Genomic DNA, 1,142,669 nt, shown 5'->3' with positions numbered 1-1,142,669 from the left:
TTTTAACTTTTAAGTTCATGGGTACAAGTGCAGGTTTGTTACATAGGTGAACTCGTGTCATGGGGGTTTGTTGTACAGATTATTTTTATCACCCAGGTATTAAGCCTAGTACCCATCAGTTATTTTTCCTGATCCTCTCTTTTCTCCCACCCTACACCCTCCAGTAGGTCCCAGTGTGTGTTGTTCCCCTCTGAGTGCCCATGTGTTCTCATGATCTAGCTCCCAGTTACAAGTGAGAACACGCAGTATTTGGTTTTCTGTTCCTGTGCTAGTTTGCTAAGGATAATAGCGTTCAGCTCCATCCATGTCCCTTCAAAGAAGATAAGCTCATTCTTTTTAAAGGTTGCATAGTATTCCATGGTGTGTTTGTACCAATTTTTCTTTATCCAGTCTATCATTGATGGGCATTTAGGTTGATTCCAGGTCTTTGCTACTGTGAATATTGCTGCAGTGAACATATGCATGCATGTGTCTTTACAATTGCTTCCTTGCAATTCTTTAGTTTTATCACCCAGGATAAATCCCTGAACAATATAATTTACCTGTGCCTGTTCTTTAATTTATTTCATATGCCTTTTAGTTTCATATGTCTCTTTGTTTATAGGTTTTCTCTCCCTCACCCCCCACTCTTACCCCTTTCTATTTGTTAAAGGAAATTTGATCCATCAAGTTTCCCACAGGCCATTACTAGTTTGTTCTTGTTTTTGTCTTTGCATCCTCTTGGTATAGTGCAAAATATCTCTCTGTCCTCTGTATTTCCTATAAACAGGTACCTGTGTGTAAAGGCAAGATCAGATTCAGGTTTGGTTTTGTGGGGGCAGAACTTTAGAAGTATGTTCTTCCATCAAGAGGCTCATAATGTCTAGTTGTCTCCCTCTGTCGAAAATCTGTAAATAAAGGAAAAAATCAATCATTAATCCTGACTTTCTATAGGAACTCTTCCACTAGGTAATGAAATAGTAGACCAAAAGAAGTGCCTCTTCAGAGAAGTCTTCCAGCTAATAAATGAAAAAATAAATGATAAAACTAGATATCATTATTTTTCAACCCTCAATCCATCATTAATGAATGAATCATTATATTTCAATGAAATTCAGAGAATAGGAGGGGCTCAGGTCTCCTCAGCTCCCATTCAGTAACAAAGTAATATCAAAGGAGGGAAGTGACAGTCCAAAGTCACTTGGGTTAGAGAAGAGAGTCAACAAATCCCAGAGCTCTGGGTCCCATATACAGACTTTGTGTACAGACCAATTTCATGGTATTTACAGCTGTTGTCTCTTGTCTCCTCTCTCCATATTCAGGGATATATGCTCATACACTGTAAGAGATTGTCTCCAAAGGTGCCCCCTCAGCCCCCAATGAATAATGCCTCTCAGTACTTATGTCTTTATATAGTCACACACACACATACACACACACACACACACTCATGAGCATGCACATACACTTACTCACACACTGAATCCAGGCTGGCTCTGTAACCAATAAAATGTGGTGGAAGAGACACTGCATCACTTCCAAGTCTAGGCATAAGAAGCCTTGCAACTTCAACCCTGTTATCTGGGAACACTCATTCTGTGGGAAACCTGGACTATGTCAGAAATCTGACTATGCTGGGACTGCCACGCTGTGAGGAAGCCCAAGCTTAGCCATGTGGAGAGGCTGCATGGAAAACTGCCTAACCAACTCCTGGCTGTTTCAGTTCTACAACCCAGGAGGTAAGTATGTAAGTGAAAACATTTTAGGTGTTTTTGACCTGACTGATGCCATGTGGAGAAAAAAACAGGGAACCCAGCTGATAGAACCAAGGGTTCTCGATATATGGCCCCAGTCAAGCTTTCCCCACCATCTCCAACCATTTGAGCTACTCCAGTTAAGACCTGATACAACTTAGAGCAGGGACAAGCCATCTCTGCCATACCCTGCCCAAATTCCTGACTCACAGAATTGTGAGCATAATAAAAAGTTTGTTGCCTTATGCCATTGTTTTGACATGACCTGTTACAGCAATAACCAAACATACACAGAGTTTATATTCATATGCATAAATTAGATGCCTTCTGCTATCACAGGACATAAGAACCTCTTGAAAAAAGAAATCCATTGATTCCCCTTTGGACAAGCTTCAAAATGTCAGAGACCAGGTCTCTTGTTAACTCACCCTTGTATTCCCCAGCCCCCGTGCAGCCATCTGGTCCCATTTTAATCTCTAAAATCACTCTGGGTTGAATGACCTTTGGGTGTCCTAGTCTCTCATCATTTATATTTTTTCATTTATCTCTTCTCTACCTGCCTTGGGTAATTTTAAGTTCCTTAGGGATAGGGATACTATCATATTTTTATTATGGAATATTTCACATGAACTAAAATATATAATGTGTATGTAAAGTATATGCATTATAATGAAACAAACACCATAAATCTACTTGGTGCTAACTTGAAAAATAAAACATGAACAACAGGGAGCTTTCCTTTGAAGTTCTCTAGTGCCCCTGATGGCAGACATCATCTTTCCACAGAGGGATCCACTTTCTTAAACTTTATGTTAACATTTCCTTCCTTTTCTTTATAGTTCTGCAACAGATGTACGTATTTCTAAAAAACATTTGACTTAGTTTTGCATTCCTTTGAATTTTATAGAAATAATATTACAGTGTATTAATTCTTCAGCAATTTGCTTTTCTATTCAACATTATATTTCTGATTGTACTCTCCATTAAAATGTGTAGCATTACTTTCTCTGCTGTATAGTATTTCAGTATACGAATACACTATTCTGTAATGTTGTTTGTATTGTTTCCAGACTTTTTGCTATTAAACAATACTGTTATGGACATTGTTGAGTATATCTCCTGGTGTAAGTACTTCTCCAAGAGAACCCATTTGTCACTGTTGTTTCTTTAGTGTCTTGCACAATGCCTGACATTATAGGCATTCAATGAAATATTGAATGAGTGAATGAGTAACTATGTTCAAGTTTTCCTTATTCTTGCATATTTTCTTTTCTGATCTATTTATTGCTGAGAGAAATATGTTAAAATATCCTACTATTCTGGGGATTTTACAGTTCTGTTAATTTTTATTTTACATAACTCAGAGATATATTATTAAGTATAAGTGGATTAGAAATATGTCCTCCTAGTGAACTAAAACTTTTATTATTATATAAGAATTATCAATCTCTAGAAATAGTTTCTTGATCATGGTATATTTTGTGTGACATTAGTGTTATTAAACCAGTTTTCTTTTGTTACTATTTGCCTGTTATAGCTTTTAGTATTATTTATTCTCAAACTTCTGCTGTCTTCTTCTTTTTCTTTATAATAGTATATTTTGGGGTTTTTCCTCTAGTCTGGTAATCTATGTCTTTTAAACAGTTTAGTGTACTAACATTTACTGTGATTACAAATGTATTTGGATTTATTTCTACCATTTTTTTTCCTTGCTATTAATCCTGTTTCTCCTTTGTGCATGATTGTGTGTATGTGTGTTTCTTCTCTTTTGGGGCCTCATTTCCAATTCATCAAAATTTTAGCTTGTTTACTATCAAACTTTGCAAAAGGCATTCTGGCACCAACCCCACCCCAGGGCCAACCCATGTCCACTGATACATAGAGGATATATTTTCCCCTTTACCCAGAATCAAGGTTAGGCTGAGACAGGCAAGTTTTCTTGCATCTTGCCTCTGCAGGAGGGTTTTTCTTGGTTTACTTTTTACTGAGAGTGTAGCCCTTTGTGGATCATATCTTCATATGGAGTGGAGAAAAGATACCACTCCAACTCTCTCCAGGCTTGGTGCCTTGTCTCCTTCCATGTCTGTGGCTACAGATGCCCCCAGACAGCCAGTAACATCAGTGCTTATTCATTCCCACTCTCACTTCATCCCTGGTCTCTGAAAACTTTCTTCATTTTTTTACAAGGCCATCCATGCATTTAAAATTATGTCTCTTACATTTTATCTATCATTTTAGTTGTGTGGTAATAGAAGGGTTTCAGATTTTCCAATCTCCCAATTTACCAGAATAGAAATCTCTTTTTCTAACTCCTTTAAAGACAACAAATTGTCACATACAACATATGGCAGGCAAACGACCAAGATTATTCTCCTTTTTTAAAAAGAATAAGAGGTCAGATATTATTCAAACTAATGTATCTTGGGGATAATATTGCTCCAGAGGTTCACCAATAAACACTTAGAAGAAAATGGCGTCATCCAGAAATGATTCCACGAAGGTACATTCCTAGGAGAATTTTCTTCTTGGAACAGCAACAAAGACTTGCAACCAAATATTAGGGAGAGATTTCTCTATACCTCATTTGTAATTAATGAAAGCACTCCATTGAAGATCAATGTATTGTTAACAATGGTTACACAAGTTTAAAGTTTCATGAAGATCACTGTTTACAAAGCACTTTTATTATACTTATCTTGTACCCCTTTTGACAGATGTTCCGAAAGACCCCTGGATTAGGAGCTATGGGCAGGAGTGCTAGGGCAGCTTCCACAGAGTCAGAAGACCCAGCACCAACAACAATAACAAACCTTTTTTGAAGACGCTTTTGACAAGCCACCTAAAATCCAAAAACCTCTGCTTTCTCCCTTTCCTGGTTTAGCTTCATTATACTGAAATCTATTAGGACACAGGTTCTTTCCAGTCACTGCCTTTTGCTAAATTCAGAGTTCCTACAGTCCTCACCTTCCAGTAAGCACATTTTACCATAGATTCAACCCAAGTCCATCAAAGTTTGTATATAGTACCCTCCCTTCCCCATTAATAGCCGGTCTCCCAGGCTCTTAAAGCAGAAGTGGATTATGAGAAGACAGTCAAACAGTGAACAATCTGAAACTCTCCCATTCCCCTCATGTCCCCACCCAATGTAGGACCTCTCAAACAATAAGCTCTCCACAGTCTCAGGACATCGCTAGTGCAGAAACTGTGGCTTTGTTGGATGAAACTCTAGCTCTAAGCAGACTGATCCTAGGCACTAAGAAGACTGATCCTAGGCACCTGGCCATCAATGGCCCCCAATGTTGTTCTTTTTGAGCAGGACAAATATAGAAAAGCAGAGTTTGGGTCCCATTGCTATTTCTAGGATTGCCAAGAATAACCCATTGTCATGCTCCGTAGTCCACATTGTGTGAGATCTTTATTCTTTCAATGCTCTGATTCTTGACATTAAAAATGAGAGACATTGATTTGTCTTTCCTTATGCAAAATCTGCCGTTCTTCTGGCTCTTCCCCCACATAGTACCTCAGAACATTTTTGGCCTTTTCTCTGACATCCTGACATTGTAACCACAGAACCACTTCGATGTGGTTCAACTTTGTCAGTAACAAAATAATGAGCTGTTTCTTAGTGCAATGGACTCCCAGGTTGCAGGTCACATAACCTGAGCTTACCCAGATGAACCAGCATGCCCAATTTGTGACCCCAGAGCCAGCCAGAATAACAAAGTCAACCACAGGTGGAACCTAAGTGCTTGGATTGAGGAACAGGGACCAAATTAAGAATCAAGGGGTGCTCTGTTTCGTTGCAGTACAGACCCAAAAGCCAAGGACTCAGCATCACCTCTTTGCATAAACCAATTTAGATCATGCCTCATTGCATTTTCCTATCTCTCTCATTGTTACTCTCTGCTTTTAAAATATGCCCCTAGACCGCAGCTCGGGGAGACAGTGTTGAATGTTGCCTCCTGTCTCCTTGCCAGTTTACTTGCAATAAAGCTTTTTCCTTTCTCAAAAGCTGATCCTATAGTATTGACTTCTATGCACATGGATAGCAAAACCATTCCTCAGTAACAACATGACCCAGAACATTCCAAGGCATGATTATAATCACCTAACATTTCAATATTGATGTTCAGTATTTATTCACTCTCAAAACATGTCACAGTTCCAGTTTCAATCAGAACACAAGTATTGCAAAAAAATTGAGGCTCTTAGAAAATGTAGCAAACCAAGATCATTTACATATATAAGATAGCTTAGGCTCAGAGTAGGTACTTACTCCAGGTCTCACATCCCCAGAGTTACAGGGCGAGGACACAAACTCAGGCCATCTCTACCCAAATCCACTGACTTTGCCACTAGTCCATACTAGCTCATATTGGGTAGCTCAGTTCTTCAGAATAACTCCATCTTATGGGGAAAACTGATAATATAAAAAAGTCAAGTCTTTACCATGATGCCATAGCTGGGGTGAGCATCAAATTTATCAAAACAATGGAGAGAATGAGGGAAAGAGAAAGGGGAAAGGGAGTCTCTTTGTGAAGTGATTCTTGTTTCTGATTCATATTCTTTATGGAGTTTTTCACCTTTTAGACCTCCTGTTAATCTGAATTAGAGTTCTGTGCCACCCTGTCCTGGTCCCACACACAAACACACACTTGAATAGTCTAAGGGTAATGTGTCCTAAGAAGGCCAGAGAAGTCACTCAGTAGGGATGCTCCATCCCAATGGATGCAGCTCTCTGTCCTGAAGTGCATGGGGGAGAAACATAAGTCAACAGCTGGGGACTCTATCCAGATAAAGCCACAACCCAGATGAGAAGAGGCCAGATAAACAAGGCTGCCCAGTGCTCGGCCTCCTCTCTGGGCAAGGTGGCCTAGGGTCAGAGAGCAAAACATGTACCTGTCCCCAGGGCTGGTATGTTTTGTTTTGTTTTTTTAATCATTTAGGCAATGGATTAAGCAACAGGGACCAAATTAAGAATCAAGGGGTGCTCTGTTTCGTTGCGGTACAGACCCAAAAGCCAAAGACTCAGCATCGCCTTCATCAAGAATCTGGCTCCTTTAATTAGACTGAGCTATGGACCAAGGGCCAGGAATTCAACTCTCAGCCCCATCCTACCACTGTGGTGTGACTCACTTGACCACAATGTCTTTTCCTCTTGCCTCCCTTCCCCACTGCCTCGCTCATAGGTGATAGAAAGTCTGCCTATCGGCCTTCCTCAGAGGGCCTCAATCAGGCATATGATAAAAATAACAGCAACACCCCCTTTCTCTGCAGGATCACCATGGCAGCTGGGACCCTGTACTCATATCCTGAAAACCTGAGGGCCTTCAAGGTGTTCATTGCTACTCAGTACAGCGAGTCTCAGGTCCACGTGCTCTCCGCACCACCCCACTCCCATTTTGGCCAAACCAACAACACTCCTGAATTTCTCTGCAAATTTCTTGCCGGCAAGTTTCCAGTATTTGAGGGTGATGATGGATTCTGTGTGTTTGAGAGCAACGCCATTGGCTACTATGAGGAGCTGCAGGGAAGTACTCCAGCGGCAACAGCCCAAGTGGTGCAGTGGGTGAGCTTTGCTGACAGCGATACAGTGCCAGTACCTGGGTGTTCCTCACCGTGGGCATCATGCAGCATAACAAAAAGGCCACTGAGAGTGCAAAGGAGGAGGTGAGGTGAATTCTGGGGCTGCTGCATGCTCACTTGAAGATGAGGACTTTTCTGGTGGGTGAACAAGTGCCACTGGCTGATATCACAGTTGTCCGCATGCTGTCGTAGCTCTATAAGCAGGTCCTGGAGGCTTCTTTCCACCAGGCCTTCCCCAATACCAACCGCTGGTTCCTCACCTGCATTAACCAGCCCCAATTCCACGTTGTTTGCGGGGAAGTGAATCTGTGTGACAACATGGCCCAGTTTGATGCTAAAAAGTTTGCAGAGAGCCACCCTAAACAGGACACCCCATGGAAAAGGAAGTGTTCACAGGAAGGGAAGCAGAAGCCCCAGGCTGAGCAGAAAGAGGGTAAAAAGGCAGCTGCCCCTGCTTCTGAGGAGGAGATGGATGAATGTGAGCAGGTGCTGGCTGCTGAGCCCAAGGCCAAGGACCCCTTCACTTACCATCCAAGAGTACCTTTGTGTTGGATAAATTTCAGTGCAGGTACTCTAAGGAGGACACACTCTCTGTGGTGCTGCCATATTTTTGGGAGCAGTTCAATAAGGACAGCTGGTTCCTGTGGTTCTCAGAGTATCACTTCCTTGAAGAACTCACCCAGATCTTCATGAGTTGCAATCTCATCACTGGAATATTCCAGTGACTGGCCAAGCTGTGGAAGAATGTTTTTGTCAGTGTCTTCTTTGGAACCAACAACAGCAGCTCTGAGTCTGGGTCTTCCAGGGCCAGGAGCTTCCCTTTTCGCTGAGTCCAGATTGGCTGGTGAGACTACAAGTCATATACATAATGGAAACGGGATCCTGGCAGCAAGGAGACCCAGGCACTGGTTCGAGAGTACTTTTACTGGGAGGGGGCCTTCTAGCATGTGGGCCAAGCCTTCAGTCAGGGCAAAATCATCAAGTGAGCAACTCTTGCCATTGCCTACCTGCCTGCACCTGCCCTTCAGGGAGATGGGGGTCATTAAAGGAAACTGAATACTGAAAAAAAAAAAACAGCAAACATAAACTAGCATTTATAAATACCTACTATGTGTCATATTCTTCACATATATGATTTTTATCTGCCAACAACTCTGTGAGGTAGTGATTATTCTCATTGTCCAGATAAGAAAACTAAGGCTCAAGGAGTTAGACAACTTGCCTCAGGTCAGCAGCCGGTAAGAAGTAAGACTTCAATTGGAACCCAGGTAATATCTGGCTCTAAAACTGTGCTGGTTGCACTATGTCATGGTGCACTCACTGTTGCTCTCACCTTCATCACAACAGTTTCTTTCCCCAGGGAAGAGCAGTGGCCCTGTTGGAAGAATGATTACACTTTCTCCTTCCTTTCTTTTTTTTTTTTTTTTTTACCCATTCACTGCACCACCTCTCTCCAGTGGACTTTTAATGTTGGAATCTGGAGATTCAGACCCAATGTATTAGTCTGTTTTCACACGGCTATAAAGAAATGCCCATGACTGGGTAATTTATAAAGGAAAGAGATTTAATTGACTCACAGTTCCACATGGCTGGGGAGACCTCAGAAAACTTACAATCATGGCAGAAGGTGAAGGGGAAGCAAGCACCTTCTTCACAAGGCAGCAGCAGAGAAAAGAATGAAGGAGGAACTTCCAAACACTTACAAAAGCACCAGATCCCCTAAGAACTCACTCACTATCATGAGAACAGCATGGGGGATACCACCCCCACGATCCAGTCACCTCCGTCCCTTGACATGTGGGAATTACAATTCGGGATGAGATTTGGGTGGGGACAAAAAGCCAAACCATATCATCCAAATTTGGGGAGTCATGCCCATTAGTCCCTCATTAATTTCACTGCGAGTTTGGGAAACCATGTGACTATTTTTCAGGTGATTCCCCCCATTCTTTTGAGAAACACAGATTGTACAGAATAATCTGTATATCAAACCCTTGTAACATAAAATTTACCTATATAGCAAACCTGAGCATGTATCCTCAAACCTAAAAGTTTAAAAATAATAATAAATAAAATTCATAATCATCATCATTACCATGAATTAAAATTTACCAAGTATGCTTAAATCCATGAATTCATAATGATTTTTAGTGAGACACTGGGAAAATGTGCACTTTGGATATTCAATAATATTAAGGAATCTCCAGTTTATACACAAAGATGAAGAAAAAAGACTAAGGAATCTAGGAGTAATTATGGTACTTGAGATGTTTCTAAAAGAGTCCTTATATTTCAGAAATATATACAGTCAATACTCATTATTTATGACTCTGTATTTGCAAATTTGCCTACTTGCTAAAGTTTATTTGTCCCCTCAAAATCAATATTCCCAGTGTTTTCATGTCATTTGTGGACATGCACAAAACAGCAAAATATTTGAGTTGCCCAATGTGCATGTTACCAGCCCAGAATGAACAAGGGGAACGCTCTGCCTTCTTTTTTCAGCTCACATAAATGTAAACAAGTGTCCTCTTTGTGGTGTATTTAATGCCATATGTTTCCATCTTGGTGCTTTTTGTTGGTGATTTTGCTGTTTAAAATGGCCCCTGGCCAGGGCCTGTAATCCCAGCACTTTGGGAGGCCCAGGCAGGTGGATCACCTGAAGTCAGGAGTTCGAGACCAGTCTGGCCAACATGGCGAAACCCTGTCTCTACTAAAAATACAAAAAATATTAGCCAGGCCTGGTGGTAGCCATCTGTAATCCCAGCTGATCAGAAGGCTGAGGCAGGAGAATCACTTGAACCCAGGAGGCAGAGTTTGCAGTGAGCCGAGATCGCGCCACTACACTCCAGCCTGGGCAACAGAGCAAGACTTCATCTAAAGGAAACAAAAACAAAAACAAAAAACAAACGGCCCCCCAGCATAGTGTTGAAGTGGTGTCTCATGTTCCTAAGAGCAAGGAGGCTGTGATGTGCCTTCTGTGTATTAGAGAGGCTTTGTTCAGGTATGAATTATAGTCCTGTTGGCTGTGAGTTCATTGTTAACGACTCAACAATATATACTAAATAAGGTGTCTTTAAACAAAAACACACATTAAACAAGGTAATGTATTGACTGATTAGTAAAATGTGACCAGAAGTTCACAAGAATCTAATCCTGTATTTCCCCTGATTCAGTGTATGCAGCGACTTTATAAAGCATAACTACCCCAAATAACAAGAATAGACTTTGCTAAAATAGTTATAAAATATATGGCAAGGAGGGGCGGAGGGGAATACTATGTAAAGTGAATAAAATATTTTTGCTGGCCTGGATCTGGCCTTCAGGACCCGAATATTTTGTCTCTGGTCTACTTCATTCTCCTTAACTACTAATGTACAGTGTAGAATCTTTTCAAATTTGTTTCAATCATTTCCCTATTGATAGACATTTAGATTCTTTCCAGGTTTTCACTATTATGATCCGTGCTGAGTGCACATCTGTACATGAGCAAAAGTTTCTCTTGAGAAGACATGGAGAAGTGTAATTGCTGAATCACAGGGTACGCACATTTTACATTTTAATAGACACTGCCAAATTGCCTTCAAAGTGGCTGTACCAATTAAATACTCCCACCAGCAGTGTGCGCAAGTCTGGGTTTCCCACTCTCTTGCCAACACTTAATTCCACAAATATTTTTGGTATCTGAATCCTCTGTGTGAGAGACACTAATGAGGTTCTGGGGGTGGAGAGGAGGCAAAACAGGATATAAGCTACATGAGACATGGCATTGCAGACCCAAAGACAAGATACTCAGACTCTCCAGAGATTTCCCAAAGACTCACAGAACAGTATGGTGGAAATAAAAAGCAAGCAACAGATTTTCAAATCTTATCTAGCGGCCCACTTACCTCAAACAATAAGCCATAAAATTTAACTAATTCACTTTAGACTGCTAAATGTGCTAAGATATGACTGTTAGGTTTAGCTGAAGACTGTGATAATTTAATTTTCAAAATAAATCACATTTTTCCTTATTATACATGGATATGTATTTGCCTGTGTATTTCCAAAACAAGGCTTAAAACATGCATGCCATTTAACTAAGCAATTCTTTTCTGTATATACCCTAGATAAATTATTTGAAAAATTTGTAAAAGCTTAAGTGTAATGATGTTCATTCATAGCATTGTTTACTATCCTCCAAAATATGAACTGCCTACCAATCCAAATATGTCAAACAAGTATAAATAGTTAATCCAATAAAATGTTAAATAAATTTAACTATTCCAACCATCATGAAATGATTTATTGATTGTCATGGAAAGATATTTAGAAAGTAGTATTGTTTTAAAAAAACTATTAATGTGTATGCAATTTTTTTATTCACTCACCAAATATATACTGAGCACTCATAATGTGTCAGGCACTGTACTAGGCTCAGGGGACAAAATCATAACACTTTCAAGCAAAGTCCTGCCTTCAGGGAGGTAATCTGTATTTTTTTCCTTTTGTTTGCTTTGTGGACTACATAGACAGGCTTCTCCAGCCGGATGAGCAAATTACTTTTTTTTTAATTACGCTCTTTGTGATTTCACAAGTGCTGATGGAGTGCTTCTAATTCTTACACCATGTATGACTGGAAGCTCCATTTGTTTAAAATGTCTCCTTTCTAACATCGTAGTACTTAGACTAGCGGGAAGAGGGTTTATTTCATTCACAGAATGAGCAGAGCAGACTTCCCTCTCCCAGTACCGTTCTCTGAGGAAAGACATCTAGAATAGTGAAAATACCATGGCTGAGGGGTCAAACAGTCCAGGCTCTGAGCCTTCTTCAGCACCTGACTTCACATCATCCAGCTTCAGTGTGGCCACCTATAAAATGAGCACTATAGATTTCATGTCAAATGAAGTCACAACCATACAGTGCTAAGACAATGACTGACATACAGCTAGGAACTCTGTAGATACTAGTTTTTCTCTCACCTTCTGTTTTTCTTGCCAAAGATTGGTCTCTTCTACAGAAATCACTCATATGAAAAGAAGTAAGATGCAGGACTTCAGCTGGGATATTTGTTTTCTATTTGTCTCATGACATTGAAAAAAAAGAGTGGTCTGGTTTACACACAGATTCTTTGAATATTTCACCAATATTGTTTGATAGTTAGCAAGTGATCAGATTCTACACAATTAGACATCAGCACATGCATGCAGACATGTGTCTGTCTTTATCTACTTCCAAAACACAGAACCTTCATCCCTGCTTCTGATTTCTCTCCATTGTATACCACTAGAGTGTGTGGGAAAAGTGGAATGGGAGTGTACAGAGGAGGACATAAAAGGGATCCATAGTCACATGAATCAGGACTGGCCAATCAGAGTGTGATGGTTAATACTGAGTGTCAACTTGATCAGACTGAAGTATGTAAAGTATTGATCCTGGGTGTATCTGTGCAGGTGTTGCCAAAGGAGATTAACATTTGAGTCAGTGGGCTGGGAAAGGCAGACCCACCCTTAATCTGGGTGGGCACCATCTAATCAGCTGCCAGCACAGCTAGAATATAAAGCAGGCAGAAAAACGTGAAAAGACAAGACTGGGCTAGCCTCCCAGCCTACATCTTTTTCCCTTGCTGGATGCTTCCTGCCCTTGAACATCAGACTCCAAGTTCTTCAGTTCTGGGACTCGACCTGGCTCTCCTTGCTCTTCAGCTTGCAGATGGCCTATTGTGGGACCTTGTGATCGTGTGAGTTAATACTTAATAAACTCATATATATATAATAGTTTTGTCCCTCTAGAAAAACCTGACTAGTACACAAAGTATTCCATCCACCTGGCCTCGATGATGGGCTTAGAGGCGTGCAAGTCAGTCCAGTGGTTTGCAATTTTAAGATATCCTAGGACAAAAACAAGTTCTCCTCTTTCTGCTAGGGTAGTTTAGTTTGAAGACTTTAAGCCTGGAACTGCTGAGATCCACTGTGTTGACAGAGACCACCTGAGAAGAAAGCACAATCAAGTGATGGGAAGACCTGATCATCCTAAAGATATTGCTTGAGTCCTCTGGGTCCAGTCCTACCTGAAGCCAAAGCTATGCCTGGACTCCAATTATATGTACTTTTGCTTTTGCTCTCACGCTCTCTCTCTCTCTCTCTCTCTCTCTCCCTCTCTCCCTCTCTCCCTCTCTCTTTCTCCCTCTCTCTCTCTGTTGAGCCCCTGCTCCACCACAAAGAAAGATCCTGAAATAAGGACTGATAGGCAAAGAGTTTATTTGAGAAGTAATATTAGAAAACACCAGTAAGGTAATTAGAAAGTGAGGGCAAGAGAAGGCAGCCAGTAAAGGGTGCATCATTGAGCAAATAACTCCTAAAGAGCAACTTGGGGCCAGGTGCAGTGGCTCATGCCTGTAATCCCAGCACTTTGGGAGGCTGAGGCAGACGATTACTTGAGGCCAGGAGTTTGAGACCAGCCTGGCCAACATGGTAAAACCCCATCTCTTCTAAAAATACAAAGATTAACTGGGGGTGGTGGCGGGCACCTGTAATCCCAGCTACTCGGGAGGCCGAGGCAGGGGAATTGCTTGAACCCAGCAGGTGGAGGTTGCAGTGAGCTGAGATAGCACCATTGTGCTCCAGCCTGGGTGACAGATCAAGACTCTGTCTCTAAATAAATAAATAAATAAATATTAATTAATTAATTAGTAAAAGGCAACTTAGACTCATTCCCTCTCGGGAACTCTGGGAGACCTTGTGGAGGACACATCTCAGAGCCACACCATCCAAGAGGCAAAGGAGCTGGGGTATTCATCCCCCTCTCCTACCTATCCATATGTCAGGCTCTTTCCAGGGCTCATTGGTACCCTTCATTTTTGGACCCACTGTGAGAACAGACAAAGCAGACTCCTCAGGCAGAGTTGCAGGGGCTGGCAGTCAGTAGTCAAACTGGTGTGCACAGCATCAAGGAGGAATGGATGGGATATGTTTGCTTTGTATTGTTTGGGGTTTTTTTGTAGGACTTGGATGACTAAACTAGGCTTTCTGCCATTTTCAAAGGAAAAGCATCCTGATTAATATTAATATATGTAAAACTTCCACTCAATGAGAGGTCGTCCTATTTAACCCTAGAATGTTTCTGGGATAAAATATCCCTGGATTACTTCCTAAATCTACTCCCATCCCAGATATGACACCATCGTGGTACAGGAAAAACCTCCACCAATATCTTTTGTGCCCTGCACCCACACTGATCACAGCCAGCTTGATCATCATTGAGACCCCCTAGACTGGTAGAAGCAGCCAACCCTGAAGCTTTCCAACGTCAGTGGGTACTCCAGGAAACCAGCATCACCTTTATAGCTCCCTGCTCCATTTAATGTCCTGTGACCCAGTCACTGCTCTAAGCTAGGGTAACCACCCGCAGTAACCACAGTGGGCTACCAGCATGCTCAGAGGGCTCTTGGTAGCTGCCCAGAGCTCATATCTTCAACATGCCTCAGAAGAGGCAGAAACCTCCTGCCAAGGGAGCCAGGGAAACACTGGCCCCCAATCCTCCTATGGCAAAGGTCTGAGGGGGAGGGGCCAGGAATCCAAGCTGTAGCCATAACAATTCTCTCTCTCCCACCAGAGAAGGATGCCTGGGACAGAGGGAGGATGTGCAGTACATGTGTCGTCTCCTACAAGTTTGCTGCAAGGTGATAAATATCTTTTGTTTCTATTGTGAATGAGATCTTTCTTTTCCATTATTTTTTTCTAAGTGGCTACTGTTGGAAATAGGAAAGCTATTGATTTTTGTACATTTATTTTGTAACTTGCTGCCTTACTGAACTCTCATTATTTCTAATAGTTTTTCAGGTCAATTCTCCCAAAGGAAAAAAAAAGTTTAGGCGATGTGACAAAACTCATAAAAATGCATGAAATCAGCCACCACCATTCAATTTGTTCTAAGATGTGTATAAAATCAAGGTAGAAATAAAATTCCACCTGTGCTACATGCAAACCATCTGTTCCCACCCACCCCACTGTCCTCCACCGAAAGGCTACTCCCCTGTGTTGAGAGGAAAGTCTTTGAGATCCAAACACAGAAAAGTCCTTTGCTGGAGTCAAATGGCCAAACTTCCCCCGTTCCTAGACTGTCAGGACCAGAGTGGATTCCCAAGCTGTGAGGAGAAGTCCAGGACAGAGGCTAGCTCTCTAAAACCTGACCCAGCGTGCTATCCATCACTCCAGCCACCTGCAGGCATCCAGTCACCCACTCTACCAGAAGTCTTCAAGCCTAACTGAGCACCTACTGTGTGCCAGGTTTGGGAATGCAAGAATACAAAAGGTCTAGTCCCTTCTTCAGACAACTTTCAAACACAGAACCTTCCCACAGATGTGCCAAATTTTGTTTTATCGGAATAAGCCTAGACAGTCTTCGATATACCCTTTATTATTGACTTTTCTTTGTGGGATGTGGCAACACAGTCAACACTCTACCCAGACACCCTCCAATTCCTTTTACAGTTGCTGCGTGTTGCTCTCCTGGCCTCTGTGGGATCTTGTTTCTGCTGCCTGCACCTGCAACTCCTGTTAGAGGACTGCCCTCAGGTGGCTAGAGCTAGTTTGCCCACACCTGCAGAGATTGGAAATGCCTGGGAGCCAACATCCCCGCAAGGCAGCCCCAGGCCAGTGATTGACAGATGCAGGTGCGTCAGATTCCAAGATGTAACTCACACTTCAGAGCTCCCCTGAAGGATCAGGAGGAAGCTACCCCTGCAGGACTTCACTCTATCTCTCCCCCCGCCCTGCCTCGACTCCCTTACCAATCTCCCAAGGAGCGCTTCCTCAATGCATCACTTTCTCATAAGTCTTCCTCTCAGGAAGACACAGAGCAAACCTCTGACCTCCATTACTATAGTTTTCCAACTGTCAGGTCAGCATAATTAGAAAGTCTCCTGAGAAAAAGATTAGAGTTCTATTATGAGTTAAATTGTGTTCCCCCAAAATTCATATGTTAAAGTCCTAATCCCTCAATGTGATTATATTTGGAGACAGAGCCCATAAGGAAGTAATTAAGGCAAGGTGGGGTCACAAGGAAGGGACCCCGATCCAATAGGATTAGTGTTCTTATAAGGAAAGACACCAACAGCTCACATGCTGGCTTGTGTTCTCTCTCTCTCTCTCTTTCTCTCTGTCTCTCTCTCTCTCTCTCTGCATGCACAAAGAAGAGGCCATGTGAGGAAGGACACAGCAAGATGGTGTCCACCTACAAGCCAAGAGAAAAGGCCACAGGATGAAACCTACATTGCCAGTACCTTGATCATGGGCTTTTGGCCTCCATAGTTGTGAGAAATAAATGTCAGTTGTTTAAGCCATCCAGTCGATGAATTTTATATGGCAGCCCAAGCTAATACAGATTCCTTCACCTGCTCTATGGCTTGGATCCTGGAAGAGCCTCCTCAGTTTTATTCAAGTCACCAAGATCTTGTTCCACAAAATAAAATTCCTGTGGCTCTGAGGACAAGTCTGCCTCACCCTATGAAAGATAAAATAAAATTGAAGCCATAGACCAGATGTTGGCAAACTTTTCCTGTAAAGGGCCAGGTAGTAAATATCTTAGGCTATGCAGGTACATGGTCTCTGTGGTAACTACTCAATTCTGCATTGTAGTGCAAAAGCAGCCACAGACCTGATTTGTAAATGAATGAGTGTGGCTGGGTTCCAATAAAACTTTATTTAGAAAAGCAGACCTCTGAGGCCTGTAGGTATGTTGAGCTGTGAACATGGGTCTCTGTTCTACAGGAGGGGTTTGCTAAAGTTGTCAAAAACAAGGCCTGCTTTAAGAGAAACCAAGTGAAATTCAGAAAATGATAGAAGGGTAAAAACTGAAGATTATACTTGGTGATACTGTATAAAAATAAGTACAACACACCCAAATACAGGATGATAGTTTGGTGACAAACAGAGATATCATTTGTCAGATTGCTTATGCCTGTATAGGAGGGGATATGATAGTCTGCACAGCTTAAGCATATGAACTGACAAAATATGGTGTGAAGGTTGGCCTGACACATTATGCTACAGCATATTGTACTGGCTTGCTGCTGGCCTGCAGGCTTCTCAGTAAGTCTGGCATGGTCAAGATTTATGAAGGCCAAGTGGAGGTGACCAGAGATGAACACAACGTGGAAAACATTGATGGTCAGCTGGGTGATTTTACCTGCTATTTGAAGGCAGGCCTTGCCAGAACCACCACTAGTAATAAAGTTATGGGGGCTCTGAAGGGGGCTGTGAATGGAGGCCTCTCCATCTCTCACAGTACACAATAACAGATTCCCTGCTTATGATTCTGAAAGCAAGGCATTTAATGCAGAAGTACATAGGAAGCACATCATGGGTCAGAATGTTGCAGATTACATGCATTACCTAATGGAAGAAGCTGAAGATCTTACAAGAAACAGTTTTCTCAATACATAAAGAACAGCATAACTCCATACATGATGGAGGAGATGTGTAAGAAAGCCCACGTTGCTATATGAGAGAATCCAGGTTATGAAAAGAAGCCCAAGAAAGAAGCTAAAGAGAAAAGGTGGAATCGTCCCAAAACGTCTCTTGCCCAGAAGAAACACTGGGTAGCTCAAAAGAAGGCAAGCTTCATCAGAGCTTGAGAACAGGCTGCTGAGAGCTAAACCGAGAAATTTTCTATGAGAATTTTTCAGATAAAGACAATAAATTTATTGACTAAGCTGCTAAAAGAGAAAAAGAAGGAAAGAAAAGCAGACTTCTCCAGGCAATTGTTTCCTGACCCCTACTACAAACTCTTTGACTTGGAAGGGAGTTGAGCAAACCTCAAATCCACCCCAGATTGTGAAGACAAGGACAAGCGCAGATGGTGGATGGGACTCCCCAGGGTCTCCCAGGGAGTTCATGGCAGTCAGACTAGAAATGGATACCTCTTCTCCTCGTTTCTCTTCTGTTGTTCAGAACTAAAGCTTAAGCAGGTGGGGCTGAATCGTAAAGGCTTCTGTGAATGTTGGTAATAGAGGGTGAAATGATGCTGCAGGAGGGGAAGGGAAGGACAAAAGTCAGCAAAAAGCCAGGTATTGAGACAGCCATCACCTGAGGATCTGCCTCCCAATGGGCAAGTCTGCCCCTCAACGACTATGAGGCAGTGATGATACTGACCCCTGAACTCCAGAACCCCATTGTTCTTCAAAGGAAGATGCAAGGCTGGCCCCTCCCCCAGCTGCTGAAGACCATGCTGAGGGGCCCAAGGGAAGAGGAGGCCAGTGGCTGAGCATTGTAGAGCAGTGGGTAAGGAGGGACGTTTGGTCTGCACCAACAATGTGACTGTAACGCTCACTTGCACAAGTGTGACTCAATTCATGCTCTCACGAAACTGTGCTTTAGGCATGAAGCTGGGGGCCTATTTTGAGACATCAGCTGCACAAACTTTAACCTGTGGCTTTATACTGAGAGAGGTAGTGTAGGGCTTGCAGCCTCTGGTCCCAGGAGAAGATAAAGGAGACTCGAGCAGTTGTCAGAACCTATGGTGCTCTCTCTCTCTCTCTCGTTACCTCTCGCTCTGTCTTGCTCTCTGTCTCCATTTGTTGCCACAGACCACCGGGCTCAGATGAGAGTCTCTCAACAGATGCAGGGAAGAGAGCAGCTGTTCACGGCAGTGGCCCTCCTAGTGCCTTGAGACTCCTCACAGCCCCACAAGGTTCCTTTGGGCCCTCTCAGAAGTCTGGCCACCCAGTATGAAAATCTCCCAAGTCAGAGCCTCAAGTTTTAAAGAAAGAAATTTACAGATGTGCAAAGAGAAAAGAAAAGGGGCCGTTTGGTCCCTAGCAGAGGACCGATTTTATTTGGAATTGTTTGACCAAGGAAACATGAACCAAACATACCACCAAGGAAAACATACTGCCAAGGAAAAATGAACCAAACATACCACCAGCACCCTAGAAACAGACTTTTTAAAATCTTCGTATCAACAAGATTTCGGCCTTCAATCATCTCAAATTAAATGGAACCTAAGCAGCAGGAGTGACTGTAGATATGTAGGGGAAAGAAAGGAGACGGGGAAAAAAAGCTTTGCATCACGTGACTTTTATGCTGCAGAAACTTAATGAGAAACACACCACATTTCCAGAACCCTCTTTCTAGTCAGGGCTCCCGCTGAGATAAAAGGTCACAAGAAGAGAAGGAGGGAGAGGGAGGGAGCGCCGGCGTGGAGCAGGGAGGCACTTTTACTGCAAAGTCGGGCCCAAATTTCATACAAGCTGCTATCGGGTCTGATAGTCTAGACTGATTATCTTCTTTGAATGCCAGATGTGAAGGGCTTGCATAAAAGAACTGCAAACATTACCCATTTAAAAACAAATCGACCCAAGCTGCATTCACTGCGCAAAGGAGAACTTTCCATCCCAGACTCTGCAGAGAGAGCCAAGCATCCGGGCCAGGAGACCTGGCCTAGGCGGTGCGTCCCGCTGCTGCCCCCTGCAGGCCATGAGCCTCAGGCTGGCCAGAAAGCAAGTCAAGTCCGGGGGCCAATGGCTCAGCCAGGCCTCTGCTCATCAGTGGAGGCTTTTTCTGTCCATCCAGCTCAGGGTGGCAGGAGAATGCTCCTCTACAAGGTGCCAGGCTATAGCTGGAAGACTGAGCTGGGCCTGGGCCTCAGCGTTACACACATTGTCCCGTTCAACCATTAACCCTGCAAGGTAGAGACGTCAATCCCTTTCACAGGTGAAAAATTGAGAAGTTAAGAGATTTACCCATTGGATGCAACTGGCTTATCCAGTTTTGGTATTGGACACTGGTGCTCCTTCCGTGGCCCTATGTGCGGTTGGCCGTCAACACCAAGATCCTCTCCTCAGGGAAGATGGAATGATAGAACTGCAGCTCCAATACCCAAACTGGACCATACCAGCCCGGAAGACACCCGGCCCATAGGGCCAAGCTAGGAGTAGGGCGGCAGGAGGTATCTTCCCATCCCTCAAGCTGGGTGTGGTCCTGGATTAGGGGTCTTTACCCCTGCTGGGCAGTTAGGAGAGGCTTCTTGATCCCAGGCCTCTGCAGAGTACCAGGCCCTGAGCCAGGGCTCGGGAAAATTTGTAGAGCGAGAAACATCCTGATCACACTATGGCCTCTGGAATCTCCTGACGGCCCTGCATTTCTCCACCAGCCCTGGCCGCTTTGGGTTGTGTCTCCGCACACAGGGACTGACTCTGTAAACACCATGCCAACATAACCTCTGACCAGGCACTTCCGATTTGGCTGCAGCTACAACTCAGTGCCAGACACTCAGGATCAGTGACCTTCAGAGGGGGCTGGGCTTGCAAGGGCCTTCCAAGTGATCCGTGTTTAATCTAGTGTGAAGGACCTCCAGCCTTGCTGCTTCAGGCAAGGCCAGCGCTCCTCTGGGCCCTCTGGCCTGCCTAGTCCTGGCTGTCACAGGAACGACCAGACACTCCTGAGGGCGTTTGGTTTTCTGCCAGGGTTGTTAGTTTAAGACTCTGTGGTGTACCTTTGGGTTTTCCTTCCTTTTCTGAACCCTCCTAAGTGGCCCACTTACCTCTCAAGCAAGGCAAAGCTGCTTTGCTGTCTTCCACCTCTGGAGTTTTTTTGTTTTTTGTTTTTTGTTTTTAAGACAGAATCTCATTCTGTCACCCAGGCTGGAGTGCAGTGGTGCAACCTCAGCTCACTGCAACCTCTGCCTCCCAGGTTCAAGAGATTCTCCTGCCTCAGTCTCCCAAGTAGCTGGGATTATAGGCATGTGCCACCATGCCCAGCTAATTTTTGTATTTTTAGTAGAGACGGGGTTTCACCATATTAGTCAGGCTGGTCTTGAACTCCTGACCTCAGGTGATCCACCCGCCTCGGCCTCCCAAAGTTCTGAGATTACAGGTGTGAGCCATCGTGCCCAGTCCCACCTCTGTGATTTTGCACAAGCTGCTCCCCTGCCTGGAAATTCTTCTACCCCTTCTTCATGTGGCTGACTCGGACTTGTCAGACAACTCTTGCAACTTCCTCCCTCTCCTGCATGCCCCTGCTCTGAGCTCCCACCTCACCCCCACCTGTGTATTCCTATGACATTTACTTCCCCACGCAGTTGTTCACCACTGTCCTGTCTTCCCACATAGAGTCAGGTGTAACACGCTCAGCAAAGATTTGGCTGATTCCCCGATTGCTTTTCATCTGCACATGACCACCCCTGTCTTCAGGGACCCAAACTTGCTGCATTGGAAACTGGGACTTGAGACCTGTCTACAGGTCTAAATACTTGCCTTTGGGTTTGTTCTGGGAGGAGAAGTTCCCTTCTGGCCCCACTCCCTCCCCTGGGTGGCCAAGGAAAGGAGCCAACTGTATCATTCCAGTGTGATTTGGCCAGAGGTGCCGATGGGGCCCAGGGGTGGGGTGACAGGCCCAAGGAGGTGTCACTGAGCTATGGATCCAGGTCCACCCTGGCCTGTCTGACCCACTAGAGCTTCCTCCTCCTGGAAGGGTTGGCAGAGGTTATTCCTGTATGTAGCTGGGAGCTACAGGAGGGCTCCTCACAGAGCTGCAGTTGCTTTTGTTTCCCCCTGGAACAGCTGCCTGGAGAATCTGGCTCAGAGAAGTTTGTCTATCATTCTTGAGTAAACCATAAGGACAGCAGAACAATGTGTCAGTCATTTACACCTCAATGAAAACAAATGAATAAGATCCAGTCTTTGAATCCCAGATCTTAGGACCAAAGGGGACCTTAACAACCAATGCCCTTTCTGTCTAGCTGGCTTCCTTCTTTTCATTCAGTGCTGGTGCTATAGCTTGATACATTTATAAAACATACCTCCTGCCCCTCCCCCTTTGCACAGCCCCCTACTATTCTCATCAATTTAGAATTTGAGCACTAACCATGAACCTTGTAAAAACAGGCATCCCTTCATGAAATTACAAAAAATGAAAAAGCCCCAGGTCCAATGCCATTTGCTCCCTGCCCAGCTCCTGGATGAAGCTCTGTGACCTGGGAGGCTCCTGAACACCCTTTGGCCCTTTGACAGGAGAAGGGAGGGAGGGTGCATCACGAGCTTCCTTTCTGGCCCAAGGTTGGAGGTGATGACCCTCAGGCAATGAGAAGGCTGCTACCATGAAGAAAAGTGTCTTGCATTTTCTAATTCACCATGCCTAGTGTGACTTCAACCAACAGCACCCAAATGGATCAATGACAACTATATCCTGGAGGTGTCCCTATGCTTAACAGAAGGTTAATGGTGCTTAGGAGTGGAGGGACCCCTTACTTTTTCCTCATCCCTGCAAAGGCAACACCCACCCTCCCTGCAGCAGGACACACAGAGAGTAGGGCTCACCCATTCTGCTCTCCCAGCTCCCCTCAATCTTCCTCCTCTCTTCTGCTCCATCCCAGAAGAGAGAAGTAGATGGGGCGTGGAGAACAGCTGGGCCCAAGCAAGGGCCTTGAGGCTGGAGGCGAATACAAAGGGAGGTGAGAACCACAGGGAGAACTACTTTTAAGCCTCCATCTGGTAACAAATGAAAATGTGGAAAGTAAGGCACATGGATTTCCATTGCAGCAACGTGTCTTTGAGCAGGAGAGGCCATCTGTGGGTAGTAGTGAGGCCCCTGATTTCAAAGTTTGAAGCAACGAACCTGCATTTCAAGCCCCCTTTGCCATAAACTAGCCTGCAAGAGATATAGAAGCACCTGCCTTACAGGATATGGGAAGATTTCTGAATGACAAACTACTTAGAACCATGCCTCGCACATGAAAAATGCTGTCTAGGAGGAGGAGGAGGAGGCATAAATAGCACAACAGAGGACTTGGCACCGTAAGTGGAGCCGCAATAAGCATATAGAGCACTTCCCAGTTTGCAAAGCCCTCTTGGTTCTGTTCTTACATGTGTTGCTCACAGCAGCCCTACAAGGCACAAGCTGTCCCCACATCACAACATGAAAACACTGACATTGTGAAATGACAAGAGATTTGCTAGTCATTCACATGGATTTCCCAATGGATATCAAAACAGGGCACCAGGAAAGGAGAAAAAGAGAATAGGTCTGATGAGCCCAAGCAGAATTTTGCCACGAGGAAATTTAGAAAGATGCTTCCTTGCCAGTTGGCATCATGCATGTTTTGGGGTCTTGTAGGGCCAGTGTTGTGTTTTACACATGTGGGAAAAAGGTGAGGTACCATAATCATTTCAAAGTCCAAATACAGCTGTTTGTGTACCCCCACAGATAAATGCAGGCAAAGCAAAGGTAAGAACCCAGGCTCCTAATTCCAGCTTCCCTGATGGTTTCAGGGCACAGAGACCTCATGGAGCCAACAATGACATTCAGCCCAGGATTTGCAAATGGACCTAGGCAGATCTTAGCAGGCCTGCAAGTGGGATTGTCATCCTGCTTGTGTCCAAGGCCTCCTGCCTCCATCCTGGTTTCTGTTAGAGATGTGAGCACAGTCACCTACCCTCTGTGCTAATGCAGCCTCTGCCAAACCCTTAAACTGAGGGCTTATGCCTGCATCTGAGCTCCACCTAGTGGCAGATGTTGGGCATGGCATCCAAGTATGCGTTTCCTTTCAGGACCACCCCCCTCCATTTAGAGTCGTATAGTGTAAAATAGACACTTTTGACTCAGCACATCTGTAACCTGGACCCTTTGTGACCATATTCATATAACCTTCCCTTTGCTGGTCCCTTAGCTTTATGTATGCTGGGCAGCCTGAAGGCATTAACCTGGCCAATTGTAAACCTAGCCAGAGATTGTGTGAGCATCCTTCCTACTCCCCTTAAAGCCTTCAGCTCTATGATGTTCCAAAGGCGTGATTTGGGCTGACCTAGCAGCCACATGGCATAATGGAAAGAATACAAAAGTAGGGATCCAAAGACATGAGTTCTAATTCCACCATCTCAACTAGAGAGCTGGATGGACTTGGATAAGTCATCCAAGTGCCCCAAATCCACTTTCCCATCAGTAAAACTGGGATAACAATACCCATCATTGACATCACATGTTGTGACATATGTGCTAAACTGACACGTGATACTTCTCAGCAAGAAGCCAGCATATAATTCAAGAGAGTTTCTACACATTTTTAAGAAATGGGTAGCAATCCGTGTGCCCGGTTCTTCCTTGCCTTTGCACATGCTGGTTTCTCTGCCAGACGTGCCCTTATCCCCACTCCTCCCAGCTAACTCCTCCCTCATGCACTAGGGTGAAAGTCTTCCCTCATCCTACTTCACCTTGCCTCTGGGCTCCCTTAATATACTGTTAGGGGGTTCATCACCCTTTGTTGTACTCATTTGCTTCTTGTGTCTTTCCCCAACTAAACTGCATCCTCTTGGAGGGCAAGGAGTGTGTCTTGTTCACTCTTGTATCACTGCTGCCCAGCACGAAGCCCAATATATGGTAGGCTTTCAATCCTCCTTTGTGTGGAATGACTTAAAAAGTGAACTAAATAAACAAGCGGTACTGCAGGCTCCTGAAGGTTCCTCCTATGTATTCTTTCAGAGTCCTACTTGTTTTAGATCTGCAGTTCACCTGGAATTGAGTTTGGTGTATGTGTGAGGCAGAGATAAAGACAGACTTTTTATATTTAGATATACAATACACCCAACACTGTTGTTTTAAAAAAACAACCTGGTCAGTCACAGTGGCTCACACCTGTAATCCCAGCATTTTGGGAGGCCAAGGCGGGCCGATCACCCGAGCTCAGGAGTTTGAGACCAGCCTGACCAACATGGAGAAACCCCATCTCTACTATAAATACAAAATAAGCTGAGTGTGGTAGTGTGCGCCTGTAATCCCAGCTACTTGTGAGACTGAGGCAGGAGAATAGCTTGAACCCGAGAGGCGGAGGTTGCAATGAGCCAAGATAGCGCCATTCCACTCCACCCTGGGCAACAAGAGCAAAACTCCATCTCAAAAAAATAAATAAAATAAATAATACAACCTTTCACCACTATACTGTAGTGTCACCTTTGTCATAAATCAGGTGGCTATATAGGTGTTTTTCTGGTTTCTGGACTACCTGTTCTGTCCCATTGGTCAGTTCATCATCCTGCCTCCTAAGGCAAAGACCCTGCTACAGGCCAGGTGTGGTGGCTCACACCTGTAATCCCAGCACTTTGGGAGACCGAGGCGGGTGGATCACAAGGTCAGGAGATTGAGACCATCCTGGCTAACACGGTGAAACCCCGTCTCTACTTAAAAAAAATACAAAAACATTAGCCAGGTGTGGTGGCAGGTGCCTGTAGTCCCAGCTACTCGGGAGGCTGAGGCAGGAGAATGGTGTGAACCCGGGAGGCAGAGCTTGCAGTGAGTAGAGATCACGCCACTGCACTCCAGCCTGGGCGACAGAGCGAGACTCCGCCTCAAAAAAAAAAAAAGACCCTCCTACATATTTACCCTGTGCAAATAAATAACAAAATGTAAGCCAATAACAACTTGATGCAACACCATGCCCACTTGAAAGCCCTGAGCTGTGGCAGTCGAAGGAGGTAAGCTCCAGGCTGTAAGCGGAGGCTACAGGTGAGTAGGAAGCCTAGGGTCCAAACCAGGAGATGGCTATCAAGGAATAGAAGGTTGCAGCCAGCTCTGAGAATCTGTACACCTCATAGGAATGAACAAGGGGTGGACTGTCAGTTTAACAAGCAGAAAGGCAAGCAGAAAGGCAAGTTGGGGAACCAAGTCAGGGGAAGCTCAGGCATTGCCTTAAATTCCTGACAGGAACCAAGGGAATTGTGCACCGCCCTGGGCTGAATTCACTGGCCATTACTGCTATGGTATCTGGTTCTTACCCCTACAGGCAGCTCTTAGGGAAGATCTGCTGAGTAGCTCAAGGTATCAGGAGGCTTCTGACAGCTGGGGCTTGGAAAACTGCAGAGAATCAGGAAGAGAGAGATGCTGAGAAAGCCTCAATTTCTGTGTACCTTCATTGGGAAACTCAGGTAAGTGAAGAGGTCCCAGGTGGGGACTATGAGGATCTCTGTGGCACCTGGCCCTCCTAAAGGACCAGCTGTCACTCAGCATCAGACAAGTATTGCCACATAGAAATGAGGCCCAGGGTTGTCAGCTCTTTCAGTTTTCCAAGAGAAGCTGCAAATCCAAACTTATATGCACAATTTTTAAGTACCGGTAGCTAATCTTTTAAAGTTGTAAACACTGTGAGCTATAAAACCCATCTACAGATCATATCTAACCATATCTGATTTAGTATCTAATTGGTATCTTTGAAACCAATGGAGGGAGAAACAAATTCTGGTATTCTTAAGTCCTGGGTGAACCTACAGTGTTGTTCAGATATCAGGAGGAGAGTGTGGAAGAGGTGTCCACTAGAACCTAAGAAAATTTACTGTGAAAATGACTGAGAAGAAAAAAAAATGTGGTCCCCTGCTGGGTTACTTTTCTGAGTATAATTGCATTTTAATAATCTGGGACTGATTCCGGAGGTAATAATTGACTGGTTCTCACATTGGGTTTGTGTTGATTATTTTGGAAAATGTGTCAAAGCTTATTTTATTTTCCAATCTTGTACTACTGTAATGAAAATTCATTACCAACAGAGCTTTCTGAACTGGAAATGAAGAAATTGAAAATACGCATCTGCGTATAAGCAGGCATGCTAAATAAATAAATTCTTTTTACATGAGCTATCTGGCTCATTTTGATGAAAAATGAATAAGGGAATATTTCAACCTTAGAAATAGAACAAAAACACTATGGAAACAGTAGGTAAATGAAACAATATTATTTTAAGGATCATTTAGGACAACTACAGTGTAGAAGGAAAGGCATTAGGTTTAGAATCTTAAGATCTGGGTTGAGTCAAGATTCTGCCCTTTAGGGTAAATCACTTTACCTCTAGAGGATGGAATTATATTTCCCTGCCCCACTGGAGTCCTTTGTCCTTTGTCCACAAAAGTGAGCAAAGTGAATATGTCACTACCAGGTGAAACTTTGAGAGCTTGTGCAATCTTTGCTATGCTTTTTTTTCCTTTTGCCACTGTATCAGCAATGTGGTGCACACTCTGTTAGCCAGAGTTCTACAATGAAAACAACAAAGATACGGAACAGAATTCCAGACCAACCCATGATGGACGTATATATGGGCAAGAAATAAGCCTTTGTTGTTTTAAACCACTGAAATACGGAGAGATGTTTGTTACTGCAGCATAGCCCAGCCCATTTCAACTGGTAATTGTCTGTAAGCTTCAGATTCCTTATGTTAAAATGAAATTTGCAAACACCTACCTTAAGGCATAGTAGTACATGTTATTTCACTTAGCAATCAGTATACTAATTTACTCATTTTTCCATTTCATTTTTCATTTTATATATGAGGTATATAGTAAATATCTCATGTTTTCTATTCCCCATTTTATATTTTACATGCAATAATATGTTGATGCGTTCCTTACATTATGTTTCTTTAAGTCAGGAATCCTGTCTTTTCATCTGTGTATCTCAAATAACAAGGACCAAAAAACTTAAGCTAACAAACAAGCTGTATTTCTCTTGGAAGAAAAACAAATTTTGAACAGGTTGCATAATGGGTTAAAACAGGTTTATTCCTCATTAGTCATCAAGTAAATGCAAATTAAAAACCACAATGTGATAATTCCATGCCAGTTGGAATGGAAAATCAAAAAGACTGGCAACACAAAATGTTGTTGCGGACGTGGAGCAAGTGGAACTCTCATACACTGCTGGTAGGAGTATAAAAATATACACCCACGTGAACAAGAGTTTGGCAGTTCCTTCAAAAGTTAAATATACACTTACTATATGATCTAGTCATTCCACTCTTAGATATTTATCCAAGATAGTTAAAAATGCGTGCCCACTGTTTTAACCTATTGCTGTGTAACATTACCACAAACTTAACAGCTTTAAAAAGCTGCATTTATTGGCTCACAGTTTCTGTGGGCCAGGAGTCTGGGCCTGGCTTAGCTGGGTCCTCCTCATTAGCACCTCTCATAAAACTGCCAACAAGGTGCCAACCAGGGCTCAGGTCTCATCAGAGGCTCAACTAGGGAAGGAACCACTTCCAAGCTCATATAGTTGTTGGCAGGATTTGGTTTCCTGCAGACTCTCAACTGAGGGCCTCAATTTCTCACTGGCTGTTGATCAGAGGTCACCCCTGGCTCCGTGTCATGTAGGTGTCTCCATAGGGAAGCTTATTTCATAGAAGCCAGCAAAAGAGTCAACAGCACCTGCTAACAGGATGAAAGATACAGTCATATGTGACATAATCATGGAAATGACATCCCATCACCTTTACCACATTCTGTTAGTTAGAAGGAGTCACAAGTCCCACCCACACTCAAGAGAGGTGACTGCACAGGGTCAAGAACAACAGGAGACAGGGATCACTGGGAGACATTTTAGAGACTTCTGCCACACTCACATAAAGACCTGCACACAGATGTTCATAGCAACTTTACTCAAAATAGTCCAAAACTGAAAACAATTTAAATGCCCATCAACAGGTGAACAGATAAACAAATTACCTGACACATAATGGAATACTACTCAGCATAATAGGGAATGGACTATACATACACACAACAGCATGAATAAATCTCACAGACATAATAATAAGTAAAAAAAGAGTCAGATACAAGAGCACTCATACTGCATTTATACAATATTCAAGAACAGGCAAAACCTCTCTATGGTGATAAATATCAGAACAGTGGCTGCCTCTGAGGGGTGAGTATTGACTGGAAGGGAACAGGAGGGAGCATTCTGAGGTGATGGAAATGATCTATGATCTTGTTTTGGTGATGGTATATGACTGTATACAATTGTCAAGACTCATCAAATTCTTAAAATGTGCATTTCATTGTCTGCTAATCATATTTCAATAATTATATAACTCTCTTGCCATTATAGAAGAGTTTTTTTTCTTACGAATATTTATTCTGGTCATCAGCTAGAATAATTCTCATTTTTAAATTTTCACTTCTATTGAAAGGACTATGATACAATCCATAACAGCACAGGGAAAAATGTTGGCACAACAAAACATTCTTGAAGATATTTTGCAATATAATCTATAGACCTTTTTGACTATTATTGAAAAATAATAGCCAAGGGGGAGGGCTGTGCTCAACAATGGCTCCAAAAGTGTAAGGCTGTTTCTACTATTATTATTACTGTTGCTACTCTATTTATTATTAAATACAGAGCATAGACAGCATTTCAAGTTGGTATGGGCTTTTGCACCCAAAGCAAAATACATCATTCAAGACACCATAAGAAAGATATCCTAAGCTCATCTTCCTGCTACAGAAAGAGACAGCATTTGGCAGGGGCTGGACAGAGTCCAATCACTGAATGGCCCAACCGCAGCGCGGAACCGCAGCCCAGCTTGAAGGGCCAGATGCAAAGGGAAGACCAAAATGAAAGCTATCAACAGAATAAAAGAACACACAGGCAGGAAAACAGCAGGAGGGCTGCAGAAATAGAGGCAAGCACAGGGAAATATACCAAGAACATGAAATGTGCTGTTACTGATTTGCATGCGGGTTGGGTCAATACACACTTTTTTTTGGAATAGAAAACTAAAATGGGGAAAAAATGTTTTTAATGAACAAAAAAGATGATATGCAGGCATATTCATGGTAACCTGGGAATGAGACCAATCTCTTGTAGTCAAAATCTAATACCAACAAAAAGAAAAATTGGGTATATGAATAAAGATGCATTTTAAACAAAGAGAAGAAAGGGTATTTGGGGTTGAGAGATATTACGTACCTTAAGGCAGGCTAGTTGAATCTTTAAGCATAATAAATACACATAACTCCTTATAAACGTTTCTTAACATGCGTAGTTCAGGGGGCTGAAAACCCAGGACTAAAAGACAAAAGCAGTGGAAAACAGGGTATTTTTCCATCCAAGGTCCTTGATGTTGTCATTTATTCCACATACATTTATCAAGCCCCAAGTGCTGTGACAGCATCCTCCCTCCTCCCTCATTCTCTGTGCCTTGCCCTTCCCCAGAACCCCACTAAGGGTTCATAAATTCTCTCCTCCCACTCCTCACTCCTCTGCCACAAGCAGGCTCCCACCCCTCTGCCTATTCCTGACTCAGCCTGGGACACAACTTTCAACACCCACATTAGACTGAAAACCAGAATGTGCCACAGCATTTGTGCTGATTTCTTTCAGGTATAACAATTTAGGGTCTTTGTAGACCCCTCATCTTTTAGAGTTACCTACTGAAATATTTATAAACAGAATGATATGATGTCTGAAATTTGCTTCAAAATCATATTGAGGAATATTACATACCAATAAAATATTACAACTACGTGGAAGAATCTCACATGTTGAATAAAGAAACTAGACTCCAGGCGGAGTGTGGTGGCTCACACCTGTAATCCCAGCACTTTGGGGGGCCAAGGCGGGTTGATCACCTGAGGTCAGGAGTTCGAGACCAGCCTGACCAACATGGAGAAACCCCGTCTCCACTAAAAATACAAAATTAGCTGGGCGTGGTGGCAGATGCCTGTAATCCCAGCTACTTGGGAGGCTGAGGCGGGAAAATCACTTGAACCCGGGAGGTGGAGGTTGCAGTAAGCTGAGATCGCACCATTGCACTCCAGCCTGGGCTACAAGACCAAAACTCCGTCTCAAAAAAAAAAAAAGAAACTAAACTCCAAAAAGAGTACATACTGTATGATTCCCTTTATATGAAGGTCAAAAACAGGCAAAACCAACCTTTCGAGATACAAGTTAGAATAGCGGTTACCTCGCAGGGGAAGGTAGTGAGAGAAATCAGAACAGTGGCTGCCTGTAGGTAATGGGTAGTGATTGGAAGGAAACAGGAGAGAACCTTCTGAAGTGATGAAAATTTTCTATATATCTTGTTTTGGTGGTGGTGCATGGTATATACAATTGTCAAAATTCATCAAATGCTCGAGATATGTGCATTTCATTGTATGTTAATTATATTTGAATAAAAACTAAGTTTGGTCTCTTGCCATTCTAGTAGATTGTTTTTTGCTTTTTTGTTTTGCTTGAAGAACACTTATTTTGACCATCAGTTTTCTTTATGATAATGCTGTGGAAACTCTCCTTATACATAAATCTCTGTATAAGCCCATAAACATTAATTCTCTTTCCAAGTAAACAGATGAATGAAAATAACTGTACTGCTACTTGGCTGTGAGAATAATTCCATCCTGGAGCCACAGGTGCTTAGAAAAGCCCAGGAGAACTTTGTCACTGATCGACCATCCGATTTGAGGTCTTCTTTCTGAATTAACACTTTTTCATATGATGTATGTCAGGGGACATGCAGAACCAATGAATATAAAACAAATGATTTCTTTAGAATGAAGTAAATGTACCACATGTAAGCAGCCAGAGAAAGCCCAATCCCAGCCATCCCCACAAAGCCAGGGACCTCTCTGCCCTTAATCGCCAGGCAATGGAGGAGCACAGGGTGGGTGTGGCCTGTGCATTTCCTTTACTAGTCAAGATTGGTTGCAAACAAGGAAAGCCCCTCCTCAGGAAAGAACTTCTGCCTTGGAAACCAAGCACATTTTGAAAATAAGCATTCAGTAACTCCGTACAGAAATAAAGGCTTTTCCCTGTCCTGAGATTAATGGTGGATTGCCTGATGGTCACACAGTCAAGGTTTATCTGGCTCTGAGTAGCAGGAGAATGTAACCTGAGGACTTACCAGGTTCAGTCTCAGCCTGAATTTATTCTTTCTTTTCTTGGGGTTGCTCATAGCCCTGTTTAAAAATATTTGCAGCTTTCACCTGACGGGTTGGTTTGTCAATCTACTGAAGAACTAGTCGGAAGTTTGCTGGCATTCTGCAACTATTTTACGCGCCAAGGATAATTTAGTAGAATTGTAAAAGTTGATTCAGTTTCTGTCTCATGCTCCGCTCATTATACAGATATATATACCTATATAGATATATCTATATATCTATGTATTATCTATATTTTAAAATTAGGGTGATAATTCAGCCAAGAATAGGTGAAAGTTTGTGAGGAACAGGATATTCACATACACCCTAACTATTGCCCACAAAAGTGCTCATTAATTACAAAAGAAAAAAATAGTAATTTAGCAGTGCAGAAACCTGATGGACACCACCTTATCCATTCTTGTCATGGCTAATGGGACAGTCTCACAGCGTATGTTTCATGGTATAATACACTGAGAAGGACACAATATTATTTCTAGGATATTCTGTCCAAAACATATAACTTGAATTCAAAGATAAGAAAACATCAGACAAACCTAGGTTAAAGAATACAGAGTCATGAAGAACAAAGAAAGGCTGAGAAAGTGCTCCAAATTAGAGACTAAAGAGATATGAAAGCTAAATGCAATGTGTGTCCTGGCTTAGAAATAAAAATAGCTATACAGGATATTCATGGGACAACCGGCAAAACTGGAATATAGACAGTCAATTGGAAAATAGTATTGGATCAATGTTAAATTTCCTAAATTTGATAACTATGTTGAGGTTACATAAATAAGAAAATGTTATTGCTCTTTGGATATAGTCATGGAAATATTTAGGGGTGAAGGGGTGAAGGGACATGATGTCTGCAACTTACTCTCAAACCATTCAGAAAAAAAGAGAAAAAAAAGCTGTGTGTGCGTGTGCGTGTGCGTGTGTGTGTGTGTGTGTGTGTGTGTGTGGAGAAAGAGAGAGAGACACCAAGCTACGGAAATTGTTAATAATTGGTGAACTAGGTGTGGTGGCTAATGCCTATAATTCCAGCACTTTGGGAGGCTGACAGGGGAGGATTGCCTGAGCTCAGGAGTTCAAGAGCAGCCTGGGCAACATAGCAAGAACCATCTCTACCAAAAAAAAAAAAAAATTGTTAAAAAAAATTCAAGCCAGCAACAGTGTGTTAAAAGAAAAAATTAACAATAATAATGATTCGTGGCTGAGCGTGGTGGCTTATGCCTTGGGAGGCCAAGGCCGGCAGATCACATGAGGACAGAAGTTCAAAGCCAGCCTAGACAGCATGGTGAAGCCCTGTATCTACTAAAAATACAAAAAATTAGCCAGGCGTGGTAGCGCACACCTGCAGTCCCAGCTACTCAGGAGGCTGAGGCACAAGAATCACTTGAACCCAGAGACAGAGGTTGCAGTGAGCCAGGATTGCACCACTGCACTCTAGCCTAGGTGACAAAGCAAGACTCTGTCTCAAAAATGATAACAATAATAATAATAATAATAATAATGATGATGATGATTGGTGAATCTGTGTGAATCTTTTTTCAAACAAGGTGAAAATGAGGGTGGAGAGATAAACAGGGTTTAATCCCCTCTCTGGATTACTAGTGTAAACCAGAAATAAGCCTCTCAACTGACTGTATGGACCCCCCTCTTGGCCACTGGGACCCCAAAGAAACCTGAAAAACTGGTTCAGGCCATGATGAGAAGGGTGGTGGGAGGTCAGACATGTCTTATTGTACCTGCCTTCCTTTGGAGTTTAGACACAACTGACCAGCACTAACATTAAAACGGAGATCTTAAAACTGGCAAAATAGATTCCTTGTAGCGGTAAGATACCAAATTCCAATCTGACTCTGGTGTAGTATCAGATGACAGATAACAGGCTTGAAGGAAATCACAGTATTTTACACCAAAATATATTTCTTTGACATATTCTGAAATGGCCCTGCAAAGCTGTCTCTTATGAGAGAAATTTGTTTTCAGTGGAGAATCTCTTTCCCTTACTAGGTATTTTCCAGAGAGTTTGACACCTTTTAAGGTCTGATAAGAGACATTCACCATCTATTCTCTCTGAAGCCTGCTACCTGGAGGCTTCATCTCCGTGGCAAGAACCCTGGCTTCCACAACCTCCTTATCTAAACTCAAGCATTTCTTTATGCTGAATTCAACTCTTCAGGCAGGGCTTAACTCTTTCAACCATATGGCCAATCGAGAAGTCTTTAAATCCACCTATGACCTGGAAACCCCCTACACCCTCTACCCTTGCTTGGAGATGTCCTGCCTTTCTGGCCCAAACTAATGCGTAACTTACATATATTGATTTATGTCTTTACCTGTAACTTCTGTCTCCCTAAAATGTGTAAAACAAAGCTGTAACCCAACCACCCTGGCCACACATTCTCAGGACCTCCTGAGGCTGTGTCATGGGCCGCGGTCCTTAACCTTGGCAAAATAAACCTCTAAATTGATTGAGACCTGTCTCAGATACTTATTGGTTTACACTAGCATACCAGCAAAGTCAGACGACCTCTCAGTTGGTTCCTGAGGAATAAATTGAACTCTATTTTGGAATAGAAATAAATTGAACTATGTTTGGGGTCTATGCGTGTCCAGCTAGATGAGTTGAAATGACTCAAAATGTCTGTTTCCATGATTGACCTGTGTTCTCTCACATGACAATTGTCAATATAGGAATGAAAGATAAAAAGACAATTTTCTCGAAACCTGGGTCACGTCAAATAAAGTTGTAAACAATGCCTAATTTTGCCCCTTTCCCCACTAATAAGGAAAGACCAACCTAGCTGATTCTCACATTATGTCCCTCCCTTATGCTAATAACAAACATTTACCTGCCAATATACAAGTCTATACAATATACGAGTTTAATTTTTAAGATTTTTTTTGCTGTATGTCCTTAAAGTAACTCTATAATTATGGGAGCAGTTTCTTCAATTTATAAAGGAATATCTGTAGAAATTATTTATCTGTATTTTAATTTACAGTGAGAGCTGTTTTACAATTTGTAGTTCATGAGCCTCTGTATATTTACTGTTTAATCTTCTGGTGACATTAAGCTGCAGCTTGAATTATGATAAACGCAATAACTATTTATACAAAGATGTTTTAGTAATTTACTTATTTAAAAAGCACGTGTTGAAACCCTTAAATATGAAACTGCTCTTGCAAAATTATGACAGTAAGAGAAATCCGACAGTAGACTTCATCTTGCTTCTAACCTCCAACTTGTCCTTGGTCATTCCTGGGTGTAGACCAAGCTGACTTTGGGAGAAATTGAGTTTATAGTTTAACCTTAAAGCAAGGATAATAACAGCCCTTCCCAAAACTAAACTGCCTCTGTAAAACTAATGAAAGTCCACAAGGTTAGAATTATGAGAAAGGCCTGAATTCTGCTAACATATAGGCTTAAACCATAACCAACTGCTGTTCCAGAATTCACAAGATTTGTGATTTTCCCAATTGCTTCTGTAGATAACATCCCTGGTGTAGAACCCATAATTGGTTTTTTGAGATGTTTGCAGACTGACCCCACCCAGGCTTGTGACTCATTACTCAGCTGGTCCTGTGGCCCCACTCAGAGACAAACTCAGCACACAAGGACCATTTTCCACACCCTGTGATTTCATCCCAAACCAATCAGCATTCCCCATTCCCTAGTCCCCTGCCCACCAAACTATCCTTGGAAACCCCTAACCCCTGAGCCTTTGGAGAGATTGATTTTCATTAATAACTTCATCTCCATGTGGCATGGCCTGTCTTGTGTCAATTAAGCTCTTACTTTACTGCAGTGCCCTGGTTTCAGTGAAATGATTTTGTCTGTGTGGTGGGCAGGAAGAACCTGTCAAGCAATTACAAATTTGAGGGCCCATCTAGGATCCACCTTTGTGGGTGGGTGCCTGCTCATGGTTTGTTAACCTTCTACTGGTATGATGGACCTGAAGGTGAGCTCTGGTGGCCACTTATTTCTCTTGCAGTGAAGGCCATCTCTGCTGCTCTCCCTATCAATAAGGTGATGTTGACCATGGTGCTTGAGCCTAATTGCAATACAATAAAGAACTAGTTCCTGGAAAGATGTCTTTTTTTTCTTTTTTTTTTTTTCCTTTTTTGAGACAGAGTCTCGGTCTGTCACCCAGGCTGGAGTGCAGAGGCTTGATCTCGGCTCACTGCAACCTCCAACTCACGAGTTCAAGCAATTCTCATGCCTCAGCCTCCCAAGTAGCTGGGGTTACAGGTGTGTGCCACCACACCTGGCTAATTTTTGTATTTTTAGTAGAGATGGGGTTTTGCCATGTTGGCCAGGCTGGTCTCGAACTCCTGGCCTCAAGTGATCTGCCTGCCTCAGCCTCCCATAATGTTAGGATTACAGGCATGAGCCACCACTCTACACCCTAGAAAGATGTTTTTAAACTGGTCTGGTGAGTGTTCTAAGCCCAGCTAGCATCTCTTTCCTTCTCCCAATTAGTCCGGCTCCTATGGGAGTCTCAGTTTTTTAGGATGGGTCTCAGTTCAACGCCTTCAGGGGTCTTGGTTCAGCACCTATGGAGGGCTTCAGTTTGGCTCCTGTGAGGTCTCAGTTTGGCTCCTTCCAAGGTCTTAGCTGACTCTCCCTAAATAGTAGGATGAACCTCAGTTTGGGAAGATTTCTCCCCATTTAGACAGAGAATAGGAGGTTAGATTGGAAGAATCCTCTTCTGGTCTGGAATCTTGGTTTGGAAGGCTTTTTTGTTTGTCTTTACCTTGCTGTGCATGTTTGTATGTGTGGAAAGGATTCCCCATGGAAACTGCTGACAGAAGTCCAGCAGGCTTTCCTAGTTTGTCTGATCAGTCACATTCAGTGAGCCCTGAAGGAAGCTCAACAGGCATAACTCACAGTGACCGTCCACTCTTCTATCTTACCTGGAGGCCACCCATTGATACTCCTGGTCAGAGGTCATCCCATCTCACTTAGTGGATCAAAGACAGCAGGAGCCAACAGGGGCAAGTTTGAGCCTTGCCAGGTTGATACTTGGGTGCTGAGTAGGGTGACTGGTGTCTGTGTTTTGTCACGTATATTTTGTTTTGGCCTGAATGGAAAATGTTAATTCACTTCCCCATGCAGCCAGGTGGGCTGCATCATGCAAAACTGAGAGGCTTTTCCCTATGTTTCCATGAACAGAAAAAGATGATTTTCTTTTGTAATGCAGCTTGGCCCCCACTGCTACAGTATAGCAAACAGGGTCATCAAAACCACTCGGAGAAAGGGAACCCAGAAACCTGGCAAGTTGGCAAAAGGGTAAGGATTTCTTACAGTCAGGCTTCTGACTTCTCTCTCTCTGTGCAAACTGGCTGAGTGAATGGTAAAAATCACCGCTTGTCTCCTCTGCAAAGTTTTGATTAATGGGAAAAAGGATTTGTGTGACAAATCTTAGGTTGTAGCAAACCTGGTGTACTTTCTGCTATAAATTTGTTCTTCTGTGTTATTCTGTCATAAAGAGGGGTACTATGGGATAAAACGCTGCTGTAGGTCCCTTATAAGCCCTCTCTTCAAGCTAGCTCTGAAGACTGGTCAGTTACAAACTTTGCTTCGGGTCCCTGAAACAAAAACCAGATGAGGTTTCCCTTTCGTCTTGTTTTATGTCCTTGAGAGCTTGACTTTGCAACCGTGTGAGAGTATTCTCTCTTTGTCTCTACCATCTGGAAGGTAGAAATTTTCAGGTTCATGTCAGGCAGCCAGTCTGAAGTTACCGAGTGTCTGAAATGTGTCAGTACACTCTTCATCCCAAATGTGTCAAGCACTTAGGTGAGTTTTGTCTTAAAAGGCCCCATCCTATGAGGCTTTCGTCATTTTCATGCGCATCCATGTGAAGAGACCACCAAACAGGCTTTGTGTGAGCAACCAACATGGCTGTTTATTTCACCTGGGTGCAGGCGGGCAGAGTCCAAAAAGAGAGTCAGCAAAGGGAGATAGGGGTGGGGCCGTTTTATAGGATTTGGGTAGGTAAAGGAAAAAGGGGGGTGTTCTCTGGCAGGCAGGAGTGGGGGATCACAAGGTACTGAGTGGGGGAGCTTTTGAGCCAGGATGAGCCAGGAGAAGGAATTTCACAAGACAATGTCATCAGTTAAGGCAGGAACAGGCCATTTTCACTTCTTTTGTGGTGGAATGTCATCAGTTAAGGCAGGAACCAGGGATCTGGATGTGTACGTGCAGGTCACAGGGGATATGATGGCTTAGCTTGGGCTCAGCGGCCTGACATTCCTGTCTTCTTATATTAATAAGAAAAATAAAATGAAATAGTGGTAAAGTGTTAGGATGGTGAAAATTTTGGGGGGTGGTATGGAGAGATAATGGGTGATGTTTCTCAGGGCTGCTTCAAGCAGGATTAGGGGCAGCGTGGGAACCTACAGTGGGAGAGATTAAGCTGAAGGAAGATTTTGTGGTAAGGGGTGATATCGTGGGGTTGTTATAAGGAACATTTGTAATTCAGAATTATTGGTGATGACCTGGATACAGTTTTGTACGAATTGAAAAACTAAATGGAATAAGAGAAGGAGAAAAACAGGTATAAGAGGTCTAAGAATTGGGACGATTCAGGACATCTGATTAGAGAGTGCCTAAGAAGATTCAGCATAGTCCTGTCAGCAAAGATTATTTATTTACTTCAAGAGTTAAGAGTGGCAGTTTGGGGATAGCACCAGGAGATATCAGCTGTGATGGCTTGGAGAAACAGTGTAAACCGGCAGTGTAAACAAGAGCAGGGCATGTATGAGTAGTTGAGAACGGTGAATAGGAGTATGACTAGACAGAAGATAGTAGGGATGACAAGTTTTTTGGGGGCACAGTCTAAGTTAGTCTGGTGTCTGCAATGAGACTGGGGCCTAATAAAAAGGAGCATCTATATAGGAGCTCAAATGGGCTGTATTTTGTAGCATTCTGAGGACAGGTCTGACTTCTGAGAAGGGAAAGTGGTAAAAGTATTGTCCAGTCCTTTTTAAGTTGGTGGCTGAGCTTGGTGAGGTGTGTTTTTAAAAGACCTTTAGTCCGTTCTACTTTTCCTGAAGACGGAGGACTGTAAGGGATATAAAGGTTTCACTGAATACTAAGAGCCTCAAAAACTGCTTGGCTGATTTGACTAATAAAGGCTGGTCTGTTATCAGACTGTATAGAGGTGGGAAGGCTAAACTGAGGAATTATGTCTGACAGAAAGAAGTGACTGCGGTGGCCTTCTCAGACCTTGTAGGAAAGGACTCTACTTATCCAGTGAAAGTGTCTACCTAGACTAAGAGGTATTTTAGTTATCTGACTCGCATGTTGAGTAAAGCTAATTTGCCAGTCCTGGGTGGGGGCAAATCCTTGAGCTTGATGTGTAGGGAAGGGAGGGAGCCTGAATAATCCCTGAGGAGTAGCAGAATAGCAGATGGAACAACGAGAAGTTATTTCCTTGAGGATAGATGTCCACGATGGAAAGGAAATGAGAGGTTCTAAGAGGCGGGCTAGCGGCTTGTACTATAGCATAGCCTGCCTTTGCTGGTGTGTGGCGATTAGGCCTGGTGGAACTGCCATCAATAAATCAAGCGTGATCAGGGTGAGGAACAGGAAAGAAGGAAATACGGAGAAATGGGGTGAATGTCAGGTGGATCAGAGAGATGCAGTCATGAGGGTCAGGTGTGGTATCCAGAATAATGTGGGAGGCCGGATTGAAGTCTGGGCCAGGAACTATGGTAATTGTGGGACTTAACAAAGAGTGAGTACAGCTGAAGGAGCCGGGGAGCAGAAAGTATATGCATCAGGTATGAGGAAGAAAATAGATTTTGGAAGTTATAAGAAATGTAGAGAGTAAGTTGAGCATAGTTTGTGATTTTGAGGGCCTCTAAAAGTATTAGGGCGGCAGCAGCCACTGCACGGAGACATGATGGCTAGGCTAAAACAGTAAGGTCAAGTTGTTTGGACAGAAAGGCTACAGGGTGTGGTCCTGGCTCTTGTGTAAGAATTCTGACCGCACTAACCATGCCTAGGAAGGAAAGGAGTTGTTGTTTTGTAAGGGATTGAGGTTTGGGAGATTAATCGGACACGATCAGCAGGAAAAGCACGTGTGTTTTTATGAGAATTATGCTGAGATAGGTAACAGATGAGGATGAAATTTGGGCTAGACTGAAGTAATGGGGGCTGTCTGTGAAGCTTTGCGGCAGTACAGCCCACGTAATTTGCTGAGCCTAATGGGTGTCAGGGTCAGTCTAAGTGAAAGCAAAGAGAGGCTGGGAAGAGGGGTGCAAGGGAATAGTGAAAAAAGCATCTTTAAGATCGAGAACGGAATAGTGAGTTGTGGAGGAAGGTATTGAGGACAAAAGAGTGTACGGGTTGGGCACCACAGGATGGATGGCAAAACAATTTGGTTGATAAGGTGCAGATCCTGAACTAATCTGTAAGACTTGTCCGGTTTTTAGACAGGTAAAATGGGGGAATTGTAAGGAGAGTTTATAGGTTTTAGAAGCCCATGCTGTAGCAGGCGAGTGATAACAGGCTTTAATCCTTTTAAAGCGTGCTGTGGGATGGGATATTGGCATTGAGCGGGGTAAGGGTAATTAGGTTTTAATGGGATGGTAATGGGCATGTGATGGGTTGCCAGGGAAGGAGTAGAGATGTCCCATACTTGTGGGTTAAGGTGGGGGGATACGAGAGGAAGACGCGAAGGAGGCTTTGGGTTGGGGAGAAGTGCAGCAATGAGATGCGGCTGTAGTCCAGGAATAGTCAGGGAAGCAGATAATTTGGTTAAAATATCTCAGCCTAATAAGGGAACTGGGCAGGTGGGGATAACTAAAAAAGAGTGCATAAAAGAGTGTTGTCCAAGTTGGCACCAGAGTTGGGGAGTTTTCAGGGATTTAGAAGCCTGGCCGTCAATACCCACAACAGTTATGGAGGCAAGGGAAACAGGCCCTTGAAAAGAAGGTAATGTGGAGTGGGTGCCCTCCATATTGACTAAGGGGATGGACTTACCTTCCACTGTGAGAGTTACCCAAAGCTCGGCGTCCATGATGGTCTAGGGGGCTTCCGAGGTGATCGGGCAGCGTCAATCTTCAGCCGCTGAGCCAAGAAGATCTGGGAAGGACTCAGAGAGCCTTGGGCCAGAGTTCCAGGGGCTCTGGGAGTGGCTGCCAGGTGAGTTGGACAGTCCGATTTCCAGTGGGGTCCCGCACAGATGGGACGCGGCTTAGGAGGAATCCTGGGCAGCAGGCATTCCTTGGCCTGGTAGCCAGATTTCTGACACTTGTAGCAAGCTCCTGGGGGAGGAGGTTCTGGCCGCTGTGGTTCAGGCGTTTGGAAGTTCTTGTGTGCTGGAGATGTGGCTGGGGTTTTTCTCACAGTGGAGGCAAGGAATTGCAACTTTTTTCTATTATTGTACACCTTGAAGGCAAGGTTAATTAAATCCTGTTGTGGGGTTTGAGGGCTGGAATTTAATTTTTGGAGTTTTATTTAATGTCGGGAGCAGATTAGGTAATAAAATGTATTTTGAGAATAAGACGGCCTTTTGACCTTTTAGGGTCTAGGGCTGTAAAGTGTCTCAGGGTTGCTGCCAAACGAGCCATGAACTGGTCTGAGTTTTTCATATTTGATGAAAGAGCCTAAATGCTCACTGATTTGGGAGAGGTCTGATAAAGAAAAAGGAGCATTAACCTTGACTATACCTTTAGCTTCAGCCACCTTTTTAAGAGGAAATTGCTGGGCAGGTGGGGGAGGGCTACTCACGGAATGAAACTGTAAACCAGACCGGGTGTGAGGAGGGGAGGTGATAAAAGGATTATAGGGTGGAGGAGCGGAGGCTGAGGAAGAATTGGGACCTAGCTCGGCCTGGCGAGGAGCAGGTTGGGGAGGAGGGGAGAGGTCAGATGGGTCTGTAGAAAAGGAAGATTAGAAAGACTCAGTGACGCTTGGGGTTGGGACTGAGGGGACAGGCGGGAGGGAAAGAAGGAAGATTTGGGACGAGTTGCATTGGGCACAGAGACTAGGGAGGGACCGATGTGTAAAAGAATGCCTGGATGTCAGGCACCTCAGACCATTTGCCCATTTTATGACAAGAATTATTTAGATCTTGTAGGATGGAAAAATTGAAAGTGCCATTTTCCGGTTATTTGGAACTACTGTCGAGTTTGTATTGGAGTCAAGCGGCATTGCAGAAGAAAATCAGATGCTTAGATTTTAGGTCAGGTGAGAGTTGAAGAGGTTTTAAGTTCTTAAGAACACAGGCTAAGGGAGAAGAAGGAGGAATGGGCAAGGTGGAAGCTTGCCCATAGTGAAGGAGGCAAGCCCAGAGAAAACAGTAGAGACACAGAGAAAGGGTGGGGTATTCTTGCCCTCCAGAAAAGCAGAGAAGGGGTTGGGGCACAGAGATACGACATCAGGGTGTGGAAATAAGGGATCGGGGTACAGAGATATAAGAGGTTGGGGCATGGAAATAAGGGATTGGGGCACAGAGATATAAGAGGTTGGGGTGCAGAAATAAGGGATCGGGGCACAGAGATATAAGAGGTTGGGGTGTGGAAATAAGGGATCAGGGCACAGAGATATAAGGGGTTGTGGTACTTGACCCTCCCCTAGAAAAGCAGGACTTGCTGCTAAGGGTGAAGGAGAAGGGGTTGGGGGTTTCTTGCCCCCCAGAAAGACAGAGAAGGGGTAGAGACATGGAGAGAAGGGGTTGGGGTACTTGCCCCTCCCACAGAAAAGCGGGACTTGCCGCTAAGGGTGAAGGACTAAAGCAGGCGTCCCTGCGTGGTCTGACACCTCTGAAACATGGGTGAATAATCAGAGAGGCGTCCCTGCAATGATTAAACACCAAGGGAAGTCTGCCTTCCCAGTCCGTGACTGGTGCCGGAGTTCTGGGTCCATGGATAAAATGTGTCTCCTTTGTCTCTACCAGAAAATGAAAGGAATTGAAATTAAGAGAAGGGAGAGATTAAGTGTGGCACCAAGACTGAAAGGAGAAAGAGGTTGAGGGATAGTGAGGGAGGTTGGAGAAGAGAGTAAAAAGAGGCCTCTTACCAGATTTGAAATTGGTGAGATGTTCCTTGGGCTGGTCGGTCTGAGGACCTGAGGTCGTAGGTGGACATTTCTCATGGAGCAAAGAGCAGGAGGACAGGGGATTGATCTCCCAAGGGAGGTCCCCCGATCTGAGTCACTGCACCAAATTTCATGCGCGTCTGTGTGAAGAGACCACCAAACAGGCCTTGTGTGAGCAACATGGCTGTTTATTTCACCTGGGTGCAGGCAGGCTGAGTCCGAAAAGAGTCAGCAAAGGGAGATAGGGGTGGGGCCGTTTTATAGGATTTGGGTAGGTAAAGGAAAAAGGGGTGTTGTTCTCTGGCAGGCAGGAGTGGGGGGTCACAAGGTACTCAGTGGAGGAGCTTTTGAGCTGGGATGAGCCAGGAAAAGGAATTTCACATGACAATGTCATCAGTTAAGGCAGGAACAGGCCATTTTCACTTCTTTTGTGGTGGAATGTCATCAGTTAAGGCAGGAACCGGCGATCTGGATGTGTACGTGCAGGTCACAGGGGATATGATGGCTTGGCTTGGGCTCAGAAGTCTGACAGTCATCTTTTACTGTCTTAAGTCCATTTCTGAGAGTGAATTCTTGGGGACCATAGACATGTCTCCTCTCCCCCATCTGTAGAAACACTTCTTGCTTATGTGGTAAAATCTGGGAAAGTTACCATCTGGTTTAACTGGCTTTTGGACTGAGACGCTATTGGAATTAAGTATGCCATTTTTTAAAACGGATTTTACAGAACTTTTACTTGCAACATTTTTTTAAAGGTTTGAATTAAAAGAAGGACACATGATAAAGCCATGGCTAGTCTTAGAAAATTCTCTTGAGCAGTTAAAATCCTCTGAAGCTTGAAAATGACTGCTCTAGACTCCTTCTGGGAAAGAAGATGATAGTCGCCTCATGCTGTAGTTCAGTAGCTAAGCCATTTCCCTTTCAAAATGGTGGCCTGGATTCAATTCCTGGCTTAGGGAATGAGTTCTTTCTGGTTTAATACTTGTGGGAATGGCCCGGCACGGTGGCTCATGCCTGTAATCCTAGTACTTTGGGAGGCCAAGGTGGGCGGATTGCCTGAGGTCAGGAATTGGAGACCAGTCTGGCCAACATGGTGAAACCCTGTCTCTACTAAAAATACAAAAAAAAATAGCCAGTTGTAGTGACGTGCGCCTGTAGTCCCAGCTACTCAGGAGGCTCTGAGGCAGGGGAATTGCTTGAACCAGGGAGGTGGAGGTTGCAGTGAGCCGAGATTGCACCACTGCACTCCAGCCTGGGCAACAGAGCGAGACTCTGTCTCAAAAAAAAAAAAAATATGGGACTTTCGCTGTTTACTGATTCTTTTTCCCTCCATGGACAGCTTCTGATTTTCTATCTTGAGTTTTCCTTTCTCCAAGATACCTTAGTGGTGATTCTAGATCTTGTAAAAACCACTTGTCATCTCTTTGGAAACACTTCATGTGTCCACAGATAAATCATAACCTTAGTTAAGGATTTTGGGTTCACTTGGGAAAATACCTTTGGGGAACAAAAATAAAGCTTAAAAGCCAGAGGTGTTGGCTGTTTGTCCTGGCTAGAGTCTGGTAATAAGATATTTAAAACGATTTTTTTAAAAGAGCTCTATGGTTAAAAGTCAACTTAATTAAAAGTGGATATCCAAACTATGCATATATTCAAAAGGCCTTTATGCTTTTTTCTCTTCTTGGGTCTTGTTTTTAGAGAAAAAAAAAGTTTTTTTCATCTCAGTCAACTGAATTGTGTCTCCATTTACTTTTGTCTGTCTTGTTGCCACCCTCAACGCCTGCATGAGAAGACCTAAGGTAATTCCAGAGAGCCTGGGACTTTTTGGGAGAAACAGAGGAGATGCTACAGACCCCATTTTGGAAAAAACCTGTCTTCCTCATGGAATCCCAAAAAGTGTAAGCAGACAGATCCCTCTCAAAATCTAAGGCCCTGCTCTGTTTTTCATTGCGTTACCTGGCCTTTTTGACTTTTGGGGCATCAGAAGTTACTTTGCATTATGAAAGGGTTGTTAGCCTTGGTGTGTAATAGCTAGGTAGAAAGTATACTTTTAGGGATGGCTAATGTAATGGCAGTTGCTTACAGTGAGTGGATATTACTACAGGGCGATGCCGGTTCTTTGGGTAAGAAAATCATGCTCTTGGGCACCTGGTAGGTAAGGATTGGGGATGGGCTGATTACAGAATGTGCTGGTTGGCTTTGGGTTGCTCACAGGCCTCAAGAGAATATCGTTGCAGTGACATGCATGGTAAAAGCATTGCACTGTCTCATCCCATAGCGGTTTCCTCTTTTGGGGGACCCAGGATCCAATGTAAAAATGAGATCCTTGAGTTTGGAGGATCTGTTTTGCCTTCCAGCTACTCCTGTTTATTAGGCCCTAGAAACTGCATGCTTTCTTGGGCCCATTCCTTAAAACGTTCCACCCTAAAGCCACTAATCCAATTTATAAACTTAAATCTTTACAGAAATACTCCATGTATAAAGAAAGGTCTTTGCTTTTCCTGGCATTCTTAGCTGGACTTTTACACCATTTTCCGTGATTTGAGTAAAACATAAATTCTGTATCTTGTTTCACCTTGTCCCTTTAAGAATGCAAATTTACAGGCCAGGCGCAGTGGCTCACACCTGTAATCCCAGCACTTTGGGAGGCCGAGGTGGACGGATCACCTGAGGTCGGGAGTTTGAGACCAGCCTGACCAACATGGAGAAACCCCATCTCTACTAAAAATACAAAATTAGCCGGGCGTAGTGGCGCATGCCTGTAATCCCAGCTACTTGGGAGGCTGAGGCAGGAGAATCGCTTGAACCTGGGAGGCGGAGATTGCGGTGAGCCGAGATCGTGCCATTGCACTCCAGCCTGGTCAACAAGAGCAAAACTCTGTCTCAAAAAAAAAAAAAAAAAATGCAAATTTACAATTGCCTCTCTAAGAATTATTTAGGGCAAGGAACAGGTAATCAAGAGACTGACCGTATAAAAAAGGAAGAGAAACTTAAAAACTGGCAAATGAAGAATCTTATAATGCTACCAGATCTACTTCTGTCTTTGTATTCACATGTGTCAGGTGTGTGATGTTTCACTACCAAAATATATAAAAGAGCTCTAATTAATTGGCTTAAAGAAAAATAAGCACTTAGGCTGGGAGCAGTGGCTCACGCCTATAATCCTGGCACTTTGGGAGGACAAGGCAGGAGGATTGCTTGAGCCCCAAAGTTCGAGACCAGCCTTGTTGATGGCTGTTGTGAAACCTCAATTCTTGTCTTCTGAGTTTAAAAGAATTTAAACAACAGGCACATGACAAAGGAGATGCAGCACAGAGCAATGTATAGCAAAGGAGAAAGAATACTCTGAAAGTTAGGTGCAGAATAAACAGTACAACCTGAGAGAGGGTTCAGAGTAGGCTGCTCATGAGGCTAAGACGGCATTGGCTGTTACTGGGGAAACTCCCTTTATAGGAGTCTTACGTGATTATTCAGAAGGGGGTGGGAAGAGGTGTTACCAACAAGCATGTTCTGGACGGTCCTCTCGACACACATGTGCAGTAGTTGTATATGCTTGTTCATACATCACATGTCTCATTAGATCTTAAGTCTCCACCCAGGGGTGTGTTTTTTACTATCATAATGAACAAAGGGTCAGTCTGAGGTCAGGTAAAATCAACATGCTCTCTACAGGGGCAATTCCCTACTAGAGATAGCTATACTTGAATAAGCGTGGTCATCACGGTTGCTGCATCCTGAGGACATAGTTACTTCCTTGACTAACTATCCTGCCTCGCCTGGGCAACATTGTGTGAACTTGTCTCAAAAAAAAATAAATTTAACATGAACAGACACTTTTCAAAAGAAGATATACATGTAGCCAACAATCATATGAAAAAAAAAACTAAACATCACTGATAATTAGAGAAATGCAAATCAAAACCACAATGAGATACCATCTCACATGAGTCAGAATGGCTATTATTAAAAAGTCAAAAAATAACAGAGACTGGCAAAGTTGTGGAGAAAAAGGAATGTTGGTGGGGGTGTAAATTAGTTCAACCATTAGTATACACTGTTGGTGGGGGTGTAAATTAGTTCAACCATTGTGGAAGACAGTGTGGCGATTCATCAAAGTGCTAAAGACAGAAATACCATTCAACAGCAATCCCATTTCTGGGTTTATACTCAAAGGAATATAAATCCTTCCATTATAAAGACACATGCATGTGTATGTTCATTGCAACACTATTCACAATAATGAGGACATGGAATCCACCTAAATGCCCAACAATGATAGACTCGATAAAGAAAATGTGGTACATATACACCATAGAATACTATGTAGCCATAAAAAAGAATGAGATCATGTTCTTTGCAGGCACATGGATGGAGCTGAAGGCCGTTATCCTTAGCAAACTAACACAGGAACAGAAAACCGAATACCACATGTTCTCACTTATAAGTGGGAGCTAAATGATGAGAACACATGGACACATAGAGGGGAACAACACACACTTGAGCCTATCAGGGGTTGGAGGGTGGGAAAAGGGAGAGGATCAGGAAAAATAAGTAATGGGTACTAGGCTCACTACCTGGATGATAAAATAATCTGTACAACAAACCCCCATGACACAAGTTCACCTATGTAACAAACCTGCACATGTACCCCTGAGCTTAAAATAAAAGTTAAAAAATAAAAATAAGAATACATTTTGGCCAGGCATAGTGGCTCATGCCTGTAATCCATCACTTTGGGAGGCTGAAGCAGGCGGATCACTTGAGGCCAGGAGTTCGAGACCAGCCTGAGCAACATGGCAAACCTCCATCTCTACTAAAAATACCAAAAAAAAATTTTTTTAAATAAAAAATAAATATTTTTAAAATTAGCTAGGCACAGTGGTGCATGCCTGTAGTCCCAGCTACTCAGGAGGCTGAGTGAGGTGAGAGGATCACTTGAGCTCAGGAGGTCAAAGCTGCAGTGAGCCATAATCATGCCCTTGCACTCCAGCCTGGGTGACAGAGAGAGACTCTGTCTCAAAAAAACAAAAAACAAAAACAAAAAAAAGAAAAGAAAAAAAAGCACTTAAATCAAATATTTTGCCAGAAAAATAGAATCTTTAATCACTTTATAATCTTTGGTAAATATGGTTTTAAAAATTATTGGTAAAATAAAATAAAAATATTTTCAGAATTTAGACAATTGGTTTGAATTAGGCAGATCACATATGGTGTTTGCTATAAGTTTTAAGGTCATAAACTGCTTTTATGACTTTTTTTAATAATTGTTTGACTTTTCTGTTTTACAGCCATTAAATTTTAGATAAGGCCTGTAGACATGGAGTTAGCCATGTCCCCTGGCTATGCTGGGAAGAGTCAGACGTGTCTGCAGCTCTATCCTTATCCTGGGCTCTGCAATCTGATACATGGTTAAACTTGCTTATATTTCAGGTTCCTCACCAAAAATAAAAGTTTGCTAAGAGTTTACACTGTAACATATGTAATTGAGACTACTGAGAAATAGTTTTACATGCAAGGCATATAAGGAAAGTAGAATGTGTTTTCATAAAAGATTATAAGAAGACATGGTTTTTATAAGAAGTATGGTTTTTATTAAAGAGAAAGTAATTTTTTCTAGTTTAGAACTTTTAAGGATTATCTTAAGTTAAAAAAATTATAGGACAAAACTGAAAGGCTAAGCAAGTTGTAAAAGATTTGTAAAACATCGATCTCGTAAAGGAAGTTCTATGTGTTTAAGCAAGTTGGCTAACATTTGAAAAAACTTATTTAGTTTTTCTATAAATTAAACATTAAAATAAAAAGCACACTGATGCAGGGCTAGAATCTGGGCCCATGTGTCAGAATAACAGGGTTACCTTGGAACATTGGTCTGTTCTTTGATAGAAAATTATAATGAATTATAGAGGGTTTATGGAAATCTTGCCATATGGTCAAATTGATTAAGAATGATTTTATAAGGTTTTATTAAAAATTAGGTTTAACATTAATAATACAACGAAAAGGTAGAATTTGGTTTTCTCTTTTGAACAAGATTTTCACATAATATTGAGAGATGATGAAAGATTTTTCTTTACCTTTTAAATAAACTGCAGGAAAAAAAGGGAAAAAGAGGGGAAAGAAAAGAGACAGCCTCAGTTGAGCTCATATTGTCTTTACTGGGTCTTATTTGGAACGCTGAGTCTCCCTTCTACCAACAAGTAAAGGTTTTTGCACTTTAAAATTTTTTTAGTTATCACTTCAGCTAAATAAATGACCTATAATCCTATTTTGGGGTATCAAGTGTTTTAAACCTTTGATATTTGACACACTTTCCAAAACCAAATGCTAAAGTAAGTCTTTTTTGAGGGTCCCCTAAAGTCCGAAAGAGACATAATCACCTTTGGCATACTAAAACCATACAGAAAACATTGACAAATATAAAACAGTGTTTAAATTTATTTAGGTTATATTTATATAAATATATTATCAGTATGTGTTCCAAAATTATTTAAGCTTCCTATAATTCTAATATGTCTCCGTATACGTTATCAATAATATTTATAATTGTTACATTCAATTGTTTGTGTGCCACAGAGGTGACCAGATTTCCTTGTTGATTGTGTCTTTAACCATTGCTTTCCTGAGATATTTGTCACAGATAATTACTATCTTGATTGATCCTTTTAAAAAGGTGGTTTGTGACTGGGCATGGGGGCTCACACTTGTAATCCCAGCACTTTGGGAGGCCAAGGCAGGAGGATCACTTGAAGCCAGGAGTTTGAGACCAGCCTGGCCAACAAAGTAAGACCCCATCTCTACAAAAATTAGCCAGAGATGGTGGCATGCATTCATATTCTCAGCTATTTGGGAGGCTGAGGTGGGAGGATCACTTGAGCCCAGGAGTTTGAGGTTGCAGTGAGCTAAGGTCACACCACCACACTCCAGCTGGGGAGACAGAACCAGAACCTGTCTCTAAAAAATAAAATAAGTAAAAGGTGGTTTGCCTTTTAAAAGATACTCTTGGCTGCAGATTTCTGATAACTTTGGAAACTATGCCATTAAAGTAGAGGGAAAAACTTCCAGGACTCTCACAGGAGAGCTGATGTGTTCATCAATATCAAGCAGAACAGGAGTTAATTGCATGAACTGAACTAATAGAAGACTGAAATAATCTTGTTATGACTTTTTGCTTGAAATGTGGCTGATTCTTTGTGTTTTGTTTTTAAGAGTCAAAAAATTTCTTGTCTTTTGAGCTATTTACATCTTTTAACAATTGAGTAATGTACACTCCTGTGAGCGAACTTTAAAGCATATTTCTCTCTACCTGATTTCTCTAGAATTTGGAAGCTATTTCTGAGTATTCTTAGCTTATGGTAATATTGTTATTTGTATAATTTCAATAAGGATCTGTTTTCTTTTGTAACAGGACACAATTGGAGACGCTGGCTGTTTTACCATTGCTTTGGCTGGAATGACATGTTTTCAGACTGTTTTGAGAAACTGAAGTTGATCTAATAGAGCCAGTAAAAACTCTTTGGAAAAACTGGCCTCATACTTTATCCTTTACAGGGTTTCTAAACTGTGGTAGATAAAGAACGTCACTCTTTTTTTTTTAACCTTTTATTTTGAAATAATTTTAGCCACACAAAAAAGTTGAAAAATAGTACAAAAATCCTGTATGTATCCAGATTCCCCAAATGTTAACTCTTTTTTTTTTTTTTTTTTTTTGAGACGGAGTCTCGCTCTGCTGCCCAGGCTGGAGTGCAGTGGCGTGATCTTGGCTCACTGCAAGCTCTGCCTCCTGGGTTCACACCATTCTCCTGCCTCAGCCTCCCAAGAAGTTGGGACTACAGGTGCCCCGCCACCACACCTGGCTATTTTTAGTAGAGATGGGGTTTCACTGTGTTAGCCAGGATGGTCTTTATTTCCTGACCTCGTGATCCGCCCACCTCGGCCTCCCAAAGTGCTGGGATTACAGGCATGAGCCACCACCGCACCTGGCCAAATGTTAACTTCTTATATAACCATATTACAATTATCGAAACAAGGAAATTACCATTAATACAGAACTATCTAACCTACAAACTTTATTCAAATTTTTACCAATTGTTCTTTTTGTCATCTAGAATCTAAGTTTAGGATGTTCTTATGTACTTTTTGTCATCTAGAATCCAAATTTAGGATCACACATTGAATTTAGTTGTCATGTCTCCTCAATCTCCTTTAATCTGGAACAATTCCTTCGCCTTTCATGACCATGAAAGAATGTTGCTTTCTGACAGGCCTAGGAACCCCAAGTTATTTTGGGATCTCAAGAAGAGAAGAACTCACTCAATTTGTAAAGGTATCTGCAGGCACAGATAAATAGTTGGCTGGGCTCAAGAGGCTTTTTAAAAGATTTAATCTGAGCTTCCTTATGAAATAAATTCCAGGAAAGCCTTTTATTAAAAACAAAAGAGCCTATATAGCAAATATTTATTCTTGCTGCTCAGTATACAAATAATTGAGCCAAGTATTATAAAACTAAAACTTATTTTGCAAATAAATTGGTCCTATTATGATTTGTCTCAGGTAGAAATGGAAAATTGGAGAGAGAAAAATTATGTTTCAGAAAAACTATAGTTTGCCTGTTATTAGATTCCAACCTTGTCCATTGTTTTTGAGTCACTGCTAATGACCCCAATATCTGATTGGTTCTCAGGGTCATTCACCTGGATCTCTCAAGGCTTCAGGTCAGTTCTACAGGGATTCCTGAAGCTAAGACTATCATTCCTTAAGTTGGGCTCATTATTTATCTTATAGTCTGTGATTCACTTAAGTGCTGTGTGGATAAGAGTACTAATGTTTTTGTTATGAAGACCTTGGTATCCCAACCCAGGGACCTGTGAATACACGCAAACAACTGCTAGATGGTTTCAATTCTCCTACCCTATGGGCAACCCTACCCCAACTATTCCCCTGTCAACAGGAAGAAAAGCAGTCATTGCCCTTTTCCCATCCCCATCTCCATAGCTCACACCTCAGGATTGATATGTACTAAAACTCAAGGAAGAGATTGAAACCACCTTTTTTTTTTTTTTTTTTTTGAGACGGAGACTCGCTCTTTCACCCAGGCTGGAGTGCAGTGGCGCTATCTTGGCTCACTGCAAGCTCCGCCTCCTGGGTTCACGCCATTCTCCTGCCTCAGCCTCCCGAGTAGCTGGGACTACAGGCGCCCGCCACCGCGCCTGGCTAATTTTTTGTATTTTTGGTAGAGACGGAGTTTAACCGAAACCACCTTTGCAAAATTATGACAGAAGATAAATCTGACATAGTCGATTCCACCTTGTTTCTAATCTCCAAGCTATACTTGGTCATTCCTGCATGTAGACCAGCTGACTTTGGGAGAACTCATAGTTTAACTTTAAAGCAAGGATGAATAGCCCTTCCCAAAACTAAACTGCCTTTGTATAATTAGTGAAAATCCACAAGTTTAGGATTAGAGAGGGGCCTGAATTCTGTTAAGATGTAGGCTTAGTTAAATGATAACCAGCCATTGTTCAAGAGGTCACAAGATTTGTGGCTTCTTCAACTGCTTATAGATAATATCACTATTATAGAACCTAAGATTAGTTTTAGATATAACATCACTATTGTAGAACCTAACATTGGTTTTTTGAAATGTTGTTCAGACTGACCCCACCTGGACTCATGACCCATGACTCAACTGGTCCTATGGCCCCACCCAGAGACAGACTCAGCACCTCAGCAAGGACCATTTTCCACACCCCTATGATTTCATCCCCAAACAATCAGCATTCCCCATTCCCTAGTCCCCAGTCCACCAAACTATCCTTGAAAACCTCTAATCTATGAACCTTCAGGGAGATTTATTTGAATAATAACTTTCTCTCCTGCATGGCATGGCCCACCTCATGTCAATTAAACTCTTACTTTATTGCAGTGCCATATGGTCTCAGTGAATTGGTTTTGTCTGTGCAGCAGGCAGGAAGAACCTCCCTGGTGATTACAAATATGCCAAGTACTCTGTTAGTTATTTGGAAATCAGATAGCTGTATAAATTAGACATGTCAGCCAATCATAAATTATTTACTTGTTTCTTTTTTTTTTTTTTTTTTTTTTTTGAGACAGAGTCTCACTCCTGTTGGCCAGGCTGGATTGCAGTGGCACAAACTTGGCTCACTGCAACCTTCACCTCCTGGGTTCAAGCAATTCTCCTGCCTCAGCCTCCCCAGTAGCTGGGATTACAGGCTCCCACCACCACGCCTGGCTAATTTATTATAGTTTTAGTAGAGACAGCGTTTTACTATGTTGGCCAGGCTGGTCAGGAACTCCTGACCTCAGGTGATCCACCTGCCTCAGCATCCCAAAGTGCTGGGATTACAGGTATGAGCCACCACGCCCGGCCTACTTGTTTCTTATAATAAAAATCCCACGATGACTAAGGTTCAAATGAGAACCAACAGTTGATATCCCTTGTCATCATCCTTCAGCACCAAGATCATAGCAATCAATCTTGTTCTTCACTTTGGGTTTCCACATGAAGCTATAATTCAAGACATAAAGAAAAGTCCAGGCTGGGCATGGTGGTTCACGCCTGTAATCTTAACACTTTGGGAGGCTGAGGTGGGTGGATCACTTGAAGTCAGGAGTTCGAGACCAGCCTGGCCAACATGGCAACCCCATCAAAACCCCATCTCTACTAAAATACAAAAATTAGCCAGGCATGGTGGTGTGCACCTGTAGTTCCAGCTACTTGGGAGGCTGAGACAGGAGAATTGCTTGAACCTGGGCAGCGGAGGTTGCAGTGAGCCAAGATCACGCCACTGCACTCTAACCTGGGTGACAGAGCGAGACTCCCTCAGAAAGAAAGAAAGAGAGAGAGAGGGAGAGAGAAAGAGAGAAAGGAGGAAAGAAGGAAAGAAAAGTCCAGCAGCCCACACCAATGAACTAGTCTTGAATAATCCATGGTGAAGATAACAAGCTATCTAGCCAGCTCTTGGTGTCTGAATACCATCCCATACCAGAGCTCCTCAGAGAAATCATTGATTCCAGGGCTGAGACAGGAAGTATCAACTAAGTGTAGGACATCATATTGCATCAGCAAGCACAAAAATGCTCAAATACCAGTTGGAGGAGGGCCAAAGGACACAGGAGCCAGAATGAAAGGGCTCCTAGAAGCCAAATTTAAGACAACTCAAGAATAAGAATAATGGTCAGGCATGGTGGCTTATGCATGTAATCCCAACACTTTGGGAAGCTGAGGTGGGTGGATCACTTGAGGTCAGGAGTTTGAGATCAGACCTGGTCAACATGGTGAAACCCCATCTCTACTAAAAATACAAAAATTAGCTGGGTGTGGTGGCATGCGCCTCTAATTCTAGCTACTCAGGAGACTGAGGCAGGAGAATCACTTGAACTGGGAGGTGGAGGTTACAGTGAGCCAAGATGGCACCACTGCACTCCAGTCTGGGTGACACAATAAGACTCTGTCTCAAAAAAAAAAAAAAAAAAAAGGAATAAGAATAATGACTGAAATTGGTTATAACACATTGAATAATAACTTTTTAAGAACATGAGTCCAGGGCCGGGTGTCGTGTCTCATGCTTGTAATTCCAGCATTTTGGGAGGCCAAGGCAGTAGAGGAACACAGGAACAAAAAAGACATAAGACATATAGGCAACAAATGGCAAAGTTGCAGATGTAAATCCTACCATATCAGTAATTACATTAAGTTTAAATGAAGTAGGCCTTATAAGGCATAGACTAGCAAAATAGATTTTTTAAATAATCAAACTATATGCTGTCTTAAAAGACACAATTTAGAATCAAAGTCACAATTAAACTAAAAATAAAATCATGACAAAAAGATATGCTATACACACAGTAACCATCAGAGAGCTGAAGTAGTTGTATTATATCGACAAAAGAGACTTCTAGACAAAAAAAAAGTTACCTGAGACAGAAAGATGTTTTGTAACAGTTAAAAAAAAACTCAATTTGGCATGGAGAAATAATAATTATAAGCATAGATGCACCTAATAATAGAGCCCCAAAATACATGAAACTAAAATTAAAAGAATTGAATTGTAAAAGAGACAACTCAGTAATATAGTTGGAGACTTCAATACTCCATTCTCAATAATTGATAAAGGCCAGGTACAGTGTCTCAAACCTGTAATTCCAGTGCTTTGGAGGCCAAGGTGGGAGGATCAGTTGAGGCTAGAAGTTAAAGACCAGTTTGGGCAACAGAGTGAGACCCCATCTCTACAAAAAGAATTTTTTTTTAAAAAATCTCTATTTAACAAGTAAGCAAGTTACACTAGTAAAATGGTGCTATCGTGTACTTTTTATTTTCTCCATCCTTCACTCATTATTCGAGCCACAGCAAACTTCCTTCAGTATTTCAAATGAGCCATGTACCTGACTATTCCAGGACATTTGCGTTTTTCCCTCAGCCCCTCCTCTTTACTCACAATACCCCATACCTTTCCTTCAAGTGCTTACCAAAATTATCATAACTTGCTCAATTATCTGTTGTACTGTCTCCCTCAAAAGATTATAAGGTCCAAGAGGGGATGACTTGTTTATCACGATATCTTAGTCCTAGCGCAATGCCTAGCACATAGTAGGCACCCAATAAGTATTGTTAAGAGAATGAATTAATTTGTTTAGTGGGTTCACCAATGTGTCATCAACTATCGCATATCTCATTATTGTTAGAAAAGCACACTTAATTTAGAATAAATTTGTCTTCAAAGAACAGTTATCATTTTTTCTGTTTGTTTGTTTGTTTGTTTTTTGAGACAGGATCTCGCTCTGTTGCTCAGGCTGGAGTGCAGAGGCATGATCTCGGCTCACTGCAACCTCTGCCTCCCAAGTTCAAGCAATGATCCTGCCTCAGCCTCCCAAGTAGCTGAGATTACAGGCGCGCACCACCACGCATCTAATTTTTGTATTTTTTAGTAGAGACAGGGTTTCACCGTGTTGGCCAGGCTGGTCAGAACTCCTGACCTCAAGTGATCCATCTGCCTAGGCCTCCCCAAGTGCTGGAATCACAGGCATGAGCCACCATGCCAGCCAATCATCATTTTTTTGTTGTTTTGTTTTGTGTTTGTTTGTTTTTTGAGACAGTCTCACCGCGACACCCAGGCTACAGTGCAATGGCACGATCTTGGCTCACTGCAACCTCCGCTTCCCTTGTTCAAGTGATTCTCCTGCCTCAGCCTTCCGAGTAGATGGAATTACAGGTGCCCGCCACCATGTCCGGCTAATTTTTGTATTTTTAGTAGAGACGGGGTTTCACCATGTTGGTCAGGCTGGTCTCAAACTCTTGACCTCAAGTGATCTGCCTACCTCAGCCTCCCAAAGTGCTGGGATTACAGGCATGAGCCATCGCACCGGCCCATAATCATTTTAGATTCAAGTCTGCTGATGTTCCCTGAAGGTTTCTGCCAGCCTGTTTCTCAGTATCTTTGTAATGAAGGTTTGCCGGGAGGTAGAAAATCAGGCAGAATGAGCATGCACTCATTTGCAGGGAAAATATATTGTAAAGAGCAGAAAGAGTAAATCAGGCAGAAAGCATCTTGAAAAGGTTCATCTGATGGGTCTTACTGCAGCATCTGGCATACATGGATGTGGCAGGGCAATTTAAAAAGTGACTTACGGTTCGTTTGCTTGATTTTGCTGCTGCCAACCATCAAGGAGTGAGTTATTTTTGTTTCCTCTACCAGGAGAGTAGCCAGTATCTCGGGTACTAAAATCTGGATTTTTCTCTTTTCATGGGAGCAGTTAAAAAGTGTTTGTGTTTCAAAAAAGGGTGAGTTCATGTCCTTTGTAGGGTCATGGATGAAGCTGAAAATCATCATTCTGAGCAAACTATCACAAGGACAGAAAACCAAACACCGCATGTTCTCACTCATAAGTGGGAATTGAACAATGAGAACACTTGGACACAGGGTGGGGAACATCACACACCGGGGCCTGTCGTGGGGTGGGGGGAGGGGGGAGGGATAGCATTAGGAGATATACCTAATGTAAATGACTAGTTAATGGGTGCAGCACACCAACATGGCACATGTATACATATGTAACAAACCTGCACGTTGCGCACATGTACCCTAGAACTTAAAGTATAATAATAATAATAAGTGTTTATGTTTCTTAAAAAAAAGAAAGAATGAAAGAAAAAGAAAAAAAGAAGAAAGAGAGAGGGAGGGAGGGAGAGAAGGAGGGAAAGAAACTGCACATTGGAATCTACTGACATGAAAATAATCCCTAAAAACAGGCATTTTCTGTTAAAAGCCTAAGTTTATTGAGGGAATTAACTAGCCTGGAGAGAGGATTCAATGCAGGCCTTGTGTTTTTCTGTTTGAGAAGGGGAATCTAGAATGGGATTATTCCCTCAAGACTCGAGAGAGCAGTGGGAGGAGTGGAGACATGAGTCATGAATGTTCAGAAGGTCTGAGGTGGCCAGGCCTCCAGATGTGTCTGCCCACTAATCCTTGGAAGGACTGAGCATGCCCTGCAGTGTGGCATTTCTGTGAATAGGATCTAGTAATCTGTATTTAAGAAACCCTCCAGAGAATTCTTAAGCATTTTCAAGTTTGAGAATCACTGGCCTATAGTATGATCCCCATTGGGCTTTTTAAAAATTGTATATGTGTTCATGTATGTATGAACATACATACATTTATTTCAAAAATCACATATGCATATGGAAAATGACCTAAATAATGTGCACCCTGTTCACAATAACATCTGGATGAAGGATTTAGATGGCAAAAAGTACTAGTTTCTTTTTTTTTTTTTTTACTTTATATTTATTTTATGTTGATTTTATCTTTTAAAGATGTTTCCAAAAGAAAATATAAGGTGTAGTGTGATCCGGGCTCCACTTCTCGGAGATTATCTGGGCTCTGTCTGCCCTCTGTCATTTTGTCTGGCTCACCTCAGGCTCACAAGATGAATGCAACAGCTCTGAATACCACATTCAGACGTGACAATACCGAAAGGCCACTTCCTCAGTGTCTCTTTTGTAAGAGTAAAAAATTTACTCCTTCAAGCTCCTAAGAAGCCCTCCCTTGTGTGTTATTGGCTAGAATTGCAGCACATTGCTGTGCCCTAGCTGGTCAGGAAGGGGTACAGAAACAGCATAATTGACTTGGAGCAAGCAATGTCTACCCTCTGGAGATGCACCTTGCTGTGCATGGCTAATGGAGGGAGGGAATGCTGAACGAAACCCAGACAGAAGGAAGAAAGCGACTGGATGTTTTGTAGACAACCAACTGTAGCTGCCACATGTGTTTACACTGCTCTTCATAGAGGTAGTTATCCATTTTAGCTAGAATCAGTTAAGTTCCTGTTGCAATTATTGAGGATTTAGCTGTTTTACATCTCACTATACTCCCATTCTCCCAACATTATTACTCTCATTCTCTCAATATTATTATATCCATAAATTTTGGTTGTAATGAAATGCAGCATTTACATTATCATGGCTGCATAAATATTACTTTCTAAACTAAGTAGTGCTTTCTAATTACATTTTTTCTCACTCAACTTTGTTTTTCCTGTAGTTCACAGTAGCCTGAATTCTTTTTGTAATTTGCTTTGTTTTTTATGACCCTTTTCTCCCACAGACCTGTCAAACAGTATTTTCCCCAACACTTAAGCACCTCAAGCAATCTATCAATTCCCCCCACCTTTTTTTCTCCAGAATATCTCCCTCTCACAACCTCTTATTGTTCTATTAGAATCTTGATTGGTTGCTGCCTAACCCTAGTATACAATTGTACGAGAGAAGGAGAATCATTCTCTCCTTCTTCTGTGCTGGATACCCAATTTCCTGGATCCCCTAAATCTTTTTATTATTTCCTCATTTTTCTGAAACACACATATTCTTATAACATGATGGTTAAATTATTTAGTGCCTGAATGCTTAAAATATCTTTATAATATTTTTTTGTTTTGGAAAAATTTCAAATTTATAGAAGAGCTGTTAAGAATAAGAATATACATGAAACACTTGTTACCCTTTACCCAGACTCACTTATTAATATTTTACTCAATTTTCTTCAGCATTTTCTTTTTCTTCCTTTCTTTCTCTCTTGTGGATGGGTGAATGAATATGTGATACAAGATTAGATAGACAAATAATCATTTTTTTCTAAAATATTTAAGGATAAGTTACATAGGCCGGGCGTGGTGGCTCATGCCTGTAATCCCAGCACTTAGGTAGGCTGAGGCGGGCAGATAACCTGAGGTCAGGAGTTTGAGACCAGCCTGACCAACATGGTGAAACTCCATCTCTACTAAAAATACAAAATTAGCCAGGTATGGTGGCGCATGCCTGTAATCTCAGTTACTCGGGAGGCTGAGGCAGGAGAATCACTTGAACCCGGGAGGTGGAGGTTGCGGTGAGCCGAGATCATGCCATTGCACTCCAGCCTGGGCAAAAAGAGCAAAACTCCATCTCAAAAAAAAAAAAAAAAAGTTACATACACCATGGCCCTTTTTCTATAAACACTTCAGTGTATATATAATATTTCTATGGAATAAAATATTATCCAAATAACCATAACACAGTTATCAACTTTAGTAAATTTAACATTGATCCAATGTTTTTATATATTGTCTAGATTCTAATGTTGTAAATTGGCCCAACAATGTCTGTTTTAGCAGTTTATTTCTCCTCTAGTAGAAGATTCAGTCAGATCAAGCATTGCATTTAGTTGACATGTCTCTTTAGTCACCCATAATCTGGAATCTTTTCTCAATCTTTGTCTTTTACACCAATTAACACTTTTTAAAGAATACGGAAACTCCTTTTGTAATATAACGTACTCTATTTTGGGCTTATCTGGTGCATCCTTGTGGTTAGATCCAGATATTTGTCTCTGGTTAGAAAATTCATTCAAGTGATGTGCCTTTTTCAGATCATCACATATGGAGATCACAATTTCTACATACTTCTCATTGGTGGTGTTAATTTTTTGTGTCCAGTCAAGATGTTGTACAATCTCTAGATGCTTACTGTGCTTTCTCTTGCAACTAATAAGCTTTCCATGGGTAGATATTTAAGACTATACAAATATTCTCCTCCTCATTAAATTTCCCTCTAGATTCAGCATCCATTAATGATTGTTACCTGAACCAATCTTTACTATAATGCTTGCAATATGATTATTTTTCTAACTCCAGCATTGTCAGTACATTTATCAGTCAGTGCGTGGCATTCTGCTCACATAAATTTACTTTCGATGGATATTTGACTATGGGTGTAATTCTAGGTTGAAAATAATTTTCTTTAGGATTTTGAAGGCGATCCTTCACTATCTTTCAGCATCCCATGTTGCTATTGAGAAGCCTGATGCCATTCTGAATCCAATTTCCTGATGTGTAATCTTTTCTTTATCTTTGGTGTTCTGACATCGTACAATAATGGATTGGGATTTTTTAATTTTTTGCCCTTTTTTCCTGGAGTGCTTCTTCTCAGTTTTTCATCCTCCTCCTCCTCCACCAATTTGAACTGGTTGTTGCCTAAGACAGGCGCACAATTGTCTTCCTGTTCCTTCACTTTTCTATGAATATTTGATCCTCCATTTCCTGGACACAAAGCTTTTCTCTTCTTTGGTTTATTCCCTAATTTTGCTAAACCACATGTTCTATAGTACTATATCTCAAGCAATTTGTTAATAGAAAAAAGTTGCTAAATGATACACTAAAACTAATATAGAATCACTGTACATAGTTGTACCTGGCATAACTGTCTCCAGTGCCCCTGGAACAACAGCATCTATGTAACTTTTTAAAAGGTACAAATTAGCAGAATATTGTGCACATCTCCCAATTAACAAGTAAGCTATGTTTAATGGATGCAGGAGATGTGAGTCTCCTGGCTCACATCTGCAATCCCAGCACTTTGGTAAGCCGAAGCTGGAGGCCAGGAGTTCGAGACCAGCCTAGGCAACACAGCAAGAACTCATCTCACCGGTCGTGGTGGCTCACACCTGTAATCCTAGCACTTTGGGAGGCCGAGGCAGGCAGATCATTTGAGGTCAGGAGTTTGAAACCAGCCTGGCCAACAGGGTGAAACTCCATCTCTACTAAAAATACAAAAAAATTAGCCAGGCATGGTGGCAGGTGCGTAATCCCAGCTATTTCGGAGTCTGAAGCAGGAGAATCGCTTGAACCCAGGAGGTGGAGGTTGTAGTGAGCCGAGATCGTGCCACTGCACTCCAGCCTGGGTGACAGAGGGTGACACAGGGAGACTCCATCTCAAAAAAAAAAAAAAAAAAAAAGAAAAAGAAAAAGAAAAAAGAATCCATCTCTATAAAAATTAAAAAATTAGCCAGGTGTGGTGACGGACACCTGGAGTCCCAGCTACTAGGGAGGCTGAGGTAGGAGGATTGCTTGAGACCAAGAGGCCTAGGAAGCAGTGAGCCATGACTGGGCCATTGCACTCCAGCCTGGGTGACAGAGTAAGACCCTGTCTCAAAAATAAATACATAAAGCAATATTATATATTTCTTATGAACTCTGGGAAAATAACAGAGGGAAACAGGGAGAACAACAAAAGGGATCTCCACCTTAATTGAAATATTTTCCTTCCTTCCTCCCTTCACTTTAATTTAAATATTTCTCTTCCTTCCTTCCTCCCTCCCTCCGTCCTTCTTTTTCTTTCTTCTCTATTTCTCTCTTTTTTTGAGACAGGGTCTCACTCTGTCACCCAGGCTGGAGTGCAGTGGTGCAATCACAGGTTGCTGCAATCACTGCCTTCTGTGCTCAGGTGATACTCCTGCCTCAGCCTCCTGAGTAGCTGGGATTACAGGCATGTGTCACCACAACTGGCTAATTTTTTCATTTTTTGTAGAGACAGGTTGTCACCATGTTACCCAGGCTGGTCTCCAACTCCTGGGCTCAAGTGATCTACCTGCCTCAGCCTCTCAAAGTGCTGCATTTACAGGCATGAGCCGCCAGACCTGGCCCTATTTCTTTTATTAAAAAAAAAAAATCCTTGGAAATGAACTTTTAAAAATCATGACTGTATCATCATGTATGTACAAGTTGTTTCTCAAAGTATTTAAAAGAGATTCAAAGGCTGGGTACGGTGTCTCATGCTTGTAATCCCAGCCCTTTGGGAGGCCAAGGAAGGAAGAGCACTTGAGCCCAGGAGTTTGAGACCAGCCTGGGTAACATGGTGACAACCTGTCTCTACAAAAAATGAAAAAATTAGCCAGTTGTGGTGGCACATGCCTGTAATCCCAGCTACTCAGGAGGCTGAGGCAGGAGTATCACCTGAGCCCAGAAGGCAGTGATTGCAGCAATCTGCGATTGCACCACTGCACTCCAGCCTGGGTGACAAAGCGAGATCCTGTCTCTAAATAAATTAATGAGATTCAAAATGGAAATATCCTAAATGTTCAATAATGAGACTGCTTACGTAAAGAGTATAAGTCCATGGAATGTAATATGATGCATCCATTAAACATATTATAGCTTGTTAATTGGGACATGTGCATGATATTCTGCTGAGAAACAGAAACGTACAATAGAATATGCAATTTATAATTTGTGTATGTGTACATATGTGTGTTCACCAAATATTAAAAGTGGTGGAATTCAGGCCTAGGTACTTTTCTAGGTAAGTTTTTTGCTCTAAGCACATATTTCTTTTATAGTTAGAAAACATTTATTTATTTATTTCGGTTAATTTAGAAAGTTTATTTTGCAAAGATTGAGGATGTGCCCGTGACATAGCCTCAGGAAATCCTGATATGTGCCCAAGGTGGTCAGGGCACAGCTTGGTTTTATATATTTAGGGAGAGACATGAGACATCAATCAATATATGTAAGAAGTACATTGGGTCGGTCTGGAGAGGCGGAACAACTTGAAGAAAAGGCAGGAAGCCTTGAAGCACCGAGAGAGCTTCCAGGTCAGCTAGGTGATACACAAAGGGTTACATTCTTTAGAGTTTCTGATTACTCTTTCCAAAGGAGGCAGATCAGATATGCATCTATCTCAGTGAGCAGAGGAGTAACTTTGAACAGAAGGCAGGTTTGCCCTAAGCAGTTCCCTGCTTGAGTAGAAAACAATTCTTTAATTTTTTTTTTTTTTTCTTGAGACGGAGTCTCGCTCTGTCGCCCAGGCTGGAGTGCTGTGCTGCAATCTCTACTCACTGCAAGCTCCACCTCCCGGGTTCACGCCATTCTCCTGGCTCAGCCTCCTGTGTAGCTGGGACTACAGGTGCCCGCCACCATGACCGGCTAGTTTTTTTTGGATTTTTAGTAAAGACGGGGTTTCACCGTGTTAGCCAGGATGGTCTCGGTCTCCTGACCTCGTGATCCACCCGCCTCAGCCTCCCAAAGTGCTGGGATTACAGGCGTGAGCCACCACGCCAGGCAATTCTTTAAATTTAAAAGGTGCTTATATAGCCTGGCGCGGTGGCTCACGCCTGTAATCCCAGCACTTTGGGAGGCCCAGGCGGGTGGATCACACGAGGTTGGGAGTTCCAGACTAGCCTGACCAACATGGAGAAACCCCGTCTCTACTAAAAATACAAAATTAGCCAGACATGGTGGCACATGCCTGTAATCCCAGCTACTCAGGAGGCTAAGGCAGGAGACTCGTTTGAACCCAGGAGGCAGAGGTTGCGGTGAGCTGAGATCATGCCATTGCACTCCAGCCTGGGCAACAAGGGCAAAAACTCCGTCTCAAAAAAAAAAAAAAAAAAAAAAAAAAAAGCTGCTTATATAATCAAGAGATTAAAAATGGACAATCTGTGCAAGTGATATAGACATCCCTTCTAGGTTGTTTATAAAACAATTAAGCACTTTGTTTATGGAAAATGAGAGATCTGAAAAGTACAAGAAAATTGCTCTGTCCCCAGCTCACAGCAGCTGTGAAGAGAACCTCCCTTCTCAGTAACAGGCACAATTTGTCTTCAGATTTCTGCTGCCTATATATTTGACACTCATTATTTACACCTCTACAATCTAATGGACATCACTCCTTCCATAATTAACCAGTTTGATAGTTACTGAAGAACAAATTACAATTGACCTGCTAAGACTACCTGCAAAAACAGAAATAAAAACAAAAAAAATACCCTATTTCATGTAAGTAATTACTTGATACACTGAAAACTGCTGTTATAACTTGAGACTGTTACTGTTAGAAAGTTAGCATCAGGGCTGAGTGTGCACATTAATATACTTTAACTTTGTCCCCAACCACTGCAACCATTAGCAAGGTCATTTACTCTCTCCGGAGCCTCATTTCTTTCTATACAAACCTGAAATGTAAAAGTCTAACCTTTCAATGCCCTGTGCTTAAATGTCAAATGGGGAATAGTACCAGGAAGGTATATCTTTTTATCATTATTAAAATCCAAGGTGTCCTTGTGGAAGCAGCAAAATGGAGTAGATTGAAACTTTTGGGCCAATTGAAATTTCCTATAACACCACAAATCCATTGAAACAAATAAGTAGATCAGTGGAAATGAAATCGTAACACTTGTTGCTGATTCATTTAAGAGAAAGATATGAGCTAGCCTTACAACTGGGTTTCATGTAATACAACTGTCAAATGCCCTGTAGTCCCAGTTACTTGGGAGGCTGAGGGAGGAGGATCGCTTGACCCCAGAGTTCAAACCGTTTGGGCAACATAGAAAACTTTGTCTCTTAAAAACAAATTGTCAAAAGTTTTCTTTATGAAAGATATTAAATCATCAGGCTTTTGAAATGATATGATTTTTAGATTAAGACAAGTTATGTAACTTCTTTCTGGACAACCATGAAATAAGATATTATTACTGATAAGCTTCATAGCAATGTTAAAAGACCACATTTTGAAAAATACAGGCATATCTTGGAGATATTGCAGGTTTGCTTCCAGACAACTGTAATAAAATGTTTAACACAATAAAGGGAGTCACACAATTATTTTTATTTTCCAGTACCTATAAAAGTTATGTTTAATCTATACTATAGTCTATTAAGTTTGCAATAGCATTATATCTGACAATGTACATACTTTAATTTAAAAATATTTTATTGCTAAAAGATGCTAACGATAATCTAAGTCTTCAGTGAGTCTTTGTTGCTGGAAGACAGTCTTGCTTCACTGTTGATGGCTGCTGAATGATCGGTGTGGTGGTTGCTGAAGGTTAGTGTGGCTCTAGAGATTTCTTTAAATGAGACAACAAGGAAGGCTGCAACATCAACTGACTCTTCCTTTTCAAAAGATTTATCTGTAGCACGTGTTGCTGTTGGATAGCCTTTTACCCACAGTGGAACATTCTTCAAAATTGAAGTCAATCCTCTCAAACTCTGCTGCTGTTTTATCAACTAAGTTTATGTAATATTCTAAGTCTTTTGTTGTCATTTCAACAATGGTCACAGGATCTTCACCAGGAGTAGTTTCCATCTCAAGAAACCACTTTTGTGGCTCTTATATTAGAAGCAACTCCTCATTTGTTCACGTTTTATCATGAGATTGCAGCAATTCAGTCACATATTCAGGTTCCACTTCTAAGTCTAGTTATCTTGCTATTTCCACCACATCTGCAGTTACTTCGTCCACTGAAGTCTTGAACCCCTCAAAATCATCCATCAGGGTTGAGGTCAATGTCTTCTGAACTCCTGTTAATGTTGATATTTTGACCTTCTCCCATGAATCACAAATGTCCTTAATGGCATCTAGAATGATGAATCCTTTCCAGAAGGTTTTCAAGTTACTTTGTACAGAAGAACCACTATGGCAGCCACAGCCTTACAAAATGTATTCCTTAAATAATACTTGAAAGTCAAAATTACTCCTTGAACCATGGAGTAATGGATCCTGCAGAATGGATGTTGTTTAGCAGACATAAAAACATTAATCTCTTTGTACATCTCCATCAGAACTCTTGGGTGACCAGACGCATTATCAACGAGCAGTAATATTTGGAACAAAATTTTTTTTTTTTTTTGAGACAGTCTCACTCTGTTACCCAGGCTGAAGCACAGTGGTGCAACCTCAGCTCACTGCAACCTCTGCCTCCGGATTCAAGCAATTCTCCTGCCTCAGCCTCCCAAGTAGCTGGGGTTACAGGCACACACCACCACATCCAGCTAATTTTTGTATTTTTAGTAGAGATAGGGTTTCTCCATGTTGGTCAGGCTGGTCTCAAACTCCTGACCTCAAGTGATCCACCTGCCTTGGCCTCCCAAAGTGCTGGGATTACAAGTGTGAGCCACCACACCTGACAGAATTCTTTTTTCCTAATATTTAGTAGGTCTCAACAGTGGGCTTAAAATATTCAGTAATCCATGCTGTAAACAGATGTGCTGTCATCCAGGCTTTGATCTTCCATTTCTAGAGCACAGGCAGAGTGGATTTAGCATAATTCTTATGGGCCCTAGGATTTTCTGAACGGTAAATGAACATTGGCTTCAACTTAAAGTTACCAGCTGCATGAACCCCTAACAAGAGAGACGAGCTGTCCTTTGACGCTTTTAAGCCAGGGATTAACTTCTCTTCTCCACGGAAGTCCTAGATGGTTTCTTCTTCCAAAAGAAGGCTGTTTGGAATACACTGAAAATCTCATGGTGTAGCAACTTCATCAATTAACTTAGCTAGATCTGGATAAATTGCTACAGCTTCTACACCAGCACTTGCTGCTTCACCTTGCACTTTTATGATAAGATGACTTCTTAAACCTCATGAACCAACCTCTGCTAGCTTCAAACTTTCCTGCAGCTTCCTCACTTCTCTCAGCCTTCATACAATGGAAGTTATGGCCTTGCTCTGCATTAGTTTTGGCTTAAGGGAATTTGTGGTTGGTTTGATCCAGACCCCTAAAACTTTCTCCACATCAGTAATAATGCTGTTTCACTTTTTTCAGTTTCATTCTGTCACACAGGCTAGAGTGCAGTGGCACAATCATAGCTCACTGCAGTCTCGAACTCCCTGGCTAAAGAGATCCTCTCACTTCAGCCTCCCAAGTAGATTGGACTACAGGCATGCACAACCACACCCAGCTAAATTTTTAATTTTTTGTAGAGACAGGGGTCTCACTTTGTGGCCCAAGCTGGTCTCGGACTCCTGGCTTCAGGGGATCCTCCCACTTTGGCTCCCCGAAGTGCTGGGATTCTAGGTGTCAGCCACTGCACCCGGCCACTTTATTATCGTTCATGTGTTCCCTGGAAAAGTACTTTTCATTTCCTTCAAGAACTTTTCTTTTGCATTCACAACTTGACTGTTTGGCAGAAGCAGTCTAGCTTTTGGCCTATCTCAGCTGTTGACATTAGCCTTCCTCACTAAGCTTAATCATTTCTAGCTTTTGATTTAAAGTGAGAGGCATGTGACTTTTTCACTTAAACACTTAAAGGTGTTTGTAAGGTTATCAATTGGTCTAATTTCAATACTGTTGTGTCTGAGAGAATAGTGAGGTCTGAGGAGAGGGAGAGAGATGGGGAACCATCAGTTAGTGGAGTAATCAGAACACACACACACACACATCAACTAAGCTCACTGTCTTACATGGATGCAGTCTGTGGCACCCCAAAAGAATTACAATAGAAACATAAAAGATCACTAATCACCAAAACACATATAATGAAAAGTTTGAAATATTTTAAGTTTCTGTGTAAGACACAGAAAAATGAAGTGAGCACATGCTGTTGAAAAAAAATGGCACTGATAGTCTTGCTCAACACAGGCCTGCCACAAACCTTCAGTTTGTAAAAAATGCAATATCCGCAAGACACAATAAAACAAACTGCAATAAAATGAGGTATGCCTGTACTTTGATAATCATTAATTCATTATATTTTAGAAGCAAACATCTGTTTTACAACAAGAAATAGGTGGCAAAGGTGGAGGGTGCTGGACGATTGGCAGGCAGCACTTGGGACTGGATTCCTGGGATGAGACAGAATGAGAGCAGTAGCAGAATAAAGGAGACAGGATAGAGACAGAACTACCTTTTATATTTTCTCAGCTGTGCCACTAATGCTTACCTCTCTATGCTTTCTTTATAATTTTGTATAAAATATGTATATTTCTAAACAGTACATTATTTTAGATTTTTTAAAATTTCAGCAAATCATGTTACAGGCCAGGTGCAGTGGCTCACGCCTGTAATCCCAACACTTTGGGAGACCGAGGTGGGTGGATCACTTGAGGCTGTCAGGAGCTCAAGACCAGCCTGGCCAACATGGTGAAACCCTGTCTCTACTAAAAATTAAAAAAGTAGCTGGGCGTGGTGGCACACACTACTCAGGAGGCTGAGGCAAGAGAATCACTTGAACCCGGGAGGTGTAGGTTGCAGTGAGCCAAGATTGCACCACTGCACTCCAGCCTGAGCAACAGAGCAAGATTCCATCTTTAAAAATAATAATAATACTATTACAGTCTGGGGGTTTTTTTTGTTTCAACTTGGGTTTGGGGAGTTTGTTTTTTGCTTTGTTCTGTGTTTGATGATCATTGTATATAATATCTGGTAGCATAAAACCCCCCATCTTGTTCTTCAAAACTAGGTTAGCTACTCTGTGTCCTTTGCCTCTCTATACACACACCCCTCTGGAATTTTTATATTGTTTTTAATTTATGAATTGATAAAAATTGAAATCTTGATGAAACTAATCTTTCCTACCCATGAATATAGTGCATCCTTCTGTCATTTAGGTAACCTTCAATGCCTATAATGGGTATCTGATATTTTACAGCTGCTCAACATATTCTGAAAATCCCTTCCCCATTTTCAGACTTCTTCATACTATGACTCTCTTCCCAGGCAGAATCCAAAACCTGTATTTCCCAGAAGCCCCTGCAACTTGGACATACATATATAACCAACTCCCACCGAGCAGGTACACCCTGGCTGAAGACAGAAGACCCTACCAAAATGATTGTAGGGGTATTTTTACTACAGAATGTGAAACGACCTTCCTGGTGGTCCAGTCTCTTCAATGGGGGGTGGCAGTCCAGTAGCAGGCACCAGCAGCTGCTGAGTTTCCACTGGAACCACTTGGTTCTGTGGTTGGTCATTTTTCCTGGCTTCTGCCTATGTGGCATCCCAGCTTAGCTCCTCTTAGATATTTTGTAAGCTAATTAATAGTATGGAGCAAATCTAAGGTGGATTCTTCAGTCTACTGCTGATCACTGACACAGAATGAGGAACCAGAAGTGGGTTACTGAGTGTGACAGAACCTTAAAACACTGGCACTGTTTAGTGGAAGTGACTGAGAATACGGTGGTGAAGAATCAGATACGGCAAGCTGAAAAGTAGATGGGCGAAACGAGGTGGCCACAGCCCCTCCGAACTCAAGTTGGCTCCATATGTTCTCATTCTAGCACGGGGCTGAAGGTGCAGCCACTTTCTGGAGCTTGCTGTTCTCTCGCAGAAGGCAGAAACATAACTATCAGCTGAGCATGAGAACTGAGAGGGATGCTTTGGAAGTTACAGAAGAGAGGAAGTATAAAGTAGTGGCCTAGGAAAGCAGGGGAGTTAAGTGGACTCCAAAAATTGTAGTATGACCATCAGGAAACATTAAGGGCCTCCATGAAGTTACTGGTCATGAATTTAAAGTGACAGTTCAGCCTGGTAATATGCTTTCTCCTGATCATTTTTGGTGCAGGAACAGAGAAGGCAAAGAACTGCATTTAGTCAGAGATGAGGTTTTGCCAAGCGAGCATGACAAAGCAAGAGAAGGGCAAGGGAGTTAACGGAGACTGTAAGGCAATTATTTTAAGAATTTACCATAGAGTTTATGCTGGGTAAAGGAGGAGGGGTGGGCATTTTCTGTTTGAAGCATATCTCTCAAAGTATGGTCCATGCTAAAGATCTGGCCATCACCACAGATAGCCAAAATCAGAATTTGTGCAAGAGAGAAAACTCTTCTTTTTACAAGCACACTATGTAATTCAGGCACATGGTAAAGTTTAAAAACCAAGAATGTAAAGGTTTTGCTATTAATTGCTATAGAGAAACATGTAGATAGCAACATCAGCAAAAAAAAAAAAAAAAAAAAAAAAAATGTATGGACCCTTCCATCAATGCTTAGGACTTACTGTTTACATTAATGCCAATAAATGCATAATTCAAGTTCTTTTTCCAGTAACTACTTCACACAGTCCTCTGAATAGTTGTAAAGGATCCTCATCAAGGCCACTTCCAAGAGCAACCCCAAATTCCACTTCACTAACCTACCTAGCCACTGACCCACTACACAGCTCCCTTTATTTCTTAAAAAAAAAAAATTTTGGAGGCTTATTCAGATTCCCCTCGAGTTGGCTTTACACCATTATTTTTATTTCTTTAGTAATTAAATTCATATTTACAATTCATAAATATGAAATAAAATATAGAAGCCAGTGCTCACAAAGAAAAAAAACCAGAGTGCTCATCAAGAAAAATCTGCACAACAGATTCAACAAAGATGAATGCCTTTGTGTATATTTACTTAGGAAATAAAAGTTAAAAGAAACATCTAGCTATCAAGAGCAAAACTAAAGAAAAAAAACTTCACGTTTAAAGACATGATTACTCTCACTGCCATCAACATACTTTTTTTTTTTACTGTTTATTTCACATTATCTTTTTCACAGATGTATGAGATTCTCAAAGATCTGTGCCAAGGGCAACATAACTTCAACTGTATTAATACCCCACCTAGCCATGGGCCCACTAAACAATCTCCATTAATCTCTACAGTCCATTGTTGGAAGCTTATTCCAATTCTCTACCAGTAGCCACAGGTCTTGTATGTTTCTCCCAGGCTGCTTATCTCTAATCATAATGGCCTAATACAGGGATATCCTCTTTTCCAAACTTTCCTAACACCAAAGTGTTCTACCACCAGCAACCCCACGATGCAGATACAGCCACTGTTGTTCAAGCCTGAAAGGGACCAATGCAAAGGTTAAGTATTTCCATTTTCTACCCAGAAGAGATTATGTAAACACGGTCTTTAAATGTATATAGATTGTAATGGAGTTTATGTTGAAACAGCTGTTAACACATGTAAGGTGATGAAAAAAATACAAATGAAACTCAAATTAGGTTGGAGGCTGGGCACAGTGGCTCACTCCTGTAATCCCAGCACTTTGGGGAGCCAAGGCAGGCGGATCACTTGAGGTCAGGTGTTTGAGACCAGCCTGGCCAAGATGGCGAAACCCCATCTCTTCTAAAAATACAGAAATTAGCTGGGCGTGGTGAGGCGTGCCTGTAATCCCAGCTATTCGAGAGTCTGAAGGAGGAGAATCGCTTGAACCCAGGAGGGGGAGGTTGCAGTGAGCCAAGATCACACCACCGCACTCTAGCCTGGGTGACAGAGCAAGACCCTTTCTCAAAAAAATATATAAAATTAGGCTGGAGATTTGCTAGGCATAAGAGCCGTAAGACTGCCAAGATAAAGCTCATGAGGAGTGAGAAGAAGGGGTGAGAATAACTGGGGAAGGTTTCACAGTGGGAGTAAGACCCTGGAAGACACGCACTATTTGGGCAGATGAAGAAGGTATTCCAGATGTAGGCAGCAGCATGAACAAATCCCCAGAGGTAGGAATGAGCACAGCATGTGGAAAGGTCAGTGAAGGCACAGCCACGGCTGAAGCAGAACAGGATCCCTGGAGAAGAACAGGAGGTATGGCTGGAGAGGGGCACTGGGGACTGACCAGGGATGGCCCAAGGACCTTGACTGGCTTCTTCTCCACAGGGTGCAATTTCTGATGCTGAACAAAACTTCCATACCATTTGAAGGCTTTCCCACACACCTTACATTCATAAGGCTTCTCCCCAGTGTGAACTCTCTGATGCTGAATGGAGGCTATTTTCTGGGTGAAGGCTTTGCCACACTCCTTACATTGATAAGGTTTCTCCCCAGTATGAATTCTCTGATGGACAATAAAAAGTGACCTACAACCGAAAGCTTTCCAACATTCCTTACATTTATAGAGTTTCTCTCCCGTGTGTAATCTCTGATGCTGCAGGTATGCCGCACTCCTACGGAAAGCCTTTCCACACTCTTTACATTCATAGGGTTTCTCTCCAGTGTGGATCCTCTGATGTTGAGTCAAGGCTGTGTTGGAACTCAAACCTTTGCCACACTCCTTACATTCATAGGGCCCTTCTCCAATGTGGTTTTTCTCATGTACAATACAATCATAGCTGGACTTGAAAGCTTTGCCACACTCCTTACACTTAAAGGGCTTTTCCCCAGTATGACTCATCTGATGCCGAATAAGCTTTGAGTTATATCGGAAGATTTTCCCACATTCTTTACATTCATAGAACTTCATTCCACCTCGAAGTATCAGATTTGGATTTAGATTGAAAGTCTGCTTCAGTGCCTTCCTTTTAAAATCAAAGTGCTGAGAAACGTTCCTGAGAAGTCCTCCTACTGGCATTCTGCGCAACTCTGTTTCTTCAGAGGCTTCCTGCTTTATAACTAGCCCTTCATTTTTGATCCAGGACTCACCACCTGACCAAAGAAACCACAAGTGTTCCTAGTTACAAAACTGGAAGAAAAGTAGGATCCAGTGTTCCTAATTTTCTCTTGTAGAATGTAATTTTTAAAGATACCTGTGAAATGGTTATATACAAGCATCTATAAAGGAGGATGACAGAGACAAAGAAAAATAATGACAGGCCAGGTGTGGTGGCTCATGCCTGTAATGTTGGCACTTTGGGAGGCTGAGGCAGGCGGATGGCTTGAGCTCAGGAGTTCGAGACCAGACTGGGCAACATGGTGAAATCCCATCTCCACAAAAAAATACAAAAATTAGCCGGGCATGGTGGCGCACCCCTGTGGTCCTAGCTACTAGGGAGGCTGAGGTGGGAGGATCACTTAAGCCCGGGAGGCAGAGGTTGCAGTGAGTGGAGATCATGCCACTGCACTTCAGCCTGGGCAGCGGAGCTAGACCCTGTCTCAAAAAAATAGAAAAATAATGACATAGAATTGGAGAAGTAAAGACACAGAAATGGAACAGGAAAGATAGCCAGGAAGTGCTCCCCACAAGGAAGGCTGGAAAATTGAACTAAGGTAGGTGATGGGAAGAAGGAGAATCAAGAATGAGAAGGAAAGAAGGCAGGAGGGACAAAAAAGAAAAAAGAAGGAGAGAATAAGAAAGAACAGTGAGAAATGTGAAAAATGTTTAAAGAGAGACAGAAACCCAGAAGAGGAGAAAGGAATGAGAGACTGGGAAGAATAGAGAAGCAGCTCCAGCACTACAAGAGGTCTTGCAGACTGAGAAACACAAACCAGGAAAAAACTAGATCCCAAAGCCCTACCTGTAACCCAGGCAATCACCCCAAATTCTAAACAATGTCCTAATTATCCTATATTTAAATATCCCACAAAATATTCAGGGATACAAGATGATTAGTTTCAGAAAGTCAGCTGGAACAGAAGTTGGATCAGAGAGCTGTAAGCCACTGTGGTACCTGTGCTAAAGGAACCACTATATACAAAAGCATAAATGTGTGAGAAGGCTTGAAAATTTTCTTCTGAAGAAACGGAAACGCAAGTAAACAAAACCTTCCAGGACTGGTAAGCCATCTCAGGGAAATTTTAGGTGGTGTGTGTGTGCACATGTGCGTGTGTGCATGTGTTTGTGTGTATGCATGTGTGTGCGTAGGGGGCTATGATGGGAGAATATTCCTAGCCCTTTCCTCTATAGTCCCATCTATGGTAAATATAATGTAGATCTAAAGATTATGGCAAATGAAACTCTTAAGTGATTTAGATACTAAAAAGGCAAATTAAAGCCATTCTTTTCAGGGCTGAAGGCCTAAAGTAAAATTTATAGCTATAGCACAAATAAATCAGTTTGGCCCCAAAAAATCATATTTTCCTTAAATTTGGCTGAAACCCCACTTCTTTGCAATGAAAAATGGCATACAATTAAAACTCTTCCACCAGTAAGTAAGAAAGAAGTGGTTTAGGAGCTACTGGGTCACAGCTTTTCTGCCTTGGAGGATAGCCACATGAATGTGCAGACAGCGTGAGGCCATGTACTCCCAGAGGTGGTCTTTCAAAGCTCAGGGTCAGAACTCAGTGTGAGGTCAGAGAGTACAGTGAGTATCGACTTATAAATAACTGGGAGATTTGTACCCTGCAGCATAAGAAACACTTCTTACCTAGTAAACCAGGAAGGCAAAACAAGAAACTTAACCACTGGATTCTCATACTCACCTTGACTGATGCCTCTCAGAATCTCGGTGTCCCAGGGATCTGGGCCCCATGGTGCTTCCCCTCTCTCCAGGTGGGAGATCAGAGCAGGTTTGGGGAATGGAAACGCTACTTCATGAAGAAAAGAGAAAGACAAATTGAGGGGAGACGTCCCGAGCTATTCCTGGGATCTTTCTCAGCCCACCCTCCATCAGGCTACTTGGGAGAGAAATTGAACACCAGCAGACCAAGTGAGAGTTCTGACAAGGAAGTCCAAACTGTGCTCCACGATAAAGCCAAGGAGGTATGATTCTCCTCAGAAAGAAACTGCATTCTGGCCCTGACTCAGAAGAAGGCAAACTCCCTCAGGAAAAATGTACCTACTGCTCCCCTGGGAGAACCTTCCACAAAGGGAGGGCCAACATCCCCAGAAAACTGGATGGACAAAGGAACAAAGGGCTCACTTAGGGTGCCAGAAAGAATGCTTTCCCTCAGGGCCCAGGACCACACTGTTCCTGGAGTATAAGGAAGTCTAATTTCAAAACCAAAGAGAAGCCAGGCACAGTGGCACACGCCTATAGTCCCAGCTACTTGGGAGGCTGAAACAGGAGAATTGCTTGAGCCCAGGAGTTTGAGGCTGCAGTGAGCCATGGCTATGCCACTGCCCTCCAGCCTAGGTGACAGAGCGAGACTCTGTCTCAAAACAAACAAACAAACAAAAAACAAAGAGAACCAAGGATTTCCCTACCCAGTATTTCTGGAGGCTGGTGATTGCAAAACTCTCCTCTGAAGTCATCAAACCCAAGGGCTACTAGAATCCCCAAAACATCTGAGGAAGATAGCAAACTGTTACAAAGGACCACAGAGGGAGGCCTTACCCAGAGAAGCCACATTTGCATAATTCTCCAGCATCACCTCCCCGTACAGGGCCCTCTGCGCAGGGTCGAGGCTGGCCCATTGATTCTGGGTGAAGTAAACAGCCACATCCTCAAAGGTCACTGACTCCTGAAACAACAGGTTCCTGCTCAATCTCTGAGTGAGAAGTAGAAGGAAGGGAGCAGCTTGAGCTTCAGGGAAGGGATAAACCTGCCTGCATCCACAACTCTGAGCCCCATGTAAGGTCTGCTCAACAAGAACACCCACCACCACAGCCAGGGGCGAGCCCTCAGCCAGTAGTTCCACTTTCAAATGGGGAGCCCCAACACTCTCCCATCTACCCAGCTCTGGAGCCCGTAACTGCTGCTGATTCTTACAGCCTGGCATCCAGGCTGGGATTACAGGCATGTGTGAAAAACTAGCAAACAATGTTTTGGAGAAAACAACTGAAAACAAAATGAGGGGGAATTAAACTATATTTTAAAAGGATAACACATTAAGAAAATGAGAAGACATGCTAAAGTCTGGGAGAAAATATTTGCTGAAGACATATCTGATAAAGCACTATTATCCAAAATGTACAAAGAACTCTTTATGAACAAGCCAATTAAGAAACAGGCAAAAGACCTCAACAGACACCTCAACAAAGCAAATATACAGATAGCAAATAGGCATATGAAACTACGCTCAAGATTATATGTCATTAGGGAATTGCAATAAAAACAGTGAGACACCACTACATACCTATTAGAAAGGCCAAAATCCAAAACACTGACAACACCAAATGCTGGCCAGGATGTGAAACAACAGAACTCTCATTCACTGCTGGTGCTAATGAATGCGAAATGGGACAGCCACTTTGGAAGACAGTTCGTCAATTTCTTACAAACTAAACACACTCTTACCATACAACCCAGCAGTCATGCTCCTTGGTGCTTAACTAAATTTAGGAGTTGGAAACTTATGTCCACATAAAAACCTGTACATGGACATTTACAGGGGCTTTTATTCATCATCGCCAAAACTTGGAAGCAACCGAGATGTCCTTCAGTAGGTGAATGGATAAGCTGTAGTATATATAGACAATGGAATATTATTCAGCACTAAAACAAAATGATCTATCAAGCCATGAAAAGACACAGAGGAAACGAAATGCATTACCACTAAATGAAAGAAGTCAATCTGAAAATGCTATGTACTGTGTGATTCTGGCTATATGACATTTTGGAACTGGCAAAACTATGAAGAGAATACAAAAATCAATTGATGGTTGTCAATTGGGACGGGACTAAGGGGAAAGTAAGGATGGATAAGAGGAGCATAAGGTATTTTTAGGGCAGTGAAACTATTCTGCTTATATAATACTATAATAGTGGATATGTGTCATCCATCAAGAGTGAACCCTAATGTAAACTATCAACTTTGGATGACAATGATGTGTCAGTGTAGGTTCACTCCTTGTCACAAATGTGTTACTCTGGTGTGGAATATTAATATTGAAGAAGGTTGTGTGTTTTGTGGTGGCAGGAGATAAATGGGAACTCTTGCTCTCTGCCCAATTTTGTTATCAACTAAAACTGCTCTAAAAAACTATTTTAAGTACCAGTGTTAAGTCGTTTCAGGGTAAGTTATTTCTCAATCAAACCACATATGCTGTTTAGGACATATCAGAGAATAAGGAAAGAAAAAAAGCATTTCCATTCTTTTAAAGACACTGACATTTTACTGTGCTGATACCAGACTTGTATTTGAACTTCTATCAGAACTTGTATATACATGTGTAGGGGCAGGGAATATATGGGAAATCTCTGTACCTTCCATTTAATTTTGCTGTGAACCTAAAACTGCTCCAGAAAATAAAAACTACAAATAAATTAATTACATTAAAAAGTAAAATGCAGCCTGGCCAACATGGTGAAACCCCATCTCTACTAAAAATACAAAAATAAGCCCAGCATGGTGGTGTGCACCTGTAATCCCAGCTACTCAGGAGGCTGAGGTAGGAGAATTGCTTGAATCCGGGAGGTGGAGGTTGCAGTGAGCTGAGATCATGCCACTGCACTCCAGCCTGGGTGGCAGAGTGAGACTCTGTCTCAAAAAAAAAAAAATTTAAAAATGGACAACACTTGCCAGGCACAGTGGCTCACGCCTGTAATCCCAACACTTTGGGAGGCCGAGGCAGGCGGATCACCTGAGGTCGGGAGTTCGAGATCAGCTGACCAACATGGAGAACCCCCGTCTCTACTAAAAATACAAAAATTAGCCGGACATGGTGGCGGGCACCTGTAATTCCATCTACTCGGGAGGCTGAGGCAGGAGAATCACTTGAACAAGGGAAGTGGAGGTTGCAGTGAGCGAAGATCGCACCATTGCACTCTAGCCTGGGTGTTGCAGTGAGACTCCATCTCAAACAAACAAACAAACAAACAAACAAAAAACAGGTGCATGCCTGTAATCCCAGCTACTTGGGAGGCTAAGGCAGGAGAATTGCCTGAACCTGGGAGGTGGAGGTTGCGGTGAGCCGAGATAGCGCCATTGCACTCAAGCCTGGACAACAAAGGCGAAACTCCGTCTCAAAAACAAAAAAAATAAAAGGACAACACTTAATATCTTCTTAATTGACCAACACCTTTCTACCGTCAATTTGCCACTAAGGGCTAGGAAAATCTTTTTAATATGTAAATCCAACCATGTCATCCCCCTGCTTAAAATTCTTCAGTGCCTTCCCAATGAACCAGTACAGAAACCACTGTCCTCACCATGACCTATAATACAGGTATCTATTTCTTCCATCTCATATTGAACCACTTTCTCTGACCCCTTCCAGTTTCTAGAGTACATCCAGCTTTCTCTGCAACTTCAGAGTCCTTGCATCTAGCATTTAGAAAATGTATATTAAAGCAACAATACTAGTCTCTCTGGGATACATACAATACAATTTGTGGGCAATCTCTCCAATAAAGAATTTCTGATTTCAAGCTAGTGCGGTGGCTCATGCCTATAATCCCAGCACTTTGGGAAGCCGAAGCGGGTGGATCACCTGAGCTCAGGAGTTCAAGACCAGCCTGGCCAACGTGGTGTAAACCCCGTCTCTACTAAAAATACAAAAATTAGCCACACGTGGCGGTGCACACCTGTAATCCCAGCTACTTAGGAGGCTGAGGTATGGGAATCACTTGAACCCAGGAGGCAGAAGCTGCAGTGAGCCGAGATCATAGTGCCACTACACTCCAGCTTGGGCGACAGAGTGAGACTCTGTCTCACAAAAAATGAGTCTGATTTCAGTAGGTGACTTTCATTTCTAGAACACGATCTGGATTTCCACATTCAGAAAGAATTTCTTGGTATAGGTCCCCTTTCTTCCATTTAAATCTATACATCCAAACTCACCACTCTCTATACACAAAACTTTCATTTCCCCAGCACATATTTACATCTGCCATAGCCCTGGAGATAGATACAAAGGGGAAAACACAGCTTGGCCAAGTTAGGCCTTCCTCATCCTTTCCTGATTATCTGATAGCTAATGTGAGTAAAAAAACATAAACAAACAAACAAAAACACTGAAAGAAGCTCAGCTCACCTGAGGCCAAGTTGTTTGGAGCATGGCGGATGTCCCCTGGCTTCATGCACTGTCTTCTGGGTTTGGACAAGCAAGATCCTCAAGAGCTAAGAGAAAAAGAGCCATGAGTGCTAAGGACCCTGTCGTCCACCACCTACAGCAACCTATGGCCCTCCCAGTTTCCACATTTCCAGCACTGGATGCACGGAGATTCTACTAGGACTCCCTCTAATTGTTCTCACGCTGATAGCCCCAAACTTCTTATGAATTGTTCTGCCTAGTCTTCAGGACAATCTTCCACCTGCCTGCTCAGTCCGAAGAGCTTTTTTTGAGCCCATTCGTACGGGTAAACTGAGGGACCCAAGAGCCCTGTCCCTATTGTGTTGGGTCTCTACAAACGTAAAGAGTCTTTACAGAATGCTTACAGGGACGATGACGTGGACCCAAAAGAAAGAACCTCAGGAGAAGAGGGACTGGGGTGGCTGAATGCGGATTAAGGGTAAAATACTCAGCGTCCCAGTGGGTGATGCTGACCGCAGACCCCACCCAACCGTGATCTTAACACTCCACCCAAGAAAACAGGCAACCCCAAACATCAGAAACGTCAGTACCGGGAGCCAGAGGCTGTCAGGGCAAGTTCTTTAGGGCAGAAAAGAGGATCAGGCCTCGGTGGCAAAGGGCTGGACACGGGCTCTAGAAGCCCGAGCAGCCACCTTGGCGGCTTCGGCGAGGCCCAGATGCCCACGGTCCGGGTGAAGGAGGGGCGGGCCGCCATTGGGACCAAGTTCAGGGGTAGTGGGGGCTGACGAGCCGCCAGGGGCAGCGAGGAAGCCGGCACCGGGCGGACCTGGCACGTAGAACTCGCTGAAACCCACGCTCTGCAGAACGCCGAGGAGCTGGTCACTAACTAAAGGCCGAGCCGGAAGGGCGAGTGCACGCCCAGGGTCCCTCTAGGCCCCCGGAGGCCGCCATCTCGGTCGCCCCGTGGCCAGACCCGCCCCGCCTTTCATGGCTGGCCCCGCCCTGCGGAAGAGGCGAGGTTGCGGCGACCGGCTGGGCTGAGAGGCCGGCGGCGGGCGTGGAACGGTGGCGCTCTAAGCCCGGCTTTCTCCGGCAGCCGTCGGCATCGCCTCTGGCTGGAGTGTCACGGACTGATACAGCCTGGCTCTACCAAGACCTCGCCCTCTAGGCACAAGTGGGCCCCCAGTTCACGGGCTGCGCCTCAGCTGTTGGCCGCCTTGGCCCCGTGGCTCACCTGAAGCCTGGGCCGTGCAGGTGAAGGGAGAATGGCGCCTGCTTTGTCATCTCTAAGAGGCCCAAGCCCAGGATCTTGCTTGGGTCCTCAGCTGGGCAGTCCTCAGGGAAACCATGGTTTCCACTCGCCGTTTTAGCCCTCTCCCTTCCAAGGACCTAGATGTGCGTAGAACCTTTTAGGACAGATTCATTTAACAACCAAAACACCCGTGGCTATATACAGTTGCTAGGCATCCTGTATACACAGGACATGTCCTATATTAAATGATCTTGTCCTGTGTTGACTTTGGGAGGACACCCTAAATGTCTTATATTTAGCTTTTTCCAATAAATTACAAAAACTCGTAGTTACAGCTATTTTTCTGCTCAGTAACTGGCACTTAAATAAAATGTTAACACCAGCTGAAATATATATATCTCATACTTCCATAAATAATGATCTGGACAGACCTTTATGGTCTGTTCTGTTAGTTGGACTGCAGGAAGAAAAAACAGTGAAGAGGGGAGGCTGCTAATTAAAAGAACTTATTTTTCATATTCAGGAAAGGAAAAGACTGTTTTTTGACCAAAGTCCCAAGTCACTAACAAGTACTTGCCATTAATTTACATAATTTTAGATCAGTACACGTACTCTGAAAATCAACCAGTACACAACAGCCTCACTCCAAGCTTCTGAACATGAGCCAGTCAGTGATAAACACTTCCCGAAGCCAGCCAGTGGCAGCTCTACCCAGCTCATTGGCAAGTACCTCACTACTGTGCCCTTCCTTCTGGACAGGAGCCTTTCTCCAGTATCAAAGTGGTTGCTAAGATGGACAGACTTTGTTTTTTTGTTGTTTTTTTTTTTTGCTTGTTTTTTGTTTGTTTGTTTGTTTGAGACGGAGTCTCGCTCTGTCGCCCAGGCTGGAGTGCAATGGCGCAATCTCGGCTCACTGCAAGCTCTGCCTTCTGGGTTCACGCCATTCTCCTTCCTCAGCCTCCCGAGTAGCTGGAACTACAGGCACCCACCACCACGCCCAGCTAATCTTTTGTATTTTTAGTAGAGACGGGGTTTCACCGTGTTAGCCAGGATGGTGTCGATCTCCTGACCTTGTGATCCGTGCGCCTCGGCCTCCCAAAGTGCTGGGGATTACAGGCGTGAGCCACCGCGCCCGGCCCAGACTTTGTTTTACTTTAATCACGCTGATAACTTCTCCTGAACACAGTTCCAGATACCAGGCTCCTCACCACCAAGCATTTCCATGCTATAAAGGGGAATTGGTCTCCCACCACTAAAAGATAAAAAATGATCCTGGATATCTAGATATATTGCTTTATTACAGGGGTCCCACTTCTTGGATTTGTTATTCCTTTCTTAAGAATTAGACTGACTTATGAAGTCCTATTATGGAGAGTATCTTAGGTATCTACTGCTGCATAACAAATCACCCTAAAACCTTATGGCTGAAAACAGAACACACTTATTATCTCTTAAAGTTTCTATGAATCAGTGAACATAGTCAGTCAGTCCTAAAAAGAGAAAAAGGAAAAAAAAAAAAGGTTCTGTGGATGAGGAATTCGGGAGTGGCTTGGCTGGATGGTACTGGCTTGGGATCTCTCATGAGGGTCTAGTCAGGTGTCACCTGGGACTGCAGTCACTTGAAAGTTGGACTGAGGCTGGGGATTTGCCTCAAAGGTAACTCACTCACATGGTTGGCACATAGATGCCAGCTATTAGTGTGAAACTTCCCTTCCTGCGCCAGGTGCAGTGGCTCAGACCTGTAATCCCAGCAGTTTGGGAGGCCAAGGCAGGCAGATCACCTGAGGTCAGGAGTTTGAGGCCACCCTGGCCAACATGGCGAAACCCTGTCTCTACTAAAAATACAAAAATTAGCTGGGCGTGGTGGCGGGCACCTGTAACCCCAGCTACTTGGGAGGCTGAGGTAGGAGAATCACTTGAACCCAGGAGGCGGAGGTTGCAGTGAGCCAAGATCCCGCCACTGCACTCCAGCCCGGGATATAGAGCAAGACTGTCTCAAAAAAAAAAAAGAAAAGAAAAGAAAAAGAAGCCTCCCTTCGCACACCGGGTATCTGTACGTGGCTGAGTATCCTCACAACACAGGAGCAGACTTCCACTTCCATCTCAGGTGAGTAACCCAAGAGGTCAAGGCAGAAGTGGCAATATCATTTATGTCCTAGCTTTGGAAGTCACACTCTGTCATTTCCTCAATATACTATCATCACAGGCCAGTCATGATTCAGTGTTGGATACACAAGGGTGTGAATGCCAGAATGAGAATCACTGGGGACCATTTTGGGAGCTGGCTAAACACATTTTTTACCTACCACAGAAACAGTCCTTTCTATAATCTATAGTACTTTTATTGTAACATTTATGAAGCACAATTGTTTTAAATAGATAAATTAGATTTCCAAGAATAGCATTAGAACATATATTTATACACTGCCCCTTCTCTAAGCCTATCAAAAAGAGTATCTACCATGAATCTAGAGAAATGGACACACATATATTGGTGTACATACATGTACACATTTTTACACCACAAACTCTAGAGTATCAGACAGTTATTACAATTAGTTCTAATTTGAATTAACTAGAGGGAACAAGATTGGACATGTAACTCCTCCATTTGGTATTATGGTGCAGAGAGAAGAGATGAAAGTTTTGGTAGGCAAGACTAAGTGCCTAAAATCCCCAGGTTGGAACCATGACAGGAATCATGAGCAGTCGGAGGAGAAAATTGGGACCATGCTACAAGAGGCCCATTCTTTTCCAGAACAGCCTCAACAGAAGCAAACTATAGGCAGTGCTGCCTAGAGGAAGCTAAAGGGCAAAAGTGAACCAAAAGATATGGGAAACTTCAGACTTTGCAATTGTGAGTCGGTTCACGTAACAGCAAAATTAAACTCTCTGGAGCTGAATGTCTCTCACCTGATCAATGCCAGAGAGATTAGCTCTCCCTAAAAACACACTATCCCCACCCACTAGCCACTACAATAAGGCAAGAAATAAAAAAGCATCCAGAATTTGAAAGGAAGAAGTAAAACTGTTATTTGCAAACACGATTCTCAATGTTAGAAAATCCTATGGAATCTATAAAACGTTACTAGAACCAATAAGTGAGTTGTGCAAGGTTGAAGGATATGCGGTTAATATATAAAAACCAATTATATTTCTATATGTCAGCAAAAACTGGAAATTTACTGTGTATTATTACAAGTATCATAAGTTATTAAGTACTTATACATGAAAAAGATGAAATTTTTAGATGCATCTGAGGAAAAGTGTGAAAGATCTGCACAGTAAAAATTACAAAACATTGCTGAAGGAAATTAATAAATATCTAAATAAATGGGGGGCTCTACCATGTCCATGGGTCAAAAGACTCTGTATATTTGTCAATTCTCCATAAATTGGTCATTATATTCAATGCAATCCCAATCAAACTCCCAGGAGGTGTTTTGTAGAAAGTGAAAAACTGATTCTAAAATTCATATGGAAATGCAAAGGACCTCTAATGGCCAAAACACCTCAACAAAGAACAAAGTTAGAGAACTAACACTATATGACTTCAACACTTATTAGATTTCAACACTTATTAGATAACTATAATAATAAAGGCAGTGCCTTAATGGCATCAAGACAGACAAACAGATCAATGGAACAGTATCTAGAAATAGACCCACACATATATGGACTTCTGCTTCACAACAATGGTACAAAGGCAATTCAGTGGGGGAACTTTTTTCAAAAAATGGTGTTACAGGCCAGGCAATAGTGGCACAGACTTGTAGTCCCAGCTACTCAGGAGGCTGAGGCAGGAGGATCACTTGAGACCAGGAATTCAAGGGTACAGTACACTGTAATCATGCCTGTGAATAGCACTGCACTTCAGCTTGTGCAACATAGTGAGACCCATCTCTTAAAAAAGAAAAAAATGGTGCTACAATAGGATACTTATATGAAGAAAAAGAAAAAAACTTGGATCCATGCCTCAGACAAAAATTAACTCAATAGATGATAGAATTAAATGTAAAACCTAAAACTATAAAACTTCTGGCCAGGTGTGATGGCTCACACCTGTAATCCCAGCACTTTGGGAGGCCGAGGTGGGCAGATCACTTAAGGTCAGGATTTCGAGACCAGCCTGGCCAACATGGCAAAACCCCATCTCTACTAAAAATACAAAAATTAGCTGGGCATGGTGGCACATGCCTGTAATCCCAGCTACTCAGGAGGCTGAGGCTGGAGAATCGTTTGAACTTAGGAGGTGGAGGTTGCAGTGAGCAACCTCCGAAGCTGCACTCATTGAGATCCTGCCACTGCACTCAAGCCTGGGCAACAGAGTGAGACTCTGTCAAAAAAAAAAAAAAACACACAAAAACTATAAAACTTCTAAAGGGAAAACTTTAGGAAAAAAATCTTTGCAAATGTGGGTACAGCAAAGATGTCTTAGATTTGACACTGAAACCATGATCCATTAAAAAAACAGGCTAGACACAGTGGCTCACGCCTATAATTCCAGCACTTTGGGAGGTCAAGGCAAGAGGCTCGCTTGAGCCCAGGAGTTCAAGACCAGCCTGTGCAACATAGTGAGACCTCATCTCTATTTAAAAATAAAAAACTGATAAATTGGATTTCATGCATATTAATGTCTTCTGCTCTTTAAAAGACACTGTCATGATGTGCACCTGTAATCCCAGCTACTCGGGAGGATGAGGTGGGAGGATCACTTGAACCTGGGAGGCAAAGGTTGCAGTAAGCCAAGATGGTGGTACTGCACTCCAGCCTGGGTAACAGAGTGAGACCCCATCTCAAAAAAAAAAAAAAAAAAAAGACACCATTGTGAGAATGAAAAGGCAAACCACAGGCTAGAAGAAAATATTTAAAAATCACATATCTGAAAAAGACTTGTATCCACAATAAATAATGACCTCTCAAAGATTAATAAAACAAAAACAACACAATAAAAACATGGGCAAAAAATATGAGCAGACACTTCATCAAATAAGTTATATGGAACACAAATAAGCACAATAGTCATTAGAGAAATGCAAATTAAAACCACAATGGGATAGCATTAAACAATTAGAATAGCTAAAATTTTAAAAACTGACATCAAGTGTAGGCATAGATGTATTGGAAGTACAACTGTCATACAATGCAAGTGGAAATGTACAATGGCACAACCTCTTTCGTAAAACAGTTTTGAAGATTCTCAAAATGTTAAATAGGGTATGGTGGTGCACACCTGTAGTCCCAGCTACTATGAGTAGGACAGGGGGACTGAGGCAGGAGGATACCCTGAGCCCAGGAGTTTGAGTCCAGCCTGAACAACAAAGCAAGACCTGCCCCCCACCAACCTCTAAAAAATAAAAACATAATAAAAATTTTAAACGTTTAATCTATACCAATCTACCTAATGACCTAGCCATTCCACTCCTGGTATCAAGATAAATGAAAGCATATATTCTTACAAAGATGTGGACACAAATGTTCATAGCAGCTTTATTTGTAATAGCCAAAAACTGAAAACAACCCAAATGGCCATCAACAGGTCAATGAATAAACAAATTATGGCATATCCATACAGTGGAATACGACTCAGCAATAAAAAGGCATGAACTATTGATATATATGCAACAACATGGGTGAATCTCAAAGTAATTATGCTGAGTGAAAGACACCAGACCAAAAAATAAAGGAAAATTAATCCAAGTGACAGAAAGCAAACCAGTGGTTGCCTGTGAAGGGCCAAGAGGAAGGGATTATGGAGGGGTACAAGCAAAGTTTTGGGGTGGTGGCTGATTATTATCTTGAAATGTGATAATTGTTTCACTAGTATATTGATAAGTCAAAACTTACCAATAGGATTATAATAATAGGTAAAAATTTTTTTTTTTTTTTTGAGACGGAGTCTCAATCTGTCGCCCAGGCTGGAGTGCAGTGGCATGATCTTGGCTCACTGCAACCTCTGCCTCCCCGGGCTCCTGCCTCAGCCTCCCAAGTAGCTGGGACTACAGGCGCATGTCACCCCACGCCCAGCTAATTTTTTGTACTTTTAGTAGAGACAGGGTTTCAGTGTGTTAGCCAGGATGGTCTTGATCTCCTGACCTTGTGATCTGCCCACCTCAGCCTCCCAAAGTGCTGGGATTACAGGCATGAGCCACTGTGCCCGGCCAATAATAGGTAATACTTTTATTATATGTAGTCACTGTTTGAAACACTTCTACAAATATTAATGCATTTAATCCCCAACACAAACCTATGAGGTAGATTAACTGTCATCCTCATTTTACAGATAAGGAAACTAGTGCAGTTTTTGTAACTTAACCAAGGACAAACACCTGGACTCAAACCAAAGTCTGCCTGGCTCTGTATTATTAATCACTACTCTCTGCTTCCTGCAACGGGCAAAATCAAGCTGGCTGCCAGAGGGGATGCTAAAACCTAACACATTTACATCTTCCCTCATTTCCACAAGTAACAGCAATAATGGTAGGTTCTTCCATGATCATAAAAAATAACTAGATGGAATTGCAAGAAAATGCTGCCTGTTTTGAGGTCACTTGAAACAGCAATAAGAATAAATTTAAGACAAATGGTGCCTTGCACCTGACTCAAAGAGTATATACATCCTGACTTTTGCAAAGGCACAGAGTACAACTGTCTAGTGAAGACAAACTGAAGAATAAGTAGGGTGGGTGGACACTGAACCTGAGATAGGTCTCTGGAAGTTTGCACCCTACTAGGAATGTCTTCCAAGATGCATTTGGCTCCACATGGGCAGGGCCCATTTTTGAATTTAGGAGACTTCTGACATACGGACTGCAATAGGGAATCCATATATCTGTCTTTTTATTTACTGGTTTACTCCTTGTGTAGTGTTGCACATATGAGAAAGGATGCATGGGAGATAAAGATTTCAGATTTAAAGGGTCTGAAATGCCTTTATTCTATACTTATACTTCGGAGTATAGAATTGCAGGGGAAAACATTTTCCATAAGAAGTCTGAAGGCATACACATTGTCATCTGACTTTGAAGGTTGCTGTTGAAAAATCTAATGCCATTTTCATTTTTTACTGTTTTTGAGACAAAGTCTCACTCTGTCGCCCAGGCTGGAGTGCAGTGGTGCGATCTCAGCTCACTGCAACCTCTGCCTCAGGGATTCAAGTGATTCTCCTGCCTCAGCCTCTCTAGTAGCTGGGATTACAGGCTTGCGCCACCATGCCTGGCTAATTTTTGTATTTTTTTTTTTCAGGAGAGACGGGGTTTCACCATATTGGGCAGGCTGGTCTCGAACTCCTGACCTCATGATCCACCCGCCTCGGCCTCCCAAAGTGCTGGGATTACAGGCACGAGCCACCGCGCCTGGCCCCACTTTCATTTCTGATCTTTTGTTTTCTCTCTCTAGAAACTTTTTAGGGTCTCATTTTTTCTCCATGATCCTCTTATTCAAACTTGGTGTTTTCATAATTCACAGCAATTTTCCTTAATGTAGGTTTCCCTTGAATCCATCCTGCTGGGCACCCAGCATGTCCTTTAAATCTGGAAACTTACATTTCCTTTTATGTTTCTAAGTTTGTTTGTTTGTTTGTTTGTTTTTTGGTCTTCTCTAACCATAAAGAGACTTCATGTTGGGGAAACAGGTTCAAAAAACTTAAAGAAGAGTTCATGATGAAAGCCAAGTGTCTAACCAGGAAGGACAGCGAGGACACTGATAAAAAGCATGAAAATAAAGAGAAAAAAGGAGAGGCACAGTGGGCCTAACTATGGATAGCCCTATGCTTGGACAGGTGTCTTCTGAGTGTGTAGTTTCTGATGCAGAATGAATCTTCCACACCAGCTGAAGGTTTTACCACACACTTTACACTCATAAGGTTTCTCGCCAGTGTGAACTCGCTGGTGCTGAATCAGGGTTATTTTCTGATTGAATGCCTTCCCACACTCCTTACATTCAAAGGGCTTCTCCCCAGTGTGAATTCGCTGATGCTGAGTCAAGGCTGTGTTGGAGCTTAATCGTTTTCCACACTCTTTACATTCATAAGGTTTCTCCCCAGTGTGCATTCGCTGATGGACAGTGAAACTTGAGCTGCAACTGAAAGTTTTCCAACATTCGTTACATTCATAGAGCTTCTCCCCAGTGTGGAACCTCTGGTGCTGGAGGAAGACAGAGCTGCTACTGAAGGCCTTGCCGCACTCCTTACATTCATAGGGCTTTTCTCCAGTGTGGATTCTCTGATGCTGAATCAAGGCTGTGTCTGAACTTAAACCTTTTCCACATTCTTTACATTTAAATGGTTTCTTTCCAGTGTGAATTATCTGATGCCGAATAAGTAATGAGTTATATCTGAAGTATTTTCCACATTCTTTGCATTCAAAAGACTTTTCACCAGTGTGACATTTCTCATGTCGGTGGAAGTCTGCCATTCGAATGAAATATCTGCCACATTGTCCACATTCATAAGATATCTGACCACTAGGATTTGTCTGATTTGTAGTGAGTTGTGTGCTGACACTAATATTTTTTCCTAATTTCTCAAACTTCTCTCCATTCTTGACCTCATAGGCCTCATGGTGCCTGGCTGAGGTATCTGTGAAATGTCTCCTCTTTGACTTTGTCTTAATTATCCAATGACCTTGGGGCTGCTCTAGGCTGCTCCCAAAGTCAAGGTGCTGGGAAACATTCCCTGGCAGGCCCCCCACCATCAGTCTGAAGGACTCTGTTTCTTTGGACACATGATCCTTTGGAGTTAATCCTTCCTTCTCAGTTCTGGCCTCATCCCCTATCACAAAAAGAAAATACAAGTGTCAGTCCCTGATATCACACACACACACACACACACACACACACACAATATCTGTGCTGAAGAAGAAACAGAATCAAGTGGTTCTAATTTGCCCTGAATATAGGGATATTTTCTAATATGCTCACAAGATGGCTGCCTAAGATCACCACACAACAGAGCCCTGCAAGGGACATGAAAACTCTATGAGACGGGAGGGAAGCAAGGCCAGGAGGCATTCCCATAAACAGTGTGAAAACCAGAAAACTGCAAAGACTATTAATTAGGGCAGAAAGACTAAGAGAAAAATGAATGAGGTGGATAAAGATGCAAACATAAAAAAAGTAACAAATGGAAATCCATAAGTGAGAGGAAGACTCCCAAGATTAGAGAAGGGGCAGGCTGAGCAGTTCAAGCACTACAACAGGTCCCACAGGCTGAGATTCCTTAAGAGATGCTTGTTAAAAGACATCATGCATGTCATAACCTTGAAAAGAGAGCTGATCTCTACCATCAAGCTGGCTCTAGTAAAGCAGCAGGCTCCCATGCAGTGGTTGAGGACGCCATGCATGGCAACCACCACAGCATCCAGGAGAAAGGAAGGTTTGGAGGCTTGCCTTTAAAACCAAAAAGCACTGGAAATGTGAAGAACTCTTCCAAGAGTGAATGTAAGTCCCAAAGAGGGCCTGGTAACGATGCTTGCCATTTTTCCTAAAAGGTCTCATAGGTTGTGCATTTGTTTAATACAACAGTTTGAAAAGTGAACTACTAAACTCACATGATAATAAGGGAAAACCAAAGAGAAATATTCCCTCCACTATCAAAACCTTTTGCAGACTAAAATCTTCAGCCTGCATGCATTCACAAAAAATTGTTCAGAAAATATTTTTACTCAGATGACGTAGGGTCCTGAGGTCACATCCAGAAAGGTACAACTTAAACTCAAGACTTGGGAGTGGATCAGTAATGGGCATTCTCTGCAGAAGAGCACAGAAAATTTTCACAGGCAGAGAAGGGGTGAAGCAGAATAAGAAAGATTAAAAAATATACTATGTTTTATGTATTTATTTATTTTTGAGATAGAGTCTCGCTGTGTCACCCAGGCTGGAGTGTGGTGGTGCAATCTTGGCTCACTGCAACCTCCACCTCCTGGGTTCAAGTGATTCTCATGCTTCAGCCTCCCCAGGAGCTGGTACTACAGGTGCACACCACCATACCCAGCTAATTTTTGATGTTTTTGGGTTTTTTTTGAGACAGAGTCTCGCTCTGTCACTCAGGCTGGTGTAGGGTCCAGCCCTACTGGGCCTCTGGGTTTTTCTCCTCATGTGCAGAGACGAGAGATGGTAGAAATAAAGACACAAGACAAAGAGATAGAAGAAAAGACAGCTGGGCCCGGGGAACCACTACCACCAAGATGCGGAGACTGTTAGTGGCCCTGAATGCCTGGCCGTGCTGTTATTGATTATGTACAAGGCAAAGGGGCAGGGTATGGAGTGAGAGTCATCTCCAATGATAGGTAAGGTCACACGAGTCACATGTCCACCAGACAGGGGGCCCTTCCCTATTTGGTAGCCGAGGCGGAGAGAGAGGGGGACAGCTTACATCATTATTTCTTCTAGAAGGCAGAGCCAGGTGTACAGGGCAGAACATGAAAGTGGACCAGGAGCGTGACCACTGAAGCACAGCATCACAGGGAGATGGTTAGGCCTCCAGATGGCTGCGGGTGGGCCTGACTGATGTCAGGCCTTCCACAAGAGGTGGTGGAGCAGTCTTCTCTAACTCCCCCGGGGAAAGGGAGACTCCCTTTCCCGGTCTGCTAAGTAACGGGTGTCTTCCCAGGCACTGGCACTACCGCTAGACCAAGGTCTACTAAGTAAGGGGTGCCCTCCCAGGCACTGGCATTACCACTAGACCAAGGAGCCCTCTAGTGGCCCTGTCCCGGCTTGACAGAGTGCTCACACTCTTGTCTTCTGGTCACTTCTCACAGTGTCCCTTCAGCTCCTATCTCTGTATGGCCTGGTTTTTCCTAGGTTATAATTGTAGAACAGAGATTATTATAATATTGGAATAAAGAGTAATGCTACAAACTAATGATTAACAATATTAATATATAATCATATCTATAATCTATTTCTAGCATAATTATTCTTATTCTATATATTTTCTTTATTATACTGGAACAGCTTGTGCCCTCAGTCTCTTGCCTTGGCACCTGGGTGGCTTGCTGCCCACAGGCTGGAGTGCAATGGTATGATCTCAGCTCACTGCGACCTCCACTCCCCAGGTTCAACCGATTCTCCTGCCTCCGCCTCCTGAGTAGCTAGGATTACAGGCACGTGCTACCACGTCCATGCTAATATTTTGTATTTTTAGTAGCGATGGAGTTTCACCATGTTGGCCAGGCTGGTCTCGAACTCCTGACCTCAGGTGATCCACCCACCTCGGCCTCCCAAAGTGCTGGGATTACAGGCATGAACCACCACACCCGGCCATATATATATATATATATATATATATATATATATTTTTTTTTTTTTTTTTTTTTAGTTGAGACGGGGTTTCGTCATGTTGGCCAAGCTGGTCTCGAACTCCTGGCCTCAAGTGATCCACCTGCCTCGGCCTCCCAAAATGCTGAGATTACAGGTATGAGCCACCATGCCCAGCCTATTTTTAATTCTTATGTCAATAGCCATCGAAGTGAGAAAGTTATTCACCTTTAATTTACAATAAATTTTGCTTCAGAAATTTTTTTAAGTATCTGTGGGGGAAAGATGAAATAAGAATCAAAGGATATTGGTGACTGTTGAAGCTGGATGAAGGATACATGGAGTGCATTATGCTGGTGTTTGCATATATTTGAAAATTTCCATTATAAAAACAAACTTTTTATTCTTTAAGTCAGTGCTTAAACAATGTAGCCTATGATATGCAGATGGCCAGCCATGTTGCCAGAAGCCTATTTTCCTCCAAAGGTGGCTGACATCCTCATCTTTGCAAAAACAAACTGGCAGAAAAATAAAATGTTTTCATGTGACAGAGAAGAAATGAGCTGGTTTAAGTGCTGCCCAATCAGACAGTCTCCCTTGGCAGGTTGTGAGGAGGACAGGCAAAGACGAATATGCAAAGAAATCTTACAGTCATTCCTGTCTTAAAAGAGACTGGCCCTTCCCCAGTTGAGGTAGGCTACCACCATGAACTCAGAGAATCACATGTAATGATTCCACAGGAACAAAAACAGTCTCCCAAGAGAAGAAACACTTCTTGCACAATGAAATGTGAAAACAAGAAAGCAAGCCAAGCCAAAAAGGCAGCTAGTGGGTTCTCATGCTCACCTGGACAGATACCTCTGAGAGCCTCCCTGCCCATAGGTTCCCAGGGATCGAGGCCCCATGGCAGTTCCCCTTGCTCCAGCTGGGAGACCAGAACAGGCGTGGTGAATGGGAATGCTGCCCAGGGAGAAAGAAACAGGAAAAGGTAAGGGAAATCAGGAACCAGGATCCTCTTGCAGCCCCCTTTATCTTTATCTGCTGAGCCAGGTAGTGAGAGACAAGGTGAGTCAGGGAGAAACTTAATCTATGCTGCTGGAGGACAGAAATTTCCCACAAAGTGGCACAGAGTCCCAGAATAATCCCACGCTCACATAAGGGAATCTCAAGTTTTCTTCAGAGAACTTGGAAGACACAAGGGGCTTTGCTGTGCTCCCAAGAGCTCCTTTACCCCCCCATGTTTTGGGTACAGCCCCTCCCAGGGTTGGAGGGACAGGCGATTTCAAAACCTGGGAACGCAGGGCTCTCTCCACCCAGAAACTTCCAGGCAGCTCAGCCTTCAGGGCAACAGAGAGTTATTAGAAACCCCACAAAGTTCTCCTGCCAGGAGCGGTGGCTCACACATGTCTTCCCAGCACTTTGGGAGGCTGAGGCAGGAGGATCGCTTGAGGCCAGGAGTTCGAGACCAGCCTGGCCAACATGGAGAAACCCCATCTCTACTAAAAATACAATAATTAGCCGGGTGTGGTGGCGCCCACCTGTAATCCTAGCTACTTTGGAGGCTGAGGCAGAAGAATCGCTTGAACCTGGGAGGTGGAGGTTGTAGTGAGCCGAGATTGCGCCATTGCACTCCAGCCTGGGTGACAGAGGGAGACTCTTGTCTCAAAAAAAAAAAAAAGAAAAAAAGAAACCCCACAAAGTTCTAAGGAATAAAGAAGCCAGGATGCTCAAAGGGCAGAGGCCAAAAACAAGAAGAAATGTCTTACCCAGGGAAGCCACATTTGCATAATTCTCCAGCATCACTTCCCTGTACAGGGCCCTCTGCACAGAGTCCAGGCTGGCCCATTCATTCTGGGTGAAGTACACAGCCACATCCTCAAAGGTCACTGGTTCCTAAAACAACAAGTTCCTGCTCAAACCCTGTGTGAGGGCAGAGGATCAGGCTAAGTAGTGGGGCAGAGATCTACTGGGTCTAGTGGTATTGCCAAGGACAGTTATCCAGCACTCCACCATGAGGCCAGCCCTCAGCCATCTTTGCCCGCACCAACAGGGGAGTCCAAGGGTCATTGCACCCCTTTGTGGTCATCCCCAGCAAACAGCTCTATTTTCATCTGCTGATCTCTGCTTGCCTCCACTGTGTGCCCATCTGTTCCTCTGGGCTCCTTTCCCCAGTGTGGGTTTTGTGTGCACATGCACAGGGGACATCTGTATAAACACAGTGAATAACACTTTTGTACTGATCTTCACTCTCTCCCTAACCCCATTAAAGTGATAGTAACATAATAGCCCAAGAGAAGAGTCAAAGCAGGCTGGGCACAGTGGCTCACGCCTGTAATCCTAGCACTTTGGGAGGCCAAGGCAGGCGGATGGCTTGAGACCAGCCTGGCGATGTTGCCAACAGGGCGAAATCCCGTCTCTACAAAAAATACAAAAATTCGCCAAGTGTGGTGGTGCATGCCTGTAGTCCCAGCTACCTGGGAGGTTGAGATGGGAGGATCACCTGAGCTTGGGGAGGTCGAGGCTGCAGTGAGCTGTGTTTGCACCACTGTACGCCAGCCTGGGTGACAGAGTGAGACCCTGTCTCAAAAAAAAAGAGAGAGAGAGAGAAGAATCAAAGCCAACTAGAGGTATAAACAGAATTTTAGAAGGCAGAAAGAGAATGAATGATAACTAGACTAGAAAAGCAGACAAAGATGAAACTCAACTTCTGGCAGAAGGGGAAGCAAACAAAAAGGGGCCCAATTCACACCACAGAACTAAGGATGAGCTAAGGATTTTGTAAATGTGCACTGTTGTTTATAACTTGGTAAAATATTCTATCTCCTTAAAAGCAACATAGAGAAGGAAGGTCCAACAAAGTATTTAGGACAATGAATGAAAAATATCTACACATAGGCATGTAACTGAGACATCTCAGAAAAATGAGAATACACAACAGATCCTACAGGCTTTCAGAGAAGGAAAAACAACACACACGAAGACTGGGAAGTCGAGATGGCAACAGACTAAACACCAAAAGTAAAAGGGTAATGTTTTTGAAAATGCAGGGATTACAGATTACACCTGTAATCCCAGCCCCTTGGGAGGCCAAGGTGAGAAGATTGCTTCAGCTCAGAAGTTCGAGACCAGCCTGGGCAACATGGTGAAACCCCGTCTCTACAAAATATGCAAAAATTAGCCATGCAAGGTGGTGCTCCCAGCTACTCGGGAGACTGAGGTGGGAGGATCACCTGAGCCTAAGGGAGGTTGAGGCTACAGTGAGCCGTGATCGTGCTACTGTACTCTGGCATGGGTGACAGTGGGACTGTCTCAAAAAAAAAAAAAAATGCTAGGGGAAAACTTCCAGTTCTTATCTAGGTGGAATCACGGGGGCTGGATTTCCCCTCCTGCCTGAAACAAAATAACCAGACAAATTATATAAAACAATTTTCAAGATATCATGCAAAAAACGACAACAATCCCTGAGAAACAGGAAAGAAAAGAAGTGAGCCCTATAATTCCCTAAGCTACTACCCTGAGGAATTTCCAGGCTGCAACACAGGAAGGGGGAACTGAGGCAGAACCTGGCATATTTCCTTGTAGAGTCTGAAGAGACCAAGGCAGCTTGAGTTTATAGGACAGAATGCCAGAGAGGAGAGGGCTGCATAGAGATGGAATCTCAATTATCAGCAGAAGGTCCCTTTAGAGTATTAAACAAAATACAGATCAGTACATGGGTATGGGAAAACTAACCAAGGCCAGAGAAAGGATCATTTGGAAAGACTGAAAAGAACGATGCCTGATATTTACACACCATTAATCCTATGGAAAATAGGAAAAAAAGAGCCAGGCACGGTGGCTCATGCATGTAATCCCAGCACTTTGAGAAGCTGAGGTGGGCAGATCACTCGAGGCCAAGAGTTCGAGACCAGCCTGGCCAACATGATGAAACCCCATCTCTACTAAAAATACAAAAAATGTGCCAAGCATGGTGGTGTGTGCCTATAATCCCAGCTACGTGGGAGGCTGGACACAAGAATCACTTGAACCCAGAAAGCGGAAATTGCAATGAGCCAAGATCATACCATTGCACTCCAGCCTGGGTGACACAGTGACTCTGTCTCAAACAAAAGAAAAAAAAGAAAAGAAAGAAAATAGAAAAAGAGAATAAAAGGAAACAAAGAACAGATGGGACCATTAGAAAACAAGTAGAAAGATGATAGGCCCAGATCCAGCCATATCAATAATGGTATCAAATGTAAATAATCTAAACATCCCAAAAGGCAAACATTGTCATATTGGACTTTTAAGCAAATAAGAACCTACTATCTGCCACCTTCAAGAAATGTACGTTAAATATAAAGACAGGGATAAATTAAAAGCAAAAGAATAGAAAAAGATATACCATGACAACATTAGCCAAAGAAAACTGTAAGGCCAGGCATGGTGGCTCATGCCTGTAATCCCAGCACTTTGGGAGGTGGAGGCGGGAGGATGGCTTGCATCTAGAAGTTTGAGAAGAGCCTAGGCAACCTTGTCTCTAGGAAAAAGAAGACAGCCAAGCACAGTGGTCTGTACCTGTAGTCTCAACTTAGTCTCAACTCCTTGGGAGGATCACTTAGGCCTGGGAGGTGGAGGCTGCAGTGAGCTGTGATTGCACCACTGCACTCAGCCTGGGAGACAGAGTAAGATTGTCTCTAAGGAAAAAAGAAAAAAAAAAAAAAAGCTGCAGTGGCTAAATTCATATAAGACAATGTAGATAGGTAGACAGTCCATATTCTGGGCCATAAAAGAAAGCTCAATAAAATCAAAATGATTCAAGTCATACAAAGTATGTTTTCTGACTGTAATGCAATTAAATTTGATATCACAGAAAGACTCCTGGAAAATCCCCAAATATTTGTAAAGTCAGTAACACACTTCCATAAGAATGTACAAAGTATTTTGAACTGAATGAAAATGAAAACACCATGTACTAGAATTTGCAGGATAATGCTAAAGCGGTACTTGGGAGGAAATGTATAGCACTAAATGCCTATTTTACATAACAAAAAAAAAGAAAGATCTCAAATCTGTGACTTCAGCTTCCCCCTTAAAACTAAAAAAAGAATAGCAAATTTAACACAAAATAAATATAAAAAAGACATTAAAGATCAAAGTGAAAACTAATGACATAAAACAGAAAAGTAATGAAACCAGAAGCTAGTTCTTAAAGAAAAATTAATAAAATTCATAAACCTCTAGCCAGTGACCAGAAAAAAAGAGAGAATACACAAATCATTAATATTAGTAATAAAAGAAGTGACATCACTGCAGGTAATAAAAGATAAGGACATATTATGAACAACTTTATGTGAATAATTTCTACAACTTAGATAAAATGGATAAGTTCCTTGAAAGGCACAAGTTACCAAAACTCATTTAAGCTGGGCATAGTGATGCATGCCTGTAGTCCCAGGTACCTGGGAGGCTGAGCGGGGAGGATTGCTTGAGCCCAATTTGAGGTCAGCCTGGGCAACATAGAGAAAACCGTTGTCAAAAAATAAAAATAAATAAATAAAAAGAGATAACCAGAGTAGCCCCTATATCTACCAAAGGACTCAAAACTGTACTTAAAAACCTTATCAGAAAGAAAACTCCATGCCGAGATAGCTTCACTGTTGAATTCTACCAAACATTTAAGGAAGAAATGCAGTCAACTCTACATAAATTCTTCCAAAATATTAAAGAGGAGGGAATATTTCTCATTCTATGGAACAAAGACATCACAAGAAAACTGCAAATCAATACCTCATAAACATAGATACAGAAATTCTAAATAAAATTTTAACAAATTAAATTCAATATATAGTACTAATAAAATAATAATACACCATGACGAAGTCGGTTTTATCCCACCGCAGAGTTGGTTTAATATTTGAAAGAAAAATAATGTAATTCACCACATTAACAAAGAGAGGCTGGGCACGGTGGCTCACGCCTGTAATCCCAGCACTTTGGGAAGCCAAGGCGGGGGAATCACGAGGTCAAGGGATCGAGACCATCCTGGCCAACATGGTGAAACCTGGTCTCTACTAAAAATACAAAAATTAGCTGGGTGTGGTGGCGCGTGCTTGTAGTCCCAGCTACTCGGGAGGCTGAGGCAGGAGAATCGTTTGAACCCCAGAGGTGGAGGGTGCAGTGAACCAGGATCGCGCCACTGCACTCCAGCCTGTCGATAGAGCAAGACTCCATCTCAAAAAAAAAAAAAAAAAAAAAAAAATGGTCATCTAAATAGACACAGAAAAAGCATTTGTCAAAATCCAACATCCATTCCTATAAAAACTCTCACCAAAGTAGTACTAGAAGAGAATGCCTGATAAAGGACATTTACAAAACAAAACAAAACAAAAAAGCAAGAAACCTACAGTGAACATCAGTCTTCAGTGTGAAAGATTGAATGCTTTCACCTTAAAAGCATAAATAAGACAAAGATATCTGCTCTCACCACTTCTGTTCAATATTGAAATAATGCTTCTAGCCAGTTCAGTAAGGCAAGACAAAATAAAATAAAAGGCATCCAGACTGGAAAGAAAGGAGTAAAACTATCTTTACTCATAGATGACCTATGTAGAAAATACAATGGAATCTACAAAACAGTTACTAGAATTGCTATACTGAAGAAGTAAATACTTCTCCAAGCCTGCGGACTAGGGTGAAAGGGGTCTTTATTGGATGTAATAATGCAGATTTCCACATTTCATAATTTTTATTTTTAAGCTGGCTTCAAATGCCAAATCCCAACCAATCCCCCCACACTCACTAGTTTTCTAGTCTTAATTTGGGCATTCTCACCTCTCCATCTCTCTCATAGTGACAGATGCACAATGGAAGCCACTGGCCTACACAACTCAAGATCTGAATGCAGAGGTGACACCTGCTCTCTCTTGACATCAAAAGGGTGGGAGGGAGGGAGAGGATGCTCACTCACCTGGCGCCAAGCGGTCTGGAACATGGCTGGCGTCCCAGCTTCACACACTGCCTCAGGGTTCGGAGAAGTGAAACTGAAGAGAAAATAAAGAATCACCGGTGAGATTGATGCTGCCTTGCACCCCGCAAATGCCCTCTGTGCTACTTGAGCCCCTCTCCTTTCCGCCAACTCCTCACCCCAAAAAGCAAAGGGGTTGCAAAACCAGGCAGAACAAGCCCCAGGGAAACCAATCAGTTACCCGGACCGCGAACCTCTTCAGCTCGGACCGCGAATCCCGCGCGGCGCAAGCGCAGATAAAGCGTGGAAATTCCACCTGCCGCCGACACCGGGGGAAGCTTGAGACCCTCCGCCGGAAGTGCGTTTTCCATGCCCCTCCTCTCTAGGAACCTGGGAAGTTGCCAGTCTCTGTGGTTTCCTACCCCAGCCGCCAGCGCCAGTGTCCCTACTGCCTGAGACAACACGGGCCCGAGCGGGCGGCCCCAGGCAGGGGTCCTGCAGCGCCCACACCTGGTAGCTCCTTCGGGGCATGACGTCTGGCCAGCTCAGGCCGCAGAATGGTTACTATCCTGGGTATTATTCGTGGTTATCTGGCATTTGCCACTCTGGGTGTCCTTCCAGATAATGAAGGGACCATCGCGCCCTTCACATGCGCCAAAACTGTCTGGATTGTGTGGGTGCGCTGCAGTGGGAAAAGTGGGTGTGGGGAAAGTCGAACCCATTACTCAGAAGGCCGAATGTGTATGGACTACGTAGGTCCAGAAACCCAGCTGCACCACTTGCTAGTTGTGTGATCTGCAGCAAGTTTCTTTGCCCCGGTTTCCTTGTCTATTAAATGGGTATTATGATGGTGGTACCAACCTCTTGAGGCTGTTCAGGGTTAATTCATTAAATTAGTTAATTGATAGGTAAATTATTTACAGTTGTGCCTGGCACATAGTATGTACTCGTGAGTGTGTATTGTTTTGTTTTCCAATTGTGTTTTTTGAAGACACAAAATAGGTGCTGCTGGGACTCCAATATGTGGCGTGCTTTAGGGAAATAGATTTTTTTTTTTTTTAAGGACAATTTTCGAAGTTTAGCGAAAGAGCTATTAACATTTGGCTTAGAGCCCTTTCCTGCCCTGTACTGGGATGTGTGTCCCGGTCCAGCCTGGAGACAGATTTTAGTTATTCCTTCCACAGGAATTAGATTTATCCACCACTTTCAAAACAAGTCCTGCCATGGAGAGTATATTATGTATCTACTGCTGGATAATAAACTACTCTAATGCTTTGTGGCTAAAAACAATAAACATTGTTATCTTTTGACAGTTTCTGTGGACCCAGAATTCAAGAGCAGCTTGGCTGGGTGGTACTGGCTGAGGGTCTCTGCTGAGGTTGCAGTCAGGTGTCATGTGGGGCTGAAGTCATCTGAAGCTTGACTGAGTTTGGAGGATCCACCTCCAAGGTGGTTTACTCACATGGCTGTCAAGTGGGTGCTGGTTGTTGGCAGGAAGCGTCAGTTCCTTCCCATGTGAGGGTTTTCACAACATGGCATGTAGCTTTCTCCCAAAGTGAGCAATCCAAGAGGCCAAGGCCAAAGCTTTTATGACCTAGTTTTGGAAATCATGCATCATGATTTCCTCAATACATTCTCCTCAGATTAGTCATGATTCAGTGTGGGAAGAGATACACAAGGTTTGAATGCCAGGATATGAGAACCATTGGGAGCCATTGTGGGGCCACCTAGCACAGAGATTTTAACTGTCACAGAAACAGTTCATTTTATAAAATCTATAGTATTTTCACTTTAAAGTTTATGCACAGCACTTGTTTTAAATAATTAGATTTCCAGAAACAATGGCATGACAAGGACATACATGTGCATACTGTCCCTTCGCTAAACCTATTAAAATGAACATTTACCATGAGTGGGTGCACATAAACGTACATACATATACACCACAAATTCTAAACAGTATTAGCCAGTGGAAAAAAACATGATAAATTGGACTTAATCAAAGTTAAATCTTCTGCTTTTCAGAAGATACTTTTAGAGAATGAAAAGACAAGCCACAGACTGGGAGAAAATACTGAAAATATTTGATAAAAGACTTGTTTCCAAAATATATAAAGGACTCTCAAAACTCATAAGAAAATAAACCAATTTTTTAAAATAGGCAAAAGATTTGAACAGATACTTCACCAAAGAAGATATATGGAAAGCAATTAAATATTTGAAAAGATGCTCAACATTGTTAGTCATTAGAGAAATGCAAATTAAAACCGCAGTGAAACAGTATTACACACTTACTAGAAAAGCTAAAAGTAGAGACAACATCAAGTGTAGGCAAAGATGTATCAGAAGTGGAACCCATACAATACTGATGGAAATGTACAATGGCACAGTCTCTTTGGAAAAACTTTGCAGATTCTTTAAAAATTAAATATACACCTACCTTATTATCTAGCCATTTCACTCTTGTTATTTACCCAAGAGAAATGAAAACATATGTCCTTCCATTACAAAGACTTGCATACAAATTTTCATAACAGCTTTATTTATAATAGCCAAAAACTGGAAACAATTCAAATGGCCATCATTTGAGTTAAATTGTGGCATATCCATACAGTGGAATACTACTCAGTAATAACAAGGAATGAACTACTGATATATATGCAACAACATGGGTGAATCTCAAAATAATTCTGTGGTGTGAAAGACATCACACCAAAAAAAATAATAACTTTAAAAAGAGTACATACTGTGTGATAGCATTTATATAAAATTCTAGAAAAGGAAAACTATAGTAAAAGAAAACAGATTGGTGGTTTCTTGGGGCTGGAGGCAGGAGAGGAGCAGGCTGGAATGGAGAGATTATAAAAGGGCATAAGGAAACTTTTTGGGGTATGATTATGTTTGTTATCTTGATTGTGTTATTTTTTGAGACATATACATATGGCAAAACTTATCAAATCATACACTTTATGCATGGCTTACTGTATGTCAGTGATACCTCAATTTAAAAAATATATACATACTAGAAAGACAACATAATCTTAAAATGGGTTGTGTCCTTAAATCTAACCCTAGTTCTAATCCTGATAGGACAAACTTGAAGGAAAAAGCCATTCATCAGGGAGGAGAATCTGCAGGCTGAAAGTGCTCTGCTCTCTAAATTCTAGGAAATTTTAATGGGGAAAAACCAGCAACAAGACATATCCTAGTGAAATTACGAAAATTTAAGATTTAAAGTTCTGCAAATTTCCAGACTGAAAAGGAAGCAAAATCAGGCTGCCTCAGACTTCTTCTTGGCAATATTAGATGCCAAGACACACACATGGAGCAGGGTCTGGAGTAATGCTTCTCAAACCTTAGTGTGTCCACAAAGTCACCTGGTAGCATTGTCAAAGAGTAGAGTTTGATTCAGTGAGCTTGTAGTTCTGATAAATCTCCCAGGTGATGCCAATGCTGCTGGTCTTCAGGTGACAATTTGAGTAGCAAAGGTCTACAGAAGTGGTTATTTGGCTGGGCGCGGTGGCTAACACCTGTAATCCCAGCACTCTGGGAGGCTGAGGCAGGCAGATCACCTGAGGTCAGGAGTTTGAGACCAGCCTAGCCAATATGGTGAAACCCTGTCTCTACTAAAAATACAAAAAAAATTTAGCTGGGCATGGTGGCACATGCCTGTGATCCCAGCTACTCAGGAGGGTAAGGCAGGAGAATTGCTTGAACCTGGGAGGTGGAGGTTGCAGTGAGCCAAGATCGCGCCACTGCACTCCAGCCTGGGTGACAGAGCAAGACTCCATCTCAAAAAAAAAAAAAAAAAAAAAAAAAGGTGGTTCTTTGTAGAATCACCTTATAATTACCTAGGGAATTAAAAAAAAAATACTGATACCTGGGACCTGCTCCCAGAGATTCTGAAATAATTGGTCTAGGATTCAGCCTAGGCATTGGTATTAAAAAACAAAAACAAAAACACAACATCCCAAGTGGTTCTAATGGGCAGTTGGGTTAAGAGCCTCTGGCATGGAGTGTTGAGGGAAATGAACTTAGTCTAGGAAGTATATGCTCAACATGGCACGGTCTTTGTAGAGTATCTATCAGCATACAACAGCCCCTTTGACTGCCCTCCTCACCAACAGCAGTGAGTCCCAGATAGCTGTGTAAATACTGTGTAATTCTGCTCCCCCACCCATAGTTGAATTAATCAAGAATGAATATATGATCTGAGTGGGGCCAGACCACACTCTCTCCCTGTAATTAGGAGGTGAGATAACGAACAGTCATTCCTTAGCAGGGTCTAACTGTGGACAGCCCTACTCTTGAACAAGTGCCTTTTTTTTTCTTTTTGAGACAGAGTCTTGCTCTGTCACCCAGGGTGGAGTGCAATGGTGCGATCTTGGCTCACTGCAACCTCCACCTTTGGGATCAAGTGATTCTCCTGCCTCAGCCTCCCAAGTAGCTGGGATTACAGGCACCTGCCACCACACCTGGCTAATTTTTGTATTTTTAGGAGAGAGGGGGTTTCATCATGTTGGCCAGGTTGGTCTTGAACTCCAGGTGTGAGCCACTGTGCCTGGCCTTGAACAATTGTCATCTGAATGTTTAGTTTCTGGTACAGAATGAATCAGAATTCAAGGCAATCTTGGAGCTTCAGTTTTTTTCCGCACTCCATCCATTTATACAGCTGCCATCACCGTGGAGTTTTCTGATGCTAAAGAAGGTGGGTGTTCTGGCCGGGCAGGTGTTTCATGCTTGTAATCCCAGCACTTTGGGAGGCAGAGACGGGCCAATCACTTGAAGCCAGGAGTTCGAGACTGGCCTGGCCAACATGGCGAAACCCCGTCTCTATTAAAAATACAAAAATTAGGACGGGCACGGTGGCTCACGCCTGTAATCCCAGCACTTTGGGAGGCCAAGGCGGGTGGATCACAAGGTCAGGAGTTTGAGACCAGCCTGGCCAATATGGTGAAACCCCATCTCTACTAAAAATATAAAAATTAGCCGGGCATGGTGGTGGGCACCTATAGTCCCAGCTACTTGGGAGGCTGAGGTAGGAGAATCGCTTGAACCTGGGAGGTGGAGGTTGCAGTGAGCTGAGCTCGTGCCATTGCACTACAGCCTGGGCGACAGAGTGAGACTCTGTCACAAAAAAAAAAAAAAAAAAAATACAAAAATTAGCCAGGTGTGGTGTGGTGACACGCACTGTAATCCCAGCTACTCGGGAAGCTGAGGCAGGAGAATTGCTTGAACCCGGGAAGCAGAGGTTGCAGTGAGCCAAGATTGCACCACTACACTTCAGCCTGGGTGACAGCACGAGACTCCATCTCAAGAAAAAAAAAAAAAAAGAAGGTGGGTGTTCTGATTAAAAGCTTGTCCATTCCCTACATGGCGTACCGTTTCTCCCTATGTGGATTTTCTGGTGCTGTGAAAGTTCTGACCTATATTTAAAGGCTTTTCTACATTCTTTACAATTGTATGATATCTACCCAGGGTAAATTCTCTGATGTTGGTGAAAGACTGACCTTAGTTTGAAACATCAACTTCACTCACCACATTCATTAGATCTGTTCTGTGTGAACTCTCAGATTTGTAACAAGGTGCATGCTGTCACTAATGATTTTACCTAATTTCTTAAACTTCTCTTCTGAACAGTGGAGGGACCTATATTGCCTGACTGATACATCTATGAAACCTCTCTTCTTCGTCTTTTTCTTCCTTGTGCAATGACCCTGCTGCCACTCTAAGCTGCCCTAATGGTCAGAGTGCTAGACTGCATCCCTTGCTGATGTCAGTCCTTGGGGTTCTATTTCTTCAGAAGTTGGCAACTGTGGATTAGTCCCTTAATGACAATTCTGGTCTTATCTGGTGACATAACAAAAAGAAAAGACAAGGCCAGACATGGTGGCTCGCACCTGTAATCCCAGTACTTTGGGAGGCCGAGACAGGCAGATCACTTGAGGTCAGGAGTTTGAGACCAGCCTGGCCAACATGGCAAAACCCCATCTCTACTAAAATACAAAAACTAGCTGGGCATGGAGGTATGTGCCTGTGGTTTCAGCTACTTGGGAGGCTAAGGCACAAGAATCGCTTGAACCCAGGAGGCAGAGATTGCAGTGTGCCAAGATTGTACCACTGCACTCCAGCCAGGGTGACAGCAAGACTCAGAAAGAAAGAAAGAGGGAGGGAGGGAGGGAGAGAGGGAGGAAGGAAGGAAGGAAAAGGAAAGGAAGGAGGGAAGGAAGGGTCAAATTTCAATCATTAGCTGGGCTGGAGGAGAAAGTCAATCAAGTGTTACTAGGTTACTTTCTGAGTATATGGTTTCTTCCCAACAGACTAAAATGGCTGCATAAGGGCCAGAGGAAACAAGGACAGAGACCTAATGGGATCCCACAGAAAACTGAAGATGCTGGTAATTAACAGGATGGGTCAAAAGAGGAGCTATTTTGTTTCCAGAAGCAGGGCGACAAGAATTAAAGAGTGTAGAGGGAGATGAACAGGTCCCTTCAAGATGGGAAGGAGGTTAGAGAAAAGAGTGAGGTGGAAGAGGGAGAAGCAGCAGCAAGAGCATGGGAAGAAGAAACAGGATGTGCCTGGGTCTGGAGGAGAGGGCTAGGTGAGCAGCTGCAGCACCACACCAGATCCAGCAGGTTGAGAAGCACAGACCAGGAACCGAGGGTTCCAACACCCAACCAACGACTCTTACTTCCAGAAAATTCTATGTTCAAATATTACCCATGAAATATTCTGTGATAAGAGAGAAAATCTTCATCAGAAAGTTGCCTGATACCGAAAGCAGATAAGAAAGCTACTGGCTGCATAAGGAATATTCTTAGTTAATCTACAATTTTAGAAGGCTATTCTTTTCATTAATGAAGGCCATTAGTGGACTAATCAGATGACCTATAGCTGCAGCAAAGAGGATTCACAAGTAGATGCAGAAGGACTGTTGGGAAGTTTTCTTACCGAAATAGCCTTAAGTCCTAGGGCAGGGTCATTACTGGGAAGGGAGTGCTTCAAGGTAATGGTGGGGCTGGATTGAAAGGCACTATGCTATAAAAGGATTCTGTATAGTTTGATTTGAAATTGGAACAGGCTGAAAATAAGAAGAAAAGCCAAAATATATGTCTCTGGATTTTTTTTATCTTGTTCAATTAATTTATTTCAAATGAAGAAAGCCAGTTTCCATCCAGTTACAATCATGAATTCCTCAGAGTTTATTTTTAGGTCAATATTTAGAAACAGCATTACATTTTCTCACAGAAACAATGAACAATAATGATTATGTTTGCTTCCAGGCTAGCTCACAGAAGCCTATATTCCTCTAATTGTAATGAAAACACATCTTTGTATTGAAAATAGTAGAAAATTATACTCTGGTTTCTCTTCAGATCATATAAATATTTTACCTTTTACTAAAGATTTCCATGGAGAGGAACACCTCTGAGTCTTAAGATACCATCTCATGCCAGTTAGAATGGCGATCATTAAAAAGTCAGGAAACAACAGATGTTGGAGAGGTTGTGGAAAAATAGGAATGCTTTACATCATTGGTGGGAGTGTAAATTAGTTCAACCATTGTGGAAGACAGTGTGGTGATTCCTCAAGGATCTAGAACTAGAAATACCATTTGACCCAGCAATCTCATTACTGGGCATATACCCAAAGTATTATAAATCATTCTACGATAAAAACACCTGCACACGTATGTTTATGGCAGCACTGTTCACAACAGCAAAGACTTGGCACCAACCCAAATGTCCATCAACGATAGACTGGATTAAGAAAATGTGGCACATATACACCATGGAATACTATGCAGCCATAAAAAAGGATGAGTTCACGTCCTTTACAGGGACATGGATGAAGCTGGAAACCATCATTCTCAGCAAACTATCACAAGATCAGAAAACCAAACACTGCCTGTTCTCACTCATAAGTGAGAGTTGAACAATGAGAACACATGGACACAGGGAGAGGAACATCACACACCAGGGCCTGTAGCTGAGATTATAGGCGCCTGCCACCACACCTGGCTAATTTTTGTACTTTTAGTAGAGACCGGGTTTCACCATGTTGGCCAGGCTGGTCTCAAACTCCTGACCTCAAGTGATGCGCCCACCTCAGCCTCCCCAAGTGCTGGGATTACAGGCATGAGCCACCGTGCCCGGTGACCCTATCTCTTAAAACAAGCAAACAGACAAAAACAAAAACAAAGAGGAAAAGCAGGAAGGGAAGCTCACAGGTTCTCTCACTCCCCAGAACAGACACCTCTCAGGGCCTCTCTGCCAAGCAGCACCCAGGGATCTGGGCCCCATGGTATTCCCCCTTGCTCCAGCAGAGATATCAGAACTTGTTTTGGGAATAAAATGTTTCTCAAGGAGAAAAAAAAGGAATAGGAAAATGTGGGGAGTCAACCAGAGTTGATATCTGGAACTCTTTTCAGCCCATCTTCTGCCTTTAGCAAGTGAAGGAAGAACTGGAACACCCAGGAGAACAAGTGAGGCGGGATTTCAGGGAAAGTGGAGCACTCTACAGAAGAAGCCCAACTGTCTTACTCAGGAAGGAGCGTAACACATCTGGCCCTGTGAGAGTGTGGGCTGAAATAGTGGTAGTATCCCACCCACATGGTAGGAGGCTAAGATCTCAAGAAAACAGGGATGGTGTAGGGACAGAGGGCTCAATTAGGGCATCAAAAAAATTTTCATTTCCCATTGTGCCCAAAGCAGAGCCTCTACTAGGGAACTGGGGACATCTGTTTCAATACTACAGAGAACCTAGGGCTCTCCCTGGCCAGCAGTCCCTGAGGCGGGTGAGTTAGGTAACTCAGCTCATGGAATTCTGAAAATGAGCTTATGAGAGATACCTCAGCCTATAAGAAGAAAGAAGCCAGGAAGCTAAGTACAAAGGCTGAGTCCTAGAGAGGGCGTCATCCGGAGAAGCAACAGAACTATATCTCCCATACCATCTCTGTACAAGGTCTTTTGAGCAGGCATCAGGCTGGCCCATTGTTTGTAGGTGAAATAGAAAGTTGTATCCTTGATGGTCACTAGTTCCTGAAACAAAAGATTCCTACTCAAGCCCTGGGTGGGAACGTGGGAAGGAAGCAGATGCGCTGTAGATAATTAGATGGCCAGATGAAGACCAACATAGAAAATCAATAGTATACCCCAAAATTCAGTTGGAAGATGGACAAGACCTATAGCGCACACATGCACGTGTGCACGCATGTGCGCGCACGCACGCGCGCGCACACACACACACACCCCTTCACTGAAAAACATAAAAGAAGAACTGAATAAATAACAAGAGAGAACATGTTCATAAGTGGAAAGCATTATTTTTCTAAAACTGTCATTTCTCATTTAATCTATAAGTCACTGCAATCCCAAAGGAAATAATTTTTTATTCTAAAGTTCTAAAGAATCTGGATTATGAAGCTTATACAGAGGGACAGATGAAAAGACTAGTAAGAATATTTTTGGGGGAAAAAGGAAATTTGCTGTACCCATATATCAATCCATACTATAACATTACAGTAATCATTTCCTGACTGTCAGGAGATCAAGACCATCCTGGCTAACACAGTGAAACCCTGCCTCTACTAAAAAATACAAAAAAAGTAGCCGGGTGTGGTGGCGGGTGCCTGTAGTCCCAGCTACTCGGGAGGCTGAGGCAGGAGAATGGTGTGAATCAGGGAGGTGGAGCTTGCAGTGAGCCGAGATCACGCCACTGCACTCTAGCCTGGGGAACAGAGCAAGACTCCGTCTCAAAAAAAAAAAATTTAGCCAAGCATGATGGTGCATGCCTGTAGTCCCAGCTACTTGGGGGACTGAGGCAGGAGGATGGCTTGAGCCCAGGAGGTTGAGGTGGCTGCAGTGAGCCAAGATCTCCCCACTCCACTCCAGCCTGGGTGACAAAGTGAGACCCTGTCAAGAAAAAAAAAAAAAAAAAGAGGAGAGGAGGATTTGGCCTCCAGGGCATGGCATCATATAGGGAAATATTAATAGCTCTTTGTATCTCTTTATAAGCCCTCACCATTCCTAGGACCTTGTCCAGTGGGGCTGGACTGGTAAAGATGAATCTAACCATCTCCAGTCTGTGCTCCATCGCCATTCCCTCTAAAGTCCTTGTTAACACAGCAAGCTTTGACATACTGAGTGTTACCCTCCCCCAAGGGGAAGCCTACAAACTAGAGAAGTAGCCCAATTTCACAGTCTCAAGTGCAGAGGTGTATTAGCCAAGCTTATTATAATTTGGACTGAACTGTAAGAGGCAGAGTTCTTCCCCCACAGCTTGTTAACTGCTGTTAAGATATAAAGAACAGGCCGGGCGCAGTGGCTCATGCCTGTAATCCTAACACTTTGAGAGGCTGAGGCGGGGGGATCACGAGGTCAGGAGTTCGAGACCAGCCTGGCCAACTGGCAAAACCTCATCTCTACTAAAAATACAAAAATTAGCTGGGCGTGGTGGCACATGCGTGTAATCCCAGCTACTCTGGAGGCTGAGGAAGGAGAATCACTTGAACCCGGGAGGTGGAGGCTGCAGTGAGCCAAGATCACACCACTGCACTCCGGCTATGGGAGCAAGGACCCCTCTTGGAGAAATATATATATATATATATAGAGAGAGAGAGAGAGAGAGAGAATGGGGAGTTTATGGAATGAGATGTGTCTGAAGGTGCTACTAAGAAATCTCAGCTTGGAAAGATGACGGCTAGGGGCAGGGGCATTCAAGGAGAGGCAGGAAATACCCTACCAGAGACCTATTCTGGTAGAATAGGAGATTCCAGAGACTTATTAGGAGGAATGGCAGTAGAGACAGAATTAAAGGAGAAATCATGCAGCCACACAGTTGTTGTTACCACCAAGACAGCTTCCATATTGGAGTGGATATGAAAATACAAAAAAAAAAAAAAAAAGAAGAAGAAGGAGAGGAGTGAGGAGGGGAGGGGAAGGGAGGGGAGAGATAACCAGAACTGAATCAAATGGAGAGCTATAGCCAGAGAGCCAGCCTTGCTACTGTTGAGTTGCTTGCACACATATATCCCAAACAGAAAGATCCAACTCACTCAGCTATGGCCAGAGGTGGCTGTTTACCCCAAAGACAGAGCCCCAAGGAAATCAGAGGAGACTATATCCCCATTTCCCTAACCGCACCAGCTCTTCCACCCACTGGCTATCACAAACTGTCATCAGAGGAAGATGTGAATGCAGTCTGAGAGATCACTGAGAGCCAAAAAACGTTAATAGAGTATAATCAACACAAAGGCAGAATGAATTGTCAAAGATAAATTTATGAAAGTTTCCAGGCAGAAGAGAAAAAAAAAATCCTGAAGCTTCTCAGTTATCTTAGTTGTCAGGAGACATGAAGCAATAGAAATGAGGGAAAAGACTGTGATCTAATTAGCAACAGGCATCTTTTGGGTGTCTGATCAGCCTGGTTTACCACCCCCTCCCAAAGGATGGGGCCCTGGAAGCTTCATTTACATCACATGACCCAGCCCCCCGGGCCATAGGAGCAGACCAGAAGTGAACACCCAACCCAAACTGAGCAAATCCTATTCTCTCTGCCAAGAATTAGGAATTAAGTCTGAGAGATTCTAACTGAATTCGGGCTGGTCTCTGAAATGGAGTTGTAAACTTAGGACCTCTGGCAATTTCTGCCCTATGCCTAGGATCAGAGAAAGCAGGAAAGCAAAGAGCAAAAAAGGGATCAGAAGTGAGGAAAGAGCTGAGATTGAACCTGAGTGTGCTGCCTGTTGTTCCTGATTGCTTGGATTTTCCACGCTCCAGAACTTCTAGTTGCATTCTTGCCTTTGGGTGCCGGGGTACATGCAGAAATCCTCATAATAAATTAAGTGTATTTAAGTTAATTCAAGTAGGTTTCTGCTATTTTTAAACAGAATCCTAAATAGCACACTTAGCTAAGTCACTGTTAAAGGCAAAAGTCTGAAAACAGCACAACTTAGTTAATAGCCATCCGTCTTTCCTGAAGAAAGTGGACATTCCTTACGCAAATCTTGAACTAGCAAGTAGAGGGGAGTATGAACTGTTTCTGCTCAAATTCTCACATAAATATTTGGGTTTCTTCCCACACCAACAACCAATTCTTCAGCTCTCTGGACACCAGCTAGGTGTCTAACAATTCAACTCTGGCACTAACTACCCAGAGTTAGCATCAAACCATACAGGTTAAAGGCTCAGTCCCACAAGACTGTCCCCACTTCAGATGCCAATCATAAGTTCTGGGCCACTGTACTTCTGTTCCCGTAACCCTCTTCTCATGTTTGATAATGTGCTAGAATGGCTCACAGAAATCAGGAAGGCACTTTACTTCCTATTACTGATTTATTATAAAGGACACAACTCAGGAACAGCCAAATGGAAGAGATACAAAGGGCAAGGTATGGAGGGAGGGGCATGGACCTTCCATGCACCACCCTTCAAGCACCTCCATGTGTTCACAAACCTGGAAGCTCTCTGAATCTCCTTGTTTAGGGTTTGTATGGAGGTTTCATTACATAGGGATGATTGATTACATTATTAGCCATTGATGATTAGCTCAGCCTCCAGCCCCTCTCCCCTTCCCAGAGGTTGGAGGTTGGGGTTGAATGTTCCAGCCCTCTAATTATTCCTTGATCTTTCTGCCACCAGACCCCATCCCTAAGCTATCTCAGGGACCTCAGCTACCAGTCATCTCATTAGCATACAAAAGACACACCACTCTGGAGGTTGTAAGGGTCTCAGAAGTTCACGTGCCAAGAACTAAGACTGAATATTATAACAAAAGATGCTCTTATTACTAGGAAACTACAAGGATTTTAGCAGCTTTATGCCAGAAACTGGGGAAAAGGACAAATATATCTTTCTTATTGTATTACAGTATCACAAGGGGAAAAGTCAGTATGTTTAGCTATAACCATTTCACTTTCCGAAGAAATAGAAGGCCAGGTGCGGTGGTTCATGCCTGTAATCAGAGCACTTTGGGAGGCCGAGGCAGACAGATCACCTGAGGTCAGGAGTTCGAGACCAGCCTGGCAAACATGGTGAAACCCTGTCTCTAGTAAAAATACAAAAATTAGCCAGACGTGGTGGCTCATGCCTGTAATCCCAGCTACTCAGGAGACTGAGGCAGGAGAATCGCTTGAACCCATGAGGCGGAGAGTGCAGTGAGCCGAGATCACGTCGTTGCATTCCAGCCTGGGTGACAGAGTGAAATTCCATCTCAAAAAAAAAAAAGAAAAAGAAAAAGAAAAAGAAGAAATAGAAACTCCTTGGGGCTGGGCGCGGTGGCTCACACCTGTAATCCCAGCACTTTGGGAGGCTGAGGCGGGCGGATCACGAGGTCAGGAGATCGAGACCATCCTGGCTAACACGGTGAAACCCTGTCTCTACTAAAAATACAAAAAATTAGCTGGTCATGGTGGCGGGCGCCTGTAGTCCCAGCTACTCGGGAGGCTGAGGCAGGAGAATGGCGTGAACCCGGGAGGCGGAGCCTGCAATGAGCCGAGGTTGCGCCACAGCACTCCAGCCTGGGCGACAGAGTGAGACTCTGTCTGTGTATAATATATATACACACACACACTATATATATACACACGCATACCCACATACACACACACAGTATATATACACACACACACATATATGTGTGTGTGTATATATATATATTTCTTATTTATTTATTTATTTATTTATTTTTTCAGATATGTCGCCCAGGCTGGAGTGCAGTGGCAAGATCTTGGCTCACTGCAACCTCCGCCTCCCAGGTTCAAGCAATTCTCCTGCCTCAGCCTCCCAAGTAGCTGGGATTTCAGGCGCCCACCACCATGCCCGGCTAATTTTTGTGTTTTTAGTAGAGATGGGGTTTCACCATATTGGCCAGGCTGGTCTCGAACTACTAAACTCAGGTGATCCACCCACCTCGGCCTCCCAAAGTGCTGGGATTACAGGCATGAGCCACTGCGCCCAGCCTATATTATATATATTTTATAAAATATATATATAGTGGCTTGGTCTCACAACTCAACTCTAGCATAGCATCACATGATGCGTAACATTATGCTTTTTTAAATTAAATTAAATTTTAAAAAATTATTTTTAGTAGAAACACAGTTTTCCTATGTTGCCCAGGCTGGTCTTGAACTCCTGATTTCAAGTGATACTCCTACCTTGGCCTCCCAAAGTATTGGGATTACAGGTGTGAGCCACCACACCTGGCTACAAACTTCCTTAACTTAAACATTCCTTTCTGGTAACTCCAAGTTCTTAGACCACACTTTGTTCTTCTAAACAATTACAAATTAAATAATCTCTGGCCCCGCACGGTGGCTCACGCGTGTAATCTTAGCACACGCCTGTAATCCCAGCACTTTGGGAGGCTGGGGCGGGTGGATCACTTGAGTTCGGGAGTTCAAGACAGGCCCGGCCAACATGGTGAAACCCCGTCTCAACTCAATTGCACCACTGCATTCCAGCCTGGGCAACAAAGCAAGACTCTGTCTCAAAAAAAGAAAAAAAAGACTCTCTGAACCCACCTATGACCTGTATTCCCCTGCTTCAAGATATCTTGCCTTTTGGGACCAAACCAATGTATAACCTCCATGTATTGATTGATGGCTTTTTGTGTAGCTTCTGCTTCCCTGAAATGTATAAAACAGAGTTACATTCTGACTGCCTCAGGACTACTTACTCAAGGTTTCCTGGGTTTGTGTTTTCTCCAGGCCACGGTCACTTCACATTGGCTCAGGTTAAACGTCTCTGAAATATTTTTCATAGTTTGTTTTTTTACATTAAGTGCTGGGATTACAGGCATGAGCCACTGCGCCCAGCCACAAAGGTTTTTTAAAAAAACCTTTGTTTTTTAAAAAACTACATTTTTAAAAAAACCTTTGTGGCCGGGCGCGGTGGCTCATGCCTGTAATCCCAGCACTTTGGGAGGCTGAGGTGGGCAGCTCACCTGACGTCAGGAGTTTGAGACCAGCCTGACCAACATGGAGAAACCCCATCTCTACTAAAAATACAAAATTAGCCAGGCATGGTGGCGCATGCCTGTAGTCCCAGCTACTCGGGAGGCTGAGGCAGGAGAATTATTTGAACCTGGGAGGCAAAGGTTGTGGTGAGCCAAGATCGCGCCATTGCACTCCAGCCTGGGCAACAAGAGTGAAACTTCATCTCAAAAAATAATAAATAAATAAATAAACCTTTGCATGTTGTTATACTGCCCTGAAGCAGTGATTCTGAGAAGGGTCAGTCTCTAGGCAGTAGGCCAAACCAGTGAGATCATAATGTCTGGTAAGATCAGTGTCAGTCTGTTTTCTGTTACTATAACAGAATATCACAGATTGGGTAATTTATAAAGAAAAGAAGTTTATTTAGCTCATGGTTCCGAGGGCTGGGAACTGTGGAGAGGCCGTATCTGGCCTTCTTGCTGTGTCATAACATGATGGAAAGCATCACATGGCAAGATGGCAAGAGCATGCATGTCAGCTCAGGTCTCCCTTCCTCTTCTTATAAAGCCATCAGTCCCATCATAGGGGCCCCAAGCTGATAACTGTGTCTAGTTCTAATCATCTCTTAAAAGCCCCACCTCTTAATACTGTTACAATGGGGATTAAGTTTCTTTTTTTTTTTTTTTTTTGAGACAGAGTCTCACTCTGTTGCCCGTTGGAGTACAGCGGCATGATCTCAGCTCACTGTAACCTCTCCCTCCTGGGTTTAAGCGATTCTCCTGCATCTGCCTCCTGAGTAGCTGGGATTACAGGCGCCTGCTACCACACCCGGCTAATTTTTGTATTTTTAATAGAGATGGAGTTTCACCACACTGGCCAGGCTGGTCTCGAACTCCTGACCTCCCAAAGTGTTGGAAATACAGGCGTGAGCCACCGTGCTTGGCGGGGATTAAGTTCCAACGTGAGTTTTGGTTGGGACATTTAAACCCCAGCATTCTGCCCCTGCCAACTGACTCCAAACTCATGACCTTCTCACATACAAAATGCATTCATTCTATCCTACTGGCCCCAAAAGTCTTAATTCACTTAGCTATCAACTCAAACAGTCCAGAGTGTCATCTGAATCAGATATGGGCGTAACTCAAGGGATGATTCCTCCCGAAGTGATTTCTCTCCAGCTGTAAACCTGTGAAGTCAAAACAAGTTATCTACTTCCAAAATACAATGGTGAAACGGGCATAAGATAGACATTCCCATTCCAATGGGGGAAACAGGCAAGAAAAAAAGGGGTAACTGGTCCCAAGTAAGTCTAAAACCCAGCCAAAAAAAAAAAAAAAAAAAAAGCCATTAAATCTTAAAACTTCAGAATGCTCTTTCAGTCCATGTGCAATCTTCTGGACACACTCAGAAGTTTGGGCCTCCAAAGCCTCAGGCAGCCCCACCCCTATGGCTTTGCTGGGCTGGGTCCACACTTGAGCTCGCTGAAGTCAGAGTCTCATGACCACAGCTCTCCCAGGCTGGTATTGCACATTGGTAGCTCTATAGTTTGGGGGTCTTGGTGGCAGTCTTCTAGGCTGTGAGTTTTCCAAATCTTTCCACTCTACTTTCCTTTCAATTGTAAGTTGTCTTTAAATCATCTCTTTCCTCTTATTTTACTGTAAGCAGTTCAAACTAGCCATGCAATAGCCTATATGCTTTTGCTGCTTAAACATTTCTTCCATCAGATATTCTAGTTCATCACTCTTAAATTCTGCCTTCCATAAAGCCTGGCACAGACACAGCTCAGCCAAATTCTTTGCTACTTTATAACAAGGATGGCTTTTGCTCCAGTTTCCAATACGATTTTATTCAGTTCCATCTGAGACTTCATTAGAATGGCCTTTACTGTCCATATTTATATCAACATTCTTGTCAAGATCACCTAAGTACAGCTGACCCTGGAACAACTCAGGGGTTATGGGCACCAACCCATGCCATGTATAACTTTTAACTCCCCAAAAATGTAACTACTAATAGTCTACTGTTGACCACAGCCTTACTGAAACAGTCGATCAACACATATTTTTTATGTTATACATATTAGACACTATATTCTTATAATAAAGCTAGAGAAAATATTAAGAAAATCATAAGAGAAATTATATTTAGTAAATATAATTCACTATATTATATGGATCATCATAAAGGTCTGTATCCTTGTCATTTTGTTAAGCAGGCTGAGAAGGGGAGAGGAGGGGGACTGGTCTTGCCATCTCAGGGGTGACAGAGGCAGAAGAAAGTCCATAAGTGGACCCACACAGTTGAAACCCAAGTTGTTCAAGGACCTCCTGTAATCTCTAAGAAGGTTCAGACTTTCCCTAGTCTTCTCTTCTAAGCCTTGGCCAAAATCACCCTTAATGCTCCATTAGATAATACAGGCTTTGTCTGACCTGATCTTCCAGATTTTTCAAGCCTCTACCCATTACTCAGCTCCAAAGCCACTTCTACATTTTTATGTAAATGTCAGAGCAGCAAACCTACTTATGGCTATCAATATTCTGTCTTGTTACATTTTGTGTGGCTCTAACTGAATACCATAGACTGGGTAATTTATACAGAATAGAGGTTTATTTAGTTCACAGTTCTGAAGGCTGAGAAGTCCAATATAAAGGTGCAGGCATCTGGTAAGGGCTTACTTGCTGCATCATGACATGGCAGGAGGCATCAAAAGGCAAGACAGAGCAGGCATGTGTTCCAGTTCCGGTTGCTCTTCCTCTCCTCATAAAGCCACCAGTCCCATCGTGGAGGCTCCACCCTGATGAACTTGGCTAATCCTAATCACCTCTTAAAGACCCCCCACCCAGTACTGTTACAATGGGGATTAAGTTTCAACATGAATTTTGCTGGGGATATTCAAACAATAGCAATCTGCACACTGAAAACATTTCTTGGTGTCATCAAAACAGTTCTTTATAAAACTAATTTAAAAGTGCCACCAATAAAATTCAGATTTAATCATAGGGAAATCTGGAGTAGGTGTGACGACATATCCAAGGGCCTGCATAGTAACTCATCAAGAATGGACTCACTTCTGAGAAACTACAGCAAGTCATGGTCAGGTTTCTCTTCTTTGCCTCTGGTGCTCACCAGTGTGATGCCAACAAGTTCCATCCATGTACAGCTTTAGAGATTACTATACTCAGGCATCTACCCTAAAGGGTACAAGTCCAAGTCACTTTTTGTACCTACATATATGAGTGGGTACTGAAATTCAATAGATATGAAAAAGAATAGAGGCTGGACATGGTGGCTCATGCCTGTAATCCCAGCACTTTGGGAGGCTGAAGTGGGAGGATCATTTGAGTCCAGGAGTTTGAGACCAGCCTGGGCAACATGGCAAAACTCTGTCTCTACAAAAAATACAAAAATTAGCTGGGTGTGGTGGTGTATGCCCCCAGGGCTCAAGCAATCCTCCCACCTCAGCCCTCTGAGAAACTGGGAGGCTGCACTACCTCCGAGCTTCTTGGGAAGCTGAGGTGGGAGGATTGCTTGAGCCTGGAAGGTCAACACTGCAGTGATCCATGATCGCACTACTGCAATCCAGCCTGGATGACAGAACAAGAACCTGTCTCAAAAAAAAAAGGAAAATGAAAATAGAGAAGGAACCCAAATTGAAAAACCATATCCCCTTCCAATAAAGCTCAAAGACATAATTTTACATTATTGCTATCAATGCCAACTCATCACTTCATTTTCTTTTTGCATAAACAGGACCCTCATAATTTTTTATACTATCAAGGTAATAAAAAATTCCAAGTCTTACATTCTTTCAGTGAGCCTTGCCCCTGGTCCACCAAATGGCCCTGCTTAACTCCTGAAAGCAGGCCAGATGCAGTGGCTCATGCCTGTAATCCCAGCACTTGGGAGACTGAGGCAGGTGAATCACCTGAGGTCAGGATTTTGAGACCAGCCTGGCCAACATGGTGAAACCCTGTCTCTACTAAAAATACAAAATTAGCGGGGCGTGGTGGTGCATGCCTGTGGTCCCAGCTACTCGGGATGCTGAGGCATGAGAATCACTTGAACCCTGGAGGCAGAGGTTGCAGTGAGCCAAGATCACACCACTGCAAACAGCCTGGGCGACAAGAGTGAAACTCCGGCACCACCCCCAACCCCCTAAAAAAAAAAAAGCTCTTGAAAGCAATCATTGGACACTTTATCTGATTATGTTCTCCCATAGGCTTTGCATTTCTCCTACTCTCTAATTATAATGCCCCATCTCATCATAATCATAATGCCATATGCCCTAAACCCCAAAATGTTCTGCAAACTCTTCCAACTCCAGTAGCCCCAGAAGAGAGATGCAGACTGATAATACAGCCCAAATGTGGACACGATAAAGAATAAGTACTGCCATTTCCTACCGGGGGATAAAAGAAACTAATCAAACATGGTCCTTAAGCGTGAGAATTTAAAATGAAGTTAGGAAAACAGTAACAACTTATACAAGACCAGAGGAATATCAATAGACACAATCAGGAGACCAGTGGAATCCCTAACTTGAGGTGCAAAGGATTTTGAGAACGTGACGGGGCTTACAGGGAGTGAGACAAAGGATTCGGGCTCTGAAGGGATGACTTCCCAGGAAAAGCGAGATCCTGAAAAAAATGTGCTATTTGGACAGGTGAAGGGTTGGCCTTTTCAGATGAGGGAAGCAGCAGGAAGAAAGGCACAGAGGGAGGAAGTACCACTGCATGTGAAGAAGATAAGGGAGGCCCTGGTGGGGCTGGGGCAGAGCAGGTATGTTGGGGAGGCAGAGGAGAGAGGATGGCGCAGGGACAGTAGGGCTTAACTGTGGATAGCCCTGTTCCATTGATGAGTTTCTTCCTAGTATGCCACTTCTGATGCTGAATGAAACTTGCATTCCATCTGAAGGCTTTCCCGCACTCCTTACACTCATAAGGTTTCTCCCCATTGTGAACTCGCTGATGCTGAACCAGAGTGATCTTTTGACTGAATGTCTTCCCACATTCCTGGCATTCATAGGGTTTCTCCCCAGTGTGGATTCTCTGATGCACTATGAAGCGGGAGCTACAGCTGAAAGTTTTCCAACATTCATTACATTTGTAGAGTTGTTCCCCAGTGTGGAACCTCTGGTGCTGAATAAATACTGAACTGCGGTGGAAGGCCTTGCCACACTCTTTACATTCATAAGGTTTCTCCCCAGTGTGGATTCTCTGATGCTGAATCAGAACTGAATTAGAACTCAAACTCTTCCCACACTCCTTACTTTCATAGGGCTTCTCCCCAGTGTGAATTCGTTCATGGATGATGCAGTCATAGCTACACCTGAAGGCTTTCCCACATTCCTTACATTTAAAGGGCTTCTCCCCAGTATGGATTCTCTGATGCCGAATCAGTTTTGAATTATAACTGAAGGTTTTACCACAGTCAGTACATTCATAGGGCCTCTGTCCACCATGGAGCTTCTGATGCTGAAGAAGGTGGGAATTTTGACTGAAGGCTTGTCCGCATTCCTCACATGAGTATGGTTTCTCTCCAGTGTGGATTTTCTGATGCCGTGACAGTTTTGAGTTATATCTGAAGGTTTTCCCACATTCTTTGCATGTGTAGGGCTTCTCATTAGTGTGAATTCTCTGATGCTGGTGAAAGTCTGAATGTGGGTTGTAGTAACTGCCACACTCACCACATTTATAAAACACCTGTTCTTTGGCAAAACCCTGCTTTGTAATGAGATGTGTGCTGACACTACTTTCTTCCAATTTCCTGGCTATCTCCTCCCTTTCAATGGTGGAAGATTCATGATCCTGGACTGTCAAATCTGTGCAATCCCCTATCTTTGTTTTATTCCCTGTATCATGTAGCTGTGACTTCTCTAACCTGTCCTTGAAGTCAGGGTGCTGGGGAACGTCCATCAGCAGTCCCTCCACTATCAGTCTGTGGGACTCTGATTCTTTAGAAATGTTTAGCTGTGCAGTTTTTTCCTCATTCTCAGTCTTGGTTTTACCACCTAGCATGATAAAAAGAAAACATAAAAGTCCCTTATTTATTCCAGAAGGGAAAAGGGTTAATCAGTATCAGCTTGCCCTAGACACATGAATTTTTTTTTTTTTTTTTTTTTTTTTTGAGTGGAGTCTCGCTCTTGTTGCCCAGGCTGGAGTGCAATGGCATGATCTTGGCTCACCACAACCTCCGCATCCCAGGTTCAAGTGATTCTCCTACCTCAGCCTCCCAAGTAGCTGGGATTACAGGCATGTGCCACCACACCCGGCTAATTTTTTGTATTTTTCGTAGAGACAGGGTTTCTCCATGTTGTTCAGACTGGTCACGAACTCCTGACCTCTGGTCAGCCTCAGGTCAGCCTGCCCAGCTCAGCCTCCCAAAGTGCTGGGATTACAAGTGTGAGCCACCACGCCCACTAGACACATGAATTTTTTGAGAGAGACACAGCCACCTGATGGTACCTCAAAGGGAAAGTAAACAAACTGGAGTTTGAGAAGGTAAGCAATCCCACATGGATGACAAAAACAGTGTGGATGGCAGAAGCTATTAATTGAGGCAAATGGTTAAAGAAAAATGGGAATGGGGTGAAGTTGCAGGAAGGGGAAGCAATGAAGAAAAGTAGAGGAAGCCAAAGGTGAGAAAAGCAATCTCTAAACCAGAGAAGAGAAAGATGGGTAGGCAGCTCTAGCACCACATAGTATCCAGAGGGCTGGGAGGTACTGTCTACAACAGTGGATCTCAAAGTCCAATCAAGGCATAAAACCTGTCAAAATACTTTAAAATATTCTGTAATTTTTAAAGAAATGCTCTCTAGTTCTCTATCACAAGCCTGGCTGGACAGAAAGCAGTTTGTAACACTGCTGCTTACAAAGGGTTCATGAGAAGACCACAATTTTAAAACCCAAGTGCTGTCCTTTGGGAGACTGACCTTTGAAAGGAAAAAAGGCCCAGCCAAGAACCTGCCCATAATGGAGATGGCAATTGGAGCGGGGGTATGGGGATCATGCTTTCACTGGTAGCACCACAACATAGAAACCTTTTTTGCCTGTCAAGCACCAAAGATCTGACAAATGAAACTTTCATCTTAGTGTTTTTTGAGGCTTGTTGACCATGACTCACATTTTGGATCCTAAAACAATACAGACATGTGCGCGCACACACACACACACACACAGCTGAAACCGAAACAAAACAATGTCCTTATTAAGAGTGATGTATTCATGCTGGGCACAGTGGCTCCCAGCACTTTGGGAGGCCGAGGCAGGTGGATCACCTGATTTCAGGAGTTCGAGATCAGCCTGGCCAACATGGCAAAACCCCGTCTCTACTAAAAATACAAAAAATTAGCCGGGTGTGGTGGCGGGCACCTGTAATCCCAGCTACTCATGAGGCTGAGGCATGAGAATCGGTTGAACCCAGGAGGCAGAGATTGCAGTGAGCCAACATTGCGCCACTGCGCTCCAGCCTGGGGGATAGACCAAGACTCTGTTTCCAAAAAAAAAAAAAAATGATGCATTCACAATAGACTTTATACTACTTTAGTCTTTATCTACACCTAATACAATGTAGTCTAATTTTTAAATGCTGGTAACAACTCATTGATGAGTTGCAACCCAGAGTTTAAAGAATATGGTTCTAGATTGTCAAGAACAGTGGTCTCAAATGGTGGTCCCTGGACCAGTATCATCTGGGAACTTGTTAGATATGCATATTAATGGGGCTGGGTTTGGTGGTGTGTGCCAGTAGTCCCATCTAATTAGGAGGCAGAGGTGAAAGAATCACTTGAGCCCAGGAATTTGAGACTGGCCTAGGCAAAATAACAAGACCCTATCTTGAAAAAAAAAGAAAAAGAAATGCACATTCTCAGCCCCACACCAGTCTTCTGAATTCAAATCTCTGGAGGTGGCACCTGGCAATCTGTGTTTTAACAAGCTCTGCAAGTAATTCTGATACATACGAGAGTTTGAAATTTACTAATCTATAAACTACAAAAAACAGATTGAGGCTGCTGTTTTCATTGTTTAAGGCTGCACTTTCCCAAAAGGTGGCCACTAGCCACATGTGGCTATTTAAATTTAAATTAATTAAAATGGAATAAAATTAAAAACTCAGTTCCTCAGCTGCACTAGGCACACTTCAGGTGTTCATGTGATTAATCTGGCAGGCTAAATAGAAAATGTACACCTGTGGCAAGGGGAAACACTAACAACTGCAGGAAGGATACTGGGAAAGCCCCTAGATGATCTGAAATGCTGAAATCAATTTAAGGTATTGATTAAGGCAAAGTGGGGAAATTAGAAAGGAGCATTTGCCTTACAGAGGCTCTGAATAGCATAAAAGATTGACAGAATATGATAACAGAGCCCATAGAATAAGGAAAGCTGTATACCAAATCTCTGATTGGTCTTTACATTTAACTCAATTCAGTATCTTTCAAAAAAGAAAACCATTCATTCCCAATACATAAACATGCTTTCTTTCAAAAGCTAATGTAAAATTCAGTGTTTATGAACTTAGAAAAATTCCATTTACGTATATAGTTTTATACACACACACACACAAAATGTTCTTATAAAAACAAGTTCTAGCTGGGCGCGGTGGCTCATGCCTGTAATCCCAGCACTTGGGGAGGCTGAGGCAGGAGAATCACTTGAGGTAAGAAGTTCAAGACGAACCTGGGCAACATGGTGAAACCCTGTCTCTACTAAAACTACAAAAATTAGCCGGGTGTGGTGGCGGGCGCCTGTAATCCCAGCTACTTGGGAGGCTGAGGCAGGAGAATCGCTTGAACCTGGGAGGCAGAGGTTGCAGTGAGCCGAAATAGTGCCACTGCACTCTAGCCTGAGTGACACAGCAAGACTCTGACTCAAAAAATAAATAAATAGGCCAAGTGCGGTAGCTCACACCTATAATCCCAGCACTTTGGGAGGCTGAGGTGGGCAGATCAACTGAGGTTGGGAGTTCGAGACCAGCCTGACCAACATGGCGAAACCCCATCTCTACTAAAAATACAAAATTAGCTGGGTGTGGTGACACATGCCTATAATCCCAGCTACTTGGGAGGTTGAGGCAGGAGAATCGCTTGAACCTGGAAGGCAGAGGTTGCGGTGAGTGAAGATCACGCCATTGCACTCCAGCCTGGGCAACAAGAGTGAAACTCTGTCTCAAAAAATAAACAAATAAATAAATAAATAAATCTATTTTTTAAAAACCAAGTGCTTGGCCAGGCATGGTGCCTCACACCTGTAATCCCAGCACTTTGGGAGGCCAAGGGTGGGGCGGACCAAGAGGGCAGGAGTTCGAGACCAGCCTGGCCAGCACAGTGAAACCCCATCTCTACTAAAAATACAAAAATTAGCCAGTCATGGTGGCACGCGCATGTAGTCCCAGCTACTCAGAAGGCTGAGGGAGGAGAAACACTTGAACCCAGGAGGCAGAGGTTGTGGTGAACCACAACTGCGCCACTGCACTCCAGCCTAGGCAACAAAGCGAGACTCCATCTCAAAAAAAAAAAAAAACAAAACCAAGTTCTTACTATAATGTGTTTATATTCCTGAGCTGACGAACCAACAGAAGCCTGTTTGAAATCTTTTGTTTTTTAGAGATAGGGTCTCACTCTGTCACCCAGGCTGGAGTGGAATGGTGTGATCCTAGCTTACTGCAACCTCAAACTCCTGGCTCAAGGGATCCTCCAGCCTCAGCCTCCTGAGTAGCTGGCACTATAGGCACATGCCACCATGCCCAGCTAATTTATTTATTTATTGTAGTGACAGGGTCTTGCTATGTTGTTCAGGCTGGTCTTGAACTCTTGGCCTCAAGCACCCTCCCACCTTGGCCTCCCAAAGTGCTGGGATATAGGTGTAAGCCACCACATCCAGCCTGAAATCCTTTAGCTTTACAAAGAAAAATGGCAGAAATAAAATGGCGGGACTCGTCTTTTCTAGTTCGGGGATGAAGTTCTGGTAAGCAACACTTCTTTGAATAAGAGTGACTATTTTAATCCCCACAACCATCATATGACAAGGAAAAACCTTTTTCATGCTAAATTGTTAAAAGAAAGGAGGAGGCAAAGCTGGAAAGGAGGATGGTAGGCTCTCCTGCTCACCTGTGCACATGCCTCTCAGGGTCTCTCCCCCAGCAAGTGTCCAGGGATCTGGGCCCCATGCTGCTTCTCCTTGCTCCAGCTGGAATATCAGATCTGGTTTGGGGAATGGAAATGCTGCTACAGGAGAAAGAAAAGGAACATGAAGCTGAGGAGAATCAACACTGACCTCCCTCAGACTACACTCTGCTTTGCCAGATGAAAATAGAAGAGGATGGCCCAGGAGACTAAGTGAAGTCAGGGAGGAGTGAATCTGCAGAATCTAAGGAAGGGCTTGAAGCTTACTCTGGCCTCTAAGAGGACAGAATGCTCCCAGAGTCACTGGGGGGTGTGTACACGAGGGCCCTAGGGGACTCACACATAGGCAATAGGGCCAAGATCAGCTCCAGGGAACTGGAAGATGGAAGGAATGAAGACAGTGCACCAGGAACCTTCTCAGTTCTCTCTGTATCCAGAGGAAAGCCCCCTGCAGTTGGGTCTCCATTAGGAATCAGGGAAGAGAAAAGTCCTGTTAAACACCAAAGTGAACCGAGCTCCTTCTCCATCCAGCTACCCCTGGCACTGGGGATTAGGGAGCTCAGCCCATAGGGCATCAATTCTGATGGTATTAAAGAGATCCTAGTTCTGCTAAGGAGGAATCTAGGAGCTCCCAAGGGCAGAAGCTGAGTTTCAGAGAGGAAGGAGGACTTACACAAGGAAGTCACATTTGCATAATTCTCCAGCATCACCTCCCTGTGTAGGGCCCTCTGCATAGGGTGCAGGCTGGCCCATTCATTCTGGGTGAAGTACACAGCCACATCCTCAAAGGTTACTGGCTCCTGAAACAACAGGTTCCTGCCCAAGCCCTGCACAAGAACAGAGGGAGAGGCCTGAATTCCAGGAAAGGGATAAATTTACTGGAATCCATGGCACTGAGCCCCATGGAAGGTTTGTACTGGCAAGGAGAGCCACACAGGACCCCAGCAGGGGCAGCCCTGAGCCAGCATTCCAACTTTCCATGTGCATACCTCTGGGGCCCTAATATTATCATCCTAAGTACACAGCCCAGCACCTGTTGTTCTCTGCCTGGTGATCATGTCAACCCATGTCTGGTTCCACAGGCCAGGTATATTTTTCTGGCACGCTTTCTAAATCGACCACAGCAGGTAACCGTCTTTCACCCTGCCTCCATCCATCCTGAAGCACGTATCAGGGCCCTCCACCCAGCTTCTTTCTGGTCTTCCTCCTCTACATCTTCTGCTACAGACAGAGGAGTGATTTCATGAGGATAAAGTTCCTTTCATCCTGGATATTTCTCACCTTTCTATCATCTTGCCTTATCAGAAGCTATTAATAGTTCTCCCTTGAAGGTGATGTGCAGTGTTACTTCTTTGTCTCCTAACACACTTCACTCCAGGACAGGATGGCAATCTCCCATCCTTCTGCAGAGATCTGCCCACTGATCACCTAAGCTCTGTCTGACCTACCAATGCTGTCCTCTTCACTATGTGTCTCTCTCTTTCTGCTTCCCACTAAAACCACCTCCAGCTTCTCAGGGAAGAAGGACACCATCACAGGTTGTTTAAAGCTTTGTCCTGTGTCAGTTACTTTTAAATCAATTTGCTCAATCATTATAGCACATCTGTGAAATAAGAATTATTATTTCCATTTTCAGATGATGGGAATGAGCAATATTAAGCACTTTGAAATAGACTAAAAGGAGTCCTCTTTGAGTATTTATTACAAGGTTGTATAAGGAAGCAAAAAGTTCAAAATGAACTGACTACTTTTATATAAATTAGTCCCATTATAACATCTATCTCTGACTCACACTGTAGTCTTTCTCAATTCATCATGTCAACAACCTTCTCTTTGTACTTAAGTCTCTTCTGAGTGAAGAAATCTAACATAGAAGTACTAGAAGATTTGGGCTGGGCACAGTGGCTCATGCCTGTAATCCCAGCACTTTGGGAGGCCGAGGCGGGCAGATCGCGAGGTCAGGAGATCAAGACCATCCTGGCTAACATGCTGAAACCTCATCTCTACTAAAAATACACAAAAAATTAGCCGGGCGTGGTGGCAGGCACCTGTAGTCCCAGCTACTCGGGAGGCTGAGGCTGGAGAATGGCGTGAACCCGGGAGGCAGAGCTTGGAGTGAGCCGAGATTGCACCACTGCACCCCAGCCTGGGCGACAGAGCAAGACTCCGTCTCAAAAAAAAAAAAAAAAAAAAGTACTAGAAGATTTGCAGTCATCATTGTAAAGATTGGTTTGGGCAAAAATCATCAATGGATGCTAAATCTAGGAGGAAATTTTGATGAGAAGCAGAATATTTGCATGATCTTAAATGTCTCCTCATAGATTGCTTATTAGTTACAAGAGGAAAACAGTAACTATACAGTAATCAGATTACCCCTTAGCCAGAAAGTTCAAAGGTGGCTGGCATGACTGAGGAACTTTAATTGATTTCAATTTAAATAGGCACATGTAGCTAGCGGGTACCTTCCTGGACAGTGCAGAATAGATACATCTGTTAATACTCTTCTCTTACTTCCTTTAGAGTCAACAACTAGCTGGGAATATGGACCTCAACTTTTCTTGACATTATGCTCTACCTCTCCATATCTCTGAAACATCACTCTAATTATCAGCACATTCTTTGGTTCCTTGTTTTCTGAAACACTTAGCTTCTCCAGATCTTCTCTATCTGTGATCACTCTTCTGTCCTTTACTTGCACTTACTCTTTCTCCATTAAGTGGGGCTATTGACTCCCTTCTATAGGAAGTGGGTTACAGGGGCAGCACAACATAGTGGCAAATGGCACAGATGTTAAGGCTGTGGCTCTAAACATGGGGGCAATTCTGTCCCCCAGAGACTATGTGGCAATATCTGGAGACATTTTTAGTTGTCACAACTGCAGTGTGGTGGTAATGGTAGTGCTACTGGCATCTAGTAGATAGAGGGCCAGGGCCATTTCTGAATATCCTATAATGAACAGGACATCCCCCAAACAAAGAATTATCTGGCCCAAATGTAAATGATGCCAAGGTTGAAAAACCCTGCTCTAAGCTAGACTCCCTAAGTTCAAATAGTATCTCTAATACTCATTAGCTGTTAACTTTGGATGAGACAATTAAACTTTCTGTGCCTCAGTTGCCCCCATTTGTAAAACTGGGATAACAATAGTAATTATCTGAAAGGACTCTTACAAGAATGGCATAAGTTATTATCTGTAACACACGAAGATATCACCTGGCACATGATATCATCTAAATCTCAGCACTTACTACAACCACAGATGAGATTGGGGGAACTTCCTAGAAGATTCTAAATGACAAATGTTCCTCTTAGAGATTGTAGCAAAGACTAACAGGTGTGTGTGTACCCCCTTTCTTTCTTAGTATTGGAATCCTAATTTTACTTGAGGTTGCACTCAACCCAGGCAACCAAGTGGGGCCAATGAAATGCAAGTATAAATATTGTTGGGGACTTATGGGAAGGTTCCTAAAAGAGAGAGGTTCATCTTTTTTTGGGCAGCTCCTCTTCTAGCTGGAATGCACACATGATGGCTAGAGATAAAGCAGCCACCTTGGACAATAAAGTGGCCTAGAGCAGGTGAGACACTGCTAGGATGGTAGAGCAGAAAGACAGAGCCTGAGAGCATAATAGGGGAGCTGCCACACTAGCCTTGTATTGACTCTTGATACTTTTGTATGAGAGAGAAGCCTTTACCTCGTTTAATCCACTGTCATTTGGGGTCCTCTTTGTGGAATCTAATCCTAAGTGATTTCTGTACTTCAGGCAAAGCACCAGGAGAGCACAGCATACCCCCACAGCACACTTTCTGACTTGTAGGAATGAATTTTTGCTGAAGTTCTCGAAGAGAAGTGGATGGTCCAATATCCACCAAAAGGACACACACATTGTTTTTAAGTCCTTGGGATGGAGCTTTCTCATTACAAGATACATGCATTACATGATAAACTCAGCTTTCTCATTCCATGATCTAGGACACTGGAGAAAAATCCAGTAAAACCATCATCTACCACCAAGAAAACTGGAGGGAAAAGTCCTCCCAATGCTACATGAATTTGTAGCCAAGAAAGGATATAGACTCTCACAGAGGTTAGACTGATGTCTTCGCATTGAGCTAAAGGCACTGGCTTCAGCTCCAAACTCATCATTCCTCCAAAAATACATCTCCCTCATCAATCTACATTTTCCAAATGTTTCCAGTTCTGGCTTCACTGTACCTTAACTGAGTGGTCTGCAGGGTAAACTCCTCCCTTGGAAGTGTCTATTTAACATCAGAAATGGCTTTTCTTTGTGTACTGTGATGCAGACTAGCACTCCTCAAATTTTAATCTGCCCTTTAATTTTCCAGATCTTGTAAAAATGTAGATTCTGATTTAGGAGATCTGGGGAGGGGGCCTGACATTTTGCCTAACAAGAGCCCTCTGTAATGCAAAAGCTGCTCATCTCCAGGCCACACTTTCAGTTCTCATGAATGCAGATTCCCACTTTCTAGGATAATTCATTCCTTCTTTTCCAACCTACCTGACCCTCCCAAATTCACCTACTCTCGTTCGTCAACTCCCCTTGCATACTGTTTTTACATACTTTATTGAAGGATGTAAAACTAAGCATGAGACTGGCCAAGTCAGGCTACTGGGGCTGTACTGACCTTCCATATCTGTTCTGAGTATGGAAAGCTGAAAGAAAGCTCTGCTCACCTGGAACCACACTGTCTGGAGCATGGCTGATGACCCCTAGCTTCATGCACTGCCCTCTAGGTTTGGAAAAGTAAGAACCTGCGGAGCTAAGAGAGAACCACAATGAGACTGATCTGTCTTGTCTCCTACACTTGCCGCCTCTTCCCCTCTGTCTCCTGCCACTAGCACTGCAGATATTCTTGGCACACTAGCTGCTGTCATTCACCCTCTCCACTGATTCATGGGATGTTGCAAATGCTCCCTCTGCATATTCTCCTACAGATCTGCTTGGTGACACTGGAAACTCTAGAAAGAATATCTGTAAAGTAAGAGTCAAGAACTGCAGTGGATTCGTGGCTGTTTTTTAAAAAAAATTCTTGGCCCCACTATGAATGCATTACTAAACAGTTTGTATTGAATGCTTCTAGTGTTCATGGCAAAAACCCAAAACAAGTCTCTGGAGAGAAAGTAGGATATAACGGGGACCCCTAAACAAACCACAGGCTGCAGGACAAAATATAAGTGGTGACCCAGCCCCGGGTGACAAGGGTAAGACGCTTAATATCCCAGCGGGTGATGCTGACCGAAGACCTAACCGGGATCTGAACGCTCCACCCTGGGAAGCAGGAGACCCTATAGTCACGGCTCCCATCCTCCCCATGAATACCGCGACCCGAGGACATCAGGCCAGCTCTTCGGAGCAGGAAGGTCGAGTGCGTCTCTGAAGACTGGGGACTGGGCCCAGGCTCTGGCGGCGGCGCGGGCCCCTCGGCGACCTCTGCAAGGGCCCAAAGCCTGACCTCCAGAACAGGTAGCTGAGTCAGGGAAGCCCGGGAAACTCAACCCGAGCGCTCGCAAGGTGGCCAAGACGGAAGCATTAGCTGGCCGGCCGTCGGTCCCTACAGCCTCTCTAGGAAGCCAGGAGGCTGGCCCTTCTCTATGGTTCCCCCGAAACGAAACTCCCACCCTTCGCTTCCCTTCTCCACAACCGCTCTGCGCCTGGTTTGTTTGTTTTTTAATTTTAATTTTTTCGTGTGTTTTTTGAAACGGGGGTCTCGCTATGTTGCGCAGGCTGTTCTCGAACTCCTGAGCTCAAGCTGTCCGCCCGCCTCGGCCTCCCAAAGTGCTGGGAATACAGGCGTGAGCCACCGCGCCCGGCCGCTCCTGTTTTTCTTTATTATTTTCTCTTATGTCTTAGTACCCCAACTACATGATAAATTCCTCCATATTTAACAATTCGTAACTTAATTAACTGAATTCCTAACTCCTTACCTAATTACTTAATTCCTAACTTAACCTTCTAATGAATTTATAGCCCCTGTCTCCCACTGAATGACTGTGACCTAAGACCATGGGGTATGGTGTCTCATTGTCTGCGTTCCTGGCTCCACTCTATATGGACTTGCTCAAGTTATACTTAAATCGTTGCCTCAATTTATCAGTTGAGAATGGTAAAAGTTTGTAATTTATAAATTCAGTGAATTAACTGAGTCAATTCATGCAGCAGTTTTGTAAACCAAAAATAAAATTATAAGTCCCCCAACCAACTGAATGGACCACTTCTCTCAGCCAAAACATTCCAAAGAAAACCTGGCAATCTAGTTCAGGCCATGATGGGAAGCAGGGGATCGGACTTGCCTCGTTATGCCTTTGGAATTCAGGCACTGCGGACCAGCATTAACATTAAAACAGAGATCTTGAGACTGACTAAAACTTTTTTTTTTTTTTTCCGAGATGGAGTCTTACTCTGTAGCCCAGGCTGGAGTACAGTTTCCCGATCTCGGCTCACTGCAACCTCCGCCTCCCGGGTTCAAGCAATTCTCCTGCCTCAGCCTCCTGAGTAGCTGGGATTACAGGAACGTGCCAACACGCCCAGCTAATTTTTGTATTCTTAGTAGAGACGGGGTTTCACCATGTTGACCAGGCTGGTCTTGAACTAGACCTCGTGATCGCCCGCCTCGGCCTCCCAAAGTGCTGGGATTACAGGCGTGAGCCACCACGCCCAGCCCAAAACAAACTCTTTATAGCAATAAGACACCAAATTCTAACCTGACTCTAGTATAGTCTCACGTGACAGATAACAGGCCCTGAAATAAACTGAAGTATTTTACCCTAAAATGTATTTCTTTGACATATTTTGAAATGATCCTGTAAAGCTGTCTTTTGTGAAGAAAATCTACATCCTGTAAAGAATCCCCTTCACTTTCAAAGTGTTTTCCTTGATCCAGTAGAGAATTAACTAAGAGTTTGGCACCTTTTGAAGTCTGGTAAGAAACATTTACAATCGTTTCTCTCTGAAGCCTGCTACCTGGAGGTTTCATCTGCATAATAAGAACATTGGTCTCCAAAACCCCTTATCTTAACTCAGACATTCCCTTCAATTGATTCCAGGTCTTTAGCTAATAACTCTTTTTTTTTTTTTTTTGAGACAGAGTCTTGCTCTGTCGCCCAGGCTGCAGTGCAGTGGCGCGATCTCCGCTCACTGCAAGCTCTGCCTCCCGGGCTCATGCCATTCTCCTGCCTCAGCCTCCCGAGTAGCTGGAACTACAGGCGCCCGCCACCATGCCCAGCTAATTTTTTGTATTTTTAGTAGAGACGGGGTTTCACCGTGTTAGCCAGGATGGTCTCGATCTCCTGACCTCGTGATCCGCCCGCCTCGGCCTCCCAAAGTGCTGGGATTACAGGCGTGAGCCACCATGCCCAGTCCATAACTCTTTCAACTAATTGCCAGTTAGAAATCTTCAAAAGAAAAGAGAGGAAAGGAAAGGAAAGGAAAGGAAAAAGGAAAGGAAAAAGGAAAGGAAAGGAAATCTTTGAATCCACCTACGCCCTGGAAGGTGCCCCCACACTCCCCACTTCGAGTTGTCCCTCCTTTCCGGATGGAGCTAATGTACATCCTACATTTATTGATTGATATCTTATATCTTCCTAAAACATGTAAAACCAAGCAGTAGCCCGACCACCTTGAGCACAACCCTGGGGCTGTGTCGTGGGTCACTGGTCCTCATATTTAGCTTAGAATAAATCTCTTTAAATATTTTACTGAGTTTGACTCTTTTTATGGACAGAGTCCAGTTCCGTACCGAACTAAGTCAAAATAAGTGCTATATTATTGCTGACATTATTATTATTCGTGCGTATCTCACCACTCTCCTGTAAGACACTCTCGTATCCCTTTCTGCAGTCCAGATTTAGTAACACTCATGGCAATAGTGCTTCCTATTGGCCAGGCAGTGTGCAGATAGCTTGGAGTTAGAGGTCTGGGTTTGAAACTGCCTGTTGATTTCTAATTATTCCACAAAAGCCTAAAATTCAAAATGTTCCAAACTAATCTCATCATCCTTCCCTCATCCCCCTGTTCCTCCTCCAGGGTTCCCCCACCTCAGTGAATGCACCAGTTTGCATCCAACCAAGAAACTCATTACACTACTGAACTCCAGCCTGGGCAACAGAGTGAGACCATGTCTATAGAAGGTATATATACAGTTTCATATTATTTAGGAAAGCATAACTTAGGGCCAAAATGTCCTATAAAGGTATGAAAATTTCACCTGTTATAAGTCATTCTGGACCCAACACCTTTTTATATTTGACAACTTTTCCGTCTCTTGTGTGGTTATTAGTCCATTCAGGTTTTTAATGCCTTTAACCAATTTTGATACTTTCTTCCATAGAAAATAATTTGGCATAGGCTGTCAAATTTACTGATACAAAATCATCTTACTTTTTATATGTCCATGTCTGAAGGGATTTGTCCCTTTTCTTGTATCAATTACTGTTTACCTATACTTTTTCTCTTTTATTGAATTTTTCACAGAACCAACTTTTAGTTTTTTTTCATATTTCATTGCTTTTTCTATATCATTGATTTTTAGTATCATTTTTCTTTTTCATGAACACGTCTAATACCATATCATTGTGTTTCATTTTATCATTATTGATTTATTTCTTAAAATCTGGGAGACGTATATTCTTTTTCTAGTTTTTGAATAGCATGCCTAATTTTTTATAGCTTTTTGGTTCTCATACTTGTATTTATGTCTATAAGCTTTCTTCTGAGTCTGTTTTAGTCATACTTCATGTTTGATTATTCTTATTTTTCTGATTTCTTTTTTTTTTTGAGACAGAATCTCCCTCTGTCACCCAGGCTGGAGTGCAGTGGCGCGGTCTCAGCTCACTGCAACTTCCCCCTCCTGGGTTCAAACGATTCTCCTGCCCATGATAGGGTGGGATCATATACTATGATCATCCAGAGATGCAAGAATGTTTCAACATATGTAAATCGGTCAGTGTGATATACCACATTAACAAAATGAAAAATAAAAATCATATGATCATCTCAATGGATACAGAAAAAGCATTTGACAAAGTTCAACATACTTTCATGATTAAAAAAAAACTCTCACCAAATTAGATATAGAAGGAATGTACATCTGGGCATGGTGGCTCAGGCCAGGCGCGGTGGCTCACACCTGTAATCCCAGCACTTTGGGAGGCTGAGGTGGGTGGATCATCTGAGGTCAGGAGTTCGAGACCAGCATGGCCAACATGACAAAACCCAGTCTCTACTAAAAATAGAAAAATTAGCCAGGCATGGTAGTGCACGCCTGTAATCCCAACTACTGTAGAGGGCTGAGGCAGGAGAATTGCTTGAACCTGGGAGGCAGAGGTTGCAGTGAGCTGAAACTGTGCCACTGCACTCCAGCCTGGGCAGCAGAGCTAGACTCTGTCTCAAAAAAATAAAAAAGAAGGAATGTACCTCAGCTGGGCGTGGTGGCTCACGCCTGTAATCCCATCACTTTGGGAGGCTGAAGCAGGCAGATCACTTGAAGTCAGGAGTTCGAGATCAGCCATGAGCAATATGGCAAAACCTCATCTCTACTAAAAATACAAAAATTAGCAAGGTGTGGTGGCACGCACCTGTAATCCCAGCCACTTGAGAGGCTGAGGCACCAGGGTCACTTGAACCCAGGAGGCGGAGGTTGCAGTGAGCCAAGATTGCACCACTGCACTCCAGCCTGGGCAAGAGTGAGACGCTGTGTAAAAAAAAGTAAATAAATAAAATAAAATAAAATATATATGAAACTCAACTCTATAGCAAGAATACAAATAACTAGATTAAAAAATGGGCAAAGTACCTGAATAGACATTTCTCCAAAGAAGACATACGAATGACCAACAGAAAGATGAAAAAATGCTCAACATCACTCATCATCAGAGAAATGCAAATATGATAATCACCATAAACCTCTTAGAATGGCTGTATTATTATTATTATTACTTTTTGAGACAGAGTCTCGCTGTTGCTCAGACTGAAGTGATCTCAGCTCACTGTAACCTCTGCTTCCCAGGCTCAAGCAATGATCATGCTTCCACTTCCCAAGTAGCTGGGATTACGGGTGCACGCCACCAAACTCGAGTAATTTCTGTATTTTTAGTAGAGACCGGGTTTTGCCATGTTGACCAGGCTGATCTCGAACTCTTGGCCTCAAGTGATCCACCCACCTCGACCTCCCAAAGTGCTGGGATTACGGGCGTGAGACATCATGCCCAACCAGAATGGCTGTTATCAAAAAGAAACAGATGGCTGGGTGCGGTGGTTCAAGCCTGTAATCCCAGCACTTTGGGAGGCCGAGGCAGGTGGATCGCTTGAGCTCAGGAGTTAGAGACCAGCCTGGCCAACATGGCAAAAACCCGTCTCTACTAAAATACAAAAATCAGATGACTGGGGTTGTGGTGGGCACCCATAATCCCAGCTATTCGGGAGGCTGAGGCAGGAGAATCACTTGAACCAGGGAGGCGGAGGTTGAAGTGAGCTGAGATCATGCCACTGCAGTCCAGCCTGGGTGACAGAGTGAGACTTCGTCTCAAAATAAAAAATAACATAACATAACATAACATAACATAACATAACATAACATAACATGACAACAGATAACATGTAGGTGGTGGAGAAAATGGAACCCTTGTACACTGTTGATGGGAATGCAAATTTGTCCAACCATCATGGAAAACAGTACGGAAGTTTCTAAAAAAAATTAAAAATAGAAATACCATATGATTCAGCAATCCTATTACATGGATACATTTCCAAAGAAAATAAAATCAGTATGTCAAAGAGATATCTGTACTTCCATGTCAATTGCAGCATTATTCACAACAGCTGAGACATGGAACCAACCTATGTGTCCATCAATGGATGAATGGTAAAGAAAATGTGTACACACACACACACACACACACACACACAAAATGACATATTATTCCTCCTTTAAAAGGAAAAAATCCTGTCATTGTCACAACATGGATGAAACTGGAGGATATTAAGCTTAGTGAATAAGGCATAGAAAGACAAATACTGTATGATCTCACTTATATGTAGAACCTAAAAAAGTTGGCCAGGCACGGTGGCTCACACCTGTAATCCCAGCACTTTGGGAGGCCAAGGCAGGCAGATCACTAGGTCAAGAGATCGAGACCATCCTGGCCAACATGGTGAAAACACGTCTCTACTAAAAATACAAAAAAAAATTAGCTGGGCGTGGTGGTGCATGCCTGTAATCCCAGCTAGTCGGGAGGCTGAGGCGGGAGAATCACTTGAACCCAGGAGGCAGAGGTTGCAGTGAGCCAAGGTTGCACCATTGCACTCCAGCTTGGGCGACGAAGCAAGACTCTCTCTCTCTCTCAAAAAAGTTAAACTTACAGAAGCAGAGAGTAAAATGGTGGTTGCCAGCAGCTGAGATGGGTAAATGGTGACATGCTGGTCAAAGAGTACAAAGTTTCAGTTGGACAGGACGAAGAAATCAGAAAAAAAAGCAAAAATAAAAATAAATTTAAAAAACTGTAGCAGATATAGGAAACAGAATTATCATTATTTGTAGATCACATAATTATTATTATAGAAAAGACCACAGACTCAGAATTTAACGATAAGACTTCATTATTATAAAATGTTCACTGGAGGAAAGGAGGAATTTTCACTAACCAGGGGCTGGGTAAACACTTCTATTCCTTAGCACATCACAGTTACAGGATTTGTTTTATAAAGATATAAAATCAGGCAGTCGTTTTCCAAGAATTGCCTTGGGGCCTTGTGACATGAAGGAATGGGAGATAAGACAGTGTGGTACTCATCCGGGAGGGCAATGTTCCAAACAGTTATTTGAAAGGAGTGGCAATAATATAGATTTGAAAAGAGTTGCATGTTTATCCATTAAAATATCTAAGAATATATCATTTTATTGAGATTTTCTATACCTGACGTGTAATACAATTTTTTAATGGAGAAGTTGTTTTCATCATTATCCTCACAGAAAATCCAAGAAATCCAGCCAGGCGCAGTAGCTCACACCTGTAACCCTAGCACCTTGGGAGGCCAAGGCAGGTGGACTGTATGCATTCAGAAGTTCGAAATCAGCCTAGGCAACATAGTGAGACTGTCTCTACAAAGCATTAAAAAAGGCCGGGCACTGTGGCTCACGCCTGTAATCCCAGCACTTTGTGAGGCCGAGGCAGGTAGATTACCTGAGATCAGGAGTTTGAGAACAACCTGGCCAACATGGTGAAACTCCATCTTTACTAAAGATACAAAAAAACTAGCAGGTACGGTGGTGGTGGTGGGAGGGGCAGGGGTGGCACCTGTAATCCCAGCTACTTGGGAGGCTGAGGCAGGAGAATCGCTTGAAGCCGGGAGGCAGAGGTTGCAATGAGCCAAGATTGCACCATTGCACTCCAGCCTGGGCAAAAAAAGCAAAACTCCATCTCAAAAATAAATAAATAAATAAAATAAAAATAAATTAGCTGGGCATGGTGGCACATACCTGTAGTCCCAGCTACTTGGGAGGCTGAGACAGGAGGATCACTTGAGCCTAGGAGGTCAAGGCTGCAGTGAGCCATGATCATACCACTGCACTCAGCCTGGGTGACAGAGCAAGACATTGTCTCAAGGGGGGGAAAAAAAGGAAAAAAAAAAAAAGAAAATTAAAAAAATCAACTAAAAAATTATATCAAAACAATAAGAGAGTTTAGCAATGTGGACACACATAAGATGTTAAATACAAAAATCCTCAGCCCCTTTACATCCATCAACGTCCAGTTAGAAAAGATACTAGGGGCCAGGCACAGTGGCTTATGCCTGTAATCCCAGACTTTGGGAGGCCGAGGCAGGTGGATCACTTGAGGTCAGGAGTTCAAGGCCAACCTGGCCAACACAGTGAAACCCCATCTCTACTAAAAATACAAAAATTAGCCAGGCATGGTGGTGGGCACCTGTAATCCCAGCTACTTGGGAGGCTGAGGCACGAGAACTGCTTGAACCTGGGAGGCGGAGGTTGCAGTGAGCCAAGATCTTGCCACTGCACTCCAGCCTGGGTGATGGAGTAAGACTCGGCCTCAAAAATTAGCCAGGCGTAGTGGCGGGCGCCTGTAGTCCCAGCTACTCAGGAGGCTGAGGCAGGAGAATGGCGTGAACCCGGAAGGCGGAGCTTGCAGTGAGCCGAGATCGCGCCACTGCCCTCCAGCCTGGGCGACAGAGCGAGACTCTTGTCTCAGAAAAAAAAAAAAATACTAGGAACTGATACTAGTTCAAAATCACTAGGAATATGGCCTGCGTGGTGGCTCACACCTGTAATTTCAGCATTTTGGGAGGTTCAGGCAGGTGCATCATGTGAGGTCAGGAGTTCGAGATCAGCCTGGCCAACATAGTGAAACCCCATCTCTACTAAAAATGCAAAAATTAGCCAGTGTGGTGGTGCGCACCTGTAATCCCAGCTACTGGGGAGGCTGTGGGGGGAGAATCACTTGAACCCAGGAGGCAGAGGTTGCAATGGGCTGACATCATACCACTGCACGCCAGCCTGGGCAACAGAGACTCGTCTCAAAAACAGAGGCCGGGCGCGGTGGCTTACACCTGTAATCCCAGCACTTTGGGAGGCCAAAGCGGGAGGATCACTAGGTCAGGAGATCAAAACCATCCTGGCTAACATGGTGAAACCCCGTCTCTACGAAAAATACAAAAAAAAAAAAAAAAAAAAATTAGCCAGGAGTGGTGGCGGGTGCCTGTAGTCCCAGCTACTCAGGAGGCTGAGGCAGGAGAATGGCGTGAACCCAGGAGGCAGAGCTTGCAGTGAGCTGAGATTGCGCCATTGCACTCCAGCCTGGGCAACAAAGCGAGACTCCATCTCAAACAAACAAACAAAAAATCACCAGGAATAAGCCAAGATACAGTTTTGTTTTTGTTTTTGTTTTTAATTTTGAAAAGAATGACGGCCCCAGTAATTGGAAATATACCATGCTCCTGGATGGAAGACTTAGTATTATGAAGACGGTGAGTTTGTTCTATCTAACACATCTATAAATTCAATGCAATCTCAAAAATCACAATATGACAACTTACTTGACAAGCTAATTCTAAATTTTATTTGAAAATGTGGTTGGAAACTAAAGGAAAACATTTAAAATAACTCTATGAGTGGACTTAATGGCTATCTAATGGCTATCCAAATAGAATAAATACAGAACTCGGGCATTTAGTGCACTATTGGACCAGGAAAATACAAGTTAAAGTAAGATACTACTTTTCACACATTGGCAAAAATTTAAGAGATAATAGCAGGAGTTCAAGACTGCCAGGCAGGAATGTCTTTGTTTACTGCTGATGGAAATCTAAATTGGTAGAGCAAGTCTAAATTGGTACAGCCTACTGAAAGAGTGATACACTCACATTCTTCAATCCAGCAAGTGCACTGATTGGCAACGTGCATCAGATAAACATCATTGTGTACAGAAGGAGGTGTACACAAGGACATTCACGGAAGCACTGTTTAAATAGAAAAAGAGGGCCTGGTGCCGTGGCTCACGCCTGTAATCCCAGTACTTTGGGAGACTGGGGGGTGGATCACGAGGTCAGGATCACTCAGTCTACCCACTCAAATGCCAATCCACCATCCTGGCTAACAGGGTGAAACCCTGTATCTACTAAAAATACAAACATTAGCCAGGTGTGGTGGCACACTCCTGTAATCCCAGCTACTCAGGAGGTTGAGGCAGGAGAACTGCTTGAACCCGGGAGGCAGAGGTTGCAGTGAGCCGAGATCACCCCACCCACTGCACTCCAGCCTGGGCGAGAGCAAGACCTCGTCTCAAAAAAAAAAAAAAAAAAACACACACACACACACACACAAAACAAAAACCAGAAAAAGAAACTGGCATCATCCGAAATGTCTATCAATAGAGGTCAAATGTGAACATTCATGTTGTGGATTATTATGCAGAAGATAAAAAAGAATGAGGTAGATTAGTAAGAATTGTTATGGTTATGTGTGCACTTGACTGGGCTAAGGATTGTTCAGCTAGTTGGCGAAACATTTCTAAATCTGTGAGATTACCTCTGGAAGAGATTGGCATTTGAATGGGTAGACTGAGTAAAGATGACCTTCACCAATGCAGGTGGGCTTCATCCTATCCATGGAAGGTTCAAATAGAACAAAATGGGGGAGGAAGTGTGAATTTGCTTTTTTAATCTGGGAAACCCATCCTCTCCTGCCCTCGGTTGTTGATGCTCTTGATTCTTGATCAAGCCTTTGGTCTCAGACCAGCACTTACACCACTGGCCCTTCCAGTTCTCAGGCCTCTGGACCCAGTTTGAATTATCCCAATCAGCTTTCCTGGTTCTCCAGCTTGCAGATGGTATTTTGTGGGACTTCTTGGTTTCCACAATCTCTTGAGTCCATTCATCCATCCCATTGGTTGTTTTTCTGAAGAACTCTAATTTAGAGGCTGACTAGATAAGATCTCCAGAACGTATTAAGAAAAAAGGCAAGTTGCAGAGTATGAAATTTGCTTAAAACAAGCACATATATTTTTATGTACCTATACTACAAACACATTTAAAAATGTCTGCAAGATGTATATGTTTTCCTTTACACAGGGTACTGGAATTGGAAGTGGAGATAATGAAAGGACCCTTTACTTTCAACTGTAATATTTTATTTAAATGTAAATGTATTCATGATTTAGTCTAGATTAAAAAAAATCAGCTAGCTAGAAGAATGAGGTAACTTTTAATTTTAGTACTAAAGGATAAACAGTATTTCACCCAACAGATGAGGGGGGGAAAATATGAATTAGAGGACATGCCAATTACTTAGAGATAAGAGGAAGTCAAGACTTTCTGAAAACCAAACTTCCAAATTTTGCCTATACCGCCAGGTTAGTTCAACACAATTCAACCCAAATTACTAAGTACCTAATGTGTAAAAAGAATTGCACTAGGTGTTGAGGATAGATCCTGTCCTCACTTTCACAAGCATCTTATTTGACTCATTTGATCCTTGCCACAATATGAGGCAGGTATCAGGATCCTTGCTTTTTAGATGAGGTTCCCATAAGTAACATAAAGTAATGAGTTTGGGCTGAATGACAGAATTTAAACCTGAATATGACTCTGAAATCAGCATTTTTTTTTTTTTTTTGATTTTTAGTAGAGACAGGGTTTCACCACATTGGCCAGGCTGGTCTTGAACCCCTGATCCACCTGCCTCAGCCTCCCAAAGTGCTGGGATTAAAGGCATGAGCCACCGTGCCCAGCCTGAAATCAGCATTCTTTTCGTATGCCATCCCCCGTCTCCGATGAGGGTGACTGAACAAGTGTGTAGTTCTCCATAATCAAAGTAGACTTTTATGCACCTGGATATTTCAATAATTTTCTGCTCTCCTTCCCCATCCCCCAACCCAATCCACACTATGCTACTACACTGACCTTCCTGAAGATTACGCCCTTGCTCAAGTCTTTTTTTTGAGACAGAGTCTCCCTCTGTCGCCCAAGCTGGAGTGCTATGGCGTAATGTCAGCTCACTGCAACCTCCACCTCCTGGGTTCAAGCGATTCTCCTGCCTCAGCCTCCCAAGTAGCTGGGATTACAGGCATGCTCCACCATGCCTGTCTAATTTTTGTATTTTTAGTAAAGACGGGGTTTCACCATGTTGGCCAAGCTGGTCTCGGACCCTGACCTCAGGTGATCCGCCTGCCTCAGCCTCCCAAAGTGCTGGGATTACAGGTGTGAGCCACAGTGCCCGGCCTCAAATCTCTTATCATATGGTCCCACCTTAATTTTATTTTCTACTCCTTTTCAGGCATCGTATGCCTCAGTTACTTTCCTAGAGATTCCAAGATTGGAATTTCCAATTTCCACTGTTCTGTATTGCACTATTTTCTAGGTGCAGCTTGAATACTGCTTCTACCCTGGAGCTTTCTCATCCTCTGAGCACCTCATGGACTGTAGCCAAAGGGCTCTCAAAGCCGCAGGCAGTCTGACAAAAGTGCTCTCCCCTTTCCTCCATAAGGAATTACAACCTGTATGTCTGCAAATCTACATTGCCTCATCCCTCCTTCTCAGTGTATGACCTTGCCTTGCTAACTCCAGAGAAATTTCAGAGATAAAGGTGAAAAGTCCTTAATTTCCTAACAGCAAACCTACAGATTTAGTATCTAAACCCACCTTTTCTTCCTTTTCCTCACGTAAAGGACATCTTTCCTCTAAAGCTAATCCTTCCTCCTCTCCCCTAGGATCCATCCCTTCCTGTTTTTCGAAGGGCCAAGTTTCTCTATTAGCTCCTTTCCCAGAAGCATTTGAACATGCCCATCATTCCAGATTTACAAACACAAAACCTCCAAACCCCATATAACATTTCTCCTTTGCTTACTACCCTCTTCCCCTCACTTTGACGATCTCAAGCAAAATTCTTTCCCTAGCTTCCATGTGCCCCTGCTAGTTTCCCACCCCTCATGACTCCTTTCCAACCTCTATTCATCTCTTGATTGTTGTCATCCTACCCCTGGGGAATCAGTGACCACTTACATATTCATGAATCCCAAGTCTGTCCTGAAACCTCTCCTCCTTGTGTCATTATCACAGCTCTTACCAGGGGAACCAGTCACTGGACTACATATCATGATTAACTACTCTGAAGCGTACCACATAGATGAGGAAACTGGATTTTGACTATGTGCCTAAACTACATAGCTTTCAAGAGGCAGAGCCAGGATTTTAGTATAGATTGTCTGCAGTCTTTGCATATACACCCAGATAGTCTACATGATATCTAACTCATTTTACCTGGATAAACTTTACCCTGCCTCATGTTCCCTCACAACCAATGAACCAGAGGTACAAACCAGAAACCCTGACACATTGTTTTCTCCCTTATTTCTGCAGTCCAATGCATGATCAAGACCACCTAAATGGCATTACCACTGTCACTTCCTTGGATTACTGCCAAACTTCATACTGCCAACCCCAGCATTCCCAGTCTTGATCCCATCAGATTCAGTCTTAACAGTTCAATGATCTAAATCTGAGATATCACGCCATTTAAAAAAACCCTCAGGGCTTCCCATGTTCCCCTACAAGATCTAACCACTAACCTACTTCCTTGATGTGGTCCCGAGCCAGTCCTCTACCCTATCAGTTCGTTTATTTCCTATCTCGTGTCATTCTTCCCCTTACACCACCTTCTTATTTTAGCTATAGATGCCACTTTCTCTAGATAATTCTCTACCTCCCAGAGCAGAACAGGTAATCCCAAATCGTCCATGTTTTCCTTATTACACCATACCACTTGCCTATTATCAAGCAAATCAATGTGCTTTTTCCTTTACCCCAGTGAAGCTTGAAGCTAGCTTTTGGTTAGGAAACGAATTTATTTAAAATGTATTCCTGGCCAGAAGCAGTGGCTCACGCCTGTAATCCCAGCACTTTGGGAGGCCAAGGCGGACAGATCACCTGAGGTCAGGAGTTCAAGACCAGTCTGGCTGACATGGCAAAACCCCATCTCTAATACAATATTAGAGGGGCATGGTGGTGCACGCATTTAACCCCTGCTACTTGGGAGGCTGAGGCAGAACAGCTTGAACCTGGGAGGTGGAGGTCGCAGTGAGCTGAGATCATGCCACTGCATTCCAGCCTGGGCAAGAGTAAGGCTCTGTCTCAAAAAAAAAAAAAAAAAAAAAAAAAAAAAAAGTAATCCTATTTCATGTACAGCTTTGTAGTATTTTTAAATCTATCCAGGATCTTTTACTGCCCCAAATTACCTGTATCTTGTGGTAGAGAGAACCAGAAGTCCAACCTACTATACACAGGATAAGTATCTCTTATCTGAAACACTTAGGACGAGATGTGTTCTGATGTTGGAGTTAAGTGCATATACATGACACTTTGGGGATGGGACCTAGGTCTATACAGGAAATTCATTTATGCTTCATATACACGTACCCTGAAGGTTAACTATTTCTTCCTCAGGGACACTGAATAGTGCTGTGTACCTGTATTTTGACTATAACCCACCATGCGGGTAGGCTAGGGATTTTTAAATTGTAGTGTCATAGCTCAGTTTCAGAGGTTAGAGCTTTTTGGATTAGAAATATGCTCAACCTGCAATTTTTATACTTGCCCTATTTTCCTAGTTTACTTTTTATAAGAAAATTTGCAGGCCAGGCACAGTGGCTCACACCTGTAATTCCAGCACTTTGGGAGGCCAAGGCAGGTGTATCACCTGAGGTCAGGAGCTCGAGACCAGCATGGCCAACATGGTGAAACCCCATCTCCACTAAAAATACAAAAACTAGCCAGACGTGGTGGCACACACCTATAGTCCCAACTACTCAGAAGGCTGAGGCAGGAGAACCGCTTGAGCCCAGGAGGCAGAGGTTGCGCTGAGCCAAGATCGTGCCACTGCACTCCAGCCTGGGTGACAAGATCAAGACTCTGTCTCAAAAAAAACAAAAAAAGGCCAAGTGCAGTGGCCCATGCCTATAATCCCCCGCTCTGGGAGGCCGAGACAGGCGGATCACGAGGTCAGGAGTTCAAAACCAGCCTCAAAACCAGCCTGGCCAACATAGTGAAACCCAGTCTCTACAAAAAAAATTAGCTGGGCATGGTGGTGGGCGCCTGTAGTCCCAGCTACCTGGGAAGCCAAGGCAGGAGAATCACTTGAACCCGGAAGGTGGAGGGAGCTGAGATCGCACCACTGCACTCCAGCCTGGGCAACACAGCAAGACTCTGTCTCCAAAAAAAATGAATAAATAAATAAAATAAATCTGCTAGACTCTTGAGCATCAAGAGGCTGTCACTTTACCTATTTATGGCAAACATATTTGTACAAGGAAAAAAGATGTTCTGAAGCCAAGGTGACCATAAGAAAAAAATGTCACTTGTGTCACTTGGTGTTCTAAGTTATCATGATTTCTCATGACATGATCAATTATGACTGCAATGATTTTGCACTACCTATCCAAGTATGGGCAGAGAGTGAGATTAAAGAACTGATTATTTAGGCCAGGCGCGGCGGCTCATGCCTGCAATCCTAGCACTTTGGGAGGCCGAGGCGGGCGGATCATGAGGTCAGGAGAGCGAGACCATCCTGGCTAACATGGTGAAACCCCATCTCTACTAAAAATACAAAAAATTAGCCAGGCGTGGTGGCGGGCACCTGGAGTCCCAGCTGCTCAGGAGGCTGAGGCAGGAGAATGGCGTGAACCCGGGAGGTGGAACTTACAGTGAGCCGAGATAGTGCCACTGCAGTCCGGCCTGAGCAACAGAACGAGACTCCATCTCAAAAAAAAAAAAAAAAAGGAACTGATTATTTAATGTTTATTATAATCCTACTATCAATCTGCCTCCTAACTCTAGCCTCAACAGGCTTTAAATCCAAAGGCTTAAATACATTTGTCAACAGGTCAAAAAGAACCTTTATTACTTTTTATGATCGCCACTTATGCTTTCTTGCCAGATGCCTTTGGAGCAGGTGCTTTCTGGGCTGGAGCTTTTTGACCCTTCTGAGCTTTTGGAGCAGGCGCTGCTTTCTGGCCTGTGGCTTTCTGGGCAGGAACCTTCTGGGCTGGAGCCTTTTTACTCGCGGCGGTGATCTTTTTTGCTGGAACTTTAGCAGCAGCAGCAGCAGCAGTACCCTTAGTACCAGGTGCTTTTTTGGGAGAAGCTTTCAGGAGAGCTGCCTTTTGAAGCTTCTTAACTTCATTCTTGATTATTCTGTTCCTCTGAAAATTATCAATGTAAGAAAGCACTTATTGTGTATACATACAATAAAATCCAATTTATGCTAGTTTTAGAAAGGGCATTAAGTAGTCTGTTTCCCTACAACTACATCTGAAGAAAGGTAACAATTCCATAGGGACATCATGAAATACAAATGAAGATAAATTCTCCTTTTTTACAGAAAGCTTCCAAGAAGCTGGCAGCCTGAAATGGGATTTGGCTACTGCTCCCTTATTATTTAAAGCTAAGTTACACAAAAATACAGATCTTAAATCTTACCATTTTCTTTGCCTTCATAACTTTAAAACGATCAAAATCTGTCATCTTGGCTTTCTGTTAAAAATAAATAAATAAATAAAAATTATCCCTCTCACACTATCTTGAACCCTCCAAAAAAAGAAAGGACCAGAATTCAAATGACCCTAAGTTATTACCCTTTCTCTGGCTTCAATCTTCTTGGCCCATCGTGTGGCTGCCCATTTTGTATTGATGTCTGCCTTCTGCCAGGCTTGTCGGACATACTTCTGGCGGGCACTAGAACGAGCCAAGACCACAGATTAAGAAATCAGCTTTGAAGTCACTCATTATCAAAGACACTTTCTTTGTTCCTTGAAAAGCACTCTTCCTGTTACACAACACCTGGTACACTATGTATTTTACTTATTTTTGTGTTCAGTAAGCCAGAATAGGTTATTAACTTCAAGCATATTTTAATCAAAACTGTAATCCAGTCCCTTTTTTTTTGAGAGAGAGGATCTTGCTTGCCACCCAGGCTGGAATGCAATAGTATGATCATGGCTCACTGTAGCCTCAACCTTCTAGGCTCAAGCCATCCTCCTGCCTCAGCCTCCCAAGTAGCTGGGACTACAGGTGCATACCAGCACACCCAGCTAATTTTTATATTTTTTGTAGAGACAGGGTCTTGCTACGTTGCCCAGGCTGGTCTCCAACTCCTGGGCTCAAGCAATCCTCCACCTTGGCCTCCTGAAGTGCTGGGATTACAGGTATGAGCCACTGCACCCAGCCCAGCCCATTTTATGAATTTAAAAACTACCTCTTGACCAGGCGCAGTGGCTCACACCTGTAATCCCAGCACTTTGGGAGGTCAAGATGGGTGGATCACCTGAGGTCAGGAGTTCAAGACCAGCTTGGCCAACATAGTGAAACCCCATCTCTACTAAAAACACAAAAATTAGCTGGGCGTGGTTGCAGGTGCCTATAATCCCAGCTACTTGGGAAGCTGAGGTTGCAGTGAGTCAAGATTGCGTCACTGCACTCTAGCCTGGGTGACAAAGTGAGACTCCGTGTCAAAAGAAAAAAAAAAAAAACCCTCAAAAAAAACACAAAAAACCCACCTCTGACTATATATAATTCCACTCGGGCAGTGGACGTGTTGAAAACCATTCTTTTTTTTTTTTCTTCTTTTGAGACAGGGTCTTGCTCTGTAACCCAGGATGGAGAATGCACTGGCCCAACACTGGCTGTGACCTCTGCTTCCTAGGTTCTAGCAATTCTTCTGTTCCATCCACCCAAATAGCTGGGACTACAGGAGTACACTACCACACTGGGCTAATTTTTGGACTTTTAGTGGAGACAGGGTTGGCTAGGCTGGTCTCAAATTCCTGACCTCAAGTTATCTACCTGCCTTGGCCTCCCAGAGTGCTGAGATTACAGGTATGAGCCACTGCACACATCCGAGCCATTCATTCTCGTAACACACAAGGTAATTAATGTTAACTGTTAGGCTTTTTAAAAAAAAAAAAATTTACAGTAACAATTTGTGGCCAAACATCCTAAAAATAAAATCCAGGGTGTCCAGGGATCCAAGGCAGAATTACAAGAGTACCTAGTGAAAAATCTAAGTTACCAAGTATTTTCTACTGCTTTGAACTTTGACAAGTATCCTCAAGCTTCACCCCTAATTGGTATGTCATAGTAGTAGCAGCATGGCTATGTTCACTCGAGGTTGTTCAAGTGGCATGTTTTCAACTACCAGTACTTCAAAATCCATTATGTGTTAATACACGTCCCACAGTGCCTGTAGTGCTCAGCATACAGCAAGTTTTTTTTTTTTTTTTTTGAAACGGAGTCTCGCTCTGTCACCCAGGCTGGAGTGCAGTGTTGCGATCTCGGCTCACTGCAAGCTCCGCCTCCCGGGCTCACGCCATTCTCCTGCCTCAGCCTCCGAAGTAGCTGGGACTACAGGTGCCCGCCACCATGCCTGGAGTATTTTTTTTTTGTATTTTTAGTAGAGACGGGATTTCACCGTGTTAGCCAGGACGGTCTCCATCTCCTGACCTCGTGATCCACCCGCCTCGGCCTTCCAAAGTGCTGGGATTATAGGCGTGAGCCACCGCGCCCGGCCAACATACAGCAAGTTTTTGACTATTTTTTAAAGCATGCAAAATTACATGTTCCACTGCAACCATCATTGTGGGCTGAATTAACTGTATAGCAACACACTAAAGTGTTTTAATTTTCATGTCAATAAAGAACCGCTATTCACTGCCTCACTTAAATGTAAGCTAGGGATAAAACCTCTTATATTAAATACTGTGTAACTGACACACACTGAGAGCTTACCTAATGATAGCTAGTAGCAGTAAACACAAGACTTAGTATTTTTGTTTACTTTAAGCTAAAAATTTGGCAGAAACCAGAAGAAAAGAAGATGGCAAGTCTAAACAAAGGCAAAGCCCTAAACTACCAGGATAGAAAAGTGACCTTAAGGCATTTATTTTATTTATTTATTTTTGAGACAGGGTCTCACTCTGTCATCCAGGCTGGAGTGCAGTGGCATGATCACGGCTCTCTGCAGCCTCGACCTCGCTAAAACGATCCTCCCAACTCAGCACCCCCGAGGCCCCCCTACCTGGGATTACAGGCGCGTGCCACCATGCCCAACGAATTTTTTTTTTTTATTTTTTGTAGAGATGGGGGTTTTCGCCATGTTGCCCATGCTGGTCTTGAAACCTGGGCTCAAGAGACCCTCCCACCGTGGCCTCCCAAAGTACTGGGATTACAGGTATGAGCTATCACGCGCAGGCAAGACATTTTAAAACTAAATAATCCCTGTCTACTTCTATGATGCAAATCCCTCTTCAGGATGGCTCTGAATCTTCCATATTGTTTACTCCAAAACAAACTTTTACTAGCATAAACAAATCTGGGGATGGGAGGGAGGAGTGATGATTAGTGGACAGTTACCTGTGCGGAAACTTGAGGATGAAATCAGTGAGCTGCATGCACTTGAAAGGCATGGCCTGTCTCCTCACTTGAGTGCAAGGTCCATCGACCAAAGCCTAGAACACAAACATCAAGAACTTCAGTGCAAAATCTAACAGCAATTAAAATGGTCAGATGATTCTGTAACATTACTTATCCGTTCAGGGCCATCAAACCCACACTACTATTTTAATAAATTGCTCAGAAAAGACAAGGATTGTCCTATCTGGGTTATATATATTTATGTCTTTTGCTCAACACAAACATCTCTCCACATCATTAAATGCTCCTTCTTAAACTATTAGTACCCCATAGAAACCAACCACATGTAATTTACAGGCAACTTTAGGACTCTGATCCCTGCTGATTTATAGTCAGTGGTCAACTCCTTAGTTTGCTTGTTTCAAATACACAGCAGTAAATACAAAAGTGCTTTCTACGTGCTGGATCTGTTCTAAACTCACTTTACGTATAGTAACTCATTTAAAACTAACCAACGTTTCAGCCCATAACTGGCTCTAGCTTAAGTGGCTAATACTAAAATTCAATACTAATAGCTAACTTCAGGCTGTGCTTAAAACCCGTACCATTACCTGTTTCCTCAATGGTAAAATAAAGCGACTACCCATAGCATCCTCATCTTACACAGCCATCGAGACAATTCATTATTGCCATCTGCAGGGCACATGTCCACTGCCATGTTTAGTAAAAAGTTGTGACACTTACCCTGTTCTGATCAATAACATCTACAATCGCGACCAATTTTCCGGCATGAGGTCCAAAGGAGACATAGGCCACCCGGCCAACCTCCACGAAGCGCCTGAACACCTAAAATTGGAGGAGAAAGGACAGTGAAACTTACTTAGAAATACTCGCTACATATGTCACCTTCTGCAGCTAAAGACAACATGGTTAAATTCAGCGAAAAGGAATGCTGCAGGGAACAAACGCCCGAGAGCCAGGCGCCAACCTGGATGGACGAAATCGGCAAACGCTTCAGTAGCTTAAGCCCGGTTCCCACCGCCCGCCAGCTCCCAGGTCCGCAAGGCCCACACGGCAGGACAAGGCTCTCGGACCACGAGCCGCATCAGCCATCCAGCTCCAGCGGCGGAGGCGCGCACGCGTGGCCCAAGGCGCGCCAGGCCTGCCGGGCCCTCCACGCGCTCGCCAGCGGCGAGTCCGGGAAGGGCGCGAGTCCAGGAAGGGACCGATTCCGCTGCACAGCCGGCCCGGGGACCCTCACCATGCGCTTCCCGGGACCCTCTGGGAGCCGTTCGGCGCCTCAGCTTCCCAGCGGAGGTGGAGGTCGAGCGGCATGGTCGACGGCCCCGGAGCCCGCAACAGTAAGACTCACCATGTTGGCGGCGTTAGGCGAGAAAGAAGGAGGCCCGCCCAACCCTGCGCATGTGTAGAAGAACGCACCGCCCCTGCGGTAACGAGTCGCCGACGAGAGCACCGATTGGTTGGTGCATGCGTGCGTGCGTGCGTGCGAACTACGCGCGTACGCACGCGCTCGCAAGCTCACTGGGAAAACATGGCGGAGTCGGCTGGCGTTAAATTGCTTTTTGGCAAAGTTGGGCGGCGAGATTGTCTTTGGTGATTTGGATTAGAAAGCTGCAGGAGGGTCATCGCTTAGTAATTTAGGGTTAAGAGTACAGAAGCTATGTCTTCCGTTGGTCGCATGCCATTTGAGTTCCTTTTTATTTCCTCGAGTTTTATTTGTTGGTTATTCATGGCTAGGTCTGTTCGCTCCTCACGTTCTCTCCTAATCTCAGTAACTTTGTTAACCTTTCATTTTCAAGTAATTCACAGTTACAGAAATATTGCTAAACTATTACAAATAATTCCCACAAACCCTTCTAGATTCCACAAATGTTAACGTTTTGCATGTGCTATATCATTTGAAAGGAAATTGCCGACATGATGTCCTTCTATCTCTACATTTTTTTTTTTTTTTTTTAAAGACGGAGTCTCGGTCTGTTGCCCAGGTTGGAGTGCAGTGGCCGGGGCTTGGCTCACCGCAACCTCCGCCTCCCGGGTTCAAGTGATTCTCCAACCTCAGCCTCCCAAGTAGCCGGGACTACAGGCGCGCGCCACCATGGCCGGCTAATTTTTTTGCATTTTTAGTAGAGACAGGGTTTCACTATGTTGGCCAGGCTGGTCTCGAACTCCTGACCTCGTGATCTGCCTCCCTCAGCTTCCCAAAGTGGTGGGATTACAGGCGTGAGCCGCCGTGCCTGGCGTTACATTCTTTTATAGAGACAGGGTCTCCCTCAGTCGCTCAGGCTGGAGTGCAGTGGCGCGATCATGGTTCCCTGCAGCCTCTAACTTCTGAGTGAAGACGATCCTCTCGTCTCGGCCTTCCAAAGTGTTGGGATTACCGGCGTGAGCCACCATGCCCAGCCTATCTATACGTTCTTAAAATGTGTATTTCCTAACAACAGAGAGATTCTCTTATGTCATCAGTACACTTATCAAAATCAGGAAATTGATATTGCAATAGTACTATTATCTAACCTTCAGTCCTTATTCAAATTTATAAGTTGTTGCTCCTATGTTCCTTGGAGCAAATGGGAAAAAAATTGTTTTTCCAGGCTCTTGATCTAATGGAGGATTACAAATTGCAATTATTTATCAGGTCTCTAGTCTTTAACTGATAGTTTTAGATTTAACTGTTAAATTTGTAACATGGGTTTGTTGGAGTTTTCCTCATTGGATTCAGATAGTGAATTTTTGGTAGAAATGCTATGTCCTTGGTGCATCACATCAGAATACATTCTCTCTCTTCACTCTCTCTCTCTATATATATACGCACACACACACACTTTTTTTTTTCTTTTTTTGAGATGGACTGTCCCTCTGTCACCCAGGCTGGAGTGCAGTGGCGCGATCTCGGCTCACTGCCACCTCTGCCTCCCAGGTTCAAGCAGTTCTCTGCCTCCCGGGTTCAAGCAGTTCTCTGCCTCATCCTCCCAAGTACGTGGGATTACAGGTGCCTGCCACCACGCCCGGCTAATTTTTGTGTTTTAAGTAGAGACAGGGTTTCACCATTTTGGCCAGGCTGGTCTTGAACTCCTGACCTTGTGATTCACCTGCCTCAGCCTCCCAAAGTGCTGGGATTACAAACGTGAGCCACCGTGCTCGGCCACACACATATACATTTTTTCGAAGAGATGGGGTCTGGCTGTGTTGCCCAGGCTGGAGTGCAGTAGCTATTCACAGGTCTGATTGTATCCTGCTACAGCCTTGAACTCATGGGCTCAAGCAGTTCTGCCTCAGCCTCCAGAATAGTTGGGACTACAGGAATACACCACCACACATGGGTTCCCAATATTGTGGTGGTATTTTATTCTTTAGATTTTTACCCAGGCCAGTGCAGCGAGGTGTTACCTTTTATCACTTGATTAAGGTGATGATCTTTGCCATGACAGTTCCCAGATGTATTTCAAGCCTTTCCTCTAAGCTCTATGCCAGCATATCTTCCCTGAGACTGCTCTAGCAGCCTCCTAAATTCTGTCTTTAATCTGTTCTCTGCTCAGCAGTTAGAGGAATCTTTTAAATAAGTAAATCAGATCACATTATTTCCTGTTTTTAACAGTTCGATTGCTTTTCATAATATTTGGAATAAAATCTCAACTTCTTACTCGGGCCTTGTATCATATGCTTTAATACCCAGATACACCTTATGCCATCCCTCCTTCATTGTGTTGAAGCCACACTGGTCTTGAATGGGCCAAGCTCTCTCCTCCTCCATGACCATTATACATGGTGTCTCTCCTGCCAGGAATGCTCTACCCATTGTTAATACTCATCGTGTAGCAGTGCCAACTTATCTCTTGTATTTTTTCCTAGATATTTTTCTGAGAGTTAACCAGGCTACCACATAAAAAAATAGGTTAAGTCCCCACCCTTCTTTTTCTAGCTCACCTTGTTTCCCTCAGAGTTATCACAATTGCAATTGTTTGACTTGTTTTGCTGCCCACGTAGGTGTTGTTTCGTTCCAGTTAGAATAAGTTCCATGAGGGCAGGACCTTTGCTGTCTTTTCTGTTTTATTTTCTGACCTTAGTCTGGTAAGGGGCTCAATAAATAGGTAGTGAATGAATCAGTCTTTAGGTCTTGTTGTCTTGCTTTATAATTTACAAAGCAAAAGATATGAATGAAGAAGAATGTTCATTTTAGCATTTTTTTTGCTACTATCTCCAAACTGGAAATTACCCAAAGGCCCATAAACAAGAGACTGGATAAATTATGATAACAATCTATAGCAACAGAGTCTACAGCAACTACATGGAACAATGCGGATGAATTTCATAAATAACACTAACAAATAAGCTGACACAATATATCCTGTATGCTTTTATTTATATCAAATTCAAAACAGGCAAAACTAATCTACAGTTCTTATAAGTAATGATCATATTTATCTTTGGTGCAGGCAGCAGTGGCTAAAGGGGAAAAGGGGAGCTTCTGAGCTGCTGGCCATGTTGTTTCTTCATCTGGTGTTAACTACGGGAGTGTGTTATTTTTGTTTTTAATTTTTTTAGAGACAGGGGTCTTGCTATGTTGCCCAGGCTGATCTGGTACTCCTGGCCTCAAGCCATTCTCCTGCCTAAGCCTCCCGAGTAGCTGGGATTAGGGGCACGGGCCACCCCGCCTGGCTGAAGTGTTTAGCTTGTGAAAATTCAGAGCCCTATCCATATGGTTTATGCGTTTTCTCACCAAAGGTATGTTAACCTAAAAAGTTTTTTTTTAATGCAGTTTCCTGGCTGTACAACCAGAGAACTTTATTTGCAGGTCTGGTGAGAGGCAAGAATCTGCATATAAAAACAAGCTCTCAAACACACTTTGAACTTCCCCGAACACAATTTGAGAAACACTTTGGGACTCCCCCTACAGTTACAGAATTATTTTCTAAAGTACATTATCTTGTTATATCACTCCTGTTTAAAGTTTATTTTTATCCCCTATCTTACAGGATATAGTCCAAACTCCCTAGTCTGGCATTCAAGGCACTCCAAAATCTTACTCCCAAACACCTTCCTAGCTTTTTTCTCCGACCATTCTGCGTCTCTCATTCCTATTTCCCGTAGCATTTCATGCAGCTTGAGCCCCCTGTTTCCTAAAATGTGCTCCCCACAAGCATCTCGAGATCCCCATCCCAGGCAGCCCCAGGCAGTTTTTAAGTTTCTACCAAGCTCCACTATACTGGCAAGGCAACTTTCCCCAAGCAAGTCTTGTTTGCTTCGGAAGGTCGCAGGCGCCCAGGAATGAACAGGATAACTGCTAGTGGCTCCAGATGTCAGAAAACAGATGACCAGATCGAGCACGCGCAGATCTCTGGTTGGTCGGCTGTGTGCCTCCGGAAGGCCCGCCCTGCTCGTCCAATCACGGAGAGGGAGGGCACGTTGAGAGTGATGCCAGGAATCAAGATGGCCGCCTGGGACCGCTCTCAGCACCTTCGGCCTCTACCTGAAGAGCCACGCCCCGTCTGCTACACCCAACCGATTGGTTCCTCAATCACAGAGAGGAAAGGCAACATGAGGATGACGTCAGATACAAATATGGCGTTTTGGACGGGCTCGATAGTTTGCTTGGCCTCTACTCAAGGTGCGTCCGGACGTCCAATCACCAAGGGGCGCAGTCGGCTCTTAAATGTGGAGGCAGGAGCCTAGACACTCAGGCTTAGGGGATGTCAGCTGGTACTGTGTACGAGCTGTCCTGTAAACCGTCGCCCGTCCCCTGAAGCCGCGCCTCTCTTCTCTTGCTTGTTGCAAGGGACGGATGTGAAGGGCTGGGCGGGCGTCGAGCTTTGGGTTCTTGCAGTGGGTCATAGACCTGAGGGCACTAGTCCCGCGGCCCAGATGGGGGATGCGAGGGACAGTAGTAGCACGTCCACTTGTTCCACAGTCTCTGCGGTGTCGACGTGGCCAGGACTGCCTGCCTGTAACCAGATTGGCCCCTGTATTTGTCAGCTTCAGCTGACTAGATATGTCTCAGTTTTGTTTGTTCAGGCACTGGGGATGGGGGCGTCAGTTTAGCAGACAAAATATTTACCTGTAGCCCCAAAGAAAAAGAAACATAAGCCAGTACAAGAATCAAACCAAAAGCTGTGCAGAACCCTGACTTTCTTTCTTGTTCTTAATAACTAACCTTCCAGAGAAGTGACCTAACCCTAGTTATGACCAAATTGACATGGTAGCCATGTGCATAACTACCTGGCAACGTGGACAGGTGCATTTGTATTTAGGAGTGAAAAAATGTTTGTTGTATCAGTTTTTGAAATTTGCAATCTTAGGAACCCTGAAGCTGAGCAAGACTGTTCAAGCCCAGTCAGCCTAAGACCACCTGGGACAAACCTGTAGTCAACAAAACCAGGTCTATCGATCTTTTTTAATGAGGGAGATTGCACACCAGAGACACCATGGGACATTTTACCAGGGGAAGGAAAATATAAAGTTACAGGATTTTGAGGAAGTGTAAAGTTTAGATGGAACTTAAATGAAGCAGGGTTTTAATAGCCTCAAAACAAAGCAGGACTGTGAAAAAGGGTCAACATCAGGCCTAGACTGCAGAGTGGACCCATTGTCCTGTTTCTTTGAAAACCTCTTTTCTGAAGCTTTGCAACTGGCTGCTTGTAAGTTGAAGCTGTATCTCTGTGTTAAAGTGACTTAGGTCCTCCAAGCAAGATATTTTATTCCTACCGATAAAATTTCAAACAGCAAATTTCTGAGGGTCTTTGATTTTAGAGAACAAAGTTTCTCAGTGAGAAAGTGAGAAAGCAGTAGTCACTCAAAGAGGGTTATTATGACACTAAAGATTAAGCATGTCCTTGGCAGCAATAGTTTCTTGTTAACTTTGCAGCTGTCTTTATTTGTATTTGTTTTTCCTGCCTGATGAATAACCATGCAGATTTTTCTTCTCAACTGAGCTTGTATTTACTTATTCCTTAGGAATGCTGATGGTATAGCAAGAAGGTATTCTGAGCATTATATCAATGGGGAAGTTCTAGATCTTTTGCAAAGCAGGAGGTAAGCTCACAAACCACAGGTAATGACACACTGTGGAATCAAAAATGTCCATACTGAAGAGGAACATTGGCCTATTACAGAAATCTGAGTGAGAAGCAAATGAAGGTCATCTTAGCAATTCAGTGATTGCCCACTTCCAACTTCCTGTTCCCAAAGAGGCTGATAGACTCTGGAATGGGTCAGGACACTTGGGATGCAGTGCCCAACTCCTCAGTAGTACAAGTTTGTCCAACACTCCAAATGCCTAGATAGGCTTTTGTGTGTGTGTGTGTGTGTGTGTGTGTGTGTGTGTGTGGTCTGTCCGTTGTATTTAACAAACAAGGAGGTAGTGTTGGTTTCTGTACTTTTTTTTTTTTTTTTTTGAGATAGAGTCTTGCTGTCACCCAGGCTGGAGTGCAGTCACAGCTCACTGCAGCCTTGACTTGCTGGCTTGAGCCATCCTCCTACCTCAGTCTCACAAGTAGCTGGAACTACAGGCATGTGCCACCATGCCCAGCTAATTTTTGAATTTTCTGTAGAGATGAGGGTTTCATTATGTTGTCCAGGGTGGTCTCAGACTCCTGGACTCAAGTGATCCTCTTGGCCTCTCAAAGTGTTAGGATTACAGATGTGAGCCTCTGCACCGCGCCATGTTTTTTTTTTTTTTACTGTACATATTTCGCATCAGTGGGCTGCAAAGTCAGGAGCTAGAGATCAGCAAGCAAGATCAAGATCTTTGACACTCTTCACAACAACATAAACAATAGGTGGAGTAATTTATGATAATTCAACTCTGGGAAACCAGGGTGAATCACTGGTGTATGCTAGGTGACTAAAACAGTGCCTGGAGTAGAATAGGCCCTTCATAAATATTTTGAGTGAATGAATGAAAAGGCAAAGCCTTAGAACATACTAAATGTCTATCAAAAGAGGTCTGCTTAAATAAACCTGCCTGCAGAACTGCTGAAAAGCACCAGCTAGCTATACTGATCGAGAATGCTTTCCAGGATAGGAATGGAAAGTTCTGTGTGTGTTGGAGTCTTAACAACACTAGAAATAGAACCATGGTGCAAAGAGCTTTCTGAGAGGCCTGCTAAGTAGGTGAAAAGCTCCTGTGTCACCATGGAAACAACTCTCCCCAAAAGGAATGACTACAAGGACAGGTGCTGGATAATGCAGCATAGTGAACATAGTGGTGAACAAGGATGCAGAATGAGTGACAGGGCATTCAGGGAGAAGAGATGCTAACATGGTGCCATCTAGAAGGAATGAGCATGTATTAATTCATTTAGCAAATACTAAATGCCTCGTGTGTGCCAGAAACTATTCAAGGCATTGAAGACATAGTAGTGAACAGAACAGGCAAAAGTTCTGCTCTCATGGAACTGTCATTCTAGTGGATAGATACAGAAAATAAACAAATAGTGTGTCATATGGTGGTAAGTGCCACAGAAAAATAAAAAGGAGGATGGAGAGTACTAGGGTGGATTTGCTTTAGGGGGAAAGGGTAGTTATTTTAAATAGGGAAGTGAGGGAAGGCCTTGAGGAAAAAGTGACACTTGAATAGAGAACTTCAGGAGATGAGTGAGCAATTCATGTGGATGTCTGGGATTCCAGGCAGAGGGAACAGCAAGTTCTCTCTCAGCATGCGTGTGGAAGAGCAGGAAGACCAATGAGGGAGAGATAGTATAAGATGAAGGAGCCAGGGCATGTGGAACCTTGGAAGCCACTGGAAGGACTTGCTTTTACTCTCGAGATAGGAGCCAGTGGATGCTTTAAATGGAGCAGTGACATGATCTGACATGTTTTTAAAGATGATACAGGCTGTTGGGTTAAGAATGCCCTCCTCATCATAGACAGTAGGAGGCAAGGTTGCAGCTGGAGACAAGTTGGATGGGTGTTACATCTTGGCTTTTTTTTTTTTAAAGGATTACATGAGTTAACATTCATTAAAGGCAGTAGTAATATGTTAAAAGGACAATGTTGGGCCTGAAAACCTTTGTTTTGTATGTCTCCATACCAGCAGGGACACTGTCTCAGAGGTCACTGTGGTGCTAATAAATATTCAGAACCCAAGTTGTACCAAATATTTACCATGGGAAGCAGTACTAGGGCTTAAATTTCTCTTGGCATAGATCCTGGATCAAAAATGTTTCTATTATTAAGAATTTCCACATATACAAAAATAGTATAGTATGTATAATAAACTCCCATGTACACATTACCCTTTCTCAAAAATTATCCACACAGGGCCAATCTTATTTCATTTCTACTCATTTACTACTCTGTCTTCTGTTTTATTTTAAAAGCCAATTCAAGAAATTTTAGCCATAAATACCTCAATATGTATCTAAAAGATGATTTCTTTAAAAGAAATATAACCCCAATAGTATTATCACACCTGAAAATTAACAAAAATTCCCTAATATCTTCAAGTATTTATTCCAATTTTGGAGGGGTTCTTGCGCCTTTGTCCATATTTTCTGAGAGCCTGTAGTTGATCAAAAGCCTTCCAAGAGACAACATCAGTTTTGGGAAGACCAGTATTTAAATTTTTATCAAGTGACTCCAGAATTGTGGCTGAGAACCAGTCACACACACACACTCACATAGAACATTTGTGTAGCTAATCCTTATAGCACTTCTAACAAACACTAGGCACCATTCTGAGTGCCTTACAAATATTAAATTGTTTAATCCTTGCAAAAGCCCAAGATGTAACCTCTAGAATAGAGGTGATATTATTATCCTTACGTTGCAGGTGAGGAAACGGATAGGGAGGCTAAATAACTTGTGCCCCCTCAGATGGCTAGTCAGTGCATGGTTCAGACCCAGAGTCCATACTCTTAACCGTGCAGAATCCATTGAGGGTGTAAAGTTGTTAGGTGGATCCAATTAGATTGAGGAAATTAGCAGCGATCCTAGTCGAGGAATAAAATTGCATCTACTCAAACCTGAGTTGAAAGAAGTTACGATAAAAATTAAAGAGAACTTGAAGGACAGCTCAAGGACTTGTGATATACTTAGTTGTCAAATCATGATCTCAAACTTTTTTTATTTTTAATTTTATTTTTAATTTTTTTGTATTTTTAATTTTCATGGCCACATAGCAGGTGTATATATTTGTGGGGTACATGAGATATTTCGGTACAGGCATGTAATGCGTAATAATCATGTCATGGAAAATCGGGTATCCATCTCCTTAAGCATTTATCCTTTGTGTTACAAACAACCCAATTATAGTCTTAGGTTTTTTGTTTGTTTGTTTGTTTTTTGAGACGGAGTCTCGCTCCGTTGCCCAGGCTGGAGTGCAGTGGTGCAATCTCAGCTCACTGCAAGCTCCGCTTCCCGGGTTCAAGTCATTCTCCTGCCTCAGCCTCCCGAGTAGCTGGGACTACAGGCGCTTGCAACCATGCCCAGCTAATTTTTTGTATTTTTAGTAGAGACGGGTTTTCACTGTGTTAGCCAGGATGGTCTCGATCTCCTGACCTCGTGATCCGCCCACCTCAGCCTCCCAAAGTGCTGGGATTACAGGCATGAGCCACCGCGCCCGGCCTCTTTTAGGTATTTTTAAGTGTACAATTAAATTATTGACTATAGTCCCATTGTTGTGCTATCAAATACTAGTCTTAGTCATTCTTTCTAAATTTCTTGTGTATGCGTTCACCATCCCCACCTCCCCCCACCACACCACTCACTACCCTTCCCAGCCTCTGGTAACCATCTTCTATTCTCTATCCCTATGAGTTCAATTGTTTTGACTTTTAGATCTCACAAGTAAGTGAGAACATGTGATGTTTGTCTTTCTATACCTGGCTTATTTTCACTTAACGTGATGATCTCCAGTTCCATCCATGCTATTGCAAATGACAGAATCTCATTCTTTTGGTGGCTGAATAGCAGTCCATTGTGTATAAGTACCACATTTTCTTTATCCATTCATGTGTTGGTGATCTCAAACTTAACATACCAACATAGAGCTCCTGATCTTCAGCAACCCCTCCCTATTAATCCACTAAACCTTACTGTTTAGTTTTCTCCATCTGTGTCAATGGCAACTCCATCCTTCCAGTTGTTCAGAGCAGATACCCTAAAGTCACCCTCAATCCTTCACTTTTTTTTTTGTTTGTTTGTTTGTTTGTTTGTTTGAGACGTAGTCTCTCTCCGTCACCCAGGCTGGAGTGCAATGGTACGATCTTGGCTCACTGCAACCTCTGCCTCCTGGGTTCCAGTGATTCTCCTGCCTCAGCCTCCCGAGTAGCTGGGATTACAGGCGCCCGCCACCTCGCCTGGCTAATTTTTTTTGTATTTTTAGTAGAGATGGGGTTTCACCGTGTTGGCCAGGCTGGTTTTGAACTCCTGACCTCAAGTGATCCTCCACCTTGGCCTCCCAAAGTGATAGGATTACAGGTGTGAGACACCTTGCCCAGCTGATGTTTCACTTTCACACCCCATATCCAGTCAGACAAAAAATCTTGTTGGCTCTACCTTTAAAATTTTATTAAGAACCTGACTACTCTCCTCCTCTGTTACAATAAACCTTGTGCAAGCCACCACTATCTCTTGTTTGGATAACTGCAGTAGCCTCTGTGGTGGACACTTCTAAAATGGCCCCCAATGATTTCTGCCTTCTGGTATTCACACCTTTGCATAATCCCTTCCCTTTCAGAAACAGCTGGACTTAGTGACTTTCTTCTAAGGCATAGACTATGACAAAAGTTGTGGGATGTACTTCTGAGATTAGAGTATAAAAGACTGTGACACCTCTGTTTGTCTCTCTGTTTTTCTTTCTCTTTTTCTGCCTCCCTCTCTTTTCTGTTTGCTTGCTGTGATGAAGCAAGCTGCCCTGTTGTGAGCTCTCTGGTGGAGAGCCCCACATGGCAAGAAAATGAGAAGCCCCCTGAACAGACAAGAGCTGAGGCCCAGGATACAATATCCTGAAAAAAACTGAATCCTGCTGACAGTTGCCCAAGTGAAGCTGGAAGTGGATCTTTCTGCAGTGGATCCTTGAGATGACTGCAGCCGTGGCTGACAACTTGATTGCTGCCTGTGAAGGACCCTGAACCAGAGGACTCAGCGAAATTGTGCCCAGATTCCTGACCTACAGAGGCAGTGAGATAATAAATGCTGTTGAGGTCACAAAGTTTTGAGGTATTTGTTAATACAGCAATGGATACTTAATACAGCTTCCTACATGGTCTCCCTCCTTCGACCTTCATGCTACAATCTGTTGTCCACACAGCAGTCAGAGATGCTTTTAAAACATAAGTCAGATCATCATGACACTCACCTCCCTGCTAAGTGTCCTGCAAGGCCTTTCACGGTCTGATCCCCTATCCTTTCTCTTTCCTCATCTTCTATCACTCTTGCCCTTGCAAATTTTCTTCCAGCACTCTGGCCTCCTTGCTGTTCTTCAGTATGGCAAGAAACGTGCTGCCCGGAGCCCACACACTGACTGTCCCCTCTCCTAGAATATTCTTCCCTCAAGGGCTCCCATATCTTGCCTGCTGGCTCCTGCATCTTCTTCAAGTCTGCTCAAATGTCACCTTCTCAGTGAGGCCCATCCTGGCTATCCTCTTTCAGTTCTGACAGAAAATAATTTATCGCTTTATTACATCATTATTTTGTTGTCTTCCCTCCGTCTGTTCCTACTAAAATTTAATCTCTGAGAAAGCAGAAAACGTTGTCTTGTTCTTTCCTGTAACCCAAGTGCCTTGAACATTGTCTCATTAATTGCTTGCGCTCAGTAATATGTGTTGAATAAATGGGTTAAGTAGTTTATTAATTGTGAAACTAAATCCTGTCTGAAAGGTTTAGAGCAGCTTGTTGAAATAGCAAATGGAGATTCTGTGTTTTAAGTTGTGGCTAAGGTAGAATCATCCATGATGTATGTGGAGCCAGCTCCTGTGTCCTGGACTTAAACATCTGTATCTGACCTGTGGGTAATTATATTGCTATCCTACACCTTTGACCCATTCATCTCGGCTCACCTGTGATCCAGGCTATGCTACTAAAGTTGGGTGAGAGAGTCTGCAACACAAGGAAAACATAGAGCCATCATTTAGTAAATCAAACCCATAATACATTTTGTTGTTAAATGTAGCCAATCTCTGAGTATTTTTTATTAAAGTATCTCTAATGTTTAAAAACATCTAACACATTCATCATGTTTCAACTGTCCTCAGCCCCTGCTTGGCTTCCCTCCTATATGTGTCAGTGCCCAAAGTCCGGAAGGGGCCAAGGTGGCAGGGGTCTGGCGTGTCAGTGCCAACCTCAGTGTGTGCCCACCTGGCTGGGCTGTGACAGTGCCTGGGTTCGGCCCCAACCTTGCTCCATGATTGGAGCGAGCACTGGGAGCAGGGAGAGGCCAGGCAGTGGGAGCAGACACTTCGCAGGGGGGCCTTCCTGGGCCCCCAAGAGCACAGAGATGCCTGGGTTTGCAGCCGGGCCTGGGCAGCTGCAGTGGCACCTGGGGAGGGCAGGGCTTCTGCCTGTTCCGTGGAGTGTACAACCCCAGCCGTGCCTCCCTGCTGCAGCCGATGTCTTGACAGTGGCCACTCTAGATGGGTCACTGCTGCCACCAATATGACATTAATGAAGTAGACTTAAAGTTTTCAGGGGATTTAATTAATCATGATTTTAAGTGGTGCTAATGTTTCTGGAAATTTAATCTCTTAGACTTGACTTATTTGAACATTCATCATAGAGCAAGCTAAAGTTATTGTTTCTAATTTACATAAAAATTACTACCTATAAAACAGAATAATAACTTTACAAGTTGAAATAAAAGGTTTAAGAAAATCTAGGTTTTTAAACATAAGACTTTAAAAATTAAATATTATTTTAATGGCTAGTAACTGTTGATAGTCCATTTGTGCACAACAACCCTCCTTGGGCATTTGAAAATAAAAATCTCTACTGACCATTTTGAAAGAATGAGTTTGAGGATACATCCACAGGTTGGAGCTTCAGCATGAGCAGGACATGGAGAGCCCAGGAAACTTGAGCGAAATCATAGGGTCACATCTGAAGAAGAAGTTGATTACATTCAATTCTGGTCACCTGGCCCATTAGTGGTGGCATCAGACCCAGAAAAGGCATCTGGAGGGGAGTTAGTGTGCATCAATTTTAGCAATGAGTTATAGAGTCTCTCAATAACTGTGGCTTAAACATTTATTTTCCTCTTTTGTGGGGGTCCTGAGCTGGCCTGGTCCCTCAGCTCAGGGACCCAGCTTACTCTCCCAACATCCCTAAAATCCATGAGGTGGCTCTTATTCTCATTACTTCAGGCCTACAGATCCTGCCCTTAGACTTTGCAGCAGGATAAAGGAAAAGGGCAAAAGATGGGTGTCCACTGTTCTCTCAGGAAGAGTCTTGGTTGCCATATCAGGACACTTCTGCTTCCTTCCTGTTGGCCAGAACTCAGCCTCATTACCAAACCTACAAGCAATGCTGGGAAATTGAGTCTCCACTTCTGGTGGCTATGAGCCTTGCTAAAAATCAGATATTCTAGAACTATTACTATGGAAAAAAGCAAAAGCAAATATCAGGAAATGGGTACTTACTACTTTACACATGTTATGTGGGCAGCAGCAAGCTATAGGATGTGAAATTTTAAATCTTAAGACTTTATATGGAAATGGCACAGTTGAAATAGGATGGAAATGATAGTCATAAGTAGTCACTGAAATCTATACAGGAAAACATAGGCTTGTTCCTGCAATGTCACAAAACACCAGCTGGGGATTTTGTTCAAAACCCCAAAAATGTCATTTTAGGGCAGATAAGTGTTCTTTTAGAAACAGCATTTTAGAAACAATCAAAAAACCGCCAAACTGAGGAACAAATTAGCCTATGAGGAGGTATACATGGAAAGTATAAATTGGGTCTAAAACTTTTTCTCTCTTTCTGTTTCTTTCTTTGTTTCTTTGTTTGTTCTTTCTTTCTTTCTTTCTTTCTTTTCCTTTCTTTCCTTTTCTTTCTTTCTTTCTCTTTCCTTCCTTCCTTCCTTTCTTCCTTTCCTTTCCTTTCCTTTCCTTTCCTTTCTTTCTTTCTTTCTTTCTTTCTTTTCTTGCGATTTTCCTGCCTCAGCCTCCCGAGTAGCTGCTATTACGGGGGCCTGCCACCATGCCCGGCTAATTTTTTTTTTTTTTTGTATTTTTTAGTTGAGACAGGGTTTCACTACGTTGGCCAGGCTGGTCTTGAACTCCTGACCTTGTGATCCGCCTGCGTCGGCCTCCCAAAGTGCTGGGATTAGAGACGTGAGCCACCACGCCCGGCCCTAAAACTTTTTCATATGCATACATATTTTTTGAGATGGAGTCTCACTCTGTCACCCAGGCTGGAGTGCAGTGGCACAGTCTTGGCTCGCTGCAACCTCTGCCTCCTGGGTTCAAGCGATTCTCCTTCTGGGATTACAGGCGTGCACCACCATGCTTGGGTAATTTTTGCATTTTTAGTAGAGTCGGGGTTTCACCATGTTGGCTAGGCTGGTCTCAAACTCCTGACCTCAAGTGATCTGCCCACCTCAGCCTCCCAAAGTGCTGGGATTACAGGCATGAGCCACTGCACCCAGCCAAGTATCTTTTTTTTTCTTTTTCTCTTCTTTTCTTTTTTTCTGATGGAGTCTCACTCTGTTGCCCAGGCTGGAGTACTGATCTCAGCTCACTGCAACCTCCCCCTCCCAGGTTCAAGCGATGCCCCTGCCTCAGCCTCCCAAGTAACTGGGATTACAGGAAGCCACCACCACCCCAGCTAATTTTTGGATTTTTAGTAGAGTCTGGGTTTTGCCATGTTGGCCAGGCTGATCTTGAGCTCCTGACCTCAGGTGATCTGCCCGTCTTGACCTCCCAAAGTGCTGGGATTACAGGCGTGAGCCACCGTGCTCCGCCTAAAACTTTTTCATAATTTAATCAATGGCATATTCCTAGGAGAAACCATAAAACGTTAAAATAAACTGCTTTGCTTACACAGAAAACAGCCTTCTTGTATAAAATCCTGGGCTGGAAGTTCTTGTCAACAGGTTACCCTTCTATTTTTTATTTTTTATTTTTTTTTGAGACAGAGGCTCACTCTGTCACCAGGCTGGAGTGCAGTGGCATGATCTCAGCTCACTGCAACCTCCACCTCCCAGGCTCAAGGTATCCTCCCACCTCAGCCTCACAAGTAGCTGGGACTACAGGTACAGCCACCATGCCTGGCTAATTTTTGGGGGGGGTATTTTTTTGTAGAGACGAGGTCTTGCCATGTTGCCTAGGCTGGTTTCAAATTCCTGGGCTCAAGCAATCTGCCTGCCTAAGCCTCCCAAAGTGCTAAGATTACAGGCATGAACGACTTCGTAACCACCATCCAGACCAAAATACAGAACATTTCTGTGGCCGAATTAAGTTCCCTCTTTCTTCTTAACTTCATTTCCTGGAGTCTACCACTATTGTGCCTCTATATCACCATAGATTCCTCTTGTTTATTCTTGGCCTTCGTATAAATTGTATCATACAGTATGTATTCTTTTGGGTCTGATTTTTTCAGCTCAACATTATGTCTGTGAGAGTCATCCATGTTATTCTAGGTATTAGGAGTTCAATCCTTTTTATTGCTCAGTAGTATTCCATTGCATGAGTGTAACACAATTTTTTTTTTTTTGAGATGGGTTCTCACTCTGTCCTCCAGGCTGGAGTGCAGTGGTGCAATCATGGCTCACTATAGCCTCGACCTCCTGGGCTCCAAGTAACCCTCCTGCCTCAGCCTTCCAAGGAGCTGGGACTACAGGCACACATCACCACACCTGGCCATTTTTTTTTTTTTTTTTTGGTAGAGCAGGGGTCTCACTAGGTTGCCTCCCCAAGTGCTGGGATTACAGATATGAGCCACCACGCATGGCCCAGATGTAAAGTTCTATCAACTTCATCATCATCTTTTTTTTTTAAATTATACTTTAAGTTCTAGGGTACATGTGCACAACGTGTAGGTTTATTACATATGTATACATGTGCCATGTTGGTGTGCTACACCCATTAACTCGTCATTTACATTAGGTATATCTCCTAATGCTATCCCTCCCCACTCCCCCAACCCCACAACAGGCCCCGGTGTGTGATGTTCCCCTTTCTGTGTCCAAGTGTTCTCATTGTTCAATTCCCACCTATGAGTGAGAACACGCGGTGTCTGGTTTTCTGTCCTTGCGATAGTTTGCTGAGAATGATGGTTTCCAGCTTCATCCATATCCCTACAAAGGACATGAACTCATCCTTTTTATGGCTGCATAGTATTCCATGGTGTATATGTGCCACATTTTCTTAATCCAGTCCATCACTGATGGACATTTGGGTTGGTTCCAAGTCTTTGGCTATTGTGAATAGTGCCGCAATAAACATACGTGTGCATGTGTTTTTATAGCAGCATGATTTATAATCCTTTGGGTATATACCCAGTAATGGGATGGCTGGGTTAAATGGTATTTCTAGTTCTAGATCCTTGAGGAATTGCCACACTGTCTTCCACAATGGTTGAACTAGTTTGCAGTCCCACCAACAGTGTAAAAGTGTTCCTATTTCTCCACATCCTCTCCAGCACCTGTTGTTTCCTGACTTTTTAATGATCGCCATTGTAACTGGTGTGAGATGGTATCTCATTGTGGTTTTGATTTGCATTTGTCTGATGGCCAGTGATGATGAGCATTTTTTCATGTGTCTATTGGCTATTTCCTTTAGAGGCTACTGAGTCACTTCATTCTGGCTGGTCCCCTCTACACCTTCATCACCATCCTGGAGATTTCCTTCCCATTTTCTCCCATATTGGATCTCCTTTTTTTCTGGAGTCGACGCCTTTTGTTTCCTTGGTTTAGTCTCTTCTTTTGGTGGAACACACCTTCCAGTTAGCTCCCTGTAAAAGGAAGCTGTCAGAAAATGTCTCTCTTCTATTCTCATACCTAATTGATCATTTGGCTGGATACAGAACTCTAGCTCAAACATAATTTTCCCTCAGAATTTTGAAGGCATTACTCCATTGGCTTCTTGCTTCCAGAGTTATTGTTGAGAAAACTAAATCCATTCTCATCTTGATCATTTGTATGTGGCCTGTTTTTTTTTTCTCCCTCTCTGAAAGTTTATAAGGGGTATTCTTTTTCTTTTTAATGTTCTGAACTTTTATAGCATTGTACATTGGTGTAAAGTAATTTTTATTTATTGGGCTGGGCCCTTTCAATCATGTCCATATCCTTCTGGTCAGGGTAAAATTTTCCATGTATTTCATGAGTGATTCTTCTTTTTGAAACTTGTGTTATTCAGATGGGGGTTTTGGTGGGCTAGTCTTAGAATTTTGTCTTCTTACTCTTTTTCCCATTTCTTTGTGTTTTTTCTTTCCTTTCTGAGGGTTTCCCTCAATGCTATCTTTCAACCCTTCTAGCGAGTTCTTAATGTCTGCTATCATGTTTTAAATTTCCAAGAACTGTTTCTTTGTTCTGAATATCTCATCTTTCCTTTTAAAAAAATTGTTTCTGAGCTAGATGTGGTGGGGTGTGCCTGTAGTTCCAGCTACTTGGGAGGCTGAAGTGGGAGGCTTGGGCCCAGGTTTTCAAGGCCAGCATGAGCAACATAGCAAGATCCTGTCTTAAAAAAAAAAAAAAAGAAAAAGAAAAAAATTGTTTCTATTTCATTGATGCAGTGTCCCTTATTTTTCTTATAATATTAATGAGTTTCTTTTTTTTGTTTAAAATATTTTTTTCCTTGCATAGTTTCTGTTTCTTCCAATTCATTTTTTCTTTTAGTTTGTTAGGCTCTTTATCCATATAATCTAGCTAATGGGTTTTGGCAGGCTAATGAATATATAAATTTGGAGTCAAGGGGAGAGGTTGGAGAATAAAAATTTTATCCAACTCAGAGAGCTGTTATAAAAATTAAGTGATGTAATGCATATAATTTGCTTAGCACAGGTCTGGAATATAGTAAGCATTCAAATGTTAGATGTTATTTTTTATTTTATTATTTAATGGCTGCATCATACTCTTTTAGCATAGCATATAGATGAACATAATTCACCTAGCCATTCCTCTACTGCTATTGAAGATCGGGCTTACTTTTTCACTTTTTACTATTATATAAATAGGGATTGGTATTTTTCTGAAAGCAGCTTTAGTCACATATTTTTAAACTTTCATTATGTAATATATATTTTTTTGAGACAGGATTTTGATCTGTTACCCAGGCTGGAGCACAGTGGCACGATCATAGCTTACTGCAGCCTTGACTTCCCAGGCTCAATCTGTTCTCCCTCCTCAGCCTTCTGGTTAAGCTGGGACTACAGGCACGTGACCCACACCCAGCTAATTAATTTCTTTTTTTTTTATGTAGAGGTAGGGTTTCTTTATGTTGCCTAGGCTGGTCTCAAACTCCTGAGCTCAAGCAATTCTCCTGTCTTGGCCTTCCAAAGTACTGGTATTACAGGTGTGAGCTACCGTGCCCAGACTCATTATGGAATTTTCAATCATGTACAAAAGTAAAGAAAATGGTATAATAAACTCCTGCATACCCATTATTTAGTTTCAACAATAGCCATTTTTGGTGAAGTATCCAAAGATGTTCATGTTTAATGGGCCATCTTGTTTTATCTATAGTATATGGATTCTATACCAGTGCTGTCTAATAAAAATATAATGTAAACTACAAAGGAAAACCATGTTTTTAATTTAAAACATGTAATTTAAAACCTAACTTAATGTAACCTAAAATGTTCTAGTAGCTACATTTGAAAAATATTAAATAAAGAAGTGAAATTTATTTATTTATTTATTTATTTATTTATTTAAGACAGGGTCTTACTCTATTGCCCAGGCTGGAGTGTAGTGGTGCAATCATAGTTTGTTGAAGCATCAAATTCCTGGACTCAACCGATCTTCCAGCCTCAGCCTCATGAGTAGCTAGGACTATAGGCATGTGCCAACAGGCCTGCTAATTTTTAAAATTTTTGTACAGACAGAGTCTCCCTGTGTTGCCCAAGCTGGTCTGGAACTCCTGGGCTTAAGTGATCCTCCCATCTCACCTCAGCCTCCCAAAGTGCTGAGATTATAAGTGTGAGCCATTGTGCCTGGCCTGTGAAATTAATTTTAATAATACATTTTATTTTACTCAATATATCCAAAATATTGTTTTAATATATAACCAGTTTCCAAGTTATTAATGACATATTTTAATTTTTTTGGTACTAAGTCTTCAAAATCTAGTGTGTACTTTACATTCATTGCATATCTCAACTGGACTAGCTCAATAGCCATATGTGCCTAGTGGCTCCCCTATGAGAAAATGTGAATATGCTCACCAAACAGGATTAATGTGAAGCAGATCCCAGACATTATATCAGTGTATCCATAAATATTTCAATATGTATCTGTAATAACAATGTCCGTATTTTTAAAAAAGGTTTCCTTAGAATTAATTTTTAGAAATACGGTTGTTGGATTGAAGAATGTGCACTTTTAAAATCTTGCAGCATATTATAGCTACTTTTTCGGAACATTAGATTAATTTACATTCCTTTCCGGAGTGTGTGATGGAGCCCATGTCACCCTCATAGAGTGTATTTGGATCCCTGACCGTGGTTCTGAAATTTACAGAAAGGCAGTAAGACTTCCTCTCTGTTGTGAGAGGTCAGATTTTGTTTTGTTTTGTTTTAATGGCTTAAAACAAGTTTTATTCTCTTACAGTTCTAAAGGTCAGAAGTCTGAATTCAGTTTTACTGGGCTAAAGTCAACGTTTTGGCTTTTAGAGGTTCCTTTTGGAGACTCTGAGGGGATAATTTGTTTCCTTGCTTTTTCAGCTTCTCATGGCCACCTATGTTCCTTGACTTGCCCCTTCCTCCATCTTTCAAGTGCATCATCCCAATCTTTACTTGTATTAATCACACCGCCTTTTCATCTGTGATAAGTCAAGTTCTAGTGATGATTCAGAGGTGACTTTTAAGCAGATAAGAGCAAAGGGACACAAGCAGGAACCTGCCAGACATAGTTGTGTGCACATGTAGTCCCAGCTACTTGGGAGGCTGAGAAGGAAGGATTGCATGAGCCCAGGGGTTCAACTCCAGCCTCAGCAACATAGACCCCATCTCTAAAATAAATGAATAAATAAATAAAATAAAATAAAATAAAAACATGGGCTTCTTGGAACTCTACTTTTATTTAGAAAAGAAGAAAGCAGATGACAGAAGATAGAGGGAGGTAACAATAACAAGAGAGACAGACTTCTGGGTAAAAATGGCTGATAAAACACAAACAGATATCTAAGTGCATATCTTCCTGATGCCTGACTAGAACAACAGTGGGGGCTGTCCTTAAATACTTGCCTTGTTTTCTTTCTTTCTTTTCTTTTCTTTCTTTTTCTTTTTCTTTTCTTTTCTTTTTTTTTTGAGATGGAGTCTCCCTCTGTTGCCCAGGCTCGAGTGCAGTGGCGCAATCTCGGCTCACTGCAACCTCCGCCTCCTGGATTCAAGCGATTCTCCTGCCTCAGCCTTCCGAGAATTTGGGATTATAGGCACCAGCCATCCTGCCCAGCTAATTATTGTATTTTTAGTAGAGATGAAATTTCACCATGTTGGTCAGGCTGGTCTCGAACTGCTGACCTCAGGTGATCCACCCGCCTTGGCCTCCCAAAGTGCTGGGATTACAGGCATGAGCAAGCCACCACTCCTGGCACCTCGTTTGTTTTCTGTTTAAGGTGAGGGGATAAAAAGCTGATTGGAAGTTTTGAATTATTGATTCAAGCTTCACTGTAGGATAATCTGACTAGCAAACTGCAAATGCCAGCACATTTGTGTCCTTTCTCCTGGACTTCTTGGATTCCTCACAAAAGAATCTTCCAAAGTCCTGACTAGAGGGTAGAGTTAACCTAGAACCTGGGAGTTGATGGGGTTAGAGGCTTGGAGTCTAAACACTGAATATGCCTTGGTTTCCTTAATCTTGTTGTTTTGGTATGACACCTCCACCCGTAACTGTGCCTTGTGCCTTCCAGTTCCTGTGCTTGAGTTAGGAAGAGGCAGTCACTCATCAGCAAAGAGTAGAAGGTATCTAGGAACCACTATTCTTTTTTTTTTTTCTTTTCGAGAAGGAGTCTTGCTCTGTCGCCCAGGCTGGAGTGCAGTGGTGCAATCTCGGTTCACTGCAACCTCTGCCTCCCGCGTTCAAGCGATTCTCCTGCCTCAGCTGCCTCAGTCTCCTTAGTATCTGGGATGACAGGTGCTCTACCACACCTGGCTAATTTTTGTATTTTTAGTAGAGACAGGGTTTCACCATGTTGGCCAGGCTGGTCTTGAACTCCTGACCTCGTCATCCACCCGCCTCAGCCTCCCAAAGTGCTGGGATTACAGGCATGAGCCACTGCACCCGGCCAGAATCACTATTCTTAAACAGCTTTAATTATCTTTATTTTGTGCTTGCTAACCCAACTTGCAGCTGTACTTGATGCCACAGATTCCTGAGCTTTTTGAGAACACTGCTGTTTAAATTGGTTGATTTTTTATTTTCTCATTGTTTTAGGATTGTGCTTTCTTGGGTCTGCTAAGTCAGTTACCCCTGGTCCACCATGCCAAAATGTTTTTGTTGTTTTCTTTTCTTCTTTTCTCTCCATGCTTATGGATATGTGCTGGTATAAACAGTTTTTGTTTTTTTAAGAAAATAGTCTGGATCTTAACCTTCCTCTTACTAAACCCTCTCTCCCTGCTATATTCACATGTCATTTAATAGCAACTCTATCCTTTCAGTCACTCAGGCAAAAATATTGGAATAACTTTTAACCCCTCTTTTTCTCTCTCACTCCATGTACATTCATCAGCAAACACTGTGGGCTCTACTTTCACATATATCCGGGGTCTGACCATTGCTCACAGCCTCTACTGCTACCAACCTGATCCAAGCCATCAGCATTTCTCATCTGGATTATTAAAATCACCCACCAACTGGTTTTCCTGTTTCTGCTCTTGTCTCCTTTGTTTTTTATCACTGTAACTAGAAACAGAAGCCAGATACCCCTCCTTTGTTCAGAACTCTAAATGGGGCCCCCTTGCACCATCTACTCCGTCTTAACTCCCTTACCCTATCTCCTCCATCTTCCAGTCATTTATTCTGCTCCAATCACAATGGCCTTTGTATTTGTGGTCTCTTTTGCTTAGAATGCTCTTCCTCCAGATATTCAAATGGCCGACTCCTTCACATTTTCCAAGTGTTCGTTCAGACGTCACCTTATCTGAAAAGACTTTTCTGACCTAATGGCGTCCCCATCTCATGCTCCTGGCACTTTCCTTTCCCCTTACTCTTCTTTATATTTCTCCAGATCACTTATAATCCCCTGTACAGCATGTATTTAGTTGGTTAGTGTCTGTCTCCCCCACTAGAACGTTGGCTCCCTGAAGGCAAGGACTTTGTCTACATCGTTAATTGGTGGAGTTATGCCACCTACACAGGATCTTACTCAGAGGATGAATTCAATCAATATTAGTTGAATGAACAAATGAACAAGCAGTTGAATTGAATGGCTGTATTAAAGGAAACTGAGGCATAGAAAACTTAAGATTTTTAGACAAAGATCACACAACAATGAACAGCAGAACTAGGATGTGTGAACCAGGTTTTTGTGATGTGAAAGCCTGAGTTCTTAATCATTTTGTTTGATATTTGGGAATAATTTTTAATGAGATATGAAAATGCTAATGGTATCATGCTGTGAACGAAGGAAATATAAAATTGTAATTCCAGCATGATCTTAACTATGTACAAATATGTAGAGAAAAAGATTCAGAAAGAAAAATATCAAATATACAGCAGTGAGATTCTGCGTGTTTATATATATATATATATATATATATTTTTTTTTTTTTTGAGACAGTTTCATTCTTGTTGCCCAGGCTGGAGTGCAATGGCATGATCTCAGCTCACCACAACCTCCGCCTTCCGGGTTCAAGCAGTTCTCCTGCCTCAGCCTCCCAAGTAGCTGGGATTACAGGCATGCACCACGATGCCCAGCTAATTTTGTATTTTTAGTAGAGACAGGGTTTCTCCAGGTTGGTCAGGCTGGTCTCGAACTCCTGACCTCAGGTGATCTGCCCGCCTCAGCCTCCCGAAGTGCTGGGATTATAGGCGTGAGCCTCCATGCCCGGCCTCAAAATATATATTTTAACTTTTCTTTAGAAAATTGTAAACATACACAAAGCAGATAGAATACTATAATAAACTCCTATGTCTCATCACCCCAACCTCAAGGACCATCAAAGTATGGGCCAGTTCTACCCCTACATTCTCCCTCCCCTGTAATTTTGAATCAATTCACAGATGTGGTGGTCAATTTTATGTGTCAACTTGGCTAGACTATAGCACCCAGTTATTTGTTAATCTAGGTGTAGCTGTGAAAGTATTTTGTGGGTGTGATTACTGCCCATAATTAGTACATTTTTAAGGGGACTTATCCTAGATAATCTGGGTGAGCCTGATTAAATCAGTTGAAAATCCATAAGAGCAGAACTGGGACTTCTCTGAGAAGGAAGAAATTCCATCTGTGGACTGTAGCTTTAGTTCATGCCTGAGGGTTCCAGCCTGCTCTTCCTGATGGCCTGCCCTGTGGATTTAGGACTTGCCTAGCTAGCCCCATAGTCTCACAAGCCAATTCCTTGCAATAGATCTCTTAATACTGGCTCTATTTCTCTGGTTGAACTTTGACTGATACGCCAGACATATCATTTCATCTGGAAACAGTTCAGCAAGTATCTAAACCAGAGGTCCCCAACCCTCAGCCAGGCAGTAGACCAGTACTGGTCCGTGGCCTGTTTAGGAACCGGGCCGCGCAGCAGGTGTTGAGCAGCGGGCAAACCAGCATTACCACCTGAGCTCCGCCTCCTGTCAGATCAGCAACAATGCGAACCCTATTGTGAACTGCGTGTGTGAGGGATCTAGGTTTGCTCCTTATGAGAATCTAATGCCTGATGATCTGAGGTGGAACAGTTTCATCCTGAAACCATCTGTGCATCCCCACCCAGCCCCACACTGTCCGTGGAAACATTGTCTCCCTTGAAACCGGTTTCTGGTGCCAAAAAGGTTGAGGACCATTGATCTAAACAGCAAGGGTTCTTGAAAAAAAAATCCAAGATACCATTATTTCATTTAGTTATTTACTTATTTTGAGACAGAGTCTTGCTCTTCTGCTCAGCCTGGAGTGCAGTGGCGTGATCTCGGCTCACTACAACTTCCACCACCCAGGTTCAAGTGATTGTCTTGGCTCAGCCTCCCGAGAAGCTGGGATTACAGGTGTGCACCACCACACCTGGCTAATTTTTGTATTTTTTGGTAGAGACGGGGTTTCACCAAGTTGGCCAGGCTGGTCTCGAACTCCTGACCTCAAGTAATCCATCCGCCTCAGCCTTTCAAAGTACTGGGATTACAGGCATGAGCCATGGCGCCAGGCCGGTTCCATTATTTTACCTAAACAAAAATTAACAGGAATTCCTTGATAATGTTCAATGTTCAGATTTCCAATTATCTCCTTATTTTATACTATTAAAACTATTTCTGAACTAATGATTTTTTTTTCTAATACCTTTAGAGAGGTTTAAAAAAAGGGTGGGAGGCTCACCCTGGGAAGAATTTTTTCCATAGCTCCAACAGAGGGCGTTCAAGTCTCATGTTTCGAGAGAAAAGACAGTTGTCTCATTTCTATTACACCCTTAGTCATTTAGCTCAGGGCTTGTCGCACAGTAGACTTTTGGTGAAAGTATGATGAGTGAATAAGTAAATGGGTGAAATAAATATGTTTTAAAACTTGTATTTATTAGCTACATCCATGTCAGGCACTGGCTAAGTGCTGTATTTTCTCTTAACTATCCCATGAGGTAGGTATTATGCCTGTTTTATATATGGAGGAAGTCAAGACTCAAGGAGACTGAAAGATATGATGAAAACCATAGAGGTAATAAGGAGAAAATTCTTGAGTTAACCCAGATCTGTCACTTTATATTGTAGTATAGGACATACAGATGATGTATAAATGGTTGAAAAAGGGAACATCTGTAACCACTACCTAGTTGTAGAATAACACTGTCACCCCAGAAGCCCTGTTGTTATGAACTGAATATTTGTGATCCCCCAAATTTATATGTTGAAGCCCTAACCCCCAGTGTAGGATTTGGAGATGGAGCCTTTGGGAGGGGAGATAACTAGGGTTAGACAAGGTTATGAAGGAGTGGCCCTCATGGTGGGATTAATGCCCTTGTCAGAAGAGATCCCAGAGTGCCCTCTCTCTCTCTCTCACTCTCTCTCCCTGAGAGCTCAGAGGAAAGGCCGTGTGGACACAGCATAAAGGCCACCATCTGCAAGCCAGGAATTGAGCCCTCACCAGGAATTAGTCAGCTGATGCCTTGATGTTGGAATTCCCAGGCTCCAAAACCGTGAGAAGATTAATTTCTGTTGTTTAAGCCACTCAATTTATAGTATTTTATTATGGCAGTTCAAGCAGCCTAAGACACCCATTTATCCTTTTCCAGATACAGCCTCCATCTCCTCCCAAATTTCAAAGTAATAATTTCCTTGCTTTTCTTTAGCGTTTAACCTTCTGTGTTTAGTTTTGCCTGTTTTTAAATTTTGTATTAGGCCAGATGCAATGGCTCACGCCTGTAATCCCAGCACTTTGGGAGGCCGAGGCAGGGGGATCACGAGGTCAGGAGTTTGAGACCAGCCTGGCCAACATGGTGAAACCCTGTCTCTACTAAAAATACAAAAATTAGCTGGGCGTGGTGGCAGATGCCTGTAATCCCAGGAGGCTGAGGCAGGAGAATCGCTTGAACCCAGGACATGGAGGTTGCAGTGAGCCAGGATTGAGCCACTGCACTCCAGCGTGGGTGACAGAGCGAGACTCCATCTCAAAACAAAAACAAAACAAAACAAAAACAAACAAAAAACCTTTTGATTATGTAGTTCTTTTGTTTTCATTGATGTACAGTATTTTCTAGTATGGCTGTATCGCTATTTATTTATTCATTTATTCCGTAGGATAGGCATCTTGGTTGCTGCTTAAAACATTCTTAGGCATGTATCCTGGTATATCTAAGACTATATATCGCTAAGGTATATACTTTGGACTGGAATTTCTTCAACTTTATTAGACAATACCTCCATTTTCCAGAGTGGTTGCATTAATGTACATTCCTACAGCAGTATAGGAGAGTTCCAGTTCCACATCCTCACTAATTTTTGGTATTGTCAGACTTCTAAGTTTTGCCAAACGAATGAGCATATTGTACTATTTCTCTGTAGTTTTAATTTGCATTATCCCAATAATGAGATTGAGCATCTTTTCCTATGTTTATTAGACACTTAGTTGTCTCCTTTTGAAAAGTGTCTTCTCAAGACTATTGCCTGTTTAGAAAAATTGAATCATCTTCCTTTTTCTTACTGATTTGTAAGTGTTGTTCATATAATTTGGAAAGTAGTCCTTTATCGTTATATATGTTGTAAATACCTTCTTCCACTCTGTGGCTTGTCTTTTCACTCTTTTAATGATGTTTTTTGAGGAACAGAAGTTTTACATTTTAATGTATTAAATACTTTCTTATGGTTAATGCTTTTTGTGTAGTGTTTAAGAAACCCTTCCCTTACCCAGTATCCTAAAAATGTTCTCCTACATTTTCTTCTAAACCTTTATAGGTTTTTCACACTTAGGTCTTTAAGCTACCTGGAAACAATTCTTGCAAGTGGAGTGAGGAAAGGGTCAAATTCATTTTTTCTCCATTAAGATATCCAATTGTCCTGCATTTTCCCACTGCTCTGATGTGACACCTCTGTTATAAATCAGGTGTCTGTATGTGAATGGGTATGTTAGACTACGGAAATATAAAGCCAAATTCCTAACTACTATATGATACTGCCTTTCTGTGTGAAAGGCAAAGTTATGCAATGGGTTTTAGACTCAACCAGGCCCAAAGCTCAAGCCCCGATCCCTATTCCCCAAATCACTCAGTGACTGAGTAATGCTGGCACGTACTTTTACCTCTGAACCCATGCTTTTTTTACATAGCTGTGATTAGGAATAGACACTATTTGTGCTACTCATCACTTTTATCTTCACGTATTTCAAATCAAAAGACTTGCTTTGGTTGGAGCTTTGGGGTTTGGGGTTCTATAGTTGTATTAGTTTACTGTGACTGTGTAACAAATTGCCACAAATTTAGTGGCTTTAAACGTCATCTTTTTGTTACTTTATAGTTTTGTAGGTCAGAAGTCAGAGTGGGCTCAACTGGGTTCTCCACTTAGGGTCTCAGTAGGCTGAAATCAAGATATGATCTGACCTGGACTCTTATCTGAAAGCTCTGGGGGAAAATATGCTTCCAAGTTCATTCAGGTTGTTGGCAGAATCCAGCTCCTTGCAGCTGTTGGGCTGAGGTTCCTGGTTTTTTGCTGATGCAGCCAGGGATTGCTGTTAGTTTCTAGAGGCTGCACTTAGGGCCTTTGCACACGGCGCCCTCCATCCCCAAGCCGGCAACTGCATGTGGAATTCTTCTCATGCTTTGAATCTCTGACTTCCTCTTCTGGAGAAAATGCTCTGCCTTTAAAGAGCTCATGTGGTGAGGTTAGACCTACCTGGATAAGCTCTCCATTTTAAGGTCAACTGATTTGTAATTACATCTGCAAAATCCTTTTGCCATGTGACAATGTAACCACATAATTGGAGTAACACCAGAGGGGGAAGGAGTATTCTGTTCACCACAGTAACAGTGCTAGATATGCCACTTGAACTGCAGATTTCACAATGGTCTATCTATAAAAATTCTTGTGTGTGTGTGTGTGTGTGTGTGAGAGAGAGAGAGAGAGAGAGAGAGAGAGAGTTTTGCTCTGTTACCCAGGCTGGAGTGCAGCGGCATGATCTCGGCTCACTGCAACCTCCACCTCCCAGGCTCAAGCAATCCTCTTACCTCAACCTCCCAAGTAGCTGGGACTCCAAGTGTGCCCACAACTTCTGGCTAATTTTTGTATTTTTTGGAGAGAAGAGGTTTTGCCACGTTTCCCAGGCTGCTCTCGAACTTCTGGGCTCAAGGAATCCCTCCTGCCTCAGCTACTCCCAAAAGGCTGAGATTACAGGTGTGAGCTACTGCACCCAGTCAAAAATTCTTCGGTGTGTGTCAGAAAACCTGAAGTACCTCAGCTTATTCTAACTTCCCAAATGAGTTAGAAATGTTGACTAGGATTTGCCTTCATGGAGCTTTGGCTCTCTTTCTTGCACATACAAATTTTTTTTCTTGCAAACTCTTGGTGATTTGGATGCTGTTTTTTCCCTGCTATCTCTATAGTTTATTGCCCATTTCTTAGTCATTCATGGAAACAACCTCAATCAACAAATATGAATAAATACTATGTTCATAGCATATGTCCAAATCCAAAATCACATGTAAAAGGTATCAGCCATAATAGGTGTTTTTAGATGTCTGTTGAATAAATGAGGAGTGATGTACAATAGGCTTTGCCCTTAAGTAGCCTACTCTGTCTTTTAGAAATAAGCTGTACACATATGCCAAGATAAATAACAATATGAGGACTTACGTGGCTGGTTTTGAAAAAGTGGTCCAGGAGATAGAGCATAGTATGTGTGTGCAAGGAAAGCTTTGTGGAAGACTTATATGAAGGAACTGGACCTTGAGAAACATACATGATTTGGATGGGTGGGAGGAGGATCTATAATATAGTAGAGAGGATGGCGGGAGCAAAGGTACAGTTTGGGATAGGAGTAGCCGTTCTGGATGAGAACCAAGATTTGAGTGTCAGGTTGTGGACTCACAGAGGCTTAGAATTTCAAATAAGGTACAGAAATGCTTGACTCAATAATCTCAAGCAGTCAAAGGTTTATCAAAGTAAAAGCACTTTGAACTCTCTGGAATAAAGGTGATATTAATGAATGGGTTTCTTAATTTGCTAGGGAAAAAAATTTCTCTCATAAATATCACCTAGGGTCCTTAGGAGAAAGAGTACCATATGGAAGTTAACACATACACACCCCTTGCAAGTCAAAATAAAATAATAGTTCTTTATTCCATATTCAGCTAAGAAACAGCAATATGAAATAATGCTGATTTTTAGTTTGTAGCCATTGGATTTGCTGGAGTTCTTTCTCATCCGACTTTGGAGATAAATATTCCTGCAGCTTCCTTTTCTTTCCCCAAAGTCAAGACCTATGACTACTATGCAGAGAGGTCTATGATCTGGGAAAGTAATTGGTTAGTAAATCATAGAGTAGGATGTTCTATGACAACATCAAGTATACTTGTGGGAATGGTGACAAAAATATATACACCATGATAACAATGGAAAGTCAGCCCTTTGCTAAGCAAAAGCCTAGCAAAGGCAGTAAAATCTGGAATGCAATAATCTTGCTAGGGATCAATATGTTTTTATGGGAGGGCATAGCAATACAATGGTGAGATGAGGATGATGACAAACACACAGGTTGCAATCTATTGACCAGAGCCCTAAGTGGGAATTCCACTTGGAGAATGGTCTATAGTTTTCTGGGAGACCTTTTTTATGTCTCTGTGCTTCGGGATCTACCTGTATGACAGAAGCCTGGCTGTGGCTGCTGCCCTGAAGGAAGTAAGTCTTCTCCCCCAGATACTATATTCTACTGATCTGAGGGGGTTCACTGCTTACGAGATTGCTACAAGAAAGTCTTAGTTAAAGACCAATGGGAAAAACTATAAAATGAGATTCTGATTGGCGAAATGCTTAATGGGTATCTTGCCAGGAAGAATACTGAGGGAGGGAAATGGAAACTGAGCCCTGAGGTCAATTCTTCAACATTAAACTGATACCTTCTCAACTTACTCTTCCTCTGGGGAACTTAATATAAAGAGCCTGACCTTAGTGGCCTGTCTCTTCTCTGTTCCCCAATAGATCAGCATGTGGGTAGTGAGGTCTCTGAAGAACAATATGCACAGAATAGCCAAGGGACGCCTCAAGAGGTGCTGTGGCAGAAATCAGTGTTTGAGAGGCACGTGACCTAGGTGTTTGATTTTAGTTAGTTGTATTTCCTGAAGGCAGCCACTTCACCTGCATTGCCTGGTGCCACCCAGGCTGACTCTAAGCAGCCATTGGACTCCAGGAGCTGCTTTGAAGGCTCAGTCAGAATCCACTGCATGGTCAAAGGCATGCTCAGAGTGCCTCTTTCTTCTGGTTGCTGAACACAGGTATGCAAGAAATGCCAGACACAGCAAGGCTGCCGCTGTGAAGAAAGCGAGGGTGCCCACAAAGACAGGTGGTTCTATGGGCAGACGGATCAGAGGGCTTTCAGCTGGGATCTGGTTGGTCAGGCTGAGCATGTAGCCAAGAGACCAGGCTATGCTGCTATTCCCCACCTGTGGAGTAGAGGAGATGGCTCAGTTCTCAGGGCAAGGCTCAAGGCTGCAATCACATACCGGAGGCATACCGCTATCAACCTCACAAAGCTCCCATGGGAAATTGTGGCCCAAAGAGGTCAAAGGACTTGCCCAAGTTAAGACACCACACGTAGCCACAAAGGCTTGGGGAATCTCACCTCCAGTGCTGCAGAAGAAATAGTCAAAAGAACAAATTCTCACAATCTTGTCACAGCCAAGAATGAAGACAGCACAGTTAATAACAGTGAAAGTGTTCCTGTTGTCCAGGAGCACAGGAGTGTTTGTGGCTAGAGAAAGAGGCTAATGAGTGGTTTACTGATCCCAGGACCAGTTTCTAAGAATAGAAAATCAGCCCAAATGGGAAGCTGACTGTCAATTTATTCTGGTAGTTCTATCTATTTTTGCTTTACATGTTTTTAGGGTGTTTTATTAGGTGTATAAATGTTTCACCTTTGCAATCTTCATAGTGAATTGAACATTTTATCATTATGTTGTAACCCTCTGTGTCTAGAATGAGGCTCTTGGTCTTAAAGACTGCTTTGCCAGATACTAAATAGTTATACCAGCTTTCTTTTGGGTAGTGTTTGATAATTTAACAAAATTATATTTCTATCTTTCCATGTCTTTATGCTTGAACCATGTTTCTCTTATAAATGGCACCTGCTTGATTTCTAAAAATTCAATTTGACATCTCTCTTTTAACTGGTAGGTTTAATCCATTTATAATTATTGTGATTATTAATATAGTTACACTTCTTTCTAATATCTTACTTTTAAATTTTCAATTAGTGCTATTTTTCTATATATATTTTTTCTTCTTTCCTGCCTTAAAAATGATATCTGTGGCCAGGCATGGTGGCTCACGCCTATAATCCCAGCACTTTGGGAGGCCGAGGTGGGATCACCTGAGGTCAGGAGTTCAAGACCAGCCTGGCCAACATGGTGAAACCCTGTCTCTACAAAAATACAAAAATTAGCCAGGCATGATGGTGGGTGCCTGTAATCCCAGCTACTCAGGAGGCTGAGGCAGGAGAATTGCTTGAGCCCAGGAGGCGGAGGCTGCAGTGAGCCAAGATCACACCATTGCACTCCAGCCTAGGCGACAGAGCGAGACTCCGTCTCAAAAAAAAAAAAAAAAAAAAAAAAAGAAAGAAAAGAAAAAGAAAAAGATATCTCTGTGTTCCCTTTGACAAGAAGAGAATTTTAGGTTACTCTTATGTCCCTGTATCTTATAACTCCTTACCACACCCTTATCATGTGGATATTTTCTATACTTGAGTCATATGAATGGAGTTTTTTAAAAATACTTTTCTTTAGTGTTCGTTTTCTGTTTTTTTAATATAATTTTTTTTTTTTTTTTGAGATGGAGTCTTGCTCTTTCGCCCAGGCTAAAGTGAAATGGTGAGATCTCGGCTCACTGCAACCTCCACCTCCCAGTTTCAAGCAATTCTCCTGCCTCAGCCTCCTGAGTGGCTGGGAGTACAGGCACATGCCACCATACCCAGCTAATTTTTTGTATTTTTAGTAGAGACATGGTTTTGCCATGTTGGCCAGGCTGGTCTCGAACTCCTGACCTCAAATGATTCACCTGCCTCGGCCTCCCAAAGTGCTGGGATTACAGGCATGAGCCACAGCACCCGGCCTTTTTAATGTAAATTTTAAGCCACAACATCATTTATTCTTACTTCCAGTGTTTTTGTAACATCTCCTGGATTTATTTCTCTTCTTATTTTATTACTTCCACCAAAAATATTTTCATTGTAAGTCTTTTGTGCAGCAAATCTTCTCAAGTCTTTTTACACCTTCACGTTTTTATTTATTTATTTTTATTTTTATTTTTTGAGATGGAGTTTTGCTGTTGTTGCCCAGGCTGGAGTGCAATGGCGTGATCTCAGCTCACAGCAACCTTCACCTCCCAGGTGCAAGTGATTCTCCTGCCTCAGCCTCTGAGTAGCTGGGATTACAGGCATGCACCAACATGCCCAACTAATTTCGTATTTTTAGTAGAGACAGGGTTTCTCCATGTTGGTCAGGCTGGTCTCAAACTCCTGACCTCAGGTGATCCACCTGCCTCGGCCTCCCAAAGCGCTGGGATTACAGGTGTGAGCCACCGTGCCCAGCCTACATCTTCACATTTAAATACTAATTTGGCTGGACACAAAATTCTTTATAATTAAAAAAAGGGAACTTTTAACTTAGAATATTATGTCAACTCAAACTGGCATTCAAATGGAAAGTCATTCTCCATTCTTATAATATACTTTACTGGTAATTAGATTTATTAGAAGCAAAGCTTAGAGAGTACATGCTACCAACAGTCCTTATGTCTCCAGACATCCTTATTTTTTTGTAGATGACTCAATTTTATTTATGTAAAAGTAGATAGTCAGAGGCCTAATGCAGGATATTGATTGGTTTAATCTAATTATTGCTGAAGCTGGTATTGAACAGGCTGACTCCAGACATCCTTCAGGCTTCATATCAGCTATTCCTGAAATGAGAAAATTCTCTGGAACCTGGGGAACATAGTGCTGGCTGAACATATTCACAAGGCTTAGCCCTGCCTAAAAACAAGGTATGGAGGTCCTTTCACCTGTCACCAGGTGACAGCTGTGATTCCAGCTTTGGACCATTCTGGTCACTTGACCATCATATATATATATGTATGTATTTATAGATATCTATAAATATACATATTTTTAAATATATTAAACCCTGAGCTAAGAATATCTTCCCCATCCCCCAAATCTTTGTCAGTAAATATAATGACTTCAGGTTCATTCAAAGAGAAAATATTTATTTAATGCTAATGCAAATCCGTCAGGCCCTAAGGCCTGTATCTTACTCTGATATCTGAATAAAATGGAGAAGAATTAGTTACTATCCTCTTTAAAAAACTTACATTTAAAGCTTCTTTTCAGGATGAAAAGTCTCATATCCTTAACATATTTATTTATGAATTCAACCAACATTTACTAAGTACCTTCTAGGCTCTATCCCTTGTGCCGAGTGCTGGGAATATGAAGATACCAAGACAGGTCTCTGCCCTCCAGGACCGCCTAGTCCATTGGCCCTTGGCTTCCAGTCTTTTCCGGGAGAATGTATACCCATGAGCAACTCTTCTAAATTCTCCACGACCTCTTCTGGGAAACTCACAAGGGATCAGTCTGATCAGCTTCCACCCAATGAGTTTAACTCATTAATACCCTTTTACCTTCTACATTTGTTCCACACACACATACAAACCTCTCTGTTGGGAAGAAGAAGAGAAAATGATTTGTGCTTGACTTACTTCTTTTTCAAAATGTATTTGGGGCCAAGTCTCCTCTGTGAATTTGTAACCGTTCACAAACAAGTGGTAGATGTAGTTGGCTGAGAAGCAGTAAGAGCGGGCATATACCTCATCAAATTTGGGGAGCAGCAGTGGGAGCTGAAAGGTTTAAAACATCTGAGAGGCAGGGCAGGCAGGTATGTTTTAAAATGAACACCTTGGGTTAAAAGTCATGTTTTAAAGAATCTTATCACCCATAATTTCATAATAGAAAATACTTTATAATACAATCATATAATCATGCAATATAATTATGAAAATATCCCTATATAATATCACAATATACTAATCTTTAAACTCATTGAGTGCTTATTATATGCCAAATATTGTTCTAACAATTGTGCATGTAGTTATAACATTAATTCACACCACAGGTGTGGGAGTAGATTCCCTTATTCCTTTTATTTTACAGATGTGATGGAAATAGAAGAGCATAAAGGCTAAATTCAGAATACACACACATAGAATAGATTCTACCATATTTTTTTGTACTGACATTGATCCCTTCTCTTTAAATACTGACCTGACTCCAATTCTGTGAGCAGAAATTCCAGGTGCTGGAGTTGAAGGTGTCCAGGGAAAAGCTACCTGAAAGATTTAAAGCACTGGCTGTGTAGTAGAATCCTGCAAAAGCCTGGAAATAAGTAATACAGAAGAAAATTAGTTCTCAGAATGGGGTATAATAGAAAGGTTTATGGGTGAGGAATAAGAAGGTGGCTAACAAGTCAGCAGAGGAGAAACAGAAAAGTGAGAAATGAATATTCAATGGGGAAAGAAAGGAATCTTTCAGAAGGTTTTGCTCTTACCACAAATGGCCCTTTAATCTTTGGCTGATAAACCCCATCAAAAGAACAGGTTTCTTGATCATGGCAAGCTTTGAAGTCAAATATGGAAGCCACCTTCTCCTTACACAGAGATGGGTCCCCAGTTCCTTCAAAAGTTATGACATCATTGGGGTTATAACTTTCTGGCCTCTGGTCCACAGTGCACAGGCTATCAAATACATGGCCCATGGTGAAGCTGATGCTATAATCCCGAGGGTAACAGGGATTGGTGAGATGGTTTTTGGTAGGAGAATTCTGTAGGTATAAGAGTAAGGTGTTAGACACGTATGTTTATTGCGGCACTATTCACAATAGCAAAGACTTGGAATCAACCCAAATGTCCAACAGTGATAGACTGGATTAAGAAAATATGGCACATATACACCATGGAATACTATGCAGCCATAAAACATGATGAGTTCATGTCCTTTGTAGGGACATGGATGAAATTGAAAATCATCATTCTCAGTAAACTATCGCAAGGACAAAAAACCAAACACCACATGTTCTCACTCATAGATGGGAATTGAACAATGAGAACACATGGACACAGGAAGGGGAACATCACACTCTGGGGACTGTTGTGGGGTGGGGGGAGGGGGGAAGGATAGCATTAGGAGATATACGTAATGCTAAATGACGAGTTAATGGGTGCAGCACACCAGCATGGCACATGTATACATATGTAACTAACCTGCACATTGTGCACATGTACCCTAAAACTTAAAGTATAATAATAATAATAATAATAATAATAATAAAATCTCTAAGTAAAAAAAAAAAAAAAAGAGTAAGGTGTTAGAAACCACTTTTTTTGTGGAGAGCCAAGTATTTCCCTTTTGCAAATTCTCTCTATCACTACCCTCCAATGCCAAGAGAGAAACAAAAAATACCATTCTGTGTCAGCATGTCTTTGATCACAGGTTGTCTAGATAATTCAAGTAGGGGTGGGAAAAGGGTGTGTGTGTGTGTGTGTGTGTGTGTGTGACAATTACCTCGTACCAGGCATAGCGCTAGGCTCTCTGTCACATTATCTGATCCAGCTCTTATGATAGCCCTATGAACCAGGTTTTATGAACTTCACTTGGTGAGAAAATGGATATATATAATGTATCATTTTAAGTAGAATATCACCCATCCACCTAGCAAAATAATCCAAAAGGTACAAATAAACATATGAAAGTGAAGTCTCCTTCTCATCCACTTGCAGCCATCAGGCCTTTTTCTGGAAACAATCACTATTGCCAGTTTTTGTGTATCCTTCCAAAGATCTGGCATGCACATGCAGATATATATATTTTCTCCCATGCTTTTCTTTTTTTAAAGCCATAAATGGTAGCACTTTATATACCCCATTCTACCCATTGCTTTTCTCACTTAAAATTATATATCTTTGAGATCTTTCCATTCATTGTACTTATACAGTGGCCTATTTTTTTAGTAGCTGCATAGTATTCCACTGTACAAATAAACCATACTTTATTTAAGGAATATCATCTAGATGAACATTGAGGTGGTTCCCAATCATTTTGCCATTACAAACAAATATCCTTGTCACATATAAATCTTTTATCCATTGCAATTTATTTGATTTAAAGACTCAGAGACTTGGCTTTACTTTTTCCATATGACTATTCAATCTTTAATCTACTGGTGCAAAATACTCTATTTTATGCTAAAGTCCTGAATGTTGTTGATTCAATTTATGAGCTCTCTTTTCTAAGGAATTGGATTTGAACTATGTTCAACTTAAGCCGCTAAGGCATACTGCTTCCCCTACAGTAAAATCTTTTCTTTTGGCTGGGTGTGATGGCTCACATCTGTAATCCCAGCACTTTAGGAGGCTGAGGCAGGCAGATCATTTGAGGTCAGGAGTTTGAGACCAGCCTGGGCAACATGGTGAAACCCCGTCTTTCCTAAAAATACAAAAATTAGCCAGGCGTGGTGGCACGCACCTGTAGTCCCAGCTACTCAGGAGGCTGAGGCAGGAGAATCACTTGAACCCGGGAGGCGGAGGTTGCAGCAAACCGAGATTGCACCATTACACTCCAGCCTGGGTGACAAAGCAAGACTCCGTCTCAAAAAAAAAAAAAAAATTTAAATTAATTAATTAATTTTTTTTTTTTTTTGTAGAGGTAGGGTCTCCCTGTGTTACCCAGGTTGGTCTCAAACTCCTGGGCACAAGAGATTCTCCTGCCTTAGCCTCCCAAAGTGCTAGGATTACAGGTGTGAGCCACTGCACCTGGCCACCGTACAGTAAAATCTTGACTCAGACATTTAGCCCAACCCTTTCATTTTACTGATGAGGAAACTGAGGTACATATTCAAGTAGTGCAATTATTTAACAAAGGTCAGTGACAAGATTCTGCAAAAATCCTATAAAAGCTTAACATTCATCAAATATAACCCAAATGAGTGTTTTCCAGAAAAATCTTCATATGACTGAGAAAGAGGCAAACAGGCCCCTTTCTGCCTCTATGGTATGAAAAAAAATCTATGATTTTCAAAAATTGTTACATATAATCTATAGCATATCATACTTGGGTCACCCTATGGCTGAAATATTGGTTGAAAGAAAAAATATGCCAGGCGTGGTGGCTCACACGTGTAATTCCAGCACTTTGGGAGGCCAAGGCGGGTGGATCACGAGGTCAGGAGATCGAGGCCATCCTGGCTAACACAGTGAAACCCCATCTCTACTAAAAAAAAATAGAAAAAATTAGCTGGGCATGGTGGCGGGCGCCTGTAGTCCCAGCTACTCGGGAGGCTGAGGTAGGAGAATGGCGTGAACCCAAGAGGCAGAGCTTGCAGTGAGCCGAGATCACACCACTGCACTCCAGCCTGGGTGACAGAGCAAGACTCCATCTCCAAAAAAAAAAAAAAAGAAAAAAGAAAAAAAAATCAAACTAATCAATTGGCTATTTAGTATCTACTTCCAAATCTGATTTGTACTTTTTTTCTTTTCTAGTATAGTCTGAAGGGAGATTTATACTTTTAAAATGATTAAAACTATAAATTATTTCTGGCTTGGCCCAGAGAAGAAACAAGATAACATAAATTATTTCTGACTTAGTACATAGGAAAAGCTTAGTAAGTATTAGTTCTTTTCTTTTTTTGTGTGTTTGAATTTTTGTTATGGCATTCTTTAAGTATAATTTGCCAATGTGCCAAGTTCAGGCATTCAACATTCAACAGTCTTCACCGAGCTTAGTGTTTGCAGGGCACTGTCATGAAAAAGTCAGTCAATGGGCTCGAGGGAGAAAAGTCCACTAGAAAACTACAGCATAATCTGATCTTTGAGTAAAACTGGTTAAAACTGGAAAAAACAATGATAGAAACTATTCTTGATAGTGATAGAAAGCTTAAAAAATATACACAAAGAAAATACATTTAACAACAGAGGTACAGAACCAATGATGAAAACTATACATTTTATTGAAGGATACAAGCCAAGAATTAAATAAATGGAAATACATTGTATAATTCTGGATAGAAATTGTTGATGTCACTAATAAGCACATTTTAACCAAATTAATATATGGATCAATGTGATTCTATCACAATCTCAACAAAAAACTTCCTTTTTTGTTACTGCTTCAAATGACTTTGAAGTTCAAAATAAACCTCTGAGAGTAGAAAAATAGACTTTTGCAAGTAGAACAACATGATATTGGCCCCAAAATAGAAAAATGAATGTATAGAACAGAAAATCCAGAAACAGATCCTCATTATCTAAGTACTTATTATTAGAATGTTTTGGAATTCCTGAAGCTTATTTCAAAAAGTCATCACAACATGGGTGGTAATCTGAATGGTTCTAATTTTGTTGGAAGATTACCTATTTGTTCATTTAAATAAAAAAATACACCTGTCCTTTGAACCTGTCCTACAGAAATAAAATCACTAAGATTATATGAGTAAGAAGGCTTATTATATTATTGTTGTAGCAACAAAACAGGACATAGCCTGATGTCCATGAGGGAGGGTATGATTGATAAATTATGGGATAGTAAATAGTAAAGAAAATAAGTTAATATACTGACCTGGAAAGTGTAGAAGAACAACATATTAAGCTTTGACCAGTGATGGCATTCAGTAAATGGGATTGGAAGGAGGATCTTTCATTTTGACTTTAACACTCTTTCTATGGTTTTAAATTTTTACAATAAGAATGTACTTTCTTTCATAATCGAATGGTCAATTTTTTTTCTTTTTAAGTTATGGTACTTGGAATATTATGCTCTCATAAAAAATCGTATTTTAAAAGGACATTAACAACACAGGAAAATGATCATAATATATGGTTAGGTAAAATAAAAGGTAAATATAAAATTATATATACCATATGAAGCCAAGTTTTTACACATTCATACATTTAAAAAATGGAAGAAAATGCAATAGTATGTTAATAGTGGTTAATTCTGTTTTTAAAGAAATCCTTTATAGTTTTTGGTGTGCATCTTCTAAATGTTTTTCACTGAACATATATTACATTAAAAACAGAAGAAAAATTTCTTACTTAAAAAGGAAAAGATAGAAAGTGAATGCACATTCCTAATATCTAACATGTTGTCAGAGTGAGACTTCAGCTCTAAGGTGACTGGAGACTTATTGATAAGAAAGTAACTTGCAAAGTACATATCCAGCTATCATTCTCACCACACTACCTAGTTCCTTATATTACAGATGAGGAAACAAGATCCAGACTGATGGAATTTACTCAGTCAGTGTTTACAATGCAATAATTTGTGTGAACCTTCCAAGTCAGGGCTTGGCAATACATATTTGACCTATGAAACTGTTGGTCAGGTGAGTCTTGACATGAATTTGTCAGTAATCCTCATCTCATCTGGGTCTCTCCTCTTGCATGAGTCAGAAGCCTCTGAGGGCAGAGCCACCCTATCAGGCATCTAGAGGTTACCATGCAAATTGAAGACATGTGTCCCTGTCCCTGTGAGCTGACTGTGAGAGGCTGGGTGCTCACTTCTCCATGGCCATTGCTGGGCTCACATTTGGAGACTGGCATTCTCAAGCCTAAATCAGACCTCAGAAAGGTGAAGTATTTACTTCTTTTCTGTGGACTGCTGGATACATAGATAATCATTCTTTAGTAAACATTGTATGAGTACAAAAACACACAGAGGCACGCAGACAGACAGAAACACACACATTCCATAGGGCCAGCCAAATTTAAAAGATTAGCCTCTCTGATCCTCACTCACCCTGGAAAAAGGAGGATTTCACCTGAGCCTCCACATTCTACCCCTGCTAGGGTCAGAGCTGGAGCAAAGGACATTAGGCATTGCTAGAGGTAAAAGGAGCTGGAGAAAAGAGGATTTTCCAGAGCTTCTCTCCCAGAAAGAAAGAAGCATGTTGGTTGAACTACTTTGATGAGCAAGTGGGGATGAGTGGTGAGTATTGAGATCCCCTGATAGGGAGGGTTGATTGAGTTACCTGTAGGGTTTGGTTTGGCTGACTGGGCAGGGAGGTGGAAGTTGGGATGGGAGCCATGGAAGGTGACACGGTTTGGCTTTGTCTCATGTAAAATTGTAATCCCAGTGTTGGAGGAGGGGCCTGGTGGGAGGTGATTGGGGCATGGGGGTGGATTTCCCCCTTGCTGTTCTCATGATAGTGAGTGAGTTGTCAGGAGATCTGGTTGTTTAAAATTGTATGGCACCTTCCGCTTCACTCTCTCTCTTCCTCCTATTCCCCCATGTAAGAAGGGCTTGCTTCCGCTTCGCCTTCTACTATGATTTTAAGTTTCCTGAAGCCTCCCTAGAAGCAGAAACCTGTACAGCTCACAGAACCATGAACCAATTAAACAAACCTCTTTTCTTTATAAATTACCCAGTTTCAGGTATTTCTTTATAGTAGTGTGAGCATGGATTACTACAGAAGGGTAGTTGAGGGCTGTCAGCAGGGTTCTCACATCTATCCTTTCCAGGCAGTGCTCAGACTCTCCTGACAATAAATGTCCCATGCATGTGTCCTGGGGCCTCAGCCATTTCTGGGAGGATTGGGGAGATGTTTGGGGGAGGGGCCAGAACTGGAAGCTGAGTTCCCACAACCTACCCTGCATGAACACTGGGTAAATGCAGGGGTCTGAAGTTGTGAGTCCTGCTGAAGATGCACTTTTGTGATCCCTTCAACTCCTCTGCAGGATAGAGTCTGTTCCTGTCTTCAGTTATCAGAGTAGGTTGGACGAACGTGGGTTAACCTACTGATGTTGTGTCCATTTTGTTCATAGGCTGATTCCCCTGCCTTTGAGTCCCATAAGAAGCCAGGATCTGTGGCTTCTGATTTCCTCATACCCCTCTAGGCAGTCAAGGCCCATCCTCTCAGCCACCCAGCCATGGCTAAGATTGATGTCCCCTGAGCACTGGTGTTTGGGTCTGGGGTCTCACCTGTGGAGTTAGTGCCCTCATGAACACACACTGCATAATGTTGAGTTTAATATTAGCAATAGCTTTCTAGCTGATGCCTGAATTAGCCTTCTGGGCCCTGGAACACTTATCAAATGAATTACTGATCAACATGATGGAATGTGGTTGCTCTAAAGTTCTGCCGTATAAGGGTATCAAGTCTGCCTAATATAGACCCATCTAAAAGGAGGCTGAGCCTGGGAAGGGCTCTGCCCTCTCCCCCTTCAGCACACATTTCTCTTGTGACCACTAATATTATTTTGTCTACACCCAGGGGAGTCTCAAAATTCTCAGGCTTATTTAGCTCCTGGTTTAAAACAGTTTGTGTCCATAAAGGGATTCCAGGTCTTGAGTCATTTACAAAACAACTGAAGCTCTGGAACTTCCCTAGACTTCTTACTCAAATTTACTGGAAGTGGGCAACATGAGAGGGAGACGGAGGGGAAGAAAGAGACAGAGAGGAAAGGGACTTGGACCCCCAGGAGTAAATTGGAAAATGCTGTTATTTCCATCTACCTTTCAATTGAAGTGGAGAGGACAGACCCCAGAAGGCAGGGCATTCTCCCCTCAGCTCAAACCCTCAAGAGAACACCTGCCACCCCCTACCCCCGACTCAAGTACCTGCAGGAGCATTGCCAGAAACTTCTTCTCAGCCTCATTCCGGCCATAGCACTGGAAGCTGTGTGTGTAGAGCGTGTATACGTAGCCATACAGGGACACCTGCATGATGTCGCTGGTGTTCAGATCCATCTTCTCTCCTGCCACGAAGGATATTTGGGTGGAGGCACCACCTAAGTCCAGGGCACCCGTGGTTTCCACTCCATGTGGGTGCACCCACATATGCCACAGGTTCTTCTGCACAGTGGGAAAAGGAAGTGAGAAAGAAAGCCAAAGGCACCATCTCTGTTTGCCCAGAGTTCTCCACCCAAGCCTCGTCTCCTATTACTAAGAAGTAGGACAGAGGGAGCATGTGAGGCCAATTCTTTCCTTTTCTTTTAGAGGTGGTGAATTAAAATGCTTACAGGAACTGGGCAGGTAACATAGGTAAGTAATAAATGAGTGAAGTAGATTAGGTGTATAATAGGGAGTGGTGGGTCTGTGGCAAACTGGAGAGTCCATGATTTACACTCTGTTCCTGTTACCGTGCGGGAATGTGAGTCTACTGTGACCAGTTCCTCCGATTTTTGGGAGGAGTGAGGAGGTCAGAAGAAGCTAGAAGTATGGATTTTTATGTGAAATTTCCCAAATGTTAATTGTTGGTAATTATTTAAAAATTTAAAATACATTTGAAGGGGAACAAAATAGGTCTTGGGCTGGATATGCTCTGAGTAACTCCTGTTTTGTGCCCCCTGTAACATGGCAGTTGTCTCTTGGAGTCAACTTTCCTCTGCACCAAGGGAGCAGGGAGTGCAGGGATTGGACTGTGAGGAGACCTGGGAACACAGAGTGAAGACCTCCTCCTGTCTCTGGGGACTTAGGGATACAGACTTCCTGAGGGCTTTGTACATTTCAGATGGTCATGGAGCCTCTCTGAAGGGTTATTCTTCAACTGCCCTCCCAAAGACCCATAGCCTAGTGTTAAATTTAGATCCCACCCCCTTCAATTTCTTACGAGCTAGTAAAGTGACAAGATTCCCTCCCTCCCTAGCATTTAGTCCTGTTTATGACCATGTTTTCTCCCCAGCTATATATGTCTTTCTTAGCTATTGCCTCATAGGTATTTCCCTAATGCGTTACATGGTAGGAGTGATACAGGGCAGATATCCCTGATGGCATGTACCTCTACTTAGGCTATCACTCACAGGGGATAGGATAAACAGTAAGATTAAAAACCATGCATTTGTTTGCACACACCTCCAGGAAATTTCCCATTAAATAGTTGGCTGTAATCCATCCATATACCCCTTCTTCTTGCCCAGAAATGATTTGAGCACCCCTAAAGTCAAAGGGCTGGGACTTGAAGTAGCTTTGGATGCTTTCAAGGACTTCATTAGCTGCTGTTTCATTTTGCAACCTGTACAAGGCACAGAACAAACAAGTCTGAGTGCCCAGACAATACAGTCTTAAAATACATAGTCTCACCCAGGTGAAAATGCAAACTTCACCGTCTCCCTGCTGGTGGGGATGAATGATTTTCCAGATGTGTGCTGTACACCACAATCCCTTTTGCAAGTTGAAGCCTTCTGGGGCAACTGTGAAGGCAGGATGCACTTGTTACCTGTCAAACTGCCAAGCAGGAAAATTGCTTTCAGCATAAGTACAATTTGTTCTCCCCACCCATCTCATCTGTTCATGTATCAAAAGAGCCTCCTATTTAACTGCCATTGCTCTGTCTTAGATCAGCAGAGGAAAGGGGATTGATGAAGTCATAAGAGTGGCATAAATAATCTCTTGGAGGCACCATATGAAGGAACCCTCATCTGACCAGACGGAAAGGGAGCTTAGTAGGAAGGGGGAAAGGAAGAACATTGAGTTTTTAGCTGTTTCTGCTTCACTCTTTGGGAGGGCTTCAGCATGAAGGAATATGACAGTCATCATGGCTGTCACTGGATTGAAAAACCACTGGTGTGCTGACTCTTAGACGAGTGGCAACACAGCATTCTATCCCTGGTGACAGAATGTTATGGCGTCCATCTGCTGCCATTTTACCCTATGAAAGAAAGCTCACTTGGGAGATTATTTCATCTTTCATCCATGGGTAGAAAGCCAGGGGCACTGGCTGACTCTTGGCTCAGGAAGAAGAAAGAGCAAGGCTATAAGCAGGATCCATTCCAATTCCGTGGCCAATTATCACTGCTTGGAAAATAATTCAGAGTTTTCCCAGTTTCATCAATTCTCATCCCAGCTAATTCTCATTAATTGTTTTCTTTTCTATTTTACTTGTCTAGTAATTAAAATATCAGCTAGTTTCTCAGAAGAAATAGATCATCATTAGAAAACAGTTTTACAAGAAAGAGTTAGTACTTAATTTATTCAAAGGAGACATACATTTTTTCCTAAGAGGTGAGCTTTCTGTTCCATGGTTTTTGTCATGAGCTGTAAATTGCAGAGCCTTTTAATTATTTCTCACTGAAAGACTGGGGGAGGGAGGGGAAGCAACCAAGAAAAAGTCAGTTTCTTAAGAGCTGCTTTGTTTGTTTGTTTTGTTTTTGTTTTTAGAGTACTAGAAGTCTACTTAAGTCATAAGTTCAGAGCCAGTTCGACCAAGAAGTTTACATATGTACAAACACTACTGGTAAAGCAAAGATTTTTAAAGTAACTTTTACAGACATTTAATGGAATTGAACCAGTATTTCTCCCTGATTGTAGTCACTTATCACATTCATATTGTTGGTATTGCTCAGGTCCTGTTCTGAAACTTATTACCTGAAGTCAAGTCCCAGGGAGAGTAAACAGCATCCTAATGTATTCTGAAATAGGAAATTCAGTCTGAAAATGGGAATTGAATAGACTGAAAGCAGAAGGATTTCACAAACTAAGCTCTAAGCATTCAGTCTCCAAATTGAAAACTTCATGAGCACATCCTGCAGCTGGCTTTTCTATAAGTAGCTCCACACATGTCGTGTTAAGGAAGCATCCACTATAGCAGATGAGGATTTTAGGTCCATGGAATTAATAGCCTGTAAAGGGGCTGCCTTTCTGTGTTCTCTGAGATTACATGGTTTCAGTTCCATCCTTTTTGGAAGAACTGTTTTTATAAGAAAGAAAAAGCAAAAGGAAGGAGTTTTTAGATCATTTCTATTACACGTAAATGAAATAATTTGGAAATACACTGCAGATTCCAAGAGTGAGCAGAGAAATCTGACTTCCTTCCACATTCAACGTGGTCAACCAGGAAATCAGATTAGAAACAAGAATTATGAGACTATAAGGAAAAGGCCCAGTCTAATGGAGAGCACATCATGATTTCTTTTCATTATCATGTTAAAGGAGCTCTGTTTGTTCTTTTTTTATTAATGCTCAGACATAGATAATTTTGCGTGCTTGGAATCGTAGATAAAGTGGCTCTGAAGCAGAATGAGTGTTGTTTTCTTGTGATAAAACCTTATTCCAACACTTGGAGTAGTAGCCTTTACTCTGAGTAGTTTTAAGTTTGGTGTTTCTTTTTGGAAATTTTTTTTGAAATTTCAAGGTCAAGGAAATGCTATAATGGAGAAAAAAGAGAAAAGACATTCAAAAACAATGCAACTGGGCTAAAAGCCATGACTACAAATTTAGAAGGAACTAATTTGAGTGAGTGAAATGAGATGCTTGTTTCATAACAACTCCAAAAGCTTTGACTGATTTGAGGTGCAGACATGCCATTGTTTTAAAGCAGATTTCAGTGGTATTTTGTACACAAGCGGAAGCTACATAGCTATGGGTTGTACTTACTACCAAACTTAGCTGGTTGTTCACAGGTGTCAAATGCCAACTGTCAAAACAACTACTTTTCAAAGAACTAGAGTTATATCCCATGAGCAGATTTCATATGACCTCTCTCTTTTTCAAAGTTCTCAGTAAAATCACCAAGGGAGAGGGAAACAATTTTAGAACTGTTTCTTTCTGGGTATTAAAATAAAAACTAAAAGTTTCCCAACCTTTAAAGCCCAAATTTATGGCAGAATATGGGCTTCTTTTTGGGGGGCGAGGGTTGTTCCCAGAAATAGAGTTACATTCTTGGCAAGATTCAACATATTCTTGGTTATTTTGGTCAAATGGGCTCCTTTGTGCCACTTAGCCTTTACCTCAGCAAGCGCATCCCAGCCGTGGCTCCCAGGTGAATGGGGGTGGATCCGTGGAGGTGGGATGGAACCTGCCCCTTGACTTTTTGCATACACTCCTCAAAGGCTTTGGGGACATCTTGGGGGTTATTTCCATAGCTGGAGATTCCAGAGCCTGAAAAGCAAGCAGTCAGCATCTGTCAGCATTTCCAGGAACCAATCGCAGTAATACAACTTTTAAATAAAAAACAAATTGGCTTTGAAAATTATTGGGGTTTGGTAGGGGGTCGAAAACAGCTGGATGTGGTAAGTCCTGTATGGTCACACTGATCAGTATACTTGCAACCTCTAAAAGAATGAATTACAATTGTGTAAAAAGTAAGCCAGGGCCTACTTTAAAAAAATGTTTTCATTATAAAAATTTCAAATATAAATAAAAGTAGAGAGAATAGTATATTGAAACTCATGCATCTATCTCCCAGCTTCAACAATGATCGACTCTTATTTCATCCATACAATCTTCCACTTGCTTCCCACAAAGCAAAATGCAGATGTGTCATTTAATTCCCATATTTCAGTATGTGTCACAAAAAGTAAACATTCTTTGAAAAAGCCCTAACTACAGTTGAATTATTATACCTGTACAAATTAAAAATAATTTCTTTTTCTTTTCTTTTTCTTTTTTTTTTCTGAGACAGAGTCTTGTTTTGTCGCCCAGCCTGGAGTACAGTGGCACGATCTCGGCTCACTACAACCTCCACCTCCCAGGTTCAAGTGATTCTCCTGCCTCAGTTTCATGAGTAGCTGGAATTACAGGCGTGCACCACCACGCCTGGCTAATTTTTGGTTTTTTTGTAGAGACACGGTTTCACATGTTGCCCAGGCTGGTCTTGAACTCCTGACCTCAGGTGATCCACCTGCCTCGACCTCCCACAGTGCTGGGATTACAGGCATGAGCCACCATGCCTTGCCAAAAAAATAATTTCTTAATATCATTAACTATCCAGTCATGGTTCACATTGCCTCCATATTCATTCTCATTCTCATCCTCTGTGTCTCTTTCTCTTCCTCCTCCTCCTCTTCATCCCTCCTTCTTCCTTCATCCACCACCCTCTTCTCATTTGTATGAGTCAGGATCCCAATAAATTCGGTACAGTGCAATCTTAAGTCTCTTTCTGTCTATTAGTTCTGCCTTCCCTTTCTATTTTTCTCCTAATTATTAAAAATTTTACTTGCAATTTCTTCGTCCTGAAGAATGTCCACAGTCTAGAGTTTGTCGATTGTACCCTCATAGTTCAATTAACATCTTACTTGGTCCCTTGTATTTCTATAAATGGTTAACTGAATGTAGAGGCTTGATCAGATCAGGTTTGAAATTTAAAAAAAATATATAGGGATTAGTGTGGACTTACAATAGGAGGCACAGTATCTGGTTGTTTCTCTTTTTGTGCTGTTAGCATCATCAATGATAATGGTTTAGATCCATTATTTCATTAGGGGTTGCAAATAGTGATATCTTTTTCTCTCTTTTTTTTTTTTTTTTCTGAGGTGGAGTCTCACTGTGTCACCCAGACTGCAGTGCAGTGGTGTGATCTCGGCTCACTACAACCTCTGTCTGCCAGATTCAAGCGATTCTTGTGCCTCAGCCTCCGAAGTAGCTGGGATTACAGGCACGTGCCACCGTGCCTGTTTAATTTTTGTATTTTTCGTAGAGACAGAGTTTTGCCATGTTGGCCAGGCTGGTCTTGAACTCCTGGCCTCAAGTGATCCACCCGCTTCAGCCTCCCAAAGTGCTGGGATTACAGGTGTGAGACACCATGACTGGCCTGTTGCATTTTACTTTTGAGTTTTAGGAATTACTTTTTAAAAAACGATTTTGTTTTATAGTTACTAAAATAATTACATAGTTCTAAAATTAGATCTACAAAACTAGGTATATTCAGAGACATCTAAATTCTCTCCTTGTCTCCTCTTCCTGTAAGTAGTTTCTTTTCTAAAAAAAGTTTAACCATTGTTTGTTTAAAATAAGCAAATATATATTTTAATCACTCCAACTTTTAGATACATGGTAATTTACTATATATACTTTTCTCCACTTTTTTTTTCTTTGCATTCAACAATACTTCCTAGTGGCCACTCCATAGCAGTATATAAATATTCTTCATTTCTTTTTACAGTTGCATTGCATGCCATTGCATGAACATAACTTAATTTGTTCTCCCAGTCCAGGCTCTGAGTTTAAATAAGTCTACTTTAAGGAAGACAAAGTATAGGACAGACAAGGAAGATGGAGAGAATATGGTCCCTCTGGAAACTTCCTTCTTTGGAATTGATAGAGCCACTGCCTCCTTCAGCTGCCCTTTCTTAACCTTTCCCACCCATCTTCCAACTACCACAAACCAATAAAAAAACCTGAGCATTGTAATTACAAGTTTTGCTTGGATGTGTCCATTAAGATGCATAGACATGTGGATTTCATCGACAGTGCTAGAGAAGCAAGGACAGGCTTTCTCAACCTTGGCCAAGGACAGAGCCTCTAATGTAATTTTCCCTCCTGGGGCAATGACCTCCTACAACAGACAAATGACAGCACCATAAGCCGTGGGCTTGATGAACTCAGTGGCTTGATCTCAGGAGTTCAGAACTGAAGTAGCTGTAAGAAACACTAATAACAATAACAACAATTAAATAAATATATATGTTTATATACGTATGTATATATAATTTTTTTTTTAGACGGAGTTTTTTGCTCTTGTTGTCCAGGCTGGAGTGCAATGGCATGATCTCGGCTCACTACAACCTCCGCCTCCCAGGTTCAAGTGATTCTCCTGCCTCAGCCTCCCGAGTAGCTGGGACTACAGGTATGCACCAACAGACGCGGCTAATTTTGTATTTTTAGTAGAGATGGGGTTTCACCATGTTGGCCAGGCTGGTCTCAAACTCCTGACTTCAGCTGATCCACTTGGCCTCCCAAAGTGCTGGGATTACAGGAGTGAGCCACTGCACCCAGCCTGTATGAATAATTTTTAATATAAAAATATATTAATCCTAAAAAAAGAAAAATGTTCCCCTCTGGTGGGAAGGATTATGGATGATCTTACTTCCTTTTCTACTTTTAAATAAAGATGGGCTCTTGCTATGTTGCCCAGGCTGGTCTCAAACTCCTAGGCTCAAGTGATCCTTCTGCCTTAGCCTCCTGAGTAGCTGGGAATATAGGTGCACACCATTGTGCCTGGTTCCATTTTATTTACCTGTGTTTTCTGATTTTCACACAATGAAAATATATTATTTTGTAATTAGAAAGTTATTTTTAAAAAGACACACAATTCTCTCAGTAAATAAAATGTGAGATTAAGCTCTCAGGCATATTCCTATGAGATAGGTTAGTTAACAGGTTTTTCTCTCCAAAATGCCAATAAAGCCAACAAAAACAACAAAACTATGCTGAACATCACAGGTCAGTGCTCACATTAGTCTTAATTCTTTTCTGTGAAACTAGTAAAATGAATCCCCATATACTGATCATTCAGCTTCAACAGTTAATCAATACACAGCCCATCTTATTTTCATCTATATGCTTTCTTTTTTCCATCTCTAGGAATTATTGTAAAGAAAATCCCAGGCATTATGTTAATTCATCTACAAACACTTTAGTATATGTTTTTAAGAGGGAAGAACTCTGAAAAATATAACCATGATACCTAAGAAAAAAATCACTCCTAAAAAAGTTCTTAATATTATTAAAGACCTGTCAGTGTTCAAATTTCCCAGAATAACTAACTTTTTCTTTATAGTGTGATGCAGAAACCAAAGTCCATACCTTGTATGTGCATTTGGATGTTTTTTAAGATTCTTATTCTGTAACAGTTTTCCTGCCCCCCTTTTATCTTGCCATTTATTTATTAAAGAAATCATTTTAATGGAGTAGGTCTCTTATTTTGGATTTCGCTGATTGGATCCGTGAGGTGTCCTTGAACATGTTCCTTTGTCTTCTGTGTTTTTTATAAACTGGGAGTTAATTTCTAGAAATGTGATCAGATTCAGATTTGATTTTTTGGCAAGAGCACTTCCTAGGTGTGCTAGGTTTTTCCTAGTGTACATCACCGCACTGGGGGCATATCATGTCTCTCTAACTTCTTAGATTATAAGCTCCCCATCACTTTTTCACCTAATTGCGCACTTCCTCTTTCTTCAACTACCTTGGATTTGGGTTCTGACCTTCTTCTCCCCTCACTGGCTGTCATTCCTCCTAAGTTCTTTTGCTGGATCCTCTTCCTCTCCCCAACCTCTCAGTACTGGAGTGTGTAAGGCTAAGTCCTCAGATCTCTTTTCTTCAGTATCTATTCACTCCCTAGATGAGCTGGGGCTGGATATCGTCTGTATTCTGATGACACGCAGCTTTATTTCTTCATCCTCCCCCTCCCCCGAACTCCCGACTTGCCTATCTGACAACTCCACATCACTGTATAGATCAGGAATGAGCAAGCTATTTGACCCCATACCTGTTTTTGTATGGATTGCAAGTGAAGAATAATTTTTACATTTTCAAGTAGTTGGAAAAAAATAAAATGAAGAACAGCATTTCATGACATATGAAAATTATAAGAAATTAAAATGTCAGTGTCCACAAGTAAAGTTTTTTTTTTTTGAAATGCAAACATGCTAATTCATCTACCTGTTGTCTATGGCTGTTTTCATGCTAAAGGGGCAGAGTTGAGCAGTTATGACAGAGACCATATGACCCACAAGTCTAAAATATTTATCGTGTAGCTCTTTACAGAAAAAGTTTGCCTCCCCTGACTCAGATGATTTATAGCCATCTCCAACTTAATATGCCCAAAACCAAACTCCTTAAGCTTTGCCCTGCCCCCAATATGCTCCACTCCCAGTGTTCCCCAATCTCAGTAAATGGTGTTGTGATGCACACAGTTGCTCATATCCAAACTCTTGCTCATGGATTATGAACTCAGATGCCTCACATCAAGTCCATCATAAAATCATGTTGGTCCTACCTTCAAAATACCTCGCAAATCTAAGCGCTTCTCACCCCCTTCCCCGGAACCATCGTAAACCAAGGTTTCTTAACCTTGGTGCTACTGACATTTTGGGGTAGATAATTCTTTGTTGTGGAGGCTGTTCTGTGCATTGTACAATGCTTAGAACATTGTAGAATGGCAAGGGAAAAGGCCAAGTGTGGAAGCTGCTCAGCATTTTCTAGGAAAAGCCAAGGGGCCAGTGTGGCTGGAAGAAAGATGAGAAATGTCTTCTATACACTAGATGCTAGTAGCACCACGGACCCAGTCATGACAATCGAAAAGATCTCCAGACATTGCAAAATGTTTCCCGGGAGACAAATTCACCTTGTGTTGAGAAGCACTAGTCAAGGGCAAATTGACCATCACCTAATCTCTCACCCGTACTGATTTCACAGCACTTAACTGGTGTTCTTGCTTCCAATCTTAGCCCCTGACTACGTGTTCTATATCAACTGAGTGATCCGTTAAAAACAGAAGTCATATCATATTAGTTCCCTAGTTAGAATCTTCTAATGGCTTCCCAATATACTTTGAAGAAACTTCATTTGTGTCACAGTCAAACCCTTAGGACACCTCAAGTCCCTCCAAGGAGCAGGCCTTGGCTATAGCTTCAGTCTCATTTCTCATCTTTCTTCCAGCCACACTGGCCCCTTGGCTTTTCCTGGAAAATGCTGAGCAGCTTTCATGCTTGGCCTTTTCCCTTGCCATGCCTCTGCTCAGCATGTTCTTCCCCCACACATTTACATGGCCCATTGTCTCATATCACTTTTGTCTCTGCTTAGCTGTCATATTCTTCATACTTCCCTGACAATCCTGTTCAAAACAGCATGATCACTCTCTTTTTCCTGCCCTGCCTGATTTCTCTTCACATCATGTCTGCCTGACACTCGTTATATGCCCATTTATTTTTTTGTCTATCTTCCTCATTGGAATGCAAGTCTCATAACACATAACCACAGATTTTGTATATATTGTTTATTTCTGAATTCCTGGTGCCAAGAACAGTTCGTATCAAACAGCAGGCACCTAATACATATTTATTAAATCAATCAATCAATGAGACTTTCAAACCACCATACATCTCTATAGTAAGGAGATTGGCTAGTCCAATCTGGGATAAACAAAATATAATCTGCAAGGAGCTGGTCTCTGGTTAGCGGCTGGTGAGAGGCGAGATAGAATGGTGAAACCTTGGGAGTATGTCACCAGACAGCCTGTTTGCATAAGGTCCATTAAGCCTTCTAGAGGGAAAAGGAGATAGGATTCACAGGCTTCTAAACTGCTTGGACTTGGATACTTGGTCCCATGAGAGGAGCACTGAAATTGCTATTTCAATATGGGGAGAGAGGGTTAAACAGACGGCACAAAACTTACTTGAGGGGAAACAGAAGCCAAAGACATGCACCTCAGCTTGAGCTCCGGCCAACTATTGGCAAATGATTTTTTTTTTTGAAATGAAGTCTCGCTCTGTCACCCAGGCTGGAGTGCAGTGGCATGATTTCCACTCACTGCAACTTCTGCCTTCTGGGTTCAAGCAATTCTCCTGCCTCAGCCTCCCGAGTAGCTGGGATTATAGGCGCCCACCACCAAGCCCGGCTAATTTTTGTATTCTTAGTAGAGATGGAGTTTCATCATGTTGGCCAGGCTGGTCTCAAACTCTTTGCCTCAGGTGATCCACCCGCCTCAGCCTCCCAAAGTGCTGGGATTACAGGCATGAGCCACTGCACCCAGAGGCAAAGGATGTTTTTTTAATACTATGGTGGCCTGGTTTCTGATGCAACTCTTTGAGGGATTTTAATGGAGGAGATAGTTAAGTTTAGGCTCTAGTGGAGCTTAAGTAATTTTTAGTCACTGGTTTAAAGGAAAGACATTGTGAATGTCCCTTGTGGGGAAAGGCAGCAGCAGGCATGAGTACTGCAGATGAGATGAGACGCATGCAGAGAACCCAGCACCTCCAGGAGGTGGCTTCACCACAAGCAGCCAGAGGTACAGACACCAGCACAGAAACCGCCAGCAAAGGCAATGAACTCATGGAAAACAGTAGCAACTGGGGGTTGATACCAACCAGAAAGAAATTTCTGAGGGCCTAGGCATCTGGGAATCCCTGCTGGGTGAGCAAGCATTCATCACCCCCTTCTGTTTGGCCAAGACAGGGGAGTCCTGGGAAGTTTGCAATGGAGGAAGCAGAAACCCAAATTATCCTTGGAGAAGCCACAAGCCTTTGAGGGGATGACACTTGCTGACCTTCAACTCTGTAATTTGAGCTTTAGTTTGTGGTCTTCTGTTCGTTCAGAGTATATATAGATCCCTGAGGCTACTGTGATCAGGGAAGGGAAGATCCATTTATGGATATGCTGTGGCCTCCATGACTCTGTGCCTCCTCAAATCACATATGCCATCCAAGGTGGGCCAAGGAACCCTTCCCCTGAGGGACTGCCATAGCACCTCCCCATGTAAGTCTTGTTTTTCCCCACAGTCGTAAGGCCATCAGGACTAACTTGGTTGAATTGCCCTCCTGGGTCTAAAGACAGAGATCTTGTAACTGTGGGACAGAGTAACAAGTGGCAAGAGGATCCACCAGGAGCTCTGATTGTGGTGCCCCATGAATAACAGTTAATGCTTATTGAGCACTTACCGTATGCCAGGCATTTCTTTTACAACATTATGTCATTTAGTCTTCAAATCACTCCTGTAGGGTAGGTATAACTATTATTATGTTTTTTACTTTAGAGATGAGGAAGTCAAGACTCAGAGAGGTTAGATAACTTTCCAGGGTTCACACAGTAGGGATGAGGTGAAGTCTCAATCTCGATCCTACACTATCTTCTCTTTCCTTGGAGCACATAGTCTCTGTCTTTGAAAGGAGCAGCCTGCTGCCCTATTTCATGGTTGAAGGTGAGGAAATGGCTCAGGCATTACCTGAGCAGATAGAGGATCGCTGGTTGAGGTCAGAGCAAGGCTACAGCTGCCTGCATCTTGTGGATAACAAGCAAGCAATACTCAGAAAATATCCGCTGGGTGCAGTGGCTCACACCTGTAATCTCAGCACTTTGGGAGGCTGAGGCAGGAGGATGGCTTGAGCCCAGAAGTTCAAGACCAGCCTGGGCAACATAGTGAGACCCCATCTCTACAAAAAATAAAATTAGCCAGATGTGGTGGCAATGTCTGTAGTCCCAGCTACTCAGGAGGCTGAGATAGGAAGACTGCTTGAACCCAGGAAGTCTAGGCTGCAGCGAGCCATGATTGTGCCACTGCACTCCAGCCTGGGAGACAGAATGAGACCCTATCTCAAAAAAAAAAAAAAAAAAAAATTAAAGGAAAATATCCAAGTCCCTTATGTGGTGAATCCAAAACCGTGCCGTGCAATATACCCCTTCAAATAGACTTATTGTCCCAGCTGTCAGCTTCTTCAGGGTCTGCCTGAGCTGCAGAGAGCTGCCTTGCTCAAGATCTTGCTCTTTCCAGGGTGGCAAACATCCAAGAGTGGCAGCAACAGGGGGTATTACAGCCAAGCCACTTTACACCATTTCAACCCAGTGCAGCATAACGGATCAGCTGAAGCTTCATCAGGCCTGAGTTGAAGTTTGACTTCTCTTTTTTTGTCCAGTACTTCTCTCTGCCCACTTTCTGCTATAATAGTGCATCTCTAATAACCACCTTGCACTCCATAATCTGTCTCTACATCTGCTTCTGGAGAGCCTAACCTGGAACACCTGTGCATCAGGGTAGGCAAGCTCCTGGCTGCCCTCCTCAGAGGGCAGATGATCAGAATTCACTCTGATTAGCCAAAGAAGACTCTTGGTCTCCCGGTGAGAAAGACTAACTCTGCTTTCCAAGTTTTTCAATGCCATGATCCCCATGAACTTACAATGTTTTGGCAGCTCACGGAGGGAAACAAAGGAGGCTGCTCGGGCTGGGAGGACAGGTCTGGAGTCTCTAACCTGTTGTCCTGTGGGCTCAAGGATACACTGGGCACATTCAGAACACCCTGGTTGGGAGGCTACAGGCCAACTGAAGATCCTAATGCTCGAACGAGGAAGATAAGTGGCTTTGAAAAAGGCTTACACATATACACACTCCCTAACTAGGCTCAATTACTTGGACTAATTACTTAATTGTAAAAGGCAAAATTATAACACTTTTCATAGAAAAAGGTCTGTATGACCTCAAGATAGAAAAGGATTTCTTAAATAAAACATACAAAAGAGCAAGCCACAAAAAGGAATATTGATGGTTGTATTTACATAAGAATCAAGAACTTTTCATCAAGACACATCGCGAAGAAACTAAAAAGACAAACTACAAACTGTGAGACGGTATTAGCAATAATATGATAATAATAATGGCAAAGAATTCATATTTAGAATATTTATAAAGAATTTCAATGAATTAGTAAGAAAAATTCAACAATTCAATAGAAAAATGAACAAAAGACATGAACATGCATTTCACAGAAAACAGAAATGCCTATAAATATATGGAAAGATATTAAGTTTTATTAGTAACCAAGAAAATACAAATGCCCGTCAACAAGGAAAAATGAGGCCGAGCACGGTGGCTCACACCTGTAATCCCAGCACTTTGGGAGGCCGAGGCAGGTGGATCACTTGAGGTCAGGAGTTCGAAGCCAGCCTGGCCAACATGGTGAAACCCCATCTATACTAAAAATACAAAAATTAGCCAGGCGTGGTGGCAGGCACCTGTAATCCCAGCTACTTGGGAGGTGGAGGCAGGAGAATCGCTTGAACCCAGGAGGCAGAGATTGCAGTGAGCCAAGATTATGCCACTGCACTCCAGCCTGGGCAACAGAGTGAGACTCTGTCTCAAAAAAAAAAAAAAAAAGAAAAAAAAAAAAGGAAAGGAAATGAACAAGATAGTTACTCATATCAATGCAGATGAATCTTAAAAACCCAATGTTGTTAGTGAACAAAGCAAATACGGCATAAAATATGTTGATTCCATTTATATAAATACATGTTTAATTTTGTTTTAAAAAACAGAAACACTACATACATAAGACAAAACTATAAAGAACAAGGAAACAGTTAATATAAAACTCAGAATATGTTGTGGAAAAGACAGGGAGCTGCATGGCGGATCATTAATTATCATTGCTGATAATACTCCATTTCAGGGGTTGGCACCCCATGGGCCAAATCCAGTATACCACCTTTTTTTTGTACAGCCTGTGAGCTAAGAGAGTTTTTACATTTTTTAATGGTGGGAAAAAATTTACAGGAAGAATTACATTTCATGATATGAGAATTATATGAAATTCAAAATTTCAGTGTCCATAAATAAAGCTTTACTGGAACAGAGCCATGTCCATTTGTTTACATATTGTCATTCTCTGTCTGCCTCGCCATCAATACACAGGACTACTCCTTATCACTGCTGGAAGACAGCTATCCATGTGTCCCTTGTGTTTCCCTCCACAGCAAAAGGCAGGCATGCTCACTGCCCATTATAAATGCTTCCCTAAAATCCCAGATTTCCTTTCCTATGACAGAACCTATTGCATGAGTGCATACTATCTGTCCGTCTTTCCATCATCCTGGGCAAATTGGGAATCAGAACCAGTATAAGAAAATGCTGATACTCTGGGCTACTCCTGTGAGTAACAAATTGTCCTTTATTTCTGACCCAGGAGTCTTGTGTCTTCCAGCACCCATGAAAATATGGCAGGGTAAAATCTCAGACCATTCACAGTTCTTGACGCCAACCCTTTCCATGTATACAGATGAAAAAACTGAGGCCCAGAGAAGGGAAGTGACTAGAGCAAGTTTATTCCACTGATGAGTAGCAGCACTAGCACACGATCTCCTATTTCCTGACTCCCAGTCCAATGCTTATTCCCTGCCTCCAAGCAACATCTCAGGACCTCTCCAGGCCTCCAAAACACTTAGAACTCTACCTTGCTGCCCATTGTGACTCCCAGACACACTTCAGTCCTTACCTTTCACACTACATTTGAAGGTTTGACTGACCACTCCGGTATTATTCTCTTTTTCTGCTGGCCATTGATACACGTAGACTGTGGTTCTTGAAGACCCGGCATCCAGCACAATACCATACTGAATAAAAAGGGAAAGGGAGAGTCAGAATGGGCGGGACTCCTCTGAGGACTGCTTTCTCAGTGGGCCGCTGAGAACGCTGAGTACCTTAATCCACACTGCTTCGCTTAGGGAAGGGCTAATCAATAAGAAAAACTATTTTCTCCAAACCAATTTTGTCTCCTTGGATTGTGAGGGAAGGGGATGAGGAAAGGTAGGGCAGGTTCTAGGAAATAATTATCACTTTGCAATGCATTAGAATCACCTGGAGAGCTTAAAAAATCCCCCAATGCCAAGTCTACACCCCATACCAATTAAATCAGAATCTCTGAGAGTGGACTCAGGCATCAACAGGTTTTAAAAGTCCCAGGTGAGTCCAACACTCAGCCAAGGTTGAGAATTGTACTTCATGGATCTTGCATACAATTGAGTTGCCTGATTCTTCCTCATTCAGACCTCTGGGGAGAGGTACAAAAGCCATCTTCATCTCAGACGGAAAATGAATAGTCACCTGGATGCCCTCTATTTCCAAACTTCTAGGCTTATCAGTCTAAAAATAAACAACCAAAATAAAAGCATAGGAAGAAGTTATAAGAAGTTTTTCACAGGGTAGAGGCATTTCCTTTTTTCTTTTTTTTTTTTTTTTTTTGAGATGGAGTTCACTCTTATCACCCAGGCTGGATTGCAGTGGCACGATCTCAGCTCACTGCAAACTCTGCCTCCCAGGTTCAAGTGATTCTCCTGCCTCAGCCTCCCAAGTAGCTGGGATTACAGGTGCCCACCACCATCCCCGGCTAATTTTTGTGTTTTTAGTAGAGATGAGGTTTCACCATGTTGGGCAGGCTGGTCTCAAACTCCCGACCTCAAGTGATCCACCCGCCTCGGCCTCCCAAAGTGCTGGGATTACAGGCGTGAGCCACCACGCCCGGCTGAGGCATGTTAATACCTGTATCAGTGCTCAGAATTAAAGTATTCATAATTAAGGAGAAAAAAAGCAAAATAAAAAAATAATATTGACATATTGATCACACTTTGGCAATGTGTATGTCAACAAATGAACAGGCAGGTGTTGCTGGGCAGTGCTGGGGCTGGCTGTGTGCAGGAGAGTAGGCTGAGAGTCCTGGACCAATTTGTCCAAGTTGAGCAGGCACTAGAAAGCTTCACCTGCAGGTTTGGCCCAGCCCAGGCTCTGGACCAAACCTGACCAGGAAAGAGCATGTATTAGTAGCCTATAGAATTTGGAATTAGCAATGCATACCTAAGCCCCGTATCTGTTTGTGCTCAGAGTCATCCTAGGGCATCCAGAGGCCTTCAGGGTGGCCTGAAGTCTCCCACCGCACCACCTTTGGGTTAACCTAGCCTGTCCCACAGAAGATGATGAAGTTGGGTCTGGAGGCAAGCTGACTCAGATGGATTCTTGATTTTATGATGCTGGACTGGGTAAGTTGCCTAACCTTTCTGGGTTCCCTCATCTTTAGAGGACTTACTTGCAGAAGTAAATAGGAGGCTATATGCCTAATGCTTAATGGCTACTCATAAATACAGGCTATTAGCATATATAGAAAAGCCAGTCAAGCAAAATAAACAAATAAAATCACAAAATAAGAAAAACAGAAAAGAAAACAAAGCATCCCTCAAATCCAACTATTGCGTTAGCCCTTGTTGTATCTTTTCTAACAATATATGTATATATGTATCTGGATATATACATATATCATTGTATATATGCAGTGGTGCCACCAACGACTCACTGCAGCCTCAACTTCTCAGGCTCAATCGATTCTCAGCCCCAGCTTTTCGAGTAGCTGGGATTACAGGTGTGCACCATCACACCTGGCTAATTTTTATATTTTTTGTAAAGACAGGGTTTCGCCATGTTTCCCAGCCTGGTCTCGAACTCCTGGGCTCAAGTGATTCACCCACCTCCGCCTCCCAAAATGCTGCTGGTATTACAGGGATGAGCTACCGCATCTGGCCATGCAATGCTGTTTTCTTAAAAGTATATCATGAACATGTCTTCCTGACAGTAGAAACAGATTGATATCACCATTTTCATACATTCATTGTATTCACTTTTAGGTACAGAGTAATTTAACCAATTTCCTGATCCTATACATTTAGGAGGTTTCCAACTTTTTATTATCTATATTACAAATGCTTGTTTTGTTCAAAATGGGACCATATTTTTAAAAAGTTGCTCCAGCTCCTGAATCATAGCCTCTCCATTATTTTGAAATAGAACATCTGTGTTCACTGGTATGTGAACTTGGACAGCCTCTTAATCTCAGCCCTTCAGTATGATGAATGTTGATCAGGATCCTGACCTGACATCCCTCATGGGGAACAAGGGTGGCATTGTTCATAATCTGTCACAGGCAGCGACTCACAGGGAGATTAAAGTACAGGTTGAAACTGAAGGCAAGAAGGAAACCAGGCACTAAACTAAAGAGGTCCAGGCCTCTATATTCTTGGTCTGCTTTCTTTCCTCCCCCCTGCTCCTGACCTGATCACCACCACTCCAGCCCGCCCTGCCACGCCTGGTGCTGAACCATAAAACAAGAAGAGAGAGATAATAGGAGAAAAACTGTCACCTTCCTTTCCTCAAATCTTTATTCCAACCCTTCAAAAAGGGTGCATGTTTTTCCTGTGTTTCTGAGGCTCAGGGCTGCTGGGCCAAGATCAGAGAGAAGAGTATCCATTCTCATTTGTAACTCCAACTGGGATCCAGCTTTCACCAGGGTCTGCAGCAGCCAGACTTTGCTCTGTGAGACTGGAGAAATGGCTGTCCCTCTGGCACCTGCTGATATAGGCCCACCTCTACCGACTCACACGGATCTAGCCCTACCATCATTCACTGACATTTTCAAAAGTGGGAAAAATGGTCTTTAACCAGTTTTCAGAGCTCTTTTGCCTAAACAGTGAAACTCAGTGTGATTCTTTTGGGGGAGAGGGGATGGGAATGAATTTCAGTTCAGCTGGCAAGGTGATGTTCGGATAAAAAGTAGTAAGTAATCCTCTGTCTAATGCAGTGTCAGAAAAAGCATGGCTCAAATGTGGATCTGAAGACACAGTGGATTAACTGAAAGGAAGCAGTCTTTCAGTTTAGAAATGTATAGAATAAGGAAACTGGTTAAATTACTCTGTATCTAACAGTGAATGCAATTAATGTTAACTGAAAGGGCCAGTCTCCTTGGTCCAACACTTAAGGATTGTGTGATCTGTCTAAAGCAATAGCGAAAGCAGAATCATAAGGTCAACTTTCTTAGATTTGTTTATTATTATTATCATATTACTATGATAATAAATAGTAGTAGTAATAAGCCTTGTCCTGCACTTATTCTAGGCACTGCAGAAAGTGCTTTGTGTTATTGCCTGTATAAGACATATGTTATCATATCATATCATATCATATCATACCATTCGACACATGGGCAAACCGAGGCTTACAGTAGTAAGTAAATGCCCAAGATCACAGACCTGGGATCAAGCCTGAGTCTAACGGACTCTAAAACCTGTACTCATAGCCATGATGTTTTCACTGAGCTCCAAGGAAACCAAGTGTAATGGCATGACTGTTCAGTAATCAGGTGCATTGCAGACTTTCTTATTTAAACAAAAAGTCCCTTGAAAGTAAAGTCTTAGTTAAGGGGTGTGCAGATCTGGCTGGAGGAGAGGACCCATTTGCATAAGGAGACCGAGGCTTTCTGAAAAAAAAAAAAAAAAAAAAAAAAAAGAAACTAATTATCCAACTCTTACTCTCCAAGAAGTAGACCAGGGTGGGCTACAAGGCACCAGAAATCCAGACTGATGAGCAAGGCTCAATGAGGGTTAAAAGGGAATGATTTCAACACAGACTGGGCCAGTGGTTTTGCTTTGGAGAGTAATGGCTGAGCATGGGAGTGTAGACTAAAATGGCTTATGATCTTGGACCCAGTATGGGGAACTAATGTGGGCTGAGCAGGTCACAGTGGAAAAGCCCATCCTTAAAACCTTTAGACTGTGCAGAACCCATCTTCAACAGTGACATCACATGGCTGCAAGAGGCAGTACAATAGTATTGATCATTGGACTGAGAAGCTCTAAAATTCTTGGATGGTTATGATTAGGGGTAGGGAGGGTGAAGCCTCAAGAGGAAGGTATTGGACTTCATGATGATAAAGCGGGGGAGTGGGGGCCGAGTGAAAATTACAAGTGATGGCATCATGTTTACTCTTCAAGCTTGTGGAGCAAGTCAGACCAGTAACACAAGAGACTCAGACATTTTCGCCCCTTGACTGCATTTTAATAGTTCTGACCATAACCTCACATAAACCAGGGTTAGGCAAGCCAAGGTTAGATTTAATAGCCAGATATGACCTTGCATTAGAGTCCTCTGTAACATTTCAGAGCCCTCCAGACAGGCTGTTGTAGAGCTGGCCCTTTAGAACCAACTGTCAGCTTCACACGAAAGCAAAACAGGGCTCATGGTATAAAAAAATAAACATAACAAATAATTTAAAATCCCTCATATTTGCTCAACTTCATCACCTGCAATCCTCTTCAAAACAAAAAAAGAGAGATCTCTCCATATCCTGAGAAAAACTGCATGTGGAACACTCTCTTCCAAAGCTGTCATTCTGTTTCTGGTTCAACTGGCCCAGAACATCTGTCTTTTCTCACATTTAATCCACCCAATTAAGCAGAATGGACCTTCCGAGCTCATCTTCCTGTGTTTTACAATTTCCTGTCCCTTGCAATGGTGGCTAAGGTCTGTTACCAAGATTCAGAAGAGATTTAAAATCCCCTCTTTGAACTGCCTGCTGATTGGTGGAGGGTGTGTCTCCTGGTTCCTCCAAACCCTTGTTTAAGGCCACTGTTGTCTGTTCTCTTTTCTTTCCTTTACACCAGTTCTGCTATTGTCAATCTGTGTAACTATGGGAAGCTATTTGCCCTTTCTTTTCCTGTTTTCTCATCTGCAATACAGGGATAATAACAATATTATTTACATGGAGTAGTCACTGGCAATTCTCTGCCCACATCCCCTCAGGCCTTACTACTGTGATGTAGAACCATCCATCTTCCACCTGCCTGAAGGCTTAACTAGTGGCCCGAGTCTACCTGATCACAAAATATGCCAGAAGGACTAGAGAGTTAACATCCAGGGAGCAGCCTCTCAGCTAATGACTGATGGAAGCTGGTGAATAAATATGCCCTTGACTGGGATATCTGGGAGGCACATGCCTGTATGCCCCTTGATATGGGACAACTTTGAGTTCTCTGTACCAGCTCACAGGGTCTCAAGCAGGACTGAGTCCCAGTTGCCCACAGTGCTGACCTGCTGCATAGCAGGCCCTCTCTTGGCTGCCTGACCCATCTCAGTTCCCTAGTCCCTCACCAGTGTTTCCTGGGATCATCCCCAGATGATCTACTTGCACGTATGTCTTTGACTTGGAGAGCCCAACCTAAGACAGTAGCATTCAACATGTGTGGTTTTCTCCTTCAACAGTGCCCTCTAGACTGCCCAGGGATCTATTTTTATCTACTCATTTTACTAGTCTTCCATCTGATTCCTCCATGTCTCTCCATTGTGAACAGAGGACTTGCCTGTTACTGTCCAGAACAAGTAGAAGCCATCAGCTGGCAACTGCCTTAACCAGCCCATTTCTAACATTTGTAGGATTAGAGACAAAATTTTATGAATAGAGGCTTCTGCCCTGTCCCTTTCCCAAACCTGTTCTCACAGAATAAAGAGCCCATGCACCTGTGTGTGGACAGTTCAGACCACACAGCTATGCTCTGTTTACACTCCCTGTAAGCAGCTGCCTCTTGGCCACCCCTCAGACCATTGGTGATGTCCACCTTCTGGAGGTCCACGAAGACCCTAGATTCTGAAGTCTTGGGCACCACAGTGTGTTCTAGAAGGGGAAGCATGGGCTCTGGGTAAACACATTCGTTTGGGTCATAGAGAGAGATAAGCCTGAAGTGCAGCTAGAGCTGGTCTTTCTGAAATGTGGGGCCCAGGGCAGGCAGCCCAGCTATCAGGGTCTAAGGGTGGTACTAGGCTTAACTCCTCTCCCTCAATTCAACAAACCTTCCCACATCTGCATGCATCCTCCCTACCTTCCATCCTGTGCAAAGCAGGAAGTGTTCTCTTATCTGAGGCCAATCCCTTCCCTCCACTTGGGATCTCCATTCAGAACTCAGGGTCAGGGAGAAGTGGGAGGCAGTGAAGAGAGCCCTGGCCTTGGGAACAGAAGGGACCAGGTTTCAGTTCTGGACCTGTCATTCACTGACCAAACCTGTATTTTCTCACTTTCAAAATGGCAGTCATGGTGCTCGCTTTGTCCACCTTCTATGGTTGGCATAAGAACTAAGTGATGTAATCAGGGAAAAGCGCTGACTTAACTGAATAGCACTATACAAAGTGTAAAGAGATATTACTCTTAGTTGCGGCTGGGCACGGTGGCTCATGCCTATAATCCCACCACTGGGAGGCTGAGGTGGGTGGATCACCTGAGGTCAGGAGTTCAAGACTAGCCTGGTCAACACGGTGAAACCCTATCTGTACTAAAAATACAGCAAGAAAAAATTAGCTGGGCATGGTGGTGGGCACCTGTGATCCTAGCTACTTGGGAGGCTGAGGCAGTAGAATCACTTGAACTGTGGAGGCAGAGGTTGGGGCGAGCCAAGATCATGCCACTGCACTCCAGCCTAGGTGACAGAGCACGACTCCGTCTCACAAAATAATAACAATAAAATAAAAAATAAAAAATATATTACTCTTAGTTGCAGGTCCTTTTTTTTTTTTTTTTTTTTTTTTTTGAGACAGAGTCTCGCTCTGTTGCCCAGGCTGGAATGCAGTTGGCACTATGTCAGCTCACTGCAACCTCCACCTCCCGGGTTCACGCCATTCTCCTGCCTCAGCCTCCTGAGTAGCTAGCTGGGACTACAGGCGCCCACCACCACGCCCAGCTAATTTTTTGTATTTTTAGTAGAGATGGGGTTTCACCACGTTAGCCAGGACGGTCTCAATCTCCTGACCTCGTGATCCGCCTGCCTCGGCCTCCCAAAGTCCCAATTTTATATACAGTAGTTTGTAGAAGGCAGTGCCTGGAGCTTGGGAAAACAGCTTCTTTTAGGCCTCAGCTACTATCTTTGGACAACTGGGTAATTTGCTTTCTTCTCATTATTGGGTGATTGCATAAGGTTTTTTAAAATTTTTAATTCACATTATTCATGAGGGCTGAGATTCTTAAATAAAATATCCTATCAAGGAACCAAATGCTATTATATTATCTAATGGAGATTTTACTCTAATCTTTTAGAAAACCTGCCTTAGAATGTTAGCTCAAACCCATCCTTAGAGTCCCAAACAATATTAGTTTCTTTTCTTTTAAAAATGTCTATGTATTTCAAATATTACCTTTGAATAGTCACTAACAGCAGGAAGATATGGAAAAGACTTGTGAGGTCAAGTGTAAATGTTAAATGAGATTCAAAGAACGTGGCTGAATTACCTGGTCCCTATGGCACAGCTAAGAAGGGTTTGTACACTCTTAATGAGTCAAAAAACAAAGAAGAGTTATAAAACAGAGACTATAAATGGACCTCAAAGCCTAAAATATATACTATTTGACCCTTTATGAGAAATGTTTGCTGACCCCTACCCAAAATGATTGAAGGACTCATCAACTTGCTTCATCTTTCCTTTGTCAGCCTCTCATGGAATCACCTCCTGTCTCCAAGGGCACCCTCAGAGCCAAGCCTGGGGATATATTATGATTCTGAGCCTAAAGATCATTTGGGGATGGACTTGTTGAGAACTAAGAGGGGCCTCTGGGACTAAGCACAAGGTCCTGAGTAATTTTTTTTTTTTTTTTTGCCGGGGGTGTGTTGTTGAGGGAAGTGTTGGAAGGAACACAGCACATGTTCTAGACTCAAGAGTAGCAGCGGACGCCATGGGTGGGGCGGAGCATCTGGGATGCGCTGGGAGCCTAGGATCCCCGACAGTTTTGCAGAACACTGAAATCTATGGACTCTAAAATGGACTTCATTTAAAGAAACCCACGGACCATTAATGGACAAAAACATGAGTCAATATGTATTGTGGCATTCAAATCCTAGCACTCTGGGAGAGCATCAAGTACCACGTTTTTGAAGACCATGGCCTATCATCATTATGCATTCAAGATTTGAGTTTGAATAACCTCATCAAGACTTAGATCTTCTTCAGAAGCTTCAAGTCTCATCTGCATTAAAGCTCTCCATTGAACCCTCTCACAAAAGTACAAGCTTAAAGGGGCTAAAATCCATTAATACATTCCATTTTATATCCCTTCCTCTGACTTCTCTTCAATTTCCTTGGCCTCTAGGGTCCTTCATATTGCTTACGTTCCTTTAGACTAGAGCCAAGGAGACAGTGCTTTCCAAAAAAAAAATGTGTTCTGTGACCATAAGTTTTCATTGATAGAGAAGCATAAATTTGGTGAATTTAGAATTAGGTCTTTTATCATATCCTATAAAAAGTTGAGTTAACAGGCTGGGCACGGTGGCTCATGCCTGTAATCTCAGCACTTTGGGAGGCCAAGGCAGCTGGATGCCCCAAGGTCAGGCATTTGAGACCAGCCTGGCCAACATGGCGAAACCCCATCTCTACTAAAAATACAAAAATTAGCCAGGCATGGTGGCAGGCGCCTGTAATCCCAGCTACTCGAGAGACTGAGGCAGGAGAATCACTTGAAGGCAGGAGAATCACTTGAAACCAGGAGGCAGGGGCTGCAGTGAGCCAAGATCGCGCCACTGCATTCCAGCCTGGGTGACAGAGCGAGACTCCGTCTAAAAAAAAAAAAAAAAAAGTTGAATTAACAATAAGGAAATGAGGATGAAGCGGTAAAAATGTTTTGGGTTACATTATACTCTCAGAAGCTATGTGGTTTAGAGAAAAGGGCCCCCAACCACAAAAGTTAGTGGTTCTTATTCTGTCTGCTTCGTACTAGGTATATGGTAACTGAGAAAGTCACTTAACCTCTCTGAACCTTAACTTCGTCATCTATAAAGTGAATCTAACATTTTCCCCCCGGCCTACCTCACAGGGTTGTTGTGAGGATCAAATGAAATAATGTACATGAAAAGACATATATAAAATGTATAATACAGACAAAGGGTCCTGTTACATAGTTGGAAGTCATTCCCTCAGATTTTGGGCCTAGGAAGGTAGGTGATTTAAACTCACTGAAAGCATGTACCATGTCCAGGTTGGATACATGGCAACAAGGCTATGTTAAATTTTTTTTCTCTGAGTTGAGTCCCTAAAATACTATCATGGGCTAATTCTAAGAAGGAGCACGAATATATATTCCCCTAAAATTATAGCTTAGCATTGTTAATGCTTTAGAGCAGTTATGGGAGTTATAGATTATAACATATTAGTGATTTGTGAAACTTTTTTACTAAAATGTGACCCTCATTTTTCTTTACATGAAAGAACATAGAATATTTCACAATGCATCCCACGTGGTAAGAATAAAAAATTGTTTTAGTTATATGTAAAAAAAAAAAAAAAAAAAAAAGAGTAGCAGCACAAATAGAGCTCAAGGAGACCTTCTCAAGTTCTTGATTTTTTGTTCACTCAGCCTAGGCTAGAAGAGGTGCCTGGGTCTCCTGGTCTTGACTTATTTTTTCCTTTTTTTGGAAAAATTTCTTTTTGGTAGAGATGGAGTCTCTCTATATTGCCCAGGTTGGTCTTGAACTCCTGGGCTCAAGCAATCCTTCTTCCTCGGCCTCTCGAAGTGCTGGAATTACAGACATGAGCCACTGTGCTCAGCCTCGGTCTTTACTCATTATCAGGGTTGTGTGGTTGGGAGAACAGATAAACTGGTCAAAATGGAAAGTGCACTAACTGGTAAATTTTTTTTTTTTTTTTTTTTGATAGAGATGGGTTTCACCATGTTGCCCAAGCTAGTCTCGAACTCGTGGACTCAAGCAATCCACCTGCCTCAGCCTCCCAAAGTGCCTTACAGGCGTGAGCCACCGCACCTGGCTGAACTGGTAAATCTTTGATAGCTATCTGCAACTCTTGGTTACAAATTTTAGCTTTGAAGTCAGAAGTCAAAGCAAGACTACACAGTCCTTGGAGAAGGTGTCAGTCACTACCCTCAATTTGTAGCCTCAAATATCAGAAACCCAGCATGTCCAGACCTTCTCCCTTGCGTCTTACACTAACTTCTCCTGGCTTCAGCCAGAGATGGGGGGAAAGGATTTTCTGCTCTTCTAACTCATGGTTTTGGAATAATTGATTTCTTCCCCTTTATGCTCATTTCTTCCCTTTGTTGCCAGTCCCTTCACACTTACCTTCAGTCCTGGAGGGAGGACCTCTTGCTTGTGGATCTGGATGACAGTGATACTCACAAGTACCACAATACTCACAAGCAAGACCACCAAGGCAATGATGGTTGGAGTTCGGTAGAGGGCCTTGAGGCCTAAAATGAGAAGACCCAGAAGACACTTGAGGGGGAGGTAAAAACCAGGCACTGGTATTCTTTGTAGAATTGATGGACTGGCCCCATAATCAGGTGCATAAACCACTTTCTCTGGTGTTAGCAAGACCCACACTTCTAAGATGGAGTAGCAAATAAGCTCCCCTTCTCCCCAGTTTTGGGGAAGCACAAACAATACCTATTTGCCCTTCCTCATAAATTGTGTACTAAAACAGTGTTGCAGGGAGGGTATGCATGGTCTAGTTTTCTGATATTTTGGTTATCCCTGAGATGAATTACAATAACATTTGTTTTACTTTTTTCTTTTTCTTTTCTTTTTTTTTTTTTTTTTTTGAGATGGAGTCTCACTCTATCGCCCAGGTTAGAGTGCTGTGCCATGATCTTGGCTCACTGCAGCTTCCACCTCCCAGGTTCAAGCGATTCTTCTGCCTCTGCCTCCTGAATAGCTGAGATTACAGGTGCCTGCTACCACGGCAGCCAATTTTTGTATTTTTAATAGAGACAGGGTTTCACCATGTTGGCCAGGCTGGTCTCGAACTCCTGGGCTCAAGTGATCTGCCTGCCTCGGTCTCCCAAAGTGCTGGGATTACAGGTGTGAGCCACCACGCCCAGCTAACATTAGTTTTAATGGAGATTCAAAAAATCTATTTTTAAAAAATTAAACCAGGTGATAGAATATTTCACTTAAAAATAATCTCATAGAATATTTCATTTAAAAATAATCTCAGTTAAAGAAAAAGAAATTAGGCTGGGCAGATGGCTGACCCCTGTAATCCCAGCACTTTGGGAGGCCGAAGTGGGTGGATCACTTGAGGTCAGGAGTTCAAGACCAGCCTGGCCAATATGGTGAAACCCTGTCTCTACCAAGAAATACAAAAATTAGCCAGGTGTGATCATATGCGCCTGTAGTCCCAGCTACTCGGGAGACTGAGGTGGGAGAATTGCTTGAAGCCAGGAGGTAGAGGTTGCAATGAGTTGAGATCAAACTACTACACACCAGCCTGGGTGACAGAATAAGACCTTGTCTCAATAAAATAAAATAAAAATAAAAAAATTAATACTATACTATACTGAAATGATTTCATTTATTTGAAGTTCAAAAGTAGGAAGGTAACAGGAATCAGAATAGTGATTGCCAGGGGGCAGAAGTTGGGGCAGGGATTCACTGGGAAGGAATATGTGGGCACTTTCTTGGGGTAATGGCAATGCGCTATACAGAGTGTGGAGTATATGGATGTGTGCATTTGTCAAAACTCATCAAACCTTTCAAAGTCCTTTGGAGAAAACTTGAAAATGAAAGCAAATCAGTGTCTTAGGTATAATTTCCCTTTAAAAAAACATTCTTATAAATTGCCCTTACTATTCTAAAAACATACTTTTAGAAGGCAAGAACACCCAACTTAGGGGCACAACTTAAGATCTATCCATTTCACTGAATAGAAGTTATACCTAATTTTTTAAAAAGATCAAAAGACATTCAATGAAAATACTGACTAAATAATAATCTTGGGCTGAGTATAGTGGCTTATGCCTGTAATCCCAGCTTTGGGAGGCTGAGATGGGAAGATGCTTGAGGCCAGGCGTTAGATGCCAGCCTGAGCCACATAGTGAGACCCCATCTCTACAAAAAATGAAAAAATATCAACTGTGCATGTGGTGCACACCTGTAGCCCAAGCTACTCAGGAGGTTGAAGTTGGAGGATCCTTTGATCCCAGGAGCTCAAGGCTGCAGTGAGCTGTGCCGCTATACTCCAGCCTGGTGACAGAGTGAGACCTTGTCTCTAAAAAAATAATAATAATAGTCTTGGTAAAACTATTGGGACATCAACATAAATGACAACCAAATGGTTGAAATATGATGAACACTAATAGAAAGATCACTAGATTCATCGAATTCCAGTATATATCTAATCAATTGGCTATCTAAATGTAAATTAATTAAAATTAAAAAATGCAGTCTCTCAATCTTACTAGCCACATTTCCAGTGTTCAATAACCACATGTGGGCTAGTGGCTACTATATTGGACAGCGCAGCCATATAACATTTTTATCATTATAGGAAGATCAATTGAACAGCAATTGGATAGATCCTGTCTTATTCCAGAACATTATTCCTAGATCATTATAACCTATGCTTTACCCCTCCATTATTTCTGTAAGCCATTTTCCCAGAAGAATAACAGGGCATGTCTATGCGCCCACGATATAATTAGATTCAGCCCCCAAATTCAGTCACATCACAACATTTGCTACAGGAGGGCAGTCACGCAGTAGGTCTTCATGGCTCAGAACAGCTAACTCTTTCCATCTCAACTGATTCCCCTGCAGTGTAGCTGCGGTCACAGACACTTCTTGGTGTCAAAGTTGGTCACTTAACACCTTAATCCTCCTACCTTGTCATTGAAAGTGTAAACTGGTACAGCATCAATGGAGGGCAACTTGTCAATATTTATGAAAACTGCAAATAAGCATGCCATCTGACTCACAATCACTCTTTTGGGAAGTTATCCCACAGAACTAGCTCCACATGTGTAAAATGACTTAGACACAAGGTTACTCATTACAGAATTGTGGGTAATAGCAATGGAAAGGAGAGCCAACTGCCATGGAGTTGACCTGCAGAGCATGTAAAGAGGTCCTATATCACTTTTCTGTGATTCCAAGTAAAAGTACAGGAACCAGTTAATCCACAGAGGCAAACTTTTGCATTAGCTTTCAAAGAATGCATTTGTCAGTGTTAGTTATAGAAGTTTAAGGGATTTTTTCCCTCTAACAAAATGGGGTAGAAATTTAATCTGCCAAGTTAAACTTGTCCTTTGGAAGGAATGTAACAGGTTAGTCTGTATGAGTGACGTTACAATCTGTGTTAACATTTCAAAGTGTTTTGGGGGAAAACCTAAAAATCAAAGGAAAACAGCTCCTCAAGTGCAATGTCCCTTTACAAAAATAAAAGATCATATAGATTGCCCTTACTATCCTAAAATCATATCCTTTTGGAAGACAAGAATACCCAATTAAGGGGCATGACTAAAGAATGTCTATCCATGGGGGAGGAGTGTGTGATATGTATGCAGTTTCCTGACCACAGCTACGTGGCTGGCCTCCTAAGTCTTCTGTGTTTCAGCAGTTTTCAAGTAAAAAGCTATGATTACCTTAAGCAAACTCTTGTCCTTGCAGAAAAGCTTATTACAAAGCAAAATGGATGAGACCAGGTCTTACTCATTTAGGAAATGCAGCCTAGAGCTGTGCTGTCATTAGGGCTGGACAAACATGGTAATTGCAAGGTACCTACCTGAGCTTGGAGAAGCCAGAGCCTTCTGGGCTTCCACATGAGCAACTCCAAAAAGTGCTCTAGAGGCAGGCGGGGCAAGCTTAGAAGTGTGTGTGTGTGTGTGTGTGTGTGTGTGTGTGTATGTGTCTGTGTGTGTGTGCCTTCCAGTGTGAGAAAATCCTGCACTTGTGCCTGCAGTATCAACCATAACAACACTGACTCACAGTGAGGGGTGGGGGTGTTGTAGGCACTGTGCCAGCAACATTTGGATGGGAATACAGGAAAGATCCAAGTACTGTACAATTGATCACAAAATCCACAATACAGTATTCTAAAGCAAACCTTACACACAGCTAGCTAAGGGAAACCACAAGGACCAAATTAATGGATTATACAAACCGGAAAAACCATTTAAGTGAAACATGCATGTTAGTCCTTGTTTTGTGTGGCTTTGATGAAAAGCATTACTTTTATTTGAGGAATGCCGGTGTTGAAACCCAGCTGAGTACTGAGTCTCAAACCAATAAAGTTAAACAATCATTTGCAGGGGATATGGATGAAAAACTGTAGGCCGAAGCTGGGGTTCTCTTGCGATTTGGCAAAACCACGCTTGCTACCTGCTGAGAGATACTAACCTGCTTGCTCACATGGTTGGCGGGTCAGCACAGTGAACATCTTTTCTCCTAGCTGCAGGTGAGAGAATACAGGATGTCAGTAAGTCCACCGCCCCCGGCCTCAGAAGTTTAAAGAACGAGCACAGGTTAAGACAAAACCCATTTTACTTCCTCCAAATCAAAACCTCATCCCGGGAAAGGTAAGCCCAACCCCAGAACTTCAGAGACAGCCCCAAAGCTGGAGCTTAAATTCCATGTCATCTCCCCAAATGCAAGGAAATGAAAAATGGATTTGCTGAAACTTCAAACTGAAAAGGTTTTCGAAAAAAGGTCTTTTTCTGCAGATTGTTCCACCTGTACACACACCCAAGAGAGAACAAATCTTCCCCCTATTATTAACATTCACAGAGCTGAGGCGGGGCTTTTCTTCAGAACATGAGCAAGGAAGGTTTTTGTGTGTTCATGGATCGCGAGCCTGGAGCCTCTCTAAAGCCCCGGGAAGGGAGTCTTTAGCTGCTGGCTGGAAATTGCAAAGGGATGTCGGGGCCCTGGGATCCAGCCCCCACCAGGATCTGGGGTCACCTCTCTGGACTGCGTCTCTGCATAGCCGCAGGCATCTAAGCGCCCAGCACATCTGCGGATCCGTGCAGGCAGTCGGTAAAGACGCGCCCCCCCGTCGTGGGCATGACAGGGACCACCTCCCAGCCGCCCAAGGATTTGGGGCTCCCGTGTTTCAGTCTCTTCCTCTGGCCCTCTGAGGAAATCCGATTTTGTTTCTTTGCCTCCCAACTCTCAGTCTCACGCAGCACCCCCGACTCCTTCCTCGGCAGCTCAGGCGCCGGGTCCCCTGATCTTACCTGTGCGGAGCCGATTCGGAGAAGGCGACTAGCGCTGCCGCAGAGGCGGCCCGCGGCCAGCGCTAAGGAGGTGTCAGCTCAGACGCCGGGAGGCGGCGCCGGGTGTAGCGGGGCGGGGGCGGGGGCGGGGCGGCCTCGGCCTGGGACCGCCCCCCGCGTCCGTGTCAAGGCCAAGTACCTCTTCACCTTTTCTGATTGCTCTCACCTTCACACCCAGCCCTCGATGGAAGGGGAAGGGAGAGAGAGCGCGCCTCTTGCCAAAAGACCGGCCCTGCCTGCCCAGAGAGCCTTCTGTCCCCCTCCAGGTCGAAGCCAAACAGCACTTCACCTTTCCTCTTTCAGTTCCCTCCACACTCACCTGTACCTGAAGTCGGAGAGGAGGGAGCCAGGCCTTGCCCTGAGAACCCACCGGAGCCTATGTGGGCGAGGGGGAAGGGAGGTGTCTATTATCTGCCTCCTTCTTGCATCTGTGTCAAGACCAAGAACCTTTTGATCTGTCTTCTAGTTACCTCCATTGTCACCCCAACCCTAGGTGGAGGGAAAATGGGGACAAGGCCAGGCAGGGACTGGGCACTCTGTGGGTGTGCATGACCTTATGTGGTCCCCCGGTGGGTGGCTCCTGTGCTCCGCCTCTCCACGGGGTGGAGTAGAGTCAAACACCTGTAATGTTGGGAGTGAGGCCAGTAGGCAGGCTGGCCCCTAGGTCACTTGGGCCTAAAGCACAAAGTATGGCAGGCACATTCCCTTTCATACTTAGCAGAACTGCCTTGGCCATGCCCAGGGACATTCTTGCTGTTTACTGAGCAATGCTCTGCCCTACTCCATTTAATATGGATGTCATAAGGCCAAAAACTCAAGACAAGTACAGCCCGGAAGAGGCAAAACAGAAAAGATAACAAAAAGGCAGCATGTGGGCTGCCGTGATCCAAACACCCCAGGAGTCTGTCTCAGTGTACAGCAGCAGGCAGCCTCCCGGCTCCTCTGAGTGACCCCAGAGACCCTTGGAGTGATCCCAGCAAGAGGCCTAAGCAGGCCCTTTTTGACCATCCCTCCTTATGGTTCCTGCATGTCTGGAAGGAAGAGCTGAGTCCCTGGCTATACCCTGCCATAGCCTGCTTTCTCCTAGAAATCCACTAATTTTCTGTCCTGTGCAGGTGGGGCCAAAGCCCCTAAGATAAGAAGTCCTTAAGATAGGAATGCCCCTGCTTTGATACCTCTGAATCCAGAGAGGTGGGCCCCAAGCCTGAGTTATGTGTGTGTGCCTGTGTGTGTGTGTGTGTGTGTGCACGCGTGCACGTGCAAGAGCACCATGGTCATTCACCCAGAGTTGGATAGAGGTGGACCCCATTGGGGGATTGGGACAGGGTCTGCCCTGGGGGTGTCAGACATTCAGTGAATACTTGCTGAATTAAAAGACTTGTTTTCTTTGAAAGCTGTGGGACAATGAAACATAAGGCATATGGCTGGCAGCCGGGGGTCCGTCTGCACCCAGGGGGCTGTAAGTACACAAACAGCTGCTGGCAGTGCACCCGGACCCGAGCTCAGTTAGATAGCCCCAGTGGGTGAATGACTAACCTTAGCATCCCCAGTGACTTCCCAGGGGCTGGGAAAAGGTTTCCAGGCCTAATGGGCCTTGAAAGGCAGTTAGTGCTTGTGTATAAAAATAACAGAGATCAGTCCATGCCAGCTTTCCTCTCTGCTTGCATCAACCTACAGACCTTGTAAGTGTGAGCATCAGCCTCCTTTGAGAGCCCTGTAGTCTCCAATTCTCCTTTTATTTTTCCAAGCTTTTCTGGAAACTCTGCTCCAGGCACTGTGTCAAACTCCTTTGCAGCTTCCAAAGTAGACCTAGTCATTCAAAGGCATTTCCTCATCCACCTTCCACATGCAAGAACACACACACACACACACACACACACACACACACACACTCCTTTGCGAGTTTTCCTGATAATAAAATAATACAGATTTGCCCACCAGCTATCAAAACATATTGTAAAGCCACAGTAATAAAAACAGCCTGGCTTGGGCACAGGAATATACTGAGAGATCTAAAGAACAAAAAAGATAGGCCACAACAGACTATTGGATATAGGATTATAAGATAAAGAACAGGTTGAAATAACATATTATTCAATAACTGGTATTGAAACAACTGGCTCATTTGGAAAAGGATTCTAATTACTCATCACCCACAAAAATAGATTTTAGGTGGTTTAAAAATTTAAATGTATAAAATAATTTGACATCCTAAAAAATGTAGAAGAACATTTTTATCATCCTTGGGAAAGAACAGTCTCTTCTACTATGCAGTCAAAGCAGGAAGAGAAATAAAGTCAACAAATTTGAATCCATGAAAATGAAAAATGACTGAATAGAAAGACACCACCCACTGCAACCCCCCCCCCCACCAAAAAAAAGATAAATTCTCAGGAAATACCTAAGAATGTGACAGTAAAGAGTTTAAAACCATAAGATATACTAAAGTCTATAGAAAAATATGAATATCTGAAATAGAAAATGGGCAAGTCACATGCATTGGCCAATTTACAAAAGAAATATGAATGGCTGACTAACATGGCAGAGATGCTTAATCTCATTATTTACCAAAAATTGTCAACTAAAACTTTGGTATATTTAAACAAGATTAAAAAAAAACTGATTAGACTTGATTAGCTTAGCAAAGTTTAAAAAGATCTAGGCCAGGCACAAGGGCTCACGCATGTAATCCTAGCACTCTGGGAGGCCGAGGTCAGCAGATCACCTGAGGTCATGAGTTCAAGGCCAGCCTGGCCAAAATGGTGAAACCCCGTCTCTACCAAAAAATACAAAAATTAGCCAGGTGTGGTGGTGCATGCCTATCCCAGCTACTCAGCAGGCTGAGGCACGAGAATTACTTGAATCTGGGAGGTGGAGGCTGCAGTGAGCTGAGATGCTGAGATCATGCCACTGCACTCTAGCCTGGACTACAGAGCAAGACCCTGTCTCAAAAAAAAAAAAGCAATAATAATCAGTGGTGCTTGTGTTGGAGAAGGTGCCAGGAAACAGGCCCTCTTGAAGCATCTGATGCGTGCCATGTCCTCCCACTTCTCTAGACAATTTTGCTGGTTCCTGCTCCTTTCCTGGGAGTTTCTCAAGACTCAGTCTCCAGGATTATTTTCTTCTCATTCTGTATTCTTTTCCTAGGTAATCTCATCCATGCCTACGTCTTCTGTTTTATTCACAGAAGCTCTCAAATACAGGGTTCAGGCTTCCCCTCTTGATCTGTAGACCTAGAGAATTGTGTTTTTCATCTTTCAAGTGTCATATAGGCACCTCACATTTACAGGGTTTCAAGCAGAGCTCCTTATCTTCCCCTACCAAACCATCAACTCCTCAAGCATTTCTCATCTCGGCACTCCCCACTCATCCAGGTGAGCAAGCCAGAAACCTGAGGGTTGCCTTTGATAGTCTTTCCCCCATTATACACGATCAATCAGTCACTAATTACTGCTGATTTTAGCTTCTTAATCGTCTCTGCAATATGTACTTCCTTCTCTCTCAGCCACCATCATGGTCTGAGCCAGGATTTCTCAGTTGGAGCACTATTGATATTTCAGGTCAGATGATTGTTGAGGGAACTGCCCTGTGTATTGTAGGATGTTTAGTAGCACCCTTGACCTTTCCCTACTAGTTGCCAGTAACATCCTCCCACACATGGTGTGACAACCAAGAATGTCTCAAGACATTGCCAAGTGTCCTCAGAGGAGTAAAATTTCCCTGGTGAGAACCACTGGTCTAAGCTACCATGCACACTTTTCTGGATCTTGGCAACAGTCTCACAAATCTCTCTGTGTCCATTTTCTTCCTCTCTGATCCATTTTCCCAAGCCAACAGGCCCCATCTCTTCAAAACCCAGATCTCTCTGTGTCAAAACTCTCTGTAAAACACTCTTCTGTGCTGTCCATTTCTTAGTGGATTCACAATCAGATTCTCAGTGTGACCTGGAAGGCCCTGCAAGGTATATTCTCTATCTCTCTTTCCAGTCTCTATTAACCCATACTACTTCTTACTTCATGCTCTGAAGACAAACCAGCCTTCTTTCAGTTTTTCAAATATATCATGTTTACTCCTGCCATAGGACCTTTGTACATTATTTTACTAATTAGCACTTGTTTATACTTTTTTTCTCACTTCAGTCATTTCACTGATACTTCCCCGGCATCCCCTAATCTGGATCATACATCCAAACTGGGTCAAGTCCCTCAATTATGTGCTTTTAAAGCAGGCATTCCTTTCTTTCAGCTAGAGTTTCATTACAGTCATTGTTGAGCAAATGACCCCTGTTGCTTATCACCAAAGCAGCAGTCCCAGGATGTTAACTTACTGTATGGTTTGGAGATGTCCATGTCACCAAGAAAGATGATTCACACAGGCACTGGATGGAAAACACTTTACTCATATAGAGAAGAGATGGAACAGGATTAGCTTCAGTGATGACTGTGTGCCCCCATGGCAGTGGGTCTTGACCTCTAGCTGATGCAGGAAGATGGAATGCATACACTGCTCTGTTGCTGCAGGTGAAGATCCTCAACCCATCCCCCTGGGGCCAGAACTATAGAAAGCTGGAGGTGCACTTGATGGCCATTGACCCATGCACTTAAGAACAAAGAAGTACACATGAAACCCGGAACGGGGAAAGTTATTACAAAGCAGAGATGTGCCTAGCACAGGCTATGATGACTCTTTATCTCTGTGCAAGAAAATGTTCCAGGCCCAAGGTTGCTCTTATGTAACGATGCAGGGAGTGAGAAGCTGTGCACAACTGCCTTTCATAACAGGAATTCTCTCGTTAGTCTTTCTCTGTCCACTAGACAGTAAACCACGTGCAAGCAGAAATCATGCTTTTCTTACATCACTTTTTGCATTCTCAGTGCTTAGCACTGTTAACTGTCTAGTGAGCACTCAGTAAATATGTGTTGAGTGAATAGGATGCTCTTTTATAGATTAAGAATATTAACCATTTTACTACCTTATATGATAAATACTTTTCTCCAGTTATCTATTTAAGACTCAACATTTTACAAGTGACTGCTATCTCTCTGATTGTATGTTGAGGCTTGTAGTATTGGAGATAATTCATAGCTAACTATAGACCAGAGGGACAACCACGTTATCAGAGAATGTTATACTGGTAGTTAGGAAACCTGGCTTGAGTCTCAACTCTTCTAATTACCAGCAGATGTGCGATCTTAGGCATATCTGTAGACCTCTAGGATCCTCAATTTTTTCATCTGTGAAATGAAGGCATTAGATGAATCAGACAGGCTGTGATTCCATTATTTTTGAAAGCACAAGGCTAGAGGTATATATATCATTAACACAAAGGGAATAGTTGGAGTTTGGGGAGAAAGTAGAGATGAACAGGAGTAAAGGGCTAAGAGTGGAGCCTTGGGATGGAAGTTAGACTGCCAGAAGTCATGAAGAGCAGATGAGGAGGAAATGGAGCAGGTGTGTGTGTGTGTGTGTGTGTGCCTGTTTGTGTGCCAATGTGTGCATGTGTCCCACACAACCCTCTTTTCTGCCCCCTTCAAAGCAGACCTCACCCTCCCCATTTTAGCCAAACTTAAGTTCTTCTGAAATTTATTCTTCATTTTTCTTGATGCACCTTGTTGGCCCAGCAAATTTAACAAGCACAAGGAACAAACGATTTTGCTCTAAATTTATGGTCTTGTAATGTTTTTGTGGATGGAGAGTTGTAGACAAAGAAGATTGTGTCCAACTAAAATTTCCAAAAAAATTGTATAAGTCTGAGTTCTCCAGAGAAAGTGAATCGTATATCTGTATATATGTAAATAGATTTATTATAACAAATTGGCTTGTGTGGTTACAGAGACCGAAAAGCCCAAGGATCTGCAGTAAGCAAACTGGAAACCCAGGAGAGCCCAGGATATAGTTGTAATTTGAGGTTGAAGCCCTGAAAACCAGGAGAGCTGATGGCGTAAGTTTCAGTCTTAGCCCAAGCCAAAAGGCAGGAGATGACCAGCGTCTCAGCTAGAAGACAGCAGGCAGACAGTGAATTCTCCCTTATTCCACCTTTTAAAAAGTATTTATTTATTTTTTAGAGACAGGATCTCACTCTCTTGCCCAGGCTGGAGTGCAGTGGCACAACCATAGCTCACTGCAACCTTGAACTCCTGAGCTCAAACTCCTGGCCTCCTCCCTCAGCCTCCTGAGTAGCTGGGACCACAAGTGTGTACCACCATGCCCAGTTAATTTTTAAAAAAATTTTTTTGGTAGGGATGCTATCTTGCTATGTTGCCCAGGCTGGCCTTGAACCCCTGGCCTCAAGCAACCCTCCTGCCTCAGCCTCCCAAAGCACTGGGATTATAGACATGAGCCACTGTACCTGGCTTATTCTGCCTTTTTGTTCTATTCAAACCGTCATAGGATTGGATGATGTGTACCCACACTGGGGAGGGCAAACTGCTTTACTCAAGCTACTGATTCAAATGTTAATCTTACAGAAACAACATCACAGACACACTCAGAATAATGTTTAACCAAATATCTTATCCCCTGCCTCAGTCTAGTCAACTTGATACGTAAAATTAACCATCATAAAATCCAATTGCTTTTGAAAAAAATTTGTGATTCTGGCCCTAGATTCAGGGTGGTATTATATAGTAGGGCAAACTCTTCCTTGCAATAGAAGTTCTGAGCTAGGAAAAGCCTCATCCAAACTTGACTTTGTGGACAACATCCAGGAGGACTGACAAATATGCTCAAGAGGCCCGTGTATAAAGGAGAAAAAGCAAATCTGGAACAAGATCCAGTGAAATTAAAAACTAACAGCAATGTGTGATTATGGGCTATCCAAAGGCTCAGAAGACAAATGAGCCCTTTACTTTTGGTAGGCACATTGCAAGTCTGCCATCCACTTGCACCTGCTCTAGCTTCAGACTTCACTGGAACGTGTCTAAGTTTGATGCAACAGCCTCTATGCCTTTGGTCCGTCCTTCTTCCTAGCCTCATAATCCTACTCGCTGGACTAACCCAGTATATTCCACTTCACACTTGCCTCTCATGCCAGTTCCATTTTCTATTCATTTAACAGATTTGACTTGGTGGCCTCTATGTGCCAGGCACTGTGCTAGATACTGGGCCTGGGCAGGAAATGAGTCAGACACTCGTGTATCAGAACTTCAGTCCTTTACTCTTACTATACCCTTGTCTGGGCCCTTTTATCACAGAATCAGACTGCAGACTCCTGCAACAGCCTTCCAGGAATCTGCCCCAACCTTCTCCCCCATTCTGTTTTCCTGTTTGTTTTTAATTAACACATAATAATTGTACATATTTATGGGATACAGTGTGATGTTTTGATACATGTATACATTGTGTAATAATTAAACCAGCATATTTAGCAAACCTATCACCTCAAACATTTATCATTTACTTGTAGTAAGAACACTAAAAGTCCTCTTTTCTAGCTATTTTGAAATATACCATAATAATATTGTTAACCATAGTCACCCTACTGTGCAATAGAACATCATAACTTATTCCTTCTATCTAACTGTAACTTTGTACCTGTTCACCAAACTTTTCCTATGCCCTACTCCTCTGTATTTTCCCCAGCCTCTGGTAACCACTATTCTACCTACTTCTATGAGATCAATTTTTTTAGGTTGCACATATGAGTGAAATTATGCAGTATTTGTCTTTCTGTGCCTGGCTTATTTCATTTTACAAAATAGTCTCCAGGTTGAACCATGTTGTCACAAATGACGGGATTTAATTTCTTTTTAAGGCTAAGTAGTATTCTCTAGTGTATATATACCACATTTTCTTTATCCACTCATCCATTGATAGTGATAGACACTTACGTGACAGACACTTAGGTTGATTCCATATCTTGGCTATTGTGAATAGTGCTACAATAAACATGAGAGTATGGATATTTTTTGACATACTAATTTCATTTCCTTTAGATATATATCTAGCAATGGAATGCTGAATCATATACTAGTTTCATTTTTAACTTTTTTGGGAGCCTCCAAACTGCTTTCCATAATGGCTGTACTAATTTATGTTCCCATCAACAGTATATAAAGAGTTCCTCCTTCTTTACATCCATGCCAGCATTTGTTATTTTTTTGTCCTTTTTATAATAGCCATTCTAATTCGGGTGAAGTGATATCTCATTGTCGTTTTGATTTGCATTTCCCTGATGATTAATGATGTTGAGCATTTCTTCATAAATGTGTTGGCTATTTGTATGTCTTCTTTGGAGAAATACCTACTCAGGTTTTTTGCCCACTTAAAAATTGTATTGGCCAGGCATGGTGGCTCACGCCTGTAATCCCAGCACTTTGGGAGGCCGAGGAGGTCAGATCACAAGGTCAGGAGATCGAGACCATCCTGGCTAACACGGTGAAACCCCATCTCTACTAAAAATACAAAAATTAGCTGGGCATGGTGGCGGGTGCCTGTAGTCCCAGCTACTCGGGCAGCTGAGGCAGGAGAATGGTGTGAACCCAGGAGGCGGAGCTTGCAGTGAGCAGAGATTGCGCCACTGCACTCCAGCCTGGGCGACAGAGTGAGACTCTATCTCAAAAATAAATATAAATAAATAAATAGATTGTATTATTTGTGTTTTTTTTTCTGAGTCATTTGAGTTCCTTACATGTTCTAAATAGTATCTCCTTGTCAAATGAATAGTTTGCAAATATTTTCTCCCATTCTGTGGATTATTCTTTCACTTTGTTGACGATTTCCTTTGCTGTGCACAAGTTTTTTAATTTGATGTGATCCCATTTGTCTATTTTTGCTTTTGTTGCCTGTGCTTTTGAGGTCTGATCCAAAAAAATTCTTGCTCAGACTGATGTCATGAAACATTTCCCCTATGTTTTCTTTAGTAGTTTTATTGTTTCAGATCTTACATTTAAGTCTTTAATCCACTTGATTTGATATTTGTATATGGTGAGAGAAGGGTTTAGCTTCATTCTTCTGCATGTGGATATCCAGTTTCCCAGGACCATTTATTTAAAAAGGCTGTTTTTTTTTCCCCTCTGATATCTCTGTGTGTCTTCTTGGCATCTTTGTCAAAAATCAGTTGGCTCTTTGTCAAAAATCAGTTGGCTATAAATGTGTAAGTGCGTGAATTTATTTCTGTGTTCCCTATTTTGTTTCATTGGCCTATGTGTCTATTTTTAATGCCAGTACCAGGCTGTTTTGATTATTATAGCTTTGCAGTATATTTTGAAATCAGGTCATGTGATGCCACCAGCTTTGTTCTTTTTGCTTAAAATTGCTTTGGGTGTTCAAAGTCTTTTGTGGTGCCATACGAATATTTTTATTATTGTTTTTTTCTATTTCTGTGAAGAGTATCATTGATATTTTGATAGGGATTGCATTGAATCTATAGATTGCTTTGTATAGTATGGACATTTTAACAATGTTAGCTTTTCAAATCCATGAACATGTGATATCTTTCCATTTATTTGTGTCTTCTTCAGTTTCTTTTACTAATGTTTTTCAGTTTTCATTGTATAAAACTTTCACTTCCTTAATTAAGATTATTCCTAGGCTTGCTTTCTCTTTCTTTCTTTCTTTCTTTCTTTCTTTCTTTCTTTCTTTCTTTCTTTCTTTCTTTTTCTTTCTTTCCTTCCTTCCTTCCTCTCTTTCTTTCTTCTTTCTCTTTCTTTCTTTCTCTCTCTCTCTCTCCCTCCCTCCCTCCCTTCCTTCCTTCCTTCCTTCCTTCTCTTGCTTTCTTCTCTGACAGAGTCTCACTCTATCACCCAGGCTGGAGTACAGTGGCACAATCTCGGGTCACTGCAACCTCCACCTTTTCATTTCAAGTGATTCTCCTTCTCAGCCTCCCGAGTAGTTGGGATTACAGGCACCCACCATGACACTCGGCTAATTTTTGTATTTTTAGTAGAGATGGGTTTTTGCCATATTGACCAGGCTGGTCTTGAACTCCTGACCTCAGAAGATCTGCCACCTTGGCCTCCCAAAGTGTTGGGATTACAGGCCTGAGCCCCTTCCTTCCTTCCTTCCTTCCTTCCTTCCTTCCTTCCTCCCTCCCCTCCCCTCCCCTCCCCTCCCTTCCCTTCCCCTTCCTTCCTTCCTTCCTTCCTTCCTTCCTTCCTTCCTTCCTTCCTTCCTTCCTCCCTCCCTCCCTCCCTCCCTTCCTTCCTTCCCTCCCGCCTGCCTTTCTCTTCTTCTCTTTGGTAGCTTTTGTAAGTGGGATTGCTTCTCAATTTCTTTTTCTGAAAGTTCACTATTGGTGTATTGAAATGCTACTAATTTTTGTATGTTTATTTTATATCATGCAACTTTACTGAATTTGTTTATTAGTTTCAACAGTTTTTTGTGAAGTTTTTAGGGTTTTCTATGTATAAAATTATGTTGTCCACAAACAGGAATAATTTGACTTCCCCCTTTCCAATTTGGTTGCCCTTTATTTTTTTCTCTTGCCTAACTGATCTGTAGAACTTTCAGTACTATGTTGAATGAAATTGTTGAAAGTGAGCATTCTTGTCTTTTTTTAGATCTCATAAGAAAAGCTTTCAACTTTTCCCTGTTCAGTATGATGTTAGCTGTGAGTTTGTCATATATGGCCTTTGCTGTGTTGAGGCACATTCCTTCTATACCTAGATTGTAGAGAGTTTTTATCATGAAATGATATCAAATTTTATCAAATGCTTTTTTGTGTGTTTATTGAAATGATCGTATGGTTTATGTCTTTGATTCTGTTAGTGTGGTGTGTCACGCTTATTGATTTACATATGTTGAACCATCTTTGCATCCCTGGGATGAGTCTTCCTCGATCATGGTGAATGATCTTTTTTTTTTAATTATACTTTAAGTTTTAGGGTACATGTGCACAACGTGCAGGTTTAGTTACATATGTATACAGGTGAATGATCTTTTAAATGTGATGTTGAATTGGTTTGCCAGCGTTTTGTTGAAAATTTTAACATCTATGTTGATCAGAGGTATTGGCCTGTAGTTTTCTTTTTTGTTGTTGTTTCGCTCTGGTTTTCATACCAGGGTAATGCTGGCCTCATAGAATGAGTTTGGAAGAATTCGCTCTTTAATTTTTTGGAATAGTTTGGGAATAATTGGTATTAGTTCTTTAAATGTTTGGTAGAATTCAGCAGTAAAACCATCAGGTCCTGGACTTTTCTTTGATGAAAAACTTTTTATAATTCAATCTTGTTACTTGTTATTGGTCTGTTCAGGCTTCTTCCCATTCTTTGCCATTTTACTTAGTTTTTACCATTTTTTACAATGAACCCCTTTGGCAGTCTGGTTAAGCTGATAGATGTTCTCAAAACATGTTATTAAATATATAAAATGAAACAGAATTACACAGAAATTCTTTATATTAAATTCATTTCAAAATGTTTTAAAAATTGTATTAGTCTGTTCTCATTCTGTTAATAAAGACATACCCAAGACTGGGTAATTTATTTAAAAACAGAAGTTTAATGGACTCATAGTTCCACATGGTGGGGGAGGCCTCACAATCATGACTGAAGGTGAATGAGGAGCAAAATCACATCTGACATGGCAGCAGGCAAGAGAGCATGTGCAGGGGAATGCTCCTTTATAAAACCATTAGATCTCATGAGATTTGTTCACTATCATGAGAACAGCATGGGAAAAATCCGCCCCCATGATTCAGTTACTTCCCACTGGGTCCCTCCCATGACACATGGGGATTATGGGAGCTATAATTCAAGATGAGATTTGGGTGGAGACACAGCCAAACCATATCAAAAATCAAATTTGTGGTTTAACATATATATATACATATATGTGTGTGTGTGTGTGTGTGTGTGTGTGTGTATATATATATATATATATATATGCTTCTTTATTAAATCATTACATAATGAGATCCAGAAGCAGGTCTAACTTCCACTCTCATTTTAAAGTGTGATGAACATAAAGAATATTTAAAGACATCCATCACAACTATAATGTGACATGAAAACATGTGTGATTTCTATTGGAGACAATGGCATAGGTCTTGCTAATATTGTGCTTCATTACCTGTGTTCATAATTGAAGGAAACATTACATTTTCTATAAACAAAGATGTATTTTTTTCACATGTAAGGACACAACCCCCTGAATTCTCTATGTGGCCCCCAGACTAAGAACCCTGCAGGACTGATCTCCTTATAGAAAAGGTCAAGTTATGTGGTTTCCTGGTCAAACTCTTTTTATGACTCGTTCATTCAACAGTGATCTCTTACTGCCTACTGGAATAAATTCAAAGGCAGCCTGGCATTCAGAGATCTGCTTCTACCGATTAATTTTTTCCTGCCTTAAAAAATTTACATACATGATATTGTATATTCCACTTTTTTGGCCACGTGTCTTTTTCACTCAAAATGTTTTTTCCTGAGATTTATCCATGATAATATTTATAGATTTAGTTTAAAATAGGTTGTATAGTATTCTATTATATAAATATACTACAGTTCACTAATGGTTTTCCCTATTTGTGGATATTTTGATTGTTCTCATTTTTGCATTGTTTGCAAATGATGTTGTATTGGTTTTATTATTTTTATTTTTAGATGAATAAAGTTTTTAACTCTAATGCATTAAATATTGAGAACTAAACTTCATGGAAATAAATGCTTTTGGGGTTCCTGAGAACTTCTGTATTAAGTCAATTTCTACCCAAGCACAGATGGGCGCACACTAAACCCTTTTTAAGAATTGGACTCTGTCTATTCCTGGGACCAAGCAGGCATGGGCAGGTCCAGCCAAAGCCCTTCAGTGGGAATGAGTTTATAAACAAGTGCCTCACATGTTCCCTGGGCACCAATATTAATAGTAATCACTTTCCAGTTTTTATCTCCTGATTTGGGGAAATGAAATTCTATACTCCTAGCTGGAATACACCTAATTTCCTTCTCCACTTGACTGGCTTCAATTTATCTCTTTTCCACCTGTTTGGATTCTGTATTATTTTCATAGCTTTTTTGTCTGGCTCTCAGCCACAATTCTACTGTCATTTTATTAACAGTCCTCTCTATGTTGTGCCTTCGTTTGCAATTATGGCTAATGTTATTCTTATTTGTATTATTTTCTTCTTTCTATTTTAAAAAATATTTTTGTTGTCCTTTTTCTAGCTTCTTGAGCAAAACACTTGGCTTATTATTTTTTAAATTTCTGTATTTCATATACGCATCTAAGACTATGCTGTTTACTCCAAGTGCTGCTTTAGCTATGCTCAACAAATTTTTATATTTAATACTTTTGTTATTATTCCATTCTAAATATTTGATGATTTCTATTGTGATTTCTTCTTGAATTATTTTTTTATTTTTAATTTTTTTTTAGACAGCGTTTCGCTCTGTTGCCCAGGCTGAAGTGCAATGCTGCAATCGCTGCTCACTGCAACCTCTGCCTCCCAGGTTCAAGCGATTCTCCTGCCTCAGCCTGTTGAATAGCTGGGATTACAGGTGCCCACCACCACACCCAGCTAGTTTTTTGTATTTTTAGTAGAGATGGGATTTCACCATGTTGGCCAGGCTGATCTCAAGCTCCTGACCTCAGGTGATCTGCCCACCTTGGCCTCTCAAAGTGCTGAGATTACAGGTGTGAGCCACAGTGCCTGGCCTTCTTGAATTATTTCAAAGTATTTTTTTTGGTTTCCAAAAGTAGAAGATTCAGGAACTAAATTTTTATAACTGATTGGGAGTTTTATTGTGCCATAGTTAGAAAATTTGGGGTTTGAGGTGTTGACATTTGATAGTTCTTAAGACATTCTTTGTGATCCTGTTCTCGGTCAATTTTGTAGTTATTTTATTGAGCTTGAAAAGACTTTTTAACATTTAATTTAAAAACGTGTTTGTATGCAGAAAAATTCCCTGTTTTTTGGTGTACAGTCCTGTGAGTTTTTGCAGATGCAGAGAGTCATGTAACCACCACCCCACCACCACAATCAAGATACAGAACCTTTTCTTTCTTTCTTTTCCCCTTCCCCTTCCCTTCCTTTCTTTCTTGGGGTCTCACACCTGTGACGCAGGCTGGAGTGCAGTGGTACAATCTTGGCTCACTGCAGCCTTGACTTCCAGGACTCAGGTGATTCTCCCACCTCAGCCTCCAGAGTGGCTGGGACTACTACAGGTGCATGCTACCACATCTGGCTAATTTTTTGTTTTGTTTTATATTTTTAGTAGAAACAGGGTTTTGCCATGTTGCCTGGGCTGGCAGAACATTTTCAATGCCCCCCCAAAACAGATTCCCTTGGACTGCTGTTTTGTAGTCAACCACTTCCCTACCTTCCTGGAAACCAATGATCTGTTTTCTGTTCCTTTAATTTTTGCCTCCTTCAGATATTATATAAATGGAATCATATAATATGTGACCCTTTGAGTCTGGCTTCTTTCACTCAGCATAATGCATTTGAGATTCATTCATGTTGCATGTATCAACAATTCATTTACTTTTTATTGCTGAATGGTACTCAGTTTGTTTATCCATTCGCCAGCTGAAGGACATTTAGATGGTTTTCAGTTACACTGTATGTTCTTAATTATTGGGAGTAGAATTCTAAATATGTTCACTATACGAAACTTACTGGGTTGTTTGTATTTTCTATAGACAGAAAATTCTTGTCATTTGAATCCATCACTTTCTGGGAGATTTTTGTTATAACCTTCTACTATGGTAGTATATTTGTGGGTGTTTCCTTGTAACTCCTGTGATGTTTCCTTTAAATATCAAAGCTTATTTTGTTAGATTTGTATAGGTCCAGTATTGTTATATCTTCTTGGTGAACTACTCCTTTTATCATTAGCAATGCTCCTTTTCACTCCTAATAATGCTTTGATCTTAAAGTCCTTTCTGTCAGACATAAATACTGCTATGTCCTTTGTGTCCTTTGTGCACATTCTCCACCCTTCTCTCCCTGCTCTGGCCCACAAGTTGCATCACCTAAGCTCTCTTGCCAACTGCCTCGTGGTTGGATTGCCAATGGGAGGCAACTTGGCTAGACTGAACTACAATCCCCAGAATCTCCTTTACAGAATGTTTCCAGTTATGGTGGGCTACAAGGAATATTCTCCTCCAAGAGCTGAAGGATGGAAGAGAGATACTAGCCATTTTCCAGTAGATACACTTCTCAGCTATTCAAGTAAACTAATTTAGGTACTGCTGTGAAGACATCATTTGGAAGGCCTAGCCATTCCCTGTGTGGGAGACTCTGAACAGTTATGAGTCTGCAATGGCTCTCTCCCTTCTCCCTGAATCTTGATTTCCTGATTGCCATCTGTGGACAATAAGCTTCAGCACCTGTCCATGAAGTTCCAGCCTGTTTGTGATCTTCCCAGCCTTCACGGTTGTGTAAACCAATTATTTCTGACAAATTTCTCTCTCTCTCTCTCTCTCACTCTCATCTCCTACTGGTTCTCCTTATCTGGTTCGACCCCAACTGGTACATTTTATTTTATTCTCACTCTTGACTAAGAATCTAGTTGGTATAGGATTCAACACTGGCAGTTATTTCCCTTCAGCACTTTGAAGATATTAAATTGTCTTTTGGCATTTATTTGTTGCTGATAATAAGTGCTGTCAGCCGAATTTCAGTTCCATTTGAGATAATCTGTTTTCTTTTTGGATGTCTTTAAGGTTTTCTCATTGTTTTTGATCTCTCATTTCACTATAATGAATTAATAATTTGTTTTATTCCCACTTTGGATGCTGCATGATCTTTTTATCTGAAAATTTATACCTTAATTTTGAAAACTTCTCAGATTTTATCTCCAAAAATATTGCCTCTGTCACATAGATGTGTCTTTTTGGTAAAATGATTTTTTGTTTTTGGATATATCCCCAGTAATGGGATTGCTGGGTCAAATGGTAGTTCTATTTTTAGTTCTTCGAGAAATCTGCAAACAACTTTCCACCGACAGTGTAAATGCATTCCTTTTTCTCCACAGTCTTTCCAGCATCTGTTGTTATTTGACTTTTGAATAATAGCTATCCTGACTGGTGTGAGATGGCATCTCGTTGTAGTTTACATTTGCATTTATCTAATGATTAGTGATGATCAGCATTTTCTCATATGTTTTTTGGCCATTTGTGTGTCTTTTTTTGAGAAGTATCTGCTCATGTCTTTTGTCCAGTTTAAGATGGGGTTACTTGCTTTCTGTTTGTTCAATTGTTTAAGTTCCTTACAGATTCTGGATATTAGACCTTTGTTTGATGCATAGTTTGTGAATATTTTCTCCCATTCTATAAGTTTTCCATTTACTCTGTTGATAGTTTGTTTTGCTGTGCAGAAACTCTTTAGTTAATTAGATCCCACTTGTCAATTTTTGTTTTTGTTGCAATTGCTTTTGAGGACTTAGTCATAAATTATTTCCCAAGGCCCATTTCCAGAATGGTGTTTCCTAGGTTTTCTTTTAGGATTCTTGCAGTTTGAGGTCTTACATTTAAATCTTTAATCTATTTTGAGTTAATTTTTTATATAGTGAGAGGTAGGGGTCCAGTTTATTCTTTTGCATATGGCTAGAGAGCTATCCTAGCATCATTTGTTGAATAGGGAGCCCTTTCTCCATTGCTTATTTTTGTCAACTTTGTCAAAGATCAGATGGCTGTAGGTGTGTGGCTTTATTTCTGAATTCTCTATTCTGTTCCATTGGTCTGTGTGTCTGTTTTTGTACCAGTGCCATGCTGTTTTGGTTACTGTAGTTTTATAGTATAGCTTGAAGTAGGGTAATGTGATGCCCCCAGCTTTGTTCTTTTTGCTTGGAATTGCTTTGGCTATTTGAGCCCTTTTTTGGTTCCATATGAATTTTAGCACAGTTTTTTTTCCAACTCTCCAAAATTCTCTTTGGTGAAAATTTTCATTTTTACCAAAAATGATGTTGGTAGCTTGATAGGAATAGCATTAGATTTGTAGATTGCTTTGAGCGGTACGGCCATTTTAATGATATTGATTCTTCCAATGCATAAGCATGGAATGTTTTTCCATTTGTTGGTGTCGTCCGTGATTTCTTTCAGCAGTGTTTTGTAGTTCTCCTTGTAGAGATCTTTCACCTCCTTGGTTAGGTGTATTCCTAGGTATTTTATGTTTTTCAGGCTATTGTAAATGGGATTGCATTCTTGATCTGGCTCTCAGCTTGAATATTATTGGTGTATAGAAATGCTACTGATTTTTGTACATTGGCTTTGTAGTCTGGAAGTTTGCTAAAATTATCAGTTCTAATAGCTTTCTGGTGGAGTAGTTAGAGTTTCTTAAGTATGGAATCATGTCATCAGTGAAGAGAAATAATTTGACTTCCTCTTTTCCTATTTGGATGCCTTTTATTTCTTTCTCTTGCCCAATTGCCCGGGCTAGACTTCCAGAATTATGTTGAATAGGAGTAATGAACGTGGGCATCCTTGTCTTGCTCCAGTTCTCAAGAGGAATGCTTCCAGTTTTTGCCTGTTCAGTATGATGTTGGCTGTGTGTTTGCCGTAGATGGCTCTTATTATTTTGAGGTATGTTCATTCAATGCCTAGTTTTTATCATGAAAGGATACTTGATTTTATCAAAAGCTTTTTCCGTGTCTATTGAGATGATCATATGGTGATATGGTTTGGCTCTGTGTCCCCACTCAAATCATCTCGAATTTTAATCCCCACATGCACGAGGAGGGGCCTGGTGGGAGGTGATTGGATTATGGGGGCCGGTTTCCCTCATGCTGTTCTCATGATAGTGAGTGAGTTCTCACAAGATATGATGGTGTTAAAGTGTGGCACTTCTTCTCTTGCTTACTCTGTGTCTGCCGCTTCACCTTGGAAAGATGTACCTTGCTTCCCCTTAGCCTTCTGCCATGATTGTAAGTTTCCTGAGGTCTCCCTAGCCATGCAGAACTGAGTCAATTAAACCTTTTTTCTTTATAAATTACCCAGTCTCAGGTAGTTCTGTACAGCAGTGTGAAACGGAACTAACACATATGCCTTTTGTTTTTAATTCTGTTTATGTCACATCTGTTGATTTGCATGTGTGGAGCCAAACTTGTATCCTAGGAGTGAAGCTTACTTGTTCATAGTGAATTAACTAACTTTTTGATATGCTGTTGAATTTGGTTTGCTAGTGTTTTGTTGTGGATTTTTGTGTCTATGTTCATCAGGGATATTGATCTGTAGTTTTTTTGTTTTTGTTTTTGTGTCTTTGCCCAGTTTTGATGTCAGGATAATGCTGGCTTCATAGTATGGGTTAGGGAGGAGTTCCTCCTTCTCAATTTTTTGAAATAATTTCAGTTGTATTGGTACCAGCTCTTCTTTGTATGTCTGTTAGAATTTGGCTGTGAATCCATTCAGTCTGGGGGTATTTTGTTTGATAGGTTTGGTTTAAATTACTGATTTGGTTTCAGAACTCAATATTGGTCTTTTCAGTGTTTCAGTTTCTTCCTGATTCAATCTTGGGAGATTGTATGTTTCCAGGAATTCATCCATGTCCTCTAGACTTCCTAGTTTCTTTGTGTAGAGATGTTCATGATAGTTTGTGAGGATCTTGTATGTTTCTGGGGAATCAATTGTAATGTTACCTTTGCTGTTTCTGATTGTGCTTATTTGAGCCTTTCCTTTTTTATGTAGCTAGTGTCTATCAATCTTGTTTATCCTTACAAAAAAACAACTCTTGGTTTTGTTGATTCTTAGTATAATTTTTTGGGTCTCAACTTTGTTCAGTTCAGCTCTGATTTTTGTTATTTCTTTTCTTCTCCTAGCTTTCGGGTTAATTTGTTCTTATTTTTCTAGTTCCTCTAGGTGTGATATTAGATTGTTAATTTGGGATCTTTCTAACTTTTTGAGGTAGGCATTTAGTGCTACAGGCTTTCCTCTTAACACTGCTTTTCCTGCATCCCAGAGATTTTGATATGTTGTGTCTCTGTTTTCATTTATTTCAAGGATTTTTTAAAATTTCTGCCTTGATTTTGTTTACCCAAAAGTCATTTGGGAGCAGGTTGTTTAATTTCCATGTAATTATGTGGTTTTGAGAAATCTTCTTGGTATTGATTTCTGTTTTTATTTCACTGTGGTCCAGTATGGTTGGTATGATTTTGATTTTTTTGAATTTATTAAAACTTGCTTTATGTCCAAGTGTGTGGTCAATCTTAGGGTATGCTCCATGTGCAGATGAAAAGAATGTATATTCTGTGGTTGATGGGTGGGGTATTCTGTAGATATCCATTAGGTCCAATAAGTCAAGTGTTGAAATTAAGTCCAGAATTTCTTTGTTAGTTTTCTCCCTTGATGATCTGTTTAATGCTGTCAGTGAAGTGCTGAAGTCACTATTATTATGAAGTCACTATTATTATGTGGCTAAGTCTTTTCATAGATCTAGAAACACTTGTTTCATGAATCTAGCTACTCTAATGTGGGTGCATATATATTTAGTTAAGTCTTCTTGTTGAATTGAACCTTTTACCGTTATGTAATGCCCTTTTGTCCTTTTTTTTTTTTTTTTTTTTTTACTGTTGTTGGTTTAAAGTCTGCTTTATCTGACATAAGAATAGCAACCCCCACTCTTTTTTGTTTTCTGTTTACATGGTAGATTTTTCTCCAACCTTTTACTTTGAGCCTATGGGTGTCATTATGTGTGAGATGAGTCTCTTGAAGATAGCAGATGGATAGGTCTTGTTTGTTTTTATCCAACTTGCCATTCTGTGCCTTTCAAGTAGGAGCAATTATGCCAGTTACATATTTCAAGGTTAATATCAATATATGGGTTTGATCCTATTGTGAAGTTGTTAGCTGGTTACTTTGTAGTTTTTATTGTGTGGTTGCTTTCTAGGGTCTGCAGGCTATATACTTATGTGTGTTCTCATGGTAGCAGGTGTTATTCTTTTGTTTCCATGTTTAGAACTCCCTTAAGGATCTCTTGGGCTGGTATAGTGGTAACAATCACTTGCCTTACCTTACCTTAGCATTTATTTGTCTGGAAAATTTTTTATTTCTCATCTGCTTATAAAGTTCAGTTTGGCAGGATATGAAATTCTTGGTTGGTGCCCGTTATTGAACACTGTATGAATGGGATTGCACAGTATGTGCTCTTGGTCTAGTGTAGATTCTTAGTCTAAGTTTACTGAGCATGTGCATGTTAGTGCAGGCTTGCATGCTGCTGAGTCTTGCTTGCACTTTTTGGTGACACATTGAATACAAAACCAGAAATAAACAGCCTGCACTGTGAATAGATGTGCTGAGTCATGAATGTTCTACAATCTCTAATTGCAAGGTTTCGGGTAAGGCAACATCTTGAGCCAGTTGGCTACATTTACATTTGTTTCACACACAAAAATTGGAAAGAAATGCCTTGGTAAACCTTGTTTGTTTAATAACTTCCATTCTTTAATCACATTAGATGCTCATTTGAAGGCAAAATAAATTCCATTAGGATAGCACTGGTTAGGTAGCTGCTTTATCCCATTTTTTCCAGCATGCAGGCTGTAGTGGGTATTGTAATCTCAAACTTTTCAAGGAAGAAGGTTATCTCCTATTTCTCCTGTCTCTTTATGTACTCTTCTGCCTAGAAACACACCCAAAGGAAAATGAGAACTGCTCACTACTGGTCTCAAACTGGACAGAAGTTTTGCTTTTCCTCTTTCTTTTCTTTCCTCTTTCATTATTGTGACCATAAGTGTTGGTACAGGCAGAAAAGATAAATGCTGCATGTTCCACAGGTTGTTTATCCTTCACATCTGAAAGGCAGTGTGACGAGGTGGCACAAGTTCAGGCATAGTCATTCACTAGTTGTGTGACTTGGGCAGGTGACTTACCCTTTCTGTGCCTCTATTTCCTCAGCTGTGGAATGAGGGTAGGAACAGTACCTACGTCATAGCATTGTTGTGAGGAGTAAATGAGCAACACATTTACATACTCATATAAAGCACCTAAAACAATGCCTGCATGTAATAACCTTTCAGTAAATATAATGCAAACTATTATAATTGTAGGAACAATGCTTAGGGCCTATGAGTTCTTCCTGCAAACATCTGAGACTTGAAAATATTTATTGACTTTAAAATGTCAAAGGAAAACTTCAGAATGAAATAAACAAGTATTAAAATAAGCTTTATTGTGGAGATATTTACTACCTATGAATATTCCTGGGCTTTCCCACATTTTCCCATCTCTTTGCCGTCAGGCAGGGCCTGTGGCTGGTTCTGGCCATTGGGTGTGACTGGAAGTGGCCTTTGTCACTTTTAGCATGAAACATTTAAAAGTCAATGCACGACTCTCCATCTTACTCCTTCCCAGTTGTGGAGACTGAAGAGGTCGTATGTACTCATTGGTGCAGCTACAAGACAGTGATGCCTTCTGAAGTCTGGGTTCCCAGTGACTACGTCTATGGAGCAGAGCCCTTCTAAACTATAATGAACATGTCGTGAGCCAGAAATAAACTTGTGTTATGTTAAGCTACTGGGATTTGGGGGACTGTTTGTTCCCTCAGTACAGTCTAGACTAACCTGACATATTAACATAAGTGTCTACCTAACGCAACATGCCAACCATTTAATTATACTCAACTCAATTCAACCTGACTCTTCCTTAGTTGGATATCAATTATATAGAATAAAGGCTTTACAAGGGTAAGGGTCTTAGTATTGTTCACTAATGTATGCCAAGTTCTTAGAACAGTGCCTGGGACAATATTATTTGTGATATGAGTGCATTTTAAAAGTTTTAATAATCCCAGCAGTTTGGGAGGCCGAGGCGGGTGGATCACAAGGTCAGGAGATCGAGACCATCCTGGCTAACGCAGTGAAACCCTGTCTCTACTAAAAATACAAAAAAATTAGCCAGGCATGGTGGCGGGCTCCTGTAGTCCCAGCTACTGGGGAGGCTGAGGCAGGAGAATGGCGTGAACCCGGGAGGCAGAGCTTGCAGTGAGCCGAGATTGTGCGACTGCACTCCAGCCTGGGTGACAGAGCGAGACTCTGTCTCAAAAAAAAAAACAAAAAGTTTTAATAAGACTCTGAGTGGGGCTTTCAAAAACCAGAATGTTGAAGATCTACAAAGGTCTTAAAATAGCTCAGATGGGTTTAGATACAGTCAGGACTGCTAGCTATGTTTCATGTTGATAAGAGAGAACTCCAATTTTTTAGGTCCATCCTATAGCCCAGCTGATGAAAAGAAGATAAAATTCAGAGATGGATGAAACACATTTCATCCTCAAGGCCTTTCTTGTGTTCTTTCATTTTAAAATTCCTCTGCTATTACTCTTTACGGAGAAGAGAACAGAGCAAAATGTATTCCTTTGAATAGTGTAATTTAAAAATTACTCCAGAGCAAAGTCAAAAGACGTGATATGTAGGCCGCTAGCCTACACTTCTAACTTAAGTTTTTAGTTTTAATTGTGAAGTATAATGTTGTTTTTAAATATAGAAATTTCAAGCTCTAGAACCATCACACTAAGATGACAATGGTAATTACACTGACAGCTGCAGATATTAGCATGAACTCAATACCAAAAATAAATCAGACCATGAATAATGGAAATAAAAGAAAATTGGCAGTTTTAAGAAATTCCAGAAATAGAGCAGAGAAAATGGAGGGAAGCAATTATCAAAGAGGTAGAATGAAAATTTCCAGAAGTGGAGAAAAGAAATGTCCAGATTAAAAGTGCTAAATAAAAACATGCCATTGTGAATTTTTAAAACATTGATGATGGAGAGAAGAGAGAGAGAGAAAATTAGAGACAGGGAGAGGGCAGTGAGGAAGAGAAAGAGAAAGAGAAAAGGTAACTTACAAGTAATGGAAATGAAATTAGCATCAGACTTCTTAATAATAACACTATTATTATTGCCTTAATGTTGCTTTAAGATTCCCTCCTATGTCCAAGTAAAATGATGATAATAACAAATAATTCCAATATGCAAACAATAGTTACTATCTATTGACTATTTTATCAAGTGTCAGGAACTGGGCTAAATTCATCACATTGATCTTATTTAATGCTCAAAACAAATTTAAAAGGTAACATTATTATCCCCATTTTACATATGAAGAAATGAGATGCAAAAAGATTAAGTAACTTGTGAAAGGTCAGCTTTGGAGGCAAAATGTGACAGTTTCCAAAAATTATAAAAATACAATGATTAGGCAGTGAGACATTAGTGTCATAGCTAGCATACAGGATAAGAGAGTAAAAAGACAGAAGAAAAGAACAAAAAATAGATAATTTTACAAGATTAATACACTTAAGGTATGGAAGAACTATTAATCAGAGATAGAAAGGAACTGTTGATTGTTAGTTCTGTTTCACTCCTGTGTTACGTGAGCCAGATTGTAAAGTCTTTGACATTAGGGAACATGTCTGATACTTGGCATCCACTGTGATGCTGGCATATAAACAAACACGTGTCTACTGATATGCAAGCTTGCTACATTAAAATGTGTTCTGTGCACATGTACCCTAGAACTTAAAGTACAATTAAAATAAAATAAAATAAATATTATGTGTTCTGGTAGTGAATGAAGCTTATTTATACCTTGAGCCCTCACTGACTTTTTAAAGAAAGAGAGGGAGTTCAAAGGAAGAATAGTCACGGTGTTTTGGCAGCTCCTGGAGAGGAGGAAATGTCCCTTGGGGAAACAGAATTTAATTTACCTTTTTCCAAGTAGAACGATATTGGTAACAGAGTTTCAGTGAAAAGTTAGTGTGAACAAAGGAGGCTCTTAAGAAAGGAGTGAGTAACCTTGAGTGCTGTAGTTGATAACCAGAGTTGGTAATCTCAGGATAGCCAGAATTCTTAAAAAAATTCTGGGGGAAATGTGATGTATGCATTTGAGCATTTGAAAAAATTGGACATGTAACAGATCTATCGAATCACTTGAAAAAATATCACAGAAAATTAAGCAAATATAAACAGAGGGAAAGTAGAAAACCATAAGAGGAAGGAAGAAAATTGTAGACCGACTTGATTCACCAGTATATGATACTTACGTTGGCTGTTTGTTAAACTAAAAAACTATGATACAACCAGATTGCAAAGATGACAAAGGGGAAGCAAGTTGTCATGATGTATAAAAGGATTAAACTTTCCAATGCCATAATTGGAAATTAACAGACACTCTCTAAAGTTGATAAATTTAGAAGAAGCAATAAGAGCATCCTATTTAGAAATGTGAGCCTAAGTATGAGAAGCAGATGAAAGAGTTGAAAGTAGATGCCTCTAAAGAAGTAGAGGGAATAATGATAGGTGGGGCAGAGAAATGTCTTTTAATACTATTGATTTTTAAATTATGTGCCTGTATTATTTCATTATTAATTTTTCCCAATGAAAGTCTTTTCACATGTTTCAAAATTTAAGTGGTACAATAAAAATTTGGCCTTATTCCCTGTTTCCTGCCACCTAGTTTCCCTCTGCAAAAGCAACCAACAGTTTTTTTTTCTTGTGTGTTGTTCCAAAGATAAAACATGATAATAATAAAAAGTCATCTTTGGCACAAGTGAATAATAAGAAACAAAGATGATTTGTTTATATTGTTTTTACTAAAATAAAGAATTTCAAAAGGGTTGAAGCAAAAAGGAAATCTGCTGAGACATAGTTCTCACAGTCTAATAAAATAAATTTAATCTAAATGCAATGAAGTAATTCTTGTGGAAAGTTAATAGAATGTCATAATTCCTTGGAACCATTAATCCATACCACTGTTGAATAAAAGTTTTTCTGGAAAAAATAATTATATCATTAAATTAAAAATCAAGAAATTTGCAATCCTTATAACTCCTCTTTCTTTCTTAGAAGTGTGGGTCCTAGATTTTAGTTTTTCTCGTATTTGCTGCCATTTTTAGAATGGAAGTATGCTGACTACAAGCCAAATCATGTGCCCTTAAACTTGATAAAAGACCCTTCTTCTGGAGCTAATGATGACGTTGGCTGCTGGTTTAGCTAAAAGTCAATTACAGGTATTGATAAAGACAAGATGAAATTTTGGGCAGCTTAACTTGTTATTAATCACCATGTGTTTTATCCAGTACTTGGTAAACACTTTTCCTCAAGACTCTCAAGATTCATTCTCAAGCATGATACTTAGTGGATAGAGGAGACCAAGGTAAGGAGTGAGGAGAAGAAGAACAGCATCTCTAATGCCCAGTTTCATTGCAGAGGGAGGTGTGAGAAGCCCAGTCCTTATAACTCCATCATGGTCATGTCATTTGCCATGTTCGTGACAAAGCAGGTTCCATATAGTCTGTAAAAGTCTGCCATAGGTGTCTACCATGTGTCAGTGCTGGGCCATGCTCAGGAAGTATAAAGAGGAGGAGTAAGGCAGACAGGGAAGATGCCCTTTATTTTTTGTGATACCAACTAACTGGAGAACTTGATGGAATCATACATTCTGGAGCTGGAAGCTTTCCTAGACATGATCTTTCCTACCAGGGCCCAGTGAAATTAAGCAACTGGCCCACAGACTTTCACCAGTATTTATAGAACTGAGATAAAAATCACCTTTCAACCTGCTTGTGGTCCATGCAATAGATTATTAAAGGTGTAAAAGAACGGTAGACAATGATGTTCAACAACTCTTTTTATAGTTAAAACAACAACAACAACAAAGACTCTTCACAATAAGGCTCTGGAAATGTGATCCAATGGGCTCCTTGACTTTTTCCAACTGAACAACTGGAAGAGAGAAGGAAACCAAGAGGGTCGGGGGTGGGGCAGGGGTTTCTCTGGGGGCATTTTCCTTCTTTTCGGCAATTTCCTTCTCTTGTCTGCCAAAGAGAAGGAAATTGCCCCCATAGGAACCTCCCCCCCGCCGACGCTCCTCGTCAACGGCACGGCCTATGTGAGTGGACATGCTGGGAGGTGACCACAGCAGTAAAACCCTCAGGACGTGATGGATGGATAATGGAAATTGTGAGGGGAGAAATCAGGATGTGCAATAACCAGAAATAAAGTCAAGTCCCCAGTGATATCTATAGACAGGTGGGATAAAGAAGGGAACATGTGTGGAATGAAGGGACAGGAGAACTGCAGCTTGCCATGCACTGAGGAGCGACTCCACAGGAACTGCTGTGCTCACAGGTTTCTGAGAGAACAAAAAGCAGAGTCCTCAGGTGAAAAGTATATAGTTTGATATGCTCAGGACAAAGACTGGCAGCCTTTTTCTATCCTGACAAGAGCTTCTGGTCTAGAGGGAATAAAGCAATCAGGCATCTTTAGAAAGTAAATGGTAACTAAATTACACTTTTTGAAACAGAAAATAAAATACATCTCACACAATTTTTAGAAGAATTAGGAACCTGAGATACTAAAACATGCAATTAATAGAATATATTCATTAGCTCAGTACTCATGCTAATTCAGTTGCAAGGATCAAGGTAGGGGTGAGGAAATGATAGAGGAAGAAATCTGAAGGGGAGAGAATGGGAGCTCAGGCAGAAGTAAACAGAGAAGGAAAAAGGTGGTGGGCAGAGACAAAAAGAGAAAGAAAAGCAAAGACAGAAAAAAAAAGACATGCTGACATGCTTGAGAGAGACAAGTGAAATTTCAAAGGAATAACATGACGATTTTTTATTTTTATTTATTTATTTTGGAGACGGAATCTCTTCTGTCACCCAAGCTGGAGTGCAGTGGCACAATCTTGGCTCACTGCAACCCCAGCCTCCCGGATTCAAGCGATTCTCCTGCCTCAGCCTCCCGAGTAGCTGGGATTACAGCACGCGCCACCAAGCCTGACTAATTTTTGTATTTTTAGTAGACAGGGTTTTGTCATGTTGGCCACGCTGGTCTTGAACTCTTGACCTCAGATGGTCCGCCTGCCTTGGCCCTTCAAGGTGCTGGGATTACAGGCATGAGCCACCGCGCCCAGCCTGGAATAACATGATGATCTTTATGTCTGCCATTAACCCTCCCTCTTCCATCCCCAACATCTGCAGAGTCCAAGGTTCCTGGTTCTCTCATTCAGACGAAGTAAGCCCTCCAGTTCAGCATCCACCCCCACCCTACAAGAGATCATTACAATCTCTATTTCCTTTAGTTGGTTCCCACCTCCCGAGACTTCTACTGCAGTTCTTTTGAACCTCTTGTACCTACAGATTATTGTAAAACTATGCATCTTTCACACATTTTTAAGTTGTTTACTTTTTCATCTTGAGATTAAATACTTGCAAAAGATATAATTTCAGTGTACACATACTATATATGAGCCTTAAATATGTTTTGTCAAAACATTATGGCTGCAGGTTTCGCTTATCTAATTTATGAAAATACCTGCCATACAACCTAGTTGGCAATGCCAGTCCTCTTGGTCCAAACTATCCACCAAATCAGGCTTACTTATTCTCAGAAGAAGTCTGGCTGCATTTTAAAAATAAAATGAGTGTGCTACATCTGCTCCTTGACAACCACATCACTGTACAGAAAAGGTAGAGCCACAGTCTCCCTCAGGAATGATGCATTTTCTACTTGTCAATTTTTTGGATGTCCCGGAGGTGTTGATGTCCCAAGACAATTCCCTCTGGAAACTTTCGGGTGTATGAAACATGAATCTTTTCTTGGTACAGGGGCAGAAGGAGAAATAGAAGATCACAAGCATCTTCTCAGATAGGTTTATTTAGGAAAGGGTACATAAGGACATTGAGGATCTGGAAATCCTGTCTCACAAAGCCCTTGGTATCACCCAGGAGCATGAGTGCTCCATGTTGAAGATGGCCACTCTACTTCCCCATTGAGCTGCACATTCTGTTCTTCTTTGTCCTCAATGCGGTTTCCATTCTTCTCAACTTCCCCAAACCCTGTGTATGTTTCCTGCCTCAATCACATCTGGGAATATTCTCCCTGCCTCCTTGCCTTTAAACTCTGCTTTCCCCTAATGTCTACAGCCCTCCCAAGAAGTGACTTTACCTTCTCACAATCCAGGGTGGGGAAGTGATTATTATGGTTTCACCCCACCCTTTTGTTAAAACCTCTGCTCTATTGCTAGTGGGAATACAATCTGGCACAATTTCAATGAAGGACATTTTGTTCATATTTACAAAACTTTCAAATGCATATACCTCTACCAAAAAATTCTACTCCCCTGGATTTATCCTTGTGAGGAGCTTAGGGCCAACTACAAGATTAGAGGGCATGTTCTCCACACAAGATTGTCCTCATTTCTGATACAAATTTGGAGGGTTCCTACCCTCAGGTTTGATAATTCACTAAAGGGCTCACAGAAGTCACTGAAAGTTGTTATACTAAATGGTGATGGCTTATTACAGGGGAAGGATAGAGTTTTTTCATGGAAAAGATGGAATTTAAGATAAGACAAAGAAGAGAAGCATAGGACAGAAACCAGGAGGGCTCCAAATTCAAGCTTTCATTGTCCTCTCCCCATGGAGTCAGCATGTGTCACTGTCCCAGTGTCAATGTGTGACAATACACATGTGTGTTGCTAACCAGGGAAGCTTACCCAAGCCTCAGTGTTCAGAGTTTTTACTCAGGCTCCATGATATAGGTGTGACTTGTTAATTGATTGCCCACGTGATTGAACTCAGTCCCCAGATTGAATCATATGCATGACCCAAAGTCTCCACCCTAAGTCACATAGTCTTTCTGACATGGCCAACCTTGACACTAAGGCTGTTTGGTATGAATAATGCTACTTTAAGATCTGGTGTGGCTAGTCTCCACCTTAAACAAAGATCCTCCTACCTGGTATGACATAAATTACCTTTTAGAAGCCAAAGGCAGAGGTCAGAACTTCTTTCTGGGCAAGATTGAATTCTTTACTACACAATAATGCATATACATTCACATGTGCTCAAAACGATAAATATATAAAGCATATTAACTGCAGCATTATCATAGCAAAAGTTTTGAAATGACCTATCTCACAGAAGAGTAGTAGATGAACAAATTTACATTTATCCAAAGTGATGTTTTTTGGCCAGAAAAAAAGAATGAGGGATCTCATTATGTACTGATATAGAATAATATTTTGCCAATGAGAAGAACCAGTGTTTACTACCATTGTGTGAAAAATATACAGATTTACAAATTTGCTTGCAAATGCATAAACTAGCTCCAGAAAGATAACTGAGAAACTAGTAATATTGCTTGTCTCTTGAGAGGGCAGCTGAATCACTGGACGATGGGCTAAAAAAGACTTTTCTTTGACACCCTTTTATGTCTTTTGGATTTTGAAGCATGCAACATATTATCTGTTAGTAAACTATCTTTTTAAAAAAGCCCTGTTTCTTTGAGGTCCGTGCTATGACTAATTCCTCCTTCCCTTCTTGTTGGCTGCAGATTTTGGTAAGATACCCATCATCAAGATAATGCAGTTTCTTTTAATTGCTGTTTTGCTAGGAGATACTTTAAAAAATTAGTACAGGAATGGGTGTTGAATTTTATCAAATGGTTTTTCAGCATTTAGCGAGATACTGTATGATTTCCACCCTTCAATCTCTTAATGCACTGAATTACAGTAATAGATATCTTATTGTTGAATCATCTTTCCCTTTTTGGAATAAATCCATTATATGTTTTTCTTTTAATCCACTGCTGAACTCAATTTGCTGGAGTTTTATTAGGATATTTTTTTCATCTATATTCCTCAGCGGAATTGACCAATCACTTTCTTCTAATTGGCTAATTTTGGTATCAGGTTTATGACAGGTTCATAAAGGAGTTGGGGAAATGTTAATCTTTTTCTGTGCTGTAGAACAACTTATGTAACATGAAAATTCTTTGGTCTTATTTAATCATTTAACCCCAGGTGCCTCATTTAGGGGCACCTGGGGTTAAATCCCTGACTGCCTTTTCTTTTCTGCTTGTTTTCTTAAACCAATTTTGATCATTTATCTTGCCCTAAACAATTATCCATTCCCTGATTTTCAAATTTATTGATATAAAATTTCATATAATTGATTTATCCTTAAAAAAACCTCTTCCATATTTGCAATTGTTTCTCCTTTCCTATTCCTAATGTTGTTGTAGTTGTGTGTGCACGTGCACACACGTGTGTGTGTGTGTACGTGCACACACGTGTGTGTGTGTGTGTGTTTTCTCTTGGTGAAACCTTCTAAAATGCTTTTAAAATTTAATTTCTATTTTATTTCTTAATTTTGGGGAGTTGCTGCAGTCAGGAAACATTAGGCATACCCACATAGAATAATTTGAGGAGAGTTTAATAAAGGACTCTTTACACAGATGTGGGCAGGGTATAGGGAAATGCAAGGGGCTAGTAATGAGGGGCATTATCACTCCTAGACATGAGTTGGTGGAGGGAGGCAGCAGGGACCAGAAGCTGAAAGGAGAGAGTCATGGAAGAGGCCTCCTTTAGAAGAGCTCAGATCTGGCAGTGACAGACACAGGCAGATGCCTGCAGAGATCAAGCTAAAGAAATAAATGTTCTAACCTGACTCTCCTCTCCCTCATAACTCCAGCTGGTGCTCCCCTCTGGCCAAACAACTGGGCACCTCTGGATATAGTACATAGAGATCAGTCTCCCAGGACCAGAGTCAGCTGGAGAAGGGCAAAGATGCTGGGGGAACTTCAGTGTCCTGAAGACTTCCAGCATCTTCACCCTTCTCCAGCTGACTCTGTGTTTTTTGGAGGAACAAATGGAAGATGCTCAGTCCAGGTTGTCCTTCTAAAGAACACAGGTTTGGCCAGGTGCAGTGGCTCAAACCTGTAATCCCAGCATTTTGGGAGGCTGAAGCAGGAGGATCACTTGAGCCCAGGAGTTCGAGACCAGCCTGGGCAATATAAGGAGACCTCATTTCTACAAAAAAAAAAAAAAAAAAAAAAAAAGTAAAAAAAAATTAGCTGGGCATGATGGTGCATACCTGTAATCCCAGCTACTCAGGAGGCTGAGGTGGGAGGATCGCTTGAGCCCGGGAGGTCAAGACTGCAGTGAGCCAAGATTGCACCACTGCACTCTACCTAGCCTGGGTAACAGAGCAAGACAGTCTCACAATTTAAAAAAAAAGGACACAGATTTGATTTTACTGATCTATGCTAATTTCTCTATTACAGTTTTTGGCCTTTATTAATTATTTTTACTAATTTCTTCAGTTCTACTTAATTGTTCTTTTCGTAGATTATTTCTTTCCAATTTTTTATTCCAATAAATTAAAGTAAGGCTAAAAATTTTCTTCTTAGTGTCACTAGATTGTAGATTGTATCACAGATTTTTTTATATATCATGATTTTATTTCTAAGACAATAATTTATAGTTTCCTTTTTTTGGTTCTTAGACTAGGAATTATTGAATTATTTAGAAATATTTTTATTTTTCCTCTGTACGATTTTATTTATTAAAAATTCAAAAATAGTCAAAACTTGCTTTTGGTGTCCAAAATTGGCTAACTTTGGGAGGAGGGGGGTTGGGGGTGAGAAATAATGAGGACTCTGGGATGCTGGTAATATTCTATATCTTGACCCAGATGGTAATTACTTGGTGTGCCCTCTGTGTGAGAATTCATTGAGCTTATATTAGTCTTCTCAAGTAGCCAGAACAAAATATCATACACAGGGTGGCTCAAACAATGGAAGTTTATTTGCTCACTGTTTTATAGGCCGAGAAGTTAAAGATCAACGTGTCCACCAGTTTGGTTCCTAGGAGGGTTCTCTTTCTGGCTTGCAGATGACTGCCTTCTTGTGACCTCACATGGCAAAGAGAGGAGAGTTCTAGTATCTCTTCCTCTTCTTATAAGGGCACCAGTTCTATCAGATTAGGACCCAACCTTTATGACTTTGTTTAATCTTTGTCATCTCCTCACAGGCCCTGTCTCCAAACACAGTCATATTGGGTATTAGGGCTTCAACATATACATTTAGGGGGGAGCACAATTCAGTCCATAGAGAGCTATTCACTTACGATTTGATCATTTTTCTGAACGTACGCTACACTTCAATTTAAGAAGTGTATTCAGTAAAGTAAAATGAAAGCGAAGATGGTGAGCATCACATATCTGAGTCCCATGGTCACAGTTACTCTTGAAACAGACACATGGACCACATAACCAACTTGCACAGAGATGGACCAGTGCTCACAGCCAGTGGAAAACTCAGGTCCCTAGGCTTGGACTCTTGGCATGACTGCCTGCTTTGGGGCAGGCTGCATCTTCGATCAGTGACAAAGTACTCACTGTCCCTACACAAGATACTGTACCCCGTTTCCTCCCCAGTCTTCTCCTTCATTGGACTATCATCTCATGGACAGGCTGTGGTCCGGACTTCGTGTGTAAGTGGTTGCTTATTGGCTAGTGGCAGCCCCACACTACATCCTCCAGGTGCTCCTCTTCCACTGCAGCCTTACAGCTCAGAAATGAGAGCATCCTGGAGGAGTGAACTGTGGAGCATCACCTGGGAATCCAGGTAGATGCTTCGTGGGAGGCGCCAGGGCCGGATGAGGTAAGGAGAGAGAAGGGAGGAAGAAAAAAAAAGACACAGAAAACTGTTTCAAACTATAGAAGTGGAAAGCTTTGAAAAGTGTTACTTGGTTGTTAATTTCTAATTACATTGAACTCTGGTCATTAAATGTGTTCTAATACTTTGTGCTTTTTACAGTTTGTTAATGTTCCCTTCATGACCAAATACATGACCAAAATTTCCTATGTTCCATCTTAGTATGAAAAAAAAAATCATTCAACAATTATTTATTGAGTGCCTACTGTGTGCCAGGCACTGATCCAGATTCTTAGGATCCATCAATAAACAAAACAAAGATCCCCGCCCTTGTGAAGCTTTCATTACAGTGAGAGGAAATGATAGGCAATACTCATAATAAATAAGCAAACTATAAAGTAATGTTACATGTGCTATGGAAGATGGCAAATGCTTTCCAAAATAATAGAGGAAGGGAAGTGGGATGGGGAGTGCAGTGTGGGTGTACAGATTGCAATTTAATATACAATGGTCACAGTAGTCTTCATTGAAAAGATAATATGGAATGTGACGGAAGAGGAGGGATGTGTATCTGTTTGTGTGTGTCTGCATGTCTGTACAGTTCCTGCAGGACCTTGTATGGTTTTGAGGGACTTTAAGGACTTTGACTCTTAGTAAAATGAGTTTTTGGCATAGGAGTGTGATCTCACTTAATTTTGGAAGTGCTCACACAGATGGATTTGTGAAGAATTGACTGTAGGGGAACAAATGTGGGAGCAGGGAGATGGCTAGGATGTTATTGCCATTGTCCTGGTGGGAGATGAAGGTGGCTTGGACCAGGGTGGGAGGAGTAGAGGTGGGGAAAAGTGGTTGGCTTTGGAATATATTTTGGAGGTAGAGCCAATAGGGTTTCCTGACAGATTAGGTATGGGGAATAAAAGAGAGGAGTCCTGAATCATACCAAGGTTTTGGGTTGAGTGACTTTCTAGAGCTGTCATCCACTGAGATGGGGAAGACTGTGGATGGAGCAGGTTGGGGATAAAATTTAGCAATTCCGTTTCAAAAACGTTGAATCTGAGATATGTTAAGTAGACAATTGGATCCATGAATGTGGGGTTCAGAAGAGAGGTCTGGGACGGAGATACACATTTAGAAGCTGTCAGCCAGTAGTTGATATTTAGAGCCAAGAGACTAGATGGGGCAGTCAAGGGAGTATTGCCATCCCTTGGAAGGATTGGTTCCAGGACCCCCAAGTGATACAAAAAATCCATGGATGCTCAAGTCCCTTATGTAAATGGTGTAGTATCTGCATAAAACCTACACACATCCTTCTACATAGTTTAAATCATCTCTATATTACTTATAATACCTATACAAGTAAATGCTATATAAATAGTTGGTATACTATATTGGTTTTTATTTGTATTATTTTTATTGTTTTTTTAAATTTTATTTTATTTTTGAGACAGAATCTTGCTCTGTCACCCAGGCTGGAGTGCAGTGGCATGATCTCAGCTCACTGCAACCTCCACCTTCCGGGTTCAAGCGATTCTCCTGCCTCAGCCTCCCGAGTAGCTAGGATTACAGGTGCCCACCATCATACCTGGCTAATTTTTGTATTTTTAGTAGAGAAGGGGTTTCACCATGTTGGCCAGGCTGGTCTCAAACTCTCGACCCCAGGTGATCCATCCGCCTTGGCCTCCCAAAGTGCTGGGATTACAGGTGTGAGCCACCATGCCCAGCCTATTGTTGTATTGCTATTTTAAATGGTTTTTCCATAAATATTTTCAATCTGCATTTGGTTGAATGATAGATGCCAAACCCATGGATACTAAGGGCTGACTGTAGAGACGGGATAGAATTGCCCAGGACTAAGCTTTGAGAAACATACATGATAAGTCTGGAAGAATGAGAGGAACTGGCAGAGGACAGAGAAAGGAGCACCAAGGAAGTGGAAGGAAAGCTGAGAGGATGGGGTCATGGAGGCTAAGTGTAGAAAAGAAATCAAGGAGAAGGAACATATTATTTGTTTTGAGGGTACAGCATTTGATTTTGTTATGTTGTTGTTTGTTTTGAGACAGGGTTTCACTCTATCACTCAGGCTGGAGTGCAATGGCACGATCTTGGCTCACTGCAACCTCTGTCTCCCAGGCTCAAGCAATTCTCCCACCTTAGCCTCCTGAGTGGCTGGGACTACAGGCATGCGCCACCATGCCTGGCTAATTTTTTGTAGTTGTTGTAGAGACAGGGTTTCACCATGTTGCCCAGGCTGGTCTCAAACTCATGAACTCAAGCAATCCACCTGCCTTGTCCTCCCAAAGTGCTGGGATTACAGGTGTGAGCTACCGCCCCCAGCCATATTTGATGTATTTATTGTTATTTGAATCTTGGATATTCTTATTTGTTTCTACTCTGTCAATTTCTTCTTTTTTTAGAGTAAAGTGAAAGTAAGTTTATTAAGAAAGTAAAAAAATAAAAGAATGGCTATTACATAGGTAGAGCAGCAGCAAGGGCTGCTCAACTGATTATACTTATAGTTACTTCTTGATTGTGTGCTAAACAAGGGGTGGATTATTCATGAGTTTTACAGGAAAGGGGTGGACAGTTCCTGGAACTGAGGGTTCCTCCCCTTTTTAGGCCATATATGGTAACTTCCTGACATTGCCATGGCATTTGTAAACTGTCATGACACTGGTGGGAGTGTCTTTTAGCATGCTAATGCATTATAATTAGCATATAATGAGCAGTGAGGATGACCAAAGGTCATTCTTGTTGCCGTCTTGGTTTTGGTGAGTTTTGGCTGGCTTCTTTACAACATGCTGTTTTATCAGCAAGGTCTTTATGACCTGAACCTTGTGCTGACCTCCTATCTCAACCTGTGACTAAGAATGCTTAACCTCCTGGGAGTGCAGCCAAGTAGGTGCCAGCCTCACTTTACCCAGACCCTATTCAACATGGAGTCCCTCTGGTACAAACATCTCTAATATATTTTCCCCCTCCTTTTTACAAGGGAACTCTTAATCCTAAGGGTTGTAGAGGAACAAAGATCCATTTTCTGTAACTTCTTCAGGCTGAATAGGGATGATGATACTCCTGTCTAAATGCTAGGGTCTCTTGTATTCAGGGTAGAGAGGAGCTCAGTCAGAAAGCATCAATATGGTGAGGGCCATTCATAAGTCTGACAAAAGGTGATATCTGGATGATTAGTAAGTGTTTAATTTTAGAAAACATTCAGTAAACATATCCTGCATTCCTACACAAAGAGTACAACAGCAATATATTCCACAACAGTAAAACAAAATAAGTAAAATTATCTCAAGTAAACTAAGTAAGAAGGTTTCCATGAACTGCACAACTGTTGGAACCAAGCTGATATGGGGTTGCTAGCCAATTCCAACATGTGACCAGAATTAGAATACTGATCCAGATTTTCACATTACCCATCCCCTTGTTTCTTCCGAGCTGCAGCCAGAGATCACTGATTTGTTCACAGGAATAAGCAGGATTAGTCTAAATTGAAGAAAAAACTCAAAAACAACCAATGAGACTAGAATTTAATAACAAGTATACCACAGTATTTGAAACATAATTTTTCTCTCCCCAGTCTCCCATTTTTACTAAAGACAAATCATGGTAAGACCAATTCGGTTTATTATACTTGGTCTGATTATTTGTATAAAGGGCAGCAAGAATAATTATTTTTCACATAGCCTTTCAAAACTGGCTTTGGCATAACTTTGTTCCATAAAAGGAATCTCAGATAAGACTTTGCTAAAAGCTGAGCCCAGCCCTGGGTTTGTACTGTCAAATACCTGTGAGTTGTAAATTTCTCTTCTCTTGAGATCTCAAGATATTTTGGGGCTTCTGGTCCTGTTAGAAAGTGACATCCTTTATTTATCACATCAGGAACCTGTACAGGGACTATGTAGACAAGGTATGAGGCCAGTTTTCCCAAGGGACTTTTATTGGCTCTGTGAGTCAAGTTTGATCCCTTAAAGGAAAGAAATCCATTTCAGTCAAAGCCTTGGTAAAATAACCAGTTTCTCCAATTTGTCCTGTTGCAAAACATTCTTATTGCACTTATGCAAATAACTATATTGCCATAAATTAAGAATACTCACTAACAGTTTCCAAATTGAGGAGAAATCAGGCAGAGAGAAACAAATATTGTCCAAATTTTGTTCACAGGAGTATACTTTACTCAATTGTTAAAAGCTGTAAATAGCTCAAAATAAAAGTTTTTCTTGTTCTGAAAAACAAAACAAAGGATTAGCAACATCTTAAGCAAACAGTCAAAAAGATTATTTCAGTCTTCTATTAGTTCAGTTGATGTAGTTAACTACTGTTCTGTTTGACTTCATGAACTTTTAAAATTTATTTATTTATTTATTTACTTACTTACTTACATACTTATTTTTTGAGACAGAGTCTCACTCAGTTGCCCAGGTTGGAGTGCAGCGGTGTGATCTTGGCTCACTGTAACTTCCACCTTCCAGGTTCAAGCGATTCTTGTGCCTCAGCCTCTGAGTAGCTGGAATTATAGGTGTGTTTCACCATGCCCAGCTAACTTTTGTAGTTTTACTAGAGACAATGTTTTGCCATGTTGGTCAGGCTGGTCTTGAACTCCTGACCTCAGGTGATCCTCCTGGCTCGGCCTCCCAAAGTGCTGGGATTACAGGCATGAGGCACTGTACCCTGCCTGAACAGTGCCTCATGAACATTTTAGCTCTCCATGAGAGTCCTGAAAACTTTTTCCTCTATTCTATTTTCACAATCTCCAAAGTTATTAGAAACCTGCACTCAAGGGCACCTATCAAAGTTCTATAGGTGATTATAAACTACCTTTGAAGAGGATCAAAATAAGACAACAATTGTCTGTAGATGACAAAAAAGTCTTTGGACAGCCATTATTAACACCACAATTGATTAGGAATTTTTATTACTTCTGTGGCATACAGCCATTTTATATAACAATTATAATTATTAATAACATATACTAAGCCATATCAGAATTATAGAAGTTTCATGTAATTTTGGAACACTTATTAGTAACATATTTATACAGATACAACACAAAGGAAGCCAAGCACCATTTCATACTTGACAATGCTTCCTGTATGATTTTTATACCAAATAAGCCAAATATATCTTTTTTGGACTTTAGGAGACCTAACATCTAAAGAATTAACTAGGTCAGAAGAGACATAATTTATAATTTCATTTTGGAAATTTTGTCAAATATCAAATGTTTAAAATGCTTGTTTAAAATCAAATCCCAGGTCGCCATAAGTCATTTATTTGGCCAAAATAATAACTCAAAAATTTTAAAAAGGCAAAAACCTTTACTCATTAATAGAGAGAAGAGTTAGTTTTCCAAACAATCTTTTATCTTTCCTTTCTTTTTCCTACAGTTTATTCAAGAGGCAAACAAAAATTCTTCATTGTTTTAATATTACATGGAAATCTTGTTTGAGAGAAAGCCTAAATTTCACCTTTGCATTAGTGCACTAATGATGTCAAATCCAGTTCTTAATAAAACCATATAGACAAATCTATCCAATCTTAATCAGTTTGACTACAAGGTAAGATTCTCATAAACCTTTTATGACCCTTTACAATTTTCTGTTAAAGAGCAGATCAGTGCTCTAAGAATACCCTGTTGTGCTTTTATTCCAATGTTCAATTTATGGAAAAACAGAATAATACGACTTTAAATTTAGCCAGTATGTTCACACACAGAATTTCTTTTACAAGATTAATCTTTCACAAACCTTTCACAACTTGCTGAAACCTTCAGTTTTATCCTAACTTAAAACAATCCTTTAACCTTTTAATCTAGGCCAAAAAATCCACATTCCCGTGCCTTCTTATCTTTTACCAAAAACACATTTTTATTTTCCTTACACACCTTGTGTGTAAAATTGTTTCTTCAATAGTCTCAATTACGTATAACAATGTTAACTCTTAGCAATTTTTATTTTTGGTGAAAAACCTGGTGAGTAAGTGATTCTAATTATGTACCAGGTGTGGAGCTTAAGACAACAGACAGGAGTGCAGATAGGGTCTGACTCTTTCCACCATAGCGAGGGGGCATGGCTAACTCCACATGTTCCCAGGCCTTACCTGGAATCTAATAGCTCCAAAGCAGGTAAGTTGGACAATTTTCAAAAGTCAAAGAAGCAGTTTATGACCTTAAATCATTTAGCAAACCTAATATCTGACTAATTCTTAGTAATAGCTGCATAATTTAGACCAAATGTCTTTATTTTTCTAATAATATCTGTAAAACTGTCTTTGGGAAAAGATAATCAAAGTCACATGAACTAAAAGGCATTACAGTTTTTGTTTTTCTGACAAAATATTTGATGTAAGCACTTATTACTTTTAAGCCAATTAATCAGAGCTCTGTCAAATATAAACATCACATGCACACATATAAATACACAGAAATTACATCAGCATAGTGTGGGAAGTAATTAAAATAAAAAAGAATAAATAAATATACAGAAAGACAGAAGATCCAGTAGTTGTAAGGCTTTTCATTTGCCAGTTTTAGTTTTTAAGTTTCTCTTTAAAACATGCAGTTTCTAGAGCCCAATTAGCAGGTACAGCTGGAAGGCAACACAGATTCTCCCAAAATTAAGGGTCCCATTTTTATATGAGATCCTGGATCCCCAAAAGAGGGAATCAGCCCATCTCCATGGGAGTCTTATCTCTCAGTGGAGGTGGGGACATTTCCATACCTTCTAGGTGGCCAAGAAGCATGCTTCTCTGATCCAAATGGGCAGAGCCGTGTATTCCCCTATAAATGCCATTAGCTATCCCCAAAAGTGTATTTCCTACCTAGTTATTACACACTAAAGCTCTCTCATAATGTGAAGTAATTTCTGATACGCCCAAAAGTCAAAGATGTCAGATAATGCAATGCAAAACATAACAGAGACTTAGATTTTGACAGGAATCTATCCACTTTCAATTCCTGGGGTCTCATGAGGAAAACAGAGGGTTTTTTTCCCCAAAATGGGGTCTGTGGTGCCTCCTCTATTTTTCCCAAGAAGTCCCAGCCTGTTATAATTTTTCTTAAGTCCTCTCACGTGTGCACAGAGAGTGGCAAGAAGACAAAATGGAAAAAAATAATTCAATCAGCTGAGAAGAGAAAAACCTTTTTCTTCAGAAAAATAAGATCTAAGTAGGGGAAAAAAACATAAAGGCCTTTTAAATGTACGTATAGCTTGGATATCCACTTTTAATTAAGTTGACTTTTTTTTTTTGGACTGAAAGTGTTTTTCTTGTCGTTTTTGTGTCTTTTTTTAATATATATATATTATTATACTTTAAGTTCTAGGGTACATGTGCACAACGTGCAGGTTTGTTGCATATGTATACATGTGCCATGTTGGTGTGCTGCACCCATTAACATCATTTACATCAGGTATATCTCCTAATGCTATCCCTCCCCACTCCCCCCACCCCACAATGGGCCCCGGTGTGTGATGTTCCCCTTCCCGTGTCCATGTGTTCTCATTGTTCAATTCCCATCTATGAGTGAGAACATGTGGTGTTTGTTTTTTTGTCCTTGTGATAGTTTGCTGAGAATGATGGTTTCCAGCTTCATCCATGTCCCTACAAAGGACATGAACTCATCATTTTATATGGCTGCATAGTATTCCATGGTGTATACGTGCCACATTTTCTTAATCCAGTCTATCATTGTTGGACATTTGGATTGGTTCCAAGTCTTTGGCTATTGTGAATAGTGCTGCAATAAACATACGTGTGCATGTGTCTTTATAGCAGCATGTTTTATAATCCTTTGGGTATATACCCAGTAATGGGATGGCTGGGTCAAATGGTATTTCTAGTTCTAGATCCCTGAGGAATCGCCACACTGACTTCCACAATGGTTGAATTAGTTTACAGTCCCACCAACAGTGTAAAAGTGTTCCTATTTCTCCACATCCTCTCCAGCACCTGTTGTTTCCTGACTTTTTAATGATCACCATTCTAACTGGTGTGAGATGGTATCTCATTGTGGTTTTGATTTGCATTTGTCTGATGGCCAGTGATGATGAGCATTTTTTCATGTGTCTGTTGGCTGCATAAATGTCTTCTTTTGAGAAGTGTCTGTTATATCCTTCGCCCACTTGATGGGGTTGTTTTTTTCTTGTAAATTTGTTTGATTTCTTTGTAGATTCTGGATATTAGCCCTTTGTCAGATGAATAGATTGCAAAAATTTTCTCCCATTCTGTAGGTTACCTGTTCACTCTGATGGTAGTTTCTTTTGCTGTGCAGAAGCTCTTTAGTTTAATTAGATCCCATCTGTCAACTTTGGCTTTTGTTGCCATTGCTTTTGGTGTTTTAGACATGAAGTCCTTGCCCATGCCTATGTCCTGAATGGTACTGCCTAGGTTTTCTTCTAGGGCTTTTATAGTTTTAGGTCTAACATTTAGGTCTTTAATCCGTCTTGAATTAATTTTTATATAAGGTGTAAGGAAGGGATCCAGTTTCACCTTTCTACATATGGCTAGCCAGTTTTCCCAGCACCATTTATTAAATAGGGAATCCTTTCCCCATTTCTTGTTTTTGTCAGGTTTGTCAAAGATCAGATAGTTGTAGGTGTGTGGCACAAGACAGGGATGCCCTCTTTCACCACTCCTATTCAACATAGTGTTGGAAGTTCTGGCCAGGACAATCAGGCAGGAGAAACAAATAAAGGGTATTCAATTAGGAAAAGAGGAAGTCAAATTGTCCCTGTTTACAGATGACATGATTGTATATCTAGAAAACCCCATCATCTCAGCCCAAAATCTCCTTAAGCGGATAAGCAACTTCAGCAAAGTCTCAGGATACAAAATCAATGTGCAAAAATCACAAGCATTCTTATACACCAATAACAGACAAACAGAGAGCCAAATCATGAGTGAACTCTCATTCACAATTGCTTCAAAGAGAATAAAATACCTAGGAATCCGACTTACGAAGGATGTGAAGGACCTCTTCAAGGAGAACTACAAACCACTGCTCAGTGAAATAGAAGAGGATACAAACAAATGGAAGAACATTCCATGCTCATGGATAGGAAGAATCAATATCGTGAAAATGGCCATACTGCCCAAGGTAATTTATAGATTCAATGCCATCCCCATCAAGCTACCAATGACTTTCTTCACAGAATTGGAAAAAACTACTTTAAAGTTCATATGGAACCAAAGAAGAGCCCACATTGCCAAGTCAATCCTAAGCCAAAAGAACAAAGCTGGAAGCATCACACTACCTGACTTCAAACTATACTACAAGGCTACAGTAACCAAAACAGCGTGGTACTGGTACCAAAACAGAGATACAGACCAATGGAAAAGAACAGATCCCTCAGAAATTAAGCTGACTTTTAATCAAATTTCTTATTACCTGACTTCAGGCAGGCCAAACTGCCAATATTTCTGGCTTTTGAACTTTACCCAAAGTAACCTTACAGGTGCTCGGAGAAAGGAAGACTCAAGAAAGGAAGTCAGAAGTTGTTCATGGAGGGGAAGAGAATAAACGAATGGCAAAAGTCACACGAATATCAAATCAGAAAGGACTCATTCCCTAAGCTGAAAATTGAACCCAGGTTGCCAATGTGAAAAAAGAAAGCCTTAGCTACTAAGCTACAGCTTTGGGCAGTTTCCATTGCTCTTTCCAGAAGGAGTCTAGAGCAGTTAATTTTGAGCTTTCAAAGGCTTTTAACTGCTTGAGATAATTTTTAAGGTTATGACATGAGCTCCAAAATTCCTGTCCTCTGGATGGTGGAGACGAAGAGAAAGTACCACCATGTAGGTTACAAGGTCAAAATCCCAAGGACATAAAACAAAATGAGAGAAATTTCAATCAGTTTTGTTTGTTTGTTTGTTTGTTTGTTTCAGGGACCTGCAGCAAAGTTTGTTACTGACCAGTTTGTTGGGCTGGCTTGAACAGTTGGCTTATGGGGTCCTAAGGGGTGTTCTATCCTAAGATATTACAGAACAATATGACAGAATGATACAGAAAGACACACAAAACACACCAGATTAGCTACAACTTAAGACTAGCCTCACAAACCCTTTTTTCCCATTAATTAAAACTTTGCAGGGGAGATAAACAGTTTTATCATTCCTACAATGTGTTTGCACAGAGAAAAAGAGGAAAGGGAAAGGAGAACAGCATTGCCTGCAGTGGGGTGGGGAAAGCCAGGAGCTCAGGGAGGCCAGAGAAAGACCTGCCCATCCCACGACACTGAATCAAAAGTCCAGGTAGCTGCTTGTCTATCACAAAGGGATCTTTTTCCAGCAGTCCCATCAGCTCTCAAGTTTCTCCTTTTTGGGAGGAAAAAGCTCCCTGTGTCCTGTGATCCTCTACATGTCTAACCCTGTCACCCATAGCCATCAGCAAAGAGTCCAAGGCAGATTAATCGAAAGAGAATAGCGGTTAACACCCCATAGTGCCAAATCCATTTTTTACCAAGAGGGACTTTATTGAGAGGGGCCTCTAACCCCCTTAATTTTAGATAGGACTCCTAACCTTCCTAAGTTGGGCCTTCAACCCAAGTTCAGTCAAGCATCCTTGCTTTTTATTAAGAGGGCGTTTGCCTGGGCCTGCTGGCTCATGCCTGTAAACTCAGCACTTTGAGAGGTCAAGACGGGTGGATCACTTGAGGTCAGGAGTTCGAGACCAGCCTGGCCAACATAGCAAAATCCTCTCTCTTTTAAAAATACAAAAAATTAGCTGGGCGTGGTGGCACACCTGTCATCCCAGCTACTCAGGAGGCTGAAGTGGGGAATCACTTAAGCCCGGGAGGCAGAGGTTGCAGTGAACAGAGATTGTGCCACTGCACTCCAGCCTGGGCGACAGAGCAAAACTCTGCCAAAAAAACAAAAAAAAAAAAAAAAAAAAAAGAGGGGCTTTTAATCCACTCTGTCTTAGGAGAGACTCTAACTCCTCTAAATTGGGCCTTTAACACAATCCCATCCTTTAGCCAGGTAAAATATATCCCACCACTTATACAAAGTCAGCCAAATGGTGCTACAGTCTCTTTCCTTTCGGTCGGGGGTCTCCTCAGTATAGTCCCTTTGTGGATTGCCAGGAAGATGTTACTGGAAAGGGGTCCCAATCCAGACCCCAAGAGAGGGTTCTTGGACTTTGTGCAGGAAGGAATTTGGGGTGAGTCCATAGAGTAAAGTGAAAGCAAGTTTATTATGAAAGGAAAGGAGCTGGGCGCCCGGTGGCTCACGCCTGTAATCCCAGCACTTTGGGAGGCCGAGGCGGGCGGATCACAAGGTCAGGAGATTGAGACCATCCTGGCTAACACGGTGAAACCCCGTCTCTACTAAAACTACAAAAAATTAGCCGGGCATGGTATGGTGGCGGGTGCCTGTGGTCCCAGCTACTCGGGAGGCTGAGGAAGGAGAATGGCGTGAACCTGGGAGGCAGAGCTTGCAGTGAGCCAAGATCGTGCCACTGCACTCCAGCCTGGGCGACAGAGCAAGACTCCATCTCAAAAAAAAATAAATAAATAAAAAGGAAAAAAGAAAAGGAATAAAAGAATGGCTACTCCATAGGCAAAGCAGCCTACTCTGTCAATTTCTGATATTTTAAATTTTCTCACAGAGATTGTAGATTTGTCTATTTGTTCTTTGTATATGTATCATTTTTGTTTTTTATATTTTAAAACTTTAATGTTAGGTACATAAAGTTTCACATATAATTTTTCTACCTATTAAAATGTATTTATGTCCCTTTTGGGTATTCCTTGAGTGAATTTAGCGTAATGGAAAACAAAAGAAGCAGGGACTCAAGAAATGGCCCTGAAGTAAGAGACTGAGGATGCTGGAGAAGCAAGCACTAAGATTTATGCCTGAGAAGAGCTGTAGCATTAAATACCGTTGAATGCAAGCCCCCCAGTGTCACCAGTGCAACCTATTGATAAGGCAATTTTGAGTAGATTGTTTTCTGTGGTAAGGAAGAACACCACTGCAACAGAGCTTTGGCTGTCTTCAAGAAGCAAAGACAAAGCTGGATTTTATTGAGAATTGGGTTTCATTTAAATCATGGCCAAGTGCGGTGGCTCACGCCTGTAATCCCAACAATTTGAGAGGCTGAGGTGAGTGGATCAACTGAGGTCAGGAGTGCGAGACCAGTCTGGCCAACATGGCGAAACTCCATCTCTACTAAAAATACAAAAATTAGCCAGGCATGCTGGAGGGTGCCTGTAATCCCTGCAACTCGGGAGGCTGGGACACAAGAATCACTTGAGCCCAGGAGGCAGAGGTTACAGTGAGCCGAGGTTGCGCCACTGCACTCCAGCCTGGGCGACAGAGTGAGACCCTGTCTCAAAACAAACAAAAAAATCAGGTCTTTCAATGAGATACTTGATTAAGATTGAATAAGGATCATGACTAATGGTTTACAATTGGTGGAAACAGGATGGTAAGGATTTTGAGGTGATGGGATTGGAGAATCTTAGGAAGTAAGCTATCTGTTGATGCTTCTTATGAGGTATTTTTCAGGATGATGAACTTTCAAGTTATTTTCCTGCACTGGAATCTCCTAGCATGGCAAAGTAGTGCAAATGAATATGATAGAAAAGCAAGGTCATGTTAGTGTAGACAGTAAGCTGTATGTGTATGTGTGTTCACACACACGTGTGTGGGTATTCATTTCAGTTCCTCAACACAAAATCTAGCTGGGCCATTTCTCACAGTGGATGCAGACCTCCAACCTGACTTCAGGGCATCTGCTGACTCTGGGTCCCAAGGCTTCCAGTTCTTCCCTCCCTACATGAGTCGGTTGATGTTCCACATCTTCATAATTGCCGTAAAGTTATTGAGGTCAACAAAACTGCAATTCCTAATAAACAAGTCCATCTTAAAATAGAAGCATAAGACTTTGAGCAATACTGCTCATTTTTTATCTGAAATGGATGTCCTAATAGACATAATCTTTTGTCCATTACAGACAAATTAGATTTGGAGTTTTCAACTCCTATTTTATTCAGTTACAGGCTTTCAGTTACAAATGATTAGTGGCTGTAATTGTCCTGATTTCACCAGATAATGCTTCCATTTTTAGGAAGCAAAGGTTTCCTGGTAGATGTGGCACTCTCCAGTTGCTAAGCACAATTTACAGCATTCAGCTCATTCTCTTAATGTTTCTGACAAACCCCAGGCATTGTTGAGAAAGATTCAGCTTACAATGTGGCTTTAATTTATTATAATAATAATATTATTATTATTTGTTTTTTGGCCTAAAATGGTCACCAAGGTACTAGGGCAGTCTTTTTTTTTTTTTTTTTTGAGATGGAGTTTCACTCCATCTCCCAGGCTGGAGTGCAGTATACAGTGGTGCGATCTCGGCTCACTGCAACCTCCACCTCCCAGGTTCAAGCGATTCTCCTGCCTCATCCTCCCTAGTAGCTGGAATTACAGACATGTGCCACCACGCCCGGCTAATTTTTGTATTTTTAATAGAGATGGGTGGGGTCTCACCACGTTGGCCAAGCTGGTCTTGAACTCCCGACCTCAAATGACCCACCCACCTTGGCCTCGCAGAGTGCTGGGATTACAGGCATGAGCCACGATGGCCTAGGGAAGTCTTAAAGAGAGTTTATATTTATCTCCCTATATTACTATAATTGCTATTATTTTGCTTTCTGGTCATATCACTTAAGTAATTGAATAACTGGAAAACAAATTGAGTAAAAGCTGCTATCCAATACATAGATAGAAATTATACATTACCTAATGAAAAATGTGACCAACATCATCTTCTCCGTAGTGAGATTGTGGTGTCCCACCAAAATGCCTTCCCCAAGGCCAGTGGACCCACCCAGTTGCTGAGAGTGTTGGTGACTGATGGCTTACAGCTGCCCCCATCACAGAATTGCTCTGGCAGAACAGGAGCCATCTGGCCTGGAATATTTCACCCTCAGCCCATCCAGGGCAGCCCACAGCCATTGAGTGACTGACATTGGGGCACACAAAGTCCACCCTCTTGCCTCAAGCTGGGACTAACCCTGTAGTACAATTCATGCTCAGAGCTTCCCATGAGATAGGCAGAGGCTGACACCAGCTGAGCCCAATTTCGTGCTTAGCTCTTCTCCCTCCATCCTATTTCTTTTTCTCACCTTTCTTCTAAGAACACTCCCTCCATAAATCATATGTATCTAATCCTTGTCATCTCAGTCTCTGCCTGGAGGCAATCTGGCCTATGACATTCCCTGCACCAATTGTTGTGTGGGAATTCATGAAGAAGACAGGGACTAGTCTGGCTAGAATCATAAAAAAGTATATTGCCCTTAAAATGCAAACTCTATGAGGGCAGAGAGAGTGTCTGTTTTGCTCATCAGTGTTCCTAGCACTCAGCACTTAGCACAATGCATGGCACATAACAGATGCTCAAGAGGTGTCTTAGTTCAGGCTGCTATAATGAATCACCATAGACTGACTTATAAAGAACAGAAATTCATTTCTCACAGTTCTGGAAGCTAGAAGTCCAAGGTCAAGGAGCTAGCAGATTCAGGATTATCTGGTGAGGGCTGGTGTCTTGATCCATAGATGATATCTTCTCACTGTGTCCCCACATGGCAGAAGCGATATGGGAGCCCTTTGGAATCTCTTTTATAAGGGTGCCAATCCCATTCGTGAGGGTTCCACCCTCATGACCTAATCACCCCTCAAATGCCCCCACCTCCTAATACTATCAAATTGGGAACTGGGATTTCAACATATGAATTTTGGGGTGGGGAGACACAAGCATTCAGTCTATAGCAAGAGACATCATGAGATCAGGCTATGTGGTATCTCAGGTCAAGATTAATGGAGTCACTTTTATAAAGATGCACAGTGTAGGACCCTCTGTGATAGAATATCTTGTTTTTGTCTATCCTGAAATTTTAGCTTTTATTCTGCGCAACCACCCCTCTCTGTCTTTTGGTTCAGCTGGGGCTGACCTTACCCCAGTCACTGCCTAACAGTGAAGACAATACTGAGGAAGGCAGAGCTGAGGGCATCATTTGAGCTCCTAGATTCAGGTGTGACTGAAGACAGCTATAACTGTGAATCTTTAGTTTAATGAACATATAAACTGTCTTGTTATGCTTAAGTTAATTTGTGTTGTGTTTCTGGCACATGTGATCAAAACAGTCTGGACTAATAATACATGCTTCTATCTACATTGCAAAATATTTTCTCATTCAACCTACCCCCATCCCTGTAACTAACAGCCTACATCCCAAACAGCTGGGGAGGAGAGAAGACAGCTTACCTATGAAACCTGATTTTTCCTGCTGAATGAGAGATACTTGCGCAGGGGAGGGTGCATGTCTTCAGGCATTTTATCTGATAATATCTGCATCTTTCAGCAGTATCTGAAAACCCCTTGTCCAGTTCAAAATATTCTACTTGACCTCTGGGACCAGAAAATACTGCACAGAATCCTAAAGCAACCTTTCTTATGTTTACCTCAGAGAAAAAGAAGTAGGAGTTATATTGAATGTGCTTAGGTAGATTTGGTTTAAATTGCTAAATAGATCAAGAAAAGGAAAATCACCCCCAAAACATAAAAACCTAGAACTGGTCAGCGAGATTTGGCCATAAAAAAGCTTTAATGAACTTTTCTTCCTAAGTAAGATAAACTAGTGGAGCCAACTCCATTTAGCTTCCCACTAGAGTAAGGCTTAGGAGACAATACAGTGAAAGAGCCACAACCCCACAATTCTAATATGTCAGCCACAGCCCACTGAGTTCCCACATGGATCCAACAACTGAACATGAAGAACAGGGCGGCAGCAGTTTCATTACAGGAAAAGAGGGGTATCAAGGTACCGTCCTCTTCACACTACGTACATTGTTCGTTATAACAAGAGTCCTGTGGTGGAAAAACAGACTGGGTAGAGAAAGTTGGTGCCACTGATTCTTTCTTTGGCTTCTTTGCCCTAACACTCAAATGCCTGGCTTCTTCTCCCTTTTTAGTTGAGTGCTTAATGTATTAAACTATGTGGAAGTACAAAGGAGCGTGTTAGTGACCATTTCTTTGGCCCAGATTTCGCTAAAGAAATCAGAAATGCCTTCTAGAACAATCTGGTTTATCTCAACTCCATTTGAATATCTTCTTTTAAGGCCTGTGCTATCAAAAAATGCTTTGAGTTCCTGTAAAGTTGCCTGATAGACTCAGTGGAAAGGTTTTTGTTTTGCTTTTAAAGTAAACGAGAGAAATTGATTCCAGGTCGAGTTAAAGAAGGGCTTCATTAAGGAATCAAGTGATTTTCAGGGGTGAGTTATAGAGTGATGAATATTCCTTAATAATTGAGTCTCAGAGGCCAGGCGCGGTGGCTTATGCCTGTAATCCCAGCACTTCGGGAGGCTGAGGTGGACGGATCACCTGAGGTCAGGAGTTCGAGACCAGCCTGGCCAACATGGTGAAATCCTGTCTCTACTAAAAATATAAAAATTAGCTGGCCATGGTGGCACACACCTGTAGTCCCAGGTACTCAGGAGGCTGAGGCAGAAGTGCTTGAACCCAGGAGGCAGAGGTTGCAGTGAGCCGAGATTGCGCCACTGCACTCTAGCCTGTGTGACAGAGCAAGATGCCATCTCAAATAATAATAATAATTGAGTCTAAGAACTTATTGTGAAGATTTGACCAGAAAAGTGACAAAAATGGCTATCTGTGGGAAAGTTCTAATACACATGTTTTGGTTAAAAAATATTAGAAACAACCTAAATGTTCATAAATGATGATGAATGGACAAATTGTGGTATATCCATATAATGGAATATTATTCAGAAATAATAGGAGAAAGGAAGGATGTATACGTGCACAAAGTGGATAAACCTCAAAAGCCAGGCACAAAAGGTCACATATTGCATGATTCTACTTATATGAAATACCCAGAATAGATCAATTCATAGAGACAGAAAACAGATTGCTGGTTGCTAGGCGCTGGAAGGAAGGGTATGGGGAGTAACTGCCTAATGGGTATGGGGTTTCCCTTTGGGGCAATGAAATGTTTTGAAACTAGATAGATGCAGTGGTTGTACAATATTGTGACTATTAAATGCCGCTGAACTGTTTCCTTTAAACAGCTCATGTTATGATATGTGAATTTTATCTCAACAAAAACAACAAATGACAAGAAAGGGTATCCCTACCTCTATTATCAACCCTCTTAAGGAGCACGGCAGGGACAGGTGTATTTCCTGGGCTTAGTGCTGCAGTTGGAGCTTCTATCCCAGGCGTCATCCAGTCTGGGTAGGAGGAGCCTCTGGTTTGTGGTGTGATCAACCTTGATAGCCCTCCTTGGATCCCTGTTCTGAGCAAAGCTGCCTGGCCCCACGGCCCACTACCAGCAGTTTCCATCTATTCCTTGCCCTGAACAACTCCCAACATGGTATCCACTAATTTGTTGCCAATCTCCAGAATCACAAGCCTCAAAAATTAACAAACATGGGGTGGGGATGACAGTTCGAGGAAAAGAAATGTAAAGTCGTCAGAGGCCAGTGACTAAGAATAACTCACTGAATGCTTTCACACACTTTCATACACTAATTGTGAGAATGTAAATTGACTCAACAATTCTAGAAAGCAATTGAGCAATGTGTTTCCAAAGCCTTTAAAATGATCATATCCTTTGACCTAATTATTGCTCATCTATACATTTATTCTTAGGAAAGAGATGTTAATTAGACAAAGAATCAGCTACATGGAGGTTCATTCAGTGTTATTTATAATAGCAGAAAATTAGAGACAATCTAAAGCCCCCCAAAAGGGCAATATTGTGATATATCCATGAAATGCAATACTGCTTTGGTTCTCTAGCAATGATCACTTACTATCTCTCACGGAATTTGTGATCAGGAACTTAGGCAGCAGGGAGTAAGGCCTATTTCTACTCTGTAATGCCTGGGGCTTTAACTGGAAGACCTAAAGTCTGCTATCTTGGAAGACTTGTTTGCTCACGTGTTGGCAGATGCTGATATGAGCTAGAGGCCCAAGTGGGTCAGTCAGCTGGAACATTCACATATGGCCTTTCCATATAGACCTGACTTCCTCACAAATGTGGTTTGGTTCCAAAGGCAAAAAACAAAAAGTAAAAAACAGAGCCATGTTGTCTTTATGAACTAGCCTTGGAAGGCACACAGCATCACTTATGCCACATTCTATTGACTGTGGCAGTTACAAAAGTCTGGCTAGGTTCAAAGGGAGGAAACAGAGACCTCACTTCTTGATGGAAGCACGTGAATGTCACACTGTAAGAAGAGCATGTGGATGGCAGATATGTGGATGTGGGTATATTTGGAAAATATGGTGTGACTGTAACTAGTCATATCTTAAAACAATATCTAATGGTGTGGAAAAATGTCCATTATATGTTACAAAATTAAAAAGTCAGTTTACAAAGCAGTATGTATAGTATAAGCCCACTTTGAATGAAAAACATATAGTCACAAATACTAACAGTGGTTCTGTTAGGGAAACAGGAGCCCAGGAGAGCCACGGTAACATCATTTTAATATCAGCTCCCTCTTGGGACTAACAAGACACATTCCTTGTGGGTCATGACACATAGTCATAAGATATTCACCATTGAGGAAACAGTTTAAAGATACCTGCAAGGACACACTCCTACAACAATGGAAAGTCCAGATGTCCCAATACCCATGACCATATATGCTTTCAAGATAATTATGCTTTGATGTAATTGCACACTAAAATGTCAAGGATCTTTTATTTTTTATTTTTCTTTCTTTCTCTTTTTTTAGAGACAGGGTCTCACTATATTGCCAAGGCTGGTCTCAAACTCCTGGGCTCAACCGATCCTCCTGCCTTGGCCTATCAAAGTGCTGGGATTATAGAAGGATAGTTTTCTTTAACTCAACAGAGTAATAAATTTTGCTATGCTGTCAGCCCACCTGCATGTAGACATACCTTAGCTTAGCTTTTCCATAGACTAGACCCTATATAAGAAAAACTTCAAAACAAAGACAAGGCAGTCTTCCTCTTGCTTTCTGAGGATGCCCTACTCTGTAACTGAGTAGCTTTCAATAAACTATCTCTTCTCACTGCACTCTGCGATGTGCCTTGAATTCCTTCTTGTGTGAGATCTAAGAACCCTCTCTTGGGGCCTGGAATCAATATCCCTTTTCCAGCAACAGTTCTTTCTAGGATGTGGAATAACAGGAAATGTTTAATTTCATCTTTATTATTTTCTATATTTTCCAACATTTCCAAAATAAACACATATTAATTTTATAATTAGATAATAAAATAAAAATAAGAATACCTAGTCAATTTTTTTTTTGAGACAGAGTTTCACTCTGTTGCCCAGGCTGGAGTGCAGTGGTGCAATCTCGGCTCACTGCAACCGCCGCCTCTAGGATTCAAGCCATTCTCCTGCCTCAGCCTCCCAAGTAGCTGGGATTACAGGCATGCGCCACCATGCCTAGATAATTTTTATATTTTTAGTAGAGATGGGGTCTCACCATGTTGGCCAAGCTGGTCTTGAACTCCTGACCTCAAATGATTCACCTGCCTTGGCCTCCCAAAGTGCTGGGATTACGGGAGTGAGCTACCATGCCCGAAATTTTTTTTTTTTTTTTAATGAGCTGCTCTGCCTTAGGATACTTTAGAGATTCTTTACCTTAGTGTGTCATGTATCTTCTGCCCCACATTTCAGAGAATGGTAGGCTTTCCTCATGTTGAAGGCCAATCCCACAGCTAGCCTGCCTGTTCTTGCCTTCACTGAGGGACTTTACTCAATTGGTTACTCCCTGTCTCTCCACTGTCTTCATCCTCTTCTTTAATCCTTGATCTTGCCTCCTGGTTTAAACGTATTTTTGAGTGCCCAAACTTTAAGAATTAAAATATTTATTTCACTTCAATATCTACTACTCTATCTCTGCTCTGGAAAGAATCATCTATACTGGCTTTCTCTATTTTCTCACTTCCAATTCTTTTCTCAGCTCTCCACAATATGCTTTCTGGCCTCACTACTCAATTTAAACTGCCCTGGGAAGGGTCAACAGTGGCTGCTGGATTATTAAATCCAGTGGAACCAGAGGTCACAAACTGGGGTCTGTGGGCATGCTCTTGTCCATGGATGGATTTCTCTTGGGCTTCATAGTGCTTTCAAATTTTTGAGTTGATTTCAACATTCAAAAATTGGGAAAGTCCATATAAAAATGCAGAATTCCAGCATCTCTTTAAAAATTGGAAGCTCTAACAATACTGGCCCCACCTTCTTGCATGGAAACAGCCTCTTGAGTAGACTAGTAGCTACCTCCCAAAGAGGATACCTGCTCTCCAGGGCCCCTTAGGCCCCACTTGGGTTTGGCCTGTAGATATTTGATCACATTGGCTTTTGGCTTATGGATATTTGAGTTTTAGGCCTTCACGTTTATTAAAGTTAACTTGTGTCATTATCATCAAGGTTAAGACTAAAATTGTGTCTTCGTTAGTGTTCCTCCAAAAGCAGACACTGAGACTAGGATTGGGTGCAAGTAGTTTATCTGAAAAGTGATTCCTAAAAGCTTGGTGAGAGAGAAGGGAAGTGAGTCAGAGAAGAATGAAAGCCAATACAAGGTGAATTAATGAGCTGGAGGCTAGGGCAGTCACCTGGGGCTCCCTCCTGGGGGACCTTCTGAGAGACATTCTGAGAGAAGAAGTGGAACCAATAGTTGAGGAAGCTGGGGTGTTTGTCCACCAGCTCCTGTCCCTCATTGGAACCACTCCTGGAGCATTAACTCCCTGGCACTTCCGGGCAGTCCTGCTGACTTGCCGCACATGCCCACAGCCAGAGAATGGCCTGTCAGAGACATGCAGATGTGTAGGGTAGGAAGCTGCGGGCCTGTGGGAACTGTAGGTGACTGCCAGGTGCACAGTAGGCAGGGCCCTGACAATGTCTACAGAAAGCTGATTTCATCTCATTTCCCCATCATGCCTGGCACGGAGTTAGCACTTCATAAATGTGAGTGGTTGGAAGTTCTTGGTTTTCTTATGCTTCCCCTGATTACTTCTTATCGGAAATGAGATGAAGTTAAATGGGTAATTGTATAATCCTAGTTTGTTTGAGTCTCCCTGTGTAGTTGGGGCGGGGAGGGGAGGGGAGGAATTACTGAAATCATCCATTCTTTGCCTATAGGCAGATCACAGCTTTCCTTGAGAGCACTCTTGTTGGTTCCCTGAGTACAGTGTTGGATTTAATAGTCAGGAAAGTCTATTTTTACTTGGTGATGCCTCTGGGTGTTCTTCTGCAAGGTTCTGGCCTGGGTCCAAGTTGCTGTGGCACTGATTCCCAGCAGCATGTGGCCACAAGGATAAGGCATGAGTGAATTAAAGTTTAATTAAAGGTGAAACTCCAATATGGATGGAGCTGGCTGTCTCCTGCTGGGTAATTAGTGAGGCGAGGGTTTGAAAGGGCAGCACAAAGATCCCCGCTGATGTCAGACGCTCCTCCTAGGTATGTCCTCTTGGGCAGTTTTGTGGAACACCTTTTTTCCTCCCTGGCAGTAGAATAGAAAGATGTTGTAAACTAGTAGTGGAAACAAAGAACACCAATGTGGGTGGCCTGGGGTAGCAAATGCGAGTGGCTTCTCATAGGTTCATCATCAAATCGGTTACCATGACTTGCAGGCTCCTCCTCCTGAGCCCTTCAAGCAGCCATCTGGGAAAGACCAGGTGGAAAGGCGTTCTTGGGGACAGACCTAACTTTCATGGGTGTCAATGAGCGTTTTTTCCCGTGGTCTCCCTATTCTGGTGTAGGTGTGAAGTGGAGGAGGGTCAATTTCTCAGCTTCTGTCCCCTTCAGGGGGTGTACTCAGAGCTGCGTGTTAGACTTCCCTGACCATTTTATCCAGAGCAGAACCAGGCTCCAAGGACCCCAGGAAATGGAGTGCGCGGACCTTCACAGTAATATCAGCAGTGCTAACAATAACTATACCGACGAAGTTCAGCAAGCACTCACTGTGCAGAGTGCAAGCTCAGGCAGTTATGCATCATCACACTCACTCATTCACTCCTCCCCGCAACACCGCAGCTCTGCCAGCACTTGCATCTTCCTTTTCACTCTCCAGGCCTAGTGCTCTCACAAGGCCAGCTGAAACAAATCTCTGGCTTGCTCATTGCTCTGCTCTCCTCAGGGTCCCTCATGATCCCTCCTTTCAGACAGCTGCAGCTCCTACCACCAACGGCTGGATTATTTTCTTATTTCTCATCTCAAATTTCTGAAAGCAAGAACATCCCAGTCTGCTGGGACCTGAGACTTTTGCAGTTTTAGAGACCCCCTTTAAGAAAGGAATAAAAGCATATGAATGAATGCAATACTAGGCTCAGGGGCAAGGAGGAGGCCTGGACAGGCGAGGCACCAGAAAGTCCCAGTGTGTTTGTTTCAGGGTGAGTCGGCCTCTGCTAGAGTCTAATAATACGTTTTTATTCTGGTGGTTGGGGTGGAGTGGGGTGACAAGCCATGGTACCAAACCCAGTTATTAAAAGCTGGTGCATTTGAGCATGGTCCCTGTCTCTGATGTTCTCCTCTCAACCACGCAAGGAGGCCCGGTCTTCCAGAGTGGACTCAGCCACCTCACCATTTCATGTGTATTCATCCAGAAACTGGGCTTGGGAGAAACTTCCCTGGGGCCTTGGGCTAAGAAGCACGCACTCCATGGAGTTCTGCAGGCAAAGGTGCAGACATGAGGTAGGGAATCGTCAGTGGTCATTTGGTGTCCCATACATTCCTTGTTCCTTGTGTGTACAGCTCCCTTAAAGATGTTATGGAGATAAGGGATGGCTGGACCCAGCCAAGTTGGGGGCATTTGTAGGGTTCATGGACCCAGGCCAAATTGTTATCTTAAAACTACTGAAATCTTTTCATGGTTCCTAACACCCGTCTCTGATTATTTCCCTAGCATAGGTACCTGAATGTGAAAAGATATGAACATTTTAAGGAGCTTGACATAAATTTTCATTTGCATGAAATTCATTCAAATTCATTCAAATGTCATTTCAGAAAGTCATACCAATTCACATTTTCTCCAAAGAGATGTGCGTTTCCACTGTACAGTGGCTTCACCAACAATGGATGCCACCATTTAAAATAATTTTATTTATTGTTTTTTGTCTATATACAAAAGTAATAATGATGTTCTTTATAAAAGTTTTAATGTTGACAGAAATATACAACTGAGAAAATGAAAGCCCTCCCATTCCTCCTATTCCCTTGGGTAACAAATGCAGAGTGGCTTCTCCTAGGTTCATCATCAAATCGGGCACCATGACTTCCAGGCTCCTCCTCCTGGGTCCCTTAAGCAGCCATTTGGGAAAGACCAGGTGCAAAAAGGTTCTTGGACATAGACCTGACTTTCATGGGTGTCAATGAGCGTTTTGCTCCCAACTATCCAGAGATAACCCCCATAAACCGTTAGATGAATATTTATTTATGCAGATATCTTCTGCGTTTATGTTATGATGGAATTTTGGGGCTCTGTGTTTTAAACAAAATGATGTCACACCAGATATACTTCTTCAAAACTAGCATTTTTAGTGTTCCATATGGATTTCTTCTGGGCCCTCTTTATACATTCCTAAAGAAACTCATTCATTCATGGCTTTAAAAATATTCTGTGGGCTGATACCTCCTGAATTTATGTCTTCTCTGAGCTCCAGACTTACAAATCCAACTAGTTGCTTGACATCTCTGATTGGATGTCTCTTAGGCATTTAAAACTTAACATGTTCAGGGTAGGTGTGATGTCTCACACCTGTAATCCCAGCACTTTGGGAGATTGAGGTGGGAGGAACACTTGAGCCCAGGATTTTAAGACCAGTTGGGCAACATAGTGAGACCCTGTCTCTATTAAAAAAAAAAAAAATTCAACATGTTCAAAATGGAAATCTTGTTTCCACTCCTCAATCCTGTCTTTCTACCCCAGACTCCCTCATTTTAATAATGTCACTCCCAGCCACCCAATTTCCAACGATAAAATCCTGGAAGTCATCTTTTCCTTGCCACTTATGGCCAACACAACAGCAAGTCCTGTTAGTTCTATCTCTAAGCGAGTCTCTTGTCCACCCACTTCTCTGCCTCTTTACCACCATCATTCCACGTGTACCATTGCAGTAGCCTCTCATTGGCCTTTTCGCCTCTGCTCTTGCTTCCTGTACGTTCCTCTCTCTGACTAACAGGCATAATCAGCTTCTTAGAATAAATCCAATTGTTCTGCTCCCATGCTTGGAACTCATCAATGCCCTCAGATAGCATTCATTCATCTTGCCATGGTCTGTGAGGCCCTGTCTAATTGGCTTGCTTCTCAGCTTCACTCCTCTCACGCCAACCTACGTCCCCATCCTGTGCTCCAATCACTCAGGTCCACTGCTTTCTCACGGGAAGACTTTGCGTTTGCCAAGCCCTCCATCTGAAGCTTGCCACCTCCCACTCTTTGCCTGCCTAAATCCTTTTCAGTTCTCATTGATTTAACCATTCTCCTGTTGTTTCAAATTTTTCAGTGTTATAAACAATAGTGCATTGAACATCTGAATGCATTCAATTTTGTCCCACGGCTTGATTGTTTACTTGTCATAAATTCCCAGAAGTGAATTGCTAGAGGGAAGGGAATTCTTATGTTAAATTTTGGTGTGCACAACATTGTAATGTCTTCGTGATCCTGCTGATTTTCCTCCCTATATTCATCCTCCCAGGAGAAGCAGACCCCAGATGAGGGTTTCAGTGCATGTGGTTTCCCCTGTTGCCAAGCAGGAAGCCCCACTCCCTGCCTTCCAGGAGTGCAGATACCCCTTGGATGGAAGCCTGGAGGCCCCTCCAGGCCTGCCTGCAGCCCTCTGAGTCAAGGGCTTTGTAGGGGTCTGTTTGGTGACTGGTCTTCCCCACTTTCTCCTACTTCCATCTTTCACTAGAATGTTGGAGCTGTCTTTCTAGGCTGCCTTTGGCCCCATCCTTATGACAGATAACAGAAAAATGCTGCTGTTTCAGACAGATACAGGGTACCTTTTTCTAGTTTCCAGAATGAAGGCAGGTTTTTCCATATTTTTATATTCTGTAGGCTAGTGTTTCAAACATGCCTGATCTCAAGAATCCTTCTGAGCACTTGTTAGAAATGTAAGCCCCTCTCCTCCACAGAGATTCGAGTTCAGGATCTGGGAGATGACAGGTCTTAAGAGTTTGTGTTTTTCACAGTGTCCTGGTAATTTTAATGATCAAGGAAGTTTAGAAAATGATTCCATAGGTCATTTCCATGAGGCACTAGAAGTAGTTCCAGGTGTTCAACTCCAGTATTCACATTGCCATTTTATGCGTAAGTCTCACATTTCCTAAAAAGCATAACCAAGCACTTTCTATGGCAAGGCATTGAATTTGATGCCATACACATCATCTCATTTTGTGCTGAGAATAGTCATTCTGATCCGAGGCACAATTATCCTTAAGTTGCTGCTGAGAAAACGGAGGCTGTGAGAGACTGGCTGGCTTTGGCTTGATCAGGCCATAAAGCTGGAAAGTGGTAGAGCCCGAATCTGAATCCAGGGCTTCTGATTCTGAGTCCTGGCATGGCAGGCCAGGTCTCACTAACAGCTGAACAGGCAAGCCTCCATGACAACTGTTGCGGCACTGACTGAGTGGTTAGGTTAAATATTAAAAGCTAATAGAGCCAGTCTCCTTATGCAAAGGCTGGAATGTAACAAAGCCCACCAAGAGTTTTGCCTAGGCCTTTCCTGGGCCTTGAAGCCTGACACGATAACGAAGGAATTCTTAACAGGACCCATGTAGGATTAAACAAGTTTTATTGGGGGTCTGAAGAAACTCCCCAGACCTCCACAAACAAGTTTTACTGGGCAGGGGGGTGGGGAGGATGGTCTAAAGGAACTCCTCAAACCTCCATGATTTAGCAGGAGACAAGATAAGGGTAATCACTCCGGCACCTGGAGCCATCTAGATTAAGTAAATTTACTGAGGCTCCAGAGAAAGGTCTTCAAAACTCAGACCTTAGTTATATTAGAAGAAGTTAACCACTTATGTCTTTAGATGAATGCACTTACACATAGACATATAGCTTAGAAGGTATATAAACAATGGAAAACTTTGTAATTTTAAGTTGGTCTGCCTACCCGGTTACAGAAATAAATTCTCTTCTCTCCCAGTTCATCTGCATCTCATTACTGGGCCTTGAGAATAAGCAGCCCGACCCTGGGTTTGATCCGGTAACACTGGGGCATCTCTGAATCAACCACATTGATGCCTGTCATTATGCCACTCTGCACTGCCACGAACCTCTACTCCTCAGAATGTGGCCTGCAAACCCAGATGGCCGGTATCCCCTGGGAGCTTGTTAAAAATGCAGAGCCTTGGGCCACTCCAGGCCTCCTGAGTTGGAATCTGCATTTTAATAAACTTGCCTGGTGACTCTCATTCATATTAAAGAATAAGAAGCCCTCAGGAGGCTGCAGAGGGATTGGAGATCAGGTCACTTAAGAGAGAGAGAGAAGGGGAATGAGTGTGTGTGTGGGGGGGGTGGGGGGTGGGGTGGGGGGGTGTGTGTGTATATACTTGTGCACACAGGCATATGTGTAGTTTGGAAAGGTCTAACAGCTCAGAGGCACCATGTCTTCCCTCAGATAACATCACTTCCACATCCTATTTGTTGGAAAATTGTTCCCAACTAAAGGCTAAGATTTTTAACTCTTGAAATTGAGTTATGTGCGGACTGCTCATTTGTGATCCAAAACGTCAGCTGAGAGACTGCACCAAGAGAAACCTCTCCAGGGAATGGCTGAGTAGCTTTCGCAAACATAGGGACACAGGAAAGCAAGTGCTTCTTCCTTCTGGGAGGTTTCTAGACTTCTGGAATGAGAGGTCCCCTGAGGGTGCATTGCCAGACATTTCTCTGCATCTTTAAAACCAGAGTTTTTATTTGTTATGTTTTTTTCTTGAGTGCCTAGAGGATCTGAGAGTTTAGCCAGTATCATATAACCTCTCAACTCTTCTGATGTTGGACCTTTTCTCTGAAACAAACTCAAAGACAAGCAAGCAAATTAGATGACTACAGCATACAAAACATAAAGGCTGGACCTAAATGGGTCAATAGCACCATCTCTTGGCCATGTGTGAGTACTGCATCTACCAGTTTTCAACCAGTGAAAGTACAAAACACACCTGCGGATTTGCGGTTAACTAAAGCAGAGTAAAAATATCCCTGCCACACTGTGAGGCATAGAAACACCCAAGATAATGAGAAAGTGGAAAGTTAATGCTGTCTTCAAGGAAATCAGTTAACACCTGATTATATCCACATGTAATATTTGAATTAGTTTTGCCACAAGTAGTGAAAACGAACAAGGTTGAGGAGGATGCCAACAGCACTGCGTATTTCTGAAGGCTTTGAGCAGGGCGATAGACCATAGAGCTCCCCAAGGAGTGGAGGACACCTTATTAAACAGGCGTTAGAAAATGGTTGTATGTAGGCCGGGCGCGGTGGCTCACGCCTGTAATCCCAGCACTTTGGGAGGCCGAGGCGGGCGGATCATGAGGTCAGGAGATCGAGACCGTCTTGGCTAACACGGTGAAACCGTCTCTACTAAAAATACAAAAAATTAGCCGGGCGCGGTGGCGGGCGCCTGTAGTCCCAGCTACTCGGGAAGCAGAGGCAGGAAAATGGCGTGAACCCGGGAGGCGGAGCTTGCAGTGAGCTGAGATCGCTCCACTGCACTCCAGCCGGAGCGACAGAGCGGGACTCCGTCTAAAAAAAAAAAAAAAAGAAAGAAAGAAAAGAAAATGTTTGCACGTGAATGTTAACAAAAATACTAAATATCAAAATCTGCAGGCTGCGCAAGGGAAATTTACATCCTTACGTGCTTACGTTCGAAAAGAAGTTAAAAGTTAATGGGCTAAGCAACTAAATTGAGAAGTTACAAAAAGAATATGCAAAGAAAGTAGGAGGAAGAAAACTCATAAGGGAAGAAACTAATAAAACAGAAAATAAGCATGTAATAGGAAGAATCACTAAAGCTAGAGGTTGGTTTTTTGAAAAGATGAAAGAATAAAAACTGATAAGCCTCTGGCAACACTGATCAAGAAAAAAAAAAGAGAAAAGTTGCCCAAAAAAAAAAAAAAAAAAAAAAATGGAGCTATAACTACAAAGGGTTAGTCCCAGGGTTCCACAGCTCTGCTTGTAAAAAGACGATTGAAATTCCACATTAGATCTCACCCTTTCACATTTTCATATCCTTTCCTCTTTGATTTCCATAAAGATAGCATGACCAATGTTTTCTCCCTTGATATGTAATAATGAAAAGCTAACATTTGTTAAATGCATATTATGTGCAAAGCACTATGCAATAAAATCCCCACAATGAGTCCCTGAGGCTATCATCATCATCTCCACTTTATAGGTATGGAAACAGAGGCTTGGGAGATATATCTCCACTTTATATATATGGAAATGGAGATATCTCTCAGTTTGTTAGAAATCAACAAACTGAGGCTTGTTGATTTCTAATATGGCACAGCTAGAAATCAACAGCACCAGGATTTTGACTGGGCAGTCAGGGCTTAGAGCGTCTCCTGGTCACAGGAGCTGACAGCAGAGCCAGGACAGAATCTAGGCCTTTTAGCAAAAAGTCCTCATGACACCAACACTGCCTGTGTCAAAAAGGCAATTCTGAATGATGTTTTATTTTTTTCTCTCCCTCTCTAAATTGAACAAGGATGTGCGTTGCAACTCTGGAATCCATGGAGGCAATTTCGGTCCTCGGACACAGGTACTAACATGGCCCTGACCACCTGGGGAAAATATCCAAGGACCTTAAGGCCAAGTGGCCTCTAACTCAGGTCTCTCTCTGGCATGCTTTGGAAATGTCTCTCTAAATAGGCTTTTGTCCACTGTTACTGGGCTAACCTACTTTTAGGGGCTTCAGGTTAAAACCTGAGGCCAACTGTGGTGCTGCAAATACTATTTTAATTGGAATGAGCTGCTTAATCAAAAGTTCTTGGTTCAGTGTGTGGTTCCTTCAAGTGCCATGATTTCTGTGTCACATTAAATCCAGGGTCAGCAAACCGTGGATCTCAGACTAAATTCTGTCCTACCTATTGTTTTCATGTGGTCCAAAAAGTATAGTTAACTATAGTTAAGAAAGGAATTATCCCCCATTTAAAAATGGTTAGTGAAAAAAAATCAAAAGGTGAATAGTATTTTGTGACATCTGAAAATTATATAAAATTGCAATTTTAGTGTCTATAAATAAAGTTTTATTGGAACACAGCCACATTCATTCATTTATATACTCCATGGCAGTTTCTTGCTTCAATGGCAGAGTTGAGTATTTGCAGCAGAGATCATACAACCTGTGAGCCTAAAATATTTACTATTAATATTTACAGAAAAAGTTTGTGTTAAAGTATCATTACAGAACTTTATTTTATTTTATTTTTTCCTATTCAACTTTTATTTTGGATTCAGGGGGTACAAGTGCAGGTTTGTGACCTGGGTATACTGTGTGATGCTGAAGTTTGGGGTACAAATAATTCTGTCACTCAGATGCTGAGCACAGTACCCAACAGTTAGTTTTTTGACCCTTGCCCTTCTCCCTTCCTCCCTACTCTAGTAGTCCCCAGTGTCTATTGCTGCCATCGTTATGCCATGAGTACCTGATGTTTAGCTCCCATTTATAAGTAAGAACATGTGGTATTTGGTTTTCTGTTCCTGCTTTAATTTTCTTAGGATAATGGCCTCCAGCTGCATCCATGTTGTTGCAAAGGACATGATTTCATTCTTTTATATGGCTCCATAGTATTCCATGGTGTGTATATGCCACATTTTCTTTATCCAATCCACTGTTGATGGGCACCTAGGTTGATTCCATGACTTTGCTATTGTGAATAGTGCTGTAGTGAACATGTGAGTGTATGTGTCTTTTCGGTAGAATGATTTGCTTGCTTTTGGATGAACATACAGTAATGGGATTGCTGAGTCAAATGGTAGTTCTGTTTTAAATCTCCAAACTGCTTTCCACAGTAGTTAAACTAATTTACATTCCCACCAACAGTATTATAAGTGTTCCTGTTTCTCCACAGCCTCACCAACATCTGCTGTTTTTTGACTTTTTAATAATGACCATTGTGACTGCGGTGGGATGGTATCTCATTGTGGTTTTGATTTGCATTTCTCTTATGATTAGTGACATTGAGCATTTTGTCATGTTTGTTGGCCGCTTGTATGTCTTCTTTTGAAAAGTGTCTTCTCATGTCTTTTGCCCATTTTTTAATGCAGTTCTTTGTTGTTGTTTTTTTTTTTTTGCGTGTTTAATTATTTAAGTTTCTTATAGATTCTGGATATTAGACCTTTGTTGGGTGCATAGTTTGCAAATATTTTCTTCCATTCTGTAGGTTGTCTTGTCTGTTTACTCTGCTAACAGTTTCCTCTGCTGTGCAGAAGCTCTTTACCTCTCATTTGTCAATTTTTTTTGTTGTTGCAATTGCTTTTGAGGACTTTGTCATAAATTCTTTCCTAAGGCCCATGTCCAGCGTGGTATTTCCTAGGCTTTCTTCTAGGATTCTTATACTAATTTAGATTTAATAGAAACCCATAGCAAGAAAAACAAGAAAAAGAAAACATTTTCAAAATAAATGTTGTTCACGTTTACATATTTTTAAATTCTCTCTCTTTTCCTAGCAGAGGAAAACCCAATCATTGTGAGACTGCAAACACCCGGGGAGCTTACTTGGGTTTTATCGTGGAGCTGCTCTGCCCTCAGGCATTTGGGGAGAAGGACTCTGGCTCAGGCTGGGATTTTAGGAGCCAGGTTGAGTGACATAGTTGGGCTAGGTAGTTTATAGTGTTGGTATAAAGATGAGATTGGGATACCATGAGCTGGGAAGATGGCTAGGGCATTCAGTCACTCCTGATTCAAGACCTCCCGACAAGGTTCCTGAGAAAAACCTATGTACAGGACACAGCCTCAGATGAGAGGCAAAATGATACTTTGTAACTAGCTGAACTGGAAGAGACATAGACAAGCCAAAACAATCTTGGAAAAGAACAAAGTTAGAGGACTCACATTCCCAATTTCAAACTCACTACAAAGTTGCAGTAATTAAGACAGTGTGGTTTTGGCATAAAGATACATAAACAGATCAATGAAATAGAATTGCAAGTCCAGAAATAAACTCTCATCTACGGCCAATTGATTTTCAATAAGGGTGCCAGGATGATCCAATGGGCGAAAGACTAGTGTTTTTAACAAATGGTGCTGGAATAACTGGTTATCTACATGTACAAGCATGAATTTGGATTCCTACCTTATACCAATACACAAGTTAATTGAGACTGGACCAAAGACTTAAATGTAAGACCTAAAACTACATTCCTAGAAGAAAACACATGAATGAGGAATGACTGCTAATGGGTACAACGTTTCTTTGGGGGGTGATGAAAATATTCCACAACTGATTGTAGTGATGTTGTACAACTTTAGGAATATACTAAAACCACACTGGACTGTACACTTTAAATAGCTGAATTTTTTGCTAGGTGAATTATATCTCAATAAAGCTGTTTAAAAAGACCTTGTGGCAGTGGCCTAGATGGATCTGGGTTGATCAGCCTGATACTTTTCTGTGAGGCGTGGTGGCTTGGACAGTGGAAGAAAAAGCCATCTGGACCATCTGCACAGTGCTGGATGCCATTGACCAGATGTGGATGCCTGTAATGAGGACTTGGAATGAGTGCCACTATGGGGTTCTAATTGGCCTTAATAAAGCAGAAGCTGCTGCCAAGCATGAGGAGGCCTCGGTAAAGATCTGGAAGTGCTCCTATGATGTCTCATCACCTCTGATGGAGCCCAACCATCCTGTCTAAGGCAACACCAGTGAGAATGATCAGCTACCCTCCTGTGAAAGTCTGAAGGACACTACTGCCATAGCTCTGCCCTTTTGGAAAGAAGAGATAGTTTCCTAGATCAAGGAGGGGAAATGGGTGCTGACTGCAGCTGATGGCAACAGCTTTCGGGGCATTGTCGAGCATCTGGAGGGTGTCTCTGAAGAGGCTTCATGCAGCTGGACCTGCCAGCTGGTATTCCCATTGTCTATAGATTGGACAAGAACTTGAAGCCCACCAAGCCCATGTAGTTCCCGGGGGGGATGAAGAGACTGTGCATAAAGCCATGGAAGCTATGGCTGTTGGGAGCAAGGTCAAGAAATAAAGGCCAGCAGATAGATTACTGTTCCAAGGAATGCCCTCTCTGCCCATCCCTTCCTCTGCACTTCTGCATATGTCACACTGACCACTTCATAGTCATTTTTTTTTTTTTGAGACGGGGTCTCGCTTTGTCAGCCAGGCTGGAGTGCAGTGTCACAATCTCAGCTGACTGCAACCTCCACCTCTGAGGTTCAAGTGATCCTCCCGCTTCAGTTTCCCGAGTAGCTGGGACAGTAGGAATATGCCACCATGCCTAGCTAATTTTTGTATTTTTAGTAGAGATGAAGTTTCACCATGTTGGCCAGGCTGGTCTCAAACTCCTGACCTCACGTGATCCACCCATCTCAGCCTCCCAAAGTGCTGAGATTACAGCTGTGAGCCACCGTGCCCAGCCGTAGTCATCTTAAGTTGTAGCTGCAGATGGGAGACCAGTGGCTTCCATTTTCCTTTCAGCCATTGTATCTCCTACACCCACTCCCTTCATACAGCTGGATTGGAATAGCGTCTCTGGGGCATGGGTTCTCAGTCCACACTGAGGGAAGGCTTCTCTTAGCCAAGAGAGTTCAGTGGTAGTAACTCTAGGTTTTGCCAGGGCTATGTTTACTAGGGACCAGCTTGAGAAGGGGAGAGGGAGGAACCATGCTAAGGCATGACCAATGAAGAAGCAAGAAGCAATGAAGCAAGAGCGCCTATTTGACCCCAGGAGCCAGTCCTGTGCCCTTCTGTGGTTAGGTCACTGACTTGGGCAGTGGGGTTAGTCATTTCAGTGGAAGATAAATGTAACCTACATAGTAATGTTAAAAAAAATCAACTATTTCCTCCCTGACACCACAGAAGCTGGCTTTAGAAGGTTGGGATCAATCCTCAATTAAGTTTATGTGTTGCATTTACACATATTTTTATATATAATATCTATATATAAAACATAGATATAATATATATAATTTTATCTATATAAAATACAGATATTATATATAATTGCAATACATATGTGTACATATGTTTGTAAAAGTAAATGCAACACATAAACTTAACACATAATTCAACACAGAAACTTAAATTTTGTCTATATATGTATGTGTGCATATATTTGTGTGTATGTGTATGTATATACACACTATATATACATATATATAAGTATATATACATACACACACACACACACACACATACACATACACACAACCACTTTGGGGTTTCTAGTGGCAGTTGAAATAGTTAGTCCCATGTATGGCCATCAGAAAGTAAGCCAATCCTCACACCAACATGGGATACGCCTTTTGACTTCTAAGGGTAGAAGTGCATTCTGCTGTATATTTTAGAATCCCTCCCCTGCCTTGTTTTGTGGCAGTGAAATGCCTCTTGAGCATGTCCAAATGTGTCTTTCACCGTGCCTGATTTCTTAATCATGTTCTACTTGCTTTGCCCTGTCACATGGTCCCACCATTCTTTTTCAGAATAACTGTACTACATTTTTTTCTAGTTTAGTGTAATAAAGGAGTGATATGCAATAAAAAAGTCAAGATGATAAATTTTATGTTATGTATATTTTACCATATTATTTTTTCAGAGACAGGGTCTCACTCTGTCACCCAGGCTGGAGTGTAGTGGTGTGATAATAGCTTACTGCAGTTTCTAACCCCTGGGCTCAAGTAATCCTCCTGCTTCAGCTTCCCCATAGCTGGGACTACAGGTGTGTGCCACTATGCTTGGCTAATTTTTAAAATTTTTTATAGAGACGAGGTCTTGCTTTGTTGCCCAGGCTGGCCTAGAACTCCTGGCTATAAGCCATCCTCTTGCCTCTGCCTTACAAAGTACTGGGATTACAGGTGTGAGCCACTGCACCCAGCTTATTTGACCAATTAAAGAACCTTATTTTTTGTCCCAGTCACAACATATCTTTCTGGGTTTCTTTGATAACCTATATAGTTTTGCCTTTCACAATTAGGTCTTTAATCCATTGTAATCCACTAGTGTTTGTGGTATGGAGTAGGGACCCAGCTTTTTCTTTATTGAGCCAAATTTCCTAACACCTTCAACTAAATAATCCATCCTTTTCCTCATGGATACTTCTTGCATATGTAGAATGATGTGATAAGAAGATAACTAAGTCTCAGCCAGCATCTGGGCAAGCTAGGCCACTAGGAAAATATCAGCAAAGGGCAAAGGGGCCTAGAACCCAAGTCTTTCCAAGGCCCTGGTAGAATATGTCCCTGCCAGGCATTCATTTTTCCAGCTTCCTTTCTCCTGGAACTGAATTCCCTTCTTCTTCCCCTACTCCAGGGGAGAAGCATGAAATAAAGAGTAAGGAAAGGGCTTACCAGAAATAATTATGTTCAAGCAATCCTATTACAAATATCTTTTCTCTTCCCACCTCAGATGCACAGGCTCCAAATATCTTCAAAATGGAAAATGACCCACAGATACGTTATGTATAATAGATAAGTCTGGAATTTCCCAAAGGGTGAGTGGTGGTCACAGGGAGGGAGATTTACTCATTTGTTCAACAAATATTTATTGAGCACCTATTGTATTTCAGACCCTGATCTAAACTGGATTGGGAGGTACAAAGGTATCTTAAGTTGGGTTCCCCCAGAAGGCTATGATAAGGATGTAAGTGCTGGTAGTTTATTTGGGAGGTGATCTCAGAAAGCATAGGTGGAGGTATGGGAAAATGAGACAGAGAAGGGAAGGGAAGGGAGCCAATAAATGATACTTTATTGACAGGTTACTCTTATCTGCAACTGAGGTCCAATCTTGCTGGGAAATCCTGGGAGTCAGTGTAGACCATGCTTCCATGCTTTTCTTACCTGAGGGTAAGTGAGCTGGGATAATTATATAGCGATTTCCACCTGCCATTGATTGAAGGTTGCTAGTGTGAGGGGTGCAGGGGGCAGGTGTTAACTCCTTGGTATTTCCATCCTACCCCAGTCTCAAGTATTTCCATCCCTTGCATGCTCCTGGGGCCAGGGAATGCCCTCAAGCAATGCTTGCAGTTGGACACAGAAGCTTGCAGTTGGAGCATCCAGGGCACATGTGTGGGAAAGGTGAGTGCCAAGGGATATGGGTGAGGCACAGACAGCATCTCCTACAAGTATCTCTTGTATACCTTACATGTTAGTGGTAGGGAGATGCAAGGTAAACTAGCAAAACAATGAGCAAGATGTTGTTAAATAAAGATAAGTATTATAAAGAAAACAAAATACAGGGTGCTGTGTTAGGGATGGGTGGTGAGGGGCTTATTTAGATTGGGTGGTCAGAGATGGCTTTCTTCAGATGAGGTTTGAACTGAAATTGAGGGACAAGAAGGGAGATGGGGAGCAGGACTGAGTATTCTGGACCAACTGAACATGGAGTGTAAATGCTTTAAGGTTGAAGACCAGTGGGTCTGGTCGTGTAGTGGAGAGTCAGAGGCTAGATGGCAAGAACAAGGGATAGGCAGGGAACAGGTGATGTGGCATCCTGTAAGCCACTGTAATATGTTTGGAGTTAGTGTTAAGTGCAGTGAGAAGCCTTCAGAAGATTTCATGCAGAGAACTGACATAATCTCACGTGAATTTTGGAGAATCCTCAGGCTTCTGTGTTGTGAATGGATGCAGGAAGACCAGCTGGAGAGCTACTGTAGTAATCCGGGTGCAAAACAATTGTGCTTGTCAGGTGCACTAGTCAGAAGTTGGGGGTAGGGGAAAGGATGGATATGATACATTTTGCAAGTAGAAACACTAAGACCCCATTACATAGGACGGGGTAAAGGCAGTAAAGGAAGGGAAGATTCAAAGATAAAGTTTTAAGTTTGAGCAATTCTATGGATGGCAGTGCCATTTACTTAGATGAGGCCAACTGGGGAAAGAGTTTGGGGGTAAAGAAGCAGGCTTTTTCTTTGTTTGCTGAAGGGAATGTGAGATCAATGGTTTTCTTTTCTTCTATTTGAAAGACGGGCAGTACTAGATGTTTCCATCTGATGAAAATGATCCAGTAGAGAGGAAGAAATTGATGATTCAGAAGAAAGGAGATAATTACAGTGGTATTTTATGGAGAAGAGGAGATGGTACCCAGGACACAAATGGAGGGGTTTGTTTTGATGGGTGGAGCAAGTGTACTTCATGCCTTGTATGGGAAAGAAGACAGAGTATGCAACATTGCCTCCAAAGGGTAGACTTGGAGGTGGAAAAATGAAGGCGGTCAAATATCTCAATGACAGATAAGACCAAGCCTTCACCTTGCTTAGTGGAGGATGGAGGGGGGACTGGTAAAGGGAAAGGAAGAAAGAAACGCCATCTTCCCTACCCCCCCACCCCCACCCCCACCCCCCAGCTATCTCCAGGTGTTATGTGCTGTTGTGGAGCAGATAGTTAGGTTGAACAAGGATTGGATTGGGGTTTTGTCAAATGAATTAAAAAAAAAAAAAGGAGAAAGGATCAAGGGGAGATGATATTTGCAAGGGGTGTGATTGTGATGGTAAGCCAGGGAATCTATGCCGGGTCATGATGTCTGTGAAAATAATTATATGAGCTGATGCATGTAGAATTCTCAGAGCAGGACCTACAATATAAGTGTTGAAAAGGAATTAGCTATTTTTATTATTAATGTAAGAGAAGTGAGAAAATGAGGGGCAATGCTTGATAAAAATGTAAAAAGGCCCAAAGGATCTGTTGTTAAAGAGATAGTTTCCTAAGTTATACCTCTTAACACCTCTTGTGGGGATCTCTAACCAGAGGCCCATCTGGTGATGCTGCTGTTGATTCCTGTGGGACCAAATCCCTAGAGCACCATTTCCAGGTTACTACTGAGCTCTCATTAGCCCTCCCCTACCTGTGCAGGTGAGATCTGCTAGATGCTCTGCAAGTGAGTAGGTTCCTCATGATTAGTTTTCCAAATGAGTCCTGTTCTGGGTTCTTCAGGTCTACCGGAATGGCATTAAGGAGTTTTAAGGAACCCTGTCGCTGCTTTTCCCAGACTAAAGCCTTTAGGCAACCTCGTAAGTGAAAGGCACATTAACTTCTGTATTGGCCTAAGACAGTGGTTTAGATTGAGAGCACTGAATATTTAGGGTGTGTGTATGCAAATTCCAGACTCTGTTTCTCAACAAGCGACAATTTAGGAGTCTTGATTGTTTTCTAGCTTAATCATTCATTCCCTGGAGGCTGTAAACAGAAGTCTCTGTTTACATTTAAATTAAATTCCTTCTAACAGCACCGTGGTAGATAGTAGCTGAGGTGCTTTATATATCCCCAGGGCAAGACCATGAAAACATTGTTGTCTCTCCCAGGTAAAGAAAAATGGCAATTGATTTATATGAATTGTAATAATAAATGATTGGCTAGATTAATTTCTGGATCACATTTGAGTGATGACAAAATCAAACCTGTCAGCTGGTGCTTTAATGATGTCTGCAACTTAAACCTTTATAATGTATGTAAACTGCTAGGAGCCTTCCAGTTGTTTAAGTGGCCACAAGGGGGTGATAAAGGACTGCATACTTACAGAAATCCGTCCCCCTTCAATTTCTTCTGTAATAGCATCATTCACTGGGTACCCTATATTTCATTTCAACATACTTCATCTACCAAGTGGGCTGTTACTGGTTCCCATTCAGTGTGTCTGGCCACTCATTTACTATTCTTCCTGATGCTAGTATTGGGCTAAGCTTTTCTGCGTTTTTTAACAAGTCAATGGCAGTGATGCACTAAGAGTGGATGTTTATGGGGGTGGGCCTTTTCTTTTTCTTTTTTCTTTTTTTTTTAACTTTAATTTTGAGACAGAGTCTTGCTCTGTCGCCCAGGCTGGGTACAGTGATGTGATCTCGGCTCACTACAACCTCCGCCTCCCTGGTTTAACTGATTCGCTTGCCCCAGCTTCCTGAGTGTGCCACCACACCTGGCTAATTTTTGTATTTTTAATAGAGATGGTGTTTCACCATGGTGGCCAGGCTGGTCTGGAACTCCTGACCTCAGGTGATCCACCTGCTTCAGCTTCCCAAAATGCTGGGATTACAGGCGTGAGCCACCGCGCCCAGGTTGGCCTTTTCTTACTTCAAGGAATTATACCTTCTACCAAATCCTTGTCTGGTGATGTCTTCCCCACAGAATTTGTCATGGCTGACATGGATAACCTAGAAAAGAGGATTTAAAATACTCACAATACAAGGAAATGATAAATGTCTGAAGTGATGGATATGCTAATCGCCCTGATTTGATTTTATATTGTGTACATGTATCGCAATGTCACTTTGTATCCCACAAACATGTATATTACATGTCAACTAAAAATAAAAGGGAAAAATAAATTTAAAAATAAAAACGCCAGGTGCGGTGACTCACACTTGTAATCCCAGTACTTTGGGAGGCAGAGGTGCACGGATCACCTGAGGCTGGGATTCGACACCAGCCTGACCAACATGGAGAAACCCCGTTTCTACTAAAAATACAAAATTAGCCGGGCGTGGTGGCGCATGCCTGTAATCCCAGCTACACGGGAGGCTGAGGCAGGAGAATCACTTGAACCCAGGAGGCGGAGGTTGTGGTGAGCTGAGATCATGCCATTGCACTCCAGCCTGGGCAACAAGAGTGAAACTCCATCTCAAAAATAAACAAATGAATAAATAAATAAATAAATAAACATTTAAAAAAAGTTCTCTCTCTACTTTCCAGACAGTATGTTGTTCCTTGCCAGTGGACTCGGGATGTGGGGTCTGGGGTCTGGCACCCTGGTAAGAATGGGTAAAGGACACATGGAGACAAACTCTGGGGTTAAAGCTAGCCTCCTTCTGGACCATTCTATAGACCTGAGGCCCTTCAAAACCCTCTAGACTAGAACAGGCAACTGCAGTTGAAGCCTGAGCATGAGGCCTGAGATCAATTAGATTCCCTGTGGGGGCTTTAAGCTTCTTTTGTGCCTTGAACGAATGGTGCCTATCTATATGTCATTGCTTTTTGCATGAAAAATGTCTGTAGGCTGTTCACTAGTTTGAGATGAAGGCACCTAGATCCAGCATCATGCAGCATCAGGGCCCTCACCCTCAGTTCACAGGTGCAGAGCTATCTATATACCAGAGCAGATCTACTGCTACCCGTGGTGGGTTCAAAATCAGACTGATGACTTACCAGGTAAGCCACCTGACCCACGATGGTATCCTCACAAGCCGATGCCGAGTTTAAATTGCTATTTCAGTTTTTTTTTTTTTTTTTTTTTTGAGACGGAGTTTCACTCTTGTTGCCCAGGCTGGAGTGCAATGGCACGATCTCGGCTCACCACAACCTCTGCCTCCTGGGTTCAAGTGATTCTCCTGCCTCAGCCTCCCGAGTAGCTGGGATTACAGGCATGCACCACAACACCCGGCTAATTTTGTATTTTTAGTAGAGACGGGGTTTCTCCATGTTGGTCAGGCTGGTCTCAAATCCCGACCTCACGTGATTCGCTTACCTTGGCCTCCCAAAGTGCTGGGATTACAGGCATGAGCCACCGCACCCAGCCTTAAATTGCCATTTTAAGTTCTCCCGTGTAGCTCAGAGAATCCCTAAAGTCATCTAACACAATAATGCTGGGTAAGGAACATTGGAGGAGTCTGGCATTCCCTCCTCTCATCAGTATTAATTCCACTCTGAATGGTTTTCCAGGAGGGAAGAAATATAGGCTATTCCTCTGATTTATGGGTTTTTTTCCCCATGCTTCCATTATCCAGATAAAAAGGAGTTAATTGCCTACATGACTATGTGAAGAGTGTTCAATGCTGAGGCCTCCTTATATAATTTTGCTCCTGCTTAATTCTAGCTGATTCCCTTGGCCCTTTGATCCCAGACAAGCACAATGTCACCTGGCTACCTCTTGCTTGTCAAGTGATCACAGTCCACAATTGAGGACTCTCTTGGATTTAGTACGGCAGGATTATGCCTTTGTTTCTCTCCCAAATGGACCTTTGGCTTGGTAAGGGGAGTCCTCAGAAACCCAGTGCAGCTGGTGTGTGGAGGTGGTCGAATGAGGTTGCCTTTTCCCAAGCTGTCATTACCCATTCCATTAGGTGGAGCCAGGCTGGTGGCATACACGTGACACACAGAAGCCTGCATTACAACTCCGTATTTCTCAAGTTATTTTGGTTAACTGCCATCATGACTGGAACTAGAACTGTCCCTTCCATATGATCAGAGCCACCCCGTTTCTGGAATGGTTAAGAGAACAGTTCCTGTTACTCGAGTTCCTAAGCAGGTTGATCAGACTGCTTCCATGGGGTTTCCTCGGCCTCAGGAGAGCCAGGACTGAAAGGCAGAGGACATTGCTGCTGGCAGCACTTTACTCCAGGCTATGATTCAACCAAAGGTCTTAACTTCCTAATGGCGTCTCCAAGTTTAAAAGTCTAGGGATAAACCTATTTGTCTTCTACTTGTATTACGCATTGTGCACCCTGAAGTATAAACCACTAAAGAAACTGCAGATCAAGACCTTCCAACATGGAAGACACAGAGAGATATCCAGTTTGGATACTGCCAGTTTGCTGCATCTCTAAGACATGTTATCTTTCCTCCACAGTTACACAATGCCTCCTCGTCTCTTTCTTGCTCTAAAGATTGGGACTGCCCCACAAGTTCAAAGTCCAATCAGGTGCTGGAACTCAGGCTGAAGGGAAGAGAATCAGGAAAGGTGCTCTTCATGAAATCCAGACGGAAGTTTTCCTTAAGCCTTTTAATCCCACCCACTTTGGACTCACACAGGAAGTGATTACTACAGAGCTTGTCTATGGGTCCCAGGATGAGGGGTGCTTTCTTTCCCATCTAATATAAATTATTTTCTTGGCACTAGCTCAGCTCTCAGCAGATGTTGTCTATTTAGGCAGCACTTGAATGTGGCTGTTAATATAAATTTCTGCTTTACTATTTCCACAGCACCCCTCAACAGGGTGCTATTATACAATATTACAGATGAAAAAGTAGGAGGTTCTTAGTAACTTGGAAAATTCTCCCAAACTTCTTGATCTTCTTCATCAAACTGTATTGATGTTTTCCAGAAATGTGCTTATCAAATTTGGGTCTATATTCTGGTGTATACTTCTTGTCTGTCTTACTGTATTGGAGGAAGGATGAGGTGAGAAAATAACAAACCTATTATTACTTAGTGTCTTTAAGAGGCAAACTTTGTGGGGGCTGATTTTGTTTTCCCAAAAACAGTATCACTAAAATATAGGCAAGGGCTCATTAGGGCTCACTGGCCCCAAAATAAGACTTTTTTTTTTTTTCCCATACCATCCTCATCCAACTGTAGTAAGCTATAAAGTTTGCCCTTGCAGATGCATTTCTTTGCATCGGCTAAATGGTTTTAGTGGCATGGCCCGTACAACCAAGTAAATACTACTTAATAGAAAGGAGACTGGAACTCAAGAAGATAAGCTGCAGAAATCTCTTAATTAAGAACTGCAAATTATATGTATTTTTAAGAGACAGAGTCTTGCTCTATTGCCCAGGCTGGAGAGCAGTGGTGCCACTTTGGCTCACCGCAACCCCCACCTTCCAGTTTCAAGAGATTCTGGTGCCTCAGCCTGAAGCAGCTGGGACTACAGGTGCGCACCGGCTAATTTTTTGCATTTTTAGTAGACATGGAGTTTCACCATGTTGGCCTGGCTGGTCTCAAACTCCCAGCCTCAAGTGATCTGCCCGCCTTGGCCTCCCAAAGTGCTGGGATTATAGGCATGAGACACAGTGGCTGGTGGTTATTTCTTACACCACTATCACCCCTGGTCATTGTCATCTGTGGCTCTGGTTCACTTTGGTTAAACACATACCAAAATCATGATGTAGTGAAAGAAATTTCCTGGCTGGAATCTCTGGGCTGACACCCTGTCACTTTCTAGCACTCTTGGGAAATTAACCTGAGGCCCAGTGTTTTCCATCTGTAAGGCAGTGATACCATCAACCTACACTTGCAGGGAAGTGCCTGTGACTAAATATGCTTTATGTCGCAAGACTATTACAGTATCTGGTACTTAGGGATAGACTTGGCAACTCAGTAACAACTGATAAGAACACAGAAAAGAACTCTATGTTCTAATACTGTTAAACTTCATACTCTTTAACAACATTTAATACTACAATCTGATAAATTCTTTGACAACTTTTACTTGCTTTGCCATGACTAGTGGCTCTGGCTGAATTTCTACTCCTGCTTCTATTCTTAAATCAGTAGATGAAAAACACAAGCTACAAATAACAAAGGTTCTCTAGCACTGGATATAAGAAAGGTTCTCCTCTAAGCGCTGCGTTTAACAGCTGAAGCTAATCCGAAGGAATATATGCAGAATGAGAACTCCAATTAAGAAAGACAAAATGTCTATTTTACTTGCTTAGATTTGGGAGCATAATTGCTCGCAAAGATTCATAGATTTTTTTTTTATTGTTAAGCTGCAACGTACATGGTTTAATACAACAACAAAAAAGTTTAATCAAGTGAAACGTAATAAACTGAACAATAAACCCTCAAAACATTTTCCATTGGAAACATGTAAAGACAATATGAGGTTTTGTTACCATCTTACTGCAATTTTCTTATGTGTTACTAGTCTACATACCCGATGTTTTCTGTAATCATGCAGATGTGAATGGAAGTTTGAATGATTAAATAAATGAAAAGTCCGTTTACTGCAGGGAATCATTTCACAAGGCAGCCAAACCGGGTTTAGAGAACAAAACTATTCAAGAAATTCTCCACGTATTTAGGTTCATTTTAGAATCCATGAACCTTAAGCTGTTCCTCCTTGACAATGCCAACCTGTAAAATAAAATCTAATTTAGCAAAATAATTCTGAGAAACATAAAAATTCATTAAGAAAACATGGAAGAGTAATTAAAAAGAATCACTATCAACAGCTTACTGCAACACTGTTGTCTGTGGCATGCACTGCTGATAGCCAACAATTCAACACGTATTTGAATACTTTACATGCCAAGAAATATCCTGTGTGTGTATATACAGAAATGATCGAATACTCTAATGACAAAATAAACCAGATAAAGGTCTTTGCTTTCCAAGTAACTACCATGTCTTTATTTTACCTAATTTCCTTCATTCGTATGATTTTTTACTTAGTAGAAAACAAATCATGTTGCCTTTAAATACAATTTTAAAAGCAATCTCAAGGTTACACATAAAGCACCCAATCACTCACCTCCAAGAGAAACTGGCAGATGTTTTTTCTTTGGTCACCTTGAAGCTGAATAACCTCTCCGTATTCAGGATGTTCAATCACAGTACCATTACAGGCAAATTTCTGGAAAAGTGCATAAATATACAACAAAATTTAGTCAACTACTATGAGGTTTTATTTCACCGTATGAACAGAATTAACCATTTCAGTAAGCTAGATCATATTTAGAGAAACAGATTTTGTCTTCTATAATCCACAATCCTTCCAAATTAATTTGTAAACCAAGAAATGATTTTATGTGTAACATCAAGAACTAAATATTTCACATTTAAATTTATTTAAAAGCAACGCGAATCTTCTTTTAAAATGAGAGACCACACTGGGAGAATAACTAAATATTTACATGTTAATTACAAAAATGAGAACAACTTTCTTGGTCTAGTCATTTTCATCCACGCCGATATAAAGGTGTGAATCATAATCCAGTTCAGAGGTGTGCATCAGTAACTCTAATCCTTTCTTCCTAATCCCTTTACCTTTTTGAAAGCTTTCACAAGTTTCTTTTTGTCATAATCATCTGCAATGCCCTGAACAGTAGTCAGTGTCTTTCTGCCGTTCCGTTGCTGGATTCTTATATGAATGTAATCCTCAGTCCCTGCCGGGAGTAAGTCGTCACCCTTAGTTGCATCAGCAAAGGGGTCTGCGAATGGATTAAAAAAAAAAATCCAAAGTAGAAAAATATTTTTGAAGAAGTACTTTCCAGAAATACATTATACTACCAATCCAAACAGTCATCAATGAAGGTTCTAGTGCCTTTGCTGTTTTTGCCGGTAGGAATGGAGATGCGGGTGGAGTATTAATAAAACCCCCAAGATACTCTCACAAAAAAGAGAAACATTTGAACAGCTATGTCCATTGCAGAAAAACGCTGTTATAGATAGATAATGTTATCGTTGAATATGGTCCTCTAATGAGAAAAAGGAGATTTAGAAAACCTTAATATTGCAGCCGCTATAAAAATGTGCGTCATCTCGATTACATTCTGATGAAAACATAAACATTCGAATACGCCCACCTTAATCATTTAACCGTAACTGTGCCTTGCCAAAAAAACAAAAAGTAGATTACATATATATCAAGAGGCGTAATTTTACAAATTGCTACGCAAGCAGAGAAGACTGAACCACTGGCCAGTGACAGATCAGAGGCCTGCATCCGCATCTTTCCCTAAGTGCCCCCAGGAGCTGCCAGAGAACGGGCGCCGATCCCTGATTCCCCTGGCCCGGCATACCCTTTGCAAGTAGCAGGGCCGATCTAGGAGTCCACGAAATAGGGTAGCCAAGGTTTCAAGGGGCAGAAGCGGAGGCGACAGCCGGGTCAAGGACGGGGCAGGGGGTGGCGCAGGGCCCGCGGCCGGGGCTCCGAGAGGAGGGCTCGGAGTCCGGCGCTGTCCTCGGGGAAGGGGTCGCCAGGGGCCCCGTCGCCATTTTCTGGGCGCCGAGACAAAGCCCCACTAGGGGTGCGGGAAGGGCAGAAAGAGGGCCCCTAGGGGCGGTGGCCAGGCGGGCAAAAGGCCGAGATGCGCGCGGGGCAAGGGAGGGAGGCGGCGGCGACGGGATCTTACCGAAAGATTGGAGGTTCTGGATAGTGGACATGCGATACTAGTGTGAGGCCGGTGAGGGGATAAAATTCCTGCGGGGCCCGCCCGGATCACCTTGTCAGGAGGCTGTAGTGGCGAGAAAACGGAAATAAATAAGAAAACGCTTCACCCTGGGGTTGGGATTAGGCTGGAGTGGCGGCGGCGGAAGCCGGGAGGAGGCAGGAAGGGGCGAAGGAGGAGGCGGAGGAAGAGGCGGCGGCGACAGATGCGAGGGCGCGAGAGAAGAGGCGGCGCTGCGGCTTCTCGCACAAAATGGCCGATGGAGACTATTTAGCCGCGCCCGCGGCCCCTCCCACGTGACCCTCCCGCGCCGAGCATCCTGGGACTTGTAGTTTTCTGGAGGCAGCAGAGCCCGGAAAGCCTGAGGCCGGGGGCGGCCGAGACCGCAATTCCCGTCACGGAGTGCGCCCTCTAGCGCGGGGCGGAAGACCCGCGAAGTGTTCAAGCGGCCGCAGAGCGGCCGAGAGTTCGCAAGTCTGGGGCTCTCTTCCCAGAGAGCTCGTAGGGGAGGACCGTCAAGGGCCTCAAGCGTCTCTCTTGACTCCCCTTCTCTCGCTGTGCAGTGGCGGCGCCGAGGGGTCGACGCTCAGGGCTAATCTCTATGAGTCACCCTCGAGGCCCCGGGTAATGTAAGTAAAATCGGGGTGCAGGAACAAAACAAGTCCCCTTGCTCCGGCTTTCAACTCATTGGCCCCCCCTCAGCAACTACCTGCATTGAAATTCCAACCCCAGTTGCAGGAGCGGTGTTAGTCTCAACCAGTGCTGGAGATGGGAGCCTCTCTTTCCGGGATTGGACGGACCTCCGATTCCCTAGCACGGTGGATCTCAGACTCAAGCGTGTGTCTCTGGATGGCTTGAGAAAACACTGATAGACCCCAAAGTTTCTGTTTCAGGAAGTCTAGGGTGTGACCTGAAAATCTGCAATTCTCATAAGCTCCTTGGTGACGCTGATCCTGCCTGCTGGTCTGGGATCAGGCTTGAGAATCACTGCCCAGCTTCATTCTGGGCCTGGCATCGAGTGGGGGACAGGTGTGTGTGAACAGAAGATACCAGAAAATCAGCTTGTCAGCTCATTTTGTGTGCCTCAGAAGGCCCAACACAGAATTCAGGAAAGATGCCAGGTATAAGCTGAAGGTGAGCTCAGCAAATAGGTTAATTGATGGAGTCATGTACCAGACCGTAATATCTTCCTATCAGGTCACGCACAGAAAAATAAACCCGAGACTTTGGGAATTGGCTCACTCAGGCAGGTGTGTTCAATTGTCAAACTTGGTTGGCTTTCTGGAAGCAAAGAGATAGACTAAAATTTAGGGATTCTTAACTTTTTTGTGTGTGCCATGGCAATCCTGTGAAGCTGCTGAATCCCTTCTCAGAATAATGAGAAGTTTTAAGTTCACAAAGTACATAGGATTACAAAGGAAACCAATTATATTGAAATTTAAAAAATACATTAATAACATGTATTTCTTTATTAATACACTAATAAGATCTAGCAAGATTAGGTCTAATACTATAATTTCAAAAAGCTGATAAATGTAAGAGATATTTTGTGATGTCTGTAACATCAGAAATTTAATATGAAAGTATGTGTGACTTCTATTGGTGCGAAGTGACAGGTCCTTCTAACAGTATGATGTTGCCTTTATTCATAATGGAAAGAAATGGTAAATTTTGCTTAGAGGTTAATGAAAATGCAGATATAATCTTTCCCCATCCAATTGTAGGGATCTCCACCCCTGCAGTTTTATCCATGAGCCAAGGATCTGCAGACCCCAGGTTAGGAATACCTGGATTTGACAGTCTTTTGTAGTTAACAATGATGATAAGTGCCATTTATTTAGTACTTACTGTTTGCCTGTTACAAAGCTTATATATAACATTATTAATCTTCATAGCTATTTTATAAGGTAAGCATTACTCTATGCACCAGGTGTGGAAATGAAGGCTTTTGTAGGTTAATGCCTGAAAAAAAAATCAAATTCTTAACTCTCAGAAATCTAACCACATTTGTGGTCTTCCAGCCCTGATTCAAATGGAAAACACTCTTCCTATCCCAAATTGAGGTGTAAAGTTTAGAGCTGGCTCCAAAACAAGGAGCATCAAAATATCTAAATAAGTGTGCTTTAAAGTAATTTTATTAGTTCAATTTTGTGCCCTATGTTAATACTCTAACACTCTAATTTCTAAATAATTTGTAATCTAGATAATGCATCTCTTTGTTTCCTTTCTTTCTTAGTAGATGTACATGAGTATTTTATATTACTTTATTTCTCAGAAGAAGCCGAAGGTGATCCAGTGAAGAAAAAACTACAAACAGAGAAATTAAAAGAAAAATTCCAGAAATCTTAGGGTTTCATGGTCATTACCCCTGTCAGGAGAACTCACTTTTCTTAGATTTAGTGTTTGCATCAGAAACCTTCAGGAGTGAGAAAAAAAAAAAGAAAGAAAGAAAGAAAGAAAGAAAAAAGAAACCCCCAGGAGCTCAGAAATCTTTAATCAAAGCCAGTATGAATACAGATCAGATACAGTTGTGGTTCTTAAGGCTCTTCTAACTCTCATGATTCATAGTATTTGTGTTTAGACCTGCAGTGTCCAGTACAGAAACCACTAGCCACATGTGGCCATTGAGTACTTGCAGTATAGCTGATTTAAATTGGGATGTGATGTAAGTAGAAGATATACAGTAGGCTTCCAAAGACTTAAATTGTCTTAATTTCACCTATTTCGTTTTACCTTTTTAATGTAGCTACTAAAGACTTAAAATTACATGTGGCTCATGCTCTATTTCTACTAGATAGCACTAGTTTAGAGTGAAAGAATTTGGCCTGTGTGTAAAGTTATCATAAAAAGAATAAACTGAAGCATTTCAAATCTAGCATTTTTAGTTCTAAATGGTACCAGCCTAGGTTAAGGTAATTATTTCTTGTCTTAATTCAGAAAAGCATTTTAGATCACTCACAGAGAACAGTTGTGCTGAGTAAAGGAATTATAGAAGATAATAATTGAAAAGCACCTAAAGCTGAAGGTAGAACCGCAAGTCTGGTTCTAACTTTCTGATAGTTAAGACAAAGAAGAAATCAGCTAGAAAATCTTGTCTACAGGATGAAAACATACCAGTTGCGCAGGAGGAATAGCTTTGCCAGGCCCTGAGCCACAGGAGGTATTATTCTTGGGCCCTCATAAAGGGAACACTGTGATGTAGTGGAAGCATCCCTAGCAGTTTGCCCACAATGAAGGCAATGGTGGGTTTTTTGCAGCTGTTTCTTATATCTGCTGGTCAGGAGGATGTGTTATCTGGTTGGAGACTTGGGTCCTCATCCATCCTTAGGCTGCCTACCGTGGTGGATGTGATAATGCACCATTCAGATTTCCTGCGTCAGTGGGCATAACTGATGAACAGCCCCAGCTGCTATGCTCTGAATTCAGCATTGCATCCCGTTGAGGCCACACTTCCCATCAGCCATTCCTAGCCAGTGACTGAGCACAACAAAGATGCTACAGCAGGCCTGTTCTTGGGAGATGTGGAACTTCTCTGACAGGCAGCTCTGGCTCAAGGACTCTCCATTGGCCTGGCTGAACTTCCTTAGATTTGTGCTGAAGTCTAAGATTCTTCTAATTCAACCTTTCTTCCTTCCGTCCTTCACAGGCATTTCCCCCAATAAATTTCTTGCACATCGAATCCCATCTTGATGTCTGCTCCTCAAAGAACCCAAACTGATAAACCTGACTCCAGACTGGTTGGTAGACGATAAGTAGAAGGAAAATTCCAGTTTAAATAACTCTGGTTATTACTACAAAGCTTTTCCTCCAAACTGTAAAATCTCCTGAACTGTGCTGGATTTAATGAGGCTAAGAGAACTTCCACATAGCCTGCATGAAGGCTTAAGGCCATCTATGTAAAAGCAGGCCAGGCAGCTTTTTCTTCTCCTGAGTGTGTACCCTAAAACAAGCCCTTTGTATCTTGCATATCTAATCGTAAGAAAATGTGAACATATTGAAGGGCAAAAAGAATGTTTGCCTAGTACTTTGAGCAGATATCCAAATCTCGCTACGGACAGCTTCTGCCCTCCCACAATTGGGAAGACCCCAGGGTCTCTTTACTGAATTAGTGAAATGGGAAATCACTATTCCCAAGTGATGAGTCAAGGTGACTGGTATTTCCAGGAGACAAGGTACAAAGAGAAACCCCAAAGAATGAATGTCCTTTGAGGATCATAACTAGTATTTCTCACATCTCAACTTTAAATGAGAGTTAAGTAGCTGAGAGTTTAAAATTACGTTTCCTGGCCACAACTGTGTTGTCAAGTGGTTAATAATGTGCATGGTATGAATAAAACAATTCAGTTGCTATCTCTGTGTCTAAAATACATGATTATTGAGTCAATGTTTCTGTAGAATGGATCAGAAGATCCACAGAAGAGAAAGTCATAACCTAGGGCTGTTTCCTAATATCATATGCTTTGTACTCTCCCACTTTCCTGGGAAAGGAGTAAGGAAGGTGGGTGAATGGGATCTGTATTTGTAGGCTCTTAGTTAAAAACGTTAATAGTGATGATGATTAACATGCTGACAATTAGCACATTATATGTGGAGTATCCACGGAGTATAATATTGAACAGAAACAAAAATTATGCACATGTTAAAGAGTCAATAGTTTTTCTTATTTTCAGAGAGCTTTTGAATCTAAAAGGAGAGTTAAACCAAGCCAACATGTAATTTATAAAACATATCAGAATAAGAAAATTTCAACGCCTGCGAGGTTGAAGACTAAATGGAGCTAACTCAATAAGTACGAGGAAATTTCCCTGACATAGTAACTCCCCACTGGTGATCTTAATTAGAAGGGAATGTGGATACATGGCCATGCCACATAACTTGTAGTCTCAAGGAAGGGACAGTATTGCATTCAAGTTTCTTCCCTTTCATTCTACCCTCCTGCTGTCAAGAACTGTGAAGGGTCTGAGATTTTTATCCTACTTGCAGGCTAACAGGTTAGCTTGCCACAGTTTCATGGGTACTGAAACTGAGACTCTTGCGTTAGAGATAGGCCTTTATTACTCATGGCAAAAGCAGTAGCCAGAGCTTAGTGTTAATGCTGGTTTCCTATGCCCACAAATCTAAGACCCATGGATTGGACCCAAGTCCAACACAGGTGGGTCTTGATTGATGCCTACACACGCAGTGGGTTGTATTACAGGAGAGGAACACTGTGCTTGTGGAGTCTGTTGCTTTTATTGTAAGCAGTAACAAGCTTGTCTTGGGGGGCGATATTTCCTCATCCCTCAGGGCTGCTCCCTGCAAATACAACTCTGAGAAAAGGCCAAGGTAAAATGTGGTCAGGGCCTTGCATTCTTGGCAAACCAATAAGAACATGGAGGCACCCTCAGGGCCCATGGTGAATTACCTCTCCCCAAAACTGCTTACTCTCCTTTCATGATGGAGTGTTGCTAATCAGAGGGGTAAGCTCTTGGGACATTCGATTGGACATATTTACTAGAGGACAAGGCTATTGTATGTTGACAGGTCATGTACATAAATGCATCTCACTTTTTATCCCCTTTTCTCAAATACCTGGAAGTTCAATGGGGCAGACCTAACCACCTTCTTTTCTCCCTTTTATCTCCTGTGTCTTGGAGCTTTCTCATCTCTTCAGTTTCCCACCTCCCATAGAGCCAGCTGGTTCTATGAGTTAAGTTGGGGTTAGCGGACGGATTTGGCTTCAGAGGCCTCCAATCTTTGGCTTTATGTTCCAGCCCAGGTTTCCTAACAGCTCTGCATTGGGGTTTCAGTCATAAGCTTGACCTACAATCATGGTATTTTTCTTTCCTTCACCACTGACACTTGAGAATTTATCTTCCTTGTGGACTTCTGGGGCAGTAGTGGCTTATGGTGCAATGTATGATTTGAATATACTTGGATCCAATGGCTTATTTATGCTTTTTATAGAATGTAAGGGTCTAGGCTTAAGAGTGAGATCTGGCATCGTATTCTTGTCTAGCCATTAGTAGCTGTGAAAACTTTACCTCTCTAAGCCTCAGTCTCCTGTGAAAAGGACATCATAATTTATACCTTATAGGATTTTGTAATGAATGCATCAGAAAATGTATCACAAGCACTTACTATAGTGTATGGCACAGAAGATGAAGTTTATTGTTCAAAACCTTTTCCAGGAGTTGTACAATGAGAATGCTTGGAAGTGACTGATTCTGATGTGAGGTTGGGGCAGTTGCTAGAACATTATACATTTTTCTACAGAATATATATGGTGTTTCTCTTTTCATTTCCTGTGATCCTGTACTCTTGTGAAATCTCATTACAGCCCTAGTCACTTTGGTTCTTTACAATAAAATTTTTCTTAGAATGGTGTCAGTCAATTTATGCAACTTGATTACACTGGAATAGTCCAGGAAAGGTGGATACAGAATAAACAACAGAAATAAAACCCCTTTGCTGCCACAAGATTTATATATATTACCCCCTTAGGAAAGGACAAGTATGTGCATGGTGGGGTGCTTGAAGCAAAAAGGCCCACCCATTGCCACTCTCTCCCTACATCCATGCTTACATATCCATCTGCTCCATGGTAGATGCAGGATAGCGTATTTCCCCCCACAAAGGTTAAATTATGTCTGTTTTTCAGTGAGACATAACCTTGACATTGCCAGATCCATTTCTGGCAACTTATGCAACTCCCATCTAAAAATAGACATTCTTAGAATCACATCTGTTTAAATGGGAGTAATTTCAATCTTATTGAAATAAGTTTAGAAACTGTGTTTGAGTATTATTAATTGTAGAGCTTCATTGTGAATGAAATTGGGGACTTTTGGTTAGATGTTGATTGTAATCTCAGTTGACCTGGAGGTGGAACCTTCAGTCCTTTCTTGTGACCATAGAATGAACTTTAATGGTAGTGTATAACAATATATCTTACCTACAGGCACATATTTCTTTAACATTAAAATAGTGGCTGCATCTTATGTCATTTACTCCATAATGCATTGCCAGCGTAGAACTGAAACATTAAAAAGAAGGTCACTTTAAAAAGAGGTCTTACCCCGCAGTTTTTCTGCTCAGTGTAAAAGCTGATTAAGCTTCTTGGGAGAGTACAGGAGGAGGTAAATTCCTCAAGGAGAGGGGGTAGATTGTTTTCATCATTGTAACTAGGGCCCAAAAATGCCTGTTCATAGGATGTGTTTAGTACATATATTTTGTACCACTTTACATACAGTATTAGAACTTGACAAACGTGTACATCTACTTCTTTCCTCCCAGCCTTTTGTGTTGTTATACATTTTACTTTTGTACTACATCATTTTTATTTTGTTTAAAATGGTTAATTATCTTTTTAAGAGGTTTAATAGGAAAAAATTTACCCAAAAAGTTACCATTTCTAGTGCTTTTCATTTTTTGTGTAGATCCATATTTTTTATCTGGTGTTATTTTCTTTCTGCTGGCAGAACTTCCTTTGTTATTTTTTGTAGTGTGGGTCTGAAGGTGATGAATTCTTAAAGTTTTTGCATGTCTGAAATATTTTTATTTAACCTTCATTTTTGAAAGACTGGTTTTGTTGGGTATAGGATTCTATGTTGACAATTGTTGTTGTTGTTTTCTAATAGAGACGGGGCTTGCTAGGTTGGTTGCCCAGGCTGCTCTCAAACTCCAGGCTCAAGTGATCCTTCCCTGTTGGACTCCCAGAGTGTTAGGATTACAGGCTTGCACTATTCATGCCTGGCCTATTTTTTTTTTCCTCTCAGAACTTTAAAGTTGTGGCTCCACTGTCTTCTTATTTACATTGTCTGTAAACAATGAGAAATCTGCTGTCATTGTATCTTTGGTCCCTTGTATGTAAAATTTTTTTTTCTCTGATTGCTTTTAAGATTTTTGCCTTTATCACTAGTTTTGAACAATTTGAGCAATTTGATTATTATGTGCCTTGGTGTAGAGATTTTATGTTTCCTGTGTTTAAGGGTCATTAAGCTTCTAGGATCTCAGTTATAATTTTCATCAAATTTAAAAAATTTTTCTCCATTATTCCTTAGAATTTTTCTGTCCCACTCTTCTCTCCTCTACTTTGGAAACTCCAGTTGCACATATTTAAGGCTAATTAAAGTTGTTCATAGTTCACTGATACTCTTATTTTTTTTCTTTTTTCTCTCTCTATATGATGGCTTTATAATATAAAAACTTGGCTAGGCTGAACTACATTTCACAGACTTTCCTTTCTTGTGTATTTACAGATTGGGTGGATCACAAGAACTAATCTTTCATGATTTGGAAACTGGAAGGAAAGAAGCACTTTTGTAGCTGACTCACCTCAATGGCATGACCAGTGTCTGAGCCTACAACTGCGCTACCTTCCCTGGATTTTTCTTCACCTTTTCCTTACTCATGAGCCAGGTATGTGTTTTTAGTTCCATAAAAAAGAGCCCTGGCCAGGCGTGGTGGCTCACACCTGTAATCTCAGCACTTCGGGAGGCTGTGGCAGGCGGACCACTTGAGCTCAGGAGTTTGATACCAGGATGGGCAACATGGTGAAACCCCGATCTATAAAAAATACAAAAAATTATCCAGGCATGGTGGCATGAGCCAGTATTCCCAGCTACTCAGGAGGCTGAGGTGGGAGGATGTCTTGAGTCTGGGAGGTAGAGGTTGCACTGAGCCGAGATAAGTGCCACTGTGCTCTAGCCTGGTTGACAGAACCAGAGCCTGTCTCAAAAAAACAAAAAAAAGAAAAAAGAAAAAAAAATTACCGTTCCACTAAGGTCAGAGGGAACAAGAAAAGACATGGATTTCAGTCTATCCTCATGGAGTACTAGCTCACGATTACAGGGTTTCAGCTTGCTTGTGATAGTCTTTTCCTGACATTCCCTTACTGACTGCTTTCCCTATGGACTCTATATCAGATGCAGAGACACAGCCTTACAGAAGCTGCTTAACCAACTCTAATAACCACATAAGCCAATTCCCTGTAACAAGTTTCTTTATATATGTATGTATGTGTTCGACTAGAGAAGCAGGACCAGTGTGAGATATACAGAGGTACTATTCCCAGACTGTGTGCATATTGCATACTGATTCCCCTTCGTCTTTTAGGTGTTTATTTCCTAGGCTTCACAGTTTCCTTACATTCATTCCTTACATTAGTATTCTGCTGAATACATGGGGAGGACTAAAGAACTTTCCAGCGTTCCCTCTCTGTGAAGCCCTCTCCTCTCTAATATTCTGTTTGCAAACTCTAGCTGCCCTAATATTTTTGCACTCCACTTTTTCTACTTATGGAGTCTGCTGGGGGTCTGCCTGTGTTCCCTCTCTGCTGTGACTAGAACGTGTTCCCTAAAGTTTGTGTGTTAGAAGCTTAATCTCCAATGTAACAATATTGAGAGTTGGGACTTTCAAGGGATGATTAGGTCATGAGGATGATTAGGTCATGATTAGGGCATTAGCTCTGCCCTCATGAAAGAATTAATGTTGTTGTTATGGGAGTGGATTAGTTATTGCAGGAGCAAGTTCCTGATAAAAGGATGAGTTTTGCTCCCTTCCCCTGTGTGCTCTCTTGCTCTTCTGCCTTCTGCCATGGAATGACTCAGCAAGAAGGCCCTCACCAGATGCACTCTTCTTGACCTTGGACTTCCCAGTTTCCAGAACTGTGAGAAATGAATTTCTTTTCTTTAGAAATTGCTTAATCTGTGGTATTCAGTTATAGCAACATAATATGGACTAAGACAGAAAATTGGTACTGAGAAGTAGGGCTGTTGCTATGAGAAATACCCACAAATGTGGAAGTGGCTTAGGAACTGGATAATGGATAGAGGCTGGAACAATTTGGTGTAGCAAGGTAGAAAAAGCTTGGATTGCTGTGAATGGTGCATTAAGGGCAATCCTGGTGAGGGCTCAAAAACAGAGAAGACGAGAGAAAGTCTGGAACTTATTAGAGATTATTTAGGTGGTTGTGACCAGCATAATGAAAGAAATATGGACAATAAAGGCCATTCTGATGAGGTTTCAGAGGGAACTGAAGAACAAGGTATTGGAAACTAGAGCAAAGGCCACCCTTGTTATAAAGTAGCAAATAACTGGGCTGAACAGTGTCCGTGCCCAGAGGCTTTATGAAAGGTGAAAGTTAAGAGTGATGGACTAGGATATCTGGTGAAAGAAATATCTAAACAGCAAGTCCTCCATGCTGTGCATGGCTACTTTTAACTTCTTACAGTAAAATAAGACAGGAAAGAGACGATTTAAAGACAGAATTTATCATTAAAAAGTCCGTATGCATTCTGTCCTGCCCTTCTGCCTTCTACTGTGGGATGATGCAGCAAAAAAGTCTTCACCATATGCAAGCCCTTCACTGTACTTCCCAGCATCCAGAACTGTGAGAAATGAGTTCCTTTATAAAATAAATTACCCAGTTTGTGGTATTCTGTTATAGTAACACAAAACAGACTAAGACACCTTTTCTGTGCTCCGGCCTGGGACACTCTTTCAAGGCAGAAAGATGGGCCAATTGCAGGGCTCACCTTATTTGTTTCCCATCCCTCAGGAATCACTGTCCTTTGTTTGATGTGGAGTGTTTTGAAAAACTGTTGTTTCTTATATTTTGTCCTGTGATTTGGTTGTTTTAGGTGGAAGAGTAAATTCAGTCCTTGTTACTTCATCTAAGTTGAAAGCAAAGTTTCAATACATGTATTTTGAATGTAAGAATAAATTTCTCTTTGGCATCTATCATGAAATTAAACCTTGAATTATGAATATATCTGATACTTAGGAAAAAAATTAACTTTTTTAGAGTGATGACCCTTTATCCACCAGTGGTGTATGTGTGTGTGTGTGTCCATGTGCACACACACGCACAAATTTTTTATCTACCGGTGGTGTAAATTTGTTATTGTACTAAAAACCTTCACTTTAGAACACTTTTAGAAATGTGTATTAGTGTTGTTTTATAGCAAGGAATCTTTGGATTGTTTTATGGCTAGGAAATGAACCAACCTGTAAATTGTGTAATTGTGTTTTTGTTAAATTAGTTTGCCCATCTACTCACTTTTATAATTGAAACCTGGCAAATTTTCTTAGTGTTTCCAAGTACTATATAGGAAGTTAAAATACTATGAATACTAGGTAAATATGAGTTGACCCACTTTATAGCTAAAAAGAGAAAACATTCTGAACTGAGATACACAGTAAGTAAGCAAAGGGAGTTGCTACTAATATTTTGTATTCTCCACTGTGGGCCAGGAAAACTGCCAAGCATTTTATATTATTTATTTACTCTTCATACTCTTCATAACAACTTTGTAAGTGGAGTTTATTGTCCCATTTTACAGATGAGAAAAATGAGACCCCCAAGAAGTTTATTACTTGCTTAAGAATATACAACAAGTGTCATAGCTAGGATTTGAACTCAGGTTTGTCTGCCTCCAAATTTCATGTTTTTTTTTTTTTCTCATGTTATAATTCTGTCATGGAGGTTAAGCATACCATTCGAGTCATTACATTTAGTGGTGTTTTCGCAGGGAAAGAATGAATAAGTCTGGCCAGTTGGTGACATGTAAGACATGGACCAGTAAAATACAGTTTCAGTGGTTATTAATTAAAGGCCTATAGTCACTCATGAATAAAGAAATCACTAAAGCTTGTGTGCAGCATACTAAAGCTAATTTATCATAATCATAGGGTTTAGGTGATAACAAATGAAGTATAAAACCACTGGTTAGGAAGAAAAAAGTGATTGTATCTCCCTTATTTTCATCATAGTCAAGGTAATATTTCTTAACCTTACCCAAGCACTGAAACAGTCCAGAAATTCCTCCCTAAGTGAAGAGTATGAATAAGTCCATTGACTCAGTTACAACATCAATCAACTTTTATTGAGGGCCTGCAATGTGCTTAGCACTCTTCCAGGTTTTGTGATGAGGTATGTATGTTTGAATCGATTAGAGAGTAATTCAATATGTGCTATAGATCAAAGGTTGAAAATATAGGTCTACCCATTGTATTTAGAAGGTAAATTAGTTGTATATTTCATATGAAAATTCAGATTTATTTCTTCTTTTAAGAAAAAAACCGGACTTTCCAGCTTATATTTAAAAAATTAAGAAGAGCTGGTAGCAATTGCTCTACCTTAGATAAGGGATGGGTTCTTGAATTTGTCACAATAACTACTATGTCCTATTGGTTCTTCTACAAGGAAGCTAAGTATCAATTGTCATTGCAGTTGTCACTGTCGATTGTCAAGAATATTGCCTGACTAACTGCTGATGGCATTTGGTTTGTAGCCTCGTGCTGTAGACTTAGAGAAGGCATTATAGATGCTTTTATGCATTTTGTTTAGCTCAGAGTTTCTTGAGAGTTAAGGGAGGAAGAAAAGAAATAAATGGATTTTAGAATGTAAGACTGACTTTGGAAGAGAATCTATAGTTGGATAATAAAACTGGATGTTGAAAGGGAAGTATTGATCAGAGGAGCATTTCAGGAAAGAAGTGTGTAGAAGAAGGAATGGGTAACAAGGTCATTAGAAGGAAAATTATCTTGGTAAAGATAGATGAAAGAAAGACGAGAAATGGAAAGAAAAGGGAGAAAAAAGGGAAGAAAGAACAGGGAGAAAAAGGCAGGCAAGATTTTCTGTGGAAAGAACTACATCCCTATGACAACAAAAGTGAGGAACGTCAAGAGTATAGTGGACACTTAGCCAAGCAGAGTTTAGGTCTTGGTCAAATAGAGGCTCACACATTGTTTTTTTTAAAAAGTAAATTAGCTGTCATTTTTTCATATAAAAGTCCAGATTTCTGTTATAAGAAAAATCTGAATTTCTAGCTTGTATATATATGTGTGTATATACATATATATATATTTAGAGATAGGGTCTCACTCTGCCACCCAGGCTGGAGTGCAGTGGTGCAATAATAGCTCACTGTAACCTTGAACTCCTGGGTTCAAGTGATCCTTCCACCTCAGCTTCCCGAGCAGCTAGAACTACAGGTGTGTGCCACCATGCCTGGTTGCCTTTTTCTTTAGAGATGGGATCTCACTATGTTACCCAAGCTTGTCTCAAACTCTGGCCTCAAGCGATCCTCCTGCTTTAACCTCCCAAAGTGCTGGGATTACAGGTGTGAGTCACTGAGCCCAGCCTTCTAGCTTATTTTCTTTTTCATCAAGGCTGATTTATAGAGAATTCACTTCTGATTACTGAGGTTGTGGGATTCCCTCCTTATGTAATGGAATTATGATGAGAGAAACTATCAATAAATTAAGAAAATAGTAAAGGTGGAGCCAAATGTGATCTAGATTGTTCCACCTTAGGGGACATTTTGGGAAGAGTTTGTGCCAAGTCAAAGGGTGAAGTCACCAAGGACATAATTTGCATTTTATTTTAAAAAGTTAAATTATACCTTTTTTCTCAAGAAAGATCTAGTGCTGCAGAACTTTTGGTTGATCTTCTGACTTGGGTTAGTTCAGCATAAATAATAAATCATGTAGTTGCCATTCTTTGTTGCTTTGCTATATGATTTGCTGGAATTGGTTTGTGGTGGAGATTGTGGGTTGCCAGCTAATATCCATTCTCTCCTTTTTTCTTAGTAAAACAGAATCCTGATTTTATTCTGGGCTGCAATGTGCCCAGCTAAAAGACTATACTACGTTTCACAGCTTTCCTTGCGAGGTGTAGCCAATGGGATGTAGGCAGAAGTGTTGAATGGGTTATCCAAAAAGATTGCTGTGTTACTTCATTTTCTGTATACTGGAAACTGGGTGATTTACAAAGAGAAGGAATTTATTTCTTACAGTTATAGAGGCTGAGAGGTCCAAGGTCAAGGGGCCACATCTGGCGAGGGTCTTCTTGCTGGTAGGGACTCTCTGAAGGGTCCTGAGGTGGCACATGGCATCACATGGTGACAGAACTGAGCATGCTAGCTCAGGTTTTTCTTCCTGTTCTTATAAAGTCACCAGTCCCATTCCCATGATAATCCATTAATCCATTATTCCATTAATTCTTAAATCCACGAATAGATTAATCCATTAATGAGGGCAGACCTCCCATGACCCCGTCACCTCTTAAAGCCCCACCTCTCAGTACTGCCAACATTGGGGATTAAGTTTCAACATAAGTTTTGGAGGGGACAAAAAAATATTCAAACCATAGAAATTGTTTAAAGGAAGCTGACTCAGTTGGGATAAGCACCTGTTTTGGTCTTCTTTCTTTTTTTTTTTTGAGACGGAGTCTTCCTTTTTCTGCCAGGCTGGAGTGCAGTGGCACGATCTTGGCTCACTGCAAGCTCCACCTCCTGGGTTCACACCATTCTCCTGCCTCAGCCTTCCAATTAGGTGGGACTACAGGCGCCTGCCACCACGCCAGCGAATTTTTTTGTATTTTTAGTAGAGACAGGGTTTCACCATGTTAGCCAGGATGGTCTCGATCTCCTGACCTCGTGATCTGCCCACCTCGGCCTCCCAAAGTGCTGGGATTACAGGCGTGAGCCACTGCACCCAGCCTGGTATTCTTTCTTATTCCTTCCACTTCCTGGAATGCCGACACGATGCTGGAAGTCTGATAGCTGCCTTGGACCATGAAGTAACCTTGCTATATGGATGTGTTGCAGCTGGTGGGGCAGAATAATAGATGGAGTGTGGGGCTCTGGACTGCCTGTTTATGGACTTGCTATATATGAGAGAAGAAACCCCATGTGTTTAAACCTCTTCTCTTTTGAATTTTCAGTTAAGTGAAGTTGAACCTAACCCTAGCCTAAAGAGCACTGTTGTCTGAATGCAACCGCAGGACACTGAGAAGCTGGATAAGCACTCTCTTAGTGCTCTGTGTTGGATTTGTGTATGGCTTGGATCACACTCCCTACCCTAACCTTGATTCCAGAGAGTTGGGCCAGCTCAGGGTGGGGTGTAGGAGGATGCACTGTATACACTCTGACAGTATATGTGTCTCCTCAACATTCAGAGGCCACATGGCAGGGCAGATGTCCATTAACTATCTTGGGCTTATCACATCTCTTTAATAAACAACAGTGGGGACAGATAGTGCCCTACAGGCATATTACAGGGAAGACTTGATGAAATTTAGCATTGTTTATTGTCTGTCTTACAAACAATGCACTTAGATTTTTACCATGAGCTGGCATATATGACTGTCCATACCAGCTGTTATATTATTAAAATAATTTCGGCCGGGCACGGTGGTTCATGCCTGTAATCCCAGCACTTTGGGAGGCCAAGGCGGGCAGATCACGAGGTCAGGAGATCGAGACTATCCTGGCTAACACGGTGAAACCCCGTCTCTACTAAAAATACAAAAAATTAGCTGGGCGTGGTGGCAGGTGCCTGTACTCCTAACTAATCAGGAGGCTGAGGCAGGAGAATGGCGTGAACCTGGGAGGCGGAGCTTGCAGTGAGCTGAGATCGCGCCACTGCATTCCAGCCTGAGCAACAGAGCGAGACTCTGTCTAAAAAAAAATAATAAAATAATAATAATTTCATACTGGTTGGGAAATAGCTATTGTTCAACCTCCCCAACACCAGGCTCCTCCCTTTGGGCCTTCTAGACCCCTACATGAACCAGCAAGTAAGAGGTGAATGCTTGACCGCAGGGATCTTCCTGGATTTAGTCACTACCCATTTGCAAAGTTAGGCATTTGAGCCTATGGTGTTGTTGACAAAAAGAGTCAAACTCTATAAAATATTTGAAGAGATTTAAACTGAGCCAAATATGAGTGGCCATGGCCCATGACTCAGCTTTCAGGAGATCCTGAGAACATGTGCCCAAAGTGGTCAGGGGTGCAGCCTGGTTTTATACATCTTAGGGACATGTGAGACATCAATGAAATACATTTAAGGTATATGTTGGATTGCTGTAGACTTAGAGAAGGAATTATAGATGCTTTTATGCATTTTGTTTAGCTCAGAGTTTCTTGAGAGTTAAGAGGGGAAGAAAAGAAATAGATGGATTTTAGAATGTAAGACTGACTTTGGAAGATAATCTATAGTTGGATAATAAAACTAGGTGTTGAAAGGGAAGTATTGATCAGAGGAGGATCCAGAAAGGCAGGGCAACTCGAAGTGGAGGTGGGGTGTGGAATGGGGTGGGGCTTTTAAGTTATAGGTAGATTAAAAATTTTTTGGGTTGGCAACTGGTTGAAAAAGTTATTGTCAATAGAAAGGAATATCTGGGTTAAGATAAGAGGTTGTGGAGACTAAAGTTTTATCATGCAGATGAAGCTTCCAGGTAGCAGGCTTCAGAGAGAATAAATTGTAACTGTTTATCAGACTTAAGGTCCTGTTAATGTTAAATGCTGGTTGGCTTTTCCTGAATTCAAAAGGGAGGAGGACATAATGAGGCATGTCTGATCCCCTCTCCACCCCCTGAATCATGGCCTGAACCAGTCTTTCGGATTAAATTTAGAGGACCCTGGCCTAGAGGAGGAAGTCTATTCAAATAGTTGTGGGGCATTCACATTTTATTCCTGGTTTATAGTGTCATTATCCCAGCAGTGAGTTACTGCCGTCCAATATTTATCCGTAGTTTGATTGAAACAGTATACAGGGGATATCGCTCCAGGCAGTTTATAGTTCACCCCTGGATCAAATCAGATCCACAGAGAAACTGAGAATGTGTATTGCATTTCAATTAGCCTCTGCTACCCCTTGTCACCCTGAGAACTGGTCTTGCTGAATTGTCATGCAATCAGCATGACAATGTGATGTCATCAGTCTGTGCTGTCAACAGCCTGGGCTGAGAGACAGGGAGGGAAACAGCACAAATGACACTCATTGTCGTCTGTCTTTTAGGAATGTTGTCAAGGATGTGTTTTTTTTATATCATGGTTTCTATTTATGAGGATACTCAGAGAAATGCCTAACTGCTTTTGGATGTAAGAACAATTGTATTACTCCTGAGAAACTGTTCTCTTTTTAACTTTACAAATCTCTTTGTAAGTGTCTAGTTTTCCCTTCTCCTTGTTTTTGTAGGTAGACTTACATCTATTCTGGTATGAAGCAGAGAATAAATAAATAAATTAAGTTAAATTAAATGAATCATATCATATTTAAATGAAATTATGAAAAAACTCAAAGCCCATGATCAAAGAAACCTAAATACGTAAGCATTTTGCATTTTTTTCCTCAGTGGAATTTCAGTATTAACTTATCACAATTATACTAATTATGACACTCAATTTTAAAAGCTCTGGAATGAAAATAATAACTAACTGAAGAGAATATTCTCTTTAAATTCATATGTTCACAGACATATAAGCTCTTTTTTATTACCATATTTTTACAGATAAACACTTCAGCACAGTCAAGGCCTTGCACAATTAAATTTGGAAACTTTGCTTCAATTCTAAGGGAGGCACAGTATGAATGTTTTTGCAGGCTTTGTCCTAATTTTCCTTTGAATGAACACGGGGAGAGTCTGTTCTCCATAATTTTCATAAACATGTAATCTGGACATACCCAAGTACTATGTCTTCTGGGATTTTCTTTCCATTTTCTCCTTCTGTTGATAAATGGATTCCGCCAGGCACGGTGGCTCTTGCCTGTAATCCCAGCACTTTGGGACACCAAGGCAGGAGGATCGCTTGAGCCCAGGAGTTTGAGACCAGCCTGGGCAACAAAGTGAGACTTGTGATTCCACAATAAGTAAAAACATTAGCCAGGTGTGGTGAATCACATGCCTGTAGTCCCACCTACTCAGGAGGCTGAGGCAGGAGGATTGTTTGAGCCTGAGAGGAGCTGTGATTATGCTACTGCACTCCAGCCTGGCAACACAGCAAGACCCTGTCTCAAACAAAAAAGAAAAGAAAACAAACGGATTCAAGTCTCGTCCCATGTAACTCTGGAATGTCCTGTTCGCTATCTAAGATTATCAAAGATTCCCAAGAGGGTTGCATTCTCCTGGTTATCTCCTACTGATAGCAGCAGGAGACAGCCAAATTCCTAGGCAGACAGGGGCAGGTCCTTGGTGAAACCTGATGTTCAAGGCAAAGACAGCTTAGAGCCTGAAAACTGGGCTGCCAGTTCCAGGTTGGGTCCACAACCCGAAGTGAGAACTTTCTTGATACTATTTAGCTAATTGAATGGTGCTTTTTCCAGGCCAGTCCATGGACCAATCAGCACACACTCCCCTATTCTGAGCCCGTAAAAACCCCAGACTCAGCGACATGTCGGAACTACCTGCCTTTGGGTAGGGGCTACCCACTTAAGGTCCCCTCTGGTGTCAGCAGCTGTTTTGTCACTCAATAAAACTGTTCTCCACCTTGCTCACACTCTGGTTGTCCACATAACCTCATTCCTCTTGGACACAGGACATGAACCTGGAGCCTGCCCGGATGCAAAAGGAACTGTAACACTGAATCCCTCTCACCCTATGCCAGTGCTGGATGGCTGTCCCATGTGATGGGAAGTGGTGGTGGGGCCAGGCCAGCCCAGGAGCCATCATGGGCCAGAGTGGGGCAGCAGGACCAAACAAGCTATAACACAAATAAGCTGAAACATGTTCCTGGCTGGCCTGCCAAGCTGCCAGCAGTGACATGTTCCCATTCGCCAGACTACAAGACAAGAGAGCTGTGACCCTTCTGGGGACCCAGACCTCGGGACTCCCTGAGTCAGAGCTGTGACATGCTGTAACACCCCCTTGGGGCTCTGTGGTTGCTGGTGTCTCTGAGTTTTTGGGCACCACTGCATTCCCCCTGTCCAGATGCTGGTGCCTGGTCCAGCTACAGCCCCTCACAAAACTCACGCCTGTGCTGGTGCCTGGAGCTGCCCACCCCACTGCAGCAGCTGGCACACCTGGCTGTGCATCATGGCTGGACCCTACACTTGCTCACTCACACACCCCTTGCCATTCTGTGCCTGGCTTGTCCACAGTGGGCATGGGATCTGGGCCAGTAGCACAAGCTCAGTACAGCCTGCCAGGCCGAGTGGGTGGAGCCAGCTCAGCAGTCAAAAGTGAAACTCAGGCAGAGGCACCACTGGCCACAGAGGTTACCGAAAGAATCATGTGTCACTACTGTTAGCGGTGCCTAATTTATACAGGTCTGCAGCAACTTCAGTTCTTGCCTTCTAAGAAGAGAGAATTCAACTGAGGTGGGTCATAAGGCAGAGTCAGAGACTGAGGCAAGTTTTAAGCAGGAATGAAAGTTTATTAAAAAGTTTTAAGTAGGAATGAGAGGAAGTAAAGTACACTTGGAAGAGGGCCAAGCAGGTGATGTGAGAGAGTCAAGTGCCCAGTTTGACCTTTGACTTACAGTTTTGTATGTTCCAGCATCTTCTGTCCCTTCTCACCTGATTCTTCCTTTGAAGTGGGCTGTCTGCATGCACAGTGGCCTGCTAGCACATGGGAGGGACCACAGGCACAGTGAGTTTACTGGAGTTGTATGCATGCTCAGGTGAGGCATTCTTCCCTTACCAGTTGAGTGTTCCTAGAGGAAGGTCATATACCAGTTAAACTCTGCCATTTTGGCTCTTAACGCACATGCTTGAGACCACTCACCCAATTCCTGAGATCTTATCGGAAAGCTGCTGATCACCAGTTTCAGTTTTTTCCATCTATTGGGAGACTGCCTTTCTCTGGTGCCGGCTGCGACCCATTAGTATTTTGGAGAGACAGTTAACTACCTGACTATCACCTGATGGTTGCCTAATGTTAGTAGGGGGGCGTCTCTCCTACCCTGCTCATGTCTGCCTGACTACCTAATGTAACACTACTTTAAATTATTATTCTGGTTGATTTCTTAGCCCCAAAGATGAATCATCCCTCCTCCTTTCTTATTTCCCAAAACATTACTAACACAGGGTTATTTTGTGTAGTACTTTTTAAAACATTAGAGGCCACAGCACTGCACAAAATGGGGATCGCCTTAAAGTTCAGTGTTAGGCAGCATTGCCCCTGGCTATTTCCATCATAAGTAAACAGCCTTCTTTCTCCTGAGCCCCCTCCTGCTGGCTTGTTGCTGGCCCCTCCTCTTCTTCTTGTTTATTGTACAACAAAACCACACAGGCAAAGCTTAAAATTTGCTGGTACTTTAACTTGCAGAGAAATTTAACTGCTTCCCTCAACCTCCTGCCCATATCAGAATAGAGGCCTTTGTATGCTAGAGTTTCCAATACCAAATAATGGCAACAATAATAAATAGTGACAACATTTTACATTATATTTTACTTTAAGTTATAGCAAAGCAAATTTTGAGTAGGGCTCTCTCCCCACCAGCAAGATTCTTGGGATCTTATCGTTTGTGGGGAGGAATCTGGAAACTGTATTATAATAGACACCCTTTTATCTGATATTATTGAATTGTTAGTAGGGTAACTATTAACAATTAATTGAAAAGTCAGTTAATACAAAGATTCATAAAATGATATCATATGTTTTATATTTTATTAAAATGTATAACCTGTTCATCTTTTGATGTTGGGCTGAGTTTTCTTTTGATTACTTAGTAATTAGAGTTCTAGTGTTTCTTTTTTATGAATTCTAGCTATAATATATTTGATACAGTGTCTTGTTTTTATTTAAAATAAAATGAGAACTTAATATTTTAAAGCAATCATTGCAAAATCCACTTAGATTTTTATGATTATTTTTCACCAATATTTATATTTATCTAATATCTTATTTGACCACAGTCCTCTTTAGCAATTTGCTTTTAGTTTTTCCAAAGTAGTCAATTTATGTGTCCTAGAAGTGACAACCATCTTTTTTTTTCATTCATTTAATCAGTTTCATTATCTTTTAATATGCAGTTACAATCGGATGTAAAATTAGCATTAACATCTTTGGGGCTGGGCGCGGTGGCTCACGCCTGTAATCCCAGCACTTTGGGAGGCCGAGGCAGGCGGATCACTTGAGGTCAGGAGTTCGAGACCAGCCTGCCCAACACGGTGAAACCCTGTTTTACTAAAAATACAAAAATTAGCTAGGCGTGGTGGCAGGCATCTGTAATCCCAGCTACTGAGGAGGTTGAGACAGGAGAATCGCTTGAACCCAGGAGGCGGAGACTGCAGTGAGCTGAGATTGTGCCATTGCACTCCAGCCTGGGTGACAAGACCAACATTCTGTCTCAAAAAAAAAAAAAAATCTTTGGGAGCAGACACGATGGACTCCTGGTAAGTGTGTATTTCACGGTGACATAAGGGCCAAATGAGGCAGCAGCACGTGGGGCAGGTGATGTTCTACAGAAGGAATGGAGGATGTTGATTAGTTTAGACAGCTGGTTAGTGGAGGTGCTTTATGACAGCTTCTCTGAGAGCAGATTAATATTAGTAATCAGAGGCCCAGAGCCAGCTCTGCCTACCAGGTATATGACTTCAGGAATGTAACATCACTTCTCTGAAACTCAGTTTCATCTGTAATTTGTGAAAAAAATAACATTTGCTAAACCTACCTGCCAGGAAGATCAAATGAAATAATGTACATGAAAGCCTTTTTTTGAAATAGCAAAATACTGTTAAAAAATAGGTGTTTTTGCTACTTTAGGTTTTATTTTATTTACAACATTTGATAAGCTGTAGGGACATACTTCCTTGGAGTCTCTCCTATCTTTTCCTTTATTTATGATGACTGGTATTCCAGATTTTCAGCTTAACTGGAGTGGTATGTGATGTAGAAAGGCTACTGGAGCTTTATTGTCTTGAACATGAGTTACCTTTTCTCAAATGGTAAGTAACAGCCTTTCCAGATTCTAGTTTCAGAAATAAATTGGGTTCCAATTATATATATGTTGAAACGTGATGGTTGACCTGGCAACATAATGGCCCCCAAACAGAAGTATTCATTTTCCCCAAAACTGTACATAAATTTCAGCTTCTGACACTTAAGACCTCTGATGGTGTTATCCAAACATACAATCATTTTGGCTAAAAGTCTTCATAGTGCTTATATGTAGATATATAATTTTATATAGTGAATGTAAACAATGCACATGTTATGATATTAATTTTACAGAAAAGGAAGCTGAGGCTGAGAGGGATTAAGAATCTTATTGAGGCTCATAAGCGTAGTAGCAAGTAGTTGAACTGAGACATGAATCTAGGGCTTCTGATGCTAAATGTCATAATGACTACAACTGAAACTCTCTAGATAGCAGAGATTGAATAAATATACCTGAATGAGTCACAGAGCTGGAGCAAATAGTAGATACACTGGATGTCTGACAAGTCAAGATGTATAGGAATAATTTCATTTTTAAAAGTATATTGATTGCATTTAAAAATAATATAGTCCTTAATATTTTCTACAATCTACAGAAAACTTTTCAGGTGAAGTACCTCAGAGTTTAAAGCAAAGGTCTAATTTTTTATTCTGAAAAACTACAATAAATATACTACTTATGTATCCAGACCTGTTGGACACTGTGGTATCAAGGTTAGTTAGAAAATGCCAGTAAAAATCTCAACATATTCTCATGAGACTTGATTGTTGTATTTATGCTTTATATTAGGATCGTGTGATATAAATGAAATACTTAGTATTGTAAGAAGGATTTAATCCTTGTATTTATAACATTAAACAGAGTAGAATTCTATTACAACAGAACTATTATGAATGTTTGCATAGGCCAAAAGTATAATCATGGTAGGTCATTAAAAGTTTGATGACAATGAAGGCTGATAGTATCTTTAAAGAGAAGAGATGGTGATTGGCCTAAGAGGGCAAGCTAAACATCTTCACCATAAAGCTATCTCTAATAATGTCAGAAAAGATATATTTTGGAAGGAATAAATTCAGTGCTGGACAACTGCCATCAGTAGATCAGACATTTCTGTCCTCTTGAAGAAGAACACAGGTGAAGATCAATCAGTGGAGAAAACCGCATTCCTAAACACTGACACCACTGGATTATTGAAGATCATGGTGTAATAGCTTCAAAATTCTGAAGGAAGATGATTGTGAATCTAAAATTCTATATCCAGGCAAACTAATATATAAGAAGAAAGGCAAAATAAAGGCATTTTCAAAATATGCAACAACTCAGAAAGTTTACTTTCACAGACAACTCCAGGAAAATAAAATATAAATTCAAGGAAAATGAAGATATGGGATAAAGGAAATATAGGTATATAAAGAAATCAGTAAAAATTGTGGTTGTATCTAAATCATATTGTTTTGTAATGAGTGCCAACCGAAATAACAGCCAGAGAGAGGCTCTCTAAAGTAAAATGATATTTATCTGGGAAGGAACATTGCAAGGGAATTCACATACCATAGTAAAGTATGTGCATATTCAGGGAGATAAAGGAAGACAAAGGTTTTTAATGGAAAAATGAGAAGGATTACATAATCGTTTTGAGTTAAATTGTTTTGAGATCTTTGGCTACAAAAATTAGTTACAAGGGTGGCACCAGGCAGAGGTTGGAGAGGCAGTTGCTGGGCAGATGCCCTTTCAAAAGCATTTGTGTGTGTGTGTGTGTACGGTTGTGATGGCTGTTGTGTAAGGGTGTGGTTTTTGCAGTCTTTTATGATAGTTCTTATTATCAGGCATTTGCATATGAGACCCCCGCTGCCCCTGCTTCATGGCTTCCCCTGGCTCTATTTGTCAAGGTTTTTAATATGAGTGACTCCATTTTGATTCTGACAACTTTCATATAAGGGTGAAATACTTTACTGGTACTTTACTTTACTGGTAATTTCTAGAAGAATAGAAATATGTATTTTCTAACCCACAAAAGGCATGAAGAGGAAAAAAGAGCAACCATAAACCACAGTAAATTAAAAATATTAAATTATAATAAAGAAGTTAAAAGTTTACAATTGCCAGTAACCACAAAAAATGTACATGTGTTACATATTTTGTATTAAAAGGCAACCTTTGGTTTAGGTTAAAACTGTCTCAGAACTTCACCTTACTGCTGTTTATAAGACATGCTAAAGTGAAATAACAGCAAGAATGAAAGAGGGATTGAAAAATTTGTGCCAAGCAACTACTATTGTAAAGGAGGGTGTAACAATATTATTATCAGAAAAAATGAATTCAAGGAAAATCACATTAAATTGAACAAAGAAGAATAATTCATATAGATCACAGTCATGCTACCCCAAGAATATGAGTTATAACCTTTTTTGTTCCTAGCAACTCAGCAGAGTTGTTACACATAAACAAAACGGGGAGAAATAAAGGAATTTGTAATTACCATGGGGTATAATAACGCCTGTTTCAGAAATGGACAGATACAGTAATGAAAAATTAACATACAGATTTAAAAAATAATACAATGAACATGTTTGTTCCAATAGGCATATATAAAACTTTGTACCCAATGCAAAACATACCAGTTGTTTTCAAACAACCATGACAAAATTATTTTATAAAGAGAAACAAAATTTAAAATATAGAAATCATATAGAACATAGTCTCTCACCAGAATTTAGTAAATTATTAATTTTAAAAGGTAGCTACAGAGAAGCTGGGGGTGGTGGCTCACACCTATAATCCCAGCACTTTGGGAGGCTGAGGTGGTGGGATCACTTGAGGTCAGGAGTTCAAGACCAGCTTGGCAACATGGTGAAACCCCATCTCTACTAAAAATACAAAAATTAACCAGGCATGGTGGTGCATGCCTGTGATCCTAGCTACTTGGGAGGCTGAGGCAGAAGAATTGCTTGAACCTGGGAGGTGGAAGTTGCAGTGAGCTGAGATCACACTACTACACTCCAGCCTGGGTGACAGAGCAAGACTGTCAAAAAAAAAAAAAAAAAAACAAAAAAAGTAACTACAGGAAAATATTTACTTGGAAAATTTAAAATTTAAAATTTTAAAAAATATTCCATCTGAAGAAAGGAACCTGGCCAAATTGTTTTATAGTCAAGTTTTTCAAACATCAAGGATTCTTCATTATGGAAAATGTTTCAAAGCATCGTAAAAGATGGAAAGCTTTTCAGCTTATTAAATAATGCTAAAAGCAAATATGATAAAGAAATGTGAGTATATCAACTTCTAAGTAATTATTAGATTAAATGGCAAGTCAAAATTGAAATAATAAACCATATTAAGAATTTAGTTTTAAAATGAAAGGAGTGCATATCAAAACTTAGGGGATGCAGCCAAAGCAGCATTAGGGGAAAATTTGTAGGATTACATGTACTTATGAGAAAACATGAAAAATAAATGGATTGTATTTTCAATTCAAAAACTAGAAAAAGAACAAGGTAAACCCAAAGAATGTGGAAAAAATAAAATAATAAAGCAAACATTAAAGTTATGAAAAAAAGAGTAATGATCAATATAATTTGTTGATAAATTAAAAAAGCAAATTTTGTTCTTTTAAAATACTGTTGAAATAGACAAACTTTTGGAAATTGTGATCAGGAAAAAAGAGAAGGCTTGTAAATATAACCTTGATAATAAGAAAGGAACATACTTATAGATACAAATGACTTTTTAAAAATTATAATTCTTTATAGGAATAAATTTAAAAATCTAAATGCAAAGGATGATTTTCTATAAACTCCTGTAATTAATTTACAAGGTAGAAGGTAGAAAAATATTCTTTCCTAAAAAAGGCACCTGGCCCAAATAGGTTTACAGTCACATTTACCAAACACTAAGGACTACATCAAATAAAATGTTCTAAAGCACAGAAAAAGATGGAAAGCTTTCTAAAGTATTTAATAGTGCTAAAAGCAAATATGACAAAAAAGAAATAATTTACAATAGCATCAGAATAACAAATACTTAGGAATAAATTTAGCAGAATAATTGTAAAACTCATAAAACTGTAAAACATTCTTGAAAGTAAATAAATGGATCAAATAAATAAATGGGAATGCATCTCATGTTCAGGGATTAGAAGACTTACTATTGTTAAGATGGCAATGTTGCCAAAATTGAACTACAGGTTCATCACAATCCCTATCAAAATCCCAGTTAGCTTCTTTGCAGAACTGACAAGCTGATTCTAAAATTTATATGGAAATGTAAGAGACCCAGAATAGCCAAAAGAAGAGCAAAGTTGTTGTATTCACACTTCCTGATTTCAAAACTTACTACAAAGCTATGTTAGTCAAGAATGTGGTACTGAAATAAGGATACACATCTAGGTCAATGGAATAGAATGGAGGGTCCAGAAGTAAACCCTTATATTACTTTTGACAAGAATGACAAGAGGACTCAATAGGGGAAACAACAGTCTTTTCAACCAGTGGCGCCCAGTTGGAAATTAACATGCAAGAGAATGAAGTTGAACCACTGTCTCACACCATATGCAAAAAATAATTCAAACGAATCATAGACCTAAATGTAAGAGCTAACACTATAAAACTCTTAGAAAAAACATAGGCATATGTGGCTCACACCTGTAATCCCAGCACTTTAGGAGGCCAAGGTGGATGGATCACTTGAGGTCAGGACAAGCCTGGCCAACATGATGAAATCCCGTCTCTACTAAAAATACAAACATTAGCCGGGCATGGTGGCACATGCCTGTAGTCCCAGCTACTTGGGAAGCTGAGGCAGAATGGTTTGAAACAGGGAGGCGGAGGTTGCAGTGAGCTGAGATCATGCCATTGCACTCCGGCCTGGGCAACAGAGTGAGACTCTGTCTCACAAAAAAAAGAAGGAAAAAACATAGGCATAAATCTTCATGACCTTAGAATGGGCAGTGGTTCCTTACATATTTCACCAAAGTACAATCAATAAAAGAAAAAAGTAGATAATTGTATATTAAAATTAAAAATTTTATGTTTCGAAGGATATCACAAGAAAGTTAACCCACAGAACATGAAGAAATATCTGCAAATCACACGTCTGATAACAGAGTTGTACCTAGTATACATAAAGAACTCTTACAACTCAGTAGTAAAAAATAGCCCAATTAAAAAATAGGCAAAAGATTTGAATTGGCATTTCTCTGAAGAAGATATACAGTAACCAACAAGCACATGAAAAGATGCTCATCATTAGCTCTCAGGGAAATACAACTTAAAATCACAACGATATGCCACTTCACACCTGGTAGGGTGGCTACAGTCGGACAGAAAAAATAACAAGTGTTGATGAGGATACGGAAAAAGTGAAACATTCATATGCTGCTGGTGGGAATGTAAAATGCTGTAGCCACTTTAGAAGACCATCTTTCAGACCCCCAAAAGGTTAAACAGATTTATCATATGACCTATCACCCAATGGAAATGAAAACCTTGGTGCTCACAAAAACTTGCATAAGAATGTTTATAATAGCATTATTTATAATAGCCAAAAAATGGAAATTACCCAAATGTCCATTAGTTTGGATAAAGTAAATGTACTATGTACATACAATGAAATTATTCATCCATAAAAAGGGATAAAGAACTGATGCATGCTACAACATGAATGACCTTTGAAAAACACTATACTAAGTGTGAAAGAATCCAGTCACAAAAGATTACATATTGTATGATTCCATTTATATGAATCGTCCAGGATAGTCCAATATATAGAGACAGAAGATAGATTAGTAGTTGTTTAGGGCTGGGGATGCATTTCAGGGAAATGGGGAATGACTGCTAATGCTATGTAGTATTTTGGGGGTGATAAGAATGTTCTCAAATTGGTTGTGATGGTTATATAGCTCTCTGAATATACTAAAAATGATTGAATTCTACACTTAAAATGGGTAAATTATATAGTATGTGAATTATAGCTCAATAAAACTGTTAGAAAAAGGAAACAAAAAAGCTAATACCCAGTTTCAGTTATTCACTATCAACATATTAAATTTTATTTTTACTTTTATTTGATACCTTATATTGATAAATCAGCCATGTGTTAAAATCTTATTAGCCTAGAAATGCTAGGATAACTGATCATAAGTAACCATATTAGTATAATTGTAAGTAAAGATTCAGAAGGCGGGCGGATCACGAGGTCAGGAGATCGAGACCATCTTGGCTAACACGGTGAAACCCTGTCTCTACATATTGTATGATTCCGTTTATATGAATCGGAAAAAAAAAATACAAAAAATTAGCCGGGTGCGGTGACAGGTGCCTGTAATCCCAGCTACTCAGGAGGCTGAGGCAGGAGAAAGGCGTGAACCCAGGAGGCGGAGCTTGCAGTGTGCCGAGATAGCGCCACTGCAGTCCAGCCTGGGCGAAAGAGCGAGACTCTGTCTCAAAAAAAAAAAAAAAAAAAAAAAAAGAGTTTAAATATAAGGATTCTGCTGTTTTGGAGGAACAAAGGAGAGAACTGTTCCCCTTCCTTGCACATCAAAATGACAAGTTTCTTTTTTAATTTAATTTTTTTTTTTTTTTTTTAGAGACAGGGTTTTGCTCTGTCACCCAGGCTGGAGTGCAGTAGTGTAATCATAGCTCACTGTAGCCTCAGGATCCTGATCCTGGGCTCAAGCAATCCTCTTGCCTCAGCCTTCCAAGTAGCTGGGGACTACAGGAGCGTGCCGCCATGCTTGGCTAATTTTTAATTTTTTTGTAGAGATAGGATCTCTACATGTTGCCCAGGCTGGTCACGGACTCCTGGCTTCAAGTGATCCTCCCGCCTTGGCCTCCCAAAGTGTTGGGGTTACATGTGTGAGCTACAGTGCCCAGCTTAAAATGACAGATTTGAAAACACTAATACAACTGGTCATTTTCAAGAGTTGCCATTGAGTCAATAAGGTTGCAGGGGCCTTGAGATTCTCAGAAGGGGAATGGAGACCTTGCATCTCTCATGTGGAGGTGAGACTCCTTGACAGTCAGTGTGGGAAAGGAAAGCAGAGTCATAGTCAATAGCCAGCTAACTATTTTGTTGAGATTTTTCTCATTTTGTTGAGACTTTTCTGTAATAGTTACAGACATGAAGCACCATTATATTGCGAAGAGACTGATCCATCCCTCCCCCAACACACTGACAAATTAAATGACACAAGCTCTGTGGTCATCTCAATAAATGCACAAAAGCATTTGATTTTAATTGATTACCTGGTTCTCTTCTCCAAGGACACCCCACCCCCTGTTTTGTTTTTTCCCCAGTGAGGGAAGGGCCAAGGATCACAGTGTGGAAATTAAGACTGCGTTTTATATTATCTCATACAATTTCTGGAAATGGGATGACACAGAAGCTTTTGCTTCACATTTTGGGGGTAGAGCAGTGACCTTTCCAAGTTTTAAATTTATGCTGATATTCAGAAGGTAATAATAGTTCATCTGAATTCTTTTCTTAGCTCACTTTAATGTAAGAGCTACTTTATTGATTCCATTGCTCTTTTAACTGAGCCATCTTTTTTTATATACAATATACCCACATCATAGTCTTCCCATCATGGTATGTAATTCCAAACCAACCATGCCCTTATATTACAAGGCTGTGGAAAGTTCTGATAACAGCTATGTTGAGATGTAAACCTGTGGTGCTATGTCCTCATAGAATTTTATTTAATTGATATGTACTTCATATTTTGTCAGTTTCTTAAGCCATTGGGTCTACATTTTCAAGACTTTTAAGTTTAATCTTATTTTATTGGAAACAATTTCTGTACATAATGGATTTACAATGCTGGTGAAACAATCTCACCCAAGATTTAGGCTCTTTTTTTTTGAAAGGATTGGATCTCATCTAAGCAAACAAACAATAAATATTCATGTGGCAGAACAGTAATAGCTTGCATTTAATGAGTATGCAGTATGTACCAGATCAGGGTTAAGTGCTTTACACGCAATATTTCCGTTATTATCTAGCCTCATTTTAAATTCAGGACCACAAATCTCAAATGGGAAGTCAGTGCCATACTTCTTACTGCACTTCCTAGGATGTCCTTTTTCTTACTCTCCACAATGATGATTTCATACATCTCTCACTTCAAAACCCGACTTTCTCCCCTGTGTTTTCTCTCAGCTGATGACCTTGCCCATACTTTGTTGAGAAAATAGAAACAATCATATAGGAACAAACATCATCCAGCCACCAAATCTCCCCGCATTTGTACCCCCAGTCTCTGCCTTGTTATTTGTTGCAATGGACGAAGTGTTCCTATTTTCCTCTTTTGCCCTCTCAAGGATGTTACTCCTGTGAGTATCCCCTCTCCTTCCTACCTTTATAATGTCCCTCTCTATATAGTATTAGTTCCATCAGGATGCAGATATTTTCTGGAATCTTGCAACTAAACAAAAGCAACAACTTCCCTTAACCTTATATCCTTTCCTTTCCAGGACCCATTTCTCTGTTCTTCTTCCAAAGAATTGTCTATAGTCACTGTCTCTAGACAGTGCTTGTGACCCACCTTTCCTCTACCCCACCAAACAGGCTTTTATCTCCACTGCTACACAGAGCTCATTCTTGGCCAAGTTGGCTTGATCTCCATATTGTCAATCCAGTGCCATTTCACTGTCATTATTTTACTGGACCCTTTCCACAGTGTTTGACAAAGTGAACTCTTTTCTCTTGGCTTCTATGACAGGACCCTCTCTTGGTGTCCTTTCATATCATTTGGTCACATGATTTCCAAGTCCTTTGCTGGCTCCTTCTCTGCCCAACCACTGCCAGTGTGAGCACTGAGACAGGAAGAAAGCCCAGAGATGGTGGTTTCTTGGAAGCCAAGGGAAGGAAGTGTGCATCCTAGAGATTGGGTTTAGAAGGGGCAGTCACCAGCAGAGGACAGCTGAACACAGTGGCCTGACAACCTCATAGTTGTGCTCAGTGACATCATGATGTCAGGATGAGGGGGATAGAGCCAAATTAGAGGAGGAAGCTAGTTCCAAATACTCATGACACCAAGGAGAATTTCAGATCATTTTTGTTTGTGTTACACTGGAGGCAATAAGCCACCAGCAAGAAGGAAATGCATTAGAACTTCCCCTTGAGTTAAAAAACATGGAAAGAAAGCTATTCTGCATCAAAAACATCTTTGAGTAAGAGAAGCAAAGGAGGACAATTATGTAAATAAAGCCAATCAGACTTTAGAAATGAGTACTTCATGGAGACAGGGTGAGAAAACAGAGTATTTTGGGTTCTTTTTGGTTCTGTATGAATTTTAGCATAGTTTTTTTCTAATTATTTGAAAAAGATGACCTTGGCAGTTTGATAGGAATAGCATTAAATCTATAGATTGCTTTGGTCAGCATGGACATTTTAACAATATGGATTCTTCCAATCCATGAGCATGGAATATTTTTCCATTTGTTTGTGTCATCTCTGATTTCTTTCAGCAGTGTTTTGTAGTTCTCCTTGTAGAGATCTTTACCTCTTTGGTTAGGTTTTTGTTGTTGTTTTGTTTTTTGTTTTTTGGTGTGGCTATCATGAATGGGATCATGTTCTTGATTTGGCTCTCAGCTTGAACATTATTGACATATAGAAATGCTACTGATTTTTGTACATTGATTTTGTATCCTGAAATTTTGCTGAAGTAGTTTATCAGGTCTAGGAACATTTTGGTGGAGTCTTTAGGGTTTTCTAGGTATAGAATCATATTGTCAGTGAAGAGAGATAATTTGACTTGATAATTCATTTTTTCCTATTTGGATGCCTCTTATTTCTTTTTCTTGCCTAATTGTGAATTTTAGGCTTTTAAAAGTAACACTCCTTAATAGAAACAAGAGAATTTGTGGAGCTATCTGTAATAATAATGAGTTTGGAGGGCAATGACATTGCTTTTTGGAGTATAACTCCAAAATAAATAAGGGACCCCAAGCAATATTACAGACATTCTTCAACAGAATTTTTTGTGGTAACTGCAGAAAGGGATTTGATGTGGCTTTTTCTTATAGGTGATAAAGAGTGAAGACCTTCACCCTGTTAGAAACAGTTGTGTGTTTATCTAAGCTACCCAATTACAAAAACCAAATCTGACTTTTCAAAGTAAGCACATTATTTTCTATATAATTGCTATAATTAACTATGGGGATATCACTGACCCATTAGCAGAAAAAAACATATGGAATGAGATTTGTCTTTATGCTTGGGCTAGAATGTTATAAAATTACACATCGTTAACCATAAACTCAGTCACTATGTTGTATAGCTGGGATGCTAAGACACAAATAGTGGCAGAAATAGCACAACCAGTCCATTACCACTTTTAATTACTCAGGATGATAATTTTAGGTATCTTTTTTTTATTATTATACTTTAAGTTCTATGGTACATGTGCACAACGTGCAGGTTTGTTACATATGTATACATGTGCCATATTGGTGTGCTGCACCCATTAACTTGTCATTTACATTAGGTATATCTCCTAATGCTATCCCTCCCCCCTCCTCCCGCCCCACAACAGGCCCTGGGGTGTGATGTTCCCCTTCCTGTGTCCAAGTGTTCTCATTGTTCAGTTCCCACCTATGAGTGAGAACATGCAGTGTTTGGTTTTTTTGTCCTTGCGATAGTTTGCTGAGAATGATGGTTTCCAGCTTCATCCATGTCCCTACAAAGGACATGAACTCATCATTCTTTATGGCTGCATAGTATTCCATGGTGTATATGTGCCACATTTTCTTAATCCAGTCTATCATTGTTGGACATTTGGGTTGGTTCCAAGTCTTTGCTATTGTGAATAGTGCCGCAATAAACATATGTGTGCATGTGTCTTTATAGCAGCATGATTTATAATCCTTTGGGTATATACCCAGTAATGGGATGGCTGGGTCAAATGGTATTTCTAGTTCTAGATCCCTGAGGAATCACCACACTGTCTTCCACAATGGTTGAACTAATTCACAGTCCCACCAACAGTGTAAAAGTGTTCCTATTTCTCCATATCCTCTCCAGCACCTGTTGTTTCCTGACTTTTTAATGATCACCATTCTAACTGGTGTGAGATGGTATCTCATTGTGGTTTTGATTTGCATTTGTCTGATGGCCAGTGATGATGAGCATTTTTTCATATGTCTGTTGGCTGCAAAAATGTCTTCTTTTGAGAAGTGTCTGTTCATATCCTTCGCCCACTTTTTGATGTGGTTGTTTGTTTTTTTTCTTGTAAATTTGAGTTCTTTGTAGATTCTGGATATTAGCCCTTTGTCAGATGAATAGATTGCAAAAATTTTCTCCCATTCTGTAGGTTGCCTGTTCACTCTAATGGTAGTTTCTTTTGCTATGCAGAAGCTCTTTAGTTTAATTAGATCCCATTTGTCAATTTTGGCTTTTGTTGCCATTGCTTTTGGTGTTTTAGACATGAAGTCCTTGCCCATGCCTGTGTCCTGAATGGTATTGCCTAGGTTTTCTTCTACAGTTTTTATGGTTTTAGGTCTAACATGTAAGTCTTTAATCCATCTTGAATTAATTTTTGTATAAGGTGTAAGGAAGGGATTCAGTTTCAGCTTTCTACATATGGCTAACCAGTTTTCCCAGCACCATTTATTAAATAGGGAATCCTTTCCCCATTTCTTGTTTTTGTCAGGTTTGTCAAAGATCAGATGGTGGTAGATGTGTGGTATTATTTCTGAGGGCTCTGTTCTGTTCCATTGGTCTATATCTCTGTTTTGGTACCAGTACCATGCTGTTTTGGTTACTGTAGTCTTGTAGTGTAGTTTGAAGTCAGGTAGCATGATGCCTCCAGCTTTGTTCTTTTCACTTAGGATTGACTTGGCAGTGCGGGCTCTTTTTTGGTTCCATATGAACTTTAAAGTAGTTTTTTCCAATTCTGTGAAGAAAGTCATTGGTAGCTTGATGGGGATGGCATTGAATCTATAAATTACCTTGGGCAGTATGGCCATTTTCACGATATTGATTCTTCCTATCCATGAGCATGGAATGTGCTTCCATTTGTTTGTGTCCTCTTTTATTTCATTGAGCAGTGGTTTATAATTCTCCTTGAAGAGGTCCTTCACATCCCTTGTAAGTTGGATTCCTAGGTATTTTATTCTCTTTGAAGTAATTGTGAATGGGAGTTCACTCATGATTTGGCTCTCTGTCTGTCATTGGTATATAAGAGTGCTTGTGATTTTTGCACATTGATTTTGTATCCTGACACTTTGCTGAAGTTGCCTATCAGCTTGAGGAGATTTTGGGCTGAGACGATGGGGTTCTCTAGATATACAATCATGTCATCTGCAAACAGGGACAATTTGACTTCCTGTTTTCCTAATTGAATGCCCTTTATTTCCTTCTCCTGCCTGATTGCCCTGGCCAGAACTTCCAACACTGTGTTGAGTAGGAGTGGTGAGAGAGGACATCCCTGTCTTGTGCCAGTTTTCAAAGGGAATGCTTTCAGTTTTTGCCCATTCAGTATGATATTCGCTGTGGGTTTGTCATAAATAAGTCTTATTGTTTTTAGATACGTTCCATCAGTACCTAATTTATTGAGAGTTTTTAGCATGAAGGGCTGTTGAATTTTGTCAAAGGCCTTTTCTGCATTTATCGAGATAATCGTGTGGTTTTTGTCTTTGATTCTGTTTATATGCTGGATTATGTTTATTGATTTTCGTATGTTGAACCAGCCTTGCATCCCAGGGATGAAGCCCACTTGTTCATGGTGGATAAGCTTTTGGATGTGCTGCTGGATTTGGTTTGCCAGTATTTTATTGAGGATTTTTGCATGGATGTTCATCAGGGATATTGGTCTAAAATTCTCTTTTTTTGTTTTGTCTCTGCCAGGCTTTGGTATCAGGATGATGCTGGCCTCATAAAATGAGTTAGGGAGGATTCCCTCTTTTTCTATTGATTGGAATAGTTTCAGAAGGAATGGTACCAGCTCTTCCTTTTACCTCTGGTAAAATTCGGCTGTGAATCCGTCTGGTCTGGACTTTTTTTGGTTGGTAGGCTATTAATTATTACCTCAATTTCAGAGCCTGTTATTGGTCTATTCAGGGATTCAACTTCTTCCTGGTTTAGTCTTGGGAGGGTGTATGTGTCTGGGAATTTATCCATTTCTTCTAGATTTTCTAGTTTATTTGCGTAGAGGCGTTTATAGTATTCTCTGGTGGTAATTTGTGTTTCTGTGGGATCGGTGGTGATATCCCCTTTATCATTTTTTATTGCATCTATTTGATTCTTCTCTCTTTTCTTCTTTATTAGTCTTGCTAGCGGTCTATCAATTTTGTTGATCTTTTCAAAAAAAAACCAGCTCCTGGATTCATTGATTTTTTGAAGGGTTTTTTGTGTCTCTATTTCCTTCAGTTCTGCTCTGATCTTAGTTATTTCTTGCCTTCTGCTAGCTTTTGAATGTGTTTGCTCTTGCTTCTCTAGTTCTTTTAATTGTGATGTTTGGGTGTCCATTTTAGATCTTTCCTGCTTTCTCTTGTGGGCATTTAGTGCTATAAATTTCCCTGTACACACTGCTTTAAATGTGTCCCAGAGATTCTGGTGTGTTGTGTCTTTGTTCTCATTGGTTTCAAAGAACATCTTTATTTCTGCCTTCATTTCGTTATGTACCCAGTAGTCATTCAGGAGCAGGTTGTTCAGTTTCCATGTAGTTGAGTGGTTTTGAGTGAGTTTCTTACTCCTGAGTTCTAGTTTGATTGCACTGTGGTCTGAGAGACAGTTTGTTATAATTTGTGTTCTTTTACATTTGCTGAGGAGTGCTTTACTTCCAACTGTGTGGTCAATTTTGGAATAAGTGCGATGTGGTACTGAGAAGAATGTATATTCTGTTGATCTGGGGTGGAGAGTTCTGTAGATGTCTGTTAGGTCTGCTTGGTTCAGAGATGAGTTCAATTCCTGGATATCCTTGTTAACTTTCTGTCTTGTTGATCTGTCTTATGTTGAGAGTGGGGTGTTAAAGTCTCCCATTATTATTGTGTGGGAGTCTAAGTCTCTTTGTAGGTCACTAAGGACTTGCTTTATGAATCTGGGTGCTCCTGCAATGGGTGCATATATATTTAGGATAGTTAGCTCTTCTTGTTTAATTGATCCCTTTACCATTATGTAATGGCCTTCTTTGTCTCTTTTGATCTTTGTTGGTTTAAAGTCTGTTTTATCAGAGACTAGGATTGCAACCCCTGCCTTTTTTTGTTTTCCATTTGCTTGGTAGATCTTCTTCCATCCCTTTGTTTTGAGCCTATGTGTGTCTCTGCACATGAGATGGGTTTCCTGAATACAGCACACTGATGGGTCTTGACTCTTTATCCAATTTGCCAGTCTGTGTCTTTTAATTGGAGCATTTAGCCCATTTACATTTAAGGTTAATATTGTTATGTGTGACTTTGATCCTGTCATTATGATGTTAGCTGGTTATTTTGCTCGTTAGTTGATGCAGTTTCTTCCTAGCATTGATGGTCTTTACAATTTGGCATGTTTTTGCAGTGGCTGGTACTGGTTGTTCCTTTCCATGTTTAGTGCTTCCTTCAGGAGCTCTTGTAGGGCAGGCCTGATAGTGACACAATCTCTCAGCATTTGCTTGTCTGTAAAGGATTTTATTTCTCCTTCACTTATGAAGCTTAGTTTGGCTGGATACGAAATTCTGGGTTGAAAATTCTTTTCTTTAAGAATGTTGAATATTAGCCCCCACTCTCTTCTGGCTTGTAGAGTTTCTGCTGAGAGATCTGCTGTTAGTCTGATGGGCTTCCCTTTGTGGGTAACCTGACCTTTCTCTCCGGCCCTTGACATTTTCCCCTTCATTTTAACTTTGGTGAATGTGACAAATATGTGTCTTGGAGTTGTTCTTCTCGAGGAGTATCTTTGTGGTGTTCTCTGTATTTCCTGAATTTGAATGTTGGCCTGCCTTCCTAGGTTGGAGAAGTTCCCCTGGATAATATCCTGCAGAGTGTTTTCCAACTTGGTTCCATTCTCCCCGTCACTTTCAGGTACACCAATCAGATGTAGATTTGGTCTTTTCTTGGAGGCTTTGTTCGTTTCTTTTTACTCTTTTTTCTCTTAACTTCTCTTCTTGCTTCATTTCATTCATTTGATCTTCAATCTCTGATACCCTTTCTTCCAGTTGATCCAATCGGCTACTGAAGCTTGTGCATTCGTCACGTCATTCTTGTGCCATGGTTTTCAGCTCCATCAGGTCATTTAAGGACTTCTCTATGCTGGTTATTCTAGTTAGCCATTCTTCTAATCTTTTTTCAAGGTTTTTAGCTTCTTTGTGATGGGTTCGAACTTCCTCCTCTAGCTCGGAGAAGTTTGATTGTCTGAAGCCTTCTTCTCTCAACTCGTTAAAGTCATTCTCCATCCAGCTTTGTTCCATTGCTGGCGAGGAGCTGCATTCCTTTGGAGGGAGAGAGGCACTCTGATTTTTAGGATTTTCAGCTTTTCTCCTTTGTTTTTTCCCCATCTTTGTGGTTTTATCTACCTTTGGTCTTTGATGATGGTGACATATAGATGTGGTTTTGGTGTGGATGTCCTTTCTGTTTGTTAGTTTTCCTTCTAACAGTCAGGACCCTCAGCTGCAGGTCTGTTGGAGTTTGCTGGAGGTCCACTCCAGACCCTGTTTGCCTGGGTATCAGCAGCAGAGGCTGCAGAACAGTGAATATTGTTGAACAGGAAATATTGCTGCCTGATCGTTCATCTGGAAGCTTCATCTCGGAGGGGTACCTGGCCGTGTGAGGTGTCAGTCTGCCCCTACTGGGGGGTGCCTCCCAGTTAGGCTACTCGGGGATCAGGGACCCACTTGAGGAGGCAGTCTGTCTGTTCTCAGATCTCAAACTCCATGCTGGGAGAACCACTACTCTCTTCCAAGCTGTCAGACAGTGTCATTTAAGTCTGCAGAGGTTTCTGCTACCTTTTGTTTGGCTATGCCCTGCCCCCAGAGGTGGAGTCTACAGAGGCAGGCAGGCCTCCTTGAGCTGTGATGGGCTTCACCCAGTTCGAGCTTCCTGGCCTCTTTGTTGACCTATTCAAGCCTCAGCAATGGTGGGCGCCCCTCCCCCAGCCTCGCTGCCATCTTGCAGTTTGATCTCAGACTGCTGTGCTAGCAATGAGCAAGGCTCTGTGGGCATGGGACCCTCTGAGCCAGGCATGTGAAATAATCTCTTGGTGTGCCATTTGCTAAGACGATTGGAAAAGCACAGTATTAGGGTGGGAGTGACCCGATTTTCCAGGTACCATCTCTCACAGCTTCCCTTGGGTAGGAAAGGGAATGCCCTGACCCCTTGTGCTTCCTGGGTGAGGTGATGCCTAGCCCTGCTTCGGCTCATGCTCAGTGGGCTGCACCCACTGTCCTGCACCCACTGTCCGACAAGCCCCAGTGAGATGAACCCAGTACCTCAGTTGGAAATGCAGAAATCTCCTGTCTTCTGTGTCGCTCACACTGAGAGCTGCAGACCGGAGCATTTTGTATTTGGACATCTTCCATTTTAGGTATCTTTAAGGTAGCTAATTAAAAAGTATGGATATTCCAAAATCAGTTCAAGCAACATTATTGAGCAAACTTCAGAGCAAAAGAAAGTAATTACTCTTCCTCAAATCTATTCTACGCTTTTAGTTGAGGAGCTGCCACTGATCCTGCAGTCCTGGGAGGAAACCTGGGGCCTTTTCACACTCTTCTTTTCTCATCCTTCCTCTTTCTGCTTGGTCTCTGAGTCTGCCTGCAATTCCCGCACCTGCTTTCAGTCTCACTCTTGCCCTGGGCCTGAGTTGGGAGATGGTTAGAGAACAAGACTGTATGAAATATTAGAAATGTTGAAGAGGAGTGGGACTTTGGGGCTTGCTGCCCAGTGCTGCCTCAGGCCTCTTCTCCCCACATTCAGCTGCAACACTCCTTGGTCCCCTGAGGTATGGCTACAGTGGGCCTGGGTGTGGCTCAGGCCACCTCTCTGGGAAGCACAGACGTCCAGGTGGTGCTAACTATGTAGGTACACGGATGGTATGAGTTGTGGGCACATGGCTGCCTACACCTGGATTTCAAAGGATGCCCTGAAGAGCCAAGGGTCTCAGGCAGAGAACTGCCACAGGGGTGTGGCTATGACAGATTGCTCCATAGGGCAATGCTTTGTGGTGCCAGGGAAGCAGGGCCACCCCTGAAACCCCAGAACAATAGAGTCACCCGTGTGCAACTCCAGTCTGGGAGAGTTGTGGGCATAAGACTAATGTGTGAGAGCTGTGGGACTTGGGACATGGAGTTCAAGAAGATTATTCTGGAGCCTTAAGATTTAATGTTATTTTCCCTGTTGGGATTTGGATTTGCTTGGGACCAGTTACTCTTTTCTTCCTTCCTGTTTTCCTCTTTTGGAATGGGAACGTCTATCTTATGCCTGTCCACCATTGTATTTTAGAAGTCCAAAACGTGTTTGATTTTACAAGTTCCCAGCTGGAGAGCGATTTGCCTGAGGATGGATTGTATCTCACTCATATCTGATTTAGATGAGACTTTTGAGTTGGTGCTGGAAAAAGTTAAGACTTCTGGGGCTGTTGAATTGGAATGTATCTTGTATGTGAGAATGACATAAATTCAGGGGGCTAGGAGTGGAATGCTATGGTCTAAATGTTTGTCTCCCTCCAAATGTCATATGGAAACTTAATTGCCAATGCAATAATATTAATAGGGCCTTTAGAAGGTGGTTGGGTTATGAGGGCTCTGCCTCCTGAATGGGATTAGTGCCCTTATAAAAGGGTTTGAGGGAGTCTGTTTGTCCCTTCATGCCCTTCTGCCATGTGAGGACACAGGGAGAAAGTACCATCTTGGAAGCAGAGAGTGGGCCCTTACCGGATACTGACTCTGCTGATGCCTTGATCTTGGACTTCCCAGCCTCCAGAACTATGAGAAATACATTTCTATTAATTATAAATTACCCAGTCTAAGATATTCTGTCATAGTAGCAGGAAGAGACTGAGACATGCTATGTGTACATCCTCTCCTCTGCTTCTTCCAACTCCACCATTCGTTGGTGCCCTTCATTCACCAGCTGCCCTTCATTGAGGTCTGCTACTAGGGGAAAGCTGATTGTTTTCTTTGTTGTTGTTGTATTAAGTGAAATGGTGAAGGGTTTGAGTTTTCTGTCTGGATTGATATGGTACAAGACAGAGGCTGCAATAAGGAAGCAAAGACCAGAAACCATTGATCTCTAAGTATGAATTCCTAGGCTTTTTGGAAGGATTTCGGGCTTCACAGAAAATAGAATTAGGGGTTTGAACCAGTGTAGATTTGAACCTAGATTTTGAGTGCCATGAAACCTACCCATCTCGATCATCTGGGTTATGCCAGGATTATCCTGGGCTAGGAAGGAGTCAGGGACCATCATAGAGGTAACATTTGAGCTGGGCATTCTTGAAGAATTCGGTAGGATTTTCAGTATCACAGGGAGGTATTCCAAGAGACCTGAAAGTAATGTGGGAAGACACGGAATTGAAAAAGGTCCTAGCTTGAAAGGTTTGTGACCCTTAGAGGGCAAATTGGGCCCTGCCAGGAACTCTGCCAGGAACTCTGATCCAAAATTTCTGTAGGGTTACAGTGCAACTCTGACAATGCCTGGAACAGGCTTTCCAACTGCATTTAGAGTTGCCTTTTTAGAGTTAGCCAAGAAGTCCATTGGAAGAGTGGGGGCCGAGGGAAGCAGAATCCTGACTGTTTCAAGTCAAAAGGGGTGGCTTACTCCTTTGTCAGCAGACAGTCCAACAATTGATGGGCACCAAGCTGATGTCTGGCTGAGTGACATTAGCAGAAGCTGTTGTATCCAGACAGTCAGCATTTCAACAGCTCAGAGTGATGAGCTTGGACACAGGAAAGAGAATAACAAAGTCATTTAAAGACAAAGAGGAATCTCAGCCCAGCAGACCTAAAAGAACATCCCATTCATCACCAGGGTGGCTCTACAAAGACCAAATTACAAATAGGGTAAAAATGCTCATGCATAGAGTCTGTCCACAGTGCAGCATTCTTTACACGTAGCCTGTGTTTATCAGGCAAAGCATGCTTGCCCTGCCTTCCCATTTTAAAGACTGTCTTTAAAAGTCTTCCCAACTTCCCAGTGGATTTGTCCTGAAATGAATGAAATAGTAGAGAAAAATAAATCAGAAAGGACAGGCTCTAAAATTGCAAATTGCTGTCATTACTAGGAAACAGGAAAGGGCATGTTGAAGATAGAAATATAGTAGAAAACATTTACTACCACCACTGCCTACAAGTAGCCCTCTTATCTTCGATTAAGTAATTACCACAGTGCTCAGTGAATGAGGACAGCAATTACATGCTTTATCATCCTGTCACCTCACCACCTAATGCTTCATGGTTATGGCGCGTCGTGGCTCTAGGCAAGCAGTGTTCCTTGTCATGTGAGATAGCATATAGAAAAGGTGGCTTTCACAACCTTGAGGCTTTTAGCCTTTCAGTTCTGTCTTCCCCAAACGTCCCTGAACAGTACAAGGCTGAGAACTCGGCACACTTGAAGGAGCCATCTGGGAAGCACCAAAGGCATACCAAATTGCCCTAATTGTGGCAGGGTGCAGACTCTCTGGACTCATGGAAGGTCTTAATCATTAACAGATGTACAGACATTCATTGCACTTTTCCTGCACAAGTAGACTTTACAGAGATGCTTGGGTTGCTGGGCTTGTAAATTGCTGCCCCTGCCTGCCTGCCTGGCTTTGAACACTATAAACATGGAGATAGGCAGAGCTAGATAGAGGAGGAGTATGTTACCTCATTCATTTGCCTCACAATGCCACATGGCTCTTACCTGTGTTAGCAGAAAGATTTAACTTTGGCACATTTCAAAGAACCATAAAGACACTTGACTGAAAAGCCCAAACCTCAAGGCAGTCCATTGATTTATTGCTAGGCAGTAACAAGCTGTTGTCCTTTAGAACTTGAGTTAAAATAGCTGGATAGTAAGTAGACATTCTGTCTCTGGCTTGGGGAGGAGAGTAAAGAAGACACAAGATCGACAGAAAGTTTTCACAAAAGGAATGGCACAACACATCCCAGGACCTAATCCTCTTATGAGGGTCACCAATGGCTAGGAACTCTCTGGATTACCTCCCCACCTCTGTCCTTCTATCTGCCCTTTACACATTGAATCAGGTCTAAAGAATTAGCACTGCCCCTTACAGGGGTAGGGATGGGGACAAGCTGGAGGGGGAATGTGAGTCATCAGAAGCTTGCTAGGTTTTCTAACTGGTAGATGGTCTTCAAACCTTTTAAGCCACACAACCCATCAGTAAAAACTGTTTGACAATGTACCCCTGAAATATGTGTATTTATTTTTAAATTATTTACATGTACTTACTATCAGCTATCCACTTTTTAAAATATTGATACATCTTACTTTCAGATTAAAACAAATAAAAGGTCTAATATTTTCTTTTACTTGCTCCTAATTGACCATCTTCTTTTTTTTTTTTTTTTGAGATGGAGTCTTGCTTTGTTGCCCAAGCTGGAGTGCAGTGGCGTGATTTTGGCTCACTGCAACAACCTCTGCCTCCTGGGTTCAAGCAATTCTCCTGCCTCAGCCTCCCACATAGCTGGGACTACAGGCATGTACCACCATCCTTAGCTAATTTTTGTATTTTTAGGAGAGATGAGGTTTCACCATGTTGGCCAGGCTGGTCTTGAACTCCTGACCTCTTGATCTACCTGCCTCAGCCTCCCAAAGTGCTGGGATTATAGGCGTGAGCCGCTGCACCTGGCCTAATTGACCATCTTCTATACCCCATGTGTAGTCTAGACTCAACTTTGAAAACTACTGCTCTAACCTTTGGGTTCCCCAAGTTCCGGCTTTTTGTTGGCAAAGGAGGAAGGGGAGGGATCCACTCAGAGAAAAAAGGGGTCATGACTGCATACATGAACTATGTTCAGAGAAATCAATAAAAAAAATGAGCACTTCAAGCTCTCCCCTGGTTTGCCAATGATGACAGGAGAAGGCAATGGTATTCATGAACTCTGTGTTACCTCTCACTGAGCCTAGAGATGGCATTTAAAATGGCACAGCTCGACTAAGCCAAAGTTGATGCTGTGTCTCATTGGGCCTCATGGGTCATGAGAATCTGGAAATACACGGGCTTGTACCAGACTCTGGGGAGCAGGTTCCTGGACCACTCATTACTACCTGGGGTTATGTCACCCTCTCTAAAAGAGGAGTGAAGGTAAAGTAGAGGTTGGTGGAGCCTCCTAATCCTTCATCTTGGTGTCGTGATTCCCCACACATTTCAGTGTTGTGGGATCCTCACCCCCAATCCCAGGATGGGCATGAGAGAGACTGCTCCCCTGCTGTGCATGATCTTCATGCAGTTCAGTCACATGGACAGAGGTAACCACAGCCTAGAGCCAGGACCACCACAGCCGCTGGAGGTGAACCAAACTCATTTCAAGCACCTGCTCTGTGGCAGTCTCTGTGTGGGAAAAATGGAACCCAGATCCTTAAGAAGCTCTTGGGCCAGTGCAGGAGAAAGATATGCAAACACACACATGGAGTGCAGGGGATGTCTTAGTTTGGGTTTTCTCCCAAAGCAGACTGAGTCAAATTGTTCACTTGGGAGGCATTCCTAGGAAGAATACTGAGGGCGGGTGAAGTGAAAGAAGGAAGGGAGGAAAAGTCACAAAAGAGGCATCAATGAACAGGCTGTCACTGTGGGTAACTGGGCCTCCATCCCTCAGAGAACCCCTTGAGGAATTCTGTTGAACTTTCTTTCTCAAAGTGTGGCCAGCAGCATTGGCATCACCTGAGAGCTTGTTAGAAGTGCAGCATCTTAGGCTGTACCCTAGACCTACTGAATCAGAAGTTGTTTGCACATCAAAGTTTGAGAAACATTGCCTTAAATCTTTCATCTTTGCCAAACATAACAACTTTGATACAAAACATTTTTTAAAAACTATTTTAGGACTTGGTTCCACTAAACTGGATACTTCTATAACTTTTTTGAGGTTTCCAATATTTGAAGTGCATATTAAAGTTCTTTCAGCCCTTAGAAAGCTATTTAAAATGCAACTCCATTTACCTGTACTTTATCATAATTACAACTCAATTGCAGAGACAGAAGGCTCACACAGCCAACTGTTCTGTAAAATGCAAATTTTGTATGGGAAGTATTTTCCCTCAGAGAAAAATAGAGCAGCTGTCATGTAGAAGTTATTTTTAAAGAAATACACCAAATGTCTCCTGTAATTTAATGTTTTATCAAAATTTCAGTGAATAGAATACCCTTTGTGAAAGATCAATATATATAACTCAGATGTAGCTGGACTGTCTTTACTGTCTTACATTTCTTGCCAACTGATGGGAATGGGATGTGGGTGGGAAGATGAGGAAGTCAGGAATTTTAGCCAGGAATTGCCTTCCTGGAGAGGATTTCACATGGTCTACTGATGTTCTCTTTAATCTCCACTCCTGATCTGTGTCTGACCATTTAAATGTTAGCTTGTTTGCTGTTAATGTTTAGCAAACATTATTGTGCCAGGCACACTAATGGTAGTTGTCAGCATAAAATGAGCAATAGAGAGACTGACTTTCCAAAGCAGAGAGTTTATTTGGGAAGAGCAGGAGATTGCAATCCAAGATATACATGCTATGATGGATCATAAGTGCATCCAAGGTGTTTGGGGAAAGGAGAAAGCTTTTAAAGACACAAAGGAGAAACCCACATAAGCTGTTTTGAAACAAGGACCATTGGTTATAGGGGCTTGTTGCAGGAGTTGGCATTAGCTTTTTGGTGGAGACAGCTGGTGTCAGGCAAGTATCCTTGAGCAAGTGGCTTATCTGGATTACTGCTTTGTATATTAACAGACTCAAATATGTTTAGCTTTTTGATATGGCATGAAAATGAGATGCTGAAGTATATATACTTTAAAACTTATGTTAAGCAATAATGTTTCAGTATTTTACCTTACTTGGAAATGATCTAGATTTAAAATTTAACTTAGAAAAATTCGAAGGGTATGGTTACCAAAGAAATTTGGGACACTTTTGAAAGCAGACATTTTAAAATATAATTATTGTTTAAAACTACATTTATAAACTTTTATTTCAGTTACATCTATTTAATTCACTTATTCTTAACAATTATGCTTGGAACACTCATGAAAATTACATGAGACATGAGACAAAGCTGCCATCACCTCAAGTTATTTTCCTATTATCCATCTTGACAGCACATGCGTGTCAGGCAGTCATGACAATGCAAGAGCCCTAAAGTTAAGTACATGAGTATTGTTGACAACTCAGAAGACACAAATGTTCTCATTAAACTGACAATATTAAACGAGTCTTATCACAGATTTACTCAAGTCATGTAAACCTGAAAAGCATTTAGACTAGTTCCTATATTTCTAGGAATTTTAGGTATACTCATTTATCTCTAAGCCAATTTGAATAAAGCCTTTAATATTTGTAGAAAAGACCTTTACAATTTTTCATTTGCTCAATATTCAAATAGTCAAAAATCATGCCAACAAGGAAGAAAGTGGACAGAGGGGCAGAGCATATAAAGTTAGCAGGGCTTTTAGAAAAGGAATTTCAGTTGACTAAGACGTTCCCATGGGAGAAGCAAGATTTAATAGAACAGAGGGGCCTTAAAAAATGTATGCATAGCCTGAATATTAGCTTCCAGTTGACTTCTGGCCATAGTGTTCCTTAAAAAAATTCCTCCTCGGCCTGGCGCAGTGGCTTACGCCTGTAATCCCAGCACTTTGGGAGGCTGAGGTGGGCGGATCACGAGGTCAGGAGATCCAGACCATCCTGGCTAACACGGTGAAACCCTGTCTCTACTAAAAATACAAAAAATTAGCCGGGCGCAGTGGCGGGTGCCTGTAGTCCCAGCTACTTGGAAGGCTCAGGCAGGAGAATGGCATGAACCCGGGGGGCAGAGCTTGCAGTGAGCCCAGATGGCACCACTGCACTCTAGCCTGGGTGACAGAACGAGACTCCGTCTCAAAAAAAAAAAAAAAAAAAATCCTCCTCAAATGTCTTACTCGGGTTTCATCTGTGACAAACAGCAAATATTCCTGGCAGTATTGAACTTTTTTGTTTTCCTTTCTGAGTATACAGCTTAGGAGAGAAAGCCAAACAAACAGTTCAATTCCAAACCAAAGGTGTAATTCAAACTCATTCTTACAAACGTTTTTCTCCTGAGAAGCTCTGCATTTCAATTTTATGCTGCAAACGATAGGCTGTGTGTGGATGTGTGTATGAAAATCTTGGTCTACAATCCCACACAAATTTCATTCAGATTAATGGTGGAGGAGTCAGTCTAGTCAGACACATTGTCTTTCTGAGAGCCTCACAAGAGTTACTTTTATAGATAAGAATGATGTGTGGTTAGCATAGTATTTTATGCAAATGGTGGCTTCCTCATCCAGTGTAATGCATCTTTTATTCCTTAAGAACAGATACTTCAATGGTTGAAGCTGCTATATATTTACCCAGTCCTTCACAGGTTGGTTGTTGAGGATCAAGAATAATTTCCCCCTTTTTCCTGTTTATTTTAAATAGGCAATATGTTCCTATGACTCAAAACTTAGATGGTACAAAAAGGTCTTTGGTGACAAATTTCCCTTTCACCTCAAGCCACTATCAAAGAGAAATTACACTGGATACTTGTTAAAAATGGCAAGACAGATTTTATTTGAGCTATTGCAGTAGGGAAGAGAGACTTCAGCATATAACCAAAGTCAACTCTGAATATAGCAAAGGTAGCTGGGGATTTTTAGCCAATGGACTTGGTGAGGAAATCAGTGGATAGAAAATTATTAAGAGGAACTTGATTAGATATTAAGGGTGGGGGTTCTCACTAAACTGACTTGCTAAACTTGTGTTGGTAGGCCAAGGACAAGGCTTAGTTGAGAAGAGGACTCAGAGAAGCCTGAATAATTTGGTCAAGGAGGCAGTCCTTGTCACCAGCCAGCAGTGTTCCTTTCTGTGGACAACCACTAATACTGTATTTATTTTGTTTTAATAACCTCAGGTATTTTCTTTATATTAAATTATGTTAGGAAAAGTCTCATTTCAACCAGATATGATCCAATCTTACTATTTGTTTAGGGAAACTTTGGTTCTAGAAAATGCTGCCCTATTCACCAATTCCATTTAGGGCCTCATTTTCTTGGGTATAAAGTGGGATTGCTGTGAACTTCCTCAGAGATTGTAAAGATATAATTGATGTATAAGGACTCAGCAGCGCCTGGCACATGGCAGGCATCTAATGATTGAGATTGCCCTTCCTCCCTTTCCCTGTTGCCAAATGGGCTGTTTTCCCAGCTTTTCCTGGGCCTCTTGTTTGAACCACAAATTTTGGTGCCCTAGCAGTCCTTGGTGCTTGTGATGGAGATCTGTTTCCCTGCCATCTGTCTTTGTCTGACAAGCTGCATGTGAGTTAGTGCTGCTCACATGCTCTGCACCTCCATTCCATGCTGCTGCTCAGCAGCAATGTCTGCAGCCTGAGATTTCCTTAGTGAATATTCTGAACTTACTCCATACTTTGAAAAAATAGCTTTACCTGTGTCACATGACATTGCTAGTTGTGGTTCACTATGTGCTTTAAATACTAATTATCCTGGAAGTTGAATGTATGGAATATTACTTGAATTATGTGGAGAGTACAGTAGCTAGTGTTTGGCTGGGTTGTTGTTCCATGAAGGATACATTCTTTCTCAGATTCCTCTTTGCCTAGCAGTGCAGTTAGAGACAGTCCCTACTTTTGAGTGGAGGGGAAAGGTTTGGGCTTTACAGTTTTGAGGGAGCTTCCTTTAAATCCCGGCTCCCTGGCTTTCTAGCTTTTCCAAGCATTAGCTTCCCTAGGATAACCCAGGTGCAGGTGGAATCTCTTAAAGCAAGTTGGTTGCCCTCCACCTTGCTCCTAGGTCGGAGGTTCTCAAAGTGTGCTCCCTAGATCAGCAGCATCAATATCACCTGAAGTTTGTTAGAAATGTAAATGAGAAACACTGAGGTGGAGGCTGGGTGCGGTGGCTCATGCCTGTAATCCCAGCACTTTGGGAGGCCGACGCAGGCAGATTGCTTGAGGTCAGGAGTTCAAGACCAGCCTGGCCAACATGGTGAAATGTTGTCCCTACTAAAAATACAAAAACCAGCCAGATGTGGTGGTAGGCGCCTGTAATCCCAGCTACTCAGGAGGCTGAGGCAGGAGAATCGCTTGAACCTGAGAAGCAGAGGTTGCAGTGAGCTGAGATTGCACCACTGCACTCCAGCCTGGGTGACAGAGGGAGACACCATCTCAAACAAAACAAAACAAAAACCAGAAACATTGAGGTGGAGCCCAGCAATTTGTCTTTCAACAAGCTGGAATGTTTGTTGTTCCAGAGATTCCTTCAACAAGAATCTTTGGAAAGATGATTCTGATGCACTCTCATGTTGGGATACAGGCTTTACTGCATAAAGCCACCAGGCAGAGGCTCTTGGCTTCTGTTAATATTTTCATATATTCATTTATTTTAGGTTAGTGGAAGGTTCGTATTCATATTTGGGGATGACAGGGGTCAGTGTCTGGCTTGAGTGCTCTGGGCATGCCAGCCTTAGAGATGCAACAACCTCCACTGAGCCTGCAAAAGACTGAGAGAGTCACTGCTTCCTGCTCAGCTACACAATCCCCCTGGAGGTTGACAGGGGCTTCTCCATTGATGTCCAGGTTTACCTCTAGGGTCTAACTCAGGGTTCTCAGCCTCACCACTATTGACATTTCAGGTTAATCTTCGTTGTAGGGGGCTGCTATGGTTTGAATGTCTCCCAAAGTTCATGTGTTAGAAACTTAATCCCCAATGCAATAGTATTGAAAGGTGAGAACTTTAAGAGCGTTTAGGTCATGAGGGTTCTGCCCTTATGAATGGATTAACATTGTTATCATAGGAGTAGGTTCATTATTGTAAGAGTGGGTTTGTTATAAACGTGAGTTTGGCTTTCTCTTGCTCTCTCTCATGCATGCTTTCTTACCCTTCTGCCTTCTGCCATGGGATGACACAGCAAGAAGGCCCTTGCTAGATGCAGGCCCTTTGACCTTAGACTTCCCAGTTTCCAGAACTATAGGAAATAATACAGTTTTTTCTTTGTAAATCACCCACCCAGTCTGTGTTATTCTGTTATAGCAACATGAAATGGACTAAGACAGGGGCTGTCCTATGCATTGTAGGATGTTTAGCAGTATCCCTGTTTTCTGCCCACTAGATGCCAGTGGCAGCACACCCTTAGTTGTTACAATCAAAAATGTCTCCAGACATTGTCAAATATTCCCTGAGGGGCAAAAATCACACTGTACCTCCCTTTGAGAACTGCTGGTCTTACTTGGGTGACCACTTGATTGGGTGACCACTTGAGTGGAGGTAGTCACTGGGAAATTCTGTTGTCTGGACAACTTGCAATGGAGGGGAGAGCAGTATAACTGGAAGGAAGGTATTGAATCTTGGCCCCTCCAGTTACTAGCCACATGACTTCTTTCCCTATCCCCTACTCACTCCTAGTCTCCCTTAACCAAAAAATTGCACACACACAATCTTTATTTTCATAAATGACTTTTACTTATCATTTCTCTTGACAGTAATTCTTGGCAATGTGCATATAACATGAAGGGAAGCATAACTTTCAGAAGTCATCAAAGATATTATCCTGTTGTCCTCATTTTCTTAAACCATTAAAATATTTTCATTTATAAAAATTAATCTAAATATAAATATTGACACTAAAGATCAAAATCACTTGATGACAAAATAATTCTTTTGGAACTATAACATATGCTTATGGTTTTTAATAGTAAATTAAATCTTTGCACTTATTTGGCACAAGGAAACCTTTATAAAAGTTCAGATGCCACACAGCAGGCTGCTGCTGCTGCTTTTTTGTTGTTTTTTGTTTGCAAGGCTTACACAGTACACATTTTTGTCAAAGAAAACTGAATATTTTTAACACTGTAACACAACAATAGTTGCTTTTCATGCCTCTTAAAGAAAACATTCTATTTGGAAGTCAAATCTTTTTTGTTGTGTTTTTAAAATTTGTTTTTGTTTGTTTGTTTTGCTTTGAATCACACCAACAGAACAAAAAGCCAAAGATTTACTTATTTCAAAGGAGTCATTTCTGTTAGATGACACATAACACAGCATCAGCAAGGAGTACTGGAAGATTAATGTAGACCCCCATCAGGAGTGGATCATAGCACACAAGTCAGCAGAAAATCAGATCTGGAAATGCACATAGCAGCAAAATAACGTAGAGGTTGAAAACAATAGAGTTAGGCTTTTGTGATGCATTCCAATCATAATTAGCATAAAGGTGTGGCTTTGGCAAATTAATCTCTCTGGCCTTCAGTTATTAAATCTGAAATATGGGAAAACCTATTGAATAAGTTTGCCATAAGGATTCAAATAAGAAGAACATTGCCTCCTTCAGAGCAGGCACTTAACACATATTCATCATAACTATTCTCTTGCCTCCTTTCTTTTACCTTCTTCCTAAGATTCAGACTATATCAGGAACAAACATAAAAGAAGGTTGTTAATGCCCAATTAATTGAGTGAAAGTTCAGTTCCATTATCTCTTATAAACACTCTAAATAGTCATACATTTGATACGGGTTCAAAGAAACCACAGACATGGAGTTAGAGTCAATTCTTGTGTCCATTAAATGCACAGTTTGTCCTTGAATTTTTTATACCTATAAATTTAATAAGGCTATTCCCTAATCATTTTTATCTTTAAGGTCATTTTACTACTTTGCTGAATATTTATTGGGAAGTAAATTTGGAGTACAAAAATTTTCTCATGTGGTTTTTCTCTGCGATAATTCATTTACCTAAACTTTGTTTAGATGTGATCATTGCTAAACCACATCATGTTGACTCTGGACAGTGCCCTAAAGTTGAGCCAATGATGGTCTTTCTCAAGACCCTTTCCCCTTCAGATTTGGGCAACTGTCAGTAAGCCCATGGAAGAACCCTAAATTCTTAATGAGACATTGTTTCAGATAGCCCTGGGCATGGCATGAGTGAGTCAGAACTTCTCATCCTGTGGCTTGTGATTGCAAAGCGATGGGAATGACTGGTAGTGTGGTAGGCTAAGCTTTTAGCAGGAAGGAGGTGGCTGAAGGGAGACCTGCAGTCTTGATGGTTGAGCAATCCCCAAATTAGACTGTCCCTAGTGCTCAATGCAGGGACTTGCTTTTCCCTTAGGATTTGCAAGACAAAGATGCTTGTGAGAGATTAATAAGCATTAATGATGTATTAAATAATAATTCCCACCTTCCTCCCTCCAGCAGTTTTCCTTTGGACAAATTGTTGACATGGAATACTAGCTGAATCAAATGTATTTAAAAAAAGATCTTAAAGTCAACATACAGTAGCAAAGCAAACAGGGAAAATATGTATCTTAAACATGGAGCGCTGCTGTTGGAAGCCAGTGTCTTCATTTTCTGTCTTGGATTCCCCTGGGAGCCTAAGGCAGAGAGTGGGCAAGACCGCAGTGCTGAAGTCTGAGACGGCTTTCTGGATGAGGTATCAGGACAGCCCTGTGCAATGGTGCACTGTGGCCTCCCCAGGCCTTCTCCTCAGGTGGAAATACATACAGTACTCGATGGCTGTTGGGTCAAGGCACTGTCGTGTACGGCCGGAGGCAGTGGGTCACTGGCAGTGGAATTCCATGGTGTCAGTACATCACAGCTGACTCCAGAGCAGGCTCCTGAGGTGAGACATTGAACACACTCCCATCAGCCACTTGGGAAGAGTGAGAAGAAGCAATGAAAAATAATGTTTACTGCTTTTTAATATCAAAAGCTATTCATGCTTATTGACCAGTTAGATGTTTCACAACATTTAGAAACTGATGTCATTTTTAAATGCATGCTTCTTAATCCACCTGAAATTAATTTTGGTATTTGGAATAAGGTAATGATCGAATGTGCCTTCTTTCCCACTACCATCCCAATGTCCAGTATTCCAAGCACAGTGTTCTTGTTTAATAATCCATACCTTCTTTACTAGTTTCTAAATCTTTTATAAAGATAATATAACACATTCTCATATGTGGTTGTATCTATTTCTGGGCTATTTATTTCATTAATGATCAGTTTCATTTCAGCTTTTAATTTGTCTTAAAATCTGGGAGGAAAATCTTTGTAATTTTGCAAAGTGCTTTTGTCTATTCTTTCTGATTTATTATTATATGAACTTTAATTCAAGGAAAATTTCACCGAGTTTTTTATGAAAATTGGATTAAGCTACAAATTAATTTGGGAAGAAATGACTTTTCTTATTGAACTGTTGATGTGATTTATTAAAATCCACTTATGCCTAGTGTTCCATTATTGGAATGCTAAGCATGTGAGAGTTATTTATATCCTACTGCTCCAGGTCATCACCAAGGTCTGATTTTTCACTCATGCAAAAATTCAAAAAACTGCAATCTCCAGCACAAATGGGATTGATATCACAGTATTTAAGCTATCCTTGCATTCCCACAAAACCTACCTGTTATTTATTTTTTCATTCATTCTTAGAGACAGGGTCTCACTCTGTTGCTCAGGCTGGAGTGCCGTGGTGCAATCATAGCTCACTGCAACCTCAAACTTCTGGGCTCAGGGGATCCCCGCCTTAGCCTCTCCAGTAGCTGGGACTACAGGCATATGCCACTATGACTGGCTAACTTTTTATTTTTTGTAAAGACAGGCCTCACTATGTTGCCTAGGCTGGTCTTGAACTCCTGGCCTCAAGTGATCCTCCCACTTTGGTCTCCCAAAGTGCTGGAATTATAGGTGTGAGCCACCTTGCTTGGCCTACTGTAATTTATTACTGAATGCACTTCTCTTTAATTGGCTAATATTTTATTTCATATTCTTCATCTCTGAAGAAGTACAACTGGTGTAACGATTTTTGTGTGTCTGTACGTGCCTGTGTGTGATGGGCACAGAACATGTATACATGCTTACCAGCCACGGAGCAGGCTTTCATGATTGAGGTTATGATAGCTTCACAACATGAATCTTTTAGTTTTCAATATTTTGATGACCTGGAATATTTTATATGGTATGGGAATTGTTCCTTAAAAAAAAATCAGCAAAATCATTTGGCCACAGAATGTTTTTGAAAGGTTTAATAAATTTTAAGTTTCTTTTTATTTCTTAAGTTAGTTTTTGCTATTTTTCTGATTTGATTCTGATTTGACTAGTATTGATTCTAAATTTATCAGAATAGTTTTACATCACATTGTATATATAAAAAATTGACATCCTTTTATATAATCTTGTTTTCAGTTTTTTTATGTGACTTACAAAATTTTTTTTTTTTAAATAATCAACTTCTAGATGTAGATGTAGAGAGATCATTTCTATAATTTCTGGTCTTAATTAAATGTTTTTTGGGTTTATTTTTGATGTCGGGAATTTTCTTTAACAAGGAACAAAATATTTAATATTATAAATTTGACGCAGTGTAGTTTTATATGTATCCTATTTGCTTTGATATATGTAATGTTTTCATTTTGTAAGTGCCCTGTGGATTTTTCTAATTCAGTAGTTATTTTGAAGTGTGTGTGTTGCATGTGTATGTGTATGGACAGTTGTGTATATGAGTACAAGTGCTTTTTAACTTCTAAGTAGGGTTTCTGTTTTTTAACTTTTGTTCTGATTTTCTAGATTGGCCCTGTCCAACATGGTGGCCACTAGCTACATGTGGCTATTTACATTCAGATTAACTAAAATTTAAAAATCAGTTCCCTCAATGCAGTAGCCACATTTCAAGTGCTCAATAGCCACACGTGGCTAGTGGCCACTGTACTGGTCACTGCAGATATAGACCATTACCCTCATTACACAAAGTTCTATTAGACAGCACTGCCCTAGATTATGTTTGGCATTGTTATCATAGAGGGTTTGTTTACTTTTTGGAATTTATTGAGGTATTCTTTGTGATTTGGTATAAAGTCAATTTTTATAAACGGTCCATTGATGCCTGGAAAGACAGTGAATGATCTATAAAGCATAAAGTTAGATAAACATCTTAATTAAAGCTTAACAGTTACACTATTCTCTAATTTGTATTTATTTATGGTTTATTTGGGCTGTCAAAGGCTGATAAGGGAGTTTTAAAGTCACCAACCGTTGCACCATAAATTGTGTTGCTCTATTATCTGCCAAACCAAGAAAGGCTCATGACTTAACTACTTTATTTTATCAAAATTTAAACATCTTTCCTCCTTGTTTTCTCTCAATGCTTTTTATCTGGAATTCTCCTTTCTTTGAAAGTAATTATTTCTGCCCTATTTTGCTTTTATTTGTTTAGTAAATATTGTCTGTTCTTTCGTTTTTAACCTTTCTGTGTTACTTTAAGGTAATTTATTTTTATTTTATTTAAAAAACATATTGAGGTGAAAGCCACATAACATAAAATAAACCATTCTAAAGTGAACAATTTGGTGGCACTTAGTATGTTCACGAGGTTGTACAACTACCACCTTTATCTAGTTTCAATAAATTTCTGTCACTGTAAAGTAAAACCCCTTACTCATTAAGGAGTTTCTTCCTGTTCCCCCTTCCCACAACCTCTGGCAGCCGCCAATTCATGTCCTGTCTCTATGAAAGACAATTTATTTTTAACTTTCTTATTTATAACCAATTCCTTCCCTGACACTAGTGGTCTGCCCTTTTAGTGTGATAATGCATCTTTTTCCGCTCTGTGAAATAATGGTCAGAAGCAAGGGAATTAGACTTTAAAAGGTCAGGGTTAATGGCTGACCAATGAAGAGAAGGCAGTGAGTAGAGCTATTGCCATGTAATGCCTGAGAGTAACTTTTATTTCAAAAGGACGTATCCACCATTATGCCATTACGTGGTGCTTCTATCCTCATGAGACAGGGACAATGACAGGGAGGAAGAGGAAGGGAGGAATGGGTGAAGGATAAAAGGTAACAAAATAAATTTGTCCTTGTTTTAGTCTTGTCATCTCAGACATGATCTGCCCTCCGCTTAACTGGTATCACTGAGGCAGCTTAGTTAGATGATAATTTTCTATGTAAGCAGCATCAAGCATTTGCCAAAATTTTGACATGTATGTTGGTTTTGTGAAAGGAAAATAAATCGGGGGGGGTTCCCAAATTGCTAAGCTAAAGGGAAAAGTCAAGCTGAGAACTGGGTCATGCAAGCCTGCCTCTCCTTTCGGTTCCTAAATAAGATGGCTACAAGATGAAAAGCTATATGCCTCCCCCATATTTTGCCCACATGGAAATTCCTAGTGAGCTCCCAGATCTGTACCCTAAGGTGTTTCTGTTAAAATTTCACCATAGCAATGCAAATTGATAGCTTATCTTTACAGGTGCAGTCACCCCACCCCCACCCCCACCAGACACAAATGCATATCTGATTGTTCTCCTGCCCCACTTTTTCTATATTATCTGCTGTAAAAATGCAGATTCCCTGCATTATTCCTCTGCCCCATTTGTCTGTGTCACCTGATGTAAAAAAAAATGCAGATTCACTGAACCAGACAAAGGCATGAATGACTATTTTTCCCTACCCTCCTCTTACATGAAAATTGTGTACTTCTCAATAGCCTGCCCTTTCCCTTTTAAATTTGGAGCCCTCAAAATCACCTTCAGAGAAAGGCATAGACCTGTCTCCTGTGTGCACATCCTTAACTTTGGCAAATAAACCTCATAAAATGATAGGGACTTGTCTCGTTATTTTTCTCGATTGACAGTTTTTAAGCAAAAGAGCCAACAGTCCTTTCTGTATAATTTCTAGAGTTCATGCAAATTATTTACTGTCTCTTCCTTTGCTACATTTAGGAGTAGCTGCTGACTTTTTTCAGGAACACAGCATTAATGGCTAATGAAAAATTTAAGGAAGAGTGAATATGGACTGAAAACAGAATAAAAATTGTTACACCTCAACCAGACCTTAATCTTCCATTTACATATTTTCATTTCTCTTATATCAAACCTGCTTCCTCCAAGGAGCTAGAGATACAGTTGAGAGGATATACCCACATATTAAAGAGGTATATAGCAGGTAGGATGTTACTCACTTAGTTGTAGAACCCCCGTCCCTACTGCTAAACGAACCCTTAATAGCGGCTACACTGTTCTTAATAGCGGCTACACCGTTAGGATGTCCTGATCCAACATCGAGGTTGTAAACTCTATTGTCAATATGGATTCTAGAATGGGATTGCGCTGCTATCCCTAAGGTAACTTATTCCGTTGATCAAATTATTGGGTCAATGTGTATTAACTCACTAAGACTAGTGCGATCTTAGTTTAGGTTGTTTGGAGGTTGAATTATGCTCCAAGTTCACCCCTACCAAATTTTTTAATGCAGGGATAGTAGGCTAGGGCCTGTAGGCTTGTTTGAGTTTTTATTTGCATTAATGAATTAAAGCTCCATAGGGTTTTCTCGTCTTATTTGTTTATATCCGCCTCTTCATGAATAGGTCAATTTCACTGATTAAAAGTAAGAGACAGCTGAACCTTCATATGGCCATTCATACAAGTCCCTATTTAGGGAACAAGTGATTATGCTACCTTTGCATGGTCAGGATACCGCGGCTGTTGAACATATGTCACTGGTCAGGCAGTGACTCTAATGCTGGTAATGCTAGAGGTGATATTTTTGGTAAACAAGCAGGGTAAGATTTGCTGAATTCCTTTTACTTTTTGTAATCTCTCCTTAGAGCATACCTGTGTTGGGTTAACAGTGTAAATAATAGGGTGCTTATTATATCGGTTATTAATATTAGGCTGTTAACTGTCAGTGGGTTATTCTGGTCTGATGTAAGCTTATGCAATGGAGAATGTCTTCATGTTACTTACATTAACATTATTGCTTTTATTAAGTAATAGATTAGTCCAATGTGATGTTAGGAGTTCAGTAGACTGATTAGAATTTAAGATAGTTAGCTGTTGAGCTTAAACGCTTTCTTAATCGGTGGCTGCTTTTGGGCCAACTATGGTGGTAATATTTTTTACTCTCTGTAGGAAGGTTGTTTCCTAGGGTCTAAAGAGCTGTCCCTCTTTAGACTAACAGTTAAACTTACAGGGAGATTAAGTAATTCTGTGGGTAAGTTTAAAGTTGAACTAAGATTCTATCTTGGACAACCAGCTATCAACAGGCTTGGTAGGCTTGTGACCACTACTCATGCATCTTCCCACTATTTTGCCACATAGGTGAGTGTGCTCTTTCAGCTGTTCTTGAGTAGTTCATCTGGTTTCGGGGGACTTGGCTAAAGTTCTCTGTGTATAGTTATTTCTAGTTAATACATTATGCAGAAGGTATAAGGGCTTGTCTTTGCTTTTTAGTGCTTGATACAGTTCTTTCATCTTTCCCTTACGGTGCTATGTCTATTGTGCCAGGGTAAAAATTTCTATCGCCTATACTTTTGTCTAAGGTAAATGGTTTAAGATAGTTGATAATATTTTTAGCAAGGTTTGGGGCCAGAGTTGGCTCAAAGTGATTAGATCATGATGAAATCTTCCGGGTGTAAGCCGGATGCTTTGGGTTAAGCTACATTTTGGTATGTCCAAGTGCAATTTCCAGTACACTTACCATGTTACGACTTATTTCCTCTATACTTGCGTAGAAAGTTATTAGTAATAGTGATTTCTAGAGTAACAGTTGAGGAGGGTGACCGGCAGTGTGTGTGTGCTTCATGGCCTTATTCAACCAAGCACTCTGCTCTTGGTTTACTGCTAAATCCACCCCCCAGTCAAATCCAACAGACCATAAGACCATGGAGGAAGAATACTTTTTGGGGGTTCTGATGCGGGAGCTACAGAAGGAAAGGCTGCAGAGTGGAGGTACCATCAACAGTGAAAGCGTTGAACATTAAGACAGAGATGACATTTACCATCAAATCCTTGGTGGTGCCTTTCCTTTCCTTAGTCCTGTTTGTTGAGGAGCCTTGGAGAATGAAGTTGTGGTTAAATGTTTTAATGGTAGTCACTGAAGATGTCTCCATTTTTTCAGCTAAAAGGAAATAAATGGGAAAAAATGTTACCCAGAAGATGGACTGATTGTTAAGGAAAAAACAAGGTGGCCAGATTACTCAGACTTTTGTTCTAGACTTGGAATCTCATTCCTGTACTGTGTTTGATTGACTATGGGATCTTTTTGTTTTGTGTTTATTTTTATGATGGACAAATAAGTCAGGGCATCATTGATAGCTTTCTGTGGAACGATAGCTCAGAGATAACCCAGTACAGTTCATAAATACTTATGTGCAGTCCTGAAATAGAAAAGGTTCTAAAACTTGCAAATTTTTACAACTTTGGAGCCAAAAGAATCTGATTATAAAACCTGACCTGAACTGACATGAGGCCATTTAATGTCCTTGTCCATCTCATGGAGTGCAAATGTTTTTGTGCTCTGCTGTAAGGATATTCATGTGTTTGTTTGATTTTCAGATGCTGCCTAGATGCCATGGGGGGTGTAAAGAAATATACAGCACATGTACTATATTACCTTTCTAATGCCCAAGAAATTATGAAGCACATAGGGACCCTAGGGTTTCAAATAAAGGACTGTGAATCTGTGATAAATTTTAACTGCATACAGTTTTGTAGATTATAAACATTCAATAAATGTTTGTTTGTTAAATGATCAATAGCAGAACCAAGGCCCAAATGCACATTTTTGGACTTTCTACTCCTCTAATTTGTAAATCCAAATTTCTAGTTTGGTATCACCCTTTTGTGGCTTCTGAACCTGGGGCATTTGTTGAAAATGTCCATTAGATAAAGGCGACATGACTGGCATTGCCAGATCCTTTCTAGATTGGACACTGTGGCAGATACTTTTGGTGTTCTGTTCACTTCTCTTTGACAGTCACCATTCCAGCATATTCCAACAGATCCTACAGCAAGTACCACCACTCTGTCTTGGCTCATGTATGGGGCAGGCCAGAAGTACCAGGGAGTTAATGCCTCTAGAAGTAACTCTCAGCCAGAGATGGATGGGAGTTTTAGAACAAATATCCCATCTCCCTGCCCTTTGGGCAGAAAACTCTGAGGTGCAGCCAACATTGTCTCCCAGAGGTCACCAGGAGGACTTAGCCTTATTTGCCCAAAGAAATAACTCCTAATTCAAGTACCCTGTATTGATTGACTTAATTTCTTTCTCTGAATCATTTATCTTCTTGTCTAGCAGTGCACCTTCCAAACAAGCTACTTTCACTCCTATCCTTGTCCCAGGGTTTGCTTCTGGGGGGACCCAAATCAAGATAGACAAGAGCAATTCTGTGTGAGAACGCTCCATTAGATCTAATTCTCAAACTCAGGTCTCTGTATTACCCAAAGTAAATGATTCAGGCTTAATTTTTTGGTAGCTTTGTGGTTTTAATTTAGCATACCTTTCACCGGTGGAGCAGGCAGTTTCCTCCTTTGCTGCCTTGATGTATCTATGGTTTGTACCTACAAACAGAACACAATGAGCGATATACCTTTGCAGAGCCAAAGATATTTTATCTTCTAAATTTTCCAAGCCATGTAACATTCCAACAGAGGGAGAAAGGGACAAACACACCTGGGTCCTTTGCTTCTGATCCCGTCTTCTTGTGAAGCGCACACATGGTGCTATGTTTAATCCTGCAATGGTCAGGGCTGAAATCCGGCTCTCAATATCCGAAATCTTAAAGCAACAGAAAGACAAGATTGGCAGGGAGAAAATACGGAAGGGGAAAATATTTCTTAAAAGTGTTAAGAATTTATAAAGACAAATCTGCTTTGATGTATGCTCATTCATTCATTCAACTTCTACCAAACACTTCTCTATCTAGTGTGTAGCAAGAAAATGAAACACAGACCTTTCTTTATAAGTTTAAATTTCTAGTTTGTTAGCTCTAGAGCATGTCAACAGTCCTGTCAGAGTATGCCTGGGGATAAATGAAAGCCTGGGGACACGATGGGGACCCTGGCCCAGGGCCACCTGGCTCAGCATGGGGGCGAGGAGTGGTCAGGGAAGTCATAGGATTTTATGTCCTGTTATAGTCATTTATATGTCCTGCTTTCTTCTTCCATAACTTCATGAATCCAAAACCACAGCACCAGGTTTTAGAAGGGAGGCCTAGCGGTCCCCGGTTCAAGTCCATCTCCTCCATTAAGAAGCCAACCAGCCTTGAGAAACTCTCTCCCCTCTCTGGGCATCATTTTCCTAATTTGTAACATGGGAAGGTCAAGAGAGAGCTCAGATTTTCTTTCAGCAGAGTCTGAATGCAGAAATGGAAAGTAAGAACCCACTTAGTGCCCAGAGAGAACCCTGGTCCTCCCGTCTCCAGAAATGAAGATATTGTCCCTGCTCTTAGAAAAGGGCATTATGATGTGCCAGGAACCATGCTAAGTGTTTTAAATAATTCTATGAAGTAAGTACCATTATCTTGGTTTCACAGATAAGGAAACTGGCTCAAAGGGACAAGTGATACACCCATCATCTCACAGCCAATCTGGGCAGTGCATGGAATTCATGTCAGTGGCCATGCTCTTGTCACATTGCCACAGTCTGAGAGGATGTGCCAACACCCGGCATGGGGGACGCTGGAAAAGGCAGGGAAAGGCTAGCAGAGTCAAGGGAAGAGGTCAAGATTCTGCTGAGATGGTACATTCTGAGTGTTGTTAGGGAATCAGACAATAAGCTGATGGTAGACCCTAGCCAATGTGTGTGTGTGCTCCACACATGAGGTCTCCATTGCCTCTCAGCCCTCCACAATTCTGTGCTACTCAAGACAAATTTGAATTCTGCTGTCATTTACTGAGGGCTTCTTTGAACAAAGTCTACTGTGATAGGAGCTATAGGAGGTACACAGAAAGATTGAAGGGTCAGCAAATTTGGAAGATGCATCCCCTACCCCTGAGGGGTGGCAGTCATGGTCAGAAAAGGAGGAGGAGGTAGGTGAAGGCCAAGTCTGTGGCAGCTGGTAAGAGAATTACAAGCTACCCAGTAGCCAGCCCCAGAAGGTGCCACTTGAGTCCTTCCCTTCCTGGTCCCCAGATGCCTTTCTGTTCTTAATCTTCAAGAGTCCTTCCCTTCCTGGTCCCCAGATGCCTTTCTGTTCTTAATCTTCAAATTTCACATTAAGAACTGCATTCTTTTGGTTTATGAACCAATAAATTACACAAGCCTCTGAGAAAAGTTGCAGGCTAAGCTTTTACCAGTCATAAGCAACTGGTGTGGATTAGATGCTCACATTCTTCCCTGGAAGCAGTTTTGATGGAGGGCCTTGCTCAGAGGGCCCTGGGAAAGACAAGGTCAATGGGAAAGCAAGCTGCTGACCTCTTCATTTGTGGACTATCAGGTTCTGGAATAAGAAAGGGCTAATTTTTCAGGTTTCAGTCCATAGGACAAAGGACAAAGAAAGAGGAGGCTACTGAGGGCTGATTTTGCCTGTATCTTCTCTCTCTATATAATTATGTCCCACTTCAATTATGTCTCACTTCTAGAACTGCATGTCCAAGGAGCTATACATTTGCTAGAAGGGGATGACCAATTCAGCTCTGAGTTTCCTGGGAGCCAAAGCCAAGAGCTCCATGTCCACAAGATCGACGACCAAGTACTCAGAAGAACAGCTTTTCCTGATACTAGGAGTTAAGAGAAGCTTTCTCCAGGAACCCTCATAGAGACAACCTTGCATGATGCAGTGGACAGCACCCTTAGCATGCTCCACAAGGGTCATTCTGCAGTCTCTTTCAGCACTGGATAACGGCACTCTGTCTCAAAGGTAGACTCTAAGTTGATAGCATCCTTAGACTCTGTCCTAATATTACCAAGAACACAATTTAGCATATGTACCCCCCTCAATGGGGACCCTCCTACCATCCTGCAAGAAATCCTCTGTGAAACTAGACTTTGGGTGAGAACAGACAACAGGGAGTTGGAGGCTTCATTCTCTGGCACCAGTTAGCCTGGTGGGGAGAATTTCCGCATGCCTGGCGTGCAGTTGAGATAATCCACAAAGCTGAAGGCAGGGTCAGCAACCTCCCATGCAAGTTAAGGACACCTAGGCAAGTGCGTGTATGCCTGAGGGCAGGACCAACACATTTCCCAGGAAACCACACAGCACAGACTGGTTAAGAATGTGAGCTGTTTGGCGCTGGATCATGCCTGTAATCCCAGCACTTTGGGAGGCCAAGGCTGGTGGATTACTTGAGGTCAGGAGTTTGAGACCAGCCTGACCAATATGATGAAACCCTCTCTCTACTAAAAATACAAAAATTAGCTGGACGTGGTGGTGCATGCCTGTAATCCCAGCTACTCGGGAGGCTGAGGCAAGAGAATCACTTGAACCCAGGAGGCGGAGGTTGCAGTGAGCCAAGATTGTGCCATTGCATCCCAGCCTGGGCAACAGAGTGAGACTCTGTCTCAAAAGAAGAAAGAGTGTGGGCTATGAGGTCACGAAATTTGGATTAAAATCCCGGTTTTATCACTTTCTAGGTATTTGACCTTGGGTAAGTTTCCTCAGATATAAAAGGAGGATAGTAGCAGTAGCTCACTTATGGGGTTGCTGAAAAAAATAAATACAATAATGTGGTAAACCATTAAGGACAAATACCTAGTACAAAATAACGCTCACAGAACATTGGGAATTATTGATAACATTATTGTAATATTTAAAAATAAATGAAAAATAGGCACACATTTAAACACATGGAAAATGGACATTTGGAACTCTAGAGTTTTCTGCCATAAAACATGGCTACAATAATTTAAGTCTAGAAAAATGTGGAAGGGGGAATAACTATCCAATAAAGGGGGAATAATTATCCAATAAAATCCTCCCAAACACCCATAAATATTACTTCCTGCAAAATCATTCAAGAAGTATTTGCTACACAATGTAACAGAAAACAAGTGATTTGATTCTACTTAATATATCTTTGACAATAAATTGATTAAGTCTTGGGTGAAATTTATGGAAAATAATTTTTTTTTTAGGAGAATTGCTGTTCAGCCATTCTTACTGATAATAGTCAACAGGGCCATCTATCTGATAAGCTCATTTCTAGTTCACAGCATTGACCCATCCACAGAGTGGAGAATTGTGCCCTTTCATTCTCTAGAGTGGTTAATGATGTCAGGAGTTGTATTTTTGACTCAATAAAGTGAAAATATTTACTTTTAAAATAATTACCACCTGAGAGTGTCATTGTCTCTGTGAAATGAAAATAAAATCTCGGGACCCCCAATTCACTATGCCAAAAGGGAGAAGTTTGGAAGCTGAGTCAACCCCCTCCTCCCTGTCCCCCAAAACTGCCTTTCCTTCTTTTGTTCCTAAACTGATAGCTACAGATAGAAGGCCACATGTCTTCACAGCTTCCGTCACCCTGACAATGTAAATTAATAGCTTATCTTCATGGGTTACAGGACAAGAGGAGACTAGAAATTGTCCCCTCACCCACCTGAAAATAAATGCATATTTGACTGCTTCCTCTCTTCTGTTTACTTTTACTTTATCTTATGTAAAGCACAGATTTACTGAGTGCAAGATGAATACATAGTTGACCATTCCCTTTACCCCTCCTTTTCATGTGCAATGGGCAGATTCACAAGAATGTCACCAAACCCTCCCTCTTTCCCTCCATCTCTTTCCGCTCCTGCCCACTTTTCCCCTTTAAATATTGAAACCCTCAAAATCCCATTTGGAAAAAGTGTGAGCCACAGATCCTACTGTGGTTTCTGTCTCTTTTTTTCTGGGTGCATCCTAAATCTTGGCCGAAAAAAAACCCTCTAAAATGATTGAGACTCACTTCAGTCATTTTCTTTGATTTATGTCTCTATCTAGATATGGTTTTATTGACCACAGTTCTCCCAATGATTCAGTTTTAAGATGCAGGATCTATTACAGTGGCTCACACCTGTAATCCCAGCACTTTGGGAGGCCAAGGCGGGTGGATCGCCTGAGGTCAGGAGTTCGAGACCAGTCTGGCCAACATGGTGAAACCCCCGTCTCTACTAAAAATACAACAACAAAAAAAAAATTAGCTGGGCGTGTTGGCGTGCACTTGTAATCCCAGCTACTCAGGAGGCTGAGGCGGGGAATTACTTGAACCAGGGAGGTGAATGTTGCAGTGAGCCAAGATCATGCCACTGTACTCCAGCCTGGGTGACAGAGTAAGACTCTGTCTCAAAAAAAAAAAAAAAAAAAAAAAAATCAGCAAACCAGGGGTCTATACTGAACTCAAGCTGCAGAGACGAGTGTCTCTCAAACTTGAGTAACACATGGAGCCCTTTTTTTTTTTTTTTTTTTGGAGATGGAGTCTCACTCTGTTGCCCCAGGCTGGAGTGCAGTGGTGCAATCTTGGCTCACTGCAAGCTCTGCCTCCCGGGTTCATGCCATTCTCCTGCCTCAGTCTCCCAAGTAGCTGGGACTACAGGCGCCCGCCACCACTCCCAGCTAATTTTTTTGTATTTTTAGTAGAGATGGGGTTTCACTGCATTAGCCAGGATGGTCTCGATCTCCTGACCTGTGATCCACCCGCCTCGGCCTCCCAAAGTGCTGGGATTACAGGCGTGAGCCACTATGCCTGGCCTACATGGAGCCCTTTTAAAGAAAAAAATTGTCATGGGTCCCAAGAATATATCTGTAGACCCTAGTTTGAAAATCAGTGGCTTAATCCATGGTCAATTTTGATTTACAGAGTCAAAGGCTACGGGAATATCTGTGAAAACTTCAAACAGCCATAGTCACAAAGTTATAGAGACTATGTCAATCAGTTCTGAAATAGCCGTATCTAAATCCTGTTCCTCATGAAAAATATTGTCCTGAGAAATCTATGCTTCCAATTTCCTTCATTTGTTCACCCCATTTTTATTGTGTGCTAAATCTGTGCCACGTATTGTGCTAGGCACTGGAGTTACATGTTAAGCCACACAGCTATAGTTCTATTCTCATGGAGCTTTCAGTCTATAATGGGGAATATTACTTAATAATATTACTTAATAAGTAATCAACGTGTGACAAGGGTCAGAAAAGGATGGTCTTGGAGTGGAATGGAAACCTGTATAGTAGAGAGACCTATGTATGGGTCAGGAAACTTCTCAAAGAGGAAACTGGTATAAGGTTTAAAGGGCATCCAATATATTATCGAGACTTTAATTTGGCAGAGAAGAGGACTACACTTTTAAAGGGAGAATTTGGTGGAATCCATCTGGAAGGACTGTATCCACGCAAACATGCTGGAGATGATGGGAGCTGATAGATACAATGGCTTTAAAGTGATTCTTGTAGAACATGGGGCTCCCTGTTTCACCCTGCAGGACCCATGTGGGCAGAGAGGAGAGTTCTCACCTGGAGTTCAGCATGGTGGACTTGGGCTGCAGCCGTGGCCACCTGGTCCTCCAGATCCGCCAGATGGGTCTCATCAGTGCCGCTGTGGATGCAGCGGGCGGCATCTTCTAGCTCAGTCAGCTGGGTCTCCAGTCCATACACAGTGCCTGCTGCCAGGTATACCTGTAGAGACAGTGCTACATTTGAGTTCATGTCTGCAGACTTGGGACTGGTTGGGGGTCCCTTGAGGGGACCCCAGCAATTCAGGGGAGTGAGAGAACTGGACTTCACATTGCAGGGGGGATGTTATTTTTATAACATTTATAAATGTTCTTCACACTTAAATGTGTGAGGTCTTGACACCCCTTACTGTCAACCACACCTTCCCTCTCCCACAAACTTTCCTGTAAGAAAAAGCATTTCAAAGTTGCTTTTGTTCAAATAGTACAAAATACATGACATCAGCTATGCAAATTGTGTATTGGTCCAGTGACTATAAAAATGACTACAAAGAAGAAACAAAGAGACTCATGATGGAGTTTTGCCAATACAATTTTTGGTTGGCATTTAGTAATTGAGAAAAAAATCAGAAAACAAGAAAGAGGGGAAATAATTTAAAATAATTACAAATTTTGAGTGAATTCTCTCTGATTAATTAGCTTCTGCATGCTTCAACGAGGTTAAGGGAATTAAAATAAACCTGAAGTTTGTAATAGAAAAATATTTCTTAGAAAATAGTGTGATGTTAAGAGAAGCATGTATCTATTTATCTGTCAATTAGGACAATTGTTGAGAGCTGTTAAAAATAAGAGAGCAAGTCTGATAAAGAAATTTAAGAAAAAGAAACATTTTTTACTTACAAGTTTATAAGGTTATTCCCATAAAAGTGAGCAAGGTGAAATCCTTGAAATAATTCAGACTAAGGGATGTGGGCCAGGGTGAATGAAACAAATACCCCCTCACCCTAATCAATAATGTGATGAAGCAACCAACAATACAAGAAATGAGATGTATCTAAAGAAAGTAATTACTTAAAGAGAGGTTCTTGAGGTTTAATCAACATATATAAAATCCTAAACCTGTAATCACAGCAATTTAGAGTTGATTTGAATGAAACATATGGCCAAGACTTTAACAGTTTCCTTAACTTGAGTTAAAAATATAGCAGAGTTGAAGATGAGTCAAGAGCTCAGGTACACTAGTCATGCACTTTTTTTTTTTTTTTTTTTTTTTTTTTTACACTTAGTGATGCTGTGTTGGTGAGGGAAAGAAGCCTGAGATGTTCCCACTCTGTCAATTCCTTGGCATGATTCACTCATCTGTTTTAAAACTGGCAATTTTACAAAACATTTCAAGGTGGAGCAAAGGCAGGTACAGGTTTGATGAAAGCAAATTTGTGCATCATCATCAGGCATAATTACCTGGGCTGTGGGAGCTTTCAGCAGTGACTGGTACAGAAGATGTCACATCAAATGATTCACCAGTCATACAGGGGCCATGAATCAAATGTCTGATGGGAATTGCCACACTTCAGTTTATCTTTTGTTTTATATTTCTTTATTATATGCTGAATATGTAATTCTGTTTCATACAGAGAAATTCTGTTTCTAAGAGATCTTCACAATTTAATCTTAGCCATTTATTTTTTTTTTAAAGCAAGAAATGATTCTTTATTGTCAAATGAAAGAAATAAGTATTTCTCAAAGGTATTTGAGTGAAGAAATTATTCAAATAATGTATCACAAAATTTCTCAAGTTGAAAAACTTCCCTTTAGAGGGTAAAAAAATAATTGGGGGTGGGGGGAAAGGGGGAGAAACAGAGAGGTTTGAAGTTTATCATACTTTTTTAATACTTTTCCCTATCTACACCAAAAAAGTAAATTTATTTTAATAAGATAATTTAAAATATAAATCTACAGTTTTACACAATGAGACAACATTTGGAGTTATTTAAGTGAAACGAAATAATTTAAGCATGGCAATGGTTAAACATAACTTGACATAACTAAGGTCTTGGAACCTTGATTTTAGCAGAAACACGCAAAACTCAATGTCATCACACCCTGGGATGTGCATCAACCTGATTGCTATTTACATCTTCAACATGTTCCTTCACTAATCTTCCTTTTTTTTTTTTTTTTTCCTGCCAAGACAAAGCAAGATGAAAAAGCTCCAAGCCCTCAGCAAGGCCAGAATGTTCATGTTTTACTCTGTGTTCACTAAAAGCCTACTCTCCTGGCACCAGGAGGCAGAAGAGATTTAGTGGTTTGGCACTGATACCAGCTGAACAGGAATTTACAGCCAAAGTGATGGTGCCTAAAGGACTGGAGGAGGATAATGATGATGATGGTGGGGATGATGATGATGATGATGACAGCATTAATTTATTGAGCCAGTGGCTAAGCCAAGGGTTTTATGTGACTTATATATGCTCACAGCAACCCTTGAGGTAGAGATTATTATAATCACTGTGTTCAAGATGAGAATTTTTTTGCTCTAGGAAGGTTTAGTGACTTTCTGAGGTCTCACAGCTGGCGACTGGTGGAGCCTAGAAGTGATCTCAGGAGGGCTGAAGCTAGTTCCCTTGCCTTTATCCTCCTTGCCCTACGATGCTGTGATAATCTCAGTTGGAATGTTATAACATTTTGCATTTCAGATTTTAACATAAAGGTACTAGAGTTACTATGGTTATAGATGGATATGATATTGGCTCTGTGGCTGGCTTGAAATAACAAAAGGTAACATGCTATATGATGAAAATGTTATTCTAGCTTTATAAAACATAACCCATTTGAAAAATATTCCCTTGGACTTGCTTGGCAAGTTAAGGTCCACTTTTGGTGAGAACTATGGTTACCATGTCTGAGTAATCTATGACCCCTTCAAACTCTAGTCATTGATGCCTGTGATTGCATTCACTGGCTCTTGGTTCAACAAGGCTTTCTCAGAGTGGTTCAAGGCATAAGAATAGGTGTTTCCTTAATGAAACACCTATTTGTGATTAAATTCTCTAGAATAAAGAGTGTTAAACAGATTTCTTTACTGCAGGTCTTCACAGAGGCTTTAATGTACTAATATGTATCTCAATTTTCCTAGAAAGAGTATGCAAGCTTCCCAGACTTATTTGACCTTAGAGCATTTTGTTGGATTTGGCTTCCATGAATTATACTTTAGGGGACTAATGTATTTCTTTCCTTGCTCTCTGAGGGCACAGAACCACCTGAGTAACCATGATTGTCTCCACAAGTTCTAGTGCTACATCCTCTTTAGTGCTGTAAGGGTTGTAGGAGAACTTTAAGAAAGAGGACCAACATCCTCTGCATGGATCTGGATTCAGTGGCAGAGCTGGGCTCCCTGTAGTGCAGGTCTACTGTGTCTGCTGCCACTGGTTGTATACTCCATGGGCAATGTGGGGTGGAGCTAAAAGGGAAGTTGGGTTTGCTCTCCATTCCCTCTGAGGCTGGGGATTATGGGTTACTTACAACCCTGCATACATCCTCAAGGTGGCAGTCCTACTATTCACGCCACAGGTCTGAGAATGCTATGCTAGTCCTTCTCTGTTGACCTTCTAGGGCCATTTTCTATCCTTCTTTGTACTGCCCTGTTCCCTGGGAGGCCAACCAATTTGGACTTCATCACCAGGGCTTCCTGGCTGTCTGGGATGGGTTTGACCAGTGGAGATACCACTGTCTAGGGCTGGTAACAGCTTCCTTTTATTGCTACTATTCCACCCTCAGCATCCCTTAACCTTGCCCACACCTGAGTTAACAGCCCCTTTCATGAAACTCTCCTCTTCCAGCCAGACCCCAATAGGTACAGTGGAGCTCTTCACAGCAAGAATTTAAAATACCTACAGACCAAGGCATTCAGCCCAAGGAACTGAGCCCCCATTGCGTGCTGCTGTGGAGGGTGGGATTAGTCCTAGGTTGTTTCTGCCTTTAGGGGAGACAAGAGCTGATTTCACAGCACTAATGCCAGATAGCAGGTGAGGAGTGTCAAAGCTGAGAGACAAGATAATTCTCAAATACCCATGCCCTCTTTTTTAAGCCCATCAGAAAAGCGCAGTATTCGGGTGGGAGTGACCCGATTTTCCAGGTGCCATCTGTCACCACTTTCTTTGACTAGGAAAGGGAACTCCCTGACCCCTTGCGCTTCCTGAGTGAGGCAATGCCTCGCCCTGCTTCAGCTCGCGCACAGTGTGCGCACCCACTGACCTGCGCCCACTGTCTGGCACTCCCTAGTGAGATGAACCCGGTACCTCAGACGGAAATGCAGAAATCACCCGTCTTCTGCATCGCTCACGCTGGGAGCTGTAGACCCAAGGCTACAGTAACCAAAACAGCATGGTACTGGTACCAAAACAGAGATATAGATCAATGGAACAGAACAGAGCCCTCAAAAATAATGCCGCATATCTACAACTATCTGATCTTTGACAAACCTGAGAAAAACAAGCAATGGGGAAAGGATTCCTTATTTAATAAATGGTGCTGGGAAAACTGGCTAGCCATATGTAGAAAGCTGAAACTGGATCCCTTCCTTACACCTTATACAAAAATCAATTCAAGATGGATTAAAGACTTAAACGTTAGACCTAAAACCATAAAAACCCTAGAAGAAAACCTAGGCATTACCATTCAGGACATAGGCATGGGCAAGGACTTCATGTCTAAAACACCAAAAGCAATGGCAACAAAAGACAAAATTGACAAATGGGATCTAATTAAACTAAAGAGCTTCTGCACAGCAAAAGAAACTACCATCAGAGTGAACAGGCAACCTACAAAATGGGAGAAAATTTTCGCAACCTACTCATCTGACAAAGGGCTAATATCCAGAATCTACAATGAACTCAAACAAATTTACAAGAAAAAAAAAGCAACCCCATCAAAAAGTGGGCAAAGGACATGAACAGCGCTTCTCAAAAGAAGACATTTATGCAGCCAAAAACACATGAAAAAATGCTCATCATCACTGGCCATCAGAGAAATGCAAATCAAAACCACAATGAGATACCATCTCACACCAGTTAGAATGGCAATCATTAAAAAGTCAGGAAACAACAGGTGCTGGAGAGGATGTGGAGAAATAGGAACACTTTTACACTGTTGGTGGGACTGTAAACTAGTTCAACCATTGTGGAAGTCAGTGTGGCGATTCCTCAGGGATCTAGAACTAGAAATACCATTTGACCCAGCCATCCCATTACTGGGTATATACCCAAAGGATTATGAATCATGCTGCTATAAAGACACATGCACACGTATGTTTATTGCGGCACTATTCACAATAGCAAGGACTTGGAACCAACCCAAATGTCCAACAATGATAGACTGGATTAAGAAAATGTGGCACATATATACCATGGAATACTATGCAGCCATAAAAATGATGAGTTCATGTCCTTTGTAGGGACATGGATGAAATTGGAAATCGTCATTCTCAGTAAACTATGGCAAGAACAAAAAACCAAACACTGCATATTCTCACTCATAGGTGGGAATTGAACAATGAGAACACATGGACACAGGAAGGGGAACGTCACACTCTGAGGACTGTTGTGGGGTGGGGGGAGGGGGGAGGGATAGCATTGGGAGATATACCTAATGCTAGATGACGAGTTAGTGGTTGCAGTGCACCAGCATGGCACATGTATACATATGTAACTAACCTGCACATTGTGCACATGTACCCTAAAACTTAAAGTATAATAATAATAAATAAAAATAAAAAAATACCCATGCCCTCTGCTAATTAAGGGGGTTAAGGCAGTTTGTGAAAACAGGAGATTGGATATGTAAATGCTGATGTTTCTTTATCTTATGTAGCTCTGAAACCTTCAGAAGTATTTTTATTTTTTTTTCCTTTTTTCCCATTTTGCTCAGGACCTGTTGTGTCCCTCAAGGAAAGAGATGCCACAGTAAAGCCAATCTGAGGTCCTGGGGAGATCCTTTCTCTCCCTCCCCATTACAAAAGCCACACAGGCGAAGCCTAGTGTAACTGGGCAGAGCTGGGAGTCTTCAGAAGTATTTTTAAAGGTGAACATTCTCAACCAAATGTTCTTTTTCTCCCCCCGAGTCCTGCCCTGTGGTAACCAATGTTCAGAAGGCGAGAATAGTGTCACCGTTTCTATTTCTGACAGTCCCTAGGTTCCCCAGCACAAAGGAGAACAGCGGAGGAGTGCAGGACTGTTCTTTATTCTGCAGACCAACAAAAGCCATGATTTAATGAATCAGCTGCACCCAGAGGACAGTTTAAGAACTGCCCTGGCTTCTCCCACTGCTCAGCTGAATTCCATCCGGGAGCAGCAGAGCAAGGCAACGCGCCCATGGCTCTGTGATCTGTTGAATTAAAGAAACGAAGAAGAGTCATCCCTTCCCTGACTCAAAAGCCCATGAGTTCAAAAGAATATAGATGGGGTTTCTTCTGAGGTGAAATTTAAAAAGCTGAAGGATGGGGGAAGGGAAGGAGAAGGAAGAAGGCAGTTAACTGTTTGGGAACAGGAGAGGCATGAGGGGTGCAGAAGAGGGGAGCAGTCATCTACAGACTGGGCCTTCCAGCCATGGTCCCTGCTGGGGCTTCTGACATCTTCAGTCTGTGAGTGGATGTATTTTAAATAGAAACTGTTAATGAACCCAAAGGAAAAAAAACATACAATTAAAGGATCTTACAAGATGAAAACTCCAATAAGGCCATTGCATTCTTTTCAACATGCTCCTTGGAGGTAAAGATAAAAGGGCAGGATATCTTTGTTTTAAGTGTGCTATGAGAACTGACCATTGTCATTTAAACCAGATATTTCACACACTGTTTTTTTGATACCATACTTTGTAAAAAATACATTCGTTTGCTAGTGAACCATGTCTTTAACCTTTTCAATTGTGTGTGCCCAGGATCAGGGCCATCTCAGGACTCAGCTGTGTTAGAGACACATTTAAAGAACAGAGACCCTGTGCATGAGAAGTCAAGCAGTTCTTTTTAAAAGGGGCTTCATTCCTCTGGCATAGTCATACATCAGCTGAACATTCACTAAGTGCTTCCTCTGTGTCAGGCTCTGGGTGGTGGACTGGGGCTAGGCTACAGAAATAGAAGGTGGTAAACCCTGTTCTACAGGAATTTATATATCTCATTCCCAGTCTGGGGGTGATTTTGCCCTGCCCCAAATGCCTAATATTTGACAATGTCTAGAGACATTTTTGACTGTCACACTGGGAGGGTGCTGCTGCTGGCAGCTAGTGGGTAGAGACCAGGGGTGCTGCCAAGTATCCTGTGCACAGGACAGCCCCCACACAAAGAATTACCTAATCCAAATGTCAATAGTGCCAGCCTAATGGGAGATGGATGAGTGAACAGAAAAGATGGAAAGTGTGAAAAGTGAACAGACAGATACATGCATAGGTTTTATGGGAGCCCAAAGGAAGAGAGTCTTCAACTTTTAAAGTGAAACAAGCATGCATATATATATAATTTTATTCATAGAGATGGGATCTCACCATATTGACCAGGCTGACCTCAAACTCCTGGCCTCAAGCCATCCTCCCATCTTGGCCTCCCAAAGTGCTGGGATTACAGGTGTGAGCCACCACACCCAGCCTGCATTTAAAAATTTTTTATTTCTTGTTGTTTTAACTTTTATCAAAAAATACTTCAGGCTGGGCATAATGGCTCATGTCTGTAATCCCAGCCCTGTGGGAGGCCAAGGCAGGAAGAACCCTTGAGGCCAGGAGTTTGATACCAGTCTGGGCAACATAGCAAGACCCCATTTCTACTTAAAAAAAAAAACACTCTCCAATAACAATTCCTGATTTCTGGGAACAGCATTCATTAGAGCACCTCAAAAGCACAGTTGACTCTGCAGGAGCTGGCATCACCTAACTTGATTTGATATCAACTTCATGCATGGCTAGGGCCATGCCAACTGATGATGGTGACTACAGCTTGAGTGTTAATGTCCAAATTTCTCAGTGTCACCCTTGGTCTGGAGTATTGGGAAATTCTTATCATCAGCTATTTCCTGAAATACTCAGTGATCATGAATATTTACCTGTAAGAATTTATTACACTGTTTTTTTCATCACAAATCAGGAGGACTGAAAAATCCATTACTAGCAAATATACCTGTTAGGCCAAACCAAACACACAACTCCTCAAGGGACAGTAAGAGCTTTCCTGAACTCCAAAGTCATCAGTCAACACCCACCCCTCCTCCAGGCCAGGTGCCTCTTACTTGACAGCCAAGAATTTTTTCTTCTCTTTGAATGGAAGGGGGAAATTACAAAGTCCTTTAACCTAAACATAGTCATGCTTTGCTAAATAATGAGGATGTATTATTAGAAATGCAAAATTGTGTGAACATCATAGAGTGTACTTATGCAAACCTAGATGGTATAACCTACTACACACCTAGCCTATTGCTCCTAGGCTACAGCATGTTACTGTACTGAATACTGTAGGCAATTGTAACACCATGGTAATTATTTGTGTATCTAAACATAGAAAAGGTACAGTAAAAATACAGCATTATAATCTTATGAGACCACCACTGTTGTATATGTGATTCGCCATTGACCAAAACCTTATTATGTAGCACATGACTATATTTATATTTGCGAATAGCTTTTAGGAGTACAAACTAAATGGTATTGAATCTGGAGAAAGGTAAATGTAAGCACTGTCTTCTCCTCCCTCCAGTACATTGATTTTGCCTTCAGAGATGTACAGGTTTCCACAGGGAAACAGCTGACTTGGCTGATAGTCTTTAACCCTTCTAAATGTTGAAACGGATTGTGAGTACCTTCCCCATTCATCCCCTTCCTCCTTTCCAGACATCTGGTAGATCTCACCTCCTTTCCCTGAGACCCTGACTCTGAGGCATGGCTTCCTTCAGGCAGAAAAGGACCTGGCACCAGGGAAAGCCCAACTACCTAAGTCAGGGTGCTCAGAAAAAGCAGCAAGTAAAAACGGGATGAAATGAGGCAGATGAGTCTTCTGGGCCACTCTGCTTACAGTTCAGTAAAAATGGATGATTTTTCAGTAAAGCAAAATCACCAATAGGACTTGTTTTATTTCCTTTCTTTCTCAAGTGTCTTTCTCTTGAAAGCAGCAAATGCATACTTGTTCCAGGATGAGAGAAAGAGCTAAGAGTGTTTTTAAAGTTGGAACCACTTTTAACAACCCATTCTTTAGTGAATTTTAATGGGATCATTTTAGGAGTTAGCTGATGACATGCCTTTCAAATACTAATAAGAACAGCCAACATTTATTGTGTACTTTTTTTCAAGCATTATGCTAAATGTTTTATTTCCAAAGAAGAAATGTAATTTTAAATGTAGTTAATGTTAGGCATTTTCCTCTTGATTGGCAGATCCACTAGCAATGGCTGGTTAGCATCCTTATTGGGGAGCATAGGAATTGGGGAGCGGGAACCATGGCAGTCTGAGGTCTAAATGTGGTCATAAGGTAATGCAGTAGAGTCTTACTCAGTTCCCAGAGTGCTTGGACAATTTTGGAGTGGCGTGTGATAGGCTCAGAAGACAGATAGTGGGCTTCTTGTTGCTAATGGCACAAGGAGGCTTGGGTGATTCATCAAAAACATAAATTAAATGTGATTGTGTTGGTATCTTTTTTTTTTTTTTTTTTTTGAGACAGGGTCTTGCTCTGTTGCCCAGGCTGGAGTGCAATGGCACCACCTTGGCTCACTACAACCTTCGCCTCCTGTGTTCAAGTGATTTCCTGGGTCAGCCTCCCAAGTAGCTGGGATTACAGGCGCCTGCCATGACACCCAGCTAATTTTTGTATTTTTGTAGAGATAGGGTTTCACCATGTTGGCCAGGCTGGTCTCAAACTCCTGACCTCAAGTGATCTGCCTGCCTCAGCCTCCCAAAGTGCTGGGATTACAGATGTGAGCCACAGTGCCTGGCCAGATTTTGTTGGTATCTTAAATTAGAGAAGCAGAGAAGACCAGTTGTAGTAACTTCAGTTCTTCTGGCAACCACTTCATTCCCTGTAGCGGCACTGGCAATACTCCCACCTGGATCCCCTTGGATCTCCTTTATAGTTTCTCTATACTCCTCTCCCTGCCCACTAAGCCTCAGTGTGCTTCTATTCCCAGCAGCGCATATCTACACAGGGGACTGCCTTTGGGCTGCTGGAGACACTGCCTGTGTGCAAAGAGACTGAAGTGCCTGCTGGTTGTAGGACGGGCCAGTTCTTTTGCCTTAGGTCAGGACAACTCTGAGATGCAACTTCTACTCCAGAGCTCCCTGCAGGATCAGGCTGAAGCTCCTCTTTGTGTAAGATCATGTCCTTGCTTGGATTCTTCCCTTTCCCTTACTTTCCCCATTCCCTTACCAGCCTCCCTTGGGAGCATTCCCTAATAAGTCACATGCACACAAATCCTCATCTAGGGTCTGCTTCTGGGGAATCCAACCTAAGGTCCTTCCTGAGAATGTATTTGCTATAGTGGTAGTGGTGTGTGTGTGTATGTGTGTGTCCTTGCACTCTTCACGATAAACTATAATTTCATCAGCTTCTTCTTCACATACATTCACCCTAGACAGGGCACCTCCATACCCTCTTACATTTTCTTCCAGGGAAGTCAGCTGCTCATCCAGTCTCACTTGGTCTGTCCCACGAGGAAACATCCCCTTCTGTCTTTCAGGAGGGACTTGTGGGGACTCCCAGGGCCCTGTAGATCCTGCTATCAACTCCTCTGTGGCATTGATGACTTTCAGGACTTCTGTGGAGATGTTGCAGAGAGAAACAGCAGAAAACTTCTGTTTGGTCCGATAACAGAAGGGGACAGAAGACAAGAACAGCACATTAACAATGACACAGAAATTCTATGTTATCATGACGCTCATCATCATGAGGTTGATTCTGTAATTCCACACACAAACACCAATGTGCTGAAGAATGAGAAAATTAAACTAGACACAGCAGAAGAGAACTGAGGGGAGGCCTGATTTGACTTTGCCTAGTTTCCGTGACTTGTAATTATTTCAGATTCTTGGTGAGGGAAGGAGGAAGGAGTGCTAGAGTGGAAACTGTATGTCCTCTGCCCACTGCTGGTAGTTTAATATCTCTGACCTTATTTGCTGAATAATATTCTACTTCATCAGCAAAACTTCAATCTCAGACTGAAGTGTGGTCCAGTGGGTAGCTTTCTGGACTGGCATTTAAGAGACCTGGGCTCCAGTTCAGGCTCTAAATTCACCCAGTTATGGGACCTTGGTCAAGTTATTTCTCATTTCTGGAACTCATTTTTGTCATCTGTACAATGAGAGTACTAGAAAGAATTTCTCTGTGGTTTCTTGATAGACAGTGTATTAACTCACACACCTATTTGCAAGCCCATTCTCTCTTGCTTTCTTCTACCATGGGGGTGAACAGGAAAATAATAAATTTTCCCACTTCCCTTGCAGCTAGGTGTAGTCATATGACACAATTTTGACTAGTGAGTCCACAGGGAAAGCCTGAGGAGTTTCTAGATAAGCTTTTGTTTTCCTAATCAGGGGAGCTGGTGCATCTAATGCCCCTTTCTTCCACCCCCGCTTGTTTCTGCCTTAAACATAGACTTGCAGCTTATGAGCCAACAGAATTGAAGATGAATGCCAAACCTCCAAGTGAGATGGGGCAGAAAGACTGAAGGAGCTTGGACTCAGAGAGTACTGGATTGGGTGAACCACTGGGAGTCATCACCTGCCTCTGAATATCATGTTATGTGAAAAAAAGATCCCCTATCTGTTGAAGCCATTGTTGGCCAGGTTTTCTGTTATCTGTGGCTGAACGTATTCCTCACTGACACAGGTCACTTCCAGCTTTTATGTTCATGGCTCAAAATTACAATCAATCCGGATTTGGGCCAATGTCATTAATGAAGCAGAGGCACAACAACCCCAAAGAATTATCTGCATTTTTGAGTTCATCTGAACATATAGCATCATGCAATAAGCTGGAGATCACTGTTGCTTGGCAGTCATGGTTTCCATCTGCAAACAATTTTGTTTATCTCATCACATCATTTGTAAATTAGAAGTTGAATACTGCTCACAGGCATATTTCGTGTGACCAGTAAAATGTTTGGTAAGATATGCCTTCCCAAGGTACCTATCTGACCCATATAATCTTGACCAAAATATTAATGATAGCTATGACTTGATTTTGCAAAATGTGTTCCTCCGAGTGGATTCTATTTTAGGTTTTGTCTCACTAGAGAAGGTTTCCGATGGCCCTCCCACTTCACTAGAGAAGCAAAGGGGCTAAATGACAAATTAGTGGCTGAGTCTGCAGTCCAGAAGCTGACTCTGGGCTTCTACACTGAGGCACATGGTCTCACACCTGTCAAGCCATTCTGGGGTGAGGACACATGTGCCAGAGGGCTCCTCCTTAGCCTTAGCCTGTCTGTTCCACAATAGCTGCTTGACTGACCCAATAGCCATGTTTCTGTTGGTTCAGGGGGCTTTGCTACATACCAAAAAGGTAGAATCTGGGGTCCCAGGGGAACGAGATAGAGGGAAGGTGATGCAGACCCACTAGAATAAGGGCAATGTCCAAGAGAACAGCCAGAGCCAACTCTTCACCTTAGGAAAAATGTGCAGAGGATGTCCCCCACTTTTCAGGACCCTGTAGCTTGATGTGGCAGATTTTGGAGACAAATTGGGCTCAAAATAACTTTGGCAAGAACCAGCTACCACTGCTTAGGTCTGTTTTAGAAAGGGCAACATTGTATGCATGAGAGCGGATTTGTTACCCTTTTATTAGGAATAAAACGTGTTTAGAAAAATTGCCCCTTATTTGGTAGACACAGTGCCTTTGTAGATCTTTTGAAAAGAAAGATATATGACCAAGGGATTCAGAAAAAAAAGTTAGACCATAGCATGAGGGAAGGGAAAGTAAAAATTTACACAAATTTCCAAACAGCACAGTGCATTAAAGGTCCAAGGTATTAATGGAAAGGACTTAAGAGATGCTTAAACAGAAAGAGTGATCTGTATTCTGACTCCAACTGAACATACAATCAAAAGGGTAAGTTGGCCATCAATACTGTTTGACCATCATTGTTTTATTCCATCTATAAACAGCCTTGTTTATTCAGTCACGAGAGTTGCAAGCTCAAAGGCAAATATTACCCATGGTTTTTGGCCTGGAATACCTCCTGTGAGATACGCACTTCCCAGTTCTCTACATTCCCCACGGTTCATTCTACATTTTTATTGGGAACCTATGGTGTGCCAGCTCTGTTCCAGGTGCTGGGATAAAGCAGTGAACAAGAGGGATGTAGTTCCTGCCCTCACGCATGCCTTTGGCCCTACCCCGTCCATTTGTCACGTTGACTTACTGTCTTGGCCCCTGAAGGCATTTGCATCTTCCCTTAAGTCAGAGTGAGGAGGCCCAGGCAGCTGGTCTGAGGAGAGCGCCACAGCTTCACCTGGAACACCTGAGGTCTGCTTAAAGACCTGGACCATTTCAGAAGGGAACCAGCTTCCAGCTGGCAGAAGTGACTGAACGGGCTGGGCGTGGTGGCTCATGCCTGTAATCCCAGCACTCTGGGAGGCCAAGGCGGGTGGATCATCTGAGGTCAGGAGTTTGAGACCAGCCTGGCCAACACAGTGAAACCCTGTCTCTACTAAAATGCAAAAATTAGCCAGGTGTGGCGGCAGGCACCTGTAATCCCAGCTACTTGGGAGGCTGCAGCAGCAGAATTGCTTGAACCTGGGAGGTGGAGGTTGCAGTGAGCTGAGACCCGCCATTGCACTCCAGCCCGGGCAACAAGAGCGAAATTCCGCCTAAAAAAAAAAAAAAAAAAAAAAAAAAAGAAGAAGAAGTGACTGAACAAAAATTATATGAAAACTGGACAAGATCTCTTCATTGGTTGATGTCCCCATTTTGCTTTCCACTGGGAAAGGCAAACTGGAATCCACAGCAATTTCCCACCTGTAGGGAATCAAGTGTTTCTTGTCTGTTCCTTAGGAATGGGCTGTTTGCTTGCACCTGGGGGTGGGTGTGGACCATGCACCTACTGGAAGTTGAGATAACTTGGATTTCAATAGCTATATGATAGGGGCAGGGCACTTAACCTCCCTGTTCCTTACTGTGCTCACTGGTCAGTGAAAGATCAACTTTCCTACAGGGCTAACACTGACTTGTAATGTAAATGTCCTGTTCCCTGTCCAGTCTAGAGAAAAGTGAAAAGCACCTCCTACAACTATGTTAAAAAACTTATATTTAGCACTGGATGGGGGTTTGATCAGATGAAAAACTGGTGGAGATTCAGAGGTGGCTGACAGGGAGCCCTGTATGTGGGAGAAATGAAAAGCTAAAGGATCCTACCTATTTCTATTGCTTACAGCCCCAGAGGGATGAGCTGAATGGCACAAAGCACGAGTTGAGAGCCCAGACAGAGCATGCCATTGTGGTAGCTGACTTTCTCCAGATATTAATCATAAGGGAAATCAAATATGGGTTTTATGGTAGCAAATGAGGGAGAAGTGAAAGCATGGAGAGAGTCAGCTGACACAATAGGAGGCTTTGCAGAACAGGAAGGTGAGTCTCAAGACACTTGCAGCTAAGGGACCCAGATGATGGAATGAAAATGGCTGGTAAACCCATGTAACAAAATTCAACCTTCTAGTGAGCAAAGAAATACAAATTAAATAACACATTTATTAGGTGCCAGATACATGCAAAATTCTCTTTTTTTAAAATGCCAAGTGTATGCCAATATGCCTTAGTGCAGGTAGCATGTGTTGAACTTTGAGCTGTTAACCCACCATAGGATGTGTATTGTGCTCTGAGGCAGCCATGCTCTTGGTGTCCTGCTGACTGATGCTCACCTCTGAGAGCCCAGGTGTCTACTTCTAGGGTTCAGTCTGTGTCACAGCCCCATGCAGAACACCAAATCTACAACGTCAGCTTCACAACCACCAGAGCTGAAACAGTCCACCACTTGGGGCACAGAAGGTGAGGAGAAGCACACTGGTGTTGCAAGCCCACCACAGAGCCACAAGGACAGAGGAACAGGAAGGTAAGATCTGACTCCTCTCAGCCTGAGATGGAGTTTCCTCAATTGCTCATTAATGAGGTAGCGAAACTACTGTCAACCTCCGTGAAGACAGGCTCCCAGCCCAACTCACAAATGACACAGTGCTGAAGCAGGCCTTTACGACAGTCATTTACCGTGCCAAGGTTGCAGCCCTGCCTCAGTGGCCATTTCAGTGGTCCCAATGAAGATGACCAACTCGTGCCCTGCACAATTCATCTCAACTGTATCGTTTTTTTCCTCTAGGGACTGTAGGCAGAGTAAGACTTGTATTTTTTTGTCTCAGGACCCAAATACACTTTACCTTAGCAATCTCTCTGTCTTGTGTTTATATGCTTTCTCTCCGTATAAAAATGTGTTGCTATAAACAAATTTCTACTCTATGTACTCTTCCCTATCAACTGTTTTTCAAAGACATGGAGAATGCAAGGTGTTGCCAGGGGAGAGCTGAGCCTGTAGAATTCTAAAGGAGAAAATATTTTCATTCTAAACAGTAGCTATATCTGCTCGTTAGCAATCTTTGTAAATTCTCCTGAGATTTTCCCAGTGTCATCATTCATTTCTAAGCTTTGTGTTGCACAGAAAATTGCAAATTCATTTCAAGCTGGAATAATCAGGAATGCTCTTTACCAGAATATCTTACTCTTGTGAATGTGTGAGCAGCAAGAGTGTGCTCTAATAATCAGATGTCTGGCTTCGTGGAGAGAGACCACTTTGGAATTAAAGAGGGGGGATTCCAGCCCCAGCTTGACCCTGGAGCATGTGTGTCTGTGTGTCTGTCTTAGCTGGGTTCAGAGAGTCAGCTTCTGGCTGTGTGTGATGAGCTGACCTGTGTGTGATATAAGTCTTGATATAATATAAGGTGGGCAGAAAGGCTTTGAGGATAAAAGGATGTGTACATGTGCCTGGAGCAGAAGAGAGATTTTCCTATCTCCACCTCAGGGGCTGTTCCAACACCTATAACAAGAACAAGAGCAAAAAGGCAAAACAGGCAGAAGCTGAAGGGACACTGGTACTCACACTTTAGAGAGATAGGGAAGCGTACAGTATAATCCAGGTTCATGGTCAGCCAAGAAACAGGGGCAGTGGCGAGGGGACTGCCACTTTAGGGTCTTGTGAAGGGCCTCCTTACCCTTTAGGGATAGCAGGCACCTGGCCTGGGGCCCATCATTCCTTTAGGGGCCCATGAAAATATTTTAATTTCTTTTAAAATTATAAGAAAAAAATGAATCTTTGCACCAGGAACATGTTTTAATATATAATCTTAGTATATTTATGCCAATACAGTTGTAAAATATTATTTTTAAATATGTTTTATGGAGGAAAGGGCCCATAAATGCACAAGTGCCTGGTCCCAGCAAAGCCACACAGTGGCCCTTGTCTTGCTGATCTGGAGCCCCTCTGTGAAAAGGGGACAGCTGTGGCCTGGTGAGGCCTGTCCCTCAGGGCTCTGTCAGCTCTAGATATCCATGGGGGCCCTGAGTGGGCACCTCCAAGAGGGCTGTTCATGAATACATGGCAGATCCCTCCTCCAAGACTCCCCAAAATAACAGAGGGAGACAATTGGGGGTGCTGTGGTCTCCTGCTGTGGACTGATCCTAATGAAACCTCCTTATTTGCACATACAGGCCCATAAGGCCAGAGAAATTCAGCTTACATCGTCTGTGTGACTTTGGGCAAATACTTAACCCCTCTGCACCTCCATTGTAAAATGGATATAAGATCATCTAGCTCAAGAAGCTTTCAAGAAGATTAAATTAGAAGGCATGTGTCAGGTGTCCACCCAGTGTCTGGGTCCAGAGTTGTGCGCCTCTCCTCAAGCACCTCTCACCTGCTCTGCAGGCAGACTTCCTGCCTGGAGGTGGGCACAATGCTGGTGAGTGCCTGGTGGTTTAGCTGCCTCTCATTATGTACTGCAGTCTTGAAACATTTTTCTTTAACTATTTCGTATTTCAAAGAGTGCCTTTTACCATTATTCCAAAAGGTTAAACTTTGCTGCTCTTTGTTTCTTGTTTTTTCTTTTGCCAAATAATAATATTTTAAAAAGAAAAAAGCCTCTATAATCTATTATTGCCTGCCACTACAATTTCATAAAGATGGGATCATACCACCAAAAAGGGAGTAATAATATCAGAATACAGAATAGTCCAAGAAATCAGAGTAAGCAACCTACACTGGCGCGCACACACACATAGAGGGAGAGAGAGAGAGAGAGATGTTCATTTCCATTATTCTGTTGTTTCCCGGTTTTTCATTCTGTTGTTTTCCCTTTACTGGGAGCAGACCAAACCATACACACTGATATGCAATGAAAACAAGGTATGTCATAGCCTCGAGGGGACCCTGAAAAAACCAGGCCCTCAAACATCATCAATGATTCCCTCCCATCACTAATTTAATTCCTTCTGGAAGCATCCACTCTATGCCAAGGCACTGCATTGGGCCCTGCAGGGGATGCAGAAACAAGTAATCCATGGTCCCTACCCTCAGAGAGCAGAGGGGGAAGCAGTCAGGAGACAACAGCAGGTAGCAGAAGGTAAGATCTGTCCTGCACTGTGAGCAACAGGCTGCGGACCTACAGAGAGAACAACCGGGTGCTGCTAGCATTTTACTTTGGGGTAAGGTTTGGAAGCACAAGAAAGCTGCTGAGTCAATGGCACTGCAGCCCAGGGCAGGCTGTGGGAGACAGGTAGGAAAAGGGAGGCAGAGGGGAGGTCTTACAGTGCCCCGAATGCCAGCCTCAGGAGTCTGGGGTTTGTACTGCTGGCAACAAGGTGCCACTGCAGGTTCTTGCTGCTGCTGTTAACAGTAACTCACTGAGTGCTCACTGTGTGCTAGGCTCTGGGATAAGTGCATCATTTGCCTTGCCTCATTTCACCCTCCTCACCACCCTAGGATGCAGATACTGTGATCACTCCATCTGATAGATGAGGAACTGAGGCTTAAGAGAGGTGACAAGGTTTTCCTTGAAGAAGCCGGGATTTGTATTAGGGTCTGCCTGGTTTTAAAGCCCAGGCTTTTAACATGCTGGCAGGAGAGACCTGTGCTTCAGAAAGGTAATTCTGACTGCCACATGAGCAGATTGAGGGCTGGGGAGAACTGGAGGCAGAAAGTAAGTGTAGGAAAGAGTAACTGCAGCTCCAATCAAAGGTCGCAAGGACCTGAGGTGGGGCAGCCATAGTAGGGATAAAAGCATATAAGGTGCAATATTCTGGAAACAGCTGAGAGAACATGGTGGCTGCAGTGAAGAAGAGGGAGCTGGCAAGGTGCTGCTGTGCTTTCCAGCTGGGTGATCTGGAAGAAATTGATGCATTAAAGATTTAAATACCAGGAGAGAAGGAAGGGTTCACTAGGTTATTGAAATAAAGAAAAATATAACATTTCAGAGCTCCTTTTCTCATGCATCATGAAAGTGGGTGACTATCAAATGCCCAAGTGGAATAGCACCTGAGTCATTTGTTCAGTTTTTCTTTTAAATTCATTATTTTTGGTGTCAGGTTTCCTGAGGGGAGGGCTGAAGGGCTACATACGATCTTCATAATTGGCTGCAGTACAATCAAGAAGTTGGTGACAGTATGGGGCCCTCCAGTCCTCCTTTCAGCCCTGTGACTTACAAATGTTCCTTAGGGGGAACTATTAGGGACAGTGGACATCCAGGTAACAGGAAACGTTAACAGGGGTCATCTAAAGACATGTTTGAGCACAAAGGGGTGAAAAGAGAAATTACAGGGAGAGGTGAAAGACCTTTTAGCAGTTCAAGTTGCATAAAATAAATATGTCGCCATGGATTCTCCCCGTGCTGAATGTTGTTCGCGAGAGACTCTTTGGGGAGGGAAGAGAAGAAGCAAGGAGGGAAGCACCTCATAGTTAATGTGGGTCCATCCTGTGCCAGGTTGATTCTAGGCTTCTCATTATTTTATTCAACCATGACAGCAACCTGACATGGTTGATATTTTAATCCCATCTTTAGAGACAAGGAAACTGTGGCTCAGTGAAGAAGATGTGGAGCTAGGACTTGAGCCCAGATGGTGGTTTCCCAAACCCATGCTCCTCCGCACTTGTCACACCAGCACTTCTTCCATGTGCATAATTCCCTGGACCCAGTGGACTGTGGGAAGTGATGGTGAAACAGAATCTGAGTGCACAATCAGACCAGTGAACAACAGATCAGGAAGAGAGGGGTCTAACGACAGGGAGTCCTCAGGTCATTCTGCAGCCTCTACCAACTGACACCAACTAGAATAAGTGCATTGATTTGGAAAGCCAAAGACCAAGCCACACCACAGAGCTGGAGATCTGTCCAGCACAAGTGCCCATTCTAAGGCTTCCAGAGCCCACCTAGAACTGAGCTGCCAATGACCACAAGCGAGAAAGGATGTGCTCTATAAGAAAACCTGTTCCAAGTGGAATCCAGACTCCCAGTCCGCTCATCACTCCTCTGTCTCGTATTACAGATGCTGTCTTGGCTTTAAGAAATGCTTCCATCAAACTACCAGAGCAAGCAAGAAAGTTTGTCCAAATGCCTTGATTTCATGTATTTTTCTCCTTTTCAATGGTAGGAAAGAAACTCCATATGTCCTTCTAAATATTTGACAGAAATCTGCTAGAAAAATTCAATGCTAATATATTTCAGTTCTCATGAAACATAAGGCACTCCAGCAATGCCGCTAAAACCCGTCAAAATACATTCTCCATGAACAGACTCATGTCCCTGAAGAGTGACTTGATGCAAGAGGGTGGCACAGAACTGTGGAAAGAAATTGGAACATGAACTTAATAAATTAGCATATGTAATGCACTGAAACATTTACACATAACAGAGATTAGAGGAGAACTGACCTCTAGGAAGGTTTGGGTTCTTAAGTCATCCAGGTCTTGATGGCCAAGGCCATCTATAAAAGAAATATTTTCCTTTTTTCATGGTGACTAAAAAATAAATTTTAAAAGTATATTATTTGTAGTTTAGTTCCAATGATCTCCATGTTTCCCTGAGGTCATTTTCTTGTTCTTCTTTGATGGTACCTACTATTGTCTGATGTTGGCCGTATCAGGGCCTGGCAAGGGAAACTAAGCAGGGAAATGGGGGCATCACCTTTGACCAAACCTACTCTGGCAGGTGTAAAGCAGGCAGGAGGAGTTCCTTTCTTGGCCTAAGAGGTAATCATAGCCATTGATCTTTTTTTTTTTTTTTGCTTTTTTATACTGACTGTTCCTCAGACAATAGTTCCTAATATTGATTGGAAACATTTCTAATGACTGGTGGTAATCAGGGCCTGTGCTTGGCTCTGAAGAAGTCCAGTGAGACCTGAAATCACTTTCCACATTTGCTTGGAAAGAAGGTGGCACATGGCAGCCAGGGTGATCTTCATAATGTAAGGTCCTGCTTGTCACTTGTCCACTTCAACCTTTCCAGGTGCTTTCTACCTCACCAGAATATAAACCAAAGCTTTCTGCATGGCCCACCTGGCTCTGCTTGCTCTAGCCCCTGCCCTCACCTCTCTCGCCGCTTTTCCCTTGGCCACATTGCTCTAGCCACCTTGGCTCTATCTGTCCCTTGGACTTGTCAAGGTCATCTCCACCTTAGGGACTTGCATGTGTTCCTCTGCCTGGAAAGCCCTTCCTTTAGATCTTTTTCCTGCTTGCCATTTGGGTCTCAGTTCAAGACCCTTGGTCAGAGAGTTCATGACTATCCAGGACTCTGCCCTCTGCCCTACGTCATCTTCTTAGCACTTATCACTATTGTGCATCTTCCCCTTCATGTGTCTACATGTTTACCACTGTCTCCTCCAACAGAAGGTAAGTTCCACGAGCTCAGGGAGCTTTTTTCTCTTATCCATACTGCATTGCACCTCCTTGAACAGCTCAATAATTGTTGAAGAAGTGGGGAATGAGCAGGGATTCAAACTCCAGAGCTTGGGCTACCACCTCTCACAAGAGAAGTTCAACATCTCTCTGTCTCCTTTTAAATATTGTCTCTTATCTATTGCTGGGCCTGCAAACCAGGAGGGTCCATTCATACCTTCATTGGGGTGAAAATTAAGAACCTGTCTTTTCTTACATCCCTATTCCCCTCCCAAAAGAACAAGCTAACAAGTGTCCAAACACTATTTATTAAAAAGCTGTCTTTTTTTGACCTAGTGTGGAAAGTGAGTGGGAATCGCGAGATTAATGGTGAGTTAAATTTAATATATTTTAGGCTGTTCTTCTGGACTATTCTGTTATTGGTAGCTCACAAATTTAATTACTGTACCTTTAAAACATATGAGTAATGTCTTAATAAATGGATCCTCTTCACACCTCTTTTATTTTTTCTAAACATTTCTAAACTATTTTTGACTATTTATTCTATCAGATGGTTTTGATTTTTAGACTCTTTCTGAAAAGTTAAAAGATGTCTGGTTCAGATTTTGATTTGCATTGCATTAAACCTCTAACCTAATTTTGGAAGAATTCATCTTTACACCATCTTTCTTCCAGTGAACTGCTAGATTTCTTGGAGATCTGCAGTTTTAACTTTTTAAGTTTTAACTTCACATTTTTTGCTCTTATTATGGATGGAGTTAGTTTCCATTCTATGCCCCATCCCCTCAATGGTTTGAAATTCATATGTAGATTTTAGTTCAGGGAAGATTAATGGCTAAGCTACAAACCTCTGAAATGGGAAGTTCCACCGTAAATCTCAGAACCACTTGAACCATACTGTGTAATTATGCCAAATGATGTAGATTTATGAATAGATCTGGTAGGAATATTTTCTTTGAATAAAACGGATTTTTTATTTTGCATTTAACTGTGTTCAAGATTGCTATATTCTTGTACAGGTTCTTTATACATCAGGTAAATGTTCATGATCTGACCTCATCTATGCTTTCAGTGCTGCCTGGGAATTCCAATATTTCTCCACATTGTTTTCTTTGCATTTGATGCAGTAGCTATTTTAAACCCTCTCTACAATGTTGAACTTCCAATTCCACTATCCCCTCACTTTCAGAAGGCACGTTTGCCTCAGAAAGACAGATGGGGAGGGGGTGGGGGGTAGGGGGACAGAGAGGTAATAAACATATGGAACATAAAACAAAATCTCCTCACCTTCCTGACATGAAATTTACCCACTTAATTGTGAGGTAGGAGGTGGGACTCAACTCTGGAGGCTGGGCTCAGACACTGGACTAAATTGAGGACTAGTTAAAACAGGGCCAGGATAGAAGCAGCTTTCCATAAGACACCCCGCCAGTGTGCTATGTCAGTTTACCACTGCCACGGCAACACCCGGAGGTTACCACCCCTTTTCATAGCAACAACCTGACAAGTTGCCACCTTCATATAAATTTCTTCATAAACTGCCCCTTAACTTACATGTAATTAAAAGTATAATTACTATATATGTAAATATGACTGCAGAAGTGCCTCTGAGCTGCTGCTCTGGGCACACTGCCTATGGGGTAGGCTTGCTGTGCAAGGAGCAGTACCTCTGCTGCTGCTATACACTGCCACTTCGATTATAGTTTCTGTTTAGCATCCTCCACTCACCCTTGAATTCTTTCCTGGGCAAAACCAAGAACCCTCTTGGGTTAAGCCCTAATTTTGGGGCTCACCTGCCCTGTATCACTTGTAGCTGGACCAATCTATCTTTGCTGTTCCAATGCCTATGTCCCATCTGTTATCTGAACTCCGTCTCCCCATATCTCCAAGAATCCCTTATTGTTGGGCATTCAGGTTGTCATTTCCCTACAATAAAAACACAATGCTTGATGAACTACATTGTAATATACCCCTGGGTGCTTCTCCAGGTTTTTCTTTGGATAAATAATTGAAAGTACAATTGCCAGATCAAAGGGTATGCACACTTTGATTCCTTTGGATTACCAAGTTATCAGACTCTAATATGTGCTCCCACTATTTTATGGTGGCAGGCTGCCTGTTTTCCTGAACCCTTACCAACGCTAAATGTCATTCTTTTTGTTTCTTGATACAGAGTCTCACTTTATCACCCAAGGTGGAGTGCAGTGGCACAATATCAGCTCACTGCAACCTCCATTTCCTGGGCTTAAGTGATCCTCCCACCTTAGCCTCCGGAGTAGCTGGGACCACAGGTGCTCACCACTATGGCTGGCTAATTTTTGTATTTTTTTGTAGAGAGGGGTCTTGCTACATCGCCCAAGCTGGTCTCAAACACCTGGACCCAAGTGATATGCTTGCCTTGGCCTCCTAAAGTGTTGGCATTACAAGAGTGAGCCAATTATCCTTCTTTTTAAGCATCCAATTTATTAGGCAAAAGTGGCATCTCATTAATTTAATTTGCATTTTTACTGATTGAGCAAATGATAAACTCTCCCTTGTTTATGGCCATTTTCTCTGTGCTTCAATAGTGCCAGGCACACTGACACACTCAATAAACATTTGTTGAATTAAAAAAAATGAATGTGCTAACCATATGGCAAGTTCTGGGCAAGGTGTTATATTAAATAAAAATTGTAATACAATTAAAGTTGAATATCTTTTCATATGCTTATTGGCCATTTACATTTTCTCTCTTTTTTTTTTTTTGGTGACTTGCCTGCTTATGTACATTACCCTATATCTGTTGGAGTTTGATATGGTTTGGGTCTGTGTCCCTGCCCAAATCTCATGTCAAATTGTAATCCCCAATATTGGAGGTGGGGCCTGGTGGAAAGTGATTGGATCGTGGGGGCAGATTTCCTCTTTGGTGCTGTTCTCATGATAGTGAGTGAGTTGTCTTGAGATCTGATTGTTTAAAAGTGTGTGGCACCTCCTCCCTCACTCTCTTCCTCCTGCTCCAGCCATGTAAGACGTGCCTGCTTCCCCTTTGCCTTCTGCTATGATTGTAAGTTTCCTGAGGCCTCTTCAGCCATGCTTCCTGTAGAGCCTGCAGAACTGTGAGCCAATTAAACCTCTTTTCTTTATAAATTACCCAGTCTAAGGTATTTCTTTATAGCAGTGTGAGAATTAACTAATACAGAGTTATAAAGATCTTAATTCTTCACCCATTATATATTTAAGCACTATGTCTTCTTAACTATTCTTTTAATTTTATGGTTTTGATTAACATAAGTTCTTAATATTTATGCAATCATATGGATTAAAGACTTACATGTTAGACCTAAAACCATAAAAACCCTAGAAGAAAACCTAGGCAATACCATTCAGGACATAGGCATGGGCAAAGACTTCATGTCTAAAACACCAAAAGCAATGGCAACAAAAGCCAAAATTGACAAATGGGATCTAATTAAACTAAAGAGCTTCTGCACAGCAAAAGAAACTACCATCAGAGTGAACAGGCAACCTACAAAATGGGAGAAAACTTTCGCAACCTACTCGTCTGACAAAGGGCTAATATCCAGAATCTACAATGAACTCAAACAAATTTACAAGAAAAAAAACAAACAACCCCATCAAAAAGTGGGCGAAGGATATGAACAGACACTTCTCAAAAGAAGACATTTATGCAGCCAAAAAACATATGAAAAAATGCTCATCATCACTGGCCATCAGAGAAATGCAAATCAAAACCACAATGAGATACCATCTCACACCAGTTAGAATGGCAATCATTAAAAAGTCAGGAAACAACAGGTGCTGGAGAGGATGTGGAGAAATAGGAACACTTTTACACTGTTGGTGGGACTGTAAACTAGTTCAACCATTGTGGAAGTCAGTGTGATGATTCCTCAGAGATCTAGAACTAGAAATACCATTTGACCCAGCCATCCCATTACTGGGTATATACCCAAAGGATTATAAATCATGCTGCTATAAAGACACATGCACACGTATGTTTATTGCGGCACTATTCACAATAGCAAAGACTTGGAACCAAGCCAAATGTCCAAAAACGATAGACTGGATTAAGAAAATGTGGCACATATACACCATGGAATACTATGCAGCCATAAAAAATGATGAATTCTTGTCCTTTGTAGTTTGACATCATTCTGAGCAAACTATCGCAAGGACAAAAAACCAAACACCGCATGTTCTCACTCATAGGTGGGAATTGAACAATGAGAACATATGGACACAGGAAGGGGAACATCACACTCTGGGGACTGTTGTGGGGTGGGGGATGGGGGAGGGATAGCATTAGGAGATATACCTAATGCTAAATGATGAGTTAATGGGTGCAGCACACCAACATGGCACATGTATACATATGTAACAAACCTGCACATTGTGCACATGTACCCTAAAACTTAAACTATGATAATAATAAAGTTTAAAAAAAATAAAATAAAACAAACAAAAATATTTATGCAATCATATATTTCAGGCTTTTAAGGTTTCTGGCCTTTCTTGTCCTAATGTTATAAAATATTCATCTATAATTTATTCTAGTAATTGTGTAGCTTCTTTTACTTAACCTTTAAACTCCTGCCCATTGAGAATTTATTCTTGTATGTAGTATGATGTATGAATCTAATTTAGTTTTTTCTCAAATGATTAACCAGCATGTGCTACATAATTTGTTAATCTAATATTCCTTAAAGAATCTTTCTTTGATATTAAATGTACCATTGTCATGTCATATTAAATTTCAATATTTTCTATTGTGTTTCATTAATCTGTTTGCTTATTCCAGTGTTAGCACCACTGCTATAATTACAGTTGGAGTTTTCTTGGCTATATTTTATGCACTTACTCTTCCAGATGAACTTTAGAATAACTTCATCAAGTTTGCAAAAAATCTCATTAAGATGATTGGAAATCTGTTAAATATATGTATTAATTTGGGGAAAACCAACTTCTATAAAAGTGTGAAGTTTTCCCATCTATACACAGAATATGTTTCCGCACTTATTCAGTCTTTATGTCTCCTAGCAAAACTAGTTAATTTTATTCAGATGAGTTTCATACATTTGTAGTTAAGTTATTCCAGGGCACTATGTATGTGTGTGTGTGTGTGTGTGTGTGTATATATATATATGTGTGTGTGTGTGTGTGTGTAAATGTGTATGTGTGTATGTATATTACATACAGTAAAATTTAGCCTTTAAAGGCATATAGTTCTATGAATTTTGACAAAAGCATGCAGTTGTGTAGCTACCACCAAATCAAGATATAGAATATTTCCATCAGACCAAAAAATTCCCTTATGTCTCTTTATATCAACCTTCTCCTCAGCCCATTCTCTTGCAACCACTGATATGTGTTTTGTCCTTATAGTTTTGCCTTCTCCAGAATGTCATGTAAGTGGGAAGTATGTAACCTTTTGAGTCTTTTTTCCCGCAGCATAATGCTGTTAAGATTCATTGACATTGGTGCACTTATACTCGTTCACCAGCTGGTGAGCTGGTGGACAATTGTGTTGTTTCCAGTTTTTGGTGATCATGAATGTTTTGTGTGTGTGTCTGTGTGTGTGGACATAGGTCCTTATTAGAGAAATAAATACTTAGGAGTAGAATTGTTGGGTTATATGCCAAGTGTATGTTCAGTGCTGTGTGTACTTTTGCAGCTATTGCAAATATAATTTTTTCTTTATATTTTCTGAGTGATTATTGCTGTATATATGAAATTTTTGCTTATGTATTACTCTTTTGTGATAGGCCACCCTACCAAACTTATTTCTAATAATCTTTTCAGTTGATTTTATTATCTTAACTCAGGAATCTAAAGTCATCATAGTTTTGTTTTCTGCTATCTAATATTGGTAATTTTTATTTCCTATTGCACTGGAGAGAATGCCAGACCAATGTTGAATCATGAAAGTAGTAGAAGACATCTTTGTTTTCTTTCTGTCATTTAATAGTAATTTCTAAACTTGGGGTTTATGGATGGGCTTCATGCAATCTGTGACTTCCCAATTTGATGAAAATCAATTTCATTTTTTTATGCTTTATGGAGAGCGGGTTCACAATGTTCATCAAACTTGTAAAAAGGTCTGCAATCCCCAAAAGGCTACCAGTCACTGCTGTTGAGTTTTTATCTTCCTACTTTATCAGAAATGGTTATCAGCTGTTTGAAATTCATTCTTCATTCAGTATTTATGAGTATTTTATGAATTTCCTACCATGTCAAACATCAAGCTAAGAATTTAATAAAATAATCATGTTTTCTTCCTTTAGCCTGTAAATATAACAAAAATGTTAATAGATATCCTAAAATTAATATTATTACATTCTTAGACTACATCCTGTCTGGCTGTCATAAATTATTACTTTAATTCATAGTTAGAAACAATTTGCCAATATGTTGAGAATTTTTGAATGTCTATTCACTCATGAATTAATTTGTAAATTTTTGGTGGTGTGTGATTTTTTGTGTGTGAGATTCAGAACTGGGATGCTTTCCATTTTTTTAATTGCTCAAGAACAGTTTTATTAGTATGAAGGTAATTAGCACCACGAACGTTTGATGGATTTTATTGTCAAAGATACCTGAGACTAGCTTCTTTCTGAGAAATAATTCCTTGACTACTTTGCCAATTTCTTCTGTGGTCTGTTCAGGTTTTGTAAACCTTCTAGAGTCAGTTTTGCTCATTTACTTCTTTAACAACAATACATATTTGCTAAATAACTACAAATATTTGTCTGTAATTTAAAACAAATCTTAAAGCCACACATATTATTTTTTACACGTATGTATATGCTATTTGATTAACAAAATACACATTTATGTAAAAGCATTTACAAATTCATCTCTTTGTCATGTGTTTCTTTGATCAGTAGTAAAATGTGATGTTCATGGTGTTTTTGATATTTAAAATGAGTTGTCATTAAGAAAAAAAATCCAGGGATTCTGGTGCTTTGAAGTGGATTTTCTTCATCATGTTACAGAACTATCTTTCTATTACACTGAGAGGGTTTTCCCCCCAATGGAATATGTGTTGAATGTTTCCAAAAGACATTTTGGCATCAGTTGAGATTATGATGTGCTTTTAAAAAATAGTACTTACTAAATGAGTATAACAGTGGGGTTTCCTGCTATTCACTTTATTTTGCATTCTTGGAACAAAATATATGAGTTATGGTATGTGAATCTCTTAATGTTGTGGAATTTAGTTTGCTAGTATTTTCTTTAGGATTTTGGCATTTCCGTTTATAGGAGAAACTGGTGTACATGTTTTTCCTTCTTTAGTTTTTATATTTTCTACCCAGAGATGTTTTCCAAGAGCACAATCTTGCTTATTCTGCAGAGCTTCAGAGTCACAGTATCTATGCTTCCTCATACCTCTCCCCAGAGTTTCTTACTTTTGGGCTTCTGTGGGGTGAGAGTTCTGAACCAGTGCCTTGCTTGCCAGGCCTTTCTACTTAAAACCTTTTGGAGTAACTCTGCCTTTCTTTCTTCAAACCATTTCTGTCCAGCATCTCATTCTACTGCTGTGGCTGGGGTGATATCCTTATCCTGGCCTTCCAGGTAATGCCTGCATTTTAGAGGCTTGAAGTATGTCTGCATTGGAGTTCTGGGCAATCTTTCCCAGTCCATCTTTGCCTAAAGAGGAAGATATTCTGCTTCTCTCTTTTGAAGATCCAAAAGAGAACCTAGAACTCTATCTTCCTGGCCTGGCAGGCCCTTCCCTAGGACACAGTTGTGGGAATGAAGAGTGCAGATGAGCATGAATGAAATAAAACCTCCTCACCTGTTCAAGCACTGTGGCTAAGAGCTGTAGCTCTAAGTGGACAGCTAAAGCTTCTCTTTTTTCCTAGGGCAGCAGTTAAATAGACAGTTGGGAAAGAGGTGTTAATTCCTCAATAGGCATAAGGCCTATTGAAATCAGTGTAGTTTGGAAGTTATAAGTCAGTATCTAATACTATATTCACTCTAGCAGTAAGTGAAGATGAGGCACTCTTCTGAAATAAAATGCTCCCTGGGTTGTAGGGTGCTGTAGCCTCACATGAATGGTTAAGTTATTTTATGAACGTCAGACATATATAGACAACGATACTTGATTTTATGTTAACACCATGACATCAACAAATTTTTTTCACAAGCACATTAAACTTGAGAAACCAGCGTCTCTGGGTTTTCTCAGACAACAGTCAATAAATCTGCTTCCTTCACCATTCACCAGGATTGTGTTTCCATGTGGCTTGGCTCTAGTAATTGGGGGGCAGCCATCAGAAGATGCACAAATTATTCTCTTGTTTAGGGGAGAAAGACATTTATTAGTTTAGAGAAGTCTCAGTACTTTGATGAAAATTATTCTATGAAATGATAAATAAAATTCAATTTTTTCAAAATTGAAAAAAATGAAAATTACTCTATGAAACTCTAAATGTAGTTTCACTCTTTAAAGTGAAACTATGAGTCAGTTTGAATCCCCGCAGAGATGTCTGCTGGTTGTTGACTCCCTTGTGAAAATAAAGCACAATGGCTCAGCTACTTGTGATAATTAATAAACAAAGACTCTTAATAAAAATGCTTTAAGGACACTAGATGTACAAATTTGACTATAGTGCAAGATTTTCCTAATCTAGGCCTTTAATAAATGCTCATGTTCCAAAAGATTGATACATAGGACATCTTTTTTCATCTACAGTATTGTAAATGATACTTATGTTAAGAAGCAAAAACCTATGTATTCTATCGCATATCTACAACTTTGGAATTTTGGAGCCAGAAGGGACCTTGGGGACTGCTGGTTCAGGCCTGGAAAAATTAGGGGGTTTGGGGAGACTTGGCCCCTGATGTAGTCTCCAAACTCAGGCCAGGAGTCCTTAGTCCTCTTTTGCATCCCCCTTTAGGAGGGCAGCAGCTGCGTCCCTAGAGGCAAAAAGAACCACTTTATTCAGGACTTTCTTCCAGAACCATTGGCATGGCTGTTCAGTGGTTGGGGAGAAACGAGTGCTCATTCCCAGGCTTTGAAGACCATGTGGTTTGGAAGGCTGACCACTGAGGTCTGGTGGAACCAAGTTATTACTTAAAGAAGAAACATGACCTTTTGGGAATCCAGTTTCCAAGAAGTTTTGATCTGGCCCCAAGCTTGTTCTTCAGCTGGTTAAATTCAGGTTGCAGTGCCCATCCTTAAGTAATCACTGGGCCCCAGCATCCAGTCAAAGGAAGACATTTAATCCAACTGTAGGGATATGTTTGCATACAGCAAAGGTTTGAATCACATCAGGAAAAAGTATGTTTCTAAAATGGTTCTTCTGCTGCTGGACAGGATTCTGTAGCTCCAATTAGATGGGATGTTATACTGAGGACATTGAGCTGCCACTGATGTCACTGTGTCTATGGGCATATCCACATTCCTCTGCTTTGGCTCCCAAACAGCAGGGACAGTGATGGAGGCCCTGGCTGAGCTCCCCCTCTGTGTGAGGCAAGCCTCCTTTTGGTGAGATGAGGCCTATCAGTAGCCAATTTGGTGGTTAGACTTCCTCACTGCTTATTCACAATACCAAAGTAAGTATTTGCGATTTATGGATGACACTTTTCTTCTGTTTGTCTTAGTCTAGGCTCCCCCAGAAGATGACCCTGAGACAAAAATTGGGGTGCACATGGCTTATGTGGGAGGCAATCCCAGGAAACAGTGGCAGAGGAGTGGGGAAGTGGGACAGGAAAGGGAACAGAGTCTGTAGAGAAGACTGTCGTATCATGTAGTTTATCAAGTAGTTTATCACTGTGGGTGCCTCCAGCTGAGGCAGTCAGTGCATGGCTCAAGCCTCAGAGTCACCATCCCAACCGAAGCAAAGGAGCTGGGATATTTACACCCTTCCCATCAGTCACTAGTTAGTGCCTCACTCCTGCTCCTGGGAGTGGTATTTCTCTGGCACTTCCAGCTAGTCTTCTGTGTAGGAAGAGGAGCTCTTGCTACTCAGAGAAGGTCCTCAGGTAGTTGGACTTTGGGCTAGTGTGCACTACCATGGTTAAGAAACAAGGGTGGCACAGTGGCAGCTTCTGGAATAGTCACATTACCGTAGATCTACTCCCCAAAGAGTGTGTGTGTGTGTGTGTGTGTGTGTGTGTGTGTGTGTGTGTCTGTGTGTGTGTGTGTGTTGCTCAGACTAGTGTTGGGGTCATGGGGACATCACAGTTAACTCTGATCCTGAAGATGGTAACCTAGGGGTCTGATGTAGTGATTTCCACACTTACACTCTGCATAGCATCAAGGAGCACCAAATGTAGTTACAGACCCACAGCATGACACTGCAAGTGTTGATGGGGATCAGCACTAAGCTGTTCCTTCAGTACCAGCAGATGGATGTTATTTCATGACAGTGAAGCTTATTTTTCTAAAGCTACAACAATTAAGATTTGCTGGGCTCCTGCTATATGCTAAATCCTACACTACATAATTCATTCCTCACAGCCCTATAAGGGGTTATGATTATCCCCATTTTACAAATGAGGCCAAGATGTGTTTATTCAATCAACAATGAAAACCTGGACTGGGTCCTAGGGATCAATTAAAAAGCAAGACAGACATGAGCCTGTTGACAGGCTGTGAGCAAGTGCAGGAACTGTAGGGCAGCCTTGCCACTGAGTGGAGAAAGAATTAGAAGGGCCAAGAAGGGCCTGCAGGGTCAGGAGACCAGTTAGGAGGTGAGGTAGAGTAAGCAGGCAAGAAATGAATTGTCAGGTTCTAAGTAGTAGCAGTGAGGTAAGCCATTAACCAATGCCACAGAGTTTGCAAACTGCATGGTTTTGTTTTTCTTTTTCCTTTTATTTATTTATTTATTTATTTATTTTTGAGACAGGGTCTCACTCTGTCATTGCCCAGGCTGGAGTGCTGTGGTGCAATCATGGGTCACTGCAGCCTCAACCTCCTGGGTTCAAGTCATCTCAGCCTCTCGAGTAACTGGGACCACAGACATGAACCACCATGCTTGGCTAATTTTTTTGTTTTTATTTACTTATATATTTTTTGAGACAGGGTCTCACTCTGTCACCCAGGCTGGAGTCCAGTGATGAGCCTCAACCTCGTGGGCCCAAGTGATCCTCCCACCTCAGCCTCTTACATAGCTGAGACTACAGGTGCACGCCACCAAGCCTGGCTAATTTTTTAGTAGAGATGGGTTTTTGCCGTGTTGCCTAGGCTGGTCTGAAAATCCTAGGCTCAAGCGATCTGCCTGCCTTGGCCTCCCAAAGTGCTGGGATTATGGGCATGAGCCACTGCGCCTGGGCGATTATGCTTCAAACTCAGTCTAATCCTAAAATATATCTCAAAACTTTTCTGTTTTTAAATAATATTCAATACTTAACCCTATATTTCTGTTTTTAACTACAGTAGTACCTGACTGATGGGGAAACCATATATTATATAGTTATATATATATGTGGCTGAGCCCCTGAACCCTCCAACATATATATATATATATTTTTTTTCTATATGGCGCTCTCTCTCTATATATATATGTATATATATACACACGTATATATATGTATATATATACACACACACACATATATATATATGGCTATATGGACTTTTACATGCAAAAGAATATGTTTGAATATTTAATTCATTGACTCATGGAAGACTAGGAAGGCAAGACTTGAACTTTGAAAAGCTGACACATTCGGGAATCTGAATAAAGCCAACTCTCTTAATTTCCTGCCTAATTAGGGCAGGGGCAGGATGGGGGCGCTTGTCCAAGTCCCCAGGAAGTCCCCCCAGTAGCTCCTCCTTTCTCTGCTGACACTCTGCCCAGGGGAGAATAGCGTACATTGGTGACTGTGCCTCCAGGAGGTTGCTCCTTGCAGAATGATGAAGGGTGAGGTTGCATGACTCACAGCCTGGCATGCCACTGGTACAGTGAGAGTTTTTAGAGCCTTGGGACCATAGGCAGCAAAGCCAGTGGGAGATAAAGCCATTGTAAGAAAGAATGTGATATTCTCCAGTTACCATCTGGCTCTAAGCTCCAGCGTACAAATCTGACTGTAATGCAGCATCAGTTCAAGTAACAGAGAGGATCAGAGCCCTTACCATTTGCAATAGGTTGGAGTCCATATCCCAGTGAGGGGCTCCTCGTGGAGAACAAGCTCCACTCTCCAACTCACAGACAAGCCAGGGAAAGATTTATGGGTGAGACTTGATGGTTATGGAGGGTGGGATGGGAAAAGTGAAATACAGAGTCTGAGGTGTTGGAGGGTTCAGGGGCTCAGCCACGGGTAATGGTCTTCACTTCATCCTCCACAGGACCCCAGCTCGGCTGCTGGGCAGATGAAGGCAGCTCCTTTACTCATGGCATGTGCATTACCAGCAACTTCTTAGTTTACACAGTATATACTTGGGACACAGAAAACACCTGGGAGGTTTTTCTCTAACAGAATCATCACTCTGAAGATAAAATAGAATCTCTGGCTCATTGTAAAGGAAGGGGCCTGTGATTTAAGGCCAAGCAGGTTTGTGATGCAGCCTTAGCTCTGAAACTTACTAGATGTGAGCCTTGGGTAAGGACCTCAATGACCCAGGTTCAGTTTCCTCTTCTGCAAAAATGGGCTGCTTCTATTTCAAAGGGTTATTTAAGGACCTAATGAACATGTGTACAGGCACACGCACAGAGGAGACACAGAGGAGACACTCAACAAATGTTAGTGTGTTCCCTTCCATTGGAGGCTGGCAGGGATATTCTGACTCTAAAGTGGCAAGTCTAGCATAAATGTGCTTTGAGAAGCTGTAGAGGAAACCCCATTGCTGGAGGACAGCAGGCAGAGCACTGACTATGGGGAGGGAGTGTGGGATTCTTTTATGCCAGAGGTTGAGTTTATCTTCTGTGGTTTTCCAACTGTGTCCTTTGGAACTCAGGGGCCTACTGGGGGTAGGAAAAGGGAAGGAGGAGTGTGGGTCTGAAAATCAAGTGGTTAGGGCTTTGGGGACCCTGAGACAAGAATAATTTTTTTCTGTGTGAAACATTGGGATTCCATATAAAGATTGTTTGAAAAAGGATTCCGACGCTAAAACAAACAAACAAACCAAAATCTGAAAACTGCAGAGAGAAACAATCCAGAAGGCCACTTTGAACACAGAGGCTCCATAGCATGGAGCAGAGCTTCATCACTGATTAAAAGAGGGGTTGGCTAGATGACCTTAATCCATGGGCAAAATTCTTCATGTACCAGCAGATGGATGTATCTGCTCAGGGAGAGGGTGGAGCAGGAAATAATACTGATTTTTACCAGTGAGAGGGATAAGGGGCACTAAATCATAGACTCAAAGCCAAGGGGCTGTCTTGATGAAAGATAGTGGAAGGTAAGAGTTCTTGGGAAACTTCCATGATGCTGTTTTCCTGATTGTACCCCCCAGTGCAAGTTAAGAAGGGTTCTCTTAGGCTCTCCCAAATGCACAGGGATGGGCATTTTAGAGAGAGCTCTTTGGGGACCCAGCAGCTTTCTGCACCAATATAGGATCTTTCTCCAACACCCCATTGCAGAAGCTTGAGCTGTCTGCAGGTGGCTTCACAGCCCTTACCTTCTTCAGCTCTTCCTGGACACTCTGGCTGTTGTCTTCAGAGGACAGACTTTCCTTCTGGTTCTCAGATTCTGTCTTGGGCTCAGACTCCTGATCCTCCCCTGAAGAAGTCTCCTTTTCACTCATTTTCATTGCTAACTCGTACAGCCTGTTTCTCCGTTTCTCCTCTGTGGTGTCTGTGAGAGTCTGGGGGTCCCGAGCCTCATTGCTGATGTCTGTCTCTGATAAATCATCCGACACCTAAATGAAAGCCAGAATCATGAGATGAGGAGCCCTCTGCTACAGCCATGTTGCTTCTTGTTCCAAATAACCCCTGAGTAAAGGAACATAGGAACATATAGTCTAGGAAAGTAACAGCTTTCTTACCTGGTCTGCTTTCTCTTCAGATGGACTTTTAGTTTTACCTTTACTTTCTCAAATGCATGAATTTGAGAAGGTAAGCCTCTTTACTCAAAAAAGTGTTTGAATTCTTTTTTTTTTTCATTCACAGACTACTCTCTGAGCTCCTACCATGGGCAGCACTGTGCTGGTGCAAAGGATGCTTGGAGAACCTGACCAGCCCTTGCCTGGGCCAGCCCTGTAATGAATGAGACACACTAAAACTTTCCATATTCACTTTTAAAAATTGATACCTAATAATTGTACATATTTATAGGATACATGTGATATCTGATACATGCCTACATTGTGTAATGATCAAATCAGGATAATTAAGATATCCATCACCTCAAACATTTATCATTTCTTTGTGTTGAGAACATTCCAAATATACAATAAATTATTATTTTTAGAGACAGGGTCTCATTGTGTTGCCCAGGCTGGAGTGCAGTAGCTATTCACAGACATAATCCCATCACTGATTAGCATGGGAGCTTGGAGCTGCTTTGTTTCCAATCTGGGCTAGTTCACCCCTCCTCAGGCAATCTGGTGGTCTCCTGCTCCCGGGAGGTCACCATATTGACGCCAAACTTAGTGCAGACACCCAACCAGCACAGCACATTACAGCCCAGAGCTCCTAGGCTCAAGCGATTCTCTTTGCCTTAGTCTTCCAAGTAGCTGGGACTACAGACACATGCCACCATGCGCAGCCCAAATAAACAATAAATTATGTTAACTACAGTTCTCCTACTGTGCTATCTAACATAAGAACTCATTCCTTCTATCTGACTGTATTTTTGTAACCAGTAACCAATAGGGTGGGAATGGAGAGGAAGAGGCATTGGCTAATGAGTACTAACTTTTCATGGTGGTTCAATGCAGAGAAGATGATGTTTGTGGCTGGGATGTGGGGAAGGGAAGGGATTCTCACAGCCCATAAATAAGCACTTGATGGGAGGGGTTGAGGATTAGGGAAAGCTTCCCTGCAGAAGGGACTCTGAGTTGAGATTCAAAGTTAACAGTCAACCAGCTAAAAGGAAGAGAGGGAAGAACAATATTCTAGGCAAAGGGCCAAGATTTTGAGATGGTACAAGGACCTTGCACATACGTAAGGAATATTGTTTGACATTCCCTTAATAATTATATCTCCTGCTCCAATTCTCCACTTGCTGAATATCTCCTAAACTCCTTCTGTGAGTAAACCCTTTACCAGGCTTGGGGAACTCCAGGAAGACATAGAGAGTGTGACTCTTACTCTATTCTTGGCCTTCAGTTAGACAGATGTGTGTTGAAGTGTTCATATGTACATAATATGGCATACCATCGGGGTCACTGGACCCAATTTTACTTTTTGAGTTTCCTCTTGGAGTTGTTTTATGTATTTGTACGGTTTGATATTTTATAACTTTTATTCTCTTAGAGGGATTCTGAAGAACAAGAAGAGAATTTACTTATTTTTTAAATAAAATATAACTCATTACAATTACCATATGGGTTCACTTGACCTTTTTATAAATCTAAGATACATAATGGGATCTTTGTGATCTTATTTTTCCCATCTTTTGAAACATTTTGCTATTTCATCATCCAGGGAATTATTTTTCATCATTACTCACCAATTATTCCCAATTATGCTAAAGAAAGATGAAAAAATAAATAGAATAATGAAATTGCCTAGAAGGATGATTCAATAGTGACATAAATCATCACTATTTTGAATCTGCTTTTAGCTTTCACTACATACAATTGAAAAGTCCAAAAACTGACAGAGAACAACATTTCACAATCATTAGATGACTCAAAAGATGAATTCAAAGAGGACAGCAGGTCTCTAGATTCTAACAATAATGGTGAAATTGGTTATATTATTGAAATCTCAGACTAAGAGTCTTCAGATGACAGTGTCCTAGGTGAATTTTCTCAAGCTCAAGAATTGATGAGTAAATATTATCAACAATATTAATAAGGATGAAAAAGAAGCATGGTCTTTTCATCCAGTTACTCATTCAGCAGGAAGGACTTCATCACACAACATTTTGCAACAATAATCTGGATATCTTGCTTTTTTAAAAAGATATGTGACATGTTCTTTCATACTTTGTTTGTGTATCAATTTTACTTGAGACAGTTTGTAATTGGATAAATTCTAAAGGGAGACGTCTATCCAAAGGTGATTGGAAGAAAACAGATGACATAGAAATGAAAAATATCACTGAATAATTAAGAGAAAAACATCTATTGGAAGTGACTATTTTTTTTTTCTGGTCCTGAGTGAAAATCAGTGATGAGGGACTCATGTGAAGTAACCTGTGCTCCTAGCATGTTTGAGAAAGGGGAATTCCTTTGCCTGGGATGTGCAGGTGGTCCACAGGAAGAATGACCTCTGAGCAGGTTCTCAAAATATGAGGGACATTTTAATATGTCGTCATGGGACAGGCATTCTTGTTGTAGAAGCAGCAAGACCAATAGGACCCAGGGTGCATGAAGCTGCTTGCATAGTTTGAGGGATAAGGTTCAGAAGTGGAGAGAGTGGGGAGCCAGGTGGTATGGAAAAATCAGGCCTGGGTCAGTCTGCAGAGGGTTAAACACCAGTCTAAGGAATAGGGCTTTAACTATCAAATAGATTTTCTGCTACTGTTGTAGTATGCACTAAATTATGCAGGAAGTCAGCAACTAGTTACAAACTCAGCCATGGTGACCTTCTCTTATCATCTCTACACATGGAACTGTCAATTTATCTTAACTCTAGTTTACTTTTATTAATATTAAGCTTTGGCTCAATTATTGCTTGAATATACAGACAATGAAAGACTAATTTACAAGGCTAAAATAGTTAACCCAAAAGATGAAACCTGCTTAACATGATTTGTCCACGTTTCATGTCTATTTATCACATGAGAAATTATGAAGAATTACTGTGATTCAGTCTACATCCAGCAAACACATGTTGAGCACCTACTATGTGCTGAGCACTGTGCTTTACTGGGGCTCAAAGGTGAGAGTGACAATGTTCCTGCCCTACTGGAGTTGACGGTGTGGTGGAGAGAGGAACATTGAACCAGACAATTGTAACACACTGGGGAACAGAATAACCACATGTAAGGTTTTGATGAGACTCAGAGGAAGGGCCCTCATCTGGTTGGTTGAGGTGGATATTGTCAGGAAGGGGAATTAGAATAGATAACTGAGCAAATCTTAAAGAATGGAATCCTAAAGATTATCAAGACATACAAGTTTTGTTGGAACAGCAAGAATCATAATGCTAAGTGATGGTTCTTGAGTTCACAGAAAGACAAATCGTATGCACACAGATCTGATGCCCAGATGATACCATGAGCATAACTGGAAGCACCATTATTAAAAGCCACAAGAACTTCAAAAATAACAGTATTATTTGGCCATATAATATTCATCAAGTAGATTAACAAATATTTACATCTCCAGAGAAAAATAGGTATTTTTAGCCTGCAAAGGGTTAAGCAATCCCTGCCCTATGTTATCAACTCACACATATTTCCCCCCATGAGCTGATTTTAATTTTCATGATAGCTGAGACAATAAATGCTAAGTTGGGATCTTGGCTGATATGGAGTCCATGGATGGGCCTCTGTGGACCCCTGATATTGTTCACAAACTTTGGTATGCATGCACACTTTTCTAGGATGAGCATTATTAGTTTTCATTAGATTTTCACAGGGGTCCATGCCTCCAAACGGCTAAGAAATACTGATAAGAATAAATCTACTTCCTAGTAAGACAACAATAGAGGGGTATGTGTTGATTGAACAGGAAATGGGAAGCTTACAGTTGAATTCAGAGAAAGGAGCAGTAAGGAGGTTTGTGTTTAAAGCCAGTTGGGAACCAGAATTTAGAGAAAATAAGGGTGCTGCTGAGTCTTCAGCCAAAAAAAAAATGCTCTTCTACTTCAAAGGGACCCTGATTATCACAACAACTTCACTGAAACACCAAACATGCTCACTGTGTTGGACAGTGAGGGACATAAGCAGATCACAGAGAAGATTATGAACTCAGTGGAGAATCCTGAGGAGCTTTTGCAGGGAGGGTGGGAGGTGGTGGGAAAGAATGAAATTCCTTATGGGCAAACTGGATAACTATGAGCAATGTCTGTATCTGGGTACAAAACATTTTAAGTAATCTGAAAATCAGAGTTGCTTGCCCACTGGTGTGGTGTCTCAAACTCCCCACCTTATAAATCGATATTTGTACGTGTAATGGGACCATTATTTTGAAAACAAGAAAGCAGTGCTTTTCATTTCCCATTAAAACTGCATTCCCTTGTGTCTTCATTTTCTTAGGCTAAACCATAAGCATTTTACGCCAGGGAAGGTGAATGTAGATCCAGAACCAAAAGATCATTGATCAGTTAACTCCATTAGCTCTTTAGGGTAACAAAAGGCTCAAAAGACAGATTTTGTGAACATGGACAGAGGGTTTCTAGAGATGAATCTGTTCAAAAGACAAATTTCACTTCTCCTTCTATTGAAATCCAGAGAGAAGCCGCCTTGCAGGATGCCTATGACCTCTGACCCCCCACCTCATGATGATATGGGGCAGCAGAATCAGAGTGCAATCACCCCTGATGAGAGGCTTCCAAGGGAGGCTGAAGGGGGGCTCCAGGGTCCTTCCTGGCACCTGTGTGGCATAGACGGCACCCAGAAGCAGGGTCACAGAAGATTGCTGGTGACATTGTAATAAAGTAGCTGTCCTGGGATTGGACAGCCAGGGCCAGGTAGCTGACATGTGTGAGAGCCACTCTGGTGCCCGTGGAAGGGGTGCTGGCTTCTATTGGAGCAGGACAGGGAACAGACCAAGGTTCCCAAGTCTTAGACATTGGCAGCAGATGCCAGTGAGGCAGAGAAATGACCTGACGAGCAGGGTCCCTATCACTGCAGAGTCCTGCAAGGACCCAGAGGACACCATCTAGCTCTAAGATGCCCTGCAGCCATGAGGACCCTACAAGCTCCCCAATATGCTCTCCAAGACAGCGAAGGCAGAGAAAGTGGAGGGTTTGGAGGACTGATTATTTACCTAGGAAAGGCGGGTTTAAATGGAAAGAAAAAGGAAAATAATTTAAATCACAACAGGCCAAGTTTTCTTTGAATCAGTTGATTTACATTCCTAGCTACTCAGAATGGGGAGGCTAATGGAGAAGTTTAAGGCAGTTACTAAGGAACAAAAAGTTGCCTCTTCCTTGCACACTTAAATGTAGTGTGTGGCCAGGCGTGGTGGTTCATGCCTGTAATCCCAGCACTTTGGGAGGCTGAGGCGGGTGGATCATTTGAGGTCAGGAGTTTGAGGCCAGCCTGGCCAAAATGGCAAAACCCTGTCTCTACTAAAAATACAAAAATTAGCTGGATGTGCTCACTTGAACCCAGGAGATGGAGGTTGAAGTGAGCTGAGCTCGTACCACTGCACTCCAGCCTGGGTGACAGAGTGAGACTCTGTCTCAAAAAAAAAAAAAAATATATATATATATTTATATATCATATATAAATATATAATATTTATATATTATATAAAATATTTATATAATATTTATATAATATATATTATATAATTATTTTATATAATATATAAATAATTATATAATATTTATATAATATTTTATATTATATATAAAATATTATATATTTATATATTATATAATATATTATATATTATATATAAAATATTATATAATATTATTATATATAATTATATAATATATAATATAATTATATAATATATATTATATATAATTATATTATATAATATATATTATATAATATAATTATATATAATATATTATATATTTATATATTATATAATATATAATATATAAATATATAATATATAATATATAAATATATAATATATAATATATAAATATATAATATTTATATAATATATAAATATATAATATTTAATATAAATATATTTATATAATATATAAATATATAATATTTAATATAAATATATTATATATAATATATAAATTATATAATTTATAAAATTATTATATAAATTATATATTTTATAAAATCATAAAATATAAAAATATATAAAATATAAATATTTATATATAAATATATAAAATATAAATATTTATATATAAATATATAAAATATAAATATTTATATATAAATATATAAAATATATATATAATATATCAATATTTATATATAAATATATAATATATCAATATTTATAAATATATAATATATCAATATTTATATATAAATATATCATATATCAATATTTATAAATATATAATATATAAATATATACTATATAAATATATAAAAAATATATATATAAAATATAAATATATAAAACTATATAAAATATAAATATATAAAAATATAGAAAAATATAAAAATATATAAATATATATATATTTATATGGAACTTGGAGACCCTGGCTAAACAGAAATGCGTATCTTTAAACACTTAACGATAGAATACTCCTAAGATAAGCCAATATAGTTTCTTAAACAAGAGACTTCTAATATGTTTTCAGTGGTGTGCAAGTTCTTTACAATAACCTTACATTTTGGTTTTCACCTCATTGATCACCTAAAAAAGAGGTATGTTCTGGATTAGCTGGGCCTCAGCCCCACAGCTGGGTGCTGCCATGTGTGTAAGCTCTCCATTCTTATATCTGCGTTTATATTTAGGGTGGTGCCAACATTTTTCTTAAATTGACAGTATTTAAAGTTTAATGCATATTTTCTCAAACTGGAGGTCTTCTAAAAATTCTTGAGGAATTTATTGAATTCTTCAGCTTAAGAAACACAAGGATAGAAATAAATGGAGAAGAGCCAGGCGCAGTGACTCACACCTGTAATCCCAGCACTTTGGGAGGCTGAGGTGGGCAGATTATGAGGTCAAGAGATCGAGACCATCCTGGCCAGCATGGTGAAACCCTGTCTTTACTAAAAATATAAAAAAATTAGCTGGGTGTGGTTGTATGCACCTGTAATCCCAGCTACTCTGGAGGCTGAGGCAGGAGAATCGCTTGAACCTGGGAGGTGGAGATTGCAGTGAGCCGACATTGCACCACTGCACTCCAGCCTGGCGACAGAGCAAAACTCAGTCTCAAATAAATAAATAAATAAATAAATAAATAAATAAATAAATAAATGGAGGTGAGGTGATGGGGATATGAGTGGTGGGGGAAGAAGGTACGAGACATTTCTCACTGCTGAGCACACTGTTTGGGTGCACACTCTACAGGGCACTGTGCACGGGATGTCGCACTCAAACATCCCAGCAGTTCTGGAACTCTGTATTGATGAGGACAAAGGCTGAGTGCACTGTCCAAGGTCACACTAGTGGATGGTTGAGCTGAAGGTGACCTGACCCTGAAGGCCAAGCTCTTCTCTTACACCAAAACAAGACTGGATGCTCCAAATTAAACCATGCTCACTAAAAGGAAAACAGCAGAGCCACAAAGCAGGGGGAGAACCCAAGAGGCAAGGGGTTTAACCTCTTTTTTCACAAAAGGGCTTAAAGGAGTGAGAAGATAATTTTTCTAGAATTCTTTCTGGAGATGAATACCCTGAGATTTCCTTAGAACACTGTGTTTACCTCAGTAACCCCAGTGATCTGTGCACACTGAAATCCAGCCTACCGTAATTAAAAACATTTTTTTCTCCTATTTAGCCTCATCATCTTCCTTATAAAAGCAACCCCAGTCTGAGAAAAAGTTTTTCATAGAGGCTATCTTTCACCTGCCAGGTTGTTTCAGGAGGCAAAGGGCAGGCTAGGCTCTGGGCTTTCTCCACCTTTTAAAAAAGAGTCCAGATAAAGGATAACTTTCAACAGTCACATGTTAACATTTGTTTAATATATCCTTATGTCCTGGTGGCTCTCCTCATTCCTGTTGATGAAAGATACTGAACCTGACCTAAAAAACAGTTTCTGCAGCTTGCTTTTAGATTTTATTTTAGTAGACTTCAGAGAAAAGCTCCAGCTTATAGGTTAAACGACTCTAGGGCACTCAGTGTGGCAAATGTACATAGTTTTCCTTGCCAGTCCTTTGGCACAGCTGTTCAGAGGGTGGAGACAAGTAGATGAGCCGTGGGGCTGCTGGACTCTGCTGCTGATCTGTCTCTCCCAGAGGACTTGGAACGTTTCTGTCCCTGGTGTCTAAAGGTAGAAGTTTTCCCTTTTCCAATGCATTGCTGTTCACCTAAAACTAGTTTTATTCACATGCTGTGAATAAGGCATTTGTTTTCCTCATAATTGGTGTGATAACAGCACCCAGACACATACACAAATATACACCAAACCCTTGGTCAGTGTCACACAGTGGAAATGGAAAGACACCATCTGGAATCTTATAGAAATTAATAATACATTCCTATTGCCTCAAAGAGAGTCTCTCAAGGTTCTCTCATGGAGAACCCATCATGTGGAAGGACCTGCCTGGTTGGTGGAATTGCACAGAAGGTATGGGGACTAACTACCTGGTGATGAATTTGGTGAAGGATGTTATGAAATCTTAGCACCAGGATGTCATCTGGAAGGCTTATTTTTTTAGCTTTTATTATTACAGATCAGTTGCCTTGGTATATAGATTCCATGATTTCTGAGTCCTTCATATTATTACATTGATTTAAAAAACAAGTCTGAATCTAATCTGGAGCACATCTCCCACTCTAGGAACCAAAACCTCCTGACTTGGTATCCACCCCTCCTCTGTGTGTTTTCTCATTACTAATCTCCTATCTGATGGAATTAGACTATGCTATTTGTTGAAAGGGCAACCACTTATTCCCCAGAATTATGGCAATTCCATATAGAATATCTGGAAAATTGCTAGCCTGGGCTTTTCAGGTGAATGTTTACATGAGGAATGAACAAATTTAACCAATTTATGCCTGAGTTTGCAATTTTTTTGAATTTTTGCAATCAGACCTTGGCGATGACCTTGAGCAGTCAGATAAATAACTCCCACATGCTTAGCGTTCCAATAATGGAACATTAGGCATAATTAAGACACAATATTTTCATACTGGCCACAACTGTTCTGTCGCTTTGCAGAGAAATGTTAGGAATAAAGCAGCACTAACAGTGGGTTTCACTTTCGTTTTTTCTTTGACTCAGGATTGTGATAGGCATAGACTAAGTTATGGGATCCATGGATTTTGGTGGTGATTCAGAACCTGGGCCTTAATGCCAGTGTGAGAGTCAGGGTCAGCAGGAGGATTTCCTGGCAATCACGTGATGACACGCAGGGCAGGGGTTGGGGTGAAGGGACTGAGTGTGCTCTAGACCCCTTTCTCTGCATTGGCTCTGAATGACTTGCTATCCATTTGAATGAGCTGGGCTTGGGTCCCTGCCATATGGAATAGAGAACTCAACATTTTCTTTCATGGAATTGACATGGTTTTATTACTACATACAAGTAAAAGCCATAGTTGATAGTTAGCCCTGCTATTTAATATCTACCTAAAAGAAGGCCCCAAATAATTTAACTATTGCTACAATAAAGTGATCATTTTCAGTGGATAATCCTTAATATCCAACAGACTCCTATTTAAAAATCCTATATAGAGAGGCTCCAGACAGGCTCCCAATACTCCCCAAGATTGAATATAAAACTTTGTTGGACTTATGCACATTTTTTTCCTCCCTAGAGAGAAGACCTAGAGCAAGCTTATTCAACCCGTGCCCCATGTGGCCCAGGACGACTTTGAATTGAGCCCAACAAAAATTCATAAACTTTCTTAAAACATAACAAAAATTTTTTTTGCGATTTTTCTTTTAGCTCATCAGCTATCGTTAGCATATTATGTGTGACCCAAGACAATTCTTCTTCTTCCACTGTGGCCCAGGGAAGCCAAAAGATTGGATACCCTGACCTAGTGTACCCATTAGGTCCTCAAAAGGGCCTATGATAAAAAGAAAATGTAAGAGGCACCATTTTTCAGCAAATGTCTCATTTTCTAGCCATGTTCTCTGCAACCAGTTTATCTTGGAAGGCACTTCTAGCAATTCTTTTTCTCCAGGGGAATCAGTTGACAGACATGTGACTAAGATTTTTCTTCTGAGGGGTATTTGGTCACACCTGCTCTAAAGTCCTTCCAGGCTATTGTTTGTGCTTGCTGGGCTGCTGTGGACGTGGAGGTAAGTGGCGAGGAATGGGGGAGCAACTGTGCCTCAGAGCAGCTCTGCTTTCAGCCATATTATGATTTGTCTTCTCTTTATTTTTATTTTTGTGGGAGATACAACCTTTGGTACAAGTGAAAGTGCACTCTGCTGCCTTCCCTTTAGATTTCATTTAAGGGAATCCTCTATGCCTAAAAAGATTTGAAAATCAGGGTGGAGATTTGAAAATCAGGGTGGAGAATTGAAGGGCAGAGGGGAATGATTACCCTTTCGTCTGTGTACGGGAAATAATTCCAATACAGTTCTGAGTAGATTTTAAGGCCTTGCCTGGGGATATTGTCTTGGTACACTTCAGAGGCAGGCAAATCTTCTGGAGCCCCAGTGTTCTCAGGGGAGTGTCACTACTACCTCCAACTCAGCTTACTGCCAACATGCATGCCTCACAAGCACTTGTCAGAGAGCATCCCCTCGAATGCAGAGCTCCACAACACTCACAAAACAGGGAGGGGAGCTGTGGGGAGCCAGCCTTCCACTGCTCTCCATATCCCCACACTTAATCCTGGAGCAGCCCGGACAGCAGAGGTCAGTGCATTTTGGCCCCTCATCAGCCTGACTTAATTGAACAGTGCCTGCTGTGAAGGATTGGCCAACATTGAGTGACATTATGAGAAGCAACCCCCAGAGTATGAATCCATGGGAGTAGTTTAGAGCAGGGGCTGCTGTGGTCTCCATCCTCTCCACAAGGATCCACAGGATGAGTTTCTCTTGGATTTCAGCTCCGAAAGCAGCATCCTTTAAGGAATGGATTTATTGTTCTACTAGAGCTTCCATGACTTCAGGAGCTGCTCATGTCACTCTCCTTTTGTCTTCTAGTAACTCAGAGACAAATTTTTGGTATCTCTTGCCTAAGATTCATTCCATCAATTTTGTGAACTATCATTACTCCTGGCTTCATCTTATCTTTCCTACTCTGGTTTTCCCTTTGTCCTCCTTTTCATCGTTATGTTTTTATTTTATTTTCTCCTGTTCATATTTATGTAAGCCACTTTAAATTATTTCTGGAGCAAGGCATACACTTATTAAATAAATGAATATTTACAGATGGTTAGTTATAAAGAACTGGTAGTTTCTCACTATGGCAAGACTCTTAACATATTTTTAAAGAATAATTAGAACCTAGAATGCTAGGCAGGAGAAAGTTTACCCCAAGAAAACAAGTTTAACTAATGAGTATAACCAAAAATGAAACATTGGAGGAAATTAAAATAACAGCCTCCTGTGATCCTGAAGTCTCAATCAACAAAAAATCAGCAGGTTTCCATTTTAAAATGGTATCTGGCAAACATCTTTCACACAAAATTTCCACCAAAACTGTGTGGGAAGATACAGAAAAAGATGAAAACCCACAACACTAAAAGGCAATCGAAGTCTGTTTGTTGCCAGTAAATGAATGGCGAATTTTTTTTTTATTAAATATAAGGCTCATGAGTGCATCTGGAGATCCATTCACTCTCTACCTTTTCTAAGTAGTCACAATAATTGTTGACCCTCCTCCCAGTATTCTCTCAACCTCCAATCTTGGTCCAGAAATATTAAGATAAATGCTCACCATAAAACAAAGCAAAACAAACACCAAACAAACAAAAACACAACAGTTGAGCCTTCTATTGTGGCAGTGGGACTTTTTAAGCATCCGAGGAGAAGCTCACTTCCAACTCCCCTCGGTGCTTCCCTGTTTTATAGCTACTTTGAAAATGTATTTACTCTAAAATATTTAGGTGGGTAGGAGGAAGAACTAGCCATGGTACCATGTTGCATCCTGGGAGGTGTAGTGATAAAGCGTAAGCCCTGGGGTAGAGACTACAAAAACCATGCAAAGTGTGTGATGGTGTCTGTTCTTTCTAATTCATTCATTCATTATCTATATATTCAATACTGTGGCTAGGTTCTTAGCCATCTGATCAGAGAAGCATAATGCGAGGCAGTAAGTGTATAACAAAAATCCCCTATCTTAAGCTAGCAGAGTGGAAATTATTTGTGGGCATTAGATATTGGCAAACAATGAGAGTGGGAATAGCATTATCCTCATTTAAGAACTGCTAACAGGAAAAGTTAATGTGGAACCCATGGAAAAATACTGCAGAGAGAAGGAAACAAGTTAGCCTGAAGACATCATGTGAATTTTACTAACAACCAGGACACAGTGTCTGATAGCAGTTTTGCATTCTCATTAGAGAGTAATAATACAGATTTTCAATTAAGAGGTGTAAAAAGCTATAAGAGTTCAGCACTTACACTAAAAGACTACAGGATAAGGTGAAATGGGGAGATAAGACAAAAGACTGCAGAAAAACTGAAAACACAGAAGCAGACATAGACTTGCATTTGAAGTCTAGACTTACAGAATTACACTTGCATTAATTCTGCAACAGCAGAATTAATATTCAAAAGAGATGGGGTTTTAGCCCATCTATGTCCATCAGGGGGTTGGGTTTAGGAGGACAGAAGAGTGTGTTCAGCGGTTTATGTTATGGATTGCATAGAGCAGGGGGTCCCCAACTCAGGGGCCATGGACTGGTACTGGTCATTGGTCTGTTAGGAACCAGCCTGTGCAGCAGGAGGTGGGCAGCAGGTGAGCCAGCATTACCACCTGAGTTCCACCTCCTGTCAGATCGGGGTGGCATTAGATTCTCAGAGTAGCGCGAACCCTATTGTGAACTGCACATGTGAGGGACGAGACTTGTGCACTCGTTATGAGAATCTAACTAATGCCTGATGACCTGAGGTGGAACAGTTTCATCCCGAAACCATCCCTCACCTCCCACGACCTGCCGCAATCCATAGAAAAACTGTCTTCCACAAAACTGGTCCCTGGTGCCAAAAAGGCTGGGGACCCCTGGCATAGAGGCTCAGCGTGCAAAGGTATGTGTCAAGTGAGTGAGGCCAGGGATAAGGTAGAGAATGTGAGAAAGGACTCCTGCTTTCAGCTGGCTTTGTCTGCTGCTAATCCTGGCCCATGAGGTGAAGCATCTAGCAGAGAGTGAGATGACAGATGTACTTTTGCATCTCCTAACATGAGTCCCTCACAAGACTCTAAAAAGATAGGAATTAAGAAAACTACAGAACAATGAAGACAACAGTAAATAAGGGTGGGAAATTAGAGAAATGAAGGGAAATAAATGTGACCTTCAAGAGACAGGACCTTGTCTTGTTAATGCCCAGAACAATGCATACATACACATGCAGTTTTGTCTTCAAAAAACAGAGAACATGTGTTCCTTCTAAACACACATAAAACATTCACAAAAACTGATCATTTATTAAATCATAAAGGCAGTCTCAACAAATTCCCAACATTAGCAATTATGTAAGCCATATTCATTATTCATAATGCATACTAAAACTTAGTGACAAAACCAAAACAAAATGCAAAAACAAAGCAAAGTGTTATCCATCTCACTAAGTTAATTGGATTAAAATGCGAATTACATTGGAAATGATCAATTACTTGGAAAAGTTTGACAATGGATTGCATATCAAGGCTAGTGGGGTGGAAACAAAACTGAATTTGAGGGAAAATTCATTAGCTATATTGGAAATATATATGAAATATTTTACATATCAGAATATATAGAAAAACATGTATGAAAACAAGAAAGTAAAAAGAAGACATTAATAAATATAAAAGTAGAAATAGACTAGGAAGCAAAAATAAAAAATCCCTGGGATTAATGAATGAAAGTAACAGCTGGTTCTTCAAAAACACCAGTAAAAAAAAAGGCTGGTAAGTTCAAGTAAGAAAAGAGGGAATGATAGCGAATGAGAATGAGAGCAAGAGAGAGAAAAAAAATCTATAAACTAGAGGATGCATAACTATAGTGCAGAGAAATTTTTAAAACGTGATGAGAATATTAGGTATAATATCAATACATTTGAAAATCTAGATTAAATAGATGATTGCCTGTGAAAATGTAAATTACTAAAGTGGATTTAAGAAGAGTTACAAAATCTAAATAGTCTAACAACCAAAGAAGAAATCTATAAAGAAAGTAAAAGATCTTAAAAGGTGAATTCTCCCAAACTTTCAGAAAATTATTATGTCATATAAAGTGTTCTAAAAATAATATAAAATAGGGAACCCTTGCCATGTTCTTAGTATAACCTGATACCAAACTGAATGAGATAGCATCAAAATGGAAACCAACAAGTGGAATCTGCTTTTTATTAAAAAAAACCATAATCAAGTAAAATTTATGCAACAAATGAAAAGATTATTCAAAATTGAGAAATCTATTAATGTGATTTACAACATTAACAGATTATAGAAGAAAAAGCTGGCCAGGCACAGTGGCTCATGTCTGTAATCCCAGCACTTTGGGAGGCCAAGGTGGGAGGATTGCTTAAGCTCAGGAGTTCAAGACCAGCCTGGGCAACATGGCAAGACCCCATTTCTACAGAAAAATAAAAAGAAATTAGCTGGGCATGGTGATGAACTCCTATAGTCCCAGCTACTTGGGAAGCTGAGGCTGGAGGATCTCTTGAGCACAGAAGGTCAAGGCTGCAGTGAGCCGTTGTGCCACTGCACTCCAGCATGGGTGACAGAACAAAATACTGTCTCAAAAATAACGTAAAATGAAATAAAAATAAAAAAGAAAAAGTCTATGATCATCTACTGCCAAAAAGCAGTCACGTTCCTGATTTAAATTGTTTAGTAAGTTAGGAATAGATAACTTATCATTTTGATAGTATCTAATAAACTTAGAGCAAGCATCCCACTTAATAGTGAAACACTGGAAGCAGGTCACTAAGGGTAGCAGCAAGACAAAGGCAAGGTGCCAGATGTCATTGCTATGTCACAGCGTAGCATAATTAGTCACCAATGCAATAAAACAAGAAAGAGAAATAAGTATACATTATAGGAAAAGATAAGTGTCATTACTTGTTGACAATATGATTATCTATCTGGAATAGCTAAGATGATCACCCAAAATACTACTGGAACTGAGAAGAGAATCCATTAGGGAACTAAGTTATAAAATGTAAACATGAAATTAACAGTTTCTATACACCAGTAAAAAGTAATTAGAATATGTAATAAATAAAATCTCATTTACAATATCAACACAATGTATAAGATAATTAAAAATTACTTGACAAGAAAAGTATAAGAGCTTTGAAAAAAATCTATAAAACTTCACTGAAAGTAAATAAGTGGGAATAAATACCACATTATTGATAGGAAAGGCTTAATATTACAGAGATATCAATTATTCTGAAGTAGATACGTACATTTAATGCAATTCCAATCAAAACTTAAAAAGACTTTTTTGCAACTTGAGCAGATTTTAACAAATCATTTAAGTGAAGGACTGAGAAAAGCCAAAATGCTTTTAGAAAATGATATCATCATTTTCTAAAAATCCACAACAGTGAAGAGAAGACCATCCACCAGATTGCAACATATATTATAGAGTTATTATAATTAAAATAAAATAGTATTTGTATGGGAATCGGGCTTCTAGATCAATGGAACAAAATAGAAAGTAAAAAAATAAAACAGGCTTATAGAAATAAAAGGTTAAAATATACTAAAGGGGCATCTGAAACCAGCGGATAAATGATAGATTATTTAACAATAATTTTGTGACAAATGCTTAATTTGAAGGTTAGATCTTATCACATATCACCCAGAAGGATAAAGTACAGATGGTCTAAAGGGCTAAACTGAAAACAGAAAACTACAAAGGATTAGGAAAAAATTGGAAAAAAAATCCTTAACCCTTGCAAATTTAAGGCCTTAAGACACCAAATACAAAAATAATAAAGGAAATAACTGATAATAACCAAAAATAATTGATAAATTATTATGAACAAAAATTTTTGTATGTAAAATATACTTAAGGCAAAAGAGACAAGGAGAGAATAGTTTCACGTGTAACCATCAAAGATCTGAAATCTATTATATAGTTAGAAAATAAAACTAATTCCTAAAAATCAGTAAGAAAAATACAAATAGTCCAATAAAATAACAGATAAAAAAGTATAAATGTAAATTGCATATCAAGGCTAGTGGGATGGATGAAAGAAGAAAAGTGTAAATAGCTTTAAACACAGGAAAAATTGCTCAATTTCAGTAGTAATTATGAAAATGTTAGCCAAAGAGGATTTTTTTCTTCACATAAAATTGGCAAAAATTTAGCAGACTGACAACACTATTGTTGACAACATGAGAGAACATACTCGCACACTGTTATGGCTATGTAAATTGCTCTGAAGTTTTGGGAGCTTAATTTGGCAAGTCTATTTTACAATTAAAGACCCATATACTCCTCCAGTCAGCAGTTCCACTTCTCATACTTGTATAAAGAGGTTTATGCTACAATACTCTCTGCGGTATTGTTTATAAAATCAAAACATTGAAAAAGTCTTTAAATATCCTATTATCCGCAGTACTGCTTATAAAATCAAGACATTGAAAAAGTCTTTAAATACCCATCATTATGGAACAGTGGTGAACCAAGGGGGTTAAGGAGTTAGGTGTTGGAAGCCACTGAACCAGGCAGGAAGAGTATGTTATCACTAGCATTGCTTAGAATTGTCTGGACATGGTGCAAGGTGAAAATAAGACTGACTTTTGTTGGATCTATTATTGTTTTAACATTCTCCACAGACAATGCATCCCCTATTGCACACCCTGGATAGACTTCTACAACCCCCACAGTCCCCCCTCGATACACCATCTCAATGTAATCTTTTGCAGGTTGAATGCCTAGGTCTGTGTGCCTTGTAACCTTGGGTCCTCTGGTTTTTGGGTGTGCACTGTGAAAAAAAAAGTACCCACTTGTTACTGTTGCACCTTCAGTTCTTATTGTTTCAAAAAGTTCCTGGAAAAAGCTCAGTCCAGGAAAAACAAAAACTGGTTGGATCCCAGAGATGCCTGAGTTGGAGATGAGCTTTGGTGAACTTTCCTCATTACCATACTACAGGACCCTCCCAGGGAGGAGCTTATTCCCCATTTTCTATACAGGTTACTATGTAGAAGCATGATGGGCAACTGCACCAGTGCTATTTTGTCTCCACCTCTATATACAATGACTCAGCTAACCAGCCCAAGAAAAGCCCTGTTTTCACCATTGTTTGGGGAGGCGCTGCTTTGAGGAGCTATCCCCAGTGTCTTTCTTACTTGTTGCAGGTAACAAAATCCTCTCCTTAATCCTCCTTGGTTGTGGTCATTGGACTGTTTTTGAACTCACCTGTTGTTGTGGGTAACATGGTGATACCTCGGTGACACCTCTATCACTTACTGTTAGGAGAAAGCAGTGGAAGCATATGGACAGCATGTTGCCAATTTTGCTAAAACACATTTACTGAACTATATTTCTAAATGTACTTTATGTATGAATGCGCAAGATCTGCATGGATTCACACCAAATGCACTTGCAGTCATTTTGGTGGAGATGACAGGGATTTAGGGTTGTGGTCAAGGGGAATTGCATCTGTATGTTTTAAGTATTTTTTACATTATACTATATTCATTTATTTATATAATTCAAAAGTAAATAACTTAAATAAATATAAATATATATATGACTTTTTAATATATATATATATGAAGAAAACTAACTGCCCCAGTAAATGAAATCAAAGGGAGAATTAGAAAGGTGAGGGCCTGGTGCAGTGGCTCATGCCTGTAATCCTGCACTTTGGGAGGTTGAGTAGAAGGATCGTTTGAGCCCAGGAGCTTGAGACCAGCCTGGGCAACACAGTGAGACTCTGCATTAAAAATAATGATAATAATAATTAACCAAAAAAAAAAAACCCATCAGGGTTTTGATGTCTCTGGAAGTGCAGCACCATCCCCACCTAGTGGAGAGGAGTGGGTACTGCCACTAGCTCAAGGTCACTCCCCAGGAGGCAGAGGCAGTGCCTCTTCTCTATCAATGCCTTGCAAGGATTAGCAGTAGAAGACAAATTTCAAGCCATTTCAAAATAAATAGAAAGCTAGTTGAGGTGGAGACGTGACATTTTACACCTGCAAGTGAATCATGCAGACAAACCCTCAAGAGTATCCCTTGAGGCAAATCATTCCATGTTTCTGGACAACAGTCTCCACTTGAGCTAGACAATAATGATTCACACTTGAACCAAACTTTTTACTTTTATTCTAAGATCATAACAATCCCATGAGACAGATTTTTAATGATCTTCTGTTTTACAGAGGAGAAAACGAAGCTTGGACTAAATAAAAGACCTTTTCTAGGCAATATGTTAGCAGGTCAATCAGGACTGATACCAAATTCTATGACTTGAGGACCTGAGTCCTCAATTGTCTTCATGGGGGCCTCAGGACCAGGGATGTGGCTGAGGCATTCATAGAAGATCTTGTAGAAGACACTGGTGAAATCTTGGACCATATCTTTGGACCTACGTGAGTTGTCTGCAGCCATAGGGGACACTTTCTGGCCAAACTAAGAGTATAGGGCATGGCAGCTGGGCTCCACAAGGTTTGGTATTGAGTTGACAGTGATGTGCAGGTCTTCACCAGAAGAGGTGGGGGCAAGGGCAAGGGCATAGCACAATCAAAGTCACAGGGCTGGGAATGAGCAGGGTGTATTTAGAGAATATAAAGTTAGTCTGGTTGGGAGCCCATTAATTATCTGAAATTGCAAGCAAAATTATCTGAAATTGTAAGCAAAAGCAAAATTGTGAGTATGTTTGTGCATGTGTGAGTGTGCATGTGTGAGTATGTGTGTGTATACAAGTGCATTTTTAAAGGGAGAAAATTCATGGCTTTAATCACATTTTTCTTGAACTAAACCATGTGGGAAGAACTACTGAGGATCCAGAGAAGGGGTCTGATGTAGACTAAAGAATCACAGAATATTGAAATAATGTTTACTGAGACCTAGTGTCACATCTCATACAGAGCTTAGCTCCTTATAAACATCTCTTTCACTTGTCATGAACACCCTTTGAGGTGGGTTCTAATATCGTCTTCATTTTACAGATGAGGAAACTGAGAACTAGAGAGATGCCTTGCCCAAGGCCACACAGTTGGATCTGAACCCAGGCAGTCTGACTCTAGATCCCTCACCCTAAACCCAAGGCCAGTGGCCCTCAAACTTGAGTGCACAGTAGAATCACCAGGAGGGCTTGTTAAAATAGACACGGCTGGGTCCCATGCCCAGAATCTCCAATTTGGCAGATTTCTAATGAGTTCCCTGGTGGTGCTGATGCTGCTGGTCTGGGGGCCACACTCACAAACCACACTTTGAATTCTAGGCTGTCATCTCCAAAGAGGACGTGGAGTCCCAAAGAGTTGATGTGACCTGTCTAGAGTCACTCAGCTACTTAGCTGCAAAACCAAGATGAGAATCTGGGTCTGCGGGTTCCAAACCCAGGACTCTTTGCCACTTGTGCTTGGAGTAGGGCACATCCTACCTAAAGAGTGTGTGTGCATTTGCACGCATGCACTTCCATTACCTGATGTGTGTCCAGATCCCGGAGCTGGGCGCTGGGGGAAGATGGTTCTTTGCTTGGCTCTTCTGAGCCCAATCGGGCTCTTCTCCACCTCCTGGCCCGCCGGTCTGTGGTGTGGGGGGCCTCCTCCGGCTCGCTGCTGTCCGAGGTCTCCCTGCTGGCCACCTGGGGGTTGAAGTTCACGTCCAGCTCTCCATGCAAGCGCATCTTCTCAGCTGCAGGGTTCCTGGGGGCCTTCCTCTGCAACCAGGACAGTCTGGCCTGGTGCCCAACTTCTCGGGAAGAGCCCGCGGAGGAGGTCTCCGAGTCAGAGCACATGGCCTCAGGGTTGGGGGAGAGTGCAGAGGATGGGGAGGCAGCTATGGGGCCTTGGTCAGAGCTCTGGGCCTGTGTGGGCTGAGGCTGGGGGTTCCTGGGCAGGGCCCGGGATCTGGGACACAGCTTGCTCAAGGCCTCACTCCAGTCAAAGTCTTCCTCACTATCGGAGCCCATCTCATCGTAGGCAGATGCCACACTGGAGGCCACCTCCAGGGCCTGAAACGTCCCGCTCTTAGGTTTGGCCAGTAGTCGGGTGGGGGGCGGAGCGCCATCCTTCAGGGCCACCCAGTTCCCATCGGGGCTCTGCAAAACTGGGGCCAGGTCTGTGGATAGAGAGGATAGAGAAAGCAGAGAGGGGCTGTTATCACTTTAATGCAAGATGAAGTTGCCACTTGTTACCTCCCCAAGAGTGGCTTGTGGGGCTGTTGGAGAGCAGTTGCCTTTAGGAAGCCCAGGAAGGCAAACCCAATTGGTGGGCAGAGTTCAAAGTTCCCCAAGGAATCTCTTGAAAGCTCAAAGGGTCCCAGTGCTTCACAGATGCAGAGAAACTCGGAGATCTGGCTCCTATTTCAGTCTACCGGGGTTGATACCATCTCAGTCTCCTCAGCACTGCCCCACTCCTGCCCTAGGCTTGCCTGGAAGGGGAGGGGAGAGGGCTGCAGTTGGCAGTACCAGCTTCTGGCTCTTTGACCTTGAGCTACAATTTTGTCTCCTGGATCCTTGGTTTCCCCTCACTGATGGGAAACAATTCCACCACCTGCCCTGGCAGACCTCAGAGGTTAACACATCTGCTCTTGGCTCTTTTATAGATCCTACTTCGTAACAGGCTCCTGAGATAGGCACATAGGTCTATTTTTAACTCAAGGAACATGCCTCACTCTGGAAAGGACTTGAGGCCAAAAACTTTGGTATTTCCAATATCATTTTATGGATGAGGAAATGAAGATGAGCGAAGTTAAGTAACTGTTAAAGGTCACAGAGCTGCTAACTTTTAGAGTGAGGACGAGGTGCATCCTCTACCTGACTCCAAGGCAGCTCTGGGCTATAGATTGTGCCACGGAAGTCCTTGGCCAGCTGCAGAGCACCATGCAAGGGCAGCTGGAGCAGTTCTCAGGCTGCGACTATGGTCTGGAGTGGTCTAAACTGGGCTCAGGTCTGCCTGCAGCATGGTCCCAAGGATTGATCTGCATGCTGGGGGTGGATTGGTAAAAGTTGTTTTGTTTTGTTTAAGGCGAATAGGAAAATGCTTTCTTCCCACGTGTCTGTGGGGTGGGAATAAGATGAAATGCTGCTCCTTTAGCTATTCGTACTTGGCCCAGGACTGAGGTCTCAGGCACAGCAGTTGCCAACAGGAGCTGAGCTGTCTTTTTTTTTTTTTTTGAGACAGAGTTTCACTGTTGTTGCCCAGGCTGCAGTGCAATGGCATGATCTCGACTCACTGCAACCTTCACCTCCCAGGTTCAAGTGATTCTCCTGCCTCAGCCTCCTGAGTAGCTGGGATTACAGGTGCACACCACCACACCTGGCTACTTATGCATTTTTAGTAGAGGCGGGGTTTCACCAAGTTGGTCAGGCTGCTCTTGAACTCCTGACCTCAGGTGATCCACCCGCCTCAGCCTCCCAAAGTGCTGGGATTACAGGCGTGAGCCACAGCACCCAGCCTTTTTTTTTTTTTCCTTTTAACCAGGACTGTTGCAGGGTTGCCTGGGGGCAGTGATGAGGACCCCAGGGCTTTGAAGAAACCATTCCCCAGTTTGTGCGTGGACATCTGCTTTGGGGCTTAAGGCCTGTAGCAGCCACAGCCCTGCTGCAGTAGGACTCTGAAGCAGGTTCTTACTTTATGCTAGTTAAAACACACAGGTTTTCTACCAGTTAAACTGCTACTGCTCCACATAATGAAAGGAAAGTTATCAGTATTTCACAGTGCTGCCCACAGAGCATTGTACCTGCTAAGCCTGTTTCAGAACCACAGCCTTAGGGGAATTCAGATGTTGGTGGAACATATGTTTTCAACAGCAACCCAGTTCCACTTCCACTGCCTGACTGCAGCTCAGACTGGCAGGACATCGAGTTATTTTTATTTGGAGAGTCAGGAAGTGGGGCTTTCACAGACGAGGAGGACGCTGGTCCCTGGCAGTGGGCTGATATAACCAGGGTCCTCCAAGAAGCCTGAGACCATGCACCTGCCTTTCTCTGCTGCTCTTGCCTTCAGTGTCCCTCTCCACCACTTCCATGTAGTAAAGCCCTAGTGACCCTACAACACCTCATCCCACTGGTGGGAATGGCCTTTTCCTGGAGGACATTCTCATCTCCCTGCTTATATCATGGCCTCTCCTCTGAGCTCTCCTGGTGTGAGGGCCTGGTTGGCTCATTCCACGTTCTTCCATGTGTTCTACCTGTCACACACCTGCTGAGTATGAGGACAAGGTCCCTGAGGCAGGGCCTGGATCTCAGGCATCTCTTTATCCTTACAAGAAAATTAGCCTGCTCTGTCCCAGAGCCAGTTTGTGCAGTGGAAAGACCAGTGGTCTCGAAGCCAGAGGTCCGGGAGGAAGCCCCACTCAGCCACCTGGCAGCTATGTGATCCTCTGTGCCTCGGTTCTCTGACTGGTGAAAAAGGGCATAGCTAAAACCTCACTGGGTTGTCAGAGGACTGCACGAGGGGATGCTTGTGAGTGTGTTACACATGCCTGCTCAGAGAGGAAATTAATTCCTGATGGCTCCTTTCCCCTTGTCTATAAATGAAGGAGGCTGCTTTAGTGTAGGGCAAAGAACAAGAGCTTTGGATTCAAGCAGATGCAGGGCTGATCCCCAGCTACTGAATTTACTAGCGGGTGACCTTGGTTAGAGAACACCTCTGGGCCTACTTCCCTGCCCAACCAGTGGGGTCAGTGTGACCCACCTTTGGCTGTCACTAGAATTATTATGAGATAACGCATATAAAGCATCAATCCTAGTGCCTGCTATACTTAGGGCCCTGAGCTATTTTTAGCTTATATCTGTTGAATCAGATTTAGCATTAGTACTTAACACCTGGTTATGAATTAACACCCACGCACTCCATATGTATGCATACAGAAAATATATATGTATCTGATAGTCACTATTCAGTATGACATATTAATATCTATACAGCAACACTATTTTCACTGACAATGGAGTTATTCAGAAGAGTGGCTTGCTAGCATTATTATTACCATTTATTATTGGGTTCTACCTGTGGTGGTGGTAATAGCAGGTCTTTTGAGAAAAGTATTTCTATTTTGCTGGCATTCTCCTAATGCTGTGTCTGGGGATTGTCAGTCAGGTGGTAAGGGTTTCTCAGGAATGCTCAGGTTCTCAGTGAAGCTATGCATGGCTAGTAAGTAGTTATATTGATTTTTCCTGCAGCAGGCTCTGTGTGTGCCCTACCCCAAACCTTGGCCCTCACCACTTCAGTGTATGCCAGCTGGACTTCCAATTGGCAGCACTTGCAAGTCTTCACTTGAGGCTTGCTCTGGCTACTAGAGCCTGTGTTGCCTGCCCCAGGGGCAGAGTGGAAGTACCCAGGATTCATCACCTCCTGGGAGCAGCCCTCAACCAATGAGTAGGGGAGCTGGTGGCTAAGTATCCCCCCTCTTTTGCTTGCCAGGCAGGTAAGTCTTCTACACTGGCTCCCAGAGTCCCCAGTGGGGTCAAGCTCCAGCCACCCACAGTGGCCATCTGCTCAGTAACAAGTCATTTATTGCCTGATTTTCTTTCCTTGTCTCACATTTCTACTCCCCTCCCTGTGTGTTTTCTGGGCTCACCTCCCAAATAAACTATAGGTCTTCAGATTCTCATATTGGGTTCTGCTTCTGGTGGGAGTCAAACCAAGACGCCCACATGATGCAAAGTGGACTCCGAGCATGGCTGTGGAGCATTCACTCTGAGAAGAAAGGAAAAGTCCTCTGGGCCTTCTAATCTGTCACTGAGGCTGCTCTCTGGACCATCTTTCAAGACTTGACTTATACATCACTCCTCAATTGCATATGCTTGGCCTTCCTTCCTTGAGAAGCTGGCTATTCTGTTCTCTGAGCTTTGCCAAAAAGCTTTCATTTCTTAACACTCAAACTATATTATAGTTTATTTTCTTGGTTGTCTACCCTACCCCTCAATCCTGATCATGAGCTCCTTGAGGGCAGAGCCACGTCTTCTTCACTGCTATGCCCCAAGCCCCTGGCCAACTTTGCGTCTCATCCTGGGCACATGAATACTACTTGTTAATGAATACAGGCACCAAAGGCTATAGGGGCGACGGGGCTCATTGAGCAGCTCTCAATGAGCCCTGCTGTCTACAGCTTCTCTTGGGGCCCTGGGAGGAATCCAAAGGAGGAGACCCTTGATAATGCCACTCAGGGCTCGCTCTAGGGTTGACCATGTTATAAATGTGGTCCCCTACATGGTGAGATGGCATTTGACCCATTGCCAGCTCTCCTCCTGCTTTTTTACAACCCTAGGTTGCCTCATGCCTCTTTGGAAGCTAGAAGTTGACCAAATTTTCCCTCAGCAAACTTTTACTTCTTAGCAAAAACACAGATGGCTCCCTGAATACCCAGCCATGTGAAAACTTTGGTGGTTGTTGAGCAGCATTATCAAAGCTGCACCTGTGCTCCAATACCACAGTCTCTTGGTCCATCAGGAACACCCCTCGGGGATCCTGCTCCCTCTTCCTCTTTCTCCAAATTCCTGCTCTTCCATTATTGTGCAGACAACTAACTCTCACTGAGTGATCCCAGAGCAGTGACAATTCCCCGATCTTTATTTCTCCAACACTGAACACACGCAGCATATACAGCAGATGCCTAATCAAGGTTTATAAAGTGAAAATGCATTTGGGGGAAACCCATTAACTGCTATAAGCAGCGTCAAGACTGAAAGCGGAGTTACTGTGGTTTACCCAAACCGCAGTGCCCCTAAGACTGACCCCAACTGTGCACTAACAGGCTCCTGAATCAACCCTTCTCCTGAGGCATAAACACAACTGCCAAATATAGCCCAGTGGGCATTCACTTTCTAAGATGACCTCCACCTTCAGAACTCTTCTATTTGATGTTTCTGCCCAACTGAGACTGAGCAATGCCTGTAGGAATAATTTGCTTCCTGCTAAACATTTCAGACATCCCTCAAGACCTCTGAGGCTGGCATGGACAGTTTAGCATGTCAAGGGCTAAAAATTCCTCAGAAAACCAGAAGTTTTCCACCCAAGTCCTTTTTAAAAAATTTTAAATCTTTATCCTGAGAGATGCATAGAGTTTTGAGCAGAATGTGAAATCTTTTTTTGGGTGTGTGATGTTGTGGAACTAAGTTTTATGTTTATATACAATTGAAAAATTACCTATGGGTGCCTAATTTTACAGAAAATTATGTACAAAATCATGTTTTGAAAACAAAATTCCTTTGCAAATTTATTATGAATGCTCATAATCCAGTTGGAAACTATTTTGTGAAATAGAGCATCTTGTAGTTGTTTTTATAATATCCTACACATTTATCACTTTGCAAGTCTGAATTTTTGTTTGTTTTTTGTTTGTTTGTTTTTGTGGTAGAGAGACACTTATAATGCAGTAGTTGAAAGCCTGCAAATTGGAGTCATGCTGTTTGGATTTGAGGACCAGCTCTGCCTACATTGGCTGTGGGGTCTTGAACAAGTCACTTAACTTCCCTGTCCATCAATGTTCTTATCTGCAAAACAAAATAATGACAGTGTCTGGTAATGCTGTTGGAGGAAAAAATAAAATAGTGCCTACATATGGACTCTGTATTTTTTTTATTATACTTTAAGTGACTCTGTATGTTTTAAAGTGATTTTAGAAAGCTAGATATTGTGTATTGAAGTTCTATTATGTGGTATTCTCATGTACTCTATGGAATCTAACAGTCCGTTTTCTGTGTGCATTTGCAATCCATAGAGAAAGAGAGAGAAGTGAGAAAATGAGGAAGAAGAGAGAGAGAGAGAGCGAGAATATGAATGAATGAATATGAATAGACTGGGAGGGCAGAGGGAGGAAAGAAAGGCATATCTAGAAAAGAAAAATGCACTTAAAAAGCAAAAGCAAACACCATATACATAAGTAAAGAAACGATCACATGCTGCAGAATTTCTGCAATGTCATGGCACTGCAGTTTCTACTAATAGGTACTAAATACTAGGTATTAATATAAAAATAATCTCTTTTGGTAAATCTTTAGAATGACAGTTAAAAATATTTAATGTTTTCTGATTCTTTGCACTGTCGTAACAATGGATTTTGTTTCTGTAGTTGTTGGTTAAATCTTTTCCCTTTTAGAGTAGAAATAATAGTACAATCTTTAAAAGCTTATTACTAGGATGGCTATGCTGCTGTTAATCTTTTTTGTTGTTTTCATTATTCAGGAAAGGGGTCTAAATCTGATACGACATGGGATGAGAATACTGTTAATGCTTTCTTCATGTGAAGACAAATATGCCTGGCCTCCTGACACAGTGTGTGTATGCAGGAAATAGGAAGAGAGGAGTAGACCTGTGCAGGGGTTGCGGGAAGTTTTAGTCTGACATTCATGTAGACCAGGAGGCCCCCTGAGCACAGGGGCTTCATGGCCCTCGGCCATCACCCACAGTGATGGTTCCAAGTAACTTACAGTCTTCTGATGTGAGACTTTAGGAAAATGACTCCGTTCATTTGAGCCCCTTCATTTTGAGGGATTACGTGACTCAACAGCTTTATAAAGGACCACATTCCATACATGTTGAAGAGTCTCTAAAGAGGCAAGCTGACTTGCCCCATGTAGAGGCAGGACATTCTAGGGGGAGGAAGCAGGAAGAGCAGAGGTGCAAGCAAACATCAATGCCTTCCTCAGGATGTCCCTCAGGCAGGGATAGACAACTGCCCACCAAAGACTCTTTCATGGCCCAGCCGTGTTACTGGTATGCATCTGCCCAGCCAGGATGCCATTTCTCCGGGCCTGCATTGAGGTGGGGCCACGTGACCAGTTCCTGTCCACAGGTTGGGAGTGAAAGTGGCGTGAGCTCTCCGTGCTGAGATAGTTAAGAAGCAGGTACCTGCCTTTTCCATGCTGCCTTCCTCCATCTGCTGTCTGAATATGGATAAGCCCATAAAAGACTCAGAGGCCCTGGAGGATGATAGAGCCACAAGGTGGGAACCTTGTACTTTGGCCTCTGAAGGCTTCCCACAGGCCAGGGGTACTTGTACTGCACTGTTGTGTGATGAAAAAGAAAATGATTGTATTAAGCCGCTTAGATATTCGGTTTACTTGTTATAGTGCCATATGCTACCCTAACTAATTTATCCAGTTTCAGAAAGGACATCCTTAAAACCAGACCTAAGGACCCCAATTTGCTGGGACCCAAATCCCTTTGAAAGTTGAAATGCCATGAGAGGTTGGTTTAATGCTCCTGGCCCACATAAGACACATTCTCCTAGTCCACATAGAACAGGCAGCTGAAGTGGGGTGTGCAGTGGAGTGATGTGAACACACTTGTCCAGGAGCCCCCAATCTGTCCCACAGGTCTCAGCACAGAGCATAGAATATGATGACACCCTAAGAGCCTTCACTCTGCCAGAGCAGCTAGGAAAACTGCCTGGGTGGAGAACATGACCACATTATATATTGTGTGTTGTGCTGGAGGCCTCATGACTTGGTAGCCCAGAGGGATACACACCAGTTCAGACTTATGGGAAGAAGAGCAGAGTGGCCATGCAATAGCCAAGATGTCTCCAAACCACACTTTTGAAACCCACAGACCAACTAGATACTGCTTAAAACAGTTACTTGTTTCATCCAGCCTGTCCACACTCTTCCAGCTGGGCAGAGCAGACTCTGCTCTCGGGTGTTGGCCTTGGTCCCTTGGCTGCCTCGATGCAGCCTCCACTGGAGGGGTCTTCAGGGCTTCTTCTCCAGTGATTGAGAAGGCAGACTGGGACCTCTGTGGAAAGGAAAGAGGGGAAGGGGTGAGCTCATAAGGTACAGTGCCTGGGAGGTGTGCCTTCACCTTTTGGGGGCAGACATTGTCCAGCATGGAGAAAACATGTTTAATGGTAATGGCTCTTTTCACGTGAGCCTTAAAAGCTGCAAATCAGTATATAATGCCAGGTAAATGTTTATTCCCTTGCAAGTCAGCCAGGCCTAGTAGAAAGAATGAGATGTAGTGTAATTTTATGGGGCCAGCTCTCATACGGCTCTTTCTTATCCACCACTCTTGCGGCCAATATTTCTCAGGGCCAACTGTGTGTGATGAGTTGCTCTCGGGCATGCAAAGTGGAAAGCATCTTCTCCTCAAAGACCTCCAAACCTGAAGAGATCCCAGAGCAAGGTATGATCCATCCACAGCACAGGACTATTACAACATATTCCCATGTAGCTCCTAAATTAAAGGAAGGAAAACAAACTCTAACCTAAGGATAAGTGGCAGAAATGGAAATTCAAGTGACTGACAGGAACAAATTTGAATTGCATTATAGATATATAATGCATTATATATATATGTTGTATTGTGAAGCTCAAATGTTGTATAGAGAATTTTATCAAATAGAAAGAGACTAAAGTTTTTCTTTGCCATTTAATGAAGGAATTATATTTTACTGGTTGTTTATTTTGCTGTTTTTACATTGGTAATCTTAAGAAGGAAAGGGTATATTCACAAAGCCACTGAAAGCATCTATGATTACAGTATTAAACAAAGTACTGATCCAAAACTCAGACCCCCTTTGCAGTGGGCTTCCACCTGCTGGTTGATGTCAGCACCAGCAGCCCCTACTCCCTTCTGTCCCAGTGCAAAGTGTGCTCATTTCCTCACCTTTCTCTCTCCCACAGGTACCTAGCCTAGGAGACAAAGGCAAGCTCTTTCAGAGAAGAGCTGTGGGCAGGGCCATGGGGTGCTTTGGAGCTGGACCCAGGAGTCAGCCGTGCCTGGGCTCTGTGACCACCTCGGCTACACTACCTTGGCCAAGTGACTTAATTCCTTGAGAGTCGTGGAAACTTAATCTTGCCCTGCACTCACAGTAAACTGTATGATAATGGTAACTTTAAAAAAAAAGGTATGAGAGAATAACAAAGAAAGAAAGACAGCAAAAATGAGCACATGATACTTGGGTGACAACACTGAGCTTTAAGATTAGAGGTTGGAAGAGGAAGATGCACTCAATGGCCTTGCCTCCTAAGGACTCTGGACCAGTCTGAGGAAAGACATAGAGATAGATGAGGATCAAAACCCAGCATCCCCATTATCGCAGGCCAGGCTAGGGCCCAGGACCCCTCACATACAGGGCGTCTGGTTCACTCTGTTGGAGAGTGGTAATGCAGGCCAGTTCAGATTCAGAGTCGTAGGAAACCTCTACTTTCCCCACGAAACCTTGGGGTGATCTAGGAGAAAGGTGGGCTTACAGAACAAATATGGAACCCCCTAAGCTGTGAACCAAGTGTTACAACCTGCTCCCATCCCTTCAAATATAGAAGAGAGAGCATGATGGGCCTCCAGACCTGCCTTTCAATGCAATGGTCGTAGGTTAACGCAACCCAGAGGTGATGAGCTCTCCCTGTCTTATCGGTTCCTCAAGACACTGTGCGTCGATAAGGTTCAGTTCAAGCAGGCCATGGCCTGTGGGAAATCTACCAATTGCCCCCTTCCCCAACTGGGCTGGTGGTCATGGGCTTCTTCTGTACTTACGTTTTACTGCACTCTTGCAAACATCTCTCTTCTGGCCTGGGGCCCCCACTAGACTGTGGAGCAACTGAGGGTAATGTTCTTTTAGCAGTGACATCTGTAGCCCCTGGCACAGTAACTGGTACAGAATTGGAAATCAATGAATGTTTGCTATCGAGTGAATGGTTACAAAATGAGTTTTTCAAAGTGCCTAATTTTTTTTCCAATTTCTTACACAAAATTATGGAGTAAGAGAAAGAAATAAAAAGGATCCCACTGTCATCTACACTTATATCCTGGAGAGCAAGGTTTTACTTGGAGGAGAGCCAAGCTAACACACATGTAAAGTGGCTTTTGGCTGAGTGTCATCTCCTTCATTCTGAGGGCACAGCAAGCACTGACCCTGTCTCGAGTGTCCAGAGCAGTTTGGATGATGCAGCTTGACAGCACCCAAGGTTTTCACAGGGCTAGGTATTCAGAGCCATTCTGCGATTTTGCTAAATATCTGACAGAAAATGAGCAGCTTTCAGAGAGGATAGAGATTGAGGATGGTGGTCAACTGGCAAGTGAAGTTATTAAAAATGAAGGAAAACATCATCCTATGGCAAACCTCCATGTATCAAGAGGGACACGCCCTTGGCCCTGGTGTACCTTGGGATTGGCTAGGTTGCTCCTCCTGTGTGATCACACAGCTCTGTCCACACTGTTATAGTTGTGCACTGACTTGCTGTGTCTTCCACACACAATGAACTCCATGAGGGCAGGGATGGCCTTTTGTTTGTGATCCTTGGTTGCATGTTTGTGACTGAATTTATAGGCTGTAAGACACAGTGCTGGCCCTTATGAAGCTGACAGCCTAGTTGCCAGATGCAGTATTATTGCAGCCTCACAGAAGCCATTTACTGTATCTGGCCTTTAAAAAAAATCTACAAGCTTCTCACTGTAAATCACTGAATACAAGTTTAAAAAGGGGAAACTATACTTAATATTTCATTTTCGCAGTGGCTCAGACTTGTGTGTATATGTGGTGGCTGGGGTCCTTTTTTATGGGACAGAAATTCTCCCCCATTCTCTGCAAAAGCCAAGACTAACAAATGAAAAGTCCCTTTCTGGTCCCAATAGCAGAGAGTAGGGAATGCCAGGCTATAAAAATAGTCTATTTCAGGCAAATCATTGTTCCACACTAGAAAAAAGCTACACCCTGACAACCACAAAAGGCCCAGCAGAGCTGTCTCCAACAGGTCCTAGGACACTGGTGGCCTACAGTCTCCAGCCAGGGTGGAAAAAGACAGTTCTGAGACCCAGGTGTGGTTCTGCCACAAATTCAGTACAAGCAACACACGCCCAGCAGAGGGCACCACAACAATGCTTTTACTCACCAGCTAGTTCAGCCAGAGAGGAGTAATTTATTTGTTTATTATACTGGCTTATAACCCTGGCTGAGCCCTCTGTGCCCACTTTTCTTTCCTACGCACAGACTCCGTTTGTCTTACTTATTCTAGGGTACACAGAAGACGCAGGGCTGGTGACTGGAAGAGCTGGTCTGAGTTAGAGTGTTTGAACATCTATGCAAGGGGGCTGCAGGGGGAGTCCATGGATCCAGGAATGTTAGCACATCAGCAATCCCTTGCATTGATGAACTTGAGAATTTGGGCCTTCAGATAGGCCCTTCCTCTTTACTCCTTGGGCATTAACTTATGGGTGATACATTAGGTAGTGGGTAAATGCCAGCTCCTCCTCTTGCTATGTGGGATCTTGGAAAAACTTAAACTGTTCTAAGCCTCAGTTTCCTCATGTTAAGGGATCAGTATCATGCATAGCTCAGAGAAAGCACTCAATAAATATTAGCCAAATAAGAGCATTTATTAAGTATTACCACTGAGCCGGTGTAACTGTTCTCTCACTCAACTTGATTGAGTGCACATGAGTAAACAGAGTCAGGATTGAATAACTTGCCCAAAGCATATGGATGGCCAAGGGTAAGGCAAGGGTTGAGCTCGGGTCTGACTGATTCCAATTCGATGCTCCTCCATGCTCTCTTGGTGTGTGCCTGACAGCCTTTGCTGCAAGCCTGGCAACAATGCACTCCTGGTTAATGTGCCCCAGCCCAGCAGGACTTGCCATGTGAACCAACTGGTCCCAAAGCTTTGGGCAAAATACCCAGTGTGATCATCAGTTACTTTTGTTACAGCATTCTTTGCAGTAGCTGCATCTCCTGTGTGGGCAGCAGCAATGTGTTCTACTTATATCCCTTGGAACCATAGATTGTTGCTATGATTGCTATGATTATCATCATCACCAACAGGACAGGCTCCCTGTGGCACCAACCGCAGCTTTAAAACAGTCTTTGCTCTCAAAGAGCCCACAATAAAAAACAGGGAGAGAATGTTTTTAGTATCAAAGATTTGAGGGCAAATCAAGAAGAGTGGTCATATGTATACATAACTGAGACACAGCTTTGCTTTGTGTTTTTAGGGTCAGATGTAAGTATTAAATTCAATCCTATAATTATAACAATGACAAAAAGTACTTTAATTCTATACTATGGCCATTCAAAAGAGAGAAGGAACGTGAGGAAGGAAACAACAGAGACAAAGGGAAAAGGCTGAGAAAATAGGAAGGGACAAAAGACAGGAGAACAGAGAAAGCCAGACAGAGATTCATCTTAGTCACTGGGCACACAGTAAGTGTCTGGTCCCTGGTGTCATCATCATTATTACCAATAAGATCACGATATTATTAGAGAGGCCTTTTTATATGCATGCACCCAAAGAGGCATGAAATGAGTTATAACACCCACACTGGTGCCTTCTAGGATATTGCGTCTTAAGGCTTTGAAAGCCAGGTCGCACTGACCCCCATACTGGCAGAGAGCGCACAATGAGGGAGGAAATTAAAAATGGAGCATTCGCACTGAACCTTCTTTCAAGAGAATAGATGAGAAATCCCATCTGGATGGGGATGAATTAAGTTTGGGTTTTGCAGTCAAGCCTAAGCAGTGGTGCTGATGGGGATTGGGGATTCTGCATGGTTATTTCTTAAGCCAAAGGTGTCTGGGTCATTGGAGAACTGAAAAAGGGGAGGCCCTATCAGGAGGCCACAGGTTTAGGGCCCTCCACAGCCTGTAGGTCAGGATTCTGTCTCAGGATATAATGATACCATCCTTAAGCCTGGCATCCTGTCAGCATTACCCAGGAGCTTCTGTTCATATGGAAGCCCTGGCTCCACTCCAGACCCCTTGCATCAAGACCCTTAAAGCAGGGCTTGGGCAGGTGATGCAGATGAGTGTCCAGGGTGAGAACAGCTTGAGGAAAGGTGGGAGAGCTATGTTCTCTGAAGTACCCAAGAACCGAAACTCGGCCCATTGGTTCGTGTCCAGGTTCTGGCCAGCGTCCATGTGTCTTTCTGACTTTTTTTTTTTTTTTTTAGACAGGGTCTTGCTCTGTTGCCCAGGCTAGAGTGCAGTGGTGCAATCATAGCTCACTGCAGCCTTGACCTCCTGGGCTCAAAGGATCCTCCCACCTCATTTTCCCCAGGCATGCACCACCATGCCCAGCTAATTTTCTTTTCTTTTCTTTTCTTTTTTTTGAGATGGAGTTTCGCTCTTGTTGCCCAGGCTGCAGTGCAATGGTGTGATCTCGGCTCATTGCAACCTCTGCCTCCTGGGTTCAAGCAATTCTCCTGCCTCGGCCTCCCTAGTAGCTGGGATTACAGGTGCCCACCACCACACCCAGCTAATTTTTTGTATTTTTAGTAGAGACAGGGTTTCACTATGTTGGTCAGGCTGGTCTTGAACTCCCGATCTCAGGTGATCCACCCACCTTGGCCTCCCAAAGTGCTGCGATTACAGGCGTGAGCACCTGGGAACCTGGGTGCCCAGCCCACCCAACTAATTTTTATTTTTATTTTTTGTAGAGATGGGGCCTCACTGTATTGCCTAGGCTGGTCTCGAATTTCTAGCCTCAAATGATCCTCCCACCTCAGCCTCCCAAAGTGCTAGGATTACAGGCATGAGCCACCATACCTGGCCTTGTATTTCTGCTTTTATGCTGTTTGTTCATCTCTTCTTCTTTATCTAAATCCCTAGACCAGTGCTGTGCAAATACAACTTGATGGATGATGGAAATGTTCTACATCTGCACCATCCAACATAGTCACCACTAGGCACTGGTGCTACTGAGCACTTGAAATGTGGCCAGTGTGACCAAAGAACTAGATTTTTAGTTTTATTTAATTTAAATTAAAATAGTCACTTGTAGCTTACGGCCACCATACTGAACAGTGCAGCCTCAGATCCTCTCAGCTGAAAGGGACCTTGGAGATCACTGAGCTACTGATCTCATTTTATAGAGGAAGAAGCTTGACCAACAGTTTTGGAGCAGGAAAGAGATACTCAAATTCTGGCCCCACTTATTACTACCTTCATCTATGAAACTGGTCTAATAATATGTCCTTATGTTGTGGCCAGGAGTAAAAGAAATCACATGTGATGTACAAACATAATGCATGGTCCTCAAGCAATGGTTGTTCCTCACATTCTTTGCCTCAGCAGCAGCTGCACATCCCCAGGGGGCATTACTAGCATTGTATTCCATATGAATGGGAGTTCCCAGAGGTGTGCCATACAGTGGCTTTGGCCAGGGTCAGTCCCTTTTGGGTCTTAACTCTTGGACCTGAAATTAACTCTTGGACTTAAGTCCTAGACCAGTGGTCTGAAATTTGGGTTCACTCTCCTGGCACAGGCTTTTTCATCACTGGGCATTAGGGCCAGGTAAAGGAGTGGCTTAGCCTACATGAATGTGCCCAGCCACGCTGTATACAGCATTTGAGAAAGCTGACCCTGTCTACCATATGTGTCACCCCTGGGGGGCACCAGGCTGGCCCTGCTATGGTGCTGGTGAGAGGGTTCCTGCCCAAGGGAAGTCAGGCCAGTGCCATCGGGGGGCAAGACATGGGGAACCACACCCAATGGGAGTCTGAGAATGGGAAAGGAGGGCAGCAGGACGTAGACAAGGACAAAAGGAGAGAGGGAGGAAGAGAAGTGGGAATAAGTTCAGGGGAGGGTCCAGGTCATTTCCTGTCATTGCTGTTGGGGTATCTGTGGCTCATCTTCCTGAGTTGGCCAGCGTGGGCTCTGTGGGTCACCTTAGCTTGTCCTGTTACATGTAGATGGCTGAAGCCCAATGGGGACAGATGAGTATCTGTTTCACCACTTCAAGCATTGGTGGTGTTCAGGCTAGGACTTAGTATAGGCCTTTCTAAACAATCCAACGAATCAAGACTCAATGCATTCTTATCACCACATTTGGGACAGTGGAAGCTCTCCATCCCAATAACATTTATCTTTTATTTTTATTTTTATTTTATTTTATCATTTTTGAGACAGAGACTTGCTCTGCCACCCAGGCTGGAATGCAGTGGCGCAATCTCCACCTCCCAGGTTCATGCCATTCTCCTGCCTCAGCCTCCAGTAGCTGGGACTACAGGCACCCACCACCATGGCTGGCTAATTTTTTGTGTTTTTAATAGAGATGGGGTTTCACCATGTTAGCCAGGATGGTCTCGATCTCCTGACCACGTGATCCATTTGCCTTGACCTCCCAAAGCACTGGGATTACAGGCGTGAGCCACCACACCCGGCCTCCAATAACATTTTTTAAAAGCTCTAATCACAGTGCTTGTCTTTTAACCAAGTCAGGAGCTAAAAATGGTTATCTATGAGGGTATGAATCCCAGTGTTTTTGCTAGGACCTTAATTAGTACACTCTTCCTCCTCCACAGGTATCCCGGAAGCCTGAAGGGAAAGGTTCAAGTCCAGGCTTCCATTAAAACCCCACTAATAGACTTGTTCTGCCATCAATCAGCCACAGACCTGTACTGCAAGATGCCTACTACACACCCAGTGCTGAGCTGTGGAAAATCCAGAACACACGTGACCACAGACAATCATGAAGGCACTGATAATAGCAGCCTCTCAAAGGGAAAATTGTGTCCGGGACCCGCTGGGTACATAACAGATTTCTCTTTATTCTCAGATTCAGGCTTCTTTGCTTGGGGCAGCTCCCCAGGAGTATAAGTATGAATGCGGGGGAAGATAGAGCATATACCTCTTCCTTCCTGATATTGTTGACAAAAGTATGCTGTTTACATATTGAAAATCATGGGATGGTGTGAACTCACAGGGAGAGGACAGGAGGGAGCCTCCTTGATCAAATGTCTAAGATAAAAATGAAGATTGCAGTAACAAAGAGCCAGCTGATAACCTTGTTCCTCCTGTAAGGTGCCTGCACCCCTGCCAGGCATATGATCTGGGTGGTTACACTGTTAAGCCAGGAGAGGTGCTCACCCAAGGGTATGTGTCAGTATCCTTGATGGTGCTTTCCCAAACTACAGCCACACGGTTCTCTCCCAACTCCTTCCCTAAAAGGTAGATTCAAGCCGGGGGAAGGTGGACATATCTTGTGAAGTGTTGAATATGGAAATTCAAAACATATGTTACATTCAGGGAGGGGCTTCCATTAGGCCCTATTTTTATATAAAAATCTAGTAATAAATAATATTCCTCTATTTGCTTCAAAGAAACAAAGAAATGCTTAAGTTCTCTTTACATTGATGTCAAAGCATAGCCATGAGTTATGCTGTGCAGGAGGCAGGTGTTTGGCAAGACAGATTTTTTTCTGACAAAACAAATAAAATCCTGAGAGGTATTTGTTTTAGTAAACCAAAGGGAAATCCTGTGAGACTCTGGCTTGTGCCTCTAAATGTCTTCCTCAGTGAAAACAGCCCGTGGTCATGCCTGTGTCCTGGGTGGACTGAGTTCGTTCCAGTGAGCTGATGAGCCAGGCGGGAGATTCCCCTTGGGAAGGGTCATGGTTGTTTATTTGAAGCTGCTTTCAGCCAGTACTTGGCCGAGGAGTGTGGATGAATGAAACGCCTCTGTTGTCCTGCTGCTGAAACGGGAACACTATTGGCTGTCATCACTGTTGTGCCCACTGTTTTGGCTTATGATACAAGAGCCCACTGTCCTACATCTCTAATGATACACAGAGCATCTCTGGTCTCTAGGAGGTGGGAGGGACACTACTTCCAGCTTTAACCATATGCATGACAAGGAGATCCAGTGACCATCTGGTGGGGAAGCAGGCATTCCATCTCTGGAGCTTCCCAAGGAAACAGGAGACAATGGAGTGCAGGAAATGCTCAGAACCAGGAAACCTGCAACCACTTAGTTCCAGTGGCTTGGGGTAGCTAGGATTCCGTTTATTCCTTTGTAAAATGGGGATAATGCAGGGTGCTCTCATGTGGAGCTAAGGAAACAATATGTGAAAGCCCGTTGCATATAAAATTTATATAAAGAAAAGGTATTGGTCCTGTGTTATTACTATAGATACCTGACCATCACTCCATTACTAACATTACTATTTAAGCGTTTTGTGATGACCCCCTTCCCATACCTCTCTGTTCACGGGATTTACATGAGAATTTTAGTTACTGTGCAGAACTGCAGTCACCTGATGCCAACAGGAAAAATCAGAAAAGGTCTGTTTCTGGGGGGTGAGGTCTCTTTAGTGCAAGGGAAAATGAGACAGGGTCAGAGAAAGAGCTTTCAGCTTCTGATAAAGGAAGAATGAGACAGCCCCAAGATGCAGTGAGTGGATGGAAATGTTCTAGTGGGTGAGTTGATATCTTAGAAGAGAAGCAAGCTGATGCCATCTGGCTGTGTGGGGGAAGGAAGGGGAGAGGGCACTGGTGAGGACCCACAGTGGGGTTGGGCTGGTGGCAGCAGGTGGTCTGGGAATTGGAGCAGGCAGATAAGTGATATGCCAACAGCTCTGCTCTCTGGGCCCGGAGCCTTGCTGACCAAAACACAGTGAAGTACAGCTCATAACTCACAGGGGATACCTTGAAGATACAGTCACCCTTATTTTGAAACGTGGAAATAAGGTAATAATAGAGCAATAGCTATGTCCACGTCACATTTAGTCACCTGCCACTGTTGCCACTGTGCCCCTTACCCAATTTTCTAGCCACATAACCACTATTCTATTTCTTGAACATGCCAAGTTCCTTCCTGCTTAGAGCCTCCATGCATGCCATTCCCCCTGTAGCAGTGCTCTTCCTCTTACTGCTCCCAGACCTCTCATCTTTCAAGTCTTGGTTTCAGGTCATCTCCTAAAAATGGTTTTCCCTGACAGCTCCCTAACCAAGTGTCTACCTGTCCCCAGCACTCCCTCCCCTCTATCCCCTTGATGCCAATTACTGAAATATATACCCCTGTGTTTTTGTTGTTGTTATTTACTTGTTTATGGCATGTTTCACCATTAGATGGTGGAGTCTGCTGTATCTGCAGAGACCACTGTCTCTGTAGCACTAATATGGTCTGGCTGTGTCCCCACCCAAACCTCGTCTTGAATTGTAGCTTCCATAATTCCCACGTTGTGGGAGGGACCTGGTGGAAGGTAATTGAATCATGGGGGCAGGTCTTTCCCATATGAGATCTGATGGTTTTATAAGGGGGAGTTCCCCTGCACACGCTCTCTTGCCTGCCACTACTTAAGATGTGACTTTGCTCCTCCTTCACTTTCCACCATGATTGTGTGGCCTCCCCAGCCATGTGGAACCGTGAGTCAAACCTCTTTACTTTATAAATTACCCTCTATTGGGTATGTCTTTATTAGCAGCATGAGAACAAACTAATACAAGCACCTAGCACAGTGCCTTGCACATAGTGGAAGCTCAATAAAGACTGTGTTGGCCGCACAAGGAATCCTTGGAGCCATCTTTTAGGGCAGGTCTTATTATTTCCATTTTACAGACACGAAACTAAACAGTTGTTCAAGGTCTCATATCTAGTCAAGGGCAAGTCCAGAATCCTACCCCAGGAGTGGCAGAGACAGAGCCCAAGCTCTCTGTTCTTGCCTCTGACTCATTGACTCATGGTTGAGTCTGGGGTGCTGTGGGAATTTCTACTTTCTGGATCTCCCCAAGACTTGACACTTTGAATTTGCAGAAAATACTTCAGAAAGACCCCAAATGCAAGGTGATGTCATGCCTGCAGCCTGAGCCCAGGAACTGCAGCTCTGATTTTGTGACCAGTCTGAGTGACAGGCTATTTGAAGGGCTTTTGCTCCCCTGCTCCATCCAGTAGGATCCTTTTCCACTCTCTGCTGGAAAGGCCCCTTGTCTGAATTCCAAATCCATTTCTATTCTCAATCTTTCAACTCAGCACCCAATTATGAACTGTCTCCTATTACCTCTTTTTTACCAGCCTTACCCGTGTCCCCTCCTGCCTTGCTAACCAGATTATAAAGCTCTGGAGGGTGGGCATGGTGTCTTCTACTTGTTTGGTTCTCCTTGGTGCTGAGCATATGCATGACAGCAGCAGTAAAACAAGCTGACAGCATGTTGACAAGGAAAGGTTCTGCTGATAAATCAACGAAGTTTCATCTCTGATAAAGCCATAAAGATACTCCTTGTAACTGTTGTGCATCTGGCAGTTGGCGAGGACAAAGGAGTTTATGTAGGTGACCTATGCTGATCCCTTGTGGACTGCAAGTCGACCATGTGCTACTTTGCACACCCTTGTTTTAATCTGCTCATGCAGGGATGAATGCCACTAGACCCCTAGTGGGGATGGGGTAAGCCCCTGGCCTTGCCTTTCCCAAGCCTGACTTTCCAGTTTTGAAGTGCACCTGTGTGCTGCCCTGTCCCAGACTGTGAGCACCTATATCTAGCAGAACCAGAGCCCTACTGGCCAGTCCCTCAGTTTCTTGCAGAACCTGCCCCACCCAGCTCCTTCCCCAGCACTTTGCATATCCTCAACTGGGCTTACTCAAACCAGTAACAAAGGATGTGACAGGCTCAGCAACTCTACTGCAGACAGGAACAGCACCAAACCCTTGGTTGTGGAAAGACCACTGAGCTCTGTGACTCAAGGTGACAGACAGAAAGGTTGGCTCCACACTGTGACTTCCTGTGTCCAGATGTGACCATTTTGGTGGTTGAAACAGCAGTGGTAATTTTCTCGCTGTCACTTTTCAGTTTCAGTAAAGCAAGCAATCTAGGTTATAAGAGTACACATGGTCCTTATAAAGCTATTTTCCCCCACTGGACTCAGTACAATTCTTTTCAGAATGAAAAAAAAAAATGCAGCCTATCAGCATTTGTATTTTTCCTAAATTGGTCTCTGTGTAAAATCTATCTCTATAATTATCAATAGACCATTTGTGTTTTTCTCTCCTCTCTTACCCTTCCTGGCCCCCGACTCACACTCACTTTCTCTTTCAATTTCGCTCCCCATCCTTTTGAAATTTTTACCCTGGCCAGTGGCCACCTGATTCAACTACAGAGGGTTAAATGTGTGCCCCAGACCTGCACGTGTGGAGGGTAGACCAGCACTGCTTGGGGACTCACCCAGAGGGCAGCGGGAGCACGGTAGCCTCCAGGGGATGCTGAGGTCCCCTCATCTGCCACCTTTGTGCTGCAACTCTGGGGATGTGGCCATCCTGGCTCTTCTTCCACTTGCTGCTCACTTTTGCTCTTCTGTTTTCGTATAATCTGGGGAGGGGAGGACAAAAAAGGGGCAAGTTATTGGAGAGGCCTCCTGATGCTATGTGGAGTAACTGGGACCATCTTTGGAATTTTTTTCAGCCACTTATAAGCTTAATTTCAACAGAACACCAGGCTGTTTCAGATCTGCGCTATGAGAAACCAGCACAATTATAGCCTTGAGCATTCTAAGCATTTTACAGTTTACAAATAATCCTTTTATGATGTTAACAGCTTCTCTATTTATTAAGTGCCTAGCATGTGTCAGACCTCATGTTAGGTATTGTGTAGGCTTTACCTCACTTAATTCTGGAAGGTACATATTCTAATTCTTTCCATTTTATAGATGAGAAAACAGGCTCAGAGAGACTAAGTTATTGGATAAGGCTACACAGCTCATAAATGGTGGAGCTGGATCTCAAACCCAGAGCCTCTGGTTGTAAGTCCTGAATTTAGGAAGCATCTGGAAGCCCTATCAAGGGTGTAGACACCAAGAGTCACCAGAATGGCTCCAAATCCAGCTCGTTTGCACAGTCATTTGGATTTAGTGAGTCCATCCGTACCAAGGTCTCTGGGCTTTCAACTTCCTACAGGCAGGAAGCAGTCAAGAAATGTGCTAAGCCACCAAGATGGGCATATTCTCCAATGTTCCTTTAGGCCAGACAGGAGGATGAAAAGGAAGGCTGAGAGCCCAGAGAACAATCAACTGAGGTGCCATCTCCCATGGCAGGGTGGGGACCCAGCCATGTTGCCCAGCAGGATTTCAGAATTGCTGAGGACCAGTGACCGCCGGTGCCTCCCATTCTTCCCCTCTGCAGGTGGGTAGGGCCAGTGCTGCCTCCCTGTCCCTCTTCCAACATTGCATGTTGGGTATATGGGGGGAGATCATTTGTTTGCTTAGTTTACAGATCTCCAGCTAAAAGGGAGCTAAAATTGGATCAAATGTACTTGGAACTGTGATTGGATGAGACATTTGGGGGTCTTTGGGTGTGGTGAGTCTACTTGGCATACGGAAGGGATGTGAATTATCGTGACCAAAAGGGAAGACTGAAGTTTTTCAACACTTCCTGCATACGGCACTTTGTAGTGTGACTCTGCAGACCCTCCCAGTATAGGGAGAATCTACGTCCCAGCCCTTGGCTTTGGGCTCGATGTGTGACTTGCTCTGGCCAATGAGATGAGAGGAGGGAGTCAGTAACCATAAGCTAGGGCTAAGCCTTGGCCTTAACAAGTACTGTGTGCTTCCTCTTGCTGGCTTGTGCTCCTGTCATGGCCACAGGCAGCTGATGTGCCCTCAGTTGGGCCCCAGAGTGAACATGCTGCAGCTGACTTTGTCCCAACCCACAGCTTGAAGTGCAGCTACTGCAGATATGTGAGCAATAAATAAATTGTGGTATAACAAAACATATATACAGATAGTCCTTGATTTAAGATTTTTGGACTTTACGATGGTGGGAAAGCGGTGTGTATTCAGTGCAGCATTCCATAAATTATATGAGCTAATAAACACTGTTATAAAATAGGCTTTGAGTTCGATGATTCTGCCCAGTTATAGGCTAATGCAAGTTCTGAGTACATTTACGATAGGCTAGGCTAAGCTATGATATATTAAGAGTAGGTTAGGTGTATTGAATGCATTTTGACTTATGATACTTTCAACTTAGGATGCGGTTACTATCTGGACTTAACCCCATCCACTGTAAGTTCAGGAGCATCTGTATTTGGTCTTTGTCCCCAGTTCCTGGCACAGTTTCAAAAACCTTTGCAATTATTTGAGTGATAGGAGTGTCTGTTACACTAACAAGGTGATTCAAGGTGAGGTCCTTAGATAACTTCAGGATGGGGGCAGGTTGCCAGAAAAACCAACTACAGTACATGATTAGAGGGCTGGGAGCAGAAAGACTAGAGAGTGCATTCAATCAGGTAATCAATCATTTAATCAATCGTGCCTACATACTGAAACCTGGCTAAAAACTCTGATACAACAAGGCACAGAAACCTTCCTTGTTGGTGCATACATCGATGTGTTGGGGGAGTGATGTTCACAGAGAGAGCATGGAAGCTCTGTACACCCTGTCCCCAGACCCTGCTGCTCTATGTATCTCTTCATCTGGCCGTTCATCTGTACCCTTTATATTAAACTGGTAATGGTAAGTAAAGCACTTTCCTGAGTTCTGTGAGTTCTAGCAAATAATTGAATTGAGGGTCCAGGGTCATGGAAACTCCCAAATTTGCAGCAGGCTAGGGAGAAGTGTGGTGGCTTTGGGATACCTGAAACTTGTGGCTGGTGTCTGAAGTAGGGGCAGTCTTGTGGGACTGGGCCCTTAACTTGTGGGGTCTGCACTAACTCCAGGAAGAAGTTAGTATCAGAATGGAATTTCACTTCTCAGTTGGTGTTGGAGAATTGGCTGTGGAAGACAGAAAGATCCTTGTCAAAAGCCACAGAGTTTTGGGGTGTTTGGTTTCTCAGAAGTAATTGACAGGTACACCATGCAAGGGACAGCGTAGGGCATGGAGCTAGCAGCAGTGACTGCAAAGCAAGCAAGCAGTGCGATGCATTCCCTCTGCATGGGTCCCCAGGGCACAAAAGTCTAAAGTGAGAAGGCACAGAAGATACAGTGCCAGAGACACTCCCCATGTTTCACCTGCTACTTGCCAGAGTCCCTGCACCAGGCCCAGCCAGGAAACTGCAGCCATCCCACTGCCAGGACCCACCTACCTTCTGCAGGATTGTCGTGGCCAGTTCCTCAGTTAGCTCCTCCTTGTGGTCCCGCAGGTAACTGGCCTCATTTTGCTTGTCCTGCGGAGGGAAGAGAATGGCTGTGTGCTGTGGGTGGATTTGGGGTGACTTGGCAGTCACTTTGCCGGGAGAGTCCTGACCACAAAAGCAGAGAGAGGGCCTTGCTCTAGTCAGAGCTGCTGGGACATTGATTTCCTGACAACCTGCACTTTCTCCTGGCAGCCAGGACCCCAACCCACACCTCCCCCCACAGAGAGGAGCAGGAGGGGCCCTACCAGGCTGTCCCCATATGCCTCTGCTTTGGAAATTGCTTCCTCAATGGCCTCTTCAGCCACCCGTAGGGCCACAGCCAAGGTGTCCATCACACTATGTCCTAGACAGGAAACAGAACAAAGAGCATTTCTAAAAGGGAATGATGAGTAAAACGATTGTTCAAGCTCTTCTGCTTAAATTCTTCAGGGGCTCTAGGATAAGTTCTAAGCTGTTTACCATGGCACACAAAGCCCTCGCCCTTCCCACCTGCCTCACACTGCCTCCCATGCATCATTCACATCCCGTGCCCCAGTTGCAACAAATTGTTTGATTCTTTCATGCCTGCAATCTCATTCCTCCTCCCTCCTAGACTCTTGCTCCATAACTGAGCTGGTTCCCACGGACCCCAAGGCTTGGCCCAAAAATTCCTCCTCTAACAAATCTTCTCAGATCCCTTCAGCCCCGCCCTTGGCTGGAGGTCTGTCCCAGGTTCTGGGCTTGCTTTCGTCATCCAGAAAGGCTCCATACCCCCGGCCCCTTCCCACAGGTCATTTTCACAGAGCAAGAATTGATCATATTCATTGTTGTATCCTAACATGAAGCACTGGTCTAAGCACACAGAATGGCTTAAAGGTGACTGAACAAAAGGGCTTCATATAAGGAAATAATGGTTCTTTATCTACTTTCTCAGATAAAGATTATGCTTTATTTTGTTCATATAATGTATATTGTGATGATGGGGAAAATGTTATTAAATGTACTAAGGACAATGGGCTGTGCATATGACTTAATGCAAATATAAACTCTATGGTATAATTTTTTGGACTATCAACCAGTATTAACAACACTGGCCAACCTCAGAGCTCAGCCACATGGCAGGCACCAAGCCCAGAGTTTCACATGATCACAGTTAATTCTGACAAAAATCCAGTGGTAAGTAGGTGCCATATAGGTACTATTTTACAGATGGTAAATTTGAAGCACAGAGTGGCTAAATAACTCACCCAAGGTACACAGCAAGACAATAAGAAGGCAAAGATTTGAATCCAGTTGGATTCCAATTCCTCTGAATTTGAATTTGGATTCCATTCCAAATTCCTTCTAATCCAAAGCCCTTGATTTTAACCACAAAACTGAGATGAATACAAGCTAACATGATTTAAAAATATAGTGCTACCATACTTTTAGTGAACTTTTTTTTTTTAAAGATATGGCAACAAATGAGAGAAAATAAAGGACTTCCCCAGGTGACAAAGTTCTTTTTGGAGCTAAGTGCTGGGAAAAGTTCTGTTTCCCTTGAGATCCTAGATTTTAGCTTCTTACTTGTGAGAATTTCTATCATCCTTCTCTTAGTTTTCCCCAGAAGTCCAAGTCACATCATGTGCAGGAATGTAGGTCAGCAAGGGCTAGGTACCTGGGTCTCCTTGTCCCCAATTTCAACCTCCTGTTTCCATTTATAATCTCCTACTCATATATTATTTAACACATGCAAATCTCCTGTAAGCTGTTGAAAATTCTTTGTGGAATGAGACAGGGTGTGAATATATCAATTCATTAATTACTCAATTAAAAAATAATTCAAGCTTCTTAGACTCTTAAGGACAAAAATGTAGACAGAAAGTATCATTTGGCAAACATAATAAAGTCTCTGAACAATCCACTTAAGGTCAAAGTGATCTAGCTAGCTGATGAGTATGTCACAAGCCAGCTATGACAGTCATGATAGAGCCACATAGGGGCAACCCAGCCCAGCACACCACCAGGTGGCACAGTCTTTCCAATGTTTTGATAACTAGAGCCTATGCGATATAAGTTGTCATCACACTAAGAGCTCCCTGGTGGTAGACACTGTATCTCCCCTCTCTCTTCTTCAAGATAGCCACCAATGTATTTTTCACAGAAAAGATCTACAAATTTTTGTTGAATCAAACAAATGTTTACTGAGTACCGTTGGTGTGCTAGGCTCTGTGATGGCCCCAGTGATAACCCGATGGACAAGCTGAGTCCATGCTCTCATGTACCTTCCAAGATATTGGGTGATTAGACACATAAGTAACCCCTAAGAGATATGCATAACTATCCGTGTGATAGAGATATCTGTGTGGACCCCTGGAAGGTAGGCACCTGGAGCTGTAACTAGGAAGGCTTTGGATGCTATGATTATAATTCTTGGATGAAAGTGATGTGGAACACTGGGTAAAAAGTGAAGGTTCAGGTCAGTGTTTCAGAGAGAAAGGTTGGCAAGGGTAGGAGGGAAGATTAAGAAGGCAAGGTGGCCAAAGTTCAGAAGACCAGCTAGATGGTGGGATGGTCAATGTGTCAACGTGGCTAGGCTATACTACCCAGTTATTTAATCAAACACTAGTCCAGGTGTTGCCGTGAAGGTATTCTTTAGATGTGGTTAACATCTACAGTCAGTTGACTTCATGTAAGGGTTGCCCTCCACAATGTGGGTGTGTCTCATTCAATCCACTGAAAGGCCTTAAGAGCAAAAACTGAAGTTTCCTAGAGGAGAAATTCAGCCTGAAGGCTGAAGCACCAACTCTTGCCTGAGTTTTCAACCTGCTGGCCTACCCTGTATGTTGGGGCTTGCCAGTCCCCTGAAAGGAATATATGTATGTGCATGTACATACATATATATTTAGTGTATTGGAGAACCTTGCTGATACAGATGGCCACTGAAATTAACACTAATCTGGAGAGTTTTGAGCAGAGAGGTATGCAGGATATGGGCTGTGGAATGGAAAGAAAAGTGTAAGATTGAAAACAGAGCTGACAGGTACTTGGGTAGCTGTGGGGAAATGAGGAGAGGGACTGAAGGAAACATATCTCTCACTGGTGGACCTCAGTGGCTAAAGAGCTTGACTAGGACAAGTTGGGGTTAAGAACCCTATAGGATCTTCAGGTGCTAATGGCCAAGCATTAGAAATCTGAGTGTAGAACTCTGGGATGAGATCAAGGCTGGGCATTTCCGGCTCAGCAGCAAATGGAGGTGCACTTGAGGTCATACAATGGTGTGTGGTAACCTATGGAGAAGCTGCAGGTAGTAAGGATAATACAGGACAGAATTTTCATGAGAAGTCATCTGTATTAGGGTTCTTCAGAGAAACAGAACCAATAGGATATATATAGATATAAAATAGGAGATCTATTATGGGAATTGGCTCATGTGATTAAGGAGGCCGAGAAGTTCCATGATATACTGTGTGCAAGCTGGAGACCCATAAGAGCAGTGGTATAATTCGGTCCAAATGTGAAGGGCTGTGGAATAGGGGAGCTGCTGGTTTAAGTCCTGAGTCTGAAGGCCCAAGAATCAGAAGCTCTGATGTCTGAGGGCAGGTGAAGATGGATGTCCCAGCTCCAGAAGAGGGAGAGTGAATTCACCCTTCCTCTGCCTTTTTGTTCTATCTGGGCTTTCAATGGATTGGATGACACCTACTCATACTGATGAGGGCGGATCTTCTTTTCTCAGTCTATGATTCAAATGCTGTTCTCTTCCAGAAATACCTTCACAGACAAACCCAGAAATAAGGTTTTACCAGATATCTGGGCATCCCTCAGCCCAAGTCAAGTTGACACATAAAATTAACTATCACAGCCCCCAAAGAGAGAATAGAGAGTACAGATAAGCTGTGGAGGTCACAGGAGGAAGGCAATTGAGGGGGCACTGATTATCAATGTCCAGTACTTTAGACAAAGAATTGAAATGATAAAATTTTATTTGAAATTAGAAGTTTGTTTTGCTTTTAACCACTGCTCTAAGGGGACAATTATATTGGTATAAAAAAGTAAAAGTTAATCAGTAAATGACACATTCTTTAAAGGAATATTTTAATATGAGATGCACAAGTGAGTGGATTGATTGATATGTTCCAACTCCAGAAGAATATTTACTAGTTGACTGTAAAGTATCCATGGTTGGGTAACGAATGCTGTTCTCTTGGCCACATTTTGGATATACTCACCTATTTTGATGATGGATTCATACAATTGGCAATAATAAGTGACCCAGGGAGACTCACACACAGTAGTAGATAGTTGCATCTGGGGTAACAATGCACCTGGGGGACCCTGGCAGTACCTGTACCTGTAGGTGTTTCTATTACTCCAACTTCCCAGTAGCTGTAAACTCTTAAGCAACTTTACCTTCTGACTGCCTATAAAATGTTGAATCACTGCCAGAAATGCTTCCTTCATTCTCCAGGTTTGACTCAAAAAGGCTTCCTCCTGGCAGGGTAGGGGTGGGAGAAGAGAATGAATATGATTATCAAAGGTCTTCAGTGAACCCTGATGCACCGTGTCACTGAATTGGCAGACCACTATTACACACTTGGGTTGTTAGCCTTGCAAATAGGTTTAGGGACTCATGAGGTCCCACAATAATGCTAACAGTTTTGACCCATTGCTTTTTTCTTCTCACACTGATTCCTGGTGCAGCATTGCTGCCAACCCCAACCTTCTTCCCAAACCTTCTTTGCAGGCAATATGGAGTCAAAGACAGAACAAAAGACTAAAGTCTGAGAGATGTAAGGTCAATTGCTGGACCTGCAAATTACTAGTTGTGTGGCTTGGCATGGCTGCATCTAGAATTTATTCATCCAGCAAATAGTCTATGAGCACCAGTAGGTGCCTGGCTTTGGCCTAGGTATTAGGGGTACACTGATGAGCAAAGCTAAACCTGCCCCCACCCCACCCTGACAAGCATGAGACTCTCATGTGGGAAATTCATTAATCAAATACTTATATAAATATATATATATATATAAAATTATAGATAGGTTAAGTGCTTTGATGGGATGGTTCACAGCACAGTGAAAGTGTTCAGCAGGGAAGGTGGACCTAAGCAGTGAAGAATCAGCCAAGAGGTGTAGGGAGTGGGAGAACACACAAGGCACAGGAAGCAGCTTGCACAGAGACCAGTCCTGGGAGAAAAGGTGTATCTGAAGGCCTAAATGAGAGGCAGCGTGGCAGGGCTGCAGAGAGGAAAAGCAGCTCTGGTGAGGTGACCTGGGGACACAGGCCATGCAGTTCATGGTGACCACATCAGTGTTTGGATCTTTATCCCAACAGCCATGTGAAGCCCTTAAAGGTTTCACAGAGATGACCTGGTAAGATCTGTGCCTCTAAAAGTGCACTGTGGCTACTGTGTAGAGAATAGCTTGGAAGGGGGAGGTGAGTGTAGAGTGAGGAAGGGCAGGCAATGGAAGCCCTGAATGCAGCTCACTTTTTAAAGTTGACCTGCGGTGGGAAAGAGGATGGCAGGACAATGAGTGGAGGAAAATGCAGTCGAGGAGGGGTTTAGAAAACAGGAGAGACTTGGGTGTGTTTATAAATCCCAGTAAAGACAGAGATTGAATAAGCAAGAAGTGACCTTGAGACTTTTCTGGAAGGTGAGAGGGATAAGATGCAAGACCAAGGGGAGGGGGAGGCAACAGAGAAGGGAGACAGTGCTCCCTCTGCAGCTGCACACCGGGGCAAGTCTCTGCCTGGCATGCCCTGTAGGCCATAGGAAGGAAGATTTGAGGTTGCCTGCTGAGAGGATGGGGAGGGTCGTGGGAAACATAAGGACAGGGGAGATGTGAAAAGGTCTTTGGAAGACTGACCTCACCAGAGGACAATCCCTGGTTTTGCATAACTTTAAATCATCTAGTACAACACCTCTCTTTCTGTTTCCTTTTAAATTTGGAGGTGGGAGCATTGGTGTCATTTAGTATGATGTCATGTTTTTTCAAGGGCAGAAAGGGACTGAATTGTTCTGGAAAGCATGGGCTAAGCAGCTAGATGACATGAAGCCACTATTTTTCATGAGTTGGCGGAAACTCTAATTTCATGTGGCTCAGCATTTTTAAAAGATCACATTTGTCCAACAAATCCCAAATGAAGCAATAGACCTTTTCAAGAATCATGTCAAAATTAGATATAGAGGGGAGGGAGGAGCCAAGATGGTCGAATAGGAACAGCTCCGGTCTACAGCTCCCAGCATGAGCGACGCAGAATATGGGTGATTCCTGCATTTCCATTTGAGGTACCAGGTTCATCTCACTAGGGAGTGCCAGACAGTGGGTGCAGGTCAGTGGGTGCGTGCACCGTGCACAAACTGAAGCAGGGCGAGGCATTGCCTCACTCCGGAAGTGCAAGGGGTCAGGGAGTTCCCTTTCCTAGTCAAAGAAAGGGGTGACAGACGGCACCTGGAAAATCGGGTCACTCCCACCCGAATACTGCGCTTTTCCGACAGGCTTAAAAAACGGCGCACTAGGAGATTATATCCCACACATGGCTCGGAAGGTCCTACGCCCACGGAGTCTCACTGATTGCTAGCACAGCAGTCTGAGATCAAACTGCAAGGCGGCAGGGAGGCTGGGTGAGGGGCGCCCGCCATTGCCCAGGCTTACTTAGATAAACAAAGCAGCCAGGAAGCTCGAACTGGGTGGAGCCCACCACAGCTCAAGGAGGCCTGCCTGCCTCTGTAGGCTCCACCTCTGGGGGCAGGGCACAGACAAACAAAAAGACAGCAGTAACCTCTGCAGACTTAAATGTCCCTGTCTGACAGCTTTGAAGAGAGCAGTGGTACTCCCAGCACGCAGCTGGAGATCTGAAAATGGGCAGACTGCCTCCTCAAGTGCGTCCCTGACCCCTGATCCCCGAGCAGCCTAACTGGGAGGCACCCCCCAGCAGGGGCAGACTGACACCTCACACGGCTGGGTACTCCAACAGACCTGCAGCTGAGGGTCCTGTCTGTTAGAAGGAAAACTAACAAACAGAAAGGACATCCACACCAAAAACCCATCTGTACATCACCATCATCAAAGACCAAAAGTAGATAAAACCACAAAGATGGGGAAAAAACAGAGCAGAAAAACTGGAAACTCTAAAAAGCAGAGCGCCCCTCCTCCTCCAAAGGAATGCAGTTCCTCACCAGCAACGGAACAAAGCTGGATGGAGAACGACTTTGACGAGCTGAGAGAAGAAGGCTTCAGAAGATCAGATTACTCCGAGCTATGGGAGGACATTCAAACCAAAGGCAAAGAAGTTGAAAACTTTGAAAAAAATTTAGAAGAATGTATAACTAGAATAACCAACACAGAGAAGTGCTTAAAGGAGCTGGTGGAGCTGAAAACCAAGGCTCGAGAACTACGTGAAGAATGCAGAAGCCTCAGGAGCCGATGCGATCAACTGGAAGAAAGGGTATCAGTGATGGAAGATGAAATGAATGAAATGAAGTGAGAAGGGAAGTTTAGAGAAAAAAGAATGAAAAGAAATGAGCAAAGCCTCCAAGAAATATGGGACTATGTGAAAAGACCAAATCTACGTCTGATTGGTGTACCTGAAAATGATGGGGAGAATGGAACCAAGTTGGAAAACACTCTGCAGGATATTATTCAGGAGAACTTCCCCAATCTAGAAAGGCAGGCCAAGATTCAGATTCAGGAAATACAGAGAACGCCACAAAGATACTCCTCGAGAAGAGCAACTCCAAGACACATAATTGTCAGATTCACCAAAGTTGAAATGAAGGAAAAAATGTTAAGGGCAGCCAGAGAGAAAGGTTGGGTTACCCTCAAAGGGAAGCCCATCAGACTAACAGTGGATCTCTCGGCAGAAACTCTACAAGCCAGAAGAGAGTGGGGGCCAATATTCAACATTCTTAAAGAAAAGAATTTTCAACCCAGAATTTCATATCCAGCCAAACTAAGCTTCATAAGTGAAGGAGAAATAAAATACTTTACAGACAAGCAAATGCTGAGAGATTTTGTCACCACCAGGCCTGCCCTAAAAGAGCTCCTGAAGGAAGCACTAAACATGGAAACGAACAACCGATACCAGCCATTGCAAAATCATGCCAAAATGTAAAGACCATCGAGACTAGGAAGAAACTGCATCAACTAATGAGCAAAATAACCAGCTAACATCATAATGACAGGATCAAATTCACATATAACAATATTAACTTTAAATGTAATGGGCTAAATGCTCCAACTAAAAGACACAGACTGGCAAATTGGATAAAGAGTCAAGACCCATCACTGTGCTGTATTCAGGAAACTCATCTCACGTGCAGAGACACACATAGGCTCAAAATAAAGGGATGGAGGAAGATCTACCAAGCAAATGGAAAACAAAATAAGGCAGGGGTTGCAATGCTAGTCTCTGATAAAACAGACTTTAAACCAACAAAGATCAAAAGAGACAAAGACGGCCATTACATAAATGTAAAGGGATCAATTTAACAAGAAGAGCTAAGTATCCTAAATATATATGCACCCAATACAGGAGCACCCAGATTCATAAAGCAAGTCCTGAGTGACCTACAAAGAGACTTAGACTCCCAAACAATAATAATGGGAGACTTTAACACCCCACTGTCAACATTAGACAGATCAACGAGACAGAAAGTCAACAAGGATACCCAGGAATTGAACTCAGCTCTGCACCAAGCACACCTAAAGGACATCTACAGAATTCTCCACCCCAAATCAAAAGAATATACATTTTTTTCAGCACCACACCACACCTATTCCAAAACTGACCACATACTTGGAAGTAAAGCTCTCCTCAGCAAATGTAAAAGAACAGAAATTATAACAAACTCTCTCTCAGACCACAGTGCAATCAAACTAGAACTCAGGATTAAGAATCTCACTCAAAACCGCTCAACTACATGGAAACTGAACAACCTGCTCCTGAATGACTACTGGGTACATAACGAAATGAAGGCAGAAATAAAGATGTTCTTTGAAACCAACGAGAACAAAGACATGACATACCAGAATCTCTGGGATGCATTCAAAGCAGTGTGTAGAGGGAAATTTATAGCACTAAATGCCCACAAGAGAAAGCAGGAAAGATCCAAAATTGACACCCTAACATCACAATTAAAAGAACTAGAAAAGCAAGAGCAAACACATTCAAAAGCTAGCAGAAGGCAAGAAATAACTAAAATCAGAGCAGAACTGAAGGAAATAGAGACACAAAAAACCCTTCAAAAAATTAATGAATCCAGGAGCTCGTTTTTTGAAAGGATCAACAAAACTGATAAACCGCTAGCAAGACTAATAAAGAAAAAAAGAGAGAAGAATCAAATAGACACAATAAAAAAAGATAAAGGGGATATCACCACCGATCCCACAGAAATACAAACTACCATCAGAGAATACTACAAACACCTCTATGCAAATAAACTAGAAAATCTAGAAGAAATGGATAAATTCCTCGACACATACACTCTCCCAAGATTAAACCAGGAAGAAGTTGAATCTCTGAATAGACCAATAACAGGATCTGAAATTGTGGCAATAATCAATAGCTTACCAACCAAAAAGAGTCCAGGACCAGATGGATTCACAGCCGAATTCTACCAGAGGTACAAGGAGGAGCTGGTACCATTCCTTCTGAAACTATCCCAATCAATAGAAAAAGAGGGAATCCTCCCTAACTCATTTTATGAGGCCAGCATCATCCTGATACCAAAGCCGGGCAGAGACACAACCAAAAAAGAGAATTTTAGAGCAATATCCTTGATGAACATTGATGCAAAAATCCTCAATAAAATACTGGCAAACTGAATCCAGCAGCACATCAAAAAGCTTATCCACCATGATCAAGTGGGCTTCATTCCTGGGATGCAAGGCTGGTTCAATATATGCAAATCAATAAATGTAATCCAGCATATAAACAGAACCAAAGACAAAAACCACATGATTATCTCAATAGATGCAGAAAAGGCCTTTGACAAAATTCAACAACGCTTCATGCTAAAAACTCTCAATAAATTAGGTATTGATGGGACGTATTTCAAAATAATAAGAGCTACCTATGACAAACCCACAGCCAATGTCATACTGAATGGGCAAAAACTGGAAGCATTCCCTTTGAAAACTGGCACAAGACAGGGATGCCCTCTCTCACCACTCCTATTCAACATAGTGTTGGAAGTTCTGGCCAGGGCAATTAGGCAGGAGAAGGAAATAAAGGGTATTCAATTAGGAAAAGAGGAAGTCAAATTGTCCCTGTTTGCAGACGACATGATTGTATATCTAGAAAACCCCATTGTCTCAGCCCAAAATCTCCTTAAGCTGATAAGCAACTTCAGCAAAGTCTTCAGGATACAAAATCAATGCACAAAAATCACAAGCATTCTTATACACCAACAACAGACGAACAGAGAGCCAAATCATGAGTGAACTCCCATTCACAATTGCTTCAAAGAGAAGAAAATACCTAGGAATCCAACTTACAAGGGATGTGAAGGACCTCTTCAAGGAGAACTACAAACCACTGCTCAAGGAAATAAAAGAGGATACAAACAAATGGAAGAACATTCCATGCTCATGGGTAGGAAGAATCAATATCGTGAAAATGGCCATACTGCCCAAGGTAATTTATAGATTCAATGCCATCCCCATCAAGCTACCAATGACTTTCTTCACAGAATTGGAAAAAACTACTTTAAAGTTCATATGGAACCAAAAAAGAGCCTGCATCACCAAGTCAATCCTAAGCCAAAAGAACAAAGCTGGAGGCATCACACTACCTGACTTCAAACTATACTACAAGGCTACGGTAACCAAAACAGCATGGTACTGGTACCAAAACAGAGATATAGATCAATGGAACAGAACAGAGCCCTCAGAAATAACGCTGCATATCTACAACTATCTGATCTTTCACAAACCTGAGAAAAACAAGCAATAGGGAAAGGATTCCCTATTTAATAAATGGTGCTGGGAAAACTGGCTAGCCATATGTAGAAAGCTGAAACTGGATCCCTTCCTTACACCTTATACAAAAATTAATTCAAGATGGATTAAAGACTTAAACGTTAGACCTAAAACCATAAAAACCCTAGAAGAAAACCTAGGCAATACCATTCAGGACATAGGCATGGGCAAGGACTTCATGTCTAAAACACCAAAAGCAATGGCAACAAAAGCCAAAATTGACAAATGGGATCTCATTAAACTAAAGAGCTTCTGCACAGCAAAAGAAACTACCATCAGAGTGAACAGGCAACCTATAAAATGGGAGAAAATTTTTGCAACCTACTCATCTGACAAAGGGCTAATATCCAGAATCTACAATGAACTCAAACAAATTTACAAGAAAAAAACAAACAACCCCATCAAAAAGTGGGCAAAGGACATGAACAGACACTTCTCAAAAGAAGACATTTATGCAGCCAAAAAACACATGAAAAAATGCTCACCATCACTGGCCATCAGAGAAATGCAAATCAAAACCACAGTGAGATACCATCTCACACCAGTTAGAATGGCAATCATTAAAAAGTCAGGAAACAACAGGTGCTGGAGAGGATGTGGAGAAATAGGAACACTTTTACACTGTTGGTGGGACTGTAAACTAGTTCAACCATTGTGGAAGTCAGTGTGGCAATTCCTCAGGGATCTAGAACTAGAAATACCATTTGACCCAGCCATCCCATTACTGGGTATATACCCAATGGACTATAAATCATGTTGCTATAAAGACACATGCACACGCATGTTTATTGCAGGACTATTCACAATAGCAAAGATTTGGAACCAACCCAAATGTCCAACAATGATAGACTGGATTAAGAAAATGTGGCACATATACACCATGGAATACTATGCAGCCATAAAAAAGGATGAGTTCATGTCCTTTGTAGGGACATGGATGAAATTGGAAATCATCATTCTCAGTAAACTATCGCAAGAACAAAAAACCAAACACCACATATTCTCACTCATAGGTGGGAATTGAACAATGAGAACACATGGACACAGGAAGGGGAACATCACACTCTGGGGACTGTTGTGGGGTGGGGGGAGGGGGAGGGATAGCATTAGGAGATATACCTAATGCTAGATGACGAGTTAGTGGTTGCAGTGCACCAGCATGGCACATGTATACATATGTAACTAACCTGCACATTGTGCACATGTACCCTAAAACTTAAAGTATAATAATAATAAAAAAAAATAATAAAAATAAAAACAAAATTAGATATAGAATGATAATAAAAGCAAGGTTTATTTTTCCCATTTATTTATCTAACACTAAATAAAAGCATATATTATTTATCCAATTGTCTGAAGATTAAGTATATTAATAATGGCAACTTTTACCTTTTTCATGTAGTGCTTCTTTTAGGATAACTGTTAAAAATGTCATATTGTGTTCTCTGTTCTCATAAATGGGAGCTGAACAGTGACAACACAAGGACACAGCAGGGGGAACAATGCATACTGGGGCTTGTCAAGGCAGGGGGAGGGTGAACATCAGGATAAATAGCTAATACATGTGGGGCTTATACCTAGGTGATGGGTTGATAGGTGCAGAAAACCACCATGGCACACATTTACTTATGTAACAAACCTGCACGTCCTGCAGATGTATCCCAGAACTTAAAATAAAATAAAATTTTAAAAAAAGTCATGCTGGGTCTATTAGAGGAGCCATGTGAGCACTCGTTACCTTTGGACATTATTTTATTTATAAATGTATTTACTTATCTGACTTCTCCACTAGAGTTTTGGCTCTGAAATGGCAGGGTCTTGCTCATTTCATCACCGCCAACTCTTAAGCCAGATGGGCACATAGTAGGTGTTCAGTAAATATTTACTGAATAAATGAATACATCTTAGATTTGTCTGATAAAACAAACAAGTTTTCTTTTAGGCCTAATCTGGTCACCTGCTGTGAGCTGCAGGAGAAGGAGGAAGGTTCGCTTGGGAGCACTGCTGAGGAACTGATGGCACTACGAGGTGTGTATGTGATGGGTGATATGTGAGACTGTGCGAATTGAAGGAATCTTCAATGAATTTTTTTTTTTTTTTTTTTGAGACGGAATCTCACTCTATTGCCAGGCTGGAATGCAGTGGTGCAGTCTTGGCTCACTGCAACCTCCGCCTCCCAGGTTCAAGCGATTCCTCTGCCTCAGCCTCCCAAGTAGCTGGGAGTACAGGTGAGTGCCACCACGCCCAGCTAATTTTTTGTATTTTAGTAGAGATGGGGTTTCACCATGTTGGCCAGGATATTCTCAATCTCCTGACCTTGTGATCTGCCTGCCTCAGCCTCCCAAAGTGCTGGGATTACAGGCGAGAGCCACTGTGCCCGGCCTGAATTGAGTGTTTTTATGGCAAACTACAGTGGTCCGCATAGTGAAGACGTTCTGTAGGTGAAAGGAGTTTTACACTGAGGGTCCTGGAGCATAGCACATGCCTTGTGCACTGCAGATTTTGCATATCATGTTCTGACCATCAAAATTCTGAAAATAAGTACCATTAGACAGAGCTGGAAGAACACTGCTGAACTAATTTCTCTGAGTTCTAGCTGAGGATCTTGTTCTCAGTCTTGGCTGTACCTTGGAATAATACAGGCAGCTTTTAAAAATATGTATACTGGATCCCACCTCCAAAAATTCAGCAGTAATTAATGGGGGGTGGACAATGATTTGGGGTATTGGAAGGCTTTTTTTCAAAGCACCCTCGGCGATTCTAATGTGTAGTCATGAATTGAGGATGGCAGATGACAAACCTACAAAGGGTATTGGGTGACAGGCAAAAGCTAATGAAGGACTCTTGAGTCTTCTCACACAACCAGGAGGCTACTTAGGCCCTGGAAGATTTCTCTATACTTGAAGTCTAACTAAATTTCCTGTGTAGCTTGTAGAATAGATCTCGTTGTTTTATGACCATGGCTTTATATGTTTGAGTACCATCTCATAAATTGTCTCCTGTCTGCTTGTCTTCATGTTTCTCCAAAAGAAATCTTGACTTAAATGGAGATACGAATAGTATTAAAGCAACTGATTCCCATATTTCTATGAAGTGTCTTGGTATCCATAAAATGCTTTTTTTTTGGACAGGGTCTTGCTCTGTCACCCAAGCTGGAGTGCAGTGGCACAATCATGGCTCACTGCAGCCTCAACCTCCTGGGCTCAAGTGATCTTCCCACCTCAGTCTCCCAAGTAGCTCAAAGGACAGGTGCATGCCACCACATCTGACTAATTTTTTTTTTTTTTGTAGAGACAGGATTGTGCTATGTTGCCCAGGCTGGTCTTGAACTCCTGGTCTCAAGTGACCCTCCTGACTCAGCCTCCCAAAGTATTGGGATTCCAAGCATAAGCCACCATGCCTGGCCCCATAAAATGCTTTCAAGGTTGAACTAGTACAATAATGAGGATATAAGATGTGCCAGGCCTTGAGCCACGCTTTGAGAACACAGATAAACAAGCTACCACCTGCATATCACAGTCTGGCAGGAGAGGCAGCTGTGTAATCCTGAATGCAATGTGATATGTGATAAGTGCTGTGACTGAGGCTCAGATGAATAAAGTGGTGAATCACAGAGGGCCCAGCACCTAAAGCTGCTTCAATCAGGGCAGATATTTATTCTTAGCAAAGAATTCTCCTTTGAAAGTGATCCTTGTAAATTTGAAAGCCCTGCACTAGCCCACTTGGGATTCATGCCTGCTTTCTCCACTTGTGGAGACTTAGAGAGAAGGGGAAAGAAATAAAAATTCTGCTCTATTCTACAGGGTTTTCCACATGTTTGCTTTATTCCTCAATGTGCATTAAGTGGTAAAGAACACCTACGAGATCTGAATTTGGTGACATTTAAAGGGGCATATTCAGCATACCCGAGGATGTACAAGAGAGGAAAAGAGGATGGGATGCAAATGAGTGAGCCGATTCTATTCATAAACCTTCTTGAGATATCTCTCTGGGTTGAAAAACTGCTAACAGTATGACTTTGAAGCTTTATTTCTTCTTTGCCTCCATTCCTACTGAGTATTTAGAGAAATTGGTGAAATGGTGATAAACATAATATGTGGAAACCTTCGGCACTGCTCTCTTAGCTATAGCTTTCCTGAGCAGTTTGAAAGACAGAAATTCTAATAATGACAACAAAAGACCCTAATGATTCTCCATGTTTAGTGCCTCCATTCTATTTTCCCCATTGTCTAAGTGGCTGGCATATTTTTAGATAAGACACAACCAAAGACTTTATTGAGAAAACAACAATGTAAAATAATGATGGTGAAAAAGCTCCAAATAAGATGAATGAGGTTTTTTCTTCTTCCTTGTTTCTCATGGATAAAAAGCATTTACCTGTGTTAGCCAAGTGATGAAAAAAAAATCTGCCACTAGATAGAAAGAAACAGCCTTTTTGGAAGGCATGCTGTCCATATTCTGACTACCATTCTTTTCTACTGGCTGATCTAATAGGACTAAAGAATATAATTTCCCATTCCAAGTAACTTGGTTATCTTAACTGTATAAAAACAGCATAGGTAAAATTCATCCTTCAAGTTTCCTGGGAGAAAAGTTAGAAAAGCTGACACTTTTCTAACTCTCCCATTACATCACCTTCTGGGCCATAAGAACAGAAGTTTGGAGTAAGAAGAAAGGAAGGTAGAAGGCATGCCCTCCAGGGACAGATGTAGTCTCTCTGTAGCCAAGGGCAAATGACTTTCCAACGTTTTAATCATTAAGGGATGATGATCAAGAATACCTAATTTTTGATCTGAGATTAAAATAATCACAATTTGTAGAAGTACTTGGTCTTCATAGCTTCTAACTTATAAGCTCTAGCCCAGTGGGGACGCTGGAACCAAAAGAGTCACAACTTAGCAGAGTCTCTGGCATCCGTCCTTCTATTTCTGCTTCTCACTAGTGCCAGATATTTAAGCAAATTTATCTGTCCCAGGTGAGTGTGCTCCAGTGTTCAGGGCCCCTGATCCAGGCCTTCTACCCACCAGCCCACCAAAGACTCCCAGAGCGGCAGGAAGTGAGAGTACCTAGAATGTCGAAGCACGCGCCACTCTCCAGCCGGTGCTTCCTGTACAGGTTCTTCAGAACCTTGGCACTGCCAAAGCGCTTGAAGCGGCTCTTCACATTATTGTAGAACCATTCCAGAGACTGGGCCCTCAGAAGCCTGAGGAAAACAGAATTAGACAACAGAAAATTAGAATTATTAAATGGTGAATTGCAAAACTGCTGCAATGCTTCACAGCTCCATCCATCAAGATGTGAAGTTTATTCCCTTTGAATCTGGGCGGGCCTTGTGACTTTCTCTGACCATAGAAAATAGTGAAAGTGATGTTGTGTGAATCCTGAGCCCTGCAGTTTCCTCTGTTGCTGCTCTTGGGAATCCCACAACCTTTATCACGTGAGTAAGCCCAAGCTAGCCTGTTGTGTGATGAGAGACACTTGGCCCAATCATCCCTCTTGCCCCAGCCAACAGCCGGCCAACTCCCAGATAGGTGAAAGAAGCCGTCGGCCACTAGTTTGACTGGAGACACATGAGTGAACTTAGATGCGACCAGGAGAAACATCCACTGAGTCACTCCAAAGAGCAAGCCAATAAATGCTTGACATTTTAAACCATGAAGTTTCAGGGCATTTAATAGTAGGCTTTATATTTAATATTCTTACTGTATTAACAACATTTCTAATTCATCTTGGAAAAATAAAAAGCACAAGGAAGATAGCAAAATTCTCCAGCCTCTTCCTCATTCAGATTGAAGCACTCTGGGAAAGTAGTTTCCTGGTTAATGCTATAATGGTTGGTACAAAACATTGGCAAGATTCAGGCTGGGTGCTGTGGCTCATGCCTGTAATCCCAGCACTTTGGAAGGCCAAGGCAGGTGGATCACTTGAGGTCAGGAGTTTGAGACCAGCCTGGCCAACATGGCAAAACCCCATCTCTACTAAAAATACAAAAACTAGCTGGGTGTGGTGGCGCATGCCTGTAATCCCAGCTACTCGGGAGGCTGAGGCAGGAGAATCGCTTGAACCTAGTAGGTGGAGGCTGCAGTGAGCCAAGACAGCACCACAGCACCACTGCCCTCCAGCCTGGGCGACAGAGTGAGATTCCATCTAAAAATAAATAAATAAAAAAAAGAAAGACAAGATTCTTCTCTTTTATGCCTGATGAGAACAAATTTCTAAAGTCTTTCTATTTTGAAAACAGCTGCTTTTCTTATTTTTCTTATTATAAATGTAATAATACACACTCATTCTAGAAAATTCAGAAAACCAACAGGAATATAAAGGCTTCCAATTCAATGGAAGAACAATCCCACATTTAGTTGCTCTTCTTTTCCAGACCCCAGTGAAATGTGAGAAGATATCCAAAGGTAAAAAACAATCTATACAAGGAAGGAATGGGGGTGAGAGCAAAATCAGAGATTTTGGCAATGATAGCATAAAGGTAACAAAGAACCGTGTACTTCAGAACAGATGGAAGAGCTTGGACTCTAACTGGAAGGCCCAATTTTGAGTTGGTTGATTCAGAGAGCAGGTTTGGATTACGACAGTACTCAGAAAGGTAATTTAATGGTTGTGTAGACAATAATGAGGCCTCTTGGTCCCCCATCCCTACTCCCTAACAAATGGGCAATTGGTCTGAGGATGATTGGTCTTAGGCCCAAAAGATAAAGTGGTTCTCTATTGAAGTTGAACAATCTACTTCAGATTTAAGACTTCAGTATGGAGATTAACACCATACAGTGAAGCTGATATAGTTTGGATATTTGTCCCAATTGAAAATCTCATGTTAAAATGTGATCCCCAATGCTAGAGGTGGGCCTGGTGGACGGTGTTTGGGCTTTGGAGGCATATCCCTCATGAATGGCTTGGTGTCCTTCCTGTGGTAATGAGTTCTCACTCTATTAGTTCACTCAAGAGCTGGTTGTCGAAAAGAGTGTGACAACATTCCCTCTCTCTTGCTCCCTCTCTCACCATGTGACACACAGGCTCCCTTGCCTTCTGCTATAAGTAAAAGGTTCCTGAGGTTTTTACCAGAAGCAGATGCTGGCACCTTCTTGTAATGGTAGAACCATGAGCCAAACAAACCTCTTTTCTTTATAAATTACCCTGCCCCGAGTATTCCTTCCTAGCAACACAAATGGACTAATACAGAAGAAGCTTATCTTGTTTGGCATTGGGGGAGTCCCTACATGCCTGCCCATCAGATGTCATCCATGTACACCAAGGCAAAGCCTGTCAATTGCCTGCCTAACTCACAAACTTGGAGCTCTCAGTAAGCACCTCCACCTTTCAGCCCTAAACTCCTTTCAAAAGAGAGGTCTATTGGGAATATTTATCTACCCAATGGCAGAGGAGGCCCATGTTGGTTACCTTTATTCACCAACTAAGTCCTTTGTTCAAAAATATGAATAGATGACAAGAAATCACCAGACATTTGCAACAATCCAATGGCGTAAGAAGAAAGAAGAAAGAGTCAAGATAAACTAACAACAAGTAACAAAGGGCAAATAAAGATAACTCAGGATATTGAAAGTAATTTAAACTCTAATTAATGTCCATAATGATTTGAAAAGATACTGCATCCATGCAACAGGCTAGGGTGATATGAAATATATGTAGAAGATAAGCAACAACTTATTGGAAATAGAAAACAGGATCAATAAAAAATTTAATAGGAGACCTAAAAGTTAAAATCAACATACATTTTCTGGAATGTACAATAAGAAGGCAAAAATGTGGACTATATGAGAGAAAAGAGACATGGGGGATCAATTCAGGAGGTCTAGCATCTAACAGAATTCCAAAAAGGAAGAAAAGAGAATATGAAAGAGAGGGGAAAAAATCAAAGACATAATAGAAGAAAATTTCCCCAAGCTAAGAAAGGGAAAAGTCTTTAGGTTAAGACGGCCTACCAATTGCCTAAACAACAAATGGAACATAAAACAAAATAAAGCAGACAAACCTACCTTGCTACATCTTCATGAAAATTCAGATCCTCAAAGATAAGGAGAACTTAGTGGCTTCACACAGAAAAAAATAATATTTTGCAAAAGGATAAAAATAATGATGCTAAAATTTGTAATAAATAACAATGAATGCTAGAAGACAGTAGAGCATAGATTTTCTAAGAATAAATGGCATGAACTTAGACTTCTATGTTCAGCCAAACCATCATCACAAGAGGGCAAAATAAAGACATTTTCAGACATGTAAGATTGCTTTCTGGAAAAGAGAATTCTCAAGGTGTATGCCAGGAGAACCAAAAGCCATCCAAGAAAGAGGATCTTGGGACTCTAAAAAGAAGGAAACTGTCCCGAGTACAATGAAGAGAAGTCCCAGGATTTGATACAGCAGATCTGGAAGGTAGGCAGCCCAAATGGGGCATTCAATAAGTATATAATTAAGAATCTACATGTATGAAGAGAAATGGTGAAGAAGGAGCCACGTCTTTCTTCTGTCAACAAGAATAAGGAAAGGCTATTAGAAGCTTTCAGAAAATGAAAACCAAAACCAAAAACAGCTCAAGAAAATATGGTCTAACTATGAAGCAAATGAAAAGTTGTATGATTTTGTAAACTAACTGAGAAGAAGAAAGATGATGACCCATTTTTCTTCAAGTAGCCCAAGTGTTACAGCCAAGAATAACAGTTTTTTTTCTCTCCATGAATTTCAAGTCATGACTTTGGTCTCTAGAAGATAATATTTATATAATTTAGAAACTACTTAATTTTCACCCTATTTATAGACAAAGTATAAAAGGATCACACTGTCAAGAAATGTGCATTTGTTATTGAAAGAAAAATTAAAAATCATTGATAGCCTGATAGAAGTCTGGATATAAAGAGAAGGAGGAATGATGAGGGTAGTTCAGAGATGCTAATTTCCCCGTCTTGCAGAATGGAGTCAAAATCTTACAGAATGCAGTCAAGACAGACTGTGTAAGGTATATATACCAAAGATAATGGTTTCAATATGCTAGTTAAAGTCATAGAGGTCGCCAGCATATAATAAAAGTTTTAATAAAACTTCCAAGGGGAAGGTAAGGAGATAGGAAAAAAGTGAACTATTCATAAAAGTCTAAAGTTGACTAATCAATAAATGGCAAGATAAACATATTATTTAGGATTATTATGGTAGCCCCCAGAAATGTTTAAATGCGATTCCCTGGGGGACTGGGACTTGGCAAGGAGTTGGGGATCTGAAATCCTTTTAATATCTTTTACTGTCTGAATTTATTTTAACCAAGTACATGTATTATTATAAAAACTGAAATAAAAACAGGCAAAAGAAGATTCAGAAAACTACCCAAAGTTCTACTACTGGAACCTGACATTAGATGAGTGTTCTTTCAGACTTCCATGCAAGGTGGTTTGTAATCAGCCTACACAGAGATTGGGAGGGGTCCTGGAACTCGTGGTGGGGTGTGTGTGTGTGCATACGTGCATGCAAATGTGCATGTGCTCATGTGTATGTGTGTGCATGCATGTGTGTGTGCATTTGTGTGTGTGTATTCATGCAGGCACACAGAGAAGGCAGGGACCGAGAGGTCAGTCTAAAGCTGGTTGGTGCTGAAGGGGCTCCAGGGCCAGAGCAGCTCTGAGAGACCAAATTTTTCAACAGGGAGGATGCACTCCCTCTTCCCACAAGGTTTAGCAGACAGGGGCTGTGGGGCAGCAGCAGGGCAGCCAACTGGAGTGGCCAGGAAACAGTGATGGTGGCAGTGGGGAGGTGCCCCTTTTAAATTGTTACTGACTTCAATGAAGAGAAAAAGCCACAAATGGGTTTTCCTGAGCACATGTGTCTTTCAGTACATACAATGTTCACACTGTCTTTTAACAAACATGCTCACACTGGCTTTGATCTTGCTGTTCCCTCTGCCTATAAAACAGTTCCCCACAGATAGTCTCAGGCTCAACCCAACACTTCATTCAGGCCTTTGTGCAAATATCACTTCCCTTGGGAGGCCTTCCCTGACGATCCTTGCAAAAATGCCACTACCACGCCAACATGTCTGTCCTCTTACTCTGATTTTTATTCCTTATATTTTTATAGAATACTTCTTTGTACCTGCTATTTAGTGATATATAATTCTCTATGATTAAGTAATTACAACAATAATCACTATATCAACATATTGACAATTATTAATTTGTTTATCTATTTCCCCTCTTGAATAGAACATAGGCTCAAAGAAGACATTTTTTTCCCACTCCTATATCCCATGTGCCTAGACCACTAAAGTGCACCTAGTAGACACTTAATAAAATCCAGTACGTGATGGACAGACATTGTTTTATAACTTGTTTTTTCCACTTAGTATTCCTGATTGACTGTAATGTTGTTGAAGTCTTCTCCCATGACATCTTCAGTCACCTCAGAGTTCTCCATAGTATGGACACAGCAAGCTTCATGTAACTGATCTCCAATCTTTGGACCTTGAATCCTTCCCATTTCTTCTGCATTAAAAACGGTTCTGTGATGGATATGCTGCCAGCTAAACAATTTCACATATCCACAGTTGTGGATCCTAGACGTAAAGCAGCCAGGTTCAAAGATGTGACTTTTTCAGAAAGCTTGCACCAATTTACACTTCCCACCCATGGTGTGAGATTCTAAAGTCCCTCTCAAAGTGGCCTCACATTAAAGAGAAACCCCTGAAAGAGTCGCCAACTGGTCCATGGCAAAGCCTACTTCTGGTCCCCAAATGCAGCTCAGGAAGGAGAATGAAAGGGCAGAAGGCAAGCATTATCTTCTCCCCTCTGGTTTGGTGGAAAAAATGAAATTGAGAGGTTTGTCTTCCTCATGGTGGGAGAAAAAGCACCTATCAAACACAATATACCAAATGTATAATTTCTTTCACATAAAACTTCATCATATAATCAGTATCAGTATTATGAAAAAATGAGCACAATTTTTTGAGTGCTTACTCTGTCTGAGGTACTGTGCCAAAAGTTTTCCTTGCATTATCTTATTTAATTCTCACAGGGTACAGTGCAGTGGTAGGCACATGGGTACGGGTGCTGGTGGAAGTGGCCCAGACCCTGGCATTTACTACAAGTGTGGTCTTGAGCACATTACTTAATCCCTCTAAGTCTCAGTTTCTTCATCTATAAGATGGGGATGATGACAGTAACCACCTTATCAGGCTGTTTTGAAGATTAAATAATATAACATAAATAATAAGGCGCCTGGCATCAGAAGAGGGCTTGATAATTTCTTTTAATAGCTCTAAAATGATGAGTCCTCTCTTTCATAGATGCATAAATCAACATGCAGAAAGAGTGAGTTCCTTGCCCAAAGGAGCAAACTCTTGAGCAGAGATTAAAAACTGGGAGCTTGCAATCATGCCCAAGTGCTATTCAGAGGCACCTAGCATGAATAGAGACTCTCTCTCTCCAATTTATTTTACCATAGAATTTTAATTTATTACAAGAAGCATCTGTCATTTTTATTTAAAAAACACTGATAAAGCTATTTTCAGAATTTAGAATAATATAACAGAAAATAAAGGAAATACAGAAAGCCTTGCTTCTAGAAATCATGCCCTCTGGGCTTATGATTTATTTGATATCTTTAAAAGCACAAAAGAAATGCAACTGCAGAAGAGAAATGTTCTCCAGGCTCCCCCTTCCACACCCTGCCCTGCTCTCTGAGCAGCTGGTCACCAGAAAGGCTCAGCTCTGCAGCTGGAAGGGTCCACATGATATCAGTGGAGGATAGTTGTTACTGTGGCCCTCATTCTTCTAAAAGGGACATTTCTTTTCCTTTTGGGACACTCCTCCCTCCCTCTCCAACTTAGTCTATGTGGTTCTGGAAGGCTGGATACCACTCCTGGCACTAGTGGTGGTGGTCTCATGACTCAGACCTGCCATTGGGGTTGAGCTGGAAGCTTCTATGGGAGATCTTGGTAATAGATGCCCCCTTTCTGCAGGGCTGGTTCCATGGCAGAATGAAAGCCTAGAGGTTCAAAAGCAGATCTGACAGTGGGGAGGGGCAGGATTCTGTTCATATACTTAGAACACCTGTATCTACTCAAGCCTGAAGGCAGTCCCTGGACTTTACCATTATATGAGCCAACAAATTCTCTTGTTTGTTCAAGGCTTTTTGAGTTGAGTTTTTATTATTTGCAACCAAGAGTCCTAATATCATGTTCTAAGCTCTAGACAGCCCGAGAAGACTTCAAGTGCATCATCGGATGAGTTCTCCATTCATTGCTTATACCAAAACTCTACAGCATTCCGAAGTATTTTAATGAACTTAAAATAGAATGCTTCAGCTTACTCAAGTCTCAGAGTGGAATCAGGGCACCAGCCTGGGGCTGCAGGGAGTTGGAAGACTACAGCAAATCCGTGGGGAATGAGCTGTAAAACCACAGGTTGATTTGTAGAGCAGAAAACTTTTCCTTAAAAAGTAATGTGCTTTATGTCACACACAAAAATGATAAGATGTGTGAGATAGATATGTTAACTAGCTTGATTTAATTATTCCATAATGTATATATATCAAAATGTCACATTGTACCCCATAAATATACACAATTATTGTCAATTAAAAATAAAATTTAAAAAATAAATTTACTTTCTGCCAGGAAAAAGTAGTAATGTGTTTTCGATTATGATTTGACTTAGAGTTAACGCAGACAGCTTTTCTGGAAGCTCTTCCTTGGGGCTTCCAGGGAAAGCTCAGTCATGATTATCCTCATTTGCTATTACTGATTTTATTGCATTTATTTAAACTTATGACTCAGGGGAAACTCACAGGATGCATGTGGTTCCTGGGGCAGAGGTGCGGGGAGAGGGCTGTGAGGACCCCAGCACCCTGGGTGGACTGGCTAAGTGTACTGCTCCCTGGTCCATGCTCAGGTGTCTGGTTTCCAACTAAACATGCACAACTGCAGGCAAGGCTAGATGAGAAGAACCTTTGTGTCGGCATCCTGCTGAAATAGAGGACAGGGTGGAATCCTGCGTCTGTGCATAGACTCATTTATTTGTTCATTCACTCATTCTTTCATTCTTTCACTATGTATTGAGGGCCCACTATGTGCCAGGCACTGTGTTAAACGTATAGGGGTGACAAAACAGACCAGGGCCCTATCCAACAGTGCAGCCAGACTAATCTGTTCAAAGAGTGCTAGGTGAGTCAGGAGATGGAATGGAGAGCCAGGTCAAAGGCATCTTGGGCATGGCTGGACTACCTGTGTCCCACAGGTCTTGGGTTCTGGATCATTCCCACAAATGTGTGAGAAACCGGAATCTACCTGCTTTCTGTCCCAGGCATTTTCTCTCATAATCAAACTGCAGCTTCTAAGCCTCAGTAGGTGTGTACGAGAGGTGGCTTAGGAAGAAAGAGAGATGCTCTCCTGGTGATGAGATTTATAGGGAAAAGCTTTCCAACTTGGAACTGTCCAGAGCTGTCCATGCTTGATTTCCCTGACTTATTTTTTAAAAGATTCCAAGTTGGCCAGACTCAGTAGCTCACACCTATAATCCCAGCAGTTTGGGAGGCCGAGACAGATTGCTTGAGCCCAGGAGTTCGAGACCAGACTGGGCAACATGGCAAAGCCCCATCTCTACAAAAAATACAAAAATTAGGCACAGTGGCACATGCCTGTAGTCCCAGCTACTCCAGAGGCTGAGGTGGGAGGATAGATTGAGCCCAGGAGGCAGAGGTTGCAAGGTGCCAAGATTGCACCACTGCTCTCCAGCCTGGGTGATGAAGCCAGATCCTATAAAAAAAAATTTCCAAGTTACCTCTGAGATCCCTGAGGATGATTACATAAAGATTCTTAGTTCTGTATAGTTTCACAAACTTAAGCATGATAATCTCTTAAAATACCAAAGCTTTTAAAAAATCAACAGCAGGCCGGGTGCGGTGGCTTATGCCTGTAATCCCAGCACTTTGGGAGGCTGAGGCAGGCGGATCACTTGAGGTCAGGAGTTCGAGACCAGCCTGACCAACATGGTAAAACCCCGTGTCTACTAAAAAATACAAAAATGAGCCCGGCGTGGTGGCAGGCGCCTTAATCCTAGCTACTTGGGAGGCAGAGGCAGGAGAATCATTTGAACCTGGGAGGCAGAGGTTGCAATGAGCAGAGATCGAGCCATTGCACTCAAGCCTGGGGGACAAGAGCAAGACTTCTCTCAAAAAAAAAAAAAAAAAAAAAAATCAACAGCATACTACCCAGAGCAATCTATAGGTTCAATGCAATCCCTATCAAAATATCAATGAAATTCTTCACTGAAATAGAAAGAAATTCCTAAGATTTGTATGGAACCACAAATGATCCCAAATAGCCAAAGCAATCCTGATCAAAAAGAACAAAGCTAGAGGCATTGTATTATCAGACTTCAAAATATACCACGAAGCTGTTGTAACCAAAACAGCATGGTACCGGCATAAAGACAGACACATAAACCAATGGAGCAGAGTAGAAAACCCCCAAATTAAGCCGCATATTTACAGCTAACTGATTTTTGATAAAGGTACCAAGAACACTCACTGGAGAAAGGACAGTCTTTTCCACAAATGGGGCTGAGAAAACTGGATATCTATATACAGAAGTATGAAACTAGACTTCCACCTCTCACCCTACACAAAAATCATCTCAAAAGGGATCAATGAACTAAACATGAGACCTAAAGTAATAAAACTGTTAGAAGAAAACATAAGGGAAATGCTTCTGGACATTGATCTGAAAAAGGATTTTATAAATAAGGCCTCAAAAGCACAGGCAACAAAAGCAAAAATAAACAAATGCAATTAAATTAACAGCTTCTGCACAACAAAGGAAACAACTGACAGAGTGAAAAGACAACCTACAGAATGGGAGAAAATATTGGCAGACTATTAATCGGACAATGAGCTAATATTCAGAATATACAAGGAACTGAAGCAACAGCAAAAAACCAAACAATCCAATTAAAAAATGGGAAAATGATCTGAAAAGACATTTTTTAAAAGAAGACATACAAATGACTGGATCTCATTCTTTTTTATGGCTGAACAATAGTACTCCATTGTAAATAAGTCAGGCACAGAAAGACAAATGTTGCATGTTCTCACTTATTTGTGGGACCTAAAAATCAAAACAGTTGAACTCATGGAGATAGAGTGTAGAAGGATGGTTACCAGAGGCTAGGAAGGAAGAGTAGTGGGAGGTGGAGAGGGAGATGAAGATGGTTAACGGGTACAAAAAAATCGTTAGAATGGATAAGACCCAGTATTTGATAGCACAACAGGGTGACTATAGTCAATAATAATTTAATTGTATATTTTAAGATAATTAAAATCATAAAATTAGATTGTAAGACAGTCTAATTTTGAGGATAAATGCTTAAGGGGATGGATCTCCATTTTTCATGACATGATTATTATGCACTGCCTGCCTGTGTCAAAATATCTCATGTACTCCATAAATATATACGCCTCTTATATACCCACAAAAATTTTAAAAAAGACATACACACATGGCCAACGAATATGTGAAAAAATGCTCAAATTACTAATCATTAGAGAAATGCAAATCAAGACCACAATAAGGTATTATCTCACCCCAATTAGCATGGCTATTATCAAAAAAACAAAAAAATAACAAATGCTGATGAGGATGCAGAGAAAAGGGAACTCTCACACACTGTTGGTGGGAATGTAATTAGTAGAGCCACTATGGAGAACAGTGTGGAGGTCCCTTACCAAACTACAAATAGAACTATCATGTGATTCAGAAATCCCACTACTGGGAATTTATCCAAATGAAAGGAAATCATTATACCGAAGAGACATCTGCACCCCCATGTTTATTGCCAGCAGTATTAACAGCAGCCAAGATATGGAATTAACCTAGGTGTCCAACAACAGATGAAGGGATAAAAGATGTGGTATATACAAGAATGGCTAATATTAAAAAGACTGACAATACACAGTGCTGGTAATGATGTGGAGCAACTGGATCTCTCGTATGTTGCTAGTAAAAACAGTTTGGTGAATCCTTACAAAGTTAAATATATACTGGTTACTATACAATACAGTAATTCCATTGTCAGGTATAAAACTCAACAGAAATGATATGTCTACACAAAGACTTGTACATGAGGCATAGAGATCCACTATCTTGTCTCACCACTGCCCAAGACACAGACATGGCTTCTGTTTGCAAGTCCCTATGAAATATTTCTTTTTAAGAAAAATAAAAAGATGGCACAAGAAAACTTATAGCAATTTTATTCATAACAGCCAAAACACTGGAAACTAATTAAATGTTCATCAGTAGGTGAATGGATAAACAAATTAAATTGTATGCACAAATGGACTATTATTCAACAATAAAAAGGAACTGCTGGCAGGGTGTGGTGGCTCACATCTGTAATCCCAGCACTTTGGGAGGCTGAGATGGGTGGATCGCTTGAATCCAGGAGTTCAAGACCAGCTTGGGCAACATGACAAAACCTCATCTCTACTAAAAATACAAAAATTAACTGGGTGTGGTGGCGTGTGCCTGTAGTCCCAGCTACTTGGGAGGCTGAAGCAGGAGGATTGCTTGAGACCAGGAGTTTGAAGTGGCAGTGAGCTATGATTGTGCCACTGCACAACAGCCTGGGCAACAGAAGGAGACCCTGTCTCAAAAAGGAAAAAAAGGAACTGCTGATATAAATGACATGAATGAACCTCAAAAACGTTATGCTAAATAAAAGAATATTTAAATAAAAATTGCAATTGTATTATTCCACTTAAATGAAATTTTAAAAGAAGCAAAATTAATCTACATTGACAAAAAGCAGATCATTGTTTACATGGAGCCAGCAGCGGGACTGACAGAAAAGGGGCACAACATAACTTCTCAAGAAGTTGGAAATGTTCTGTATCTTGACTGTAGTAGTGGTTATATGATTGTATATATTTGTCAAAACCCGTTGAACTGTACACTTAAAATGGATGCAACATACTCTTTGTAAATTATACCTTATTAAGGTTTAGCCCCCAAAAAGGATAATTTAAAAATAGATGTAATACAAAAAATATGGTATATATACACCATGAAATACCAGTCAGCCATAAGAAAGAATGAAATTCTGTCATTCATGGCAACATGTATAGAACTGGAGGACATTACGTTAAGTGAAATAAGCTAGGAAGAGAAAGTTAAACACAGCATGCTCTCACTCATATGTGGAAGCTAAATAAATTGATCTCATAGAAGTAAAAAGTAGAGCAGAGGATACTAGAGGCTGGGAAGGGTAGGGGGAAGAAGGTAATAGGGAGAGACTTATTAAAAGATACAAAATTACAGCTAGATAGAAGGAATAAGTTCTAGTGTTCTATACCACAGTAGGATGACTATAGTTAACAATAATATACAACATAGAGTCAAATAGCTAGAAGGAGAGTATTGAATGTTTCTGACACAAAGAAGTAGCTATACTTGACATGGTAGCTATGTTTGAGATGGTAGCTATGCTAATTACCCAGATCTGATCACTGCATGTGATATGTATCAAAATATCACTATGTACTCCATAAATATGTAAAATTATTATCTGCCAATAAAAAACCTTAATGTCAGAAAAAAGGCATGGAACTTTATAACTTCTATTAACTAAGGGGAAACATTAAGTATCTTAAGATTTCTCAGAGAAAGAGAAAGCTGGTATAAAATAGTTTTTAAGAACTAGATTATTAAAAAGTTTAAACATTTCTTGATTTTTATCTTTTGGTATGGTATAATTCCTCTAAACATTGAAAAATTTAATACGATCTTTTGGAAATAACAGCAAACCTTCAAAATTTACCAATGACAACATAGTTAGAACTGATTACTTTAAGTCCTTAGAGCTACAGTTTTCTCATCTGCAAAATGGGATAGGTTGTGCCTTACAGGGCTAGAGGAAGAATTAGACAGCTCAACCGAGAGCTCCCAGAGAAAGACCAGACCCTTGGTACTCACTGGGGGTGCCAGCAGAGTGTGAATGTAAGTGAACACACCTTTCCTGCATGACCTCTGTGCATCTGTCCTGTACCAAATGCTGCAAATGAGTGATTCTTAGGAGGGGATATGTGCCCCAATGCGGGCCACAGCATCATTTCTTGGCAGAAGTGTTGTTTTACAAACACATATGTTCTTGGAGATTCTACGGTGACCTGTCTTTCCACTTTGCTCCATTTCCCTAGGGAGAATGACTATAATGAAGTGTTTTACTGATGGGACAAAAAGCAAGGCTGAGGCTAACAGACTGCTGCTCAGATGATGTAAATAAATTTATGACATAGATGTATGACCAGATCTGTCCTGCAAGAGCTCATAAGGTTGTCAGGATAAGAGAGTGCCAGAGGCTGGGGTGTGGCCATCTTCCTATTGAAACTTCCCCTGAAGGAAGAAATGTAAGCAACCTTGGTTCATTGATTTAGTCATTGTTCTCTCACTTGCTTATTCATCTCATATATACTGAGCACCCAGCATCTGCCAGATGCTGATGTAAACACTGAGTGTACAGGAGTGGACAAGATGGGCAAGACTGCCAGTCTCATGGTGTTCACGGTGGATAAGCTTTTTGATGTGCTGCTGGATTTGGTTTGCCAGTATTTTATTGAGGATTTTTACATCAATGTTCATCAAGGATATTGGTCTAAAATTCTGTTTTTTGCTTGTGTCTGTGCCAGGCTTTGGTATCAGGATGATGCTGGCCTCATAAAATGAGTTAGGGAGGATTCCCTCTTTTTCTATTGATTGGAATCGTTTCAGAAGGAATGGTACCAGTTCCTCCTCATACCTCTGGTAGAATTCGGCTGTGAATCCATCTGGTCCTGGACTCTTTTTGGTTGGTAAGCTATTGATGATTGCCACAATTTCAGCTCCTGTTATTGGTCTACTCAGAGATTCAACTTCTTCCTGGTTTAGTCTTGGGAGAGTGTATGTGTCGAGGAATTTATCCATTTCTTCTAGATTTTCTAGTTTATTCACGTAGAGGTGTTAATAGTATTCTCTGATGGTAGTTTGTATTTCTGTGGGATCAGTGGTGATATCCCCTTTGTCATTTTCTATTGCGTCTATTTGATTCTTCTCTCTTTTCTTCTTTATTAGTCTTGCTAGTGGTCTATCAATTTTGTTGATCTTTTCAAAAAACCAGCTCCTGGATTCATTGATTTTTTGAAGGGTTTTTCGTGTCTCTATTTCCTTTAGTTCTGCTCTGATTTTAGTTATTTCTTGCCTTCTGCTAGCTTTTGAATGTGTTTGCTCTTGCTTCTCTAGTTCTTTTAATTGTGATGTAAGGGTGTCCATTTTAGATCTTTCCTGCTTTCTCTTGTGGGCATTTAGTGCTATAAATTTCCCTCTACACACTGCTTTGAATGTGTCCCAGAGATTCTGGTATGTTGTGTCTTTGTTCTTGTTGGTTTCAAAGAACATCTTTATTTCTGCCTTCATTTTGTTATGTACCCAGTAGTCATTCAGGGCAGGTTGTTCAGTTCTCATGTAGTTGATCAGTTTTGAGTGAGTTTCTTAATCCTGAGTTCTAGTTTGATTGCACTGTGGTCTGAGAGACAGTTTGTTATAATTTCTGTTCTTTTACATTTGCTGAGGAGTGTTTTACTTCCAAGTATGTGGTCAATTTTGGAATACGTGTGGTGTGGTGCTGAAAAGAATGTATATTCTGTTGATTTGGGGTGGAGAGTTCTGTAGATGTCTATTAGGTCCACTTGGTGCAGAGCTGAGTTCAAGTCGTGGATATCCTTGTTAACTTTCTGTCTCATTGATGTGTCTAATGTTGACAGCGGGGTGTTAAAGTCTCCGATTATTATTGTGTGGGAGTCTAAGTCTCTTTGTAGGTTTCTAAGGCCTTGCTTTATGAATCTGGGTGCTCCTGTATTGGGTGCATATATATTTAGGACAGTTAGTTCTTCTTGTTGAATTGATCCCTTTACCATTATGTAATGGCCTTGTCTCTTTTGATCTTTGTTGGTTTAAAGTCTGTTTTATCAGAGACTAGGATTGCAACCCCTGCCTTTTTTTGTTTTCCATTTGCTTGGTAGATCTTCCTCCATCCCTTTATTTTGAGCCTATGTTTGTCTCTGCACATGAGATGGGTTTCTTGAATACAGCACACTGATGGGTCTTGACTCTTTATCCAATTTGCCAGTCTGTGTCTTTTAGTTGGAGCATTTAGCCCATTTACATTTAAGGTTAGTATTGTTATGTGTGAATTTGATCCTGTCATTATGATGTTAGCTTGTTATTTTGCTCCTTAGTTCATGCAGTTTCTTCCTAGCCTTGATAGTCTTTACAATTTGGCATGTTTTTGCAGTGGTTGGTATCGGTTGTTCCTTTCCATGTTTAGTGCTTCCTTCAGGAGCTCTTTTGGGGCAGGCCTGGTGGTGACAAAATCTCTCAGCATTTGCTTGTCTGTAAAGTATTTTATTTCTCCTTCACTTATGAAGCTTAGTTTGGCTGGATATGAAATTCTGGTTTGAAAATTCCTTTCTTTAAAAATGTTGAATATTGGTCTCCACTGTCTTCTGGCTTGTAGACTTTCTGCAGAGAGATCAGCTGTTAGTCTGATGGGCTTCCCTTTGTGGGTAACCCGACCTTTCTCTCTGGCTGCCCTTAACATTTTTTCTTTCATTTCAAGTTTGGTGAATCTGACAATTTTGTGTCTTGGAGTTGCTCTTCTCGAGGAGTATCTTTATGGCGTTCTCTGTATTTCCTGAATTTGAATGTTGGCCTGCCTTGCTAGATTGGGGAAGTTCTCCTGAATAATATCCTGCAGAGTGTTTTCCAACTTGGTTCCATTCTTCCCGTCACTTTCAGATACACCAATCAGATGTAGATTTGGTCTTTTCACATAGTCCCATATTTCTTGGAGGCTTTGTTCGTTTCTTTTTATTCTTTTTTCTCTAAACTTCTCTTCATGCTTCATTTCATTCATTTTGTCTTCCATCACTGATACCCTTTCTTCCAGTTGATCGCATCGGTTACTGAGGCTTGTGCATTTGCCATGTAGTTCTTGTGCCATAGTTTTCAGCTCCATCAAGTCTTTTAAGGACTTCTCTGCATTGGTTATTCTAGTTATCTATTCATCTAATTTTTTTTTCAAAGTTTTTAACTTCTTTGCCATTGGTTCAAACTTCCTCCTGTAGCTCAGAGTAGTTTGATCTTCTGAAGCCTTCCTTTCTCAACTCGTCAAAGTCATTCTCCATCCAGCTTTGTTCCGTTGCTGGTGAGGAGCTGTGTTCCTTTGGAGGAAGAGAGGTGCTCTGATTTTTAGAGTTTCTGGTTTTTCTGCTCTGTTTTTTCCCCATCTTTGTGGTTTTATCTACCTTTGGTCTTTGATGATGGTGACGTACAGATGGGTTTTTGGTGTGGATGTCCTTTCTGTTTGTTAGTTTTCCTTCTAACAGTCAGGACCCTCAGCTGCAGGTCTGTTGGAGTTCACTGGAGGTCCACTCCAGACCCTGTTTGCCTGGGTATCAGCAGCGGCGGCTGCAGAACAGCAGATATTGGTGAACTGCAAATGCTGCTGCCTGATCATTCCTCTGGAAGTTTTGTCTCAGAGGAGTACCCGGCTGTGTGAGGTGTCAGTCCGCCCCTACTGGGGTGTGCCTCCCAGTTAGGCTACTCGGGGGTCAGGGACCCACTTGAGGAGGCAGTCTGCCTGTTCTCAGATCTCAAGCTGCATGCTGGGAGAACCACTACTCTCTTCTAAGCTGTCAGACAGGGACATTTAAGACTGCAGAGGTTATTGCTGTCTTTTGTTTGTCTGTGCCCTGCCCCCAGAGGTGGAGCCTACAGAGGTAGGCAGGCCTCTTTGAGCTGTGGTGAGCTCCAGCCAGTTCCAGCTTCCCGGCTGCTTTGTTTACCTACTCAAGCCTGAGCAATGGTGGGTGCCCCTCCTGCAGCCTCGCTGCCGCCTTGCAGTTTGATCTCAGACTGCTGTGCTAGCAACGAGTGAGGCTCCGTGGGCGTAGGACCCTCCGAGCCATGTGCGGGATATAATCTCCTGGTGTGCCATTTGTTAAGCCCGTTGGAAGAGCGCATATTAGGGTGGGAGTAACGGGATTTTCCAGGTGCTGTCTGTCATCCCTTTCTTTAACTCGGAAAGGGAATTCCCTGACTTCTTGCGCTTCCCGGGTGTGGCGATGCCTCGCCTTGCTTTGGCTCACGCAGGGTGCACTGCACCACCAACTGTCCTGCACCCACTGTCCGGCACTCCCCAGTGAGATGAACCCGGTACCTCAGTTGGAAATGGAGAAATCACCCGTCTTCTGCATCACTCATGCTGGGAGCTGTAGACTGGAGCTGTTCCTATTTGGCCATCTTGGCTCCACCCCCTTGTCTTCTTAAAATCTATGCTTGTGGGCCCATGAGAGTTGTCGAATCTATATGACTCATAGATGGGTGTCTTTATAGCATGCCAGAAACTTCTGAGAATGTCAGAAACATTCCACAGTATGACCAAACAAAATTCAAAACATACATTTTTTCCCCCTGTTTTTGGAGACAGAGTCTGTTGCCCAGGCTGGAGTACAGTGGTGTGATCTCAGCTCACTGCAATCTCCACCTCTTGGCTTCAAGCGATTCTTCTGCCTCAGCCTCCTGAGTACTAGGGATTACAGGCATCAGCCACTGTGCCCAGCCTCTAAACATACATACTTTCTACTTATTTCCCCCATTCTTCTTTATAAAGCCTCATCCAACTTTCTCACTTCTTCTCTAAGCATAAATCTTTATCACAACACCTCACAGCACTATTCTAATTAATTACTTAGGGATCTGCCTGTGCTGCTAAGTTAAGCATCCATCAAGAGAAGGGCCCATGATTGGTCCCATGCATTCTGCAGACACAACTTTTTGTTTGTCCTATTACATCAGGCCTCCCAAGATGATCTCTGCAAATGGAACATGATTACAGCATATTGGTTTTTCTGTATACCTAAGATGTGAGCACCTCTTAAGCTCTTATCTTTCTTGGCTTCACAGGAGGGTTCTTAATCAGTGAGTGGATGAATTCTTATTTTCACAACTGACTCAATAGACATGAATTTTCTTAGCACTCCTTCCTGCCCTGCACTGTTGTTGTTTATGTAGACTTTGTGTTCTTCCTTCAGTTCCATCACTCTAGGCACCACACAGTGTGGCCTTCTGTGTTCTCCTCAGCACTGAATACCACACAGGTATGAATGTCCACAGAGATCTCTGACCACATGTCAGTCTATCACAGTTTTGTTAGTTCCCACCATGAGCCAGTGCTCCATCAGCTGACATGAACACCTCCATGGCAGTACACTAGCTTCAACAAAGGCAATATGCTGGAAGACTCTGAGGAAGGAGGGCTGGACTGGGATGGGGGATGAGTCCAAGCCCCAGCTGGACTGCCAGCACATGCTGTATGCCTTTGGTGGGATCAGCCACTGGATGCCATGGCCATCTTCTTGTATCAGCCTCATGCCCTGAGGAGTTAGGCAGAGATTCTGCACCAACCCTAGAGGAAGGCTGGTAAAGGGGCAACCCTCTGGGTGGCTAATGTCCAAGCTGAAAAGGAAAGGCTAGGCAGTACTCTCATGCCCCCAGGGTGGGGCTTCCCAAAGAGTCTCATCTTGTATCCGATTCACTGAGAGGTCAAAATCCTAGGGGAACCCAGGGCCTGTGCCTGGTCTAGCTCAGGGCCCTGGCCCAGAAAAATATACAAATTTGGCCTTACACTTTTGCTCTCAGAGCTCTTGGGCTTCTGGAGAATTGCTTAGCCACTGAACAGTCCAGCTCTTGAGGAATGAAAATGTGACATCATTTTTAGGAGCTACAGGTGGGCAGGTGGCAAAAGCAGAGTGTCTTTTGTTTCACAGCTACAGGCTTATCCGCTGGGTTTGCAGTTAAGGGGAAGAAAGAACATTTATTTGAGAACTTCTTAGGTGGCAACTGGTGGGTGACATGCTTCAGAGTAAACCTCTCTTCTGTAACTAAGTTCTAATTTTAAAAAAAGTGAGGCTCCTTTTCTGCAGCTGTAGAGACAACAGCATATTTTCTAAACCCTCTAAGTCTTTTTTTTAATCCCTCTCAGCCTTACCTTATTACTTGGTGTCTCAATGTCTTCCCTAATTCCCAGCTCTGGGAAGGCATTCAGAAGAAAACTGATTCTATAAGCATTAAAAAAATTGATTTCTTAAAAAATGATATAAGCACATTTTAGATTCATTTTACTATCATTTATTGACAGCCTCCCCAACCCAAGCTACTTCAAAAGAAGTCTTTTCTACATGGAGAGAACCCTTGTTTATATGTCTAGATATTCAGAAGGGGCCCTTCTCACAAGGTAGAGGAAGATGAAGAGAAGCTCTCACTGAAAAAAAAATTAGAGATTTTTTCTAGTTAAAAGTTTTGGAAAAGAGGAGATATGAGGGAGGGGGAAATTTGTCCTATCAGATGTCAAGATACATTACAAATATATAATAATTAAAACAGTATGGCATGTTTAAAAACACAGCTATAAATAGAAAAAACCCTGAAAGATAATGTAGCAAAATGTAACTGCTGATATCTCTAAATAGTGGTATTATGGGTAACTTTATTTTTTCAAATTGCATAAACATACACTATTTTATAAATAGAGAAGATACCACAACTTTGATGAAATTTTCCAAGTAAGAGGAAGGAAGATCATATCCCCTAAAGTGTATTATGAAGGCCTGTAGCCACAGAGAGAATAAGATGGGAGCAATACCCTCCTCACTTACTTGTGTTTGATATTGGGAGAGTCATGTACTCTCTTTGAACCTGCTTCCCACTTAAAAATAATGTTTATAAAATCTACCTCACAGGCTGTGAAATTAAAAACAATGTCACAAAGCACCTATTACAATATTGGTATATAGCAGGAATGCATCTGTGAGTGAGGGTGACAGGCTAGAAGAAATACAGTAAAAAATAACAAATATGGAGATAAATATAGATAAAAGTTGGTACAGAATGTAAAAATAAGAATTAAAACACTACCAAGCTTTGCTTATATGGAGTTTAGATTCATGGGAGTTCACTATACCCTGGTATAGAAATCACTAACAGAAAAGCTGTATTCCCGTTTGTTTTGGAGCATGGGGGCAGGTAGAGGTGTTGCAATTTTTCACAATGGCAATTCTTCAAAATTCTCATAAATAACTTCTAGGTTTGTATGGACCATCCATCTTTATGGAGTTTAGTTCAATACAGGCATATTTTTTGAGCATTTTGCAGTGCCAAGTCTAGTTCAAAATACTGGGGTTATGAAGGTGACTAAGACCAAGTGCTACCCCAGTGAGCTCACAGTGTAACAGGAAATGATGCTTCTGAGCTTGGATGAGTGGGTTGTGATGGTCATATAACTAGCCAGGATAGGAATATAGGAAGAGGATCAGGTTTGGAGGGAAGGCAGAAAGTTTAGGTAGGACAATTAAATTTGGAGTACCCATCATATCCCCAGGTGGTAAGACCTGGTGGGCATTTGGATATACCAGTCTGGAGATACACACACACACACACACACACACACACACACACACACACACACATATATATATTCTTAGGAGGGTAGAAATTTGGACTAGAAATATAGATTTACGACCTCCTTGGTCCACAGGTAGTATTAAGCCAATAATGGGTATATTGCAGGTATAAATGATCATTATCATTATTTTACTGAGGAAAATGAAAACAAGTAATTTGCTGATATGTCACTGACTGAACTAGAAGCAAATCTGGGAACAGATTGTAGACATCATTCTTGGGTCAGTGCCTTGACATCTGATCAGGTTGTTTTTCTTCCAGAAATCCTAGTAGTGTTCTTATGGCAAATTGGGGCTTTGGCTTCAGAGTTCAAGCAAATAGAAAGCTGCGTGAATCAAAGAATCAGAATAAAATTTAAAATCATTGAGTTGTTTCCCTAAAAAAACCTACTTAACATCATACTGCGAATACTAATCACTTCAAGGGACTTGCTGTATAAGCAGTTTTCTAATTTCTTTTTCTATGACACAAGTAAATTTGTAAACATGTGTATTCTCATTAGAAGACAGATTGGAATCACATAGAACAGCACTGAAATTACAATCACATTAAAGTTTCACCTAGGAATGCCAGGTTGATTTTGGCTCATTAGACTAAAACAATACAGTTGTGAGAAGGAGGGAACTGAAACACTGCTTAGGCCCTGGCTGCCAGTGAGGAAGCAAGGCATTCCTAGGCCTTCCTCCCCAACACAGTAGGGCACTGTGCAAACTAAGAGTTTACACGGGAGAGACTCCGTGATATGCTGAAGATCTTGCTATTCCCAGTGTGGTTCTCAGACTAGCAGCGTGGGCATGGCCTAGAAGCTAGATAGAAAAGTGTAATCTCAGACCTCCACACTCACATTGTGACCTGCTGAATCAGAATCTGCATTTTAGCAAGATTCCCATGTGTAGCAAAATTAGCTGGGTGTTTTCGGAGGTGGCATGATTTTTTTTTTTTTTTTTTTTTTTTGAGACAGAGTCTCACTCTGTCGCCCAGGCTGGAGTGTAGTGGTTTTATCTCGGCTCACTGCAACCTCCACTTCCCAGGTTGAAGCGATTCTCCTGCCTCAGCCTCCTGAGTAGCTGGGATTACAGGCGCCCCCGACTATGCCTGGCTAATTTTTTTTGTATTTTTAGTGGAGACAGGGGTTTCACCATGTTGGCCAGGCTGGTCTTGAACTCCTGAGCTCAAGTGATCTGCCTGCCTCAGCCTCCCAAAGTGCTGGGATTACAGGAGTGAGCCACTGTGCCCAGTCATGATTTTTTTTTTCTTTTAAATTTTGACCACAATCCACTTAGTAGGACAAGAGATAGAGTAGTTAACTTGTTTCCCCCCTTGTCATTTTTGTTTTAAGGAAAAAGAACTGAATTGGGTGATAAAAAGTTTTGAAGAGGAATTGAATAATTAAAATTCTACTTCAAAATTCAGATACAATAGTTATAAGAAAATACAATGCTAATAATACTATTGATACAAATTCAAATCATTACACATACAAGGTGCACCAAGCAATCTGCAACAAGCTAAATTGAGGATGATGAAGCTAAACTAACATTCCTTTGTTGGTAAAAGAATTAAGCACAGCAGCAATTAAAATCCATGACCAATTTAAAACGACCTTGATGATTTATGAAAAATGAAGTATACCTCCTGAAAACTGTAAGAACGTGATTTGTGAGCTTTTCTTTGGTTTGTGTATGCAGGGTAAGTGTACCCAATGGCAATAATTGAAGCATTCTCTTAGAATGTCCCTGTATGGCAGATACACCTGAATGTGTGTTCCAAGCTGGGGAATCCAGGTGTCGCCAACCTGGAGATTCATTCTTTGTCTTTTATAAATATCTCAACCCCTGGCCTGTCCCATGGAACACATGCAATACAGGGGATTGAGGCCCTGAGTTTTGGGTTAAATGAAGGCTGCAAGGTGGAGGTCATTAAGGGAAGGGTGTTGTGAAAATGCTATATAAACTACATGCTGTTTGGAAGTGGTTGTGGTTTTCCTGCCCAGCCTGTAGCTACTGAGCCGTGCAACTATGTTGTCCAGATCACCACCACTGGACTGTAGGAAGGCAGATATGCTGCCTAGTCTGCCACCACTGGACTGTAGGAAGGTAGATATGTTGTCTAGCCTGCTGCCACTGGACTGTTTCTGTACATAAGTCAGTTCTCCTATCCAGCTTGCTGCCACTGGTCTCTCTCCCCTGTATGTAAGCCCCTATTAAAACTCCATGTCTTGTTTGCTGGCTCTGGGTCTTTTCTTTGGCCTCTTGAACCGGGTGCCTTCCCTACTGAGGTTAATAGGGGTTTGACACAACAGTATAGAATACAGAATTAGAAGATTCAGCAATCACTGATAACACACTCAACAGCAGTAAAAGAGAAAGCATTCTAGGTTTTTCAGAGGGACTCTAATATAGACAATTGGTTATATAGATGATGAAACAGCTAAGGCTCCTGGGAGAAAATGGTGAGGCATCTCAGAGACTAGGAACAGAGAGGTTCTTCCTACCTCAAGGCCAGAGGGATGAGGGAGCAGGCAGTGTTACCAGGAGTAGCATCCTGGAGCTGGGAGCTGGGGCCACAGAAAAGTTGTAGCTGCTTCTAGAGATGCTGCCTCAGGCAGAGAGACAGGAAATATGCTGTACTGTGTCTGTAGTCTTCCTTCTGCTCTCCTGCCTCCCTGCATAGCCTGACATTGGCCAAGTTGAGAAGGGAGTCTGGGTAGCACAGCCTGTGGGGCTCAGTGCCCCCCACCCCCAACCGGGAATGCAGAGCAGGGGAAAGACAAGGGTGGGAAAATCCTGGCACCTAATACCGATGTTAACTTCTGAGCACCAGATCCCAGTAACCCTAATAACTAATTTCATAGATTACAGCAAGTGGCCTTCATTTCATGTAGGACTCTAACTCTGTAGAATAGTGACCCACTTGACTACAAGAAGGGAAGAAAGGAACTACATCTGGGACCAGTTTGCAGCCTATGAAAAGCATCCTGGTGCCTCCAGAACTTGGGCTGGTTGTCAGACTGCACTTTACCATTTACCACCGGAGTGACCAAAAGCAAGTCGCTAACCTCTCTGGGTGCCCTGTTCCTTACCTGCAAAAATGGATATGGTAATATCTATCTGGCAGAGTTGTATGAGGCATCATTGATCTAACATGCTTAAGCGTCTACTATAGAACCTGAATATAGTTAAGCACTAAGAAAATGGTAGCTATTTAATCTTAGAAAAAAGAAAATCTTCATTAGATTTAAGTCATATTATAAGAAAGGTGTTTTCTTCTAAAGAAGTAAAACAAAAGAGTTGTTCTTCTATATGGACCACCATATAGGGGCAGTAGGAGGACCTTGGTTTACCCATTAGGGCCAATAATTGACATCTATTTGGGACTCAGATGTTTGTTACATGTTTTTGTAGGGCAAAGCTGTGCAGGTAGTTTCCCTCAATGACAGTGTGCACTGTCTCCTGCCTGCTGAGGTCTGCAGAGAACTTTCCAACTGGGTCTGTCACCTGCCGATGGCAGCTCACCCAACCGACTGCTCAGCATTGAGGATAGGCCCCAGGGATGCCCTTGCTACTAGCATCACTTGCTCCTACTCTGCTTAGTGAGACTCAACTCTTAGGAATTATTATTTCTAAATAGTTCCTTGGATACAGGGACCGTCAAATAAACTTAAGGTACAATGATACAGTTTGCAAAAAAACAAAACAAAAATCCCAAGAACAAAAAAATATTTTTTTCTCCTTCAAATTTGGTGTAGGCTATGTATTTAACCTTTCAGAAATTTTATTTCCTCAGATACAAATGACAAGAATAAATATTTCATCAGATTTTTATAAAGATTAAATGACATAAACACATGGGAATTAGCACAGTGCCTCACCAAGGTAACTGTTCAATACATGCTATTTTTTTGTTATCATCAACATCATTGTTTAATCCTAAGCCCTCATTCACTCCTTTTTGAAAGGATGTAGGTATAATCAGTAAATTAATAGTAAAAACAGACTTGGCTGGAAATGTGTTTGATTCTTACATTTCATCTTAACCAAAACGCTAAGGTGTTTCTTAACCTTTAGCAGTTCTTAAACGTGAATATGCGTCAGGATCTCTTGGAAGGCTTGTTAAAACCAGCTTGTTGGGCCCCACCCCAGAGTTTCTGATTCAGGAGGTCTGGATGGGGTCTGGGAATGGGCATTTCAGATAACTTCTCAGGTGATGTGATGCTGCAAGTCTAAGGATCGCACTTTAAGAAACATGGAGTTTGAGATAGGTTGGGCAGGTCGTTAAGAGCCCATGAGAAGGTAGTACTGATTCAATGCTGTGAGGAAAACAACAGAATCCCATCCAGGTGTTTGGAATATAAGAATCCTTCAGCCCTGACAGCATGAAGGCCCTTGAGCACAGAGTCAGAGCAATCAGTTCTGAAAAGTCAAGAGAGGCTGAGAGTCTGGATGGAAGAGAACGGCCCTCACGCTGGGACCCCTGAGTATGTCACTGGGAATTTGCAGACAGACATGGCTCAGAGGCTGGAAGTGTCATGTTCAGTTGATACATGACAACTGCCATTAATGTGAAGCATCTTGCTAAGGGTGAGATGCCGGAGCTGACAAATAGCGAGAAGGAAGAAACGCCTGGAAGAGAAGTGAGAAGACGTGTGTGTGATTTACCCGCAGCTGCTCCTAGGCCCTCTATGCACAATTTCTCTGATCCCTACAGCAATTAGAGGGAGACAGAGAAGGAAAATGAGGCTGAAGGAGGCATAAGATACCCAAGGTCACATAGCTAGCATGATGGTTAATACTGAGTGTCAATTGGACTGGATTGAAGGATACAAAGTATTGATCCTGGGTATGTCTGTGAGGGTGTTGCCAAAGGAGATTAAGATCTGAGTCAGTGGGCTGGGAAAGGGAGACCCACCCTTAATCTGGTGGGCACAATCTAATCAGAGGCCAGTGAATATAAAGCAGGCAGAAAAATGTGAAAAGGAGAGACTGGCCTAGCCTCCCAGCCTACATCTTTCTCCCGTGCTGGATGCTTCCCACCCTTGAACATCAGACTCCAAGTTCTTCAGTTTTGAAACTTGGACTGGCTCTTCTTGCTCCTCAAGCTTACAGACAGCCTATTGTGGGACCTTGTGATCAGGTAAGTTAATACTTAATAAACTCCTTTATATATCTATCCTATTAGTTCTGTCCCTCTAGAGAACTCTATTACAGAGCTAGTAAGTGGCAGGGCTGGGATTTGAGCTCCATCTGGCTGCAAAGCCCCACGCCTCCACTGGATCACATGTACCATGGGTATGAGTGTCAGGCCTGGTTCTAATCCTTATACAATCAACCTATTCAATCCTTGCAACAACCCTGTGGGGCAAGCACTTTATTAATCCTCACTTCACAGAGGAGGAATCTGAAGTTCCATAACCTGCCTGAGGATATGTGACCAGTAAGAGGCAGAGTCCATCACCACTGCACTGCCTCTTCTATATGAGGGAGGCAATTGAAAAAAGAAAGAAACTGAGCCAGGCAAAGGTGGAACTTGCCCAAAGTCATGGAGGAGACTGCAAGGCCAGCCACTTAAGAATGCCTGCTGGCACAGCAGCCATGCCTCGGAGGCCAAGTCAGGTGGGGGTTTATGTGCAGACCCTAGCTGCCCTTCTCCCCAGCTGTATTCTGCTGGTCTCAGGGCACTCACCCTCTCTGGATCCAATCCATTTCCTTCATACCCACAACTCTGCCAGAATATCCCTGCCAGGCATACACCAAATCCTAAATACCCACCTTGAAAAGCCAGCCTTTCTCTCCAGGAGAAGCCTCCCTAAGAAGCCTCAAATAGAGAACCAAAAACAAATGTTGGGAGAAAGGTGTGGGTTGGCACAGGTGCATGGGGAGGCAGGTTCCAGTCACTGCTGAACTGGCTGTCCCCTCCCTCCATGTAACCACCAGCACCAGCCCTGACCACAATGGTGACCAGTCCTGATCTTTCTCCTAATGAGCTGACCAAATGTGAAATTTTCTTCCTCAGACAGAGCCATTCATGGCTGTAAAGATGAAAAGATCCTAACATCACAGAAAGCATTCAAAAGGGGCCTTTGGAGTAGTGGAGGATCCCAAGTGAGTCTGTGGTTTGGTTGTGTCTGTGTTTGGGACTCAGAGCTCTGAGCTTCTGGATGCTTTGAAGTACAGCTTTGATGGAAGCGTCTTTCCATTGGGATGGGGCAGATAGAAGATGGCCACAAATTCTTTGCTACACTTCCCTCTGAGAGGTGAAGTCTAAGTTCCCTGTCCTCTTGAAACTGTGCTGGTCTTGGTGAGTTGTTCATTCACTAGAATATGGCAGAAGTGAGGTTCTGCGATTTCTGAGGCTAAGTCATAAGAAGTTTGCATTTCCATTCCAGGATGCCTGGAGCACTCTGTCTGGAAGCCCTGGGCACAAGGCAGTTCTCCAGGGAGGTGGCCTTGCACCAACCCAGTTCTCCCCCTTTCTTGATTGTAGTTCTCAGGAATAGCTGTCAAATGTGCTGGGAATGTGGCATTCTGAAATAGGGAGGAACTGGCCAGAAGAGCCAGGGTTTTGTTCCATCCACCCCCTAGAAACAGGATGCCATTCAACACTTTAGCCTAGCAAATGAGGATTCCCCTTGGATGAGCTGCTTCTCAGGGTCCCTTAGCTACAGGTGGGGCACACACAGACAAGCAGACAAGACTATCTGCCCCAGGCAGCTTTGCTGAGCCTTGAGGGATCAGCTCACAATGGATCTTAGGCTTTGGTTGTCCCTTGCTGCCTATCTGTAAACAATAAACCAGCCTCTTGTAACTTATGTGTGTGGGTGCTCTGTCTCATCAGACTTGGTAACCATGCACAATGAGCCTGCTTCAGCCTGGGCTGCTGTGTAAGAAGGGGAGCTATCCTAAGACTTATGCTGGAGAGGCCACATGGGGAGGCCACAGGGAACGAGAAGGATGGCTGGCGGGCTCCAGTTGCTCCAGCCACAGTCTCTGAGTCCTCCCAGCTGAGGCCCCATTTTCAGTCAGAGAACTGCCCATGTTTGGAAATGTCTCTTGACCAAAGGACAATCTTAAATAACTTTTAACGAACTTCAGCTTTCTGAAACTTCTTCCACAAAATGCCAGGGTGACTGATATTGTTAAAAAAAATCCTTAAGGCCACTTCCAAATTTGGATAAGCCTGCACTAAGCAAAATGTATGAATCCATTTTAGAAGATCCAAACATGATGCTGATTTTTATTACAAATTATTGATATTGCATGCTGCTTAAAACTATATCAGATAACATTTCTATAGGATTTAAATCATCACAATAGTCAAAAGCCAAATCATTGGCTGCTTTTTGTAAATTAGATGTATTCATACAAAATAAACTTTCTCAAGTGAAAAATTCAAAATCTCAAAAATTACCTATTGGGTACTATGCTTATTACCTGGGTGGTGAAATAATCTGTATACCAAACCCCTGGGATATGCAATTTACCTATAGAACAAATCTGCATATGTATCTCTGAACCTAAAATAAAAGTTAAAAAAAATATATATCTACTTTATTGTGGTTTTAAGGACTACACAAAATAATATATCTAGGGTACAAAGCATAGGGCCTGCCACATTTTTACCAACATGGCATTAATTTATTATATATTATAGGCTTATATCAAAATATATATACTCCATAAATATGTACAACTATTATGTGTCTATAAAATTTTTTTAAAAGATGAAGAAAAAATTAAAATGTCTATAGACCAGTTTTAGTCCCCCAAATGAATGAGAAAAAGTTGTACTAAGTATATTTAAATGTGAATTTAATATGAACTCATACATATACAGATTAATGTGTTTAATTATGTATCTATAGAAAAAAATGTGTAGAAAAAAGTACGACAAAATAAGATGATTATCTTTATGATAATCTGGATTTTTTCTTTTGATTTACATGTATTTGTATATTTTCTACAAGAAGCATGAATAATTGGGTAAAAATAAATTTATAATATTTATTAAAAATAAAAATTCAAAATATATAAAGGCCTTTTTTTCTCATATTTTCATTTCACATGTAAAATTAGGACCTCTATAATCTCCTTAATTTCTATTTCATATGTACTTTCCCTATAATAATTGATACTCTCATGCAATAATTCACACATGTCCAATTTCTTTTTCATTTACTTTCAAATTCAGAAGGTATATTCATATCTCTTATTAAAAAGTTTTATGTGCATCACACTTTCTGAGTTAATGTTGCTCATTAGAATTCAAAACTCTCAACTGAAAATGAGATAAGCAAAGAGTAAATTTTGAAAATATTATTGATGAATTTGGTTCCATTTTAGGCCAGGAAAGTAACATTACAATAAATTCTGGTTTCACTATAAATAAAATATTTAAACAGAAATAATGTTGTGAGCTTAATATAGCTATTTTCCTGTTTTTAAATATTTTTCAGACATTTTAATATTCTAGAAAAATTAACCCTTAAAAATACATACAAACATATACTATTGGGGACGTGTATTTCCTTTTGTCTCAGTCTCTAATATGGCTCAGCATGGCATTATCAGAAACCCCTTTTTTACTTGAAAGTTGTAAATTTAGTTCATTATGAATTTTTTGCATCAATCTTTATTTTAAAAAATACTGTGTTAAAATATTATTTGTCTCTACTACTGAGTTTTTTGGTACGCCAGGGGAGTGAGTGCCTTGCTTGCTTCATCCTAAGCCTGTCCCTGACAGGGCAGTGCTGGGTTTGCACCAGTGGGGCACCTGGTGGAAGGCAGCTTTGCCAATGCAAAGGGCTGTAGTGTCCAGTGGAGCAGAGGACCTCAGGAGGAGACGGTGGCACCCAAAGAATGCAGTGGTGGTACCCAGGGGAATGGATGTGGTGAATGGATGCACAGTGCCCAGATTGTTCTTGGGATGGGGGAGCAGAAGAAGAAGAGTGAAAAAAAAAATCCACAGATGCCACAGTTAGTTGTCAAAATGCTTGCCTTAAATGTTTGTCAAGATGCTTGCCAGAAAGGGGTGGGAAAAGAGCTTTGTAGGAGGCTGGGGTCTGGTATTAACAGGGTCCTGTATTAATAGGGATAAAAACCAATGAAACTTCATTACCCAAGATAGATCTATATGAGAATACGTTTCTGAACTGGTCTGGAGGTGGGTGTGTGAGGGTACCCTTGGTCCCTTCTAGGACTCTTCTAGGTGCTATTCATGTGGTGTGGGCACAGCAGCACATCCTCTTCCCTAGCGGGACCTGCCTCAGTGGGACCCGCCTAGCTGTCTCTATCTGGCTCTCAAGGTGCCTGCTCTAGACTTGAGGCCACTGGCACTGACCTTGCCCTGAACTTTTCCATCTCTCAGCTGGTCTCCATGGCTCTTAGCTCCACCCTCATGCTTGATTCATTCTTCTCTGTATGGTTCAGTGAGCTGGACTCATATTCAGCCAAGCAGTTGTCAGGACTGGGGGATGGGGGAATGAAATGGTTTCATTTAGTCTCAATTATTTGGAGGCAGGAATAAAGAACATTTGAATATAACCTTTCTTTAGCGTTCTTATTTATAAAGCTGATTGAGCTTGCTTCTTTATTTGTCAGAATCAGCTTGAAGTGAGTAAGAGAATTTACTGTGTTTATTTGGATAGCTGCTGTTCTTGCTGTAGCTGCAAAAATTTGTACTCTGAGCTAAGCTGGCCCAGAAGGACAATCTTGTGTCTTCCCCCTGCTAATCTGTGTGATCTGGGAACTGAGATAGCAAAGAACAGCCAGGACGTATGGATTCTTTCCTCAACCATATCAGTCAGTGTGTGGCCTTGAAGACATCAAATTATCTTTCTGCATCTCACCTCCATCATCCTCAGAATATAAATGATCCCAGCTTCCTCCAGCCAAATTTCCAGGGACACATAGGGTTGCATCGAATGCTGCCTCACCGATGTCCTGACACACTGATGTGAGCCTGTTTTGCTCTGATAACATCTTCATATTCATATCAAAAATATGTACAATTTCCTTTTTGTTTATTCATCTGTTTGACTAATGGTAACGTTAAGTTATATAGTAAGTAAGGTGTTTTCCTTTTAAATTAAGCTCCTAGCTGGTTGTTGGAACAAGAAGATGATCTGATTACTGTGAATATTAGGCAATTCTGGACTTTAGTTATAACAGACACACAGTGTTTTAGTTTACTGTGAAAATTAAAGGTAGGGATTTTGCTATATTAGGCTAAAATATAATAAAACTTCACCATTTGTTCACAAGAAAATACTTTGGTTGAAGTTGTTGGGTTGCAGTGTAATTAATTAATAAGATCTGCCACTTGCTGAATGCCTATGACAAGCCTGCCATTGAGCTGGGTCCTTTTAGTCCTCAAAACCAAACTATGAGATAGATATTATTTTGTGAAAACAAAGGCTACATCGCTGGCTAATGGTGAAGCCAATATCCTCTCTTTTTGTGTATTAGTTTATTTATTTATTTATTTATTTATTTTATTATTATTATACTTTAAGTTTTAGGGTACATGTGCACAATGTGCAGGTTTGTTACATATGTATACATGTGCCATGCTGGTGTGCTGCACCCATTAACTCGTCATTTAGCATTAGGTATATCTCCTAATGCTATCCCTCCCTGCTCCCCCCACCCCACAACAGTCCCCAGTGTGATGTTCCCCTTCCTGTGTCCATGTGTTCTCATTGTTCAATTCCCACCTATGAATGAGAACATGTGGTGTTTGGTTTTTTGTCCTTGTGATAGTTTACTGAGAATGATGATATCCAATTTCATCCATGTCCCTACAAAGGACATGAACTCATCAAAGATAAAAATAATTGAATAGATATGCCACGGGATTTAAAATTTAAGTCTCCTGCTCACCTGTGTTCACCACCCCTCCAGTTCCCATCTCCAGAGGCAAACAATATTATCAGTTACTTGTGCACTTATACACACATAAGAAAATACTAAAAAATATTCCCTTTGCCCTTTTTCTGCACAAATGTCAACATGCCATTACATACTTCTCTATTTGCTCTTTTCATAAGAACACATCCTGGAGATATTTCTTATCAGTAAATAAAAAGTTTCCTTATTCCGAAATGCAAATCAAAACCACAATGAGATACCATCTCACACCAGTTAGAATGGCGATCATTAAAAAGTCAGGAAACAACAGGTGCTGGAGAGGATGTGGAGAAATAGGAACACTTTTACACTGTTGGTGGGACTGTAATCTAGTTCAACCATTGTGGAAGTCAGTGTGGCGATTCCTCGGGGATCTAGAACTAGAAATACCATTTGACCCAGCCATCCTATTACTGGGTATATACCCAGAGGATTATAAATCATGCTGCTATAAAGACACATGCACACGTATGTTTATTGCGGCATTATTCATAATAGCAAAGACTTGGAACCAACCCAAATGTCCAACAATGATAGACTGGATTAAGAAAATGTGGCACATATACACCATGGAATACTATGCAGCCATAAAAAAGGATGAGTTCATGTCCTTTGTAGGGACATGGATGAAGCTGGAAACCATCATTCTCAGCAAACTATCGCACATTCTCACTCATAGGTGGGAACTGAAGAATGAGAACACATGGACACAGGAAGCGGAACATCACACCCCAGGGCCTGTTGTGGGGCGGGAGGAGGGGGGAGGGATAGCATTAGGAGATATACCTAATGTAAATGACAAGTTAATGGGTGCAGCACACCAACATGGCACATGTATGCATACGTAACAAACCTGCATGTTGTGCACATGTACCCTAAAACTTAAAGTATAATAATTTAAAAAAAAGAAAAGAAAAATAAATAAATAAATAAATAAATAAACCTTCAACCCAGGAAAAAAAAAGTTTCCTCATTCCTGTTTAGGGGCATGCAGGCGTTTTCACTTTATGACCATTCCATAATTAATTTAACCTGTGCCCTATTGATTAGCATCTAGATTGTTTCCTAATCTGCTATTACGTCAGTGCTTCAGGGAATGATCTTTACACCTGTCCCTTTGCATACAGGCAAATATATCTGCAAAATAAATTCCTACAGATGAAATAGCAAGGTTGAAAGATACATGCAGCAGGAATTTCACAGATATTGCAAAATTTCCTTCCATTTGAGTTATCGCAATTTATAGTCTTGTGGCAACATATTAGCCTCTTTGCCAACATACAGTGTTATCAAGTTTTTTGACCTTTGCTAATCCAATTGGTGAACACTGGTATGCCATTATAGTTTTAATTTACATTTATCATATTATGAGAGAGGCTAAGCATTGTTTCATTTGTTTAAGAGCCATTTGTGTTGCATTTTCTGAAAATTCTGTTTACTTTTCTTGTCCCTTTATTTTTAGGTTTTGGGCTTTTTGTTTTGGATTTGTAGGAGTATTTCTATGTTAGAAAAATTAGTTTTTGCAATTTAAATTACAAATAATTACCCTAGTCTGCCATTTGCTTTTGACTTTGTTAATGGTGATTTTTGTGCTGTAGAGATGTTTTTAGTTTTATGGAGCTTCTGGTTTGGGGCCATAGTAAGGCCTCTCATGATTTCTTCTTTGTATTTGGGTTTATTTTTTATGCTGAAGTCTTTGCTCTAAAGTAAATTAATTTCAATGTCAGGTAGAGGGTAAGAGTCTAAAGTTATTTATTTTTTCCAGATGGAGCTAAGATTGGAACTGAGGTCTGGCTATAAAGCTGCCTTTATGTCCATCGCATCCTAAGGGCTGCTGTTGCTCTTCTGCCTCTACAGTGATGGACTACGTCAGAACATCAATATACTGTATTGATGATAATGGATGATATTTTCTTAGTTGTGCCAATATTACTCTTGAGGGAAGAAATGATGCCAAGGTAAGTGAGGACACTGGACATGAGTAGTGAATAAAATATTTCAATTTGAAAATGTAACAGCTAAGGATGTAGAAATGGGAATAACCTGGAAAGAAGGGATCAATGATGGGCAGAAGGTTGCCTCAAGCTACAGAGGGCAAGAGCTTTTTAAAAGGGGGGAGATTGTGACACAATGTAGTAAAATTAATTTACATAAACACAGTAGCTATCATATGGCTTTGATGAAATCACACTTTGTAAGGCTCTCAGTTCTGTTCCTGATTTTCAGCCTCCAGGGTCTTTGTGGCTACTCCTATCCTGCTTTTACATAACCGGTGTATGATATCTTCATTAATTATCAAATTTTTCTAAACTGGCCACCAAAGGGTGGTGCAGTGAGCTACAAAAATGTCAAAATAACAAACTTTTATTTTACAATATCAGGGCGGGGGGATTGAAAGGCAGATGTGGCCTCACCGGATGCTCCAGTCATATTGGCAGCAAACTGCAAACAAGCTATAGCCGGGGGTGCAGCCACTCGTGTGAGACTGTGAGACGGAGACAGGAGGGAAAGAACACACAAGAGGACGATTCACAGAGGTTGGGCCTCCACTCATTCCAAACTTATGAAACTATGGAAGGGAAACTGCTTGAAAAATATTTTAGAATGACTCATGAGAAAAGAGGTTCATGGCAAAATCAATAATGTTATGAGATTGTAGAGAAATGCTTTAACTTCTCCACATAAACAAGTCATTTTAATGGTTTTTGGGATACACCCCAAACCGTTTTTGTGTATTAATTTGTGGCTAAGAACCTGCAGCATCCACAAGGGATGTTCTATTCAGTTTTCTAGCCCTGTGCATATCCTTAACAGCCTGTCAAAAACAAAGGACGCCGTGTTCTAAACTTCCAGGTTCAAAATGTGCCTCCCAGCCTGAGACAAAGATGCAAAGAGACAGGCCCATGCCTATCAAAATTGGGCCAGACTAAACTGCGCTGAGGTGAAGACTGCTGAATTCAAAGAAAATAAAGTTTTGAAAGCAATGAGCCCTTTCCTTACTCTACTCTCAGGGACAAGGGAAAATGAAAGAGAGAGAAATAAATAAATAAATAGGATGGCAGGGAGTTACTTACAGTAGGGGGATGTTTTCCATCTAGAAGTTTCTGAAGATGGCAGTATCAGAGATGTGTCTTATGCTGCCAGGTGTGTGTGTGTTGGGGGGCAATGTAAGTTGTTCCTTGGGAAACTTGAGACCACGTCTTACTTTCCTAAGGTCTACACATCTCATGGAGGAGGTGTGAACGCATCTGCTAGGCTAAAGCTGGCTAAAGGTAAAGTGCCAGGGGATACCAGCATCAGGGGCAAAACACATCACAGGGATGTGAGTGTGCCCCCATCCAGGGATCAAGCAAAAGATGACAGCTGGAGATCCAGGAGGATAGTCAGCCCCAGGGAACCTGTGAGCCAGGGAGCACTGCAGCTGGCTTCTATAATGACATTTGGGAATTCAGACTCTTCACCACTCCATGCCAATTTCTATACCTGTTCTACTCAACCTTGCTCGTGCTGTGAAGTTGTCATTACCTGCAGTGGCATGAGCTGTCTCCATGGCAGAGTGAGCGGGCAGGAGGGTGTGGACCTCAGAGCCTAGTTTTGGTGTTTTATATGTGATCTCTTACGGAAGCCCACTTGGAGAGACTGATACTCCATAATAAAATCGTGACATAAATTCTACAGCAAAGAGCATCACCTAAAAAAAAAAGAACTGTGAACCAGGGACTGGGAATCTCCAAGTTTGTTCCTGAGTCTAGCTTTTTGAGTGACCTTGGACTTTGTAAATCTCAGGTTTCTCTTCTGTAAACTAAGAGAATAGAAATACTATATTTTAAAGGTTGATTTCAGCTCAGTTCTTAGATTCTAACTCTGGATCCTTAGTGATGTGGTTTGGCTCTGTATCCTCACCCAAATCTCACCTTGAATTGTAATAATCCCCTCATGTCAAAGGTGGGAGCAGGTGGAGGTAACTGAATCATGGGAGTGGTTTCCCGCATGCTGTTCTTGTGATAGTGAGTGAGTTCTCATGAGATTTGATGGTTTTATAAGCGTCTGGCATTTCCTTGGCTTGCACTCATTCTCTCTCCTGCCACCCTGTGAAAGGTGCCTTCCACCATGATTTTAAGTTTCCTGAGGACTTGCCAGCCATGCGGAACAGTGAGCCAATTAAACCTATTTTCTTTATAAATTACCCAGTCTCAGGTATTTCTTCATGGCAGCATGAGAACTAATAATACACTTAGTTAAAATACTAATTTTATTTTTAAACTAATAATGTAATATATACACACAGAGAGTAGGAATGAGACATCTATCTTCCTTGGATGATCAATTTCACACTAGGAGCAACTTTTTCTTGAATATTTCCCAAATTTTTGGGCTTGGAGATATTGTCATATTGATATTCCATATCAGATATACTGATATTGATATTTCATATCAGAAATACTTCATTCTTTTTTCCCTCATTGTAGAATATTCTACTATGGAAATGTATCACAGTTTATTCATGCTATTAAATGAGAGACACTTGGGAGAGTTTCCTAATATTTTGTTTTTACAAACAATATTGCAATTAATATTTTTAGGCCCATGTATGCATTTCTATATCACATATTTCTAGAAATTAAATGATTAGCTCAAAGGTCATATGCATTTGTAATTTTGACAGCTATTGCTAAATAGTCTTTCCAAACAGTGAGCTGTATTGATTTACATCCCACTGAAAGCACATTCAAGCACTGCTTCCCCCTTCCTGTTAACACTGAACTACCAAAGCTCTTGATATTGGCTAATCTGAAAAAATTTAATACTTTGTTAATTTGCATTTACTTATTAGAGAAGTTAAACATCTTTTCAAAGGTTTCCTTGTCTCTGAACTTTGCTCCTTTTTTCTTTCTTGGCTTGTTGCCATTGATTCATGAAAATTCTTAATAAGAAAACTAGTACTTTGTTGTGACAAACATGCTAGCCCATATTTGTAAGACTGTAAATGCCACCCGCTTTTATTTTACTAATTTGTCTTTTGATGTTAGCTATGGTATACAGTCATTATCACTTAATGATGAAGATACATTACAAGAAATGTATTGTTAGGCAATTTTGTCATTGTGAGAGCATCATAGAATGTACCCACACAAACCTAGATGGCATAGCCTACCTCACACTTAGGCTACATGGTATGGCCTATTGCTCCTAGGCTACAAACCTGTACAGCATGTAATTGTACTGAATACTGTAGGCAACTGTACATAATGGTAAGTATTTGTGACCTAAACATATCCAGGCATAGAAAAGGTACAGTAGAAATATATTACAATGTTATAGTACCACTGTTGTATATGCAGTATGTTGTTCACTGAAATGTTGTTATGTGGTGCATGACTATATTCTGTGTTGCAGAAAATTATGTTTTATGGTGTCAAAATGATTATTATTTTTTCCTTTAAGTTTTGTGGGCTTTATGTGTTTCCTAGAAAGGCTGCCTCCAAGCTAAGATTATAAAAGTAAATTCTTGGCTGAGTGCGGTGGTTCATGCCTGTAATCCCAGCACTTTGGGAGGCCAAGGCGGGCGGGTCAGGAGGTCAGGAGATCGAGGCCATCCTGGCTAACATGGTGAAACCCCGTCTCTACTAAAAATACAAAAAATTAGCTGGGCGTGGTGGTGGGCGCCTGTAGTTCCAGCTACTCGGGAGGCTGAGGCAGGAGAATAGGGTGAACCCGGGAGGCGGAGCTTGCAGTGAGCCAAGATAGCACCACTGCTGTCTGGCCTGGGCGAAAGAGCGAGACTCCGTCTCAAAAAAACAAAAAAACAAACAAAAAAGTAAATTCTCCCATATAGTCTTCTAAGACTTTCATATTTTTACTTTTTAACATTTCAATCTTTGGGCCATCTAGAATTTATTTTAATGTACACTGGGACTTAACTTTGTTGTTTCCAAATGGGTAACCAGTTGTCCCAGCAGTATTTATTAAATAACTATCCCATATGGCTCTGAGACATCACTTCATTTACTAAATCTCCCCATGGACTGAGGTCTTTTTAATAAACTTTCTTCTTGGCTGGGCATGGTGGCTCACGCCTGTAATCCCAGCACTTTGGGAGGCTGAGGCGGGAAGATCACTCGAGGTGAGGAGTTCGAGACCAGCCTGGCCAACATGGTAAAACCCCATCTCTACTGAAAACACAAGAAATTACCCTGGTGTGGTGGTGGGTGCCTGTAATCCCAGATACTCAAGGAGGCTCAGGCAGGAGAACTGCTTGAACCCAGGAGGTAGAGGCTGCAGTGAGCCAAGATCGCACCACTGCACTCCAGCTTGGGCAACTGAGTGAAACTCCATCTCAGAAAACAAACAAAGACCTTTATTTTCTTTTGCATTGTTCTGAAGGCCCATTCCTGTATCAGAACCAAACTGTTTTAATGACTCTTCCCTGCATTGCTTCTATGCACCCCTGGGTTCTTAATACAGTCTGGACTAGAGATGGAAAAGCTGGAATCCATCTGCATTGGTCCCACCACATTCATAGCAGCCTGGATTTCATATGTTTGAGATTGGGCTCGAGAGAAAGGAGGGATATAATAGATTTTAATAGTTTCTGGTAGGGTGGCTTCTAATACTTGATTTCAGAGGAAAACATCTGCTCTCAGGCTTGTACAATAGTCATGAAAGTAGCCTGTGGATCATGAGGCCACCTGCTTAGAAACAGAAAGGGCAGCCTGTTTACCACACAGAACTTTCTGACAGTTGGTCTGGCCCACATTTCTAGCATTCACTCTACTGGATGAAAAATCCTTATGGAGGCACAAAAGTTTGGACCTGGGAGGGCTGCACGTGCCAATATGTCAACCCTCTCCTCTGACATCTGTGACTTCTTTGAGTTTCCACACTGCCACAGTGACCTTGGATCATGCGAGCTCAGGCTCACCGATGGCCAGAATTTGTTGAAATATTAGGACTGCTCAAAAATGCAGCTGGCTGGTAATGGCTCCTACCAGCTTTAGGAAGTGATGGGCTAAACCCATTCCTAGCTTACTGCTACTAGAGTAGAAATTAGAATTTGCTGATTGAGGATTGGCCCAGTTCAATAATTCATTCCTTCCATAGTTCTCACAAACATTTACTGAGGACAAGTGTGAGTCAAACACTGTTAGGGCCAACGTGTGTGCTTATTTGTCCCTTCCTCCTTTCTTCTTTCACTCTCCTTTCCTCTTTCCCTCCCTTTGCTCTTCTTCCCTCCTCCGCGCCCCCTCCACCCCTCTCATGAGATATTAATTTCTCTATTCCTATAGAATTCCATGAGCGTATGTGTGTGTGTTCCAGCCTTAATCCACTAAAGTCCCTCCTGTATTAAGAACCCAGGGGTGCACAGAAGCAATGCAGGGAACAATTCAGCTATCCAACTCCCCAGCTCATCTGAGGACCTTAAATCTCTTAAACCCTCACCTCTCTGGTCTGTGGATGAGGGCATCAATACTTAATAATAAGTAACAAGCATATAAAATCACAGATGTTCAGATCAGGAAAGAACCTTTGGGATCACCAAGCCTAATCAGAGAAAGTGGTCAATTCATGTACACACAACTAGTTAGCAAGGCCAGGAAATCCACTAGTTCCCAGCCCAGGGCTCACTTTCATCATAGTATGCTTTCTCTTCAACTCCTGGAAATAAACACCATCTGCTTGCCTTCTTAGCACAGTAATTACTCAATTACTTAGTGTACCAAATAATTGGGTAACTTTATTTTTTTTCCCAAACGTCCTTTATATGAAATCTACAGTGATCTCCAATATGTCAGATAAAAGCTGAACCATCTTATCGAGGTGTGGACTGGGGACTCAGAGACCACAAACCAGGCCTGGGAAGACCCTACAAAACCCCTGGGACTCCTGCACTGTCCACAGTCCCTGGCCACCTTCAGCATCCTTAATTACTCATCAGTCCCATCAACATACTGCCCCCACCCATCAACTCTATAATTTCTTTTATATCACAAAACCTTTGTGTGGATACACTAGCAAATGGGTATTTAATCTTGTTTTCCTTTGAGATTGTAAAGGTTTAGTCTGTACAGTTTCTAGGTGAACATAAAGAAGATCTCATCTCTGAGTCAAGAAGAATTAGTTTTTGAAGCTTAATGCATTCTAAACGTTTTTCAAGTACCATTTGTTGAAGAAGCTGATCGAGAGATGGGATTTTGTTTTCTACTCTAGGGAAATTAACTTGTCTACAAATGATCTGGTCTCGAAGCTAAAGTCATGTAGGCAGCCATTCTGCTAAACAACTTCCCCCTTCCCTTCTTGTGAACCATCCTGAGCAGTAATGATGAGGAGGGGGCTTGTCTGTAGCCCTGACCACCGGCAATGTCCTAGGAACTCTGAAACTTAAGTGCAGAGAACTGCCTTCTAGGGGACCTGGGGTCTAACTTTGCCATTCTCAGGCATCAGACTGAAGGTTTTCCATGCTTTGAGTCAACACCCTGGGTATTCTCTTTATTAGAAGTATCAAAAATGTCTATCTGGAAATTAAGATGCGCAATTGATCTGTTTGCATTCAAAATTAGATGAGTACGCTACACACACACACACACACACACACACACACATACACACACACCCCTTCATGAACTGCAGAGTAGCATAAAGACATTTGTGGTTATTTGAGAATAATTACAGAGAGAGAAGTGAAGTTGAGATTAGAATAGGGAGGTCAGGAAGAGAGGAGAGGAGTGGCCTGTGTTTCTGCAGTGAAGCTGTGGAGTGATAAAGGAAGCTGGCACCATGTCCCAGCCTTGGACATGTATGTGGGCCTGTGAAAAGAGGGGCTGTTGAGAGGGGTCAGAGGATACAGGGTGCCCAGGCCTCCCGTGGTTGGCAGGAGAAGCCTCAGATGTCTGGGAAGGGAGGTGTTGTATCCCCAGGTACGCAAGGGCTTCTGACCTCAGCTGCAGCAGGCTAAGCAAGTTAAACAGAATCACCCATTCCTCTCCAACCTCAAGTGTCTTGAGCATCTTTGAGGTTAGAAATCAACATTACTTCTACTCTTGATTTCTCTTATTCACATAACTGATCCTTTGAGGTTACTTCTTTTGGCCTTGGCCTCTTGCCTCTAAACTAGACTTGCTTCAAACTGAACATTTCTCCATAGAGTGGAAAGGCCTTTTTTTCTACAAGGCCAGTGCTTTTTATTATGTTCATAAAAACAGGCTTGCTTCTGGGCAAAGTAACCTGCAAATAAATGCAAATATGCCCTTTCCAAGGACACAGCCACAGATAAAAGGGCTTTTCAAAGTAAAAATTCCCTGGCTTCTCAGGGAATTCTTCCTGCTCCATTCCTGCCTGAGGCTGTATTTCCAATGAGTCTGGCAGGGCCTTGTCCCAAAAGGCCCACTGGTGGGCAGAAGTGGGTAAGAAATGAGGTAACAGGCTCTAAGGCCCATGGTGGGCATCAGGCAGTCAGTTCCAGTTGCACTTATCATAGTTACCCTTTTTCCCTACACATACCTGCCCTGTACTCCTGCAGGAACTCCCTAGGCAGGGACTGTGTCCTGTTCACCTCGATGCTGGGCATTGAGGATGTAGCTAAGACAGCAGGGACATGACTAAGACTACCTCCTTGTAGCAGGGGGGGAAGGACATTTCATCATCCATAAAGACAACCCACAGCAAGATTTATCAGTGTCAAATGCATGGCTCAGGCCAAGTCCCAGGGGAGTGTGCAGTGGTCATTATGGGCTGGTCCAGAGGAGTCTATGAGACTATGGAGGACAGAGGCTAGGGATGGTGATCTGGCTTAGCAGTAGTGCCAGGAAGAAGGACACAGGGTTTGTTTTGAAATGGGGCCTCCTCTGCACATTTGGGAGCATATCCTTCCCAACAGCAACCTTCCCTGGCCTGAGCCTGCTTTCTCCTTCTCAAACTCCTGGCCCCAAGCAGTCCTCCTGCCTCAGCCTCCCAAGTAGCTGGGATTACAGGAGTGAATGAACCACTGTGTCCAGCTCTGCCTCCTCCTTGAAAGGCAATGGCTCTGGGCTCATCTGTTCCCATCTCTTCAGACTTTTGCCCCAAATTCCTCTTCCCTCTCTCTTACATTGTTGACTCCACCCTCTTAACTGGCACCTTCTTATCAGGATGAACTCGACTAAGTCTCTCTCATCAGTTAAAAATGAACATACTAAAGCCTCAATCTTCTCTCAGTCACTACATTTCCCTCTTGTTTTAAGGTGTAGGTTTGATTATTATTCAGATGTAGTGAGGCCAGTAGATCAGAAGATGACTGCTATTGAAAAGACAGTTCATTTCTCACAGATCCCAAGAGAAAGGGCCACATGGGGAAGCGCACATGTACCCTAGAACTTAAAGTATAATAATAAAAAAAAAGAGGCAGAGTGAGGAGTAAAAGTGGGTAATAACCTTTATTGTGTTTCAAAGGAAAGGAACAGATGAGAAAGGGGAAAGAGACTTAGGGTTGGCTTGTTTGAATAATTACAGTAGGCTCTGAGGTGAAGGGATTGTCTCTAACTATCTGGTACCTAGCCCTGGGGTGATTGGGGCAGGGGAACAGTGGCCCTGAATGTGAGAGCCCCATAGAGAAAGTGGTGGGGTGTGGGCTCTGGACTGGTTGGTTTGCATCTGAAAGGCACACCCATATGTGAGCCATTTACTATCTCTAGGAATTGGCAGTCTCTCCAGGAAAGCAAGTCAAAGCATGAATGCAGAAACCAGGAGTCTTATTGCTTACAATCGCCACTTTAGCTTCTGCACTTCCCACTCCCTCCTTAAATAATCCAGTGTTCATTCCTCTGAAATTGCTCTCCCCAATCAAAGGGTTGCTTTGCTGGTCTTACTTCCTCTGCTGTTTCAGCCCACAGTTTTAGGTGTTTAACCTCCTCATTGTTTCTGAAATGCGCTTCTTACTTTGGCTGCCATGATACTCTGACTTCCATAATGCTGGTTTCCCTTCTGTCCCTCATTGTTCCTTCTCCATTTCAGCCTTTTGTAAAGACTCCTCTTCCTCTGCCCATTTGTTGAATGTCAGCACTCCCAGACCTCCATCTCTGCACTTGCACAATACAAGAAGTGGAGTCACCCCAGGGTCATGCCTGTGGTGTCAGCTGGCATCTCTTCTCTGCAAGACCCCTACAGACCCCATCAGCTCTGCTCATTGGATATTTCCACTTCTGTCTCCCACTTCCCACACAACATGCCTTAAATTATAAACTCTGTCTTTTTTCACACAAGCTGGTTGTAGTCCTACATCCTGCACTTCAGTGAGTGCCATCTTCGACTCACCCTCTCTCTCTCTCTCTCACAAACACTGCTAACTCATAACTAAGTGCTGCAGCTTTTCCCTCCTGCATGTTGGCTGAAACTATGTTATGACTTCATGTCCTCTGCTAACACTTTCCTTCTGTCTCCCACTTGGATCACCACACAAAGGTTTCTAATTAGCCTGCTTACCCAGCCTCTCCCCTCTCTATGCTAATGTCAGAATGGCCGTTCTCAACCAACACTGATGCAGTTGGTTTTGCATTTTAGAAAGATGACTCCCGATTAACTTGGGATAATAGCAGAACGCTTTGTGATAGCATTCCCTTCTGAGTCTGTGATTTGTGTCTCTCCCTCAGACTCACCTCCCATTACCTTGGCATTAGACCTTGTATAAAGTATCTGTCAATTCTGACTTAAAATGCAGTCAGTTAGTTTAGCATCTTGTGCAGATATCTGGAATGTTTCTTTGATCCTTGCCCCTAACAGTACATTATTTAGATTGTAATTCTACTGGCCTTGATGCTTTCAGTTAGCTTTGTTCAGGGATACCTATAATTTTTGCTCTGGCCAGAGACATCATTAAGTCTAAAGACCATGGGCCTTATACCTGCTATTTCCTCTGCTTCCCTCTTTCAGCCAGGCCAAGTCCTACTCCTTATCTGATTCAGCCCAGTGATGAGCTCTGTCAAGAAGACCTCCAAGATCAGCCCCCTCTATGCTCTCATAGTCCCCCCTGCTGATTCCTATTAAGGTATTTATTAGGCCATATTGAAATTTCCTGTTTTCTGTCTTTTATACAACTTTATGGCAAGACCAGTAGCATAATTTATGGGGCCCAGTGAAAAAATAAATTCAGGGTCCTTTGTTGAAAATTAGAGTTTCAAGACAACAACAGCAGAGCATTAAACCAAGCTGGAGGCCATAAAGAGACTGCAATCTCATGAAACTTGCCCTACTTACAGGGCAAGGACTGTCATGTTCTCTGTTACATCCCCAGTGCCTGGCCTGGTGCCTGGTCCCCAGCAGGTATTCAATAACTACTTGCAGAATTTATGAATAGGTCAATATGTAGGCATCACAATTGGCTGCCCTCACCATTCAAGTTTTTAAAAAGTTGAGCGCATGGGTTGCAATACTAGCATAATCTATTGATAAGGCACATAAAGAGTGATAAACATATCAATTATCATCTTATATGTCAATAGGTTTAGCTTCTATTTAACAGACAGATGCTTGAAAAATAATAAAATCAATATCCAATTATATGCTGTTGATAAAGAGCATACCAAAAAAGTAATAGAGAAGATTAAAAATGAAAAAAAGGCCAGAAAGCATCAAGTGGACACAAAGAAAAAAGGAGGGCAAATCAGATGAAACAAAATTCAGGAAAAACCCATTAAATAACATGGATGATTGTGTTTCCAGTGATAAAAAGGAATAATACATAATTTAAAATATAATAGGCTGAATAACAAAATTTACATATATAAAATAAAATCTGTTAGAAAAACAAAGAGAAATTTTTAAAAAGCATAATGGGGGACTTCAAAAGCTCTCTCACTCTTTTATGGACCAAACAATTTAAATAAGAACAGAAGGAAAGTGGACACTGTTAGCTTGATTGAAAAGATATACCTATGAAAGAATGTATAAAATTCAATACCTCTGAAACATAAAGGGCACTTTTTCCCCCAAATAAGCAAGGAAGATTTATAAAAATGAATCACATCCCAGCAGCCATAAACAAAGCCCAAAATAAATACTGTTCAGGCAAAATTCTCTGACTATTCAAAAGTCAGCATTAACAAACACACAAACATAAAAATTCAAACGACTTGCATATTAGATCTCCATATCTGCCAAAAACAAAAATTCTTCTTAACTCTTCTGCTGAAGAAGAAATAACAAATCTAATTATGCTGTTGAGTTTCCTGCAATTTTGTGTTCTTTTCACAAGTAGGTGAGACTGGTCTCGGGAGCCTGAGGAAGGGAAGGGGGATGTGATTGTACCAAGATTGTTTTGTTAACCTGGATATTCACTTTATTATTATTATTTAAGCTATACAAATATATATTATAACTCTCTGGTATGTGATATGCTTTGGATCTGTGTCCCCACCCAAATCTCATGTTCAGTTGTAATCCCCAGTGTTGGAGGCGGGGTCTGGTGGGAGGTGACTGGATCATGGGGTAGAGTTCTCATAAATGGTTTAGTACCATTCCCCTTGGTAATTGATATGGTTTGGTTGTGTCCCCACCGAAATCTCATCTTGAATTGTAATCCCCATAATCCCCACGTGTCTAGGGAGAGACCTAGTGGGAAGTGATTGGATCATGGGGGCAGTTTCCCTATGCTGTTCTTGTGATAGTGAGTGAGTTCTCATGAAATCTGATGGTTTTATAAGGGGTTCTTGCCCCTTCCTGCCTCACTCTTCTCTCTCTGCTGCCATGTGAAGAAGGTCCTTGCTTCCCCTTCGCCTTCCACCATGATCGTAAGTTTCCTGAGGTCTCCTCAGCCGTGAGGAGCTGTGAGTCAAACCTCTTTCCTTTATAAATTACCCAACCTTGGGTATTTCTTTAAAGCAGTGTGAGAATGGACTAATACAGTACTGTATAGTGAGTGAGTTCTCACAAGATCTGGTTATTTACAAGTGTGTGGCACCTCCCCTCTCTCTCTCAGTCCTGCTCTTGCCAGTGAGACGCCTGCTCCAGCTTTGCCTTCCACCATGAGTAAAGGCTCCCTGAGGCCTCCCCAGAAACAGATGCCACCATGCTTCCTGTACAGCCTGCAGAACCATGAGCCAATTAAACCTCTTCTCTTTATAAATTACCCAGTCTCAGCTATTTCTTTATAGCAATGCAAGAATGGACTAATACAGTATGTAGGACATATTTCACAACTTAAAACATTTTACTTTAAGGTAGAAAAATATTAACAACAATTTAGGAGATGGCTCAGCTGGGAAGCATTTATACAGACATAATAGCATTTATACAGATATAATAATAGAAATATGGCTTTACTGAAAGGTATGGGAATGGGAAGGGAGGGAGGATGAGGTGGAAGAGGCCAAATTCCCCTGTTCCATGATGAGAAGTAATAGATGATGCCTAAAACTGAATAATTAACAAGGAACAACACAGGCAACCTACATAGATATACATCCTGCACCTACATAGAGGAAAATATTGTCATGAAAATCAGTGAAACAGTTAAAAATGGTTTTGGGGGGTGGGATAGGGCTGAGGGAAGAGGGATGAAAAGAAGAGAAAATGAAAAAAAGTTGAAAGGCTTTTTAGAACAAGTCTTGACTCCTTATACACTGCAAATATATCTTTAGTAAAAGTAACAATGTAAAAATAAAGCACAGTATAAGTTGTCTTATTGTCAAGAACAATATATGCATTCAGGACAAGTTTAGAAGCTAATATTATAAGACTGTCTCTTTGTGTCTTGGATTAAAAATCTCAGTGACAGAATTATGTATGTTTAGATTAAAAATAACTCAGACGGAAGTGCACCTGCTGTGCCAGGAAAACTGTGTTACATGACTCAGAATGGGTCTGATGATGATGAGAATGTTGACACTGAAGATACAAAACAAGAGTTTGGGTAAAACTGGTTCATGAAATGAGAAAAGAAAAATCACAATAGTTCCCAATTAGTATATGACTATACATAATTAGTGACTTTAGAAGTGTGCCTGTTACGATATTAGTAGATTGACATTGCAAGTAGACACTGATTACTTCATCTATACCTCTAAAAGTTTAGGTATCAAAGATGGACATAAGAATTCTACTTTTGTTCATCTTCTCACCGAGAAAATGGAGAATATTATTTGGGGTGACTTTAAATTCTAGCAAAAATGATCTATGTTTTGGGTTTCTGGAAGTTTTTTCTAAGTATGACACTAAAGGTAGGAACCATAAAATAAATATTGAGATATGTTATCATACTAAAATTTAAAACTACCAGAGACATGGTATTTAAAAAATGACAATACCTAGAAGTGGCCACTATATAGCCCAACAGGCACTCTCCTGCACATGGGGTTTGAACTGATCTGTTCTTTCAGGAGGCAGACTTGGTGGTATGCATCAAGAATCCAAAGTACTTACAGGTATTTAGACTTATGTGCAAAGATGTGCACAAGGCAGTTCTTCACAGTGAGTCATAAAAGTAGTTACAAAATTATATATTTAACAATAGGATATTGCTTCATAAAGCTTAAAGTGTATCTACCATATTGATGGCATACTGTAAACATTCTAGAAATTTTTTTACATAAAAATATTGCTCTGTAGGAAAGGTTACTAGATAATTCTTGCCACTTAATAACCCTATTTTATATCAAAATTTTCTTCTTGGTGTTTTCCTAATTTATTACCTGTTCTTCTGTGGCCAGAGTTTTTTTTTTTTCTTTTTTTTAGACAGAGTTTTGCTCTTGTTGCCCAGGCTGGAGCGCAATGGCACGATCTCGGCTCACTGCAACCTCCGCCTCCCGGGTTCAAGCGATTCTCCTGTCTCAGCCTCCCAAGTAGTTGGGATTACAGGTGCATGCCACCATGCCTGGCTAATTTTTGTATTTTTAGTAGAGACAAGGTTTGTCCATGTTGGTCAGGCTGGTCTCGAGCTCCTGACCTCAGGTGATCTGCCCACCTCGGCCTCCCCAAGTGTTGGGATTACAGGCGTGAGCCACCACGCCCAGTTCTGTGGCCGGATTTTATCTTCACAATACAAACAAAAAACATTCATGCCCTTTCTGACCCCAAGGTTCCCAAGATTCTGAGTGTGTACATTAGATGAAGTTCACAGGCGTTCTGCCATTTCATCTGGGTCTTTAAGAGTATGTATGAGAGTTCTTGGGGCAGGCAGTGGGGCAAGGGTGCCTAGGCAGAGAAAATGCTATCTTAAAAGGCTTGGTGTGCTTGAAGTACATGCAGGGAGGAGGGTAGAAAGCATGCAGGAGCCACTGCTGTGAAAAGCACGTATACTAGGTGGGCACACTGTGGGAGGAGATTTGACAGGCAAGCTGGAGCCAGGTGCTGAAGGCCTTGAATGTGATGTTCAGGGGTTGATGGAAATTCCTGGAAAGTTTTAGGGCAAGAAGATGGCAAGAGTGGTGATATACTGCAGGTGTCTGGATGTCACCTCAAGCGACACTGCTTTTCAGTCTTCTGCTTGTGACACATTAGTGGGTCAAGACCATCATTGAAAACAAACAAACAACCTAAACAGAATAGAAATACCTGAGTGCTTGGCCCGTAGAAGGGGTTAGTACTGTCTTGTAAAACTTTTGCTTTTCTGTACAGTTTTGTTTGTAGGAGTGTGTAGGTATCTGTCTCTTAGATTGTGAGAGTAAATAGAACTTCTTAATGTGGGTCAAAATAAGTTTGCAATCCATTGCTGAATCCCCTATCAGGCCTCCCCTAGCACCATCCTTCTCCAGGGTGTACATACCTAATTCTGAGATGCCAGAGGTGACACTCCCGGCTGCTACAGAGAAATCACATCTTGTACCACTTCTACAACCTTACATTGTTGCCGCAGTTTCCCAGGGACATCCTCGTCTGGCCCAAATGCCACTACTGGAACCAGGAGTCAAGGACTGGGCTTCCACTTGAATAAGGCAAATTAAACCCACACATTTACTTCTGCTGTCTCCTAAATCTCATTAAAATACAAATAAGATACAAAAGTCAAAACTCCTATGGGGCCACAGCAATAACATCTGGGAAGCTAGAAAGCAGGTGAAGCATAAGTAAATGACTCAACACCCTGGAGAAGCTAAATCCTGATGCTGCAGTGGGAGGCCTGATTCATATATCAGAGACCCATCAAGGCTCAGGAATTACAACCATCAGTTACCTTTGGAAGTGAGAATGTAGGCAGATGAAATAGTTAGGCCTCTAGGTCCCCTTTTATACTGTGCTTACCCAGGATACTTCCCTCATTCATCTCAGAAGACTTGAGGTTTACTCCTTAGAAAGGTTAGCGTAGAGGGACTCTGAGACCAGGGCTCCAGGCACATCAAGGGCAGGGGCACCCACAGGAAACATATTAGTGAGTGCTGGGCTTGGCCTTGGCCCCCATCTGTCACTGGGCTCCCCTGAACTATCAGACCTACATCCCCAGTAGGAGACTGGAGCATTCCTTTCTGAGAAACTGACCGACTCTAAAGAAAAAGACCTACTGACAGTTCTCCCAATAAAACAGTCCAGCCAGATCATCCTAGGCTGAAGCCAACCAGTCAATAAGCCCTACTGAGGCCCACTAACCCTCAGATCAGCTTTCAGTGCATCACTCTTAAAGGTAAACTGCCAGTCCTGGGTCATGGGATTCTTGAGCAAAGTTGCTATCGTTAAAGATAAATACCAAAACAAACACAATAAAGAAAGTTGAAGGAGAAAAAAACTTCAAAAACGATTAATAAGAATATATTGCAGGTATGAAGCAATAGCATTACATAGTAAAGGGAATATAGAAACAAAAATAACTCTCAGAAATAAAGAAATTATTGTGTAAATTAAACACTTGATAGGATTGATGATGAAATTGAGGATATTTTCCAGAAAACAGGACAAAGAGAGGAAAAAAGAAGAAAAAAGAAAACTAGAGAATTAATCTGAGAGGTCTAATATCTTTACTTCAGAAGAAACAAAGAAAATGGAAGAAAGAAAATAATCAAAGATGTAATTCAAGAAAGTTTCTCAAGCCTGGAAAAGCTATCCAAAATGAAATGGTTCTCTAAGAGCTCAAGTACAGTGGCAGAAATAAAGACCCAAAGGAAAGACATTGGTGAAGTTTTATAATACTGAGACCAAAGGAAAGAGCCTAGAAACTTTCAAAGAGGGGAAAAAGCCACATAGAAAGGATCAAATATCAGAATGACTCAACAGCAACACCAGAAAGCTGCTTTTTATGATTATAATAATAAAACACAGAAAACTGATGTAACAAAGACTATATTGCAGATATACTGGGAGAATGGAGGAAAGGGGGATATGTATGTGTTGAGTGTTGGAGATGTTGAAAACAAAACCTTTTCATAGAAGAAAATAAAGATATAAGCTCTAAAAACAAAAAGGGTAAGCATATTATTTAGAAATTTGGAGGTAAATACTGAAAGAAAGCTAAAAGTTGAAAGTGGTGTGTAAGGAGCACAGATGGGGTGGAGTGGGGTGAGGGGCTGTTTTTTCTTTTCAATAAGTCAAGAGAATTATTTGATGTTTTAAAGTCTATACATTCATGACTTGGATTAAAATAAAATTAAATAAATAAGAAAAAGATCCAAGGACTTCGTTTTTAGCTTCAGGACCCTAAGAAATCTCTTAATGTCCCTCCTGGGTGATGGGTATAGTATCATGCTGTGTCATCTTTGTCAAATCCATGCTTACACAATGAAATTTCCTAGAACATACAGGTTTCATCAGTTGCTGCTCAAAAAACATGTATGTTGGGTTAGCCCGGAGTAAGTCAATGTTCTTAAACTCACATGTGACTTTCCCACTCCCTGCTGGAATAAACTAAGAAGTTTAGTCCCAGCCTCAGAGATAGCACATCTGCAGCAAAGGCAGCCACAGCTACAACCCTCACCACATCAGGTTTCTGTTTTATCAATAAAAGAATAAAATTCTACCTGTTTTTGTAAAGCAGTCAATAAGGAGAGGAGAAATACTTTTTCCACCCATATTGTTGAAATAGAGCCAATGGTTTAAAATGCTCTTCCTTTATGATTTATTTCTTAATGTTTGCACAGATATGCATATGCAAAATGCTAAAAAATGTACAAAATAGGACAAAATTGACATAGTTTTGTTGCAAAACATCAATGAAAACAATCAGGCAATGTATAATAAAGGATTATAGTACATAATCAATAATAGCAAATTGTGAAATAAAGGACAAGTCAACGTTGCTTAATTATTAAAATTACCGTAACTGGTGGTTTTCTTTCTGCCAAGCTCTTCTACTCAGATTTAGCTCACGTGTCTTGAGAAATAATTAAACGCCAGGACACAGGGGACAGAGCTCCAAAATCTTCACTCCATGTCCTCATGGCCAGAAAAGCCCAGACAGAGGATAAGCCAGGTAGTCTTCTTAAGAAAAGACACAGGGCTCTGGGTAGAAAGCAATACCAGAGTGAAGGAACAGCATAGTGCTACTGCTCGTTTCTATTACCAGTTTCAGAAGGGAGGTGACGGAGAGCTGTGAAATCTCAGACAACCAATGCCGAGAAAAACCCATCAACACATGTGCAACAGGGAGGGAGAGGCACCAAAGCTCATTTAAAGCTGCCCGGTTTAATACAACTTTGTAGGGGAAATGTTACATGAATTTTTACTTTTTTTCCCCACTTTCTTGGTTTGTAAATTCAAGATATGGAAAAGCCAAAGACATGGTTTTATCATGTGCTTTCTTGTCAGTCACAGACTATGAGGTTTGCTTTAGCTAAATGTTCTTAATACAAACATGCTTCAAATAGCAGCAAGAGACTGGACAGAGGGAAGGGAATAATTGGAAGAGAAATCTCAGGGGATCTTTTTTGGGCAGGGCAAATCAGTACACTCCCTGTGATATAAGAAAAGCACAAGAGTGTGTGTATATATATGTTTGGCCCCATTCATGTTGACTCCAGTGCATGTGTAAACATATACTGTGATGGAGAGTAGGTGACCACTCCCTAGCCCTGTGGCCACAGGCAAATTATTTTGCTTCTATGAACCTCAGTATCTTTATTTGTACAAATGGCTATCATCCTCACCTTCACCCTGGTTTCATAAATTTGTGGAAAGGACCTAAAGACATCATGCTCATACTCCACCAAATTACAATGCTTTGCATATTATAGTGCTCAAATATTAGTGCCCTCTCATCTGCAAAGTACTATTATTAATAAGCATAGCATTTTTCTCAGACCACATAAATTATGAAGAAACTATCTTAGACTAAGAAGAAACACATTTTTTTGTAAACCCAGACACTTTCTTGAAATGTGCCTCCTGCAACACCCATCCTCTTCTGATGTGGGTCCCCCTCCCTTCTACATAGGCAGGGCAAAACCGGGTGGTCACCAGAAAGTTCTACAGGAAAAGCTGGTTAATTGTCCAGTGCACTTCCAAATGCCAGTTCTCAGCTGGGCCAACCTGTTTTCTATCCAAAACCAGATACTTTTCAGATAAAATTACATTCTGGTGCTGAATGAAACAAACAAGAGATCTTGACTTGAAATTCCTAATCAAATGTACACACACACACACACACACACACGCGCGCACACACATGCACACCCACACACCCTCTTAATATATGCCTGGAGATAGCTGTTTGTTTTGCATTTTTGGAAATGACTGTAAAATGTCAATAATAATCCCAGATATTTCTTTAGGTCATTTTATCTCTGATCTGTAAGAAGACAGACAGACAGACACACACACACACACACACACACAATGAGAGAGACAGAGAGAGATACACACATCCAGAAGAGAAGGGGACAGAATATTTGATCAGAAAAATTGAGAAAGAGAAGGGGACAGAATATTTGATCAGGAAGAATATGCATATGCCTTTATTGTGAAGAGGTTGGTAGCACTAGCTTCCCTCTGTGAGTATGCATGGATGATTCAGAATATTCATGAAGACCCAGGGCACTTTGCTTACAGTGCAACACTGTTTATGTAGAACTTAGATAGAAAAGGATCTGCAGATAAACAGAGAGTGTTAGGAGGGAAGAAAAAAATCAGTCTTTTTTTGCCCACTGCCAACTACCCACAGCTGCTACCAAAGGGTCCCTCTTTTCCAGACAAATGCACACATGCAAAATTCTGCTCACACTTTTATGGAATGTATTGCATTACAAATGGGTTCATACCACATATGCAGGCTATACATAAAAACTTTGAAAAGGGGCATGCCTCATTTTCAGGCAAAAGTCAATGGCATTACCTCTTAAAAAATGGAAAGAAATGTATATTTAGCAAATAAAATGCAAACTTAATGCACTTCTACTTAAATATACATATCAAAAAAGCTGCTGTTGTTGTTTGACTTGAAAAATAAGTTGAAATCATGGAGTGGTCTCTGATGGGGCCCAACACAGGTCATCCAACCCGCTAATCCATTTTGACTTTTCATTTTGATAGTGAAAGTGCTAATAACTCTGATTTAAAAGGGAGTGCAGTACTAAACTCAGATCAGAGTGTCCAGGGTTGCTTTGACAGAGAAGAGCAGATGAGGAACACCAGCTCTCTCTAACACTCTTCCAGGTGAATTCCTGTGGCAACACTTCATTCTCTTTAAGTCACTGAGCTCATTTTCCACCCCTGTTGTTCATATTGTCAATGGAGGGTCACAAGTACCCCTTCTAGAGTCCAAATAGTTTGAACAGACGAGACCACCAAATGGGTTCTGCAGCATTTCCATGCCTCTGCAGACTTCTGTCTACAGAGACACAGGAGGCTCTGAGCTCTGGTACCATCCCATGGGACACTTCCTCAGGAATGGAAATCGTGCACATTTGTTCTCAATCCCCACCTCCAGAGTGGGAGCCTGGCCAAAGATCTCGTGCGTGTAGGTGGAGGGGGGGTGTTTTTTATTTTAACATTACCCATCATGGTGGACTTCACGGCTCTGAATAGAAAGATCTACTCCATCTGTATATAGCCAGAAATATCTCCCAAGAGAAGCCTTGAATAAATTGCTTTGAGAGGGGACTTTTTTTTTTCCTACCAAAATTGAAAACACTGACCAAGATTCAGCCGAGTACCTTAGAACCCACTCTTTGGAAAGCCCACAGATTTTTGAACTCTTTTGTGGGCACTATAGGTCAGAGGATAAGAATGCCAACCCTGGAGCCAACATACCTGGATATGAATCCTGACTCTTTGACTTCCTCTCTGTGAGACCACAGGCAAGTTACTTGATCTCTCTTTCTTTAGTTTCTGCCTTTGTAAAATGGGTAAAGTATATCTGCCTTATAGAGTTGTTGTGAGGGTAGGTGAGTGCTTAGAACCGTACAGGAGTCAGCTCTCAATAATTTTAGCTATTATACAGAAAAGTAATTAGTTTCCTATTCCCATAAGCTTTTCTTCTTTTGGTCATGGTTGGTTTTATTTGCAAAGGCAGTGAGTCAAGGTCTAGGCTTCAATGAAGAAGTCAAAAGCCTCCATGGCAACAGAGGAGCCTTTTACTGAGTTGTTGGCAGGGCTGCTGATAGCCAGGCAAGCTGATGCAGAAGGCAAGGAGTTAGGACGATGGGCGGAGCGTTTTGCTTCACCCAAACAGTAAACCAGGGGCTTTGCCAAGCAGCACAAGCTTTGCCAAGCTACATCTCAGAGTGCCCAGATTTTTCTTACAGTTGTTATTTTGCCTGGTAAAGAAAGTTTTCATTATTTCAAAGATGCCGATGCCTTTGCCCAATGCCACATTGTGGTCCACGCTCTCAGCCCTGCTGCTCTGATGCAGGCCCTGTGGAATCTGCCAGGCTAGACCCTACTTGCTTAGGCTGCTCTCATAGCAGCTCCCCTGGGACTGGTCCAGATATCCCACCACAGAGTCCTCCTAGTGAGATCAAGCAGGAATTATGGCCTGAGACGGCCATTCCTGTATCCAGAGCTGAAACAGACCCATTAAAAGTGATCTTTTACTTCTTTGGTCATTTTGCTGTGGTTGCAGGGAGTCAAACTCATGAACTCAAAATTACCTGTACACACAGGTTCCTGCATTGATTTATGAGGCTCCCTTTGCCATATGCTAAATTTGACTTTATCCTCACAGCACCTCCCTTATTACACAATGAGGATTCAGGATGTGTGAGATGCACTTCAAATGAGAAGAGAGACATGAGAAAATACTGCCCTACAGGTCCAGAGAGCCAGGTTTCATCCCCACCGCTGTCACAGTGACTGTGTGACCATGCCCAGGTCACCCCTTTTTTGACTACAGCCCTCTCACCTGAGGCACTCTGTGAGAGCGTGAGACTACTCTTTGAGGATGGAACACCGGTTTAGGATTTGACTGCCATCTCGGGTGTATCTAGAGGTAGAATGGCCCGAGAAAACCTATGAAGGCCAACCTTTGAAGGGACAGCAGTCACAGACATGGTCAGAAGGCTCAGGGTTGGGGGTGTGGGTGCTGGAGTCTGGGGGAGGGGGGATGGTGGAGTGTTATGGTATGGAGTGTGAGGGGGAAGTGTGCATGAGAGTGAGAGAGATTGGGGCTATCATGTATGTGTATGTGAGAGAAATGGGGATGTGTGTGTGAGAAAAAAGGATGGGGAGAGGGAAGGTGCTGAGGTGGTAGGAGAAGGAGAAGGAGGGAAGGACAAGTGGGAAAGGGCAGAGGGAGAAAAGAGGAGGATAGAAGAGGGTCTGTGGAGTATGTAGGAAAGATGTGTGTGAGAGCATACTGTGAGAGAAAGAGGGAGAGGCAAAGAGGGAGGAAGGGCAGAATCGGGGGAGGCAGAGAGATGGCAGTGTTGGTGAGTGTGCAGATGTGTGTGACTGCATGTCTGCCTGTGGTGTTTCTGCGTTGGGGGTGGCTGTGTAGAGGCTGGAGTAGTATACACAGCCCCTGCCCACGCATTTCTCAGAAACCTCTCTGAGCTCCCTGGAGAGCATCGTTAGGGGCTTCGGGAAATTCTCCCCCCTGACTACCTCTAAAACAAGGCTGGCTTCTCAGAGTGTGAAGGCAGAGGATCAGGACCCTCTCCTGGGGTCCTGCCCCTCTTTTCAGGGCCAGGCTCGTGGGCTCTGCGTGTCTGGAAGTATGACACTAAGCTGGATGTGCCAGTCACACATCAGCTGGGGGTTCTCAGAGCAGCAAAACCTGTGAAGGCAGAAGCTAGAAGCGGACTCACCCTCTCTGCTCAAAGAAGAAGGATGCCATGATCTGTTTATAGCCCCAGGCCTGACAGTCTTCCCTGAAGGGACTTGAGGAATGGGAAGTCAGAGTCAGAGGAGGTATAAGGTCAGCTTGAAAAATCTTGAAAGGAGATTGTAGTGGAAAGCTGGCTTTCAAGGCCTGGCATCCATTAATCCTTTTCCTGGTAAAAGTGTCCCCCTGCCTCCCCTCACCCCCAACTCTTGCTCTCGGGTGGGGCTGACCTCACTCCCAGCTTTAAGAGTGGGTCTTGCTTGAATCAGGGTGTCTCCCCAGCCACAGCAATTAGGTGAGGAGGAGACAAGTGACCTCACATCAGACTCGTGTTAGCCATGCTGAGGACCTTTGTTCAGTGTTGAGGAGGGAGGTGGTTTCTGAGGCTGAGTGGCTGAGACACAGAGGGGCCAGAGCTCTGGCAAAGCCATCATCTTGCTATTGTAAGAAGTCTGAAACTGCAGCTCATCAGCAGAAAGCAACAGCAAAAGAACTGAGCCCTGAAGGTATAGTTTGAACTCTGAATCCAGTCATACCTGAATCCAGTCTACTCTTGAATGTCTTCAATTACACAAGCTAATATATATTCCTGTTTCTTTAAGCCAGGTTGAGTTTTCTGTCACTGGTAATCCATAGAGGCCTGGCTGAAACAGAGGTGAATGGGATTCCCAAACACCTACTGAGAATCTACAATGTCCTGGGCAGGAATAGCCACAGGTACCAGAGAAGGATGTGACTAAACATGAGATTCCTATCCCTTAGGGACCCCTGGGCACTAGGGCAGGCAGATGTCTGAACAAAAATCCAAACTAGCAACAGATGTCCTTGTGCTGAAAAGCAGGGGAGGTGGACAACATTACTCCAGAAGCCAAGATGGAAGGCCAAAGGCAAGACTGAGGAGTTAGGGTGTGGAGGTGCCATGGTGTAATAAACACCAGCTTTAGAGACACACAGACCAAGCTCTGAGTTCCAGCTCAGCCTCTCTTAGTCTCCATTTATTCACTTGCAAAAGGGAAATGGTAACAGTCTTGTTTCATAGGGTTGTGATAATAATTAAATAATCAGCTATTAAGACTTCTTTCTTGAGCACCTATCATGTACCACAAACTGTGGACAACAAGATGAGCAGAAACAGAGGGAGCTAAATCCAGTGGGGTAAACATCACCAGATGCACATAAACTCACTGGATAGCAGTCTGTGATGATGGAGTTGTGGCATGGAGGGGAGGTCTGAACAGCAGAATAAAATTGGGACATGTGAAGGGGGAGGGAAGGGGAAACTTTCCAGGCAGAGGAAATAGCACATGCAAAGGCCTTGTGGTGGGAGGTAACAGGCAAGTAGGAAAGACAGAGTGTCCCCCATTATGAAGAGAGAGGGGTGAGGGGAAATATACAGGTGGAAAAGCTGGTGGGCCAACCCTGCAGGCCTTCATTGGATGTTATGGAGTTCTGTCTTTATCTTAAGAGAAAAGGAAAGCATCGATGATTGCCTCTGGATAGTTAGGAGTTTGAAGCAAATTGCTGTTGCTGGTTTTGCATCCAATTGCAATGGTGGTGTAGCTAGTCTGAGAACAGAGACTGGGAGAGAAGTAAACTATGACCAGCTTGGTGCCTCTCACTTCTGTTTGAAAAATGTTGAGACAAGAATGAGCCCAGGTAAAGGTGCACTGCTATCCCAGTGTGAGAGCAGGAGCTGCTAGCTGGGAATGGTAGACTTGCTCCCAGGATCCCCTCACAGGGTAAACATACCTGATAGCAATAACTTAAGCATACCCTTAGAATGACCCTGCATAGCTGGTCTGCATAGTTGGAACTGAATGTATGTTCCAACTAGAGAATCTGGGCATGATCATCCTGGAGATGTGTTCCTTGTCTATGAGGAACATCTGAGCCCCTGTTCGGTCCTGTGGAACACAGGCCACAGAGAGGATTGAGGTCTTGGGTTTTGGGTTGAAGGAAGATTGCCAGGTGGTGGTTATTAAGGGGAGAGTGTTAAGTAAAAATGCTATATAAATTTCATGCTGTTTGCATGCAGTTGTGGTTTTTCTGCAAAAAGCCTGCAGCCACTGGGTCACTGGACTGTACATAAGGTGGATATCTTATCTAGCCCGATGACACTGAACTGCTTCTATACATAAGTTGGTTCTCCTGTCTAGCCCATCACTACTGGGCTCTCTCTTCTGTATGTAAGTCCCCTAATAAAACCCTATGCTTGTTTGCTGGCTGTGGGTCTCTTCTTTGGCCTCTTGAACCTGGTGCTTCCTTGAGGTTAACAGGGAGGGGTTCAGCACAACAGGGCCAGAGGTACCAGGCCTAGGCTTCAGCTCCCTGGGAGATTCTGGGAGGGCGTCACTACTAAGTACAAATCTGTGATGTACCAAAGGACTTTGACCTCCTGGAACATGAAGCCCACTAGCAGACTAAACTCCTGCGACGGGAACACAGAAGACAGACTAGCTTCTAGAAGCTGGTGGTGGTAACCTCAAGTTCCTAGGTAATCTGAATGAGATGGTGGAAATATTTTGGATTTCAGAGCCAAATAAACTGTTTCAAATCCAAGCTCAGTGCCTTATTTGCTGGGTGACTTGGAGCAGGTAATGAACTTCTCTCATCTCATCTCCTACTATGTAAACAAGGTAGGTATTCTACCTTGTTGACTTTCTGGGGATTTGTTGAACTAATGTATATGACATACTTAGCACCCAGGAAATGTACCATAACTTTAAGAACCTTCACCTTCCCTTCACAGGGTTCTGGGTGACCAACCTGAGCCACATGTTAAAAGAGGGACCCTAGACAGTCCCAAGCACTGCCAAAACCTTCCCAGAGTAAAGCCCTGGATTTTTCCTGAATGCCCCTCCATCAGCTTAAGGACTTGCCTGGTGAAGACAAAGTTCACCTGGGAGAGGGATTTGGGGAGGCATAGCTATCCCTTACAGTGTGGGTGAGTGTCTTTCCCAGCCCTTCCTGGCAATTGCTGTCATCAGGGAAAGGGGAGGGAGCCCAGGAAGCATGCAAAACAGCCAGGAAGACATCTTGGGGGCTTTAGGGTGCTGATGATGAACAAGCAGCAAAAACTCTAGGCAGGGTCTCTGAATCAAGATTTAGTGGCAGCTTCAAAAGCTCAAGGGCTGACTTGGAGCTCCAGATGTACCTCCTTTCACAGTCATCCAGTGTGAGGGGCTCTGTGTCTTCAGAATGAGCACAGACTGGCAGGTTGGGGAAAAAGAAGGTAAACACACACTGCACAAGAGACATTTCAGGACAGAGTCCATTTCAAGGCTTACAGAGCTTCTGACAAGCAATTTATAGCTTGTGAAATGTATTCTAATGTGTCTCTTTGCAATATCATCTCTTTCCATGCAAATTCAATACTTGGCACCATTACCAGGGAGTAGAAAATGAAGACTTCTTTGGGCAATTTTAGTACAGAAATGCTCCTTCTGGGAGGTTCTGGGAAGAGGCAGAGATAATTGAGAAAGAGCATTTATCTTGTTTGAATTCTCCCTCAACCCACCCGGCCCCTGATGCTGCTTGGACAAGAATCCTGCAGTCTAATTTGTAGATCAAATGCATTATTAGATGTGAGAATTAGAAGTGACAAGCAAAATGCCCTGTTGCCATGATGTGAATACTCATTAAACCATTCCTGTCTAGTATTTCAGATACAACACAAGCCAGCTAAGAATATACTCAGCAAGTGTCTGCAAAAGTATGTGCTTAGTATTTTAATTAGACAACAGGAAGAGGTCTGGGGTGTTTGTGATTTGCCACATGACCATTAAATTTACTATTTACTAGAGAAATACCATATTCTTTAATTTTAAAAAAGTGGCTAGTACTAGAAGGAAAGGTTTTACTAAGGTGAAGCATCTGGCCAGGAAACCCAAAATGTTGGTCTCACCCTCATAGCCAGACCCTCTTCTACACTACCCTCTCAGTTAATAGTTGACCCCTTCAGTGGCTCAGTTGGGGATAATCCCAGGATAACAGGTCAGTGGCTAGTACTAGAAGGAAAGGTTTCACTAAGGTGAAGCATCTGGCCAGGAAACCCAAAATGTGGGTCTCACTCTCATAGCCAGACCCTCTTCTACTCTACCCTCTCAGTTAATAGTTGACCCCTTCAGTGGCTCAGCTGGGGATAATCCCAGCAGAACAGGTCAGTGGGCCCGATCAAGGCTCGAATGAAGGCTCCAGAGCCACAAAGGAGTGGTGAACACAGAAGGGGCCTTCGGCTGGCTCAGCTCTTTGATGCGCAGAGGGCTGCTTCCTGCTGAGGGCTGCTGTCTTCCTATGGTAGGTGCCACATGTGCTCGCTTGCCTGGAAGCACACATATGGACCTCCTGAAGTCCACACCCAAGAAACCATGACTGAAAGAAAGAAACGGCATCCTCTGCTTCTTGAAGATCCACCTCTGTTCCACCTGCATGTTGGAGGAGACAGCCTACTTAAGGTTCCACAGCCCACCAAACTACAGTACAACTCAACACTGTATGTCCTCGATACCCATTCAGGAAACATACACCAAGCAGAAGTAGGACACTACTGTTGAGGAAAGGAAGGCACAGAAACACGTGCCGCATAAAATGTCAGCATTTACTACCCTTTTATTTCTGAAAGATATTCTGAAATAGCCCTGGACAGAGAAATGCATAAGCCAGGAGGTTTGTTAGACAATTAGTTAAAAGTGAATGAAGCTGTTCATCTGAGTTAGGGTTTCCTTTCTTAAAACTGAACCCTATGCTGTAATGCTTCCAGCTGACTTGCTCTTAGAGGCTAGTAGCCATCCTTCAGCAGAAATGATGATAGGTAAAAATCTAGCTGGCCAACAAGGAATGAGGGTTTTTTCAAGGACTTGAGCTTCACACCCCACACCAGATGGTCACTTGTCATATGCAAAGGCAAACTCCCCCACTGCCCCTTCCTTTCCTCTTTTCCCCAACTGTCTTAGGGAGTCCTAATGCTCTCCAATTCCAAGGGCATGGAATGCCTGAACACAATCATACCCTTCACAACTTTGGTGAATCTCAGCACAGAGCACCTGTCCAGCTCCTCACCAGCCAGCACCTGGATCTCTGAGGAATGTGTCACAGGGCTCCGTGATCATCATCATCTTCACAGATGAGGCCCAGAAAGATCAGGGATTTTGTACAAGGTCTCAAAGCTCACCATGCAAGAAAAAATGAACAGAAATAAAACTGAACATGTTGATTATTCTTGATGAAATTTTGAATGCAAGAAGTATTCATGAAGTGTTTTTCAGCATCCAGTAACACCACACTAGATACAATAACTCATAAGAGAGACTTTCCCAAGGTCATAAATAAAAGGATTGAGAGAAGCACTTTTATATTATTAGTAGAGGTATATGCAGTGTAGGGTGTGACTTTGCTTGACCTTTTCCCACTGAAACAGACTCACAGGCTTTTGCATTATCCACATTTACCTTGGCCTAAAGACCCTCTACGTAATTTTGGAGAAGAAAATAGAAATCTATAGAAAATGGTTTTTAAGGAAGCAAATGCAATTCTGCATGAACAATCCATTGCCAAGGCCATTAAAATATAATAAGACAGCAACATCCAACAGAGAGAGGCCCTTCCCTTGGAACAAACATATAAAAGCTTTATGATAATATTTCCGTAAACCTCAGAAAACCATTCTATAAAGTCTCATGTCTCCTTTTTGCCTTTGTTTGTTTTTGGCTCTTACTTGAGTTAATTTTTTTGAGTCTCAGTCAAATCCAATAAACACTTCTAGCATTTAGGCACAGCCTATCTAGGACTCCAGTTCCACTGCTATGTTACTACTCTCCAGTCTCATGCCTGGAAGAACCTGCATGGAAAGCCACCAAGCTTAAAGATGGCTTCAAGGGTTGTAAATGAAAAAGGATGATGTTCTAACAGCCTCTGTAAGCATCAATTTCTTCAGGTACAAAATTGAAATAATGGCTCCACACACCTCATGGATAGTTGAAAGTTTAACACAATGCAAGCATAAATGCTTCTTAAACTTAAGTGCTTAGTAAGGAAAGACTGAATACTTCTTAATAACTAAGAGTCCAGTTTTGGATTAAGTTGGCAGTCAGATGCCTACTTTCCCCATCCAACCCTTTCTCCTGTCACCTACTGTCTCCTGTCACCACAGAAGAGTAGTCATATAGCAGTAAAACTGGAGTCCTAGATGTGCTGTACACCAGAGGGATCCCAGGCCCTCAAATCCATGCATCATCCGCCCTGTAAGCTGCTACTTTCTGGGGCCGCCTCCCTGGGAATGACACCAGCATCTACGCAGGTGCCCAAGCTGCAATCACTGCTGACTCCTCCCTCCCCCACACCCTCTGCATGCCTAGATCTCTCTCTATCTGTGTCTTACCATTCCTCTGGTTACCACCAAGGCCAAGTCCTCATCCCCTGCCATGGATCACTACAGTGGCCTCCTTCCTGACTTCCTGCCTCCAGCCAGCAGCCAGAGCCATTGTCTTAAAAACATGAATCTGAGCATGCCAGCCTCTGCCAAAAATACCTAATGGCTGTCCTCTGTTCTCAAGATAATCCTACTCCCTACCAGGGCTGAGAAAGCCCTCTGGGGGCTGGGCCCTGCACTTCTTCCCAGCCACAGGCTCCAGCCACAGAGATGGGCTCTGGTTTCCTGGCCCACATACCTAAGGGCCTCTGCACTGCCTGCTGGGTGACCTCCCAGCACCAGCACTAGCTCTGTAGGGTTGGGGCTGATGGTTTTCTGTCTCCCATACTAGACTCTGAGGTCCTGAAGGGCAGGAGCCTCATCTATTCAGGTCTGTGTCTTTAACTCAAGCATGGTACCTGGCACAGAGCAGGCACTGGGCCAATATCAGCTGGATGAATGAATAAAAGCTGATTAACATTCAGGGTATATTAGGGTAACAATTCCTGGTTTTCCAGTAATGGAGAGATCCACAACTCTGTCCCTCATAGTTGTATTGACTGATCCTTCAGCTTATGTTCTTAGCTCCAGTCCTGCTCTAGGTTCTGAGCCAGTTCTGACTAAAATAAGGAGTGCAGGTTCCCAAGAACCACAACCATCTGAACAACTGAGAAAAAAAATTCTGAGGTTTGGAGACTAGTAAAGACTGATGAGTTCCAACATCTGTCCCCCCTCCCCTCCTACCCCTACTTGCTGCCAATCAAAGCAGGTGCCAAAAGCCTTGGGGACCCCTGCTGTCTTCCCACAGCATCACTGCTTATTGGCTCCCAGTCAACCAGCCCTTGGCCTGGGTCTTGTTCTTCATGGCTGCCCACCTTTTTCTGCACAGAGCCTGGCGCTTCTGCCAGCCTCCTTCCTGGTGACTGGGTCTTGCTCCCTCTCCTTTTTATAGCATAGGGTCTCCTGTCTGTCCCCACTTACAAACACAAGACAATGGTGTAGTGAGGCACAGGCATCTTTGTGCCCCAGCAGTGGCACCCCTACCTGCCAGCTGGTCACAGAAAAAGTGATAATCCATAGTGCAGTCTCCAATCTGAATCTTCCTGTTGTTTCTTGGAAACACCCTGCTCCACCCCGCTCCACCCAGTCACTGGTATGCTGAAGCAGACTCGTTCTGGATCCAGAGAGCTCTCTGTGTGCATTTTTTCCCAACTCTGCATTCAGTGATGACATGTTGGTAGCTTAACAATGTACAAGGTAGTAGTATTTACATAGTGGAAACTGGCAAACACTACAAATCAAAGCTTTCTTTTCCCCTGGAGAACTAGTTAAACATTGGCTACCATGCCACTGATCACAGACTAGCCCTCTTGCTTTGGCTTCTTAACCTATTACATTCACACTAGATAAATGCCCTCTGTAATAGAACTAAAGCCTGGTCTCTCATAACACACTCCCTTCTTGAAGCAGACATTTCAGTTTGTATTCTTTGTTCTGTTGATCTACTTACCCATCTCACTTCCCAGTGATAACAATAACTACAACAACAATAATAATAGGTAACATGTATCAGTGCTTACTCCTGTCCAGGGGCAGGGCTGAGCCCCTTGCATGTGCCTCTCACTGAATTTCATCCACGGCACTATGAGGCTGGGACTATTACACTCATCTGACTGAGGAGAAAGTGTGGTTTTGGAGCTTTGTCCAAGGGCAGATGGGGCTGGTGTCAGAATCCACACTAACTCAGCCACACTACTTCCTCATGATAGCCACACTGGGTTGCTTGCCCCACTTCTTCTTGGGACCTCTCTCCAAGGGGACAATCATATCTTTGTGCATGTCCAGCAACAGTTGCTGTGGTAATATGTTCATCCATGTAGCAGTGGCATGAGAGGAGTTAACTGATAATGCCTTCTGGCATATTATGAATTCCCCAATCACCCCCAGCATTGTCCTGGTCACAGGGCATGGCGCTGGCTTCCCTTGTTCCTACCCCAGAGCTCTGAATGCCAAGCAGCCTCAGTGCCCACCCCGAGAACCGCTTGCTGCTATGTACTACCTGCTGGAATGTAGGGGGCCATGGCTGTCAAAACCTCTTCTCTGAACCCAGTTCTGGAAATTGGGAGCACCCACCATTCATTAGAGGTTCCCTGAAGTAGGTACTGGGTTACCTTGTTTATTCCTCCCAGCATCTCCCTGAACCAGCATTATCTCTGATGCATAGTGGAACTGGAGGGCAGAAAGTTAGTAAGGGGCTGAGCTAGGATTTAAGCCTGGAATGCCTGCTGATAGGGTTGGTATTCTTTCTGCAACACCAGAGGTCCTGAGTGTGAGGCAGGAGGCAGGTGTCTAAGCAGCCAGGAAAGCCAGCTCACACTGCATGTCCTGGCACCTGGCAAAGAGCAGCAAGGTCTGCCCTGGTGGCTCTCACCTGGACTCTTAGGCTGAGTTACGGCCCCTCCTGTGTTGGAGGAGCCTGCCCAAAGTGCGAAAACCCCTCTACCACAGTCTTCCCATCCCTCCAAAGGAAGCCTCTACAGAGGGAAAAGCAAGTTCATTAAGTATGTTTTCAGGTGGCTGCCAAGAATAACTGAGGTCACTTACAGAATCACATCCATTCCTTCTGGGTAGTTTTGGAACACCCTGGTTTGAGAGGACCTTTCAGACCATGAGAAGTTATTGTCATGGAGTCCGGACTGGGGCTCTGCTGGGAAGATGCAGAACTTTCCAAAAGTTTCTAAGAATTTTCCTAGATTTTGAAAATTCTTTAGCAGTTTCTTCTGCTACTGTTTCTTCTAGTTCTCATTCCTTTGTTTCTCTTTTCCTTGCCTTCCTGTGGCTTAAACATTTTTTGGGATCCCATCCTAATTTATTCACAGGGTTTTTTTTTTACTGTATTTCTTTATATACTTTCTGTAGCGGTTGCTCTTGGTATTATAACACATATCTGTCCCTTATCACAGTACTGTGTGTACATTTTTCCACTTTGAGTGAAGTATGAAAATCTTATTTTCATTTAGGTTCCTTTGCCTTTCCCACTTTTCCATATGATTGTCTTGAATGTCAGATGGGGTTATAATTTTTGTTTCGGTTACCAAATATGATTTATAAAACTCATGAGGAGAGAGATAGTCTATTTCATGTACCCATATTTTTACTCTTTCCATTGCTGCTGCTTCCTTCCTTTCTTCTTCCTTCTTGAGGACACTATAAGCTTTTTCGATTCTTTCCTTACCCACTAATTCCTAAGTACTCCCTTGCTGGGGCTGCTCTGCTCCAGGATTCCTTCTTTTACCATTTCCTCCTTGAGGAAGTTCTTTAGCCACTCTTTAAAAATATATCTGCTGGCTGGGTGTAGTGGTTCATGCCTGTAATCCCAGCACTTTGGGAGGCTGAGGCAGGCGGATCACCTGAGGTCAGGAGTTCGAGATCAGCCTTGCCAACATGATGAAACCCCGTCTCTACTAAAAATACAAAAATTAGTTGGGCACGGTGGTGGGTGCCTGTAATCCCAGCTACTTGGGAGGCTGAGGCAGGAGAATCACTTGATCGGGGAGATGGAGGTTGCAGGGGGCCAAGATCGAGCCACTGCACTCCAGCCTGGGTGACAGAGTGAGTCTCCATCTCGAAAAAAGAAAATGAAATATATGTATGTGTGTGTGTGTGAATTATATATAATTAATAGACATATATTATATATAGATATATAATACATAGACATATATTATATATAGATATATAATACATAGACATATATTATATATAGATATATAATACATAGACATATATTATATATAGATACATAATACATAGACATATATTGTATATAGATATATAATACATAGACATATATTGTATATAGATATATAATACATAGACATATATTGTATATAGATATATAATACATAGACATATATATAGATATATAATACATAGACATATATAGATATATAATACATAGACATATATAGATATATAATACATAGACATATATAGATATATAATAGACATATATAGATATATAATACATAGACATAGATTATATATAGATATATAATACATAGACATAGATTATATATAGATATATAATACATAGACATAGATTATATATAGATATATAATACATAGACATAGATTATATATAGATATATAATACATAGACATAGATTATATATAGATATATAATACATAGACATAGATTATATATAGATATATAATACATAGACATAGATTATATATAGATATATAATACATAGACATAGATTATATATAGATATATAATACATAGACATAGATTATATATAGATATATAATACATAGACATAGATTATATATAGATATATAATACATAGACATAGATTATATATAGATACATAATAGATATATATTATATATAGATATATAATACATAGATATATATTATATATAGATATATAATACATAGATATATATTATATATAGATATATAATACATATATTATATATAGATATATAATACATATATTATATATAGATATATAATACATATATTATGTATAGATATATAATACATATATTATGTATAGATATATAATACATATATTATGTATAGATATATAATACATGTGTATTATGTATAGATATATAATACATGTGTATTATATATCGATATATAATACATATGTATTATATATAGATATATAATACATATATATTATATATTTTATATATTATATATTTCTACATTTTACATATATTATATATATATAAAATATTTATGCTAATGACAAACTTTTAGTTTTCCTTCTTCTGAGAATGTCTTTTTTTTTTTTTTTTTTTTTGAGATGGAGTCTCAATCTGTCGCCCAGGTTGGACTGCAGTGGCACGATCTCGGCTCCCTGCAAGTTCCACCTCCCGGGTTCACGCCATTCTCCTGCCTCAGCCTCCTGAGTAGCTGGGACTACAGATGCCTGCCACCACACCCGGCTAATTTTTTGTATTTTTCATAGAGACGGGGTTTCACTGTGTTAGCCAGGATGGTCTTGATTTCCTGACCTCATGATCCGCCTGCCTTGGCCTCACAAAGTGTTGGGATTACAGGCGTGAGCCACCGCGCCCGGCCAAGAATGTCTTGATTTTCCTTTCCTTCTTGAAGGAATGTTTCCCCAGATAAGGAATTCACAGTTGACCATGCTTTTCTTTCAGCACTTTAAAAATATTGTGCCACTTCCTTCTGGCCTCCGTGGTTTGAGATGGAGAACTCTGCTGTCACCCTCATTGATCTTTCCCTGTAAGTAATGCATTGTTTCTATGTGCTTTCAATTTTTTTCTTTAGTTTTTAGAAGTTTAATTATTATTTGTCTTGGCATAGATCTGGATGTATTTGGTTTTCTATGTTGTGTACCAGGTCTGGTATCTAGGGAGTCCAAAAGGCAGAGACTCTTCTCTGATAATTCAGTATTCTTCTTCCCTTTGCCCCTTACCACCTATACTATGCTTTACTATTACTGAAGATGGAAATTAAGATGAAGAGATGGGAAAAAGGAAGAAGGAAGAATAAGGAAGAAAGCAATCTTAGCCACATTGGGCCCTCCAGGACTGTGCTTCTTCCCTTCTGGCCTCCAACACTGACAAATCTACCTTTGTCTAACCAGCTCCCCAATCCTTCAAGACGAACTATAATGCCACATCTGTCATCCCTACTGTCTGAATGAAGACCCACTCACAGCATTAGACTTTCAGCATTCCCTGACTGGAATCACACAATAATCTGTTTGTTCCTTCTCTAGGCCATGAGCCCCACAGACATAGAATTATGCCTGTTTTGTTCATATCTGACTCCCTAATTCTGGAATACAGTGCACAGCAGCCATTCATTAAATAGGTGTTGAATGAATGACTAAATTCCTGTGAGCTCCCTCATGAGCTAGCAAGAGATTTTGTTTTCTAATCTTGGCTAAACTCAAATGTCCGTTAAATGTAAGATAATGCTCAGCTTCTTTAAATTTGGCTCCCCACTCGAATGATCCAATATTATTCTGGACTATTTTATGGGTAGAAGCCTTGATTTTCATCTGATTTTATCTTATTAAGTGTCTTATTACAGAAGGAGTTACGGGACCATTTCCTGAAATTTATCTGCAAAAGAAATGCAGTTGCCTTCATGAGCATCGAGATGAAAAATGCATCCATTACACATGCCATTTCCTTCATGATTAGGAGGCCCATTTAAAGGAGCCATATCAGGATGGTGAAAAAGTTAGTTTCTGTTTTTGTTTTTCCTCAGCCATTGTAATTAGCAATAAGATTTATGCTTTAAATAATCTGGTAACTAGGCCCTAATGAGAATTATAAAGTTCCTGAGTTCTATGCCTAATGATCACAGGAAAAGCACACAGAACACTAAATGCTAGAGAGATGATTTGTTGATTTCTGGCCCAGAAAATAAATAATCTTGGAGTTCAGTATTTTGGGTAATTAAATATAAATTAAGCCATTAATGAAAAACTTTACATGAAAAAGACAGGTGTGTGAAATTTTGAATGTGATCAATTGAATGTAGACTTCTCAGACTGGCAGGGAGCACTGATTTCAGCCATCAGCTCCTGCAATGGTGAGGTTCATAAATGCCAGGCTGATTCCATATGTTGGCTCTTGTGAGTAATGCTGTGATGAACATGAGAGTGCATTTATCTCTTTGATACACTGATTTCAAATTCCTTGGACATAGATCCAGAAGTGGAATTGCTGATCACATGGTAGTTCTATTTTTAGTTTTTTTGAGAAAGCTCCATATAATTTTACATAATGGCTATACTAAATTACATTCTCACCAACAGTGTACAAGGGTTCTCTTTCCTCCACATCCTTGACAACACTTATTATCTTTTGTCTTTTTGATAATGGCGATTTAGTAGATAAAGAAAATGTGGTATATACACATAATGAATGCTATTCAGCCTTAAAAAAGAAGGGAATTCTGTCATTTGCAACAACATGGATGACCCTGGAGGACATCATGCTAAGGGAAAGAAGTCAGCACAGAAAGACAAATAGTACATGATCTTGCTCATACGTGGAATATAAAACAGTAGAACTCATAATAGCAGACAGTAGAATGGTGGTTAGCAGAGGCTGGGATGGGGGCATGGGGAGATGTTGGTCAAAGGGTACATAGTTTCAGTTAGACAGAGGGAATACATTTTTGAGATCTACTACACAACATGTTGACTATAGCTAATAATATACGTTGTATTTCAAAATTGCTAAGAGAATAAATTCCAAATGTTCTCATTACAAAAAGTGGTATGTGAGGTAATGAATATATTAATTAGTTTCATTTAATTATTTTACATTGTATACATATGTCATAACATCACATTGTTAGGTTGTCATTAAAAGTAATGGCAAAAACCACATAGGATAGGCTATATAGCAGATTAAACACAACTTGACAGAATTAGTAAAACGAAGGACAGATGTAAACAAATTATCCAAAATGCAGTGCAGAGAGCCAAAGTGAAAAAGAAATATATAGCAATTCTGAACTTGTATGTACCTAATAACTTGACCTCAAAATGCATAAAGCATAAACAGACAATTGCAAAAGGAAAGAGACAAATTATTGTTAGGGTAGATTTTGAAATGCCTTTTTTAGTAATTGATATAACAAGCAGTCAAAAATTGAGCAAGAATATAGAAGATTTGAGCAGCACAATATCAAGCTTGATCTAAAGATCATACATAAGACGCTGTACTCAAAAATTCATAAATATATATTCTCCTCAAGCACCTGTGAAATACTTAGGAAAGTTGACCATAACATGGGCAGGTAAGTCTAAATACATTTCAGAGAAGTGGTATCATACAGGCCACAGTCTCGGAGGACAATGCAATACAGTTTGAAATCAATAGCAAAAAGACAATTAGAAAAACCTCATATTTTGTTAATTTAAAAATGTGTTTTTAGATAACACATAGGTCAAAGAAAAAATCAAACTAGAAAAGAATTGAATGATAAAAAGACTACATCTAGTTACTATGATATATAAAGAAGAATTTAGTGAGAAAAGAAGAAAGACTGAAAATAAATAAGCTAGGTATCCATCATCAGAAATTAGACAAAGAAGAGTAGAAAAAGCCCAAAGAAAGCAGATGGAAGCAAAAAAAAAAAAAAAAAAAAAAAAGAAGTTAGGATAGAAAACAATTATTCAGTAGAGAGAATCTAGCAAGTCAGAAATTGGTTTTTTGAAAAGAGAAAAAGATAACTCTCATCTTAAAAAAGAAAAAAAGAAGGTATAAATACTAACAGGCATGATACTAGAGATGCAGACAGATGCATACACACTTAGAGAATAAGATGATATTATAAATAAGTTTGCAAATTAATTGGAAAGTTAGATAAACAAATTCCTAGAACCTGTTCCTTACTAGAAACCAACTCAAAATAAAATATTATAAATTAAGGAACAACTAGTCTAATTTTATATACACTTTTCTTCTTTTTTTAGAAAACAGGAAAAGAAGGCATAGCGCCTTACTCAATTTATAGGGATAGTGTAACATTAATACCAAAAACTAAAACCTGACCAAGAAGAGAAACAGATTTGAAAATTATAGGTCAATCTCACCTGTGAACATAGGTACAAAAATATTAATAAATATAAGCAGAGTATAAAAACACAATACACAACCAAGCTGGGTTTGTGCCAGGAATGCAAGTTAGTTTAATTTTTAGAAAACTAATTAATATAATTCACCAAGTTAAGGGAGAAGGAAAACTATCCACTCATGTTAAAATCTCTTGGCAATGTGGAAATAAAAAAGAACTTCTTGATTCTGGAAAGGAGCTTTTAAAACTCCCTACAGCCAATCTCACATACACTAGTGAAATTGTAACAGTATTTCCCTTAATATCAGGACCTTTCCAAGGTTGTTAGTGATGACTAACATGTTATTCAGCTTTCACTGGAGATTTTAGCCAGGGCAATAAAACAAGAGAAAGAAAAGAAATGTATAAGGAAGGAAGAAATACAATTGTTTTAATATGGTAAAATTAGTTCCTTAGAAAACCTTGAAAAATCTGTATATAATTAGAATTAATTTTTTAAAAGGAATCACATATGCTTCACAGATAGTCAAAGTTATTTTGTATTGCAATGGAAATATCTTCTCTCATGCAATGCTGTGAACAATGCTATACTTCCAGCTCCCTTGGCTCCAGCCTTCTGAACTTGGCTAACTGGTATGAGTTTATACCACAGTTTAGCCAGCATACATGCATTTTCAGATCCTGTGTTGGTTTTTGCAAAGGCACTTGGAATGGAATGTTCAAGAATCCCACAAAAAGAATGCACCTAGGGAATGCATGGAACTTCGGCATTCATTGCTTTCTTGTGTACAACCAGGAAAAGTCCTGATTGTTTTAGCACTCGTGTGCTCTGAAAGCTAAATGTACCTACTTTAAGGTTAAGGTCTGGGCTGTCTCTGACAGAGGTGTGAGCTGCCAACAGGACTCTTTAGTCCAGTGGATTTAATGGCAACTGTCCCTGATGAAGCTGCACTTCCCTAATTTAGCGTAACAACTGTGTAGGTCACAGGCCCACTAGACACTAAAAAGTTAGAAATATAGACCAAAGATGGCTTGTCTGTTAGTGAAAGGGGCCACCTAACTATTAAGATACCACATAGCCCAGTTGCCCAGGATAGCCTTGGTATGGCTATCAGTCCAGTGTAATGAAGGGTGCTCCCTTTTACTCTCAAGTGTCTAAGAAGGCTTAAATGGTAAATCGTGTAATCTTCGAACAGTCAACTTCTAAGTACCACATTTAAAATCCCTTCATCTCTACTGACAACAAGGGAGCATATTTTTCTAGCTTCTCTTTCCTCTTTCTGGGGTTTTCACTGCTAAATTAGGAAATCTAGTCCTTTCCCCTTCTAACATCCATCACGTTACTTGGGCTCACCTCCAGGATTAAGGAGCTCCAAATGATGTGGAAATGAAGTGAAACTGGAGAACGAAGAGGGTCTGGAGGGAGTCGGTTTTGTGGTCTCTGAGCATATTCCACTTTCCAAAAGAACTCCAAATCACGTTTTGACAGGTGGAAGTCCCAGCACTCCCCTGTCTCCTTCAGCAGAACGGGCAGTCTGTGGTATCTCTTAAAATAGGGCTCTTTTCTCCAGAGCACAGCCAATTCTTGGCAGAACAACCTGCCTGCTGCAGCATAAGTGATTTTACAAGTGCTAATCTGGGAGGCTTGGGGGTGAGGAAAGGAGAGGAGACCACTAGTCTCTCTTACCAGCAGTTGAGGAGCCTGCAGGAGGCTCGTCCATATGTAAACTTTGGGAGGAAGAGAGTCTTGAATTCAGCAGTGTTTGGGATAGGTACACTCAAATCTCTAAACTGCATTTTAAAATGTGGTACCAAAATCACGATTCCAAAGGGCTCATGGTTTTATCCTCTAATTGAAATGAGAAAGTCATACAATAGTGAGAGGTGACAGCGTGCTGGCAGTCCTCACAGCCCTCGCTCGCTCTAGGCGCCTCCTCTGCCTGGGCTCCCACTTTGGCGGCACTTGAGGAGCCCTTCAGCCCACCGCTGCACTGTGGGAGCCTCTTTCTGGGCTGGCCAAGGCCAGAGCCGGCTGGCAGGGAGGTGTGGAGGGAGAGAGGTGCCAATGCGAACCGGGGCTGCGCACAGCGCTTTCGGGCCAGCTGGAGTTCCGGGTGGGCGTGGGCTTGGCGGGCCGCACTCGGAGCAGCCGGCTGGCCCTGCCGACCCCGGGCAATGAGGGGCTTAGCACCCGGGCCAGCGGCTGCGGAGGGTGTACTGGGTCCCCCAGCAGTGCCAGCCCACCGGCGCTGCGCTAGATTTCTCACTGGGCCTTAGCTGCCTTCCCGTGGGGCAGGGCTCGGGACCTGCAGCCCGCCATGCCTGAGCCTCCCACCCCCTCCATGGGCTCCTGTGCGGCCGACCCTCCCCAACGAGCGCCACCCCCTGCTCCACGGCGCCCAGTCCCATCGACCACCCAAGGGCTGAGGAGTGCGGGTGCAGGGCGCAGGGCGCGGGACTGGCAGGCAGCTCCACCTGCAGCCCCGGTGCGGGACCCACTGGGTGAAGCCAGCTGGGCTCCTGAGTCTGGTGGAGACGTGGAGAACCTTTATGTCTAGCTCAGGGATTGTAAATACACCAATCAACACCCTGTGTCTAGCTCAGGGTTTGTGAATGCACCAATCCACACTCTGGATCTAGCTACTGTGGTGGGGCCTTGGAGAACCTTTATGTCTACCTCAAGGATTGTAAATACACCAGTTGGCACTCTGTATCTAGCTCAAGGTTTGTAAACACACCAAACAGCACCCTGTGTCTAGCTCAGGGTTTGTGACTGCACCAATCGACACTCTGTATCTAGCTACTCTGGTGGGGCCTTGGAGAACCTTTGTGTCCACACTCTGTATCTAGCTAATCTGGTGGGGATGTGGAGAACCTTTGTGTCTAGCTCAGGGATCGTAAATGCACCAATCAGCGCCCTGTCAAAACAGACCACTCAGCTCTACCAATCAGCAGGATGTGGGTGGGGCCAGATAAGAGAATAAAAGCAGGCTGCCCGAGCCAGCAGTGGCAACTGGCTCGGGTCCCCTTCCACACTGTGGAAGCTTTGTTCTTTCGCTCTTTGCAATAAATCTTGCTACTGCTCACTCTTTGGGTCCACGCTGCTTTTATGAGCTGTAACACTCACCGCGAAGGTCTGCAGCTTCACTCCTGAAGCCAGCGAGACCACGAACCCACCAGAAGGAAAGAAACTCGGAACACATCCGAACATCAGAAGGAACAAACTCCAGACGCGCCACCTTAAGAGCTGTAACACTCACCGCAAGGGTCCGCGGCTTCATTCTTGAAGTCAGTGAGACCGAGAACCCACCAATTCTGGACACAATAGTAGGTGGTAAGCTGTCATATGCAATGAAAAAGGGTTAACTATGTTTCCTTTTTCTAACTTAAAAAATAACATTAGAGTTCTGAAATACAGAAAATTATAAAGAAAAAGGCCATAATCTCTGGTGTTGTAATTTTTTGCGTGGGAGGGTAAGGTAATACTCTCACGTGGTTTATGTCGCAGAGCCTGCCAGCTGACCACCAAAATCCCTTCTACCCCTTTTTTCTAGAAACAGAATTTTAGCCATGTGGCTGCCAGTCCCCCTTTGAGCTAAGCATGAGAGGGTGATTATGCTCTTAACAATGGAATGGGAGCACATATGATGTGTGCCTGTTTTGGGCCAGGCCCTTTGTACAGAAGGTGGTCCTCCTCCATGCTCTCCTCCCCTTCTCAGAGGCTTAAACCATAGATGGCCTGAGCATCAACAATTAGATCATAAAGCCCTAAGGCACCTGGCTGCACAAGAATCTTCTGGAGTAAATATTAGTGCCTGTGCCCTGGCCCAGTGATTCTGATTTAATTGATATGGTTTGTGGTTGGGCAATGTGATTTTTTTCCCAAAGCTCTGCCAAGGATTCTAATATGCAGTCAAATGTAAAAACTATTGCCCCTAGGGGATGGCAGAGCTGTGGCGCCTTGAGTGATTGTATGGAACATATACATACTGGCCAACCTGGAACACTCTCCTTGGACTTCCCTGAGAAAGATAATTACTTTTCTGTTCTTTAAATCACTACATTTTGGGAGTTTCTTATTTTTATTTTTTGAGACAGGGTCTTGCTCTGGTGTCCAGAGCAACACTGGAAAGCAATAGTGCAATCACAGCTCATTGCACCTCAACCTCCCAGACTCAAGTGATCCTTCCACCTCAGCCTCCCAAGTATCTGGGACTACAGGCATGCACCACTATGCCTGGCTAATTTTTGTATTTTATTTTATTTTTTTAGAGATGAGGTTTTCCCACGTTGGCCAGGCTGGTCTCGAACTCCTGGGCTCAAGTGACCCACCTTCCTTGGCTTCCCAGATTGCTGGGATTACAGGCGTGAGCATGCCCAGCCTTTGGGGTTTCTTTGTCATCACAGATTAGCTTTCCTGACAATACAGTTAGGCAATTCAAGGAATACAGACAAAACTGTAAAATGAAGATGACAAGTCTCTTCCCCTCCACATTTAAGTATTTCTATGCTTTTCCCCCACCCTCCCTGTCTCCTCATTCCCTCATTTACTCCACCCCCTTTCTTCTACAGAAGAGACCATACTACACACTGACCTATGTCCTGCATTTGTGCCATTTAATAATAATGTATAATAATTAATATTTACTGAAAGATTATTCTGTGGTGGCACTGTTCTAAGCATTCTATTAAGTTATTTAAATCTAACAATAGCCCTCTGAGATGGGTACTACTGCACACATTTTACTCAAGAGGATTGAGGCACAGAGAGGCTGAATAACTTGCCTCATATTACACAGCTAGTAAATGGCACAGTTGGGATTTGCACCCAGGAGGTTTGGCTCCAAAGCCATGCTCTCGCCCTTCTCCCATCAGGACAGGTGGATCTACTTCAGTACTTCATGGAATGGATGTCTTAATTTTTAAAACTAGTCCTTGATTAATGAACATTTATATAGTTTCCAGTTTTTCTTAGGCATTAGAAACAATGCTTTAATAAGTACTACTGTACTTATTTGTATCTTTGCCACTCTTTTGCAAGTTGGTCAAGTTTAATGAATATTTAGAATTGGAAAGTATGTGTAAACTGTCCTCTAAAAGTTTGCACCACTTATATTCCCAGTAATTATGTGATAGATTGCCTGTTTTCCCATATACATGTATCAATACTGGATGTCATTAAACTGAAATGTTTTGTTAATTTTATAGATGAAAAATGATTTTTCATTTTTGTTGTATTACTTCAGTTATAAAATATCTTTTCTTGTGATTTCCTTGCCTGTAACCTACTTATTTCACATGTCCTTTTTCTATTTTAGTATCTTTGTTTTGTATTAACTTTTATAATTTTGAGGAAACTAGCTCTTTGAATTTGTATCATATGCAATGGAAAAGAGTCTTAATTTGCAGTTTTCCTGATAACATATGATGTGAAATATCTTTTCATATGCTTATTTGACATCTACGTATCTTCTTTGGTAAGGTGTTTGTTAAGGTCTTTGCTCTTTTAAATTAGGTTGTTTTCTTATGGTTGAGTTTTAAGAGTTCTTTGTATATTTTGGATAGCTCCTTTATCAGATGTATGTTTTGTAAGTATTTTCTCCCAGTTTGTGGTCTGGTCTTCTCATTCTCTTGAGCTTTTCTGCTTAAATTAATTAATTTCTGCTTTCATCTTTTATGATTTCATTTTTTCTGCTTTCCTTGGGTTTATTTTACTGTTACTTTTTGAAGTTACTAAGTTAGAGGCTTAGTTCACTTTTCATTCTTCTTTTATATTAGTAACATAAATTTAATACTATAAAATTTCCTCAGAGGACAGATTTAGGTGTGCTCTATATTTTAATTTTAATATGTACCATTTAAATTTTCTCTATTTCTTAAAAATTTTGCAAATTCCTTTGTGAGTTTTTCTTTGACATAAGAATGCATAGGTAGGAGTTTCTGTCATGCCTGTAATCCCAGCACTTTGGGAGGCCAAGGTGGGCAGATCTTGAGGTCAGGAGATCGAAACTATCTTGGCTAACACGGTGAAACCCTGTCTCTACTAAAAACACAAAAAATTAGCCAGGTGTGGTGGTGGGCACCTGTAGTCCCAGCTACTTGGGAGGCTGAGGCAGGAGAATGGTGTGAACCCGGGAGGTGGAGCTTGCAGTGAGCCGAGATCGCGCCACTGCACTCCAACCTGGGTGACAGAGCAAGACTCCAACTCAAAAAAAAAAAAAAAAGTTTCTAAATATTCAAGCAGAAATATTTCAATCTCAAAATGTGCTACAGACTAAACTACTAGTTGCTAAAGGAGTACAAGAATGGAAAGAGTATTGGGTTCTAATTCCAGATTTCTATCAACTACAGTGATTGTCATGCTCTTCTTTGGACCTCAGATCTATACAGGTAGAGAGTAGAATTGAAAGGTCCTTAGTGTTAGAGTAGGCAGATAGCTAGACATAAGCAGTAGGGGGAGCCCCTGGGGTCGAAAGCTCTGGAAAATATCACGCCTCAGAGACCAACCAAAACATGCTGCTAGATATGAGCAGAGAGGTGGGAAACTACCTATGCAGAAAGGAATGTCCTGAAACGTCCCTTAAGACGCCCAGTAATCACTTACTCTGTAATTAACTTGTCAGAATATAGCTACATGCTAATAAGAATGGCAAAAGGGAAATTTCTAAGAGATACGCAGAGGCAATAAATACAGATTTGACTGCTAAAGAACCTTCCAGGGATGGTGGTAATGAGCAACACCGTCATTAGGTAGGATTCGTATTGATCACTGAGCCCCGCAGCATGCGCATCAACTGAGAGTAAGGCAGAATCCTACAAACTTCGGCAGGAACTAGGTGGGGACAAAGGTGGAGACTTAAGACAGAATTGGGAAACTAGATAAGCAAAGGCAGAGACTTGAAACAGAGGCAGGAAGAGTCCGACATAATAAAAACCCGCAATGCAGAACTCTTGGGGCTGCTCCCAGCCAGGCCAGCCCACTCTCCCACTCTTCTCTTGGAGTGTACTCTTATTTCCTTAATAAACCTTTTGCTTACTTTACTAATTGGTCTCTTGGTGGAATCCTTTCCTCCAAGAAGACAGGAACACAGAACCCTCATACTTCTGGTAACATTAGGTTCAATCTCAGTTTTTAAAACCTACCAACTCATGTAGTTGTGAGAGTCAGGATAATTTTAGCTTGTCCTTCAATTTGTAACCAGTCAGAATTTTCTCAGTAAAAAGTTCTAATTTCTCTTGTTCGTTCTATCAAAATGCCAAATGAGAAAGCAGGTCCCAGCCCTGGAACTCAAAGTATGAATATTTTTAATATACCTTTTTCAAAAATGATGCAACACGTAGATTAAAAGATAATAAAGAATATAGGAGAATGTAATATCGTTAATAAACCTTGCCTATGGATGGATGGATATCTATATCTCTATTTATGTCTCTATATCCAACAACTGCACAATATACATTTTTTTAAAAAAAGAACACACCATGTTTACGAGAACTAGCAGTATACTGGACCACAAGGCAAGTCTCAAAACATTTCACAGGAATGAAATAATACAGAAGAGTTCTCTGATATCTATTCAATTAAGTTAGAAATCAATAATATAAATATAACCAAGACATCTCCACATGCTTGGAAAGTTTAAAAACACACTGCTAAATAACCCACAAGTTAAAGAAGAAATCACAAAAGAAATTTGAATATATTTTGAATTGAGTGACAATAAAAATGTTACACATAAAAATATATAGATGTAGTAAAACAGGATTTAGCAAAAACTTACTTTTTAAAATGCAGGCTGGGCGCGGTGGCTCATGCCTGTAATCATAGCACTTTAGGAGGCCAATGTGGTTGGATTGCCTGAGGTCAGCAGTTCGAGACCAGCCTGGGCAGCATGGTGAAACCCCGTCTCTACTAAAATACAAAAAATTAGCTGGGCATGGTGGTGTGAGCCTGTATTCCCAGCTACTCAGGAGGCTGAAACATGAGAATTGCTTGAACTCGGGAGGTAGAGGTTGCAATAAGCCAAGATCATGCCACTGCACTCCAGCCTGGGTGAGAGAGCGAGACTCTGTCTCCAAAAAATAAATAAAAAATAAAAAAATAAAATGCATATAATACAGTAATAAAGGTTAAAACTTAGTGCACTAAGCACCTATCTTGATGCTTGCCCCAGGCAAGCCCTAGAGCCTACTTTCTGCATCCGGTCCCTGAGCCACTGAATAAACTGCAGAAAAATCACACAACCAAACTGGGGGGTTTCCCATTAAACAAGCACCACAGACTTTGAATGGCATGCCATTCTGACCAGAGATTCCTTTGTGTTTGTCCAGCAGAGAGTCTGGCCCTAGTTTCTACTCCTAGGTTCAGATTTAGGTGTCCCAACCAGAGAACCGGCCAGCTCCCTCGTGACCCTGCAGGTGCTGTGCCCTGCGAAAGGCAAGAAATGATCTCACCATGCCACACCCCAAAGCAAATAACCAATACATGACCAATAAAATCCTTGTTTCCTGAGACAACTCTTTTATATGTCCTGTCTTCTCAAACTTCCAAACTACCCTCTGTGAGAAAATGAGGCACCAAGTGGGCGTACCTCATCTCTCCACCCCAACCTCCCCAGCATCTGCATCCTGCTTGCAAACCTCTGAAAATACTGGGAACATTCCCTTCCATCAGAAGCCAGGCCCTCACTCCTGCTCTGAGTGAGTCCCAGCTCCTTAGATTCCTAAAAGCCTCACACCTAGAGTTTACCCTTGTGCCCCAATCATCAATTTCTCCCTTTCTACTGAATCATCACACATGTTCTAAAATCACACATAGTAAATAAACTGTCAGCCTCTCCTTGACCCCACAACTGTCCCAGCTTTTACCCCATTCTCTATGGTCAAACTCCTGAGAAGAGCCATCAGGATGGACTGCATTTCCTCATCTCCCATTTTCAGCTCGCCTGTTTTCATTCCTGACCTGCCATCCGTCCCAACCACCAACCAGTGCACCCCATATAATTGTCTGAATCCCCTGATCCAGCCATCTCTCTGATGGCTCACATTCTGACCCCAACCCCAGCAAGATTCTTAGTTTACCCGATGGGCCTGAGGGACTTCTGCATCCAGGAGATTACGGTAGGGAACAAGTCAGGTCAGAACAAGTCAGGGAGATGGCTCCTACTGCAGTTGAGGACATCAAAATGACTCTCTTCCTCCTGTGCTTTATTCCCTACCACAGATTCTTATGTCAAAAGGCAAATGCATCTTGCTTTGGCTTTGCCTGACATCTTGTGTGACTCACTCCATGTGGGAGGTCTCACCCAGGCATGGGGAGCCATCAGTCTGTTGGTTTGTGCTTTAAGGTATATGGAGCTCACAATAATCCACCACATAGAATGCCCTTGCTGGTGGAAGACACTTTTTAGATGCCCAACATCTCTCAGAAGCTGGACTGCAGAAAATGATATGTAAGGATGTTAAAGGACATGGAGCCTAGATTTCTTGCTCCTGAATCTAGCCTGATCATCAAAAGCAGCAGTCCCCAGTCTTTCTGGTACCAGGGACTGGTTTTATGGAAGACAACTTTTCCATGGACCAGGGTGGTAAGGGGGTGGATGGTTTTGGGATCAGGCATTAGATTCTTATGAGGAGCGCGTACCCTAGATCCCTCGCACACACAATTCACAATAGGGTTTGTGCTCCTATGACAATCTAATGCCATCGCTGATTTGTTAGGAACCAGGCTGGTTCCTAACAGCTTGCAGACCGGTATCAGTCTGGGGGTTGAGGACCCTTAATCAAAAGCACTAGGCTATGATTTGTAATCTCACTGAGGGTAAGAATTATACCTCATTTGCCTTTGTAATCCATGCTCACAGGTGACTTGGTGAACTATTGTTAAATGACTGTATAAATGAACAATGTCAATATAAGCCATGCTTCCTTGGCCTCACTCTCAGGCCTTTTTTAGAGCTCTTGTGGAGTTAGCTTTTTAAGGAGCAGTCCTGTGAAATACTATGAGGCCATTATCAAGGATACAGTCCCCCACATTAATGTTTCCCTGCAAAGAATGAAAGGAAGAAAAATCTTTCAGAATTAAAGTGCCCTGAAATACTTACTTTGCTTGGAAGTCAGTATGTTCTCTATAAGAATTATGTAATTGATCAAGTATTATGTTCTGTTTTGGGCATTAAGGGACCCAGATATAAATGTGTGATCCAATGTCTGAAATTGTGTCATTCACAGCAGGGTGCATTTTTGAATTATACTTAGTTTATATTTTTCTACTATTTAAAAATTTATGTCTATGTATCTTTTCATGTTAGTAAAGGTCTTTTGGAAAGATACTGCAAACCACTTTAAGCATAAGCTGGGGTAAAATTTAAATGTTTAAAATGTATTTGGTAAGACAGGGGTCCCCAGCCTCCAGGCCATGGACTGGCTCTACAAAAGCTCAGTGGCAGCATTAGATTCTCCTAGGAGCACGAACTGGTTGTGAACTGCATATGGGAGTTTCATTCTGAAACCATCCCTCTCCGCACACCATAAGTGGGAAAACTGTCTTCCACAAAACCCGTCCCTGGTGCCAAAAAGGTCGAGGACCACTGTTGTAATACACAAAAGGCAAACTACTGTATGATTCCACCTATATGAGGTACCTAAAGTAGTCAAATTCAGAGACAGAAAGTAAAGTGATAGTTGCCAGGAGCTGGGGGAGGAAAGGAATAGGGAGTTACTATTTAATGGGCATAGAGCTTCAGTTTGGAATGATGAAAAATTTCTGGAGATGGATAGTGATGGTTGCACAACAACATGAATGTACTTAATGCCACTGAGCTGTACATTTAATAATGGTTAAAATATTAAGTTCTATGTTATGTATATTATATCACACTTTAAAAAGCAAAAAAAAAAAAAAAAAAAGTATCCTGTGAAATTTGGCCTTGAGGTAGGTTGGATTAGAATCTGTTGTGAATTTTTGTTTTAGATGAAATAAGCACATGAAAAGTACCTGAAGAGTCATAGTAAATACAGTGACAGTAAAGATAAAAAGTAGGTGGTGGTGCATAGCTTCTGTACAACCATTGCCAGGATATGGGGGGAGAAGAGATGTGCAGGTGCATCCCCAAAACATGTGGTGACATGTTTCTCTCCCAAAGGAGTAGTGTTACTGAATCCACTTCTGAGACTACAATCCTTTTGTCCCATGGGTACCAGCTACCAATCTACTCATTTATTTAGAAAGACAGGACCATACTACTACTTATTTAGAAACACAGGGCAAGCCAGGCTTTGTTTCTTAGATGTGTTTTGTGTCTTAATACAATAAGGGAGTGGGTGAAGATGGGGCTGTGCCTGGGTTTTGTAGCTGGTGACGCAGAGCAGTGTTTTCAAGCCCAGTGTCCACAAAAGCATGATGAATTCACAGGCTTTCTGATGGCGTGCAGTGGATATGAATGTTCCGCCCTGCAACTGTCAATACAAGCCTGAACAGTGCTCTCCATGGGAACATGTAAAGACAACATGCTAAAATATAAATGACAAATGGGGAAACGGGTTAGAACTGAAGCCAGGGATGATGTACCTTTTCCTCTTGTTTACCTCTCTGGCTCAGTCAATCAATGTAGCCCAAGAGGGCTGAGACTGGGGAGTTCTGTTCCCTTTTCTTGTGCATAACTTGAATGTAGTATCCTTGAGTTGTATGTGTTTGATTCCATTTCATATCTCCGTAAGTTGATAAAAAGATTAATGAATACAGTATTTTGTATAGAATTGCTGTTTGGCTTTCAGGGCTAAATAATTTTTGCTGGAAGAAAACTATATACAATACATCCTTAGTGTAACTTTGGTTCCAGCTTCACAAATCTGACACTATATCCTCAACCATCTCAAGAGGCTAATAAGATATTTTAAGGAAGCCAGAGAAAAACATCCAAAGTCCTGGAAATATTTAACTCACCTAGAGAAAAACATTGTTTTACTCCCAGAAAAGTAGTTAGAATTTTTTAAATGAGGGAACTTGACATTGGTGTGTTTGTGCTGAAAGTGATATTTATTGCTGGTGGCAGAATAAGTTCATGTAATTTTGTGAGAAAGCAACATAGTACTATTTAAGAAGAGCCAAAAATATATACATTCTTTGAACCAAGACTGCTACTCGTAGAGTTTTTCTTAGGAAAATAACCAGAAGCAAAGGATATCTGTATAAAGACATTCATGGGAGCACTGTCTATAGCTGTGAAATAAAAATGAGAGAAGAAACGCCCAATGTTTAAAATCATGAAAATGGGTATTAATACATTGATACAATATCATGATAGACTATTAAATATGCATCTCAATAACTATGGCTATTGTATAGAAATATGGATAGGAGTTGATGTATTTATGTAAAATGGTAGTAAAAAGAAGACTTTACCATTTAAAATATGAGGTTATATGGATGATAACACGTAGAGATGACAATAACTCTATCAAGGTGATAGGATCATGGGTGATTATTCACAATGCCTGGCATCTGATAAGCACCTTATAACTGTTAGCATTGAAAATGTTACCACCATCTCTTAGACCTCATTTCAGGGTATCTCGTGTGTACCAGAAACAGAAGTTAACTTTCATGTGGACTAGCTCCTTCTACACCAGTGGAAAAGCTAACTAGGTCTTTCTGGGTAGAAATAAGGCCTAGCCTTCATTCTGAGTACAATACCTAGCTTGACTCAGGAGATCCTCACCCTCCTCTGTGCTCACAGAAAACCCACTCGGTAGAGTCTACTGTTGCCACTCAACAGAACCCTCCTGGTATTTTGGAGGGAACAGATCTTCTTGGCCTGCGACTGGCCCACATACTGCAGGATGCCTGGCCCCACTGCACCAGAGGTCAGTAGTAACCCCAGTCATTGTGGTAATCAAAATACTCTCAGAAAAGATATTTATGAATGCCCTCTAGACAATTAGATTGAGCCCCTGAAAACCACTGAGTCTTTCTCCCACCCAGACCTCATTCTTGCTTTACAACTGCACACAGCCTTTGCTCAAATCCACCCATGGGTAGGTAAGTGATGCATTTCTTCCTGAATGCTTGCTTAGTTCACATAATTTCTAAATTGCAGATGTGAGTCTAGTTCTCTTCTGGGAAGCCTAGAGTTAGAATCATTATTTACTATTCTCAACTTTAATAATCTCTGACAATCAATAGCAAATGCTTATTTATGGCCTAGTTATAGGAAATTTTTTCTGAAAAGTCATTATAGGTTTATGAATAACAGTCATTGTTTTCTTGATTCTATATGTAATAAATATTGACAGTAAAAGCTTTGGAAACTATAGAAAAGCAAAAAGGACAGAAAAGCAAAAAGGACATAAAAGTTGCCTTCTACATGAAGAAATACCAGCTTTTAAATTTAAACATATATCCACAAATATGTCACTCATACACATATTTTCATTCATATTGTAGTATAGAGGGACAGTTGGTAGGATTGTGCTAAACACAAGGGAGCAGGAATGTGAACTGCTGAAAACACCCTAGACAACTTATATTTTAATCATTCATTTGCTCCTATAACATAACCTGCAGCCTTATCCAAGTGAGCAGACTATATTAACTGTAAATTACTTGGAATACAGAACCTTCTCTGTAGTAAGAGTCCATTGAGTAAATTTTAGGATTTCAATTCATTAATAAAAAAAAATTCAACCAGGATATATGAGTCAGTAATCTGACATACATTCAAACTAGAGGTACAACCTTAAGGGAATCACAGCTTTTCATTTGTGTCAGGAGTTTTAAGTCATAGACTAAAATTGTTATTAAAGTGTTGAAACCAGTACTCATCTACAACCTTAATTCTACCTTAAGCAAAAACATTGTCAACACCCTCTGAACAGGAGTGGGGATGCCACATAAATAAAGGAAAAAAAAAGTTTTCTTCAGATCTCAAGATTGCTTTGTCCCCCAGAAGTGCAATTTGAGGAGAGATTCCCCTTAACATATCAGGATGGTCTTAATGGACCCCAGAAAGTTTGCAGTCTGTGCATATCAGAACTCCCAAGACAGAATCTTCCATATTCACCTGATACAAGGGCAGTAAAAAGTTGCAAGTTGGTGTGGGGAGGGTGGTGCACAGCAAAGGACTTCCTGGGCTCATCAGAGAGGTCTCCTTCTCCTCCTCCCACCTCTATTTCTCTGAAATAACGAGCAACACTGAAACCCTAAATCCAACTCTTCTTCCATTATGGCCTCCAGGAGGTTGCGCAGAAGGTGTGGGGTCCTTCTTCGTCACAGCAAGGCCTATTTTTCCTAGAGTTCATGGCAGGAGCAGATCTGAGCTATCAGTACAGCTAAGGCATCACTCATCCATTTCTCCAGTATTGGCCCCACCTAAAACAGTTGGTGGACTGAGAAACACAGTCCAGGCTCTGAGACTTCAACTCCACATTTGCTAAGCATCTACAGTGTGCCAGGCATTGTGCTCGAGCTGTGTTGGGTACAAAGATAAAGAAGACCAGATCCTGCCCTTCAGGACATGGTAGAATGAGGTTCATCCATGCATTGAGATGGGGGACAACAGAGCCACATACCTCTTCTGGGTGTAACGACATAAAATGGAAGATTAATTAAACGCTTTCTAAGATTAAAGCATCTACCTCTTGTTTTAAAACTGTCACCTTCTCACTGATGCCCATGTCACATGCCTATGTAACATCTTCCTGTGTATTTGTCATTGTTTATATCTCTTTCTAAAGTCACACCAATGCCAATTCCAGACTAACATCCTGAAGCTCCAGTTTTGAGGGGTGCAAGCTGCAAGACTGATATCAACATCCACCAAATACCACTGATGAGTGGCAAGTATTAAAAAAACACAGAAAATCCCACAGCATGTTGTGGGTTGAATTATGCTTCTTCCCTCCCCCAAAGAGGTAAGTTGAAGTCCTAACACTGAGTAGCTAGAAATGTGACCTTATTTGGAAATAGGGTCATTGAAGATGCACTTAGTTAATGTGAGGTCATACTGGAGTAGGGTGGACCCCAGTCCAATATGGGTGTCATTATAAGAAGATGGTCAAAGGCCGTAGGAAGACAGAGACACAGGGAGAATACTATGTGATAACGAAGGCAGAGGCTAGAGTTACATGGCTCCAAGCAAAGGAGCACCAAAGGTTGTCAAACCACCAGAAGCTGGGAAGGATCAAAGGATGATTCCTCTTACAGACTTCAGAGAGAGCATGGCCTTGCCTGCACCTTGATTTCAGATTTCCAGACTTCAGAACTGTTTTTTAACCCACCCAGTTTGTGGTACTTTATTATGGAAACCCTAAGAAATGAGTACGCAGGGTTAAGGTTACTCATCTGTAGGGAACGTGGAAGTTTGTGGGTTATTACTCTCGAAATATCATTTAACCAAAGGTCACAGTTATCCAGTGTTCCCGTCCTAGAAAGATGCTCCTTTGACACACACACTATGGTTTCTCATCGCTTTTAACAGGGTGAGGAATTAAGTCCCAGGATGAGGATTTTCTTCTCAACTCAACACAAGCTCATTTTATCACTTTTTATAAGCAAGACCAACACCTACCTTCATGGGGCTGTAGGAGCCCCTGCTAATGAAGTCAGGAGAACAGACCATCAGCTCAAGGAACAGAAACGTCAACTTCAACCAGGCATCCCAGGACCTCCGTGGCTTCAGGACACTGTCCTTGCCTGTCTTGCTATAGAGCAGTGTTTCATAACCTTTGTTTTACATTGTTGCCTTTTCAGACATTTTCCCCCTAATTACCCCCTGGATAAAATTTTAATACCACAGTTATACTGTCTACCTTAAGCACAACAGAGTGGGGATATGAACTGCTGAAAACACCTTAGACAACAACTTGTATTTTAATCATCCATTTTCTCATATAGCATCATCTGTATATATGTCTCTGCTTTATAGATAAAGAGAGCAAGATTTTTTTCTCCCTCCAAAGGCCACTTTTTGCCCCCTTAGAGGAATATAATCCTGTTGAGAAGGCACACCCTAGAGTCCAAAATCTGGGTTTGGATCCTGCTCCCGCCCTTACTTGGAAAATTACCTTGGGTAAATTACTGTCTCGGTGAGCTCAGTTTCCACAACTGTAAAAGGGGGTACTGTCCACCTGACGGGACTACATATAATAAGGTGGAGAATGTTGACACCTAATCAAGATTACTCTTCTCCCATCTACTCTCTGCTTGCAGCCTAGATTCAGCCCTCAGAAGTTAGTCTTGCCTAAACTTGGCCCAGGCTTTCAAGTCTGCCCCTTCTTGCTCTTTACTTTATATAGCCTGCCCTTCCCTCCTGTTCTCACCTGCTGTACTCTCTCCTCATGGAAGTCCAGCGCATGCATCCCTTCCCCTGGGACACTTGTCATGTTGTTGCTCTAGCCACTGGGCTCCCTGAGAATTTTGCAATCTCTGGCAGAGCACTCTTTACTCCTCCACAACTACCCATGCACAGACCCTTTTCCACAAAAGCTGCCATAAGCATGAATAGTGATCAATTCATCTCTTTAACCTTGACTATTAATGTAGGCCTGGGAACTTGCTGAAAGAGTGAACCAGTTGTTTTTCCTTATAAAAGAAATTTCAAGGAGATCAAAATTCCCACCTGGTTTGTTCCCCCAACATAACTGTCATGTAAGCTATGCAAATATGCTTCAAGAAGAAAAGAGGAAAAGAATATTACAAGTAAAAGACAGACCAACAATTTCTACTTCCAAAATTATATACAAAGATGCAAGTGAAAATTTGAACAAACCATTCTCCAGAAAATTGTTGATGGGCAGTAAGCAGTTGATAGTACTTTAGCATAGACCTTTTGTATAGGTCAAACTCAGTAAGCATTCATAGAAGAAATAAGTAATAAATATGTTGCTTTACTACTGGATATGTCAGTGTGTATTTCCAAGAACAAGGACACTCTCTTACATAAACATGGAAAATGATCAATTCAGGGAAATTTTAAATTACTACAATACTATTCCCCTACTATCCATAAACAAATATTTCCAGCTGTCCCAATGTCCTTTGTAGCTATATTCCCCTACCTTAGGAGTTGATCAAGGATCAGGCAGTTCATTTAGCTGTCATGTCTCCTTAGTCTTCTTTAATCCAAACATTTTCTCAGCCTTTGTCTTTTGTGACATCAACATTTTGAAAAATTTAAGCCAGTTTATATATATGTATTTGTTTGATGTTTCCTCAAAATTAGATTTATACTGAAATTTGGACAGGTGGATTGTCTCTCACGGTACATAAGCTTCACACCAACATCTCCTAAATCTTTTTTTCCTTCAAATTCTTTAATCTAGTCAAGAGATTTGGCAGTTGTACAGCTTTTCCACTAAACAGCCCTGTGTAACTTGGGATTTTTCAGGCACACAGTAACTTTCTTTGACTTGCTACATCTTGGTGTATAAAGACATCTCAAGAGCTAATTATCCAAGGTAAGGTAATGAAAAATGGCACACGATGCTACCAGCACAAATAACTCAGTGAAGTGATCATTTCAATAATAGATATTTTTCACACAAGGCCAAGTCAACAAATGAACAGGCAATTATATTTACAATTTATTTTTTCCACGGTGCCTGGCAAGTATATTTTTGAAGACCCATCCTGATTTCAGAAACGTTAAAATGTAAAGCACAGTCATTTTATAATCAATTTAATAGAATCCAGAGTTAACCTTATCTGATTATTAGTCAAAATTTGGGTGCCCATGGATTTTGTATGGGTCCTCCTACACATTACACATATTCTAGAATTTATGTTTTATTTAAAATGAAATATATTTGATACAATATTTATACTAATCTTTTAATATCTTTTAATGTTGTCTTTCTCATTTTAATAATAAGTAGGGCTTTCAGAACTAAGGCTGCACACCTATGACCATCTGATCTTCAACAAAGCTGACAAAAACAAGCAACGGGGAAAGGACTTCCTAATCAATAAATGGTGCTGGGATAACTGGCTAGCCATGTGCAGAAGATTGAAGCTGAACCCCTTCCTTGCGCTATATATGAAAATCAGCTCAAGATAGATTAAAGAGTTAAATGTGAAATCCAAAACTATAAAAACCCTGGAAGACAACCTAGGCAATACCATCCTGGACACAGGAACAGGCAAACATTTCATGACAAATACACCAAAAGAAATTGCAACAAAAGCAAAAATTGACAAATGGGATCTAATTCAACTTAAGAGCTTCTGCACAGCAAAAGAAACTATCAGAGTAAAGAGTCAATCTACAGAATGGGAGAAAATTTTTACAAACTACGCATCAGAAAAAAGTCTAATATCCAGCATCTATAAGGAATTAAACAAATTTACAAGAGAAAAATAAATATCCCCATTACAAAGTGGGCAAAGTTCACGAACAGACACTTCTCAAAAGAAGACATACATGTGGTCAACAAGCATCTGAAAAAATCCAATATCACTGATCATTAGAGAAATGCAAATCAAAACCACAATGAGATACCATCTGACACCAGTCAGAATGGCTATTATAAAAAGTTAAACAAACAAACAAAAAACAACCCAACAGATGCTGGTGAGGTTGCAGAGAAATGGGAACACTTATACACTGTTGGTGGGAGTGTAAATTAGTTCAGTCATCGTGGAAAGCAGTATGGCAATTCCTCAAAGAACTAAAAACAGAACTACCATTCAACCCAGCAATCCCATTACTGGGTATATACCCAAAGGAGTATAAATCATTCTACCATAAAGACACATACACATGTATGTTCACTGCAGCACTATTCACAATAGCAAAGACATGCAATCAACTTAAATGCCCATCAGTGACAGACTGGATAAGGAAAATGTGGCACATATACACCATGGAATATGATGCAGCCATAAAAAAGAACAAGACCATGTCTTTTATGGGAACATGAGTGGAGATGGAGGCTATTAGCCTTAGCAAACTAACAAAGGAACAGAAAACCAAATACCACGTGTTCTCACTTATAGGTGGAAGCTAAATGATGAGAACTCATGAACACGAGGAAGGGAACAACAGACACTGGGGTCTACTGGAGGGTGGAGGGTAGGAGAAGGGAGAGGAGCAGAAAGATAACTATTGGGTACTGGGCTTAATAACTGGGTAATGAAATAATCTGTACAACAAACCCCTGTGACAGAAGTTTACCTGTATAACAAACCTTCACATGTACTCTTGAACCTAAAATAAAAGTTAAAAATGAACACAAAATTGTTCTTTCCATCAAAAAGTAGGGCTTTTAGAAATGCATAATATAATGAAGCTTTTAATCAAATATGTCAATAACAACATCAATATGCATATCCTGTTGAATTATAATGAAAGCACATCCAATTCAATTATGAAAACCTATACATTTTTATTTTGCTTCTTTAATATAAAAATATCTAGGTCGGGCGTGGTGCCTCATGCCTGTAATCCCAGCACTTTGGGAGGCTGAGGCAGGTGGATCGCCTGATGTCAGGAGTTCGAGACCAGCCTGGCCAACATAATGAAACCCCGTCTCTACTAAAAACACACAAAATTAGCTGGGTGTAGTGGCGGGCGCCTGTAATCCCAGCTACTAGGGAGGCTGAGGCAAGATTATTGCTTGAACCCGGGAGGTGGAGGTTGCAGTGAGCCGAGATAGCGCCATTGCACTGCAGCCTGGGTAGCAAGAGCGAATCTCTCTCTCTCTCTCAAAAAAAGAAAAAAAAAGGAAAATCTAATACCCAAATCCATAATATTTTCCAAGATGTAACCATGGCCCTATAAAATATTCAAGTATAACCATACACATGTCAGCCTTATTCGCAAAATAACCACCAACAGAATATATGCTGCCTTTTTTGTCAGTGTTTTTCCTTTGAAATAAGAAAAAAAAAAATCTGAGTTCAAGCAAAACATAGTCCACAAACTCAAAGTGGCAGAACTCTCTTGGTTCATCAATATCATTTATAAAGAGGCATTTAGACAAAGGTTTCTGGTTAAAAATAATAGAGTAAAGGCATCACTGCCTTGCTGTCCTCTCTGAAACCATCCAAGAAGAACTCACAGTTCTCAGGCAAAATGATCAGAGCACAGAGTTTCCCAAAGCAGGGGTCACCCCTGAGGGACAAAATTAATGACACCTTGTAAAATTTTTTTTTTAAAAAAGACTCAATTTTTGATGTTTGGCAGTTGACAGCTTTGAAGCCCTATCTCTCTTCTTTCTCTTGCTTTTGCCCTATATCTGGGCAAGGTGGTAAGAAAGCCCACACACTCAAGTCCCACACCACATGCAGAAAGCCTTATCCCATTCCGCTCCCTAGTCACTGTAAGGGCCCAACCCATTCTCTCTGCCTTGCTTGTTATCTGGACTGGCATGAGCCTTCCAGTTTGCCTCACAAAGTCCCATCATGTGAATAATGAACTTTTTCATATCCTCTTAGTGGGTTTGGAGTTGTCAACTCAACATGGAAACTAATTTTGGATGGAATGTTGATCTGGCCCTTCACGGGGCAACCACAAAACACCTGGCTTAGACCAGTATCTAAAAAGGAGATGAAGAACCCAGTCTGGAAGTTAAGAAAATCCAAGAAAAAACAAAAGAAAATTCCTCTTGAGGATTTCGCACTATGGAAAACCTAATAGAAACATGAACTCAATAAGGCAAGGGCTCAAGAACTCAAAGACAAAGTGTCTTTGAAAAGACAGATCACCAATCAAAGAAACAAAGAAAGACATTTATACGGCCAACAAACATATGAAAAAAAGCTCATCATCAATGGTCATCAGAGAAATGCAAATCAAAACCACAACGAGATACCATCTCATGCCAGTTAGAATGGCGATCATTAAAAAGTCAGGAAACAACAGATGCTGGAGAGGATGTGGAGAAACAGGAACGCTTTTACACTGTTGGTGGGAGTGTAAATTAGTTCAACTATTGTGGAAGACAGTGTGGCAATTCCTCAAGGATCTAGAACCAGAAATACCATTTGACCCAGCAATCCCATTACTGGGTATATACCCAAAGGATTAGAAATCATTCTACTATAAAGACACATGCACACGTAAGTTTATTGCAGCACTATTCACAATAGCAAAGACTTGGAACCAGGCCAAATACCTAACAATAATAGACTGGATAAAGAAAATGTGGCACATATACACCACAGAATACTATGCAGCCACAAAAAAGGATGAGTTCATGTCCTTTGCAGGGACATGGATGAAACTGGAAATCATTATTCTCAGCAAACTAAAACAGAACAGAAAACCAAACACTACATGTTCTCACTCATAAGTGGGAGCTGAACAATGAGAACACATGGACACAGGGAGGGGAACATCACACACCGGGGCCTGTTGGGGGGTGGGGGGCTAGGGGAGGGATAGCATTAGGAGAAATACCTAATGTAGATGACGGGTTGATGGGTGCAGCAAACCACTATGGCACGTATATACCTATGTAACAAACCTGCACGTTCTGCACATGTATCCCAGAACTTAAAGTATAATTTAAAAAAGAGAAAAAAAGAATCCGTATAGTCATATTGAAAGTATGAAACCACCATTAGTGAATACAACCCAAGTACCATGTTCAAAATGGTGATTATCTCTGGGGGAAGGGAAAAATGCAATTAAAAAAGAGGACTCAGGGGCTTCCTTAGGATAGATAATGTTTTAGTTCATAATCTGAGTGAAGGAGCCATAAGTATTTGTAATCTCATTCTTAATTCTCTTGGTATAACTTTATAATTGCATAGCAAACTTTTAAAAATTGCACATTAAAGAAGACATTCATGTAGTCAAGTTAAAAAATGTTAGCTATATAATATTAACTTAGCTTGATGATTAAAACTTTTGAGCAGAAAAAAATGAAATGCCTATTGAGATACAGTACAAATAGTTTTCATTTGATGTTTGTCTTGAAGCTATAGTCTTCTACACATATTTTTTAGTTTCTAGGGACTTCAAAACTTAAATACACACTTAAGTTTATTAGATGATGACTTGAGTCTTAATATCCTCAAACATTCACTGTATGATCCTATGAAGTCTTTCAGAAGGTACCTAAGTCTCCTCATTCACCAATTCCCAAGTGGTGGTATCTTTAACTGCCTTAGGTCAATGCTGGGAAAAAAATTAGGGGAATTAATTATAGAAATTAAATTGTTTGCATGCTAAAAAAGAAGTACTACACATTGAGAAAATGGTTTCATAATCATAAGCAATGATATGGTGCTAAATATTTTATAAAGTAAATACCCATGCAGCAACTTCAAAATGAAAACATCATAGTAATAGCTCTGAGTCATTGCAGCTAAGTCATTGCTAAGTGATTTTTGTGCTGTATCCCTCTTTTCCTCTACAATAATCTTTTGAGGAAAGTACTGTTACTTCCAAACTCAGAAAGGTTAAATAACTTGTCCACCATCACCCAGCAAATAAGTGGCTAATCCAGCATTCAAACCCATTAATCTGTCTGATGCAGAGCACATGAACTTAATGCATGGATATAGGATGGAAAAAAACCCCAAAAGAAAGCAAAGCCCCATCCCTTCCTCTGGAAGATGTTGCTAGCAGAGGAAAATTCTGGCCTTCCCAAAACACAAGTTTCTAGTGCAGAAGATCATTACCTTTTTGATAACATATTTTAGGCTCCATCATTCCATGTGTGCACCACTAAGACAGAGAAAGTATGAGTTCTGGGACAGGGATGGTCTGTGAGAAGCCACTGGGGCCTCTGAGCAGGACTTGCTGGGAGTTACCAAGGCATATGGTGCCTGTTCTTATAGGTCAGCATCATTCTCCTATTTTATGACATACGGAGGTTGTCTAGATTAACGTTAGCTTCTAATTGCTGTTCTAATTCATTCAAGAGCTCTGATGTGTTAGAAAAGAGATATTTTTCATTTCTTCTTTTTAACTTCAGCCCCTTTGAAATACCAGCTGCCTTAGTTCCAAAATGCAATCCCAGTAACAAGCCGGCTTTGATGAGTCAGGCTGAGGGAAAATGTGAAGAACACCCTGGCTCTTGGCAGCTTTTGACATAGGACTGTTTAGGCTTCTCCAAAATCTTAATTGAGGCTCTTTTTGTGAATCTGGAGCTTACCAGAATCTAGTAGATAGGGAACCAAGCATGAAGGTGAAGGGAGGAAAGAAGAGAAGGTGTGGAAGGTGGTGGGGGTGTTGAGTTTCATTCCAGCATAGTCCATAGATGCTAAAGGGCTCTTCTTTAGGGCTCCTAGAGAAGCCGGCAACACTGTTACTATCACATCAATAACAGCAGTAATTAATAAAAGTAACTGATATTCACTAAACACATAAATGTCAGGTACTGAAGCAAATTTCCTTGATTTAATCCTCACAACAACTCCAAGGGATGGGCACTGCTACCCCTACCCTTTGCATAGTGAATGGTGGATTTCAATTCAAGTATTTAATTCCAGAGTCTGTAATTCCAACACATACCACAGACTGACAACTTCGGGAAGGTACCCAACCTGCTTCATTTTATAAGGCGCTATGGTTTTTCAGTTAATCCAATTCCATCTATTAAACTAAAGCTGCTTAGTGAAATCTAATCTATTAATTAACCTAAGTTATTTAGCTTATTTGTGCTTAAGTTTCTCTATAAATATAATGGAGAAATAATAGTACCTACCTCGTGGTATAATTATGCATATTTAAAGAGTTAATATTTATAATGCTCTTAGAGCAGTGCCTAGCACATAGTGGTTGTTAAATAAAATTCTCTCTAATTAAAGCTTGCCCCTACAGCAGCTGGGAAACAGCCATGTTTATCCAGAAAAGAAAACCATAAGCCCCGAGAAGCTGTGGTATGGGAAAGACTCTGAGAAGAGACTCTAAGAGTATACTTGCTGTGCTTAGGGTTGTCAAGAAGTGGGATGCAGGCCTCCAGCTTGAGGCCAAATGTCTAAAGTCAGCAAGTACTTAGCTGAAAACCAACCCGATAAGTTCTCCCATGTTCTCAATCAGGAAAACTGATAGTGAAGTTGGAAGCTGTAGAATAAACACTGCTAGGAGGCAACTGAATCACAAGATATGTGTGGTGGTGGCAAGGGAAGTATCCCTTTGCCCTAACTAGCTTCATATTTAATTACATCCCAAGGAACGGAAAGAATGCCCAGGCATGGTTCGCAAAGCAAGCTGGTGATCTTCAAAGGACCACACAAGCTCGCTAAAGAGCCAGGGATGCCTCTCACACCTGCTGGCTAAGCTTTTACCACTTCCTTAGTAGGGAAGAATTAGATGTTAACATCAAAACCCCTCTGTACACTAATTAATATTTGTTGAATTACAATGATGTTTATGTGAATGCTAATAATCATATATGGTTTAGTTCATGGCATGGATTTAGTCATTCTCAATTCTCTTATTTCTGTATTATCTAGTTAAAGAAAACCTCCAGCTCGTGTTAAAATTGGAATCTATTGTGGGGCTCTCAGCTTACCCTTGCTGTCTAGATCCTGGTCCAAGACTGGCCAGAGTAGAGGAGCTATGTTCCTTAGTAAAAGACATTGTAACAAGGTTTGTTTGGCCTGGATGTAACTCCTCAACCAAAACATTTGAAAACAGTAAAGTGCTATGGACAGATGAAAAATGATTACAATGGGGATTATCTGTTGTAAGGCCTGTTCATGTCCTTGGTATGGTATGGCTGAGTGATGAGAAGCAAACCAGAGAGGTGGGCATATTCTTCCTTCAGAAGTCATCAAACATCTGAGTCACAGGTGCTTTTTATGTTTTTGGCTTTTCTCCCGCCTCAACTCGTGACAAGCTGTTCAACTGTTGCCTCAATTTTAAAGAGCATTTTCTATTGATTTTTCTCCCCTAATTTAAAGGTGTTATCAACTAGGGGCTAAATGAGGAGCATTACCTATGATGGCAGTTTGTTTTCTATTTGATAGCCTTTTTATACTGGCACTTGAACAAAAGATAAACTTTCCCATTTTATTTTTTCCCAAAAACCTTAAAGCACATTTGTAGCATATCTAATACTGCAGCTTATTATATTTTCAGGAGTAGTTTTCATTGTAATGCCACTAAGATATATCAAACACTGGTGTGATTGGTGGGTATGTACTTGATTGATTATATGCTAAAAAGGTGGTGCTAAGGAAATGCCTAAAGGCCTCAAGACTGGGTACAAACTTAAATACCAGAGTGTAAAGCAGTTAAATATTTGTCATTTTTTCCCTACCATGTAAATAAGCAGAGTCAGTGATGACATCTGCTAGGCTGGTGACTGTTAAAAGAAAACAGAGCTTAAGAACCCATGATTTCTTATTACCCTAATTGCTCCAAGGCCAAAAAATGTGGCCCTCTCAGTAGTGTTCCTTGGTCCATGAATCTATAGTCAGTTAATAAGAACTATGCTATTAGCCAGTGTGATGTTTTGTCAGTTGCTAAAATCTCCAGTAATTTGAAAATATGCCTTGCGGCAGACGATGACGGTTGCCAAGGCATCCACTCCCCCTTCATTCTAGCTAACATCTAGCTAAAGTGTCAGAGAGAGACATTTATTTTAAGGAATAGGCTTATGAGATTGTGGAGGCCAGCAAGTCCACACTTTGTAGGGTGGATGGCAGGCTGGAGACCCAGGGAAGAGTGGATGTTGCAGCTTGAGTTTGAAGGCAGACTGGTGGAAGAATTCCCTCATCTTTGGGAAGGTCAGTCTTTTTTCTCTTAAGGCCTTTAGTGGATTGGATAAGGCTCACCCACATTGTGAAGGGCAATTTGCTTTACTCAAAGTCTATTGATTTAAATTAATTTATCTAAAAAATATTTTCACTGCAACATCCAGACTAGTATTTGACTCAATACCTAGGTGATATGACCTAGCCAAGTTGACACATAAAATTAACCATCATAGTCCCTTATGCAAACAAACTCATGTTAATAAAAACCTATGGTGATCAGGCTATAAATGTATCCTAAATGCTCAGATATTGTGGACATTACAGATTTAAGAAAAAGCCTGTCAAACTTTGTATACCAAGGTAAAGCTTCATTTTTCTTCCTCTTTTAAATCCTATTAAAAGATGAATTGGGAGGCCAATGAGTTTCCAAAATAACTTAAAGATTTAATTCATGCCCCTCATGTGCAAGGTCATGGTATATACTTTCACTAAGAACACAGACTTCTAAGGATTCAATCATTCAGTGGATACCACCAACTCATCCTCTGTGGTCCAGATAGGATAAATATTAGAGCTGAAAGGCCTTGGGTAAGATGAACTTAAGGCAGCCAGAGTGAAAAAACAGTTAGCGGGAGTGCCAATGCTATACCCATGGGCTGTGAGGCCACTATGCTGTGTTGGGGCTGTGTTCCCTGATGGTTACTCCCCTGTTCAGATCTGTTCTCACTACTACAGCTGCTCAGGAAATCCAGGTGTGCAGTTAAGTGCCTTGTAGACACAAGTGCCTTCAAGAGGAAGCAGAAATCACCACCATTCTTTTGAGGTGAGGGAGCACAGGCTGGCCATTCCTCTAAAGACTTAAACTAGGGTGCAGGGCCTGGTTGAGTAAGGAGGCCTGTTGAGCAGTTGAAGGCAGGGGACCCAGAGGCTCAGGCTGTTTTCCTGAGGATATTGTAAGGAGACTTCTGAACCTGGGACTAACAAGGTGACCTTGAGACAACCATATAATCATTCCAAGTTTCAGACTTCCCTGGCCCTACACGTGGTTTATCACTTGCCCTTCACAGAGTTCTTGTAAGGATTAAATGAAACAACTCATCTGAAAAGACAAATTCAATCCCATACCCATAGCAAGTCCTCTTGATACATTTATTTGTTCTTTAATCTATTGATATTAAAGAACTAGTGAATGGAAAATATGTTTAGCTTTCACTGGTGGCAATTTAAATTTTAAAGAATTCCTATCCACCTCATGGTCACTTAGGGTCACTTTGACAATGATTCAGATTGAGCTCTGTGGTTACAGTCTCTGCAGAGATCTGATTTAGACAGGGTGGTATCTTAACCTAAATTGCCCATTAATTGGGACTTCAAAATACATGTCCCCTTCAGTGGCTCCATTATCCCTGGGAAGCCAGGTGGTATCAGCCCTGTGGCTTAAAGTGGGGCAGGGATGGGGGGAAGGGCAACACTAGGCTGATAAAGGAGAGGATTTTGGAATGGGGAAGAGAGAAGGGAGCAAGTCCTACATTTCTTTATGTTTCTTTTATTTATTCCTGGTTATAAAAGCATGCATGCAAAATGTGGAAAACTTGGAAACTAAATGGAAAATAGAGGTAAGAAGAAAATAATCCACAAGCCTAGCTCCTAAAGAATGATTACTCCTAACATCATTGATTGTATATTTCCTTTTCTATTTTTCTATGTTTTCCTTATTACATAGTGATTATATGTACATTTTGCATTGCAGTTTTCAATCTAACATTTTAATATAAGAGTTTACCCATACTAACAAAACATGTACATTATTTTAAAGGCTTTATCATATTGTGTCACGTTGAATGTGTCCTAACTTACTTCTACCATTTTATTGTTGAGCATTTAGATTATGAATATTCTTTATATTACAAATAATTCAGTATAACTCATTTTTGTACAGCATTTAAAAAATTATCTTACATCATCAGTTGTAGGTTTTCAAACATGAAATTACTGGGAAAAAGAGTGCTTGGATATGCTAAAGGCTCTTGATACATGATGGTAAAATGTTGTGCCCATTTATACTTCCCCAGCAATGGAAAAGAGTGCCACTAATTTAATTTAAAAAACTACTTGAAGCATAAACCTCTATTCCCTTGATTTCTAATGAGGTTCAATATTTCCCCATATATTTGTTAACTTGTGCATATTCTTAGCCCACGGTGATAATTGTTTAATGTATTTTTCAAAGGATATTACAAATACATTGGAGTGTCTCTAAAGCATACTGTGGAATAAAACCCTGTCACCGGCAGCAACATGGATGAAACTGGAGGTCATTATATTAAGTGAAATAAGCCAGGCACAGAAAGACAAATATTACATGTTCTCATTCATATGTGGGTGCTAAAAAAGTGGACCTCATGGAGGTAGAGAGTAGAACTTCGGTGGTTACCAGGGGCTGGGAAAGGAAGTGAGGAGGAAGGGATGAAGAGAAGTTGGTTAAAGGGTACAAAAATACAGTTAAATGGAAGGAAAAAGTTATAGTATTCAATAGTATAGTAGGGAAATTATAGTTAACAACAATTTATTGTATATTTCAAAATAGCTGGAAGAAAAGAATTGTAACATTTTCAACACAAAGAAAAGATAAATGTTTCAGGTGATGGATATTCCAGTTACCCTGATTTGATCACGACACATTATATACAGGTATCGAAATGTCACACATACCCTCAAAATACATACAACTAAGATATATCAATAAATAAATAAATAAAACATACTGTGGAGTTTATTCCAAAAGGACAAGATGCAATTTATGAAGTATGTGGGCTGTGTGAATACCAAGTAATAAGTGACTAGATAGAAGTAAATAATACTCAATTCCAAGGAAAAAGAAATGAAGCCTTAACTTTTCTTAGAAAAACCAAAGCAAATGCCACAAGCTTAATGAGCTGTGTTTTGATTTCAGTTCCAAGAATAATTTTTCTCCCATTCACTGAAAACAATTTTCCAAATTGTTCTGTGTTAAAGGTAATGTAGGCACACCTTGGGCATATTGTGGGTTCAGTTCCAGACCACCACAATAAAGCGAATATCACAAAAAAGTGAGTCACACAAATTTTTTGTTTCTCAGTGCATATAAAAGTTAGATAGACTATGCTGTAGTCTATTAAATGTTGTGCACATAAAATTTATGTTTACAACATTCTGTAGTCTTTTAACTGTGCAACAGCATTGTGCCCAAAAAATGTACACAGCTAATTAAAATACATTATTGCTAAAGAAACACTAAAAATAATCTGGGCCTTCAGTAAGTTGTAATCTGTTTGTTGGTTGAGGGTCTTGATGTCGATGGTTGCTAACTGATCAGGGTGGTGGATGCTGAGGTTTGGGGTGGCTTTGGCAGTTTCTTAAAATAAGACAATTATGAAGTCTGCCATGTTGAATGATCTTCCTTTCATGAAAGAGTTCTCTGTAGCACGTGATGCTATTTGATAGCATTTTACTTACAGTAAACATTTTTCAAAGTTGAAGTCAATCCTCTCAAACCCTGGCTACTGCTTTATCAACTAAGTTTATGAACTATTCTAAATCATTTTTTTGTCATTTCAACAATGTTCATAGTATCTTCACCAGGAGTAGATTCCATTTCAAAAAACCATTTTCTTTGCTCATTCGTAACAGGCAACTCTTCACCTGTCCAAGTTTTCTCATGAGATTGCAGCAATTCAGTACACTGTCAGGCTCCACTTCTAATTCTAGTTCTCTTGCTATTTCTATCACATCTGCAGTTACTTCCTCCACTGAAGTCCTGAATCCCTCAAAGTCATCAGTGTGGGCTGGAATCAACTTTTTCCAAGTGCCTGTTAATATTTTTACCTCTTCTCACAAATCACAAATGCTCTTAATGACATCTAGAATGGTGAATCCTTTCCAAAAGGTTTGTTTTCAATTTACTTTGCCAAGATCTATCAGAAGAATCATCTGTGGCTGTTATAGCTTTATGAAATGTATTTCTGAAATAAGATTTAAAAGTCAAAATTACTGCTCGATCTTGGGCTGTAGAGTGGATATTATGTTAGCAGGCATGAAAACAACGTTCATCTCCTTGTATATTTTCATCAGAGCTCCCAGGTGATCAGATGCATTGCCAATGAGCAATAATATTTTGAAAGGAATCTTTTTTTTTCTGAGCAGTAGGTCTCAAAAGTGGGCTTAAAATATTCAGTAAACCATGCTGTAAACATATGCACTATCATTCAGGCTTTGTTGTTTTATTTATAGAGCACAGGCAGAGTAAATTTAGCATACCTTTTAAGGGACCTAGGATATTTGGAGTGCTAAAATGAGCATTGGCTTCAACTGGAAGTCACCAGCTACATCAGCCCCTAACAAGACAGCCTGTTCTTTGAAGCCAGGTATTGACTTCTTTTTAGTTATGAAAGTTGTAGATGGCCTCTTCTTCCAGTAAAAGGCTGTTTTGTCAACACTGATGAAATCTATTGTTTAGTGTAGCCACCTTCATCAATGATCTTAGCTAGATCTTCTGGATAACCTGCAGCTCCTCCATCAGCACTTGCTGCTTCACCTTGCACTTTTATGTTATAGAGATGGCTTCTTTCCTTAAACCTCATGAACCAACCTCTGCTAGCTTCAAACTTTTCCACTGTAGCTTCCTCACCTCTCTCAGTCTTCACAGAATAGAAGAAGAATAGGGCCTTGCTCTGAATATGGCTTTGGCTTAAGGGAATGTTGTGGCAGGTTTGACCTTCTATCCAGACCTCACAAACTTTCTCCCCATCAGCAATAAGGCTATTCCATTTTATCATTCATGTGTTCACTGGAGTAGCACTTTTAACTTCCTTCAAGAGCTTTTCCTTTGCATTCACAACCTGGCTAATTGTCTGGCTCAAGAAACTTAGCTTTTGGCCTATCTTGGTTCTCAATATGCCTTCCTCACTAATCATTTCTAACTTTGATTTAAAGTGAGAGATGTGTAACTTTTCCCTTTTTTTTTTTTTTTGAACACTTAGAGGCCATTATAGGGCCATTAGTTGACTGAATTTAATATTGTTGTGTCTCAGGGAATAAGGAGGCCTGGGGAGAGGGAGAGAGATGCGAGAACCACCAGTCAGTGGAGCAGTCAGAACACACACAATACTGATAGATTAAGTTTGTCCTGTCTTATATGGGTGTGGTTTGTTGTGCCCCCAAACAATTATAATAGTAACATCAAAGATCACTGATTACAGATGACCATAACAATAATAATGAGAAAGTTTGATAAATAATGGAAAAGTCTGAAGTATTGTGAGAATTACCAAAACGTGACACAGAGACATGAAGTGAGCCTATGCTATCGGAAAAAGTGGCCTCGACAGACTTGCTCAATGCAGGGTTGCCACAAACCTTCAATTTGTAAAAAATGTAATATCTGTGAAGCACAGTAAAGTACAATAAAATGAGATATGCCTATGGCGTACAAAATGACAAAAATTAGAGTGAACAATTTTTATAATGAAGCAAAGAGCTAGAAAGCTAATTTGTTTCCAAGGAAAGTAGGAATGTTGTTCCCAAACCAATTAGGCCCAAAATGATTATGACTGATATGTATGGTCTGGGCTCACTCTGAAAAGTTTTGCTTCCTGAAGAAGACCTTAAATACAAGTACTATATGTCTTTATTCATAATGTTTGAATGAATGCATACAATAAATTGTCAAGAAGATAAATCTATATATAATGAAAAAATGACAAAGGGATGATTCAGTAGTATCCCATTTTCTATAGAACTTCCAAAATAAGTAATTCATCATTCATTCTATAATACATTTAATTTTTTAATCCCCCAAAGCTAAAAATTTTAGACGAACACTGATAACAGAAATACATTTTAATGCAAAATATATGAAGCAAAATTACTAACAAAGAACCAAATGATACAATTACAACTTTAAAATTCTCAAAATGCTTTTACTGAACTAAATAATCAAACAGAAAAAAATATGGATTGTTTTTCACTGAGATGAAAAGAAGAAAGTTAAAGTTATAGGTTACCACGTTTTTCTTAGAGACTTGACACTGTCTGGGTCCTCTCCTGATGAATGCCATGTTTCTAATCCGACTCTCTCATTTACAGCTGTACAATAGACAGCCCCAGGTATTTGATACAGTTATTACTTCTGAGGCTATTCATATTGTAGGATGAATGTCTACCTTTAATTCGTACTCCTTTTTTGTGGACAAGAATTATTATTATTATAATTATTCATAGCCCACAGTATCTCAAAAAACATATGCATATGGTAGCCACTGGATAAATAGCTAGAAATTAAACCAATGTAGCAAAAATGGTTTCATTTAAATAAGGAAAGGAATGCATCTCATGGGTAGTGGGGAGTGAATATGGGTCTGAAAGTGGCCTCACAAAAGTGGTCATCTGTGTAACCTCATAGACCTACTATCAACTATTGAGATTTCATATACAAACACAAAATGTGCTCTTCATAGAATCTGACATACAATGTTTTAAAAACCCACTTGCTTGAAGATGAAAATTCTAGAAGAATGTTCCAAAGAGTAGTGTCTAAAGTAAATCAGTTCTAACCAAGAAGGGAGTTTCAGATTGAATGAAGGGCAGAGGAGCTACTGGACAAAGTGGACAAGCAGCCCTGAGTGTCCATACTGCCACAATATTCAAGTCACGTAATCCTTAAATGTGTTACATGATGAATTTGGCTCTAGCACTTGTGTAATGTTGAAGGGTTACACAGTTTGTTGATGTATAAATAAAATTAACTCTTCTAAGGCATCCTTCAAAAAACAAGAATGTGATCCAGGTACAACATAAAAGACTGTCTGCTCACAGGCCATACAACCGTGGTACTTTGAAAGACATACTTCTCTGTCAAACAGGGCCTTAGAGACATTTCAGGACGCAAAAATATGCCACATATTTCATGGATTTCTTTCCTAGACAGGTTCCTGTGATTGAATTGAGCAATACAGAAAAATAGGGAATGAACCAAATTTCTCCATCCCTTTGGGTTTCAGCCAATAATAATCTCAAGACATAATACAAGATTAAAGCAGCAACATTTCCAATTTCTCCTCAGCATCCCCTTTCTGCCAGCTTTGATTAAACAAGTGTGGGTGTGTTCTGTTTGAGCTAGACACATTGAATGTGGAAGACTCCTCAGTAACCCTCCACTTTCTTAAAATAAAAATGGAACAAGGGTACACTGGCTGTTGCATGTCTTTCCAGGTATCCTTCTATGAATGGTTCTTTATTTTCTAATGCTCAGCTTCTGAGACTCAGGAGCTGTCATGCAATATTAACAGGAACATGATGCAAGATTAAGTGAAATGGGACTACCTAAGCCTCCTGCCTCCTCATTAAGTTGCTAGAAATATGAAATGAAAATTTAAAATATAGTCTTGGCAGCCATTGCTGCCTTTTTTACAACTTATTTTTCCAATATCTGACAAATTATTGAGACAACATTGTACAAGAGAAATAGCAAATGGTTGGCATCAGAAGATCTTGCTTTTGCGAGGCAAGGTTCTTCCATTTATAGGTGATGGGATTCTGAGGTGGTGCAGCAACTACTCAGCACTACTGGTATTTGATTAATGCAGTGTGTAATTTAATTGTAACTAATAATAGATGCCTGCATACAACTCAAGGTGAATGTGGGGTTGACAGGCTGTGACTGCACTCTATTGCTACTAACTGTTTAGTAAATTTGGTGACTTTTCTTACTCGGGGAGAAGAGGAATAGGTAAATATTGAAAGAAATGAAATCATGTAGGTACTGATACTTCCTTTTATTTGTGGGGGAATATGCTGACGCACAGTATAGTATACTTTAATAACGGCTAGGGTTTGACATTCCAATGATTTCTCCATCCCTTAAAGATCAAACGCCAATTCTTCACACAAACTGACCCAATCACTTGCCACCATCCCGCTTCAATAGTGGTCTGCTTCAGACCCTCCACACACCTTGGGGGACTCTGCTTTGTTTGCTCATGCCACACATTGTCTGAGAGTGTCTCCTGATTCCTCCTCTCCAACTGAGTTCCATCTAGGATGCCCTCCTTTTCCATGAAACCCCTTTAGGACATCTAACAGTCTCTGAGTCCTTTCCTCTAAAATTCCTAAAGTCTCATTCTGTACTATGCATCTGGCTGCGATAAACATCGTCCTGTTCTATTTGGGTCACAAAGATTCATGTGCTTTCTATGTGTCAGGCTCTGGTGCTACAAATGGAGTTGAAGAAGACAGTGTCCCTGTCCTGGCGGTGTTTACCACCAGTTGGTAACAAACGTCAGTGTAGCGCATGCAGCCATGGCAGATGTTTCAGTCAAATGCTACATGGGACTTGCCCAACTTGGTAGGTGCAGAATCATAACATGCAGTCATCTCATCTTCTCCAACTCCTTATGTCTCTCACATCCTGACCTTCTAGTTCCTTCTTCTCATTTCAGAAAAACTTGTCACCTGGCTCAATTCTTCACCTCCATACTGTGGCCACTATCCTGGTTTTTTCCAATCATATGGGCACTGGTATTTTGGTCCCTTAACTTCTTCTTCTAGACATTGTCTCCTCTTCCCATGGTCACCACTCAACTGATCTACTTTAGAAATCACAAATTCGTCTTTTTCTTTATACAGAATTTTCATTTTTTCCAATTTTCTCTATCAAGTACTCCCACTGTGACAGTTCTTTGACTTTACCAGATACTACTTCTGGCTGACTGACCCCTTCATTTTCTCCCCATCCATCCATAGCCCCTTTCTGTTTTTCCTTACTATCCAGATTCTGTCTTTACATTCTTCACTGTCCAATATCCTTAACTCAATTACCCTCTGACCTGTCCCAAGCCCCACGAAACTCCCAATCTGTGGGAAGATTGAAAGAAAACAGATTCATAATTTGTTACAGGAACTTGGCTTGAATGTCTGCATCTCAAACTCCTGTAATGCCTATTTAGATCTACTCTTATTTCTTCCAACATCCAACTGTCTTGTTCTCAGTGCCACAATATTCAAGTCACGTAATCCTTAAATGTGTTACATGATGAATTTGGCTTACCCCACCTTGACTGAGAAATAGAAGGCATGGATGAACCTCTCTCTGTTGATCACTCCCAGATGCACGCTCATCTATAATCCCAGTTTCCTCCTTCCCTTTGTTGTTGCAGGGCTTTTCCTCCTCCTTTCAAGCTGCCGTGTGGAGACCCAGATGGGCTCCTTGCTCTGACCAAGTCAGGCACAGGACCTGCGTAGCACCCAGCCTTGGATACTGGGTGCTTAACATACCACTTTTTGTTTCAGTTTGTGTCTCTGGAATGAATATGAATATATATATTTTGTAGCCCAGAGCCTGATTCCTTGGAGACCCCAAGGAAACTTGGCAGCTGTCCCCATTAACTAGCTCTATGGGAAAATTCTAGGTCTTGATGCATTAAAGGATACAAGCGAGTAAACAGGGCAGAGAGAGGAGAAAGGAGGAAAGAAGGAAAAGGTGTGGGAGGCAGGGGCTTCTGAGTGTGTGCTCCCAGGACCTGCTCATCTCTGCTTCACTCATTAACAGGCATTTTGGAAGCATGCAGCAAATACGAATCACAATGCACACTACAGATGCTAGGATCAGCACAGACAAATACCAAACACTGGTTTATCAAACTCATCAGTTTCCAAATACTCAACAGATCAAAGAAGTGCTCTGCTGGTCGCTGAGGGAGAATGTGAAATGCCATGCTTGTTATTTCCCTTGCAAAGTTGTCTTCATCTCCCCTTTCACAGCATTGACTCTTTTTTGTCTTTCACAATCTTGCTTTTATTTCTTGTCCTCTATGAAGCTTTCTCCAAGCCCTAGGGCCAGTCTCTCCTTGCTCAGTGCCCTCATAGCCAATAGACAAACTAGTCAGGGCATGTATCTCCACATATGAAGGCCCAGCACTTACGTATCACACCATCTGCTATGCCTCTGAGTCACTCATAATTGGCCTAATTCACCATCATGTTTCCTGCACCCAGCATAATTCCTAAGAATCCAACACATGCTTATGCAATGAACGAACGAAAGGATGAGACCAGATGAGAAATTCCAAAAAGATGAATAACATATGTAGGAGCTGCATCTTCAATCCCAAGAAAGCACTTTCTATTCACACCCAGGTGCTCCTGGGGGGCCCTCTCTCATCCTCCCTATAAAGATCAACAGGTTTCCTTATCCATGCATCTCTCTTCAGCAAGCTATTTACTTTGGTCAATACTCTGTGTTGATCTACCAATCATAGCTGGTTCTACCTGACTGAAGGAAGTGGCAGGTGAATCTCTCTAAATCAACTGTGTAGACCCTGGGAATGCACCAGCCACTCACCTCGCTTGCTGGCAGACGCAGCAGACCCAGGCCTTTTCGTGCTTCTGGTAGGAGCAGCAGCTCTTGCAGACATTGAATTTGCAATCTCCACACTGGCGCTTGGTGTTGACGAGGAAGGTGAAGGGCGAGCAGCAGCGCATGCAGCAGTGCTCCACAAACTGCTGGTGCTTCGAGAGGATGCTGCACTTGCTGCCTTCCTCATCCAGCTTCTGCTTCAGCTCACTGGGAAACCAAGGTAGGGGAAATGGGAGGAGGAGAGAAACACAACATCAGGTCAGGGGGTGTCTCCCCAAAGCATGCACCCTGTCCCTCCCTTAGGCCAAGCTACCATGTAGGACCTTCCTGGAGAACAAGAGAACTCAGAAAGATCAACTGCTCAACATTATGTCCAGAGAAGAACATTAATCGTAAATTAGTTTTGTGTACTCCTATATGTCAGATTTTCTATGAGAAAGCATGAAAACCTTATCACTTCCATTTCAGAGACTACATTGAGATACAAGTTATTAAAAAACTAATAAGCATATCCTTGAAATATAAAACCTTTAACTTAATTAATGCCTTTTTAAAGGAGCAGGAGATCACTTATGATAAAACATTAATCCTCACACAGCCCAGCTGGGAATATGATAAATGCAGTCCTGGCTTTATTTAACATCCCTGGAAACTGAAGTACTCAAGGATTTTTAAAAGCTTTCAAATCTATATGAGTCAATAAGGATTCTATAGGTGATGGGCAGATCGAGGCACTGGTGATTCATAGTTGGATAAAAGAACAATTCTGTTCTTCTAAAAAGCTCCTGGTCACTGGGCACACAGCCAGCCACACTAATGCAAAACATAACGGTGCATACACTTCTCTCTGTGCTCAGTGAGAAGAAAAATACACTGCCAACAGGTTGAGTAACCTGGGGAAAGAAAAAGAAAAAAAATTACTCTGAATCAGCAGGTTTGAGTTGTTTTTCCTGCTACAAAAATGGGGGTCCCCAAAGAACAGTAGAAAAATTATTATTTTTACTACTATTTTACTATTACTATACTATATTACTAGACTATAATTTTTACTATTTTAGTACTACTATATTACTAGACTACTTTTACTATTTTCCTACTGTTGCACACTATCATTATAATAGAAAAACACAGTCCCCCACTTATAATGGTTCAACTTATGATTTTTCAACTTTTTGATGATGCAGAAACTATATGGATTCATTAAAAAGCACCAGAAAGTGATACAATACTCTATCATGATGCTGAGCATAGCAGCAGTGAGCCACAGCTCCCAGTCAGCCATGAGGTCATGAGGGAGATATTCTATGGTGGACTATGTTTTACTATGTTGTCAGATGACTTTGCCCAGCTGCAGGCTAATGTAAGTGTTCTGGGCATGTTTAAGTTGGCTGGGCTAAGCTGTGATGTTCAGTAGGTTAGGTTTATTAAGTGCATTTTCAACTTATGACAGTTTCAACTTATGATGGGTTTACTAGGACGCAATCCCACTGTAAATCAAGGAGCGTCTATACTATATTTTACTACAGCATTCTACTATGATAATACTTGATAGTATTTTACTACTATTTACTACTACTATTGTTTTACTACTATTTTACTTTATTACTTTTTTTACTTTTTATCTTTACTACTATTTTTATTTTTACTATGACTATTTACTACTCTTTACTACTATTACTATTTTTTATACCCAGTTGTGATTATGCAGTTAAAACTAGATATATTTAAGATGTATGTGGCAAATATTTTCTCCCGTTCTGCCCTTGTCTTTTTATGTTTATGGTGTTTATTCTCATTTAGAAATGCTTAATTTTTCTGTAGTTAAATCTGTCAGGCTTTTCTTTCACGGACATTGGACTTTATGTCTTGCTTGAGAAGGCCTAGACCACCCCATCAGTTTATATACATAGTCAATTAGCCCCTGTAGTGGGTTGAAGGTTGGCTCTCTTAAATGATATGTCCATGCCCTAAATCACTGGAATCTGTAACTATTACCTTATTTGGAAAAGGGGTCTTATAAATTAAGAATTTTGAGATGTAGTTATCCTGCATTATCTGAGTGAGCTCTAAATCCAATGACAACTGTCCTTTAAGAGACACACAGAGAAGGCAATGTGAAGACAAAGGCAGAGATTGGAGTGCTGTGGCTACAATCCAAGTAACACCAAGGTTTGCCAGCAGCCACCAAAAGCTAGGAAGGAGGCATGGGCAGATTCTCCCCCAAGAGACTTGGGAGGGAGTGTGGCCCTGCCAGCGCCTTGATTGTAGACTTTTGACCTACAGAAGAGGCAGACAATACATTCTTATTGTTTTAAGCCACCTATTTGTGATAATTTGTTACAGCAGCCTCAGGAAACTAATATAGTTTCTACTTAAAAAAAGGGAAAACAGTAAGTACAAACTTTCCTCAACACTATATTCTCATCTAATTACCACTCTCTAATAGTGGTAACCTCTTCTAGTTAAAATTCCTGAAAGAACCATCCCTGGTGGTCAATATATGTTCTTTATTTCCACTCACTCCTGGGTCCACTCCAATGGGCCTTTTGTTCTTTTTCTTAAAGAAAACAAAAACTCTGCTTGAGATCCCCCACTGACCTTCATGTTGCAAGATCCAAAGGGACTTTCTAGGCCTTGTCTTACCTGATTATTCTTACATTCTTGAAATATTCTCTTCCCTTCCTCGTGTTACTCTTGTTTTCTCAGCCCTTTTCCAATTCCTTTGCAAGCTATCTCTTCCTCCTATTCTGACTTTTTAAAAGTTAGACAAGACTTTTTAAGGCATGATAAAATATTTATTCACTGATGAAGATTGTTTTCAACATTAATGTTAACCTTTTATTGAATAGATTGTTTGAGGCATGGTCTATGTGACTAGGTAGACTTTCTCCACCCCAACTTTCCTCAAGCATGGACAAATCCCTTCTTTTCAGTTCATTGACGCAACAGACTCTAAGGTGTGGTGGGTGATGGACGTTTATTACCAATGGCTTAAGGGTAGTGGAAGGTGATGGAAGAGGAACCCAGCTCCAGGCCGAACAGAAAACCATTTCATGTGGGCATGCTGCAGTTAAAGCCCTCAGCCACCACCTTTGGGATTCCTTCATTGGCCCTGTCACTGGACATGTTGCTGTTCCATCTCTGCCTATCCAGGTTCCCATATGTCCCCTCTCTTCTCTTGTTCCAGGGCCCTTCATGGCTGGTTAGAGGAAAATTATCCAAAGCTGTGACCTAATTGGTAAAAAATGGCTGCATATGTAGGAGTCACCCTTGTCTGAATCACAAGGCATGGGAGTAAATGAATCAGGACACAGGTAAGCAAGAAGGAAGACCATGAGAATCACCTTTCTTTCTCTCCCCTGCCCCTTTGTTCCCTCTCTCTCCTTCCCCTGTCCCCATATTTTTAAATTAAAAGGATGGTATTATTTATACTATTTTAATTATGAAACCTAAAAAATGATCTATTTTTGTTTAGGTTTTCAAGTGTGTTGATATAAAGTGGTTCACAAATTTCTCTCATGATTATAAGATCTCTGCTACCTCTGTCATTATGTCCCTCTTTTCTTTCAGAATATTGTTTATTTGTCCCTTGTTCAGTAAGTTCAGAGGTTTACTTATTTCATTAATTTTAAGAATAACTAGCTTTTAGTTAGGTTGACGGTTGTCTACATGGTTTATTAGTCCTCCATTGCAATAAAGTCCAGTCTTATCTTTATTATTTCTTCTTTCTACTGGTTTGAGTTTATTCTTTTCTCTAACTTTTAACAAGTAAAATTTTTTAAAGTAAACTCACTTTTAACATTTACTCTTTCCTAATCTATGCATTTAAGGCTATAAAACTCTCTCAACACATCATTTTTGTTGTACCTTGCAGGTTTTAAATAAGAAATTTTTTTATTGTCATTTATTCTTACATATTTTATAATTCTCAGGTTTAAAATTTTCCAAATATGTGGCTTTTGTTATTAACTTTTTTTTAACATTTTGATCAGAGCATCTCAAATAAATTCCTTGGTATTCATTGAGACTTTCATTATAGCTTCATAGTTAGCCAATTTGTGTAAAGCCCCATATATGTTTGAAAAGAATGTTTATTCTCTACCGACTGATAACAAGATGCTAACCAAAAAGTGATTGAGGCAGGTCTCAATGGATAGAGGTTTATTTAGCCAAGGTTGAGGACACTTCCGGGAAAAACACAAGTCATGGGAGCATCTGTGACCTGAGCTTTTTCCAAAGAGGGTTTGGGAACTTCAGTATTTAAAGGAGAAAGTGTGAGCCAGAGAGAAAACAGGAAGGGGGTAGGCAATGATGTAAATGGTTACATTCTTGTGAGGCTCTGATTAGCATTCACAAATCTACATTTCACATGTGAAAAGAGGGCGCAGAGGGAAAAGTCAATTCTGCATCCATCTCAGGGTAGTCAGGAGGATGATTTCTGGTCTTGTCATTGTCCCATACCTGTGACAATAAGCTGGTAATTGACATTGTCAGATGAGAGCCAACAGAACTCAGTTTTAGGACTAGTTTATAGGGGGATATGTATCCTGAAAGATTTAGTAGCTCACAGGGAACTTCCTTGTGAGAAATTTGTGAGGGAGACCATCTGGGGCAATATGTGTTGTAAAAGGAACATAAAGTCCCCAGACCCCAAACCCACTAAGCCAAAGGGAAAAGACAAGCTGGGAACTAGGCCATGCAAACCTGCCTCCCTTTATTCCTAAATAGACAGCTACAAGATAAAAGGCTACATACCTCCCTTGCAATTTGCTCACAAGGAAGGCCCTTTACTTCCATTCAATTTTACCCTGACAGTGTAAATTAACATCTTATCTTCACAGGTACGGGACAAAGGACAGAATTAAAAGTCATCCCTTAGCTCACCTGAGACAAATGTCTAGCTGACTGCTTTCTGTACTCTGTGATTATTTTATCTTATGTAAAAATGCAGATTCACTGAGAGCAAGACAAATACATTTATATTGAAATTACTAATAGATTTGGACTTTTTTCTACTATGCTATGTTTTATTTTCTATTTACCATGCCTTTTCTGTTTCTTCCTACTTTCTACCAGATTGATTGGTTTTCTTCGCTGTCTGTGTTTTTTCATTATGATTAGGCATTTTATGTTTCATTTCTTTTAGCTTTAATATATTAACATGCATATTTGGACTAATGTATAAAGTTAACAGATGTCTCGTCATCAACAATACAAACTTTAATTTCCTCTGGTGTTCTACATGGCTATTGATTTAATGTTGGTTTGTAATTGCAAAAATTATGCTTAATATTGTTTGATTGAGGTTTTAGCCACCCCACATGAAGAAGACTAGGGCCTGCCCTGAGAATGAAAGTCCTAAAGATAGGAAACTCAACTAGTGTCATTTCCTTCATCTAAGTATCAATGCTTCTCCAGCATCTCGTGCATCTGGTTGCAAATGGGGTGTTCTAAGGCAATATATACTTCCTTCAGAAAGCGTATTTTTTATTTGCAGGAGTGTTGGTCCAACAGAAGCTTACTCAGCAATCATCAATAGCAGAACTCTTGCTATTTTAAATTGATTTTTGTATAGATTTATACACATTTAACAATTTTGTTGCCCATTATTGCTTCTTGCATCTGATTTTCCTTCTGTTAATTTTCTTTATTGCTTCACTTCTTCTGGTAATTCTTTCATCAAGGTAAACTCTAGCAGCCTCTATTTAACCCTTACATTTCAATGACAGTTTAGAAGGCTGCAGAATTCCAAGTTGACAGCTCATTCTGAATAAAGTCTTTTTTTTTTTTTTTTTGGTATCAATTGTTGCAATGGGAAGTCTGTCAGTGTAATTCTTCCTTTGTAGAAGACTCTAACTTCTCTCACTGGTTAGTTTTAAGAATTTTTAAATTTGTCTGTAGTGTTCTTCAGTTTCACTATGAAGTAACTAAGTGTGGATTTGTTTGCATTCATTTTGCTTGGATCTCTTCGTCATTTTTAAAACTTCATTAATTCTAAAGAATTCTCTAGACATTTTTGAATGTTGTCTCCTGCTCTATTTTCTCCTCCTGGAATTCCAATTATATCTCAAAGCTTTTCTATTCTTCCATGTCTCCTAATCTCTTTGTTTCATCTCCTTGTATTTCTGAGATACATTCTGGGTAAGTACTTCAGTTCTAGTTTCCATTTTAATAATTCTTTGTTCATCTGCATTTTCTCTACTATTTAATCCTTTTGAAATTGTACTGAGTTTCATATTTCCAGAAGTTCTAATGATTTGTTTCCATTTAAATATGCCTGTTCCACTCATGTGCCATTCATTTCTTGGTTCCTATACCTTCTTTTAAAAATTATTTTAAATATACTTCTTTTATAACCTCTTCCTGGATTTTAATGGAAATTTTACTGATTTTTATATTTCCAGAAGTTCTAATGATTTGTTTCCATTTAAGTCTGCCTGTCCTTTTCTCCTTGGTGCCATTCATTCCTTGGTTCCTATACTTTTTTCTAAAAATAATTTTAAATATACTTCTTTTATGCCCCCTTCCTGATTGTTATATTCAGTTCTTAGAGGCGGCACAAATCCGTCTATTGGTTGCATCTATTAACTCTTGTTCCAGGTAGGTCCTTTGCTTTCATGGTTTGTCATTTTGATTAAGATAATCTCCAGTCAAGACTGCTTTTTATGTAAGTGCACCTTTTCAGCGCAAATTATTCATGAGTCATCACCAAGAAGTCCTCAATTCTAGAACAGCTTCACATCTGTTTCTCATCTTGGGGAATCCATTACTACCTGACTTATACAATTTTAGTTTTCAATACCTTGTTGTGGTGGAGGCTTGGGGTTTTGAGGTTTTGATTTCTTTTTCTTTTTTTAATTTTTTTTATTTTATTATTATGCTTTAAGTTTTAGGGTACATGTGCACAATGTGCAGGTTAGTTACATATGTATACATGTGCCATGCTGGTGTGCTGCACCCATTAACTTGTCATTTAGCATTAGGTATATCTCCTAATGCTATCCCTCCCTCCTCCCCCCACCCCACAACACTCCCCAGAGTGTAATGTTCCCCTGCCTGTGTCCATGTGTTCTCATTGTTCAATTCCCACCTATGACTGAGAACATGCAGTGTTTGGTTGTTTGTCCTTGCGATAGTTTACTGAGAATGATGATTTCCAATTTCATCCATGTCCTTACAAAGGACATGAACTCATCATTTTTTATGGCTGCATAGTATTCCATGGTGTATATGTGCCACATTTTCTTAATCCAGTCTATGATTGTTGGACATTTAGGTTGGTTCCAAGTCTTTGCTATTGTGAATAGTGCCACAATAAACATACATGTGCATGTGTCTTTATAGCAGCATGATTTATAATCCTTTGGGTATATACCCAGTAATGGGATGGCTGGGTCAAATGGTATTTCTAGTTCTAGATCCCTGAGGAATCACCACACCAACTTCCACAATGGTTGAACTAGTTTACAGTCCCACCAACAGTGTAAAAGTGTTCCTATTTCTCCACATCCTCTCCAGCACCTGTTGTTTCCTGACTTTTTAATGATCGCCATTCTAACTGGTGTGAGATGGTATCTCACTGTGGTTTTGATTTGCATTTCTCTGATGGCCAGTGATGATGAGCATTTTTTCATGTGTCTTTTGGCTGCATAAATGTCTTCTTTTGAGAAGTGTCTGTTCATATCCTTCACCCACTTTTTGATGGGGTTGTTTTTTTCTTGTACATTTGTTTGAGTTCATTGTAGATTCTGGATATTAGCCCTGTGTCAGATGAGTAGGTAGCGAAAATTTTCTCCCGTTTTGTAGGTGGCCTGTTGACTCTGATGGTAGTTTCTTTTGCTATGCAGAAGCTCTTTAGTTTAATTGATCCCATTTGTCAATTTTGGCTTTTGTTGCCATTGCTTTTGGTGTTTTAGACATGAAGTCCTTGCCCATGCCTATGTCCTGAATGGTAATGCCTAGGTTTTCTTCTAGGGCTTTTATGGTTTTAGGTCTAACATTTAAGTCTTTAATCCATCTTGAATTAATTTTTGTATAAGGTGTAAGGAAAGGATCCAGTTTCAGCTTTCTACATTATGGCTAGCCAGTTTTCCCAGCACCATTTATTAAATAGGGAATCCTTTCCCCATTGCTTGTTTTTCTCAGGTTTGTCAAAGATCAGATAGTTGTAGATATGCGGCATTATTTCTGAGGGCTCTGTTGTGTTCCATTGGTCTATATCTCTGTTTTGGTACCAGTACCATGCTGTTTTGGTTACCGTAGCCTTGTAGTATAGTTTGAAGTCAGGTAGCGTGATGCCTCCAGCTTTGTTCTTTTGGCTTAGGATTGACTTGGCGATGCCGGCCCTTTTTTGGTTCCATATGAACTTTAAAGTAGTTTTTTCCAATTCTGTGAAGAAAGTCATTGGTAGCTTGATAAGGATGGCATTGAATCTGTAAATTACCTTGGGCAGTATGGCCATTTTTATGATATTGATTCTTCCTACCCATGAGCATGGAATGCTCTTCCATTTCTTTGTATCCTCTTTTATTTCATTGAGCAGTGGTTTGTAGTTCTCCTTGGAGAGGTCCTTCACGTCCCTTGTAAGTTGGATTCCTAGGTATTTTATTGTCTTTGAAACAACTGTGAATGGGAGTTCACTCATGATTTGGCTCTCTGTTTGTCTCTTATTGGTGTATAAGAATGCTTGTGATTTTTGTACATTGATTTTGTATCCTGAGACTTTGCTGAAGTTGCTTATCAGCTTAAGGAGATTTTGGGCTGAGACAATGGGGTTTTCTAGATATACAATCATGTCGTCTGCAAACACGGACAATTTGCCTTCCTCTTTTCCTAATTGAATACCCTTTATTTCCTTCTCCTGCTTAATTGCCCAGGCCAGAACTTCCAACACTATGTTGAATAGGAGTGGTGAGAGAGAGCATCCCTGTCTTGTGCCAGTTTTCAGAGGGAATGCTTCCAGTTTTTGCCCATTCAGTATGATATTGGCTGTGGGTTTGTCATAGATAGCTGTTATTATTTTGAGATACATCCCATCAATATCTAATTTATTGAGAGTTTTCAGCATGAAGGGTTGTTGAATTTTGTCAAAGGCCTTTTCTGCATCTATTGAGATAATCATGTGGTTTTTGTCTTTGGTTCTGTTTATACGCTGGATTACATTTATTGATTTGCGTATATTAAACCAGTCTTGCATGGCAGGGATGAAGCCTACTTGATCATGGTGGATAAGCTTTTTGATGTGCTGCTGGATTCGGTTTGCCAGTATTTTATTGAGGATTTTTGCATCAATTTTCATCAAGGATATTGGTCTAAAATTCTCTTTTTTGGTTGTGTCTCTGCCCGGCTTTGGTATCAGGATGATGCTGGCCTCATAAAATGAGTTAGGGAGGATTCCCTCTTTTTCTTTTGATTGGAATAGTTTCAGAAGGAATGGTACCAGTTCCTCCTTGTACCTCTGGTAGAATTTGGCTGTGAATCCATCTGGTCCTGGACTCTTTTTGGTTGGTAAGCTATTGATTATTGCCACAATTTCAGAGCCTGCACCAAGTGGACCTAATAGACATCTACAGAACTCTCCACCCCAAATCAACAGAATATACATTTTTTTCAGCACCACACCACACCTATTCCAAAATTGACCACATAGTTGGAAGTAAAGCTCTCCTCAGCAAATATAAAAGAACAGAAAGTATAACAAACTGTCTCTCAGACCACAGTGCAATCAAACTAGAACTCAGGATTAAGAAACTCACTCAAAACCGCTCAACTACATGGAAACTGAACAACCTGCTCCTGAATGACTACTGGGTACATAACGAAATGAAGACAGAAATAAAGATGCTCTTTGAAACCAACGAGAACAAAGACATGACATACCAGTATCTCTGGGACGCATTCAAAGCAGTATGTAGAGGGAAATTTATAGCACACTAAATGCCCACAAGAGAAAGCAGGAAAGATCCAAAATTGACACCCTAATATCACAATTAAAAGAACTAGAAAAGCAAGAGCAAACACATTCAAAAGCTAGCAGAAGGCATGAAATAACTAAAATCAGAGCAGAACTGAAGGAAATAGAGACACAAAAAACCCTCCAAAAAATTAATGAATCCAGGAGCTGGTTTTTTGAAAGGATCAACAAAATTGATAGACCGCTAGTAAGACTAATAAAGAAGAAAAGAGAGAAGAATCAAATAGACGCAATAAAAAATGATAAAGGGGATATCACCACCAATCCCACAGAAATACAAACTACCATCAGAGAATACTATAAACACCTCTATGCAAATAAACTAGAAAATCTAGAAGAAATGGATAAATTCCTCGACGCATACACCCTCCCAAGACTAAACCAGGAAGAAGCTGAATCTCTGAATAGAGGTTTTGATTTCTTATGGGAGACTTCATTTCTCTCACCCAAGGGTCCAGGTAAAGAAACTTTTTGTGTAGATCCACTAAGCCAGTAGGCAAAATTTTTCTGGGTTCTCTTTCACTAAGAGTACAGCCCTTCAAGACCAAACTCTAAGCAGGCATCTCATTTTCAGCTGCCTTGTCTTGCAAAGGCTCAAGGCCACATCTCCTGCCCCATTCAGAAATTAGCATTGCAGCCTCTAGCCATCAGAACCTAGAGCCCTGCTTCCCACTGGATTAGACAGACCACTCTGGTTTTAAATTCCTTCTTTCACTTTTACCCTGCTGTGGTCTGAATGATTGTGAAAATTCTTAGGTTGAAAACTAACCCCCAGTGTGATGGTTTTAGGAGGTGATTAGGTGTTAAGAGTAAAATCCTCGTGAATGGGACTAGTACCATTATACATGGGACTCCAGGGCCGCCTTGCCCTTCCACGATGTGAGGACACAGAGAGAAGACATTATCTATGAACCAGGAAGCAGACAGACACCAAATCAGCTGACATCTTTATCTTGGACCTCCCAGTCTCCAAAACTGTGAGAAATACATTTCTTTTGTTTATTAGCCACCCAGTCTATGATATTTTGTTATAGTGGCCAAATAGTCTGATATACCCTCTAGGAATTTTCCTTTCTTACTCCCCTCCCCAGACTTTGAAAAAATTAAGATATAATTCACATAGTAAATTCACTCCTCTTAAGTATATACAATTCAGCGGTTTTTAGTATATTCAAAAAGTTGTGCAACCACCACTACTGTCTTACTCCGTAACATTTTCATCGCATCAAAAAGAAATTCAGTATTCATGAAACATTCTCCCCTGCCCTCAGCCCCTGCAAACCACTAATCTACTTTCTGTTTCTATGAGTTTGCCTATTCTGAACATTTTATATAAATGAAATAATATCATATGTGGCCTTCTGTGTCTGGCTTCTTTCACTTTGCATAATGTGTTCAACGTTTATCCATGTTGTAGCATGCATCAGCATTTCATTCCTTTTTACTGCTAAATAATATTCAATTTATGGATATACCATTTTATTTATCCATTCATTCACCATAAACATTTACATTGTTTCTAATTTTTGGTTATTATGATGAGTGCTGATATAAACATTCATGTAATGTTTTTGTGCGGACATGCATTTTCAATTATAGGAGTAGAATTGGTAGGTCACATAGTAACACTCTTTTTAACTTTTTGAGAAACTGCCAGACTGTTTTCTAAATGGCTGTACCATTTTACATTCCCACCAGCAAGATGTGAGGGTTCGAATTTCTCCACATCCTCCCCAATACTTGTAATTGTCTGCATTTTAAAAAATTACAGCCATCTTAGGGGGTGTGAGGTGGTATCTCATGCTTTTGACTTGCACTTCCCTAATGACTGATGAGGTTGAACATGTTTTCATGTGTTTATTGGCCATTTGTACATCTCCTTGGAGAAAAGTTTATTCAAAGTTTTGGCCCATTTCCTTCTTTCTTTCCTTTCTTTCCCTTCTTTCTCTTCCTTCCCTTCCTCCCCTCCCCTCTCCCTCTCTCCCTTTCTTTCTCTCTTTCTTTCTTGTAGAGACAGGGTTTTGCTCTGTCATCCATGCTGGAATGCAGTGGTGGCATCATAGCTCACTGCAGCCTTGGACTCCTGGGCTCAAGTGATCCTCCCACCTCAGCCTCCCAAGTAGCTGGGACTACAGGCATGTTACACCTGGCTAATTTTTTAAATAATTTTTTTGTAGAGACAGGGTCTTGCTTTTCTGCCCAGGCTGGTCTCAAATTCCTAGCTTCAAGTAATCTTCCTACCTCAGCTTCCCAAAGCACTGGGATTACAGGCATGAGCCACCAGGACCAGGTGGCCCATTTCTATATTAGATTATTTGTCCTTTACTGGTGTGTTGTAAGGGTTTTTTATATATTCTAGGTACAAGTCCCTTATCAGATACATAATTTGCAAATATTTTCCCTTTCTTATATTAAACCCTACATTTTATTAGTATTTTTGTTTGGTTTTAGTAAAAGAAAGCATCTCACCAGCTCATCTTACCCTGCTACTGGATTTAGAAATCTATGTATGTTTTTACAACTTCTTTTTTTACTTAACAATATATCATAAACATCTGTTCATGACAATCCAGAATCTTTGCAGCTTTAGCTCTTGGGCACCTTTAGCTGGCTTACATATCTTCTAACACATGAGCAGGGCTCACTGCTCTGCACAGAAGTGCCCAGTACTTATTTGTTGCTTGATTATTGTATAATAAAGGTAGGCTGAATCCAGAATTGTAAGTTAAAACTATGTCAGACCAGCTAATAATTCTATAGGGTAAAATATATACATACACTTGGCTGAATAAAATGTTAACAGGGAGACAGAACAGAGGTGATATTTCCAAGGAAGGAAGATGTTATTCAGTCCCTTAGATTGAAGGCAGAAGATGTGCTAAGTCATTGACAGCTCTGACATCTCTCAACAGTGTAACAACAGCCTCAAATTGACTGGCTTATATCGATATTACAGAGATGCTAAATTAAATAGGATAAAACATCCAAAAAGAAAATTATTTGGGGATCATAAAGCTCTGTGAACTCTATCCATAAGATAACTTGAGCTTTATGAGTTTTGTTTGCTGATACACAGGACTGCAAATTCCAATGGCATTTTAAAGCTCACTGGTGTCTAGTAATAACTGTACCAAGCCCTCTAGAGTTTATTCCAAGCAAATGAGGTGTTTTTCAGGCTCAGTGGAGGAATGGGGTGCCATTCTTCAGACCATCTCTCACTTATTAGATTATATTGCCCTGTAGTATCTCATGGAAGAAGTCATTGGGCAGAATTGTATAGTATGACTTATAATGGTTAATTACAGATCAACCAAGAATGATGCAAGACAGGCTACCTGCTTTGAAATATCTTGGGAAGGACCAGGACTTCAAATGGTCAGCTACATGGGAAAGAGTGATGGGTTTAACATCAGAAGCTAGTGTTCATAGCTGGGCTCATCACTTACCAAAAAGTTCCCCAACCTTTTGGGGCCTCTGTTTTTCTGAGTGGCACTTATAATTTCTACTTCACAGGGTTGCTAGAGGTTTTAAATGTGCAAAGCTACAAAAGCAAATACTAGTCTTTCCATTGGATTAGCAAGAAATTCAGTGATCCAAGTATCTATAACATTTGAACATATTTGGCTATATGTCAAGAAGGTTTCTGCAATAGCATCTGGGCAATAATGCTCAAGACTTATTTGTTGCTTGAGCACTGGGTAACAGGGGGTGTGAAGTGTTAGCTCACTGTGGCTTTTATTTGCATTTCCCTAAAGATGTTGAACATGCTTAGTCTGATCTTTAGCAGTGTCTTCTTACATCTGGTCTAGTCTCCTCCTGGTTTTACAACAGGCATCTTAAAAGCCTATTAACATTTCATGGTCTCTTGGTCTATCACCACGCCAGCTCTGACAGGTTGTTAGAGGGTGAAGCATTCCGTGTTGAGAGGACACACACAGGCTCAATGGAGTTGGGTGTCATAATGAGGTAGCAGTGTCTGCCATGGGTGTAGCAGGAAGTGATGGCATGTACATCACTTGTTTGCTATCCTTCAACTCAGTTACCAAAGAGAGGGTAATTTTGATCTATAGCTGTGAGCTTGGCCCTCTTTTTCCCGCTTCCTGCCCTGTCCCCCTAGGGTGACTCATCCATTCCTGTAAGTGAAGACGTTTGTGAAATTGACTTCCAAACTCACTTAGCTGGTCCCGCCCCTCTTCTGAGCTGCAGAAACCCCCATCCAGGTGTCCTCTTGACCCTGCCCATCTTGCCATCCCTTGATAGCCATGGGCTTTGCTTAGAATGTCAATCGTTCTCTCAATTCACACTTATTAGGCACCTATTATTACAGGTGCTAAGGATTTTTTTAAAAAAAAGACATAGCCCCTCTCTTCATAAAATGTGCATTAAGGTAGGAATTCAGATGATAAATAATTAAACAAAACAAAGTAACTATAAATTATGAGGCATTCTCATAAGAATAAGTAGGATACTCAGACTGAAAATAACATCAGGACCTACTTTAGATTGGTGGCAAGAGAGGGCTTCTCTGGGGAAGTGGCATTTCAGTTAAAACATGAAGATGAGAAGGAGCTAGTCCAACGGAAGACACAGCATCCCAGACAGAGCAAGTAGCAAAGAAAAAGAGCTTAGTATTTGGGGGAGACAGGAGGAGCACAAATGCAAGGGGGAAGTTATGGAGGATGTGAGCAGGGAACTATCAGCCACTGTCACTAAAGCCCACTCTTAGAGGACCTTGCATGTGTGAAGCATGGGGAGCACTGCAGTCATCTTGGTGAGGGTGACTGAGGTTTGGGCTAGGCAGGAGTCATTGGAGAGTGCAGGGAAGTGGGCTGATCCCTGTTGCACCTGTTGAGGGCCAGGAGAGAGTGCGAACTAGATTCTGGCTTGTGTAACCACGTGGGGAGTGAAGCTGTTCATGGAAAGAGAGAAGACTAGGGTGGGCAGGAGCAAGTTTTAGTGAAATCTGTGAGGCATCTGAAGAGCAATGCCAAGAAGACACCTGGATGTGGGTTTTAGCAGCTCAGAGGAAGGGCTGGGCCAGCTAAGTGAGCTTGGAAGTCATCATCATAAACGTCTTTACACATAGGGGAATGGATGAGCCACCCTAGAGGGACAGGGCAGCCAGGGGGAAAAGAGGGCCTAAGAACAAGCCAAGAAAACCCCAAACATTTAAACTCAGGGAAAAAGGCTGAAGAGGGGAAGCCAGACAGAAGGACTGAGGAGGAGCAAGGAGGATGTTTCAAGAAGGGGAGAGTGGATGACTATTTGCTGTGAGGACAGTGATATATCCACTGGATTTGGCTGCATGGGGGTCAGCGGTAACCCTGAGAAAGGCAATTTCAGTGCTGGAAGCTAGGCAGGAGCCAGACTGTTGCAGACTGAACAGTGAATGTGAAGTGAGGAAGCAGATCCCTCATTGTTGCAGTAAGTCAGGGACCCTGAATGGAGGGACTGGCTGGAGCCATGGCAGAGGAAACATAAATTGTGAAGATTTCATGGACATTTATCACTTCTCTAATAAAACTCTTATAATTTCTTATGCCTGTCTTACTTTAATTTCTTAATCCTGTTATCTTTGTAAGCTGAGGTTGTATGTCACCTCAGGACCCTGTGATGATTGGGTTAACTGTACAAATTGATTGTAAAACATGTGTGTTTGAACATGAAATCTGATTGTAAAACGTGTGTTTGAACCATATGAAATCAGTGCACCTTGAAAAAGAACAGAATAACAGCAATTTTAGGGACAAGGGAGACAACCATATGGTCTGACTGCCTGCGGGGTCGGACAAAATAGAGCCATATTTTTCTTCTTGCAGAGAGCCTACAAACAGACGTGCAAGTAGGAGAGATATCACTAAATTCTTTTCCTAGCAAGGAATATAATATTAAGACCCTAGGAAAAGAATTGCATTCCTGGGGGGAGGTCTATAAACGGCCACTCTGGGAGTGTCTATCTTATGCGGTTGAGATAAGGACTGAAATACGCCCTGGTCTCCTGCAGTACCCTCAGGTTTACTAGGGTGGGGAAAAACCACACCCTGGTAAATTTGAGGTCAGACCAGTTCTCTGCTCTCAAATCCTGTTTTCTGTTGTTTAGGATGTTTATCAAGACAATACGTGTACAGCTGAACATAGACCCTCATCAGTAATTCTAATTTTGCTCTTTGCCTTGTGATCTTTGCTTTGTTCTTGCTCTGTTTCCTCAGAAGCATGTGATCTTTGTTCTCCCTTTTGCCCTTTGAAGCATGTGATCTTTGTGACCTACTCCCTGTTCGTACACCCCCTCCCCTTTTGAAATCCTTAATAAAACTTGCTGGTTTTGCAGCTCAGGTAGGCATCGTGGACCTACCAATATGTGATGTCACCCTCCGTGGCCCAGCTGTAAAATTTCTCTCTTTGCACTCTTTCTCTTTACTTCTCAGACCAGCCAACACTTAGGGAAAATAGAAAGAACCTACGTTGAAATATTGGGGGCAGGTTCCCCCAATACCTCATGGAATACTTCTTACAGCAATGTTACAAATGCTTTTAAGAGCTGGGCTCCAAAGGGTAAACCCACCTTAGAGTATAACAATATTAACAGTGTTCATGATAATTTAAAAGTATACTTCACGTTTAGTTTGTCATGGGTAATATCACTCTCCCACTAGGTACTTTCAGACAGAATCATTTTGCTGCCCCCGATGGTGTTATAAAAAAAAAAATCTGTTAAGGCTAACAGAGGCCTTGATACCACAGATTTATGAGTAAAGAAAATCAAATTTAAACATTCCCTCCAAATGTTAATGACACACAACAATACGCTTTGTGGTTACCAGTTATAAATGGAGGGGACCATTTTAATCCAGAACCTGGACAGTTGGAGCACTCACCATGCCCCGCTCATCCCACATGAGTGCTGTCTGATAAGGCTACAGGAACCTCACTAGCCTCAGGTTCAGTGAGTAGCTCAGTCAACATGGATGTTGGGAGAGACTGAGGGCTCCAGCTCTGTTCTTCACAGCTATGAGCCACTCAGTCTTCTAAACCTTGGTTTCTTTTTTTGGCAAAGAAGGGATATCAGCAGCATCCTGAAATGCTTGTTGCAGAAATAAATAAGAAAATGTACCAGAGTTGTGCAGCAGGCACCAAAAAGTAAAAGCTGCCCCATAAATGTCTGGAATTATTTCAGTTCAAACCAGCTAAGATTCTGCTCCACAGCAGGTGCTCAGAAAAGGCTCCCATCTCTCCATTGGATCATCTGGAATATTTGGCCAATAGCCAGAGAGTGAAATCAGGCACATCCACTCCTGACCTTGAGCAGGTGGAAAGCTCTCTAATAACCAGTGAGGGTATCTTAAGAGCATTACAAGTATTTCCTTGAAAAGAGCAATGAGAGAACAGCTGCGAGAAAGCTGGGATCATCACACTGTACACTCGTATTATACCACAGCATACCAGTGCTTCATCATAAACCTAGACTTTGGCCAGGGACATGTAAAAAAAAAAAAAAACCCACAAAAAGCATCTAGCCTACAGAGGAGACACAATTCCAAGTCTGTAGGCTCATCAGATCCAGTGGAAACACGTGAAGTAGATATCTCTACCTGAAATTGCTGACTGTCCCATCTCTCTCTGCACCTGCCCTCCAGCACCATCCCCCTCCTGCACCTCCCACCACCCAATCATCTCCAGCTATGTCTGCTTCCCTAATCTCATGGCAGCTCAGGGCAGGCTCCTCCACAAAACACCGTTTGACAATCACTATCTTCACAACTCTGTTAAGTGGAAAGGTCAATCTTATTTCCCACCTTCTCAAATCAGCCACAGTGCATACGACAGACCAGGATCCTTCATTTAAGAGCTATGAATGATTTCATTTGAGCAGTAGCCCAAGAAAAGTGGAGATGTGAGGGATGAGAATAAAGGAGGCTGACAGAGAATGTTTCATATACAAGTAGAGGAAGCTTCCTTTTCCATAAAGTCAGGTTCCACATGTCCTTGACAAGAGCGAGTACCCTATTTCCTCCACCACCCACTTTCTTATGTGTAGCCCATTTCTTCTTTGTGTTTAGTCTCACATAGGCCACATTAATCTTAGAGAAAACTGTGCTCTAAATCTTTATTAATCATCAAAAAAGTCACAAAATCCATGAATCACTGATAAACCCATGACACCCTGTTACGTCCTGTGAAAATGGGCACACACTACATATTATCATTTTGAAAAAGGAGAAAGAATAGTATCTAGGATATAAAAACAGTTGCCTTAGTTCCTTCTCTGAGATATTAACTGTTGGGACCAAGCCTCTTTCTTCCACTTCCATTTCCATAGTCTCCTCTGTGTAGCACAGGGGGCTGGAAGCTTGGAAACCACCTTTCCTAGATTCTTCTGCCTGCTGTTGTTGGTTAGGCTCTGCCAATGGAAGGCATTTGTGTGAGACTGGAGGTGGAAGGGAGACGTCATTTTTCGGCTTTACATTCCAGCAGAGGCAGGAGACTGTGGGTGAATGTGGCTTGGTTCCTTCTTGCAGTGGGGGTCCCATCAGCAGTAAGAGTGGCAGCAGCAGTGATGTCATCGAGTGAGTGCAGGCTTGTGGGATCCTACTTAAACACTCTTTCCTCCTCTTCCAACCCTAAGTCTGGGGCAGCCTGCATGGTTACTGATCTCTGGGTAACATTATGTTTTTCCTGTTGCTTTTCCAACTCTTCTAATACTCTTGTAAGCAGTTTCCCAAATCAAAAACTCTCTGTATGAAATATTTGGATGGTTTCTGTTTTCTTGATGGAACCCTGACTGACACATCAGAGAGCTGAAGTCACGTATTGTCAAATCCAGATTTTTTTAAAGTCCACATTCCACATGGCCTCCTTGACATCTGCACTTGTGACCACTCTGTTCTCCTGACACCAGTGACTCCCTCAAAGCCACCTGGCTTTCTCTTCAGATTAATTCATGTTTCATTCTTTCTTTCCAAGAGTTTTTTCCTTAGACCTCTTCCTTCCTTGTTCTATATTCCCCCATCGAGGAGTGTAATCCATATGTGTGTCATAAACTACTGTTAATGTGCCAGTGGTTCTCATGTCTTCAGTCTCACATTTTCTCATAGGAATTGTCACTGCCTGGAATTTTTGCCTAGGATCTGTAACTGCCAGTCTCTTTTCCAGGTCACGATCTTATGTGGAACCAAACTCAAAACGTCTAAAATACTCAAAATATCTAATAATACATGTATTATTTCTACTTCTGTATTTTTCCTAAAGAGCATAACTTCTATCCAAAGATCCCTCTGGAATCCTAAGAGTCATTCTCTACTTTTCCCTCTCTTTTACTTCGGGCTTTAATCTTGCATCAAATCCTACCCATTCTGCATTAAAATACCCTTAATGGCACCTTCCCTGCTCCTGCTCTGCCACTGGCTTAGCTTGAACGCTCCACATCCCCGACCTGCATTGCACATGAGCATTCCAAGCTGCCTTCAATGACCAGAGCAGAGAGATCTGCCTCAAAACAAATGTCAAAAACAATGCCTCCATGAATACTCAGAGCCATTTGATGATGACTCCTTTGTGCTGATCCCTTGAGCTGTAAAGAGTGCTCCATCCTTGTGCATGCCTGTGTCCTTTCCTCCACATGCTGTGCCATTCCGTCCCTGCCTTACTGACAAATTTATCTTTTTCCTCGAAGACTCACATTTCAAATGTCATCTTCTCTACCAAGTCTCTAGTTTTGCCATGCATAGCTACTGCTTTGTACTTAACTCTATTATAGCCCATACCACACTGAATTTTAATACTTTCCTTATGTGCCTTTGATAGGACAATGAACTCTTAAAGAGGAGGACAGGAATGGCCACCTTCGTCCCTAGTACAGGAGGATTGGCCTGAATCATGTGGCTGGGTGTGCATGTCCTTTCTCCTCAAATACAAGTTCAACCAATGGGCAAGAGATTATGATAAAGCATGAGCAGTGGACAAATGAAAATTAAAACTTCCTAACAATTAACTTTTTAGGCTTCTAACACTGTAAAAAACATGTAGGCAAAACAACTGAACATTTGATCAATTCTTCCTTTGCATCTATAAATTTGGATCTTGCATAAGGCAAAACTTTCTGCTTTGTGTCTGCTTTTAATCTACCTGAAACTAAGCACCATAGGAAAGCTAAAATAATATTCAGACATATATGATGACAAGTGGTTCTCACATCTTCAGTGCCACTAAGGGATAGGATTCTTATTTCTGAATAAAAGATAAGTACAATATGTCAGAATTTAAAGCTGTTTCATTCCTCCTTCACATACTAATAATATATACAAATAAATTTCCAAAGTTCAAGCCTTTGGCTGAGTACAAGCACTCCTCCAGAGTTGGTCAAAACCTATATCACATGATGCCCACAGAAATAGATATTTTTGTCCTAGAGAATTTTCTTCCTGTTGTTGGGCATACTGATGTAGATCTGACCTTGAGCAAAAAAACTATCTCCCAAGAGAAATGAAACTGTCATCACGCTCTTGGTTGTTGTAAACAAGATAGAAATGTTCCAGACTTCATTCTGTCACTCACCTAAGATGAACACAGGCTCAGAGGATCTCTACAGCTCAGATCATCACACATTTTCTGACATTTAATGCATCATGCATTGTATGTGAACTCCTACTTTAATTCTATTAACATTTGATTTATCCATCTAGAAGAGAATATTTGTAAAGGTAAATGTCAGTTTGTGGAGAGATGCCAAGTCTCACTGGTGATGCCCTCTAGCTGCTAAGCCAGCTACCCCTCTGATGTCTATCTACAGCTGATCCTCCTAACTGGAAATTCCCTTATTACTGTATAGCGAACCACCTTTCCTAAATTTGTGTACAAAAAGAAAACTATCAAAAAATCCTACAGAATGTTTTTTAAAAGCATCTTAAAATATTACATTTCTGTGACATCTCCCTTACCAGAGCAAAGGGGGGTAAAGGCTTCCTTGCCTTAGTCATGCTTTTATAAAAAGGAATGGGAATTATCTTTATGGAATGCTAGCATGTGTGAGGCATTTGGCAGAATTAATCCCTACAAGATCTGTGGAGGTAGAGAAGAGGGGCTTCCACGCTTTACTCTGCTTGCTTTCTAGAGTATGCTCATACATGGCTACACCCCATATTGGAATGATGAGCACCCAGGGGCCTGGTGGAATCCCTTCACTTGCACAGCTTCCAGAACTGAAGCTTGTTCATGTTAGCACTTAATATCAATGTGTTGGCTACAATGGTGTTGGAGAGGTACACTGCAAACAGTTTTGAGAATACAAGATACAAATATCAAAATTATAAATTAGAAAAATCAGGGGGGCCAAGAAAAGTGATTATATGCCTTACATATAAAGTCTGCCATTTGCTACACTTACAGTTCTTCCTGGGTGCATATACCATCCTTGCAACTGATATTCTGTACCCATATGTTTGAGCTCAAGGAAAACCTTATGATTTCCTAGTACAGCCCTCCTCAGTCCATAGACAGTTACCAGGCCCAAAATAACACGTGCTACTTCACACAGGTTGGTCACTTGTCTGTTCCTGTCTTTAATGTTCATCTTCACTCGAAATTTAAGCACTGTCTGGTAAGACTTGTCAAACAGCCAGGGCGCTGGACCAAAGAAAACACCAAGGCACAAAACTCAAAAGGTGTAAGTAATGATGTACGAATTCTATTTCTAGAAATAAATACAATCAAGTAATTTAAACAGCTGCAACTATTTGTTGACTCTATCACACATCTAGAAGTTAAGTAATAATTGGTAAGAATAAATTGGTATTAAACACATATTAATTCTTAATGCAAGAACAGAAAACCAAATACCACATGTTGTCACTTGTAAGTGGGAGGTAAACATTGAGCACACATGAGCATAAAGACAGGAATAACAGACACTGGGGAGTACTAGATGTGGAAGAGAGAGGAGTTTGGGGCTGAAAAACTATCTATGGGTATATGCTCACTATCTGAGTGATGGGGATTATCTGAATCACAAATCTCAGCATCATGCAATATACCCATGTAACAATCCAGTGCTTGTATCCCATGAATCTAAAATAAAAGCTGAAATTATTTTTAAAAATGTAGATTCAAATACAGAAGGAACTTTAAAATAATCCTAAAAGATGTCAGTTCAAAACATATATCCTTATCATCTTGCAGAGACATTAATCTTGTTCACTAAGTCCATTTGAATGCCCAAAAAGTTTTCTTTCCAAAGTAGAGTATCTCTTATTAATTTGAATCACTTGCAATGCTAATGGTAATGGTATTGTGCTAATGGTAATTCACACTTAAAAAAAAACACACACACATTTTATGTGTTGTCTAACAAAAAAAAAGGGGGGGGGATTGAATTGTTTCCCTTATTCCTGGAACATTCATTCATTCTTTCATTTATTCATTCATCCAAGACTTTAAGCTCCTATTTTATGCCTAGCTCTCTGCCAGGTGCTGGGGACATAAAATAAATCACAGTTCACAGCCTAAGGGAGTAGACAATGGTAAAAACATAGCCACAGAACAAAGTTCGAGGTACAAGAGACAGGCATGTCAATAGACATGTAAGGAGGCAGCAGAGGTGGGCAATCAGGGAGGTGGGGTGCAGTTTACAGAAGCATCGCTGCTTGTGCTAGGCCAGGAAGGATGTGCAGCAGTTCACTAGCAGGAGAATGGAGCAGGATATTGTAGGGAGAGAAGACACCTTGTACAAAGGTGCAGATACATAACTGAACGTGGTGTGTTTGAGAAGGTATGAGTGGTTGGTTCAGTAGTTGGAGTCAGAAATAGTGAGGAAAGGCTGGGGAGCAGGTTAAGTTTGTGGTTGGTCCTAAGGGGCCTTGCACACCACCCCAAAGAATGAACATTTTTTAAAGTAAATGGGAAAAGAAGACAAATTCATTGGCAATGATGGGCAATGAAACTATCAATCTACTTTAAAAAGAGAAACCTCTGACACAAGAGAATGGATTAGAAGGTTGCTAGCAGGATCAGAGGAGAGACATTAGTTAAAACTTTTGGTAACAATGATGGTTACAAAAGCTGAGAGCATCAGGGAAGACCAGGTAAGGGAAATGAAGAGGAAGTAATGAATAAGAGGTTTTTAAGTAGTCTGCTGCATAGAATGTTGGAGCTCATTGTAGTGAGAAGCTGGGGATGGAAGTGGGGTTTCTGGTATGGGCTGTTAGATAGGTGAGGTGTATTATTATTTGGGATCATTTCTTTCCAGTATTTTTCTCATGCTTATTTTTTGTGACTAGTTTATTGTTTTGGTTGTCCATAATGTTAGAAGCATTGCCTATGGAAGTGACCTCTTTTTGGAGTCCCTGGATTGCTATAATCACTGGGCCTATGGGAAAGGTAGAAGCTGTGAGAGGAAGGGGACAAGGGCCAATGCTGGCAAAGTCTGGACCAGGGAGGTGGCAGTGGAAGCAGGAAGGGTGATGTGGGCATGAGTGACATGGTGACGAAACATTTGAGAGGATGTGAAGCCTGGGATACAGGAAATGAGGGACAGGAAATGAGGGACCAAAAGACCACTCATGTCTTTGGTCTGCATAACCCATATGATAAGGGGAACACACTGTGGAGAGGAAGAAGAAAGTCAGAATGAAGACTGGGGTAGCAAACCATGCATTTAGTCTCACTCACTGAAAGCAAAGTGAACATGTTTAGCGGGAGACAGGAAAGCAGACTGGATAGAGCTCTGGAGAGAGAGAGAGACAAGCACTTGATTTATATCATGGCATCATCCTTGTAAAAGTGGGAGCTGAAACTGTGAGTCAATTTCTGATGGTAAAAGAGCAAAGAGAAGATATTGAAGATAAGCAGTGAAAATTACCAATAGTTAGGGAGCAAAAGAATACAAAAGCACTGATGAAACCAAGAAATCTGTCAGAGTGTTGAGACAGAGACCAAGATAATGCAGTAATGTGGCAGCCAAATAAGGAGGTGCCTCCAAAAGAGGGACAGGCAACACTAATTCATGTACATCTTGCTGAACTATGATTGATACATTCATAAGGAAATGAGAAAACTTCTAGTTTAAAGTTCATAGAGGTCTCAATTCTCTCATTTTGCATGAGAAATTAGTTCATTTCTGCCTGTTCACAATGAAAATGCACAGTAACACCCAGTCACAAATTAACAAAAGACAAATGAATAAAACTTTCAACAAGCTGATTACTCATTAGGCTAAATAGTGAAAAGAGGGAAAGCCTTCACATTAAAAATATACATTTAACCTGCTAAACTGAAAACCAAATTGATTCTTTCTCCAAAAACTCACAGTCTGGCCTTATTAGACATCTTAGGTACAACTGGAATTTCCGGAGTAAGTAAGTTCCTTGTCTAATACTGCTCACCTTCAGACAAAAAAAAAAAAAAAAAAAAAAAAGAAGTAAATTATTTCTTTATTTATTTTAGACTCTCAGCTCTTTTTCCAGGAAATCTACCTGATTAAATGAATTTAGGAAATTGTTCAAAGTTCCCTTATGTATCTTTTTCAGAAAAACTTCTGTTGGTGCTAGGTATTCAAGCAAAACAAACAGAGATACAAATATGAGTAATTAGATGTTCAAAAGAATACAGAATCAGGGGTCAGCTGGGTTGGGTTTGAGAACTGACTTGTCTACTAACAGGCTGCCTCATCCTGAGCAAGCCCTACCTAATGAGAACTCAGTCTGCTCATGTGTTCAGTAAAGGGATTGAACCTGATCAAGGGTTATGGAGAGTTCCAGTTTCTATCTCTATCCAGCATTGTATCTAAACATACACTCATCGTTTTGTAGTGGTCATTTGGAGAACTGTATTAAGAAGAATTCTGAGGGCACATCTAGACACACTGGGAAAGGTGCCTTGTTTGATTAGTAATGTTTGCTTCATTCCTGGATGTGCAAGGAAGTGGGAGTGCAGGAGACTTGCATTTGGCTTTGCTTAAAGTTCTCTTCAAATTTTAAAATGTTATATTCCATGTATAGGTATCCAATATTTTGTTAAGTGGCTTTAAATAGTAAATTCAAAAAGACAGAGGTCAGAAATTCCAGAAATCCAAAAGACAGAAATTAGATCTCTGTAATTATGTCAATGAGGGGAATTGCATGTGGAGTTCAAGAACCCATTAGAGTGTGATCTTTGTATGTATCCTCTCAGAATTTCCGTGTCCTCACTTGGAGAAGAAGGCAACACCTGGCCCTGCCCAGCAACTCTGGCCAGCTCTTTACAAGAAACCTGACTGAGCCATGATATATGGCAATCTGTGACTTGTAATCCGCACAAACTTTAACTGACTGCACGTATGCTTTGTGTACGTTAATAAGACACTGAGGGGTTGGGAGACATTAAGTTTGAGATACAGTAATTTCAAGCTGTGACAATGACCTCTGACTTAGATCAGATTCAATAAGCAGAGCCTGAGATGGAGACTGTGTTGAAAGGAATTCCCTCAGGTGGGGAGCAGTGAGAAAAACAGGGCTGGGCCAGGACAACCCGCTGAGCAAGGCTGCAGTCTTGGCTGTGGTCTGGTCTGCCGTCGGCTTCAGTCTGACCCCATGGGGAACTCTGGAGCATGGATTACAGCAGAGTTATCCCACCTGAAGTAAGAGGGCTGGGCTTTTTGTATCCTACATCAGCTGGTCATTGGCAGAGATCTTGCCTCCAAATTGGGAAAAGGCTTGAAGGAGGCAGATCCTGTTTGGTGGAGGATGACTGGTTGAAAGGGCTGCTAAGGGCTCGCAGCTGCCCCACACTCACAGAACTGGGGGATAGGCATACCTGGCAGTGAAGGGGTTCTGGATGAGGCACCAACAGCCATTACTAAAATATCAAAGCAGAAATGTGGAATAGCCAAGAGGAAACACAGGTCGCAGGCTCAGAGGAGAAGCTGGGCAGAGGATAAAAATGCAGTAGTCACCAGCATAGAGATGGGAGTGGACACAATTATCCAAGGAGAAGAGGACAGAAGGAAGAAGGGAGTCTAGGACCAAGCCACCTGCTTACCTGTGAGGCCAGTAGACAGAGTAGAAGGAAATCAGGAGGGTGTGGGGGATGTGGCAAGAATTCTTCAAGGAGGGCATGGCCACCTTTGCCCAATGCCAAAAGAGGTCAAGCAATATGAGGACCAAAATGTGTTCACTAGAGTTACTAAAACCACTAGGAAGAGTGGTTTCAGTGAAGTGGGGAATGTTATAGAAACTGGACTGCAGTTAGGAGTGGTTTGTGAAATAAACTTTCTTATTTACTGAATTTCAAAATAGATATGATGTTAGGTTATAGGTGTTGTTCAGTTTTATCAACAGTATTATCATAATAATGTCTTTAAAAGACACAGAGTACAAAATAAAATCAATTGCCAAGTGCAAGCATGCACAGAAGTCCCTGCGGCAGATACACACTGAGGGCTGAGGGAGGAACAGCAGATGATGACAACCTGCCTGGCTGTCCTGGCTAAGGAGCTTACCAGGCCATGCCACTGGGCCAGCCTGTGGCACCCAACCCTTGTGCAGAATCTGGCTCCCTTGCAGAGGGGAATGCAGGGCCCCCTAGAGCTCCCCTCCTCTGGCATTGCCCTGCCATGACCCTGCTGGTCCCAGAATCCATGCCTGTGAGGGAGATGTTCTTGGAATGTTACTGTAGCCTCTGTGAAAGGTGAGCCTGAAGTGTAACTCAGGGTCATGTCTCAACCCTGATCAAAGCTTCTCTCACTTGTCTTTGCAGTACTCTGACTGGCTCTCCACTTGGCCCTTGCTCCCTGGAGCTCTCAGGTGGAGGACAGGGGCCTGCAACAAACCTGAACAAATTCATAACTGAACTCTCACTCACCTTGCAGCCATATTTTTTAGACCCAACCTAATTACTTCCAGATGTAATCACATAAGCCAATTAGAACTCTGAGATTCCTCACAGCACTGTTCTATGAGGAACCAGCAAGAACAAAATGCAACTTTGGAAGGTAGGCATCTTCTTAACTTGTGCTTAATAAAACAGATCCACTAAAAGTTGAAGTCATCTCTCATTCTTAGAGACACCTCCACTAACTGCCTTGCCCCACTAGGAAAAGCAAATAGAATGGACTCTGCTAAAAGATCACCAAACTCCCCTGGACACACGGTCTGGACAGGTGAGATGAGTGTGAAAGACCAGGGTATGTTGGGGAGCAGGAGAGCCCAGACCTTCTTACCCAATGAAGTGCCAGAGGTAACTCAAGCCCAGACAAAAACTGTAACGTAAGGCCAGCATTGCAAATCCTCTAGTTTCTCAATAAAAGCTCCCAATTAAATTTTTATGTAAATTTTCCTGATTCAAAACATGTACATGGATCAAACAAAATGTATGTAACTGGGACAAGTTTCCCAGGTCACCAGCCTTTGAGCCTCATTATAAAATGACTCGACATGTAAGACCTTTCCAGAGAGATAGAAACTACCATAGACCACAATGGTGGCAGGAATAGGAAGTACAGGAAGAGTGTAAGGCTTGGTGTCCTCATTGTACATGTGAGGAAACTGAGGCACAGTGGAGGGATGACTGTCCAGGGAGCAGTGGACTCTGGTGTGGGTCCAGGTGTCCCATGTACAGGGCCCAGGTTCTTCCCACTGCTCCATGACATCCTCAGAATGCTAATGGGGGTAATTGTTCTCATCCCAAGATCCCAGGGGATGTTCTGCTGAATGTCTGGATGTCTGCAGGAAAATAATATGAAAGATGGGAGTCAAAGAAACTTAAAACCATTATTTTGTAAATTGTGTAAACTGTTTCACATTTTGCTTATTATTTCTGCTTATTATTTCTTAAGATTTATTTAGCACAGGGAAAAAATTCAAATAAATTATACCAAAGGAGCCTTTTAAGATTTTGATCTTGGGAATTCTGGAAATGTTTACAAATCACTCATAATTTTGCTTATATGGGTAGAAATGGCAAAATACACATTTAATTAAATAAGAATCTTAAATCATCACAGTTTCACAGGAAAGCAAACCCAAAAAAATGCCTCCTTATAAATATCCTCCTAAACATCAAGTATACAAAATGCCCTAAGAGAGATCTGTTTCCTCCTCCTTATGAAAATGGAGTTATGCTTATGAATAAATTTAATGCTTATGGTACATCAATAGATTTTAGTGCTGCTGGCACTGGGACCCAATACAACAGGAGCTGTGTTTAGAATATGAACCAGACAGGATGAGAACAGAAGTGAGAAATTAAGCATCCTTTATGTTTTAAATTAATAAGCTGCTCACTGGCTCTCAGATATGCCTGAGCTGCCTAAAATGACAATGTGCAACCTCCACAGGCACAAAGAACTTTTGCAGATGCTGATTCCATTTAGTTGCACAGTGATGATGTGTGGTAGAGGCAGGCAGCCATCATCCCTCCATTTTACATATCAGGAAACCAAGGCACAGAGAGGTTATGAAACTAACTCAGGCTCACAAAGCTAATGAGTGGTTAAGCCTGGGCTGGAATCCAAGCCCCATCCTGAAGTCCCAATTTCTCTTTTCCACAGCAGACCACTTCCCATAGTTGGTGAGATGCCACAGAAAACAACAGAGGTTCCCTCTTTCCAGTATGTTGCTGCTGGATGAAGACACATGTTCTGATCTCAGGGGAAAGTTTCAGACAGGAATAAGACTCCTTCTCTTCTGAACCAGCATAGCATGTGCACAGCTTGGGCTCCTAAAATCTGGGTGCTGCACTTTGTAAGACACTTCCATGATCTCTTTCCTTCCACAGGAATAAAAGGTTTCCTTCTTCCAGCAGAGACCATTCTGCACACTTGCTTCTCCTGCACATCACAGAAGCAAGGTACTGTTAAGGTTCTTACTTCTCCAGGATTGACACGAGAGTAATAATGGAAGTGCAAAAACGTGATTCGCTCTGTTAACCCCATGTCCTGCTTGTCTCACCCAGACCTCCCTCACTAAAGACACAATAGAGAAAGGTGTGAGGAGGGGGACATGGGGTAACCAGAGAGAAGCTGTACAGGCTGAAAAATAGAAAGGCAGCTTGCAGCAAATAGCAACAGTGTCGGCAAGAAATGCAAGAAGGGAGTGTAATTCCTCCCTCAGTAAGTGCAGACCAGACACTCCTTGAGGGGAGCTGGCAGGGCAGTGAAGGAAGAGGAGTGGGATGCAGGTGTGATGTGGTTTTCCAGAGAAACTGAACCAATAGGGGAGAGAGAGAATGTGTGTGTATATATGTAGACGCATGCAATTATGGGGGCCGAGAACTCCCATGATCTGCTGTCTGCAAGCTGGAACCCCAGGGAAGTCAGTAGGGTAATTCGGTTCCAGTCCTAAGGCCTGAGAACCAGGGAAGCCAATGGCATAAATCCCAATCCAAGGGCAGGAAAAGATGAGATGAGATGTTCTAGCTTACTCTATGAGGCAGGGTAAAAGGTGGCAAATTCTTCCTTCCTCTACCTCTTGCTCTATCCAGGCCCTCAGTGGATTGGATGATGCCCATCCACAAGCGGGGAGAATGATCTGCTTCACTAAGTCCACCTATTCAAATGCTAATCTGACTTAGGAACTCCCTCACAGGCACATTCAGAAATCATATTTAACTTGGGCACCCTGGGGCCCGGTCAAGTTCACATAAAATTAACGACCACAGGCAACTTTGGTGAGACAAAAACCTAAGATATTACACTTGGAGATGTCTCCATGGACTTCAGTATTCCAGGGGTTCTGTAACTGTTGGGTTTAATTCCATTTTAATATACTTAACTATTTATAATGTTGAAATAAAAAAACAACATGCACATTTAAACACATCATGTATTGAATTTTAATATTTTGAAGCCACCAGTCGGTTATCCGGAGCTGCCAGGGTCATTTACCACTCTGTACTAGGTGGATTCAGAAGAAAGCTGCCCTTGTCATCTACACTAGATTGAAGAACATGACTGAAGCTGTGAGATAAACCGTAAAAAGAACTACTTATCTGTCTATATCCAGATCTCCATGATATTATGAAATCAAACAAAAAAATGCACATAGAAATAAACTGGGTATTAACATTGTTGTAAGACTACATCTGTAAATCCGGGTTTCAAATAGTTAAACTTATTAATATAGCTTCATTTTATTTAATTGGTAGTGTTTATAAGTAAGTATATATTATGATGTATAAGTAAATTTATGGAACTAAAACACCATTTTATATCTTTTACATATTGGAAATCAGCCTGAGATTTTTTTAAATGGATTCCTCTACTTAGATTGCAAATCACTGAACTAGGGTACCTTGAGGCTGTAGCTTCTGAGCTTTTTCATTTTGTGTATTTACTTATTATTTTATTGCCTGAAAGAATTTCCAAAGTTGAAGTAGAGATTGTTTACTTTTTATATGCCCCAGGAACTCTACTTTCCTATTCTAAATCTATCTGTCAAATTGGTTCATTAAACCAAAAAAGGAGAGAAAGGATTTAGGACAGAAACTGTGTTTGCCTTCAGCTGCTGTAGTGCTTTGCGTGAGCTTAATCACAACAAGGCAGGTGTCTAGATCAATGCAATGGACTTGGGCAAACAGTGGTGAGCAACAGTGTGCAGAAGAAGACAGAGAAGCTCAAAGAATGGCTATGATGTTGGTACTAAGTTAAGGTTAGATGTGTATTAGTTTTCATCCATACTTGGCAGTATGAGATACTGAACCCAGAAGAAACGCCCAAACCATGATTAACGGTGAGCCTAGGTCACTGAAGGAAAGAAGGAATAGAAAGAGGGAAGGGAAGTACCCTTCCTCCCTTCTTCTTTAATGACAGAATCTTGATTTCTAGGTATTGCTTTCCAGAATGAAGACTGTGTTTCCCAGCACCACTTGCAGCTAGGTGTGGCCATGTGACTAGGTCCTGGCCTATGACATAAAAGTGGCTGTGATGTGTGGGGCATAGGATGCTTAGAGGGAGCTCATTCAGCAAGAAGGGTCACCATTTTGTCATTCTGCCTTTTCTCTCCCATCTTGCCCTCTGTCCATGCTGATTCGAGCTCTAGTTGCCATCTTGATCTATGATTTGTCTTTGAGAGGCTGTGTAGATCAGAAATGCAGGAACTTGGGTTCTCAATGACATGGGGGAGCCACCCCACTAGTCCTAAACCCACTGCTGATGTTTTTTATGTAAAAGAGAAATGGGTTATTCACATATATGCAGATAAAACTAACTCTGAGACAGAAGAGCAGGGTCAAGGTCAAGTACAGCAAGAATGAGATAAAGTTGGCATCAGGAGGCAGAGAGAGGCAAGATTCAGAGCAAGATGACAGTGAAAGGAAAGCAGGATGGCACAAGAAGTCCAGAACCAGAACCAGGACCAGGCATCCTAAGAGATTTCTGACATCCTTAGGTCCCTTAAATGTGTAGTAGGGGCAGGGGAGGTATGGCAGCTTACAGCAACCATACTGGCTGAAGAACCAATGCAAAGCATAGTAGAGCATGTAGAAACATTCTAAATGCACCTGGAATGAGGTGGGCCATGAGGTGCGACTAAAACCAACCCTGTTTTAAAGCATCTTTCTTTACATGGACTTCTGAAGCCACCAAGCCTCACTGGTTCATGATGGGCTGTCCTGTTCTGCTCTTGGAATCAAGTGGAAGCAAGTAGGTCTATAAAGAACTCTCATTTCACAGGCCTGTAGGGTTTAGAAATGGTTACTGCTACCCGGCACCTCTATGGCTGTCTCCTACTAGAATATCTGGGGTGGCCAGGGCTCCTCTGCTCTTTCTCCTCCCTTCCAGGCACTGGGAGGCACAGGAAGCTCTGCTGTCCCCTCAGCTGCCACTCTCAGAGGCCAGCTTTCCATGAGTTCCTGGTGACCCTAACTCCTCAAGTCTTGGCAATGCTTTCTCCTTGGCCTTGCTGTCTAGCAAATTCCCAGAAATCTGCTGGCTTTGTGCTTCAGAACAAGCAGTGCTGTTCCATTCCCTCTCGCTGCATTCTTTCTGGCTCCGTTCCCTCAGGCACCCTGGATATTCTGCCTGCATATACAGCTCCCACCTTGGCTTGCCCTTGAATGGCTGGCCATCTGCCTGCATATACAGCTCCCACCTTGGCTTGCCCTTGAATGGCTGGCCATCTGCCTAGGACCCTCTCATTCACTGTCCTTTCTTCTGAGTTCCCAGGACAGCATTTTCTCCCTAGGTTCATCATTCCTTAAAGGAGAAAGGAAAATCATCTTTATTGAGAAAATGTTGCATGGAGAGCACAGACTTTGGCAACAGAAAGACCTGGCAAGTTATTTCAACTCGCTGACCTCAGTTGCCATGTCTGCAATATGAGGCTAATAACGCCTACTTTGTAGAATTGCTGGAGGCAGTGGAAATAAAGTATGCATTCACAGAACCTATACATCACAGTCACGGGATAAAATCACTGTTTTATCATTGCATTAGTAATAGCATCAGAGTGACCATTTAATGGAACCACTGGGAAATGAAGCCTCTATCTAACACATAGCATCCCCAGTAAGGTGAGGGGTTTCTGATTCCAGGAGGCAGCCCTGTTTATCCAGAAGACATGTATGCCCTTGAAGCCCATCTCAGATTGCTTTTCAGCAGGGCTGCTCAGGAAGTCCTGAGCCTCCACATTAAAAAGTAGCAGTTGGGGCCAGGCGTGGTGGCTTATACCTGTAATCCCAGCACTTTGGGAGGCCGAGGCGGGCGGATCATGAGGTCAGGAGATCAAGACCATCCTGGCTAACACAGTGAAACCCCGTCTCCACTAAAAATACAAAAAATTAGCCAGGTGTGGTGGCAGGTGCCTGGAGTCCCAGCTACTCGGGAGGCTGAGGTAGGAGAATCGCTTGAACCCGGGAGGCGGAGCTTGCAGGGAGCCGAGATCACGCCACTGCACTCCAGCCTGGGTGACAGAGCGAGACTCCGTCTCAAAAAAAAAAAAAAAAAGAAAAAAGAAAAAAGAAGTAGCAGTTTGTCATCCCTCCACTGTGGTGACCATGCCTAGGAGAGGGCGCCAGCAATGGCAGGGTCTGGCAGTCTCCACATTTGGCCCATACAGTTCTGTTCTCCCTGCTGCTGTCACAACCCCAACCTTGCTGGAAGTCTCACTCCAGCAGGGAACACTCTGTGTTGCTATTTCTCTTCTTCCCCTGCCCATCCATTTGTCTTGGCTTCTGTGACAGTAAGTCCTGTCACCTCAACCTCAGGCCTGGAGCAAGGGCAGGCAGGAGAAGCTTTGAACAAGGAAATAGGAAGCACACAGGGAGCAGACGGACTCAGTGGTGCACCTGCTGGAAACATCACGCAGTGTCTGCATCCCTAAGGCTACCTAGGTCCTGTCTGGGCACAAGGAAATGAGAAGACAAGAGGCAAATCTGCAGAGAACCTGAAATTCTTTTGACTTCGTGTTCTTTTAGCAATATCACTCTTGGGGGCTGATTGGAATAAGCATATTTTCTGGTTCGGGAACCATCAGGCTTCCTGAGGTCGAGTGGCCATGTGGAGACTGTGATGTAAGGAGTCCTGCAGGGTCTTGCTATAATTACCAATATCACTGAAGTGCTGTTCTCCCTCGGCTGTGTCTTCCAGTTCATGTACCCCTGTGTCTGAGCTGGCTCTTGATTCTGGAATCACAGAGTGACTGCAATATACTCTCTTCCTTCTACCACACTCTCCTGTTTCCCTGGAGAGGAAACTGAGACAAAGCAGGGACTTACAGCCTGGCTAAGCCAGAGAAATACCCTAAAGTTTAATACAGAAAATACCATTTTGGGAAAAAATGGATAGCATTAGTTTAACAGGCTTCATTTTAAAATATGTTAAACATCTTTCCTGAAGCTTATATCTAAATTTATCCATTGCTTTAAATTCATACTGAATAAATAAATACATAGCTTATTGAAATTTCTGTCCTTTGCTTGTTTAAATGGATCCTACATAATTTATGTGGTCCTTTATTAAATAAACATATATGGAAATGCTACCTTGTACCATATAATATTCTAAGTGCAGAGAAGTTCAGAGCCAAGAAAAGACAAAACCATGGGAGTCAAGTGCTATGGAGCATGAAGTCTCTACCCAGGGTCTTCCCCAGAGGAACTGGGAGGGCCACTGAACTCAGCAAAAGATAGCCAGTCATGTCTGCAAAGGCATTTTTAGATAATCTGTGTGATGGTTAATTTTGTATATTAATTTGGCTAGGCCACAGTACCCAGATATGTGGGTAGAAAGGTCTGGGTGTTCTTGTCAAGGTGTTTTTCAGACAAGATTAACATTTAAACCTATAGACTTTGATTAAGGCAGATCACCCTGCATAATGTGGATGAGCCTCATCCAATCAAAGGACTTAAGAAAAAGACTGACCTCCCTGAAGAAGAGGGAATTCTGCCAGCAGAACACCTTTGGACTGAAGTGCAACTCTTCCCTAGCTCTCAAGCCTTGTGACCATTTGGCAGATTTTGATATGCCAGTTTTCATAATCATCTAAGCCAACTCCTTAAAATCAGTCAATCTTGCACACACATACACACATCCTAGTGGTTTTGTTTCTCTGGAGAACCCACTGTAGTCTGCTCTGGGCCAGGAGCCACATTAGATACTCGGCACACAATGCCAGCATATGCAAAAGAAGAAACTGAGGTTCATGGAGGTTAAGTCAATCTTGTCTCATCACAATGTCTGTGAGGAATGGAGGGAGTTTGAATCAAGACTGTGCACACTGATGAGGAGAGGACACCTGAGCTAAGGCCAGAAGCGTTCACGTATGTTGGCGTTTCTATTCCCTTTCCTCCCATAACTTCCTCATTGGATCGCCTGTTTTAGAAAGGATTCTCCATGTGTGTTTTTTTTAACATATATTTAAACTAATGCAAAGTCAGAGGACAGCCTGCTCTGTAGCTCACAGGAGAATGATGATGGCCAAGTCCTAGGACATGAATGGTCCTCTGACAACTGATCAGAATTTTGAAACGGCTTTCTCCATGGCTGGATGCATTAGCCTGTACAGAATTCTGACAAAAATGAGGCTGCCTCTGTCTTCAAGTGACACTGACGACTAAACCAATATCAGTTACTTCTCCAAAGACTAAACCAATATCAGTTATTTCTTCAAGTAAAGACATTTCCCCCCAGCATTTGCTGAGGCCATCACACACATGCAACGATCACTTAGCTGGGCATGGTAGTGAACACCTGTAGTCATAATTGCTCTGGAGGCTGAGGTGGGAGGATTGCCCAAGCCCAGCAGCTCAAGACTATGGTCCCATGATTGTGCCACTGCACCCCAGCCAGGGCAACAGAGCAAGACCTAGCCTTTTTAAAAAAATAAGCCCTCAAAACAACATGTCCCATTTAATTTAGCTGCTTAAGGGAACACATCCACAGCAGTTTTCCATTCAGCTCAACAACTTTGTGTCTTAACAGTGGTCAAAGTAAGTGCAAATGCTAGAAGACGAATACTGCAAATACAGAATTTTCTGGAGTAAGTATTAGTCTTTATAATTACAGGGCAGCATGATCAACATTTAACATGAAAACTCCCAGGAAGAGAAGGTGCTCAATCACAGATTCCCGAAGTGAGAATATAGGCATCTGAGGCTCGGTTAATGGTCCCTCCACCACTCATCTGCTCAAGCCAGAAACAGGACATTTTCTTGATTATGCCCCTTACCTGCCATAGTCCACCCAGGTCTACATATTCTAGCCCCTAAATATAACATATCTGTAATCCATCATTGCTGTCACTCCTCTAATTCAACACTACCTCACTGCCCTGGGGACCACCACAGCAGCCTCCTTTTTTTTTTTGAGACAGAGTCTCGCTCTGTCACCCAGGCTGGAGTACAGTGGCACAGTCTCGGCTCACTGCAAGCTCCGCCACAACAGCCTCCTTCTAAGCTGGGTACTAAACTTCCCTCTCTCCTTCAATTTTCCTTCTCTAAATTACAGCAAGAAGGACCTTTCATGAATGAAATTTGATGGGGTCACCCAACTGCTTAACATGCTTTCACAGACCCTAGTATTTTTCTGGGTGTAATAGGAACTCACGTGGCCTGGATGCCTCCAAGTTCATCTGATCCTTTAACCATATGCACCTTCTTTCTTTTCTTTGAAAATGCCAAATTCTTCTCTTCTTTGAGACTTTCCCTCATGATCCCTCCTCATGGAAGCTCCTTGTACCAATATTAACTCAGCTAAATTCCATTCAGCCACCTCCATTTCTCCATGAAAGGCCTTCCCTTGTCTATCAGGTTAAATTAAATCCCCTTGTGACTCTCAAAGCACCTGAATTTTCTTCTTAATAGACTTTTTGCAATTTCTAATTATATATATGTGTGCATGCTTATATATCTTGCATATTTTATTTAATGTATTTTCCACATTATAGACCCAGTTACAAAGGAGATTTGCAAAGTATTACATGATATTATATATATGGTGTTGCAAAATACATTATAGACAAGATACTCAAAAGATGGGCATGGCATGGTTCCAATACAACTGGCATGCTAAAAGGAAGACTGTTATCCATGAGAAGCAACACAGCTAATACTTCTATTATTAAATATTTCCATTTGGTGCCAATGAAATCAAACTGCATTGTTTCAAATCATCTGCCTATGAAATCTATTTTCCATGTTTCAATACTTTCATCTGTGTTTTTTGAAAACTATGATTGTTTTGGCTTATTAATTTTGTGCATACACTTTTACCTTGGAACAAGTGACACAAGTATAATGGCCAATAAAGCCAGAGAATGGACCTAATTAATTGTAGAAATAATGCCTGATGGCATATCTATGCCTGAGACACATACATGGGTTATTTCATACATTTAACAAATACTGACTTAGAACTGACTTTCTCACAGCACTCTGCCAGGTACTATGAGTTACAGGAGTGAGTTAGTAAGACAGGAGCCTATGATATGCAGGAGCAGGTGAACACAAGACACACAAAATGTGGAAATTAGGGAATAGCAAAGAATAGCAATCAATCTAGGTGCCCATCAGTGGTGGATTGGATAAAGTAAATGTGGTACATAAACACCACAGAACACTATTCAGCCATAAAAAAGGAATTAAATCACTTCCTTTGAAGCAACCTGGATGCAACTGGAGGCCATTATTCTAAGCAAATTAAGGCAGAAACATAAAACCAAATATGGCATGTTGTCACTAGTAAGTGGGAGCTAAACATTAAGTATGGACATGAAGATGGGACACTGGGGACTCCAAAAGGGGGATAGGAGGGAGGGGGAAAGGGTTGAAGAACTTCTCATCAGGTACTATGTTTACTAACTGGGTGATGGGATCAACAGAAACCCAAACCTCAGCATCACACAATATACCCTTGTAACACACCTGCACATGTATCTCTTGGAAATGGCATTCACAGCGACCTGGATGGAATTGGAGACTATTATTCTAAGTGAAGTAACTCAGGAATGAAAAACCAAACATTACATCTTCTGACTTATAAGTGGGAGCTAAGCTATGAGGATGCAAAGGCATAATAATAATACAGTGGACTTTGGGGACTCAGAAGGAAAGGTGGGAGGTGGGGTGAGGGACAAAAGACTACACATGGGGTACAGTGTACACTGCTCAGGTGACAGGTGCACCAAAATCTCAGAAATCACCACTAAAATCCTAATTTATGTAACCAAACAGCACCTGTTCCCTAAAAACCTATGGAAATAAAAAATAAAATTAAAGTTAAAAATACAAAGTGGAAATTAGGAAGGAGCAGGATATGGACTACCTGAGTGGGCCTGACATGGTATGGCCCGGGCTCAATGGCCCACACCTGATCGCTGTCCCCCTAGCACAGCCCCTTTTGGTCCTGTCTCAGCATCACAGCAGAGGGTGGAAACCCTTCCTGGGCATCACAGATTTCTTTCTGGCAAGGTTTCTGCCTTATGACTCTAAGTTCTATCAAATGCACACTCTTTAATATTTCTCTGGTTCCTTGGACTAGTGTAAGCCCCTCAGGTAAAGGTAAAAAGTGTAATGCTTTAAGAGTTGTTTGGAAGAGAAGACATCAGGGTGCTCAGTGGAAGGTTCAGGAACTCAGTCAGACATGCCTGTGCTGAAATCCACTAGATTGAAACATGTTCACAGACACCTAGAGGTTTCAAGGGGCAGGGGCCCAGGAGAGCTATCAACTCTCTGAACTTGTCTAGAAGTTTTTTCATAGTAAAAAAGTCAGAAAAGACAGATGGCAGGTGGGCATAGCAGGAAATTAATAAACTTGACAGTCAGATAGGTTCAGGCTGAATCTGCTGTGTAGCACTTACCTGGCCCTCAGCAAATTATTCAGGTATAAACCTCTTAGAGTCTTAGTTGGGTGTTGGGAAAACAGTACGATTTATACTATGTGACCAGAGGTGATAGTATAAGCTTTTCGGAAACAAAAGCAAGAATACAAACATCCCAATACTAAATGAATGTGGATCTGAACTGGTTGGTGAAGCATCTTCATTCATATTCAGAGTGCCGAAAGACTTGAGGAGAAAGAATATGTATACAGCTAGCCAAAGAAGTATAGAATCTCCAAAAATTGCAATGGAGAAAAGGTGCATTAAGGGAAGCTGATCATTTTTTTTCTTCTCACCCTAAAACACTTCATCCAGAGCTGTCATTATAGGTATGCCCTTTCCAGCCTATTGGATTTCTAATACCTGGAGCTGGCCAATTTCCCAGCTCTGGTCTTCAGCTCTAATGTTGTTCTGAACCAGTGAAATCCTATTTCACAAGACTCAACCCACATACAAGTAGATCTTCAGTGTCCCTTCATTTCTGGGAATCCCCAAAGGGGGTCTTCTTCACAAATCTGTTTTCTTTCTAGAGCTCCACTCTCACCTGAGCATGTCCACTCCCTAAAAATCCCTTGAAGACACCTCATAGGGGGCCACTCAGAGAGAGGCCACCGATTCCTGCACAGAGCCAGCCAAAAGTGCTGGCTCTCTGTATCTACATATCCACATTTATAGATATCTATATATGTATTTATATCTATCTGTATTTATATCTATAGATGTCTAGATATATATAGATATAGATATAAATACAGATATAAATACATATATAGATATCTATAAATGTAGATATGTATAGATATCTATATATGTATTTATATCTGTCTCTATTTATATCTATAGATATATAGATATCTACATATGTATTTATACCTGTATTTATACCTATAGATGTCTAGATATATATAGATACAGCTTTAGATACACACATATAGCTATAGATATCTATATATATCTATATATGCATACTTGTGTCTATCTAAAGCTTTAGAGATATATATATAGACATGTATATATTTGTATAAAGATTGTGTGTATATATACATATATTAAAACTACAGATATAGCAATACCTACATATCTATTTATATCTATACCTATACGTACATATATGTGTATCATATTTCTTTTAATAGCATGTGTGTGTCTGTGTGTGATTACTGGCTTTAGTCTCCCTCTACCATCCTTAAATGTACCTCGGGCTGCTCATCTGATCTCAGCTCTGCCTTTCCTTATGTCTCTGAGGCAGAAAGGGAGGGCTATGCTGTGTTTATGAGCAGATCTTGGGAGTGGCAGAGTTATAGGAGTCTGGTCTCAATATTTTCTTTTTTTTTTTTTTTTTAGACAGAGTCTTGCTCTTGTTTCCCAGGCTGGAGTGCAATGGTGGGATCTCAGCTCACTACAACCTCCGCCTCCTGGGTTCAAGCAATTCTCCTGCCTCAGCCTCCCAAGTAGCTGGGATTACAGGCACACGCCACTATGCCCAGCTAATTTTTGTATTTTTAGTAGAGATGGGGTTTCACCATGTTGGTCAGGCTGGTCTCGAACTCCTGACCTCAGGTGATCCACCCACCTCAGCTTCCCAAAGTGCTAGGTTTACAGGTATGAGCCACCACGCTCAGCCTCAATATGACTGTTTTAAAATAAAATTTAAAATAAGGCAGAGGGACTGCTCTACATCATGAGTTAATTTCCCATGTGTTCATACACCTTAAGTTCTCAACTAGTCTTTTAGTAAACATCGATCAAAGGCCTTTTGCATGCCTGACCTCATACCAAAAGGATAAGGCACAACTTGCACCCTTGAGGAGGGACTGACATGCCAGCCACAAACTGCAATACTTCTAGAGGGCAAGGCTGTGATCCCCAGCAATATGTTGTGTGAATTCAGAGGACCTGGTATCACCTTCCATGGGGCTTCTGAAACCAGAAATCTAGCATTCTGGTGATTCCTCTCTTTCTCTCACCCACAATGTCCAACCAGTCACCAGAGCCTATTGAATCTATCCTGAAATATCTTTTGAATCTGCCTGTTCCTCCCCATTGCCACTATCACTATCCCGGTTCAAGCTGCCATCATCTCTTATTGCAGTCAGCTCTTCCCTGGCCCATTCCAGTTTTGCTGCCTGTCTACTCACAGGCACATCCAGAATGATTTCAGGAATGCTAATATAAGTCACTTCCAGGCTTACACCCTTGCAATGTATGGCCTTCTCACCCCTCTAATCCCAGCACCTGGCCCAGTGCCTAACACTCAGAGGTGCTTTGAAGTGATTGTTGACTGACTGACTGATGGAATTCAGTTATTATTACGTGGTTCTCTAACTCGAAAGGCGAAAGACTTGAATGACTCCTACCATTTCTTTATGTGAGACAGAACTGCATGATAACAGTAAAATAATCCCTACCCTGTCTCAGTATCACCAGCAGCTGTACTTACCAGTGAGGGAAACTCGAGGGCCTGAGAAATAAATCTTTCCATATGGAGCATGCTGAGCTGTCTCTTGTTTTATAGAACTGTCTCCAAAAGTTTCCACATCCTTTGCCATTTAAGAAACTGTCTCATGGCTCTGTTTATTGAGCACACACTTTCCCATTTGCAAGTCTGCAGGCAACCCCTTTCACCATTTTTGCCAAACGTATATATCAACTTTACTACTAATTTTAATATCTTTTCTTTTCATTTCACCTAAATATCTTGAATATCATCATTTTGACTAATTCTAAGCATTTATATCCATGAAGTATTAGGATAGGTATGTTTGTTAAATTTTTTCTAATATACATTAAAACAAAAATATAACTATCAATACTAAAAAATGTTCAGCTGTGCACCACCCACATTCATCTGGTCTACCAGCAGCAGTCCACTGTCACACTTTGGGAAACACCAATACAAAGAATTCATGACAGTTATCATTGAAATGCAGAAGAAAACATGTTTTCCCAGGTATTCAAATCCAGGGTAGGAGAAAGGAGAAGGTAACCTAGCATGTTTCTAATCTAAGAACATTTTAGGAAAAATGAACAAGTGTGTATAACTTCTATCTATTAAACCTCACAGAATACTAGAGTCTTGGTGGCTGTGGGCTTCCCAGGGCCATCTGTCAGAATGATCAGCAAATGGGGATGAGTTACAGGGGAAGCTTTATGTCAGTCTCATCAGTTTTCTTGGCTTGTAGTCTGCTTTCATCTCATAAAATTAAGACTCACAAAAAATTAAGGACAAAAGCAAGTCACAAATCATCAAGTCCCCCAAGTACCTCCCAGGCACAGCTGTGTAAAGATATAGGGCATGTCTTCCCATGACAAGGCCAGGGCTAGCTCTGGACATTTCAAGAGATGTACAGTTATTTATGAGTAATCGAAGGATTTTCAAAGCCATTCTGTGTGGGTTTTTGGCTTGACACTCTGACTTTAGAACTTAAGACACAAATCGGCTATGACATGGGGAGGAACCTTTCTTGGGGAGAGTAGATGCTGTTTGCAGCATGACCACCACACTCTTCCTAATGGTGCTGCTGGAGGCAAATGCTGATAGGAATTTGCTTGGAGTCACTTAGAACAGTCTTCATGTGCATGATATTGTGACAATAGCTCAAACTGCCAAAATCAAGGTATATACATTTATTTATAACATTTATTAATCTACATTTAAAAGTTCTCTTTTTTTAAAGTTAACAATAATTTATTGTAATTTTTTTATTATACTTTAAGTTTTAGGGTACATGTGCACAACGTGCAGGTTTGTTACATAGGTATACATGTGCCATGTTGGTGTGCTGCACCCATTAACTCATCATTTAACATTAGGTATATCTCCTAATGTTATCCCTCCCCCTCCCCTCCCCCCCACAACAGGCCCTGGTATGTGATGTTCCCCTTCCTGTGTCCATGTGTTCCCATTGTTCAATTCCCACCTATGAGTGAGAACATGCGGTGTTTGGTTTTTTGTCCTTGCGATAGTTTGCTGAGAATGATGGTTTCCAGCTTCATCCATGTCCCTACAAAGGACAGGAACTCATCATTTTTTATGGCTGCATAGTATTCCATGGTGTATATGTGCCACATTTTCTTAATCCAGTCTATCATTGTTGGACATTTGGCTTGGTTCCAAGTCTTTGCTATTGTGAATAATGCCGCAATAAACATGCATGTGCATGTGTCTTTATAGCAGCATGTTTTATAATCTTTTGGGTATATACCCAGTAATGGGATGGCTGGGTCAAATGGTATTTCTAGTTCTAGATCCCTGAGGAATTGCCACACTGACTTCCACAATGGTTGAACTAGTTTACAGTCCCACCAACAGTGTAAAAGTGTTCCTATTTCTCCACATCCTCTCCAGCACCTATTTTTTCCTGACTTTTTAATGATCGCCATTCTAACTGGTGTGAGATGGTATCTCATTGTGGTTTTGATTTGCATTTCTCTGATGGCCAGTGATGATGAGCATTTTTTCATGTGACTGTTGGCTGCATAAATGTCTTCTTTTGAGAAGTGTCTGTTCATATCCTTCACCCACTTGTTGATGGGGTTGTTTTTTTCTTGTAAATTTGTTTGAGTTCACTGTAGATTCTGGATATTAGCCCTTTGTCAGATGAGTAGACTGCAAAAATGTTCTCCCATTCTGTAGGTGGCCTGTTCACTCTGATGGTAGTTTCTTTTGCTGTGCAAAAGCTCTCTAGTTTAATTAGAACCCATTTGTCAATTTTGGCTTTTGTTGCCATTGCTTTTGGTGTGTTTTAGACATGAAGTCCTTGCCCATGCCTATGTCCTGAATGGTATTGCCTAGGTTTTCTTCCAGGGTTTTTATGGTTTTAGGTCTTACATTTAAGTCTTTAATCCATCTTGAATTAATTTTGGTATAAGGTGTAAGGAAGGGATCCAGTTTCAGCTTTCTACATATGGCTAGCCAGTTTTCCCAGCACCATTTATTAAATAGGGAATCCTTTCCCCATTGCTTGTTTTTGTCAGGTTTGTCAAAGATCAGATGGTTGTAGATATGCGGCGTTATTTCTGAGGGCTCCGTTGTGTTCCATTGGTCTATATCTCTGTTTTGGTACCAGTACCATGCTGTTTCGGTTACTGTAGCCTTGTAGTATAGTTTGAAGTCAGGTAGCATGATGCCTCCAGCTTTGTTCTTTTGGCTTAGGATTGACTTGGCAATGCGGGCTGTTTTTTGGTTCCATATGAACTTTAAAGTAGTTTTTTCCAATTCTGTGAAGAAAGTCATTGGTACCTTGATGGGGATGGCATTGAATCTATAAATTACCTCGGGCAGTATGGCCATTTTCACAATATTGATTCTTCCTACCCGCGAGCATGGAATGTTCTTCCATTTGTTTGTATCCTCTTTTATTTCATTGAGCAGTGGTTTGTAGTTCTCCTTGAAGAGGTCCTTCACATCCCTTGTAAGTTGGATTCCTAGGTATTTTATTCTCTTTGAAGCAATTGTGAATGAGAGTTCACTCATGATTTGGCTGTTTGTCTGTTGTTGGTGTATAAGAATGCTTGTGATTTTTGCACATTGATTTTGTATCCTGAGACTTTGCTGAAGTTGCTTATCAGCTTAAGGAGATTTTGGGCTGAGACAATGGGGTTTTCTAGACATACACTCATGTCATCTGCAAACAGGGACAATTTTCCTTCCTCTTTTCCTAATTGCATACCCTTTATTTCCTTCTGCTGCCTCATTGCCCTGGCCAGAACTTCCAACACTATGTTGAATAGGAGTGGTGAGAGAGGGCATCCCTGTCTTGTGCCAGTTTTCAAAAGGAATGCTTCCAGTTTTTGCCCATTCAGTATGATATTGGCTGTGGGTATGTCATAGATAGCTCTTATTATTTTGAGATACGTCCCATCAATACCTAATTTATTGAGAGTTTTTAGCATGAAGGTTGTTGAATTTTGTTGAAGGCCTTTTCTGCATTTATTGAGATAATCATGTGGTTTTTGTCGTTGATTCTGTTTATATGCCGGATTACGTTTATTGATTTGCGTATGTTGAACCAGGCTTGCATCGCAGGGATGAAGCCCACTTGATCACGGTGGATAAGCTTTTTGATGTGCTGCTGGATTTTGTTTGCCAGTATTTTATTGAAGATTTTTGCATCAATGTTCATCAGGGATATTTGTCTAAAATTCTCTTTTTTTGTTGTGTCTCTGCCAGGCTTTGGTATCAGGATGATGCTGGCCTCATAACATGAGTTAGGGAGGATTCTCTCTTTTTCTATTGATTGGAATAGTTTCAGAAGGAATGGTACTAGCTCCTCCTTGTACCTCTGGTAGAATTCAGCTGTGAATCCGTCTGGTTCTGGACTTTTTTTGGTTGGTAAGCTATTAATTATTGCCTGAATTTCAGAGCCTGTTATTGGTCTATTCAGAGATTCAACTTCCTCCTGGTTTAGTCTTGGGAGGGTGTATGTGTCCAGGAATTTATCCATTTCTTCTAGATTTTCTAGTTTATTTGTGTAGAGGTGTTTATAGTATTCTCTGATGGTAGTTTGTATTTCTGTGGGATCGGTGGTGATATCCCCTTTATCATTTTTTATTGCATCTATTTGATTCTTCTCTCTTTTCTTCTTTCTTAGTCTTGCTAGCGGTCTATCAATTTTGTTGATCTTTTCAAAAAACCAGCTCCTGGATTCATTGATTTTTTGAAGGGGTTTTTGTGTCTCTATTTCCTTCAGTTCTGCTCTGATCTTAGTTATTTCTTGCCTTCTGCTAGCTTTTGAATGTGTTTGCTCTTGCTTTTCTAGTTCTTTTAATTGTGATGTTAGGGTGTCCATTTTAGATCTTTCCTGCTTTCTCTTGTGGGCATTTAGTGCTACAAATTTCCCTCCACACACTGCTTTGAATGTGTCCCAGAGATTCTGGTATGTTGTGTCTTTGTTCCCGTTGGTTTCAAAGAACATCTTTATTTCTGCCTTCATTTTGTTATGTACCCAGTAGTTATTCAGGAGCAGGTTGTTCAGTTTCCATGTAGTTGAGCAGTTTTGAGTGAGTTTCTTAATCCTGAGCCCTAGTTTGATTGCACTGTGGTCTGAGAGACGGTTTGTTACTATTTCTATTCTTTTACATTTGCTGAGAAGTGCTTTACTTCCAACCCTGTGGTCAATTTTGGAATAGGTGTGGTGCGGTGCTGTAAAGAATGTATATTCTATTGATTTGGGGTGGAGAGTTCTGTAGATGTCTATTAGGTCCGCTTGGTGCAGAGCTGAGTTCAGTTCCTGGATATCCTTGTTAAGTTTCTGTCTCGTTGATCTGTCTAATGTTGACAGTGGGGTGTTAAAGTCTCCCATTATTATTGTGTGGGAGTCTAAGTCTCTTTGTAGGTCTCTAAGGACTTGCTTTATGAATCTGGGTGCTCCTGTATTGGGTGCATATATATTTAGGATAGCTAGCTCTTCTTGTGGAATTGATCTCTTTATCGTTATGTAATGGCCTTCTTTTTCTCCTTTGATCTTTGTTGGTTTAAAGACTGTTTTATCAGAGACTAGGATTGAAACCCCTGCCTTTTTTTTGTTTTCCATTTGCTTGGTAGATCTTCCTCCATCCCTTTATTTTGAGCCTATGTGTGTCTCTGCATGTGAGATGGGTTTCCTGAATACAGCACACTGATGGGTCCTGACTCTTTATCCAATTTGCCAGTCTGTGTCTTTTAATTGGAGCACTTAGCCCATTTACATTTAAGGTTAACATTGTTATGTGTGAATTTGATCCTGTCATTATGATGTTAGCTGGTTATTTTGCTTGTTAGTTGATGTAGTTCCTTCCTAGCCTCGATGGTCTTTACAACTTGGCATGTTTTTGCAGTGGCTGTTACCGGTTGTTCTTTTCCATGTTTAGTGTTTCCTTCAGGAGCTCTTTTAAGGCAGGCCTGGTGGTGACAAAGTCTCTCAGCATTTGCTTGTCTGTAAAGGATTTTATTTCTCCTTCACTTATGAAGCTTAGTTTGGCTGGATATGAAATTCTGGGTTGAAAATTCTTTTAAGAATGTTGAATATTGGCCCCCACTCTCTTCTGGCTTGTAGAGTTTCTACGAAGAAATCAGCTGTTAGTCTGATGGGCTTCCCTTTGAGGGTAACCCAACCTTTCTCTCTGGCTGCCCTTAACATTTTTTCCTTCATTTCAACTTTGGTGAATCTGACAATTATGTGTCTTGGAGTTGCTCTTCTCGAGGAGTATCTTTGCGTCATTCATTGTATTTCCTGAATTTGAATGTTGGCCTGCCTTGCTAGATTGGGGAAGTTCTTCTGTATAATATCCTGCAGAGTGTTTTCCAACTTGGTTCCATTCTCCCCGTCACTTTCAAGTACACCAATCAGACGTAGATTTGGTCTTTTCACATAGTCCCATATTTCTTGGAGGCTCTGTTCGTTTCTTTTATTCTTTTTTCTCTAAAGTTCTCTTCTTGCTTCATTTCATTCATTTGATCTTCCACCACTGATACCCTTTCTTCCAGTTGATCGAATCAGCTACTGAAGCTTCTGCATTCATCATGTAGTTCTCGTGCCGTGGTTTTCAGCTCCATCAGGTCCTTTAAGGACTTCTCTGCATTGGTTATTCTAGTTAGCCATTCATCTAATTTTTTTCAAGGTTTTTAACTTCTTTGCCATGGGTTTGAACTTCCTCCTTTAGCTCAGAGTACTTTGATCATCTGAAGCCTTCTTCTCTCAGCTCGTCAAAGTCATTCTCCGTACAGCTTTGTTCCATTGCTGGTGAGGAGCTCTGTTCCTTTGGAGGAGGAGAGGCACTCTGATATTTACAGTTTCCAGTTTTTCTGCTGCTTTTTTCCCCCATCTTTGTGGTTTTATCTACCTTTGGTCTTTGATGATGGTGATGTACAGATGGGGTTTTGGTGTGGATGTCCTTTCTGTTTTTTAGTTTTCCTTCTAACAGTCAGGACCCTCAGCTGCAGGTCTGTTGGAGTTTGCTGGAGGTCCCCTCCAGACCCTGTTTGCCTGGGTATCAGCAGCGGAGGCTGCAGATCAGCAGATATTGGTGAACAGCAAATGTTGCTGCCTAATTGTTCCTCTGGAAGTTTGTGTCAGAGGAGTACCCAGCCGTGTGAGGTGTCAGTCTGCCCCTACTGGGGGATGCCTCCCAGTTAGGCTACTCAGGGGTCAGGGACCCACTTGAAGAGGCAGTCTGTCCATTCTCACATCTCCAGCTGCATGCTGGGAGAACCATTATTCTCTTCAAAGCTGTCAGACAGGGACATTTAAGTCTGCAGAGGTTTCTGGTGCCTTTTGTTTGGCTATGCCCTGCCCCCAGAGGTGGAGTCTACAGAGGCAGGCAGGCCTCCTTGAGCTGTGGTGGGCTCCACCCAGTTCCAGCTTTCCGGCCGCTTTGTTTACCCACTCAAGCCTCAGCAATGGCAGGTGCCCCTCCCCCAGCCTTGCTGCTGCCTTGCAGTTTGATCTCAGACTGCTGTGCTAGCAATGAGCGAGGCTCTGTGGGCATAGGACCCTCCGAGCCAGGCGCGGGACATAATCTCCTGGTGTGCCATTTGCTAAGACCATTGGAAAAGTGCAGTATTAGGGTGGGAGTGACCTGATTTTCCAGGTGCCATCTGTCACCCCTTTCTTTGACTAGGAAAGTGAATTCCCTGACCCCTTGCACTTCCCGGATGAGGCGATGCCTCGCCCTGCTTCGGCTCATGCTTGGTGTGCTGCACCCACTGTCCTGCACCCACTGTCCGACACTCCCCAGTGAGATGAACCCGGTACCTCAGTTGGAAATGCAGAAATCACCCGTCTTCTGTGTCGCTCACGCTGGAAGCTGTAGACTGGGGCTGTTCCTATTCGGCCATCTTGGCTCCACCTCTAAAAGTTCTTTTTACATTTATAAGTTCTGTGCCTCTGGGACCCCATTTTGTTTGAAAAGACATGTTCATACTTTACATTATCATCCATTTAGCAGGCAAATTAAAAGCAGTGGAAACATGATTGAAAATGATGTTATTGTTTAACTGAAATCATGGTAAAGAGAGTAATGAGAAGATTGACAGTCTTTGAAGGTTAAGAAGGAATAGGTCACAGTGAAAGTCTTATCCCTCCCTCTCAGACCCTGAAACACAGAGAATTACTGCATCTACTCACAGAGTGGTCATCACTATCCATTGTAACATCTAGTTATCTGCCTTGAAGGGGGAACACAGAGAAGTAGATTCAGTAGGGCAAAGATAAAGCAGTTTGTTTCTGAATCCTTTTCTCAGTGAATTAAGAAAAGGTATAATTATCTGAGAGTGAGGAGGTGACAAGGATGATGATTGAGGAGAGAGAAGGCATGGTTTAGGATTGCCAGGCAGGGTTCAGGGCCCACTGACTCTTGTAGTCAAAAATTTAAAGTAGAATCACCCAACATGGTGGTACTTTTCCTCCATACATACTCAGATGCTTAGGTACAAGGGAGGCACTGAGGGGGACCAGAGGTTAACCAGGGGTGGGGTTTGTCAGGTGAGTATGGCTGAAGGAGCAGAAAGGACAAAAGGACTAAAGATGAATGCAAATTGCTATGGTTTGATATATTCCCCAAAAAGTATGTGCTGGAAACTCAATCATCATTGTAACTGTATTAAGAGTGAGACCTCTAAGAGGTGATTAGGCCACAAGGATAGATTAATGCTATTATCTCAGGAGCAGGCTCATTATTGTGGGAGTGGGTTCCTTATAAAAGGACAGGTTCAGCTCCCTTTTGCCTCTCTTTCTTGCCTTTCTTTTGCCTTTCTGTCATGGGATGACACAGCAAGAATGCCCTTACCAGATGATGACCCCTCAATCTTGGACTGGCCATACTCCAGAATCATGAGCCAATAAATATCTGTTCATTATAAATTATCCAGTCTGTGATATTCTGTTATATCAGCACAAAATGGTCTGAGACACAAAGAAACAAATATCCTGATGGACCACAGAGTCCAAGATAAGTAAGAAGGAAGACAGAACAAGAAGGGGTCCCTGACAATGAAAAAGTGAAAGTTTCTAGATTACAGGGATGAAGGATTATTGGAATGGAGCCACAAGAAGATGAGAAGTGGAGGTCAGAGACTGGAGTGCCTAAGGTCAAGAATTTGGAGGCTGGGCATTATTAAGGATGACAAAGACTAGAAAAGGACCATAAACAAGATTTGTAGGAGGCAGAAAGTTGAGAGACTAGGATGTTGGATAGGTCACTGAAGGGATGCTGTGTCACCAAAGTGGAAATTCACAGGACTAGTGGGCAAAGCCACATCAGTGGTCTAGGTAATAAAGTGTTCTGTGAATGAGAGGGACTGGCTACAAGGCTGAAAGATGGCTAGAACAAGGATCATGGTCGGTAGTACATTCAGATGGCAAGCACTTTAAAGGACCTGGAGTTCTGGTCTGGAATAAGTCCACAGTTAAATTGGAAAGAGAATAAAGAGCCACTATTTGAAAAAGCTGCAAGGTAGCTGTGCCCTTGGGGGAGAGGCAGACTTTGGAGCAAAACAATGATGGTCATTTTCAGAGAAGAGCTGAAGACAGGAAGCACCTGCTAATGATGACAGTGAGCTCCAGAGGGCAGAGTTTGGGGGCTCAAGGTGGTGGAAGCAGAGTCAGAAGAATAGAAGCTAAACTACATTGCATGGGGAAAGAGTCCGGGGATGAAAGAGACTTGGCTTTATGGAGATGAGAGGCTTGATAAATGGGTCCTGGAGGCACTGTAGGGGATAGCAGATTAGGAGTTCTAATGACAAACTCCTACTCGTGACCAATTTCTTGGGTTAATTGTGATGTCAATACTTGGTGGTATGCAATGTTAAGGCAGCAGTGGTCTGGTCTTTCATGGAGCAGAGAAAATTTGTTCAATCTCTCCTCAACCTTCAGAGAGTTGCACTTCTACACTGGAGGAAGTGGTTTTTCCACTGAGTGACAAGCTTATTTTGGAAGGTTATTTAATCTAATATATACTTATAGAGCCCTTAGTGTGTGCTATGCACTATTCTAGGAACACAGGCTATATCAGTGAAGAAATGAGACAAAGATCCTTGCTCCAGGGGCACTTACATTCATTACACTACATAATGAATAAAGTTATACAGCACAGTAGAAAGTGATAAGGGCTACAGAAAAAAGAAGCTATAGAGCAGGGTAAGGGGACACCTGGAGTGCTGCTATGTTGGGGAACTGAAATATTGAATAGGGTGGTCAGAGTGAGAAGGTGACATTTGAGCAAATACTTGAAGGTGGTACAGGAAAGAGTATGCCAGAAAGAGGGAACACCCGTGCAAAGGTTATGGAGAGAGAAGCTTGCCTGTTGCGTTAGATAAACAATAAGAGGACAGGGTGGCTACAGCAAAATGAGCAAAGGGAAAAGTAGTAGGAAGGTAGTAAAATAATTAGAAATGATTGTAATTAAGTAAATGGCAACTATTCCTAGAGAAAGAATCTATGTCCAAATGGACATCAGCACATCACACAAAAACACTTCTGAGTTGGAAGTCACAGCCAAGGCAGGATTAGAATTCAGTTCTCATTTTACCTCTATGAATTCTGAATTTTTCTCTGGAAATGAGAAGTTGGAGTAGAGATCTCTCTACATTTCCATCTGGTTTTAAGCCTCAAGCCTCAAGGGAAGAGGAACAGATGCTCTGACGACAACAGGTTGCAGTGATTTGTCTCTGGAGGACACTAGAAGCTTATCGAGGCAGACACTTAGACCAATTTTCCTTTTTTGACTAAACAAGTATTTTATTTATTTATTTTATTATACTTTAAGTTCTGGGTTACACGTACAGAATGTGCAGTTTTGTTACATAGGTATACATGTGCCCTGGTGGTTTGTTGCACCCATCAACCTGTCACTTACATTAGGTATTTCTTCTAATGTTATCCCTCCCATAGCCCCACACTCCCCGACAGGCCCCAGTGTGTGATGTTCCCCTCCCTGTGTCCATGTGTTCTTTGTTCAACTCCCACTTATGAGTGAGAACATGCGGTGTTTGGTTTTCTGATCTTGTGACAGTTTGCTGAGAATGATGGTTTCCAGCTTCATCCATGTTCCTGCAAAGGACATGTTTTCATACAGTTTGCCATGTGGCTGCAAAAACTACCTATTATCCTCAATGAACATGCATTCAGAGTCCACTAGAGGGCAGCCCTGCACTTAGAAACTGAAAAATGTTTACTTGGCAAAGGGAATGTATCCTCTCTTGGGCCACGATGACTAGAACAATCAGAATGAATAACAAGACACTGTGAAAAGCTTTCAATAGGATTTCAGTTTTTCAACACTTCTTTAGTCATGGGCTGTGGCCTAATGTAACAACAATTAGTATCAGCCCTTGAATGTCTGATTTTTAAACCTTTCCAGATACCTAATAGACATTATTTCACTCAAGCCTCAAAATAATTCTATGAGCAGTGAGCTATCTTTATTGTTCAAATAAGAAAACACAGACTCAAAGAGCAGAACAGGGGTGGGGTCAAGATGGCTGACTAGAAGCAGTGGCAATCAGAGGCTCCCCTTGAAAAGAACCATAACAGCATGCGAATCCTGCACCAGCAACTGAGGTATCCAGATTCCAACATTGGAAATGACTAGGTGGCTGCTGTGATCCACAGAGAAGAAGGAAGAGTAGTGTGGTGTGGTGGCTACACAGGGCAGAGGAGTCCACTCCCCCCAGCCAAGGGAGGCAGTGAATGAGCATACTACCCAGCCTGGAAAATGTCCTTTTTCCATGGAACTCTGCAACCCATGGTTTGGAAGATCCCACTCATGAGTCCATTCCACTGGGGTCTAGGGTCCCAACAATGAAGCCATACAGATTCTCAACAGGCACTAAGCTAGAATCTGCTTAAGGCTGCTGAGCTCCTGGGGGAGGGTGATCAGCACCACAGCTGCAGTTGCCTGCTGTCTAAGCTGTTTGGGCTCCTTTGGGGAGGGGTGACAGCCAACACTGGGACTGATAGCTGCCTAACAAACTAAGCTCTAAGGGCAGGTGAAGGGCAGCAGCCATCTCTATAGCTCCAGGCCAGGCTTTTCCCCTGCTGTAGCTAGGGAGGCTGGACAGCTTGGTCCCAAGAGGTATCCCCCACAGTCCAACACAATGGCTGTGGCAGATTGCAGACAGAGTGCCTCTTCAGGCCTGACCTTGACCCATCAAGGCAGGGCCTCCCTACAGGAACTCCAACAACTTCAGCCAGGGACTCAGGGACAGAACTCTGATCTCCCTGGGCCTGAGCCCCTAGGGGGAGGGGTGGCTGCAGTCTCTGCAGACCAGTAGACTTATTCTTTCCTCCTGCTAGTTCTGAAGAATTCAGGCGGCCCAGATGTGTGGGTTTCCCCCCAGTGAAGCACGCCCACTCCACCAAGGGACAAAGTGCTTTGTTAAATGGGTTCTGCTCCCCTTGCCACCTAACTAGGTGAGATCTTCCAACAGGGGTTGTCAGACATGCTATACAAGAGCGTTCCTACTGGCATCAGTTAGGTCAGAGATCCCAGAGGAAGGAGCAGGCACCCATCTTTGCTGTTTTCCAGGCTCCTTGTGTGACATCTCCAGGCATGGGAATGAACCAGATGAACAGGGCCTGAAGCGAACCCCCAGCAAACCACAGCAGCCCTACAGAAGAGGGACCTGATAAGTGCAAGAAAAACAAACAGAAAGCAACAACAATGCAACAACAACAATAGCATCAACAATAAAAAGTCCCCACAAAATCTCCATCCAAAGGTCAGCAGCCTCAAAGATCAATATTAGACAAACTCATGAAGATGAGAAAGAATCAACGAAAAAAACGCTGAAAATCTAAAAGACCAGAGTGCCTCTTCTCCTCCAAATGATCACAATGCCTCTCCAGCAAGGGTGCAGAACTGGATGGAAGATGAGATGGACAAATTGACAGAAATAGGCTTCAGAAGGGGGGTAATAACAAACTCCGCTGAACTAATCGAGCATGTTCTAACCCAATGCAAAGAAGCCAAAACCCTTGATAGAGGGCTACAGGAGCTGCTAAATAGAATAACCAGTTTAGACAGGAACATAAATGACCTGATAGAGCTGAAAAACACAGCACAAGAACTTCATGACGCATACACAAGTATCAATAGCCAAATCAACCAAGCAGAAGAAAGGATATCAGCATTTGAAGACCATCTTGCTGAAATAAGGCATGAAGACAAGATTAGAGAAAAAAGAAATGAAAAGGAATGAACAAAACCTCCGAGAAATATGGGACTATGCAAAAAGACCAAACCTACAATTGATTGGAGTACCTGAAAGAGACAGAGAGAATGGAACCAAGCTGGAAAACACACTTGAGAATATTATCCAGGAGAATTTCCCCAACCTAGCAAGACAGGGCAACATTCGAATTCAGGAAATACAGAGAACACCACTAAGATATTCCATGAGAAGATCAACCCCAAATAATCATCAGATTCTCCAAGGTCAAAATGAAGGAAAAAGTGGTAAGCATAGCCAGAGAGAAAGACCAGGTCACCTACAAAGGGAAGCCCATCAGACTATCAGCAGACCTCTCAACAGAAACACCACAAGCCAGAAGAGAGTGGGGGCCAATATTCAACAATCTTTTTTATTTATCATTATACTTTAAGTTTTAGGGTACATGTGCACAATGTGCAGGTTAGTTACATATGTATACATGTGCCATGCTGGTGTGCTGCACCCATTAACTCGTCATTTAGCATTAGGTATATCTCCTAATGCTATCCTTTCCCCCTCCCCCCACCCCACAACAGTCCCCAGAGTGTGATGTTCCCCTTCCTGTGTCCATGTGTTCTCATTGTTCAATTCCCACCTATGAGTCAGAATATGCGGTGTTTGGTTTTTTGTTCTTGCGATAGTTTACTGACAATGATGATTTCCAATTTCATCCATGTCCCTACAAAGGACATGAACTCATCATTTTTTATGGCCGCATAGTATTCCATGGTGTATATGTGCCACATTTTCTTAATCCAGTCTATCATTGTTGGACATTTGGGTTGGTTCCAAGTCTTTGCTATTGTGAATAGTGCCACAATAAACATACGTGTGCATGTGTCTTTATAGCAGCATGATTGAACATTCTTAAAGAAAAAAATTTTCAACCCATAATTTCATATCCAGCAAAACTAAGCTTCATAAGAAAAGGAGAAATAAAGTCCAACATCACTGATCATCAGAGAAATGCAAATCAAAACTATGCCAGTCAGAATGGCAATTATTAACAAGTCAAGAAACAATAGATGCTGGCAAGGCTGTGGATAAATAGGAATGCTTTTACACCGTTGGTGGGAATGTAAATTAGTTCAACCATTGCCAAAGATAGTGTGGCAATTCCTCAAGGATCTAGAACCAGACATACCATTTGACCCAGCAATCTCATTACTGGGTATATACCCAAAGGAATACAAATCATTCTATTATAAAGACACAGGCAAACATGTTTATTGCAGCACTATTTACTATAGCAAAGACATAGAGCCAACCCAAATGCCCATCAATGATAGACTGGATAAAGAAAATGTGGTACATATACACCATGGAATACTATGCAGCCATAAAAAGGAATGACATCACGTCATTTGCAGGGACATGGATGAAGCTGAAAGCCATCATCCTCAGCAAACTAACACAGGAAGAGAAAACCAAACACCACATGATCTCGCTCACAAGTGGGAGCTGAATAATGAGAACACATGGACACAGGGGGAGAAATGACACATACTGGGGCCAGTCGTGGGGTAGAGGGCAAAGGGAGGGAGAGCATTAGGACAAATAACTAATGCATGCAGGGCTTAAAACCTAGATGATGGGTTGATAGGTGTGGCAAACCACCATGGCACACATATACCTATGTAACAAAGCTACATGTTCTGCACCTGTACCCCGGAACTTAAAAAATAATAATAATAAAGAGCAGAATATGAAACAGGGAATCTTGTTAACATGATTTATTGTAAGAGTAGCCTCAAAAGAAGGGGAGCAAAGGAAGCAGGATACAAGAGGAGAAGGGGACAAGCAGAGATATGGCCTCAGCTGCAGTCTGCTTTGGTCTGACCCCCTGGGAGCTCTGGAACATGCTTTGTCCTGCAGAGTTGGTCCCACCTTGAGAAAAGAAGATATGCCTTTGTTCTCCTGCATTAGCAAGTCATGTCTGCAGGAATCCACTCCACCCCCTACCCACGGGGGTTATATTCTCTATCAAGGAAAGTTCTCCAGAGATAAGAGCAGCTTTGAGCCATCAGGGATCAACACTCAGAGCCATGGGATATGGGTGCACTGGACTGGCAAAGGGAAATGGGCATGGTACCGCAGCAGCATCCACTGTGGAATATCCTTCCAAGGATACTGCTAGTAGGTGTCAGAGCAAGACTTTAAACCCAAGTCTGTTTGCCTTTCACACCTTATGCTCTTAGGGAAGTTGAGAGAAAGAGACAGAGAGAGAGAGAGAGGGAGAGAGAGAGGGAGAGAAAGAGACAAGAGAGGGAGTGGGGAGGAAGAGAGAGACAGAGAGAAATGTTTGATAATGTTCTCATATATAAATGTAAAAATACAACAAAATCAATAAACTAGGAAAAGAAGAAATGAGAAAAAGAGATCAAAGTAGCAGGAACCAAGTGTAACCAGAATGAGGCTGGCCCTTTGGGGACATGTGCTCTGACTCTAATGACGAGTTTCAGGTCACCCTTAATGCTTGGATATCCACCAAAAATTCAAGCCCAATTCCCACCTAACACTAGCAAGTAATAGTAATATCAATTTGTGCAGAAATAGAGGTGTGAGTAATATTGAACATCACACTGAGAAACTTCTGTTTAAAAACTTTCCTTACGTCAGATGAGTCGGTTGCAAAAATTTTCTCCCATTTTGTAGGTTGCCTGTTCACTCTGATGGTAGTTTCTTTTGCTGTGCAGAAGCTCTTTAGTTTAATTAGATCCCATTTGTCAATTTTGGCTTTTGTTGCCATTGCTTTTGGTGTTTTAGACATGAAGCCCTTGCCCATGCCTATGTCCTGAATGGTAATGCCTAGGTTTTCTTCTAGGGTTTTTATGGTTTTAGGTCTAACGTTTAAGTCTTTAATCCATCTTGAATTGATTTTTGTATAAGGTGTAAGGAAGGGATCCAGTTTCAGCTTTCTACATATGGCTAGCCAGTTTTCCCAGCACCATTTATTAAATAGGCAATCCTTTCCCCATTGCTTGTTTTTCTCAGGTTTGTCAAAGATCAGATAGTTGTAGATACGCAGCGTTATTTCTGAGGGCTCTGTTCTGTTCCATTGATCCATATCTCTGTTTTGGTACCAGTACCATGCTGTTTTGGTTACTGTAGCCTTGTAGCATAGTTTGAAGTCAGGTAGTGTGATGCCTCCAGCTTTGTTCTTTTGGCTTAGGATTGACTTGGCGATGCGGGCTCTTTTTTGGTTCCATATGAACTTTAAAGTAGTTTTTTCCAATTCTGTGAAGAAAGGCATTGGTAGCTTGATGGGGATGGCACTGAATCTATAAATTACCTTGGGCAGTATGGCCATTTTCACGATATTGATTCTTCCTACCCATGAGCATGGAATGTTCTTCCATTTGTTTGTATCCTCTTTTATTTCCTTGAGCAGTGGTTTGTAGTTCTCCTTGAAGAGGTCCTTCACATCCCTTGTAAGTTGGATTCCTAGGTATTTTATTCTCTTTGAAGCAATTGTGAATGGGAGTTCACTCATGATTTGGCTCTCTGTTTGTCTGTTGTTGGTGTATAAGAATGCTTGTGATTTTTGTACATCGATTTTCCCAGAATCTACAATGAACTCAAACAAATTTACAAGAAAAATACAAACAACCCCATCAAAAAGTGGGCGAAGGACATGAACAGACACTTCTCAAAAGAAGACATTTATGCAGCCAAAAAACACATGAAAAAATGCTCACCATCACTGGCCATCAGAGAAATGCAAATCAAAACCACAATGAGATACCATCTCACACCAGTTAGAATGGTGATCATTAAAAAGTCAGGAAACAACAGGTGCTGGAGAGGATGTGGAGAAATAGGAACAATTTCACACTGTTGGTGGGACTGTAAACTAGTTCAACCATTGTGGAAGTCAGTGTGGCGATTCCTCAGGGATCTAGAACTGGAAATACCATTTGACCCAGCAATCCCATTACTGGGTATATACCCAAAGGACTATAAATCATGCTGCTATAAAGATACATGCACACATATGTTTATTGTGGCATTATTCACAATAGCAAAGACTTGGAACCAACCCAAATGTCCAACAATGATAGACTGGATTAAGAAAACGTGGGACATATACACCATAGAATACTATGCAGCCATAAAAAATGATGCGTTCATGTCCTTTGTAGGGACATGGATGAAATTGGAAATCATCATTGTCAGTAAACTATCGCAAGAACAAAAAACCAAACACTGCATATTCTCACTCATAGGTGGGAATTGAACAATGAGAACACATGGACACAGGAAGGGGAACATCACACTCTGGGGACTGTTGTGGGATGGGGGGAGGGCGGAGGGACAGCATTGGGAGATATACCTAATGCTAGATGACGAGTTAGTGGGTGCAGCGCACCAGCATGGCACATATATACATATGTAACTAACCTGCACAATGTGCACATGTACCCTAAAACTTAAAGTATAATAATAAATAAAATAAAATAAAATAAAATAAAATAATCTTTCCTTACAACCTCTCTGTCCTGGACTGAAAAGTCTTTTCCCTAGTCTAAGTTGGCCTGGCCTGCCCCACAACCACTCACCATTTTATAAACCCAGTCCCCAGATTGGGAAGCAGAGGCCAGGCTGATGTTTCAGTCATCTGCTGCACCAATATACTAAAAGAAGAGATAATTTAATGCTTTCACTGGGCACCAAAGTTTTTTCCAAGCTTTCTGGCAGCCAGAGCAAAAAAGGAAAATATGGTAAATTATTTAATTTTCAGTTTCCAAAAGAAAAAAGGAAGCTCACTAGTTAATAATAACAGGGGGTATTTTTCCTGACACCTAATTTTAGATTAAATTTATCACGTGATGTTTATATTGAGGAATCAAGTAACATGAAGGTGAATGTTCTCAAGTATTTTATAAAGAATGCGTCCCTACTATTATTTTTCTTAGAGCTCTATTTATTCCATTTCTGGCCCTTGTAATCTATAATGAGTGACTTTGTATATCTCTTCATTTGTTCATTTGTCAATTGTCTCCTCCACTGGAATGTCAATTTCACAAGGGCAGAGGCTTTGTCTGTGTGGCTTACCGCTGTACCCCCAGCCCTCCCCTGGGATCCAGTGGCAGGCTATTTGTTGAATAAATAAGTAAATAGAATAGATCAAGCATCATGGTGATGTAGTGTGCCAAGAGAGGATTTAGTAACCAATATTATCAGGGTCAAAATTGTCGAGCATAAAAATCAAAACCTAATTTGTTATGGAGAGTACTTCTAACCAGTAACTCATATTATTCAAGTTTTAGGGTTATAAATTATGTTATACAGCAAATAATATTAATGTATACGTGATACGCAAAGAAGACAGCTTGACCAAGTAAACAACTATTACCTTTTGTGTTGTTTTAGATTTGCTTTCCTCTACTGCAGTGGTATTTCCCCTTTTCCTGACTTGATGGTTTTACTCAGTGTTCCATGTACTGCACAGGCACTGGCAGGGATAAAGGAACTGGGCCACAGAAAGGCCGAAATGTAATCCAGGCCCACCTTTTCAAATATCAGAAACCTGTATTTCAAGTTTATATTTGGCCATAGTATTTGGTTATGGATTAAGCCTCATCAAAAGTAAATTTCAAAAAGATTTCCAGAGAAGTTTCTATGATTGTTTTAGATTTTAAATATTTATAATCTTTGGTTAAACACTTAATACCCACCTACTATCACAATAAATTCTTTTCTTTCTATGATAGGTCAAAAGTAATATTCTACACAACTGAAATTTATGGAAAATGTGGTTGACATATCCTCTTATCTATGAGTTTGACATTACTGGGTAAATAATCCTGGAGAAATTTTTTTGACAATGTACCACGATATAGTCTTGCCTTAGAAATCAGAAAGTGTTTTCAAAATTCTGTTTTCAGCAGAAATGAGGCATGGTAATTAGGATGATGATTTAAGCAATAACAACAACAAATTGACCAGAGAGAGATTTTTAAAAGGCATTTCTTCCCCTAGAAAATGTTTTTAAGGAATAATAATATTTACTGGTTAGCTTTTCCTACTAGATATTTTATGATGTTGAAATTACTAGATTTGTTATGAAAATATTTTGTGTAGTTCCCAAGAGGCTTGGCAGGCCTCAGGCTTCTGAAACATAATGATTAGCAATTATTGTTATTTATCACAATCAAGGTCATCGAGCATTTATAAATAATGTTTAACAGTAGCTTGTAAGTGGTTCATTTGGTAATTTCCTTTGGCAAGAAAACTGGAAAACTGACATTTTCCATTAACGAAAATGTCAAGCAACATCAGAAGATCAAACCTATAAATAGCGGTCCAATTTATCATCGTACATACATGTATATGGTGCTGCCAATACATACAGAGGCTTTTGCTGAAACAGACTGTGAAAGGATGGCTACATCCACAAAGCCCTGTTCAACTTTGTCACCAATTATATTAAGTTGACTTGGATAAACTTACCTACCTACTACTCTCTACAGAGCAGATTACTTTCTTCCCGTTTGGTGTATCTTGATAATAAGTAGCACTCTAACTTTGCTCTGTCTGCCATTCTGTTCAGCACTTTAGATGTATTGTTTCATTGAATGATCTTGGAAATGTAATAAGATAGGTTTGTCCTTAATTTATAGTTGAGGAAATTGAGGCATATTACAGTTTACTATAGTCATGTGTTTGCAGGTCCACTTCCTCTTTTAGGACTTTGAGTTCTTTAAAACTATGTTTGTTTTTTTGTGTGTGTGTGTGTTCTCCAATCCAATCAGTTCACTTTTATTTAACCTATTGATATTTCCTGAGTTCGTCCTATGTGCCTGAGGCCTCCCCAGAGACTGACATATAGTGGGCCCTCCACAAACATCTGCTGATATGTGCTAACCTCCAATGTTAAACTGGCTCTTAGCTGTATGTCTTATACGTAACATATGTTCCTGCAATTGGAAGAAATTTGTCAGATAAAATTGTCTCTTCAGGAACTTGGCAGTGTTTCCAATCCAGCAGCCAGGCTAACAATGAAAATGACTCAAAACATCTCAAAGGAAGAATCACAGCTGAGAGTCTCTGCAGCAAGACCCCAACAACATGAAAAGGGAGTAATGGTCTTCCACAGTACCAGGCAATGCAGAAGGCAGCTATTATTTTGACAGAGCCAGATTTTGATGACCTCCCCATATTTGCTGTATAATGGAAACCAAAATGCTAAAATAGAACTCAAAAAGGTGAAGAATGCAAGGAGGAATATAATTAATAGATATCAAATAACAAAAGAAGTACTAGTATTTTAAAAAATTGTAAAAAGAGCCCAGACAGCAGAGATCTAAGAGACAGACCTAAGTGCAGAAAGAAAGGCAGATGTAACAGGGAAGAATACAACCCAGATAAGGAAGTCCACTATATTTGGAAATGTTTTTGTGTAAAATTAAAAAACCAGATTGGCCTCAAAGAATCTCTTTTCATTTATCTTCAACTCTGGGCCAATTTCAAATGCAGACACTGATTTTGATTATGTTTGGTAAAGGCAAGAGGTTTCTCTGGAGCCAGAAAAGTCATATGCCATATCTCAAACTTTAACCTAATACAAAATTCCATGACACTTATGTTATTTTAATCGTGGTAAAATATATACAACATAAAATTTACCACCTTAACTGTTTTTAAATGTATAGTTCTGAGGCGTGAAGGACATTCATATTGTTACACAACCATCACCACCATCTCCATCTCCATAATTCTCTTCGTCTTGTAAAACTAAACTCTATACCCATTAAATAATAACTCCCCAATTCCTGCTTCCTCCCAGCCCCTGGCAACTACCATCCTACTTTCTGTCTTTATGATTTTTCACTACTCTAGGCACTTATAGATATTTTGAATAAAAATGTAAGAAAATAAAAGTAGGTACCTCAACATACACTGATCAAATGTGAAATATGTCCAAAATATGCATTGCTGTTTAAATAGAAAAGGTAACTGAAAATCCAGCCAGGACAAGGTAACTAAAGCAACAGTGAATATCATATAGAGCAATGAGCATTTTGATTCAAAGGCATCTATGATATGAGGTCAGAGCAGGCACCAGATCCCCCTGATCTTTGCAGACATTTTCAGGCATTTGGGTCTGACTCTGAGTGATACAGGAGACCACTGGAGGATTTTGAAGAAAGCAGAACATTGTATTATATGTTCTCTTAGCATCTGTAGTGGATGCTGATGGTGCCACACTCAGAGCTCCTTAAACTTGCATTCATTTTCTCTGTTGCTGTCCCCCTTCTCTGGAAAACTGCCTTTGGCCTTATGGGAGTTCCTCTACCCAAGGGCCATGCCCATCCTGGGTTAACTCTGGTTAATGCCTGATTTGCATGGGGGAACAACTATGAAAGGCCAGCCACTTGCCTTAAGGTGGAACAACTCTGTTGTACAATTAATGCTCCAGAGCTCCCATGGGGTCAGGCGGAAGCTCCATTCATCTGAGACCACACCCTTCCCCTGCCTCAGATTCGGACACTCCTCTTCCCCTGAGAGCATTCTTACAATAAGTCATATGTACCCGAACCCCTGTCTCAGGCTTTGCTTTTGGAGAACCCAACCTAGGCAGCATTATGATCTTTTGCCTTCATAACCTGTGTTACAGCTGTTAATTTGACACTGATTTCTGTGATTCTTTGACTAATTTCTGCCTCCCCATTGGCATGTGAGCTCCTGTGCTCACCTTTGCTTCTTCAGTATCAACCATAGGGACTAGTATTCATTGAATGATTTAAACAGATCTTGTAAAAGTCTTTTCCCTACTGGCTTTATTTTTCATTACAAAAGCATCATGTTGGTGCTGTGTAAAGGTGACAAAGTATTTATGTGATGGCTGTGTTTATTTGAAAATATAATCAATTGCCATTTTAAAATCACCTATTAAATGCCATGAAATCAAATGTTGCCTGCATCTCCCAGTGAATGCATGACAAAAGGTGGTTCCTTTGACCACAACTGCCAAGTCAGCTGCTTAGTTTTTTTTTGGTTTTGTTTTGTTTTGTTTTTGAGATGTAGTTTCGCTCTTGTTGCCCAGGCTGGAGTGCAATGGCGCGATCTTGGCTCACTGCAACCTCCTCCTCCCAGGTTCAAGCGATTCTCCTGCCTCATTCTCCCAAGTAGCTGGGATTACAGGCATGCACCACCATGCCCAGCTCATTTTGTATTTTTAGTAGAGACGGGGTTTCTCCATGTTGGTCAGGCTGGTCTCAAACTCCTGACCTCAGGTGATCCGCCCGCCTTGGCCTTCCAAAGTGCTGGGATTACAGGTATGAGCCACCGTGCCTGGCCAGCTGCTTAGTTTTAATTACCAAACAATGAATATCCTAAGAGGAACAAACTCATTAAAAATATAGTTTGAAAGCTAAGCATAGTGGCACATGTCTATATATCCCAGCTATTCAGGAGGCTGAGGCAGGATGATTGCTTGAATCCAGGAGTTCAAAGCCAGCCTAAGCAACAGCAAGACTCCATCTCAAAAAACAGACACACAAAACAAAAAACAAACAAACAAAACTGGGTTGGTGCTTCACAGAGCTCTACTGTATGAAAAACTTTAGGACTTAGGCATTCCAGAGCTACTGAGTTTTTCCTTTTCATTCACGAGTCAACACTAATGTACAATGAAGCTATCAGCATTTCTACAGATGGGCTTCTCCACCTCCTATGCAATTTCCTCTTACGTTATATCATTTTTCAAAAGTGGAGGTAATAAGAAAATCTTGCATCAAATATCATGTTGAAAGTGAAAAAATGCTACAACTTAGAACATAAAGGAGACTGGAGATCTAAGTGATATATTCTGGTGACATTTAAAAAAAAAAACAAAGTCCAGTAAAACACATAGATAAAGTGTGTAGCACTTTCCGTGCAAACAAATGTCTTTAACAAGATCACGGAGGTACCCATCTAAATATTAGGGCACTAAACTCAAATTTAGTTATGTGACCAAGGCTGAAGAATGAATTGATTTCTTGGCGATCTCTAAGAAGTCTTGTTCCCAATCAGCACATGGTCAGGCTTGTGCCAAATTTCTGGGAAGACTGTTTATGTCAACCCAAACATATGGCATTGAGGAATTATAATCCTGGGTGGAACATAAAGTCCACAATTATTTTTACAATGTGAGAGAGACAGGATGCATTTAATCAGGGAGAGGCTGCATAACTCACTTTGCACAGCCTCAAGGTCACCTAATGACAGGCAGACAAGAGAGACTGCTATGGGAGACACTAGCCACACTCCACAGCACAGATGGCTCATGTCCACAGTGCTCGTCACCCACTGGCAATCTTAGTGTCTCAAACTGAGATGCTACTTGTTCAGTAACCTTATCCAGGCAAAATAAAACTTCCAGTTTCACAGAAGTCTGATACATATCAATGCACAAAATACAGCTTATCTAAATTTCTCTTGAGGACTAGGATAGCCATTGCTAATTTCTATGAATGCATTATATGTCACCCCAGTCTCAATTCAAGGGCATCAGTTAAGACTAGCCCTCATCAGTAGCAACATGATACCACTTCTGGGTCTAGAACCACATTAGAAGGGCTAAAGATGGCAGTTCTAACTACACAGTAAATTCGTATATCAGGTGTCCTGTTGAGATGAGGGTTGGAAAGTCTTTTTTTTGTTGATAAATGGATGTTATTTGTATGGATATGTGATGACATTTACCCTAACCAGGACCTCAGACATATATAATAGGGGCTCCACAGACATTGATAAATGAATGATTTCTTGTACAAACCCAAAGGGGGGGAAAGCGGACCCTTATATTGCAAGGTGGTGACCAGCATTGACCATCTCAGGAAAAGCAGAGAAATATTTTTACATGAGGGGCCTGGAAGGTTGGGTCTGAAGAAATTACAAAGGAGGAGGGCAGAAGGTACATAGGATAGAAGAATAAATGTTGATCTAGAAATTAAATAGCCTCAAGGTTTATGGATTTGACTCTCTATATTTGCTCCTTGTTTGTTCTACCCTCTCAAGTTTTATGGAGATCTCCATTTCACAAGACTAGCTTCCACCCAATTGTCTTTAACCCAAAGTTACCATGCCAAGCACTTTTAATAGAGACAGTACATCCGTCCTGTGGAGGTGGATGCCAAAGGCAGTCGGAGTGAGTTTTGCCTGGCTCTGCAGGAACTGAACAAACATCAGGTTGGGAATGCATGAGAGAATACACTGGTCATATCAACAAAAGCATCCTTGTCCAAAGGCGGTAACAATTCCATCGTCAACTGGGGGGCATGTGAATTTCTTGTCAGTTTCTGGAAGCTGATTCAGGTGAATCCTCCCCATTTTCTCCCAAGAGATCTGCTCTGAGTGTGCTGACTAAGCCTGAGCCTGGCCTGAAGACTTGCCCCCCTCATTTCCTTCTAGTCCTCAGCATGGACTCCCCCTTAATGCACACTTCCTCTCTCACGTCTATAGTGTTTTCTTTGGAGGCATTCCTTAGTGGATAACGTGAGGAGGGAAGTGGGCAGTTTTGCTTACTTATTATCACCGTTTTTTAAAAAATAAACCCTTTATGATTAAAGGAAATTTAGAATATAAAGTAGAAAAGAGAAAACAAAAACACACAGAATAATTTTTTTTTAATACTTTCAGTTTTAGGGTACATGTGCACAACGTGCAGGTTAGTTATATATGTATACATGTCCATGTTGGTGTGCTGCACCCATTAACTCATCATTTAACATTAGGTATATCTCCTAATGTTATCCCACCCCCCTCCCCTCCTCCCACAACAGGCCCTGGTGTGTGATGTTCCCCTTCCTGTGTCCATGTGTTCTCATTGTTCAATTCCTACCTATGAGTGAGAACATGCGGTGTTTGGTTTTTTGTCCTTGTGATAGTTTGCTAAGAATGATGGTTTCCAGCTTCATCCATGTCCCTACAAAGGACAAGGAACTCATCCTTTTTTATGGCTGCATAGTATTCCATGGTGTATATGTGCCATATTTTCTTAATCCACTCTATCATTGTTGGACATTTGGGTTGGATCTAAGTCTTTGCTATTGTGAATAGTGCTGCAATAAACATATGTGTGCATGTGTCTTTATAGCAGCATGATTTATAATCCTTTGGGTATATACCCAGTAATGGGATTGCTGGGTCAAATGGTATTTCTAGTTCTAGATCCCTGAGGAATTGCCACACTGACTTCCACAATGGTTGAACTAGTTTAGAGTCCAACCAACAGTGTAAAAGTGTTCCTATTTCTCCATATCCTCTCCAGCACCTGTTGTTTCCTGACTCTTTAATGATCGCCATTCTAACTGGTGTGAGATGGTATCTCATTGTGGTTTTGATTTGCATTTCTCTGATGGCCAGTGATGATGAGCATTTTCTCATGTGTCTTTTGGCTGCATAAATGTCTTCTTTTGAGAAGTGTCTGTTCATATCCTTCACCCACTTGTTGATGGGGTTGTTTTTTTCTTTTAAATTTGTTTGAGTTCATTGTAGATTCTGGATATTAGCCCTTTGTCAGATGAGTAGGTTGCAAAAGTTTTCTCCCATTCTGTAGGTTGCCTGTTCACTCTGATGGTAGTTTCTTTTGCTGTGCAGAAGCTCTTTCGTTTAATGAGATCCCATTTGTCAATTTTGGCTTTTGTTGCCATTGCTTTTGGTGTTTTAGACATGAAGCCCTTGCCCATGCCTATGTCCTGAATGGTATTGTCTAGGTTTTCTTCTAGGGTTTTCATGGTTTCAGGTCTAACATTTAAGTCTTTAATCCATCTGGAATTAATTTTTGTATAAGGTGTAAGGAAGGGATCCAGTTTCAGCTTTCTACATATGGCTAGCCAGTTTTCCCAGCACCATTTATTAAATAGGGAATCCTTTCCCCTGTGCTTGTTTTTGTCAGGTTTGTCAAAGATCAGATGGTTGTAGACGTGTGGTATTAATTCCAAGGGCTCTATTCTGTTCCATTGGTCTATATCTCTGTTTTGGTACCAGTACCATGCTGTGTTGGTTACTGTAGCCTTGTAGTATAGTTTGAAGTCAGGTAGCGTGATGCCTCCAGCTTTGTTCTTTTGGCTTAGGATTGACTTGGCGATGCGGGCTCTTTTTTGGTTCCATATGATCTTTAAAGTAGTTTTCTTCCAATTCTGTGAAGAAAGTCATTGGTAGCTTGATAGGGATGGCACTGAATCTATAAATTACCTTGGGCAGTATGGCCATTTTCACGATATTGATTCTTCCTACCCATGAGCATGGAATGTTCTTCCATTTGTTTGTATCCTCTTTTATTTCCTTGAGCAGTGGTTTGTACTTCTCCTTGAAGAGGTCCTTCACGTCCCTTGTAAGTCGGATTCCTAGGTATTTTATTCTCTTTGAAGCAATTGTGAATGGGAGTTCACTCATGATTTGGCTCTCTGTTTGTCTGTTATTGGTGTATAAGAAATGCTTGTGATTTTTGCACATTGATTTTGTATCCTGAAGACTTTGCTGAAGTTGCCTATCAGCTTAAGGAGATTTTGGGCTGAGACGATGGGGTTTTCTAGACATACAATCATGTCATCTGCAAACAGGGACAATTTGACTTCCTCTTTTTCCTAATTGAATACCCTTTATTTCCTTCTCCTGCCTGATTGCCCTGGCCAGAACTTCCAACACTATGTTGAATTGGAATGGTGGGAGAGGGCATCCCTGTCTTGTGCCAGTTTTCTAAGGGAATGCTTCTAGTTTTTGCCCATTCAGTATGATATTGACTGTGGGTTTGTCATAGATAGCTTTTATTGAGATACGTCCCATCCATACCTATTTTATTGAGAGTTTTTAGCATGAAGGTTTGTTGAATTTTTTCGAAGGCCTTTTCTGCATCTATTGAGATTATCATATGGTTTTTGTCATTGGTTCTGTTTATATGCTGGATTAGGTTTATTGATTTGCGTATGTTGAACCAGCCTTGCATCCCAGGGATGAAGCCCACTTGATCATGGTGGAAAAGTTTCTTGATGTGCTGCTGGATTCGGTTTGCCAGTATTTTATTGAGGATTTTTGCATCGATGTTCATCAGGGATATTGGTCTAAAATTCTTTTTTTGGTGTGTCTCTGCCAGGCTTTGGTACCAGGATGATGCTGGCCTCATAAAATGAGTTAGGGAGGATTCCCTCTTTTTCTATTGATTGGAATAGTTTCAGAAGGAATGGTACCAGCTCCTCCTTGTACCTCTGGTAGAATTTGGCTGTGAATCCATCTGGTCCTGGACTTTTTTTGGTTGGTAAGCTATTAATTATTGCCTGAATTTCAGAGCCTGTTATTGGTCTATTCAGAGATTCGACTTCCTCCTGGTTTAGTCTTAGGAGGGTGTATGTGTCCAGGAATTTATCCATTTCTTCTAGATTTTCTAGTTTATTTGCGTAGAGGTGTTTATAGTATTCTCTGATGGTAGTTTGTATTTCTGTGGGATCGGTGGTGATATCCCCTTTATCATTTTTTATTGCGTCTATTTGATTCTTCTCTTTTATCTTCTTTATTAGTCTTGCTAGCAGTCTATCAATTTTGTTGATCTTTTTAAAATACAAGCTCCTGGATTCATTGATTTTTTGAAGGGGTTTTTGTGTCTCTATTTCCTTCAGTTCTGCTCTGATCTTAGTTATTTCTTGCCTTCTGCTAGCTTTTGAATGTGTTTGCTCTTGCTTCTCTAGTTCTTTTAATTGTGATGTTAGGGTGTCCATTTTAGATCTTTCCTGCTTTCTCTTGTGGGCATTTAGTGCTATAAATTTCCCTCTACACACTGCTTTGAATGTGTCCCAGAGATTCTGCTATGTTGCGTCTTTTTTCTTATTGGTCTCAAAGAACATCTTTATTTCTGCCTTCATTTCGTTATGTACCCAGTAGTTATTCAGGAGCAGGTTGTTCAGTTTCCATGTAGTTGGGCGGTTTTGAATGAGTTTCTTAATCCTGAGTTCTAGTTTGATTGCACTGTGGTCTGAGAGACAGTTTGTTATAATTTCTCTTCTTTTACATTTGCTGAGGAGAGCTTTACTTCCAACTATGTGGTCGATTTTGGAATAAGTGTGGTGTGGTGCTGAGAAGAACGTATATTCTGTTGTTTTGGGGTGGAGAGTTCTGTAGATGTCTACTAGGTCCACTTGGTGCAGAGCTGAGTTCAGTTCCTGGATATCTTTGTTAACTTTCTGTCTCGTTGATCTGTCTAATGTTGACAGTGGGGTGTTAAATTCTCCCATTATTATTGTGTGGGAGTCTAAGTCTCTTTGTAGGTCTCTAAGGACTTGCTTTATGAATCTGGGTGCTCCTGTATTGGGTGCATATATATTTAGGATAGTTAGCTCTTCTTGTTGAATTGATCCCTTTACCATTATGTAATGACCTTGTTTGTCTCTTTTGATCTTTGTTGGTTTAAAGTCTGTTTTATCAGAGACTAGGATTACAACCCCTGTCTTTTTTTGTTTTCCATTTGCTTGGTAGATCTTCCTCCATCCCTTTATTTTGAAACTATGTGTGTCTCTGCACATGAGATAGGTTTCCTGAATACAGCACACTGATGGGTCTTGACTCTTTATCCAATTTGCCAGTCTGTGTCTTTTAATTGGGGCATTTAGCCCAATTATTTCTAATATTTATGAATATTCCCTCCAGATCTTTTAAAAATCAATATGAACACACATATATACATTCTCTATTTATTTAGCAAATTAGTCTTACTACACATGCATTTTATTATTTCTACTTCCAAAACACAAAGACAGTATGATAAAGAGTCACATTACTCATCAGTTGCACCAAGAGATAAAATCAAGACTTGCAGGGCATGGACTATTTTTTGGTCCAAAGAAGAAGCCCATCAATGTACCCTAGCTTCACTGCCACTATGGAAAGAAGGACCCATTCTCTCATTTTAGAAGAAAAAAATTGAAAGGGGGAAAAAAAACAAATGGCAGGTGAGTGCAACACCTGTTTCTATTTCCCAGTCCATCTGTGTGAGCTTCCCATGTGTTACCATTTTAATCTGCCGAAGCATAATCAGAACATGTCCCTATGTCAAAAAATACTGAGAGTGAATATTCAAATACAAAATGTCGAAATAACAGAAATAGGATTGGGGTTTGATACTTTTTAGACTAAATTTATTTCCTTATTTTGTGCAGCATAATCTGTAGTCTTAAAAAGCAATGTTTATTATTTTTAAAAGTAAATTTAGAATCATAACAAAGTTTAGTTCCACGTTAAAATTATTTCATGTCACTGATACTTTAAAATAATATCCCTCTGCTGATATGGTGCTATTTTCACCCAATAACAAAGTTAAATTAATATGCAAATAATTGCATGCTGGGAAAGACAGAGGTACTAATAATAATCACATTGTCAGTGCACTCTGAATAAGAACTAAACTACTAAAAATTACTACCTCAGAGAAGAAACCAGTGTTGTTAATAATTATTCCCACTGAAAGAGAAAATTCCAGGGTGAATATCTGTATTTATTCCAGATTGTCTTTGTGAGTCATTAAATCTTGCTCATGTGAATATAAGATATTATAAAAAGTAATTGAAGTTTAACATGTTGCCAACATTTTGTAGCTAATAGTCATGGAAATACAGATACCGCATACTGTGTTTTAAGGTGATTAATGCTTAGGAATAGCAAAGAACCATAAGCGTCAATTATATTTTTACTGGCATTTTATTGCTCAGGAAGGTTGTAAATGCCAATTTTGCTTTATTCTAGGAAGTAGAAATAGTACATATATTAGAATTCCTTAACTGGATTTATGGTCAACAGATGGCACATGAATCATTCATAGGTATAATATGATAAACTGTAGCAAAACCTCCAACTTGGTTTTATTCACAGCTGGGAGTCTCATCCACGAAGACAGAACGGAGTGCTTGTCATAAGGAATAAATAAGAATTTAATTCAAAATCATCTAAAGATTAGAGCATTAGACTCAAATTTAATTATGTGACCAAGGCTGAATAATGAGGTGATTTCTTGGTGATCTCTAAGGAGTCTTGTTCCCAATTAGCACATGGTCAGCTTATGCCAAATCAGTGTGCTATTGCTAGTGTTCCCAGGACCTTGAAGGTACAGATTTCTTTTGTGCAAGGACAACAGATACCTTTTGAACCTTCTCCAAGATGAATTTTTAAAATGCTTCCATCTGGTTTTCTATTTGATTTATGATCTAAATTGTACTTATAAGTAAAGCACAGTAATCTAGACTATCAATATATACACTATCTATTATCTATACTATTGTAACTGTGAGAGGTCATAATATGCCACCCCCAATACACCTTTTTGACAGGAGCATTGTTGAGCTGAAGGCAAGAAAGAAGCAGATACCTGAGAGCTCTCTGCCCTCCCTCTATTTGCCTAAAATCAGGACATAAATTTACAAAAACATAATATATCTCATCTCTCTTTTCTACCAAGAAGAACAAAAGCTAACCAATGAAAACAACTTTAGACCCTTATGGACCTGGAGATGGCACCAGAGGAATCTACATTAACAAGCTTTACTAACTAGCGTTTATTTGCCTTCCCACAAGTTGCTGCCGCTGGAGACTCAAAGTCCTTTGTTTTGTCACTTCTCTAAAAATTTACTGTTCTTTTTGAAGATGTTATATAAAGTGCAATTCAGAGTCACCTCTTTGATAGTTACTCCTTCTCTAGGTATCTCCCACGTATGTATGAAATATACATGTTAACAAAACTTCTGTTTTTCCCTTGTTAATCTGCTTTTTTGTTGTTGTTGCTGTTGTTGTTACAAGTGTCTGTTTCAACTAAGAACATATGAGGGTTAAGCAAAAAATTACTTTTTTCCCTACATATCTATAAATCCTCCCTTATAATCCTAAATACTATAGAGAAAAGAAATTACACATGTAGACACAATTACTACTCACAATGTTATTATCCACCTAATACAGTTTTTATGGAATCACATTGTAGTAATTCTGAAGTCAAACAATGTGCATTAGTCACAATTTCTCCCCACTGATGTCAAATATTTTGGCCATTTTCTGTCATTAAATTCTCCACCATGAGGTAGGTTGGAGGGAAATGGAATTCAAACTGGGGTAGTTTACTAATTTTGTTTTTATCTCTGGCAAATAAGTGGGGAAAAGTAGAAATGTATGATCACTAAGGGCATCGAAAGGAGATGGGGGGCTTTGTCTTATTATCAGAGTTTAGGTTAACACACACACACATACACATATGTAAGATGCTACAGTTATTCTAACACAGTTCAAAATGCTTCTTCAATCTCTTATCTATTTCCCTGTTATGAAATGAACTTCATATCTATTTTATGAATTACTTGAGGTAACAGCAGTTGTGACAATTATAATAACAGTAGCGGTTATTATATTGAATGCTATCTATTGTATTTTTTTAAATTTAGTCTCTTTGGAGACTATCAAAAACTGCCAATGCCAACTATATTTAAAGTCATCACAGCAGGGTACTGGGAAAAGTTTTCAATCAGCAATAATTGTGCTTCAGATAAACCTCATTGGCTACAACAATTGCCACTGTGTGAAGCTCCATCTATTGTTAAGAATAACGAACACACAAACTAGAAAACCTAGAAGAGACAGATGAATTACTGGACACACTCTCCCAAGACTGAGCCAGGAAGAAACTGATTCCCTGAACAGACTTAACAACAAGCTCCAAAATTGGATCAGTAATAAACAGCCTACCAACCAAAAAAAGCCTGGGACCTGATAGATTCTCAGCCAAATCCTACCAGATGTACAAAGAAGAGTTGGTACCATTCCTACAGAAACCATTCCAAAAAATTGAGGAGGGACTCTTCCCAAACTCATTCTATTAGGCCAGCATCATCTTGACACCAAGGCCTGACAGAGACACAACAAAAAAGGAAAACTTCAGGCCAATATCTTTGTTGAATATTGATGCAAAAATCCTCAACAAAATACTTGCACACAGAATCCAGCAGCATAACAAAAAGCTAATCCACGATGATCAAGTAGGCTTCATCCCCAAGATGCAAGGTTGATTCAACATATGCACATCATTACATGTGATTCATCACATAAACAGAACTAAGGACAAAAACCACATGATTATCTCAATAGACACAGAAAAGGCTTTCAATAAAATTCAATACCCCTTCATATTAAAAACTCTCAATAAACTACTTATTGAAGGAACATACCTCAAAATAGTAAGAACCATCTATGACAAACCCACAGCCAACATTATACTGAATGGGCAAAAGCTGGAAACATTTCCCTTGAAAACTAGCACATGACAAGGATGCCCTCTCTCACCACTCATATTCAAAACAGTATTGGAAGTCCTAGTCAGGGCAATCAAGCAATAGAAAGAAATAAAGGGGATCCAAATAGGAAAAGAGGAGGTCAAACTGTATGTTTGCAGACAACATGATTCTATATCTAGAAAATCCCAGTCTCGGCCCCAAAACTTCTCCAGCCAATAAACAACTTCAGCAAAGTTGCGGGATACAAAATCAATGTACAAAAATCACTAGCATTTCTATACACCAACAATAGCCAAACTGAGGGCCAAATCAAAAAGGCAAGCCCATTCACAATTGCCACACAAAGAATAAAATACCTAGGAACACAGCTAACCAGGGAGGTGAAAGAGCTCTACAATGAGAATTATAAAACACTTCTCAAAGAAGTCAGAGAAGATGGAAACAAATGGAAAAACATTCCATGCTCATGGATAGGAAAAATCAATATCATTGATATGGTCATACTGCCCAAAGCAATTTACAGATTCAATGCTATTCCTATCAAACTACCAATGACATTCTTCATAGAACTAGAAAACAACTATTTTAAAATTCATATGGAACCAAAAAAAAGAGCCTGAATAGCCAGGGCAATCCTAAGCAAAATGAACAAAGCTGGAGGTATCATGTTACTTGACTTCAAACTATACTACAAGGCTTTGGTAACCAAAACAGCATGGTACTGGTACAAAAACAGGTACATAGAACAATGAAACAACAGGGAGCCCAGAAATAAGTCTGTACACCTATGACCATCTGATCTTCAAGAAAACTGACAAAAATAAGCAATGGGGAAAAGACTCTCTATTCAATAAATGGTGCTGAGATAACTGGCTAGCCACATGCAGAAGATTGAAGCTGGACCCCCTCCTTATGCCATATACAAAAATCAACTCAAGATGGATTAAAGACTTAAATGTGGCCAGACGTGGTGGCTCACACCTATATTCCCAGCACTTTGGGAGGCCAAGGCAGGCGGATCACTTGAGGTCAGGAGTTCGAGACCAGCCTGGCCAACACAGCGAAACCCCATCTCTTAAAAATTAGTCTGCTGCGGTGGCACGTGCCTGTAGTCCCAGCTACTTGGGAGGCTGAGGCATGCCCAGGAGGTGGAGGTTGCAGTGAGCCGAGATTGTGCCACTATATCTCAAAAAAAAAAAAGTTAAATGTGAAACCCAAAACTATGAAAACCCTGAAAGACAACCTAGGCAATACCATCCTGGACATAGGAATGGGCAAAGATTTCACGGCAAAGACACCAAAAGAAATTGCAGCAGAAGCAAAAATCAAGTGTGATCTAATTAAACTTAAGAGCTTCTGCACAGCAAAAGCAACTATCAGCAGAGTAGACAACCTACAGAATGGGAAAAAATTTACAAACTATGCATCTGACAGACGTCTAATATCCAGAATATATAAAAAACTTAAACAAATTTACAAGAGAAAAACAACCCCATTAAAAAGTGGGCAGAGGACATGAAAAGACACCTTTCAAAAGAAGACATAACGTGTGGCCAACAAGCATATGATAAAAAGCTCACTATCACTGATCATTAGAGAAATGCAAATAAAAACCGCAATGAGATACCATCTCATGCCAATCAGAATGGTTATTATTAAAAAGTCAAAAAATAACAGATGCTGGCAAGGTTGCAGGGAAATGGGAACACTTATACACTGTTAGTGGGAGAGTAAATTAGCTCAACCATTGTGGAAAGCAGTATGTTAATACCTCAAAGAGCTAAAAGCAGAACTACCATTCAACCCAGCAATCTCATTACTGGGTATATACTCAGAGGAATATAAATCATCTACCATAAAGACATACATGCAAATATTTATTGCAGCATTATTCACAATAGCAAAGACTTCAATCAACCTAAATGCCCATCAATGACAGACTGGATAAAGAAAATATGGTACATATGTACCATGAAATAATATGCAGCCCTAAAAATGAATAAGATCTTTTCTTTTGCATGGATGGAGCTGGAGGCCATTATCTTTAGCAAACTAATCCAAGAACAGAAAACCAAATACCACATGTTCTGACTTATGAATGGGTGCTAAGTGATAAGAACTTATGAATACAAAGAAGGAAACAACAGACACTGGGCTCTACTTGAGCAGGGAGGATGAGAAGAGGGAGAAGAGCAGAAAGATAACTATTGGGTACTGGGCTTAATACCTGCATGATGATATAATCTCTACAACAAACTCCCATGACAAACTTTCACATATATGCCAAACCTAAAATAAAAGTTTAAAAAAAGAATAATTTACATTTACATATACTGTCTGCCCCTAAATAACCCTGCCAGATAACTATGATTACATTATTTTAAGGTGAGAAAACTGAGGCTCAGAGAAATGACATAGCTTGTTCAGGTTCACATGCTTGGAGCTGCTGTATAATGTGAGTGAAGGGCATTCTATCTCCTGTGTGCCCTTCTGGGTCCACTCTCCATTGTGCCCTCAGGTGGCTAATTTCAAGGGATCACATTGGTGGGCCCTTGGCCCTCTGATATTTGGTGGGTTCAGCCATTTGGAAACCCTGGCAGGTGACTAGAGGGAGAGAGTGAGGTGGATTTTCACAATCAGGGTACCGTATTTCTTCTCCCTTGGTTCCGTCTCCAGAGGACTAATTACATTGCTTCAGCAAAGGCCATGGCACCTATGAGGGCAACTCTCCATCCTCGGCATTCTCTTTATGCTTTCAGTAATCTCTCCATTCCCTACCCACCCCCTGCCCCCAACTGAGGATAATAATGACTACAGGGTACTACACTATCATTTCAGGTTTCTCTAGAGCTGGCTCACACCTTTTTAAACAAAACTTTTGGTTTACCCCTCCACACCTTATCCTAATTTGGGTGTACTATTTCCTGCTGGAACACTAATATCTATGCTATTCACTAACACATGCTCTGAGGATATATAATCTGTGCCTTTAAGAAACTATTATTCTTGAAGTTGGAGCAGAAGCAAGAAAATATAGTGGTCATTCAGAGTTTTCAAATGCGTATTATCTGTAACCTGTTTTCTGGTAACCATTGGAGAACCTCTCCTTTAATATCTTCAGTGTTCTTGGTAAAACTCAGGGTGCCCTCCCTTGCCTTCCAAAGCTTCTGGGCTTAGGCCTGGCTGTTTTTGATAATGATTTGGCAATAGATACACTCTAAACAGCCAAGGAAATCCCTCTGTACTTATTGGACAGAGCCCTTCAGAAAGCCTAGTTCTGAGAGGCAAGAGAGAAGACAGAACAGGCTGGGGTGTACTTACCTCGAGATCTTGGAGTAGCCACCTGTCTGCCTTAGCTACAGGGACAGAAGCTCAGGGGCAGCCACCCACATCATTTTGCTAATGGCATTTCCTGGCCCAAGATTATAAGGACTTAAACATTCACTTTCACAATGTGTATTTCATTGCAACCACAAAAGGAACAACTAGTTTCAACTGATATCAAACATATACAATTATGCAGAAATGTATATTATTTTGCTAAATTTGAAATATTTTTCATTTAAATTTTGTGATTGTCAATTTTATGTGTGAACCTGGCTAGGCTACACTCCCCAGGTATTTGTTAATCTAGGTGTAGCTGTGAAGGTATTTTGTGGGTGTGATTAAAACCCATAATCAGTTGATTTTAAGTAAGAGGACTTATCCTAGATAATCCCAACAAGCCTGATTAAGTCAGTGGAAGTTCATGCCTGAGGGTTCCAGCCTGCCCTTCCTGATGACCTGACTCATGGATTATGGTCAAGCCTAGGCAGTCCCCAAAATTACATAAGCCAATTCCTTGCAATAAATCTCCTAATATATATCTCCTACAGGTTCTCTATCTGACCCTGACCAATAAAAATATCTACTAGGAAGATCAAAGAGTTGAAATTTTAAATATATTCTTAATTGCTATAATTAAGTAAAAAAATAAAGCTGTACTGACTCAGGTGTGGAAATGACACAGCAAATCATTAAGTAGCTCCAAATAGGGAGAATGTAGAGTTTAAATTGAGAAAAATCACACTTAGTTCTATAAAATGCTTTATTTTTTCTTTTCATGCAATTCAGAGTTACATGGCTACCAGAAAATGGTCTTAAGGAATGTATATAAAATCATCCAAATCAGTACACTTGGAGGCTTTGGGGATCTACAGATATGTACATAAATAAGGTAAAATCCAATTGGGTCACAATACTAATCAGTTTAATATGTAACATGTTCACAAATGCACTGTATGCATTTGTGAAAATTTATGGAAAGACATGGAGAAAAAATTATAAAGAATTATTACTGCTCTATACTTGTACATTAAATACTTTATCAAACTATTACTTAATGCCTGTATAGGGATAATTTTAACTCTGCTGCACCATCCAGGTAACGGGTTATTTCAAAATCCAAATCTGGGGTCTTCCAGTGGATTTCTAGTTTCCTTTCAAAACTAGAAAATGTCTGTATCAAAATGACCCAATATATTTATACTTCCAATGATTCTCCAAGCAGTTATAATGATCAGATGAATACACATATTAAATGAAGATTATAAGAAAAGTTTTAAGCATCTTCAAAAATTGTCATGGCCCATAAAAATGACTATGAAATTCTACTGCAGTATGCTTCAAAGCAGTATATAATTCCAAGTTCTTCTTCAAAGGTTCATGACAATTTTGTGAAAGGCCAAAAGCTCTTCTAAATAATGTTTTACTTGCAGCCTGACCCTGAAGCAAGGATTTTATAAACAGCACTGCAGCCAGGCCTCAGAGTGATTCTGCAATGAGTTTAACATCAAAACAAGACTTTGCCATGGACAAAAATCAACCTTTACCCAATTTTGAAAGGGAAGAATAAAGACCTTGGATAGGGGTTAAGAATTTATCTATAGTAACCTAATAACTAATAGAGAAGGCTCTTAGAGAGCAGAGAAGTGATTTCTTCTCACGTTCAGGCTCTAATAACAAACACAATTGTGAGGAGCCCTATGCTGCCACCTCTTTATCAGTGGTCCATTGCACAACATCTTACTGTCTCTTGGTTTGAAACTCATGCCAGCAACTTCTTACCTGCTATATATCATGTATACCATTTAAAACTCTTCATAGTGCTTAAAATACTTTGGAAGTAGTAGAAAGCAAAGTTTTTTTTCTGAATTGAAACAAAATAGAATCCAAGTCGCTCGTAATGGTAATTAAGGGCTAAAAATTAAAGAAAAGAAAGATAAAGAAGATGAAAATAAATATTTTCCCATTTTAAATGCATCAGGTGACATTCTTGGGTGAACTGTCAGGCACTAAAATAAGAAAGGAATTTAAATGTACAGCTGAAAAAGAAATCTAAAATATTAAGTCACTCAGCACCACATACTGCCCCAGATAGTATACAGAAAATAGAAGACAGTGAACTATTTTAATACTGAGTTTTAAAATTAAGAATAAAAATGTAATTGGCTAGACACAATCCTTCCGGGCTATTCTCAATCTTAAAAGTAAACTTAGCTGATCTTTGCAAATGTAGATTTCTAACATATAATATGAATATGTCACTATACTAGTAAAATAAGCTGCAAACAATGAGCAAATGAGAGAAATCACATGAAAAATATTGCTTTTACTTTTAAGACAGATATATGATTATTAGAAATATAAATATACACATGTTCAGATATACATAAATTTTCAACTTTGGACACATAGAATATCAACTTTCTGGCATCTTTAACTCAAGTACTAAGCTTTATGTTTTTACTGTGATCATAGTATTATGTTTAAATAGCAACACACAAGATAGTGCTTAAGAAGCAGGGGGTCATCCCTGCATTTGCATATGAATTCACAAGTTCCAAACAAAGTCACCTATTTCATTCATCTCTGCATCAATAGCATCTTGCACATTGTAGGACATGCAATATAACAGGGATGAAGTAGTAAGTGAATGAATGCATGCATGTATGCATGAATAAATGAGATGATGGATGGATGGATGAGAAAAAAGAGATTAGATAGGCTTAACTGACAACAAAGTGAGTTATCCTCACTTAAATATCAGTCTTGATGAATTGTTCATCGCTCATTTCTCACACCATCAAATATTCCCCCAACAGGGAGAAGAAACAGCAACTGACTTTGCCGGCTGTTCACTCACATCATCTCATTTAATCTGCACAGCTGCCAAATCAGGTAAGCATTGCCCATTTTACAGAAAACAAGACCATATACCCTGGTACTGGGTCACCCGGAAAGTGCTGATACCGGATCCAAATCCAGACCCTTTGTAATCCAAAGTATGTGCCTTTTCTGTTTATGTTTCTATAACATCTAGATGATATGAGCCCCTTCTCGTACATGAGCTTACTGAATTATTTGCACATAATTTTATTTACTGTTGCTTTGTCTTATGTGTATGTTCTCTCATAATACCGATGTATGAGAACTTGAAAATATAAAACTAAATTGAAAAAATCAATCATCTATAATTCTACTGCTCTATAACACAGAAACTGTTTGCAAGTCAAGTGAACCTTGGCTTCCAAATCCAGCATCTTGGCCAAGAATGGGCTGGCAGATTTTCTTTCACATTCCTACACAGTGATTCTAAGTCACAGCCCACACTCAGTAACTTAGGGCTCTAAAACATGAGGCCCTGATTCTCTAAGACCTAGGGGTGCCTTTACATGCCCATTCAAGGATTGAAAAGCCCTGGGTGGGAGGACACTCTGGGCTAATGCTTTGTGAAGAAGTAACTGCACTACAGCCCTTGAATCTCTTCATTTTGCAATGCAATTTAGGCCCTTCTCAGAGGAAACATGTATCTCTGGACAAACGAAGAAGCACCATTTCACCCAGAGATAATTTTCACATGAGAATGAACTTTATAGGTCCTCAATTCCCATCTCTTCATTGAACAAGTAAAAAAAAAAAAAACTAGCCCAGAGACCATGTAGCCATTAGTGCTTTGGGGTCCTTATCCATCTCCAAATTATGTCCCAGCAGACTGACAGGGAATTTAATTCCTCCTAATAGTCACTCAGTTCCTTAAACAATGAAGTTTAAGGAACAGAGTTACAATAACAACAGGTCAAGGGTTTAGACACAATAACCACTGACACTTACTGAGGGATTACCACGTGTCAGGTGATGCCTAAATTTTTATGTGCATAATTTTACTTGACCTTCATAACAATCTGGAGATAGGTGGTATTATTATAACCATCCTATAGATGGGCAAACAGGCTCTGAGAAGTTAAGCCACTTGTTCAAGGTCATACAGCTAAAAAATGGCTAATCTCCAGTTTGAATCCAGATGAATTAATTAGACATCAAGAGTGTCGATTACCATGCTATACTATCCTGCTGTTAACTGGCCTTATAAAGTCTTTTAAGAGAGTCCATTCGTCTTTTGTTCATGAAACAGGATCATATAGGGATAATTTTAACCCTGCTGCGCCATCCAGGTAACCTGCCTCCTAATGCCCTTATTCCCTGGGCCTACCTGAAATGCTTGCATTTAATTCCCTTTAATCTCCTACTTGTTGACTTAAAGGTCCTAATGCAAGACATGTGGCTGGCTGATGCTATAATGAGAAGCAGATATCTCAAAACAAAATAGGAAAATGTATCTTGTTGAGGGAGCTAATTTCAAGAGTAGAAATAATGCAATAGGACTAAAAGATGCAGTTTTGTGGTCTTCTGACATTAGATATCTCGACTAGTAACGGATTATTTCAAAATCCAAATCTGGGGTCTTCCAGAGAGCAAGGTCAGGAAGTAAGGCCAGTGTGGTTGATTTTGTCCTTCAAACCCAGTGCCTTACTCTCGGGCCTCAACAATCCAGACTCAACATGTTCCTTTCCTGGTTGAACTCCCAGAACATGAAAGGAAAATGGGACTCACAAATCGTGGGAACTGCAAGTGATTCAGTTTAGAGTAACATGAGTTGATCTCTTCTTGTTTCTCTACTTTTATTTCCTTTGGCCTTATCTATTCTAGCAGAACTGTGGTTACATCAGTAAGCCACTTCAAATCCTTTCTGAAGTAAGACAGAAGTATAAATGAATAAAATAATTATCAGGGAAATGCGTGTGGATCTCTTTGCTCTCTGGGTCTGCTGCTACCATTTCCCTTCCACCTGTAAACACCATTCTGGCTTCTTCTGCAAAAAACTCAAGGAAAATTGCCTGAAAAACAACATGTGTGGGAAATACGGTCCTTGACTTTAACCCTGAACATAATGTTCTAAGACATTTTTTAAAACTAGATTTCCTTCCAGAATTCAACTTGCACCAGTCTGCCAAATAAACATTTTGGATTCAAACAGTAGTTAGGGAAATGCTTGTATCTTAGATTTGAATGAGAAGAGGAAACTGCTGTGGTTGAGAGATTGCGAAGTGCCATTCCATTTAGCATGACATTAAAAGAGCAGCAACAATCAAAGCTACACTTCTCCTCACCATGAGGTTCCTGTCTGCACAGCACAACACTCATGAGGGGGAGGTATCGATTTTCAGAAGGAAGATCCAGTGTACAACTTGGTCCCCAAGAAATGCAATTGTTTAAAACCAGAACCGACTAAAGTGGCTTATGTAAGCTCACATTTAAGGAAACATCTGCCTCTGCCTTGATTCCCTCATTAGCAACCTGTTATGGCTAAACTACCACATGGTGATCCAAAATGTCAATTCTTTAAAGTTGTAACTTTGCCAAAAGAAATACACAACACATATATGTGGCGCCAATAGTGCTGCTTTGATTTATAAGCTAGTCATGCTAGTTTAACTGTAGAAATAGTGCTGTCTTAATATAATATTGTTCCTCTGCAAAGCTGAATCAATTCTTTAGAGTTCTGTTCGGTGAATAAAAACAAGAGAGCAGGTCAACTTGTTAATGAACTACATTTCCCCCCATGATTAGGGAAAAGAGGGAAAAAGAACAATTATTAGCAAAAAGTTTACTGCATGCTATTATTAAACTTTGCCTCCCTAAGTAAAATTAAACAATTGTTTTGTTAATAGGACTCATGTGTTTTTTACAAGAAAGTCTCAGGGATAAATGTTCAGTGAGAATTGATTCCCACTTTGGATATGATGGGCTTTGGGGAGGTGCAGGAAAGAATGGGGGGAGAGGGAGTGACACTATAAACAGACTAAACTAGGTGCAAGAGATGGGACTAGTGGGTTTCACTGCTTACGTATTTCTAAGAGCCAAACTCAGTGGCTCTTATGATGCTCCCTAAGTCAGTGATGGGGACTGGAGGAACAAGTCACTGTCACATCCACTGCTGATCCCACTCATTCCCAGGGATAATGCCAGAACCAGGAGAAAGGCCTTCCTTAAGATTGGGAATGGGAGATGCCTGAGAGCTCAGGAAGCTGATGCCAGTTCCTTCTTTGCTATACACAACAGTGTTTTTTCCTACCTGTTTTGTACCTCGTATCACAAGTACTCAGTTCAGCCTGCTCACATGGGGAGCACTAAGTTGATAAGGAATCACGAACACCATGGTACTAGACAGGAGCACTGCCATTCAGAAGAAAAAGGATTTCGGATATAAATCTGTTGAACTCTGCTCTCGGTTATTCAACATATGTTATACAATATTTAATTATATTGAATACTTAAAACTTTCATTCTTCTATACAATCCACTTGTTTTAGTGTTGCTTTTAATTATAAACTAAGATTCAGTAAGTTTACTTTTTTTTTTTTAAAGTATACTTTAAGTACTAGGGTACATGTGCACAATGTACAGGTTTGTTACATATGTATACATGTGCCATGTTGGTGTGCTGCACCCATTAACTCGTCATTTACATTAGGTATATCTCCTAATGCCATCCCTCCCTGCTCCCCCTACCCCATGACAGGCCCTGATGTGTGATGTTCCCCACCCTGTGTCCAAGTGTTCTCATTGTTCAATTCCCACCTATGAGTGAGAATATGTGGTGTTTGGTTTTCTGTCCTTGTGATAGTTTGCTGAGAATGATGGTTTCCAGCTTCATCCATGTCCCTATAAAGGACATGAACTCATCCTTTTGTATGGCTGCATAGTATTCCATGGTGTATATGTGCCACATTTTCTTAATTCAGTCTATCATTGATGGACATTTGGGTTGGTTCCAAGTCTTTGCTATTGTGAATAGTGCCACAATAAACATACGTGTGCATGTGTCTTTATAGCAGCATGATTTATAATCCTTTATGTACCCAGTAATGGGATGGCTGGGTCAAATGGTATTTCTAGTTCTAGGTCCTTGAGGAATCGCCACACTGTCTCCCACAATGGTTGAGCTAGTTTACAGTCCCACCAACAGTGTAAAAGTGTTCCTATTTCTCCACATCCTCTCCAGCACCTGTTGTTTCCTGACTTTTTAATGATCACCATTCTAACTGGTGTGAGATGGTATCTCATTGCGGTTTTGATTTGCATTTCTCTGATGGCCAGTGATGATGAGCATTTTTTCATGTGTCTGTTGGCTGCATAAATATCTTCTGTTGAGAAGTGTCTTGTTCGTATACTTCACCCACTTTTTGATGGGGTTGATTTTTTCTTGTAAATTTGTTTAAGTTCTTTGTAGATTCTGGATATTAGCCCTTTGTCAGATGGGTAGATGGTAAAAATTTTCTCCCATTCTGTAGGTTGCCTGTTCACTCTGATGGCAGTTTCTTTTGCTGTGCAGAAGCTCTTTAGTTTAATTGGATCCCATTTGTCAATTTGGGCTTTTGTTGCCATTGATTTTGTTGTTTTAGACATGAAGTCCTTGCCCATGCCTATGTCCTGAATGGTATTGCCTAGGTTTTCTTCTAGGGTTTTTATGGATTTAGGTCTAACATTTAAGTCTTTAATCCATCTTGAGTTAATTTTTGTATAAGGTATAAAGAAGGGATCCAGTTTCAGCTTTCTACATATGGCTAACCAGTTTTCCCAGCACCATTTATTAAATAGGGAATCCTTTCCCCATTGCTTGTTTTTGTCAGGTTTGTCAAAGATCAGATGGTTGTAGCTTTGTGGCATTATTTCTGAGGGCTCTGTTCTGTTCCATTAGTCTATATCTCTGTTTTGGTACCAGTACCATGCTGTTTTGGTTACTGTAGCCTTGTAGTATAGTTTGAAGTCAGGTAGCGTGATGCCTCCAGCTTTGTTCTTTTGGCTTAGGATTGACTTGGCAATGCGGGCTCTTTTTTGGTTCCGTATGAACTTTAAAGTAATTTTTCCAATTCTGTGAAGAAAGTCATTGGTAGCTTGATAGGGATGGCATTGAATCTATAAATTACCTTGGGCAGTATGGCCATTTTCATGATATTGATTCTTCTTAGCATGGAATGTTCTTCCATTTGTTTGTGTCCTCTTTTATTTCGTGGAGCAGTGGTTTGTAGTTCTCCTTGAAGAGGTCCTTCACATCCCTTGTAAGTTGGATTCCTAGGTATTTTATTCTCTTTGAAGTAATTGTGAATGGGAGTTCAATCATGATTTGGCTCTGTGTTTGTCTATTATTGGTGTATAGGAATGCTTGTGATTGTTGCACATTGATTTTGTATCCTGAGACTTTGCTGAAGTTGCTTATCAGCTTACAGAGATTTTGGGCTGAGACAATGGGGTTTTCTAAATATACAATCATGTCATCTGCAAACAGGGACAATTTGACTTCCTCCTTTTCTAATTGAATACCCTTTATTTCTTTCTCCTGCCTGATTGCCCTGGCCAGAACTTCCAACACTATGTTGAATAGGAGTGGTGAGAGAGGGCATCCCTGTCTTGTGCCAGTTTTCAAAGGGAATGCTTCCAGTTTTTGCCCATTCAGTATGATATTGGCTGTGGGTTTGTCATAAATAGCTCTTATTATTTTATTTTGAGATACAGCCCATCAATACCGAGTTTATTGAGAGTTTTTAGCATGAAGGGCTGTTGAATTTTTTCGAAGGCCTTTTCTGCATCTATTGAGATAATCATGTGGTTTTTGTCGTTGGTTCTGTTTATATGATGGATTACGTTTATTGATTTGCATATGTTGAGCCAGCCTTGCATCCCAGGGATGAAGCCCACTTGATCATGGTAGATAAGCTTTTTGATATGCTGCTGGATTCGGTTTGCCAGTATTTCATTGGGGACTTTTGCATCAATGTTCATCAGGGATATTGGTCTAAAATTCTCTTTTTTGGTGTGTCTCTGCCAGGCTTTGGTATCAGGATGATGCTGGCCTCATAAAATGAGTTAGGAAGGATTCCCTCTTTTTCTATTGATTGGAATAGTTTCAGAAGGAATGGTACCAGCTTCTCTTTGTACCTCTGGTAGAATTCGGCTGTGAATCCATCTGGTCCTGGACTTTTTTTGGTTGGTAGGCTATTAATTATTGCCTCAATTACAGAGCCTGTTATTGGTCTATTCAGGGATTCAACTTCTTCCTGGTTTAGTCTTGGGAGGGTGTATGTGTCCAGGAATTTATCCATTTCTTCTAGATTTTCTAGTTTATTTGTGTAGGGGTGTTTATAGTATTCTCTGATGGTAATTTGTATTTCTGTGGGATCGGTGGTGATATCCTCTTTATCATTTTTTATTCCATCCATTTGATTCTTCTCTCTTTTCTTCTTTCTTAGTCTTGCTAGTGGTCTATCAATTTTGTTGATCTTTTCAAAAAACCAGCTCCTGGATTCATTGATTTTTTGAAGGGTTTTTTGTGTCTCTATTTCCTTCAGTTCTGCTCTGATCTTAGTTATTTCTTGCCTTCTGCTAGCTTTTGAGTGTGTTTGCTCTTGCTTCTCTAGTTCTTTTAATTGTGATGTTGGGGTGTCCATTTTAGATCTTTCCTGCTTTCTCTTGTGGGCATTTAGTGCTATAAATTTCCCTCTACACACTGCTGTGAATGTGTCTCAGAGATTCTGATATGTTGTGTCTTTGTTCCCGTTGGTTTCAAAGAACATCTTTATTTCTGCCTTCATTTTGTTATGTACCCATTAGTCATTCAGGAGCAGGTTGTTCAGTTTCCATGTAGTTGGGTGGTTTTGAGTGAGTTTCTTAATCCTGAGTTCTAGTTTTATTGCACTGTGGTCTGAGACACAGTTTGTTATCATGTCTGTTATTTTACATTTGCTGAGGAGTGCTTTACTTCCAACTATGTGGTCGATTTTGGAATAAGTGCAATGTGGTGCTGAGAAGAATGTATATTCTGTTGATTTGGGGTGGAGAGTTCCGCAGATGTCTATTAGGTCTCCTTGGTGCAGAGCTGAGTTCAATTCCTGGATATCCTTGTTAAGTTTCTGTCTCGTTGATCTGTCTAATGTTGACAGTGGGGTGTTAAAATCTCCCATTATTATTGTGTGGGAGTCTAAGTCTCTTTGTAGGTTTCTGAGGACTTCCTTTATGAATCTGGGTGCTCTTGTATTGGGTGCATAGATATTTAGGATAGTTAGCTCTTCTTGTGGAATTGATCTCTTTACCATTATGTAATGGCCTTGTTTGTCTCTTTTGATCTTTGTTGATTTAAAGTCTGTTTTATCAGAAACGATGATTGCAACCCCTGCTTTTTTTTGTTTTCCATTTTCTTGGTAGATCTTCCTCCATCCCTTTATTTTGAGCCTATGTGTGTCTCTGCATGTGAGATGGGTTTCCTGAATATAGCACACTGATGGGTCTTGACTCTTCATCCAATTTGCCAGTGTGTGTCTTTTAATTGGAGCATTTAGCCCATTTACATTTAAGGTTAACATTGTTATGTGTGAATTTGATCCTGTCATGATGTTAGCTGGTTATTTTGCTTGTTAGTTGATGCAGTTTCTTCCTAGCATCAATAGTCTTTATAATTTGACATGTTTTTGCAGTTGCTGGTACCAGTTGTTCTTTTCCATGTTTAGTGCTTCCTTCAGGAGCTCTTGTATGGCAGGCCTGGTGGTGACAGAATCTCTCAGCATTTGCTTGTCTGTAAAGGATTTTATTTCTCCTTCATTTATGAAGCTTAGTTTGGCTGGATATGAAATTCTGGGTTGAAAATTCTTTTCTTTAAGAATGTTGAATATTGGCCCCCACTCTCTTCTGGCTTGTAGAGTTTCTGCAGAGAGATCCATTGTTAGTCTGATGGGCTTCCCTTTGTGGGTAACCTGACCTTTCTCTCTGGCTGCCCCTAACATTTTTTCCTTAATTTCAAGTTTGGTGAATCTGACAATTATTGGTGTCATGGAGTTGCTCTCGAGGAGTATCTTTGTGGCATTCTCTGTATTTCCTGAATTTGAATGTTGGCCTGTCTTGCTAGATTGGGGAAGTTCTCCTGTATAATATCCTGCAGAGTGTTTTCCAACTTGGTTTCATTCTCCCCGTCACTTTCAGGTACGCCAATCAGACGTAGATTTGGTCTTTTCACATAGTCCCATATTTCTTGGAGGCTTTGTTCGTTTCTTTTCTCTATTTTTTTTTTCTAAACTTCTCTTCTTGCTTCACTTTACTAATTTGATCTTCAATCACTGATACCCTTTCTTCCACTTGATCAAATCAGGTACTGAAGCTTGTGCATTTGTCACGTAGTTCTCGTGCCATGGGTTTCAGCTCGATCAGGTCATTTAAGGTTTTCTCCATGCTGTGTATTCTAGTTAGCCATTTGTCTAATCTTTTTTCAAGGTTTTTAGCTTCTTTGCGATGGGTTTGAACATCCTCCTTCAGCTTGGAGAAGTTTGTTATTACCGATTGTCTGAGGCCTACTTCTGTCAACTCGTCAGAAGCATTCTCCGTCCAGCTTTGCTCCGTTGCTGGCAAGGGGCTGCGTTCCTTTGGAGGAGAAGAGGTGTTCTGATTTTTAGAATTTTCAGCTTTTCTGCTCTGGTTTCTCCCCATCTTTGTGGTTGTATCTACCTTTGGTCTTTGATGATGGTGACGTACAGATGGGGTTTTGGTGTGGATGTCCTTTCCGTTTGTTAGTTTTCCTTCTAACAGTCAGGACCCTCAGCTGCAGGTCTGTTGGAATTTGCTGGAAGTCCACTCCAGACCATGTTTGCCTGGGTATCACCCCAGCGGAGGCTACAGAACAGCACATATTGCAGAATGGCAAATGTTGCTGCCTGATCCTTCCTCTGGAAGCTTCATCTCGGAGGGGCACCTGGCTGTTTGAGGTGTCAATCGGCCCCTACTGGGAGGTGTCTCCCAGTTAAGCTACTCGGGTGTCAGGGACCCACTTGAGGAGGCAGTCTATCCGTTCTCAGATCTCAAACTCCATGCTGGGAGAACCACTACTCTCTTCAAAGCTGTCAGACAGGGACGTTTAAGTCTGCAGAAATTTCTGCTGCCTTTTGTTTAGCTATGCCCTGCCCCAGAGGTGGAGTCTCTAGAGGCAGATAGGCCTCCTTGAGCTGCGGTGGGCTCCACCCAGTTCAATCTTCCCAGCTGCTTTGTTTACCTACTCAAGGCTCAGTAATGGTGGACGCCCCTCTCCCAGCCTCCCTGCCACCTTGCAGTTCAATCTCAGACAGCTGTGCTAGCAGTGAGCGAGACTCCATGAGCGTGGGACCCTCTGAGTCAGGCATGGGATATAATCTCCTGGTATGCCGTTTGGAAAAGTGCAGTATTAGGGTGGGAGTGTCCCAATTTTCCAGGTACCATCTGTCACGGCTTCCCTTGGCTAGGAAAAGGAATTCCCTGACCCCTTGCACTTCCTGGGTAAGGCGATGCCCCACCCTGCTTTGGCTCCATGGGCTGCACCCACTGTCCAACAAGCCCCAGTGAGATCAACCCAGTACCTCAGTTGGAAATGCAGAAATCACCCGTCTTCTGTGTCGCTCACACTGGGAGCTGTAGACTGGAGCTGTTCCTATTTGGCCATCTTGGAACCACCCTCCAAGATGCAGTAAATTTTCTTAAGCTGATAAACCTGTTACAGATTTTGTTAATAGCAACGGAAGAAAAATTGGTTTTCCATAAGTTGCCTAACAATGAAAGCATTAATCAATGAATTAAAAACACTGTAAGGCAGGATATCTGAAATGACAGATCAAAAAACTCAGCCAATTCTCTGCAAAAGTGAATGATTTTTAAAACTAGAAAAAATTATCAAAAATAACTATTTCAAGACCCTGGAAACAGACCGAAGGCACATAACAAGTTGAGAAGCATTTATTCAAGTAAAACTATTGAACCTCAGTGGAAGTCTGTGGAATTTTAGCTTGGGACTGCTACCATTACCTTATTATCTCCAACACATCCCCAACACCTGCCAGCTGGTAGTTCTACCAGGGTGAAACAAGCCATGAAAACCTGCAGTTTTTGCTGCAGAAAGAAACCAGATTGATTTGGAACAGAGAACAGCAAAACCTCATGCCCCGGGGCATTGTCAGAAACAGCAGCAATTCCAGAGGCAAAAGAATGGGGGAAGACAATGAAGCTGTGATCCTATTTGGGACAACCAACATGAAGACAAGCCAGAAATTTAACAAGGAGATTTGGGCAATGAGATAGCTGTAGTGAACCCTGATAAGCTCCTACATATATATCTCTGGTGGTCTGGGAGGCTGTACATATGTGGGAGGCTGCACACATACTCAGTGGCAATTGCAAAGTCCCTAGCTATTCCTACTTTCCTGTCAATGAATAATTTACTCTCCAGCAAAATTATCTTTCAAAAATGAGGGCAAAACAAAGGCATTTGTAGATAAATAAAGAGGGGGAAAATTCATTACTACCAATCCTTCACAACCTCATTGAGGAAACAGAGTTTAGGAAAAAACACTTCGTATTTCATTCTATGAGGCGATATTAGCCTGATATAAAGCTAAACAAAGATGTCACAATTAAAGAAAATTATAGACCATCAGGAATATAGACACAAAATATCTAAAAATATTACAAAACAAATCCAGAAATACATACAAATTATACACCATGATTAAGTGGGATTTGTAACATTTGAAATCCAATTAATGTAATATACCGTATTAGTGAAAAAAGGGCAAAAACCACATCATCATTTTAATAGATACAGAAAAAGCATGTCACAAAATCCTACATGCCTTCATGATAAAAGCTCTCAACAAATGGGATGGAAAGGAATTTCTTCACAGCAGCATCATTAAATAATGGCTAGGGAGTGAAAACAATCCACTGAGTGAATGGATAAGCAAAATGAGGTATACCCGTGTGATAGACTACTATGTGGCAATGAAAGGGAATAAATGACTCATGCATGCTGCAACATGGAGAAACTAAAAAATAGTATGCGAAATGAAAGAAGCCATGTGCAAAAGATGATGTATTATATCCTATACATATGAAATGTCCAGATAAGGCAAATCTACAGAGAAAATAAGTAGAGTAGTGGATACCTGGGGCCAGGGGGGGAAGAGGCTGAATGCAAATGGTCCAAAGGGAACTTTTGAGGATAGTGAAAATATTCTAAATCTGATTGTGGTGATGATTGCATAACTCTATAAATTTACTAGAAATCATTAAATCGTACAGTTAAAATAGGTTAAATGTATGGCATGTACATTATACCATCATAAAGCACGTTTAAAAAGAAAAACATCATAGCAACTGAAAAGTGACAGTTTTATAAAGATGATGAAAACCTCTTCCCTGTCTATGAGAGAAGCATTTTAGTCAAAGTAGAGAACTTTTGTCAGAGTCCTCTAGAATAGGGGTCAGCAAACTATGACCTGTGGGCCAAATCAGGCCCCTCACCTGTTTTTGTATGGTCCATTAGCTGGGAATGGTTTTTACATATTTTAATGGTTGGAAAAAAAAAAGAATAATATTTCATAATGTGAAAATTACATATATAAAACTCAAATTTAATGTTCACAAAGTTTATTGAAAGATAGCCATGCTCATTAGTTTAACCTAAGACCTATGGCTGCTTTTGTACTACAAAGTTGAGTACTTCCAACAGAGAGCTTATGATCTGCAATGTCTACGGTATTTACTATCTGGCCCTTTACAGAAAAAATGTTCAAACCCCTGTTTAAAGTAGCGCTTCTCTATTCTGAATGCACTTTAGATTTACTTGGAAGCTTGAAAAAAATACTCCCAACTGAATTCCACCAATCTCCTTCCCCTTCACCCACCCAACTACATGACAATCTTGGTACAGTGTAGTTTGTTGAAAGCTCTCTAGGTGGTTTCAGTGTCCAGCCAGGATTAGGGATCCCTGTTCTAGATCATCCATGGAGCTAAAGCCAGGGGGGTTTGAGTTTTATTTTAATACACTGACATCGCATCAAAGTTTGAAAATTAGTGAGTAAAACAAATTTAGACCAGTTATCTAAACCACTGGCAGATGTAATTAGCTTATCTGTGACAAAACTTCTGGTTGTTCTGTCTCCTGAAGAGAAGGGACCCATATGGCCACTGTTTCTCAGTCAGTGTTTCCAAAACATATTAACTGAGTTTATCACTAATAACCAGTTTCTCTGTGACAAATGACTGCCAGAAGGAGGATTTCTGCAAAGAGCACTAAACCTGAATACAAAAAGGTATAACAGAAAATAAAAGAGTGCCAAGATTTTGATGATTCCACTGCTCTCACTTATTTTAGGTTTCTAGATCATGTAGCCCAGTACAATCAACAACTATTTAAAAAGTAAGTGAAAATGAATGACAAATAGCATATAATATAGATTAAATGTGGCCACCAGCTCTTTGTAGCATCCGTTATCAAGCTGGAGTCTATCAGCCTAATCCTGAGCCTTGACCTCAACAGCAGCTTCTACTCATGTTCTTCTTGGAATCCGGAGGCCATCACGCTGTGAAGAAGCTCAGGATAAAAGAACAATGGAAAGAGAGACCCAGTCATCCTAGCTGTCCCAGCTGAGGTCAGACACCAAAAATAAAAAAGTCACTTTGACACTGAAGTGACAGAAACCTTTAGAGAAAGCAATCATCTCAGAATTCATAAAACTGAAGGAATGAAAAGCTGGGCATAATCAGATGCAGCAAAGGATTTCAGGAAAGCATATGTTTCTAAAACATATGAAAAAATGTATGCATTATCAAAAGGTCAAATTCATGATGGAATACAACTTCAAAAGGAATAGAATGTATAAAGGAAAGCAAATGATAATGTAATTGTGAATGACCTTGATAAAAGGGAAAAGGAACCCACAAATATGGTTACATGGAAAATTCTATTTCATTCATCTTTGCATTCATTCATATAAACATACAAACATGGAATGCCTATCATGTGCAAAGTACTGTGCTCTAATGAGGTTATATGTGTAAAAAGCACAAACTAAAGATGGAAGAATTCATATTTTTGAAAAACATACCCTAAAGACAAAAGAACATAAAAATTAAATGGCAGAGATCTATTAAGAACATATATAGAAAAGGTCATAATTATATAAGACATTCAAACTAAATGCTGTCTGAAATTATGTTCCAGGGTAATATAAATAAGGAACAACAAAATTGCTTGGGGCAGATGGTATAATGCTAGATAACAGATGCTAGTAGAAAAATCAGACCTCTTCAACATCTTTTATCTTCCACCTTTTCTAAGGAAGAGACTATTTTCCAGTTAAAATAAGAAACTGGAACCCAAGACAGGAGATAGATAAAATTAAAACAAAAGAGCACACAGGTGCTTTGTACTGACTTCAAGTTGCCAGTTGAGCCAAATCATATCCAGGGCCCAGAAATAACTTGCAAATATGATAGCAAACCATCTGAAGATAGGCCTTAAGAGCTCAAAGTCAGATCAATGTCATTCCACATTTCAAAAGTGAAAAGGAAGTGGATTCTGCTTAAAATCAATGCCAATAATATTTTGGAAAGACAGTTTATGAAACAGGTGATGAATGAGCACTTGGAGGGAAAAAGATTCTGAGAAGTTAGAAATCACTGACAGATAATGATTTGTGTGGCATTTTATGCAGCAAATGTTTCTCAGACTTTTTTTAGTCCTCATGATACCTCAATAAGTGATTAATATATAATTTTATTACCATGATACAGATGAAAAAATTGAGGTGATTCAACATTGAGTGTATTATGTTTAAAGTTACACAGTAAGTGGCTGAGTTACAACTCAAAATCAATTTACACTAAACTTCATTTCTAACAGGACAAGGGATTGTTACAGAGTACTGAGTCCATTTCAGCAAGACATTTGACCAAGTTTCTTGTAATATGCTTTTAGACAAGCTAGAAACTGTGAGATAGATGATGGCATGGAAAAGGAACCTCTTCTTCTTTTGGATGTCTGAAAAGCACCTCAAATTCAACTTGTCCAAAAGCAAATTCATAAGCTTCTCCCTCAAGCCTGGATCTCTTTCAGTATTTTTGCATTTCAATGAAGGCATCTTTTGTATTCCAGAACTTGACAGATATTCTTGACATGCTTCCTTCATGATCTCATACCCAATCCATCACTAAAGCCTACAAATTTTACACTAAAATACCTGTCAGCACATGTAAGGTATTATTGCTCTGTTGCTGACAATCAAGTATCTGTCTGGTTGTTATTCCTTAGAAGCAAATCTTTTTTCTCTAGCTGCTTTTGAGATCTTCTGTTTGTCTTCGGTGTTCCACAGCTTCACTAAGAGTAGTCTAGATGTAGATTTATTTTTATTATCCTCCTTAGGAATTTCTGGGCTTCATGAAAATCTTGATCAGAGCCTTTCATCAACTGTTGGAAATTCTCAACCAATATCTCTTCAAATATTGCTCTAATCTGTTCTCTTTTTTTCCTTCTAGAACTCTGGCTAGCCTCCCTCACTCAATCCTCTCTTTGACTCTTAACCTCTCTTTCATATTATCATCTGTTTCTTACTTCTTAATTCTAGATTTTTAAAAATTCATCTTACAGTGTTTAATCTTCACCAATGTTTAATCTGCTACGTAATATGTGTGTTAAGTTTTATTTAAATTATTACTTACTTTAATGAGTTCTTTGTTTTTAAATTTGCTTGTTCTTTATTCACATTTTCATATTTGCCTGACTTCTTTAACTCGGCAAGTATTTTCTTATTACTCTGTAGCTGTTGATTCTAGTGGCTATATATTTTACAGTCCTGGTTCTACTGCCTCTGGCTTTTACTTACATTGATTTGTTTCCTTGATTAGTAATTTTAAAATATAAACTGCTCATGATAAAAACTTTCTCTTTAAAAATTTTTTGAGTCCCAGGATGAGGGTATGTTCCTTCCAGAAAGAATGTGCACTGGAGCCAGAGGACTCCATTGTCTTTTGAGAGGCTATATGACACATTTTTAGGTTGTTCTGACTGGTGGTTTATTCAGATGATGTATCACATTTTAACTTAATTACCCCTCTCCCCAGAAAATTTATATTTTTTGAAAAGTCATCCATTACATTGAGATTTTAAAATTTGCATAGAATAATTTAGAGCAGTGATTTTCAACTCTGGCTTTACATTACTGTCATCTTGGTAGTCTTCAAAAGTCTTGCTGTCCAGGCCAGTGAAATAACAATCTTTGAGAGCATTTTCTTGTAGCTCTGAAAGTGATTACTGTGTGGAGCCAAAGTTGACAATCACTGATTTAGAGAAATTGAAGTAAACGTGAATCACCTGGCGATCTTGCTAAAATGCAGATTCTGATTCAGTACATCTAGGGTAGTGCCTGAGAGTGTTTATTTTTATTTTCATTTTCATTTCTGAGACAGGGTCTCTCTCTGTTGCCCAGGCCAGGCTGGAGTGCAGTGGTGCAATCATAGCTCAGTGTAGCCTCAAATTACCAGGTTCAAGTGATGCTCCCACCTCAGCCTCCTGAGTAGCTGGGACTATAGGCGTGTACCACCACACCCAGTGAGTCTGTATTTCTAACAAGCTCCCAGGTGAAACCATGGCTGCTAGTCTGTAGACCACAACTTGAGTACCAAGAATTTAGACTAGCTTTCTCTTGTAAATGTTAATCTTCTTTGTACCAGTGCTTATATCTCCTCGATGTTCTAAAATTGTTCATTTCTCTTTCTCTCTTTGAACAGTCTTATTGGGAGGTTTTTTAATACTTTATTCATTTGTATTCCTTTTTTGTATTTTATTCATTTTTTTAAGGAAACAAGCCAGCTGAATTTTAATTTGCTAATTCTACTCTTTTTCTTTAAATTGTTAATTTCTGCTTGTACTTTTCTTAATTTCTTTCTTTTATTACCCCAAGTTTTCTTTTATTACTCTTTTCATTTCCCAACATTTAAATCCCTAGTTTAATGATTGCTATGCTTAATCTCATCCTAAAATATCACAACTTTACTTGCTTTTTGTCTGTTTGACCTGTTGCACTGTTGCAAATGTTCTATTATCTCCAGCTAAGCATTTGCCTATTTCTCTTAGTATTAAAACTGTTATATTAAAAGCTGAATCTAAGGCTATCTTAACCATATAATATTGTTTACTTTTATATACTTATAAGTTATTCCTTTTTAAATTAAAATCCTACTTTGTCCCACTTAATGCTTTTCGCCTTTAGCGAATTCCAACTTTTTTTGGCATTAATAGCACCACTCCAACCTTCTTATTTAGAATCTTCTAGTGGGTGATATATTTGTATTAGTTTTCTCTTGTGATGTAACAAATCACCACAAACTCAGTGACAACACCAATTTGCCACTGAATTGACTATCCCTCAGTTTCCATGGGTCATAAGCTCGGCACATTTTATCTGGATCGTCTGCTCAGGCTCTCATAAGGCTGAAAGGAAGGTGTTGCTTAGCTGTGTCCTCATGTGGAAGGCCCAACTAGGGAAAGATCTGCTTCCAAGCTTCATCAGGTTGTTGGCAGAGCACATTTCCTTACAGTAGTAGGACTGAGGTCTCTGCTGTCTTCCAGCTGTCGGCTGGGGACTATTCTGAGGTCCTGGACATGTGGCTCCTCCGTCTCAGCACTGGAGAACCCCCAGTTAATAACCTCTCACACTTCTCTCTCTCTGACCTTCTGTTCCTAGCAGTCAGAGAAAACTCTGTTCTTAAAGGGCTTTTCTGATTAGGTCAGGCCCATCTGGATAATTTTCCTTTCTTAAAGTCTACTGCTTCATATCACACTACATAATCCCAGGAGAATTATGTAAGATGCATACACCAGGTTAGAGGGTTGGATAGGGTAGAACCTCAGGCCCATTGTAACATTCTGCCCACCACAATGTTCATTTCTTTATTTTTATCTTTTCTATGTCACTTTATGTAGGTGGGTCTCTGGTAATCACGTTGACTTTGCTTTTCTATTAAATTTGAGGGCTTTTATTTTTTAAGAATTTGAACAAATTCATATTTACTGGGACAATACACAGTATTTGATCTTTCTGTGTCATTTTATTTTGTGCTTTATTGCCACTCCCTTGACATTCTAGGGATCAAAGCTTTCTTAGATCTTTGTTCTATATTTTGGTTATTCAGAAGTAATATGTAGTCTCAACTTTTTTTTTTTTTTGGCCATTACCTGCATATTTTTAAACCACTTAATCCTATTTTCTCAATCACCATAGAGAATAAAACAGTAGCTAAAGATATGCCTACAGAATTTTCCCTTTTCCTCTTCTCCCCTACCAAATAAAGAATCATAGCCTTTATACTCAGAATATTAGTACTTTTTATAATTTCTTTTAAGAACTACTTTTGACATCATATTAAGTTGTACAATCATAAGAACAAGTATTTAACATTTTTAAAAATTAACACAAATTTTAAAGCTTTCATTACTTACCACTTATTTTAATGTCATTTTCCTTTAACCTGCGATCTCACTTTTGATTAACTTTTTAATTGACTAAATATAAGTAACTTTAAGTTCTTGAAGATCTGAGAATTCTTTTGGGTTACAGACTAGAAGGCACTTTCCCGACTGCTCCTGGCTTGATAACATTCCTATTATTAAGAGGCATTTGGGGTGAAGTTAAATTCAATTGTGATCTCTTGTGTCAAAGATACATTCTTTTTTTTTTTTTTTTTTTGAGATAGAGTCTTGCTCTGTCACCCAGGCTGCAGTGCAGTGGTATGATCTTAGCTCACTGCAACCTCTGCCCCCCAGGTTCAAGTGATTCACCTGTCTTAGACTCCTGATGGGATTACAGGCATACACCATCATGCACAGCTTTTTTTTTTTTTTTTTTGTAGTAGAGATGGTATTTCACCATGTTGGCCAGCCTAGTCTTGAACTCCTGGGCTCAAGTGATCTGCCCACCTCAGCCTCCCAAAGTGCTGGGATTACAGGCATGACCCGCTGTGCCCAGCCAAAGATATATTCTTAAGGTAACCAAATAAAACATAAAACCAGCTGGGCACACCTGACTATCTGTGAACCTTAAGCATGTGGCTTAATTTTCCCTTGGCTGTCTTTCCTCTTGGGTGAAACAGGGCTCAACCAAGTCATCTCTGACTTTCTTTCCAGATCTCCCAGTCAAGATCTTAGGAAACTAATAGAAAAATCAATATTTTATCAACATACTATCCCATAAAAGCAGAAGGATTAAATTCTAGTAATATTTTAATGAAGTCTATGTATATATATTTATAGTTTCAGGGTCATATAGTGATAGACAGAAAATGTAAAAATGAATATTTCTGTTGGTACCCTACTTAGAAGTAAAAGTAGAAACTCATAAACAATACTTCTTGCGATTGTATATACAGTTGTGTTATTTTAAAGTCTAAGAAAAAAAACTTTTGATGAACTCATAGTATTCATCTAACAATATCACACAAGCATGTGTTTCTTAGCTTCCATTTGCAAATATTTTGGCTAGATTTTACAATGACATAGTTCAAAATTTAGAAAAGTATTAAAAGTTTTACAATAAAAAGTTTTCCTCTTAAATTCTGTCCTCTAGCTACCCAATTCCCTTCCCCATATCAAAGTTCTGTGCTTCACATATATGCTCCTAGAGGTATTTTGTGCATATACAGAATATCTCTTTCTCCTCCCCTCTCTCCCTTTCTCCCGCTCTTCCTCTTTTTTCCTCCCAAAACAGACAAAACTGTCTTTAATCTTGATTTTCACTTACCATATCTTGGAGATATTTGTGTATCAGTATAGAGTACTTCCTTATTTTTTTTTAATAACAACATGGCATTCCATTATCTGGATATACCATAGTATGTTTTCCCAATATTGTATTGGTGTATATTTTAAACAATGTTACAATTATAACCTCAAATATATACCATTTCAAATCTGTGAAGTACATCTGTAGGATAATTCCTGGGGATGAAATTGCAAGGTTATAGGCTACACACACTTGTAATTTTGAGTTATAGCTACTTTGCTTTCCATAGAAGGAATAATGGTTTAAACATCCACTCAGTAATGTATGAGCCTACAATAGTACGATTTTTTAATAGTTCCAAAGCATACCACATGGTACTTTCAAATTCCTATCCTGATTTTCTTTTTTGATTGGTTTTGTGGACCTGTGTGGAATGAGAGTGTGAAGAGTCAAATGGGCCCTGTTTTATGCCCCAAACTATCTTGGCTTCTCTCTCTTTCCCAGACCACATGACTACTGCAAAACACACCCTACCACTATAAAGCTTCACAAATTTAGGACATATTGAATCGATCAGGGTCCATAATCCATTAAGTTTGAGTGTCTCTACAAAGTCCGCTTAAATACAAACTGCAACATAATAGCAGCGGAAAGCTAGTGAACTCTTGGCCCTATGAATCCACATCTAACAAGAATTGATTTAATAGGGCTCCAAGGGTCTGTATCTTATTGCTAATAAAAGAAATCCCTTCCAGCTCTTTTTCACACTGCCTAAATATTAAATAGAGCTTTTGATGACTAAGCACCAGAAAATTTAATTAAAAGGGGGATGTACTGATCTCATAGGACAGTGTTCTTCTACTGGATAACTTATGGAAAACAGACAGGAAAGCAATCAAAACTCAAGCACAGGGCAGAGGCACCACAGCATATGGAGTCATGATATCCCAAGTCCACCCTGGGTCAGCTATCATCAGCTCAGAATCCTCTCCCAAAGCACAGGGATGTTCACTTCCACTTTAATCCTAAGAACGTGCTCTAAAATCAGGACCACTGCATGAGAGTAAGGACATGGAACAACAGCAAGTTGTTTTCCATTTGTTTTTCCTCATTGGATGGAGTCATCATAAAACTTTAATAATATTAAATAGAACTAAATAATAGTAAATAGGGTTTAAAATATAGAAAACAGAGTGTTGTCATAAGTTATGGTTAGCCATCAAAGCACTTAGGTTCAAAAGTTTAATGCACTGCATGCAGCTCTTCCAAATCAGAAAGAGAAAATTTGTAGATCATTAAGATCACTTCACATTCTTGAACCCGGTCCTAGTCATGGGTGCCTCAGATGAGTCTAGAGAACACAAGAGTCAAGGTCATCAGAACTCAAAGTGTGCTCATGTGATCACTTTATCACCACCACATCCACAACTGGAAGCCGCTCCAGAGAAAACAACTATCTCATTTAATTTTTTAAAAGTGGAGGTCATTATGTTAAGTGAAATAAGCCACACACAGGAAAATAAATGTCGCATGCACTCACTCATACCATATGTGGGAGTTTAAAAAGCGAATTTCATAAAGATAGAGAATAGATTGGTAATTACCAGAGCTGGGAAGGAGATAGTAGAGGGAGAGATGAAGAGAGGTTGATTAATGGGTACAAATATACAGGTAGACAGAAAAAGACAGATCTAGTCTTCTATAGATCAATAGGGTGACTATAGTTAACAATAATCTATTACACACTTCAAAATAGTGAGAAGAAAATAATTTGAATGTTTCCAGCATAAATAAAAGATAAATGTTTAAGGAGATAGATATCCCAATTACCCTGATTTGATCATTACACATTATATGAATGTTTCAAAATATCACCTGTATGCCCAAAATATACACATCTATTATGTATCAATAAAAAATAAAGTTTGAGAAAAGGAAAAAACCTAGGTGTCTTTGTTGATTAACATACCTAAAATAGAAGGAGAATTTGCTAATTCCTATTTCTATAAAATCCAAAAACCAGACCTGTCAGACCTAAAGGATCAATGCTTTCCTAGGAGATATATAAAATACTGGTTGCAGCAAGGTTCATACAACATTTTTATTTTGGCACAAAGTCCCAAGAGTTTACTGCTTCTTAGATGGTTATTGGTCTTTTCTGCCTTCCATGCCGTACATACAATGGGATCAAAGGAAACTGCAGTGACGTGGCCCTGTTCTGTTATTCTGACCTGCACTGAACACACATTTCCAACTCTGAACGCACGGAGAGGTACTAAGTCCACAGAGTTGCTAACATTGTTATGGTGTACATAAAACTCAGCTCTATTTGCTTAATTTACAGTAACTAAAGAGCCCTTGCCAAACAGCACTTGCCATAAAGAACTCAACACAGGGCATGTTCTTGGATGTTGTCCACGACATTTTGTCAAAGCAAGTTTCAAAAGGATCAAACATGAAATGTTTCTCCAGTGAGCAAACATTGAATGGGTAACTAATATGACTCTGTAAAATCCAACTTGGTGGTGTGTCTCAGTGGCCTGGAAAAGTTTTATTTTTCACATGTAAGCTAGTAATTCTACTTTTAGAAATAAATTTTAAGAAAAATCAATTGGAGAAGATAAAATTTTATAATATATGAGGATGTTCACTGTAGCATTATTTATGTTATAAAAAATCATAACCCAAATATCCAGCAATCAAGGAATAATAGACTGATATGTATTTATATGATATGGTATAATGTGATGTGATGTAATGTATGCTATGACATGACTTCATAATATAATCTAATGCTGTCATATCTAATGATACAGGATACTGTTTAATATAATGTTAAGTGAGGAAAAACTGTATAGAATATATAGAATGCCAATTTGCTTAAAAAAGTCAGTCTACTGTAAAAAAAAGTGTGTGTGTATATATATATATACACACACACACACATACATTTTTAAAAGACTGTATTTCCTCCCGATATAGTTTGGATGTTTGTCCTCTCCAAATCTCATGTTGAAATGTGATTCCCAATGTTGGAGGTGGGGCCCAGTAGGAGGTGTTTGGGTCATGGAGGTGGCTCTTTCATGAATGGCTTAGTGCCCTCCCCACAGTAATGAGTGAATTTTTACTCTATTAGTTCATACAAGAGCTGGATCCTAAAAAAGCCTGACATCTCTCTCTCTCACTCACTCACGAGTAAAAGCTTCCTGAGGTATTAGCAGAAGCTGAGCAGATGCTTGTACAGCCTGAAGAACCATGAGCCAAATAAGCCTCTTTTCTTTTTAAATTACCCACCAGGTACTTCTATTTTACCTTCCATTGTCTCCCCTTCCTCTTGTACACTCCCTCACATACACATATAGTGACCAGACAGTAAATGATGTGGGGCAGGATTTTATTTACCTTTTTCATTCACTTTTTTCCAAAGTACAGCAATGCATACCATGGGGCTCAATAAATATCCATTAAAAGTAGTAACTGGTAATAAAATGCTGAATATGTAAGAAGACAACTTACCAATGTTTTACAGTGGTTATTTCTAAGGTGTGAAATTAGATATAATTTTTATTTTCTTTAAACTTCTATGTCCTTTTCCTAGTTTTCTATATTGTCATAAATTTATGACCAGAAAGCATTTTTAAAGAAATTAATTTCAATAAACCAAATTATGCTTATTTGCTTTCATATGCATTTTTAGTCTATTGTTTGCTTTAATAAATATTAAGTGCAAATAATGAATAATGTCTCACCATCCATCCAAGTACAGTGAAATATTTGAGCAATAAGAAATCATGTACCATTAAAAAATAAAATAATTTTTCTCCATTAAGATAAGTGAAGAAATAGAAGCTATTAAATCCATAAATTTTACAGAAAATAAAACATACCATTGAAAAGAGAACAGAGCTAAGAACATACTCTCATTATTAGCCAAAGATCTAGTACAACATTCAAAATTCTTCCACTACACTAGCTACTTAAGAGCAAAAAGAATTGAGGTTTGAATAATATAATCCAATGTCCCTTTGGAAAATAGAAAATAGCACTATCTTTCTACAACACTTCCTTTTCCTTTCCAGTATCTTTACTCACCTTACAGGGGGCCCTAAAATTTCAGACATTACCTGGCACCATTTGATATTTTTCATTTAAACACAAACGTATGTTCATCATTAAAAATTCTCCAAATACAATAGAGTATAAAGGAAAATGATTCAAAATGCATGCACCAAAAAATAGCTAATGATATCATTGTGTGTATTTCCATGCAGATTTATGTATGTATGATTCAAGTGTGTTAAAACACACACATATATAAAAATATGTACTTTAACATATATTTTATTGAGTAGTATCTACTATTATACAAACATTAAGCATATATTACTTTGCAGTTCTTTAGCACCTCATTCATCTTAAAAACAGGTGTCTAATAAGAATTAGGATGAACAGATAAATAACATGTGTATATCTACACATACACATGCAGGCATACATACATAATCATTGATGTATACATATTATACACACCCAGAAATTATACTCTCCTAAATTCTACTTCTGGAACAGATTCTATTTTATTGATTCAGAATCATTTCCTCACTGGAACATTGGCTTCTGTTACTCACTTCATCAGATTATCCTGCCATTAATCTTTACATTTTGGTTCTGTAATTTTTGAACATAATAATTCCAGAGTTTCAAAATAATTACAATTCTAAGTTATTTTCCTAGATATAGGTAGCAAAAACATGAAAGAAAAAATTATCTCTTTAGAAGTTATACATTTAGGTTTTTTTCTTTACAAAACTAATGGGCACTTTGCAAAAATTCTGCAGATACAAAAATTCTGCAAATCCCACCCACTATCCTATCAACCTAAGACAATCACTATTAGGCCTTTGTTTTTTCTTTCTAACTTACACACACGTGCAGATAAGCACATGTGTGTGTTTTACTAGATGTAATTTCAGTGATCATGATATTTTATATCCTGCTTTATTTTTTTAACTGCATGGACTTTTCCATGTAGCTACATAGTCTTCATGTGTATCCTTTTCAAGAGCTACAGAAAGAGCCAGATCACTCTAGAGTGTTGCCCTCTCTGGCTGTTTTCCTGCTGAAAGCTCTGCTTTGAACTGGCTGCTCTTTCTTGAGCTGTTTCATGTCAAAATTCCTTAGAGGTTGGCCACAGAAGACAAGGAGAAAAACCAAAAGTGAGCTGAGTTTGTGGCTCATTAGGAAATTCATTAATGGGATTGGCAAGTTTTAATTTGAAGCCAAAGTGAGATTTGGGGGCAGCTTATGGTTTTCCGAGGTCAGGAAATGACATTCTAAAGTTGGTTCAACACAAGGACCCACAGAGGCTGACTGCACTATCACTCTGGTGGACAGAGGACTGGCCAGGGCTGGATGGTGTGGGTCATCACTCAGGAAATGAAGCATCTTCTATGAGGAAGGGAGGATAACAAGGTGGGAAGAGCATTGCCCTGGTGCCAGGCCAAGAGGGCTCAAACTCCTGCTTTGCCACTTGTGAGATGTAGAATGTTAGGCACCTCTCCATGCCTTAGCTTTCTCATCTGTTATATTAGCACCATCAGAATGGCTAAAGTGAAAATAGAAGGGCCGGGCTTGGTGGTGCATGCCTATAATTCCAGCACTGTGGGAGTTTGAAGCAGGAGGATCTCTTGAGGCTAGGATTTGACACCAGCCTGGGCAACATAGTGAGACCTCATCTCTACAAAAAGTTTTAAAATATTTTTAAAAGTAGGAAGATAAAATTAAAACAGATAATACCAAATTTTCGTGAGCATATGGAATAATCAGAACCCTCATATGTTACTGGTGGGAGCGTAAACTGGTACAACTGCTTAGGAAAACTATTTGGCAATATCTGCCCTAATACATGCATTCTCTATGACCTAGCAATCCCATCTTTGGGTATATACATAGCAGAAATGCAGCCATAGGGTCATAAGAAGATAGAAGGCTCACAGCAGAAGTATCTATAAGAGACCCAAACTAGAAACTACCCAAATGCCCACAGACAGTAGAATAGATCAATACATTGAATACTATAGAGGAAAGAGAATAATCTGTTCAACATGCAACATGCAGGTGACTCTTTTGAACATGACTGAACAAAGGAAACCAGACTCAAAAGAGGATATATTTATATAAATATAAATGATACCATTTATATAAAGTTCAAAAATAGGCAAATTAATTTATGTCACTAGAATTCAAGGTTGGCATTATCCTTGGTGAATAGTGATTAAAAGGCAGCACAGGGTGGCTTATGAAACTCAGACAGTTCACACTTCTTGATCTGTGTGCTGGTTACACAGGCATGTTCAATTTCAGTTTCATGGGAGATGCCAAGCTTCCTGCTTTCTCCTAGGAGACCACAGTTTAGCCAAAGCTGGTTGAAAGCTGCTTCTCTGGACTCTCATCCCTACTTCTCTCTCCTCCTCCTTTTCATTTGAATTTTACTTTCTCTCTCTTTATAATTCTACCTATAATTTAATTCACTATAGTTCTAAATTGTCCTTTTTCCTCCACAAAAGCATATACCAATCATACCTAGTATATATCAGTGGAGTGTTCATTCTTCCCTGGTTAGAATTCAAGGATACTAAAAGCTCTTAGTGTCACTAAACAAAATTCACTATTGTTATGAAAGTTAAAGTCAGCAGTAGCCATAATTTAGCAGTTAACCTGTCATTAGTGTTTCTATTTTTCTTATTAAATCATATCTTTTGGGCCTCTGGTCACTTTGTAGCTCTTCTTTGAGTCCCTTTCATAAGCTCCCTTCTTATTTGGGCCAATAAATGAAGGCCAAGCCCAAACAAAGGCCACATTGTATGTTATTGGACAAATTCCAGTTCCTCTGATGGATGACAGGCCTCAAATATACAAGGACCAGGTGGCCACATCACAGAGACTGGTCAGAGTAAACAGCAGGACTGTGTCTGCACCCATGTCCAGAGGCTTTCCCCAGCCTGAGATGCTCTTCAGAATGTCCTGGTCCAAAATTTGTTGATCCCTTCAGCTAAACTATCCATTCTTCATGGTGAAAGTTAAAAGCCAAAAATAAGAACAACATGGTTTGACAGAAAAAAACCTCATGACTCTACTTTCTCTTTCACGTTTTACTATTTGACCTTGTGTGAGGCACATGCATAATGTTAATGTCTCAGACAGGTCGTCCCTAGTAGGGAGATTACAACACCCTGCCTATAGGAAGGCAGGGGATGGGCCATCCATAGTCACTTGAAGGCCCTTCCAGCAAGAGACCTGGACTGGAAGCACTAAATGATTTAACCTGGGTTGGAGCAAGATGACCAAGTGTATGGGGGTGGGTAGGCAGATCTGGGCATGGACGCCTGCTCTGTCACTGCCAAGCTGGGTGACTTTGGATCAGTGACCTACCTCATGGAACCTTTGTTTCAATGGAAATAATTAACTGTTATTGGGGATAACAACGGATGTGAAGACTAAGTTAAACCAAGTTCCATAAAACACTAAACTAAGCCAGACCACAAAGACAGATGAGGACAGATTTAGGGACCTGGAGAATGACAACTTGGCTTCAGTGCAACAGAGATACGCACGTATACATTTTAAAGTTAAATATAAGTCACAAGTCCTCAAGAGAGTAATTAGAGCCCTGGGAGGAATCTGCCACGTTGAAGCAACCCAGAACTGCAAGCTCCATGTCGGGGAGTCTTTGTGTATTATGGTGCAAGCATATTTCTGCATGCTGCAATTGCATGCTCTGCCTTCTGATTCTTTCTGTGACAGTGTCTCCCTGAGTCTCACTGCAGCTCATGTGGCTGTGCAACTCAGCACAGGCCAAGGCGAACGTTCTCAGAGAGGCATCATTATTCCAGAACTGGAAGTCCACCCTACCACGTCTTGTTTGCTGCTTGGAGATACTGGGGCTCTTAAGTTGTGAGTGCACATCTGAGCCATGGAGTTGGCCTTCGTGGTCCCTTCTCCCATTCCTGTTTCCTCCAGCCCCATAAATCCCCCATCACTCCCCTGTGAAGGCTGCACCAGCCACAATGGTTCTGACTCCTCTGTTGAAGGGACTAGAGCCAAGGCTAGTGTTTCCAGATTCTCCACAAATATTAATCTTGAGGATTCAGAAAGAAATTAGAATTCCTGAGAATCCTGGGAAATCCCAAAGTCATAAATTTCTTAAACACTTCTAACAATCTGTATACTCTTCACTCATTATTGCAGATACCTAAAAATGTCTTTAACAAAAAGAAATACTGGTTTAGTAGTATTTATAAAGAACTTCAGCCTATAGTGAATATCCAAACACAGGAAAACGGGGATGAACGTTATTCAATAGAATTTGAATAACATAATATTTGACTCTCCTATGAAGGTTAACAGTATTACACAGATGTAGGTGTTGAAATTGCCAAATTAAGGACTTATTTTGTTTCTGAAATTTTTTAATATTTCAAAACATCATTCATAAGATTTGTATAAAGTATATCATGCCTATATTTGTAGATTTTTGCACAAATGACTCATGTTAGTAGCAAAGGAGGCTAGAAACACATACTTATAACATGGCAATAGTGGCCATTTCTCTCCCAAGTGCTCCTGTCCTGATTGCTAGAAATGTTGACCTTCACCTTCAACTCCATACATCAGCATTTCCTGTTCCTGCTTGTCCTTGACATCAGTGAATTCCTTTAAACCAGTAACATCTCTGCATTGACTGTAAAGCATATTGCTCACAGAAGAATTATAATACTTTTCCTTATTTTCATGATGTTTCTGCTGATTTTTCTTGGGATTTAGGATTTGGGGAAGTGTGCAAATTTCCAAAGTAATGATGAGAAGAAATTCCCATATGGAAACATGAGCCAAGGTCCTCAGTGGAATGCCAGACCTCTAGCTTTCCTGTTGCTTCCTGCAGAACAATGGCCCTGACTTCCTAATCCACTTCTCCTCGAAGCTATAGGGTTCCTGACCTTGTAATTGGTGATCTGTGTTTTGATAACTCACCCAGTTCATGAATATACTTGACTCTTCAATTCTATTGTTCCCTGAGCACCAACTGTCATATTTACAGAACCCCTGCCTGCCTTGTGCTCCAGTGTTTCCATACCTTCAAAACTGACAGTCACCCTCCCCACCTGAACACACCCACACTTGAGACTTTCCAGTCCCACAGCCTTCACTCTATCTTTATCTGCCCCGTCCCTGAACCCTGTAGAAGCACATGTAAAGAATCTTAAACCAATAGTGCAGTCCGTGTTTACACCCAGGCACAAAAAGCATCACCTGAACTCAAGGTATGTGGTTTCCAGCGAGAAAGCTGAATGCCAGGGGCAGATCAGCCCCAGGACTCTTACATGAGTTAATTCCTGAGAAAGCAACTCCAGTGAAGACAGGGAAGCTGTCACTGACATGTAAGGCAACAGAATGAAACAAGTTGTCACCAGGTCGTGGGAGGAAGACATAGTATCAGCGAGAGGGAAACACAGTGTGGGGCTAGAGGGGAGGTATTTTCCATCTGTTCTAGCCACTGCCCATCTGCCTTCAAATTATATCTGTCCACAGTCTAAGAGACAAAGCCTTCAAACACACCTGAACAACAGATTATTCTAACATTTCCTGTCACCCTCAATTCCTGTCAGGATGCCTCACTGTATACTGATAACATTTCTCATCTACGAAAACATTAACTTTTAGAAAGAATAAGTCAGTCACTGCTGCTGTCTGTTTCTTCCCCAGCTGGACTCCAAAGCCAGATTGTGCACATCTTAAAGCTTCTCATCAGATCCTGAAGCCCAGCATACTAAAGCATGCAAAACTAAAGAAGGAAGGTAACCCTTATTTGTTCCCTTTGGACCTTGTTCTTCTCCTTTCCTGAGCTGGTTGCTCTTGCCTGTTCTGCCATGATTCTGCTTGCATAGCATGCTGGTTTGGGCTCTCCTCCAGCTCCCAGCCTGGGTCCCAGACTCGTCTCTGCCACCTGGGGATGGCATTTGTTCATCTTGCTTTCTGAAGCCCATATCTCAAGTGTGATCTTGGGTCCTCACTAAAGAAAAAGGTCCTGAGAGTAGACATGAAAAACAAAGCCTATCACATCTGCTTCTTCTGCCCTCCTTAGCTCCAGGCTTGCAGACAAAGCTGATGTACTGAAATACCACAGCCTGTACTTTTAGGCACAGGAAGGAATCAGTACATGGGCACAGCATCAAGTTTTGTTGGTTGAACTGCATCCAAAATTCCCCAGAGAAGACAAAGGAACTAAGTACTGTCATACCACAACATTAGCCAGTGCATGATAGGATAGTATAATCCAGGTGTTCTCAGACATTTATGCAGGCCTCACTCAAGCACACATTGCTGAATGCCACCTCCAGAGTTTCTGATTCAACAGGTCTAAAGCATGAGAATTTACATGTCTAACAAGTTCCCAGGCAGTGCTAATGTTGTTTTCTAGGAGCCCTCCTTTAAGAACCACTGAGGTAATAAAAGAAGCCTATTTTTGAGAACCAGACAGACCTAGTGGTGTAACTTTGAGCAAGTCATTTAATCTTGACCTCAGTTTCTTTATCTATAAAAAATATAAAAGATATAAAAGGAGAACAACAATAAATGAATGTAGTCTCTAGCACAATGCCTGGTACACAGTCGTTCTCAAAATAGTATATCTTATCCCTTTCCCTAATCTTAAAACAAGTTAAATAATATTTTGCAAAGTTTGATATTTTATTGCCTGAAACCTTGAATATATTTATTGAAGGTCAAGTTTATGAGATGTCATTTTAAAATTCATAAAAGTAAAGATGTATGGGAATTTGACATAACAGTTTTTGCTATAGAATGAGATTTGGAATTGAGTGGCTTCTTCTCAGAGTTTCTCCTCAAAGTTTTAGACAGTGAAATGCAGAACACAACCATATGATGAGAGATTTTCCAGTGACAAGGACGTATGAAAGCATAAACCTACAGGGCAACTTTTGAAACGTGATTTAGCAAAGAAATATTTTGAGTGATTTTGTGATTCTAACAGATGTTGGCAAATATTTTCTGTACAATTTCAGATAGTAAATATTTTGGCTTTTTGGGCCAGTCTCTATCATAACTACTCAACTCTGCTTTTGTAGCACTGAAGCAGCCATAGATAAAACATAAACAAGTGGAGTGGCTGTGTTCCAATAAAAGTTTATTTACAAAAACAGGTGGTAGTCCAGATTTGGCCCATGAGTATGTAACTTGCCAAACCCTGCACGAAAAGGTTCTTAATGCTTAGCTACCAACTTTGCAATGATGGGTGAATAAATAAGAAATCAGAAAGATCATAATGCATGAGACTTTTGCCCATTTTCCTGCATCTAAATTCATCTAGATTGTCAGAGGACCCCTTATTCTAGAGCAGTCCTAGAAATGCTATGTATTCTGTCCTCATTTAAATTCTGGCCTACTCATTATTAGAATTAACAATACTCAATGCAAATTATGATTACTTTAAAATATCTAATTCAGAGGGTGTGCCAATGCTCCAAGGAAAGTTTAAGCACATCTCTGAGAAGTGAGGCTCCTGGCCTCTGACACTAGGCACTACCAATGTGTAAGACATATACCCTAAAGATAGAAAGCAGCCTCAATGCTATTAGGCTACAGAGTGCAGGTAAGACTTAATGAACTCTCAAAATTCTTGACGATGGATCTCTCTGACCACTTCTGGCCCAGCATAGACCAGGTCAATGAACATTGAAAGGGAGAGATAAGACTCATCTTGTGTTGGGAGGCCAAGGCGGGTAGATCACGATGTCAGGAGATCGAGACCATCCTGGCTAACATGGTGGAACCCCATCTCTACTTAAAAAAAAAAAAAACAAAAAACCCCCCCCAAAAACCCAAAAATTTAGCTGGGCATGGTGGCGGACACCTGTAGTCCCAGCTACTTGGGAGGCTGAGGCAGGAGTATGGCGTGAACCTGGGAGGACGAGCTTGCAGTGAGCCGAGATTGCGCCACTGCACTCCAGCCTGGGCAACAGAGTGAGACTCTGTTTCAAAAAAAAAGACTCATTTTGTGGGTGCAGGACTGACTGATAGAGTGAGCAGTTTCCACTTTGGAGGCATCTTCCAAACTCCTGTTCTTTTCTATGATGTCGCTTTAAACATTAGTGCAAGCCTCCTTATACAGGATCCTACTGCTCTTTCCATCACCAGGTAAGACAAGAGTTTTGGAATGGTTCTTCCAGGGCTAGAAACCACAATCCTATCTTGTGATACACTCTTCTGGAATGCCTGGCTTTCAGTGGAGGGCTAATGAGGACCAGCATGGGGCCATAAACAGAATAAAGGCTATGGAACACAACCTAGTAAATATTAGAGGACTATGCAACTCAGGGACATAAGTTACAACCAATTCTATGGGGCAGCAGTAACCCGATACCAAAACCAGATAAAGATATCACAAGAAAAGTACAGACCAATATTCCTTATGAATATAGATGCAAAAATCCTCAACAGAATATTAGAAAATCAAATACAGCAACATATAAAAATGATCAAATACCATAACCAATTAGGATTTATTTGAGGAATGCAAAATTGGTATAACATCTAAAAGTCTATCTGAATTGTACACTATATTAATGGACTAAAGAAGAAAAACCATATGGTCATGTCAATAGATGCAGAAAAAATATTTGACAAAATCCAACACCCTTTCAAAATAAAAGCACAAACTAAGACCACAAAGGAACTTTCTCAACCTGATAGAAGGCATATATGAAAAATCACAGTTAAAATCATAGTTCATGAATAAAGACTGAATGCTTTCCCCCCTCCCAAGATAAAAAACAATACAAGGATCTCTCATCACTTCTATTCAGTATTGTACTGGAGATCCTGGACAGGTAAGAAGAAGGAAAAAAAGGAATTAAGAGAAGAAAAGAAGTAAAACTATCTCTATGCAAAGATGACATGATCTAGTATACTGAAAATCCTAAGGAGTCCATAAAAAATTGTCAGAACTAATAAATAAATTCAGGAAGGTTTAAGTAAAATATCAATATAAAAAACAATTGTCTTTATATATACTAACAATGAACAAGCCAAAATGGTAACTTTAAAAATTCTATTTACAATATCATTGAAAGAAAAAAAATACCTGAGTATAAATTTAACAAAAAATTACAAGATTTGTACATGGAAAACTACAAACATCATTGAAATAAATTAAAGATGCAAATAAATGGAAAGATATCCCATGTTTGTGGATTAAATCACTTATTATTCAATAATAAAATGTCAGTACTCTCCAAACTGATCCACAGATTCGATACAATCCCCATCAAAATTCCAGCTGTTTTTGTTCTTTTGTTATCGATTTTTGCATAAATGTATAAACTTATCCTAAAATTCATATTGAAATACAAAGGCAAGAATGGCCAAAATCACCTTAAAAAATAAAAACTAAGCTAGAGGACTCCACATCACAATTTCAAAACGTACTACAAAGTTAGAATAACCAAAACATTCTTGTATTGCCTTAGGATAAACATAGCTCAGTGTAATGGAATGAAATCCAGAAATAAGCCATTAAATTTATAGTGAATTGGTTATAGACAAGGATACCAAGACAATTAAATGAGGAACAGTAGTCTTTTCAATAAATGGTACTGAGACAACTGGACATCCACATGCAAAAGAATGAAGTTGGAATCCTATTTTACTTCACATACAAAAATTAAATCAAAATGGACCAAAGACCTCAATTTAAGAGATAAATTTATAAAATTCCTAGAGGAAAATATAGGTGTAAATCTTTACAACCTTGGATAGGCAGTGGTTTCTTAGAAATAACTCAAACATAAGCAACCAGACAAAAATAGATAAATTAAAATTAAATATTTTTGTGCTTCAAAGGATATTATTAATAAAGTAAAAACACAATCCAGAGAATGGGAGAAAATACTCACAAATCATATATATAGTAAGTGAACTGTATTCATAATACATAAAGAATGCTTACAACTTAGTAATAAAAAGACAAGTAACCCAAATAAAAATGAGTAGAGGATCTGAACAGACATTTCTCTAAAGAAGATACACAAATGGCCAATAAGCCTGTGGGAAGACGCTCAACATCATTAACCATCAAGAAAATATAAATCAAAACCACAATGATATACCCACCAGGATGGCTGTGCTCAAAAAGACAGGAAATAATGAGTATTGATGAGTATGTGAAGAAACTGGAACCCTCATACATTGCTGGTGGGAATGGAAAATGATACAGCCTTTTTAGAAAAGTTTGGCGATTTCTCAAAAGGTTAAACAGAAGTACCATATGAACTAGCAATTCCACTCTTAAGTATATACCCAAGAGAGGTGAAACATATTTCTGCACAAAAGCTTGTTAATGAATATTCATAATAGCATTATTTATAATAGACAAAGTGGAAACAACTCAGGTCATCAACTAATGAATGGGTAAACAAAAAAATGAAAATATTATTCATCCATAAAAGTGGATGAAATACTGATACACGCTTAACATGGATGAACCTCGAAAACATGCCAAGTTGAAAAAGCCCTACACAAAAGGCAACACATTGCATGATTCCACCTGGATACATAAAGTGTCCAGAATAGTCAAATCCATAGGGGAAAAAAAAGTATATTAGTGATTGCTAGAGGTTGAGAGAATGGCACTTCTTTTTGGAGTGATGAAACTTTTCTAAAATTAGACAGAGATAATATTTGCACAACCTTGTGAATATACTAAAAACCACTGAATTTTACACTTTAAAAGGGTGACTTTTGTGCTATGTAAATTATAGTTCAATTAAAAATATATTTTGGAATATTTGTACGGGCCTATTTCTGCATTCTATTATGTTCCATTGATTTATGTATCCATCACTCTGCCAATACCACAGTTGTGATTACTGTAGCTATACAATGTCTTGAAATATACTAGACCTATTGGTCGCACTTTATTCTTTTTCAAAATTGTTTTAGCTATCAAATTCCTTTATTTCTCGCTATAAATTTTAGAATAATCTTGTTGATATCTAAGATTTCTTGCTAGGATTTTGATAGGAATTGCATTATATTTACATATCAATTTGGGTAGAATTGAGATCTTTAATATGTTGAGTCTTCCAATCTATGAACACTGTATGTCTCTCCATTTATTTAGATCTTTAGTTTATTTCAGCATATAAGTCTGGTATCTGTTTTGCTAGATTGACATCTAAATATTTCATTTGTTTTTGAGTGACTCTAAACAATATCATATTTTAATTTGATACAATCTATCACAGTATCCGTGTGTCCATATGTTTTAATTTGATACAATTTATCACAGTATCCATATGTGTCCATGTTTGTTTCTAGTGTGTATACACACACACACACGCACACACAGACCACACACACATGCACAATGAATTTTTGTAGGTTTATCTTGGATCTAAAACTAAATTTGCTTTTAGTTCTGGGAGTTTTCTGGTGATTCCTTGGGATTTTCCATGTAGACTATCATGACTTCTGCAAATAAGAGTAGTATGCATCACACTTTCCAAACTATATGCATTTTATTTCCTTTTCTCATCTATTGCATAATCTAGAACTTCTAGTACCAAGCTGATTAAGAGTAGAGAGAGCAGACATCCTTGACATGTTCCTGATCTTAAGGGGGAAGCATTCAGTCCTCCACCAATAAGTACAGTGGTAGCTGTAGGTTTTTTGTACATGCTTTTTGTCAAGTTGAGGAAGTTATCTCTATTCCTATTTTTTTTGATAATTTTTTTCAGGAATGTGTGTTGAATTTTGTCAAATGCTTTTTCTGCATTGGTTGATATGATCACATAATTTTTCTTAATTACTCTTTCAATAATGTGAATTACATTGATTGTTTTTTTAAAACTGAACCAGCTTTGCATCTCTGAAATAAACCTCACTTGCTCATAGTGTATAACTCTTTTTATATATTGCTACATTTTGTTAATATTTTGTACAAGATTTTTGCATCTATATGCAGGAGGTATATTGATTTGTAATTTTCTCCCTTTATCTTTTTTTTTGTGCTGTCTTTGTTTCTTTGGCATCAGGGTAATACTAGCTTTATGGAATAAATTGAGAAGTAGTCCCTTCTTCTATATTTTCTGCAAGATTATGTAAATTGGTTTTAATTCTTCTTTACCCATTTGTTAGAATTTTCCAGTGAAGCCACTGGATCTGGAGATTTATTTTTGGGGACAGGGGCTAATTTTTCAATTTCTTTAATAGTTATAAGGCTACTGAAATAATCTATTTTATATTGAGTGAGTTATAGTAACTTATACTTTCAAGAAACTGAAATTCTCTAAGTTCATCTAAGTTGTCAAATTTATATGTGTATATAGCTCTTATTATTTTTAGGTATGTGTCTTCAATGCCTAGTTTGTTGAGGGTGTTTCTCATAAAGAGATGCTGGATTTCAAATGCTTTCTCTACGTCTATTGAGATGATCATATGGTTTTTGTTTTTAATTCTGTTTATGTGGTGAATCACATTTATTGATTTATGTATGTTGAATCAACCGTGCATTCCACAAATAAAGCCTACCTGATTGTGGTAAATCAAATATTTCATGTGCTTCTGGTTTAATAGTATTCTGTTGAGGATTTTCACATCTATGTGCATCAGGGAGACTGGCCTGTAGTTTTCTTTTTTTGCTGTGTCTTTGCCAGGTTTTGGTATCAGGGTGATGCTGACTTTGCAGAATGAGTTAGGGAGAAGTTCCTTCTCCTTGGTTTTTTGGAATAGTTTCAGTATGATACCAGCTCTTCTCTGTATGTCTGGCAGAATTCGGCTGTGAATCCATCTGGTGCAGGGATTTTTTTGGTTGGTAGGTTTTTTATGATCGATTCAATTTTGGAACTTGATATTGCTCTGATCAGAGTTTCAATTTCTTCCCTGATTCCATTTTGGGAGGTTGTACATTTCCAGGAATTTGTCCAACATCAACTGAAGAGAAAAAAGCTGGACGCATTCCCCTTAAGAATAGGAACAAGCAAGGATGCCCATTCTCTCATCAGTCCTATTCAATATGGTACTAGAAGCCCTAGCCAGAGCAATCAGGCAAGAGAAACAAATAAAAGGTATCCACATAGGAAAAGAAAAAGTCAAATTGTATTTCTTCACTGACAATGATTCTATACCTAAAAAAATCCTAAAATATCCACCGAAAAGGATCCTAGACCTGATAAATAAGTTCAGTAAAGTTTCAGGATACAAAATCAATGCACAAAAATCAGTAGCATTTCTGTGCACCAATAATGTTAATGCTGGGATCCAAATCAAGAAAGCAATCCCATTTACAATAGACACACACAAACACACACCTCGGAATATTTCCAACCAAGGAGGTGAAAGATCTCTCAAGGAGAACTACACAACCCTGCTGAAAGAATTTACAGATGACATAAACAAATCAAAAAACATTCCATGTTCATAGATTGGAAGAATTAACATTGTTAAAATGGCCATACTGCTCAAAGCAACCTACAGACTCAACACTAGTCCTATCAAACTACCAATATTAGCTTTAACAGAATTAGAAAAAAGTATTCTAAAATTATTATGGAACCAAAAAGAGCCCAAATAGCCAAAGCATTCCTAAGCAAAAAGAACAAAGGCATCACATTACCCAATTTCGAACTATACAGTTAAGCTACAATAACCAAAACAGCACAGTAGTGGTACAAAAATAGACACATAAAACCAACAGAACAGAATAGAAAATCCAGACATAGAGCCTCACACCTACAACCATCTGATCTCTGATAAAGTTGACAAAAAGAAGCAATGAGGACAGGACTCCCTATTTAATACATGTTGCTGGAATAGCTGCCTAGCCATAAGCAGAAGAATGAAACTGGACCCCTACCTTTAACCATATATAAAAATTAACTCGAGATGGATTAAATATTTAAATGTAAGACCTAAACTATAAAAGTCCTAGAAGAAAACCTGGGAAACACCATTCTAGACATCAACCTTGGCAAGGAATTTATGACTAAGTCCTCAAAAGCAATTGTAACAAAAACAAAAATTGACAAGTAGAACCTAATTAAACTAAAGAGTTTTTGTACAACAAAAGAAACCATCAACAGAGTAAACAAATGACCCACAGAATGGGAGAAAATATTTGTAAACTATGCACCTGACAAAGGTCTAATATCCAGAATCTATAAAGAACTTAAACAATTCAACAACCAAAAAACAAATAACCCCATCAAAAGCTGGGCAAAGGACATGAATAGACACTTTTCAAAAGACAACATACAAGCAACCAACAAGCATATAAAAAAATCCTCAATGTCACTCACCATCAGAGAAATACAAATCAAAACCACTATGAGATACCATCTCACATCAGTCAGAATGGCTATTATTAAAAAGACAAAAAATAATAGGTGTTGGTGAGGTTGTGGAATAAAGAGAACACTTACACGCTGTTGGTGAGAATGTAAATTAGTTCAGTCACTGTGGAAAGTAGTTTGGAGATTTCTCAAAGAATTGAAAACAGAACTGCCATTCAACCCAGCCATCCCATTACTGGGTATATACCCTAAGGAAAATGAATTGTTCTGCAAAAAAGACACATGCACTTATATGTTCATTGCAGCACTATTCACAATAGCAAGGACATGGAATCAACTTAGGCACCCATCAATGGTGGATTGAATCAAGAAAATGTGGTACATATACATCATTGAATACTACACAGCCATTAAAAAGAATGATATTATGTCTTTTGCAGCAACATGGATACAGCTAGAGGGCATCATCCTAAGTGAATTAACACAGGAACAGGAAACCAAATACCACATGTTCTCACTTATAAGTGGGAGCTAAGCACTGGGTATACATGGACATAAAGATGGGAACAATAGACACTGGGGAGTACTGGAGAAAAGGAGGAGGGAACAATGGCTGAAAAATTCCCTATTGAGTACTATGCTCATTACCTGGGTGATGGGATCAATTCTACCCCAAACTCAGCATCACACAATATACCCCCATAACAAATCTGCACATGTACCCTCTGAATCTAAAATAAAAGTTGAAATAATGAAAAAAGAAATATTCATCACATTCGCTTTATTATTCTTTTGATGTAGACAAAGTCTATATTGATATTGTCTGTGTCCTCGGTGATACTGACAATTTGTGTTTTCTCCTTTTTTTCCCTTGTGAGTCTTGCTGAAGATTTATTTTTTAAATCATTTTGAGGAACCAGACTTTGTTTCATTTATTTTTATTGTTTTTCTGTTTACAACCTAAATGATCTCAGTTCTGATCCTTATTATTTCCTTCCTTCTGCTTGCTTTGGGTTTATTTTGCTCTTTTTCTGAGTTCTTATGATGGGAACTTAGATTATTGGTCTGAGACTATTCCTCTTTTCCAATGTATGCATTTAGTACTATAAATTTTCTTCTATGTACTACTTTAGCAGTTTCCCATAAATTTTGAAATATTATATTTTCATTTTAATTCAGTTCAATGAATTTTTATTTCCTTTCAGACTTCCTCCTTGACCTATGGATTATTTAGAAGTGTGCTATTTAGTTTCAGTGTGTTTGTAGATTTTTCCTGTTTATTTTTCTGTTGATTTCTAGTTTGATTATATTGTAGAGAACACGCTCTATTATTTCACAAGTTTTAAATTTGTTAAGGTTTGTTTTATAGCCCAGAATATGGTCTCAATATATATTCTGTTGCCATTTGAGTTCTGCTGTTGTTGGGGGAAGTGTTCTATAAATGTCCATTAAATCTCGTTGCTTGACTGTGGTGTTGATTTTTTCTACATCCTTGTTGATTATCTCCCTGTTTGTTCTATCGGTTGTTGGGAGAGGTTGTTGAAGTCTCCATCTCTAATTGTTGGCTTGTCTATTTTCAGTGTTAGTTCTACCAATTTAAATTTTACATATTTTCAAGCTCTGTTGTTTGCTGCATAAACATTTAGAATCACTATGCCTTCTTCGTTGATTGACCTGTTTATCATTATGTAATGCCCCTCTCTGATTATGGTGATTTTCTTTGCTCTGAAATCTAGCTTATCAGATATTCATATAGCTAATCCTGATTTTTAAAATTAATTTTTATATCATATACATAGTTCTATACTTTTACTTTCAACCCATCTATATCGTTATATTTGAGGTGAATTTCTTGTAAATAGCATATGACTAGGATATGTTTTTTAAATCCACTTTGCTAATTTGTATCTTCAACTGGTATATTCAGTCCATTTACATTTAATGTCATTGATGTGTTAGGGCTTAAATATGAAATTTTTTACTATTTTTTATTTCTGTGTTTACTTCCTGTAGATTACTTGTCCTACCTTCCTGTAGATTACTTGAACATTTTTTAGAATTTCCTTGTGATTTATGTAGAGTGTTTTAGAATATATCTCTTTGTATAGCTTTTTCTAGTGGTTGGTAGGTATGACATTTTATAGCCATAACATACATCATGCTCTACTGGTATAATCTTTTTACCAGTTCAAGTGAAGTATAGTAAACTTACCTTCCTTTATGTTCCTTTACCCCATTCACAATATAATTGTCTTAAATATTTATTCTACATGCATTTAAAACATCAAACAGTATTACAATTTTTGCTTCAACTGTGAAACATAATTTTAAAAATATATTTAGAAAAGGATAAAGAAAGCCTATTGTATTTATCAATATTTTTGCTTGCCATGTTCTTTCTTCCTTCTTGATGTTCTAGGATTTCTTCTGTTATCACTTCCTTAGCAAAGGTCTCCTGGTAACAGATTCTTAGTTTTCCTTCATATGAGAATGCCTTGATTTCTCCTTCATTCCTAAAGAATATTTTCACAAAATATAGGATTCTGAGTTGACAGTTTTTCCCTTTTAGCACCTAAAAAATACATGCTATTTTTTGTTCTCGCCTGTATAATTTCTGTTGAGAAAGCTGTCATTCTTATTGTTTTCCCTCTGCAGGTATAGTATCATTTTTCTCTGTTTTCAATTTAGTTTTCAAGAGTTTAGTTAGGATGTGTCTTGGTGTGGATTTCTTTGGGTTTATCCTGTTTGGTATTCACTCAGGTTTTTTTGTTTGTTTGTTTGTGTCTATTGTCAAATTTGGGGAGTTTTCAGCCATTATTTCTTCAAGTACTTTTTTCAACTCTCTTTCTCCTTTCCTTCTGTAACTCTAATAATATAAATTTAGATCCTGTATTATAGTCCCATAGCTTCCTGAGGCTCTATTCACTTTCAGTCCACTCTACTTTCTCTCTGTTGTTCACAATAGGTAATTTCTATTGTTTTACCTGCCAGCTCATTGATTTTTTTCTTCTGTTCTGCTATTGAGCTTCAGTTATTGCATTTTTCACATCTAAAATTTCTACTTGGTTCTTCTTTATATCCTTTATTTCTTTGCGGAGACTTTGTACTTCCTCGTTAAGGGTTTATTATTATTATTATTTGTTTCTAGTATGTTTGAAATTGCTCACTGAAATATATTTTTTAATCATGGCTGCTTTAAAATCTTTGCCTGATAATTCCATCACCTCTGCCCTCTCAGTCTTGGCTTATATTGATTGTCTTTTTCATTCAGTTTGAGATGTTCCAGGTTCTTGGTATGATGAGCAAATTTGTATTGACACTTGTGTACTATTGTATTATGTTCTGAAACTCTGAATCTTATTTAAACCTCTGTTTTAGCTGGCTCTCTCTGACAACACTCTGGATTTACTGCTGCCAAAGAGAGTCAGAAGTCCAGGGTCCTCATTTGACCTCTGTTGATACCTGAGGAGGGAGCTCCTTGTTGCTGCTGGGTAGAAATTCCAGCTCCCCACAAGATCTCTGCTGACTCTACAGTGGAGGTGGCCTCATTGTTACTGGGCAGTGGTGAATATTTTTACTCTCCACTAGGCCTCCTCTGACACCACACTGGCTGGGAGGGAGCTTCCTTGTTTCTTCCAGGCGCTTGTTGGTCTGGCTGTCCAAGTGGCCCCACTTACACCACAAGAGAGGTGAAGGGCTCATTACTGGCCATTAAGGATAAAAGTCTCAGCTTCCTGCTTAGCTTTTTCTAGGTAGGGGTGGAGGCCACAGATTTTTTTCTGTGTCGTTTGGATGGAGTAGAGCAGTTATCATGGAAAAATTGTCTGTCTTGTTTGGCTGCCCTTTTCCTAGTCCTTTGGCTTTTGCTGGTTTTGGAGATGGGAACATTTTCATCTCTGACAATTGGTATTTCTGTGACAATTGGTATTGCCAACTTTTTCACCTTCAAGACTCAAATATATGAGGCAAACAAAACAAAACAAAACAAAACAAAAACCTAAGAGAACTCAACACCGTGCCACTCCTCAGTACCCAGGGAACACAGCCAGTCTGCCTTCTTCTGTCCACTGTTCATAGCCCTCTTATTATGTTTGTCTTAGATATGGTGAGCCCCCAGGGTTTTTAGTTATACTTAATGAGAAGAATGGAAAAAAGTACATCTAATCCATCTTCCCAGAAGGGGAAGTCAGACAACTGTCAACACTTTTTTTTTTTTTTTTTTTTTTTGAGACGGAGTCTTGCTCTGTAGCCCAGGCTGGAGTGCAGTGGCACAATCTTGGCTTACTGCAACCTCCGCCTCCCAGGTTCAAGCAATTCTCCTGTCTTAGCCTCCTGAGTAGGCTGGGACTACAGGCATGTGCCATCACACCCGGCTAATTTTTGTATTTTTAGTAGAGACGAGGTTTCACCATGTTGGCCAGGCTGGTCTTGAGCTCCTGACCTCAAGTGATCCACCCACCTCGGCCACCCAAAGTGCTGAGATTACAGGCGTGAGCCACTGCAGCCAGCCAGCTGTCAACATCTTTACAATGTACCTGGAGTTGGGGTATAACTTCCCACCTGAATATGTGCAAATTTTGTAACACAGGCTGCAAATTCATCTCTCAGTTTTCAAGATTCAACCCCCTCCCTCAAAAAACAAATGGTTTAAATGATGATTGTTTGTACTTAGGCAACACAATGAGTTTAAATATTCCCTTGAAAACAGTTAGGGGAGTGGAGTAGAGTTCCTGTCACTTAACTGTCTACTACGTACACTGGAAGACAAAAACTTAGCAAAAGGCCTACTGTCACAATTGTGGAAACAGGAAGAGTTCACCAGTGCTCACTTGCTGGTTGATTTTTGCAACATGCTTAATTCCTGGGGACTAAGAATCTACATTTAGAAAATGAGCAGGTTATTTTTACCTAAATTCAAGACTGATTTCTAAATTCCACTTTAGCCCCAAAATTCCATCATTTATTCTTGAATATTCCTCTACTTCATAGAGGAAACTAAGGTCTAATAATGTTAATTTTAGTGAGAGGCTTCCCACAGGTAAAGGGGAGGCATAAAATTCAAGTAGAGTTTTACTGCCAGAGGGATCCTTTGTCATTCCCAAAAATGGCAACAGTGGACCAGAATCATCTCTATGTCCAGTGATCTTTTGAGCACATCAACAATACTGAAGCCTCTAATGACACAGTAGAGCAGAATGCCTTAAAAGTGAAGGGGCTGGTATAGGAGGACTGGCCCTTGTGACTCACGAAGAACCAGCCCAGGAGGGAGACTCTCCCTCACTATGGTGCTAGGATGCGCCCTGCTTTGGAACCACCTTTAAGACAGAAATGTTTCTCCAGGAGAAAACAAACATTCTCAGTAGCTGCAAAGCTTCCACTTCATACTGAAAAAGCTTCCCCTGTGTATTTAAGCTATCAAAGCAGAAACTATTGTTTTCTCAGAAATTCACTCTTCATTTGCCCACTGATCCATTCTCTATATAGAAATGCTTTGTTTCTTTAATCAGAAAAAAAGCAGAAGCCACTGTATAGTTCCTGCAGAAGGTATGCAGGGAAACAGAAAATGTATGAAAAAACCTCCCTAAATAAAAGACATCTGAGACTCTAATTCAAATGAAAAACAAAATGTCTCGGCAGCTAAGAATCTTCTCTAACCACAAGTCAGTACGTGAGTGAATATACAAAATAAAGAGAAACATCTAAGGTCTAAACAATTAAACATCAGTTGTAAAACAAACACTAGCATTTCTTTCTGCTTGTAGAGAATAATCTAATAATAATAAGACAATATACCTTACCTTAGGAAAAGCCAAACCATAAAAAACATTTGAATTTACTAAACAGATATAAAAATTTAAAGGTATCTATAATTATGGAATTCATGGACTAGATCAACCAGTCACAATTAAGCCAGTAAGAGTTCTTATCTCAGGTTCTTATGAGCATTTACTGTGTTCTAGAGGTTGCCCAAAGAGCTTTCATTTTATTTTTTATTTTTTTTCATAGTCAAAGGAACATTTATTAATATAGGGCTTTCATTTTAAATGAGGATGAAGACATTTAATCCTCACAACTCTCCAGTCAGATGCCCCATCATCTTCCTTGTATGGTGAGAAAGGTGAAGGCACAAAAAGATGAAGGTACATGCCCAAGGTCACAAGTCAGGTAAGGATACTCTAGCTACAAAATAAACTAGCATCAATGAACCCCTTAGCTCTTACATTTTCAGTAAGATAGATAGTGTGATCAAGGATCTGGCATTCAATACCAGCTCTGTGCCTCTGCTTTGAGGTTCATGTAAAATGAATAAATAGTGTACCAAGGAAGGAGGATTAAAAATACAGTCATCAATGAATTTCTCTCTCTCTCTCTCTCTCACACACACACACACACACACACACACACACCACACATACCCGCACACATGGCAGAGAATGTGGGCCATTACAGGCCTACTTCAGGATCACACAAATCTGTTTATATTGTTACAGCAACATAAGCGCTTAGATGTGATTCCAGACCCACACAATTGGATAAAACTGGTACCAGAGGGGCCAACCCAGGAGGTGACAAAAAAGAAGGTAGGAAGGGAAGTGGGAGTGGCAGATGGACAGGGCAAGGCAAGGCCGCATGGCAAAAGCCCAGGCCTGGAGAAATGCAGATTGCTGGCACCTACCACCTCCTCTCAGCACTTAGAGATACTGCACAAGAAGGGAGACAAGCCAAAGCCATTGGCCTGTGGCTAGGACCTTGCAGTCTGACCTAGGACCTTGCCTGAGCCTTGGGCTTTAGAGCAGGAGAGGGAAATCTAGCAGGGGCACCTAGGTAGTCTCCAGCCTGATAAATAAGGCAGCAGGTAGGGCGTAGCTGGAATTCTGAAAACAATCAAAACCAGGTCCCTCAAACCAGGACTGAGACCAGCCTGGGAAGTGGTGAAGCCCCTACTCCAGGTACATTTCTCGCACGTGAAGAAAACCAAAATATTTCACCTAAAAATACATGTCTTTGATACATTTAGAGATTGCTTTTCAGAAGGGCTGGAAATATAGGCATAGCTAAAAAGCTGTCTTTTGTGGGAGAGATTTGCATCTGTAGAGAGAATCTGCATTGATGTAGCCTTGCTTTCTCTGAGGCCCTCCCTTGTCCAAGTCTAAGAAAGATTAACTGAGAGTCTGACACTTTAAAAGTCTGAAAGAAACGTTTACCATCTAGTCTCCCTGAGGGCTGCTACAGCTGTAGTTAGTCTGCATAACAAGACTACCTTTGCTACCACCCTCCTCTTCTCTCCCTCCTATAACCTATCTTGACACCACAACCTCACTTACCACCATAACCTGTTTTTTGGTCATGCTCTGAGTCCCCATTCTTTCTGTAATCCCAAGATGATATAAAAGCATCAACCATCTTATCTTTCCTTGAGATCTTCATAAGACTTTCATGCACATTAATAAATTTGTATGCCATTTCCCCTATTAATCTGTCCTTTGTTAGCTGATTTTCAGCAAACCTTCAGAGGGTGAAGGGGAAGTTTTCCCCGAGCCCCTACACATAGAATGAAGCAATGGCACAGCTCAGGCCTCATTAGGCAGGATGGGGAATGAGGCCCAGGTGGTTGCGGGATACTCACCCTTCAAGATATAAAAGACAAGTTAGGCACTGCAAAATGGATGACTAGGGGTAACTCTCACAGCTTCAGGGGTTGACCACACATGAGCATTCAGGGAAGAGGGTCCTCTGGCAGAGGCTAAGGCATTGATTTATAACAGTCTGCCATTGCTAACTTTAAATAATGAGAGTTAGAAAATATGATTAAATATAGAGTTTATTTGAGCACAAATTTGATGCTGGCCTCCTTGGGAATATAGATTTTTAAAGAATGGAAGTCAGGGCCGGGCGCGGTGGCTCATGCCTGTAATCCCAGCACTCTGGGAGGCCGAGGCGGGTGGATCACGAGGTCAGGAGATCGAGACCACGGTGAAACCCCGTCTCTACTAAAAATACAAAAAATTAGCTGGGAGTGGTGGCGGGCGCCTGTAGTCCCAGCTACTCCGGAGGCTGAGGCAGGAGAACGGCGTGAACCTGGGAAGCTGAGCTTGCAATGAGTCGAGATCGCGCCACTGCACTCCAGCCTGGGCGACAGAGCAGCGAGACTCCGTCTCCAAAAAAAAAAAAGAATGGAAGTCAGTAATCCAAAGTGGAGAAGTTTTGGAGGTTATTTATATAGAAAAAGTTTGGAAAGTTTAATAGAATCTTAACACTTTTAATATAAGGCTTAACATTAAGTTATAATGATCTGATTGGTCAAGAAGATCTTTTCGTGAGAAAGGTATATTTAGCATTTTATGCTACAGATGTAACAGACTTGGGGTCTTGGGCATCATCTGGTCTGAGTTAGGCATATGACAATAAAGAAGGCAGCTAATCTATAATAAAGGTCAGTGATTTGAAGGGGAGGAGGTCTAGTCTCTGATCTCTCTTAGTCATTTACAGAATGAGAACAATGAGAGAGTTAATTCATAATCGAAGAAGCAGAAGTTGCAACTACATGTTATGTGACTCAGATCACAGTCACATCTCTCTCAAGGCTTAAAGTGTTGTGGAAGTTTCAACAGCTTTTTTTTTTTTAAATTTTCCTATTTTTTTTTTTTTAAATTTTCTTTCAAAGAAAGCATCCTAGATAAACCCAATAGTTTTGACTCTTTTTATGTTTGTGTTTAGTTTCACTTTGCTATGAAGGCTCATTTCCAGAATGTCATGTTCCTGGCAATGAATAATTGGATAAGTTATAAAGTTGATGGAGTACAGGCTGAATTTAAAGTAACGTGAGGGAAGTGATTTGTTACATAAGTCAGACTAAGTGGCTGTATCTTTAATTAATGTAATCTTTTTGACTAACCATTATGTTATTCTTTTTAGTCATATGTATGTTGACTCTATTGTAAATGAATGTTGTATAAGTGAAGACAAAAACAGGATAAAATATATGATTATAATTTTTGAATAAGTAATAACTTTTGTCACCAAGTTTCCCAAGACTTAAACCAGTTACTTAGTCAATTGCTCAGGGAGAGTTTTGGCTTTAAATGGTTAGTTATTTGGGTTTTTATATCAGCCATTAATTTAGTGATGTTATTTGATTTGGGGTATTGAAATTTATGATACTGCATGTTTTCCCTTGGGCTATTGTATGTCTAAAGTCATATGGTTCTGTAATATAGCCTTTTTTATAGGAGTTACTTTATTGTTTAATAATAAGATATCTATGTGGCTATCATTTATGGCCGGTTTTATATTTGGTTAGGGCCTCTATATGTTAAATGACATTTTTAATATCTAGTTGAGGCATAAAGATGAAAGCTAAATGATTTAATCAGCTGAGTTTAGAATAAACCCAATAAGATTACAAATGAGGAAGGTTTGTGGGGTTTGAAATGGTATGCTTTGGTATGCTTATGTCCAAATATAACCCAAAGAACATGGTAACTATGGCCATAGATTGGTATCACACAACCAAGGTGTTCTTTTTGGAGCTAGCCAATAAATGCTTGTTCATTGTGTCTATTTAGTGGCATGTCAATCAGTACTTTGTAATATAATGGCATGAATATACTGTTTGGGGGGTATCTATTTTATTTTCTTAGTGTTAGTTGGCCAGGTATCTTTGGTGTGATTTTTTTTTTTTTTTTGTTCTCAATATAAAAGGATAAGCTGACTAAGCTGACCAGAGGAGCAAGCAAATCAGATAAAATTGTCCATAATTTGTGTTGTATCATCTTGAATTGAGCTGTCTTATCTTTTAGTTGAGACAGTGTTACTGTCTTACCTCTTAGTTGGAGCAGTGCCACTGTTAAAGCTAATGAACTGGGGTTTTTATTGAAAAATTTTTAATGTCTTATTTTGTAAGGTTTCATTAATAGATGAGTGATATATATTATCTTTAGACATATCAGTTCTAAGTACTGGTGACTGTTCTTGAAAAACAAAGATATATTTTTGATATTTTATTTAGTCTTTGGAGGGGAGATGTCTATCATGGTAGGACAGAACCCCTAGAAAGGGCATGGGGCCACATAACTAGCAAGTGTCTTTTTTCTGGCTATTAGCATAGTCTTGTGCCCACTGTAAGAAGAGATTGTGTTATAGGTAACAGTTGATAATAGTAGCATTAAAACATAAGAATTAGGGGAGGGGTGAAAAGAAATAAATTTAATGGGAACTTATAAAAGAAAATATTTTTCATCTATTAACGATTATTAATATCAACGATCTGTTTAGATTTGGGCCTGGTCTAGTGTCTTGGGAAGGTTGGCTGTCTCAGATGTCATTTTTTTTTTTGGCCTGGCATTGACCTATCTAATAATGAAGATTACCTTCTGGTGAAATCATCTATTTAGGAGATAAGATATATGAATTTAAGAGTCTATGTCTTCTAATTTTGCAGTGCAAGGGTTACTAGTAAGAATTATCTGATAAGATCCCTTTTACTTTGGTTGGAGAGAGTCTTTTAAAAGATACTGCTTTTAGTAAATAAAATCTCTTGGTTGAAATTCATGGTCTTTAAATTTTTGTCTCCCAGAAGCTCACCATGAAAATAATTTTTTATTAGTATATAATTTTTAGTTAGCTGCCATTGTAATAGCTGAATATGTCTCCATTTAATATCAGAGATGTATAATTTTTTGAGTGAATTTTATAGGTTTATCTGTTATAATTTTAAATGGAGACAACTGATGTCTATTAAAAGGGGTTGATCTTAGGTTATACAAAATCAATGGAAGAGCTTTTGGCCAAGGAATTTTTAAAGCCTCAGTTAATTTTGTCAATTGAGTTTTATTATTTAGTTTGTGTTTTTTACTAACCAGACGACTGGGGATAATAAGTATAATGGATATGTTGGAGGACGAGCCAGATTTTATATACTGATTGTACTGATTGAATTGTCTGTCTAGTAAAGCAAGTGCCTCTGTTGCTAAGAAGTTCCAGGGGAGTTCCTCAAGTTAGAATAATTTTTTAAAGATAATTTTACTTACTGTTAAGGCCTTTGTTCTTCCATGTAGAAATGTTATGATCCAATGACAAAATATGTAAATCACCATTAGAACACATTTGCATTCTTGTGATGGTGGTAGCTGAATAAAATCTAAGTGTCATGCTGCAAAGGGGCCTTTAGGAAGGGGAAAATGTCTTTGGGAACTGTATAAATTTTTTTATTATATTTTGGGCAAATGTGATAGTCATTATATATCTTATGATCTATGGCTGGAGAAATGTTTTAGAAATACCGTTTTTCTCAACTATTTTATCAGGACTCCAGTGAGTTAAGTCATATATGTAGGTTTACAAATGATGACTGAAATGTAGCAGGAAGTATAGGTGCATTGGCCCATATACCTCATCTTTGGGAGGACATGTTCCTCCTTCTGTTTAGTTTTTTGCTTGCTTGCTTGGATTTTGGAGTTCTATACTTAAAAAGTTTCATGTCAAATTTAATGTTCTTTAGGTCACTGATATTAGAAGTTAATATAGATTGAAGTTAATATAGATTGTTTATTTTATTGTTTAGATGTATTTAGAGCAGCTTTTTTTTGACTATATTATTGGCTAGTGTTTTGTCTGTTTTTTGGAGTATCTGATTTGGAATGAACTGGGATTTTAATAATGACCAGACATTTTGGTAATAATATGGCTTTTAACAATTGTATAATAAGGTATCTTTTTTAATGGATTGATCAGAAGATCTTTGTTTTATAGCACTTAAAATTTTTGAGCTATTCTGAAAGCATCTCTGCTGTCTGTATGCATATTAGCAGAGTTTTTTGGTCAGTTAACAGGCCCTAATTAATGTTATCCATCTTATTTGTTGAGCCAAGGTGACTTCTGGTTTTATTTTTTCAGTTAAAGATATTGTACTGTAACCTGTGCGATAAGTTCCAGATTTAATTTTAAGTAGGATCTATCTGTAATCCACATAACATCAGTGTTACTAAGAGGAATCTCTTGTATGTCTGTTCTAGAAGAGCAAAGCTGGTTGCTTAAGATTATGCAACCATGCAGCATCTCATCTGAAGGTAGAGGCAGAAGAGTGGCAGGGTATAGATGACTGCACCTAGAGATTGTAATGTGAGGTATAGAAAGAAGAGAAATTTCATAAGAAGCTAATCTGCTGATAGAACAATGTTGAGTGTGGTGTGAATTCACAAGTGCTTCCATAGAATGTGGAACAAAAACAGTGATGGGAAAGCCCATCACTATTTCTTCAGTTGTTCTTACTAATAGAGCAGTAGCAGTTATTGTCCTCGTGCAAGGTGGCCATTTTTTAGTCACAGAGTCTTGTATCCTTCTGGTCTGTTTTGGTCTGCACGTTTTTGTGTTAGACTGCCCTAAGGCATTGTATGATTTCATGAACAAACAATGAAAATGGAATATCATAACATGGGTGTCTCAAAGCTGGGGCATTTATAAAGCTTTTTTAAAACTTCTTTCAATGTTAACTGATTTTTCTTAGTCCATTTCAGGGGGTCTAGTTTATCTTGTTCAGAAGAGTATATAAAAGCTGAGTTTTTAGGCAGAAGTTTGAAATTTAATTCTGACAGTATCTTGTCACCCCCAGAAATCTTTTTAGTTGTTTTATAGTTTTGGGGGTCAGGGAAGGCCAATATACTGTTTAGGTGGATGAAAAGACCTTCCTTTGATATTAAATTACCCAAATATCTTTGTGTGACAAAACTAATGTGTTTTGTTTTGAGGCCTTGTGTCCCTTTAGAGCTAATGGTTATAACAAGTGAATCTCATCCTCTATAGAGGTTTGCCTATCCTCTAAGCAGAAAAGCAAATCATCTATGTATTGCATTCAAATAGATTTCTTACAGAAGTCAACATCTGAGAGACCTTTTAATATTTGTGAAAAATAAGTAGGGCTCTTAGTGTATCCCTGAGGCATGACTCTCCATGTGTATTTTCTGTCTTCCCAAGTGAAGGAAAAGAGAAATCGTCTTTATCTACAGGAATATTGAAGAATGTATTATATAAATTTATCACAGTAAATAATTTCTTTTAAGATGGAGTCTTGCTCTGTCACCCAGGCTGGAGTGCAGTGGTGCAATCTCAGCTTACTGCAACCTCTGCCTCCTGGGCTCAAGTGATTCTCCTGTCTTGGCCTCCTGAGTAGCTGGAATCACAGGTGCATGCCACCACACCTAGTTAATTTTTGTATTTTTAGTAGAGACAGGGTTTCGCCATATTGGCCAGGCTGGTCTCGAACTCTTGACCTCAGGTGATCTGCCTGCCTCAGCCTCTCAAAGTGCTGGGATTACAGGCATGAGCCACTATGCCCAGCCAAGAATTTACCTTTAGTTGATATTACAGTCAACAATGTATGGGGGTTTGGCACTACCAGATGATGAGGAATATCATTAATTTCTCTAAGTTCTCACACAAACCTCCATCCTCTACCATTTGGTTTTCTTATAGGAAGGACTGAAGTGTTATATGGGGTTGTACAGGGAATAATCAAGCCTCTTTTATATAGTCTAAAACTATACGTCTTATTCCTTCTAAAGTTTCTGGTTTTAAAGGATTTTGCTTAAGATTTGGAAGAGATTTTGTTGGATATATTTGAATTTTGATTGGAGCAGCTAAGATAATTTTTCCAACATCAGTGGAAGACTTTGACCATAATTGATTAGGTACTACATTTAGCAGTTTTTGTAACTTTTTATCACTTAGTTATTTGGTGTCTTCTGTTTTCGTATTATTCTAGTACTAATTCCAGAGGTGGTCAGAACCAAACAGCCTGCCAACCTACTGGGCACATCACCATATCTGGAGAGCCAGATCCAGCTGGGTATGCAGGAGCTAGTCTCTTCCAGCCTGAGGTATAAGAATTAGCCAGGGAAGGGGTCCTAAGTCTTAGGCCCACACCCACCGATAGAGGAGAAGCTGACACAAAATGGGAGCCTGTAAGTCAGACCAGCAGGGGGAAGGTGAGCACAGAGGGCTGGGACCAGGCCAGGGAGGCTGGCTCTCCTGGCGATTTAAGGCCTCAACCTGGTTTCCAGCCAAAAAAGTCTTTGGGCTAGGACAGGAATCTCCCCATCTGGGAGAAGGAGAAGAAGCTCATTATAAGTCACCCTGACAGTCAGGGAGAGGTTGTTGATGAATTTCCTTCTGCAGGTATCAGGTTCAGAAACGGACCAGGAGGTGGACCTGTTGGTTTCAGAAGCTGAGTAAGGAGGGGAAGGCAGCCCTTTAACCCTGAGGCAGGAAACTGCCCCCAGGCACTGAAGGAGCCTGTGAGAACAAGTAAGTTGTCATGCCACCAGCACAGCACAGAGAGAGGAAGAAACTCTGATTTCCAGGCTGTTCATTGTGCTTACCTCCTCTGTGTTTTCAGGCCATTTCTGGCTAAAGGATTTTGTACATTCCTGAATTACTGTAAGTGAGAAAAGCTACTTTTTCAAATTGCTGTGGAAACTTTCCTCCTTGCTCCCTTTCAAGTCCTGAATTCTATGCACATGTAATGCCAAAGAAATGCTTTCCACAGCCAGAGGTCTAAGAAATGAAGGTCAGGCCAAGAATTAAGGCCACAAAAGCTTTATCAGGGCCCAGAAGCTGAGTCTCTGACATTTGCAGTGGAAAAGTAAATAAGATCAGGAACTTGGAGCCATAAAAGCAACCTAGTAGAAAATTGTTATTAAAGAAAGTGGGATTATGGGGAGAACATATTTGAATCTCCAAATTAGTAACTGTACATCTTTGAAGGACCACAAGTTAAAAAGCAAATAAGAGCATCAGCATGATTCCCTTTTTTCTACATTACAAGCACACTTGTAACATCAAACTCTCCTGACCATTTATAAAGGCAGACCCCACAGGTGAATGTCTGATAACTTTACGGCGCCAAAGATGTGATATAAATTTTGAATAGTGGGCCATTCTAAAGCCATGTGTTATTTCAAAGGTCATGAAGTATTTGGTCAACCATTAACTTCAGGGAAACACGAAAGAGTTCATTCTGTCCTGAGATGCATAAACTCTTTGTCATGAATATGGCATGGACACAGTATGCTTTTTTTAAACTGTGTAATAAACCCAACACTGAGGCATGACTCAGAGACCACCTTCACGTGACAGAGACAACAATATTTGATAGCAAAGGCCAATATCTGACTAATTAGCTAAAACTTTAGCTGGCTCTTACAGATACCTAAAAACCACATATAAAAAAGGAATAATCCTAAACAAAATTGGGAAAGAAAGTTTACTTTTTGGTTTAATAAATCCCAAACTGCTTAATCTTGCATTTCAGACCAGCACTGTCCAATAAAAATATAATGTGAGCCATATACATAATTTAAAACTTTCTAGTAGCCACATTTTAAAAAGTAAAAAAAAGTGAAATTAACTTTAAAAATATATTTAAGATGTAATTTTAGAAACATTTCAATGTGTAATCAATATAAAAATTATTGAGCTATTTTACATTTTTTATACTTGATCTTTGAAATCTAGCATTTATTTCACACTTAGACTACACCCCAATTTGGATAAGACATATTCAAAGTGCTTAATGCCACATGTGGCTAGTTGGCTAGTGTATTGTCCCAACTGCACACTTCTCATATACTGACTTAAAGCCTACCACTTTCCCATCCCTGAACACATCCCAAGTTTTAGCAAGCACAGGTGCCAGATTTTCCAAGATGGTCCTAATTTCATCTATTCTATCCCATGGCACCTGAATGTCCTTGTTTTCAGTACCAAGGGCAGTGTACTGCCTTGGTACTGGTCTCACTCTAGGGCTGCTCTGCCTGAGTTTGAATTCACTTCTTACTCTGTACAACTTGAGCAAATTATTTAACACCGTTTTAGAGCCTCGGTTCTCCCATTTTGTAAACAGATAAGAATATGCGGCCGGGCATGGTGGCTCAGGCCTGTAATCCCAGCACTTTGGGAGGCAGAGGTGGGTGGATCACAAGATCAGGAGTTCAAGACCAGCCTGACCAACATGATGAAATCCCGTCTCTCCTAAAAATACAAAAATCAGCGGGGTGTGGTGGCACACACCTGTAATCCCAGTTACTCAGGAGGCTAAGGCAGGAGAATCGCTTGAACCCGGGAAGCAGAGGTTGCAGTGAGCCGAGATCTACCACTGCACTCCAGCCTGAGTGACAGAGTGAGACTCTGTCTCAAAAAAAAAAAAAAAAAAAAAAAAAAAGAACATGCTTTTCCCAGGATTGTTGGGATAAAGGGAGATGATATTCCTGGAACCCCACACTCTATTCAATGCTATTAGTAACAGTGAAGTAGAATTATCTTCAAAACAGTCTCTTCCTCCCCTGCCCCACCACAGGTCCTGATTTGGTGTTGTGAAAACATGTTCCCTTTTCTATCCATATTACTTTACCCAGGATGCTCCCTGCTGCTCAGACCTATGTGTCAATCCACTAAAAAATCCAGTCCATCTTCAAGGGTCAAATCAAACACACCTCTCCTTCAGGAAGTCTTTTCCTTTTCCTAGCCCCCTCCTCTAAGACAGATGTATTCCCATGAGTCTGCCTTAATATCTTTATTTCTCACTGTCTATAGCATCCTAATTATTCATATAGGATTTAGCTCATCTTTTGGACTCTTCTTCAAGGGCTAATAACCTTACTAAATTTGTGAGTCCCCTACTGCCCTTTCACCCCTTTCATATTTGCCCAGAAGGGTCCTGACATTCAAAATATGATTTTGAAGCAAATTAATAAATACCCAACAGCTTTGGATTAATATTGGCCTTCCATTATTGACAAAAATACCAATACTAAGACAGAGTTTTTAAAATAATCTTGTGAGATACCTTCTAGCTTTAAGATCAATCCTCTCCACTCTACTTTCTGCGGCCTGCGCACCTGCCCTCCATGAGTCTCCAGGCTCTCTCCCCAGGTCTCCCAGTTCTGCCTCCTCCTAGGCCTTCCCCCATCACAGAGTGATCTCAACCAGAGCTGTGTCCTGCCTCCCACTGCACCATTAAATGCACCTTCTCTCAACTCTGATTTTTCAGGGCACTGCCAGGTGACCTGATCTACCAATCCCGTCGAAGGAACTACCTTGGAGCATCCCCACTGAGACAGCAGATTCATTAACTGGGCAGGTTAATGCCAAAGTGTTAGTGCAGAATATCAAAGAGCTACAAAAGGCCCTGAGGAGACCTCAGGCAAATGCACTCTGTGCACACACAGTTATTTCACAAACCATAAGGCATATTTATTCTAAAGACAAGGTGATCTGTCTTCCAGCTTCAGGGAAGGATATAAGCAGAAGTATTTGCTAATTCATTAGCTTAATTTAAGTGTTCAGAACAAAAGACAGTAAAAACAAAGGAATGTTACTGTTTGAAATAGAAACTTTTTGAGTTTCTACTAAGTTCTTATAATAAAATTTTTGTTTAAAATGAAAATAAATCTTGAATGAAGAAAGATCACTAACTCATTTTATTAAAGTACCATGTTCTTTCTACTTTAAGAAATGGTGATTAATCCTCAGAGGAGTCTCTGTGTCACTGACTAGAAACACAAATTATTTCTAGATTTTGAGAAAGGCTTTGCTTCCTCATAGTGGGTCTCCAACAAACCCTGGCAGCTCTTATTTATTTTCTCAAAACACTTAGACCTGAGCAATGGGGGGGTGGAAGATTACCCCTGGAGGTGGCAAGGAAGATGTGGGCCACATCTGCAAGTGAGTAATGGTACCATTATGGGCAGCAGAAACAGGTCTCAAAAGCGTTTATTTCCCCTTCCTTAACACAGGCCAGAAGAGGAGCTGACACATCATAGCTGCTGGGCTGTGGCAGCTGCGCCTGGGAAAGACACAGCAGGAAGTGCTATCTCACACTCACTGCCCTCTGCTCTCCCTTCCTTCCCCTGGCCCAGCCTAGGCGCCAGTCGCAGTTACAGAAAATAATTGCATCCAGTCTAACCCCTGCTACTCCACAGACCAAGTCCATTAGAGCACCAGCAACCTTTGGAAGTTATCCAAATGCTAACTAGCTTTTGGCAAGCACATAGTAAATGAGAAATTTTAAAGCCTGTGGCTATCTCATCAATGACTCCAAGACTCAGTTTGAACACCAGAGGATTGTACAATTAACAGTCATTTTTAAAACCACTTTGTAAATGTTCCTGATGATATAAAATCATAGTGCATAAACTGTGATTCCAGTTTAGGTCTGGATATCTTGCTGCAGGTGTCTTCTACTACCTGAGAGGCCCAATGGCAGACGACACGGAGCCCTGGCATCAGGAAACTCAGGTCGCATCCAGACTCTACCACTAACTGCCTATGCACCCTCTGAGCATGTTTCTTCATCTACAAGTCAAAGGTTGGGGCATAATAAATATTTGGCTCTCTTTTAGCTCTCAAAAACTTTATTACTTAGAGTAATACTAGGCTATGTCGCTGTGAGAAATAAACCCCAAGGCCTCAATGACTTAACCCAATAAACCCACACAAAGTCTCCTGCTGATCCTCAGAAACTCTCCTCCATCCAGTGTCAAAGGGATCAGGCTCTCTCCATCATGTGGTACCATGTTTCCACACAAGGCCTCCAAGGACACCACAGAAGGCGAGGGGAGAGGTAGTAGAGTCACACCAGCTCTTAAGTGCCCCGACCTGAAAGTAATACAGGCCCTTCCTCTCACTGTCGATTATCCAGACCTAATCACATGGCTGCAATCTAACTGCAGAAGGCACTGGGAATATGCATGAGCACATAAGATATTTGGTGAGCACTGTTTATCTCTGCCACACAGGTGACAGTCTATTTAATTATTTTAATAATTTAATCTATCTATATATTTATACTGATGAAACATCATGATATGCTACACTGTAGATGTGAAGAAAAAGTTCTTAAAATTTTGTCTGCCAGATACACAGAAAGGCAGATGGAGAGGAGGGAACATGGCCTTTGACGATGAACACTAAACCAAATGCCCAACACCCAAGCAGACACAGTCCATGGGGTACTCAGGAGTTCGGTACTCAAGAGTTACCATGGGGAGACCAATGCACTCCAATTGATGCCAGGCCTCCTCTATCTGAGTCACACAGGAAGCACTGGGGTCCAACAGAGGGAAACAAGTCTTAACCTCTCCCACCCCTAATCACACTGAACCTGGATGGTCTGCCTGCTAGTCTGTTGATAGCCTAGGAAGCTGTATTTTGCATTTCTTCCTCCAGTCAGTGCCTCTTCTCTTCTCCAAGACTTTATTTCTGCCATGAACAATGTCATCAAAAACATGCTTGTCCAAAAGCTGTCCAACAGTACCTGGTGCAGCTATAAATACCACACTGATCCCAGCTGAGGGCCCCACACTCCCACTCAAATACTAGTAGAAATCTGGTAGTTGGGTAAGACTTTTGAACATCATGGACTTAAATGTGGCATAGGTGCCCGGTTATTTTTTTCTACTATTTGAAAATTTCTCAAGAGTTTCATAACTGAGAGAATAAAGGTATGGAAAAAGTCATATGACATAGATGATATATTTCATTACTGGGAAAGCATAACTGCTATAGACAAAGTAGAAGATACTGTGTTGTTATGCTAATTTATTATTTCCATTGAATTCTGTTTAGGCACTCAGTATGTTTAGCCATACTCTCCTAAACGGAGGAACACTAGAAGCAGAGAGGGCAATCAAAGCAAAGTGTAGAAACCTGAAAGTTCATGAAAAGATATGTTCTCAGTAGGCAAGACCAATGCCTGCAATCATAGAACCTGGGGATAGAGCTGTTACAGAAAGAACACAGCCCATATCATGGGGTGCCTCACCCATAGAGGCTCTATCAACAGAGATGAAGGAAAAGTCAGGGTGAAGTTTCCAGAAATGTCAACTTTCCTACAAATGGGACATGGTTAATGTGCAGCAATGACCCAGGCTTTGGGTCAAAATGAAGCCCAGAGGATTCATTTTGACCTCTGAGGCTCAGAGGTCAAATAGCCCAACATAATCATGATAATCATGATAATCATGATAGAAGGACTCATACCCATATCTGTTTGACCCCAAAGCATGCTCTGCACATATGCTACACACCGGGAGTGCTTTCCACCTCTGCATGCTCCCCAGGATCCTCACATGACCTTGACTAGTAAGCAAGTTACTGTGGAATTTAGATTCCAGATGACAGACAAAGCAAACACTTAATGGCCTCTGCTCCCTCTCAAGACCACTTTCCAATAATAGCAAAGAAATAAAAACAAGTAATTCATAATGGTAAAGAGAAAAGGAAAAGAACAATCAGATACCTGCTAACTTCAATAAAGCTCTGAAAAGACGGAGAGGTAGCGGTAAACAATGTTAATATTTTCAATCGTAACTATATAAGGGCTACAACAGTTAGAATCATCCTATGAACAAAACAGGAGACTCAAATATGTTTTTGGAACAGCGGGTGAATGCCCCAACCTTGTATGTATGAGAGTAAAGCTATTATAGGGAAAGCTGGGACACAGGGCAGAAGGAGGTAAAGAGGTAAAGACAGGGACACTATTTGAATGTTGCACTGTCAGAACTGAAAAAGAATGGCAAACATTGACAGAACAAGACTCAGAGGTTTCCATCTATTATTTAAGTTTGAAAGATGACTAGTAGAACACCAAGCCAAAAATAATAATATAATCATCAAGAAACAAAAGACAAGGGTAATATAAGTAAGTGAGCTAAGTCCCCAATTTCAGAGCAGAAAACTGAAAGAATGTCTAATACTGATATATTGAAATATAGCAACAGAAGCACATGTTTAGATTTATGAAGGTTATGCCAGGAGGTCTAAAGGACCAAGAACTAAATATGGAGCAGAGGATTTAGGCTTTTCATTATAAGGTCTTCTTTACCATTTGCATAATTTTACTATTTGCCTGAAATCATCTGATAAAAAAGAAACACAGAAAATACAATTAACCAAGTACAATATGAACTTTTTGACACATTTACTTGAGTAATCTAGATAAAACCCAAAGCACCTGGAGGTAGGAGCAGGCGTCACCATGCCTTTTGTTTCCAGCATCCTCCATCCATAGTGTTAATCCTGTTGTGTGTCTTGGAGAAATGGAATCAACACTTACTCTACTGAATTTGTAAATAAGTCCTCACCTCCAGTATCTGGTATTGCCTGTCTACTATTCTCAGGCCTATCAATTCTCTATCTTCCCCCAACAGTCCTGCTATAAACATATAGCTTTAATGACATTAAAAATTCAATGCATCACATCCCCAGTGCTGAGAAAGTGTCTCATCTTACTGACATGGGGTTGACAGAATCACTTTACATAGTGAGGCCTGTGACTACCCACACACAGCAGCTGATATCTACACACCAACCACGATGTGCCTCTGCTCACTGTGAGCTGTAGCAGACAGTGGGGGATAGTAGGAGTCCTGTAAAGAATGAGGGCTGTAAGCTTTCCCCAGTGTCCTTCTCCACTTACCTGCCAGAGCCAGGACAGTCACACTGCCCCTTCCATATGGGTAACAATATCACATCCATTCTAAATACATGCTTTTGGGAAATTAAAAAAACACGACCAGGCGCAGTGGCTCATGGCTGTAATCCCAGCACTTTGGGAGGCTGAGGTGGGCAGATTGCCTGAGCTCAGGAGTTCGAGACCCACCTGGGCAACATGGTGAAACCTCATCTCTACTAACATACAAAAAATTGGCCAGGTGTGAGAGCTTGCGCCTGTAATCCCAGCTACTCAAGAGGCTGAGGCAGGAGAATTTCTTGAACCCGGGAGACAGAGGTTGCATCGTGCCACTGCACTCCAACCTGGGCAACAGAGTGAGACTCCGTCTCCAAACAAACAAACAAACAAACAACAAACAAAGAAAAACACTTAGCTGTGAATTTTTTAAAAATTTAAATAGCAGAATTTGGAAAAGATCTAAATTGTTATCAAAGGACCATATTAAAGGGGGAGAAAATTACAACAAAACTAAGCTCCAACTCTAATCAGCCTAACCATAAAATGACAAACTAAAAAAGTAAAATATTCTCAGAGACACCAAATACCATGCTTGCCTTCTGAATTATCTCAGAAATAATGACAAAATTAAGAGGTTTAAGACTCAAAACAACCAGACTAATGAGTGGACCTTGTTTGGATTCTGATTTGAACACATTGTAGAAATAAGATAGTTGGATAAATTTACTGGACATTAGATGATACTAAGGAATTATTTTAAGGAGGGAGGGAGAGTAAAACAGTTTTGAAATGGTTTAACCCAGTCTACATAATGGAGAGAATCTGGAAAACAAAATACTGGCCCTACTCCAATTAACTGTGTGATTCTGAGCAAGCTTTGTGATCTCTCTGTTCTTGGATGCCTCCATGTAAGCTGGTGCTAACATTATAGTGACTTTAGTGAGGAATCAATAAGATAAATTGTGCAGTACCCAGGGCAGTGCCAGTTCAAGCTGACTGCTTTATACATTTTAGTTCTCTTTCCATGAATTCTTCATCCCCATTATCCCTCTTTACATTACCATGATGAGTTCTGAGGACACTTAATTCACACTCCCACCTCCTATTTACTATTACACTTAACGTCTGAACTGAAGAACAGATCATTATAAACACTGGATAAGCTCTACTACACTCAAGACCTACCCTCACAAAACCTAGCCAGAGAAACTAGGTAAATAAAGAACAGCTGGTCGGGGGAAAAGGAAACTAATTCAAGATTGTAAAATTTAAAAAAGTCTTCTATTATGAGTTATACATTCATTAAAGGAAAATACTTTCTATAATTCTAAAATACTTTCAAAGTTCAGTTCAATAATACTACCTCCTAGATTCTTTCACATACCCAAAATTCAAGCAATATAAAAAGGTGAGGCAAATGTTTGGCAATTTCAGTGGTTTTGCAGTGTCATAATCTCTTTTTATTCGACAGTAATATTCTTTGCTGGAATCATTCAGAGTGTCACCTCAGTTTGCTAGGTAGCTATCAAGGCATGTCACTGGTCATGGGCAGAGGACAATAGTAACAACTGTCTTCAGAGAAAAAATGTCCAGTTCCAGTGCCACAAGAGCTGCCATGGCAAGCAGTCATTCCTCTTTGGCCACTGGTAATTTCAAGCATCATTTTCTCCATTATAAGCAGGTTCCCATAACCATGCATTTTCACAGAATTGCAGTAGGCTACTGACTGCTGTCCACTAAGACTACCTGTCCTCATGAGATAGACGGTGCCCATTTTGTTGGGTCTACTGCAGTGACAGCTGCTCTTTCTTTAAAATTTTCCTCCTCAAACCAAGCCCTAAAGCTGCTCTTCCACATGGACTGGCACCTGACTCTGCAGTGGAGCTAAGGCAAGTCTCCACAGTCAGAAAAGGACATTAAACAAGGTCTTGGCTTATCCATATGTGAGTTTCCAGGAGATAAAGCATGACACACAGATGGTCTTTATGATTTAAAGGAAATATTAAGGTGGATTCTTCAAACCACACATGAAGTTAGTCATATGGATTGACAATCAATCTACATGTATCCATCCATTCCACAGAGGTTTAGGGCACACCCACTGTGTGCCAGGCCCTGTGTCCAGAGATTGGGGCACAAAACTGATCAAGACATGGTTCTTTCCAATGGTTCAGTAGAGGAAAGAGGCTGAAAGATACAGGGAAAACACTACCATGTAGAAACTGGTCTCAATGTAAAATAGTGACCACAAACTTCAAGTTGGTCTTAGCGCTGCCAAGCAACTGTACTAGTTTCCCTGCTCCATCTACTCTCCTATTGTTCTGGTGACCTTTTCCATGACATTTTAATTTCCAACTTGGACCTTCCACTTGATTCCTAGTTGCAAATACATAAATGCCAAGTTGGCATCTCCTTTGGATGTCCAATATTCATCTCAAATTGAAGATGCCTGAGACAGAGCTCTCAACTTTACCTGGCTACCAAATACCCTGCTCCTCTGTCTTTATATTCAGTGAATGACAACTTCATTCTTCAGTTTCCTATGCCAAAAAACCTTGGGGATGTCCTTGACTCTGTTCTCTTTCATATTCTATATGTAAATATGGAAATTCAGGATTATGCCAAAGCTCTACTCATGCCCTTTCTCACTCAGCTTAAAACTGGTAAATCTTTCCTACCACCAAAAAGGGATTGTTTTCCTTCTATCTCGGAGTACCTCAGACTTTATACTTCTTGGCAATGTTATGTCCCTTGCTAGGCTATAAGCACCTTAGTGTAATCTTTATTTCCACCATTTTTTGGTCTCACATATAGTATATATTAAATATATACTTGTTTGATGAAAGACAAGAAATCTATTAATAATTAATTGATTTAAAACTGTGCTAGGCACTGTTCTAGCTGTTGGATAATCAAAGTGAGCAAAGCAGGTTTTTGCTTAGTGTCTAAGGAAGAAGATGGTGCTGTGAATAAACCCATGGAATCCCAAGGAATAATAGGTTTTATAGATGAGGGAGACTAATACTGACCTACCATCAGTTTCAATACATTAGGCCTAACACATGACCTCATTTCTATCACTCTGACTTCTTCCAACTTAGGCATAGTTGGAACTGACCTGCCATAGTATTTCCAAGAGCCTTTCATGGGGAAATATCAACTGCAGAGGAGTCAGGAGACTACCTCTTTAGGCTTCAGTTTCCTCTTCTATAAAATGAGGGAAGTGGTGCTAAGCCAGGTGATCCCATCCCAGCCTGGTGGTCAGTTTCCTTGTATCTGATCTTCAAAGCTCTTTTCCTGTGCTACAGTAGCTGAGAGTTTAAACAGAACATTGTACATGCATGAGACTCATTCTCACAAGAACTGTTCACTTAACACTTTGGTTATCCTTCAATAAGACCTGCCAACAAAAAACTAAGGCCAAGAGGAAGCTCAAGGCAGCGTGTTCACCACAAGCTCCACTCATTCTATAGCTAGTAATGACATACAGGGTCAGAAGTCCCAACAAAACCCTGACTGGGACCGTGAGCAACACATTTCTGAACTGACATTTCTGAAACTGGCAAACCTTTCTACAAAGGACAGGACATTCTTCTGACAAACATAAGTGTATGCCCAAACTCAGGGCTAGCAGGAGGGAATACCCTCAGGAAACCTGTTACGCTTGTCCACATGTGGTTTGCTGTACGCTGCTGAGCAAAACAGGCATCTCACCTTAGTCGTTCTTCTTCTTTTTTGCGAAGATTGAAGTCTCTTTGAACCACCTGAAGAACATGCTCTGTTTCATCATCAGTCAAACCAGACAGGTCCAGCTTCCTCCCCATGGTTACTCAACACAGATGATGAAACAAGACCTGGGAAACCAAAATGATACAAGCAAGATAAAATCTCTACATGGACAAAATCAACCTATTTTGTTATTAAAATAGAGTTAAATATAGTGTTTATATGTAAGTGTTTATGTAAGGTAGTATCTTTCTCTTGACTCAGACTCAGCAAATATTTACAAATGACCTCACCAAGGCCACAGAGAAAAAGAGAAAATAATGGGTCATCTGCCAGTTTCATCATCCCAATTCTTAAATTAAGAAAAAAAATATTCTTTATAACAAAGTGAACCATACATAAGACTTAGTATGGATTTCTGCAAAATGCCAAAAGGCAATATCTAAAAGTTCTAAACTTTTGTGCTTTGAAGTTCTAAATGTTAAGTATTATATGTAACTGCAAAATAATACAAACAAAATAATTATTTTATAAAAATAAAAATATGTTAATTTATAAAAAAAAATACTTTAAAAAAATCCTATGTATGATATATCCCTTAAAGTTTTAACCATATGACTATGAAATACAAACTAAAAATCAATAAGTTCTCTTCTTCAAAAGGATAAAAACATAAATAATCTTATTTTGCCATTTTCTCAGCAGCAGCAAAGATGATATTGTAGGGAAACACCTCTAAGCAGTACATACCTAAAAATTATGGGAAACTCTATTTTTAAAAATAATTGTTGGCTGGGCACAGTGGCTCAAGCCTGTAATCCCAGCACTTCGGGAGGCCGAAGTGGGCAGATCACCTGACATCAGGAGTTCAAGACCAGCCTGGCCAACATGGTGAAACCCTGTCTCTACTACAGATCCAAAAATTAGCTGGGCATGGTGAGGGTCGCCTGTAGTCCCAGCTACTTGGGAGGCTGAGGAAGGAGAATCGTTTGAACCTGGGAGGCAGAGGTTGCAGTGAGCTGAGATCGCGCCAGTGCACTCCAGCCTGGGTGACAAAGCGAGACTCCATCTCAAAAAATAGAAATGGCAAATAAGCATATGGAATAACACTTAATTTCAATGGTAATTACAGAACTGCAAATTAAAACTATATTTTACATCCACCAAAATAAAAATTTATATCAAATGTTGGTGGGAAGTGGGACAATGACAGTTTTCATTTGGGGGTATAAATTGGTGTAATCTCTTTGTAATACAATCATGTTTCATTTTAAAAGTTGAAAATTTATATACCCTATAAATCAGCATTTCTGCCACACTTAGGTATATGCTTCAGATATAATCTTTAAAATATACACCAGACATCAATTGGGTTGAATCATATGAAATTTTTAGTTTGGATCATTGACCTATAAAAATGGCAATTTCACATAGTTAACCTAACAGAAAAATAGTAACAATAGTCACATTCAAAATAGCAATAAATAAATAAATAAATAAGACTGGAAAAACACTAAACATCCATAAATAGGAGGAATGATTTAAAAAATAGGGCATATTTGTTTTATACAATAGAATATTCTACCACAGTGGCAAAGAACATACAATAGGTACATTCATCAACAGGGATAAATCTTAACATAATGTTGAGACAGAGAAGCACACCACATGTACAGAATACATGTACAGCATGCATACAAGTATTTTTTTTTTTAGATCATAAGGGTCAAAAACATAGAATGTCAAAAAATTATTGTCTAGGAATAAGTGTGGTAAAACCAAAGTGGAATGTGGTACTTCTAAGGAGAGGAGAGAGGATTTCATTGGGAATAATCACATAGGGGCTTCAGAGCTATCAGTAATATTCCATCTCATTAGAGAGACACAGTATTGCTGCTGCTGCTTCATCTTGTTATTAAAAGGTTGAAGTCATGCATACTATTGTCCTTAAGGTATCTTTCATAAGCATAAAATAAACCTAAAACTAAATAAAAATAATATAATCTATAAAAATCATAACTAAAGCAAATACTTAAAGCATTGTTCAAGGAATATGCTTATTATTTACAATAAAAATAACAATAATGATTATAATAGATCACTATTTGACTGGATATCTACTATGTTCCAGATGCTCTAGTTTATACATACATATAAACTACATTTATAAATGTATATGTAAATTTATACATTCCCATAAAATCCTATTGACAGTCACTACCACCACCATTTACAAATGAGAAAACAGGTCAATATATATTATGTCTAAGACAATGGCAACCTGGGATTTGACTGTGTCTTGGTCTGACTCAGAGTCCCTGCCTTAATATCATGTAAATGCTTTCTAGTTTTAAAACCTCAGGTTTTAAAATCTGATGTCCAGAGTTCCCTGCCCCCTTTTTCTAGCCTGTAATGATTAAGAATAGGAGACCCCAAGCATGGTTGCTATTTAAAAGAAGGTTATCTGCCCTTTTCATTTCCAAATAATGGTAGTAAACATAGAGAAAAGAACAGCTCAATCCCCTGAAATCTTTTGCTAGATGATTTAAAACCTTATGACTGCATAATGCGAACCAATCTCAAGATTTAACCAACAAATCACAACAGGAATTCCAACTATTTTTTTAAAAAATTTTATTTTTCTCTCCATTAATGCTATTTCTCAAAAGTAAATTGTCAGTCCACTTTGCCCAAGTGGTGTTAGGGTTGAGGGCAGGAAGAAACCTAATGTACTTGCACTAGGTTTCAGTTAAGTCAATTAGAAGTAACATCCTACCCACAGACTGCAAAGGCAAGGGAAGAAGCTCATGGGCTGCCATCTTCTAGCTTCCTGATGAGCAAAAAGAAACAGACTAGAGGGCCCACTGAAAATGCAGACTGATTCTTCCTTTAAAAAGCCTCATTAAAGGTGTTAATGGCATTTTGGAGTTTACTGGAAGGTGACATTTCTGTTCCTTTGACTTTATTTCACTGGCTTTTGGTTTCTGAGAATTCTAAATGAGATTCTAAGGAGCCCAGTTAGTGAAAGACTGAAGTGACAGCTTTGATCATATCAAACCTAAAAAAAAAAAAAAGATCAGGACTTGTTTTTGTAAAGAAATAAATAAAATAGCTCGAAATGGACAAGTCAGAGACTGAGAAAACTTTCTTTAAATTGGTAAAAGCTTCTTCCTTTTTCTACAACAAACACAGTCAGAGTCCCTGTGCAACAAATGAAATAGCATCCTAGAGCTGGAGAAGGCTCGTGTCCATGAATAAGAGGTCACATAGGTATGACAATCTCATTTAAGGATGAGAAAATGCAATCAGTCCCAGGAGAGAGAAGCAGTTTCCCAAAGACACATAGCCAGTTCAGGTGCTCCTAACTTCCAGACCGGTGCCCCTACCCCTTGATTTCTCTGGTTTATAGCCAACCAACATGACAACAGAGAGGATATGTTTTTAAATTTACTAATAAGAAAATTAATATGTCAATATTTAATTATATCACCACTTCCCTAAAGTGTGTTTCTCAGGTTATTGTTCCCACAAGCAGTTTGAGAAAGGGACTCTAAGGTGAAATAAATACGAGAAATGCTTCTAATTGTATTGCCTTCATGGGGCTTACACAAGACATATTAGCTTCTTGGAGCTTCTGGGAAGTCTATCAGAATCAGTTTGCCTTTGCTTAACTCTGTGTTTCTCAAACATATATGTCTGCAGAAACCTCTTTCTTTGATAACATCTACCTTTTCACATCCAAAGAAATGACTATCTGGTAAACTCTACACTAAGTCAAAGCAATGATGACAAACTCCAGTAGCTATTCCAACATAATTACTGAATTGATTTAGCTATTTTTCAAATTTAATTATCATAAGAAGCAACAGAGTTAGATGAGCTTTAGAAGAAGCTGATGATGGATGCAACTTTAAAGCTAGGAGACCAAAACAAAGGCAGAATTGTCTATGTTATTCCTGGCTAAAATAACTAACATGAGGAAGGACACAGATGTGTCTACAGGTACTGGTTAATACAACCCTTGCAAATGAAAAAAAAAAACAAAAACAGAGAAATTACAAGAATACTTAGTACATAATGGAAGATTCATTATAAAAGGTCAATGTGTACGTAAGTGACATTCTATTAAAGTACCTAGAAGGGTCAAGGACAAATGCTTAAATGGGATTTTCACAAACCCACAGTACATTTTTGTCTGTGTGATAATGCACCTGATATAAACAGAAAAATAAAACTATAAATTCCTAAGAGTGATAAAGGGTAATTATTGCTGGGGCTTTGCACTTTGACCATGGTGGGTTTAGGTTAGAACTGAAAAGAAATTTCTTACAACTATAGAGAAACCTAAATGTTAAGACTCTCACATTTAAGGCACGGGGGATAAAATGAACTTGGCCTGCAAAGGACAAAAACAACAACACTAATAATGAGAGATGTGCTTTCACTGTGACTGTTCTTTGCAGCAAGTGGTGCTTAGGCTGTATGGCTCACTGATCTTCATTCTTTCACCTTCAAGGGTGTTACCCTACCATGAACTGGCCCCTTCTCTGAAATTCACCCCTGAACTATGCACAGGAGTGGGCCCAGAGCAGACAGGGTCACACCATTGGGGCACAGCTGATTAGACCAGGCGTGCCACCCAACTTATGCAAAATGTCAGAGCCTCTGTCCTGGCAATTTGAAATTTGATATTCAGTGAGTAGATGTTAGTCTTGGTGTTCTATTTCTCTCCTGCCTGAGAATAGCACCAAATATCCTTTTATTACTGAAATACATTTTCCATTTTGTTTTTTGTTTCCATTTATCACTTTAGTTTCTCTAAGTCACTAACACATGCTCCTTAGAATTCTCACAGAGCTGGCTGTGGTTGGCCAACTGTCCTAACACCATTTATTGACCAATCTATCTGACTTGGATGATCCATGGATGAGATACATAGGCATGTATGCGCGCGCGCGCGCACACACACACACACACACACACACACATACACACACACACACACACACGAGTTTTCCTCAGGACTTTCTGGCCTGACCTGTTCTAAGCTGGTGACTTAGTAGCTGATCTCAGGTCAGGAACATACTTTAAAACCTAGTATTGCAAATCATCTCTCATCATTTTTATTTTTCAAAACTGTCTGACTTTTTGACATTGCCCATTTATGTCCCCAGGTGAACTTTAAAATCATTTTACTAAGGTAGAAGTAAAAACCCAAATGAATTTTCTTATTGATTAATTTGTCAATTGATTTGGGAAAGAACTGCCATCTTTACAATATTAGTTCTTCTCATAAAGGAATTGAGATTCAGTAGAAGTTAAGAAATAAACTAAAAGTAACATCCAAATGTTTACCGCAAAAAAAGTTTCACAAAGCGAAAAATATATATATATATGGATAAAATTAAAAGGCAAGCAACAATTGGCCAGGCACAGTGGCTCACACTTGTAATTCCAGAACTTTGGGAGGCCGAGGTGGGTGGATCACTTGAGGTCAGGAGTCCAAGACCAGCCTGGCCAATATGGTGAAACCCCGTCTCTAATAAAAATACAAAAATTAGCCGAGCGTGGTGGCAGGCACCTGTTAGTCCCAGCTACTCAGGATGCTTAGGCAGGAGAATCGCTTGAACCCGGGAGGCGAAGGTTGCAGTGAGCCGAGATCGCGCCACTGCACTCCAGCCTGGGCGACGGAGTGAGACTCCGCCTCAAAAAAAAAGAAAAAAAAATGCAAGCAAAAATCTAGGGAAAACCAGGGAAGATAATTATCCTAATATATTAAGCACCCTCATAAAATACAAGAAAAATATAGAACTGTCTAAAAGATAAAATGACAAAGTTAAAGAGAAAAAGCAATTTACCATCTATGTCCAACACAGTTTAATAAAATATCACATATCATTAATAACCAAATGCTGCTAATTACACTAAGTTGCAATTTTTCATTTAATAAGATTCTGGGAACACAGGTACTTATATACATTTGTAGAGGGGCTATAAGTAAGTATAAATGTTTAGATGGCAATCTGGCAGTAATTATCAAACATCCTTAAATACTGAGCCAGCCATTTCAATCTGCGTAAGAATCTTCTTCAAGAAATTGAAAAAATGTGCAAAGACTTATGTACCAGGATGTTCATCTCAGTGTTGTCTATTACAGAAAAATACTGTAAATAAACTGAAAGTCCAAAAGTAGGACAGGTTAAGTTGTGGTACAATCACACAATACAATATTTTATGTCAATAAAATGTATTTAAAAGAAAGGCGTTTATGACATATTAAGGTAAAAAGTCAGAGGAAAAATGCAGCATATAGTTTACCAAAATAATACAATAATACAAGAAAGTATACAGCAACACTATTAAAATAGATCCAAATGAACCGTCTATGCAAGTGTCCATCAAGAGAAAAACAAACTATGGTATATTCACCCATGGGAACACTACACAGCAATAAACACAGACAAACTTCAATAACATATAACGGTATAGGTATATTGTATTGAGCAAAGTAAGTCAGACGGATGATCCCAATTGTATAAAGTTCAAAATCAGGCAAAACTAGTTCAGAATGTTAGAAGCAGGGTAGTGGTTACCCTTTGGAAGGCAGTGGCTAGATGGGGCCAGGCTTGGGAAGTGGTGACATTTCTTGATCTGGGTGCTGGTTACATTGATGTGTTCAATTTGTGAAAATTAATTTCACTATATACTTATGATTTATGCATTTACATGCATGTCATGGCTCAATAAGAAGTAAAATAATATAGTATGAATAGTACAATCTTGTATAAATAGATAGAAATATACTGAAAGAAAATCACAAAAAAATTACGAACAGTTATCTTTGAGTGATAAAATTTCGTATGATGCAATTTTTAAAAATTTGCTTTTGCACATATTTTCTCTTCCTTTTAAAATAAACATTATTTGAATAAACAAAAATTATCAAGGATATATATGACGATATTCATTTTAGTGTTATTTACAATAGCAAAATTGTTCAAGTTACTAAAATATCTAATAATAAAACATTGATTAAATTTGCTATTATATAGCTCTAAGATAGAATACCATACTGCTATGAAGTGGATACAGCACTGACATAAAAATGTTCAAAGCATATTTATAAATAAAAATTATAGATTAAAAAACTATATTAAATTGCCTCAATTTTTTGTTTTTCTAAAAAATGTATGTGTGCATGCGTGTGTGTGTGTGTGTGTGTGTGTGTGTGATTTCCACTGAAAATAATTAACTAATCATGCCAAATGTTCACAGTGCTAATCTCTGGGCAATAGGATGTCTTATAATTTTTAGTTATTGATTGTTCCAATTTTCTCACAATGAACATGGATTGCTTTCTTAATGAAAATAAATGTTATTATCATGTTATAGGAAACAGCCTGAAAACTGGTCCCTATTGAATTATAATTGATTTCACATTAATTTATAGCTGCAGAGACCATAAAACAAGAGGTGGTACAATACCAGCTACTAAAAATTTCCATTTTATATAAAGGGCTTGAAATAATGCTTAATGGCTACTCCATTAGCATCAACTGGTGAACAAACTAACAATTACTCAGGTTCCTATTATGCTTCAAGAATCAGAAAGAAAATTATATTTAAAGACTTGGAAAACTTCCAAAAAACCTGGGGATGAGCACAGGATAATTGCAGATCTTAGTGTAATTAATGCAAAGGTGGGTAAATCCTTCCAATCTGAAAAGGCCAAAAAATAAAAACATATAGTTCAGCCTCAGGCCTTATGTAAACTGCACAATTTACAAAAATCTAGAAGACATAAAACCATCTATAAAAGAGTTTTGGGTTTTATTTATAAGGCCATACAACCCACTTGGTCAAGTTTGATAACATCAGCTGAGAAAGGAACCAAAACAAACTCTTACCATACTTGGCTTGCAAGAACCTCTTAAAACACAAAGGGGATGTGTCCCTTTAAAGTTTTGCCAGGTGACAAAAAGAAAAGCAGCGTGCTGACCACATTTATTTATCTGAGCACCCATGAGACATTATGTGAGAAGCATTTAATGGAAGTGCTACAGAAAGTTATCTATGCCCTCCATTCCAAAAACCGAAGCAGGAAGTAGGTTATTATGAAGTGGTGGATGCTTAAGAGCAGTCATTCATGAGTGGCTTTTCTTACATTTTCCAAGTTCTCTATAATATCATTATATTAATTTTACAACTTAAAACTTACTTTTAAGGCTAGTCAAATGATCATTCTTCACGTTTGATTATTCAACTTTCAGATCATGATACAATGCACTTCTTTAACTTAACAGAAAAAAATTCACACTCTGAAACAGTCTGTTTGCTCACCAGGCAAGAGTTAGGCTAAATTTAATTTACATAACTTACATAGATTAATAGAAAATCTAAATTTCTAGCAATGCACTTATATAAGATTATCTTCTCAGTCCCCAACTTAGTCCACACTGAACCCATATGTGCTTAACCCCTAAGGTCCCTGCCTTAGGGAGTAGCAACGGCTGCCATCCAATATCCAAGATGACCTTACTTTCCTTCCTCTCACTCAATCACACACAGGAAGTCAGCCTTCAATTCTTAAATTCCACCTCTATTGTTTCAGTATGCCATCCCTACTCATCTCCATCCCACAACCTCGCCTGATTTCAGGTTCTCACCAGTTTTCACTTGGGCTAGGCAAGAATGTACCCAGTTACTTTACATTCTAAATCCTCACCTTATTGTCATTACTCCTAGAGCCAGGATAATGATCTCTCTTCACATGTAAAGCAGATTAAAGATATAAATTTTTAAAAATAATGAAAATAGAATGATTTTATTAACTTTTTATAACTTTAGGATAGAAGAAGCTTTCTAGAGGAAGATGGAAAATCCATAAATACAAAGAGAGATGTATTTGTCTATATAAAAATTTGAAGTACTATAACTAAAGATATCATAAAGTCAACAAAGTCAAAGTCATTATAAATAAAGTCAAAAGAAAAAAAACAGAAAAGGTATGTGTAACATAAGAAAAATGGTTAGTAGTCCTAAAATTTAAAAGAATCTCTACAAAATAACAAGAAAATGACAATTAAAAATTGACAAAGGATATTAAAAAGATATATTATTTTTATTCTTCATGTTAACCTATTGATGGCATAACACATTTCCACCCTGAATTAGTAAAATGCAATAATATTGGTCATTCCAAAGGTAGCAAAGATGTGAGGAAATTAGCTCCTTCATTCAGTAGAGAGATGAACTGATGTAACTTTTCAAAAAGTAGACTGTAATGTATTTAAATTAAATACCATTGATCCAGCAATACTAATTTTGGAAACTGAACTTAGAAAAACAAAGCACATGAGTGTAAAGGAATGTGTAATCAATGTTTACTATCCCACTTTTTATAGTTGCAAATACCTGGAAATAATCTGAAAGTCTTCAATAGAGAATGATTACATTAAATGTGGTACACCTATTCCCTGGAATATCATGCAGATATTATAAAGAATTAGATCAACTTTCACCAATACAGAGGGGATGCTCATTATACATAGTTAAAAGAAAAAAAAATCTGAGCAATATGAGTATCACAAACTTTATATATACAATGAAGCCTATATTTCTGTTTAGAATAAGGCAAGAGAAGATTATGAACATTTTCTTCATACTATCTGACATTTAAAAATAAATATGCATTACCTTTAGGCAGCTTAAAAAAAAAACAGGCTGATTTCTTGTTTGAACTTGGCAGGGTGAAAGTCAGTATTTCTCCCTTATATTGAAAATTGTTTAAAAAGCAACTGGGAAAATGAGAAACAAAAATGTAAATTTCATTTCAGCTAAACCAGGAGACAATACAAAATGACAGAGACCAAATATACGTTGAAAGTTATCTAAAACAGAAGAAGTGGAGTGGGAGGAAGAGGAGATAAAAGGCTGCAGAGAGAGCTTCCTGAAGCTGCAGACATCAGCAAACACCAGCAAAACTACCCTTCTTCAAGGCAAGGGACACCACCTGAGGTGCCAACACTTGTTTGAAACAGGAAGCACTGATCAGCTGGCTCAAATAAACCCAGTTTGTTTGTTTCCCAAAAAGAAATAGCGACAATTATACAAGGAATCATACACAGAGAAGGCATATTTACTATAAGCAGTCTTCCTTTTCACTACTCCCCAGCCCTCAAATAAAAAATCAAAACAAAAAATACTCCTTTCTCCACTGGCTTTGGTGAAATAAAGTTGCTGAACAAATATTTAAAAAAAAAAAAAAATCAGCTAGCCTGGACCACAGCCCCTACCCCTATGAACTTTCCATAGATAGCTATTCATGATAAAATTAAACTCTTTTGATAATAAGTAATAAATAAGAACTCAGAAACTATACAAAAATATTAAGTTTTAAAAAAATAAGCACAAAAGTAAAACAATAGGAGAAGATCTCTCATTATAAGACTTACTGGAACACTGGAAAGAGTGACCAAATATTTTTTAAGAAATGAAAAACAATGATAAATGACATCCATGAATGAAGAAATAGGGGAAATATCAAAAAATGATACAATATGACATGGTAGGATTTGGGGAAGTTGTGGGGAAAAATAATAACCATTGCAAAAATTATGCCAAAAGGCATGCACGAGAAGTGAGAAATTACTAAAACAAAGTAAGAAACATAGTGGCAACAGCAGATGAAGAGACGAGGAAAGGAGCCAAAGGAAAATGAGGGGAATAAAGGAGTTTAAAAGGTTGGAAGAATATTCTAGATCTGGAGGAAAAGTAGAAGAGAACCCTTTCAAGAAGGAAATGGAGAGATGAAACAAATAAATGATGAAATAAATAAACAAAAATAGAAAAATTTGAGATTATCTGGGAAGAGTAGAGAAGAATGAGTCTCAAGGAAAACTGATTTTTCAAAAACATTTTAGATTTTTTACAACTATAGAAACAATCTTTAAGTTATTGATTCAGTTTTGGAATTATCCTGGTGTGGATTGTAAGGCATGGTTATAGTGTCAAAGACTAAAAAATGAAACCATAAAGGTAATAAAAGAACACATGAGATGATTCTTTTATAATTTCAGAGTAGGAAATGCCTTTCTCAATATGACACAAAATTCAGAAGTCATTAAAAACACTGAATAAATTCAACATAAATTTTAAATGTCTACATAATAACATTATAAGCAAAGTCAAATGAGGAAAAAATTGTCTTTTATTATTATTATTACACTTTAAGTTTTAGGGTACATGTGCACAATGTGGAGGTTAGTTATATATGTATACATGTGCCATGCTGGTGCGCTGCACCCACTAACTCGTCATCTAGCATTAGGTATATCTCCCAGTGCTATCCCTCCTCCCTACCCCCATCCCACAACAGTCCCCAGAGTGTGATGTTCCCCTTCCTGTGTCCATGTGTTCTCATTGTTCAATTCCCACCTATGAGTGAGAATATGTGGTCTTTGGTTTTTTGTTCTTGCGATAGTTTACTGAGAATGATGATTTCCAATTTCATCCATGTCCCTACAAAGGACATGAACTCATCATTTTTTATGGCCGCATAGTATTCCATGGTGTATATGTGCCACATTTTCTTAATCCAGTCTATCGTTGTTGGACATTTGGCTTGGTTCCAAGTCTTTGCTATTATGAATAATGCCACAATAAACATACGCATGCATGTGTCTTTATAGCAGCATGATTTATAGTCCCTTGGGTATATACCCAGTAATGGGATGGCTAGGTCAAATGGTATTTCTAGTTCTAGATCCCTGAGGAATCGCCACACTGACTTCCACAATGGTTGAACTAGTTTACAGTCCCACCAACAGTGTAAAAGTGTTCCTATTTCTCCACATCCTCTCCAGCACCTGTTGTTTCCTGACTTTTTAATGATTGCCATTCTAACTGGTGTGAGATGGTATCTCATTGTGGTTTTGATTTGCATTTTTCTGATGGCCAGTGATGGTGAGCATTTTTTCATGTGTTTTTTGGCTGCATAAATGTCTTCTTTTGAGAAGTGTCTGTTAATATCCTTCGCCCACTTTTTGATGGGGTTGTTTGTTTGTTTCTTGTAAATTTGTTTGAGTTCATTGTAGATTCTGGATATTAGCCCTTTGTCAGATGAGTAGGTTGTGAAAATTCTGTCCCATTTTGTAGGTTGCCTGTTCACTCTGATGGTAGTTTCTTTTGCTGTGCAGAAGCTGTTAAGTTTAATTTGATCCCATTTGTCAATTTTGGTTTTTGTTGCCATTACTTTTGGTGTTTTAGACATGAAGTCCTTGCCCATGCCTATTTCCTGAATGGAAAAGCCTAGGTTTTCTTCTAGGATTTTTATGGTTTTAAGTCTAATGTTTAAGTCTTTAATCCATCTTGAATTGATTTTTGTATAAGGTGTAAGGAAGGGATCCAGTTTCAGCTTTCTACATATGGCTACCCAGTTTTCCCAGCACCATTTATTAAATAGGGAATCTTTTCCCCATTGCTTGTTTTTCTCAGGTTTGTCAAAGATCAGATAGTTGTAGATATGCGGCGTTATTTCTGAGGGCCCTGTTCTGTTCCATTGATCTATATCTCTGTTTTGGTACCAGTACCATGCTGTTTTGGTTACTGTAGCCTTGTAGTATAGTTTGAAGTCAGGTAGTGTGACTTCTACAACTACCAGCTTTGTTCTTCTGGCTTAGGATTGACTTGGCAATGCGGGCTCTTTTTTGGTTCCATATGAACTTTAAAGTAGTTTTCTTCCAATTCTGTGAAGAAAGGCATTAGTAGCTTGATGGGGATGTCATTGAATCTGTAAATTACCTTGGGCAGTATGGCCATTTTCACGATATTGATTCTTCCTACCCATGAGCATGGAATGTTCTTCCATTTGTTTGTATCCTCTTTTATTTCCTTCAGCAGTGGTTTGTAGTTCTCCTTGAAGAGGTCCTTCACATCCCTTGTAAGTTGGATTCCTAGGTATTTTATTCTCTTTGAAGCAATTGTGAATGGGAGTTCACTCATGATTTGGCTCTCTGTTCGTCTGTTGTTGGTGTATAAGAATGCTTGTGATTTTTGTACATTGATTTTGTATCCTGAGACTTTGCTGAAGTTGCTTATCAGCTTAAGGAGATTTTGGGCTGAGACAATAGGGTTCTCTAGATATACAATCATGTCGTCTGCAAACAGGGACAATTTGACTTCCTCTTTTCCTAATTGAATACCCTTTATTTCCTTCTCCTGCCTAATTGCCCAGGCCAGAACTTCCAACACTATGTTGAATAGGAGTGGTGAGAGAGGGCATCCCTGTCTTGTGCCAGTTTTCAAAGGGAATGCTTCCAGTTTTTGCCCATTCAGTATGATATTGGCTGTGGGTCTGTCATAGATAGCTCTTCTTATTTTGAAATACGTCCCATCAATACCTAATTTATTGAGAGTTTTTAGCATGAAGCGTTGTTGAATTTTGTCAAAGGCCTTTTCTGCATCTATTGAGATAATCATGTGGTTTTTGTCTTTGGTTCTGTTTATATGCTGGATTACATTTATTGATTTGCATATATTGAACCAGCCTTGCATCCCAGGGATGAAGCCCACTTGATCATGGTGGATAAGCTTTTTGATATGCTGCTGGATTCGGTTTGCCAGTATTTTATTGAGGATTTTTGCATCAATGTTCATCAAGGATATTGGTCTAAAATTCTCTTTTTTGGTTGTGTCTCTGCCCGGCTTTGGTATCAGGATGATGCTGGCCTCATAAAATGAGTTAGGGAGGATTCCCTCTTTTTCTATTGATTGGAATAGTTTCAGAAGGAATGGTACCAGTTCCTCCTTGTACCTCTGGTAGAATTCGGCTGTGAATCCTTCTGGTCCTGGACTCTTCTTGGTTGGTAAGCTATTGATTATTGCCACAATTTCAGATCCTGTTATTGGTCTATTCAGAGATTCAACTTCTTCCTGCTTTAGTCTTGGGAGAGTGTATGTGTCGAGGAATTTACCCATTTCTTCTAGATTTTCTAGTTTATTTGGGTAGAGGTGTTTGTAGTATTCTCTGATGGTAGTTTGTATTTCTGTGGGATCGGTGGTGATATCCCCTTTATCATTTTTTATTGCATCTATTTGATTCTTCTCTTTTTCTTTATCAGTATTGCTAGCGGTTTATCAATTTTGTTGGTCCTGTCAAAAATCCCAGCTCCTGGATTCCTTAATTTTTTGAAGGGTTTTTTGGGTCTCTATTTCCTTCAGTTCTGCTCTGATTTTAGTTATTTCTTGCCTTCTGCTAGCTTTTGAATGTGTTTGCTCTTGCTTTTCTAGTTCTTTTAATTGTGATGTTAGGGTGTCAATTTTGGATCTTTCCTGCTTTCTCTTGTGGGAATTTAGTGCTATAAATTTCCCTCTACACCCTGCTTTGAATGCATCCCAGAGATTCTGGTATGTTGTGTCGTTGTTCTTGTTGGTTTCAAAGAACATCTTTATTTCTGCCTTCATTTCGTTATGTACCCAGTAGTCATTCAGGAGCAGGTTGTTCAGTTTCCATGTAGTTGAGCAGTTTTGAGTGAGATTCTTAATCCTGAGTTCTAGTTTGATTGCACTGTGGTCTGAGAGACAGTTTGTTATAATTTCTTTTCCTTTACATTTGCTGAGGAGTGTTTTACTTCCAAGTATGTGGTCAATTTTGGAATAGGTGTGGTGTGGTGCTGAAAACAATGTATATTCTGTTGATTTGGGGTGGAGAGTTCTGTAGATGTCTATTAGGTCTGCTTGGTGCAGAGCTGAGTTCAATTCCTGGGTATCCTTGTTGACTTTCTGTCTCGTTGATCTGTCTAATGTTGACAGTGTGGTGTTAAAGTCTCCCATTATTAATGTGTGGGAGTCTAAGTCTCTTTGTAAGTCACTCAGGACTTGCTTTATGAATCTGGGTGCTCCTGTATTGGGTGCATATATATTTAGGATAGTTAGCTCTTCTTGTTGAATTGATCCCTTTACCATTATGTAATGGCCTTCTTTGTCTCTTTTGATCTTTGTTGGTTTGAAGTGTGTTTTATCAGAGACTAGCATTGCAACCCCTGCCTTTTTTTATTTTCCATTTGCTTGGTAGATCTTCCTCCATCCTTTTATTTTGAGCCTATGTGTGTCTCTGCACGTGAGATGGGTTTCCTGAATACAGCACACTGATGGGTCTTGACTCTTTATCCAATTTGCCAGTGTGCGTCTTTTAATTGGAGCATTTAGCCCATTTACATTAAAAGTTAATATTGTTATGTGTGAATTTGATCCTGTCATTATGATGTTAGCTGGTTAGTTTGCTCGTTAGTTGATGCAGTTTCTTCCTAGTCTCGATGGTCTTTACATTTTGGCATGATTTTGCAGTGGCTGGTACCGGTTGTTCCTTTCCATGTTTAGCGCGTCCTTTAGGAGCTCTTTTAGGGCAGGCCTGGTGGTGACAAAATCTCTCAGCATTTGCTTGTCTGTAAAGTATTTTATTTCTCCTTCACTTATGAAGCTTAGTTTGGCTGGATATGAAATTCTGGGTTGAAAATTGGAACGCAGTTCCTCACCAGCAACGGAACAAAGCTGGACGGAGAATGACTTTGACGAGCTGAGAGAAGAAGGCTTCAGATGATCAAATTACTCCCAGCTACGGGAGGACATTCAAACCAAAGGCAAAGAAGTTGAAAACTTTGAAAAAAATTTAGAAGAATATATAACTAGAATAACCAACACAGAGAAGTGCTTAAAGGAGCTGAAAACCAAGGCTTGAGAACTATGTGAAGAATGCAGAAGCCTCAGGAGCCGATGCGATCAACTGGAAGATAGGGTATCAGCGATGGAAGATCAAATGAATGAAATGAAGTGAGAAGGGAAGTTTAGAGAAAAAAGAATAAAAAGAAATAAGCAAAGCCTCCAAGAAATATGGGACTATGTGAAAAGACCAAATCTACGTCTGATTGGCGTACCTGAAAGCGACGGGGAGAATGGAACCAAGTTGGAAAACACTCTGCAGGATATTATCCAGGAGAACTTCCCCAATCTAGCAAGGCAGGCCAACATTCAGATTCAGGAAATACAGAGAACGCCACAAAGATACTCCGCGAGAAGAGCAACTCCAAGACACATAATTGTCAGATTCACCAAAGTTGAAATGAAGGAAAAAATGTTAAGGACAACCAGAGAGAAAGGTCGGGTTACCCTCAAAGGGAAGCCCATCAGACTAACAGCGGATCTCTCGGCAGAAACTCTACAAGCCAGAAGAGAGTGGGGGCCAATATTCAAAAATTGTCTTTTCACATCAAAGACAAAAGAATGATTTCCCCCAATATAAAAATTTCAACAACTGGAGTTTTTTTAAAAACAGCAAAAACCCAATATAAAAATAGACAAAGAGAAAAAGAGCAAAGGAAATAGAGTTCACAAAAAGAACTATAAATGGCTCATAAATCTATCAAATATATAAAAAGATAAGTGCAGACTGAAGGACTTTTTGTTATTTAACCTATTGCCTTTGAAAAGATTGAAAAGCTTGTATCATATCATGCTGGTAAGTCTGTGAGGAAATAGGCACTTTCATACATTGCTATTAGGAATGTAAATTTATACCACCTCTATAGAGGGCAATTTGTCAATATCAATATGATAGGGAGGGAGAAGGGGGGTGGGGGGAGGGAGGGAGAGAGAGACATGGATTGAGATTGATTTTCTTTGATTTTTAGTGGTTCCACCTCTAGGAATTTACCCTACAAAGACAATGCACTTACATTCATGCCAAAAAAAAATAATGACTGTATAGCCGAACAATGGAAAAATATGTGGCTGTTAAGGAAAAAAAGGAAGAAAAATTATGAGCGAATATGGAAAGTTCTTCAAGAACTTACATATTTAAAGGGTTAAGTACAAAAAGCAAGATGCAGAAAAGTAGGTATGGTTTGTTTTCATTCGGATAAAACGGGAGAAACAAAATATATGTTTCTATTATATACATACACCTCGCAGTTTGAGTTCAAAAGCAGTCATCTGGGAGAACTTCTTGCTTGTGTGAGGTCAGTGTTTTATATTAAGGCCTTCAACTAACTGGATGGGGGCCCATCCACATTGTGGAGGGTAATCTGCTTTACTCAAAGTCCAACCATTAAATGTTAATCTTCTCCAAAAATCACCCTCATAGAATATCCAAAATAATGTTCAGCCACATATCTGAGCACTGTGGCCCAGCCAACTTAACACAAAACAGTAACCATCACAATTGTGTTTTCTTTCTTGGGTTTATAACTTTAAGCAGCAGGGAGGAGTGGGGAGGGACAAGTCCATGCCATCTTGTCTGAATTGTAATCTCTCCCTCTCATTTCTTAAGGGTGGTTTTGCTTGTTCTGAAATTCTAAGTAGATGCTGTTTCCTTTTAGCACTTTAGAATAGTATTCCATGGTATTCCAGATATTCTACTTGTTTCTAGTCAGATATCAGCTACAATCCATTGTCTGCCTTTTGTTCTCTGGTTGCTTTTAAGGATTCTGCTTTGATTTTCAGTTTTAATATAACGTGACTAGAATTTGTTTTGTCTTATATTTTTTCCTGATTTGTAGAGAGTTTATAGAGACAGCATCTTCAATCTGTAGATTTCATAAACTTTCATCAGCTTTGGAAAATTCTCAGGTACCTCCTCTTCGAATAATACCTCTTTTGAACCTGTTTTTCTTCCTGTGGCTCCAATCACACACATTAGTTGGACTTTCTTACTGTATTGTTCAGGTCAGATAGTCTCTCTTCTGGTTTTGTATCCTTTTGTTTTCTCATACATCATTCTGGATATTTTTCTGACCTAGATAAGAAATTCTTTTTTTATTTATTTTCTCTTCATGTATCTTAAATCTGCCATTAAACACATATTTAAGTTTTTTTTGCATTTTTCAACTCTAAATTTTCTTTTTTTTATATAATTTCAACTTTTAGATTCAGTGGGTAGATGTGCCGGTTTATTATATGATAAATTTTCTGCTTTATTATTTTTTAGTGGTCCTGGTTTTTCTGCCTAAATTCCTAATCTTTTCCTTTATCTCCTTAAATGTAGTAACATATAGTTATTTTTAAATCTGTGTCTGATAACTCAGTATATCTGGGGACTCTGTAGGTCTGTTATGTTTTCCATTTCTTCTGTTCCTTTATGTTTATTTCTTCTCATCTACACTTGTACACGGTTATTTTCCTCTAGAGAGGATGTATGTTTGTTTCCGTCAGGTGCTGACGGTACCAGCAAGCTTGCATGCATTAGCAATTTCAGGATTGGGACAATTTGAAGCTAAGCTGCAGTTCCTGCACAGGCCTTCCACATCCAGTTCACTCTTACTTAACAGGTAAGACTTTTTGAGATTTCAACCCAAAGTGAGGGTTTGTCAATAGGATCCCTCCCCTTGCCAGGCCTCTAATTCCTATCTCCCTGTCTCCAAGGAACTGTCAAAAGTGCTGTTTCCTCAAAGTGCAGTTGAGGAAAAAACTGGCCTCAAATGCTGTTCTCACATTCTTGGACCATTGTGCCCCATAATGGGCTCTGGCCCAATGACTCTTCAGTATCTTTTTATCTCTGCAATGGCTTTAAAGAGACATATTTTATTATTTTTCTCTCATATTTTATTCAGCTTTCATAGATGTCCTCAGTGGAAGGATATCCCAATTGTCTGATCTGCCATTAACAGATATACTCTTCTGCTATATTAATGGGGAGGGGAGGCAGGTGCAGTGGGGAGGGTTATATGATTATGGTCCTTGGATTGTTCAACCCTGTATTCCTAATTCAAAGTATGTAATAGCAAACATACCATATTTATTAGAAGTCACGCACTGTTTTAAGCACATTGCATATTTAACTAATGTATTCCTCATAACATTAGTAAGCAGGTACTATTATTAACCTTCTTTTACAAAGAAGAAAATTTAAGCTGTGAGAAAGTAAATAACATGCCCAAGATCATCCAGCTTAACTGCCTCCAAAGACCATGCTCTTAGCCACTGAGGAAAACTGAGCCCAGTTAAAATTATTCAAAATCATATTAATCAGTCAGCCAGAAATGATGCATAATTGTGTTCTGACAAAAATAGACAAATTAAAATAATATTTAAAATAATTTTAAATGTAATTTATGGGTTCTAAATCTCTATTTTGATACCCACCTTTGCAAACTATCTTAAGACTGGTGATAAGATTTGTGTCCAGCTGGACATGCAAAGTTGCCCAACGTACAAGCCTAATATATCCTTTGATGAGATGCAAAAGGGAAGGATATTTTGGAGAGGATCAAATCTGCTCTGAGCATCTAAACTGAAACTAGGCCACAGGGAAAATAATTAACATGCAAAACACCAACCACTTCCACCTTTCATGATCATAAACCCATGGGTCTTCAAATTGCAAAGGATGACTTCAGTGCATCACTCATTATACTACAGCTCACTAAAAAAAAAGCTAACAAGAAAAAAGGGAGCATGTTCACATATCAGGTTTAATATTCATAAATCAGATTAAATATTATAAAATGCTAAGGATTAATTTTAACAAAAATACTTCTAGTAAAGTGTATTGGATTAAAACATTCATTTCCTATGCTGTCTCTCAAAACTCTAGAAAAAAGATGGGAAAAAAACCCACAAAAGTCATTTAAAAAAATGCTCAGGGATGAAGAAACGAGAAAAAAAAACAAGAAGAAGAATAATATCAACAAAATTTTAAAAGATGGAAGTACGTAGGAAGGAAAACTGACTTGGTAGAGTGAAAAAAACTGAAATCTAAGCTTACAGAGTAGAAATGCAACAAGATAATGGCTATTTGTTCGGTAAGAGCTAAAAAGGTTAAAATATCAGGAGTCACCAGGGTCCTCCAAAAATGAAGATAAAGGGTGAAGTAGAAAGGTAACTTCCTCTCAGGAGAGACTGGGCTAGAGAGGCTCTGGATTTAAAGACACTAGGCATAGCTGAGCAGTGTAATGTCACACTAAAAATAGGAAGATTCATTAAAAATCGACATCAAGAACATTGAGGCCTCTGACTCACTGTCCGTACTTGTTTCCCAAGATAGTGGCATTTAGGTTATACCTGAGCAGCAGACTAAAACATTTCTTTGAGGAAAAAACTGATACGTTTAAATGAAAGCCCTGGAGATATTACTAACTGGAAATTTTCACAACTGGGGAGCAGCAAGGAAACAGCTTGCTTTATTCTATGGTGAACCCCAATCTCCCCACTCGTTAAGGTGCCTCCAATCAGCATTTTATTGCTTATTCTTAAATATGAGTAAACAGCCCAAGATTATCAGATATTTGAGGAAAACTCCAACTTGAAAGACAAAGAACAAAACTAACAAACAGGATAACAAAAGAAATGGGTGTAATGCTCAGAGTTGAAGAAAACCTAAAACAATCCTTTGATATCTAGGTATGTCAGAAGATACTGATTTTATCCATGAAAAAGAAACAGGATGCTAAACTAAAAAAATATTTAGTTAGTGAACAAGAATAAACTTATGGAAGTTGAAAACATAATGACAATAAATAATTCAATAGAAAGCTTGGTAGATAAAATTGAGGCAACTTCCCCAAAACAAACAAAGAGAAAATAGTAAGAAGAAAGTTAAAAGAGATATAGAAAGAGACAACAGAGAGGATTGAGAAGAATAAATTATTTTTTAAATTATGCAAAAATTCCTCAAACTGAGAAATGCTAATTTCCAGATTAAAAGGACCCACTGAGTCTCCGACACAATGAATGAAATATGACATCAAAATATATCAAAGAAAATTTCAGAACACCTGGGATAAATAATAACAACAAAATGTGCTACCATTTATTGCATTCTATGGGTAAAGAACTGCTTAAATATTTATGTGTATTGATCCATTTAATTGTCACAGACCTAAGGAGCTAGAAACAATTATTATTTGCAGATGAGTAAATAGAAGCAAAAAAAGACCAAGTAACTTGTTGAATCTAACACATTTATGAAGTAGGAGATAGTAATATGAAATGAACCAAGCTGTCTGGTTCCAGGGAGGCCTCTTAGCATCAGCATTGTTTTCACTGGAAAGAAATATAAAAACAAAGTCGAATTTTTCTCAATGAAGAAATGGCTGAATAAATTTGAGAATGCCTACTCCTTAGAAAATTATGCAGCTTTTATCATTTTTTATACAACATCAACAAAGTTTAAAATGCAGCTTTAAAACTGAGTTATTCCAAGTGATTTCCAGCAATGGAAAAGTAGATTGCATACATTAGCCCTTCTGCAGATAACAATTATAAACTATGGAAAAATATAAAATAAGTAATTGAAGGCACTAGAGAGAAGACAAAAGACGACAAATATTTGAGGAATTTGACCCTGGGGAGAGTGGGAAGGGATAGCATTAGGAGATATACCTAATGCTAAATGACGAGTTAATGGGTGCAGCACAGCAGCATGGCACATGTATACATATGTAACAAACCTGCACGTTATGCACATGTACCCTAAAACTTAAAGTATAATAATAATAAAATTTAAAAAATAATAATAATAAAAAAGGGGAACCATATGCACTGGGTAAGATCCATATTTATAAGGCTTCTTCAATGAAAACAGTCACCAGTTTGTGTGGCTAGAAGTCATGAAGTATCAGAGAATGAAGTTCAGTGTTTCCAGGGTGGCTGGAAATTGAGGTGGTAGTGGGAACCCAGAAAGAATGGAGTCCCAGAGAAGAGCTAAAAAATCTACCTACAAATTTCCTTCAAATCCTTGTCTGATCCCAGACCTGTGTGTGTGTGTGGGAGAGATGCCAAGGAGGCCAGTGAACTGTGAAAAATCTGAGCAGAGATTTCAGCTGCTGCCCTTCACAGGAAAGAAGAGTGTGGAGTTGAAGGCCAACAAGTTAGAGGGTCTTAATAAATATCTCAAGCTTTCCTATGAAAGCATAGAAGAACCACATTTTATGAGTACAGACTATGTCCCAGGATTAAGATATTCACCATAAGTCTAACGACAAAATATGAAAGAGCTCCTTTCTAACAAAATGTAAAATGAAGCTCTATACAATGAAGATGATTTAACTGCCTTATAAAAGAAAACTCAATACGCTTTAGGAGAAAGAAAACTATAGAAACCAGAGTCTCTGTACTATATCCTCCACAATGTTCAATATACCATCAACAATTGCCAGACATGTGAAGAAATAGAAAAAAAAAAAGTCACCCAAGGTCAAGAGAAAAAGGAAACAGACCCTGAGATAACCCAGATGTTGGGATTTGCAGAAAAAAATAAGACACAAAAATAAGACCAACAGGTAATTTATAAGAGCTATTATATAAATGAATAAAAACATTTCCCCAAAATGACTCTCAAGTTAGAATAAGAAAGGATAACAACTGACTTTATGTTCTTCATATTTAAAATTAAAGAACTCAAAGAATAAAATACACAAAAACATATCAAACTCTCTCCCTCTACATATATATCTATATACATAGATATATAGATATATATATAAAATTATTATTTTTTTGAGACAGAGTCTCGCTCTGTTGCCAGGCTGGAGTGCAGTGGTGCGATCTTGGCTCACTGCAACCTCCGCCTCCCAGGTTCAAGTGATTCTCCTGCCTCAGCCTCCCAGGTAGCTGGGACTACAGGCATGCGCCACCATGCCCAGCTATTTTTTTTTTTGTATTTTTAGTAGAGACGAGGTTTCACCATGTTGGCCAGAATGGTCTCTATCTCTTCACCTCATGATCCACCTACCTCAGCCTCCCAAAGTGCTGGGATTACAGGTGTGAGCCACTGTGTCCAGCCCAAACAATATTTTAAAAGAAGTTGTAGTATTTTTCATCAAAGTCAATTTGCTACAAAAAATACAAATTTATGTATACTGATCCAATTCATTGTCATAGACATAAGGAGCTAGACACTATTATTTGCTGGTGAGTAAACAGAAGCAAAAAAGATATATATGTACATGTCTATACATACAAATGTATATATACACACATCTGTGTGTATATATACGTTTATATTTTCAAAAATGTTCATTCAACACCTTCTGAAAGTACCAGGTGCATACTGTTGAAAAATCAGACCTAAGATGGCCAAATAGGAACAGCTCTGGTCTACAGCTCCCAGCATGAGTGACTCAGAAGATGGGTGATTTCTGCATTTCCATCTGAGGTACCGGGTTCATCTCACTAGGGAGTGCCAGACAGTGGGCACAGGACAGTGGGTGCAGCGCACTGTGCTCGAGCCGAAGCAGGGCAAGGCATTGCCTCACTTGGGAAGCACAAAGGGTCAGGGAGTTCCCTCTCCTAGTCAAAGAAAGGGGTGACAGACGGCACCTGGAAAATCGGGTCACTCCCACCCGAATACTGCGCTTTTCCGATGGGCTTAAAAAATGGCGCACCAGGAGATTATATCCCGCACATGGCTCAGAGGGTCCTACGCCCACGGAGTCTTGCTGATTGCTAGCACAGCAGTCTGAGATCAAACCGCAAGGCGGCAGCCAGGCTGGGGGAGGGGTGCCTGCCATTGCCCAGGCTTGCTTAGGTAAACAAAGCAGCCGGGAGGCTCGAACTGGGTGGAGCCCACCACAGCTCAAGGAGGCCTGCCTGCCTCTGTAGGCTCCACCTCTGGGGGCAGGACACAGACAAACAAAAAGACAGCAGTAACCTCTGCAGACTTAAATGTCCCTGTCTGACAGCTTTGAAGAGAGCAGTGGTTCTCCCAGCACGCAGCTGGAGATCTGAGAACGGGCAGACTGCCTCCTGAACTGGGTCCCTGACCCCTGACCCCCGAGTAGCCTAACTGGGAGGCACCCCCCAGTAGGGGCAGACTGACACCTCACATGGCCGGGTACTCCTCTGAGACAAAACTTCCAGAGGAACGATCAGAGAGCAGCATTCGCGGTTCATGAAAATCTGCTGTTCTGCAGCCACTGCTGCTGTTACCCAGGCAAACAGGGTCTGGAGGGGACCTCTAGCAAACTCCAACAGACCTGCAGCTGAGGGTCCTGTCCGTTAGAAGGAAAACTAACAAACAGAAAGGACATCCACACCAAAAACCCATCTGTACATCACCATCATCAAAGACCAAAAGTAGATAAAACCACAAAGATGGGGAAAAAACAGAGCAGAAAAACTGGAAACTCTAAAAAGCAGAGCGCCCCTCCTTCTCCAAAGGAACGCAGTTCCTCATCAGCAATGGAACAAAGCTAGACGGAGAATGACCTTGACGAGCTGAGAGAAGAAGGCTTCAGATGATCAAATTACTCCCACCTATGGGAGGACATTCAAACCAAAGGCAAAGAAGTTGAAAACTTTGAAAAAAATTTAGAAGAATGTATAACTAGAATAACCAATACAGAGAAGTGCTTAAAGGAGCTGGTGGAGCTGAAAACCAAGGCTCGAGAACTATGTGAAGAATGCAGAAGCCTCAGGGGCCGATGCGATCAACTGGAAGAAAGGGTATCAGCGATGGAAGATGAAATGAATGAAATGAAGTGAGAAGGGAAGTTTAGAGAAAAAAGAATAAAAAGAAACAAGCAAAGCCTCCAAGAAATATGGGACTATGTGAAAAGACCAAATCTACGTCTGATTGGCGTACCTGAAAGCGACGGGGAGAATGGAACCAAGTTGGAAAACACTCTGCAGGATATTATCCAGGAGAACTTCCCCAATCTAGCAAGGCAGGCCAACATTCAGATTCAGGAAATACAGAGAACGCCACAAAGATACTCCTTGAGAAGAGCAACTCCAAGACACATAATTGTCAGATTCACCAAAGTTGAAATGAAGGAAAAAATGTTAAGGGCAGCCAGAGAGAAAAGTTGGGTTACCCTCAAAGGGAAGCCCATCAGACTAATAGCAGATCTCTCAGCAGAAACTCTACAAGCCAGAAGAGAGTGGGGGCCAATATTCAACATTCTTAAAGAAAAGAATTTTCAACCCAGAATTTCATATCCAGCCAAACTAAGCTTCATAAGTGAAGGAGAAATAAAATACTTAACAGACAAGCAAATGCTGAGAGAGTTTGTCACCACCAGGCCTGCCCTAAAAGAGCTCCTGAAGGAAGCACTAAACATGGAAAGGAACAATCGGTACCAGCCACTGCAAAATCATGCCAAAATGTAAAGACCATCGAGGCTAGGAAGAAACTGCATGAACTAATGAGGAAAATAACCAGCTAACATCATGACAGGATCAAATCCACACATAACAGTATTAACTTTAAATGTAAATGGGCTAAATGCTCCAATTAAAAGACACAGACTGGCAAATTGGATAAAGAGTCAAGACCCATCAGTGTGCTGTATTCAGGAAACCCATCTCACATGCAGAGACACACATAGGTTCAAAATAAAAGGATGGAGGAAGATCTACCAAGCAAATGGAAAACAAAAAAAAGGCAGGGGTTGCAATGCTAGTCTCTGATAAAACACACTTCAAACCAACAAAGATCAAAAGAGACAAAGAAGGCCATTACATAATGGTAAAGGGATCAATTCAACAAGAAGAGCTAACTATCCTAAATATATATGCACCCAATACAGGAGCACCCACATTCATAAAGCAAGTCCTGAGTGACCTACAAAGAGATTTAGACTCCCACGCATTAATAATGGGAGACATTAACACCACACTGTCAACATTAGACAGATCAACGAGACAGAAAGTCAACAAGGATACCCAGGAATTGAACTCAGCTCTGCACCAAGCAGACCTAATAGACATTTACAGAACTCTCCACCCCAAATCAACAGAATATACATTGTTTTCAGCACCACACCTATTCCAAAATTGACCACATAGTTGGAAGTAAAGCTCTTCTCAGCAAATGTAAAACAACAGAAATGATAACAAACTGTCTCTCAGATCACAGTGCAATCAAACTAGAACTCGAGAGTAAGAAATTCACTCAAAACTGCTCAACTACATGGAAACTGAACAACCTGCTCCTGAATGACTACTGGGTACATAACGAAATGAAGGCAGAAATAAAGATGTTCTTTGAAACCAATGAGAAAAAAGACACAACACACCAGAATCTCTGGGACACATTCAAAGCAGTGTGTAGAGGGAAATTTATAGCACTAAATGCCCACAAGAGAAAGCAGGAAAGATCCAAAATTGACACCCTAACATCACAATTAAAAGAACTAGAAAAGCAAGAGCAAACACATTCAAAAGCTAGCAGAAGGCAAGAAATAACTAAAATCAGAGCAGAACTGAAGGAAATAGAGACACAAAAAACCCTTCAAAAAATTAAGGAATCCAGGAGCTGGTTTTTTGAAAGGATCAACAAAATTGATAGACCACTAGCAAGACTAAGAAAGAAGAAAAAGAGAAGAATCAAATAGATGCAATAAAAAATGATAAAAGGCATATCACCACCGATCCCACAGAAATACAAACTACCATCAGAGAATACTACAAACACCTTTAAGCAAATAAACTAGAAAATCTAGAAGAAATGGAAAAATTCCTCGACACATATACCCTCCCAAGACTAAACCAGGAAGAAGTTGAATCTCTGAATAGACCAATAACAGGATCTGAAATTGTGGCAATAATCAATAGCTTACCAACCAAAAAGAGTCCAGGACCAGACGGATTCACAGCCCAATTCTACCAGAGGTGCAAGGAGGAACTGGTACCATTCCTTCTGAAACTATTCCAATCAACAGAAAAAGAGGGAATCTTCCCTAACTCATTTTATGAGGCCAGCATCATCCTGATACCAAAGCTGGGCAGAGACACAACCATAAAAGAGAATTTTAGAGCAATATCCTTGATGAACATTGATGCAAAAATCCTCAATAAAATACTGGTAAACCGAATCCAGCAGCATATCAAAAAGCTTATCCACCATGATCAAGTGGGCTTCATCCCTGGGATGCAAGGCTGGTTCAATATATGCAAATCAATAAATGTAATCCAGCATATAAACAGAACCAAAGACAAAAACCACGCTCTCCCTCTCCTTCTCCCTCTCCCTCCTCTCCCTCCTCTCCCTCCTCTCCTCCCTCTCCCTCTCCCTCTCCCCACGGTCTCCCTCTCCCTCTTTCCACGGTCTCCCTCTGATGCCGAGCTGAAGCTGGACTGTACTGCTGCCATCTCGGCTCACTGCAACCTCCCTGCCTGATTCTCCTGCCTCAGCCTGCCAAGTGCCTGCAATTGCAGGCGCGCACCGCCACGCCTGACTGGTTTTCGTATTTTTTTGGTGGAGATGGGGTTTCGCTGTCTTGGCCGGGCTGGTCTCCAGCTTCTAACCACGAGTGATCCGCCAGCCTCGGCCTCCCGAGGTGCCGGGATTGCAGACGGAGTCTGGTTCACTCAGTGCTCAATGGTGCCCAGGCTGGAGTGCAGTGGCGTGATCTCGGCTCGCTACAACCTCCACCTCCCAGCCGCCTGCCTTGGCCTCCCAAAGTGCCGAGATTGCAGCCTCTGCCTGGCCGCCACCCCATCTGGGAAGTGAGGAGCGTCTCTGCCTGGCCGCCCATCGTCTGGGACGTGAGGAGCCCCTCTGCCTGGCTGCCCAGTCTGGAAAGTGAGGAGCGTCTCTGCCCGGCCGCCATCCAATCTAGGAAGTGAGGAGCGCCTCTTCCCAGCCGCCATCCCATCTAGGAAGTGGGGAGCGTCTCTGCCCGGCCGCCCATCGTCTGAGATGTGGGGAGCACGTCTGCCCGGCCGCCCCTACTGGGAAGTGAGGAGCCCCTCTGCCCGGCCAGCCACCCCGTCCGGGAGGGAGGTGGGGGGGTCAGCCCCCCGCCCGGCCAGCCACCCCGTCCGGGAGGGAGGTGGGGGAATCAGCCCCCGCCCGGCCAGCCGCCCCGTCCGAGAGGGAGGTGGGGGGTCAGCCCCCTGCCCGGCCAGCCGCCCCGTCCAGGAGGTGAGGGGTGCCTCTGCCCGGCTGCCCCTACTGGGAAGTGAGGAGCCCCTCTGCCCGGCCACCACCCCGTCTGGGAGGTGTACCCAACAGCTCATTGAGAACGGGCCATGATGGCAATGGCGGTTTTGTGGAATAGAGGTGGGGGAAGGTGGGGAAAAGATTGAGAAATCGGATGGTTGCCATGTCTGTGTAGAAAGAGGTAGACATGGGAGACTTTTCATTTTGTTCTGTACTAAGAAAAATTCTTATCCTGTTGATCTGTGACCTTACCCCCAACCCTGTGCTCTCTGAAACATGTGCTGTGTCCACTCAGGGTTAAATGGAATAAGGGCGGTGCAAGATGTGCTTTGTTAAACAGATGCTTGAAGGCAGCATGCTCATTAAGAGTCATCACCACTCCCTAATCTCAAGTACCCAGGGACACAAACACTGCGGAAGGCCGCAGGGTCCTCTGCCTAGGAAAACCAGAGACCTTTGTTCACTTGTTTATCTGCTGACCTTCCCTCCACTATTGCCCTATGACCCTGCCAAATCCCCCTCTGCGAGAAACACCCAAGAATGATCAATAAAAAAAAAAAAAAAAAAAAAAAAAATTTGGAAAAGTCTCAAAAAAAAAAAAAAAAAAGACAAAAACCACATGATTATCTCAATAGATGCAGAAAAGGCCTTTGACAAAATTCAACAACCCTTCATACTAAAAACTCTCAATAAATTAGATACTGATGGGACATATCTCAAAATAATAAGAGCTATCTATGACAAACCCACAGCCAATATCATACTGAATGGGCAAAAACTGGAAGCATTCCCTTTGAAAACTGGCACAAGACAGGGATGCCCTCTCTCACCACTCCTATTCAACATAGTGTTGGAAGTTCTGGCCTGGGCAATTAGGCAGGAGAAGGAAATAAAGGGTATTCAATTAGGAAAAGAGGAAGTCAAATTGTCCCTGTTTGCAGTTGACATGATTGTATATCTAGAAAACCCCATTGTCTCAGCCCAAAATCTCCTTAAGCTGATAAGCAACTTCAGCAAAGTCTTCAGGATACAAAATCAATGTACAAAAATCACAAGCATTCTTATACACCAATAACAGACAAAGAGAGAGCCAAATCATGAGTGAACTCCCATTCACAATTGCTTCAAAGAGAATAAAATACCTAGGAATACAACTTACAAGGGATGTGAAGGACCTCTTCAAGGAGAACTACAAACCACTGCTGAAGGAAATAAAAGAGGATACAAACAAATGGAAGAACATTCCATGCTCATGGGTAGGAAGAAGCAATATCGTGAAAATGGCCATACTGCCCAAGGTAATTTATAGATTCAATGCCATCCCCATCAAGCTACCAATGACTTTCTTCACAGAATTGGAAAAAACTACTTTAAAGTTCATATGGAACCAAAAAAGAGCCCACATCGCCAAGTCAATCCTAAGCCAAAAGAACAAAGCTGGAGGCATCACGCTACCTGACTTCAAACTATACTACAAGGCTACAGTAACCAAAACAGCATGGTACTGGTACCAAAACAGAGATATAGATCAATGGAACAGAACAGAGCCCTCAGAAATAACGCCGCATATCTACAACTATCTGATCTTTGACAAACCTGAGAAAAATAAGCAATGGGGAAAAGATTCCCTATTTAATAAATGGTGCTGGGAAAACTGGGTAGCCATATGTAGAAAGCTGAAACTGGATCCCTTCCTTACACTTTATACCAAAATTAATTCAGGATGGATTAAAGACTTAAACGTTAGACCTAAAACCATAAAAACCCTAGAAGAAAACCTAGGCATTACCATTCAGGACATAGGCATGGGCAAGGACTTCATGTCTAAAACGCCAAAAGCAATGGCAACGAAAGCCAAAATTGACAAATGGGATATAATTAAACTTAACAGCTTCTGCACAGCAAGAGAAACTACCATCAGAGTGAACAGGCAACCTACAAAATGGGAGAAAATTTTCACAATCTACTCATCTAACAAAGGGCTAATATCCAGAATCTACAATGAACTCAAACAAATTTACAAGAAAAAAAACAACCCCATCAAAAAGTGGGCAAAGGACATGAACAGACACTTCTCAAAAGAAGATATTTATGCAGCCAAAAAACACATGAAAAAATGCTCACCATCACTGGCCATCAGAGAAATGCAAATCAAAACCACAATGAGATACCATCTCACACCAGTTAGAATGGCAATCATTAAAAAGTCAGGAAACAACAGGTGCTGGAGAGGATGTAGAGAAATAGGAACACTTTTACACTGTTGGTGGGACTGTAAACTAGTTCAACCATTGTGGAAGTCAGTGTGGTGATTCCTCAGGGATCTAGAACTAGAAATACCATTTGACCCAGCCATCCCATTACTGGGTATATACCCAAAGGACTATAAATCATGCTGCTATAAAGACACATGCATGCGTATGTTTATTGCGGCATTATTCACAATAGCAAAGACTTGGAACCAAGCCAAATGTCCAACAACGATAGACTGGATTAAGAAAATGTGGCACATATACACCATGGAATACTATGCAGCCATAAAAAATGATGAGTTCATGTCCTTTGTAGGGACATGGATGAAATTGGAAATCATCATTCTCAGTAAACTATCGCAAAGACAAAAAACCAAACACCGCATGTTCTCATTCATAGGTGGGAATTGAACAATGAGAACACATGGACACAGGAAGGGGAACATCACACTCTGGGGACTGTTGTGGGGTCGGGGGATGGGGGAGGGATAGCATTAGGAGATATAACTAATGCTAAATGACGAGTTAATGGGTGCAGCATACCAACATGGCACATGTATACATATGTAACTAGCCTGCACATTGTGCACATGTACCCTAAAACTTAAAGTATAATAATAATAATAAAAAAGAAATATTTACATTTTTTTCCATTTGACATAAATACAGTAAGAGACAATGATCTTTAAAAAAAAAAAAAGAAAAATCAGACCTAAAGCATATAGAGACTGTTGGAATTATTAAGACAATAATAGTGTTTACATTTCTCTATGTAAGTATTCATTAACTTTATAATCAGAAGCACTATTTATGCTATTCACATTAGGAGAAAAAAGCAAATGAAAAATAATATGATTTCTAAAATATAAAGCTGGAACATTAGAAAAAATTCATCAGTTGTCTCTATTTCATAAATGAAACTCCAGGCCCAACTATGCAGAGATACAAAAATATCTTAAATAATAGCTTCAAGCATCTATGGTGTGTGACAGCTGCAGTCACCTTTTCAAGATATACAACAACTTTACTGGGTTCAGTTTTTTCTATATATTTTATATATATTATAGCATACATATATAATGCTTAGTACTCAGTAAGCACTGTTTATTATTATTCTCTTCATGCTAATAACACTTGAAATTGTTTTTAAAAATTAAAAAATAATTCTAGATAATTCAGACATAATTTCTACACATCATCACAACCTCTGAAAACACTATCTCCATTAGACAACCATACAGGTCTCAGTGATGTTAATAATGATGATAACCATTAATAATAATGATAGTAGCTATCATTTTTTGTGGAATGTGTTATTTTGGCAGGCTCTGCTCTAAAGTCTCTCAAGAACCCTTTTATAGTTACTATATTTTCTCTTCTTTAATTGAGAGAAATTGAGTCGAAAGACAGTTAAATGAAGTTGACCACTGTCACTGGGCAAGTAAACGGCTACAAGTTGAAGACATTTGGCTCCTGAATTTATGTTCCTAACCTGTTTGCCATCCCACTCTGCTGTTCAAAGATTGATTATAAGAAGAACTCATGCTGACTAAAGATTTTCCTCCATGCATAACAAAAACTATTTTTAAAGGATAGCCCTAAAGTCCATGCTGTTTTCAAAGTTGAACTCAAATCACAAGCCCACATTTATTTAAATTTTAAGTGACTGGCATTCCAAATTGCAAACAGTTCTATACACTTGAAGCCCTTGGCTAAACCAAAAGATCCAACTTAACTGGGCCATATTCAAGCACTGTGTTCTATAATGTTCCTATTTGGGGGTTTTCTAAATACAATCTGCCTCTCCCAAAGGTATCTGCTTCTCAAATTAGAATAACCCTCACTGCCTTCTAGCATAGGATGCAGCTACAGAGAAATGAAAGGTCCCAGAGGTGTGTGTCATTGAATCACAGTAAATCTCCTGTTGGTCTGACAGCCCACCTATATGGGAAAATGGACTGGACAGAATAATATCCTCAGCTAGTATATACACTTCATCTTTTCTTTGGCAGGAATTAAGATCAGAAAACCTGAAGACATGACATCGTTCATTCCATACTGAACTACTCATCAGTCACTATGTCATGAACTATAGAATAAGTTGGTGTAAGTAACTGCTGAGACCCAAAGAAAGCCCTGTGATCACATTTCCCTTTGCACAAGGAATAATGAAACATCTGCTGAAATTAAGCTCAAAATAATGCCTGGTTGTATTTAATGTTTTCATTGGAAAAACACAAGTTAACTACAGAGAAAGGGGGTGAAAACAGTTATTTTTTAATCTAGAAATTTAAATCTGATTTTGCATCCAAGTTTATATTTTGATTTCCTTTGACTTCCTTCATTTACAGGATATGGGAAAAAACATGAATGCTAAGTGAAAATGCCCTTTTAGAGAAATATTTCCTAAAACAGACAGAAAAGTAAAACCCCCCAAAAAAGAAAAAAGACTTTATTAACCTTAAGGCAGTTCTATAGCCAGAAGAAAATATCAGTAAGTAAACTCAGGCTTAGCTCTAGCTAAACGAAAATATTAATCTATTTGTATCATTTGAGAATTCTCTCCCATGACACCTGTCAGTTTGGAAGAATGGAACAAATTGGAAGAATGGAACAAATTGGAACAATGGTGCTTGCTACAACCTAATCCAGTCCTTCCTGGCACTCACATACCTGCACATTATTCAGTCTGTGTCAGGTCTCTCCTTCTTCCCTCTTTCAGGGCAGGGTAAGGATGTCTAGAAGTACTGTCATTAGCTAAAGAGCTTTCCCAGGAATGAGAAAAGGCCAAACTTCCTGGCTTGCAGTATTAGGCCCTTCCTGTCTGAATGACCCCTGCTATGCCCCTGCCCCTGCCCTTGCCCTTGCCCTGGGTGTGACTGCATTCCAGTCATGGCAACCCCCCAGCAGTTCCCTCCAAATACTGTGTGCTTCAGGCCTCTCTCCTTGGCATTTCACCTAGGCACCTGCCCAGAGCCAGGATATGCATTATACACTAAAAACCTTCCCTGACCAAGTTAGGTGCCCCCTTTCCTGCTTCCCACCCCTCCACCTTGACATATCTCATGCTGTTGGCATGCAACTGTTTGCTAATGGCAGAACTCTGTGAGATGAGGAGCCACACATTGTTAGTCTTTGCTTCCCTCCATGCCAAGAAGATACTGAATACATGTATTTTGAGGGAGATGAGGAGTTTGGGGGAGGGGATAGTACCTTGGTTTATCGGAGATGGCAGTAAGTGCTATGGATAATGTCATGTAAAACTATGAAAGATGGAATCATAGTCCCATGTTACAGATGGTAAAACAGATTCTCAGCTTGATTAAACTACTTGCCAGATGTAATGGCAATGGAAGTCAAAGGGGACTTCAATCCAGGTTGAGTTTGAACTCTCGGCTCTCTACTCCCTTATTTTGAGAGAAGTAGGCAAAGGCTTTAAATAAGTTATTATAAATACTATCAAAGAACTAAAAGAAACCATGTCTCAAGACTTAAGTGAAAGTATAAGAATGATGTATCACCAGAGAATATCAATAGAGAGAGAGAAATTATGAAAAAAAAACAAATTAAAATTCTGGAGTTGAAAAGTGCAATAACTAATTTAAAAAAAATCACTAGAAGGGCTCAACAGTATATCTGCACTGGCAGAAATAATCAGGTAACTTGAAGATAAATCAATTCAGATTAGTCTGAACAATTAAAAAAAAGAATGTGAAAAGAATGAAGAGAGTCTCAGAAACTTGTGGAAGGTCATCAAGCACACCGAAATATTTCTAATGGAAGACTCAGAAAAACAGAAGTGATCTTAAAAAGGGATGTAAGATAATCTGAATAAATAATGTGGAGAATTTCTCAAATTTGATGAAAAGTATTAATCTGCACATCCAGAAATCTTGAAGAACTCCAGGTAGGATAAACTCAAAAAGATCCATGCCTAGGCACATCACAGTCAAACTGTCAAAAACCAAAGAAAAGACAGAATATTTTCAATTCTGTCTTTTCAAGAAGAAAAAAAGTAACACATCACATACAAGTGATCCTCAATAAAGTTAACAGCTGACCTCTTACGAGAAATCGTGGAGGACAGAAGGTAGTGAGTTGACATATTCAAAGAAAATGAAAGAAAAAGACTATCAACCCATAATTTTATATCCAAAAAGACTTACACTTCAGTGTGAGAGTTCCGTAAAGGAGGTGTTTGGGGTGTGAGCTTTGGATTCGTTGGTTTGCACTTGAAAGGCATACTCCCTGGACCAGTTGTTTACTATCTCTAGGAACGGGCAAATTCTTGAAGGAGCAGACCCTTTAGGGTCAGCAAGTCTCCAGATGTCAAAGGATCAGAATACAGGAAATAAAAGATATGGTTAATATACTCTATTTTGGCATTTTAAACTCCCAGATAAAGCATATTACCTAGCATATAATTGGTGCTCAATAAATGTCAAGGGTTTGGAGAGGTACCCAGGGCAGAACTCCCAAGCAGAACACAAAGAACTCTGAATCTCAGGAACTCAGTCCCTTATCCAACAGAGCCAAGAAAAGCACTTAATTGGTGTTGCAGGAGAAAAGAAAAACCCAGTGAAATCCACACAAATTGCCTCTGAGGATGGCCTCACAATTTATCTTTTAGGGACCTCAATACCCCTTAAAAGTCAAACGGATACAACCTTGTAAAGAACATACAATATCCAAGAAGGCTCCTAGCACAAGAACTACCACAATTGTAAATTTCTTGCCTGTAGATTTGGCCCAGTTCTCAGAGAAGCAGGACAGAGCCATTGCTTTCTACCTCCCATGCTTAGGTACCATCCTCTGTGACGGACCTCAGCCCACTAGGGAGCAGGGCCCAAAAGTATATGGTACTTCATGGTTCTAGGGTCCCTCCTTATCTTGGAGTGTTCCCCTGAACTATACATTACTATGTGGGTGTGCACACACATGCAAATATACAAAAAGACAGAGAGAGAGAAGGATTCCCCTCATTTTTATGACTGAATATTTTATTATATTATTGTATTTGATATCAATCTCACCTTTTCTTCATCCATTCATCTGCTGATGGATACTTAGGTTGCTTCCATGTCTTGGCTATTGTGAATAATGCTGCAATGAACATGGAGGTGCAGATATATCTTTGAAATAATGATGTTGTTTCTTTTGGATATATACCCAGTAGTAGGATTACTGGATCATATGGCAGTCCTATGTTTAATTTTTTAAGGAGCTGCCAAACTGTTTTCCATAATGGCCGTACCAATTTACATTTCCATTAACAGTGCACATGGATTCCCTTTTCTCCACATCCTGACAAACACTTGTTATCTCTTGTTTCTTGATAATGGCCATCCTAATAGGGGAGACAAGATATCTCGACGTGGTTTTCTTTGCATTTCTGTGATGTGTGATGTTGAGCACTTTTTCATATACCTGTAGGCCATTTGTATGTCTATTCGTCATTTGCCTATTTTTTAAATGGGATTATTTGTGAGCTTTTTGCTATTGCATTATGTAAGTTCCTTATATTTTTGGATATTAAAATCTTATTAGATACGTATGTAGTTTGCAAATATTTTCTCCTATTCTGTAGAATGTGTTTTCACTTTGTTCAGTGTTTCTTTTGCTATGCAGAAGCTTTTTAGTTTAATGTAGTACAACATGTTTATTTTTTTGTTGCTTGTGCTTTTGTGAAAAAAAATCATTGCTAAAGCCAACATAAAGGAGCTTTTTCCTTATGTTTTCTCCTGGGAGTTTTATGGTTTCAGGTCTTACATTTAAACCTTTAATCCACCTTGAGTTAATTTTTCCAAGTAGTGTAAGAGAGGAGCCTTATTTTATTTTTTGGCAGGCGGATATCCAGTTTTCTCAACACCACTTACTGAAGAAACTATCCTTTGCCCACTGTGAATGCTTGGTTTCACTATTAGGTATTAGTTATCTATATATGCATGGGTTTATCTCTGGGCTCTCAGTTCTGTTCCACTGGTCTATGTACTGGTTTTTATGTCAGTACTATACTGTTGGATTACTACAGCTTTGTAATATTGTTTGAAATCAGGAAGTATGATGCCTCTAACTTTGTTCTTTTTGTTCAAAATTGCCTTGGCTATTTGGAGGTTTTTGTGGTTCTATATAAATGTTTAAAAGTTTTTCTCTATTTCTATAAAAATGCCATTAGAATTTTGATAGGGGTTGCACTGGATCTAGAGAATGCTTTGGGTAGTATACATATTTTTACAACATTAATTCTTCCAATCCAAGAACATAGGAAGTCTTTCTATGTGTTTGTTTTCAGTTTCTTTCATCCATGTCTTTTGATTTTCAACGTACAGATCTTTTACCACCATGGGCAAATTTATTTCTAGGATTTTGTACTCAGGAGGCTGAGGCAGGAGAATCACTTGAACCCGGGAGGTGGAGGTTGCGGTGAGCTGAGATCACACCATTACACCCCAGCCTGGGCAACAAGAGCGAAACTCCGTCTCAAAAAAAAAAATTTATTATTTTTGATGTGATTGTAAATGGGCTTGTATTCTTTTTCAGGTAGTTTTGTTATGATATAGAAATGTAACTGATTTTTGTATGTCAACTTTGTATCCTGCAGGTTTGCTGAATTCACTTATTTTTTTAACTTTTATTTTAGGTTCAGGGGTATATATGTAGGTTTGTTATACAGGTAAATTATGTGTCATGGGCGTTTGGTGTATAGATTATTTCATCACCCAGGTAATCAGCATAGTACTTGATAGCTAGATTTTTTTTTTAAATCCTTAACCTCAATTCCACCCTCCCTACCCTCAAGTAGGCCCCAGTGTCTGTTATTCCCATCTTTGTGTCCATATGTACTCAATGTGTAGCTCCCACTGATAAGTGGGAACATGTGGTGTTTGGTTTTTTATTAATGTGTTAGTTTGCTTAGGATAATGGCCTCTAACTACACTGATGTTGCTACAAAGGACGTAATCTCATTCTTTTTTATGCCTGCATAGTATTCCATGGTGTATATTTACCACATTTTCTTTATCTGGTCTACTACCATTGATGGGCATTTAGGTTGATTCCATGACTTTGCTATTATGGACAGTACTGCAATGAACATATGCCTGTACGTGTCTTTATAGTAGAGTGATTTATATTCCATTGGGTATATACCCAATAATGGGATTGCTGAGTCAAATGGTATTTCTAAGTTCTCTGATAAATCACCACACTGCTTTCCAGTAAACAGATGAATTTATTTACATTCCCACCATCAGAGTATAAGTGTTCCCCTTGCTCTGCAACCTCACCAGCATTTATTATTTTTTGACATTTTTAATAGCCATTCTGACTGGTGTGAGATGGTATCTCATTGCAGTTTTGATGTGCATTTCTCTAATGATCAGTCATGCAGAGCATTTTTTCATATGCTTGTTGACCATGGGTATGCCTTGTTTTGAAAAGTGTCTGTTAATATCCTTTGCCTACCTTTTATGGGATTATTTATTTTTTGCTTGTTAATTTGTTTAAGTTCCTTATAGATGCTGGATTTTAGACCATTACCAGATGCATAGTTTGCAAATTTTTTTTCCATTCTGTGGGTTGTCTGTTTACTCTGTTAATAGTTTCTGTTGTTGGGCAGAAGCTCTTTAGTATAATTAGGTCCCATTTGTCAATTTTTGTTTCTGTTGCAAGTGCTTTTAGTATCTTTGTCATAAAATCTTTGCCAGGTTTTATATGTGGAATGGTATTTCCTAGGTTATCGTCTAAGGTTTTTATAGTTTTAAGTTTTACATTTAAGTCTGTAATCCACCTTGAGCTGATTTTTGCATATAGTGTAAGGAAGGGGTCCACCTTCAATATTCTGCATATTGCTAGCCAGTTATCCCAACACTATTTATTGAATAGGGAGTTCTTTCTCCATGGCTTGCTTTTGTTAATTTTGTCAAAGATCAGATGGTTGTAAATGTGTGACATTATTTCTGGGCTCTTTATTCTATTCCATTGGTCTATGTATCTGTTTTTGTACCAGCACTGTACTGTTTTGGTTACTGTATCTTTGGAGTATAGTTTGAAATTGGGTAATATGATGTCTCTGGGTTTGTTCTTTTTGCTTAGGATTGCCTTGGCTATTTAGGCTTTTTTTCGTTTGTTCCATATGAATTTTAAAATAGCTTTTTCTAATTCTGTGAAGAATGTCATTGGTAGTTTGATAGGAATAGCATTAAATCTGTAAATTGCTTTGGGCAGTATGGCCACTTTAACTGTTTTGATTCTTCCTATCCATAAGCATGGAATGTTTTCCATTTGTTTGTGTCATGACAGATTTCTTTTAGCAGTGTTTTTAAATTCTCATTGTAGAGATCTTTCACTTCCCTGGTTAGCTGTAGTCCTAGGTATTTTATTCTTTTTGTGGCTATTGTTAATGGAACTGGATTACTGATTTGTCTCTCAGCTTGGATGTTGTTGGTGTATAGGAATGCTAGTGACTTTTGTACACTTATTTTTGTATCCTGAAACTTTATTGTAAAGTTGTTAATCAGATTAAGGAGCTTTTGGGCAGAGACTATTGGGTTTTCTAAGTATAGAATCATATTGTCTGCAAACAGGGGTAGTTTGACTTCCTCTCTTCCTATTTGATGTATTTTTTTTCCTCTTGTCCAATTCTCTGACTAGGACTTCCAACAGTATGTTGAATAGGAGTGATGAGAAAGGGCATCCTTGTTTTGTACTGGTTTTCAAATGGGAATGCTTCCAGGCTTTGCCCATTAAGTATGATATTGGCTGTGTGTTTGTCACAGATGGCTCTTACTATTTTGAAGTATGTTCCCTCAATGCCTAGTTTATTGAGATTTTTTAGCACGAAGGGATGTTGAATTTTATTGAAAGCATTTTCTGCATATATTGAGATCATCATATGATTTTTGTTTTTAGTTCTGTTTATGTGATAAATCACATTTATTAATTTGTATATGTTGAGCCAACCTTGCGTCCCAGAGATACAGCCTATGTGATAATCATGGATTAGCTTTTTGATGTGCTGCTGGATTTGGTTTGCTAGTATTTTTTTGAGGGTTTTTGCATCTATGATCATCAAGAACGTTGGCCTACAGTTTGTTGTTGTTGTTGTTGTGTCCCTGCTGGGTTTTGGTGTCAAGATGATACTGGCCTTATAGAATGAGTTAAGGAGGGGGTCTTGCCTCAATTTTTTGGAATAGTACCAGTTGTTCGTTATACATCTGGTCGAATTCATCTGTGAATCCATCTGGTCCTGAGCTTTTTCTGGATGGTAAGCTTTATATCAATGATTCAATTTAAGAACTCATATTGATCTGTTCAGGGATTCAATTTCTTCCTGGTTCAATCTTGGGAGGTTGTACATTTGCAGAAATTTATCCATTTCTTCTAGATTTTCTAAATAGTATACATAGAAGTAAGTGTTCATAGTAGCCTCTGAGAGGTTTTGTTTTTGTTTTTTGTATTTCTGTGGTGTTGGTGATAATGTCCCCTTTGTCATTTCTTATTGTGTTTATTTGGATCCTTTTTTTCTTTATCAGTCTAGGCGGTGGCCTGTTTTATTAATTCTTTCAAAGAACTACTCCTGGATCTGTTGATCTTTTGCATAGTTTTTCATATCTCAAATTCCTTTAGTTCAGCTCTCATTTTGTTAACGTCTTGTCTTCTACTAGCTTTGGAGTTGGTTTTCTTGTTTCTCTTGTTTCTCTAGGTATGGTAAGGTTGTTAATTTGAGATACTTCTAGCTTTTTGATGTTTTTAGTGCCATAAACTTCCCTCTTAACACAGCTTTAGCTGTGTCCCAATGATTCTAGTATGTTGTAACTTTTTTCTCATTTGTTTCAAAGAATTTCTTGATTTCTGCATTAATTTCATTATTTACCCAAAAGTCATTCATTCAAGGGGAGGGTTAATTTTCATGTAATTAATGTAATTAGCATGGTTTTGAGCCAATGGGAAAGGAAGGCAAGGTCAACCCATGTGCACATACACCAGTGAATTGATGTGGGGAGTGGCCATGGGCAAGTGTATACTAGCAATGCAGCATGGAGGAGGCTGTAGTTGGGGCAGGGAGTAGGTGGGCTAGTGCAAATCAGAAAGGGCCACTTTGCTGGAGCTCTTCAATGGTCAGGCATGGTCGTCTAGCACAGGAGCTATAGTGTGGGCTTCTGGGAGACACCCCAGCTGGGCATCTAAGGATGCACCACAAGAAGGTGCAGCCAGGCTGGGCCCCCGTGAGAGGCCAGAAGACAGGGAGGTCCTCAGGTTGAACTAGCCCCATCTCATGAACAAGATCACCCTGATCTGTTCAGGTCTGACAGTTCCCCGAAGGCTAAAGTCTCCTAAGGGAGCAAGACAAGACTTGGGCAATGGGCATTCATGATCATGCTCCACTACAGATGCTGCCATATCAAACCCTCTGGGCTCTGTACAAGCTGGAGTTATTCTCCTACCACCTCTCTAAGCAGCTCTCCCTGCAAGCTCAAGTGTTCATGGGGGTTTTGGGGTCTTCTGCTGCCAGGATTCCAGAGATCTGTGGCAAGAGCAGGTTGCTCCTCACCTGCTCAACTCACACCTTCTCCAGGAGTCATTCAGGACCAGGAATGAGTTCCAGTGTATAGTTGAATTTATTTATTAGTTCTAACAGTTTTGTGTATGTGTGTGTGGAGTCTTTAGAGTTTTCTATACATAAAATCATGTCATCTGCAAACAGAAATAACTATACTTCTTTTTGCATTTGTATGCCTTGTATTTCCTTTTCTTGCCTACATATAGAACTTTTAGTACTATGTTGAATAGAAGTAGTGAGAGTGGGCACCCTTGTCTTGTTTCTGAGCTTAGAGAAAAAGCTTTCAGCTTTTCACTGCTGAGTATGATGTTAGCTGTGGGCTTGTTATATATGGCTTCTATTATTTTGGGGTACATTTTCTTCTATAAACAATTTGTTGAGTTTTCTAATCTCAGAAGGATGTTGAATTTTGTCAAATGCTTTTTCTGCATTTTATAGAGATAATCTTATGATTCTTCATTCTGTTAATGTGTTTGCATCACCTTTACTGATTTGTATATGTTGAACCATCCTTGCATAGCAGGGATAAGATCCCTTGACATGCTTAACCATAGTGTATGATACTTCTAATTGCTGTTAAGTTCGCTAATATTTTGTTAAGAATTTTTACATCTATGTTCATCAGAGTTATTGTTCTGTAATTTTCTTGTCATGTCCCCATCTTGCTCTAGTATCCATGTAATATTAGCCTCATAAAATGAGTTTGAAAGTGTTCCCTCATCTTCAGTTTTTCAAAAGAGTTTGAGAAGGACTGGCAACAGTTCTTTAAACGCTTGGCAGAATTCACCTTTAAAGTCATCTAGTCTAGGGCTTTTCTTTGTTGGTAGGTTTTTGATTACTAAATCAATCTCCTTATTCATTATTGGTCTGTTCAGATTTTGTCATTTTTCATAATTCAGTCATGGCCGGTTGTATGTTCCTAAGAATTTACTCATTCTTCTAGGCTATCCAATTTGTTGGTTTATAATTGTTTACAGTGCTTTCTTATGATCCTTTGTAATTCCACTGTATCAGTTGTATCCTGTTTCATTTAGAGTTTTATTTACTGAAGTCCTCTCCATCTTTCATTAGTCTAGCCAAGGGTTTGTCTATTTTTTTTTTTTCAAAAAACCAACTCAGTTTCATTGGTCTTTTCTATTGTTTTTCTAGTCTTTATTTTCTATATTTCTGCTTTAATAATTATTGCTTCCTTTCTTTCTGTTGATGTTGAACATAGCTTATTATTCTTTCTGTAGTTCCTTGAGGTGTAAAGTAAGGCTGTTTATTTGAAATCTTTCTTTTTCTTAAGGTAGGCATTTATTGCTAACAACTTCCCTCTCAGAACTGCTTTTACTGCCTCCTCTGAAGTTCTGGTTTATGGTGTTTCCATTTTTGTTTCTCTCAAGGTATTTAAAAATTTCCCTTTTGATTTATTCTTTGACCCACTGGTTGTTCAGGAGTGTTTTAATTCTCTTGTGTTTGTAAATTTTCCAGTTTTCCTCCTGTTATTAATTTTTAGTTTCATACCATTGTGGTGAGAAAATACACTTGAAATGATTCCAAACTTCTTGAATTTGTTACAACTTTTTTTGTGGCCTAACATATAATCTATCCTGGAGAATGTTTTGTGTGCCCTTGGAAAGAATGTCTATTTTGCTTCTATTGGATGGAAAGTTCTATATATGTCTGTTAACTCCATTTGCTCTATAGTGTTATTAAAATCTGCTAATTTTTTATTGATTTTCTGTCTGGATGATCTATCTGTTGTTGAAAGTGGGATACTAAAATCTTTTACTGTTACTGCATTGCTATTTATTTTTCCTTTCAACTCTGTTACTATTTTCTTTATATAGTTAGGTTCTCCAATGTTGGGTGCCTAAATTATAATATCTTTTTGATGAATTGGCCCCTTTATCATTATATACTGACCTTCATTGTCTCTTGGGGCCATTTTGCTTTATTGAAAGTGTATTTTGTCTAACATAAGTATAGCCATTCCTGATTTCTTTTGGTTATCATTTTCACAGAATATATTTTTCCATCCTTTCACTTTCAGTCTATGTGTGTCCCTAAAGCTAAAGTGAGTCTCCTGAAGGCAGTAAATCACTAGACCTTGTCTTTTAAAAACTCATTCACTCACTCTATGTCTTTTGATTGGAGAATGAAATCCATTTATGTTTAAAATAATTATTCATAGGTAAGGACTTACTATTGCTATTTTGTTCATTGTTTTCTGACTGCTTTGTAGTTCCTTTGTTTTTCTCTTTTGCTACATGCCTTTGCAATTTGATGACTTTTTGTCATGGTATACTTTCATACCTTTCTCTTAATTTTCTGTGTATCTTCTACAGGCTTTTCCTTCTTGGTTTCCATGAGGCTTACTTAAAATATCTTATAGCTATAATATCCTATTTTAAGCTTATAACAATTTAATTTTGATCATATATAATAACTATACTTTTGCTCTTGCTCCTTCACATTTTAGGTTATTGATGTTACAATTTATACCTTTTGTCATATTCTGTATCCAGTAACAAATTATTGTAATTATGGTTATGCTTAATATGTTTGTTTTTTAACTTTTATATCAGAGTTGAAAATGATTTATACACCACCATTATAGTATTAGAACTTCCTGTGGGCTTCCTTCACTATTTCATTCTTTTTCTTTTTGCTCCTCTGACTGGATAATTCAATTGACCTGTCTTAGAGTTCAGGGATTCTTTCTTCTGCTTGATTGAGAATTATGTTGAAGCTCTCTCTCTTGAATTATTTGTTCAGTCACTGAATTCTTCAGCTCTAGAATTTTAAAAAATTATTTCTCTTTGAACTTTTCATTTTGTTCATGTATTGTTTTCTTAATTTCCTTTAGCTGTCTTTTTTTGTCATTCACTAAACTTCCTTGAGATTATTTTTAATTCTTTGTCAATCAGTTCATAGATACTCATTTTTCCTTCCTTCCTTCCTTCCTTCCTTCCTCCCTCCCTCCCTCCCTCCCGTGTTATCTTTTCTTGCCTTTTGTTTTTGAGACAGGGCCATGCCATGCTTGCTTTCTCAGTGGGGCAGCTCACAACCCGGGACAAGGTCTGAGTGGGGCACTGTGGGAGTGAGATCGGCCTCACCAACTGTGTAGGAACTGGGTGAAGCCTCTTGCTACCAGCTACCAGCCTCTTGCCCCACCTCCCTGGCAAACCATATGACATAGCAGAAGCAGCCATGATCCCCTCTGGAACATAACCCCATTGGCCTGAGAACCACCCCCTCACACCCCATAGTGGCCGCAGGAAGCCCCGTCCAAGGAGAGTCTGAGCCCAGACTCTCCTTCCTCTGCCCCTGCCTGATGTATTTCCCTACCTGCTCTGGTAGCCGAACACAAAACATAGAAACTTTTGGGAGCTTTACAATATTGCCCATCACCTGAGATACCAAAATAATTACCCTGGCCATCTTAGGGCAAACTTGGATTCCCCTACTACTACTAGAGCTCATGCTCTCTTGAAAACACCACCTCCTGGCTGGAGGATAACCAACTTAGGCCATTACAGCAAATCATGACAGAATAAACCTGACCCCAGGAAGAAGACAATACCTAATTTCCCTAACTGCAACATCTTGGCTAACCAGAAATTTTGAATGTGTCCATGTGACAACTTCACTGCTAGCATAACCAGCATTTAAGAAAGCCAGCATAGTACATATATCTATAACCAAGGACTCTCATGAAGTCTACTTCACTTCCCTGACACCTCTATGAGAGCAGATGCTGGTATCCATGGCTGGGAGACCCGAAGATGAATCACATCACACACCTCCTTGCAAACATTCCCCCAGCACCAGCCTGGAGCCTGGTTGCCCCTCTGGGTGGCTAGACCCAGAAGAGCAATAACAATCACTGCAGTCAAGGTCTCAGGAAACCCCACACCTGGGAGAAGGCGGAAAGCACCACATCAAGAGATCACCCTATGGAACAAAGGAATCTGAACAGCAGGGCTTGAGATTAAGACCTCTCCACTGAAATAGTCTACCCAAATGAGAAGGAATCAGAAAAGTAATTCTGGTAATATGACAAAAGAAGATTCTGTAACACCCCAAAAGATCACACCAGCTCCCAAGCAATGGATCCAAACCAAGAAGGAATCTGTGAATTGCCAGATAAAGAATTCAGAAGGTTGATTATTAAGCTATTCAAGGAGATACCAGAGAAAGAGGAAAACCAACTTAAAAATTTTTAAAAAACAGTACAGGATATGGATGAAAAATGCTCCAGGGAAATAGATATCATAAAGAAAAAACAATCACAACTTCTGGAAATGAAAGACTTGGAAAAATGCAAAATGCACTGAAAAATGTCAACAATAGACTAGAACAAGAAAAGAGAACTTTAGAGCCTGAAGACAAAGGTTTTTAATTAACCCAATCAGACAAACACAAAGAAAAAAGAATAAAAAAATTAACAAAGCCTCCAAAAAAGTTGAGATTATGCTAAAAGACCAAACCTAAGAATAATCGGTATTCCTAATGAAGAAAAGAAATCTAAAAGTTTGGAAAACTTTTTGAGGCAACAACTGAAGAAAACTTTTCTGGCCTTGCTAGATCACATTACCTGACTTTAAACACTTTTGATATTATTTTATACCAGTACCAAAACAGCATGGTACTGGTATAAAAAATAGGCACACAGACCAATGGAACATAATATAGAGCCCCAAAATAAAGCCAAATACTTACAGCCAACTAATCTTCAACAAAGCAAACAAAAACAAAGTGAGGAAAGGACACCCTATTCAACAAATGGTGCTGGGATAACTGGCAAGCCACATGGAGAAGAGTAAAACTGGGTCCTCATCTATCTCTTTATATAAAAATCAACTCAAGATAGATCAAAGACTTAAATCTAAGACATGAAACCATAAAAACTATAGAAGATAACATTGGAAAAACTCTTCTAGACACTGGCTTAAGCAAAGAGATCATGACCAAGAATGCAAAAGCAAATGTAACAAAAACAAAAATAAATAGACGGATCCTAACTAAACTAGAAAGCTTCTGCACAGCAAAAGAAATAATCAGCAGAATAAACAGAGAACCCACAGAATGGGAGAAAATATTTGCAAGCCATACATCTGAAAAAACTAATATCCAGGATCCACAAGGAACTCAAACAAATCATCAAGAAAAAAACAAATAATCCCATCAAAAAGTGGGCTAAGGACATGAATAGCCATTTCTCAAAAGAAGACACACAAATGGCCAACAAACATGAAAAAATGCTCAACATCACTAATGATCAGGGAAATGCAAATTAAAACCACAATGAGATACCACCTTACTCCTGCAAGAATGGTCATAATCAAAAAATAAAAAAACAATAGATGCTGGCATGGATGTGGTGAAAAGGAAACACTTTTACCCTGCTTGTGGCAATTTAAACTAGAACAGCCACTATGGGAAACAGCATGGAGACTCCTTAAAGAAATGAAGGCAAAACTACCATTTGATCCGGCAATCCCACTACTGGGTATTTACCCAGAGGAAAAGAAGTCATTATATTAAAAAGACACTTGATATGCATGTTTTTAGCAGCACAATTTGGAATTGCAAAAATACAGAACCAGCCTAAATGCTCATCAACCAATGAGTGAGTAAAGAAAATGTAGTATACATATGCTATGAAATACTTCCCAACCATAAAAAAGAATGAAATAGGCCAGGCGCAGTGACTCACGCCTGTAATCCCAGCACTCTGGGAGGCCAAGGTGGGCAGATCACTTGAGGTCAGGAGTTCGAGATCACCCTGACCAACATGATGAAACCCCGTCTCTATCAAAAATATAAAAAATTAGCCGGGTGTGGTGGCGCACGCCTGTAATCCCAGCTACTATGGTGGCTAAGGCAGGAGAATCGCTTGAACCCAGAAGGCAGAGGTTGCAGTGAGCCAAGATCTTGCCACTGCACTCCAGTCTGGCAACAGAGTGAGACTATCTCGAGAAGAGGAGAAGAGGAGAACAGAAGAGAAGAGAAGAGGAGAACAGGAGAGGAGAGGAGAGAAGAAATAGTGGCATTCACAGCAACCTGGATGGAGTTGGGGACCATTATTCTAAGTGATGTAACTCAGAAATGGAAAACCAAATATCATATGTTCTCACTTGTGAGAGCTAGGCTATGAGGATGCAAAGGTATAAGAATGATATAAAGGACTTTGGGGACTCAGGGGGAAGGGGGGAGTGGGGTGATGGAATAAAAAACTACACATTCAGTACAGTGTACACTGCTCAGGTGACAGTTGCACCAAAATCTCAAAAATTACCACTAAAGAGCCTACCCATGTAACCAAACACCACCTGTTCCACAAATTTATTTTATATTGAAAATAAAACAAAATTAGGCAGGGCCACAGGCTGAGGCCTGTCATTGAGCAGGGTCTGGTTGTACTCCCTGCCTGGGTGGGACCAGAGGTGTGCTCTGCAGCCCATCAAGTTGTTACTAGTCTCCCAAGTCAGGTGAGGCTGTGTGCTGTGCCCCATAGTTGGGCAGAACTGCAGACTGGGCTCCACAATTGGGAAGGGCTGCTGGCTATGCTCCAAGTTTGGGTGGGATCACTGACCAGGCTCCCTACTTTTGATTTTTTCCTGTTTCAAAAATCTATCTCCATAAATGTTCAATTCTCATTCCTTTGTCTAATGCTTGGTTCATAGTACATGTGGGCTAAATTGTTGATTGCTAAGTAAATGAAAGAATGAACAAAGAGCTCCCCTCTCGCTGCAGGGGCACTCTAGCCCACAAATGGCTCTCCTCAGTCACTCTCTATAGATCTATATTCTACCCAGGATCACTGCAATGCAGGAGAAGCCTGACCAGCTCCAGTCTAGCTGTGCAGAGACCTTCCGTTCTACAGTCAAAATGCCATCACCGCAAAACTACCAGGCACCAGATCCTACAGGCGTTTTGACCTCTATTTGAACCATTGCCTCTCCTGATGCCCCATGGAGGCTCCAAGCTCATGCTGTCTTAGGCAAAACATCCTCTTCCCATCAGAAGTGACACTATGATTTTATTTCTGACAAATGAGAACAGGGCTAGAAGTTGAAAACTGGTGAGGGAGATCTAATTATCCCTGTATTGTAAACTTTGATTGTATTTTCTATTAGATCCTGGTAGAACCTTCTTCAGAAATGAACATGGTGAAGGTGGAAGAACAGCTTCCATGACTTCTGTTGGCCATACTTGGTGGCAGAAGTTCCTGCAAAATCATTTCTAATGGCATTAGATGGAGACCCATACACACACCCTGAGGAAAAAAGTGGCTAGAATTAGCAGGAGTGTGGGAGTGGGGCAAGGGAGCAGGAGTTGTGACTTCCCTAATTGAGAACTGTGGACTAAACCAGTGATTCTCAGCAGGAACTATACTGTCTCCCAGGAGACATTTAACAATGTCTGGAGAAATATCTAGTGGTCACAACTGTGGGTGTGCTACTGGCTCCCAGGAGGTAGAGACTTCATTGCTGTCATCACTGCAGAGAGTCTGGGCTCTGAAATCACACACATACATACATACATCATAGATTATTGGCAACTAAATAACCTGGCTAATAAATCTTGATTCATTTTTCTGGCTTTATCTGCAATGACTGGTCTTAGAGAAAACAAACAAACAAAAAAGGCCAGTGTTTGTATCAGAGCCCGGAATATCTCCCTGTCATCTTGATATTAGAGAGATGCCTGCAATCCCCTGCTTTTGTTTCCTGACTGTCTGGACACAGTGTAAGTCTCTCCTGCCTTTTGGGTTTTTTTCTCTGTCTGCTTCACATTCTTCGGGTATTTTAATATGGATCCCCTGCACAGACCACTAATGAACACTCAATAAAAATACACAGCTCTTCAGCCCACTGAGAATTTCCCTTTCAGTTTCAACTGGATAATGATCCTCTTTGCTCTCTCTACTATGTAAAAGTCTGGTACGTTTCTTCTGTCTGTGATAAAAGTGTGTCAATATAAGAGCTGGCAGCTGGCTACATTTGAAATTAGACCACATAATTATACTAGAGAACACAAGATCATGAAAAAAATATGCATTAAAACTTCACTAACTTAGACCTCACCAATTCTGAATTTGTGATCAAACACAGTAGGCTCAAATTTACTGTTCCATTTGTTCTCAAAATAAAGGGATTAAGACAACTAATAGTAGATTTTTTAAGGAGAATATTTACATTCCAAAGAAAGCAAATTACTATCAGGTACTTACTTAGAATTTATATGTAAACACTACAATTACAGTGTAAGCAAATAACAGCTGCAGAGCCTCGGTTTTTATATGTAAACCTCAGAAGGTTCTCCTAGTCACAAATGGTGGAACTTAATCCCAGGACCCAGGATAAATTTTGTTCCTTCACATTTTCACTTTTAGAATAAAGCTCAGGACAGCTGGAAAGCACCAGTGGACACTGTGGTAATGGCTACCGGGAGAATGGGCTAGTGCCTTGAGGGTATGTGGGCTGACCCACAGGGGAGGCAGAAGGGCAGGAGCCAGAGAATGCTTGGTAGAAACCTGATAGACAGCTTCCCAGTCAATGAACTACAGTTGTTCTTGGGTCACAGAGCATGTGGTTACAAATAGAGCTTCCTGGAGAGGTTTGCAGCTTCCCCCTAGACTAGTCCTCTACTCGACTCCCTGTGAGACACACACTCATACTCTCTGACACCCTACTCTAGGAAGAGGAACATCAGAACACACACTCTTGACCTCTGTGCCTTCCCTCTCAGGAAGTACAGGCATGTCATGGTGACCATCCTGATAATCTCTAAGTTATAAATCCGAACTTTTAAAGTTGTCTCTTAGTCATTTAAGTTTGTTAGAGGGAGGACATTTTAGGAACAGGTAGCTGACAATGTTTTGTTCTTGGCAGTCACTAATCCTCTCCTACCCACACTTATAAGACAAAAGGGTCAGGCTTTCTTTTTCCTCCTAGAGCCTCAGAGCTCAGTTTTATTTATGGGAGAGTCATCATCTCTACACTGTAGAAGAAATTCTCATCTGACTTAGATGACATTGAGTTGTAGAAAACCTGAGGACTAGCAACTGCCAAGAACACAAAATCTTCAATTTACTGTCCCCAAAAATCCTCCTTTTAACAAATTTACACAACTAAGAGACAACTTACAAGTTCACATTTATAACTTACAAATTACCAGTGTGATCACCATGACATGCCTGTAGCTACTGATGAACCTCTCACCATCTCCACTCCGGGAAGGCTGGACCTCTGCCTCCCCAGGTCATCCATCACATCCCGTGGACTGGAGAAAACAACTTGCCAGTATTACCCTGGCACAATTTTTCCATTGGATGGTTAAAACTACTTCATAAAAATGTAGTTGTTTTGATGGCTTCAGTATTAGACTCGGAAATAAATGAGAAGCACAGAGGTAGCTTTATCTATTTGTATCCAACTTCAGACTACCCAAAGCATCCTGGGAATTTTTTTTTCTTTCCTTATTCCATCATCCATTGGTACTGGAATATGGGACCCCACTTTAGGATTACAGTGGACAGTGTGGTTGTGGAAAGAGGACGAGGCAAGTTGTAGCCCATCATTTTGGGTCCTTTGTCCTTTCTGTCTGCTCCTACTTCAATGCTGTGGTTTACCTATATCTATATCCATATCCTATAGGATAGACAGATGTTCCCTCTACATCCTAGTAATGTGTTCCATAGAATAAAAAATTCTCCTAGAGACTCACAGAACTGGAAGAATACATTAAAATGAATTAATTCCCTTCTTTCAAAATACGTTACTCCTGTGCACATTTGATACAGAGGTCTGAACATGCTACGGCATATTTTTCCTAGGTCTGCTCTTTTTTTTCCAACTCCTTCTTACCACAGAGCTATAAATTATTAAAACTCACAATGTTTCCCTCTCTCGTGGCATAAAAATTTAGCAACACGTTTAGGGAAGAGGTCATCTTAATTGAAAATTCCAAGTTTTGTGCATTTGCCTTCAAAAATAAGGAAAAGTATCTATTAATCAAAATACTGATGAATCTCAAGTGTATAATATGTTTACATGTCTGACATGGATTTCTGATATACTTCACTTTTATTTCACCCTTAAATATTTGTCATCTGAAAGTACATGCTCATGAGAGCTCTTAAGTAGCTTAGCCTCCTTTCTTACATGTGTCATGCAGATATTCTTAGCAGTGTCATGTGACTATGTATGAAAAATAATCAGTAGAACTTCCCTTACAAGGGAAAGGCAAGGCCTCTCCACTGAAATAGCAGAAAAATAAAGAGGAGTCAAAATAAGCAAAAGGGAACTATTTAATATCCTACTTTCTTTCTTAAAAATGAGTGTAACTTATTAAAGGGGAACACAGAACTCTGTATTTTGATAAATGATTGAAGTATTAGGCTTGTATTCTGGTTTATTTTAAAAAAATAAAAAGTACCTTTCCAATTTTATGCAAATACAGTACAATCATTCAATGACATATGAAGCAGCCATTAAGAACGTCTATAATGAGCATTTGCAATAGCATGAGGAAACATTTAAATGATGCTGAGTAGGAAGGCAGGATACAACACTACACTCGTGTGGCTCCAACACTGCAGAGAAACTTATCTGTGAGGCTCAGCTGGGACTCACAGTCTGGCATCTACAACACTAGAAGGCTGCTCATTTGTTCTTCTCCACTCCTAACCCCACCAGCATGTTGGAGGAAGCTTTTGCAGTACCCTCTAGCCTTCAACGGTATTACAATTTTGGAAGGCAGGAAGGTGCTTACGATAAGTATCAGTCAGAGCAGTTCTTCAGAGAGCTGTGAGATTGCTGCAGCCCTAATCATGCCCAGGTTTACTCATAAACATAGAGAAAGACTCAGAGAAAGACTGGGATTCAGGGAAATCCTTGCGGGGTGAGGGGAATAACAGATAACATGGTCCTGCATGGAAACTACTAAGGCAGCAAACACTACTATGAACTCCAGCCAGAGAGGCTCAGGGAGGGCATATATGGAAGCATTCACACAAAAGAAGGAATGAGTTTCCAGAAATACAGTAGATGAGGACAATGCCACTGGAGAGAGGAGGCCAGGCAGCCAAGAGGCCTGGGCCTTAAAAGGATCATCTCTGTGGGTATCAAAATCACTGAGAATTAACCCAGAAGCAGTGCCATCAAGAAAAGAAGGTGAAGAACTATGACCTGTTGAGGTACTTGTTGAGGGCAAGGAGCATATGGGCTTGCTAGTGGAAGAGGGTAGTTATGAGTACCAGCTATGACTATACAACCAGTTACAGAAACAAGAAGTGTAACTATCATGAGTATTTCTTCCTTATTTTGTTATGAACATGAAGAGAAGAAAACAAATACCTTTGTTTTCTTCTCTTTCTTACCTCCTTATCATGTACTGACTTTATAGCATAGCATTTAAGTAGAGTTAACTTTACATCACAGTATTTAAAGTTATGGGATACACAAGAGTGAACATCATCCAAGACTTTGCATCCTCTTCTGGGGAAAGGGTTAGTGAGTTTTCAGTTGCATGCAGGATATCTTTATCATAAAAGGTGGAAGTATGACCTTGTTATTGTCTTTATTTGGAGATTAAGTATGGGTTAAAGAGATGCATATGGTTGCCAAGTTGATAAAGGATGGACTTGTGATTATTAATTTCATGTGTCAACTTGCAGGGTGTTTTTGTATGAGATTGGCATTAAACTTTGAGTAAAAGAGATTGCCCTGCTTAATGTGAATGGACCTAACTCAGTTGGTGGAAAGTCTGGATAGAACAAAAAGACTGAGCTCCCTGAGCAAGAGAGGATTCTCCAGCAGACTGCCTTCAGATTTCATATGCACAATTTGCTCTCCTGGGTGTCCACCTGCTAGCCTTCCAATGGGAACTTTACCATCAGCTCTCCTGGGTCTCAAGCTGCTGGCCCACACTGCAAATGTTGGACTCACCAACCTCAATAATCATGGGATCCAAGTCTTTAAAATAAATCTATTTCTATAAATATGCATATTGTATTCGTTCTGTTTCTCTCAAGAACCCTAACATTAATCTTAACAGAATTAGAGGAAAGGATTTAGGGATCAGCAGGGAAGTGCAATAAGGGAGGAAAGTAGATACTAGCATCTGATGACACAGTTTTTGTTTTGCTATATAGAGGTGGCAGCCTGAACAACTTCAAAGCAACAGTGAGGAACAAGGAAGGCACTTCTAACACCTGCAGACCCAGTGGTAGTTGGATAGAAACAGCATCTACTTGGGAGAGAGAAAGGGAAGGAAATGAAATGCACATCTGGGAAGATGATCCAGGGGATACTGCTGATGATCAACCTTCACAGCCCTCATAGGGAAAAGGAAAGGTGGGAGACAGGGTCAGACAAAGGAGTGTACATAGGTGAGTGGGGATCAGAGTCCAAGGGAATGCAGGGTGATCTAGGAGACCTGGGATTCTTGTGGAAATTAATGAACTAAGATTAAAGGAATGATAACATTGGCCCTGATGGTACCAAGGCAGATGGTGTCTGCAAGCTTTGATGACTGGGATAGGAGAGAAGGAATGAAGCTTTTCCAAGAGTTGAGAGAGTTCAGCGGACCACCTTTATTAACTCCTGATGAACAGTGGGAACTCCTCCAACTTCTATGCTAATCGTCATCCATGTTGTCATTTTAAATGCTTCAAAACAAAGTTTTCCAAAATGTGCATATATTTTAATTTCTAGTAACTCGTTTAGAAGGCACAAAATTTATGTTTGATCTGCAAGTTCTAGAATCATTCTGCGACTGCAGGAAGGTCATCTCATTTTGCAGTGAACATAAATAATTGAAATTTGATCTAAGTGTTTTTACCTGTTCATTCAGTTTCAGGTGACTACTGGAAGCATGAATTTTTTTTTTTTTTTTTTTTGGTAGGGGAAAGTTCTTTGTAATGGACCTAGTGCTGCAGGGCAACTGCTCTTGCGCTGACTGGAAAAGGCCTGCCTGGATCAGTGTCTGTGCTTAGAAAAAAAGTGGGTGACAATTCCCTTATCATCCAGGAGTCCCTTGAGCCCCCACCTCCAGTCAATTACTAGTGGATAGATGGCATTTATTTGTTGACTGATTTATTGGAAAGCAGACTATTAAAAATAACTCTTGCAAAATTTCAAGTCCTGCCACAGTGATGTTACTAAAACAATGTCAACTATTCGTACTAAATAAGATATGCAAAGTGCCCAAAAAGTGCCTAATGCTCAATATATGACTTTGAAACTGAGGGATACATTCTATACCTAAATAGAAAAGTACCCCAACTATAGCTTTCAATAATTGAAAGGCAGACAGAAATATAGATAATTTTAAAAATGAGAAAATAAAATGTATATAAATAGTAAATTCCCAAATGAGGGGTATTTTTTAAAATATGTGGTAAAAAGCCAAATTCCAAACCACCTGCCACTGAACTTCACACCAACCATCCCAAGGGCATACATCTGTGCCCAAAGTAAATGTCCAAATCAGCCCAGCAGCACCCCATCCAGGCCCTGCAATGAGACAGAGGTAGCACTCTACCTCTCCAGCTGCATCTTCAGTCACAACCACCAGAGTAGAGTCTACTATTTCTCTAATGGATTGTCCCAGGCAGTCTAGGGCTGTTGCTTTTATTGCCGTTGTTGTTATAATCATCATTTAGCCTTTCAGTCAAAAAAGAGGCTTGATGCTTAATGAGCTCTTTTGGATTTTGGAGATGACATACAGCACATATGAGTATCCTGCTCTCATTCATTTACTAAGTAAACTGTAAGGCAACCAGTTTTGAGTGGGGCCTGAAGCAAGAAAAGGCTGAGTAGCAAGTCCAGGTGGCAGAATAAGCTGCTCTGTCCCTGAGGCATAAGCTCTTCTGTCCCGTATGCATAACCCAACGGATCCAATGATTTGTAAAGTGTCTATAATAAATAGAGATGCTAGGCTGGACCTTTGGGAAATTGTAGAAGTACCACAAATGCTCACAGGGTTTTAGAACAGAGCCATACCCCCTTCTACAGATAACTGTTCTCCTTTTGGGAAACAGCTCATGCTTGCTACAAGGCCCTGGCATTGAACCTCTGACTATGGACATAAAGTGACCATGTGGCCTAGATTTCTGCTTCTTCTCATGCTAGGTGTTTATAGTAGGTGCCCACTGTCAAGTGGTAATGGCATATAAGGAATCAGGCCCAAGCAGTTCCAGAAGATATCAGTTGCATGGCCAGGCATTCAGATGCCTATGCCACCTATGCCTGTTGCTCTGTCTCATCTTCCTCAATTCACACCTGTGTCTTCATGGGAAATTCCTTATAATCAACCAATATAAGCAGGGGAAACCTCACATCTGATTTATGAATGATTCTGTGAGATATAATTGACACCAACCAGAATTGGGCAGCTATAGCATGACAGTCCCACTCAGGGTAGCTCTGCAGGATATTAGTAAAGGGAATTCCCTCTGGGAGGCAGAATTTCCAGCAGTATATTGATTTTCCACATTGTCTGGACTGAGAGATGCCTAGAAAAATGGACCTACATCAATTTGTGGGCAGTAGCTAACACCATGGTGAATGGGAAATAACAGGATTGGAAGATCAAGGATAAGGAGGTCTGGGGAAGAGGCATGTGGGTGAACCTTTCAGAATGGGCATAATGCAATGTTATTTGAATGCCTATGTGGAAGCTCGAACACTCTCTGCAGAGGAAGCTGTCAATAATCAAGTAGACAAGATGACATCTGTGGAGGTCTCTCAGCCTCTTCCCCAGTGCTTGTTCAATGAGTCTTCATACAAAATGGACATGGTAGCCTGTCCCCATGAGGCCAACAACATGGTTATGCATGAGTCCAACTTCATGGACTTCCCCTGTCCTGACCTAATCTATCTCCACTGCTGAGGATCTATCTTTCCAATAGCAGAGGCTAGCACTATTGGGTGTAGAGGGCAGGAATCAAGTCAATCACATGGTGGCAGAGTGATTACACTATACCCCTTCCTGATACAGAGGGGGCAGTGATTTCTTCCTGGAATAGACACTTAGGATATGCCATCTCTGCCTGTAATGCTCCTGTTTGCACTGTTATCCATCACTTGAGAATACTTAACTGCCAGTTTCCTCCCATTAACCAGGGAACTCATTTTACAGCAATTTGGCCATGGACTCATATCCATGGAATGCATTAGTCTCACCAAGGTAACATATCACTTGATGAAACGGTAGACTGGCCAACTGATAATTTTGGTTCCACCAGTTTTCTCCTTCTGGACAAGATATTTTCAAAGCACCTCTCTAATCTGATCCTTTTTTGTGCTGTGGTTTCTTCAGCAATCCAAGGCCCAAATACAATAAATAAGTTTTTTTTTTCTTTTTCTTTCTTGTCTTTTTTCAAAGCCTCAATATAGTGAAAGTTGAAATAAATGTTTGAACTAGACTGGAGTGTACATTTTCAAAAGGAAAATAGTTTCAAATATAAAAGCTTAAAATAAATTATTATGCTCAGCTCAGTCTTTCAAACTGTGACTATATTCAAGCATATAGAAGCAATAACACTATAAAGAAATTTGACCCTAGATAATATCCTATTAGATAGATAAAAAAAAGGACTGTGAAACTGCTTTAGGTAATAAGAAAAAGAAGCCTCCATGGAAGGAGGGAAATTGTTTAATCATCTTTAACATTGCCTGATCCACTGCGGGTTTCACAAACCCAGCTATACTCTGGTAATTCATCCTCCAACAGCAGGAGGTTCAGACACAAACTTTAATTAAAGTTAGCAACTTCAAAAATAATTAAAGGTGCGTTGCAGAATTCAACACACAAGAATTATTGGAGGAGGCTGGCAAGATAGCGAAATAGGAGCAGCTCCAGTCTGCAGCTCCCAGAGAGACCAATGCAGAAAGCAGGTGATTTCTGCATTTCCAACTGAGGTACCTGGTTCATCTCATTGGGACTGGTTAGAAGTGGGTGCAGCCCACTGAGGGCAGGCAGAAGCAGGGTGGGGTATCACCTCACCTGGGAAGCGCAAGGGGTCAGGGAACTCCCTCTCCTAGCCATTGGAAGCCCTGAGGGACTGTGCCATGAGGTACCATGCATTCCAGCCCAGATACTGGGCTTTTCCCATGGTCTCTGCAATTCACAGACAAGGAGATTCCCTCGGGTGCCTATACCACCAGGGCCCTGGGTTTCAACCACAAAGTTGGGCAGCCCTTTGAACAGGCTCTGTGCTAGCTGCAGGAGTTTTCTTTCATACCCCAGTGGCACCTGAAATGGCAGCAAGACAGAACCGTTCACTCCCCTGGAAAGGGGGCTGAAGCCGGGGAGCCAAGTGGTCTAGCTCAGCGGAGCTAGCTAGCTTGCTCAGCGGAGCAAGCTAAGCTCCACTGGCTTGAAATTCTCGCTGCCAGCATGGCAGTCTGAAGTCGACCAGAGACACTGGAGCCTGGTCAGGAGAGGGGTATCAGCCATTACTGAGGGTTGAGTAGGTGGTTTTCCCCTTACAGTATAAACGAAGCCACCTGGAAGTTCGAACTGGGTGCAGAACCCACCACAGCATAGCAAAGCCCATGTAGCCAGACTGCCTCTCTAGATTCCTCCTGTCCAGGCAGGGCATCTCTAAAAGAAAGGCAGCAGCCCCAGTTAGGGGCTTATACATAAAACTCCCATCTCCCTGGGACAGAGCACCTGGGGGGAGGGGCGGCTGTGGGCACAGCTTCAGCAGACTTAAACTTTCCTGCCTGCCGGCTCTGAAGAGAGCAGCAAATCTCCCAGCATAGTGCTCGAGCTCTGCTAAGGGACAGACTGCCTCCTCAAGTGGGTCCCTGACTCCCGTGCCTCCTGACTGGGAGACACCTCCCAGCAGGGGTTGACAGACACCTCATACAGGAGAGCTCCAGCTGGCATCTGGGGGGTGCCCCTCAAGGTCGAAGCTTCCAGAGGAAGAAGCAGCAGCAATCTTTGCTGTTCTGCAGCCTCTGCTGGTGATATCCAGGTAAATAGGGTCTGGAGTGGACCTCCAGCAAACTCCAGCAGACCTGCAGAAGAGGGGCCTGCCTATTAGAAGGAAAATTAACAAACAGAAAGCAATAGCATCAACATCAACAAAAAGGACCCCAATGGCATAAACCCCACCCGAAGGTCACCAACATAAAAGACCAAAGGCAGATAAATCCACAAAGATGAGGGAAAACCAGCACAAAAAGACTGAAAAATCCCAAAAACCAGAATGCCTCTTCTCCTCCAAAAGATCACAACTCCTCGCCAGCAAGGGAACAAAACTGGACGGAGAATGACTTGATGAATTGACAGAAGTAGGCTTCAGAAGGTGGGTAATAACAAACTCCTCCGAGCTAAAGGAGCATGTTCTAACCCAATGCAAGGAAGCTAAGAACCTTGATTGATAAAAGGTTACAGGAACTGCTAACTACAATAACCAGTTTAGAGAAAACATAAGTGACCTGATGGAGCTGAAAAACACAGCACGAGAACTTCGTGAAGCATACGTTGTAGCCAAATTGATCAAGCAGAAGAAAAGATATCAGCGACTGAAGATCAACTTAATGAAATAAACCGTGAAGACAAGGTTACAGAAAAAGAATGAAAAGGAAAAAAGCCTCCAAGAAATATGGGACTATGTGAAAAAACCAAACCTACATTTGATTGGTGTACCTGAAAGTGACGGGGAAAATGGAACCGAGTTGGAAAACACACTTGAGGATATTATCCAGGAGAACTTCCCCAACTAGCCAGACAGGCCAACATTCAACTTCAGGAAATACAGAGAACACCACAAAGATACTCCTTGAGAAGAGCAACCCCAAGACACATAATTGTCAGATTCACCAAGGTTGAAATGAAGGAAAAAATGCTAAGGGCAGCCAGAGAGAAAGGTCGGGTTACCCACAAAGGGAAGCTCATCAGACTAACAGCAGATCTCTCTGCAGAAACCCTACAAGCCACAAGAGAGTGGGGCCAATATTCAACATTCTTAAAGAAAAGAATTTTCAACCCAGAATTTCATAACCAGCCTAACTAAGCTTCATAAGTGGAGGAGAAATAAAATCCTTTACAGACAAGCAAATGCTGAGGGATTCTGTCACCATCAGGCCTGCATTACAAGAGCTCCTGAAGAAAGCACTAAATATGGAAAGGAAAAGCTGGTACCAGCCACTGCAAAAGCATATCAAATCAACACTATGAAAAAACTACATCAACTAGTGGGCAAAATAACCAGCTAGCATAATATCATAATGACAGGTCAAATTCACACATAACAATACTAACCTTAAATGTTAACGGGCTAAATGCCCCAATTAAAAGACACAGACTGGCAAACTGGATAGAGTCAAGACCCATCAGTGTGCTGTATTCAGCAGACCCATCTCATGTGCAAAGACACACACAGGCTCAAAATAAAGGGAAGGAGAAAGATTTAGCAAGCAAATGGAAAGCAAAAAAAAGGCAGGGGTTGCAATCCTAGTCTCTGATAAAACAGACTTTAAACCAATAAAGATCAAAAATGACAAGGAAAGGTATTACATAATGTAAAGGGATCACTGTGACAAGAAGAGCTAACTATCCTAAATATATATGCACCCAATACAGGAACACCCAGATTCATAAAGCAACTTCTTAGAGACCTACAAAAAGACTTAGACTACCACACAATAATAGTGGGAGACTTTAACACCCCACTGTCAATATTAGACAGATCAATGAGACAGAAAATTAACAAGGATATTTGGGACTTGAACTCAGCTCTGGACCAAGTGGACCTAATAGACATCTACTGAACTCTCCACCCCAAATCAACAGAATATATATTTTTCTCAGTACCACATAGCACTTATTCTAAAATTGACCATATAATTGGAAGTAAAACACTCCTCAGCAAATGTAAAGGAACGGAAACCATAATAGTCTCTCAGACCACAGTGCAAACAAAATAGAACTCTTGATTAAGAAACTCACTCAAAATACACATGAAAAACACACAACTACATGGAAACTGAACAACCTGCTCCTGAATGACTACTGGGTAAATAAATAAATTCTTTGCAACCAATGAGAACAAAGACACAATGTACCGGAAACTCTGGGACACAGCTGTTTAATTTATAGCATGAAATGCCCACAGAAGAAAGCAGGAAAGAGCTAAAATTGACACCCTAACATCACAATTAAAAGCACTAGAGGGCAGACGCAGTGGCCCATGCTTGTAATCACAACATTTTGGGAGGCCAAGGTGGGCAGATCACGTGAGGTCAGGAGTTTGAGACCAGTCTGGCCAACTTGGTGAAACCCCGTCTCCACTAAAAGTACAAAAATTAGCCAGGCATGGTGGCGGGCCCCTGTAATCCCAGCTACTCAGGAGGCTGAGGCAGGAGAATCACTTGAACCTGGGAGGCGGAGGTTGCAGTGAGCCAAGATCACGCCACTGCACTCCATCCTGGACCACAAGAGTGAGACTCCGTCTTAAGAAAAAAAAAAAAAAAAAACTAGAAAAGCAAGAGCAAACAAATTCAAAAGCTAGCAGAAGACAATAAATAACTAAGATAAGAGTAGAACTGAAGGAGATAGAGACACAAAAAAACCCTCCAAAAAATCAATGAATCCAGGAGCTGGTTTTTTGAAGATTAACAAAATAGACCACTAGCCAGACTAATCAAGAAGAAAAGAGAGAAGAATCAAATAGACACAATAAAAAATAATAAAGGGAATATCACCACTGACCATCAGAGAATACTATACACATCTCTATGCACATAAACTAGAAAATCTAGAAAAAAATGGATAAATTCCTGGGCACATACACCCTTCCAAGACTAAACCAGGAAGAAGTCAAATCCCTGAACAGACCAAAAACAAGTTCTGAAATTGAGGCGGTAATTAATAGCCTACCAACCGAAAAAAGCCCAGAACCAGACAGATTCACAGCCAAATTCTATCAGAGATATAAAGAGGAGCTGGTACCATTCCTTCTGAAACTATTCCGAACAACAGAAAAAGAGGGACTCCTCCCTAACTCATTTTATGAGACCAGAATCATCCTGATACCAAAACCTGGCAGAGACACAACAAAAAAAGAAAATTTCAGGCCAATAACCCTGAAGAACATCAATGTGAAAATCCTCAATAAGATACTAGCAAACCGAATCCAGCAGCACATTAAAAGGCTTATCCACCAAGATCAAGTCAGCTTCATCCCTGGGATGCAAGGCTGGTTCAACATATGCAAATCAATAAACGTAATCCATCACATAAACAAAACCAATGACAAGAACCACATGATTATCTCAATAGATACAGAAAAGGCCTTCAATAAAATTCAACACCCCTTCATGTTAAAAACATCCAATAAACTAGGCATTAATGGAACATATCTCAAAGTAATAAGAGCTATTTATGACAAACCCACAGCTAATATCATACTAAATGGGCAAAAGCTGGAAGCATTCCCTCTGAAAACCGGCACAAGACAAGGATGCCCTCTCTCAACACTCCTATTCAACACAGTATTGGAAGTTCCGGCCAGGGCAATCAGACAAGAGAAAGAAATAAAGGGTATTCAAATAGGAAGAAAGGAAGTCAAATTGTCTCTGTTTGCAGATGACATGATTGTATATTTAGAAAACCCCATTGTCTCAGGACAAAAACTCCTTAAGCTGGCAACTTCAGCAAAGTCTCAGAATACAAAATCAATGTGCAAAAATCACAAGCGTTCCTATACACCAATAATAGACAGAGAGCCAAATCATGAGTGAACTCCCATTCACAACTGCTACAAAGAGAATAAAATACCTAGGAATACAACTTACAAGGGATGCGAAGGACCTCTTCAAGGAGAACTACAAACCACTGTTCAAGGAAATAAGAGAGGACACGAACAAATGGAAAAACATTCCATGCTCATGGATAAGAAGAATCAATATCACAAAAATGGCCATTCTGCCCAAAGTAGTTTATACATTCAATGCCATTCCCATCAAGCTACCATTGGCTTTCTTCACAAAATTAGAAAAAACTACTTTAAATTTCGTATGGAACCAAAAAAGAGCCTGTATAGCCAAGACAATCCTAAGCAAAAAGAACAAAGCTGGAGGCATCACGCTATCTGACTTCAAACTATACTACAAGGCTACAGTAACCAAAATAGCATGGTACTGGTACCAAAACAGATATATAGACCAATGGAACAGAACAGAGGCCTCAGAAATAATACCACACATCTACAGCCATCTGATCTGTGACAAACCTGATAAAAACAAGCAATGGGGAAAGGATTCCCTATTTAATAAATGGTGTTAGGAAAACTGATGAGCCATATATAGAAAACTGAAACTGGACCCCTTCCTTATACCTTATACAAAAATTAACTCAAGATGGATTAAAGACTTAAACATAAGACCTAAAACCATAAAAACTGTAGAAGAAAACTTAAGCAGTACCATTCGGGACATAGGCAAGGGCAAAGACTTCATGACTAAAACACCAAAAGTAATGGCAACAAAAGCCAAAATTGACAAATGGGATCTAATTAAACTAAAGAGCTTCTGGACAGCAAAAGAAACTATCATCAGAGTGAACAGGCAACCTACAGTGTTGGGATTCACTCAGGTTGGTGGCAGAAATATTAAAGGGAAATATTAGGGAAAGTTATGGGGAATAGTCACAAACCTTTTTGGAAGGCCGAAAGGTTACATAGCTGTAATAATTGAACAGGCTGAAGGCGACTGGGTCTTAACTTACAGCATTAGGTCATAGGGTAAATGCTAGGGACAACAGAGTCTTCCCCAGTTAAATCTCTTTACCCTACCTCCATTAACTAACTTTTGAGCCAGATGGCCCTCTGGCAGGGAGGTCAACCAGGAAAATTGCCCCCAATAGTATTTACTCTAGAGCACCGGTACCTGAGCTTTAATCATTCCTAGAACTACACTCTTAACCATGTTAATTATCCACAAGTGTGTTTACTCAAAGTTTCTGTTGTTAATTCTATACTAAATAAATGCTTGCAGTGCGGAGCTGCTCAGGGCGGCGGCTGCCATTCTTTACATGACTCTCCTCAGAGTCTGTGAGTGGCCTCAGACCCTCAGCTGGACTGGCAAAGCAGAATATCTGTGTGCCAGTGTACTTTAATCATCTGTCGCCGGGTCAGGGGTCTGCAAGGGACAGACTCCCCGCAGCTAATGCCCTCGCGAAAGGAGCACTGCCTCACTACAGAATGGGAGAAAATTTTTGCAATCTATCCATCTGACCAAGGGCTAATATCAAAAATCTACAAGGAACTTAAACAAATTTACAAGAAATAACAAACAACCCCATCCAAAAGTGGGCAAAGAATATGAACAGACACTTCTCAAAAGAAGACATTTATGTGGCCAAAAACATATGCAAAAAAGGTCATCATCACTGTTCATTAGAGAAATGCAAATAAAAACGACCATGAGATACCATCTCATGCCAGTTAGATTGTCAATCATTAAAAAGTCAGGAAACAAAGATGCTGGAGAGGATGTGGAGAAATAGGAACACTTTTACACTGTTGGTGAGAGTGTAAATTAGTTCAACCATTGTGGAAGACAGTATGGCAATTCCTCAAGGATCTAGAACCAGAAATACCATTTGACCCAGCCATCTCATTACTGGGTATATACCCAAAGGATTATAAATCATTACACTATAAAGATACATCCACACATATGTTTACTGCAGCACTATTCACAATAGCAAAAATTTGGAACCAACCCAAATGCCCATCAATGTTAGACTGGATAAAGAAAATATGGCACATATACATCATGGAATACTATGCAGCCATAAAAAAGAATGAGTTCATGTCCTTCGCAGGGACATGGATGAAGCTGGAAACCATCATTCTCAGCAAACTAACACAGGAACAGAAAATCAATCACTCCATGTTCTCACTCATAAGTGGGAGTTGAAAAATGAGAACATATGGGCACAGGGAGGGGAACATCACACACTGGGGCCTATTGGGGAATGGAGGGCAAGGGGAGGGATAGCATTAGGAGAAATACCTAATGTAGATAACACGTTGATAGGTACAGCAAACCACCATGGCACATGTATACCTATGTAACAAACCTGCACGTTCTGCACATATATCCCAGAACTTAAAGTATAATTAAAAAAAACTTACTTATAGTGTGCCTTCACAAGCAGCATGTTATTTTCTCATCCTCAAATAACATTTTCTGTAGCATCAAAAATTATATATATTTATTCAAAACAGATTTTAATTTTAAATAGTTAATAAAATATTTGTGGTATGTTTCACTTTATTTCTATTTTGCCAAGATTGAGGGATAAAAATCTGCCAATCTCTGTCTCTATTCTTTTATTCAGCTGGTTCCCCATCCTCACCACACCCCCTGCCCCCAGCAATTCTCAAAGAGTTTGCAGAATACAGTTTTTAAAACAAAGATTTTAGTCCTTAAGAAAAATAATAAACAGGAGTTAGAAATTATTTTCACTATTTGGCAGAATTCTTGTGTAAGAAGTTTCCAGAACTTTCTATCTGTGCTTCCTTCTGTCTTAAGATGGATAAGCTTCACAACAGGGTTCTGCTGTTTCATATTCAAATTACATGGACACATGAGTAGATCAATAAAAAGCATATTTTATTTAATTCATTCTCAATGTCTTTTTCTGTCTCAGTGGTTTTTAAGGAATTCATCCATTCTTATTGACATGGAAGCAGAGAATAAATTCACCCACTGTCCCCTCTACAAATTGTCTGTACATACTAAATTCTGTGGAGACTAGTTGTCTCCTGTCCTTTTTACTCCTAGCATTCAATGATTAAAATGATATTTTCTCATTGTATTGTTTAGTGACTTTTCATTTTCAGTTTTCCTGATTGTGATATATTGTTTCCTTATCTTTCAAATATTTGGGTAGAAATGTGATTGTATAGTACATTTATCTTGGAATGTATAATATAAATTATATTTATATAATGAGCCATTAAACTTTAACAGCAATTACCATTTTGTGATAAAATTTTCACAGCTACCAATAAATAATTGCTATAATTAGATTATTTTGTGGTAATGGTAAAGGAATATTACTTATATTACAGCATAATTTATGTCATATGAAAATATTCTGAGACTTAAATTGGAAATGCCACAGCATCATTTTAGTAAAATAAACAAATGGAAACTGCTATGAACTACAAAATGAAACACAAAATTTAGTTAAACTTTACCAATAGATTCTTTCTTTTTTTATTTTAAGGTATTTTCTAAGAACCACATGAATGAAAAGTAGCTTCCAATATTAGAAACATTATTTATAGTTACATCAACAAAGTCTTTTGTTAAATTTATTCCTTTCTTCATGAGTTAAAGCAAAATAACTACTCTGTTATAAATGACACTTTACTTGATTGGTCAGAGAATAGTCCTAATAAATATACAAATAGCCTATTTTTGAAAACTAAAAAATTACAATATTTTTAAAAGTTCAAAATAAAAGCAAATTCTACAGACAAGGTTACAGAACTCTTAAGCATAACCTAACCAAAATAGCTGAATAGCTGCAGCTTCATCTTAAATAAAGTGGCTCAGCAATTTCAGAGGGACTACCAAAGGCTGGGAAGGTTGTTTTGTACTGAGCAGTCATGCCCATGGGTATTTACTTCAAACTGGATAGAAAAGAACAACAAATTTTCTTCACTTATTTTTTCTTTTTGAGACAGAGTTTTGCTCTTGTTGCCCAGGCTGGAGTGCAATGGTGCGATCTCGGCTCACTGTAACATTTGCCTCCTGGGTTCAAGTGATTTTCCTGCCTCAGCATCCTAAGTAGCTGGGATTATAAGCACCTGCCACCATGCCCAGCTAATTGCAAATTTTTTGTATTTTTAGTAGAGATGGGGATTCACTATGTTGGCCAGGCTGGTCTTGAACTCTTGACCTCAGGTGATCCACCCGCCTCAGCCTCCAAAAGTGCTGGGATTACAGGCGTGAGCCACCGTGCCTGGCCCTAGTTTTTCAAATTCTGAAGGTAACACCCTAAAAGCATAAGATAAATAATGTGACCAATGGAATCTGTGCAGTCTCTGCCCATTTTTTCTAAATTCAATAAACACTGTTTAAGTGCCCACTTGTACCCAACGCTATGCCAGGCAAAGGGGAACCTGAAAGTCAGGAACACAGCACTGATTCTCAATTTCTATAGACAGCAGTGAGTGACAACCCCTAACGAGTTTACCTCCATCTAGCCCAGCCAGGGCACCTTTCCTAACCCATCTCTTTGTCATCTCTTTCTTTTGGAGTCTCAATTCTACAAAACAGTTGTCAAAGGAGAACCACCTCCTGGGTAGTAGGCACCAGAAAGAGCCTATAATAGCTCTCTACCCCTCTCATTCTTTTGTGATTTTTTCCTTTTGATTATTAGAAGATTTTCATTAACCCCCCAACCCAAAAAAATTCCCATTTATAAAACGCGAAAGATATTACATGCTATAAAAGAAAATCACCCTGACACCATCAAACAAATACAACCACTGCTAACATATTGGTTCATTTATGTCTCACTTCTCTCTCGGTAGGTGTTCCTGTTGTTGTTGTCATCCTATTATACACAGAAGCATGCTTCTTTTTTCACTAAACACTTTATCTCAAGCATATTTTCCATGTTAGTCTGATTACCTTTAAGCATCACTCCTAATAGCTGTATTATCTTTTATCAAGTGGATCTGTTTACTAACCTGTTTCCTAGTGTTGTGTATCTGGGTTGATTCCAATTTGGTGCTATTTCACAGAGGACTATGATAAACATTTTTGTGCATAAACGGCTTTCCACATTAATGAATTTCTTCCCTTAGGGTAGGTTCCCAGAAATAAGATGACTGGGTCTAAGGCTAAGAACATAAAGATACATATTCCTAAAGATATATATTCAGGCACCTGCCTGAAATGCAATATATAAACAGTGAAGCCACCTGAATGGGGAAAAATTGGCATAGAGGACAACATTCCTACTGCTCAATCATCTTACTTGTGGGGCACTGCTTTACACTAAAATTATTTCTTTCCTTCCAGATTGAACCCTAAACAATTGTATAAAGTCTTTAAAAAACAAAACTTGCTTTTGATGCTAATTAGGTTTTCATTCTTTCCTACTTAAGAAATGAGTGTTATGTGCTCCAAACTCCCCATGCTAGAGATTGCTAGTGTTTTCTTAAAATTTGTCCTCCTTATCAAATTTATCTGATGGTAAATATTAAGTATTGAATGCATGTCATCTCAAGTCCAAAAAGCTTTTTTGAGACCTACTTCAGTTTAATGAATCTAAAAGGGTAAAAAATACAAGGTCTCGGTCTCTGTGCCTCTCTCTGGCAATTAAGTGAATTTCTCACATTCCTAATAGGAAGAAAGGAAGCAATGTAAGACATCCATTTCCACTGGAAAGATAATTATTTGAGAAGTTCTTTAACAAATTTGGAGAAGAATAACTTGAAGAAAATTTGTGCCAGGTTGTTACAAACATATTCTGTGTTGTAACCCAAGATTCCTCCCTATTCAGAAAGGAAACACTAAAACCATTTCCAGAACATAAACAAAGCCATGTTCTCATGATGCAGAGAATGCACACAGGGTGAGAGGAAGAAGAGTGCAGAAGCAGCAGAAAGAGATTCCTCGCAGATGTGCTTATTTTCTACATTCCAACATTTCCCACATTAAAATTCTCAACTTCCTTCTGACCAACAGTGCCAGGTGCAATGCAAGCAACTCTAACTTCTTCCTTTAACTTGGTTGTGAATATTTAATTTTAGGTTATCTTTCCTTTACATACATGAGAAACCCAGAAACTTATAAACCATCCCACAAGATGGTTCTACCAGCACTGTCCAATACGAGAGCCACCAGCCATAGGTGGCTATTGAGTGTGTAAAACATAGCTAATGCAACTAATCTGAATTTTTAATTGAATTTAATTTTAATTAATTAGAATTTCAAGTGATATTCAATCAGCTATTAGAAATGTGTAAATATATGTAGAATGACATAGGTATACTGATTTATTTTTTCAACTGTGTATTTTATGAAATATAGATATAAATCAAGTAATTCTTATAAAAATTTATATCTAAATTGACATGTGCCATGATTGAAAAATATGCACCAGCTTTCAAAAATAAGTATTAAAAAGAAGGTAAAATATGGGATTAATAATTTTATATTAAGAAAAAGTTTTAAGCCACAAATAAATGTACTGTATTCACAGGAAAATAATGATTATATTGATTGGGACCTAGGCAACCAACAGATGCAAAAAATGCTAACGGAACAGTTTTGGAGGGAAGAGCAGGAGTTCAGCTTTTAGAAGGTTGATTTGGAGCTATTTATTGCACATCCAGGGGGAGATGTCAAGTAGGTCATTCAAGGAGTTCAGGAGAGAGGTCCAGCCTAAATAGATATGCTTGAAGATCACTGGCATAAATGGTAATTAAAACCATGAAACAAGATGAGTCTATAGGAGGTAAGATAAATAAACAGGTAAAGAAGATTAAAGCCTGAGTCCTGGGGCAGTCCAACACTAAGAGGTCAAGCAGAATATGAGAAAGAACTTCCAGAGATTTAGAAGGTAAAGCAAGAGTATATCCTTGAGACCTGGTGAAGAAAGTGCATCAAGTAGGATTAACAGATTGGTTGCTTCGAAGGCTGCTAACATTTTAAGTATCATGAGTACTAAGAATTGACATTGTATTCCATAACGTGGTGGTCATTCATAATCTTGAAAGTTTCCAGCGAAGTTGATGAAATTGGGCTGGCAATCTGCAGGGATGGGTGTAAGAGAGAATGGGAGAAGATTATTTGCATACAGCAAGTCTAGACAACTCTTTTTTAGCAGTTTTTTTTCTTTTTTATACAGGAAAGCAAAGAAATGGGAGCCATAGCTAGGAGTGGAAGTAAGCTAAAGAGGGAGTTTTTCCAAGAAAAGAAAAATAACATATTTGTAAGCCCATGAGAAACATGTGGTAGAGAGAAGGAAAGTGAAATTCAGAGAAGAAAATTACTAGGGTGATATGCTTGAATATTTGAAGAAGGTGGGCTCCAGGGCTAGGGAGTGGAGTGACATTTCATGTTGGTCACAGAACAAAGGGCAGCAGATATGGCAGGTGAGCAGACAGTGGTGCAGGCCTGTGAAAGTTCCTCACGATGGCTTTGGTTTTCTCAGTGAGAGAGGAAACCGGGACAATGTGTAAGAGTGAGAATGGTGACGAGGTATAGATATTTGAGGAGACAGGAGAAAAATGTGAGACATCAATGAAGAGAATAAGAGAGTACAAGGACTAGGGAACTATCAGGCAGCAACAAGGATCCACCTGAGGTTCATGGTCACGTGAGGCCAGTTAACTGTAAGTTCTTCTCCAGCCACATTCAGCATCCTAAACGCAGGTATGGAGTAGGTAAAGATCAGGATTTGACCAGTGCTATGGTTCATCCAAGTGAATAGAATATTGCCCTAAAGAGATAAGTGAAGTGAGGATGTATGAAGGTTTTTCTATAGGGTAGACCACAAAAGAGAAGCTGGAAAAGGCAAAATAAGAGAATCTCAAGCAACTGGGGTTAGAGACTGAAAGAGACACTGAGGAACTTTTAGAGTTGAAGTCAGAGAGAGAGGGTTAGAAATTGAAGATTGGTTGTCAGAGAACATAAGAAGGAAACAGATTGTGAAGCTGGTAGTTACTAGGAATGACAAAGTTTAGGTTACAACTGTGGAAGTGAGTGGCAGGGCCAGGTGGAGGAGAGATAATTTGAGCAGAAAAGGTAAAGAACTGAGAGGCCAGGATGTTAGAAAGAGCCTACGTACAGTTGCATTCACAACTTGGCATACCTCAGAGAAATTGTGAGTTTGGAGCCAGGCCCCTAAAATAAAGCAAATATTACAATACAGCAATTCATGCAATTTTTTTTAGGTTTCTCAGTGCATATAAGTTATGCTTACACTATGCTATAATCTATTAGGTGCGCAACGGTATTATGTATAAAAAAAAAGTACAGTGTCCCTGGCCAGAATAACAGCCCCATGGCCCCAACCCCATTGAGCCAGGACTCAAGTTAGCCAACACACGATGTGCATGCAAGCTCTCCTGAGAAACACCCCAGCAAGCTCACTTCCAGCAGCCTCACCAGAATCACCACAACCTCTCACAGCCTAGGACACTGAGAAACTCACAAACATCTTTAGTGTGGACTACAAGTGAAAAAACAGAACAGGAACTACATTACCATGTCCGGCTAAAACCAAAGTGAATGCATCCCACCCAACCAAAACCCCAAGACCTATCAATACAAATAAGTCTTTCCTTATGAAACATTCTCCATAGAATTGGAAGAGGCAACTGTTCCACTAGATGTGTAGGCATCAACCTAGGGACACATCAAACATAAAAATGCAAGAAAACATGACACATCTAAAGAAACACAATAATTCTACAGTAAAAGATCTCAATCATATTGATGATCAGGGAAATGCAAATCGAAACCACAATGCAATGCCACCTTACTCCTGTAAGAATGGCCATAATCAAAGAATCGAAAAACAGTAGATGTTGACATGGATGTGGCGATCACAGAACACTTCTACACTGCTGGTGGGAATGTAAACTAGTATAGCTGCTATGGAAAACAGTGTGGAGATTCCTTAAAGAACTAAAAGTAGAACTACCATTTGATCCAGCAATCCCACTACTGGGTATCGACCCAGAGAAAAAGAAGTCTTTATTTGAAAACGATACTTGCATACACATGTTCATAGCAGCACAATTCACAATAGCAGAATCGTGGAACCAACCCAAATGCCCATCAATCAACGAGTGGATAAAGAAACTCTGATATATATGATGGAATACTACTCAGCCATAAAAAGGAATGAATTAACAGCATTTGCAATGGCCTGGATGAGATTAGAGACTATTATTCTAAGTGAAATAACTCAGGAGTTGGTAACCAAACATTGTATGTTCTCATTGATATGTGGGAGCTAAGCTATGAGGATGCAAAGGCATAAGAATGATACAATAGACTTTGGGGACTTGGGAGGAAGAGTTGGAGGGGAGCGAGAGATAAAAGACAACAAATATGGTGCAGTGTATACTGCTCGGGTGATGGGTCCACTAGCCTCTCACAAATCTCCACTAAAAACTTACTCATGTAACCAAATACCACCTGTACCCCAATAACTTATGGAAAAATAAAATTAAAAGATATTATATATATATATATAAATTGCCAGAAATAATTCAAAATCATAATCTTAAGAAAACTCAGTAAGATACAAGACAATACAACAGACTAATACATAGGGAGCCTCAACAACAGACAACACAGGACAAAAGAAATAATTTCTGAACTTAAAGATAAGTTTTTTAAAATAAGTCAGGCAGACAAAAAAATGAGAGAGAAAAGAATTTAAAAGGATGGAGAAGGCCTACAGAATTTATGGGACACCACTAAGCAAATAAATAGTCACATTATGGGCATTCCAGAAGGAGAAGAGAAGAAGAAACATGTAGAAAATATACTTAATAAAATAATAGCTGAAAACTCCATAAGTTCCTAGAAGACAGATAGACATCGAGACCTAGAAAGTCAAAGGACCCCAAATAGATTCCACTCAAACAGGTCCTTTCCAAGGCGAGTTATAGTCAAACTGTCAAAAGTCTAAGACAACGAATTCTAAAAACAGCAGGAGAAAAGCATCAAGTCACATATAAGGGAATCCCATGAGACTAAGAGTAGACTTCTCAACAGAAATTTTACAGGACAGGAGAGAATGGAATGATATATCCAAAGTACTGAAAGAAAAAAAAAACTGCCAATCAAGAATATTATATTCGGCAAAGCTATCCTTCAGAATTGAAGGATAAATAAAATCTTTCATAGACAAGCAAAAACAGGGAATTGATCACCACTAGACAAGATGCTCAAGGGCATCTTCCATGGAGAAGTGAAGAGACAGTAACTACCAGCATGTGAAATTCACCAAGTGTGAAATTATCATCACATTCACCAAATGTGAAATTACAAAACTCACTGGTAAAGGCAATGCACAAAGAAGAAAAAAAAGGAACCAATCCTTATTGCTATAGAAAACCAAGCAGCAACAAAAATAATAACAGAGGAAGTAAAGAATAAAAGATATACAAAACAATCAAGAAAACAACCAATACAATGACAGGAGTAAGTTCTCACCCATTAATAATAATTTGAATGTAAACAGATTAAATTCCTCAATTAAAAGATGCAGATTGGCTGAATGGATTAAAAAAATAAGACCTGGCTTGATGCGGTGGCTCACGCCTATAAACTGAGCATTTGGGGAGGCCAAGATGGGAGGATCGCTTGAGCCTAAGAGTTTGAGACCCGCCTAGTGAACACAGTAAGGCCCCATCTGTACAAAGAAATTTTTAAAAAGCTGGGCATGGTGGCACATGCGAACACTCTTAGCTAGTGAGGAGGCTGAGGTGGGAGGATCATTTGAGTTCAGGAGTTTGAGGCTGGAGTGAGCTATGGTCATGCCACCGCACTCCAGCCTGGGCAGCAAAGCAAGACCTTGTCTCTAAAAACAAACAAACAAAAAATTAAAAATTAAAATGCAAAACCCTACTATATGCTGTATACAAGAAACTCACCTTACCTGGAAAGACACCCATAGACTGAAAGTAAAGGGGTGAAAAAAGATATTCCCTTTTGGGAATGGAAACCAAAAGTGAGCAGGAGTAGCTATACTTTTATATATTGCCTGATATAATATCAGTAAAACAGACTTTAACCAAAAACAATAGAAAGAGACAAAGAACATTATATAATAATAAAGAGACCAATCAATTCAACAAGATAATATAATTGTAAATATATATGCAACCAATACTGGAGCATCTAAATATATAAAGAAAATATTATTAGATCAAAAGGGAGAAATAAACTTCAATACAATAATCATTGAGGATGTCAGCTCCCCACTCTCAGCATTGGACAGATCATTAAGACAGAATATGAACAAAGAAACATTGGATTTAAACTGGACCCCAGACCAAATGGGTCTAATAAATATTTATTCACCCAACAGCTGCATGTTCTTTTCATCAGCGCATATAACATTCTCAAGGGCTGACCATATGTTAGGACACAAAACAAGTCTCAAAAAATTTAAAAAAAAATCATATTAAATACATTATCTGACCACAATGGAATAAAACTGGAAATTAATAATAAGAATATTCAAAACTATACAAATATACAGAAATTAAACAACATGTTCCTGATCAATGGGTAAAAGAAGAAATTAAGCAGGAAATTTAAAAATTATTTGAAACAAATGAGAACAGAAACACAACATATCAAAACCTATGACACAGCAAATGCAGTATAAAGACTCAAGTTTATAGCAATAAATGCCCACATCAAAAAAGTAGAAAGATTTCAAATAAATAATCTAATGATGTATCTCAAGAAAATAGAAGAGCAAGAACATACCAAATTCAAAATTAGTAGAAAGAAAAAATAATAAAGAGCAGAAATAAGCAAAATTGAGACTAAAAAAATACAATAGATCAACAAAAAAATTGTTTTTTTAAAAAAAATATAAACAAAATTGACAAACCATTAGCTAGACTAAGAAAAAAAGAGAGAAGGCCTAAATAAATAAAATCAGAAACAAAAAAGATGTCACAATGGATATCACCAAAATGCAAAGGCTCATGAGAGACTATTATAAACAACTATATACCCATAAATTTAAAACCTTAGAAGAGATGGACAAATTCCTAGACACATATAACCTACCAAGATTGCATCAAGAAGAAATAGACAACCTGAACAGACCAATTAAAAAAGTAACAAGATTGAATCAGTAGTAAAAACCCTCCCAAAAAAGAAAATCTCAGGATCAGATGATTTCACCACTAAATTCTACCAAACTGTTGAAGAATAGTTAACACCAACTATTCTCAAACTATTCAAAGGAATTGAAGCATAAGGAATTCTTTCTAACTCATTTTGCCAGGCCAGCATAGCCCTGAGAGCAAAACCAGATCAGAAAAATAACAACGAAAAATACAGGCCAATATCCCTAATAAATATAGATGTAAAAATCCTTAACAAACAAAAAAACCCACAACATGTCAAAAAGATAATACACCATGATCAAGTGGGATTTATCTCAAGGATACAGCGATGGTTCAACACCTGCAAATCAATAAATGCAACACATCAACAGAATGAAGGGCAAAAACTATAATATATGATTATCTGAATAGATGCAACGAAAAAATTTAATGAAATCCAACATCCCTTCATGATAAAAACTCTCAATAAATTAGGTATAGAAGGAAAGCGCATCAACAAAATAAAGCCATATATGACTAGCCCACAGCTAACATCATACTGAATGGGAAAAAGCCAAAAGCTTTTTCTCCAAGAACTAGTGCAAGACGAGGATGTCCACTATCACCACTTTTATTCAACATAGTACTGAAAGTACTAGTAAGAGCAATTAGGCAAGAGAAAGAAAGAAAGGGCATCCAAATAGAAAAGAAAAAGTCAAGTTGTCTCTGCAGATGACATAATCTTATATAGCAAAAAATCAAAATACTCTACCAAAAAGCTCTTAGAACTGATAAACAAATTCAATAAAGTTGTAGTATACAACATCGACAAGCAAGAATCAATAGCACTGGCTGGGCACAGTGGCTCAATGCCTGTGATCCCAGCACTATGGAAATACAAGGTGGAAGGATCACTTGAGGCCAGGAGTTTGAGACTAGCCTGGGCCACATAGTTGGACCTTGTCTCTATATAAAATTTTAAAAAATTAGCCAGATGTGGTGGCATATGCCTATAGTCACAATTACTTGGGAGGCTGAGGCAAGAAGACCACTTAAGCCCAGGAGTTTAAGGCTGCAGTGAGCTATGATCATGCCACTGCACTCTATCCTGGGAAACAGAGTGAGAAACTGTCTGTTAAAAAGAAAAAGAAAAAAAAAACGATCAGTAGGATTAGTAGGATTAATATGCACAAACAATCAACTATCTGAAAAAGAAATCCAGAAGGCAATCCCATTTACAATGGCTACAAAAAATAAAACAAAATACCTAGTTCCTAGAAATAAATATAACCAAGGAGGTGAAAAACCTCTACAAAATAAACTATATAAAACACTGATTAAATGAAATTGAAGAGAATACAAATGGAAAAATATGCCATATTCAAGGTTCAAAATAATGAATATAATTAAAATGGTCATATTATCCAAAGCAACCTACAGATTCAATGAAATAATCCCTATCAAAATACTAATGACATTCTTCACAAAAATAGAAAACAAAATCCAAAACTATGTATGGAACCACAAAAGACTCCAAACAGCCAAAGCAATCCAGAGCAAAGAGAACAATGCTGGAGACATCACACTACCAGACTTAAAAATATACTGCAAAGCTGTTATAACCAAAACAGCATAATATTGCCATAAAAACAAACACATAGAATAAGTGGAATAGAATAAGGAACCCAGAAATTAATCCACATATCTACAACCAGCTGATTTTTGACAAAGGCACCAAGAGCATTCACCGAGGAAAGGATAATCTCTTAAATTATGGTGCTGAGAAAACGATGTCCATATGCAGAGGAATGAAACTATACCTCCACTTCTCGCCTTAAACAAAAATCAATTCAAAATGGATTAAAGATCTAAATGTAAGAGACAAAACTACAAAACTACTAGATAAAAACATAGGGGAAATACTTTAGGACATTGATCTGGAAAAAGATTTTATGGATAAGACTTCAAAAGCATGGGAAACAAAAGCAAAAATAAGCAAAGGGATTATATCAAACTAAAAAGCTTCTCCAAAGCAAAGGAAACAATACATAATAAATAGAGTGATAAGACAACCTACAGAATGAGAAAAAAATATTTGCAAACTATTCATCTTACAGGAAATTAATATCCAGAATATAAAATGAAGTCAAACATCTCAACAGAAAAAAAAATCCCATTAAAAAGAAGGCAAATGCTCTAAGTAGACATTTCTCAAAAGAAGATATGTAAATGTTCCACAAATATATTTATAATGCTCAACATCACTAATTATCAGGAAAATGCAAATCAAAACCACAATGAGTCTTCATCTTACCCCAGTTAGGATGGCTATTATCAAAAAGACGAAAAATAACAAATGCTGGCAAGGATGTGGAGGAAAGAAAACACTTACATACTGTTGGTGGGAGTGTAAAATAGGACAGCCACTATGGAGAACAGTATGGAGGTTCCTCAAAAAGCTACAAGTAGAACTACCATATGATCCAGCAATCTCACTACTGGGCTACTGGGCATTTATTCAAAGGAGAAGAAATCAGTGTATTGAAAAGACATCTGACCAGGCACGGTGGCTCACGCCTGTAATCTCAGCACTTTGGGAGGCCGAGGTGGGCAGATCACTTGAAGTCAGAAGACTAGCCTGGGGAACATGACAAAACCCCATCTCGACTAAGAATACAAAAATTTGCTGGGCGTGGTGGCGGGCACCTGTAATCCCAGCTACTGGGGAGGCTGAGGCAGGAGAATCACTTGAACCCAGGAGGCGGAGGTTGCAGTGAGCCAAGATTGCGCCACTGCACTCCAGCCTGGGTGATAGAGTCAGACTCTATCTCAAAAAAAAAAAAAAAAGAAAGAAAGAAAAGCAAAGCCAAGCCATCTGCACTCCCATGTTTATTGCAGCACTATTCACAACAGCCAAGTGTCCAACATCAGGTTAATGGGTAAAGAAAATGAGGTGTATATATACACCATGAAATACTATTCAGCCATAAAAAAAAAAGAATCAAATCCTGTCATTTGTGGAAACATGAATGGAACTGGAGGACATTACATTAGGTGAAATAAGCCAGGAACAGAAAGTTAACCACTGTTCTCACTCCTTTGTGGAAGCTAAAACAAGATGACCTCATACAAATGAAAGTAGAACAGAGGATACTAGAGGCTGGGAAGGGTAGAGAAAGGGAGAGAATTGTTAAACGATACAAAATTACAGCTAGATGAGAGTAACAAATTCTAGTGTTCTACAGCATTACAGGATGACTATAGTCAATAATAATATGCTATAGAGCAGAGGTATCCAATCTTTTGGCTTCCTTGGGCCATATTGGAAGAATTGTCTTGGGCCACACATAAAATACACTAACACTAATGAGAGCTGATGAGAAAAAAAAAATCGCAAAAAAAAAATCTCATAATGTTTTAAGAAAGTTTACGAATTTGACGAATTTGTGTTGGGCCACATTCAAAGCCATTCTGGGCCACATGCAGCCCATGGGGCACAGACAAGCTTGTTATAGAGTTCCAAATAGCTAGAAGTATGACATTGAATGTATCTAACACAAAGAAATGATAAATGTTTGAAATGATAGACATGCAAATTACCCTGATCTGATCACTGTATACCGTATATATTGAAACATCACTACATTCCACAAATATGTATAATTATTATATGTCAACTTAAAAATATAATATAGTATAGCTCTCTTAAACACAGACTTAAAAAACAAGAGGTATTACTAGAGACTAAGAGGGTTTCTCATAATGGTATACACTTAAACTAAAAGGCACCTTCAAAATATACAAAACAAAATGAAAGCACAAGATGAAATTAATAAATTGGCTTTCATATACTTCTCCTTCAATAACTGATTAACCAAACTGCAAAAAATCAGTAAAAAAATGGAATATTTGAATAACATAATTAACTAAGTTCAGCTAATAAACAGATATGAATCTCTGCAACCAATAACTCTCTTTTCAAGAAGTTATGGAACATTTGTGAACAATAACTATGTACCAGGCCACGAAACAAGCATCAACAAATTTCAAATAACTGGAATCATGTAGACCATATTCTCTGGTCACCATGAATTAAAATAGAAAAAAATATATTAAAAAGTTCTAGGAAAAAACATATAAGTCAAAAGTCAAAGAAGAAATTATGAAAATTTTAAAAATTCACATGTGAACAATAACAAAAACATTATATACCAAAACTTGTGAAATAAAAACACTGCTGAAGCAATACTTAGAGAAAAATTTATAGTCCTAAATGCATATATAGGAAAGAAGCTAAGCTGTAAGTTAATGAATTAATCATGTAAATTTAAGAGATTAGAGAAAAAAACCCAAAGAAATAGGAAAGAAATAATAAAGATGAGAACAGAGATTAATAAATAGAAACAATGATAGGATAGAGAAGACAAAGCCAAAAGTTGGTTCTTTGGAAAGTCTGAAAAGAACCAGTAAAAACTCTGGTGAGATTGGCCAAAAGGCAAAGAAGGCACTAAGTCGGGGCGGGGTGGTACAGGGGTCGGGGGTGGGCAGTGGTGGACAGCAGGAAGTGTTTGCTGCCTCTGCAGGCTTCCTTATCCCACTATGTACAAGGGACTTGGGTGTTGCACTCCAATAGGAAATTTCACCTTCAGGTGCTCTTGACTGAACATGCAGAGCACATCCTTCTGCCTCCTTCCAGGTACCTCCCATGCATCCCATGATCCCACTTTTTCTAGCAATGTTTCCACCTTTTGGGGAAGCAATTTTAACTATCTTTCAGATTTGTGAAAAATGTTTGGTCTTTTGTTTTTCATTCTCTTTGTTGCTTTCGGATCATTTATAAAAGAGAAGGGGAAAATGTCAGCATTGCATCCCCATCCGCCATCAGCAGCAGCCTGAGGGAAAAGCAACCCAAGCAGAAAGTGGATGGTGGCAGGGGGAGTGGGAAGAACATGCATCAGGTACTTGGAACCTGCAAAAGGAATGATTCAGACCTGGGAGCATGAAGTAGCCTTTAGGGGATCTCAGCAATATTCCAGTGTCAGACTGCAAGATCTGCAGTTCTAGGAGAGGCACCTGACATCCTCTGGACCACAGAGCTGAAAAATTGATTGGTGGGTTTCTGAAAGACTTTGAACAAGGATTAAAACAATTAAAACAGCATTTCTGATTTTTCTTATAATTAGCTGTAAAAGAAAGATACTCATCTCAAACATAATACTATTTATGTATCATTCTAGTAAATCAAAATCTCTAATGATTAATAAATTGCTTTTCAGAAGAAGCAAAGCAACAAAACCATATTCATGTAAGACAAACACAAAAGCAGCACCTGCCATATTTTCTGAGGCTGGAGCTACATGGGTAAAATGAAATGATGCTGGAGACAGAGGTTTTCAAGAGGAAGTCAGAAAGGTTTTAGGAACTGGAAGCACTGCTTACACATACTGGGATCTCTTCAGGAAACAAACAAACAAACAAACAAACAAAACCATCATGTAAAGAGGATTGGGTATTTTTCTTTTCCCCAAAGATTTCACCAGAATCCTGTCATCTGGGCTTGCCAGACTAGAAAATGACCCAACACACTTTGAGATAGTTACATTTCACACCAAAAAGAGGGAACCATATCACAGGACACTGTTATCTGAGCCACCAGGATTCAGTGTCAGAAGATTATTTGAGGCTTTTGGCAAATAGCCACATTAGATCCCGAGGTCATGGGCAGCTGTTTTCCAGGCACTCACCCTTCCTGGGGCACACACGTTTTGCATTTTCTTCCCCAGTGTCAGCTCAGTAAGATTAAACTGTCAGCCCACAGCATGGATTTGTGTATCCCGGCTGCAGATCACACATCTGTCTCATCAGTAGTATCACATTGTAAATCACAGCCACAAAATGGAATTCCATACAGTGTTTTTTCTTGCCCCAGATGATGATATATAAATATACACGGAAAATTTAACTCATAATTATCTAGGGAAGATAATGATTGAATAAAAAACCAAAAACAGTTTTCTGAAAGCTTTTAGGCACACAGTTTCATAAAGTTCTTTTTACTTTCCCTGCAGAAATGCAGAATTCATCCTCAGGGTAAGTTGGAAGTGGGTGAGGTTTCTTTCAGTAAATCATCCAGCCCATCCCCCAACCATGTCCACCTCACTGCCATTTCCTCACTAACCCTCTGGTGGTGTCACGCTGTTCTGGTCTGCCTGTCACTAGCAATTGATCACATATATTCATTCACATTAGGGTGTTAATATCACAGTGTTACTTTGCAGTTACCCCAACGAAAGTCTTCTAAATTTTAACAGAATAGAAGACAAAAAGGAATAATTGTCCAATGGTAGAATCTACACCCTAGGATGGGTGAGACAGGGGCAGAGCTGGACAGAGGTGCTTTCCTGGTTCTCCCCAACAGGTGTTTACTTCCTCTTGTAGTCTGTCCTCATTAAAGGCACTACTAAATAGCTGATCATTTAAACTCTTACCAGTTTTCCCCAGCTAGGTAATTTTTTTTTTTTTAAGATGGAGTTTTGCTCTTGTTTCCCAGGCTGGAGTGCAATGGCTCAATCTCGGCTCACTGCAACCTCTGCTTCCTGAGTTCAAGCAATTCTCCTGCCTCAGGCTCATAAGTAGCTGGGACTACAGGCATGCACCACCATGCTTAGCTAATTTTTTGTATTTAGTAGAAACGAGGTTTCACCATGTTGGTCAGGCTGGTCTCGAACTCCTGACCTCAGGTGATCCACACACCTCGGCCTCCCAAAGTGTTGGAATTACAGGCATGAGCCACCGCGCCCCGCTGGTAAATATTTATATGAGGTTTATGATATATTTATGTACAATCACTTATATGATGCAATATTCAAAATGAAAAGGTCAAAAACCTCTGAGCTTTCTAATTGAACTTTAGGGTATTTATATATACACAAAAATATATACCTATATATTTTCTCCTTTAACATCTTTGTTCTTCCTTCTGTAGTATTATCTCCTTAATGTGACAGATACAATCCATCTACATTGCTATAGAAATTTAAATTAGTATTGTCACTTTGGGGAGTAATTTGGCATCAAATGGTCAAATTCAAAGTTTACATAAAATAAGACCCTGCAATTTCACTTCTAGGCATATATCTTCAAGAGTTTCTTGTACATGTGCATAAATAAATTTCAAGGATGTTTACTGAATGCATCTATGTAATCCCCCCCAAAAATTAAAGAAACAATCAAAAGTCTATCATAGAAAAACATTAATAAAACATGTTATTTCATATGATGGAAAGGTATTTAGTAGTTAAAAATATGAACATGATCTGGGTAAAACAACTTAACTATTCTTTCAAAAACACCAAATAATAAATGCAAGTTACAGAATGCACAGGAAATAAAAAACAACCTCCACGGATAACTCTATAGTGAAGTTGGCCATGAAGAGCCAATAAATATGCAGATACATTCTGCCTCACCAGTTGAGAAAGGTGAAATAAAAAGCAAGGTTCTGGGTTTCTTCTTTTTGCCCAAGAAACTAGCACGGTTATTGAATAATCATACTTATCAAAGGCAAGGCATGGGAATTTGGCATACTCATATACTACCAATGGCAAGATAAATTTATAAACTTTTCTGGAGGGTTATTTGAAAATATATAGCAAAAGCTTAAAGTAAACTAACTTTGACAAAGTACTTCATCTCAAGAAAATAAAGAATGTCTACAAAGTTGAAGTTAATAAAAGTCTAAAGTGCCTACTGTCTTAAAAGAATGGTTTCATTGAACAAATTACAGTACATAGATTAAACAGATTATTTGAAGGATGAAAGTAATGACAGAAGAATAAATACTGGCATTAAAGTTGCTGATGTTTGTTAAGTTTTTTAAAGTATCATTTTATTTTTAAAAAACAATATTCATATGGTCCATATTATTCAAGGATACTTGTTACCAGAGAAAAGTCAGTTAAAGTGAATCCACTTAAAATATCACAGTAAATAATGGGAAATAAAAAGTTTTGATTAGTATTACATTTTAAGGGAAAAAAACAAGAGGATACATTTTATTTAATCTTTTAGCAAATTTTGATATACAACTTTACACTAGTTCTTAGAACCACACTATCCAATACATGTGGCTACTGAGCACTTGAAATGTGACTAGTCCAGTTGAAATGTGTTGTGGGTATAAAATACATTCTAGATTCCAAAGGCTTAGTATAGAAAAAAGAACGTCACACATTCCATTGATAATTTTATATTGATTTTATCTTGAAATATATACAAAAGTATATTTGATATACTGAATTAAATATATTAAAATTAGTTCCACCATTTTAAAAAATTTTTTAATGTGCCCATGAGAAGATTTTAAACTACATGTATTCCTAGCATATTTCTTCTGGAAAATGCTACCTTAAAATAAATCATGTTTTCATATTTGGGGAATAAATTCCCCTGCAAACTTAAGAGCACAAAACATCCTTCAATGAGCATTTGACGTTTCTGACAAGCTCAGAAACAGTATCACTTTTGAGCAAAATTATTTGAGGATGGGCATCAAAAGGACCTCTCCCTATTTTGTCATTCAACTCATTCTCTTCTGGAGCATGCAGATACTGTCTCTTTTTCGATCCTTACCAGGTGTAGGGCTGTCAGCAATCAATGTGTTCAACAATCAGCAAGTGTTTTCTGCAGATTGTCAACCTAGTTTCATCAGTTTCACGAAGTTCTCCATCTTTTGCAAGATTTGCAATTCTATTCTACAATGAATTTGCACTATCATGTCCAGTAAAATCCTATATAACTGAGGAGCAACTGGCCTATAAAGGAAATGATGCTTAGTAGGCAGACACTCGTTAGTGCTATCTTAAGACATCACAATGGGGACCTACATATAAGTGGGCAATTCATTAATGAATGTTTTCATGTGATGATGTGAAGGCTGTTATCATTACAGAGGCTTAACAACTAGTGAGATTCAGAAAATGAATATTTTATAAGGTTTGGATTTATGTATACAATATCAAATGACCTCTGAAAAAAATATATAAAAATTTCAAAAGCAACTAAGTGGTGGAAATATAGGTGATTTTTACTTTCTTCTGTTTGCCTATATTTCTATAATTATTATGTTTTATATTAACACACTTAATTTAATTTCAATTGCCAAGTCAAATACCACATTCTCCATTAGCCACTCCATTTGGGCCGGCCTCCCCCTAGTGAAGCCTCCTCCTCAGGACTCCAAATCAACACTCTTTGATAATTTATTACTAACTACATTGTATAATTATGATAATAACTAAGACTTAAGTGCCAGGCACTGTTCAGAGTGCTTCATATTTATTAGCCTTTGTAAACTCTTCAGTCAGTCTGATCTTTCTTCAAGATACTGATCCTCAAGTAAGAGAAGAAAGAAAAATACCTACAAGGGGAGTTTACTCTCAGGATAGGGTGTCAGTATGATTTGAAAAGGCAAATTCAGGCTGGGCGCGGTGGCTCACGCCTGTAATCCCAGCACTTTGGGAGGCCGAGGCAGGTGGATCATGAGGTCAGGAGATCGAGACCATCCTGGCTAAAATGGTGAAACCCCGTCTCTACTAAAAATACAAAAAATTTAGCTGGGCGTGGTGGCCGGCGCCTGTAGTCCCAGCTACTCAGGAGGCTGAGGCAGGAGAATGGTGTGAACCCAGGAGGCGGAGCTTGCAGTGAGCCGAGATTGCACCACTGCACTCCAGCCTGGGTGACTGAGCAAGACTCTGTCTCAAAACAAAACAAAACAAAACAAAAAAGAAAAAAAGAAAAGGCAAATTCAATATTAAAATATAATTTTACATTTGGAAATATAACGTTTTCATAATACAAACTTTGGAAGGAAAACAAAATGAATTGATATTATAGCTAATAATTCAACTTTGTTAAAGAGGATATAAAAAAGGAATATGATAAAAATTTAACATAAGCATAATTGAAAAAAAACGCTATTAGAACACCAAAAGTATACAATTTCTTAACACGTTAAAGCAAATCTGCCACAAACCTAAAGTAACCACCATACTCTTGGTGAATATTTAAAAGCATTATCAAAGTCATACCAGACTGGGAGGTCCACTATCACCACTATTCCTCTACATTATGCCAGAGGCCCTAGGCAGTGTAATATTCCAAGGAAAAAATATATAAACAGTTTTAAAACAGAAGAAACAAAACCACCATTACTTGTAGTACCTATGGCTTTCTACAGAATATCCAGAGAATCTACAAACCAACAAAGATGCCAAATAGAAAATCAGAATACAAAAAAAACAGCCCCCTTACTATATACTGGCAATAACCAATTTTAAAAATGTAGCTAGAGGAGAGATGATCCCATTCACAAGAGCAATAAAACTTCTAAGGACTAATGAAGGGATACTAAGATGTGATATGTATGTGTATATATATATATATACATACATACACACACACACACACATATATGATGAAATACACCAATAAAAAGGAATGAAGCAATGATGCATTCAACAACATAGATAACCTTGAAAACATTACACTAAGTGAAAGAAGCCAGACACAAAATGCCACATACTGTATTACTGTATGATTCCATTTATATGAAATATCCAGAATGGGCAAATGTATAGACTTAGTAGATTGGTAAGGTTGCCTAGGGCTGGGTGTGTGGCAGGGTGCGTGGAGGGATAAGAACTGAGAAATGACTGCTAATGGGTACAGGGTTTATTTTGCAGGGTTCAAAAATATTCTAAAATTAGATTGTGTTGATGGCTGCATACCCTGCAAATTTACTAAAAACACTAAATTGTAAACTTTCAATGAGTGAATTGTATAGTATGTGACTTATACCTCAACTGAAAAATGATAATGAAAACCTATAAGGTGCCTAATACAAGTTTCAGAACTTTATGGAGAATATTATAAAGCCTTGTAGAATGACCTACAAAATAATGTATAGAGATAGGCCATGTCCATGAAAGGAACATATCAATAGTGAAAAGGTAAAAGTCTCCTCTAATTAACCTTTAGATTCAATGTAAATTATAACAGGAATTTTCATAGGAAGGGATAGATCCTAAAATTCATGTTGAAGCCTAAAGCATCAAGAGTAGCCAAGACAGTTTTAAGGAAAAAGGGTAAGAAGAGAAGATTTATTATAAAGCTTTAATAATTAAATGAAATGGTATTAGCTCAGGAATCACAAAAATATGAGTAGAACAGAGAGTCAAGAGACAGATCCAAGGATAAAACAGAAATTAGCGTATGTCAGAGATGGCAACAAAATAAATGAGAAAATAGTAAACTATTCATTAAATTATAATGTGGTAAATGGTTTTCAATATGGAAAACAATTATACTCCTGCCTCAACAACACAGGTATACAAATTTCAGAGGAGTTCAAAGACCCAACTATGAAAAACAAAATTTTGCCAGTAAAAAAACCAATGGAAATACACAAAAAATTGAAAAACTATATTAAAACTATATATTAAAAAGATAATCTCTAAGGGAAATGCAAAGTAAAAGAGCAGTAAAATACATTCCAAGCTTCTCAGATTAGCCAAAATCAAAACATCTGATTAATACCAGTCACAGCCAAAGATATGGGAATACAAGGAACTCCAACACAATGCAGTAGGAGGGCAACCTGCCAAACCCAGGAGAGCTAAAATAACAGATGAATGTTGATTTAAGCATACATATCCTACTACTCAGTTGTTCCCCTTCTGAGGATATATGCCCAAGACACACTCTTGTACATTTCTACAAGATCTTGTCAAGGATATTCCTTGTAATATATTTAATAATAGCAAGAGGTAGAAAAATCTTTTATCTATCAATATGTAAACTGTGGCATATCAAAGGAATGCTAAGCTAAAATGAGTCAACTAGATTTACAATTATCAATATATGTTATCAACACATGTAAAAAAAGTTAGGTGAAAAAAATCACAAAAATAGATAAGACAGGTGTCCATAACATGGTGTTTTAAACACATAATAAAACTACACACTCTAGTAGGCATGCTGAGTCCCAGCATTGCAGGTTGAATGGACTTGACCCCAAGTTCTCATCTTTCACTGTCCTTCTTGCTTATGACAGAATTTTCTATTTTCAGCAATTCCATACTTACACTTAAGTGGCTACATGTAAAGTGCTAGAGTAGGTGCCAGTGAAGACAAAAGAATTATATATAAGACTCCCCTCCACCTCCTGGCCGCTGCAGAGGAGTACAACTCAGCTAGGGATGTTGTCTCAGGCACTTGGCTCTTAACCTTCACTCCGGCTTGCATAGTGTGTAAACTTAGAGTGTGTAACTTTCAAGGTGCAGTTCTTTTATCTTAAAATTGGAAAGCCATCCTCCTCCTATTGTGAAGAATAAATAAATATAATTATCGTGTCCAGCACATGACAAACACTCAACACTCTTGGTGATTATGGGCATAGAAGCCACCAAATGAATACAATCTTCTAAACAGCATCTCAGTCGTGCTGACAATAAAAACAAAAGGTGATGGATGGGAGAAGGGCACCAGCTGGGTCCACTTAGCCTTCTCCATATCTGGATACAACATCCCCACATCTCCCGGGTAACTTGGGCATGCTCTGTGGGATTTTGGGACATGTCTTCCAACAGTAGCGTGGCTACAGCCAGGGCTATGTATTCTTCCAGGTTCAGCATCGACAGGGCTCTGTGAAAAGAGATACCAGCCTTCGGAATGAGAACTCATTCCCTCAAACCTCTGAAGAGATTCTGGGGTAGGATGAGGCGACCTAAGCTTGCTTCTCACTTAACCCTCTTTAAAATCACAAGGACACACCACCTTAACTCCATCTTGCTGAGGGAAAGGCAACAGTGTCCCACCTCCAGCTCTCTCCAACAAGCACCTGCCCCCATCCCACAGGCCATCTTCATAAAGAGCTGGGATAGAGTTCTACCCATGGATTTAGTAGTAGGGACCACACAAGGGATCTACTTGCTAGATATGGAAAATAGTAGTTGGAAATCATGTTCGGAGATACTGAGTTGTTGGATTGTTGGATTTTATTCCTGGGATTCCTTTCTGAGAGCTTGGGAAAAGATGGTAGGTATTTCAGTTCTCCAGCCAACCTGGCGCCACCATGTGGCAACACCACCAACAGTTCATAAATCAGTCAGCTTTCAAATTCTGATTGTCTGTCAACTTTTTATCTTTGAGGAATTCAAAATATTTCCTTTTTATATATCAAATGAGAATCTATTCATTTTTTCTTCATTCATATTTTAATATCACATAATTTCATGTTTGCATTGCTTTAATTCACCCTATGAAAAAGCTCTTATGGGAACAAACCAGCCGCCATTGACCAACGTCAGCACTGTTACATCTGGGATCAGGTTTGTTACGCCACCAAATAACTAATGATCAAGGTGTGGTGGGACAACCAAGTCATTCTTCACCCAGATTGTAAGGCTAAATTATTCCTTCTATTTTTCTGTACTGGCTTAACTATAACTACTCTTGGATTGCATTTATTAAAAAGGAGGTAGAAAATCATCAAGAAGTCTCATTTTAGCTTGGGAACTAAAATGATAAAATAAATAACAATAGTAATAAAAATAAAACTAACCTGATAAAACTAAGCAGGATGATGGCTACCCTTGGAGGGTAGTGCCTGTAGGTAGGGGTAATGGGAAGATTGGAAATATTCTGGGTCTTAATCAGGGCACTGGTTACACAGGTGTGCTCAGTTGTGACAATCCACTGAGTGTATCCTTCAGAACTGCATTATTTTCTGGAATTATACTTCAACAGACTGTTAAATTCACCAAGGTCTGGTCAGTCATCTCCCTTTAACTTGGCTTTCCGACAAGAGTCTGTGCATACACAATAATAATTCGAAGGCAAAATCAGGGGGAAGCCTTGTTTTCTACGGGATATTTTTCAGCCATCGGGAATCCCTCTGGGCAGGGAGGAAGGAGATAGAACATAATCTATGCTACCGCTAGTTTAAATGACTGAGCTGAGTATGGCTAACACTTCACTTTCTCAAGTGAACAAATTCTGCAGCCAGATAACTCTCCCTTCTACCACCATACACGCAGACAAACGAAACCCAGACCACACAGAACACTGCGCCACCAAGAGATACACACCATCTCTACAGAGACACACTTTGACTCCTCAGAGACAACACACACACACACAGCCTCCCCCCACTCTCCAGAAACAGTCCCACAGACACAGCTTCTGGCCCACAGAGACAGCTCGCAGATGGAGGTAGTGGTGGGTAATTAGGAGAGATGCAGCTGCCCACGGCCAGGCAAAGGAACGTGAGCAGGAAGATGGAAAGCAGTATCTTCAAAGTCTTGGCAAACTAAATTTCTCTAAAAAGATTTTGAAATCTGCAAATAGGGTCCCAGATATTGCTGTAAAATTTTTAAAATTACCTCCATTTCCACCATAGACCCAGATGCCTGGAACCATCTTCCTTCGACTTTTTAATAAAACCCCAGTGCATTTTCACATTTATCATATCCTGTGAACTCCAGGTTCCTTGGGAAGATTGAAAGGCGGCGGGGATTATTTCATTTTATAAATGAAAAAGTTCAGGTTCAAAGATGCTGGTCAGTCATCACAAAACTAAGTATTGATCTCATGGCTGAGTTTCAGAGTTGGGGTGGGGGAGGCTGAGTTGAAGGGACAAGGTGATAATGGCAAGAGAGGCTAGGTGACCCTCTCCCCAGCCCAGAGCTCTGAGAAGCGCCCACAACACCACAGGCGGCCCCACTGGAGCCACCTCAAAGGACCTGGAGTAAAAGAATCACACCCGACATCATTTGCATACCCCAAGACTGGTCAGCCCCCAGTCTCAGTCTTCTTCCCCTGAGTAAGTGTCAAGAAAATCAACAAATCGAGATCATGGTCGGGGAGATGGAGAGCATGGAAATGAAGCCAGACTCAAGGCATTTTCTAGGAGCGGATAGGAGCCAACGTTAGCGAACCAAGCCCACAGCGTACTCGCTTCTCTTAGAAGTCCCTAGGCCCAAACCGGTGTGTGCATTTAAGAGTTTTGGGATACGTACTTATTCTTGGGGACGGTGCTTATTTGGCAAAAGAAAAGAGGAGCAGGACGGATATAAGAACAAATTCCCCTACGCTGCCAAGACGTCAGTAAATTAAGGAACAAGAAGGGGAGCAAGTGCTCCAAAAAGCCGCAGGTCTTGGGGTTCCCACCACTGAATCTTTCCGCTCCACGCTTCCATCAGGAAGATCCTCCGCCGTTACCTCCAAATCTATGTAGAGCCCCCTGGGATTGGCTCCCTACCTCTTCAAGTCTGGCGGCTGTGGCGGAAAGGGAGTATGAGGAGGAACCCGGGATGAAGCTGAAGTGACCGCCCCGCCAACAGCTCTCCCCTCCCCAGGCAGCCCGCGGGCGAGGGCCAGACGCAATCCACCTGTGTTCTAACTCTGAGCACCAGCTGTGACCTTGAGAGAGTCCCTGATTACCCCCGTTTTACAGAATTAAGAGTTTGAGTCAGGTCCGTCGCGCTGGGCTGCTTGCGGGGCGCTTAACGGATGGTTTGAGGCGTCCCGCCGGTGCGCCCGCAGCAAAGTAGGTACGCGGTGAACCGCAGCCCAAGCACTACGTGGCCATCCGGGATCGGAAAACGCGAGGGAAACGCAGAGGCGAGCTCCCACCCCAGCAGCGAGAGAAAGAGGCGATTCTGACTCCGCGATGATCCCTGAGCAAGTTCAAGTACCGCGCCCCTCGCCCCTCCGCAGAGGCTGACTGGCCGCGCCTAGGGTTCCTGGCTCCGGACGCGCACAGGGTGCGGGGGAGCGTGAGACACCTCCACACCTTCACACACCCACCCCCGAAGTTGCGGCAACGTTGAGGGGAGAGTGGCGCAAAGCTGCCAGAGGGGAGAAGAGGGAGGCGGACGGTACTCACACAGGGTGGCCAGCCTGAAGCAAGTCCGCGACCGGGGTCATCGATGGCGGCCGGGCTCAGGCCACCGCGCCTCAGTACGCCCAGGGCACCTGCCGCAACGCGCCGCGTGGATTAGAGGCTGCCGGCGGCGAAGAAGGGGCGCGGGTCGGTCTGCGCGCTAAAGCTGGGCTGCAGCACCGCGGGGGCTCGGCTGCCAGAACCGCAGCCGCAGCGGGAACCCAGGAACCGACAGGAGGCGGGAGCGCAGCGGCGTCGGCAGCAGCGGCTGCGAGGGAGGCGCCCGCGCCGCAGGCAGCCAGGGCCAGCCTGGCCGCAGCCACCGCCGACACCTGCTGGCCCGGCCGACAGCCAATCAGAGGCGCCTGGAGCGGGGGAGCGTGCGGAGGCGGGGCGGGGGCGCGTGCAGGGCGCCCGGCGGGAGGGGCGGCCCGCGATCGCGCCTGCGCCGGGGCAGGGGGTGCCCGCCCGGCCGGTTCTTCCAGAGCACCTCGGGCGCGCGGGCGGCACGCGCCGGGAGGGGCGGGGCGCACCGGGAGGAGGCGGGGCAGGGCTGCGCGCGCCCGGGGCGGGGACCCGCGCCCCTCCCGGGGCTCTTCCCTGCGGCGCAGTGCAGTAATGGGGCCGCGGTCCGGGAGCCCCCAGGTGCGACTCCAGGTCCTTCCCCGATTCTAAGTCAGGCTTTTCCTGTCTCCTGCCTCTGAGTCCTGGGGGCCCGGACCCTCAGTGACCGTAGAGTAATGGGTCACCAGAATCCGGGGCCTGCCTGAATCTAAGACATGGTGTGGCGCTCCTCCACAGACAGCTCTTCCCCACTTCACAGTCCCTGGGTAATTAAAGTCGCCGTAGTGACCCCTATCTGGATTGCTTTAATTCTCCCATAAATTTACTACGCTAACGACGCTCATTCATTCAACACACATCAAAGGGGTTAGCGATCAGGGAGCTGTCCAGGCTAATGCGCCCCCAAGTCTCCCAGACCCCCCACAGCTGCGGAACCGCCGGGTTAGTGAGCCCGCGCTGTCAGAAAGACTCCCAAAGACTGCTGCAAGTGAGGAACGCTTTCGGGCTCGTGCCAGGAGTTCCCGGTCCTGGAAGAATGGCTGGGAGTTGAAAGGTTCCACTCCAGGCCGGGACTTCATTGTGCGTTTGCATCCATTAAGCCAGGGATCTTCCTGAGACCCACTGCCTCAGCCCCAACAACTCGGCTGTGAAAACACTTTGTCAATTTTAGCTGCAGGGTGGAAGTGGCTCCATGAAAATAAAGCATTTATGGAGTTACACTGGCGATTTCTGAATCCCTGGAAATCCTCTCAAGCCTGTGGGTTGAGGCTGTTCTCTCCGTGTAAATTTGCGCAGTAGAAATAAATGGCTTGTTTGCTGATCAGTCCACAGCAGAAAACAAAACAAAACAAAACAAGACAAAACCTTAAAGAAAGGAACTCGGAAGGTAAAGGAGTTAATTTCTTTAAAGATTCGATTCCCTCCTTTAAAGGGATTTTAATGTCTACAAACTAGTAAAGTGGAAGGAAGTTAGTTTCTCTTTTGTTTACATTAAATTTAAATTTTATTTAGCTGTGCTTGATTAGCATTCACGTGGCACAAAATTCTAAAACTACAAATGGAACACAGTTAACAAGACTCCCTCCCACCCTTGTCTCTCAATTCCTCTTCCTGGGGGCAACCAGTGTGTACCCTCCTCAAGGAAATTGACATATACACAAACATATTTGTCTAATGCTCTTATTTTTATTTTTGTTGTACAAACTATGCACATTGTTTTACATTTTGATCTTTTCCCTTAACAAGATATTATCGTGGAGTCATTCCATATCATTACCAAAAACTTTTTCTTGTTATTTTACCACTGTATGATATTCCATTGAATAAGATATGCCAAAATTTATGTAAGGGCCCCCAATTATGGGCATTTAAATGGTCTCCAATCTATCACTGTTAATAACAATTATGCGTGAATAACTTTGTTCCTATGTAACTGTGTATGTGTGGGGGTACATATGAAGAATAAATCTGTACAACTGGATCATGGGGTCAAAGGTGATGTGCATTTGTAATTTGGATAATGTCAAATGCCCTTCATAGAGATATAAACTCATGATCTCACACAAGGTATGTGAGTGCATATTTCACACACCCACCCCTCTGATGGTTCTGAGCCTGTTAGCTCTCATATCCATTCCTAGTCCTTCCAACTCTGCTTCATGGGGGGCTTCATTTCCCAGACTCCCCTATCAATTGGCCGATGGGACTCAGCAGTAGGAGAATAGGAGGGAGAAAGGGAGAAGCCAGGGTGTTTCCCATTCTTCCCTTTCAGCTTGGGTAGTGGGAACAGAAGGGTGTCTAGGGCAGCAGCTACTCTTCCTGGGTGGTCTCAAGTCCAGTAGGACAGGCTCAGTATGGGCTCAGCTCCCTGGGTTCTGGCAACACCTCCCCCTCTTGTCCCTTTGGCCTGGAGGTAACAGGATGTCCTACTGTTGCTAATCTCCAGTGGTCTCACTGTTTCCTGGGAGTCTTTCAGCCTCTCACATCCTCTGTGTAACCAACTCTATGTTTTAACTTCCCCCCATTTCAAATATTCCAAGTGGTTTCTGTTTTTCTAGTTGTACCTGACTGATACTTTTCTGATACACTGACATATCCCTTTACACAGTACATTATCCAACTTGCAGATCTTTGCCAATTATATAAAATGGTCTCGATAGCTTGACTTGCTAATTATCTTATTAAAAGTGAGGTAGAACATTTTTACATATGTTTATGAGACACTTGTATTTCCTTTTAAACTCTATGTTCATATCCTTTGCCCATTTTTTGGTTTATTTTTGTCAGACCAATAGATTCTTGATTGTGAAACCAAGTCCTGCCAGTGAAACATTTCATAAAAACATTTGTTTGAAACTAGGTTTTCAACATGATTTTACCTCAGGGAGCAGAGTCCAATAAAAAACAGTACTGTGAGCCTGTTGATTGCTATGGAGGGGAGAAAAAATAGGATAAGAATGTTCAGGAGTTGATAATCCATCTGGACAGACAAAATAAACTTATGTTAAATGATGTTCATTGTTCTGAATTGTTGTAATCAATAAGTGCAAATTATAATAACAAGTCGATTGGCCTTTCCCCTAAACAATGTATCATGTAATCATTCCCTATCATTATAAGGAGTTTCCCCTTCTTCCTTCCTCCCTCCCTTCCCTCTCTCCCTCTCTCTCTTCTTCCTTTCTTCCTCCCTTCCTCCCTCCTTCCTTCCTTTTCTTCCAGCTATATGATATTCTACTGAATAGGATTTATTATAACTTATTTAAGAGATCTCAAGAACTCTTAGTTACAAGTGGCAGAAACCCAACTCTAAAAGGCTTAAACATGAAAAGAAATACATAGGCTCACTTAAATGCAAAGTCCAGATGTAGGTCTAACATCAGGCACTTTTGGATTCAGGGGTTCAGGTGATGTCAGCAGTAGAACTACAGTCTCAGCCTCTCTCTAGTTTGTTTGCTCTCTCTTTCCCTCTTTCTCCACTACTCCTCTCAGCTTTCCCCCTTGGGTTTTATTATTAAGCTGACTTACTTAATGTAGTGGCATCTGACAGCTCCAGAATTACGTTCTACTCAGTGGCCAGCACCTAAGAATGAGGCAAGTCTTCCCCTCCACAGTGCACATTAAGTTGCCCAGGAAAACTTATTTGTCTTGCTCCAATCATTAAGTCCGGCCCTTGAGAAGTGTAAAGACTGGAGTGTTATGTTTGTGAGTAGCAAAGACAGTAAGATGGACACAGTGGTTGGAGTAAATCAGCTGAAAAGTTTACCACAGCTCACCTATTTTCCTACACGTGCCTCCCAACTGGTACATAGTAAGCCACATGTAAATACTGGAATTCATTTCTGTCCAGATCCAGTGAAGATTTCAGCTTTTTCAACTGGATGCCAGGCCAACAGGATAAATGTTTGAATATAGAATGTCAAAGGGTACTTTCAACATGGGCCCCACAGGGGCTGCATCATGACATGATTGGGTGCTGGGTTCAAAGTTTATTTGGCATTATGCAGAGGTTTGCAAAGCTGACTTAGTCAATCCACTTCTTTACAGACTCTCAGAATCAAAGTCCTAACATCTTACCTAAGTTATAAACACTTTAAAAGAAAGACAAATAAATACAGAATAGTTAAGTGATTCGAGCAAGGTCACAAATAAGGCAGGAAGTACAGATGGAAGCCCAGAGACAGAGGAATGAAAATGAGCCCCAGTTTCCTATTGGTAGGTAGTCCTTTGGGTTAGAAACAGGCCCACCTTTCTTCACCAGCGCTAATACTACTGCTTTTTAATGTTCTCTGTGAAAGGTTTGGCATCCAAAGATGATTTTGGATAACAGTGTGCCTGGCACAGATGACCTAAAATACCATGTTCTCAATTCCCCCATCCTGAGCAGTCATCCAGCAAAATGTCATTGAATCCAACCATAGCATCACCTCATGACTCACAGGCAGTGCTTGTTTTTCCATTTTCTGCATGATCTTGACCACCGTAAGAGCATTAATGGATTCCTCCTTTATCAATAAGAGCTCTTTGACATTTGTGTGCATAAGGAACCATACCACGTCTTCTTTTAAAATGCGAATCAGACAATTCATTTCTTAGCCAGAAGACTGATGAGTTTATACTAGCAAGAAAAGGACATGTCTCAGGAGGATTCTGGGTAGAATTAAAAGAGCATTAATCACAAGACTGAGGTGCCAGTCTGAACTCACCACTTCCTGGCTGCATGACCTTGGGCAAGTTGCTTAACTTGGCTGAATCTAAGATTTTTTCACATATAAAATATGTTGTAATCCTCTCCACCACCCTGTAAGATTGTTATTGATACAATGTATGTGGAATCATTTTGTACATGAGATTTATTATATGTTACTTATTTAAAAACTATCATTTTCAACCTGGAAAATGAGTTTATAAATGAAGATTCTATGCTATTTTGTGACATTTCTTATGTATAAGGGGTGAAATAAAACTTTCACTCACTGCTTCCTTATCAGCCAAAAATGTATCTCGACCTCTTCCATGTCACTTAGCACTTGCTATGTATTATTAGTTATTTGCATAGATCTCCAATCTCCCCTGCTAGACTCTAAGTGCCCTGAAGTTAAAGCTATGTCACATCCGTGATCTCTACAGGGTGCCTGGAACAATATCTTAATAAATTGTTGATATTCAATAATTATTTGTTGACTAAAAAGTAAGTGAAAAGAAAAATTTATAAGTTGGACCCCATCATAATTTAAAATGTTTGTTTTGTGAAAGACCCTATTAAGAAGACAAAAAGACAAATTACATTCTGGAAAAAAATATTTTCATATCATGTAACTGACAAAGGACTTGTATTTCCAATACACATGGAACTCTTTTTTTAACTTTTAAGCTCAGGGGTACACGTTTGTTATACAGTTAAACTTGTGTGATGGAGGTTTGTTATACAGATTACTTCATCACCCAGCTATTAAACCTAGTACCCATTAGTTATTTTCCTGATCCTTTTCTTCCTCCCCTCTCTACCCTCCAATAGGCCCCAGTGTATGTGGTCCCCCTCTCTTTGTCCATGTCTCCCCATCATTTAGCTTCCACTTATAAGTGAGAACATGCAGTACTTGGTTTTCTGTTCCTACATTGGTTTGCTAAGGATAATGACCTCCAGCTCCATCCACGTTCCTGCAAAAGGCATAATCTCTTTTTCATGGCTGCATAGTATTCCATGGTATATATGTACCACATTTTCTTTATCCAGTCCATCACTGATGGACATCTAGGTTGATTCCATGTTTTGGCTATTGTGAATAGTGTTGCAATGAACATATGAGTGCATGTGTCTTTATGATAGAACAATTTATATCCCTTGGGGTATGCACCCAGTAATGGAATTGCTGGGTTGAATGGTATTTCTGGTTTTAATTCTTTCAGGAATTGCTGCACTATCTTTCACAATAGTTGAACTAATTTACACTCCCAACAGTGTACAAGCATTCCACATAGGAAGTCTTAACATTCAACAGGAAACAAACCAATTAGAAAATGGGAGAAAAATGAAGAGATACTCCACCCAATCAATCCAATTAGAAAATACAAGAAAAAAATGAAGAGATATTTCACCAAATATTGCTGGGAAATAAGCACATGAAAAGATGTTCACTATCATTAACCATTAAGTAAATCCAAATCAGAGCTATAATGAGATATCAATACACACCCACCTACCAAAATGTGTAAAAAAAAAAAACAGTGACACCACCAAATGCTGGCAAGGAGGCAGAGAAATTGTGTCATTTATACATTGCTGGTGGGAATGTAAAATGATGCAACCACTCCAGCATATAGTTTCACCATTTCTTTTAAAACTAAGATCAGACTAACCATACAATCCAGCAATTGAACCCTTGGACATTTATCCTAGAGAAATGAAAACTTCTATTCATGCAGAAGTTTGCACAAGAATGTTCATAGCAGTTTTATTCATAATGGAAAAACTAGAAACTACACAAAAGTAAATAGTTAATGAAGAATCTCCATACTGTGGAATACTACTCACATATAAGACAAACTATTGATAATGCAACAACTTGGATGGATCTTAAGGGCATCCTGATGTATTTCTCAACAAGCAAACTAAGAAGCCTATATGCTATCTCATTCCATTTATATAACATTCTTGAAATAATGACATTATGGAGATGGAGAGCAGACTAGTGGTTACCAGCTATTGGGTATGGGCGGGGGGTGGAACAGGAAGCAGGTATGCCTATAAAAGACTAGACCGAGGGGTCCTGTGGTAATGTGTCCACAATTGGTTCCTTCTGGTGGGTTCTTGGTCTCGCTGACTTCAAGAACGAAGCCGCGGACACTCACAGTGAGTGTTACAGCTCTTAAAGAAGGTGTGTCCGGAGTTTGTTCCTTCAGATGTTCAGATGTGTCCAGAGTTTCTTCCTTCTGGTGGCTTCATGGTATCGCTTGACTTCAGAAGTGAAGCTGCAAACCTTCGCAGAGAGTGTTACAGTTCATAAAGGTAGTGCAGACCCAAAGAGTGAGCAGCAGCAAGATTTATTGTGAAGAGTGAAAGAACACACTTTCCGCACCCAGCCGGTTGCTGCTGCTGGCTGTGGGGTAGCCAGCTTTTATTCCCTTATTTGGCCCCGCCCACATCCTGCTGATTGGTCCATTTTACAGAGTGCTGATTGGTCCACTTTACAGAGTGCTGATTGGTCCATTTTACAAAGTGCTGATTGGTCTGTTTACAAACCTTTAGCTAGACACAGAGCGCTGATTGGTGCATTTACAATCTTTTAGCTGGACAGAAAAGTTCTCCAAGTCCCCACCAGACCCAGAAGCCAAGCCGGCTTCACCTCTTAGTACAGTTCCATCTCTTGATTGTGGTGGTAGTTACATGAAGCCACATATGTGATAAAATTGTGTAGAACTATATACACGCACATACTAGTGGGTGCATATGTAACTGTTGAAATCTGAATAAGCTCTGTGGCTTTTACCAATGTTAATTGCTTTGTTTTGATATTATATTATGGTTATGCAAGATGTTAACATTAGAGGAGGCTTGGTGAAATTTGCATGGGACCTTCCTGTACATTTTCGTGTAACTTCCTGTGAATCTTTAAGTATTTCATAATTTAAAAACGTTTTTAAAGGTGAATTAAAAATGAATACATTTCTCCACTTGAAATTGGAAGAGGTACATCCAGCACCATAATAATATGGTATATTGTACATCTTATAATACTGTATTCAAGTCTATAGTTTGAAACTTCTTTATAGTGAGCAAGGTTTTCAACTAATATTTGTGAAAGAAGATAATTCTCACCCTGGCCTCATATCAACTACACATGCAGAAAGCATGTCATGCACAAAAATATCCAGGAATATTGTGACAACTATAATATAGTAAAGACTAGATATGAGATCTGTAAAAATTTTTGTCCTCAAGGTACAGAAAAGTTCCAGAGTGCAGAGTACACAGCAGGTCTGTGGCTTCTGATATCCTCCTGGGCAGGTTGCCCTTCTGACTACCATATAAAGCCTAGATAAGATCTCTGAATATCAAATGGTTCTTTCTCTACCATCCTGCAAATATTAGGCAGATTTGGGCCTTATATAACCTCAACATGACATCCTGTCATGGCTTTTTTACACACAAATCTATTTCTGTTTTTTAATGAGGCTAGATAATTAAGTCAGCACTGACTAAAACATTCGATTTTGTCATACAAGTACACCACTTTGTATTGTCCACACAAAAAGAAATGGTTCCTGATGTTTATATTAGATGTTTCTCTGAGCTCATGCATTTATATCACTGCCTGTTTTAGGTTAGGTTCTTCAGGAACAGAGTCTGAGACAGGAATCTGGGGACATGTGAATTATTGAGTAGGTGCTCAAGGGAAAAACGAAGGGAGAGAAGCATAAAAAAAGGGGAAGTGGTCTGAAAAGGGATCAGCTTCAGCCTGAGCCCATGGGGAGCTTCAAAGGATGAATTATGCCACACAGTTATCCCCCTTTGAGGCAAGGGGATGGCCTTTGTAATCCCAGTAAATCAGTCATGATCTACCTGCTGCCCCTGGTTGGAGCACATTCTCCCATGCAAGGTGGCTTCTGTTTAGCTGAAAGCAATTATCTGAAAGAGGCAGTCATGAGCCATTAGGTGCCAACACTTAGACCAGCTGGGAAAGGGGCACAACCCCAGGAAAGGGCATCTGGAACGGCACCAGCAGTGCCAACTATACTTTCCTCCCTAAATCCTTGTCACATAATAAAAGGATAAAAGTAAGAGTAAATGAGGAGCAGCACTGGAAGCCAGGGAGGGATGTCATATATACCCTGAGAATTGGAACAGCTTAAGATATATCAGCTTGACAAAACAGCCAGTAAAAAATGAGCAAAGGGTGTGACTAGTCCACACACAGAGGTAAAGCACAGGTAATCCACAAACTTAGAAAAGATGCTCAACCTTGCCAATAATGCACAAAGTGAAAATTAAAACACATTTTGTTAATTATAATTTTATAAGGAAAAAAGATTGAAAATATTTACATTGGTAAAAATATGGGGAAATAAGTATTCTCAAATTCTATTGGTGGGAGATTTTTGGAGTTCTACTTAGTTTAAGACATACAAACTGTTTGAGCCATACATTGTATTTCTAGAACTCTGTGCTACCAAAATACTAGCACAAGGTACAAAAATGTTTGCACATGACCTTTTCTGCATAAATTATAATACTGAAAAATGCAAACACTTTCAAGTCTGAATTGGCAACAGGTTAAAATAAGGAATTCCATACAGTTACTAGAAAGGTGAATCTATATGTACTAATATGCGGAAAGTTGACCATAGTCTAAAGTAAGTTGGCCAGGTTCAAGGTGGGAGTTGAGGGATGAATTATAAAATAGGATATACTATAGGCTTGTATTTGTGAGGAAAAAAGTACTTATATGTATAAAAACTACTTGTTCCCTTACAAAACAAAGTATTTTGCTTTGTTACTTATATATGCCTATATCTACATATATATCTATGTGGAACAAAACAAAACACTTAGCAGGGCATGGCATTCTTTCTTTTCTTAAGAAAATAGTGTTTCTATAAACAGAGTAAACAGACAACCTACAGAATGGAGAAAATATTTGCAAACTGCACAACTGACTAAGGTTTAATATCCAGAATCTATAGGGAACTAAAGAAAATTAACAAACAGAAAGGAAATAACCCTATTTAAAAGTGGGCAAAGTACATGAACAGATACTTTTCAAAAAAAGACACACACATGACCAACAAACATATAAAGGCTCAGGCAGGGCATGGTGGCTCATGCCTGTAATCCCAGCACTTTGGGAGGCCGAGGCAGGCAGATCACTTGAGGTCAAAAGTTTAAGACCAGCCTGGCCAACATGACGAAACCCCATCTCTACTAAAAGTACAAAAAGTAGCCAGGCATGGTGGTAAGTGCCTGTAATCCCAGCTACTTGGGAGGCTGAGACAAGGGAATTGCTTGAACCTGGGAGGTGGAGGTTGCAGTGAGCCGATATCACACCACTGCACTCCAGCCTGGGCGACAGAGTAAGACTCCATCACAAAAAAAAAAAGAAAAAAAAAAAAAAAAAAAAAAAAAAGAATGCTCAATCTCACTAATCATTAGAGAAATGCAAATCAAAACTGCAGTGAGATACCATCTCATACCAGTGAGAATGCCTATTATTATAAAGTCAAAAAACAACAGATGCCGATGAGGTTGCAGAGAAAGGGGAATGTTTATACACTGCTGGCGGGAATGTAAATTAGTTCAGCCACTGTGGAAAGCAGTGTGGCGATTTCTCAAAGACCTTAAAACAGAAATACCATTTGACTCAGCAATCCTGCTATTGGGTATATACCCAAACAAATATAAATCATTCTACCATAAAGACACATGCACACATATGTTCATTGCAGCACTAGTCACTATAGCAAAGTCATGGAATCAACCTAAATGCCCATCAACAGTAGAAAGGATGAAGAAAATGTGGTACATATGCACCATGGAACACTACACAGCCATGAAACAAAATGAGATCATGTTATTTGCAGCAACATAGATGGAGCTGGAGGCCATCATCTTGAATGAACTAATGCAGGAACAGAAAACCAAATACCACATGTTCTCACTTATAAGTGGGAGCTAAACATTGAGCACACATGGGCATAAATAAGGAAACAACAGACACCTGGCATACTTGAGGGTGGGGAGGGTGGGGAGGGTGGGAGGACACTGAGGATCAAAAGACTACCTATCAAGTAGTATGCTGATTACCTGGGTGATGAAACAATCTATACACCAAACCCACATGATATGCAATTTAGCTATGTAACAAACCTGCACATGTACCCCTGAACCTAAAATAAAAGTTAAATAAAAAAAGAAAGAAAATGGTGTTCTCAGGAGGAACAGGGAAAGAAAGCTATCCCCAAACAGATCAGATTTTTCTCCGAGAGCTATGAGGAGACTTCTTTACTTGTTATTCTAGGTCAGGTGCTGAGAAGCAGAGCCTGAGACAGGGATTCACCTGCACAGGATTTATTGAGTAGATGCTCTCGGGAGAACGGGAATGATGGGAGCAGGATGAGGCAGGGGAAGGATCTGAGTGAGCAAGAATGTGGTCTCACTGGAAACTAGCCTCTGGATTGATACCGTGGAGTTATTTCTCTGGAGTATGAATTTCACCATAGAACTAATTGCATCTTGAAGCAAGTGGGACCAGCCCTTAGCATTCTTATACCAGAGCAGGCTAGTAGCATTGTCTTCATTTGGGGTGATCAGGATGAGATCCTCCTGAATGAAGTAGCTCCTGCTCCCCCAGAAGATAACTCTCCAAAGAAAGGGGCAACTGAGCATCACTAGCAACCAACACTCATAGCACCTGGGGTTGGGGGTGCCTGCCTGATGAAGGGGATCTGGGCAGATACCTTAAGGGAACATTAGTTATATAAAAAGCAAGGTGAGTACGCACTCACTGTATTTGGCTCTTGAGTCTTGGGGTAAAAAAGGCAAGAGGAATTCTCGTGAAACAAAACCTTTTTAATCAGATGGAGGCCATCTCTACCAGATTTGAAAGCTGGTCCCTAAAGAGGAGATGGTTCAATTTATATGAAGAGTGGGTAGATGCCCTAACCTTGCTACCTGAAATTTAAAGTTATGAAAACCAGTTGGTGAGGAGCAGAATGACTCCACTTAGTGTTCCTACTAGCACTTCTCTATGAATGAGGGCCATTTTACCCTCTGGCTGGATATATTAGAAGGTGGTGGGCTCAACTCAGGGGCATGCACTTGGCAAGTGGAGGATGAGCTGAATTTCAGCCTCCATTTGTCCTCCCAGCCAGACACCTGTATGCAGCAAACAGCTACACTACTGGACAGAGTGACCCTGACCCAACAAAGGTCCAGTGCAGAGAAGGGCAAGGAGATCACTAAAATAAAGTTACTTTGAGAAATGAGGAAGCTAAGCTTGTGAATAGGCTCCACATGAGGACTGAGGTGTTTGCAATTGGAGTGGGAAGAAAGAGAGGGAGCCCAGAACCCGAGAGTGTGGCTGGAATTCTCCCAGGAACAGTGCTTAAGCATGGGAATGTGATCAAACAGAGCTGCGACCTTGGCCCTCAACACAGGGATCCACTGTGGTCCAGACCAGCAAGGGCTATCCAAACCACACAAGGCCAGTCTTCAACAGCCCCACCATGAAGCAGCAGATAAATAGGAAACATAGTTCAATGCATTCTGCTTGCTGTGTGAAAAAACAGGATGCACGCCACTGGACTAAGCTTCAAAAGGTAAACTCTGAATGTTCTTCTCTTCAGCAGTAATTAATTTTAAAAATAAAGATATGATCATATGTCTATCTTGAGTTGATAAAGCAGATCATTTTGGACTAAATAGAAATAAAAATAGAAATGTGGAGGGAAAATACTGTTTCTGGTAAGTATGGCATTTTTCTCTGAGTCTTTTTAGAACAATTAATATTTTATTATACAACTATTCCTTCCCTACTAAATATTGGCTTTTTAAAATCTTTGCTGCTTTCTTTAGTAAAGTTGATTCTATCTTGGAACGACAATGCAGAAATATAATCGAATCTTGTCATTCACTGACTAGGGTATCCAATAAGGGTCCCTGATGCTGCTGAGAGATTCTGATAATAAAAATATTATTTAACAGAAGGAAACATGATTACTGACTTACAGAATCTTGATTTGTGACTGTCTCCTCTTACAATTTTTCTTACTGTTAATCAGGTTCTTACAACAAAGCCTAGGCTTGGTTAATAACCTCTATAACCAAATAAGATTACAATGCTTCTCTGAATCCTGAACTGGTTGAGATCCGTGGCAGCTGACTCACCTACAGCTCTGCTGAGGATTAATAAAATTAGCAGGAATGCCCAGAAATTCAACCAGGGCCCTGCGTGTGAGTGTGCCTCTTTTTCATAACAATCCTCGAATCCTGTGGGAGACTTTAATTGTCATGATCTTATTCACTGGGTATTAGCAGTAAGTTTGCTATTAAAGAGGCAAAGTCAGGCATCACCAAAGAAAAAGTCAGATGAACCTGCCCCCTACCCCTCCACTCCTGATCCTCCACCCCTAGCTCTGCATTTTCCTTATTCCATTGCACTTATCACCCTTTAACACACTAAACTTTCTTACTCTGCTTACAATTTGTTGTGTGTCTTCCTCACTAGAATGTAAGCTGCATGAGGGCAGGGGTCTTTATGTTGCTCACTGATATCTCCAAGTGCTCTGGACAGAAGCTAGAACACAGGAAGTGCCCAATAAATACTTACTGAAGAAATGAAGACACCAGAGAAAATGCTCATCCACAAACATTTACAATTCAAACACATTCAGAGGCTTTCATACACACTGAATATTCACATTTTGTTTAATCAGATGACCTGAATTTGTATGTATTTTAAAATTTCTTTGAGAGGTAAAGAATTTCTATGCTGGTTGCAATGATATTCCAGCTCATTAGTGATATTTCTCCTCTTGGTAACCCCTCCTTTACCACTACCACCGCCACCATTAAGAGAGAGCCAACAGGATTATGACAGTAGGAGAAAAAAAAAAGTGTATCTGGATCATAGTAATCCAAGAGTAAGGAAGAAAGGGATATAATGTGGAGGAAGCTTCTATTATACAGGAAGAAAAGAGAGAAGTATTCTTTCAGGAGAGCAATAGAATAATTTGGAAGGAATGTGAGGAGAAAAAGACATTATTTGCTTCTTCCAAGGATCCACTGACGCTCTCTTGTATCCCAGAGGATTTAAACGGGAAATGTGGAAGGGTAGTGAGAAAATGGAAACAATGTAGCATTTGAAGCAACCACTGAAAACAGAGTGGGCTAGTAGCATTGAGACCCTGAGAGACTGAATATAAAAATGATAATGGTCAGACCACCTATGACGAGAATTCTGACCCACAACCCCTGGAGCACTAAGCCCGGAATGGTCAATGACTGCCAGCTCCCCTATTTTTTGTCCCCCTCTTCCAATTCAGGACCAGGGAATGCCAAATATGCTACACTGATCAATCACTTAGGATGCCCACCGCCAGCTTCCCATGCCAGCAACGTCCAGAGAAATCTGAAGATTTCTCTTTCATCTATGTCCTAGGGTACGGTTAATTCTCATAATTTTATTTTCCTCATCATCCACTTTGCATATAAGTTTTACTTTCTCATGTCAGAAGCAGGGCTCACTCACCCAAAACAGTTTCCAGTTCTATGCCACACCAAAATGGCTCAAGCCAATGGCCAGATATAAGACCGTAGAGGCATCTCTACCACCTAGCAGACTGGGCTTCTACTTTCCTGCAGCTTCCTTTAAAGAGAACTTTCAGGCATTTAACTGTAAACTCAAAGTAACCCACACACCCTATTCCCTTATACATGCTAATAGTTGTTACATATTTCTCTCTCTCTCTCTCTCTCTCTCTCTCTCTGCGTGACTCTTCATACCTGCCTCGTGTGACCCCAGGTACAGAGAGAGGACTACCCTCCCAACTCATTGCACCCACCCTGCCCAGGATCTGTAAGTAAAAAAAAAAAACCTTTGAACTTGTTTCCTGTTGTGGCAGTGTATTGAATTTGTTACCTTCCATCTGAAGAACTAGGGGCTGTCCTAGTTAGGGTTTTCCCGGAATGCCAAAGAGATCACAAGATTGGGTTCCCAATGCCAGAGCGATGGTCAGGCGGGCATAAACTGGGTCAGATAGGAGCCACAAGGGCGTTTGCCAGTATAAACAAGTTCCCCATGTGAGGGACCTCTGGTCACAGGTTGGATAACTAGGCATTAGGGCATCCTGTGAAAAGCCCACTGTAAACGTCCAGCTCCCCTTCACTTCCCGTTAGGACAGGGCTGCTAGACACTCTGATACTGGAACAACAATTGAGCTGGGAACTTTCAAAACACAGTGATGAAAAAGAATGGCCTGATTCCACCAAGGATGCCAAACAAATGGGAACTAATAATAAAATCCAGGCACCAAACTGAGAATAAATAGCTGAGGAATTCAACAACACAGAGGATGGAGTTCTTTTTTTATCCCTTTTTACTCTCTTTGGTGCTTCTGTTTTATGTAGGGTTGTCTAAAAGTGTTGTCTGTCATATAAAGGCGAATCACAAGGTAGAACACTAGCATAGACCCTACAAGCCTATTGTTAGAGCCGGTTTCACAGACCAATGAGTTTGTAGTTCTCACCAAACCAGCCCCCATGTGGACAAAGTATTTTGCCAAGTCACCAATAAAACTGCATGAGGTTCTCCTTCCATCATTTTTGTTGTTGTTGTTCTGAGAGCCTAGCTTTGATCCAGAGAGAATGTTCTCCTTGGTGCATGTTCTCTTTGATTTTCTGCCTGTGTATAGGTGCTGACCATCAGATCTGCGTTCAGAGGCAGCCAAGCAACAGGTGGGAGTCTCAGATGCAAAGTACATAAGCATCGCTTTCAACTGACTGTTGCCTGCTCTTGTGAGTCATCTAAGTCTAAATCCTCTCTTCCTCCAGAAGAAACTGCTGCTGTATAATTCTTTTATTTCTTTCTCTAAGTGGTATAACTTCACCAATGATAATTTGGACCTTGAATGGCCACTGTCAGGGACATATGACTTGAACAAAATTGTTTATTTGAGAAATGCCTTAGAAAAGAAAGAGAATAGTATTTATTCTCCATGGGCTCCATGGGCAACACTTTTTGATTGGTATGTAGAGACTTCTAAATGAAATTCTGATTTGAAAATTGTTTTACTAAAGCATTCTTTGGCCAAAAGTAATGAACAACATTACAAATGTAAGCAATGAAAAAACTATCAATAGACTCATTTCCCTGGTAAATCTTCTCCCTCCTTGTCCTCCAGTTGCCTCCCTGTATCTAGCTGTCCCTTTTCCTTCTTATCTTTCTGATCTCTCTCCTTTTACCCTTATTTCAACTCTCCCTTCTTCTTCCCCCTTTCAAGACCCCAAAATGCAATTTGCTTCTAAAGATCCATCCCATCCCTGAGCCAGGTGTGTAAGCAATTGCATAATTTAAACCTCAGATACAAGCTGAACTAAGAGCTATGTTTCAGGATTTCCTTAAGCACAGACAAGGACAAGGATTATTCATAGAAGGATTCAGACTTCCTTTGGGTGCATATGTGTCAGAGTGGAACAGCTGAACTATATCAGTTTGTACATTTGTTGGTCAAACCCTCAGCTAGATACTAAATCCTGAATGACAATAGCTAATTGAATTGACCAAGAAAGGGATCTACAGAATCCCTCTTTCCACAATAAATGTGTGAGTCAAAAAAGGCCCTAAAACCAGAGCAAAGTCTCCTAAATGCCATACCTAAAACATTTCTCAATAAAAACAGATTGAACCATAATTCCATCATGTAAACACACAAAAAAATAAAACTATAGAAGTTTATGGCCATACGGCCTACTTCCCAAGGGACACATTTATCCCCCTATGATATGGTAACTGGAAGACCCTGAATTTAGACTTGGGATTTGCTTACTTGGTCTAGGTTGGGCAATTTGGATTTCTGGTTTCAAAGTATCTTATAGGGACTCCTAATTGTTCTTGTTTTTGTCACAGTGAACAGGATACTAGTCTGTTGTAGTCTATCCAGATTCTAAAATGCTATTCTGTAGCTGCTGTCTCATCAAGATGATTGCCATGATGATACAACAAGATGCCCACAAAATCTTGCAATACAGTTGACCATGGAGACAACTGAACAGTCTCTGAGCAGTGAAAATCTGAATCTCTAGCCTTTTCTGAATTTTTCAGGTTCTTACAAATGAAAGAATAACCAGGAGGGAAATCAAGACACTGAATTTACAAATGGACAATGGCCAGACCATATATGATGACAGAACTCTGACCCACAAACTCTACAGGAACTACCCAGGTAGCCAAACCACAACTTCTGCAGCAATCTGCCTGGAACAACTTGCATTTGATTAATGACTGCCAACTTCTCTACTTTTTGCCCCTGTTTTCAACTAAGAGCTAATTATGGAAAGCCAAATATGATTCCCAAACCAATCTCATGGGACATCCCACTTCTAGTTAGCCTACCTACAGTTTCCCCATGCCAATCAGGGTACATCTGAAGTCTTCCCTTTTTTCCACCATAAAGCTTTCCTACCCCCCTACCTGTCTTGTCATGTTTGCCAAATGCAAATGCTAGTGGCTGACTCCCTAGCTATCACAAGCTCTGAGTAGCCTCTTCTCATTCTCATTTAGGTGGTCTTCATTTAATTCCACATCCTACTTGGAACTTTGGAAGGAGGTAGCCTTACTTAGTTTCCCTGTGGCAACATGGAGAAACTGCCACCAAGTAAGAATAAAATTGTGGCATATATACAGTGAGAAAGAATAGGTGATGGTACCCTGATACTCCCTTTTCTTTTACACAGCATAGAAGGAATCCATAAATCCCCTTATAGTCTCTGTGAAAGAATGTGGAAGGGACTGAGAATTGAGGGCCAGCAAGCCTACAGGGACCACTGTTGGGAGGGACTAGGCAATATTTCCATAGGGGATGTGAAGTGGTTTCTCTGGGCCAGGATGTGGAATTTGGCTGAGACTCAGAGGTTTTGCCAAATTATTAATAGCTAAAGTGGCCTTAGGTCATCAGAAGAGTTTCCAAGTCCTTACCATACCAAAAACACTTCATGAATTAGGTTTTGCTTTGTAACAAGCCAAATTTAGCAACCCTTCCTCTAATAAATATGTCCAAACAAAGATACAAATCATTTTCTTATGTCTTCAGAGGACACCTGAAGTAAGGCTTGGATGTTAAAAATAATCACTGAAGGCTGGGGGGAATGGAAATAATATAGAGAGTATTATTATTTGAGACTAATGTTTCCAAACTTTGTTCCACAGAACAATAACTTGGGGAGCTATTAGAAGATACTCTATGAGAAAGGTGTTTTGTGGTTGAAAGAAGTTGAGAAACAGTACGTACCATATTCACTCCATAGAGACTAAAATATGTGTAAGCGTAATGAAGGCTCTGAGAAGTCCTGCAACAGACTTGTCTAACTTTATCTAACTCAGTGATTCTTAATCTTACGAAAGCAAAGTCCTCTTCATTTTAGTGCCATATTTTATAGACAATCATACCCTGAAATATCAATTAGCTCATTTAAATTGTATTTCACTCCTTATGAAAGGGACCTCATAAGGCAAAGAGCTTGCTGGAGTCTCTCCATTCTTGCTTCTATATGTTAGATACTGTCCCAAAAGCCCAAGGTGAATTTCTCCATGAATAGACAAAGAGAAGAAGGTCAAAGCCTTCTCCTGCCTACCTGGGCTCTGCATTCCCAGTTCTGCTTGCCTCTCTGAAGAGCCATTCCTTTCTAGATGAAGTAATACCTAAAATGTCCTTCCTCACAAGATAGGAGAGAGAGAAAAGTTTTTATGAGTGGGAACTCTGGAGTCTGATTCCACTGCATCTCCATTTACATTCTCTGTGTACCAATTTCTTTATCTGTAAAATAGATAAAACCAGTAGTTACCACCCCATAGGGTATTGTGAGCATTACATGAGTTAAAGCATAAGAAATACTTAGAACAGGGCCCAGCATATAGGGTGTACTCTATAGATGTCAGTAATTATTTACTTTAGCTTAGATCTGACAGTCCTCAAAAGAATATCCCCATCAGACTGAAAAGTGGATACCAAAATTTATACAAGAAAAATACATCATGGGGATTTAGGGAAATTTTTTTCTGGTAGCAAAATATTTTGTTAGCATTACTTTCTCTGTGGTGGTACAAAACCCTCTTAATACATTTTGCATGTTTATGTTTTATTATTATAATTTCAGAAGCAACACATTCTAATGCTGGGAGCCTGGAAAATAAAAGGAAGCATGAGAGAGAAAAATGCACTCAAAATTGTCTGCCTTTGGGGACTCAACTGGTAATATTTTGTGATATATGTGTGTATACACACACACATACACATTAGGAAAATAATGACATGATATATCTGTAGAAATACTTTCTACCTAGCAAAATAGTATGTATGCTTTCCCATTTCAATTGATATTCCTTAGAAATATTATTTTATCAGCTGCAGATTATTCCTGTATCTGTATGTGGATGTATCATAATCCATTTTTTGATTCCTGAGTGTTTGCTCACTGAGATTATTCAATTAATCACCAATCATAAAACCAGCATTTTTACAGAAGGTATATACACAATCTTCACCTGCTGGAAAGTTACTCACTAGCTCTTTTCACTGGATTGCCCACTCATACACAATGCCTACAACTTAGTCTTCATTATTTTTGAGGATAAGTGAATTCAAGTCAAGCACATCTACAAGTCAGACAAGTCAGCCTGAGGAAATCAAAAGGCTAGGAGACAGAGTTTATTAAATAATATTAAAGGAAATAGTATTCTTTGTCCATTGTCTGCCAATTTTCTCTGTATTTATTATTCAAGCATTTAACAAGATCTTTCTTCATTTTTGTGCTTGATGCCCTTCTACTTTCCACAAAACAGAAGTATTTACTATAACGTATATTGTTCCATATTATGTAACAGCATAAAATTGACCAGCACATCTGTATTAGTTCCTTCTCACACTGCTATGAAGAAATACCTGAGACTGGGTAACTTATAAAGAAAAGAGGTTTAATTGACTCACAGTTCGGCATGGCTGGGGAGGCCTCAGGGAACTTACAATTATGGCAGAAGGTACCTCATCACAGGGCAGCAGGAGAAAGAATGAGTGCCAAGCGAAGGGGGATGCCCCTTATAAAACCATCAGATTTCACGAGACCTCACTCACTGTCATGAGAACGGGCATGGGGGGACTGCCCCAATGATCTAATCACCTCCCATGAGGTCCCTCCTGCAACACATGGGGATTGAAATTCAGATTACAATTCAAGGTGAGATGTGGGTGGGGTCACAGATCCAGACCATATTAACATCCTTCCTTCATTTCAGGAGAAAGAAGATCTGGTATGCATCAAGGATAAAATATTGTAAGAAAAAAGTTATCTAGAAATCTCAACACTAAAGTATCAAAAATGCCAAATTTATCTTAAATAGACTTTTTTCCTAATGATCTTTCATATTTCAAATCATGCAAATAGAACAATCAATGGATGACTGGCCCTGGTATCTATGGTGATGACAGCATCTACAGAGCAATGGACAACCAACCAATTAAAAACATCACACGAGCTGAATTCTCACATCAGAGGCAGTGAGATGTAGAGCATACTGTGTTGGGCAGTCATTATTTTTTCACCTGTTGGGAATCATCACTTTCTCATAACACACCCCATCACCCCAGCTCCTGGGAAGGACCCAGGTGTAGCCATCACAGCATCCAACACCCAGGTTAGAGTGACTGCTTCAGTCACAGTAAAGTGACTACTCTCAAGAGGTAACTTGAGAAATTAGGTTTACGATTTAGTTCAGGAATATTCATTGAACCACTGAGAAAGAGTAGCTACTGGTAAAATTTTTGTTCTATTTGCCACAAATAGAATAAAAGCTGAATCTGCTTACAGTAATCTTGCCTGAGAACAAAGGTAAATGATGTGTAAGAAATCTCTGCAAATCATTTAGTTCATGATTTTGCAGGATGCCAATATGAGCATAGCACACCTGAATGGTTTTCCTGATCTTGGCTGGACTCACTTCATACATCTGTGGGCAGCCCCCTAGATTAGCTGGGCCTGGCTGGTCTAGGATGGCTTGTCTGACTTCCATGGAATCTCTTCTTATCCAGCAGACAAGTCCAGGCTTATTCACACAGCAGAAGCATGGTTCCAAAAATGTGAGTGGAAGTGTGCAAGGCCTCTTGAGGCCCAGGCTCAGAACTGTCATGGTGTCAGTTTCTCCACATTCTGTTAGTTGAAACAGGTCACAAAGCCAGCCCTGATTTAAAGGGGTAAGGAAATAGACCCCATCTCCATATGGGAGGAGCTGCAAAGTCACATTGCATGGAGGTCTAGATATAGGAAAGGAAATAATTTTGGTCATTTTTTAATAAATAATCTACCATAGTCCATTTTCTGGCTACAATTATTCATGTCCCTCCTACATGCAAAATACATGCAAACTACCTACCATATGTTACTTCTAAACAGAAATTTTTTTTGAGTCACGGCATGTAAATTTTGGGAGTTTTGTTAATCTGAAATCACATGTTAGACATTATATGTAAACTATTTTTATGGTAATTTCATAAGAAACCCACAATGATTACACTGATCCTGAGGATGACGTTGGGAGGGGGAAGAGAAGAGGAATCCATGTTAAGTGCAACCAATATTCATTGAACACCTGATTTCCAGGCACTTTGTGGCTCTGGAAGTGTAAAAATAAGACAAGTTCTGTACCTTGAAGAAGTTTCTAGTTTCCTTCTTGTAATGGCTTGCCAAACTTTCTCTTCTTGGCTGATAAAATCTTTAGAAAGTTGCCTCTGATAAGAAGATCCAGGCAGATCTTCTACCTCAGAGGGAGTGTGAGATGAGCAGCTAGAGCTGCACCTGCTGTAGGTATTTGTCAAGAAAGATAAAAGTAGGAGTCCTAGACTTATAGCCCATCTCACCAAGGTAAGGAAATAGGAAAGAATTTAGAGCAGAAACCTTGGCCAGGATAGGCAGATACAAACTTCAGGAAGAAATATCCCCTGTCCTCAAGAGCCTAATCACAGTAGAGACTGGATGCGGCATGAGAGGAAAGATAACAGACACAGGCCACAGGAAACCAGCTAACAGAGAGGACTAAAATGCTTAGTGATGTGCCAGAGATCTTTATAACTAAGTCTAAAAAGTTCATTTATATTCATAACACACATCCTACTAGACAAAGGAGAATGTGAGCCTAGAGAAAGGATGACTCTGCTGGGCTTCTGTTTTTTAAAAAATATAAGTCCTCGGTAAGTACCAAGCATATTGGGTAGCTGTCTTTTTAGAAGAAGAGTTTTATTACCAGTATTTTGTAAAGCATCTTTGTCTCTTATCTTTGCTACTCAAATATTTCATTAACTGCAACTTTAGTACAATAGAAAACAAAGGCCAATGTAACCAGTATCAGCCTTCTTATTCATCACTCTAAAGCTTCTGAGACTTTCACTTCTTTTCCTCAATTTATATTTGTTCATTATTACTACACACTCTTGAAATTCAGTACTATTTAATTGAATAAACCAAATGATTATGTTGTGAGTTTTTTAATTAACCTTTTGATTAAAGTTGCCTTTTCATTATCAACTTATAAACATATAACATAATAAGGAATTGCAATTCTATATGAGAAGGTTTCTAAATTTTCTCTTAAGTGAATCAGTAGGAATTAAAGGAATATTTTAATTTTCTATTACCATGTGCGTATTCATTATTTAATAGATCATTGCATAAAACCTTAGTTCCAAGGAAATTTTCGATAATATTTGAAAAAAATGATGTTTCAACGACTTTACTAGGCAATCCTTTAAACACCGGGACTAATTCATTAGAAAAGCAACAGGCAAAGCAAAAGAAATCAAAACTTACTCAGCTTTTTAATGGTCTTGTTCTTGTGCAGGCAGGAATATGCCCATCCTCCCCTGTACTCTTCTCCTACTGCCAATTAACCAATTACAGAACAATGAAACACTGAGTCATTGAATTTTAGGTCCTTAATATTTAAAAACCAACCTTTTACTTTTGTTTTTTGTCCAGCAGGAAAATCCCACAAGAACACATTTTTCACTGTATTTATTCATCACATGCTAAAATAACCCAGAACAAATGTACAAGACTTTCCATTGAACTACTTGTGCCTTCCCATTAATCTGTCTCAAAAAAATTTTCACTGCAAAGGATTTGTAATAAGTTATCACATGATAACAAATATTTTTCTCTTTAAAATTCTTGCTTACTTATTTGTGAGCTCCAATATTATGAGTTAGCATTTTAATAAGTATGCTTATTGTTTAAAGAAAACGTGCATCTTTTTGTAAAGCAAAATATGTATGTTTTTTAAAACATTATCTGCACATATATATGTGTGTCTGTGTGCGCACATATATTCTTATATATATATACAATATATACTATGATTAATTTTATGTGTCAACTTGACTGGGCCACACGATGCCCAGACATTTGGCCAAACATTGTTCTGGTTGTTTCTTTGAGGGTATTTTTGGGTAAAATTAACATTTGAATCGGTAGACTGAGTAAACCAGAGTGCTCTCCCTAATGTGGGTGGGCCTCATCCAATCAGTTGCAGGCCCAAATAAAACAAAAGGGCTGATCCTCCCCTGAGTAAGAGAATTTTTCCTGCCTGATAGCCTTCACACTAGGACATCAGCTTTTTTTCCTGCCTTAGGACTTTGACTGAAATATCAGCTCTTCCTGGGCCTTAAGCCTGCTGGTCCAGTGTACCATCTGGTCTCTTGGTTCTCAGGCCTTTGGACTTGGACTGGAGCTAAACCATTGACTCTTCTGGGTCTCCAGCTTGCTGATTCAACCTACAGATCTTGGGACTTGTCAGCCTTCACAATCTCGTGGGCCAATTTCTTACAATAAATATCTTAGTATATATTAGCCCATTTCTCTGGAGAACTCTGACAAATACACATGCGTATATACATACATACAGTACCAAATGATAGTTAAGAGCACAGGAACTCTGCAGCCAGTCTGCTTAAGTTTAAATCCCAGACCCAAACAGTAACAAAAGCAAGTTACTTAACCATTGAGAGCCTCCGATTCCTTACTCTAAAATGAGAATAATACTTGTATCTATTTTGTAGGGTTGTTATAAGGGTTAAATGAGCTTTACCCAGAGATCAGAGCAGCATCCAGCCTATGGCAAACACAACACAAATCTCTGCCTGTAATTACTCTATATGTGTATGTATTTGTGTTTGTGTAGTGCAGGTGTAAATATTCTCTTTTGTGTCTCTATTACACACATTTGGATTTTTGTGTGCCAGGTTTTTCTTAATGTGGGAGATGTGCATACACTTATAAATGGTCAGAAAATTACTTAACTCTACATCTTCGGGTTAAATAAATCTAACTTTTGACTTTTGCCTCATATATTTTATATTTTAAACTCTTCAAATCTTTTCATACATTTTTTTCTTAAATCTCCCTAAATTTTTCCCATCTCTAGAGCTGTAAACCCCAAAGTGTTATAATTTGGACATGAGCACACAGCTGTGAAGCCCTCCATAGGGCTGTGAGTTCTTCAAAGGCTGAGACCAGCCCCAGTGCCCAGGTCTCATTCCCAAGTGCCTAGTATTAGACTGCCCAGAATGTGTGCTCTACCCTGCTTATAGACCAGTGGTTTGCTCCCTGACTGCATATTAAAATAACCAGGAGAGCTTTTTAAGAAACAGAAAGGCCTAGGCTCATTCAGAGCAATTAAATTAGAGTCCCTGGGGATGTGGCTGGACACTGCTATTTCTTAAAAGCTTCCATGTGAGTCCGAAGTGCAGTCATGATTAACAACTAGTGCCAGATAGAGAGGACATTACCATCAAACATTGAGGGATGTGATCTGAGCCAAAGCCCCTGCTCCAGATTTCTGTATAATGATCCAGCTGCAGGAGAGGAGCCAGCGGTATGCATTCCTCGGTGAATGTGGGAAGCAGCAGCTTCCCAGCTCTTTCTCGGAGGTCCTAGGACAGCTTCTTGAGGACGTGGTCCCTGCCTTGTCACCAGTACCTCCGGAAAAACATATCTACATAGTGAAACTAGAAATTGTGTTTTAGAGAAACTGCTGTCAAACTTGACTTCTGTTGCCACACAAATGATGGAAGATATTCACATGCATGACACCGCTCTGCTCTGATACCCTTGTGATATTAAGTTCCCAGCCATAATTCTATTTGAGGAAGCATATTAAAATGTGAGTTAGTGACAGTGACATTATTATAAGAGCAATCAATTTGGTCTATAATTAAAGTAATAATTTGCAAACTTAGGTAATTTAGTTAATGTTCATTTACTCAGCAAATATTTATTGAATGTCTGCTCTTTTCAATGACTGTTCTGGGTGCTGGGCAGGCAGTAGTTAAAATAAAAAGATAAATTTATTGCTATTGTGGAAATTACATTTTGGGGTAATTACATTTTAGTGAGGAGACAGACAATAAACCAACAGATGAATAAACAAATGCATGTGTATGGGGGGCGAATTATGGCTAAATATCATAAAGAAAAGGAGAAGGTGAGAGAGAAAATCAGGATAGACCTCTTGAGGGGGTGATATTTGAATACAGAGATAATTTAAGAAAATGAGAAAGCAAGTCTTCTGGGTATCTGGGGAGAGTGGTTTAAGCAATTGCAAAGACTTGGGGAGATAGCCGGATGTGTGTGTTCAAAGAACATCAAGTGGGCCAAAGTGACTGGGATGAGAAAGGAAGGCAAGAGTGGTAGGGAGGAGGTGAGTCAGAGGGACAGCATGGGGACCAAGAGTCTGTAGGGTCTTGAGGGACTCTGTGAAGTCTTTAGATTTAATTCTCAGTGCAACAGGAAGCAATGGGAGAGTTTTGAGCTAGGGAATGCTCAAACTAACTCTGTGAAAGATGGCTCAGAGTACTGGTAGAGTACGTACTGTAGTAGAGGGATGAGGGAGGCAGGAGGGCTGTCAGGTGGCTGGTATAGCAGTCCAGAGGAGACATTGGAGACCTCCACAGAGCTGTTGCAGAGGAAGTGGAGACAAGTAGCAATAATTTGGGTATGTTTTGAAAGTAGAATTATAGGGATTTTCTGATGGATTAAAAGTGGGGTATGAAAGAAAGAGGATTTTTGTGGAGATGGTGATGTTGTACATTGAGATGGAGAGCATTAGGAAAAGAGGGTGTTGAAGTGAAAATCAAGAATTCGGTTTTGGATACAGTAAGTTTGAGGTGCATACTAGATATTTAAGTAAAGATATTGAGCAGACACTGGTTACATGAATTACAATTAAAAGGAGAGGTTGAGCCTGACATTATCAATTTGAAAGCCGTCATTGTGGTATGAAATTATATATTTATCTATTTTTTGTATCTTTCTCCCCCTGAAAATGTAACTTTCAAGAGGACAGAAGACTAATTTGTTTTGTTCTTTAACAGCTGTTTAAACATTGGTTGGAACATAGAAAGTGCCCAAGAAATGCTGAATGAATGAAAAATTAAATATTAGTTCAAGCCAGTATAAACATAAATAAAAAAGAGGCTGTCATAAGTGCCAAAGGCTGGCACGGTACATGAGTTGAGTGATCACCCTGTGCTTCAGTGGTCAAGGAAATAGTCTTGGAGAAGACTGTCCATTATTAGATATCAAAGAATGGGTAAAAGGAGTTAGAATAGGTGTCGGATTTGGGGGAAAATGCTGGATTTGATGTAGGATATACTGAATTTGATGTGACAATAGAACATTTGAATTCAGTAAAATGACATTTAAGTTATTAATAGTTTTATAAATAGTTTGAGATCTGCAATTGCAAAGGACAGACACTGGCACTCCTCCTTTCTGAAAATAGAACCCACAAAGCTACATTAGGACATGGGACTCTAAATGTGTAACAGGAAAGTAAATAGGAAGATTGAGACACCAAGAAACAGTTGAAAGGACTTCTAAAGCAGGGCTTCTCAAAATATAATGTGCATGCGAATCACCTGGAGAGCTCCCTAAAATGCAGATTTTGATTTTGTAGGTCTGGGCTGGGGCCTGAGCTTTTCTAACAAGCTCCCAGGTGATGCCAATGCTGCCCATCCCGGGCCCACATTTTGATTAGCCAGGTACTCAAGTGAGGTGTTAAACAAAAATGAAAAATTTTCCAAGAAAATAACCAAAAACCAGTTATGTGTCAGGTTTCACTATACCCCTCATTGACCTTGAGAATAAAAAAGAATTGGGTTGTGGGGCATCAGAGGAAACTTATTTAGACAAGACTTATTTGTAGAAAGCTGCTAGTGGGATGGAAGTAGAGGTGCAATGTATAAGGTGTATTCCCTTCATCTCAAGTCAAGAGAGAGAACGTCAGGGGGACTCCAATAGCGTAAGTACCATCTACAATGGGAGAAACAAAGTGGATTGAGGTCTGACAGGGAATACAAAGGGTGAGACCCAGGCTGGTCAACTGTCCTCTGACAAGTTGAAGCAGCTGCTTAGTAATCACCCTGTTCACCCAATTTATCAGGGCAAATAAAATGTAACAGGTCAGAAAACAGGTTAGTAGGCAGGAGGAGAGATAGAAGGGAAAGACTGCAGGAAGCTCTAACTTAGGAAGGTAGAGAAAATTTACCTTTAAATCAAGTTTGGAGTCTAGATTATTATATGGAACTAGGATAATAATTTCTGAATTAAAATTCTATGCTTTACTTTTAAATGACCATAGGATCTTTTATTAACTATCAGTGATCATAAAGTAATTTACTGAGTAAGTCTTCATCCAAGGACACAGAAGATTTCTCCCACTGAGAAAACTTTAAAGAGACAGTAGGAAACAAAGGAAAATTGGTTTATGGTTACGCCCATAAGTTCTGCTCATTCCATATTTTTGTGATAAGTGGATTCAAGGGAGAGGAAGAAAGTCAGCCTTGGATCATTCAGTTCCTTTGTCTGACACCACAAAGCAAAATAAGATTATTTTCTAGGTGCTAATCCTCTCAGAAATCTTGGACAACCCATTGCTGCTAACACTGCCCCTGTAGATTAGCCCCACTGTGTCTGTGCTCACACTGTGCGCAGTTCAGAGCTTGCCCTTTTGTAAGAGACTTGCTAGTTCACTTCGCTTTGGACAGACAACTGCAGTGAAAGAAACTGCCACTCCCAGGTCTCACTGCAGCCACAACACTATCAGACATTTTCATATCCTGTGCACGTCAGAGGAAGGGCTGTCAAAAGACAAAAAAAAAAATATATATATATCAAATTTAGTTAAACATCTTAATTAGCTTTTGTGATTTATAATCGGACAACACCTCATTCTTTAAAATAGAATGAGTGTTCCATAGAGCTAAGCAGAGGAGGTTGGCTTTATAGAAAGAATAAGGGCTGGGGAAAAGCAGAAACAGAGAACAGATGTGGATTGTTCTTTTCAGTTGCTTTCCTTGTAAAGATTAAAGCAGAGAGGACCTCCTTAATCCTAGCTAAAATTAACTCGTTTGGGGATTTGGCTATTTAATTTTTTTCCCCTTGAGATAGCGGATGGAGCTGCCTGCCAGTCCTGTGCCGAGCGCCTGCACTCCTCAGTCCTTGGGTGGTCAATGGGACCTGGCGCTGCGGAGCAGCGGCGGCTCTCATCAGGGAGGCTTGGCCGCTGGGAGCCCACCGCGGGTGGACTCAGGCAAGGCGGGCTGCAGGTCCCTAGCCCTGCCCGGCGGGGAGGCGGCTGAGGCGCTGCAAGAATTCGAGCGTGGGGCAGGCAGGCCGGCAGTGCTGGAGTACCCGGCGCCCCCTCCGCAGCTGCTGGCCCAGGTGCTAAGCCCCTCACTGCCAGGGCCCAGCCACGCTGGCCAGCTGCTCCGAGTGCCGCTGAGCCCACTCCCACTCGGAACACGCGCTGGCCTGCCATCGCTGCGCACAGCCCCAGTTCCCGCCTGCGGCCTCTCCCTCCACACCTCCCCGCAAGCAGAGGGAGCCGGCTCCGGCCTCGGCCAGCCCAGAGAGGGGCCCCCACAGTGCAGTGGAGGGCTGAAGGGCTCCTCAAGCATGGCCAGACTGGACGCCAAGGCAGAGAAGGCGCTGAGAGTGAGCGAGGGCCGCCAGCACGTTGTCACCTCTCACTTCCACTTCTCCATCACCCACAGTCACCCTCAGGTTTCATGCCTGGTACGTAACAAAATCATCTCTGTAAGGAGTGTAAGTGCTCTGTTGAGCCAATAACTACCTGTGTTTTATTAGAACTCCATCTTCGCAGTTTCCATGGGCGTGGATGACAATGCAAGGTGCACCACTGCTCCAAGCCATGCACCAAGCCAGCATTTGTCCTGTTAAAAAATTTTATAGGAGGTCATTGGTTTGGACTGAGCTCCTGCAATGAGGCCAACACACCAGACCAACATGGAATTACTCATGCTGAAGTTCCACACCACCAAGTGAAATCAAGTTGTTTGGCCGGGCACCGTGGCTCACGCCTGTAATCCCAGCACTTTGGGAGGCCGAGGCGGGTGGATCACGAGGTCAGGAGATCGAGACCATCCTGGCTAACACGGTGAAACCCCGCCTCTCCTAAAAATACAAAAAGAAATTAGCCGGGAGTGGTGGTGGGCACTTGTAGTCCCAGCTACTCTGGAGGCTGAGGCAGGAGAATCGCTTGAACCCAGGAGGTGGAGGTTGCAGTGAGCTGAAATCGCGCCACTGCACTCCAGCCTGGGCGACAGAGCGAGACTCCGTCTCAAAAAACAAACAAACAAAAAAACACAAAAAAGGAAATCAAGTTGTTTATCTGACCTTCTGAGAAATCAGAGGAGAGAAAGGTAACAGTCAAATTTGCTGAGCATGGTGGTGCATGTCTGTAATCTTAGCTACTTGAGACATCATGGTGAGAGGATTGAGTTCAGGAGTTTGAGACCAGCCTGAACAACAACGTCGTGAGACGTTGCGGGATCCACTAGCAGAAGCCAGCTCGGCTCCTGAGTCCGGTGGGGACTTAGAGAACTTTTATGTCTAGCCGGAGGATTGTATATGCACCAATCAGCACTCTGTGTCTAGCTCGGGGTTCGTGGATGCACCAATCAGCACTCTGTATCTAGCTAATCTGGTGGGGACTTGGGAGAACTTTTATGTCTAAAGGATTGTAAATGCACCAATCAGCACTGTGTGTCTAGCTCAAGGTTTGTAAATGCAATGCACCGATCAGCACCCTGTGTCTAGCTCAAGGTTTGTGAATGCACCAATCAGTGCTCTGTGTCTAGCTCATCTAGTGGGGACTTGGAGAACTTTTATGTCTAGCTAAAGGATTGTAAATGCACCAATCAGCACCCTGTCAAAACAGACCAATCAGCTCTCTGTAAAGCGGATCAATCAGCTCTCCATAAAATAGACCAATCAGCAGGATGTGGGTGGGGTCAGATAAGGGAATAGAAGCAGACTGCCCAAGTCAGCAGAACACTTTGCTCTGGTACGGTTCTGCAGTGTGGAAGTTTTGTTTTTTTGATCTTTGTAATAAATCTTGCTGGTGCTAGTTCTTTGGGTTTGCACTGCCTTTATGAGTTGTAACAGCCACCGCGAAGGTCTGCAGCTTCACTCTTGAAGCCAGCAAGACCACAAACCCACCAGAAGGAAGAAACCCCGAACACGTCGGAACATCAGAAGGAACAAACTGTGGACACACTAACTTTAAGAAGTGTAACACTCACGGCGAGGGTCCCCGGCTTCATTCCTGAAGTGAGACCAAGAACCCACCAGTTCTGGACACAGAAGAACTCATACACCCTTCTCATTATCCCTTCCTGGACTCTTTCTTGGCTCTCAACTTATATCTCATGCACCAGCTACCTGAAGATTTCTTACAGCCTCAGCACATGAAGATTCCCTTCAAGACTCTCATTGTCCTTTCTTCTAGAGAGTCTTCCTTATCCTAAGCTTAACCAAGTGAGAGAAACTTCTGAACCTCCAACATTTGGGATAAAACTCTATAATGGCTTATCTCCCTGTGTAGTCATTTCTGGTGCGCTAACAGGTGTGTGGGGGAAGGAATGACCACCTCTTACTGGGTGGCTTTTCTTTTATTCATTATGTGACTGTTATATCACTGGATTTTGCTGATGACCTAAAGGTTACAAAACTCTAGATGAAGACATCCTAGGTGTATAGCAGAGAATCATGAAGAGATCATGCTGTCTAACAGTAGATTGTTGGCAGGTGAGTTTTGAGAGGGGCCAGCAACCAGATGGTAGATATTTTAGGCAAGGTGCCTTCCAAGTTGTTCTAGTTGTTTGATGCTGTAATGGGAGTATCTCAGCCACGGTAGCTGGAAGGCACCTAAATTCTTTTGCCATCAGGATTTCTTATTGTCAACATTGGACCCTTGATCCTGGGTTTTCTGTAGCCATAGTGAGGCAATGAGTATCACATAGGCCCCAGCAGTGTAAATGTTGCAGAGATTTACAGTTCTGTCTTGACAAGATTGTCGCGATATTTTTAATAGCTTTATTGAGAAATAATTGATATACCATAATATACAGCAATTTCAAGTGTTTAGTGATTTTTACAGAGTTGTTCAAACATCACCACAATTCACTCTGAGAATATTATCATCCCAAAATGTATATCCTGCCATTTTGCAAATAATTTCAGTTCCCAAACCCCATCCTCAAGCAACCATTAATCTATTTTCTTTCTGTATAGGTTTTTCATTTCTGGACATTTCATGTAAATGGAGTCACAGACTATGTGGTCTTTTACATTTAGCTGCTTTTATTGAATGTAATGTTTTTGGGGTTGATTCATGTGGCAGCAAATATCAGAAGTTGGGTCCATTTTATAGCCAAACAGTATTTTCTGGTATGGTTTTAATGGCCATGTTCTTTGAATCTCTGAGATACATGATATTGCAAAGATTGTTTTTCTGATTTGTAGGGAGAGCAGAATATTTTAAACTGAGACTGGCCTGGATAGTGGTTGTAGATATGGTGTGAAAACATCCTTCTTCCTTTACACCAATAGAGTTTGACACATATCTGCTAAAAAAAATTAATGTTGCCATTCGTCCAGAATCATTTGACCAGAACGAATATATTCATATGCCAATACAACTGTCATGAATGGAGACAGGGAACCAATAAGAGAAGGAAGCAGGGGATTTGTACAATTCTTGGACTGATGCGTACCAGACCATTTTTAAAACATGCACACAGTCACACATTATCACACACAAAAAAACTGTTAGGTTCACACAGACACACACAAGCAAAACAATGAGTATGCACCGACACAACTTCAAGCACACAGAAACATTAGCTTTCTTTCAGCACTATTTACTCAGAATGCAGAGTATCTTGATTTCATCCAAGGTCAAAATAATAATGATATATATTTTTTCTATTTGAAGATTGTTAAAGATGGCTAAGTGCGATGGCTCACACCTGTAATCCCAGCGCTTTGGGAGGTCAAGGCAGGAGAATTGCTTGAGGCTAGGAGTTCAAGACCAGCCCAGGCAACATAGACTGCCTCTCTACAAAAAATTTAAAAATTAGCTGGGCATGGTGGCATGCAGCTCTAGTCCTAGCTATTCAGGAGGCCGAGGCAGGAGGATCACTTGAGCCCAGAAATCCAGAAGGTCAAGGCTGCATACGATTGTGCCACTACACTCCAGCCTGGCCTGGCTGATGGAGTGAGACCCTGTCTTGAAAAAAAAAAAAAAAAAAAGATTCTCAAAGACAAGAAGACACTACTCTTCTTGGAGTTAACATGGACCAGATCAGATACTTATAAAGAATAGATTTTCGAGGTGGGCGGATGGAGAGCTTGAGCTGAGAAATTTGATACCTGGCAACATGGTGAAACTCCATCTCTACAAAAAATACAAAAATTAGGGGGCATGGTGGCACATGCCTGTAGTCCCAGCTGCTCAGGAGGCTGAGATGGGGAGATCACTTGAGCCTGAGAGGTTGAGGCTGCAGTAAGCTATTATTATGCCACTGCACTCTAGACTGGGCGACAGGGCAAGACCCTGTTTCAAAAAATATATGTAAAATAAATAGGTTTTCTGTACTAAGATATATAAATCTTGGTCAAATAAATTGTCAGAAAATAAGTATTTGTCTGACTTATTGTCCTTGCTTATTTCTGAAATTACAGGGACAGTAATTATGTTAAAGAGAAGATAACAGAAACTCTTTTATGTATGTATGCATGTATCTATCTATATTTCTAATCTACCATCTCTTCTCTACTTTTAAGAGTTGCGTAGTATTCCATATACTCATGTTCTTATTTTAAATTTTCCTTTTTATAGACATTTAGATTGTTTTCAATTTCCCGAATAGTATTTTCCCTTTTATGGACATTTAGATTGTTTGCAATTTTCTGAACCAAACTTTTAATTAGCATTCTGTACATCTATTAAAGAGTGAGAGCATTCCTCTAGACTGTATTCCTAATTGTTCAATTGTTGAATATAGAATATTCCAAGTTAATATCCTGATATATATTTCAATTACCTTCTAAAAATGTTGCACTAATTTACATCCACTGGCTATTTCAGTTCCCATGTCACCAGATCTCCATTATTAGCATTCCTTCAATTATTTGCTAGTCTGATGTTATCTTTTTGTTTTTATTTGCATTTTTCTGATTTTTCAAAACCTTCTCATAGAAATATTGGTCATAGATACTTCTCTCTGTGTTTGTTTCCAAGTTTATAAACTTTGTCCAGTATACTAGATTGTTTACTTTTCTCTAATTGATTTGTGGAAGCTCTTTATATATTTTGATTACATACATATAATTGTTAATATTATGTAATGTTATAACTTTAGATATTACATTATGTGATTACATTATTACAATGCATATTGTAAATATTTCAATTCTGTCACTGTATTATATTTGTGGTGGGGTTTTCTAGTGAAACATTTTATCCAAGTAATTTTTATCATTATCAAGCTTGTTAAAAAAACTTTTATCTTCAAATAATTTTAGATTTACAGAAAAATTGCAAAGATAGCAAGAGACTTCCTGTATACTCTTAACCTAGCTTCTCCTAATGTTAACATATTATACAATCATTAAACATTTGTCAAAAGTAAGAAATTAACATTTCTTATGATACTATTAACTAATTTACAGATTTTATTTGAATTTCTTCAGTTTTCATACTAATGTACTTTCTCTGTTCCAAGATTTCATCTAGCATACCATGTTACATATGGTCATCATGTTTCATTTTTCTCCTATAATCTGACAATTTTTAGTGTTTCCTTGTTTTCATGACCTTGACACTTTTGAACAGTACTTGTCAGGTATTTTGTGGAATGTTCCTCAATTTGGGTTTGTCTGATATTTTCTCATGATTAGACTGATGTTACGGATTTGGGGGAAGATCATGACAGAGGTGAAGATGTCTCCTCATCACATTATGACTTATAGTCATGTTGATATTATGTACCCTCAGATACAATGTGATAACTGGTGATGTTAACCTTGACCACTTGGTTAAGGTAATGTCTGCCAGATTTCTCTGCTTAAAGTCACTGTTTTCCCCCTTTTCATTCTCTATATGTCAGAAGCAAGTCATTAAATGTAGCCCACACTTAAGAAGAAGGAAATTGAGCTTCACTTCCTGGATCAGGGAGAAAAATCTACATTTATTTGATATTTTTTGTAAAGACATTTTATCCCTTCTCCTCTATTTATTTATTCATTCAGTTGTTTATTTGTGTTGGCATAGCTTTATAAATATTTGTTTTATTCTTTGAGTTATAATCCAACTTATTCAAGAAATTGGAATTTTGGTGTTTTCAAATTTATCAACCTTTTATCTTCTGTCTTCGATTCTCTTGAATATCTAGGCACAATGACATCCACAGATAGCTTAACCTATTCAGAAAAATATTTACATCTTATAACTCTATTTCTTGTGTTATTGCAAAGGCAATGGTATGTGTAATAATCTTGAACATTAGAGAGTTGACCTGTATATCTTATTCTTTCTCTTTATGCTATTTGCTCTTAGTTACTATAGGTAACTTTCTTAAGCGAAAGTAATTTTTCGACATCCCTCATTAAAGAGGTAACTTAACTCTTTTGCAATTGAGAAGTCACTTACAGGAAAAAAAGGAGATAATTGGAGACCATGTGAATATGTTGTTTCCCCAAAAGTTTTTACCTAATGGTGTTAGCATCCACTGATAATTCTTGCCTAAATCAATTATTACATTGGAGTTGTAAAATGATTTTCCCTACTATTATTATTCTTTCTAAATCTATTAGCTAGTGTTTTTCTATAAAACGCGAGTTTTTTTTCTCTTATGTTTCTATTTTGGGGTATCACTGTATCTTTTAATTCAGCATGTTCTAATTGATTATTGTCATTATTTTATTTAGTACTCAAATTGTACCATAATTAGCCCATCATGCTCCTTTAAGTTAGCTCTCATGTCTGTTTATCATGTCTCTATCAGATTTTGAGCATCCTTTCACTTTCTGACACAACATGTTCAGGGGTCATCTTGTATTCTCCCAGCTCCTGTTGTGCAACAAACCATTTTCCAAGGACCATTGGTTTCTTTTATTAGAGAATGGTATTTAGAAACCAAGATCTGGGCAGTTGGTATGCTCACTGCTACTATTAATACTTTGTCATGGCTTCTAGACTCTCAGTGGACAGAGCTAGAAAATATATGTATGTACATGTAAATGTACACACATTTCTATTTGTCTGTCTGTCTCTATGTTATATATCATGAGTTTGTGCCAATAATAAAAAGAAACTTTCAATTTCAATCCAGCACCACAGATTTCATTTTAGCTTCCTCATTCTCAATATATTTACTTATCTCAAAATTACAATGCATAAAAAGTAGTTTTAGAATTGCTAACACATACCACTATGGGGAAAAAAACAAACTTTGCTAACTATAGTTCAGTATTTCTTTACGGTTCTTTTTTAGCTTACTCTGAAGGCATATAGTCAAAATACTGTGTTTAAAAAGTTACTTGGGTGAGTTCTTCTTATTTTCACCTTCAGTTTAGTGATGCTATTCATTTGGAATACAGTTAGATATATTTCTTTTTGTTTGCATTCATTATAGGGTTTCCTCTCTCATCCTTGTAGATATTTTAATTTTATTTTTTATTTCTATAAAACACAAACATGACTCCAAAGATGAAATTACAGCAAACCAACTAATCAGAGAAGTATCGCCTCATGCTCCCCAACCCTTCTACCCCATTCCCATTCATATCCTTGAGGTAACCAATTTTGTTAGTTTTTGGTTTGTCCTTCCTGTCTGTACTTTTTCAAAAATGAGCAGGTACACATACAATGTCTTCTTTCATTATTTCTCTTGCAAAAAGGTGCTGTACTATATCTACTCCTTTGTTTTATTCACCTTAACAATAGTCTATCACTACATTATTGTTATTAGTGCTTCCATTTCAAAGCCTAGGCTCAGAAAGTTAAGTAACTTTTCTTGGCTCGCAAAGCCAAGTGGTAGAACTAGGAAAATGGACTTGCACTCTGATACTTTTTCTTCTGATCTTTTCTATTTTTTGTAATTAATTTGTAATTCTCAAATTAGAGTTAATAGGTAAAAATGATATTTACATTTTTATTTTCTGGAAATATCACTGCTTCCCAGAAAGTAAATCCCAGCTTTGTTCAGAGCAGTTGATGATATGTTTAATGAGCATTTGGTGTAGCTCTAATATTTCCTGTTGTGGCACAGCTTACTGCTTCAAGTTTATTTTTTGAGAGTTGAAAATACTTTGCAAGATTATTTGCTTCCTTACCATCCCACACTCCTTCTGTGTATTCCTACTTTAGGATTCTCAGCTAAGATGCATATTGCCTTTAAAATCTTTACAATTAAATGTATTAGAGAGTTGACTTTACCACCAAAATCATAGCAAGTAATCATTGTATGATTTCTTCCTTTTTAAAAAAATATTCTAGCAGTTCAAAAAATTATTTTTTGGTTCTATCTACAGAGAGGTACACATGTGGCAACACTATATTTTACTAATATACAAATTCACCTAAAATACCCATCATCACGGAAATAGTTTGAAAAGGGAAGAATAACCCAGTCAACTTGAGTTTGAGTAGCCACCTTTCAGAATACTGATCAATTTTTCTTTCATGCAGCTTTTGAGCTGATGCCTTCCTTTCTTCACTGTTTAGCCCCCAAAGACCCCAATACAACAATATTAAGCCACTGTAAATATAAAGTTTATCTCTGGAACTAAATGTGACAACATGGTCCCACCTGAGTCATGGCAGAATTTTCTCAACTGTCAATATTGGACACACCTAGATGGGTCCTTTTGGTGAATAAACAAACTGAGAAAAACCGCATGTAAAAAAGGGTTAGCAATTAAAAGAAAGCAGACCAATCTGAGGTATCAGAACAAATTCTTACGAATTTGACTTTTTCTAAGATGCATCTTTATACACTCAGTGATATTCTACATCAGAGAAAAATGCCTTGGAGGAAAAAATATGGTCACTGAGTTTTAAAATACAATGGACCGCTTAGATTCTTGGGTATAATATTGTATATTATTAGATAGGTTCATGGATGAGAATATTGTATCATCCACACATACTAATATTTTTGTCTATGTCTTTCTAGTAGTCCAATATTTATACCTGTTGTTCTTTATCTCATTTCATTATATGGGGTATTAGCTATATTAAATATATTTTTATGTAATTATAGTGATAATAAGTGTTCTTACATTGTTCTTGCCTGTCGCTATTTATAAACAAGATTGGTTTAAAGCTTGCCTGTCTTCCTGCCTTCCTTCCTTGTCAGGCTTTGTTATATGAGTAATATTGGCATCAAAAAAGAGTTTGAAAGTATAATTTCTTTTTTCTATGCTCCAGAGCAGTTTACATTGATACTAATAACACCTCCCCCATTTGTATAAGAGCTAAATAGGGTAACACATATAGAGATCTTAGATCAGTGGCTGGCATATAGAAATCACTCACCTGACATTAGCTATGATGGGATGTGTTAAGACCTAAGTTTTTGTTTGTCTTTGATATGAATGAAAAATGCATGATTATGGAAGTTGGTGTAGGGGAAAGATGGCTGAGGATTCTCCCTAGAGAGAGAAGTAAAATAATCATTGCTTTAAATCCAGTCATCAACAGGCATGTAAAAGGTGTGTGTGTGGGGGCGGGGGGGGGTGCAGGTGTGTAATTCCAAATGAGCACATTGGAAGTGCCAAGATCGAAGTCACCTCCAGTGCCTCTGTCTTACAAAATGACTTCATAACCCACTGTTGTGGCTCTTTGTGGTACTAGCTCAGATCCCATTACTCAGCTGGTCCTCCATTTCCCAGGTCCTGTGAGTATGGGCTGCTAATGGCACACAACTGTCCTTTCTCCAAATGATGTCCTTAGCCAGAGGGCCTTGCCAGGAGCTTACAACCCTCTGCCCCCAAGGCAGTCAAAGGCAATGACGGACTGACACAGCAGTTCAAATTGGCTGGCTTCTTGTCTCAAAGTGGGGCCAACATTACGGTACAATTTATATCCCAAGCCCCATGGGAGCAGGTTGAAGCTCAGCTCCAGCTGTGATCATATTCCTGCTCAGCTCCTTCCCCCACTTTATCTTCATTGTCTCTTTTCCTCTCAAATTTCCCATGAGCACATTCTTAGTAAATACTGTGTACATGCATCCCTGTCTCAGACTCTGCTCTTGACAAACCCAACTTAAGAGAGCCACTTAGCCGGGCGCAGTGGCTCACGCCTGTAATCCCAGCACTTTGGGAGGCCGAGGTGGGCGGATCACGAGGTCAGGAGATCGAGACCATTCTGGCTAACACGGTGAAACCCCTACTAAAAATACCAAAAAATTAGCCGGGCATGGTGGCGGGCGCCTGTAGTCCCAGCTACTCGGGAGGCTGAGGCAGGAGAATGGCGTGAACCTGGGAGGCAGAGCTTGCAGTGAGCCGAGATTGTGCCACTGCACTCCAGCCTGGGTGACAGAGCGAGACTCCATCTCAAAAAAAAAAAAAAAAAAAAAGAGAGAGCCACTTAAAGGGAGTAAGTCCTGTGGGTATGGATGTTGGCAGGTGTTAAGAAACAGAGTGAAAATTGCCCTAAATGAAGCAAGGAGGGGGGGCGTTTGTTATTTGGAATCCTGAAAGGAAAGAAGAACCTAGAGAGCCAAGCTGGAAGCCAGCCAGCCAGTGGTCTGAGATGGGCTTTTTCTCTTGACACCTCTGCAAGTTTCATCCATCCATGCTTGTGACTTCATATCGCAGCTTGCTCCATATTTGCTTTCACAGTACCCAAATTTGTCTTTAAACAGTATGACTTTCAAAACCACCTCACTGGCATCCTAAAAACATCTCACTGACTAAATCACAGCAACTGAAGATATTATATGGTTTCCTCATTTAAGAAAATCTTTGTTCTAGCAGTTAGGAAAAAAATATATTTTAGCTCTATCTACAGAAATGTACACATGGGGCAACACTGTATTTTACTAATATAAATAGGGATCTATGTAAGAAAGCTGATTGTGGTTGCAGGTGTCATGTCCTTGGGGATGCCCTTGACCTTTGACAAGGACATGGGTCATGTACTTCCATTCTCACATGCATGGATGTGAACAGTATCTGCCAGAGGTGGGATTGTTTTATGCTTTTAAAAGCCATGTCACATACACAGTAATGCAATGCTTCCAACAAACCTCTGTGGTAGGAATCACATACGGAAATAACTTTGTTTTTCAAATGAAAAAAATGTCACTATGGTGTTTAGAGCACATGCTCTAGAATCAGTCAGCCTCAGCTTCCAGTTTTGACTGGAGGATATTCTTGCATATCAGATAAGCTTGTACACACTTGAGTGTGTGTGTGTATTCCTTGAAACACAATTCAGTAAATAGGCTGTACATATGTTAGTCTTGAATCAATTTCCTTAGAATTCACTCATTTATTCACCTAATTGACAACATTTATTGAGTTCCTGCTTTGTGCAAAGGTTTGCCAGTTGTTCTGAGGACATTGCCTGGAGGAATATAGATGCGGGCTAAACTCATGGAGTTTAACCTTGTTTGGGAGATAGACAATAAACAAGTAAACACATACAATAATCTTATATTGAGATAAGTACTCTAAAGGAAACAAACAATAATTTGAAGGACAATAATCTGCTTTGGATTTGTATATGGGAGAGTTTTCGTTTGGCTTTTTGCAGAAGCAAACCCTGACACAGAACTTGAAGAGCAGTGGTTTAATTGGGAGGTAAAGAAAACACCCGTAGGGTAGTGGGGAGGTGAGACAGGGAAGGGAAAGCAGACAGGCAAGGATGTACCATCAAGCAAGTTACCACTATGGGTACCTGAAGCTTAATCCCACCAGGAACACTGGGAGCCAGTGTAGAACTCAGGCCTAAGATTTACTCTACTTGAAAACAAAGGGGTTATAGGATGTTTCTGTACCAGTTCCTGTCAATCATGGATTGACGGCTGCTCCTGGGGGTATTAAAGCCCCAGTGCTTCTGGCTCACCTCCTGTAGGCTGACAAAGTGGATTCTGGAGACCAGAAAAAGCTCTCAGCAAAGACAGGTGCTGCCAGTTACAAATCTTATGGGCATACACTGAGGTGGTGAGTATTTGGGCAATATAGGCCGGCCAACACAAGCACCTGCCATAGATGATGACTTAAGACCTTCTGATATGGTTTAGCTCTGGGTCCCCACCCAAATTTCATGTTGAATTGCAATTCCCAGTGTTGGAAGAGGGGCCTGGTGGGAGGTGATTGAATCATGGGGGCCAACTTTCTCCTTGCTGTTCTCATGACAGAGTTCTCATGAGACCTGGTTGTTTGAAATTGTGTAGCACCTCCCCCTTTTCTCTCTCTCTTCCTCCTGCTCTGGCCATGTGAAGATGTGCCTTGCTTCCCCTTTGCCTTCCACCATGATTTAAGTTTCCTGAGACCTCCCCAGTCATGCAGAACTGTGAGTCAATTAAACCTCTCTTCTTTATAAATTATACAGTCTCAGGTATGTCTTTTTTTTTTTTTTTTTTTGAGACAGAGTCTCGCTCTGTCGTCCAGGCTGGAGTACAGTGGCACGATCTCAGCTCACTGCAAACTCTGCCTCCCAGGTTCACGCCATTCTCCTGCCCCAGCCTCCTGAGTAGCTGGGACTACAGGTGTCCACCATCACGCCCGGCTAATTTTTTGTATTTTTAGTAGAGACAGGGTTTCACTGTGTTAGCCAGGATGGTCTCAATCTCCTGACCTTGTGATCCGCCCGTCTTACCCTCCCAAAGTGCTGGGATTACAGGCGTGAGCCACCGTGCCCAGCCCAGTCTCAGGTATGTCTTTATAGTAGTGTGAGGATGAACTAATATAGAAAACCGGTACCAGAGAGGTGGGGCATTGCAGTAAAGATACCTGAAAATGTGGAAGTGACTTTAGAACTAAGTAATGGGCAGAGGTTGGAACAGTTTGGAGAGCTCAAAAGAAGACAGGAAGATGTGGGAAAGTTTGGAACTTCCTAGAGATTTGTTAAACTGTCATGACCAAAATGCTGATAGTGATATGAACAATGAAGTCTAGCCTGAGGTGGTGCCAAGTGGAGATGAGGAATTTATTGAGAACTGGAGTAAGGGTCACTCTTGCTATGCTTTAGCAAAGAGACTGGCAGCACTTGGCTCCTGCTCTAGAAATCTGTGGAACTTTGAACTTGAGAGAGATGATTTAGGCTATCTAGTGGAAGACATTTCTTTTTTCTTTTTTCTTTTTTTTTGGAGATAGAGTCTTGCTCTGTCACCCAGGCTGGAGGTGAAAGACATTTCTAAGCAACAAAGCATTCAAGATGTGGCCTGGCTGCTTATAACAGTGTATGCTCATATGCATGAACAAAAAGAATACCTGAAACTGGAACTTATATTTTAAAAAGGGAAGCAGAGCATAAAAGCTTGACAAATTTGCAGCCTGCCCATGTGGTAGAAAAGAAAAACCCATTTTCTGGGGAGGAATTCAAGCCAGCTGCATAAATGTGCATACATAAAAGGGAGCTGAATGTTAATAGCCAAGACAGTGGGGAAAACGCCTCCAAGGCATTTCAGAGACCTTCGTGGCAGCCCCTCCCATCACTGGCCTGGAGGCCTAGGAGCAAAAAATGGTTTCATGGGCCAGGCCCAGGACCCTGCTGCTCTGTGCAGTCTCAGAACATGGAACACTGCATCCCAGCCACTCCAGCTCCAGCCATGGCTAAAAGGGCCCCAGATACATCTCAGGCCACTGCTCCAGAGGGTGCAAGCTGGAATACCAAGGCTTCCATGTGGTGTTAAGCCTGTGTGTGTGCAGAGGGCAAGAGTTGAGGCTCGGGAGCCTCTGCCTAGATTTCAGAGGATGTATGAAAATGCCTGGATGTCCAGACAGAATTCAGCTTCAGGGGCAGAGTCCTCATGGAAAACTTCTACTAGGACAGTGCAGAGGGGAAATGTGGGGTTGGAGCCCCTACACAGAGTCCCCAATGGGGCACTGTGTAGTGGAGCTGTAAGAAGAGGGCCACCATCCTCCAGACCCCAGAATAGTAGATCCACTGACAGCTTGTGTGTACCTGGAAAATCCACAGACACTCAACACCAGCCCTTGAGAGCAGCCATGGGAGCTGAGCCCTGAAGAGCCACAGGGGTGGAGCTGCGCAAGGCCTTGGAAGCCTACCCCTTGCATCAGTGTCCTGGATATGAGACATGAAGTCAAAGGAGATTATTTTGGAGCTTTCAAATTTAATGATTGCCTTGCCAGGTTTCAGACTTGCATGGGGGCCTTTAGCCCCTTTGTTTTGGCCAATTTCTCCCTTTTGGAATGGGAACATTTACCTAATGCCTGTACCCCCATTAGATCTTGGAAGTAACTAACTCATTTTTTTTTTTATTTTACAGACTCAGAGGCAGGAGAGATTTGCCTCATCTCAGATGAGACTTTGGACTTGGACTTTTAAGTTAATGCTGGAATGAATTAAGACTTTGGTGGACTGTTGGGAAGGCATAATTGTGTTTTGAAATGTGAGAAAGACATGAGATTTGGGAGGAGCAGAATCTGGTTCAAAGACTCTCTGATTTGCAATTGGTTAAGGAGGTGAAGCTTTGTCTAAAAACTTAGGGTTGGCAGAAAGGAATGTTAAGGTCTAGCCCATGGGCATGTCTTTTTCCAGGACCCTCAGGAAGAACTTTAGAACAAAGGACAAAGTGGTCAGAATTCAGTCTTCAGTTCCCCCTTATCTGAGGTCTTCAGAACAGTGGATCCATATGGAGGGTGTCTGGGTTTCTGAAACACAACTCAGAAACATATGGTAAAATGTTATCTTTGGCTTCTATAAGGAACCAAACATCTTATGGCTCTAACTTCCTTAGCTAGTGTTTTAAGCTACTATTACCTTCTTATTTATCAGGTTGCTCATTTACTTCTCAGGGCTACCTGGGTGCCTGGAATTTCTGTCGAAGAAACTCAATATTTTCATTTATTTCCATACCTGAGGGAGTCTGGGAGGCCCCTAAGAGGGTTCCTCCTCCATTTCAGGGAGAATATGTTATATTGCCATTTATTTACTTTCATTTCTTTTTCCTCTCTGAATCTCCAATACTCACCATCATGACTTGGTAATAGCAATTTTCCAGAAAATGTTTGTTTAAGAAAAAAAAAAAGGATAGAATTTCAGAAAGGGAAAAGGGAGATGTGTTTATCCCTTTGTTTGTCTCTTTGAGGTCCTTAGTGTCAAAGAACCTTACCTGGATCATCAATCTTCCCATGTCTCCTGCATCTTCCCTTTTGACATAAAAATCATTTAAGTCCCTCACTTTTTCAAAAAATCCAGATTTATTTAAATATAATTTATTCAACAAAAATCACCACCCTTTTAAGTGTACACCTTGAGGAGTTCTAACAATGCATGCCATCGTGAAACCACCACCAAACTCATGATATAGAACAGCTCCTTCACACCAAAAAGTTCCCTCATGCCCCTTTGCAGTTAACCCCTGACCCCCAGCCCTGGTAACCACTGATCTGATCTCTATTCCCATAGTACACCTTTTCTAGAATGTCACTGAAATGGAGTCATATAGTATGCAGCCTTTTGAGTCTGGCTTCTTTCACTAGCAGCATGCATTTAAAGTTCATCCATGTTGTTTTATGTATCAACAATTTGTTCCTTTTTATTATATGAGTAGTATTCCACTATATGAGTGTGGAAATGAATATTGATGAATATTTGACCAATTTTTACTTTGGAGTATTTATGAATAAAACTATGTATCAGTTTCTACAACTTAGTTAAAGAACAAACTTAGTGGCTTAAAACAATACAAACATATTATTTTACAGTTCTGTGATTCGGAGGTCTGGTAGTCTTGCTGCACTAAAATCAGGGTATCAGAAGGCAGTGTCCCTTTCTGCAGGCTCCAGGGGAGAATCCCTTTCTGCTCATTAGGTTGGCAGAATTCCCTGTGGCTGTGGCTCTGAGATCCTTATATCTTTGCTAGCTGATTGGTGAAGGCTATTCCCAGCTCATGGTCTTCTTTCTTGATCTTCAAAACCAGCAATACCTGGTCAATTCCCTCTCATGCTTCCTCCATCTTCTTTAGTCTCATCACTCTATCCTAGCCAGATAAAGTTCTCCACTTTTAAGAACTCATGTGATTAGATTGGGCCAAGAGGAATAATTCAGGATAATCACTTATCTCAAGGTCTGTAACTTTCATCACATCTGCGAAGTCCCTTTTGCAATATAATATATTGTATTCATAGATTCTGGGGATTAGGGCATGAACATCTTTGGAGAGCCATTTGTTGTGTGCCTATCACAACAAGCCACCATAAACATTAGCATGCAGTTTTTATGTGGGAACAAGTGCTTTTATTTATCTTGGATTAATACCTAGGAGTGGGATTACTGGGTTATATGCTAAGTCTATGTTTACTTTTTTAGGAAACTGCCAGACTGTTTTCTGAAGTAGTTGTGACATTTAGTACTTGTACCAGCAATGTATGAGGATTCTTATTGCTCTGTATCCATGCCAACACTTGATGCTATTGGTTTTTTAAAGTAACAGTTTTATTAAGATGTAATTCACATACCATAAAAGGTACTCTTTTAAAGTATAGGATTCAGTAGTTTTTAGTATGTCAGCATTTTTTATTTTAGTCTCCTCTAAAGGAGATGTAGTGGTATCTCTTTGTAGTTTTATTTTTTTATTTCATAATGATTAATAATTTTGAACCCATTTTCATGAGCTAATTTGTCATTATTTATCCTCTGGGTGAAGTGTCTTCAAATCTTTTAAAATTTTGATCAAGTCCAATTTATTAATTTTTTCGTAAAACCATAAGGTTTGTGATTTTTATATCCTAAGAAATCTTTGCCTCACACAAAATGACAAAACATTCTGGATTTTGTTAAGTTTGTTTTAGGTTTTATATCCAGGCCTTTCAAGTTAAGTTTTCTGTATTGTGCAAGATATGGATCAGGTTTACTTTTTTGCATATGGATGTTCAATTGCTCCAGCATTATTTGTTGAAATGATTGCCCTTTCTCCATTGAGTTATTTTTGAATCTTTGCAAAAATCAGTAGAATATGTTCACGTGTCTATTTCTGGACTCTTGTCTATTCTAATGTTCTCTCACCAATACTACACTGTCTTGAGTACCATGGCTTTATAGTGAGTCTTGAAATCAGTTAGTCTGAGTCCCTAGGGCTCTCACTTTTACATCTTTATTTTTTTCCTGAATGCCCTTCAAGCTACTACCAGTCTCTGCTCTCTCCTTGAGAGCCAAGTTTCTTGAAAACGTACTGAATATTCACTGTTTTTATCTTATCTCCTTCCACAGCCTCTTATTCTATAACAAACTGAACCCTCTATGTCTCTAATTTTTGTCTCTTTAGCTCTGCAAGACTTCCCCAAAATGTGTTGGCTTCTCTGCTGATAACAGTAACTGTCTGCCAAGGTAGCTACTCAGAGTCCCAGGATCATGTTCCTGACCTAGAAATGGCAAATGACCCAAGGCAAGAGCAACTGCAGAATGCTGGCCCACCTCTCCAGGGTTTCTCTTCTTTGGAATCCTGCCCTGAAGTCCTGCTAGCCTCAGCATCTGCACTGTGCCTTTCAGTAAATTTACAAAAACAATCTGGCCAGTCTTGGTCTTATTCAATCTATTCCATGATAACTGGAAAGCAGTCAATCTTGACGGTGACATTGAAGAGTCTGATGGATACTTTTCCAGACCTTATATTACTATTGACTCACAGGTTGCCAGCACCTTCTTTTAATGCTCACTCTTCCTTTGATTTATATGATAAATTGGGATTTCCTTTTCCTTTATCCTTTCTCTCCTCCCACTATCTTGCTGGTCTGGAGAAAAGGTGTATCTTAAGGAGATAGAAACATGATTACCATAATAGCGACTTGGGAGGCTGAGATGAGAGGATGGCTGAGGCCAGGAGTTTGAGACCAGCCTGGGAAACATAGCATTTCTAATAAAATTTAGAAAAAATAAAACTTTACATTAAAAAAAGGAAATATTGTTACCATAATAATGCTTAAATTGTGACATCAGAAGAGGCCAAGATAAACAGAGAAAGATTTGTTCACCTTGTAGATATCACTCTCAAGAATCTAAAGAACCTAAAGCTGTCACCTCTCAGCCCTCCCCACCTCTGCATCCCCTCTGGGTTGGACCATCAAGACATGCTGCCACTATTCAAAGTGGAGTTTAGAGGAATAACCACAAATGCCAGAACTTTGTGTGACTACTTCACAGTTGAGCTCTCTAAAGGAAAGACAGGAGGGTAGAAGGGGCATATGGGTCCTGGGAAAGGGGAGGAGAGGGAGGAAAATCAGAGAAAAGTGCCTTATATGTTTTTGATAGAAGTCTCCACATTGTTAAACACAATTTCTAGGCGCCCATTAGTTTGGACTGAGCTCTTGCCCCAGGCCCAACAGACTAAATCAAAATAGAATTACTGCTGCTGAAGTTCAATGCCACCAAGCCAAAACTAAGTTGTTTATCTGACATTCTGAGGAAGAGAAAGAGAGAAAGCCAAATCCCCAAACAGGCCAGTTTTATCTGGCATGATAGGGAAGCCCGCTCTGCTTTACCCGTTACAAGGAAAAGTCACTTTGAAGTGACCAGCCTGCTTTTTGTTTTCTGCTTCCGCCTTCCTTAGCCCTTTTGTCTACAAAACCAACCTTCTCTGTTCAGCTCCTCTAACATTCATTCTATTTTATAGAATGAGATGTTGCCTGATTCTAGAATCACAAACAAAAGCCGATTAAGATCTCCAAATTTGTTGTAATTTTGTCTTTTGACAACATAGACGGGTCCAGAGAATTCAGAAAGAGTAATGTGCTGCTGGTAACTTTCTCTGGTGTCTGCAGCTTGTTCTCCTTTCTGCATGTGCCTGTACCTGCCTTGATGCTGTGTACATGGCTTCTTTCTCCATTGATATCTCTGTGTATTCCTACCCGTCTCCTTTATGTGGTCCTTTGACTCATCCTTTAAATGGTGGTTTCTTTCCTCCGAGAATGCCCCTAGATTCTTCTCTTCTCACTCCGCACCCTCTTTGTATGTAAACTCACTGACTCCATTGGCTCCTAAAACCACATATATACTGGTTACTCATAGATTTACATCGCCGGCACTGGTCAGTTTACTGGGCAGGACCAGATGCAGAATATGTTGGTATTCAGTGCAAAATAAAAATGTGTGGTTCCTTGTTCAAAAGTTATTACAAATTTCAAAGTGGTGACAGTGGAATGTTAAGCCAAGCATGGGGGGCCTTCCGAGCATAGGCCCAGTGTGACTGCACAGGTCACACATCTGTCATACGTGCTCTGCTACTGAAATGGAGACCAATATGTCATCAGTTTTTTAGACACTTCTGCTTGGCTGTCCCAAAGTGGTTGTTTGGCCTCTTTACATAGCTAATATTCCTGTTGAACAGATCACAGTTAAATTTGATTCTGAGAAGGGGTTAAGGTTTCTATAACATGATTTTCAATATCTGTATCTATTAAATTACTATAATTGACACTCATCTTTCCTGCAGAACAAGAAGTGATTTTACTACATGTTCTCCATTATCCAACAGTTCCAAACCTAGATATTTACTGAAGAAAAATCGAAACAATTGTGCTCAAAAGGACAAGAATGTTCATGCAATGGAATACCACTCAGCAATAAAAAGGAATGTGCTGATACATGCAGAAACAAGGGCAAATCTCAGAGAAATTATGCTGAATTTTTAAAAGCCAGACACAAAAGAGTAGCCATTTATATAATGTTCAAGAAGAGATCAGAACAGTAGTTGCCTCTAATGGGGGGTTGGGGGGCATAAGGGAACTTGCTGGGTCAATGGGGATGTAAACAGGTGAAAACTAATCAAACTGTACACTTGTATTTGTGCATTTTATTATATATAAATTATCATTTAATTCTTTAAAAACCAAAAGTTGAGAAAATAATTAAAAATTAACTAGGGGCCAAGTGCAGTGGCTCACACCTGTAATCCCAACACTTTGGGAGGCCGAGGCAGGCAGATTACCTGAGGTCAGGAGTTTGAGACCAGCCTGGCCAACATGGTGAAACTCCGTCTCTACTACAAATACAAAAGTCAGCTGGGCGTGGTGGTGGGCACCTTTAATCCCAGCTACTAGGGAGGCTGAGGCAGGAGAATCGCTTGAACCTAGGAGACAGAGGTTGCAGTGAGCCAAAATCATGCCACTGCTCTCCAGCCTGGGTGACAGAGCAAAACTCCATCAAAAAAAAAAATTAACTAAAAAAACCTAGATGTGTTTACCAGATGGTTTAGATTTTTCCAAAAACATGTAGATGAACACAGTTCATGTACCCTTAAGTGTATGGAAGGAAGACCTTTCTTGGAAGACATCAGGTAGGAAAGCATTCAAATGACTCAGTCATAAAAAGCTGGAGGCAGAAGCAGTCAGGTGGCCCACATTTCATTAAAAAGTTAGGCGGGGTTCTGTTCCAAGTGTCCAATGACATCTAGTATGTAGTCTCTGATTCAACCTTTCACATATTCCCAGTAATGTACCACCTTCCAATCCATGCCCCAAACTAGACAGATTACCAGGATCAAGGAGCTTTTTCACTAGATTTAAAGCTGTGGGTCAGAATTTAGAATAATGACTTAGTTATGCTGCCCACATCAGGGACTGGATGGAGAAGAGTGGTCATGTTGAAGGAAGAAAAGGAAACACATGCCTTCTTTCAAGGGCCAATCCTTGGGTCAAAGCCTCAGGAGCTCTAATAATAATAACTTTTTTAAAAAAGGAATTATCCTTCCATGGCTTGTTGAGTGCTCCCTACCCCAATTATATCCCTTAGAAATTCCCTTTATAAATTTCCCTCAACTGCAGCCCTCTTCCTCTACTCACCACCTAGGGAGAGTTTTCTTTGTAGTCCAGTGCACTAGCTATTGAGGATGCCATGGTACCTGTTCAGGGCAGGAACAAAGAGGAATTTTTGTCTTTGGAGGAAGGCCCGCTAGACAATGAAAATGGTGCTAGAATTAGGCAAATCACCCAACTTCCACCAGTCATGTATGTTAGAAGAGATGGTCACAGTGGCTAAGCAGCTGGGAGAATTCCCCTCCAATACTCACATAATCCTTTTTTAAACACTGTATAGATGGAGCTATTTTCACTCAAACAAATTTATTTTGCTACTTTGTGTAATTTTTAAAAAATTTTAGGCAAAACCATGTATTTAATCTCCCATCTTGACCATCTTGATCTAATTCATGCTTCCTTTGAAATATTTGCTTCATTTTCGTGCAAGCTATTTTCTTGCTTGTATTGTGTTGTGATGATAACTTTACACGGTTACAAATAGGAAGGAAAGAGTTTTAGTTTAACTGGATGATGCTGTTTTGGAAGACACTTTGGAATATACTTTAATTTCTGCATATCATAATAATGCTATAGTGATATCTACTTACAGATTACCAGCTTTGTGAAATGAACTTCTATCCCAAAGCTATTCTGTTTTTTATTCCTTGTTAGCTTATTTATTTATTTATTTATTTAGTTTATTCCTTACGGAGCTTGTTAACTCCACTATGCAAAATGCTATTTCTGAATGTGCCAGTTAGTACCTTGAATAATGGTCCAAGTCCCTCTCTTATTTCAGTGCACGTTTTTGCTTCTTGCTTTAAAAAGCCATTAAGTGGGTCTTTCTTTGGACCAAAAAGAGTTCAAGAATGACTAAGCTTCCTGTGTGTTTTCATCTATTTGGAGAGAACTATATGTCTTTATTTCATTTCTGCACAGTTGCAATTACATTAAGACACTTACCAAGCATCAGAAATCATAATGTAAAGGTCTTGATTGTTGTCTTTTTTATTGAAAGTGGCCTAGATGGGACTAGACTGCAAAATGTTAAGGAAAAGGAGGGCATAGGAAAGCTTTGGGTCTTACAAATAACAAACTAGAGGGCTCCTACATGTGCCCGGTGCTGCCCTAGGTCTTGGGATGCAGAGATGAGTGGGTCAGCTCTTTTTTTTTTTTTTGAGATGGAGTTTCACTCTTGTTGCCCAGGCTGGAATGCAATGGCGTGATCTCGGCTTACCACAACCTCTGCCTCCCCGGTTCAAGCGATTCTCCTGCCTCAGCCTCCCGAGTAGCTGGAATTACAGGCATGTGCCACCATGTCCAGCTAATTTTGTATTTTTAGTAGAGACAGGGTTTCTCCATATTGGTCAGGCTGATCTCGAACTCCCGACCTCAGGTGATCTGCCCACCTCGGCCTCCCAAAGTGCTGGGATTACAAGCGTGAGCCACCATGCCTGGCCCAGGGTCCCAATTCTTAAGGAGCTTTTGGTCTTGATGTGGAGGCAGACACTTAAAATAAAAAATGTTGTTCACCTACCTAAAGGCTTCAGAAGAGACATGAGTACAGAGAAGAGGAAAAGCCAACCACGGGCCCTGAGCAGCCCTGAAGAAAGGCCACAGAAGGAAAACATCAGCTACCTCCCAGTTGCCCTTGTTACACTTACATGGGGGAAGAGTCTCCTTGCTTCTGCAAAGTTCCTGTAGTAGATGCTGTTGGTCCCCTTTATCTGGCAGGCATCACCCAGCTACTGGGAGTGTTGGACAGTTGCCCCTTTATCCGGAGACTTGCCACCTTGGCCTACTGGACACCACTTCTGAAAATGCCTGGGATATTACACACTTCCTGTCAATGACCTATAGGACACCACTTCTGGAAATGCTTGGGATATTATGCCCTTCCTGTCAATGGCCTACAGCCAATCAGTAACTGATACAGGGTACAAAAGGCTGGCCCCCTTGCCTTAGGAAGGAACAACTCCGCGATGTACTTCATCCTTCAGACTCCCCACCACGGGATTAAGGTGAGGTTAGACTTCAGCTGAACTCACATGTCTGCCCAGCTTCTTTCCTTGTCCTGCCTGCTTTCCTCACTCTCACAGAAATTAATCTCTCCCTTAATCCCTTGCATGACAACCCACCTGGGCTCTGCTTTTTGAGAATCTACGTAATCCAGTCTCCTATGTTTACTCTTAGCTTGTTGGTGTGTTTGGGCCTGAAAAAAAGATCATAGAGCCAGAGAAGATGAAAGGGAGAAAGAAGAATAGGGAAATAATCTTAACCTAGGATATCCCAGCTCCATAACCCTCTTCTAAATGAAATGACCACGGATATGGTTTGGCTGTGTCCTCACCCAAATCGCAACTTGAATTGTATCTCCTAGAATTCCCCCATGTTGCGGGAGGGACCCAGGGGGAGGTAACTGAATCATGGGGGCTGGTCTTTTTTGTGCTATTCAAGTGATAGTGAATAAGTCTCACGAGATCTGATGGGTTTATCAGGGGGGTTCTGCTTTTGCTTCTCTCTCATGTTTCTCTTGCCACCACCATGTAAGAAATGCCTTTCACCTCTCACCATGATTCTGAGACCTCCCCAGCCATGTGGAACTGCAAGTCCAATTAAACCTCTTTTTCTTCCCAGTCTCAGGTATATCTTTATCAGCAGCATGAAAATGAACTAATACAACCACTATTATAAGGAGAGAGCCACATGAAGAGAGGATATGGGAGGAGGAGTACATAAACAGGTCAGCCTACTCCAAGAATCTTGGAGGAAGTGAAATGAAAATTTGATTAAAGTTGAAAGTACAATCACTTGGGTGCTTGAGCTCTCAAAATTCATCTCCATGGCAATAAAAAAAATGCTGTAGAAAACAATTTGTAATTGATTTGCTTATGGTATCCTTTGGCTTTCATTCTTTTTCAAAAAATTTAATTTATTTTTTAATCGACAAAAGTTATATATATTTACAATGCCCTTTGGCTTTAACTTCTGACTTTTACACAAGACTTAAATCAACATGAAAGGCCATCCCTGAATTCCACATAGGCCAAAGCCCCCTTCATTGCAGCACCTGAGGTCTCCCCCAGGGATCTTCTGGAACAAGAATTGTGCTTTCTAAGGACCATCCTAGTTACATAGGCAGGCAATACAAACAGCTGAGTCCATTCCAGAAGAGCTTTTCCACTCAGAGCACAGGCCCTGGAGGAAGGTTCTGCGAGTTGTCTTGGATGAAATATTTTAGTATGCATCAGCAGACCTTCTTTAAGAAGATTGGAGCAATTAATGTTATCTTGATTAATGAAGCTAAATTAGCTTTGTAATCTCTAGTGCACCTTTCATCTTGCCACTAGGCAAGAATTTGGAACTGGCTTAATGTAGCCCACCAGGCAGACTTTCACACAGTGCTGGAAACCTGCTGTAGTTGCTTTTCAGTGAAGCATTTGGCAAACAAAGTCAGGCCTGATCAACTTGTGTACAAGATGAAGCAAATAGAGCAAGGCTTAAAAAGCATGGATCATAGACCTGAGTGCAAGTTCTGGCTTGGTCATCACAAAGCCTTATATATAAAATGGTAATCACTATATAACTCCATCCTTAAAGTTGTTTTAAATCAATGGTTCACAAACTGAGGTCCCTGAGACAAGCAGCATCAGTGTTACTTGGTGATATGGTTTGGCTCTGTGTCCCCACATAAATCTCATCTCGAATTGTAATCCCCATGGATCAAGGGAGAGACCTGGTGGGAGGGGATTGGACCATGCAAGCTGTTTCCCTCATGTTGTTCTCATGATAGTGAGGAAGTTCTCACTAGATCTGATGGCTTAAAACTGGCAGTTCTCTTTCTCTCTCTCTCTCTCTCTCTCTTTCTCTCTCTCTCTCTCTCTCTCCTGCCACCTTGTGAAGAAGGTGCTTGCTTCTCCTTTGCCTTCTGTCATGATTGCAAGTTTCCTGGGGCTTCCCTAGCCATACATAACTGTGAGTCAATTAAACCTTTTTTGTTTATAAATTACCCAGTCTCCGGTAGTTCTTTGTAACAGTGTGAAAATGGACTAATACCCTTGAGGACTTGTTAGAAATGCAAAATTGTGGTCCCCGCTCAGGATCTACAGAATCATAAATTCTGAAAGTGAAGCCCAGAAATTCAAGCCCAGAAACACTCCAGGGCATTCTATGCAAGCTAAATTGTTCTAAGCAATTGTTCTTAATCCTGGCTGTTCATTACAATCACCTGGGGAGATTTTAAAATATCTTGATATTGTTGTATTCCAACTCTGCTCTAATATAATTGATCCAGGGTGGGGCAAGCTGGAGAACTGTTAAACATAACAGGCCAAGCTTATGTTTAAAAGCTCCTCAAGTAATTCTAATGTGCTACCAGGATTGAGAACTGTTATTCTGAAGATTAAGTGGCATGCATAGTGTGTATATAGTAATTTCCCAAGTGTAATTTATTATTTAGTTATCATTAATTATGTTGACGAATAGGTGATCAGTGTCCCTTGTTTAGCTGCATTTATTGGGTTCTCCTCACCTCTGTAGGAAGCTGCACCCCACCCAGATGCCTGCTGAGTATTAAATTTGAGTTGCAAAGTAGAACAAAAGTATTGGTTTCGGAATAAGTAAGACCTGAATTTGAATTTGAGCTTTGCCACTGACAAGATAAGTCACCTTAGGAAATATTAACCTCTTAGTGAAGTCACCTAACCTCTCTAGGCTTCAGGGATGTCTTCTCTAAATTAAGATAAAACCGATTCACAGGCCTGGGCAGCCAAAAGCACTCAAACCCATCCCTCCATTTTTTTCTCACTTTTTCTCCTCTTTTTCTTTTCCCCTACCTCCAACTCTTGTCTTCCTTGGTATCTATGACAAATGACCCTCTAATTCCCTTCCCCATAATGTGACTTGGCTATTTGGTAGAAGGAATAGAGACATGATAAGAATATCATTGCACATTCCTCTCTGGCAGTCAGTGCCTTTTGCTGTGTAGGGCCTTTCATGTTAGGGAGATGAGATGGGCCAGGGCAGGGTTCAGGGGACTTGGTACTCCAACTCTGAGTCCTGAAGCCTGGCTCTGGGGAAGACTTTCATGAAGGAGGACCTAGGGTCTTGAACTTTCTTTGGTGCCCAGCCTTGCTCCCTGGCACAGGGATACTTTCAGGGATCCAGGAAAAAGATGAAGAACAGAATGCACCTGCAACTGGAGGGACATTTTTAGGGATCCAGGAAAAAGATGAAGAACAGAATGCACCTGCAACTGGAGGGCCATTTTTCTAAGATGTTCACTTATGTCCAAATACAAATTTGTACTTGTGGTATCAGTTTGCCTAATAGGCTAAAATTCATACCCAAAGGGCACAGCCAATCAAATTTCACCTTGTGAAGTCTCCGGTAACAACCTCCAACCTCTTCCCTCTCTGGTCCAATGGTACATGTTTGATCAAGAGAAGGGGAATTAGGAATGACCATCAAGCATGAAGGCGATGCAAAGCCAGGAAGAATAGGAAATAAACAAACTGAGCAAATAAATACAATATACCTCACATTGCTCTAAATTACCCAGAAGAATATGAATGGGAAATATTCTAGTCTGCAGGATTTAAGATTCAAAGACTCATCAACCACTTTCTGAGAGACTAGGGACAAAACACAGGGCACAGATTTTTAAAATTTTTTCCAGGCTTTTCTTTTTCTAAGATCTGGTTTCTGTTTGAGCATTGAACCATATGCACAAAACCTGGAGTTGCAGAGAGTACCAGCTGCTGTTAGTGCCTCTCTAAATATTCCCTAGGGCCTCACCATTTTAATGCAGGCTAGTCAACCTTCAGCTTCCAGCATCTGCATCTCTGGAAGCTGAGGTCTTCTGCCTGTGTGTGGAGCAGGTTAGAAGCGTATGGCAAGAACTCATATAGCATCCTTCCTTCCCAAGGAAGGATTGACCCCAGGTGGGATAATGCAGTGCCTTCTACATTAGTCTGAGAGTGCCCCAGTGGGATTGAGCTCCAGTTACCCACAGCAGTCACTTAATAACAAACCCTTCATTGCCTGCCTGCCCTGTCCTGCCTCACTTCCCCACTTCTATCTCAGTGTGTCTTCCAACATCTCTTAAGTGGACAACTTGCTTCTATTCAAGTTCTCTGGGTTTGTTTCTGGAGAATCTGATCTAAGACACAGGGAAACCCAAGGTTGCCATGTGATTACCCACCTTCACTTGGGGCTTGGTGGGTCCTGCTCTGCTGAACTTACCACCGTAGCTCAAGTCCTAAGCCTGGGGCTACTCATGGGAAAGCTTTACTTTTTCAGCCTTAGAAAGCGTTCATTTTCTTCTTGTCCACAGTCCTCTAGTGCAGGCAAAACAAATTGAGCTCTTGAAGCAGGCATGCCCTTATAGTAGAGATAAATGGATTAGCACCTATTGAATTAGGAAGGAAGTTGACTGTTTGCCCTGCCTCTCAGCCTCAGTTCTGAGTGATGATTCATGTCCCAAGTGTCTTCCCTTGGGATGGCTATGAAAAAAAAAAATTGTCTTAGATAGCAGTGGCTTCTGAAATTCTGGTTCTGGGGAAGCTAAGAAGACACAGAGTGATGTTACCAAAGTTCAGTCACTCTGTGACAATGAATATGTTAGAATAAAGGATGGAATTTATTATAAAAATTGCATATTACCCAATTATAGGGGTTGCTGGGAAAATAAAATTCTGAAAGAAGTAAAGAAAAAGAGCCATGGGGTCAGAGAATAAGTCCTAACCAGACCTCCTAAGGCACTATTCAGTAGACAAGTCAGAGCTTGCAGGGAAACTTGATAAGCATGTCCAGTTACTAAAGTAGAACTGTCATGGAGAGAAAGTTGTTGCCTCTGTGAGTCTACCACCTCTGTGCTTCCACAGTCAAGTTGGTGAGCTGGGCTTGCAGCTGGTCAGCAGGACCAGCTGTTGGGAAGAACTGGACAAGGAGAGAAGGAGAATGAGGACAAGCCGGAGCTGGCTGCATACCTCTGCATCTGCCCATCTCTCTATCAGATCCCAAAGTCCCTTGGGGAATAATGGCTGTTGCTTTATTTCTGCCTCCAAAATTTTGTTCCGATTTCTCTTTTGATCAGCCCTATCTGGAGCCACTCAGGGACAGGGATTCTGGGCAACCTAGTTCCAGCTCAGTGAAGTTGACAATAGAATGACTCAGCACAGTCAGATATCAGGTAGAATTTATCATGCCAAATGACCTACCCCAGACTTTGACCAAAGTTCAGCTGACTTTGTTTTAGTTTTTGCTTGTTTGTTTTTAAACATTCTCTCCTGTCTTCAAACACAGAGGGGGTACTTATTACTGATTTCTGTACCCCAGGAGCTATGTGCGTCAATGATGAATTTACTAGAGCAGTGATTCTCAATTGGGGGGATTTTGCCCATAAGAGGATATTTGGCAATGTCTGGAGATATTTTTTATTGTCATGATTGGGAGAGGGTAGAGGCCAGGGATGCTGCTAAACATTCTATGTTGCATAGTCCCTCAGAACAAAGAAATAATCTGGCCCAAAATGTCAATAGCACCATTGTTAAGAATCCTGCACTAGAAGTAGAAGCCTTCCACTAATTTACTCGATTCTTTTATTTTGTTTAATCAAGTGCATTTAGAAACACTAACAGAGAATAAGAAGCATCTATTAATAACCATAAGTTTTTATCTACTTCCTTTACCAAAAGGAAAAGGAAGATTCTAAATTTTTGCAATGATTTCAAGGCCCTTGTTTTTTTCTGAACAGGATATAATGACATCTTTCCTTTTTTTTTCTTTTTTTAAAAAATTGTTTTCATTTTTTATAGAGACAGAGTCTTACAATGTTGCCCAAGCTAGTCACGGGATCATGCTTTAATGCATCTCTTCTAAGATGTAGAGCTTCCTCTAGTACCCCAGAACAAATCAGGTCCCCATTAGTCACTCTCATAGTACCCTAAATTTTTTCTTTACATCATTTGTCACAATGACAACAAAACACTTACTAGTATAATCATTTGTATGCTGCCTGCCCAATCCACTAGAATGTAAACATTATCTCACATAGTCTGCACAACCATCTTATGAGGAACATATTTAATTTTATAGATGAGAAAACTGAGACTTAGAAAGGTTGAATGCTTCATCTAAAATCACCCAGATAACATGTAGAGAAATCCAATATCTGCTGCAGTAAAGAGTCATGAGGACAGGAAACACATTACTATCACAAAAAAAACAGAGATGAAGTGTCTGCTTTTTGAGTGTTTTCCCTTAAGTATTAAAATGATAGCTCTGCTGAAATCTCTTCTGCCTGCAGGTCTGTAGATAGAAGCAGCCCCTGTTCCCAGAATCATCAACCCGCATATCTAAAGTCCTTCTGTAAATAGCTGTTAGTAAGAAAAATGCAAATGAGAATGTCTAATTGCAAATTGCTCCAGCCCCAATTTTGAGACGTCCTGTGGTGACTGAACCACACCTCCCTGCTAAGCAGACAGAAGTGGTGGCTCCTGTATTCTGGAGCTTGACTACGACCTTGGCAGGAAACCAGGCCTATTGCAGAATGACGTTGCTGGGCCCACTTCAGGACACAGAAGACTGTGGTCCTTGCTGGAATCTACCCATGGAGGGCACAGTTGTGAATGAGAGCCCTCTGTGTCTGCTGAGAGTACAGGACCTAGGGCCTTGGCTTCATCTTTAGAGTTGTTTCCATTTTAAAGGGTAGTCAGTGAAAATAAAATAAAACAAGTATAAAGACAAACATGTTTACACACACACACTCATATATACATGAGGATGTATGACTATATATGGTATGTATGTGGCTAGAAAAGTCAAGGCCTCTAAAACTGAAAGTATACTATCTGGAATATATCAACCTTTCTTTCAAATTTCATCATTACAATTCTACAATGCCTGATGTCTTGGTATTCATGTAGGACTTCCCTATATTAGGTAAAACCAAATGAAATTGATGTTACTATAGGTAAAAAGAAATATGAATAATGTGGTTCAACCTAATACAGACCAGAAAGTGGCAGGGTCAGGTCAGAGGCAGGAATCCCTTCTCCAGGAGGCCCAGCAAGTGAGGGCCCCAAGCTTACAGGAAAAGGGGGCTGGCATATCATAGAGATAGGATATCAAAAGAGGCCTAAGGGGGCCAAGACAGTGGCTCATGCCTGTAATCCCAGCACTTTGGGAGGCCGAGGCAGGCGGATCACCTGAGGTCAGGAGATCGAGACCAGCCCAACCAACGTGGTGAAACCCTGTCTCTACTAAAAATACAAAAATTAGCCAGGTGTGGTGGCTGGCTTCTGTATTCCCAACTACTTGGGAGGCTGAGGCAGGAGAATCCCTTGAACCCAGGAGGCAGAGGTTGTAGTGAGCTGAGATCACGCCATTGCACTCCAGCCTGGGCAACAGAGCCAGACTCCATCCCCCCTCGAAAAAGAGATGCCTAAGGGGGCAGGATCCCACAACTATAATGATGGCAAAAAAATGTAAACTAAAATGTTATCTCGTCAAAAGGGAATGGCTGAGAACATGGCAAGCAGCAAGTGTTAGGAGATGTGTTGTTTCTAAGCTCCTGACTGAAGCAACTCATCCAGAGCCTGGTTTGAGATTCATTAAACTACAGCTGAAAAAAGCATTCACCCTGAGAGGAGGAGGCTCAAATAAAGACACTACCTGCAGGATGGAGGATCAGAGAAAAGTGGTCTCCAAAGGGCTGGGCTGGTCCTGGAGCTCTGTGGGCTACCAAAGGAGGTACAGGAGGGAGTACCTCCAACTCCTACGAGCAGGCAGGAGAGACGTCAGCTGAGGACTGGGGAGGGAGGGCAGCTACCAGGAAAGGTGGGCCACAGGTTGAATGCTTCAAGGAGGCGGGTGTTGGTGTGTAGATGAAGAGGGTCCAATGAGAGAAGAGTGTAGAGTGACTTCTGGACTCAGAAGTTTCCAGAAGAGCCAGGACCAACTCCTCTTCCATGGCTACCACAGAAATAGGAGAAGACAATCAGAAAACCTGGTCACTTATTTCAGACTTGCTCTCAACGAGCTGTGCTCCCTGGCAGAAGTTCTCTGAGCCTCAGTTTCTTCATCTATGAACAGTGGAAGCATGGTTCAGCTTTTGGGTCAAGGTCACCTGGCAGAGGATCAATTGCTTGTCAGAGAGTAGTTTGCTGGGGAACAAAAAGTGACATTCCAGAGCATTTTCATTTATCCAACGTAAGGGTAGAATTTCTGGGGGTGATTCCAGGAAACTGAGCCATGACACTTAGGCATATTATAAACAAAGTAGATGTCTTAACTTACTAATTTTTCAATCTGACTGCCATCACATTTGCTGGGAATTATTTACTTCATTACTGGCTATTACAGGCTGAGTCATGAGGACAGAAAATATATTACTACCACAGAAAACAGGGCCGACACCCAGGCATATTTTAATCTAAGTAGATGCCTTAGCTTTCTAATTTTTGGATGTGACTACCATCACATTTGCTGGGAATGCCCTTGTTCATTGCTGGCTATTAAGAAACATGGGTCAGTGATTTAAAAGAGACGTTTAGGACTCTTTCTCTTTTAAAGACATCTGCATGTCCATAAACAAAAATAGAAGCCCCTTTTCAAAAGATCAGGAGATCAGGAGACGAAGTGCCCTAAACAGCAGTCCTCTTCCCCTGGAAAAGGCTGCAGCAGCCCTCAATTTGGGATTCAGAGTGGTTGTCACAATGGCACCCTGCTGTAGTTGGTGCCAAAAGTAGATGTTTTAGGAGGCATTTCTGCAACCCAGAATCTGTGTGTACAAAAAAGTTAAGGCCTAAGTGATATACAGGAAAGCCTTATGTATACAAGAAACAAACAAACAAAACCTCTTCATTTAGGAATTAAAGTGATCATAATTTTCAAAATATTTCAATGTTGGCATATTGTTATATATGCTCAGAGTTTTACAATTTACATAAGTATAAATTTAATGCAGAAAGCTTGGGGAAAACACCAAGGAAAATGTAGCTCCTGGCCCCACCATCCAAAATTAACCATTATTAAAGTTTGTTATCTAAACTTCTAGTTGTTCATTTCCTTTTCAAATATTTATTGAGTGACTAATTATTGGCTGCACATGCCAGGCATGTGCACTAAGGAGGAGGAAATGATACTCTAGGTTCCATTTCTCTTTTGTTCTGCCTATTCCACTCTATTCTTTCCTGCAGGTGTTTGTCATGGAATAGGAGGCAAGCTGGCCTTGTGAAAAGAGATGGGCATTGGCTCAGTCCAGCCTTCCATATTTGTTGCAGGGATAATGATGAATAAATGTAAATAATCTGGCACTGAACCTCACATTTGGCAGGTGCTCAATCAACAGTAGCTATTGTTAATTTTTACTATTGTTATTTTTATGTAAGAATTCTTATTATCAATTGCAGCTAATTTTAGTTCTGCTTCTGCAATGGTTCCAGATGCATTTTTAAGTATTGAATCTCTAACCTTGGACTTCCCAAGGAGCATTGTGTGCTCCAATGCAGTCTCCATAATTCTTGCTGCCAGTTTTCCCCCCTCCCCCCAAGAAATTACTTTTCTTACCCTTTCCAGGGTTTTTCAGCTTTTAGATTCTATGTCTCCTGCTCAGCCCATTGTCTTGCCTTCTACCCATTGTGGAGGTGGACGTTGATGTAGATGTTACACTTCATTCCTTTGGGGAGAATGATCAAAGGTGGGCCATTTGGCTAAGCTATAAAGGATGGCCCCTGGGGAAGAAACAGCCATTTTGCTATTTTCTGTATCCTCCTTCTCAGCCTTCTCCTCTTTTAACAACTCAGTAGTTCGATCATATATTAGTCATTGGCCATGAGCTACTTCTGAGGAGAAGACGTAACTTCCAGCCATTTCCAGAGTGAAGTTGCCTTGGCCAAAAGAAATTCTTCTCAGTGGATGGGAACATCTGGGAGCCATTAGCAGCCAATACTCACATCGCATTGGAATGAAACCAATGGCTCCATAAAGGGTATCTAGAATAGGCAACCCAAACATTTATATTACTAGCTTAATATATGGTGTTCTTTATCCCAAGAATGAACATAAAAAATAACTCTCAATATTCCTAAATGTCACTTGTTGGAAGAAATATAACTCAATGGTTAGGGAACAGGATCTTCTCCATGGAAAGAGGGATGACCCAGAGACTTGGGTATGGGCAGAATTGTGCTACATTAAAAAGTGGATAAACTGAATGTTACTCTAGGAAATAAGAGGATAAAGAAAACACTGCTGATTTTTATTAAACATTGCCAGGTACCACAATCTCCTTTTCCAATATTTCAAAAATTATTTAAACCATTTGACAAGGACGATTTAAATAACAGAAAATGAGATGGAGCAGGGACCTCCCCCCTGCAGGGACCTCTGGGCCCTCCAATCATAGAAAAAAGGAAAATCTTTAGTTCCTTCAAGGGAAATTCCAGGCACCCAGCGATCCCTGAGAAATAAATGAGCAACTTAATAAGAAAAAGGTAATAATAGTTTAAAACAATAGCTGAGGAGTTTAGATTCACAAGATGGTAGATTCCCTATAGAAACAAAAGAAAACATTTCAACATATACTGCTGAGTTGTTTTCAGAAACCCAGATCCCCACCAAATGGATCCACTGGCACACAGACCTCAGATCAGGGGCAACTGAGGACTGAACTCTGACCATTTTTTGTTCTAAATTTCTTCATGGAGGAAGTCATACCCATGGGCCAGAGCTAACATTCCTTTCTGCTGACCCCTAATTTTTAGACAAAGCTTCACCTCCGTAACCAATTACGAAGCAGAAAATCTTTGAATCCTCCCATGACCTATGTGCCCTGCTTCAAGATGTCCTACCATTTTAGGTCAAACCAATGTATAATCTCCATGTATTGATTTCTGACTTTGCCTGTAATCCCTGCCTCCCTGCCTTTAAAAACCCTTATCTGTAAGCCATTGGAGAAGTTGGGTCTTAAAGCTGAGCCGCCTGATTCTCCTTACTTGATACCTTGCAAATAAACATCCATCTTTCTCCTGCTGCAAACCTCAGTATGGATGTTTGCCTTACTGTGTCAGGCAAGTGGACCCCAGTTCAGTTTGCTAACAGAAATATTACATTATACATATATTGAACATTAGGCATGGAGTTTGAAAATAGCCACTGGAAACTTCTAGGTGGCATAAGCTTGTAAAACACACTTGCTTCACCCACATGAGACCTCATTCAGTCCCTGACCTGCTCGTGGGCATGGAATTCCACTATACCATTCATTTTGATCCTCCCTGTGAAAGATGTCTTTTTGCTAGTATCTTTTCTCCTTATGTCTATTTCACTCTTAGCCATGGTTGCTGATTTTCCCAAATATGGTTCCTGATGTCACGCAAACTTCATATTGGTTTTCTTCCACTTGTGGTCCAATGCCAACAACCTCTTCTCATTTCTCAAGAAGGCTGGAGAGTGACTTAATCTATTTCTCTGCCTTTGCCCTTTATTGGTCAGGGGGATGCCTTGGAATCCAGAAATATTCATCATGCCACTGGTTTCTTAGAAGAAGAGAAAAAAACTCTTCCATACATTTTAGCTGGAGTAGTCTGATTCTGAGATTTCCTGGAGTCATTCTAATTTCAAATTCTGAACCATTCCCCAACACACAAATTATTTATTAAATCATGTGTCTTCACATTAAAGTTATAATGCTGTCACTGTAGTTTGGGCTGATCTTAAATAGATCCCATTTAATTATTGGATTCTGAGTCTATTAGATATTGCTGTCAAATAGACATATGTAGATATCTTAGGACATCAAAGTAGTATTTACTGCTCCTGGCAACCAATTAATTCAACAAACCATTAGGCTAAGAGCAAAATGGTCAATATTTTTAATTTTCTTGTCATTGTCACAGTGTAGCTAGACATAGTAGTTATCTAGCAACTAAAAAATGGAAGCTGCCGACGTAAGGCTGAGCCACCAGTGCAATGGCAGACTGGAAATTTCAACTCTACTACCCCAACTTTGAGATGCTATTTCAAATGACAAACAATTAGAAGATAACTAATAGACACAAATATATAATCCTATATTTCATAGCTGAGTAGAAAGTATCACAAATTTCTTGGATTTCTTAAGCTAATTGTTACAACTGAGCCAAGCATACAGTAAGAGAACACTAAAAAAAAAAATCAAATTATTAACTGCTTCTCACTACACAAGCATTTTATGAGAAAATATGTGGGGAAAGTACAAAAAGGTAAAAGAATTTATTGGAAGTTGTTGGAAAGCTATTTTTACCCTTCGCTATCTATCTGATCGTATGTGGTCACGAACCATGGTGGTAATGCTGGATGGGACAGGTGGTATAGCTGCTGGAGTCTCTAACACTCCAATCCGTCTTGGCATTCAAAACCTAGGCCTTATCCTTGTAGCCTGCAATAACTTTATTAGCATTCTAGTAAGCATTTTAATAGGTATGCTATGCTGTTAAAAGATAAATAGAGTAACATTTTGAGGAGGCTTAAAACTGAGGCATTCATTTTGGATCACATCTTAGAATAATAAAAGATAGTGATAGTCAATTCAATATTTACTCAGTAAATATTTATTAAGTACTCTCAATGTAGTAGTTATTGTTTATGCACTGGAGACTCAATGGTGTATAAAGCAGACATTGCTTTATACTTGCCTGTGAAGAAAGAAAAATACTTTTATCTGAGGAATGGAAAGCCTTTAAAATTATCAGACTTAGACAGGCATTCAAATGAGGCAGCAATCATGTCCTACTCCTCCCTTTGAGCTATGCATTCATCTATTGAATCTGCTTGCTATTGCCACAAATGCCTAGAAATTAACCTAATAATGCTGTACCTGACACATAGCCTACACCCTGTAAAACGATGTATAGCCAATCACTAATCAGTGTTATTTATTTAAACCACTGAGAATTCCTGACAAATCACTTTATTTTAGCCCACTCCTTGACACCCCCCCCCCTTTTTTTTGCCATTAAAAGCCTGCTTGTAACAAAAACCAAAGGGAGCTCATATCCAAGGTTACTTGGGTTTGAGTCTTCTGGGAAGCTGTTCTCACTTTGACTCAAGTAAACTCTTTTTTTTTTTTTTTTTTTTTGAGATGGAGTTTTGCTCTTGTTGCTCAGGCTGGAGTGCAATGGTGCAATCTCTGCTCACTGCAACCTCCACCTCCCAGGTTCAAGTGATTCTCCTGCCTCAGCCTCCCAAGTAGCTAGGATTACAGGCACGTGCCTCTGCACCTGGCTAATTTTGTATTTTTAGCAGAGACAGGGTTTCACCATGATGGCCAGGCTGATCTCAAACACCTGACCTCAGGGCACCTGCCTCAGCCTCTCAAAGTACTGGGATTACAGGCATGAGCCACCACACCCAGCCAAGTAAACTCTTTAAATTACATTTTGTGCCTCAGCCTCTTCCTTTTAGGCTGACATCTGAATGGAGTTCATAATCTAGTAGGGGAGAAGAAGCCAAGTAAAGGAAAACAAATGGGCCATGCCCAGTGGCTCACACCCGTAATCCCAGTAATTTGGGAGGCTGATAATGAGGTCAGGAGGCTGTAGGGGGAAAATACAAAGAAAAGAATTTTATGAAGAAAAATGTTTGGGACTAATCAATACCCTCTGCTGTCTCATAACAGAAAAGGAAGTCTGAAGAGCATTGTTCAAATTTTCAGCAGAAAGATTTTTATTTGTTACAAACTGAGATTCACTCATCTCATTACAATATCAAAAGATGTTTGAAGGCCCTTGGGTTACTCTCCAGCCCTCTCTCATTGATTTCTTCTAAGATGAAGATCTCTGTAATGCACTGATGACAACAACATAAATGTTATTGCTGAAATGGATATCTCCTTCCTACTTCTCCCATCCCCCATTCATGACAGAGGGCTCATGGAGCTTGATGTGAAAAGATCATTGTCCCAATCTTTCTAGCCTTATTCCTTAGAACACTTAAGTAGCCACTAGCTCATTTTTAGCCATCTAAATATTGGCCTGATGTTAGGGTCTTTCTGTTCTGAGAAATACTTTGACCTGGACTGCTAATTATTACTGGGATAAGAAAAGGAAAGGCAATCTTTGTTATAATAATGGCAGAAAACTTAGCAAAATTGGAAAGCAATAAATTGGGTATTTAGCAGAAAATATTTCCAAGCCAAGTGTTGAAGGTGTGGCCTGTTTTAATTTTGCTGCTTATAGTAAATAAAACCCGATCTGAAGGTCACCAACATCAAAGACAAAAGGTAGATAAATCCACGAAGATGAAGAAAAACATGTGCAAAGCCTCAAAATTCCAAAAACCAGAATGCCTCTTCTCCTCTAAAGGATCACAATTCCATGCCAGCAAGGGAACAAAATTGGATGGAGAATGAGTTGATGAATTGACAGAAGTAGGCTTCAGAAGGTGGGTAATAACAAACTCCTCCGAGCTAAAGGAGCGTGTTCTAACCCAATACAAGGAAGCTAAGAACCTTGAAAAAGACTAGACAAATTGCTAACTAGAATAACCAGTTTAAAGAAGAACACAAATGACCTGGTGGAGCTGAAAAACACAGCACAAGAACCTCGTGAAGCATACACAACTATAAATAGCCGAATTGATCAAGCAGAAGAAAGGATATCAGAGATCGAAGAGCAACTTAAGGAAATAAAGCATGAAAAGAAGATTAGAGAAAAAAGGAATGAAAAGGAATGAACAAAGCCTCCAAGAAATATAGGATTATGTGAAAAGACCAAACTTACATTTGATTGGTGTACCTGAAAGTGATGGGGAGAATGGAACCAAGTTGGAAAACACACTTGTGGATATTATCCAGGAGAACTTCCCCAACATAGCAAGACAGGCCAACATTCAAATCCAGGAAATACAAAGAACAACACAAAGATACTCCTTGAGAAGAGCAACCCCAAGACACGAAGTCACCAAGGTTGAAATGAAGAAAAAAATGTTAAGGGCAGCCAGAGAGAAAGGTCAGGTTACCCACAAAGGGAAGCCCATCAGACTAACAGCAGATCTCTCTGCAGAAACCCTACAAGCCACAAGAGAGTGGGGCCAATATTCAACATTCTTAAAAAAAGAATTTTCAACCCAAATTTCATATCCAGCCAAACTAAGCTTCACAGGTGAAGGAGAAATAAAATCCTTTACAGAAAAGCAAATGCTGAGGGATTTTTGTCACCACCTGGCCTGCCTTACAAGAGCTCCTGAAGGAAGCACTAAATATGGAAAGGAAAAACCAGTACTAGCCACTGCAAAAGCATATCAAAATGTAAAGACCATCGACACTATAAAAAAACTGCATCAACTAACGGGCAAAATAACCAGCTAGCATCATGAAGACAGGATCAAATTCACACATTAACAATATTAACTTTAAATGTAAATGGGCTAAATGCCCCAATTAAAAGACACAGACTGGCAAATAAGATACAGAGTCAAGACCAATCGGTGTGCTGTATTCAGGAGACCCATCTCATGTGCAAAGACACACATAGGCTCAAAATAAAGGATGGAGAAAGATTTTCCAAGCAAATGGAAAGAAAACAAACAAACAAAAAAAGCAGGGGTTGCAATCCTAGTCTCTGATAAAACAGACTTTAAACCAACAAAGATCAAAAAAGAAAAAAGAAAGGCATTACATAATGGTAAAGGGATCAATACAATAAGAAGAGCTAACTATCCTAAATATATGTGCACCCAATACAGGATCACCCAGATTCATAAAGCAAGTTCTTAGAGACCTACAAAAAGACTTAGACTCTCACACAATATTAGTGGGAGACTTTAGCACCCCACTGTCAATATTAGACAGATCAATGAGACAGAAAATTAACAAAGATAGTCAGGACTTTAACTCAGCTCTGGACCAAGCAGACCTAATTGACATCTACAGAACTCTTCACCCCAAATCAACAAAATATACATTCTTCTCAGCACCAAATCGCACTTATTCTAAAACTGACCACATAATTGGAAGTAAAACACTCCTCAGCAAATGCAAAGGAATGGAAATCAAAGCAAACAGTCTCTCAGACCACAGTGCAATCAAATTAGGACTTAGGATTAAGAAACTCACTCAAAACCACACAACTATATGGAAACTGCACAACCTGCTCCTGAATGACTACTGTGCAAATAACGAAACTGAGGCAGAAATAAAAAGTTCTTTACAACCAATGAGAACAAAGACACAACGTACAGAATCTCTGGGACACAGCTAAAGCAGTGTTTAGAGGGAAATTTATAGCACTAAATGCCGACAGGAGAAAGCAGGAAAGATGAAAATCGACACCCTAACGTTACAATGAAAAGAACTAGAGAAGCAAGAGCAAACAAATTCAAAAGCTAGCAGAAGACAAAAATAACTGAGGTCAGAGGTGAACTGAAGGAGATGTAGACATGAAAAACCCTTCAAAAAATCAATTGATCCAGGAGCTGGTTTTTTCAAAAGATTAACAAAATCGATAGACTGCTAGCCAGACTATTAAAGAAGAGAGAAGAATCAAATAGACACCATAAAAAATGATAAAGGGGAGATCACCACTGATCCCACAGAAGTACAAACTACCATCAAAGAATACTATAAACACCGCTACACAAATAAACTAGAAAATCTAGAAGAAATGGATATATTCCTGGATGCATACACCCTCCCAAGACTAAACCAGGAAGAAGTCAAATCCCTGAATACACCAATAACAAGTTCTAAAATTGAGGCAGTAATTAATAGCATATCAACAACAACAAAAAAAAACCCAGGACGAGATGAATTCACAGCCGAATTCTACCAGAGGTACAAAGAGGAGCTGGTACCATTCCTTCTGAAATATTCCAAACAATAGAAGAAGAGGGACTCCTCCCCAGCTCATTTTATGAGGCCAGCATCATCCTGATATCAAAATCTGGCAGAGACACAACAAAAAAAGAAAATTTCAGGCCAATATCCCTGAAGAACATCAATGCAAAAGTCCTCAGTAAAGTACTGGCAAACCAAATCCGGCAGCGCATTATAAAGCTTATCAACCATGATCAAGCTGGCTTCATCACTGGGATGCAAGGCTGGTTCAAAATATGCCAGTCAATAAACATAATTCATCACATAAACAGAACCAGTGACAAAAACCACATGATTATCTCAATAGATGCAGAAGAGCCTTCGATAAAATTCAACACCCCTTCATGCTAAAAACACTCAATAAACTATGTATTGATGGAATATATCTCAAAATAATAAGAGCTATTTATGACAAACCCACAGCAAATATCATACTGAATGGGCATTAAGCTGGAAGCATTCCCTTTGAAAACTGGCACAAGACAAGGATGCCCTCTCTCGCCACTCCCACTCAACATAGTATTGGAAGTTCTGGCCAGGGCAATCAAGCAAGAGAAAGAAATAAAGCATATTCAAATAGGAAAAGAGGAAGTCAAATTATCTCTGTTTGCAGATGACATGATTGTGTATTTAGGAAACCCCATTGTCTCAGGACAAAAACTCCTTAAGCTGATAAGCAACTTCAGCAAAGTCTCAGGATACAAAATCAATGTACAAAAATCACAAGCATTCCTATACACCAATAATAGACAAACAGAGAGCCAAATCATGAGTGAACTTCCATTCACAATTGCTACAAAGAGAATAAAATACCTAGGAATACACCTTACAAGGGATGTGAAGGACCTTTTCAAGTAGAACTACAAACCACTGCTCAAGGAAATAAGAGAGGGCACAACCCACTGGAAAAGCATTCCATGCTCATGGATAGGAAGAATCAATGTTGTGAAAATGGTCATACTCCCCAAAGTAATTTATAGGTTCAATACTATTCCCGTAAAGCTACCATTGACTTTCTTCACAGAATTAGAAAAAATGACTTTAAATTTCACATGAAACCAAAAAGAGCCCGTATAGCCAAGACAATCCTAAATAAAAAGAACAAAGCTGGAGGCATCACACTACCTGACTTCAAACTATACTACAAGGCTACAGTAACCAAAACAACATGGTCCTGGTACCAAAACAGATATATACACCAATGGAACAGAACAGAGGCCTCAGAAATAACACCACACATCTACAGTCATCTGACCTTCAACAAACCTGACAAAAACAAGCAATGGGGAAAAGATTCCCTGTTTAATAAATGGTGTTGGGAAAACTGGCTAGCCACATGCAGAAAACTGAAACTGGACCCCTTCCTTACACATTTTCGAAAAATTAACTCAAGATGGATTAAAGATTAAAATGGAAGACCTAAAACCATAAAAACCCTAGAAGAAAACCTAGGCAATACCACTCAGGACATAGGCATGGGCAAAGACTTCATGACTAAAACACCAAAAGCAATTACAATAAAAGCCAAAATTGACAAACAGGATCTAAATCAACTAAAGAGCTTCTGCTATCATCAGAGTGAACAGGCAACCTACAGAATGGGAGAAAATTTTTGCAATCCATCCATCTAACAAAGGGCTAATATCCAGAATCTACAAGAAACTTAAACAAATTTACAAGAAAAAAAACCCCATCCAAATGTGGGCAAAGGATATGAACAGACACTTCAAAAGAAGACATTTATGTGGCCAACAAACATATGAAGAAAAGCTCATCATCAGTGATCATTAGAGAAATGCAAATCAAAACCACAATGAGATACTTTCTCACACCAGTTAGAATGGCGATCATTAAAAAGTCAGGAAACGACAGATGCTGGAGAGGATGTGGAGAAATAGGAATGCTTTTACACTGTTGGTGGGAGTGTAAATTAGTTCAACCATTGTGGTGATTCCTCAAGGATCTAGAACTAGAAACACCATTTGACCCAATAATCCCATTACTGGGTTTATACCCAAAGGATTAGAAATCATCCTACTATTTAGACACGTGCACACGTATGTTTATTGCAGCACTATTCACAATAGCAAAGACTTGAAACCAACCCAAATGCCTATCAGTGATAGACTGGATAAAGAAAATGTGGCACATATACACCATGGAATACTATGTAGCCATAAAAAGATGAGTTCATGTCCTTTGTAGGGACATGGATGAAGCTGGAAACCATCATTCTCAGCAAACTAACACAGGAACAGAAAACCAATCACTGCATGTTCTCACTCATAAGTGGGAGTTGAACAATGAGAACCTATGGGTACAGGGAGGGGAATATCACACATTGGGGCCTGTTGTGGCGTGGGGGGCAAGGGGAAGGATAGCATTAGGAAAAATACCTAATGTAGATGACCAGTTGATGGGTGCAGCAAACCACCAATGGCACATGCATACCTATGTAAAAAACTTGCACGTTCTGCACATGTATCCCAGAACTTAAAGTATAAAAAATAATAATAATAAATTGAACTTCAAATTTAAAAATATCTGTTCTTCAGAAGATTCTATTATGAGAATGGGAAAAAAGCCACAGACTTGGAGAAAATATCTACATACCATATATCTAATGAAGGACTTATATCCAGAATGTATCAAGAGCTCACAAAATTCAATAATAAATAGACAATCCAAGGACAAAAATACTTGAATAAACACTTCACCAAATAAAGTACAGAGATGGCAAATAAATTCATACAAAAATGCTCAACACCCTTAGGTATTATGGAACTAAATATTAAAACTTCATTAAAACCACCATCATCCTGTTAGAATGGCTAAAACTTATGACCAACCATACAGAGTATTGGTGAGGATGTGGCAGAATTACAACTCTCACACAGTTCTGTTAAGAAAGTAAAGGAAGCATCAACTTTGGAAAATAGTTTGGCAGTTTTTAAAATGTTAAACATGTACCTACTATATGATCTACCATTCCACTCTTAGATGTTTATGCAAGAGAAAAGAAAACATATGTTCATACAAAGACTTGCATGCACATGTTCATAGCAACTTTACTTGCAATAGCCAAAATCAACCCGAATGCATACTGACAGACAAATCAATCAACAAACTATGATATAGCCATATCATTGAATACCATTCATTAATAAAAAGCAATGACCTATTGAAAGATACAATAACATGGTTGAATTTTAATGGCATTACAGTGAGTGCAAGAAATCCAACTAAAAAGAATACAATTATATAAAATTTTAGGAAATGCAAATTAAGGTGTAAGTACGTAGGAAAAGGAAGTATTTTCTATAGTAATACCACTCAATTATTTAGACTTTTGTATTTTAAGCCCAAAATCACACATTTACCAGCATCAAACAACTTTTTTAATACTCCATGGCCTATCATTCTTTTTATTTAAAGCAACAAATGCTACCTCCCTGATCTGCACAAGTATTTTCTATTAAGGCTTTTAGGTCATTCACTTTCTTAATCCTGATACTATCATTCTGAATTATTCTACAGATTTTTTATCAAGTTGTACTAGTCCATTCTCACATTGCTATATATAAATACCTGAGACTGGGTAATTAATAAAGAAAAGAGGTTTAATTGGCTTACAGTTCCGCAGGCTGTAAAGGAAGCATGATGCTGGCACCTGTTCAGTTTCTGGGGAGGCCTCTGGAAACCTACAATTATGGTGGAAGGTGAAGGAGAAGCCAGCATGTCACATGGCTGGAGGAGGAGAGAGCAAGAGAGAGAGAGATGGGGGGGAGGGGGGAGGAGGTGCCACACACTTTTAAACAACCAGATCTCATGAGAACTCACTATCATGAGAATAGCACCAAGAGGATGGTGCTAAACCCTTCGTGAGAAACTGTCCCAATGATCCAATCACCTCTAACTAGGCCCCGCATAATTTGACACAAGATTTGGGCAGGGACACAGATCCAAACCATATCACAAGGGTAATAATGTACTGTATTGATTTTCCAGATGAGGATGAGGTGAGACTTTTTTTTGTCAAGTAGGAAAAGGGTGTTATTACATAGAATTTTAGAAAGGAGAACCAACCAGACAATCTACCCATCTGTCAGTCTATCTACTATCTATCATCTGTCTATCTATCTATCTCCCTGTATATCCACATACTACCTATTTACCTTTCATTGTTAAATATAAAATTTACCCAGGATGTGTTTAGGTGTTGATATGCACAACCAGGTGTTACTTTTAGTTCAGAAATTTCTTCTTCAGCTATCGAGTTGGCATATATTTATTTAGTGAATGCTAGTTGAAAAATGACATGATCATTTCCCTTTCATGACATTAGCTTTCCCTTCTTGTTTTATAAACATGCCAGTGTTTTAAGTTGTATTTTCTTGTCTATCACAAGTCATTTTTCAAAGACTGCTCTTATTTCTAATTATCAAGATAATGGTTTCCCTGTTAACTGTAACTTTTTATAGCAACATATTAATTTTTTAAAATCTTACTTGTCTTTGAAAAGGAGAGAGCTGGCAACTTGGCACAAGAAGAGATGTGTAGAATAGTTCAATATATTATTTACAATGCACGAGATATTTAATATATAACTGAGGGGGTTGAGAGGACAATTCCTAAATGGAAACTTTAACATTTTCATAACTTTAACATTTTTATACCAAGTGGGGTAAAACAACTTTAACATTTTTTTCATAACAACTGGGGTAAAACATCATTATATAGGTGGTGAAGAAGATTGTAGATATGGATGGTATGTGTTAGAATATTGCAGAACAAATGCTGGAAATTGTAGGACCATATGGTTGAAATATAATTTGCTCATTGCTGCCATATTTTCATTCAATAAAATTAGAGAATTCTTTCTGCTTCCATAATGAATGCTAAAGAAAGATATACATTAAATCAAATGACACAGAAGTAATTATATGTCATGGTCTACAAAGGGATGATATATGTTCATTAGCAGATCAGACGCAAATTTCACAGATGCAAAATTTCTTTTAGCTGATTGTATTATTTTAATATTGACTGAGTGAATAATAAAAACTTTATTGGAAAATGCTGCCTCCTATGAAGAATAAATATTATTTCAGCTAACTTTTTTTGGGAGATAATAAAATTTTCTAAAAGATTGGGTAGATCATTTTTTAAAAATCCACTATGCCTCCCTCTTTCAGTTCCATTTCATTGGCTACATAAAGGGATTAGAATTTTACTTTATTGCCTTGAGTATCCTAATTAAAGTTTTAAATTTAATTTTGAAGAAGAGGAAATTTTCTATCAATGAAGAAACACTTGTACTTATAAGAGCTCTTTTTAATAATAAAAAAAGAATTTATTAGTAAATGATTTTCTTCTGAGAAATTACTTTTGCCAAGATAATGAAAAGCTCAAACTGAGTGGGCATACAAATTATTATTGGTTTATTGGCCTAGAACCTGGGTACATTTTGTCTGAACCTAAAACATTAATATCTAGTGATGAAAAATCTTCACTGAAAAGGTCAGCAAAACATTAAGTAGCCATAACCAAGAAAGACTTACAAAGTGAATCAATTATCTTTCTCTAAGTGAATGAATGCATTAGGAAATTTATAAGGCTGAAAATCAAAGGGCGAAGGACATTGTCACAGGTTGGTACAGTGTCTCATACAGTGATGTTTAAATCTAAGTTGAAGAGGGCATGGGTTAGAGAATGCAGAGATAAATGTGCTGATGATTTTCAAACAGTATATACCGGTATGGGTACACAGGTCATTCATGGGAGTCATTCTTTCTGGATGGCTTATGTCTAGGACATATCTGTTGCCAAATATTTTGCATATCGCCATTGGGTATAAGCATATATTCTGTGTACTGTGCATTTATCTTCATTTACTTATTCAACTAAAGTTTGTTAAATTCTTAGTATATGTTGGTGAAATATCATGTTCAAAAAGGGGTTGTAATCTGAAGATTGAAGATGGCCCACTTTTAAATAAATAGGTCACAGGGGAAAAAGGATGAACAACAAAAAAATGCAAAAGGCTCATGGACTATTAGGTGAGACTGAATAACATTTTATATTTTTTCTTACTTTTTAAATTTGTCTACAGCTATGCAAATGGTTCCTGGTAGGTTGTTCATTTTTTCCGACTAGACTATTTCACTCCACAGTAGGAGGCTTCTCCTAATATTGAAGCAAGATCAAGCCGCTATTTGGAAATCAGGTTAGAAAAATAGCCTGACCACATACTTTTTCTCCTGACCGCTTGATCTATGGCTGGCAAAGGCCTTGCTGACTTCTATAGCTCACCCATATTTTCAGCCTTTAACTTTAAACTTTAAGAAAATATTGATGGGGTTTTCCAGACTCCTCTCCACTCATTCCCTAAAGTACTATACTTCTTTAAAAAAAAAAGTTTCATCACATCTTCTGTCATTCCCTTCAATATGAAAAAAATTCAATTCTATCTGGTCGAAGTTTGGACCAGAGTCCAAAGTTTGTTTTGGACAAAGTCCGAAGTTTGGTTGGAGCTATGTAAGTCATTCACTCATTCATTTACTCAAGTATTTCTCAAGGGCCTGCAATGGGTCAGTCTCAGTTTTAGGCAGTGTGAGTAAAATGTAAAAGAAATTCCCAATATAGCTTAGCTTCTGGGGAAATTAAATAGAAAATAATCAAAACAAATAAGTACAGAGTAAAGACTATGGTGATTAATGCTGTAGAGAAAAAAATGAAGCAGAGAAGGGGGATAAGGTATTCTAGGAGTGGTATTATAATTTTAAATAGTGTGTCGGAGAAAGAGTCATTGAAAAGACAGCATCAAGTAAAGAAGGACAGGGAAGCAGCCATTATACTATTAATAGCTAGAAGAAGGGCATTCCAGGTGGAGAGCACTGCAAGTGCAAAGGCCCCAAGTCAGACATGTGCTTGTCATGTTTGAGAAGCAGCAAAAAATTCAGAGTGGCTGAAGCAGAATGAGCAAAGGAGAATCATAATAGGAAATGATCAGAGATTTAACAAGGGGGCCCAATTGTAGCACTGTAGGGCATCAAAAAGACATTGGCTTTGTAATAGGTTGGAGATGAATTTATGAGAAGGTGCTGCCAAAGGAATAACGTATCCAATTTATGTTTTAATGGAACCTCTTGTTTGATACTTTGTTCAATGAGCAAAGGAAAAAGCAGCTGCAGAATATATCTCTCTGTGATTCCTTCTTTGCTTCCAATTTTGATTGCACTCAGTAGCCTTCAAAAATATTTTTTAAAATCTTTGGTTCTGGCGGTTTTAGTAGCCTTTAGTAGGAATATTGATAACTGCCACATTACATTTCAGCTAAAGGCAGACATCTTGCCATCTCTCTCTACCCACTTACCTTCATACAATTTGTGACCACCTGACACGCTGCATATCAGTTTGATGGTTTGTTTTATTATCCATCTCCCCAAACTAAAGCGTAAGCAACATGAAGTTCTGACCTTGGTTTTACTTATTGTTGTATCCCATTGCCTACAACTCCTAGATTGCCGTCGGTTTTTACAATGGCTTCTCTGCTTCCATATTTACTCCTTTACACAATAGCCTGAGTGAGCCTTTTAATGTCATGTCACACCTCTGCTGAAAACCCTGTGAAGGCTTTCATCTCACTTGGAAAAGCCAAGGACCCCACAAGGCCTATGGAGCCAAATGGTCAGGTCCCCCTATAACTTCCTGATCTCATCTCCATTTACTCTCCTACTCACTCATGTCTCTTTCATATTTCTGGCCTTCTGGCTAATCTTCAACCACATCATGCATATTACTGCTTGAGATCTTTGTTCATGCTGTTTCCTCTGCCTGGAGTACTCTTCTCCAAAATGTCTGCAAGGCTTGCTACTTCACTACCTTCAGATATTTACCAAAATGTCACTTTTTCAACAACGACTACCAAGTACAGTTGTGTATATTGTGCGCTTTGTGATCTAAAAGCAACAAGTGACTGAGATAGGCCCAGCAGTTATGCATACTTATGGAAGATATATTTCCTTCTTCTTACTATAAATTTCACTTTTTCTTTTCTTATTTACATACTTTCTACTTCTTTCTCTTGCCTAACTGCTCTGGCTGAGACTTCCAGTACTGTGTTGAACAGAAGTGGTGAGAGTGGGCATCTTGTCTTTTTTTTTTTTTTTTTAATTTCCCTAGTTCATTTTTTTCTCTTTTAAAAATATTTTTATTTTTAATTGAGCTAAAATTGTAGTCAGTGTTTACCATCTTAACCATCTATTTTTAATTTATTTTATTTTATTATTATTATGCTTTAAGTTTTAGGGTACATGTGCACAATGTGCAGGTTAGTTACATATGTATACATGGGGCATCTTGTCTTGTTCCTGCTATTAGAGTAAAAGCTTTCAACTTTTCACTACTGAGTATGGTGTTAACTGTGTGCTTGTCATATATGGCCTTAATTGTGTTGAAGAAGATTCTTTCTATACTTAATTAGTTGATAGTTAGTATTTTAAAGGATGTTGAATTTTGTCAAATGATTTTTCTGCATCTATTGAAAAGAATGAAAATAAACTCTTATCTCATTCTCATACAAGAATCAACTCAAAATAAAGACTTACATGTAAGACCTAAAACTGTAAAACTACTAGAAGAAAACATAGGGGAAAAACTCCATTACATTGATCTGGACAGTGATTTATTAAATATAACCCCAAAGCACAGGCAATGAAAAGAAACAATAGACAAGTAGGATTTCATCAAACTGAAAAGCTTCTGCTCAGTGAAAGAAACAATATACTCAAGAGACAACCCACAAATTCTGAAAAAATATTTGCAAATCATGCATTAGATAAGGGGATAATATCCAACATATACAAGGAACTCATACTACTAAATAACAACAACAAAAAAAACCCTAAAATAAACAAAATACCTGAATAGATATCTCTCAAAAGAACACATAAAATTGGCCAACAGATATATGTTTAAATGCTCAACATCTCTAATTATCAGAAGAATGCAAATGAAAGCCACAATGAGATATTACCTTGCAGCTGTTAGATTTATTATCAAAAAAAGTAAAGATAATTGTTGGCGAGGATGTGGGGCAAAGGGAACATTTGTACACTGTTGGCGGTATTGTAAATTAGTACAGCCATTTTGGAAAACAGTTTGGAGGTTCCTTTAAAAACTAAAAATAGAATTACCATATAATTCAGCAATCCCACCACTAGGTTTATATCCAAAGGAAAGAAAATAAGTATGTTGAAGAGATATCTGCACTCCCATGCTCATTGCAGCATTATTCACAATAGCTAAGATATGGAAACAACCTAAGTATTCATCAATAGATGAAAGGATTAAGAAAATGTGGTATATATACAGAATGGAATGCTACTTAACCTTAAGAAGTTCTGTCATTCGTGACAACATAGATCAACCTAAAGAATATTATGCTAAGTGAAATAAGCCAGGCACAGACACGAATACTGTCTTCCAGTATTTGGCAGACCTCCCAGCCTGCCAAACCATCTTGGCCCACACAAACGAACACTCCATCCCGTCATCCTTCTCAATAGGTCCTCCTACGTTAGCTTCCATCTCACTCATATGTGGAATCTAAAAAAGTCAAACTCATGAAGTGGAGAGTAGAATGGTGGTCACCAGAGGCTGGTTGTGGGAAAGGGGAAAGGGAAGATGTTGGCAAAGTGTACGAAGTTTTAGTTAGATAGCAGGAATAAGTTCAGGTGATCTATTACATAGTAGGGTGACTATAGTTAATAATAATATATTATAGCAGCATGACTTATAATCTTTTGGGTATATACCCAGTAATGGGATGGCTGGGTCAAATGGTATTTCCAGTTCTAGATCCCTGAGGAATCGCCACACTGTCTTCCACAATGGTTGAACTAGTTTACAGTCCCACCAACAGTGTAAAAGTGTTCCTATTTCTCCACATCCTCTCCAGCATCTGTTGTTTCCTGACTTTTTAATGATCACCATTCTGACTGGTGTGAGATGGTATCTCATTGTGGTTTGGATTTGCATTTCCCTGATGGCCAGTGATGATGAGCACATGTATGTTTATTGCGGCACTATTCACAATAGCGAAGACTTGGAACCAACTCAAATGTCCAACAATGATAGACTGGATTAAGAAAATGTGGCACATATATATCATGGAATACTATGCAGCCATAAAAAATGATGAGTTTATGTCCTTTGTAGGGACATGGATGAAGCTGGAAACCATCATTCTCAGCAAACTATCGCAAGGACAGAAAAACAAACACCACATGTTCTCACTCATAGGTGGGAATTGAACAATGAGAACACTTGGACACAGGAAGGGGAACATCACACACCGGGGCCTGTTGTGGGGTGGGGGTGGGGTGAGGGATAGCATTAGGAGATATACCTAATGTAAATGACGAGTTAATGGGTGCAGCACACCAACATGGCACATATATGTATATGTAACAAACCTGCACGTTGTGCACATGTACCCTAGAACTTAAAGTATAATAAAAAAATATAAAATAACAATAATAATATATTATATATTTCAAAACAGCTAAAAGAGGGAATTTCCAATATTCTCACCACAAAGAAATGATAAATATATGAGATGATGGATATGCTAAGTAGCCTGATTTCATCATTCTACAATGTATACACATATCAAAGCACCACATTGTACTCCATAAATATAATTATTTGTCAATTAAAATAAAATAATGAAAATTTTCTCAGATTATTGTTTTAATTCTTACACAAATGTGAGAATTAAGCAATAATCTGTGAGAAGAAAATGGGGCAGTTATTATAACTAAGCATAATCCATTGCAAAAACATTCACCTGCATCCGAGTTACTATTGCCATTATCCTACTACATTCCCATGGTGATTCATTGACTGGGTACCTAGATTAAGATTCTTCACAGAATGTCTTTCATGAATTCTGAGGGTACAATTTAAATAAGGCACCATTGGAAAAGTGTTTCATTGCAGTTTGCACAACTATAGCCAGCTAAATAAATCAAGAGTTAAAGATACTCTCAAAATATAGAAAAAGGGCTTCCTCATATGCCCTTCAAAAATAAAACATTAGGCCGGGCGTGGTGGCTCACGCCTGTAATCCCAGCACTTTGGGAGGCTGAGACGGGCGGATCACGAGGTCAGGAGATCGAGACCATCCTGGCTAACATGGTGAAACCCTGTCTCTACTAAAAATACAAAAAATTAGCCGGGCATGTTGGCGGGCGCCTATAGTCCCAGCCACTCGGGAGGCTGAGGCAGAAGAATGGTGTGAACCTGGGAGGTGGAGCTTGCAGTGAGCAGAGGTCGCACCACTGCACTCCAGCCTGGGTGACAGAGCAACACTCCGTCTCAAAAAAAATAAAATAAAATAAAAAATAAGTAGAACATTAAAGACAATGCCAACAAATACTCATTAATGCCAACAATAATATTTCTCTCATCCCTTTCATTCTGTCTACATAACCAATTCTTGTTTTGTTAGACCTTGGATCAGCTGTCTACTTTTATTAAGTCATCTACTGGGTTGCAAGAGTCCTGACTGATGCCCCCTAGTACAGTCTGACAGGTCTCTCTGCTTAAAGTGGCAAGGTTAGCTTCTCTGTGAAATCTGCAGCTGTGAGCATATTCCTTGCAGTATCAGTAATTACCATATGCAGTGCAGTCCTTTTTGCCAAAGCTCTGAAGCTGTCCTTCTTTGTTAAGACCCAATTTCTGGCTTATGCCTTATAGTAGGCAATCGGACAAAGTAAGGTGAGAACAGAAAACCACCTGTTGATGACAAATTTATTATAGTAACAAAAAAGATAGACAAAATGAAGTATGGCATTTTCCTTTAATGAATAAGAAAATATATAACTATTTTATACAGATCAGGTCAATTATCCTGAAAGTAAGGACACATTATAGCAGCTGAGAAGCCTTAGCAAATCTCTAGAGCCTTTCCATCCATCCTGCTAATAGAAAAAAAAAAAAAAAAAAAAAAAAAGAAGAGTTGTCAGAGGAGACTGGCCCCTTGATTATGATGGAAGCATAGAAGCCTGAGAACGAAAAATGCTTGTAGCTTGGCTCCCTTATTAACCAGAGTGGCAATAAAATAGTTTAAATGAACATAGCAGGTGACTGAGGAGCTTTAACCCTTTTAGAAGCAAGAAACTTTTGTCATTTCCTTATAAAATAATTCAAGAGCATGACAAAAATCAACACAAAGTTATCTGGTTTTCAAGTGAAAGGTTTTTTGGAAGATAAGGAACCTCTCTGTGCTCTGGGCAGATTACACAAAATGTAGACAACTTCTTCTGACTCCTTTTTAAGAGCTAACCGAATACTCCAAACATGGATTTTAGGCTACCAGTAATCTTTTTCATCATTCATATGCTTTCTTTGTTCATTAGTTATAATATACCTTTATATGCATGCTTAAATATACACACTAAACAAATAGATTACATTAATTAAAGGTTTCAACTTTAATTTTAAGATAAAATAAACTCTATTCTCATATTATCAATCATAGCATATCTACATTGATTTTATCATCTTAACTGAGGTGAAGTTAACCTTTAGTTAGAATTCCAAAACCTCAATACATTAATTATTTTTAGAAAGATCAAATTGAACAAAACTGTCCTGCAAATATAAGTGGATTTTTGAAAGGAAAACAAAGTTGGCATCTCCATTTATGGAAAATAACAACCCACCATTGTCATCCAGAAGAAAAATCTGGGGAGATGTCATTTCAGAACCTTTAGAAAACTAGGTTTGAAATGTATTAGTAAACTGGTGTGCTGTAGAGTGGAGACTAACTGACAAGAACTAACTCACTTCCCAGTGCAAGGTATAGAAGTAGCCCAGTGATAGCGCCATGTGCCCTAGCATAGATGCTTGCCTGCATGCATAGATGACCACTGAGAGCTCTTGAAGACAGGGATACTGTCCACATTCAGCACTCGGTACAGCTGGCAAGCTGAAGGGAGATGAGGGTTGAAGCATGGGTCGGGCAGTCATTAGAGAGTGAAGTCAAGCCTGGGGAATACAAGGGTATTCCTTTCCAAGGATCAGGCTGAGCACTTAGCCTTCCTCAGCTCTTTTCCCTTCCTTGTTCACATGGTTTGGATGTGTGTCCCTTCCAAATCTCTTGTGGAAATGTGATTCTCAATATTGGAGGTGGGAGGTGATTGGATCATGGGGGTGGATCCCTTATGAATTGTTTAGTACCATTCCCTTGGTGATGAGTGAGTCCTCACTCAGTTCATGTGAGATCTGGTTGTTTAAAAGTCTGGGACCTCCCGTCCTCACTCTCTTGCTACTGTTCTCACTATGTGATGCACCTGCTCTCCCTTCACCTTCTGCCATGATTGGAAACTTCCTGAGGCCTCACCAGAAGCAGATGTTGGCACTACACCGCCTGTATACCCACAGAACTGTAAGCCAATTAAACCTCTTTTCTCTATAAATTACCCTGTCTCAGGTATTCCTTTATAGTAATACAAACAGACTAATATACCTATCCTGTTTCCCACCTCATTTATGGTTTCTTCCTGAAGAGCACTCCCTAAATCAATCCCATGGCCTTGAATCTTTCTCAAGCTCTGTTCTAGGAAGCTCAACTCAAGACAGATAAGCACACTTTGATGAGAGGGGTTAATAGTACAACCCCACTCTATTGATAATGGAGGATTTCCTAACACTTTTTATTTCACTGCTTACCCAGAGATTAAGTCCCCTGGGTTACTATCCCCCTTCCCTTCTCTCTACATCTATCAGTCTTTCATGAATCCTATTATTAGGATTCAGAGACACATCTCTTTGGGTCTAAGGTCTTGGAAATGATCATACTCTAAGAGCATGTCCCCCTGATCTCTAAAGGGTTATCACATACTTATTACTTCCAGGAAAAGAAACGTGCCCAGTAGGATGCCAGCCAGAGCAGGATGTGCTCCAAGGGACTGTCTCAAGATGAAAACCATTCCCCCCTTTAGCTTAAAGGAGGTGATACAAAGTAAAGACAAGAAACAGCCTTGAAACAAATGTTAATGTCTCCTTTGCCAAAACTACCAAGTCTGGTCCGAGCTCTCATTGTCTCTGGCCCGAGGAGCCATACCCCAGGGCTTTCATTTATTACTCAGTTATAAGGAGCTCACCAGCTATCTTTGCTGTCCCCTCTCTTCTTCCCAAGGAAAAGGTCTCAAGATTCCCAGGTGGGTGGCCTCCATGAGCCTCAGCAAAGCCAGGCAGAAGCACATTCCCCAAGGCTCATTCCCCATTTCTGGCTATAATGATGGAGCAGGTAAAGGCAGCTGGAGGCCTGACCCCTGTGCTCTGTCTGCAGCTGAGTCACATGTCAGCAAATGGATGGAGAGGCTGACAGATGGGCTGGGAACCTGTGAGGGCCTGGTGGGGACCCCGGAGTCTCCAGAGCAGCTGCAAAGACTACACACAGTTGCAGAACATAATTAGGAGGCCACAAGTGTGCAGCATCTACTTAAATGAGGCCACCCAGACTGTATCTGGAGACAAATGGACAGATGTTAATGCAAATGTATGATCAATGCTCCTCTCAAAGGGCTATGAACCAGCTCACTTCAGCATCTCTGTGTCCGGGGGAAAGAGGGTAACATCAGGACAGCAACAGACATGCACTGCAGTCAGCCCAGTATATGGCAATCCAGAACTAAGGCTGGGGAAGGGAAAAGGAGCAGGAAAGTGCTGGGGCAGGAATGTACTGGAGGAGCCACCAAGAGTTGCCTCATTAACTTTCTCAATTCTTAAAAGGGCTCCCAGCCTGCCAAACCATCTTGGCCCCCACAAACCAATAGCATTCCCTTATCCTTCTCAATAGATTCTCCTACATAAGCTTCCATCCATAACAGCCTCTGTACCAGAGTGGTTATCAAACTTTAATTTGCATAAAAGTTAGCTACAGGAATTTATGAGAAATGCAGGTTTTCAGGTTCTTATCCTGAGTCAGAGGGAGGAGAGGTAATTCTTGCTCATATTTCACAACTCAAGAATCCTTAGTAGCTAGCAGAAGAAAATGGTCAATGTTTTGAAACAGAATGACTGGAAGCCAATATATTCCTCCATTGTAACTGCTTCTCCATTGCAAATACCAAATCTTGAATCATAGCTGTCACAGAACTGAGCCTCCTCTGTAATTCATTCATGCTAAAGAGAATAAAAGATGAGGTACTGAAGGATAGGAGAGATCATGGGAAGAGAGAGCAGGGTGTGAGGTGTCTCCTCCGCAGTTTTGTGCAGAGTCTCACAAAAGGTACCCTACCCTTCTTCAAATATGCATAACAGTAAGTAGTGTTGATAAAGATAGAAAGATGCCAGAATATGTGCCTGCATGGTGGGCTTCTTTGATTCTAGTCACATTATCATTGTTCTACCATATATATCATGAGACCTTGCTGAACTTAAAGTCTTAGCTGCTCAAAAAGCATTTTAGAAGCAAATACAATATTGGCTTTTGCACCCATGTTTGGCTCTCCTGAGCAGGTCTTGACCCTCCCACCAGATCTCTGGGATTGGACATGTGAATTCTAGCCTCATTAGTTACTGTGGTGGCCTCATGCTGATGATTGATATATCAGAGATCTTCTCCAGCCTCTCATTTTGCAGCAATAAATGTTTCCATGAAAACAAAAACTATGTGGTTCAACTCTTCTTTGGCTCCAGCTATCTCTAGCTTGGATAAGTCACTTTATTTACCCTCGTTTTATTCATGGAGTTTCTGTTATTCTGTTGTTTTTCAGACAGTCCCATCAACTTTCAGGGCTTTTTTCTGTAGTACAGCAGACAGCTTCACTAGACGGCTATTTCAGCATGAGCTGAAAGTAAATGAAGCAAAGACTATTGCATTCTAAACCATTTTGATGCCACCTCCTGTCCAACCCAAGAATTTGGAGCTTTTCCCCCCTGCAACTGGAGAGCCCTCCTTAAGTCCCTGTTTTTTAAAACTAACAGAGTCATTGGAGCAACTAGCTTAAAAATAAAGATGGTTAAAGGGAGATGAGGAGAATGGAAGGAAGGAGGAGGAAAAGAAAGAGTGATGGAGACTCAATGAGGCTAGTGGGAGAGGGGGGACCTCTCGTGGAAATTCTAGGCTCAGGGACAAAGACAAGAACACTCCAGAAAGTACATGGCGGTAATGGTTCTCAAAGTTGCCCCACTGGGTAGCATACTTTAGTCTCTTAGTGCCTCAACTTAGTATAGGATGACATGAAGAAATAATGGTAAGAGAGTGCCTATATCACTCTATGAGGCCATCTATCTATCTTCTCTGCACTCTGAGTGCCCATCATGACAGTTCTTATTTGCTACTAAGGGTAATTTATTTGGGTATCATTTTAATCAGTGTGTGTGTGTGTGTGTTCTCTCTCTCATGTTCATTTGCCTTGAACACATAGCCCACAGTTTGGACCATCCTTAAAAGCCATGTTTTTAAAAAAGAAAATCAATATACAAATTATTTTCTGGAAAGTTATAGAAAGTGATCACAAGACTTTAGAAGTGGAATCATGTGGAATGGAGATCTCTAGTGAATGAAGATTTGTTCCAGATTTTCCATTAACATGACGTGAGATTTAAATAAAATAATGCATGTAAAGCTCTTAGGCTATGCCTGGCACGTGATAAGCACTACATAAAGTAGTTGCTACTATCACTACTATTAGAGGGTTACATTAAAAATAGCAAATGCAAGTCTCCCGAGTGGTACCCAGGGGACTCTGATTTTCCCTGGAGCGCAGTTCTGAGACACTGAGCGGGAGCTGGAGATGTCAAGGGCATGCCCTTAGATCTGAGCCCAGAGGGAATACAGTGCATGTGTTCACATTAGAGAGAACACCTCTGTTCTCAGCTCCACATGTGGAAGTATTCTCCAACCCTTCCTCAACCACAAGTTTATAAATTGATGGAGACATGTGTGGTAAAGTGAAAAGGATCTCTGAGTGGCTTTAAATATGTCCCTTTTGCTTTTAGACCTCAGGACTGGAATCATAAAGAATTCAGAAAAAATAATCTAAAAGTGGTTTAATCATTTAAATGTTATGTAATTATACTTCCCTAAATCTTCTACTTCTTCTTCTAAATCATTCTTAGTTGAGCAACTGAAAGACAAAAATTACCTCCACATCGGCCGGGCATGGTGGCTTATGCCTATAATCCCAGCACTTTGGGAGGCCGAGGCAGGCAGATCACGAGGTCGGGAGATCGAGACCATCCTGGCTAACATGGTGAAACCCCGTCTCTACTAAAACACAAAAAATTAGCCGGGCATAGTGGTGGGCACCTGTAGTCCCAGCTACTTGGGAGGCTGAGGCAGGAGAATGGTGTGAACCTGGGAGGTGGAGCTTGCAGTGAGCTGAGATCATGCAACTGCCCTCCAGCCTGGTGACAGAGCAAGACTCCGTCTCAAAAAAAAAAAAAAAAATTACCTCCACATATCAAAATTGTATTGCATCCATCAATCAACATTCTTAGCTTAAAGGTGCGATTAATCTTTTTCTTGAATCTATTGATTTAAAGATGTAATACTTCTCATAATTGTAACATCAAGATGCCAGACAAGGGGAAGAAACTCTGCTTAACTTAGTAATGTGGCAGAAATTTCACCTTGTGTTTTCTTTACTTTTTATGATATTTGTAGAAAGATTTTTCCTCCAGTTGGGAACATGGCAACACACCTATCATTCCATTCCATGTGCAATATTAGTGCGATATCAGCACTACTTACAATGATTCATCATCTATTTAATTACATCTTCCTCCTCTATGGATTCTAAACCAATTTACAGGTTGGAGTTGAATCATAGTACCTACTTTATTGTTAGCTGGGTTGTAGAATGTGACTCGGACCTGAGGCCAAACTCAGCTTTCAATGACCTCTTTCCACCACACCTCGAATATAGACTTGGCTTCATACAACAAGGAGATTTCTGTCTACAGATGAGACTCCTCCAGTCACATGGATGAGAGATCTGAGAGTGCCTCAAGCCCTATCAAGCCAGATGAACAAGGGGCCCAACTCAGGTGTACTTATCACCTAGAAGGAGGAATGAAGGGAAGAAAATGGCCTGTTCCATGCAGGTCAGCTAGAGAGAGAACCACTTCTTTTAATATCATCCATCAGATAAGTTACTTGTGCCATGGAAGAGGGAAGGACAGAAGTTTTTCCCCAACTCTTCCTGAGTGGTAGGGGTATTGACAGATCCTGTCCCATGGACTAAATCGGGAATACCTGTAGTAGGAATAGAAAGGTACACCCTACTGTATAACACACCATCAGTGGGAAATCATTGCAAATAAAGCCATAAAACTTATCTCAAGTTCAATAACATCCAATAAGGTTAATTATGTATTTCAAGAGAATGAACAATAGAAATTATTTTTCCTATCTCCTGGCCTTTATAACCAGTGTGAAACATTCAAATGAAAAGAGCACTATGTCATTTTGATTACAAACTTTTAAATTATCTCACAGGTCTTGGGCACACAGGCATATTCTTGTTTTTCATACTACATACAAGGAAAGAATCATTGCTGTGTATTTTTATAGCTTTTTTGAGGTATAACTGACAGCAAAGTGTATACATTTAAGATGCACAATTTGATGACATTCATGAAACAATCATCACAATCAAGAATACCATCCCCAAAGTTTCCTCATACCCCTCGGTAGTCCATACCTCAAACTGCAGCAGCATTTGACCTGCTTTCTTTCAGGATAGGTTAGTTTGTATTTTATATACATGATATACAGTTTATACTTTTTGTCTGTCTTCTCTTATTCAGCATTAATTATTTTTTAATTTGTCTAAATGGTTGTATCAATAGTTCATCTTTATTGCTGAGCATCATTCAATTGTATGTTTGTACTGCACATTGCTTATCAATTCATCTATTGGTGGACACTTAGACTGTTTCCAGTTTGTGGCCCTAACCAACAAAACTGCTGAAAACATTCATATACAAGTGTATGGACATATGCTTTTGTTTCTCTGGGGTAAATATCCAGGATTGTTGGGGTTGTATGGTAAAGGTATGTTTAACATTTAAAGAAACTGCCAAACTTTTTCCAAATTGGCTGTAATAAAGACATATTCTTTTTTTTTCTTTTTATTTTGGACAAATGGAAAGAAGCCTTTGCAATTTTGCATTTTCAACATTCTTTGCATGTTTTCCTTTCTTCTTTTCTAGCAAATATTTGTCTTCCTTTGTCATAGGTCTTCGGATTTCATGGAATTGTTTTCACTAATTATATCCTGGTCTTTCTACTGACTTGCTTCTCATCTGAAAAAGTCACCAACCTGTGGCATCTGAGGTTTGGAGAAATTACATTTACCTCATACATTTACTGTGAAGATTAGTGAAGATTTCAGGAAGCTTTTGAATAAAACAACTCAGTTGTGGTAGACCTAAATTTACTATCTGCATTTGTGAACAGGAGCAGGGCTGCAATGATTAAAATTTAGTGACAGGACCCTGGAGTGGCAAAAATACCCAAACAAAACAAAATAAAACAAAACCTCTGCTTTTCAACTGCATCCTGATATGCTCACCCCACCCACATTTGTCCCAAGGATTTTAGAAGTCAAATGGGAAAATTTATTTTGCTCTTCTGAGCCCTCACTGACATGTTAGAAAAGAAAAGAGAGAGATTTTATATATATATATATTTATATTTATTTATATATTACATATAAATATATATTATAATATATTTATATATAAATATATAATATATTATTTTATATATAATATATATTTATAGATATATATTATATTTTCTATAATTCATAATTTATATAATATATAAATTTATAATAATAAATTTATAATATATAAATAAATATATAATATATAATATAATATATAATATATAAATATATATCATATATAAATAAATATATAAATAAATTTATAATAATAAATTTATAATATAATTTATATTTTATATATTTATATATAAATATATTATAATATGTATTTATATATTTATTATATATTTATATATATATAAATTATACACTTATATATTTAATATATATTAGATATTATATAATACATAATATATAATATACATTATATAATTTAATATACTATATATAATATATATAATTATATATAATATATATAATTATATATAATATATAAATATATATATTATATATAATATTTAATATATATTATATAATTTAATATATATTATATATAATATATATTATATAATATAAATTATATATAATATATTATATAATTTATATTATATATTATATATTATATAATTTAATATATATTATATATTTTATATTATATAATTTAACATATATTATATATTATATAATTTAATATATATTATATAATTTAATACATATTATATATAATATATATTATATAATTTAATATATTATATAAAATATATAATATATAATATATATTACATATTATATAATTTAATATATAGTATATATTATATAATTTAATATATAGTATATAATTTAATATATATTATATAATTTAATATGTATTATATATTATATATTATATAATACAATACATATTATATATAATATATATTATATATTATATAATATAATATGTATTATATATAATACATATTATATATGTATTATATATAATACGTATTATATATAATACATATTATATATATAATATGTATTATATATAATATATAATATAATTTAATGTATATTATATATAATATATATTATATATTATACATAATATATGATATATATAATATATTATATATATTATATATAATACATATTAAATTATATACTATATATTATATATAATACGTATTATATTATATAATATGTATTATATATAATACATATTAATTATATAATATAATATGTATTATATATAATATATAGTATATAATTTAATACGTATTATATATAATATATATTATATAATTTAATATATATTATATATTATATATATTATATATATATTACATATATTATATATAATACATATTAAATTATATAATATATATTATATATAATACATATTATATCATCTAATATGTATTATATATAATACATATTATATCATATAATATGTATTATATATAATACATATTATATGATATAATATATATTATATATAATACATATTAAATTATATAATATATTATATATAATACATATTAAATTATATAATATATATTATATGTAATACATATTAAATTATATAATATATATTATATAATATATTATATAATATAACATATATTATATAATATATGTTATATAACTTAATATATAATATATATTAGAGAACTTAACATATTATATATTATATATAATATATAATATAACTTAATATATAATATATTATATAATTTAATATATAATATATATTATATATATTAAATATATATAATATATTATATATTTATTTATATATAATTTAATATATAATACATTATATATTTATTTATATAATATATTATATATTTATTTATATAATATATTATATATTTATTTATATATAATATATTATATATTATATTTATTTATATATAATATATTATATATTATATATATATTTTTTAAGACAGAGTCTCACTCTGTCGCCCAGGCTGGAGTGCAGTGGCACGATCTTGGCTCACTGCAACCTCCACCTCCCAGGTTCAAGCAATTCTGCCTCAGCCTCCCGAGTAGCTGAGATTACAGAGGTGTGCCACCACACCCAGCTAATTTTTGTATTTTTAGTAGAGACGGGGTTTCACCTTATTAGCCAAGCTGGTCTCGAACTCCTGACCTTGTGATCCACCTGCCTCACCCTCCCTAAGTACAGGGGTTACAAGCATGAGCCACTGCACCCAGCCAAGGGAGAGATTTTTTTAAAGTTTGAAAGCATTCTTATGAAATGGAAAAAAAGAACATTAAAGGATGATTCAGGAAATGGTGGGGGCAGGAACTGAGAGGTTGCTATAGGGACTATACACCATGAATCCTTGGTTTCTGACCTAGCTTGTACCATTTGAAAGCAATTTTTGGGCTTCCTAAAAAGTTTAGTCTATTCTGTGATTTCTGGCAAAATTTAGGACATGAATCCACCAAGAAGATGGATGTGCGAATTAATAAGCTTAAATAAACGTGGTCCCTTTGTGTCAGTGCTTTTACTGTTGGGAAGAAAAACTCATTTACTCAGCCCTCTGAAGTGTGAAGACAAATGGCCGGCCTCAATCCCCACTCATCCTCTCCACACCAGGCCTGCCAGGAGACGTCTGGTTGGTAAAGCAAGCAAAATGAAGTGTGCCACCTCAAGTGTGAAGGCAAGTTGTCCAGAGCCTGGAGAGATCAGTCAGCAACAAGGACTTGGGCCTGGCAACCAGAGGGGAAAGGGGTTTGGACAGCAGTCTCCAGAGAGGAAGGAAGGACTTTATAGTTACTCCAGCTGTCTCCTAATTAGTGACTCAGATGAGGAGTACTTGCAGGAGGAACCTTTTAGAAGTGAGTCACTCAACTCCTTAAGAGGCAGCTGGAGCTCCTTCCTCCATCCTCGTTATTTAATTCATCTCCCCCAGCCACCCTGCCCCTGCAAGCCAGCTTTGCACAGCCTTAAAATGATCAGGGAGTCTGGATTCAACTGGCACCATATGTTTGCCAAATTCATTCTACTTCTGTCCAAATATTTTGAAAATTTTGTCTAGTGTGGGCAGAAACCCCAAAAGGGTAAAGGCAATAGAAACCCATTTGTTTATCTTAACACATTGGCTCATTCTTTGTTCTCCCCGCACCTTACAATGACTATGACAATAACAACAACAAAAAAAACTCTCTGCCTTCCCCATTCTCATTCTGATCCTTATAGACTTCTAATACTTTTTTGATTTTGTAATTCCTATTATCACCGCATATGCACCATTCCATATTGCGTTTTCCCACCTACATTGCCATTAGAGGTGGCAAGTGGGTGAGGACATCACAGAAACATAGAGAAACATGTTTTAACATAATGACGATATCCCATTATCTAACATACTAACGGCTATCTGGCCTAGATTGGAATTTGGTTTTTTGTTCAGTAGTTACATATTCAAATACATATAGTGCAGGAATAAGCACTCTGTGTGCCTAGCCATCTATACACCTATCTAGATTAGAATAGATAGATAGATAGATAGATAGATAGATAGATAGATAGATAGATAGTATTATGGTGGGTAGAATTTTAAGATGGCCCTCAAGACTTTCCCAGTCTCTGGTGTTTATACCCTTTTTAACTCCCAGTACTGTGAACAGAATGGATTTCACATCCATGATTAGGTTATGTTACATGGCACTATTGTCTTAAAGAAGATAATATGGATGAGTCTGACTTAATCACATGAGCCCTTTGAATCTGGGTCCCAGAAATCAGAAAGATTCAAAGCATGACAGAGATTCAGTGTGAGGGAGATTCTCTGTTGAAGATGGAAAGGATCACACGGTAAGGAATGTGTGTGGCCTCTAGGAGCTGAGAGTGGCTCCCAGCTGACAGCCAGCAAGAAAACAAGTCTTCAGTCCTGCAACCACAAGGAACTGAATTCTGCCACCATCATGTGAACCTGGAGGCAGATTGCCCCCCAGTATCCATCAGACAATAATTTAACCTGGTGACATCTTAATTTCAGCCTTGTAATTTCCTGGGCAGAGAACCCAGTCACATCATACCAGACTTCTGATCTACTAAATGGGTGTTATAAATGTGTGTTATATTTGAAGCTGCTAAGTTTGTAGTAATTTGTTACATAGTGGCAGAAAATTAATGCAGATATGTATTTTCCTCCATTTCAATTATTTCCCTGGGATATATTTCCCAGAGCTACAATGGTTCCAGTTTCTCTTTAAACCCACCAACACTGTAATGCCATTTTATTTTTTTAGTTTAGTGCGCAGAAGTTAGTATTTCTTAAGCAACTGCTTAGATAAGCCCTCGGATAATATGACCGTTCATATCCAATTGCACTTGAAAAATCTCTTCTTGTTAATGCAGAGCGTAGGGCCCAGCATAATTTGGTTCTGTGCACTTATCTGACAACTTCTAAATGCTATCCTTTTTATTTTTTTATTTATTTTATTTTTTTATTTTTTTATTATACTTTTAAGTTTTAGGGTACATGTGCACACTGTGCAGGTTAGTTACATATGTATACATGTGCCATGCTGGTGCGCTGCACCCACTAACTCGCCATCTAGCATTAGGTATATCTCCCAATGCTGTCCCTCCCCCCTCCCCCCTCCCCACCACAGTCCCCAGAGTGTGATATTCCCCTTCCTGTGTCCATGTGATCTCATTGTTCAAACCTATGAGTGAGAATATGCGGTGTTTGGTTTTTTGTTCTTGCGATAGTTTACTGAGAATGATGGTTTCCAGTTTCATCCATGTCCCTACAAAGGACATGAACTCATCATTTTTTGTATATCAGTCAGGGTTCAACTTGAGAAGCAGAAAGTGAATGACTGAATAAATGGAGAGAGGTGGAGATTTCGAATAATTGTCTTACATCTTTGTGGGAGCTGGCTAAACAAGTCTGACTTGCACTGAAGGAGTTGAGTGACAGTCAGCAAGGGAAGATCATGAGGAGGCGGGAGCTGTTGCCCACAGGCAGAATATCTTCTCTCTCTGACCCTTTCTCTCAGAAGTCTTAAACCTGCTTTTAAGGACATCCAGCTGATTAAATCAAGGTGGCAGATTACAGATTTAAAGACAACCAATTAGGAACTTTAACACCTCTTTAAAATTCCTTTGCTGCGGCACTTGGATTAGTGTTTGTTTGACTAACTGTGGAATGACTGCCTCAAAATGTTGACACATCAAAAAGCCATCACACTCCCTTAGCTCAGTCAGCTCCACACTCTAGAATTTTACTTTTCTTTTCCTAAGACATCTTTGGTGTTGTTTTCAGGATAATGCTGGCCTCAGAAAAATGAGTTGGGAAGTGTTCTCTCATTCTTCTGAAGTAGTTTATGTAACATTGGTATTATTTCTTCCTTAAATGTTTGAAAGAAGTCACTGGTGAAGACATCTGGGCCTGGAGATTTCTTTGTGAGAAATTTCTCCTCAATTTTGCTTTTTCTTCTTCCTACTCCTTCTCCTTCTCCTTCTTTTTTTTGTTTTATGAGACAGAGTCTCACTCTGTTGCCCAGGCTGGAGTACAGTGGCAAAATCATGACTCACTATAGCCTTGACCTCCCAGGCCCAAGTGATCCTCCCACCTCAGCCTCCCAAGTAGCTGGGACTACAGGTGTTCACCACCACACCCAACTAATTCTTTAAAAAATTTTTTTGTAGAGATAAGGTCTCCTATGTTGCCCAGGTTGGTCTCAAACTCCTGAACTCAAGCAATCCTCCCTCCTTGGCTTCCCAAAGTGCTGGGATTACAGGCATGAGCCATCATGCCCAGCCTCTTCTTGATTTTGAATTCAGTTTCTTTAGCCTAGGGTCACTACTGGTAATTGTGTCTTTGAAGAAATTTGTCCCTTTCATCTAAGCTGCCAAAAGTAATTCATAGTATTTCCTTATTAACTTTTTCATGTCTGTATGTTCTGTAGGAATATGTCCTCGTGTATTCTTGACACTGGTAATGTGTGTTCTCTTTCTCTTCCTCTCTCTCCCTCCTCTTCCAACCCCAATCTAGCTACTGTTCCATGTAGGTAGGGATTTATTGATTTTATTGACCTTTCCAAATGGCCTACTTTTTGTTTCTTTGATTTTTCTCTGTTGTTGAAGTGTTTTCTATTTCAATGGTTTCTGCATTATTTCTTTCTTTCTGCTGTTTTTTTAGTTTAATTACTCTTATCCTCTACCTTAAAGGTGAAACTCTATAACAGTGATTTTATGCCACTCTTTTTCTCTAATATAAGCATTTCAGGCTATAAATTTTTATTTAAGGACTACTGTAGCTCATAATTAGGTTTTAATTGTCATTAGTTCCAACTCTTTTGCAGTTTTCTTTTAGATTTTTTTCTTTGACCAGTGAGTCATGGAGAAATGTGTTTAATTTCCAAATACTTAGAGATTTTCCAAATATAATTTTATTATTGATTTTTAATTCCATTGCAGTCAGAGAACATATTTTATATGAGTTCAATCCTCTTACATTTATTGAGACTTTTCTCTTGGCCAAGCTTACGGTACATCTAGGAGAATGGTTTTTGTGCACTTGAAAAGACCGTGAGATCAGTTATTAGGTGAAGTTTTCTCTAAGTTTCTCTAAATTTCTTAAATTATTTTCTAGTGTTGTAAATCTTCCATATATTTCTTTTTAATTATTCCAACAATAACTAGATAGAAGTAATATAATCTTCTATTATAATTATGAATTCATCTAGTTTTTTTAGTTCTCTCAGATTTTGTATAATGTATGATTTAGAATTGTTATGCATTTTTATGAACTGAAAGTCCCTCTCTTCCTGAAGTGTACTTCAATATTACTATAGAGACTTTGCCTTTCTTATGGCTGTGTTTGCATATCTGTAACTACTCATAGTACACCTTGCTTTAATATTATAATTCTTTACATCTGATAGAAGACTCTTACAACAAAATGTTTTCATTTACCGTCTTCCAGGTCTTTGTGTTATTTTTGTTACCCACTTTATTTTTATATAAGCTATATATCCCACACCACACTGTTATTATTATTCTTGGTCTGTTATGAATGAGAAAAGCTTTTCTGTTTAACCATGTATTTATCATTTCTGGCAGTCTTTGCTCCTTTATGCAAATCTAAGTTTCCATCTCGTATTATTTCATTGCTGCCCTTCAGGCTGAAGGGCACACAGACTGCCCTAAAGACCTTCCTTTAAGGCAGGTCTGTGGGCAATGAATTCCCTCAGCTTTTGTTTTTCTGAGAAGCCTATATTTCACCTTCATTTAAAAAATATGCTAGATGTATAGTTCTAGATTGACTGTTTTATTCTTTTGGCATCTTAATTATGTTGTTACATTGGCTTCTGGCTAGCATTTGTGCTTGAGAAAAAATGTTGTTCTTATTGTGTCCGGAATTGGTGGGTTCTTGGTGTCACTGACTTCAAGAATGAAGCCGCGGACCCTCGCGGTGAGTGTTACGGCTCTTAACGTGGCGTGTCTGGAGTCTGTCCCTTCTGATGTTCAGATGTGTTCGGAGTTTCTTCCTTCTGGTGGGTTCATGGTCTCGCTGGCTCAGGAGTTAAGCTGCAGACCTTTGCGGTGAGTGTTACAGCTCTTAAGGTAGCGTGTCTGGAGTTGTTCATTCCTCTTGGTGGGCTCGTGGTCTTGCTGGGTTCAGGAGTGAAGCTGCAGATCTTCGCGGTGAGTGTTACAGCTCATAAAAGCAGCGTGGACCCAAAGAATGAGCAGTAGCAACATTTATTGCAAAGAGCAAAAGAACAAAGCTTCCACAGTGTGCAAGGGGACCCGAGCGGGTTGCCAATGCTGGCTCGGGCAGCCTGCTTTTATTCTCTTATCTGGCCCCACTCACATCCTGCTGATTGGTAGAGCCGAGTGGCCTGTTTAGTCAGGACGCTGATTGGTGCGTTTACAATCCCTGAGCTAGATCCAAAGTTCTCCACGTCCCCATCAGATTAGTTAGATACAGAGTTTCCACACACAGGTTCTCCAAGGCCCCACCAGAGCAGCTAGATACAGAGTGTTGATTGGTGCACTTACAAACCTTGAGCTAAACACAGGGTGCTGATTGGTGTGTTTACAAACCTTGAGCTAGATACAGAGTGCCGATTGGTGTATTTACAATCCTTGAGCTAGACATAAAGGTTCTCCACGTCCTCACCAGAGCAGCTAGATACGGGGTGTTGATTGGTGCACTCACAAACCTTGAGCTAAACACAGGGTGCTAATTGGTGTATTTACAATCCCTGAGCTAGATATAAAGACTCTCCACGTCCCCACCAGACTCAGGAGCCCAGCTGGCTTCACCTAGTGGATCCCGCACCGGGGCTGGAGGTGGAGCTGCCTGCCAGTCCTGCGCCCTGCGCTCGCATTCCTCAGCCCTTGGGTGGTCGATGGGACTAGGCGCCGTGGAGCAGGGGGTGGCGCTCGTTGGGGAGGCTCGGGCCGCACAGGAGCCCACAGAGGGGGTGGGAGGCTCAGGCATGGCGGGCTGCAGGTCCCGAGCCCTGCCCCGTGGGAAGGCAGCCAAGGCCCGGCAGAAATCGAGTGCAGAGCCGGTGGGCCGGCACTGCTGGGGGACCCAGTACACCCTCCGCAGCCACTGGCCGGGGTGCTAAGTCCCCCATTGCCCGGGGCCAGCAGGGCTGGCTAGCTGCTCCGAGTGCGGGGCCCACCAAGCCCACGCCCACCCAGAACTCCAGCTGGCCCGCAAATGCCGCACACAGCCCCGGTTCCCGCTCCTGTCTCTCCCTCCACACCTCCCTGCAAGCTGAGGGAGTGGGCTCCGGCCTTGGCCAGCCCAGAAAGGGGCTCCCACAGTGCAGTGGGGGACTGAAGGGCTCCTCAAATGCCACCAAAGTGGGAGCCCAGGCAGGGGAGGTGCCGAGAGCAAGCGAGGGCTCTGAGGACTGCCAGCACGCTGTCACCTCTCATTATCATTACTGCCTACGTATAATATGCGTTCTTTTCCTTTGCTTCTGAAAATGGCCAAATTGTCCCACAGAACTGATGTTTATGGCTTCTTTTGCATTAACATAGAAATTGACCCTCCCATTCTTAAAACTTGAGAAAGTTACATTTGTCTTATCTGAGGTCCTCTCTCAGAAAACCAACCATCAGTTCTTCCAGATAGTATCAAAGTACTGAAACTTACCAGATCACTGCATCTGGACAATGAGACACCAGACCTCTCACCCACTATGATTGCCTAACCAACCACCTGCTTTCTGTTGACCACCTTTTCCTTACCCCTCCCTAATTTCTGTTTTCCCACACATGGTTACATTTCTTCCTTACTATATAAGCACCTAATTTTAGTCACATGAGACGGATTTGAGACTGATCTGCCATTCTCCTTGGCTGCAACACTTGAATAAAGCCTTCTTTTCTGGCGATACTCACTGTTCCAGTAATCAGCTTTCTATGTGGCAAGCAAAAGTACCTGGACCAAACCCCTGGCATTTCGGTAACACTTCTTTCAAAACTTTGTTTACCTTGGTTTTCATCAAGCTTAATATGATGCTTCTAGGTGTGATTTTCCTTGTGTGTATTCTGCTTGGGTTTGTTGAGCTTCTTGGACTTCTGGATTAATTTTTTAAACCAAATTTAGAAAACTTTTAGTCATTTCTTTAAATATTTTGTGGGCCTAATCTCTCTCCTCTCCTTCTAGGACTGCAAGTACTCCTATATCAAACCATTTGATGTTTTCCCTCAAGTTACTGAAGATATGTTTGCTTTTTCAGTATTTTTTTCTTTCTCTTCTTCCATTTGCATAGTATCTATTTTTGTTTTCAAGTTCACTGATTTTTACCCAGTTCCCGCTCTATTGTTAAGCTCATCCAGTGAATTTTAAATTTCAAACATTGTAGTTTTCAGTTCTTGTATTTCCATTTTGTTTTCTTAAAAAATATTTTTATCTTTTTGTTGAGATGTTCCATATGTTTACTCATTGTCTGCCTTTTTCTTTATGTCCCTAAATTTGTTTATATAAACTTTTTAAAGTCTTTGTCAGCTAATTGAAGCATGTATATTTTCCTGGGGTGTGCTTCTATTGACTTTTTCTCCCTCCTGATTAGAGTTCACATTTTCCTGCCTTTTTGCATGTCTTAAAAATTTCTATTGTGTTCTGGACATTGTGGCTGTTAATATTGTTGAGAGTTTACATTATGTTGACTCCCCTTAAAACATGTTGAGTATTGTTTTAACTGACAATTACTTTAGTGGTGACTTTGCTTTATTATATCAAGTCTTGGTTTTAGTCTTTATTTGGATGGTGATAGAGAATCTGCACTTTTAAGTTATGGCCTTTTTGGAATCTCAACTGAATTTTCAGGTGCTCAATGAGATCATGTCACTCTGGCTGATCAGAACTCTAAGAATCACCCATTCCTGTGTCACCTCCATAATCTATTCATCTCAAAGATGAATCGAATCTCTGTTCATTTTATAGCTCAATAGCTCTTCTCTGTGAGGCCTTGTGGATTCTCATGCTGCCATGAACAGTTTATTATTTGGCCAAAGACTTAAGAGGCCCCCAGTGCAGATTTCTGGGGTTCCTTCTCTGTACAATTCTCTCTCTTTGCTTCTGTGCTCCAAAAATTCCATTTGCCTCAGTAGGTCTGAATTTCATTTATGCGTGTGTTTCCTTTTTTTTTTTTTCAAGGAAATAACTGCTCTCTCCTTGGGCTCCCTTCCCTACATTAACATTTTGGAAGTGCCCTCAGATGCCTTGGGTACCAGAATGAATGCACAGTTTACTTCATGTGTTTTATGTTTCCTTTCAGGGATCACAGATCCATACTATCTGTGGTTCAGAACATTAAATGTCTCTTTATATATATAAAGGATTGTAATTTTAATACCCATTATTCTATCGTGACCAGAATCAGAAAGTTTTCAAAAATTAGTTTAAACATCTCTAATGTATATTCTCTATCATATTATTATATCATATATGTAGTTCTTCCATCACGGTGGATTACAGTTGTCCCTTGGTATTCAAAGGATTGGCTCCATGACTCCTTGTGGGTATGAAAATCTTCAGATGCTTGAATTCATTACATAAAATGATGTAGCATTTGCATTTAACCTATGCACATCCTTCTATATACTTTAAATTATCTTTAGGTTACTTATAGTACCCAATACAATATAAATGCTATGTAAATGGTTGTTATAGTATACTTTTACATTTTTTATTATTTTTAGAGTTGTATTGTTATTTTTATATTTATTTTTTTCAAATATTTTTGATCTGCAGTTGGTTGAACCTGAGGATACAAAGAACCAACTGAATTTCCTCATGTCTTATAATTTTGGGTTGTGAAGTAATCATTAACAGAATTTTACCTATGGGAATTCTATACAGTGTAGGTTGAGGACATATTCTTCCAGATTATTTTGTCTTCTCTTCTTCCGAGAGCCCCATGAGTATTACTGGAAATGTATACATTGATTTCTTATATTATTTACTTTTTAAAAGTTAACATCAAGCCCAGGTAAAGGAGAGAGCCGTGTTTTTAGTCTTAGTAGAGAGATTTTCTTTTTCTCCCTCTACCCAACAATATCAAGCATATGAAAAGAAGTATAATATCAGTAGTATTTAAGGAAATGAAAAGTAAAACCACTGTAAATAGCACTAAAATCACCATGGTGACTAAAACTGGAGAGCTTGATTATGACCAATAGCTGTTAGGAATGTGAAACAATGAGAACTCTTATTTCTTCCTTCAGTGTGATTTGTACAATCATGTTGGATAACTGGCTGGCATTATGTAGTAAACCAAAACATTTGCCTATCCAATAGTTCATCAAATCTATGACTAGGGGCATATCTAAGAGAAATAAATGCATACATCTATCAAAAGACAGTAGTTGGATAATTAAAATTTTTATATTCATACAGTGTGGTACCATGAAAACCCTGAAATGGCCTGAATGAAATAATATAGAGCAATGAGAACAAATAAATCACTGCTGCATGAAACAACAGAGATGAATATAAGAGAAATAATACTGAGCACCCCAAAAAGCCAGACATTTTAAAAATATGTTAAATTATTATATTTTTATAAAATCCAAATGGTCATAAAAGTTGGAAAAGTAGTTATTTCTGGGGCCCTGAGTAGGAGTAGGAATTGACCATATAGGAGTATACTAAGGCCTTCTGTAATGCTGGAGATGTTCTATATCTTGATCTAGGTGGTGGTCACACAGATATACACATGTGTGAAAATTCACTGAGCCCTATGCTTGAGATGTATGCCAAGCCTCAGTAAAAAAAATTTTCTAAGTAGGTATTATGCAACAATCTTTAACAAGTAAAATCTATCTCTAATCTTTAAAAATATGAATTAAACTATTTTAATTTAACTTTGAATGTGAAATCAAAATATTTTAAAATTCCTCCTCGCATTGTAAATTAAAGGATGGATCTTCTTATACAATCAAAGCAAAAACCGATTCCTTTAAGCAAATTAGACACAATTACTTTTATGCCTCTCCCAAAGTTTTATATTTAGGGCTTTTGCAGTCTGCAGGAACTAAATTCAATTTCATACTTGAAAATCTTTCCCCTGCCAGATGCAGATTCTGCTGTTTGCCACTGATAATTTAAAGGTGCTAAATTCAGACACTTTCAAACTATGTTTCTCTAGAGATCACCCTTCTTTCTATACATGAAGCAATTAAAAATAAGCTCCTATTCTGTTGCTGCTAGCCCTTAGATATCAAAGTGGAAAAGTTGGAAATTAGATATTTTATAGGGTCAGGGAAAGAGTGGCTTTCGCCAGGAATTGCACTAAGTTTAATTTATGTTAGATGAAAGATTCATTTTTGAAGCTTCTTGGGATCTGTGATATTTGATGATATTTTACTTTTTATTGCACTCTATCTGGGATGATTCCAAAAATTTCTTAGTACAGTTTTAAACAGTATCCATTCTTGAAAGTTTTTACCTGCTTTTATTGAATCAGAAAAAGTCAAAGTTCTTTTCCTTATCAACCATTTCTAAATTAACTCCATATTTAAAAGCTGGAATTAATTTGAAAGTAAAAAAGGACAGTATCCACAGTGTACACCTATTGCTTTGTCTTCACAGCATGGCCATTCTTTTGGAAACATGCCCCTGTTTCTGAGAACTGTTCCTCCCCCTCTGCCATGCAGTTCCCATCCAATATCCTCCCATGACTCCACCCTCTAGTCATATTTGCTTGTCCCAGGAGTAGCATCTAATTCAAGTGAGTCCTCTAACCTATTTATCTATCCATCTATTTATTTATTTACAGTTATTTTTGCATTGTGGCTGAGAAATAAATACACTTCTTCCCAGTGGTAGGATTAATAAGAAATACTGCTCAAGAATTGTTGGTGACCATATTTCACACCAAAGCCAATACAAAGATGAGCATATATCTTATATCCTGTATAGTCTTTTCTTATTAAGCCCAAAGGACTTCCTGACCATTTGCCACATGCTAACACATTCTTGATCTGGTAAAATATGGGATGGTAAACTGTCAAAAGGAAAGGAAGGTAAAGAAATACCTAGGTTGCTCAATTTCCTTGAGATTATTTTATATTACCACAAAGGAAGACAGTGAATGAATGAATGAATGAATGTGATATTCGTGCACATAACTTTTTGCTGCTAATTTGAAATATTTCTTTAGAGGGTAGAAAAAGCCTTAAGTGAAGAAAGAGAAGCTGCAATTTGATGTTATCATTATCCATCATCTTGGACATAAGAGGGATGTAGGTTACTTTGGGGAAGAAGCAGTAACAAGTTTGTACCAATGGCGCTTCATGGTGGATAAACTTTTTATTTTTCCCTCCTAATATTGGAGTGGAGGGTGACCCCCATATATGATTGCCCTTTGAAACCACTAAAGGATGGCTACATCACCGGCCCAGAACCAATAAACAATGAAGGGTAACATTAAAGTTTTACCCAATAGTATCTTGCGTAGAAAGGTGTTGAATTTGGTCTAAAACCTCTTCTGATGGATATCTCTAACGTTCTAAACCTTGTCCTTATGACCTTCTTAAAGAAATCTGTTAGTTAATCTTGTTAACCCAGTCAAGATAAAAGGATTCTCTACTACTCTTTAGCCAACAATTCCCCTAAAGTACAAATATCCTGGTGTCATTTGCAGAAAATCTGAGTAAATTCAGAATTCTCATAGGTAGGAAATATGAGAATGTGATTGGGAGCTTGGAAGTCATGCATGATTGGGCGCTTGTTGTTGAATCTCTGACATCTGGCTCAGTGCCTGGTGTGTGTAGGTGCTTAATAAATATTTGTTGAATGTATGAATCAATGGGTTTCATTTTGAAACATGGACCAGTAGTCTAGCCTTTAAGTCGTTTTTCCATTTTTTATCCTTTGTGTTTGGTGATCTGTACAAAATTTTTAAAGGTAGGGTTGTTTGAACATTTTTTCCGAAATTTTTCTGAAAAGAAAAAGGTCCACTTTGCCCGTTAAGCAGAAAAGATCTGAGTGGCCTTCTTTAGGAGGGCCTTATATGTATTACAATTCTTGCACCCCCTAATGGCCATATATGGGATCACACTTCAGAATAAGAAACCGAGTTGGACATAGGACCATATTTTCAAAAAATATTGTAATCTGGACCCTGAACCCAGGCAAGTACAGTAAAAAAGATGCTCTTTTTCAGAACTTGTGTGTTTTTTGATGACCACCAAGAAGGGACAGATTATATGACTGAATAAGCTCCCTGTGAACTTAAGGATGAGGTCAACAATGCTCACAACACAAATTAACAGAAGCAATCTTTTATAGCCTATCTTTGCAAATCAGAAAGTCTAGAAGACCCCATTTAATAGATTTTGGAAGAGCCAATTTAAAGTTTGGTTCCTAGCATTTGGAGAAGTGGCACTGTCAGCCTCAGCAATCTTTCTAGCGCACCAGGAAAAAATGCAACTTGTTTGGATAGAGCAAGAGTATGGTGGAAATTAGTTGACATTTTCCCATTTCAGATTTTGCCTCCCCCCCCACCCGGCCCCATTCTCCCTGGGTTTTTGTTTAGAAGTAAAACTTTTAAAAATCATATCTTTTCTGCAATCCACCTCAGGCTGTCTTGATAGTTATTATGGAAGTGAGTAAGGGGTCTACAGAGAAAGGTCAATTAGTAGACAAACTTCTGAAAAGGCTGAACCAAAAATACAGCAGGCTGAATCCAAATGTATATATCTACCCCTCACAAACCTCATAAAGGTGAGAGTTAAAAAATAGGAAGACCACCAACTTATGAAAAGAAGAATAGGAGATTAGTCAAAACTGGAGATTAGGCCGGCGTGGTGGCTCATGCCTGTAATCCCAGCACTTTGGGAGGCCGAGGTGGGTGGATCACTTGAGCTCAGGAGTTTGAGATCAGCCTGGCCAATATGGTGAAACCCCGTCTCTACTAAAAATACAAAAATTAGCTGGGTATGGTGGCCTGTGCCTGTAATCCCAGCTGCTCGGGAGACTGAGGCAGGAGAATCGCTTGAACCTGGGAGGCGGAGGTTGCAGTGAGCTGAGATCCCGTCACTCTACTCCAGCCTGGGCGACAGAGTGAGACTCCGATTCAAAAACAAAAAAACAGGCCAGGCACAGTGGCTCCTGCCTGTAATTCCAGCAGTCTGGGAGGCCAAGATGAGTGGATCACTTGAGGCCAGGAGTTCAAGACCAGCCTGGCCAACATGGTGAAACACCATCTCCACTAAAAATACAAAAATTAGCCGAGCGTGGTGGTGGGCACCTGTAATCCCAGCTACTCAAAGGCTGAGGTGGGAGGATCTCTTGAATCTGGGAAGCAGAGGTTGCAGTGAGCCAAGATTGCGCCACCACACTCCAGCCTGAGTGACAGAGCGAGACTCCATCTCAAAAAAGAAAACAAAACAACAACAACAACAAAAATCTGGAGATTTTACAAATTTCCATAAATTTCAAAAGGCCAAAAGTGAAACGGTTACCTGATAACTGACTTAGCTAACCAGGTAAAGCATCAACCTGGTGCTGGAGATGGTAAAGGCAACAAGAAACATGTGTGAACTGTGACCACAGAACCCAAAGAAGACACATGAATTAGAAACACGAATTACTTCTAAAGAAGTGAAGGTCTCTGTTGGGTGAATGTGAAAAAAAAAGATACAGTGATAGTTTGATAGCTGGTAGAATCTATCCATCAGCTCCCCTATTGCAGGGAAATCAGTGGTGTCCTGGCAAGAGAAAAGGAGAATTACTTTCTGGAAAGCCTTGCATAGCTGAGGTGAGATGTTGTGCAGAGAAAATTGGCCTCCATTCTGGATGATGAAACTTTGTGGGCCTCATTCACTATCTGATACTGAAATACTGATGGTCAGACATACGCATCTCAGAAAGGAGAGTGGAAGACTACTCTCTGGGGATACTGACCTTTAAATCTGTCTAAGCACATTACTTGTATTCAAATAAAATTAAACTAAAAGAAAGAGGGAGAGAGAGTTGATACATGACTCATCAGGAAGTTCAGCTCTAGTTACAATTTATAGCAAGCTACCTAGATAGTCTATGTTACTGTGGCTAAAAAGGTTGTGAGATGGGTGTGGGAGGATAGTCAGCTTTTTTGGGGGGCTCCAGAGGTCCTCAGTAAGAACAGTCCTCTGACTATGCTTATATAAGAAGTTTAACTTCCTCTGGGTTAATTCTTTGGGAGGCAAGAATAAGGAATTTATGATAGCCCCAATTTTGTAGAAAAGGGGAACAACTCTTTTCATGGGAAATCCAAGAAGGAGGGATTGGGTATGTTCAAGGAAAAATTCTCCAAACACATATCTATCTTTAGAGCACTCAAGGGTAGGGGTCCTGAATGTCCTGTTTTATTAACTTTTTAGTAACATCAAATACATGGCTTCTTATGTCTCTCCCAGAAATTTATGTCCCACTCTCTTAGCAGCTTTCAATAGAGGGAAGGTATAGCAGACCTTGTTAATGCCCCCCCCAAATTCTCTTTACCATCTGGGACAGCCATTCCCTGTTTCTGAAAGATTGAACACATATGAGGTTCATACATGTGAGCTCTCCAGATTGCCCTTGGTTGACAAAAGCTGCCTTGCCAAGCCAGCGGCCTATCCAGTTAAATCCCCACCCACCGAGGGATGGGGTCTGAATGGGCTCTGTGTCATTCTGCTTGAGAACACTTAGCCTTTAACCTGGAACTTTCTATCAAGGCTCCTTAAATGTCAAATTACTCAAAAAGATGCTTTAAGAAACCACTCCTGGCCAGGCGAGGTGGCTTACACCTGTAATCTCAGCATTTTGGGAGGCCGAGGCAGGTGGATCACCTGAGGTCAGGAGTTCGAGACCAGCCCAACCAACATAGTGAAACCCCGTTTCCACTAAAAATACAAAATTAGCCGGGCGTGGCAGTACATGCCTATAATCCCAGTTACTCAGGAGGCTGAGGCAGGAGAATCGCTTGAACCTGGGAGGCGGAGGTTGCAGTGAGCCCAGATCGCACCATTGCACTCCAGCCTGGGCCATAAGAGCGAAACTCCATCTCCAAAAAAAAAAAAAAAAGAAAGAAAGAAACCACTCCTGAGGCAGGTGACATCAGCAAGATGGCAGAATAGGAGACTCTGGACTCTCAGACAAAATAGACTTTAAGCCAAAACCTGTCTCCAAAGACAAAGTTCATTATATATTCATAAAAGGGCCATTTCAACAGAAAGATTGTAAATATATATGCACTCAACATCAGGGCACCTAAATATATAAAGCAAATATTGGCAGAGCTAAATTAGGGAGAAACTGACAGCCACAAAATAACAGTAGGAGACTTTGTTACTCCATTTGAAATAATGGATAGAACATCCAGACAGGAAATCACCAAAGAAACAGTATATTTGAACAACGCAATAGACCAAGTCAATTTTACAGACACATACAGAACTTTCCTCTCAACAGCAGGAGAATGCACATTCTCAAGTGCACACAGAACATTCTCCAGGATAGATCACATGTGAGGTCACAAAACCAGTATTAATACATTTAATAAGACCACAGTCAAACCAAGTATTTTTTTCTGACCACAGTGAAATAAAACTAAAAATCAATAGCAGTAAGAAAATGGGAAAATTCACAAATGTGAAAACTAAACTGAACAACACACTCATAAACAACCATTTAGTAAACAGGAAGTCAAAAAAGGAGTTTAAAAATATCTCCAGGCAAACAAAAATAAAGACACAGTATACCAAAACTTATGGTAAAGAAAAGACAGCACTTAGAGGAAGGTTTATCACAATAAACACCTACATTTAAAAAGAGAAAGACCTCAAATAAACAAACTAAATTTATACCTCAAGGAATTAGAAAAAGAAGAATAAGCCCACAGCTAACAGAAGTAAGGAAATAACGATTAGAGCAGAAATAAATTGAAATACAGACTAGAAAAACAATAGAAAAAATAAACACAACTAAGAGTTTTAAACACAGATAAACAAAATCAGCAAACTCTTAGCTAGCCTAAGAAAAGAGAGAAAACTAAAATAGATAAGTCAGAAATGCAAGAGGACACATTACAATGGATGCTTCAGAAATTAAAAGAATCATAAGGAACTATTATTAACAGTCATATGCCAACAAATTGTATAACCTAAAAAAAAATTTCTAGAACATACAACGTATCAAGACTGAATCAAGAAGAAATAGAAAGCCTGAACTGACCAACAACAAATAAGATTGACTCAGTAATCAAAATGCTCCAAACAAAAACCAAAAAACAGCAGCCCATGACCAGATAGTTTCACAGGTGAATTCTACAAAACACTTTAAAAAAAATTAATTCTAATCCCTCTTAAACTCTTCCAAAAAATAAAAAGGAATACTTCAAACTCATTTTATGAGGCCACATTGCCCTTATAACAAAGCTAGACAAAGATACCATAAGAGAACAAAACTATAGGCTAATATCCCTAATGAAGACAAATGCAAAAGCCCTCAACAAAATAATAGCAAACCAAATTTAACAGCACATTAAAAGAGTTATTCACGACTGGGCACGATGGCTCACGCCTGTAATCCCAGCACTTTGGGAGGCTGAAGCGGGCGGATCACGAGGTCAGGAGATCGAGACCATCCTGGCTAACACGGTGAAACCCCGTCTCTACAAAAAAAAAAAAAATTAGCCAGGTGTTGTGGCGGGCGCCTGTAGTCCCAGCTACTCGGGAGACTGAGGCAGGAGAATGGTGTGAACCCGGGAGGCGGAGATTGCAGTGAGCTGAGATCACACCACTGCACTCCAGCCTGGGCCAAGACTCCGTCTCAAAACAAACAAACTAACAAAAACAAAAGGGTTATTCACCATGACCAAGTGGGTTTTAGCTTTGAGATTCAAGGCTGATTTAATATACACACATCAATAAATATGACAAACCACATTAACAGAATAAAAGAGAACACCACACGATTATCTTAATAGATGCAGAAAAAGCATTTGACAAATTTTAACATCTAGTCATGATAAAAACTCTCAGTACAGGGAACGAAGAAACCTCATCACAATAAAGACCATATGTAAGAAGTTCACAGCTAACATCAGAATCAGGAAACTTGAGCCTATTCCACTAAAATATGGTACAGGGCAAGGATGCCCACTCTCACTACTTCTATCAAACAAATTCTAGCCAGAGCAATTAGACAAGAAAAAGAACTAAAGGGCATTCAAATCAGAGAGGAAAAAGTAAAGTTATCTCTGTTTGCAGATGACATGATCACATATATAGAAAACCCTAAAGATTCAACAACAACAACAAAAATTATTAGAACTAATGAACAAATTTAGTAAGGTGCAGGACACAAAATTAATATACAAAAATCAGTGGCATTTCTATATGCTAACAAGAACTATTCAAAAGAAAATTAAGAAAAAAATCCCATTTATAATAGCAACAAAATTAATAAAATACTTAACAGTAAACTTAACCAACAAAGTGAAAGGCTTGTACACAGAAAATTGCAAATCATTGATGAAGGACATTAAAGAAATAAATGGAAAGACATCCCGTGTTTGTAGATAGGAAGGATTAAAATTGCTGTAATATTTATGCTAACCAAAGTAATCTACAGATGTAATGTTATTTCCATCAATGGCATTCTTTACAGAAAATGAAAAAAATCCTAAAATTTATATTAATACACAAACTAAAACCTTTGAATAACCAAAGCAAACTTGAACAAGACAAAGTTGGGTGATATTATGACCTAAGGTGTCTATAAATATTTGTATACATATTTCAATGAAGATTTGGGATATTTCTGCTTACTATATATTTAGGAGTAGCATTTGTGGGTCATAGGACAATTTCAGTAATTTTTAATTCTAGAATTTATATTTGAATCTTCTTTACGCATTCCAGTTTTTTGTGAAATTCTCTTTTCTTCAACATTATTTACACAATTTTAAAGTGCTGCTAACTGGCTCATTTGTGAAGCTGCCTTTTAAAATTTTTTAATTTTTATTTTTTGTTGGAACATAGTAGGTGTTTATATGTATCAGGTACATGAGATATTTTGATATAGGCATACGATGCATAATACTCACATCAGGGTAATGCAGTATCCATCAACTCAAGCATATACCCTGTCTTTGTGTTATAAATAATCAAATTATAATCTTTTCATTATTTTTAAATGCACAATAAATTATTATTGACTGTATTCACCCGGTTGTGCTATCAAATGCTAGATTTTGTTCATTTTATCTCATTATAATTTCATACCCATTAACCATTCCCGCTATCCTCCACTCCCAACTATGGATCTCAGCCTCTGGTAACCATAATTCTACTCTCTACCTCCGTGAGTTCAATTGTTTTAGTTTTTAGCTCCCACAAATAAGTGAGAACATCTAAAGTTTTTCTATGCCTGGCCTATTTCACGTAACATAATGACCTCCAGTTTGATCCATGTTGTTGCAAATGACAGGATCTCATTCTTTTTATGGCTGTATAGTGCTCCACTGTGTGTATGTACCATATTTTCTTTTCTTTTTTTTTTTTTTGAGACAGAGTCTTGCACCGTCGTCCAGGCTGCAGTGCAGTGGAGCGATCTCGGCTCACTGCAAGCTCCGCCTCCCGGGTTCACACCATTCTCCTGCCTCAGCCTCCCGAGTAGCTGGGACTACAGGCTCCCGCCACTACGCCTGGCTAATTTTTTGTATTTTTAGTAGAGATGGGGTTTCACCATGTTAGCCAGGATGGTCTCGATCTCCTGACCTCATGATCTGCCCACCTTGGCCTCCCAAAGTGCTAGGATTACAAGTGTGAGCCACTGCGCCCAGCCCATATTTTCTTTATCTACTCATCTGCTGATGGACACTTCAGCTGCTTCCAAATATTGGCCATTGTGAACAGTGCTGCAATAAACATGAGAATGCAGATCTCTTCAATATACTGATTTCCTTTCTTTGAGGTATATACCTAGTAGTAAGATTGCTAGATCTTATGGAAGTTCTATTTTTAATTTTTTGAGGAACCTCCAAACTGTTCTCAATGTTGTTATACTAATTTACATTCTCACCAACTGTGTATGAGGGCCCCCTTTTCTCCACATCCTCCCCATTGCCTGTCTTTTGGATAAGAGCCATTTTTAAAACTGGAGTGAGATAATATCTCATTGTAGTTTTTATTTGCATTTTTCTGATGATAATGATGTTGAACACCCTTTCATATACCTGTTTGCCATTTGTTTGTATTCCGATATTTTGTCCTTTTAAAAAACAGATTACTAGATTTTTTTTTCCTATTGAGTTGTTTAAGCACCTTATATATTCTGGTTATTAATTGCTTGTCAGATGGATAGTTTGCAAATATTTTCTTCCATTCTATGCATTGTCTCTTCACTTTGTTGATTGTTTCTGTTGCTGTGCAGAAGCTTTTTAACTTTATGTGATCTCATATGTCTATTTTTGCTTTGGTTCGCTTTGCTTGTGGGATATTACTCAAGAAATCTTTGCCTAGTCCATTGTCCTAGAGAGTTTCCCCAATATTTTCTTGTAGTAGTTTCATAGTTTGAGGCCTTAGATTTAAGTCTTTAATCCACTTTGATTTTATTTTTGTATATGGTGAGACAGGGGGTCTAATTTCACTCTTGAATACGAACGTCCAGTTTTCTCAGCACCATTTATTAAAGAGACTGCCTTCCTTCAATGTATGTTCTTGGCACCTTTGGCAAAAATGAGTTCGCTGTAGGTGTGTGGATTTGTTTCTGGGTTCTGTATTCTGTTCCATTGGTCTATGTGTCTGTTTTTATGCCAGTGCCATGCTTTTTTTGGTTACAATAGTTTTGTAGTATAATCTGAAGTCAGGTGTAATGTGATTCCTCCAGTTTTGTTCTTTTTGCTTAGCTTTGGCTATTCTGGATCCTTTATGGTTCTGTATAAATTTTAGGATTGTTTTTTTCTATTACTATGTAGAATGTCACTGGTATTTTGATAGGGATTGAATTGAACCTGCAGATTGCTTTGAGTAGTATGGACATTTTAACAATATTGATTCTTTCAATTCATGAACATAAAAGATCTTTCCTTTTTTGTGTGTCCTCTTTGATTTTCTTCATCAAGATTTTAGAGTTTTTATTGTAGAGATCTTTCACTTCTTTGGGTTAGTTAATTCCTAATTATTAAATTATATTTCTAGCTAATGTAAATTGAATTGTTTTCTGGATTTTTTTCAGAGTGTTCACTCTTGGCATATAGAAATGCTACTGATTTTTGTATGTTGATTTTGTATCCTTTACTGACTCTGTTTATAAGTTCTGATAGATTTTTGGTAGAGTCTTCAGATTTTTTCAAATATAAAGTCATATCATCTGCAAACAAGGATAATTTGATTTATTTCTTTTCCAGCTTGGATGCCCTTTACTTCTGTCTCTTGTCTGTTTCCTTTAACTAGGACTTCCAGTATCCTATTGCATAACGGTGGTAAAAGTGGGCATCCTTGTTCTCCAGATTTTATAGGGTTGAGGTATGTTTCTTCTATACCCATGTTTTTGAGGATTTTTATCATAAAGGTATGTTGAATTTTATTAGATGCTTTTTCAACATCAATTGAAATGATCATATGTTTTTGTCCTTCATTCCATTGATATGATGTATGACATAGATTGATTTGCACATGTTGAACCATCCTTGCATCCCAGGGATAAACCCTACTTGGTCATAATGAATGATCTTTTGAATTCAGTTTGCTAGTATTTTGTTGAGGATTTTTGCATCAATGTTTATCAGGGATATTGGCCTGTTGTTTTCTTTTTTTGATGTGTCTTTGTCTCATTTTGATATCAAGGTAATACTGGCATTGTAGAATGAGTTTGGAAGTATTCTTTCCTCCTCTATTTTTCTGAATAGTTTGAGTAGGATTGGTATTAGTTCTTCTTTAAATGTTTGGTAGAATTCAACAGTGAAGCCATCAGATCCTAGACTTTTCTTTACTAGGAGACTTTTTATTACAGTTTTTATGTCATTACTTGTTATTGGTGTGTTCAGGTTTTGGGTTTCTTCATGGCTCAATCTTGGTATGTTGTATGTGTCTAGGAATTTACCTATTTCTTCTAAACTTTCCAATTTATTGGCATATAGTTGTTCAAAGCCTCTAGTGATCCTTTGAATTTCTGCAGTATCAGTTGTAAAGTCTCCCTTTTCATTTCTGATTTTATTTATTTGGATTTTCTCCCTTTTGTTCTCAGTCTTGCTGAAGGTTTGTCAATTTTGTCTATCTTTTCAAAACACTTAATTTTTTATTTTATTTATTTATATTATTGTCTGCTTCATTTCAATTTTATTTCTGCTCTGTTCTTTATTATGTATTTTCTTCTACTAATTTTGAGTTTGTATTGTTCTTGCTTTTCTAGTTTTTTAAGATGCATTATTAGGTTGTTTGTTTGAAGTCTTTCTACTTTTTTAATGTGGGTACTTATAGCTATAAACTTTCCTTTGAGTACTGCTTTTGCTATATCCCATACGTTTGGTATGTTGTGTTTCCATTATCATTTGCTTTAAGAAATTTTTCCATTTCCTTCTTAATTTCTTCATTGACCTACTGGTCACTCAGGAGCTTATTGTTTAATTTCCATGTGTTTGAGAAATGGGAAAAGTTCCCTTATCCCCCTCGAAGGACATGCAATGGGGTGTGGCTTGCTCAGACCTCTAGGGAAGGCTACAGATGGGCAGGCTGTGTGGCTCCGACCCCATGGCAGTGTCTAGGGGTGAATGTTTACCCCTGAAGCCCCAGGGGGTGTGTGTTACAGGGTGCTCTTTTAGTTTGCCATGTATAGGCGGCTTGTGTTAACCAGCTCAATTAGACCTCTACCTTGTGGCAAAGACAGAGGGCTTTCTGTATCCTGGGTTCTTGCCTTGGTGTACCGGAAGAATCAGATCATACATGGGCTTGGAGAATGAGTGCAAAGTTTTATTGAGTGGAAGTAGCTCTTAGCCGATGGGGGAGCCAGAAGGGAGATGGTTTTTCCCTGGAGTTGGGCTGACTGTCCTGGCCAAACTCCATCTCATGTGCTGGTTGATGGCCTGCTGGCATGCTCATGTCTGTCATTGTGCTCTTCTGCCAGCGTGCTCCCCTCGACGTCCTCTTGATGTCTAGCTGCTTGTCTTCTTCTGCCTGTGTGTTCGTCTCACCGTCCAGTATTTTTTTTTTCCTTCAGCACTTTAAATATGTCATGCTACTCTCTTGATCTGTAAGGTTTCCACTGAGAAGTCTGCTGCTACATGTATTGGAACTCCATTGTATGCTATTTGTTTCTTTTCTCTTGCTGCTTTTAGAACCCTTTTTTTATCTTTGACCTTTGGAAGTTCCATCATTAAATATCTTGAGATAGTTCTATTTGGATTAAGTCAGCCTGGTGTTCTATACCCTTCTTGTACTTGAATATTGATATCTTTCTCTAGGTTTGGGAAGTTCTCTGTTCTTATCTTTTTCAATAAACTTTCTACTCCTATCACTCTCTTTTTTTCCATTTTAAGGCCAATAACTCATAGATTTCCCCCTTTGAGGCAATTTTCTGGATCTTGTAGGCCTGTTTTATTCTTTTTTCTTTTGTCTTCTCTGATTGTGTATTTTCAAGTAGCCTGTCTTCAAGCTCACTAATTCTTCTGCTTCATGAATTTGCTAGTAAGAGACTGATGCATTCTTCAGTATGTCAATTGCATTTTTCAACTCCAGAATTTCTGCTTGATTCTTTTTAATTATCTTGGTTTCCTTTCTTGATTCTTTTTAATTATTTCAACTTTCTATTAATTTATTTAATAGAATTCTAAGTTCCTTCTTTGTGTGTTATCTTGAATTTCTTTGAGTTTTCTCAAAACAGCTATTTTGAATTCTCTGTGCATAAAGCTACATACTCCTGTCTCTCCAGGATTGGTCCCTGATGTCCTATTTAGTTCATTTGGAGAGGGCATATTTTTCTGAATGGTGTTGATGCTAGTAGATGTTCTTCGGTGTCTGGGTATTGAAGAGTTAGGCATTTATTGTCATCTTTGCAATCTGAGCTTGTTTGTACCTGTCTTTCTTGGGAAGGATTTGTGGGTATTCAAAGGAACCTGGGTGTTGTGATCTAAATTTTTGGTTACTGCAGCTATATCTGCATTAGGGGACTGCATAAGCCCAGTAATATTGTGGCTCTTGCAGGCTTGAAAAGGTCCTGCCTTGCACTAAATTCTATTACAATTTATAAAGAAAGAAAGAAAATATTAGGTTGGTGCAAAAGTAATTGCAGTCTTTGCCATTACCCTTATGTTTTAATTGCATTGTTTTTATGCAATTAAATAGTTAACATCACAAACCGACACTCTTCTAAGTACTCCACAACAGTTTTACAATGTCAGTACTTTTATTATTCCCATTTTGCAGATGAAGAAACAAGCAGAGCAGGTTTGAATTACTCACCCCAGCTTACAAAACTTAAGCAAGGTCACATAGCAAGCGGTGGGGCTGGGTTTTAACCCAGTTCTTTTTGCCCCAGTGTCTGTCCTCTTGGCTGCCAAGATGCACTGCCAGACCATAACTGATCTGTTTTATCTACTGTTATGAAGAAAGCCCAACTAAATATACAGCATTAGAAACAATGCCAATCATAAAATAACAGATTGTTAATGACAGGACATTACTGTAGTAATAAAGTTGAAAATCTAGAAGAAATTGATACGTAACAGTGACAGCAACTCTTGTCTGGGAACCCCTCATTTGTATGAATTTCTGGGAACTCTCTTATTTTTCATTGTGCTACACTCTCTGGTCATATTTGATTAGTACATGGATGAGTTTATAACTCAAACTGGGTTGATCAAAATACATTCATTCTGATGAGCATAGTTAATTCGTGCAGACACCTGGCTCAACCTAGATATCACTGAGTCCTTTTTCTAAGAATATAAAACTTGAAGCCAATAAGTTTCTTTAGTTTCTCTCTGGTGCCTGACATCTCAAGATGTGAAAATTATAGTGTTGGCATCCATATTCAACATGAAGTGAAAGAAGTTGGCCTACAGTGAAAAGGATAATAAGAACAGATACAAGCAGATTTGAGAGATGAAGACAGCATCCCTGTAGTTTCAAATATTTTGCTTGTCATACTGAGTTTTAGTTGTTCACTTCCTCCATGAACTATACAATTCCATTTTAAAGCCTGTTGTAGTTGAGTTTCTGTTACTTTTTTCATAAACAGTCCTAACTATTAGCATTAGTCATTAAATTTTTCTCAAGAGTGTTGAATTTGCTCATAATATTATAATTCCTAAAATTCTACCAAGACAAATTTGTGGAGGGAAAATTTGTTAAAGAGCTACTTATAAGGGCTTCAGGGTTGGGAGTGGTGGCTCATGCCTGTAATCCCAGCACTTGGGGAGGCTGAGGCAGCTGATCACCTGAGATCAGGAGTTTGAGACCAGCCTGGCCAACATGGCAAAACCCCGTCTCTACTAAAAATACAAAAATTAGCCAGGCGTGGTGTCACTTGCCTGTAATCCCAGCTACTTGGGAGGCTGAGGCAGGAGAATCACTTGAACCCGGGAGATGGAGGTTGCAATGAGCCGAGATTTCGACACTGCACTCCAGCCTGGGCAACAGAGTGAGACTGCATCTCAAAAAAAAAAAAAAGGCTTCAGGCCTCACCTTTGACTATATAAAAATGTTTGAGAAACACTTAGTTCTCATATTAGTTAAAGTAACACACAAGATTAATTTTAAAAATCTACAAATAATTTTATATAGATACTATAGCATTTATACACTTACATTTTTTATATTATGATTACCTGGTAAATTAACAGCAAAAGGGAGCACTGATATATTGATTTCCTTTCTTTTATATACCCAGCAGTGGAATTGCTGGATCATATGGTAGTAATATTTTTAGTTTTTTAAGTAACTCCCCCACAATTTTCCATAGTGGCTGTACTAATTTACATTCTCACCAGCAGTGTAGGAGGGCTCCCCTTTCTCTATATCCTCACCAGCATAGTTATTGCCTACATTTTTGGTAAAAGACATTTTAACTGGGGTGAGATGATGTCTCCTGTGGTTTTGATTTGCATTTCTTTGATGATTACTGACAGTGAGCACTTTTTCATTTACCTATTGGTCATTTGTATGACTTCTTTTGAGAAATATCTATTCAGCTTTTTTGCTCATTTTAAAGTCAGGTTATTTATGTTTGCTGTTGAGTTATTTGAGTTTTTTATACATTCTGGGTATTACTCCACTTTCAGACGGATAGTTTCCAAATATTTTTTCTCATTCTGTGGGTTGTCTGTTCACTTGGTGGAATATTTTTTTCTGCTCTATAGAAGGTTTTTAGTTTGATGTAATCCCATTTGTCAGTTTGTGCTTTGGTCACCTGTACTTGTGGAGTATTGCTCTAGAAATGTGTGCCCAGACTGATGTCCTGGAGATTTTCTGCAATTTTTTCTTCTAGTAGCTTCATAGTTTGAGGTATTAGATTCAAGTCTTTAAAGCATTTTGAGATGATTTTATGTATATTGAGTAATGGGATCTAATTTCATTGTTCTTCATATAGTTATCCAGTTTTCCCAGAACCACTTATTGAAGAGATTGTCCTTTCCTCATTGTTATGTTCTTGGCACTTTTGTGATAAATGAGTTGGCTGTAAATGCTTGGATTTATATCTAGTTTCTTTATTCTGTTCCATTAGTCTGTATGTCTGTTTTTATGCAATTATCATGCTGATTTGGTTACTCTAGTTTTATAATCTATTAATATTTTGAAGGCAGATAGTATGATGCCTTCAGATTTGTTCTTTTTGCTCAGGACTACTTTGGCTATTTGTGGTCTTAGAGTTCCATATAAATTTTAGTACTTTTTTTTCTAATTGTCTAGAGAGTGTCATTGGTATTTTGATAGGAATTGCATTGAATCCATAAAGTGCTTTGAGTTATATTGCCATTTTAACAATTTTTTAAAAAATCCATGACCATGTAATATCTTTCACTTTTTTAGGACATCTTCAATTTCTTATATTGATGTTTTATGGTTTTCCATGTATAGATATTTCATTTGTTTGGCTAAATTGATTCCAAGGTATTTTCTAATATTTGTAGCTATTGTAAATGAGATTGCTTTCTTGATTTCTTTTCCAGATTATTTGCTCTTAGTATATCTAAATGCTTCAGATTTTTATATGTTGATTTTGTATTCTACAACTTTACTGAATTTGTTTATTGGTTATAACAGTCTTTTAGTGGAATCTTTAGGTTTTTATGAGTATAAGATTATGTCTTCTGCAGACAAGCTAATTTGACTTCCTCCTTTGTAATTTGCATGCCCTTTGTTTCTTTCTTTTGCCAAATTGCTCTGGCCAGGACTTCCAGCATTATGGAACAAAAATGGTGAAAATAGTCATCCTTATCTTGCTCCAGATCTTAGAGGAAAGGCTTTCACTCTTTTCAGGGCAATGCTTGCTATGGGTTTGTCATACATGGGCTATATTATTTTGAGGCATGTTCCTTCTATACCCACTTTGTTGAAATTTTTTATCATAAAGAGATATTGGATTTTATCAAATTTTTTCCAGCATCTATTGACATAATCATATGGTTTTTGTTCCTGCTTCTGGTAATGGGATGTATCATATTCGTTGATTTGCATATGTCGAACCATCCTTGCACCTTTAAAATGAATTCCACTGGATCATGATGAATGATCTTTTAAATGTGTTGGTGCATCTGGTTTACTTGTTGGGAATTTTTGCATCTATGTTCATCAAGGATGTTGGCTTGCACTTTTCTTTTTGTTGTGTCTTTATCTGGTTTTGGTATCAGCATAATGCTGGTCTGGCAGAATGAATTGGGAAATATTCCCTTCTCTTCAAGTTTTTCTGAACAGTTTGAGTAGAATTGGTATTAGGTCTTTAAATGTTTGGTAGAATTTAGCAGTGAAGCCATCAGGTCTCGGGCTTTGCTTTGATGAGAGACTTTTTATTATTGCTTTGATCTTGTTGCTTGCTATTATTTTTTTGAGGTTTTCTATTTCTTCGTGGTTCAATCTTGGTAAGTTGTATGTGTCCAGGACTTTATTTCTTCTAGGATTTCCAATTTGTAGAAGTATAGTTACTCATAATAGTCTCGAATGATTCATTGTGTTTCTGTGTTCTCAGTTGTTATATCTCGTTTTTGTTTCTGGTTTTATTTGAGTCTTCCCTCTTTTTTTCAGTTAGTCTAGATAAAACCTTGTCAATTTTATCTTCAAAAAAAAACCCAAATTTTTGTTTTACTGAACTTCTGTATTTTTTGTAGTCTCCATTTCATTTATTTTTGCTGTGAACTTTATTATTTCTTTTTTTCTACTAATTTTGGGTTTGGTTTGTCTTTATTTTTCTAGGTCCTTGAGGTGAATTATTACGTTGTTTATTTCAAGTCTTTCTACTTTTTTGGTGTAGGCATTTATTGCTATAAACTTCCCTCTTACTGCTGCTCTTGCTGAATCCCATAGATTTAGGTATGTTGTATTTCCATTTTCATTTGCTTCCAGAAATTATTAAATATATTTCTTAATTTCTTTATTGACCCATTGGTTATTCAGGGGCATATTGTTTAATTTCCATGTGTTTGTGTAATTTCCTAGGCTCCTTTTGTTATTGATTTTTATTTTATTCCATTGTGGTCAGAAAAGTTACTTGATATGATTTCCATTTTTTAAAATGTGTTCAAAATTGTTTTGTGGCCTGTGATGTGGTTTATTCTGGAAAATGTTTCATGTGCTGATGAACGGAATGTGTAATCTGCATCAATTTGATGAAAAGTTCTGTAAATGTCATTTGATCTAGTGTATAATTCAACTCTGTTGTTTCATTGTGAATGATCTGTCTATTACTGAGAGTGGAATATTGAAGTCTTCTACTTTTATTGTATTGTAGTCTACCTCTCAGTTTAGGTCTATTAATTTTTGCTTTATATGCTTGGGAGCTCTGGTATTGGGTGCATAAATATAAAAAGTAATTGTTATATCCTCTTGCTGAATTGATTCCCTTATCATTATACAGTGACCTTCCGTGTCTCTTTTTACAATCTTTGATTTATAGTCTGTTTTATCTGATATAAGTATAGCTATTCCTGCTTTTTTATGGTTTTCTGTGGTGTGGAATACCTTTTTCCATTCCTTCACTTTCAGTCTTTGTGTGTTTTTATAGATGAAGTAGGTTTCTTGTAGATAGCATAGAATTGGGTCTTGTTTCTTTATCCATTCATCCCTCTGTCTTTTAATTGAAGAATTGAATCTATTTACATTTCACGTTATTGGTAAATAAGGACTTACTAGGCTGGGTCTGGTGGCTCGCACCTGTAATCCCAGCACTTTGGGAGGCTGAGGCGGGTGGATCACCTGAGGTCTGGAGTTCAAGGAGTTACTACTGCCATTTTGTTGCTTGTTTTCTGGTTGTTTTTATAACTCCTTTCTTTCTCTTTGTGGTTAAATGGTTTTCTCTGATAGTATGTTTTAATTTGTTGGTTTTTATTTTTAGTGCATCTATTATAGGTTTTTGCACTGTAGTCATCATGAGGCTTACAGAAAAAAAACTTATAGGTACAACAAGTTATTTTTAAAAGATGACAACTTATTTTAGATTACAAAAACAGAATATAAATAAACAAAGAAACACATGAGGAAAGAAACCTTCACACTTTAACTCCATTCCCCCACATTTTGGCTTTATGGTGTCTCAATGTACATATTTTTATACTACCTACCTCTTAAGTTGCTGTAGCTATTATTGTTTTGGATAGATTTGTCTTTTTGGCATCATACTGGAGTTACAAGTGGTTACAAATCACAATATGGTATTAGAATATTCTGTGTTTGTTCATGTACTTAATTTTACCAGTGGGTTTTATACTTTCAAATGGTTTTGTTTTGCATATTACTGGGCTTTTTTCTTTCAGACTGAATAACTCTTTTTGGAAATTTTGTAAAATGGGTCTGGTGGAGGTGAATTCTCTCAGCTTTTGTTTGTCTTGGAAAGAATTTATCTCTGCTTCACATTTGAAGGACAATGTTGCCATAACAATATTCTTGGATGGCGAGTTTTCTTTTTCTTTCAGCACTTTGAAAATGTCATCTCACTCCTTCCTGGCCTGTACTGTTTCCATTGAGAAGTTTGTTGCCAGATGAATTAGAGGCCCTCTAAGTATTATTTACTTCTTTTCTTTTCCTGCTTTTAGTATCCTCTTTTTGTCCTTGACCTTTGAGAACTTGATTATTATATGCATTGAGGTCATTTTATTTAGGTCAAGGCTGTTAGGCATTCTCTGATGTTCCTGTACCTTGATATTTATATCTTTCTCACGTTTTAGAAAGTTTTCTTATGATTTTCTTTATTTTTTGACAGGAAAAAAAACAAGTTACTTTTAATGCCGTCATCATCATTATCATTACTATCAACAACAACAAAACAATAAGGACAATAAACAGGAATTGGACACCTCTGCAGTCCTTGAGGGAAGCAACAATATTAAAGAAGGTAGAGAATATTTCTGCTTATTAAATGGAAAAATTTCAACAAAAAACAATATGTCAATTCAAACCTTTATGACTAATACTTCTCAAGACAGTTTATAAGTATCCAAATTATATCTGTCCCAAATGGCTTCTAAATGCTAAGAAATCAAATAAAATTATTGAATTATCAATTAATATTTATTGCAGGTCTTACATTAGTTTTAGATCAGCTTTATAATATTGGTTTATGTGTTTAATTAGCTGTATAGAGATATAGACATATTGAAGTATTTTGTATAATCAATATGTATGTCTATATTTACATAGATATAAATCTTTATATAATACATTTATACCCATTTTGTATGACTAGAAGTATAATTTTACCATGAAAATAAGCATATAGTAATTTTGTTATTTTATTATGTTTTTTAAATTTTTAATATTTGTGGGTACCTAGTAGGTGTATATATTTATGGGGTACATGAGATGTTTTAATATAGGCATGCAATATGAAATAATCACATCATAAAGAATGGGGTATCCATCCCTCAACCATTTATTCTTTGTGTTACATACAATCCAACAATAATCTTTTCATTATTTTTAAGTGTATAATCAAGTTATTACTGACTATAGCCACCCTGTTGTGCTATCAAGTACTAGGTCTTTATTGTTTCTAACTCTTTTTTGTACCCATTAACCATCCCACCTCCTGCAGATTCCCATTGCACTTCCCAGCCTCTGGTAATCATCCTTCTACTCTCCATGTCTATAAGTTCAATTGTTTCTATTTTAGATCCCACAAATAAGTGAGACCATGGGATGTTTGTCTTTCTGTGTCTCCCTTATTTCACTTAACATAATGATCTCCAGTTCCATCCGAGTCATTGCAAATGACAAAATCTCATTCATTTTTATGGCTGAATAGTACTCCATTTTGTATATGTACCACATTTTCTTTATCCATTTATTGGTTGATAGATACTTAGGTTACTTCCAAATCTGAGCTATTGTGAACAGTGCTGCAATAAACATGGAAGTGCCGCTATCTCTTTGATATACGAATTTCCTTTCTTTTTAGTATATACCAGCAGTGGGATTGTTGGATCATATGGTAGCTCTATTTTTAGTTTGTTGAGGAAACTCCAGTCTGTTCTCCATAGTGGTTACACTAATTTGCATCCTCACCAACAGTGTACAACGATTCCCTTTGCTACATATCCTCACCAGCCTTTATTATTATCTGTCTTTTGGATGTAGGCCATTTTAACTGGGGTAAAATGATATCTCATTGTAGTTTTGATTTGCATTTCTGATGATCAGTGATGTTGAGCACCTTTTCATGTGCCTGTTTTCCATTTGTATGTCTTCTTCTGAGAAATGTCTATTGAAATCTTTTGCCCATTTTTTATTAGGTTATTGGAATTTTTGCTGTACAGTTGTTTAAGCACCTTATATATTCTGGTCATTAATCCCTTGTCGGGTGGATAGTTTGCAAATATTTTCTCCCATTCTGTGAGTTGTCTCTTCACTTTGTTGATTTTATCCTTTGTGCAGAAGCTTTTTAATTTTGTGTGTTCCCATTTCTCCATTTTTATTTTTGTTGCCTGTGCTTGTGAGGTGCTCAAAAAATGTGTGCCCGAACCAATGTCCTGGAGATTTTCCCTAATGTTTTTGGTAATAGTTTCATATTTGAGGTCTTAGATTTAAGTCTTTGATCTATTTCAATTTGATTTTTGTATATGATGAGAGATAGGATTCTAATTTCATTCCTCTGCATATGGATATCCAGTTTCCCCAGCACCATTTATTGAAGAGACTGTCTTTTCCCAAGCGTATGTTCTTGGCACATTTGTCAACAATGAGTTCACTGTTGGTTTGTAGATTTGTTTCTGGGTTCTCCATTCTCTTCAACTGGTCTATCTGTCCTTTTTTTATGCCAGTATTATGCTGTTTTGGTTATTATAGCTCTTTAGTATAACTTGAAGTCAGGTAATGTGATTCCTCCAGTTTTGTTCTTTTTGCTTAGGATAGCTTTGGCTATTCTGGGTCTTTTGTGAATCCATATAAATTTTAGGATTGTTTTTGTTTTTTCTATTTCTGTGAAGAATGACATTGGTATTTAATAGGGATTGCAATGAATCTGCAGATTGATTTGGATAACATAGACACCTTAACAATGTTGATTCTTCTAATCCATGAACATGAAATTTGTTTTCATTTTTTGGTGTGCTCTTCAATTGTTTTATAGTTTTCATCATAGAGCTCTTTTACTGCTTTGGTTGATTCCTAGATATTTAATTTTATTTGTGGCTATTGTAAACAGGATTACTTTTTTGTTTTCTTTTTCAGATTGTTCACTGTTGGCATATACAAATGCTACTGATTCTTGTATGCTGATTTTGTATACTGCAACTTTACTGAATTTGTTTTAAAGTTCTAATAGTTTTCTTATGGAGTCTTTAGTTTTTTCCAAATATAAGATCATATCATCAGCAAATAAAGATAACTTACTTCTTCCATTTCAATTTGGATGCCCTTTATATCTTTCTCTTGTCTAGTTGCTCTAGGTAGGACTTCCAGTACTATGTTAAATAACAGTGGTGAAAGTGGGCATCCTTGTCATGTTCCATATCTTAGAGGAAAGGCTTTTCATTTTTCCACATTCAGTTTGATACTAGCTGTGGGTCTGCTATACATGGCTTTTATATGTTGAGGTATGTTCCTCATATCCCCAGTTTTTTGAAGGTTTTTATCATGAAATTATGTTGAATTTTATTGAATGCTTTTTCAGCATTATTTGAAATGATCATATGGTTTTTGTTCTTCATTCCATTGATATGATATATCACATTGATTTGCACATGTTGAACCATCTTTTCATCCCAGGGATAAACCCCACTTGGTCATGATTAATAATCTTTCTAATGTATTGTTGAATCAGTTTGCTAGTGTTTTATTGAGGATTTTTGCATCAATGTCCATCAGGGATTTGGGCCTCTAGTTTTCTTTTTATGTTGTGTCTTTTTCTGGTTTTGGTATCAGGGTAATACTGATAGGTAATACTGGCCTTATAGAATGAGTTTGGAAATATTCCTTCCTCCTCTATTTTTCAGAGTAGTTTGAGTAGGATTGGTTTTAGTTCTTCTTTAAATGTTTGGTAGAATTCAGCAGTAAAGCCATTGGGTTCCAGGCTTTTCTTAACTGGGAGACTTTTTATTATGGCTTTGAGCTTGTTGTTATTCATCTGTTCAGGTTTTTTATTTCTTCCTCATTCAATCTTGGTAAGTTGTATGTGTCTAGTCTAGGAATTTGTCCATTTCTTCTAGATTTTTAAATTTAATGTCATATAGTTGCTCATTGTAGCTACTAATGAGCCTTTGAATTTCTACAGTATTAGTTGTAATTTCTTCTTTTCCATTTCTGGTTTTATTTATTTGGATCTTCTGTCTCTTTTTTTGGTTAGTCTTGCTAAAGGTTTGTCAATTCTGATTAACTTTTCAAAAAATCAACTTTTGTTTTATTGATTTTTTTGTATTTTCTTTATTTCAATTTCATTTATTTCTGCTCTGATCTTTATTATTTCTTTCCTTCTACTAATTTTGGGTTTGTTTCACTCTTGCTTTACTAGTTCTTTAAGATGAATTGTTAGCTTGTTTATTTGAAATTTTCCCTCTTTATGATGTAGGCACTTACAGCTAAAAATTTCCCTCTTAGTAATACTTCTGCTATATCCCATAGGTTTTGGTATGTTGTGTTTCCATTATCATATGTTCCAAGAAATTTTTAAATTTCCTTCTTAATTTCTTCATTGACCCACTGGTCATTCAGGAGCATATTGTATAATTTCCAGCTAATTGTATAGTTTCCAAAATTCCTCTTTTTATTAATTTCTATTTCTATTCCATTTGATCAAAGAAAATGCTTGACAATATTTCATGTTGTTTAATGTTTTAAGACTAGTTTTTGACGTAACATATGATCCCTCTCGAAAATGATCCATGTGCTGAGGAAAAGAATGTGTACTCTGCAGCCATTGGGTGAAATGTTCTGTAAATATCTATTAGTACCGTTTGGTCAATAGTGCTGATTAAATCCAATATTTCTTTGTTGATTTTCCATCTGGAAGATCTATCCAATGCTGAAAGTGAGGTGTTGAAGTCTCCTGATATTACTGTATTTGGGCATACCTTTCTCTTTAGCTCTAATAATATTTACTTTATATTTCTTGGTACTCCAGTGTTGTGTGCATGTATATTTTAAATTGTTCTATCCTCTTGCTGAATTGACCCCTTTATCATTATATAGTGACCTTCTTAGTCTATTCTTATAGTTTTTGTCTTAAAATTTATTTTGTCTGATATAAGTATAGCTACTCCTGCTCTTTTGTGGTTTCCATTGGCATGAAATATCTCTTTCTATCCCTTTATTTTCAGTCTATGTGTGTCTTTGTAGGTAAAGTGTGTGTCTTATAGGCAACAGATCAGTTGGTCTTGTTTCATCCATTCGGCCAATGTCTTTTTATTGGAGAGTTTAGTCCAATTACACTCAATGATATTATTGATAAGTAAAGACTTACTCCTGCTATTTTGTCATTTGCTTTTTGGTTGTTTTGTGGTCTTCTCTTTCTTCTTTCTTTTCTTCCTGCCTTCCTCTAGTGATGGTCATTTTCTTTGATCATATGATTTTCTTGATTTTTATTTTTTGTATACCCTTTGTATGATTTTTGGTTTAAGGTTACCATAAGACTTGCCAATACTATTTTGTAATCCATTATTTAAACCTAATAACTTAACATTATTTATATAAATACACAAACAAGCAAAAAGAAAACTAATAAAAACTCTATACCTTAACTTTCTTCCCCAACTTTTTAACTGTTTGTTGTTTCTATTTGTATCTTGTTGTACTATGTCTTGAAAAGTTGTTGTAGTTATTATTTTTTATTGGTTCATCATTTAGTTTTTCTACTTAGGATAAAAGTAGTTTACACATCACAGTTACAGTGTTACAATATTCTGTGTTTTTCTGTGTACAAAATTCACTGTTACAGATGATTTCTTATTGCTCATTAACGTTCTTTTCTTTCTGATTGAAGTGCTCTTCTTAGCATTTGTTGTAGGACAAGTCTGGTGTTCATGAAATCCTTCAACTTTTGTTTGTATGGGAAAGTCTTTATTTCTCCTTCATGTTTGAAGGATATTTTCATTGGATATACTATTCTAGAGTAAAAGTTGTTTTTTGTTTTTTTTTCTTTCAGCACTTTAAATATGTCATGCCACTCTCTCCTGGTCTGTAAGGTTTCCAATGAAAGGCCTGCTGTCAGGTGTATTGGAGCTTCATTGTATGTTATTCTTTTCTTTTATCTTGCTGCTTTTAGGACCTTTTCTTTATCCTTGATCTTTGGAAGTTTGTTTGTTTGGCACATGCCAACTAAAGAAGGGTGCTTAAAGAAGCATTATATACTGGTTGCTTAGCCCACGACTAGATTCTGAGTTGGTGCTTAGAGCTGAAAGAGCCTCATTTGGGCCAATTGTCTAATTAAGAAATAAGAGTATTGAATGTTGAATGTTGAGTTTCCTCCTTCCTCCAAACAGAAATGCTATCTGAGGGGCAGATCACGAGGTCAGGAGATTAAAACCATCCTGGCCAACATGGTGAAACCCCGTCTCTACTAAAAATACAAAAATTAGCTGGGCGTGGTGGTGGGTGCCCGTAATCCCAGTTACTTGGGAGGCTGAGGCACGAGAATCGCTTGAACCTGGGAAGCAGAGTTTGCAGTGAGCCGAGATCATGCCACTGCACTCCAGCCTAGCAACAGAGAGAGACTCCGTCTCAAAATAAAAAAAAAGAAAGAAATGCTCGCTGAGGATTCCAACCGACTGACCAACTTAAAGGATCATAGTGTGCATCAGACATTTTGCCTCAGATTTTCATCCCAGAGATTCAGTGTAATCAATATTCCAAAGATGGTTATGGTTTATGGAACAGACTCATATGTACACACTCAGGAGACTAGTGAAAGGAGGCTTCTTGGTGGTTTCTCTCTGCATACAATTAAGACAGCTCTGGGAGTAAATGTGAGCCTTGCAAGTCACTGGATTAAGCAGTAAAACGAAGTTCCATGTCTGGCATTCTAGTCTTTGAGGAGGAGAGCCTGTCATTAACTAGCTGCATGACCTTTGGCACAGCATGCTGTGATTGGACTAAATGACCCAAGGTTCATCTCATGACAATTCTAAAGCTGCCAAACATGTGGCCAAATGCAGGACCTGCAAACTTATGTGATGTCAACATCTGATCTCAAGAAGTTGGTGGTAGAGGGCAGCATAGAGAGGAACTTAAAACTAGGAGCAAAGTTGGTTTCAATTATAGTCAAAATTAGGCTTCAGGAACATCATACAAATATGCCTAAATATTTTTCACCTTAATAAAAATGAAACAAACACAGCTTTCACTCTTCAGGGACTGCTAGATAGGGCCACATTTTCTACTCCTTTAAAAGACCAACCACAAAATAATGGTCTATATAGCATTTCCACTTCCTCACCACTTGGCTTCTCTCCTCACTTCAATCTGGCTTCTCCTCTACCACTTTCCTGAAATTTCTCTTGTCAAAAATCACCAAAAAACCTCCACGTTGCCATATATAATAGATACATTTCAGTTGTCATCTTGACCTCTCAGTAGCATCTGGTGTAGTTGGCCTCTCTGTTTTTCATAAAATACTCTCTTCTCCTGGTTCCCATGACATCATCCACTTCTAATCTTACTGGTCGTACTTTCTTTGGCTGACTCCTTTCCTAGTACCCTTCTCCTAACCACCTGTAAGGGTTGGACTTTTTCCAATTTCAGTTTTCAATCTTATTATTTAACACTGTTCTCCTGTTTGGCACATTTTATTGCCCCCAGCTTGGGTCTTATGCCTACCCCATTGACATTAGTGATTTAAAATCTCCGCTAGTCTTACATGGAATGGATAAGAAGTTCCCCTAAAGGAACCAGAAGAGGAATGTGTGAGAAAGCTGCTGGGTGAGCAGCTTTTACTCATTGCCCTCAGATCAGTTGAAAAAATAATTACAGTTTATCCTCCCATGGTGCTAACCCCACAGAAAAGTGGCCCCAAATGCAGGGTTCACCTCTTTGCATTCTGTTCTCCTCCTAGATGCTTGACCTAAAGTTCTTCCCTTTCTTGTTAGTTATCTGTTGCCTCAGATAAACTTTTCAATGATGCTTCATTCTGTTTTTCTTGTTCTTAGTGAGACGCTGGTCTAAATTACTAAAGCACTGTTACAAGAACCAATAATTCTGAGAGCAGAATCTTTGTCTCACAAAAAAAAAAAAATTGATTAGAGTTCCTGGTATCATGAGTCTCTAATCTGATGGCATATGTCTTGTTATAGACACAAATGCCCTTAGATTCTGACTTTGCTAACTCCAGTGTTTTTTAACAAAAAGTCTTTCCTAGACCTGTTAGACATTTTGACAATGAACGAAAATATTGTTCTGTTTTCAGCATTAAAATCCATACAACTCTAAGTAAAATCTTGGTTGACTGTCCTAATTTTCTGAAGGCAGGATAGCATTTAATCTGTTAACTAAAACTCATGCTTGATGAATCATAACTAAAGAGTCTGGATCACACAATTTGCAGAGGACAAGTTGTGACTCTATGACAAGTGGTTAAGTTTAATACCAGAAACCTGCTAGACTTTTTGGATTTTCCAATCAGCATGGAAAACTCACGGGGAGCATGAGTGTCTTCATTTTGAAATATTTATTTCATCATCTGTTTGGGCATGAGTGTTCTTTTGACTTGGAAAGCCATCATAATTTACTCAGATAGAGTACCTTTGTGTCCAAAAGTCATGCCTTCTTAACTTCTCACAGAATCAATTGGGTTCAACTTATTAACTCAGAAGAAAGAAGAGAGAGAAGCAGCAGCAGAGGAATGTAAGAGTGAATCCAAGCCTCTGGTCAGTAGTTCATGGTTGAGATGAGTGAGACACTGAATGTTGAGGCTGTACCTGTGCTAGTCAAAGCTTCTAAAAAAAAAAAAGAGATGGCCCACAATCAGAGCCACCCACTGACACATGTCCAGGATGCCTGCAAGCTAACATAGCTACTATGTACCCCAAGCAGAGAAGAGGGCAACACCAGGCTGGCTGTAACTCATAAACAAAAGCTCTCAGGCAAATGTCCTCACATGATTTTATATTCCTTGGCACTTCTGAATGTCCACAGGTTTATCTAGGACCTCCTCTATAAGGCAAACTTTTAGTCCTGTAGTATGCCTTTAATATTTGCTGACAAAAGTACCTGTGATCACCCCTTCAGAGCAGAGTTACACAGAGTCTGAACTGAGACACCGTGGTACATCTGTGCTCAGCTCCCAGGGACGCTAGATTCCACATGCCATATGGGATGACTTTTCCAGAGAGCTCTGCCAGTCTTTCACTTCTGAACCAAAATGGTTTGGAAGTGCAGTTGGCCCGCCATATCTACAGGTTCTGCATCTGTGGATTCAACCAACCATGTATCAAAATATTTTTTTAAAAAGCAATAAAAATACAATCGAAATACACAAATTTTAAAAGTACAGTATAACAACTATTTACATAGCATTTACATATTAGATACTTTAAGTAATTTAGAGATGGTTTAAAGTATACAGGAGGATGTGCATGAGTTATATGCAAATGTTTTATATCAGAGACTCGAGCATCCACAAGTTTTGGTATCCAAAAGGGATCCTGGAAAAAATCCCCCACTGATACTGGGGAATAACTGTAGTTCTACTTCAGGTATGATAGAGTAGCCTCCTAACACACTAACTCTCCCATAATGGTGGTAAAGTTCCCAAATTTGATGAAAGACATACATTTAAAGATTCAGGAATGCAGAGGCATCATATTACCTGACTTCAAACTATACTACAAGACTACAGTCACCAAAATAGCATGGTACTCATATAAAAATAGGCACATAGACCAATGGAACAGAATAGAGAACCCAGAAATAAAGCCAAATGCTTACAGCCAACTGATCTTTGACAAAGCAAACAAAAACATAAAGTGGCGGAAAGGACACCATATTCAACAAATGGTTCTGGGATAATTGGCAAGCCACATGTAGAAGAACAAAACTAGATCCTCATCTCTCACCTTATACAAACATCAGTTCAAGATGGATCAAAGGCTTAAATCTAAAACCTGAAATCATAACCATTCTAGAAGATAACATTGGAAAAACTCTTCTAGAGTTTTGCTTAGGCAAAAAGTTCATGACCAAGAACCCAAAAGCAAATGCAACAAAAACAAAGATAAATAGATGGGACTTAATTAAACTAAAAAGCTTCTGCACAGCAAAAGGAACAATTAGCAAAGTAAACAGACAACCCACAGAATGGGAGAAAATATTTGCAAACTATGCATCTGACAAAGGATTAATATCCAGAATCTACAAGGAACTCAAAGAAAGCAGCAAGCAAAAAAAAAAAAAAAAAAAAAAAAAAAGTGGGCTAAAAATATGAATAGACAATTTTCAAAAGAAGATATATAAATGGCCAAAAAAAAAAATAGGAAAAAATGCTCAACATTACTAATTATCAGGGAAATGCAAATCAAAGCCACAGTGAGATACCATCTCACACCAGTCAGAATGGCTGTTACTAAAAAGTCAAAAAACAACAGATGCTGGCAAGGTTGTGGAGAAAAAGGAACACTTTTACACTGTTGGTGGGAGTGTAAATTAGTTCAACCATTGTGGAAGACAGTGTGGCAATTCCTCAAAGACCTAGAGGCAGAAATTCAACTTGACCCAGCAATCCCACTACTGGATATATACCCAAAGGAATATAAATCATTCTATTATAAAATACATGCACATATATGTTCACTGCAGCACTACTCACAATAGCAAAGACAAGGAATCAACCTAACTACCCATCAGTGATAGACTGGATAAAGAAAATGTGGGGCCGGGCGCAGTGGCTCATGCCTGTAATCCCAGCACTTTGGGAGGCCAATGTGGGCAGATCACAAGGTCAAGAGATCCAGACCAGCCTGGCCAACATGGTGAAACCCCGTCTCTACTAAAAATACAAAAAAATTAGCTGGGCGTGGTGGTGGGTATCTGTAGTCCCAGCTACTCGGGAGACTGAGGCAGGAGAATCGCTTGAACCCAGGAGACAGAGGTTGCAGTGAGCCAAGATCGTGCCACTGCACTCCAGCCTGGCGAATGAGCGAGACACCATCCAAAAAAAAAAAAAAAAAGAAAGAAAATGTGGTACATATACATATATGCAGACATAAAAAGGAAAGAGATCATGTCCTTTGCAGGGACACGGATGGAGCTGGAAGCCACTATCCTCAGCAAACGAACACAGGAACAGAAAATCAAATACAGCATGTTCTCACCTATAAGTGGGAGCTAAATGATAGGAAAACATGGACACATCATGGGGAAAAACACACACTGGGCCCTGTCAGAGGGTGCGGTGGGGAGGAGGAAGGAGAGCATCAAGAAGAATAGCTAATGGATGCTGGGCTTAATGCCTAGGTGATGGGATGATCTGTGCAGCAAACCACCATGGCGCACGTTTACCTATGTAAAAACCTGCACACCCTGCACATATACCCCTAAACTTAAAATAAAAGTTAAAATTAAAAAAAAAAACTCTGATCCACAGATGCTCAAGGAGACTGCTTTGAGCAATAATAAAACTCCAGTCTCATGCCAAAAATAAATAAAATAAAATAAGATTCAGGAATTCAGCAAACTCCAAATAAGATAAGAAGAAAACCATGCACAGGCATGTCATAGTCAAACTGCTGAAAATTAGAGATAAAGGAAAAATCTTGAGAGAAATCAAGGAAAAATGAAACATTATATATAATGTGATTTGAATGATTTGAAATATTGCATACATCTCTTATGAAACCATAGAGGCCAGAAGACAGTGGAAAACATCTTTAAAGTGCTGAATGGGGATAAAAATTGTTATCCCAGAATTTTATATTTAGAAAAATATGCTTCAAGAATTCTAGCAAAACAAAGATATTTTCAAATAAAAATAAATTAAGAAAATTTGCCACTAACAGATGTTCTCTACAAAAATTACTAAAGGAACTGAGCGTGGTGGTTCATGCCTGTAATCCCAGGACTTTGGGAAGCTGAGGCAGGTGAATCACCTGTAGTCAGGAGTTCAAAGCCAGCTTGGCCAGCATGGTAAAACCCCATCTCTACTAAAAATACAAAAATTAGCCAGGCATCATGGTGTGCATCTGTAGTCCCAGCTACTCAGGAAGCTGAGATAGGAGAATTACTTGAACCAGAAGGCAGTGAGCTGAGATCATGCCACTGCACTCCAGCCTGGGCAACAGAGTGAGACTCTGTCAAAAAAAAAAAAAAAAAAAGAAAGAAAGAAAAGAAAAATTAAAAAAAGGAAACGGTAATGCTAAAGGAAGTTCTTCAAAATGAAGAAAAATGATACCAGAAGAAAATTTAGATTTTCAGGACATAGGAAGAGCATTAAAAAATTGTAAATTCATTACTACAACCCCAAAATCAAGTGCAACAAAAATAAAAATAAATAAATGGGACCTAATTAAACTAAAAAGCTTTTGCACAGCAAAAGAAATAATCAGCAGAGTAAACAGACAACCCACAGTGGGAGAAAATATTCACAAATTATGCATCAGACAAAGGACTAATATCTAGTGTCTACAAGGAACTCAAACAAATCAGCAAGAAACAAAGAAACAGTCCCATCAAAAAGTTGGCAAAGGACATGAATAGACAATTCTCAAAAGATACACAAATGGCCAACAAACATATGAAAAAATGCTCAACACTTCATGCTAAAAACTCTCAATAAATTAGGTATTGATGGGACGTATCTCAAAATAATAAGAGTTATCTATGACAGACCCACAGCCAATATCATACTGAATGGGCAAAAACTGGAAGCATTCCCTTTGAAAACTGGCACAAGACAGGGATGCCCTCTCTCACCACTCCTATTCAACATAGTGTTGGAAGTTCTGGCCAGGGCAATTAGGCAGGAGAAGGAAATAAAGGGTATTCAATTAGGAAAAGAGGAAGTCAAATTGTCCCTGTTTGCAGATGACATGATTGTATATCTAGAAAACCCCATCATCTCAGCCCAAAATCTCCTTAAGCTGATAAGCAACTTCAGCAAAGTGTCAGGATACAAAATCAATGTACAACAATCACAAGCATTCTTCTACACCAATAACAGACAAACAGAGAGCCAAATCATGAGTGAACTCCCATTCACAATTGCTTCAAAGAGAAGAAAATACCTAGGAATCCAACTTACAAGGGACGTGAAGGACCTCTTCAAGGAGAACTACAAACCACTGCTCAAGGAAATAAAAGAGGATACAAACAAATGGAAGAACATTCCATGCTCATGGGTAGGAAGAATCAATATCATAAAAATGGCCATACTGCCCAAGGTAATTTATAGATTCAATGCCATCCCCATCAAGCTACCAATGACTTTCTTCACAGAATTGGAAAAATCTACTTTAAAGTTCATATGGAACCAAAAAAGAGCCCGCATCGCCAAGTCAATCCTAAGCCAAAAGAACAAAGCTGGAGGCATCACGCTACCTGACTTCAAACTATACTACAAGGCTACAGTAACCAAAACAGCATGGTACTGGTACCAAAACAGAGATATAGATCAATGGAACAGAACAGAGCCCTCAGAAATAATGCTGCATATCTACAACTATCTGATCTTTGACAAACCTGAGAAAAACAAGCAATGGGGAAAGGACTCCCTATTTAATAAATGGTGCTGGGAAAACTGGTTAGCCATATGTAGAAAGCTGAAACTGGATCCCTTCCTTACACCTTATACAAAAATTAATTCAAGATGGATTAAAGACTTAAACATTAGACCTAAAACCATAAAAACCCTAGAAGAAAACCTAGGCATTACCATTCAGGACATAGGCATGGGCAAGGACTTCATGTCTAAAACACCAAAAGCAATGGCAACAAAAGACAAAATTGACAAATGGGATCTCATTAAACTAAAGAGCTTCTGCACAGCAAAAGAAACTGCCATCAGAGTGAACAGGCAACCTACAAAATGGGAGAAAATTTTCGCAACCTGCTCATCTGACAAAGGGCTAATATCCAGAATCTACAATGAACTCAAACAAATTTACAAGAAAAAAACAAACAACCCCATCAACAAGTGGGTGAAGGACATGAACAGACACTTCTCAAAAGAAGACATTTATGCAGCCAAAAAACACATGAAAAAATGCTCACCATCACTGGCCATCAGAGAAATGCAAATCAAAACCACAATGAGATACCATCTCACACCAGTTAGAATGGTGATCATTAAAAAGTCAGGAAACAACAGGTGCTGGAGAGGATGTGGAGAAATAGGAACACTTTCACACTGTTGGTGGGACTGTAAACTAGTTCAACCATTGTGGAAGTCAGTGTGGCGATTCCTCAGGGTTCTAGAACTAGAAATACCATTTGACCCAGCCATCCCATTACTGGGTATATACCCAAAGGACTATAAATCATGCTGCTATAAAAACACATGCACACGTATGTTTATTGCGGCATTATTCACAATAGCAAAGACTTGGAACCAACCCAAATGTCCAACAATGATAGACTGGATTAAGAAAATGTGGCACATATACACCATGGAATACTATGAAGCCATAAAAAATGATGAGCTCATGTCCTTTGTAGGGACATGGATGAAATTGGAAATCATCATTCTCAGTAAACTATCCCAAGAACAAAAAACCAAACACCGCATATTCTCAGTCATAGGTGGGAATTGAACAATGAGAACACATGGACACAGGAAGGGAAACATCACACTCTGGGGACTGTTGTGGGGTGGGGGTAGGGGGGAGGGATAGCTTTAGGAGATATACCTAATGCTAAATGACAAGTTAATGGGTGCAGCACACCAGCATGGCACACGTATACATATGTAACTAACGTGCACATTGTGCACATGTACCCTAAAACTTAAAGTATAATAATAATAAAATTAAATTAAATTAAATTAAAAATAAAAAAAAGAAAAAATGCTCAACATCACTAATTATCGGAAAAATAAATTAAAACCACAATGCAATGCAAATTAAAACCACAATGAGATATCACCTTACTCCTGCAAGAATGGCCATAATTAAAAAGTAAAAAAAAAACAATACATGCTGGCATGAATGTGGTGAAAAGGGAATACTTTTACATTGCTGGTAAGAATGTAAATTAGTACAACCACTATGGAAAACAGTATGGAGATTCCTTAAAATCTAAAAGTAGATCTACCATTCAATCCAGCAATCCCACTACTGAGTAGCCACCCAAAGGAAAAGAAGTTATTTTATGAAAAAGATACATACACATGCATGTTTATAGCAGCACAATTTGTAATTGTAAAGATATGGAACCAATCTAAGTGCCCATCAACCAACAAGTGGATAAAGAAAATGTGGTATGTATACACCATGGAATACTACTCAGCCATGAAAAGGAATGAAATAATGTCTTTTGCAGCAACTTGGCTGGAGCTAGAGGCCATTATTCTAAGTGAAGTAACTCAGGAATGGAAAACTAAATATTGTATGTTCTCACGTATAAGTTGGAGCTAAACTATGATGATGCAAAGGCCTAAGAATGGTACTTGGACTTTGGGGACTTGTGTGGGGGAAAGGTTGGGAGAGGGTGAGGGATAAAAGACTGCATATTGAGTACAGTGTACACTGCTCCAGTGGCAGGTGCATTAAATCTCAGAAATCACCACTAAAGAACTTACCCATGTTATAATACCAAAAAACCACCTGTACCCCAAAAGCTATTAAAATAAACATAAATTTTTTTAATAGTAAATATTTGGGTAGATAACAGCCATTTTTCCTCAAGTTATTTAAAATACATATGTCTTTAAAATGAAAATTATAACATCACTTTGCCAATGTATAATGTATGAAAATGTAATACGGTTAACAAATACAGTGTAAAAATTATGGGAAATAACTAAAACTATATTGTAAGGTTTTTATGTTTCACATAAATTATTTTAATACCAATTCTAAGTAGACTGTGAACATATGCTATATGTTACATGAACAAAATTAAAAATTTTAGGGAGATTTTACAAATATTTTGATTCCAACCATCATGAGTCAAGAAAAGTCTTCATTATCCCCTTTTTCAGAGTTTTTTTTTTTTTTTTTTTTTTTTTAGAAAATGGCTCAGAGCCATTAAGCAATGAGCCTCAAGCTACATGGTTAGAAAGAATATAGATCTAAAGAATACAGACTTAAATCAGGATTTGGGGCCCAGCAAATTCATCTTTCCTCTCACATAGCATTTTCTTGCCTGAGGTTTATTATGGATTTTTCTGTAATGTGACTCCATCATCAGAGGTTATTGAAGTCTGTTATGGGTTGAATTATGTCCCCCCAGAATTCATATGTTGAAGTCCTAATTCCCAGTGTCTCAGAATATGACCTTATTTGTCATTGCAGATGACAAATAGCTAAGACGTGATTATATTAAAGTAGGGCGGGTCCCTAATTCAGTATGACCAGGAAAATGTGGACCCAGGTATGCACACAGAAAGAATGCCATGTGAAGTCTGATGTTATGCTGCCACAAGCTAAGGAACTACCAAAAGCTAAGAGACAGTGGGGCATGGATCGTTTCTTATTCTCTTATTCTCAAGGTGAGCATGGCCCACCTCGATATCAGACATGTAAGGTCCAGACCTGTAAGATGATAATTTCTGTTGTTTAGGCCACTCAGTTTGTGGTACTTTGTCACAGTGGCCTTAGCAAACTGGAAAAAAAAAAAAATAAAGTCTGTCCCTCCCCTCTTCCCTGTTTTCTTGTCTACTACCATCATTCCACCCCTTCCTTCCTTCCTTCCTTCCTTTCTTTCTTTCTTTCTTTCTTTCTTTCTTTCTTTCTTTCTGTCTCTTTCTTTTTCTTTCTTTTCTTCTTTCTTTCTTTCCTTCTTTCTTTGTTTCTTTCTTTCTCTCTTCTTTCTTTCCTTTTTTTGGAGATAGGGTCTTGCTCTGTTGCTCAGGCTGAAGTGCAATGGCACAATCATAGCTCATGAAACCTTGAACTCTTGCACTCAAACCAGCCTCCCACCTCAGCCTCCCAAGTAGCTAGGACTACAGTTGCATGCCACTATGCCCAGTTAGTTTTGTTGTTTGTTTTTTTCTGTAGAGACCATGTCTTTCTATGTTGCCCAGACTGGTCTCAAACTCCTGGCCTCAATGATCCTCCTGCCTTGGTCTTCCAAAGTGCTGGGATTACAGGCATGAACCACCATGCCTGGCCCACATCCTCTATTTCTAATGTGCTTCTGAGTGGGCCAGGAAGTCACAGAGCCAGGCTTGTTAAATTTAACTGAAAATACAGAGGATAAATAGGCTCTGAGTGGGAAGATGACAGACTCAGGAATTTAAATTAAGTTTTTATAAGAGAAGCAAGAAGAGATAAGTATAATCAGATACTGGTTGACAGATGCAGATGGTTTAGATTTGAAAGAGTTAGTGACCACCTTTCAGTTAATGATGCCCTATGCTCTCCCAACTACTAAGGCAGAATTGGGACCAATCAAGTGTCTGGAATCCAACCTCTGCTTTCTTGTCCTCTCTTGATACTTACTTTTGATAATAAACGTCAGAAAATATTTAGAGCTTGCTCAGAAACTAAAATGCATACACATCAGAAGGAGTATGCATGGAGCCCAAACTTGGAAATTCAGAGACCTGGAGAAACAAGGAGAGAATGTCCCAAAAGGTAATTGTGTGCACACTTGGTTTATTCCTCGAATCTCAAAGACTGGTTGGCCTTATTCACAGGACAGCTTTAATAAGGTCTTGATGGAGATATAACTAAGTCCATTCAGCCACTTCTTTATTAGATTATTTTAACAGATAGATCAATGATTTCTTGTCTAGCAGGTGCTTCCAGTGGCAACCATCAAAATAACTTTGCATGACCAGTAACCATGTCAGTTTTCACTAGCTGCCACTGCTTCAAAAATACTTTGAGCTGATGGAGTACCTGTCATCTATGACCTGCATGCTTAGAGAATAATGCATCCTTAACATCTAGGAGTTTTTGGAAGTCTTTTCTCTTAATTAATGAGTTAATAAAATGGTGGCATTAAGACTTTTCATCTGTAAACATAAACATTTGGCATATTTGAGAAAAAAGTCAACAGCAAACATTCTGGGTTTAATATTTGCCCCATATCTCCCTTTTTATTTTGACATACACCACACGTCCTCTCCAAACATGTTCTATTGCCTATTCTAACTCACCACTCTATGTGATGTGTTTCCCAGATCTAAGATGCTTTAGATCTGCTTAATGATGCCATGCTTGTGGTCATGTCAAAGACCATATAGGAGGCAGAGGGGGTGCCTAACAGAGGTCTAGACTGAGTATTCAGAGATTCAGAATTCTAGTCTCTGCATGAACTTGGAGTAAAGTCTTAGGATTGAGGTCTATGTCCTTGCAGTGAATTTGGGCCATATCAGATATTCTATTACTATTTTCCATCTGTTATCTCAGGTGCTACTGAGATGCTTCCTTTTCCAGGGAAAAGGAAGAGGAACAGGGAAAGACACAGCTGGCTGCCTTCTGCATATAACACAATCATTTACACATCTTAGGTGGAAAAAGTCCACATTCTATTCTTTAAAAAAAAAAAGGAGCATGCATGGATTCCTTGGAAACTGTTCAATTTATAGTGCCATATTTAAAAACCATGGATCTTAATGATCAAGAGCTTGTTTGATTAAGGTTTTAGGGATGTTATGACCAAACTTCATTTATAGACTAAAATGTTTGCCTTGAATGAAACAGACTAATTGACTTAAGATTTTCCAAGGTATCTGTCCTGGAAGGAAGGGAAACCTCCCCCTCCCTTTATTTAGGCATTATCTGATCTCCAATAGCATAAAGAATCAGAGGAACGAGTTTCTTCTGGGGAGAATGTCAGCATCCCTGAAAGCCTCTCCACATATGTACTCTCCTTGCACTAGGTGATTATGATTCTTTGAGGCAATGCAAAACAGCTCCTCAAAGAAGGGCTGTATTGCCAATTCAAGTCATCACTAGCCCCATAAGTCTTTCTTAACTTTGTGTAATTATCATGCTGGATCTCTTTCATTCCCCTTCTGAACCACTCTGTACATTTTGCTCTCTTTCCCAAGAGGCTGACGTCTGTGGATTACCTTAGTTGGGTTTGACCAGTGGGATTTCCTGGAGATTAGATTCCTGGAGGGAGAACAGATAAGGGAGGGGAGATGGGCAGGAGTCATGCAGGACCTTGTGGGCCATGAGAATGACTTTGGGTTTTAGTGTAATATAACGTCAAGCTGTGATATAATTTCAAGTTAGAGAGCTAATGATCTCTCTTGCATATGACAAAGATCACCCTAGTGCTGAACCTGGTTGAGTGAGGGAGCCAGTAACAATGGTGGCTGGCAGATGGCAAGCCTCTACGCATTCTCCTCCTTCATAATTCAAAATGTCTCCCTCCCTAGTGCAGTGCTTGTGTCTCTTACAAGGAGAAGGTGAAAGCTCTGGGCAGTGGTAATTCAACGGTAATGGTCGCCTGAGAAACTTGGGAAAGATGCTAGTAAGGGTGAGTCAAACTCAGATTGCAACACCTATTCTTCTCCTCTTCATCTTGAGATGCTCCTCCCTCCTGACCCATTTCTTAACTCAGCTAGAGTTGCTCAAATTAATATTTAGGCTTACTATCTTCCTCCTGGGTCATATTATCAGCCATGTTAATTCATAAGGCAAAATAACCCAATGTCAAAGAAATATAAGCACTCCTAAAGAAAACCACGCTGAATGAACTATACTAAAGGAGGCCAAATTGAAGGCCCTGTGGAATAAAATTTAAAGTATGTTTAATACATATCCTCAGAGTGATAAGAAAGAGTTTTTGAAACAAGAAGCTCAAATAAGCTGTTGCAGAAAAGAATCAATTAGAAAAAATAAGGATGAATTTTAAAAATTGTCTCAAATCTGGTCTAAGACAAAACTACTTTGTATAATATAGTTAAAAATTTCCTTCTGGGGAGAAATTAGCATTCTCCAAAAAATGCTCAAACAATTTGCGTATAAACTTGAATGTGATTAAGGCATCTTCTGGGAAAATAGTGATTCATCCTCACTCGATATGGGTTTGCCACCTTGTGTCCAAAGTCTTCATCAGCACCACTATCTGTCTAAGACTTATGGAAGGCTTGATCTGGCTTAGTATGTCACACTACATTACCTGTGATCAAGACATCCATTTGACTGAAAGAGAGACCATGAGCATGTGATAAGAGAGTTCACTGCTCTTACCACCATCCAGAGAAGCAGATTGCATTTAAAAAAAAAAAAAAAGGTTTAACTAAGGTGCCACTTTAAAGATACAACTTAGGAGGTTAGAGCCATGTCTTCTGGGATATGTTATATGCATTGAATCAATAAATATATGATACTGTCTTCCTAATAGCCCGAAAATATGGATCTGGGAACCAATGAATGGAAGTAGAATTAGTCCTTCTAACTATTACCCAGTCATGAAATGTATGCTTCCCATTCCCACAACCTTAGACTTTCCTGGTAAAATGTCCTGGCTCCGAGAGGGAGAGTGCTTTCTCACAAGGACAGACATAGTAAGAATTTCACCAAACTGGAAGCCGAAGACAAAGAACGAAGTTTCTGTGCTGACAGGGTTCATCAATTCTCATTACCATAAGGAGCTAATACACAATAGAAGCATACACAATAGAATGTCTGGAACCTAGGGCATTCACTGGGTATGGTAGCTCATGTCCAAATATGCTCTCCCCTTAAGCCTTTTCCTGCAATATTCACACCCTTGTGTAGTCTCTTCCCATGTTAAACATGGACCAGCACTGTGTAACATATAGAGTGCAACGGAAGTAACACTGCATGACTTTCAAGAGTAGGTCATAAAAAGCCTTGTAGCTTCTGAGTTGGCTTCTTGGAACACTGGTTCTTAGAGCCTGAGCCTCCATCTAAGAAGCCCTACTACCCTGCTAGAGATCATATAAAGAGGCCCTGAAACAACATGGAGAAAAAGAATGGCCCAATGAAGCTGAGCATTTCAGATGTCCCCAGCAAGTCACCATTCATGAGTGAGGCTGTCTTAGACCCTCAAAACAAGCTCAGCCACCAGCTGAAGACCACCAAGTGACTTTAGTTGATATCACTAGAAAAGAAGAATTTCTGAGCTTAACTCTGACAAAATTTTTGATCCACAGATAAATGTGCCAAAATAAAGGTAATGTTGTTTTAAACCATTAAGTTTTGGGATAGTATGTTACACAACAATAGATAATTGGAATACTGGGACATCTTTTGATGTTTCCATTATTATCTGGTGATAGTAGCAAATGGACAGTTGTGAAAAAGCACAGTCTAAGTGTCACAACCATGATCTGACAATAGAAAAACAGCTAAGGGTTGAGACTCTTCTGAGATAAAAGTTGAAATAACCCCATCAGACAAGCAACTGAGATCACTCCAAATGCTGTCTGCTAGGAAAGTCTAAACTGAGTGGTAGAGGAGGGGAGTGATGAATAATATAAATCATGACGTCTGGACCACTTGCCACAACAGAAGTGATAACTTGTTTCACTAACCCTCTTGCCTTAAATCTTTCCAGAGATTCCGACTCGCTTCAATCTCAAGGGGACTCTCTGAAGTTTGGACTTCTACTTCCCCTCAAAGGAAGGCAGTGTGGACATCTTTTTCCTCTTGTATTTAAGGGTGGCCAGATATAATGGGAGATTACCAAGTATCTGAGAAGGATAAACTATATCAGATGCTTCCTATCCCTTGGCCTCATCTGTCTTCAGGGGAATTAGCCACTTGTTCCAGTTCCTGTTGCCTCTGTAGACATCAATTTTAGGTGGACTTTTAAAACTTCTTGCAGGCAAAAGTCAAGCCACAAAGTCCTAGCTTATGCCCACACTATCACTTGCTGCTTCCTGCCCCAAAACTTTCATGTTGACACTAAAGCATGAAACATCACAGGCCATGCTCAGTACCAACACATGCCAATTCAAAAGTGCAGAAAATTTATGGCCACTGAGACAAATCTTGGACCGGTGGGAGATAGGAGCCAGTGCATAAATAATTTTTCCTTCATTCTCCAGATACACTATCCTAAAATAGCTTTTATATGGATTATCACAATAAAGGCACATGAGGATGAATAATTAGTCATGTTTAGTGCCAAGCAACGGCCAATTCGGTGATGCTTTATTGTATCATCTCTCTTTTCCTGCCTCACTACGCTTTACGTTCACTACTGCCCCCTGGTGTACTGAAGAAGGAGAACACCAACGTCTGCCTCAGACTGTGCTTTCCAGAAACCCAGGCTAAGACGAGTAAAGAATATATTAACATACTATGTCAAATGGATACACAAAAAATTTTGAGTTAAAACTACAGGTGATGTCAACATGGCAGATCAAAGAATAGACAAGAAGAAAGTGAGAAGGCTGAGGTTTCATCTGGTTCAGATGGGAGATTTGGTAATGATAATCCTCAAAAACTGGTAGAAAAAAACCATGAATATGGGTCTTAATAAATTATAGTAAACCTTAAGAATAATTAAAAATTATATACCTACTTCCCAGAAGAAAGTAATATCTAGCCAATGTAAATGAAGGGAAATTTAAAATTACACTGAAATCAAGTGTAGTAAATTTTTTCAAGAAGTGATTATGTTTATCTTTATGCATGGTCAGGGCTTTCTGGGAAATTTTTACTAAGACCTGGGTTAAAACCTTGGAGTTTAAATGATCATTAAGTGGAGATTTACAACCTGGGAGGTATGTGTTATATTTCAGAAAGGCAATGAAACTCAGGAGCATGAAGATATCACAGGGGTTGTAATTCAGAGATACTTGTCTTATCTTCCCCCTGAAAACATTTACTTACCTTCCAAATAGTAAAAACTCTTTGGATACATTTTCTTTTCCTCCCAACTTTGGAGGATGCTTTCCTTTATTTACATTTGAGATCAATTCCTTCTCAGAGAGAAGAGGGAAAAGCTGTCTCTCTCCTATATAAACCCAAGATTTATATTTTGTGGGTTCTTTACTTATATACAGATCCCAGTATGTAGAGAATGACATCTAACTCTTACCACATCACCCTGAGGGGAAGAATCTGGGAAAAAATGAAATTGAGGTGGTTACAGCTGTGAATAAGTAATAACCTGTCTTTGCTAGAGAAAGCACATATCTCCCTGTCAGGATAATATAAATACATATAAAATATTGAAAACTTATCAATAACATGTATAAATTAAGATAGCAGCAATAAGTTCTAATATAACAGCGTAGTAACAATAATTATAATACATATAAAAGGTGAAACCTAATAGTCACCTAAGTATAATTTAATGTAAATAAAACACAGTTTTGCTACATATTTTTCTTTTTCTTTCTTTCTTATTATTTTTTTTTGAGATGGAGTCTTGCTCTGTCGCCCAGGTTGGAGTGCAGTGGCACGATATCCGTTCACTGCAACCTCCAGCTCCCTGGTTCAAGCGATTCTCTTCCCTCAGCCTCCGGAGAAGCTGGGATTTCAGGCACCCGCCACCACGCCCAGCTAATTTTTGTATTTTTAGTAGAGATGTGGTTTCACCATGTTGGCCAGGATGGTCTCGATTTCCTGACCTCAAGATCCACCCGCCTTGGCCTCCCAAAGTGCTGGGATTACAGGTGTGAGCCACCGCGGCCATGCTATATATTTTTCTATGACACATACCATAATGGCATTTGCTTTTAATGGACATTTGAGTTGTTAAAACAATTCTGCTATTATAAAGAGTGAAGTTATTATCATCTTTTAGTCAAATCCCTTCACATAGTCTTAATTTTAGCCCATGCTCTTTCCACTGTACCATGTTGCCAAATTTGTATCTCACATATATATAGCACTATAGGTGCTAATAAGGAAATATGTTCAAGACACAGTGTTAAGTGATAAAAACATGTTTCAGAACAGTATGTATATTAAATCCTGCATCTGTTAACTATATTTATATATCTTCATATAAGCATAGAATATTTCTGAAGTAACACTTTAGATTAGTTACTTCTGGGGAGTGGTTCTTGGGTATCCAAGGTAAGAGGAAGGAAACTTCATTTTACACACTTTTGTACAGTTATACTTTTACCTCTTGTTTATACTGCTTTTATGATAATTCATTGGAAATGATTTAAAAAGAACTAATGGCCACAAATACTAGTAGTATTAGAAGCAGTAGTAGCAGCAATATCATTACAACCATCAACACTTGTAAAAATTATAAGAAGTATAAAAAGCAATACTCACAAGGCAATTGGTAGCTCTCTTCCCCGTTCTCTAAGAGTTTTGACAAACTCTGTTACTTCTCTAGCCTCTTGGCAAAAGTGCTCTGTATCTTCGAGCTTGGGCTACAGAACTAAGTTAACCTGGCCAGAGGATATCTTCCTCCTCTCAACTCTGCATCCCCCAAGCCTGTCTGAGCCCCGAAAAGATCAAACTATTATTTAAACTGTCCATATAATTTGAGAAATGTATTTCTTCCAATGCTGTACCATTACTTTGGAAAGATTTCCTATGCTTTAGACATATGGACATTATTCATTCTAAAAGTTGGGAAGGTAAGGGGTTAGCTGAGAGTAGACAATGTGGGGTGACTCATGTGAGACCATCCCCTTCAAAAAATGATATCTTGCATTTAGTTTTTAAACATTTGTTTCCAATCCCCATTTATGAATTTTCTGTGCATTATCAAGATGCCCTCTTACATACAGCTGATATCTGAAGTTTCTACCCAGATCATCTTTACCAGGTTGGCCTCAAAGGGAGAATCTAAAGAACCTCCTTCCCCTACAGCCATACTTTTCCCTTTATATACGCAAAAGGATGGATGTTGTGCCAACTGTGACCTTTACCTGCAGGTTTCAGGCAGCTATTTGATTTTCTGTTCAAGGAGAGCATTGTAACCCTAGCAACAGATACCATGGTGCAGATGGCAGATCTAATATCCAAAGTCTGTTTGATGGGGACACATACTAACACTGCAAGCAGAGGAACCTTTTTTTATACTTTAACAAGACTTGAAATTGAGCTGCTCTGCAAAGCAGAATCTTCCTCTTTCTTAGACACAATAGGACTGCCAGTGGCATACCAGGTTTATCAGCTCTTCTCTTCATCACCCCCAAACCTAGCTGGAGTTCAATCTTTAATCTCCTCCTAAGTCACAGAATCCAGAGAGCTAGCATCCAAAATACTGAGATAACATACCATGGTCTCACACCAGGTCAATGAGCTGTAGGTAAGTTAGTCAAATGTAGGAGCTTCTGTGGTTAGGTAACTTTGTCTCTCTTATCAGTACCTCATGGAACTTAGAAATTTGGTCTAGTGTTGAGGAGACTTGGAGTGTCAGTATCACACTAGCTGTGTGAATGTGAGTGTGTTGATATGTCTCTCTTAACATTCCTGTATTGCAGTATTTTATCTAAGTCAAGTCTAAAATGGAGTATTAAAATATGGAAATATGTACATCTTAAGATTGACGAAATAATGATAGATAGGGTAGGCTAAATCCCGTAACAGGTAACTTCCAAATCTCAGAAGCATAACACAGTAGATTATTTCTTGTTCATATAACTCAGTAATTCAGCGATTCATGGTCTATGCTCTTTCCATGATGCAGCTCTACCCTCACGCAGATCCTCAGACCCCTCCCCATTCAGCTAAGACATGTGTAATTTCTGCTTACCTTTGGTTGGCCAGAACTAGTCATGTGACCATGCCGAATTGCAAGCGAGTCTGGGAAGTGTTGTCTCACTGTGTGCTTTGGAGAAAAAGGAAAGAGACTGTGGTGAATACTTAGTTGTCACCACTACAGTCTGGCACTCTATCAAATCCCAATTGATTTTTCTTCCCACGTAGAGAACACCTTTCAACCTCTTACTCAAGAGAAGCCGCCAAAGTCCCATCATGACCATGAAGACAGCTCAAAGTCCAGGATCTCAGGGTAATGTGAAGTTCTCCCTATCAGTCCCATTCTTTCAGGATTATGGCACCTAACATCCAGTACAGCAGAGACACTGGTTTCAAATTCTGTATGAGTCACCCAGATATCTTTCTTAAGAAGATTCAGAAGTGTCTTAGGAGAGGGAATAATCTAGAAAAGGGATTGGAGTCTTGGATATACAACTGGCAGCTCTAAATCATTTATCCATTAAAATTCCCATGACCTCAACTATAGTCCCATGCTGGTGAGGATTTGGGATCAGACAACATAATCAAAAATGAAAGTGAAGAAGGGGTTGTCAAGTGACTTTTTTCTCTTGTAACTCCCCTATTCTGAGAATCAATCAAATGACTTTCTTGAGGACACATGGGCAGATAAAAACCTTCCAGACCCTTGCAACTCCTCACATATCCGTTTCTTTTTTCCATCCAGCATCACCACTCATCCTCTTCAGTGATCTTCTAAACATACATTCTCCTTGCTGAGCCGACCAAACACCTCTTTCCCATAGAGCCCTCCATGACAGATAACAACAGGCTACAACCCTGTGTAATGTAAATGTTCATGTGTAAATGTGTGTGTGTTTGTGCGCGTGCTTCATTCCATGCTCCTAATGGGTACACATCATGGTTGTGCCATCTCTATGGCACCCTCTCTATCTTCCTGTCCTCGTAATGCACTGAGGATTGGGTCAATGCCTTGCTTTGCCTGGCACCTAGCACAGGATCTATTTACATAGGCATTCCATAAAGAAGAATCAGCAGTATCTCCAAGGGCAAAGAGGGCCCTACTTTCTCAGAAACAGGAGACTGGGAATGTTCTAGTCCCACTTCTTTCCATGTGTTGTGTGACCTTGGGAAATTCCCTTCCCTTCTCTGAGCATTAGTGTTGTTTTGTTTTTTGCTTTAAAAATGAGAAAATTTGACACAATTAATTTGAAAATATATTTCAAGTGGAATATACTATGACCCGATAATTAGGTTCAAGTGACCCATTAAAAATGGGTTGGCTGTTTTTCTTTTTTACAACGTTTACTCTTGGAGTCTAGAAACCTCTTTTCCAGATCTTATAGACTTCAGTTTCACCTCTAATTACATATCCACAGCATCCCACATGATTCTTTCTGATTACTACTCCTAATACAGTCATGCTTACAGGCACACACATACACACTCACAACCCTGTTGTTCTCTCTAGAACAGTTGGCTAGGCTGCCTTATGGTTTTTCGCAAAACAACTTCTGAAACTCTGTGGAAAAGAGTAACATTTCATTAAGTGCCTATTACATAAGAGGCACTTTGCATTTACCCCAGTTAATCCCCATAATTTTCAAAGGTAGGTCTTATTATTTCCCTTGCTACATATGAAGATATTGGGACTCAAAGAAATTAAACTTTTTGTTAGCACCAATTCTGGATAGAAGTGGGATTCAACCTCAGATTTATCTGATTTCATAGCCCTGCTGCCTTCTTTTTTTTTTACTATACTTTAAGTTTTAGGGTACATGTGCACAACGTGCAGGTTAGTTACATATGTATACATGCGCCATGTTGGTGTGCTGAATCCAATAACTCATCATTTAACATTAGGTATATCTCCAAATGCTCTCCCTCTGCCCTGCTGCCTTCTGACAGTTTGTTGGTGTCAGAAGTTTTGGGCTATCTCTCATTGGATCACAGAACACGTATTGACTCAAAGAAAATTATCCTTCAGAAAAGTTTAGGTTATCCTTGTTTCTTGCTCAGTTCAAACCATCCTTTAACCGCACAGGCACTGACACTGAATCTGGGCCATGGTGATACTAGACAAGGAAAAGTTAAAATACATTATTCTTCATAGATCTCTATGAGAACAAATAAGAGGTTACTTTCCAGGGCTGATTGCCGCATAGTTTTCTGTTGGCTAGTGCTATGGAAACAGACTTGGGCTAGTGGAGATTTTTTATTGGGCATGTTGTCATAGATATGGTGAGTGAGAGTGTGGCTCACATAAAAATGTTGTCTAGTAATAGGAGAACTATACTGTTCTCATTAAGAAGGAAAAGGTGAGGCTGTAGAAAATAGTTGATTGAGAATATGAATTAAAGTCCACACATGAAAATAAACACTCTTGTTTTTACAAACACACCTTTTCCACCTACTCTGAATTAGCTGCTATTTATTTATTTTGTTTTCAGTGTGAGAATTTATTTATTTTGCTTCAGGGTGAGTAGCAAAAATACTAAACAGATTTCTCTCATTTTGCAGAAAAGCAAACTAAAGCCACAAAGCCTAATGACTTATTTATGAAATGAATGTCTTACTTAGACCAATACACTTTGAGAAAATTTTTATATTTGAAAAGAATTATTCTGACTCCCATATAGTCCTTTTATTAAATGTAATATGTCATTTTTCTTGTGAAAAACAAAATATACTTATTAATATAATTTAAAAATAGAAAATGAAAAGCAAAAAAAGTCATTTCTGTCCTCACCCCCAATCATAAAGGATTACTCTTGACATTTTGGCTAAATTTTTTCTATCTTTTTGAGCTAATATGTGAAGATTTTTAAACACAGTATTTGTATTTCTACTACAGTTATAAATATATAACATAATCACTTGTTTTTTTCACATGTTATAAATATGTCTCCATGCTTTTACAGCTTTGGTAAACACACTTTAAAATAAGGGTACTTTATATTAATTTAGCATATTGAGCAGTTTTTCAAAACTTATTTTTAGAACTTTTTATTAAGGTAAGATTTACATACAGAAAAAGTCACCCTATTGTCAAAATTCTGAGTTTTGACAAATACATATATGACAAATGCATGGCAAATGCAACCATCACCATAATCAATACATAATCTATCACCAAAAAAATTACCTTGTGCCCTTTTATAGTCAAGTTTTCCCCTATGCCAACTTCTGGAAACCATTAATCTGTATGTTATCTCTGTAGTTTTGCCTATTCCAGAATGGCATGTTGAGGGCATCAAACAGTATATAGCTTTTTGAGTCTAGCTGCCTTTACTTAACTGAAGGAATTTAAGATTCACCCCTGTTGCTGCATGTATTCATGTTCTCCTCTTTTTATTTTTGAATAGTATTCCATCGTGTGGCTGTACCACAGTTTGTTTATCCATTCCCCAGCTGAAGGACATTTAGGTTGTTTCCTTTGGGGAGCTTATGAATAAAGCTACTATAAACATTCATGTACAGGTTTCTGTGTGAATATAAGTTTTCATATCTCCCACATCATATGGCAAGCATATGTTTTTGTTTTTGTTTTTTGAGACAGAGTCTCGCTCTGTTGCCCAGGCTAGAGTGCAGTGGTGCAATCTTGGCTTAATGCAACCTCCGCTTCCCAGGTTCAAGCGATTCTCTTGCCTCAGCCTGCCGAGTAGCTGGGATTACAGGTGTGTGCCACCACGTCTGGCTAATTTTTATATTTTTAGTAGAGATGGGGTTTCATCATGTTGGCCTGGATGGTCTCAAACTCCTGACCTCAGGTTATCTGCCACCTCAGCCTCCCAAAGTGCTGGGATTACAGGTGTGAGCCACCATGCCCGGCCACAAGCATATGTTTATAAGAAATTGCAAATCTGTTTCCAAAGTGATTTTGTATCATTTTGCATTCCCACCTGCAAAGTATGAGAGTTCCAGTTGCTCTGCTTCTTCATCAGTACTTGGTAGTGTCATTTTCCCCATTTTAATCATTCTAATAAATATGCAGTGGTATTCATTATGGTTTTAATTTGCATTTCCCTAATAACTAATGATGTTGACTGCCTTTTTATATAGTGCCTTATGAGTTTGGCAAGTACAGCTATAATTCTAATATTTTCAAATTTTTGAAAATTTATTTATGATATTAACTATTAACAGTAAAGTGATATACATCTTTCTTCATAAATGGACCAAAAGACATACAACAGTTTGATGAAACTAAGTTAGTTGTATCAAATTTTATTTTCATTGAAAATATACAAGAAGAGTAGAGCACTGGCTTCAATATTACATCTTAAAAATTTTCTTAACAGCTCTTTGAGATAACTCACATACCATGTAATTCGCTCATTTAAGGTGTACAGTTCAGTAATTCCTAACTGATAAAATAGGATCCATTAGCACATTCGATTTTAGGACATTTTCATTATTCTCCCTCCAAAAAAAAACTTCATATTTCTTAGCTGTCAACATCCCGCTTCCACACTCCTCAGACTTAGGCAACCACTAATCTGTTTTCTGTCTCTATCGATTTGCCTTTTCTGGAGATTTTGCATAAATGTGATCATGGTTCTTTGTGACTGGCTTTTTTCACTTAGCATAATGTTTTCAACATTCATCCATATTTTAGCCTGCATCAGTATTTCATTTCTTTTTATTGTTGAATAATATACCATTGTATGGATATCACATTTTATTTATCCATTCATTAGCTGATGGACATTTGGATGCTTCTGCTTGTTATTATGAATAATACAGCCATGAATATTTGTGTACAAGTGTTTGTGTAGACATGTTCTTACTCCCCTTGGATATATAACTAAGAGTAAAATTTCTGGATCACATTTTAACTGTATGTTTAAACACTTGAGGAACTACCGGACTGTTTTCCAAAGTGGCTGCACCATTTTACATTCCCACCAGCAATGTATGAATGTTTCAATTTCTCCATATTCTTGTCAATATTTGTTATTATCTGACTTTTTTGTTATAATTATCTGAGTAGGTGTGAGGTAATGTCTCTTCGTGGCTTTGATTTGTATTTCCCTTTGAGCTAAGAATTTTAAGCATATTTTCTTTCTTTTTTTTTTTTTTTTGGAGTTGCAAGATTTAATAGAGTGAAAACAGAGCTCCCATACAAAGGGAGGGGACCCAAAGGGGGGTGCCGTTGCCAGTTCAAATGCCTGGGTTTATATCCCGATCCTTGTCCCACCCACTGTGCTCTCAGGCAATAGATGATTGGCTATTTCTTTACCTCCTGTTTTTGCCTAATTAGCATTTTAGTGAGCTCTCTGGTCGGGTGTGAGCTAAGTTGCAAGCCCCATGTTTAAAGGTGGATGTGGTCACCTTCCCAGCTAGGCTTAGGGATTCTTAGTCAGCCTAGGAAATCCAGCTAGTCCTGTCTCTCAATCCCCCCTCTCAACAGGAAAACCCAAGTGCTGTTGGGGAGGTTGGCCGATGACCACTCTAACTGCTTCCTGCTGAACTGGGGTGTAGTAGGTGTTGTGCAGTTGAGATTTCCTCGGGAGGGGTGCCTTCGATGTCATTAACATCAAAGCATGGGCTAGCAGGCCAGTCCAGGGGTCTGCAGTAGATCTTAGTCATGGACTGCATCTGGGGCTCCATTTGAAGAACGATTTGTAGTTTTACAGCTTCGATTCTGGAAGAAACAAACTTAATAAGGAGGTTAAAGATACAGGGATTGAAATGTATGGCCTGCAGTGCAGGGGATTACTTCTTTGGCACACTTTACAGGCCCTGACTATCTGCTTGATAGTTTTGAAAAGGCCTGGTCCAGTAAATAATAATTTGGCCATCTGATGGGTGCTATCAATGCCTAAGTGAAAGGTTTGGTGAAGGGTTTTAAGTAGTTTTCATTGGCTAGCTGCAGGCAAAAGTATTTTTCCTTCTTCGGTGGCTAGCCATCCTGAGGGGAAGAAACTATGTCTTCATGAGTTTCCTCATTCTATTTCTTCTTCTGAGTACTGGGGCTTGGTTTCCTGGAGGAGATTACCCCATAGTAGGTGTCCTTCTATAAGCATTTCTAATGGAGGGTCCTGCCTTGCAGCTCTTTTGGCTTCAATATCCGCTTGGTGGTTCCTTTTTATTTCCCTTTCCTTTTCTTTCTGGTGACCCAGGCCATGTAAGACTGCCACCTCTTTAGGTTTCTGTACAGCCAATAGTAATCTCCTAATGGCTTCCTGATGTTTGATAGGTGTTCCCTCGGAAGTTAGGAATTTCCTTTCTCTCCATATTGCTGCATGGGCATGGAGGACTAGGTAAGCATACTTTGAGTCTGTATATATATTTACCTTTTTTCCTTTTCCTAATTCTAGTGCCCGAGTGAGGGCTATTAGTTCTGCCAGCTGAGCACTAGTTCCTGGAGTGAGGGAATTACTTTCAAGTATTCCATTATCACTGACCACTGCATACCCTGCTTTTCGAAGTCCTTTTTCTACAAAGGAACTTCCATCAGTATACAAGTTGAGATCGGGATCAGTCAAGGGAACCTCTAAAAGATCCCCTTGAGTGGCATAGGTTTGAGCAATTACTTGTTGACAGTTATGTTCTATCTTTTCTTCATTGTCTGGAAGACATGTGTCTGGGTTAAGAGTTGCACAAGTGTGCATTCGCAGCACTGGTCCTTCAAGTAATAGAGCCTGATATTTAAGTAAACGGTTGTCTGACAGCCACAAGTCTCCTTTAGCAGTGAGTATGCCATTCATATCATACTCACTGAGATGTCCACACAGTAAGATCTCTTCCCTGTATTATTTTAACTGTTAAGCATATTTTCATGTGCTTATTAGGCATTTGTATATCTTCTTTGGAGAACTGTGTATTCAAGTGTATTGCCCAATTTTAATTGGGTAATTTGTCTTTTTATTATTGATTTGCAAGGGTTTATTACACATTCTAGATATAAGTCCCACATCTGATACGTGATTTACAAAATTTCTCTTATTCTTTAGGTTGTCTTTTCACTTTCTTGATGGTGTCCTTTGAAGCACAAGTTTTAAATGTTGTTGATGTCTAATTTATCTGTTGTTTTTTCTGTTGCCTGTGCTGTTTCTTCCAAGAGTTTCAAAGTTTTAGCACTTATGTTTAGGTCTTTGATCCATTTTGAGTGTTTCTTTAAAATACGGTGTGAGGTAGGGTGTCCATGTTTTTCTTTGCAAGTAGATAGTAGATTCAACACATTTTTTGCCCACCTGAATCTTCGTTAATTTTATCAATAAAAAATATTATGTCAGTTAGTTTCACTTTTACTTCTATTTGCTAAGAAAATTGAACATCCATATTTTCAAGGTAAGAGCGAGTGTTGACCTCCCTAGATGTTGATATTCATAAATGGATTGCTAGGCTAGATTTATCAGGAAAGAATTGTTTCATGTAGAGGGTAGTGGGAATTTGGACTAGGTGATATGAAGGCACACCTCATCTTAGGTATAAAATGAGCAAATAAAGTACTTCCCTCATCTTATGTTTTCTAGAGAAAAAAAAGAGAGTAAAACAAACAGAATAAATCACTCAGGCCCACATTCTATATTATTTTTCCATTCAATCCAGTTCAGAGTATATTTACTAAATTTTGACTATGTGCCAGGCAGTATACTCAGGACTGGGATACAATAGAAGACTCCAGGAACTCACAGTTTAATAGGAAGACAAACAAATAAGCAATTATATTCTAGTATGCAACATTCTTTAATGGGGGTAACTAACAGGTTCTAGTGATCCTAATAGTAGAGACATCTAGGTCTGGCAAACAGGCCCTCATAAATAAGATTAGTGCAGTTATCAAAGAGACTCCAGAGAGATGTCTCAGCCATTCCACTATGTGAGGTTACAGCAAAAAGATGGCCATTTATGAGGAAGTGGTCCCTCACAAGACAATGAATCTGTCAGCACCTTGGTTTTAGACTTCCCAGCCTCCAGAACTGTGAGAAATAAATTTCTGTTATTTATAAACTACCCAGGCTATGGTATTCTATCATAACAACTCAAACCGACTAAAACAGTAGGCCTGTTCCTGGACTTGTTACTTTGTTCCACTGATCTATTTGCCTATCTTTGTAGAAATACCATATTACTTTATTAGTGTAGTGTTTTAATAAAAATTGATAGGTTGGGATTCCTCTAACTTTGTTCTTCTTTGAGATATTCATGTTCTTTTGAATTTTGATATACACTTTTTGGAATACACTTATCAATTTCCAAAATGAAACATTCTTTTATTTTAGATGAGACTACTTATCCATTCTGACACCAACACATACCTAGAAGTACAAGAAAGTTAAATTCCCCTGGACCAACTTTTAACCAGTGGGGGATGGAAGCCAGCAGATAACTATTTTCCTCTTCCATTTCTTGTGGGGTCTATTCTGAGGTAATGTCTACTTCTCTCAGAATATCATCAGCAGAGCAGAACCCCAGTTGTTCATAGTATCAATTAGCTTAATAAGGTACATTTGAATTTGCTTTCCATTCTTCCTTGGTTCATTTTTTTTAAAATTTTTTTAGTATTTATTGATCATTCTTGGGTGTTTCTCGGAGAGGGGGATTTGGCAGGGTCATAGGACAATAGTGGAGAGAAGGTCAGCAGATAAACATGTGAACAAAGGTCTCTGGTTTTCCTAGGCAGAGGACCCTGCGGCCTTCTGCAGTGTCTGTGTCCCTGGGTACTTGAGATTAGGGAGTGGTGATGACTCTTAAGGAGCATGCTGCCTTCAAGCATCTGTTTAACAAAGCACATCTTGCACCGCCCTTAATCCATTTAATCCTGAGTTGACACAGCACATGTTTCAGAGAGCACGGGGTTGGGGGTAAGGTTATAGATTAACAGCATCCCAAGGCAGAAGAATTTTTCTTAGTACAGAACGAAATGGAGTCTCCTATGTCTATCTTCTACACAGACACAGTAACAATCTGATCTCTTTCTTTTCCCCACATTTCCCCCTTTTCTATTTGACAAAACCGCCATCGTCATCATGGCCCGTTCTCAATGAGCTGTTGGGTACACCTCCCAGACGGGATGGCAGCCGGGCAGAGGGGCTCCTCACTTCCCAGACGTGGCGGCCGGGCAGAGGGGCCCCCCACCTCCCAGACGGGGCGGCTGCCAGGCGGGGGCACCCCCCCACCTCCCAGACAGGGCGGCTGCCGGACGGGGGCGCCCCCCACCTCCCAGATGGGGCGGCCAGGCGGAGACGCTCCTCACTTCCCAGACGGGGCGGCTGCTGGGTGGAGGGGCTCCTCACTTCTCAGACGGGGTGGCTGGGCAGAGGCACTCCTCACCTCCCAGACGGGGCAGCCGGGCAGAGGTGCTCCCCACATCCCAGACGATGGGTGGCCGGGAAGAGACGCTTCTCACTTCCTAGAGGGGATGAAGGCCGGGCAGAGGGGCTCCTCACATCCCAGACGATGGGTGGCCAGGCAGAGACGCTCCTCACTTCCTAGATGGGGTGGCGGCCGGGCAGAGGCTGCAATCTCAGCACTTTGGGAGGCCAAGGCAGGCAGCTGGGAGGTGGAGGTTCAGGCCACTGCACTCCAGCCTGGGCAACATTGAGCACTGAGTGAGCGAGACTCCGTCTGCAATCCCAGCACGTCGGGAGGCCGAGGCGGGCAGATCACTCGAGGTCAGGAGCTGGAGACCAGCCCAGCCAACATGGCAAAACCCCATCTCCACCAAAACATACAAAAACCAGTCAGGCGTGGCGGCGCGCGCCTGCAATCCGAGGCACTCGGCAGGCTGAGGCAGGAGAATCAGGCAGGGAGGTTGCAGTGAGCCGAGATCGCGGCAGTACACTCCAGCCTCAGCAACAGACGGAGACCGTGGAAAGCGGGAGGAGGGAGAGGGAGAGGGAGAGGTTTCATTTTTTCAATCAGCCTACTCCTGTTCCCTAGGGTCATTTCCCAAAATAAATTTAAAAGGCCTAGTCTGAGGCTATGCTATTCAACACAACTTACAACAGGTGGTCCCCAACTTGCAATGGTTTGACTTAATGATTTTTGAACTTTACAATGTTGTGTAAGTGACCTTCATTCAGTAGAAAACATACTTCAGGTACCATACAACCACTCTGTTTTTTACTTTCAGTATAGTATTCAATAAATTACATTAGAAATTCAACACTTTGCTATAAAATAAGCTTTGTGTTAGGTGATTTTGCCCAATTGTGGGGTTCTGAGCATGTTTAAGGTAGGCTAGGATAAGCTATGATGTTTATTAGGTTTGGTGTATTAAATGCATTTTCGAGAGACTAGGGGATCATGGCAGACAGAAGGCAGGACTAGATTGCAGTTCTGGACAGAGCAACATGCAGAGGCTTGCATTGTGAATTTTAGCTCCAGATCTACTGCAAGAACAAACCAGCAATCCCAAGAGGACCTACAGGACCTCTCAAAAAAGTGGACTGCTCCTGCAGGACCTGGGAAACACCCCAAATACTGTGAGTGCCCAAATGCGGAAGTGAGAAAGGGGGACCCTCCTCTCCCAAACACACACCCCCACTGGAGAAGCTGAAGATCTGTTTGTGGGAGAAGTTTCTGACTTTTACCTGAAGCTGAGTCAAGTTAGAGAGCTGAGTGAAATACAGGCATAGAGGAAGCAGCAGAAAGGCCCTGGGAGCTTGCTGGTTCCCCAGGCAGCCCATTCCTGCCTGGCACCACAGGGATCCATTGGGAGGGTGGCCAGAGGAGCAGGGGGTAAAACTCCACAGGGAGAAGGAATTCTCTAGTTGAACTTTCTAATAATTTGAAAGGGGCAAGAATCCTCTTGGCCGGAACTCGGGGAAGGGTGCGAATCGAGCAGTTTTATTAAAATGTGGTGAGGTGGCTCATGCCTGTAATCCCAGCACTTTGGGAGGCAGAAGTGGGCAGATCACTTAAGACTAGGAGTTTCAGACCAGCCTGGCCAACATGATGAAACCCTTTCTCTACTAAAACACAGAAATTAGCTGGGCATGGTGGCACACACCTGTAATCCCAGCTACTCGGGAGGCTGAGGCACAAGAATCGCTTGAACCAGGAGGCAGAGATTGCAGTGAGCTGAGATCACGCCATTGCACTCTAGCCTGAGCAACAGAGTGAGACTCTATCTAAATAATAATAATAATTTTAAAAAGGTGTTCTAATGCAGGTATTTCTAAGGCACCTCCCCACCTACCCTCAGAGATATGATCTCCTCTCACCTCCCTAGATGGGTTTCTTCTATAATGTTAGTCTCATAGGGTGAGGGGACTTTAAAGTCATAAGAAAGAAGCTTTTCCCAGGGGGTTGGTGTGGCAAGTAGGCAAAGCAGGGCAGAGAAACCCTCCCCGAATGGGAAGCCAGGCTATTGAACAGATTGGTTTAAATTTTCAAGGTTTCAACCTGCAAGGTGTTACTAGTCTATGTTCTGTTCCTGCCACCTGCAGCTCTAAGTCCTTTAAGAAGGACAAAGATTTTAGGTAATTGCTCCTCTAGTCTAGCCTCCTGCCTCCACTCCCTTTAAACCCTCCCTCCACACACGCCCCCACACACACATATACACAAAATTTGGGTGTCAAGATGTTCTATTCTGGCTTTTGTGGAGAACAAACTCAGATTAGGCTTCCTAGAGCTCCAGTTCTCACGGAAAATGGAGGAGTCTTAACTTTGGAATAAACACTACAGATGAAAACTCTCACAGATGCTGGATTTCCTTATCTTTGTGAAGCAAGATAAAACCCTTCATGACACTAATATATTGGCCACAACTTAGGGTCTAGATAATTGCCTCCTTGTAACAATTCTGCCCATTATGGCCCAAAGATCCTATATGGAAAACCCACGTCCCTACTTGCGTTCCCCACAACCCTCTCTTATAATAAGAAATATTTATTTTGAGGTTAGGCTGTGGCATTAAACACATCTCCCCAAACCAGTGAAAATGAGCCCCTTCACGATGACCCCACCCCGTACCTCCATGGGCCTCTGTCCATTGACGTCTTCGGTTGCGTACGGGAATACCAAGACAACTCTGCCACTGTGTTAGCTCCTCTCTTCTGGCTATCCTAGCATTATTTAACCCAAAAACCCCATTTCTAGAAATCTTTTCCAAGCGTACAGGATCACACCTATAATCCCAGCACTTTGGGAGGTGGAGTGGGCAGATCACTTAAGACTAGGAGTTCGAGACCAGCCTGGCAAAAAAAAAAAAAAAAAGTGAGATAATCTAGTATTAGTAATATTGGTAGCAAAATCTTTAACTAGGGTTCATATTTCCACTGACTGTGTGTGCAAAGCTCCAAGCATATGTTAGGTACTCAAGAAAGAGCAGCTATTAACATTGTCAGGCAAGATTAGACAGCAGAAATGTCTTGGAAGTAGGCTATTTGGAAGTGGAATAAGAACAGAAATATAAAGCTTTAAAACTCCACTAAATTTCTTCCTTCTCCTTTCCTAAAGCCTTGAAAGTCCTCCTTGGAATGCCCTTTCTGATACTGCTTAGCAGCCACCATTACATTTTTAAATAGCCATATTGATTTTTCCTTGTCTTTACCAGCAAAATCCTCCAGGCTCTGTTGACAGAGCAAAACACTCACTCTGCCTCTTTCAAGCTCTTTTCAAATGCAGTACACTGCACCAGCTTTTCATGCATCAGTCTGGGGAAAAATCAACCCAAGAAAGCTATGGGATCTCTGCAGATTACCTGTCTGTTCTTGGCCAATGTCTGCAAATCAGAATCATGCAAGTCAGGGACAGGCTGGAATTGAGTCAGTCAGGCCCTTGAGAGAGTTGTAGGCTCTTTTTTTTTTATGCTAGAGAAAGGGAAATGGATAAAATTCCAGGGATCTGGTTCACTTGTCTTTGCCCTTCATACATGTGTTGCTTCTCCCATACTTATCCTGGCTGGGAGGGCGGGTGGTGGCTGCCAGCTCTTATCAAGACAATGCCTGGGAAGCCAGATGCTGAATCCTACCTGCAGTGCTTGTAGCCCTGCCAGAGCCCAGACATGTAGACAGTGGCAACATGGCCCAGCAATGACATTTCATGAAGACTGACTCCAGTGGTCTGGACTGATGCTTTGTTCCTCGTGTTTCCTAGAAACACCTGCCCATTGAATAATGCCCTGCTAGGAGTGATGGAAAGAAAGGGTCACCCTTCAGTGCCCTCACAACCTGAAAGGACTTTTCCTCTGTGGTCAGCAGCCCCTGGGCAGACCAGCATGGCAGCTCTTCAACTCTCTGAGACAGGTGGGGAGGCAGGGAATGGGAGGACACAGCAAAGTAAGTATGTGGTAGGGAAAGCCCCGAAGAGAGAAGGATAGGACCTCTTATCTGAATACCTTTCCTCACTTTCCACCCCAGAAGTGTGGGATTAGGGAAAGGTTAGAGAAACCTTCTAGGGACTAGAAAGAACTTTGGGTTTTTATTCATGAATTCACTTGAATTCTGGTGTGCTTAATGTTTAATATTATGATATATAGCAAAGATATACAGAACAATGTTCTATCATGTAGTAAATACCTATGTAATCATCACGAAGGCCAACAAACAACATTACCAACAGACCAGAAGCTTCCTTAGTGCTCCATTCCAATCTCTGTTCTACCTCCTTCCCAAAGGCAATTACTACACTGACTTTTGAGGCAATTTATTCTTGTTTCTCTTAATTTTGTCTATCTCCTGGTGTGGGAAAAACTTTAGAATGTAAGTATCTTCTTGTCTCCAGCTTCTTTGGTTCAATATAATGTTTACAAGAATCATCATGTTACCCATAACTCTTGTTTGTCCAATGCCATTTTTCTACTGTATTTAAGTAAATGAATATACCATGAATTACTTATCTATTTTACTGTTGATGGACATTTGGGTTTTTTTCCAGCTTTTGTCTACTAAGAATTGTGCCATTATCAACATTGGTGTTATGTCTGTTGATTCACGTGGCATATTTATAGAAGTTTATACTCAGGATTGGAATCACTCAGCTTAAGTTATGTGTACCTTTAAATTTTATAGATAATTTTAAACATTACAAAGTGAATGAGAATTCCTCTTGCTCCATATCCTCATCAACATTGGCTATTGTCAGTCTCTTTACTTTTGGCCATTCTGGCTCATGTTCATTATTTTTAACAAATATTTTCCTAGGTACTGATGAGGGTAAACACTTTTTCTTTTTTTCTTGGGCACTTGTTTACATACAGATATAGATGTAGCTAGATAGAGAGAGATAAAGATAGAGATAGAGAAAGAGATAGAGATACAGATGATAGAGAGATAGAATCTGTTCAGGTCTCTTGCCCATTGTTCTTTGGGTTATCTTTTTCTTATTCATTTGTGAGAGGTTTTTTTTTTAATATGCTGGATATGAGCAGGTTATGATATGAGCTGGATATGAGTGCTATGTATTACAAAAATCTCCTTTCACTCTGTGACTTGACTTCTGTACCTTTGTCTTCTTTATATTCTTATTCTATTTATCTTCTGTAATTTCTTATTTGATTTTTTTAGAGATAATTTCTTTTTAAATTATTTCTTCTGCAATTTATGTCTTTTAAATTATCTTAAGCTCTTCTTTAATTCGTATCAATAATAATGTATTGGATTGTACTTAGGCATTTTTCCCATCTTTTGTTAGATTTATTCCTATGTATTTTATATGTTTATGTCATTATGAAGTATATTTTGTATTTTTATATCATTACAGAAAAACAGTTGTTTTTTGCTTATTTAATGGTATCTTTTGGTGAACAGAAGTTTTCAGTTTGACTGTAGTGTAATTTATCTTCTACCTATTATTAGTTCTTTCAATATTTTATTTATGAAGTTTTTAATCTCTTTTCTGAAATCATAAAGCTATCTTCTCTTACCTTCTAAAAGTTTATTGATTCATGTTTCACAATTAGATCTACAATTCTGGAGTTAATTTTTAGGTATAGTATGATGTAGAAGGCTAATTTTATATTGTCCAGCACAATGTTTTGAAAAGATTAACATTTCCTCCACTACTCTGCAGTGATCCATTTGTTATAAAGCAAGGGTCTTTATGTATGTGGGTTTGCCTTGTGTAAATAACCCATTTATTACTTTATAATAAATGTTGATATTTTGTTGGACAAATTTTTCTAACTTGCTACTTTTTCAAAACTCTTGTCTATTTTTGGTTCTTTATACTTCCACATAAATTTTAGAACTGCTTTGTCATTTCTTACAAAATGTGGGGGTTTTTGCATTTATAGACAAGTTTTAAGAAAACTGATAATTTTATAATACTGAATCTCCTCATCCATAAACATGGTTTATTCTTTCATTTATTTAGCTATTCTTATTTATCTCAATAATAATGTATTGTTTTCAACATTGACTTCTTGCCCATTGTTTATTAGATTGCTACTAGCCATTTCATATTTTTGTGTCATTATGAATGGTTGCTGTGACACAGATAAACAGTTGATTTTTGCTTATTAATGTTTATTTAATAAAGTTGTCAAACTATGATGGCTTTTTCCTTTGTCACCCTCCTAGTTTGAACTATAGTCCCCAGTTCCTCAATCAAATGCTAATCTTTCTGTTATTGTGAAAGGATTTTGCATATGTGCATCAAGTCTCTGATTAACTGACTTTAATCTAAAGGAAGCTTATCCTTAGTGGGCCGGGATCAAAGGAGCCCTTCACTAGATGGATTGTGGCCTTCCCTTAGTTCAGAGAGATTCTCCTGTTTGCCTCAAAAAATAAGCAATCTGCTGTTTACTTATACAATTGCAAGGAAATGAATTACGGTGCATGAGCATGGAAGAAGCCCTCAGATGAGACCACAGCCCACCTGACACCTTTTTTTTCCTTTTTTTCTTTTTTTTGAGACAGAGTCTCACTCTGTCACCCAGGCCGGAGTGCAATGGTGCGATCTCCGCTCACTGCAACCTCCACCTCCCAGGTTCAAGCGATTCTCCTGCCTCAGGCTCCTGAGTAGCTGGGACTACAGGCACACACCACCACGCCCGGCTTGTTTTTATATTTTTTAGTAGAGACAGGGTTTCACTATATTGGCCAGGCTGGTCTCAAACTCCTGACCTTGTGATCCACTCACCTTGGCCTCCCAAAGTGCTGGGATAACAGATGTGAGCCACTGCACCCAGCCCCAGATTATACCTTTACTGCAGCCTTTCAAGATCTGGAGCAGGGGACCCAGCTGAGCTGTAACTGGACTCCTGACCAAAGGAAATTGTGAGATAATAAATGTAGGTCGTTTAAGCACAAATGTAGATTTGTGATAATCTGTTACACAGCAAGAGGAAACTAACAGAAATTTTAGATACTTAGAGTGTTAGACTTTTTTTTTTTTTTAAGATGGAGTCTCACTCTGTCACCAGGCTGGAGTGCAGTGGTGCGATCTCAGCTCACTGCAACCTCCACCTCCCAGGTTCAAGCAATTCTCCTGCCTCAGCCTCCCGAGTAGCTGGGACTACAGAGACACACGCATGTCCCCCTGCCCAGATAATTTTTGTATTTTTAATAGAGACGGGTTTTCACCATGTTGGCCAGGATGGTCTCAATCTCTTGACCTCGTGATCCACCCACCTCGGCCTCCCAAAGTGCTGGGATTACAGGCATGCACCACCGTGCCCGGCGGAGTGTTAGACATTTTTACATAAATTATATTACTTGTGAATAATACTAATTTTATTTAATCATATTCAATCTTCTTAACTTTTCTTTGTTCTACAGCCATTATTAGGACCTCCAAAACAACGTTGAATGTATGGTTTTCTTTTTTGGCTTTATTCTGTTAATGTGGAGGATTTCACTGTTTGATTTTCAAATGTTAAATTAACCTGTATTTCTAGAACAAAACCATTTGTTCAATGTGTATTACCACTGTAAAATATTGCTGAATTTGCTAATATGTAGGCTATTTCCATCTTTATTAAAGAATGAAATTTACCTGTAAATTTTCTTTCTTATAGTACCCATACCAGACTTTGGTATCAAGGTTATGGTGACCTCCTAAAATGAGCTGAGCTCGTATGTCTAGACCTCCACTGCCCGCTGGCTCTTGGTCTAGTCATTCTTCAATATCTTGCTAGTTCTTCTGTGCCTTCAAGATTTTTTTCTTTTTTTCAGGTTTTCTAGTTGTCATCAGTTGGGGGCAGGAGTGCAATTCAAATTACCTCATATTTAAATTTCATTCATTCCTTAAACGTCTATTTATTTGGCCTTCCTGTGTGCTTGCCCCTAATGAGTCAAGAGTCCTATGGTGAAGGCACAAAAGGAACCATCAATTGCTGTCTAGCGTGATGAGTTCTCTGATAGAAGAGCTATGTGAATACATTAAAACTGCACCTCAGTGATTTGGAAGAAGATAAATAAGAAGCAGTTGGACAGAGAAAAGAGAAAAACATTCCAAGCAGAGGGAAAGCATATGCAAAGTTCTAGAGCTGAGAAGAGGTTGTTTCATTTGGAGAGCTGCCCTGATTCATGCTGGCAGGAGGAGAGAGTCCAGGTGCAGAAGAAGCTGGGTCCTAGCTGTGAAGTGTTTGGCTGCCATATATTTTCATTTGGACTTTATTCTTAAGGTGACAAGGAGCCTATGGTGGGTCTGAGCTGCAGAGTGACACCATATGGCATTTGCATTTCAGATTGATTATTCTGCTTGTTGTGTGGAGAATGGATTGGATAAGGAAGAGATGAAGGTTGGAGAGCTTTTGGAAGATTGTTTTAGTGATTAGATAACAGATGATGGTGTCTTCTCTTGGGTAATGGTGAAAGGTTGTATCAAAGACAACTGCATGAGATATTTAAGAAGCACAAATTGATGTGCATAAATATAGGGGGAGTGAGAGGAAAAAGAGGAGCTTAATGATTCTGATATTTATAGCTTAGACAAGTGCATGGGATAGGGAAAACAAAGCCAGCCCTTTTCTTTCTATTACAAGAGGTGGGTTTTGCCAGAGACTAGTCAAAGCTAAAAATAAACAACATGCATGAAAATAAACAACATGCATTATTGGCCTTTTTATAAACATGAGGTTGGGTGTATAAATATATAGTTGCCAGATATAGCTTTCACAGAGATCATTCTGCTCCCACTACATAGAGCCCCAAGATCAGGAAGAATAAGTTTTGTTTTAAATTCCAAACATACTGAGCACTCGCATCATTCAGGGTACTTGATGTCAGTCACCTGCCACATGGTAAAGGATCACTAGCAAAATAACAATGGCAGAAAGCTGGCCACCACCTCGGCCCTGGGTCAATTTGCTGAAGCTCAATTTGTGATAAATGAATAGCTTTTATTTAGCTCATCCAATTATCTACTGATCACTCAATGATATTTTAACTAAATAACAATTCACTCTAAACTTTTGGGCAAATAAACTAGAATAAGACAGCTTACTGCATGATCTTCCTGCAAGGGGCTGTGCAAGTGCCAGGGCAGTCATAAGCATAGAATACCATGAAACACTGGATTTTGTGCATAAGAGAAATGTCATCTTTTCTTATATAAAATGTATAGACAGGAAAATGTAAAAGCCAAGGCAAGAGCGGGGATGATGCTGATGCAAAATTGAATGTAAAAATAAAATTCTTAAATATTCAGCAAGTTGCTCTTTTAGTGAAATTATTTTGGAAAATGAATTTTCAGAGACTTGACCCTCTTACTCTTTTAATCTTTCTGAACCTGCTCCCTCAACGTAAAATGAAGATAATAAGAATGCCTACATTGTAGGGTTATTGTAAGGATTACATAAAATAATAAATAGAAAGTATCAAGCACTGTGCCTAGAACATGGACAGTGATCAACAAATAAGTTACAGCTGATATTATTGACTCAATACATGCTTTTTGAATTAATGATATAAAAACCAGATGGTCAAATAAAATCAGTCAGCGGAAAATGATTGGCTATAGTGTGCCAGACATTTCCATAAGTTCTTCATTCGATCTTTTTTTTTTGGACTCTGAAGAAATGGCATATTTTATTAATCTTCAAGTTCCTCAGCATATTAATAATAACAGCTTGGTATATATTATCGATAAGTCCGACTATTGTACCCAAAGAATATCCAGATTATTTTAAGGCGAGTTTGCTTCCTTTTCATCTGATTGATCATCCATACCCTGTTCTACACCTTCTACCTCTGGAATATAAAACTGCAGCATGTTCTGAATTCCATTTTTCAGAGTAATGATTGAACTAGGGCAGCTGGTACAAGAACCCTGGAGTTTCAGTCATACGATACCATCTTCAAAGCCTTTGTAGATTACGTCTCCTCCATCTTCTTGCACAGTTGGCCGCATTCTAGTATCTAACACTTCCTTAATCAATGCCACAACTTCATCATCTTCACATCCTGCTTCTCCTTGAAGATGTTTCCTCAGTAACTAGGGGTAAACCAGATGCAAAGAAGTCCGTGGTTATTGCGTAAATATCTGGTTTCAGTAAATTCCAGTCTAATTTTTCATTTTCCTTTGTGGCAGTGATGAAATCTGGCCCAAAGAAAACACTTTTTACTCCTTCAATCCTAAATAACTGCATAGCCAAAGGGGAGCGAAATGCTGCAGCTGGGGTTGGAAAATCCATGGGCCTTGTCTCAAAAACTGGTTTTCATGGTATAAACTTTAAACTGTTAGGATTTGAGATATCTTGTGTTTGAATAAACATGTATCTCACTGGGTTACAAAAGGCTGCAGGTAGTGGGAAGAGTAGTCTTTCTACAAATTGATGCAGAGGCTGTTTCTCTTTTTTTTGAGACGGAGTCTCACTCTGTTGCCTAGGCTGGAGTGCAGTGGCACGATCTCGGCTCACTGCAACCTCTGCCTCCCGGGTTCAAGCAATTCTCTGCCTCAGCCTCCCGAGTAGCGGGGATTACAGGCAACTGCCACCACGCCTGGCTAATTTTCGTATTTTTAGTAGAGACGGGGTTTCACCATCTTGGCCAAGCTGGTCTTGAACTCCTGACCTCGTGATCCACCCGCCTCGGCCTCCCAAAGTGCTGGGATTACAGGCATGAGCCACCATGCCCGGCCCAGAGGCTGTTTCTTAATGGTGTATAGATTCTTCAACAAATGGTGGAATCACCTGTGCAGCCCCATGGCAACAGCCGCAGCTCCCCAGCCATGCCGGGCCTCTGCTGCCATCTTAGTCCCAGAGTCTCCATCTTCATGCCATTGCGTAAAGTAGATACTATTATCTCTGCTTTCAGGTGAAGCATGTGAGGTTGAAACAGGTAAAGCATCTGTTCAAATAGTGAAGCATCTGCCTTTTGAATCCAGTGGTGGATCCCAGGGCAGTTTAACATGTTGGTTAAGTCATGGCTGTGGATTCAGACAAACTTAGGTTCCTTCTGGGCTCCAACACCTACTTGACTTCTTAGGGTGCATAATTTATTATCCTCTTTTAGTCTCAGTTTCCTTATCAACAAGGCTGGTATAATCACACCCATCTAAAAGGTGTGTGAGGCTCAAAGAAGATGATGGGTTGTCAGTTCCCACTTGGCTCCCCTTCTTCAGCACCCCACCACTTGCTCAGTCCAGTGTGTTCCCATGAGTGTAGATCGACCTTTATTGTCAATAGTGTGTTCTGCCACAGCTTCTCTGGGTGAAAGACTTTGATTGGCCTTTCCATGGTTTCTAGGGTATGTAGAGGAGCAGGTTGCCCTTTCCTGATACCATGTTCTGGCATATAGACAAAAATATAGTTCTTAGACTTATAATCAGGTTTTGTCCCCAGCAGAGTCACAATAACATGATCACCCACTCGTCACTTGAGTACTGTCATTTTCCTTTGTCCTTTACAGGAGACCAGAGGGTCAGGTTTGTTTTCTAAATGCCTTGGAGGAAACATGCGGTTCCCCATATCTTTAAATTAATTCCTCTCCCTTCTTGTTCCCTATATCCTATGGTTTTATGAATTACCTCATGAGCCCACCAAATGTGTCAGGAATGACAGACTGTACAACTTGTGGTCAGTGACTCGAAAGTGTCAGTAACCACTAAGACAGACATGAGCTTGATGCAAAGGCCCCCTCCCATAATTAAGCAACTATAATTCCTAATATTTATGAGCACAGTGCTATTATCATTGAGTTAAAATGAATTGAAGATTAACTTAATCTGCTTTAATTACAGATTTTGAGAAATCTAATGGACAATGTGCATTTGTCTGAGAATGAAGAAACAAATTATAAGTCTAGTTTTCTCAGATAGATCTTCAACAAGTGACTTCACTGCTGTTGGCCTTAGTTTTATACTGTGAAAACTAAAATACTTTTTAAAGAATGTCTACCCAGCTTAGCTCAATAAAAATGGGTCTGATGAGAAAATGGATTTGAAAGGGTTTATGGAAAAAGGTGAAAGCATTATATTTATGCTAAGAAGCATCATGATTAGAAAAGTTTTCTTATTTTTGTGTAAAGAGCACTAGACCAGATATTCAGAAGGGCATTTAAAATTTGCTAATGTAGACAGAAGCTTATGGAAGCCAATTACTGTAGTAAGAAGCAAGAGGGAGTGCTGTAGAGTCATTTTTAGCAGATCTAGACACAGAGCCTTCAGTAAGCAAAGATTATGAACAGGAAGCATTATAAAGCTGTTTCAGGAAAAGAATTTTATCTAGCAGAATGAAAATTGCTCATGCCAATTAGGGATTTTAGTTTAGCCCACTAATAGGGGTACACAATACACAGTAATGAATTCCTCTCTACACCCCACTTCTTGTGTCTCAAAAGATTGCTTACAAAAAAATCTAGAGTACAAAGAAAATGAGGAAAATCCAAGAATTATCAATGGACAAGATTGCACATAATACTGTTCCAGTTGACTGAATCTTCTTGTTAATTAAGCATTAATGGAATGCCCATGATTTATTTAATTATAGAATATCAGGACTTGGAAGGATCATAGAGAATGTCAAGTCCAAGGATCTGTATAATGCTCCCTGGAGACCTTCTATTGATCCCCTTCAAGGGCCATCCCAAGAATAGGGGAAAAAACTGAGCAGGCAAGGTTTTGAGGCCCCTAACATACTATGCTCCCAACTTTATGCTACAGTAGTTCTATTTTATATCTGATTAACACTTGGGCTTCTCTGAAAGACGTTGATGCCCTCAAAAATTACATGAATAGAGCTTACAGGTTTTTGGAGGATAATGGCAGCTGTCTAAATTAGAATCAATTCCTACATCCTCCAGAAAATGTACAGACCATTAAAGAAAGCAAAGGAAACCACCCTCAACCATGCTATAGCATAATTAGGAGACAGAGATGACTAACATCATCAGCTCATATGTAAGTAGGGGAATAAATATTCAAAACAGCAAAGCCGGAGCCAGCTTCAGAACTCACACCCAAATGGAGCATCGGGCAGAGACTGTGTGGGAAAGAAGAGGACAGCAGGAGCCTAGCTGTGATGAAAAACAAAATAAAGCACACCAGAGGGAAATGGCCTCACCCTCCGTGGAGCAAAATGAGAGCATCTAAAACCTAGTGAACCACAACACAGGCTATGGATGGGGTTGGGGTGGTTATAAGGAAATTGAAAGGAAATGATCTGAGAGTGCACTGCTTCTGGGGAATAAGGAGGCAACCAACAGGGAAGATGTCTTTTGGAATCTTCATGGTAAATGAAAAGACAGAAGCACAAGTTTGAATGTAAGGGTCTTAGAGAAACAAAAAGCTCATAAAATTAGGAAGCTAATTATTTTTCCCCTCCCCCAAGCAGCCACCATTAAAGAAACTGTACTTCAGCATGTCAACAAAGAATGTGGTCTTGAACTAAGCAAGCTCGTAAAATATCCAAACTCCTTAACCAAAGTGCTCTGGGGTACAGAACAGGGAGAAAGAAATCTCAAGCAGCAAAAGGAGTCTACAAAATCTCCATGAAGAAGGTGATACTGGAGATGAGACAAGAAATTGTAATGGAAATTCTATTTGATGCCAGGTGCTGTGGCTCACACCTGTAATCAATCCCAGCAATTTGAGGGGCTGAGATGGGGAGATCACTTGAGGTCAGGAGTTTGAGATCAGCCTGGCCAACATGGGGAAACCCTGTCTCTGCTAAAAATTCAAAAAGTAGCTGGGTGTGGTGGCATGCACCCTATAGTCTCAGCTACTTGGGAGGCTGAGGCACGAGAATCACTTGAACTTGGGAGGTGGAGGTTGCAGTGAGCTGAGATCACGCCACTGCAATTCAACCTAGGCGACAGAGTGAGACTCTGAAAACATTCTATTTGATGTATTTTTAAAAGCCATGGGCTTTAGAATTACGTAGATGATCAGGAGATTCTACCTATTATGCTGTGTTATGTTACACACATATTTTGTTACTTTTTTCCAACAATACATTGCGAACATTATTTCACCATGTCATTATTTTTCTACATAACCATTTTAAATGATTTAATAGCATTTTATTATATTTATTGCACTGCTTTTACTTTATTTAATTTCCTCTTATTATAGAATCAAGTCATTTCTATTTTTTCTGTTATTAATAGCGTCATAAAGGATATCCTTGTGATATTTTTATGCTCATCCACATTTTGCAGACACCAAAGGCAAATTTGAATATTATTGAATTGTGCTCCAAGAAAGCTGTGCTCATTTGCACTCTGGCTAACTGTGTAAGTAAGATAACAACTCTTTTCTGCTTGGCAATGGGTCCCATGTTTCTACAGTTATAGGACACTTTCCTGAGCACTATCGTTAAAAAGGGCAATGTCATTTTATCACTTCCTGCCCAACACATAAGCTTCATCATAATTCTCATGAGTGTTGAAGATTAAATAGAATGATATATGCAGTACACCACATAGTAAGTGCTTACCAATATTTTCCATCCCTCTAGTTTTCTTGAACCCAATTGTATTTCTTGCCTTACCATCTCTTAAAAACAGGTATTTTCATTTTTATAAACACTTTGTTGAAAAAGTGTTAATAAGTATTCTATTGTACCAATAAAATAGAAATTGTGCTGCTTTTATTTCCAGATTTCACAAACAAGCCCGCATCAGACAGATTCATGCTTCTGCCATTTCTGCAAAACTTCCCTCGCCTGCTTCTTAGCCTTTTGGCTATCCTGGTGAAAGCCCTCTTGATTTCATTGGCTGCTCTGCAGAGGTCCAAGTATCTCTGTAAGCAACAGAGCTTCCATTCCCTGGTCCTATTCATTGACCTGCTCCCCTGTTCCATAGTGGCAACTCATGAAGCAGAAATCTGCCTGCCCCCTTTGTCATACTTACAATCTCTAGTCAGGGCCCAACTGACTCACTGGCCTGCTAAGTCAATGAATCATACACCACTGTGACTCAGCCCTTTTCCTTTTATTAAGATAATGAGGAAGTCTCTTCATAGAGTCATGGCATTTGTTATCAGAAAGAAAATTCACCGAGATCAGTTGATGAATATATTTTTATTCATTACAGAGAAAGGTCACATTAAGCTGAAAAATAGAAAATCAGAAACTATTTTATAGGTGATATTGGAGGAGACAAAATAGACCAATGTGCCCTTTTGAGTGAAACAGAATTATTCTCTCCTCCCAAGTGAGATGTAATGACTGCAGTAGTGGGTGAATTATTGAACTGAAAATGTGGCTGGATGGTGTGAAAATAACAAAAAGCTATTAAATGTAATTTTAATCTCTGACACACTAAGAGGAATGACAAAATTGAGCATCTAATGGTTTTATATTTGTATAAAGTAGTCAATCTCCTAGAGTTAAGCTGCTTATGAACAAACTCTTTTTTTGAATTTCAAACTTTGATAATATATTATAAAACATTTTTGGAAACTGTAGTATAATATAAAATATAGTTCATCTTTATCCCAGGCTCCTGTCACAGAGATCCTAAAACCCCTGGAATTTCCTGAGTGATAAGAGTGTCTTGTTATCCATAAGGAGCCCCTTTTGATCACACTCGAATTTATGTTAATGGAGGTACTTAGGTTGGGGTCTCTAGATAGCTTCAAGATGGGGGCTGGATACCAGAAAGACTAAGAGTTAAAGGGTTGGAACTTTCAGCCCCACCCACCTACCTCTGGGAAGGGGTAAGGAGGCCTGGAGATTAAATTCTATAAAAAAAAAAAAAAAAACTCTTGAACAACAAGATTTGATTTGATGAGCTTCTGGGTTTCTGAATAGGTGGAGGTTCTGGGAGGGTGGCACACTCAGATAAGGCGTGGAAGCTCCACTCCACCTGCCTCAATACCCTGCCCTATGCACCTCTTCCATCTGGCTCTTTTGTTTTCTTTATAATAAAGCAGGAAACATAAGTGATGTGTTTCCCCGAGTTCCGTGAGCCATTCTAACAAATCATCAAAACTAAGGAGACGGTCATGGGAACGTGTGATTTATAGCTGCTCTGTCAGAAGCACTGGAGGCCCAGACTCGTGATTGGCATCTGAAGTGGGCAGTCTTGTAGGATTAAGCCCTTAACTTGTGGGATCTGAACCTAACTCCAGGTAGATAGTGTAAGAATTGAGTTAAATTGTAGGATATTCAGTTGGTGTTTGGAGAGTTAGAGAATTGCTTGATATCTGATATCAGAAGTGTTGTGTGAGAGTATAGATTGTGTTTCCCAGAGAAGCTTAATATGTGAATATGGCATTATGTTAAGCATAGGAAGACAAAATATGTTATCTACTTTTTAAAAGCTCATAATTAGTTGGGCCCCAAATTCATGCATATGTTTCGTCATTCAATGTGTCTTCAATGTCTATCATGTAGCAGGTGCACTGGGGGAAATCAAAATGAAGAAAGTGCATCTTGTGCCCTCTGGAGGCACACAATGAAATGATCTCTCATTTCAAAGTCACATTGTAGAGGCCTTGGCATGACTCACATCTTTCAAACACTCTTTCACATTTTTTTCATTTATATTTTACAGCAACAGTGAGGGAGATGTTGTCATCCTGTTTTACAGGTGAGAAAAGTAAGATTCAGGGATCTTAAATCATGTGCTCAATGTGGTACAGCTAGCAAGTGTCAAGGCTGGGATTTGAACTCATGTCATATCACCACAAATCCAAACTCAATATTGGCCCAAGAAAATGCTCTAAAATTTCATTTGATACAAGTTGAAGTGTAAGCTGCTCCTTCCCTCTGACTTCAGAATTTACCATTTTGGAGAGGAAATGAAATCACAGGTGAAATTTTAGTAGCTAGACTGATTGGGTGTGTACTTATGCTGCTTCCAAATGTCACAATCACTAGTGTTAATATTAACTAAGTATTAACTAAGTTAAGTAACTAAGGTTGGGGTGATAGTGAATTTTATGTGTCAACTTGACTGGGTCATCCGGTGCTCAGAGATTTGATCAGACTTTATTCTAGGTATTTGTGGATTTGGGGCAGGGATGGGCAGTAGAGTAAAGCAGATTGCTCTCCCTAATGTGGGTGGGCCTCATCCAATCTGTTGAAGCCCTGAAATGAACAAAAAGACTGCCCATCCTCCAAGTAAGACAAAATCCTTCCTGCCTGACAGCCGTCATACTGGGACATCAGCTTTTTTCTGCTTTCAAACTGAAAAATTGGCTCTTCATGGGCTTCAACCCTGCTGGCCTTCAGACTGGAACCACACCATTGAGTTTCATGGTTCTCAGGCTTTCAGAATCCAACTAGAACTACAACACTGGTTCTCCTGGGTTTCCAGATTGGACTCACCCTGGGATCTTGGGATTTTTCAGCCTGTATAATTACCTGAGCCAATACTTTTATAATAAATCTTACACACACACACACACACACACACACACACACCCTATTGGATCTATTTCTCTGAAGATCCCTGACTAATATAATCAGCATGGCTTAATATTAAAGGAGAATGAAATTAGCCATGCAGACAGCTAAGCTGGGGCAGTGCCGTTCAGAACTTTCTGTGATGATAGAATTGTTTTATAGCTGCACTATCCAGTATAGTAAGCACTAACCACATATGGCTATTAAACAACTGAAATAGCTAATGAGACTAAGGAACTGAATTTTTTAAATTTTTATTTTAATAAATTTAAATGTGTATTTAAATAGCCCCATATGACCAGTGGCTACCATACTGGACAACCCAAATTTATAATTTCTCCACTTTATACTAATGATTCCTACTAACTGTGTGAGATGATAGATAGATAGATACATACATACATACATACATACATACATACATACATGATAGATAGATTTAGACAGAAAGAGAGAGGGACAAACAGACAGAGATGGTCATTGTTTATTTTATATCTTTCGCACTAAAATGCAAAGCCATTTAGGGGAGAGAAACTGTTCATTTCATTCCCACTGTATCCTTAGCACCTAGAAAAGGACCTTGAAGGAAATTAGACCTCAATTAATATTTGTTAAATTAGTGATTTTGCCTACAAGTATTTAATAACAAGTAATCTTGAGGCAATGTGCTTTGACTAGCCAGATATACATTGGTCTAATTAGGGTTTTATTATTTTATGTTATTTTTGAGACAAAGTCTCGCAGTGTTGCCCAGGCTGGAGTGCAGTGGTGCAATCATAACTCACTGCAACCTCTGGGGATCAAGTGATCCTCCCACCTCAGCCTCCTGAGTAGCTGGGTTTACAGGTTCACCCCACCATACCCAGCTAATTTTTGTATTTTGTATAGATAATGGGTTTCACTATGTTGCCCAGGCTGGTCTCAAACTCCTGAGCTCAAGCAGTCCACCCACTCTGCCTCCCAACATGCTGGGATACAGGCATGAGCCACCTCGCCCAGCCAAGAATATCACTGCCTACCTATTACATATTTTTTGTCTTTATTTGCCCTGCATGGTCTGAGCCATCATTCTAGTTTGTTAAATTTAGGCAAGACTTTGGGATTTTCAAATGTGAGATGCTGTCTTCAGCTCTGGAAGGTCTGAGCTGAGAAAACATTTGGGGAAGCAGCTGAGTGGCATGAACATACTGAGGAATATGTGAATCCAAGTACATGGGCCACAAAAGGGTGATATATAAAAGCCTGGTCCCAGTGTGCTCTTTGAGAAAAGATTGAGACATCACTTTGCTCTATCAGCTGGAGCCTCTTGACTTCATAAGGATAAAAGTGTTTCTAAGTGGTTATAGCTGGCTGGCTGTGTGGCTTTCCTGCTTCCTCCTCCTCTGCGTGGAACTTTATAGCTTTGTAGTGGAAGGGTAATTACTCCAGAGAGTAATGACCACAGGCTGTGATACTGTTATTTCAAATAGAAAACCAATGCCAGCTTGCACAGGTGCAGCAGATCTGGGAGCCAAACATGGGGCTTCTCTGACTGGGTCCCCCACGTGGAGGAAGCAGGGAGCAAGGGATGACTCCACCTGCTGAGAAAGATGCCCCTCAGCCTCTTTTTTTCTTCTTCTATTCATAGTACCAGCCCCATTCCCCCAGTCCTTTCTAAAAGACCAGAAATTACAGATCTGGGAAGTGGCCTGTATTAGTCCATTTCCATACCGCTATGAAGAAATACCCAAGACTGGGTAATTTATAAAGAAAAAGAGGTTTAGTTGAGTTATAGTTCCACATGGCTGGGGAGGCCTCACAATCATGGCAGAAAGTGAAGGAGGAGCAAAGGCACATCTTACATGGCTGCAGGTAAGAGCATGTGCAGGGGAACTGCCCTTTATAAAACCATCAGATCTCATGAGACTTAGTCACTATCATGAAAACAGCACAGGAAAACCTGTCCCCATGATTCAATTACCTCCCACTGGGTCCCTCTTATGACGTACAGGGATTATGGGAGCTACAATTCAATATGAGATTTAGGTGGGGACACAGCCCACCATATCATGACCCTTCTGGTATTAACCCAGAGGACCTGAAATCACCAGCATCATGCACAGTTCTATTTCTCTGGGAAGCCTGGAATGAGACAAACATGGATAGGGAGTTTTGCCTGGGCAGAATAGTGATGGCTGATCTTCTGAGTGTTTGCATTTATTTTATAACTCATCATAATGAAGACAGAATTGTTTGGGTGTGCAAGACAAGATGGAAAACCAAGATCTGATATGCTGTGGAGTTATCAGGTCCTTTGTTGTCCCATGCATGGTGGCCTCAAGAAAATGGGAAAGAGGAGAGTCATTAGTAGTGCTTCCACATTCTCCTTTGGTTCTTTGGTTCTTTCTTTCTTTCTTTTGTTTTGTTTTGAGATGGAGTTTCACTCTGTTGCTCAGGCTGGAGTGTAGTGGCATGATCTTGGCTCACTGGAACCTCTGCCTCCCAAGTTCAAGCGATTCTCCTGCCTCAGCCTCCCGAGTAGCTGGGATTACAAGCATGTTCCACCACACCCAGCTACTTTTTATATTTTTAGTAGAGATGGGGTTTTGCCATGTTGGCCAGGCTGGTCTCAAACTCCTGACCTCAAGTGATTCACCTGTCTCGGCCTCCCAAAGTGCTAGGATTACAGACATGAGCCACCATGCCCGGCACGTTATTTCTTTATTGTCAAAGGCCTTCAAACATCCATTCCCTTGAAAGTCACCTATTTAACTCATTCACATTAAGGAATTGAGGCACTGAGATATTACTTCTTCCAGATAAGGAAATAGCAGGTGTAAAAACTCTTCAACATTAGGGAGAAGTTGACTAATGGTGGATCATAGGCATCCACTCATGGACAGGTGGGGTGAGCCAGGCTTTCCCAGGGCCTTTACTCACAGGTATGCTGGGATGCCCATTGCACATTCCCACTAGATATGACCTTTATCAATACCTGCTCTGCACCTACAAAAGTGTATTTTTCTCCCAGCCCTCCTTGAAGGCTTAAATTTTCAGGTCACTGGGATGCTCCTTCGTACCAATCACAACCCAGCTAGGGCCACAGGAGCTGTTCAGAAGGCTAGATGGCATTTGCTGGCTGAAAGGAAACTGGTCCCATCACTTTGAACCTATCCCATGGAGAAGATTTAATCTTATTACCAAATATAAAAAGGAGAACAAGTACATCTATGTATACATACATACATACAATAATAAGGACAGTTGGAACTCCCTACTTAGGTTCTAAAGAATATTCATTTATACTTTTTCAAAGTGGCACAGATACAAAAATTGGACAGGCTGCATGGAGGCCCCATGCTGGCCATTAAAAACAATTCTGCTCCAGATGCTGTTAACAGAGATCACTCAGTGGTAATCAGCCAGTGGATAGCTGGTATGGAGGGTCCCAGATTGCTTCATTCTACATCCTGTGCCTGAGAGGAATAGATGGAAAGCTTGGCTCAGCTAAGACCATCAGCCAGAGCACCTGCACATGGCCTCTCCTGCATGGCACATTCAGGGTAGTCAGATTTCTTCAATGGTAGCTAATGACTCTTGGAAGCTGCAAGTCTTCTTATGATCTAATCCCGGAATATCACTTATTCTGCCTTTCACTGGTCAAACAAGTCACCAAAGCAAGTCACTGGGATGCTTCCAGTGGAATTAGAAGGCAATTCTCAAAGAGTAGCAAACAATCTGTGACTTTAAAGAAAAAGTCTGGTTTATTGTGGTAAGAAAACACATAGCATAAAATTTACCATCTCAACCATTTTTAAATGTATAGTTCAATTAAATACATTCACATTGTTGTGAAACAGATCTCTAGAACTTTTTTGTCTTGCAAAAATGTAGCTCTATATCCACTAAATATTTATTCCCCCTCTTCCCTCCCCAGTATTTGACACTCGCCTTTCTACTTTCTGTTGGTATGATTTGGACTACTTTAGATACTTCATATACATGGAATCATATAGTATGTGTCCTTTTGTTACTGGCGTATTCAGCAAATTTCATCCATGTTGTAAAACATGACAAGATTTCTTCCTTTTTAAGGCTGCATAATATTCTATTGCATGTATATACCACATTTTCTTTATCCATTCATTTGTCAGTGGACATTTGGACTGCTTTCACTTCTTGGTTATTGTGAGTAGCACTGTGATGAACATGGGTATACAAATATCTCTTTGAGGTCCTGCTTTGAACCCTTTTGGATATATACCCAGAAGTAGGATTGCTGGGTCATGTGGTAATTCTATTTTCAGTTTTTTTGAGGACTTCTGTCATAACTGCTCTTACTCTACAAAATCAGCTTCGTTATTTTGGGCATGCTACTTAACTTTCTGAGCCTCTGTCCTCCCTGTGCATTATTTACTTTACAGGGTTTAGATAACAATTAACCAAATAGCATATGTAAAATGTGATTATAAAGACACACTGGAAAGTCTGGGCACGGTGACTCATGCCTGTAATCCCAGCACTTTGGGAGGCCGAGGTGGGTGGATCACCCGAAGCCAGGAGTTCGAGACCAGCCAAACTGACCAACATGGTGAAACCCCGTCTTTACTAAAAGTACAAAAAATTAGCCGGGCATGGTGGCGGGCACCTGTAATCTCAGCTACTCTGGAGGCTGAGACAGGAGAATCGCTTAAACCTGGGAGGTAGAGGTTGAAGTGAGCCGAGATCGTGCCACTGCACTCCAGCCTGGGCAACAAGAGCAAGACTCTGTCGAAAGAAAGGAAGAAAGAAAGAAAGAGAGAAGGAGAGAGAGAGAGGAGAGAGAGGAGGAGAGAGAGAGAGAAAGAGGGAGGAAGGAAGGAAGGAGGGAAGGAGGGAAGGAGAGAAGGAGGGAGGAAAGAGAAAGACACACTGGAAGCTTTCAATAACTAAACATTTCCTCCCCTCTTCATTACCCATTCTTTCCCCCTTTTCTACACCTGTTCTCCTATTAACTGGGCATGTGTTCTTCCTCACCTGCCAAGTTGGGAAAATGACATTTTCTCCTAGAAGCAATGAGAACCTGCTTGGTGCAGGAAGGAAGACAGCAAGGCAGAAAGGAAGGCCCAGGGCTTTTCTCAGTTGCCACCATATAAAAAAGAGGCTGTCAGCAAGGAAAGGCCAGCAGAGAGTCTCTTCACAAGTTGCCTTGCTTTTCCGTGTGTTATACCATTCCTTACCTCCCCTCTTCTATCTCAGGTAGTTGGAGAACTTCCATTCTGGCCTTCCCAGGGGCTACTGACCAGAGGCTCTGGGAAATAACTCGCTCAGGGTATGAGGTCACTAGAGGGTGGCCTCTTTCTTTCCATCACTCCCACTGGGGCATTATTTAATGGGCATATGTTTCTGGAAAACATGCAGAGGGAAATATCAGGCCAGACCCCCAGGGTCGTTCCTTACAATATGTCATTGCTGGGCTGTGTTGCCACCTTCTGCACATCTGGACTCTGGTGAGGCTATAAGCACTAAAGGTAGAATTCCACATCTGGCCTCCTAAGCATTGTTTTAGCAAGAGCTGGAAACAGCCACCTTCCCTCCCAGCCAGGGTAAGTGTGGGAAATACAACGCATGTCTGAAGGGCAAAGACAAATGAACCAGAGCCCTGGAATTTTATCTATCTTCCTTTCTCGAACATAAAAAAGACAGTCTATAAATCTCTGCAAGGCCTAATCCCAGGTCCATTCCAACTGCCCCTAACTTGCACAATTCTGATTTACACACATTGGCCAAGCATGGACAGGTACTCTGCCGAGATACTGCGGCATTCTTGAGTTGATTTCCTCCCAAACGAAGGCATAAAGAGCTAACGCAGTGCACTTGCATTTGAAGAGAGCTTGAAAGAGGCAGAGCGAGTGCTTTGCTCTGTCAACAGAGCCTGGAGGATTTTGCTGGTAAAGACAAGGAAAAATCAATATGGCTATTTAAAAATGTAATGGTGGCTGCTAAGCAGTATCAGAAAGGGCATTCCAAGGAGGAACTTCAAGGCTTTAGAGGATGCTGTGTCCCAGCTGCTAGAGGAGGAGACAAGAAACAAGGAGGAGAAAGCAGATTTTCAGAAAAGGTGAGATGCTTTAACATTTGCCTTTTCTCTACTTCTAAATCACCTTTTACAGAAGCATTCTTCCCACTCTCATTCTACTCGCCATCAGCAATAGCTCCCAGATCTTGAGTATCTACTGTGTCAGATTTATTCAGCACTTACCCTGTCTCGGGAAATATGCTAAATACTCTACACAAAAACATAGATGCAAATAATATCACCATTTTACATTTCAGGAAACTCACACTCAGAGAGGTTAAGTAACTTATCCATCTTTGCACAACTGGTGAGGGGCAAGATTCAATTTAAACCCAGGTTTACCATGATTTCAAAGCACATACTTTTTACATCTTATCATATTGCTCCAGTGAGAATCACCCATGAGTAGGTTTAACCTGCTTCCAGGGGTTGGAGTTGATTAGTAATTTTGGGGCTTCTCATAAGGGTATCACATGGATATTCAACCTCTAAGCTACATATGAGTCAACTCACTGGTCATTTTGGCAAGGATAATGTGTGTATGGAGCCCAGGCTGCACAGTGGTGACATTTTTAAGGAGAAAGTCCACAGTTTTCATCCTTGGTGCCTCATCTGAGTTGCCTGTAGTCTTTGGTGCTGCAGATACTAGTCAGTTTTCCATTTAGGGGAGGGGCTGGTACACACTGAGAATTTCATGTTCAACTCAGAATTTGAAAGGAGATACATGAGTGCTTTCCAATGGACATTTTTTTGTAGTTTTTCCATATTTTTAAAGAAGTTCTAAGAATGAGGTTGTAAGTAGGGGTGAAGAAAAGATAGGAAACTGCAGCAGCAAAACTAATGTGCTTCCAGAGAGAAGAGGGAGAGAAGGAGAAGTAACAGGCAGGTCCGGGAGATGGTCAGGATCTGCTTTTATGGTTGTGGGATGGGGAAAGCAGAACAGTACTGAAAGCATTAATTTGAAGGTTGAAAGAAATGATGTGTGTGTCACAAGGAAATTTTTGTTGTGAAGCCTCTTGCATGAGTTAAACTAAAGAATTCCAGTGCTATGTTATTTTGATGACAATTTTAATCTGGATGAATCTCTGTAGTGATGAATTAACCATATGTGTGGAAGAGTAGAATCCACTAAACTCCACTTTAATGTAACAACTTCATTTAATTTATGTCATTATTATTATTTTATTTTATTTTATTTTATTTTTTTGAGATGGAGTCTCGCTGTATCGCCAGGCTGGAGTGCAATGGCCCCATCTTGGCTCACTGCAACCTCCGGCTCCTAGGTTCAAGCGATTCTCCTGTTGCAGCCTCCCGAGTAGCTGGGACTATAGGCACATGCCACCACGGCCAGCTAATTTTTGTATTTTTAGTAGAAACAGGGTTTCACCATGTTGGCCAGGATGGTCTCGATCTCTTGACCTCGTGATCTGCCCATCTCGGCGTCCCAAAGTGCTGGTATTACAGGCATGAACCACTGCCCTTGGCCTAATTAGTAACCATAACCCAGAATATGAAACAATGTTGTTGGGTGCCCCTTTCTATAAGATAGCTATTGTGAGATTTGGTTTCCAGGGGAAAGGATTTCACATAATACAGCTAGACTCACAAATTTTTTAAGGTATTTTTTATAAGTTTCCTCTACCCTCCCGAATATAATTCCTGGTAGACTGACTAAATTGGTATTCTTCCTCACTGTTCATTTGCTAGGGTAAGGCTTCTTTTAAGAAAGGCTGGTCAGACTGGGTGGGGTGGCTTGTACCTGTAATCCCAGCACTGTGGGGGGCCGAGGCGAGTGGATCACGAGGTCAAGTGTCGAGACCAGCCTGGCCAAAATGGTGAAACCTTGTCTCTACTAAAAATACAGCTGGGCGCGGTGGCTGGTGCCTGTAATCCCAGCTACTTGGGAGACTGAGGCAGGAGAATCATTTGAACCCAGGAAGCGGAGGTTGCTGTGAGCCAAGATCACACCATTGCACTCCAGCCTGGGCAACAGCGTGAGACTCCATCTGAAAAATAAATAAATAAATAGATAAATAAATAAATAAGAAAAGCAGGTCAGGGAGCACTCTGCAGGGCCTTCCCAGAGATAAGAAAGAGAGACAGGGAAGCATTTCCCTGGAAACCCAAGAAGGAATTTCCAGAGTGGGGCTGATCTTTGCCCAGAGGACCCTTCTTGGGTTCCCCTCTGGGCCCTAAGTGATCCTCTAAGCCACAGGCTTCCCATCAGGCATCAGGGAGGTAACTAAGCTTGTTGGCTCCCCAGCATTTGGTGAGAACCTGCACATGCTCTGTCTATTATCATCTCTCAAACTGCCAAGCACAGTGTGATGCCCAATTTGTGATTGTAGATTGGATGATTCCTTTTATGTGAATGAGAAACAGTGGGACTCTGTAAAGGAAAAATTTTTCTATTTGCAAAATTTAAGCTCCTTTTTCTTTAAAAATTTTTATTGATATATATTTGTACAGATTTATGGGGGTACATGTGATATTTTAATGCATATAATGTTTTATATAATGATCACATCGGAGTATTTGAGAGATCTATTACCTCGAGTATTTATTATTTCTATGTGTTGGGAATATTTCGAGTCTTTTCTTCTAGCTATTTTGAAATATATGATACACTGTTGTTAACTATAGTCACCCTACTCTGCTATCAAACGTTGGAACTTATTTCTTATCTAACTATATGTTTGTACGCATTAACCAACCTCTGTTCAACTGCCCCCACCCATACCCGTCCTTTCCTCTAGTATTCATCGTTCTACTCTCTATATCCATGAGGTCAACTTTTTTAGCTCCCACATATGAGTGAGAACATGTGACATTTGTCTTTCTGTGCCTGTTTTATTGCACATAACACAATATCCTCCAGTTCCATCCATGTTGTTGCAAATGACATGATTTCCTTCTTTTATATAGCTGAATAGTATTCCATTGTGTAATATACCACTGTTTTTATTTATTCACTTGTTGATGGACACTTAGGTTGATTCCTTATCTTTGCTATTGTAAATAGTGCTGCAATAAATATGGGGGTGCAGGTATCCCTTTGATATACTGATTTCTTTTGGATAAATGCCCAGTAGTGGGATTGCTGAATCATATAGAAGTTCTATTATTAGTTTTTGGAGAAATCTTTGTACTGTCTTCCATAGTGGCTATGCTGATTTACATATCACATTGTGCTTTTGCTTTGCATTTTCCTGGTGATCAGTGATGTTGAGATTTTTGCATATACCTGTTGGCCATTTGTATGTCTTTTGAGAAATGTCTATTCATGTCCTTTGCCCATTTTTTTATGGGAATATTTGTCATTGTACTATTGAGTTGTTTGAATTCCTTGTATATTCTGGATATTAATTCCTAATCAAAAGATTATCATTGTCAACTATCATTATCAATTATTATCAGTAATTGATCTATAATATATAATTGATATGATATATCAATTTTTATCAATTATCAATGATAATGATAGTTAATGAAATTATCATTATCTTTTTTTTACTTAAACTCTGTTTTATCTGATATAAGTATAGCTTCTCCTGCTCACTTTTGGTTTCTGTTTCCTTAGAATATCCTTTTCCACTCGTTTACAATCTATATGTCTTTATAGGTGAGGTGAGCTCTTACAGGCAGGAATAGTTTGATCATGTTTTTTAATCCATTCAGCTAGTCTATATCTTTTAAGTGGAAAGTTTAGACCATTTACATTCAAAGTTATTATTGATATGTGAGGGTTTTTTCCTGTCACTTTATTAACTAATTTCTAAATATTTAATATATTCTTTCTTTCTCTTTTATTGTTTGTCATTGGAGTTTGGTGGTTTTCTGTAGTGGTAACATTTGAATTCTTTCTCTTACTTATTTGTTTGTTTTCTCTACCAGTGTGTTTTATACTGTCATGTATTTTCATGATGGTAGATACCATTCATTCACTTCCAGGTGTAGGACTCCCTTAAACATTTCTTATAGAACTTGTCTAGTGGTGATGAATTCCTTCAGCTTTTGCTTGTCTGCCAAAGATGTTATTTTTCCTTTATTTATGAAAGAACTTTGCTGGGTATGGTATTCTTAGCTGCCAGGGTGTTTTTTTTCCTTTTAGCACTTTAAATATATCATTCTATTCATCTATTCTCTCCTGGCCTGTAAGGTTTCTGCTGAGAAATCTGCTATAAATCTGATAGGAGTTCACTTATATGTGAGTAAATGCTTTTCTCTTGTTTTTAGAATTCCCTATTTGTGTTTGACTTTTGACAGTTTAGCTATAATACGCCATGGAGAGGAACTTCTTGAATTTTATCTGTTTGGAAATCTCTGAGCTTCCTGTATCTAGATGTATAAATCTCTTGCTAGAGTTGGAAAGTTTTCAGCAATTATGCATTAAATAGGTTTTCTATCTCTTTTGTTTTCTCTTTGCCTTCTGGAACACCAAAAATTTAAACACATTTGGTCACTCTATTGTGTTCTATATATTACACAGGCTTTGTTCGTTCTTTTATATTCTTATTTTTGTCTGACTGAATTATTTCCGAACACCTGTCTTTAAGTTCTAAAAGTCTTTCTCCTGCTTGATTTAGTCTATTATTGAAGCTTTCAAATGTATTTTGTTTTGTAGTAAGTGAATTCTTCAGCTCCAGAATTTCTGTTTGGTTCTTTTTTATGGTATCTACCTCTTTGGTAAATTTCTCTTTCATATCTTGAATTGTTTTCTGATTTTTTGGTATTATCTTTCTGTGTTATCATGTATTTCACTGAGCTTCTTGAATGTCAATATTCTGGATTTTTTATCCAGGAGTTCATAAATGTCTTTTTCATTGGACTCTATTGCTAGATTCCAATGAGCCTATTCTCCAGCAATAGAGAACGTTCCTTTAGAGGTGTTACATTTTCTTGCTTTTTTATGTTTCTTAAGTTTTTACACTGCTATCTATACCTGGTATAACAATCACTTCTTCCAGTTTTTTGGATTTGCTTTTGTAGGCAAGGACTTTTTCCTGAAGACCTATCTGTGATGTTGGTTGAGTAGGATACTTTGCCTTTGATTCTGATTGTGTGCAGTAGTGTAATCTTCATATACTTTCTTTGACTGTAAGTAGCATCAGTAGTGTTTGTGATTTCCTTTGTGTCTAAGAATGTGGTTGTTAGTGGAGGCTGTGTGAAATTTTGCTGGGGACTGGTACATTAGTGCTCCTAGGCTGAGGACTTCAGTCTTCAGGGTGATTGGCTGTGCTCCCTCCACAGCATCTGGAGCTTGGTGAGGGAAAGAATGAAATGCCAAGTGTGGCTGGGCCCAGAAAGAGAAGCAACCACCCTCAGAACATTCCTTCTTGGAGGATAAGCAAGAGAGGGTATAATAGGAGGTGTGAATGGGGATGCCAGATAGGAAGAAGGTTGGGGCTGGATGCTCTGAGGTGGAAGGAGCCATTTAAAGTGTAGTTCATGAGCTGGCATGATCAGCACCACCTGGTAAAAATACAATATCCAGGGCTTCACCCTAGACCAATTTGAAGCAGAAGATATATTTGACAAAGGTCTCCAAGTAGTTTGAGTGAACACTAAAGTTTGAGCAGCACTGCCCTAGAGCTTGTGAAGGCATACTGACTTCACAAGGCTGGTGGGGTAGAGACCCAGCTACTTTCATTTTCTGTGTTTCCCAGGTGGAAGGGTGCTCTCCCTAGCAGAAAGATATTTTTTTCTGGAAGCCTCTCCAGGTCTCAGGGTGTGGCTTAAGGTCCAAGTGGGAGATTGATGAAGCAGCCAAGAGATTGTAAGAGGAAGAAGAGAAGGAGGAAAAGGATTGCATTTGTTGGGTAAAGATTCTACTGTGTCCAGTATATATTTTACAGAGTTATATTATTAATCTCACAGTAACCCTCTGAGTAGGTCACTATGTTTTCACTATTTTGTAGACAAAGAAAAGAGATTCAGAGAGGTAAAGTGCCTTGCCTGGGGTCACATAACTGACTAGTTCTCTCTGAAGATGCTCCCAAATGTAGCCTTTCGTGTTCTTGCCATCAAGTGTCGGGTTTGATGTTCAAGTCTCAGGCTCAAGTGCCCTGCCTCATGGTCTTAGGACACTCAGGCAGGGACTACACAGTCAGCTCTCACTCCAGGGCTGGAAGCAAAAGGTGTTTGAAGGAAGTAAAATGGTGACTAACAAGTATAGGGGAGCCTGGGTCTGTGTCCCCTGATGAGTGAGTTCTAGGCATGTGTGGGACACTCAGTGGACATGTGCTAAATGAATGAACAAAGAATAGATGACCAGCCATTCTCTTCCACTTAGCCCCTTGGAGACACTTGTGGGTCTGTTCCAACTTCCCCTGTATTCCTGGAGCTGATGCTGACAAGCAGGGGATGTCTCAGAGGCTAACGGTCCACTCCTTCCAACACTGTGGCAGCTCCCAGCTCTCTGAGAAATTGGCTGCCAGCTCAGAAACCATTGCTTGAGGATTAAAAAAAAAAAAAAAGATTCTGAAAGTGGAAACATTTAAGAAAAGCTTTAGATACAGAGTCCAAAGAGTCAATCCGATGCAATCATATCCCCCTCTCATTTTTTGTCATTAGGAAGCAACAAATAAATTCAATGTCAATTATAGGTTTTATTTTTGACTAAGTTTGTGCTATGATTATTCTGTCTAACCAGTTTATATGCATTCCATACAGTTTCCATACTTCCATATTGCTATAGGGGGAAGTTTGTGTATTGTTTTTGCTTTGTTTTATTTTATTTTCACTTTATTTCCCAGTCCTCTGGTTAGAGAGATGGATGTTCTCTCAGGGAAGGACTTGAAATGGGAAGATTCCTTTTATTTACTTTTTTCTTTTATCTTTTTTTCTCACTGATTTGCTCAGAAGGCAACTCAGGTTGCATGGACCATGCCTTTCTGACCAGAGGTACTGGGAAAGGGGCCCCCTAGGAGCTGGAGAATATGAAGGAGATGTGGGGAAGGAGAGAGCATTTCTATGGGACATATATCTAGCAATGGAATTACTGGGTCATAGAGTTTGAGTTCTTGTGGTTTTAATTTGCATTTTTCCTGATGCTGAGCATATTTCATATGTCTTATATCCCCTTTTGTGAACTGCCCATTTTTCTATTGAATTGTCTATCTTTTTACAATGATATCTCAAAATTCATTATGTTGTTAATACATGCATTGCAAATATTTTCTTCCACTCTGGGGTATCTTTCACTTCCTTAATGGAATTTTCATAATGAAACAGTTCTTAATTTTAACAAATCTCAATTTATCAATCATTTCCTTAAGTATTCATGCTTTCTGTGTCCCATTCAAGAAACCTTTACCTATACTAAAGTCATGAAGATATTCTTCTATGCTATCTCCTAGAAACATTAAGGTTGGCCATTTAAGTTTAAATCAATAATCTAACTGGAATTGGGTTTTGTGAATAGTGTGAAGTAGGGGCTCAAGTATCATTTATTGAAAGGACCCTCCTCTCTCCATTCCACTGTGGTGTTACTTTTGTGACAATCAGGTGATGCTTATATATAGGTCTGTTTCAGACCTCTACATTCTGTTCCATGGATCTATTTGCTGAAACTTATATTGACTAATATAATTGTATAATAATCTCAATATCTCTCAACCTCATCTTCAACATTGGCTTGGCTATACTGGTCCTTTTGCATTTCCCTATAATACTTTAAATCAGCCTATCAAATGTCCCCAAGACACAGCCTTATGTAATTTGACTTGAGTTGCATTGAATCTGTAGGTCAGTTTGGGGAGAAGTGACACCTTTGCAATATTGAGTGCTCTATTTAATAAACAGTATATATTTTCCCTATTTGTATGGGTACTCTTTGAAGTCTTCCTGTTGTGATTTTTAGTTTTCAACATAGAGGTCTTGCATATCTTTCATTATATATATTCCTAAATCTTTGATACATTTTATATAATTGTAAATTGCATTCATAAAATAAAATTTAAATTTTATTTTCCATATTGTTTTTTCCTAATATAAAGAAATATCATTGACATTTATATATTGACCATTTAGCTCAAGTACTTTTTAAATTTACTTATTAATTCTAAAAGTTCACTTATTCTAAGTCTGTCTATAGATGCTTTGGGCCAGCCAATAATGACAAATAATAACAATTTTTTTCTAATACTTCCACTTTTCTTCTTACATTGTTACAATGCCTAAAATCTTTAGTGCAATGTTGATTACAGGCAATGAGATCAAGCATCTTCGTCACACTGCAGGTCTCAAGGGCAGAATGTTCACTATTTCACTATTTAGGATGATTTGTACAAGTTTTGTGTAATATACTCTACTAGATTAAGTCTGTTTATATTCCTACTTTTCTAGGGTTTCATTATAAGTGAGTGTTTACTTTTATTAAGTTATTTTTCTACAATTATTAAAATAATGTATTGTTATTCCTTTTTCTGTTGATGTAGTTAAATTATGTTAATCGATTTTTGAATTTCAAACCAGTGCTGAATTTCTAGGAAACACTCAACTTCAGATTAACCTTTTTTATATATTGTTGAACATGATTTATCAGTATTTTTAATAGGATTTTTGCACCTATAGTATTAAGAGATACTGGCCTGTAATTTTCCTTTTTTGATGTTAGGTCTTAATATCAATATTAAGTTGAACAAATCAAGATTTGGAAAGTGAAGTATTCCTCCTTTTCTGTTCTCAGGAAGAATCTGTGAAAGATTTGTATTATTTCTTAAAAGTTTAAAAGAATTCAGCAGTGAAGCCATCTGTGCTTTCTTTTGGTTGGTATTTGCATGGTACAGCTTTCTTCCTGCCCCCATCCCCTCCCCCATATATTTACCTTCAACTTTTCTGTTTTTTTATACAAAGTAAAAATATATAGTTGTTTTTTTTTCTTTTTGCCCAGTCTGAGAATCTAATTTTTATATTGAAATTACCTAGTCCCTTTGCATTAAATATAAACTGAGTTTAGATATACTTTTTGGGTTATTTTTATTTGAACTATTTGTTTCAGATTCTTTTTAATCATCTTTCTTGACTTCTTTTGGAGTGATGAAATATTTTCATTCCAATTTTAAACTCTATTAGCTTGTGCATTATAAATTTGGGCAGCCAATAATGGATATACTAGAGATTTTACCATGAATTCTTGACTTATTTCATTCTAAAATAAATACTTATACCATTTCCCTGATGATACTAAGAAATTTTAGCAGTTTACCTCCATTCTCATCTTTTGTATTATTGTTGTCATGCATTTTGAACTCCACATATATTTTTATTCTCAAAATAAATTGTTTTTGCACAGTCATTATTCCGTCATGTTAATGTACTTGTTTCCCCTTTCTGATGATTTTTATCTCTTCTTGTATTTTCATATTTCCTTCCCGGATCATCTTCTTTCTGTCATAAAACCTCCCTTTAGTATTTCTTTTACTATAGGCTTATGTGTGACAAATTTTCTACTTTTGTCAAAAAATGTTTTTATTTCATTTTTATTTTTGAGGAATATTATCACTAGGTATATAATTCTAGGCTGGCAGTTATTCTTTTCCAGAAGTTTAAAGATAACATCATGTCTTGTTGTGGCCTGTATTATTTCTATTGAAAAGTTAGATATCAGCCCGATTGTTGTTCTTTTGAATACAAGTGTCTTTCCTTTCTGGTTACTTTTATAGTTTTCTGCTCATATTTGATTTTTCAGCAGGCCTACTATGTGGGATGGACTCTGTTTTACCTCCTGAAATTCATATGCTGAAGTCCTAGGCCCCAATATGATCATATTTGGAGACAAAGCCCTTGGGAAATAATTAGGTTTAAATGAGTTCATGAGAATGGGGTCTTCATGATGGGATTAGTGCTCTTAGAAGAAAAGACTAGATAGCTTGCTCTTCCCATCCCCACTCCCACCGCCATCCCCACCTCCCATTCCACCAATCCCTGCACTTTCCTCACTTCCCTCCCCATCATGTGAGGACACAGCAGGAAGACAGTCATCTGCAAGCCAAGAAGCAGGCCCTAACCAGGAACCAAATAAACCCAGCACCTGGATCTTGAAATTTCCAGACTCCAGAACTATGAGATAAGTGTCTGTTGTTTAAGCCACCAGTCTACGGTATTTTGTTATAGTAGCCAAAACAGACTAATACACTATGGTACGCCTAGGTCTGGTTTTCTTTGTATTCATTCTGTTTGTGGTTACAGAACACTTGGATCAATGAATCATTAAAGCCTTTAATCAGTTTTGTCATATTTTTAGCCATATCTTTTCAAATATTTCTTCTATCATATTCTTTTTTTAAACAATTATTTCAATAGGGGTACAAGTGGTTTTTTGTTACATGGATGAATTTTATAGTGGAGAATTCTGAGATTTTAGTGCACTCATCATCCAAGTAGTGTACATTTACCTAACGTGTAGTTTTTTATCCCTACCCCTCCTCTCACCCTCCCATTTCTGGGTCTCTAAAGTCTATCATATCATTCTGTAAGCCTTTGAGTATTCATAGCTTAGATCCTACTTATAAATGAAAACATAGGGCATTTGGTTTTCCACTTGTGTGTTACTTTACTTAGAATAATGGCCTCCAGCAGTCCATTCCAAAATGGCCGAATAGGAACAGCTCTGGTCTGCAGCTCCTAGCATGATCAATGCAGAAGACAGGTGATTTCTGCATTTCCAACTGAGCCTCCCCTGGTGATACCCAAGCAAACAGGGTCTGGAGTGGACCTCCTGCAAACTCTAACAGACCTGCAGCTGAGGGACCTGACTGTTAGAAGGAAAACTAACAAAGAAAGTAATAGCATCAACATCAACAAAAAGGACATCTACACCAAAACCACATCTGTAGATCACCAACATCAAAGACCAAAGGTAGATAAAACCACAAAGATGGGGAGAAAACAGAAAAAGCTGAAAATTCTAAAAACCTCTTCTCCTCTAAAGGATCTCAGCTCCTTGCCAGCAACAAAACAAAGCTGGACGGAGAACGACTTTGATGAGTTGACAGAAGTAGGCTTTGGAAGGTTGTTAATAACAAACCTCTCTGAGCTAAAGGAGCATGTTCTAACCCACTGCAAGGAAGCTAAAAACCTTGAAAAAAGGTTAAATGAATGGCTAACTAGAATAAACAGTGTAGAGAAGAACTTAAATGATCAGATGGAGCTAAAAACCATGGCACGAGAACTTCATGACACATGCACAAGCTTCAATACCTGGTTCAACCAAGTGGAAGAAAGGGTATCAGTGATTGAAGATCAAATTAATGAAATAAAGCAAGAAGACAAGCTTAGAGAAAAAAGAGTAAAAAGAAATGAACAAAGCCTCCAATAAATATGGGACTATGTGAAAAGACCAAATCTATGTTTGATTAGTGTACCTGAAAGTGACAGGGAAAATGGAACCAAGTTGGAAAACACTCTTCAGGATATTATCCAGGAGAACTTCCCCAACAGGCCAACATTCAAATTCAGGAAATACAGAGAACACCATAAAGATACACCTCAAGAAGAGCAACCTCAAGACACATAATTGTCAGATTCACCAAGGTTGAAATGAAGGAAAAAAATGTCAAAGGCAGCCAGAGAGAAAAGTCAGGTTACCCACAAAGCGAAGCCCATCAGACTAACAGCAGATCTCTCTGCAGAAACCCTACAAGCCACAAGAGAGTGGGGACTAATATTGAACATTTTTAAAGAAAAGAATTTTCAACCCAGAATTTCATATCCAGCCAAACTAAGCTTCATAAGTGAAGGAGAAATAAAATCCTTTACAGACAAGCAAATGCTGAGAGAGTTTGTCACCACCAGGCCTGCCTTACCAGAGCTCCTGAAGGAAGCACTAAACATGGAAAGGAACAACTGGTACCAGCCACTGCAAAAACATGCCAAATTGTAAAGACCATCGATGCTCTGAAAAACTGCATCAATTAACGGGCAAAATAACCAGCTAACATCACAATGACAGGATCAAATTCACACATAACAACATTAACCTTAAATGTAAATGGGCTAAATGCCCCAGTTAAAAGACACAGACTGGCAAATTAGATAAAGAGTCAAGACCCATCAGTGTGCTATATTCAGGAGACCCATCTCATGTGCAGAGACACACATAGGCTCAAAATAAAGGGATGGAGGAAGATCTACCAAGCAAATGGAAAACAAAAAAAAGCAGGGGTTGCAATCCTAGTCTCTGATAAAACAGACTTTAAACCAACAAAGATCAAAAGCGACAAAGAAGGCCATTACATAATGGTAAAGAGATCAATTCAACAAGAAGAGCTAACTATCCTAAATATATATGCACCCAATACAGGGGCACCCAGATTCATAAAACAAGACCTTAGAGACCTACAAACAGACTTAGACTCCCACACAATAATAATGGGAGACTTTAACACCCCACTGTCAATATTAGATAGACGAGACAGAAGATTAACAAGGATATCCAGGACTTGAACTCAGCTCTGCATCAAGCGGACCTAATAGACATCTACAGAACTCTCCACCCCAAATCAACAGAATATACATTCTTCTGAGCACCACATCACACTTATTCTGAAATTGACCACATAATTGGAAGTAAAGCACTCCTCATCAAATGTAAAAGAACAAAAACCACAACAAACTGTCTCTCAGACCACAGTGCAATCAAATTAGAACTCAGGATTAAGAAACTCACTCAAAATCGCACAACTACATGGAAACTGAACAACCTGCTCCTGAATGACTTGTCAGTAAATAAAGAAATGAAGGCAGAAATAAAGATGTTCTTTGAAACCAACGAGATCAAAGATACAACGTACCAGAATCTCTGGGACACATTTAAAGCAATGTATAGAGGGAAATTTATAGCATTAAATGCCCACAAGAGAAAGCAGGAAAGATCTAAAATCAACACCCTAACATCACAATGAAAAGAACTAGAGAAGCAAGAGCAAACAAATTCAAAAGCTAGCAGAAGGCAAGAAATAACTAAGAGCAGAGCAGAACTGAAAGACATAGAGACACAAAAAATCCTTCAAAAACTCAGTGAATCTAGGAGCTGGTTTTTTTTTGAAAAGATCAGCCAAATTGATAGACTGCTAGCAAGACTAATAAAGAAGAAAGAGAGAAGAATCAAATAGATGCAATAAAAAATGATAAAGAGGATATCACCACTGATCCCACAGAAATACAAACTACCATCAGAGAATACTATAAACACCTCTATGCAAATGAACTCAAAAATCTGGAAGACATGGATAAATTCCTAGACACATACACCCTCCCAAGACTAAACCAGGAAGAAGTTGAATTGCTGAATAGATCAATAACAGGCTCTGAAATTGAGGCAATAATTAATACCCTACCAACCAAAAAAAAGTCCAGGACCAGACGGATTCACAGCCGAATTCTACCAGAGGTACAAAGAGGAGCTGGTACCATTCCTTCTGAAACTATTCCAATCAATAGAAAAAGAGGGAATCCTCCCTAACTCATTTTATGAGGCCAGCATCATCCTGATACAAAACCCTGGCAGAGACACAACAAAAAAAGATAATTTTAGACTAATATCCCTGATGAACATCGACGCAAAAATCCTCAATAAAATACTGGCAAACCGAATCCAGCAGCACATCCAAAAGCTTATCCACCATGATCAAGTGGGCTTCATCCCTGGGATGCAAGGCTAGTTCAACATACACAAATCAATAAACGTAATTCATCACATAAACAGAACCAAAGACAAAACCCACATGATTATCTCAATAGATAGAGAAAAGGCCTTTGACAAAATTCAGCAGCCCTTCATGCTAAAAACTCTCAATAAACTAGGTATTGATGGAATGTATCTCAAAATAATAAGAGCTATTTATGACAAACCCACAGCAAGTATCATACTGAATGGGCAAAAACTGGAAGCATTCCCTTTGAAAACCGGAACAAGACAAGGATGCCCTCTCTCACCACTCCTATTCAACATAGTATTGGAAGTTCTGGCCAGGGCAATCAGGCAAGAGAAAGAAATAAAGGGTATTCAACTAGGAAAACAGGAAATCAAATTGTCCCTGTTGGCAGATGACATGATTGTATATTTAGGAAATCCCACCATCTCAGCTCAAAATCTCCTTAAGCTGATAAGCAACTTCAGCAAAGTCTCAGGTTACAAAATCAATGCACAAAAATCACAAGCATTCCTATAAACCAATAATAAACAAACAGAGAGCCAAATCATGAGTGAACTCCCATTCACAATTGCCACAAAGAGAATAAAATACCTAGGAATCCAACTTACAAGGGATGCGAAGGACCTCTTCAAGGAGAACTACAAACCACTGCTCCATGAAATAAAAGAGGACACAAACAAATGGAAGAACATTCCATGCTCATGGATAGAAAGAATCAATATCATGAAAATGGCCATACTGACCAAGGTAATTTATAGATTCAATGCCAGCCCCATCAAGCTACCAATGACTTTCTTCACAGAATTGGAAAAATCTACTTTAAAGTTCATATGGAACCAAAAAAGAGCCCACATAGCCAAGACGATCCTAAGCAAAAAGAACAAAGCTGGAGGCATCATGCTACCTGACTTCAAACTATGCTACAAGTCTACAGTAACCAAAACAGCATGGTACTGGTACCAAAACAGATATACAGACCAATGGGACAGAACAGAGGCCTCAGAAATAACACCACAAATCTACAACCATCTGATCTTTGACAAACCTGACAAAATCAAGAAATGGGGAAAGGATTCCCTATTTAATAAATGGTGCTGGGAAAACTGGCTAGCCATATATAGAAAGCTGAAACTGGATCCCTTCCTTACACCTTATACAAAATTAATTCAAGATGGATTAAAGACTTAAATGTAAGACCTAAAACCATAAAAACCCTAGAAGAAAACCTAGGCAATACCATTCAGGACATAGACATGGGCAAAGACTTCATGGCTAAAACACCAAAAGCAATAGCAACAAAAGCCAAAATAGACAAATGGGATCTAATTAAACTAAAGAGCTTCTGCACAGCAAAAAAACTACCATCAGAGTGAACAGGCAACCTAGAGAATGGGAGAAAATTTTTGCCATCTACCCATCTGACAAAGGGCTAATATCCAGAATCTACAAGGAACTTAAACAAATTTACAAGAAAAAAACAACCCCATCAAAAAGTGGGCAAGGGATATGAACAGACACTTCTCAAAAGAAGATATTTATGCAGCCAACAGACAGAGGAGAAAATGCTCATCATCACTGGTCATCACAGAAATGAAAATCAAAACCCCAATGAGATACCCTCTCACAACAATTAGAATGGTGATCACTAAAAAGTCAGGAAACAACAGATGCTGGAGAGGATGTGGAGAAATAAGGACGCTTTTTCACTGTTGGTGGGAGTGTAAATTAGTTCAACCATTGTGGAAGACAGTGTGGCGATTCCTCAAGGATCTAGAACTAGAAATACCATTTGACCCAGGGATCCCATTACTGGTTATATACCCAAAGGATTATAAATCATGTTACTATAAAGACACATGCACACGTGTGTTTATTGTGGCACTGTTCACAATAGCAAAGACTTGGAACCAACCAAAATGTTCATTAATGATAGACTGGATTAAGAAAATGTGGCACATATATGCCATGGAATACTAGGCAGCCATAAAAAAGGATGAGTTCATGTCCTTTGCAGGGACATGGATGAAGCTGGAAACCATCATTCTCAGCAAACTATCACAAGGATGGAAAACCAAACACTGCATGTTCTCAGTCACAGCTGGGAATTGAACAATGAGAACACTTGGACACAGGGTGGGGAACATCACACACTAGGGCCTGTTGGGGAGTGGGGGGCTGGGGGAGGGATAGCATTAGGAGAAATACCTCATGTAAATGACGAGTTGATGAGTGCAGCAAACCAACATGGCACACGTACACCTGTGTAACAAACCTGCACATTGTGCACGTGTACCCTAAAACTTAAAGTATAATTTCAAAAAAAAAAGAATAATGGCCTCCAGCTCCATCCAAGTTTCTGCAAAAGATATTATTTTGTTCCTTTTATGGCTGAGTAGCATTCCCCGTGGTATATATTCCAAATGTGTATATATACCACATTTTCTTTATCCACTCAGTCAATGGGCATTTAGGTTGGCTCTATATCTTTGCAATTGTAAATTGTGCTGCTATAAACATGCATGTGTAAGTGTCTTTTTCATATAATGACTTATTTTCCTTTGGGTAGTAAGATTGCTAGATCAAATGGTAGATCTACTTTCAGATCTTTAAGGAATCTCCGTACTGTTTTTCATAAAGATTGTACTAATTTACATTCCCACCAACGGTGTATAAGCGTTCCCTTTTCCCCACATCCACACCAACATCTGTTGTTTTTCTGACTTTTTAATAATGGCTATTCTTTATTTGTTTATTTTTATTTATTTATTTATTTATTGAGACAGAGTCTAGCTCTGTCACCCAAGCTGGAGTGCAGTGGCGCAATCTCGGCTCACTGCAAGCTCCGCCTCCCGGGTTCACGCCATTCTCCTGCCTCAGCCTCCCCAGTAGCTGGGACTACAGGCGCCTGCCACCATGCTCGGCTAATTTTTTGCATTTTTAGTAGAGACGGGGTTTCACCGTGTTAGCCAGGATGATCTTGATCTCCTGACCTCAAGATCCGCCTGCCTCGGCCTCCCAAAGTGCTGGGATCACAGGTGTGAGCCACGTGCCTGGCCTTTAATCGCCATTCTTGCAGAAGTAAGGTGGTATCTGATTGTGGTTTTAATTTTCATTTCTCTGATGATCAGTGATGTTGAACTTCTTTTCTTGTTTGTTAGCCATGTGTATATCTTCTTTTGAGAAATGTCAATTCATGTACTTTGCCCACTTTTTGATGGAATTATTTGGTTTTTTCTTGCTGATTTGTTTGAGTTCCTTATAGATTCTGAATACTTGTCCTTTGTTGGATATGTAGTTTGCAAATATTTTCTCCTATTCTGTGGTTTGTCTTTTTATGTTGATTATTATTTCTTTTTCTGTGCAGAAGCTTTTTAGTTTAATTGGGTTCCATTTATTTATTTTTGTTTTTGTTGCATTTGCTTTCGGGGTCGTAGTCATGAATTCTTTGCCTAGGCTAATGTCTAGAAGCATTTTCCCAACATTGTCTTCTAGGATTTTTATGGTTTCAGGTTTCCTGTTTAATTCTTTGGTCCATCTTGAATTGATTTTTGTATAAAGTGAGAGATAGGAGTCCAGTTTCATTCTTCTATGTGTGGCTTGCCAGTTTTCCCAGCACCATTTATTACACATTCTTCCATTATACTCTCCTCTTTCTTTCTGAAATTCCAAGTACTTATATATTAAAACTTTTCACTGTGTTCCATATGTACCTTACTCTCTTCTCAGTGTTTTGCATCTTTTTTCTCTTTGCTTCAGTCTAAATCTTTTCTACTGTTTTGTTTTCCAGTCACTCTTTATTCTTCTGCATCTAGTCTGATTAAAGTAATAATGATTTATGTTTTTCTCATAATTCTGTGGTTTAGCTAGGTAGATTTTTTTCTCCTGGGGCAGCTTTTCTGGGGCCTAGTGGTCTCCAATGGACTTACATATCTAGGGTCTTAGTTAGGCCCAAGTGGGATGGCTGGCATGGCTGAGGTCTTGCTATCTCTGTGTTCTCTCATCACTAAGAAGGCTGACTTAGAGTTTTTCTATAACAGGCTCAGGGTTCACAGAAGCAAGAGAGAGCAAGACTAATCTGCAAGTGCTTTCAATTGCTGTTTATATCACATTTGCTGATGTCCTATTGGCCAGAACATGTGACCCATCCAACACCAAATTCAAGGGGTAAAGAAATAGACTCCACTTTTTGATGGAAGGTGGTGCAAAGAATGTATGTCTGCCTTTGGCGATCTATCAACAAAATGAAGTGTTAATTGAAGAAAAGCCTCTAGGGATAAGAGGCTGTTTTCTCTAAAGGAAGACTCCTGGAAGCTGCCGTAAGACACTTTGCATCTCATTGGCCAGAACTTAATCACATGAGCATACCTAGTTGCAACATAGACAGAGAAAAATAGAAAACAAATGCCCAGCTAAAAGATCTAATACCTTTATAAGCAGAGAAGTGTGAATTTTGAAGGACAGCCAATGGTCTTTTCCACATCTATGTCCTTGCCTTGTCTTCCTTATCCCTTATCTCTGGCCAATATGGAGGCAATGCAAAAAAAAAAAAAAAAAAAAATGAAATAAAGTTCAACTTACCCTACATTCCCTGTTAAATCAAAAGATTAATGGATGTTGGGGCAAAACATAGTCTAAAATGAGTTGGGTATTTATAAACAAATTTAATTTGTCTATCATATCTTATTAGTATTCTAAATTATAAGTGAATTGAATTTATGGGGCTGCACTCTATAATGCTTCCTTATATTCTGAGTGATGTGACATGGGAGATATTTTGTGTGACGGTTATTACTCTTGGTCAAATTTTTTTTAGGATTTGATGAAGAATCTGAAATAGACACAGGAGCTTGATGCTGCCACAAATATCAAAGCAGGTAACCTTACCCTGTGTACTACAGACCAAGACAGAGACCATTTCTTTAAATTGGCTGCAGATTTCCAGCTTGCACTTGCTTCATTAGTAGAAGCAGCCGAAACTCACGCAAGCCTAACTCTCATCTATTCTGGTTTCTTAACAGCCTGTGACTCAAGCAAGAGATGCATTTCTATTTCCAATTAAGGCCTGATTAGCTCCTAGACAAGAAACCTGAGTGAAAAGCTGGTAATAGAGAAGCAAGAGGATTAAACCTGGTAGAGGAGAACTGAAAGCATCTACCAAACTCAGCCCTTTTTTTAATCTGAATTTGCCCTGTGTCTGTGGCTCTGTCTCATAATAGCAATAGAAAGAAACAGCAGATATAAATTATCCAGATTTCCAGGGAGACTCTGCATACCTCCTCCTGCCATGACCTAGAGGTGGTACATCCTCAGAGACAATATAGAGGAAAGGTCTTAGATTTAGAATTAGACCCTTTAGATTTTGGAATTAGACCCTTTGGAATCTGAGCTCTTTCACCTGCTGGGTGAGGTACCTTTAGCCCATTATCTACCCTCACTGAGCCCTGTTTCTTTACCTATAGAAAGATAACAATGATGGCTTGTTGACAACACTGGCCCCACTCTAGCATGGCATCAGTTGTGTGAACTGTGTTTCTGTGGGCTCTCTGGCCTCCTTCACTCATCTTCACTGACTACCTGGACACTTCCAGGATTTGAGTTTGCCAGCCCTGTCTTGGTTCAAGCATGAAGCCATGTACAATTCTGTGGGGAAACTGAGATCCTGGTGAGTAAGGAAGATGGCTGCAGCCATCTTTCTCTCAAGTTCCATCTTAAGTATCTCCATTATCTGTGTGCTCTGTATGTCCACCAGTGCAGAAACTGTTGGCAAGAAGAGGATCAGTAATAAAAGTATTCCTGAAGGATTATTCTAAGGGTGGTTACCAGACTAGCAGCAACAACTCCACCTTATGTTTGTTATAAATGCAGATTCTCGGGCCTATTTGAAACACTGGTAGAGCCAGCAATCTGTGTTTCAGCCAGCCCCTTGTGTTGTTCTAATACATGCTGACATTTGAGAACCATTGGTGTAAGTAAAGACTGGAGAGAACACAGATCCAAACTGATGGTCTCTTGACTGGGAAAGAGGGATGATGACTCTGTTATGCATGCCAAGGACCATGGGCAGCTTCTTACAAAGCTCACAGGTTTCTCGGGAGGAGGCCCATTAAGAACTATGAGGCAGGGCTTCCTCCTGTAAGTCCAGTTCCTTTGGCCTGGCATTCAAGGCTTTCCACAGCTAACATCTTCTCCCTTTATAAACTTATCTGCGAGACTGCTGTGCACCAGCTCCTTTTCTTCTCTGTTGTGTGGACACTCCCCGATTTGCTCATGTCTCCACTGACCTCTTATTGTGTGCTGCCACTTTGCACAGAAATGTCACACCTGTGACAATCCTTCCAAAGTATCAAGATCTGGATCAGCTTTTCTAAAATGTGTTCCTCTTCAGGTCAACAGGTGTTACTGAAAATCAGTTCTTTGGTCAAGTCAGTGTAGGAAATTGTGGCTTACATGGGTTACCTGCTACAGGATTCATGAACATTTTTAATTAATCACTAGCCATTGTAAATTCCCAAGGGAATGAATATAAAATACAGGACTTTCCAAATAGATTTAAACATAAAACTTCTTTTCATGAAGTATTCTCAGTGATCTTTTCTGTAGGTCACACTTTCAAAAAGGCAGCCCTAGGCACACATTATATTTTCATGTACTCCCTTGCGCAGTTATTTAGGTTTTATTCATGAATCCAGTCCTCCAATCTCTGTTGATTATACAGCTGTTCTCACTGAGCTAACACTTTCTGTATTTTAGGTGCTCAGTAAGAGTTTGCTGCTGTTCCTGCTGCTTTCCATTTGAAGAACATTTCAGAAGTAATCATTTAATCTTCACAACATCTCTCTTTAATTACCGTATGATAATCTTTAAGGTGCTTTAAGATCCAAATAGGACAGTAGAGCCTCTCAAATGTTAAAAAGTGATGTTTGCAAGATGAGCTGGACCCGAATCTAGGTGCCCCAATTCCCAGCCCAGGTCTGTCGGAGTCTTATCTGGCTTTAGGAGGAGAAACAAGGTGGCTGGGCGCAGTGGCTCATGCCTGTAATCCCAGCACTTTGGGAGGCCAAGGCAGGTGAATCACGAGGTCAGGAGTTCGAGAGCAGCCTGGCCAACATGATGAAACCTCATCTCTACTAAAAATACAAAAAATTAGCTGGGCATAGTGGTGGGCACCTGCAATCCCAGCTACTCAGGGGTGCTGAGACAGGGGAATCACTTGAACCCAGGAGGCGGAGGTTGCAGTGAGCCGAGATCGCACCACTGCACTCCAGCCCTGGCGACAGAGTGAGACTCCATCTCAAAAAAAAAAAAGGAGAAACAAGTCTTGGCATTTTTCCATATGCCCAAGTAACCACTGTTAATAGAGCAGAAGCACAAGGAGGTAGACGACAGCAGGAGCAGCACCAGCACCAGTAGGAATGGCCTAATTAGAAACTGATTTGGTGGCTTTTTCTCTCATTGTTGTTTCTGTTGTTCACTATCCAACATTGAAAACAGTTGAATTTCAGTAAGCACAACACAGTAATTCTGGCTTGTCCAGAAGCCTAGAAGAAGAGTTTCTTTAAAAAAATACAATCAGAAAAGCTGTTTGGCCCATCAGTGAAAAAGTAAAGAGACAGAACAGTGATGGGATGACTGCATAAAGCCATTCCTGATACCCAACTGGTCCACAGACTTGGTTGACCTTCCAAACCACAAAACATTTGTCACCAAGTCACGAACCACTCGATAAGCAACATGACATCTCAGCATCTGAAAAGAGGGGTACTATGGGCACTAGGGGCTTGAGGTCTAGTCAGGATACTGACACTGCCATTAGGTTCATCTGCCTTGATTTCACTAAGACAAAATGGTGATGATGTTTAAAGCATTATTTGGATTACTGAAATGAACCTATTATTAACACAATGATATACTAGATACCTTGCAAATCACCACCATTTACTTCACAACACCTAGATCATAAAGAAAACTTACTTTTTGAATGTTGTGCTTGCAGGAAGTTGAAAAAATCTTCAAAGAACTCTCTTTCTTAAAAAAAAAGTGGGGGTGATGGGGGGTGGCAAGATGGTGAACTAGAAGCAGCTCATATGCACCATTTCATGGAAAGGAAAGAAAAGGGCTAATGAACACTGACCTTGCAGGCCGATCATCTGAGAAACCACATTGAGATCCATCAAGGCAGCAGGGGACACAGAGAGCAGAGAGGAGTAAAACTGGGCACCAGCCCATCTGGGCTCAGCATGAAGCCAGGAGACTCTCTCCAATGTGGGAAAGGGTGAGTAAGTGAAAGCCACCAGGGGGATTTACGGTCTCCACCTGTGCAAAACTGGGAATGGGAGAATCCCCCTGGCTAGAGCTTCTGGCCCAGCAGCCCCATCTCTGTGTGAACTCAGCCACAGGGTGCACCTTCCTGGTATCCCAGGAAACACCCAGATGGCAGGGCATGTGACATTCCACCCACACCTGCCACTGGTAGCCAGGCAGGCAACACCTGCTAGAACTTTTGGCCCAGTGGCCCTGCTTCTGCATGAACCCAGCTGATGGGCACAGCCTCCTGTTGTCCCAGGAAGCACCCAGATGGCGTGGCAGGCAACCCAACCAACTCCCACTGCTTATAGCCAGGCAGGCAATGCCTACTAGAGCTTCTGGCCCAGTGTTCCTGCTTCTGTGGGAATTCAGCTGGAGGGTGCAGCTTTGTGTTGTCTTGAGAAATACCCAGATGGCAAGGGACATGACTCCACCTACCCCCATCACTGATAGCCAGACAGGCAACACCTGCTAGAGCTTCTGGCCCAGTGGCCCCACTTCTGTGTGAACTCAGCTAGAGGGTGCAGCTTCCTGTTGTCCCAGAAAACACCCAGATGGCAGATCATGCAACCCTGCACACCCCTGCCACTGGTAGTCTGGTGAGCAACACTTTCTAGCGCTTCCAGACTAGTGATCCTGCTTCTGAGGGAACTCAGCCAGTGAGCACAGTCTGCTATTATCCCAGGAAGCATCTGGATGGCAGGGTGGGCATCCCCACCCACTCCTGCTGCTGGTACCAGGAAACCCATTCCTACTAGAACTTCTGCCTCAGCAGTCCTATTTCTGCCTGAATTTACCAAGGGGCACAGCCTCCTATCACCCTGGAAGTACCCAGATGGTAGGGCAGGCAACTACCCCACCCCCACCACCTGTAGTCAGATAGGCCACAACCACTTGAGCTTCCAACCCAGCATTCTGCTGGAGCTCTGTGAAGAGACACAACCTGTCTTTCCCTAGGAAGCAAACAGACAGCAGATTGGGGCTGACCTAGGAAGGATACAGCTTTCTTGCCAACTGTAGCCTGTGTCTGAGGAAGCTCCATGGGCCAGAACACCCGACTAAAGAAATATGAGCATCATTCTCAGTAAACTATCGCAAGAACAAAAAACCAAACACCGCATATTCTCACTCATAGGTGGGAATTGAACAATGAGATCACATGGACACAGGAAGGGGAATACCATACTCTGGGGACTGTGGTGGGGAGGGGGGAGGGGGGAGGGATAGCATTGGGAGATATACCTAATGCTAGATGACGAGTTAGTGGGTGCAGCGCACCAGCATGGCACATGTATACATATGTAACTAACCTGCACAATGTGCACATGTACCCTAAAACTTAAAGTATAATAAAAAATAAAAATAAATAAATAAATAAATAAAAAGAAAAAAAAAGAAATTAAAAAAAAAAAAAAAAAAGAAATATGAGCATGAAGACAGTAATTGAAGGAGAGTCTTCCAAGACCCATGAGTGGACTAGAATCAAAGCCAGTCACCCAAACCCACATTATACCATAATCAAATCCCCTGAAGCATCAAAGAAAAAAAACAAACAACAACAAACCAAAGGACAGCAACTTCAAAAATTGAAGAAACATCAGCCTGCACAAATGAGAGAAAACCAACACAAGAACTCTGGCAACTCAAAAAGCCAGAGTGCCTTATTTCCTCCAAACGACCAGACTAGTTCCCAAACAAGGCGTCTTAACCAGGCTGAAATGGCTGAAATGAAAGAAATAGAATTCAATTCAGAGTATGGATAAGAATGAAGATGATTGAGATTCAGGAGAACATCAAAATGCAATCCAAGGATGCTAAGAATCACAATAAAACAATACAGGAGCTGATAGATTAAATAGCCATTATAAGAAAGGACCAAACTGATCTAACAGAGCAGAAAAACACCTTACAAGAATTGCACGATGCAAGTGCAAGTATTAATAGCAGAATAGACCAAGCTGAAGAAAGAATATCAGAGCTCAATGACTGGCTCTCTGAAAAAACTCAGTCAGAAAAAATAAAGAAAAAAGAATAAAAACGAATGAATAAAATCTCTGAGAAATATGGGGTTATGTAAAGAGACTAAATCTGCAACTCATTGGTGTCTCTGAAACAGATGAGGAGAAAGCAAGTAACTTGGAAATTATATTTCAGGATATCGTCCATGAAAACTTTGCTAACCTCAACATTCAAATCCAGGAAATACAGAGAATCTCTGCAAGATATTACATAAGAAGACCATCCCCAAGAAACATAATCATCAGATTCTCCAAGGTCGAAATCAAAGAAAAAATGTTAAAGACAGCTAAAGAGATGGGCCAGGTCACCTACAAAGGGAACACCATCAGGTTAACAGTGGAGCTTTCAGCAGAAATTCTACAAACCAGAAGCTACTGGGGCCTATTTTCAGCATTCTTTATGAAAAAGATTTCCAGCAAAGAATTTCATATTCAGCCAAACTAAGCTTCATAAGTGAAGGAGAAATAAGATCCTTTTCAGACAAGCAAATGCTAACAGAATTTGTTACCATCAGAACTGCCTTACAAGAGGTCCTGAAAGGAGCACTAAATATGGAAAGGAAAGAACATTACCAGCCACTACAAAAACATACCTAAGTATACAGACCAGTGACACTATAAAGCAACCACACAAACAAGTCTGCATAATAACCAGCTAACAACAGGATGACAGAATCAAATATGCATATATTAGTACTACCCTTGAATGTAAATGACCTAAATGCCCCAATTAAAGGCACAGAGTGGCAAACTGGATAAAAAAGCAAGACCCAATGGTATGCTGTCTTAAAGAGACCCACCTCACATGCAGAGACATCCACAGTCTCAAAATAAAGGGACAGAGAAAAATCTATCAAGCAAACAAACAAACAAACAAAAAACAGACAAAAGCAGAGGTTGCAATTCTAGTTTCTGATGAAACAGACTTTAAACCAACAAAGATCAAAAAAGACAAAGAAGGAAATTACGTAATGGTACATGTATAATGTACACAGGGTTCAATTCAACAAGAAGATCTAACTATCCTAAATAAATATGCACCCAACACGGGAGCACCCAGATTCATAAAGCAAGTTGTTAGAGACTACAAAAACCGACCCCTACACAATGATAGTGGGAGACTTTAACATCCCACTGGGAATATTAGACAAATCATTGAGGCAGAAAATTAACAAAGATATTCAGGACTTGAACTCAGCACTGGATCTGATAGATATCTACAGAACTCTCCACCCCCAAACAATAGAATATACATTCTTCTCATTGCCACATGGCACATACTCCAGAATTGACCTCAAAATCGACAGAAAACAATACTCAGCAAATTAAAAAAAAAAATCATACCAATCACACTCTCAGACCAAAGCACAATATAAATAGAAATCAATACTAAGAAAATCACTCAAAACCATAAAGTTCTATGGAAATAAAACAACTTGCTCCTGAATGACTTTGGGTGTACAATGAAATTAAGGCAGAAATTGAGAAATTCTTTGAAACTAATGAGAACAAAGATACAAGATATCAGAATCCCTGGGACACAGTTAAGGCAGTGTTAAGAGGAAAGTTTATAGCACTAAATGTCCACATCAAAAAGTTAGAAAGATCTCAAATTAATAACATAACATCACAACTAAAAGAACTACAAAAGCAAGAGCAAACCAACTACCGGAAGACAATAAATAACAAAAATTAGAGCTAAAGTGAAGGAAATTGAGACATGAAAAAACCACACAGAAGACCAACAAATCCAGCAGTGTGTTTTTTGAAAAAAATAATAAGATATATGGACCACTGGCTAGGATAATACAGAAAAAAAGAGAGAAGAGCCAAATAAACACAATTAGAAATGATAAAGGGGATGTTACCACTCACCTCACATAAGTACAAAAAAAAAATCAAAGACTATGATGAATACCTCTACATACATAAACTAGAAAGTTTAGAAGAAATAGAAAAATTTCTGGACAAATACACCCTCCCAAGACTGAACCAGGAAGAAAATGAATTCCTGAACAGAATAAAAACAACTTCTGAAATCAAATCAGTAATATAAAGCCTACCAACTAAAAAAAAATCCCAGGACCAGATGGATTCACAGTCACATTCTACCAGATGTATAAGGAAGAGCTAGTACCATTCCTACTGACCCTATTCCAAAAAATTGAGGATAAAGGGCTCCTTCTCAACTCATTCTATGAGTTGGTATCATTATCTTGATACCAAAACCTAAAAGAGACACAACAAAAAAGAAAACTTCAGGCCAATATCCTTTATTAATATAGATGTAAAGATACTCAACAAAATACTACCAAACAGAATCCAGTAGCACATCAAAAATCTAATCCACCACGATCACATAGGCTTTATCCCTGGGATGCAAGGTTGGTTCAACATATACAAATCAATAAGTGTGATTAATGACATAAACAGCACTAACCCACATAATTATCTCAACAGATGCAGAAAAAGGCTTTCAATAAAATTCAACATCCCTTCATGCTAAAATACGCTCAATAAACTAGGCATCAAAGGAATATCAAACTGGCTAGCCATGTGCAGAAGTTTGAAACTGGACCCCTACCTTATACCACATAACAAAAGTCAACTCAAGATGGATTAAAGATTTAAATGTAAAACCCCAAAATATAAAAATCCTGGAAGAAAATCTAGGAACTGCCATTCTGAACAAAGATTTCATGACTAAGACACCAAAAGTAATTGCAATAAATACAAAAGTTGACAAAGGGGATTTAATTAAACTAAAGAGCTTCTGCACAGCAAAAAACAAAACTATCAGCAGAGTAAATAGACAGCCTACAAAATGGGAGAAAATATTTGCAAATTATGCATCCACCAAAGGTCTAATATCCAGACTCTTTATGGAGCTTAAACAAATTTACAAGCAAAACACAAACAACCTCATTAAAAAGTGGGCAAAGATCTGAGCAGACAATTTTCAAAAGAAGACATACATGTGGCCGAGAAGCATATGAAAAACTACTCAACATCACTGATCATTAGACAAATGCAAATCAAAACCACAATGAGATATCATCTCACACAATTCAGAATGACTATTAAAAAATCAAAAAATAACAGATGCTGGTAAGGTTGCAGAGAAAAAGGGAACACTTACATAGTGCTGGTGGGAATGTAAATTAGTTCAGCCATTGTGGAAAGCACTGTGGTGATTCCTCAAAGAACTTAAAACAGAATTACCATTCAACCCAGCAATCCAATTATTGGGTATATACCCAAAGGAATATAAATCATTCTACTATAAAGACATATGCATGTGTATCTTTATTGCAGCATTATTCACAATAGCAAAGACATGAGATCAACCTAAAAGTCCATTAATGGTAGACTGGATAAAGAAAATGTGGTATATATACACCATGGAATACTATGCAGTCATAAAAAGGAATGAGATCACGTCCTTTGCAGCAACGTGGTTGGAGCTGGAGGCCATTATCCTAAGCAAACTAATGCAGAAACAGAAAACCAAATACCACATGTTCTCACTTATGAGTAGGAGGTATAACAAGAAAACATAGATACATAGAGGTGAACAATAGACATTGGGACCTTCTTGAGGGTGGAGGGTGGGAGGAGGGAGATGATCAGAAAAAATACCTATCGGGTGCTATGCTTATTACCTGAGTGACAAAATTATCTGTACACCAAACCCCCATGACATACAGTTTACCTATATAACAAACCTGCAATGTACCCCTGAACCCAAAATAAAAGTTTAAAAAAGAGAGAAAAAGGCACGGTGGCTCACATCTGTAATCCCAGCACTTTGGGAGGCCGAGGTGGGCGGATCACGAGGTCAGGAGATCCAGACGGTGAAACCCTGTCTCTACTAAAAATACAAAAACATTAGCCAGGCGTGGTGGCGGGCGCCTGTAGTCCCAGCTACTCGGGAGGCTGAGGCAGGAGAATGGCTTGAACCCGGGAGGCGGAGCTTGCAGTGAGCCGAGATCGTGCCACTGCACTCCAGCCTGGGCGACAGATGGAGCCTCCGTCTCAAAAAAAAAAAAAAAAAGAAGAAAAGAAAAGAAAAGAAAAACAACCCATAGACCAGAACCAGAGCTGGAAGCAATGAATAGCAAATAAGTAGAAGAAACAAGGTTTCCCCAAGGATAAATGCTAATAGCAGCACTATGATTTGTAATTGTGATGTTAAACCTCAGGCCACAGCAAGGAAGGGGTACTGAACAAAACCATCTGCATCATACCGGGTCAGCAGTGCCCCTCTGTCTTCCAGGAAAGGCAGCTGTATACCATTTTAACAGGTTTCAATTGCTTAGAAATAGTCTTCCTGTGCCCAACTCCTCTTTCTTTCCAGGAATTGTGTGTCTGTTCCCACAGCATTATTTTTTAGATAAATTTTATATTGTGGTATCAGATAACTCCAACATAATTTTAAAGATTCTTTTAGGAAAAATTGACATCTGTAGAATGTTGAGTGTTCCCCATGTGTGGACAGGTTGTGTTGGGAAGCACTGTCTTCAGGTACAACAGTTTCTCAACCCTTATGTAGATCACCACTGTGCACTGTCAAAGATGGCTTTGTTGAGGGTGAGCAGGGTGACCTGTAGGAGAGTAGTTTCAATATGTTATTGAAACTAAAGAGCACTCCATTTAAAAGCCACTTATTGTGGCCATCCCATAGGCCAGGTAATGCATCATATGCTGTTGTGGAGAGTACAAATATGAGAACCCATTAGGATGGCCACTACCAGAAAACAGAATATAACAAGTGATAGTTAGGATGTAGGGAAACTGGAAACCTTATGTACTGTTGTCGAGGATGTAAAATGGTACAGCTGCTGTGGAAAACGGCATGATGTTTCCTCAAAAAAGTAAAAAATATAATTACTATATGATCCAGCAATTCCACTTCTGGGTATACACCCAAAAGAATTGAAAGTGGGGTCCCTAAGAGATATTTGTATATCCATATTCCTAGTAACATTATTTATAATAGCCAAAAGGTGGAAGCAACCCAAGTGTCCATTGACATGTAAATAGATAAACAAAATGTGGTGTGTGTGTATCTGTATCTATATAAAAAATATTATTCAACCCTAAAAAGGAATCAGATTTTGACATGTGCTATAATATAAATGAACCTTATATGTGAACGTTATGCTAAGTGAAATAAGCCATTCACAAAAAGACAAATACTGTATAAGTCCACTTAAATTTGGTACCTAGAATAGTCAAACTCATAAAGACAGAAAGTAGCAGGGTGGTTGCCAGAGGCTGGGGGAGGGAAAGGAATGGAAAGCTATTGATGAGTGGATATAGAGTTTCAGTTTTGCAGGGTGAAAAACCTCTGAAGATTGGTTGCAAAACAATGTAAATGTACTTAGCACTACTGAGCTGTATACTTAAAAATTAAGGTGATAAATTTTATATGACATGTATTTCATCACAATGAAAAATAGAAATAATAAGATTTAATAATAAACGATGAGTGAGAAAATATTTGTATGCTCAGGAACACAGTAGGGGAAGGCAAGAAACACAGGACAAAGGCCAGCAGGTCAGAGAAGTCTATGAAGAACAGCTTTGTGACATAGACCTCCGCTAATGGATGACTAATTTCCTGGGCTCATGGTGGCAGGGTGGCTTAGGGACAACAGGCTAACAGAATCATTTTCAGAAGAGGCTTCCTCAAAGCACACTCCAAAGACCATAACAAACATTATTTTGTTATTTGATATGTTCATTGGCTTTCTGAAACATATAAATAACTCCCTATTAGTGAATTTTATCCCTTTCTCCATCCCTGTTTGCTCTCACAAGTCTCAAGCACCCTGACTTATTGCCTGATGCGATGCTGCAGCCCAGGCTTGGCTCTGGCAGCCATCCACAGCACTCAGGGGGCACAATGCACATTTTCCCTGCTCCAGAGCTCTCTCCTATTTCAGGAAGTCACATTATTAATTACAATGGGCCAAAGCACATTTTGGAAGGTAAATCTGTTAGCCTGCAGGAAATGCAGAGTTGACAATTAATTGAAAGCATCGGTGCTGGCATTAAGCATCCAAAGAAATCCATAAAAAATGTATCTAAATGTTATCTAAATATTGGACAAAGAGCTTGAAATACTTTCAGTAGAATTCCTGCAAAATCATGACCTGTGATGCCAAGCTCTGCATCCCAGAACCAACATTAGTTCATAAATGTGAAATGGCGAATCTTCTTAGTAAAGCTTTTCGTTTGGGAAAATACAGTCATTTATGATGCAAATATATTACTTATGTTAACATCTAATGGGTTGATTATTGTTAAAGTGAATTAATACATAATATTTTTAATATATTGCTGTTAATTTCTAATGTAGTAAAGTATCAATAGATATAGCCCATATAAACAAGCTCTTTTTGGGATCTTCAATAACTTATAAGAGTATAACAGGGTCCTAAGGCCCAAAATAATTTTTTTTTCAACCTCCTGGGCTCAGGCGATCTTCCCGCCTCAGCCTCCCAAGTAGCTGGGAATACAGGTGCACACTACCACACCTGGCTAATTTTTTATTTTTTGTAGAGACAAGGTCCTGCCTTGCTAAGGCCAAAAATTTGAGGAAACACTTGTGTAGAAGTTCCCCAAACAAGAAGAACGATGCAAACAATGACTATAGCAGCTCAGTGTGCTGGTGGTGATTCCCCAGTTTGCACTGATTCCACAGAAGACAAACAACCCAAGCTAGGTATGAGAATTACCACCTGACAAATGAGGACCATTAGGAAGATGCTAGCCCCTGTACGCATTGCAATTTGTGTCATCAATATGGTCAATCAGCCTCTGCTAGTTTACTCCCACCTGTCCTACCAGGTTGCCTCTGGGAATTAAAACAGCAGGCTGCTAGTTCTCTCTGCCCACGTCTTCTGCCTCTGGAGAGTCCCCTGGAGTCCTGATCAAATTTTTCTCTTAGATGAGTATCTGTGTGACCTTGGCTGTTGCACTCACTATCCAATGGAGTCCTCCTGGCCAGGCCAGCATGCTTGGCAGGGTGTGTTAGCCACTCACTGGAGAGTCACTATTATTGTTGTCATTATTAATACTTAGATAATAATGGCCCCTCAAGTTTAATTTTCCTACCTTCAAAATAAGGATAATATTCCCTAAATTCTCTATTTCCAAGGTACAAATTAGCTAATGTGTCTGCCAAAGATGTGCAACTACCAGGCATCTCTACTCTATGCTCATAGCCCACCCATTGAAGGTTGTCAGCACAGAGCACAGAAAAGAAGGCACAGGTGTCTCTTGAGAGTCAGGCTGCTTGGTTTGACTGCTGATGCCATGACTTACCAGTGAGTTAATCTGAGTGACATTATAAAACTTCCCTTTGCACCTCCATCTGACAAATGGGAATGGTATAAGTTCCTAAAGTTCAGATTTGTGGTGGGAATCAAATAAGATAAGGCATAGAGTACTTTGTGCCCAGGCCTTGAATACAGTAAGCATTCAGAAGCTCTTTTTGTAATATGAGTGCAGAAACCTTTTTTTAAAATTATCATGAAGCTTAACTAGAATGGGATACTGGTTTCTGTTTCTGAAACTCTTAGCTCAATGAAGGGAGAATAACCTGGTTTGGGCTAAACATACCTCTTCTGCGACATCCTACGCAAGTCTTGTTCCCCTCCCATATCCTCTGTCTCACCTCCATGTCTATGCATGTTGTACTTCCCACCTGAAATGCTATCCCTCATCCCTATCCAACCCACACAAATAAAACCCAGTTTCAGTCATGCCTTACCATGAATGGAAAATGAAGAACTCAATTCTAAAACCAACGTCCAGGCCATACTGGCTAAACACTGAAGCGTATTTGTAACTCCCAACAATTGTACTTGAACTCAATCCTCTTTCATGTTGTTAGTGTCTTGAATGGAGCTTATTAAGCCTCTCTCCCCAATAGAATGACAAATTCTTTAAAGGCAAGCATTGCCTAGGGTGTCTTCTATGTCCCAGCTGCTGGCATTCTGGAAGGTCCTTGTTTTCTCAGCTCTGTCTTTGCCAGTTCTCCCAGCTGAGCCTACAGAAGCACTCCAGCCCCGACCCCTGGAGGCCCAAGACCAGCCCAACTAGTGAGCCCATCCTGCCTAGACCAAAACTATTTCTAAAATTTGCAGTTCCTCCATTGGGAAGGCCTGTTGTAAAGTCCTGCTGGCCTTTAACAAGGACATGGCCAAGCGAATCCTGTGCACCTAAAAACATAGCTCAGTGGAGAGGCCTTGAATCAGATGGAAGTTAGTCTGTGTCCCAGATCTGCCAGTAACTAACACTGTGACTGGCAAGCTACTTAATGTCTCCAGGCCTGCTTCTTCACATCTAAGAAGAGACAATAGTGCCTACCTTATATATTGTATATTTCAGATTAATGACTATGTAATACTTAAGCCTGGCACATTTTCAGTGCCCAATTAATGGGTGCTCTCTTTCTTTCCATCATTTCCTCTCTCTCTTCCTCAGAATTGAATACCATATTCCAGGAAATATTTTTCATGTTGTATACACATTAATCAATGAGAAAGATATGAACTCTGTCCACATTGCTCACAGTCTAATGAGACAGACAACAAATAATTGCACAACCAAGTAATTAAAAATAAATAGTGGCAAATATTTTAAAGGCAAAGCACAAGGTGCTATGAAAGTGTGTAACAGGGAACTTAATACCCCTGAGGAAATTAACTTTCAATGAGACCTGATGTTGGCCAGGTTGTATGGGGTCAGGATAAAGAGGGCCTCCCAGGAGAGGGGACAGCATGTGCCAAAGCTCCCAGTGGTGAGAAGAAGCTTGGAGTACACAACGAACTGAAAAAATAAAATAAATAGAATAAACTGCTATTGGAGCTCTGGGAAAGAGGGTGGAGAGCAGCTAGTCCAAGGGCAGGGCCTGCTCATGCAGGTCAGAATTGAGCAATTGGAGAATCATGGAAGAGCCTCAGTAGGGGAATGGGTTTTTTTAAAGATAAATCATGCTCCTGTGCACGAGGACTGTATTATGTGGGAACCATGCATTGAGAAGAGAGACAGGAAGCTGTTGCAATGTTATAAGTGACAGTGAAGAGGGAGAGAAGTGGTTGGATTCCAGCAGTCTTTAGGAAGTGGAAATGATGCACCTCAATGACTGACTGAATGATGTGGAAGGTGAGGACAGGAAGGGCCTAGGACAGCTTCAGCTTTTGAATGAGAATAGATATGGCTGTCCTTTCCTGACTTTGGCTCTGGACTTGGTGATACAGGAGGACAGGTCCCAGATGACCTTGGCCAACTTGGCCTCCTGTCTCCTGTTTGTAGTTCTCAGAATAACTGCAGAGTACAACATCCTGAGATGGGGAGAAAGTGTTAGAACAATCCAGATTGTGACCTTATTTCTCCCAGAGAGGGGTAAAACACTGCAACACTTCTTCTTAATGAGCCCAGCTGTGCCCAGATATAAAATCCAGAATGGGGTGGTTTCAGGGTTCCTCAGCTGCCCTGCGTCTGGGGCATGAACAGACAAGACTCCCTCTTCCCTGGGCAGCTTTCCTGAGCCTTGGAGGACCAACTTGCTATGAATCCTGGGCTTTGTTTAACTTTGCTGTCAATCTGTGAGTAATAAAGTTGTTTTGTCTGATTTGTGAGTGTTTGTCTCACTGGACTCAAGTGGTAGAAAACTTTTGCTAGTGGAGAGATACATGCTTAGTTTTGACCTTGTAGAACCTAAGACTTTGCCAGGTGGCCCCTACCGGCATTTCTCCTTCTCAACTTTGCTCCGCACAACTCCAGGTTTCCAGCTACCTAGGAAGCAGAGCCCCTTATAAAATATTTGGGAGCATGAACTCCTTTCTTATGGGCAATTGGGCCAACTCACAAACAAGTGGTGGCCACTTCTGTCTCACTCAGCTGACTCTTAGCCCTACACTTCTGCCCAAGCAAAGGGGATTGTGAGATTTGCCCATTGAAGACCCTTGCCTAGGAAAGAGGAGCACCCAGAATGACCTCTTCTAGGAAGGCCACATGTCACTAATCCACTTTTCAGAATGATGAGTTTGCAGAGGGCTTTGCTTTCGCGTGATGTATACCACTCAGTTTTATGAGGCTGTCTTCACTTGGGTTTCCCTAAAAACAGCCTGAAATAAGGCCTTGAGTGCAGATAATTCAGATAGGTGGTTCCGGGAAGCAGAAATGATAAAACTTGGTGAGGGAGAGAGGGAAAGGGGAAAACCCAGTATCAGATTGTGTTACTGAGGCCACAGCTACATGGGGGTCAAATTCTATCAAGACCTGCTAAGAGGCTCCCCAGATGTATCATCTGAATGTCATAGGTAAGAGCATTTGTGCACTTCTGGGGTACCTGTGGGTTGTTGTTCTAGTTGCCTGGAGCAGAAAGACTAAACCTTGAAGTGGGAAGCTGTCAGTGGAAGATGAACTTGAGCTTGCACAGAACTGCCCTTCATAGCAGCAGCTGAAATCGGAGGCTGCAAGGGACCAAGGGGATGTAGCACACAACACAAAAGGTAACTAGATCACCCAGCTGCTAAATGAAAGAGCCACAATTCCAAGTCAAGGCAGTTGGACTCCAAAACCTTCCTCCTTCTCGCCTCAGCCTTGAGTGCAGGATTCTCCCTAAATCCTTTGTTTCTGAACCACTAGCGACCTCAGCTGCCCCCTAAATCCACCCCATCCACCCAGTTCTTTATAGATTCTCTATCATAGGAAACACCTCACAGGGAAGAGCATATGTTCTTTGGTTTGCTCCTGGGGACAGAGAAATTCTTGTCCCTGTTCAACATTCAATCATTCAGCACATGTCCGCTAAGGGCCTACTGTGTGGTAGTGTGGCAGGCCCTAAGTGTAATAGTGAACCACACACACTTTCACAGCACACACTCTCACACACATACAGACACAAACTTGCACACAAGCACACAAAGTCTGTTTATTTTCCTTCCTCTATTGATTTGTGCAAGCCCAAATCAACCTGGGTTTACTCTTAGAGAAAGAACTCTATTTTCCCATCATCTTTCAAAAGAGAGCAACCAAGCCATATTAAATTTGAGCCTATTCATAACATTTAAAAGTAGTCCAAGATGCAGTTTACTTTGAGGGCAGGTCCATGGTTCATTTCTGTCCAACATTCCCCCACAGCATCCAGCAAACACCTTTATAAAAGAAATAGTTTGCTGAGCAATATAATAGTGTAAGTGAGATTAAAGGGAAGCCGTTTAACCTACTCTACAGAATAACTCCCCTTCAGCATTCTTAAACTAAGTATTTTATAGAAAAAATTATGCTAATTATGTCAGCCTTATCTATTTCTTAATGCATTTTCAAACATTTTACCCAATTCTTTTAGGATATAGGATTATCCAGGCTTTTTCTAATTTGGTTTCTATTGCAGAATTGGTGTAATTTCCATGTTTGCACATACCATTCATCTTCAGAAAAGGATATTCAGTCTTTATCCTCCATTACCTCCATATCAGCTGATACTCTGTTGTGTGAAACCTTCCTGGGATCCCATCACCGCCAAGAAAACAAAGCAATTCCACATAAAGAGCAGATGGCGAGGGAGTTGGCCAAGACATGGAAAAAACTCATCAGATAAATGTTTTCTTCTTTGCTACTCTTTTCCTCATCCACAACTGTCTCCTTAATGAGTAAAAGTGAAATACGAGTACTATTAGATAAGTTTCCAACAAAAACTGTTGCCAGGTCTCTGAGAGCATGGCTTTCCATGTATGGCTCTCCTCATGAGAACAGTATTCATTCTCTCATTGCAAGGGGGGAATAACATTGTCCTAACAATGTTGCACTACGGAGAATTAGTAATTTCCTGGAAGTCAATGCTACTCTTTTTATTAATGTTTGTTAAAGTAGTAGCAATAGCTTATGTTCATTGAGCACTTACAATGACAATCGGAATTCTAAACACCTTTCATATACCAGCCATTGAATCCCCCCAAAATGTGTAAAGAATTTAACTATGATTATTCTCATTTTCAAGAGGAGGAAACTGAGACTAAAGGAAGTTTGGAAACTTGCCCAAAATAAATGAAAGAGCCCTCTCTGCCACACTCCAACCATTAAGCATCATGCAACTCTACTTCTCTGGCAGATCTCTTAGTCTATCTCTTCTTCCAGTACCGGGATGCTAACTTACCAATCAATCAAAAGTTTCTGTGCTCAGGTTGATTCAACTAACTCACTAGATTCTTATAAATAAGTTATGGTCATGTTAACTAGGCCCTAGTATGCATTACTATTTGACTTAAAGATATCTACCTTCTCAGACAGGTCATTTTAGCTTCATCTAAAATAGTTTTGAGAAGACTGACCAGTTTGCTCAATGTCACTGTCTTAGTCCATCGTGTTGCCATAAAGGAATACCTGATTGCTCACACCTATAATCCCAGCACTTTTGGAGGCAAAGGCATGAGGATCACTTGAGGCCAGGAGTTTGAAACCAGCCTGGTCAACATAGCGAGACCATGTCTCTACAAAAGAAAAATTTAAAAAATCAGCTAGTCATGGTGGCACATGCTTGTGGGGAGGCTGAGGCAGGAGGATCACTTGAGCCTGGGAGGTTGAGACTGCAGTGACAGAATGAGACCCTGTGTCAAAAAAAAAAAAAAAAAAAAAGGAATACTTGTGGCTGGCTGGGTATTTATCAAAAAAAAGAGGTTCATTTGGCCCACAGATCTGCAGGCTGTCTAAGAAGCATGGTTCCATGGTTCCAGCATTTGTTCCTGGGGAAGGCTTCAGGCTACTTCTACTTATGGCAAAGGGCAAAGAGGAGCCAGCGTGTGCAGTGATCACATGGTGAGAAATGAGGCAAAAGAGAGAGAGACATGCCAGACTCTTTTTAAAAAACAGTTTTCACCAGGCATGGTGGTTCACGCCTATAATCCCAGCACTTTGGGAGGCTGAGGCAGGAGGATTGCTTGAACCTAGGAGTTTGAGACCAGCCTGGGCAACATGGCAAAACCCTGTGTCTACAAAAAATATATACAAAAATTAGGCGGGTGTAGTAACACATGTCTGTGGTCCCAGCTACTGGAGAGGCTGAGGAGGGAGGATTGCTTGAGCCCAGGAGGTCAAGGCTGCAGTGAGCCAAGATAGCGCCACTGCACTTCAGCCTGGAAGACAGAGTGTCTTAAAACAAAACAAACAAACAAACAAATAGCTCTTGCAGGTGTTTTAAGCCCTTCCTGAGGCATCTACCCCCATGATCCAAACATCTTCCATTAGGCTCCTCCTGCAAAACTTGGGATCCAATTTCAACATGAGGCTTGGAGAGGTCAAATATCCAAACCATAGCAGTCACATAGCTAGAAAGCTGCAGTGAATACTTTACAGAGTTAGGCCTTCACTGTCCATCCCTGGTGGACTTGGAAGCTGGATGAAAGGGCCACCTACACACTTTCCCCAGCCCTTTGACACCAGCAGCCACAGCCATGTCAGAAAAGGACACACTAGGAGCAGATTGGCTGGTACAGAGCTCCTGGCTTTTCTCCTTACCAGGCCCCAAATAGGATGCTGGGGTTCTGAATCTGACCAGCCCTCTGACTGTACTCTGGGGGTTTTTCTGACATCATCCTTCAGGTGATGAGCAGCAGTCCACTTACTTCGTGGAGGAACAGGGGTGGTCAGGAGACGTGAAAGTGGGATAGAGGGGAGAACTGACCCCAGATGCAACACAGAACTGCCTTTTGCTAGTCTGTCTGCCTCCCCACCCTCCCAGGGTCTGGGCAAGGTCATATCTGTGTCCTCCTCATGAAAGAAAAGCCATCAAGCACCCGTGAACACAAGCAATGTTTTCAGAGTCATCAGGGAAAACACATTGTGTGCTGGCATTTCCCCATCAGCCTTCACATTTTTTCCTACTCTCATTTTTCTTTGTTCTGAGTCTCTTTTGTTTTTCTTCTTTTTTTAATTTTCTATTTTCTTTTTATTCTTCTTTGTTGGCCCATATTTCTCTAGCTGCTTTCAAATCTCTTTTGTGTACAAGACGAGATGTTGAATAAATGAGAATGAGGAAGGTTCTCCTTCACTCCCAGCACACTCTAAACTTGGGCTTCTTTGTCTCCTCAGAGAAACATCTCAGAGAGTCAGAAAGGGCTTGACCCTAGAATTAACTGCCATTGGAGGAAGGAGGAAATAGCTAGTGGTGAAACCAGCTATTTGCATCCTTTCAAGAACTCAGCCAAAGGGTATTTAGGAAATTTGTTTCCAGTAGCCCAGCTAGGAGGAATTGCCCAGAACAGGGGAGCCCCAGATCCCCATGAACCCAGAAACTTATGGCCATGGGTGCTGGAGGCATATTTCTGGTTGACTATCTTTGGATTTCTGGTCAAGTTGTCTCCGCTGGTGAAGACCTGAAAGTTGAATATGAATTTGGTTCTTCTCTTAGCACAAGTATCTGCAGGAAACACGTGGCAGTCTGTTAGGTCTGTTAGGCCAAAGAGAGCCTGCTTGGTTTCTTCTGCCTCTGCCAGCAGCAAAATGTACTGTCGATACAAAACAGTCTTTGGGGAGAGAATGCCTTGGGTACCCTAAATAAATTCTAAAATGGGCAGGGCTGTCAGCCAAGACATATCTGCATAGTGTCGATAATAGTGTGTGCACTTTTGTTTCCTAATGCAGCAGCATTCTTTGTAAGCAGGGAGCCTGCCCACTAGGCAAGAAGCCACAATCCACCCCACATTTTATGGAGAGGGAGTTTGAAGTGTGGACTCACCCAGGGAACTAACCAAAGTCACATCATTGGTCTATGATAGAGGTCACTTTCTTCTGTAAGATTAGTGTCCTATTTACCCTGTGAGGACACCTGCCTTCAGGCAATATAAGTGCTGCATTCTGTTTGTGACATGACTCACTCTGAAAATATACTGATTTAAAGAAACCCTATGATAAATCCCTAAAAAAAAATATTCTGGACCAGGCACGGTGGCTCACATCTGTAATCCCAGCACTTTGGGAGGCCAAGGTTGGTGGATCAATTGAGGTCAGGAGTTCGAGGCCAGCCTGGCCAACATGGCAAAACCCTGTCTCTACTAAAAATACAAAAAAAAAACATTAGCCAGGCATGGTGGCGCATGCCTGTAGTTCTAGCTACTCAGGAGGCTGAGGCAGGAGAATTGCTTGAACCTGGGAGCAGAGGTTGTAGTGAGCTAAGATAGTGCCACTGCCTTCCACCCTGGGTGACAGAGTGAAACTCCATATCAAAAAAAAGAAAAGAAAGAAAGAAATATTCTGTAAAGTACATCTCTCCATCCACACATTGATGCATATCTACCCATGGAAGTAACTTTCCTTCCCCTATACCCATCCTATTCTTACTTTTGCACTATTTATCACTTATGGGATCATAGAATTCCAAACAGAGGCTCTAACAGGCTTAGTAGGTTGTCATTAGGTACCTTAGATGCCTGTTTGGTTCATAGGGAATGCACTCTAAGCTTGATAGGTTTACATGGAACTTTAGCAAACAAAAAGTGGCAATATTAAAACTAGGGATAAAATTGAACCCATGTCTCATCTTTTCTTTTTTCATGACTAGACAGCCAGATATAACCTGGCTACTATGGTTAGGCTCCTGAGGAAGTTGAAATTTTCCTTAAGATTCACAAATCAACAAAATATTGAGCCAGGCCCATGCAGCATCTTCCAGGAGTTCTAATAACAATTAAAAAGCTCCTGCCCTGGGCGGGCCAGTTGTTAATTCTCTACTCACATCATTTGAGGTGGAAAGAGCAACCCCATTCATGGTTCCTACTGAAGGGCTAGCCTGAGATTGGTCACAGTTGACTAAAGATGGACATCTGAGGAGGGGTGGGATGGGACTGAAAGCAAATCCATGGGCTAGGCTGAGCCAGTTTCTCTGTCAAGAATGTGAATTACAAAACCAAGTCCCTGTGCTTAGACCCTGTGTCGTATAGAGTTGGGACCCTGCTACCACTATAGTGAGCCACAGTCAAAGTTATCCAAGTAGCTATTGAGTGTTTACTATGCAGAGGAATCAGAAGATGCAGAAATAGGAGAAGTCTTATGGCCCAAGAGTTAGAGACCTCATGTTCTGACTTCACAGGCCCTGTCCATGAGCCTGACTGTACTTTATTTTCAGCCCTTGGATGCGTGTGCAATTGCCTGTTGGGGCCTCATGAACAAACTGCCTTTTCTTAATCCTGCACAAAAGGGATCCTGCTTCTTGATGCTCTATGTATCCCAAACAAGACAGCTCTTTATCCCCACTGTGAAGGTGCAATGACAGTGGGATGTGTTGTCGGCCAGTGCTGGTGCTTCCGCTGACAGCATGAGCCTGCCTGAGCCACTGCTGTTCCCTGAACCAATGCTATGTCTTCAGGATGCAGGCCCACACTGGCCTGTTTGTGGGAAGCACAGCTGCTACAGCAAGTGCTCAAAAAGGAAAAAAAGAACTGTTAGAAATGAGGCGACTTAATGTATCTCATTGAATCTAGAACATACCTTTTAAAATGTTTTCATAGTTTTTGTTTGTTTGTTTGTTGTTTGTTTTTGAGACAGAGTCTCGCTCTATCACCCAGGCTGGAGTGTGGTGGCACAATCTTGGCTCATTGCAACCTCCATTTCCTGGGTTCAAGTAATTCTCATGCCTCAGCCTCCTGAGTAGCTGGGAATATAGGTGTGAGCCACCACGCCAAGCTACATAGTTTAACTTTTGTAAAATCAGAAGGACAATCACTGTCAGTGAGGTAGAACCACTGTAGTAGTCATGAGCAAACTCGGTCATGGCGTCATGGCTGTTCATAATGCTGTCACTTCAACTGAGTTATATGCATTGTTAGAGCAATGAGAATTTGTTATTGAAAACATCTTCAAAAAGATTTCATTATGATTTAGCAATCAAACAAAAAGTCATTGTGTGTGCAGAAAGCGTGGAAATGGAGCAGCAGAGCATATACTTTATGTTAATGAAGCAAATATTTGTTGTTGAAGGAATGATTGCAATCTCACATATCTTTCAAAGCAATAACCAAGTATTTTAGAAACCCACAGGTAGAAGAAATTGTGGTACATTTTGTTACTGAGAGAAACGCATGAGAATGGCTTATCATCCACCAACACAATGCAACTAAAAAACAGGAGAAACTGCCAAATCCTTCAGAACAGATGAAAGACATTTTGAAGAATCAAGAAGCTGGTATGCCCAATCCATGCCAACTCTGCCAAGGTACATGCCTTGGCACTCCTTTTCTCTTCCTTTCTTTTTCATTCCCTTTCTTCTTCCACAACTCCCTTCCTTTTACCTCCCTGCAGCAGCAGCATGTACATACTGGAAAGACAAGAGCGTTTACGTAAGATGAGAAAATACCTAGGGATAAGTTCAGTATGTTTGCATGTGTCTCAGTGCACACATTCATGTGTACATGTGTGTGCAGAGCCAGTGTTTCTTCTCTCATTCCAAAATTTGGGATTTTACAAAGGCATGCAGCATAGGGTCTTCAAAAGTGGCAATACAAAACCATGAGTTCCTCTCAATGTATCAAAAAAAAATATGTACATGTGTCCTTGATAAAACTTCCCAACTTAAAATATCTCCATTTTCATCTATCATCAAGAATCCATTTTCATCCTCCATTTTCTTCTATCATCAAGAATGTATTTTTATGTATGTTAAGACTTAAAATCCCAATATTGCATTCTTGCAAGTAAAGTACACGTTAGGCCAGCATCATATATTAATATTAAATAAACCCCTGAATTGAAATGCCAACTTTGTCATAAATACATTCTGGGATTTACATACAGACTCTTCACTCTGCCTCTCAGTTTCATGTTTACTATTCTAACAATATGCATTTCAAATTTCAATAAGTTTTATATAATAAATTTTAATGGCTGATAAAGCAAATATGCAATCATCATTTTACTTTTCAAAACCATTTTAGCTATTCTTCCATATGAATTGTAAATAAATTTGAAGCAGGTAACCAAAAATGTTGGGATTGTGATTGGAATTGTGTTAAGTGTGTATGTATATGTATGCATATGAAAGAGTAATATTTTTATGATATGTTTTCCCAACCAGGTATATAGCATATCTCAGTTTAGAGTTTATCTTAGTTCTAATAATATTTTGTGGCTTTCTCCATGTGCTTTTTATAGCTATTTAAGCTATTTTATACTTTTTAAATTTAAATTGGATTTTTAAAATTTCTATTCTAACTATCGTTTATATAGAGAAAGCCACTAGCATTTGTATAGTCACTGTTAATCCAGTCACATCTTTTTATTTTTAATTAATTTATCATATTGTCAAATAGAGTCTCTTGAGTTTTCTGGATGTGTAGTTTATCACCAGCAAATATCTTTTTTGTCTTCTTTTCCATAACTTGTGCAGTTTCAATTTCCTGTGTATTGAATTAGCTAAAATCTTCAAAGCAATTTTGAATCCCAGAGCACCCTTTCTAGTTTCTGATTTTAATAGAATTGGCTTTAAATTTTTATAATTTATTATGATTGCTTTTGGGTTTTCATGACTATATAATACTCTGATGGTTTGCTTTTACTTATAAATATTTTTACTGAGGTTAACATGCAGGAAAATGCTCAGATCATAAATGTACAATCCTATGAATTTTGCCACATGTATATGCCCATGTAACTAATAGCCCCAAGGTTTTGGTTACTTACTGCTACATAAATATTGCCCCAAAGCTGACTAACTTAAAATATGAACAATTCGTTTTTCCTCAAGGTTCTATAAGCTGACTGGTATACTATGAGTTGAGCTCTTTGATGTCAGTTGGTGGCTGGAATGGCTGGACAGCCCTAAAATGCTGGCAACCGAGACTGGATAGCAGCTGAGACTACTGATGTAGGGCCTCGGTTTTCTTGATGTGGGCCTCTCCAGGCAGCTGCATGGGAGCTGGATGCCAAAGAGGAGTGCTTTAAGGGACAAAGATGGGAATGGCAGTCTGAGAAGGCACAGGTCTGAAAGTTTATACATCATCACTTCTTCATTTGGTTGGTCAAAAAAGGTCACAGCACTAGGCCACATTCAATGGGAGGAGAAAGCTTGTGTGGTGGGAGAGTGGAAAAGTCACACTGGAAAAGCACATACAGGATGGGAGGGATTATTACAACCATCTCTGGAAACATTTACCACCCTGATCTACATATAGAACATACCTGTAGCCCTAGAAAGTTCCCATGTGCTTCTGTCTAGTCACTCACCACCTCACATGGGCAGGTAATGTTCTAGCACAAGTTAGCTTTATCTGTTTTTTTGTTTGTTTGGTTTTTCTGTTTTTTGTTTGTTTGTTTGTTTGTTTGTTTTGTTTTTGAGGCAGAGTCTTGTTCTGTCACCCAGGCTGGAGTGCAGTGGCACGATCTTGGCTCACTGCAACCTCTGCCTCCTGTGTTCAAGAGATTCTCCTGTCTCAGCCTCCAGAGTAGCTGGGATTACAGGCGCCTGCCTCCATGCCCAGCTAATTTTTGTATCTTTAGTAGAAACGGTGTTTCACCATGTTGCCCAGGCTGGTCTCAAACTCCTGGCCTCAAGTGATCCACCTGCCTCGGCCTCCCAAAGTGCTAGGATTACAGGCGTGAGCCGCCGCGCCTGGCCTAATTTTTGTATTTTTAGTAGAGGCAGGGTTTCACTGTGTTAGCCAGGCTGGTCTCGAACTCCTGACCTCGTGAGCCATTCTTTTATTCCTTTACTTTCTTAATAAACTTGCTTTCACTTTGAACTGTGGACTGACCCTGAATTCTGTCTTGCATGAGATCCAAGAACCCTCTCTTGGGGTCTGGATGGGGACCACTTTCCTGTAACAAAAAGAAAAGTTATCCACCAAGGAACAAGGATAAGAATTAAGCCATGTCTCATCAGAAACCATGACACCCAGAAGACAATGAGATGACCTCTCTAAAGTGCTGAGAGAAAAAAGTTTCCAATGCAGAATTCTTCTGTACTCTCCAAATATATCTTTCAAAAGTGAAAAAGAAAGAAAGACTTTCTCAGACAATCAAAAATGAAAGACATTTATTGTCAGGGGACTTACTCTGTAAGAAATGTTTAAGGAAGTTCTTCAGACAAAGGAAATTTGGTGTAGTCAGAAACTAGAAGCCACACAAAGAAATGAAGAGCATTGGAAATAGAATAAATGAAAAGAAAATACAATATTTATTTTTAATTTATTTCTCTTGTTTAAAAAAATCTGTTTAAAGCAGAAATTATAACAATGTAGTATATCTTTATAGCCTGTGTAAAAGTAAAATATGTGGCACAAGGAATGAGTGGGAGGATTGGAAATATGCAAAGTGGTATATATTATATGAAGCTAGATTCATATTTTTAATGCTTATTCTAAACCCTAGATTAATCACTAAAAACACTTAAAAAGAGGTATAATAATAAGTCCATGAAGGAGATAAAGTGGCATCATAATGTCAGGCTTCTGAGCCCAAACTAAGCCATCATATCCCCTGTGATCTGCACGTATACATCCAGATGGCCTGAAGCAACTGAAGATACACAAAAAAAGTGAAAATAGCCTTAACCGATGACATTCCACCATTGTGATTTGTTCCTGCCCCACGCTAACTGATACATATATTCTCCCCGACCCTTAAGAAGATACTTTGTAATATTCTCCCTGCCCTTTAGAATGTACTTTGTACACCTATCCCAAACCTATAAGAACTAATGATAATCCCATCACCCTTTGCTGACTCCTTTTTCGGACTCAGCCCGCCTGCACCAGGTGAAATAAACAGCCTTGTTGCTCACACAAAGCCTGTTTGGTGGTCTCTTCACACAGATGCGTGTGACACATAAAATACTCAAACTCAGAAAAAAAGCAAAAATTTTGAAAATAAAAAACAAAACTGTAGTTTTGATTTGCATTTCTCTGATGGCCAGTGATGATGAGCATTTTTTCATGTGTTTTTTGGCTGCATAAATGTCTTCTTTTGAGAAGTGTCTGTTCATGTCCTTCGCCCACTTTTTGATGGGGTTGTTTGTTTTTTTCTTGTAAATTTGTTTGAGTTCATTGTAGATTCTGGATATTAGCCCTTTGTCAGATGAGTAGGTTGTGAAAATTTTCTCCCATTTTGTAGGTTGCCTGTTCACTCTGATGGTAGTTTCTTTTGCTGTGCAGAAGCTCTTTAGTTGAATTAGATCCCGTTTGTCAATTTTGTCTTTTGTTGCCATTGCTTTTGGTATTTTAGACATGAAGTCCTTGCCCATGCCTATGTCCTGAATGGTATTGCCTAGGTTTTCTTCTAGGGCTTTTATGGTTTTAGGTCTAACGTTTAAGTCTTTAATCCATCTTGAATTGATTTTTGTATAAGGTGTAAGGAAGGGATCCAGTTTCAGCTTTCTACATATGGCTAGCCAGTTTTCCCAGCACCATTTATTAAATAGGGAATCCTTTCCCCATTGCTTGTTTTTCTCAGGTTTGTCAAAGATCAGATAGTTGTAGATATGCGGCGTTTTTTCTGAGGGCTCTGTTCTGTTCCATTGATCTATATCTCTGTTTTGGTACCAGTACCATGCTGTTTTGGTTACTGTAGCCTTGTAGTATAGTTTGAAGTCAGGTAGTGTGATGCCTCCAGCTTTGTTCTTTTGGCTTAGGATTGACTTGGCGATGCGGGCTCTTTTTTGGTTCCATATGAACTTTAAAGTAGTTTTTTCCAATTCTGTGAAGAAAGTCATTGGTAGCTTGATGGGGATGGCATTGAATCTATAAATTACCTTGGGCAGTATGGCCATTTTCACGATATTGATTCTTCCTACCCATGAGCATGGAATGTTCTTCCATTTGTTTGTATCCTCTTTTATTTCCTTGAGCAGTGGTTTGTAGTTCTCCTTGAAGAGGTCCTTCACATCCCTTGTAAGTTGGATTCCTAGGTATTTTATTCTCTTTGAAGCAATTGTGAATGGGAGTTCACTCATGATTTGGCTCTCTGTTTGTCTGTTGTTGGTGTATAAGAATGCTTGTGATTTTTGTACATTGATTTTGTATCCTGAGACTTTGCTGAAGTTGCTTATCAGCTTAAGGAGATTTTGGGCTGAGACAATGGGGTTTTCTAGATATACAATCATGTCGTCTGCAAACAGGGACAATTTGACTTCCTCTTTTCCTAATTGAATACCCTTTATTTCCTTCTCCTGCCTAATTGCCCTGGCCAGAACTTCCAACACTATGTTGAATAGGAGTGGTGAGAGAGGGCATCCTAATCAAAACCACAATGAGATACCATCTCACACCAGTTAGAATGGCAATCATTAAAAAGTCAGGAAACAACAGGTGCTGGAGAGGATGTGGGGAAATAGGAACACTTTTACACTGTTGGTGGGACTGTAAACTAGTTCAACCATTGTGGAAGTCAGTGTGGCGATTCCTCAGGGATCTAGAACTAGAAATACCATTTGACCCAGCCATCCCATTACTGGGTATATACCCAAAGGACTATAAATCATGCTGCTATAAAGACACATGCACACGTATGTTTATTGCGGCATTATTCACAATAGCAAAGACTTGGAACCAACCCAAATGTCCAACAATGATAGACTGGATCAAGAAAATGTGGCACATATACACCATGGAATACTATGCAGCCATAAAAAATGATGAGTTCATGTCCTTTGTAGGGACGCAGATGAAATTGGAAATCATCATTCTCAGTAAACTATCGCAAGAACAAAAAACCAAACACCGCATATTCTCACTCATAGGTGGGAATTGAACAATGAGAACACATGGACACAGGAAGGGGAACATCACACTCTGGGGACTGTTGTGGGGTGGGGGGGGGAGGGATAGCATCGGGAGATATACCTAATGCTAGATGACGAGTTAGTGGGTGCAGCGCACCAGCATGGCACAGGTATACATATGTTACTAACCTGCACAATGTGCACATGTACCCTAAAACTTAAAGTTAATAAAAAACAAAACAAAACAAAACAAAAAAACAAAACAAAAAATAAAAAACAAAACGGTAAAGAAAAATAATCTCAGGACCCTCAAACTTGTTATGCCAAAGGGCAAAGTTACACCAGAGGAAACTGGAAACAGAGTCATGCAACATTTCCATCTTTTCCCCAAATTAATAGCTATTGCTTCACAACCTTGTGTCAGAGCATTTACATTACCCAGGCCCCACAGAAAGGCAAGAGGCCTCAGGCATCTCTGGATGACTGCCCTCATCAATTGTTCTTTGGTGGCCTCTAAACCTTTCAAGATGTATATTCTCCCATAAAACAACGATATGTGTATTGGACTTCACACTAATAATCCTTATTTTCTCAGGTACAGAACAAAGACAGTGTGAGAGCAATCATTCTTCTGCCTATCCTGCATGCCTTTTCTCCCTTAAGGAAATGTATAAATACTGAGCCTCCTGAAAACCCCTTCAGGGAGAATATAAGCCACAGAAGATTCCTGTGACTCCTGTTTATCTTGGGCACACCCTCAAGCTCGAGCTCAATAAACATCAATTGATAGAGACTCTTGCCTTAGTCACTCATTTTGGTTAACAGAACAAATGGAAAACAGCCAGCGTGATGGTACATTTCAATTCAAATATATTAGTAATCAGTTTAAATGTAAATGGTGTAAATATGCCAGTTAAACATCAGATTATCGGATTGGAATAAAAAGCTAGACTCTACTATAAATACATGCTGTCTGTTAGGCCTCTGAGCCCAAGCTAAGCCATCATATCCCCTGTGACCTGCATGTACACATCCAGATGGCCGGTTCCTGCCTTAACAGATGACATTCCACCACAAAAGAAGTGAAAATGGCCTGTTCCTGCCTTAACTGATGACATTGTCTTGTGAAATTCCTTCTCCTGGCTCGCTCAAAAGCTCCCCTACTGAGCACCTTGTGATTCCCACTCTGCCAGCCAGAGAACAACCCCCCTTTGACTGTAATTTTCCTTTGCCTACCCCAATCCTATAAAACAGCCCCACCCCTATCTCCCTTCACTGACTCTCTTTTCAGACTCAGCCCACCTGCACCCAGGTGAAATAAATAGCCATGTTGCTCACACAAAGGCTGTTTGGTGGTCTCTTCACAGGGACGTGCATGAAATTTGGTGCCATGACTCAGATTGGGGGACCTCCCTTGGGAGATCAATCTCCTGTCCTCCTGCTCTTTGCTCTGTGAGAAAGATCCACCTACGACCTCAGGTCCTCAGACCAACCAGCCCAAGAAACATCTCACCAATTTCAAATCCAGTAAGCGGCTTCTTTTTACTCTCTTCTCCAACCTCTCTCACTGTCCCTCAACCACTTTCTCCTTTCCAATCTTCAATCTCTCCCTTCTTTTAATTTCAATTCCTTTCATTTTCTGGTAGAGACAAAGGAGACACATTTTATCCGTGGACCCAAAACTCCGGCGCCGGTCACGGACTAGGGAAGGCAGCCTTCCCTTGGTGTTTAATCATTGCAGGGACACCTCTCTGATTATTCACCCAGGTTTCAGAGGTGTCAGACCACGCAGGGAGGCCTGCCTTGGTCCTTCACCCTTAGCGGCAAGTCCCGCTTTTCTGGGGTAGGGGCAAGTACCCCAACCCCTTCTCTCCATATCTCTACCCCTTCTCCACCTTTCTGGGGGGCAAGAAACCCCCAACCCCTTCTCCTTCACTCTTAGCGGGAAGTCCCGCTTTTCTAGAGGAGGGGCAAGTACCCCAACCTCGTATCTCTGCACCCCAATCCCTTATTTCTGTGCCCCAACCTCTTATATCTCTGCGCCCCAATCCCTTATTTCCACGCACCAACCTCTTATCTCTGCACCCCAATCCCTTATTTCCGTGCCCTGACCTCATATCTCTGTGCCCCGATCCCTTATTTCCGCACCTCAACCTCTTATATCTCTGTGATCCCTTATTTCCATGCCCTAACCTCGTATCTCTGCGCCCCGACACCTTTCCCACTTTTCTGGAGGGTAAGAACCCCCAAACCGCTTCCCTCCTTGTTTCTACTCTCCCTTTTCTTTAAACTTGCCTCCTTCACTATGGGCAACCTTCCACCCTCCATTCCTCCTTCTTCTCCCTTAGCATCTGTTCTTAAGAACTTAAAACCTCTTCAACTCTCACCTGACCTAAAATCTAAGCACCTTATTTTCTTCTGCAATGCTGCTTGACCCCAATACAAACTCAACAGTAGTTCCAAATAGCCAGAAAACAGCACTTTCAATTTTTTCATCCTGCAAGATCTAAATAATTCTTGTCATAAAATGGGCAAACGGTCTGAGGTGCCTGATATCCAGGCATTCTTCTACACATCGGTCCCTCCCTAGTCTCTGTGCCCAGTGCAACGCGTCCCAAATCTTCCTTCTTTCCCTCCCATCTGTCCCCTCAGTCCCAACCCCAGGTGTCACTGAGTCTTTCTAATCTTCCTTTTCTACAGACCCATCTGACCTCTCCTCTCCTCCCCAGGCTGCTCCTAGCCAGGCTGAGCTAGGTCCCAATTCTTCCTCAGCCTCCGCTCCTCCATCCTATAATCCTTTTATCACCTTCCCTCCTCACACCTGGTCCGGCTTACAGTTTTGTTCCGTGACTAGCCCTCCCCCACCTGCCCAGCAATTTATTCTTAAAAAGGTGGCTGGAACTAAAGGCATAGTCAAGGTTAATGCTCCTTTTTCTTTATCCCAAATCAGATAGCATTTAGGCTCTTTTTCATCAAATATAAAAATCCAGCCCAGTTCATGGCTCATTTGGCAGCAACCCTGAGACACTTTACAGCCCTAGACCCTAAAAGGTCAAAAGGCCGTCTTATTCTCAAAATACATTTTATTACCCAATCTGCTCCTGACATTAAATAAAACTCCAAAAATTAAATTCTGGCCCTCAAACCCCACAACAGGATTTAATTAACCTCGCCTTCAAGGTGTACAATAATAGAAAAAAGTTGCAATTCCTTGCCCCCACTGTGAGACAAACCCCAGCCACATCTCCAGCACACAAGAACTTCCAAATGCCTGAACCGGAGCAGCCAGGCGTTCCTCCAGAACCTCCTCCCCCAGGAGCTTGCTACAAGTGCCAGAAATCTGGCCACCAGGCCAAGGAATGCCTGCAGCCCAGGATTCCTCCTAAGCCGTGTCCCATCTGTGCGGGACCCCACTGGAAATCGGACTGTCCAACTCACCTGGCAGCCACTCCCAGAGCCCCTGGAACTCTGGCCTAAGGCTCTCTGACTTCTTCCCAGTTCTTCTTGGCTTAGCAGCTGAAGATTGACGCTGCCCGATCGCCTCGGAAGCCCCCTAGACCATCACGGACGCCCAGCTTCGGGTAACTCTCACAGTGGAAGGTAAGTCCGTCCCCTTAGTCAATACGGAGGGCACCCACTCCACATTACCTTCTTTTCAAGGGCCTGTTTCCCTTGCCTCCATAACTGTTGTGGGTATTGACGGCCAGGCTTCTAAATCCCTGAAAACTCCCCAACTCTGGTGCCAACTTGGACAACACTCTTTTATGCACTCTTTTTTAGTTATCCCCACCTGCCCAGTTCCCTTATTAGGCTGAGATATTTTAACCAAATTATCTGCTTCCCTGACTATTCCTGGACTACAGCCGCATCTCATTGCTGCACTTCTCCCCAACCCAAAGCCTCCTTGGCATCTTCCTCTCGTATCCCCCCACCTTAACCCACAAGTATGGGACATCTCTACTCCTTCCCTGGCAACCGATCACATGCCCATTACCATCCCATTAAAACCTAATCACCGTTACCCCGCTCAACGCCAATATCCAATCCCACAGCACGCTTTAAAAGGATTAAAACCTGTTATCACTTGCCTGCTACAGCATGGGCTTCTAAAACCTATAAGCTCTCCTTACAATTCCCCCACTTTACCTGTCCAAAAACCAGACAAGTCTTACAGATTAGTTCAGGATCTGCGCCTTATCAACCAAATTGTTTTGCCATCCATCCTGTGGTGCCCAACCCGTACACTCTTTTGTCCTCAATACCTTCCTCCACAACTCACTATTCCGTTCTCGATCTTAAAGATGCTTTTTTCACTATTCCCCTGCACCCCTCGTCCCAGCCTCTCTTTGCTTTCACTTAGACTGACCCTGACACCCATTAGGCTCAGCAAATTACCTGGGCTGTACTGCCGCAAGGCTTCACAGACAGCACCCATTACTTCAGTCAAGCTGAAATTTCTTCCTTATCTGTTACCTATCTCAGCATAATTCTCATAAAAACACACGTGCTCTCCCTGCTGATCGTGTCTGATTAATCTCCCAAACCTCAATCCCTAACAAAACAACTCCTTTCCTTCCTAGGCATGGTTAGTGCGGTCAGAATTCTTACACAAGAGCCAGGACCACACCCTGTAGCCTTTCTGTCCAAACAACTTGACCTTACTGTTTTAGCCTAGCCATCATGTCTCCGTGCAGCAGCTGCTGCCACCCTAATACTTTTAGAGGCCCTCAAAATCACAACCTATGCTCAACTTACTCTCTACATTTCTCATAACTTCCAAAATCTATTTTCTTCCTCATACCTGACGCAGATACTTTCTGCTCCCTGGCTCCTTCAGCTGTACTCACTCTTTGTTAAGTCCCACAATTACCATTGTTCCTGGCCCGGACTTCAATCCGGCCTCCCACATTATTCTGGATACCACACCTGAGCCTCATTACTGTATCTCTCTGATCCACCTGACATTCACCCCACTTCCCCATACTTCCTTCTTTCCTGTTCCTCACCCTGATCACGCTTGATTTATTAATGGCAGTTCCACCAGGCCTAATTGCCACACACCAGCAAAGGCAGGCTATGCTATAGTACAAGTCACTAGCCCGCCTCTTAAAATCTCTCATTTCCTTTCCATCGTGGAAATCTATCCTCAAGGAAATAACTTCTCAGTGTTCCATCTGCTATTCTACTACTCCTCAAGATTATTCAGGCCCCCCTCCCTTCCCTACACATCAAGCTTGAGGATTTGCCCCCACCCAGGACTGGCAAATTAGCTTTACTCAACATGCGAGTCAGATAACTAAAATACCTCTTAGTCTAGGTAGACACTTTCACTGGATAGGTAGAGTCCTTTCCTACAGGGTCTGAGAAGGCCACTGCAGTCCTTTCTTCCCTTCCTTCAGACATAATTCCTCAGTTTAGCCTTCTCACCTCTATACAGTCTGATAACAGACTAGCCTTTATTAGTCAAATCAGCCAAGCAGTTTTTCAGGCTCTTAGTTTTCAGTGAAACCTTTATATCCCTTACAGTCCTCAGTCTTCAGGAAAAGTAGAACAGACTAATGGTCTTTTAAAAACACACCTCACCAAGCTCAGCCACCAACTTAAAAAGGACTAGACAATACTTTTACCACTTTCCCTTCTCAGAAGTCAGACCTGTCCTCAGAATGCTACAGGGTACAGCCCATTTAAGCTCCTGTATAGATGCTCCTTTTTGTTAGGCCCCAGTCTCATTCCAGACACCAGACTAACTTAGACTGTGCCCCAAAAAAACTTGTCATCCCTACTATCTTCTGTCTAGTCATACTCCTATTCACCGTTCTCAACTACTCATACATGCCCTGCTCTTGTTTACACTGCCGGTTTACACTGTTTCTCCAAGCCATCACAGCTGATATCTCCTGGTGCTATCCCCAAACTGCCACTCTTAACTCTTGAAGTAAATAAATAATCTTTGCTGACAGGACTATGCTGAATTTCCTTAGGCACTCTAATTAGATGTCCTAGGTCCTCCCAATTCTTAGACCTTTAATACCTGTTTTTCTCCTTCTCTTATTCCATTTAGTTTTTCAATTCATATAAAACTGTATCCAGGCCATCACCAATAATTCTAAATGACAAATGTTTCTTCTAACAGTCCCACAACATCACCCCTTACCACAAAATCTTCCTTCAGCTTAATCTCTCCCACTCTAGGTTCCCACGCTGCCCCTAATCCCACTCGAAGCAGCCCTGAGAAACATCACCCATTATCTCTCCATACCACCCCCAAAAATTTTCACCGTCCTAACACTTTACCACTATTTCATTTTATTTTTCTTATTAATATAAGAAGACAGGAATGTTAGGCCTCTGAGACCAAGCTAAGCCATCCTATCCCCTGTGACCTGCATGTACACATCCAGATGGCCGGTTCCTGCCTTAACTGATGACATTCCACCACAAAAGAAGAGAAAATGGCCTGTTCCTGCCTTAACTGATGACATTGTCTTGTGAAATTCCTTCTCCTGGCTCATCCTGGCTCAAAAGCTCCCCTACTGAGCACCTTGTGACTCCCACTCTGCCAGCCAGAGAACAACCCCCCTTTGACTGTAATTTTGCTTTACCTACCCAAATCCTATAAAATGGCCCCACCCCTATCTCCCTTCACTGACTCTATTTTCGGACTCAGCCTGCCTGCACCCAGGTAAAATAAACAGCCATGTTGCTCACACAAAGCCTGTTTGGTGGTCTCTTTACACGGACACGCATGAAACTGTCTACAAGAAAACCCACTTAGATATGAAGACATAGCTAGGTTATTGCCCCCACATGTGCCTGGCAACATGGCCGCCCCCACATATCCTCACATGTGTAGGACATCATGGTGCCCTGTATTTGCATATTAAAAGGTTAGGGTGGGAGGGCCAGTTTTTCGTGGCTATGTGAATGACATACCAGGTCAAACTAATCCCCTGAGCCCTATGCAAACCAGACACCACCTCCTCCAGCCTCCTCATATTACTGGCTGATTTCCATGGCACTCGGGGTTTCCTCTCTCAGCTTTGGAGCCCCTCTTCCTGTGTCTCTGTACAGGGGAATTTCTTCCTTCTTTCTCGCCTATTAAACTTTCTGCTCTTTAAAACCGGAAAAAAAAAAAAAAGAGAGAGATATAGCTAGCTAGGTTAAAAGTAAAAGGGTGGAGAAAGATACCATTATATACTCACCAAAATAAAGCTAGAATAGCTTAATTTCTGGAAAAATAGATTTTAGAATGAGAAAGACAATCATTCATCATATAAAGCAAAAAATAATTTGAAGCCTAATTTTAAAATAATTATCACAGAAGAAAAGAAAAAATGAGTTTCAGGAAATCTTACTGTTTAAACTGAACTTTAATTTCATATATGCTTTTACTTAGATGTTCTGACTGTGAACATACATTTATTAAATGAAGAACTCCTGATATTTTGCTTAAATAGAAATATTGCTTAAAGCCACATATCTTTCTGATTCCCACAAATAGCTTTTTACTTTGCAGAAGGGTTTTGTCTTTTCAGACCATTTGGTAGAGGGGCATACCAACATTTCATTAAAAGTGTTATATAGGCTGTATGCATTTAACATATTCTTTTCTCATTGTTGTATGATGAAGTCCAGGTGGAAATCCAAGTAGGAGTGAATTAAATTACATTTTTTGGCTACTGGTAATACTTTTCATGCTTGGGCTGAATGTAGATGAGAGAAGGGAATCTGTGAGTTTGTTTTCTTTTCTTACAGTGTTTCCCTGCTTGGGAGACACTAGAATTGGTGCAAGAGCATTTATACACATCTGCTCAGTCGGTTTTAAGTCACTTTATCTTTAAGTTAGAAGGTGATACTGCTTTATGAACTTACATAGGGTAAATTGGCTAAAAATCTTTGATTTCAAAGCTGGATTGATGATATATTTATATTTATTGCTAATGTATAGTCATAATCAAAGGACTCAAAAATAACAAAACATACATTTGCAACCAAGAACTATTATAATGCACTAGTGACCATTTTAAATAATCTGATTTAATTTATGTTATGCTAAGAGTTTTGAAGTTCTTAATAAATAGCTAAGAATACAGTCTTTCCAAGGGCAATAACTATAGGTAGAAGTAATTTGTAATATGCTCACTAATCCATTTGTACTGAAATTGTTATTGGCTAGATATTATGAATGATTAAAAATCCGAAAAGAAAATAATGCGTATGGCCAAACTGTTACCTTGGTGCACCTTAAAATAGATGCATGGGTGTTTATAACAGTAATATTAACATGATTAATGCATGACTATGTGCAAATACTTACTGCAAATGGCATAGCATTTAAGGTGTCTGTAGCTCCTCTGGGGATTAAAAAAACCTATCTAGCACTGGAGAGCCTTGGATTCTTTGGGCAAGACACTAAAGCTGGGTATGCGTCTTTTGTGTCTTTTTGTGTCTCAGTTTCCTTGACTGTAACAACAACAAAAAAGTATCAAACAATTTCCTAAAGTGGTCTGGGAGGGTCAAATTAAATCAGCTGACAGATAAGAACATATTTTGGAGAAGATTAAAGAGTAATATTACATATGTGAATGAAGAACACGAGATCACCTCATAATTTAGAAGAACAAATGCTTTAATTTCATTTATTCTTCTGCCTGCCTAAGCAATACAGTAGATGCGACGTTGAGGTTTTAAATACTAATGGTCTCTTTCCCAAACCAGCAAATAATTGATAAATGTCAAAACATGATAGTAATGTTCATGACAAATTATCCTCAAATAAAGGAACTTTTCTTATCTCTGGGATTATGTATAGACTAGAAACTGATCCAAAGTACCCGATTTGAAAAAGATGAGATGTGATGATATTGATGGGTCAAAGAATAAAAGTGACTAAAAAAAAAAGAAGATAAAGGTGCTGCAAAAGGAAAAAATTAACACCTGCTGACAACTTTTAGTATGTTGTATCTTGAATCCTGATATCGTCGCCCACATTTTTCTGTTAAGCAAAGTTCGAAGAGAAGTAAAATCAATTGATCTAAACTCTTTTGATTGGATTCCATTCTTGTTTTTACCAGCTTCAAGCTCATCCATTTTCCAACATATCACAACCTGTGAAAGAACATAAACAGAAGGCCAACAGCACAAACACTTCAGAAAAATATTCAGTTTTCCCTACTAAGAACACTGCCCCTAAAATATTTACTTTTAATATTTTCAGTCTTCATTTCCCATGGCATATGCTGAGTCTTGAAATTATTAAAGGTCCTGTTAAACTTGACCTATTTCTAAAATTCATAAAGTCAATTTTACAGTCAACAGACTCTTCAGAAAGATGCCAACATGAATGCTGACATTTCGGAGAGCCCTTATCATGAACTTACTTTACATCATGAAGTTATTGCTGTTGAGTCTCAATTAATTAGCGCTGTATGTCCAAAACTTCACCTGCCCAAATTCATGTGCAAAGGAAGAGAGAAGCCAGGACAGTAACAATGCCTTTCATTTGCTAATGATTTTCATAGTTTTAAGTTTAGATATTGTAGCTACAAACCTCAAAATATGCTGAAGAACTAGGAATTATATTTATGATTAAATCTAGTGAGAAACACTCAATAGAGATTTCCCCAAACTATAAATAACCCCACAAATTAAGAAACTCACAGCCACGCTGAAACCACAATTTGTAGTCAATAGCCAAAATCTAGTAAAATTTTTCACTAAAAAGGTAGATGGATATAGATAAATAAATGATAATAGGTGGTCCATGCCTCATCCCACCACCCAGCCCTGCTTTTTTGAAAGAAAGAAAAAAAAATTTCCCTCTCCCACTGCATATCTTCTGTAGCAATCAGACTTCTGAGTAGCTGTCTGCTGGTTGGGCACATATCCTGTAGTGGCCAAGGTGTTAGGCCCTGTCCCTGCACCTTTATCCCATGTAAGACTTATATACCCATTTGGAGCCTAGAACTTCTAGAGAATATCAGGGCAGGAAGTCATAGAGAGAAAATGGTGAAGCTTATGACTTTCTGAGAAGTTTGGGATACATAATGAGAGAACATGAGAATGACAGAAATATTTTTTCTTGACAGTCAAGTTGTAAATTCAATTTGTAATGAAATGGAGAAAACATACCTCAAGAAGTCAGAAGGGATTTCTATTTAGCAGGACCTAGCTAAACAGATTAAACATATTGGTATCTAAAGAAGAAACTTCCTTAGAAAAGGGCCTGTATCAGTCATGCAAAAACCAGAGAGATCCCCTGAACACTGGAGTGTTAAGAAGCTAAACACTGTCCAGTGAAGATAAGGTCATGCCCAACCTAGTGCATTTAGGTTGTGGTGCAAAGACAGCTTTAATATGAAGATGGAGAAAGACATGGTGAATCCTTGATAATGGACTCTGAGTATTCCAATGCCATTCTAAGACCATCCCAACTGTAAGAGAAAAGCATCCAGCTATGATGTCGTGATGGTATTGATAGTGACAGGAGACAGACAAATTCCTAGGCAGACAGGGATGGGTCCCCAGTGAAACCCCACCTTCAAGCCAAGGACAGTTTAAAGCCTGAAAACCAAGCTGCCAGTTCCAAACAGAGTCCACAACTGAGTGAGCACTTCTATCCCAGTTTTACCCACTCTCTGGATTGGTTCCTTCTTAATTATGCCTTTTACCCAATTGAATGGTGCTTTTTCCAAGACCATCCATGGACCAATCAACACACACTACCCCATTCTAGACCCATTAAAAACCCTGGTCTCAGCCTCACAGATAGCAACCCACTTTTGGGTCCCCTCTTGATACTGAGAGCTGTCTTTCTGTCGCTCAATAAAATTCTACTCTGCTTTACTCACTCTCCAGTGTCCACGTGTGTTATTCCTCTTGGTCGTGGGACAAGAACTTGGAACTCGCCGAACTGTGGGAGTGAAAGAGCTTAGTACTCCTGCCCGCTGAGCTGTAGGCAGCAGAGTACAAGAGCTGTAACACTCCCTCCCACTCAGCAAACAACAGGAGAGAAGCAGCTGCTGGGCGCCACTCTCGTTCGCTGAACTACAGGAGTGAAAAAGCCACAAGTATTGATCATTTATTTAATTCCCCTGGTTCTGATTCCACCCTTACCAATCAACCTTTGGATTATTTGGCTTCCTGCATGGCTGACTACAGGGAATATCTGTGGACCCCTTGGGCTTCAGAATGTTCTCTCCGTGGCAGAGATTTCACTGCAAATGAGAGTTGGGATTCTGATTACGATTTGAATTTCAACTAACTCTGAAAACAGAGAAAGACTGTCCTACTAATTTGAACTTTAAACATTTTGCTTCTTGAGACAGTTCTTGTAAATGATGGATTTGGCCTATTTACATTATACGTTAGTCTTATTCATGAGCTTTATTAATGTAAAATTTGCCTGAGAAATGAATCCATTCTCAGGGTGCTCAAAAACTAAACAAACGCAAAAAAGCTAAGGACAGGGCAACAGGAAGAACACCACTGGGTAAGGTCTGTTTGGGCAGGACTTGTGCTCCATCCTTTAATACCACCTGACATCACCACAGGCCTGGGAGCATATTCACAAGTAGAGGTGCCTCTCTATAGGTGGAGGCAGAAAGAGAAAGAGCCTGGGGAGCAGCAGGTGCTCAGATTGCCATTTCTCTTACCTTTCATCAGTTCAGATTGTCAGAGTCAGGCACTGGGATAGAAGAAACTTCTAACCCACCGAGTGGTAATGTAGGGAAACCTCCCAGTGGAGAAGTCGGCTTCTATTCAGGCCTCAAGGCTATAGCACAGGTGTGCAGCTGCACGTAGATAAAAAATATTACATATTGAGACTACAGAGTGTCTGCTCAGAGTAAGTTATTGTTAGACAGAAGATCAGGAAAAAAAATCTCATAATTGGTAAAAGGAGCACACGTGCTTCAACAGAGATGCAGAAGAGAAAGAATAAATATGTCACTGGAGAATCCAGGACCCCTGCTGAGAGCCTCCAACAATTCTTGCTACTGTAGGATGGAGGCCGAGCTCCTTTGCTCTAAGGACCTCAGGATTTCCGAATGCAGTTTCACTCTTTGCACTCACACATCTCAACCTGGAGAACCTAATATAGGAGTTCAGTGCCCTGGTGGGAGCTCCCTCTGTGCTAACTCCCCCTGTCCCTCAGGTGACAAGCTAATTCACCACAACCAAGTGATTTCCCATGTCTGCCTATGCCCTCTGCACTGCCAGAAGTCCCATCTCCACAGTCCTCTGCATTCCTTCACTGATAAAATACAGGTAAGAGGAAAATAAAGCAAACTAAGGCCCCTACCCCTAGTGCAACCAGATTGAGGTCAGGGAGAGGGCAGAAGAAATGACGGCCCTTGGAAAGCTCAACAGACTTCATAAATCTTTACATCAGTGTGGATCTGAAGTATGGGTGGTCATATGGAAAAAATTCATGACATTCCCAGCACAAGTCACCACCAGGATAGACAGTGAGTGTGCACATTATTTATGTGAAACTTGGGTATATTTGTTTCCATTGCTGCTGTAACAAATTACTACAAATTTAGCAGCTTAAAAAAATACATATTATTATCTCACAGTTCTACAGGTCAAAAGAAAGAACTACGACTGGGCACAGTGGCTCATGCCTGTAATCCCAGCACTTTGGGAGGCCGAGGCAGGCAGATTGCTTGAGCCCAGGAGTTCGAGATCAGCCTGGCCAACAAAGGGAAAACCCGTCTCTACAAAAAGTGCAAAAATTAGTTGGGCATGGTGGCATATGCCTGTACTCCCAGCTACTCGGGAGGCTGAGGTGGGAGTATTGCTTGAGCCTGGGAAGTAGAGGCTGCAGTGAACCGTGATCACACCACTGCACTCCAGCATGGATAACAGAGTGACACTCTGTCTCAAAAAGAAAGAAAGAAAAAGGAAGGAAGGAAGGAAGGAAGGAAGGAAGGAAGGAGAAAGAAAGAAAGAAGAAAGGAAGGAAGGAGAGAGAGGGAGAGAGGAAAGAAAGAAAGAAAGAGAAAGAAAGAAAGAAGGAAAGAGAGAAAGAAAAAGGAAGGAAAGAAAGGAAAGAAAAGAAAAGAAAAGAAAGAAAAAAGTTTTTAAGAGTGGACTTGACTGGTCTCGTTGCTCTGGGTTTCATAGGTGGAAATTAAGGTGTCAGCCTGTGGGAGGCACTGGAAAGAATCTGTTTCTAACTCATTCAAAATGTTGGCTAAATTAAGTTCCTTGCAGCTATAGGATGGAAGCCTCTGTTTTCCTTACCAGATGTCAACTCCTAGAGGCCACTCTCAGGTCCTTGCACTTGGCCCATGCATCTCAGAGACAACAAACGTGTGTCAAATCCTTCTTATGCTTCCAATCTCTCTGATTGCTTCTTCTGCTGCATCTTCCTGCCTCCTTCCAGAGAGTTATCTGCTTTTAAGAGTTCACATGATTAGATTAGGCCCACCCAGGTAACCCAAGATGATCTCTCTGTCTTAAGATCTACAAACTTAGTTACACCTGCAAAGCCCCCTTTGCTGTATTCATAAGCTCTAAGGGTGAGGATGTGAACACTTTGAAGGGGGCATTATGTTGCCTACCAGACTTGGCTTATGTCTTAGTTGGATTCCACAGAAGCAGACCTTGAGATGAAAGTTTGAGTGATAGTAATTTATTAGGAAGTAATTTTCTCTAGGGAAAACCTGGAGAAGTGAAGGGGAAGTGGGATCAGGAAAGAAAAAAGGTCAAGCAATGTATGATGCCCAGCTAAGTCCCCAGAGGAAACTTTGGCTTAACCTCACAATGTCTCTGGAGGCAGGTTAGGCACATGTCGGGGACAACGAAAGTAGAGTACTTCTACTTTACATCCATCTATCACCAGTCAAGGGCTGACCCTGGGAAGGACATATATTCCCAGGCATATCTTGGTCTTCATGGGCACAGGCCAAGCAGGCCCCTCAGCCTTCGGGCAGTCATTGACAAAGGTGCATTTGCTGGCTATTGGGAGGGAAAGCATGTGGAGGGCCAGTATGCACAAAAATGGTAAAGGAATCAAAAGATACAGAGAGAGTGCACTAAGAAAGTCAGCAACAACTTTTATGCAGAGGATTTCCACCAGGGAACAGGACTCAGTACCCTGGAAATCAACTCTGTAGAATTATTTCTGGGGTAACTAACAAGCTAAGAACCAAGTAGCCATAAAGCTCCAGAATCATATAGAAATAGAAACCCTTAGCCACCAGCCACAGGAGCAGGGGTTAAAATCCACAGAAGCAACAGAGAAGGCCAGATTGCCTAGAGCTGCCGGGTTCCCTATTCCTGAGTTTTGAAGAACTTTTAGCAACAGATTCCTTGCCATGAATCCTAGCTCTTGATTTTATATATGCAATTATTTCATTCTGGAATGTTCTTACTCTCTGTTTATCCAAGTCTACATATAAGTCTAAGCCCAGTTGAAATGTCTTGTCATAATTCTCATTATATTAATGCTGCTGCAACATCTTTCTTGTTATTCTGTCCCTGCTTGTCACACTTGACCTACATATTTCAAGACGGTCTTCACCCAGTTCCCGTCTTCATTTTTTAGACAGATAAGGCCCTGTACCCTGAACCACTTAACCACCTTACTTCTGCTTCAAGCCTGATGAACTTGATAAGGTAACCCTAAGTTCCCACACTTAGCTTCATACTCCCTTCAAATTAAGCAATCCAACCCTCCTGTGGGAAACCCCTATAGGCAATGCCCTGAATCCCAGTCAAGGCTTCAGCCCACAGTTTCCTCCCTCTCTTTTGTTTCCAATCTGCTGGTTGAGCTCATGTGTTCTGGATGTCCCCTTCCCCTTCCTGTTGACCTGAAAGGTGTACTGTTCTCATGTCTCAGGGTCTGTGAGTAATAAATATAATTGTTTTGCCATTCCAGTTTGAATGTTTCTTACTATGCCACACCTGACTACACCAAAACTAACTTAAATACCTAACCTAACAGGTCACAATATCCCTCTTCCCTCATGAAGAAGGCCCCTGGTTCCCTCCACTCTAGATGCCCCAGGACCTTGTAAAAATCTCTTTTGTGAAATGTATGACTTTGTATTTTGCACCATGCTATTTATGTGCACAGCTTATCTGCTTGGCTACACTATGCGGCTAGGAAGCAGGGATTGTGCTGCGTCAGCTCCATGCCCAGTGCCTGGCACAGGGCCTCACACACAGTGGTGCTCAGTGTGCACCCACTGAGAGCCACATGAGTGAAATCTTCCTGCTCCCCATCAGCAGTGCTACACATGGTGCCTAGGGAAGATGTGGGCCCACTCCAGAGCTCAGGCCACCTGCAGTGTTATTTGAGATGTGCTCCCATTCTTTTCTTCCACTATCTGTGCCCATCCACAGCCTATTTCCTGGCATCAAAGCTGACTGCAGCAATTCTTCTCGCATCCTGTGATTACTCACAATTCTGAATTTTCTGCCCTTACCAAATAGATTTTATCAACAGCATTTCTGCATTTCCAGCAGTTTTGGTTTCCAGAAAGCAAACTAAGGACAGAGAGCAAGAGAGAGAGAGAGAGCACATCATTCCTAACATCTCCAGCAGTAATCTGGAAGAGACAGCCATAACTACTGATGACAGTGAGGCAAGGAAGAGCCTCAAGCCCAAGTTCCAGGCCTTCCTTCGCTTGCCCCTCTCCCAGGCTCCACAGGCTATGAGCATGAGGTGTCAGGCCTCTAGTCAGCAGAGGCTCAGAAGTTTTCATTCAGCTCCACTGGCCTACAGTATCCCCTTGCCAGAGCTACTCTCTGAGGAGCAAGCTTTACACTGAGTGAGAGATCCAAGCCTGCTCCAGTGAGTCTGAGGCCAAATTTAGCCAAACTGGTCTAGCCTTTGTAGACTGCATGCTTTGACCTGAGCCCTGCCTCTTCTCCTTACCACCTTGCTAACTCTGGGAAAATGATTTAGACTCTGTAACTCTGCAAAAAAGAGACTCAGCTACCAAAGGGAGTTCTCAAGGTCATTTATCTCATAGGGGAATGTGAAACTTAACCGACATGACTGATCTACAAATGTGTTGAAAGCTTCTGGGTGCTACATATGTTAAGAAAACTATTCAAGTCTTCAATTCAAAAACAAACAGCTCTAAAGTCATTTCCTGGGTCGTTCCATCAGGAAGCGAGTGGACATTTTCAAACAGATGAGGTTCCTTTGAGCATGGCTGCGCCAGATGTGAACTCATCTATGCACAGCCATTGATTGATTCATTCAATATACATTTATTGAGTACTTGCAACATGCCAGATACTTTTCTGGGAGCTGGAGGCAAGTCTGAAGACAAGGAGACACCAAAGGATTTGATTTCTGTAATCTAGGCAAGAGATGATGATGTCCTGAGATAATGGCAGTAGGGATAAAGTACACAGATTTAATTGATCTTTGAGAAGCAGAAGTAATACATCAGTTTGTTTGGATGAGGGAGAGGAATGTCAGCAAAAGAGGGGATGTAGTCAAGGATAACTCCCACTCTCTGGATTGAGCAGCTGGATAGATGATGATGTCAAATACAGAGATAGGGACTCTAGAAGAAGCAGGTTGGGTAGGGGAGGAAGTGAGTTCAAGTTAAGTCACAATGAGCTTTAAGTCCCTGTGGAACATCAGATGAGAGATATTTGTCAGATGATTGGATCTGGAACTGGGAGAGAAAGCTGAGTTCAGCAGATAGACCTGGGAAACACCAATATATAGATGAGAATGGATGGGACCATCCACTGAGCATCTACTACACATAGAGATACAAAGATGGACAGTCTCTGTCCTCAAGAAGTTCACAGTCTAAAGCAGGAGACAAGCACAAGAGTTGACTCTAACATAATAATAATAATGGTACTGTATAGTGGATAAAGTCAGTACAAAGGATTACAGAAACCCAGAGAAGGAAGATATTAATTCTTCCTAGGAAGTTTGGATGAAGCTTTCAATAGAGTTGACATTTGCTCTGAGCCCAAAGGCTTTGCTAGAAGATAAAGGGGGTGAGTGATTTAGAGGTGATGGAAAGAGCCAGAAGAGAGGATCTGAGAAAACAAGACGCAAGAAGTGCTGAGTTGTGGCATTTGAGCAGGTGCTGGGTGCAGTGTGGAAGAGGGAAAACCCAACCTGCTTCTTCCAGAGATTGCAGATGGAGAGGAAAGAAATGAGGCTGGGATGGCATATCAATGTCCACTTATGCACACTAAAGGGATTGGTTGTAATTCAATGGCCAGTGAAGATTGGCTTGTGTTTGTTTGTTTTATAGCAAATACATATAAACAAGTCTGCATTTTCAAAGGATAACTCAGGCAACATTGTGAAAACTGGATTGGAGGAGAAACTGGTTAGAGCTATTGTGTAAGAGTGTGAGCACATTTTCTGTTGTTTTCTACTCTTGCTGTAGAGAACCAGGGATCCTGGAAGAGAATTAGGGCTTATGACCTAATTCTATGATTAGCCCTTTCTGAGTCTTTGTGCAAAACACTTTACATTTTGGGAACTATAGCTATAAAATGAGCTTTATAATAGATCTACTTTATTCAATGTATTCTGTGAGGATGCAGTAAGAAAATACATGGAATACATTGAAAAGTATTCGGTGGGTTTTATGGAGAGTTATTTTGCATGTGTGGTAGGACAGGATATCTGGTGGAATCAAGTCAGGAGTCTGAGATCATATTAGCATCAGAGCTCTTCAAAACTTGGCCATGGAAGGTCATCAAAATTAGTAGGAGGACAGTTTGTTTGTATTGTTAATGTACCTATCTGAAGACTTTAAAAGAGCTAAATCAATTCTGCTACAAGGGAGACTATAGATCTCTCAATGCCCTTCCAAGAAAGAGTAAAAAACCATGATCCATTTGGTCTTTAGCGTCTTAAAGAGCGTCACCCATAATGAGAGACAAATGGAAGGTGGTGGAGTGTTGAGGTTAGAGGATACCCAGGGGAACTGGCATGGAAGAGAGGAGAAGGGAGAGTGATGGATCCCTGAATATTTATCCTGGGTAGACTTCACAGGGACTGAAAGGTGACGCAATGAAAAGGGTAGTGTTTTCTTCTGTCTTCTAGAGCAGTGCTGCCCAACAGAAATACAATGTAAGCCACATACACATTTCTAAACTTTCTAGTAGCCACATTTTTAACTTCAAAAATGGTGAAAATTAATATTACTAATAGATTTTATATAATATATCCAAAATATATCATCTTGACATGCAACCAATATTTTAAACTTGTTAATTAGATATTTTACTTCAAAAATGGTGAAAATTAATATTACTAATAGATTTTATATAATATATCCAAAATATATCATTTTGACATGCAACCAATATTTTAAACTTGTTAATTAGATATTTTACAAGTTTTTTCATGCTAATTCTTTGAAATCCAGTGTATGTTTTGCACTAACAGCACTTCTCAATTTGGACTAGGCACATTTTGAATGCTCAGTAGCCACATATGGCTCATGGTCACTGGGTTGGACAATGCAGCTCTAGACTGAGTGGGGTCTTATATCATGATTAGTGAACTCTACTTTTGATAATGGACGGGTCCATACTTCTAGGCATTGCAGACACAACTGAAGATTACACGTATTTCCTTCCAAGCAGAATTGTTTCTTGGAATTTTCATTAATGTAACTGGAAAGTGCTACATCCCATTCCTTAATTAAAACATACCTCAGCAAGCTTTTGGTGGAAATTACCCTTCACCTTTCCACCACAAAGAGGCCACTGCGTGAATGTTGCAGGAAACAGAAATCCATCTGGGAGGACGATCAGGGAGGGTATATGTTGGTATAAAGCAAACACTTCAGAACTTGTTTCCATTTCAGGGATACCAAGTCAGAGATAATTGGACAGTATAGAAAATGGGGCAATGAGAAAAGGAAGGGACCTAAAAAGGGCAAGGCTTCAACCATGGGCAATTAATCACCTCACATTTGTTTTACAATTTCCCAAATTTACCAACTGTGGCATTAGGAAAAAGATGGAACAATTTATCAATCAAAAGTTGGCTTGAGCTGGGTGCGGTGGCTCACGCCTCTAATCCTAGCACTTTGGGAGGCCGAGGCTGGCAGACTGCCTGAGCTCAGAAGTTCGAGACCAGCCTGGGCAACACGGTGAAACCCCATCTCTACTAAAATACAAAAAATTAGCCGGGCGTGGCAGTGTGTGCCTGCACTCCCAGGTACTCAGAAGGCTAAGGCAGGAGAATTGCTTGAACCCGGGAGGTGGAGGTTGCAGTGAGCTAAGATCGTGCCACTGCACTCCAGCCTGGGCAACAGAGTGAGACTCCATCTCAAAAAAAAAAAAAGTTAGCTTGATACCTTTTCTGTCTTTCAGACCATTAGAAGCTATTGAATAACTCTTTATGCTTGGGATCTTAGTTAATTTTGTGAATGTCTAATATCTAATTTCAGTGCTCCTTCTCCACTGAATTCCTATGGTGAAAATCCTGCACAGTTTTCCACCTATTTATAAATCCACTGGCTCCTTTGCTCTGTGGAAGGAGAAACTCCATCTTCCACTCTTTCAGCTCAGAGCTGAATGTGTGGAAAATGCAAATTTCCATTTTAATCTTGCACTAGCCAGGGACTCTTTGCTCACTGACCATGCTCCCTTCACCCAAATAGTTTGGCCACTGCAGCCTTGATAGTGAGGAGGGCAGCCACATCAGGAGTAGAGAAGAAAAAATAAATGGAAAAGGGCCTAGCACTCAGGATGTCAGTAGAAGAACAGATATTCAACAGCATTTTATGAACTAGAGAGGAAGAAAAGCTGCCTGAGCATACAGCCTTGGCCCATCCTTAGGAAGAACAAATAACCTCACACATCTCCTCCTAGGGCTGGGCCAGTGAGGCTTTCCCTCCTTGCCTGTGGCCAATTGATGTTCAGAATGTCATCGCCACTCCAGCCTGGGCAGCAAAGAACTAACCTTGACTGACCCGCAGTACAGCTACCCTCCCTGCTTCCCAGAGCACACAACCAAGGCTGTTTAAACTTCTCAGGTCTGGGTGTGAGAGCATTTTTGAAAGACAGCTTACCTGGATGGAGACTGTGTAGCCCATCCATTTATCAGACTCCCAGTAGCAAGTAAAATGCCTGCCAGATAAAGTACCTGGGAATTGCAGCCTGGGGTGGCCCATGATGGACTGGGCATATGCCACGAAAAGAGGCTGCCACTCCCCAGCCCTAATGATCTTCCCCCAGCAGTTTGTGGACTCACGCTACCACTTTCTTCCAATTTTTCAAGAGAAGTAGAAAATTCTGTCTTTTATATGAAGTCATCCCATTTTTACAGACTGGCATGCATTTACCTTTAAAATAGTGCTATGCAAGTTAAACAAAATGAATCTGTAGGCCAAATATGAGTATATGAGTGGCCTCTGCTTATGCCTGGAATTCGGCCCAGTCTGCAGAAGGTAGCAGGCCACAGCCACTTTGCTTGGGCCATGGTAGGGCTGTTGCTTCTGAACTGCCCTTTGGCATGGCAAATTGGCTTACACTGTACCAGGCTTGTGTGTGTGTGTGTGTGTGTGTGTGTGTGTACATGTATTTTGTCAACTGTAAAGTGAGACATCTTGTCCATGAAAGCATTACTCATTGTCCTCACAAACCTCAAAGCATGAACAAAGTATTATTATTGCAATTTCACAGAGAAAGTTCTATAACTTGCTCAGTGACCAAGTCAAGATTTACATTCAGGTCTGGCTCACTCTAAACCCATTTTTCAATTAGGTCTCCTAGCACCATACACATTTCCACAGAGCAGAACACAGCAAGAAAGTGACTGAACAAAATCAGGAAATATTAGCAGTTGCCAGTTCTGTAGAAAACCAGAAAAATATGCTTGGGACAGTTAACAGAATAACCAGAAATAATAAAGATAAAGTAGGACCTAGCCTAGGGGTGTCATCTTGGTATTATAGATGCAAAACATTTCATAGCTCATATTCAATTTTTTAATAATCTTAGTTTATCTTTTTCCTTTCCAAACTGTACATTTTGAGCTTCTAAAATGTGGGGTTTTTTCCTTCTTCTTGGTGCAAATTAATGGAATTCTAGCATTTGGCCTTGATATTAACAGGCTTTTCTAACAAATGGTGAAATAAATCTCAATAAGGAGAAAATGTTCATTTTATCCAAAAGCTGCTGAAATGTGATAGTGCCTGCTTCATAAAATTGTTCTTGCAGATGTTATTTTTGACAAAGGAGTTTATGTAAGAAATTTGAACTTCAATATTTATTGCTATGGTCTATAATGAGTTGTCGACTTAATATTTTGTTGCCTTGATAAAAATAGTTAAGTTGACATTCTGTGGGAAGGGGGTTGGCTACAAAGGTGCCACACATGGTAAATTTTAGGATGTATAGTGCTGTGGTGGTCTAGAGACCTTGAGTATAAATTGGCTTACAAAAAGGTAGTGGGTTTTATCATTGAATAGATAGAAAGAAATAACATTCCATATTGACTCAAGTGGAAGCAGAAGCTATGTCACTAGGCAATTCAGCCCCGTGCTGGAAGAGAGTGGCAATGAAGAGGTTTTTAATAAGCAAAGTAAGAAAGATTAAACAGTGCCAACAGTAAAGATATATAAATTTTGCAAAACAAAGCAACAAAAACAGGAATGTCTGAAATTCCCTTTTTCTGAGAGAATTTATAATAACTGGGTTTTACCTATTAAATATAAGAAACTTAATATCACAACTAACTCTGGGGCAAAATATTTCCACAGGTCAAACTTAAGTTCATAGAGTAAAATGCAATATCTGGGGAAACACAAGTATAAAGAAATTGGAGAGAAAGGAAGAGAGTCTCAATTTCAGTCTTTGGGATACCAGGCAATTTTGCATTCTTTAAAATATATTATATACTAATACAACCACGCTATATGTATTCTTTTGTCTCTTATTCCTTTCACTTATTTATTATGCTAATGAGACTCAACCACGACATATCAATCCACAATTAGTTTATTATCAGCTCTGCTGTGGATTAACATTCAGGTCATTTTCATTGAGGCTGTGAAGAGCAACACTATCATAAGCATTCTTATTCTTATCTGTTGGTACACATGCAGATAATTGTTTCTAGGATATGTACTAAGGAGTGATAATGCTGTATTATAGAGGTTGCATCTCTTCAAATGTACTAGATAATGCCAAACTGTTTTCTAAAGTGGTGGTACAAATTCATGCCCTTTCAGCAATAAGTGAAAGTTTGTCAGACTGCCCACTGACTTTAACACTCAAAGTCTTTTGGACCTTTCAACCTGTACCAATCTGTTGGCTGTGTAATATATATCTATATGTTTAACTGTATTTAATTATAGTTCCATTTATAGTTTAATTAGTTTAAGGTTAAGAGAGTTTTTCTGTTTCTCAGCAATTTACCTTTCCTCTCTTGTGAAGTGTCTATCTGAGACTTTTGCCCAGTTTTCAGTCAGGCTTTTGGATTTGTGGAAGTTCTTTATACATCTTTGACTTCAGCCCTTTCTTAGTTATTCAGCTCTCTCGCTTCGCGGCTCAAACATTCACTCTCTTTGCAGTGACTGATGAACAGAAGTTCTTTAATGTAGTCAGATTTATTAATCATTACATTGTTGATTAACATTTTTGTGTCTCATATTTTTAAATATTTTCTTATGCAGGGTCATCAAAATAGTCTCCATCATATCTTCTAAACTCTTCACAGTTTTTTAATTAATCGATCTGGAATTGATTTTTGTGTTTAGTGTCAAAAGGTGTCAGATTTCTTTCCTTTATTTATTTATTTTTTTGAAATGGAGTCCAGGCTGGAGTGCAATGGCTCGATCTCAGCTCACTGCAAACTCCGCCTCCCGGGTTCAAGCGATTCTCCTGCCTCAGCCTCCCAAGTAGCTGGGATTACAGGCACCCACTACCATGCCAGGCTAATTTTTGTAATTTTTTTTTTTAAGTAGTGATACGGTTTCGTCATGTTGGCCAGGCTGGTCTCAAACTCCTGATCTCAAGGGATCCACCCACCTTGGCCTCCCAAAGTGCTGGGATTACAGGCATAAGCCACCACGTCCAGTCTCTTTTTATTTTCTTAGATGAATAGCTGTATACTATGTATTGACCCAAACGCTATTTTTAAAAATTATTTCTTCTTCTAGTGATCTTCAATGCCTGTTTTCTCATAAGTAAAATGTTAATATAAGAAAGGATCTGTGTCTAGACTTTCTAGTCCCTTCCATTGGGTATTTGTATTAGTCTGTTTTCACACTGCTGATAAAGACATACCCGAGACTAGGTAATTTATAAAGAAAAAGAGGTTTAATGGACTCAGTTCCACGTGGCTAGGGAGGCCTCACTATCATGGTGGAAGGCAAAAGACACATCTCACGTAGTGGCAGACAAGAGAGAATGAGAGTCAAGCAAAAGGTGTTTCCCCTTATAAAACCATCAGATCTCATGAGACATATTCACCACCATAACAGTATGGAGGAAACCACCCCCAGGACTCCATAATCTCCCACTGGGTTCCTCCCACAACACGTGGGAATACAATTCAAGATGAGATTTGGGTGGGAACACAGCCAAATCATATCAGTATTGTTCTGTACTTGTTTTCATACCACACTGTCTTGACTACCAAAGCTTTATCTCAATCTTGATATCCGGTAAGGTGAGTCCATACCTCATTCTTCTTCTTCACGACTATCTTGGCTATTCTTAGCCCTTTGCAATTTTACATAAATTTTAAAGTCAATATGTCAAGTTCTGCAAAATAAGTTTGTTCGAGTTTATAAATCTATTTGAAGCAAAGACATATATACTTATATTCTATTATACATTCTGTATCCAGCAAATTATAAAATTTGCTTATTCTAACATATCTGTAGATTCTTCAGACTTGTCTGTGTAAATATCTGCAAAAATGTCAACTTTGTTTCTTCATTTTCATACCTGGCTAAGAGCTTCAGAACAAAATTGAAGGTCCTTGGTGACGGTGGGCATCTTTGCCTTGTTCGGGACTTCAAAGGAGAAGCTTTTAACCTTTCACTATTGATAATGCCATTTGCTGTGGGTTATTTGTAGACACTCCTTATCAGATTAAGGAAGTTCTTTGTCATCTAGGTTTGCCTATTTTTTTAATCGCAAATTAATGCTGAATTTTATCAGCATTAATACAGATGCTTCTGTATTAACTGAAACAATCATATGATTATTCTTCCTTAATCAGTCAGTGTGGTGGTTACATATTACATGAATTCTTACACTGAATCAACGTTATTTTGCTGGATTAGCTCTACTTAATCATTATGTAGTATTCTTGTCATGCACTAGTGGATTTAGTTTGCTAGTAATATAAATCTATGTTCATGACTGATAACTGGCCTGAAATTTTCCTTGCCCATGCTGTCCTGTTTTTTGGTATTAAAGTTAAGCTATGACCTTTAAATGAGTTGAGAAGCAGCCCTTCTCTTTATATTATCTCAAATAGGTCATATAGATTAGGATTATATGTGCCTTGACTGTTTGATAGAAGTTAACCAAAAAAGGTTTTTGGATACCTAGTCTTCTTTGTGGTTATAGGACTATTTAGTTATTTGCTATCATATTTCTGAATAATATATTTACACTGCCATTTCTGAACATACCAGTTTTAGAGCATTATGCCTTAACTTCCTTTTGAGGTAGTTGAGGATTTAACTCTTACATTCTTCAGTCTTACCCCTTGTGCCCTCTCTTCTGTCTTCCCAATAGATATATCACTATTTTTGTTGGCATTTTAATAAATAAAATTTTCTCAAACATACTATTATTTCTGCAGTGAAGCATATAAATGTGCACATTCAGTGGAAAAATTAAAGGTTATAAATAGCTTTGTGTCAGTTCAAGTTAGCTTCTCTCCAAATGAGTGAAGTCAGACCACTTTATGTAACTAAATGAGCTTTCCAAAAAAGAATTGGTCTGTTTTCCAACCTTCATGGATTTTGGAATTGCAAGTATCTTCAAGTGTTCAATTTCTTGGGGGTTCCAGGTCTGGCACATGTTTTGTCAGTAATCACCCAACAGGCACTACATTGTACTATACTTTGTGATGCTAATCTGTTCCCTCTTGTCTACATATCCAAAAAATTGGTGAACTCTCTTTTCAAAGAATATTTCCCTTGCAATTCTCTTTGTTCTTACTAGTTGATACCATTTTAAAACTTTTGCTATTATTTTAGCAGTGTTTGCGGAGGGTTCAAACCTCCATTTTTAACATAAAATCCTGGAATTTAGTCTTATTAACCTGTAACTTTTTATTTTATTTTATTTTATTTTATTTTATTTTATTTTATTTTATTTTATTTTTGTAGAGACAGGATCTCAATATGTTACCCAGGCTGGACTCCAACTCCTAGCTTCAAGCAATCCTCCCACCTATAGGGACTGGGTAAAATAAGGCTGAGGCCTACTGGGCTGCATTCCCAGGAGGTTAGTCATTCTTAATCACAGCATGAGATATGAGGTCAGCACAAGATACAGGTCACAAAGACCCTGCTAATAAAATAGGATGCGGTAAAGAAGCCAGCCAAAACCTACCAAAACCAAGATGAGGATGAAAGTGACCTCTGGTCATCCTCACTTCTCATTATACTCTAATTATAATGCATTAGCCAGTGCCATGACAGTTTACAAATGCCATGGCCATGCCTGGAAGTTACCCTATAAAGTCTAAAAAGGGGAAGAACTCTCAGTTCTGGGAAATCTCAGCCCCTTTCCCAGAAAATATATGAATAGTCCGCCTCTTGTTTAGTATATATTCAAGAAACGACTCTAAGTACACTCAGTTGAGCAGCCCATGTTGCTGTTCTGCCTTTGGAGTAGCCATTCTTTTATTCCTTTACTTTCTTAATACACTTGCTTTCACCTTACTCTATGGACTCTCCCCAAATTCTTTCTTGTGTGAGGTCCGAGAACCTTCTCTTGGGGTCTGGATTGGGACCCCCTTCCAGTAACACCTAGACCTCCCAAAGAGCTGAAATTGCAGATGTGAACCACCGTGTCTGGCCTACACTGTAAACCTTGATGCTTTACTTTCTGAATGTGTAAGAACACTCAGAACCAATGCCAGGCTAGTCTGAAAGAATCCTCAAAGAGGGCCAGGCGCAGTGGCTCACGCCTGTAATCCCAGCACTTTGGGAGGCCGAGGCGGGTGGATCACCTGAGGTCAGGAGTTCAAGACCAGCCTGACCAATACGCTGAAACCCCGTCTCTACTAAAAATACAAAAATTAACCAGGCACGGTGGTGGGCACCTGTAATTCTAGCTTCTAAGGAGGCTGAGGCAGGAGAATTTCTTGAACCCAGGAGACGGAGGTTGCAGTGAGCTGAGATTTTGCCGCTGCACTCCAGCCTGGGCAACAGAGCAAAACTCCGTCTCAAAAAAAAAAAAAAATCCTCAAAGAGAACTTTCCTTAAAGTGCCGTTTCAGCAGGACTTTGTGAACCTAATGCTGTTTTTCACAGACTTATCCTCCAATGTTGAGATTCTCCATACCTATTTTAAAGACAAAAGGCCTGGTTACCTATGGTATCTGTCAGGAGACCACAGGTAAAACTTTCCAGTCTACTGGGTCTTGGGGCTGACCTCCAGAGGGAAATGAGTTGCTCTTGTGAAAAAGTCCTCCTGTGAGGGAGTATTAAAGAAGACCTCAAGGTGGAGGGGAAAGAAATGAGGCAGGTGGCAATGAGGAGAAGGGAACAGGGCAACTGAAAAACAGGATAGGACAGGCTCCATGGCTAAGCCTGTAACCTCGGCATTTTGGGGGGCTGATGCAGGAGAATTGTTTGAACCCAGGAGTTTGAGACCAGCCTGGGCAATATAGTGAGACCTTATCTCTACAAAAAATTAGCAGGGCATGGTGGCATGCACATGTGGTTCCAGATACAGGGGAAGCTGGGATGAGAGGATCACTTGAGACCAGGGTTTGGAGGCTGCAGTGAGCCATGATGGAGCCACTGCACTCCAGCCTGAGTGACAGAGTGAGACCCTGTCTCAAAAAAAAGAAAGAAAAAGAGAAGAAAAGAAAAGAAAAAATAGGACAGATGGGTTGCAGAGGTAGCTAGTGAATCACAGCAACCAAGGCTTAGGGGTCAGGAAGAAACTTTTAAACTATTTGACGATATGCCAATCTCTATGAGTGGTTCAGTCAAAGGGGTTGAGCAGATAGGGCTGCATGAAGGCAAATAACTTGGTTCCCCTTCAAAATAATATTTTTTATTATACTTTAAGTTCTGGGGTACATGTGAGGAATGTGCAGATTTGTTACACAGATATACATGTGCCATGGTGGTTTGCTGCACCCATCAACCCGTCATCTACATTAGGTATTTCTCCTAATGCTATCCCTCCCCTTGCCCTCCACCCCCCGACAGGCCCCAGTGTGTGATGTTCCCATCCCTGTACCCATAGGTTCTCATTGTTCATCTCCCACTTATAAGTGAGAACATGCAGTGATTGGTTTTCTGTTCCTGTGTTAGTTTGCTGAGAATGATGGTTTCCAGCTTCATCCACGGCCCTGCAAAGGACATGAACTCATGATTTTTTATGGTTGCATAGTATTCCATGGTGGATATGTGCCACATTTTCTTTATCCAGTCTAACATTGATGGGCATTTGGGTTGGTTTCAAGTCTTTGCTATTGTGAATAGTGCTGCAATAAACATACGTGTGCCTGTGTCTTTATAGTAGAATGATTTATAATCCTTTGGTGATATACCCAGTAATGGGATTCCTTGGTCAAATGGTTTTTCTATTTCTAGATCCTTGAGGAATCACCACACTGTCTTCCACAATGGTTGAACTAATTTACACTCCCACCAACAGTGTAAAAGTGTTCTTATTTCTCCACATCCTCTCCAGCATCTGTTATTTCCTGACTTCTTAATGATCACCATTCTAGCTGGCATGAGGTTGTATCTCATTGTGGTTTTGATTTGCATTTCTCCCATGACCAGTGATGATGAGCATTTTTTCATATGCTTGTTGGCCACATAAATATCTTCTTTTGAAAAGTGTCTGTTCACATCCATCACATACTTTTTGATGGGGTTGTTTGTTTTTTTCTTGTAAATTTGTTTAAGTTCCTTGTAGATTCTGGATATTAGCTCCTTGTCAGATGGATAAATTGCAAAAATTTTCTCCCATTCTGTAGGTTGCCCATTCACTCTGATGGTAGTTTCTTTTGCTCTGCAAAAGCTCTTTAGTTTAATTAGATTCCATTTGTCAATTTTGGCTTTTGTTGCCACTGCTTTTGGTGTTTTAGTCATGAAGTCTTTTCCCATGTCTACATCCTGAATGGTATTGCCTAGGTTTTCTTCTAGGGTTTTTATGGTTTTTAGGTCTCACATTTAAATCTTTAATCCATCTTGAGTTAATTTTTGTATAAGATGTAAGGAAGGGACCCAGTTTCAGCTTTCTACATATGGCTAGCCAGTTTTCCCAACACCATTTATTAAATAGGGAATCCTTTCCCCATGGCTTATTTTTGTTAGGTTTGTCAAAGATCAGATGGTTGTAGATGTGTGGTGTTATTTCTGAGGCCTCTGTTCTGTTCCATTGGTCCATATATCTGTTTTGGTACCAGTACCATGCCATTTTGGTTACTGTAACCTTGTAGTATAGTTCAAAGTCAGGTAGCATGATGCCTCCAGCTTTGTTTTTCTTGCTTAGGGTTGTCTTGGCTACATGGGCTCTTTTTTGGTTCCATATGAAATTTAAAGTAGTTTTTTCTAATTCTGTGAATAAAGTCACTCATAGCTTGATGGGAATAGCATTGAATCTATAAATTACTTTAGGTAGTATGGCCATTTTCACAATCTTGATTCTTCCTATCCATGAGAATGAAATATTTTTCCAATTGTTTATGTCCTCTCTTATTTCCTTGAGCAGTGGTTTGTAGTTCTCCTTGGAGAGGTCCTTCACATCCCTTGTAAATTGTATTCCTAGGTATTCTATTTCTCTTTGTAGCAATTGTGAATAAGAGTTTGCTCATGATTTGGCTCTCTGTTTATCTATTATTGGTGTATAGGAATGCTTGTGATTTCTGCACATTGATTTTGTAACCCGAGACTTTGCTGAAGTTGCTTATCAGCTTAAGAAGTTTTGGGGCTGAGATGATGGGTTTTCTAAATATACAATTATGTCACCTGCAAACAGAGATCATTTGACTTCCTCTCTTCCTATTTGAATACCCTTTATTTCTTTCTCTTGCCTGATTGCCCTGGCCAGAACTTCCAATACTATGTTGAATAGGAGTGGTGAGAGAGGGCATACTTGTCTTGTGCCAGTTTTCAAAGGGAATGCTTCCAGCTTTTCCCATTCAGTATGATATTGGCTGTGGGTTTTTTCATAAATAGCTCTTATTATTTTGAGAAATGTTCCATTAATACCTAGTTTATTGAGTGTTTTTAGCATGAAGTAGTGTTGAATTTTATTGAAGCCCTTTTCTGTAATCTATTGAGATAATCGTGTGGTTTTTGTCGTTGATTCTGTTTATGTGTTGGATTACATTTATTGATTTGCATATGTTGAACCAGCCGTGCAACCCAGGGATGAAGCCAACTTGACTGAGGTAGATAAGCTTTTTAATGTGCTGCTGGATTCAGTTCACCAGTATTTTATTGAGGATTTTTGCATCAATATTCATCAGGGATATTGGCCTGAAATTTTCTTTTTTTGTTGTGTCTCTGCCAGGTTTTGGTATCAGGATAATGCTGGCCTCATAAAATGAGTTAGTGAGGAGTCTCTCTTTTTCTATTGTTTGGAATAGTTTTAGAAGGAATGGTACCAGCTTCTCTTTGTACCTGTAGTAGAATTCAGCTGTGAATCCATCTGGTCATGGGCTCTTTTTTGTTGGTAGGCTATTAATTACTGCCTCAATTTCAGAACTTGTATTGGTTTATTCAGGGATTTGACTTCTTCCTGGTTTAGTCTTGGGAGGGTGTATATGTCCAGGAATTTATCTATGTCTTCTAGATTTTCTAGTTTATTTTGTAGAGGTGTTTATAGTATTCTCTGATGGTAGTTTGCATTTCTGTGGGATCTGTGGTGATCTCCCCTTTATCATCTTTTATTGTGCCTATTTGATTCTTCTCTCTTTTCTTCTTTATTAGTCTGGCTAGCAGTCTATATATTTTGTTAACCTCTTCAAAAAACCAGCTTCTGGATTCATTGATTTTTTGAATGGTTTTTCATGTCTCTATCTCTTTCATTTCTGCTCTGGTCTTAGTTATTTCTTGTCTTCTGCTAGCTTTTGAATTTGTTTGGTCTTGCTTCTCTAGTTCTTTTAATTGTGATGTTAGGGTGTCAATTTTAGATCTTTCCTGCTTTCTCCTGTGGGCATTTAGTGCTATAAATTTCCCTCTAAACACTGCTTTAGCTGGGTCCCAGAGATTCTGGTACATTGTGTCTTTGTTCTCATTGGTTTCAAAGAACATCTTTATTTCTGCCTTCATTTCATTATTTACCCAGTAGTCATTCAGGAGCAGGTTGTTCAGTTTCCATGTAGTTGAGCAGTTTGAGTGAGTTTCTTAACCCTGAGTTCTAATTTGATTGCACTGTGGTCTGAGAGACTGTTATCATTTCCATTCTTTTGCATTTGCTGAGGAGTGTTTTACTTCCAATTATGTGGTCAATTTTAGCATAAGTGCAATGTGGTGCTGAGAAGAATGAATATTCTATTGATTTGGGGTGGAGAGTTCTGTAGATGTCTATTAGATCTGTTTGGTCCAGAGTTGAGTTCAAGTCCTGAATATCCTTGTTAATTTTCTGTCTCATTATTCTGTCTAATATTGACAGTGGGGTGTTAAAGTCTCCCACTATTATGGTGTGGGAGTCTAAGTCTCTTTGTAGGTCTCTAAGAACTTGCTTTATGAATCTGGGTACACCTGTATTGGGTGCATATATATTTAGAATAGTTAGCTCTTCTTGTTGCATTGATTCCTTTACCATTATATAATACCCTTCTTTGTCTTTTTTGATCTTTGTTAGCTTAACGTCTGTATTATCAGAGACTAGAATTGCAACTCCTGCTTTTTTTGCTTTCCATTTGCTTGGTAAATCTTCCTCAGTCCCTTTATTTTGAGCCTATGAGTGTCTTTGCACATGAGATGGGGCTCCTGAATACAGCACACTGATGGGTCTTGACTCTTTATCCAATTTTCCAGTCTATGTCTTTTAATTAGGACATTTAGCCCATTTACATTTAATGTTAATATTGTTATGTGTGAATTTGATCCTGTGATCATGATGCTAGCTGGTTATTTTGCCCATTAGTTGATGCAGTTTCTTCATAGTGTCGATGGTCTTTATATTTGGTTTCTTTTTGCAGTGGCTGGTACCGATTTTCCTTTCCATATTTAGCACTTCCTTCAGGAGCTCTTTTAAGGCAGACCTGGTGGTAACAAAATCACTCAGCATTTGCTTGTGTGTAAAGGATTTTATTTCTCCTTCACTTATGAAGCTTAGTTTGGCTGGATATGATATTCTGGGTTGAAAATTCTTTTCTTTAAGAATGTTGAATATTGGCCCCCATCTCTTATGGCTTGTAGGGTTTCTGCAGAGAGATCCACTGTTAGTCTGATGGGCTTCCTTTGTGGGTAACCCGACCTTTCTCTCTGGCTGCCCTTAACATGTTTTCCTTCATTTCAACCTTGGTGAATCTGATGATTATGTGTCTTGGGGTTGCTCTTCTTGAGGAGCATCTTTGTGGTGTTCTTTGTATTTCCTGAATTTGGATGTTGGCCTGTCTTAATAGGTTGGGGAAGTTCTCCTGGATAATATCCTGAAGAGAGTTTTCCAACTTGGTTCCATTCTCCCCGTCACTTTCAGGTACACCAATCAGACGTAGGTTTGGTTTTTTCACATAGTCCCACATTTCTTGGAGGCTTTGTTCGTTCCTTTTCATTTTTTTTCTCTAATCTTGTCTTCATGCTTTATTTCATTAAGTCGATCTTCAATCTCTGATGTCCTTTCTTCTGCTTGATCAGTTCGGCTATTGATACTCGTGTATGCTTCACGAAGTTCTTGTGCTGTGTTTTTCAGCTTCATCAGGTCATTTATTTTCTTCTCTAAACTGGTTATTCTAGTTAGTGATTCCTCTAACATTTTATCAAGGTTCTTAGCTTCCTTGCATTGGGTTAGAACATGCTCCTTTAGCTCAGACGAGTTTGTTATTACCCAGCTTCTGAAGTCTACTTCTGTCCATTTGTCAAATTCATTCCTCGTCCAGTTTTGTTCCCTTGCTGGCAAGGAGTTGTGATCCTTTGGAGGAGAAGAGGCATTCTGGTTTTTGGGATTTTCAGCCTTTTTGCTCTGGTTTTTCCTCATCTTCATGAATTTATCTACCTTTGGTCTTTGATGTTGGTCACCTTCAGATGGAGTTTTTGTGTGGTCTTCTTTTTCTGTTGATGTTGATGCTATTGCTTTCTGTTTGTTAGTTTTCCTTCTAACAGGCATGCCCCTCTTCTGCAGGTCTGCTGGAGTTTGCTGGGGGTCCACTTCAGACCCTGTTTCCCTGGGTATCACCAGCAGAGGCTGCAGAACAGCAAAAATTGCTGCCTGCTCCTTCCTCTAGAAGCTTCATCCCAGAGGGGCACCTGCCAGATGCCAGCCAGAGCTCTCGAGTATAAGGTGTCTGTCAACCCTGGCTGGGAGGTGTCTCCCAGTCAGGAGGCACAGGCATCAGGGTCCCACTTAAGGAGGCAGTCTGTCTCTTAGCAAAGCTTGAGCACTGTGTGTTGGGAGATCTGCTGCTCTTCTCAGAGCCAGCAGGCAGGAATGTTTAAGTCTGCTGAAGCTGCACCGACAGTCACCCCTTCCCCCAGGTACTCAGTCCCAGGGAGATGGGAGTTTTATCTATAAACCCCTGACTGCAGCTGCTGCCTTTCTTTCAGAGATGCGCTGCCCAGAGGAGAGGAACGTAGAGAGGCAGTCTGGCTATGGAGACTTTACGGAGCTGTGGTGGGCTCCACCCAGTCTGAACATCCCAGTGGCTTTATTTACACTGTGAGGGGAAAACTGCCTACTCAAGCCTCAGTAATGGTGAAGGCCCCTCCCCCCACCAAGCTTGAGCATCCCAGGTAGACTTCAGACTGCTATGCTGGCAGCAAGAATTTCAAACCAGTGGATCTTAGCTTGCTGGGCTCCATGGGGGTGGTATCTGCTGAGCTAGACCACTTGGCTCCCTGTCTTCAGGGGAGTGAATGGTTCTGTCTCACTGGTGTTCCAGGCGCTACTGGGGTACAATAAAAAACTCCTGCAGCTAGCTCAGTGTCTGCCCAAATGGCCACCCATCTTTGTGCTTGAAACCCAGGGCCCTTGTGGTGTAGGCACCTGAGGGAATCTCCTGGACTGTGGGTTAGAAAGACCATGTGAAAAGAGTAGTATCTCGGCTGGAGTGCACCGTTGCTCACAGCACAATCCCTCAGGGTTTCCCTTGGCTAGGGGAGGAAGTTCCCTGACCCCTTGCACTTCCCAGGTAAGACAACACCCCACCCTGCTTCTACTGGCTCTCTGTGGGCTGCACCCACTGTCTAACCAGTCCTAGTGAGATGAACTGGGTACATCAGTTAGAAATGCAGAAATCACCCACCTTCTGCGTTTGTCTCACTGGGAGCGGCAGACCAGAGCTGCTCCTATTTGGCCATCTTGCCCGGGGCAGGCAAATGAATATTTTTTAAACATTTATTCCATGTGTGCACAAAGGAAATGCTGAGTGTGAGGGCAGGGCAGAGAAAATGGCTAGAACTGGTGGCCTAAGGCTGTCTTCCTAGGGTCTGGAGACATGCAGCCCCTGCCACAAATTTGCAGAACTTACTTAGTTAAACAAAACTCTGTAGGTAACGCAATCCATCATTTTTATTGGTCTTCTGTGAGAGCATAGTGCAGATCTCAGTCCCTTCTCAAACTGCAATTAGCATATTTCTTTCTTTTTAATTACTCTTCACACTCCAGTGATTCTGATTGCAGTTGCACAGGGCAACTGTCCAGTTAACCCATCTCCACCCTGACTCAGGATGGGACACAGCCCTGAGTGAACTGGCAAGCAAGGTCTAATCAGCTACACATGGGTTGTTATCTGAGGCGTCACGTCCACCCTCTTTAAGTGAGTCTAGAAGGAATTGGGCCTAAGATATTGAACTAAAGGAATAAGACAGGAGTAAGAAACTCCTTCTACAACACAGGCACAGAGCTTTTTTCCTTGGGCTCACATGTCACGAGACCAGAGAGGAGGCACCAGTTTGAAGGCTGATTAGTTGTGAACCAGGATAGGAGATTGCAGGATTGGGGAAGGCATTTGAGTCTTAGGGGATGGCATGAGTAAAACCCTAGGAGCATGGACTGCCTAGCTTGTGCAGTTTGGTGTGGTCAGAGGGCTGACTGTCAGGTGGGGTGACTGGAGGGGCCCGCCAAGGCCAAACCGTGACTTCATGCTTTCTTGAACTGTGGAAAGATTTTAAGCAGTGGGAAAATAGGCTTAGATCCACAGCCTGACTCCCAGAGTGCTGGCAGTGGGAGACAATTTGGGGAGCTCCTGCTGACAAGTAATTAGATACTGTGGTTTCTGTTATTTTTCAGCCTGTTCATCCTTGAGTAGAAGCAACAGAAGATAATACCCAAATGCTGACTGCTGTTGTGGAAAAAACTCACCCACATCCTGCCTGTAGTTAACGGCAGAGGTACTGCATCCTGCAGTGTTGGAATGGTCTAAGGAGGCTGCTGAGTTGGATCTCACTGGCTTACATGTTCATCTAAACCTCTTTCCTATGGATTCATGCGTATGCCTGGTTTTTGTCTAATGTCAGATCTGAGGTAGAGTGAATGTGTGCCCTTCCCCATTACAAACACTTGGATTGATATCTTCTCTTGGGTTAGAGAATAGAATTTCCTTCTGAGGATAAAGTGGACAGTGTGCATTAGGTCTATCCCATGAAGTTCCTGCTGGTTATGGTGGATGGGAACCAACCTCACTAGGGTGAAAGTTAAAATTCATCACTGATTGAATTAGAACAATTGTTCATGCTGTTCAAGAGCAGAGAACAGTCTGATATCTGAAGAGTTTAGTTAAGCCCCAAGGAGCAATTTTTCTCTCCTGTTCTCCTAAGTTTTCCTCTTGAGTTTTTCCCCTGTGGAAATTATTATCATGTCTGCAACATTGAAAGTTTTGATTGACATTTCCTACACTTGCAGGTTTTTAACACAAACTTCAGTTTGATGACAATATAACCAAATCCCAGGGACACGAATAAAACACTCCTTTTAAATTTTTATGAGATTGCCTGAGTCCTTTTTTTCATTCTAGTTAACCTGAGAATTTAGATAAATAACACTCAAGTCATGTTTATTGGGAATGAACTCATCTATAAATAATCATTGCCCTTGAAAATAAAACACATTTGAATAGTGTGCTCTAATATTTTAGCAGAAAGATGGAAATTCCTAGTTCTTGGATGAAAGCTGTTAGGTGATTCTTTTGCACAAGCTAGAAGCCTAGCAAACAAGCAAATGTAAAACTAGGAGGTGAAATCCTAACCAAGCCTAAAGGAGTAGCCAAAACCAGCTGTGCCTGTGTCAGGAAATCACTTACACCAGTATGCTTCTGGAATAATTGTGTTGATTGATTTACTCTTTTTTGGAGGAACGAGGGAGAAAATTAGACCTAATTTTCTTAGCATAATCTTGTAGAGTAGCAAAGGCCAAGAACACAGTTACTGAGGGATTATACTCTATCTGGATAGCCTGAGCCAGAACAGTCTGCCATGCAGCTATACTCAACTCATCTTGCCCACTCAAAAGATCTCATTACCATGGACAGAGTAAATGGTGCTGCAGTAAAGCAGAGATCAAGAGAGGGATCTGGGATAGGTTTATTTTGTACAGAGAATTGGGTGTGTTAAGGTATTCCTGCATGCAAGTTTTTAGAGTTTTTTTTTTCATGGAAAGAATTATTATGAAGCCTTCATGGTCTAGAGGATTATTTCCCAATCATTCTCCAGTAAGCTCTGAGGACATGGGAGATGGATTCACGTGTAAGGAAGCAGAGTTCAACTCAATTCAATTTTGACAAGTGTTTGTTGTTCATACAGAATGTACACAGCTGTGTGTTTGATTCTGTAGGAGATTAGGAAATGAGCTACACATAGTCCTTACTCTTTCCCCCTGGGGCTCAGTCTAAATGGGAAGAGAAGGACACACAAGAATATTTGACTTTTTTGATGAAGGTGTCTGTACCTGTCTGTTCAGAGGCTCTGGAAGCCCAAGGCAGAGCAATTATTTAAGACACAGAGGGAGGAGTCTGTCTTGGCTTTCTCCTTATACTGCATCACCCCAAGCTCTCACAAGCCATGGGAGAAACCTAAAGACAGAAAATTTTTATAGGACCATGCTTAAATTTAAAACTCCTTACCCTATGCCCCATCTGCCAAGCTGGAAAAGATCATGGGAAGCAAAAGTGAAGAGGAAATATTTGGGAGCCCATTAATACTTCCTTAAAAATACACAATTTTATGATGGTGGAAAGGCCCCCTCAGATGCAAATGTTTTATGTAACATAATCAAAATACAAATTGTAGATAACTCTTGAGAAACACATAGTTGGATTCAAATTTTTCTTCAGTCACTTTCTAGCTACAATATACTGGACAACATACTGAAACTAACCAACCTCAGTTTTCTTACCTGTAAAATGGGCAAGATAAAAATGCTAATCTCACAAGATTAATTGGTGAATTAAATAAGACCTTGTATATGAGCCTAAGTGTCCCCAATTCTTCCAGCTGCAAATTTCCATAGCAGAGGAGGGAGATAACAACCAATCCCTCCAAATTCCTCCTGCCAATAGCCCTGTTTGCTGTCTTGCCTCCTCTGTTCACCCCACTTGGGCCTAAACAAGAAACAGCTCAAATCTGAGAGTCCTCAGAGCATCATTAGCCCAAACAGATGTATGATAGGTCTTTATTACATTACTAAAGATTCTGGAATTATGGTGGGTAAGGAATCAGGGAGAGGAAGTTTATCTACCTTTGGCTTCCCCTTATCCTGAGAGCCTGTTCTCTTGACTCCCCATCACCCTAACTGCCCCAGTCTTTTTTCCCTCTCTCCTCCCTGCTTTGTTTTTAGTGTGGAATAGCCTCTCCCCCTTCATTTCCCAGAGTACCAACCCCAAACTATTAGGTGGTTAACTAGGGAAAATGAAAGATTTTTTCAGCAGAGCAGGGAATAGGAAACATCAATAATAGAATGTTTGACATTTTCCCCTTCCTCCCTGTATTAGTCCATTCTCATGCTGCTATGAAGAAATACCCAAGACAGGGTAATTTATAAAGGAAAGTAAGAACGCACTCATTATCACAAGAACAGCATGGGGGGACTGCCCCCATGACCTAATAACCTCCCATGAGGTTCCCTCCCTCAACACATGGGGATTACAATTCAGATTACAATTCAAGATGAGATTTGGGTGGGGACACAGAGCCAGACGATATCATTCACTCACCCCCACCACAAAGAACCATCTGGGTGATGCCCTTTTCCCTGGGACACTGCTCACCAGTAATCTTCTCTTCAAGATTTCCTCCATCTCAATGCTTCTTCTTCCCCCAGGACCTCTCAAACTCCCGCCATCTTGAGCAGTCAGGGGGCAATTCTGAGATTTATGTTATTTATATCCCAGTGCAATTAAATTTTCTTCTATTCTAATTAACTAAGAAGTCCTTACATTTCAAAATCCTAAAATCCATCAAGATATTTTCCTAAACATAGGAATTCTAGCACTTACACTCTTTTTTTTAATTATTCCTTTATAGTCATTCTGGGAATTTGGGGGGAAATGGAAATAAGCCTGTGTGTTCAATATGCTTTATTTAACCAAAAGCCCAAAGTTTCATTTTCCTAGAACGCTCATATTACCAGAACTCTGAAATAACATTTGATCACTTCTTGGAAATCCTAAAGGCTTTTAAGATCCTAGCATATTTGATGTTGTTTATTATGGGGACTGCTTCCTGATGACAGGAAGAATGTACTTTATTTCTATGTATAGACATCTCCAAATCACATTACAAAATAGAATGGATTTCACCTGCCCAGTGGACTCTGGTGCTTGTCAGCTCAGCCATAGAGGCTACTGCTTGCTGCCCTTGCCATGTGACTTGAGCGTGAGCTTCACTTTTGAGACTATGATTCCTACATCTTGTAATTCTCTGGAATTACAGAATTAATCTTCTGGACCCATCCTCCCTAGGGTAAACTTTGTGCCTGATCACTAGTCAGAGAAGAACTGACGTGGAGCCTGCAATTGCGGTTCAAGTTCCTTCCTTGGCACTCACTAATTTTAAGACTTGAAGTTATTCCGCCTCTCTAGGCCTCAATTTTCTTACTTGCAACGTAGAGACTTACTGATGTCACGAGGATTTTGTGGGGAGTAAATGAGGTCAAATACGTACCTTTCACACAGGAGGTGTTCAACAAACAGTGATCTGGATAGTCTCCATGCAAGTCCGTTAACATCACAACTGCCTCGTACCCTTTTATAGAAACCAGTCTAATCCGTTGTACTTGTTAATTGAGATGGTAAGCTTTTAAACTGATGGCCTTTTTCTCTCTTTCCTTTTTTTCCTCCAAGACAGAGTCTTGCTCTGTTGCCCAAGCTGGAGTGCAGTGGCGCGATCTCGGCTTACTGCAACCTCTGCCTCCTGGGTTCAAGCAATAGAACTCCTGCCTGGGCCTCCCGAGTAGCTGGAAGTACAGGCACGTGCCACCACACCTGGCTAATTTTTTTGTATTTTTAGTAGAGACAGGGTTTCACCATGCTTGCCAGGCTGTCTCAAACTCCTGACCTCGTGATCCCCTCGCCTCGGCCTCTCGAAGTGCTGGGATTACAGGCATGAGCCACTGCGCCTGGCATTCTCTCCTTTCTTTTTTCCTTTTTTTTTAGAGACTGGGGCTTGCTCTGTCACCAAGGCTGGAGTGCAGTGGCATGACCGTAGCTCACTGCAGCCTCGAATTCCTGGGCTCAAGTGATTCTCCCACCTCTGCCTTTCAAAGTGTTGGGATTATAGGCATAAGCCACTATGCCCACCCTTTTCTTTCTATTTTTAAAAGATAATGATGAAACTCTAAAATTTGTATCTCCATGTAGTGATTTACCTGAGTAGGTTTGGGCAGTACTTCTCAGGCCTTGATGTTTATGATAGTCCCCCAAAGATCTTGCTAAAATGGACATTCTAATTTAGTACACATGGGATGGGGCAGAGCATGTTGCTATAGACCTGTGGGTCATGGATTTTGACCACTGCTAGCATCTCCCAGTCACAGAGTTTCAGGCTGTGCCCAAACTGTCTTTCATGTGTTCCATCAGTCACAATATAAAAATTCTCAAGAGGTTAAGAATGGGAAATAATAAAGGCAGTGGAAGGGAGAAAGGGACCCTCTCTTAAAATGTAAATGTCACTGCACATAGGAAGTCCCAGTAAACTGTGGCCCACTACACTTGTCCTCTCATTTTCATTCTCAAACCATGACCACACTTGAGAGTGGGGGAGGGGTGCAAAGCTTTTTCTCTAATTCAAAGGTTTTGCTTAACACCTTCCTGCATATCCTTTTCTTAATATGTCTGTGTGTATCAAGACTTTGTTGAGTTAAGGCTAAGCTAGCAAAAGGAGCACAAAGCTATGTCTGCCCACAAAACATCTTCCACTGTTGTCTACGGAATCATGTACTTTCGCAAAAAAATACCAGACTGCCAAGTTAGCATAACACAAACCATTCCCAGTGATCTGTAAATGGATTAACCATTTTGTAGAACTTTCTTGCTGACCCCAGTATTTCCTCTTTTTCTAGCATTTAGCAGGTTCTAAAAAGTTTTATCATTAGGGGAGCTAGTCAAGTGTCTCACTTTAAGGCTTTTTGTAGCCCATTAAGAGTCCAGTTGGCCTCAGGAAGTGCCTGCTCTGTGGTCTCAACACTCTTTCTGCTCAGTGGCCTACAAAAAGCCTTGAAGTGAAACGCCTGACTAGCCCCTTCCCCTGGATATGATGTATTTTCAGAGGGATTGTCCGGAGGCAAAACTACAAAACTGTTTTAATTCAAATTAACAAGTATAATGTAATGGATAGTGCCGCTTTGCTAAAATTGAAAGCTTGGTGTTGATTTAATAATACAAAGATGAATTTGCTGGGGTTTTGCTTTGTTTTGGTTTTTTACTTGTTGACCTACCTTATTTTTATTTTTAAGCATGCTGAGTCATTGCTATTTTTTTCATTTAACAATGATCCATTATTACGATGAACAAATCAATAAAACTGTACAGTCAGAAATAATGAGAATGTATTGAAAAATCTTCACAGCTACTGCTGTTAAACTGTTTGGAGTTGATAGCACACAAACAGGATCTGCACAAGCCTTTTACTTTCCATTGGTATATTTCTGCCTGCTGTGATCCAGGTCTTTCGAGTTCAGCTTGTCCATCATTTATGTGAGGGCTCAATCTACTACCTCTTTTCTCTTTCCAAACCACCACAGCATGGCTTATTCGGCACACCATATTGTCATGCAGCTTTCATTTGCATGTGCGAATTATTAGTTATGCATTATTGTTCTGTTCTCTTCTCAAGCCCAGGAAATGAAAGCACCAAGTACATTCTTCCACTGCAGTAATTTTCATTACGTCAAATCAGAACCTCAGTTTGCAAAATGACTTGTTTCTAAAACCTTATTCTGTAAAAATGCTTTCAGTTGCATGTTATCCCTGCTGAAGAGAAAATTTGTCTTTATGAGTACAATGGTAATGATAAGTCAACTGTTGTCATTTTGACAACACCAACCTAATGTCAGCCAGAAAGACTTAGCAACACATTAAAACTTCAATGCTGTCACTTCAAGACAGGGATCACTTGGTACCAATATAACTGTCAACACAAATGCCAGCACAGCCCTGAAACCTCATGGCAGGTGCTGGTTTTGAGTATATTATCCACATGACTGAGAATATGGTTAAAATAATCCTTTTAGGACCATCAGCTTTTGAGAATGTAATATTCTCAAGATGGTTGCCTTTGAAAAAAGAAAATTAAAAAATTTTTAAATTCTCCTAGAATTCTCCAGTCCCTAGGAAATGTCCGCGGACTCCAATGTGATAAATTCTAATCTCTGTTACCTTCATCGCTCCGGAGAGGAAATAGACTAGGAGAGAGAGCAAGCAATTGACTCAAGGGCATGCAGCCACTTTCGTGGCGTGGCTGAAATGCACACCCCTGCCTTTTCCCTTCCACCAGCTTTGTCTCTGTATCATTCAGCTCTTGTATTCCACGAAGCACATTTGGTTTCTACTGAGTTCAGATATACAAAATGGTGTTGTTAAAGGATACTTCATACTTTTTGGTTTAAAGAAAATAATTTCTGTGTCTCTATTAAAACATAGACACTTGGCATTCCAAGTAAACATTGTCAATTCACAGAGGTTAATTTTGTTTTTAAACTGCAACCAGAGCTCCCTCTAATGGCTGTTTATTTTGACAGCAAATTCTTAGGGAAACAAAATAACCATTGTTCATTTGAAACTAGAAAGGGCTATTTTTTTATTGTTTTTACTGCTTCATGGGTCATTATTGATCTTTACAAGTGGACCATTTGTATCTCACTCAGTCTATAGATTCTAGAAAAATCATAGTATTCCCACCTCTGAAAAATCACATCAGTAAAAGTGAAAATAAAACTTAATTGATGTGGTTAATTTTACATGTGAACTTGACTGGGTCATGGGGTGCCCAGAAATTTGGTGAAACATTTTTCTGGGTGTGTTTATGAGGGAGTTTCTGGATGAGATTAGCATTTGAGTCTATAGACTGAGCAGAGCAGATTGTCCTAATGTGGATGGGCCTCATTTCATCAGTTGAAGGCCAAACTAGAACAAAAGAGTTGACGATCCTGAAAACAAGAGAGAACTCCTCCAGCCTGACTGCCTTGAACTAAGACATCAGCTACCTTTTAACTGGAACTGAAACATCGTCTTTTTTGGGGTCTCAAGACTACTGGCTTTTGGACCAGAACTGACACCATCAACTCTTCCGGTTCTCAGGCCTTCAGATTCCGACTAGAACTACACCATTGGCTTTCCTAGGTCTCTAGCTTGCCAAATGCAGATCTTGAAACTTCACATTCAAAATCATATGAACCAATTCCTTTTAATAAATCTCTCTCTCTCTCTCTCTACACACACACACACACGCGCGCGCGCGCGCACGCATATGCACACGTCCAATTGGTTCTGTTTCTCTGGAGACCCCTAACTAATACACTTGCTTTCAAGGAGTTTAAAGAAAACATAAATTTTTTTTAATGTTTAGATCCTGCTATTACAGTCAGTAAGAGTATAGGGTGGTTCGTGCAGCTTCAGTCTACCTACCATTATGGATGGTTTCAACTAATTAGTTGTCAAGTCACCCTGACAGTGAAGAACAAAAAAAATTTAGATCTTTGATCACTGATCTTAAAAAGTGTCATATACAATGATATAAAATAGTAAATGTATTCAATAAAAGTAATATCTACTCTACCGGTATTGCATTTTACATTTCACATTCACCATCACCTTTGATTTTATCCTCACAGCAATTCTGAAAGATAGAGCAAATATCCTAAGCTCAACACACAGATTCATAATCTAATACCCACAGATTGTAACTGCTTCTAACATTTTGCCTTTTTCATTACAACCACAATATCACTCTGAGTCATTCTGTGCCACAATCCAGCAAGACAGCACCTCTAACCAGTTATTTCTCTAACCACAAAGGCTATTGATGATCTTCAATTCAAAAGGTGCTACCCAATGGCTATTTTCTAGCTGACTTGGCACAATAGACTAGAGTAGAATGGAAATAATCTGAGGCTGAAAGCTGGGATTTTTGTTTCAAACAAATGACTTTCTCCCATTGGATGGACATTGAATGTACCCCACCACTGTACAAATAGGGGATTGGATCTCAACAGTCTGTGTGAAACAGTTGTTATATTTCCCCAACTAAAATGAAATTTTCCCATTCCAAAGCTGGTGGAATGGGAAAGGGGGGAGGTGTGCATTTCAGTCATGCCACAAAGTAGCTTCATGCCCTTGAGTCATATCACTAAATGTCATTTCATATTAGTAAGATATGTCAAGAGGCATATCTTAGTAATCTTTGCCCTCCAAAGCCCTTCCACAGAGCAGGTGCTCTATAAACATTGTTATATAAATTAATGAATGCATAAATAATTATCTGGTTATCATTTGTTGTGTACCTACTAGATGTCAGGGCCTGTGCTAAGCATCTTACATTCATTACTTCTAATTCTTCAAACCATCCTTTTGAGCAGAGAATGTTTTCATTACACAGAAGAGGAAACTGAGGGTCACATCAGTTAAGTGATGTGTTCAACATCTCACAGCTGAAAGTGATGGTGCTGAGACCAGTCCCTCAACCTCTCGCTTCTAAAGCCCACATAGTCTCAGCACCACCCTGAAAGTTGCCCACTATTGATTAAAAAAAAAAGGAAAGTTAACAGCCCATAGGAAGTAGATTAGGAGCCTCATGCTACATAATCTGCAGAAATAACCAAATAAGCTGAAGGGTTAGGACTAGAGGTATCCTATCATCTCAGTACCCTAAATAGCTGTTCCCTTCACTTCATCTACCTGAGAATGGTGTAAGAGCTGCACATATAGCTGGAATGCCAAGAAGAAGATTACGTATCCTCCCTGGGATACAGGGACATCACACATGTTCCAAGCAGCAGGAGCAGGATAGGGCTGTTTTCTTTCGCATTTGTGTGCTCTAGGTCTTCACTTGTTCTGAATGCTCCCAGCAATGATGTCTATGGCTTTGGGTAGTTGCTCTTAGAATCCTGCTTTATAATATAAAAAAGAAAGCCTTTGTAAGATAATATTCAGTTTTTATGATTTCATTTGCAACCTGTAAATAAATCTAGCTTTATTTTGGGAGATTATATATATATGCGTATATATATATGCGTATATATATATACGTATATATATGTGTGTTTATATATATCTCTCTCTCTCCTCAATGTTCATTTACTAAGGGATCTTTTAGTTTCTAATATTTCTCTTCCAAATCACACTTGGCTACTAAGGTTATGGTAATCAGCAAATGTCAGTACATTTCACTGTTTTTGAAATCACATTCATAGCTGGGATTACAGGCATCCACCACTACACCTGTAGAGACAGGGTTTCCCCATGTTGGCCAGGCTGGTCTCAAACTCCTGACCTTGTGATCCACCTGCCTTGGCCTCCCAAAGTGCTGGGATTACAGGCGTGAGCCGCTGTGCCTGGCTGACAATTATCTTTTGTGGTGTTTTATATTTGCTTTAATTTTATTTATTTCTGGAGATTTTCTTTTTATTTTTTATTTTTTTGTACTTCATTTAACCAGATTCCTATTGATGAACATTTGGGTTATTTTCAATCTTTTGCTATTGCAAACATCTTGTAATGAATATCTTGTACATACAGATTTCCCAAAAATGTAACTGATGAATACAAAGTGCAGTTGATGAATCCATATGTATTTGTAATTTTAATTGTTATAGCCAAAATCTCTCAATAATGACTGGATCAACTTACACTGCCACCATAAATAAAATGTAGCAATTTTATTTTGCTAAGGCATATTTACCTCTATTATTGGAATCAAATAGAAGGAATAACTTCACAAGGGTAGGATTTACATCTTTATGATGTCAATATTTCTATCAATAAATATATCTTTTCATTTTTTCAGGTCTTCTTTTGTTCCCAAAAAGAGTACTTTTCAAATGTTCTTCATATACTTCTTAAACAATTTTTGTTAAATTTATTTGTAGGCATTTTATTTTATTTTTATTTTTAATTTATTTGTAGGCATTTTATTTTGTTGCTACTATAAATGGTTTTATAGTGTATATTTTTAATTTTATATGAAATTATTTGTCAACTTAAAAGCTATTGATTTCTATATATTAATTTTGCATCTATCTTACTCTGAACTCTTTTTATTGTTGGTAGCACATAGGTTTCAGTTGATAGTATTGGTTTTCCTAGTATCATCTAGAAATAGTGATAGTTTTCTATCCTCCTTTCCTATTTTAATAACTAATTTTTTATTTGATTATTTGCATTTCCTTCTGTATTAGTTGTCTACTTTTGCTGTGAAACAAATTACCTCAAGATTTAGCAGCTTAAAACAACACATATTTATTATCTTACAATTCCTACAGGTCAGGAATCTAGGCATGGCTTAACTAGGCCCTTGGCTTCAGTTTCCATGAGGTTGCAATCACCATATTCTCCAGGGTGAGCTGGGGCCTCATATGATGAACTGACTGAAAAAGAATCCATTTCCAAGCTTGCTTTCATGATTGTTGGCAAGATTCAGCTTCTTAAGTGTTGTTGAACTAAGAATCTCAGTACCTTGGTGACTGTTGGTTGGGGGCAAGGTCAGTTCCTTGCCACATAGGCCTCCCCAATATGACAAGATAATTGTCAGAGAGAAACAAAGAGAGAGAGAAATAAGTCATGATCTTACATAACCTCATCATGGTCCATCTTCTCACTTTTGCTGTATTCTGTTGGTGAGAAGCAAGTCAATGAGCCAGCCCACACCTAAGGGAGGGAACTGCACAAGGGCATAAATACTAGGAGGAGGGGATCACTGGGGGCCATCTTAGAGCCAGCCTGCCACTCTGATCAACTAAAACACAAGCAAGAGATGATGTAAAATATCAATGTATTTGTAATTTCACATTTGTAATTTTACATTTACAAATTTACAAATGTAAATGTAAAATTACAAATACATTGATATTTTACATTGACAGGGGATTGCAGGACGAGAGCAAGGAAGTAAATGTTTACTAATCTACAAACTTTTTGTAACTCAGGTGGTTTTCCATTCTTTGCTTTTAATAAAATGAAAGGAGGATTTCATGGAACTGACTACTACTAGATCCTTAAAAATAATTTTGGTTGATAGATCAAAATATAACTTTTAGCTTGTAATTCAAGTTTTCAAAAAATCAAGTAACAATGATCTTTTGAAAACTCCCTTTTTAAAATCTATTTATATGAATGAAACTTATCAGTGCTTTTCTATATAAAAACAAAAGATAAAGCCAGGCTCAGTGGCTCACATCTGTAATCCCTGTGGTCTGGGAGGCCAAGGAGGGAGGATCACATAAGGCCAAGAATTTGAGGCCAGCCTGGGCAACACAGCAAGACTCTGTCTCTTAAAAAAAATTTAAAAAAATTAGCCAGACATAGTGACATGCACCTGTAGTCCTAGCTACTCAGGAGGCTGAGGGGGAGGATCCCTTGAGCCCAGGAGTTAGGGGTTGCAGTGAGCCTATGTGACAAAATAAAACCCTATCTCAAAAAAAAAAAAAAAAAACAGAAAGAAAAGAAATTAAACTCATGCTTAGTCCTGTCTTGTTCTGAGTTTAACTAGCATTTATTGACAAAAAATGTGTAGTAATAGAAAAAAAGAGCTATTTTCATCTTACGAAAATATATGGTCCTGATTTTTAAAATTTTAGAACTTATGTTTAATAACTAGGTTTTAAATACAGTATATTTATGTTGTTTTATCAAGTTAAAGTACTAATAATTATAATGATGACTCAATCACAAGAAATTTTGAAATTTTGAAATTTTATCTTGTATAATATGTGTTTTGCACAGAAGCATTATAGAATGCTGAATAAAAGACCGTAAAGCAGTAAGTTTATTACATTAGAAAAAAATGTGAAAGGAGTGAAATGAAAACATTAGTCCAAAGGAAAAGGGAACCGATATAAAATTTCTAACTGTTAAAGAATAGCTTATCTAGGGCTGGGCACGGTGGCTCATGCCTGTAATCCCAGCACTTTGGGAGGCCAAGACGGGCGGATCACAAGGTCAGGAGATCAAGACCATCCTGGCTAACATGGTGAAACCCCATCTCTACTAAAAATACAAAAAAATTAGCCAGGTGCGGTGGCGGGCGCCTGTAGTCCCAGCTACTTGGGAGGCTGAGGCAGGAGAATGGCATGAACCTGGGAGGCAGAGCTCACAGTGAGCCGAGATTGTCCAGCCTGGGCGACAGAGCAAGACTCCGTCTCAAACAAACAAACAAACAAACAAAAAGAATAGCTTATCTATGTATTTTTCGTGAATTATAAAGTTGATATGGTATTTAGATTTCATTTAACACAATAGAAGAGTGATATAAGTGTTTTACTTTAAAATATCAGTATTTACAATATGTTGTATCATAGTCTTTGCAACTATTTAAACTTATTTAAAATGTCAGGGTTATAAACTTTTTAAATATACTTTAGGTTTATGAGCAAAAAGGATGAAGAAATTGCTCCATGAGGAAGGAAATAGCATGAACTGAGTTGCAGAGATGACCAAGAACACGATGTATTTGGGGAATCACAGGTAGTTTTAGTATCACTGGGATAAAAGGGCACCTTGGATAGCACTGACAGAAGGGTTTGGAGAAATAAGGTGTACAGCCATGAAGGGCCTTGTGTGCTAAATCTAAAAGATTTGAACTTTATCCAAATGGGTTGGGGACTAAATGAAGGATTTCAATCTGAGGAGAGGTGTGATTGCATCTGCAATTTGGAAAGAGCACTTGGATAACCTTTTGTAGCAAGAATTGAAGAGGAAGTACGGCAGCTAGGAATACCAATTAAAAGTCCACTGCAGAAATTCAGGGTACAATTATGAGGCTCTAGAGCAGAGACAGGTGAGGGAGAAGATGAAACCGATGAGAAAGTGGAACACAAGAGGCTTTAGCAACTGAGTAGCTGTATGAATTGAGAGGGGATTGCAGATTTCTGGCTTGCAAATGCAAGAGGAACAAGGTTGAAGAAAAAGGGATGACATCTGTTTAGGAAGGAGATTGACTGGCGATATCTGTGGAATGGTTGGATTTATGGTTCTCTGAAGCCCAGGAAATAGATCTGAGCAGGAGATAAAAATGCGGGAGCTGGAGTCTGATTGTTAATCCGTATTATTTTGTGTGATTGTTCATAGGAGAAACTTGCATGTACTTTTTATTTTATGCAAGATCTGTCATGTTTTAGCATTAATGTTATAATCTCCAGATATAATATTTGAGAGACTTCTTTATCTTTCAAACCCTAGAACAGTTTACAGAACATTGAAATTTACTGCTCCTTAAAAGTTTGGTAGAATTATATGGTCAAACTATCATGCCTCACTGAGTTCTTAAAGAAGCAGCTCTTTGGTGACTTTATTTATTCTATTAAAATAATGTGTTTATGTTCTTAATTTTTCTGGAGTCAGTTTTGGTAAATTATATTTTTCTAAAAATATTTTCATTTTACTCAGATTTTCAAAGATTTTCCTCAGATTTGAGAAAAGTGGTCTGTTATGATTGTTTTAATTTTTTGTTTTTGTCATTATTTTTCTCGTATCAGTTTTTATTTCATTAACCTGTTTCTTCTTTTTTTTATTATATCAACTAGTAGTTTTCTTTTACATAAGTACAAAAGAAAGAGAGAGAGAGAAAGAAAGAACAAAAGAAAGAAAGGAGAGAGGGAGGGAGAAAGGAAGGAGGGGAGGAAGGAAAGAACGAACGAACGAAGGAAGGAAGGAAGTTAGTTGCTGAGTGGGCACCAATCACTAAACTGACTTTTCTGACTAGTAGGTTGGACGCTGAGACAGTGGATCTTCACTAAGGGAGCCGACATGTGCCCTCCACTCACAGCTGTGGCAAACTTTCTCCTTCCTCAGTAGAAACAGCCTCTCTCAGAGGCTGCTCCAGAGAAGAGTGTGGTACTTTGCAAGATGGAATCAAAGATCTGGGTTTGAAAAAAATAGGAGATAAACTTTCAGATTTATTAAGTTTTCTCTTTTTTACTTCATAAACTTCTGTTTTCGTATTCATTTTTCTTTTCTTCTTTATTTCTTTGGATTATTTTGCTGTTTTTTTTTAACATTTTCAGTGGGGTGCTTATTTCGTGTACTTTCACTATTTATTTTTTCATTGATATGAGAACCGGTATGGTTCGAATGATATCTCCCCTCCAGATCTCATATTGAAAAGTGATCCCTGGAAGGTGTTTGGGCCACAGGGGTGAGCCCCTCATAAATGGGTTGGTGCCTTCCTGCACTAATGAGTGAGTTCTCACTCTATGAGTTAGCACTAGATCTGGTTTGAAAGATCTGGCATCTCTCTCTTGCTCCCTCTCTCACCAAATGATACCCTGGCTCCCCTTTGCTTTCTGCCATGATTGGAAGATTCTTGAGGCCTTCCCAGAAGCAGATGCCAGCCCTAAGCTTCCTGTACAGCCTGCACAACCATGAGCCAAATAAACCTCTTTTCTATATAAATTATCCAGTCTCAGGTATTCCTTTACAGCAACACAAGCAGACTAACACAAGAACTTAAGGCTTTTAACTTTCATCTCAACACAGCTTAGCTATATTCCTTATGATTTGTTGTGTTTTCATTTTCTCTGAATATTATAATTTTGGTTTGTATTTCCTCTTTAACAAAAAAAAACTTGCTTGAAAGAGAAGTGATGGTGATGGTGATGTTTCTAATACCCAGGGGAAAAGATCCTTTTGAGTTTCACTGTTATTATTAATTTCTTGTTTCCTTCTTTTTTTTTTCATTGTGGAATTTATTAAGGTCTTATTTGAGGGCTAATATATGGTCATTTTCTCAAATCTACCATTGTCACTTATATTCACAGGGATAATAGATTCATAAATGTCCATCACATCTATCTTACTACTTTTGTTATTAAGACTTCTACCTCTTTGCTTTTTTGCCTAGTACTACTGTATTTTGATCTTTATTTTCTTTCATATCCTGTAATTTCTGTTTAATAAATGTTGGTGTTGTGTTATTTGTGCACAGATATTCATTACCTTTGTATCAATTGCATACTAGCATTATATAAAGAGCACTAGTCTCATCTCATAGTTTTTGGCATTAACTAATATTCTTGTTTGATATTAAGATTGTGACCTTCCTTGTCTTTTGTGTGCGTGTGAATGGGGTTATTTTTCAGATACATTTTGCCCATTCTTTTATTTTTAGTCTTTGTGAATCACTCTGCTCTAGATGTTTCTCTTGTGTACAGTTTGCTTTGTGATCCAATTTGAAAATCTTTTTCATTTAATAGGTTAATTGAACCCATTTACACTTAATAATATAACAAATGTAATTGGCCTTTGCTCTGTTATTATTAAACGTATAAGCTCTCTCCTTTTTAAATTTTGAAGCTTGTGGTCTGTTTACTTTTTGCATATTTTCTTCTTTAGAAGGCTTGTGGGAAGGGTAGGGTTAAAGTGGGTCTACCGTCCCTCCCTCTTTGGGGTTGCCTGAGGTAGTTTTGACCCTGGTCAGAACTCTTAGAAATATTGACTGATCAAATGTACCAATTAAAAGATAAATGAGGGTGTTGCTGGGTTGCTTTGTACTGAGGTATTGCTTTTTATTTTTTGTTTGTTTTGGACAGCTCACATTTTGTCTCCTGCCTTGGGTCCTTTCATTTCTACTTGGTACTCTTCCTTCATAGTGGCAATTGATTTCTTAAGGGTTTCTCTTTTTTTTAACTCATGGCAAAGTACTGGGATACAAAGATTTTCTGGTATTCTTCATCTGATAGGTTTTGCTGACTTTTTAAATTACACCTTTCCACTGCTGCTTGGTCAGCTACCTTTCATTTTTCTCAGCATTGAATTAGTTGGATTTTCCCAACTGTCTGTGTGCAGGTGATGGATATCTTTGTTATTTTAAGTTTTTTTGTATGTTCATTTTGGTGTTTTCTGAGGTTTGTCATTGCTTGCTGTTCACCATGCATTTTCATTGCTTTCTCTCTCCCACCCCCTCATAGTTTCAACTCAATCTCCACTGTCTTCCCAGATCCTTCAGCTCCTAAGGGCACCTTAAGACCTGCTGGCCCTGCAGGAGGACACCAGAGTGTTTCTTTTTCTACAGAAAATATATTTCTGAAATCCACTGCCAACAGTCCATCTTTCTATTCACTTCACCCAAGCAGCTCCTGAGCTTATTTTAATTGTTTCTGGCAGCCCTAATTTTTGGAAATTTAGATCTTATCTGTCTCTAATTTTGCTAAAATGGTGTTTAATTTTAGCATTTAACAACTCATTTGTTGCTTTCTTATGACATACAAAAGAAAGAGAAGGTTACTGATTCACACAAACATGTTTACATTGGAATTCCAACATAATTTCTTTTCTAGAATAGCCAAAATAATACATGCCATTGACACAAAGAACAATAAAGCTATATTTTATATAGGTGCATTTCTACAGGTCTTTTAACAGGTAGGAAATAGTAAAGATAGACATTGACCCAAAAAATAGCAATTTAGGCCCTGCCTGGCTTTAGAAATTAGTTAGCCCTGGTTTTCAACATAGGAGTAGGTCTCAGTGGGAACAAGGAGTCCATTTATTTTCCAAAGGATTAAGCTCAGAACATTTGGGTGGTGTTGCCAATGGGATCAGGAAACTTCCAAGTCAGGAAATGTCTGGCTGAATGATATCATCAGTTCAAAAAACACAAAACTGTAGCTGGAAATTGAGGAACCCACAATGCCTGTGAGTCATTAAGTTGACACAAGGAAGAAGAGGTGTGCTCAATGTCTGGAGTCAGACAAGGTGGCAAAATCAAGAACCCCAGGGGACAGCAGGTCAATACGCAAGTCAAGAAAGCCAGTGACTCGGGCTGCTGGTTCAAATCCCTGCCACATTTCGTACTAATTTTGAAATCTTGGGCCACTTATTAATGGCTTGGAGCTGATTTATTTCTTCTACAAAATTTAGATAATAAAGCTATATATCTGAAAATGTTGTCAAAATTAAACATCTGAAGGGCTTCAATGTCTGGCACATAGTAAACACTCAGTAAATAGTGACCACATTTTATTAAGCTGAATGAGAAGGATGATGGAGTAAATCTGGGGGGAATCAGGATCCAGCACAAGCCGAAACCTGACCAGAAAAGGTTGAGAACTAGCGTTTTGCTCAATTCAGAGATTCCATCTGAAGCTGTGGCCTATGACATTTGGTCTTGTTCTGCCTGGATTTGAAGGGTCCAAATGTGGAGTAGCTGCATTATGCCACTTTCTCTACAAGCCTCTGTGACTCACCAAGTGGCCAACACTGGCCAGACAACACATAGAAGCATCCTGGCCACTCACACGCGGGAGAGGGCAGCAACAGCAGGAGCCACTCATCCGTTAGGGAGGGTGCCTCAAGACCTGCCAGCCCTGCAGGGGAACACCAGGCAGTTTCAAGATTTACTAGGAAATGAGGGATGAGAAGTAGAGTTTGCATAGGTGTCAGAATCTCAAGTGCTCTGAACATCAGCTGTGTCACTTTTAGGTAGGTCTCTAAACCTTATTTTTTTCTCATCTGTAAGCTATTATTGCATTATGGGTAAATAAGATAACATGTTGTCTTATAAAATACCTAACAGGGCATAACAAAGTAAATCTTTAACACATGTCAATGGAAGTGGGAAAATGGTATTTAAGGATCTGTGGTGATGGGTAAGTGACTGGATGAGAACAATTCAGTTTTTTCTACAACAATTGGAAGCATTGGTGGTTGTGCCTGAACACTTAACAATGTCCATTGCATGGTGAGTTTGCTCTGGTGTGGTCAAGCACCTTTAGGAGCCTGTGAACAAGTGTACGCTCCATCCAGTTGGGACGCTCTCGGAACTGTTGTGCTTTAGGGACTACTCCCCTGAGTCCTTGTCTCCCATTTCCTCAGCATTATCCCCTTGTCCCCAGAGACACCTTATGTCCCCAGGAACCTTATGGGTGCCATAAGGTTCAGATAGTGATAGCAAGAGACAGGAAGAAGTAAAGCAGCATCAAAAAGCTACATGATAGAAATCCTTGACATCTGAGTAAGGAAGCAAAGCCAGGGAGATAGAAGAGTGAGTAGCAGGAATGAGTGAGTTGTTTATGGAACATGATTTTGACTATGAACTCACCTGCCTGTGACTATAGAAATTGACTTCAAGTCCCCAACCTGTGAAGAGAGGAATTTGAACTCCTCAAAATACCCCTAAGTTGTTTTCAGGCATTCACAATGAGGCCAACAAACCAACCCACCCCAGTAGTTATCATTGAAGTTCCCCTTTTCTTCTCCTCAAGCTGACATTCACTGTCTGCAAAGGCAAGACAAGTCTCTTGTCTCATCCAGGCCCCTGTCACTCCTGTTTACTGAAGATCTAAAGATAGAACCTTCTGGATTTTTTACATACATCCAGGATTTTTTACATACATCCAGGCAATAGGTTTTCAATGGTGTCCAGAGCAGAATGTCCCAAATCCCCACAAGTTACCTGCAGTTATTTAAAGAGCCAGTAAAGGACAGATGCTCCTATGTTGACAGCCTCCCTTTTCACCCTCTCTCCAAGGGTCTCATCTTTTCTTCATAGATATTATGAGCAAGGAGAGCAGTTTGTTTGGAGAAGGAGGTTGCCTTGATTGCTGCGAACCCATTTTAGCTCCTAAGCCCCAGGGTGTGTTGTCCCAGTGACATGGGAGAGAAGAGGGAAGTGACTCAGCGAGGCAACACTGACCATGGCAGGGCTCTGATCTCTCACACACCCATTCAGGATTTATGCATGTATACAACACCAAAGCCCTGCTTCCTGTGTTCCTCGCTTCATCCCACCCAGTTCCCACCTCCATCACGCTGTCCTCTGGACCATCCCACAGTGCTGCCCACTTCTTGCTAACACCAGGCTCCTCCTGCCACCTCCTTCGGGGAAAGTGATTTGACCTCTTGGTTGCACATGTTCAGTGCTGTGCTAACCTGTGTTGATGACAGACCTGTTGTTAACTGGTTTCCTTCAAATTTTGTGTAAACCACAGTGTGTGTGTAAAATACAGACTTTGCAAATAAACATGTTATTATGGGCACCAATTGGTGTTAAACTGGCCATTTTTTTCGCTTATTTTATTATACATTTAGTTCTTACAGACATCAACTGGCATTATTTTGACCTGTTTTTCCACTTGATTTTTGCATATTTGGTTGTTTTAGTGCAAGTATGTTTTTCCTTAGATATTCATGGTTAAACTTACACCTTGGCATTTTACTTTGTTTCTTCACGTATTTCCTATACTTTATTTTTAAATCTCTTTAGGAGAAGAAGCTCAGTTACAATCTAAATTTTTGTGGAGTATTGTCCCTTTACTTTACATTTCTCCTGTTACTTTTTTAACTAGCTTTGATACTTCTCCTTCACCAACATACTGTTTTTCTCTTTGATACTGACCACTTGATGTTTTGTGTTTATCACTGTCCACTTACCTAACATTTTCTGACATCTGTAAGATTTTCTTCCCTTATAGTGAGTCATAGTGAGCCCTGCTGAGGGTAGAGAAGCCGATTCTGCTTTGCCACCTGAGGTGCACAGACACGTGGTAATAAAAATAACATAGAACGAGGCTGCAGAGCCCTGCACAGAGGAAAGCACTGTGGATAAATGGCCATAAACAACACAACATAACTTGCAATAGTGCCCACACACTACTAGTTGATAAAACTCAGTGTGGCTTTCATGGGAAGAAGCAGGCCTACTCTGTGCAGCTGCTGCTGAAAGACTAGGAAAAAGTGTGATTTACAAACAATGCTTAAGGTCATCCCTAGCATCACTAGAAGCCCTGATTCTCTCCAATAGGCTTGCATTATTTTCTAGCAAATGAACCACATTTCATGGAGAACTTTGATTTTGTGATAATGTCCTGTGACACTCCCTTCTGACTGTTTTGTCTCCTTACAGAAAGAAACAACACCCTGCATTTTCAAACTGTTGATTATAAACTCTTAAATGTAGACCTCACATAATTGGGGTTCATCAATACACAGCCTTTTCAGTAAACAATGCCAGAAATTCAGGTGCGTTTTTCAGGCAATTTTATTTCATCTTCTTTTTTGCATCCTATGGACTTGTGACTCTCCAATGCCCTAATGAAACCCTGCTTTCTCTCAACATCTAGAATTCACAGACTAATTCTGATTTTTTTTTTCCCTAGCTTGAGGTATGGAATCAACTATTCTTCCAACAAGCAGTGGTTTCTCTTTTCAGAAAATTGCTTTAGAAGCCACAGGCACTAGGTCTACAAATAAGCTTGTTCCATATTCCAACCAGAATTTGTCAGGATGACAGCAAAAATATCCAAGAGCATAAATCACTGTAGGGACAGAACAGATAAAGTCTCCTTATAAAAAATGTCCATGGGTTCTTATTGACATTTCTAATTTACCTCTATTTTAATATGTTCTTTTGCCTTACTCTAATAAAAAGTTTATAAATCCATTTTTCAACTTTTGAGCAACTAATTTTTCTTGTTTTCATTAATGTTAACAATCACAAAAAGCCATATATTGTCATACCAAATCACAAGTCTAAATTTCACTGCCACCACCCCAAAATGCAGGCGGCTCATATCTTCTCTTCTTTCTTGACCGTCAGCTCAGCCATGCTGAAACCGGCTTTACAGTGTGCAGATCCCATCAATTCTTTGGTCAGCATCATGTTAGCACCAATATCTGAAAGGAAGGAAGCCCCAGCTTCCATCTAGATGAACACCAAAGAAACTAACAGCTCAGAACACTCAGTATGATACATAGATACCCTGTTTGCTTAATAAAAGATAATAACAGGCCGGGCGCGGTGGCTCATGCCTGTAATCCCAGCACTTTGGGAGGCCCAGGTGGGTGGATCACCTGAGGTCAGGGGTTCAAGACCAGCCTGGCCAACATGGTGAAACCCCGTCTCCACTAAAAATACAAAGAATTAGCTGGGCATGGTGGTGGGTGCCTGTAATCCCAGCTACTCGGAAGGCTGAGGCAGGAGAATCACCTGAACACGGAAGGCGAAGGTTACAGTGAGCCGAGGTTGCAATGAGCTGAGATTGCGTGCCATTGCACTCCAGCCTGGGCAACAAGAGCGAAACTCTGTCTCAAAAAAAAAAAAAAAGGAAAAGAAAAAAAGGAAAAGATAATAAAAGGTGAATCTAGACAAATACTACTTTTCAAAGTTTCAAAAATATTATCATCTGTCAATTTTCTCCATTTAAGCTCCCTAATTTGAATTTAGTTTATATTCTCTTTATATTTTTTCTCTTACTAGTGCCTTTGTATATTTATGGAGCACAAATTTTAGTAGTAAACTCTAGCTTCACAGAGGGCCATGGATATATACAGTGGTGCACTGGCACCAGCTTGTGCCAGTTGACGAGAGTCAATTGTGTGCTTCTCTTCCCAATTCTGCATTAAATTTGCCAATTAAAAGACAAATGGTAAACTCCAGAGAATCATGTTCATAGCTTGAAATCTGCATCGTGGTCCGGGCGTGGTGGCTCATGCCTGTAATCTCCAGCACTTTAGGAGGCCAAGGCGGGTGGATCACCTGAGGTCTAGAGGTTGAGACCAGCCTGGCCAACATGGTGAATCCCTATCTCTACTAAAAATACAAAATTAGCCAGGCATGGTCGTGGGCACCTATAATCCCAGCTACTTGGGAGGCTGAGGCAGGAGAATGGCTTGAACCCGGGAGGTGAAGATTGCAGTGAGCCAAGGTCGCACCTTTGCACTCCAGTCTGGGTAACAAGAGTGAAACTCCATCTCAAAAAAAAAAAAAAAAAAAAAAAAAAGGAAGGAAGGAATCTGCATTGTGGAAATATTTACACCATGGAAATTAGCAATCTCTATAAACTAGGCCTTTTTACCCAGAGACCCAGTTGTTGGGTATTTACAAGGAAAACTCTTTTCTCCCAAAATTTTTCCCAAAACCAGTCAAAACATCAGAACATAAAATCAGTTAACATCCAGAATTATCAGTCATATTCCAGATATTATGGTTGAGAATTCCCACTCAAGAAGTTTACACAGAGTAGCTTTTGGAGCTTTATGTAATTTTTGCAATATTTACTGGTAGTGCTCCTCAGAACCAATCCTTAAAAGATAAAAAATATAACTGGATTATAGCACCTTTTAGTTATAATATCCAAGGCACATTACATTTAGCTATCCACCCATTTCAAGTAATTGTCAGATAGTTTTGATTCATCCCCAGAAGGTTTTATTTCCACAACAGACAAACAGAGAATTCAGTAGTTTCTTGTTACTAACATTTCTGGGCTAATATCTAACTTTTTGCATGAATTAATATGCACTATACTCTCACCTCCACAATCATTCCATAGCAAATGTGTGTCTTCTGGATGATGTGGAAGAGAGAGCCCAGCAAGCACTATGGGCCTGGCTTTGCCAAAATCTAAAACAGGCCAAAGGGATATTAAATTTCTTATTTGGTGTGGGTTGGGCTGGGCCAGTAATTTGTTCTCACTTACAGTGGTCTGTCGTATGTTTCACCACCACCACCACCCTGCACCTCACCATGTTATTCCCAGGAATGTAATGGCCTCAGATATCTCATCATTGGAAACACTTCATAGTAAAGGTTACCATTTTGTTGTTTATTTAGCACCTGAATTTAGGCAAGAGAAACATTTCTACCTGAAGACTCCATGCGGTCACATTTCCCTGCCTTTATATTGGAATTTCTACAGAGACCCATGGTCTCCCCAAGTGAGGAAGCCAGGGCACTCAGCCCTCACCCTCCAGCTGCCTTGGGACAGTACTTGCCTGATTCCTCTTTCTGGGGGCGTGGCACTCTGAGCTGTATCTCATCTGGATCTATCACTCTTCCTCCATACTCTGTGGCATTCTCTCTCATCCTAGCCCCATACCCTGAACAAGACTTCATCTGACATTGCCCCCATATTTTCACTTGCCTCTTAAACTTGGCTAGGAATGGTTGTGCCCACTCAAGGACACAGAGCCATGGCCTTGTTGGATCTTTGGGCATCTGACTGTGCTTGGCCACACCAGCTCCTAGCACAAGACTGTTCCTGATGCTCTTTCTTTCCTCTAATCTGACTTTCCCTCTACCCTAGTACTGTCCATTTTACATCCCTCCACATTCTGCAACATTCTATTTTCTTCTTCATTTTCCTACCTATTACTAAACAAAGGTTTGGGTGGAAGGACGTATTTCAACTCTTACCCATTTTTCCCCAAGTCAGAAATCATCAGAAGCCACAAGAACAAGCCCAGATCCAAAATTGAACCCAAACAAGTATTTTTGTTTTCTAAGACATATAACCTTGAATATACCCCCAGGCTTTTCAACTATCTTTCACCTATCTCTTCAAACAAATATGTCCACCTAATATTGTTAACCGTTTATATATAGCTTTTAATTTGTTATTTCTTCAAACCAGGAATTATTTTAAATCTTTTTTTTCCCAAAAGGATAGTTTTATTTTTGGGATACCCTTTTACTTTGTTGTCATTTTTATTCTATTGCATTATAAGAAAAGTGTGAGACCTTATGGCTTCTGCTTATTGGGCAATATGCAATATAATACTGTGTGTTGTTAAAATTTATGCATAGTATATTATATTACATTTGCCATCTACTATTTGCTTTTTATGTTCCTTATTTTGTCCTCTAAATTTATCTATCTAATGTGTGTATGTCTGATTTGTTTTACCTTCTATTTAAGATTTTTATTTATAAATATACCACAGGTGATTCACTCATTCTATTGGTGGACATTTTGGTAATTTCTCATGATCTCTCTCCTATTTTCAATGCCAAACAATGATTCCTTGAACAGATTTACGTGTACCTACTTTTTCTATGAATTCAAGTTTTCTCTACGATGGGTGCCTAAAATTATAATTGCTTGATCACAGGTTGTACAATTTTCTGCTTTGCCAGTATCCCCAGATTGCAACCCAAAGGTGTCATAATAATTTATAAATTCTCATCAGTAGCTTATGAGAATTTTCCCCACATCTTTGCCAATACTTGATTTTTTTTATTTTTGCCACTTTGATGGTTGTATAACATCTTTTTTTTTTCCACATGTCCCTGGAGAAAGACATGTATCTTCAGATTGAAGAAACTTGAGTCCTGAACAGAACAAATAAAAATAAATCTGTACTTAGTGACATTATAGTGAAACTTCAGAACACCAAAGACAAAGAGGAAAATCTTAAAAGCAACAAGGAGAAAACACAATTTACTTACCGTGGAAGGATAAGCAGACTGACAGCAGATCTCTCAGTGGCAATTATAGAGGTCAGAAGACAATGGGATGACATCTTCAAAGTGCTAATGGGCAGGAAAACCTGTCAAACTACAATTCTATATGCAGCTGTTCAACCCACAGTTATTCCCCCAGTGGTTGTATCTGTGCATCCCCAATTGGCCTCCCTCCTTTCTTCACAAATAGATACTGCTCCTTGACCAAGAGGGTGAGAGGTGTCTGAAGGGTGGCAATCCCAGCCCCTCCCTCTCTTTATGATATTCCCTCAGAAAACATATTTCCATCTAGGTGAGCTAAACCTTTAGATTATAATTTTTTTCTTAGCCATCAGGATGCTGCAGGGATAAATTAAAACTTTCATTTCCCTCGGTTTGTACAATTGCGCTGTGGGGGAGGCAAGTCAGTCATTAATTAAGAAACTGAGGCACAGATGGGTTAAATGACTTTCCCAAACTCACACAGCTAGTGAGAAATAAAACCATGTCTCAGCCCAGTTTTTGTTACATAACTCCATGTCCTTTCCAAGATTGCAGTGTTCTTGCCCATTTTCCTGACACTTTCTTTGAGCCAATACTCTCAAAATGCCAACAACTGGAAGGTGTATTAATTTACTAAGTTTGCTCTTATGGGAAGGTATTAAAATTTAGCAAAATAATCAAGATTTAGGCCATAAGTTAAGAAGAAATATCAAGAAATTGAGTGTATGTTTACAAATCAGATGATTTCTTTTAAAAACAAAAAAAAGAAATTATGAAAGAATTAAATTAGTGGGGAGATAAACCTTGTCATGGATCAGAAGAGTTGTTATGTTTAAAAAGTCAGTTCTTCATAAATTGATCTCCAGATCCAATGCAATTCTGATAAAAATTCCAACTGGCATTTTCGTAGAAATTTACAAGTTGATTCTGCCATTTATATGGCAATGTCAATGATCAAGAATAATAAAAGAGCAATATTATAAAAGAAAAAAATCAAGATATGTATCAGATTATACTGAGAGGCGAATATACTCCAATGAAATCTTACTTTATAAATATTAACTGTAGATAAGCCTATATAGAAATACCCATAGAAATATTGCTCAGGGCAGAGGAAAAATGATTTGTAACATCCAAGGATTTTTGATTAGTTGATTGTTTTGTGAAAGCCAATTTTTTGTTAGCTTAAGTAGGACCAGGCACCTTGATCATGAGAGTTACTCTGTGGAATAGTGGCAAGGGTTCTTGTGGAAGATCTGACATTGTGTCATCTACTTCTAGATACTCTGAATAATGAAGGCAGAAGACTGCAGTGCATCCAAAATTCACTGGTCACAGAGGAAGGACTCTGCCTATTTCTTTTGCTCTAAATGGATGGCATTAGTTTGCACTTGGTCCTAGGCTAGCACAGCGTCTCTGGCTGCAGCCCTTCAAGTGCTTTATTTCCCACTAGGAAGAAAGTCATATTTTTGCCTAAATCACAGATGAAATTATTGAATAACTGATTGAGCTGGAGGGCAAAACCAACCTGAAAGTTTTAGGACAGGGGTCGGCAACTTACTGCAAATCTTACAGTATATGGAACCTTTTGTGTAAAAGTTGATACTGTGTACATCTTAAGAAAGAGAATGAGATATTTACTTTGATAATAATGACTTTTCTTACTATTATAATTATCTTTTTTAAATGAATTACAAAAATGGGACATTTCTAGGCAAAGTCTGTTTATTGTAGCAGAGTAGAAAGTAAGCCAAGTCCATACTCTGCCAAATCAATAGCATGATGGCTTAAAAAGTAGATCAGAGGGGGATTTAAGGCCATGGTTTCAAGACTGTTTCCATACATTCCAGAAAACAACAGTTGTCCATATCAAATAATTGGGGGGAGAAATGAGGGACAACATCAAGGTGTAAAGCCATGGTTCTTGCTCTTATGAGGTTTACATTCTAGTGGTGGAGACAAGTAATAATCAAGTACACAAATAAGTATAAGAGCAAATGCAAACAGTGAATAGTGCTATGAACATGTGAATAAGCAACTTTTTTTGTTTTACTGTATGAGCTCTATCTACATGCAAGCTTTATGCTAATTGCTTAATGTGTTTGTTTTTAATTTGTCTTCACTTGTAAAATGAAGCTTAGAGACCTTCATTCCCTTGTCCAAGATCACACAAGTAATAACCTTCAAACAGGAATTCCACTAGAGGGATGTCTGTTTCCAGGTTGCTTTCTCTGAACCACCTTACATACCACCTCTCCCAGTGATGGAGAAGCAATAGCTGCTGTGGTCAACTCCTATTTCTGGTGAGAATGTGAGAGCTAGCCTGATTCCATACCTTTAGTCCAGACCCACCCTCCTCCCATACCCACTCACCACCACAAGACCATCAACCAATTAAAATGAGCACTTGTCAACACAGGTTATGCGCAATGTACCTGTGATTCTTGGCATCAAGCCCCATGTGGGTGGAAGAAATAGTAGCATAAGAGGAGAAGATGGTATTATACACTTAGGTGTACTCACCTGTCCTCTGAGGTAGTTGCATGAGTTTTGGCATCAAAAGTTATGGTTCGGACACTCTGCTTTTTAGTTGGACATTTTCATTTTTGAGTCTTTACATACTCAGTAAAACCCTAAATGACTTTATCTTTAATACTGTTTCATTTTTTACCCAGTCAGCAAATATTAACCCTGTTGGCCAGCAACACTTGTGATGAGTAGACTTGCCCATGAATTTAGGAGCAGACACTTTCATTTTTATCTTTTAAATATATTACAAATATAAAAGTGTTTAGTGCTGCAGGGTTCCATGAAAGGGGCTCCAAAAGAAAAAGCATTAAGAGTGAAGAGCAAAAGTTGGTTAGTCCCTTAAAAAACTTTAAACAGGGGGCTCAGATTTTAAGACAAAATAAATTCTATATTCACATACACACACAAGCCTGATTTTTCCCCTGTATAAAAAATGTCCTGGTATAACAAAACTGGCTGTTGCATTCCCTGTATGAGAAAGTCACTATATAACATTGTTCTAAATTAGTTCTATCCTAATGGTGGCTTTAATGTTTAGAATATACAGCTGTCTGGCCAGGCATTGTGGCTCACACCTATAATCCCAGCACTTTGGGAGGCTGAGGCGGGAGGATTAACTTGAGGCCAGGAGTTCAAGGCGAACCTGGCTAACATGGTGAATCCCTGTCTCTACTAAAAATACAAAAAATTCGCTGGGTGTGGTGGCACACACCCATAATCCCAGCTCCTCGGGAGCTGAGGCATGAGAATTGCTTGAGCCTGGGAGGCAGAGGTTGCAGTGAGCCGAGATTGTGCCACTGCACTCCAGCCTGAGTAACAGAGCAAGACTCTGTCAAAAAGAAAAAAAAAAAGAATATAGAGCTGCCTTAAGAAGCAGCTTTATAAAGCCTTGTTGGGTGAGATATGTACACTAAAGTTTTTTCATTTTCACAGACAACTTGAGTTTTACAAGTCAGAAGGGAGAAGAAATTAACGTGAATAGCCAGCCAAACCTCTTGCATGGGCAAAGACCATCCTGAGGTTTACTGTATCAGGAGCCATGACCTCCTGTCAGCATGATTTTTGAGCAAGGAGACATACGGAATTGAAGGGAGGAAACCCACCTTTCCAAAAACACAAGAAGCGGTAGAAAGAAGAAAGCTACAAAAAGTAAAAAGGGAAGACCAATCTCTTTTCCTCTGTCTCTCTCCTCTCTTTCTCTTCTCTCTTTCTCTCTGTCTCTCTCTCTCTCTTTCTCTTCTCTCTCTCTCTCTCTCTCTCTCTCTTTCTCTTCTCTCTCTCTCTCTCTGTCTCTCTCTCTCTCTCTGTCTCTCTCTCTCTCACACACACACACACATACACACACTCATGAACACATTTGGTACTTTGGTACCAGATGCTCCCTCCTCCTTCTCTGGACTGCAGAAATTCTCTTATTAGGACCCCAAGAGCTCACCAAAAAGAAACTTAGACCAGAAGAGGAAAAGTGTCACAAGAGAAGCTGTGTTCAAGTAGACTGAGGACTTTTGAAGACTTAAAAACAATGCAAGCAATAGTAAGTTAAAATTGTAGGTGAACACAAGTTAAGGAAGCAGATTCAGCAGTGATAGAACTTATCCAACATAATCTAATGTAACTGTGTGTCATCAGGCCATTTGGGAATTAGAGAGACTTGGAGACAGAATGCACTTGGCTATGGGTCAGCACACTTATCAGGGGTCATTGCTGGTGGCTTGATGGTGGGAAACTGCATAAGTCAGAGCAGAGCTGGTTTGGGAAAAATCAGAGTTAGCAGCCAGGGACAAGATCTGGAGAGAGAAAGCAGTGAAGAGGGTATAAAGTCCAGAGCAATAAGAATATAGAAAGGTTGTTAAGTAGCTCCGCTACAAATCTATAAACCAAGATCTTCTCGGTTTAAGTTGTAAAAAAAAAAAAAACCAGATGTCATGATCAGAGATGTACGCATTGAGGTGAAGAAAGAGATGGAAGATAGGAGTTAGAAGAAGAGAAAGAGGTGGCAGTACAGATTGTTTGGAGGGGCATGGGGAGGCTGCAGTAAATAGAAGGCTGTGGTCTCTTTCTGCCCCTAACTGCTCCTGCCCCACCCCCTACCTACTGAGGCAGTGAGCAAATCAGATAAGATCTCAAGTCTCAGAAAGAAGCTGCGGTTTAGGAAAATAATGCAGTTGTAGTAATGAATAAATATACTAGACAGCTGAAAGCACTTGATCTTTGAGTCAGAGGAGAAAACTCATAGAAAAGGAAATGAACTAGATGATTTGAAAATAAAGAGTCAACTGGCAGATTACCATGGTAAAAAGATGAAAAGTTAGGGTCATCAGACAATGCCAAAACCCACATTAACAAGAATTGGAAAAAAAAAAAAAAAAAGATGCCATTTATAGTCTAAGCCAAATAATGAAGTGTCAGCAAGGCATCAGCTGGAAGAAAAAAATTTTAAACTTGGAAAATGATTTTTTAACTGCTGCCAGCCACCAAAGCTCTAGTTGAAAATAAATGCAAAATCTGGCAGCTGGTAGTAGAGATCCTTAATGATCTCCATGAGCAGAAAACTAAGGCTTTGCTAAAGGATCTGACTCAGAAAGCTCATAAGCCCCAAGAGAAAGAACAGAAGCTGTCAGCTACAGGAGAAAGGGATGTTCACAAAGAATTCAAGAAATGCAGGGTGAATTATAGTAAAAACAGATTACGTAAAAATCTGTTGAATCTCCATGAGAACAAAAACAGGGCAGGATACCAGGCTTTTTCTTCTTCCTGCATCAAGATTTCTTCCTGGAGAGAATAGAGATGCTGCCTTCCTAAGACAAAAATTACAGGTAGCAAACCCAAAGATTGATGTACTTAAGAGATCAAAGAAATAAAATCAAATCCAGGAAGATCCACTAAATAACTTCCATCCATAAGAGGTCCTAGAAGCCAGCCTGGCTCCCATAGGATGCCCCTGTGAGTGCTGAGGTGTTCTAATCCCCACTATGCCATCCATCTGTTCTTGTTAGGAAAGAGGTCTGCCTAGCAGTGAATTGGTTGTGAATGGACTTCCACCTTGGAAGAGAAGGATATATAAGGTGTAAAGAAAAACTTTACCCTTTGATCTGCATGTAAACATGATTGAATTAATAAATAGAATGTCTATTGAGTCCCACTTTCTCTGAATGACTGCCCAACTCTCCTTGATGGTGGATGCAATAAGATTATCTCCATTGCATTATTAATCAAGTAGAACTGCCTGGAGGTAGCATGGGCCACCACCTGAGCCAGGGAAGTATTTTCAGTGTATTTCAGAGACACTGTAATATTGAACCTGGTATGGTTTCATTAATAGAGAATGGCCCAAGAGCTCTTTCTTTCTGCATGAAGGGTAGATTTGGTTAATGTCGATGTAAATAACTTCCCATCTTTATCAGAAATACGCATCATTAACTCATCACAGGAAGGACTTCCACCACCATCAGTCACCTTCTCAAACATGGACCCAGACTTTCTTCCTCACCCTTACTTCCTGGTGATTTTAAACCTCCTAACTAAAGGACCAACATCCCTGCTGAAGGAATTTAGGAAACTCACACTCTCTTGATCCAAGAGAAAACTTTCTTTCTAGACCCCAGTAACTTGGCATTATTTGCCTTTCCCTCTACAAAATCCTTGCACCTTTTGGGGTCTAGGGAGGAGCCCACCAGCCTCTCCAGATACCACTACTGGGTCCCACAGATCCCCAGCCTGAAGTTGTGAATTGACTCTTAAGAGAGTGCATATGCTTCGAAATCCAATATGAATGTTGGTAATTAGATTTAATACTTTTTTAGAACTTAATTTTATTAAGAGATCTTTTTGAGCCAAATGATCAAATTATGATAGATAACTGATTTGCTATGAAGTAAGGCCACTACTTAAGCTGTAGCTTCCTGTTTTCTCCCCTCTCCTCAAACCTATTTTATGTTTACCAATGTCGTTTATATGTTAATGTACCTTATGCAACAGAAATTGATTTTAGTGCCATGTAAAATATAATACTTTTACATAAATTTGTTTAAAACTAAAAATATAGGAATAATTATCAGGACTGTTTCCTCATCTGTGTTCTTCTGCTCACCTGTACTTTGGATAAACCCAGTCAGTTGATCAAAGTCAAAGCACTGAACTTGATGGTAGTAAACTGTTGCCTAAGAGGAAATGAGTAGTCACTGAAATACCAGTCAATTAAACTCAAACCTATGATATCAAATAGTACACTCTTTAATTCAGTAAACCATTTAGAAAACCACTAACATAAGGATTCTATCAATATTTGTTGCATTCGTGAAAATGTAGTCAGACTCTTTTTGTTCCAGTGGAATCCTTTATCTATATGAAGTCAGAAGTCAACATAGACACTAAACACTACTTTTGTTGATGTGAAGGTGTGGCCTGGAGTCCTGCTGGCTCTACCTTCCTCTTATCTCATACAGTGGGATCTCCAAGTACCCCAGGGTACTCTAAACCAATCTCTGTTTAGAAAATTCTAGGCTGCCACATCATGGTAGTAAGGTAAAGGTCATGGTTTCAGTGGCCTTGGGGGTCATGACAACCTCTCTCATTTCCTATTTACAAACACAAAGCATCCTGTGATGTAAGGTGAATGCATAGTTGATGCTCAACAAGAAGAAGTTATTTTATCACTCCCTTTACCCAACCATCCCTGCAAGTGTATACCTCTACTACAATAGAAAGAGTGAGTATGCAAATTCTCTCCAAGTAACAACTGCACACCTGACCCTTGGGTCAACAGTATCATCTTTGCCCACTAAGGACACTTCCTTTTATTCAAGCAGAGATACTAAGTACCTGGTAATGGTGTTATTAGCTGGACAGAGACATGTGTGATGGAGTCAGGCAGGAAGCCCTCCCAGGTCCCCTCCAGCCCTGAGTTTCCACGTTCTCTGGTGTAAGCACAGCAGCCTAGATGGACAGGGAGCAAATTACTGTCTCAGAGTACAGGTCCATCTCCCTGTAATCTGTTGGAATTTTTACAGCTTCCCTTCATCAAAATTTCCTCATGAATCTTTATTTGCTGGGAAAATTAGACTCTGCATTTCTTTCTCCAACTCTTATTCCTTCCACCTGAAACCATATGAGCCTCAAGTTTAGATCTGGGATTTAGATCTAAATATGAAGTTGTAGGCAAAAATGTAGTGGCAAAATGTTATCTTGAATTTTAAATAAAGGAATAAAAATATAAATTCATCTGGAGAAAGAATTATATAGGTCATTTCAAAGATGTGAGTTGAAATTATTTCTTTATAACTCTCTCTCCCATCCTCATGCCTCTGACCCCAACACCATCACCCACATTGTGAACAGGCCGCCTCATCTCCTACTTTACAGAGGAAATCAAAACCACAGGCAGAAAATGCCTCAAGGTCCTGCTACTAAGTCTGCAAATCCACCAGAATCTACACTCTCCTTTTCTCCTTCCCTCTTTTCCAGTAAAAAGGCACCCCTGCTCCATGCCTGATCCTCTCATCTGAGCCTGATTTGGCCCCCTCAACTCCTCAGCTGCTGGCTCCATCAGTGATCCACTCCTCCTTCTTCACACACCCACTCTGCCACCGCCCTCCCCGCAGCACTTTCACATGCTCAGGTGCCTCCTCAGTAAGTGCAACACTCCAGCCCTTGCCCTACTCCTCTGCCTTCCTTCATGGTCAAGCCTAGTGGAGAAAATTGCATCTATAATTGCAAATTCCTGTTCCTCGCCTCCCATTTACTTCACACAGAGAGTATCCTACACGGTCGCCAACAGTTCCTTGTTGCTAAAAACAACAGACACCTTTGACTTCTTAAAAATATCTGAACTTTTGAAAAAATATTCCTATAAAAAACAACAAACAAACATTCATTCCGTCAACAAGTGTTTATTGAGTTCTTACTAGTGTCAGGAATGTTGGGGGAGGGGGAACTGTAGTAAGTAAACAGGTGTTGGCAATCATGGAGTTTACATTAGGAGGGGAAAAGAGCCAAGCATTAAACAAGTAAATAAATAAATAGAATAGTTCCAGAGGGTGACAAGTGCTATGAAGACAACCAAACTTAGAGTGATCAAATAGAGTAACTATGGAAACAGCACCGAGTTTTCAAGGGAAGCACCTCTGAGACGATATTTGAGCAGAAAGAAGGCACCTGGCCAAGATCTTGGACCAGAGTATCACATGCGGAATGAAGAGCAAGAACAGAGTTCCAAGGTGGGCACAAGCACCGAGAATATATCACAACATACCGTTTATATGCAGAAAAAGAAAGAATAGAAAGAAGGCAAGAAAGTATAGTCTTGCTGGGTAGAGAAAGAGCTTCTGAATCAAAAGCAGAGTGAACCAAGCCTGGAAGAACAATGAACCTTGTCCCCTGTGGGCTAGGGCATGGCCTCTCCTCCCTTCCACTGGCCTCCTAAGTAGAAAAGCGCTGGAGAGGTTGGGGAGGAGTGTGCAGAAGGATTCATTGCCTGCATCTTTTCACTCTTCAATCCCGACTTTGGGAGCCAATAAACAATGTAGCTAAGTTTGGGCCCAAAACAAGCCAGGAAGACTCCTAGAGTAATCCCAGCTGGAATTTGAATAGAGATGGATTCACTCCAACCCCTCTTCTCCCACCGCCCCAACTCTGGGCTGAATAGGGAAAGCAGTCCAAAAGGGGCTCCTGCAAGGCCGTTGCTGAGGATACAGTGCAGCCCTAAGTCAAGGGCAGGCCCCTGAAGGGGGTGTGTCAGCATACAGTCATCTCATGATCAGCTTCAGTGGTCAGGCTCCTCAGGGACTTGGAGAAGTCCTGAGTATTTTTGTGTGGGAGAGAAAATGAGAGCCCATAGACATTCTCTGAAAGCTAAGTTTCCCAACACACACACACACACACACACACACACACACACACACACGCACACACCAGTCCACAGGAGCACAAGGTGATCTAAGGATCCTCAACTTGACCCAGGGGAAAACTCCCTCCCCACAGCATGTGTTTGTGTGTAGGGGATGTGGTAGATCCTGGTGGAGTGAGGAGCGGGGTTAGTTCCTATGGCCCTGACCAATAGCCTATACTAAAGATCAAAGTCCTCCATAAGAGTTTTGGGCTACAGATAGTGGGAGAAAAACAGAGAGAAGAGATGGGAAGTCAATGCCCAACCCTGTCCCATTATAATTGGGTTCAGACCCCTCACATCAGGAAATGGCCTCCTACACAGAGAGAGAAATCTTGGACTGCTTAACCTCCTATAACTCACCCCTTTCCACACTTAACTCTCTTCTCCCCCAAGGCAAAGCTTCTGTCCTATTTTTCCTGATCTCACTCCACCATCAAATGAAAATGTGGAGAGGCCAGCCAGGGAAAGCACTGGGGGGACCAGGCCTCAGACTTTCCCAGGAATTAGGGGGTTAGATGTGGAAATAGGAACTCTGAGCACCACTTCTGGTGGTGAAGTGCCATGAGGCCATGAGCCTGTGTCCCGAGGTGGGGTAGGGTTGGGGGAAAGCAGCCCTGTATCTAGGATCATTTGGGAGAGGAGCTGGGGGTAGGGCATTGTGGTTGAAGCCAGATAACATTCCCAAGGTCACACAATTCGAAAGCAGTCAATTCTAGAGTTGGGATAGTTCAGATGGGCTGAGCAAGGCTCAAAGGCAGTGCCTTCGAGGACTTGCTCTCACCACAGCTGGGCCAGGAGGAGATGTTCAAAAAGCCTCATGTAAGGTTGGAGACAAGGGCCTGAGGAGTGGGAGAGAGCTGCTTTTCAGGCCTTTTCTCTCTGCTTCTGACACAATTCGTTGGCTACATCTGACACATGGATTTAGACAACTCCTACACTCTCTAGGGATTTCTTTGCATCTCTGGATCATATGGCAGCCTAATATCTTACTCAGAAAATAACTTGGATCTTCCCCAGAGCCAATTATGGCTCTGACTATGGGCTGGCACAGGGAACTAATTAAGGAAACCAAATGGCACAGAGAAAGAGAGAAACCCAGATAGAGATTAATTACAAAGGAGAAAGTCAAAAATTAAAAGTTGAGCTCAGCAACAGCATGCCAGGGATAGAAGGGAATATTTGGAGGACAACATGTGGGTTGGCACTTGAGCCACCCTGATCCTGAGCCATGAAAGACCCTGGAGGCCTGTGCATATCCTGGAGAAGAAAGGACTGCAGGTGAAACAAAAAGAACTGTGCATTGAGCTCTAGAGCCTGCGGGTGCTGCTGGAACCCCCTGACTGGAGTACAACACACAGAGATAGCCCTGCTCACCTCCAGGCAGGCTGCCCTGAGGCCCCCATGCCATGGGGACCATGAGCATCAGCAGTTGCCGCATCAGCAGGTGTTTGCCCCTGCATAATATTTGAAGCCAGATAACTTCATCCAGGGGTAGATGGGTTGTGAAGCAATGAGTCCAGGAGCCGAGGTTGTTCATTCAGTTTAAACTCCTCCTTGGTCACTTCTTCTTTGGGGTTGGCCTGATCTTCCTTTTCAATCTGGTTTACAAAGAGAAAAAGAAAAACACATGACATAGGTAGGTGATATATACTCTCTCTCTTTCTCTGTGTTCAGTTAGTATAACTGTGGATTTTGAGACTACCTCTGAGGTTATTCTGCAAAATCCTTCTCTTTAATTTCTTAATTCTGGTAGTCTCTGGCCAAAAATAATATCATAATATTTTTTTCTTGGCCCGAGCCTAGGAAAGATATTCTTTAAGAGTTCTATTGTATGTATGATAATTATTGCTTTTCTGGTTAATCATTGTAGATAATTTTGAAACATAGAAAAACACAAAGGAAATTAAAGTACACCCACTCCTGGAAAAAAAATTTTACTACTTATAGACGTAAAGATGTGAATGTACATACATATACACATAGAGTATATGCACTTATAAAATTGTGAACATACTGACATGTTTCCACTTTGATGGGGGAACAAATCGTGTTCAAGAAGGAGATAAACAACATCCAATAAAGACATTAGACATTATAAATATGTGGCCCAGACAAGCATTGCCTGCAAGCTTACCCAACTGAAATGTTGTGTGATATCAGCTTTAATTTATTTAGATAGCAGAACTCTATGTGACTGCCTTTGAAATGAGGCTATGTCAAAGAGTTTCAGTGCATCATCAAAGTTCTTAGTTTAAAAAACAAATACACAAAAAACAAAATGCATGCATTAGGAATGTCACATAATTTTATTCTAGAGACAAAACTTTTGAGGATCACAGCTTTTGTGTAATTTGGAAAGTTTTTAATATTAGAAATAAAATTTATACTCAGATATTAGCAATACCATTTTTAAAATCCCAAATGATATATCAAGCTAGCAAAGCTGATACCCTTCAAACTGGATTGAGGATACCAGAAAAAAATAAATGCAGAAATATGTTATTAAAACTTGTAGAGTGAATTGTAGCCTGAAAGGTTGGAACACATCCCTTGAAATTTGAGGAAGGAATCTCTTTACACTTTCTGGATTGCCTGTATGACCTCCAGACATGTGGCAGCCTGCATGTTTTCGAACTCCCCATAGATACTGCTGAATATAAAACCCAGGTGCTGAGACTAGCACGGAAGCCCACAGATCCCAGGCATCACCCTCAGCAAGTATCTCTGCAATCAGCCACTGTGGCATCCTAGGTAATATGAGCATCTAATTATCTAATTGGCATTTTACTAGCAATAGCAGCCACATTGATGGTAATGGGGATGACCAGTTTATATAGCAACAGCCCCTGAACTCCCAATCAACCAGGGAAGGCAATTGAGTTGGAGATAATATGCTAGTAGATAGGGTTAAGTGACACAATGTATTCATTAAATAATTGTTCCAATAATATCCACTTACCTAGTCCTATAATATGATGAACTAATGAAATAGATAATATCCTCATTTTACAGATGGGAAAAATGTGACTTAGAATAAGTACTTAAGACACGGGAAATCCACAGGCAGCAGAGCTCAGATTCAAACCTTTTCAATTCACGCCTTTTTTTTCCATTTTAATTTCCAATTGTTGGAATGATGCCAGAGTCCTTGCCCTTCTCACTGTGCCAGACTGACTGCAAGTGTATTTGTAGGGCTCATTCAGTCAACATCATCAGCCAGGCCCTGAGTGAGGCCCTGGGGGGATGAGTGTAAGATTCTCTGACCCTGACTTATGCACACTCCATCCAGCAAGGAAGATGGACAAATAAGTGATGATCAGCAAAGATGTCCAAATTATAGCAGTGGAAGTATCAAGGGAGCTCACAGAAAGGGCGACCATCTGCTCAGCAAGAAGTGTGAAGGCTCTTAAGTCAGAGGGCTATGCCAGGACCCCTTATCACTGCCAACAATGATGACTCTTTAGACTCTGCTTCCACAAAATACCCCCCATCAATCACCCTGACAAACCCAAAACAGGAAAATAACAGGTCACTAGTACACAAAAGCCATGTCCTATATAAAATGCTCTAGTCATCGTATTGTAGCACAGCTTTGAAAGGTTAAATTATAAAGACTGCCCACATAGCTGAATAGAGGAAACAGATAATTCAGGGCCATGTAGGGTTTGAGAAGAAAGTGTCATAGTCTTTGGTCCACACATGGACAACTACCACATGACTGTTCTTCAAGATGTTAACTCCCTCCAAGACTGAGATTGTCCCCAAATGTGAACTGAAATTGAATCCACCTTGTAAATCCAATCCCTAGAGCTTTGGTAACCATCTCTCATAACCATTAAGATGACATCAGGCAATTTTGAACAATTACCACCATAGTAATTCTAATAGTATTTAGGACCTCTGTGATTTTTTACATCCAAAGAATGCTCGTGCCAATTTTCTATTTTGATGATATAGTACATCAGTCAATAGGCCATGAGGAAAGTTGAGCCATATCTTGAAATGAGGATATAAAGAAAGCACAGGAATAAACTAACAACCTAACCTAAGCATCTTGTGTTATTAGGCTTGGGCCTTCAGGCTGTAATCCCTTGTAATAAGCCAGAGAGCCAATTTGGCAAGAATTTAATCTTGTTAAAATATTTCTCTAAAAATTAAATGTTTTGAACAAAACAGCAGTTCAAAACATATACAAAAAATAGGCATACAGATTGAAAAGAAAAATATCAAACCATCTCTATTCAAAGACAACATAATTTGCAGTATAGAAAACCCTAGAGTCTACCACAAAAAATCTAGAATAGGTAAGTTTAGCAAAATCACAGGATACATGATCAATATACAAAATTCACTTATATTTTTGTATACTAGCAATGAACAATTAGAAATCAAAATTGAAAAAGAATGCTATTTTTGATATCACCAAAAAGCATAAAATCTTAGGTACAAACCAAACAAAATATGTGCAAGATCTATGTACTAGAAACTACAAAACAAAAAAAGACCTAAATAAATAGAGAGATATACCATGTTCATGAATTATCAGACTCAGTATTGTTATGGTTTTCCCCAAATTGATTTATAAGGTCAACACAGCTCCTTTCAAAATCCTACCATAATATATTGTAGAACCTGACACAATGAAAATTTATATGGAAAAGTAAAAAAACTAGAATAATTTTTTACCAGAACAATTTTTTTAAATGAAGAACAATGTTGGAGAATTCACACTAACTGATTTCAATACTTACTACTAAGCTACAGTAATAAAGTATGGCTTTGGTGAAAGGAAAGATATATAAATTAATAGAAAAAATAGAAAGTCTAGAAATAAACCCATAAATATATGATCAACTGATTTTTGGCCAAATTGCAAAGGTAATTCAGTGGAGAAACTTTTCAACAAATGATGTTGAAATAATTACAAAAAAATTGAGCCATATGCAAACCATATACAAAAAAATTGAACCTCAATTCATACGTCACACCATTACAAAAAATTAACTTAAAATGGATAATACTGTAAAAGTAAAACCTAGAATTTAAAATTTCTACAAGAAAATATCTTTGTGACCTTGAATTAGAAAAAGATTTCTTAAATACAACACAAAAAGTATGACCCTGCTGGGGGTCCCTGGGGAACAGTGTAGACCTGAACATCAGTATCTCGTCTGTATCTCATCAGAGAGGTGAAGAAACTGGGGTATCAAAAATAAAAAATAATATTTTTTTACTTTTAAAGACCAGTGTGATAGTAAAATTTGATAAATTTGACTTTGTCAAAACTTTGGCTCTTCACAAAACACTGTGAATAAAATAAAAAGGCAAGTCACAGACCTGGAGAAAATGCTTGCAAAACATATTGTTTATAAATATCTTGTATCTAGAATATTTTTAAACCCCTCAAAATACAATAATAAAACAATCCGATTTTTATATGTAGAAGATTTAAGCAGAGATTTCACCAAATAAGTGTCTTTGGTGGATTATCTTTATACTCATTAAAAGATGCTCAACTTCACTAGTCATTAGGAAAATGCAAAATTAAAACTACAATGAATACCATTACATACCTATCAGAATGAATAAAATTTTTAAAGCTGATAGTACCAAGTGTTAACAATAAGCCCAGGTTACTGGTAGGAATGAAAAATGTTACAATTTCTTTGGAAAATAATTTAGCTGTTTCTTAGAAGTTTAAACAAATATCTACCATATTACCCAGCATTACCAGTCCCAGTTATTTACCCAATAGAAAGGAAAACTTATGTTCACATAATGTTCACAGCTTTATTCATAATCACCAAAACTGGAAACAAACATCTTTCAACCGGCGAGTAGCAAACTGTGGCATGTGAATCCATATATACATATATATATATACACACACACACACACACACAAACATATGTGCACGTATGTATATACATATATGCACATACATATAAACATACACATATATAGAGAGAGACTATATGGATGCATATGTATATATACTATATACATATATACTGTATAGGGATGCCTATATATATAGTTGTGTTCATCCAAGGCTGGGGTTTTCCCAGGGGTATAAGACAGATATTCAGAAGGCAAGGGATTCTAGGGTATTTGTGAAAGAGATTAAAATGTTGGGGCCAGGCGCGGTGGCTTACGCCTGTAATCCCAGCACTTTGAAAGTCCGAGGTGGGCAGATCGTGAGGTCAGGAGTTCAAGACCAGCCTGACCAACATAGTGAAAGCCCTCTCTACTAAAAATACAAAAATTAGCCAGGCATGGTGGCGCATGCCTGTAATCCCAGCTACTCAGGAGGCTGAGGCAGGAGAATCACTTGAACCCAGAAGGCAGAGGTTGCAGTGAGCCGAGATCATGCCATTGCACTCCAGCCTGGGCAACAGAGTGAGACTCCGTCTCAAAAAAAAAAAAAAATGCAACAATATGGTTCAAAAGCACTATGTTAAGTAAAAGAAGCCAGGCTCAAAAGGCTATAATATTACATAATTCCACTTATATGGAATCTTAGAAAAGGCAAAAGTATAGGGACAGAAGATAGGTCAGTGGTTACTATGGGCTGGGGAGTTGACTGCATAGGTGAAATATAAGGAAATTTTGAAGGGTAATGAAAATATTCTATATCTTACTTGTGGCAGTAGTCATAGGACTATGTGCATAGAAATGTATGCCAAAAGAGTTTAATTTTACCACATGTAAATTATACTTCGGTAAGCCTGATACATATGAAGTATGTGTGTGAGCATATAAACTACACATGCATACATGACACTTTTGAGGTACATGCTTCCTTTTTTGTCTGAATGCATGCAATTGAACTATAACTGCCCAAAGGAAACTGCTTAGTGATAGGATAAACACAATTCTGCTTATACCCAGCTACTATCGTCCTGCTGTGTGCTGTTCTCCAGTGATGCTTAGCTGCCCAAAAACAAACATGGTGAAGCCAGTTAGCTGGGTTCATCAAAGGCTGGGGTTTTCCCAGGGGTGTAAGACAAATATTCAGAAGGCAGGGGATTCTAGGGTATTTGTGAACGACATTAAAATGTTGGGATATCATTTCTAATTTGGAAAGCGAGGAAAGTGGAGTCTGATAGATGGAGATAAAAATGGAGGAGTCAGAACACTGGAGGCACATGGTAAAGTTTAAGAACAGTTGCTGTGAGGGCATTTGGCAAACAAGTTGGAAGAGAAGCAGAGTGTGGATGTGGAGTTGTGTGATTCCACTGATAATTTCAGAGGTGGCAATCTGTTTCCTTTCATTGGAGAAGGAGCTCCTTAAGAACAAATGATTTATATACAGCTCTGTTGAGCTCAGCTCAGCCAGCCCTAACTACTGCCTAGAAGCCTGGTCTCTAACATTCCAGGTGTACCCTAACCTTCTCAAACTTCTAGCTCGCTCATTCTCAGGCATGACCTCTATCTTAATGCCTATTAATGGGTCTCTCTCTACTTTGCACAATCTAACAGCTTTTCTTGTTCCCATCAAAGGCCAATCCCTCCATATGTGCTATGGAGGAGACTTATTTTATCAACTACCTCCATTCCCTCTACTTTGTTTCTAGCTTGATCTCAATCCTGCACCCCTTCCCATCAGAAAGTCAAATTGGCCAGCATTTATATGCAGGGGAAAATTGGAAGTTACAATGTGCTTAGGTTTCCAACTTGGGGGATTAGTTGGACAGCTGTGTTATTTGCTGAGATAGCAAACAAAAAGAAGAACAAGCTTTGTAGGAAAGAAATCAAGTGTAGACAGATTAGGTTTTCCAACATCAAATTGATCTGCTGAGTGAATAGGCTCACATATTAATGTCAATGATGAATTAAGGTTTAGAAGTCATCACATGTGAGTCATAATTAAAACCACAAGAGAAGGCAAAATCACATAAGCAGAGAGCTCAGTATGGAACCCTAGGGGACCTCAAGGTTGAGCAATTGGCAGAAAAGGAAGCACTCACAAGAAGATGAAGAAGGAAAGTTCCTGCAGAGAAAAGGAAGAAGAGAGTCACAGAAACCAAGAGAACAGAGAGTTTAAAGACTGAATGAGAGAACAGCCCAACAAATCCAACAGAAAGCACCATTGATATACAGATTGGGTTCAGCACTCATTAGGAAAAGCAGCATGAAGGCCACAGGTAACCATTAGAGCAAACACTACTGGTGCCTTGCCCATAACCCCTTGCCCTTACCACTCTTGTGCTCAGCCCCACTTCCAGGTGCCAGTACTTGCCTTTCTTTTCCTGAGGGCTTTTATCTTGCTGCTGCAGTCCACTTTGCCATCTCCTTAACAAGCTAGAAGTGTCAAAGAATGAATGCCCCCATCCTTGAAGCAGCGTTGGCTGACTAATGACTGACGAGAACTGGTGTATAAATATCCCAGTTCCTCCACCCCTCTGGTAAGATAACTGACGCACATGTCTACACTGTTCCCCAGAGGTCCTCGGCAGGACTAAGTCCCAGGAACCCACAGTGAGAATTGGTTAGATAATGCTTTTTTTTAATTGGCTCTTTCCCTTCCTTATCTTGCTTCCCACATTCCTCCAGTGTCCCCTTCACCTCCCAAATAAACTTCTTGCCCTTGCATTATTACTTCTGGAGGAATCTGCACAAGAGGAATTCCAGGGGCGGGGGTGCTAAGGGAAGAAATTAGAACACAATGAATTGAAGAGCAAATGGGATTTGAGGAAGTAAAGATGACGAGTTTACACTATTCTTTTTAAAATTTGTCTAAGGTAGAGAGAAAAGAGGATAGGGCCAGACGTGAACAGTCAATATGAGAGAGCAAAACACGTCAAAATGCTAATGAGAAAGAGACAAGATACAAAGGCTGAAGTGGTTAGGGGGGTTGCTAAGTTGTACAGCAAGACCTCAAAGGAGATAAGAGGTTGGAAGATCACAGGGAGGGGTGGGGGACTGGCCTCATCAGCGAATGAATGCTTCAACCTCTGAGGCTGAGGGGAAGGATTTAAAGACAGATGCATATTCTGATGAATGTGTGGGGGCTGGTGGAGCCAGGACAGTCTGGGGAGTGGCTGGGGTTCATCCATTTGTGGTGGCACCAACCCACCAGGCTATAAAGATTTTCCCAAACTGCACTCAGCAGCTCTATGCACACATGACCATCCTCAGCAGCTGGAAAACCAATGCAGGCAGGTTGTGAGCTTGATCTAGAATCAGGGATTTATAAAACGAGTGTTGAAGGAGAATGAGAGACAATTGGGTTAAGGCTATCAGAGAAGGCATAGTTAACCATGTGGTCTGGACCAGGTAAGGACCTGTGACCAGGCAGAGGCTGTCACACTCCAAAACAACACACAGCTCCCACGACTGGAAGCCTCTCTGGCTAACCTAGGCCTCTGCAAAAGCATCTGTTCTGCATAAGCATTGTGCTATAGGGACTACCAGGATGTATAAAGGACTGCTCCCAGATAGGAAAGAGTATATGCCACAGATAGGGCAAAATTCAAGAGTTCAGTCACCCAAACCAATAAAAGCAATAATGCAACCTGAGACACAGGCAGAACAAGAGCCTGAACAGAAAGCAAAGAGCTCAGGCCTTTTCTCTAGCTCTGCTGTTACCTGGAAAATCATAGTCTTCCAGGCTGCTTGTGTGCAGGGCTCAATTTAATAGTATAAAACATGCTGTGCAGAAAAAAATGAGTCAAAGGCACACACAGCACTTCCCAATATATGTGACTGATTGACTCCAAATTAACCACCCACAGCCATGGTGGTTTTCAAAGAACCACAGATCCCCAGCTCCCAAAAGCAGAACACTGAAACCAAAAGAGGCCCAGGACATACCTGTTAAACCCAAAGGCAAGGACAACCTTGTGAAATCCTAAAATCTTAGAACTGAGAGGACAGAATAAACTAAGAGGGAGATGCCACGGTTTCCTCCTATCAAATATTATGAATGCTACCATGTTTAATCAGGATGCTGGAAATCACACAATCAGTTTCTAAGATTAAATCATTCTCTGGTTTTTGAGAAGACCTATCCAAGGGAGTTATTAAGAATCCAATTAGGCCTTTGCCAAAATTATTTAACCTCTAAAAGCAATACCTCTGAAATAGCACTGTTTCAGAAAGCAAGTTGGCTTCAGAAAATCTTTTTTACCCTTTCTTCATGTGCAAGTTAGTAGCTCTGCTTAAGAGCAAATATTTCCCATCACATCAACCTGCCTCCCACTCCTTTGATTCAAAATAGTCAATCAGTATCAATAAAAGGAATAGACAATATGATGAAGAAGTGGCTCCAATATATTACCTGAAGACCTTTGGGAATCTAAGAAGGAAAAATGAATATCTCAAATAGGACTCAAGACAGTGCATAAGTGAAGTCATGGGACATTACGAATGAAGACTTTCAGATCCTCTGTTCCCAGGTAAGGGACAATGGCTGAGGAGGTAATAACGGCCTGTGGAGGCACCTTCTCTGATACCCACTGAAATTAGTTAACTGAGGGAGTCAAAGCACACCAACACTAGGGTATCTCCTGAATTTAGGTGAATACACTGATCAAGGTTAGGTCCAGACAAATCTGTGGGTATGGTGAAGTTTGCTTTCATTGTCTTCTAACTCCTTTCCATGTCCTGACTGAACTCCAGCCACCCAAAGCCACCACTATAGGTGGCATGCCTTTTATACAATTAATTTCCTCTGTTTCATACATTTTCTAACTACTTCCATATATCAATACTTACCTGTCCTAGGACCCTTCTACTCAGGCTCCTTAAGAGGGACTCAGTTAATGACTAGGTAACCTGTCATACAACTTGCTATTAAAGTTTTAGTGACTAGTTACTTCCTTCACAAATTAAACTTGCCTAATCTTGTGCCTTTTTAATGCTTTCACTTTTGGTACCATAAATTTATCACTCTCCACATTTCTTTACCTCACATCACAAATAATCTGGATTATTCATTTATGGATTGTTTAGGTCAGCATTGCTCATTGTGTAGTCTGCGTACTGTCTACATAACTGTACCTTTGGGGGGTGAATGCTTACTAAAAAGGCACATACCCAGGCCTTAGTGGTGACCCAAAAATCACATTTTCTAGGGGCATCTTTAACATTCTTCCCCATTGACTCTTCTTCCTCCTAAATCAGTAAACATCATGTGATACCTACACATAGTAGATGCTACACAAGTGCTGGGTATCAGAGTAGATAGGAGAATCTCAAATACAATTAACACCCACTAATAACTTATAAACAGATTCAGTTCCAAATAGTAAAAGGTCTAAAAAGTTGGCATGCTGATATACCTTCAGAACAGTAAAATAAATAAATAATAAAAAATTGGCCAGGCATGTGTGTATTGGGGCAAGAATATAGAGGAAATCTCTGTACCTTCCCCTTAATTTTGCTGTGAACCTAAAACTGCTCAAAAAAAAAAAAAAAATAGCCTACAGAGCCAATAACTCCCTGCTTATGGTTCTCATGGTCCCATGTACATGCATATTATGAAAACATTAGGGCACTGATCCCTACACGATGACACCTATGCTTATTTGGTCCTGGTAAATCTCAAACAACACGACTTCCTCACTGCCATATTCCCTTCCCCCAGCACATCAAATGGAACTTTACAGGTATGCAATAGGATTTGTTGAGTAAGTGAATGAGTGAATGAATGAATGGTATTGCCACTGAGATTGACATCAGATGAAGTGTGTTGGGAAGATGGATGGGTCCAATGGATTACCCTCTCCTTTTACTTATACGGATATTGATTAGAGTCACCATTCATTATCTCCCTGAGGCATAGGCATTGAGGAACTCATTTATTCAATCTGTTACCATGGTCAATAATCTCAATTGATAGATTAACAACTTCCAGTCCTATTAGACAACGGAAGCAATGGCCACAGCCACCTGAAGTATGCACCAATAGCACCTAGGAGGAAACCAGAAGCCACACTAGGTATTTCAAACAGAGGGGATTTAATGGAGGGAGCTGATTACACAGGTTGGGTAATAAGGCTGAAGAGGGCCATGGAGACAGCCCAGTGTTAGTAAACACAGGAAGCAACTACTAACCTTAGGGCTGGGGAACAAAAGGGAAGAGATGGTGTTACCAGAACCTAGAAGCTTTGACGGGGGACCCCCCACGGCTGGCGCCTGGCCCTCTGAGGGGGCTGCTGCGCGGCTGTTGCTTGGACTTCTGAGGGGGACGCTGCTTGGCTGGCGGTGGTCGGACCTCTGGGCGGGGACGTGGCTGACGCTCAGACCTCGGAGGGGACCGTGGCTGACGCTCAGACCTCGGAGGGGACCGTGGCTGACGCTCAGACCTCGGAGGGGACCGTGGCTGACGCTCAGACCTCGGAGGGGACCGTGGCTTGGCTGGCGCTCTGACCACCGCGGGGGGCGCAGCTGGCTGTTTCTTGGGCCTCTGAGGGGACTTGGCACGGCGGCTGGTTCTGAGAGGGCCAAAAGAAGCTGGAGGCGGGAGCCAGGGCTCTCCTCTGCTGCTTAAGCGACGCTGGCAGGAGCTGGAAACAGGTAGGAAGGCCCTGCTCCCCCACCCACCTTCCAGTCTCCCTGGAGTGCCTTCCGGTGTAGCCGACTAGGGGGAAGAGTGGGGTGCGGAGCGGGAGGGGCGTGCTGGGAGCCGAGACCACGCGCTGTGCCCAACTGGTGCCGCGGGGCTGGGCGGCCGCTTACCTGGTCTTCTGGCAGGCGCAGCAGATCCAGTCCTCCTCTTTCTTCTGGTAGAAGCAGCCGCTCTTACAAATGCTGTATTTCCGATCCACTATCTCCTTCTTGGAATTGAGGAAGGTGAACGGCGGGCAGCAGTGTATGCTGAAGTGTTCGGAGTACTTCTGGTTTTTGGAGAGTCTGGGACCCTCCTTGGCCGGTTTCTGACTCATCTCACTGGAAATCGCCGATGCAAGGAGACAGCAGGAGACATAAATGCACATCAGGAAAGGGAGCCCTCTACTCAGGAAGCCCCCTGCTACTCCCATAATCCAAGGTAACATTCAGGGGGGCCCTACAGAGCAAAACCCTGGAAGACCAACTTCCCCCCAACTCCGTGGAAAGGAACTCAACTAACAGTTCATTAATTTTCATTTGTGTATTTTTAAAAATCGTGTTTTTGAGGAGAAAAAGAAACATGGGCTCTTGTTTTCCTTATGTTTTAGAGACCCATGTAAGATAGGAAAACATTTAAAACCAAACATATCCTTGACTAAATAATATTCTAGAGTTAGGAAAAGCCTTTTCTCTAAAAAGCAAAATAAAAAATTTATTATTATTTATTATTAAAACAATCATCATTCATGCAATAAAATACTACACAAGGAAAAAGAACAAACTGCTGACCTGCTGACATACATCAACACATTTTGATCTCACAGACATACCATTGAACAAAAGAAGTCAGACACAAGAAAACAAGCTGTGTGTATAGGAGGTTCAAGAACAGGCAAAACTAATCGATGGTGCTAGAAATCAGAGCATAGTTATATTTGGAGAAGGTGGGTTCCAACTCAGAAGGGGCAGCAGGGGAGCTTGCTGGAGACTGAAAACAGTCCTTCTAGGAATGTGACAAATGCAGAAATAGTCCTACCTAACACTGCAAAACACTGAAGCCCACAGGGGACTTACGTGACTATCAATCAACAAGAATCAACTTAGTTAATGAGCATAAACTGGATACTGAGAATGTCTCTGCTCTCAACAAACTCAGGGTCAGGTTGGAGATGCATATGTGCAGTATGTAATTACAAAACACTGTTATGTTGGCCAATACAAGTGTGTACAAAGCATGGAAAAAGGATGGATTCCTTGAAGACAGAACCTATAATCTGGGTTTTTAAGGATGAGTACAGAACAATAACTAAATAACTTTGAGGGGATATTTTAATTTTTTTGTCTGTTGGTGTGGTTGTCTTCTACTACAAATAGAAATGACAGCTGAGAAGCAGGTAGAATGCAGTTACAAATACATTGTTTTTGCACCTCTGTTTGTGATCATCAAAATTGTGTGTCATATCTGTTACGTATGTTAAAAATATTCTTTCCCAATGTTTCACTTGATTTTATCATGCAAAAATAGTTTTATGTAATTAAGTATCTTAGATCTTATTAAAGGTTTTGTATTTTTCCCAGAAAGTTTTCCCCATTCTGTCAGCTTTTAACATACTCATGATGCCCCATTTTAAAAGAAAATCCTCTCTGGATCCTGCTCCCGTGTCTTTTTGCTTCCCTATTACCCTCCTCTTTTGTATAGGTAAAGTTCTTGAAAAGTTATTAATACTTTTTCCCTCCATCTTTACATCTTCCACTCACTCACTCATCAGTGCACCCCACTGTGGCTCCTGGCCCTTTCCTCCCAAGGAAAAATGACTCTACATAGCTCCCCAGAGACCTCCATGCTGCTAAACCAATTGCCTTCATATTTGGTCTCTCTCCATCTAAAGTCTTTCCTTTCCTGTGACACCACATTCTCCTAGATCTCCTCCTCTATCTCTAGTCTCTCCTTGTCCATTTCCCTTATAGGCTCATCTGCTTTTGGCAAACCTTTCAGTTTTTTAACACTAAACTTTTAATGTTAGAGTTATTTAAGGTGTAATAAATACTAAATAATAAATGAAGTTACCTCCACCCATTTAATTTAACATTTACTATATACTTTGGTTTTGCCTGGCACAGTGCTCAGTTCACATACTGGACACAAAGCTAAATCATGCTGAGTCCAGTCCTCAAGAAACTTATCCACCAGTGGGAGATACAGGCAAGTAAGTGATTAGAATGCACATAATGTGCTAATGGCCAGAAAAACTTCATTTACTGAGACCAAATAAGTACAAGTCACTGAGATGAGGAAGTGGGTAGAGCAGATAAACATCCTGCTCACAATGAGCTCACCTTGTAGGTAGAGGAATGTCCACAGACATCAGTGAGTGTCATACAAGGCCAGCATGCTCTGCAACATGAGAATGTGCTGGCACAATGGCATGAAAAGTCCACAGAAGAGAGGGCAATATGTTGGGCTAGAGAACAAGGTGAAACTTCATGGGCAGAGGCATTTCATCTGGCCAAAGATGAGGGCTTGGGAATGACTGATACCTAAGCAGATACACAGTGAATTGCATTACCCCCGAGAGCCCTCATCCTATCTGCATTGCAGAATTGGAAGACATAATAGAGCCAGGACACAGGCAATGAGGCAGGTGAAGTGTCTAGCCCATGTGACTGGGAACACAGTCATGCCATCAGCTAATCAGAGGTCTAAGTAGATGAGAAGGAGGGAGATCATCTCATGGGTCTGAGACACAATGAGTTTGAAGAGCCAAGGACATCGATGAAGAAACAGGCATTCTAAACTCAGGACCTAAAGCTCTCATTTTGAGAGCGCTTCACCTCATGGAAGGGGGCACAACGTCGGGCATGGATGAGATACCTGTGAACTCAGCCAGGAGTCAGTCAAGGGAAGGCTTCCAGGAGGAGGCGTGGACCTGCCTTCAAGCTGCAGGAAGAAGGAGTAATGGGTATTCAGAAAGGTAGGATGAGTAGCAGTCTCCTAGGAGAGAAATTGCTGAATTTTCAAAAGGAGATGATCAGATATATTCAAAGGAGCCCTTTACCCAGACAGGTATGTATAGACCAATGAGAAGCTGCAGCTGACTTATAGGGTCAGATTCATTGCAAAGACCCTAAACGTCTGCTAAGCCCTTCCCCAAGTCCTACATAGGTCGCTAAGTTCAGCTAGAGTTTCTCCTCCCATGGGAAATAATGAAGTGAAACACTTTAGGATTAACCTTCAGGAGTAATTTCTTCAGGTGCCCAGCACATGGAGACTGTTACTCAACTCTCCACAGGCAACCCAGGCATTCCCAATTCCTCTGACCTTCTAGGGTCACCTTTTCCCAAACGGCTCAGGCACCCGTCACAAATAACAGAAAATCTAGCTCTTACTCCAACTGTTTAAGAAATAACTAGTATGTGATAAGAAGGAGATTTGAAGTCCACTGTGACTCTGAATTCCTTCCCTAATTGAATTCTCAAATCCCACTCACTGCTCCAGCTGATGTAATGCCTGGGTCACTGTATGCCCATCTGCACCTCCGCCCAGTCATTTCTTCCCCCAGCGCTTCAGGGGAAAATTGTTTCTTACTCCATGACAACTTCCCTCACTCCCTGTCTCCCCCGACCATGTCCGGCAGGGGGCAGCATCACCTCTAGTTATCCATCGATGCATGGTCCTGAAGGAAAAAGTAATTCTCTTCCCTGGAAGAACCTCGCCATTCCTAACACAACCACCTGAAAATGCATCCAACTTTCAAAATAATGTTTTCTCCCTCCTTTAGTAAAATGTTTATATTTTTGAAAAGACTGGCGGGCGGATCACGAGGTCAGGAGATTGAGACCATCCTGGCCAACATGGTGAAACCCGGTGTCTACTAAAAATACAAAAATTAGCTGAGTGTGGTGGCACGTGCCTGTAATCCCAGCTACTCGGGCAGCTGAGGCAAGAGAATCGCTGGAACCCGGGAGGCGGAGATTGCAGTGAGCCGAGGTCGCGCCACTGCACTCCAGCCTGAGAGATAGAGCAAGACTCCGTCTCCAAAAACAAAAAACAAAAACAAAAACAAAAACAACAACAACAAAAAAAACTGGCCTCCTAACTCTTTTCCCAGGTGGCAGAAATACAGCACTTAGTTGGGGTACCTGCTTAAGCAGTTCTATATACTGCTTCCCCAACTATCGGCCCCACGCCACCCTCCAATTTAAAAACGCTAAGCCTCACATGCTAAATCAGAGTCATCGTTTTATAACACACCAGGATTGCTAGTAAATTCCTTGGAAATACAGGCTGTTAAATTAAGTTTAGCCTAAAGCCACATCCTTACATATTTTAAGTTCCACCTAACGGTTTATTTGTACATAGTAAACCGTAACCTAACTGGATGGGTACATTGTAACCCAGTCTTATACCAATCACAGAGTTTTAGTCAATCACAGACAGCCAACAGTGTTCAAATAGGCAAATTCCAGCTGTAAGCAGTCCAGCTGTTTCTGTACCTCACTTTTGGTTTCTATTTGTCACTTTCCTTTCTCTGTCCATCGATGTTTTCTGACCGTGTGGTGGCCCTGGAGTCCCTCTGAAACTAATCTGGTTCTGGGGACTGTCTGATCTGTGAATTGTTCTTTGCTGAATTAAACTCTGTTAAATTGAATTTGTTTTATTAAAGTTTTTCCTTTAATAAAGCAAATAACTAACAGCGAAGAAGTAACAGTTTACTGAGCACCATTGTGTATAGTTGTTTTGCATACTTTATCTCATTTTATAATGTGGCTTTATTAACAAACTAAAGATGGAAAATCTACAGAACATGACTAAGTCCATAAGCCAGTAAGAGGCAGCAAAGGATTTGAATCCACATCTGTGTGACTCCAGCATCCCAAGCACTTTAGACAGGTCCAACACTGTTCTGTGCTTCCTATAGACTCAACCCTCCTCCCAAGGAATAGGAGTCCAGGTGCTGGGCCCAGACTAGACTTCAGAGGACTAGAGATGGACCCAGGGGTGGGATAAGTCTCAAAGATCCATGAGTCTATGTCCTAGGGTGACAAAGACTGAAAGTTGGGGAAACAAATCACTCCAGAAGAGAAAGATAGAGAATGGAGTTTGGAGACTTCACAACAACAGAAACCAGGACTTCTCTGCCAGCGCCAGAAGGGTCCCTGTCCGGGACTGGTAGTAAGCTTGGGATGGGCCCTGAGGGAAGTGTGACCTACAGGCACTTCTGCAGCTCCTCCCCTCCAGTGAATTAGTGGATTAAAAAAATCTATATTCACTGCTGAAAGTTAGAAAACTCAGATGGATGAAAATAATATGCCCAGTGCGGTAGCTCATGCCTGTAATCCCAGCTCTTTGGGAGGCCGAGGCGGACAGATTACTTGAGGTCAGGAGTTCGAGACCAGGCTGGTCAACATGGTGAAACCCCATCTCTACTAAAAATATAAAAATTAGCCAGGCCGGGCGAGGTGGCTAACGCCTGTAATCCCAACACTTTGGGAGACTGAGGCAGGCGAATCACCCAAGGTCGGGAGTTCGAGACCAGCAGGACCAACATGGAGAAACCCCGTCTCTACTAAAAATACAAAATTAGTTGGGCATGGTGGTGCATTCCTGTAATCCCAACTACTTGAGAGGCTGAGGCAGGAGAATCGCTTGAACCCGGGAGGCGGAGGTTGTGGTGAGCCGAGATTGCACTATTGCAATCCAGCCTGGGCAACAAGAGCGAAACTCCGTCTCAAAAAAAAGAAAAAAAAAAATTAGCCGGGCGTGGTGGTGGGAGCCTGTAATCCCAGCTACTCAGGAGGCTGAGCCAGGAGAATTGATTGAACCCAGGAGGCAGAGTTTGCAGTGAGCCAACATCACTGCACTCCAGCCTGGGCAACACAGCAAGACTCTGTCTCAAAAAAAAAAGAAAAGGAAGCCGGGCGCGGTGGCTCACGCCTGTAATCCCAGCACTTTGGGAGGCCAAGGTGGGCAGATCATGAGGTTAGGAGATCAAGACCATCCTGGCTAACACGGTGAAACCCCGTCTCTACTAAAAATACAAAAAAATTAGCTGGGTGTGGTGGCGGGCACCTGTAGTCCCAGCTACTCAGGAGGCTGAGGCAGGAGAATGGCGTGAACCTGGGAGGCAGAGCTTGCACTGAGCCGAGATCGGGCCACTGCACTCCAGCCTGGGCGACAGAGCAAGACCAGTCTCAAAAAACAAAAAAAAAAAAAAGAAAAAAAAGAAAAAGAAAAAGAAAATAATACAAATTCATAAATTCTTACCCCATGGTTAGCCACTTGTAAAATATGTTAACTTTTTTCTTTGAGAATATTTACCTGTAAATATACAGTTAATAAAAAGTAGGACCACACCTTACATATTTTTCAAATTTATATTATTGAAAAAATCATTCACTTTTCAAGTTCATGTTGTCTGTAGTGTTCTCTTACCGTTTTTAAAATTTGTAATAAATCTGTAATTATAATCTTCTCTATAGTTTATATTCTATATTTGTATCTTCTCTCATTTTTTGAGTACTTTTGTCGGAAGCTATCTACTTCATTTTTTTTCAAAAGTAAGGAAGTGGTTTTCTTGTCTTTGTTCTTTTTTCCCCCAGTTTATTCATTTCTGTATGCACTCATAATTTCTTTTTTTCTTCTTTCTTTTCTTTTTTTTTTTGACAAGGTCTCACTCTGTAGCCCATTCTAGAGTACAGTGGTGCAATCACAGCTCACTGCAGCCTCAACCACCTGGGCTCAAGCAATCCTCCTGCCTCAGCCTCTCAAGTAGCTGGGACTACAGGTGCATGCCACTACACCCAGCTAATTTTTTTTTTTTTCTGTAGAGACAGGCTCTCCCTGGGCTCAAGTGATCCTCCCACCTCAGACTCCCAAAGTGCTGGGATTACAGGCGTGAGCCACCACTCCTGGCCTATAATTTCTTTTCTTCCATTTTCTTTATATTTGTGTTATTTTTTTTTTCCTTATTGAGTCAAATGCTTCATATATGTACATTTATGGCTATAACCTTTTCCATTGTGCAACTTCAGCTGCATGCCACAAATATTAAAATAATTTTTAATCTTCATTTTAATTATGGATGAGTTCTTCTTCAATTCATCAGTTATTACAAAATCTATTGTAAAATTCCCAAATATATGGAGACATTTTTGTTACATTGGCTTCTCATTTTAATGCAGTTAGAGAAAGCAGTCGCTATGACAGTGACTCCAACAGTTGTTCAAATTTGCTTTATGACCTTGTTCTACATGTGCTTGCAAAGACTGTGCATTTCTGGAAACAATTTGGGATTGTCTAGTGAGGATAAAAATGTGCACAAACTGTAGTCTAGCAGTTTACTCCTGGGTACAGGAGCCATCTTGTACCACAGCTCAACCTCACAGGTGAAGCCACTTCCTGTGAGGTGGTGGAGCAAAAATACCAGAGGAGCCTGAATCCTGGAGGACTGTGGAGTTTGTTGTTTCAGGCCTGGACTCTTGAACTCTGAACACCTTTTATATGAGAGACAAACTTCCACCTTGCATAAACCACTATTATTTCAGTTACAAGTAACCAAATACATTCCTAATTGGTTAGACTCAGTTTCCTATAATAATAACAACACTTAACTCGGGGGCGGGGGGGGGGGCTTTGAAAATATGAAATGAAATAAAGTAAATAAAAAATTGTAACTAATGTAAATAACTTGCTTAATAAATTATATTTTCCTTTCACATATGAGAATTCATTTAAATGACCTATCTAATCCTGCTGAATTTTTTAGACACACTCTATTTATCTCACTGTGTATCTCTGATGATACTTAAGCATTAATCACATCTTTATTTACTTTAGTGGTTAAAAACAAATTATAAACACTGCATGACGTTTTCACAAAAGATACCACCTAATTGCAAGCAAAGATAACGATGAACTCTCTGGCAGGATGAGGGAAAAAAAAACAAATTTGAAACTGCAAAATATAATCTTCTCCAGGTTTCCATATAACCTAAAACTAAAGAGGAGAGAAAAGTGAAGCAAGCATTCAAAGAAGGAGAAGAAAGTGAAGGGAAGGATCCAAAGAAAGGAAAACAAAAACCTTTCCACCATTTATTGAGCACCTAGTATGTTCCATATGTTTTATATCTAATATTTGTAATTCCCCAAACAACCCTCCAGATAGTTCCTACTATCCCCATTTTACAGATGAGAAGATTGGGGAAGAATTTAAGTGAAATCCCCAACATCATACAATAATAATTTTAAAATAGCAAACTAATAATGGTTAATAGGACTAGTAGACTGCCTAATAACTCAGTAACGAACCTTGATTTTGTTTGGCAGTGCTATATGCCTTGTTTAATCTATATAATTCCCCCATGTGACCACATTCTAGTCAATGAAAGGTAGGCAAAAAGTCTATGGGAAGATGACCTTTCTTCAATAATAAGGCTTTTTATTCAAGAAGGAACCCTCCTCTGGTAAGTGCATCCAGCCCAACCCAGTCATTCCTAGCCCCCAAGAGACAGGATTATTTCAAGCCTTTGGAACTTGTCCCATAGGGTTCCTTCCCCTGTCTTTTACCACTCAACAGTTGCACAGCAAATCCCTCCATTGCCTTGAGGTTCAGCTTAAAGTCAAGACACTCCTTGGGGAGCCTTTCCAGATCCTTCCCTTCCCCCAAAGAGTAATGATCATACCTCCTTCCTTTGTGTTCTGTGAATAATTCTAGGAAAGCATCTAGAACTTTAGTGCTACCCTTACTGTTTCACTGTCTCCTTAAAATTTTTGTCCTTAAGCCTGTTCAATGCCTGATACAGAACAGGTGCTCAGAAGATGTTTGATTAAAAATGAGAGAATGAACAAAGGGTGCCTTTCACAACAGCTGCAGAGCCCTTAGCCACTTATGTCCTGTCCCCAGATGCTCTCTAGCAGTCCCATGTTCCAATGGGGATTCAGGCAAAAATGTCTGTTCAGTAGAGGAAGGGACCTTTCTCACTAACCTTGAAAGTTCTAAAACTGGGCTCTTTAGGGGAAAAAAAAAAGATTTTGTGAACACAATATATCTTTTTCTAATTCATACAAATTAATTTGCTATCTTTAATCATTACATACACATTTCATTACACGTCCTAGGGGTGGCATGAAGCTCTATGTAACCACCAGTGTCATAGTATCTGTAAACACAGCTTCGCCATTCCCTAAAAAGGCTACAGGAAGAAATTAAAACCATGAGTATAAAGTGGATTTTTTGCCCTTCTTCCCACCCTTCCTTCTTTCTTTTTATCATCTTTTCTGAAAAAAGCAATCGGGATGTGGCATAATCATGTCATGAAAGCCACAGGTGGCCCTCAATTCTGGGCAGTCCTCTGGAAAGGAAAGAAAATGCAAGTGGTAAGTTGACATGCTGCAGCCCACTTGCCCCTTCATATCTGCATGGCATCACAGGAAGTCAGACATGCAAACGGGTATAGAGTTTGCAGAATGAAGGGTAGATGCAGGTCAATATTTTGAAAGCAGAATAGGTCTTCAATTCTTTCACTCAGCTCCCTCACAACCTTGAGCAAGGGTCTGTTCTTCCTTGGTATAAAGAACTCAACATGGGAAGAATAGGAGACAAGCTTTGACCTTGACTGTGCACCCAGGACCTGAACCCTATGTGAGAATAACACACTGGCTTCAGATATCAAAACTCCAAAGGAAAATAATGATCAGTCTCCAGATCTATTATATGAATTAAGGAATGGGATGTTTAATATATACTTAAGAAAGAAATTTCAGGTTAATAAAGCAAGAAATTTCAAATTTATTCAAAAAAAGCACAACTTTTTTTTACTTCTCTGTAACTGTAGAATTGATGTGATATTACAAGCCCAACCCATGATGAATATTGGCTGAGAAAGAAAGTGGAAAGAAGAGAGCAACCAAAACTCTAAATTTATAGTGGCTTGGTCACTTCTAGCTGAAACCATCCCTTCCTACTTTGTAGTCAGAGTTCAGTTCCCTAACATGACTATTTCTCACCTCCCTCTCTTCCTTCTCAAGGTGGATAAGAGTATGAAAAAGCTGAGTATCTTCATGGCAGTGAGGGAAGGGGTGGCTGGTCTGGGTGGTGTCCTCTGCTAGGCCTTGCCATGGGGTGCCTCATCTGGTCTCACTCACCTTTTAGCATGAATGACACACATTGCTACTGACCACTTGATCCAACCAAAGCCACTGGTCATCAGGCTCCTGACTCAGTAGCCTCCTATTCTGGTCAGCTGTCCTCTTAGCTCCTTCACATCTATTCTAGGAAATGTTTGGTTCCCATGCATTACGAGTAGGGAACCAAGAGCATTATTCTGGGCCATTGGCTTAGACAGCCTCCCAACCAAAGCTGTGCAGTCACTCATAGTCATGCTGGATGAGGCTGAGGGCAGCCTTTTCTAGAGGCTTGCAGGGCCCCCACTACACTATTCCTGTTGAAGTGTGTCACTGCCCCTCATACACACACAAAAAATTTTAAACCTATCTGGATGATTCTACCACACCATACCACATCCCCCACCATGGTTTTGAGGTTTCGCCTAGAAAAAGGAGAAAACAAATATCTGCCTCCTTAGCTTCCTCTCTCTCTCTTGCTTTTTCTCTTCTTTCCCATTCTTTTGGCTAGAAAAACTCTTCTTTCTGCTTCCTCCTTCTCTCTGGCAAAGACTTGGCCTCTAGCCTACTCTCTTTTCACCTCCAGGCACCAAACCTGAGGCTCAGCTTTCTTTGCAGAAAGGACATGCATTTTACACCATAGAGGAAACTCAATGGTCTGAGTTGTCTGGTATGATTCTTGGTATGTAAGCTGCCAGTCCATTTGAAATTAAGAATTACAAAAACCCAAAATATATTATTTTGCTATTTCCTAAATCATACCCATTGAGAAGCATAAGTTATAAATAATAGCTAATAATAGTACTACTGATGGAGAGCTCACTGTAAGTCAGGCACTCTTCCAAGTTCATGACATTTATTCATCTATTTAACCCTGGTAATAATCCTAGGAGATAGATTACATTTATCCTTATTTTACAGATGAAGAAACTGAGGCCCAGAGAAGATAAAAAAGAATTGGCACAATTTATGAGTGACCGGTGAGATTAATTGTCTGTTATAATCCGTACCACACTGTTTATACAGGGGAGATGGGGCCTCAGTGACATCATCAATTTGTCATTCACAGTCCAGAGGATGACATCACTGCGACATACCTAACACTAGAGAAAGGGTGAAGATAGTCATAATAAATTACCTATCCCAAGCCTCTTTCTTTGTTCCCACTTTAAGGAACAGAATGGAAAAGTGTTCCCTTCAGTGACCTAAGAATGTACTCCATAGGACACAGAATTTCCCCCATAAATTCACAAAGTAGAAAAGACTTGAGCAAATAAGGTCATGTTCTTCCTAAACCTTCCCTTTCCTTTTTCCTAATTCCTTCCGGTACATGGCTGTAATTTCTCAAAACCCACACCATCACCCCCTGTGCCTTCAAATGATTAGAAAAAACTGTAAGGAAGAGGCCAGGCGCGGTGGCTCATACCTGTAATCCCAGCACTTTGGAAGGCTGAGGCAGGCAGATCACCCAAGGTCAGGCGTTCGAGACCAGCCTGGCCAACATGGTGAAACCTCATCTCTACTAAAAGTACAAAAATTAGCCAAGGGTGGTGGTGCATGCCTGTAATCCCAGCTATTTGGGAGGCCAAGGCATGAGAATCGCTTGAGCCCGGGAGGTGAAGGTTGCAGTGAGCCAAGATCACGCCACTGCACTCCAGCCTGGGTGACAGAGCAAGACTCTGTCTCAAAAAAAATGAAAAAATTGTAAGGAAGAGATGGAAGCAACTGGGAATTACAATTTTCATAATCTGGTTTTAAGAACAAGAGGAAGTGTCTAACATTTAAAATACTGAATTTTTTCAAAGCATGAAAAATTAACTTTGAGTCTTAAAATATTTATCAATCTTCAATGAGTTTTTGTTAAACCTTGCCTCCATTTCACAATTTAATATTTACTCTCTGAATATCAATGCCCTTGAGAGCAATAAAATCTTTTAACCTTTCATTCTGTGAAGAGAAACAGAAATAAAATATATTTTCAGTAATAATAATAATATGCATGAAAAACTGTAACTTGAATTTTACTAATTGATGAGGACAGGGGGAGGATAGTAGGAAAATCTCAAAGTTAATTTCTGCATATACCCCAGAAACAGGAGTGGTAATGAAACAGAAAAAGTGAAGCATTCACTATTCTTTATCTTTCCTAAAGTCAGCCTAGCTTATTAAAGAAGAGAAGATGAGTGGGGAGATCTTGCATATTTACAAAGTGTGCAAATACAATGTAAGCAGTAAAGATTTGATTCTTATTTAATTATTGATATTCTTATAATTAGCTAACTACAGAAATATTATGGAGTCATTTGAAGACCAACTGAATATTAGACATCCATTTTTAAAGGTGCTTATGAAGAGGTTGTATTGACATAAGAAAATACTTCTCTAATAGCAACTGAAAGCAGCAGGAAGCTAGGTCATTAATTATATGGCAGAAACTCGGAGTGGCCAGCCATCCCAGCTGAAGCCAGTTAACCGTCAATGTGGCAGTCTGCTCGAAGGAACTTATAGCTCCCTCTGTTATCCTCAGTCACCTCCAGAGGTAGCACTCTCACCAGGGGCTGGGACAGGAGCTGGCGGGGGGAACAATACACCCAGCTCCTGCCTTGAGTAGGTAAGATATATTAGTACCCTGGAGAGCAATTCTTGGTGCTAATTTTAAGACTGACAAGGACCCCCTGAACAGTAGATAGGAGCTACTGAGACAATTTATTTATGACCACAATAGATCCCACTGACAGGAAAGGCAGATGATATCAGTCTATATGTGCAAAGAATATACACATAAGATGACTGAAGGTAAAGGCAGCCAAATACAATCCTAACAGTCATCCATTTGAAGATTTATTGAGTATCTTTAAGTGCCAGTGGTGAATAAGACAAAGAAGGTCCCTATGCTCCAGAGCTTAGGGTACAGAGAAGAAGACATTAAAAGACTATCTCTTACCCCATGAGTAGTATATCCAATGTATGACTGAAATGTGATTAGGGCTCTAAAAGGAAGGAACTGGGTGCTAGGAGACAATATAGCAATGAGTCAAATTTAGATTAGAAGGCTAAGGAAGGATTCCTGAAGAAATGAAATTTAATTTGAGATCCAAAAGATACGTGGGAGCCATCCATACATGAGGGAGGAAACAGTTACAGACAGAGGCCTTGAGACTTGATGTCTCCAAGAAACCAGAGAACAGAGTGGCTGAAGCACAGTGAGGGAGGGGAACATTGAGGCTAGGGGCAAGGCATGAGAAAGACCAGGCAGGCCCTTGAAAGTGAGCTAAGGAATGGGAAGGATAGGGAGGTGTTGAAAGATCTTCACTAAAGGAGATAAATCTTCATATTTAGCTTCCATGAAGATCACTCAAGCTCCTTGCAACATAGATTAGAAGTAAGCAGGAGAGGAAATAGGAAAACCAGGGAGACATGACAGAGACTTTGACAAGGGCAGTGGCAGTGGGGGTGGATTTTAGAGGCAAAATTAATAGCACATGAGGACAAACTGGATGTGCGATTTGTTGTAAAGAATAAGGCAAGGATGACTGCCACACTTATGACTTAAGCAAATGCCCAATGAAGCAATTTACTGAGGTGGGGAAGGCTGGGGGGAAAAAGGTAAGAGTACAGTTTTAAACATTTATGTATTCAACAAATATTAATTGAGCACCTACTATGTTCCACACGGGTTAAGCCTGAGATGCTTCTAAAGGTCTAAGTGCTGATGGTGCCACCTAATAGACTAGTCTGGGGTAGGTCAGAGTACAGCATTAGCAAGAAAAGAAACCTAACAATGAACAGGACATGCAGACAGACTGAATGTCAGCAAGGAAGCACAGACATCCAGGATGTCTCCAAGAGAAATTAGGTAGACAGCCAATCATGTTTCTAAGGTGGGGGAATGGTTTAGGGATGGGGAAGAAAAGAATCAAGAGTTCAATCTTAGACATGTTCAGTCTGAGATACTTCTGAAACCTCCAAGTGTTTGTAAAAGGGAATGACTGGTCATGTGGATTGAGAAATCACGAGAGAAAGGCAGAAATCAATTGCACTGTATTTGACATAAAAATGAGATTTACAGCCAAGGGAACACAGGAGAACACCCAGGAAGAGAGGGAGTATGGAAAAAAATAATTACTGAAAAAAATTTTATTCACAATAGCAACAAGAATCCTGAAGTACCTAGAAATAAATCAAAGACTAAAATGTATGGATTGTTTTGAGAAAAAATTTCAAAACTTCAGTGAAAGTATAAAAGAATGCATGAATAAATAGAAGGAAAAATTGTGCATAGATAGAAAAAAACTTTATCATAAAGATGTAAACTTTTCCAAAGTGAGTTCAGAACTTCATGCATTTCTTACTAAAATCACCAACAGTCTTTTGTGGCATGTGATGATCTGATTCAATGGAAGGGCAAAGGACCAACAATCAAAGGACTAAGAAAATTCTGGGGCCAGGCGTGGTGGCTCACACCTGTAATCCCAGCACTTTGGGAGGCCGATGCGGGCAGATCACGAGGTCAGGAGATCAAGACCATCCTGACTAACACGGTGAAACGCTGTCTCTACTAAAAATACAAAAAATTAGCCGGGCGTGGTGGCTGGCACCTGTAGTTCCAGCTACTCGGGAGGCTGAGGCAGAAGAATGGTGTGAACCTGGGATATGGGGCTTGCAGTGAGCAGAGATCACGCCACTGCACTCCAGCCTGGGCAACAGAATGAGACTCCATCTCAAAAAAAAAAAAAAAAAAAGAAAGAAAATTCTGAAAAGAATGACAGGACTTTTCATACCCAGATATCCAAACACATTACTAAGCAATAGTAATTAAAATAGTGTGGCATTGCCCAGAAATAGACAAGTGGAACAGTTCTATTCAAAAATAGAAACACAACCATATTAACAAGAGAACTTGATATATGATAGGGATGTTATTATACATTGGTAGGGGGCAGACAGATTCTTCAACAAATAATGTTGATAAAATTAACTTGCAAGGAAAAGTGATTACATCAAAATTAAAAACTACAGGCTGGGCATGGTAGCTCATGCCTGTAATCCCAGTATTTTGGGAGGCTGAGGCAGAATCATTTGAGGTCCAAGATGGAGTTCGAGACCAGCCTGGGCAACATAGCAAGACTATCCCTACATTTTTTTTTTTTAATTAGCTGGGCATGATGTCACATGCCTGTAGTCCCAGCTACTCAGAAGGCTGAGATGAAAGGATCTCTTGAGCCTGGGAGTTGGAGGTTGCAGTGAGATATGATCACACCACTGCACTCTAGCCTGGGCAGCAAAGCCAGACCCTGTCTCTAAAAGCAGAAGTTAAAAAAAAAAAAAAAAGCTACTGTACATCAAAAGACACAATAAACATAGTCAAAAGTTAAGGAACACTGGGAGAATGCAACACATATAATATACAAATAATTCCTATCCAGAATATTTAAAGAACTCATACAAATCATTAAGAAAAAACAACCCGAAAGAAAATTGGGCAAATCATATGAAAATGCAGTTTACAGAGGAGGAAGTCATGGATGACCCATAAGCATATAAAAATACATTCAAACTCACCAATTATCAAAAAGACACAGGTTATAACAATTGATACCATTCTACAAGAATCAGATGGGTAAAAGTTAAATAGCCTGACATTAACTTAAGAGAGTCCGTAGACAAACAGGAACTCTCACACATAGTTGGTGAAGAGCCACTTCGGAGGGTAAGCTGGAAGTACAGTATGAACTTCCATACTATAAACTACACATATACTATACATCTGTATAGTAGCATGGATCACAACACAGGGAGCATTTTTATTTATTTTATTTTATTTAATAGAGTCGGGAAATGGATGGACTACCCTAAAAAAAGACAAGAAGAAATTAGAACAAATACCCTAGAAAAAAATTACAATAGTAAACACGTGGAATGAGATACAAACCAGGCATTGTTCAAGGGCTTTACGTATTTAACTTATTTCATCCTCATAACCTCATAATAGCCCCGTTTTGCAAATGAGAGAGTCAGAGAAGTCAGATAACTCAACCAAGATCACAGAGCTAGTAAATGGAGTCCCAGGACCCCAACCAAGGTAAACTAGAATGTATGCCTAACCCTGACACCATGCTCCTTCTAACACAGCAAACTTGAACAGGAGGAAAGCAAATCATAGAGACTCTTTTATAAACTAAAAAGATTATTTTATACAACTTGAGGTTAGAAGTTAAAAGACCAGTGCTTGTATAGAAGAAAATATTCCAACATATAAACGTATGAAGTTTTAGTAACCAGGATGTTTACATTAAAAACAAACTATAAATTTTTTTAAAAAGTAGATAAACAGGGAAATAATAGAAAAAGAGGTATCTTTTATAGCTAGCAATCATATTACAAATATTCTTAACTATGTAGTACTCAGAGAAAGGCAAAGGACAGTAAGGAAGCATCGTTTGTGTCCATCCTGATTGATCCTCAAAAACAGGGGAAATGACGTCAGGTAGGGGGAAAGCAGCCAATCAGAGGCACTGGCGAGGGAGGTGCGTCCATTCAACCACCATTGACTGGACTCGCACTTGGTGAGAGTAACGCCCACAGGCCGGTGAGCCCCAGGCTGTCAGAAAGAACCCATGATTTCCTGCAAGTGAGGAGTGCACACGGGTGCTTCTACAAGAGCTATTTTGGAATAATAACTGGGGGTCCAGAGATTCCATTACCGGCCCAGGTTTTCACATATGCCTAACCACAGCCTTCCAAAAACTGCTCAGCCCCAACTCCTTAGCTGTGATAAAAAATTATCCATGTTTCCCGAAGAGTAATTTCATTCCACATTCACCAGCTCCCGTAGAGACCTTAGTCTCTAAAACCTTGCTAATCCTCTCAGGCCAGAGGCTGACGACCCTTTCTTCTGAGTGTAGATTTACACAGTAAAAAACAATGGCTTCTGTGTTCATCAGTCCACAGCAGCAAAAACACAAAAATGTAGGACCCCAAGGTTGGCTGTAACTACTACATGCTGTCTCTAAGGATGTCATTATCTGTCTGTCCTTGTTTATCCATTTGTCTCCGTGACAACTATTATGTTTACAAATTAGTACAATAAATGTTGAACAGTAGATTGTTGGTGACAAACCAGTGCCAGGTAATGGAAAATTTCATACACATATTTATTTGGAATCTGGGTGCTTTTCCACAGAAAGCAGCAAGATGTCAAAATCTAATACTGTTGTGGGGACCTGCCAAGACTATGAAAAAATGAAAACATAAGAGAGTCCTTAATTATTTTGAAGGCCCATGTGGGGACACAAAACAAAGCCATGTTAAATGCCCTCATTGTTTTGCTTTGTTTTAGGCAACAAGGACAAACTAATGTGGTCCAAGAACCACACTGCCCACCTGCAACTATCTCATAAAGTTGTGCAAAAGTCCTTTCTGATGAACAACCTCTACCTGCTTCCAGCTATTCTAAGGGAAAGGAAAGGGTGTGACCTACGGTTGTTATCTTTAGCACACAGATAATTTATTTAGCAATTATTTCAGGAGTAAAACCTTCACTTATTGTAGTGGGGCCAGATAAACATTCAAGAAGTGCAGTAGTTTTCTGAATGTTATGTAAATAACATGATACCCTTCAGTTTCTTGTATCTAAAATTATACAATACATGGTTTTAGTTTATGGACACTCAAATTTACCCTGGAATTGTATGTGGATGAATATTCCCACAATTTTCTACAGGCCAAGGGGACGGGCAGGCCCAGCTGGTCTCTCCGTTTATCTGCTGGCTGGCCCTGACTCTAGACTCACTTTCCCCTTATCTATCCTCCACGTTGCCACAGAGATGATGTGAAATTGATTATATCTGTCCCTACTCAAAAACTTTAAGGGTCGCCTCAGTTACAGAACCAAGTCCTTGTTTCTCAATTAATACGGCACATAGACCCCTCAGGGTTTGGTCTCTGTCCTTCACCTCCCACACCATTTCTTGCTGGTACAGGCCAGAAGCATTATCCTGTGATCAGAAGATGGACCTTTCCCTGGAATGCCTTTTCCCTATCATGTCTGTGTGGTAAATACCTATTCATCCTTAACAACCCAGCTGAGGTCTTACCTCATCAGGATTTGATCCCCCAAAAAGATTTGTCCCTCTCTGGGCTATCTTTATAACTTGTACATACTTCTATTTGTGGACTATGTTATAATAATGTGGCTATATGTCTGTGATCTCAGGGTGAGCTCTTGGAGGACAAAGTTTCTGTCTGAATCCTCAGGGTTCTGTTTCACCATCCACTTAATGAACGAACGTTGACACTGATTGGGTTGAAAGTGTCTTAAAATTCCCCAGGTGCTTCTGTCCCCTGAGATGTTATGTAGGACTCGGGCTGCTTTTGTCAGGTTCTCAGCAAGGGTAGTTTAAAAAATTAAGGTTTTAGCATAAAATTGTCTCTCTATAGAAAGCATTATAATTTCAAAGTGTACTAGGTTTTACAATTATTTGCCTTTCTTAATCCAGTGTTTGTGGTGTAAGAAATAAGGAAATAAGGATGATTTGTTTCTCCCTATGAAAATGATGGGATTTTGAATGTATACATATGTAGGTAAAACAAATTCTCTTATAATTTTTTCCTGAATGATGGGGAAGACAACCAATCTCCCAAATTGTATTGTTTTATAGAAAAACCTAAATGATCTGTGGTCATAGCAGGGGACTTAAGAAGAGAACTCAGATTATCTGATGGGCTAATGTATTGCTCCACCTACAACTAGTGAGTGGTGATAGCTACTGAGCTGCCTTGGGTTTTCCAGGGGTTCCATTCTTTGAGAGACAAAGAAGAGGCCAAGCTGGAGACACAAGCTGAAATAAGCACTAGATTGCTGACCACCCTATTCCCAAATTTTGTGTCCAAGACCATCATCTGAGTCACACAATAGCAATTACACTGGTAGACTTCCTCAGCTGAGTGAAATGCCACTTATCTCTGTTCCATTTTGCAATCTCTATGCCTCCATCTTTATATTTACCATGTTATATTAAAACCATTAATTCATTCAAAAAAGCAGTCACTGAGTACATATGATGAGCCAAACATAATGTTAGCCCCTGACAATATGACAATGAACAAAGACAATGAACAATGATCTCAGGAGTGCACATTCTAGCAAGGAGGACACACATTAAACAAGTACCATCTTTAGAAGTAATTGTTTAGAGTCTTGACTAGCACCTTGAAGGAAAAGTACAGGTGGCAATGAGTCCATATAGTTGAGGATCTTAACTAGGATAATAGGTCAGGGAAGGCTTCTTGGAGGGTAGGAGCTGAAGAGTGAGTCAATGTTATTGCAGCAGAGAAAGGAGTAGGCCGAGAGTGTTTGGGACAGAAGGCTCTGAGTTGGGGTTGGGGAGATATATTTGAGGACTTAGGACAAGGCCAGTGCGGCTGTAACAATGTATATAAGAAGGAGTGGAGCAGGATGGGCTGCAGAGGAAATCAGAGGCTGAGCTGTGAACTGACATGCTAGGTAGATCAAAAAATACTATAAGGGAGGGAAATCCTTAATATACTGAAGGATATTAAAGTAGAAATATGTCATAGTCAGAGGTGCTTTTTTTTTTTTTTTGTGACAGAGTGTCGCTCTGTTGCCCAGGCTGGAGTGCAGTGGTGCGATCTCTGCTCACTGCAAGCTCCACCTCCTGGGTTCACGCCATTCTCCTGCCTCAGCCTCCCAAGTAGGTGGGACTACAGGTGTCTGCCACCACGCCCAGCTAATTTTTTTGTATTTTTAGTAGAGACGGGGTTTCACCATGTTTGCCAGGATGGTCTTGATCTCATGACCTCATGATCCGCCCACCTCGGCCTCCCAAAGTGCTGGGATTACAGGCATGAGCCACCGTGCCCGACCCAGAGGTGCGTTTTTGTAAGATCACTTCCATAGCTTTGAGGAAAATTGTTTTCATGGGCAAAGCCCATTCCAGGAGGTCATGTGATTAATGAAGGTGGTGACAAAATATTCCAAGAGTAGAATTAACAAGACTTGGTAATTCATTGCACATAAGAAGTGGTAATGAGGAAGAGTCAAGGGTATATCCAAGGTGTGTCGTTTGAGCAACTAGATGGGTGTTGGAAGTATCTACTAGAGAAAAAGAAGGTTTGGGCGAAAAACAGAAGCATGAGTTCACTTTTAATGTATTCAAGTTGAGGTGTTTGAAGGCTTCTAGATGAAGATGTCATGTGAATAGTTCAGAGAAGAAGTTGGCTCGAGATAGAATTTGAAAGTTGTTGGAGTATAGGTAGCAATTGAAGCCATGAGAGTGGAAGGGATTGCTTTGATGGCTGAATGAGAGAGGTAGAAGAGAAACTAGGAGCATGTGACATCATGGGAATCAAAGGGAAAAAGTATTTCAAAAGACGGAATGCTCAACTTTGTAGAATGATTCTGAGAGATGGCATGATATGAGGACTACACGAGTACATTTGATTAAGTGGTAAGAAAATAATTGGTGGCTTTAGCAAGAGTTGATTCCATGGAGTTGTTGAAACAGAAGTTGAATTTGAGGGTTTATGGAGGGAATAGTGACTAAAGATAGAAAGAGAAACTATAGGCAACTCAGCCCAGAAATTTGAGAACAGTGGGAGAGAAGGAGCTAGAGAATCACGTGGTTTGCAAAGGGTTCTTTGTGGGTGCAGAGGGAGATGTTTGGCTGGTTTGTTGAGCTGTTTGTAGTAATGAGATAAATTGGACCATGCATAAGTGCTAATGGGAAGTAGAGAGGAAGAAATAGAAATAATATCAAAAAAGAGAGGAAATAATTAATATTCTTGAGAAAAACCTGAGGAGCTAGAGTGCAGAGCACATGCAAAATGGTTGGTCTTTGTTAGAAGAGAGAAGACTTTTGACAGTATGAAGTCTCCATCTAATAGTTTCCATTTTTCCAGTGAAATGGAAAGATGCTGAGAATAAGAGAGTTTGAGGCTTGAGAGGAATAGAATGGGTTTAAGAGAGATTTTGTAGAAATTAGACCAGTCAGTTTTGAGAGTCTAGTTGAGGTCACTGACCATTAATTTGCAGAAATACAAATCTGCTCCACTCTGTTTTTCTTTAGTTTTTCTTAGCAGCCTGGGTGTAGACATAGAGGAGATGGATAGGTTCACCCTGGGGTGGAATTCGCCAGACAATTTTCAAGAGAAGAATTGAAGTAATGGATCTTAGAATCTATCAGTAATGTGAAGAAAATAGAAGGTAGAAAAAGGTGATAGATGAATGGATAGGTAAATGAATGGCAGGTGAAAGGGCAAGTCAACTAGAAGCACCTAGTGAAAGAAGACTTGTAATGGGATATATATAACAAATGAAAAGTAAGGAAGTTGTGAATGAGATGCTAGACGTTTGCACTGTTTGGTTGATGGAGTAGTTTGAGGTACTGACAATGGTCACAGAATGACAATAGATGGATGAGCAGAGTGGATAATTCACTGGAGTGGTGAATACTTCATTCAATTAAATAGTAAAGTCACCTAAGTGGAGAGGGAGTAGGCAGCCCAGTAAAAAACCATCAGCGAAGGAGGAGATGTGACTTGGAGGCCCGGTGAAGGCTGCCACAGGAATGGAGCACAAGCTTCAAATTGCAGAGGTTTAACTAGAGGGTGAAGGCACAGTGGCCTAAGGTGGCAGTGGGGAAGACACTGACCCCCCTCTCAAACCTGGAGCTACCTGGAGTGTAAAGTGGCCGCCATTTGAGAGGCTAACAGATAAAGCCTTGTTCTCAGAGAACTGGCTAGATTCAGTTAACACAAAAAGATGGAAGGGCTCTCCTGCAGAAAGTTTGGGAATATAAAGGGAGGAAGTCTGTTTATCAGAGAATGGCTGTTCCGCTGTGCATGATATGTGGGTTTGCCAAGCACAGACACACGGTGGCTTGGGTCATAGTCCCTCTGGGGTAGAGAAAATTTTTTTTTATATTTCTGCTCCCAGAACCTAGAATAGGGTGAGCCATGTGGACATACTAAAGAAGTGTTTAACTCTTACTGAAAATTTGATTGCTCATTCTTTTGCTGATTCTGCATTCTATTGGTGACATTCTGAATACTAGTCAACATTATGCAAAAATTTAGATGCAGATCCAAAAGGCTATAAGAGATTCATTTGTACCTGTATTTTCATCCGTACACATCTGCTGATTGGATCTCTGTTATGAGCTTGTCTTGGTATCATTTGCTTCTTTTTTTTTTTCCTAAAAGTGAAGCAGTAGAATATGCTCTGGTTAATATAGTGTTTTGGTTTCTCAGGTTGCAGTTAATTCAAGTGTGTTATACATGGAGCTTCACTCTCATAATCCTAGGGAGGATTATGACGTTTGATCTAGATGCCATCTGCCAGCTGAGGGATGGGGGAAAGATACAGTCACAAAATCACATGTAAACTTTTAATAACCGCCTTAACATTATACAGAAAAAAAAAAAAAGCTATATATCCAGTTAATTCACTGTCATTATATAGAAAATCTGTAGTTCTTTTTTTCATTTCTCCCAGTAAATTTGAGCTTTACAAGCCAAATTATTGCTTATAAACTTGATAAATGAAATTCCAGAGTCTGGCCCTAAAAATATAAATCTTCACAATCAAATAAATCATCCCAAGAAAGGAGCTTAAGGAATATCCTCCTCCTTTTCTACGGCTCTCAAAGAAGAGATGTGTTCTTTGTGCTGTATATCACATGAAAAAATCTAATTTGATAAAGCATTAAATTGAGAACTTCCAGAGGATATTAATATTGTTTTCATATGAAATATGGAAGTTCACGTGTATTCATAACCTTTGGTCCCATTCCTTATTAATACATATCAGATCTCAGAAGGGCTATTTGAAAAAAAAAAAAAGGTCTTATAAGATTATAAAGATTCTAGACACAAAAATAGCTTCCAAAAGAACCCTGTAATTCTAGTTGGTTCTCTTAGTTGATCATTTTTATTCTAGTAATAAGGATGTAATTGAAAACTTTGTGTAATGAACTATAGAAATCTTTGTAAGAGTTTTAAGTGAAATCAGATAAGGATCACTATCATGTTTCTTTTCTCCCCTCTGCTTGACAGAATAATTGAAATCCTATGAATCTACAAGCTTTCTTATTTAGAAAAATGATCAGGGCCGTGCGCGGTGGCTCAGGCCTGTAATCCCAACACTTTGGGAGGCCGAGGTGGGTGGATCATAAGGTCAGGAGTTCGAGACCAGCTTGACCAAGATGGTGAAGCCCCGTCTCTACTAAAAATACAAAAATTAGCCAGGCGTGGTGGCAGGCGCCTGTAATCCCAGCTACTCAGGAGGCTGAGGCAGGAGAATTGCTTGAACCCGGGAGGTGAGGGTTGCAGTGAGCTGAGATTGTGCCACTGCACTTTAGCCTGGGTGACAAAGTGAGACTCCATCTCAAGAAAAAAAAAGAAGAAGAAAAAAAAAGACAAATGATCAGTAGTGATATAGAAGCAAGTATTGAATTTAAACTCCTGCTGAAACAATAAAGCTGAAAAAATATACAGAAGAATTATTCTCAGGCACTGGATGGCAACGATTGCAGGGCTATGATCCTTGAGAGAAAGGAAGCAAAAGCAGTTAAACCCCACATTCATCCTGGTTTTTTCTGTGAAGATATTTTTCAATCTGCTGTACAGGGAAAAAAAGAGTCCAAGGAGAGACAGAAAGAAACAGAGGTAGGAGTTAGGGGATGCTAAGGCCGTGGGAATCTGGAAGGGTGGAGGGGAGAATAACAGACAATAGGGAACCACTGGGAAAATATACAGTCATGTGTTGCTTAATGACAGGGCTAAATCCTGAGAACTGAGTCAATAGGCAATTTTGTCATTGCACAAACATCATAGATGCTTTAGCCTGCTACACACCTAGACTATATGGTATAGCCTATTGCTCCCAGGCTACAAACCTGCACAGTATGTAACTGTACTGAATACTGTAGGCAACTGTAACACAATAGTAATTTAAGTATTTGCATATTGAAACATATCTAAAATAGAAAATGTACAGTAAAATACAATATAAAAGATTTAAAATGGTAGAGCTATATAGGGCACTTACCATGAATGGAGCTTGCAGACCCAAAAGTTGCTCTGGGTGAATCAGTAAATGAGTGGTGAGTAAATGTGAAGGCCTAGGACATTACAGTGTACCACCATAGACTTTATAAATGCTATATACTTAGGCTACACGAGAATTATTTTTTAAATTTTTTCTTTCTTCAAAAATAAATGTTAGCTTACTGTAACATTTTACTTTATAAACTTAAATTTTCTTAAGTTTTTGACTCTTTTGTAATAACACTTAGCTTAAAACCCATTATATAGCTATAGAAAAGTATTTTGTCTTTATATTCTTATTCTATAAGCTTTTTTCTATTTTTAAAACTTTTAATTTTTTACTTTTTAAACTTTTTTCTTAAAAACTAAGATGCAAACAGACACATTAGCTTAGGCCTACACAGGGTCAAGATAGTCAATATCACTGTCTTCTACCTCCACCTCTCATCCCACTGGAAGTTCTTCAGGGACTATAACACACATGGAGCTGTCATCTCCTATGACAACAATGTCTTCTTCTGGAACACCTCATGAAGAACCTGCCTGAGGCTGTTTTACAGCTACCTTTTTTTTAATACAAGTAGAAGGAGCACACTCTAAAATAACAATAAAAAGTGTATTATAATAAATACATAAACTAGTAACATATTCATTTATCAGCATTACCAAGTATTATGTACTGTACATAATTGTATGTGCTGTACTTTTATACAATTGGCAGCACAGTAGATTTGTTTACACCAGCATTACCACAAACAGATGAGTAATGTGTTGTGCTATGATGTTATGACAGCCATGGCATCACTAGATGACACGAATTTTTCAGCTCCATTATAATCTTATGGGACCACCACTGTCATTGACCAAAACATTGTTATGCAGTGCATGACTGTATATAATTTCTCTCAGATCCTTGGCCAAATCCAAAGTTGCACAATTGCAGGGTGAAACTGTGGGAAGCCCCTTAAAAAATTTTGCTAAGAGACTGTTAACCAAGCAGAAATATCTGAATTCACATATTAATGAGGAGACACTGTGAGACCTTGGTGAACATCCCAATCTTTCAGTTGAGACCCCAGAAAGCTCTCACCCTAGAATAAGGACAACTCATAGAAGTAAATGCAAAGATAAAATAGGTCTGACCTAGCAAGGCCTAAAACCAAGACTTGACTGGGTCAGAGTGACTCTGGTAATTTAACATAATCCAGAACCTCTACAATCTATTATCCACAATGTCCAGCATACAATAAGAATTACCAGACACCTAAAGAAACAGGAAAAGGATACCAAATTTTTTTTAATGGTCAATGGAAGCAGACCCAGAGATTATCATTATTGATATGTTAAAATAGAGAAAAGATAAGCATAATGTATGACAAAATGAGGCTTTTCCATAAAGAATAAGAATTTTTTTAAAAAATCAAACAAAATAAATCAATCACAATGTGGGGAAGCAGAGGGAATCCAAGATGAAATGCAGGCTGTGAATAATGAAACTGACTACAATAAATAAATCAAATGAAATGAATCACATAACCACACTGAAGGGAAGGGGGGAAGAAAGGATATGGCTGAAGTAACTTTGAAAAATAGTGTAGATAATCCTACAATAGTAGAATTAAGCAAATAAATACATTATAGATAATGAGAATCCAGTTTCTTACTATCCAAAGAATGAAGTCACAAAAAAGGAAAGGAAGAAGGCTAGAATGAAACTTGTGCTGCTAGATTGGAGTCAGAAATACAGAAATAAATATAGGTGTGTGCATATGTAAGTTAGTATACACACACAGATTTCCTAGCTCTGTCTGCTGAGAAGCTTTAGAAGAAGTAACACCCCAATAGCAAGAAATACACCAGATATGGTTTGGCTTTGTATCCCCACCAAATCTCATGTTAAAATGCAATCCCCAGAGTTGGAGATGGACCCTGGTGGGAGGCGATTGGATCATGGTTTCTCATGAATGGTTTAGCATCATCCCCCTTGGTACTGTCCTCACGATAGTGAGTTCTCATGATATCTGGTTGCTTAAAAGTGTGCAGCACCTCCTCCCTCTCTCTCTCTCTCCTGCTCCCACCATCTGAGATGTCTCACTTCCCCTTTGCCTTCTGTGATGATTGGAAGCTTCCTGAGGCCTCCCCAGAAACAGAAGCTGCTATGCTTCCTGTACAGCCTGCAAAACCATGAGCCAACTAAGCTTCTTTTTTCTATAAATTACTCAGTGTCAGATATTTCTTTATAGCAATGTAAGAATAAACTGATACAACAAGTAATAACCAAATTTTGTTTTTTAATTATCATCAGTGTACTAGGCTACACTGGTAAAGTGTCCAGTAAAAGGAACCATGGCTCATTAAAGAGGTGATTGATTTGAGACTGAGACAGAGAAAATAGAAGTTTATCCTGGAAAAAATTGTGATGTCAGAAAATGCTCAGAGAGGTTGGCAACATGTGAAAAAGGCACAGGAGCTAACCTAAAAGAGCTCCTACCAAAGTTATTTGAGCAAGAAGGTAAATAAGAATAGTATTGGATTATAAACCAAGGAATAAAATAAATATTGTTGGGCTTATACTGATATAAATAAATAACTGAATAAATAAATAAATGGAGTAGAAGAGATAATCTTCCTTAAAGAATCATTCCAATTAATAAATGTAGAAGTAATGAGAGAAATAGAAAATCACTATTAGAGTACCACAATAATAATTTCTGCAAGCATCATTGACTAATGGATGCTAAAATTAGTAGGTGAAAGTGTAAGGAGAAACACAATATTTGTATCATCTCAAAATATTCCCCCAAGAAATATTTACTAATTAAAAAGAAAAGAATAATCACTTTAAAGTGGAGAAATCTGGGAAGTATCATCTCAGCCAAATGATCAAGGTTAACATCACCAGTAATAAGACAGATCATTCTCGTTTATTCTCTGATATGAGAAGCACACATCATCCCTGTGTAATTCTTTTCAATAATATATAACTTCAACCTAATCATGAGAAGACTTCAGAAAAATTCAAATTGAAGGACACTATACATAACTTTTCAATGTTTTTAAAAATTCTAAAGGTCATGAAAGACAAGGAAAAACTGAGGAATTGTCACAGGTTAGAGAAAATTAAAGAGACCTGATAACTAAATGCAATGCAAGATCCTGGATTAGTACCTGACAGAAATAGGACTTTAGTGGTAAAACTTGTAAAATATGATTAGAGTCTACAGTTAATTAATAATGTATCAATGTTAATTTATTAGTTTTATTAGTTGTGCTACACAGTTACGAAAGATGTTAACATTAAAGAAAGCAATGTAAAGGGCACACTGCATGTATTTGCAACGTGGGTAATATCCCCTCCAAGAAGTAAAAACTGGATCTTGAGGGGAGGCAAAAAAACCTTACTTGTTTTATTTTATTTTTTTAAATCTCAGACCTATGTGAGAATTCTCACTCTTTTTATGTGCAAAGCACAGATATGTACAATACATAAACAGACATACTATACATATGTAGTATTAAAATTTAATGGATGGGGAGAAGCAATTAGGGAAAAATGGCTTTTTAGAGGGATGATGTGTATAAGTTAGGAGTTCCATGTATAGTCGTCTGCCATATAACAACATTTCAGTCAATGAGGGATCATTTAAACAACAGTGGCCCCAGGAGATTATAATGTTGTATTTTTACTGTATCTTTTCTATGTTTAGACATACAAATATTTACCGTTGTATTAAGTAGCCTGTACCATCTAGGTTTGTGTAAGTACACTCTATGACGTTCACACAATGACTAAATCGTCTAATATCTCATTTCTCAGAACATATCTTTGTTGTTAACCAACACATCACTGTAATTTGAGTCTGTGTTTCATTTAAGTTAATGCCATCCATGTGTTTTTATTACAGTAACTTACATAAACCATCAAGAGCCAGTGATTGGAATTTGAGTAATTTGAGTCAGTGTTTCATTTAAGTTAATGCCATTTATATGTTTTTATTACAATAACTTACATAAACCATCAAGTATCAGTGATTGGAGTAGGAACTCTCAAATCCCTTGTTTGGAGCATTCAGAAAACCAGCCAAGTGAAGAAAAATAGAGCTAAAAATAGAGCTAAAAAACATATTTAGCTCCTGTCTCTCTGTGTTTCAACCATATTCAATTGTCTCAATGCGCTATGGTTCCTTCTACCTTGGACTGGTATTTCCAGAAATACCTCCCCAGCTCACTTTACTTGTGTAACACCTGCCCAAGAATACAAGATTTCAAGTCAAATATGCCTCCCTCAGGGAAAACTTTCTTAGCCAGTCTAGTTTAACTCTCAAGCACCCTTATTACACAACCTTATAGCTTCCTGTGCTGCTTTTCCTTTGTTTTTATGGTGTACAGTGTGTGATGTTTTGATACATATATTCTGTGGGAAATGATCTTATTTTCTGTATTCTTTCTTGATGCTCTGGCATCTGGGGCATTGCTGACCCTGGAGACGCTGCCCCTCCCAGGGCTAGCTGATTCCTAGAGATAGCAATTGCCTCCCCTGTGAGCTGCCATTTATATGCAAATCAACCAATCCAGAACCCAAATTCACCAACTACCTCCTTTATTGAGCTCTTACAAGTTGAACTAATATTCTTCTGCCCTTATCCCTCCAGGACCAGATACCAGACAGCTCCTACGCCTCAGAGCCCCATGAAATTATTCAAACTAGCCAATCTTAAGCACGCCTCTCCTGCTTACTCTGCCTAGACCATTTCTCCCAACAAAAACCACAATAAAGGCTCTCACCCATGCTTTTTCACCCTCACTCCTTCTGACTCCTGACCTAAGACCTTGGCGCTTCCCCATGTGGCCAGGTGGCCCTTCCCCATGTTCCCCCTCCTCCTGGGAGTGATGGGTAAAACACTGTCTTTTCAATGGCAACTATCTCCTGATCTGGTTGGCCTCACCATACCTGAACAAAAATAAAATCAGAAGTACCTTTTAAAACGAAGATTCCTTAACCACCCAGAGCACCGCTGACACCAGGTATTTACCTAATGCTTTAAGGGTGACAGAAGCAACAGAAGCCAGAGTGGCCTGCACAGTTATTATAAGAAGTCACTCTTGGAGCACACATGATGGGATCTAATCCCAGGGGCCCAGTCCAGCCCCGCAGATTTCCAGGTTGTGGAAAGCAGCTTAACCCCTATCCACAAGACTCTCTGGCCTCCCAACCCTTCCATGTCCTGGCCCCCAATTATTTTTTTTTTCTTTTTGAGACAGAGTCCCAGTTTTCTTTTCGAGACAGTCACCCAGGCTCGAGTGCAGTGGCACGAATATGTCTTCATACTGCCTTGACCTCCCAGGCTTAAATGATCCTCAAGCCTCAGCCTCCTAAGTAGCTGGAACTGTAGGCACGCACCACCACGCTTGGTTAATTTTTGTATTTTTTGTGGAGATGGGGTCTCCCCATGTTGCCCAGGCTGGTCTTAAACTCCTGAGCTCAAGTGATCTGCCTGCCTCAGCCTCCCAAAGTGCTAGGATTACAGGCATGAGCCACCATGCCTGGCCAGTGGCCCCCAATTTTTTGGCTGAGTGAGAGAAGGGGGCCCTCATTTTTCACTCCAGGATGGTCCATCATGGGAATATCCTTTGAGTAGTCTTTTAAGTAGAAAACACTTTATCAAACTACAGAGTGACTTTTACGGCCCAGATGAAACAGTCATAATAGCTAATGCTACATTTTCCCAGTAGTTGAGTTCCTCAATATTAAATAGCACTATGTACAGAACCCCAAAATTTTAACCTAATTCGATATTTAGGAGAAAAAAGTGAATCTATGTCATCCAGGGAACAGTACTATTAAAGCCACAATATGTTCACTGTACTACAAAGATCATACAATAGGTTAACCAACTGCCCTGCATTTAAGTTTTTTGTGACTTCAGTGTTTTCTCTGCAAAAAATGAAAACAAAAACAAAAAAATGGATATTTTATATTTGTTAATCTAAGGAATTCATTTTAGTAATTTTCTCAAAGTAAAGGAAGTCTGCTGGGAAGTCAAAGCCTCTATCTCCACAATGATAAAACTGCCAGCCACTTCCAAACAGAGGTTCTCTTACTTACAAAGGAAATGAGAGTTCTGTCTCTACCAGGCACCCAAGGGGTAGGGACTTGAAGTTAACCTTGGTGATTCTGAGGAAACCACCACAAGGTTCTCTATAGTAGTTATAGAAAACCCTTTGGACTTGAAGACACCAGAAGCCCTCATCCACCTGCGTGCAAACATTGTGTGGAGAAATGAACTCTGCTCTGTGCTTGCAGAGGTGGTGGATCTGGTAGCTGAGTCAATGCCTCCACACACCTGTTGCTTCTTGGGAGCGCTGTGGTGTCTATATCTCAGTACATGTTAGATTCCTTCTATGCGTAATTACTAGCTCTCTGGATGTGGCCACTGGGCCATTGTAGCAGGTAATGCAGAGCTGAATGGAAACAAGTGCAGGAGGGGCATGCCGGCATGCCAGAAGAGGAGCTGGGAAAGGACTCATGCCTCATGCCAGAGGAGGAGCTGGAAAAGAACTTGGAATGGTGATGTTCCAGACTTGGGGTTGACAGAGACTGAAATACCAAGAGGAGTTTGGTGTCAGCCCATCATATCCTGGTGTAATTGAATTGTTAAGGTGGAAGGGTCAGCCCAGTGGCCTCCAAAGCAGATGTGCCTACCCCATGGGAGTTCCCAAGATGTTTCACTGAGGTTCAGAAAGATGAGGTATAAGACTTTTCTTTTGCTGGGTGCAGTGGCTCACGTCTGTAATCCCAGCACTTTGAGAGGCTGAGGCAGGCAGATCACAAGGTCAGGAGATTGAGACCATCCTGGCTAACATGGTGAAACCCCGTCTCTACTAAAAATACAAAAAATTAGCTGGGCGTGGTGGCACGAGCCTGCAGTCCCAGGTACTTGGGAGGCTGAGACAGGAGAATCGCTTGAACCTGGGAGGCAGAGGTTGCAGTGAGCCACTAGGCTGGTGCACTGCACTCCAGCCTAGTGACAGAGTGAGACTCCATCGCAAAAAAAAAAAAAAAGACTTTTCTTTTCATATGTGTTATCTACAAAGATAAAAATGAGATTGTTACATTTAACATTTAATGCATGGGTTGATCCTGCCACCCTCATTCAGCACAAGTTAGCTAGCCACGCCCTGAACAATGGACGGTCATCTGGGTGCCTTCACTTGTCCCTTTGCTCTCAGTATACTGAAAATTATTGAAGATTGAGCCTGGTGAGTGGATTTGTTGATTATATCTTCTGGTTTTTAGCTGTTTTAGCTGAACTTATTCTTTCATAAGGAACTAGTGAATAACTTAAGACTTTAAGATCATACTAGTAGTAATATAAGCCCAAATTAATTTTTTAATAGGCAGAGCTAACTCTGCCCCTACTACTAGGAAGATCTTTTTATTAAGTTAACAAAGAGGAGGAAAAACTAAATTTGACATTGAACTCAATTACTCTCATTAAAAATACAACTGATATTTTTAGTGAGAACAAATAATTTTATACCATTAATAAAAATTATTTTAAAATATTGCTTAGTTCATTTTCAGCTCATCTTTTTAACTTAAATTTTTGTAACTTTAAAGTAAAGTGTGTGATGTATTAGTAAAAAAGAATAATGCATCTCATCCATAAATTCAATAGGCTTATATCATACTTGAGTTCCGGGCTCTGTCATTCACTAGCTGTGTGTAATCGTAGGCTAGTCTCTGGATCTCAATTTTCTTCTCTGTAAAATGTGAGTGATAGTTCCTACCTCACAGATTTTGTTGAGAAGACTTGTTTTAAGAATGTCTGGTACAGCTTAAGGATCTCAGAGTTTTGATTCCTGTCCCCATAAGGGGACAGTTTTTAACAGTTTTGGCCAGTTATTTTGCTAGTTGTCCCTCAATATGGGTGTGGTCTGTAGTTCAGTGCTGAGGTGTGAGTACTAGAACATGTAGGAAACACTTTTGATCAGGAGACTTTTTGCAGCGTTGCCAGAGGTCCGCCTCCTCCACTAGGGCAGACGTCCCTGCCAACCCGCGAAAGGATGCCAGCCAGCCTGGAGTGGCTACCCAGGGAAACTCTATTGAGTTGTATCTGCTTTCAGCAGATGGTTGCACTTAGAAAGGAATTATTATATTTATGAAACTAATACTCAGAGAGCAGTAGACATGACTCCAACACACACAAAGAATCTAAATTGAATACCTCACTTTAAGCCTATAAGATCACATACAGGTCACTGTAATTGCTATTTATAATCCAAGGGCAATACTTACACACTTTTGGTGATTCCTTGGAAATTATCTGTAAAAGCTCTAGATTTTTAATTTTTGGCAATTTGGTGTACAAAGATTTTAGGTACTCATTTAAAATCCTAGTAACTATTAGGTAAACAAGACCTTGAATTTAAAAATTGTATACTCAGATTCAAGTATGAATTTGGATATGTATGATCTAAAATGCAAGCCTATTCCTTTGAAAACTGCATAATTGTGAGAAAACTGCAGACCAAACCCATATTGAAGGACATTTAGCAAAATAACTGGCTTATACTCTCCAAAACTGTCTAGGTCAAAGCTGCCTCAGGTGTGGTTCCAGACTAAAGGAGGCTGAGGGGACAGGACAACAAAAGGTCATGCATGGTTCTCAATTCGCTCCTTGGACAATTGATGAAATCTAGATATCTCTAGATTTAAAAACAGTATTTTCTCAATAGTAATTTTCTAATTTTAATTAATTCCAATTAAAATAAATTTTAATTAATTCCAATTAAATTAATTTTAGTTAATTCCAATTAAAATTAATTTTAATTAAAATTAATTAGATATAAATATGTGTATATATACATATACACACATATGTATATATATCTATACATATACACACATATATGTATATATACACACACATATGTATATATGTATATATACACACACATGTATATATGTATATACACACACGTATATATGTATATATACACACGTATATATGTATACACACATGTATATATGTATATACACACACACATATGTATATATGTATATACACACACATATTTTTATATATACACACATATGTATGGATACAGAGAGAGAGAAAGAGAATGATAAAGGAAATATGGTAAAACAGGAACATCTGGGTAATTTGGCTGCACCTGAAATTTTCTGTATTGTTTGCAACTTTTCTGAAAATCTGAAACAATTTTTAAAACTCACTCACCAACAAGTTTCCTGTCATTCTAAATACTCACGAAACAGCATATCCGCACACCTGGCAGCAGTCTGCTCTCTGCCTCCCTGATTTATTCACAAAGAATTAAAAAGTCCTTTCCCCGTTTTCCTGCTAGTACTGTAGGCCAAGTTCATTACTCGCCTCCCTGACACATAATATTTTTTCCTTTCTCTGTCATCCATAGAACTGAAAACTCCCTGTTGTTTCTAAGATATTCTGTATCAGACAAAGCATTAGCGCCTTTCCATTTAAGGTTGTTGGTCTACAGGGGGCAGAATTCCGAAAAGATTTGGGCTTTGTTGTTCCATTAACATCCCCCACACATAAATCCAACTGTATGAGGAAAAAAATTGTTCCTAGATAAGAAGAAAAACTCATTTTTAAATCATGACAAATAATAAAAGAAGAAAAAAAAAAAAAAAAAGCAGCAGCAGCAGCAGCAGCAGCATGTACTACCATCCATCTAGCTCCAGGAACACGGGGCTTTGAATCTGAGGAAATCTGAGTGAGGGCTCAGAGCCTCTTTCTGGGCTCAGACGATTTCCAAACATTAGCAGGAACGTTCCAGGAGGCCCCCTGCCCACATCAGAATAAACATGGTGTCCTCTGTTCTTGTTTTCCCCATCCTTGTATGTCCTCTCAATCTTGACTATTCTTACAGAAAGTTTTCCCTGGGATATAATGAAATGGCCCATACAAAAAAGTACACTTGTCATTTAAAGATGAAAGTATAAAATGAAGTAAAATAAAAACCAATGGAATCCTCTTACCTTCAAATAGCAGTTGTTGTGTGAAACAGATTCCGCGTCTATACCAGGTCCCTGAAGGTTTGAGCCTACTTCAATGCATGCAGAATATATAGGGAGAGGTTATAGATCTGGGTTTTTCATTACACAAGGTGTTTTTGATGAGTCCTCAGCGAAGATCCACTTAAAAACAAAAGCTACACAAAGACTACAAAAAGGCCACACAAAGTTTAAACAAAAGGCTAAAGAAAGACCAAACAAAAGCCAAAGAAAGTTTAAACAAAGAGTGAAACAAAGATAAAACAAAGGCCAAACAAAGACAAAAACAAAGAGCAAAAGAAAATCTAAACAAAAGCTAAGCTAAGCTATAACCATATCTCACACACACATACACACGCACCCCACGTTCACTCTACAGCCCCCCAACATTCACATATTCCAGCCTCCCACCTCCCACATAATCAACACCCCATGTGAAAACTCACCCCTCAAGGTTCATTCCACATAAACTCCAGTTAAGTTCCATGCCAGGTCCAACCACACCACACACCAGCTCACCCTACCAAACCACACACCCTTCCACCAACATGCTATGCCACCACAGTGCCATCCCACCCAGCACCCCATACCTCACTCACACATCACAAGCCATACCCATAAGCCATGAACACAGCTGCAATCACATTGACAAATTCCAGGAGTTTTTATACTCCATGTAGATTAAATACCGATCCACACTTCCTTCCCTAAAACACTCATGTATACCCATAGATACACCCCAAAACTAAAATTCACACAAGCATGCCCTTGTACACTTGATTTAGCAAGAGTCTAATCCAGTCTAGTTACAACTAACATTGAATTTGGAAGTTTCCATGACAATTACCCTATGCATTCACATTTATGAAAACATGTATAAATCATCTCTTATGTTGAATAATTTCTGCGAATGATAAATCTCATTCAATTAACATTTTATTGGCTTCAGTCTTAGACACCGGCATTTTCTTATAATGTTCCTAAAATGTGGGGCCACACCTTTCTGTGCTCTGTTAAATGCCATGGGTCCTGTAACTCTGCTTCTGCTATTTATTTTATATATGTAGAACTACCCACTAATGATTTGAAAGATGAAAGCTTACTTCTGAAACCAATCCAACCAACAGCAGCCTTGCCTTTTGAATTCCCAGCGCTCCCTCCATGACAGTGTAATATAAATGTCAACATTACCACCAAGTTTCTCTTTAGGCTCTTGTCTCAGTAAAGAATCAGCCAGGGAACCTTGAAAAAGTAATCCAGTGAGACTACAAACATTGACTATACATCTCTTTGTACACTAACATTTTTGTTTTTGTTTTTGTTTTGAGACGGAATCTGGTTCTGTCCCCCAGGCTGGAGTGCAGTGGCGCTCTCAGCTCACTGCAACCTCCACCTCCTGGGTTCAAGCTATTCTTCTGCCTCGGCCTCCCGAGCAGCTGGGACTACAGGCATCCACCATCATGCCTGAATAATTTTTGTGTTTTTTAGTAGAGACAGGGTTTCGCCATGTTGCCCAGGCTGGTCTCAAACTCCTGACCACAGGTGATCTGCCTGCCTTGGCTTCCCAAAGTGCTGGGATTACATGCTTGAGCCACCGTGCCTGGCCTCTTCGTATACTAACTTTATAGTTAGTTAAACATTCTCTGAGTAATGAGTTATAGACGTATGCTGGTTGATTCACTCCCACTGTGATGCCAGTATTTTGCTTGTGTTGTACTGACTGTGACTGAGGGCTGGGGAGTAGGGTAAGATGGTTTAGAGCTTGAGCTCTGGAGGCCCTGACACTGGGATCATCACAGGACCCACCTCAAGGATTTGAGTGAGGACTAAATCAGTTAATATGTGTTCACTGGTGGAAAGAATGCCTGGCACACAGAGTCCTGCACCAATGTCACTCTTATGGCCCTGGCCCTAAAGAAGGTTACCAACAGGGGGGGTGGCAGTTGTAAGGACTTGTTTTCTATTCACAAAATAACTGGAGACTAATTCAGGCTATTTAAAAAATACAAGATCCAGTAGATATATTATAAAGCTCTATCTTTATTAAAAGACCCTCTGCTTCTCAAATCTTTCCAACAAAAGTTCTTAATGACACATTTTGGGGAAGTCCCATCTTTGATCTTCTACTCCACTATATATAGAGTGATATACAATTTACACAACCAAAGTATGGAGGTTCCCCAAAATGCTTGTAATGCCATCTCTTTCTATTTCTACTTAAATGTTAGTGTTTGCCCTTAGTGCGGTGGCACCCTCACTCCCAGAACCACTGGGGAGGCCACGTCTGAGTCAGTGTCACTCTTCTTGAATGGCAGCCTGTGTTCCACACAGAGCAAGACCTCCCAGGACTCACAGTCACAATTAAGAAACTTGCTAACACTACAGAGGATTTTCCCACAGAAACTTTGGCTACAATTGACAATCCCCACATGTTATGAGTTAAAATGTGTCCCATCCCTCATCTCTCAAATTCCTTTGTTGAAGTCCTAACCCTTAGTATCTCAGAATTTGGAATGAGGCCGGGTGCAGTGGCTCACTCCGGTAAGGCCAGCACTTTGGCCAGGAATTTGAGACCAGCCTGGCCAACAGGGCAAAACCCCATCTCTACTAAAAATACAAAGAAATTAGCCAGGTGTGGTGGCATGTGCCTAACATTACAGAGGATTTTAATTCCCAGCTACTCAGGAGGTGAGAATCGAGAATCGCTTGAACCTGAGAGGCAAAGGTTGCAGTGAGTCAAGATTGCACCACTGCACTCCAGCCTGGGTGACAGAGCAAGACTCTGTCTCAAAAAAAAAAAAAAAAAAAGAATTTGGATTCAAATAAGGATTTGAAGACAGACCACAGAGGTGATCAAGTTATGAAGTCATTAGGGTGGGCTCTGATGCAACATGACTAGTGTCCTTACACAAAGAAGAAATTTGGACAGAAAGACACATTTGGAGGGAGGACAATGTGAAGCCACAGGGAGAAGATGGTCATCCACAAGCCAAGGAAGGAGACCTGGAACAGATCCTTCATTCACAGCCCTCGGAAGAAACCAGCCCTGCCCATACCTTGACCTCAAACTTCAAGTTTTGAGAACTGTGAGACAATTCATTTCTGTTGTGTACGTCACCCAGTTGGTGGTACTTTATTTCAGCAGCCCTAACAAACTAATACGCCACAGTGACAATAAGTACTATTTTAATTGGTTTCTACATTTATCAAAATAACACTTGTGCAAAGTTATAATATTAAAAGGCTTCTGTTGGAAAACAATAGTCCCTTATGCTGCCTCACCAGTCAACATCCCAGCCACCAGAGGCAACCATTTTAAACCTTTTCTTAGCTATCTTTTCTCTATTTATTTCCATATATCTAAATAATTCACACAAATAGCCATTTATATACCTATTTATGGTAGGTTATTGGTTTCCTTTTAAGGGTATAGTTTTCTTACATTCTACTTTTTCCTCTCCCTTTTCCCTTACCTACTGAATGTAGTTAGTATTTATATTATTATAAATATGTAAATATTATTTCCTTCAGAACCTTGTGATTAACTACAATTGTTTCCTTTCTTTGTACAAATTTCTTGTTCCTGGAGTTAATAATCACCCCATTTTTAATTTTATTCATTTATTTTAATCTGCTTAGTTTCAAATTTTACACTACATCCTTTTTTCCAAATATTCCAACAGATCTGTCAACTATCTGTTAATAATTTTTAAGCATTCCAATATACTGAATGATCTTTCACAACTATTGTCTTCTGTAATCCTCTGTCATCTCATTCAGATTTCAGGCTGGTTGCTCTGTAGACCCGGCGCAGCCCTGGCTCTTCCCTTCATTGCTTTGCTGGAAAGAGATCACCTTGTCCTGGATCCCATGCCATCCTCATCTTTGGTTTGCTCCCTCATTTTTCTGAAGCATGCCTTACAATACCTTTCCTAGAAAGAGTATATATTAAGTGAATTTTTCTAAGTGTTTGCGTCCCTGAAAACTCCTTTATTCTGCCCTCACACTTGATTGCCTGTTTGTGTATAGAATTCTAAGTTGAAAAGTATTTTCCCTTAAAAGAAACAATGTGGATGATACACTGGTTTTCTGTATCTTCCCCTCCAGTGTTGTTTTTGAGGAGTTCCAGACCTTTCAGATGCCCACTGCTTTTTCTGTGATTTTTTGTAAGCCTCTGGAAATGTTCAAGATCTTATTTTGACCCCAGTTGTTCTGAAACTTCACCATTCAAAGTGAATGTTTCTTCATCACCACTTGGTGGAGCATTTTCATCTGGAAATTCACAAAATTCCACTCTAAAAATTCTTCCTTTTTGTTGCTGGTTTTATTAATTCATTTTTATCCATTCTCTTTCTTGTTTCTGAAATTTCTGTTATTTGGCTTTTGAACGATCTAAATTGATCTTCTAAATTGTTACTCATTCTTCTCTTTCCTAGTTTCCAATTCTTTGACTTCTTGTTTTACCTTTCATGAAGTTTTCTTGTTTTATTTATTATAATCCTCTTTTTGAATTTGATACTTCATTTTGACAATTATATTGTTAAATTTCAAGACTTCATTTTTGTTTGCTGACTTTTCTTTTCTCAAAGCACATAGCATTTTCTGTAAACTAGCAAACTAGGAAAACAGTAACTACTACACTGGGGGATGTTGCTTGGTTTTGGTTTTGTTTGTGTCTTTGTTAGTTTTGCTCCTAGTTTTGCTCCTTGCATTGAATCGGTTTGCTTACTCCACGTTTCTTCATCCTGGTTATTTGTTTCCATCTCTCCCCTTCTGACCAAAAGTTGTCCTCTTTATCTGGCAATCTTGCACTGTCCATTACTGCTTAATAGTCAGCCATTCAAGAGATAACTGGAGGCTCCAGGTACAAAGATGGGTTTGTTGCTGGAGAATGCAGTGGGTACCCATGTTGGCTTTTACAATGACGAACCTAGAAATATAAGTAGCTGGAGATTTTTCCATAGGGTCATTCAGTTTCTTCAAAGAAAAGCAATCTATTTTTCAGCCTGATAGAGGCAGGGAAGATACAGAAGTTTTAACACCGTGCTATTGATATTCTGTGATCAAAGTAGACAAGGGATCTGAGGGACCCACATGAGTGTTCCTCACTGTTCCTGAATCAGGAAATTTCTCCATAATAAACTTCCAGTGACCACAGCAAGTTAGTGCAATGACCCTGAGAGTCCATTCTGAGTGTGCGGCTTCTCTATGCCTGATCCTTGCTTTCCACTATACCTGGATGCTCCAGGTGTAGAGACCCTCAGCGTTTTAACAGATAAGTTTTGATGTGCTTTTTTCTCAGGCATCGCTCCTGCAAGCACTCAGACTGAAACTTCCTCCACTCTGTTTACATCCTCCGTCCACTTTATGTTTCCTAAAATTGTGTTATCATCTCTCATCTTGTTGTCTCCTTTTCTTTGGGAGTTAAAGTCGTTTTTAAAATGCTCTACTGCCTTTGTGGAGGAAAATATTTTTTAATCCTTTACCTTTTACAAATATTTTACTACTATAATTTTAGTAATTTTTTGGAAAGGAGAGTAGATAAAATAACCATATGTAGTTAACCTGCCACTTTTTACCAAAGAACAGTAATTGTAGCAAGATATAATTTATAGATCATAAAACTCATCATTTTAAGCTGCAAAATTTATAGAGTTTTTAGTATATTCACAGGGGTGTGGAGCCATTACCACCATCTAATTTTGTAACGTGTTCATCACTCTGAAAAGAAACCCCAGGCTGGGTGTTGTGGCTCATGCCTGTAATCCTAGCACTTTGGGAGGCTGAGGCCAGCGGATCACTTGAGGTTAGGAATTCGAGACCAGCCTAGCCAACATGGTGAAACCCTGTCTCTACTAAAAATAGAAAAATTGGCCGGGCATCGTGGTGCACGCCTGTAATCCCAGCTACTCAGGAGGCTGAGGCATGAGAATTGCTTGAACCCAGGAGGCACAGGTTGCAGTGAGCTGAGATCGAGCCACTGCACTCCATCCTGAACAACAGAGCAAGACTCTATCTCAAAAAAAAAAAAGAAACCCCAAACTCATTAGCAGTCACAATACTATTTTATATTAGCACAGAGAGAAAGTCAACCATAAAAAAGGTTAGAAGGAATAGCCAACATTTTGTTAGGGAGATTACTGAAAATTAATATAAATGAGTAAATTATTTACAAAAGAACATTTTCTTAGAAAGGAGATGTGCATGTCACTGGTAAGAACATCTCCCATATTTCACCTAAAAGCTTAAATATACATCAAGTCATATCCACAATTAGACAATTATTGTTTACTTAACAAAATTATGTATCAAATATGTGTTGTAAAAGTTGATTTTCAAGTAGAAAGATAGAAGATAGGCCAGAGAGTTTCTGATTCACGCCAATGCTATTTTTCCTGATATATATGAAAAATCAGTGTTTTGTTTTATAAATAATTATAAGACCAGCTGGGCATGGTGGCTCAGGCCTATAATCCCAGCACTCTGGGAGGCCAAGGCGGGAGGATAACTTGAGCTCAGGAGTTTAAGACCAGCCTGGGCAACATAGAGACCTTGTCTCTTAAAAAAAAAAAAAGTAATAATAAGACCACTTAATTATTGTAAAGTAAATAATAATGGACTGGTTGATCAAACCTGAAAGAAAATATTCCTAAATGGTTCCTCATTTGCCCTTCAATCCTCTCTTTCAGTGTAAACCTGTCTCATCCAAGATTTTGACCTCAATCTTACACATTTTTAGCACCACATTCTCCAGCATTCAATCGTAAACAGAGGAATATGATACCAACTGAGCTGCCAGCCACTCAGACAAAGCCTCTGTGTGTTCCCAAGCTCCACACCCAACATCTCCGTCTCTCTCCCTCTGCTCTGCTAGGGCCCAGTCACAATTGTGTTCTGGCGAGTGGTGACCTGTATAATAATGTACATAGTGTTCCCTAATTAAGAGACTGGGTTTTATTCAATTTTCAGTGTTAAAACTCACTCTATAGGAGCCATACCACCACTGTTAAACTTCCTGTGCCCAATCCATGTTTGGAACTCTGTGTAATTTGCCATTAGAGAAGGAAAGTGTGGATATGGGGTAGCAATATGCAAGGATTCTAGCAAAAGGGGAGACCCAGAATAAGAATGTAACAATGTGATGTCAGCCCGCAGCAGTGGAGGAAGCCTCTAATTCCTAATACAAGTTTTCACTAGACAAGAAATATGCACCATGGAGCAGGACCCAACATTGATGGAACTAACCTTTGAAAGGAGAATTACCATTATTTTAATTCTATGCTTACCAAGCAGCCAAACTTTTGTCACTTTGTGATCTGGTAGTTTATTAAGAAAGTGTCTTGAGAAAATCACATATCCCAAGTAATTGACAACCCTTGTGAGTTAATATATTGGAATTTATTATCAGGCTCTGTTTTTTGTTGTTGTTGTTTTTTAAGGCTCTTTTTTAACACTGCCTGGGCACAATAAGATGTTTATAAATAAAAGCTACCTTCTCTAATTTATTGCACCTTGATAAACTAAAAATCTGATTTCTGATCTTATTGATCTGAAATCCACAATAAGGTGTAGACAACACATGTGGCTGAGCTGACAATAGCCTGTTTTCAACTTAATCTTTTTTTACCTAAAGTTTCCATTAACCCTCTCCCATTTACTCCAAATATCGCTTCTCAGCTGGTGACCAAATTTGAGAAAGATTAACTTCATTGGGAGGATTTCTCAAAGAGGGCTCTGACTACAACACAACTCCAGCAAGATTTTTTTTTAATAAAAAGGATCCCCACCAATTAAAATTGTCCCAAGAGGCCAGGCACAGTGGCTCATGCCTGTAATCCCAGCACTTTGGGAGGCCGAGGCAGGTGGATCATGAGGTCAGGAGTTCAAGACAAGCCTGGCCAACTGAAAGGTTCTTCTATCAGTTCCAACCCCGAGAGTGCGCCAACAGACAACCCAAGGCGGTGTGGAGCAACATACTGGTTTTCGTTTTTGTTTTTGTTTTTGAGACGGAGACTCGTCCTGTTGCCCAGGCTGGAGTGCAGTGACACGATCTCGGCTCGCTGCAAGCTCCGCCTCCCGGGTTCACACCATTCTCCTGCCTCAGCCTCCCAAGTAGCTGGGACTACAGGGGCCTGCCACCACGCCCAGCTAATTTTTTGTATTTTTAGTCAAGACGGGGTTTCACAGTATTAGCCAGGATGGTCTCCATCTCCTGACCTTGTGATCCGCCCGCCTTGGCCTCCCAAAGTGCTGGTATTACAGGCATGAGCCAGCAACATGCTGTTTTTATGAGCACCTCGGTAGAGGTGGGCTGAGGCCTAAAATGGCATCAGCCCCAGGTGAGGACGGGGAAAGGATTTTATAGTCTCCTGTAAAGAGGAAGTGTCCCAATCTGACGTAACTGCTACGTGGTACCTGGATGGCCTCTTTCTCAATCTTCAAGGGTAGGTGTCTTCTGGCCAGCTCTCTTCCTGCTTCTGCTATCTTGCTGACGCAGGCTGCTGGTGCAAGTGGCTTTGCGCCCTGGGACTGTGCCTGAGAAGGGAGGAGTTACTCATCCCTTCAAGCTTTCAGGCCTCCGCAGAATCTTTCACCAACATGGTGAAACCCCATCTCTACAAAAAATACAAAAATTAGTCAGGCATGGTGGCAGACCCCTGTAATCCCAGCTACTTGGGAGGCTGAAGCAGGAGAACAGCTTGAACCCAGGAGGAGGAGGTTGCAGTGAGGGGCTGAGACGTGAAGCCAGCTGGGCTTCTGGATTGGGTGGGGACTTGGAGAACTTTTCTGTCTAGCTAAAGGATTGTAAATGCACCACTCAGTGCTCTGTGTCTAGCTAAAGGTTTGTAAACACACCAATCAGCACTTAGTAAAAACAGACCAATCAGCACTCTGTAAAATGGGCCAATCAGCACTCTATAAAATGGACCAATCAACTCTCTGTAAAATGGACCTATCAGCAACATGTGGGTGGGGCCAAATAAGGGAATAAAAGCAGGCCACCTGAGCCAGCAGGGCAAACAGCTGTTTGGTGTTTTGCTCTTTGTGGTAAGTGTCGCTGCTGTGCACTGTTTGGGTCTGCCCTGCGTTCATGAGCTGTAATACTCACCAGGAAGGTCTGCAGCTTCCCTTCTGAAGCCAGGAGTCTATGATTTTTTCAAATCACTTCTAACTTGTTAGAACATAAAAGTTATATAAGTTATTAAAGCGAGCTGTTAAGTATTTCTTTTGACTGTGGCCGTGAAGAATTGAATCGAGAATGTTTAAAATCTGTTCTGCTGTGGTAACAAAAAATAAGACCAAAAAAAGAATGTTTAAGAATCTGATATAAATTATAAAAATTAATAGTTGTGCTCCATAGGAACATTAAACCTTCCTTTTTTTTTTTTTTTTTTTTTTTTTGAGACAGAGTCTTGCTCTGTTCCCTAGGCTGGAGGGTAGTGGCGTGATCTCGGCTCAGTGCAACCTCCACCCACCCACCTCCCTGGTTCAAGTGATTCTCCTGCCTCAGCCTCCTGAGTAGCTGGGATTACAGGCACGTGGCACCACACCTGGATAATTTTCGTATTTATAGGAGAGATGGGGTTTCACCATGTTGGCCAGGCTGGTCTCAAACTCCTGACCTCAAGTGACCCGCCCACCTTGGCCTCCTAGAAGTGCAGGGATTAAACATGTAACCCCACTGCGCCCAGCCTAAACCTTCATATTTAAAAGAAAAATATAGTCTGTGGAATCCGTAAAGCAGTTCTGAAAAATCCCTGTGTTTCCTCAAAGAACAGTATGAACAACTAATAAACGTGAATTTTTCTCAACCTGTCATCCAGACACACCAGTCTCACCCAAGTTTAGGTAGCAGGAGGGCAGGAGGGAGCATCCAAATACCCTGAGCTGTCTGGAAAGAACAGCACATCAGAAACCACTAATTGCCTACCTGATGCCTCCTCTACCTTTTCTTCTAAGTCCCAGAGCCCGTCTGATACTTGGGTGGCAACGCACTTAGCTTTACAAAGAACCTACACTGCCTAGCTTTCCCTGCACGTGCTGGTGCCCAGTGATGACGTGCACGTGGGAGCCTTGCTGGGCCTTCAGGAACATTCTTTCAGGGTTAGACTTGCTCC

At 40.5% G+C, this 1,142,669-nt stretch overlaps 8 protein-coding genes, 3 long non-coding RNA genes, 3 other non-coding genes and 4 pseudogenes across 44 annotated transcripts; 6 read left to right on the top strand and 12 right to left on the bottom strand.

Annotated features, from left to right (window-relative positions):
* The first annotated feature begins 7,017 nt into the window (after nucleotides 1-7,017).
* Nucleotides 7,018-8,385, top strand: LOC470799 (elongation factor 1-gamma-like; annotated as a pseudogene).
* Nucleotides 8,386-15,969: 7,584 nt separating this feature from the next.
* On the top strand, nucleotides 15,970-17,951 carry LOC129143571 (large ribosomal subunit protein uL18-like; annotated as a pseudogene).
* Nucleotides 17,952-70,269: 52,318 nt separating this feature from the next.
* On the bottom strand, nucleotides 70,270-87,908 carry ZNF621 (zinc finger protein 621). Of its 13 annotated transcripts, none has more exons than XM_016940782.3 (5): nucleotides 87,818-87,908; nucleotides 78,627-78,712; nucleotides 75,046-75,172; nucleotides 74,192-74,299; nucleotides 70,270-72,478 (listed from the first exon to the last, which is right to left on the bottom strand). In XM_016940782.3, exons 2-5 carry the CDS (start codon nucleotides 78,648-78,650, stop codon nucleotides 71,418-71,420), a joined length of 1,320 nt encoding a protein of 439 aa, XP_016796271.1. In that variant the 5' UTR covers nucleotides 78,651-78,712; nucleotides 87,818-87,908; the 3' UTR covers nucleotides 70,270-71,417. The 13 variants fall into 13 exon arrangements, with proteins under 13 accessions (XP_016796271.1, XP_016796275.1, XP_016796276.1 ...); XM_016940786.3 differs by lacking the exon at nucleotides 75,046-75,172 and adding an exon at nucleotides 74,916-74,996; XM_016940787.4 differs by lacking the exons at nucleotides 75,046-75,172; nucleotides 87,818-87,908 and adding exons at nucleotides 74,916-74,996; nucleotides 79,861-79,928.
* ZNF620 (zinc finger protein 620) lies at nucleotides 85,345-98,568 on the bottom strand. Of its 9 annotated transcripts, XM_054680557.2 has the most exons (6): nucleotides 98,322-98,428; nucleotides 98,084-98,156; nucleotides 95,692-95,810; nucleotides 92,901-93,027; nucleotides 91,981-92,094; nucleotides 85,345-88,648 (listed from the first exon to the last, which is right to left on the bottom strand). In XM_054680557.2, the coding sequence occupies exons 4-6, from the start codon at nucleotides 92,932-92,934 to the stop codon at nucleotides 87,645-87,647; spliced, it is 1,152 nt and encodes a 383-aa protein (XP_054536532.1). In that variant the 5' UTR covers nucleotides 92,935-93,027; nucleotides 95,692-95,810; nucleotides 98,084-98,156; nucleotides 98,322-98,428; the 3' UTR covers nucleotides 85,345-87,644. The 9 variants fall into 9 exon arrangements, with proteins under 9 accessions (XP_054536532.1, XP_003309779.2, XP_009443533.2 ...); XM_003309731.7 differs by lacking the exon at nucleotides 95,692-95,810 and having other exon boundaries at nucleotides 98,322-98,442; XM_009445258.5 differs by lacking the exon at nucleotides 95,692-95,810 and having other exon boundaries at nucleotides 98,335-98,434.
* A 6,868-nt stretch (nucleotides 98,569-105,436) lies between these two features.
* Nucleotides 105,437-105,548, top strand: LOC112208707 (U5 spliceosomal RNA). The gene has a single exon (XR_002943285.1). It is a non-coding gene; the product is annotated as a U5 spliceosomal RNA (small nuclear RNA).
* An 11,903-nt stretch (nucleotides 105,549-117,451) lies between these two features.
* On the bottom strand, nucleotides 117,452-128,726 carry ZNF619 (zinc finger protein 619). 4 transcript variants are annotated; one of them, XM_063805600.1, is made up of 6 exons: nucleotides 128,482-128,687; nucleotides 127,836-127,921; nucleotides 123,815-123,968; nucleotides 123,482-123,601; nucleotides 123,127-123,243; nucleotides 117,452-119,028 (listed from the first exon to the last, which is right to left on the bottom strand). In XM_063805600.1, exons 2-6 carry the CDS (start codon nucleotides 127,857-127,859, stop codon nucleotides 117,593-117,595), a joined length of 1,851 nt encoding a protein of 616 aa, XP_063661670.1. In that variant the 5' UTR covers nucleotides 127,860-127,921; nucleotides 128,482-128,687; the 3' UTR covers nucleotides 117,452-117,592. The 4 variants fall into 4 exon arrangements, with proteins under 4 accessions (XP_063661670.1, XP_003309773.3, XP_003309775.3 ...); XM_003309725.6 differs by lacking the exon at nucleotides 123,482-123,601 and having other exon boundaries at nucleotides 128,482-128,726; XM_003309727.6 differs by lacking the exons at nucleotides 123,482-123,601; nucleotides 123,815-123,968 and having other exon boundaries at nucleotides 128,482-128,711.
* Nucleotides 128,727-143,534: 14,808 nt separating this feature from the next.
* RPL14 (ribosomal protein L14) lies at nucleotides 143,535-148,544 on the bottom strand. 2 transcript variants are annotated; one of them, XM_001135032.7, is made up of 6 exons: nucleotides 148,442-148,544; nucleotides 147,814-147,915; nucleotides 147,070-147,164; nucleotides 144,297-144,396; nucleotides 144,142-144,195; nucleotides 143,535-143,864 (listed from the first exon to the last, which is right to left on the bottom strand). In XM_001135032.7, the coding sequence occupies exons 1-6, from the start codon at nucleotides 148,442-148,444 to the stop codon at nucleotides 143,583-143,585; spliced, it is 636 nt and encodes a 211-aa protein (XP_001135032.4). In that variant the 5' UTR covers nucleotides 148,445-148,544; the 3' UTR covers nucleotides 143,535-143,582. The 2 variants fall into 2 exon arrangements, with proteins under 2 accessions (XP_001135032.4, XP_003950119.3); XM_003950070.6 differs by having other exon boundaries at nucleotides 148,331-148,516.
* Nucleotides 148,545-152,491: 3,947 nt separating this feature from the next.
* Nucleotides 152,492-159,238, top strand: LOC104005522 (uncharacterized). Its single transcript, XR_678902.5, has 3 exons — nucleotides 152,492-152,695; nucleotides 154,039-154,116; nucleotides 158,933-159,238. It is a non-coding gene; the product is annotated as an uncharacterized LOC104005522 (long non-coding RNA).
* A 17,876-nt stretch (nucleotides 159,239-177,114) lies between these two features.
* ENTPD3 (ectonucleoside triphosphate diphosphohydrolase 3) lies at nucleotides 177,115-220,155 on the bottom strand. The gene is made up of 11 exons (XM_001135726.7): nucleotides 220,067-220,155; nucleotides 219,231-219,282; nucleotides 215,178-215,305; nucleotides 204,752-204,869; nucleotides 193,784-193,934; nucleotides 190,911-191,070; nucleotides 189,678-189,911; nucleotides 182,617-182,889; nucleotides 182,334-182,444; nucleotides 181,772-181,909; nucleotides 177,115-178,458 (listed from the first exon to the last, which is right to left on the bottom strand). Exons 2-11 carry the CDS (start codon nucleotides 219,268-219,270, stop codon nucleotides 178,222-178,224), a joined length of 1,590 nt encoding a protein of 529 aa, XP_001135726.1. The 5' UTR covers nucleotides 219,271-219,282; nucleotides 220,067-220,155; the 3' UTR covers nucleotides 177,115-178,221.
* Nucleotides 220,156-278,663: 58,508 nt separating this feature from the next.
* On the top strand, nucleotides 278,664-284,695 carry LOC100608538 (phosphoglycerate mutase 1-like; annotated as a pseudogene).
* Nucleotides 284,696-294,924: 10,229 nt separating this feature from the next.
* EIF1B (eukaryotic translation initiation factor 1B) lies at nucleotides 294,925-300,527 on the bottom strand. The gene is made up of 4 exons (XM_516381.8): nucleotides 297,360-300,527; nucleotides 296,272-296,435; nucleotides 295,757-295,858; nucleotides 294,925-295,359 (listed from the first exon to the last, which is right to left on the bottom strand). Exons 1-4 carry the CDS (start codon nucleotides 297,388-297,390, stop codon nucleotides 295,315-295,317), a joined length of 342 nt encoding a protein of 113 aa, XP_516381.1. The 5' UTR covers nucleotides 297,391-300,527; the 3' UTR covers nucleotides 294,925-295,314.
* On the top strand, nucleotides 297,743-360,196 carry LOC107970612 (uncharacterized). The gene is made up of 3 exons (XR_001713265.4): nucleotides 297,743-298,024; nucleotides 305,636-305,795; nucleotides 358,516-360,196. It is a non-coding gene; the product is annotated as an uncharacterized LOC107970612 (long non-coding RNA).
* MYRIP (myosin VIIA and Rab interacting protein) lies at nucleotides 346,603-793,621 on the bottom strand. Of its 5 annotated transcripts, none has more exons than XM_054680553.2 (17): nucleotides 793,288-793,621; nucleotides 703,786-703,925; nucleotides 562,592-562,813; nucleotides 456,026-456,162; nucleotides 444,388-444,468; nucleotides 440,265-440,362; nucleotides 439,969-440,049; nucleotides 437,115-437,258; nucleotides 424,832-424,985; nucleotides 416,726-417,363; nucleotides 396,749-396,988; nucleotides 372,920-373,114; nucleotides 362,361-362,522; nucleotides 356,606-356,710; nucleotides 356,433-356,493; nucleotides 354,933-355,051; nucleotides 346,603-348,812 (listed from the first exon to the last, which is right to left on the bottom strand). In XM_054680553.2, the coding sequence occupies exons 2-17, from the start codon at nucleotides 703,893-703,895 to the stop codon at nucleotides 348,753-348,755; spliced, it is 2,607 nt and encodes an 868-aa protein (XP_054536528.1). In that variant the 5' UTR covers nucleotides 703,896-703,925; nucleotides 793,288-793,621; the 3' UTR covers nucleotides 346,603-348,752. The 5 variants fall into 5 exon arrangements, with proteins under 5 accessions (XP_054536528.1, XP_024211186.2, XP_054536530.1 ...); XM_024355418.3 differs by having other exon boundaries at nucleotides 346,603-348,777; XM_054680555.2 differs by lacking the exon at nucleotides 372,920-373,114 and having other exon boundaries at nucleotides 346,603-348,777; nucleotides 793,288-793,618.
* Nucleotides 368,226-368,359, bottom strand: LOC112208821 (small nucleolar RNA SNORA64/SNORA10 family). Its single transcript, XR_002943375.1, has one exon. It is a non-coding gene; the product is annotated as a small nucleolar RNA SNORA64/SNORA10 family (small nucleolar RNA).
* LOC112208698 (U4 spliceosomal RNA) lies at nucleotides 634,448-634,589 on the bottom strand. Its single transcript, XR_002943281.1, has one exon. It is a non-coding gene; the product is annotated as a U4 spliceosomal RNA (small nuclear RNA).
* Nucleotides 793,622-956,786: 163,165 nt separating the features above from the next.
* Nucleotides 956,787-957,528, bottom strand: LOC100609674 (NFU1 iron-sulfur cluster scaffold homolog, mitochondrial-like; annotated as a pseudogene).
* Nucleotides 957,529-1,075,955: 118,427 nt separating this feature from the next.
* LOC134809556 (uncharacterized) lies at nucleotides 1,075,956-1,083,781 on the bottom strand. The gene is made up of 4 exons (XR_010155570.1): nucleotides 1,083,703-1,083,781; nucleotides 1,082,972-1,083,041; nucleotides 1,076,356-1,076,439; nucleotides 1,075,956-1,076,238 (listed from the first exon to the last, which is right to left on the bottom strand). It is a non-coding gene; the product is annotated as an uncharacterized LOC134809556 (long non-coding RNA).
* Nucleotides 1,083,782-1,087,141: 3,360 nt separating this feature from the next.
* MOBP (myelin associated oligodendrocyte basic protein) lies at nucleotides 1,087,142-1,133,546 on the bottom strand. 3 transcript variants are annotated; one of them, XM_063806706.1, is made up of 5 exons: nucleotides 1,132,537-1,133,546; nucleotides 1,120,579-1,120,660; nucleotides 1,098,452-1,098,661; nucleotides 1,097,828-1,098,207; nucleotides 1,087,142-1,087,365 (listed from the first exon to the last, which is right to left on the bottom strand). In XM_063806706.1, exons 3-4 carry the CDS (start codon nucleotides 1,098,655-1,098,657, stop codon nucleotides 1,097,862-1,097,864), a joined length of 552 nt encoding a protein of 183 aa, XP_063662776.1. In that variant the 5' UTR covers nucleotides 1,098,658-1,098,661; nucleotides 1,120,579-1,120,660; nucleotides 1,132,537-1,133,546; the 3' UTR covers nucleotides 1,087,142-1,087,365; nucleotides 1,097,828-1,097,861. The 3 variants fall into 3 exon arrangements, with proteins under 3 accessions (XP_063662776.1, XP_016796262.1, XP_009443493.1); XM_016940773.4 differs by having other exon boundaries at nucleotides 1,097,866-1,098,207; XM_009445218.5 differs by lacking the exon at nucleotides 1,132,537-1,133,546 and adding an exon at nucleotides 1,101,195-1,101,260 and having other exon boundaries at nucleotides 1,120,579-1,120,666.
* Nucleotides 1,133,547-1,142,669: the final 9,123 nt, after the last annotated feature.

The sequence above is a fragment of the Pan troglodytes genome, chromosome 2 (assembly GCF_028858775.2).
Source record: "Pan troglodytes isolate AG18354 chromosome 2, NHGRI_mPanTro3-v2.0_pri, whole genome shotgun sequence".
Taxonomy (NCBI): domain Eukaryota; kingdom Metazoa; phylum Chordata; class Mammalia; order Primates; family Hominidae; genus Pan; species Pan troglodytes.
This window is presented reverse-complemented; position numbering and strand designations above follow the sequence as displayed.

Coding starts and splice junctions, on each gene's coding strand:
- ZNF621 (XM_016940782.3), bottom strand. CDS start 78,650: ATGCTCCAAACAACTTGGCCTCAG. Junction 74,300..75,045: donor TGCAAATGTGGCTTCTCTGG/GTAAGGCCTCCC, acceptor TTCTTCATGAAG/TAGCGTTTCCATTCCCCAAA. Junction 72,479..74,191: donor TCTGAGAGGCATCAGTCAAG/GTGAGTATGAGA, acceptor TTCTTTGGTCAG/GTGGTGAGTCCTGGATCAAA.
- ZNF620 (XM_003309731.7), bottom strand. CDS start 98,107: ATGTTCCAGACCGCTTGGCGCCAG. Junction 93,028..98,083: donor TCCAGACCGCTTGGCGCCAG/GTGAGTGAGCAT, acceptor TTGTTGTTTTAG/GAACCAGTGACCTTTGAGGA. Junction 92,095..92,900: donor TGCAAATGTGGCTTCCCTGG/GTAAGACATTTC, acceptor CTCCCTGGGCAG/CATTCCCATTCACCACGCCT.
- ZNF619 (XM_063805600.1), bottom strand. CDS start 127,859: ATGCTCCAGACAGTGTGGTTCCAG. Junction 123,244..123,481: donor CTTGGCCCTATTGCCTATGT/GTGAGTCCCCTA, acceptor TTTCTCCTGTAG/CAGCATTTCCATTCCCCAAA. Junction 119,029..123,126: donor CCTGAGAGGCATGTGCACAG/GTGAGCAGGAGA, acceptor TTATCATGCTAG/GTGGTAAAACCAAGACTGAG.
- RPL14 (XM_001135032.7), bottom strand. Junction 144,397..147,069: donor ATCCTCAAGTTTCCGCACAG/GTAACTGTCCAC, acceptor GGCTCGTTCTAG/TGCCCGCCAGAAGTATGTCC. Junction 143,865..144,141: donor TTATGAAGGCAAAGAAAATG/GTAAGATTTAAG, acceptor GATAATTTTCAG/AGGAACAGAATAATCAAGAA.
- ENTPD3 (XM_001135726.7), bottom strand. CDS start 219,270: ATGTTCACTGTGCTGACCCGCCAACCATGTGAGCAAGCAG. Junction 215,306..219,230: donor CCAACCATGTGAGCAAGCAG/GTTAGTATCTCT, acceptor TTCTCATTTTAG/GCCTCAAGGCCCTCTACCGA. Junction 204,870..215,177: donor TCCTCCCTCCAGGACTGAAG/GTAAGTGTGAAG, acceptor CTTTTTATTCAG/TATGGTATTGTGCTGGATGC.
- EIF1B (XM_516381.8), bottom strand. CDS start 297,390: ATGTCCACTATCCAGAACCTCCAATCTTTCG. Junction 296,436..297,359: donor CCAGAACCTCCAATCTTTCG/GTAAGATCCCGT, acceptor ATCCATTCGCAG/ACCCCTTTGCTGATGCAACT. Junction 295,859..296,271: donor TTGTGAAAGCTTTCAAAAAG/GTAAAGGGATTA, acceptor GCACTTTTCCAG/AAATTTGCCTGTAATGGTAC.
- MYRIP (XM_054680553.2), bottom strand. CDS start 703,895: ATGGGGAGGAAGCTGGACCTGTCTGGTTTGACTGATGATGAAACAGAG. Junction 440,363..444,387: donor ATTTTATAGGCAGTCAGAAG/GTAAAGTTGCTT, acceptor TTTCCTGTCTAG/GACATAGTGTGATGGACACC. Junction 373,115..396,748: donor TCCAGGAAGAGCTGAAGAAG/GTAAGGGCTGTG, acceptor CGGACCAAACAG/AAGTTTTCTGCTGTTTCTCT.
- MOBP (XM_063806706.1), bottom strand. CDS start 1,098,657: ATGAGTCAGAAACCGGCCAAGGAGGGTCCCAGACTCTCCAAAAACCAG. Junction 1,098,208..1,098,451: donor TGCGCCTGCCAGAAGACCAG/GTAAGCGGCCGC, acceptor TGGCCCTCTCAG/AACCAGCCGCCGTGCCAAGT.